The sequence below is a fragment of the Pseudorca crassidens genome, chromosome 10 (assembly GCF_039906515.1).
Source record: "Pseudorca crassidens isolate mPseCra1 chromosome 10, mPseCra1.hap1, whole genome shotgun sequence".
Taxonomy (NCBI): domain Eukaryota; kingdom Metazoa; phylum Chordata; class Mammalia; order Artiodactyla; family Delphinidae; genus Pseudorca; species Pseudorca crassidens.
In genome coordinates this window covers 43,788,268-44,833,292 of record NC_090305.1, presented here as the reverse complement: position 1 = coordinate 44,833,292, position 1,045,025 = coordinate 43,788,268, and the positions used below count along the sequence as shown (strand labels likewise).

Genomic DNA, 1,045,025 nt, shown 5'->3' with positions numbered 1-1,045,025 from the left:
ATCCTCGTCTTACAATCCAGGCATGTGTTATCCGTTGCAATCAGAATTTTATGTGCAAGACCGCCCCTCTGTGCTAGTCTTGTTTTTTTTGTTTGTTTGTTTGTTTTGTTTTTGCCACATGCGGGCCTCTCACTGCTGTGGCCTCTCCCGCTGCGGAGCACAGGCTCCGGACGCGCAGGCTCAGCGGCCATGGCTCACGGGCCCAGCCGCTCCGCGGCACGCGGGATCCTCCCGGACCGGGGCACGAACCCATGTCCCCTGCACTGGCAGGCGGACTCCCAATCACTGCGCCACCAGGGAAGCCCTAGTCTTGTTTTTATTTCACTTTTCTTGGCTTCATCTTTGGCCTGGTCTTAAACTGGCCCTCTTTTAACTTAAGTGTCAATGCCCCTTTTTCTGCAATAGGTGATATTAAATACTTCTTTGGACAATTTAAAAAATTAGTCTATTGCAAACAGAAAATTGCTTACATAAGTGGGAACTAAGACACCGGCAATGGAACATTTGATGGTATTTTTAAAGTTCTATTTTAATTTTATATAAAGTTCTATATTAATTTTAATTCAAGAAACATTTGAAAGCTTCCCACAGCATGGCCCCAGGATTCGATGACTTTCTTGCCTATGGCTGCCCCCAGTTTATAAGCTGAACTACCAGCTCTTCCCCAAAGAAGACCTTGCATTCCCTACCCGTGTCTCTTTGTGGTGATCTCCCCGCTTCAGGAGCCCTAACCTTCCCTCCTGCTGGAATCCTCCCTGTCCTTCAGCACTTCAGTTGTCAAATACTACCTTCCTCTGTCCTGCTGAGCCTTTGCTTATGCCGCCTGGTTTAAACCCCCAGTAATTCCGAGTTGTATAATTCCTTCTCCAGCTCTACCCCTCTACTATAGAAGGTCTTCATCTTTGGGGAACAGGAACCGCTGAATGATTTAATGAATGCACTCCTCAGAAAAATGCACCTACACACCAACTTTGTTCACTCTTTCAAAAGGTTTGTGAACACATGTGTGGCTGACTGTGTAGCACTACCAGATTTTCAGCTCTTTTGGGACAGGCCCCTTTTTCTGTCTTTGTGATCCCTAAAGTGCCTACAAGAGCATCTTCCAAATTAAAAGATGAGGTAATTAATGTCATTTTATGACATTTCAGAGAGAGCTGGAAAAAATATGCTCACGTTTCACATTACCAACAGCTTACTAAACATGTCACGTAAGAGCTGCCTTTTCACAGTGTTAAAGATGCTTTAAGCTTCAGAGTACAAAATAGCCTGTGTCTGTTCCAACTGGTTTAGCATCTTTATTGTTTTCCCATGCCATGGTTTTTGTCACTATCTCACTGTGGACAGTGTTTTTGGTAATTGCAATACGAATCTATGTATCACAGGATCAATAATGCACAATAATGATACATTTCAGTTAGCCATACTTGGTAAATCACTGTGAGCTCTTCCTGTGTTTATTTCACCAACCAAATGGATTGACCCAATGCTCAGCTCTGGCAACTGTGGTGAATATAAATTACAGACCCCAACCTCACAATCAGGGAGAAGAAAACACATATAAACATATAACTTTTACTTCCACTAGACCATAACCATCCCCAAAACAGGGACTACTGTGTCATTCACCTTTGTAACCCTGGTGTCTGTGTCATTCATCTTTATAACCCTCCATGGGCCCTCAACAAATATTTATTATCCTGAGATGATGTAAATATGAGAGATGTATGAAAAAATTGATGTGTTCAGCTGGATATTCAACAGATGGTTTGAATCAAATGGGATTCCAACCTATAAAACTTCAAGTCCTCATCTGAAAACTTTGTACACATTCCTTCCAGAATGACTTGGCTCCCTAGTCTAGCCTGCAATAAAGCACAGAGTACCTTGTCTGATGGAATTTCCATGAATCATCACTGCTCAATTCATTGCCTGCCCTGGGCATTACCCAGCTGCTGACAGGCTGTCCCACAGAGCTTTCACCCTTACGACTCCATCTCCAGGGTTCTGTCCTGTCGTATGTCACCCTTACAGCTGAGATTTTAGTTGCCATGCTTGGTGAATCAAAGCGAATGTTCATTCTTTCCCTGTGCAGGTTGTGTTGCCCTAAAAACCAAAGGCCTGGTAAGTTTCTTTACCCAGTAAGGATGCTATAAACTCTGGGTCCTTTCAGCTCCACTTGCCATGGAAAGCAGAGGAACAGGAGGCATTCCCAGCAGGACAGCTGACCCATAAAAGTTAATGCACACTTAGCCAGACGTAGGTTGTGAGGTCGGGGTCTGTAATTTATATGTATCTTGGTTGCCAGGGCTAAGCATTGTATCAATCCAGCCTTTTCCATCCTGGTCCCACCACCCTTTCCATTTCACTGTCCAGCTTTGAGAGGAAACCTAAAGCCTCTTTCTTTCTCCCTTTGTTTCAGATTGCTTTTATTAGCCTAGCATCAAGAAGCAAGAAAACTAAAGAAAAAACATATCTTAAAAGAAAGTACACAGAGGGCAGGTTACCCTTCCATATATCAACAGTGCATGATTTGTTTCAGAAATACTACCAGAGCACCTGCTAAGTGCCAGGCAATGTTTTCTCTGCTGGGAATACAAGAGTGATGAAACAGCCAAAATCCCTGCCCTCATAAACCTTATATTCTAGTGGGAAAGAGAAATAATAAACAAGAGAATTGTACACGTTGCTATGTTAAATAAGAAATTCTAAGCTGGAAAATAAAGCAGAGGAAGAGGATATTAAGTTTTTGGAGGAGGCATTAAATTTTAGAAAGGGTAGCCAGGAAATGCTAGCTAAGAATGTGACCAGGAAGGAGAGACCAGAAGAAAATTAGGGATTTAGTCATGCGTATCTTTAAGAGAATAGCATTTCAGGCAGATGGAAAGCTTGTCATAACTCCATTGTATTTAAGACAATGTGATATTGGTATAGGGATAGACAAATCAACCATTGAAACAGAACAGAGAACCCAGAAATGGTCCAACACCTATGAAGAAACCGGGCATCTGACAGGTCCACTGTACAAATCAATGGAGAAAAGATGGACAGTTCTAAATGGTGCTGGAACAGTTGGCTATGGGGGGAAATTATACTTCCTACCTCCCTCTGTACACAAAAATCAACTCCAGATGCTTTAATGACTTAACTGTGAATGGCAAAGCTAAGAATTTAGAACAAGTATATAGATAGTCTTGATGTAGCAAAGAATTTCTTTTTTCTTTTTTTCTTTTTTTTGGCCGAGCCGCTTGGCTTTTGGGAGGATCTTAGTCCTCCCACCAGGCATTGAACCTGGGCCCTCAGCAGTGAGTCCTAACCACTGGACAGCCAGGGAATTCCCAGCAAAGATTTTCTTAAACAAATCATTAAGAAAAAGCACCAGCAGTTAGGGAGATGGATGGTGGTGATCGTTGCATAACGATGCCACTGCATTGTACATTTTAAAACAGTAAATTTTGTGTTATGTATATCTTAACACAATTTCTTTTTAAAAAGCACAAGCACAAAAGAAAGATTGATAATATTAACTACACTAAAATTAAGAACTTAACTTTAAAAATACATAAACATACATTTTTTAAAGCATCTGCAAGTTGGGAAAAGAAAGTTGTAAGAAATAATTAACATAAGAGTTAGTATCCAACTGTAATCAATAAGAGAAAAGTAAAAACACAGTAGAAAAGAGGGGGAAAAAAAACCTAAACAGATGTTTCACAACACAGGAAACATAAATGACCAATAAAAGTGTGAAAATATGTTCAACCACATTAGTAATTGAGGAAATGCAAATTAAAACCACAATGAGATAAATATTGTAAGCCCACCAGATGAACAAATATTTTTTAAGTCTGAAAATATTGTGTTGACAAGGAACTCAGATACTGCCAGTAGAAGTGTTAATTGATGAAACTACTTTGAAAATAATTTGACATCTTCTGGCAAATTTGACCCTTTGTCCCAGTATTGTAATTCTACTGTAAGTATACAGTACTTACAGTAGAGAGATTTTTGTACATAGACATCAAAAAACACTGACGAGAATGTTCATAGCAACATCAGGATAAACACTGGTAAGTACCCATCATCAAGAAAATGGCAAATAAATTGTAGTCAGTTCACACAGTGGAATATAAAAAACAACAGCAAAACTGAATGAACTACAATTAAACACATCAACGCTGATGAATCTCAAAAAGATAATGTTAACTGAAAAAGCAAGTCATAGGAGAATCCATAGGTGCTGGTATCTTCCACGCCACCCCTCACCCTCCCTCCTGCTCTCTGCTCCTGATTCATGTGAATCGTCCTCTTGTGCCTTCTGCTTCCAGACCTTCTGAAGGCAATTATGAGCCCCAACAGGATGCAGGAAGGAGAGAAGGAAGTGAGACAATGTATCTGTTCCCCTAGCTGCCTTCCCGCAAGGCTGCCTATGTCCCTCCCTCCACACCATAACGTGTTGACTTTGGTGAGGCCCTACCTGATTGCGCTATTGACCCTCATGGTTCCCTACCCCCACACCTTCACAAATGGTCTCTGCAAAAAATCATCTTTGAATCAGCCTGTTTTGAGTGTGCCATCTGTCTCTTCTTGGAACCTGATGGATACATATCAGCATTCATGTGAAAGCTTAAAAAAAGTGAAATAATATATTGTTCAGGGATCCATACTGCAGGTGGAAATTGTCAAAAACGCAAGAGAGAAATTAACACCAAATTCAAGATAGTAGTTGACTCTGGGGGGAGGGAGAGGATGCACCGTTGGGGGCACATGGGCCTTCAAAGGTTCTGGTATGGTTCTGGGGCTTATGCTCAATACTGAGCACACGAACATTCCTTTTAATATTCTTCTTCAAGCAGTACATATATGTAGAGTGGACATCTAAAAAGGAAAAGGGACAGCCCAAGAAATAGGAGAGCACAGTCAGTCATCCTCCTCGTGGGATCCCATTGGGAGTACAGTAGTTTTCACTCTTATTTCCTGCTCTCTCCACCCCACACCTCATCCCCACTTCCTATCCCTCCAAACCCGTAAGTTCTCTCCCTTCTCTCTTATTAGCCCCAAGACAGGGCTGACGTGGCAGGAGGGACTGAGGTTTCAGAGCAGCGACCATTGAAGGCCTGATGTGGGTTTCCTGCAGACAACCATTCACACCTGATATCCCTTGTCTTCTGTCCAGGGTCCTGGCACCAGGTGCTCACCCTGGCAACACAGGTCCTCCTCCTGCCTACCTGTCTCTGAACTGCTCAGGTGCCCACATCCAGAGTCCTTTTCACTGAGAGTCACCAGCCTTGCCTAAATTCTCACCCCTACTTGCTAGTGTAATTCACTCTTTCCTGTAATGACCTGGGAGGGGGATTGCCTGAGCCCCCCAAGCAGCTCGTCCTGCCAGGAGCTTCTCAGCATCTGGACACAACTGCAGGGGGCAGGAGAGGTAGATTACTAGTCTGACCCTCTCACTTGGGGTAGCATCGTGTGGCCAGAGCACAGAATCCTGAATCGGGGCCTGGGATGGAAGGAAGAGAAATGGGATGGGAACTATATGGGGTCTAATCTAACACCTCTGCTTCGAGTTTATCTGTCTGGTAAGTGTGGCGGCTTGCGGGACATGGGCATGAAATGAACTCACAATGAACATAGTAACCAGTAAAGCTGTTCACTCTTGGTGCTGTTTATACAAACAGGAGACTAACAGAGAGCACAGAAAAAGATGTGACCTCGGTTTAGCCACATGGAAGTGTTTTCAGTACTGGTATTTATAAGCTCCACTTACCAGTTATGGATAATTACTTATGGACCATAACTTTAGGCATTTGATTACTCTGTGTCAGATTAATTTTTTGGCAGAATTTATTTTATCACAGTACTTATTATTCATGCCAGCTCACAGCATCCAAAGACAAGAAATACTTATTTTAGGTCAGCACACAACCCAATTTGGAGCCTAACAATTTAGTATTATTTTTCTTCCCCTATTTAAATTTAAGCTGATTGGAATCCCTGTGCTAGACCCATCTACTTAGAATCATCTTTTGGTATTAAAAGGAATGTAGTTGAAGGAAGGGGGATAAGAAAAGAACCTAAATAATCAAGGAACTCACCTCAGACACAATTTTGTCTTATGCTTTATAACTGATGTCATTTTCAATGTACTGTCTATTCAATAAGCTAAATATGAACTTCTGAAGTGAATTGGTTATTTTACATGAATTCAACTAGGTCTTGGCAACATCCATTGTTCTTTGGGCCCAAGCTCTTCTGAATATATGAATTTTTAATATGAGACTGATGATTAGACCATGAGCTCCTCAAGGCCAAGCTGACCAGCTCCCGGCACACAGCAGAGATTCCAGAGTGTCTGCTGAACTGAATTGAACTCTTCTGTATTTATTCCTGATTCCAGATGGGCTCTCATATGCCTTATGATGTAATTGTTCACAGGAGATGTGTTTTCACTCTAGACTTTGGCTTTCCCGTTGAAATTCCTGAACAAAATATTTTCTCTCCATTGGCTGGTTTTTGGAAACTGAAGTAGTTGTAAATATGATCCTGCTGTGATGCCAAGATTTAATTCCACCTTGACAGGCTGACTGATAATCATGTCCAAAAGTTAGCCTCCTCAGCTAGAAAATGATTTTAACATTTCAGAAAATGGAAATGTAAAAATAAAAATAAATCTGCCTTTACTCTGACTAATCTAGACACTTGAGGAGAAATGCTCAGGGTTATCCTCAGTGAGAAAATAGAAGGGGCCTACCTGACACACATGTGATCACCTCATCTGCATTTTCTTCTCTTTGAGCAACAAAACAATCTGTCAGTCAAGGGCCCATGGGGTAAAAACTTCATCCATCTACAGGGAACATGGTTATTTCTTATGAGGTTAATATTTCAGTGTCGGTGCCCCAGAAGCAGTGTGGTGTGTACTTGGGACCCAGAATTGTCTTCTCACTTACTGCTCTCTTTCCAGCCTCTCTGCCCCACAAGGTGCCAGACAAAGGCTTCAGCCTCTTCCTCAGTGACACTCACCACCACTTCCTCCTCACCCGACCCCCACACACATTCAGGCAACAAAGGCTATGCTCAGAACCAAGGTCAGTGTTTCCCAGAGTACATTTAGAAGGAATTAGGTTATTTTGTCCTTTCTACAGGGGAGTGATAGGAGCAGCTGTTTTCCTGGAAACTCAGTTTAATGACCTTCACCGTGGGAATTTTCTGTCTGCTATGTAGACTTAATCCGATCTTTCTTATGTTATATTAACTCCAGACTTTTCCAATATATTTGTTTCCTAACAATCAGAGTATGGGCATTTGTGGAACACATTATCGTTATCACAGCAATTTCATTTACATGATCTAACCCACGATTTCTCAAACCAAATGAATTTCTGGGGTCCTTTCGTTCAAATATAATTTCCATTTTTTTTCTTTCCATTTTCTCCTTACATTTTTTTATGATAAGTATTAGGTGAGCTGACGCAGGTTGTGAAAGAATTCATAGAAATATTAGCAAGGGAAGAAAAGGAAGTTTTTATTCACTTTCCAAGGGAGGAAAGGGGCCAGACGCATAGAATGGCATTGGCACTTGAAGGGTGGGGGTTTGAGTCTTTTATTGGGCTTCAAAGGGCAAGGTGCAGGAAAAGGGGGTGGGTTTATGTCTATTCTGGTCCACAGCAGTACCCGGGGCTGGCTGTGTCTCTATAGGGTGTGCTTTTTGGAGAATAGACCTGCAGTCTTCTGTAATTTTCCAGTTCTTGGGTGTCTGAAGAGACATAATAGGGGTCCTTGACAGGTGTTACTCCATTTTGAATCATGTTAGATGGGTTTACAATAAGCTTTAAAGGACTTTTTTTAAAGCATATTCTGAGTCATCTGGAAACCTGTGTTATTTCCAAATATGCCCTCAGTCCAGCCATTGCTTGTGACATCAATCCTGTTGGTGTCATGTGATCATCTGAAATGACACAGTTTGGCTTGCCATGTACAGTCAGCCCTCCATATCCATGGTTCTATATCCTTGGATTCAACAAACTGAGGATGGAAAATATTTGGGGGGAGAATTTTCCAGAAAGTTCCAAAATGCAAAACTTGAATTTGTCACATGCTGACAACTATTTACATAGCATTTCCATTGTATTAGGTATTATAAGTAATCTAGAGATGATTTAAAGTATATGGGAGGATGTGCACAGGTTATATGCAAATATCACACCCTTTTATACAAGGAACTTGAGTATGCTCGGACTTTGGTATCCACTGGGGGTCCTGGAACCAGCCCTCCACGGATACAGAGGGATGACTGTATTGGTAAGTGTGTCCAGCTGCTCTTAGATTATTAGCAGCTTCTAAAGTCAAAATACAATTCATCACCCTGCATCATCATTGTTCTTAATTTAGATTTTTATCAACAGTTATACAGACAAAACTAGCTTCTGTCTTGCAGTCATTATTTGCAATTGCAAGATATTCTCACGAAAAAGCCTTTAGTTTCTTAAGATATTCAACAAGTCGAGGTTTAGTTTGATATTGTGAAAACAAACCAGTGTAGAAAAGTCAACTACTATTGAAAGCATAATAGAGGTGAACTTAAACATGAAGAGGATTCATTGGTGCCAAATAAGGTAAATGGTACTTTAGTTCACTGAACAAAGGAAGATTTCACAGCATTTGGAATAGAGATTTGTGGTGAGACACTTGGGTTTTCACAGGGTTTATAATTCAAAAGACACTTAGTGATTCCAAAGAACACACCCTGCTCCTCCAGCCAGTGCTCCATCAGTATTGCAAGTAGAAGTATTGCTCTGATTTGGCCTTTGTACGGATCAACTGCAGCAGTGTATATGCAATATATAGAAAAGTCAATCTACAATGACATAGCAAACTTATGCTTACCAAAGGGGAAAAGGGGGCGGGGGAGGGATAAATTAGGAGTTTGGGATTAACATAATTACAAAATAGATAACCAACAAGGACCTACTGTATAGCGCAGGGAACTCTACTCAATATTTTGTAATAACCTATAAGGGAAAAGAATCTGAAAAAATATATACTTATATGTGTAACTGAATCACCTAGCTGTATACCTGAAAGTAACACAACATTGTAAATCAACTATACTTCAATTAAGAAAAAAAGAAAGAAAGAAAGAAAAAGAAAAGTCAATCTATGATGAAGGATGTTCAGTTGGTTGTACTTCTAAATTTTTCTCTCTTGCATTTTGCGGTGAACAATTAACTTGATCAGTCCTCCAAACAATTGTAGTGACTAAAAACAAACTCATTTTTAAAAAATAAATAAATAACCAACTATGGTAATGACAATGATTCAGATGATGATCCACTGTGCTCAAAATAAAAATCATCTAGTAAAAATGTGACAAAATCTTTCTATCATTAACCTTATCATATGCTCTTTAATTTTCACAAAACCTTATCCAGCAAATTAAATTATTATTGTTCATTGGAATTCTATCAGCTTTACAATTTTGTTTGTGTCTAACATGTAAATGTATTTAGGTTTTTCGGGGGTATCTTAGCTATGCACATATAAAAACTATCGTAACAAGAACAATGACATCAAAATGGTATACATCAACTCTGGGTATCCTCAAAAATTTTCTTCCTCTTAAGGGCTTCTTTATATCACTCAAGTTCGAGAAATCTAGCCTAATCATAAATTAGATTAACAGTAAGCCTTTTGATTTATGCTACTTGGGATAACTTTCCCACAGTGATTTAAAACAATTTTCAACAAATTTAGAAATGTAAAATCAATTTAAATTTAAAATTTTTTAAATCTTAAAAGTCAGTTATTCCTTTCTGCTCCAGAGATTATTTTATTTGAATGAGGGATAATAGAATTTTATGACTGAGTTATTTCCAGAATGTATTGGCTTAGGGATAGACGTACTAGGCCTTTGGAGTGCTTATTTTGTGGGAGATAAACAATGTTGTTTAAAAGCACTCATCCAAAAGGCTCAAGGTTGTTTAGAACATCCATTAACCTTAATGGATTTAGAAAATATTAAGGAAGAGAAATGTGTTTTAATAGTTGTGTCTTTGAGAGATAAAGATAATACCTTCATTGCTAGGAGATTTTATATCTTTATCTCTTAGCCATATATGAATAACCAAGCAACAATTTTCATATCTCTTACGGACACATAATTTTTAACATACTGCTTAAAATTCAACAGTGGGCTTCCCTGGTGGCGCAGTGGTTGGGAGTCCCCCTGCCGATGCAGGAGACACGGGCTCATGCCCCGGTCTGGGAAGATCCCACATGCCACGGAGTGTCTAGGCCTGTGAGCCATGGCCACTGAGCCTGCGCCTCCGGAACCTGTGCTCCGCAACGGGAGAGGCCAAAACAGTGAGAGGCCCACGTACCGCAAAAAAAAAAAAAATTCAACAGCTACCTTGAAATCAATGAAACTCTGAGAAAACATTCAAAACCCAAAAATGTTTGCTAATGATTCAAGGATGTACTTAAACGGAATACTTAAAAATTCAGGAGTTAAACAGCTTGGAAAGAATATATATATATATATATATATATATATATATATATATATATATATATATAAATTCTACTTTATGTATATTAAAATGTAATCTGCTAAAAAAAAAGAACTAAATACTAACTAAATTATTTAACTGATACTCATATTTAAAGGATTTTTTCCCTAAAAATATTTTTATATTGTCATCATAAAAGGCCCAGGTGAGTCAATGTTTCATATTTGGTGTCTCAAATTTGGAAGTGAAGTCATTTCAAATTTGGAAGCAAGAATCTTGTGTCCCTCTGAGGGTGGAGGCTGAAGGTACTATCGTAGTGCTAGAAGGTTCTATCCCAGCCAGTAACTGGAGTGTCTTCTGAAGTGTCTGTCTTGAGTGGTTGCCATGGAGAAGGTAAAGGAAAATAGAACCAGAATTGCGTCAGGATGCAGTCTTAACTCAGCCTTGATTCAACACTCGTAAAACAAATAATCCACAGGAGTCTTTTTAGGTAAACTCCTCCCTGATAGCACCCACCTGCAGGAGTTCAGACTCTGGCTGGCAGGTTTCTATGCTTCATTCTTTTTTTTCTTTTTTTAAGATTTTTTTTAAAACTTATTTTTATTTATTTATTTATTTTGGCTGCATCAGGTCTTAGTTGCGGCACACAACACTTAGTTGAGGCATGCGGGATCTTTCGTTGTGGCCGTGCAGGCTCTTCCTCGTGGTGTGCGGGCTTCTCTCTAGTTGTGGCATGTGGGTTTTCTCTTCTCTAGTTGTGGCGGGCAGGCTCCAGGCATGTGGGCTCTGTAGTTGTGGTGTCCAGGTTCCAGAGAGCGTGGGCTCTGTAGCTTGCAGCATGCGGGCTCTCTCGTTGAGGCGAGTGAGCTCAGTAGTTGTGGCACACAGACTTAGTTGCCCCGTGGCACGTGGGATCTTAGTTCCCTGACCAGGGCTTGAACCCCCATCCCCTGCATTGTAAGGCGCATTTCTTACCACTGGACCACCGGGGAAGTCCCTCTACACTTCATTCTTTTTTTTTTTTTTTAATATACTTTTGGCTGCATTGGGTCTTCGCTGCTGCACATGGGCTTTCTCTAGTTGCGGCGAGCGGGGTCTACTCTTTGTTGCAGTGTGCAGGCTTCTCATTGTTGTGGCTTCTCTTGTTGTGGAGCACGGGCTATAGGCACGCGGACTTCAGTAGTTGTGGTATGCAGGCTCAGTAGTTGTGGTTCACGGGCTCTAGAGCACAGGCTCAGCAGTTGTGGCGCACAGGCTTAGTTGCTCCGCAGCACGTGGGATCTTCCCAGATCACGGCTTGAACCTGTGTCCCCTGCATTGGCAGGTGGATTCTTAACAACTGTGCCACCAGGGAAGCCCCTACACTTCATTCTTAATACTGATTTTTCAAATCATTAGGTATGATGTTTCCAGGGCTGTTTCTCCCATTCTTAGGACTACCATACCAGTCGATGATTTGAGCTCAGGACCAACATGGGTTTCAGCACTGGCAGCAGTCTTTAAAAGGAGAGGGTAATGAAACCCAGAAGAAAAGGGGTCTTACCCAGACCAGGTACCAAAACAATGGCTATCCTGTGCTTGGGGTAGATAGACATCGCTTCTGTCTCTTGCAACGAATACCTTTACACACAAAAATAACAAACTAAAACAAAGAAACAAAAAAAAACCCTGAAACATCACGCGTTTGAAACCAACTACCTACTTCTCCAAAATCAGCTAGTCTCACCAACATTAATAGTAGGATGGCAAAGATAACAGGCAACCCTCCCTATCCCCTTTTGATAAGAGGGAAATCCTTCTAATTGAAGTACTTTAATACAGATCAGTACCTTGTACAAGTTGAGGCAGAGAGCAACCATTAAGGGTCCCTGTTTCTGCTGCTGCCTTACCTGGGGTGAAGTTGGAAGATGTCCAACTTTGCATCTCAGCTTGAGGATGAGGACCGTTGTTTCTAAAGGTAGGACCAGAACTCTGCCAGGAGGGAAAATAGCAAGACAAGTTTAAACCAAGATTTATCCAGAAAAACTAACGTCTCTGTTTGAGAAGTGTGCTCACTTATTGTCAACTCATCAAAAAACCAACAGCCTACTTACTCTTACTGGAAGGAAGGTTGAACTCAAACAAGCAGATATATGTTACCCCACACACAGGGACTGGACCCCATCTACGGCCCAGTCCCCCAACCCAGCACATGGGGACGCTCAGGCACGGAATTGTCAGGATGAGAACCCAAGCCTTCTGATTCCAATCCCAGTGCAAGAACTAATGTGAAGGCAGAGTTGGCAGCTCCTAGTGACAGATGGGATGAGGGAGACCAGGACAGGGAGGCAGGGAACAGAGTGCAGAGTCCAGATGATTCAGATTTGTTTGTTTGGTTTTGTCTTTCACTATCCCTATGCTTTCTTATAAAATGCACTTTCTGAACATTATTTTTACATTTTCTGTATGTTATCTTTAATTTCCATAGCAATGTGTGAGTTTGGGCTTGACAATCATCTTACACAAATGAAAGTAACTTAATAAAATGACAATTTTTACTGTTTAAAAGAAGAAAATAGGGGACTTCTCTGGTGGCACAGTAGTTAAGAATCCACTTGCCATGCAGGGGACACAGGTTTGAGCCCTGGTCCGGGAGGATCCCACATGCCATGGAGCAACTAAGCCCGTGCGCCACAAGTACTGAGCCCATGTGCCACAGCTACTGAAGCCTGCGTGTCTAGAGCCCCTGCTCTACAACAAGAGAAGCCACCGCAATGAGAAGCCTGCGGACCCCAACAAAGAGTAGCCCCCACTCACCACAACTAGAGAAAGTCCACAGGCAGCAACGAAGACCCAACATAGCCAAAAATAAAATAAATAAATTTATTTTAAAAAATAAATAAAAAATAAAAGAAGAAAATGCTTCTCATAATTTGGAGAGAGAGGAGAATGAAGAGAAGTCCACTGCTTCGCAGGAAGGCCCAGTTTTGTCACTGTTAAAACTCTGCTCCCCAGTGTGATATTTCACCCCTCTCGCATCTGGTCCAGCCCTGCTTCCAGGGCCACCTCCTTCAGGCACCCAGCATACCCACAGCCACTCCACACTTCCACTCAGCTCTTCAGTCTTGTCATTCTGTCAGCACTGAGTGCCAGTCTGCAAACTGATATATAGTTTAACTGATACTTCAATTTAAACTTTTCAGTTTGAAATAATTCAGACTTATTAAAAAGTACAAAAAAGCACCGAATATTACCTATCGACCTTCATCAGCTGACCCCAAAGATATTTTCCCACTGCTGTCTGCCTTTCCCATCCAAGATCCCACATTCCATTCAGTTGTCCCACTTCCTCAGTCTTCTTTACACGGGGCAGCTCCTGAACCATTTCTTGTCTTTCATGTCCTTGGTACTTCTGAAGAGGACTAGCCAGTGATTCTGTTCCTTCCCCATGTTTCCTCATGATTGAATTCAAGTTGTACAATTTGGGCAGGATTATGTCCTTCCACAAAAGATGTTGTGCCCACTCCTCTATTCTATCCATCCAGATTTAGAGGTTACTTATCTGGGTGTTGGAGAGGATGGTTTTCTCTTAGATATGTTGAGGAATCAAATAATAGATGGCAGATTTGTGGGAAGAAAGTGATGCATTTGATTTTTTTTTTTTTTTTAATTGCAGTACGTGGCCCTCTCACTGTTGTGGCCTCCCCCATTGCGGAGCACGGGCTCCGGACGCGCAGGCTCAGCGGCCATGGCTCACGGGCCCAGCCGTTCCCCGACATGTGGGATCTTCCCGGACCGGGGCACGAACCCGTGTCCCCTGCATCGGCAGGCGGACTCTCAACTACTGCGCCACCAGGGAAGCCCCGATGCATTTGATTTTTAAATGAGGAGTCAAGGTGCCTGTGGACCCGTTCATGTGAGGATGAGCACCAGGATTTTGGCAAATAAGAGTTGCCAACAAAGTGGAAAGCCAGGAGAGAAACAGTCCTTCTGCTAGTGTCTGGAAATTTTGTATCTTCTTTTATCCCCTCCATGCACTTTCTTTTTATTTTCCTAAAATCAGTCAGTTCATTAAGAACAAAGCTAAAGATCGTAATTCTAACCACAGTATGCCATGAACCAAATATATAACTGGCCTTTCCTCATGCCAATTATTTCCTTCGGCACAAGAGATATTTAGGGCTCACACTACGATATTGAATAAAGGTGACAAGAGTGGGCACCCTTGTCTTGATATTAGATAAAATGCTTTCAGCTTTTCACCATTGAGTGTAATACTGGCTGTAGGTTTGTAATATACGGCCTTTATTATGTATGTTCCCTTTATTATGTATGTTCCCTCTCTACCCTCTTTTTTGAGAGTTCTTATCATGAGTGGATGTTGAATTTTGTAGACAGCTTTTATTCCATGTATTGAGATGATCATGATTTTTATTTTTATTTTTTAGAAATTTATTTATTTTTGGCTGTGTTGGGTCTTCATTGCTGCGTGCGGGCTTTCTCTAGTCGCAGCGAATGGGGGCTACTCTTCATTGCAGTATGCAGGCGTCTCATTGTAGTGGCTTCTCTTGTTGTGGAGCACAGGCTGTAGGCACGCGGACTTCAGTAGTTGTGGCATGTGGGCTCAGTAGTTGTGGTGCACGGGCTTAGCTGCTCCACGGCATGTGGGATCTTCCTGGACCGGGGATCGAACCCGTGTCCCCTGCATTGGCAGGCAGATTCTTAATCACTACACCACCACGGAAGTCCGATCATATGATTTTTATTATTCAGTGTGGTGTATCATGTTGGTTGAATTACACATGTTGAACCATCCTTGCATCCCTAGACTAAATCTCACTTGATCATGGTGTATGATCCTTTTAATGTATTGTTGAATTCATTTGTTAATATTTTGTTGAGGATTTTTTGCATCTATGTTCAACAGTGATATTGGCCTGTAATTTTGTTTTTCTGTGGTGGCTTTATCCAGTTTGGGTTCAAGGTAATGTTCTCCTAGAATGAGTTTGGAAGCATTCCCTCCTCTTCAGTTTTTGGAATAGTCTGAGAAATATATGTGTTAACTCTTTAAATGTTTCTAGAATTCACTCATGAAGCCATGTAGTCCTGGACTTTTGTTTGCTGGGTGTTTTTTGATTACTGATTCAATTTCATTACTGGTAATCAGTCTGTCATATTTTCTATTTCTTCCTGATTCAGTCTTAGGAGATGGTACTTTTCTAGGAATTTATCCGTTTCTTCTAGGTTGCCCATTTTTTTGGCATATTATTGTTTGTAGTAGTCTCTTATGATCCTTTGTGTTTCTGTGGTGTCAGTTGTAACTTTCTCTTCATTTCTGATTTTATTTGGGCTCTCTCTCTTTTTTTCTTGTTAAGTCTGGCTAAAGGTTTGTCAATTTTATTTATCTTTTTTTTTTTTTTTGCCATACACGGGCCTCTCACTGTTGGGGCCTCTCCTGTTGCGGAGCACAGGCTCCAGACGCACAGGCTCAGCAGCCATTGTTCACGGGCCCAGCCGCTCCACAGCATGTGGGATCCTCCCGGACCAGGGCACGAACCCGTGTCCCCCGCATTGGCAGGCGGACTCTCAACTACTGTGCCACCAGGGAAGCCCTTGTTCGTCTTTTTAAAGAACCAGCTCATAGTTCATTGATTTATTCTGTTATTTTTTTAGTCTATATTTTATTTATTTCTACTCTGATCTTTATTATTTCTTTCCTTCTACTAACCTTGGGATTTGTTTGTTCTTTTTCTAGTTCCTTAAGGTGTAAAGATTTTTTTATTTGAAAATTTTCTTGTTTCCAGAAATAGACTTGTATCACTATAAACTTTGCTCTTAGAACTGCTTTTGCTGTGTCGCTTAGTTTTTGGATTGTTGAGTCTCCATTTTCATTTTTCTCCAGGTGTTTTTTGATTTCCACTTTGATTTTTTCAGTGACGCATTGGTTGTTTAGTAGCATGTTTTTGCCAAATTGTCTTCTTGAAGTTGGACTATTTATTCTAAATTACTAATTTGTTATATTTATAGAATATTTAATAGTTATAATTTACTTGTATTCAATCTTTATTTGGTATTGTTTCTGGTTAAAATTGGCTTACATGTGGAAACGTGAGATTGGTTGGGTGAGAGGTAATGGAGGGGAGACTTTTTTTTTTACTCTATATTTTGACATTTTAACTAATAACAAAAATGTATACATGGATTACTTGGGTAATTAAAAACAAACAAAAACTATGAAAATCAGATATAGACAACATATTTATCTTTTAACAACACACGTTTAGCAGTTTGATTAATAGCTTTTGAGCTGTACAGATTCCAAGTGTACCTGCCAAGAGTTAACTCAAAGACTAAACTTGGCAATATTGCAGCGAAGTGCATGCAGCTGTTTTATCTCATCTGACATTCAGACATTTAAGGAAAATCCATTTACCCATGGGGTTTATAATGTCCATTAGCTGAAATAGTCTCCCAAGTAGAACTTGTACTTTTGGCTTCAACTGTCTTTATCTTCAGGCTTTTCTTCCTTTTAGGAAGTTTGCCCTGTGCCCCTTTTATCTTTGTGAAATAAACTACCACAATTCTGTTTAAGCAGAGTCATTCACGGGGAGGGTGACCATATAATTTATTGTCCAATAAGCACACTTTTGAGAGTGGGGGGGTGCTATTATAATCAGGCTGGGGAAACAGAACCACCTCATGCAGAGTGTATTGAATAATCACCCTCCTTATAAGGCTTTTCAACTTCTGTGATTTTAGGATTTAGCTTAGCTTTTTTAATTCTTTCAGTATTTATTAAGAAACAACTAGGTGCTGTAGAAATCAGAAAGAATACATGACACACAAAATCAGCTTGCATAGAGGTTAGCAGGCACTTGAAGACAGGGTCAGTGGCAATAAAAGGCAATATGGGAAATTTCAAGAAAGCCAACTACATCAAATAACCTGAATATTGCTTTCTTAGTGCCTTGCAAATTTTTAATACATTTAATCTATTTTTCTTCATAATGCTCAAGTGAAATTAAATACTATTATCTTTGCTTTAGAGTTGAGATTTAAAAAAAGTCATAGGACTCTCCCAAAGACTCAAAACTAATAAAACACTGAGGCTAAACCAAAACCTCTAACATGACCCCACATGAATTGTTAGTGTCTGCTTCCTGTACATATGACGGAATATAAGGAAAAGTACCTCGTCGGTTACAGGGGGTATTCAATGTTAATTTAATATTCTAAACTATAGCTGGTATGGAAAAAGAGCAGAAAGACAGATTAGGAGGCTGAGACTAGGGATGTTAAGGACATAACACCAAAGTCAGGAGAAGAGGTCAGATGAGAGGTGAGCAAGAAGGCATGGACTTACACGTCCAGAGCCACAGATGACCAAGCCCTGGAGGAGAGAGAAAAGGGCACCCCCAGCAGAGGCAATGACATGGGAGAAGATGTGGTCCAATGTCAATCATTCAGTGTGAGCTGCACTCAGAGTACATTTGGGCCCATATCATAAAAGAGAAATCAGAGACCAAGATCTGTGTATGAAGAGAAATGTATAAAGGCTATTAAGTAAGGGTTGACACTGAGCTGGACTAGAACAACAGCAGTGCCAATGAAGGGGAGAAAGAATGCACAACACACATTTAGTGATGATGAAATGAACTGAGAGCTGGAAAAGAGACTTCAAATATGTGTGCCTGAGAGAAGGATGGCAGGTGGCAGAAATACGGAGGTTCCCCAGGAAAGCCAGTTCAGAGTTCGGGTGAGGGAAGTGTACTTGTTTGCTTGGGCTGCCGTACCATAGAGTGTGTGGCTTAAATAAGGCAGGTATTTCCACACAGTTCTGCAGGCAAGAAGTCCAAAATCAAGGTGTCGCCTGCGTTGGTTCTTCCAAGGCCTCTCTCCTTGGCTTGTAGACGGCTGTCTTCCCTCTGTGCTTGTCTGTGTCCTAATCTCCTCTTCTTACAGGGACACCCAGTCATAGTAGATTAAGGCCCACCCAGGTGACCTTATTCTACCTCATTCACCTCTTCAAGGACCCCATCTCCAAATATAGTCACATTCTAAGGCACTAAGGGTTAGGACTTCAACGTTTGAATTTGGGGTGGGGGACACAATTCAGCCCATCACAGGAAGAGACTGAAAGAGGGGATTATCCCAATTTTAGTGTTTTATAATTTGCAATTAAATTAGATTATTAAAGTAGGACCAGTTAGGAAGCAGTGGGAGATCCCAGAATTTATGTACTAAAATATATGTATTAAAATGTATTCATTGAAGCTGTGAGACTCCATCACTTCTCCAAGGGAAAGGGTATAGAGATAATAAATTTAAATGAAAAATTTTTTTATTTAGCATGTAATAGCTAGGTACTGTTCTGAGCACTGTGCAATAGGCAAAATTGAAGACAATAATAAGAAATACACACACACACACACACACACACCGCATAACATGAAAATGATCCTAAGAGAGAACAAATAAGTACTAAGAGTGTTTTTAAAAGGAAGAGCTCACACTGGATGGTGAAAGGTACAGACAGAGTCCAGGACTGGGGCTTGGGGATGGTTTATTTCCATCATAAGTGATGACTTTTGCCAGTACTTGATGTTTTCCTTGGATGATCTGTGAGGACAGAGTGATTTACCCCAGGACTTTAGAACAGATCAGAAATCATTTCATTTTGGCTTTGAGCAATGCGGGTAAATGTTGGATCAGACTCGGGGTCTAAGCTGGTCAAGATCACGCAGAAACTCTGTTTTATTACTTTTCTATAATAAAATATCAGGAGAGGCATGAGCAGATCACTTAATATCTTAGCGAGTGAGGATTTATCTAGAAGTCATGCTGGCAGCTGCTCCCGCCAGGCCAAGCTGAGGGTCCTGGGGTCCCATCTGCTCAGCAGCACCTCCCCGCCCAGCACTGTTTCCACCCAGAATCCCCTCCTCCAGGTCAATGCCTGGTGACTCCAGCAGTGCCCTGTCCAACTGCAGTTGTGTTTCAGGCTGGGAGTGTCCGTTGACTCACAGGACTATGGGTCAGTGTTCCAGGCTAGTAATCTGTCACTTTAGAAATCTCAGGGGAAATATGAGGGAGATAAGTACATTTTGACAGAGATGAGAGTTAGAAAGTAAAAAGCTAACATTAGGGATAGCTGGTGAAGGACATACAGGAACTTTTGCATGGCTTTTGGAACGCTTCTGTAAACCTAAAATAATTTCACATTTTTTTTAAATTTATTTATTTAGGCCACGCCCCATGGCTTGAGGGATCTTAGTTCCCCCACCAGGGATCTAAACCAGGCCTTCAGCAGGGAGATCACAGAGTCCTAACCACTGAACCACCAGGGAATTCACATTTTAAATTTTATTATTAAAAAATATAGAAAGTAAGAAAATGTCCAGGAATTAGTATTAATGAAAAAAGAAAAATACAGTTTTATATATAAAATGATCACAAACATACATGTAAAAACTTCTATAGCAAATATACCAAAATAGTAGCAATGGTTATCTCTGTGTGGTGGGATTAGAGTTGGTTTTATATGTCCTCTTGACACCTTTCTAACCTCCACATTTTCTCCAATGAGATTTTAAAATTTTGTAACAGAAAATACAAAGACTAAAGAAATAAGCCCCCTCTGAAAGTTCATCGCCTCACTCAGGATCCCTGCATCTCTGTGGAATACCGAGGAGGCTGTCAGATTTCTCAGCACAGCAGAGGTGGTACCGAGGCTCCGCCTTGCCCTTCAGCCTCCTCTTCCTCTTTCCTCTGGTCGCTCACAGACCCCAGGGTGGCTGGGGTGACCCATTTGTCTATGAGCTCCCTGAGGACAAGACTCAGTGTTACTTTCCATTTTGGAGCTTAGCACAGTGCTGGCAAAGAGGAGGGCCTCAAACCTTTTGTGAATGACACAAATTTCATTCACTGTATTCATTATTTCCCCTCTAGCCCACCCCACCCTGCTTTCCTCTAAGTCCCTATATGCAAAGAGGAACTTGCCTGGATCTAGTCTTATAGTTCTCCAAAAAGGGGATGACTGCATCTTGCCTGGGGTAGATAAATCCAGCAGTCATGAATTCCTGGAAATTCTCCCAAGGGCACTGCAGTTACTCATCCACAAAATGTTTCTGTGTTCAAAGTGCTGAGAGAAACTTCTCCAATAATTCCCTAAGTTATTTCCCTGCAGCTTAAAAGCAAACTATCCCATCTGAGAATTGCAAAGGAGTGAAGCAGAGATTAACTTTTCCTCTCAGACCTACAAAATGCAGTTTCCAGAAGTCTTTAAAAAAAGAGTGAGAGAGAGAAACCAGTAAAGGAAGCAGTAAGATTTTCCAGCTCTAATGGGTGGTTTCCCCCATACAAAAACCTTTACCAACTCAAGTCCTTCTCAAGATGGGACTTGGAAACAGGATTTTAAACCATTTTGGAAGCCAAATGTCTAGTATTGTGGCTTTGATGAGTTGGGCTTAGGTTTTTGCAGACCACAACTTCACTCCTGCAGCAGAACAAACACTATAGGTGGTAACTACCTACTGTTTCTAAAGTGCTTTGGGCCCCGCCCCTTGGGCCTATCACGGGGACCCGAACATACCTGGCAAGTAGTAAGCACAAAAAATCATCACTGAATGCATACATAGAGGGTTTTTTTCTTATTTGCTTCATGTAGCAAAACAATTGTCACTCAGGGAGGAAAAAATACAGAGTTCCAGAGCAATGTTGATGGAAAGGGTCTCTTTTCCATCATGGTTCATGACTAGGTCCCTTTTCCTTCCCCAACTGCTGATACCCTTTCCCACCTCCTTCATGGATTCTTTCCCAGCTGAAGCCACTCCCTCATCCACAGCTCCTAAGAAAACAAGAGCAAACACACATCGTGTCCATATTTTATATTACAGTGTATCTCTCAGAATGTCACAGATATATATGTGATTTTGTAAATGAGACATTTTAGAGCATAGTTCTTGTCAAAATATTAAAGTTACAAGCTAGAATATGAAGACTTTATTTTATAAAATATCTTTCAATACAATAGCTTGCATTCAAAATAATAAAAATGTATTGAAAAACTGTCACTGTTTGCAGATGGCATAATACTATACACAGAAAATCCCAAAGATGCCACCTAAAAACTACTAGAGCTCATCAATGAATTCAGTAAAGTTTCAGAATATAAAATTAATATACAGACATCTGTTGCAATTTTATACACTAACAATGAACTGTCAGAAAGAGAAATCAAGGAAACAATCTCATTTACAATTCCATCCATAAGAATCAAATACCTGGGAATAAATCTAATTAAGGAAGTAAAAGGCCTGTACTCAGAAAACTATAAGACACTGATAAAAAGACATTGAAAATGACATAAATAAATGGAAAGATATACCATGCTCATGGATTGGGAGAATTAAAATTGTTAAAATGACCATACAAGCCAAGGCAATCTACAGATTCAGTGCAATCCCTATCAAAATACCAATGATATTTTTCACAGAACTAGAACAAATAATTCTAAAATTTGTATGGAAACACAAAAGATCCCAAATAGACAAAACAGTCTTAAGAAAAAAGAACAAACTGGAGGCATCATGCTCCCTGATTTCCAGCTATACTACAAAGCTACAGTAATCAAAAAAGTATGGTACTTGCACAAAAACAGACACATAGATCAATGGAACAGAACAGAGAGCCCAGAAGACCCCACACTTACATAGTCAATTAATCTAAAACAAAGGAGGCAAGAATATTACAATGCGGGGGGAAAGATAGCCTCTTCAATAAGTGGTGTTGGGAAAACTGGACAGGTACATGCAAAAGAATCAAACTGGACTACTTTCTCACACCATGTACAAAAAAACCAAAAATAAACAAATGGGAAACATTTGCAAAACAAAAGCATTTTCCCGTTTGTTTATTTTTGCTGTTGTGTACCAGGAACTAACATAGTGTTGTAGGTCAATTATACTTCAAAACCAAACAAACAAACACACTCAGAGAAAAAGAGGTCAGATTTGTGGTTACCAGAGGTGGGGGGTGGGGAGAGGGGGAATTAGATGAAGGCAGCCAAAAGGTACAAACTTCCAATTATAAGATAGAGAAGTACTAGGGATATAACGTACAACATGATCAATATAATTAACACTGCTGTATGTTATATATGAAAGTTGTCAAGAGAGTAAACCCTGAATTCTCATTACAAGGAAAAAAAATATATTTTTTCTATTTCGTAAATGTTATATCTATATAAGATGATGGATGTTCACTAACCCTATTGTAATCATTTCATGATGTATGTAAGTCAAATCATTATGTGTACACCTTAAACTTATACAGTCCTGCATGTCAATTATATCACAATAAAACTGGAAGAGAGAGAGAGAAATATCTTGAGGCAATGGAGTGAAGTTCTGATGTTAGGAGAGCAGACATGAGGGTAAGGGAACAGGTTTTGGGTAACAGATTCTCCCAGTGCCCTGGTGCATACAGCTAACCTTACCTATATACTCCACAGGCAGAGTCTTTAATCCATGCTAATGAACTGACTCAATTCCCATCATGATTCCACAAGATCATCAACTCTATTTCGAAGCAGAAGCTGACTCCCAACACACACACCCAATCTTTGAGTTCCAGGGTACTTCGTGTATTCCTCCAGCACCCAGAACTTCAACGTGTAAGTACATACCTGGCTCTCCCCAGTGCACTGTGAGCTCCTTGAAGACAAGGACTCATCCCATCTCCCCAGTACCCAGCAATGTTTGCCGTCTCTGAAGTGTTCAGTACATATTTGTAGAATGAATAAATCTCCTTCCTTTCCTGGGTGCCTAGCTGGAAAGTTCACAACAGATTGGACACAGAATGAATTTGTCTGCAACATCTCAGCCTCATCAGGGTACATTCTTGGCTGTTTTGTCCACTGCTGTATCCTGAAACAGGGCGGACCACACAGAGTTAACAAATACATGTTGAATGAGTGAATCTGCTCCATTTGAAAGACTGCCTTCTTACCCTTCCTATTTCATCTGATTTCCTAGCAGTCACACACTCTGACCGCAGACTCATCCTCTCGGTAGTCCCTCTTTCTGTGCTGAGTCTCTGTGATGGTGACTTCTTGACTAAACCATAAACTTCCTGGAACTCACTGGCCTGCTAGTCCTATTCCTGGTCCTTCCGAGTTGGTCTTCTTCCTCTTCCTTTCATCTCTTCTCCCCTATTAATGTCCTCCTCATCTTCCTCTCCTCTTTCTTCTTCTCCCCTTTCTCCTTTTAATTATTTGAGACATGCAAAAAATCATAAACTATATCTTAATGATCCTGTCTCCACCCACCACTCAACTCACAAATCGAGGTTTACAGTTATAATTGAAGCCCCTGTATGTATCTCCCCCAAAATGCTTTTCCCTTCCTAAAAGTAGCTGTTATCCTTTATTTTTTACTATATATATATGTATATAGTATTATTTCACAGTTATTAACTTATTGTATAAGTAATACTTGCTTGTTTTCATGGGAAACATGGCAGTCTAGTTCGTTCTTTGTCACTGCTGTATAATATAACATTCCATTGTACAAATATATCACAGCTGATCAATTCACTTTGTTACTAATTGACCTGTAGGTGGTTTTCAATTTTGCTATTAGGAACACTATTGCTATGCACATTTTTGTTACCCTTAGGTGGGAGCAAAGAGGGGGCTCCAGTTGGCCCCTGGGGAGAAAGTCCAGTTGACTTTTTCATGAGGACTCAGAAAGAGCTGGCACCCTCCAGCCACCTCAGACCCAGGAACTCAGTGGCTCAGAGGGAGCTGTGCTGGAGTGGCAGTGACAGTAAGGAGGAATGCATTCAAGTTGTCATGTTTCCAACCCTCTATACAAAACTTTGACTTTGTCATGGCACCAAGCTACGCTGCTATGAGATGCTTTTCTAGCAGCCTGGCAGTTCAAGTGTAGGACTGGAGAAAGCAAATATTTGGATTCGCCCAGGATTGGGTTTCGGAGAAAAAAATTATTTTAAGATTGTGCCTCAAGTAGTCTGAAACCATCCAGTAGTAATATAACAGAGAAGAACAAACCTGACTCCACATTGGATCTATTCCCTTAGCTCTAACCCTTGTGCTCTGTTACCTGTGCTTAGTCATGCTGGCTCTGCAGGTTTTGTAAAAGAATGTTGCCTATAGCCTGAAATATACAGGATAGCCTATTCTCAGGGCTCTAACCTTTAAAGGTCTAACACTTTTCATTCATATAGAGATAAAAAGTTGCAGAACAGATAATAACAGTTGTCTTGTTGGAGGTTTACAGGAACATGGTGACCTCTGACCTACATGGACAGCTGCAAGAACAAAGAATTATCACATATCCTCTGGGGTCTGGCTGGCACCAAGAAGTTTGAAACACCAGCCACACCTCCTCCCCTTTTAGTATAAAAGAAGTCTGAATTCTAACTCAGGTAAAATGCTTCTCTGGGACACTAGTCCACCATCTTGGTCTGCAGGCTTTCCAAATAAAGTCACTATTCCTTGCCCCAACAACTCATCTCTCCATTTACTGGCCTGTCAAGCAGCAAGCAGTATGAACTTGGACTCAGTAATAGTAACACTGTCTACTTTTAACTCTAGGCTTGTCTTCTTAGTTCTGCAACTGGAATTTTATTCTGCTTGCCTTTTTCTCTTTTTCCTCCAAATCATTGCATTTGACAGAATTACTGATCCACGACTTATCCATTTTGGAGATGACATTGAAAGACTATGTATAAACATGGAAAAAGGACTCCTTAGCAGTGTTGGTAGCCAAAAGATATACGAATGTAAGTTAAAATCCTCTTAAATGCCCCAGAACCTGGTGTATTAGAATTCTTCTTAAAGCTCAGTAGAAAAAAATATTGAATGAAATCCACTTTTCTACCCACAATGTTAACCTTGACTCTGAGGTAGCATTTTTTTCACCTTTTATGGATAGACATTTTAATGTCACATGGTATTTTAAAAGCCTTGATTGTCCTCTCAATAGATGAAATCCTCACATGAGCTCAAACGAATACGTCCTGCCTTTGGTTCTAACATGTAACATCCTAAGATCCCACTAGATGGCACGGAATTCTCTGCAGTAATTGGAGCACCACCCAGCGGGCACTGAGGGAACAGTAATAAAGTAGTTTCTTTGGACCAAGGAGGAAGATGCCCCCCCTCCCAACCGCTGGAGACAGAGTAACAGCTTACTTGATTCACAGAACTTTCCACCCACTCCAACACTTTTATAACCTTTGTTGGGCTGTTCTAAACCCATCTCGTTTAAACTGCAAAGCCAGAAACAAGAGCCGTCATTCTTTTCAAGCCTAAACAGCGCAGAGTCCACTAACAGGATGGTGTTTCTGCCCCCACACGCCCACCTCCTACAGCTCAGCTGTCTCTGTTCACATCGGGCTTGTTTTGTGTGACTCTCACATCTTTCCTGAGACACAGTTCAATGTAATCTGTCCTTCTGCATTTTCTGTCTGGACTTCTCTTGTGTTTCCATTTCTAGTCTTTATTAATTTACAACCTTCTCTTGCTTGATTATTTGTAATGACCTCTGGTTCCCTAAACTGATTCAAACAGCATATTTCAATCTAATTAAAAAGAGATGTTAATAATGGATGCTGTAAACAATTAACAAAACAGGTGTTATTAGTATCAAATCAAAGATAATTCAAGGGGTTTCCCTGGTGGCACAGTGGTTGAGAGTCCGCCTGCCAATGCAGGGGACACGGGTTCGTGCCCCGGTCTGGGAAGATCCCACATGCCGTGGAGCGGCTGGGCCCGTGAGCCATGGCCGCTGAGCCTGCGTGTCCGGAGCCTGTGCTCTGCAACAGGAGAGGCTGCAACAGTGAGAGGCCCACGTACCACAAAAAAAAAAATAATAATTCAAAAATCCTTAATATCCACTAAAATAAACAAGAACTTAAATTCTTAAGAAATAAACAATTCATAAATTAAAGGAAGGAATTTTGAGGGCTTAGCATATGACAGCTATTTCACCAATTTACAGAATTGTTAATGGCAGAAAGCTTGGAAGTCATCTGGTTCTCTACCATGGTAGCAACCCCTCCAATTTCCAGGTAGCCAACCAGTCTCTGCCTGAACACTTCCTGGGAGAGAGAACAAGTTTAGTCTCAAATAAAGAAAAGGCAATGGGCTCCAACACAGACAAACTCAAGTCCTAATCTGTGCACTTGCTGTTACTAGCTTTGTGACCTTGGGTGAACAACAAAACCTCTGAAACGTCCTTTTTCTCATCTATAGTATAGTTTGATTGGGGGTTGAGGGAAAAAGTAAAGATCCCAATCGCCATGATTGTTATAGAATCAAATGAGCTAACACACTGCCCTTCACAAGCAGTCTGTTTCACTTTGAGATGGCTCTGATAGGAACTTGTCTTTGCCTCCCTGAGTTTTCCACCAGTTGACACGGTTTTTACCCTAATTCTTCTTTCCCAGACAGTTTTCCAAGTAGACAAAGACCATAAGCCTCCACCTCTGACCTCACACCTTCTGACCCCCAACTTAACACAGATTTTCCTCTCTCCCAGTGAGGGCTCTACATCTCTCTCAGCCATTCTTTATATCAACGCTTCCCAAACTTCTTCATGTGGTAGCACTCGCGGGAAGGGATGAGATTTGCACAGTGCTGGGCTAGATGGATGAGACTGCTCAAAGCCCACAGGTTCATGTATTGCACATGAATACTGGGGTCTCAGAGCGACCCCAGTGGGGTTGGGCCCACCTGCCCACTGCAGTGACTGCTCACAAGGTGCCCTTGATGGCCTTCCTCTCCTGCCAGTCTCACTTCCCACTCCCTGATCACGTTAGCTGGGATTACCTCCCAAATGAGCTATTTGCACCCAAATGAGCTATTTGCACCCAAATTCTTATCACATCCTAGTAAATGAGGAATACCAAAATAACTGGCAAAATGGTAATAAAAATAATTTCAAAGTAAACCTTTGTGCATTAAGCCCTTCTCCAAAGCATGTAACAACCACTAAGGTAAACAGTGTCTTGATTAATTAATGAAGGCAATTGCTTAAATTCTACACTTCATTTTACATGTGGAGGTACTATATTCATTTTAAGGGCATTTCCTGACATATCGAGACATTATCTTTTATAGCTAAAGAACAAATTTGAAAAAGATTTAATGACTTCCAAGTTCCCATCTTTAATAGTAAAGGTACAAATAGTTAAGATTTATTGACCATTTACTATATGTCAGGCCCTGTGTTAAGTGCTTTGCATCATCCCGCTAACACTGCAACAACCTTTTATTATTTTAGAGGTGTTATTATACCCACTTCAAAGTTCTGAACTGGCAAATGGAGAGAAGCTTTGGCAGGATAAACTATTTTTACCCTACAAAATATTATTCTAATAAAGGCTACAATACACACCTGAAGTGAAGAGGAAGATGGGGGCAGGTAACCTGATAATTCAACAGCGACAAATTATCCCTTTCCTCCACAACTTAAGAACATTTTAAGGGCATCTCCTGACATATAGGAAATGTATGAATTATACATACATTTTTGGGGTGAATTATCCACGTGGTTGAATCAAATCTTCACTATATATTTTATATTTAGCTAACTTTGAACTTCATCTTAAACAAATGGTCACTGATCAGTCCCATAAACAACTGTGGCTGCAAAAACTGTCAAGGTGATTATTTGATTAGGTAGAACAGAAAATTCGGGTATTTTTAGAGCTGACATTATTGGAATTTTAATAAAATGAGTTGTTTATTCTTGACTTTGTATGACTTCTGGGTTTGTTTTCTAGATACAGAGATGGAATTGGCACCAAAATTCTAAATACAGAGAAATAGTCCTGAGTGTACGGCCAAGTTTTCATGTCAAGATGCTTAAACACTTGTCTGCCCACATGAAACTGCTGTTGTCTTCCATGAAGCCTTGGCTCCTTGGTTTATTTATATTGACTCACATTACAGCTACTTGATATTTAAAATAAAATGGAAAATTTGCTGCATTCTACTCAAAACCATGCAAATGGCAGATTTTCCTTTTGTTTCTGGGTGTTTCATTTGTTCAATCTTCTTAGAATAGTAGTCCCGAGCCTGGAAATTACTTGGGTTTCTGGCTGTTCTTTTTTTTTTTCTTATAATTTAAAAATCAAATTATCTGACTTCATCCTACTTTTGTAAAAGTAGGCAGAAAGCCTGTTCCTTGTTAATGATGAGTTGACCATATTCTGACAGTACTTTAAAAAGAGTTGGATGACATACTGGCAGGAGAAAGTCAATTGGAAAAAAAAAAAAGTGTACTCATATTTGGAAAATGAGTCAGTGTCTAGGAACCAACCGCATTCAACATACAAGATTTGCTCCAAAGGAGCGAATTGAAAATGCGTCAAGAGAAGCTGCATAATAAATATATCTAGAGTTGTCAGGCAGGAAATTCTTTATAAAGAATTTATAAAGAGATGCTCAATTTCTGGAGCATCTCTAGACTAAATTGATAGATTTTTTTAAAAGTAAAATATATCACTAAATGCATTCAGAACTTTTCCCTAGAAATGTCAGAGTCTGCATGCCTAAATGTGTTCTGGTAAGTTGCTGAGTGTCTCTGCTAAAACAAAGTACATGAAAAAAAACCCCACACCTTTTTAGAGGAGCAAAATTATAATGGCATATGCCAACATGCCAAACAAGCAACAGATGCATCACAGAGACTGTATATTAAACAACTAACTTGAAAAAAGATATCCAAAATATCACAATTTTTCCTCCTTTTCCACCTAATAATTAAAGTCACATTATCCCTTCCCTCCCCAAAATAAAAAATGAGGAAAGAATAGACAAGGTTAACACACAAAATGACCTTGAAATGTTGCAAAATGGCCTGTTTGCCTGGATGGTTTAGGAAAGAGGCAAACCCAGGTCTTCACGGGAGATGAAGTTGCTTCCCTTGGTCACTCAGTTCAAAGACAGAGCCAAGACTGTTAAGATTCTACTTGTTGTGACACACAATGACATTTGTGAGCATTTATAGCACTGTATAGCTTACAAATTGCTTTCACAGACATTAATCATGTGACCCTTACAACAATCCTGTCAAGCAGGTGGACATGTATCACTATAACTGTTCCCATTTTCCAGAAGAGACTAGAGTCCAAGTCTCCAGATAGCTCAGTTTTCTCTCCTCTAACCATTCCTCAAGCTCAACTCTTAAACTGTACGTCCATAAAAGATTTCAAGTGCTTTTACTTAGATTGCCTCTCACCACACTGATATCAGAGGGACTGTATCTGTTTACCGATTTATTCAATGTCAAGAACATAAGGCTGTTCCCATCATTACATTCTGTGAAATGATGGGTTGATTATTCAAGAAGATGATGAGCACTCCAGAACCAATGAAGAAGAAAAAAATCAGTGTGATAAATCAGGGGACCAAAATAAACATGCATCACTTCCCTCATGACAACCTCATGGCAATTTGCTAGGCCAGAAAACTAGCAAATGAAGCCCCCGGCTTGGGCGGCGTCAGGAACCCTCACTAAAGAGGCGCCAGGCACTGCCCCACCCAGCACTGCAGGAAACATCAAAATACTTCTATAGCAACTGTAACTAAGGACATCATTAGGACATTGAAAATGCAAAAGAAAAATAAAGAGTCATAAACTGGGAACAAACAAGATTGTTTCCTGGTAGCGTGAAGCCCACTGTTCACCCCAGAAAACATAAATATTTAACCACCCGAGGCAGGCTGTAACCAGCTATTTCAGCTGGCCAAAGCCATCCTCCTGATTTATATTCCTTTTTTTTTTTTTGGCTGAACTGTGCAGCTTGCGGGATCTCAGTTCCCCAACCAGGGATTAAACCAAGGCCACAGCAGTGAAAGTGCCGAATCCTAACCACTAGTCCACCAGAGAACTCCCTGAACTATGTACTTTTAAGAAAAGAAATCAACCAAAGAGTTGAAAACACAAGGAACTCGGAAATGCCTGTCCCAAGCATGTGGCAACAGACTCTAGTCTAATGGATTGGTCATGAGTCAGGAGAGCAGCCCAGTCACTTATTAACTATCAAAACTATTATAGTCAGTCAGGTATTGTCAGGGACAGAGAAGTGAATCAGAAATAGATTCTGTCTTCAGAGTGTTCAGTGTTGTAAGGAGAAATAAAAGATAAATACTATAAAATAAGCTAGAATGTGACAGATATCAAAAGAGAAATAAGATTATTGCTATTAAATTTTAGATTATTGGAGGGTCTTACGGGCTAAATTTTGTCCCCCAAAAAGATATGTTAAAATATCCTAACCCTTAGTACCTCAGAATGCGACCTTATTTACAAATAGGGTCTTTGCAAATACAGTGAAGTTAAAATGAGGTCATCAGTGTGGCCCTAATCCGCTATGACTGGTGTCCTTATAGGAGAGGAGAATGCCGTGGGAGATGGAGACGCAGGGAGAGGACGGCCGCGAGGCGGCAGAGGCAGAGGCAGAGACTGGAGGGGTGCGGCTACAAGCCAAGGAGTGCTGAAGATTGAGAGAAGTAGCAGAAGCCAGGATGCATCCGTCCCTGGAGTAGACCAGGGAGAAGACACGTTGATTTCAGACTTCTAGACTCCAGAACTGTGAGAATAAATTTCTGTTGTTTTAAGCCCCCCAGTTATTAGTACTTTGTAACTGCAGCCCTAGAAAACTAATACGGAGGGAGAGAACCCTTTCTACTAAACAGATTCTTGTAAGAAGTACATCTGAATTGAACCTTGAAGAACTTGTAGCATCTGGATGGCAGGAAATGGGATTTCCTATTTATACGATCATAGTATCTACCATTTCTTGAGGACCCACCATGTGCCAAGTATTGTACCAGGAATCATTCGTATGTAACTGGCGTGGACATGTAGACCTCACCTCCCTAACTGACCCTCCGCTCCACCCCACAATGGTTGATACACATAGAAGCTTCAGTTTGGTAAATGGAAGAGGAAGGAGGGGTGGGGTTTGGGGATGGCTGGGGAGGGAGGGGGTCAGAAATGGAGCAGATGGCAAAGTATCTGTTCCCATCCTAGCCCTGGCCATGAGCCCCCTGTAGAATAGAGGGTGGAAGCAAGTTCCAGAACCTCTGTGAGCTGTTTTGTTTTGATGTGAAACCCGGTGAGGAAGCAGTCAGAGGCTCCGGAGGCTCTGCATTTGGGGCTGAGACAGCTTCGAGCCAGGGAAGCCACTGTCCTTTCCTCCCAAAGCACCGGGCCATGAGGAGGCACCCAGGGACCAGGCTCTCTGGGAGCAGCAGCAGTCAGCATCCTGGGCGTGGGCTGTGTTCTCACAGTGGACAGTGACCCTGGAGACACTCCAGCCTTGGCAAAGCCGCAGCTGGTGGCCTTGCAAGCAGATGGTGGACTTATGGGAGCCAGGGTAGGAGGACAGAGGAGGGCAGAGGCCCATGGCAACAGTGACAGAGGCAGGTTGGCAAGTGAGCATCTTTGGGAACTTCTAGAACTAACTGGAAATACTTTGAAGGGAGTTAACTGACTGCATCCAAGTATGATAGGAATTCATGCCATAAAAATTAGATATGAAGAGAATGTGAGACCTTGTTTGAAGATAGCAGGCTGATGAGGCTCCGAACACACTGCTTAGGACAGATTTTCCCACTTAATTCAACCGAAACCCATCATTATCCCCACTTTACAGGCCAGAAAACTGAGGCTTAGGAGGTTAAATAACCTTCCCATCCTGTGACCCAGTCACTAAGTGACTGAATCAGAAATAAAACCGGGACTTCCCTGGTGGCGCGGTGGATAAGACTCTGTGCTCCCAATGCAGGGGGCCCAGGTTCAGTCTCTGGTCAGGGAACTAGATCCCACATGCATGCCTCAACTAAGGAGTCCACGTGTGGCAACTAAGACTGGGTGCCACTAAATAAATATTATTAATAAATAAATAAATAAAACGTTAAAACAAAAACAAAAAACCATGTCTGTCTGCCACTAAGCTCTGTGCTATTGCTGCTGTTCCACAGTTGCTGATCTAGGCAGGGGGAAAGCATGACACTTGCAAGGAGTTTGGAAAAGACTGCAGTAGGTCAGGACACCAGCCAGGGTCCTGGCAAGAAACAGAATGCAACCCAAGTTGTTTGAATGAAGAGACAAATAAAGATACTACTGACACAGCTGTGGGCAGGATTAAGAGAACCAACAGGCGATAGTCAGTCAGCCAGAGGCCTGTAGTAGATGGAAGCCATTACAGTCCTAGTGGGTCCTAGCAGGACGTGGAGCCACGGAGGAAAGGCCACCAGCCACATCCATAATCCTGGAAGGACATGGCCCCACCAGAGATGCAGCAGCAAAGCAGGGAGAGTGGGGAAGGATAATCTGATCTCCTCTCTCACTCCCCATCTGCCCCTGCCACCTACCAGCTGTGCCCCCTGGAAACCCGCTGTCGGGGAGCCTGGGAGAGGCAGGCAGCGGCGGGGATGGGAGACTCACAGAGAGGGAGGAGCAGGAAGACATTTCCATGGAGAGAAGGGACATTGAGGCCATATGCTGGGCTGGGCCGTTCCCTGCCCTACTCTGCCCTGTCCTATGTCACAAGGATCACTGCTCCCAGCCTCCTTTGCCCTCTGTTTTCTGCACCAGTTCAGCCAGAGGGAGGCCCTGACGGAGACTCTGGGGCAGGAGAGGAGAAGCCAGGGCATTTTCTCCTCTCTTGGTGCCTCGGGTGGTGTCTACAGCAGTAGCTGCCTCTCCCATGGACCCAACTCTTGCTGCAAGACCTGCTGTGGTTCCAGCTTCTTCCTGGCCACCCCAGGTCCTTTTGTCCCTTAAGCTCTAGGCAGTGGCAGCAGCGTCTTGCTCTGAATGATCTCAGGGATGCCTCTCTGTCCCACTTCAGGCCTCTTTGCTCTGTCATCTCCCGTGTAATGAATCCCTTATACTAAATTCTGTCTATGTAAAATATCAAGACTATTTGCTGGACCCTGACTGACATAGGAAACTCACAACAGAAACCTCAACCTTCCCAGAAAGTGGGGGGGAAAATGAATGTAAGCACAACTTGCATATCATGAAAGCACTGAGTAAATCACTATTGTGAGCCGGTCCTTTCCTCTCACTGGAGGTCACACCAGTGAGACCTTCTTACCCCTGGGGGTCGCAAACAGCCTTGTAAGAACTATCCTATCAGAATTCTTGGTTTTCTTGTCCTCCTGCTGCAGTTATCTTATCAACACAATCCCTGAAGCGAACAAATTCTCTACTTTCTCTGTTCCTGCTTGTTTACCAGAGAAATAACTACTTGGCCAAAAATCTCTTCTCCTGGGATGTTTGTCTGCTCTGTTCACTATATCCATAGCCTGCATTTCCAACAATCCTACACCCATGTCTTTCCCCAGAGTCCCTTGAATCCACTAAGGTTCCTATCAGTTGATACAAAGGAAATCTACTAAGAATGAAAGCCCCCAAATTTATGACAACATGCTATAATTTCATACATGGAATTATAAAAAAAACTGGAATGGGTTTTAAAAAATGAAATAAATGCTGATCTAGAAAACCTGACATAGAAAAATCAATACGTTATTAAAGTGATTATCCACAAAACAATTCAGTGCCTTTTTCACTTTAGAATACCAAACTCCCACCATGCACTTGGAATTTGATCCAATTTACAAAGTTTCCATTTGCCCACACCTCTTCAGGACCACCTGCCTTTGCAAACTGAGTTCCAGCTCCAGTCAAGGGTCCAAACACTTATTAGGACATTTCAGACAGAGGTTCAGTGTTTCTCTAACACATACCTTTTGTTCTAAGCTGGGATGCACTTTAGTTGTTGAATGCTGAGGTGTGGTTTGCAGGAAACCACATTCTCGGTGTGATTCTTTCCTACACTCCATCCATGCCTTCTGCCACTGTCTTCGGAATTCCTCCCATGCTGAAGGCTAGATATTCATGTGGTCATTATTATTTTTTTAAATTTATTTTTGGGCTGCGCTGGGTCTTTGTTGCTGTGCGTGGGCTTTCTCTAGTTGCAGCAAGTGGGGGTTACTCTTTGTTGTGGTGCACGGGCTTCTCATTGCAATGGCTTCTCTTGTTGTGGAACACAGGCTCTAGGCTTGCGGGCTTCAGTAGTTGCAGCATACGGGCTCAGTAGTTATGGCACTCCAGCTCTAAGGCACGCGGGCTTCAGTAGTTGTGGCTCGCGGGTTCTAGAGTGTGGGCTCAGTAGTTGTGCACGGGCTTAGTTGCTCCGCGGCATGTGGGATCTTCCTGGACCAGTGTTCAAACCCGTGTGCCCTGCATTGGCAGGCGGATTCTTAACCACTGTGGCACCAGGGAAGTCCCACATGTGGTCATTATTGAGGAGTGCTCTTAGGAACAGCACTTATAGAGTGAGGAAGCAAGATCGGGCAGAAAAAAAATGGAGCTAACTTAGATGCAACTGAGGCTTTGGCCAATCCCATGGGAAGCTCTGGAGCCAGGGTGGCCCTTCAGATATCTTCTGAATTGAGGCAAGGGGTCGGGTCTTTATCTTCCCACATCTGACTGCTCAGCCCAGAGTGTGGGCTGCCATGGGGGTCACCCTTAGGCCTGGCCATGTGCTTCAGCCAAGGGCCATGCCTGGTAGGCAGTGGGGATGGGGTGCCAAAGGTGAGGATGGAAGTAAGAGGGTGGGAGTTGGGGTGGGGCTGTCTGGGGGCCATCATCAGCAAGCACTGTTCCCAGCTGCCGAGGGAATCAAAGCCTTGGTTCTGACCAGGGATCAGCAGGAACAGCACAGTGTCCACTCCACCCTAGAGAGGCAGAGGATGTGTCTTTGCTTCTTGATATCGGGCTCTGCCTGTGTGACTTGCCTTGCCCAGTGGAATGAAACAGAAGTGAGTGTGCAGTTCCAAAAGACCTTGCATATTTCCAATCTCCTTCTTATACACGTGCAGGCTGACCTGCTGGGCGCAGAAGATGAGAAGCACTTAGAGCACAGCTACCGGACCAGACCAGCCACCAGGCCAAGCCCAGTGTAGACTCACTAACCCCCAGGGTGGCCCATAGTCACCATAGAAATAAGTGCTTGTTTGTATGATGTGGTTTGTTATGCATTGATAGCAAGTCCCTAGGACAGGCTCTGGCTCAGCAGATCTGTTCCAGTGTCCAGTACCTTTGACAGTTAAATCTATGTGTCACCGTGACTGGCTGTGGGTGCCCAGATTCAACATGATTCCTGGGTGTGTCTGTGAGGGTGTTTCCAGGTGAGATTAACATTTGAATCAGTGGACTAACTTGTTCCCCTCAGTGTGAGTGGACAGCATCTACTTTTGAGGCCCTTAAATAGCACAAAAGGCAGAGGAAGGAGGAATTCATCATTTTTCTCCCCACCTCACTACTTGAGCAGGACATCTCACCTTATCTTCTCCTGCCCTTGGACTGGGATTTACACCATCAGCTCCCCTGGCTTGTAGGCATTTGGACTTGGACTGCATCACACCACTGGCTTTCCTGGGCTCCAGCGTGCAGACAGCAGATACCACCTTCTTAGGGGACTTCTCAGTCTCCACAATTCCTCATAATAAATTTCCACAAGGCGAGTCAGAAGCACTTGATCACTATGAGTTATGGTCCATATACACATGCTTTTATTTCTAGGTGCACAAACAATGCCCCTGGAAGATACTGTGGATGAAGGGGGGCAGCAGAGGATGGGCCAGTTCCCACTGCCCTCCAGCCCCCTAGGCTGCCCCTGTCCTGCCCTCTGCCCTCCTCATGTGTAGGTTCTGGCCATGTAGGAGGAGCTGGAGTTGGGTGCAGCAGAGCCAATGGTAAACTGGAGTGCCTCCCTGTGGGTTCCTGGACCCTTGAGCCAAAGACAATATCAGATGGAAGAGGCAAGAAAGAACAGGGGCAGGTGTCTCTGGTCCTACGCTGGTCTTGCCCCATGGCTTCCGGGCTCTGGGGTTTTCTTCACTTTGCAGCACGTCATGTTCTGAGGCATCAAGAATGGTCTGTGGGGCCCTCCTTGTGCAGCCACTTCAAATGCTGCTATAGCCGGAGAGATTTTGTTCCCTGAAATTCTACTGCCAGGTTTTGGCAGCGTGCTTTGCTTTTTTCCTCTTCCTTTTAAAGCTGACAAGGAGAAACAAAGTGCAGAAATAATGTTGACCAAATAAAGAGATACTATGCTTTTTTTTAAAACCTCATTTGCGTCAGAAAAGCCATTCCCAAATGAGCCATAACCAGATGAGACTATACATACCCCAAGTCTTACAAGAGAAAGTTCTAATTGCAGACTTCATATTTTATGAGCAGGGGGTCCAAAGGGAGTTGAGACTTTGAAATTGTTCACATCTCTAGCTCTGAAATCTTAACTATGGCACACTATTCCTAATTATTAGGTTATTTCATTTTAAACATGAGAGAAACTGAGAGTCATCCCCCTTCCCTTCCCAAATTCCTAAAACAGCTACTTGTTGTTTTTAATGGTGCTGCAAAAAAAAAAAAAAAAAAGAAAGAAAGAAGAAGAAAAGAGAAAAGAAAACAGTGCATTCCTGAAACATTACAAAAGACCAACGGAAGACAAGCAAGGGCAGCACACTGAAGAGAATCCTGGGGAAGGGCTTCTCAGACATTTACACCAACACCCTAGCGAAAGAGGAAAGGAGAATGGCCCCTGGGACATGCGGAGTATAAATAAAAGTGAAAATTCCTCACATCAGTGAGAGCTCACTATGCCAGCCGCTCTCCCCACATTTAACATGTGCTTGTCCTTTATTCTCACGATAACCTCATGAGGCAGGTGACACTATTACTCCCATTTTATAGATGAGGAGATTGAGAAACTGATACACAAAGAGGTTAAGCAAGTTCCCAAGGCCCACAGCTAGAAAGCGGTAGAGCTGAGATTCAAAGTCTTGCTCCAAAGCCTGTAGTTTCAACCCTGAGTCACCATGAATACTCTGTCACCAGCTTAAAAATGCACATGGAGGATAGGAGACAAAGATGCAGGGTAGAAGGACTTGAACTCACCTCCTCTCATGAGCACAACAAAATCACAACTAATGGCTGAACAACCATCAGTAAAAAAGACTGGAACCTACCAGAAAAGATATTCTACATCCAAAGACAAAGAAGAAACCACAATGAGACAGTAAGAGGGGTACACTTGTGATATAATCAAAAATGCATATGGATACTTCATTCTAGTCCATGATATTTACATGTTTGCTTTAAGCTAAAAATAATTCTTTCAAAGATTTTTATCTACATTTTCCAATGTCCTACTTCCCTTCTAAGTAAAATATGCCCCAAGAAGATACACCAAGCATTTGAGGTGGTGTGCTCAGTTTGAGGAACACTGGCCCAGGGTAGGTAACTTGCCCCCCCAAAATAAAAATACCTTTATTGTATCAGTCATGATTAATGTGTTCAATTAACCAAATATATAAGAAAGATTAGTTTCTTCCCCAAAGTCAAAGCAACTAATTCTAAAGGGTTGTGGGTAAAATGGAATTGAACAAAATAGATTAACAGTAATTTAGCAAGAGAAAGGAGGCTAACACATGAGTTAGATGAGGCTCACCATGGCTAAACTCAAAATAAACATAAGACTTGACATAAGGCAGAGCATCTTATGAGCAGGATATTTTTAGTTTGGACTGAGATATAAGGACATGTGAAAGAGAGAGAGAGGAAGAATGTGTGTGTGCGTGTGTGTGTGTGTGTGTGTGTGTGTGTGTGTAAGAGGGATAGAGAAAATTTGGAGAAGGAGCTCAAAGTCTGCTTTTGTTATAAAAGATATTGCAATTTAATAAGGGAAAAAGTAGAAGATTTAGAGCAAATTCAACCATGAATGAGAACATTGTATGTAATACTTAATGAGTGCAACTTATTTTATCAAATCTAAAACTTCATCAGTAGTTACAAGATTCATTCAAATTTCAAAGATCAAAAACATTTTTTAAAAATTTCATCCTGGAATTAATGAAATAACAATCATTTATCTGAATCCCATTTGCAAAATGAAAATATATATTACAGCCTTGCAGGGTGATGGTGGAGGATAAATGAGGTAACATATGCCTAACACATAGTAGGTCCTCAGGAAACATAAGGTGATTATTATTTCTACCCCTTTTTGCCAAAAGCAAGTTGATTTCCTTCTTCAGAACAATATTTTAATTTTTACTACAAAAGCTTAAGTTACAAAAGGGGGCATTCACCTTATCACAAATGAAAACAATATGCTGGTGGATAAAGCAAGACAGTATTTATCTTCCTCCCCAGTTTGTTCAATGTTTATAGAACAAATATATGTATGTGAGTATCTACACACACAAAGACAGTGATAAATTGCTTTTTAAAATTTATTCACTTGAGCACTGCACTGCATAACAGATAAAGAATGACATTAGAGGAGACACAATTCACTAATTCTCTTTTTAAAAGTGTTAGGTACTATCGGTGAAATGAATATAAATTACACCATTCTTATACTTAAAGAGCTTTAGAGACTAGTAGTGTCTTTCTTATATTTGTGTCTTAAAGCTTTTTCCAGTCATCCTAATTAGATAGTTTTTCCCACCTTCACAAGTTTTTGGATTTCTGTATTATGCTTATCATTTTTATGTGACACAACATATGGTGGTTATTTATGTTTATATCTTATCACCTCTCCCAGCACATTGAAAAAATAGACATGACAGGCTGTGGCCATGACCCAGCACTGGTCACTGGAAAGAGCAGTGGGAAGATAAGATTGCAAATAAATGGAGAGTAATTCTAACGACCAGCCATGGGTTCTAGGCCATATAGAGAAGGGCTAGAAACCAAGGCACTGAAAGATGAATTAAATAAAGGGATCGAGGTGATCAAGCTTTCCTTGTGCTCAAGAGCAGGTGCAGCTTCAGTGAGATGTGAGAATTGGAAGGAATGGGATTGAGAACTACAGAGAAGAAAAGGGACATTTATATTGTCACATGGGGGAAAAGTTCAGAGTGACGATAAGGTTCCTGTTATGACTCTCCAAGTGGGTAATGGAAATAAGATTCAAGAGTAGAGGTGAAAATCTATTGAACTGAGATGGTAAATATGTTCTAAAAGCTAGGATGCTAGAAGGTCCATGGCTGTTGAAACACCCAGGACAAATTCAGAAGTTAAAGTAGCAGGGACAACAGTGAGCTTGATGCCATTAGATCTTCTGAGAGTGTGTGTATGTCCGTGAACCACAGCCACAGGTTGGAGAGTGCATGGCATAGCTCAATGTAGCAAAGGAAGAGGAGCATTTTCACCAGGATGAAAGTGTAATGATTTCTTACAGTGGTTCTCAAAGTGTGGTTCCTGAGCCTCAATATCAGCATCACCTAGAAACTTGTTAAAAACGCACATTCTGGGCTTCCCTGGTGGCGCAGTGGTTGAGCGTCCGCCTGCCGATGCAGGGGACACGGGTTCGTGCCCCGGTCCGGGAAGATCCCACATGCCGCGGAGCGGCTGGGCCCGTGAGCCATGGCCACTGAGCCTGCGCGTCCGGAGCCTGTGCTCCGCAACGGGAGAGGCCACAACAGTGAGAGGCCCACATACCGCAAAAAAAAAAAAAAAAAAAAAAAAAAAATCAGAGAAAAACGCACATTCTAGTCTCCACTCCAGATTGACAGAATCAGAAACTGAGGGTAGGGCTCAGAAATTGGTGTTTGGACAAGCCCTTGTGATAGCTGCTGGTCTTGAAGTGGCTGTGGGGAGGACTGAAGGACGAGTCAGCACCACCCACTGACCATCACAGCCATCTCTCAAGTCACCTGTGAAGTTTAGATTCCAATGAAAGCCAAGAAACGGAGGAGGGAGCATCATGGAGAAAGTGTGGGGGAGAGAAGAGACCGTTACAGTGGAACAGGTTTCCAGAGACAGGTTGAATGTGGACCCTACTCCTTCCTATCCTCAGCCCTTGCATGAGCTCAGCCGTCCACGATGGAAACTAGGGACAAGCTGGATGAATAACTATAATGTCAATGCTTTATAGTGACCATAGTTATACTGCTAATAACTATATATAATTAGTAACTATTAACCCAGGTGCAATCATAAAAACCAGCAGGGGGTTAGGCTCCTGATCTCCTAGTGCTGAAGGGTGGGGCATTGCTTTGTCAGATGGAACAGGTAGAGCCACACGGACTAATGATTTCTCAGCTTAGCCTCAGTCCAGCAGCCTGTGGTACCTAAGAAGCACTCAAGTTCATGGAGTGATTTATATGCCAAGTCTTGTACTCACGGCCTCCCGCTTTGCTGTGATACAAACCCCTCCTGAACCGCCACCGGGATCATTCCCCAAACGGAACTAAGTACACTTCGGGTTGCTTCGGCCCTAATTACACAGGTTCCTTCACGGCTGTTTATGTCATTTGAATGTTGTTTTCTTAGGAAATTGAGGAGGGGTCCTGAAACCCAGACCACGAGGCAGCACCTGCAGAGTTCATTATAGTTGGACCCTCCCCTGTCCTGGTGCACTGCAGTTTTGCTCTTGGCTCTCTGCTCTTCTGAATCCCAGGAGTATAAACACTGGGAAACCTCACCCTCTTTATCTTGTCTGAAACTTCCAATGGCCCCCTGAATTTACTGATCTATTTCAAATAACTACTAACTCAATAAATTTCTTGCCTTCAATAAAATAGATCTCCTTTCTAATTAATACAACCCCCAATGGACAAGGCAGGAAGGTAGGATTAGGCATCCACAGTGAGGAGTGTGGGATCTGAGAAAGTACAGAGCCGCAGTGGGAACGTGCTTAAGGCGAGAGCTTGGAAACTTAGACAGACTCAGGTTCCAGAATGAGATAAGCCAGTTATTAGCTGTGTCATCCTGGAAAGAACGATAGTGTTAAAGGTTAAGTGATAATGCATATAAAAGTGCAGAATTCCCAGTAAATGGGGAAACTCAATAAATGGTAACTTGAGTTTGCATTTCTTATAAATAAACAACACCATCCTGCAGGCCAATTTAAAAAAATGCACAATGCAGAATCAAGTGATAATCGAGTATTTACTGCTTTCTATAAACGTAAAAATATTCCTAAGGAGGGAGATACTATTAAGTCTTTTGAATAAGATTCAGGAAGAAATATAGTCAGCACTATGTTGTGATGTATCCAAAGTGAGAAGAAGACATGTCTTCATCCTCAGTGGGGAAGACATGGAATTTTCTAAAACAATTTTTTTAGAGGAGTTTTGGGTTTACAACAAAATTGAGAGGTATGGAAATTTCCCATATACTCTCTGCCCCCACACATGCATAGCCTCCCCCATTATCAACAAAACTCACCAGAAGGATGTTTTTTTACTAAGGATGAACCTACATTGATACAACATAATTACCCATAGTTCATCGTTTATAGTTAACTCTTGGTGTTGTATATTCTACAAATTTGGACAAAAGTATAATGGCATATATCCATCATTAAAATATCATACAGAGAATTTTCACTGTCCTAAAAATTCTCTATGCTCTGCCTATTACTCCCTCCCCACTTGTACCCTGGCAACTGCTGATCTTTTAATCATCTTCATAGTTTTGCCTTTTCCAAAATTCCTTATAGTTGGAATCATACAATATACAACGTTTGCTAATTGCTTCTTTCACTTAGTAATGTGCATTTAAAGTTCCTCCATGTTTTTTCATGGCTTGATAGCTCATTTCTTTTTAGTGCTGAATAATATTTCCACTGTCTGGATGTATCACAGTTTATTTATCCATTCACCTACTGAAGGATATCTTGGTTGCCTCCAAGTTTGCCAGTTATGAATAAAGCTTCTATAAACAACTATGTGCAGGTTTTTGTGTGGACAAAAGTTTTCAGCTCCTTTGGGCACGTATCAAGGGTAAATACCAAGCAATAGCTGAATTGTATGCTAAGAGTAGGTTTAGTTTTGTAAGAAACTGCCAAATTGTCTTCCAAAGTGGCTGGACCAATTTGCATTCCCATCACCAATACATGAGAGTTATTGCTTTGCATCTTCACCAGCATTTGGTGTTGTCATGGTCAGCATTTTGGCCCTTCTAATAGGTACGTAGTAGTATCTCATTGTTGTTTTAATTTGCATTTCAGTGGTGACATACAATGTGGAGGTTTTCATATGCCTATTTGCCATCTGTATATCTTCCTTGGTGAGATGTCCGTTTAGGTCACTGGCCCATATTTTAATTGGGTGGTTTGTTTTCTTATTGTTGAGTTGTGAGTTCTTTTACATTTTGGATAACAATCTTTTATCAGATGTGTCTTTTGCAAATATTTTCTCCCAGTCTGTGGCTTACCTTCTAATTGTCTTGACATTCTTTTTCACAGAGCAGACATTTTTTTATTTTAATGAAGTCCACTTTCACAATTTTTTCTTTCATGGATTGTGCCTTTGCTGTTGTATCTAAAAAAGCATCACCTTACCTAAGGTCATGTAGGTTTTCTCCTATTCTTCTTTTCTCCTATTTCTCCTTTTCTTCTAGGAGTTTGACAGTTTTGCATTTTACATTTATTTCTATTACTCATTTTGGGCTAATTTTTGTGAAGTTTGTGAGGCAACATATGGAATTTTAAAAGCTAAAGATTAATGCTAAGTAACTGTACAAGCAAGGTTAAGGGTTGCTTGATTGGGTGGATTGAGTCATGTAGGAATTGAGAACCACAGATGAATTAGTAAGGAAAGGATCTAACTAAGGACCTCTCCTTAGAGGAGGTGAAGTTTGAAGGAAATATTTAACTGGAATTTTGGGAAGGATGTTGATGAGCTGGTCTAAATAACCTAGATTGTGCAGGCTCTAGAAAGCAGACAATATTTCCTCTGATGAGAAAATAATGAAGCTGGTGGGAAAGCAGAAGCCTAGATGATTTTCTTCAACTATATGAAGATCTATTACATGAAGTAAAAAAGGCTGCCTGAGGAACACCTAGTTTGATGGTATCTGCCCAGATCCTTCCCCCTTCTGTGTAAATAGTCCCAATCCACAAAAATGACCACTACACCCACGTGTGAAGGACTTAACCACCCCCCTCCACCGCCTCAGTTGATTGGACCAAAGAAAGCCTCTAATCGAAGCAAGGCATTCAGATTGTCTCTTCTGGAAATTTGAGATTGGTCCAGCAGAGGAGTCAAAAACCTAAGGGTGACTGACCCACTGAGAGGAAGTGACCTGAGCCACAGAATGACTCTGCCTGGAGCAGAGCAGCCCCTGCCAACCTACACTGGACGTGACCCAGCAGAAAACAACCTGTATTGTGTTAGGCCACCAAGACTTGGGGGCTGTTTGTAGCAGTGTTTCACTTATCTTGACTAATACAGTGAGTTAGACTGTCTCACCCCTAAATAATTCCTTTGAATGCTTGGGCTTGTTAATGAAAGTAAGATTTTTTTTAAAAATCTAATCTATAGATGACCTGAAAGATGGATCAAAGGGAAAGAGAAATTGGAAGCAGAGAGATCAGTTACAAACCCAACACAGAAATTTAGAATCCACATAATAAGGCCTGAATTGGGGAATAGGGAAGAAAATAAGATGTGGCTGAGAGGAAGATTACAAGAGATAAATCAAAATAACTAATTGTATTAATCATGCCTGTGCATAGCCTGTATTTCTGATGCTTTGGCATCCGGGGTCATTCTGACCCTGGGGAGACTGGCCCTCCAAAGGCTAACCAATCCCTAGAGCTGGTGAAGGCTGGCCTGTCAGTGCGCCTTTCCTATGTAAACCGAGTTGTCCAGACCCCGCACTCTAACTACCTGCTACCCACCCACCCTAATCACCCAAGGGCCAGGTACGGACGACTAGAGATGACTCCGATGCCCCAGAGCCCACTGAAATCACCCAAACAAGCCAGCCCTAAGCCTGCTGCCTCTGCCTCATTCCTTCCTCTCCATGAGCCACGACAAAGGCTCCGGCCCAATCCTCCCCTCGCTCCCTCTGCCTCCGTCCACCCTGGTGCTTCCCCACGTGGCCCTGGGTGGCCTCATGTGCCCCTCCTCTTGTAACTGTGAGTAACAACCTATCTTTTCAATGGCAGTGGCCTCCCAACCTGTTGGCCTCACCATGCCTAAATAATAATAAAATTTACATCCAAAAACACTAATTGGGTGTGATGGGTGAGGAAGAGTCAAGTGCTACCTGATCTTGCAGCCCTCTCCATCTGCCCACTGACGTTAGTGGCCTTTCAGTGTCTTGATCACATGAGCTGTTTCCAGCCTCAGCCCTTCCTTCGCTCAGAATTTTCTTTTTTTTAATTTTTATCTTATATTGGAACATAGTTCATTAACAATGTTGTGTTAGTTTCAGGTGTACAGCAAAGTGATTCAGTTATATATGTGTCTATTCTTCTTCAAATTCTTTTCCCATGTAATTTATTACAGAATATTGAATAGAGTTCCCTGTGCTATACAGTGGGTCCTTGTTGATTATCTGCTTGGAATTTTCTTATCCTCTCTCTTCATGTGGCTAACTCTCTCCTGACTGTCCTCAGGTCTCTGTTCAAATGTCACTTTCATGTGAGGCTTTCCGAGTTTCCTCAATCCTCTTTATCGTCTTTCACAGTTCCCTGAATTTTTTTCTTTCACAGTATTTACCACAAATCACTGTTTGTGATTACAAATATCTGTAGGCATTTATTTACTTACAGTCAGTCTGTCCCCCTGGATGGTTAATGTCATGAAGACAGCAGCCGTGTCTCTTTCATTTTACTCCTTTATACCCAATGCCCAACATCATACCTGAAACTAGTAGATACCCAATAAATATTTGCTGAGTGAATGAACAAATTCTCAGATTTCTAACCTGAAATACTGGAGAAATGATACACACTGTCCGAGTCAGTATTCACATATTGAAAAGATAGCAATATTTGTAGAATCAAATAATTGAAGACTTAGGGAATAGGGAATAAAATTAGGGAATAGGGAATAAAAATGAGTGAGTCAGGAAAGGTCAACAGTCTGACGCAGTGTCCAGTGCACCAGAGTGGTCAGTCAACAAATATCAGTTCCTTCCTTCATCTCTTAGGGCTCATGTCCCAAACCACCAGAGGAACCACCTGCCTCAGTGGGACTTGCACTGGAATGAGAAAGATGGGCTTTTCGATACTGGTTTTCCAAAATCCAGGAAGGCCAAAATCTAGTCCAGGTGGATGTAGTACCTTTAGGAGCTTCAGGCCCATAACAGAGCAACACTCCACCTTGGCACTGACCAAGACTCCACTTAAAGCCTCCCCAGGTCCAGGCTGTCAAGGTCAGTGTGCCAGCTCGCCTGTCTGCACAACCTTTTGACTCCGAGGCTTCAGCCAGCACTTTAACCTGGGTATCCTTTATCCCTCAGTAGAGAACCTATGTCCCGTCTTAGGAAGGCTCACCTCACTCTGACCAGGCAGACTGGTGCTAGTCTTACTCCCAGTATCCAATTAGAAAAAGACTTCTTTCTTCCACAGCTGGCCTATTTTTCATAATAGGGAAAAATTGCTCAGCAAATTCATGGGGGAAAATATGGTCTTTGCAGAAGCAAAGGAGGGGAAAAAAAGCTAGTTGAGATTTTCCTAGAGTATTTCTCTCCTTACGAAACATTCACTGAAACAGGCATGTCACATTCAAGAAGAAAATGTTTTTGGAGGACAATTTTTTTTAATTTGTGGCATCATATTCTAGCCTTTCAGGTTCACATGTTTCATAATTGTCCTCTGACCATTGTTCAAAGGGAACTGAGTCTGTTTCCCCAGTTACAGCCATTAACATGGCTTCAAAAAAGTGGGGGGAGGGGAGAGGCAGCCATCAGTTCTCCAGAAATAACATGCTGAGAAAATTGACACAGTGCCAACCAATGAATATTGGTGTTTTGAAGTAATAACTTAAGGGTATTGAGGAGTATCACTACCCCCACTGTAAGGCACTTTTTGAAATATTGTATTCCCTCTCAAATGGCTGTTAAATGAAAGTTAAAGGGTTACAAGGCTGAATCTAATTTGCTAGCTAAGGACAATTAGGTAAGTTAACAGGTGTGATTTACCTCTCTCCATGGATAGCAAAATGAATTTGAAAATCGCTTTGTAACCCAAAGAGCTTGCCTCAAGTTCAGACTGCTCCCACCATGTGTTCCCAGTGTTAATTTGCCAAGTGCCTGGGTGCTTGCTTTCCTGACCAGCTCTGCAGTCACACTTCAAAGCCAGGTGCAGATACATATGGTTATGCCCTGTGACATACACGATATATGATTTGGATATGCCACTCGATGTGATCTAAATACTCCAAGATTTTATGTACATTCCTTAATTTCCCACTTTGTCTGATTCTAACCATTGACACCTGTAATAGATCCCATTCTTTTTTGGTTAAATTCAAAATTCCCAAGCACAGATTGAATGACATGCTGACTAGTGTTACTGCATCCGGTGTCTTAATTTTTCCTTAATCTCACTATTCTTTAAGGATTTCAGAAATAATCTCATTCTCACTCACTAGCTAGGGCTACAAATACATCCAAAGTGACAGGGGTTTTTTTTGGGTTTTTTGGTTTTGCTTTTTTTTTGAGGTACGTGGGCCTCTCACTGTTGTGGCCTCTCCCGTTGCGGAGCACAGGCTCCGGACGCGCAGGCTCAGCGGCCATGGCTCACGGGCCCAGCCGCTCCGCAGCATGTGGGATCTTCCCGGACCGGGGCACAAACCCATGTCCCCTGCATCGGCAGGCAGACTCTCAACCACTGCACCACCAGGGAAGCCCTGAGAGTTTATTTTTTAAAAGCTCAAATAGCGGCTTCTCCTGCTAGGGGATATCCTTTGAGTCATACAGAAATTACTTGCCAGAGGTTTCTAGGCTATGTCAAAAGAAAACCCCAAGATTCTTCAAATCATTACATGAAAATGTTAGGATCCTAAACTATATATCTTTTTTAATTGAAGTATAGTTGATTTACTATGTTGTGTTAATTCCTGCTGTACAGCAAAGTGATCCAGTTATACATGCGTAGACATTCTTTTTCACATTGTTTTCCATTATGGTTCATCACAGAGTATTGAATATAGTTCCCTCTGCTATAAGGTAGGACCTTGTTGTTTATCTATTCTATATATAATAACATCTGCTAACCCCAACCTCCCACTCCATCCCTCCCTTACCCCTTAGCAACCACAAGTCCGTTCTCTATGTCTGTTTGGTAGATAAGTTCATTTGTGTCATATTTTAGATTCCACATCTAAACCACATTTTAAGACATAATTTTGATAGTCCCATAAAACACTTTCTCACACAGATCATGTAGAGAGCATTGCTGTTTCATCTGCAGCAGCTACAAATGTGAATGTATGCTATTTCAGCAGGTTTTGCTATTTCTCATTGGTTTCCTTGACATTTATCTGGTGCTCAAAATATACCAGAAATAATTTTGCCCTGAATAAGCCTCAATTATAACTTTGCTATTTATTTCACAACACTTTTTATCTTCCTTCAAAGATTACTCATTGATAGGTAATTATTAAGCACTTTTCAAATTCCTAACACTATGTGTGGTATGAAACAGAGCCTTGAAATTTGACAAATCCTAAACTCATTACAATATATTCAGGCCAAAGAATTGATGAATAATCTTCCACCCTCAACCAAAGTCACCCCTGGATGTGATGGCAATGAAAGAAGGCTGGCCTGAAAGCCTAGGGTTACTTTTCCAGCACAGTGGGAGAAATGTTGGATACCCTGGCCCCAGGCGATCAAGAAATCGTGTCCAGAGATGTCAGCTGGAGAGGAAGGAGCACATGAAGACAATAAGGGCAGAAGCAGAAACTAGCAGGTGAGGGAATCCACAGGAATGCTACCTTGTTATGCATCTCCCTAGTGTCACCGAGCAGGACCACCGAGCAGGACCCTTCCCAGAACAGACCCCCTCCCCCCCAACCATGTCTTCTGCCTGCCTCTTATCTGCCGAAAAATGTTAGCCTCCTAGGCCTTCCCTGAATTCCAAAGAGGAACTTTAATCAGAGAAGTGAGAAAATGCAGAAAGAAAGGAAAACCGTCAAACGAGACAAAATAATAATAGTTTAGCCATTAAACAAACCCAAGGACCTTTAGTTCCTCCTCAAGGGCTGTAGAGAATATTCTGAGCCATGTCCTTTCAGCTGTTTTGCAGAGACTGAAACCCCCACAAGGTGGGAGAACTTAACTGAGTGCTGACCACAAGCCCATAGACCCCAGACCAGTTGGAACCAGAAGGTTGATGATGTTGACTCCCGATTACCTCACCACCAACCAGTCAGAAGAATGTCCAGGAGCTGATCACACACCCCACAACACCCCTCCTCACCCCATCTTTAAAACCCTTTCCCTGAAAGCCTTCAGGGAGTGCAGGCATTTGAGCACTAGCTGCCTGGACTCCTTGCTTGGCTCCTGCAATAAACACTGCACTTTCCTTCACCACAACCTGGTTTCAGTGGATTGGCTTTACTGCATGCAGATGAGCAGATCCGAGTTTGGTTCAGTGACACTAGCACTCCCTGCAGTGGTGAGCGACCCCTCCCTGCTCCAGCCTGGTGGTTGGGCAGAGGCTGCCTCTCTCCCCCTCTACTCCCCATCCTCCTGGGCACAGGCATGATCTATGGAACAGGCTGAGTAAATGAGCACCACTGCATCAGGGTTAATTGTGCTCCTGGTTTCTGAGCTGGTGTATCACTGCTCTGCCTTCAGCTCTTGCTCCTGCCCTTTTGCCAAAACAAGTATCACATAGGTAAGCAGAGACTGGCAGGGTAAGTTGTTGGTAGCAGCTGGGTCAGAAGAGGAATGAGCGGTTTCTTTTTCTTCACAGGTGAAGCATCTCTTCAGCTGTATCTCATGCACATCCTAGGCCACCCAGGCACTAACGAAGGTAGAATGGCATTATCTCTAGTTTCACAGCCACTTTCTATACGCCTCCGGGAGAAAGAAAATCATATAATTTCCTACTGTTTGTCACTTGAAGAGGGAAGAAGTTATACAGGAATAAAAAGAATTGATGCCTTTGAAATACAGACCGAGAAAACTTGGGTTGAAATACATTTCTAGGCCCAAGACAGAGCCGCTCCTGCCAAAGGCAAGGTCAGCAAATCAAAACTTCAATAATTTTCCTGCATCCCTGCAAATGCACCATGTGACCAGAAACACAGTGCATCCGGTCAGCCAATTACCAAAGGCCAAGCCAACCTGGGCCTTCCCACCCCAGACAACCAGATATTTTCTAGTCATCTCTTCCTTGTTCTCTATTCTTTATCCCGTAAAAGCTTCCAGCCTTCACCCCCACCCACCCATTTTGCAGTTCTTTGAATGGAGACTGTTCTCTTCATGAAGTATTAAAGTTTGTATTACCTAAATTGTCTACTTTGATCATTTTTTAACACTTGTCATACCTTTTCGTGCATAAGTGGCCTATCAAACAAGCAACGCAGGTTTCTGCAACACAGTTTAACATTTAAATGAGCTACTGGAAAAAAATCTTAGAATAAAATAAAAGGAGAAAATAAAAATTTATGAGAAATTTTTCAATTTTAGAGTTCAGTTATATCATATAAGGATAAATAGCCATAGATGTGATATAGTAAGTGAGCAACCGCTGACGTAATAGGACTTCTTTGATATAAAACCAGAACTAGATTTGTATGTTTTCTGTGATTACCTTGACACTCTTAAGAATCACCTAGTCTTTCTCAATAATTTGAAAGTTGTAATTATGGATTAAAAATTCAGTGCTCTGTTCCATCGTATTCTGTAAACAGGAATATTCATGTCCTACAGTTTATCATCAATTACTGCAGGTGTCTCCTCTTTCCCCCACATCCACCCCCTCCATACATATGCAGGGACACGGGACCTGATCGTTATGTTCTTGCTGAGTAATTGTTTGATCCCTTGGAGCTCTGAGATCCCAGCACTTGTGTTAAACCAGGAACCTAGACTGGCCAATCTCTCGGAGCTAGAGAAGGAAAATCTAGGTAAAAACCTGCAAAACTGAAACCAGGGAGAGCAGGACTAAGAGGGTGGAAAATGGAGCTTTATTGCAGCTTCTTGAGATTACTTAGTTACTTGGTTACCACACCCCAGGCAAAGTCACCCCATGAGTTATCGGGTGCACTTCCAGAGAGGACAGCTAGAATAATCTATAGAGCATAACAGGAGGTCGGCCGGCTGGGCTTCATGGCTGTGGGACCTGGCCTACGCTCTCAGAAGGACTCACACTGTCTTGAAATTATTAATAATTTATTTTTGAACTCGTGCTTTGTAAACGAGGTGTGAGGTATGGAATCTAAAATATGACACAAATGAACTTATCTACAAAACAGAAATAGACTCAGACATAGAGAACAGACTGGTGGTTGCCAACAGGGAGGGGTGTGGGACAGGGAAGGACTGGGAGTTTGGGGTTAGTAGATGCAAACTATTATATATAGAATGGATAAACAACAAGGTCCTACTGTATAGCACAGGGAACTATATTCAATGTCCTGTGATAAACCATAATAGAAGAGAATATGAAAAAGAATATATATGTATAACTGAATCATTTGCTGTACAGCATAAACTAGCACATTTTACTTTTTTATTATTTTTTTAATAAATTTTATTTTATTTATTATTTTTGGCTGCATTGGGTCTTCGTTGCTACACACAGGCTTTCTCTAGTTGAGGCGAGCAGGGGCTACTCTTCGTTGCGGTGCACAGGCTTCTCATTGCAGTGGCTTCTCTTGTTGCAGAGCATGGGCTCTAGGAGCGTGGGCTTCAGTAGTTGTGGCATGCAGGCTCAGTAGTTGTGGCTCACAGGCTCTAGAGTGCAGGCTCAGTAGTTGTGGCACACAGGCTTAATTGCTCCACAGCATGGGGGATCTTCCTGGACCAGGGATCAAACCCGTGTCCCCTACATTGGCAGGCAGATTCTTAACCACTGCACCACCAGGGAAGTCCCTAACACAACATTTTAAAACAACTATACTTCAATAAAAAAAAAATTTTTTAATGCCATTGTATAAATTCTCATTGAAAACTAAATTCCCACTCAGGCTTACACAAAATATATTTGTATGAATACAAATACATGTTTCTTTCTAGAAAAATTTTTCCATGAGAAGGATGAGATCTATTTGTGTTGAAATTTGTATTTCAAAATAATTCATCAGAAATGTATCCCAACATCGTCACAGCTTATAAAATACTCTTAAGAGCTCCAGTAACTGTTGCATCAGCAGATCTCAAAAATTTTAATTATAACAAAATCATGTGTGATCTTGCATTTGCCGAGTGTGACTGACATTACTTTCAGTTATACCAGTTGAAAATGAAGTTGCTAAAAGTGTAAATTTTTTTTTTTTTTTTTTTTTTGCGGTACGCGGGCCTCTCACTGTTTTGGCCTCTCCCGTTGCGGAGCACAGGCTCCGGACGCGCAGGCTCAGCGGCCATGGCTCACGGGCCCAGCCGCTCTGCGGCATGTGGGATCTTCCTGGACCGGGGCACGAACCCGTGTCCCCTGCATCGGCAGGCGGACTCTCAACCACTGCGCCACAAGGGAAGCCCTAAAAGTATAAATTTTGATGACCTAGTAAATTAATTTGCAGAAAGCCAAGCCAGAAGTCTTATAATCATTCAAGATATTATTCTATCAAGTGTTATTATGTATTGTATTAAAAAATTATGACATCAAAAACATTATTTTTCAGTTTGTAAGTTATGTTGTTACTCAGGTATCACTATTTCCCTGCTTGTCTTTAGTAATAAAAGCATTTTTAAAGGAAAAAGCATTATATTTTAGTTCCTTTAATGGCACTTTTGCCCTGCTTTTTGAACAAGGGGCTCCACAGTCTTATTTTGCACTCGGCCCTGCTGATTGTGTAGCCAGCCTGGAGGTAGCACTAAACCAAAGAACTGGAAGTCTTACATTTTAATTTTCTACATCATCCCAGAACTGTGGGAGTAATTTTTTATTCTTTTGAAAAGAGGTGGAACAGGAAAGCTTTCACAGTGTCTGTAAAGTTACATAATAAAATAACTAAACACCTGCTCTGCTTATTCATGATTCGTTCCTGGTGACCTTATTCATATGTATGGTTAAAAAGGGAACAAAAATTAATATTCAAAATATGGAAGAATAATTCATTGACAATTATGCTTAGGTTTTAGCAGATGTTGTCACATTTAATTATTTAATTCAACAAAGTATTTACTCAATGTTACCATGTCAAAGGTGTGTGGAATATAAAGTAAGTTTTTAAAATATTTAAAAGGATGTAGAGGTCAGGCTTTAGGATGTGGCTTTGAGGTGGATATGAGGACCCACAGGAGCTTCTGCTTAAGCTTTCCTCACGTTCAGGTACCAGGAAGCAGCCCAGGTGATAGGATGCCCTAAGGGACAATTATTCAGTGTCAATTCTTTCCTTGCTACTACAAAGTTGAAGCTAATTATCTACCACACATCCTTTCTTATGTCGGGTCCTAGAAATCCCAGTGCTTAACTTAAAGCTCCTTCTATTAGTTTCTTACATTTACTGCTCTCTTTCTGATTTTAATATTTCCATTTTCATTTTAATGGTATTGATCTGCATGTGACATGAAACTTTGATGTATGTAGAAGAACTAACTTCCTCCTCATCTCCTGATCACAGTGATGGGACAAGGTGAGCCAAACTAGGTCCATCAGATGCTCTCTACCATGAATATTAGTCTTGAGAGATTTTAAAGACAAAATCAGAACTAGGACAAGGTATTGTTCCATGTGGTTGTTCAAAAAACAAGGAGAGGGCTTCCCTGGTGGCGCAGTGGTTGAGAGTCCGCCTGCCGATGCAAGGGACACGGGATCGTGCCCCGGTCCGGGAAGATCCCACATGCCGCGGAGCAGCTGGGCCCGTGAGCCATGGCCGCTGAGCCTGCGCGTCCGGAGCCTGTGCTCCGCAACGGGAGAGGCCAAAACAGTGAGAGGCCCGCGTACCGCAAAAAAAAAAAAAAAAAAAAAAAAAAAAAACAAGGAGGGAGATGCCATGTTAAACAAGGATCGATTTTCTTTGCAAAAGAACCTTTTTTTTTAAAGTCACAAAAAGCTAGCAATAAGACGCAATAATCTATGATATTATCTGTCTTTCCCTTTAGGGAAGATCATAGTGTTGTCTAATCACCGGATGGGAAGCTATAAACTGATTGGTCAGATTTGGCAGTCTCAACAGTGAACTGTAAGTAATATCCTAAAAATATTCAATAACTTTTTGTTAACAGTAGACAACCAGCCCCCAAATGCTGTTATTACAGCCAAAACAATATGGGAGTCTCAGGGGAGATCTCTTTCAGATGCCTGAGCACACTTCCATTTGGAAAAGAACAGTTTATTGCTTGTTGCTCACATTTTCTCCCTAAAATCAAAAGGAGATTCATAGCAGTAAGAGACACTGTATTTACCTAAATGAAACACAAAAGAGAATTAATTCCCCCCAAAATTCCTTGCATCAACCATGTCTTCTAATTTTCTGTATTTTATTGCTTTGAAATCTGGGATGGTGCCGACACTGGAGGGGCTGCCCCCCTGGGCTGGCCTGTTCCTAGAGATGGTAATCAACTTGCCCATCCACACTCAGGGCCACTGTCCACCTGCCCCAATCACCCCAGAGATAGCTACCCATGGTTTCCCCCTACTCCCTCTGCCTCCTAATGGACCCTGACACTTTACCATGTGGTCTCTGTGGTGGGGCGTGCCCCTTTGTCTTGGGATCTGTGAGTATAACAAATTATCTCTTCACTGGCAGTCATCTCCTGATCTAATGGCCTTGCCATACCTAAGTAATAATAAACCTATATTTTAAAACATTCCTGAAAATGTCCACTATAATTTTTCTTTACCTAATAGGACATTAGAGTTGAAAGATACTATGTAAATAATCTAATTCATCCCATTCGTTATACTCCGAGGTAAATGAAGCCACTGATAAGGTTAATAACATGCTCCTGGCGGCCCTGGCAGACAGTGTTCATCAGTCATGGCCTGGATTCCTGCTGAATCCACATGGGGCCCAGGACCTCTGACCAGGGCTTCCAAAAATGGCTGCCACCAGGGTCTGTGTCCCCGGGTGAGCTGCAGTTGCCTCCTGCCTCTCTGGGAGGCTCTCCCAGATCAGCAGGTGGGTCTGACGCAGGCTCCTTTCAAATTACTGCTTCTGCCCCAGATCCTGGAGTGTGTGAGATTCTGCATGCACAGCCCTCTGGCTCTCCTGTGTGCATGTCGCACTGACCTTCAAAGCCAGACATTCTTGGGGCTTGTCTTCCCAGTGAGGGACCCCAGGCTGGGGAACTCGATGTGGGACTGGGACCCCTCACTCCTTGGGGAGAACCTCAGCAATCATGATTATCCTGGGGCTGTGGGTCTTGACTATACTGTGTATCTGCCACTCCTACCCATCTTGTTGTGGTTCCTTCTTTATGTCTTTTGTTGTAGATCTTTTCTGCTAGTCTTCAGGTCTTTCTCATCAATAGTTGCTATTTTTGTGTAAGTAGTTGTGATTTGGTTGTGCCCGGAGGAGGAGGTGAGCTCGAGACATCTTGGCTACTCTCTTGATATATATAATTTTGCAAGTATTAACCAACACCAAGGCTTTGAGAAACCCTCCTGATCAGCTAAATGTTTACCCAGTTAGGGGGCCATCTTGTTAGTGACAAGAAAGCTAAAAATACAGATTTTGATGGTTTGTTAATTATATCAATTCTTAATTATTAATATGAGTTGGGTGAGTTATTTCTATCTTCACTCATTCTCTTCTTATTATAAATGTGTCCCCTTAGACAAATTTATCAGTGGTTGTGGTGTATAAAATAAAACAAGACAAAAAACTTCACTACCTTTGCTAACTAAACAAGAAAAATATACATTGAAATAGTGCTATTTTTCCTCAGACTCCTGCCGTGCTCTTCAAAGATCATCCCTCGGTACGGCCCTCCTAGCTAGAAAAGCACACTCTTTTTTTTTTTTTTTTGCGGTATGCGGGCCTCTCACTGCTGTGGCCTCTCCCATTGCGGAGCACAGGCTCCGGACGCACAGGCTCCGGACGCACAGGCTCAGTGGCCATGGCTCATGGGCCCAGCCGCTCCGCGGCATGCGGGAATCTTCCCAGACCGGGGCACGAACCCGCGTCCCTTGCATCGGCAGACAGACTCCCAACCACTGCGTCACCAGGGAAGCCCCCGAAAATCACGCTCTTAATTGAATGTTTTGTGTCATTGGCCAATCGAATTTGTGTTGCCAGATAAAGGGGGAAATGTCACACAAAGCAGCATCATTCCCCAGGTTGCCGAAAATTGCTCCAATCGATAGGAGTGTTTCCCAGACACCCTGCTAATGTGGCCGTGTGGGCTGTCAGCATCTGCAAGGGTAGGCACGAGGCAGGGCACTGATGCACTAGCTTCTGCCGCTCGCTGCGTGGCTCTGTTCTTCTGAGACCCTAGTCTAGGGAGTAACCCTGCTGTAAATTCTCTTTTCACCAACATTTGATGGTTGATAATTTCCTCCTGGTGAAACATTGAAGTGGCTTCCAGGGCTCTTGAGATGTGAGTCTAGGATGATAGGCTCCTTTGCAGGTTCTTTCTCTCATCCCCAAGAACTGAACCCCATTTCCACCGTGTTCTCTATCCAGACACACTCCTTAGGTCATCTTGCCCCATCCCATGACTTTAAATAGCATCTACACCATGATGACTCTCATATTTCTCACCCCCTCTCTCCCCTGAACTCTGGACACAACTGCCTATTCAATAACTCCACCTGAATTTCCAATACACATCTCAAGCCCAACACGTACACCATACATATTCTGCCGGTTCTCCTTCTATGGGTTGGGAGTCCTCCACCCCTTACAGGGTAGAGCCACTCCCACTATAGAAGTTAAAAGTGCTGCATTCCACTTTCCCAGCCTCTCTTGCTGCTAGAGCACAAGTACGTGAGCTAGGCTCTGCCAACCAGATCTACTTCCCCCAGACTTTGAATCCACAGCTAAGGACAGCTAGAGGCAGTGTCCACATCGGGTCCATTCCAGTGACAGATGTGGTGAAAGCAGTGGCCACAGTTGGTCAGGACACTAATGTGAGCAACAGCAGCAGTGCTGGAAACTGCGTCTAGTTCTGCGTCCTGATAAGATCAGCAGTGGAAGTTGCAATGTCTGCCCAGAAGGGAGAGTATACCTTCATGATGCCCATTTCTTACATGATCTACAGGGTTTGTTTTCTGGCTTTGTAGACTCCAAACCTTGCTTCCGCAACCTCTCAGAGATTCTAAGAACTACTTAATGTTCATTTAATGAATTATTTTTCTTAAATAAGATCTTAAAGTATCTGTTGCTTGCAGCTAAGAATCCTGACTTATAGAAAGCAATTTATCCTCAAGTTAACAACCTCTTTTCCACTAATATTGCTAAGAAATATAAAACAGTTGCAAGAGACAAGTCCAGTGATCAGCTGTAAAGTAATGCAGCAGGAATCTCATGCTGGTTATCACACTAATCCTAAAATATAAGAAAATCCAGGCTCTGGTTATAAATTAGTGTGATTATTATAAACTTTAAACAATGAATTCATTACAGGTTTCTAGTAAAGAAAAAACTCCTTTGTTATACTGAAATTACGATATGATTTAATAAATTTTACTTACCAGCAGTTATTCATGAGTACTACTATAGCCAAGAGCAAGGCACACCTGTACAGCTGCTGCACCAGAATGGGTGAGGACGGAATTGTGGCTGGTCAGCGTGGTGAATTCAACTTGCCTTCCAGTAAATTCCTCAACAGAGCTGCTAAGAAGTAGGTCGGGGTGTCTCGGGCAGGTCGTATTTACAAGAAGCTTATTCCACAATTACTTTTCTGTTTGTACAACCTTACTTCTCAGAATTTACAAGATCTGAACTGAATATGATATTGGGAGCCTGGATTTTTACTAACTTTTTTCTCAAACTAGCGCTGACCCATTGTGTCCTCAGTGTGAATTATTTGTAGCGCTCCAGGAGACCTCTGGCTACAGGATTCCCAAAAGATGTGTAAGGTGTGAGGCCTGGCTCTGGTTTATCATCCCTGCCTGCACCCCCGCACCCCTCTCCTGATATTAACTGGCTGCTACAGCCCCCTTACCAACCAGCTGCCCTCTGGTGTTGGGGTCGTGGGTGGGGCAGGGGGGCAGGGTACCATCAAGATGGCTCCAGCCCAGCCCCCTTCAGCATTGTTCACTTCACCTGTTGTAAACCCATGAATCCTTGCAACACCAGATGATAGGCATGCAGGCTGCACCTCTGCCCTTCCATCTCTCATCCCGCAAACTCACCCCCACTTCCCTTTCCTCATTCAGCTGGGAGCAGGGCACATCAACAGTACCCTCCCTTCTTTGCAGGCACCCTCGATCTTTCTGAACCATTTTGTTAGCACTCCAACTGCCTTGTTTGGGAGGGAGGGTGAGCAGCATCTCCCCCGTCACAGAAAGGGTGTCCTCTCACCAGGGTGCCACCCCTGACCCCATGGCCCCTCTCCCTCTTCCCCAGCCTTCTGCTCAGATGAGCTGGAAGGAAGTGGGGTTATGTGTTATCTCTGAGCCAATGCCTAGTAAGCCCTGGGGGTGCATATATCACAGTTCAGGTGTGAAAGCTGTCTTCAGGGTGTGGGGTGCTTGGCAATGGTCCTGGAGCAATCTTCTTAATCCTCTTCATCAGTCCCTATGCAATTTTTCCACCAAAGTGTACCAGCCACAAGTTGACCCCACTATGCTCGGGGGCAAACATGCCTCTTGGCAACAAAGTCCAAAGTCATCGTGGGAGAATTTTAGTGGTAGAATCTGTTTGTTTGTTTGTTTGTTTCCATGACAGTGATTTCTGTTGGGGTGAAGTGACTTTTCCAATTACAATGTACCTTATTGATTCATTCAATAAACATTTGTGGAAAATCTACCATGTGCCAGGCACATTGCCAAACACTGGGTTACAATTCTGAACCAGAAAAAAAGATGAGGTGCTTCTCTTTAGGGAACTTATAGTCTAGTGGGTGAGAATAATGAAATAAAAGAATCACATAAATATGTGTTAACATTCAACCTTAATAAACACGTGGAAGAAAAGAATATAACTGGGAGGATTGGGGAGGCTGGGAAAGTCTTCTTAACCAATCGAGGTATCCGTGTTTCCACATTATATTAGCTAGATTCAAATGATCTAGAAAGAAATAGATTATGAGCCTAAAAACTGAATCAAGGCCTAATCTGCCATCATTCTTTGCATTTTTCACTATCTGTGTTTTAAGAAGCTGTGTAATATTGACATTCGGAAAGTGTGAAAATGTGAAATGATGAATTGTAGATTGCAGATGAGAGTGGGCTGACATTAGGAACTATCTAAGACTCTCTTGTATATATATTACAGGTGCCTAGCCTTGATAAGTGGTATTGATAGTTGACACCAAATTGGGGAACAAGTAATACCATATTGTTTGAGGATGTCTATGAAATTCCCCAAAACCATTTAAAACAGAATTTCTAGAAAGGTCTTCTTTTCCATGAGAATTCATTCCTGAAACACAAAACTCTACCTATGAGATGGCTTGTGATTACTTCATATACAAATCCAGGTCAGATCACATCATCGCTTAATTGCAATGTAAGGAGCCTGGACTTTTCAGGGCTCTAAACAAAGTTTGGGTAGCAACTTGGTTAAACAAAAAAACAGGCACATGATATGTTACTAATCTTCCTCTGAGAGTTGAGAAAATACACACCCTAAGATGTCATACAGTAAGAACTTTAAAATTGTTTATACCATATTAGGAAAAAAATTATGCTATGATTAACTGGCATGTTTTTCCTTTTGATTTTATGTTTTTCCATTTCATTTGGTAACCATCATATTGGTTTGGGAAAACATGAAACAATTTAAGTCAATTGTAAGTTATTTAATTTCCATTTTGTATCTACAGAACTATAATTTTTCAGTATTAAATTATTGCTTTTAAAAATAATTTATATTATGATAATTCTCTCAAGGAATATTTGTTGGTAGATCAAAAAAAATAAAACATCTCAATTTTTTCTCTTTTCTTTTTAAAATTTTGTATTTGTTAACACAACTATATTTTACAGGCAGGAAATTACTACTGCTTTAATAAAGGCTTTTAATATATTTTGATATGAGGAAAGCTTTTAGGTATTTTGATTTAGAGGTATAGAAGAAAGAAATCTTTATTTATTGATCTGGTATTATGTGCCAAGCAGTGTTCCAGACATTAATGTATATGATCTCATTTAATCAGCATAATTATTGTCTCAAACCAACTGAAGAAACAGTTTATTATTAATATTATGATTAATAATGATAGTCTTTGTTGCTTTACAGTTTACAAAGAAATTTTAATGTAATTTTATCTTTATGAGCTTATATAGTCATAGTTTTAAAAATTAAATAGTTCTGGGCTTCCCTGGTGGCGCAGTGGTTGAGAATCTGCCTGCCAATGCAGGGGACACAGGTTCGAGCCCTGGTCTGGGAAGATCCCACATGCCGCGGAGCAACTAGGCCTGTGAGCCACAACTACTAAGCCTGCGCGTCTGGAGCTTGTGCTCCGCAAGAGAGGCCACGACAGTGGGAGGCCCACACATCGCGATGAAGAGTGGCCCCCACTCGCCGCAACAAGAGAAAGCCCTCACACAGAAACGAAGACCCAACACAGTCAAAAATAGATAAATAAATAAAACTTAAAAAAAATTAAACAGTTCCACAAAGTTTACTGTGAAAAACAGTAATGCAAAATCTTCATGTGCTATACAAATAGAGGGGAGGAGCTTCAAGATGGCGGAAGAGTAACGGAGATCACCTTACTCTCCACAAATACATCAGAAATACATCTACACGTGGAACTGCTCCTATAGAACACCTACTGAATGCTGGCAGAAGACCTCAGACCTCCCAAAAGGCAAGAAACTCCCCACGTATCTGGGTAGGGCAAAAGAAAAAACAGAGACAAAAGAATAGGGACGGGACCTGCACCAGTGGGAGGGAGCTGTGAAGGAGGAAAGGTTTCCCCACTAGGAAGCCCCTTCACTGGTGGAGATCGGGGGTGGTGAGGGGGAAGCTTTGGAGCCACGGAAGAGAGTGTAGCAACAAGGGTACGGAGGGCAAAGCGGAGAGATTCCCGCACAGAGGATCGGTGCCGACCAGCACTCACCAACCCAATAGGCTTGTCTGCTCACCCGCTGGGACGGGTGGGGGCTGGGAGCTGAGGCTCGGGCTTCGGAGGTCAGATCCCAGGGAGAGGACTGGGGTTGGCTGTGTGAACACAGCCTGAAGGTGCTAGTGCGCCACATCTAGCCGGGAGGGAGTCCGGGAAAGAGTCTGGACCTGCCGAAGGAGGCAAGAGACGTTTTCTTGCCTCTTTGTTTCCTGGTGCACCAGGAGAGGAGATTAACAGCGCCGCTTAAAGGAGCTCCTGAGACGGGCGTGAGCCACGGTTGTCAGCGCGGACCCCAGAGGCGGGCATGGGACGCTAAGGCTGCTACTGCAGCCGCCAAGAAGCCTGTGTGCGAGCACAGGTCACTCTCCACACCTCCCCTGCCGGAGCGTGTGCAGCCCGTCACTGCCAGGGTCCCGTGATCCAGGGACAACTTCCCCAGGAGAACACACGGCATGCCTCAGGCTGGTGCAAAGTCACACTGGTCTCTGCCGCCGCAGGCTCGCCCTGCGCTGCGTACCCCTCCCTCCCCCCGGCCTGAGTGAGCCAGAGCCCCCAAATCAGCTGCTCCTTTAACCCACTCCTGTCTGAGTGGGGAACAGAGGCACTCAGGCGACCTACACGCAGAGGCGGGGCGAAATCCAAAGCTGAACCCCGGGAGCTGTGTGAACAAAGAAGAGAAAGGGAAATTTCTCCCAGCAGCCTCAGAAGCAGCGGATTAAAGCTCCACAATCAACTTGTTGTACCCTGCATCTGTGGAATACCTGAATAGACAACAAATCATCCCAAATTGAGGAGGTGGATTTTGGGAGCAAAGATTTTTTTTTTTCCCTTTTTCCTTTTGTGTGACTATGTATGTGTATGCTTCTGTGTGACTTTGTCTGTATAGCTTTGCTTTAACCATTTGTCCTAGGGTTCTCTCTGTCCATTTTTGTTGTTGTTGTTTTTTGTTTATTACTTAAAACTTTTTTTCTTAATAATTATTTTTTATTTTAATAACTTTATTTTCTTTTACTTTATTTTATTTTATCTCCTTCCTTCCTTCCTTCCTTCCTTCCTTCCTTCCTTTCTTTCTTCCTTTCTTCCTTTCTTTCTTTCTTTCTCTTTCTTTCTTTTGTCCCATTTATTCTGAGCCATGTGGATGAAAGGCTCTTGGTGCTCCAGTCAGGCATCAGGGCTGTACCTCTGAGGTGGTAAAGCCAAGTTCAGGACACTGGTCCACAAGAGACCTCCTGGCACCATGTAATATCAAATGGCAAAAATCTCCCAGAGATCTCCATCTCAACGCCAAGACCCAGCTTCACTCAATGACCAGCAAGGTATAGTGCTGGACACCCTATGCCAAACAACTAGCAAGACAGGAACACAACCCCATCCATTAGCGGAGAGGCTGCCTATAATCATAATAAGGCTACAGACACCCCAAAACACACACCAAGACGTGGACCTGCCCACCAGAAAGACAAGATCCAGCTTCATCCAGCAGAACACAGGCACTACTCCCCTCCACCAGGAAGCCTACACAACCCACTGAACAAACTTTAGCCACTGGGGATAGACACCAAAAACAACGGGAATTGCGAACCAGCAGGCTGCGAAAAAGAGACCCCAAACACACTAAGGTAAGCAAAATGAAAAGACTGAAAAACACACAGCACATGAAGGAGCAAGGTAAAAACCCACCAGACCTAACAAATGAAGAAAAATAGACAGTCTACCTGAAAAAGAATTCAGAATAATGATAGTAAAGATGATCCAAAATCCTGGAAATAGAATAGAGAATATACAAGAAACATTTAACAAGGACCTCAAAGAACTAAAAAGCAAACAAACAGTGATGAACAGCACAGTACATGAAATTTAAAATTCTCTAGAAGGGATCAATAGCAGAATAACTGAGGCAGAAGAACGGATAAGTGACCTGGAAGATAAAATAGTAGAAATAACTACTGCAGAGCAGAATAAAGAAAAAAGAATGAAAAGAATTGAGGACAGTCTCAGAGACCTCTGAGACAACATTAAATGCACCAACATTCGAATTATAGGGGTTGAGAAGAAGAAGAGAAAAAGAAAGGGACTGAGAAAATATTTGAAAAGATTATAGTTGAAAACTTCCCTAATATGGGAAAGGAAATAGTTAATCAAGTCCAGGAAGCACAGAGAGTCCCATACAGGATAAATCTAAGGAGAAACATGCCAAGACACATATTAATCAAACAATCAAAAATTAAATACAAAGAAAAAATATTAAAAGCAGCAAGGGAAAAACAACAAACAACATATAAGGGAAACTCCATAAGGTTAACAGCTGATCTTTCAGCAGAAACTCTGCCAGCCAGAAGGGAGTGGCAGGACATATTTAAAGTGATGAAGGAGAAAAACCTACAACCAAGATTACTCTACCCAGTAAGGATCACATTCAGATTTGATGGAGAAATTAAAACCTTTACAGACAAGCAAAAGCTAGGAGAATTCAGCACCTCCAAATCAGCTCTACAACAAATGTTAAAGGAACTTCCCTAGGCAGGAAACACAAGAGAAGGGAAAGACCTACAGTAACAAACCCAAAACAATTAAGAAAATGGTAATAGGAACGTACATATCAATAATTACCTTAAATGTAAATGGACTAAATGCTCCAACCAACAGGCATAGACTGGCTGAATGGATACAAAAACAAGACCCATATATATGCTGTCTAGAAGAGACCCATTTCAGACCTAGGGACACATACAGACTGAAAGTGAGGGGATAGAAAAAGATATTCCATGCAAATGGAAATCAAAAGAAAGCTGGAGTAGCAATTCTCATATCAGAAAAAATAGACTTTAAAATAAAGCCTATTACAAGAGACAAAGAAGGACACTACATAATGATCAAGGGATCAGTCTAAGAAGAAGATATAACAATTGTAAATACGTACCCAACATAGGAGCACCTCAATACATAAGGCAAATACTAACAGCCATAAAAGGGGAAATCGACAGTAACACAATCATGGTAGGGGAATTTAACACCCCACTTTCACCAATGGACAGATCATCCGAAATGAAAATAAATAATGAAATACAAGCTTTAAATGATACATTAAACAAGATGGACTTAATGGATATTTATAGGACATTCCATCCAAAAACAACAGAATACACATTCTTCTGCAGTACTCATGGAACATTCTCCAGGATAGATCATATCTTGGGTCACAAATCAAGCCTTGGTAAATTTAAGAAAACTAAAATCGTATCAAGTATCTTTTCCAACCACAACACTATGAGACTAGATATCAATTACAGGAAAAAATCTGTAAAAAATACAAACACATGGAGGCTAAACAATACACTACTTAATAACGAAGAGATCACTGAAGAAATCAAAGAGGAAATCAAAAAATACCTAGAAACAAATGACAATGAAAACACAATGACCCAAAACCTATGGGATGCAGCAAAAGCAGTTCTAAGAGGGAAGTTTATAGCAATACAATCCTACCTTAACAAACAAGAAACATCTCAAATAAACAACCTAACCTTACACCTAAATCAATTAGAGAAAGAAGGACAAAAAAAACCCCTAAAGTTAGTAGAAGGAAAGAAATCATAAAGATCAGATCATAAATACATGAAAAAGAAATGAAGGAAATGATAGCAAAGATCAATAAAACTAAAAGCTGGTTCTTTGAGAAGATCAACAAAATTGATAAACCATTAGCCAGACTCAACAAGAAAAAAAGGGAGAAGACTCAATTCAATAGAATTAGAAATGAAAAAGAAGTAACAATGGACACTGCAGAAATACAAAGGATCATGAGAGATTACCACAGCAACTTTATGCCAATAAAATGGACAACCTGGAAGAAATGGAAAAATTCTTAGAAATGCACAAACTTCTGAGACTAAACCAGGAAGAAATAGAAAATATGAACAGACCAATCACAAGCAATGAAACTGAAACTGTGATTAAATATCTTCCAACAAAAAAAAGCCCAGGACCAGATGGCTTCACGGTCGAATTCTAGCAGACATTTAGAGACGAGCTAACACCTATCCTTCTCAAACTCTTCCAAAATATAGCAGAGGGAGGAACACTCCCAAACTCATTCTACGAGGCCACCATCACCCTGATACCAAAACCAGACAAAGATGTCACAAAGAAAGAAAACTACAGGCCAATATCACTGATGAACATAGATGCAAAAATCCTCAACAAAATACTAGCAAACAGAATCCAACAGCACACTAAAAGCATCATACACCACGATCAAGTGGGGTTTATCCCAGGAATGCTAGGATTCTTCAATATACGCAAATCAATCAATGTGACACACCATATTAACAAATTGAAGGAGAAAAACCATATGATCGTTTCAATAGATGCAGATAAAGCTTTTGACAAAATTCAACACCCATTTATGATAAAAACCCTCCAGAACGTAGGCATAGAGAGAACTTTCCTCAACATAATAAAGGCCATATATGACAAACCCACAGCCAACATCATTCTCAGTGGTGAAAAACTGAAAGCATTTCCACTAAGATCAGGAACAAGACAAGGTTGTTCACTCTCACCACTATTATTCAACATAGTTTTGGAAATTTTAGCCACAGCAATCAGAGAAGAAAAAGAGATAAAAGGAATCCAAATCGGAAAAGAAGAAGTAAAGCTGTCCCTGTTTGCAGAGGACATGATACTATACATAGAGACTCCTAAAGATGCTACCAGAAAACTACTAGAGCTAATCAGTGAATTTGATAAAGTAGCAGGATACAAAATTAATACACAGAAATCTCTGGCATTCCTATACACTAATGATGAAAAATCTGAGAGTGAAATTAAGAAAACACTTCCATTTACCATTGCAGCAAAAAGAATAAAATATCTGGGAATAAACCTACCTAAGGAGACAAAAGAACTGTATGCAGAAAATTATAAGACACTGATGAAAGAAATTAAAGATGACACAAACAGATGGAAAGATATACCATGTTCCTGTACTGGAAGAATCAACACTGTGAAAATGACCATACTACCCAAAGCAACCTACAGATTCAATGCAATCCCTATCAAACTACCACTGGCATTTTCCACAGAACTAGAACAAAAAATTTGACAATTTGTATGGAAACACAAAAGGCCCTGAATAGCGAAAGCAATCTTGAGAAAGAAAAACGGAGGTGGAGGAATCAGGCTCCCTGACTTCAGACTATACTACAAAGCTACAGTAATCAAGACAATATGGTACTGGCACAAAAACAGAAATATAGATCAATGGAACAGGATATAAAACCCAGAGCTAAACCCACGCACATATGGTCACCTTACCTTTGACAATGGAGGCAAGAATATACAGTGGAGAAAATACAGCCTCTTCAATAAGAGATATTCGGAAAACTGGACAGGTACATGTAGAAGAATGAAATTAGAACACTCTCTAACACTATACACAAAAATAAACTCAAAATGGATTGAAGACCTAAATGTAAGGCCAGACACTATAAAACTCTTAGAGGAAAACATAGGCAGAACACTCTATGACATAAATCACAGCACGATCCTTTTTGACCCACCTCCTAGTGAAATGAAAATAAAAACAAAAATAAACAAATGGGACCTAATGAAACTGAAAAGCTTTTGCACAGCAAAGGAAACCATAAACAAGACGAAAAGACAACCCTCAGAATGGGAGAAAATATTTGCAAATGAAGCAACTGACAAAGGATTAATCTCCAAAATTTACAAGCAGCTCATGCAGCTCAATATCAAAAAAACAAACAACCCAATCCAAAAGTGGGCAGAAGACCTATATAGACATCTCCAAAGAAGATATGCAGATTGCCAACAAACATATGAAAGAATGCTCAACATCATTAATTATTAGAGAAATGCAAATCAAAACTACAATGAGATATCATCTCACACCGGTCAGAATGGCCATCATCAAAAAATCTACAAACAATAAATGCTGGAGAGGGTGTGGAGAAAAAGGAACCCTCCTGCACTGTTGGTGAGAATGTAAATTGATACAGCCAGTATGGAGAACAGTATGGAGGTTCCTTGAAAAACTAAAAGTAGAACTACCATCTGACCCAACAATCCCACTACTGGGCATATACCCTGAGAAAACCATAATTCAAAAAGAGTCATGTACCAAAATGTTCATTGCAGCTCTATTTATAATAGCCAGTAGATGGAAGCAACCTAAGTGTCCAACATCAGATGAATGGATAAAGAAGACGTGGCACATATATACAATGGAATATTACTCAGCCCTAAAGGAAATGAAATTGAGTTATTTGTAGTGAGGTGGATGGACCTAGAGTCTGCCATACCGAGTGAAGTAAGTCAGAAAGAGAAAAACAAATACCATATGCTAACACATACATATGGAATCTAAAAATAAAAAAATGGTCATGAAGAACCTAGGGGCAAGACAGGAATTAAGGCCCAGACCTACTAGAGAATGGATTTGAGGATATGGGGAGGGGAAATGGTAGGCTGTGACAAAGTGAGAGAGTGGCATGGACCTATATACACTACCAAATGTAAAATAGATAGCTAGTGGGAAGCAGCCACATAGCACAGGGAGATCAGCTCCGTGCTTTGTGACCACCTAGAGGGGTGGGATAGGGAGGGTGGGAAGGAGGGAGCTGCAAGAGGGAAGGGATATGGGAACATATGTATATGTATAACTGATTCACTTTGTTATAAAGCAGAAACTAACACACCATTGTAAAGCAATTATACTCGAATAAAGATGTTAAATAAATAAATAAATACAAATAGAAAAAAAAAAGATGCTTCATGTGCTTTCTTCCCAATTCTTGTTCCCAAAGGACTAATTTTCAATCCTTTTCTCTGTTTCTTTTAGTATTTATAACTATATTTCTGTACTTGGTCAATTACTTTTTAAAAAATTTTTCAGTTTTACGTATCTGTCAACTTCCTCTTATGGAAGGTGAGAACATGGTTCTCTTATACATTTACTGCCCCCTACACCCACACATATTCATTTATATGTCACCTCCTTCCTCATAATATAATGTATTATCGCCTCATCTTTTGATTAGATCAGTAGTCAGTATTTACATTGCCATGACTGTGAAATGTTTTTCATTGCTGAGCCATGTAGTATGATTATGTTTCCTTTCTTGTACAACTTTTGTTTTTCTGGTATTTGTTTTGTCATTTACTTAGTTTTCTATGTATCTTAATTTATCCTAAACCCTTTTCTAGAAATATGTCTTCTCTCAACATGCTTTTCAGACTTGTTTTGTACTCCATCAGTTTTATCTCCTTGGAGACAGCCCTTCTTGCCTCTCCCTCTTCTACCAGTTCGGCTGCTCTCTCTGTCCCACAGCTGCTGGCCTGGGCTCTTCCTTACCTCTCACCTGTGCTGATCCCCATTTCTTGGATCCTGTATGTTCCCCTTTCATTGCTTGCTCTTTCATTTTCATAAAGTATTTTCTCCATTAGCTTCCTGAGCAAATGTGTATAGAAGATAATTTTTTGAGAACTTGTATGCCTAAAAATGTTTTGATTTAAAAACAAATGGGACCTAATCAAATGTACAATCTTTTGTACAGCAAAAGAAACCATAAACAAAACAAATATATAACCTACAGACTGGGAGAAAATATTTGCAAATGATGCTACCAAGAAGAGCTTAATTTCCAAAATATACAAGCAGCTCATACAACTCAATAACAAAAAACCAGAAAACTCAATAGAAAAGTGGGCAGAAGACCTAAATTGACATTTCTCCAAAGAAGACACACAGATGGCCAATAGGCACATGAAAAGATGCTCAACATCACTAATTATTAGACAAATATAAATCAAAACTACAATGAGGTACCACCTCACACCAGTCAGAATGGCCATCATTAAAAAGTCTACAAATAACAAACGTTGGAGAGGGTGTGGAGAAAAGGAAACCCTCCTACATTGCTGGTGGGAATGTAAATTGGTGCAGCCACTATGGAAAACAGTATGGTGGCTCATCAGAAAAACTAAAAATAGAGTTGTCATATCAATTCAAAAAGCGATATGCACCCCTATGTTCATAGCAGCACTATTTACAATAGCCAAGACACAGAAACAAGATAAATGTCCATCAACAGATAAATGGATAAAGAAGATGTGGTGTGTGTGTGTGTGTATATATATATATATATATATATATATATATATATATATATATATATATATATATATATATACACACACAAAATGGAATACTACTCAGTCATAAAAAAGAATGAAATAATGCCATTTGCAGCAACATGGATGGACCTAGAGATGATCATACTAAGTGAAGTAAGTCAGAAAGAGAAAAACAAATACCATATGATATCACTTATATGTGGAAGCTAAAGTATGACACAAATGAACTTATCTGAAAAACAGACTCATAGACATAGAGAACAAACTTGTGGTTGCCAGAGTGGGGAGGGTGTAGGGGAGGGATGGATTCAGAGTTTGGGGTTAGCAGGTGCAAGCTATTATATATAGGATGGATAATCAACAAGGTCCTACTGTATAGCACACAGAACTATATTCAATATCCTGTGATAAAGCATAGTGGAAGAGAATATAAAAAAGAATGTATATATATGTATAGCTGAATCACTTTACTGTATAGCAGAAATTAACACGACATTGTAAATCAACTATATTTCAGTAAAATAAATTTTTTTTTTTTTTTTTTTTTGCGGTACGCGGGCCTCTCACTGTTGTGGCCTCTCCCATTGCGGAGCACAGGCTCCAGACGTGCAGGCTCAGCAGCCAGGGCTCACAGGCCCAGCCGCTCCACGTGGCATGTGGGATCTTCCCGGACCGGGGCACGAACCCATGTCCCCTGCATCGGCAGGCGGACTCTCAACCACTGCGCCACCAGGGAAGCCCTAAAATAAATTTTTAAAAAAATAAATTAAAATGTTTTGATTTTACCTTCATGTTTATTAGATGGTTTGGCTTGGTGAAAAATCCTCAGTCAGAAATTATTTACCTTCAGAAATTTAAAGATCCTTCTTCATTGTTGTCTGGTTCCCTGTGTTTCTGCTGGGAAGCCTGAGGCCTTCTCATCCCTGATCCGTTGTATGTGATGGTTTTTCTTTCTGAAAACCTTTAAGGTCTCTTTGTCCCAAATATTCTGAAATTTCATGATGATGGGCTTTTCTCAACAGTTGTGCTGGGGACATGGCACAATTGATGAGAAATCTGTAATATCGGATCCTTCCATTATGCAAACTTTTCTTGGGTTATTTCTTTGATAATTTCTTCACCTCTAGTCTCTTGCTCCAGTCTTTCTGGAGCTCTTGTTTTATGGATGTTGGATTGAACCTGGATTGATCCTCTAATTTCCTTATCTGTTCTCTCCCATTTTATATCTCTTTCCATTTTTATTCTACTTTCTAGGAGGTTTCCTCAAATTTACCTTTCAATCCTTTTGTTGGGATTTTTATTTTCCATTATCATATTTTAAGTTTCCAAGAATTCTTTTTTGTTCTCATAATTTTCCTTTTTTTATGCATCTAGTCTTATTTCATGGATGTATTATTTTTTCCTTATATCTCTGCAGATTTTAATGAGTTGGGGTTTTTTTTAAACTTTTCCTCTCTCTTAGTTTCTATTTTCTCTACATTCTAGCTTAAACTTGGATTCTGTCTCTGTCTTTGATGTTGGAGACTTTACTCATGTTTGGAATCCTTGTCTATTCACTCCAACTAAGAGTGAAGCATTCAAGCCCAAGTTGAAGCTCTGTGTGCATGGGCAGGACTTGTCAACTGGTGGGCTTCACTATAGGGTGATCCAGCTGAGAGGACTTGGGAGCGACCCCCAATTATCAGTATATTTAGGGCTTTTTTTTTGAGCTTCTTAGAGTTCCAGAGAAAATGTATCCAATGTTCTACTTGGGGGCTCTAAGCCTGTTTGCAACTGATCTTGGAGCTGAGTGGACCTAGGATTTCTCTCTTCATATGTAGACTTGCACTTCTTACTCTTGTTTTTGGTGTGGTATTCTCACTCCTGGTGGGGCCTTGTGCTCACTTTAGTTCACCTTTGCTCAGAAAGTAAACAGGGGGCTTCCCTGGTGGTGCAGCAGTTAAGAATCCTCCTGCCAATGCAGGGGACACGGGTTCGAGCCCTGCTCCATGAAGATCCCACATGCCATGGAGCAGCTAAGCCCGTGCACCACAACTACTGAGCCTGTGCTCTAGAGCCCGTGAGCCACAACTACTGAGCCCGAGTGCCACAACTACTGAAGCCCGTGTGCCTAGAGCCCGTGCTCTGCAACAAGAGAAGCCACTCAATGAGAAGCCTGCGCACTGCAACGAAGAGTAGCCCCTGCTCACCACAACTGGAGAAAAGCCCACGTGCAGCAACAAAGACCCAATGCAGCCAAAAATAAAAAGAAATAAATAAATTTTTTTTAAAAAAGAAAGTAAACAAAGTTTCCACTGTCATGGGGGAGGAGCAGTTGACCAGCTATGCATGGTGGCAGGCAAGGGGTGGGGGAACAGCAAAGGAGAACTGGAGTATCTAACTGCTTCTTATGCAAACTCCAAAAATCCTCCTGTTTTACCTTCTTTTTCAGAGATCCCTGGCGTTTTAAATTTTAGGTTTTATTATTACTCAAATATATTGTGAGGCCAACATCTCAGGAGGAAACTGCCATAGGAAAGTTAGTTTGTTACTCAGTTCCTGAGAGGAGGAGAAGGCCACACCCTACAGAGCCTCACAGGGAAGTACCAGGTTGGTCAGAAGGCAGAGGGAGTGATGGGGAAATATAGGCAGAGCCTTTATTGTGGTTTTCATGGGAGGAATGGGAGAGGCAGGGTGAGCAGGTTAAGGAGTGGGTATTTTGAATAATTTCAGCAGGCTTTGTGGCATAGTGGCTGTCCCTAGTTGCTTGGTACCTGGCCCTGGGATAATAGAAGGGGGGGTGGGGGAGTGTGGGCTCTGGAATGGTTGGTTTGCACATGAAAAGCACACCAAAAGGGGGACTTTATTATCTCCAGGAATTGGCTGGTTCTGGGAGGTACAGCTTCCCCATGATCAATAAGGCCCCAGATATCAAAACATTGGAATAAAAAGGTATGCTTAATATTCATGATACTGCCAATCCCTGTGCCTCTGAGATGGAGGTCTGTGTGCAAGATGGCTCACTTCTAGACTTCCTCCACTTCCTGTTCATGGTTCTGCTTTCGTGGATATAATCTGATTATGACAAGTGAGGACTTATCATCCATCTACTCTCCAGCTTCCAAAATCCTTTGTTGTTGTGTTCTCCCTCATTCTGTTTGAATATGAGATATTTATGCCTTTTTAAAAATCCTTTATGGTCATTTGAGTGAGGTTTGGAGAGGTAGCAAAGGTGAGTGCTTGTGTTCAATCCACCACCTTTAACTGGTAGTCAGATACTACCTCTTGTACAAATGCTTTTTTCTTCTTACTTTGAAGGAATGGGAATATTTAACCACCCCGCTCCACCCCATCCACTCCTGCCCAATATAAGATATACACAGGGCCATATAACTTATCTTAAAATATTTGAAGGGCTCCTATATAGAAGAAGAGTGAGTTTATCCTGAGCACCTCCAGAGCATATCTAGGAACAATGAGTAAAAATTTTAGAGAGAGATTTTCCAGATAAATAAAAGAAAAAATATAACAGTCTAAAAATTTAATCTGCTGCCTCATGATATAAAGAGTTTTCCATCATGGAACTCATGGGAATGGAGTATACAGAAATGTCTGAGCCTAAAGATTCCTGATCCCCTAGGTCTTCCTGTTAGTTCTCTTTTGGAGCACTTACAATTACTGCATGTCTGTCTTCTCTTTGGTCTATGAGCATATAGGCAAGAACTGTTTTTATTAATCACCACTTTACCAGTTCGGTTTAGCATGGTGCCTGATACATTGTACGTGCTCTGAAAAAAACAGTATTTACATAGCAGATCAAGAAGTAGTATGATATAAATTTAATCATGGCACTAGAAGAGGATTCTAGAAGAAATAGAACTAAGCAAAGATACTTAATTCAGTGTGGGATGATAAGGGAGGACTTCCTGAGGGTGGTGGCATTTAAATGAATTCTTAAGGAACATAAAAGAGTTAGTAAGGCAAGGAAGGACGGGAAGAGAATTCTAGGAGAGGAAACAGCATGATCAAAGTCGCAGAGACATTAGATAACATGATGCATTCTGAGAACTTATTCAAAATAGCAGAATAACAAGGAAAACATTGAGGGATATGGAGAGAGGAGACTAGAGCACAAGACCAGGGCAAAGTCATAATAATGGCAGTGAAGAGTCGCTCAAGGCTCTGAAGCCGAAAGTCTTACAATTCAGTTTGGAAAGGTCATCCTGTCAGCAATGTGTAGGATGGATGAGAGGTGAAGGCTAGAGGCACAGGACCAGTTGGGAATGTGGAAACTAGAACAAAACACTAGAACGTGAACAATTCATCCAAGTTCTTTGCCACTTGATAACAAGAATTGCCCTTCCTCCAGTTTCCAAGAAATAACCTCATTTCTGTCTGAGATCTCCCCAGAATGGCCTTCACTGTCATATTTCCAACAATATTCTCAGGTATCCTCTAAGAAGATTGTGGCTTTCTCTACAGCCCTCTGAATTTCTTTCTGAGCTCTCCCAGAATCACCCTTCACCATCTGTTCATGCCAATGTACGGTTTTTCCATTAGGCACCTCAAAACTCTTCAGCCTCTACCCATCACCCAGTTCCAAAGCCACTTCCACATGTTTAGGTGTTTGTTACTGTAGCATCCCACTTCCCAGTACCAATTTTCTGTCATAGTCTGTTCAGGCTGCTATAACAAAACACCATAGAATGGATGGCTTGTAAACCACAGAAATTTATTTCCTACAGCTCTGGAGGCTGGAAGTCCAAGATCAAGGCACTGGCAGATTTGGTGTCTGGTGAGGCCCCCTTCCTGGTTCATGGATGGTCATCTTCTCATAATGTCCTCATGTGGCAGAAAGAGCAAGAGAGCTCTCTGGGGTCTTGTCTGTAATGGCACCAATCTCATTAATGAGGGCCCTGCTCTTATGACCCGATCACCCACCAAAGCCCCCACCTCCTAATGCCATCACATTGGATGTTAGGATTTCAACAGATGAATTTGGGGGAGCGTGGGGGGACACAAATATTCAGTCTATAGCACCTGGCATCTATAATTGGTCAAAGAAGAACACACCATACCTCTTGCCATGCTGTTTTCAGTTATTATGCATGGAATGATTCTTCATTACAAACCTACAGACTCCTTTGGTGTTATTGCCCTGACTTCACTTACCATTAGCTGACACTACTTATGCCTTCACCTCCCAGTACAACATGACCTAGGTCAGGATGACAGACAGTTTAGCTTCCTTACATGTGAACCAATGGCACTAATTCAGCTCATGTGTCAATAGACGGACTCTACATATTACTTTGTCACAGTTTAAAATTTGATACTTTTAAACATCTAGACAAATAAGATATAGTTTTGATCAAAGACAATATTTTCCTCCAAGGTTTTAAGCATGACTGATTTAAAATAATGTTACTATTTACAGTGTTTGGTATATGGAAGTCACTCAATAACTATATGATAAACGAATAGACTCTTCAGGTCAGGAAATCAATGTAACTAGCCCAAGGATGGCAAACTGTGTTATGTTCTAAAAATGGTCATGGTCAAAATCTCAGATACATAGTGAGAAGGTGAGCTTTGGGGACCCTGAATGCTAGGCTGAGACATTTGGATGTTATGGAGAGATTTGTTTATAATCAGATATCTCCTTTAAGAAAGATAATTCTGAAACTTTCCATTTCAGGGCGGTTATTTTCACCCTTTCAAATGCCATTGAAATAACCAGTGTAATATAAAAATGGGAATAATTCTGTTTCAAGGACGGAAAAAGAGGAGGTATAGGACAGAGCAAGTTCTAAAAGACAAAGTGCAAACAGGACCAGATTGGGGGGGGGGCGGAAATTGAGCAGTCTGTAATTTAATAAATGGAAAAGAAGAAACCTGCTTGGGAAATGAGTAAATGGTGTCCATTACTGAACCCAAATTCCCAAGTGATGAGCAGAAGTAGCAGAGCTCAGGGCTGGCAGAGGAGGCCCCGCCAGGAGAACAGTGCTCCTCACGCCTGCCCTTGTGAAATGAGCAGGAAGGGGATTGATGCTGTGGACCCCACCACGGGCACTGGGGCCTGTTGCCAGGTGGGCATGGGAAGATGGGGTGGGACCAGCACCAAGGAACAAGACTTGCAGAAGCAACCAGTTGGCACATCAGTGAATTTCTCTGAGACAGCTTCCTCAATACCTCAAACAGGCTATTTATACTCGAAATCCTGCCAAATCACCACAGAAAATATAAGATTTTACCCCTTCTTTTTTGGGGACCAAAAGAATTGCCCAAGGACTCAGATAATCTCCAACACAAGTCATCTCAAATCCCAATACTGGACCAATATAGATACTCTTTGTTTGGATAAATAAACAGAAAAGTTAACAAATTTCAAAAAGTTTATTGACAAACACACACACACACACACACACACATGCAAAGACTTGAACACACACAAAGACTTGAACATATAAAGTGTTGCTATGACAGGAATGTGAATAGGAAGACCCAATATGACAAAGATGACAGTTTGCCCCAAATTCATCTCGAGTGTTTGTTCATGCAATCCCAACTAAAACCCGAAAGGGATTGTATGGAGCTTTTCACCAGAATTTCCTCTGCTCTGAGGAATTCATTCCTCAGAAAAGGAATTACGAGCAAGCACTACACATCTTCCTTTGATCTGATTCCACATATACTGAGAGAAATTCCTCGACATTTGTGGCGTGTAGATGGTATTTTTCTTCATATTCCGGTACTAATGCAAGTTGTTTTGATTATCAATTACTATGTAACACACAACCCCAAAATTTAGTAATTTAAAACAACAATCATTTATTTGCTTGTGATTTTGCAATCTGGGCCAGCTCCATGGGCAGCTCGTCTCTGCTCCACATGGCACTGGTGGGGCTGGTGGGACTGAGGCTGGGAGTTCATTTCTAAGGGAGCTCCAGGCTGTCACGTGAGAGTTCAGCAGGGCCTGCGGAGGCCTTTACTCTTGGCCATGTGGCCTTCCCACCTGACTGGTGACGTTTCTCACAGCATGGCTCCTGGGTTTCAGAGAAAAGAAGCAGAGGCTCACTAATGCCTGGGCTCAGAGATCCCAGAATGTCACTTCTCTGCATTCACCTGGACAAAGCAGCTCCAGGCCCAGGTCAAACTCAAGAGGAGACATAAGATCTCCCACCTGATGGAAGGACCCGCATACATGGACAGGGATGGGCAGAATCACATGGGGGCCATCTTTAGAGAATATTTACTACTCAGGTTGCTCCTCAATTTTATATTTCATTGGCCATTTTGATCAGTTTCCATAAAAGATATCCAAATGTCGGCACTTAAGCCACCTCCCTTCTTAGAAGTAGTGTCAAAGAATTATTAATGAAATTACAACTCATATTAACTAAAGTGGTGTTTCCCAGAAAAGAAGCACAACGTTGCTATTCTAATTTTTTATTGAGGTATGATTTACATTCAGTGAAATAAACAGTCTTAAGTGTATAATTCAGTGAGTTTTGGTGCACGCATACAGCTGTGTAACACATACCTGTATCAAGGTATAGAATATGTCCCTCACCTTAGAACATTCCCTTGTGCCTTTTCCTTGTCAAGGCATATTCCCAGAGGGAACCAATGTTTTGATGTTTTTCATCTTAGATTAGATTCGCCTACTCCAGAACTTCATATAAATGAAATTATAAACACCTACTCTTATGTGCTAGACTTCTTTTGTTCAGCATAAAGTTTTTTAGATTCATTCATGTTGTTTCGCATATTTTGTTCCTTTTAATTATGAGTAGTATTTCATTTTATGAATATACTATAGTTTAGTAACTATTCATCTGTTAGTGGTTATTTGGATTGTTTCCAGTTTTGGATTAGTACAAACAAAGCTGCTTTGAACATTCTTGTATAAGTCATAAACATAAGATTTTATTTCTCTTGGGTTAGGGTTAGGAATTCACATGGAAGTGAATTGCTGAGTCATAGAGAGGATATCTCTTTAATTGTACAAGAAATTTTCAAACACTTTTCCAAAGTGGTTGGACTAGAATTCCAGTTGCTTTGCATCTATGCAAGTATTTGGTGTTGTCAGTCATTAATTGTAGGCATTCTAGAGGTGTGAAGGTATCTCATTGTTGTATTAATTTGCATTTCCCTGATGACTAATGATGTCGAGCACATTTTCATGCACTTATTGTCCATTCATATACCTTTCCTTGTGAAGTGGCCATTAAAATATTTTGCGCATTTCTACTTGTGTTGTTTGCCTTTCTATAAATGAGTTTTATATGTTTTTAATATAAGTTCTTTTTCTGATATAAGTCCTTCATCAGATGTGATTATTACAAAACATTTTCTCCCACTCTGTGACTTGTCTATTCATTTTCTTAACCATGTCTTTTGATGAGTAGAAGTTTTAAATTTTTACTATGTCCAACTTATCAGTATTTTCTTTTACAGTAAGTTCTTTCTGGGTTCTAAGAAATATTTGCTTACCCTAAGGACATGAAGATATTCTCCTTTGTTTTCTTCTAGAAGCCTTAGAGTTTTAGCTTTTACATCTAGGTTAATAGTCCATCACAGATGACTTTTTGAGTACAGTGTGAGGTAGGGACTGAAATTTTTTTAAAAATATAGGTATCCGGTTATTCCAGCACCATTTTCTCTTTCTCTAGTGAATTGTTTTGGAGTTTAGGTTAAAAATCAATCGACCAGGGGCTTCCCTGGTTGCACAATGGTTAGGAATCCGCCTGTCAATGCAGGGGACACAGGTTCAAGCCCTGGTCAGGGAAGATCCCACATGCCGCGGAGCAACTAAGCCCATGCGTCACAACTACTGAGCCTGCACTCTAGAGCCCATGAGCCACAACTACTGAGCCCATGTGCCACAACTACTGAAGCCCATGTGCCTAGAGCCCATGCTCCACAACAGAGAAGCCACTGCAATGAGAAGCCCGTGCACCGCAACGAAGAGTAGCCCCCACTCGCCACAACCAGAGAAAGCTCACACGCAGCAACGAAGACCCAATGCAGCCAAAAATAAATAAATAAATTTTTTAAAAAGTTTTTTTTTTTAAGTAGAAAAAAAATTCAATTGACCATATTCGTGTGGGTCTATTTTTGGATTCTATTCTGTTTCAATGGTCTATGTATCTTGTTTATTTACTTTTATTAAAATTCTTAACATCAGAGAGTCTCAGTTCTTAAATTTTGTTTTTTTTCAAAATTGTTTTGGCTGTCTTAGTTTCTTTGCATAACTTTTAGATCACCTTGAAATTTTCAGCCCAAAAGTCTGCTGGATTTTGCTTGGAACTGCACTGAATCTATAGATCAATTGGAGAGAATGGACAACTAAACGGTATTGAGTTCCAATCATGTACATAATATATCTCTCCAGTTATTTAAGTCTTCTTTAATTTATCTCAGCAATAAGTATCACATACTTTAATTTAAAATGTTTGTTTATAATCTGCTCTAATTACTGTAATTCGTAATCTGTGTAAAACCATAATAGGAAATTTCAAGATGGTATGACATATTTTTGCCCACAATCTAATAGAGGAGCAAAGTAGCTTCATTACTGTTTTAGAAGTAGAAAACTTTGAATAACATTTTTAATTGAAGAGATGAAATATGCACACATTTAATAATAGCACAAAGATAGAATTTGATAAGAGTTATAAAAGAGTTACACACTGTACAAGACAAAAGCCAAGGAGAAAGCAAATTTAGCCTTTGATTTCTCTTAACTAGTTAAAAATAATAAAAACATACTTACGTGAATCTGTCACTCAAATATATGAAAAATTGAACTCCGAAAGACCTAAGAATTGGGAAAATAAAAAAGTTTTTTATACAACTTCGACATCCAAGTTGGCATCCAGCATGGATAACAATCTATTTTTTTAATTTAATATTTTCCTTTATAGAGACTGCTCATCTTTACTTCATTAGACATTTCAGCATTTAATAATCAACATAACCAAGCTAAGTTCTTCAAATTTGATATTTTACTTTAATTAAAAGTAGCTGGTCAATGATCAAGTGGGATTTATCCCAGGAATGTAAGGGTTCTTCAATATACATAATTAACAAATTGAAGAATAAAAACCATATGATCATCTCAATAGATGCAGAAAAACTTTTGACAAAATTCAACACCCAGTTATGATAAAAACTCTCCAGAAAGTGGGCATAGAAGGAACATACCTCAACATAATAAAGGCCATATACAACAAACCCACAGCAAACATCATTCTCAACGGTGAAAAACTGAAAACACTTCCTCTAAGATCAGAAACCAGACAAGGATGTCCACTCTTACCACTATTACTCAACATAGTTTTGGAAGTCCTAGCCACGGCAATCAGAGAAGAAAAAGAAATAAAAGGAATACAAATTGGAAAAGCGGAAGAAAAATTGTCACTGTTTGCAGATGACATGATACTATACATAGAGACTCCTAAAGATGCCACCAGAAAACTACTAGAGCTAATCAATGAATCTGGTAAAGTTGCAGGATAAAAAATTAATGCAGAGAAATCTCTTGCATTCTTATACGCTAACAACAAAAGATCAGAAAGAGAAATGAAGGAAACACTCCCATTTACGACTACAACAAAAAGAATAAAATACCTAGGAATAAACCTACATAAGAAGGTAAAAGACCTGTACTCAGAAAACTATAAGACACTGATGAAAGAAATCAAAGATGACACAAACAGATGGAGAGATATACCATGTTCCTGGATTGGAAGAATCAATATTGTGAAAATGTCTATACTACCCAAAACAACCTACAGATTCAATGCAATCCTTATCAAATTACCAGTGGCATTTTTTACAGAGCTAGAACAAAAAACTTAAAATTTGTATGGAGACACAAAGGACCCCAAATAACCAAAGCAGTCCTGAGGGAAAAAAACAGAGCTGGAAGAATCAGACTCCCTGACTTCAGATGATACTACAAAGCTACAGTAATCAAGACAATATGGTACTGGCACAAAAACAGAAATACAGATCAATGGAACAGGATAGAAAGCCCAGAGATAAACCCATGCACCTATGGTCAACTAATCTATGACAAAGGAGGCAAGGTTATAGAATGGAGAAAAGACAGTCTCTTCAATAAGTAGTGCTGGGAAAACTGGACAGCTACATGTAAAAGAATGAATTTGGAACACTCCCTAACACTGTACACAAAAATAAACTCAAAATGGAGTGGAGACCTAAATGTAAGACTAGACACTATAAAACTCTTAGAGGAAAACATAGGAAGAACACTCTGACATAAACCACAGCAAGGTCTTTTTTTACCCACCTCCTAGAGTAATGGAAATAAAACCAAAAATAAACAAATGGGACCTAATGAAACTTAAAAGCTTTTGCACAGCAAAGTAAACCATAAACAAGATGAAAAGACAACCCTCAGAATGGGAGAAAATATTTGCAAATGAATCAATGGACAAAGGATTAATCTCCAAAATATATAAACAGCTCATGCAGCTCAATATTAAAGAAACAAACAACCCAATCCAAAAATGGGCAGGAGACCTAAATAGACATTTCTCCAAAGAAGACATACAGATGGCCAAGAAGTACATGAAAAGCTTCTCAACATCACTGATTATTAGAGAAATGCAAATCAAAACTACAATGAGGTATCACCTCACACCATTCAGAATGGGCATCATCAGAAAATCTACAAACAGTAAATGCTGGAGAGGGTGTGGAGAAAAGGGGACCCTCTTGCACTGTTGGTGGGAAAGTAAACTGATACAGCCACTATGGAGAACAGTATGGAGGTTCCTTAAAAAACTAAAAATAGAATTACCATATGACCCAGCAATCCCACTACTGGGCATATACCCAGAGAAAACCATATTTCAAAAAGACACATGCACCCCCATGTTCATTGCAACACTATTTACAATAGCCAGGTCATGGAAGCAACCTAAATGCCCATTGACAGATGATTAGATAAAGAAGATGTGGTACATATATACAATGGAATATTACTCAGCCATAAAATGGAACAAAATTGGGTCATTTGTAGAGACGTGGATGGACCTAGAGACTGTCATACAGAGTGAAGTAAGTCAGAAAGAGAAAACCAAATATTGTATATTAATGCACATACGTGGAATCTAGAAAAATGGTACAGATGAACCAGTTTTCAAGGCAGAAATAGAGACAGTGATGTAGAGAACAAACGTATGGACACCAAGGGGGGAAAGTGGTGGGGGTGGTGGGGGTGGTGGGATGAATTGGGAGGTGGGGATTGACATATATACACTTACATGTATAAAATTGATAACTAATAAGAACGTGCTGTATAAAAAAATAAAAATAAATAAAATTCAGAAAAAGAAAATAAATTAAAAAACAAAAAACAGTATCTTTCTCTATAATAATCTATATGGGAAAAGAATCTGAAAAAAATAGATATGTGTAAAAACTAAACTAATTAAACAGCAAACTAAATCACTTTGCTAAATCACCTGAAACTAACACAACATTGTAAATCAACTATACTCCAATGTAAAATAAAAAATTAAAACAAAACAAAACAAAAAAAGTAGCTGGTCATTAAGTAGACACTTCTTCAAAGAAGACATAGAGAGGCCGACAGACTTATGAAAAGATGCTCATCATCACTAATTATTAGAGAAATGCAAATCAAAACTACAATGAGGTACCACCTCACACCAGTCAGAATGGCCATCATTAAAAAAACAAATCTCTGCTCTTTCCTTGGGTACAGACTTGAGTCAAATAAAAGGTGGACTTAATTGCACTGAAAATGTCCAACAATCCCATGGAAGTGAAAAGCAGGGTGGGAGTGGAGGAGAAAAAGAATGATTCGGGGAGGATCCCCTTCAAGATGTTTTATTAAAAAGAAGTTTCCCTCAAATTTTAATCTGCAATTTATTCTCTGAGACCCACTAGGATTTTTTCTTTTCCCCTTTAATAAAAATTGTGGTAAAATATACTTAACATAAAATTTACCACTTTGACCATTTTTAAGTGTACAGTTCAGGGGCATTAAGTACATTCACATTGTTGCACTACCACCACCACTATCCATCCCCAGAACTTTTTTCATCTTGCAAAACTGAAACTGTACTCATTGAACACTAAATCCCTATTCTTCCCTTCCCTCTGTCTCTGGCAACCACCATTCTACTTTGTGTCTCTATGAATTTGATTACTTTTGGTACCTTATATAAGTGGAATCATACAGCATTTGTCCTATTATGACTCAGCATAATGTCTTCAAGGTTCATCCATGGTGTAGCATGTGTAAGAATTTCCTTCCTTTTTAAGACTGAATAATAGTCCATTGTATGTCTGTATCACATTTTCTTCATCATTTCATCTATAGATGGACACTTGGGTCGCTGCCACTTTTTGGTTCTTGTGAATAATGTTGCTATGGGCATGGTTGTGCAAATATCTGTTTGAGTCCTTGCTTTCAATTCCTTTCACCAAATACCCAGAAGTGGAATTTCTGGATCATATGATAAATTCTATTTTTAATTTTGTTTTTATGAACTGCCATAATGTTTTCCATAGTGGCTACCCCATTTTACATTCCTACCATCAAGCAGTGCATAGGGTTATAATTTCTCAACATCCTTGACAACACTTGTTATTTTCTGGCTTTTGTTTGTTTTGTAATAGCCATCCTAATGAGTGTGAAGTGGTATCTCACTGTGGGTTTTTGTTTTTGTTTTTTGTGGGTTTTTTTGCAGTACACTGGCCTCTCACTGCTGTGGCCTCTCCCGTTGAGGAGCACAGGCTCTGGACACACAGGCTCAGCGGCCATGGCTCATGGGCCCAGCTGCTCTGCAGCATGTGGGATCCTCCCGGACCGGGGCACGAACCCGTGTCTCCTGCCTCGGCAGGCGGACTCTCAACCACTGCACCACCAGGGAAGCCCCTCACTGTGGTTTTGATTTGCATTTCACTAATGATTAGTGATATTGAGCCTCTTTTCATGTAATTATTAGACATTTGTGTATCTTCTTTCAAGTCTTTTGTCCATTTCTTAATCGGGTTTTTTTTTCTTTTTTTTTAAAGGGGGTCACTACATTACTCAAGTTTAAGAGACAATACTAAACAAATCTTAGAGATAAGGTAGCTATCTGACATTAAGTTTCTTGCAAAATAATCACTATGTTTACATTTATAAAACTATATCGAAATTATAGGTAAAACAATTTCTAAATTTTTTAATTAAATTAATTTTAAAAATTACTGCAAGTGAAGTATAATTCACATACATAAAAGTGTCCATAAGGGTAGAGTTTGGTGGATTTTCATGAATGGGACACACCTGTGTAACTAGCACCAAGATCAACAAATAGAGCCCATTGGAATTCCCCTCCCATTCACTATCCACCCTCCCCCCACAAAGGTAACCACTAACCTAACTTTTAGCAGATTATTTTTCCTGTTTTTGTGCTTTACAGAAATGGACTTACTCATATGTCCTTTTGAGACAGGTTGGGACCTGGGACCCTTTGCTGCAGTGCTACAATGGACATGGACACACCTCTCCTCAAGCAGCAAAATACAAGAAAACTGTATGGGACTAAAAATAACTGCGTGCATGTACAGTTGGGGAAAATTCTGGACCTAAAATATACAAGGAGACCAAAAAACCCAACTGCCACTTTTGAAGAGCCTGGAGCAAAAACAGGATGTCAGGAGCAAAAGCAGGGCACTGAGCATGCCCCCTGCACACAACACCACCCAAGGAGTAGGCAAACCACCTAAGCTCCACTTCCGGCCCGACCCCTGGACACACCCCTACCGTCACCCCATATAAGGAACCTGCTCCCCTTGGGGAGTGAGCAAGGAAAGCTGTTACTTATTTTCACTCCTCCCTGCTGCAGCAGGGGTCCCAATAAAGCCTTGCCTGAATTTCTTGTATGGCCACTAGTCAATTTCTATTGACTGGGGAAGGCCAAGAACCCTGGTCGGTAACATATTTGTGGCACCAAACGTGGGGCACTTGTCCCCTTCTGGGGAGAGGATCTGGGCACCTCTGGGACACTGAACTCAGCTTCCCCGTGGGTGACAAGCGGCCACTTGAACCTCTTGCTTCAACGTCACATTTGGTAAGTCTGCCTTCCTGGTCCCTGAGGGCCCCAGTACCCTCATTCAGGCAACACTTTCCCCCTCTCCTTTGTCCTTTTTCCTTTTTCTTTTGCTTGTCTGGCTGTTCTCTTGCTTTTTGATTTATTTGTTTCTGTTTTTGTTTCTTTTGTGGGTATGCATGTTTCCTTGTTTCTGTTTTTGTCTGTTTGATTTTACTTTTTACCATTTGTCTGGGTTCTCTTAGTCTTTTTTTTTAAATCCCCTTTATTGCTGGGACGAGCGAAATTGCAGGCTCTTGGTTCCTTGACCAGAAGTCGGGCCTGAGGCTCTGGGGTGGGAGCACTGAGTCCAGGATGCTGGACCACTAGAGACTTCCTGGCCCCAGGGAAAATTAATCGCAGAGAGCTCTCACAGAGGCCTATATCTGAATCCAAGACCTGGCTCCACCCAACTTCCAGCAGCTCCTGGCACTGGATGCCTCACACCAAACAACAAACAAGACAGGAACACAAACCCACCCATAAGCACAGAGACTACCTAAAGTCATACTAAGCTCACAGACAGCCCCAAACACACCACCTGATACGGCCCTGCTCATCAGAGGGAAAAAAACTCAGCTCCACCCACCAGAATGCAGGCACCAGTTCCTCCCATCAGGAAGCCTACACAAGCCACTGAACAAACCTCACCACCAGGGGCAGAGAACAGAAGTAAGGGGAACTATGACCCTGCAGCCTGGGGTAAGGAGACCTCAAATACTGTAAATTAGACAAAATGAGAAGAAAGAGAACTATCTTGCAGGTGAAGGACCAAGATAAAAACCCACAAGAACAAATAAATGAAGAGGAAATAGGCAAACTATCTGAAAAAGAATTCAGAGTAATGATAGTAAAGATGATCCAAAATCTCGGAAATAGAATAAATACAAGAAACATTTAACAAGGACCTAGAAGAACTAAAGAGCAAACAAACAGTAATGAACAACAGAATAACTGAAATTAAAAATACTCTAGAAGGAATCAACAGTAGAATAAATGAGGCAGAAGAACGGATAAGTGAGCTGGAAGATAGAATGATGGAAATAACTGCCACTGAGCAAAGTAAAGAAAAAAGACTGAAAAGAATGAAGGACAGTCTCAGAGACCTCTGGGACAACATTAAACGTACAAACATTCAAATTATGGGCATCCCAGAAGAAGAAGAAAAAAAGAAATGGGTGAGAAAATATTTGAAGAGATTATGTTAAAAACTTTCCCAACATGGGAAGGGAAATAGTCAATCAAGTCCAGGAAGTGCAGAGAGTCCCATACAGGGTAAAACCAAGGAGAAACACACTGAGACACATATTAATCAAACTAACAAAAATTAAACACAAGGAAAAAATATTAAAAGCAGCAAGGGAAAAAGCAAAAAATAACATACAAAGGAATCCCCATAAGGTTAACAGCTGATCTTTCAGCAGAAACTCTACAGGCCAAAAGGGAGTGGCAGGATATATTTAAAGTGATGAAAGGGGAAAACCTACAACCAAGATTCCTCTACCCAGCAAGGATCTCATTCAGATTCGACAGAGAAATCAAAAGCTTTACAGACAAGCAAAAGTTAAGAGAATTCAGCACCACAAAACCAGTTTTACAACAAATGCTAAAGGAACTTCTCTAGGTGGGAAACATAAGAGAAGGAAAAGACCTACAAAGACAAACCCCAAACAATTAAGGAAATGATAATAGGAACATAACATATCGATAATAACCTTGAATGTAAATGGATTAAATGACCCAACCAAAAGACACTGTCTTGCTGAATGGATACAAAAACAAGACCTGTATATATGCTGTCTACAAGAGACCCACTTCAGACCTAGGGACACATACAGACTGAAAGTGAGGGGACGGAAAAGATATTCCATGCAAATGGAAGTCAGAAGAAAGCTGGAGTAGCAGTACTCATATCAGACAAAATAGACTTTAAAATAAAGACTATTACAAGAGACAAGGAAGAACACTACATAATGATCAAGGGACCAATCTAAGAAGAAGATATAACAATTGTAAATATCTATGCACCCAACATAGGCACACCTCAATACATAAGGCAAAATGCTAACAACCATAAAGAGGGAAATCGACAGTAACACAATAATAGTAGGGGACTTTAACACCCCACTTACACCAATGGACAGATCATCCAAACAGAAAATAAATAAAGAAACATAAGCTTTAAATGACACATTAGAACAGATGGACCTAATTGATATTTATAGGACATTCCATCCAAAAAGAATAGAATACACTTTCTTCTCAAGTGCACACAGAGTATTCCCCAGGATAGATCACATCTCAGGTCACAAATCAAGCCTCAGTAAATTTAAGAAAATTGAAATCACATTACCCATCTTTTCCAACCACAATTCCATGAGACTAGTATCAATTACAGGAAACAAACTGTAAAAATATAGACACATGGAGGCTAAACAATATTCTACTAAACAACCAACAGATCACTGAAGAAATCAAAGAGGAAATCAAAAAATACCTAGAGACAAATGACAACGAAAACCTGACGACCCAAAACCTATGAGATGCAGCCAAAGGAGTTCTAAGAGGGAAGTTTATAGTAATATAATTCTACCTCAAGAAACAAGAAAAATCTCAAGTAAACAACTTAACCTTACACCTAAAGCAATTAGAGAAAGAAGAACAAAAAACCCCCAAAGTTAGCAGAAGGAAAGAAATCATAAAGATCAGCTTAGAAATAAATGAAAAAGACACGAAGGAAACAACAGCAAAGATCAGTAAAACTAACAGTTGGTTCTTTAAGAGGATACACAAAATTGATAAACCATTAGCCAGAGTCACCAGGCAAAACAGGGAGAAGATTCAAATCAACAGAATTAGAAATGAAAAAGGAGAAGTAACAACTGACACCACAGAAATACAAAGGATCAAGAGAGATTACTACAAGCAATTATATGCTAATAAAATGGACAACCTGGAAGAAATGGACAAATTCTTAGAAAAGTACAACCTTCCAAGACTGAACCCGGAAGAAATAGAGAATGTGAACAGACCAATCACAAGCACTGATATTGAAACTGTGATTAAAAATCTTCCAACAGGGCTTCCCTGGTGGCGCAGTGGTTGAGAGTCCGCCTGCCGGTGCAGGGGACATGGGTTCATGCCCCGGTCTGGGAAGATCCCACATGCCGCAGAGCGGCTAGGCCCATGAGCCATGGCCACTGAGCCTGAGCGTCCGGAGCCTGTGCCCCGCAACGGAAGAGGCCACAACAGTGAGAGGCCCACGTACCACAAAAAAAAAAAAAAAATCTTCCAACAAAAAAAAGCCCAGGACCAGATGGCTTCACAGGCAAATGCTATCAGACATTTGGAGAAGAGCTAACACCTATCCTTCTCAAACTCTTCCAAAATATAGCAGAGGGAGGAACACTCCCAAACTCATTCTATGAGGCCACCATCACCCTGATACCAAAACCAGACAAAGATGTCACAAAAAAATGAAAATAACAGGCCAATATCACTGATGAACATAGATGCAAAAATCCTCAACAAAATATTAGCATACAGAATTCAACAGCAAATTAAATGGATTGTACATCATGATCAAGTGGGGCTTATCCCAGGAATGCAAGGATTCTTTAATATACACAAATCAATCAATGTGATACACCATAATAACAAATTGAAGGATAAAATCCATATGATCATCTCAATAGATGAAGAAAAACTTTTGACAAAATTCAACACCCATTTATGATAAAAACTCTCCAGAAAGTGGGCATGGAGGGAACCTACCTCAACATAATAAAAGCCATATATGACAAACCCACAGCCAACATCATTCTCAGTGGTGAAAAACTAAAAACATTTCCTCTAAGATCAGGAACAAGACAAGGGTACCCACCCTCACCACTATTATTTAACATAGATTTGGAAGTTTTAGCCATGGCAATCAGAAATGAAAAGGGAATACAAATTGGAAAAGAAGAAGTAAAACTGTCACTGTTTGCAGATGACATGATACTATACATAGAAAATCCTAAAGATGTCACCAGAAAGCTACTAGAGTTAATCAATAAATTTGGTAAAGTAGCAGGATAGAAAATTAATGCACAGAAATCTCTTGCATTCCTATACGCTAACAATGAAAAATCAGAAAGAGAAATTAAGAAAACACTCCCATTTACCATTGCAACAAAAAGAATAAAATACCTAGGAATAAACCTACCTAAGGAGGCAAAGACCTGTATGCAGAAAAGTATAAGAAACTGATGAAAGAAATCAATGACACAAACAGATGGAGAGATATGCCATGTTCTTGGATTGGAAGAATAAACGTTGTGAAAATGACTATTTCCCAAAGTAATTGACAGATTCAATGCAATCCCTATCAAATTACCAATGGCATTTTTCACAGAACTAGAACAAAAATTTTACAATTTGTATGGAAACACAAAAGACCCTGAATAGCCAAAGCAATCTTGAGAAAGAAAAACAGAGCTGGAGGAATCAGGCTCCTTGACTTCAAACTATACTACAAAGCTACAGTAATCAAGACAATATGGTACTGGCACAAAAACAGAAATATAGATCAATGGAACATGATAGAAAGCCCAGAGATAAAGTTCAGAGATGAACATATGGTCACCTTATCTTTGACAAAGGAGGCAAGAATATACAATGGAAAAAAAGACAGCCTTTTCAATAAGTGGTGCTGGGAAAACTGGACAGCTACATGTAAAGGAATTAAATTAGAACACTTCCTGACACCATACACAAAAATAAACTCAAAATGGATTAAAGACCTAAATGTAAGGCCAAACACTATCAAACTCTTAGAGGAAAACATAGGCAGAACACTATATGACATAAATCACAGCAAGATCCTTTTTTTTTTTTTTTTTTTGTGGTATGTGGGCCTCTCACTGTTGTGGCCTCTCCCATTGCAGAGCACAGGCTCTGGATGTGCAGGCTCAGCAGGCATGGCTCATGGGCCCAGCCGCTCCGCAGCATGTGGGATCTTCCCGGACTGGGGCATGAACCCGCGTCCCCTGCCTCGGCAGGTGGACTCTCAACCACTGTGCCGCCAGAGAAGCCCGCAAGATCCTTTTTGACCTACCTCGTAGAGTGATGGAAATAAAAAAATAATAATAAACAAATAGGACCTAATGAAACTTAAATGCTTTTGCACAGCAAAGACAAAAAGACAACCCTCATAATGGGAGAAAATATTTGCAAATGAAGCAACTGACAAAGGATTAATCTCCAAAATATACAAGCAGCTCATGCAGTTTAATATTAAAAAAAAAAGCCAATCCAAAAATAGGCAGAAGACCTAAATAGACATTTCTACAAAGAAGACATACAGATTGCCAACAAACACATGAAAAGATGCTCAACATCACTAATCATTAGAGAAATGCAAATCAAAACCACAATGTGGTATCACCTCACACCAGTCAGAATGGCCATCATCAAAAAATCTACAAACAATAAATGCTGGAGAGGGTGTGGAAAAAAGGGAACCTCCTGCACTTTGGTGGGAATGTAAATTGATACAGCCACTATGGAGAACAGTATGGAGGTTCCTTAAAAAACTAAAAATAGGGACTTCCCTGGTGGCGAAGTGGTTAGGAATCTGCTTGCCAATGCAGGGGACACGGGTTCGAGCCCTGGTCCAGGAATATCCCACATGCCTCAGAGCAACTAAGCCCATGTGCCACAACTACTTAGCCTGCCCTCTAGGGCCCAAGAGCCACAGCTACTGAGCCCACATGCTGCAACTACTGAAGCCTACACGTCTAGAGCCTGTGCTCCACAACAAGAGAAGCCACTGCAATGAGAAACCTGCACACCACAACAAAGAGTAGCCCCTGCTCACCGCAACTAGAGAAAGCCCATGCACAGCAACAAAGACCCAACACAACCAAAACTAACTAACTAAATAAATAAATTTATATTTTAAAAAAACTTAAAAATAGAACTACCATATGACCCAGCAATCCCACTACTGGGCATATATATACCCTGAGAAAACCGTAATTAAAAAAGATACATGTACCACAATGTTCATTGCAGTACTATTTACAATAGCCAGGATATGGAAACAATCTAAATGTCCACTGACAGATGAATGGATAAAGACAACATGGCACATATACACAATGGAATATTACTCAGCCATAAAAAGGAATGGAATTGAGTTATTTGTAATGAGGTGGATGGACCTAGAGTCTGTCATACAGGGTGAAGTAAGTCAGAAAGAGAAAAACAAATACTATATGCTAACGCACATATATGGAATCTAAAAGAACGGTACTGGTGAACATAGTGGCAAGGCAGGAATAAAGACATGGACGTAGAGAACGGCCTTGAGGACACAGGGGTGGAAGGGGAAGCTAGGAAGAAGTGAGAGAGTAGCGCTGACGTATATACACTACCAAATGTAAAATAGATAGCTAGTGGGAAGCTGCTGCATAGTACAGGGAGATCAGCTCGATGCTTTGTGATGACCTAGAGGGGTGGGATAGGGAGGGTGGGAGGGAGGCTCAAGAGGGAGGGGATATGGGGATATATGTATACATATAGCCGATTCACTTTGTTATACAGCAGAAATTAACACAACATTATAATGCAATTATACTCCAATAAAGATATTTTTAAAAAAGAAAAATGACCATCATGTAGGCCAGACTAGGATGAGACGTTATATTACTTGTCTATCAGGAGAAATGAAAAGGTGTATGGTGAAGCCTGTAAATTATGATAAGGTCTGAGAGGTTACAAAGGAAAAAGATGAAAACCCGGCAGTCTTCCTGAGCCAGGTGACAGAGGCATTCAGGAAGTACACCAATACGGACCCTGAGTCTGCAGAAGGGAGGACACTATTAGCCATGCATTTTATCACCCAGGCTACTCCTGATATCCGAAGAAAATTACAAAAGCTTGAGGCTGGGCCCAAAACCCCATTATAAACCTTGGTAGAGGAGGCCCTCAAGGTCTATAGCAACAGAGACTTAACGGCGGAGTCCAATAAGAATCAGAGGCTAATAAAGAAAATGCAGCTTTTGGCTGCTTTGATTCACCCACCACTTCACATGGACCCTGGAGGGCCAAGGAGGCTGGACAAACCAACAAGAAGCTGCCTGGGCTGGAACCAGTGTGCCTTTTGTTGGTAAGGGGGGCACTGGAAGGGAGAATGTCCTGAGTGCCCTCCTGTGGGATGCCCAAAGGGCAAACCCGACCCACCCCAGTTCCTTGAGAATCTCTCGGATGAGAGATTCCCACACACCGACTGATGGGCCTGAGCACCTGCCCAGCTCCAGATCCCACTTGATCCATCCTCATTACTCCAGCAGAGCCTCGGGTCACCTTCAATGTGGCAGGTAGGAGAACTGAATTTCTTGTAGACACTGGAGCTGCCTGCTCTGTTCTGACTTGGGCAGCCATCACCTTCTCCAACCGTGACTGTGCTGTGACAGAAGTTGATAGACATCCAAAGGTAAGGCGATTTACATCTCCCCTTCCCTGCAGAATCGGGTCCATTATTATTACTCACTCCTTTTTGTATATGTCAGAATGCCCTGTCCCCCTCCTCAGAAGAGATTTGCTAAATAAGTTAGAAGCTAGTATATTCTTAGGACAGGGTGAAGTCTAAGAAGGTAAAGAATCGGAACAGAGAATGTATCTATGAGTAGCCCCAGATGACCCACCTGTTGGGCATCAAAATATTCCCCAAGACATCCCCCAAGAAATTAGAGAACAGGTAGATCCTGCAGTTTGGGATACCTTGGTACCAGGAAGGGCAAAATGTGTTCTCCCAATAAAAAGAAGGTTAAGGCCTGGGGATGAATACCCCTGGAAGAGACAATATCCTTTAAAGCCTGAAGGTGAATCCAACCACTGCTGAGGCGAATCCAACCGCTGCTCAGCAAATTCCTAAAACATGGACTCATTAGGCCCTGCCAATCCCCTTGCAACACCCCGATCCTCCCTGTTCAGAAGCCTAACAGGGAGTATTGGTTTGTGTAAGACTTACGAGCAGTGAATGAGGCCATCATGCCTATTCACCCACTAGTGCCAAACCCATCTACACTCCTCACCCACATGCCAGGAAGCACTCAGTATTTCTGTGTTTTGGACCTCAAAGATGCATTTTTCTGTATTCCTCTACATCTAGACTCTCAATACCTTTTTCCCTTTGCATGGAGGGACGCTGACACCCTGGAAGCTACCCGATATACATGGACGGTGTTGCCCCAGGGTTTTGGGACAGCCCCCATCTTTTTGGAAATGCATTAGCAAGGGAACTGAGGGAACTAAGCCTTGAGAAGGGAACTTTGCTACAATATGTTGATGATTTATTGACAAGTAGTGAGACCAAACAAGATTCAGATCAAAATACCGTTAAGGTCCTAAATCTTCTGGCAAAAAGGGGATATAAAGTCTCTCCAACCAAGGCTCAGATCTCACAGCAATGGGTTCAATATTTAGGATTTGTTTTGACCCCAGGGGCACGAGCCCTGGCCATAGATCAAAAAATAGCAACTAGTGCATTACCATCTCCAACCACAAAGAGACAACTCCGAGGCTTTCTAGGTATGGATGGGTTCTGTCGTATCTGGATTCCAAATTATGGCCTTATTGCCAAACCCCTGTATGAGGCTCCAGAGGGAGAAAAAAGGGAACCCCTTTAATGGAATAGGGACCACAGCGGGCCTTTGAGACTCTAAAGACAGAGTTGAGTAGAGCACCAGCACTGGGGCTTCCAAATTTGGACAAGCCCTTTACCCTATACATTCATGAGAGGTCAGGGATAGCTCCAGGAGTCCTGACCCAAAAGCTGGGACCAGATCAGAGATCAGTGGCTTACTTTTCAAAACAACTGGACTCAGTGGCTCTGTGATGGTCAAGCTGCCTTTGGGCAGTAGCAGCCACAGCCCTGTTGGTAAATGAGACTTACAAGCTCACCCTGGGACACCTCTTAGATGTGTTAACCCCTCATCAGGTACAGTCTGTGCTGGAAGTCAAAGGACATCATTGGTCGACCGCAGGAAGGTTAACAAGTTATCAGGCCCTTCTAATGGACACCCCCGACATCCCCTTAAAGGTGTGCCAAACCCTGAACCCAGCAACTCTGCTTCCAAGTGGTTGATAGTGGAGACCTACTGCATCAGTGTATGGAGACCATAGAACAAACTTACTCCTGCAGGCCTGATCTTCTAGATGAGCCTCTAGACAGCCCTGAGGTCAAATGGTTTACTGATGGGAGCAGTTTTGTAGAAATGGGGACCCAAAAGGCGGGGTATGCCATAGTTAGTCTAGATCAGGGGTGCCCAACCCCCGGGCCACAGACAAGTACCAGTCCGTGGCCTGCTAGGTACTGGGTTGCACAGGAGGTGAGCGGCGGGCGAGCGAGCGAAGCTTCATCTGTATTTACAGCTGCTCCCCATCGTCACATTACCACCTGAGCTTTGCCTCCTATCAGATCAGCGGCGGCATTAGACTCTCATAGGAGTGCAGACCCTGCTGTGAACCGCGCACGCAAGGGATCTAGGTTGCGCGCTCCTTATGAGAATCTAATGCCTGATGATCTGAGATGGAGCTGAGACAGTGATGCTAGCGCTGGGGAGCAGCTGCAAATACAGATTATCATTAGCAGAGAGGTTTGACTGCACAGAGACCATAATAAATCAATTGCTTGCAGACCCGTATCAAAACCCTACCAGTGAGTGGCAAGTGAAAACAAGCTCAGGGCTCCGACTGATTCTGCATTATGGTGAGATGTATAATTATTTCATTATATATTACAATGTAATAATAATAGAAATAAAGTGCACAATAAATGTAATGCACTTGAATCATCCCAATCCCACCCCCAGCCCCTGCCCCAGTCTATGGAAAAATTGTGTTCCACGAAACTGGCCCCTGGTGCCAAAAAGGTTGAGGACCGCTGGTCTAGATGAAGTCATAGAAGCCAAGGCTCTGCCACCCCAGACATCAGCCCAGAAGGCTGAACTAACTGCATTAATGAGTGCTTTGCAATTAGGGAAGGATAAGAAATTAAATATTTTTACTAACTCTAAATATGGGTTCCACGTGCTACATGCTCATGTTGCCATTTGGAAAGAAAGAGGAATGTTAACTGCTAAAAATTCCCCCATAAAACATAAAGATTTGATTCTGGCTCTTTTCGAAGCAGTGCAGCTTCCAACACAGGTCGCAGTAATCCACTGCAAGGGCCATCAGAGGGATGGCTCTTTTGTGAGATAAGGGAACAGCAAAGCTGATCAAATTGCAAAACAGGGAGCTTGGCTGCAGGAACCCAAACAAGTTATGGCTCTAGTGATTGGCACCCCTGAACTCTCTAGCCTTCCCCAGTATTCCCCACAGGTACATGAAAATGCTGAGAAGTAGAGCTATGAGAAGGGAAGCACAGGCTGGTATAAAAAGGAGGATAAGGTTCTAAGCCCTGAGGCCCAACGATGGAAACTCACTATGAGCTTACATGATGTCACCCACTATGGGAGGGATGCACTAAGGGACTTGGTGCAAAAGGCTTTTTCAGGGAAGGGGCTTAAAAGAACAGCAAAACAAATAACACTTGCCTGTGATTTATGAGCCCATAATAACCCACAGACCCATCCAATCCCTCCTTCGTTACTCAGGCCAATCCAATGCCAAGGGACATATCCAGGGGAAGTCTGGCAGTTAGATTTCACTCAAATGCCCCCATGATCAGGATATACATATCTTCTGGTGTTTGTTGATATTTTCACAGGATGGGTTGAAGCCTTCCCCACCTGATCTGAAAAGGGGTTGGACGTCTGTAAGTCCCTTTTAAAAGAAGTAGTTCCTCGGTTTGAACTTCCAAAGTCCCTCCAGAGTGATAATGGGCCCTCTTTTATAGCCAAAATCACACAGAGACTCACAACGGCCCTAGGGATAGACTACAAGCTACACACCTCTTGGCACCCCCGGTCCTCAGGGAAGGTAGAGAAAATGAACCATACTTTAAAGAAAACCTAGTAAAGCTCTGCCAAGAAACTCATGCACTCTGGACCAACTTGCTTCCTTGCACTCCTCAGGGTCCATGTAGCCCCCAGGAGTGGTCTGAGGCTTAGCCCATTTGAAATGACCTATGGGAGGCCTTTTCTTACTACTGACATTCTACTAGATGAGGAAGTGAGCCAGGCCCTGAGATATATTATTAATGTAGGACAAGTTCAGAGGGCAATCCAGGACTATGCCCACAAGGCACTGCCGACTCCCACTAAAATTACAGAGGAAGGAGCAGTTCCTTTAAAAATAAACCCCGGGGACCAAGTTCTTCTTAAAACCTGGAAAGAGGGGTCCCCCCCAACACCAACTAATGCCAAAATGGAAGGGCCTCTATAAAGTAATTTTAGCCACCTCTACTGCTGTCAAACTTCAAGGGACATCTAGTTAGGTACATTTGTCCAGACTAAAGCTTTTACCTCCAGAAACCCCGCAGGTCACAACAGAAGAACAATACACCTGTGAGCCAGTGGACAATCTGAGATACCCATTCAAAAGACAGGCACCGTCAACAGATAAGTAAAATGATGTAGTGGGTTGGCTCCTATTTGAACCCTTAACAGGACTTGGGACCTCTCTTCTTACCTTAGCTGATGTGGTTCTTGACAATTTTCTGGCCCTTGATTACCTTCTGGCCGAACAAGGCAAGAGTGGCTTCATAATTTTGGCAGGGACCATACTGCCTCCCTTGTCTGGTCAACAGTTAAGGAAGCCCAAAGTTAACCCTGGTTCCTTCCCTTACTAAGCCCTTTAATGGCTATCATTGTTCTTCTCCTTTTTAGCCCTTGTTTGTTTAACCTTTTGGTTAAGTTTGTGTCTTTCAGGCTCCAACGGTTTGAAGTAAGGCTCATGATGGCTCAAGGAATTCAGCCCATTCCAGCGGAAGGTGGCCCAAGTCCCTACAGGTCCTTGAAACAGTCAGCGAGGGACATCTAGGGCAGGCTAGGGTCTGCGGCCCCTGTCCAGCAGGAAGAAGTTTCAGAAGAAGAGACCTTCAGCCCCTTACCCTTAAGAATAAGGGTGTAGAGTCTCTTGGGGGGAATGAGACAGGCTGGGACCAGGGACCCTTTGCTGCAGTGCTTGCACATGGACACACCTCTCCTCGAGCAACAAAATACAAATAAACTGTATGGGACTAAAAATAACTGCGTGCATGCGCCGTTGGGGCAAATTCTGGACCCCCAAAATACAAAGAGACCAAAAAAGCTAACTGCCACTCCTGAAGAGTCTGGAGCAAAAGCAGGGTACTGCACATGCCCCCTGTACTCAACACCACCTAAAGGGGTGGGCAGACCACCTAGGCCACACCTCTGGCCCAACCCTTGGATACACCCCTACCCTCACGCTATATAAGGAAAAAGCTTGCTCCCCGACCCCCCGCTCCCCCCCCCCCCCCCCCCCCCGCCACCTCCCAGCGAGCAAGCCAGCAAGCAAGGAAATATGTTGCTTGTTCTCTCTCCCCCATGCTACAGCAGGGGTCCCAATAAAGCCTTGCCTGAATTTCTTATCTGGCCTCTAGTCAATTTCTATTGATTAGGGAAGGCCAAGAACCCTGGTCAGTAACACTTTCGTGTCTGACTTTTTATGCTCAACTTTATGTTTCTGCAGTTCATCCATGTTGTTGCCTGTAGTTGCAGGTCACTCTTCTCATTGCTGAGTAGTATTCCAGTATATGAACACTGTGAATGTATTAATTTATTCTATTGTTGATGGTCTTTTGCGATATTTCCATTTGGGTGTATTAAAACAAATGCGTCTGCGAACATTCTGATAATTGTTGGTGCCCCCGTAAGCACACGCTTCTCTTGGCTGAACACACAGACATGGAACTACTAGGTCATAGGGTATGCTTCTTTACTAGCACGCCAAATTGTTTTTTAAAGTTATTCTAGCTTACATTCCAGCAGCAGGACAGAAGGATTCAGCTACTCCACAACCTCGCCAACACTTGGTATTTTCCTTTTTTTTTTTTTTTCTATTCTATTTCACAGTATTAAAACAACTGAAGCAAAGTTTAGGTTGCTTTGGGAGCCAACTTTTGGATTTCTTTTGGTTCTCTTTATTATTAAGCATCGCAGACTTGCACTTGGTCCAGTCACAGAGTACGGACCAAGTGCGTTTTCGACTTTGCTCCAGTTTTGCTCACTCCGCCACTTGGATGTCCTCCGGTCAAGAGTATAAGATGTGCATCCAGGGAGGGCACGTCCTGTGAGGACTCTGAAAGCTGACCACTGGGTAAACGAAGCGTTTGCGGCCCTTCCTCGGCAGCGTCCTCTCCCGCCAGCCTCCTGGAACCCCACCAGCCACAGCTGCCTCACAGGGAACGCGGCGCCCCTCAGCCTCGGCCAACTCGGGGGCGGGGCAGCGGGGCGAGGCCGGCGGCGCGCGCGTGCGCACTGAAAGTCCGGCGCATGCTCCGAGTGGGGGGCGTCCGCGGCAGAGGGTAGGCGAGTCTCCCGCGCCCTACCTTCCGCGGCGGGGCCGCAGCGATCTGCTGGTTCCGAGTTCTTCTGCCAATAAAGTTCCTGAAAAAAGTCACAGTCATTCTTAAAAGAGCAAAAGAGGGCGCGAGCCGGCTGGAGGCCCTGTCGGAGGGCTGGCGTACCGGGCGGCGGAGACAGCGGTTACACCGCGACCTGGAGGAGCGGTCGCGCCGGGCGGCGGGCGGCGGGCGGCGCGGGGACGGTGAGTAGCGGCTCGCGCTCGGGGCGGCTGGCCGCACTCATCGCCCTCGACCGCGGCTGGCTGCGGAGGACCCGCCCGTCCCCGCGGCCCGGGATGTGCCCACCGGGGGCCGGACAGGGGCTCGGCGGGAGCCTCCAGGCCGGGCGCCCCTCCCCGGCTCGGCCGCCGCGCGCACACTTCGAGTGCGGGGCCCGGGTCCCCGCGGCAGGCGGTGGGCGCAACCCCCGGCGCCTCCTCCCCTCCTCGCGCCCCCGCCTCCCTGGGGTGGCCCTCGGGCGGGGAGGTGCAGCGGGGCGGTGGGGACTGGGCATTAGGTGTGGGTTGGGGCTGGCGGGGAAAGGGCCCAAGCCCCACCCTGGCTTCCAGACCCCGTCCTGGGCGGCGGGCCCCTTCCCTGCCTGCGGCCCCACCCAGCCCGGGTGTTGCTCGGGTTCCGCTCGAATATGAATGAGCCTGACTACGCGGTCTCCTTGACACTGGCTACCGCAGAGTCACTTCACTCGGGGATCCCAGTGGCAGTACAGTCTGAAAAGGGCTGTCTACTTCTCCAGGTTTTATGTAACTCCTGACATCTTCTAGGTAACTTCATTGAACTTGAGAAGTTTTTCAGTGCTTTTATAAATATAATCATACCTGTGCTGAAGTACAGGCTGTGATGAAAAAGCCACCATTTCGATCAGTGAGTTAACTCATCCTTTACTTTTCTAATGTATTGGACGGCTGTTGGTTGGCAAAATCTTTAAAATTAAACTTGGAAGAAGAACACATGTAAAGTGTTACTGTCAAGCTTTTAAAGTATTGTACTCAGAATTATGCTAATTTTCTAAGAATTTAATTGTTTTGGTATAGTTCTTTAAGTTTGTAGAGTATTGGCTGATAATCACAGGAGTCAGACTGCCTGTGTTAAAATCTGATTCCACTTACTTTTCTTTACATTTTATTATTTTAAAAATTATTATATGGTAAAATTGACTTTGTTGGGGGGTGTGCAGTTCTGTGAATTTTAGATATATGTAACTACCATAACAGTCAGAATTTAGAACAGTTCAATCACCTCCAAAACACTCATGCTATCCTTTTATATCCTCCCCCTTACCCCAAGCCCTGGCAATTACTGATCTTTTCCAGAATGTCATAGAAATGGAATCATGCAACATGTAACCTTCTTTCACTCAGCATAATGCCTTTGAGATTCCTTCGAGTTGTTGGATGTATCAACAATTTATTCTTTTTTTATTGCTGAGTAGTATTCTATTAGATGGATGTGCTCCCAATGAAAGACATTTGGATCGTTTCCAGTTTTTGGTGATTATGACTATAGCTGCTATAAACATTGCTATACAGGTTTTTGTGTGAACATAAGTTTTCATTTCTCTAGGGTACTGCTAAGATTGGGATTACATGATCATATAAAGTATGTTTAACTTTGTAATACACTGTCACACTGATTTCCAGAGTGGCTGTATCATTTTGCATTCTCACCAGCAACATGTGAGAGTTCCAGTTGCTTCATCTCCTCTCTAGCACTTTGTATTGTCGGATTTTTTAGTTTAGCCATTCTAATAGGCATGTAGTGGTATCTCGTGGTCTTAATGTGTCTTTAAATAATGGCTAAAGATGTTGAATATCTTTTCATGTACTTAATTGGCATGTATAATCTCGGGTGAGTATCTGGCCAAGACTTTTCAGTAGTTTCTTTCTTATGTTGAGTTTTAAGGGTTCTTTATATTTCCTGGATACAAGTTGTTAGATATGTTTTGCAAAAGTTTCTTGCAGTCTGTAGCTTCTTTTCATTGTTTTAACAGTGTCTTTCACAGAGCTAATGTTTTTAATTTTGATGAAGTCTAATTTATCCATATTTCCTTTTGTACATCTTTTGGTAGCATGTCTAAGAACTTTGCCTAATCCCAGGTCAAGAAGATTTTCATCTTCTAGATATTATAGTTTTATATTTAGATCTATAATCTTTTTTTTTTTTTTTTTTTGCGGTACGCGGGCCTATCACTGCTGTGGCCTCTCCCGCCGCGGACCACAGGCTCCAGACGCGCAGGCCCAGCGGCCATGGCCCACAGGTCCAGCCGCCCCGCGGCACGCGGGACCCTCCCGGACCGGGGCATGAACCCGCGCCCCCCGCATCGGCAGGCGGACCCCCAACCACTGCGCCACCAGGGAGGCCCTAGTTTAAATTCTATAAGGTGTGAGATTTAGGGGAAGGTTTACTTTTTTTTTGCATATGAATGTCCAGTTGTTCCATCACCATTTGTTGAAAAGACTGTCTTCTCCATTTAATAGTTTTGCACCTTTGTCAAAAATCAATTGGCTGTATTTGTGTGGGTCTATATTGGCCCTCTGTTCTGTTCCATTGACTTTTGTATCTTTCTCTTTGCCAGTATCAAACTTTCTTGATGGATGTAGTTTTATAGTGTCTTAAAGTTGGGTAGCATAATCTTCTCCAGCTTTATTCTTTTTCAAAATTGTTTTAGCTATGCTAGTTCATTTGCCTTTCCATATAAAGTTTAGAATCAGCTTGTCTCTAACTACAAAATATTCTGCTGGTACTTTGGAATTATATCAAACCGTAGATCAGTTTGGGGAGAATTGCTGTTTTTACTTTGTTGAATCTTTCAATCTATGAACATGATGTATCTTTCCATTTATTTCTTTGTTTCATTAGTGTTTTGTAGTTTTCAGTATACAGATCCTGTACATGTTTTGTTAGATTTATGCCAAAGTATTTCATTTTGGGAGGAAACTATTGTAAATATCATTTAAAAAATTTTTGGCTTCAAATTGTACATTAAGATATTAGAAATTCAGTTGAGTGTTGTGTGTTGCTCTTGTATCCTATGTCCTTGCTAAACTCACTTATTGGTTCCAGGATTGTTTGTTTGAATCCTTGGAGTTTTCTAGATAGACAATCATGTCATCTGTGAATAGAAATAGTTTTTTTCCCTAATCTATAAGCATTTTAAGTATTTTAGTTGCCTGTTGCTCTGTCTACGCCTAATGATAAACAGGAGTAGTGAGAGTGGACATCCTTACCTTGTTCTCAGTCTAAGGGGGAATTCAATCTGTCTTTCAGAATGAAGTGTGATGTTAGCTGTAGATTTTTTTTTTTAATAGATGCCCTTTATCAGGTTGAAGAAGTCCTCTTCTGTTTCTAGTTTGCTGAGAGTTTTTTTCACAAATGGATGTTGATGTGGTTTTTCTTCTTTACTCTGTTAATATGGTGGATTACACTGATTGATTTTTGAGTATTGAACCAGCCTTGCATTCCTGAATAAAGCCCATTTGGTCCTGGTTATTCTTTTTATATATTGCTGGATGCGATTTACTAATATTTTGTTGAGGATTTTTGCATTTGTGTTCATGAGGGGTTATTTGTTTAGTTTTCTTTTTTGTACTGTCTTTGTGTGGTGCTGGTATCAAGATAATGCTGGCTTTATAAAATAAGTTAGGGAGTGTTTTCTCCTCTTTTGTATTCCAGGGGAGAGTATGTATCATTCTTGAAAAGTTTGGTAGAATTCTCCAATGAAATCACCTGAGCCTGGAGATTTCTTTTTGAGTTTTTAAAGTTATAAATTCAATTTTCCTAATGTTTATATCAATTTCACTGATTTCTGCTCTTTATTATTCCCATCCTTTTGCTTGCTTTGGGTTTATTTTGCGATTCTTTTTCTAGTTTTTTGAGGTGGGGGCTTAGATTATTGATTGAGACTTTTCTTCTTTTCTAAGGTAAGCATTTAGTGCTGTAAATTTTCCCTCTCAGCAGTATGTTAGCTGTGTCCCATAAATTTTGACATATTTTCATTTTAATTCAATTCAGTTATTTTTTAAATTTCTCTTGAGCTTCTTCTTTGGCCCATGGGTTGTTGGGAAATCTGTGTTTTTAATTTCCAAATGTTTGGAGATTTTCCTGTTATCTTTCCATTACTGATTTCTAGTTTGATTTCATTGTCCCTTTATTTGGCTTTTGTTGAGGGTTGTTTGATGGCCTAGAATATGTTCTATTTTGGTATATGTTCAGTGGGTGCTTGAAGTATATTCTGCTGTTGTTGTGTGGACAGCTCTATAAATGTTGATTGGATTCTGACAGTTTTCTGTTTTTAGAATTTCATTTTGTTTTATTGTGTTTTATAGTGTTTTTGAGTATCTCTTTGTGTAACTTGTTTAGCTGCATAGGTAATTTATCACAGTCTGTTGGTGTCAACATTTTACCAGTTCAAGTGAAGTTAAGAAACCTTACCTCCCTTTTGTCCTCTTCCATGTATAATTTTTTTTTTTAATTTGGCTGCGCAAGGTCTAGTTGCAGCATGTGGGATCTTTGTTGCAGCACGCGGCATCTTTTTTTTAGTTGCAGCACGCAGGCTCTTTTAGTTGTGGTATGCGAGATCTTTATTTGTGGCATGTGGGATCTTTAGTTGCGGCACGCAGGATCTTTTTTTATTTTTTCTTTTTTTTTGCGGTACGCGGGCCTCTCACGTTGCGGAGCACAGGCTCCAGATGCGCAGGCTCAGCGGCCATGGCTCACGGGCCTAGCTGCTCCATGGCATGTGGGATCTTCCCGGACCAGAGCACGAACCCGTGTCCCCTGCATCGGCAGGCGGACTCTCAACCACTGTGTCACCAGGGAAGCCCAGGATCTTTTTTTAGTTGCAGCATGTGGGCTCACGGCATGCAGGATCTAATTCCCTGACCAGGGATCGAACCCGGGCCCCCTGCATTGGGAGCACAGAGTCTTAACCACTGGACCACCAGGGAAGTCCCCTCTTCCACGTATAATTACTTGCTTTAAATGTTTTCTCTACATATATTGAAAACCATATTGAACAGTATTATAATTTTTCTTTCAACTGTCAAATGTAACAGAACATTTAAGAGAAGTCTGCTATATTTACCCATATTTTTGCTTCTGTCATCTTCTTTCTCTTGTTCCAATACTTTAAGTTGTTGTTTTAATCATTTAATTATGTCTGAAGTGGAGACCTAGAACCTGTACTTTAACAAATGCTCCTAGATGCTGCTTACAATCGTGCAAGTTTGTGAAGCATTAGGGACAATTACTGAGACTCCATTAGGGGCAAAGAAAGGAATGTTCTTCACATTTCAGACATGTTTTGTGTAGTGGTTGTATAAATGGATTTTTGCTTAAGGTAGCTGGAATATAATAGCTAAGTAGGCAGGAACTTAACTAGTAATTTTAAGAAGAAATATGAAGAAATTGGCTTTCTGTTCTTTTCAGTCTAAAATGCGAACAGTACACATTCTATTACTTTCATTATATGAGTAACTGTAACTAGTCTGAAACTGATGAAAAAAATGCATGGTATAAGATGATGTGTAGAGGATCCATTGTAATCTAAACACTAAAGCACAGTAACTAAGAGCCCGATGCTATCACGTGGTTGCATAGCATTATACAAAACCCTTCCTTAGGGTGCTGTTCTAGGGACATTAATTATTACCTGTGAGGATGAAGAGCAGTTTCCTTAGATTTTGTATTTGTTGCCCATTTGGTGGTAACTATCCACCAAATGGGATAAAAGGAGGATTTATTATGGTATATGAAACTACCATTTTTTTGAATGCCTAACTTTCACTGTGCTAAGTGCTTTGTATCTATCATTGATCAACAATCCTGTGAGGTAAATATCCTCAGGAAACTGAAGCTTCAAGAGGTTAAGCAATAACTTCACTAAGAGCACAGAACCAGTAAGTAGCAACTAGTAAGTCAGGCCTCGACTCTTAACACTCATACTCTAGTCTCAGTGAAAGGCAGAACTATGTAATCTAGGCATTTATTGGTACCTGGAAGTCATACATTCTGCTGTTGTTAAGGGTGCAAAAGTGAATGGTATTATTGTCTCTTTTTTCAAAGAATTTACATTATCTGAACAGGGTGGGGAGAGGGCCTTCAACACGGAAAAAAATTCTTGCAATTCATTATGATTATTTCTTGATAAAACAATTATAGCTTATTTTATTTTATATAGGTTTTATGTCATGAAAAAATAACTTCATTTTAAACCACAGATTTGAGAGAGAAGATCGGATCACCTGGAATTAAATTTGGCACAGAAACCTTTTCAACTCCAAAAATGTTGGAGGAAGATATGGAAGTGGCCATAAAGATGGTGGTTGTAGGGAATGGCGCAGTTGGAAAATCAAGTATGATTCAGCGGTATTGCAAAGGCATTTTTACAAAAGACTACAAGAAAACCATTGGAGTTGATTTTTTGGAGCGACAGATACAGTATGTACTTGGCTGTTTTATCCTCTCGCTTTTGATATGTGAGCTGTGTCCAAGAGTTTGCTCAGAATAATAGTAACAGTACAATACAATCCAAGGCTAGGTGTCTAGTGGCAGCGGGTTTTCAGTTATTCACTCCTTTGTGTGTCTTCGCCTTCTTTTTTCCCCCTCCCCCATCTCTTCCCTTTCTCTCTCATTTTTTTCTTCTTTTTTACCTACACTTCTCCCTTCTCTCTTTTTCAATCTTACATCTGTTTTATATTTATTGGTGGCACCCTGAGCACTTCTTAAACACAAACTGACGCTTGATTCTACCGAGATTTCTGTCGACTATTTTATTTGGAAAGGAAGTTACCTGTCTATCAGAATAATTTTCATCTCTTATATTATGCGATCTGTTTGTGTAAAATGTCTCTTCTCTTTTTAAAACTGGGCTTATAGAAGTTAGAGAATTAATAATTTGTTTTTACTTTAAAGAAGTAAGAGAAAGATTTGAGAGGATTAAATACTCCTGTGAAAAGGAAATCCAATTGGATTCTAAAACACATCAAAGTAACACTTTTTGTCATTAGTCCTGAGAACTTTTAAGGATATTTTAAATTGTAGGAGAAACATTAAACAAATCTGATTTAACTATCCCAGACACTAGCATCAAAGATAATTGTGTTCACTGTTTTAAAGATGTTGAATTTATAATCTGTATTCTGTTACCCTCTTTTTAAAAATACTTCTCTATTTGCTTCCTTTCTTAGATATTTTAAGGGGATTCATTTTAAATCTTGATGATGTTTATTTTTTGCGCTTGCTATCTGGACCAAATTAATATTTTAAGTATACAGTTGACCCTTATTATTCAGACTCCATATTTATATTTTAAGTATGCAGTTACTTCTCATTATTTGTGGATTTCATATTTGCAAATTCACTGCTTGCTAAAATTTATTTGTAACCCCAGACTCAGTACTCCCAGTACTCTGATGGTCATTTGTGGACATGCACAGAGCAGCAAAAAATTTGAGTCACTTATACACACACGTTCGGCTGAGGTTGAACAAGGCGACCCACTGCGTTTTTGTTTCATCTCTCATACTGTACATGAGTGGCCTTTTCATGTTCTGTTTTTGTGCCACATTTTTGTGCTTTCTGTTGGTAGTTTCGCTGTTTAAAATGGCCCCAAGCCTAGAGCTGAAGTGCCGTCTGGTGAGCTGTGGCGTGCCTTATGGAGAAAACACATGTATTAGATAAGCTTCGTTCAGGCACCAGTTATAGTACTGTTGGCCATGGGTTCAATGTTAATGAATCAACAGTGTATATTAAATAAGGTGTGTTTAAACAGAACAATGCAAAAAACAAGGTTATATATTCATCAGTTGATGAAATTGTAACCAGGGGCTCACAGGCACCTCACCCGCCTGGTATTTTCCCTCAGAGGAATGGTTCAGGATTTGCTAATTCAGTGTTGGCAGTGACTCTGTAGAACAGAACTACTGCCTGCGAATAAGACAACAGGTGTGACAGAACAGAGTTAATTTGGGGGTTAAAGGGCAACCAAGCAGTAAGCTGCTTCTTTCCTTTCTTACTATTCTCCCCCATTAGAATAGGGTAGCAGGAGGAGGGCAAACACTGACCTAAGGGAACCCTTTCCCAGGACAGCTGACCCTGGGTGTCCAGGATCCCACGGACACCAACATCCATGGGCACTCAGTCCCTTGTATAAAATGGCATAGTATTTGCATTTAACCTACACACGTGCTCTCATAGACTTTCAATCATCTCCAGATTACTTATAATATCTAATATAATGTAAATGCTGTGTAAATAGTTGCCAGGCACACAGTAAATTCAAGTTCTGCTTTTTGGAACTTTCTAGAATTTTTTTTCCAAATATTTTCTATCTGCAGTTGGTTGAATCCTCAGGCATGGACCCCTCGGATGCTAGTCTTAGAGCCACCACTATCTGTGACTGTGGTTGAAGGAAAAAACATGACAGATAAATCCAAATCGTGTAAAATTACAGCTTTAGGGGAGTGTCTTTCACCCTTTACTTGCACTGTTGGTAATGGTATCAGCATTTAAAAGCGCTCAGACTTTTTCAGAGTGAAACCAGCAATGTAGTTTTTTTTAAATAAGTAAATAAATAAATAAATTTGTTTATTTATTTTTGGCTGCGTTGGGTCTTCATCGCTGTATGTGGGTTTTCTCTCGTTGTGGCGAGCAGGGGCTACTCTTTGTTGCGATGCACGGGCTTCTCATTGCGGTCACTTCTCTTGTTGCGGAGCACAGACTCTAGGCGCATGGGCTTCAGTAGTTGTGGCACACGGGCTTAGTTGCTCTGCGACATGTGGGATCTTCCTGGATCAGGACTCGAACCCGTGTCCCCTGCATCAGCAGGTGGATTCTTAATCACTGCACCACCAGGGAAGCCCAACAATGTAGTTTTAATACCACCAGATTTGAAAAATACATTTCCTTTGCATATGAAATTCATTCATCTCTTGTTTCAGAGTTAATGATGAAGACGTCAGGCTCATGTTATGGGATACCGCAGGTCAAGAGGAGTTTGATGCAATAACAAAGGCCTACTATCGAGGTAAATCATGGGTGTCTTTAGTTTGTTTTGACATGTTCTTTTAGCTGAACAAAGAACTTTGCTTTTCTTGTTTCCCATAGAAGGATTTCTCTTTAAGAATATTTAAATCAATTCCAAAGTATTTTTTAAAACCCCAGGCTATTATTCTTCTAAAGATCTTGTTGGGTGGTAAATAATACTCTGTGCTATAGACTGTTTATCTCTGCCTTAGAATTACATGACTCATATAGTCATTCCCAGACCTAATAAGTCAGAAGTTGTGAAATGTCTTCTCTGACTCCAGGGAAATGACTACGTAGAGTGGAAACTAACATAAGAAAAAGTAAAGCCCTGGCAGACAAGATGGCATTTTGTTACGATATTTAATGTGGGTAAAGCCTTCTCTAGGCTATACGAGTTCAGGGAAGTATGAGATACATGTGAAAAGGAAGAGCTACAATGATAGGATCTAAGACTAAATAAACTGGGGGGGGAATTCCTCTTTTTACCTACCTAGCTTTCTTCTCTAAATTCTCAGCCTAAAATATATGTTCTTTTTGTGTGGAAAAAAATAGGTTGGGCTATTTCTTTTTAAGCTTTTGACAATGTGATGTGGCAGTATTACTTTTTAACTAGTATGGTTATTTTTGGAGAAAGTATTATCATTATGTCTCTCTAATTTAAAAGGGCAAAACTGTGAGTCTACAATTATCTCAAAATAAAGTTTAACTTAAAAAAAGACAAAACTGGTCAAATGTCAAAATGATTTGATTCGTATATGAATAAAAAGGAGAAAATGTTGGAACTGTACAGTTAAGTAGCTCATTTGGGTCCCTAATTTAAAGAAAAAGACCAGGTAGCTAAACATATTTTAATATCCACTGCCATAAGACTTTGTTCAACATTATTATCTTCTAATTTTTTTAACTTGACTCATCCAGTTTGTTGCAAACTTCTTGTTTTAACTTGTTAGATGTCCATGAATCATACCATTTCTCTTTCATATGTTTACAAACAACATTCTTTGCCAGAAACTAAAAAGAGAGCCCATAATTATTAATATTTACATCTTAATTTATATGGGTGATGTTCAAATTTCTTTTCACTTTGTTTCATTTGGACTAAAAGGCTTTAAACAGCATTGATTTCCCTGTGTAACGTTTTAACTTAAAGCAATCTTAAGTGTATAAATAGATCTGTTAAAAGGTTTTTTTTAAATGTAACGTTTTTTAGCCAACTATGTTAAAATGGCAAAGAGGGTAGATACTGAGACAGGTCTTAAGCTTCAGCTTTTTCCCTCACATCCCTATTTGAATTAAGGAACAAACAGTGGCAATGTTACATGAATTTGAGAAATGGCATATTGGACTTACATGCTTTTTTTTTTTTTTGAGGTTCTATCAGAGTGCTTTTTGGTTGCTGACAGCAGAAAAGCAATTTCAAACTGACTTATTTAGCGTCTGTTGACTTGTTACTGGGAGTAGCTTTCATTTGTGGTTTGTTGGGACTATAACCTTGCTGATTGTTCTGGCTGGCCGCCTCCTTGTGTGGGGTTCCTCTTCATGCTGATTTTCCTCTTGTCTGCAAGTTTGCTACCATCGACAGTGCTTTTTGTTCACATTCTTGGGGACCGAGGGTTACTTCCTACAACAGTGGACCAAAAGTCCAGAGCTTTTATCTGATTAGACCACCTTTGACGAGATTACAGTGAGTAGTCAGAGGAAGGTGATTGCCCTAATGGGCTTGGTGCACTTGGGGCTCCCCCAAGGCAGAGGGAAGTTTAGCTGCCTAAACCATAGGCTACCGTACAGAGGGGGAGAGGTGTTCTTGGGGACAGGGCACTGGATGGCGGCTAGGCACCAGGTAATATCTGCTACTAGTATAGATTCAGATGACGATATAATTAAAGAGTAGGAAGAAAAGGTAAGGTGGGCAGAATGAGTTAAGATAGAGATTTAGTGATAGAAACACTATGCTTTATAAAATTATGACCTACTGACTTATGTCCTAAAAATGTGTTATTCAAGATGCATAAAAATTGTATTTAAAAAAGAAAAAATGTATTGTAATTCATTTAAAAGACCTATTATAGCAAGACCATTGCTCCAACGCATCATTATGTTCTTAGAATGCTGGCTTAATTGTACAGTGAGACATGTGGAAACATGATCTCCTTATCAGTAGGTTAGAACAGAGCACAGATCATATTAGGAAGCCTTTGGGAGCCCAGATGACTCCTGTTAAACCCTTAAGAAAGTCCACCCTAGGCAGTAGAAACCGTACTTAGTACAGAAAGTTACATACAACATGAAGTAGATTTTTATTACAGTTTTTTACTGTGACTTGGTTCTCAGAAAAAAAATGCTTCTAAGTATATGTAAATTAGGTTATAGACTTGAGACCTATTATTTGAGATCATGCACATAAGTAGAAGGAAACCCTTATTTTCTTAAAAAATAATTTTTTTTCACAAATATAAATGAACATAAATTGTTGGAAATGAAATAGCTCTGGACAAGAAGCTAGTTATAAGTTATAAATGCAAGAATTAAAGAACAGCAGAATTAGACTATGCAAGTCTGAGGTTTGTTTTGAAATTATGTGAGCATGGAATCTGTGACAGATTGGTTCAGTGAATAATTTATGTGCTTTAGATTGTATAGAATGTCAAAAAGAATAAGGGACAGCATTTTAAATCCTGAGTAGTATCTATAATAGTATTTTTAAAGCCTTTGCTGGTGTTCGCTAGAGCAGTGTTTCTTAAACTTGACTGTGCACAGGAATCCCCTGGGGAGTTCATTAAAATGCAAACTGAATTCTATAGATCTGTGGGTAGCTCTGAGAGTCTGCATTTCTACAGCCTTCCAGGTGACACTGATGCTGCTGTCAGCCACACTCAGGACCTGCCTACAGACCATCTTGTAGGATCTGTCAGTGATTTGAGGATAGAATTACTCTCTGCACATTATGTGTCTTGGAGAGTATTTTCTGAATTGCATTAAAATATAGTGGCTTTTTTGGAATGATCTTATTAAGGAGGAATAAATACTTGCTATTGGTGATCTTATCATTGACACCAAAAATTTATTCAGAGCTCTGTATTTCTGATGCATGGACAAGTGAGGTAGTTTATTAACTGTTAGAAGTGATCTACTTATGGGTGACTTACTGTTATCTATGATAATGAAGAAACTTTTCCAACGGTGCAATTTTTAGGGTAGGTAGTATTGAAGGAAGATTGAATAGTAGGAAAATAAAGGTCTTTGTAAAATATATGGGTAGAAAACACTAGCTGCCTTTCAATATTAACAACAGAGAAATTAAAACAACTTTCCCAAAGATGGCTGGTACAAAAACAGAGCTAGGGGTCCAAGAAAGAAAAAGAAGGTAGAGCAGCGTGGGGTCATTTTAATTTACTTTATTATTTTTTTAGGGTCATTTTACACCTCCCCCCACACGCACACACACACAGCGGGGTGCGTGTGGGATGTAGAAGAGAGAGGCCAGGGAAAGAAGGGAGAACCGTGCATAAAGGGTGCAGTAATGAGCCAGTTACTACTGCAGGCGGGGAGAGCAGGCGGGGAGACGCGCCTCGGGGTGACCCCACCCCAAGGAAGCTGAGGTTTTTATCCCCCCCCCACCCCTCCCCAGGCATCCAGTCTCCTTAGGGGGTGTGCTAGACCACCCCTGGCAGAAGAGCAGAGCGCCCCCTGCAGCCCTTGCTGGAGGGTCGGGGCGGGGAACACACAGGGCACCTGTGGGGGGAGGGGGCACCGTGCTCACGTCCCTGGTGGCTTCTGAATCCAGGTCCCTCCTCCTCCTCCTCAGAGGGCACTGCGGCCCATCCCGCTCAGTGTGGTCTCTCTACCCAGTCCCCCACTAAATAATTTTCGGTTTTATGGGCAGACTTTTTCTTTTATCCTTTGATCCTTGATTTTTCAAACAAAATTGTGCTTTTCTTAGTTAATTATTCTTACTGCCCATATCTCTGGCACCATCTGCTTAGTTTTTTTTTGTTGTTTGTTAGTTGTTTTTGTTTCGTTTTGTTTTTTTGCGGTACGCGGGCCTCTCACTGTTGTGGCCTCTCCCGTTGCGGAGCACAGGCTCCGGACGCGCAGGCTCAGCGGCCATGGCTCACGGGCCCAGCCGCTCCGCGGCATGTGGGATCTTCCCGGACTGGGGCACGAACCCATGTCCCCTACATCGGCAGGCGGACTCTCAACCACTGCGCCACCAGGGAAGCCGTGTTTTGTTTTTTTTAACATTTTCTCTAATAAGTGTTTTTTTGTGTGTCTGGGACCTTGTATACTTGGAAATACCTTATTGGACCCTCAAATTTAAACGACACTTGACTGATATAAAATTCTAGGTTTAAAGCTAACAGAGTTTTGTAACTTTTTTTTTTTTTAAGATTTTTTTTGTTTTGTTTTGATGTGGACCGTTTTTTAAAGCCTTTATTGAATTTGTTACAATAGTGCTTCTGTTTTATGTTTTTGGTTTTTTGGCCCCGAGGTATGTGGGATCTTAGCTCCCCTACCAGTGGTCGAACCCGCACCCCCTGCATTGGAAGGCGGAGTCTTAACCACTGGACCGCCAGGGAGGTCCCCAAAAAAGTTTCTTAAAGTATGATTAAATAATGTTTTATTTGTAGTTTAAGTAAATGTTAAGAGTTCAAGTAAATATAAATTTGTTGTCCAATATGCTAGTGTGATCTCTTCAGTTTTACTTCTCCTTCAATTCTGAGCAAGTCTCACGCTGTGTCTATCAATCTGCCTGTCCCCCACCCCTCAGTTTTGCATAATTAATTTATTCTTTGGTTCAAAGCCTGTTCTAGAGGAGAGAAGCCTCTGCTTTTACAGTCATAGTGAACTGCTGGTTTTTTCCTTCATTAGTTGTTCTTTGGGTTCCTACCATATTCCCTCAGGTGATAAACAAACCTTTTTTGGCCCTAGAGTGTCTTAGGTAGCCCAGGTATGTGTGTCTTGAGTCTTAGTAGGAAACTCTTACACCTGGGATATCTGGAAGGAAGGAGTAGCAGTGAGGAACCCTCTTGACTCCAGGACGATTTTCTCTTCTCACCTGTTTTTGTCACTATGCTGTCTGATTCAACAGCAAATCATTGGTAAAAACCCTCTTCCAGAAGGTTGATGCTTATTTTTAAAATGAGATATTATCAACTAATGTGATAGTTGATAGTTAAAATATTGTGAGTATGGTATGGGAATTATGCAGTTAAAGAGGATGAAAAACTAAATTAAACTCTTTTCCTCTCTACTATATATTAATATTTTACTCTTGGCACTGGTTCCTAAATTACATTCTTTAGCATTGATGGTATTCTGCTACTAAAACAAAATAATATAGATTTTTTTAAAAAAGTAAATAGAATGAGAAAATTATGATATTTTTCTCTCATAGACTTCTTAAATCTGTGCCAAAAGAAATTAAGAAGCAGGTGACAGATATTAACGAGAAGAACTCAGCAACTCTGTCATTCATGCCTAGTTTACTGTTCTCTGTGGCTTTTACAGTGTTATTAAATATATCAGTATTTTGTGGTGTTCCACAAGGAATGTGTATAATTTTGAGGGTACTTTGGCACTTGCACAAATTTGAGAACCGCTGTTCTTGGTAAAAATTGGTTCTTTGAATTAGAAAATAGAGTTTATATGTTAAAAAATAGGGCTTCCCTGGTGGCACAGCGGTTAAGAATCCACCTGCCAATGCAGGAGACACGGGTTCGAGTCCTGGTCAGGGAAGATCCCACATGCCACGGAGCAACTAAGCCCGTGTGCCACAACTACTGAGCCAGCGCTCTAGAGCCCGTGAGCCACAACTACTGAAGCCCGCGCGCCTAGAGCCTGTGCTCCGCAACAAGAGAAGCCACTGCAATGAGAAGCCTGCGCACCACGATGAAGGATAGCCCCCGCACACCGCAACTAGAGAAAAGCCCACGCAGCAACGAAGACCCGACACATCCAAAAATAAAATAAATTAAATTAAAAAAAAAAAAAGCAGTGCTACAAAGATGAATTCAACATTTATTTACATAAAAATTGTTTTGAATATGTAAAAGTTTCCCTCACCCTGCATAGGATTGTTTCATTAATGTAAATAACATTTTTATTTTGTGAACTTACAGGAGCCCAGGCTTGTGTGCTTGTATTTTCCACCACAGACAGGGAATCTTTTGAAGCGATTTCCAGTTGGAGAGAGAAGGTGGTGGCTGAAGTTGGAGATATACCAACTGTACTTGTACAAAACAAGATCGATCTCCTTGATGACTCTTGTATAAAGAAGTAAGGTGGCTACTGTTGAGGGGGTGGCTGTAATTCTGTAAAGCTAAAACCTATTTTAGTTTTTGCATACACTTACAAAATTTAGGAAAGTTTTTAAAAAGACTGCCTTATACTTAAAAATTTCTGTGAGCTATTGTGTGATTGGTTTGGGTTTAAAAAGTTCACACTGAATCAGTAGTAAAGAAAATTAAAGGAGTACGTTTTGAAAGCCCTTTTAGAATTCCAGGTCCTTGCAGCTCAAATCCAACTCCTCATGTGAAGTCAAATCTAGACAGAGTAAGAATGTTAAGAGAAACATTCCAGAACTTCCCTGGTGGCGCAGTGGTTAGGAATCTTCCTGCCAGTGCAGGGGACATGGGTTCGATCCCTGGTCCGGGAAGATCCCACATGCCACGGAGCAACTAAGCCCATGCGCCACAACTACTGAGCCTGCGCTCTAGGCCCCGCGAGCCACAACTACTGAAGCCTGCATGTCTAGAGCCCATGCTCTGCAACAAAGAGGAGCCACCACAATGAGAAGCCCGCACACTGCAACAAAGCGTAGCCCCCGCTCACCGCAACTAGGGAAAGGCTGCCTGCAGCAACGAAGACCCAACGCAGCCAAAAATAAATAAATAAATTTAAAAAGGAAAACATCCCTAGATGTTTTAATGTCTAGCATAAGTATGTTGATGAGTTTAAATAGGTAAGCAGTTCAGATTCGTATTGTTTTGTATACCCAGAACCATTATGCTCACATTTGTGAACAGAGTTTGGCATCCAGATAATTTCTCTATATAAGTATTTGTTTACTGCATTATTAATGTTTTGCTGGCTTTGAAAATACTTATTTGGTTTTTACCTTATTTTTTTATAAGTTCTTGTATTAGTTGTCTGATGCTGTATAACAGATTAGCCCAAAACTTAGTAGTTTAAAACAACAAACATTTATTATGTCACAGTTTTTGTGGGTCAGGAATTTGGGAGTGGCTTAGTTGGGTGGCTTGGTTCTGGGTTTTCATGAGGTTGCTGTCAATATGTTGCCGGGGCCTGTGGTCACAGGAGGGCTTTTGACTGGGGCTAGGGGGGTCTGCTTCCGGGATGGCACCCTCACTTGGCCATGGGCAGGTGGCCTCTCCTTCAGGCTGCAAGTGTCCTCAGCGTGTGACAGCTGCTTCCCCAGGCATGTGATCCCAGTGGGGGCAAGGTGGAAACCGCGGTGCCTCTTATGAGGAGTCTCAAAGTCATACGCCATCACTTATGTATGTCATTGATGACACAGACCAACTTGATTACAGTGAGGGAGGGGAGGCGTGTGGTAGAATCATTGGGAAATATTTTAGAAAATTGGGGAGTCATAATGAAACTAAAATTAGGAGTCCACTGTTCTAGACACATCAATATACTGACTTAGGCTTTGGCAGCAAAGTAGTTTTGTAGCCAATAAGAGTAAAATAGGTAATGCAGTATAAGACTTTCAGAGTGTAATTAAATTCAAGTGTTTTTAATAACTGAAGAGAGAAAATTAAAGTAGTATATAAAGAAAAGTGACATTTAGTCATTTTAAGGCTAGAGTAAGTGACTTTATAGAAAAGTGTCTTGCCGTTACAGTGAGATGGCTGGTGTTTACCCCCCCAAGAGCAGTGACAACTGAAAATCCTGCTCAAGCACTGAGTGTAGCTCTCACCTGTTCTGGAAGGGCTGACCGCTGTCCTCAGGCTGTATGCAGTAAATGTAATAAAACAAGCTCTCAGAAAGTACCTTTACATACGCTTTTTTCAAATTGATGTGTAGTGAGGAAGCTGAGGCACTGGCAAAAAAGTTGAAGCTGAGATTCTACAGGACTTCAGTGAAGGAGGATCTGAACGTGACGGAAGGTAAAGTGCCTTCTTAACAGTTAACAGCAGGAAGTTTGTTTATTCTTCTTATGCCTTTTCTTTTTGTTGTTTAGAAATCATATTTGTAACGAGAATAGAATTTTCTGTTTGTCATGTATCATTAAGTAAAGTTTAAAGGCTGATGCTGCTCTGAGTTTGAGTCCTTGATTATTTACTAATGTCTTTGAATAGTTGTTACTCTACAGCAAAACTCCAGTGGGCTTTATTGTATTTAAAAATACAACTGGCTATGTATATGCGTGTGTGTTTTTCAAGCGTACCTTCTAAAATTACTGCATTAGAACCCCACAGTGGTGGACACCCCACTAGGTAGTTACGGTGACCTTAACTTGTTTAATAGTGTTTCCTAGTTTAAGAAAGTGAGATTAGAGAAAGATGGTGGTTATTTTTCTCATTCCGGAATTGCTGCTCATTTTATTAGATTGCAGTTCAGCTGTTGCTTCAGTGTCCCCTGAATAGTGGTTTTCAGTTAAAGAAAGAGTCTTTTTAAGACTGAGTCAGTTTAGTGTTGCTGAATATTAGTCACTATTCAGGTACTTAAAACTAAAGAGCCAATGACTACAAGTAATATCTCATTTCTTTACTAATAAAATGCTACTATATATTTATTAGTATTACCATTGTAATTAGGTATTACTCAGATAATTTTTAGAAGTTGAATTTTTTTTCAACTAGATTGTATACTTCTAACTATAATTTTAAATTTGTTTTTTAAGTATAAATATTATAAATATTATAGTAAGTGATGTGAAAGAACAGGTTTTACATGCATAATTATACTGACCTGGCAAGGTTTTTGGTTTTGTTTTCATTCCAGTTTTTAAATATTTGGCTGAAAAATATCTTCAAAAGCTTAAACAACAAATAGCTGAGGATCCTGAATCAATGCATTCAAGTAGTAACAAAATTGGTAAGTACCCAGGAAGTTTTAGCCCCATGTTTACCTGGTAAATTTATTTTCCATTCATTATTATCATATTTACTGGTTTTTTTTTTAAATACAGTATGCTCCTTTCTTTAAGAAATGTGACTGGAAAGCGTGAGATGAGTGATTATTAAATTTAGTAGTATCAGCTCTCATTAAAAGGTATATTGAGGGGGCTTCCCTGGTGGCGCAGTGGTTGGGAGTCCGCCTGCTGATGCAGGGGACACGGGTTCGTGCCCCAGTCCGGGAGGATCCCACATGCCTCAGAGCGGCTGGGCCCGTGGGCCATGGCCACTGAGCCCGCGTGTCCGGAGCCTGTGCTCCGCAACGGGAGAGGCCACAGCAGTGAGAGTCCTGCGTACCGCAAAAAAAAAAAAAAAAAAAAAAAGTATATTGAGTTAAAAGATTTTTTAACTGATGAATTTTCTAAAGGTCTGTCCTTTTTGAACACTTGTTTCTCTGACTTGACACTTGCACCATCTCCACACCTTTTCCCTTTCCTGCCACCTTGCTGAGCACCCATCCTGATTTTTAACATGAGATGCCAGCAGAGTTTAGTATTTCCTGGAGAACAGGAAGCACCTGTCCGCATCTTACTTTGGGCCATGGCTTCTGGGAGGATGGGTGCCGGTCCTCTTTCCTAGGGACCTCCTGCCTGCACCCCACTCCTCACTACACACACACACACACACACACACACACACACACACACACACACACACACACACACACACACACACACACACACACACACACACACACACACACACAGACACAGCATTTTCTTGGCCTGTTTTAACTTTTCTTACTTTGCCCTTTTTATTGTGTATGTTCCTACTGTCAGGAACCTCACTCACATGCTCTGAGAAACGACAGGGCAGTTGTGATAAGCCGCTGTCTGGTCTGGTCTCCTGGGCCCACCCTGTCTCCTTCCAGTCTGCTGATTAAAGCCCTTTGATAGATTCTGGTTGTGGAACACATTCAGTGCAGGCTCTCTTCATCCCAGCATTTAAAGACAGTTTGGTCCATCCTTCCTGTGCAGCCTCGTGCCCCACTTTTGTAATGTACCCTGTTTACGGTTCCACCACAGGGCCCGCTGTTTCTTGAGCCTGCCTAGGGCTGTCTTACTTATCCCTTTGCTCATTTTGGCTCTTCCATTAAGAATGGCCTCCCATTCCCACCTTCTGTTGAGAACTGTGCATCCCTCAAGATCTATGGAGAAAGCTCTCGGCTATCTGTCTGGCTGAAGCACAGCCTTCACTTCTCTTAAATGAACAGAGACCTGAGTGCAGGGCATTGCCAGGGGTCCAGTCCCTCCATGTAGTTTGTCCTTTGTTATGAATTAGATGTGGTTGACTCTTCCTTTGAACCATCTGTGGGATCTTGTCTCTTTTATGACACTTAACATAGAGTGTCCTGTAGCATCACTGCCTGTTTGTAGTGCCTCACCTCACTCATCAGATTGTAAGCTTCTTGGGGGCAGGAATCAGTCTTAGTAGTCTTTGTGTCGCTCATAGTGTCTCTGGCCCAGAGTCTTGTGTATCGTGGATGATAAATAGCCCATAAACTGGAGATTACATTTTAGAACGAACAGTGTTCAAAATGAAAACTCTAACAGTTGAAAGTGTTTCTTTAGTTCATCCCTTTTGTCCGCTCAGGTGACCCTGAGATCCGTTAGTGTTAACCTTTGTGTTTTCCCTCAACGTGTCCAGGTGTCTTTAGCACGTCTGCTGGGAGTCACTTGGGTCAGAATTCAAGTACCCTTAATGGTGGAGATGTCATCAACCTCAGGCCCAACAGACAGAGGACCAAGAAAAACCGAAATCCTTTTAGCAGCTGTAGCATACCCTAAAATGCTTCAGGGAGGAAGAAATGAATTGTATTGTGCAGTAAGATACATCCAGCTGTCACGGTATGTTAACACAATTTTTTCGCAGACTTTGCACCTAATGGCTCTCTGAAAGCTGACAGACTTAAACAGATAGCACTGCTCTGCAGTGCTTTTCAGAATGGAGCAAGATCTCTGGTGGAAAAATTACTGCCCTCTGGACTTATTTTAATTTTTTTACATTAGACGAAGCTTCTCCTGTTTTTGAAGGAATGCTATAAGAAACATCAAAAACAGGTTTTGCTGAATTTGAAATGCTGGAAAACATAAATGAAATGCCTAAATATACTGGTACAGATTTTAATATTATGGATCAAGGAAAGATAGCAACCGTTCTTTCTCTGAAATTGGTCATCTAGCTTTTCTAGGAAGTAGTATTGAATCTGAATACTGAAAAGAATAATATTGAAAGGCGAACCCTAATCTCGCCAGACTGCATTAGTGTGTACTTTGGCAATGTTACTTGTGCAATATCTGTAGATGTGGAATGTGGAGGTACGTGCACACGCAGATCCCTGGTTCTGGAGTAAACAGAAGGTGTGTGCAGTGTTTAAGGAAACATAGACTCTAACTCATTCATTCATGAAACCATTTACACATTTATGTGTATGTTATAAGTTTCTATTTTCAAATGAGAAATTCTAGACAGATATTTTGCAAAATGAGCTCAGATTTTAAAAGTGCTTTTGTGCCAAAAATACCATACCTAATTTTCAGTGCTTTACCAGAATTTATACTGTTGATAATCTCTTTTAAAAGCAGTTTTCCTCTCTGACAGAGTAGATGAAAGAGTGTCTTAGTGCTAGAGCCCCTCCCAGGTGGCACTGGTTGCGTGCGGAATCTTTTCATGTCCCTGCACATGCATGGCGGGCTTGAGCTGGCGGCTGCAGGACCCCCGCCCTGTGCAGCGTGGCCACCCTGTACCCAGTGCCTTTTGCTGTTGACAACGCAATTCTGAACTTTTAGGATTATGCTAACAGTTTTTTTAAATACACAAGAGGTGATCTTTTGTCTTAAACCACATTATGGATTTTATAATGCCCTGCAACTCTAAAGCATCTTTTTGTTTACATATTTTTTGTATGGTATTTTGAGATTATCATTTAAAAATTTCTATAAACTTCAGTTTGTATAGCACTTTCTCAAGAGCTCTGTCAGCACCAAATGCAAAATAATTTCTTTTAATAAGTGATTTTAACATGTAATCATGTGGCAGAGCATACATTTTGTGACTTGGGACAGTAGCTTTCCAACTCAGATAATTAATTGCATGAACTCTGGTAAAACTGATCATCATTCATCAATGACTTGTTTTTAACCCTTGCAATATACCTGGTTTTTACAGGATTTAAATATATGTAAAAATAACTTTTCTTGGAAAATGTGTCACAAAGTCATTTTTCATTATTTCTACTAAATGCATAATGTTTTATATATTCCTTTTGTATGTTTTCTCTCTCTCATTCTTTTTTTTTTTTAAGTCTTCCGTCTGCACCACCCTCATCCCCTGTCCAGATTAATGTTGAAAACATAATAGAATTTTGTAGGGAATGTCTTTAAGTGGTCAGGAGTGAAGGTTTGCTTTTCATAATATTGAAATAATCTGGCATTATCTATTTCAAAGTAATATGTTTATTTTTATGTCACCAGTTGTCACCACTCCCATTGCTGGCAGTGGGATAGGTGTTGGGGAAAAACTCTCTTCCTAACAATGGGTACCCGCTAGTGATTCCCTTTTCTACTCTCTGGAAATACAGTCCCTTTAATTTTTGCACAAAATATATTTTGCGTCAAATAGTCTTTAGTAGCAGAAAAACCACGTTATATAAAATGTTGTAGTTCTATTTCACATTAATTAAATGTGTGTGGGTAAAAGTTTGTTATTTTTCTACATTAAAAAAATCTGATGATGGTTGCAGTTCCCCTGATATTTGTAATATAATTTTATGTATTTAGTTTTGTCCTTTTTTTTAAACAAGAACTGAAGAGAGATCTTTGTTACACATTTGAATTTTTAATTTGCAATTCTGTATTTTACCTAACCATAATTAGTCATTTTAAATAATTAAGTAGGCCTGAAAATCAGCCACAAGTGATATGTTACTTTCTCAGTTCTAAAAACCTTCAAAATTGACATTATATTCTTTCACCTTGAGGCCTTTAATTCTTTTAAATAACTTAACTACTAATTTCTAATGAACCATGGATGCTGAAGAAATACTAAGACCCCAGGACGTTGTGCATTTGTGCAGTAATAGCTTTCGTATGTCGTGGCTCATTTTTGGCTGTGGCGTGGCTGCTGTGTCTCCGAGTCCTCAGGATTCCTTTTCCTCTTTCAGTCTGCCTCTCGAATTAATAGTGTACAGAATAGGCCACATAAGGCGATATAATTAAATAAAACCAGGCTAAATGGTTTCCTTTTTATCTGCCCAAAGTTGACAGCACTCATGTACTTCTTCAAAATATAGTAAAACTAACAAACACTATCAGAAGAGCCCCTCCCCATTGTGGCGACAGTCCTGTGCTGTCTGGGTGCCTCAGACGCTGGCAGCGCAGTGCTTAGGAAGAACTCACTGATGGGCTCCACTGTGCCCAGGGCTCCAGGGCTTGGGTCTCCTCTGGAGATCCTGGGATGGGGAAGTGGCCTCAGGACATGACATCTCAACTTAAAGGGAACTACTTTAATGTAAAATATTATTAATTTTTCCCCTCTTAAAAACTTTTGAAATAGTTACTGGTAACTTGCTAAAGTGCTCTCGTTACTGTTACGGTATCTGTTTCTCTGAAAACAAAATGAACTGACAGGTGAAAATCTGTCCCACACTGCAGTCATCTAATGAACAGAGAAAGTCTGGGCTGATGGTGAACAGGAAGGGGAGGATTTCCAGATGCTGATGGTCTTTGGGAACGTGAGAAAAACTTGGTTGTCTGCTGAATTTTCAAAAAGCTGATAAAGAAAAAGATGGCACAAAAAGAAAATCTTCTATCTCACAGTGAACCTAATGATAGCAAATTAGTCTGATAAATCAAGAGGCTTTTACCAGTTATCAGTGAGAATTAATGTTTCCCACGAAAGAATAGATTTAAATAAGGTGAACTTGGGCTGGCATCAAAACTATCATGAATGTCCTCAGATTGTAATTGCTTTTTATGAAGAGACATATAAATATATAAAACCAATCATCTGCAGCTTGACTGTTTTTTTTCTTGCAGTGTGAAAGAATACCTATCCTTTAATGAAAATTGAATCTGATATATTCAATCTGAAGTAGTATTTGGGGAAGCTAAAGTTTTTGTGTATCAATAGCACTAGTTATTTTGAACAAATGAAAGTGTTCTATAGTTGCTGCATTTATCACAGATAAAAGAATAATCAATACACTGGTCAACCTTGTTAGTGAACAAAATGCAATCTAAATTAAGGTATTTCATATTTAATATTAGAAAAAAATACTCAATGCTGAAAAGCTCTCAGTGAAACAGCAACTTTTTAATTATTGAAGACAGTATAAATTGATATAACTCTTATACAAAAAAAACTTTGGAAACATATCAGGCCATGGAAATGTATATACCCTTTGACCAAGTAAAACCGATTGCTGGGGATTTATACAAAGAAAATCAAAAACAAACGAAAGAAGGAAAAAGCTCTACGTACACAAATATGTTGCAGTAATAAGCAACAAACTGGAAACAACCTAAATGTCCAGTAAGGGGAATGGGTAAATTGTACAACTACATGGAATAGAGGTTCTTAAGTTGAGAATTAAAAGCAGACTTTAAAAGAGTATTTAATTTTTAAAGGCAAGTTACAACATTATATTTCTGTAATGATTAAAAATTTAAAGAAATGATGCATTTGGAAAAAGATGAAGTGGATATACCATATACAGTTCAGAGTGGTAAAATTAGAGGTGAAGTTTCTCACATTTTATGTCATATTTTCACGTATTATCAAGAAGTACATTCATATTATGAGATGCATAAATGTTTAAGTTCAAAATAATTTGATATAGATGTCTAAAAAACCTGCTGAATGAAAGAGAAGACACAGGGAAGGTTCCCTTCCATAATTCAAAGCTCACTGCTTGGCTCACAGCAGATGCGTGGTCAGTGTGTGCCCGTGTGTCTTTGCAGACAAAGCCCAGGAGAGAACCATGATGCTTTTACCCCTAGCTGAGCTCTTATTTCCCCCACATACTAAGTGTTCATCCACAGAATAGTAAAATATATATATATATATAGGAGGTGCTAGATCCTAGTACAAGACAAAAATTCAATCTAAAAACTTTTAGAAAGGTAATCAAAATATTTCTAGTTTTAATTGTTATTCACAAACTAACAACACTGAACTAGTTATCTGTCTAACAAACAGAACTAGTTATCACTTAAGATAGTACGTTATCATTTTTATGTGATTATTTATAAGGGCTCTTAGGTTGGAACACTAGTTGAATCTGCTTTCAGTGTTTTGTAGCAGGGTTTTGGAAGCAGCCCCTTTAGAATGCTCCAGCAGCTTGATGGCCTTGTCAGAGTTTTCAATGTTCCTAAGCAGGGTCTCTAGTCTTCTCTTAATTTTCTTCTGATCCTCGAGAGCACAGCCAATCACGATGGACTGGAACTTCTGATCCACCGGCCCCGCAGGCACCTCAGAGGAACATGCGCTGTACAGCGACATCAGGTGACTCTTGGCGTTTCCCAGATCATCCAGAAACTTACTGACCACCTCGTCAATGACCCTGGTGGCGTGCTTGAGGGACTCCTGCTGCTGGGGGTTCCTAATTGTTTCTACTGAAACTTCCACAGTCAGGGTTCGTCCCATCAGACGGTTTGCAGTCAGATTTAATTCTTCTCTTTCTCCTAATCATGAAAAGTTTGAAATATCAATCAATATGAGACATACACACATCTATGTCAAGAACACTAAGGTATTTTTGTGTGGCTGAATCTATCCTGTGAGCACCTATGAATTTCTTAAAGATACACGTCAAAACTACAGCAATAAGATTAATTTATAAAGAGTATCAGATTGGACGCCAGATGATTCTGCGGTTGTCACGTCTGCAGAAGCTGGGGCAGGTGTGCGTCTGTAACTGGGGCTTTGTGCTGGTTAGAGCAGGAGACTGGGTGCCCTGGATCTACGTGAGGATGTGCATTAGAGGAGGGAGATAACTTTCCCTTTACCTTTCTGAGCTTTTGGCTGAGACCCTCCTGTAATAAGACAGATTAACAAGAAAAAAACCCAGAAGCTTATTGACATGTATACCTCATGTATATACATGGGAGATCCCCAGGGAAACGAGTAACCCCCTGAGATGGCCCAGCCTCCACCCAAAATACCCTCAGCTAGAGAAGGTGAGGACGGAGGAAGGCAAGTTCTGGAGGTTCCCAGAAAAGGCACGATAGACAAAGGTAAGGTTCTTATGTAGATTCAGTAGGTGCCTTCTCCACTGGTGAAGGTTTCTTGTAGTTTTGTCATCCTCCTCTTCCTGGTAGAAAGGGAGACACCCTTACAAATGATTTCCTTTACAAAATGTAAATATAAATTTCCCTTACAAAACAGTGACTTCTACTGTTTTCAGAGCTCCTCCTCCTGTGTCTGCAGTTTCTCAAAAATATCCAGTTCGGAATAATCCTTAGGCCAGAGAGGCATATTTTGGGGCCTCACATTCTGTGTGTGTATCAATACAATGCCCCGATTCTGGCTGAAAAAAGCCATGACATGGGAGGAAAAGCTGCCCTGAAAATGAGGCACTGACTTCATCCCCTCCAGACTAATTTAGGCCAGTAGTCTGAGTCTTGGCCAGTATGAAGAGGGTGCTGGGTTATCACTTCACTATTTAGATGGAAATCAGCAACCTGTCCTGCTCTGTAACCTCCTTCCCAATTCACTGCTCTATGGCCAGGACAGTGAAGAGACACACTAGATCTTGACCCCTCTGAGGATGTGTGACAGTGTGGGTCTGGGCCGGGATGCACACTTAACCGCACCAGCTGCTCGGCCCAGAGGCCGGTCCTGTGCGGCCCCAGGGGAGCCCGGTTAGGAGGAGCACCGCCCACTGGTGCAGAGCATCACAGGCCACTCGGCCCTCCTGTGGAACGGGGTTCAGTGGGTCCATAATCTGTTTTCTCTGCCTTTCTCCTCTTCCCCTCTATACGTTACACCTCCATTCATCTCCTTTTGTCTTCTCTGCTGCCGACCTTGTGCCCGTTTCCTCTGCTGTCACATCCTGCCCGGCTGTCTCTGCTGGGCTGGAGGAGCGGCTCTGCGGCACCCCCGCCGCCCCCCCGGCCCCGGGAGGGGCCCTCACCGTCGCTGATCTGCCGCATGTCCTGGCTGTTCTGGATGCTGTGGATCATCTCCAGGAGGACCTCCTTCTCCTGCTCCACAGCCGTGGCCGCTTCCCGAAGAGCCTCCACCCTGCGGAGTGCGGGGGACAGGACAGTTACTGGAGGGAAGCCGCGTCTTCCTCATCTCTCCACTGCTCAGTCCAGCTCAGGTGTAACGACGATTAGGAACACTTCCCAAAAACTCCTTACTCCTTTCTATTTTTTATTCTGTAATTGTTTTCTTTTTAATCCACTTGCCCTGTGGCTCCCAGTTTCCTCTCCGCTCACAGGGCACTCATTCTATTTAGTGTTTATCGATTTGTATTCGTTTTTACCAAAAAAATCTGCACTCATGTACTTGTCTATTTTCAATTTATTTATATCTCACTGTTTCTTTCTTCACTCAGCAGCATACTTAGAATCACCAGGTTCCCGTGTCCCTCACCTGATCTGCCCTCCCTGGCCCAGCGGAGACACGCCCTGTCCCCCAGCTTCTGCTCACAACCCGTCCACAATTACCCTTCCCTTTATGGCCCTGATAAGAGGATCCATCCCAGCGTGGAACTGCTGAGACACAGGGTGTGTGGACTGTCATCTGACTCCACCCTGGATTGTTCTCCATAATGGCCGGACCTCGAGTCCCTGTGTCCCGACAGCCCTACCAGCACTCAGCATCTCCCAACTTTCTAACCATCTGTTGCCAGGCTAACAAGTGATATGTCAGTACTTAATCTGCATTTCTTTCATTGCTAATAATTTTGGACATCTCTTTGTATCCTTGTGAGCTTGTTCACAACCTTTGCCTACTTTTTCTTTTTTAAACTGGGGTTACTCTCCTCTTGGTGATTTGGTGACAGACACTGTGACCATCTTCTCCCATCCCACCCTATATGATCTGTGTCTGGGAGGTCCTTCACTGAACAGAGAGCCTTATTTTGAAGTGAAAAGTAAAAAGATCCATCTTTTCTTGGTTTTGTTTTGCCTTAGCTCATGCTGTGAAGTTTTGTTTCAGGGTCCTCCCATCCCTAGGTCAGGACATACTTTCCTACATCTCCTTCTATTAACTTGTTTCACTTTTCTCATACTTATGTCTTAATTCATCTAGAATCCACCTCTGTATATGGTTAGGTAAGGATTTAATCATTTTCCCCAACATTATGCACCCCAAATCCATCTTTCCCTCAATGATTTGTAGATTGTCTGCCTCTGAAATCTCTATTCCATCCAGTAGTATTTTGACTGTTCTTACACCAACACCCATTTCTTAAAAATAGCACCAGCTTTGTTTGTGATATGCCTTAGTATCTGGTAGACCAGTCCTCTAATCTTTTTTTTTTTTTAATTTTTGACTGCGTTGGGTCTTCATTGCTGAGCGTGGGCTTTCTCTAGTTGTGGTGAGCGGGGGCTACTCTTCCTTGTGGTGTGCAGACTTCTCATTGCGGTGGCTTCTCGTTGCGGGGCACAGGCTGCAGGCGCGTGGGCTTCAGTAGTTGTGGAACATGGGCTCAGTAGTTGTGGCTCATGGGTTCTAGAGCGCAGGCTCAGTAGTTGTGGTGCACAGGCTTAGTTGCTCCGCGGCACATGGGATCTTCCCGTGCTAGGGCTCAAACCCGTGTTCCCTGCATTGGCAGGCAGATTCTTAACCACTGCACCACTAGGGAAGTCCCCAGTCCTCTAATCTTTAAAAATAACATAGCTATTTCGACTTTTATTCCTCCATAGACTCTAAAGTAAGTTTATTGGGTTTCTCAAAAAACTGGAATAAATTAGACACCTTTAGAACACTGTTAGTTCCTCTAAGGGTGTCTCCTTCATCCAGACCCTCCTCTCCGTTCTTTATTAGAGTTTTGAAGTATTCTTGATGGTAGTCTTACAGACTCTTTTAAGTGTTTTGAATATTTTGGATATTGTTACTGTTGTGAATAATATATTTACATATATACTACATTTTATAGTTGGCTATTGTTGATTAGAGAAATGCTGTTTTTGGTAGGTTCACATCATAACTGGCAACCTTCATTTACACTTATTCATTTTTAATGGTTTTTTAATTTCTGTTAGTTCTTCTGGATTGATGATCATTTCATCTACAAAAAACGAAAATTCTCATCTCTTCCTTTTCAATCCTATCAGCTCCAATTTTTCTTTCTTAAATAGCACTGACTAAACTCCTCCTGTGCGATATTAAACAGTGGCGCTAAGAGACGGCATCTTTGTCTTTTCCCGAATTTAAAGAGAATGCTTCTGTAGGTTTTTGGTGTAAAGCCCTGATAACCCCGCAACTATACACACATGCACTTACTACACAGACACACGAACACAACCAGTGACTAAAGAACGAGGCTGTGAAATTATGAGAGCGAAAGAAAACAAAACAAAGTCCTGTGTGTTTAAAGTGCTGTTTCCAGGGCACTTTCTCGTTTTTTTTTATTACACCACAACTAAATAAGTTGCCAAGTGTTGCAAAATAAATAGTGACAGGCCTACCTCCAGTACTCAGATGCTCTTGGAAACACGGATCACAAGGAGATCTAATCCCTTCTGTCTTCCTGGGCACGTGTTCTAGCATGTGTTCTTGCCACATGAAGAGGCCCTCACCCCAACCACACACACGCCTTTTCCCCTACAGGCACCTACCTGTTATCCCCCAAAATAGCACCGACACACTGTACAGTCACAGGGTCTCGATTCTCAAGATACTAAATACATTGTTGGATTCTGTGTTTATAAGAGCCAGTAGAAGCAAAGAGCTCGTAAGAATCTTATGTGACAAATTTGGCTGGAAAACAATCAAAACCAATATTCTATAAAACAGTAAACACACAGCATCAGGCTGCCTTCCAGCCCCATTCATTATGTGCTTACACATTTCACATGAGCAGACTCTCAGGGCCCGGGACACATGAAAATGGGTCAGGTTGTCACTAACATGAAACATTTGTGCAAAAACACAAATGTGACTCTAGTATTTAAATGGCACAGATGAGTCATTTGATTGGTAAATGAGATGCTGCTGAAAGAAGAGATTAATTTTCCAGCACTCCTGAGTTTATATTCAAATGTAAGATGATAAAGAGAATTGTTACTCTAAAGAAGAATGCTCCATTTATGATAATAAGTTATACTAGTAAGTTCATGAAGTTGTTAACAAGAAAATCGTTTGAAAGGAGACACTCTAGAAAAAATATAATAAATCTGTCATATAAAGAAGATATTTTGTCATTAAATGAGACCAAATATAGAGGCAATTAGATGGAACTTTTTTTTTTTTCCCACAAGGCTAGAAATTGCCAGGGCATTTTCCCTGTGAAAAACAGATTTCATCTTTTATAGAACTTCTTATATATGATTTTATGTAAACCTTTTTCATTTCATAGCAAAGGTAAAATTTCATTCTTCAGGATGTAAAGATTCCCAGGGGTTTTTTGGCATCTTGGCCCTTTCATCTTCTGTCCCCCGCTTCCTGAACATTCTTTATCCCTGGCCCACGTCTACTGAGTGATCCTTTTTCAAAACCCAGTCCTTCTGGCAGGAACTGTTTCCTTAGCAGCTTCCTCCTTCCCCTCCCTTGAGGCCGTCAATACTATATCTGTCTAGTGTATGGACATCACATGCTTAGTTTTTTCTTTTAAAAAGCTGAACCTGCATCTCTACTTAGTTTGCTTAAGTCATATTTATCAGCTATTGGTCTCCTTAAATTCAATTCATATACACATCTTTTTGTCTACATTAGTTCTAGAAAACTGTTAGCCATTAAACCTTCAAATATTTCCCACCTGCCCTTCTATGATTTCTCCTGGAACTCTGTTCAGAGGCGTGTTGGACCAACTCACTTTATCCTTCACGTTAACACATCACTTGACAACACTCCTTGGCAGAGGGGGGCAGCTCTGGTTTTACCAGCAGATCCTGTAAGAGCTACATGTCCAAATTGGGAAAGAACTGATCCTCATGGCAAGGCTGGCCTGGGCTGCGCTCCTGGAAAACTCTCTGCATGAAATCACAACTAAGCTTTAACAGAGAGAACCTGTGCTCAGAATGTTCCCGCGAGGACAAATGTGGAGCGCACGCATCCTCGGCTGGTCCCCGGGGCCCAGAAATCGAAGCCTGGGGACCAAGAGACAAGGTGCTGGGAGGTGGTCTCCCAGCCAGCCACCCCGGCATGTGCTCTGTGCCACGTGCGGGGACTGCAAGGGCCTCAGTCCTGCCGCTCAAGCTAGAGCTGCTGCCACTTACCAGCTGAGTGACCTCGAGTAGTTACTTACATTCTCTTTGCCTCAATTTCCTCATTTACAAAACGGGGATCATGAAATGGTGTGACTGAATGAAGTAAAGCAGGTAAAGAGTTTAACACAGTGACTGACAGCACTGACTAAACAAGCTATGAGTTAATAGAGATGCAGTACCCGTGGATACGGATGGCCAACTCCGACACCATTTTATAGAAAAGATTTGAGCATCTGTGGCTTCTGGTACCCCACGGGCCCTGGAACCAATCCCTGCAGACACTGAGGGACCACTGCATGCAGTCCATGCCCAGAACTGGTGCCTTGAACGCTAGCTTCCTGGTCGTTATTACATGCTTCCATTATGAACTCAGGCTTGAAAATAACAAGAATTGTGCTTTCATCAAAAGGGGAAATGGCAAATGGACTTACTTCAAAGAAATTACTTCTAAAACAGGTTCTTAAAATCATAGTCCTGTTTCTTATTCAAAATTCTTGTATCAAAAGAATACTACAGAGGGCTTCCCTGGTGGCGCAGTGGTTGAGAGTCCGCCTGCCGATGCAGGGGACACGGGTTCGAGCCCTGGTCCGGGAAGATCCCACATGCCGTGGAGCGGCTGGGCCCGTGAGCCATGGCTGCTGAGGCTGCGCGTCCGGAGCCTGTGCTCCGCAACGGGAGAGGCCACAACAGTGAGAGGCCCGCGTACCGCAAAAAAAAAAAAAAAAAAAGAATACTACAGGTACTTCCCTGGTGGCGCAGTGGTCTCCAATGCAGGAGACACGGGTTCGAGCCCTGGTTCGGGAAGATCCCACATGCCGCGGAACAATTAAGCCCGCGAGCCACAACTGTTGAGCCCGCGTGCCTAGAGCCTGTGCTCCGCAACTAGAGAAGCCACCGCAACAAGAAGCCCGCGCACAGCAACGAGACCCAACATGGAGAGGAGAGGGGAGGGGACGGGAGGAGAGGGGAGGGGAAGAAGAAAATACTACAAAGATCACTTATATTTTAGGCAAGGTTAAGATTTTGAAGGGCTCCCTAATCATCACCAAAATGATAAATTACATTCACTACTGAGACACTCTGGTGTAAAAAAAGGTCTATGCTTTAGTGTCAGGAGCTACTCATGAGCAGGATGGCCTCAGACTGGCCACTCAGTCCCTCTGGACTGGATTCGCTCGCTTCTAAAGGAGGGAACATATGTCCTCCTCCTGCCTCAGAGGGTTTTGGAAGGTTCACATGACAATGTCTACAAGAAGTGATCTTTTAAATTACAGGCTTTTATACAATATTAACTATGGTGCCATCTTGTCTTGTGGCTCCTGGGACGTTGGTGCAGTGAAACTGTCAGCTAAATGACCACATCCGCCCTTGCCCCATCCTTCATTCCTTGGCTGCCATGGAAGCCATGGTGACTGGCTGATGGCGGGGGAGGGAGCCACAATAGGACGAGTTTGGGGACATCTGTGAACAGCTAGTCTCCCAGTCCTGTCGTTCCCCTTGGCTGTTCTCCACACCCCACGTCCCAAGCATCTTCACCACCATCCAGAGCCTTCAGGGGCCGCTCAACACCCTGCACACAGCAGGTGTTCAATAGTCCCTGAGATCAGGGACTCAGGGACACCAATCTAAGTGGAATTTTCACCTTTCAGTAAAATCATATACTATTCCTACATTTTTGAAATATGACATACTTAACTCTAAGAAAATTCAGGCACAAAGTATTAAGCTCTACAGCCAGTCTTCCTGGGTTCCAGCTGTGTGACCTTGGACGAGTCATTTAACTTCTCAAGCCTCAATTTCCTGCCTGAAGAACAGAGGTGACGGTAATTTCCACAAAGGCACGGGGCCTGCAGAGTCAGCGCCCATTAACTAAATAACTGTTAATGGGTATCATTTATGAATTATGATCACTGTTAAATTAGTAACAATCATAAGCAAAGTGTTTAGAGCCACTGATGAATGGAAAAATCAGACACCATTTGGTAATGAAAACCGGGAGAGAAAGGCATCACCTTTTTAGGAGGAAGCAAAAAAGGAGGTGAGCCGGCGTCAAAAAAGAAAGGCTAATGTCATGCTAACATATTAGAAACAAATGGAGTTTCTTTAATGATTTGTCAGATGCTGCCAAACACCTGAAAGCACTTTAAACACCATGGACATCAGTTCACAAGGCAGGTCATTAAGCAGTGAGCATAATTCTATTTTCAGTTTCATATGGAAAAAGTTCTGCCACAATTGAAAAAACTAGTACAGTGGGGAACAGTAAACACCAGCTTCTAGGTACAGCCTGTAATTTTCACCCTACTTAGTACCCTGCCATCCTCAATATGAAATTAAACTATTAGATAAGAACACATGAATGTTACATTTTCTTTTTAAACTTGATCTTATAGGCATGATTCTATCAACAGTTTCTTTTTTTTAAATTTTATTTATTTATTTTTTTGGTTGTGTTGGGTCTTTGTTGCTGTGCACAGGCTTTCTCTAGTTGTGGCAAGTGGGGGCTACTCTTCATTACGGTGCACGGGCTTCTCATTGCGGTGGCTTCTCCTGTTGCAGAGCATGGGCTCTAGGTGCACAGGCTTCAGTAGTTGTGGCATACAGGATTAGCTGCTCCACGGCATGTGGGATCTTCCTGGACCAGGGCTCGAACCCATGTCCCCTGCATTGGCAGGCAGATTCTTAACCACTGCGCCACCAGGGAAGCCCGGCATCATTTTTTTTAAAAGGAAGAAACAAAGCTCACAAAAGTCTAAAATTACTAGAAAAGGCCCTAAAATGAATAATTAGACACATATTAATCTTTTTTAGCTCAAGGGTTAATTCAGCAAGTTATTATTTAATCACTTGCACACGGTAATCAGAATTCACTTTACATTAATGAAGCATTGGAATAATATTCAAAACCAGAGGCTTCCTTTTAAAGATGAGTACTTGACTGCTTCTGTACCTACCCTATGTGAGGCACCAAGTTTGAGGAAAGTGAATCAGCTTGAAGAAAGGAGGGGGCAGCATCCACCTGTTCCTTTAAGAAAACATCCTTTCCCTCTAACTAGGGGAGAGAGACCCCTGAAATGGTTGAGAACATGCCCTCAAAGTTCTAAAGACCGGAGGAGACGCTGAGGCACTTGTTTCGCTGCTACATAAAAAGAAATCATAATCTTCCCAGGGACACTCAGGGGCTCTAGTTTTGTTCCATCTGGTTCAGCTAGTTCCATCTGCCTCATTCCAAGCAGGACCCCTCTATTACTCTCCATGAAATCATGGTGGTGGAGAACTTATTTTCTGAGAAGACATCGTTTCTTCCCATGATGATAATAATAATAAAGATGTATATAATAAATGACAATTTAAACATATATATTAATAAATCATTCACTTGGTTATTAATGTACTTTATTGGCAAACAGACCCCTTGTTTTGGTATATTAATCCAGGGAGATAAAGACATATATGCAGTGCTTCTTAAAATTTTTGTCTTACGTACTCCCTTGCTCACCCAGAACCTGGCGAAAACTATGCGAAAAAAATTCCTTGTGGTTTCAGGGAGTTGTGGGCGCCTCAATATGATTTTCCTGTAACTACACTTGCACACAACTTACACAGTAACTTTAGTGACATAAACAGTTACAGGAAGTACATACAAGTTTTCATTCACTGTTAAAGGAAAAAAAGTATTTCCCAAATTTCTTATAAATTATTTAGGAATTCCATACAAGCCAGCCACTACATTTGCCACTAAGGAGTGCCCGTGGTGCCCGGTTCTACAGGAATTGACAGCACAGCCTGGAAAGAATTCAGGAGAAGAGCAGGAATGAGGCACTCAGAGCTCGGGGAAAACCAGCAGAACAGGCACTCAGAGATTTTCAGGAAAAATCTTAGGAACACATTCCTGCATCTTCCCAAACTCAGAAAAACACTCAAACCATTAAGGGAGACATCTGCTCCTGGTCAGCAGTAACCTGCCACCCAAATGTGCGCCTGAGTGCGCGGGCCCTTCTCTAAAGTCACATTCCTGGGACCTCAGCGCCGGAACCGCCCCCCCCAACTTCCCCCAATAGAACAACTCAGGCTCTCATCTTGCACGTGTTTATCGCAATGGGCACACTGATTACTCAGTAACACCGTCATTAGTTAAGAAGGGAAAACTGACTCGTGTTCTCAGGCCAGTGACCAGCATTTGGAAGGTGTGACCGGCGACCTGGAGAAGGAGCCCCCCCCACCCACACACACACACCCGGGCTGAAAGTAGCAGGGGATCAGATGGATTTTTATATTTTGCAAAGAGATCAATCATTCACAACGGTGACCACTAAACTGCCGCCTGTCCTAGAAATACACTATGGGAAAAGACTGGGCCGGAAACACCTGGCCCCCACACGGAACGTTCCAGAAGCTCTGCGGACGGGCAGTGTCACAGCTCCCATGTCGAGTAACGTACCCGTAACTTTCCCTTCTCGGTTCTCACGCTTCCGGGGCTCGGGTCTGGAGCCGCGAAGGAGCGTGGCCGCCGGAGCGTGCGGGGCCGCTGACCCAGAACACGGCCGCTCCCGTGAGGGGACCCGCCGACCCAGCGCGGCCCTCCGCGGGGCCCGGGTCAGCCCAGCTCCCCTGCCAGCCGCTCCCCGCTGCCCGCGCGCTCCCTGCTCTCGGTCCCCGCGCGCCCTCCGCAGGCTCGGAGGGCCGGCCCGCGCACCTGAGCTCCAGCTGGTCCAGGCTCTCCAGCAGGCGGCTGGAGCGGTCGGCCATGGACGAGGAGCGGCAGAAGCGGCCCTCGTTGGCCTTGGCGCTGATCCTCGCCTGAGCCATCGGCGTCCGGCGGGCGGCCCGAGATCACTGCCTTCCCCGCGCTCCACCCGCCTCCTCTGACACGCCGCCCGCGAACCGGGGAACCGGGCGCGGGTGCACGAGAGCCGGCCGCTGCTCTGTCCGGCGCGGGCGGCCTCGAGGGCGGCGCGGCGGGGAGGCCTTTCTGGGCGCGGGGACGCGTCTCCGCCCCGAACACCGCCCGAGGCGGAGCCCGCGCCCCCGGCCCCGCCCCGCAGGGGCTCCAAGGGGAGCGGGCTTGGGCTGTGCTGGGGTGGAAAGGGCCCTTCATGCAACCGCGGCCGCGGCTCTGGGCACTTTCCCGAGATGAGAACAAGGAGCCTGGAGGCCACAACTGAAGCTGATAGATGTACGGAGCAAGCTGAACCTCTTTTTTTTACACCCGCTCTCATGAAGTCATTTTTAATGACTTTCTTTTGTATTAAAAAGTTACTGGTTGGGACTTCCCTGGTGGTCCAGTGGGTAAGACCGTGATCCCAGTGCAGGGGGCCCGGGTTTGACGCCTGGTGGGGTAACTAGATCCCCATGCATGCCGCAACTAAGAGTCTGCATGCTGCAAGAAAGATTCCCACCTGCCACAACTAAGACCGGGGGCGGCCAAAATAAATAAAATTAAGTACCAAAAGAAAAGATGATTAAGAAAGGAATTTTGGTAAAGCACCCACACATGTTTAAAAAAAGTTATTGGTTGGAATTTGAGTGAAATAATTATTATTTAAGGCCGTTTCACACCCCACTTATTTAAATCTCCAGTTATGAAAAGACGCAGTAGACCACTTGGTCAGACATTATAAAGGTCAGTGAGTGGAATGGGGCTGGGAATACAAAGATGTATCGACTTAAATACTTGCGCTTTGCTCCCATCTCATTATAGCTCTCTGCCTCTAAGGATGAGAATGTACAGGACACCTGAAATGGAGATAGTAACAGTTTAAAGCTGCATCACAACCTTTAATCTGAGATCAAAGCCATTGAAATAACTGAACAGAGATGAGGCCTTTAAGGCTTGATCCCAATTCCTCTGAACTCTAAATACTAATAAACTGTTGCTGTAGATTATCTGACCTCATTAAATGTTTTGTCCTATCATGACACCTGGAATCTTTAGACATTTTGTGAATGGTCTGAAAGTCTATCACGTAGCTTTGGAAACGTGCTGGACTCTCTTTCTCTCACACCCTAGACCCAGTGGGCTCCACCTTCAGAGAACACCCAGGCCTACTCCCACTTGCCTGTCCCCACTCCGCTACTCAGGTTTCGGCCAGCATCACTTCTCTCCTGCATCACCGTGATACCCTCCTACCTGGTCTTCCTGCTTCTGCTCTCATGTCTATGCTTAGCACAGCAGCTACAGTCATCCTTCTAAATAAGGCGCACCACACCACTTCTCAGAAACCTTCAGCGGCCCCTCGTTTGTGAAATGGGTAAAAGCCAAGGTCTTCAGAAGAGGCCTCAGAGGACTCCATCTCCTGTTTCTCTCTGAGCTCATCCCACTCACTCGCCTATGCTAGCCTTCTTGCTTTTCCATGGATGTATCAAGCTCACTTCCAGACTTTTCACCTCCACCTACAGCTCCTCCCCATACACATTTGCTTGGCTCACTCCCTGGCCTTCAGGTCTTTGTTCAAGTTTACCAGAAGGACCTTGACCTCCCTATTACAAATAGCAAGCACTCCTGCCCCGCCCCACCCCCATACTATCTTCCCCTTCCCTGTTTTCCTTCCCCTCTTGTCACCTCTCCCACAGCTGTGCTCCAGAGAGGAGTGTAGGCTTTGTTTCGCTCACTGGTGTATCTCAAGTGCTTAGAACAGCCACGCTGACATACAGTAAGTACTCAATAAATACTTCGTGAGTGAATGAATAAATGAATTGTTTCAAAGAAATTTAAAAGAAAAAAATGATGGAAAAAAAAGTCTTTAAATTGAGGCCCAGCCGATTGAGTCTCCCAGCTGCACTTGCCCAAGGGTGTCCAGAGCAGTCCCTGTACCTTGTTCTTGGGAGAGGCCAGAGTGGAGGGCCAGGTCGTCAGGGGGACAAGGAGTAGGAGAAAGGGCTGGTCTGGTAGGATACCAAGCATCCAGAAAGAAAAAAAAAAAGCTTCTTAACCGAGATATTTTTATTTAAGACAATCAATGATACCACCAACCAGATACTATCAGTACATTATCTACATATCCTTTTTAAAATAAACATATGTTATCCATCATTGCTTTGACAAAAGTTGTTATTCAGGTATAAAAATAAGGAATCACAATAAAAACTTTTTACAAGAAAAAAATCACAATAAAATAAAAAATGAAAACAAACAGGTAAGCATCACTGTCAATGTTAGAAACATTTACTCTTGATAATATTCCCCATAACTTTCTGTAACATCCAGACTACCTCTCCTCCTTGTGTCTAACTTAACTTCAACTTATGAAGTAATTTAAAAGTGATTTTTAATTGCTTATTAAGTAGAAATAGAATCAGTGACAATTATTAATTAAAACATTAAACAACCCAGTTACCTTATTTAAAGGATCATGATGAATTATCCCTTTCCTGTCATATGAAAAGCCTCAGTTACTCTTGACCATAGACACCACACAAGCGTCCTAGTAGAACACAGGCTGCATCCCACCTGTGTGTGGCACCTCCCCTACATCTACTGGACCACTCTTCTTTCTGGAACACTCTTTCTGCTCCTCACTACTGAGCAAGCTCCTGCAGATGTCTTTAAGGTTCGGCTCCATGACTACCACCCAAAGCCTTAACTACTCTAACAAGTAAATTAAAAATACAATGTGGTCACTTTGGAAAAATGACTAGTACATTCTCAAGCTATGATGTGTACTTAAAAAAAAATGCAAGCAGGTAGGACAGAATTGACAGCTTAAGAAATAAAAACACAAATTGGTTTCCAATGTGGATTGAAAAGACTTTATAATAATAATAAAAAAACCCAGTAATACTATTTCACACTAAACTATCTAGTTACAGAGAAAGATCAAAGTTCTAGCCATGATATATTTTTTTTCTGTCTTAAAGAAAAATTTATATTTACAGAAAATTTTAAGTTTGGTAAGTAATTACTACTCGAAATTTTTAGGGATGACATTTCTGGGTCAAATAACTTGAAGCATATACACAAAGACTGTACGACAAACCCCTTCTTAGTCTCCTAATTAGGTAACGTTTTTTATTATTCACAATGTGGCCTCAACATTTAAAAATTAAATATTTAATACCAACAGTAGGAAACTAACATTTTAATGAATAACTAAAATGAAGATACCTCCATATGAAATAAAAATTTTAAAGGGTTAAGGAAGATTACTCCTGAGTAGAACTTTCAACGTTATTTTCTGAAGAATACTATGTTTACACAAATATATATAAAAGAATTAATATTATTAAAAATATGCCTAATTCTATGCAAATATTTTTTACATCATTCCCTTTAAACAGTAGATAATACAAGTCACATAAAAGTCTAAGCAGGGGTTTCCCTGGTGGCGCAGTGGTTGAGAGTCCACCTGCCGATGCAGGGGACACGGGTTTGTGCCCCGGTTCGGGAAGATCCCACATGCCGCAGAGTGGCTGGGCCCGTGAGCCATGGCCGCTGAGCCTGCGCGTCCGGAGCCTGTGCTCCGCAACGGGAGAGGCCACAACAGTGAGGGGCCCGTGTACCGCAAAAAAAAAAAAAAAGTCTAAGCAGGTAAAAGGAATGGCAAAAGTTTCTTTTCACTATTTTCAAAGAAAATTTTTTTTTATTCCAGCAATATGCAGCTCTAATTAAAGCAGGGATATACATATGAGTGAAACCCACAAAGAACATTGCTGATAAAATTTTTCATCTCTTTCCATGATCAGTTTCCATTACTCTCTCCCAATAATCAAAGATCTCAAAGGTATTATATATTAGTGCCACATGAGCAGAATTTACAGAAAAAGTGAGCTATGACAGCTTTATTTATATTCATTTTCACTCCTAAAAAAATAAACTAGAATCATCTGTACTGTACAAATAAAATTAAAGAACCAATTCTATTTGGGAAACATATAAACAATAGTCAAGGGCTTTTCTAATTTTTAATTCTTGTAACCTAAATATATGAATTCAAAGTTAACTGGGAAACATGATACCTATATTAGAATTCATGATTTGTATTTGCATTACCATGTATTCTATTCCTCTATACATTTTTGCAAAATAGCACAAAAATACAAAGCAATATCAGATTTTGAACATATGAAAGCAAAAAAAAGTTTTCAAGTACACTTGTACTAGCAGATTTCTGATCTCCTTTAGAAAACAAACTCAAGAATTTATTATCCTGAGTCTCTTCAAGGCCACTTGATGCTGTGTGGTAATATCTTTAATTACATTTCCTCAAGACTTCTTCTAATCGCTTCTTCTAATTCCACATCTGCATTAAAAAACATAGAAGTTTGATATTTAGAGCAGAAAACTAATAAAGATGTGCTTTATGTAGGTCTCATCAACTACATCTGTATTTTCAGGAAGGAAAGGAAATACAAATTGGAGAAACTGAGGGTAACTTGGCAGTTTCTTCATCATAAAATATGACTATTTTGAAATATAAGAATCTGGATATAATCTCAAACTGAATTATAATATATCTGAGCTTAATTATGCTAAGAAACTTGTAAGTAATTTCCATTTAGGGACGTAGAAACTCAACAAACTTCTGGAATCACTAACAGGTAATCACCAGACTCAACGTGGAAAATGAGTATGTATTTCCAAAAAGATTTGAGGTAATGCATATAAGACTTAAAGCAGAAATAGAAAGCCAAAACCATGAAATGGCAAAATCTCAAAGGCTATTAAAATTTTAGTTTTAAGCTTTCTAGTATCTAAGCAAAGAGTCAAACTCATGGCTATATAATGTCCTCTGAGAAGCATATACACATATGCACTCATTGAACAAATATTTACTGAATGCCCACTGTATACCAGGCACAGAATACAACAGTGAACAAGACTGACATTCTTGTGTTCACAGGTCTTTTTTTCCATTTCCCAAGAATGATGCTACTAAGGTCCAAGAGGGTGGAACTAGGTGTCCGTTTCTTGGCCTTCAGTAGCTTCTCACACCAGATTTATCTCATCCTGTCCAGTCCACGGTCTCCCAGAGCCTACTTGGTTCACAGACACTGGTAATTCTTCTAAGATACAGCCGCACCTTCCTCTGAGCTGGGGCACTAGTGTTATGTAGTTGGCAATTTAAAACACTACAAGCTACTCTACACTGCATTAAGTTAAAGCTAGATTCTGGGTCAGTGAGTTGCCCTAAGATGAATTCAAAGGGATGAAGAAATGCACAGAAAAGCCAAGATGCTCTTAGCAAAGCAGAAAAGGGTGACAAGATTTATTTTTATTAAAACTTCTTACAAAGTTACAGTAATTAAGAGTGTGGGGGCTTCCCTAGTGGCGCAGTGGTTGAGAGTCCGCCAGCAGATGCAGGGGACACGGGTTCGTGCCCCGGTCTGGGAAGATCCCACATGCCGCGGAGCGGCTAGGCCTGTGAGCCATGGCCGCTGAGCCTGCGTGTCCGGAGCCTGTGCTCCGCAACGGAAGAGGCCACAACAGTGAGAGGCCCGCGTACCGCAAAAAAAAAAAAAAAAAAGTGTGGTACCAGTGTAAGAACAGATGAACACACCAAAGGAACAGCATAGACAACTCAGAAACAGACTCATGCATATATGGAAACTAGATTGATAACAAAGGTGGTGATGCAGAAAGGTGGGGAAAGATGATATTCTTAACAAATGGTCAACTAGTAGGCCATATGGAAAAAACCTTAAAATTTACCTCTACCTTATGGAATATACAAAAACACATTTCAGATTTACTGTATATTTAACTATATAATTGTGAAAGGCAAAACAACAAAGCTTCTAGAAGATAATACATGGGAATACCTTCATGACCTTAGTGTAGGTCATTAAATAGGATTAATAATCCTTATTAAATAGGATTCAAAAAACATTATGAAAAAGAATCGTACTTTGGAATGTATTAAAATTACTTTTCTCCACCAAAAGCACCATTAAGTGAGTAAAAAGACAAGACATTGAGTGAGAGAAAATATTTGCAATACATAGATCTTGCTTGTATCCAGAGAGAACTAAAAGATTTTCAACCCAGAAAAATCAATAAAAAGATCATCCAGGGCTTCCCTGGTGGCGTAGTGGTTAAGAATCCGCCTGCCAATGCAGGGGACACGAATTCGAGCCTTGATCCGGGAAGATTCCACATGCCGCAGAATAACTAAGCCCATGCGCCACAACTACTGAGCCTGCGCTCTAGAGCCTGTGCTCAGCAACAAGAGAAGCCACCGCAATGAGAAGCCTGTGCACTGCAACAAAGACTAGCCCCCGCTCGCCACAACTAGAGAAAGCCTGCACACAGCAACGAAGACACAACACAGCCAATAAATAAATAAATAAATAAATAAATAAATTTTTTTTTAAAAAAAGATCATCCAAAAGAAAACTGTCAAGAAATCTGGAAAGGCACTGGCAAAAGATGTGAGGATGGTCAATAAACATTACTCATCAGAAAAATGTAAACTCAAACCACAAAGAAATGACCATCACTAGCTAAAATTAAAAAGACCAATAATTCAATGATTAGTGAAGATGTATCAGTAGATCAACGGGAACTCACATTCAGTACTGGAAGGAAATTGGAACAACCACTTTGGACAAAAACTTGGCATAACCTACTAAAGCTGAATGTCAGCAAGTCCCCGCCGCAGTATACATTCCCAGAAGTGTGGGAATTACTTGTAACAGCCAACCAAATGTCTATAAATAATACATGAGTTGTGATATATGTGTAAAATTATTATAGAGGTATTGAAAATGAACAAACCAAAGCTACATGCTAACAATCAGGTGAATCTGTAAAACAATGTTGACTGAAGGCATCCAGACCCAAAAGAATATAGACTATGCCTGTGCTGTCCAATATGATGGCCACTAAACTATATGTGGCTATTTGTATTTTAATTAATTAAAATTAAATGAGGGGGATGCTTCTAGGGTACTAGTTGTTATGAGTTGAATTGTGCCCCCCCCCGGCAAAAAAGGTATGTCCTTACCCCGGTACCTATAAATGTGATCTAATTTGGAAATAGGGTCTTTGTGGGTGTAAACAAGTTAAGACGAGGTCACTAGGGTGAGCCCTAATTCAATACGACTGGTGTCCTTATTGGAAGAAAATGCTATGTGAAGATAGACTCATAGGTAGAAGATGGCTCCATGATGATGGACGCAGAGATTAGAGGGATGGATGCATCTAAAAGCCAAGGAATGCCTACAACTGCCATTAACAACCAGAAGCTGTGTGTGGGACAACGACCCTACCAACAGCTTGACCTTAGATGTCTAAACTTTAGAACTGTCAGACAATTTCTTTTGTTTTAAGTCACCTAGTTTGTAGTACTTAGTTGAGGAGCCCTAGGAAATCAATACACTGGCAATATTCTGTTTTTCTTAACCTGAAAGATGGTCACCTGCTTTGTGAGATGTTTGTACAATTTTTGTGTGCATTACATACACATATACACACACAGAGAACTAAAATTCTGGAGAATACCAGCATATAAGTTGGGGGAAAGGATCAGAGTTGAAGTGTTCCAGAGTCCTTTTACATTGCATAGAGGTAGACAACATGTACCTGTACTTTAGTCTTTAAGTTATATATAAAAAATGTGGTAAAATGCCAAGGTGACCACAAAAAGAACAGAAACACGAATTTTGGGGCCAACCCATACATAGCTTATAAAACAATTTGAAGAAGCAAAAAGAGGAAGCTAAGAATGAAATAGCAAGAGTAAATACAAAAATATTAATATCTGCAATGAACTTATATGGATTAAACTTGCCAGTTAAAAGACTGGATAAAAACAAAACCAATTTCTAAATGGTTCCACTTCTAATAATAGTGAAGTAGCTTATATTGGATTAACTCTTCCATAGATAACAATTATAAAGTATTTTAAGGCACTGAAGAGCAACAAAAATCAGGTACAAACAGGACAAAAGTTGATCACTGAAAGAAGTGAATTTCATGGAGTTAAATTTGCAGCTTTATGGTTTTGTTTTGGTTTATTTTTTGCCTTAGAGCATGCCTCAATCCTTGTGAAACAAAATGGCAGAACTTCACCCAGAAAGTCAACCTCTTTGTGGCCTTGAGGAGTCAAAGACAGAGTCTGAGTCTGACAGAGAAGCTGGAAAGTGGAGTTGGCGGCAGGAGGGGGGGGGGACGGGGGGGGGACGGGGGAAGGGTGGGTAGGACGAGAGAAAGAAGAGCTCCCAGCAGAAGTGAGAAAGTAACAGAAGAGGATCCTACAAATACTTGGTTGACTTCTGTGTGCTTACCCGGGAGAGGAGCCAAGATTCTCCGTGAAAAGCAACAGTTGGAAAGCTATAAGAAGCAGGCAATTGTAGCGTCGCCTACTGTGGAGGAGGCAGAGTTTGGAGTTTGAGTCTAGAACGTTAACTACCCACAAGGGGAAAAAAACAACTAATGTTCCTCAGGTAAAGTTAACAGAATTCAGAAAATCTATAACTTACATCCACAAACATCCAGTATACATCAAAAATCACTTGACTTGTGGGACTTCCCTGGTGGTGCAGTGGTTAAGACTCCGTGTTTCCAATGCAGGGCGCCCAGGTTTGAGCCCTGGTCCGGGAACTAGATCCCAAATGCATGCCGCAACTAAGGAGCCCGCCTGTGCAACTAAGACCTGACACGACCAATTAAATAAATAAATATATATAAAAAAAAAGAGAGAGAGCTTTCCCATGTATTACCTTATTCAAAAAAAAAAATCACTTGACTTGCAAAGCAACAAGAAATGTGACCCACAGTTCATGAGGAAGAGCAGTCAAAAGAAACTAACCCCCAAGATAATCAAGCCATTGGAATTAGCAGAAAAGGGATTTTAGAAAAGTTATAAATACTTTCAAGGATTTAAGGTTGAGTGGATAGGAAATCTCAACAGAGAACTGAAAACTGTTACAAAAAAAAAAAAACTAAGTGGAAATTCTAGAACTGAGAAATACAATATTTGAAATGGAAAATTTACTAGGGCAGCTTAATACTGGAGGTGTTATAAGGTTGAACAATAAACTTGAAGTCTGAACAATAGAAATGATCAAATATGAAGAACAGAGAGAAAAAAAACTAGAAGAAAATGAACAAACCTGTGGATAAATTTAAGCTAACATATGTATAACTGGAGTTCCAAAAGAAAAGAAGAGAGACAGAGAGTGGGGCAAAAAATTATGAAGAAATAATTGAGAGAACCTATAAACTTACAGATACAAGAAGCTAAGAAAACTCCAAGTAGGCTACAAAGACAACCACATCTAGGGGCATTATCAAAAACTGCTAAAATCAAGGACAAAGAGGAAATACTAAGGGCAACAAGAGAAAAAAAAAATGATACTTTACATATTAGGGAACAATAATACAAATTATAGTCACTTGTCATGACAAACAATGGAGGCCACACGATAAGACAATGGAGTAACATCTTTAAAGTGCTGAAGGGAAAAAATACTGGTCAACCAGAATTCTGAAGCCAGAGAAAATATCCTTCAAAATTAAAGGGAAAATAAAGATATTTTTATATAGATGAAAACAGAATATTCAACACTAGCAAAACTGCATTGTATAAAATAGGAAGTTATTTAGGCTGAAGAAAAATGACATCAGATGGAAACTGTAATCTACTGGAAAGAATGAAGGTCATTTGAAATGGTGACTATGTGGGTAAATATAAAAGAATATATATTTCTTCTTCTCTTTCTTTAAAACTCACAGCCCTGTTTAAAGCAAAAAATAACATTTTCTTGTAGAATTTATAACAAAAGCAAATATATACATATATTTTTTAGAGCAACCATAAAAATTAAAGAAAAGAGCTAAAACATCAAGTAGGTATATTAAAATAGTAAACATTAAATAAATATAATGGAGTAAAATATAGATATTATAATAATCCAAAAGAAGGCAAAAAAGGGGGGAACTAAGAGGTAAAAGAGGGAACAAAAAGAAAATAAAATGGCAGAGAGGAATCCAACCATGTGAGAAATTACATTAGATGTTAAGGGACTAAACAACTATTAAAAAGTAGAGGCTGTTAGAGTAAATCAAAAAGTAAGATTGAACTTTACGGTGTCTATAAGAGATGTAGTTTCAAAATAAAGACATAAATAGATTGAAAGTAAAAGGATGGAAAAATATATACTGTGAAAAATTAAGCATAAGAAAGCTTGAGTAGCTATATTAATATCAGAAAAGAAGATTTCATGATAAAAGGTATTACCAGAGATAAAGAACATTTCATAATATCATAATGAAAAACAGGTCATTTCATTACGAAGACACATCAGAAATGTATATGCAACTAAAAACAGAACTTGAAAATACAAAAATATAAAATGAGGGAACTAAAGAGAAAAAATAAATCTACAATCATTGATGAAGAAGTTCACTGTTCCTACTGTAGTAACTGAGAGATCAACTAGATTAAAAAAAATCACAGTAGATCTGATATTATCAACCACCTTGACCTAATTGACATGTATAAAATACTTTACTTAGTAAACACAGAAAATACATTCTTTTCAAGTGCGTATGGAATGTTCATCAAGACAACCCACATGTTGGGCCATAAAAGTCTCAATAAATTTCAAAAGATTTAAATTTCACAGGGTATACTCTCTTACCACAACAAAATTAGATTAGGAATGAATAATAAGACATTCAAGTATTTGGAAATTAAACAATATACTTCTAAAGAGCCAAGAGATCAAAGGAGAAAATATAAGGAAAATCAGAAAATATTTTAAACTGATAGCAAAAATACAATATGAAAAGGTGTGGAACACGGCAATAAGTAGAGAATTGACAAACTACAGTCTGTGGGCCAAATCCAGTCCACCAGCAATTTTTGTAAATAAAGTTTTATTGGATACATCCACACTCATTTATGTATTGTTTAGGGCTGTTTTCATGCTATAATAGCAGAGCTGAGTAATTGTAACAGACACCACAAAGCCTAAAATGTTTACTATCTGGTATTTTACAGGAAAAGCTTGTTCACCCTGGCTTAGAGGGAAATAAACACCTTTAAATGTTTACATTAGAAAACAAGAAAAAATTTAGGTCAACAATCTAAGTGTCACATTAAAAAGCTATAAAAGATGAGAAAATTAAACCCAAAGTAGAAGAAAGGAAATAATAAAGAGCAGAAATCAGTGAAATGGAAAGCAGACCAAAAAGAGAGAAATTACCAACTAAAAACAGTTCATTCCTTGAAAAGACTAAATAAACTGATAAACTTTTAGTTAGTGATCAAGAAAGAGAGAAAACAAAAATTACCAATATCAGGAAAAAATGAGAAGATATCACCAGAGATCCTACAGAAATAAAAAAATATGTAATAAAGGAATATTATTATGAACAACTTTACATTGGTACATTTGACAATCTAGGTAAAATGGACAAATTTCTTGAAAAACACTATTCTCGAACACTAACACAAGATTAAACAAAATCTACCTATAAATATATTAAAGAAAGTAATTATTTTAAAAATTATTTATTTATTTAATATCTTTATTTGGAGTATAATTGCTTTACAATGTTGTGTTAGTTTCTGCTGTACAACAAAGTGAATCAGCTATACATATACATATATCCCCATATCCCCTCCCTCTTGAGCCTCCCTCCCACCCTCCCTAACCCACCTCTCTAGGTTGTCACAAAGCATCGAGCTGATCTCCCTGTGCTATGCAGCAGCTTCCCACTAGCCATCCATTTTACATTTGGTACTGTATATACGTCAATGCTACTCTCTCACTTCGTCCCAGCTTCCCCTTCCCACCCTGTGTCCTCAAGTCCATTCTTTATGTCTGTGTCTTTATTTCTGCCCCGCCACTAGGTTCATCAGTACTGTTTTTTTAGATTCCATATATGTGTCTTAGCATATGGTATTTGTTTTTCTCTTCCTGACTTACTTCACTCTGTATGACAGACTCTAGGTCCATCTACCTCATTACAAATAACTCAACTTTGTTCCTTTTAAGCGCTGAGTAATAGTCCATTGTGTATATGTGCCACATCTTCTTTATCCATTCATCTGTCAATGGACACTTAGGTTGCTTCCATGTCCTGGATACTGTAAATAGTACTGCAATGAACACTGTGGTACATGTATCTTTTTGAATTATGGTTTTCTCAGGGTATATGCCCAGTAGTGGGATTGCTGGGTCATATGGTAGTTCTACTTTTAGTTTTTTAAGGAAGCTCCATACTGTTCTCCATAGTGGCTGTATCCATTCACATTCCCACCAACAGTGCAGGAGGGTTCCCTTTTCTCCACACCTTCTCCAGCATTTGTTGTTTGTAGATTTTTTGAAGATGGCCATTCTGACCAGGGTGAGGTGACACCTCATTGCATTTTTAAAAAATAAATTTATTTATTTTATTTTGGCTGCATTGGGTCTTTGCTGCTGCATGCAGGCTTTCTCTAGTTGCAGCGAGCGGGGGTTACTCTTCGTAGCGGTGCACAGGCTTCTAATCGCGGTGGCTTCTCTTTTGTGGAGCACGGGCTCTAGGCGCACGGGCTTCAGTAGTTGTGGCTTGCAGGCTCTAGAGCGCAGGCTCAGTAGTTGTGGCACACAGGCTTAGTTGCTCTGCAGCATATGGGATCTTCCCAGACCAGGGCTCAAACCCATGTCCCCTGCATTGGGAGGCAGATTCTTAACCATTGCACCACCAGGGAAGTCCCTCATTGTGGTTTTAATTAGCATTTCTCTAATGATTAGTGGTGCTGAGCATCTTTTCATGTGTTTGTGGGCAATCTGTATGTCTTCTTTGAAGAAATGTCTATTTAGGTCTTCTGCCCATTTCTGGATTGGGATGTTTGATTTTTTGATATTGAGCTTCATGAGTTACTTGTATATTTTGGAGATTAATCCTTTGTTGGTTGCTTCATTTGCAAATATTTTCTCCCATTCTGAGGGTTGTCTTTTCGTCTTGTTTATGGTTTCCTTTGCTGTGCAAAAGCTGTTAAGTTTCATTAGGTCTCATTTGTTTATTTTTTATTTTACTTCCATTACTCTAGGAGTTGGGTCAAAAAAGATCTTGCTGTGATTTATGTCATAGAGTGTTCTGCCTATGTCTTCCTCTAAGAGTTTTAAAAATATGGAATGCTTCACGAATTTGCATGTTACCCTTGCACAGGGGCCATGGTAATCTTCTCTGTATTGTTCCAATTTTAGTATATGTGCTGCCGAAGTGAGCACAGTAAATTTATTATTAAAAGACTCCCCAGAAAGAAAACTCCAGACCCAAATAGTTTTACCAGTGAATTCTCTGAAACATTTAAACATTTAAAGAAGAAATAAAATTGGTCTTAGAGTGAATATACAACAAAATGGCAGAGTAGGCAGCTCTAAACACAGAAATACTGAAACACAAGCAGAAACTGTCAGAAACGACTTTGTCAGAAGTCTGGAAAACATTCACAGCAACCAAGCAAACACTGAATCAAGAAAAAGGCAAATAAAAGCAGTAGGAAAGCCTAATGGTATTTTCACTTGCCCTCTCCTCACCACCTCCCCGTGCCTCCGCAGCAGCCTCGAAGATGGCAGCCCATACTCCTAGTGTGGGACCCTTGTCCCTGGTTCCAGACAGAGCAGAGCAGAACTCACAAATTATTGTGTTTGTTCTAATCTGTCTGGGGGCTACCTGAAGGACTGAAACAAGGCATTCATCTCTATTTTACGAAGCTCAGAACCCACTCAGGGCAGAAAAGCAGGCTGCATTGCTCAGAAACACTGTAAGACAAATAAAAAGCCCACAGCCTGGGGTAAAAGATTATGGTTGAGACATACAATAGAACACTTAATATCTGAGAGGAAAAGCCATGAAGAGAATTTCCTTGGGAAATCAGGGCATTCAAAAGCACCTATGTGTACTGGGGAATTTAGGACCCAGGACACGATGCATGCTCAGAAAATACCTCAGAAGACACCAAGCCTTCACCACTGGCTGATCTGTAGGTTCAGTGCAAGCCTGGCTAAATGCTGAAGGGCCCTAACACACAGCCAATCTGCAAAACCAGAGAGAGGTTGTTTTTTGTTTTGTTTTGTTTTGTTTTAGCTCCTGGTATTCAAGGAAATCTCTGTTAAAACACTAATTGAACAAAAGCTTAAAGGAACAGAGACTTCAATGACCAGATGTGACAAGGAATACAGTTATTGCAAAAATGGTTTGGAAAAGTAACTAAACAAACGGACAACCGCAGCCTTTGACAATCACGAACAGCAAACTCTGGGGAAGAGGTAGAATCTGATTTCCAGAGGTACTACATTATAATATTTGCACATCCAATTTTCAACAACAACAAAAACACAGATAATACAAAGAAACAGGAAAGTATGGCTCATTCAAAGTGAAAAAAATTGAGTTAAATTATCCCTGAGGACACCAAGACATTGAATTTACTAAACAAAGACTTTAAACCAACTGTCTTACATACGTTCTAGGAGCTAGAGTAAACTATGGACAAGGAAGTAAAGGAAACCAGTAAAACAATGTATGAATAAAATGAGAATATCATAAAGAGATTGGAATTATGAAAGGCCACCAAATAGAAATTCTGGAGCTGAAAAGTACAACTAAAATGAAAAATTCATTACAGGAGTTTAACAAAATTAAGCAGACAGAAAAAAGAATCAGCAAATTAAATGTCCCAGATTTGATGAAAGATATAAATCTACACATCCAAGAAGCCCAACAAACTCCAAACAGGAGAAACTCAAAGAGATCCACACTGAGACAAATTATAGTCAAATTGTCAAAAGCCAAAATCAACAGAAACAGCAAGAGAGAAGCAACTCATCACATGTAAAATTTTTAATAACACTAATAGCTTATTTCTCATCAGAAATCATGGAGACCAGAAGGCAGTGAGATATATTTAAAGTGCTGAAAGGGAAAACAAAACCAAAACTGTCAAGCAAGAATTCTATATCCAGAAAGAATGGAGAAGAAATCAAGACAAAGCTAAAGGAGTTTGTTACTAGCAGATCTGCCCTGCAAGAAATGCTAAGGGAATCCTTCAAGTTGAACTGAAAGGACATTAGACAGTGACTCAAATCTATATGAAGAAATAAAGAACATTTATGGCAAATATGTCCTTGTTTTTCTTTTATATGTCTAAGTCTATGTTTCTCTTATTCTCTTTTCTCTCTGCCTTAATTTCACTCTCTTTGAAAGAGAGGTAATATGACAAAATAAGAAAGAACCCAGTAATGGGAGTTAGAAGACCTATATCGAACCATGCTCCAATCATTTTGAGGCTGTGAATCTTAAGACAAATTACTTAATGTTTGGAAGACTAAGTTTTTATGTAAAATAAGGAGAATATTCTGACTCTCATAAGTTGTTAAGATTAAGAGCAGTTTTCAAAGTATTAGATTTTTCATAAGCATTAATTGAAGTTAAAACTGAACACACTAGTCTCTTATCCTTTCTTTGTGGCCACAGTATAGAGTTTTACTGTTTATGTTACATTATAATATTAATAATTATATTGATGACTGCTATTAATTGAAGGAACTCTAAGGCAAATTGCTGACATTTACAGAAAGACTGTTTTGCATTGGCAATCATCCACATAATGCTGTCTTCTTTCTTTTCCAAGGATTTGAGTCAGAATACCTCTGTTAAGTGTGCATGCTTCCAGAGCACACCTTACATGCAGGTAACAGTGACTAATGATAATGATCAAAATCATAGGGAATTCTCTTGTTAGTGGTTAGGACTCTGCACTTTCACTGCCAAAGGCACAGGTTCAATCCCTGGTCGGGGAACTAAGATCCTGCAAGCTGTGTGGCCAAAAATAAATAAATAAATAAGTCACAATAACAGCAGCAGCAACCAATACATACACTGCTTACCATGTGCCAGGCTACTCTAGTAAGGTAGGTATACTAGTATTCCTGAGGAAACTGACACACAGTGAAATTAAGGGACTTGCACAATATTATATAACTTGTAAGCAGCAGAGCTGAGATAAAATAGGACCTTTATGATTGACTTGGGTAGTTACAATCTGATACAGGTCTACAGAGAACAACAAAGAATGAGACAGAAGACTGGAGATAAATCATGGTGGGCGGAGATGCGGCGACAAGAGAAACTGCCTTTCCTCAAGGCAAAAAGATCATAAGCAAATTGATCCTGCTTTTTGCCACTCATTTGTCAGGCTTTTAAAGTGTTGTGTTGGGAAGGGAAGGAATGAGAAGAGATTTGAGAAGTTACTTATACTTTTTTGAGTTTTGCTATTAGGTCTAGACTAGAACATCACTTTGCTCCCATGGTGCAGGGTCAACAAAATCACCCAATATTCTCCCAGCCAAATGGCCTCTGTCTTAATTTCCTTTATTCAGTTATAGGGAGATGGGTCCTCGTAGCTCTAATGTGTTATAAGTTTATTCATTCAACAATCATTTAGTGCTAAACACTGTGCTAGGTGTTGTTGAAATAAAGATAAATGAAACATGATCCTACTCCTTGAGGAGCTCATGGTCTGGTGGGGATGAGAGATGCAAACAAAAAAAATGTTTAAATTGGAGGGATTCTAGGAGTGGTAGTGGGTAGCTGTCTCTAAAAATGGAAGATCTAAGAGGCACTGATCAAACAAAATTGTCTACAAAATTGGTAATTCTATATGGTTCAACCTAAGAGATGATATTTGAGCTAGTTCTTGTTGGGGGAAAAGAAGGGGCAAAGGAAGGTATTAGAGGCAAGTACAGAGGAGGCCACACTCCCTAACTTACAAGTGTAACACTATGTGCTTCTCACACTCATTTTACATAAAGCATCAGGAAATGAAAGAAAACACACACGTAACACCACTTTGATTTTTCTTGAAATTAGAGCATTATATCCTTTCTTCATAGAACAACTAGTTAAAAGTTTGAAGTATCTTTTCTTGAATCCATTAATGGTAATCCTTCTTCCAAACTAAGACATGATAAAGATGTAAAAACTCTCAAAATCTCCCAACCATAAAATGTATTACATAGATAACAAAACACTAGAAATTCTGGTACATATTCATTTATACACATCTCAGATTTCCTGGGTTAGCTAGGAGCCCACAGAACTGTGGAGGTTTCTCAAGTGTGTTTATTTAAAAGTTATAATTTTGTTTGGCATTTTCCATGGGATTAGTCATGGGTAGTACATGAAGGTTGCAAAGTCTGAGCTACTTAGATGCTCAACGGTGTTTATCTTTTCATGGCCTTGATAAACAACTTAGCTGGCAGTTTTTGTTTAAAACTCACAAAATGTTCTTTCACCTGTTTAACTCATCATTATGTGGCTGCTAAGCACTGAGCCAGACCTTGCAAGACCATGTTGGGAAAACAAGTTGGTCAGAAAACTTGCTTCCAATTAGGCTGCAGATTTACTGCCAACTTTGTTTAACCAGTGAATTTTGACTATAAGAGGGAAAGATCAGTCTTCTACTTCACTGAATGGATGAATCAGTTCCACTGCCACACTCAAATTTCCAACCCCAGATAGCACAAAGATCCAGTGTGCTCCTAGTCAGACTAATTGTACTCTAGGAGAGCACAAGGAGACGTGCAGAAACAAACCAGGTGGCCATTCTGTGTGTGCTTGTTTTGCTACGTTTCCCTCTCTAATTACACATTTCCACTCTCAAATCTCCACCAACAAATACTACACTGGAACTATACTATGACTCCTACTGTCGTCCTTGAATGTCAAAGATGCCAAAAGAAAAGTTTCAACTACTTTAGTGAAGGTTCAAGTATTTTCCAAAATCTGTTGTTTCACTTCCCCCCAGGGTTATTAAAAAGCACAGTCTGTTATGGAAAAACCATAGTAAAAACTGGACTTATGTCACAACCAAATAGTGGTACAGCAAGTAAATTATTTGATGTGAAGTAATATAAAAAGTTCTCTTTAACCTATGGAAGGAAATACCTTTTCCTTTAAGAGGAGGGAAACATAATTAATTTATTTAAAAAGTCCACTAATATTCAGATGTAAGTGCTTGCTTTTATAGTTCTACTGCAAAACTTTAATATTCTTAATTTAATACTACTCAAAATAAATAAAAATTAGGACACCAAAATCTTCTCCTATCCCTGGAACAGCAACTTTTTCTGCAAAGGGTCAGAAAATATTTATTTTAGGCTTGGCTGCGGGGTGGGGGAGGATCTATTATTTGTATCACAACTACTCACCCTTGCTCTTGCGACATCAAAGCAACAGCGCAGACAATACTTACACAACAGAGTGTGGCTGAGCTCCAATAAAACCTTATTTACAAAACCAGGCAGTCGACTGGCTGATTTCTCTTTTAGCCCCTAAATCATCTTACACGAGGAAATGCAAACTATCCTTTAAATGAGAGAACAATTTTTTTTTTTTTTTATACTCAGTGGTAGGAGGGATGAAGTGAAAGAGGGAGAAATTTAAAAAAAACATACAGATACAGTCAGGAAGGGATTAGGTTACCTTCTGTGGATCTGAATTCTTCTCCCATTGAAGTACTCTTCATACCCAGGTTATCATCACTGTCACATTCTGTAAAGAAGAATAAATTCAAATGTACTTCTGAAAAAGTTTTGTGCCATAATTTATGTATTCTAAGACAATGTGACTTTCAATGACTTCTCCCATACCCAAGCTTACTAATTACAATCCATTAGTATTACACAACTTTCCTTAGAGATTTGTGTGTTTTTTAATGCTTACCAAATAATATTACTTAAATTGAGAAAAAGATAAAAATGAATGAAATAGGCAATTTGATTTTGGCTCCATATTCAAAAAATTATTTGAAAAAGTTCTTTTTGCATGTTGAGGAAATATAAAATCCTAGTATATTTTTAAAAACTGTGTATTTTAAAAAGCTAGTATGTTTATTTGGATCTAGCAAATAAACTCCGAAGTTTCATTTGCATGAAATCATCTTTAAAAGATTTTTAATGATGACAGATAAAATTCTCCTGTATTTTGAAAATCATATGCATTCATCTCTATAGAGACCATAGATTTATATTAACAGTGTCTCTGCATGGCACAAACTCACTTGATGCCTTATATGCTTACTGAGAGACCTAAGGCTTTAAAATAATGACATGACTGACCAGGTATTACAAAAGTCACTTAAAATATGAACGTGGTACCATCAGGGACCCAGTATTTGGCTTTCCACCTTAACTACATTTAAATCAATTTCTATCAGAGTGACTGAATCAGGGATTAAATAACCCTGATTGTGTATTCAATACAAATCACATGGACGTATTTGCTTCTGTGAAAATATATAAAAACTAACAATATACATTTAAAAATTTATCAATATATCACTGTTTATAAATAAAAACCACTATATTTCTCTTATATTCCTTTGCTGCAAAAATTTATTACGAGTCACCTTTTGCTATTCCAGCAAAAAAAACTATTGCTTTTTCTATAATATGTTATATACACCTACTACTTCAAATATTTCAAGCTGTGTTTTAGTGAAATAAAACATTACATTTACAATTTGAAGAACAAAAAATTTAGTCTTAAAACATTAGGAACAAAGAGAAAATACCCAACGTTTCTTTTATTACAATTCAAAGTCAAGGCCAGTCAAAAGCAGCATGTGGTAACTGGCCTAAACAATTCATCATGGCAACCAAGACCTAAGGCAAAACTGCAGGTTTGAATCATAAGGTTTAGCTTGACACTAGGTTGTAAAAATTTTTAAAGGTTTCGTTTGCCTCAATCAGCCCCCCATCTGTAGAACAGAGAAAATCATGAATTTTTCCCCTATTTTTCAGTACCTTGCACAGAATTAACTGTATCATATAGATTTTTAGGATGGTGCCCAAAGCAACAACCTATATAGTCTCATCAACAGGCTGAGCAAGCAGGCAGATAGATGCTTAGAATTAGGTTCAACAACTATTTCATATAGGGCATGCCACTGCTTCAATCACCTACACTTTCACAGCATGGGTGAATTAGTATGTTCAACTTTTAAGATGGCTTTAAAAACCTGTATAATTGGTACCAACCATACTTAATGCCTTCATCCCATTCATTCCAAAATGAAGACACAAACCAAACAGACATAACAAAGTCCCAGGGCCATAAACCAGACAGCCCAAGGACAGTGTTCAGATTCAACAAAAATCATGTCAAAGCACAGTAAAGTCTGTTTTCAATTTAAATTCACTAATTCATAACAGCCTATGCTCAAGTCCCTCCTTGCATTACCTAAGAAAAAATATTCTAGGAAAGTTCAAACTTTACATAAAACTGGAAGGAAGATGTTTAATTACTGAAGAACTATAAACAACTGAATACACAAAACTGTGTTTTTAAAAACTGTTTACATAAAGCAAACAATGTTCTTGAACTAACCTACAAGATACTGGCAAGTTCTATTACATAAACAGATCTTTAAGAGCCCAGAGAATTTTTTTATATAAGCAATGGCGGTGACTAATGAAATAGTAGAAAATGGCAACTCAGAAATTCAGTCATCAAGAATGTGGTTGAAGTAGGTCCAATAACACAACACTCTGGAAAGTAAAAGCAAACAAACAAACAAAACCTTAAAATGTATGGTCAAAACAGTAAAAACAAGTACCATAGTTATTTTATTTTACAAAGAGCATACTACAAGCCAGGAGCAGCGTCACGGGGTAAATAAAAATGGTGCTAGTGTGGTCCCTTTAACTCAGCCTGCCCTCACACTGAGACTGCATTTCTACAATCTGAAGAAACGAAAATGGGGCTTCTTGGTTTACTTACAAGACAAAAGATCCCAGAGAACTTACAATGATAAGTTGGCTATGCTTGACACATAATCAGCTTACTTTTTAAAGTACCAGAACCCCCAGAACCCACAATCAAATCTTTTTACCTTCTAGGGAAAAAAAAAAAAAAAAAAAGCATCTTCCTAAATGTTATTTTCATCTATACACACTCTGCACTGCCGTTAGACTGCAATAGAGCGTCTCATCTTCATTCCTCAAGGACATGGTAAGAGCGAACAATGCACAATGGATTCTCTACATAATAAAATCAGGGCTTTGTGTCAGTGAAAGCCTCAGCCTTCACAGGTGATGGCTGTGTGGCCTCAGGCAGCTATTTTAACCTTCCTGGGCCTCTGCTCCCTCATCTATGAAAGGGGGCGATCTAATATATCCTAACTCACAGCGTTGAAAAGAGGATTAAACAACACGCAGAAGTTCTTTGAACATGTTTAAACATCTTCAAACACTACAAATACAAAAGGCAGCTAGCATGGTGGCTGGCACACAGTAGGTCCTTAATAAAGGTTAGTTCCTTTTACTTCTTTAAAACAACAATTGAAATGACAAGTGATATCTGCATCTTTGAAACATGAGGCTTGAGTTAGAATGAACACATATTTGTGAATAAAGTGTGAAAAGCATAAAAGAAGAAAAAGTCTACCTGGCTCCTCTGACTAGGATCACTAGAAAGGATCCATGTATCTTGGTAAATTTTTAAAAAGTGAAAATGAGTACAATATAAAATAGAACTGATGAAGGATAAGGGGCCCAAAGGTGTCAATTCAGGACAGATTAGTATTTTTACACATCTCTACAGGGATTTACACATATATCATAGCTGTAATCAAAACGTTGGTGCTGGAACCCTGATGCATAGAAGGAGAGTGAGTTTAAAGGGCAAAAACCATGACACATACAAATCTCAAACTTAGTATAAAGGCTCACCTTGCTAGAGAGGGTAACTGATTTAACCTAAGTCAGAGATCTAACGAAGTAGCAGCAGTAGCACTACTTACCTGTCCTCTCCCTACCAAGCAAAGATATAATAAGACCTTATGACCAAATGACTGACATTCATACATGGAGCCAGCAACTTCCCAATACCTCTATTTCTACTGAAATAAGTATCTCCTGAAAAAACTTTCAATTAACTGAAAAACTGGCAAAAAAGAAAGTATAAGATACCATATGATCACTGATTCTGACAACACTATTCAATAGATTCTTCCTGTTTACACAGGAGTAATAAAACCACTTTATGGTCCTAATAATGGAAAATTTCTGAAAAGTTATAAAAAAATAAGAGGTTCAAGCTTGTATCATTTGTCTATGCTATGGCAGAGATTTTAAAAACGTGAAAAATCATCACAATGCTTATAAAACATGAGAGAACTTCTCACTGTGTGTTACTTGTAAGAGAATTTGTGGGGTGGCTGGTTGGTAACTAGGAGCCTTGAAACGACAGATGCCCGAAGCTGTACGTGATATTGTATGTACAGTAAGTCCCCTACATACAAACAAGTTCCGTTCCGAGAGCGCGTTCATAAGTCCAACAAAATTAGCCTAGGTACCCAACTAACACAATCAGCTATATAATACTGTACTGTAATAGGTTTATAATACTTTTCACACAAATAATACATAAACACAAAAAATAAAGAAAGCATTTTTAATCTTACAATACAGTACCTTGAAAAGTACAGTAGTACCAGCTACATCACCGCTGCTTTTACACTTGCTCCTGGACATCCTGGGCTTGAAATAAAGATACTGTACTACTGTACTCTATATAGTAATGTACAGTACACAAAAACACAACCACTTGTAGAGGACGCACCCATGTGACAAGGTATGCCAGACACGTGAAGTAACTTACGTGACTGGACATGCGAATGCACGTTTGTAAAGTTTGCAACTTGAAGGTTCACGTGTAGGGGACTTACTGTACATGTCCATTTGGGGGAAAGAGGTTTGGAAAGCTTTTTTCAGATTCCCAAAAAGGTCCATCGACGCCTACCCGCAAACCACACTGCCTTAAAATAACTGGTTGTCAGATCTGAACATAGCACACGGGGTTAAGCTAGATGAAAGGAGTTACCCTGGCATTCTTGTGGTAACCAAAACTACACTACAGGCCCAACACGAACTGCAGTATTTGTGGACACTGAGAGATGTTTCTCAGTCACAATACATATTAAATATCATTTCTTAACAAAGACTGTTACTCTACTATTCAGAAAGCCATTTATTAGGAAAGGTGAAGGAATAAAGTTACCCAAGAAAGTCACTGTTCTTTGATTTTTCTTATTATAAAGTTTATTAGCAGGCAGTTTGATGCCTTTCAATCTTCCATGAAGAAAAAAATTTGTCTTAAACTGAATCTGAACATACTGTGATTCAGCATAATATTTTTTTAAATTTTAGAGTTATAAAAGCATCTTTAAATCTAGACCTAAATAAAATATGTGACTTAAAGACTACACTTCTTTGGCCACTTAATTTTAATAATTTTCATTACTTTTAAAATGTAGTGGCTATAGCACATGAAAAGATGCTCTACATCACTAACCATTAGGGAAATGGAAATCAAAAACAAAATGAGATGCCACTTCGCACCCATTAGGATGGCTACTATAAAAACAAACAAAAGTCAGAAAATAACAATTGTTGGCAAGGATGCAGAGAAAATGGAACCCTTATGCACTACTGGTGAGAATGTAAGATGGTACAATCCATGTGGAAAATTAGTATGGAGATTTCTCAAAAAATTAGAAAAAGGACTTCCCTGGTGGTGCAGTGGTTAAGAATACACCTGCCAATGCAGGGAACATGGGTTCGAGCCCTGGTCTGGGAAGATACCACATGCCGCGGAGCAACTAAGCCCGTGCGCCACAACTACTGAGCCTGCGCTCTAGAGCCCACAAGCCACAACTACTGAGCCTGCGTGCCACAACTACTGAAGCCTGCACGCCTAGAGCCCGTGCGCCGCAGCAAGAAAAGCCACCACAATGAGAAGCCCATGCACCGCAACAAAGAGTAGCCCCCACTCACCGCAATTAGAAAAAGCCCTTGAGCAGCAACGAAGACCGACATAGCAATAAATGAATGAATGAATTAGAAATAGAATTACCATATGATCCAGCAATTCCACTTCTGGGTATATACTCATAAGAACTGAAAGGAGGATCTCGAAGAGATGTCTGTATCCCCATGTTCACAACAGCATGATTCATAATAGCTGAAGCATGGACGCAACCCAAGTGTCCATCAGTGGATAAATGGATAAGCAAAAGGGGGTATATACATACAATGGAGTATTATTCACCCTTAAAAAGGAAGGACATTTTGACATAGGCTACAACATGGGTGAAACCTGAGGACATTTTGCTCAGTGAAATAAGCCAGTCACAAAAATACAAAGGCTGCATGATTTAACTTACACGACATACTTAGAGTAGTCAAATTCATAGACAGGAAACAGAATGGTGGCTGCCAGGAGCTGGGGAAAGGGGAGTGTGGGGTTGTTTAATGGGTATGGAATTTCAGTTTTGCAAGATGAAAAGAGTTCTGGGGATGGATGGCGGTGATGGCTGCACAACAATGTAAATGCAGTTAATACCACTCAACTGGAGACTTCAAAATGGTTAAGATGGTAAATCTTATGTATATTTTACTACAATGAAAAAAATGGAAAGAAAAAGTAAAAAAATATATAGTGGCTAGTAACCATATTTCCTTTTTACAGTAGTAATAATTAATAATAGCTGCTATTTACTGAGCACCTATGCTCTTTCCTATGCTATGCTAGACACTATACGTATCACTAATTCTTACAACCTTATAGATATGAAAAGTGAGACTCAGAAAAAGTTGAGTAACTTGCCTGAAATCGCACAGCTAAGAAGCAGAAGTCAGTATTCGAATCAAAGACCATGCCCTTCTTTATGCACCGCATGGTCTCTGTATTTCACAAAAATTCAGAATAAAGTATACATGTGTCCCCAAAGAGCAGTAAGTTCAAACAAGCACTGATTACAAATGAATGATTAAAAAAAAAATACCTAGAGAATTCTATATTCTGACATAGAGAGTGGTTTATGACACTGATGAGTGAAAAAGGAAATTAAAGTATATGTCAAAAAAAAAAAAAAAAGGCTAGAGCATAAGAGACATTAAGAAAAGAACATTGGTATATAACAATAACCTATACTTTACCTCCAACCCTAATATACCCATGCAGACCTACTCATATGTAGCTCTCATTCCAAATAAAGTTGAAAGAAAGGCAAATCCATTACAGGTCTCATGTTCTAAATTACAAAAGAAATGCTCCCCAGAGCAGCAGCATAGGAGGAAGAAAAGGGGGTGGGCCTAGGTAGCAAAGGTAAAAATTTTAATATTTTTCAAGATATTAAGTAGATGTTGTTAAGGATCGGGAAAGGGATGGTAAAAGAATGGGAGAAAAAGAGGTTAAAAAAAGCCACAGACACATAGGGCACTCCATTCAATACTCTGTAATGACCTATATGGGAACAGAATTTTAAAAAGAGTGAATAGGGACTTCCCTGGTGGTCCAATGGTAAAGAATCTGCCTTCCAATGTGGGGGACGCAGGTTCAATCCCCGGTCAGGGAACTAAGATCCTACACGTCATGGGGCAACTAAGCCCACGCACCACAACTACTGAGCTTGTGCACCTCAATGAGACAGCCCACGTGCCACAAACTACAGAGCCCACGCACCCTGGAGCCCATGGGCCACAACTAGAGAGAGAAAACCCGCACGCCACAACTAGAGAGAAGCCCACACACCGCAACTAGAGAACTAGAGAGAAGGCTGTATGCTGCAATGAAGATCCCACATGTCGCAACTAAGACCCCACACGGCCAAATAAATAAATATTTTAAAAATAATAAATAAATAAATAAGAGTGGATATATGTATATGTATAACTGACTTACTTTGTTGTACAGCAGAAACTAACACAACATTGTAAATCAACTATACTCCAATAAAAAAAATTAATTAAAAATTTTAAGAAAAGAAAGAAAAGAAAAAAACACGCCAGACAGAAAAAGCAAGTGAATGAAAACAGAAACTACAGAATAGGAAGACAAAATTCAGTACTGAATCATGACATAAATATGCAAAACAGAGCTGATTTTTCTTTAAAGAGCACAATTGTGCCAGTAGCTTAATGGTTCCTAACTTTGCAAAGTGAATTGATCCAACGCAGTGAGTGGTTAGAGCAAAGTTCTTCAGAATAGATCTTCAATCAAAATGTGGCTCTATATATGCAGAAAGAAGAAAATAGCTAGGAGGAGAGCACACTTGGACAATTTAAAGGCATATAATAAAAATTCCAAAAAGTAGTCAGTTTTTCATTGAGGTCATTCATCAATACCTTCAAACCATATTCATGGCTGCAAATTATTAGGATATTTAAAAATTACTCTTTTATTCTCTCCTACCCACATTTCAGAAATTACAAAAACCAAAACCAAAACCCATCTGGATCCCTAGAATTACATCCTTTCTTAAATACTGGTTAGTGAAATTGGACATCAGCATGCCCTTTCATTGAACAATCTCAAAAAGGCAGAGAAGAGTGTAGGACAGCGGATGCCTAGCCCTTCAAGGCAATAAAGATCTTTCAGGGCATCATTTTGTCACTGTCAACCTCTTAAATTTTTATTTTTTTATTTTTTGGTATTGCCATATTAGCATTTATTGCTTTCTGATTTCTCCTATAAGCACTTTGCTTTCTGAAAAACTGAAGATAAATTTAGAATTTTAGAAATGAAATGAAGATGTGGATTCTGAGCTTTGCAAAACTATACTAGCATATTTCAAACCATAAGTATATATTTTAAATATATGAATATAAATTTTATTCATTAGATTAAAAATGGGCTCTAAAATATTACGAATTCATTCTCCTTCTAATACACTCAAAGTTAAAGTGAGATAAGAGAAAAAATACGATAGAAGCATGAGCGCGTGGCGGTTTAGTGAGCAGGCAGCAGGGCACTAGTGGAGAGCAGTTTATTGGTTTCTAATCAATAAGTGAAGTGAAGTCTCTTCCTCTTGGGCAGTTGGCACTGTGGCTACAGCTGCATACCTTTGGTCGTATCAGATATGCTATTTAACAAGGCACACATCATATCTCCCTCTAAGTGGTGAGGGTTGAGTATATGTGCTGGCCTCTGAGTCTTCTTAAATTGATTCTCTAGCTCCAGAAAACCTTGATCTCCTGAGAGGATGGTGAAAGGAATCTGCTTGGGCAGTTGTTCATCCAGACGGCCAGCCTAAGTTGGAAAAAATGGCACAAGTTGATAAAGATCAGCATCTGAGCTTCCAGTCAAGTTACAGCTATTTCAGAATGAACACATACCTAGAAACGTGTATTTAGCTTGTTCCCTTGCTCCCACCAAAGTATGATATAAAGATCTCGTTCATAAATGAAATATACCATGTTTAATCAAATATAAAATGCTGTCAATTATAAGATAAGCTCTTTTATATGCCACTAAGAAAGAAAAAAAAAGCCAAAAAGAATATAACAGGAGGCCCCCACATAAAGGTGGAACACTAACAGGGCTACGCGCTCAACCTCCCACCAAAGTATGATATAAAGATCTCGTTCATAAATGAAATATACCATATTTAATCAAATATAAAATGCTGTCAATTATAAGATAAGCTCTTTTATATGCCACTAAGAAAGAAAGAAAGAGAAAGCCAAAAAGAATATAACAGGAGGCCCCCACATAAAGGTGGAACACTAACAGGGCTACGCGCTCAACCTGAGGGTAAATAAAAAATGAATCTGCCATAGAGAAAAGGTAAGCAAAGTAATTTGCATAACTCAATCTTAGAACTGGCTAGATGGAAAAAGAAACTATCTGTGGTTTAAAACATAAGCAGCAGTCAACAAGTTTGCAGAGTATCAGTGTGACACAGAAACCCTTAAGCAGAGAATTTAATTTAAACTGGGTCTCAGGTGCGTTGTTTCTCCAGGTGACTAGCAGAGACAGAAGCAAATGCAAATTCCATCTGGGTCAACAGTGACTGCTATGGTGCCCCCCCATTTCAGAGATGTTAAAATGTGAAAGTGCCTCACGCATCAAGGAGTGTCATCTCCTGATAATTTATTCTAGAAATAGCTGAGGGTGCACTATGAGTAGCTGAGTCTGCTGGAACTGGGGATGAAGCAGTAAACACATGCTATGGACTCCTGCCCTCAATAGTCATAAGTAGAACCTGATGCAAAAGGTTTTATACAAAAAGCACAACACTGAAAAGGAATCTACAGTGTCATTATGATTCAAGAGGGGAAAAAATCCAAATGCACGTTTGATTTTGAATAAAACAATGACTCACATGCATACATATGGCAAAATCAGCAGCATCTTTTCTTTTACTACAGCGAGGATGAAGGAAGAAGCACCCAATCTTGTTTAGGTAATTATAGATCTTACAGTTGACGGGAGGCTTCCAGTTGGTGTTTCCTCCTATTATGTTTAGAAAAGGCATAAATGATGAGTCAAACAAGAGAAAAAGAACAGAACACTGGATACAACTGAAAACTCTGTAAGGAAAAACAAATACTAGAAAAAAATGTTTCTAGAGGAAAAGTACCAGATTAGAAGGCAGAACAAGGCAGTTCTCGTGCAGGTAACACCAGGTTGTTGCTTAAATCTTGGGGAAGTAGACCGACTTCCCCAAATCTGCCTATTAATCTGAAAACTCACAGGGATGTTAAGCAGAATCAAAAGTAAAGTGCATGAAAATTCTTTGACTGCTGTTGTTCTATATGAATGTACGCATTAGTGGTTTTTTACAAATATGTCAAGGCTGCTCAGTGAATAAAAATGATGTGCAATCAGGAAAGCTGGACTTACTAAGAGGTTGTACTGACTACCTTATCCAGGTCAGCATGTTTCTATCTTAAATCCTAATCGTCTTCTTTATATGCTGCTTGCTGTCAAACATGGCATGCACACCTTGTTTCACTGCACTTTGCTTTACTGTGCTTTGCAGATACTGTGTTTTTTACAAACTGAAGGTTGGTGGCAACCTTGCATTGAGGGAGATCATCGATGTCATTTTTCCAACAGCATTTGTTAACTTTGTGTCACATTTCGTTAATATTCGCAATATTTCAAACTTTTCCATCATTATTTTATTTGTTATGGTGATCTTTGATGTTACTATTGTAATTGTTTGGGGGTGCCATGAACCATGCCCATACAAGAAGGCAAACTTAACTGATAAATGTTGTGTGTGTTCTGACTGCCACACCGACTGGCCCTTCCCCCGTCTTCTCCCCTCCCTTCCTGCCTCCCTTTTCCCCGAGACACAATATTGAAATTAGGTCAATTAATAACCCTACAATGGCCTCTAAATGTCCAAGTGAGAGGAAGAGTCTCACGTTTTTTTAAAATCAAAAGCTAGCAATGATTAAGCTTAGTGAGGAAGGCATGTCAAAAGCCAAGACAGGCTGAAAGCTAGGCCTCTTGCACCACAAAGTTACCCAAGCTGTGAATGCAAAGGAAAAGTTCTTGAACGAAATTAAAAGTGCTACTGCAGTGAACAAATGAATGATAAGAAAGTGAAACAACATTATTGCTGATATGGAGAAAGTCTGAGTCTCTGCATAGAAAATCAAATGACCACAATATTCCCTTAAGCCAAAGCCCAATCCAGAGCCTGGCCCTAACTGCCTTCAATTCTATGAAGACTGAGAGAGGTGACGAAGCTGCAGAAGCAAAGTCTGAAGCTAGCAGAGGTTGGTTCATGAGGTTTAAGGAAAGAAGCCGTCCCCATAACATTAAAGTGTAAGGTGAACCAGCAAGTGCTGATGTAGAAGCTGCAGCAAGTCATCCAGAAGATAAGTCCTAAGATAATTCATGAAGGTGGCTGCACTAAACAAAAGATTTTCAGTGTAGGCAAAACAGCCTTCTATTGCAAGAAGATGCCATCTAGCAGTTTCACAGATAGAGAGAAGTCAATGCCTGGCTTCAATGTTTCAAAGGACAGGCTGACTCTCTTGTTAGGGGCTAATGCAGCTGGTGACTTTAACTTGAATACAACGCTCGTTTACCATTCTGAAAATCCTAGGGCCCTTAAGAATTAAGCTAGGACTTCCCTGGTGGTGCAGTGGTTAAGAATCCGCCTACCAACGCAGGGGACACGGGTTCAATCCCTGGTCCGGAAGATCCCACATGCTGCAGAGCAACTAAGCCCGTGAGCCACAACTACTGAGCCTGTGCTCTAGAGCCCGCGAGCCACAACTACTGAGCCCTCATGCCACAACTACTGAAGCCCGTGCGCCTAGAGCCCGTGCTCTGCAACAAGAGAAGTCACTGTAATGAAAAGCCCATGCACTGCAACGAAGAGTACCCCTGCTCACCACAACTAGAGAAAGCCCGCACGCAGCAACAAAGACCCAATGCAGCCAAAAATAAATAAATAAATTTATTTTTAAAAAAAGAAAGAAAAAGAATTAAGCTAAATTGACCCTGCTTATGCTCTACAAATGTAAGAACAAAGCCTGGATGACAGCAATATGTTTCTTGAATATTTTAAGCCCACTTTTGAGACCTACTGCTCAGAAGAATCCTTTCAAAATATTACTGCTCATTGACAATGCACCTGGTCACCCAAGAGCTCTGATGCAGATGTACAATGAGATTCATTTTGTTTTTATGTCTCCTAATGTAATATTCATTCTGTAGCCCATGGATCAAGGAGCAATTTTGACTTTCAAGTCTTATTATTTAAGAAATAAATTTCGTAAGGCTACAGCTGCCATAGGTAGTGATTCCTCTGATGGATCTGGGCAAACTAAATTGAAAACCTTCTAGAAAGGATTCACCATTCTAGATATCATGAAGGACATTCATGACTGGGAAGATGTGAAGAAAGCAAAATATCAACATCCACAGGAGTCTGGAAGAAGTTGATTCCAACCCTCATGGATGACTTTGAGGGGTCAAGAATTCAGTAGACAAAGGAACTGCAAATGTGGTGGAAACAGCAAGAGAACTAGAATTAGAACTGGAGTCTGAAGATGTGACTGAATTGCTGCAATCTCAGGATAAAACTTGAATGGGTGAGGAGTTGCTTCTTATGGATGAGCCAAAAGAAAGTGGTTTCTTGAGAAGGAACGCACTCCTGGTGAAGATGCTGTGAAGATTGTTGAAATGACAACAAAGGATTTCGAATATTACATAAGCTTAGCTGATAACACAGGAGCAGGGTTTCAGAAGACTGACTCCAATTCTGAAAGAAGTTCTACTGTGGGTAAAATGCTATCAAACACCATTGCATGCTACAGAGAAATCGTTCATGAAAGGAAGAGTCAACCAATGCTACAAACTTCATTGTTGTCTTATTTTAAGAAACTGCCGCAGCCACCCCAGCCTTCAACAACCCCCAGGCTGATCAGTCAGCAGCCATCAGCATGGAGGCAAGACCCTCCCCTAGCAGAAAAATTACGACTCACTGAAGGCTCAGGTGGTTAGCATTTTTTTAGCAATAGGGTTTTTTTTTTTTGGCTGCATTGGGTTTTCGTTGCTGCCTGCGGGCTTTCTCCGGCTGTGGTGAGCGGGGGCCACTCTTTGTTGCAGTGTGCGGGCTTCTCATTGCAGTGGATTCTCTTGTTGCAGAGCATGAGCTCTAGGCGCAGGCTTCAGTAGCTGTGGCACTCGGGCTCAATAGTTGTGGCTCGCGGGCTCTAGAGCGTAGGCTCAGTAGTTGTGGCACATGGGCTTAATTGCTCCACGGCATATAGGATCTTCCTGGACCAGGGCTCAAACCCATGTTCCCTGCATTGGCAGGCGGATTCTTAACCACTGTGCCACTAGGCAAGTCCCAAGGTATGTTTTAATTAAGACTTCTTTTAGACATAATATTGTTGCTCACTTAATAGACCACAGTATAGTATAAACATAACTTTTATATGCACTGGGAAACCAAAAAATTCATGTGACTTGCAGTGGTCTAGAACTGAACCAGCAGTATCTCCTAGGGATGCCCGTACATCAGAGGCTCACTGTACTAAGCCTCAGTTAATCAAAGAGGAGTCTCTCTCCCAGGTTTGGTCAATGGTTTGTAAAGAGATTTAGACTACGGCCATACCACCCTGAATGCACCCGATCTCATCTGATCTCGGAAGCTAAGCAGGGCTGGGCCTGGTTAGTACCTGGAAGGGAGATTTATGTGAAGATGCACATTTATGAACGGTAAGGATGAAGTGAAGAGGCAGTTATGTTGAAAACACACTAGTCCTGTAGTCATGAGGCCCCAGTTTGAAAGCTAACTCTACTATTTATTATTTTTGTACTTTGTGAAAAATAAACTTCTCAGCCTTCTTCCTTATATTTTAAAGGGTGAAAATTATAACAATCAGTAAGCATGCATTAGTACCAAGTACAGTATCTGGCGCATTGTAGATATTGAATAAAGGCTCTTTCAATCTGTATCTAAAGATCCACAAACTGTGGGTCACCAGGTAGAGCGAATATTTACCTCAGAGAAATGTAAAGAGAAAAATATTCTAGCAGAGTAACTATAATGCAAAGTGACAAAATTCCAATTATGTTCCTATCTTCTATTCAGGAAGGTTCAAAAGGAGTCCTTTTAAAGCAAATCACATTCTAAGGGGGGAAAAAAAGGGAGGTTGTCTCAAATGTGTTCCTTATTAACCATACCTTGAAAGCCCCAAATAAATGTTCCTTGGTTAAGATTCCCTGGTAGATGACCAAAAAAGTTGGACCAGTTATCAAAGTCTACAAAGACTATGTGAGTCATGGTTCGCAGGTAATCCAAATCTGGGAGCTCAACAACCTCTTCATCTGAGAAGAGAGAAACATCAACATGAATTTGATAAGAATTAGCTAAAAACTTTTTAATTTGTCAACTTAATATTAATCTTGCATGTTATTTACTTCTATCTAAACCATGTCATGAAATCCAAACCTGTATGTGACATAATATATTTATATCAGATAAGAAATATTTTGAATATTTCAGAAATGATTATCCTTTCAACAAATATGTACCATTGATCCTGGCTTTCTTTAAAAGTCACTTATAAAAGAAAGTTTTTAAAAAATTAGTATACTGGAAGATATGGAAGACCAAGTTTTAAGGCTAAATAACTAAAAACTCGCACCATCCATCAAAATAAACTTTCAGGGTTACTTGCTAAGAACTTTCTCGCCGCCAGGAGTTTGTTCTTTTCCTAATGTAGACTGATTCATCAGCAGCCCTCTGGCTCTGTGCTCACACACCTGAAAGCAGACACGAGACAGCCCACAAGAGGCTCCTGTGGCTCGTGCAGAACAGGGCCCGGTGCTCCTCGCGCCAAGGACACCTCTTCCTCAGTCAACTCAGGGCCTCTCACCTCCCACCATCTGCAACTCTTGTCCTCCCTCCTCTTCCCCTCCCTCCTCTTCTCTTCTTTCATACCTTTCACTTTGACAGGGCCTTACAGTTTCGAGTGGTAGCAATGCAAGTCTTAAATGTTTATATTATTTTTAAAATGGATAGCTTCTACTCCACCTACTAGAGACTCCCTCAGAAAAAGACTGCCATCTTCCCATTTCCAAACCACCCATCTTCTTATCTGTCTTCTTAAAATACTAATAGATACAACAATGACCTCCTATCAGACACAGACCAACACAAATCCCCCAAAAGCAATCACAAGAGCAAAAGGAAAACAACAGAACATAAAATAGTGTGACCACGGTTTCACTGTTTGACATCGAGTTGAATGGATCAATAGTATGTTATTTAATCATTTCTCACATAAAACATACCGTGGCTAAAGGCAATGTTGAGATCTACATGTGCTACAAACTCAGTAATTCATAAACATATTTTATGAACCAAAATACTCACATATTTCATTTTTTCCACTCGACATTGTATAACTTATGAAGAGTTAATCTTTAAAAGAATATACACTTAAAATTATACTCTAAAGAAAACAATTTACTTCTAAACAAAATGAAAACACTGCACTCTTCTAGACTTCCTTAATCTTATCAAAGAAGAAGGGAAGCCTAGAGTAAGCACAGACAAGGGGATCCATACCTCAGTTTTCTGCCTGGTTTCTTGCTACCACTTAACAACTCGACTTCTAATTGCTATTTTAACTCTAAGTAAAAGCTTTGCTTCCGAAGACGGTAACAAAAATATACAAATTCTCAAGTGACCTTTAAAACTTCTCATACTTATAGAATAAGGTCAAAATAGAAATAAAAAGAATTCACCTGATTTATCTTTTTATTGAACTTAAATCTAAATGACAGTAACGTGCAGGATAACTTTCAAATCTGACTTTCAGAAGGACCATCTATTTCCCTCATCTTTCAAAATTCCCATGTCTTTTGGAAAAGAAAAGAAAATGTTACCTAAAGTACCTATTATTTAGCGTAACAGATATTCCTTGTGCCCTTAGGTTGAGAGAGTGGCTGCCTGAAGCAGCGGGAATACAGATTCCTCCCGGTAAAGTGCACGCCACGTATCAGCCCATCAAGTCCTGGCTTCAACACTGGCTCCCTAGGAGCAAAGAGGGTGGCTACACATGCACGTGTTTCTAAGCGGAAATGGGAAACGTGTACGGACGTCAGGGTTGTGGAGCCGTACCTGTACTCTGACAGCTCACGTCAGTCTCGGCTCCTCTCTCCAGGTCTGAAGTCTGTGGACAGCTTGCTGCCTGTCTCAGCTTTCTCTCTGCGCGGGAGGAACTGGCAGCAAACGTGTACGGGCTCGTCTGCTCAGGCCCAAAGCAGGCCACGCTGGGCTCCCGCAGGAAGCAGTGTTTCCTGTGGAAGTGCTGCTGCGCGCTCTCGGGATCCTGGAAGGCTCTGGTGCAGGTGCCGCACTTGATCAGGCACCGCGGCGTGCCCTCTGCGCCCTCCGGCTCCGCGTGCACCTGGCGCACGTGTGCCAGCATGTCATCCGTGGCCTGCGCCGTGGCTGAGCACACGCCACAGCGGAACCACAGGCGGCCCTGGCCCAGGAGAGTCTGCAGACAGCGAGCGTGGTCCTCCCTTCTGTTGACTTTGCAGAGGTAGCTCTCCCGGCAGCCGCACGTGAGTAGGTTACCGGTCTCCATAACTGGAAAATCACTCTCGGTTTTAATGGAAGTTTCCGTTTTTTCTGACACAAATACATAGTCTATGCTGTGGTGCTCCTTATAATGACTCAGAAACGCTTCTTCCACATTAAAGATCAGATCACAAAGGCCACAGAAATACTTCATCTTTATTTCGTTGTCATGCTCATCTTGGCAATGTCGATACAGTGTTTCCATCTTGTGAAAAGTCTTTTTGCAATGGGCGCAGCTATACCTATGAAACTGGTGACTTGCTAAAGACATGCAGTGTTGTTTCACACATTCTTGGGAGTCAAACATATCTTCACAAATTCGGCATTGCCATTTACCGCTTGGAGGACTGGTTGCTGGGGAATGATCAAGAATAGTAATAGTCGAAAAAGGATTATCAGCAGTCAGATCATTCACCAACGTTGTAGAGGATGACGGCAAAGTGTCACCTTCTACCTCATCTGTCTCATAAAAATACCTGTGTCCATTATGAAACTCAGTCACATGGGCCATTATAGCCTCTTTCCTTGCCAACTCCTTTTTGCATGTCCGACACCAGAAAAGAAAGTTATTTAAATGTGCCCCTCCATGAATGCGGCTCATATGTAAACGGATGACTCCTGAATCTTCACACACCTTCCCACAGACCACACACTTATAACACATCGTGTTTGCTGAGAAAACGTGCTTTTCTACTGCATCTTCACTTGGGAAGCGTTGCTGGCATTCACAAAACCAGGTTTTAACAAGTGACTTTTCCTTCTGAACACAAACCATACCCCCATGGCTTTTATCTCCTAAATTAATCTTCTTTTTTGGAACAGTGCTGCAATCTTCTGAGCTAGATTCTCGAACGGACATATTTCTTTTAAGTGATGAAAATTTTGACTTATCTTGCAACAGGTGCAAGTCAGAAGGGGGTTTGTTCCCTTCACTGCTGTGGCAATAAAGTAAGACTGATTCTTCCATTGAGTTAATGACTCGGACTTTGTGTCCTGAGTTCCGCTTGTGATTCCGGGTACTGGTTTCATCCACAAAGACACGGTTGCAATGTGGACAATAACCTCTCAGTAGGAATTTCTCTGCCACCTGAGCAATGCTCTTCTCAGCTAGAGCTACAGGACCAGCGTTTCGACAACGAACTCTAAATTGGACAAAAAAATAAACTCATAAGTATTTTCTAAATATGGTATCTCTGCTTTTTATTGTAGGAATTATAAAGTAATCAATGTATACACAAGCACTAAAAATTGTTTTTCAATAATGTTGCAGGGCTTCCCTGGTGGCACAGTGGTTAAGAATCCACCTGCCAATGCAGGGGACACGGGTTCAAGCCCTGGTCCAGGAAGATCCCACATGCCGCGGAGAACTAAGCCCTTGCACCACAACTATTGAGCCTGCGCTCTAGAGCCCGCGTGCCACAACTACTGAAGCCTGCGTGCCTAGAGCCCATGCTCTGCAACAGGAGAAGCCACGACAATGAGAAGCCTGTGCACCTCAATGAAGAGTAGCCCCCGCTTGCGGCAACTAGAGAAAGCCTGCGTGCAGCAACGAAGACCCAACAGAGCCAAAAATAAATAAAATAAATTTTAAAAAATAAAGTTGCAGATGATATAATAATATTCTATCTACCTGACCATTACCTACACTTATCTGTTTCTAATCCATATACCAAAGGGTAAAACTAGAATCAAAAATTTTTTTAAAAATTCAGACAAATTTTAGACAAGTACAAACTATATCAAATGCACTGATAGGAACGTCATGAGACAAGCAAGTAATTAACTTCTCTGTGGTAATTAAACAATACAGAGGAGCACTACAGTGAGACTCTCAACAACCCTGTACCTATTCTTTAAGAATGAACTGATTTTACGTTAGGAAAATGCCATGCCCATGGTTGCTTTTATACTAAAGAAAGTGTCCAACATCATTGTTCATTAGGGAAATCCAGATTAAAACCACAGTGAGACTCTCAAAAGGACAACTAAAATGAAATAGACTGGCAACAGCAAACCTTGGCAAGGATGTGGAGGAAATGGAACTCTCACACCTGGCTGGTAGGAATGTGTACCAGTGCAAACACTTTGGGAAAATGTCTAGTAGTGTCTTATAAAATTAAATACACATACTCTTCGATCCCGCAATTCCACTCCTAGATATTCATCCAAGAGAAATGAAACCTATGTCTATAAAAGGCTTGTATAAAATGTACATAGCAGCTTTATTCACACTAGCTAAAAACTGTCCATCAACATAAGAATGAATAAACAAATTGTGCTGTATTCATACAAGAGAATACTTCTCACAAATAAAAAGGAACAATGTACTAAACAATATGGATGAATCTTACAGATATTATGACAAACACAAAAGAGTGCATACTCTATATGATTCCATTTACATAAAGTCCTAGAGGAGATAAAACCAACGTAAGGTGGAAAAAGTATCAGAATAGACTGCCTGAGGGTGAGAGGGTGGGAAGTGACCAGGAAGGGAACAATGGAACTTTCCATGGAGAGGTAACATAGGATGGTAAAAGTGTGGGTTAACAGATGTATCCAGTAGTCAAAATCATAAAGGTTAAGATTTGTATACTTCAATAAATCGAAATTGTATCTCAGAAACAAAGAACTGTAAAAAATAATTAAGGGTAGTAAGGAGCATACAGATATATAAATAAAAGAAGAATGGCAGTGTTGATAATTATTAAAACTGGGTGACAGGTAAATGGAGGTTCATTATACTATTCAGCTGACTTTCATACAGTTGAAATTTTCCATTAAAAAAATTAGGAATAAAAATAAAGGGCAGAACCAGGATTTGAACTCATAAAATATAAGTCAGAACCAGGACTGTTAACATCAATAATTATACTGAGTGTATACAGAGTGATTATACTCCACTGCCTCTGTTTTTTGAGAACATATTTTACTTGAAGGTTTGTGAAAACAACTGTTCTACTTAAACAAATGCAATTGTATCATTTAGTAGTGTGATACAATTTTAATGCATTTTAAAGAAATAATGGGGGAAAAAAGACCTAAGAGACACAGCATCTAAATGTAAAGTACAGACTTTGAATTATGATTCCAACAAACCAAATGTAAAAAACATCATGAAGTAATCGGAGAAATTTGATAACTGACTAGGTGTTTGATGATATTTAAAAAAATAGTTTTTTAAAGTGTGATAATGGTATTAGTTATTTTTCTTTAAAAAAAAGAGTGCTTATCATTCAGAGATATATATTGAAGTATTTACAGATAAAATGACAAGATTTGCTTCAAAATAAGAACTTCTGGGGATGAGAGTATAAATAAAACACGACTGTCATGTGTTGATAACTACTGAAGCCTCGTGAAAGGTACACTGGGGTTCATTATACGATTCTCCTTACTTTTGTATAGTGCTTGATAATTTCCATTGTAAAGACAAAAAAGCATACTTGATTGTTTGACAAATTTGGCCTTTCACTGACATGTAATTTTTCTCTTGTTTGTGATACTTTCCATGCTGGTTGACTCAAAGCCAAGGTTCTATCATAACCCTCTCCTCCTCCAGGCACAACCCTCAACAGCACATGCAGAACTTAGAACTGTTAGCTTGTTTTATGTTCACAGCAACATCAATATATCCACTTTTCTCACACCTCTCACTTCTTTCATTATGCTAAGTTTGGGTAATGTCCAGGCAAATATACACTCTCATTTTAGAAGGAGAGAAACATGGAATAGAAAAGTATTTGTTGAGTCCTCTGGCTGTTGTGGAGCTTATTGGGCGGGAATCTTACAGCCCAAGACTAGCCCCTTACAAACCTGAAATGGGCAGTGAGCTCCATGTGGGAACGCAGTGTCTGGTGGCAGGCCACACACTTAACTTGAAATGGAACATCTTTGCACAGAGAGATCAAAAGTTTCTTTGCAAAAGATGGAAATGATATTGGCTGTGCCATTCCCTTGTCATCTGAAAGACAAAATGAACTATGACTTGCAAAGATCTGAGTAGAGTGACCCGGCCTTCCTCCCCTTTGCCTTTCTCAACATCAGGTGACGTAAGTAAAAGAAGATGGTTATTTATGTGATAAAAATCTAAGAGAAGTCGTTTTCTAGCCTCAATTAAGTGCAGTGGATGCTGAACTCATGCTCAAGTTAAAATCTGAATCTTAAATGCAGAGAAATACCCAACTTCCCAATGGATATATACAAAAACATTATCCTGCATAAATGTTTTCTTCCCAAGTTTCTTTTCATTCCTCAAAGTAAACCTTACTCTTAGGTGCAAATAAATAATGAGAATCTTTTTTGAAAAATAAAAAATGAGATAAAAACCTTTTGCTTTCATGGTTCTCAAAACTAATGTGAAGATAAGTTACCTCAAGAATTATCTGAGAAGTATGGTAAATCAGCAAAGGTTAAAGTAGTTTAATAATTTTCAGCGGAAGAGAGTATTAACATACCACCCAGTTTAAAACTCTGATGGAAATGATTCTTTCCAGACATATGCTTCAAACACTCATCCTTGCTGCTAAAAAGAAGGAAGCAATTTGGACACGCAAAACACTGAATAATCTGAGGAAGAAGGTTGTTTTTATGTCCATCATCTGCAGCTTCCTAAAATATAAGGCAAAGCTTTATTATAGACAACTAAAATCAATATTCAATTTCTTAAATCAACTTTCAAAATTTCCTATTTATTTGGAATATTTTGTATCAGTTTTTAACATGAAAACTTTTCTTCCCTGAGTGTGAACTGTGGATTTTTTTGTCATAAATGAGGTCCCATATATGAAATTTTAAATTATTTCCTTAAAAACAAATTATTACCATCTTTCTATGACAATAAACATACATTTGCTTTCTATACATTTTTCTTTTTATATATACATCTATATGCAATATTATATAAATGCATAAATGTTTTCATATCACATATACTTTTTCTTATGTTTTGCTTTGTTCACTCTACTCTGCAATATAACCTATGTTTACAAATACGTATTCTTCTATAAATTTCTCCATACAAAAATAAATACACAGAGGGAATTGCCATTGTTTTATCAAATATTGTCATCTTACAGATTCTTCTGCCTCTTAGTTTTCTTATTCCACAATAACTAATGGAAATCCCTAAAAATCAACTGGTGTCGCTCTAATTTATTCTTCTTAATGGCTACAAACTACTCCATGGTGTGATGTGGATCTACTGAGATTTAGTCAACTATTCATTTCCAGGCTTTTTTTTTTTTTTTGCCACTGTAAACAATGGTTTTGTAAATATTGTTGACTATATATCCTCATTAAATAGTGCTTTTCTCTCATTACCAAGATTGGCCGCATTGGGTTAAAAGGTTCATTATTTGAATATTAAAAGATATTGTGTAACTGCTCCTCAAAAAGGCTCTACAAATTCCGATTCCCTAGCACTGAGTGAGCCTGGCACAATAGCTATTACAGATCTTATTGTCATGTCTGCAGTCTTACAGATGTGTGTTATGTTAATTTGCCTTTCCTGTCTACTAGTGAGTGTGAGCATTTATTCATACAATTCTGTGCATTGCTTATTCCATTCCAGCCTCATGTTTTGATTGTTTTTGCTTTTTCCCCTCTGGTCAACTTGTATCCATTCTCTGTTATCAAAACTAACTCTGTCTCATCCTCTATTTTTCAAATATTCTTCATCAAACATCTATTAATTTAGTATATGGTCACCTTAAAATTCTGATACAAACAGGTATGTCTTTTCTAGGGTCCAGGTTTCCAAACTTGGCTAAGAGTCTCCTCTATCCCCAAATTGGAAATATTTTTAAGTGTATATTTATATGTATATGTATAACTGTATGTGTGCTGTGTATAAATATAATGTAACTTCTTGTTAATGGTCTTTAGAATAATAGCCTTAAAAGTTGCATTGTGTCTTCTTAAATTTACTATCATTAACATTAGGGATATCAAAATAGTTTGTGTAGTTGCTTATGAAATGCAACAGGAGGAGTGATAGGAAATTTACATTTATACTGAGTATATGTCAAGCACCACCTTACGGTTCAAATGTGCTTTTCCACTTAATCCTTACAATAACCCCGTGAAGTACTATTTTCATTATTTACAAATAAGAAAACTTAAGTTTACATAAGTCAACAAAATTATCACTCCCCTCCAAGTTGTACCCTCAGAAGAGACAAAGCTACCATTCACACCCAGCTTTATAGCTGTGGTGGTAAATCCTGTGCTCTTTCCACTACTCCTCACCCTATTTTATTTTGGTGACAGCCATGCAGAAGATAACACCCAGTATGACACTTTGCATTCCAATTAGAAGGTTCCAAATAAGAGCACTAAAAGCATTTACTACCAACCAATTTGTACAAATGACCCCTACCTGAAGAACTCTAATAAGCTTTAGTTCAACTGTGAGTTATAAGTGGATTCAAAATAAGCTTGTTTAAACTGTTTGCTCAATAGAACAAAAACTGTGATTCTACATAAAATTTTATTGGAATATACCTATTGCAAAAGTATAGCATATTTGCAAATAACTTCTACAAACCAGGGGAAGGAATGGGAAATAGGGTATCTGGGAAGTACTCAATTCCTTTTTACCATTATATTTCCAGTTATATTAAATCAAAACACACCATACAAATATGTATACATTAAAAAAAGTATAACCATAATAAGATACCACTTCATAGGTACCCACTAGGATGGCTATTTTAAAAGACAGATAATAAGTGTTGGCAAGGATGTGAAGAAACTGGAACATTGTTGGTGGGAAAGTAAGCTGGTACACTGTGATGGGTAACAATTTGGCAGTTCTTCAAAAACTTAAAGATGATAACCATGTGGCCCAACAATTAACTCATTAGAGAAGTGAAAAAGTATGACCACACAAAGACTTGTACATTTGTTTATATCAGCATTATTCACAACAGTCAAAAAGTGAAAACAACCCAAGTGTCCACCAACTGAACTGATAAACAGAAAGTGGCATACGTCCATACAATGGAATATTACTTGGCAATAAAAAGGATGAAGTACTGACATATGTCACAACATGGATAAGCCTTGAAAACATCACGGTAAGTGAAAGAATCTTGTCACAGAAGGCCACATATTGTAGGATTCCATTTAATGAAATGTCTGGAAAAGGCAAAACCCACAGAGACAGAAAGTAGTGTACTAGTTGCCTCAGGCTGGGGAGGGGGAAGAGTCACCTTCAATGACAGAATGGCCCTAGGAACAGAATGAGAGAGAGTTGTAATGCCCACCGAGACCGACAAGTGACAATGAGGCACCCTGGGGCTTACGATACATCCTCCACCATCCCCACCGGCACCAAAAGGGAGAAAAGCAGGAAGTTACGCAGTGACAGACCCACTGGACAGTCTTTTTTTTTTTTGGTCATCCTGCGAGGCATGTGTGATCTGACTAGGGATTGAACCCATGCCCCCTGCAGTGGAAGCACGGAGTCTTAACTGCTGGACCACAAGGGAAGTCCCTGGATAGCTTGAATGTCAGAAAACACTAGACACTTGCTACTCAAAGTATGACTCAAAGACCAGCAGCACTGCCATCACCTAGAAGCTTGTTAGAAATCTTGAATCTAAGGCCCCACATCAGATCTACTGAGTCAGAACCTGCATTTTAACAAGATTCCCAAGTGATTTGTGTGCACTTTGAAGTTTGAGAGGCATGAGTCTAGACAGAAGAAACTGGAGATAAAAAGAAAACGGAAGGGCAGCAAGGCAAACAATGCAAATTGTGGACAGTTTCACAATTTCATTGAAGAACGTCATCTTTATGAAACAGAATTCACAGGCATGCAATCTTCTAGCGACCTCTTCTGGCTCATTTAAGATACGTAATGACTGGTTCCTTCCGAGTCCTTGTGACAGACACGCCAAAGAATAAGCAATAGGAGCTTTTATTAAAAACTATATGTCAGGCCATAAGTGCTTTATATTGTATTATGTTTTCTCTCAACAATCTTGTATGTAAGTATAACAATTCCACTTTAGAGATGAAGAACCAAGCTCACAGATGTGCTGTAACTTGGTGAGAACACATAGCTAATAAAAGTAACTGGAATCCAGGTCTGTCTGACACCAAAGCCTTTGCTCTGTTTTACCAGATTGCTTCCCAGAAGGCTGAATATCATAAATTTACTTCCCAGAGAGACGGCAAAAGGGAGGGCAAAACAGCATAGGATGAGTGATTCCCAGAAAAAAAAGGAAACAAATTAATGAAATTTGGGAAAACACAAATGAGAGTATTAATTAATTTTAAGGTTAAAATATCTATTCAGATTTACTGAAGAAAAAAGATGAATATGCTTACAGCATGGAATAGAAAAACATGCCCTGAAAGAACTCCAGTTCTGAAAAAGGTGGAATACTAGTGACCCACTGCAAACACTAAAAAACTATGGAATGTAGTTGCACCCTTTTCCTTTCTCTCCCCAAACCTGTGTCAGGGCACTAGACAGCCCTATCATTTCTTTCTTTAATGTGTCTTTTGGATCCACTTTAAGGTCTTTATTTTAAATGTCATTACCTAAGTAAACTCTTTTCTCATCTCAAAGCTAAGTTACTGCTGAAGTCACCTAAACTGGTCTCCTTGTCCACATCTTTGAATCCACCCTGAACACTGGTGCCATTCTAATACCACCCATCTCTTTGGTGTCCCTAAAAAAGGAGAAGGAATTTGGTTCTAGAATTTAAAGTCCCTCTAGCTCTGAAGATATAACAATTATTTTCATCATGTCACGTCCTGTGATAGTGCCAGTATCTTGCCAATATCAAGTTTAAATTTTGTGCCTTTATAGTCAAGTTATTATTGTACTTGTGTTGGGAGTCCCCAGGTCCATCCCCAGGCTTGGTGGTTGGCTAGGACTCACAGGACTTGGTGTACAGTTGTACTCATGACTATGATTTATTACAGCAAAAGGATACAAAGGGGGAAAAGCACACTGGGCAAGGTCCAGAGGAAACCAGGTGTAAGATTCCAAGGGTCCTCTCCCAGCGGAGACACACAGACACACCTAATTTCCACAAGGAAATTAGGTGTTCGGCATAAACCACACTGTCTGCACCAACAGTTCACACACAAAGGGCCACTCATCAGAGATTCATAGGGACCCGCCAAATCTAAGTTCCTAGACAACAGCCCAGTGCCAACCTTGCAAGCAAGTCCGTCTAAGGACAGAAGTCTCAGGCCTGCTATGTCACCTGCTCTCTGCACTCTACCTATTCCCATATTTGCTACTCTGTGTAGGCTCTTGTTCAAACCTTCCTGTGATTACACCACTTGTCCTTTCCATCTATCCAAACCCAAGCCTGGAGGACCACTTCTCCTCTGCAGTGCTCTGTCAGCTTCTTCTGCTACTCCTCTCCCCTTCCCCTGAACTCCTATTTCACCTAATGATGTACCATTGCAGCTTATTCATTCTAGAGCACATGGATTCCTCTCGTACTACGGTGACTCATCAGGGTTGAACAAGACACAGGCTCCCCAAAACTAATGACTAAGTATACAACGAACTCAGCGTTAATAGGCGCATCTATCCTGGGAACACTCTCCAGCACCAGAACAGGGGTCAGTCAACCACAGAACTCAACCAGAGACACCTGGGAGTGCAAGTCTTCATTTTCTGTGTGAACCTCTACAGAATCCAAGTTACTACCCACATGAATTTTCAAGTATAGGGCTAGAGATTAGCAAATTCTGAAAACATGGTTTAAAGAAAAACCCTAGTTCTCTCTGGACATTAGCATTTTACTACTTCAAAACCTAATATTTACTCAGCAAATACATCATGTATGGATCTCACAGGTTTCTAGCTACAAGGATATTTAATGTGTTATTGTTTTTAATAACAGAAAAATGTAAACAATTAATACATCTAATAGGAAATTAAATGAACTATAATATATTCATACAGAATGCCATTCATTGATTTTAAATGTACATACTGATTCAACATATATTTAAACATTTATGTTTACAACACACTGCTTTTCTTAATTATGAAAAAATTTACATACTTTATCCTATGTAAAAATATTTACATAGGAAGAAAAAGCAGAAATATATACATAAAAATGTTAACAATGCTTATCTCTATAAGTGAAATTAAGAGCGATTTCTTAAAAGAAAGAAAAATACCATATGATATCACTTATATGTGGAATCCAAAATACAACAGAAATTAACACATCTACAAAACAGAAACAGAATCACAGACACAGACAGTAGACTTGTGGTTGCCAAGGGGGAGGGGAAATGGAGGAGGAAAGGACTGGGAGTTTGGGGTTAGCAGAGGCAAACTATTATATATAGAATGGATAAACAACAAGGTCCTATTGTATAGCACAGGGAACTATATTCAGTATCCTATGATAAACCACAATGGAAAAGAATATAAAAAAGAATGTATATTTATGTATAACTAAATCACTTTGCTGTACAGCAGAAATTAACACAACATTGTAAATCAACTATACTTCAATAAATTTTTTTAAAAAGTGATTTCTTATTTTCCTTTTGTTAGTATTTTAAAATTTTTCCACAGTGAACATATTGCACAATTAACATTTTGTAATTTTAACTAGTGAGATATCTAATATCAAGTGTGGGAAACACTTATTACAGAGTTCTTCATTACATTGAATTTGCTAATATCATGAATCAATCTTATATCCCTTGAGATTTAACACTTAATGTGGGTGTTAAATACCAGCCTTTTAAATACCAGATCTATTTCTTAATACCAGCATTAATAAAGGAATCATTATTTACTACGTGGCTCCAACAATTCAACCAGCAGTGAACGGCAGCACACTTAAGAATAATGTTCTGGTTATCATGTGACTAACTCACAGAACATCTTGAACAAAGTAAGTTATTTTCATAGAGCAACTCCATAAAAATGATATTCTTTAAGACTGCTGGCTTTCAGCTATCAGGGTTACCTGCCCATGATAACTTAATGTTCCAAGTAATTTTATTCCCCATAGACAATCATAATTTTGATCTTTATGTGCATCACTGTTGAATGCAACCTTAAGAACAGCAAGAAAACACCTATATCCCATTCCACGGTTCTCTAGAAAAAGAATACCTACTCTTAGCTTAGGATATGCTCTTACCTTAGCAAAAAGGTGATCCCTATATTGTTGTTGAGTAACAAAATTTTTATAACATACTACACAAGCAAAAGAACTGATGAAAGGTCCATGCAGTGTAATTGTTGGATCACATGGAGAGTGATCAAACCTACTCAGCAAAAGAGAGGTAACATTAGAAAATCTGACATTCTAGGGGCAGAACTATGTTGCTTCATTTGTTAAGCTAGACACACACACACATTCAGGACTTTACACTTTTTCTACTGAAATATTAAGGTTCTTTATATTCAAGAAATATCAAGTGGTTCCCATATGCCATGCAATCTCTTCAAACAGTGACCAACAGCTTTATGTTTCATAAAAGTACTCAAGATCCAATAAAATGGATTTAAGCATGTCTTGCCAAACTGGTAAACTTCCAGTTTGAAAACTGTACAGCCATCATCTGTTCCTTCCTGCTTTATTTACCATAAAACTCACAAATAATTGTAAATGAACCACTGGAATAATAATCTCATGTCAAGATTTCTGGCTCACACCTATTTCCTAAAAATGGCTTTTAATCCTTTTAAAATGTCATTTTAACCATTTAACAAATTTGTGTCATTTAAAACTGCCTCAGAGACTTTTTAAAAATACTTAGAATACAGTTATCTGTAGAATGCTGAAGCCCCTCCAGAAGGCTCTAAGAGTAAGGTAAGGCGTAAGTAGGGTGAGACATCTGGAAAAGAGAAGGCTTAGAGCTCCAAACTCTCAATTCCCATCTTTAAACTATGAGAAGGGGAGACTGAAGATAAGACTATTTAATGCTTTTAATATTGCCTTCCCTTGATATTTACTTTCTCAAGCTCTACTATTCAAAAATTCAGTAAATTAATAAGATGGATTTCATAAATAGAATATTTATTGTTAACTTTGGTACATTTGGTTTGCCTTTAGCATTTATTTTGTAATGCCATACTAGCTTTCTTTAGGCTAGCCCAAATATCTGTTAAGTGCTTTGTGTCTCTTCAAATTTACTAAATGCTGGATTTTCTAATGGACTGCATTTCTCTAAAACTGATCCAAATGCATATCAATGCAAAAAGTCTGGTCAGAATTTTATGAGACATATTAGGATTGAATATCACTAAAATAATCTGATTTCAAGCATTCTAGGAAGGCTAAGAAATGTACATTAGAAAAAATTATATCATAATAGCACAGAACAATGAGTTTGGAATATAAAGCTATAATCACAATGGCAGAGGTGCATCACGCTTTCATTTCATCTTCAGCATCCACTATTCTGAATATCACACTTACCTTTTCAAATGTCCTAAGAGAAGGTGCCCATTATCGAACTGCTTGTTACAGTGCATTATGGGACATGAAATTGGCTTCCCAGACACTCGTATTTGGCCTCCTCTTCGGAACGAACCTTTTGTTCCAGAATTAATTGTGCCTGTTTTGAGTCCTGCATCATTGGAATATAAATTCTTAAGTTTCTATTTCAGATACTTGTCCTTTGGACTGGTAATCAGAATCATGAAAAAACAATGAAAAACATGTGCAGCATCAACTGGGTGATCCTACTTGTAATTAGGTGTTTACAAACTTTCTTATAAAAGGTACAACAACCTACAAGTAAATAGCTATTTGGGACAAGGGAAGCCGTTAACATCCTCAAGTAACATTATCTGAGGAAAAAAACAGTTCCCTTAAGTTCAACAGCCAGGAAACATCAAAGATGGAATATATTAGAAAACCAGTTGCTCTACAGAACCCCTATTCCTGCCTCCCTTCTTTTCATTTATGCAAGTTGGCAAAGATTTTTTCTTCTAATTCTTATTTTCTCTTTTAACTATCTTAAACACATCGTAAGGTTTAGTTATATTATAGAGGATCTGGGTTCTATGAACATTATGTCAAACAATGCAACTGGGAGGGTGGGAAGGAGTGAAGAGGACAGAGAGACAAGGAGAATGCCTTAATTATCCCTTTATCCTGGTCCATTCTTCATCCCTTTTCTTTCTTTATAATCTTGGTCTTAACAGTCACATAACTTTCTAGACTTAGCCAAATTTTCTTCCCAGGCAAACTCCCAATACATGTTACACAATGAAAAATTTAGAGTTATGCTGTATAAACAAAGAATTGTAAAAACTGCCAGGAGGATTCTAATATATACTCTAGATAGTTTGGTTATTATCTTTTACTATTATTTCTTATAAATTGTTTCACTCAAATACCTTAAATATTTCATACAACAAAAAGCTGCGTATTTATCTTTATGGCAATTTCTACGAAGCCCCTAAGCATTTAACTAGAATAAATGTTATTCCTTTAACATCATCTAGTTAAGATCCCCAAATGGTTATATATGTTGAAAGTTTCCATGCTTTTCTGCTGTTAATGGGGGAAATGCCTCTATTAAATGCTGCCAAAATGCTTATAAATGTGTTCTACCAATAAACAACGACTAACATAGCATTAATCATATTAAAAGAGGCATTAACAACAATATACTTTTTTATCTTTAATTTTTTAATGCAGTCAGAATTATAATAATTTTTATTTCCTGTCCATCCACATTCCAGGTGTTGCCTATTAAAACCTTTATTTAGCCAAACAGAGGTTCTGGATAAAAATCAAAGTGGAGAAAACAAGCCGGAAAGAAAATAAGCTTTATCTATGGAAAGGCAAAATACAGAGAGATTTAAACAGCTCTTTCCCTTAAATAGTACAGTGTTGTTTTTAAATTACTAAGTAATCAAATGTGTGGAAACTGGCCTAACTATAAAAGTCTATAAAAGATGGATTTCCAGTTTGAGTAATTATAAAGTATTCAAACTACTTCTAATCAAAGAACTGAATTATAATGGTTGGATACTTTGGAACAGATTGAACAAGTCCCTTAATGCTATTGAGAAGCAGAATCTCACTTTTTATAATTTGACGAGAACAATGCCATCTCTATTCTCCCCAGCTCTCCTCTCCTCAAAGATCTCAGCATTCTCTGAAGCCCATGTATGGAACTGCACCACACCAAGTATAGCCCAATGCTAAGGCAGCTGTGCTAGCAAAAGACCCCAGACTTCAGTGTTACGGAGTGGCAGGGACCAAGTAAAAAGATAAAACCATCACATAAAAAGAGCATAACTAAAGACCTTAACTCAAGGCACAAGCTTATCAGCCACCAATGAACCAGATGTCACCTGAAGTGATATACTGATACAATATCACATCTTGCAAAGAATCCTAAAGACACAGCTAAGTGACTCATTAGTTCCCAGAAATATATAAACAGATGCTCATGAATTCAATTTACAATGAATTAAAATATTCTGACAATCTGGAGGCCAGGGATTAGGCCTAAAGGGACATATTACTGGCCCAGCAATCATTCTAGACAAGACTTGTAAGTGTTAGATTCACATGAGATGAACGATTTTTACAAGAGATCTTGTAGATTGAGCCTTGTAGTTCTAGCCCATTTTCCTACCAAAATCACATAGGAATCTTCCCAAATCTACAGATGCCCTAGAATTATCTCTAGTGGTGAGGCCCAGATACGTGTATTTAAGACTCCCAGGTGATTCTGATGCAGCTAAGGACCATAATTTCTAAGTATTTTTTCTAAAGTAGGTCTGGAATGCCAAACAATTCTTTTCTTTAGTTGAATGACAGTCACATTTGGTACCCGAGTTCTAGGCTTCTTTTCTGTGTTCATATGCAAATCCTACAGCCCACTCTTGTATAATATTCAACCAACACTTATTGGACATCTCTATGCTGAGCCTTCTTTTTAGGCACTGACACTAAAACGGATTAATAAGCCTTAGTCTCTGTCCCCACGGAGCATATAAATCTGGTAAAATTATCAATGCAACATAACAGGGTAGAAACTATTTGAGAGAAATGAATAAAGCACTGTGGGATCAAAGACAGCTGAACAACCAAACTTATGCCGACTAAATAAACCTAGCAACCTCTAGTATTGAATGTTATCTGTAGGGCTAACCCCACAGGCAATTAAGAAGAAAAAAAGAGGAAAGGGTATTTAAAAAGGAGGATGGGGCAAGGTGGGAGTTTGCCAGGCACAAACACATTGGGAGATAAGAAGAAAATACAGTTTCAGGGAGTGGCCAGGTGTTAAAATATCTACAAATTATTGGAATTATTTTAAAAGTTGCAATTTGATTCTATTCAAAGAAAAGCCCTCTGAAAACTACAGAATAAGATACCTAGGTTCAAAGTTGAGCACTGCATACATAGATATTTCTAAGACTTTTTGTAATTAAACTTTCTGCTGGATTGAATCCACAGCTAAGGTTTCTGTGGATATCCCAAGCCTTTAAGGGCTCAGTGGGTCTTCTACAAGACAAGCTAGAAAAGTTGCCATGGTGGCTCTTAAAAATTCTACCAAATTATCTGGTAGGAGGAAAACACTGCACAGTGACTCTTCCAAGAATTTCAGGTCTGCAAAGAGTTAGCAATGAAGAAGCTACCCACTGCTTTTGATAAGCCTCCCACATGGACATTTCCTTAACAAAATATCTACACAGGCTGCACTGACAAATAAAAAAGTAAATGCTAATCCTTTCCATCTCAGTTTAAATTCCACTTCCTTAGAGAAGCCTGACCTCAAGTAACCTGTTACACGCCCTCCCATAGAGGGTAATAACTAGAAGACATATGAATGAATAAATGATCAGCTCAAGGATTACTTATACTCAAAATACACTTTTGCCAAAGTAGGAAGACAATTGGTAAAGTAGGTCTTCTGTTAAGTATTACTGAACTAAATTTCAATACTTTATGTACTTATTAGCAACTGAATAAAACAGACACAATGTTTTAAGGCTTTAGGGAAGCTTGGTAATCTTATGTTCCACTCTGATCTCTAAAGAATACCTACCTGGCATTTTTAACCATTGGTCCACACACAGTCTCGCTGCTTCTGTATCAGAATGTCCTCGAATAAATTCCAATTCTTGTAACCCATGAGCATGTTGAAAATCTACTTTTTCCTAAAGATATTAAGAAAAAACTCAATTAACCTATGGTTACTAATCCGGTTTCCTTAAGAAAATGATTTTGTCACAACAGCGATCAGAAAATATTGATTATCCTTTATTCCTGTAACTCCACACCTAGAACTCTATCTTAAAGAGGTAAGTCAAACCAAAGGTTCATGCTCTAAGATGTTGATCCCAATGTCATCTACATTTGCACAAAGTTTGCAACAAATTAATCTCCAACAATAGGGTACATTTAAGTAAATTATGGTGTGTACATTTCATGAAAGTCATTAGAAACACTAACAAAACTTTTTCATTGAAGCAGAAATATACTTTTGATATCAAGTGGGTCACCAAATAGTATTAAACAAATAAGGCCAAATATAAACAAAGATTATTTCAAGCTATATGTAACTCTATCTGCAGAGAGGGAAAAGGCAGAAAATAAATATGATGAACGTCAATGGCTATCTCTGGAATGGAAATATGAATGATTATTTTCATCTTTAACCTTTTATACATTTTCCTTCAAATTTTCCATATATAGTCTTAAGTATACAGAAGCCTATTAAATATTTGTTCAGTGAATAGTATAAGAGCAGACACACATTAGTACTTAAAATGTGCCAGCATAAAGCATCTATTGCATCTAGATCAAAGGCTGGCAAACTTTTTCCATAAAAGACCACAGTGTAAATATTTTAGGCTTTGCAGCCCATACAGTCTCTTTTGCAACTACTCAACTCTGCTGCTGCAGCATGAAAGCAGCCATAGATAATATGTAAACAAATGGGCATGGCTATGTTCCAATAAAATTTTATTTATAAAAACAGGCAGTGGGCCAGTGCCAACCACTAAACTAGATGCTTTAGACTGTTACAGTCTCTAAATCTTTCTAGTTACGTTATTAATAAAGCTATTTGCATACTCTAATCATGCTGTATTTAACAAGTAACACTTATTAACCACTTACCACGTGCCAGGCATTGTCTAAAAGCATCTTAGATCTAATTCTCACAATAACTCTATGAGATTGGTACTATTATTGTTCCCATTTTATGATGGGAAAACTGAGGCACATGAAGGTCAAATAAATTGCACAAGGATAAATAACAATGCCAGGATTTAAACTCTCGTTCTCCAACCTGATTCTAGAATCCATTCACTTAACCAGTACAGTAAGTCCCCTACACACGAACCTTCAAGATGAGAGCTTTCAAAGATACGAATGTGTGTTTGCATGTCCAGTCAAGTAAGTTAGTTCACATGTCTGGCGTACATTGTCACATGTGTGCATACTCTACAACTGGTTGTGATTTTGTGTACTTTACTGTACAGTATTGTATAGAGTACGGTAGTACAGTATCTATATTTCAAGCCCAGGATCTCCTCCAGTCAGTAACTCTTCTTGCCTGTTCACTCGATGCCAGCCCCTGTATGCCAGCTGTTGTACTTTTCAAGGTGCTGTACTGTAAGATTTTAAATGTTTTCTTTATATTTTGTGTGTGTTTGTTTCTTACATATTATTTGTGTGAAAAGTATTATAAACCTATTACAGTACAGTACTATATAGCCGATTGTGTTAGTTGGGTATGTAGGCTAACTTTGTTGGACTTACAAACAAATTGGACTTATGAACACGCTCTCAGAATGGAACTCATTAATAAGTAGGGGACTTACTGTACAACATACTGTGTCTCAAAAAGGTTGTTAAAAAGAAATCACAAATCCACAAATGCTGGATTTGCAAGAAATAGACCAGAATATTGAATGACCTACTTATCACTATAACAGGATATTCTATCAGCAAGGGTACGTAGGGGGACAGGGAGATTCAAGATTTTACTCTGAAAAAAATCTTCTACACAACTTTGTTCTAAGTATGGCCATAGAATACTAATTTTCCAAAGATGTTAATATGCATTATATACATTTTTTAAAATTCTCTGTAATCAAATTTAGAACCATTGGTTTCAAAACAGAGTTCAAAAGGTCCCTTCTGTGTAGGACTTCCAAAACTTTGAAGTGCTAACACACGTGTGATTTTCCTTTCAGTGAATACACAGTATCCCAACTTGATAAGTCACCAAATTACTTTTTTGTTTCTCAAAGTGTATCCTATAGGATCAGTGCTCTGGATAACATGCCATGGGAAACAAAATTAGTTTATCCAAAGAAAGTAATATGGCAAGCCTCTGGTAGACTATAAAGACATTTTCTTACATACAAAATTAAACCATCTATCAGAAGAGTTCCCTACAAAAATCTTTAAAAAAAAAAACACCTTAAATTAAGTAAATATTTAATTAAGTAAATTTAACACCTTAAATTAAGTAAATTTAATTGAGATTAAATATTACTATATGCCAGCCAATAGCCTACTTATTTTAAACTACTGTCAGTAATTAAAAATAAGCAGGCTTTTTAAAAAGAAAGTTCTCTGGCATTTCTTACAATAGAATTTGAACTCTGTGGCCATACATAGTCAATGCTCAAAAAACATTTGCTGGCTAAAATCACCCCCAAATTAGTCACCCTTTTCCTGTCACCCAGCTATTTCCACACACCTTAGGGGTACATCCCTTCAGGCAAGTCATCTTAACTCCTGGAATATCAACAAGCAAAGCTGGTAACTGATCAACTAGTCAAGCACAACACATTATCTCTGAAAGTGATTTATCCAGTGAAGATTTTAACAAATTTTCTTTAAAACCTTTCCATCACAAAAGATGGACAATCCACTTTAACAGTGAGACACCAACAATTCACAAAGGCCTAGAAGAGCTGGAAAACATTTTCTACCATATTTTTAGTCACAGTTAACACCTACTAAAATTCTGCAAGAATGAGTTTTACTTTAGTTTCATTATCTTCCTTTCGGGTAGTTTTGTTTTCTTATTGTTTTCTGTCATCTAGTTTTAAAAAACAAGTTATACATAAGGAGAATCAAATAAGAAAAAAAAAGTCATGAATGAATAGCAAAAAATGAGCTAAAGTATCTGTGTGAGTCAGTTTCTTTCTTAGGAAAGAATGAAATCTAGATAAATTTATTCTTTACAATTGATAAACAAGAATTTCAAAGTTTAAAAAAACTTTCTCAAATGCTAAAGTCTTTAATACAATGAATGAAATTTACATGGGTAAAAGCTGAAACTACCCTTGAGAAAAACCCTACTTGTCATAGTGACTAACAGATTCTGAACTCATCTCAAATGCTTTATTACCTATGTGGTGTTAACACATCTGTAACATCTGATTTGGGAAAAGAAGTGAGCATACTGAGGAAATGGGCAGAAAGGGGGGACAACTTGCAAACCACTCCTCTCTCAAAGAGACTTTGCCCATGACCCATAAATAATACACTTAACATAGTCTGGGGAAAGGATCTTCCTTAAAATTGAATAGTGTTTTTGTTGTCATCTGTTTCTATGTATTTTTTTTAATTTCTTCTTTGATTTCTTCAGTGATCTCTTGGTTATTTAGTAGTGCACTTTTGGCCTCTATGTATTTGTGTTTTTTTACAGCTTATTTTTCTGTAATTAATTTCCAATCTCATAGCGTTGTGGTCAGAAAAGATGCTTGATACAATTTCAACTTTCTTAAATTTTCCAAGGCTTGATTTGTGACCTAAGATGTGATCTATCCTGGAGAATGTTCTGTGTGCACTTGAGAAGCAAGTGTATTCCACCACTTTCAGGTGGAATGCCCTATAAATAACAATTGAATCTATCTTGTCTACTGCGTCATTTAAAGCTTGTGTTTCCTTATTTATTTCCTGTTTGGATGATCTGTCCATTGGTGTAAGTGGAGTGTTAAAGTCCCCTACTATTATTGTGTTACTGTTGATTTCCCCTTTTATGGCTGTTAGCATTTGCCTTATGTATTGAGGTGCTCCTATGTTGGGTGCATAAATATTGGTAATTGTTATATCTTCTTCTTGGACTGATCCCTTGATCATTATGTAGTGTCCTTCCTTATCTCTTGTAACAGTCTTTATTTTAAAGTCTACTTTATCTGATACGAGTATTGCTACTCCAGCTTTCTTTTAATTTCCATTTGTGTGGAATATCTTTTTCCACTCCTTCACTTTCAGTCTGTATATGTTCCTAGGTCTGAAGTGGGTCTCTTGTAGACAGCATATATATGGGTCTTGTTTTTGTATACATTCAGCCAGTCTGTGTCTTTTGGTGGGAGCATTTAATCCATTTACATTCAAGGTTATTATCGATATGTATGTTCCTATTACCATTTTCTTAATTGTTTTGGGTTGGTTTTGTGGGTCTTTTTCTTCTCTTGTGCTTCCCGCCTACAGAAGTTCCTTTGGCACTTGTAAAGCTGGTTTGGTGGTGAATTCTCTTCCTTTTGCTTCTCTGTAAAGCTTTTGATTTCTCTATTGGATCTGAATGATATCCTTGCTGGTAAAGTAATCTTGGTTGTAGGTCTTTTTCTTTCATCACTTTAAGTACATCCTGCCACTCCCTTCTGGCCTGCAGAGTTTCTGCTGAAAAATCAGCTGATATTCTTATGGGGATTCCTTTGTATGTTATTCTTTGCTTTTCCCTTGCTGCTTTTAATATTTCTTCTTTGAATTTAATTTTTGTTAGTTTGATTAATATGTGTCTTGGTGTGTTTCTCCTAGGGTTTACCCTGTATGGGACTCTGCACTTCCTGGACTTGGGTGACTATTTCCTTTCCCATGTTTAGGGAATTTTTTCACTATAATCTCTTTGAATATTTTCTCAAACCTTTCTTTTTCTCTTCTTCTTCTGGGACCCCTATAATCTGAATGTTGGTGTGTTTAGTGTTGTCCCAGAGGTCTCTGAGATTGTCTTCAATTCTTTTCATTCTTTTTGTTTTCTTCTGCTCCTTGGCAGTTATTTGCACCATTCTACCTTCCAGCTCACTTATTCGTTCTTCTGCCTCAGTTATTCTGTTATTGATTCCTTCTACGTATTTTTCATTTCAGTTATTGTGTTGTTCATCTCTGTTTGTTTGTTCTTTAGTTCTTCTAGATCTTTGTTAAACATTTCTTGCATTTTCTCAATCCGTGCCTCCATTCTATTTCCAAGATTCTGGATAATCTTTACTATCATTACACTGAGTTCTTTTTCAGGTAGGTTGCCTATTTCCTCTTCGGTTATTTGGTCTTGTAGGTTTTTACTTGCTCTTTAATGTGTGACACATGTTTTTTGTCATCTCTTTTTTTTTTTTTTTTTGATGGTGGGAGTGTGCTCCTGTCTTACTAGTTGTTTGGCCTGAGGCTTCCAGCACTGGAGTTTGCAGGCTGTTGGGTAGAGCTGGGTCTTCGTGCTGAGATGAGGAGCTCTGGGAGACCTCACTCTGATGAATATTCCCTGGGGTCTGAGGTCCTCTGTTAGCCCAGTAGTTCAGATTCAGAGGCCCAAAACCTATGGGATGCAGCAAAAGCAGTTCTACAAGGGAAACTATAGCAATTCAAGCTCACCTCAAGAAAGAAGAAAAATCTCAAACGATCTAACCCTACACCTAAAGCAACTAAAGAAAGAATGAAGAAAACCCAAAATCAGTAGAAGGAAAGAAATCATGAAGATCAGAGCAGAAATAAATGAAATAGAAATGAAGAAAACAGTAGCAAAGAATAGCAAAACTAAAAGTTGGTTCTTTGAGAAGATAAACAAAATTGATAAAACTTTACCCAGACTCATCAAAAAAAAAGGGGGGGGGGGAGAACACAAATCAATAAAATTAGAAACAAAAGAGGAGAAATCACAACTGACACCGCAGAAATACAAAGGATTATAAGAGGCTAGTACAAACAACTATATGCCAATAAAATGGACAACCATGAAAAATGGACAAATTCTTGGAAAGGTACAATTTTCCAAGATTGAACCAGGAAGAATTAGAAAATATAAACAGACCTATCACAAGGAATGAAATTGAAACTGTAATTAAAAATCTTCCAACAGGGCTTCCCTGGTGGCGCAGTGGTTGGGAGTCCGCCTGCCGATGCAGGGGACACGGGTTTGTGCCCCGGTCCGGGAAGATCCCACATGCCGCGGAGCCGCTGGGCTCGTGAGCCATGGCCGCTGAGCCTGTGCGTCCGGAGCCTGTGCTCCGCAACGGGAGAGGCCACAGCAGTGAGAGGCCACAGCAGTGAGAGGCCCGCGTACCGCAAAAAAAAAATCTTCCAACAAACAAAGGTCCAGGACCAGATGGCTTCACAGGCAAATTCTATCAAGTATTTAGCGAAGAGCTAACACCGATCCTTCTCAAACTCTTCCAAAAAACCGCAGAGGAACAAACACTCCCAAATTCGTTCTACGAGGCCACCATCACCCTGATACCAAAACCAAAGATGTCACAAAAAAAGAAAATTACAGACCAATATCACTGATGAACATAGATGCAAAAATCCCCAACAAAATACTACAAACAGAATCCAACAGCACATTAAAAGGATCATACACCATGATCAAGTAGGATTTATCCCAGGAATGCAAGGATTCGTCGATATATGCAAATCAATCAATGTGATACACCATATTAACAAATTAAGGAATAAAAACCATATGATCATCTCAACAGATGCAGAAAAAGCTTTTGACAAAATTCAACACCCATTTATGATAAAAACTCTCCAGAAAATGGGCATAGAGGGAACCTACCCCAACATAATTAAGGCCATATATGACAAACCCACAGCAAACATCATTCTCAATGGTGAAAAACTGAAAGCATTTCCACAAAGATCAGGAACAAGACAAGGATGCCCACTCTTGCCACTCTATTCAACATAGTTTTGGAATTCCTAGCCATGGCAATAAGAGAAGGAAAAGAAATAAAAGGAATACAAATTGGAAAAAAAGAAGTAAAACTGTCACTGTTTACAAATGACATGATACTATACATAGAAAATCCTAAAGATACCACCAGAAAATTACTAGAACTAATCAGTGAATTTGGTAAGGTTGCAGGATACAAAATTAATGCACAGAAATCTCTTGCATTACTATACGCTAACAAAAAATCAGAAAGAGAAATTAAGGAAACAATTCCATTTACCATAGCAACAAAAAGAATAAAATACCTAAGAATAAACTTACCTACGGAGGCAAAAGACCTATACTCAGAAAACTATAAAACACTGATGAAAGAAATCAAAGATGACATAAACAGATGAAGAAATATACCATGTTCTTGGATTGGAAGAATCAATATTGTGAAAATGACTATACTACCCTTAGCAATCTACAGATTCAGTGCAATCCCAACTGGATTCAGTGCAAACTACCAATGGCATTCTTCACAGAATTAGAACAAAATATTTTACAATTCGTATGGAAACACAAAAGACCCCAAATAGCCAAAGCAATCTTGAGAAAGAAAAACAGGGCTAGAGGAATCAGGCTCCCTGACTTCAAACTATACTACAAAGCTACAGTAATCAAGACATTATGGTACTGGCAAAAAAATAGAAATACAGATCAATGGAACAGGATAGAAAGCCCAGAGATAAACCCATGCACAATATGGTCACCTAATTTATGACAAAGGAGGCAAGAACAATACAATGGCGAAAAGACAGCCTCTTCAATAACTGGGGCTGGGAAAACTGGACAGCTACATGTAAAAGAATGAAATTAGAACAATACCAAACACCATATACAAAAATAAACTCAAAATGGATTAAATACCTAAATGTAAGACCAGACACTATAAAACTCTTAGAGAAAAACATAGGAAAAACACTCTTTGACATAAACCACAGCAAGATCTTTTTTGACCCACCTCCTAGAGTAATGAAAATAAAAACAAAAATAAACAAATGGGACCTAATTAAACTTAAAAGCTTCTGCACAGCAAAGGAAACCAAAAACAAGATGAAAAGATAACCCTCAGAATGGGAGAAAATATTTGCAAATGAAGCAACGGACAAAGGATTAATCTCCAAAATATATAAACAGCTCATGCAGCTCAATATTAAAAAAGCAAACAACCCAATCAAAAAATGGGCAGAATACCTAAGTACACATTTCACCAAAGACATACAGATGGCAAAGAGGCACATGAATAGATACTCAACATCACTAATTATTAGAGAAATGCAAATCAAAACTACAATGAGGTATCACCTCGTAAGGGTCAGAACGGCCATCATCAAAAAATCTACAAACAATAAATGTTGGAGAGGGTGTGTAGAAAAGTGAACCCTTTTGCACTGTTGGTGGGAATGTAAATTTATACAGCCACTATGGAGAACAGCATGGAGGTTCTGTAAAAAAACTAAAAATAGAATTACCATATGACCCAGCAATCCCACTACTGGGCATATACCCTGAGAAAACCATAATTCAAAAAGACACAGGTACTCCAATGTTCATTGCAGCACTATTTACAATCGTCAGAACATGGAAACAACCTAAATGTCCAATGATAGATGAATGGATAAAGAAGTTGTGGTATGCATATATGATGGAATATTACTCAGCCATAAAAAGGAACAAAATTGGGTCATCTTTAGAGATGTGGATGGACCTAGAGTCTGTCATACAGAGTGAAGTAAGCCAGAAAGAGAAAAACAAATACCATATATTAACGCATATTACGTGGAATCTAAAAATGGTACAGAGGAACCTATTTTTAGGGCAGGAATAGAGATGTAGAGAACGGACTTGTGGACACAGTGAGGGGAACAGGAGGGTGGGACGAATTGAGAGATTAGGTTTGACATAAATATACTACCATGTGTAAAATACATAGCTAGTGGGAACCTGCTGTATAGCACAGGGAGCTCCCCTTGGTGCTCTGTGATGACCTAAATGGGTGGGTGGGAGGGAGGTCCGAGAGGGAGGGGAAACAGGTATACATATAGCTGATTCACTTCATCGTACAGCAGAAATTAACACATTGTAAAGCAATTTTGCTCAAAAAAAAAAAAAAAAAAAGATTTGATCATAATGAAACTAACACTGTAAATCAACTACACTCCAGTAAAAATTAAAAAAAAAAAAAAATTGAATAGTGTCTCTACCAGGAAAGAAAGAATCCTTTTTTTTAAAAAAGTATCACTAATTTAGGCTTCCCTGGTGGTGCAGTGGTTAAGAATCCACCTGCCAATGCAGGGGACACAGGTTCAAGCCCTGGTCCAGGAGGATCACACATGCCACGGAGCAACTAAGCCCATGCTCCACAACTACTGAGCCTGCGCTCTAGAGCCCGCAAGGCACAACTACTGAGCCCGTGTGCCACAACTACTGAAGCCTGTGCGCCTAGAACCTGTGTTCCGCAACAAGAGAAGCCACTGCAATGAGAAGCTCACGCACCGCAACGAAAGAGTAGACCCCACTCGCCACAACTAGAGAAAGCCCGTGTGCAGCAACGAAGACCCAAAGCAACCAAAAATAAAATAAATTTATAGAAAAAAAAAGTATCACTAATGTATTAAGCATTTTAAACATACAATTAGAATACTAAGCTCTAATTTAACTGGTATTACATTATAAAGTTAAAGTCCCCAAACAAAGCTACTTCTAAATTTAAAGAAGACTAATGTATTCTACATTAGATTAGGAGATACTAAAATAGAGGCAACAGAAATATATAAATTCCTTTATAATAAGCAATGGAACAAGGAATCAAAAACATACAAGGTAAAATTATGCCATGATTTCTACTTCCATTTTTAAACTCCCAGTAGGATTTTTTTTTACCCAACTTGCCAACATTCTACTCCTAACAGACATTTGGCAATATTGGGGAAGTTCTTTAAGGTAATTTCATTTGGTGCCTTCTAAAGCAAGTCAAGGGACTTCCCTGGCAGTCCAGTGGTTTAAGACTTCGCCTTCCAATGCAAGGGGTGCGGGTTCAATCCCTGATTGAGGAGCTAAGATCCTACATGCCTCGCGGCCAAAAAACCAAAACATAAAATGGAAGAAATATTATAACAAATTCAGTAAAGACTTTAAAAATGGTCCACATCAAAAAAAAATCTTAAAAAAAATAAATAAAGCAAGTCAAGGTTTTAAAACGTTTATATCATGCAAGAGTCTAAATTAGGTTTCATTTTCCACGTACTAGCTCTTCTACCACACTAATTCAATAATCTGAACGGAGAGGCTGAAGTGAAACTGGTCTGGCTGTACTTAGTAGAAAATAACCTTTCAACAGCTTCTATCTACAGAAGCCCTGATAAACTGTGATAAAGTAACTAGAAACCCTTAACTGCTCACCAGCTTAAGGAATCCCATGATTTTTAATTCCCAAAAATAAAGTCCACTTAATTCTATTTTTTCTTTTTTTGTCTGTATACATATATGAGCAGAATCCAACAAACAAAAACAAATGTAAAAGGCCGTCATGAATTACTACTAACTCAGTGAGCTATGCAGACTTCATGCTGAACTTGGATCCAATTATACATTTTTTGATTATACAAGAACCTCTTTAACTTTCTTATAAACAACTCTATAATCTGGTAAAATATCAGTTAAAACAGCCACATACCCTGAATGCTCTATTCTTCTCTTCTTTCTGCTGTTTCTCCACTTCAACATGGCGGGCTAGACGAGCCAGAGTCAAGGCGACTTTATCCTTCTGATGGTCAATATGGTCTTTATGCTTAACGTTATCCTATAATTGAAAAAACAAGTTTCATTCCTTCTAGTTAACAAAATTAGCTTTGGAATAACACAGATCCACTTACCAAAGAGTTACTGTACTAAAGAAGTATGGACACCAATGGGGGAAAGAGGCTGGGGGGGTGTGATGAATTGGGAGATTGGGACTGACATATATACACTAATATGTATAAAATGGATAACTAATAAGAACCTGCTGTATAAAAAAATAAATAAAATAAAATTCAAAAAAAGAACTATTTACTTTTTTAATTTAATTTTTATTTTATATTGGAGTATAGTTGATTTACAATGTTGTGTTAGTTTCAGGTGTACAACAAAGTGGTTCATTTATATTGATATATATATCCATTCTTTTTCAGATTATTTTCCCCCACAGGTTATTACAGTATACTGAGTACAGTTCCCTGTGCTATACAGTGGGTCCTTGTTGATTAAGGAACTAATTACTTTTATCATTATCAAATTTCTAAGAACCTGTTTTGTTTATGTTTTAAAATTGTGGTATTTTGTAGGACAGCCAGTCACCCACCAGCATCTTTGTTTTTCAAAAAGTTACATAACCTATTAATCATCCTTATTTACTTTATGATCATCTGGATATTGAAAAGTTTGGCATTGCTTTGCTCTGAGCCCATAAGGTAATGCCAAGCCATTGGTCCACCCCCTAAAAGTCTAATAGCACCAACCCCCTTGGTTCTGGCTTTTCAGCAATTCCTAGACAGTATTTATGTAAGAAAAATTATTGATTAAAAAGAATACCTCTAACTTCTGTTTTCTGGCTCAACATGTAAAGAATGAACTTAGAAGTCACCACTCCATCCTAACAAGTTAAAAGCTTGAAACAAACTGTAAAATTAACAGCCTCTCTTAGATCCACCATAGAAGTGAGGTCACAGTGTAAGTGACTGATGCAAAAATGGGAGCGACAGAGGGGCAGATACAGAGAATCACAACTGAGTGGAGCAGAAACCCAGGGTGGAAACCTCAGCAGGACCAGTGCTGGGGAGGAAAACCTGAACTGTAACTGACCAAGTGCTGGAAGCTCAGTGTTGTCAAGTATTAACAAGACTTAAACTCCAGGGGGACCCAGTCAAGGAAGGGGACCTTACTCTTTTTGTGAGTTTACCTTCAAAAGCTCTACCAGGTTCTCACAGTGACAACTGGAGAAAAATCCCACCTTGTTTCCAGCAGGGGGAGAAGAAAAGTAAGCATTTCAAAATATGTCAGAGTGTTCTGTCCTTAACGATGCCTGGTCTCAAGAGAAACTACTTCAAGAGAGCCTGACCGACCTGGGAGACGGGAATTAGGCCATTTCAGGCCACTGCAGCCACCCTCCCAGGTGAGGGGAAGGCCTGAGAAGCACCACCGGGTTCCCAGTCCAGGCGCACAGGCTCTCCAAGGCTGAGACCAGGCACACAGAACACCACCACTCCCCCAGCCTTACCACTCATCACTAAAGGCCTGTTTACCAAAGTTCCCTTGACCCACGACAGCATGCCCAACTTTCAACAAGAAAATTACAAGGACACCAAAGGGCAAAAAACACAGTTTGAAGAGTCAGAGTGAGCAAAGAATGGTAGACCTGGCAAAGATGTTGGAATTATCAGACCAGGAATTTAAAACCACCATGATCACTATGCTGAGGGCACTGATGGAAAAAATAGACAACCTGTAAGAACAGATGTGTAATGTAAGAGAGATGGAAATCCTGAGAACCAGAAAGAAATCAGAGATCAAAAACACCATAACAGAAATGAACAGTGCCTTTCATGGCTCACCAGCAGACTGCACACCACCAAGGAAAGAATCTGTGTGCCTGAGAATATGTCAACAGAAACTTCCAAAACTGGAAGACAAAGAGAAAAAAGACTGAAAAAAAAAAAAACCCAGAATATCCAAAAACTGTTACAAAAGATGTATGCATAATGGGAATACCAGGGGAAGAAAGAGAGAAAGGAACAGAGGAACTATTTGACGCAATAACGACCAATAATTTCCCCAAATTAATGTCAGACACCAAACCACAAATCAAGGAAGAAATAAAACCCTCTTCCTTTGCAGAAGAAATGCTCTTCCTAAGAAAAACAACATGCAAATAAACCACACAGTAGTTAGGAGTGAAGTAACCTGTGTTATGAGATATTTATAACAGCTTTATTCATAAACTTTATTTGTAACAGCTTTATTCATAAGCAACAAAGCACCCTTAGTAGGTTAATGGATAAGCTGTATACATCCAGATGATGGAATATTATTCAGTGCTAAAAAGAAATGAGCTACCAAGCCATGAAAAGACATGGAGGAATACCTAAATACATATTACTAGATGAAAGTAGCCAATCTGAAAAGGCTATTTACTGTATGGTTCCAACTATATGGCATCCTGGAAAAGGCAAAACTATGGTGACAGTAAAAAAAGATCAGTGGTTGCCAGGGGTTAGGGGAGAGGGAGGGATGAATTGGCAGGGTACAGAGGATTTTTAGGGTAGGAAATCTATTCTATATGACACTATAAAGGTAGATACCTTATTACATTTGTCCAAACCCATAGAATGTACAGCACCAAGAGTGAACCCGAATGCAAACTACAGACTTTGGGTAATAACGTGTCACCATAGGCTCACGGATTATTCCAAATGTACTACTATGTTGGGGGAAGTTGATAATGGGGGAAGCTTTATTGAGGGGTGGGGAGGTATATGGGAGATCTCTTCCTCTTTTTTTTTTTTTTTTTGCTGTGAACCTAAAACTTTTCTAAAACATAAACTCTATTAAAAATGTTTTTCTAGGGCTTCCCTGGTGGCACAGTGGTTGAGAATCTGCCTGCCAATGCAGGGGACACGGGTTCAAGCCCTGGTCTGGGAAGATCCCACATGCCACGGAGCAACTGGGCCCGTGAGGCACAATTACTGAGCCTGCGCGTCTGGAGCCTGTGCTCCGCAACAAGAGAGGCCGCGATAGTGAGAGGCCTGCGCACCGCAATGAAGAGTAGCCCCCGCTTGCCACAACTAGAGAAAGCCCTCGCACAGAAACTAAGACCCAACACAGCCATAAATAAATAAATAAATAAATAAATTTAAATCATATGGGCTTCTATTAAAAAAAAAATGTTTTTCTAGGGACTTCCCTGGTGGTCTAGTGGGTAAGACTCCACGCTTTCAATGCAGGGGCCCAGGGTTTGATCCCTGGTCGGGGAACTAGATCCCGCGTGCGGCAACTAAGAGTCTGCATGCCCTAACGAAGATCCCGCATGTCACAACTAAGACCTGGCACAGCATGCATGCATAAATAAATAAATAAATATTAAATAAATATAAATAAATTTTTTTAATGTTATTCTACCAGAAAGATTGTGTTACTAACGAAAATATCCCTTTTTAGGCAAATCAATCATATATGTACAACCCAAATTTTATCTAAATTGGGACATAGTTGCATCAACCAAATCAAACAGCAGGTGTGATTTTCCAAGTACACAGAAGTTCCACTGAAGTGAGCATATGTAACAAGGCCGAGGTGGTATTTTTAGTACAAGGCTACATCATTGCAGTAAAGAATGTTCACAGGATCACTTTGGGTAGAAGTAGTCCCAAACTAACTTTCTGACCACTTGGCCAGCCTATACCACTGCATCAGGTAGCAGGTGGCATCTTACCAACTTCAAAATGTCCTTTACAAGTCATAGGACAATGCAGCTTACTAAAAATGATAGTCATAAAAATTTATTTATCTGAGCTCTGATCCTGAGATAAGTTTATCTCTGTCTTAAAAGCAAATGAAATTTACTCTTTGGGAAGATAAAAAATTGATCTCTTTAAAATGTGGGTACTACCTTGAGAAGAAAATGTAGCGGAGCACAGGCTCCGGATGCGCAGGCTCAGCGGCCATGGCTCACGGGCCTAGCCGCTCCGCGGCATGTGGGATCTTCCCAGACCGGGGCACGAACCCATGTCCCCTGCATCGGCAGGTGGACTCTCAACCACTGCGCCACCAGGGAAGCCCTAAAAGAATTTTTAATTTAAGGAAGTTAACAGTATTTAAACATGGACCTATAGTGTGTTAGTTTTCCTAACAGGGATGACATTTTATTTAAGTTTTAAACGCTAGCAAAAGTCATGCTTGGAAGGTCAGGTAAACCAAGGTCATGTTAACACATGAGGTAGACAAGGTGCAAATTAGGATTTACTGACAAAATATGTTGTTGTGTCACAACAATGTGAATATTCTGGAGACAGGAAGAAGGCCATGTTTTGGGTTGATTAAGGTTAATTAACGTAATTAAGGTAATCCTAATCCAGGAAGAGTTACCTTGAATTGATGGTTCCACTATCATTTTACGTTTTCCCAAACCACGACAAAATAACCATTCTGAATTACTTCCCAAGTTATACTCATTCAGGAAAACTTTACATAATATTTATTCTTCTTAAGGTTTACATTAAAGCACAAGTAATGATCCTCTGATTTACACTGTAAATTATAAACTCTGCATGCAAAGCTAAATGAAAACTAATGCCAGAAATACAGCAATTATATATCCTACAGGAAAAATTTTTAGTAATCCACTAGTCAAAATGTAAGTATGCTCCTAAAACTTTACCCCCTTCAAGCTATATACATATGCTAGGAAGATAAATTATTTAGCCCTTTAATCAACATTTAAACTTTTGTTTGGATCTCTTCAACTTCATTCTAAAATTAATCTCTAGCCCTAGAACTTTACCTTTTAAAGGTCAAGTAAGTATAACCTGTTGGTATTATTGTTAAAATTATTTTTCTTATATTTAGCTATCAGTAGCCTGTTGTCTTTTATTTAACTATATGGTTATGTCAAAACAGGATTACTTATGTTATTTCTAATTAATTCTGCTGATCTGTTTGTTAACTTTCATGACTTTGAAGGGCTCAAAAGACCTTATGGCCCTGATGCTTTCTGAAAACAAAAGGCATTCAGAATTGTGTTTGGTCTCCTTCTCCTTCCCCTCTAAGGTGGGTTAGTTTCCAGGAAAAAAAAGAAAAAAAAGAACTCTGGCTACCTACACTGAAAGCAGAAAAGCAGATCTGAGAGACAATCTGTTGTGAGTAGATGAAAAGAAATGGTAGCTAGAGAAAGGAAGAACTTCAGCTTTGAAATCTTTGCCATTTAAAAATGACAAAATGGAAGTACTTTAAACAAGAATGTGTTAAAGAGGAAAGAAATTAAGCATGTGCAGCAGGGTGATATTCATTTGATATTTTTCCATCACAGACTTGGGTTTGGGAATCAAGGTTGCTGGTTAAAGCCAGGCATGAGTAATAGGTTATCTACGAACACTCACTCTCTCCAGAAAGCCAAGTCCCTGGGATTTCCATTGTTAGTGATCCAAAATGAGGGCTGGCCTCAGATCTCACTGAATTATATTCTTCTGTGGTTCTGGAAGAACATATCGGCATTGGAAAAACAGAGGGATCATTGATATTAAAATGCATGTTAGCGATTTAACCCATTAGGTCACAGAAGGCCTTATTTTGCACAGAAGTTTAACTGGTAATTCAAAGAATCAATATGTTCAGAAATAGGTTTTAACTGATCAGAACATGGGGGAAAAACTTACTGCAGGCCACCTTGTTACTCACCCAACTGCAGAACCAAAGCTACAGTACTGTCAGAATATGGGCAGAAAGTGAACTGATTTCAGGCTACATGAAAATGTCTTAAATGTTTCCTGTAGAACTAAGATGAAAAGGGGCCAATGTATCTTTCAGTTTGCGAATTTCCACCATTCCCTTAGTGCCACAATGCTGAATTGTAATTTAATGTGAAATCACAAAATTCCAGGACTCTTCTTAGGCTATATTTGCCAATCTCCCCCAAAGCCTATAGTCTAAAGAAGCTTTTAGGCCCTTGGAGTTTTTCTAAGGGAGGTCAGGCTTTCAGATATGTAACTTCTCAAACTAGAAATGGAATTGGCTCCCAATGGTAAGAATAATGGGCTCTCAGTTTCATTTAGAATGTTAGCAGCTACAGATCTTCAGTCATCCTTCTTGAAGCACTTGTTGTGATTACCCTGGATTAACTTCTATATTAAATACTACTAAAGAGTAATATTAAAGAGTCCACAATGATAGCAAATGACCAGCAAGAAAGTGTATCCGCTCAGTTATCTGGGGGGAGAAGCATAGGAAAGGAAAGTCCTAAGAAATATATTGGGGAGGGGAGAGTCTCTATTTGCCTCTCTCTCTCTCTCTCTCTCTCTCTCTCTCTCTCTCTCTCCCCCCCTCCCCCCCCATATATATAAATTATTTTGGCCGTGCCACATGGCATGCAGGATCTTAGTTCCCTGACCAGAGATCAAACCCGCACCCCCTGCAGTGGTAGCGTGGAGTCTTAACCACTGGACTACCAGGGAAGTCCCTATTTGCCAATATTTTAGATCACTTCTCTGAGTTAGTTTTTCTTCCATACCCACCCGCTCCCATTGGGGAAGTTTGTGGGGTCCTAACAATTAAGGAGAAAGCTGTAAAGCCAGAAAAGGTTAAAGAGCAGATTCTAGTTCAGTCCCTATGAAATTTTTTTTAACTAAAATTATGGTTTTAAAAAATGGGAAGCAGAGGTATGATTCCAATGACATAGTCCAACATACCAAAATCCGTGGGTGATCAGGAGTTGGAAGGTTACAAAATGAGGGCCACACTGGGTACAGGAAGGAAAGCTGTTCCAGAACCTCAGAAGCCAGGTTAATATGGCCTTTCCCTGCAACCCTGTCTATGCTCACCCCTGGACACTACGAAATTCTTATATACAAAGCAAATTTGGGTTGTGTCCTAGAAATGACAGCAGATTAAGGATACTGGTTATATCTGAGTGCACATATCCATGAAAGCTAAGCATATTTAGCAGAAAATAAGCAAGAATTCTTCTGTTTTAGAGGACAATGTTTATCTTTTAATGGAGCTTGCCAGTCACAGCAAAAATTCCAAGTCCAGAAATAGATAACCTGGGCGGGAAGGGAAGAGGGCTTTCTTCTGATATCTAATCTGTAATAGTGGGATTCAGTGGGTCTCTATAATTGGGGAGGGGACAGGGGAGGAAGGAAAGCCTGATATAGAATTCCCTTATTTTGTCAAGTAAGGGTATTTTTAAAAAAGGAACTAATATCAATGGTCAGCATTGTGACTTTTCATTTCATAAGAATGAAGACACAAACTTGAGCTAATACTTCAAAATTTCCCTCAGTAGTCTCATTATTGAATAAACTTAACCTTGTGAAAACTAGTTGCACTGTCCTGATTTTTCTCTTTTTGCTACAAATAACCACTTCAAACTTGAAATCAGTTCAAGTGAACGTGAAAACGGTTCTGGCCATGGACTCACAAGCTTGCTCATAAAAGATCATCAGGAATAATGTCCAATGAAAATTCTACTATTTAGGCAAAAATTTTACCAAAGCAATTAATACTTTCATATACTAATCAAGTTTAATGAGGTAACAAAGATTTCCTGGAAACTATTAAAATTTCTAACATTGCTATGGAACTGTGACCTGCTATGTGAACCATAAAATAAATGCATACCAAATCTTTAAATAAGCAAATTAATGACACAGCACAAAATCCCACTTGTCAATGAAGCTATAACGTATATATTTCAATGTCTTTTTTCCACATCATTTGTATTTGTTTTTAAGTGAAAATGATCCCATTTTTTGTAAAAATATTTAGAAGAAACCAAATCTAGAAGGCTATAAATCAAAATGTTAACAGTAGTTATTTCTGTCTAGAGGGTTTCTTTTTCCTTTTTAAATCTCTATTTTCTAATATTTCTGCATTAGAATATGCTATAAAATTGTTAAGAAAATTTTAATTACTAATGAACAAGACTGTATAAAGACAAAAAGTCTCGAGGATCTCAATCTTTTGTTTGGAAATGTAATGAATTTGGCTTAAATCACTACTTTTTGCCTTTTAAAAATATAAGTTTAACATGTATCCTTCATAAACGCAAATGGAAATTTTGTCTCTAAAAGGAACATAATGTTGTATATAACTTTTTCCCTCCAGGTTTCTTTCTGTATCTAGAAGTGCAATGACTGGATTACATTATTGCCTAAACATAACAGAAACAGGTATTAATCAAGAATTAGGGCAAGCCATTTTCAGTTCAACAGGCTGAACAGAATTCCTGAAACAACTGCTTTACTTCATACAAACTCCAGTTTCAAAGCCTATTTCTCATTGCCCATCCCTTCAAAGCTTGGGTCTCTAGTTTGGTCTTAGAGGTTTACACTCCCAGAATAAGTTCTGTTTACCAGAATCTCCTTGTACCCAACCACACCCCAAATAACATTTTGAAAAACAACAATTTTTCTCAAGAATTTTATATTCAAATACAGATAGAACATAAGAGATAAACCCAGCAAAGCTGTACAATATTTATTTACCATCTCCAGCAGCAAAGCTTTAAAACCAGGAAACAACCCTTTTGTACAAAGCAATCTCCTTCCCACCCCCAAACTGGTTAGTCTTTACAAATACAAAGTACATGGAACATATGCCTTATAGGAACAAATTTTAAAACATACATATAGATATACACCATTCTGTAAAGTACTACTCAGTGAAGAAGGTTCGTACCACCAAACCTCTTCAATAAGATTCTTCCTACAATGTCTTTTGGGTTAATTACCAATATCTATATTTGTAAAATTCTCCTCCTAGGCAGAATGATTTTGATTCTCTTTAGACACAGGACCCCCCCCCCAACCCCCCAAAAAACAACCTTGGAACTTAGGAGAATTTTTTAGTATCTCCTACAATGAAGCTGTGACAAAACAAAAGGGAGTTACAATGTTTCAACCCTTAGTGCCACTGCTCTACCTCTGGCACAGTAAGAAAAGAAAGAATTGTGGAGAGAGATAAGAAAAGGTGAAAGTAGCAACCAGAGCAAGGAAAGAAACTCAAAGCAGAGAAAAAACAAAAAGGAAGTTGACAAAACGTGCTCTAGGTGCTGCGGGAGATGCCACTGGCACAAGGTTCACAGGCCCTGTGCAACACATCTCCAATCTCCTAAAAAGCAACATTTTTTGAAGAAATACCTTCATTTTCTCCAAGTCCACGCTCAAATTATCTGTAAGCCAATGCACAGGGAAACAAGCCACACTGAGCTGCAGTGAGGAACATGGCCCACAGGTGGTCCTGCAGTGTGCACCTGCCCACCATGATGGAATGCCCCTCCCTCTTCAGCAGCAGCATCCTGTTCATCACCAAATCTGTTCTCCCACAGGGCCCCAGTTTGTTGTCACTGCTGGAGCCGTCCCTGGGGCTAGAGGTGTACTGATGGAGAGCTTTCCTTTGGCTCAGTTCAAGGAAAAAAAGGAACTGCCTAGATGTCCATAGTGGACAAAGAAACTTCTAGACAGACTACTTCTACGACCTTACAAGTAATGGCTACGTATCTTAGTACACTTGGAATAGGTAGGAACCAATACATTCTCATGTACATTTATCCTTTCTTCAACCTGATCTCCTCCAATTGCGCCCATAGCGGCTGTTCCTTACAATTCTGAAAAACCAGATACACGATGTTCCCCACACTCATGCACACACTGATTCCTTCACCTGAATGTCTGGCTCCTGTTTCTCCACTAGCCCAATCCCGTTCCAATCCCGTTCCAAACCACAGCTCAAGCATCTGGTAAGAAAAGTTTTCCTGGACCACTTCAGATGGCCCTCTCTTTTGTTCCAACCTCATCATAGGCATTCCTCTAAATAGAACAATTACACTGTGTTGGTATTTCTTTCTCAAGAGAATATACCATCTCTTATTAACTCCCAGTATCCACAGACCTTCCTCAGGGCCTGCTTGCACATAGCAGGTACTGATTGTTTCCATCAGAGACACAAAATGACAAAATACCATCCATCAAAAATTGTATACACATACCTATACATTCTAGCTCTTCATTCTACATTATTTTTAATTTTTTTCTTATTGTTTATTATGAGCATTTCTTAGCTTGCACTTAAGAGACTATTTTATTTTAAATACATCTTTCAATGACTTAATCCATTGTTGGGCTTGTATTATATGTAGCTTAATGGTTCAGCCTTAAAAAAAACTGTAAACAAGGGGAACATGACATGATGACATGAAATGAACTATTATATACTATTAAATACATCTTAAGGTATATTTGTATTTATATCCAATACCATCCCACAGTTATGAGAAATCTACAAATGTGGGTAGAAACAGCATAACCACTATAGAAAGGAAATTTGTATCAGGCTTTCAAGTTCCAGGCATTATTACCTCATTTGAGAGTAGGAAAACTTAGTCTCAGAGAATAAGTGACTTGTTAATACTCAGATTAAGATCTCTGGAATTCAAATACCATGTGCTTAGCATTCCACCTTCCTTTCATTAAGCCAGTATCCTCAAGACATCAGTTAAAAAAAAATTTAAGTGTATATCTGAAACAAAAAGCGTATAACGAACAAAAGAGGTACAACAAAGAAAAACACAAGCATCAAGAACTATGACTGAAATGATCAGTGCTGAAAATGAATGGGACACAAATAAGAAATCCATGAAACAGAAGCCAACGACAACATATCCAGAAATCATCTCAGTCCAGCACAGTGAAAACTCAATGTGAGAATGAAGGTTAGGGTTTCTTGACTGGACAAGTGAAATAACCAGGAATTAGTTAATAAAGACATCAAGTAATAAGGGATAAGAGTACGGCCATAAACACAAAATCCAGGGAAGGGTAGTTATTTGACAAATTACCTTCTCAGAGAGGTTAAGATTTGAGTGGCGTCTTGAAAGACAAAAGAAGGCCACTGAGTACACATTGAATTGAAACTTGGAGGAACAGTGTATATTCAAAGCTCACCACTTGAGCAAATTGTTTAATATAAGTTCCATTTCCTTATCTGCAAAATAAGAGTGCATTTCTGCCTCAAGAGTCCCTTGCAACCAACAGACAGCCTGGTACGTATACGTTCTATCAATAGAGGCTCTCTCCTCTAATCCTTCCCAGGTAGGAAGATGCCAATTAGACCCAATACTATCAAAGAGCTTCCAACATCTGTCAAAATATATTTCTGTCAAAAGCAAAAGAAAACAGGAGCTGTTATAAACCATTAGGCAAAGACCAACACGCATTCGAACCTGTGTTAAGAATCTAAATGAAACTAATTACAATTGTTCTCCCTAAGGCAGAAAGGAATGGGCTGCACACCTAAAAGCAGAAAGCTTAATGTAATTAAATGTTTTTTAAAATGGAACTGAAAATTTTAAACTATGTTTAGTGACTTGGAAAATATCTTTTTCCCCTATCATCCACATCACTGTTGCCTCACTAAATAAAAGCAGTATAGAAAGAAGGACCACAAACATAATTATTTTAGCACATCACTACACTGTAAGTCAAGGCAATGTGAAACACAGCCATAACATAAAACCAGGAGTTAACAAGAGGTCTAACTGTAGCCCTTAAAATTGAATGCTGTGATAGAGCCACTTTTATGGGTAATGAAAGAAAACAGAAAGCACAGGATAGCTCATGGGGAAAAAAAAGCATATGAAAGTTAGTCTTAACAAAGGGACTACTAACAGAACCCACAAGATAACATTTGAACCATTTAAGGTCAAAGAATTTCTTTTAATATTACCAGATATAAAGGATCTGCTTTCACTTCTACCAAGGAATACACTACTCAGGAATATTAGAAAACGCAATACAACTTGAGAGATCTCCGAAGTCCTAAAAGAAACTACAGACAACCTGAGAAGTCTTATTGAATTGACAAGGCATCAGAAAATCCAACAGACCATTTGAAATAGACAGTTACCTCAACAACACCAGTAAAGTTTTTATGCCCTAGAAAAAAACCTGATTAATGTTAAAGATACAGTGTATGTCAGGGCTGTACTATAAATTCATGATGATGAACTTAAAATTTTTATTAGAGAGAAAAAATGCAATTGACCACAAACTACATGTAATAATACATTTGCACAAAGACTATACAGAAATGAGAAAATACTACCACCAGTAAACAAGAAGGCATTAAAAACTGATGAAAGTTCAATAGCCAAATACTGTGAGACCGGACTGGCTATTTTTTTTTAAAAAGGAAATTTTTAAGAGAAAACTAGAAAATCTCTTACAATAATGCTGAAGGCATTGTATTTAAACATAAAAAGCCACATCAAAATCCTGGCTAGTATAGACTGGTAGAATAAAAAATATAATCTCCATCAAAGAGATTAAGGAAGATCAGACATCCTTTTAGAAAGGGGTTTTACATAAAGGGGAAGAAAAGACCCAATACAAAGAATGAAATAACTGAGATGCTAACAACAAAAGGACATGGTTGGCCTGTGATCACTTCCAGATATATCCACGGGAAGCAAACCTAATTTTGAGTAGTATCTCAATGGTACCAAACACTACTATAAAAAAGGTTTCATTCTTATAAAGTCAAGCAAATGAAAAGACAAAGTAGTACAAAGATATCATCCCACTAATCAATACAAGAAAAAAAGATTTAATAAAACAATATTCTCATCATTCATCCAGGAAAAGACATTCCATAACATATTTTAATGGCTTACAAAACTTGTTATATCTGGATAAATAACTGAAAGATTTGCATTCAATACAGTGATCATCATCAGCTTACTGACGACTTCCACCTGTTTATTTTCTTAAGTGAAAAATGAAGACCTGATTGGGGTAAACACTAATGAAAAACTATATAGAATAGGTCCAGCCAACTAAATGACAAGAAGGAGATGCATACAGATCTGACAGTCAATTACTGGACTAGCCACTAAGTAAGAATGGTAAATTTCAAAAGACAATGGAACCTGAACAGTGCAAGTCTGGGCAAAACATGCCTCACATTAAAAAAAAATAAAAAAAAGTTTTCAGTTATTGCAGTCTTTATTTCTACAAAGATCTAATCCATAATTTCTAACCTTTACCAGAATCCCAATAAAGTATGTCCTCAAGAATACTGAATGTGGCATTTAACTCTGTTCATCCATGTCATTTAACTCTGTATCCAAGTTTACAGCTAGAAGGGATTCTGGATTGCGTCGATTCCAACCTCCTTGTTCACGGTACCTGAGAGGTTATCCTGGATGGAGCAGGCCTTAAGGACATTATCAATCAGGTCACTTAGGTATCATTCAGTAAATTATTAGTATAATAGTAATGTAATATACTAAACAGTACCCAAGGAGCCTGAGTTTATGCTCCCCTCAAAATGACATTTTGAGGGCTAGGTAAATAAATGGAATTATACTGATAAAGAAGCTGCCACACAGTAAATAATAATAATAATAACAATAATGTTTAAATGCAATTACACTGATAAGCTGTCACACAGTCTTAAAAAAAAAGATAAAGTGTCAACAAATGTACTCATTTTCCTAATGTCCTTGTTACGTATTACTGAGTAAACACACCCACTTATCAAATTGAAGTTGTGTTACCATGGCTAAGAACAAGGTTAGACATGAGACAAATGGTTCAATCAGAAACCTAGAACCTAGATATAGAAAACAAAGCTGCCTCAATGCCCAGAAAACTGAGCCAATCACTAAAAACTAAAATAACTACTGTGAAGTTATTTAAATAAAGGGGGAGGGACATACTCTATAACCTTCTGAAATGGATCAATAGTGCTGTAATGAAAACAAAGTAACATTCAGAAGGAGAGTACATTTAGATAGTGCAATTGTACAGAAGACGAATAAACTACAAGATAAAAAAATCACTGTACAGAATTTACATAAATATCACCAGCAACATATGCAACACATTAAAATGTTAAGTTTTAAACAATAGTGTGAAATTTAAAAAGGCACTTCATATAACAATGAATAGAAACAGCATTTCTGTGTACACACAGTAACCATGAGAAATCATATCATTTCCACATACATTTTATGTCTAGTCAAACTATAACATTTTAAAGAAAAAGGATCATTAGACGCATCCCTTTCAAGAACACCAAATCACTCAACTTGCGATGACTGCTAGGCCTCCTAGAAGACCTAGAGCTGTTCAAACATCAGAGGCTGGCCTGATGGAGAATCTTGTTGAAGGCTCTGCAAATGGCAGACATGATGTGAAAACTTGTTATCTAATTATGAATTCCATACACTACTATGGTTGTCTATTAGGGCTGTTTCCCTACACCAAATCCCTGTTTTTAGTTTTATAACACCATCATCATTCAAGTATGCCAGAGAAAGACTTTAAACTAATCTTAAAAAACAGGTTAAGAATATTGTTTCTTCTGCAGTCAAGCACCCAATCTACAGCTAAACCTGCTCCCACACTTCGGTGTTCTGCCCCATCCCCACGCAACTGCCAAACCCCTTCAGAAGCTAGCCACCTGACCACCAGTTCCATGATATCTCAATACCTTTTTATTTTCAGGAAAGATCTCTGGAGATGCTTGGGCATATCAATCAGAGAGTGGCAAAGCAATGCTACTTGTTGCTACGGAGCAACATAACACAAAATGAAGATAGCAGCAATGCTGCTCTACAAACATTGAGAACAGTTAACACTACTCCACTATACACTTAAAAATGGTTATGATGGTAAATTTTATGTTTTGTCTTTTTTTAAGCACAATTAAATATAAAAAAATTAAAAAGAGCAGGTTAGGTGGAAATGCCAGAGCAGTTTCAGAGAACCAGGTCTTCAAGCAACATAATTTTGGTTTGAATTTTGGAAAATAAGAGTATCTCAAAAATCATCAAGTTGGTGACACAGTATGCAATTCAGGGAAGGGACGGGGAGAAATGGAAAAGTGGGAGCAGTGCGAAGTAGCCTCAGACAACTGGGAACATCTATGTGCAGCCGTACAGAAAAGTGTCAAGATCTCTCTCTCCAGCAAGTTTCCCACGACTAGTCCTTTCACAGAAGAAAACTACGGTGCTACAGCAAGGGCACATGAGACTGCTGAACTGGTAGAGTACACGTCGTGAACTATAAAAATCTTCGTATGACTTTTTAGGCCCTTGTTTCTTTTTAGACAGTATCAGTGCTCTTCTAGTGTTCAATTTGAAAGAATTTTTAGAGCACTGGCATGGACCTAAAACAGAAGTAAAACTTTGTGAAAAGTATAGAAAAATTAAAGGTAAATGTTAACTCTAGATATGACTTGACCAAATGTGCCAAGAGGAGACTCTATCAAGACTGCAGCTTAAGCTTCATCTACAAATAGGACAAACAGAATCAATACAGTACCCTGAAACTATCTGACAAAATAAAATAACTTCTTCCAAGTAGGGATATTTGCATCTTCAACCTCTACAGCACAAACAGGGAGAGGAAGAAAAGTAAACAAAAAGGGTGCTGAATATGGTTATGATGAGGAGGGGGAATGGGCTTCCAATAAACTATCAAAAAGTGGGGCACCAGGGAAAGCATCAGTCACCAGTCTGCAGGAACCATGGCAAGAAACAGAAACCATATAAACCTGAAAACAGTGTCATGGTCCACTAACAGTAGACCCAAAATACTACGGTCAAGCAGATGAAAAAATAATAATAATGCAGATGTTCGACAAACCAAGAAATTACAAAATTATGAGTCTACTGATAATATTTTTTTCTATTTGGCCAAGCAAATAATTCTAGATGATGTATTCAGACCCCTCCAATTTGGCAGTTTCTCCAACACTGAAGTCATGATGTGAAGACAAGGGTCTAAGGGCTGGGCACTGCACAGCCACTGCCTCGAGACAGATACTGTAGGACATGTAACTGAGGTATCTGCTGCCAGTTCCAGTCTGACGGAGAAATCATAATGCGAAGAACTGAGAACGAAAAGATAAAGTCGTCTCTCATGGTAAGAGTCTGACTAGATTAAGGGACCAGTAAACCAAGAACACACCACTGAAGTCTTGAGAAACCGTTAATGGACATCCAGAAAGAGAAGTGCATGAGATGTTCTCTCTACTACATCCACAGTTACACTCTGAATCTGAAGGATTTCTCAGTAAAATCTAGACTGATGGCATCCCTCTTTATTATAATCAGAGGACCAGATTGTCAGGCATGTTTGGAATTCTTGCTCTTTCAAGAGTTCAGATTTGCATGCCTGGATGGTGTAACATCCTTGATTTCCAGGGCACTAATGTGCATTATCTTTTTTGTATTTAGAGCGTGATGAATTACGGAGCTCAAGAGTTTAGAAGGGAGTCAAGGTCATCTTGGTGAAAGGCCCAGATTATCCTGTGAGAACACCATGACCAGGTCTCACAGCTTGTGATATATGAGAGCTTGACAGACTTAGGAGTGACAACTGCAGAGAATTCTCTGTGTAGCTTTGGGTGGTGAAGACAGTTACTGTGAAAGTTTCTACAGAGATGTCACAGGTAGGAAAGTCTTCTTCCAGCTGGTGTCCACAGTAGACCTGGGACATCTAGCCACCCCACTGGAAGCAAACTGGATTTTGCAAATTTTGATTTGAATTTTAGTTCTTGATATACAGCTTCAAGGCTGATTCTGAAGTCTCACAGAGCTTGACAGTAGTATGGACACTTGGTGAGCTGATCACCCTGACATAAAGAGATTATAACAGATTTGTCGTTTTGTGAAGATCTGACAAACGGAAGCCTAAACAAGGAAGCACTGATGACCTAAAAACGAAGGATCTGCCTCTGGTGTTAGAGATCTAGTAGTAGGTTATTTCCAGATCCAAAATCTCCTAGTCCTCAGTTTACCAGTGAGATTTTCCTGAGGGGGAAGAAATATTTATGTTTTTCCTTAATCATAAGAGGATTCAGATTCCTGAGTACCCTCCTCTAGACTTATTTTGGACTAGAAATAACAGGTAAACCTTTGTTCAACCCTACTGAACGTCTCTACCACTCACTTGGCCAAGAAAGCATGAGTCTCTTTATTATTTACTTCATTCTAAAAGTCTAGAATTCAAATGTCAGCTGTGATCATTCCAGCCATGCGTTCAGATTCTGAGGTGCCCTCCTACCTGTAGATCCTGTGTGGATGGGAGGAGCAAGTAGCACAGTCAGCATCTTGGACAGGTGCACTGCTGAACGTGAATGGGTTACTAATTCTTGTACCCATGGCGTTCTGGAGATTCTCCCTTTTTCCTGTATCTATAGGGGTGGTTTCGGGGTTTGTACCAATCCCCTCTGGAGTATCCTCTACTGTGATAATGTGCTTTCTGGTCATGACTATAGAAGTATCGATGTTGGTTATAGTATTTGCTGTGGTCTTTATAGTCATTTTCCTTTATACTGTTTTCTTCGGCAACTACAGCATTCACATCTTGTCCAAAGAGGGAAGTACCGTCAAAGGGCAAGTGTGAGATCTTCTCTTGGGTTTTCTTAGTGAGAGATGTGAGTCGAAGCCAAGCCTGCCTTCTGTAGTCTATTGCCATTGCCATAACTCTGACCACAGAGTCCATTATATCCCTAGTAGTACAAAGCTGCCAAAGGCCCGCATCCATACCATCAGATATTATACATCTTGCTTTTCCACGATCAAACTCTGGGTCATGGACCAGATCCTCCATGTCTTCCCAGAGTTTACGCTGATACTGAGTCATATAGGCCATGTAGCTAGCAGCTCGGGCTGCAATGGAAGCAGCATGGTAGAATCTACAACCCATGACCTCCATTTCTTTCGAGGTAGAATCCAGAGGTGATGTTGTGCTTCCTCTCTTGCTGTGCTCTAATGCTTCTACGATGGGGCCCCCGGCCGGTGGATTTGGTTGGAAAGGAGAGGTATCCTTGGCCACAGGATATACCCTGTGTCCCATGAAGGAGGAAGGATGGCAATCAGCAGGGTCTTTAAAAACCTCAGTGGTGGCGATTCTCAGAAGAGGATGCAGTGGAGGGACCAAACGTTTCTTAGAAGACACACAATCAGGTTTCCCTTCACATGGTTCTGCTTCGGACTGTAACGTGACTCTCTTGATAATACCTCTTTGTTCCATTCTTTTCAAAAGCCCTGTGAAACTAGACTGACTAGGGTCACCTGGCTGCCCTTTGTCATCAGCTGAGGGGGATTTGCAGTCAGCTTCTTCTTCCACTGTGGATAAATGTTCTTCCTTGGAGGTAGAGATGTCCCAAGGAACCGAGGAATTCTTACTTGGCCTAGAATGATGAAATCGAAAACAGCTCCTGGACTGCAGATCACGTATCACTCGGGACATCTCAGCCACTTGTGTCTGGAGATAGAGGATGGCATCCTGTCCGTGCTGTGAAGCAGAAGACTCTACAGGTAAATCCTCCTTGACCTCTGAAGAGGCCAAAGATTCTTGGGGGACCAGAAGTGGAGATGAAGGCAGAATCTGGCAATTTTGTGATGGCTTAAGCGTCTCTGTCTCAGAGATCTTAATAACTGAATTACTTTGATCACTTTTCTGGTTCTCCAATGGGTTCTCAACAGAAGAAGGTTGAGAAACTATCCTGTGTGGACTGCTGGTACAGCTCCCAGAGGAGGAGCTGCTGTCTCCACTGGGAAGAGGAACACTGCAGCTAGAGCACATTTCTGGGCGATGACTCTCAGAGGATGGCACCTTAGACTCAGGCATTCTCTGGGTTATCCACATGAACAAGAAAACCAAGGAAGAAAAAAAATATGCTTTTAATATGTTAACTTTCAAGTGCAGAGATGCATGTCCAGTAAGTAGAACTCAATTTTTTAAATTATTATAATTAACAATATACAATCCACTTCAGGTCAGCAAGGGGACCACAGAAGTCAAATCCACAAATTTCACTACCCCAAAGGCCCCAAACCAACTACTGGCATTAACCTGGCACTGTGTCTATGAAAAAGAGTAAAAACAAGCCCAGGTCAAGGGGTGCCATCCTAGCCTGCTGCTTGTTCCCATGCTAGAATAAGAAGAGGCAGCAAGACTATTGGTGAAAACAATTAAAAAAAAAATCCCATTCAACATATGTAAGGCAACAAGTAGAAGTTAATAATGGCAAAGAGAACTTGGGAAAAGTTCCACTGAGAAGAAAAAACATTTCTAGAAGTCCTGCACTGCAGAGTCACTTTTAAATCCCTTTAAAAATTCTCATTCACTCTCCATGAACAAAATTTTCCAGTTGCACAGTTCTACTCTACGGTTTGTAGTTTTCAAGGAGCTTTGTTACCTCATTTCATCCTCACAACAACCCTGTGAGGTAGGTATTATTCTTATGTGGTAAAGAAACTAAGGTTAAAAAGCTACTTATCCAAATTCACAGACTTAATAAGAAGTAAAGCTGACACTAAAACCTAGGTATTTTGATTGCAAGTTCAAGTCCCAATACTTTATATCATACAGCAAGTAGCTTTCTGGCCACCTTGAACACACAGCCAGTTCTCTAATGAATCAAGAAAAGAGCCCATTAACAGAAATTCGGGCTAAGACAAATGAAAGACAAGATTTCTACAAAGTGCTCAGCTACTTTGGTTCTCAGAGTAGGGGAAGCATAAGTTTAAAGGTCAAACCCACAACCAATAAATCACAGGTCAGAGAGAAAACCCCAAATATGAGGGGGAAAGAGGAGGTTAAAAGGATGACGCCTGAATAATCCACAACCCTTCCCCATATTCCATTTCTAAAGGATCTTCACATATCCTTTCTTCCAAGATACAACAAATTTTCTGTGGCCACATGGTTCTGGAAGAAAAGGATCCAGTTCTACAGGGCACCTGAGGAGAGACAGGAAAGGAGAAGGGAGCCAAAAATCTTGCAGTTTTATTCCATTTCCCTTTTATCAGATATGGCCTCCAAGGCTTAGAACTTTCCTGTGTCACATAATCCTTTCAAATCCTCGCTGAAAGTAGAGGAACAAAGCTGGAAGCAGATCTTCTGGGCAGAGGACTCCCTGGACTACCTTTCAGGGCCATTCTAACAGAAACAGGCCGTTCTCTAAAGCACAATAGCACCTAAACACAGCCATCGCTGATTTGATGACTCTCTTTAGAGAATGCTTCTTAAATGCCAGAAGTGAAGAAATGCAAGTCAAATGTAATATACTTACCTCACTCTGAGAGGTGCTAGGCTCTTCATCATCACTGCTGACCAGATCAATGTATTCCAGAACAGGTCTCAATGGTCCTTCCTAGGAAAAAATGAACAAATTAACAAGTCATGGAGAGTTATTCAAACTAAATTAGCATTTAAAACAATCCTTTTTGTCGATGCTGGGATTTATTGGCAAGAACTCTTCTGAAGAGGAAGCCTTATGGGTGGTAGAAAATAATCAAAACAAATGCAGATGAAAATATTCATAGCACAAGACTAAGAAATGATGACAAGACCTAAAAGAGACTCGGCCAAGGTAGGGTATTAGGACTGTGTTGATTCCTTGGGGAGAGGATTATTAACACAGGAATAGTGCTACAAGGTCAGATACTGTAAGCCAATGCTTTTCAGATGGGATGGGTATCTCTGACTAGGAACTAGGCTGTACTTCCGACTCCTACAGTCACACATCAAACCTGGTTCTCCTTCATCTTTTCTTTCCATCCATACTGACTCCACGGCAGACCAAGCCTTGAATGCTAAGCTTAAAAGCCTAGATTTTATTCTGTAGGCAAAAGGGAATCAATAAATACTAAGATGGGAATAAGATCATGAGAGCTTACCTTAAGAAGATTAATCACATAGAGAAGTATAGAAAGCAGGATAATTAATCAGTCCACACACATAATAATGCAAAACTAAAATAGTGGTGATGGCAAAAATAACAGTGATGCTGTGGTGCATATACAAAAGGATATACAGGTAAGATGAAAACAAAAAACAAAAAATGATTGACTATAAAAACAAAACCCCAACAACCACAAGGAGTCAAAGTGGTCACTAAGGTTTCAAGCTTAGGAGACTAAAGGATAAACATAAATTTGGAATACAAAGACAGAGCTGGCATTCCTTTGGCCATAATGGGATGATGTACGAGGGGTACACAGAGGCACCTGGCAGACAGCTGGAAATGCAAGCCTGTAATCTGGGTATAGGAACGTAACTGGAAATGGAGACTGGAAAGATGCTCCCCTACAAGACTAGTAACTCTAGAACTAAACTGAAACTATGATATTGCCAAGGAAGAAAGCAAAGAGGAGAAAGAAGGGATTCAAGGAGGCTCTTGAGGAAATGATGGAATTTTAGGATTTAGGAAGAAGAGCTAAGTAGGTAATCAGAGATCTGAGAAGAATCAGAAATGCACAAATTCAAAGAACCTAAAGACAGAGAAAACCTCAATGAAAAGGTGTCAATGCTAAATGTGGCCAAAAACACTGAGCACCGGAAAAAAAAAAATGCCACTGAATTTAACAACAAACAGAGCAACTTTCAAGATAGCAGTGAGCATACCAGTCAGGCTCTAAAAAATTAAGCTGAAAATGAGGCAGTAAAGGCCAAAAGTAAAGATTATTCTTTGAAAAATTCTACTATGTTTAAAACAAGAGAAAGGGACATGGGGGAGAACATGGCTGAGGGAAAGATTTCTCAGGATTGGGAAAGACGGCTGTTGGGAAGCCAAAGTGATATATTCAGTGGAAAAATTAAGAGAAAAAGACCTCAGGTCAAGAGACAGAAGCTAAGATCTAGTTAAAGATCCTCTTCCTGAGAGGAGGCATCCAGTCTCAAAGACAGTGTATTTCTCCCCTAGGCTGCAACTTCTCTCCAAGCAGGAAACTGCTTTCCCTGCAGGTGGTGATTTAGCCACTAAGATAAAACCAGAGAGCAAAACTTCTGGGCAGGGCTCATGTAATAAAGTAATTAGGATTTCTGCCTGAGCTGTAAAAATGGACATTTAAAAAGAGGATTAGAGAGACAGATATTCTGCAATGTGTGGTCAACAGAGATGAATCACCTACTTTAAGACCCAAACCTACCATTTGTAATAAGGTTATCAAAATCATACATTCAATCCAAGAAGGTAGTAGAGGAGATAAAAATATAATAGCTTGCTCTCCTCAAGAAATGTACGTTAGGAACTTTTATTACACGCCCAGTGAAGCAGCACACCAAGAAAGTCCCTGAGGTACCAGAAACACACAGAGGCTGGGGCAGAGCTTCCATGAAGGGTTGGCAGGTAGAGAAAAAAGGGAGATGAAAGGATAACTGGGCACAAAGCACAAAGTAGAATGGGCAGGAAAATGGTCACAAACAAGATGAAAAAGTAGCTGCAGAAACAGGAGAAAGGGCAGGAGTAAGGACAGATGAGAAAAAGTAGCATAAATATCCTGCTGGGGTCAACCACTAAACTGATACCCAGCCACCTCTGAACTACTGAACAATGACAACTTATGATTCACACTAATTAAGAAAGCAGAATAAAAAGAATCAGGATAGAAAGTCCATACATGAGAAAAAGCAGGGGTCATTGAGAGTATTCATTCACTCAACGAATATTATGGAGTTATAACTGACAGAATGGTAGGAGAAGACAGCATGTGTTTGAGACCTAAAAAGGCAAAGAGGCTGAGTGGAAAAACAACGGAAGATAGATATTCCAAAGGAAAATATTACTTATAAACAAACACTCTAACTGTAGCTAATTTTCACAGTGGATATGGCCAAACTTCCACCATAACGAACCTAAGGAATCAAAACCCTTTGGTACTCCGTTGATTTTACTCTAATCGGGAACATGTGTCACTGAGCCCTGTACAGGCAAAGGTACTAAACTTTTCACGTATGTTATTTCATTCAATCCCCACATTACTTCACTATTGTACCATTTAACAAAGGAGAAAACTAACTGAGGCCCATCTGGTTCTCTAATCACATCATTGGCTGTGTGGTCTCTAATCACATAATTCTGAGGCAGTTCCAAGTATACACACTATGTTTAAATCAATGCTTATTTCCTAAGTTTCAGAGATAAGATACTTTCTCTTCCTTTAATTTGAGGAAAAAGTCTACCTGCTACTGTCCCCAACTCTGAATAACTCACAACACTAGCCAAAAAATAAGTTATTAATTCTCCTCAAACAGTAATAATTATAATACAAATATCAAGAAAAGGCAATTTCTTACTACATTTATAATGGCTGCTTATATTCTTAAAAAGTATAAATGCATGTGGTCCTCCAATTACAAGGTATTTTATTTAAATTTGCTTCATCCATCAACTAGTGAACCATCATTCTCATCCCCTCTGTACCAGTAACAAAATCAAAGGATTCTACTCCAAAGCCACACAATTTAGGGGCAGGAGCACAGGCAGAAGCAAAACACGGGTTTTTTCCCCCACATAGAGAAGTTAGGGACATAGTTTACTTCTGCAGTCCCGCCCGATTCAAACATTTCAAATGATTCCCAAATGCCTGCTCTAAGTTCAAATTTAGTCCACAATTCAAAATCTATACTATCCGGCCCATCCTTCCTTCTCCCACTTAAAAAAAAGTACCCTTCAGAACTAAGCATAATCCTCTCTGCTCTCCCATTTTGATGACTTTCCTTGTTTCTTCTTAAAATACTCTTTTAAACACATACAAACACTAAATGCTTCCTATGAAAAATAAACTGAAAATCGTATGTCTTTTTTTTTTTTTTTTACAGCACCTTGTACTTTTTATAAAAGAACTTTCTACTAGAACTATTTACAAAGTCCTCATCCCTATCTCATCTCTCACACTGAAATACTGACACTTACGGGTAGGATGTACTTCCAACTAATCTCTGTAGTTCTAAGGTACTTAATTCAGGACTTTGCTCCAACATTATTTTTATTTATTGAGCTAATACAACCCCAAGACACGCAGCCAAAAGACACCCTCATTATTTGTCCATGACCCCCCGAAGTAATTTATGAAAATATGCAAATATTCCACATGTTCAATGATTCCACATTATACCAATCATCTTGGTTGAAGCCTAAATCTCATGTGCTGTTATCAAGATTATGACAGGCTGTCTCAGCAGTTTTTATACCTTTGTATCTAGAGTAGCACTGTGAAAGATCACGTCATTAGCCCTGAGTTAAACCAGTTTTCTGGGAGTAAATTAACTAACATATCTGCAGTTTCAAAGAATGCAGAGAATAAATATGGTGGCTGAATAAGGGATCATATTACTAAATTAAACAGAAAATTAGAGCAAAAGACCTAAATGAAAAGTTTGTATAGTAATATTCTGTCTCTTGAGTTAAAGCACTGTTTACACATGTGTATTGGCTTCGCAAAAATCAGACGGTACACTTATGAACTGTGCAATTCTCTGTATGTGTATTTCAATAAAATTTAAATGAAAGGGCTCATTTTTGCACCTCCACATCTATATCCTTCCGTTCCTTCAATATGCTTAGTTTCAAACTCTGTATTTTCTAAACCACACAAAAACTACTGTGCCACCATGCGGATTAAAGATGGGAAAGTTAGGCTAAGAATGAACTAAGAAATCCAAACCAGTGTAAATCAAGAAGTAATATCACAATGTTCTTTTTGTATCTGAAGAAATCTTAAGCACAGACTATTTATTATTTTTATTGAACAAGCACTACCTGAGGAGTCAAGTATAAGATTGGGTTAGAGAGAGAAGATTCTGTCTCTAATGTATTTTAAAATAGAATTAAGGTATCATTAATACATTGAAGTGTTATCACCATAAAGGCATAAGGAATGTTTTTAATAGGTTTCTTCTAGTACTGTAATTGCATTTAATACATATAATTCACTTCTCCATTTTGAACTATCAAACCTTTGAATTTATATTTGGAAACAGAGATAAATATAAGATGTATCAAGATGGACACATATTCACTGACTGTGTATTTTTACTCTGGATGCAAAGATATAACAGATTCTCTACATTTAAAATAATATTTAACTTAAAAGAGTATTCTTAAACTTCAGTCTAATACATGCTTACATTAAGTACTGACAAGCTACACCACCATTCTTCACTCCACACAGTACCTATATATATATATTTTTTAATCTTATTTTTGTAGATTCCATCTATGATTCTCAAAGTAAGCCCCATAGTTCATAAAGAAGTGTGTCCCTCTTACTTTAATTTCCACAAAATACCAAGGTAAATATTCTCCATTCACAAATATACCCATATTCAGGGAGAACCTGAAATATCTGTCCTGAAGAGCCAAACATACTTCAACTCACAGTGAAGGAACAGGCAGGATACAATTTCTTCTACCACCCCCGCCAAACCTTTAAAGTTTAAAATGAAAAGGATACAGCACCATATGCATGGGCAAAGACAAAAAAACCCAAGAAATGATCTTGTGAAAGACTCCTAAACAAACCCACTGAAACACAATACAACAATGCATCACAATGGCCTAATGTTGGGGTACACAGAAGACACTGTTTAATAACCAGTTTTTCAAAACTGTCCAAGAACCAACAAACACAAATACACATCAGACAGGGAATTAAAGAAAGATTATACACCTTTAATAGCAAACCTCAACTACAGTATTCAAAAAGAATCATTTACAGTAGAAGGATTCTCTAGCTAAGTGAGATACTACTTGTAGCAGAGCCTTTATAAAACTTTAACAGTGTGGGGTGGAAATTATCCTCAAATGTATCATAGCACCCCCTTCAGTTTTTGCAACCAATGTTATACAAAGTGTGTTCACAGCTTCATACACCCCCGCATTTGCACCAACATGAAGATTCCTGGGCCCCACCTCCCATTTCTGATTCCATAGGTCTGGAGTGAGGCCCGGGAATCCACACACTTCTACTTACTGATGCTTGAAAACTACTGTCCGAAGGGAATAAAAACAGAAAGATACAGGATGCTCCTGGTGATACGGGCCCTTCATTGTGAACCTCGCCTGCTGGACTGTGCTGTAAACAGGATGAGCTCGGAGCTTAGTGAAGTCTTCAAGCCACCCGCCTTCACGTTATGGAGACACACAGGCTCAGAAGTTGAGTTCCTGCAGCCCTTCTGGTTTTCTACCTCATTCCTCATCACTAGCCGCCCCTTCTCCCTAACCTGTGTGCTATCTTTTAGAAGTTACTCTTGTCGCATTTCAAAACACTCTTAGGAGACCACAACCCTGCGTACATGAAAGGCTCTAAGTGCAGGGGGAGAGGCGAGATTCAGGGTACAACACGCACCGCAGGCCACAGGCTTTGTGATGCCTACTGGGGCTGCTCAGACACCTCTTCAGGCAAATTCCCTACTCCTATGCCCTACTCCACAGTGTACAGTCTCTATCAGACATTCACACACGTTTGCTGCATGATGAACAAACAGGTGAGAGGTAATCACATCACGGCTTATCACGCATAGTCTCTGACTCGGAAAAACCCGAATATCGTCGCTACTTACACTAACAAACTGAATGTCATCTTCATTTTCCTCGGGTGTTGACTCGGACGCCTCAGGCCCAGCTGGAGGGACACATTCTATTATCTATAAAATAAGCCAAAACACGGTTATCTAGACAACCCCGCACTTACAGAAGATTTTTCCTAAGGGAACGAAGAACGAAAGCTCTCGCGGAGACCTAACGGAGCCCCAGCCTCCGCGAGCCCGAGCTCGCGTCCGTGGACCGCAGGGGCCCCTCCGCGTCCCTTCTCCCGAGGAGCAGGGAGCACGCTCCCCCAAGAGGCAGTCGGCCTCGGAACCCACGCCGCGCCCGCGCCGAGCATAGGTTCCCGAGCCGGGCCGGGCGGCCATTGTTGCTGAGGCACCCTCGTCCCCCAGGCCCCAAGGCCCGGCGCAGCACCCCCCGGACCCCGCACCACACCGTGCCCAGCCCGCTACTCACCTCCGACCCTGGGTCTCCCATCTCCCCGACAGCCCGCCTGCCGGCACCCACGCTGCCGCCGTCCCCGCCGCCGCCTCAGCCTCCCCGCCGAACCCGCCGGCCAGCCAGCCACACGCCGCCGTGACCCGCCCCCGCGTGCGTGCCGAGCCGAGGACGCCGCCGAGCCGCCGACACCGCGGGCGGAAAGGGCTGCAAAACCGCTTCCCGAGGAGGAGTGGCCCGCTAGGCCCGCTGTGCCTGGCCTCCCTGGCGCAGTCCCGGCCTCCCACCTCCGCCGCGCCGGCCGCTGGGAACTATAGTTTCAACACCACCGAGACCACCCTAAGCGTTACTGGAAAAGAACGGAAGAGGACCCCGAGGCATGGCGCATGCGCTCCTCGAGGCTGACGTCACTGCCGCTCGCCGGGCGGTGGGCTGGCGGGGTTCTGTTTTACAGTAAAGGGCGGGGACGAGGATGGGGAGGAGTGCGTAGGCATGCGTTTCGTGTGGTTGTGGAAGTGACAGGCGGGTGATGGAGACTAATTTATCAGTTCTCCTTTTTTCTCCGAAGGGTCGGAGATATGGATGCTTAGCCGAATTCTAAGATCAGTGCAGAAATCTGAGGCAGCCTTACACTGCTCACCTGTTCTCCATCCTCAGTCTCCACTCAGAGCCTGTATTAATACACCTGAGGAGGAAAACTGAGGCCCTGAGCTCCCATCTCCAGGTTGACCTGAAGAAAGCTGGCGAGGCTAGAGAATCCTGGGCCCAGTAGGACAGTAATGTTACAACGTACTTTTTAAAGACGTTCTCAGATAGTATCTTAGTAAAATAGAATAGTTGACTGTTTTCCAGTGTTCACACTCAAAAACCCTGTAAAATAGTTCACTCATGTTCAAATATGTGTTCTCATATTTTTCACTTAACTGCCTTACCAAAAAGCCCCATTTTTTTTTTACACATCCACAATTGTTAGTAAAGGTTTTGAAAAGACTTTAAGTTGGAAAATTCTTGTAAATCTTAGATGCCTTTTTTGCCTGTCTGCATACATGCCCAACATGTGATTACCTATATTGGTAGTAATTATTGCTTAATAGTCCATATTTCCTTCCAGGGCTTTATGACTTAAGTTGCTTTTCTACTTCGTAAGTTTGAGAATTGTAGAGGCAAACTGAGAATGAGAGACCTGCCTGTTGTGTTCCTTAAAAGCTGTATGTAAATATTTCTAAAACTTTTAAATGTCTAGGCAAAACTTGTATTTAGGATTCTCCTAATGTGCTGGTGAGAGTTCAGTGGAACATTTACATTAACCATTTGCAGGTAGGAGTTAATGTGTAAAACTTGGAAAACAAGAGCCCAAATATGCTCATAACTCTTCATTCCTTGTGCGCTCCCAATACAGGGGGCCAGGGTTCAATCCCAGCCAGGGAATTAGATTCTGCATGCATGCCACAACTAAGAAGTCCCGTATGCCACAACGAAGACCTGACACAGCCAAGGTAGACTGATAGATAGATAGATAGATAGATAGATAGATAGATAGATAGATAGATAGATAGATAGATACTGGTGTTAAGATTGAACCTGTACCATGATTCTCTGAGGAAGGTATTAAAAAAAATTTCTAAAAGCATATTTTTTTAAATGCAAGGTATATATAATATGATCAGAACCACATCAAACCACCAAGCAAACCATGCCTGAAATAGGAACCCGACTTAAGTACTAATAGTAATTTTCTCTGGGGAGCTGGACTATGTGTTAATAAGAAAATCTTTTGAAACCCATTAATATTTAAGCGACATGCCTGTAGTTCCTGTAAGGCCAGTTTTATTTAGCTTGGTGTAGCAGAGGAGAACAAACTATAGGCAAAGCTTGGGAGTCCCTTAATCTTAGGAAATTAAGAAGAGATTGGGTGGGGTGCTTTAAAGGCCAGTCGGTGTGGTAGGGAACTGGTTAGAATTGGAAAAAGCAGAGTTCTTTGCTGATTGGTTCAGGGTTCAAAATGGAAACTTTTAACCATGGGAAAATGTTTTTTATGTTTCACTGTGGATCCATTATTTTGCTTTATGAGTTAAGATCCTGAAGGGAACCCATCAATGGGTTTGGTAACCCCTCAAATTCAGTTCTCTTAGACTTTGTTGGACACAACATTATAATAATTTCCAAATCTACATGTTGATATCCTTCCTTCAACTCATTGAAACAAATAAGTACAGGCTTCAACTTTAGTTTTGATTTCAGCAGTTTTCTATTGACTTTCTAGCTGGTTTTGTTGAGTGATTATTTATAGAACCATCTGTTTGAACACTGGCTGCATCCAGGATTTAAGATTCCAAGTCCTGGTTCTTGACTAAGGGAATGACACCAAGAGGAAATTAAATGCATCAGTAAGTCTCAAACCCTCTTTAAGAATCACTGTTCAGGGAATTCCCTGGTGGTCCAGTGGTTAGGACTCAGCACTTTCAATGCTGGGGCCCCAGGTTCAATCCCTGGTCGGAGAACTAAGATTCCACAAGCCACCTGGCCAAAACAAACAAAAAAGAATCATTGTCCAATATTCATAAATCTCAAAAAAGGGAAAGTATAGCTACCATGAGCCTGTCATTTATTTAAGGAGCATTCAACTTGGGGAAAAGAGTTAATATATACACAGCACCAAATATTATGCTTTAGAAAAGGAACAAATATTTCCAATGCATTTGTATTATTAAGAACCATATTTGGTTTGGAGTAAATGCTCTAAGACCTGGCAACTGGAATGGTCTCTTTAATAAGTTCTGATAAAGTAAGAAATAGATTTATAGGCATTTATTCCAAAATAGAATATTCTTTAGGGAAGAAAAATGGCTCTTAAGATACTTTGGAACCAGTTGTCACAGTCATTTTCTGGGAGTTGTGAGAGCAGAACAAAGAGCATTTAGATCTGAAAGAGTACAAAAGACTATCCACTAGGTCTGTAGTACAATTTCTTTGTTCCTCTCAGGTCTGGAATTCTGTACAAGTGTTGCACACAAGGAAAAGAAGCGCAGGAAAAAAGGGGTGGTTCATTTCTATGGTTGGGTCATATGTACAAGCCACTTTTCTCATCAGAGGAAGCTGTGATAATTACTTCTTCGGGAAAGGAATCCTCCCCTTCAAGCAATCAGGTATTTGTCCTTATGAGTAAACTGGGAACAGTAGTTTGGGGTAACATTACTACATATTGTGAGTAGTATTTGCAAAACTTCCCACCCTCTTTCTAGAAATATTTGGAGGATCATCTTTCAGTATATGCTTCATAGCAGTACTACTCCTCCATATAAGGCCACTGAACAAAACTTCTGATGGTTCAACTTGTAGTGGGTCACAAGGGTTTTGGAAACACCATGGACAACCAAAATATTAGAAATGGTTTGTATCTGATAAAGTAATTGGTCTGTGGCACAGTTTAACCGTAGGTATATTTGTTACTATCTTGCTGGCTGGTATTAAGATGTCATAAGTATTAAGATCTATTTAACCTCTTTTATGATAATCTACATGTTAGAATAGTTGTTAAAATCTATTTACTAAAGAGTGACTATGGAGGAATTTAAGGCAAGTATAATATTCTTTCTTCCCACAAACTGAAGGGTGAAAAATCCTAAGCACGAGCAAAACTTCTGTATGATTTCACACTTACAGAAAAATTGCAAGAATAGTATCTGTTTTATCGTATTCTGTATTTCTATCTACATAGAAATATACACATACTTTTTTCTTTCTGAATCACTGGAGAGTAGGTTGCATATATCATGCCTCCTTATCCCTTAATAGTTCAGTGTGTACTTCCTAAGAATCAGGATTTTCTTTGACATGTGTACTTGTTTTAGTCCTCTTGGGCTGCTTTACTAATTTAGCATAGAGAGGGTGGCTTAAACAACAATTTATTTCTCACAGCCTGGAGGCTGGGAAGTCCCTGATCAAGGTGCCAGCACAATCAGTTCTTGGTTAGAGCCCTCTTCCTGGTTTGCAGACAGTCTTCTTTCACTTTCACAGGGTGGAAAGCAGAGAGAAGCAAGCTCTCTTGTGTCTTTCTTGTAAGGACACTAATTCCATCGTGAGAGCTCCACCCTCATGACCTCATTATCTCCCCCAAACTCCATCTCCAAATACCATCCTAATGGGGATGAATTTTGAAGGGACATAAACATGTAGGCCATGACAGTATTATTATCAAAATTTGGAAATTTAACATGGAATGATCCTTTTTTTCCTAATCTGCAGTCCTTTATCACATTTTATCAATTGTCTACTCCAGGATCACATAGTGCATTGAGTTATGTCTCTTTATTCTTCTTTAATTCGGAGCAGTTTTTCAACTTTGTCTTTCATGATATTGATGTTTTTGAATTCCCAAGGCCAAATATTTTATAAAATGCTCCCCAATTTTGGTTCGTCATATGTTTCCTCATGATTTGATTCATGTTATGCATTACCAGACAAAATAAATCGAAGTGATGCTGAAGTGTTTTAGGTGATCACATCCAGAGACCCATGATGGCTATTTGACCCTCATTGAGGATATTAATTTTAATCACCTGGTCAAGGTATCGCCCCATATCAACAATATGTAATTTCCCCCTTATAAATAATAGGCCATCTGGAGGGATATACTTTTAGACCATTCAAACACTATGCCTCATGAAATGTATTGCCTATATATAGCATATTCTGATGATTTTTGCTTTTCCCAAACTTTACTATGACGTCCACAAAATGATATATCCCAACTCTACTGTTCTCTCAAATTTTTTTTATTAAGAAAGATTTTAATTAAAAATTTTATTGGAGTATAGTTGATTTACAATGTTCTGTTAGTTTCTGCTATACAGCAAAGTGAATCAGTTTTACATATACATATATCCACTCTTTTTTTAGATTCTTTTCTCATATAGGTCATTACAGAGTATTGAGAAAACTTCCCTGTGCTATACATAGGTCCTTATTAGTTATCTATTTTCTATATAGTAGTGTGTATATGTTAATCCCAAACTCCTAACTTATCTCCCCCACCCTGCTTTCCTCCCAGTAACCATTAGTTTGTTTTCTGTATCTGTTTTGACTCTTTTTCTGACTCTATTTTCTGACTCTATTTCTGTTTTGTAAGTTCATTTGTACCATTTTTTTAGATTCCACATATATTTGTCCTTCTCTTTCCGACTTCTGTCCTTTTCTTACTTCACTTAGTATGAAGTAAGGTCACCTCTAGGTCCATCCATGTTGCTGCAAACGGCATTATTTGGTTTTATGGAATATTACTCAGCCATAAAAAAAGAACGAAATAATGCCACCTCTCAACTTTTTTCAGCTGGCATTCTTCTGTAAGAGTCTTGCCTTTTCTTTTAAAATAACGTTTTATAAATTTATTTTTGGCTGTGTTGGGTCTTCGTTGCTGTGCACGGGCTTTCTCTAGTTGCAGTGTGCAGGCTTCTCATTGTTACGGCTTCTCGTTGCAGAGTGTGGGCTCTAGGCGCGCAGGCTTCAGTAGTTGTGGCACATGGGCTCAGTAGTTGTGGCTTGTGGGCTCTAGAGCTCAGGCTCAGTAGTTGTGGCACACAGGCTTAGATGCTCCACATGGCATGTGGGATCTTTCTGGGCCAGGGCTCAAACTCGTGTCCCTTGCACTGGCAGGTGGATTCTTAACCACTGTGCCACCAGGGAAGCCCTGAAATAATTTTTCATGTATTAATTCATTTCTAACCTTTCATTGAATGATTTTTTGATGTTTGTACAGAGTGCAGATACAGTCACATCAAGAGCCTTCCTAGCATGTTACCTGGTAATCACTGTGGATATTAGGGGTTCAGAATATCAGAGGTCATTGATTCACAACTTCCTGTGCATCTACTTTTTCTACCTTGTGACCTGTAACACTTGTTTTAGATGTAGCTTGGCCATGCCATATATCTATGTTCTGATTAGTATTTTTTTCTTTAGAGACAATTTTACATTCACATGCAGTTTTAAGAATACAGAGTACTTGTGACATGATGATGTGCAGAGCTATGCTGATGTGGACAAATGATGTCACCTGTCATTCCAGTAAACACATGTTACTGGATTCCATCCCTCAGCCACTGCAGTGCACACTGAGGGGAATTCAAGGTGGAGAAAAAAAGGGTACTGGCCCTAGATCGGTAAGATGTATATTGAAGGAATAATTTCAATGACCCAAGATTCTTGCATCTTCCCATACATAAAAGAGCACTGAAATCATTAACTTGAGATGTCTTTTTTTGTGTGATTAGCAGTTACCTTGTGATGTTTGCTACATTTTTTTTTTTTTTTTCAGCAAAAACTCCTACATATCCTGGCTCTCCTCTCGCCTCTTTGGAACAGTTCCTCAGAGCTATCTGAGTGGCTGTTTCCCCAGGCTACAGTCCTCAGTAAGGTCCCCAAATAAAACATGTAACTTGAAACTTTTTAGGATGTGTTTCGTGTTTTTTCTGTCAATAATTTTGGCAACCAATGAAGAGACCCAGAGCAGACTTCTCTCTTTTGCCTAAACTCTATGAGGATCCAGAGCCTGGGTACCAGCAGAGGCCTCTTGTGCCCATCTGCCTCCTCTGAGGGTCCAGATAAATTTGAGTGAGTCTCTCCTGTGTCTCTAACCTCCCATTGTTGGCTCATGATCCTAAGTTTTGTTTGGTGGTATTAAACTCCTCACTGGAGTAACAGGTTTCCTTGAACTTAGGTACCTGGGTTATCCTCAGTTGAAAGACACTGGGAAGATTTTATTATGTTCATACAGAATTTATACTTACAAGTACTTGCTTAATTGGGAATTAAATGAAATCTTGCCCTAATAATGGCCAAAGCCATAAATAAATGAATTAATTAATTAATTTAAAAAAATTAGGAGTGGTTATCATTATTTATTTATTTAGCTGCGTTGGGTCTTTGTTGCTCGTGCAGGCTTTCTCTAGTTGTGGCAAGCAGGGGCTACTCTTTGCTGTGGTGTGCGGGCTTCTCATTGTGGGGGCTTCTCTTGTTGTGGAGCACAGGCTCTAGGCACACAGGCTTCAGTAGTTGTGGCACACGGGCTCAGCAGTTGTGGCTCGCGGGCTCTAGAGTGCAGGCTCAGTAGTTGTGGCACATGGGCTTAGTTGCTCCACAGCATGTGGGATCTTTCCAGACCAGGGCTCAAACCTGTATCTCCTGCATTGGCAGGCGGATTCTTAACCACTGAGCCACAAAGGAAGTCCGGGAGTGGTTAACTTTAAAAAACAACAACAACAAAAAAGCAGTCAACAGAAACTGCCTGTGAGAACAGATTTGTAAGAAAAAGATGCCAAATCAGCCATTATATACACATTCACAGAACTACAGGAAACATGATTAAGAAGTAAATAAAGGTATGATGGCAATGTTACATCAAATAGAAAATATCAATAAAAGATAAAAATTATACAAAAAGATGGAACTTGTAAAGTACAACAAATGAAAATTTTAAAAAATCACTTCATAAACTGGACTTCACCAAAACTAAAAACTTTTGTGCTTCAAAGGACACCATCAAGAAAGTGACAAGATAACCCAAGAAATGGGAGAAAATATTTGCAAATCATATATGTGATAAGAGACTTGTATCCAGAATGTAAAGCTATACAAAGATATATAAAGATGTACAATGATCAATAGGCACATGAAAATATGCTCAAATCATTAGTCATCAGGTAAGTGCAAATCAAAACCAGAATGAGATACTACTTCACACCCACTTGGATAACTAAGATTAAAAAGTCAGATAACAAGAGTTGACAAGGATGTGGAGAAACAGTAACCCTCATGGTACTGCTAGGGGAATGTAAAATTTTGCAGCCACTTTGGAAAGCAGTGTAGCAATTCCTCAAATGATTAAACGTAAGAGTTAACATATGATCCAGCAATTCCCCTCTTAGATATATACCCGGGAGAAGTGAAAACATATGTTCATACAAAAACACTTCCAAGAATGTTTATAGCAGCATTATTCATAATAGCTAATAGGTGAAAGCAAGGCAAACATTCATCACTTGATGAATTAATAAATAAAATGTAGTATATGCACATGCAATGGAATATTATTCATGCACAAAAAGAATGAAGTGCCAATACATACTACAAGATGGATGAACCCTTAAAATGTTATGGTAAGTGAAAGAAGGCAGTCACAAAATACCACCTCACTGCACTTCCCAGCCCATGATGCATGCCTGCTGGTGTGTGTGGCAACTGGGGGCTGAAACTCAGGCTTCAGTGGACAGACCCAGGGAGAGGACTCAGTTTGGCTGTGCGAAGACAGTCTGAAGGGCCTAGAATGTGGTCCAGGCTGCAACTGGGGGTGTGTGCAGGACACAGCCCAGGTCCATCATGCGAAGGGAGGGGCAGGCTCCACCATAGCAGTGTGTTCACAGGGGAATGCAGGCAATCGGCTCAGACTTCAGCCCTGTCTCCATGTGTGGACAACCTTCCAGAGCTTGTGCATTCCAAGAGCTCGGAGGGGTGGAGCTCATGAAGAGGAGGGAACATTCCTAAAGTCATTCTATGTAACCACCATCACCTTGGTACCCAAACCAGACAAAGACACTACCAAAAAATTACAGGCCAGTATCTTTGACAAATATAGTTAGAAAAATCCTCAAAAAAATATTAGCAAACCGAATCCAACAACACATAAAAATGATCATATACCATGATCAGGTTGGATTCATTCCAGAGCCACAAGGATGGTTCAACATTATGCAAATCAATCAACGTGATACGCCAAATCAAAAAAAGAAATGACAAAAACCACATGATCATCTCAATAGATGAGAAAAAGCACTGATAAAATTCAACATCTATTCACAATAAAAACTGTCACCAAAGTGGCTATATAGGGAACATACCTCAACATAATAAAAGCTATCTATGCCAAACCAAGAGTCAACATAATACTCAACAGTGAAAAGCTGAAAACCTTCCTGCTAATATCTGGAACAAGATAAGGATACACACTTTCACCACTTTTATTCAACATAGCATTGGAAGTCCTAGCCACAGCAATCAGACAAGAAAAAGAGATAAAAGGTATCCAAATTGGAAGCAAAGGGCTTCCCTGGTGGCGCAGTGGTTGAGAGTCCGCCTGCCGATGCAGGGGACACGGGTTCGTGCCCCGGTCCGGGAAGATCCCACATGCCATGGAGCGGCTGCGCCCATGAGCCATGGCCACTAAGCCTGCGCGTCCGGAGCCTGTGCTCCGCAATGGGAGAGGCCACAACAGTGAGAGGCCCACGTACCGCAAAAAAAAAAAAAAATTGGAAGGAAAGAGGTAAAACTGTCAATATATGCAGATGACATGATACTCTCTCTAGAAAACTATAGACTCAACACAAAAACCTATTAGAACTGATAAACAAATTCACCAAGGTATTACGATACAAGATTAACATACAAAAAGCTGTTGTACTTCTTTACACTAACAATGCAACAACAGAAAGAAAAAGTAAAAAAACCCAACCCTTTTAAAAATCACATCAAAAAGAAATAAAACACATAGGAATAAAACTGACCAAAGAGGTGAAAGACAGACGCTGAGAACAATGAAACACTGATAAAGGGAACTGAAGATGATTCAAAGAAATGGAAAGATAACTCATGAGCTTGGATTGGAAGAATTAACATTGTTAAAATGACCATACTACCCAAAGCAACCCACAGATTTAATGTGAACCCCATCCAATTACCCATGACATTTTTCACAGAACTAGAACAAATAATCCAAAAATTGATATGGAACCACAAAAGACCCAGAATTGCCAAACCAATCCTGAGGAAAGAGAACAAAGCTGGAGGCATAACCCTTCTAGACTTCAGACAATACTACAAAGCTAGAGCAATCAAGGCAGCATGGTACGGGCACAAAAACAAACATATGGATCAATGGAACAGAATAGAGAGCCCAGAAATCAACCCACACACCTAAGGTCAATTAATCTTCGACAAAGGAGGCAAGAATATGCAATAGAGAAAAGACAGTGTCTTCAGCAATCAGCGCTGGGAAAACTGGACAGCTGCATGTAAATCAATGAAGTTAGAACACTCCTTCACACCATACGCAAAAATAAGCTCAAAATAGTTTAAAGACTTGGGACCTCCCTGGTGGTCTGGTGGCTAAGACTCCGTGCTCTCAATGCAGGGGGCCCGGGTTTGATTCCTGCTCAGGGAACTAGATCCCATATGCCACAACTGAGAGTTCACATGCCATAATTAAAGATCCCACATGCCACAACTAAATCCTGCATACTACAGCAAAGATCCTGCACGTGACAACAAAGATCCTGCGTGCCGCAACTAAGACCCGACACAGCCAAATAAATACATAGATGTTAAAAAAATAATTTAGAATCTTGGGGTGGAGTCAAGATGGTGGACTAGGAGGATGTGGAATTCACATCTCTGCACAACTAGTGCACCTACCAGGCACTGGTGGGGAACCACAGACAACTAAGGGAATGGGAAGATGCCCAAGCGACTGGGCAGGATGTTGGGGGAGGGAGGGGGGAGGAGAAGTAGAGGTGGGATGGGACCAGCAGCCCTGAGGAGCAGTTGGGGGAGGGGAGGGGTTCCCACGCCCAGAGGGGAAACAGGGGAGACCCTGGAGAGGGCAGAGAATCAGAAGGGAATGAGGCCAGCATTTACCCTGCCCACTTGGGCCCTGGGGAGCCTGCTGAGGTCCTGGGCCTGATCCTCTGCCCATCAAGACCTCCTCCAGCCACGTGGGTCCTGTGGGAGTGGGAGGGAGAAAGGGGGAGAAAAACTAAAAGCTGGCCGAATTGGACCAGCACCCATGAGGGGCAGCTGGGTGGAGGGGAAGGGTACCATGCCTGGAGCGGCTCACCCACAATTAGGGATCAATGGGGACAGGGGAGACCCTCAGGAAAGCGGAGGATCGGAAGGGAGTGCAGCTAGAGTTTTCCCTGGCCACTTGAGCCCTGGGGAGCCTGTTGAAGTCCCGGGCCTAATCTGGGACCAATTACAAGTATTGAAATTGAATCTGTGATTTAAAAACTCCCAACAAACAACACTCCAGGACCAGATTGCTTCATAGACAAATTCTATCAAACATTTAGAGAAGAGTTAACACTGATTCTTCTCAAACTCTTCCAAAAAACTGCAGAGGGAGAAACACTCCTAAACTCATTCTACAAGGCCACCACCACCATGATACCTAAACCAGATAAAGATATCACAAAAAAAGAAAATTACAGACCAATATCACTGATGAACATAGATGCAAAAATCCTCAAAAAATACTAGCAAACAGAATCCAATACAGGACCTAATAAAGGCCATATACAACAAACCCACAACAAACATCATTCTCAATGGTGAAAAACTGCAAGTATTTCCTCTAAGATAAGGAACAAGACAAGGATTAAAGACCTAAATGTAAGACCAGACACTATAAACTTAAAACTCTTAGAGAAAAACATAGGAAAAACACTCTTTGACATAAACCACAGCAAGATCCTTTTTGACCCACCTCCTAGAGTAATGAAAATAAAAACAAAAATAAACAAATGGGACCTAATTAAACTTAAAAGTTTTTGCACAGCAAAGGAAATCAAAAACAAGATGAAAAGACAACCCTCAGAATGGGAGAACATATTTGCAAATGAAGCAACAGACAAAGGATTAATCTCCAAAATATATAAACAGCTCATGTAGCTCAATATTAAAAAAGCAAGCAACCCAATCAAAAAATGGGCAGAAGACCTATAAATAGACATTTCACCAAAGAAGACATACAAATGGCAAAGAGGCACATGAAAAGATGCTCAACATCACTAATTATTAGAGAAATGCAAATCAAAACTACAATGAGGTATCACCTCATACCAGTCAGAATGGCCATCAACAAAAAGTCTACAAACAATAAATGCTGGAGAGGGTGTGGAGAAGAGAGAGCCCTCTTGCAATGTTGGTGGGAATGTAAATTGATACAACCACTGTGGAAAGCAGTATGGAGGTTCCTTAAAAAACAAAAAATAGAACAACCGTATGACCCAGCAATTCCTCTACCGGGCATATACCCTGAGAAAACCATAATTAAAAAAGAGACAGGTACCCCAATGTTCATTGCAGCACTATTTACAACAGCCAGGACATGGAAACAACCTAACTGTCCAACGATAGATGAATGGATAGAGATGATGTGGTACATATATATACTGGAATATTACTCAGAGATAAAAAGTAACGAAATTGGGGGGCTTCCCTGGTGGCGCAGTGGTTGAGAGTCCGCCTGCCGATGCAGGGGACACGGGTTCGTGCCCCAGTCCGGGAGGATCCCACATGCCACGGAGCGGCTGGGCCTGTGAGCCATGGTCGCTGAGCCTGCGCGTCTGGAGCCTGTGCTCCACAACGGGAGAGACCACAACAGTGAGAGGCCCCCATACCGCAGAAAAAAAAAAAAAATAGTAACGAAATTGGGTCATTTTTAGAGATGTGGATGGACCTAGAGTCTGTCATACAGAATGAAGTAAGTCAAAAAGAAAAAAAACAAATATCATATATTAACACATATATATATGTGGAATCCAAAAAATGGTACAGATGAACCTATTTTCAGGGTAGGAACAGAAGCGCAGAGGTTGAGAACGGACGTGTGGATGCAGTGGGGGAAGGGGAGGGTGGGAAGAATTGGGAGATTAGGTTTGACATAAACACACTACCATGTGTAAAATAGATAGCTAGTAGGAACCTGCTGTATAGCACAGGGAGCTCAGCTCGGTGTTCTGTGATGACCTAGATGGGTGGGATGGGGCAGGGGGAGGGAGGTCAAAGATAGAGGGAATATATTTATACATATAGCTGATTCACTTGACTGTACACCAGAAACTAACAAAACACTGTAAAGCAAGTATACTCCAATAAAAAAATTATTTGATAAAAAAAAATGTTAATCCCACCCCCCCCCCAAAATAGTTTAAAGACATAAATATAAGACATGAAAGCATAAAACTCCTAGATGAGAACACAGGCAAAACATAGTCTGACATGAAATATAGCAATGTTTTCTTAGGTCAATCTTCCAAGGCAGAAGAAATAAAAGCAATAAACAAATGGCACCTAATCAAACTTATAAGCTTTTGCACAGCAAAGGAAACCATAAGCAAAAGGAAAAGACAACCTATATACTGGGAGAAAATATTCGCAAACAGTGCAACTGACAAGGGCTTAATTTCCAAAATACACCAACAGCTCATACAACTCAATATCAAAAAGCCAAACAACCCAATCAAAAACTGAGAAGACCTAAATAGTCATTTCTCCAAAGAAGACATACACATGGCAAACAGGCACATGAAAAGAAGCTCAACATCACCAATTATTAGAGAAACGCAAATCAAAACTACAATGAGGGAGCTTCAGGCTGAAAGACATTTAGGAATTGCTGCCCCTAAGGAGAACAATCACCACACTCATGGCAGGGATTTTGCGCTCAATAGTTCAGAGGCCCCCAGGCAGACTACAAATGGTGACAAAAGGTGTGGAGCCCCTTGTTCGTACAGATTGGATTCGTCACAAATTTATGAAGTCAAGAATTCCAGATAAAGTTTTTCAACCTTCACCTGAAGATCATGAAAAATATGGTGGGGATCCCCAGCAGCCTCATAAACTGCATATTGTTACCAGAATAAAAAGTACAAAAAGACGTCCATATTGGGAGAAAGATATAATAAAGATGCTTGGGTTACAGAAAGCACATACTCCTCAAGTTCACAAGAATATCCCTTCGGTGAATGCAAAACTGAAAGTGGTTAAACATTTGATAAGAATCAAGCCCCTGAAGCTGCCGCAGGGTCTCCCAAGAGAGGAGGACATGTCCAGCACGTGCCTCAAGAGCACTGGAGAGCTGGTGGTGGGGTGGCTTCAGAACCCCACGGACCAGGAAGTGAATAAGTCCTGATGGCCTCGCGGCTTCAGAGTAAAAAGTGCAAGTCATTTCTATCTCAAGATGTTGCTCAGTGTATCCTGTCCAAAAACTTAAATGCTGCGGTGCAGCCGTCGGCACATCAGGTGACTCAACAACTCATCCTACAACTGGCCCTAGTCCAACAAAGACTATGCCCTCTGGACATCCTCCTGGTCTTAACTGACAAAATCTTGACCAGTGAAAATCTGGACGTCGTGGATTGATGCCTTGTGGTCTGACTTTGTCTGCCTTTGGCTGAAGAGGGGCATCAGAGAAGAGCAGCTGTGACAGCCAGGAGCTGGACTGGAAAGCCTCCGTGTGTCTAGGAGCCGGCCCAGCACTGACAGGTGTTGCCTATTGAACGTAAGCAATTTCACAGGTCACCAACATCAGATGAAGCTGCTCTGTAACTGATGGATCAAGGCGAAGACAAGCTCCCTCCATAATCACATCCGAGCGCAGACGAAAACACAAGCATTGTTCAAGCCGGAAAAATGAGGCATATCCCCTCTTCTGGGTAATGTGGGGCCTGCTGCTTCTCATCACACAGCGTTAGCCTCGCTTCATGCCTCTCACCTTCTAGATGAGATTCATGAAGACACCAATCATAGAGCCATCTCTCTTTTCCTGACAGCATCCAATCCAGAGCAAACCATGCTTCTTTGAACACTCATCAAAATCATCTAATAAGAGCCCAGATCCTTTAAAGTCCTTCCCAAAGGACTTTTCCTGAGATGCAATAAAGGGAACTTATCCAGCTCCAGGTGTGTCTGGTGGTCTGTGGCCAGCCTGCACTCCGGATACTAATTCTTGTGGCTCTCGGGTCTAAGCTGCTAAGGATCATTCTACTCAGCCTCGACCTCCTTAGAGTATCTCTGCTCCTTCCTTCACCACAGGTAACCCAGTCTGCTGTTTTCCCAGCCTGGAGAGCTTGCCAGAAAAAAACTCAAGTGGATTTGTTATAAAGCAGAAACTGACACACCATTGTAAAGCAATTATACTCCAATAAAGCCGTAAAAAAAAAAAAAAAAAAAAAAACTACAATGAGGTACCACCTCACACCAGTCGGGATGGCCATCATCATTTACAAATAATAAATGCTGGAGACTTCAATTAAAAAAAAAAAAAGAACTCCAATAAATGCTGGAGAGGTGTGTGGATAAAAGGGAACGCTCCTACACTATTGGTGGGAATATCAATTGGTGCAGCCACTATGGAGAACAGCATGGAAGTTCCTTAAAAAACTAAAAGTAGAGTTAGCATATGATTCAGCATCCCACTCCTGGGCATATATCCAGGGGAAATTCTAATTTGGAAAGATACATGCACCCCTACGTTCAAAGCAGCACTATTCACAACAGCCAAGACGTGGAAGCAACCTAAACGTCCATCAACAGAGGAACAGATAAAGAAGATGTAGTGTATATATACAATGGAATATTACTCAGTCATAAAAGAGAATGAGATGATGCCATTTGCAGAAACATGGATGGACCTAGAGATTATCATACTAAGTGAAGTAAGTCAGAGAAAGACAAATATATGATATCACTCATTTGTGGAATCTAAAAGAAAAAAAAGATACAAATGAACTTATTTACGAAACAGAAACACATTCACTAACATAGAAAACAAACTTATGGTTACCAAAGGGGAAGGGGTGAAGGGATAAATTAGGAGTTTGTGATGAACAGATACACATACATTATATATATATAATAATATACATTATTATATAGTAATATATAAAATAGATAAACAACAAGGTCCTACTGTATAGCACACGGAGCTATATTCAATATCTTGTAATAATCTATAATGGAAAAAAATCTAAAAAAGTGTATATATGTCAAACTGAATCACTTTGCTGTATATATGAAACTAACATGACATTACCGATCAACTATACTTCAATAAAACAAAACAAATAACAGAAAAAAATGTTTACAGCAACAACCTACAAAATATAAAAAACGTAGGATTTAAATTCGTGTGTAAGACCTATATGAAAAAAATGCAAATATTTACTAAACAAAGAAAAGCTATAATTTAAACTGAACTTGTTCCTGAATTGGAAGAATCAGTTTTGCAGAGATATAACTTCTTTCTCAATTTGAAAACTATTTAAGTGTAATTCCAATCAAAATGATCATAAAACTAATCTGGGGGCTTCCCTGGTGGCACAGTAGTTAAGAATCCCCCTGACAATGCAGGGGACACGGGTTCGAGCCCTTGTCCGGGAAGATACCTCGTGCCGTGGAGCAACTAAGCCCTTGCGCCACAACTACTGAGCCTGTGTGCCACAACTACTAAAGCCCATGTGCCTAGAGCCCGTGCTCTGCAACAAGAGAAGCCACTGCAATGAGAAGCCCACACCACAACAAGAGTAGCCCCCACTCATCACAACTAGAGAAAGCCCGCACACAGCAACGAAGACCCAACACAGCCAAAAATAAAAAACAAAACCTCATCTGGACTAATAAACTTATAAAAATAGTCAAAATATTCTTAAAAAACAAAGAATTTTGAGTTATAATTATCAGGTGTTATAACCTCTAGTAATTAAGACATTAAAATGGCAAATTAAAGCATGATTTCATTTCATTTCTCCCGCAATTTTTTTTTCAAGATGAATATAAAAAAATAAATAAGTCCACAAAGACAGCAACAGAGATTTTTCTTTTGTCTTCATCATCTTGGGAAGTAATCTGGGATTTTGAGAGGTCATTTTACATGTATAACTACCATTTATAGAATGATTACTCCATGCCAGGTGCTGTATTTTGCATCTTACACATATAACTTCATTTGATCCATACAACCTTACAGTGTATTATCTGGTATTATCTGCATCAGCCATTTGAAAAAATGTTGTGAGAAATTAAATAGAGTAGTAACTGATTTCACAGGGCAGAGGAAGCAAACCAGTTTGCCCCAGAAAACCCAGGAGGGGCTCAGAACTGACCTGGTATAATGGATGATGTAGATAAGGTTCCATATAACAAAGATAGGTTGAAAGACTGCATGCAGGAGCCATAAATCCCTCCTCCTACACATCTCCACATCTCTACTCACAAGACATTCTCTGCATTAAGTTAAAAGGAGACATCCAGGGCCCAGGACACCAGGTGCAGTTGTGGGCATGAGTGAGAGCTGAAAAGAGAATTCACTGAAAGTCTGTTTTGGGAACACGGTCACTTCCAGCCCCCTTTTGCTGTCACATGTGCAAAGTATTAACAGCCGGAAGAACCACAGGATCTTCTGGAGAGCAATGCAGCACCAAACAAAGGACTCAGTCTCAAGACTGATACACAGGATAACTACCCAAACAGACAGCTTTCTACCCAGCGATTCAAGAGTGAAGTTCCCCATAACATTTAAATATGAGAGAACATCCAAGGATCAAATGGAAAGGCCCTGGAGAGAAAAAGTAAATCTAAGGTAACAAGAAAAAGAGATCTTGGTTCCGTGAAACAGATACTGCCCAGAAAATAATATTTAAAAGAATTTTTTTCTAGAGGGATAAAGGGCATCCAGAAATAAACATAGTATTTTAATGAAAAAGAAATAATCAGGGAACAAGAAATAGGTCTTGGAAATTCGACTTTTGACAGTTGAAATTAAAAATTCAATAGATGGCTGGAATTTACATAGGCAAGGAAATGTCTCAGAAACAGAAAAAGCAGCTTGGGAGACTCACAAAAAATTGCAGAAAAAGATATAAGACAGAGATTCAGTTCAAGGTAACTGGATTTCCAGGATAATTGGACTTCCAGAAAGAGAGAAACTGAAGGGTGGGAGAACATTATAATTTGTATAAAAAGTAATAAAATAAATTTTCCCAGATTTGAGAGATCCATCATGTACCCAGTACAATAAATTTAAAAAGCTAAACAACAGGCACATGTTCTTCCAATTCCAGTATATCAGAGACAAAGATTACAAGAGCCCCAAGGAGTATGAGGTCACAGGTTCTGAGTAAAAGGAGAAACAGAGTTGCACTGGGCATCCAAATAGCAACAGTAGATGTAACTCTGGTATAAACGCTGGTAACCTTGCTACCTCTCTACTCCTCCTCTGAGAAAGCAAACAAAACAATGAGGAAAAATAACAAATAAGTAACCAAATAAAGATTCTTTTTAAATGCCCCACTTTCTCAGCAAATAGGTGACAGAAAAAATCTGCAAAACTAAATAAACACGGACTTGCCTGGTGGCAACAGTGGTTAAGAATCCGCCTGCCAATGTAGGGGACACAGGTTCAAGCCCTGGTCCGGGAAGATCCCACATGCCACGAAGCAACTAAGCCCATGCACCACAACTACTAAGTCTGCGCTCTAGAGCCTGCGAGACACACTGCTGAGCCCGCGTGCCTAGAGCCCGTGCTCTGCAACAAGAGAAGCCACTGCAATAAGAAGCCCGCACACCGCAACAAAGAGTAAGCTCCCTGCTCGCTGCAACTAAAGGAAGCCTGCGTACAGCAACGAGGACCCAACACAGCCAAAAAGAAATATAAATAAATAAAATAAAAACTCTAAAGAAACGCAATTAAAATTAAACAGAAAATGCAAAGGAAATGTCAATGGGCCTCATGAGTGGCAGATCTCAGAAAGTACCAGGCAAGTATACTTCCTGAAAGGCAGAAACTCCTCCAGAAATGCAAAATCTAGAATCTGTAAATCTAACAACTGAGGGGGGAGGTGAGCTGAGCTTCAGCAGAAGTCAGATGCAGAGAGAACAGGCACAGAGAGTATGTGGAGGGCTCCCGGCAGCAGATCTCAGAAAGGTCCAGCAAAAACATACCCCCTGAGGTGCAGGGCTCATCTGGAAGAGCAGGGGCTCTGTCCTCTGTCTGCTGTGCTGGTGAAGGACCTGGGGATGCAGGACCAGTGACAAGTCCTCTCCGACTGAGCCTGGGTCAGACGACAGAGGAAGCAGGGCTACACAAAACATTCCTCAGAAGAGCCACAGCAGCCAGAGTCAGTGGTCTCTGTGAAGCAAAGAGGGCCCCTCCTACCATCCACAAACCCAGATGCAAATAGCTGAGCTGGGAAAAACCAAGTCATTAAGAAACAAGTGTTCATGAAAGGCTATGGCACAGCATCGGTAAGTGATTTTATAAGAAAAAATGTGGGAAAGAGCTGCAAAATTGTCAAACGCAAGAAAGCCATTCACAGAAAAACATTGCCATAGAACAGATGAAAACACTGAGTGCACATTCCAGCACAGGGTAGAACTCTCTGTGAGACTGTCATCTCCACGGAGGACGCAGAACACAGGGCAGGAACTCAGATGTTAATAAATTTTTCTTTGGCACTTTTGTTGCACTAACTATAGACTTAGGAAGTCCTTTTCCTTTAGAGAACATAAAAATATCCACCACTGTTTACTTTTCTGTTATGGCTTCACTTTTAGCTCTTTACTCCATCTTTAATTTTTTTCTGGAATTTGGTTTGAGGCAGGAATAGACTTAAATTTTTTCAGTATACCTATTTTATTTTGGGATGGGGAAATGCGTATTTCCAAGAAACCATATTGCATGCTCATGGGCCTGCTAGAAATTCTCTGGTTTGATGCGTCACTTGTACTGAGGGTGGAATCTACTTGCAGCTTCTTCACGAGTTTGTGCTCCGATCAGCACAGCCCAGCGATGTCATGGGTGTCTCCCAGCCTGTCACTGCACCTGTCCTTGTGCTCACTGCCAGGGAGGCTGCAGAGTCTCCAACAAGATCCAACGTTAAGACTTACAACTGAAGGTGCTTTTGTTTCAGGTAACTGTAAAACCCATAAAAAGCAAATTTAAAAAAACAGGGCAAATTTATGGCAGTTTTATAATACTTTTAATAGTTACATGTTATTTTTATATCTATTTTTATATTAGTAGATATCTACTATATCTACTTTTGCTCAAAAATGCAAATTATTAGTAACTATTATTCATGAGGAGAATTGAGAACTGTATAATTTATTCAGAGGAAGTCCACCATAGAAACTAAAGTATTTTAGATATATTTTTATCTCAAGTGACATTAAAAAAAAAGTATTACAGAAGTTTTAAAACACAAAGTAAAATGAACCCCCAGTACACCCATACATAACCATCATCTTTAAAAAGTTATCAACTATTCTGTCATTCTTCAAGTCACATTTATTGATTGCTTGTTAAGTTTCTGGAAAATGTCCAAGCCTCCCTTACCTCATTTAAAACTAACAAACCCAACGAACGAGGTTGTGGCAGAATTAGTGTGAAGCTAACAGTTTACTTGCATTGGATACCTTCCAACAAAGGGGCCCTAGAAATATGTTCACATGGTTATGTTTTTGTAAAATTTGCAAAAATCACACATTTTAACCATTAAGAGCGCTGTCTCTTTCCACTTCAACTGCTCCTTTGTGCCTTCTCCTGCTCCTCCACAAAGTGGCAGTGAGCACTTCTAAGATTTTATTAAGGGTTGACTGGGATATACTTTTGTGTTTTGTAATCTCTTCCATGTGTAATTAATTACGTTATTGCTGGCCATCTCAGTTTGGGATGTCTTCTAGAAATACTCTGAATGTGGTCAACTTGAAGAATATTTAAGAGCACTCACTCTGTAGAAAATTTAAAATGCACCAAAATCTTACAGCTCAGATTTCAAAGAAACTCAATAGAAGTTTCCTCAAATTTGACAACAATCAAAAAAAATTACACCGTATTACTAACAAACGGTTGAGAATTTGAAAGAAACCTCTGTAAACTGTCAAAAATAAAAAGCAAATTTCCATCAACTATGTTAAAAGATACTCAAAATGAGCTTCCTATTACTCCTATTACTATAGAAAAGTATATTACAAAGTTGTCAAATGAAAAGACAATATGTATGCTTATCTTGGCCTAAATAATATTTCAAATTGCATCTAATACTGTATTCATAGTTTTGTGGGGGTTTTCTTAAACAGCTTGCCAAATTCAATAAGCAATAAGCCCCACAAAACCTGGAACCATTTATGAGGTTAGTATATTATCCTTGTTGAAAGATCAGTTCTTCAAGGTCATGTAGATATTAAAAGGCAGAACATGACTTAAAATCACTGTTTCAATAGTAGTAAATACAAAAAACGATATGGCTAAGTGTTGGTTATCTGTTCATGACTCTGTGATTATGGCAATTCATTTAACCTCTTGGAACTTCAGTTTCGCTGTGTACAAAAAAGAGATCCTATTAGATCATCTTTAAGTCGTCCCTTCAAGACTAGACCAATGACAGCTACCTTGAACTCAGTACTGGGTGGAGGACACAGTCTATCACAGGGCATGGGGCATGGGTTGCTAGGCTCTTGGACACGTTAAAATTTGTAGAAATTTGGTGATTTTTTGGTTTATATTCTTTCCTAATAATGACTATAGGAAAACAGCCAGCCCCACCCCCCCCCACCAAAAGGAATATATAGGGGTAAAGAAGTATAATTACACTTAGGGTTCTGTTGAGTTAACCAGCCTAGAAGAGAAAAAAATACAGCCGTATACTACTGGGCAGTGCTGTATTTGACTAACTCATGAAGTATGTCTAGATGAGGGTTTTTTCTTTTTTAATTGAATTTATTTTTGAGATAATTTAGATTCACATGCAGTTGTAAGGATTTCAATACCCAGAGACACCATGTATCTTCTTCTCAGTGTTCCCTTGGTGAATCTTGCAAAACTATAGTACAATATCACAACCAGGATACTGAGTGACAGTCAAGATACAGAATATTTCCATCACCACAGATCCCTACCACTGTCCTTTTACAGTCACACTCACTTCCCTGACATCCTCACCACCTCCTTAACCTCCTTAACTCCTTAATCTTAAGAATTTTGTCATTTCAAGAATGTTATACAAATGGAATCCTACGATACGTAATCCTCTGAGATTGACTTCTGTCACTCAGAATTAAGTTGTTTTAAATAACAAAAATCTGTTCCTCCTTACTGCTGAGTAGTACTCTATGCTCTGGAAGCACCACAGCACTCTTGTGCATGTGGATGTTTGGTGGTTTCAGCACCATCTGTTGAAAAGACTACCCTTTCTTTGTTGAATTGCTTTTGCTCCTGTCAAAGGTCAGCTGATTGTATGTTTGTGGATCCATTTCTGGGTCCTGTGTTCTGTTCCATTATCTATTTGCCCACTCTGTCACTACCAAACTGTCATTTTTGGTGAGTCATGAAGCTGGGTAGTCACTCCTCCAACTTTGCTCTTTTTCTTCAATACGGTGTTGGCTATTCTGGGTCTTTGCTTTGCCATATAAACTTTAGAATCAGTTTGTTGATATCCACAAAGTAACCTGCTAGAATTCTCATCTGGATTACACTGAATCTACAAATCAAACTGGAAGAACTGATATCTTAACAATATTGAGTCTTGCTATCCATGAACCCAGAATATCTCTCTACTTACTTAGATCTTCTTGGATTTCTTTCTTCAGAATTTTAGTTCTCCTCATACATTTCTGTACACAATTTTTCCTTACATATATATTTCCTAACACATATATTCCCTTACACATATTTTGTTGGATTTATACCTAAATATTTCTTGTAGAAAACACACAGTTGGTTCTTACTTTTTTTAATCTACTCGACAATCTCTTTTAATTAGTATATTTTGACCATTCACATTTAAAGCGACTATTGGGGGAATTCACTGGTGGTCCAGTGGTTAGGACCCTGTACTCCCACTGCAGGGGGCCCAGGTTCAATCCCTGGTTGGGGAACTAGGATCCTGCAAGCCGTGTGGTGTGGCCAAAAATAAAAATAAAGTGACTATTGGTATAGACAGATTAACATATACTACATTTGTAACTTTTCTACATGTTACCTTGTTCTTCCTTCTTTTTTTTTTTTTTAAAAAAATATTTATTTCATTTATTTTTTTGGCTGCGTTGGGTCTTCGTTGCAGCACGCAGGCTTCTCTCTAGTTGAAGTGTGCAGGCTTTCTCTCTCTAGTTGTGGTGCAGGCTCCAAAGCACGTGGGCTCTGTAGTCTGCGGCTCGTGGGCTCTCTCGTTGAGGCGGGCGAGCTCAGTAGTTGTGACGTGTGGGCTTAGCTGCCCCACAGCACGAGGGATCTTAGTTCCCCAACCAGATATCAAAACTGTGTCCCAGTCACTGGAAGGCAGATTCTTTATCACTGGACCACCAGGAAGTCCCCTTTTTTTTGTTTTTGCTTTTGTTTTTGTTTTCCAATCTTTTCTCCCTTCTCTGGTTTTAATTGAGCATTTTATATGATCCTATTTTATCTTCTTAGCATATCAATTATACTTTAAAAATTTTTTTTAAATATTTTAGTGGTTTCTCTTAGTGTTTGCAACATATATTTACAACAAATCTAAGTCCACTTTCAAACAACACAATACTGCTTCATGCTTACCCTTTTTACTTACTATATTTTCTTCCTTCCTGATGTTCCCAGATTCCTCCTTTAATCGTTTGTTTACAGAACTTCCCTTAAACGTTCATTTTAGCATTGGTCTGTTGATGACAAATTTCCTTAGTTTTCCTTCACCTGAGAATGTTTTGATTTCTCCTTCATTCCTGAAAGATATTTTCACCAGATAATCTATGTTGACAGTTCTGTCAGTATTTGAAAAATGTTGTGCCTCTTTCTGGCCTCTTCTATTTTTCTCTAAATGTAAGGTGCCTTTCTTCCTCAGTGCTGTCAAGACTTCTGTCTTTAGTTTTACAAAATCTGACTTTGTAACTGGTGTGTATTTCTTAAATACACTCAGCTTCTTGAATTGAGATTTGTCTTTGCTCAATGGGGAAAGTTTTCAGACAATGTATCTTACTTTTCTAGCCCTGCCCTCCTCCTTTCCTTCTGGTTCTCTGATGACATGAATATTAGCTTCTTTGTTATAGTCCCACAGGTACCTGTGGCTGGATTCTTTTTTGCCCCAGTCTATTTCCTCTCTTGTTCAGATTGTGTAATTTCTATTGTTTACCTTCAACTTCACTGATTCCTTCCTCTGTCCCATCCATTCCTCTCTTGAGCCAATCCATTAAGTTTTTTATTTTGGTTATTGTATTTTTCATTACTAAAATTTCCATTTGGTTCTTTATATCTTCTACTTCTTTGCTGAGACTTCCTCTTTTTTGTGCGGAGACATTCTATGTTTTCATTCATTTCAAAAACACGTCTTAATTTCTTGTTGAAGCTTTAAAATCTGTGTCAGATAATTCTAGCATCTATGGCAGCTCAGTGTTGGTATCTATTGTCTTTTTCACTCAAGATATTCCTGGTTCTAGGAATGACATGTGACTTTTTATTGAAACAGAAATAGACATATTGGTTATTATATTATGAGACTCTAGATCACAAACTTTCTGCTTCAGTTGGTTTCCGCTGACACCACTTCAGGAGCAGAAAGGGGGATGTTGTTTGTTGCCTGGTTACTACCAGGTAGTAAAGAAGTCCAAGCTCCCTAGTTAGTTTCTGTTAATACCTGAAGTTGGGGGAAGGGGCTCCTTAATGCTGAGCAAAGGTAAACGTCATGACTCTCCATTAGGCCTCCTCTGACATCAGCCCAGTGGGATGGGATTCAGGTCAGTGGTACTTCATTATAAGCTGGCAAAGGTGGAAGTCCAGGCTCCCCACTTGGCCTTTGGTGGTTTGGGTGAAGCTGCAGTGTTCTCTGTGGTATTTGGCTGAAGCAGAGAGGTTATTGTGTAAAATAATATGTTTTCTGTCTTGCTAACCTGCCCCTCCCTGATCTTTTGAAGAGAAGACAGGCTTTTTGCAGGGCTTTCTTGTCTGCATCCATTGGCATTTCCAGGTTGCTAGCTTCTTCAGCTCCAAGCCTGGGATATGAGGCAAATAGAAAACTCAGGGAACTCACCATTCTATCATTCTGTGAGTTCTAACGTTCATAGCTGGTCTGCCTTCTCTCCATCTTTCAGTCTTCTTATGTTTATAAACAATGTTCAGGGTTTCCAGTACATAGCAGGAGGAATCCCAAAGTACATTCCCCACCCATTTACCCTCAACTTTTGATTTTATATCTATCTCCTCTAGACACACATTATTGGGTCTTGCTATTTATTCATTTTGGTTCATCTCTGCCTTATTAACTGGTGTGTTTAGACCATTATTTATTTTTTTTATAAATTTATTTATTTTTGGTTGCGTTGGGTCTTCGTTGCCACGTGTGGGCCTTCTCTAGTTGTGGCGACCGGGGCTGCTCTTCATTGTGGTGTGAGGGCTTTCCACTGCAGTGGCTTCTTGTGTTTCGGAGCACAGGCTCTAGGTGTGCGGGCCTCAGTAGTTGTGGCACGTGGGCTCAGCAGCTGTGGCTCACAGGCTCTAGAATGCAAGCTCAGCAGTTGTGGCACACAGGCTTAGTTGCTCTGTGGCATAAGGGATCCTCCCGGACCAGGGCTCAAACCCATGTCCCATGCATTGGCAGGCAGATTCCTAACCACTGCACCACCAGGGAAGTCCAGACCATTATTATTTAATGTAATTATTGCTATGGCTATATTTAAACATAATTGTAAGTTTTGTTTGTACTCACTGTTTTGTTCTTCTGTACCTTTTCCTGCCTTTTAAAAAAACATTTAAACATTTTTAAAACTTCCATTTTATTTATATTTTTTAGTTATACAATCTTTTCTTTTTATGTAGTTAACATTGTACCACTTCATGTAATACATAGAAACTTTGCAACCATATACTTCACTATACCTAACCCCTACTATTTTATGCTCTAGTTCAGCGGTCCCCAACCTTTTTGGCACCAGGAACCGGTTTTGTGGAAAACAATTTTTCCACGTTGGCGGGGGGGGGGGGTGTATTGTGTGTGTGTTGGGGGGTGGTTCAGGCGGTAATGCAAGCAATGGGGAGTGGCAAATGAAGCTTTGCTCGCTCACCCGCCGCTCACGTCCTGCTGTGCGGCCCAGTTCATAACAGGCTACGGACCAGTATCAGTCCATGGCCCAGGGGTTGGGGACCCCTGCTCTACTTGTCATGTGTCTAGTACAAATGACAAAATAATGTTACAACTTTTGCTTTCTTTTAAAGAAATCAACAAGAAAAAATGGTATTTTATATTTGCCTATTTAACCATTCCCATGCTTTTTGGTCAAATCGGCACCACTTCTCAAAACTTGAGGATTACCAAAGTGCACCATTTTCCTCTAATGTGGATGAATATAAATTTTATATTAAGACTGTTCCTCACCTTCCTCATTAACTCATGACAAGTAAAGAAATATCACTTGGCACCAACATGCTTGTAAATTAAAACACAAACTTAAGCAATAAACCAGGTAGCAGTACTGATTATAAGGTAAGTTGGTTATAAGATGTTTTTGTTTTTCACACTATCAATTGCAATTTTTAAAAAATGCTTAATATAAAAATCTTGTTGAAAATTCTCTGTCCAAACCCTGAAATCTCTACAATATTAAAAAAACAGGAAATATTTTCAACTCATTTTTAAGAGTACCTCAATTTCTCTTCAAAGTAAACATGAAAGGTTATATAAGGCGTAACTATATACCTGAAATTTAAAACAAAAGAGTATCTTATTTCCCTTAGAAGTTCACTGGGAAATAGGAAAATTTGGAGATGTAAACGATTCATAAAAATGAACTGATATGGGCTTCCCCGGTGGCGCAGTGGTTGGGAGTCCGCCTGCCGATGCAGGGGACACGGGTTCGTGCCCCGGTTCGGGAGAATCCCACATGCCGCAGAGCGGCTGGGCCCGTGAGCCATGGCCACTGAGCCTGCGCGTCCGGAGCCTGTGCTCTGCAACGGGAGAGGCCACAGCAGTGAGAGGCCTGTGTACCACAAAAAAAAAAAAAAAAAAAAATGAACTGATATGTAGGAAATGTCCAATACTATGCAAGCATTTAGTGAGCTTCTACTATGTGCTAGTCATTGCTAATAACCAGGGTTATAGACTCTTTTCAAGAAACTCACTACCTAGTAGGGGAAAATGACAAAAAAAATGAACTCTTACTATAAGGAAACCAGAAAGGTTGAACTTTACTATCTTGAAGAAAGTGGGGAACTAGTGAAGGATTTTCAGTAGGGGAGAAAAATGGTAAACCTCACAGACTGGCTAAACTACCATCCACTCCCCTTGCCCCCCTTGCTTACCTTTATTACAGAAGCTAGGAAAGGTAAAAATTCACATTCCAAGCCTCTACTGCAATGAGGGATGGCCACATTGATACAGTTCTTGCCAGTGAAATGAAAATCTACTTGAAAAGCCTTCTGGCAAACCTTTTGATTTTTTGATATCCAGGGCTTGTTCCAACCCTTGCCTTCTTGCCTTAAATCCAGCATGTGTAAAACTGTGCCAGTCATGCTATAACCCTAACGGAAAGGCCAAAATCATCCCAGGTAACATAGCAATGATACCACTGAGCTACTCAAGCAAAGCCTGAAGTCATCTCCAGATTTCTTGTTATTCAAAATGATAAGTCCATTCAAGTGATTTAGTTGGGTTTTCTGTCATGAGTCTGAATGTCTTCTTGACCAATAAAAGTTATAAGAATAAATGTGTATTTCAGAATAGCCATTTCTGAGTTACTGTGGAGGATGGATTAGGAAGGGACAAGAATGAAGGTAGTGAGACTTGTTATTAAGTTATTATTGTACTCTAAGCAAGAGAAACAAGGGCAGTGATGATAGCGAGGAAAATATAGATTCAGAGATATTTAAAAGGTGAGAGAGAAAAGGCAAGATAAAGAAAAGGTTTCAAATATCTTCTAAGTTTCAAGTTTGAGAAACTAGGTGGATAGTCATGCCATTCTCCAAAACACATATGGTGAGGCATAAGTTCAGCTTTGGACATATTCAGCTTGGATACCTATGGGACAACACGTGAAAATGATAAGGCAGTTGACGATGGATCTTGAAGTCAAGAGTGAGGTCTGGATTAGAGAAACCCAGATTTGAGAGTACCATCAGATACAGAGTACTGTCCAACAGAATTATAATGTAATTCTAATTACATATGTAATTCTAAAGTTAAAATAAATAGATGGATTTAATTTTAATATTTTATTTAACTCAGTTTTTCCAAAATATTATTTCAACATGTTATCAATATAGTTATTAATGGGGATGATTTACATGCTAAGTCTTTAAAATCTGATGTGTATTTTATACTTAAAGCTCATCTCAATTAATCTGAATGCCTTTTTCATCACAAATACTTGATCTATACATAAATTTCATAAAACTTACAGTTGAAAAAAGTAGATTCACATACCCATACTGTTCCAAACACATTTAAGTTTGCCAGTACCTGAAAGAAAATTTTTCCTTTACTTTTTAAATCCACACTGGAAAAATCCTCTTTATCTGTTTTAAAAAAATTGATTTGCCTTCAGAGCAAAAGCACAGCAGTTTGAAAACTACATTTGTCCAAGTTAAGTAAATTCAATAAATCTTGTGTCAGCTCAGTATTGCTAACACTGAACTCAGAGTTACTGAGTAAATTGAAAAGCAACTCTAAACTTATCAATAAGTAACATTTTTCAAATTTTTCTTGTAGTTTTTGTAGTAAATTTACCTGTCAAAAACAGTTAAAATCTTATGCATACCAATTCATATTAGAAAAATGTGTAAAGTTATTCTGACTTTTATTTTTTAAAGTTTCAATTTCAAAATAAATTCTAGAGGCTTCCCTAGTGGCGCAGTTGTTAAGAATCCGTCTGCCAATGCAGGGAACACGGGTTGGAGCCCTGGTCCAAGAAGATCCCATGTGCCGCAGAGCAACAAAGCCCACGTGCCTAGAGCCCGTGCTCCCCAACAAGAGAAGCCACCGCAATGAGAAGCCCACGCACTGCAATGAAGAGTAAGTAGCTCCCGCTCACTGCAACTAGAGAAAGCCCGCGCACAGCAATGTAGATCAAATGCAGCCAAAGATAAATAAATAAATAAATATTTAAAAAAATTTTAAATAAATAAATTCTAGTACTTGTCTAGGTAGCACAAGTAGGCTTTTTCCCTTACTTGGAGCTTCAAATTTAGATCATTCATATTCTGTTTAATACTGAGCAGAAAACAAACGGCCCAATTTTCTCTTTGATTATTTAAATATTTGGCTAGCATTTCTGTTGTTGCAAGAACATCTTGAACTGGTGTTAACGGTACAGTTAAGTTTTGTAGAACTTTTCCACAATTCAACCAACTGGCAGAGTACACAAATCACTAAATTCATTGTCTTTTCATTTGTTCAGCAATCCTGTAAGCTGATGTTGACTCATAGCACTTAACACGTAACAACTGTACCCATGACAGCATCATAGAGATCATTTCGGAAAACTGAGCACAAGTACTCTCAAACTGTACCACACAGTGGAATGAAGAAATAGGGGAAACACCAAGCTCATTTAAAAATTCCAGTGAAATCTGACTTTTGACCTAACCTAGCTGGAATGCCATTTATTGTGACAAGAAGTACTTTTTTCTCATCTAGATGAAACTCTTTTGATAATTTAAAGATTAAAATATAGCTATACAGGTCATGAATTGAAATTATTTCTTTGTAAATTTTTAAGTCCTATGAGACAAAACGCAATCCAAGTATTACTTGGACAGCACATTTTCTATTACATAACTCATCTAAAGCTAAAAAAAGTAGTTGTAATTTTTCAGATTTTGAATCAATTAATCTTTAATATTGTTAAAAGTTCCTGTATTCTACAAGCAACATTTGGTGACAACTGAAGACTCTGTACTTTTTTTATAAGATGTTTTTAGGCTTTAACTCATAAATTTCTAACAATTTCTATAACTGAAATAATGAACTTTACTCTCCATCTATCTAAAACTAATTCTTTTTCATGCAAGAATCCAAGCTGTTTTATATCTGGCCAAACTTAACAAACTCAATCCTTTTAAAAGTTGTTCAAAAAAATTCTGTTGGACATTTCATTGTGATTTCAGGCGACTAAATTTCAATTCTTTTTTGACTTTTGAAAGGTAACTTCATTCACCCATTCATTATGCATTTGCTGGAACTGTCTCAATATTGTTACTTTACTGTCTTATTTTTTGTTAAATTATAGCTTGTTTTTCTCTGCCACAACAAACTGCAATCGTCATTCACTGTGAAATCTGCAACATACCTTCTTCCAGTCTTTGTTTACTGTCCCAGTTGTAGGACTAGCTTCTGCAGTTCTACTTGCTGCTTTTTCAGTATGCCTTCATTTTAAAATTTAAAGTTCGTTCATATTCATGTCTAAACTAGAAAAATAGTAAGTAAAACAAGTATATCAATTATCAACTATGATTTACAGAAGTAATCACTGTAACTCCTGTTGTCAGCATAAAATATTCAGATAAATACACTATGTTACATTGATTCATAGTAAAAAATAATTTACATTGAATCCAACACCAACTCAATCAGTGATGTTTATATATAATACCAGACATAGCACATGGAGTCTGACAAGCACATTCCAACAATCACACCTTAAGCAAGATAACAAAATTAAATGTATTTTTAAAAAAAACAAATAAGTTGAGTTCAACAAAAATATTTCACACTGCTTTAGTTTTTATGTTTAATTAAAATTAATTTAAAAATCTACTTTCTTAGTCCTACTGAACTCATTTCAAATGCTTAATAGCCACATGGTCCTAGTGGTTACCATATTAGATAGTGCAGATCTGGAAATGAGAAAGACAAAAGTCACAAGGCTTGCAGTTTTTATTCCATTTCTCTTTTATTTGATATAACTTCCAGGGCTCAGAAGTTATTTGGGTTATATTACTCTTTCGTATCCTCACAAAAAAATAAAACAAAGCAAAAATGGAATTGTTGGATGTTCTGTATAGGATTCCCTGAAATATGTATTTGGCTCACTCTAGCAGACATGGACCAACCTCTAAAAACCCATTGCTCCTAAAAACAATCAACTTTATCTCTTTGGAGAATGCCTTTTAAACAGCAACGTGCTGAATAATGTTTAACAACTGGCTTTTGAAATAAAAATGTATGCATTTAAAAGATGTGCAGCATACAATTTACAAATGATAAAATCATATACAATACTCTTTTCTCTTTGGCCGCACCACACGGCTTGCAGGACCTTAGTTCCTTGACCAGGCATTGAACCCAGGCCACGGCAGTGAAAGCGCCAAGACCTAACCAGGGAATTCCCACACAATACTCTTTCTTGTACGTTCCATATAGCCAACTGATTCTCATAGACTTTTGTTGACTTTTGTCAAACTCTTGTATCTGTAGCTAATCTGTGATTGCAATTTGACCAGGATTTTACAAAGGGAGTTGCATCCCAATCAGCTAACTCTTTTCCCAACAAACTTATAGTCATTAAATCTGATATATGACCTACTGTTAAACTATTTCTCACCCTTGTACAAATTATGTTCATTAAACTGAAACCTCTTTCAGCTTCAGCACTATTGACTGCAATGGTGCTATCTTTTAGCTTTTTGTACGGTTGTAGGAATTGAAACATTGTTTGACTTTACATTATTATTTACAAATTCCCGAAAATCATTCAAATCAACTTCGAATTTTAAAATTTCACACAAATGAAATAATTTTTTTTCACCAGTTATCCATGGTGAAGTTATTTCTTCATAAGGCCATGTAGAAGGTTCTAGCAAATCAAAATAATTAAAAATACTTTCATCATGGTTCCTGTCAGATAAAAGACGTAAGTTCATGTGTTGAATTATATTTTCTAGTAACATGTTCCTAGGAAGGGCATTAAATTTATTATTTTTATTAAATGGAATATCTTTAAACTTATCTGACTTAAACCTTCAATTTGAGATTCATGCTTTCCAGCACCAATTTTTAAATTTTCCAAGGCTTTTATGGTACGTTTGATCAATTTTTGTGCTTTCTGAATGTTAGCTGAGCTTGACTGTAATGCAGTTGAAAGTAGTGAAAATTCTTCAAGAATGTCAATCATTAAAGCAAGGTCTTGCAAGAAATTAATGTTAGCTAATCTCTTTGCCAAACCAGAATGAAAATGAGAAAAATGCATATATAATACAGGATATGCACGCCATACAGCAGTAGCAGCTTGTAAACTACATGCCGCCCATTTTGGTCCCATTATCCGGCCAATTTTAACAATTTCAGTTTCAAGATCTTTAGCTACATTTTCTAAAAGCTTGTTTAGATTTTTATTAGATTGATGATAATTAGAATAAATTTTATGGAGAAATATTTTTAAATGATTCACCTGTTTTATTTCAGATATTGAATCATCAAGGGACAACTGCAATCGATGGTTTAAAACAGTTCCAAATAATGATTTCAGGAAAATTTTCTAACAACTTTGTAGCTACTCCAGACTTTCTTCCCAGCACTGTATTAGCACCATCAGAACAAAATGCAATTAAATCTGCTTTCAAATATTCATTAGTGAAACCACAATCATTTAAAGTACTCAATAATGTATTGAAAATACACTCTGCTGTGGTTGACACCAATTCTTTCAAAGCAACAAATAACATAACGGGTGCAGGAACCGATTGAACTGTGCACTGGAGATAAATCACGAAGGTCCTTTTCTTTGAAACTGTGGATGCCTCATCAATTACAATACAGATTTTGGCATTTTCTTCTATAATATTCTTAAATATCGTCATCTTCATTTCTTTTGCAATATGCTTTGCTATTCCTGTTGCACCGTATCGTGTATTTAAACAACTGACCTCTCCATTTTTTTCTTGTAATTCCATTGCCCCTTCAATATCAGATAAAGGTCTATTATGTTTTATTAAACTATAAACAGTATTGAAAACTTTCACAGTAGCATCAATATTTTTATTACTTTGTTTATGCACTAAATTAGAAACTGAGTCATTAATTGACTCCTTTAACAAATCCTGAATTTTACCATGGGCTTTAGAAACATCATGTTCCCTAATTTTTTTTCGCAGGGAAGCTTGTCTAGTAGTTTTATTACTGCCATTAGGGGTTACTAAATATGCAATCCACTCCTTGGACACATGGACATGCTTTACTGCTTTCAATCCCAAATGCTGAACTGTTGAGCAATCCTTACATCCTAATTTACCTTCTTTTATTTCAAGCCATTTGTACTGTTCTGTAAACATAAATGCTTGTTTTTCATTCCAACAATCTGAAAGCACAAGATTATCCATTTCTTCCTTTGATGAACATGATGGCTTTTCTTCAATGATTGGTTGTTCAACATATTTGAAATTTGATTCCTTAGACTTAAACAATCCACAATAGTTTTTGTTCCTATTGTTACTTTCTGTGCCTGTTTTCACTTTCTTCGCATTTAAAAAATGCAATAAATCACCCTGTCGTTTTGGTATTTTAGGGAACAAAATCTGAAAAATAATTTTACATATGTAAGTAAAAGTCACGATAACACTTTTAGGGTTAATGTAAAAACTTCTGTTAATGATTTCTTTATATAATTTTAGAAATTAATTTTAAACTAGAATACTTACCTTGATTTTCAGTTTATACCTATAATTTCAATATGACTTGCTATTTCTTGAAAAATGCACTATCAGTTTTTTAAATTCTATAGCCAATAATAAGGTCACAAAATCTGACTGAACTTTTGATGATCACCCAATTCAACAGAAAAGTTGCTCATATGATTTACAAGTATAGTTCTAGTATGAAGAGTGGTTGATACTTTCATTTACATTATTAAGAAAAATGTAAAAAAAGATGTATATCAGAACTCCACTCATTCATCAATGATAACATCAACATCTTTGTTGAATCAATGAAGAGTTTTCAAATACTGCAAGATTTCCTCAATGTTTTGTATAGCATAGAGCCTAGTAGTTAGAGACATGTTTTTAGGCTTAATCTGCATTAACATTTCATCCATCACGTCCTTCAGTTTAGACAATCAACAAATAATAAATCACGCCCTGCTCTGTACAATCGTTTGCCAATTACCTTGCTGTAAACACTTCCATCTTCCTTCAGGAGCACATTGTTATACCACATTCCTACCACACAGTACAACAGATGTAAATAACCTCAAGTGTGTAGATATTAGGGTATGAAGAGTTTTGAGCATCTATTACCTTAAACATGATAATCTATTTACCTTTAAGTTTTTATATACTTCAATTTTTAAATTGATGTATAGTTGATTTACAACGTTATGTTAGTTTCTGGTGTACAGCAAAGTGATTCAGTTATATATATTCTTTTTCACCTTCTTTTCCATTATAGGTTATTACAAAATACAGTAGGACCTTGCTGTTTATCCACTTCATATACAGTAGTTTGTATCTGCAAATTCCTAACTCCTAATTCATCCCTCCCCTATCTTTCCCCTTCGGTAACCATAAATTTGTTTTCTATATCTGTGAGTCTGTTTCTGTTTTGTAAATAAGTCCATTTGTATCATATTTTAGATTCCATATGTAAGTGGTATCATATGGTGTTTGTCTTTCTCTTTCTGACTTACTTCACTTAGTATGATAATCTCTAGGTCTATCCATGTTGCTGCAAATGGCATTATTTCATTCTTTCTTATGGCTGAGTTATACTTGAATTTTTAATAATGGCTATGTTTAACAATCAGCTCAAATTTAACAAACAATTCTTGCAAGCCAGTTCAAGCCACCTCCAGCACATACTGCACTTAATGACACAACGGAAGAAACACAAATATAATATACTTACATCACTATGATAGGTGCTACGCTCTTTATCATCACCACAGATCAGATCAATGTATTCAAGAACAGGTCTTGATGGTCCCTCCTAAAAAGGAAGTCAGCAAATTTACAAGTCATTAACAATCATTCAAACCAAATGTGCCTTTACAATCACTAGGGGTTTTTTGGTTGGAATTAGCAAGAATTCCTGTGAAGAGGTGGCCTCACCCGTGGTGCAAAATAATCAGAAACAGAACCAGCAGAGGTAAAGATTCAGAGAAGACCAATATGCAATGACGACAAAACCCAGAAAGAGCCTAAACCTATATAGAGGAAAAAAGCCATGTACTCCTTTGGAAACGGGAAATAGACCAGGGATAATGTTAAAAAGACACAGATATCACGGTACAGTATTTTTTAACTGGGATGGTTATCAATAATCTTTTACATATCTAAGCTCAAAAGCATGGAGTTCTTTGATATCTCTGCTTCATCCTCCATACCCTTACGCAACCAAATATCAAATCTCTTCAATCTTTTCTTTACACACATACTACCTTCAACATAGACCAGGCCTTAAATACCCGAGTTGAAAACCTAGATTTTATTTTACAGGCAAAGGAATCAACTAGTAGTGTTCAGACGGGAACCACATTAAAGCTGTGCTTCAAGAAGATTAGGAGACAGGACTTCCCTAAGACTCCATGCTCCCAATGTAGGGGGCCCAGGTTCAATCCCTAGTCAGGGAACTAGATCCCACATGCCATAACTAAAGATCCCATGTGCCTCAACTAAAGATCCTGTGTGCCACAACAAAAAAAAGATCCCGCAGGCCACAACGAAGATCCCACATGCTGCAAAGAAGATCCCGCATGACGCAACTAAGACCCAGCACAGCCAAATAAACAAATATTTTAAAAAATAAAAAATAAACTTGAACTGCTAATTATTTTTTAAAAAAAAGAAGAAGATTAAGAGCGTATGAAATGTGGGATGATCAGTTAAGAAGAAAACCAATGCAGACAAATGGTAATTTAATACTAAAGTAGAGTGAGGGCAAGGAGAATAATGAGCAAGTGCCCTCTTCTGCATGTACACTGCACTTCAGGAAAATTTACACCAAAGATAAGAGCTCTTTCTGTACTCCCCAATTTTCATCATTCCTTTCTTTCAGCATATTGTGTTTAGTTTGGGGCTTATGTATATGGCAGCATACAAAGAGGATGCTGTGCCATAATGCAGACTGAGGCTGGAAAATAAGATTTATACGAAAAAACTAAGGAATCCAAACCAGAATACATCAAGTAGTAACATTCTTGATAAAAGATATAAAAAGAACACAAAAATTTTTTTGTATCTGAGAACCCTCAAGCAGAGCATTGTACTCAGTAGCATTTCATCTTTTTTGGATGGTACTATAAGAAACATAGTAATAAACACATCCTGATGGAACCCAGCATAGGATGGGGTGAGAGGAAGTAAATTCTGATCTGAATGTAGTTTAAAGGAGAATTAAATGATCATTTTTATGTGGCACCATTTAAATGCAACAGGAATATTTTTACTAGATTCTTTTCGTACTGCAATTCCACTCAGTGCATATAATTCATTTCTTATTGAGCTGTCAAATCTTCAATCCTCTAATTGTAAACAAGGCTATTTCTAAGAGGTTCTATCAAGCTGGATGTACACTACTCTGGATGCAAAGGTACAAAAAATTCTCTATATTTAAAATAAAATGTAAATTAAGATGTCTAAATCTCACCTTAACACAAGCTAATATTAATATTAACTCAGTCAGAATTTATAACATGATTATGCATTTAATCCTGAGAGTATGACACAAAATTACACCCATTTATTTCTCCAACCTTAATTTTGTAGAATCCTACTGTGTTTCTCAAAATAAGGCACACAAATCATAAACACTTGTGTCACGCCTAGCTAGAGCTGCACAAAACACCATCAAGGTCATCGTATCCTATTCATTGTCTTTATACCACGGTCAGGAAGAACCTAAATTATTTTTCCTAATGACCCCTGCAATCCTCTTTCCAAATGTTTTTCAGTACAAAAACAGACATCATGGCTCTTCAATTTCCACACCTACATCACTTACTCCTCACCACATGGGGAGGCAAAGTCAGCATACAATCCTTCTTGGTATCCCCAAATTTATAAAAGTTCAAGTGTCAAGAAAAAAGTACCACATGCACTATTGTGGCAAAGAATGTCAAGGAAATGATCTTGATCTTTTAAAGAATTTCTATATAACCCTACTAGAACATAAAAACAATGTTACCACAACCTTTAGGGAGGGAATTTTGTTTGATTTAAAAACAAGTCATTTGCAAGAGGAAGGAGATATGGGGATATATGTGTATGTATAGCTGATTCACTTTGTTATAAAGCAGAAACTAACACACCATTGTAAAGCAATTATACTCCAATAAAGATGTCAAAAAAAACTGAAAAAAAATATAAAAAAAAACCAAGTCAATTACATGGTTGCCATAAACCTACAGTAACTAAGAAACACACAAAAATTAAACAGGGAAACCTTTAAAAAAGATTATACACCTTTAAGAGCAAACCTCAACTAACTACAATATTCAAAAAGAGTCGTTCACAGTAGAAATATTCTCTAGCTAACTAAGATACTACTTTAAGCAGAGCCTTTGTAAAACTTTAACAGTGTGGGGTGGAAATTATCCTCAAATGTATCATAGCACCCCCTTCAGTTTTTGCAACCAATATTTTATAAAGTGTGTTCACAGCTTCATACACCCCTGCACCAACATGAAGATTCCTGGGCCCCACCTCCCATTTCTGATTCCATAGGTCTGGAGTGAGGCCCGGGAATCCACACACTTCTACTTACTGATGCTTGAAAACTACTGTCCGAAGGGAATAAAAACAGAAAAATACAGGATGCTCCTGGTGATACGGGCCCTTCATTGTGAACCTCGCCTGCTGGACTGTGCTGTAACAGGATGAGCTCGGAGCTTAGTGAAGTCTTCAAGCCACCCGCCTTCACGTTATGGAGACACACAGGCTCAGAAGTTGAGTTCCTGTAGCCCTTCTGGTTTTCTACCTCATTCCTCATCACTAGCCGCCCCTTCTCCCTAACCTGTGTGCTATCTTTTAGAAGTTACTCTTGTCTCATTTCAAAACACTCTTAGGAGACCACAACCCTGCGTACATGAAAGGCTCTAAGTGCAGGGGGAGAGGCGAGATTCAGGGTACAACACGCACCGCAGGCCACAGGCTTTGTGATGCCTACTGGGGCTGCTCAGACACCTCTTCAGGCAAATTCCCTACTCCTATGCCCTACTCCACAGTGTACAGTCTCTATCAGACATTCACACACGTTTGCTGCATGAAGAACAAACAGGTGAGAGGTAATCACATCACGGCTTATCACGCATAGTCTCTGACTTGGAAAAACCCGAATATCGTCGCTACTTACACTAACAAACTGAATGTCATCTTCATTTTCCTCGGGTGTTGACTCGGACGCCTCAGGCCCAGCTGGAGGGACACATTCTATTATCTATAAAATAAGCCAAAACACGGTTATCTAGACAACCCCGCACTTACAGAAGATTTTTGCTAAGGGAACGAAGAACGAAAGCTCTCGCGGAGACCTAACGGAGCCCCAGCCTCCGCGAGCCCGAGCTCGCGTCCGTGGACCGCAGGGGCCCCTCCGCGTCCCTTCTCTCCGAGGAGCAGGGAGCACGCTTCCCCCAAGAGGCAGTCGGCCTCGGAATCCACGCCGCGCCCGCGCCGAGCAGCGGTCCCCGAGCCGGGCGGCCACTGTTGCTGCGGGGCCCTCTCCCCCAGGCCCACTAGGTCCCCAGGCCCCAGACTCTAGGCCCCAAACTCTAGGCCTCCAGACCCCCAGGCCCCTAGTCCGCCAGGCCCCAGATCCCAAGTCCCCCAGGCCCAGGCCCCCAGACCCCCTGGCCTCCTAGGCCCCAGACCCCCTAAGCTCCCCAGGCCCCCTAAGCCCCCCAGACCCCAGGTACAGCCCAGCACCCCCCGGACTCTGCACAAGGCCGGGCCCAGCCCGCTACTCACCTCCGACCCTGGGTCTTCCATCTCCCCGCCGCCGCCTCCGCCACCGGCGGTAGAAAGGGCTGCAAACCGCTTCCCCTGAGCAGCGACCCAGTAAGCCCGTGAGGCCTGGCCTCCCTCCCAGAGTTCCGGACACCCTCGCCCGCCGCGCGGGCCGCTGGGAAATGTAGTTCCGGCCGCGCCGAGATCGCTCCGCGCGCGGAGGGGCGCGGGAAGACTGAGCTACTGCGCATGCGCTCCTCGAGAAGCTTCTGCTGCTCAAGTGGAGTCATTAGGTGACCTTTCTCTCCCAACTTCTCTGTTTTCTGTTTTAGAACAAAATTGTGGCTTATATAATAGATCAATGGTGTTAAAATGCTTACTAGTGAAATCGTGACCAACCGTTTTCTTTAAAAAACACACGAACGATTGTGAACAGATAAAATGTGTGAAAACAGGTATTATCTGAGGACATGTAAAGCTTTTTCTCCTTTCCCCATCAGCCTAAGATCACCTGTAGTCCGACGAACCTGTATTCCCACAGAATCACCTTTATGATTCTGACCCTGGCCTGCAGTGAGCGAGGCCATACAGCGGAATAACCTCAGGAGACAAAGGAATGGAGTTATGAGATTTTAAGGAAGGGTTTAGGTAGGTGAAATGTCAGTGAAACTGTTCTGATAGGGTCAAAAGCAATTATAGGGCCGCGTGTAAAGAGTTCAACATTAGGTCTGGACTGCAAAGGTCTTGGTAACTTGGGAACTACAAATTAAGGTAGATATTAAATGATGTATCCAGGAACCCCTGTGCCAGTTGTGAGATATGAGGCTGGTTCTCTATATCAAAGAGACCAGCCAAGAGAGGGGCATTTCATTCTTACTGATACATTTTCAAAGAACAAAGTGTCTCATAGTCTGATTTTAGAGTACAAAGTTTCTCATTGAGCAAATAAGAAACCAGTAGTTATCAAAGTCACTTTGACTTGGTGCCGTATTTCTTTGGTAGAGATATTGTCCCTTGTTACTGTTTAAGCTGACTTTAATGTGTGTGTGATATTTAAGCCCAGCAGACATTTAATTTCTCGTCGGAGGTCCGTTTTTGCCAGTCTAAATGAGCACATGACATTATGTTCATAGGTGGTATTAGATACGACTGTTATAGTTTTTGCATTTTCACAAAGTGCACTTGTTCCAACTAAATTTGGGGCTTGTAAAAGAAAGTTGCGAACAGGAGGGACCTACCATGATGATCTCCCCAAAAGCCACAGGTAAGTTAACCATTTCTAAATCCCTTAAATGTCTAGGAGAGGGTTGCATTTAAAAGATTTTCCTAGGGGCTTCCCTCTGGGCGCAGTGGTTGAGAGTCCGTCTGCCGATGCAGGGGACACGGGTTCGTGCCCCGGTCCGGGAAGATCCCACATGCCGCGGAGCAGCTGGGCCCGTGAGCCATGGCCGCTGAGCCTGCGCGTCCGGAGCCTGTTCTCCACAACGGGAGAGGCCACACAGTGAGAGGCCCGCGTACCGCAAAAAAAAAAAAAACAATTTTCCTAGTCTGCTGGTAAAAGTTCAATAGAAACGCACTGTCATAGGTTGCCGTTGGGAGTTTTCCAGTTAAGCTCTTGGTAAACAGCAGCACGTATGTGCCTAGAGCCCAAATGTGCTCATGCCCTTCATTTCGGTAATTGTTGAGGGGATGGTCTTTTCCATTTAAGATATTCTAATAGGTATGTAGTGATATTGCATTATGATTTTTTTTTTTTTTTTTTTTGCGGTACGCGGGCCTCTCACTGTTGTGGCCTCTCCCGTTGCAGAGCACAGGCTCCAGACGCGCAGGCTCAGCGGCCATGGCTCACGGGCCCAGCTGCTCCGCGGCATGTGGGATCTTCCCGGACCGGGGCACGAACCCGCGTCCCCTGCATCGGCAGGCAGACTCTCAACCACTGCGCCACCAGGGAAGCCCTGCATTGTGATATTTTTAAAAAATATGTATTTATTTATTTGGTTGCACCAGGTCTTAGTTGCGGCAGGTGGGTTCCTTAGTTGCAGCTTCAGGGCTCCTTAATTGTGGCATGCATGTGGCATCTAGTTCCCTGACCAGGGATCGAACCCAGGCCCCCTGCATTCGGAGCAGGGAGTCTCTTATTCACTGCACCACCAGGGAAGTCCCCTGCATTGTAATCTTAATTTGCATTAACCTAATGACTAATAACGTAATAATGTTGAGCATCTTTTTATGTGTTCCTTTGCCATCGGTATGTCTTCACTGGTAGTGTCTGTTAAGACCTTCTGTCTGTTATTTAAATGAGTTATTTATTTTCTTATCGAATTTTGAAAATTGTTTATTTATTCTGGGTACAAGTCCTTAACAGATATGTGATTTGCAAATATTTTCTCCCAGTCTATGGCTTTTCTTTCCATTTTCTTAAAATTGTCTTTCAAAGGGAAGTTCTTACATTTGATGAAGTCTAATTTATCAATTTTTTTTTTTTTGGTGGTGGTGTATCTAAGCAAGATTACAAATATTCTTCTTTGTTTTCTTCTGAAAGTTTTAAAATTAGGTTTTAATTTTAGGTCTATGGTCCATTTAGAATTCATTTTTGTATATGATGTGAGGTATGCATATGTATATACCATTGTTCCAGGACCAGCTGCTGAAAAGAATAGTTTTCATTTGAATTGCCTTTGCACCTTTGTCAAATACCAGTTGTCCATATTCGTGTAGGTCTGTTTCTGAACTTTCAGTTATATTCTACTGATGAATTTATCTATCTTGACACCAGTACCACACCATCTTGATTACTGTAGTTTTGCAATAAGTCTTGAAATCAAATAGTGTTAGTCTTTCAGCTTTATCTTCTTGTTTATCTAATTGTTGTAGGTGTTTAACTTATCTCAACAACATTTTGTAGTTTTCACTGTCAGATGTTATCTTGTATCTTGTATTTTATATCTTGTTATCTTATATATCTCGTCAGATTAATTGCTAAGTATTTCATATTTTTTGATGGTATTGTAATTGGTATGATTTCTCAAATTTCAATTTCTGATTGTTCATTATTATTACAGAAATAAAATAGATTTTTCTCTAGCTTTATTGAAATATAATTGACAAATAAAAATTGTATACATTTAGGTGTGCCACATGATGTTTCGATATTATTACACATTGTGAAAAGATTACCACAATCAAACTAATTAAGATATCTGTCAACTCACAGAGTTACCATTTTGGGTGTGTGCATGGTGAGAACACTTAAGATCTACTCTCTTAGCAAATTTCAAGTATACAATACATTATTGTTAACTATAGTCACCATGCTATCTGTTAGGTCTCCAGAACTTACTCATCGTATAACTGGAAGTTTGTACCCTTGGACCAACATCTCCTCATTTCCCCCACCCCCACAGCCCATGGTAGCCACCATTCTGCTCTCTGTTTCAACGAGTTCATCTTTTTTAGATTCCACACATGAGATCATGTGGTATTTATCCTTATGTGTTTGGCTTATTTCACTTAGCATAATGTCCTCCACGTTCATCCACATTGCTGTAAATGGCAGGATTTCCTTCTTTTCTAAGGTGGAAGAGTATTCCACTGTGTATGTGTACCATATTGTCTTTATCCAGTCATCTGTCAACAGACATTTAGGTTGTTTCCATGTCTTGGTTATCATAATAATGGTGCAATGAACACTGGAGTGCATATATCTCTTTGAGATACAGATTTTATTTCCTTCGCATATATACCCAGAAGATATATGCTAGATCGTATGGTAGTTCTATTTTTAATTTTTTGAGGAATCGCCATACTATTTTCCACAGTGACTGTATCAATTCACATTCCCACCAAAAGTGCACAAGGGTTCCCTTTTCTCCGCATACTTGCCAGCCCCTATTATTTCTTATCTTTTTTATAATAGCCATCTTAACAGGGGTAAGGTGATATTTCACTGTGGTTTTGCTTTGCATTTCCCTGATGATTAATGACATTAAGCACCTTTTCATATAACTGTTGGCCATTTGTATGTTTTCTTTGGAAAAATAAGGTCAGGTCCTTTGCTCATTTTTAGATTATTTGGTTTTGTGCTATTGAGTTGTATGAGTTCCTTATATATTTGTATGTTAATCTCTCTTTAAAGAGATTTGGTTTATGGTTTACAAATATTTTCTTCCCTTCTGTAGGTTGCCTTTTTGTTTTGTTGATAGTTTCCTTTGCTGTGGCAGAAACTTTTTAGTTTGATGCAGTTCACTTGTTTATTTTTGCTTTTGTTGTCTGTGCTTTTGGTGTCATATCCAAAAATATCATTGCCAAGACCAATGTCAATGAGCTTTTCCCCTACATTTTCTTCTATTAGTTTTTCAGTTTCAGGATTTACATTTAAGTCTTTAATTTAGTTTCAGTTAATTTTTGTGTATACAGTAAGATAAGGGTCCAATTTTATTTTTTGCATGTGAATATCCTGTTTTCCCAACACCATATATTGAAGAGACTATTCTTTCCCCATTGTGTGTTCTTGATGCCTATGTCAAAGATTAGTTGTTGATATATGGGTGGTTTTATTTCTAGGCTTTCAATACTGTTCTGTTGGTCTATCTGTTTTTATGCCGGTACTACATTGTTTTGATTACTATAGCTTTGTAATATAACTTTAAATCAGGAATTGTGATGTCTTCAGCTTTTGTTCCTCTTTCTCAAGATTTCTTTGGCTATTCAGTGGCTTTTGTGGTTCCATAGGAATTTTAGGATTGTTTGTTCTATTTCATGAAAATGCCATTGGGATTTTGATAGAGATTATAATTAAATCTGTAGATCATTTAAGGACATTTTAACAATATTATTCTTACAATCTATGAACAGACCAGTGGGGGTGTCCTATTTGTGGGGGTCTGCATGTGAGGTGTCCCAGGGGGCTGGTGGGCAGGCCTCCTGGTGGAGTCTGCCAGTCAATAGGATCCTCAGCCCTTTGTTGAGTCTGGGTCCTGGTTTCTGTAATTCCCATCTCTCTTCCCTGCACCCAGCCTCTCCCCTATCTAGCCATGTCAAATACCTTGGGATTCTGGGTAGGCAAGAAAGAAGTGGACCTCTTAGGCAGCGTTCAGCATGGCTTGGGTGGACCAGCTCATTCACTACCTCTCACTTACCCCCATGGGAGAAATTATGGTCCAAGGGGGTTTCTCTTGGTACTAAGCTGTGCCACCTTGGGGGAGTGGTGATGTGGGTAAAGTGAAACTGTTCTTACCATCTTCAGTCCATCTATTCTTGGATTTTTTTGTTCAGTGGTGTGCTAGAACCTCTCTGCTGGACCCCTGGACTCCCACAAAGATAGTCTCATCCATGGATGAAGATGATGGTAGAAAACTCCTATTCTGCCATCTTGCTGACCCGACAGCTGAAATACAATGATTTCTGTAAATTGATCTTGTATCTTGCAACTTTGCTGAATTCATTTTTTAGTTCTTTTTTTTTTTTTACACTTTTTTTACTCTTTAGTTCTAGTACCTTTTTGGAGATTCCCTTAGATCATCTGCATAGATAAGCTTGTTGTCTATGAATAAAGACAGTTTTTCTGCTTCTTTTGCAATCTGAATACTTTTTATTTATTTATTTTTAAAGACTTTGCACATTCCACTGACTCTTTTTTTTGGTTGCACCAAGTCTTAGTTGTGGCAGGCAGGCTCCTTAGTTGTGGCTCGCAGGCTCCTTCGTTGTGGCTCGTGGGCTCCTTAATTGTGGCTCATGGGCTCCTTAGTTGTGGCATGCATGTGGGATCTAGTTCCCTGACCAGGGATCAAACCCAGGCCCCCTGCATTTGGAGTGTGAAGTCATCCACTGCACCACCAAGCAAGTCCCCTGAATACCTTTTATTTCTTTCCTTGGTTTATTGAACTAGTTAGAAGCTCCAAAATAATCTTGACTATATGTGGTGAGAATGAACATTCTTGACTTGTTTCTGACTTTAAAGGGAAAGTATTCAGTCTTCCATCATGAAGTATAATGTTAGCTGTAGGTTTTAACTGCTTTGTTAATTTTCAGATTTGGGACTTCCTGAGACACGTTGACTTTTTGACCCCGTATTTGACTATAACCAGGGAACAGGAGCACTGATATTTGTTATTGACCCCCAGGATGATTAGCCCTGCCCAGGCTCCACCTCACAATGACCAGAGCCCACAGAATGAACATGGACATACACTTCCAGTGGATGGTCTATCAGGTGACCACAAAATTGAAACCCAGAGAGCAGACAATGACGTTGCAGACACTGAATTAAAAAAAATTCACCTCAGCTCTTATTTGACAAGCATATATGATCGTTCAATATATGAAGCTTTTTATTTTTATATTTTTAGGTTTTTTTAATCTTTTTAATAAGTCTACAAATAATAAATGCTGGAGAGGGTGTGGAGAAAAGGGAACCCTGCTACACTGTTGGTGGGGATGTAAATGGGTGCAGCCATTATGGAGAACAGTATGGAGGTTCCTTAAAAAACTAAAAATACAGTTGCCGTAGGATCCAGCAATTCCACTCCTGGGCATATACCCAGACAAAACTCTAATTCGAAAAGATACAGGCACCCCTGTATTATGTAAAGAAGCCATCAGCCTAGAAAATGATTTTCTCCCTGGATTTTATACATTAATAAGAAAAAAGCAAATACTTTTTATGTTTTCAATGGGATTTATTTATATTTAAGTAAAAGTAGCAAATGTTAACATAAGTTATTTCCTTAAGAATATTTATTTTGTACAACCACATTGTTATCAAGCAACATTTATGGAATGTTCCTGGGTCCACAGTGCTGGACTTTTTAACCATCATAATCATCCTCCTTTCCAAGTTTGAACATGGCCTTGTGCACTGAAGAAGCATGGCTTGACATTGTACAGTTGTCACGTGTGACAACCTGATATCAAACGAGAGGCCTGTTGATAAAGAATGTTTTATCTTTTATTCATTTACAAAATGGTATTTGTATATATGTGTGATTACTAAACCCATATGATTTTGTTTTCAATTATTTTCTCTTCTGATACTATGAAAACAAATCAGTTAAAACTAAGCAATGTAGCAGTGTGATGTTTTGTATTACACATGCATATTTAATATACTTTGGGCAATAAAAAGAAGCATGTAAACAAACAAACATGAAAAAAGATTTTTTAAAAAGTTGATGCATTGTTTTAGCAATCACGAAAACTTGGGTTTATTTCTTTTTCAGGAGCACAGTGGAATAGTTTAATATTCAAATAAAAAGGTCTTGCTGTTCTAATTTTTTCAGATTCTTATTTTATACAATTTTATGTAACAGAATAATCCTGTAATCTTATTGCCAAAACTCTGTTACTTCATTAGATATGATTATCAGATTTTAGGCTGATTTTGCTGCTGTCATGTTTGTGAACATTGATTATTTCACTGTTTACTTTTCCAAACATGTGCTTATACTAAAGATCCAAAAGCTAAAATGGAGAGTCATTGGTAATAATAAACGTACAGGGATTGATTAGGACAATGATGAATCTTTGGGGTTAAAGTTTTTGTTGCTAGGGTAAGAGCTCTGATTGTCCTGTTAGTTTAGCTGTACAAAGGACCACTTTGGGGTGGGAAAGTGCATATTTCCAAGAAACCATATTGCATGCTCATGGGCCTGCTAGAAATTCTCTGGTTTGATGCCTCACTGGTACTGAGGGTGAAATCTACATGCAGCTTCTTCACAAGCTTGTGCTCCATCAGGGCGGCCCAACAATGTCGCAGGTTTCTCCCAGCCTGTCACTCACTGCACCTGTCCCTGTGCTCACTGCCAGGGAGGCTGCAGAGTCTCCAGCAAAATCCAATGTTAGATTTACTACTGAAGGTTCTTTTGTTTCAGGTAACTATAATACCTATAAAAAGCAAGTAAAAAAAAAAAACAGAGCAAATTTATGTTAGAGTTCTTATAGTATTTTTAACAGTTTTTAGGTTACAATAATATGTTATAATAACAGTATGAGTTATTTATCTTTGTGTCAACTACAAATTTTTGCTTAAAAATACAAAATTGTTAATAAGAACAATTATTGTTGAGGTGACTTAGGAATTATTTTATGATCTATTCAGAAGAATTCCAGCATAGATAACAACTAAAATATTTAACATATATTTTTATCTCACAAGACTTTTAAAAAACTCAAACACACAAAGGAAAATTAATGATCCCCACATACGCATCTTAAAATATTATCAACAATTCTGTTTGTCACTCTTTGGTAACACTTATTGATTGTTTAAGTATCAGGAAATTTCCCAAATCTGCCTTGCCTCTGTCATATATATATCTTCTTTATCCATTCATCTATCAATGAACACTTGGGGTGCTTCCATATATTGGCTATTATAAATAATGCTGCAATTAACATAAGGGGTGCATATATCCTTTCAAAATAGTGTTTTTGTTTTCTTTGGAAAAATATCCAGAAGTTGAATTGCTGGATTTTATGGTAGTTCTATTTTTAATTATTTCAGGACTCTCCTTACTGTTTTGCATAGTGGTTGCACCAATTTACATTCCTACTGACAGTGTATGATGGTTCCCTTTTCTCCACAATTTGTTATTTGTTGTCTTTTTGACAACAGCTATTCTGGTAGGTGTGAGGTTATCACTCATTGTGGTTTTGATTTGAGTTTCCCTGATGATTAGTGATGTTGAGCATCTTTTCATGTGCCTGTTGGCCATCTGTATGTCTTCTTTGGAAAAATGTGTGTTCAGGTCCTCTACCCATTTTTTTTAAACATCTTTATTGGAGTATAATTGCTTTACAATGGTGTGTTAGTTTCTGCTTTATAACAAAGCGAATCAGCTATCCATATACATATATCCCCATATCTCCTCCCTCTTGCATCTCCCTCCCATCCTCCCTATCCCACCCCTCTAGGTGGTCACAAAGCACCGAGCTGATCTCCCTGTGCTATGTGGCTGCTTCCCACTAGCTACCTGTTTTACATTTGGTAGTGTGTATATGTCCATGCCACTCTCTCACTTCGTCCCAGCTTCCCCTTCCCCTTCCCGTGTCCTCAGGTCCATTCTCTACATGTGCATCTTTATTCCTGTCCTGCCCCTAGGTTCATCAGAACCTTTTTTTTTTTTTTAGGTTCCATATATATGTGTTAGCATATGGTATTTGTTTTCCTCTTTCTGACTTACTTCACTCTGTATGACAGACTCTGGGTCCATCCACCTCACTACAAATAACTCAATTTCATTTCTTTTTATGGCTGAGTAATATTCTGTTGTATATATGTGCCACATCTTTATCCATTCATCTGTCGATGGACACTTAGGTTGCTTCCATGTTCTGGCTATTGTAAGTAGAGCTGCAATGAACATTGCGGTACATGACTCTTTTGAATTATGGTTTTCTCAGGGTATATGCCCAGTAGTGAGATTGCTGGGTCCTATGGTAGTTCTAATTTTAGTTTTTTAAGGAACCTCCATACTGTTCTCCATAGTGGCTGTATCAATTTACATTCCCACCAACAGTGCAAGAGGGTTTCCTTTTCCCCACACCCTCTCTAGCATTTATTGTTTGTAGATTTTTTTGATGATGGCCATTCTGACTGGTGTGAGGTGATACCTCATTATAGTTTTGATTTGCATTTCTCTAATGATTAGTGATGTTGAGCATTCTTTCATGTGTTTGTTGGCAATCTGTATGTCTTCTTTTGAGAAATGTCTGTTTAGGTCTTCTGCCCATTTTTGGATTGGGTTGTTTGTTTCTTTGATATTGAGCTGCATGAGCTGCTTATAAATTTTAGAGATTAATCCTTTGTCAGTTGCTTCATTTGCAAATATATTCTCCCATTCTGAGGGTTGTCTTTTGGTCTTGTTTATGGTTTCCTTTGCTGTGCAAAAGCTTTTAAGTTTCACTAGGTCCCATTTGTTTATTTTTGTTTTTATTTCCATTTCTCTAGGAGGTGGGTCAAAAAGGATCTTGCTATGATGTATGTCATAGAGTGTTCTGCCTATGTTTTCCTCTGTAGAGTTTGATAGTGTCTGGCCTTACATTTAGGTCTTTAATCCATTTTGAGTTTATTTTTGTGTATGGTGTTAGGGAGTGTTCTAATTTCATTGTTTTATATGTAGCTGTCCAGTTTTCCCAGCACCACTTATTGAACAGGCTGTCTTTTCTCCATTGTATATTCTTGCCTCCTTTATCAAAAATAAGGTGACCATATGTGTGTGGGCTTATCTCTGGGCTTGCTATCCTGTTCCATTGATCTATATTTCTGTTTTTGTGCCAGTACTATACTGCCTTGACTATTGTAGCTTTGTAGTATAGTCTGAAGTCCAGGAGCCTGATTCCTCCAGCTCCGTTTTTCTTTCTCAAGATTGCTTTGGCTATTCAGGGTCTTTTGTGTTTCCATACAAATTGTGAAATTTTTTGTTCTGTGAAAAATGCCATTGGTAGTTTCATAGGGATTGCATTGAATTTGTAGGTTGCTTTGGGTAGCATGGTCATTTTCACAGTGTTGACCCTTCCAGTACAGGAACATGGTATATCTCTCCATCTATTTGTATCATCTTTAATTTCTTTCATCAGTGTCTTATAGTTTTCTGCATACAGGTCTTTTGTCTCCTTAGGTAGGTTTATTCCTTGGTATTTTATTCTTTTTGTTGCATTGGTAAATGGGAGTGTTTCCTTGATTTCTCTTTCAGATTTTTCATCATTAGTGTACAGGAATGGAAGAGATTTCTGTGCATTAATTTTGTATCCTGCTACTTTACCAAATTCATTGATTAGCTCTAGTAGTTTTCTGGTAGCATCTTTAGGATTCCCTATGTATAGTATCATGCTCTACCCACTTTTTAATTGGGTTGTGTGTTTTTTTACTGTTTGATTGTATGAGTTCTCTGTATATTTTGGATATTAACTCCTTATTGAGTATGTCATTTACAAATATTCTTCTCCCATTCATTAGGCTGCCTTTTTGTTGATAGTTTCCTTCATTCTTCCTTTTTTTTTCTTTTTCTGTTCTTTTCTTTGCTCTTCTTTTGCCTCTCTTCCCATGTGATTTGCTGACTCTCTTTAGAGTTACATTTGGATTCCTTTCTCTTTTTTGTGTGTGTATGTATTATAGATTTTTGCTTTTAGTTACCATGAGGTTTATATATTGTATATATACATGTGATTATTTTAAGCTGATAGTCTCTGAAGTTCAAACACATTCTAACAACCCTGCATTTTTACTTCCTCCCCAGCATGTGTCATGTTTCTGACATCATATTTACATCTTTTTGTTTTGTGTACCCCTTAACTACTTATTGTGGATATAGATGATTTTGTCCTTTAACTTTCCTACTAGCTTTGTAAGTGGTGGATATACTACCTTTACTGTATGTTTGCCCTTACCAGTGAGATTTTTTCCTTTTGTAATTTTATATTTCTAGTTGTGGTCTTTCTTTTACACTTAGAGAAGTCCCTTTAACATTTCTTGTAAATGTTAGTGCAGTTTAGTGGTGCTAAACTCTTTTAGATTTTGATTGTCTGGGAAGCTCTTTATCTCTCCTTCAAATCTCAATGAAAGCCTTGCTGAGTGGAGTATTCTTGATTCAGGTTTCTCTTTTCATCACTTTGACTATATCATGCCACTCCCTTCTGGCCTGCAAAGTTTCTGCTGAAAAGTTGGCTGACAGTGTTATGGAAGTTCCCTTGTGTACAACTAGTTAGTTTTCCGTAGCTGCTTTTAAGATTCTCTCCTTATCTTTAACTTTTGTCATTTCAGTTATAATGTGTCCTGGTGTGGACCTGTTTGGGGTCATCTTGTTTGGGACTTTCTATGCTACCTGGACATGGAAGTCTGTTTCCTTTCCTAGATTAGGGAAATTTTCAGTTATTATTGCTTCAAAAAAGTTCTCTCCCTCTTTCTCTCTCTCTTCTCCTTCTGGGACCCCAACAATGTGAATGTTAGTATGTTTAATGTTGTCTCAGAAGTCTTTTAAACTGTCCTCATTTTTTTTTTATTCCTTTTTTTTTTCTCTTCAGCTTGGGTGATTTCCACCTCTCTGTCTTTCAGTTTGCTGTATCATCTAATCTACTGTTGATTCCTTCTAGTGTATTTTTCATTTAAGTTATTTTATTCTTCAGCTCTGTTTGGTTCTTCTTTATATTTTCTAAGTCTTTGTTAAACTTCTCACTGTGTTCATCCATTCTTCTCCCAAGTTTGTTGAGCATCTTTATGATGATTACCTTGAACTCTTTATCAGGTAGGTATATTGCTTATCTCCACTTCACTTAGTTCTTCTTTGGGTGTTTTATCTTGTTTCTTCCTTTGTCACCTCATTTTGCCTAATTCTCTTTGTTATTTGTATGGTATGTAACCTAATGGTAGGTTGGTTACATTTCATGATCTTGGAGAAGTGGCCCTTTGTAGGAGTCATTCTGTGGGGCCCAGCAGCACACTCCCCTCTGGTCACCAGAACTATATGCTATAGGGATGCCCCCATGTGGGCTGAGTGGGCCCTCTGTTGTGTTGGGGCTGACTACTGTGGGTGCCCTGGTACACAGGACTGGCCTCTGGTCCAGTTGGCTGCCAATCCCTACCTCCTACAGAAGCTACCAGCTGTTGGTGGGTGGGGCCACATCCTGGCACAGCTGGCTGCATGGCCTGGGGAGTCCTGGGGATGGTGCTGGCCCACTGTTGGGTGAGGCAGGATCCTGGCAATTCTGGCTGCAGGCCCAGGGTGTCCCAGGTCAGCTGGCTGCAAGACCCAGTGGGTCCTGGGGCTTGTGCCAGCCCACTGGTGTGTGGTGCAGGGACCTGGCATGCTGGCTGTGGGGCTTGGGGCTCCCAGTGCGGGTTCTGGCCTGCTAGTGGGTGGGGCCAGGCCCCTGTTCAACCTGAGGGTGTCCCAGGACTAGGGGTGACTGGCTGGTGGGCAGGTAAGCCCCAGCACTAATAGGCTAGAGGGAGGACTCCAAAATGGTGCTTACCAGTACCAGTGTCCTCATGGTAGAATGAGCTCCCAAAAGTGGCTGCTGCCAGTGTCTATATCTCCAGGGGAGTTCCAGTTGCCTCCTGCCTATCCTGGAGGCTGTCCAAGGTCAGCAAGTGAGTCTGACCCAGGCTTCTTTCAGATTGTTGCCTCTGAGCTAGGACTTGGAGCATCTGAGATTCTGTACCTGCCCTTCAAGAACGGAGTCTCTAATTCCTACAGCCCTCTGGCTCTCCTGAACGCAAGCCCTGATTTCAGAGCTAGATGTTCCGGGAGCTTACCTTCCTGGTGCAGGACCCTAGGGTTGGGAAGCTTGAAATGGGTCTTGGACCCCTCACTCCTTGGGAAGAACCTCTGCAATTGTGATTATCCTCCTCTTTGTGGGTCACCTACCCGGGGATGTGGGTCTTGACTGTACCACAACTCCGCCACTCCTACCCTTCTTGTTCTGGTTCCTTCATTATATCGTTAGTTGTAGAAGGCCTTTTCTGCTAGTCTTCAGGTTGTTCTCATAGACAGTTGCTCTGTAAACAATTGTAGTTTTGGTGTGCCCCGTGGGAGGAGGTGAGCTCAGGGTCTTCCTACCCTGCCATCTTGGTGACCAGGAAATCATTTAGATCAGGATTTCTAAACTTTGACAGAACTGACATTTGAACTGGGTAATTATTTTGTTGTGGGGGCTGTCCTATATATTGTTGGATGTATAGCAGCGTTCCGGGCTCCTGTCCACTAGATGCCAGTAGTATCGCCCAGTTGTGACAACCCAAAATATCTGTGTTTTCAAACCCCCTCTTTCAGGGGCAGGGGACAAAATCCCTCCCACTTTGTTTGAGCACTGCTGTATTAGATCACCTTTAAGTTATGCGTATGTAATATTATGGTAGAGATTATGTAAACTGGGACAGCTTTGGACATTTCAGGAGAAGGCTGTTAGAACACTTAGTGGGATGTTATAGAGGTGATCTTCTAATATTCTGTAATTCTTATAAATAAAATTTTCTTTAGCTCTCGTAAGAAAACAAAAAATGGAGAAAGGTCAGAAAGATTGGCAACATCAAGCTCTAGGCAGAGTGCGAGCTGCTAGCAAGTTGAGGGCAGTCACAGGAGTGAGAACAAATAGATGACAAAGGAGGCAGGATGGGATTTAGCTCTTGCTTTCACAGAAATGAATCTTAGCAGGGAAATGGTTGTCCTTTCAAATGCAAGCCAGTGGCAATTTCGAGCTCAGTCCTGAGTGGAGGGCACAGTCTACCAGGGCCCCTGGTGGGGTTACTGGGCTTCCTGGATGTATTGGAATTTGTAGAAATCTACATGGTTTCACAGTACCTATTGCCTTGCTTATAGTAATGGGAGGACAGTTGTTTTTCCAAATACTTTTGAGGGCAGGGGGAGGAAGGGTATGGTTTGCCTGAATAAATGTGTTCACTTTAGGCTCCTATTAGTTAAATGAGCAAGAAGAGAAAAATATAGCAGCATTCCACCAGGTGGTGCTATATCTGACTCATTCACCAAGCATGGCTGAATTAGGTTTTCTGTGACCCTGTCTCTCCCAGTGTATTTTCTCAGTCCTTTTGAAATAATGTGGATTGAGCTATACTTCAAATGAAAGATATCTGCTGGTTGAAAAAAAAATTCCATTCTAGTGTTAATCTCTACTTCTGACTCAAAATATATGCATTTCTATTCCAAGGATCTATCTTGACAACCAAGCTCAGGCGCAGAAGGCGCTAGAACATATTGTGTTCATAACAAAAGATTTCTCCCTTTTTTCAATTTTTTTTTTTTTTTTCCCCGGTTCACGGGCCTCTCACTGCTGTGGCCTCTCCTGTTGTGGAGCACAGGCTCCGGACGCGCAGGCTCAGCGGCCATGACTCACAGGCCTAGCTGCTCCGCGGCATGTGGGATCTTCCCAGACCAGGGCACGAATCCTGTCCCCTGCATCGGCAGGTGGACTCTCAACCACTGCGCCACCAGGGAAGCCCTACCTTTTTTCAATTTTAATTAATGCTATCGCCAGGTGATTTGATAACACTGCGACTGGCTGGTACAAGCAAAACTGATATAAAAACTTTTTAACTTCAATTTCTTCAATACTCTGCTGACTTATCAGAGATGAATTTCATGCCTACCCTCATCAGCCTGGGATATAAAAAAGGCAGAGGTTAGGATATTAAAATGCTTTGCAGAGCTCTGAAATACAATGTGCTCCAGAAGACAGCCCTATGACCTGGAGGTCTGGTTACATGGCATTTAAACAGGGAACTTGGCCATGATACACCAGGACAACTGGATAGCCTGACATCAAACTGAGAAGTTCTATATATTCAATATACTGTGATAAACCATAATGGAAATGAATATGAAAAAGAATTTTTATGTATGTATAATTGAATCACTTTGCTGTATAGTAGAAATTAACACAACATTGTAAATCAACTATACTTCAATTAAAAAAAACAAAACAAAAGAGAAGTTCTAAGGGCTCATTTAAGCAATTATCTCTTAACTGGCAAGTTGTGAGATTCACCATCTACTGAAATTTTTAATCCCTTGGGGAGAAAAAGGATACAAATATGTTTATCTTTTATAAATCTTCAGGTCTGTCTACCAGTATGTGTGAGCCAAGAGAAAGAATTCCCCTTCAGCTGTTATAAGTAGGTTTTTTGGTTATTTTGTTTTGTTCTTTTTAAGGAAGAGAGACTATTATTGACCCTCAGCAGAGGTAGCCTTAATTGAATAGTAACATACTAAGGGACCCTCAAGGAGGATGGGGCAGTAGTTAAAACAGTGGGTGGGGGTGGGGTGGGTCCATATCCTATTTAAAACATGGTCAGAAGAAAAAGACAAGTGACATGGTCTCAGGCGAAGAGCAGGCAAATGGAAATCAAAGATAGAAGTAAAGAAAATGGAAGGAAAACCTGCCCTCATGTGTTTATCATATACGTCTGTTTATCAATAAAAATATTAATAGCACAACAATGCATATTTGTCATATATTTTCCATCAAAATAATGGAGAGGAAGGGTGACAACAGGTGGAATGGCCAGGACTTTGAGTTGCTAAAGCAAACACAAAGTTCCTCATCACAGGCTTGCCTAGGGCAGGGCCTGACCATAAAGTGTATTTTCTTTAGAACTCGCTGCAAACAAATATTTCTTCCTTTTAGTATTTTAAACAAACATATTGGTAAAAATCCTTATCAAACAAATACAAACTATAACAACTGACTTAAAGATTTAAAGACATTGAGAAGCAGGATGGGGATGGTAGAGTGCACTAATGTACCTCAGAGACCTCCTAAAGGTCTGTATTTCCCTTATTCTAGAGAAGCACTTCCTAAATTGCCACGTGTCCCTCCTTTGGCTGCTTTCTACCCCTCCCCACAAGTTAACATGTGTTGTGTGAAGAGAAAGAAAAGCTCCTTAGTGAAACACATTTGGAAAACACTCTACACTATATGCCCTTCTTAGAGATTTCTGGTGCACTTGGGCATATTTAAAGGGCATCAAAATATTTGAGAGGCTCTGGGAAAGGAGAATCCGTGTAACTGACTCAGCATTTCCCAAGTTTAAATCCCCATCCCCGTCCCTACCTTCACCCCCAGGAATACTCATTAGCATCTCACAGGCCTCTAGTCTCCTCTAGTAGAGTGTTTGGGAAATGCTATTCCATAGATACAAGTATTGTGTCTTCTTGCTACATTGAAAGGATTGTGAAGATTTACAAGACTTACCGAAAGGATCTACTTAATATCCTGAGAGTTCAGATTTTTGCTCCAATATGGCTTCTTGGTACAATTGTTTAGCTTTTGCCCTATCATTCTCCTAATTGAAACATCATCTGTGTTGGGAAATAATTGTTTTGTGATTCCTGTAAAAACAACAACAAAACACAGAAAAACACTTTGTCAGAAGGATGTATACTCACAGATGCAGAGAACAAACCAGTGGCTGCCAGTGGGAAGGGATGGGGGAGGGGCGATATTGGGTAGGGGGGTAAGAGGTACAAATTACTATGTATAAAATAAGTTATAAGGATATATTGTACAACTGGCAATATAGCCAATATTTTATAAGTATAAATGGAACATAAACATTAAAAATTGTGAACTACTATATTGTACACCTGTAACTTATATAATACTATACACCAACTATACTTGAATAAAAATAAATTAATTAATTTTAAAAAACCACTTTATCAGGCCTCTGCATCTTAAGGTATGAACTGAAATAAAACACCAAGCAATTCACATTATAATTTTGTCTCTATTTTGAAAAAGCAGCCCAACACCCATGAGATATTTAAATAGATGAATCTCTAGGCAGATTTTTCAAAGCAAAGCAAGAGATAACAAAAGTCTATATCATAAACTGAGAGCATACATATATGTCTTCCTATGGTACCATTCAGCTTTAACCTTGCTGCTTGCTCTGAATGCTAAGTGCCCTTGATCCAAAATGCTGGGAATTTATTTTTACCCATTCCCAACATCAGTTGAAACAAGCAGATTCTGACTGACTCTTTTCCAACTAAGAAATGATGCACTATTAAAATATAGAGAGCTGTGATTCAGTGAGTCCTTAAATTTGTTGGATATTTGCAAAAAAATTACTTGATAACCTAAATTATTATATTTAAGGAGGTTAATTAACTTAAAAACCATAAGTAGGATGGTTAAATTAACTCTGTTTTTTTCTGAGTAAAAGATAAGGGATATTTCTAACCAAGATAAGAAAAAGAAAATAAGACATAAACTGTTACTAAAATTTTGTTGGAAAGGATTTTGAAAATTTACTTTTCTAAAGCTATGAATTCAAACTTTTCAGTGATATAAAATTCATTTTTATTTTAATAACCATTTTTAATGTAAAGTTGTTATACAAAATTCCCCATATATCATAAGAGGTTTAGGCTATCCTCAGATCTTTCTCTCATAGAAAAATAAACTTGAAGAATAAAAAAGGTAATGAAAGAACAACTTAAAGTTGAATGGTAAAATGATTTCAGATTCATGTGACAATATAATACAAACACATTATCACCTATGATTTCTTGAACTTCATTCTGATTCATAGCTGGTTTCACTGCCTTGTCCCTTGAAGTAGAGGATTTTGCCCCCGTCAGGCTGTGTGTGGCCATGTATTCATTTGTGTAGAGCACTTGCATTAAATCATTAATAAACTTCTGAGGCTTGCTCTTGTTGCAACGGGCAATCTGCCATTTTTCAATCTTGAACTAAAAAATTAAAAATAATAATTGAAATAACTGAAAAAGGAAAGGAAAGGAATATCTGAAGAATATATTACTCATTGAATTAATACAGACCAGAAAACAAAACCAAGTCTTTAAGGTGATGTATGATACTTTTAATATATATTGTACATTTCAGGGGTTAGAGTTAGATGTTAACTTTGAGATAATTCCCAACATATATGAGGTATTTGTTCTAGAGTGTATACAAATTCTTGTCATGTAATCTGGATTTGGTGCTTTAAGGATTAATCCATACTTAACATTTCCTACTAAGCATGGTAGCATAATAATGGCCCACTGACAATATTCACATCGTTATCCCTGTAACCTTTGAATACGTTACCTTATATGGGAAAATCAACTTTGTACGTGTCATTAAAGTACCTTGAGATGGGGAAAATATGCTGAGTTATCCAGGTGGGTCCAGTCCAATCACGTGAGCCTTTTTTTTTTTTTTTTACACTTAAAATTTGTGTACTTTATTGCAGGTACGAATATGTATATTTACATACACATATAACTTTATGTTTATAAATATATACACACAGTATCTGGTACGTAGTAAGCACACCATAAATGTTAATAATAATAATGAAAATGGCTAACATTTATTGAGCACTCACATGAGCCCTTAACTGCTGAAGAGGGAGGCAGAAAGAAGACACAGAGGAAGGAGGAGAGAATAGAAGAGTGAGAGGGCTTTGCCTGTCCTGACTGGCTTTGAAGATGATGGAAGTGGACCGTGAACCAGGGAAGGGGGATGCCTCTAGAAGCAGGAATGGCCTTCAGTTTATAGTCGACAAGAAAACAGAAAACAGGGAACTCGGCTCTAGAAGCATAAGAAACTGAGTTCTACAGCAACCCCCATGGACAGGAAACAGATTCTTCTCCAGAGCCTCCAAAAAGGAGAGTACCTGCCAACACCTTGATTTTACCGCATTTCTGACCTACAGAACTCTGAGGTGGTAAGTTTGTATTATTATAAATCACTAAGTTTGTGGGAATCTGTTACACAGCAAAGGAAACCAGTACACAAAGATTCAAATATTCTGAATGTTAGATAGTGAGCATTTAATTACTGCTCTTGAAGGCATAATTTCCCAGGCCGATTCTAACAAAACTTGTATTTTTAGCTTCTATTTCTTGATTAAGAGAAGTCGGGAAAGTAGAAGAATTGTGTTCTGCCAGCATGTACAGCCTAAAATTCACCTTGTCTCAATGATACAGTTTTATAACCTTTAATGCATAGTTGTCCTTCTGTCACTGGTTTAAGAATTTCCTAGTTTAATAACGTCATCATTGTCCACCATTTGACTTTAATTTTCTGAACTGGATATTCATTTCACAAATATTAGATTTATTGTAAAAGACTGTTTTACGTAGTCAGAATATTATGATTGACCTAAAGTTACATAAAGTGATCTGATAAGACAGTGATTATGTTGTACAGTAATTTTAATTTTGTATGTAACTGTATCCCAGAGAAAGATGGGATGGTCTACCAGCTGACCTGTTTCTCATCCACGTGATGCTCCTCCTCAGTTTTCAAGGAAATTGGTGAACTGTAATTAGAATTAGAATTACTACATGTGGAGGCAAATGAATCTGGTGAGGAGTTATTTGTTGCTCTCCAGAGGGTGGACGCAGACGTGGACAGGGTTCCTCCACCCTTGAGCAGGGCCTCCGCCATACCAACCAATTCTTCAAACTGGGTGACGGCCTGTGGTAAAACTAAAATGGCAAGAAAAAGTAGTACTTTACAAATACTTGGCATAGCAGCATAGATACATATTTTCTATGATGTGTATATGCATAGAAGTATGTAGACCAAAGCAAGTTAACACTTGCTATCTTTGGAAAATAAACATGGTAAGAAGAATGGTTGGAACATATTTACTTTTTTTTTTTGGTGGTACGCGGACCTCTCACTGTTGTGGCCTCTCCCGTTGCGGAGCACAGGCTCCGGACGCGCAGGCCCAGCGGCCATGGCTCACGGGCCCAGCCGCTCCGCGGCACGTGGGATCTTCCCGGACCGGGGCACGAACCCGTGTCCCCTGCATCGGCGGGCAGATTCTCAACCACTGCGCCACCAGGGAAGCCCTAACATAATGTTTTTAAGACTTGATTCTTTTTCTAATTGCTAATGATGTTATTTGAAGGTGTTTAAGGAGACATTACTGATTCTATCACCTTCCATCAGGCCAGTTTAAGTGACAAGATAAAATAAACCGTTTCTCACAGATTGAAATAAATTTTCTATGGCCTTAGTGCATGATTTGCCAGGGAGTCAAAGGCCATCAAATTAGTAAAAATTCATGGCCACAGTTCAAATCTATGTGTTCACATATTAAAGATGGATTTTGGTAATCAACTGAATGTTCTCTTTGTTCCTTTTTTTAAATGGAAACTTACACATTCAAAGCTTTCATGCCTCCATGTTAAATGGTCTTCTCTTGTTATATCTAGTTTCTTTCCTAAGGACAAATAACATTTTGTTGGAGTTGGAAGACACCTTGAACCCTGTGTAATTCAACTCCTCACTCTATGGTTGGGGGTAATGCCTGCTGGAGAGGTGAAAAGACTCTGAAACTTTTTTGTACTTTTCTAAGCATATTATTGAGCTATATAATCTTTGGAATAATAGCTGATTGGAGACCTGAAAATCAGACATATTGATGACATGTCCAAATCAATACATTTAGTACTATGTTAATAGAAAAATTTAAAAATCTGCTAAAGAAGAAAATCTTATTTTATATTTTTTCCATTAATATTTGCTAAGCACCTCTCATGTGCCAGACAGTTGTTCAATCAGCAATTATTTATTGAGCACTTAATAATATTAGACATTTATCTAGCTTCTACTCTGTGCCAGGCACTATTCTGGGAACTTTACTGATGTTCATTTGTTTACTCCTCATTGCAACTCTCTGAGATAGGTATTATCATTACCCGCAATTTACAGATGAGGACAGTTAGGCAACGAGAGGTTAAATAACCCATCAGGGTCAACTCAGTGAAAAGAAGAGGCAACATTCAAATTCGGACTCTGCCAATTCCATGCTATAAACTTCTATGTCATGCCAACTCTCAACATTTGCCCACCACTCTGTTAGGTGCCAGGGATGAGACTGGGAGCAAAACCAGATGTGATCCTAGACTCTTGGAACTGGGAGGGGGTGGGGGGTATTGTTTACCTAACCATGCTGTGTGTAAAAATTTGGCCCGCTCAAAGAAGGTCTGGCCACCTGTCCTAACCGCCACCCACCACCCCCCAGTTCCTGAGAAGTAACCTCTCAACCCTTGAATTTCCCTAGCGATAGCAGGAGTGTCTTTGTTATTCATGGTGAGCCCCTTAGAACACACCTGATTTATGTTCATGCTAAGGAGTTTCTCAGGGTGGGGACGGTCACACCCAATAATCTTAGGGTAGAAGCTGGCCATAGTCAGAAAGCCAGAAAGACCATGTGGGCAATCAATCAGTGAATCAATCATGCTCACGTAATGAAGCCTCAGTAAAAACTTTGGACACCCAAGCTCAGAGAGCTTCCTGGGTGGACAATCCTCTGTGCATTTTGTTGTAACATATAAAGACTAGTACGTAATATACCCTGAGGACAGAAGTTCCTCACTTGGAAACTAACCTGACTCTGCCCTATGTGTCTCTTCCAACTTTGCCTGGTTCTAATTTGTATTCTTTCCCTGTAATAAATGTAACCATGAATATAATAGGTTTTGGTGAGTTAAATTTCTCTGGCAAATTACTGGACCTGAGGGTGGTTTTGGAAAACCCCTAAACTTGCAGTCAGTATCAGAAGTCTTAGAAGACTTGGCAGTCTAGAGGACTGTGCCCTTAACCTTGAGGTTTGGCTAACTCAAGGTGCATGCAAAGAAATAAAAAATCACAGTTGTTAAGGTCACAGAGGAGAGGCAAACAGCCTAGAGAGGGAAGGGCCACAGAGGGCTTCTCTTAGGAGGTCAAGATTGATCTGAAACCTGAAGGCTGAGCAGGAATTAAATAGCCGGAGGGAATGAGGAGGTCATCAAAAGCATAGGAAACATAAGTTCTGTATTTGAGGAACTGAAAGAAGGCCAAAGCTGGAATGTAAAGAGAAAAAGGGAATTCTGCATTAAAGTGGGGTTTAAAGAATATTCACTGTTTTTTCTAATAATGAAAGTTATACATGTTCATTGGAATATATCCTTCTTGCCATTTCTATTTTTGTATATCTCTATCTATATTCATGTATTTTGTTTTACATAATTAGGACAATGCTATATGCATAGCATTGTATCATGTTTCTTTTTTCCAATTAAGACCATAAATTGAATATTTTACCTATTTTATTAAATCTTGGAAAATACGATCTTTTGAGGTCTAATTTGCTTAGAATCAAAGTCAAGATCTTATGTGAAGTCTGAGCAGAATTTAAGTAGGTAGAGGGGGATGAGTTTGACAAAAGGATATACCCAATTAGCTCACACTAATATGTTCGAGATATAGAACATTTCTGCCCACCCAGAAATTTGCCTCATGTTCCTTCCAAATCAGTCCCTGGACTCACCTCAGGGGAAACCATTAATGTGACTTCTTTAGTCAGAGACACATTTTACCTGTTCTAGAATTCCATATAAACGGATACAAACAGTATATTCTCCTTTTTTTGGTCTGACTTTTTTGTTGTTGTTGTTCTGCATAATGTTTTGAGATTCATTCATGTTGTTGTGTCAGTCATTCTTTTTTCAGGAGGATGAATATTATTTTTATTTTTTATTGAAGTATAGTTGATTTACAATGTTACAGGTGTATAGCAAAGTGATTCAGGTATGTGTATATATATATATATATATATTCTTTTTTTGTTGCTGAGTGATATTTCATTACATGGATACTCCACAATTAAAGTATCCATTCATCTGCTGATGGGTTATTTTCCACTTGAACACACGACTTTAAGGATTCCCTAATATCTCAAGGTATTGATGTCCTCTAATTTATTCAAATGCTCCTTTTATTCTTTTTGGAATTTAGGTTGCTTCCAATTTTTCTTGATTACAGACAAAACTCTTATGAACCACCTACCACACACATCTTTATATGCATCTCTGATCGTGTCAATGCTATAAATTCCTGAAAGCGTACCAATAGGCTCAGAGGTATAAATGTTTCCAAGACTCAGTTAATGTCATTGAATGGCTCTCTAAAAAGAGTCTTCCATCTTAAATGCCCACTAGCAAGGTAAGAAGTCAGCCACATCACTGCACCATCAACAAGAGGTGTTCATTATTAACAACAATATTCACTATTTTGATAGGTTAAAATTTTAGTACAATTATTTAAATTGTAATTATTGCAATTATTTGATTATTGTGAAGTTGAATACATATTTATTTGTTTGTTGATTATTTGAACTTATTCTATGAGATACCTATTAGACCAAAGAATGTTAGTACTTTTTAAATTTTATGATAGCTTAGATGGTTTTGGTAAAGTGCTTATAGGAATGCCTAGTGCATTATAAACACAATGTATTAGCTATTGTTATTAATTCCTTAATAACACTTTAACCTTTATATCTTAAGCACTTTAACCTTTAATTTGTCATAAGTTGCAATTATTTTTCTTAGAGTATTTTAATTTTAGTATGTTTTAAATGTACACACTTACAATACACTTACAACTTACAACTAATAACTAACACACAACTAATAACAACCTGCTGTATAAAATAAATAAAATAAAATTTTTAGAAAAGCACACACATATTTTTAGTTTTTACTTAATTAAAAGTAGCAGTCTTATGGAAGCAAACTAAGTGTCCATCAACAGATGAATGGATAAAGAAGATGTGGCACATATATACAATGGAGTATTACTCAGCCATAAAAAGAAACAAAATTGAGTTATTTGTAGTGAGGTGGATGGACCTAAAGTCTGTCATACAGAGTGAAGTAAGTCAGAAAGAGAAAAACAAATACCGTATGCTAACGCATATATATGGAATCTAAAAACAAAACTGGTCATGAAGAACCTAGGGGCAGGATGGGAATAAAGACACAGACCTACTAGAGAAAGGACTTGAGGACACGGGAAGGGGGAAGGGTAAGCTGGGACAAAGAGAGTGGCATGGAAATATATACACTACCAAATGTAAAACCGATAACTAGTGGGAAGCAGCTGCATAGCACAGGGAGATCAGCTCGTGCTTTGTGACCACCTAGAGGGGTGGGATAGGGAGGGTGAGAGGGAGGGAGATGCGAGAGGGAAGAGATAGGGGGATATATGTATAGCTCATTCACTTTGTTATAAAGCGGAAACTAACACACCATTGTAAAGCAATTATACTCCAATAAAGATGTTAAAAAAAAAAGTAGCAGTCTTTTCCTTAGTTCATTCATTTACTTTATACTTAGCAAGTCATTCAGATCAGTTAAATATTCACTCATATATTTCATACAGTTTAAACATCTTTTCACAGGTAAGTTTTTTTTTCTCCGCGGATATATTTTTTTCTAACTTTTAATGTAAAAATTTAAACACACACACAAAATAGTAAACTCCCATGTACCCCATGCCCTAGTTTCCAACTCATGGCCAATCTTGTTCCACCTGTATCCCCACCCACTTTCTTCCCACCTCCAAAATTACTTCAAGCAAATCACAGGCATCATTTCATTTTATCTGTAAATATTTCCGTGTATATCTCCAAAGGTAAGAAATTTAAATATATATATATATAATATATGGTTATATATATATATAACCATAACACCATTGTCACAGCTAGAAATACTTAGCAATAGTTCTCAAATATCATTTAAAAAAAAAACCAAACTAGCAAGTGTTCAAATTTCTCTGATTGTCTCGTTTTTGTTCTTGTTTGAATCAGAATCCAAATAAAATCCATACATTACAATTAGTTGCTGTCTCTTTTACAAACTATAGGTTTCCTTTTCATCTCCTAGTTTTTTCCTTGCAGTTTATTAGTTGAAGAAACTGGGTCCTTTGTCCTGCAGGGTTTCCCACAGTCTGGATTCTGCTGATTGTACCCCTAAGGGGGTGTTTAACATATTCTTCCCTGTAGTTAGATCTAAAGGCTTGATCAGTGTTTTAACTTCCAGCAGGTGGCATTGAATGCATGGTTACCTTTCGTTGCGATATTAGCGGTCACTGATGATCACTGCCTAGATTCATCAGGGGTTGCAAAATGGTGATATCCTAATTCTTCATTTAGCTAGAATTCTACCAAGGGAAACTTTCTCTCATCAACTATTTGGCTACCCTGAGGTTCATTTCATATAATAATGGCAGCATAAATGCTTGATTTTTCAGTCTGTATTTGCCAGTTTTCAAAATAATGAGTTGGTTCTTTCAGATGACCATTAAGTTTTTTCTCTTTTGAATGAAGTCATGCATGTAAATATACATGATAACCAGTTGCCCTGATCATTATTATTGATGCTCCAATAATAATGATCTTTAGCCAGTGGGAATCTCTTCCAGTTGACACATCCACATGGTCTTTGCTGACCTCCTTGCTTTCTGGTAGGACAAGATTTTCATCTATATTTCCTGTTTGAGGCTCCTGACAAATCTTGTCCATTTCCTGTGCAAGTTCTGGAATCAGCCGTTTCTCCAGGGAACCCCAGCTCCCTTTAGTGGGGAACGGTATTTCAAGGCCACACCCAAGTGCTGGGAGTGCTCTTTGCTATTGGGTTCTTGTTTCTAGGCCTCTTCGGTGAACAGTATTAGAATATACGTATTATTAATTTTTAAAGATAAAAATTCATCTTGTGTCAAAACCAGTACTCATTCAAATTCAGAACATGGAGTTTTAATTTAAACTGTACAGTTATGTTTTTAGTACGCCACATGGTGTGAAATGAGAACCTAACTTAAACCTGCCCCTCCCCGCCACATTGGAATATCAGTTTTCCCAGCACCATTTGTTGAATAATTCATCCTTGTCCTAAATGGCTTGCAGGACTCGCTATGTAAATTGTCAGGCCCATTGCAAATGGAAAATGCAGGACTCCTTGTTCAAAGCTTCTTCAGAATTTTAATATGGTGACAGTATTTTTAACCAGTATGTGGGGCCTTCCTAGGAGCAGGGCCTGGTGTGACTGCACTGGTCATCCTACAGTGATAAGCAGACACTATATGGCACTCACCTTACCAGGTTCTGCTCTGAATACTTTACATGTCACCCAGGGAAGTACTTTTATCATTTCCATTCATCTCACACTCAGTTACACAGCTAGTAGGTGGCAGAGCCAGGATTTGAACCCAAGTGACTTGGCCCCTGTAAACCCATCCTCTTGTCCTCTGTGCCACAGTGGCTCCAGGACATTTCTTCCCTGTATGGGAGGTATTATCCAGGGATGTGTGTTCTGTTCCATCGACCTGCTGGCTCTTATCCTAGTAAGTTGCTTTTAATTATCAGAACTTTATATGATTTCATGTTGACAGTTAGGCCCTCAGATTCTTTTTCAGAATGTTCTTAATTGATTTTGCCTATTTATTCTTTCAGGTTAACTTTAATATAATTATTGTCAAATTACCACAAAAATCAAAATCAAAACAAAACAATTATGGGCATTTGATTGGGACTCTAGTCAAACTGTGAGTTATTTTGAGATGAATTGGCATCTTCTCATCTATGAATTTGACGTCTCTCTATTTAGATTTGTGTATTTCTCCATTGACTTTTTAATTTTTCATCATAGATCATACACATTTCTTGTTAGGGTAACTAGTAGATATCTTATAGTTATTTGTAATTAATGTGTAGATTCTTTTTAATTATTTTTTTTAGGAATAAAACCAGCAATTTCTGATCTATAAGGAAATTACTGATTTTTTTTAAAAAATGGTAGCTATTACATTTGGGGCACCTATTATGTACTAGGCATTTATTATTTTTTAAATACAATAAGGCTTATAATGAAAAATAGCAGTCCTCTGCCCTACCGCTCACCACCCTGGATTACCTACTACTCCTAGAGGGAGAACTTCTGATCCACTTACCTGTTTCTCTGGTAGTTACCTTCATAGTCTTAAATAATAATAAGCATATACAACTATTCTTTCATTTTTTCAGATTCATATAATTAGTTATTGACTTTCAACTACGTAACATGACAAGGCAGCCCTCTTTCAACTCCTCCCCCAGCCACACAGAAACACACACACGTGGTACCCACATGTGCAAACACATACACACTCTTCTTCTCTCCATCATCCCAGGATAGTTGTAACACAACTGCTACTTCAATGAATACTGTGCTTACATTATTATAGTGATGTAATTCTCAATTCCTTTCCTTTAAAACATGACTTTTTTCCTGGAGTTAAAATGATCTCATTTTTAAAAGCTTGCTTATTATTATTTAACTGTTTCTCTGACTTAAACATCTCAAAACTTCCTACCAGAGGTGTAAAATCTCCTTGCAGTATGTTTGGTAGATGACATCATGTCATCTATCAATTTCATGTTTTTTTCAGTGATCTCTCTCCTGTAACCCCTGTACCTGTCCACCTCTAGACCAGCTGCTTCCAGGCTACTGTGGACCTGTCACCCTGGAGTGTCCCGTCACTATTATTCTGTGGCTACATCCTGTCCCTCTCCTGTACTGGACTACCTGTTTTCTGATTAACTTTCTAGATTCACTCTCTCATTTTGAAGGAGCACACCCTCCCTTAGCTTTTGAAAAAGAAAGCACAGGAAGTACATTGAGACTTCATAAGTATGAAAATATTATTATTCTGCCCTCACACTTGGTTGATGGTTTCACTGGGTATAGAAGTCTAGGTTTAAATCATTTCCCTTTAGAATTTTAAAGGCATTGCTCAATTATCTTAGAGCTTCCAGTGTTGCTGGTGAAAAGTCTGATGTCATCTGACTCCCATTCCTTAGCGGATAACATTGCTTGTTCTCTCTGAAAGCTTCTAGATTTTCCCTTCCTGGTGTTCTGAAATTTCACACTGTTATGGCTTAGATAAGCCTTTTTGCTTTTGGTGGTATCTTTTTGATGTGCACACAATAAACTTTTACTAATTACTACTTCAGTGATTCACTGGTTTTACTTTGGCTATTTCTGAAACTTTGACAGCTTTCTACTATATTTAAATGAACCTGGGCAAAACATAATTGATTTTTCCTTCTTTACTGAAATCTCATTAGTTAATAGAGTGGAGTTTTCGGCTGAGGCATTGTTTTCCCTGGGTATACATTCATTCTTTACAAATAGTGATAATTTAATACCCTTTTGTACAATAGACATACCACTTTTTTCCTTTTATATCTTATTGTGCTGGTCAGTTGTGGTCCACAAGATATGTTTCAAATGTTTAACACATGCACGTAGAGCACACACACGTCTGTCATTCTGAATGTCTAGAATGGCATATACATTCTGCTATTTTTCTTAGTTAGCAGGCTTTATAGACAGATAAACAGCTCTGATTCTTAGTTCAAAGAGGAATATTGCTGAGCAAAAGTTAACTAACCACTCTGCACTCTTCTCTCAGACCCCTTTCTTATTTGGATTATACATTAAATTTCAACTTTCTGACATCTTCCTAGTTCCCAACTGTAGCTTCACAAGGAGGCCTACTATGGCCATGTTATTTTAAACTGTAAAACACCCCCTCTCCCTCAAATCCCCATCCTCCTTTACCTCTCCTATTTTTTCCATAGCATTTATCACTAGCTAACATATTGTATAATTTACTTAATTTTACTTAATTGTTATTTTTCATGATTTTGACTGCTTGCCTCACTGGAATGTGAGCTCTGTGAGAGTGGCGATCCTTGTTTTGTTCACTGGGTTTTCCTAGGTACTTAGAGCAGTGCCTGACATACAGAGGACCTTGTAAATATTGACTGAAAGAAGAAATGCATGCATGAATACTGCAGTGGCAGTTGGCAGTTCCTGACTCTTCCTGTTGCTTGAAGTCTAACCAATAGCCAACTTTACTTTGGTTTCTAAGGGTACATACTAGTGTGTGTGCATGCAGGGGGGCAGACAATATTAAATACAGAATAGAGTATGTAGACTTTTAAGTGCCAAAGAGGAAACAAAACGGGAAGGGATAAAAAAATGTTGCAGGGGGAGAGAGGTTGAAAGTTTAGATGGAGGGAGGAGGTCAGGGCAAAGATGAATTTACAGTGAAGATTTGAAGTACGTAGGGTGCAAACTATATGGATATCTGGGGAAAGAACATCCCAGGCCAAGGGAACAGCCAGTACAGAGATGCCGACGTCAGGTCACGTCTGATGTCTTTGGAGGGAAAGCAAGTGGTCCGGTGTGGCTGGATCACAGAGAAGGATGGGGAGAGAGTAGAAAACAAGGCCAGAAAGGTATGTGGAAGGGAGGTGGCCGGATCATGTAAGGACTCAAAGATCATAAAACCGACTTCAGTTTTACCCCACATGAGGTAGACGTGCACTGGAAGGGTCTGCAGAGAGGAGTGACGTGAGCTGGCCTACATTTAGCAGGATGTTCTTGCTGCTGTGTTGAGAGTGGACCACACAGTAGCATGAGCAGAAGTGGCAACACCAGTGAGGAAGCCACCATGATAACCTGGGTAGGAGATGCTGGTGGTTTGGACCAGAGTGGCTGTAGTGGGGGTGGTACAAAGAACTGTATTCCAGAGATATTTTGAAGGTGAAGCCAGTAGGATTTGCCAATGGACTGAGTGTAGGGTGTAAAAGAAATACAGAAATACAAGACAGCATCGTGGTTTTTGAGTTGAGAAACTGGAACAATGAAGTTAGCATTAACCGAGGCGAGGAAGAAAGAGAGGAGCAGGTGGCAGGGGAAGAGTGGGAATGTGGTCGTGGGTGGTGGTGTTTGTCTGAGATGCCTGCCAGTCTTGTCAATACGCAGTTAGCCCATGACTCTGGAACTAAAGGGAGAAGTCCAGGTTGGAGATAAGTCATAGTTATTGATGGATTTAACACCATAGAATTGGATATGATCCCCTATGGAGTGAAAGCAGATAGAAAAGAAAGAAGTCCAAGGACTGAGCCTGGGGCATCATCAAATATTTAGAGGATAAGATGATGAAATGAGGCAGCCATATAAACTGAGACGGAAAGCTCAGCAGTGGAGGAGGAATGTGGTGCCCTAGAAGCCAAGGAAGGAGAGGTAGCCAAGGTGTCAGATGTAACAGGGCACTTAATGTGATCCTTGAGAAATGACCTTCGGGCTTAGCAATATGAAATGTTATGGGCTGAATTGTGTCCCCCCAAAAAGAGATGTTGCAGTCTAACCCCCAGGACCTTAGAATGTGACCTTATTTGGAAATAGGGTCTTTATAGATGTAATCAAGTTAAAATGAGGTCATTAGAGTGGGCCTTAATCCAAAATGACTGACATCCTTATAAAAAGAGGGAAGTCTGGACACAGAGACAAACAAGCCCACAGTGAGGTCATCACATGAAGACTGGTCTTAATGCTGCCTCAGACCAAGGATCAACCAGAAGCTAGGAGAGAGGCCTTCCCCAGCGCCATCAGAGGAAGCGTGGCCCTGCTGACACCTTGATTTTGGAATTCTGCCGTTTAAGCCACCCAGTCTGTGATACTTTATCATTGCAGCCCTAGGAAACTAATACATGGAGGTCATTGGCGATCATGAGAAGAGACATTACAATGGAATGACAAGGACCTAATTGAAGTGGGATCCAAAGGGAATAAAAGGGGGAAAATTGAAAACAATGTATAGGGTCAACATGTAAGGAGTTTTCCTACAAAGGGAGGGAGAGAAACAGGGTGGAAGGCAGAAAAGCAAATGGCCTGAGAAAGGTGGTTTTTTTTTGGTTTGTTTGGTTTTTTTAATGGGAGAAATAATTGTATGTCTGATGCTAATGGGATGATTCATTAGAGAGAGTGGGGAGGATCTCTGGAGCTCTGTCCTTGATCAGCAGAAAGAGGACGCATAGATGGACATACTGCCTTTGGCTGGACAAGAGGACAGGTCACTCATGGGTGACAGGAGAGGAAGTGGAGGTTAATACAAGCACAGGTGCAGGGAGCTGACAGTCTTTTCACATCCTCCAAGTTCTCCATGAAGCAAAGGCACCAGCTGAGAGTGAGGATATGGAAGGTGTGGGAAGCTGGCAGAGAGAGGAGAAAATGAAACAGCAACTCCAGAGTGAGGGACAGAGAGAAACTGTTCATAGTGATGATTCTTTTCATATACTATATTTTTAATTTTATTTTTTGTCTGTGCTGCGTGGCATGTGGGATCTTAGTTCCTGACCAGGGATGGAACCCGCATCCCCTTAACTGGAAGCACGGAGTCTTAACCACTGGACTGTCAGAGAAGTCCCCTTCGTATACTATTGAAACTGACTTGCTCCTCTTGCATTTAGAATTTTCTCATCTAAATTTATGAAAAAAATGGATCTAATTTTCTTTTGGGGGGGGTCCACGTGTCAAGTTCTGGTGTTAATAAAAACAGAGACAGAATCAATAGCGATGATTACTGAGCACCTATCATGTATCAGGCCCTGGTAAAGCATTTCTTCCAATTATCTAATTTAATCATCTTGGCAAGAAGGACATGAGAGATTGGCTCCACTGTGTAGATGAGGAAAGTGAACCTGGGGCTGAGGGCAGGACAGTGACAGGGCCAAGGCTTACAGCTAGTAAGCAGGGTTGGGATTCAAACCAAAGTCGGTGACTTCAAGATCAATACTTGAACCAGCAATGTATGCTAACTTTATCAACTAGCTTTTCATCTTACTCTACGTTCTGGAACAGATGGTATAAAAATAAGAACAATCTGTTCTTCGAAAATTGCAAAAGCCTCACCAGGAAAAACCATCAGTTATAAAGATGCAATATTTAAAGCGTAAAAAATAAGGAGAGAATGGCTTGTTGGTGGAATAAACATCTTATTTCCATTCATGTGTGCCTGTTTCTACTTAAAATTAGGAAGCCTTCAATTTAATCGATATCTGTAGGAACTCATCTGAGCCATTACTCTGTCAATCTAGCTCACCACAATGTTCTGTCTCCTACAATTTCTGCCTCCCCAAATATTGTGGAATTGTCTTCTTTATTTCCACAGCCATTGCCCTAGGCAAGGCTGCCATCCTGTTAGTCCAATGACTGTAATACCTTCAAAAGTGGTTCTCCTCGACTCTCCTTTCTGTGCCCCTTGTACTCATTTTGTACACAGAAGCCAGAGGGATTTATTTTTAAAATACTCTGTGTATTTACTGTTTTATAACAGAATGCTGCCCCACATAGGATATATTGCCAAATATTCAGCTGTACAAAATGGTGCATGATGCCTAACTACAAGTGGAAAACATAATTAAAAAAAAAAAAAACACTTAAACACAATATAGGATTCTGCAAAAAGGCATTATTCCAGGTTGTTTTTAATTTTCTTGGGCCTGTCTTTCCCCTTTATGTCTTCAGTGGAATGTGATTATTTTCCAAACCACTGCTCCCAACCCCAAACCTGAAATTTAATATGTGGAATCTTTAATTCCAGTAAGTCTATAAGAGATCACAACAGGCCCCATTTTCTAGTGCTTTCCTTAGCAGAGGAGAATGAGATAAGTACATCATGAACACCTTGACATATCTGTTGTCTTACTGATCTTTTCTCTCTAAGCCTATATTAAACACTCAATAAATATTTGTTGGACAGTATTAAATGAATATGACGTTTGGTATTTTGTAGGAATAATCTAAAATTTTTTTATCAATAAACTAGAGGCTTCAGTAGAGTACATCCATATTAAATTATGTAATCATAGATTTTCTTAAAATGTGGTTTTTGATTTTTTTTCTCTAAGGTACTGAGTTTTTCATTCTTGACAGCTGATTTCAATACTTTCCCTCATCAAGTATTTTTCCTTTCATCTAAAAATGTCAATTTTCTCGAAGTTTACCTTGAAGCATGACCAAAGACTGTCGAAGGCGGCTGTTTTCTTTCCGGATGTTTGTTAGTTTTTGTTTCAGCCCTCTTATTTTTGTGCACAATTCCTCCTTCGACAATTCTGCTAGAGGGTCTTCATCCTCACTGGAGCTCTCACCGGGCAGAAAGGCATTTCCCAAATACGGGTCTCTCTAAAATACAAGGCAGGCACAACAAAAGCATCAAGGCAGCTCTCGTGGTTTATCCTGTGTTCTGGATGCTGCTGGGACTTAATTAGACCTACAGGCTCCTGCTTTTCCAGGAGGGGAGCTGAGCCCTTGCGAGTGATCTAGCCTCAGCTTGGTCCTCCACTCTACAGGGGAACTCAGAATAAAAGAGGACATCAAAGATTCACACACACACACGTCTCTTTCAAAACAGTAATCAGGAGCTTCCCTGGTGGCGCAGTGGTTGAGAGTCCGCCTGCCGATGCAGGGGACACGGGTTCGTGCCCCGGTCCGGGAAGGTCCCACAGCGGAGACCTGTGCAGCGGAGCGGCTGGGCCCGTGAGCCATGGCCGCTGAGCCTGTGCGTCCGGAGACTGTGCTCCGCAACGGGAGAGGCCACAACAGTGAGAGGCCCGCGTACCGCGAAAAAAACAAACAAAAACAAAAACAAAAAACAGTAATCAGGATTCTGACTTTCAGCCTAACTTCAATGAAAAACACAAAGTAGAAAAATAGTATAACAGAGTAGAATCAACCAGACCACCATTCAGATCTTTGTAACTCATCTACGTCCTCCATTTCTCTCCCGACACCTCATCCACAGCCTCTTTGTTGAGACTATGCCATGAGGCTAATTTGGGGGTTTATTGCATCAGAGAAAGGAGAAAGATTCACCCAGAACAAAGCACTGACGTCTACCTTTTAGTTTCAAAAATATTTTTTAAGGACAGCAGGACAATAGTCCGAAAACGTATGCCTTTGAGTCGTAAAACCCAGGCTTTGTTGAGGCAGAAAAGAATTTTCTCAAATTACTAAGGTGGCCTTTACATTAATCCAAATCTGGAAAATTGGAGCACAGAAGGAAATTTATAAAGATCCAAATCTAGAAGCCTGGAGTATGATGTTTATAAAAATAAACTTTAGGGCTTCCCAGGTGGCACAGTGGTTGGGAGTCCGCCTGCCCATGCAGGGGACACAGGTTCGTGCCCCGGTCCGGGAAGATCCCACATGCAGCGGAGCGGCTGGACCCGTGAGCCATGGCCGCTGAGCCTGTGCGTCCGGAGCCTCTGCTCCGCAACGGGAGAGGCCTCAGCAGTGAGAGGCCCGCGTACCACAAAAAAATAAAAATAAAAAAATAAACTTTAGAAGACATAAAGGCACATGTACACCAGAACACAACATTGTGAATCAACTATACTCCAATAAAAATTTTGAAAATAGAGAGAGATCAAGAAAGTTCCTGCTGAATAGGAAGCGAAGAGACCTCCTGGGGCCAGGCTGAGGAGCAGGAAGGACAGAAAGTCAGATTCCAGTGTCTGCTCTTCCTGCCCCGACCTTTGTGGGGAAGAGAGGTGGATCAACGGGGTTAGGGTAGATGATAGAAACATCCAGATGAATGAGGGGCAGTCCCAGGGCAGCAGGGCCAGCTCCGTGCTTCTCAGCACATCATAAATGCCCTAAAGGGGCCCCATGTCCAGCAACACCAGGGCAACACGGCGCCTTCTGGGCCACGGATCAGAAATGGACAAAATTGGTGTCTGAACAAATGGACCAGAGACAGTGTCCAGACTCCCCAGAGCTCATGCAAAGCAGCTGGAGAATCCAGAGGATCCCTGTGTCCCAGTCAGGAACTGGGTAAGTGCTGGGGGAACTGGTGAACAGAGAGGCTACAGGGTGCCAAAACCTTACAGAAGATGGCAGCGGGTCCCAGCACAGCAAACGTCAGCAGATGGTGCCAACAGAACCCCCTGGGAGCTGGAGGGAATGCTGTGCCTCAGCAGTAACAGTACTGGACACTAAGGAAACAGGCAGAAGACTTAGAGCCTGGGCAGAAGACCAGCAGTCCCTCCCCAGATGCTGGATGATATGTAAGACTCCTCAAAACTTGAAACACTTCCCAGGAAAAAAACAGGAAGTGGAGGAGAGTGAGAATCTAGTCTCCATTGAGACTTAAACCCTGAAGTGACTGAAACTATACCAATACCTCAAAGGGATTTTAAACACCAGAACACTCTAACTGGGCTTCCCTGGTGGCCCAGTGGTTAAGAATCCTCCTGCCAATGCAGGATACACGGGTTCGAGCCCTGGTCTGGGAAGATCCCACATGCCGCAGAGCAACTAAGTCCCTGCGCCACAACTACTGAGCCTGCGCTGTAGAGCCCGCGAGCGACAGCTACTGAAGCCCACGCGCCTAGCCTGTGCTCTGCAACAAGAGAAGCCACCGCCATGAGAAGCCTGTGTGCCGCGACGAAGAGTAGCCCCCTCTCCCAGCAACCAGAGATAAGCCCGTGTGCAGCAACGAAGACCCAATGCAGCCAAAAATAAAATTAAAAAAAAAAGAACACTCTGTAATTCACTGTCAATGGACAAGTTCAAGCTTTCCCCCCTCCCCCTTTTCTTATCTAGCAGGGATGGAGAATTGAAAGCCAGATGAGATCAGTTATAGAAAATACAATTATATTTTTGTATGATCAGTAATGTATACATTCAACCTCACTCCTTATTTTACAAGTATACAAATCTATGTATGTATACATATTTCATTATTCCACGTGTGTGTGACATATATAATATATATAATGGTAATGAAAATTACTATTGTTCTATGTTGGCAAGTAGCTAAAGTACTCATGCTAGATATATAAATCTTTAATAAAAAAACTGATGCATTTGGTTAAATAGAAACGAAATATTTATTTTAAAAAACTGAAGGATGCCTATTGAGATCATAGTTCTATGCCAAGTAATTGGGAAAAATAGAATATATGGTCTAGTTCTTGCAGCAATTTCCCACAAGAGAGAAATGAAATCAAGCATAAATCCATTTATAAGCATCATTGGAAGACAAAGTTAATAGACAATAGATTGGGATAAGATATTTGCAAAATCTAAAACCACACGAAACTAATTTCTACAGTAGATATGGTATATGCGCCAATCAATAAGAATGGAACAGGAACCCACCAGAATAGACTAAGAAACCCAACAGAAACTATAAAAACTCAATAGAGAAATGAACAGTGGCAGAGACTGCTGGCTATCACCAGGTATTTGTTCTCCCATTCTTCTACAGTAATAGGTTTTTAGCTCAGCAGATAGGTGTCAGCTAGATTACATTTCCCAGACTCCCGGACAGCTCAGTGTGGCTATGTGACTAAGCTTCCGCCAATCAAATAGGAGTAGAAACAATGTATACCACTACTGGGTCATGACCTTAGGAGGAATGGGCTGGCCTTCTCCTGCCTGAATTCTATTTTTGTTGGCAGAGACGAAGGCATGCAGGTGGGAGCTGGAGTAGTCACCTTGACACAGAGACAGAGGCTGTGTGTTCAGGAAGGTAAATGAACAAGATAAGAGGGATACTCAACATTTTGGCACTGCTACAGCAACTAGGACTGCTCTTGCTATTATATGAAAGGGAAATAAACTTCCATCTTTATACGCCACTGTGATATTTGGGTCTTTGTTACAGCCTTTACAACATGCATCTTAACTAATGCAGATTTTGGTACCTAGAAGCCGGATACCCAAAACTTGACATATGTTTGAATTACTTAGAGGTCAGGTTATGGTCAAAAAGAGCAAAGGTATAACATGCTGGAAGATTGTTGACTCTTGTTAGACCTTGGTGATGACACATTTGGTAAAACCGTCACCTGCAATGCCTTGGAAGGCACACCATGTACTTATTGAGACTGGAAAAAGAATGTCTGTGTGTATCAGTGATTTCTTGTCAGTGCTAGCTAGTTTGCAGAAATGGAAGGCTTTCTCCTTCCATCTGCATTTAGAATGTAGCATGCAATTTAAACTGAGTCCAGTCATGTTAAATCTTCAAGGTTTGAAAAAAGTGAATGACGTCTACATCTAAATTGTAAGAGATAAGAAAAAAAGCCTGTGAACTCAAGGCTTTCTCAAGAGCTTCTCTTTAAGTGTTCTCTGCCAGACACTGAAATCCACCCCAACAGCAAGCCTCAGCTTCAGTGCATTATCTTCAAGCTTTTTGTTTCATATGGCAATTAAGTCACTGCCAAAAGTTGGAGAGAAAAGAGGCTGAGCAGCCGTAATAAAAGAGGAGAGGTTTCAGGCTTATTTATGACCAAATAAGATCTCTGTCTGTAGCTACTTGCAATGAAACCAAACAGAAAGAAATAGTCTGGAAAGTTATTAAGTTTTTGAGAAACACAATTTGCAAAAGAAACCATACTGGCCTGCTAGAGCAGGTGACTATTTTGCCCTCAAGGAACCACTGGACAACCCTCCCCCTCCAAAACCTGCACCAGCAAATTGAAACAAGATATAATTTTCTCCCATCAATTGCCAAATATATGAAATAAGGACATAAATGCTAAGTGTTGGCAGGGAAGCACAACATGGAATCCCTTATGCACTGCTGCTGGGCATGTGGACTGATGTGGACATTCTGGAAAGCAATTTCATTGTCATATGAAAGCCATTACTCACCCTTCTAAGTGTTTATTCCAGAGACATTCTCACGCTGTTTCTTAAATGGACATGTATGCGGACATTTATTTTGTCATTGTTTGTAGTACCAAGATGCTGGAGGAAATCTAGGTTTTCATCATTGGAGGAAAGGATAAGTAAAATGATGCTATGCTTTGTTAGACACAACGTATCATATATAATAGCAATATAGATGTTAAAAACAGTGCTGATTGAAAAGTCAAACAGATTGAGCTATATATTATGATACCAATGTACTACTAAATGATGTGTGAAATGATGGAGCCATAAGGTTGTACAGTGCAGCATGATTTGTAAACAGAAAAAGATTGGAAACAAGCCACATGCATGCTAGGGGACAGTGGGTGATGATGTACAAAAGAGAAAGTTCTTTATATACTAATGGAAAGATTGTCAGAATACATTAAGTAAAAAAGCAATGTACAAAGCAGCCTATCTAGTAAGTTACTTTTTGTGCAAAAGAGGGGATAAGAATATCTATATTCATATTTGCTTTATTTGAACAGAGAAACACTGGGAGGATAAACAAGAAAGCCATAAATGTGGTTACATGTGGTAGGGGGCCAGGAGTCAGGAACAGGGCTGGTGGGGACAGCTGTGTGGGAGACTTTTCACAGACACGCTATGTAGATATACAGATATATAATTTTTAGGCTTTTGATTTTTTTATTACTCAAAACTTCATCTTAAATTTAGCTTTCTGACTCTGTGCTTGTGCCTTCAACACTTTCACAAGGATTTTCTGCCCCTCCATAGGAAAGCATATATGACCGGTCATGGACATGCTTAGCAGACACGGACCCACCATGGGCCCGGCTGACACGTTTCGTTTCAGGAAACCTCATAAGAACTTTAGGTCTCACAGCAACAACTTCTCAAAGTCGGCCTGGGCACATTCCACATGCAGATTTTGGTGCTTTCCCAACCTTCTGGGTTTAAGAGTAAACAATTCTATTACCAGCGGTTCGGGACAGCCTCGTTTTGTCAGAGGCCGTGTTGTGGGGCAGCCTAGGGTGTGCGGCATGCCAGATGCTGGACCGTTCTCAGTGCCTCCAGACACTATCCCAGGAGAGTAAAATATATTTTAAACCATGAGAATGTACAGTATGTATTTTAAAAATTAAACGAAAATACATGGACATAAGCACTCCATGTATTACAAAGACACACAAATAAAAAATAAAGGATAAACAGGTGGATAGTTTGTCCAAAGTGTAAGAGGAGAATGGGAGTGGGGAATTCAGATCAAAAAGGAATAAATGAATAAATACAAATAAGAAAGGGGCCCTGGCCAAACCTGTGATGAGGATGGGCTGCAAACTGGAGTCAAAAAAAAAAAAAAAAAAAAAGCAATAAATTTTAGAAGAGGTGTTCCAATTTCTCCAGTGGTTTTGGGAGGAAAAAAATATTTTCTGCCAGTTTGCTGATCTTTAATGTCCCAGGATATCAAGGAAAGTTTGGACAATGTATAATTGGCCACACTTCAATAGAAGCTGGTAAAATGGCTTGTGAATATATTTCTAATTCAACTTGTTTAACATTAAAAAGAGAACATGAAATTTTATTCCTTCAGTTGAATAAAGAATTAAAGGGAAGAATCTATTAATACAAGAGGGGGAAATGCACTAATAAATTGTGAAAGGAATTATGGAATTATGGCAGAGCAAGGGAAGAAAGTACCACCACAACAACAGCACACCAACCTGCCCTTTATCCAGGTCACTGTTCGCATTCTCTGAGTCCATCGTCTCCGTCCTTTTCCTCTTTCCTTTTCTAAGAGCTTGGGTATTGGTAATTTCCTCTGTTTGCAAGATCTTCTGCATTTTCTTAGTTAGTTACCAAAGGTTTTCTGAAATTGTAGGAGGAGGGAATGCCCATGAGATGGTGCTACTCTGGACGTAGTCCAAAAGTTAATGTTTTTCCTTAAAATGAAAAACAAACAAAAGGATCCATAATATGTTTACAACTGTATGTTTCATAAAGGGACTAGCCACTCAAGTAAATTATTTTACTCAATACTTCCTGTCATTCTTTCTCCCACTGGCTAATTCAGGACACACTTTCACTTGGTTCAAAATCATGAGGATATCATGTTTTCAGAACGTGGGATACAGGAAGTTGTCATTTATAAAATCAAATAGTATAAATTTTTTCCATCTTTTCAAGTTTTTTCTTGTCAATCAGTTATGAGGAGTCTAAAAAACAAAGTAGAAACCTTGTAAAATTATGCAAATGATTTGAGGACTGAAGTTATATAACTTTAGGAAAAAGACATTAATAATAGCAGATCTAGGGTCTTCCCTGGTGGTCCAGTGGTAAAGAATCCGCCTTCCAATGCAGGGGATGTGGGTTCGATCCCTGGTCAGGGAACTAAGATCCCACATGCCGCGGGGCAACTAAGCCCACGCACCACAACTACTGAGCTCACGCACCTCAACTAGAGAGCCTGCGTGCCACAAACTACAGAGCCCATGAGCCCTGGAGCCTGTGCACCACAACTAGAGAAGAGAAAACCTGGTCGCCACAACTAGAGAGAAGCCCACGTGCCTCAACGAAGAGCCTGCGCACCTCAACGGAGATCCCGCGGGCCTCATTGAGGATCCTGCGTGCCACAAATAAGAGCCGAAGCAGCCAAAGATAAATAAAATAAATAAATGAAAATAATAAATAAATCTTTAAAAATAATAATAGCAGATCTCATCAGGACAAAAAATATTCCAAGGGAGATCAATAAGAATGGCCTAGAAATTTGTTCTGTTTTTTTTCTGAAAACTCTAAAGTTTTGAGATGGAAGATTTTCTTTGGTGTAAACTTAAGAGTAGCACCATAAAGAATGCAAAAAAATCTCAAAGGCAACAATGCATTTCATTAAAGTTTTAAGGTAGAATCATTTTTTCAAAACCTGATAAAACAGATGATAGTTTTTAGGTTTAATAGTTTTGAAATGATCAAATCTAGCTTTTGCTGTGTATGGATGATTCAACACTTTTGGTCATAGCATCTTTTTTTTTTTTTTAATATTTATTTATCTGCCTGTGCCGGGTCTTAGTTGCGGCATGCAGGATCTTCCTTGCTGCATGCGGGATCTTCACTGTGGCATGTGGGATCTAGTTCCCTGACCAGGGATTGAACCTAGGCCCACTGCATTGAGAGCATGGAGTCTTAGCCACGGGACCACGAGGGAAGTCCCTGTAGCATCCTTATTACTTGCATATGTTGGTTTGTTTTCATGAAAAGATATTTAATTATAAATAATAAAACTTTACAGAAGAGACTAGCTTAAAGGGAGTTTGACAAATATGTGGATTGTTGAGTAGAAGGTAACTATACTCTTTACCAAATTACACCAAGTAATCCTTTTAGAAAATATGGTTCTTTTACCTATTTTAAGAGAAATTCATTATTCTCTACTCCAAGCATAAAATTATATTTAGTCTTTCCAAGATTGCTTGTTGTGACTTTTTGAAAACTTACTTTATGTTTTCAAATACATGAATAGTGCTTCAGCTAACACATGGGACTGGACTGTAATATCTAACTCACAAATATCAGAGGTCTTACTTAGTATCAAGCTTTATTAATAATTTCAAAGATACAAGCAATCAAAAGGCACAAGCAGAATGGGGAGGTCTAGGACATCCTGGCTTTGTAGGTTCTTCCTTCTAGAATAAGAGGTGAGGCCTCTAACTGAGGTTTGGGGGTCACCTCACACAGTGGGTGTGTTTACGTCGTGACACTTCTCCATTTTCTACCTCAGAGTTGTACAGCTTGCATGACCTTCTCCAGGGAGTTATAAATCCATAGATCCTAGGTATGTTTGCCATAGGCAATTTTAAATCAGGGATACACAGTTAAGAGCATTCCATAGACAAAAACTCCACTTGTAGCAAATATCATTCGTCTGTTTACTCAGAGCAAGGTCAACACACATTTTCTGTGAAGCGTCAGATAGTACATATTTTAGGCTTTGCAGGCCAAGGGGCAAAATTAAGGATATTATGTAGGTACTTATAAGCAAGAAGAAAATAAATCTTCACAAAATTTTTATTCATAAAATTGAAACTTTACTAATAATAATTGATATAACTTTTTGTCAGACAGGCCTACAAATGAGACTGGAATTTAAAAAAATATCTTGTTTAATTAGGGTTCAAAGTGTTCCCTACCATCAGAATTAATGGCAAATGCTCACTTGCCAATGCTGACCCATTATGAGATTTTATGAATTTTGTGACCTTGGGTTAGGCAATGATTTCATAGATATGACAACAAAAACGTTATTTTCATAAATGATACCATCAAGAAAGTAAAGACAACTTACACAATGGAAGGAAATATATGAAAATAGATCTCACAAGGGACATGAATACAAGATATATAAAGAACTCTTACAACACAATAATAAAAAGACAAATGCTCCAGTTTTTTAAATGGACAAAGGATTTAAACAGACAACACTTCAAAGAAGATATATAAATAGCAAATAAGCACAGGAAAAGAGGTTTAGTATCATTAATCACTACATAAATGCTCATAAAAACTACAATGAGAGGCCTCTTCATATGTACTAAGATGACTATAATCAAAAAAGACAGAAAACAAAGTTTTCTTAAAGATGTGGAGAAATTGGAACCCTTATATCTTGCTGGTGGGATTGTAAAATAGTGCAGGCATTTTGGAAAAGTCTGGCAGCTCTAAAAGTTAAATATTACGTCATCATATGACACATCAATTTCATTCCTACGTATATACCCAAGAGAAGTGAAAGCATACATCCATACAAAAACTTGTACACAAACCTTCATAGCAGTATTAGCCATAATAGCTAAAAAGTGGAAAAAAATAAATGTCTATCAACTCATGAATAGATAAATAAAATGTGGTGCATCCCTACAGTGAAATATGATTCAGCAATAAGAAGAAAAGAAGTTCTGATACATGCCACAACATAAATGAGCCTTGGGAACTTTATGCTAAGTGTAAGACATCAGTCCCCAAAGATCACACATTGTATGATTCCATTTATGTGAAATGTCAAGAATCGTCAAATTTATAGAGTCAGAAAACAGATTAGTGGTTTCTTAGGAGTGAGAGATTGGGGGATTGGGGGAGGAATGCCTGCTAATGGGTTTCTTTCAATGGGGACAAAAACGTTTTTTAAAAATTGGATTGTGGTGTTGCACAAACCCTCTGAATAAACAAACAAACAAAAAACCATTGAAATATGTACTTCAAATGGGTGAATTGCATGTGAATAATATTTCAATACAACTATTTAAAAAATACATAATAGGGCTTCCCTGGTGGCACGGTGGTTGAGAGTCCGCCTGCTGATGCAGGGGACGCGGGTTCGTGCCCCGGTCCGGGAGGATCCCACATGCTGCGGAGCGGCTGGGCCCGTGAGCCATGGCCACTGAGCCTGCGCGTCTGGAGCCTGTGCTCCACAATGGGAGAGGCCACGACAGTGAGAGGCCCACGTACCGCAAGGAAGGAAAAAAAAAAATACATAATAGGTTCAAAGTACCTTCTGATGAATAATAAAATGAATAACTGTAGGCTTTAAGGACCTTACATTTTCACAAGTTTTGTAAAATCTTCCAACAAACATTTCTCCTGCTCCACACACATTTTTAACCACCATCAATTGTATCAAGTCTTAGCAGATTCCACCCAGGTTGTACTGAATTAGTGTTTTCTCAACCTCTTTGGATATATTCTCTCCCACAGTTGTTTCACAGACTATTTATAATGGCTAATTTGTGAGTCACTCTAAATTAATCAGCAATTACTTCTCAAATAAATAAGAACTGAGCAATATCAGTAATACCTGTTGATTTGTCAAGAGCCAAGAAAAACTCAGTCATTTGCCGTGTGTTTTAATTATGTTGCTCCTGAAGTCCTCATTCCTTTGAATAACTGTTTTTGCTGAAAGGCAAATAGTCTTAAGTAAGTTTATTTTTTTCTGGGCACATGCCTTAAGCTACTGCAATAAAACACGATTTAATTAACTCACTATTGGTAAATGGCTTTCCTTAATTGGCTAACAAACAAACCACCCAGAAACTTATTTTGGTTACAGACTCATTTTTGTGAAGAAACTCTGCTGTGATATTTCATTTAAAATTTTCTAATTGTTGTGACTTGTCCTGTGAGTTGGATGAATACTGAGTTTGGTAATGTGACATATATATGTTTTTTTTTAAGCACAGGTATAGTGTCAGTGTATAATACACACAATGCTTTGCCGTCTAGTTTGGTGACAAAATAATCCACACGCCACTCTGCTTTAAAAGCACTAAGTCAAATTTTCTCTTTCTTTTCTTGCTTTGGCATGATTGGCATACACTGGTAGTAAAAAAATAAAATGCAGTGTCATACAATGGTATGACGATATGCACGACATTAAAACAATGTCAAATTATTACAATGGCATCACTGTGGTTTGTGCTGCACTGAGCGGGCTACCCCGTGTGGTCTCTGTCACAACTACTCAGCTCTGCCCTTGCACCATGAAAGCACACAGGCAATCTGTAAACACAGCAGTGTGGATGTGCTCCAATAAAACTTTACCTATGGACACTGAAACTTGAATTTTGTACAGTTTTCACATATCATGATATGCTATTCTTATATTGGTTTTTTTCAAGTATTTAAAACTATAAAAAACATTCTTAGCTTACAGGCTGTACAGAAACAGGAGGCAGGCAGAGGGGCAGCAGCTTGCTGAACCCTGATCTAGGGGCTCAGTTATCACGTTGAAAAGGAATTCAGATGTGTCACATGCTTCCTTTTCTGTCATCCTCATTTCTCTTCCTGGCAAGCACAACAACCGCTTTAACTTCTTTCTCCCCAGTGCCTTACTTCACTGCACATTATTACTAAACATTTAGAGCAGCACTTGAGAGACACAATATATAGCCAGTTAGATCCTACAGCAAATTGTTATTATTTGATAAAAGTGGATTTTGCCAGATATAACTGGTCACCATCACTAAATAATCAGTATTATTTAGTGATGGTAACAGAGCCAGAGTCCTGGTTCACAGGGGTTGCTGATAAGCCCAGGGTGGGAGAGGGGAGACTGGGAAGTTACTGATTAATGGGTATAGAGTTCAGTTTTGCAAGATGAAAAGCGGTCTGGAGACGGATGATGGTGATGGTTGCACAACAATGTGAATGTACTTTAGGCCCTTGAACTACACACTTAAAATGGTTAAGATGTAAATTTGATGTTATATGTTTTTACCACAATAAAAAAGTTGGAAAAAAATTAGTTTGCAAAAATACAGATTTTGTAATATCCTAACCGTACTAAAATTTTCTCCTGCTGATATGATTTCATTAAAGAGCAAATCCTCAAGTTTCTTCACAAACACACAATTCATTCAAGACCAACCAGAATGGACATATCAGACCTCTTTTAGAAACTCTACTTTTCAGTAGATTTCAGGCCACTGTTCTTACATCCACAGACAGGTGGGTCAAAGTTTGTACTACCTGCCAATTAGCAAATTCAGAATGGGTATTATGAATATGGCTCTATAATAAACACTACTAGTTCCTATAGTTGGTAAAAAAATTTACCATGGAGTTATCTGCCACTCTTTATTTATTTATTTTTTTAAATAAATTTATTTATTTATTTTTGGCAGTTTTGGGTCTTCGCTGCTGCACGCGTGCTTTCTCTAGTTGAGACGATCTCATTGCGGTGGCTTCTCTTGTTGCAGAGTACGGGCTCTAGGTGCCTGGGCTTCAGTAGCTGTGGCACGCAGGCTCAGTAGTTGTGGTTTGTGGGCTGTAGAGCACAGGCTCAATAGTTGAGGTGCACGGGCTTAGTTGCTCCACAGCATGTGGTTTCTTCCCGGACCAGGGCTCGAACCCGTGTCCCCTGCATTGGCAGGCGGATTCTTAACCACTGTGCTACCAGGGAAGTCCCTGCCCTGTTTTATATTTTATTTATTTATTTATTTTTTTGCTAACAGAAACCATTTGATTAATTCCCAGGTAGTTGTAAGGGGCAAGATTAAATATAACCACAGCCATGAGACTCTCCCAAGATATGTGGTTGGATGAATAACATGTCAATGACTTTCAATTTTTTTCCAATCTTTTGTAGCTCACGGCAGAATATACATTCTACATTTTGATCCAGAAAACACACATACACACATACACCCACACACAAAAAACTAAAACAAAATTTCAGAAAACATACTCACTTTTACTGCATGTAATGTATTCTTTCAGATTCTATTCTATCTACTGTATTTTATTTCATTTTAGTAAGTGCTGACTGATCACAGCATGTTAAGTTGATTTCACAGCTCACTAATGGGTTATAACCCATAGCTTGAAAAATGTTCTAACCAGCCTCCAAGTTATGGAAAACATGTACGAGAAATAAGACATAGAGAACAGAGAACTTTGTAACTAATGAAAGCAAATGAAATTAATAAAAATATAAATTATTAATGCATTTAGGTTTACTTTTAATATGTCAATACTACAATTAATGCAGGAGTTCAAAAATACAAAAGCTGCCTCTGAAATTCTAAGAAACAAAAGGCACCATATATATATTTTTAAATAAATATTCAGCACTTTTTTTTTTTTAGATGTTGGGGGTAGGAGTTTAGTAATTTATTTATTTATTTTTGCTGTGTTGGGTCTTCGTTTCAGTGCGAGGGCTTTCTCTAGTTGTGGCAAGCGGGGGCTGCTCTTCATCGCGGTGCACGGGCCTCTCACTATCACGGCCTCTCTTGTTGCGGAGCACAGGCTCCAGACGCGCAGGCTCAGTAGTTGTGGCTCACGAGCCTAGTTGCTCCACGGCATGTGGGATCTTCCCAGACCAGGGCTCGAACCCGTGTCCCCTGCATTAGCAGGCAGATTCTCAACCACTGCACCACCAGGGAAGCCCGAGGCACCATATTTTTAAAAAATAAATTTATTTATTTTATTTTTGGCTGCGTCGGGTCTTCATTGCTGTGCGCGGGCTTTCTCTAGCTGCGGCGAGCAGGGGCTACTTTTTTTTTTTTGCTGTGTGGGCTTCTCACTGTTGTGGCCTCTCCCGATGCGGAGCACGGGCTCTGGACGCACAAGCTCAGCGGCCATGGCTCACGGGCCCAGCCGCTCCGCGACATGTGGGATCTTTCCGGACCAGGGCACGAACCCGTGCCCCCTACATCGGCAGGCGGACTCTCAACCACTGCGCCACCAGGGAAGGGGCTACTCTTCCTTGTGGTACGCGGGCTTCTCTTGTTGATGAGCAAGGGCTCTAGGCACGCAGGCTTCAGTAGTTTTGGTGCACTGGCTTAGTTGTTCCGCGGCATGTGGGATCTTCCCAGACCAGGGCTCGAACCCATGTCTCCTGCATTGGCAGGCGGATTCTTAACCACTGTGACACCTGGGGAAGCCCAAGGGACCACATTTAAGGAAACTAAATGAACATCAAAATATCATTCAGGTATCTCACCTCCCTTTGTATTTAAATAAAAATTCTCTGTTATGAATTAAATAAAAATCATGAAAGGCAAGTACGGCACTACAATAAAACTTAAGTACCCTTTCAAATTGCCGAAAGTTTTGGATTGTTTTCTATACATATCGGTTTTGGAATGTACAGACATAGAAGGTCCTCTTCAGTACTCCAGTCGGATTATGAACTGAAGACTCCCCTCTAAATGAGTTCCAAAGTGCCAGGAAAAAAGTGCCAACATATTTCTAAATGTCCAGTGGCTGGTTTAATGTTCTCTGTAAAATGGGCTACTAGTTTCAGCTCAGCCTTTGGCAAGGCATGGAGGAGGGACATGTCCATATTATTATTTTTTAATTATATATACACTAGAAGAAGGCAAATCAGGATTGGAATGGCTCTGAATCAATTACACTTCAATTTTTTTAAAAATTGAAACTCTACCAAAAAAAAAAAAAAAAAACAACCACCAAAGATCAGAATGGCTGTGAAGGGTTGGGCGCCCTCTCCTGCAGCAAGCACAGCGCTCTACTGAGCAAAGCAAGTGCTTCCTCATCAAAGTGTTCTTGACTTCTGGAGAGAAACTACAGGGTTTTACTAATATCTATTAGGGAGCATTTCAACTCACTCTTTTTCCTCACGCCATTTCCAAATGCCATCTAACGTGTTTTCAATTTCCAAGTTGTTCCAGAAATACTCCAACTAAAAAGATGATCAATATACTTTAGGATGATACGGCAATGCTGCCAAACTATGATTGCATGGCTTAGACTGATTGGAGACTGTGTGTGAACCTCAGAAACACTAAATATGTTTGAGGGACTCTAGACCTGAATCATTTTCAACTTCCCATGATGAGAAAGGAAAGAAAAACAGTCTCATCAGGCCAGAGTTTGTGGATGCACTTTTACTAAAGCTAATTTAACCAATGAGCTGTGATGTCATGCACTGTCATGCATGTAACCATTATCTAGGAAAGGAATTCATTTAGCTCCCCATCCTGCCCTACCTGACATCCTTAGATCTTTCCAATCCTGTCTCCTTCATTTAATAACAATAAATATATAGTTAATATTTACTGAGTACTTACTATACCATTCAAAGCATTTAACCTGTACTACCTCATTTAATTCTCACCATCGTGCTCCAGGGTAGGTCCAAGGATTATTCACACTTAACAGATGAGGAAACTGGGGCCCCAGTGGACCCTGGCAACCAATCCCAGTTGCTAACCCATAAGAAGGACTCGAGCCAGAAGTTAGAAACTAATCATCAAATCAGCTTTTCAGCAAATTCTATCACCTCCAGTAACTAGCTTTTGCTTTCTTTGCTTGATGAAGCTCTTACAGGGCCCTCCTTGCCAAGTTCTGCCTCGTAGTCCCATTTCCCCAGAGACTGGAGTCTTGACAGGATCATCAGAGCTTCTCAGGACTCTCATCCCACTCAGCCACCAGGGCTGGAGACCCTCTCTTTGCCCCTCTGATCCCTTCTCCCCCCAATCTTTAAGCTGCTCTCTAAGCCTGGAAGTTGACACGCTTGGGCTCCCTTGCCCTCGTCCCAGCTGGGTTCAGCCAACAGCATGTCCAAGCAGGAGATCAGAGGGAAGGAGAACAGGGAGTTAGGAGGATGTATCCTCCTGCCTCCCTTCCTGTGGGGTTGCCTTGTCTATGTGACCCTCTAGTGTCAGGTTGCGATAACCACTTCCTGCCCTTCCCTGTAAGCCTACAGCTGGTGACATTTCCATTATGATGAGCCCCGAGGTACAGCACTGTTCCTCCTGGTTTGCCTACACCGGCTGCTATGGTCAGAATGGGTCCTCCCAAAATCCATATGTTGAAATCCTAACCCTCATAGGTTATGGTATCAGGTGATGGGGCCTTTGGGAGGTGATTAGGTCATGATGGGGGGAGCTGTCATGAATGGGATTAGTGTCCTTACTAAACAGTCTCCAGAGGGATCCTCGGCCCCTTCTGCCAGATGAGGACACAGTGAGAAGTCAGCAGTCTGCAGCACGGAAAAGGGGCTTTGCCAGAACCCAACCATGCTGGCACCTGATTTAGGACTGCCAGCCTCCAGAATTGTGAGAAATACATTACTGTTGTTTATAAGCTACCCATTCTCTGGTATTTTGTTACAGCAGTTTGAACAGAGAAAGACACGAACTGCATCATCTGAACCAGAGTCTCTCTGCTGCTCCTGACCTGGCAGGAAAGCCAGATGCCAAATAGCTCAGCCTCTGTCTCATCTGTAATGAGACAGTGAGACCAGCTCATTTTCATCTCGATGTGGTCAGGAACAAGACACCTACAGCAGAGAGATAATAGTGCAGAAATCAGAGGCTGAGAGCGTTGGAAGATAATCTTCACCTGCTCCACAATGTCACCTGTCCCCTCAAATGTCTACGAAAAGCCTGTAGCCACATAGAGAACAGACTTGCAGTTGCCAAGGGGGAGGGGAGTTGGGGGAGGGATGGATTCGGAAGTTGGGGTTAGCAGATGCAAACTAGTATATATAAGAATGGATAAACAACAAGGTCCTACTGTAGAGCACAGGGAACTATATTCAATATCCTGTGATAAACTATAATGGAAAAGAATATGAAAAAGAATATATATATGTATAACTGAGTCACTTTGCTGTATAGCAGAAATTAACACAACATTGTAAATCAACTATACTTCAATTAAAAAATAAAAAAGCCTGTAGCTGTGTGTGTGTGTGGGACCACCTGCAAGTCTGCACAAAAAAGTATATGCAAAACTCAGAGGGACTCTGGATAAGTTTTCCTATGGTTCTAGGGCCTCCCAAACCTTTTCTGAGGAATATCAATTTTTGTGAGTATTTTTCTCCTTGGCTATTCTTATGTTATTACCTGTCCCCATCCTTGATATTTATGTGCCTTTTCCCCATTTATCAGAAACACAAGTGCAGTGTCACGCCTAAAGAAGAGTAAGAACAATGAAGAAGAGTAAGAACAATTTCACATTTTTTTGATTAATGTAGAACATTCTATCCATCTTGAAAGTTGAGTGCAAGATGAGATCATTAAGGTTTTTGCTTTAAGGGACCATATTCTAGAAAATTAATAAGTTTCAGACCAATTTTTAAAATTCACAAAATGTAATAATTTTGATGCAGGAATCAATGCCTATGCATAAAAATCAGGAGTGATGCAACTTTCAAATATTAATTTATCTTATCAGTTATAACATGAAAGGACAAGCTAATTTCTCTTTGAAATATCTGCCATGTTAATATCGTATACTAATGAAATTAAGTGTATACCATTTACCAATGTGTCTATTAATTTTGTACTTTAATAATCTTGAAAGTTTAGGTCAACATAATCTGCTGAGTCACATATTTCAGATAATTTACTTAATCAATCATCTTAACTGCTTTGCCCCCTCATCTACTACCAATATTAGATACTAATATTATTTCAATACAATATTATTACTACCAATTTCTTGCTCTAATATTCTTTTGTATCCCGTTGAAGCAACATTACATTCCCTGATGAGGAAACCCAGGACATGGTCCTGTACCCTGTGGGTGAGGAGAAGTAAACAGGGACCATACCAGCCGACTCCTGGGGTGCTGGTGCCCCTTAATCCAGGCACCTAGACCCAGACTCCATCAGCTCACCTGGGGCAGACCGCCAGGACATGGGGGACACTAACTGTGACCCTGCAGTGTCTGCTCAAGGTGGGTTCCTGCTTCACTGCAGATGGCCCCAAAATGAAACTGCAAAGAATAGACCCAGAGGGATCTGAGACGCTCAGGAAATTGTGGTTCAAAGGCTGTCTCTGGGTGGAATGCATGAATATTGTACAAAACCCTTCACAGCCTACGGGGTCAGCAGGGAACCTGGAGGAGATAGAACCACCAGACGGAGAGAGTAGGACACCCTGGAAACTGGACTTGCCCACTGGAGTGAGGAAGTCCCATGATGAAATAACCAGCCTTTTAATGTGATGGAATGTGATCACAGTGACAGGACATGGGGATCTAGTGTCCTGGGAATATGGGGGGCGGGGTTCACAGGCACGGCAAGCGTGGGAAGCCGGAGACAGTGGGTGGATGGAGCTCAGCCACTAGGATGGGTGGGCGGTCTTCCACACCACAGGCAGGGTTATCCTGGTAGGATCCAGGGCCCCAGCTCCCAGGTGTCCGGGGAAGGCTGGATGTTGAAAAGCCTCACAGCTGAGGCTTAGGCAGGATGTAGGAGGAGTGTCTGCTACATTCACCAGGATATCCAGGAGTAGTTTCTGGGAGCCTGATACTACGTCCTTGCCTCTCTTTTAGCCTTAAGACTATGGAGATCCTTGCAGACTCAGCTGAAGACTGAATTCTAGGACCAGTGTTTTTCGCTCAGAATGGGCTTATGCATTCAAACATCTGGATGGTTGTGGAGTGGCCCTAGATAGTTAATACAGGCTTCCCTTCTCAGGGCTGAAACTGACATTCCAATGAAAGTTACAGAGTGAACTCTCTTGCCCCTCTCCCAATCTGTTTAAACTCTCGGGAAGACAAGGAAACTCAGAGAACACTGTCTCCACTTAGCCGTAGGGTGGGCGGTGTTCGCCTGCATTGGGGAAATGTCCCTGAACTTGTATAGGTTAGAGCTGAGTGCTTCCTCAGCTCATCCCAGGCTGATGGTGCTCCAGACCCTTCTCCCAGTCTCAGGGGAGGCACTTAGGTGACGTGATGCCGATGGATGAGAGAATGATTTGATGCTGCAGAAGCCTTGGTATCTGTGTGGATTTGTATGGTTTTGAGGATTCTCTTTTTCTTTTTGGTAATAACTCCTTAAGAACCTGGTGAAAACTATGGACCATGTCCCTCTAAAGAGACTCACAGTTTTACATATAATTTCAGGTCCCTAGAATCCTGTTCGTGAATTCCAGGCTAAAAGCTCCTACAGCAGAGATAAGACCAAGAACAGGCTTTAGGTTTTTGGCTTTCTTCTTTGAAATGTAAACTTTACTGGATTCTAATTCAGTGAGTTTGCTATTTGTTTCCCTGTCTTACGCCATAAAGTATTTTGGAACCACAAAGACATTTTAAGACATATTTTTCTTTCTGCTCCTAAATCCATGAGATGTCATTACACTGGGATAATTTCAATACTCTCTGGAACTGTGTGTGTTTGAAACATCTTTTACTAATTTTCGGTTACTCATCCCATTTTCCTTGATACGCTTGCTATCTCTGTTCTCTTAGTGACATTCTTTCAGGCCATCAGCATGCTGATGCATTAGCATACAAAGCTACTACCACAAAATATTTAACGCAAAAGTCCTACAAAAAATTATTGTAAGAAATGGAGATAATTTAGCTATTAAATATTGCTGTTGTTTTATTAAGACAATCTGGAATTTAATTCATAAACATCAGTTAATCAAGAATTTATTCATCTCATAACATATTTACTATGTAACTTATAAACCTCTTACCTTACTTTTTTCCCTTAAGAATGTTGAAATGCTTGTAATGAACATGGCAACTCTTATCTTGGATCTAGAAGGCAATGACTTCTGCTTTCAAACTGGCTTTGTAAGTTGCCCATTCTTAGAAATGGTGGAAATATTTCACACTATCTGAATAATAATGAACAAGACTGCACAGTGATTTATAACTCTGAGAGCTTTATAATTTGATTTATGAACAGCTCTCAGATTTTCCATTGGCAGTTCATACAACTCTGAGTAAACTTTCTGGCCAAATGACTCAGTATTTTGCTGTATGACTAATCCCACACTCATTGTGGAAACTGGAAATGAATTCTATTTGCTTGTGGATAATGAATGATTACTTTACAAAAACTGTCTGCAAAGCATTATAGAGTAGATGAATTCAATTATACTGATGTTTTTAAAGTCTCAAACTCAGCAGACTTTTTTGAGAAGTCTGTAATGTTCACAAAAAAGAACAACCCCTCCCTCCAAGCATTATCATGGATTTTGCCACCCATAGGATAACAAATCCTAATTAGGCTCTAAAATTTCTAAAACATTAAAAGAACAATTTGGGATGATGTCATTTGAAATATTTTCTCTTACAATGATGCCTTTAAGTTATTTTCCAAGTTTTTATTACTGTAAAATAAAGTCCTTTCCTGGGATATATTTGCTGCAAAGATTTGATATTATTGCAAATAACAATTGTTTCTCCTTCATAAATGCAAAATTTAAAACGACAATAGTGATGCATCTGTATGATGGCTCCCCTGATTCTGGTGGCTGGAAATTGCCTCCAAGATTATGTTAGTTGCTGTCGGTGCTCCCAAATGATGTAGCTCCTTGAACTTTCAATACAAGAACATGTATATGGTTGGCATAGGCCCTGGTCTCAGACTGCCATGAAAACTATTTGGGAATAAACAGGTATACAACATGTTTCCTCAGATTCCTCCCAATTCCTTTCATGCCATTGATTTCTGAGAGTAAAAAACTTCACTTAGGATCAAGAAGGTTGCCAGTCCAAAATCGGTATGATTTACTTCAAATCATTTATTGCTAGAGCCATTCTTACCCAAACTTTTTGTTTTCAAGGGGGTAACATTCCAATGGAATGTCTCTGTGTGATTACCAGTTGGGTCATCTACTACCTTCTATCGAGGTTTGTAATAAACGCTTACAAACAGCCAGAGCTACATTCCAAGGCATTCGTTCTCTTTCCCTAAAAATCCTTCTTCTAGTCTGAGCATTAGTAGCCAGGGCTGGTGGGGAGGGGCCCAGGGGCAGGGAGCCATCACAACCAGTCAGGGTCAGTTTTAATTCTGCAGAGTCAAAGGCAGTCTGAGAGCAGAAAGAACTGGTCTGGGGGACCCAGGGAGCATGAGGACAAGTATCTAAACCACAAATGCATTGGAGAGGTCACCTTCTCCCCTCCCTTCAACTCTCAGTTTCTCTCCCACTGCTGGCTCCATCTCCCAAGTTGTACCCCTGTCCTGACAAAAGCCCATGTGTTGCCCTTTACTCAGGCTTTACTTGCATTTCTACCCATGCATTCTAGAGTTAAATTTCACCAAAGACTGTAGACAGCGCTCTTGCTTCTTTCCCACGTCCTCGTCCCTCTCCAATCCACTCCCGTCCGGGTTCAGCCTCTCCCACTGCGATGAGCCAGTTCCCTGGAAGGTGTGCAGAGGGCTCATCATCACTGGTCCTCAGTCCTCAGGCTCCTTACCCCAGATGTGCATCTGTCCTGGGAACCCCTGAACTGGAAGCACTTCCCACGTGTCATCTGCTCTCCTTCTCCAGTCCACAAGGGGAAGATATCTCCAAAGCTCTGATTCCAGCTTTTGGTTTTTTTTTTTTTTACTTTCTGCACAAAGTGTAAAGGTTTTTTTCTTTTTATTAAATTATGTGTAACATAGGCAAAATTATTTCAGTCAATAAATTTTTAAGGAATTTCACATGTTCTGATTTTTTCCACTGCCAATCACATTTGTTTCACCAAAGCCAGAACCTTCAAGATAAGGTAGCCCTTGCAAAAAGAAGTTTTGCTCAATCCACAGTTGTCATGTCAGTCCGTCCACAATCCTTTTAGTTGGGCTTCTTTGATCTCCAATGGAATATGGACAAACTTCAAAATTCCCCACCTGTAATCTTTGGGATCCAATTTCCTCAAGCAGTTTTCTTTAGGACCATGTTTAGGGTCAGGAGATGGATCTGCCTGGTTCTGAATTTTAGATACCCTTTAAAAATGCATTAAGTTCAAATCATATTCACTCCTAAGCTGTCACACCCTAGAACAGTAGAGATCATTGGGATGTGCCAAATACCTAAGATAAAAAAAGTTTGACTGTTTGGCTTTTCACAGTTCACTTGTCAGCTCTGTCTTGTAGTTCTTCCCCACAGATCTAACACGTAGTTCTATGAGTAAAGGAAACCACATAGTTACTCTACGAGGCAGTTCCAGCGATGCAGGTTTACAGAAAAAGCCCCATCAGGGCTTTTTCTGATAGAACTGATACCAGTTCTTTCTACACTTTCTCTTCCATAGTCATTTCGTCCACATCAGTGACTTCAACTATAATTGATGTGGGTGATTCCCATCTGTCTCTGGTTCTCAGTCTCCAGCCGTGTTTTCATGGGTAATTTCACACGGATGACCTTCTGACACCTCTGCCCCTCAATGGGTCTGAAACTCAGTTTGTCACCTCTGCCTTCACAACTCTTCCTTCACCTGAGCCCAAAACGTGAGTCCTCTGCAATCCCTGCCTTTCCCTCAATTGGTCACCACACAGCTTAGATGGATCCTTCTCTTCTATATTTCTCCCTGACCCAGACATCAGGAATTTGTGCCATAACTTCCTACCTCTAGGGAGGTACTGCAGAAGATGTTTCTGTCATGTTATTAAAGCCCCTTACTCTTATCTTTGGGAGCAGAATGACTCAGTGATGAGGGGCCTTGGGGAGGGCCTGGGGCCACCAATGGGCAGGGCTGGTATATGAAAGGTCCCTCCTCACACACGGTCCTGCCTCTTGCTCACTCGTGCTGCAGGCCTTGTGGATTGGAGAGTGTCAGGCTCTTTTTAGCCTCTGGTCTTCAGGTGAGAAGTAGTACAGGTAGGGTTCTTTCCTGCTTTACTGTTGGGAAGGACTGTAATTCTTTAGCTGTGACTGGGCGGGGGTGAAGAGTTAGTGGAAAAGGAATAAGACGCCCCATTTTGGCTTTGAGCCTAAGCTATGCTCTTCAATCTGACTTCACCCTGAATAGGGTTAACATTTTAATTTCCTTTCGGTTCCTCGTGTGTGTTCTCAATTTGGTTGAGCATCTAAAGGGAAAAAGGGCTGCAGGGTGGACCATCTTCTACATACCAGATACCAAACTCTCTTAACTAATTTCCCCAACTCATTTGTCTTCTCTTGTGTGACAGTGCTAGCTCACTATCATAAAAAGTCAAAAAATTATATATACTTTTCCATTTTCATTTTTTCATTCTTTGGTATGAAAGATTTGGCCATGGACTTTCCTCCTCCACCCCTACCTCCAAACTTTAAATTTGTGAATTTGATATAATGTCAATTATTATTTTTTAATGAAAATCTATCAGAAAGAAAAGGTATGAATTTTACTAAATTAACTTCCAAAAAGGATTGATTGGTTGATTTAATATTTATTGAATTCCACAACGCATTAGCATCACACAAACACACAGAAAGAAGCAATTAATAACATGCCATTTGGAGAAGGGAGTGATAAATTAGCAACAAACAAAGCAGAAAACAATGGAACCTAAATACTAAATTCTTTCAACGATTTGGTTTGCTTATTATTATTAGTATCCTTGAGATAACTGATGCAAAGAACAGAAATGAACGCATCTAAAAAGAAATATCTATAATCCTACTGCAGGGCAGTTAAGTATTTGCCTGCCAAAAGAGATAAATGATGTTCTTGTGTGCACTTCGAACTTACAAATGGCTGCAGCAAGACTCAGAGTGATAACAAGTTGTAACTCAAAATCATAATTGCTATTTAGTTGCTTTCTGTTGTTATAAATGCACAGTTTGGGGCAAAATGGTTACTATGCTGTATTTGCGGTCTTCGGCAGGTTTCAAGGATATTTAGGGCCATTTCAGCTCACTCACAAATTTTCCTCAATAAGTATAAAGTAACGATGACCTTCCTCATTAGTTATTCTCCCAATGTTTGCAAAAGGTTAATTCAGTTTTGTTGTTGTTTTAAATTACTCCACCAGGCCACTGCGAGGCAATGCGGTACAGAATTCTTCCTTTCCTGTTGTGCCCCACACGGCAGGCTCCCAGGCTTCTCCTCAATAACCCCTGCACAGTGGATGGCAATGTGGTCTCCCACTGCAGTGGCTGCGGTATCAGGAAACCTTTGAGCTACCTGCACAAATGCAGTGCTACCTATCAGCCCCAGAGCCAGGGACCTTGTAAGCCCATCCTGCAGGCACTCTGATTCACCATTCTCACTTTATACAGCATCTGCAAGCAAGGTCCACCTTCAAACCATAACAACTGAATGAGATAATGCTTATTTTATCGTAGGAAACAAGATGTACATAAGAAAACTCAATCCATTGTTTCCCATGGTGATGAATCTGGCATTTAAGACGTGCATTAGTCAATGCCTTTTTGAGTGTCCTTTAATGCTTACACGTGGTAATACGTTAAAGGCCTTAAGAACATCAATGGTAAGCCTTTATGCAGAGCTGAATAGTGTATTTTGTATAGTTAGAAAACCACACTGATCTTGAGATCCTACAAACAAATAACAAAATTAAGTATTGTCATCGATTTTTGAACTGCTTTCCGGAATTTTACAAAATACTTTATTAAGACACAATTTCTTCAGTCTCCAAAATATTCCGGAGTCCACCCTAGTAGTTACTAGCAACTCCACAAATGCAGTAATGTGTTACCTTGTCACTATAATTGCAGTTTCTCTACGCGAGCAAACAAAACAAGCAAAACCCAGCCCCGCACGGGAAAAGCCAGCACTGGCTCGGGAGCAGCAGAAGGCGACAGAGCACCGGCCGGCTGAGGTCACTGTCGCAATTGGTCCGGGCCAGGTGGCCCGGCGGCCGCAGGGACAGAGGCCACTGCAGCGCCCCCGCCGCGCCTCCCGCGTCCGCACTGCGCCAGCGGCCCCGGGAAAATCTCCAACTGCAGGATTCCTTTTGCTGATTACGAAGAAAGGGGAGGGGGCAAGAGGGAGAAAGGGAGTGTGTGCGTTTTCAGTGTGATAGATCACTACTTCCTCACTCGCCCTACAAAATCTCTCCTCAAAATATTTACAAGCCAATCTCCAACTTCCTCCATCTGCTGGTTCCTCAATCTGAAATTGCCTCTGCCTCCAATTGCACTAAAGGAGGCAAGGTTTTAGGGTCAACATGGATACAAGGGGATGCAAAGTGCCCCCTTCTCGGCTGAGTGACAGAGTTCAAGTCTGCAGACCCGAGCGCTCCGCCGGGGAGCGCGCCCAGTTCAGGGGGGACGGACGGGACGGGCCCCCGTTCCGGGGGACCCCGATTCCCAGGAAAGGCCCTGCCCGGGGCTCACGCTTCGGCGTGCAGGAACCCCCCGCAAGCAATAGCTCACCCAGCTGCATCCTCCGAAGCCCCAGCCTCGGGGTGGGGCGCGGGGAGGTGGGAAGCAGGGGCAGCACCGCCTGCAGGCTCCAGTCGGCGCCTCGCGGTCTCCCCGTGGCTCCGGGGCGCCCCCTGTCGCCGGGCTTCCAGCGATCTGGGCACGGGAGGCTGGAGAGGTGACAGCCCGGGCGTCCGGGAACGGAGGGGCGCCCGGCCCGTGCCCCCCGGACGGTGCGGACCGGCGGGCGGCCCCGCGGGATGGCGCTGGACGCTCAGGCCCGGGCGCAGCCCGCGGCTGCCGCCGGAGCCGTAGCAGCCATGTCCGCGCGCCCGCGCTGCCGCAGCCCGGTCGTGATGTCATCCGCTGAGCCCCCGCCGCGACGCCCCACGCCCGCCCCCCGCGGGCCGCCGCGTCCCTGCCCCGCCCCACGTGCTCCCGGCTTCGGGGATGCAGAGGCCGGCGGTGGCCGTGGGACGATGCGCAAAGCCCAGGTGGCCCCGTTGCCGGCGGCGCTGCCCCTCCCCGTCCGCCGCGTCTCCGGCGGGGCTGCGCCCGGGGGCTGCGCACGGGTGGGGGCGGGGGCGCCCGGGGAGGGCGGGGTGGGCTACCCGCGGCCAAGTCCGTGCCAGGTCGCCGTCTGCTGAGTCATGGCCAGCGCTGCCCGCAGCCCGGGCTCACTCGCGTAGCGCGGCGGACGCGAGTGCGCAGCCATTGGGCCGGGCGCGGGGCCGCAAGCGTCGGGCATGACGCGCTGAGCTGCGCTCGCCCGTGCCCGCAGCTCAGCGTGCGCCGCGCGGGTGCTTGTGCCGCCGCCCTCCAGCCCCGCCGGCAGCCGCCGCCGCTTCGCCCCGCACCATGATTGCCGCCGCTTTCCTCGTCTTGCTGAGACCCTACAGCATCCAATGTGCCCTTTTCCTCTTGTTGCTTCTGCTGGGCACCATCGCCACCATCATCTTCTTCTGCTGCTGGCACCGCAGGCTCCAGAAGGGGAGGCATCCGATGAAATCGGTCTTTTCGGGTCGTTCAAGGAGCCGAGGTAAGACACCCCGCGACGGGCTTACTCGGGCCGGAAGGAATCTTTAAGCCGATTTGAAGAGGGAAGCGCGCTCTCTGGCTTCCGCGCTGCTCCCTCTACCCTATCCACGCCCGCTCCCCTAGCCCAGTGCGTTTCCGTGTTTAGCGTCCCTGTCCCCCTCCTCGGGTCGGCCGGATTGGGGTGACCGCGGGAAGCAGATCGCCGGGAGGTGAGGGGAACGCACCAGATGCTTGGTGTCAGTGTGCTTAAGCCCTGGGGATGGCTGGAGCGGAGTCCGGGCTGCGGCAGCCTCGTCCACCCCCACCCTCCGGCCGGCGCTGGACCGTGGGGCATGGAGAGTTCGGGGCTCCCCAACTCCCCCAGAACTTTCCCTGAAACTTCTCGCGGAGAAATCACCTAGAGACCGATGGCCTAGTAAACAGCCCTCCCAGCAGGCTGTCCCCACTGCGTTAGAGGCGTCCGGACGGAACGCGCCTCCCCGACCCTCGTCCCCCGGGTAAGTCGTCCGTGACTCGGCAGGTGAAGAACAAGGAGTTAATTGACGTCTCGTTTTTCTTTTTTTTCCCGCAGATGCTGTTTTGAGATCACACCACTTTCGTTCCGAGGTAATTTATTTAGCGCGCACGCTCAAGGTCAGAAGACGTTCTCTTTGCTGGGTACCAATATTAATCATATGGGTGTTCAGAAGCCAGTAGGGCGTTGAATGGCGAGCATGCTACCCCCAAGCCGAAAGGGACGTGTTTCCTTTTAAGTGACTCCCCAGCATGAGTGCCTAGTGAACGGTATTGGCAGATCTCTTGTGTCCTGGAGCCGCTGTGCTGGAAGGGGTGAGACAGCCCTTAAAAGCGGCCAGACCTTAGGAACTGAGCCTCGGGATGGATCTCAGTTTCCTTGACAATCTATAAATCGCCCGAAGCTTTCTGGGTGCAGGCAGCTGGCGGCGGCTGTTCACTTGGGTATTTAACCTCAGCTGGGAGCTTTTAGGGAGCTGGTGCAGAGCAGTTTGATCCATGTGCCTTTCCCTTTAGACTTTCAAGTTTATATTCCTATTCACCCGGAAAGAGCTCCATATTTTACTGGGGATGTCTGATGAGTTTTGCAGAGCGATGGTGGTAGTGATCTGGCTTTACTAACAAAACGTGGACCATCCCTCCATAAACAGGTGACCTGGCTTCGCAGCAATTCAGTGGAACTGTTGTAGGACTAGTTCCGCTGGAGATAGACCAAAATGAGAAACACAAGCTCTCCCTGACCCAGCATTTCTTGATGAATTTCCAGGCCAACCCTCCGCTTAATGCAAGATGATTGTCCCTCTTTTCCCACGAGTTTCACACAGCCAGGAGGGTGCTGGTAGCAATGCTTGATGCCCTTTGCTCATTTTAGCAAAGACTTCATAGTTAGAAACGCTCCATTGACTTGCCATTTACCTGAGAAGTTATTTTACATTTCATTTCACTAGTTAATCCAATGTTTTATTCCACCCTAGATGTTTGATTGGACTCTGGTTGCTTGATAGCTTTTACCGCATTACTATAACATCGTTATAATGTGGCACAATGAATAATTCTACATGGAACCCCAGTGGGTGAGAACTATTAACTCAATTTAGGACTGTAAAGAGAATAAAATAACCAGTCAGATAATCAGAGGTTCCATTGCTGCCTTTACACTAACTAGCTGTGTGGTGCTGGGAAACTCTCTCAACTTCTCAGCCCTTCAACTATAAAATAGAGCCAATAGTAGCTTATAGGGCTGTAGGGGGAGGGCAGGTTTACCAGTAATCATGTTAACAAAACCCCACTTAGTTCATAGTAGCTATTCAGTACTGGGTAGGTATCATTACATTTTGTAAAATTGAATTAAAAATGTGTAAAAATAAAAGATCTGTCCACAAATCTTAAAGTCTTTATTAGATTAATTCAAAGTTATGTGAAACAGCACTTTTTGAATACCTGATTAATTTAATAGAATAACCCATTTAGAGGTGACAAAAAATAAATCACAGTCAGGGTGCGAACACCAAAATTTAGGATTTTCATTTTAAAAGGAGATCACCAGTCCAGTACGTGTAAATGATAGAACCAGAATAAGAATCCTGTTATGGGTTGTTAGATTAGTCATCAAGTGTTTCAACTAAAGCATAGGCAGAAAAAATGAGATAGGTCTACGTTTTGTTTAGTTATCTGTCAGTTAAGCATTTGTCCTGAGCTTGCATTTGGTTAGGAAAGCTGGGAGTGATTGTTTAATGCCATAGCTCATTTCACAAGATTCCTGGTACAGGTTGACATCCTGTGTGTGCTTCGTATTTGCCTTGTCTGCTGGGCTGGGAACAAGTCTCTCTTGTTTAGGGCTATATCCCCACTGCCTGGTGTATAATGGGCTCTTAATAAGTATTTATCAAATGAGTGAAAAATTCTCTGTGAGTACCAGTTCTTGTAACTGGGCAAATACAACTCAGAATTGGGCCAAAAAGAAAAATGCACATTCTCGGGACGTTGCTCAGAATTCAGCATTTGCTGAATCCCAACTCTTATTTTATCTTTCTAGACTTTAAAACATTGCCCTGGAGTTTGTGTTAAAAAATGTAAATCACTAATTATAACAAAATGTATTTGGTTAGATTTTTTTTTTCTCAGAAAGTTCAATGCAGTATTAGCTTCATTTGTTGATAGGCCCCCCATGTTCCTTTTCATACCAAGTCCCTGTGTTAAACTACTCAAAGAATGTCATTTTATAAGTAAAAATCGTGAGACTGTTCCATGAGAATGTCATATTTCATCATTGTTTCATGTTCGCCACAAATAAGACATTTTCCTCTACGGAAAACAGAGGGGATTTTTTTTCCTTCTCCGTTTCTACCAAAATGCCATTTCCAGCAGGATTTTCTCCTTGAGAAATACCTATGAAGTTTTTGGATTCTAGCGTGTTAGAAAATTAGAACTTGTGTCACATAATGGCTATTCTTGTTGCTTTGTAGCAGTAGCTGCTGCAAAATAAGTATCAAAATGTTTTGATTTTCCTACAAGTTATAGTCCTGTCGAGTATTCTATTCCTCATCCCAATCTCAGTCAGTAGATAATTCACTCTCAGTATTGCCGTGGCTGTCAAATGAGGAAAATGGGTTTAGGATCTGCGGACTTATTTTGAAATGTGAAAGAGCTTTGGGAAAGCCCTGGAACACATGAGGAAGTTCAGTTAGCTCTTGGCTGCTTTGCTTGGCGGAGGATATTGCTTCTGCTTTCCACACGTCCAGGAAAGTCCAACTGGAGAGGAAATTTCAGGATGTTTCTTCCCAGGTAGGGAGAGAAATACTTCTCCACGGGGGAAACCCTGGCATCAGGACTCAGTGTGCTTTGGGGAAGTTCTGCAGCAGGAAAAAAAGCCACGTATCTTTTGTGAGGGGCTGCAGCTTTTCCCCCCTCACTAAGTGGATAATAAACACCTTTCTTCAACTCAGTTTCTTCCTCATGAAGCTAGAAATAAATGATTCAGAGATTTATGAGATATTTGGGAACCATAACCACCAACAGCCCCTTTTTATTTTCATATACTTGCAAACTCATCTCTACTGGCTTAAGAGTTCTCTAAGTTTTAATAATAGCATATGAGAATGTAAAATTATTAATCTACTCAGCAAGGGCTCAATCTCCAATTCTCTGACAGATAAAAGGCCCAGTTAGATAGCTAGAAATATGTGCTTTGTATATGAAAATAAAATACTTGTACCATATATATAGTAATAAACAATATATATAGTGATGAGAGGTGATTTCACATGGAGATGGGACACAGTCTGGAAACCAAGTGTTCATTCTGGGTCTCTAAGAAGGATACTTTTCCTGGGGACTTAATAATGTTTGATGCTGTGACTTTACACAATGCTTAACTGTTTCCCTAGATGCCTGTGGTGAAGATCAGACAGTGACAGTCCTGATTTTAAGGAAATCTCGGAAAGTGATATGGGTAATTGAGGGACCATTAGATTACAAGAAAGAACCTTGTGAGCCCTTCAGTAGAGTGAAGACAATTACATATAATGCCCTTGGAGAATACCCAGCATGAACAGTGGTACATGATCCCTATTCATCAGCTCGGTGGAATAAGGGCAGCCTTGTTTGATATCAGCAGAGGCAGGAGGGTGTTTTGCGTCCATCAGGATTGAGTAAATATCTTCACTTCCTGTTTAAGGGAAAGGAACCAAAAGAGTTAACTCTAGTTAACTCAAGCGAGATAACGACTCAGTAAGACAGGAACCCCCAGCTACATTTTGTCTGCTGTGTAGTGTTTAACTGTGTCACTCACAGCTCAAAGAATCATATGCCCAAAATTCTCAATGAAAGAGAGAGGCTAAGTGGAGTGAATTTTTAGTGGCGATTTCTTACAAAGCTGAATGGGCAAATCCTTTGGGTTTTTCCAGTAATTTTCCACGTTATCGTAGATGAAAGGATGGTCCACACTGACCCTCTTGGCCTCATCATGTTTCCAGAGAATCCCTGCACCAAACCATGGAAAAGTGGTCAGTGGAATACCCATAGTTCACAGCTTGTTGTGGAATTTGCATCTTTCATTAAGGGTTACTCAGTGGATTAGAGAAACTGATAGTTTATTATTTAGCTCTCTTTTACAATTAGGTTATCTTTATAAATAAATTCTTTGCCTAGAGTTAAATTCTAGGTCTAAGTTAGTTTATGCTAATTAAATCAGTCTTAAGTTGAATTCCACACATGATACTGGGTTCATTTTGTTTCACACAATTATTTTAAAAACAAACATTTACTTTTTCATCCTTTATGAGGTATGGTATTAGAGGATAGGAATAAGAATGGGTCTGAGGTGTAGTCCCTGCCTTGACGATGACTTCCAGGTCACTCCCAATATCAGTGCTGAAATTTTATAGTTACTGTTTTTTTCTGCTCCAGTAACTGAACTGACATCCAACTATGAATCACAAATCTGATGGGAGCATCAGAGGCCAAGCTGTGCAAGTAAAGCCAGTACATTTGTGAAAAAGACAAATTCACCCCATTCACCAAAGTCACTACCACCATATAATTTACCCTTACTTTAGCTACGTGGCAACAAAGCAGAATGCTAAAAGCAAAAGAAGAAGAAGAAGAAAGAAAAAAACCCACTTTTTTTTTCATGCATCCAAACCTTTTAAATCCAGTCTAGATGAAAGTGGAAACAAAAGATTTTTCGGAGAAGTCTGAAATCTTTGTCTAATCTCAAGGGTTAGGAATGACTCTTTTTGAGATTGCAGTTACAACATAGAAACAGGCTAATAACAAGTATTGGTTTAATGAAAGGATTACAGGAGTAAGAGTTCAAAGTCCTGGCTTTGGGTTCCAGCTCTGCCACTAACAAACTGTGCCGTCTTGGTCTAGTCTTTCAGGGTCTCTGAGATTCAGACTTTTTGTTTTCACTGGTAACATGAAGATGATCTCTGAATCTCCTTCAGAGTAAACAGGCCCTGTTTCTGTTATGTGCAAAAAAGCATCCTGCTAAAAAAAGGCATCATGTAAAACGTGATTCCTTCTAGGAACTGAAGGCAGGTAAAGATAAAGATATAATTAGCATAAACACAAAGTAACAAATTATGTATAGAAAAGGAATGGTTGGAATACTTCTGATGACATGATTGCTTCTGGCTGGGGTGATCAGAGAAGCCTTCCAGGAGGGGGTGATATTTCTGCTGCAGCATGCAGGCTGAGTAGTACCTGGCTAGACAGACAGGGGCTCAGAGCAAACCCCCAGGCCAGCAGAACCGCTTAAGAATAGGCAACGATTAAGGAAACACACCTGTTTTCAGAGCTCAGAACACGCCAATATGATTAGAAGAAAGGGGTCTTGAGATCACATCAAGATGGAAATATAAGTAGGTGCCAGCTATAATAAAAAATAATTTTTGTGTACCACTTGACAGCTGACAAAGGCTTTGACAGAACATTATTTTATTTGAATGCCTTAGGAGGACACCTGCTGTGAGCCCTCTCAAGAGAAGGAAAGACTTTTGATTTCTTTTCTAGTAACTATGGCCAAACAGCCTGATCACTCTTTTTTCTCTGTTACGGAGAGTGGAGAGTTGTGGCCTCAGCTGCGGAGGCCTGGGACCATGATTGGCTGGGGGCCTTTCTGGTCACGCCGAAGCTGTACTCTTGCAGCGCATTGCATGTTTCAGGTCTAGTGCTCAAGCATCACTGGGTTATATTTGACTGCAGACACCATATGTCCAGGGGTTTGTGACAACCTGCTCCTGTGGTCATTACAACTCCTAATGCAAAGCATAATAAATTTGCAGGCAATTTATTATGTACAAGGCTATGTAATATATTACAGTTTTTAAAAGTATTTGAAATGTGTCTCTGCTTTTAAACTTCTTCCTTGAAGAAAATCCCTCTCCCATAATAATCTGAATGTCTATTTCCTCCTCAAATCCTCAAGCCTAGCCCTTCACCCTCAGCCAGTGACTTTTGCCTCCTAACTCACAGAGAACAACTTCTTGCCCCTACAAACTAAGTGGCATCTTAATCTTCCCTCCCAGCCCAAGGAAAACTTCATCTGTCCTCCCTATGGGTATTTTATGCTTACGCCATGAATTCCTTGTCTTCCTGTCTCTTGGGAGCTGTTCTGTGAGTCGTCCCCTCCTTTCTCTTCTGATGCTCCCTCTCTCCTGGCCCCTGTTTCTAACACATAAACATCATAGGTGCGTCCTTTTGAAAACAACGTAAACCTCCCTATACCACCAGCTCTTCTCTTGAGAAAAGTTCTCTGAAATCTGCCATCTCCTATTCCTCGCCTCTCATTTACTCCTCAATTTAGTAAAATCTGGCTTCTGCTGCTACGACTTGAAACCACTCACCCTCAGCTCAACATTGAGTTCTAAATTGTTACATCACATATTTCCATCTTAGGTTTAATCGACTTATCTTGCATTGGACTTTGTTGGCCACTGATACCTTCTTGAAACTCTCCCCCACCCCCAACCTTTTTTCTCTGGCCACGGCTCCCTCTGTTCCTGCACTGGACCCTCTTCCTACTTAGATGTTGACATTCCCAGCGTATTCCCTTGCTCATAATTTTTCAAATAGCTTTATTGAGATATAATTCACATACTATACAGTTCACCCATTAAAAATGTACCATTCAATGATTTTTAGTGTTTACAACGTTGTGCAGCCATCACACAATTTAAGAAGATGATGCAACAATGCAGTCATGCATTGTTGGTCAGCTTCTGGCTGACTCACAGTTTGCCTCTACGTGGTCTGTCCTCTTCCATCAAGCCAACCCAGGCTGGTTCACATGCAGTCAGATTCAGGTTCCAATAGCAGCAAGACTGGAAGTGCACTAGGTCTCTTGAGGTCTAGGCTCTCAGCTCATAGACAGCCTCTGCTCACACATTGTTTTGGGGAGTGGGGGAAATAGAGGGCTGATGGGAGAAGTTAAATAGTGTTGTGGCCACTTTTGCAATTTTGTAGCTAATCTTTTGATTTATGTTTAGTTTGCTGCTGTCTACTATCTCTAAAACACTCATTTTAAGCTTTTTCTGTCGTTTTCCCTGGGCAGTCTTTTCTAATACCTTCACTTACATCTGTATAAAAATTACTTCCACCTGAAATTTTTAAGCCTAACCATTTCAACAATTTTGGGGGCTATACTTTCCAGTTTTAGAATATTTTCCATCACCCCAGAAAGATTTCTCATGCCTGTTTTCCACTGATCCCTGTTCCTACCCCTAACCTGCAAAACCATGAATCTGCTTTTGGTATCTGTGGATTTGCCTTTTCTGGACATTGTATGTAAGTGGAATCATATAATAGGTAGTCTTTTGCATCTCTGGCTTCTTTCACGCATGTTAATGTTTTCTAGGTTCATCCATGTTGTAGCATGTATCAATAGTTTGTTCATTTTTATTGCTAAATAGTACTTTATTCTATGACTATACCACACTTCATTTATCCATTCACCAGTTGATGGACATTGGATTTTTCCCCAATTTTTAGCTATTATAAATAATGCTGCTGTGGATATTTGCTTGAAATCTTTGTGTGGACATATGTTTCTATTTATCTTGGGCAGATACCTAGGAGTAGAATTCCTAGCTTGTATGGTAAGTATGTATTTAATTTTTTGAGGAAATTGTCAAACTGTTTTCCAAAGTGGCTGTTCAGTGTAACATTCTCAACAGCAGGGTATGAGGGTTCCAGTTTCTCCACATCCTTGACAATACTTGTTATTGTCTTTTTGATCATAGCTCTTCTAGTGGGTCTGAAGTGGTATCACTTTAGTTTTCATTTGCATTTCCCTAATGACTAATGATTTTGAGCATTTTTTTCGTGTGCTTGTTAGCAGTTCAGAGATCTTAGTGAAATGTTCAAATCTTTGCCCATTTTTATTTTATTTTATTTTATTTTTTACTTTATTGAAATACTGAGTTTAGAGTTCCATCTTTAAAAACGAAATGGGCATTTTGGACAATACATTCGTTACAGAAACGAAATAAAATGGAAAGTTCTAGCAAACTAAATAATCTTCTTAAAGAAATTTCCTCCACTGCAGGAAATCTTGCATAGTCTCCTGGCCAGTCATCTGGAGCAATTCTTCACATAATTGATGATTTTAATTTAAAATTTAAGTATTCAAATTCTTTATGTATACCTCTTAAGATTTTCTATTTTTTCTTGAGTCAGTTTGATAATTTGTGTCTTTCTGGAAATTTGTTCATTTTATCTAAATTGTCTAATTTGTTGGCCTAATAGTATTCTCTTTTGCTCCTTTTAATTTCTGTAGGGTTGGTATTACTTTTGTTGGTTCCTTTTGTGTTCATCCAGCCAGAAGGTTGGGGTTTGCTCCCCTATTCGTTGCACACTTCTGTGACTATGCTTGTGTCCAGGGCCAGGTGGCAGGAAGAGAGGGAAAGAATACAATGGGAGTTTGTCCTAGTTTCTTGGGATCAGAAAGGAAGGTTTCCTTCCTAAGAGTTTTATTTTCTCCTCCTTTGGGATTTCTAATGTCACTGCTCGTGGGATTGCTTGAAAGCTGAGGCTTAAGAGAACTCAGAGAAGAAAAAGATGGGGGATTTCTGCACTCTGAGTCTTAAGAATTCTCTTCTTCACTCCTCAAGCCAGAATGAGGGGACTTTTCCTGGAGCTGTCTCTGCCTCAGCTCAGTACCCAGCTCTGGGTTTCAGGCTGAGCTGCTTGCTTGCATTCAGTCTGGGGGATACTGGAGAGCAAACATGGCAAACTCATCACTGGTTTGGTGGTACTTCGAATTCTGGCCTTTTTACTTCAAGTCTCTCGCTACTCTTTGCTTTTCAGGATCCTCAGAAGCTACTCAGTGCATTCTGTCCAGGTGTACAGCCATGCTCAGTGGGAGGCATGTGCTTGTTCTAATTTATTGTAACCAGAGCCAGTCTGTTTAAAAAAGATTTATTTATTTATTTATTTATTTTTGGCTGCACTGGGTGTTATGGCACACGGGATCTTTGTTGAGGCATGTGGGATCTTTTTTAGTTGTGGCATGTGGGCTCATAGTTGAGGCATGCCGGCTCATAGTTGCGGCATGTGGGATGTAGTTCCCCGACCAGGGAACGAACCTGGGCCCCCTGCATTGGGAGTGCGGAGTCTTACCCACTGGACCACCAGGGAAGTCCCAGAACCAGTCCGTTTTTAATTAGTCTATCCACCCTCCACCTTAAGCCCATTGCTTTCCTTCTTTTATTATTTAGTTTTTGGAAAATCTCATAGCATTTTGCCATCTAGTTAAGATGAGGTTGGCAGAAATGTGTATTGCTACATATAACTCATGCAGTACTGAAGAGTCCCCCTATTTCATTATTATGCAGAATTTTTAGGAATCTAACTTCAATACATTGTCATTTGAAAAAAATTTCTTTTCTTTTTGTTCAGTCTTGTCATTCTCCAGATTTTCTGGATTTTCCACTAATTCTTGAAAACCAAATAGATTGCAATACCTGCAGATTTTATTTACAAAGAGAATAGAACTCTCACATTAAGAAGTAATTTATCAGGGGCTTCCCTGGTGGCTCAGTGGTTAAGAATCCACCTGCCAATGCAGGGGACACGGGTTCAAGCCCTGGTCCGGGAAGATCCCACATGCCACAGAGCAACTAAGTCCATGCACCGCAACTACTGAGCCTGTGCTCTTGAGCCCACGTGCCGCAACTACTGAAGCCTGTGTGCCTGGTGCCTGTGCTCTGCAACAAGAGAAACCACTGCAATGAGAAGCCCACGCACGGCAACGAAGAGCAGCCCTCACTCGCCGCAACTAGAGAAAGCCCACGCGCAGCGAGGAAGACCCAATGCAGCCAAAAATAAATAAATAAAATAAATTTATATAAAAAAAGAAGTAATTTAGCAATAGACTGTTAGGTTTCAATAACTAACTGACCAGCTCTGGAGAATCAAATCCCTGACCTGACCCAGTCTGTAGTGGCTGCAGCGAGGAGGCAGCAGGCCTCTGCGAGCATTTCCAGCAGATCCAGATTGTAACTCTCTTGTTTTGAAAGCTGCTGTAGGGCGTCCTGAAGGAATTACAGATATATTTGGGAAGATTTGGTGAGATGGTCCAACTTTTTTTTTTTTAAGTGAGTAGTCACAAATAGAAACTTAAAATTTTTAAAAATAAAATAATAATAATGAGGTCTAATTAATTTCTACCGTTCTGAAGTCCTTCTACAGGATCTTAACTGTTGGTGGGCATTCTGAGAATCTCATGAAAGCTCTGGTCCACATCTCCAGAAAAATTAGAGCTACATAGACGTATACTTTCTCACATACTTTCAGGTGCCTTCAGGGGCCCTCTTCATGCTCATCTGTGGATCCTGGGGCAGAGGTAGACCCCAGTTAAGAACTCCTGCAGTGAACTGACTAGATATCCTGCCTAGTTAGGGTCGCTCTGGGCAGTGCCTTGGCAGGGCGGATTGAGCTCAGGTGTGAGATGTGGTAGAAAAACTCCTGTAAATTACCCGTGATACTTGGAGAAATAGTAATTCACAAAGTTGTCCCCAGTCTACAACTTGAAATGCCAGCTCAGATCTTTTTCCTGCAGCCAGGAGGTAGGAGGTACCCTTCAGGCTGATGCGATTGCTCCAAGTTTGTTTGTTTGAACTGAAGAAGTGTGTGTTCAGGAATATATGGGGCTACAGAAGCTCCCTGGGGAGATGTTTCTCAGCCTCCCCCCCCTTCATCATGCTGCAGTGATAGGGCCGCGTGAGAGGTGTAGTGGGGAGGGTCCTGACCATACAGAGAGGTGGTAGGGAGGGTCCTGACTTAGGCATTGAAGACCTGCGGTCAAGCCTGTTCCTTAGCTCACCTTGAGGGTAAGTCACTTATTATTGCTGAGATTCCCTTTCTCTTTGGGTAAACTAGAAATAGCAATGCCTGTTCTTTTTTTTTTTTTTTTTACAATTTTATTTGTTTATTTATTTTGGGCCATGTAGCATGTGGGATCTTAGTTCCCCAACCAGGGATCAAATCCGTACCCCCTGCATTGGAAGCATGGAGTCTTAACCACTGGACCACCAGGGAAGTCCCCCTGTCTTTTAACAGGACCTGTGAGAATCAGTGACAGTAATATATGTGATTTTTAAAATACCTAAGCCACTCAAATGGAAAGATAAAGGAATGCATAGCATAATAGCTATGACAGAATGGCACCTTCATTCACCACGCGTTTATTCACCGCATTAGATGATAGTAAATACCTATCATCTAATACCACAGGACATATTTAATTTCCCTGTGCTCCTGGTTGGGAAAATGGCCCTTCTATCTCTCAAATACTTTTTAGAATCTCCTCATTGTATATAGAAGAGAGAATAAAAGGAAGTTTGGTGATACAGAATGAGAAAGTCAAATGATTTGTATGACATTTAGGTTGGAAAGATCAGTAATTGAGTAGTTTATATTAGTTTTTTTTTAACATATTTATTGGAGTATAATTGCTCTACAATGGTGTGTTAGTTTCTGCTTTATAACAAAGTGAATCAGTTATACATATACATATGTTCCCATATCTCTTCCCTCTTGCGTCTCCCTCCCTCCCACCCTCCCTATCCTACTCCTATATTAGTTTGTAAAATGATAGTCAAGGGGAGCAGGATGCTTTTAGGCTCTTCTGAAAATAGTGAGATCTCACCCTGCTCTACATCCTGTGCTGGAGATGACCTAGTTATGGGGAATGATAATAGCTGCCATTTTCTGAGAGTGTGCCTGTCTTTATAGATGTTCTATCTCATTTAATCAGCCCTTGCCCAGTGACTCCCAAAGCTGAAATCCCAGCCTTGGCTCTTTTACCTGCAGAGCCCATGCTCATAGCTACCGAGAAACAGGAAAGTGGGGCTGAATTACAATGAGCTGAACTGGCATTTGCCCTTCCTAAGGTTCATAGGGATCAGTGTTAACTTACAGCCTTTAACCTTGAAAACTGAGAATAACCTTTGAGCTTGCTCTTCAGGACTTAGAGATAGTGGTAATTGCCATCTGAAAGCAGGGTGGGGACCCAGATAGAAGCAAGTTTTCTTTTTTTATTAATTAAAATTAAATTAATTAATTAAATTTTGGCTGCGTTGGGTCTTCATTGCTGCATGTGGGCTTCTCATTGCAGTGGCTTCTCTTGTTGTGGAGCATGGGCTGTAGGTGCGCGGGCTTCGGTAGTTGCAGTACACGGGCTCAGTAGTTGCGGCTCACGGGCTCTAGAGCGCGGGCTCAGTAGTTGTGGCTCACGGGCTTAGTTGTTCTGTGGCATGTGGGATCTTCCTGGACCAGGGCTCGAACCCGTGTCCCCTGCATTGGAACGTGGATTCTTAACCATTGTGCCACCAGGGAAGTCCCGGAAGCAAGCTTTAACTTAAAGAAGTAAGGTTCTCTGAGCTCCACTTGTTAATTTTTGAAATCCTCAAAGAAATGAATTTCCATTATTTAATCTATTTTCTGAGAGCTTTTTTTCCAACATATTGGAATTTACATTTCTGAGTTATAAGATACAGAGCAATAAGATTATAACAACATGCAAATACAGTGCATTTTCTCCATTATTGTTAGAAAGAAAATGTGCTGGTGTTTCCACAGATGCAGTCAGTGTATTTGTTAGGCTGAATTCCCCCTCATTCTGGGTCTGCTGGTTACATTACCGACGTGGCAGAACAGAAGAAAGCAAAGGCTGAATTTTAAGTAACATTCCTAGTTGTTTAGACTCTCTTAAAAATATTCGGAATACCTAGCTATATGTCTGAGTCATCTGCTGTACTGGGTGGGAGGTAAAATTGGGAAATTTTGGCTGGCTACTGCTATGTTACAATTTCTCTAGAAACCTCAAGAAAATAATGGACTCAAGCATGCCTTGAGCTTTTCTCTGAGAAACTATGGCAACGGGCCTTTTAATTAAAGCTGAAGTAGTGTGTGTGGCTTAGGAAAACAGAGAGATGCTGCCAACTGATAGGGAGAGTGTACAAGAATAATCCAGACAACTAAAAAAAAAATTCATCTTAAATCTGTTTGGTAATTCTTTGTTCTCTATATTGTTCAAAGAAATGGTAGGAAACTTTTTTTACTGGATATCAGTATTTGACTTTGGAAATGTTATATATATATATATTTAAGAGAATATAGTTTCCTGATCACGTTTTTTAAGATTATTGTTCAAATGAATTTATATTTCCTGAGTACACGTTAACTGACAGATGGAAGGCCAGCCCGGAGGGCAGCCAACCTAGGGTGGTCACAGAATGGATGCTATTTCCATTTTGATAATGGAGGTTGTTTACATGCCCCAGTGGAATGCACTGGTGGGTTGAATATCAGCAAATTAGTAAACTGTTCCCCTCTTGAGCTGAACCGTTGACAGCCCACATGCTAGAATTTATAAACTCAGAGCATACCAAACAGTAATTTAAAAAACAGAAACTAAATGGAAAAGCAAGAGTTGCCATTTTTCTCAGATCAAAATCTGTGTTGTGCTAACATGCCCCCCTGCCCCAGTGATGGAAAGATTTTATCACCCTCTTTGCCAGAAAGAATTTGAGTTTATGCCTATTGTTTTGGTGCTTCCACTCACTCTTAAGAATGTACCTGTTTGGAAGATGAATTGTGTAGTCACCTGATAAGGGCAGTAGCTGGAGAGGGGAGGGGCATCTGATGAAATACAATGTCGTGGTGACAAACATAAAGCTGGGGACAGGGAAGGAACCGGCTCTTACGATAGTCTGTTATCTGGTCTCCTTGCCTCTGGTTCCAGTCCGCCTCTTGCTATACTGTTGGCAGAATTAGTTACCTGTAGTCAGATCTGACTTCCCACACTGTCTGCCTGCGAGATTAGTAATTTTTTTGCAGCCTCAGCTCCAACCACCTCCAACGGGTGCATACCCTAAACTCAGACAAGGCTCAGCTGCCTCATGTTCACTGTCCTGTGTTTTCATACTGTTGCCAGTGCTGGAATTCTACTCTTTTTTTGGTGTGTGTGTGGCAATTCCTACTCCTACTTCAAAAGGAGGATTAAACATTGCCTCTTTCCTCCGTTTATCTCACAATCCTCCTTTAATCCTCCTGAACATCTCCCTCCAGGACCAGATGAGGACCCCAGGTGTGGGGACTGACACATCTGTCTTCTCAAAGCAGGTACTGTGTACTTTTCATCTTGTTTCTCCATAGCCTTGTGTGGCATTTGGCGTGTGATGGGTCCTTACTCACTGTGTGTTGAATATTTGATGTTCGGTAAATGTTTGATGAAACGATGAATGGGATTAAGTGGGTAAAATAGTTGGAGTCACTAGGGCACATGTGAGAAAACACAAAGTATTTGAAATTTGGTTCTGCTGTTTTCCCTCCTCTTTCTCATCCTCCTTCTCCTCTGGGTACCACTGCTTTCAGGCTGTTTTTTTGGTTTCCCAGAGCACTTTCCTCTGCATCTAATAGGCTTGCCCTATCCCAAGTGCCCCTGATCTCCTGCAACACCCTTTCCTCCCCAGACTTCTACCTTCAACTCCAGTCAGAATGCCATTTCCGTACTGAAGAATGCAGCTAGACATAATTAGAGGATAATCACGTCAACCTAATTCATTCCACGTTATAAAAGACTGACAGGGAGGCCCCAGGAAGTGTCTGAAATTTGGATTTAACAATACACGGGGTTGCTTGTCTGTTCAAATTTCTGACTGAGTGTATTACCTTCCCTTTCATGCAGTATATTAATGCCCTCTCTACACAGGTTTTTATGCCAGGATTTTGGATTATGTTACTCAGTCATGACAAAGGAATATTTTGAGAGCTGCCTTGCCTGTGACCCATTTCAGTAAAATTACTGCCTTTGTTCAGCAGCATTTGTCAATAATTTGAACACTTTTTTGCATCTTTTTTTTTTTACATAAATGAACATTGGAAAAATGACTGCTGATGCTGGTGTTGGGATATTAAATCTCATACAGCTGATGCACTTCGGACAGAGATGTACAAAATCATCAGGTGAGGCAAGAGAGTCAATTCTTAGCCTCAAATGTCTGCTCATGGAATTGAAGGCCATCTACAGTCTTTTATTACATAGGAAAAAAAAGCCAAAGCAAGGGACCTGTCTGGAATTCTGGAACTCTGTCCTTGAAGGTTGTGTGTAAAGGGGGAGCTATTACTAAGGATTTTTTATCTTATGTTTTAGTTTCTGGGCCTCCAACCTAAATATCTCTTATGTGACTTCCTCACATTTCATTTCTTCTGTGCTTTCACAAACACATTTTGTACAGAGGAGGGGCTGCCTGTAAAAGGTAAGGAAGATGTGCCCGGGTTTCCTTTAAGCTGCCCCCTCTTGGATGTTATTAACTCTTGGTTTAAACCCTTCTAACAGCTGGAATCTCGCCAATACCTTTGCTACAACTAATTTAGTAGATCCCAAGGTCAGGGCCCTGTAAGCCAGGCTGTGGCATATGCCCTGGGTTGGGTACTGGCACCCACAAGAGGAGGCCAGAGGCTCTGCAAACCATCACCACTTTCCTTACCTGTTTTCCTTATCCATCTGGGAACCACCAGAGCCTAGAGGACAGCTTACTCTGGACCATTGGCTCTGAAGGGCTCAGTCTAACCAGAAGAGTGAACCCAGCTGACTGAGAGAGGCCTTCCATCAGAAACCTTGGAATAAAATCAAGTTGAATAAGACCTGCCCCTACCTTTGAAGAGCTCTCTTTTTCTTCTTCTTTTTTTTTAATCTCACAGTGATGTGTAAGCCGATGAGAAATTTGTCATTCATTGAAGTTAGTGTGAATGCTTCCTTTCTTCTCTTCTTTGGCTGTACCTGTATTTCCCCAAGTTTCTGTGTCTTGGGTACAGAGTCAGGGTGTAAACTGGGATTATTGTGTGTGTGTTTTTTCTGACTCTACATGTAAGATTTTCATAATGGGATTGGGGGAGTGGAGAAAGGTAACAGGAAAAACTTTTTGTGTGCTGGTGTCTCTTCCCTGTGGGATTAAAGATTTAGTTTGGTAGCATTTGCTGTTACTGTTTATTTTAATATTATTTTAACTTTTGCATAGGTATTCAAATATTCAATAGTCAAAAATTAGAACATATAAAAATATATCAGTGAGAATTCTTTATCCCATTCTTGTTCCTCACTTTTTAGGAAATTTAGATAACCACTCTTCTTAGTTTCTTGTGAATCTTCTCATTATTTATTTTTCTATATATGAGGAAGTAGAAATTCATTTTATTTTTCTCTTATATGAATAGTAACTGTGTATGCTATTTGCATCTTGTTTTACTCAATGCACCTAGCTGAACTTTCCATTAGGAGTATTCTATTTCTTTTTATGGCAACATAGTATTCCATTAGATGCAAGCATATAAGGCAATTAACCATCCTCCTGTTACTGACACTTGGGAATTTTCTAATCTTTCGTTGTTATAAACAATGCTTAAATGTAAAACCTTAGTCATTTCACATGTGTGCAAATATTATCTGTAGGATGAACTCTCAGAAGGAGAATTATGGGGTCAAAAGTTAATATATTTCCCTTTTGATAAATGTTACCATATGGCCCTCCATAATGGTCTGTTTTAATTATTGAGGCTTCATAACATGTTGTAGTCCTCTCATTAAAATACACTTTTGCTTTGCTATTCTTTTGAATGATTTCTTTCTTGCAGGTTGTCTAATTCTAAGGAAAAAGACAGTATTTTTATTTGAGACCACATTAAATGGGAATTTTGCTAAAGGAGAATGGAATCTTTATCATTTTGAGTTTTCCTGTCTAAAAACTGGTATCCTTTTCTATTAGTTCAATTCTTCTTTTGTGGAGGAGTGTTTTTCATGTAGTTCTTTCACATTTTTGGTTAAGATTATTTCTAGTATTTTATCTTTTTGGTTGTGGTTAAAAGTGAGTCTTTCTTTTCCATTATATCTTCTATTTGTAGTTCTGTACAAACAGTTGGTTTCATTATCTTAATCTTGTAATCTTCTAACGTACTTCATTATTTCATGGTTTGTAGTACTTCTCCGTGGAGTCCCTTTGGGTTTTCCAGGTATAAAACACATCGTCTGAGACTAGAGATTATTGTACATCCTCCTTTCCAACTTTCACATTTCTTATTCATTTCACTTGTGTGTTTGCATTGGCTAGGACATCCCACAAAATGTTAAGTAATAGTAATAAGAGTAGGTAACCTTTTCCTGTTCCTGACTTTATAAGAATGTTCCTGGGGTTTCCCTATGAAGCTTTTGGGTTGAGATAAATACATTTTATCATGCTTCAGAAGTATCCCTCTGTGCTGGTTTACCCTTGGCCTCCTGGCTTCACCTCGCCCTTGTATACTGTACTCCGGTGTGGAGCTGGGGCTCTGTAGACCACATTTTCCAGATGCCTGTGATAGCTGCTTCCCGATGGGATCTGTCATTAGGAGGGAGGAACACTTCCTGTCTCCTCTGCTTCTGGCAGAGGTGCCCAGTAGAGGCTCTCAGCACAGCCTCCAGCTTTTTCTCTAGACTTTGAGAACCAGCCTCACCTCTGCGCATAGGTACAGCAGCCAGGCTGTGTCCCTCCCTGGAGGTGTGAGCCCTCCCCTGAGCCCCTGAGGGGCTGACGGCACCTGAGCAGTGGGCTCTTCTCACAGGTCCGAGCTCCAGCTTTGTGGGGCCTCTCCTCTGAGCCCCGACATTCTTGTAACCTGATTGCTTCCCCTCCTTCCAGCTCAATGGGTGTCAGTGGCTTCCTGCAGTTGTTATCGCTAGGTTAACATTCTACCATTCCAGTCCTCTAGCACCTGTTTCACCAATTCCCTTTATTAAATCCCCTGTTTTGAAATACTTTCTGCTTTCCCGAAAGCACCCAGTCTGATGACTCATCTGTTCCTGTTTTATTGAATGTTTTTATCAAGATTGTTTCCTGATATTTTTTCCCCAATGCTTTTTCTGTGCCAATGGAGGTGATTGTGTGTGTGGTTTTTTCTTTAGACCCGTGAAATATAATAATGGATTTTCTAATGCTGGACTTTTCTTGAATTACTGTAATAAATCTCCCTTCATCATGGTGTACTTGTCTCATGGGCTGCTGATTCTACTAGCTGATATTTTCATTAATATTTTTGCATTAACATTTGCATATGAGACTGGTCTGAAGTTTTCTCTTTTTGGGTGGTCTGTGTCAGGTTTTCATTTCAATGCTGTTAGTTGCTTTGTAAACGTTTGGGGTTTCCCATGTTTTTTCTAAGCTCTGGAACCATTCAAATAACATTTAACATTAACCATTCCTGGTTTCTGTTATTGTATCTCATTTTATTTCTTAAAGTTTGGTGGCATTCCTTTGTAAGATGCTCTGGGATTGGTGCTTGTTTGGTATCATATAATGGGAGATCTATGATGTCTGATGCTGCATTAGCTGAGCTAGTTGAGAAAAGGTTTTGTGGGTGCCAGAGCTGATCCAAACCAAGCTGTGAAACCCGTAGTGTGTCTTTGGTGCCCTTTTAATCCCATGATCATTGTACTCATGTCTCTAAGTAATTCTCCCTCTTACCTGCTCCTCTTTTCTGTCCTATTCTGATGCCAGTCCCTGCTGAGGTTTCCTGCTACTAACTGGTACAGTTTTGGGGATATGACCCAAATGCTTACATTTAAAAAAATTTTAAATTTATTTTATTAAAGTATAGTTGATTTGCAATGTGTTAGTTTCTGGTGTAGAGCAAAGTGACTCAGATATATATATATATATATATATATATTTTAATATATATTCTTTTTCATTATGGTTTATCACAGGATATTGAATATAGTTCCCTGTGCTATACAGTAGGACCTTGTTGTTTATCCATTCTGTATATAATAGTTTGCATCTGCTAATCCCAAACTCCCAGTACTTCCCTCCCTGCCACCCCACCCTTGGCAACCACAAATCTGTTCTCTATGTCTGTGAGTCTGTTTCTGTTTTGTAGGTAAGTTCATTTGTGTCATATTTTAGATTCCACATATAAGTGCTATCATATGGTATTTGTCTTTCTCTTTCTGACTTCACTTAGTATGATAATCTCTAGGGCCATCCAGATTGCTGTAAATGGCATTATTTCATTTTTTTTTTTTTTTTTTTTGCGGTACGCCGGCCTTTCACTGTTGTGGCCTCTCCCGTTGCGGAGCACAGGCTCCGGATGCGCAGGCTCGGCAGCCATGGCTTATGGGCCCAGCCGCTCCACGGCATGTGGGATCCTCCTGGACTGGGGCACAAACCCATGTCCCCTGCCTCGGCAGGCGGACTTCCAACCACTGCACCACCAGGGAAGCCCTATTTCATTCTGTTTTATGGCTGAGTAATGTTCTATGGTATATATATGCCACATTTTCTTTACCCATTCATCTGTTGATGGACATTTAGGTTGTATCCATGTCTTGGCTATTGTAAATAGTGCTGCTATGAACATAAGATTGCATATATCTTTTTGAATTATAGTTTTGTCTGGATATATGCCCAGGAGTGGGATTTCTGGATCATATGGTAGCTCTATATTTAGTTTTTTAAACTGTACTGTTCTCCATAGTGGCTGCACCAATTTACATTCCCACCAGCAGTGTAGGAGGGATCCCTTTTCTCTACACCCTCTCCAGCATTTATTATTTGTAGACTTTTTTAAAAAATTATTATTTATTTTCTTTATTCTTTTTGGCTGCGTCGGGTCTTAGTTGCAGCACATGGGATCTTTGTTGAGGCATGTGGGATCTTTCGTGTGACGCTCGGGCTTCTCTCTAATTGTGGCCCTCAGGCTTCTCTCTAGTTGTGGCGTGCGGGTTTTCTTTCTCTGGTTGTGGCATGTGGGCTCCAGGGCGCATGGTCTCTGTAGTTGTGGCTCGCGGGCTCCAGAGCGTGTGGGCTCTGTAGTTGTGGTGTGTAGGCTCCAGAGTGTGTGGGCTCTGTAGTTTGCGGCACACGGGCTCTCTCACTGAGACTCACGAGCTCAATAGTTGTGGCACGCGGGCTTAGTTGTCCCGTAGCATGTGGGATCTTAGTTCCCAAGCACACATCGAACCTGCGTCCCCTGCGTTGGAAGGCAGATTCATTACCACTGGACCACCAGGGGAGTCCTTATTTGTAGACTTTGTGATGATGGCCATTCTGACTGGTGTGAGGTGTATACCTCGTTGTAGTTTTGATTTGCATTTCTCTAGTAATTAGCGATGTTGAGCATCTTTTCATGTGCCTGTTGGCCATCTGTATGTCTTCTTTGGAGAAATGTCTATTTAGATCTTCTGCTCAGTTTTTGATTGGGCCGTTTGTCTTTTTGTTATTGAGTTGTATAAACTTTTTGTGTATTTTGGAAATAAAGTCCTTGTTGGTTGAGAAATGCTTGCATTTTAATAGCAGAATCATGAATTTGGTCATGACAAATTCTTGGGTCCTAGTACTTCATTTTCTGTGTCCCCTCTGTCTTCTCTTTTAGGTTCTCCAAAAGTCTGAGGTGAGGCATAAGTGTACCAGGTTGGGGAGAGTGCATCTTCCCATGGACTCAGTTAATAAGTTTTCCACTCAGGAACGTTAGGGGGTCCCCAGCCTTCTTTAAAAAACCCATCAGGGTCACCACGTAGCTACCTTGGAGTAAGTAAAGGAAAAGATGGAATAACACCTTGTCAAGTTTCTGATCTCAACTCTAGCCTCCTATCTCATCAATTATTTTCACCCTTTCTCTGGCCAGCAGGCCTTTCCTTGCCCTTGACTCGTTTTTGAAGCTGTGACCCTGGCTTCTCACCCAGTGCTTCCCTCCCGCATGAACTGACCATCTCCTCAATTGCTGTGCAGTGTCTCCTGAGCACGCTTCATGTTACCTTCATTGCATCCCTTGCTTTACGTCTCCATTCCCCTCTGGACTGGCCACTCCTGGGCTGCGTTCTGTGTCTCTTCACTTTTGTTTCCAGGGCTTACAGTGCTGCACATAGGAGGCCTCAAATATCTTAGTTGAATTATTGAATAAATGAAACCCAAGTAAATGTGGACACAAAGAAAGATGGATAGCAAATGGATAAATGGACCCTGAAGGGGCTTCAATACCATGTGCCAGAAACTAAAAGGATTTTTAAAAATAGTTCACTTGCAACTGTATGAAAGCAAACATGGTGTTTTCATTCAGAGGGAATTTAATTTATATTTGATATGTTTACATTGCGGATGCTTTCCTGGCAATACACGTTTTAAATCTGCTTACTCAGAAGATGTACATCAGAATAAGTCAGAAAGACAGTTTTCAAAATCTAAAAGCCTCTGGCGGCTTTTTAATAATTCACCTTTTGTATCAGGAAATTTGTGTTTTTCCTTCCTGCTTCAGGGAATGATGATAGGAGAGGTAAGGGACACAAAGGGAGTAATACGGGGGCTAAGTATAGATCTTTGGGGAGATGGGCTGACCTGAGAGTGGAGGATTAAATTGAGGGGTTTGCGGGAAATCAAAGCTCTTTCCATGATGCTGCTTCCACCTGCAAAGTGTAAACATAACTAGAACATGGGATTAGGTTTTGCTTGAATGTGTTCCCATCTTGAGCTGCTGGAAAAATTTTATCTTATTTTATTTTTTATAAATTTATTTATTTATTTTTGGCTGTGCTGGGTCTTCGTTGCTGCGCATAGGCCTTCTCTAGTTGCGGCGAGCGAGGGCTATTCTTTCTTGCGGTGCGCGGGCGAGGGCTATTCTTCCTTGTGGTGCGCGGGCTTTTCATTGCAGTGGCTTCTCGTTGCGGAACATGGGCTCTAGGTGTGCGGGCTTCAGTAGGTGTGGCACGCGGGTTCAGTAGTTGTGGCTCACGGGCTCTAGAGCGCAGGCTCATTAGCTGTGGCGCATGGGCTTAGTTGTTCCGCGGCATGTGGGATCTTCCTGGACCAGGGCTCGAACCCGTGTCCCCTGCATTGGTAGGGAGATTCTTAACCACTGCACCACCAGGGAAGTCCTGGAAAATTTTTAATTGGCAAGTGCTGTTTGGATGACAAAGGGAGGAATTTCAAATTCCTTGGACCCACTTTAGGCACAGAAATTATTCCAGACCATCAGAACACTGTTATCCTTATCTTACGGCTCCACTAATGCTACCTGCCCAGAGTACATCCCAGTGTATTCGTGTGTTCTTTATTCTTACTCTCTAGGTAGATATTTTACGTGCCAGTTTTTCTTATAGATGTACTAAATTATGTTTAGTCATGCTGAATCGTGTAGGGACAGTTTTGGAAGAGATTTGCACATGTGTCTATGCTTATTATTGAATTGTATAAGTGGTCAAAATTAATCTTTATAAAGAGTTTAGCATCACTCCAAAATGAAGGAAAATTATTTGATGGTGACAGTATGAATTTGCTGATTTGATAACTTGGCTTCACAGGTGTTTTTCTTTTTCACTTTATCCACTGCGATAGAAGAAGATTAATTCTTTTAAAATATTTTATTTATTTATTTATTTATGTATTTATGTATTTATTTATTTATTTTTGGTTGCATCAGGTCTTTTGGTTGCACAGGATATTCGTTGAGGCATGTGGGATTTTTCGTTTCAGCGTGCAGGCTTCTCTCTAGTTGTGGCCTGCGGGTTTTCTCTTCTCTAGTGGTGCTTGGGCTCCAGGGTGTGTGGGCTCTGTAGTTGTGGCGTGCAGGTTCCTGAGAGTTTGGGCTCTGTAGTTTGCTGCACACAGGCTCTCTGGTTGAGGTGCGTGAGCTCAGTAGTTGTGGCGTGCGGGCTTAGTTGCCCTGTGGTATGTGAGATCTTAGTTCCCTGACCAGGGATTGAACCCCCGTCCCCTGCATTAGAAGGCAGATTCTTTACCACTGGACCACCAGGGAAGTCCCAAAGAAGGTTAATTTTTACCTGTAAATCAATATGAGTGCTTCATTCTACCCACCAGAGCTCATTTCTGTCTTCTCTTGGTGGGGGATGAGGGCTGTGGGTGCAGGATGGAGCCTGTAGGGGGTTGATCTTGTGGTTTCTTCAGACAAAGTGTCCTCCCCTCATCCCCAGGGAGACGCTTCTCCTCTCCAAGGGCACACAATGTGGACACCCCTGCTGCCTCCTGTCCTTGACATCGATGCACACTGGATCCCAGTAAGACCCAATAAGGCTTTAGCTGAATGCTCCAAAACGCCGGGGGTGGGAGGAGAGAGGGTCAAGGCTCTGTCAAGGGCCAGCCCAGGCCTTGCTCCCCAGACCTTTGGATCTCTTTTACCCTTTAACTCTCATTGTTTTTTGGTCTCTCTACATCCTAAGCACAGGTGCTTTCTCTTCTTGTCTTTGTCCTAGACTTTGTATCCCCCCTCCCTCCCTCACCCCTAGCATCAGGCATCCTGTGAAGGTTGGTGCTTTCTCCTTTTCTCATTCTCTGAGAAGGGCAGGGTGAGCTCTGGCTCATGACTGCTGGCTTTGACAGTCTCTGCAGGGTCTAGATGAGAAAGTCACACTCTTCCTGCTTAATGCTGCTTTGACTGTGTATTTTTGTGACCAGTTGGCCTCACATTACTATGCTAAGAAAGCTTTTTAAATTAGCCAACCGTAAGGGTACCCAAATGAATTATCCTTAATCCCTATAAAAAAAAGTACATACAAATACAATGTCAACCAATTCAATCAAAGTTTGGCATGAGGTGGAATGTTGTGGTCCCCCTTCTCCTTCCTCATAAGATTAAGGAAATAATTTTTTTTAAAAGCAAGCATTTGAATTTTGGCTTTTCCTTTAAACTCAAATGGCCACATATAGAACTCGGTAACCCTCACAGTGCCCACAGAAGTGTGATGTTCTGTTCTGTCGGAGGTGTTCTAACCATACAGGTGAGAGAATCAGCCCATTCCCATCATGTAAGAGCAGAGCCTCTCATTTTAGCCTCCCTTGATTTGATTTTTTTTTTTACTGCAATGAGAAGTTATTTAGGAACATTTTAGGGCACAGAAGACACGGTGAAGTGAGAGACCGTTTCTCTACTGTGGAGGTAGCCCATACTTTTGATGATTACATTAAAATAAGTGAGATACGTGTTCAAAAACAAGAAAAGATCACTTTTCTAGTTTGGACATTTTCAGTGATAAAAAAGGTCTGGCTTTCTAGATATGTTTATTGCCTTTGTCACATTTCCTTTTTTTTTTTTAACATCTTTATTGTGGTGTAATTGCTTTACAATGGTGTGTTAGTTTCTGCTTTATAACAAAGTGAATCAGTTATACATATACATATGTTCCCATATCTCTTCCCTCTTGCGTCTCCCTCCCTCCCACCCTCCCTATCCTACCCCTCCAGGCAGTCACAAAGCAGCGAGCTGATCTCCCTGTGCTATACGGCTGCTTCCCACTAGCTATCTACCTTACGTTTGGTAGTGTATATATGTCCATGCCTCTCTCTCGCTTTGTCACAGCTCACCCTTCCCCCTCCCCATATCCTCAAGTCCGTTCTGTAGTAGGTCTGTGTCTTTATTCCTGTCTTACCCCTAGGTTCTTCATGACATTTTTTTTTCTTAAATTCCATATATATGTGTTAGCATACGGTATTTGTCCTCCACCAAAAAGTATATTAGTAGAAACCTAAGATGACCAAAGCTGAGAGGAAACAATATAAATTGTGTCAGCAAGACACTGTCCTCTCAGATCTTCTTGTTTAAGCATATTAAGAATGTCCTTGAACACAGGAAAACCGGAACTCTTTGTGTGTGTGTATATATAAATACATATCCGTATCAGTATAAAAAAAGGTAGAATTAGTCTCCATCCAGTGGTGGTCTGGAGCTGGCTTCTATCAGAAGGGGAGCCACTTGTATGCATCTCTTTCCCATTGTGTGTTCAACGTTCAGAGACATCATGGCCGCGATGGGAATATTTACACCATGGAAATTGGCAAACACTCCATCATAGACTCCCCCCCCCCCCCCCGCAACCAGTGAGCCTGTTTACCAGCAGCCACTGTCTCCATCTAATCTAGGGAAAAAATCAGATATTCCCAAATAAGCACCTGCTAGTTACAAGATTGGTTATTGGAAAACAGAACTGTAACATAAGCCAGTTAATATTTCAGTGAAATGCTTATTGAATTTTGTATATTTATTTTTATCCCTTTATCTTACCCAACTCAATGATTTCTGACAGTTTTTTAATTGATTGCTTAGATTTTTCTGCTACTCAGACACATTCGTAAATGATAACTTTGACTTTTTTTTTTTTTTTTAACTAATGCTCACACTATTTATTTTTTCTGTCCTATTTCATTAGCTATTGTCTCCTAAAATTTTTAAAATAATTGTGATAGTGAGTACCCTTGGCTTGGGTTTACTTTAAGGTAATGCCTTTACTGTTTCACATTTATCATAATGTTTACTGTTGATTCCTGATAGGTAATCCTTTTAAAATTTAGGAAGTTTCCTTCTATTTCCATTTCACTCAGTTTTTCATCAACAGTTGCTCTTGAATTTATTTGCAATTTTGTTGTGCCTATTGATATCATTATTTTTTCTTTAACTTATAACTGTAATAAATTATGATGATGGGTTCCCTTTTGTTGAATCAGCCTTTAATCATTGGAATAAACTATTTCATCTTGGAATGTTATTGTTTTCACTCACTGCTTTAGTTTTGGTAAGATTTCATTCAGGATCTTTCTATTTAGCTCCCTGTGTTAGATTGGTGTAGTTGTTTCTTTTCTTGAATTTATCAAGTTTTGTTTTTACTGTGTTAGCATCTTGAAATTAAGAAAAAATTTCATATTTTTCTATTCCTTGGAGTAATTTGAATGATAAAGTAATTATCTGTTTTAAGGTTAGATAGAACTTGAAGGTGCCCCTTTTAGCATAAAGTATATGAGAGTGTGAACTGAGTCAGTGCTGTTGGGATGTGTTTCCTGCCTCTGTAAGTTGACAGTCATTCTCCCGTTGTCCTCGGATTCTGTGGAATAAATAATGTTTTGTAGCCATTCTTCTCTCTGTGGTTCATCAGGCTATTGGTTAGTCCTTCCATCAAGGATATCCATCAGGTTGCAGTTAGTTTCACATCTCTGTTCTCTGTTTCTTCAGTTGTTTCTTTCAAGGTGTCTTGAGTCTTTGTGACACTTCTACTTTGTTATTCAATGTATCCTATTTTGTTTATCTTGGCACACAGGTCTAGAATTTTCACTGGCACACTTCTTGGTCAGTAATTGTGGGTCAAAACTTTTAGCCAGAACACAAAATAAAGACAGACCAGAGTGGGATAATTGTTACATGTTGTAGTAGCATGTGCTTAATATGCTACAAAACCCTCTGTGACTGGGAGAGCCTATGGCAAAGTGCACTGGTGCTTATCAGCTTGAAGTGTATGTACTGCCTGGGAGCTACGCTGGCATATAGCATATGGGAAACACAGAAATTTAAATTGTTAATGGCAGTAGGAATTTAGAGTATATATATATATATATATTTTTTTTTAATATTTATTTTTAATTTATTTATTTTTGGCTGAGTTGGGTCTTTGTTGCTGTGTGAGGGCTTTCTCTAGTTGTGGCGAGTGGGGGCTACTCTTCCTTGCAGTACATGGGCTTCTCATTGCGGTCGCTTCTCTTGTTGCAGAGCACAGACTCTAGGCATGCGGGCTTCAGTAGTTGTGGCACATGGACTCAGTAGTTGTGGCTCATGGACTCTAGAGCACAGGCTCAGTAGTTGTGTTGCTCTGCAGCATGTGGGATCTTCCCAGACCAGGGCTGTAACCCACGCCCCCTGCATTGGCAGGTGGATTCTTAACCATTGAGCCACCAGGGAAGCCCTAGAGTATATTTTAAAAGGGATATATATGTATATATATCAGGGGTCCCTAACCCCTAGGCCATGGACTGGTACCAGTCCGGGGCCTGTTAGGAACTAGGCCTCACAGCAGGTGGTGAGCGGTGGGCCAGTGAGCGAAGCTTCATCTGCTGCTCCCCATTGCTCGCATTACCTCCTGAACCATCGCTGCCCTCCCCTGCACCCTGTCCATGGAAAAATTGTCTTCCACGAAACCAGTCCCTGGTGCCAAAAAGGTTGGGAACTGCTGATATATATAATCTATTATTTTAATTAATATTATAATTAATATTAATTTCCTTGAATACATACATACTCATAGATTTATATCCATATATATCCCTTTACATAAAGGAAATTATTTTAGAAACAAACTATAGTATAATAATTCAGTGCTCTGTGGGTGGAATTGAATGGGGGCCATGTGAATAAGTCTTTATGCCTAGAACTTTATTTCATGTTATAGTGTCTATCCTCTTTAGTATATTCTATGATTATTGGTCCATTTAGATTTTTCTTCCTCTTTTATATGTTTGTTTTTTTGTTTGTTTGTTTGTTTTTTTTTTTTTTTTTTGCAGTATGCGGGCCTCTCACTGTTGTGGCCTCTCCCGTTGCGGAGCACAGGCTCCGGACGCGCAGGCTCAGCGGTCATGGCTCACAGGCCTAGCCGCTCCGTAGCACGTGAGATCTTCCCAGACCGGGGTACGAACTCGTGTCCCCTGCATCGGCAGGTGGACTCTCAACCACTGCGCCACCAGGGAAGCACCCTCTTTTATATGTTAAAGATAAATATACAAGATAATGAAGGTGTCCTTTTCTACCAGTAGTCCTCACAAATTTGCCTATATGCTCCCCAGTAAGATATAAGTATGTACACTCAATATATATATGTATTCTTTTATAAATTATATATACATACCTCTATGTTAATGTATTATGTATATTATATATTATAACAAACTTCATTTGGAGAAAAATGTAAACACTCTTAATTTTTAAAAAATCTTTGCTTAATACTGTGTAATTCAGCAATTCAAATGTCAGTTATTTTAAGCTCAATTTATTTTAATATTTGGTTTTAGCCATTGTTATAGTTGAAAAAGATAACCGGAAAAATAGATTCAAATGGAAAAAGTGCACTGGTAACTGCTCTTACTAAAGATGACATTCATTTTTCAATTTCATTAGCTGATTATGCAAAATTATTTTAAAATAAAATTTACTAGTAAATTTTCATTTTTCCTGATGTCAGTTTGTTTTCTTATAAATGAATCTGATGGAACTGATTTTTGTGTTTTTAACAAATGATGCCAAAACTCACTGAAAATCTTCATTTGGGTGGTTTTAAGCAGATTGAAGAACTCTCTTGAAAAATTTAAAAATCTGTAAAATTAGAGCTTTTCTAGGTAATAAACTTACATTTTATAGGGGAGCAAAGTCCTGTGTTAGTAGAATTGTGTCCAAATATCCATTTTCAAAACACTTAGTCTACAAACTTAAAACAGCAGTTACTTTCTCATTTGTTATCCAAACATCACCTTTATTTGTCTGATTTGTTTGGAAATATCTGCTACTCATGGCTTCCTGTCATTACTTAGAGTTAGAAATTTTGGAATTCTTGTCTTTCTATGATATGAAACAGCGTAATTTGCTTTTAAATTTGATGACTCTTTTAAGTGCCTTTAAAGATAATCAATACAAGTCTATGGTACACAATTTTTACGCTCATTTTTATACTAAGAACTGTGACTTTTCCTCAAAGTTCATCCTTCCCTTATTTTTGTAATATAAATGCTGCGGTTATAACTGGGCATATGGTGAACTAGCGACAGCCTCCATTTCTCAGCCTCTCCTGCAGTTTTGTTCAGTTGGATGTTAGCAGAAGTGATGCACGCACGTTGCAGGTTGAGTCCTTCAGAGAGAGTTGCTTGTCTCCTGTGGTACCTTCCTTTCCTCTGTTTGGAAAGGAATTGTGGTGGTGGGTGACCAAGTTCAACCATGTGGACAAGGCATGCCTTTGGGGAAGGCACAGAAGCAATGGAGTAGGATCCTGGTCCTTGGCTGATCTCATGGGTTAGAGGCACCTGGCAGCCGCAAGAATTACCTGCGAGGAAGATGAATTTCTATCTTATTTGTATCACCGTAGTTTTGGATTTATTTGTTACAGTAATGGGCTTGTATTTTACTATATTTTTCAGCTCATTATAATGTAGTATAAAGAGTATATTCCTATTGTTTTTACAAAAATTTTTATGTGTTTCTATATTTTTATAAAAATAACCATGTTGATTAAAGTGGAACAGAGCAGATTGTTCAGCTATATGTCCAAGTATATGTAGAGGTTTAATAAACGATAAAAATGGCATTTTGAATCAAAAGGGATGGATTGATAGTTGCTGAGGCTAGGTGGTGGGTACTTAGAGTTCTTTATACTCTTTTGTTATCAACCTGGGTCGTTGGACTCTTTAATCAATAGAAATTGATAAGAGGCCAGACAAGAAATTCAGGCAAGGCCTTATTGGAGTTCGAGCAGCAGCAGGAGGGAGGGAAAACAAGTGACAGGTGCCCTTGCTCACTCCCTGAGGTGGAGCAAGCTGGTCCCTTAAATAAGGTTTGGGTGGGGGCAGTTGGATGGCTGGGGCCAGAGGGTTGGCTTAGGTGGCTGCCCACCCCCTTGGTGGTACCCCCCCCTTGGTGACGCAGGGATCATGTGCAGTACCCTGCTTTTGCTCCCGGCACCTCAGAAGTTGATTCTTGGCCGTTTTGTTTCTTATTGTTCATAATTTGCCCCAACTGGGCATGGGTGTAGTTATTTTTAGTCCCTTATAGTTTCTTTGTATCTGTTGCAGGAGGAGATGTTTGTCCAGGTGCATGTGCAAGTGTTCAGGTAGAGGGCCCCAGGTCCCAGCTTACCTGACTTCTTCTTTGTTTTATATATTTTGAAATTTTCTATAATAAAAAATAAACATTTAGAAAATTAAAAATAAATAAAATAAACTCTGGAGAAAGAATAGATAATTCAATGGGTGATATTACCCATTGGAAGTAAAGTTAGTCTATACTTCACACTATACTCAAAAATTAATTTCAGATGGATTAAAAATATGCATGTAATTAATTACAGATGGATTATAAATGTGCACGTAAAGGAGGTAAGGAATCGAAGAAGATATAGGAGAACATTTTGTAATCTTGCAAGCTGGGAGAAACTTCCTAGGAAAAAAACAAAATTTACAAGTCATAAGGGGGGGGGGATGGTTAAATTAGGAGTTTGGGATTAAAATATACACACTACTATATATAAAATAGATAACCAACAAGGACCTACTGTTTACCACAGGGAACTCTATTCAAGGAACTATACTCAATATCTTGTAATGACCTATAATGGAAGAGAATGTAAAAAAGAATATATATTCATATGTATATGTATAACTGAATCACTTTGCTGTTAGCTCCTGAAACTAACACAACATTGTAGATCAACTTATTATTTCAATAAAAATTTTAAAAAAAGAACTCATAAAGGAAAAGATGGGCAGGTTTGAGTAAAAGAATTGTAGACTTATGTACTGTAAGATTAAAAGGCAGGTTGTAACCTAGGCAAACATACTTGCTGCATATATAGCAAATAATTGTATTCGTATTATATAGAAAGCTTCTACAAAAAAAAAAAAAAAGTGGCTTCCTTGGTGGCGCTGTGGTTGGGAGTCCGCCTGCCGATGCAGGGGCCACGGGTTCGTGCCCCGGTCCGGGAAGATCCCACATGCCGCGGAGCGGCTAGGCCCGTGAGCCATGGCCGCTGAGCCTGCGCATCCGGAGCCTGCGCATCCGGAGCCTGTGATCCGCAACGGGAGAGGCCACAACAGTGAGAGGCCCGCGTACGGCAAAAAAAAAAAAAAAAAAGCTTCCACAGAAGCAATATGGCACATGCATGCAATTTGTAGAAAAATGAGTAAAGGATGTGAATGGACAATTCAAAGAAGAAAACAAAAAAAAGGCTGATAAAAATATGACAAGATTTCCATATTTTTTTACTAATAAGAAATACAAATTAAGACTTGTTTTTTACCCATCAGACTGGCAAGAAATAAAATGATTGATACTCTCCAGTGTTGATGGGGATAGGAGGAAACAGGGCTTTCAGAGCATTGCTAGAAATGTGGTTGGTTCAGCATTTTTAGAGACACATTTGGTGGTGTCTTTACAATGTAATTTTTCTGTGGCCTGGTAATTCCATTTCAAAGTAAAGATTTAGTTAAAGATATATATATATATACATCTTGTTTATTGCACTGTTTATAAAAGAAGAAACCTGAAATATCCCATATTTTAAACAATAGGAGTATAGCTAACTAAAGTATGGCATACCAGTATACTGGAAAATTATTCAGCTGTTAAAAATATTGTAAATCTGAAATGCCATCTCTATCATTGTTAGATAAAAAGAGCAAACTGCAACCCAATATGTATAGCAAGATCTTATTTTTGTGAAAAATTATTGTTTATTTGTCTGTAAATATCTGTGTAAGCATAGGAAAAAAATCAGGATGTTATTTACTAACTTCCCAGGTATTACTCTGGAGAGATGTGTTTCGAGGTACAAAACAGGGACATCCATTGATTTATATACTTTGAAAAGAGTGTGGTATACTTGTTTGGGAGGGTTTAACTTTCTAATTTGTTCTTGTCTGCAATTTTTAGACAACTAGATCTTTAAAAAAGAAAATCAAACCCCAAACTTAATGAGAATGGACTTTGTGCCATGTTCAGGTAGGAACAATGAAGGACAAAGGAAAAAGAAGCCTGTTTCTGGCTTCATATCCACAAATACATTTTAAATGAGTCAAACTGTGGTAAATGCTGTTTTTTTTTTTTAAAAAAAAGCCACATTGAAATAAACACCACTTTAATCAGTCTACTGGGAAAGTCAACAGGATCATATGATCTAGGTTAAAAAGTTCCTAGCTCTTGCCCAAATAGCTGCAAGAGGGAGTAACTAAATCTCTTTAAAGCTTTTAGCTACTATTCAATAACATCATCTCAGGAAAAACAGTCAGTACAAGGTGACTTCTAATGCAGAGATTTTGCTGATGTCCCTGTGATATAGGTCAAAGACAGAGCAGAAATGCACCGTAAGTGATGCCGCAGCTACCCCCAGACTGGACTAGCTCATGTTTCTCAGTGTCTGATTAGCTGTTTTTGTTTGGCCCTTGGTCCTTTTAGCTCTCTGCTCCTTCTCTCTCTCTCTTAGTATCAGTTATCAGAAGATATTTGGTTGTGAAAACAGTTTTTTTCTTCTTGCTGATGAGTCGGTCTTCAGGGTAAGCAGACTTTGAGAGTAAATGTGCTGCCAGAAAAGCATTAAAGACTTGGAACACAGGCCAAGTACACATTCAGTTAGTTTCTTTGGGGGCAAAGGTTCAACCTTCAGAGTGTGATTGGGAGCGCCCTGCTCGTCCCCAGTGGGGACTGGTGATACTTCGGAGACATTTCTGATCATCGCCTTGTGTGCTGGGAGCTTGTACCCATCGAGTCTCTGGCTTTCTTCCCAGGCATGTGCCTGGGGCTTGGTGCTGAGCTTGGCAAGCATCCATCCCCTACTCCTGTCCCAGGGCTCAGTAAATGCCTCCTCCACTTCCCTGTGCTAGTGCTGTAGCTCACCTTTGGGACTTGAAATCCTGCCCTGAGCAGTGGGCACTGATCAATCAGAACAGGTGCCGACCGAAGGCTGATGACTTTTAATTGCTAGACCCTGGGGGAAGTTCGGGAGCTCAAGAGTAGGAAGGAGGTGGGCAACAGAGAGGACACCCTGGGGTCTTGGGGCTTCTACCCCTTAGGGCCACCGAGGCCCCACTCTGCCTGAGCTAATCAGCCGGTGCCCTAATACTCTTGCACACCCGACTGGAGCCTCCCACGGCTGTGCCCACCCGCAGGATCTTTGCCTGCATAGACTCGTGACCCTTGGCAGGCCTGGTTGCTACACCATCTGTCTCATGCCTGAGTTGTCCTGAGTCATATCAGCCTCAATTTAGGAATTTCTCACGAAACAATATCATATTGGGATTAAGTTGGACCTTAAGACTAAGCTGTTAATTTAGAATAGCTTGTTGGGGACGCTATTGATATAACTGTACTTGTAAGGTTAATTTAACCACCATTCTTTCTTTGTGTAGAGTGTTAGTTATTCAATTTGCATACACACTTAGGTCTTTTATTTTGTCTTGGTCATACGTAGTCCGCTGCCCTCGCCTGTGTCTTGAGTGGTTTCTGCTGCACTGTCTGATAAATGGACTTTAGTCTCTTAAAGACTCTGATTTTGTAACAGGTATTGAAGATGCTTACGGATGCCCTTGAAAAGACTGAGTGACCACTTGCTAGGACTTTGCTGTGACTTGTTGCAAATGAGCACAAGTTGGATTTTTCCTCCCTTTCCTATTTTCCTTCTTTCCTTTCACATCTTCGTTTTCTCCTGCACACTCAGTGAGCACACGGCGTCACGCCTCCTCTGCCTTTCTTCCCTGTGCCCTTTTTGTTGTTCCTTTGGGCTGCCTCTGGGCTGCCTTCTTTCTTAGGACTGATGTTTATGACCTCTGCTTTGTGTGACTGTTCACCACTTCAGTCATCTCGCTGTTTGGGTGCTGTTTGGCATCTTAGCAACTGGCAAGTTGTAAACACTCCACAAAACACGCTTCCTGTTTTATATTATCTAGCTTTTTATCTTGAAAAGGACGGTGTCTCTGGCATATTCCTATTTTAAACTGACTATTTAGTAGACACAGTGGCTGGTTACTGTCTGTGAGTGGGTAGCTCAGAAAAGGCTGCCTGCAAGCCGACCGTGCTCATATCTAAAGAATCATCTGTGAGACTCCCTCAGTGTGTAATTACAAAGGCTGGGTTATGATTTGCTGGTTGCTTTGCTATTTATAGAGACTGCCACTGCACATGACTGTCTGCTCCCGGGAGCTCCGGCTGCAGGAGAGCAGATGGCAATGACTCTCCTGTTTTGTCCTCCTTAGCCTTGCTCTAGACCTCCATCTACCCCCCACCTCACTTCCCAGATGCCTGCTCCTTCTCTATCCTGATGCTACCTGTGTTCGATGTACATACTCCCAATGTTTTGCTGTTGCTGTCATTTTTGTACTGATGGATTTGCTGTCCCCAGAATCTCTTTACTGTTGATTCTTTGCTGTCATTGGATGTTAAATATGGCGCATCAGTTGTTGATGGCACTGCTTAGGAAATCAGACTTCATGTTTGTTGCAGGTCAGTTTCCCAGGGAAATAGACTTTGAGATGAAAATTACCGTGCACTTATGGGGAGGGTGCCCTCAGGAAGAACACTTAAAGGGAACAGGGAAGCAGGATCCCGGCAGAGGAGGAAGTTGAATTGTGATGCATATGCACCAGAGGCCTCAGCTGATCCCACAGAGTGTTCTGGAGCTGAGGGACCTTTCAGAGTTGTTTCTAACTGAGGCAGCGACTCGCCATTTCCCCTGACCAGCGTTCGCCCTGGAAGAGGGGGTGTTGGTGGCCAGGCAGCTAGCGCTCAGGCTGAGGGTAATTCCCACATAGGGGTTCAGCTAAAAGCCAGGGGCTGCCAGCAGTCTTAGCATCTGGCTCATGAAGCTGGAGTTTGGGTGGTGCCCCACAGCATCCACTAAAATGCCCTTTTTCTAGTTTTGAGTAAGTAGATGCAATTTCTGCCCTACTTTGAACTTGATTTTAATGTGAACGTAATGTAGGTTCCACATTCTGAGTCTTTTAAAAGCCAAGCATACTTATATTCTTTTTATGGTTCATTTTGGTAAAAAAAAAAAAAAAATGATGAATTCCATCAACAAGGCCAGTTTCAACAGAATAAGCCTTGCCTTACTGGACAGCCACTGCCCATAAAATTCACTGTCGCTCTGTGCTGATGGCTTTATCTCGAAAAACCAAAGCAGGAGGTGGGAATGGTGAAGGCGTGAAAGCTGTCGTATCAAAAGCTGTAGGGTTGATAAATTTGTGCAAACCTTTGGCTTGGTGGTTACAGTTCAAATATAAAAAAATCGTCGTGGAATAGGCATAATCCTTATAAGAAAATAATGCGGGTGCATCCTTTGATAATATCATCTATGTGTTTGATGAAACAGTGTAACAGATGTTGTTAAATCTGCCTGTGAAACCACAAACAGACGGAGTAGACCAGGCTGCCAGAGGGATATTACACTGACCTGTATATTTCACAGACCAGGTTGTTGGGGCAGAGTACAGATTAGCTGACCCAAATGGCCAAGTCAGAGTTACTTCTCAGTCTATGAAAGAGGCAGAGTGCTCCAGGCCCTACAGGATACTGCAGAGCAGGGGCTGGCAAAGATTTTCTGTAATGGACCCCCTGTTAGAGATTTTTGACTTTGCAGGGCATGTGAACTCTATTGCACCTACTCAACTGTGCTCCTTTCTAGCGCAGAAGTAGCCATGGGCAATAAATGGGAGTGGGCATGGCTATATGCCAATATAACTTTGCAAAAATAGATAGTGGGTCAGACCTGGCCTGAGGGCTATAGTTTGCTGACCCCTTATGGCGAGGGCAGGTCTGGTTGCCTGAAGGCTCAGTCGTAGAGCAGATACTTTCTAAGACTTAGGCAAACTTCTAAGTGTATATTTTTCTTTAATCTGTAAAATGGCATTAAAATATTTACCTCCTAAGAATACTACAAGAAATAATGAAATAATGCGTGCTTGGTGTTTGGCACATGGGAAATGCTTGATAACTGGAAATTATTATTATTTACGCAACTCTAAAGAGTTAGAGTTGGGTGAAGTTAACCAGCTGAACAGTGTTGGGAAAGTGTTTGATAAATGAGGCTCAAATTATGTTTGGCTGTGTAACAAGATGTGTGTAGGGAACTCTTTTTGTCTTAGTTTGTCTGAGAGCCCAGGAGTTGTAGTTGGTGAGGCTCACACTGCCAGAGAGAAGAGGACTAACAAAGGAGGTGGCTAGCTGGGGAATTGGTTTTGCAACCAGCTCTATGGCAGAGTCTGCTGCACTCACTGACACCGGTGTGTTCTCTTTGTTCTGGGCATGTGGCCTAACCACGTTTTTCAGCTTCCCTTGCAGTTCATTGATTGCCCACATAAATAGGTTCTGGTTAATGAAGTGCGAGAAGTCGTGGTTGCTGTTTGCAGGCCTGGCCGATGGACACCATCTGCACACAATCCTGGCTCTTTTTCCATAAACTGCCAATGTGGAGAGGACATTGGGCACCTCACGAGCCACAAGGTGGAAGGTGCCTGGTGCCCTGAATGACTGTGTGAAGCAGAGTGGCTGTCCCACTGGCTAATCCTGTGTGACTGTGCCCTGTATCTTTTTTTTTTTTCTGAAAAAGAATATATATCGGGCTGGCCAAAAAGTTTGTTCAGGCTTTTACGTAAGGTGGTTAAGGAAAACCTGAACGAAATTTTTGGCCAACCCAATGTATGTATAAGTATAATTGAATCATTTTGCTGTACACCTGAAACTAACACAACATTGTAAATCAACTATACTTCAATTAAAAAGTATACGAGTATTGCTACTCCAGCTTTCTTTTGATTTCCATTTGCATGGAATATCTTTTTCCATCCCCTCACCTTCAGTCTGTATGTTTCCCTAGGTCTGAAGTGGGCCTCTTGTAGACAGCATATATATGGGTCTTGTTTTTGTATCCATTCAGCGAGCCTGTGTCTTTTGGTTGGATAATTTAATCCATTTACATTTAAGGTAATTATCCATATGTATGTTCCTATGACCATTTTCTTTATTGTTTTGGGTTTGTTTTTGTAGGTCCTTTTCTTCTCTTGTGTTTCCCACTTAGAGAAGTTCCTTTAGCATTTGTTGTAGAGCTGATTTGGTGGTGCTGAATTCTCTTAGCTTTTGCTTGTCTGTAAAGCTTTTGATTTCTCCATTGAATCTGAATGAGATCCTTGCCAGGTAGAGTAATCTTGATTGTAGGTTCTTCCCTTTCATCACTTTAAATAGGTCATGCCACTCCCTTCTGTCTTGTAGAGTTTCTGTTGAGAAATCAGCTGTTAACCTTATGGGAGTTCCCTTGTATGTTATTTGTCGCTTTTCCCTTGCTGCTTTCAACAGTTTTTCTTTGTCTTTAATTTTTGCCAATTTGATTACTATGTGTCTCGGCATGTTTCTCCTTGGGTTTATCCTGTATGGGACTCTCTGCACTTCCTGGACTTGGGTGGCTATTTCCTTTCCTATGTTAGGGAAGTTTTCGACTATAATCTCTTCAAATATTTTCTCAGGTCCTTTCTCTCTCTCTTCTCCTTCTGGGACCCCTGTAATGCGAATGTTGTTACGTTTAATGTTGTCCCAGAGGTCTCTTAGGCTGTCTTCATTTCTTTTCATTCTTTTTTCTTTATTCTGTTCCACAGCAGTGAATTCCACCATTCTCTCTTCCAGGTCACTTATCTGTTCTTCTGCCTCAGTTATTCTGCTATTGATTCCTTTTAGAGTATTTTTCATTTCAGTTATTGTGTTGTTCATCTCTGCTTGTTTGTTCTTTGTTAAACATTTCTTGCATCTTCTTGATCTTTGCCTCCATTCTTTTTCTGGAAGGTTGCCTATCTCCACTTCATTTAGTTGTTTTTCTGGGGTTTTATCTTGTTCCTTCATCTGGTGCATAGCGTTCTGTCTTTTCATCTTGTCTATCTTTCTGTGAATGTGGTTTTTGTTCCACAGGCTGTAGTTTTCCTTGCTTGTACTTTTCCTTGCTTCTGCTGTCTGCCATCTGGTGGATGAGGCTATCTAAGAGGCTTGAGCAAGTTTCCTGATGGGAGGGACTGGTGGTGGGTAGAGCTTGCTGTTGCTCTGGTGGGCAGAGCTCAGTAAAACTTTAATCCACTTGTCTGCTGATGGGTGGGGCTGGGTTCCCTCCCTGTTGGCTGTTTGGCCTGAGGCGACCCAACACTGGAGCCTACCTGGGCTCTTTGGTGGGGCTAATGGTGGACTCTGGGAGGACTCACGCCAAGGAGTACTTCCCATAACTTCTGCTGCCAGTGTCCTTGTCCTCATGGTGAGACACACTGCTCCTCCCTAGTTGTGGCATGTGGGTTTTCTCTCTCTAGTTGTGGTGCGCAGGCTCCAGGGTGCATGAGCTCTGTAGTTTGTGACACATGGGCTCTCTCGTTGAGGTGCATGAGCTCAGTAGTTGTGGTGCATAGGCTTAGTTACCCCACGGCATGTGGGATCTTCCCAGACCAGGGCTCGAACCCGTGTCCCCTGTATTGGCAGGCAGATTCTTAACCACTGAGCCACTAGAGAAGCCCTATGCTAGGTTTTAATTAGAGTTTAGTGAAAATAAAGACATATTTTTCCCCATCCGAGTTCATTGATTGCCTGCTCCATCTCCCTTGAATTTTATCCATGGATTCAAGAACTTCTGCTCTATACTTTATTTCTAGCCTTGGATGAGGAGAATCGTAGGGTTTTTATGGGGCATTACGTGCTTTATAAACAGCGGCTTATTGAGCTTCATAATATTTGAATATGGTAAATCTATGTCTTTACCTATAAACCTTAGCTTTTCAGGTACACCAATAACACAAAAACAATTCTATATAAAATACTCATTGCATTAAGTTTCCATTTGTTCAGATGCTTCATCAATAAACTGGATGGTGCTTTGATCTTATATAACAATAATTCTTCCTTGAAAATGTTAACTTTTTCAATTTCTGCCTGACTTTTCTAAAATGTTTATAGACATTTCTTGTTTTAATCAGTCAACATATGTTCTGAGTATATGTAGAAGATTAGCTCTGAATGCATTACTGCCTTATAACCTCCCTACCTAAGAGCAAAGTGGAGAGGGCACAGGTTTGGAGTTAGAAAGACGAGCTTTTCTTTTTGTGAGTTTTGGCCTTAGGTAGGTTACTTACTCCTGGTAAGCCTCAGTTTGGTTGTCTATGAAGTGGATATAATAGGCTTAGCACCTAAATGGTGCTTAGTAAATTATTGCTATTAATATCTTCTCCCTTTTTTGACAGTCTAAACAAACAGCCTGGTTAAGTCTGAGTATTTGATGTGTGAGGAAAATAGCTAGCCGCGTGAAACCTAACAGAAAGAGTATGCATCAGGGGTTTTGTTTGCAGGCAATGGAATTTGACTCTGACTTAAACCAAAAGAGAATTTATTACAAATGTATGGTAGAATTTACAACCAAAACTGAATTGTTATAACAGAAATAGGCAGCTTCAAAAGGTCTTTGGTGCATCCACTAGACTGATAAATTCCTTCTGCTATTTTCAGTCTTTACATCCCTCTGCTTAACATTCAGTGTCCAAGCAGAGAGACTGCAATGGGTTGATCCTTGACCATGAGCCTCCCTGGGAACTATACCAGGTTATTGAGAGGGAAGATGTAGAATGGGCTGTGGAGAACCCGGACTTAGCTGTGTATCAAGACTTTGCATCTGAGAAGTTACTGCCCAAAGGGTGCTGATAAAACAGGGTGGCCTAAAGACATGAAAGCAACCTAAATGTCCATTGACAGATGAATGGATAAAGATGTGGTAAATATGTACAATGGAATACTACTCAGCCATAAAAAAGAATGAAATAATGCCATCTGCAGCTACATGGATGGACCTAGAGATTATCATACTAAGTGAAGTAAGTCAAAAAGAGAAAGAAAAATATCATGTGATATTACTTATTTGTGGAATCTAAAAGATGGTACAAATGAATTTATTTACAAAACAGAAATAGACTCACAGACATAGACAATAAACTTATGGTTACCAAAGGGAAAAGGGAGGGAGGGATAAATTAGGAGTTTTGGATTAAGAGATAACATACTACTATATATAAAATAGATCATCTATAAGGACAAGTATACGAGTATAGCACAGGGAACTATACTCAATATTTTGTAATAACCTATGTGGGAAAAGAATCTGGAAAAGAATATCTATATCTATGTCTATATCTATATCTATGTATATATATCTGAATCACTTTGCTGTATACCAGAAATTAACACAACATTGTACATCAATACATCAATACATCAATAAATAAATAAATTTAAAAACAGCGTGGCCTAAAAATGGCAGAAGTCCACTACCAAGAGACTGCCAAGTTCCCATCACCTACTGGTTGAAGGACATCCGGGCAAGATCAAATGGCTAGAGGGAGAAATGGACTTTATACTGACTCCATCAAATCCCGTTAACACCTGTGAGAGCTTATAGCACCACCTACTGTTTTAAAAGAAAATTTCCTTCTGTTAAAAGTCATGGCTTATTTTTTATAGTATTTAGGACAAGCAAGTGTAATAAACCCCAAACCAATAATTATCTGCAGTGGTTTAGGGAGATTAAAAAAATGCCTGCTCAGCAATGACTGTGTGCTGTTTGCACTGTTTGTGATCATAGCTCTGAACTGCTGGCAGGTGAGTTGCTGCTGTAGCATCCAGGAAGTGAAACCATAATAATAAGGGGGTCCATTGACTACTTACTGTCATCTGTGTACTGTTCTAAGAGGCTGATGTAGACTATCTCATCTAAATACCATGTAACTCTACTAGAGGGGGAATACTGTATGCATTTGGCAGAGGAAGAAGCTGAGGCTCAGAGAAGTAACTTGGCCAAGATCGTACACCTAGTAAGTGGGAGAGCTGGGGTTCTAGCCCAGACAGTTGGACTCTCAGGACAACAAGTGCCTGGGATTCTCTAGAGCAGGGAACTCTCTCCTGATGACCAGGGTGGTTGGTACCTCATGTGTCTATCAGCAGGGCACACCTGCAGTGTGATTCATTTTCCTGTTTACATCTGATTAATAACACACTTTTGTCTTTAATAATATATACCTAATAATCATAACCAACCCTTATATATCGCTGTGTGCCAAGCACTTTTCTAAGTACTTTACATTTATTAATTCATTTATGCTTCTCAACATCCCTATGAATTAAGTACTGTTTTGAATCTCCATTTTACAGATGAGGATATGGTTCAGTAACTCTTCAAGGTCACATAACTAGGAAGTGACAGAGGCTGTGTGTCAACCCAGATAGCCTGGCTGCTTGCTGTCTGTGTACTGCCCTGTAGTGTTTGTAAGAAGTTATTTTAAAATAGTCCATGTGTATTTGGATATAAGATAAATCACAGAGGTGTGTATGCTGGTGCTCTAATCTTAGAAAAATGTGAAGGTGGAGTGAAAGTGACAGAAGTTTAGGAAAGACTGATTTAAACAGTTTCTAATTTTTATTGTAAGCAGTGCTTGAATATCTACTTGGGCCTACTTGCTAGAGTTTCTCCAGAGTAGATACAGGGGTGTGGATTTACTGGGTTATTGTTCTCCAAAATGACTGTACCAACATGTTTTACTTTTTTTTTTGGTCGCTATAAGTGAGTTTTATGTAGTTTTCCTAAGAGTTTCTAGAATTTGTAGGCCCTCGAGACTATTGGTAATAATAGAAATTAAGTAGAATTTGGTTGTTTGTTACTCCTAAGAGCAGAAGAGAAGGAGAGTCTGCATATTTACCTAAGAAATATGCTTATCCCCACTGGGACAGAAGCTAGTGTATCATCAGAACACTCAGTTCATTCCACCAGAGCACATGTTTCTGGAAATCAGTGCCACCTAGTGGTGACTAAACCCCTCAGTAGCTATCAGAGTGTGGTGCATGTGTGTGTGAGTGTGTGTGGGGAGGGAGGGCGTAGGGGGAGGACATCCAGGAACCTGCATAAAAAAAGCAGCCCGGCTAAGCCATTGGCCCAGTTTCCCCTTCTCCATCCTTTTCACGGCACCTGCTGCACAGCCCTGGGATTACATGGGAGTCTGGACATGTTCTGGGCCTGTTTGGGGTTGAGGACCGCCTTCCCCCCAGGCCTGCACACAGACGAGACGTGGAAACAGGCTCATGTGTTTGGGGTAAGAAGAAAGTGCCCAAACTGTGACCTCAGTTTTGCCAGATCCATTTACATTTCCTCCCTTGTTGATTTCTGTTGACCTCCGCCCTCCTTTGACTTTGTGGCTCACCTGGAACTTCTGTCTTTTTCTCCTTCATCCTCAGCCTGGTGTCTAGGGCCCCATCATCACACCGCAGATTCTCACCTCGTCCGTTTGTGCGTTCCCCTGCATGTGGGTGTGCACATCATCAAACAATGTTTCTTATTGCTACATAAACATTCCATCCATCCATCCATCAATCCATCACTTTACTTCTTCATTCTTGACTTATGTTGTTTCCTTGCCTGGAACATAAATTCTATCCCTTCTCCACATTCCACTGGTCCGCTGAGCTCAGCTTCATCGATTGATTCCTCCTGTAGGGTCTGTCTGCACCTCGCGCCCTCCACTGCCCCTCACCCCGCGTCGCCCATCCCAGTCTGCTCGTATACTCTGCAGCAGACTTCTGCTCTGAAGCAAATCGTCAGCTACTCCAGGACAGAGGTTATTTTATGTAATTCTTTGGTATTTTCCAAAACCGTGTGCACGTTCCCAGATGCACAGCTGAACTTGTTTCCTTGCCCAGCGAGTCGTCCTTATACTCACCATACTGTAAAAAAGAAGGAAAGTTAACATTTCATTGAGCACCTGGTATCTGCCAGATACTATTCTTAGAATTTTATGTCTAAGCATAGTATCTGCTTACGTTTGCTTTTACATCTGTTACGTTATTGAAAACCTAAAAACCCTGTGAGGAGAATGTTATCCATTTCTTAGGCTGGAAAAATTAGATTATCAATCTTTAATAAATATGTAGCTATAATGAACAGGTCAGCATTTAGACCCAAGCCCATCTGACCCCCCAAACCCATACCGTTTGCTGCACTGTCCTGCGCCATTTGGTGTTAGACCCTCCCTTTAAGGTGTTTCATGATGATGCCTTGCATTCCTGACTTCCTTCCTGCACAGTCCACTTCCAGGGGAGCAGAGCATCCTTTTCCCTGGGGTAATACTGGGTCCTTTCCCTGTACCATCCTGACGCCCACCTGGAGCCCCCCTTCTTCACACATAGTTTGACTTATATCCACATAAGTAAAGCAGTATGCCTGCCTACTTTTTTTTTAAACTAGCATTTCTGGATTAAAACATCTCTTAAGGTAGAATAACTCTGGGTCCCGGAACACGAGATGCTTTGCAGGACACACAAACCTTGCTACACTTTGAGCTCACTTTTTGGGTGGTCAGAGAGCTCACAGAGCTGGTGTCTTTGGACGTCTCTGTGCAACTAGCCCCAGAGAACTGCCCAACTGACTCAGGACCAATCTGCATCTGTTCGCTTGTGTTTCCTGCCCCAGGGATTCCGAGCCAGCCCTCGGCACCTTAGGAGACGGGCCGCAGCGGCTGCAGCTGCCCGGCTGGAAGAAGCCAAGCCTGCCGTGGAGGTTCACCACCAGAGCGAGCAGGAGATCTCAGTGAGGAAACGAAGAATCAAGAAAAGCAGCCGCGTCCAGCCAGAATTCTACCACTCCGTCCAAGGCGCTTCCACCAGAAGACCTGTAAGTAGGGAACTGTCTTTTCAAAGAATATTAAATACATTGTCACATGAGGTGGTCCTTCTCTTAGTCTTCAAAAATGATCAGATTGACTTTAAGTAATTCAGTTATTCTCTTATTGTCCCAGCAAGTAGTCGGGAACGCACGTGAGTGCCAGCGAGGAATGTGGTTTCTCAGGAAGCGCTGGTCAGCGGTGGGCAGGGGTATTGAAAGCTGGTGAATCCTGACCACATGAGAGTGGGGTCTAGAGCCCGGATGGGGCCATGGAGTAACCCAGCTGAGGCCTGCAGTGGTGAGAGCTGAGTTGGCGGAGGCGGGTGACAACAAAGCAGCATCGGGATGGTGAGGTGTGGAGGGAGGGGCTGACCCCTTCATCTGCAGCTGTCCTCCAGGTGATGCCGAGGGAGCTGGCCCCTCCGGGTGGTTTTTATGTTGCTCCCAGGCGGCACTGCTGGCCTCTTCTAGCAAGTGCCCTGGGTCAGCTGAGCTGCCTTACCAGTTACCAGGGAAGTTACCTGAATAGTTACCTGGGAAGCTTGGTGCCCACCTGGTCGTCACCCCTTCTCCTCTCCTGAGCACACTGTTCCATGTGCTCTGACCTTCTGTCTTGGTTGGGGCTCTTACACAGGGACTTGTTGCCGGGGCTGTGACAGTTAAGGATTTGGGGCTTAGACACTGACATTTAAAAAACTTTCAAGGAGTATTTCATGACTACAGTAATCTTGCATTGCTTCAGCATTAAAAAAAAGTTTCCCTATGAGTCCTTCCTGTGCTGTGGAGAGCCTATGATTGTCGTGACTCATGCCAGCTGAGGGGAGCCAGCAAGATTTAATGTGATAATATGTCTCTGTAAATTATTAAGACAGACCTGCCCTTCTGTGGGGTAACTGTGTAGCAGACGCATGTGGAGTTTGCGGCCAGACCAGTGACAATGGGAAGAAACTGAATTCCTTTACAGAAAAGGTTCTGTTTAGCCAATGGTAAAATAAGCACATACTTAGAGATGAGAGCCTTCCTTTCATGATTGAATAAAACAAAGGCTAAGTAGAATTTGGTATCTACGCGGAGCAACAGGAAATTGTAGGAAAATTTATTCATTCAACAAACGTAAGCTTTTTTATACAGGAAATAAGAGATGCACAGGTATGTATTAATAACTAACGGTTATTGAGGGCTTACTTGTATAACTGGAATTATTCACCTTCTGAATGATGAAACTGAGGCCCAGAGAGGTAAATAACTTGCCTAAGTTGACCCAGTTGTTTGGGGGTAGAGTCTAGGCTTTGGGTCTAGGCAGTGGACTCCAGGGCCCCAGCACTTCCTCTGCAACCTTCTGCCTTCTTGCGCCCCAGCACCTCACCACTGAGTCCATGGACAGACACGCACACGAGTAAACGGAGTGCAGGCCTGTGTTAGGGAAGTGCTGCCGTGGACCGTGCACCTGGCATTAGGGAACATGGTGCATGGCCAGAAATACTTGCAGAGAAGCAGACGCCTGAGGCGCGTCCTGAAAGAGGAGTTGATCCGGTGGGAAGTGGAGGGAGGCGTCTCTGACGAGGAGAACGTGTGCAGAGCACAGAGGCATGACCGCGTGGCAGGCCCGGGGGACAGCTCGAGGTGGTGCTGGTAGATGAGACCAGGGTCATTAAGGGATACATTATGCTGAATCGTTGGGTTTATCTTCTGTGACAGGGCTCTGTTGAAGGTAGGGAATAGGCACATTGCTTCTCCTGCTCAGAACCTAGCTAATTCTTTCTTCTAATCTCCCCATGTGGATGGAGAAGTACGTGATCATCATCAAAGTTTAAGAGCCCTCCACCCCCCCTTATTCCCTCCTGAGCACTGTACCTAAGTGCCTTGGTAATAAGACATAGTTCCCATGCCTGGTGACTCTGCCCTGGAACACCTCTCCTTGCTCTCTGTTTGCCTGGAGAATTCCAGTTCACCTCTGAACACTGACTCGAGATCAGGCGGCTTATTCAGGAAAGTCTTTTCTGATCCTTCCCATCAGAGTGAGGTGCATTCTGCTTTGGTCCTCGGCCCTTTGTACAGATCTCCAGCAGCGCAGTTACTCAAGTGAAAAAGGCAGGCTCAGTAGTGAGATGGACACGGGTTCGACTCCCGCTCTATGTATCTGGCAGGAAACAGCTGGTACCATAAGAGTTTAATGGAAGGACTGTTTCCAGAAGCATGGGCAGGGCTGAGATGCTCCAGCAGCCTTCAGGTAGAACCTACCTACCTATCTGCCTACCTTCCACCCCTTGTCTGCAGGGGTGGCAGACGGCAGGGGCCTTGCTGGGTCCTGGTCAGAGGGCTGGAACCAAGGAAGCAGCCTTTCCCAGGAGCTGTGGCCGAGGCGTGCAGCCCGGCCAGAACCCAGTGAGTCAGGAAGGGGGCAGGGCAGAGTCACCAAGGATGGGCAGAGTCTGAGGGGACAGACAGGGACCCTGGCAAGTAAAAAACATACGTGGTCATCTTTGCCGAGCTGTTCAACTCCTCGAGACTCAGTTTTCTTACTGTGAAGTGATAATAACAACGGCGACCTCACTGAGGGGTGAGGATGAACTGACGTGTGGAATTAGGTGGCCTGCTTGGCATAAATACTCAGTACATGATAATTCCTTCCTCTCCTTCTCCCCCAGACCTTGACTTCCTTGGGGTCCACATCGTCTGGCCTAGCATATTTCCTGGCATATGACATCTGATGCATTTTATTGAACAAATGAATGAATGATATTTATACATGACGTGTAGGTTAGGCACGGTAGGAATTCAGAGAATGGAGAGGTTTTTTTCTTTTACCCCGGAAATAAGGTGGTTAGGGGGTAACTACTTAACGGAAGAGACAGGATTGAATTGGGCTTAATTATGTGTAGGAATTGGAGAGCCAGCAGACGTCAGCTCTGGGAAATAGAGTAAGCAGAAGTGCTGATAACTGTTTGGCTGGATGTGGGGGATTATGAGAAATGTACAAGATAAAGCTGGAAAAAGTGATGGGGCCGGAATACCACTGTGTTTAAACTTCATTTTCTGTGCTTCATGGAGACCCTGGAAGAGATGAGTAGCATCATCTTAGCAGGATTTTAGGAATTAAACCTGAGCAGGCTGGGTCAGAGGGGACCAGGACAGGGCCGGGTCAGTAGCTACTGCAGAGGTCTGGGTGTCCGGTGATTAGGACCTGAGCTTGGACATTGCCTGTAGCTCTCTGCCGGCATCTGGTGGTCACTGCTGGTAGGGAACCTGAGGAAAGCCTTTGCCCTCTCCTCTTCAGAAGGATCATTTGGAAGGGAGCAGGGTTAGAGGACAGGAAATAGCAGTGGAGGCTGCCTTGTTGCTAGGGGCAATAAAAACATTCCAGGAGCTTCTTTGGGGCGGGTAAAGCTCACTTCCTCCATCTGTGTGCTTCTCCTAGGGTCATTGTTTTGTAGACTGGAAATCGTCAGAGTTGGTGGCAGGAGGCTGTTGGCTTCGTATGTCATGTGATTCCTGCTTAGCCTCTGCTGACATTTCCCTGTTTTCATGCTGTAGGTGGACTTGAGCGCCGGCCTTGGGTCCTCTTCTGGGTTTGGTTAGGTGCAGCCAGTAGGGCCAGCACATGAGCCCGGAGCCTGTGCCTTTTCCAGCTTACACAGTGGGAGGGAGAGGGGGGACAAGTCAATGTCAACTCTGATGGTGGCCTGGAGATGAAATAAAAATAGATCAGCTGTGGTGACTCAGGATTATTTGAATGACTTTATGTGAAGCACTCCAGGCGTTTCTAGCAGCAGTCTGAGTAAGAAACAGGCCCACGAGTCAAAAGACTGACACAGGACGTAGCAGCGAAGGAGATGACTCAGAAGCTGTGACAGTGCACTTTCAGCCAGGAAGCGGGCCCCGAGCCACATGGAATGCATTATACTTTAGCATCTCCGGCTGCTCCAACCTAGTTACTTTTTCTGAATTCATCATTTGTACTCCAACGTGGCTATAAGAATTAGTAACGGAGATCCTAATATAAACATAATTAGTAATATATGTGTTTTCTTTGCTCCTCTTTTGAAAAATGAGATGTTTCTAAGAGTGAGTAAGCCAAACATTTATCCTGATTTTCTCTTTTAGGTCTTGGGACTTATCCTATATATTGAGACATGTCACTGGAACATTTAGGAATTTTTACCACCTTGGAGCAGAAAAGATAATTAGATCCACATCTCCCTTGGTTCTTTAGTATTTTGACATTGCAATTGGGTCTGAATCCTAGAGCTTGAAACATCACCATCATCACCACCATCACTGGAGCACTCATATCACTGCACGCTCGCTACCTCGGCAGCCCACAGGCAGCAGGTGTCTCTGTGCTTCCCTGTTTTCTCCCCTTTCATCTTCCCAGCAGTTCTCTGGGGCAGGTGCTCACTCTCCGGAGGAGGAAACCTGTCAACATCACACAGCTGGTGGATGATGGAACGAAGATATAAACCCAAGTGTTCCGACCGGAGCAGTTGGAATAGATTCAAATGATCATGTTTCTAGGCCTAGAGGTTTATCCTAATGAATACTTTCATCAGTTTGAGTCTCAGGTTTCCTAGCTGCATAGAAGTTTTTTAACTTTTGCGTCAATCAAAACCTATTTTTAAATGGTACTGGAAAGCATAGATAAGCCCCAAACCTCACTCTTGCCATGCTTTTCGTTCAGCCTCTCCTCCTGGGGCAGAGGACCTGGGAGGCAGCAAGAGTCTTTCTACCTAGAGCCCTCACTTGAGCCTGTTAATGTAGAACAAAAAGGGGAAATCAAAACTTTAGAGCACCTGAAAATAACCAGGCACCCTGACTCTGTCCCTGTTACATTTCACTGATTCCAGTTTTGTGCACGTCAACCCCACCGCCTGCATTTCCTGGACTTAGAGTCTCTGACACTAGCTCATAGAGGTGAAGGACTCTCTGATTAAAAACTGCCAGCGCCCCCAGGTACTGGCCAAGCGGTAGCCCTCTCCCTGTGCTGGCAAAACTGAGGCCCACGAGCTTCTGTCCTTCACTCTGGGGCTCCTGCCCCCAGTAACTGGATTATCAAGCCTGATACATTTTAAAAAAAATTTTATTGAAGTGTAGTTGATTTAATGTTGTGTTAATTTCTGCTGTACAGCAAAATGATTCAGTTACACACATATATATATATATATATATGTATATTCTTTTTCATATTCTTTTCCACTCTGGTTTATCACAGGATATTGCATATATTTCCCTGGGTTATACATTAGGACCTTGTTGTTTATCCATCCTTATATAGTAGTTTGCATTTGCTAATCCCAAACTCCCAATCCTTCCCTCTCCCACCACCCTCCCCCTTGGCAGCCACAAGTCTGTTCTCTATGTCTGTGAGTCTGTTTCTGTTTTGTAGATAGGTTCATTTGTGTCATATTTTAGATTCCACATAGAAGTGATATCATATATTTGTCTTTCTCTGACTTACGTCGTTTATGATAATCTCTAGGTCCACCCATGTTGCTGCAAATGGCATTATTTCATTCTTTTTTATGGCCAATATTCCATTGCATCTATGTACCACATCTTCTTTATCCATTTATCTGTCAGTGGACACTTAGCTTGTTTCCATGTCTTGAACCTGGTACTTCTGACTCAGGCAGGCTTAACGCAGACAATTGGCGGTCCTGCTTTCTGAAAGGTGAACACTGGGGAAGAAGCTGGTGTGGCCTGAGGGGTGGAAATCAAATTTCCAGTTTGGATATGTTAAGTCTGAAATATCTACTAGATTTCCTAGGGTCTGGATTTCATGGGGTTGTCAGTACATGGATATTATCAAATCCAGGAGACTGATCAGGATAACCCAGGAAGTGAATACTGATAGAGAAGGGCGTTGAGGGCTCAGTTGGGGTCCTCCAGAGCCAAGAGGTTAGGAAGAGGACGGAGGTGCCCTTTAACTTCTGATGCCTTCCTTCAGAAAGACAGATGCAGAGAGCAGATTGGTGGTCGCCAGAGGTAGGGGGTGGGGGTAGGGGAAAACACAATTTAAAAAAGTACACACAACTGAATACATCTGTTGTTTTCAGTGACACAGAAAAACAAACCCTTGAATACACCAAAAAAAAAAAAAAAAAGAATGAAAGAAAAAAGGAAAAAAAATTCCAGGTGGCTTATGCAGAGGTGGGTCCAGGGCTCTTGACTTTCACTGAAGGATGTTCGCCTTCCGCCAAGAAAGGGCAGCATGGCAGGCAGAAACTTTAAAGAGCAGCAGGAAAGGATTTCCCATGCAAATGCATTACTCCTCCCCAGCCTTGCCTTTTCTCCTACCAGACCACTTCCTTGACCTCACCTTCCTTTTCCTTCCGTTGTTGGATTTTGTTTTCGAGTCTTGGGAAATTTTCTGTTTTTCTCTTTGCAGCTTAGGTCATTGTAAGGCTGCAAGATACTTTGGAACATTGCACAGTTTATTTATTTATTTATTTATTTATTTATTTGGCTGTGCCAGATCTTCGCTGCGGCACGTGGGATCATTAGTTGCGGCATGTGGGATCTAGTTCCCCGACCAGGGATCAAACCCAGGCCCCCTGCATTGGGAGTGCGGAGTCTTACCCACCGGACCACCATGGAAGTCCCTTTTGCATAGTTTTTCTTTGTTTTAAATTAATATTAACAGGTTTCAGGCCATCTTTGTAGTCGGGAGCCTGCTGCTGTGTAGAAAAGACTAGCCAGACATCCTTGATCTTGTTGAGAATGTAGGATGTTTCTCTGTCCCTTTCCTGCTTAGGTTGTTCAGTGGTCTTCCCTTTCCCTTTCCTTTTCCAGTGTGTAGCCCCATGCGGCTTTATTTGCATAACCTCAGGACACTTCTCTTTCTGGGGAAGGCTTGCTTACAGCTCACACCTTCCTTTGGGTTAATTAATTGGTGAATACAAAGCTCCTAAAGGAAATGTTTGTTTCCTTTTCCCTTTGGAGTTCTAGATAATGAACTGAATGAATAAAGTCAAATTTCTTTTGCTAACTGCTTAAGAAGGATTTTGTGGAATAATGTCCATTCAGCTTACTGAGTCTGTGCTCATTGCTACACCTCCCTTACAGGACCTTACCAAAGGTTTCATTTATTATAAAACTGCTATCAGTAGCTATAAGAATAATTGGTGCACAGGATCATGCGGCGTACATGGTCTATATTAAATGAATGGTGCTAATATAGATAGAGTTTAGTTTCTCAAACAACTCATGAAACCAAAATGAACTTGGTGAAGGGGTTCATGTGCTCTGCTTGGAGAAAAATAAACACATTCTTCTAACTCATGATTCTTTTCAAAGCCAGCATTTGACTGAAGCAAGGCCTGTTGCCATTGTTTTTGTCTTTCTTGTACTCAGCACCACTTGCTGTCTTGAAAACCTTAAATTCTTTAAGCTCCAAGGAAATAAAACTTACAGAAAAAAAATTTAATTAATTAATTTTTTATCTTTTTATTTTTGGCTGCGTTGGGTCTTCATTGCTGTGCACGGGCTCCCTCCAGCTACGGTGAGCAGGGGCCACCCCTTGCCACGGCCTGCGGGCCCCTCACCACGGTGACCTCTCCTGCTGTGGAGCATGGGCTCCAGGTGTGCTTTAGTCTTCTTTTTTTTTTTCCAGAAAATTTTTAGATAGCCACTTGTGCCTTCAAAATTTCCATGGATGGGGTGGATAAAAGAGCTGAAAAGATAGCTCCTTTAGAGATGGTCTAGTTTATTTCTTTACTTCTAACCAGAACAGTCTTTACTTTATTTCTAACCTAACCAGAATGTTAAAATGTTCTGGGAAGATGGGTATAAATTTCTTTATTTTAAAGGACACAGCTCTTCCCTTGGAATTCTGTTTGATGTTTAACAGCCGTGTTTGCCTGGGGTGACTCCTTGACCTTTGCCTAAATCCTGTGGTTTACAACTTAAAACCATTTCCTATTGTACCACCTGTGAAGAGGTACTGTGAAAGATCTAGAGCTTGTCTCTCTTCGTCCAGTGCTTTCAATGATGAGGTCTCCCCTTGTCTGATGGCTTGTATTCATAGCCAGTTCATTGTACTTGAGAATCAAAGAGCTGCTTCTTTTCTGGGCTCATGGTTCCATCTCTCTGGACCTTTTCTCCTAGACCTAATTCTCCGTTCTTCCAAATATCACTGTTGTGCTCCTCTCAGCCCCCTCCTGGTGAGTGGCAAGAATCCATCTGATTTCTCTCAATAGTGCCTCTCTTTTTTTTTTTTTTTCCCAATTGTGAGGTGATGAGTGTGGTTCAAAAAAATCAAACTGTGGAAACTGAACAATCGAACATATCCAAACAGAATTTAGTTTGTGCCTTGGGAGAAAAGTGGTCAGTTCTGGAAACGACAGTGATGTTTCAGGAAAACTGCTGCTTTGCAGTAACTCTTGTGAATGAAAAATGCCACCTGCCATATTAGTAAGCAAAAGATGTTGCAGCCATCAAGCCATCACATTACAGCCACCTGACAGTGAGCCCTGGGGGAACTCAGGATGGAAACAAAGAATGCCTGCCATCTAGCAGTCAGTCACTGCAGTCTCCCCTCATTGTGCACCCCCCCAAAGGGACTCAGGATGAGAAAGCACAGGATACTGGCCCCAGATAGCTGAGGTACATATCAAAGGAAGATTTCAGGTAGCCCAGACATAGGCTCTTCCCATACATAGAAAAGTGCTAAATTCCTTAACTTGAGATGTCTGGTTTTCTTTATTAACAATAATCTTTTGATGTTCTGACTACCTGGTCTTTGTTGCAAAAACTCCTGTATATCCTGGCTCCCCGCTTGCCTTTTTGGAGCCGTCCCTCAGAGCTAGCTGAGAGGCTGTGTTGCTGGATTAAGTCCTCAGTTTTGTCTGCTGAATATAACATAACTCTCAACTTTTAGGTTGTGCATTTTTTTCACACTTCATATTTTGAAAAGTGTGTTCATATTCATGATCTCATTTAATCTGCACAAGCAACTTGTATCTTGAATGGGGCTTAATATTGTTAACCCAGTCTGACAAAAGTGAGTTTCAGAGAGTAAGGACTGGCCCAGGTCATCAGTCTAGATGGAAGCAGACGTCCTTTGTCCCTGCCGTCTGTTAGGAAGAGCTTCAGCTCCAAGAGCACTTGGGGATTGGGTGGGAAATTTCAGGGACAAGAATATAGATTCCAATAGACTGGAGGAATTATGCATGTTTTCATCCTGACTCATTCCTGAGGAGTAGCTATATACCTTTGAGAGCATGCTCACAGCCTGCATTATCTGTACCGCTACCCCAGGGTACCAATGTATTGGCAAGTCCGCTTTGGTCTAATACTACCAAGTCCATGCCACAGCCTCCACACTTTGTGCTCGGTTATCACATGGTAAAGTAGCTAATTAACTCTGATGCTGGGGAATATCCTTGACCTGTCAGCACTGACCCCCCACTGCGTGCAGCTCAGCATCTCTGTGGTGGATGAAGATCAGATACCTAAATTAATCTGATGTTAAGATGAGGTTTAAATACTTTTGTGTACTGTTCCTGGGAATGTGGAATGGTGCAGCTGCTCTGGAAAACAGTATGTCAGTTCCTCAAAAATTAAAAATAGAAATTGTAAGGTCCAGCAATTCTACTTCTGGATATATACCCAAAAGAATTGAAAGCAGGGTCTGGGAAAGAGATGTTTGTACACCCATGTTCATAGTAGCATTATTTGTATTAGCCAAAAGGTAGAAGCACCCCAAAAGGTGCATTGATGGATTAATTATAAACAAAATGTGATGTATCCATACAATGGAATATTATTCAACCTTAATGAGGAAGGAAATCATGACACCTGCTGCAACATGGATGGATCTTGAAGACATTATGCTGAGTGAAATAAGATAGTCACAAAAGGACAAATATTTCTCTGTGAGGTTCCTCGAGTAGCAAATCGTAGAGACAGAAATTGCCAGCGCAAGTTCCTGTGCCTGACGCACAGTGAGGCCAAACAAACGGAAACATCGGAGTTTGGAGCAGAGAAAGGTTTATTGCAAGGCCATACAAGGAGATGAGGTGGCTTGCCCAGAAAAGCCTTGAGCTCCCCGAAGGGTTTTGGCAAAGCATTTTTAAGGACCAGGAGAGGAGGGGTCTCAGGGTATGTGATCAGCTTGTGCACAGTTCTCTGATTGGCTGATGGTGAGGCAGCAGGGTGGTGTCACAGGGGTTAACATTATCAGTCCTTAGGCTCCAGGAGGCCTGGGACTTGTGCTCATGGTCATCAAGTAGTTCTTCCATTTAGTAGTGGTGGTGGGGTTTCACATCTGCAAAACCACTCAGGAAATTTGCATTAAATACTATTATCTAGGTACTTCAGAGAGGAGCTAAAGCGGAGGATATGGGGGAAGGCCTGTCCCAGGAAGGCCCCATAGGGTCCTGCTCTGTTACAAAAGTAGAATGTCGTGGTTGCCAGGGGCGGGGAGGAGGGAGTGGGGAGTTGTCTGATGAGTATGGCCTTTTAGTTTTGCATGATTAAAAGAGTTTGGGGGAAATTCCCTGGCGGTCCAGTGGTTAGGCCCGCTTTCACTGCCGTGGCCCTGGATTCAGTCCCTGGGTGGGGAACTAAGATCCCGCAACCTGCATGGCGTGGCCAATAAATAAATAAATAAATAATAAAAGAGTTCGGAGATTGGGTGCTCAACAAGGTGAATGCGCTTAATAGTACCGAACTGTATGCTTTAAAAAGGTTAAGATGGTAGGTTTTACGTTTTGTGTATTTTACTGCAATTAAAAAGAAATTGAGTTTAAACAACAGCTGCAGGCAAGGAGGCAGAAGAGTCACAGTAAAGGTTCACAGAATAAGGGCCCAAATGATAAGAACATCAGAGAAGATACATTTAGCTTATTTTAAATAAAAAGCTCATGGAGTGTGAGAAACACAAGGTAGCAAGGTACAAGTAGCAACTGCTAAGGAAAGACTCACTTACTAATTGGAGGATGTGTTCTTATATACATGGTGCAGGCATGACTGTGGATTGAATGTCACATGTCAAGACATGCTGTTTCATATGCATGAAATGACAGTTGCTATCATTCTTAGAAAAGAGAAACTCCTTAGAATGTAAAGTCTTAGTTGAGGTTTTAAGGGCTATTGTATAATACATTTGCATGAGTTAAAATATTGTACTCCGGGATAAGCAAGATTGATCTAAAACAATGTAAACTTGCATTTTAAGTCAAAAGATTGTGTTATTTTGTGATCGGTTTGTGTTCTTGTGTTAGAAAAACTTCAGAAATAAAGTAGATATGTTGATGGTGTTCAGAGCCAGGATTTTCAGTTGGGAGAGAGAAGAGATGCAGGTGTGAAATCAGGAAAGTTAAGTAAATCCTTAATTGAATTGGAAATATCAGTTTGAACACACAGTGAGGTTTTTTCATTAAAAAAAAAAATTTCCTGGCTCTGCCCACTGAACAGGGCTAGAAATAGTGACCAATCCAGTAGAAATGCCCATACAGTATTACAGTATCCTAATGTCATTCCTTTTTAAAAATTAATTCATTTTTTAAATTGAAGTATAGTTGATTTACAGTATTATGTGAGTTTCAGGTGTAGTGCATAGTGATTCAGTATTTTTGGAGATTATACTCCATTGTAGGTTATTACAGGATAATGACTATAATTCCCTGTGTCATTTCCTTTTTTTCTTTTTATTGGTGAATTTTATTTATTTATTTTTAAGATTTATTTTTTCTTTTTCTTTTGGCTGCACCACGTGGCATGCGGGATCTTAGTTCCCCAACCAGGGATCGAAACTGCGCCCCCTGCCTTGGAAGCGCGGAGTCCTAACCACAGGACTGCCAGGGAATTCTTTTTCTTATGGAAACAAATCCAGGCTGTGTCTTGGGTCAGGTTCCTTAGGCACAGCCTGAGAGGCTGTAAGTGATGTATTGAGGGGGAGGGTCAGGAGAGGAACAAGGGAAGCAGGGAGGGTGGGGGCAAAGTCAGATGCTGGCTTGGCAGGGGCTGGCTCTGCCTGGTCCTGCATTGGCTCCAGGGAACCAGTGCACAGAGTTCATCTCAACTGGAAGCCAGCCTTTTGTCCCCAGCTGAGTTAGTCACAGGCTCTGGGCTCCTGGAGAGGGAGGGTGTGAGGAAGCTTGGGGTAGCCCAGGGGAATGCTGTGAAGAAGGGGCAGCTGTGAGCCATTAGGGTCAACAGCTGGATAGAGGGATGGAGGGATGGGCGGCCAGGCACTCGGCAGCCATCACAGGCTCCTTGGAGAAATGGCTGATTCCAGGTCTAGAATGAGAAAGGGAAGATGAGGCCGACACACCTTTTTTTTTTTTTTTTTTGCCTTTTATTGACAACTCTTTATTTTTTGAAATTTCAAACTTACAAGTTCAAGAGTAATAACTATGAACAGTATAATCTTCCTCTAGATCATCAGTAAGCCTTTTGCCATTTGATTTCTCTACACATAAACACACACACACATTTTTGGGAACAGTTTGAGGAAGTTGCACACATTATAACTCTTCATCCCTAAATACTTAAAATATATATCACCTAAGAACAAGGACTTTCTCTTATATGTTACATTTCAGTTATCAAATTCAGGAAGTTTAACATTGATTCAATACTATTGTCTAACGTGTACCTGTGTTCAGATTTTCCAGTTGTTCCAGTATTGGCCTTTGTTTTTTCTATCCAGGATCCCATTCTACATTTAATGGTCAATAAACTGACCTCTTTACTTAGTCTCCTTTAATATACACACTGGCTACCAAGTTTGGAACCATAGGAGAGTATGTAATATGTGGTTTATTAATATTACATTAAGATACATGTAAAGTAATAGTACCTGTTTCAAGACTTCATAAAGCCAGGCACATCTTGTCAAACCAGAAGACAAGGAAGCATCAAAGATTACTGTGGTCTTGTCAGAAGAATCAGGAGTTAAACTTGGAGAGGCTCCTACTGCCTAGTCAATAAGAATAATGATCACAGTGGATTGAATATCACATCAGTATATTTAAAATCCGTGATATATGACATTTCAAAAAAAACCAAACTCTCATTGTTGACCTTTGGAGAATGCTAAGTGAACTAACTCACTTTTCTGGAAAATAATAAAGAGAAAGAATCAAGCATTGTCGTGTCTTTGCTGTAAGAGTTTATTCTACATGGTAATCAAATGGTGTTGTGGAGGGAAGGAGTGATGGAATTCGATGTCACCACTTTGCATATCCAGGTGAATAATGACCTAGACGGTGATGGTGATCGTCAGTGACGCTGACACTGCAGGAGAGACATCAGGTGCCTGCTGATGAAAGGACCGGTAACAGTATCGAACTGCTAGTACTAATTACAGAGTTACACAGAACATAGGGTGGAGCTATGTGTTAGGTGATATATTGAAGACAGAGTTAGCAAAATGCAGACTCTGGGGAACTTCGGGGCAAACACTCCAATTTCTTCGACGAATAAATTGTAAGAAATAAAAAGTAGCAGGAGTAATCTATAGATTAAAAGAGATTGAAGGGACCTACCAACCAAATGTAATGTTTAAGCCTTGTTTCAATGAGCAAACCAAATGTAAAAAGAATTCTTGAGAAAGTTGGGGACTGATTGGATATTTGATGGTATTAAGAAATTTATATTAATGTTTACATTGGCAATGGTTTTGTGATTTTGTTAAAAAGTCATTATCTTTTAGAGATATGTACTACAGTATTTAGCAATGAAATAAGATCCCTGGAGTTTGCTTCAAAATAATCCAGTAAGGGGCGACGGAGAGAAATGTGGGTTAGGGTCTGATTCAAACAACACTGACCAGGAGATGGTAATTGTTGAAGCTGTGTGTGTGTAAATGGTAGTTTTAAAAATTTTTCTATTGTTGTATAAACTTGAAATTTTTTATAATGAAAGGTTTAAGACCTTTAAAAATAAGAAACACATCTTCATTTAAAATTTACCTCATCAACACTTTGCTTCATCAAGTCCCTCTTCTGGCTTTTGTTTTCCATAGAGTGAGCCTAAATTTTTGTAAATATCATTTCCAGACTTCAGATATTTACTTAGAAAATTTAAAGTATAGTTGATTTACAATGTTGTGGTAGTTTCTGGTGTACAGCAAAGAATGTACATATTCTTTTTCATATTCAGATATTTACTATAAGAAGGTTTTTAGAAAGACAGAAGGGGGCAATATTCCCATGGCTATCTTTTGATGCTTTTTACTTCTTTTTTCTTTTAACGAAGGACTATTGGCATATTTGTTGGCTTTTTACTTGGAACATTTTATAAAACCATGTTCGTGAATGGTGGGAAAATGTGCTTATTATTTAAAATTTAAACAACTACTCTAAAACAGATGGGGCAATTATATAGGCATATTCTTCCACTGTAATATCTGAAAGCTGATTTTTCCCTGAGATTGCTATTTTTGTTCTTTGTAGATTTATTAATATGAGAACAATCATTATTGAAACAAAACTAACCCGAAGGCAACATGCCATCACATGGCATGACTTTGTCTTGCTGAAACTCAAATAATACCTAGTCTTACAGTCTTTTCATAGTAAGTGGAATTCTTCCATTCCAGTATTACTTTACTACAGCAGATTGCACTTATGTCTTCTCACAGAGCTCATGAAATTTTGATGAGGGCTGAAATGTGAGCAATTGAGTCGCCTAATCGATTTGAGTTAATCTTTAGTATTGACATCACGTTCCATTATGTGACTCTGCTCAGGAGATGGTTTTCCGGAGGTAGATTATTGCTTTCATTTTGCTGCTCATATTTGTACTTCTTTGTTGCTAAATAGGGCCATGAGCTGATCACATTTCCAGTTCTGTTCAAAGCTTACTTAAGACAGCTTGAAACTCTCATTAACTCTGTGAATTTTATTTAGCCCTATTAGAAATGGGCATGGATAATTGAGAATGGATTATAATTTTCAGCTGCTTTGCCAAATGCAAACCCCCCCCAAAACAAACAAAAAAACCACTTCTGTTTACTTTTGCTAAACTGGACAGCTAAGCGTGGATCTTTAAGAAGCAATGGAGTTCTAACAGGATGTGTGCTTTCATGCTATTAATTTTTACAACTTGCTACTGCAGAAAAATAATTCTTTTTAAATAGGCAGCATAAGTGTTGAAAGTGAGCTCCTTTTCTATTTAGCTGTCAGAGTAACCTTTCCCTTGAACCGTGATTATAATCAGTTGTGACAGTTCACTATCAGCCTTTCCTCCTCCTGCGTTCCAAGAAGGTTAAACATTTTTGAGCATCAACCTTTGTCCCGAGTTCAGAAGGATAAAAATTATCTATTCAACCTGAACATACACTTTTGAGTGGGGTTCCATTGAGCTCCTGGGAATTTTAAAGAAGGGAGGTCAGAAAAGTCATTCATTGTTGGTACCTTTTCCATCCTTTTGTTTGATGCTTTTTGTTTTTTGGTCTCTGTGAAACAGATTAGCCTCCTATTTATTTAATAAAGTGTGAACTAGACTTGATTTTTTCCACTGATGACAAATTAAATTTCACCAATAAAAAAAAATCACATGGTTTAGATATATGATTGTTGATTGCTTTTGAGTTGTGTTATTATCTGTTCTCAGGAGTAAAAAATTGAGTATGGCTGGAGAGTTTTAGAATTCTGTGGTCCATGGCCTGAACCTTAAAACCTGGATGCTTCCTTTTTTAATATAAAAATAAAATGGGTCTGAAGGTGGAGGCAGAGTGGGAAGATGAGTCAGTTGGATGTCAGGCATTGTCTGATTCTTCTGAGAGTTACTTGGTGTTTGCTTTAAATTCTTAGTTATTTTCACTGGTTCTTTTTGTTTCCCTAGGTATATATAATTTGAGTAAGAGAGTATTTTATATTGCTAGGCATTGTATAAGTATCTTATTAGCTGATGTTTTAAAATCTCTCTTTCCCTAATTGTGGAGCCAAGTAAGTTGAAAAACAGGACAGTACTGCTTTCTTAGAAACATGCGAAAATTGTCTTTACAAAGCCATTGCTTCATTGTAGTCTTGTCTCTGCTCTGACTTTAATAATGAGAATAATGGGAACTATATTCAATAGCTTGTGATAAACCATAATGGAAAAGAATATGAAAAAGAATATATATATATAAATATATGTATAACTGAGTCACTTTGCTACACAGAGGAAATTAACACAACATTGTAAATCAACTATACTTCAATAAAATTAAAAAGAAAAACCTAATGAGAGGAATGATGTCTCCTCAGAAGAAAAAGACTGGACTTTGTGTTCTAAGCCTCAGCCCTAGGGAATTGTGGGGTTTCAATAAATGTTTAATAATGAACCTCTGATCGCCCTCTTTTCTGAATAGTTATTGCTTAGTCATCATGGAGTAAGAGAAAGGTGAGAAATCTGGGCGAGGAGGCGTGGAGAAAAGGAAAATCATAGGCTCAGTTATCATGGCAAATAGCCAAGTTAGATTGTAGTTTATATATCCAAATGTACCTTTCTTGAGACTCTTTTGAAAGTCATCTGTTCATCCTGGGACCCGAAGTTTGAACATTTGTATATAATATGCTACAACAGCACCTGGATTATTAGCAGGCTGGGCCTAATTTAATTTTGCTTGAGCTAAGACAAGCTTTTGAGCAGTGTAAGCAGTCTGATGGAGATGCTGAGAGTGTGTGTCCTGAGCCACATGGCTGTGTGAGTTTCACTTCTGGCTTTAGCACTTCGTAGCTCAGGGCTGTGGGCGCTGTGACTTCGTTTACCTCCACTGGGCCTCGATTCCTGAACAATAGAAGGGCGGCCATAACTTCAGCATGTTACTGTGAGCATCATCTTTTCATTGTGCTCAAAAGAATACTTGGCACATAACAGTGCTGCATCCGTTTACTCCTTTTCCTCATTGACATCCTGGCGTGGGATAGGGTTCCGGATGGATTGGATCCTGGAGACATGGAGGGTGAGTGACATAATGCCCCAAACTCCAGGACTTTCGAGTCTCGTGGACGTGGACAAACAGCTTTTACAATGTAGTAGGATAAGGGTTTTCTAGGAGAGTATTAGACACTTAGCTCTAAGAAGGTCAGCAAAGGCCTCCTGGGAGAGGGGGTTGGTGAGCTGAGTAGGGAGGGACTAATTGAAGAAAGAGGGACGAGCCTTCCCAGCAGAAGGAGCTGCGTGCTTGAAGGAGCAGGAGAAGGAGAGAGCTCTGTCCCTTCGGAGAGCTGGGAGCAGTTCCTAGTGAAGCTGGTGTGGAGGGTGAAGCTGGGTGGGTCTGGTCATGAAGGCCCTGCTTGTCCTGCCACAGAGTTCGGGCCTTTATCCTTTGGCTCCAGGGTTCCTGAACGGCAGTGAGGAAGGTGGGATGATGTGTTGTGATGGGAATTACAGTTTAGAAAGATTGGGACCAGTCTGGCGATTGGATTGGAAGGGACAGGGTTAGAGTCAGGGAGACAGGTGCTTTGGTCTGAGTAAGAAATGATTAGGGCCTGAATTAAGATAATAATAGTGCAGGTGAAAAGAGAGGAATGAATTTGAGAGCTATAAAGGAGTAGAATAAATAAAACTTGGTAACAAATAATATGAGGGGTGAGGAAAAAAGAGAAATTATATATCTATAATATATATCATGATCACATATATATAACTCATATATACATATTTCTTTTTTTATCTTTATCTCTCTCTATATATTTGGTTTCTAGCTTTAGCAAATGAATAGATTCTAGAGTTTCTCACTAAAATGGGATTAAGCAAGATGAGAGACATAGGGTGGTGTCCGGCGGAGAGCTATGTTGGATTTTGTGTGTGTTGATCTTGAAGTGCCTGCCGGAGACCTGAGCAGTGACGTCTAGGAAGCATTTGGGTATTAGAATACGGAATTCCCGGGAAAAGAGAAAGTTGGCAAGAGAGATTACATAGTCACTTGTTGTTAAAGCTGAGAGTGAATAGATTAGTCGGGGCTGTAGAGTGAGAAAAGGAGATGAGATCCCAGATACTATGCTGAGATTCCACGTAATAATATATGAGGGTATACACGAGGGTTCAATGGTGGAAGAGAAAGTCATCAGGGCGAAACAAACAGAAGAAGCAACCAGAGAAGAAAACCAGGGAGAATGGTATCATGGGGACCAAAAGAGTGAATTCCAGGAAGAAAGTGGTAATGATAGAAAATATTAAAATATTAAAATTTAATTTATATTTTTAATTAACAAAACATTATTGTTAAGAAGGGTGAAGAATGAATTTGTGCTCTGGATTTAAGCCACAAAGAGGACTTGTGTGTTTTGCAAGGAGGAAATTTTAGTTGTATTTCAGTGGGTTAGAGTACACGGGACTTTTGATTTCAAGACAGCAAGTGAAAACCATCTGATTCTTCTTGCAAAATCACTCCAAACAACAAGGCCAGCAAGACACTGAGACAAAGTCAGTGTTTGATGAGCCTGAGAGACACTTGTAATCTTGAACCACAACAGGTGAAAATAAAAGAGAATGGAGAAGGTGAACAACTTCTCCAAGAAGAGGACTTGTTCACAGGGAATCCAACCATCAGCCCTCCCAGCATCCCGGACCCGTCAGGAGTAGGAATCATCAGTCTTTGTTGCAGGCGGAAGTGAGGTGGGGCCTGCAGATAGGAATTGTCGAAAAGTCTCCACAAGGAATATCGTCACTAGGCACCTTCATGACTCAGTCAGACACCTTCTTCCTCATTCCCGCAGGGGACGAGAAGTGTATTTTCTGAATTGAGTCAGAGAGGCTGTGGACTCGAAAACAGGCACTGAGGAAGGTGGGAGTGAATTGTGGGCATGAGTAAATCTGATAGGGCTTCTGCTCCTTTACCCCCATCCAACTCCCACACCCCAGATGCTGGCCTCCAGGCTTATCCTTCCTAGGAGGGGACTGGAAGACACAGAGATGAGTGGGTCTTTTATGAAAAGGCCAACTGCCACCTAGTCTCCTGGTCATGAATCCCCTGGTTGACAAAAACTTCAGTCCTGAGTGTGAATGGACAGCTAAGCATCACCAGAAATTGGAGAAAGCCTCCAACATAAAGGAGAGAGAAGGGACTTCCCCGGTGGCGCAGTGGTTATGAATCTGCCTGCCAATGCAGAGGACGTGGGTTCGAAGATCCCATATGCTGTGGAGCAACTAAACCCATGTGCCACAACTACTGAGCCTGTGCTCTAGAGCCCGTGAGCCACAACTACTGAGGCTGCGTGCCACAACTACTGAAACCCATGCGCCTAGAGCCTGTGCTCTGCAACAAGGGAAGCCACCGCAATGAGAAACCTGCGCACCGCAACGAAGAGTAGCCCCCGCTCGCTGCAACTAGAGAAAGACTGTGCACAGCAACAAAGACCCAATGCAGCCAAAAAAAAAAAAAAAAAAATTAAAATTAAAACTAAAATTAAAAAAAAAAAGGAGAGAAGAACAACAAAAATTCCGACTTTATTAAAAGAGGAAAAAAGAGGAACTCAAAGGAAAGAGTGACGATATGGGGAGCTGAAGGAAATTCCTAACGATTCTTAATGTCCTGAAAAGGGTAAGAGAAGATATTGCATCTATTAAAGTATAATTTTCAGAAAATTAAAACATGACCTTTATGCAAATATAAAATGAGCATGCATTAAAGATTTTATTCAACTCATTAATTAGTGGGGGAGCCAGTCAGATAGTAAGATCAATTCAAAGGAGAATCTGAGGGACATATATAATCAGTCAAGAGTGCAGAAATGAATCTGCTACTAGATGCAAAACAGGTTGATATCCTATAGGGGGATAATGTGTAGTATTGAGGTTATCATTTTTCTAGGGTGGAAATTAAGTCCATTAGATAGATACTGGACAAAACTCATTTGCATTGCTTTGGACAAGAGTCCTTTGCTTTACTTCAGTCCTTTATGCTTATAGGGATGTAATAGCCTGGTCTTGTGCTTCTCAAAATGTGGTTCCTAGTCCAGCAGCCTCAGAATCACCTGGGAGCTTGTTCTTTGTTCTTATCTACGCATTAAGAAATTCTGGGAGTGGAGTCCAGCAGTCTGTGTTTTGGCAAGCCCTCCAGGTGATACTGATGCATGACGAAGTAGGACAACCACTGGTTTAGTCAACAGAAAGTCAATCAGAGGTGCCCATTCCAGAAAAAGGAACCCTCCTATACTGTTGGTGGGAATGTAAATTGGTGCAGCCACTATGGAGAACAGTATGGAGGTTCCTCAAAAAACTAAAAATAGAGCTGCCATATGATCCAGCAGTCCCACTCCTGGACATTTATCTGGACAAAACTATAATTCAAAAAGATACATACACCCCTATGTTCATAGCAGCACTATTTACAGTAGCCGAGACATGGAAGCAACCTAAATGTTCATCAGCAGATGAATGGACAAAGAAGATGTGGTACATATATACAGTGGAATTCTACTAAGCCATAAGAATGAAATAATGCCATTTGCAGCAACATGGATGCAACTAGAGATTATCATACTAAGTGAAGTAAATCAGACAGAGAAAGACAAATCCATACGGTATCACTTATATGTGGAATCCTAAATATGACACAAATGAACCTATCTATGAAACAAACATACAGACACAGAGAACTTGTGGTTGCCAAGGGGGAAGGGGGTGGGGGAGGGATAGATTGGGAGTTTGGGATTAGCAGATGCAAACTATTATATATAGGATGGATAAACAACAAGCTCTTACTGTGTAGCACAGGGAACTCTATTCAGTATCCTGTGATAAACCATAATGGAAAAGAATAGGAAAAGAATGTGTGTGTACATGTGCAGAAAAGATCCTCAGGGGTCAGGGAAGGGAAGGGGCACCAACCCATAATATGTCCTGCCAACCTCCCAGAGACTCTTGCGCTGGAATCCATCTTGGCTAAAAGATGCACGTGCACATCAGATAGGGCCCTGAGTCAGACCAGATATGAGCAATGAGCAAGATGATTGGCTAGAGGAAACCTGGAAAACTGCCCCCATATAAGCAATTTAAGCCACCCCAAAGCACAACTCTCTCTCTGAGCCCACTCATGTGTCCTTTTCATATGTACTCTGCTTCTAATAAATGCTTCACCCACTTAAAAAAAAAAGTGTGTGTGTGTGTGTGTACATAACTGAATCACTTTGCTGTATAGCAGAAACTAACACATTGTAAATCAACTATATGCCAATAAAAAAAAACAAAAGAAATCATTAAAAAAGGTGCCCATCCCTACAGAATTAGATAATCTCCAGTGTTCATTGGACAGTGCTCCACACTCCATTGAAAGAACAGCTAATAGGCTTTTTTGCTTATTTCTAAGTCTTGGGCACATTTTCCTGACACATCCATGAAGGAAAAACAATATGGAATTAAAAATAATAAGGAGCCATCAAAAAAGAAAAAGAAAAAGAACTTCTGGAAATTAAAAATCATAGTATCCCCTCCCCAGGTGATAGTTGAGGAAATCTTCCAGAAAGTAGAAAAACAGACAATAGGAGAGAAGAGTTAAGAACATTATAGAATGGCCCCAGGAGAGCCCATATCTGAAAAAAAGGAAGAGAGAAGAGAAAAATAGGAGAAAATTATCAAAGAAAGAAAACAACAACAAAAGTTCCCAGAGCTGTAGGATATGCATCTTTAGATTAAATAGATTTACTGGCTGAGGGAGGAGGGGGAGGGACAGTTACAAACTACTATACGTAAAATAGATAAGCAACAAGGATTTAGTGTATAACACAGGGAATTATACCCAATATCTTGTAATAACCTATAATGGAATATAATCTGCAAAAAAACTGAATCCCTATGCTGTATACCTGAAACTAACACAATATTGTAAATCAATTATACTTCAATTTAAAAAAAAGAAAGACTTATTGACTGCCTAAAACAATGAATGAAACAAAGACCTATGCCAAGGCACATTAATATAATTACTGGATGCTAGGGGTAATAAAAAGATCCTAGAAACAGCGAAAAAGACAGAGGATGAGGAAGGATGGATAAAGCAGGGCACAGTAAGGGAGGAAGGGGTAGGGAAGAGGACATCAGATACAAAGAATGACTTGAAATCAGTACACTTATTGTGTATAAACTATTCCTCAGCAGAGTTGATTTAGAAGAGGACACCAAGGATGAGAGAATAGTTTCCTTGGACTTAAGAACAATGCTGGAAGCTTTAAGATGATGGAGCATTGCCCTTGAAATTCTGAGGGAAAATGATTTCCAACCCAGAATGTTATATCCAAGCTGTCAATAAAGTGTGAGGATAAACATCTTCATTCAGGCTTGTAATTCACCAAATTCCTGTCAAGTGAACCCTTTCTCACAAGATTAATGGATGATGTGTTCTCTCAAATGGTAAAATAATACAAGAAAGAGAAAGACACGGGATCCAAGGAATATTGCATTGCTGATACCCACCCATACTGTTGTGTATCACTGTGGAGTTGAGGTCGGAGGTAGATGGGCCTCTGGGCTGAGCAGCTGGAGTTCGTCAAGCAGAATAAATTGGAGCTTTGTTTTCCCTGGACACTCCAAGGACAAAGCTAGTGGCAGGAGTTGAGCTCTGAGGGGGAGTAAAGAGATAAAATGACCACATCTATCTCTACTGAAGTCAAGGAAACCTCCCCAACTGCACATGCACAAGAAGGCTCCTTGGGGGTCAAAAAGGGAGGGGACATCATCCCATAATATGTGTTGTCAATTTCCCATAGGCCTCTGCGCTGGAATCCATCTTGGCAAAAAGAAGCGCACACATAGCTGAGAGGGCCCTAGGACAGGTCAGGTGTGGGAAAGAAGCGAGATAATTGGCCAGAGGAGAACAAAGAACCAGAAGAACTGACCCATATAAATGATTTAACCGCCTGTTTATTGCACTCCTCATTCAGGAGGATGCCCGCACTCTTCTTTGGGTGTGTATCTCTGCCTTGCTTCTGTTTTAAGTAAACTGTTGCTCTGTGTGCTCTCCCACATGTTGTGCTGTGTCTCTAATAATAAAGTTTGTACCTGTTTTTACAGTTTTTGCCTCCTTGAAACATTCTTGCTTTCAAATGGGTGTAGGAGCCAGGGCCACTTTGCTTCTAACCTTTAGCCCCTGGTGGCCTAGCAGCTAGGATTCCTAGTTTTCACCCAGGCTACCCAGGTTCAGTTCCTGGGCAGGGAGCTAAGATCCTGTTTCAGGACTGTTCACTGCTGTCTCTCTGAGAACAGTGTCTTCATTTCTACTTTTGTGTGAAAGTCCCACAGTTTGTTCACACTGTCTTGTGAATGGGTGTTGGTTTCCAGGCCTTTACTCATTTGAGTACTACTTTGAGTTTTCTTGTACGTGCCTCTTAACTCTCCCTGTGCAAGAGTTTTTCTTGCGTTTGTGCTTAAGGGAATTACTGGATCCTAGAGGAAACATGGAAATAATGCCAAGTTTTTCAGAGCACTTCACCCACTTAATACTTCATCAGCCACATATTGGCAAGCAGGAGGAGCCACGTTCTTTTCAGCACATCATTATGTAAGATTTCAAAAGTTTTTGCCAGTTGGATACAGGTACTATGTTATCTCATTGTGGGTTTGATTTGCTTTATTCTGGTCACTAATGATGCCTTTTTTTTTTTTTTTTTTTTTTTTTTGCCGTACACGGGCCTCTCACTGTTGTGGCCTCTCCCGTTGCGGAGCACAGGCTCCGGACGCGCAGGCTCAGCGGCCATGGCTCACGGGCCCAGCCACTCCACAGCACGTGGGATCTTCCCGGACCGGGGCACGAACCCGTGTCCCCTGCATCGGCAGGCAGACCCTCAACCACTGCACCACCAGGGAAGCCCCATGATGCCATTTTTTAGTAGGTTCATTAGCCATATGTGTTTCCTCTCCTGCAGTATGTCTGTCCATTTCACTTGTCCTTTTCCTCGTTTGGTGTTTGTGCTTCTCTTATTGGTGTGTAGGAGTTCTTTATTTCTGTTCACTGGGTTTGAATTTCAATTATACTTTTCATTGCTTGGTTATTTTTGATAATCTCATTTTCTTAACTCTGACTTTTGATACACTTTTCTTTAAAAATATAAAATACATTTATTTTATATTTAATATCTGGTAATTAATCTACAGATGCTTGTGTCTGTTGTTTCTGTAGTCCCACCAGTTGTGTCCTTATCTATTCTGCAACTTTGTAAAAAATGAGGTATAATTGATATCCAATATCTTAGTTTCAGGTATATGACATAATGACTCATATTTGTGTATATTGCAGAATAATCACCACATTGATCTAGTTGACATCTGTCACCATGCACAGTTAAAGAATTTTTTCTCTCTGAAGATGTATTCTTAGCAACTTTCAGATCTGCACTACAGTATCATTAACTATAGGCCCCATGCTCTGCATGACACCCCTGTGGCTTATTTCTTCTTTTTTTCTTTTTTTTTAAATTGCAGTATAATTGCTTTACAATGTTGTGTTAGTTTCTGCTGTACAATGAAGTGAATCAGCTATATGTATACCTATATTCTCTTCTCTCTTGGACCTCCCTCCCACCCCTATCATCCCACCCATCTAGGTCATCACAGAGCACCAAGCTGAGCTTCCTGTGCTTTATAACAGGTTCCCACTAGCTGTCTTTTACACATGGTAGTATATGTATGTTGATCCTAGTCTCCCAATTAGTCCCATCCTCCCCTCCCCCCACATGTCCACATGTCCGTTCTCTACATCTGTGTCTCTATTCCTGCCCTGCAAATAGGTTCATCTGTACCATTTTTCTAGATTCCACATATATCCGTTAATATACGATATTTGTATGACAGACTCTAGGTCCATCCACATCTCTACAAATGACCCAGTTTCGTTCCTTTTTATGGCTGATTAGTATTCCATCTTTATCTATTCATCTGTCATTGGACATTTAGGTTGTTTTCATGTCCTGGCTATTGTAAATAGTGCTGCGATGAACATTGGGGTACCTGTGTCCTTTTGAATTATGGTTTTCTCAGGGTATATGCCCAGTAGTGGGATTGCTGGGTTGTGTGGTAGTTCTATTTTTAGTGTTTTAAGGAACCTCCATACTGTTCTCCACAGTGGCTGTATCAATTTACATTCCCACCAACAGTGCAAGAGTGTTCCCTTTTCTCCACACCCTCTCCAGCATTTGTTTGTAGATTTTTTTTTAATGATGGCCATTCGGACTGATGTGAGTTGATACCTTATTGTAGTTTTGATTTGCATTTCTCTAATAATTAGTGATGTTGAGCATCTTTTCATGTGCCTCTTGGCCATCAGTATGTCTTCTTTGGAGAGATGTCTATTTAAGCTTTTGCACAACAAAGGAAACCATAAACAAGATGAAAAGACAACCCTCAGAATGGGAGAAAATATTTGCAAATGAAGCAATGGACAAAGGATTAATCTCCAAAATACACAAACAGCTCATAGAGCTCAATATCAAAGAAACAAACAACCCAATCAAAAAATGGGCGGAAGACCTAAATAGGCTTATTTCTTTTGTAACGGGAAGTTTGTACCTGTGGATACCCTCACTCACTTTGCCCACCCCCACCTTTGTTTTGCAGCTTTTTATCACGAGCTTTCCTTGGCTGCAACTTTGTGGTCATTTTTGAGGCTTGGATTGAAGGTACATTTTTCCAGAGAGGATTTTATTTAATTTCTGCCAAGCTGTATTAACCCCAAGAAATGTAAAAATAAATTCCCAGCATCAAAGCCCTTCATCCTGCGGAGGTGTGTAATTGGCCACAAAACACACCTGAGAACCAGCCTGTGCTTTCCTACTCTGTCCAGTCTCAGGCTTGAGACAGCCCACTGTCTGGCTATCTCAGGGTGCTTTGTTTTGTTTTCTGAATGCGTGCTTTCCCTGGCTTTATTTGCGAGTGTTCCAGCCAGACTTCCTTGCTTTTGTCTCCTGCCCCTGCCCAGGGGCTTGGCCATCAAAGAGAGGCTTTAGGTCACAGGAATTAGCGAATCATCTCTGTGATTGTGCTTTTGCTTCATCTCTCTGGTTTTGAGTATTGACCTTACTTTCCTGCCACCTCACTGATGCATTAAAATAACCATAATATTATGGTTATCTTATCCATAATTTATAGGTATTGTGTAGTGGGAAGGCTTGTTAGGATGTCATATCTGCAATAAATCTGAGAAACCCTTGTCTTATTTTTGTGTGACTAGAGAGGTTCCCCCAAATGGGTCTCTTAGATCAGAGCTACATGTCCCCAAAGTTCTACCCTCCATCCCTATAGCTGGGTTGTGCCATCCTTATATGTCCAAGTATGCCCTGCCCACCATCCAGGAGCCAGGGCATGACTTTTAATTCTCATTTCCAGTATCGCTTCATTTCCCTTCCAGCTGGGCAGTATGTTGAGGCAATTGCTGCTTCTCTCATCTTGAAGCAGATGACACAGTACCTTCATTTCCCGCAGCTGAATTCATGCTTACAGAGGGTGCTGAGAAGGACTTCAGTGACGTAACTTATTTTCAAGCCTCAAATCTCAGTACAGATTTGTCATTTCAGTTGGGCCAAATCGACTTCCTAACGGCACAGTGTTTGTTATATTTTAGAGTTGAACATAAAAACCTCAAGTGGAGAAAATATTGATGTAATATTTTTATGACCAAAAAAATGTAGATAAATCATGAAATAGTAATTGTGGTTGTGAAGCTATTTTATTTATTAATTTTTATTAATTGTTTTTGGTAATGAACAACTTTGTGAAAAAAATGTTGTAGTCCAAAAGGCACTTGTTTTCAGAGGGGAGGATGATTTATGGGATTAGGAGAGGGTATTTTTCATTTTCTTACGTGTGATACTCAGTACCTGATAACTCTGATTCATTAGCTTTAAAATTTGGTTCAGGATAAGTATATACTTAGGCTCTGTTTGAGGACAAAACATTAAAATGACTGGAATTTGGGCAGCAAATAAACTTTAGAGATGATGGACTCGTGGACAATTTAGGGACCTCAAAAATCATCCAGCCCGGGTTGCCCCTTTGAGGAAATGAGGCCCAGAAAAGTGACCTGAGATGCCAGACATCATATATCTTGTGACTTTCAGACCCACAACTGGAAACAGAACCCCTCTTTGAACTCACTCTCTTGTGTGTTGGATTGTTTCTCGGTTTATATGCCCAGTTTAGCTAAACATTTCAAATTCTTTATATCTATAAATTTTTAAAAATGTATATTTATGTTTTGTAAAATAAACTAACCCCCCCACTCCACGTTTGAAATTAATTTAGAAAACCCAGACATCTTACATTAAAAAAAGTCTACAGTAATCTTTGGTATTTATGAGAGTATTAAGCAGACAACACAGATGCCTTAAGTGTATTTCTAGAATACATGTAATCACCATGATTCCGGGCAAATTCATCTTGTTATTAGAGCCTACGAATCAGGAAGTCTGAGATGTAGACGTTTCAGGATCCTGGGGAAGTGAAAAGTGGCTTCTGAAGTGAGAATGCTGCTTTTTATGAACAAAGGACTATCATTATTTCCCGTTTTTAGATCCTCTTAAAAACTGTTTTGGGACATCATTAGCTCCAGAGATAACCATGAATAAGTGAAACCGTCCAAGAAAAGAGGCTGCAAAGACACGCAGACCTTTCACGTCGACAGCATTTTTATTGGTGCTAGTTAATGCTAACAGTAGCTGGCATTTCTCAAACACTTCCTGGGAGCCAGGAGCTGGGCTCACTTAATCCCAACCGCAACCCTAGGAAGTCGATTCTCTTTGTAGATTAGGAAACCAAAGCTCAGAGCAGGTCAGTGGCTGGTCCACAGTGTGTGGCAGGTGAATGGTGAGGCGGGCGTGGGGCCAGTGCCTTGCGTCCCCCAGGGCTGTGTCTGACCTCGGGTCTCTGATCCTCCTCTGTGAGCTTGCTGAGAGCGGTTTCACTTCTGCTGTGTGGTTAGAAAGTTTACTGTGGGTTGTGACACTAGGTGATGCTTTGAACCTCTTTTTCCAAGACAAGCTTCAGGGCAAGTCTGACAGGCAATGATTGTGGGAATCATGGAGAAGGGACTGATATTTAGTGAAGGAAATCAGTATTTACTGAGCACATACTGTGTGCTGGGCAGGACAGATGCTTTTGCAAATTCCACTCATTATTTATGTTTCCATTCCACAAATACTGACTAAGCGCCTGCTATCGGTTTGTCACTGGGCCAAGAACTGGTGACCAAACCAGGAAGAAAACAAAGTCCCTGTACTCCTGGAGCACATTTTCCAGCGGGGGAGACAGACAGCACACAGATTACCATGGACGTGTACAATGTGTCAGGTAACAGGTGCTGTGGGGAAGTTGAAGGAGGTTGAGGGGTGTGGAGTGATGGGGGGTGGGTAATGTTATCGTATCAGATTGTTCGCAAAGAACTTTCTTTAAAAAGATGACATTTGAGGGCTTCCCTGGTGGCGCAGTGGTTGAGAGTCCGCCTGCCGATGCAGGGGACACAGGTTTGTGCCCCGGTCTGGGAAGATCCCACATGCTGCAGAGCGGCTGGGCCCGTGAGCCATGGCCGCTGAGCCTGCGTGTCAGGAGCCTGTGCTCCGCAACGGGAGAGGCCACAGCAGTGAGAGGCCCGTGTACCGCAAAAAAAAAGAAAAAAAAAATGACATTTGAGTATAAAGCTAAACACAGACTATGGGGCACAGGCTTTGGGGTTCACCCTGAGCTCAGTGGGACATCGCTGGAGGGTTTGAGGACAGGCCTGGTGTACTCTGACTGGTGCTTTTAAAGACTCAGTCTAGCTTCTGTGAGGGACCTGGGGTAAGAACAGCATGGCTCTCATTTCTTCATTGCCTACTATGTGCTTTACATCTATCACTTCTGATCTTTTCAGTAAATCCCGTTGAATTAAGTTATTAACTAAGATAGGAGTGAAGAGCTCCCAGTGGCTTAGAAGTTTGCTTAAGGCTGCACAGCTGTCTGTGACTGTAGGACTCTCTATCCAATGGTTTTGGTGTAGCTCTTTAAAATGACAGCTGTCATTTGGAGTGTCCTCCTGTGCACTAGATTTGGTCCTCAGTACCTTGGGTATATTCCTTTTCTGTAACAACTCTGAGAGGTATGTGTTATTCCCAATTGTAGATGAGGAATCCAGGGTTCACAAAAGGTGTGACTTAAGACTTCCTACAAGGCCACGTAACTAGTTAAGTGGCCGAACTGGGACTCGAAGCCCTGATCTGTGGGCCTTCTACTTCATAATGGAAAGGCAGAGAATTTACAAAATTGTGAACAATTTTACTCTTTTCACCCTTCTACCTTTTCCCTGTGGCTTTGATTGCTTTCAGGTGATCCATACCATTGTTTTTTTGGGGAAATTGCCTACGGTACTAATAGCTTAGGGAGCTTTTATGTGTTTTATTAACCCCCCTGTAAGTATGTGCAGTTTACAAGCCTATCACAAGGAGAGGAACACTGAAGAATGAGTTCCTAATAGAAGGATTTCAGACACTGTGGCACCAGGTTTGGTAGCAGATCTTCTGACTCCATCAGATCGCATGAGAGATTGTGTTCTCCCTGGACAGTCAGAAGGCAGGAGAGAAGACGAGTCCGTCTGTCTGTATGGCTCAACAGAGTGGGAGCGAGAGTCTGAACTCTGAGCCAGGGAAGCAGAGGAGAGGATGGTCACATCTGAATTAAAAGCATGTACCTCAGGCAGTGTTTCTCTTAAGTTGCGATCTGAATTAGGACCAGGCTGTGGTTCTGTTAGGACAGAGACTCCTTCAGCTCCTTGAATCTCTGTGAGTCAGCACTGGCTCTAGGGGAAATGGTGAGGCAGACAGAGTTTATCTTGCTTTACATCTAAGAGCTTCCATGTTCCCTCTTCCTTTTATCAAAATATCCTTCAGGATGTACTCTGATGACCTTATTCACACTAAAGGGTAAATGACTGATATCACTTACTGTTTCCTGTCTATGAGAAGCTGGATTAGAAATAAAAAACTTTAAACTAAAAGAATGAATCTTTAACAGTCTTTAGAGTTACCATATGATCATGCAATCCCACTCCTGGGCGTATATTTGGAGAAAACTATAATTCGAAAAGATACATGCACCCCAATATTCATTGCAGCACTATTCACAATAGCCAAGACATGGAAACAGCCTAAATGTCCATTGACAGATGAATGGATAAAGAAGATGTGGTGTATATACAGTGGAATATTACCCAGCCATAAAAAAGAATGAAATAATGCCATTTGCAGCTACATGGATGGACCTAGAGATTATCATACTAAGTGAAGTAAGCCAGACAGAGAAAGACAAATATCCCATGATATCACTTATTTGTGGAATCTAAAAAAATGATACGAATGAATTTATTTACAAAACAGAAATAGAATTACAGACAGAGAAAACAAACTTATGGTTATCAAAGGGGAAAGAGGGGGAGGAATAAATTAGGAGTTTGGGGTTAGCAGATACACAGTACTATATATAAAATAGATAACCAACAATAGCATGGGGAACTATACTCAGTATCTTGTAAAAATCTATAAGGGAAGAGAATCTGAAAAAGAATATGTATGTATAACTGAATCACTTTGCTGTATACCTCAACCTAACACAACATTGTAAATCAACTACATTTCAATTTTAAAAAAAAAGAATGAATCTTTATTGCTGGAATTTTAGGCTTCAGTATGCAGGTGATGTGAAGGGAGGTGAAAAAAATCAAGTCCTCAAAAGGATATACTTTTTATAATATAACTGTCTATGATCATTGCTATTCTAACTACTTTCTACCTGGCTTTCATTTTATCGTTTCACTGTAGGATGAAATGCTGTAAAAATGTAATGAGGATCATGTGCAAGTCAGGCATTGTATTAGATGCTCTACATGCATTATCTCATTTTAATGCTGTCTAATATCCAAGGAGGTGGGTTTGATTCACCGCGTTTAGAATATGGGCAAGTAAGAGAGACTAAGTGACTTTCTTATGGTAGTTTGGGTGGTGAGCATGGGGCTGGAGGAAACACCTCCTACCTCAGCCTGGTGTGGGTCCTACCTGGTCTTCCTTCCCGGGAAATGTGAATTATATGAGGTGTGAGTCAGGTTAGTGTTCTCTAGAGAAACAGAACCCACGGGACACACACACACATACACACACACACACACACACACACAGATTTATTTTGAAGAATTGTCTCACCTGATTGTGGGGCTGGAAAATCCAACATGTGTAGGACAGTTTGGCAGCCTAGAAATTCAGATAAGAGTTGATACTGCAGCCTTGAGTCCGAATTCCGCAGAACATCAGGCTGGCCACTCAGGTAGGGTTTCTGTGTTGCATTCTTGAGGAAAATTCCTTCTTTTTCAAGAAAGCTTAGTCTTTGCTCTTAAGGCCTTCAACTGCTTGGATGAGGCCCACCCACACTATGGAGGGGCTTTGCTTGAAATCACCTTTAAAAAATATCTTTACAGCAACATCTAGACTGGTGTTTTGCCAAAAACTGTGTGCCATGGCCTAGCCAAGTTGACACAGAAGATTAACCATCACATTAATAAACAGTGGTTTTCACTGAATAGATTTTTTTTCAAGTTACATGGGATTCTTTACCGGCTAACCTTCCAGCTGGTTCTTGTTGTGCTGTGGATACAGACACAGGACCAGTTTAGGAGGAAGTGCAGTGGGGCCACCAGGGAACAACTCTTCATTTCTTCCATGGCATGTATGTGTTTCTGATAGGAGTCATCGTATTGTTTTCTGGACACAGATGTCAACTTAAAAAACTTCTTGATCTAATGTTATTGTTGGAGGGAGCTCTCAGACTGGCTGGGAAAGCACCAGTTGAGAAGGAGAAGGGAGAAAAACCCTCAAGCAATATTTCAGAGTCAGAAGTGCAGCTGGGAAGGGGAGGAAGGTGGGGTTGGAATTCACAGAAATCCCAAGTGTACAGTATGACTCATGGTGTGGGGACACAGGATTTGATAAGAGCACCGTGTGGTCAGCTCTGTGAAAGAGGGAATGAATTTGCTTTATAAGTGCAGGGGAAAGAGTTTGCCTGTTTTCTTGTTACAGACAATAGATATCAGAAAAATTATGGGTATTGTTACTATTTTTAAAATTTTATTGAAGTCTAATTGATTTACAATGTTGTGTTAATTTCTGCTGTACAGCAAAGTGATTCAGTTACATATATATATATATACATACATTCTTTTTCATATTCTTTTCCATATGGTTTATCACAGGATATTGAATATAGTTCCCTGTGCTATACAGTAGGACCTTGTTGTTTATCCATCCTATATATACTAGTTTGCATCTACCAACCCCAAACTCCCACTCCATCCCTCCCCCACCCCTCCTCCAATATTGTTATTTCTGTGTTTTTAAGTCGTGTAATATCATGATTCATAAAATGTTACAAGAAATATGTGCGAACAGCACATCCGTTAGCTTCTCCAGTACCATCTCCGTGTGAAAGGGGACAGTGAGCCCGAGGGCAGCACATGACTGCTGTTCGTGTGTGGGAGGAGGGGACGAATGCAGGATGCTTTGGTGCACATGATGCCATCTCAGCAAAGCCTTGCAGCATCCCTAAGGACTGGGGGGGGGGGGGGCAGGGCCTGAGTGGGAGGGAAATGCAGGTGACTTGGAGGGTGATGACCATCCAGCCTTCTGCTCAAGCCAGTCTGGGTCAGCATGCACTTGGTGGTTCATTGGAGGGCTGGCCATCTCGTGCCTCCTTGTATGACGGCCTGTGGGACCCTCTCATTTCTCCTCAGCCCGCCTCTGGCTCCCCACTGGTGACACTGAGGCCTGACTCCTGACCCTCCTGCTTCTTCCAGGTGACTGCCTTAACCTCTTCCCCATCTGCAGTAGCCCAGCCTGCTCTCTCCTTCCCTTCCCCCCCCCCCAAATTCTTTTTGGTTTTTAACATCTTTATTGGCGTATAATTGCCTTACAATGCTGTGTTAGTTGCTGCTTTACAACAAAGTGAATCAGCTATACATATACACATATCCCCATATCTCCTCCCTCTTGCATCTCCCTCCCACCTTCTCTATCCACCTACACCCTCTAGGTGGTCACAAAGCACCAAGCTGATCTCCCTGTGCTATGCAGCTGCTTCCCACTAGCTATCTATTTTACATTTGGTAGTGTATATATGTCCATGCCACTCTCTCACTTTGTCCCAGCTTACCCTTCCCCTTCCCCGTGTCCTCAAGTCCATTCTCTACATCTGTGTCTTTATTCGTGTCCTGCCCCTAGGTTCTTCACAAACATTTTTTTTTTTTTTAAGATTCCATATATATGTTAGCATATGGTATTTGTCTTTCTCTTTGTGACTTCACTCTGTATGACAGACTCTGGGTCCATCCACCTCACTACAAATAGTTCAAATTCATTTCTTTTTATAGCTGAGTAATATTCCATTGTATATATGTGCCACATCTTCTTTATCCATTCAACTGTCAGTGGACACTTGGGTTGCTTCCTTGTCCTGGTTATTGTAAATAGAGCTGCAGTGAACTTTGTGGTACATGACTCTTTTTGAATTATGGTTTTCTCAGGATATATGCCCAGTAGTGGGATTGCTGTGTGGTATGGTAGTTCTATTTTTAGTTTTTTAAGGAACCTCCATACTGTTCTCCATAGTGGCTGTACCAATTCACATTCCAACCAGAAGTGCAAGAGTTTTCCCTTTTCTCCACACCCTTTCCAGCATTTATTGTTTGTAGATTTTTTGATGATGGCCATTCTGCCTGGTGTGAGGTGATATCTCATTGTAGTTTTGATTTGCATTTCTCTAATGATTAGTGACGTTGAGCATCTTTCATGTGTTTGTTGGCAATCTGTATATCTTCTTTGGAGAAATGTCTATTTAGGTCTTCTGTGCATTTTTGGATTGGGTTGTTTGTTGTTTTGATATTGAGCTGCATGAGCTGCTTGTAAATTTTGGAGATTAATCCTTTGTCAGTTGCTTCATTTGCAAATATTTTCTCCTATTCTGAGGGTTGTCTTTTGGTCTTGTTTATGGTTTCCTTTGCTGTGCAAAAGCTTTTAAGTTTCATTAGGTCCCATGTGTTTACTTTTGTTTTTATTTCCATTTCTCTAGGAGGTGGGTCAAAAAGGGTCTTGCAGTGATATATGTCATAGAGTGTTCTGCCTATGTTTTCCTCTAAGAGTTTTATAGTGTCTGGCCTTAACATTAAGGTCTTTAATCCATTTTGAGTTTATTTTTGTGTATGGTGTTAGGGAGTGTTCTAATTTCATTCTTTTACATGTAGCTGTTCAGCTTTCCCAGCACCACTTATTGAAGAGGCTGTCTTTTCTCCATTGTATATCCTTGCCTCCTTTATCAAAAATAAGGTGACCATATGTGCGTGCATTTATCTCTGGGCTTTCTATCTGTTCCATTGATCTATCTTTCTGATTTTGTGCCAGTACCATGCTGTCTTGATTACTGTAGCTTTGTAGTATAGTCTGAAGTCAGGGAGCCTGATTCCTCCAGCTTCGTTTTTCTTTCTCAAGATTGTTTTGGGTCTTTGGGGTCTTTTGTGTTTCCATACAAATTGTGAATTTTTTTGTTCTAGTTCTATGAAAAATGCCAGTGGTAGTTTGATAGGGATTGCATTGAATCTGTAGATTGCTTTGGGTAGCAGAGTCATTTTCACAATGTTGATTCTTCCAATCCAAGGACATGATATATCTCTCCATCTGTTTGTATCATCTTTCATTTCTTTCATCACTGTCTTACGGTTTTCTGCATACAGGTCTTTTGTCTCCTTAGGTAGGTTTATTCCTAGGTATTTTATTCTTTTTGTTGCAGTGGTAAATGGGAGTTTCCTTATTTTCTCTTTCAGATTTTTCATCACTAGTGTATAGGAATACAAGAGATTTCTGTACATTAATTTTGTATCCTGCTACTTTACCAAATTCATTGATTAGCTCAAGTAGTTTTCTGGTAGCATCTTTGGAATCTCTATGTATAGTGTCATGTCATCTGCACACAGTGACAGCTTTACTTTTTCTTATCTGATTTGGATTCCTTTTATTTCTTTTTCTGCTCTGATTGCTGTGGCTAAAACTTGCAAAACTATGTTGACTAATGGTGGTGAGAGTGGGCAGCCTTGTCTTGCTCCTGATCTTAGTGGAAATGGTTTCAGTTTTTCACCATTGAGAATGATGTTGGCTGTGGTTTTGTCATATATGGCCTTTATTATGTTTGGGTGAGTTCCCTCTATGCCTACTTTCTGGAGGGTTTTTATCATAAATGGGTGTTGAATTTTGTTGAAAGCTTTTTCTGCATCTTTTGAGATGATCATATGGTTTTAATCCTTCAATTTGTTAATATGGTGTATCACGTTGATTGATTTGCATATATTGAAGAATCCTTGCATTCCTGGAATAAACCCCACTTGATCATGGTGTATGATCCTTTTAATGTGCTGTTGGATTCTGTTTGCTAGTATTTTGTTGAGGATTTTTGCATCTATGTTCATCAGTGATATTGGCCTGTAGTTTTCTTTCTTTGTGACATCTTTGTCTGGTTTTGGTATCAGGGTGATGGTGGCCTCATAGAATGAGTTTGGGAGTGTTCCTCCCTCTGCTATATTTTGGAAGAGTTTGTAAAGGATAGGTGTTAGCTCTTCTCTAAATGTTTGATAGAATTCGCCTGTGAAGCCATCTGGTCCTGAGCTTTTATTTGTTGGAAGATTTTTAATCACAGTCTCAATTTCAGTGCTTGTGATTGGTCTGTTTATATTTTCTACTTCTTCCTGATTCAGTGTTGGAAGTTTGTGCTTTTCTAAGAATTTGTCCATTTCTTCCAGGTTGTCCATTGTATTGGCATAGAGTTACTTGTAGTAATCTCTCATGATCTTTTGTATTTCTGCAGTGTCAGTTGTTACTTCTCCTTTTTCATTTCTAAGTCTATTGATTTGAGTCTTCTCCCTTTTTTTCTTGATGAGTCTGGCTAATGGTTTATCTATTTTGTTTATCTTCTCAAAAAACCATCTTTTAGTTTTATTGATCTTTGCTATTGTTTCCTTCATTTCTTTTTCATTTATTTCTGGTCTGATCTTTATGATTTCTTTCCTTCTGCTAACTTTTGGGTTTTTTTGTTCTTATTTCTCTAATTGCTTTAGGTGTAAGGCTAGGTTGTTTATTTGAGATGTTTCTGTTTCCTGAGGTAGGATTTTATTGCTATAAACTTCCCTCTTAGAGCTGCTTTTGCTGCATCCCATAGGTTTTAGATCATCGTGTTTTCATTGTCATTTGTTTCTAGGTTTTTTTTTGATTTCCTCTTTGATTTCTTCAGTGATCTCTTGGTTATTAAGTATTGTATTGTTTAGCCTCCATGTGTTTGTATGTTTTACAGATTTTTTCCTGTAATTGACATCTAGTCTCATAGTGTTGTGGTCAGAAAAGGTACTTGATATGATTTCAGTTTTGTTAAATTTACCAAGGCTTGATTTGTGACCCAAGATATGATCTGTCCTGGAGAATGTGCCATGAGCACTTGAGAAGAAAGTGTATTCTGTTGTTTTTGGATGGAATGTCCTATAAATATCAATTAATTCCATCTTGTTTAATGTATCATTTAAAGCTTGTGTTTCCTTATTTATTTTCATTTTGGGTGATCTGTCCATTGGTGCAAATGGGATGTTAAAGTCCCCTACTATGATTGTGTTACTGTTGATTTCCCCTTTTATGGCTGCTAGCATTTGCCTTATGTCTTGAGGTGCTCCTATGTTGGGTGCATAAATATTTAGAATTGTTATATCTTCCTCTTGGATTGATCCCTTGATCATTATGTAGTGTCCTTCTTTGTGTCTTGTAACATTCTTTATTTTAAAGTCTGTTTTGTCTGATATGAGAATTGCTACTCCAGCTTTCTTTTGATTTCCATTTGCATTGAATATCTTTTTCCATCCTCTCACTTTCAGTTCTAAATACTTCTCAACCCATCCTCTCCTCTCCATCACTGAGAACAGTGGTATAGCTCAGGTGTCATCATTTGCTGGACATAAGGCCCTCATCTGTCACCTGCTTCCCCAGCCTCACCTGCGGCCACTTTTACTGGATCTTCCTAAGCACCCCATGCTTTCCCCATGTCTGGTTCTGGGGTACTGGCTGGAGAACTCGTGGGTCTCAACCACTTTCTCCCCTCTTCCCACTGTCTCCTTATTAGTTACCTTAATACCGTTTTGGAATAAGGTGGCAACAGCAAGCAGATAAGTTCCCTTCTTCTCTGGTTCTAGAGTCATTCAAACAGCCTTAAGATGAAAACTGGTGCTGGAAAGGAGGAGATTGAGCAGGAGGTGATTTTGTTGGTGGGCTGTGTGTGTGTGAGAGAGAGAGAGACAGACAGACAGACCCTTAAGGTATTTCTAGCCCTCCTTGGCAGGGCTTCCTCCTGAGTCTCTCCTCCCTTGGGACCTGCTGCCGAGGCCAGGCTGCTGAGCCAGTGGCTCCATTTGGCAGACAGTTGTGGGGTCCACTCCTGAGACTGGGGTTCTGAAGTCAGGAAACAGGCAGTGTCTGCAGAGTGAGTGTGAAGCTTAGTCTACAAGATAGACCACTTTTTTTCTCATCTCAGCTTAGTTTCTGACTCTCAGTCTCCCCTCTTGCCGCACCTGGTGGTTCTCACTTCTTCCACCTCCACCTTGGTGTTGTGTTAAGGTTCTGGGGTCTTAGAAAGATGCCAGAGTGGCAGCGGATAGGAGGGAACATGTGTGTCTCCAGGTTAGGGTGACCCCCCCCTGCCCCTGCCACCCGTAGCTGCTCCCCAGGCCCAGGAGGCCACTCCAGGTCACTCTCAGGACAGCATTCTTTTGGAAGGTTGACCAGTAGTCTGTCCCCTGGACACACCAGGTACCGCCTGTCTCTGGGGCATCTTCTGGGATTCAGGAAGCTCCCGTCTCCAGGATCCACAGATGCTCCCTCTAGCCTAAGGGCACAGTTTTTAGGCTGGGAAAGTCTTCTGCTCCAGAGCACTCTGCCTTTTTCTTTTTTTTGGAAGTCAGAACTTTATTACTAAGGAGAACTTTTTTTTTTTTTTGCCTTAGGCATTATTTTTTTTAATTGAAATATAGTTGATTTACAATGTTGTGTTAATTTCTGCTGTACAGCAAAATGACTCAGTTATACATATGTATATTCTTTTTCATATTCTTTTCCATTATGGTTTATCACAGGATACTGAATATAGTTCCCTGTGCTATACATTAGGACCTTGTTGTTTATCTGTTCTGTACGTAATGATTTGCATCTACTAACCCCAAACTCCCAGTCCACCCCTCTCCCACCCCCTCCCCCTTGGCAACCACAAGTCTGTTCTCTATGTCTGTGAGTCTGTTTCTGTTTCATAGGTAAGTTCATTTGTGTCATATTTTAGATTCCACATATAAGTGATATCATGTGGTATTTGTCTTTCTCTTTCTGGCTTACTTCACTTAGTATAATAATCCCTAGTTGCATCCATGTTGCTGCAAATGTCATTACTTCATTCTTTTTTATAACTGAGTAATATTCCATTGTGTATATATACCACATCTTTACCCGTTCTTATGTCGATGGGTATTTAGGTTGTTTCCATGTCTTGGCTATTGTGAATAGCGCTGCTATCTGCCTTTTTCTATAACCTTAGCCTCAACAGGTTTAGGTTTGTGGAAAATAAAAGCCAGGTATGCATGCAGGCTGTTTCTGCTTCCTGCCTGGACACCTAGGGTTCCTAAAAGTGAGGAAGATTTTCAGATTACCTTCAGATAGAGAGATCTGTTACAAAGACCAGAGGACACCTGGGCAGCCCTTATTGTAGATGTAGGGTCTTTGGACTACATGGTTGTTCTGCCTGGATCTGAAGTGTCCTGGGGTTGGGATCTTTGGGAAAACTCAAATATCAGTGAAGGGCATTTGGAATGCACGTAGCACTGTGATTGGACTGGGTTGCCACCCTCCAGGTTGAAGCATCCAGGTTGGGCAGAGGTTCCCATTCAGCCAGCTCTGCGGCAGTGGCTCTCCTTGTGTCAAGCCCTGCTCCCTGGTCCCACTTAGGTGTAGCTCATGGCACAGGGTTATTTTCACTGAAAGCACATGGAGCCATGGAGCCAGCCCTGTCTTTCTCAGGCGGTGGAAGCCAGGTACTTAAAGTTTCATGGACTTGGCTTCGGTTCAATAATAAAAGGTTTTTTTTGTAATGAAAAAGTAATTCTTCCACTTCATTGCAGTAGTAACTGAAGTGAGAGAATGGCTTTGTATAAGCTGTTATCCGGAGTCTCATTAATGAAGACATGTAATGAACATGAAGGTGTAAAGACATAGCCTTGCTTATGTTTCAACAGGGAAAAATTGGATAGAGTTGCTTTTTTAATAGATCGTGTTTGTCTAAGTTTTTGTTGTGTCTCCAACAATGGAGACAATGAATTTAAAAGAAAAAAAATTTGAATTTAAAAGAAAAAAAAAGGGAATTCCCTGGCTTCCCAGTGGTTAGGACTCCACGCTTTCATTGCTGAGGGCCCGGGTTCAATCCCTGGTCGGGGAACTAAGATCCCAAAAGTTGTGTGGCGCGGCCTAAAAAAAAAGAAATAAAAGAGGAATGCATTGGAAAGATACAAGGGCATCCCAAAGGGCTGAAGGCTCAGTAACCAAGGTTGGGAAGGACAGATGTGGGGACGACATGGGTCTGCCTCCTGAGAGCGGCTGTTAATGTGACCTAGTTCGAGTCACTTCCAGTCTCCGTGTCTGTTTGTTGTTTCCAGTTTCCTGGAGTGACAGTCGTATAGGCTTAACTGGACTTAATGCTCTGCCCCTGGATCACACAGCCTTCTCCCCACTCCCCACCATCTTCTTATTAGTTACCTTAATACTACCCATTGTGGAATAAGGTATGATAGGGTAAGGATGTGAATAGGTAATATCACGTGATGCTCAGGTTTGCTGAATCGTCTCTATGTGTTGGGCGCTTTTCAAGTATTGCTTATTCTGCCACCCCCACAGCCCTGTGTCTTATGTACTGTTGCATCTCCTATTTCTTGGATGAGCAAAGCAAAGCCCAGAAAGGCCAAGCAGTTTTCCAAGGTTGTAAAGCTTTTCCCCGACATTCAATACTTGGCAGGTCATGCACATACCTTTAACTTTATGGCTAACAGTGTGGATGGTAGTTGGGGTTTGGTCTCTGCAAACATCCTGTGCTAATACCTTAGGGTTCCGGGCGTGATCATAGCCCACGTCTTCTTACCAGTGGAAGTCAGAGCCGTGTCCTGGCTGTCTGAAGAGCTTGGCATCCAAGCCTCCCCCTGACCTAGATCAGGGTGGGAGGAACATGTGGGGAGCAGGCTTGTGCATGGGGAGGGGCAGGAACAAAACCAGAGGGCTCAGCAGTAGTTGGGGGCGGGGTGGTTCAGCTAGATTCACGGAGCTCATGGGCCAGCACTTCCAGAGTCATACAGTGGGTCCTGTTTCCAGGGTTATTGGGGATGGAGCAGAATGACATCAGCACAGGGGCATCAGTAGGAGTGGCATCACCCATTTCTGTTTGACACTAATTTAACTGAGATCTTTGGTAGCCTTCTTCTTTTGGTTTTGTTTTGTAGCCTCCTCTTCAGTTCTCTTCTCCTTTATTTGTAAACCGCCAGCCCCTTTTATTGATTACCATTATACCTACATTCCTCCCCCCCATCATTTTGTAATCTCTGAGTGCAGCAATGTCACCCCTGCCTTAATTTATGGCAGGGGCCCAAAGTCAGATAGGGGCAGGTGTCATAAATGGATAAAGAGGCTGGTAAGCTCTGTATCAGCCTGGAAAGCATGCATTCCTTCTAAAAAGGGGAAACTACCTCTAGGATCTGTATTTTCATGTAAAATTCCCAATTTTTAAATGTTTGCCAATAGTTAGTTTTTAAAAGTGGGCAGGCCAAAGACATGGAAACAACCTAAATGTCCGTGGACAGATGAATGGATAAAGAAGCTGTGGAACATATATGCAATGGAATATTAGTCATAAAAAGGAATGAGATAATGCCATTTGCAGCAACGTGGATGCAACTAGAGATTATCATACTAAGTCAGAAAGAGAAAGACAATACTATATGATATCACTTACATGTGGAATCCAAGATATGACACAAATGAACTTATTTATGAAAGAGACTCACAGACATAGAGAACAGACTTGTGGTTGCCAAGGATTGGGAGTTTGGGATTAGCAGATTCAGACTATTATATATGGAATGAATAAACAACAAGGTCCTACTGTAGAGCACAGGGAACTATATTCAATATCCTGTGATAAACCAAAATGGAAAATAATATGAAAAAGAATGCATATGTATGTATAACTGAGTCAGTGTGCTGTACAGCAGAAGTTAACACAACTTTGTAAATCAACTATACTTCAATAAAATAAATTCTAAAAAAATAAAATAAGGGACTTCCCTGGCGGTCCAGTGGTTAAGACCTCACACTTCCACTGCAGGGGGCACAGGTTCAATCCCTGGTTGGGGAACTAAGATCCCGCATGCTGTGCTGTGCAGCCAGTAAATATAAAATAAGATAACTTAAAATAAAATGGCAGGCCAATACAACATGTCTCTCAGCATTGCCAGTTTTGGATGATACTGTTGGAGGCAGGCAGGTGGCAGGGAACACCTGCATCTCCATCCTGGCTTCCAAAGGGACCAGAGATGTTCCAGCCTGTTCCTGAATCAGCCCCTCTCTCCTAATTGACTTTAGGGTATAAACCATATTTTTATGTATGTATTTATGTTATTCAGCTGGAAGACTTATTTTTTCAGCCTAATACATGAAGATAAAATGATAATATTCAATTATAAGTTGGCTCTCTTATCACCTTTACTTTCCCAATTGGATGTTAAACTCCTCCAAGGCAGAAGCTTATGGGTGCTTAAGATATATTTTTAATTGATTGATGTAAATAAACATGTTTGAAATAATAACATTAAGTATTCTCTAGGTAAAGAGATGTTTTCAGTGTTTGTTGGTCTTCTTAATGTGTTTCTGTGTTGTGGGACGATTTTCAGAGTTATGTTTTGCTTTTCTTTTAGGCACATTATTTAAAATGTCCTTCCTCAGGAGTTTTCCTTAGGTCATTTTGTCTTCAAGGGGTTAAACACATTATCTTACATTTTCCTTAACTCTCTTCTTCTATACCTATATCTTTGTGGTAGAGATGGTTTTCCTTGGGATTTCTAAAATCAGATAATGTGCTCTTGCTTTTGGACTTATTTCCAAATAAAAAACTAGTATAGAATAATAGTCTTGGGCCAGATTGCATACTTTTATGCAATTTGCAGGTGCTCAAATGCAAATTATTATTTTCTTTTTCATATTCTTTTCCATTATGATTTATCACAGGATATTGAATATATAATAGTTCTGTGTGCTATACAATAAGACCTTGTTGTTTATCCATTCTATATATAATGGTTTGCATCTGCTGATCCCAAACTCCCACTCCATCCCTCCCCTATCCCCCTTCCCCTTGGCAACCACAAGTCTGTTCTCTGTTTGTGAGTCTGTTTCTGCTTCATAGATAAGTTCATCTGTGTCATATTTTAGATTCCTCAAACTAGTTCTCGATGTCTCTATTTATATAATTTTAATATGATTTCATTAAGGTGGACTTGCAAAAAAATTTGTGGTACTTTTGAAATATTTTTACAATTTTCGTACAGTTTCATGTTTTGATACTTAACATGGTCTTTGTTTTATTTGTCCTCTGTTTGGAGAGAGGATTTGTGGAAGTGTGAGAGCACCCAGGACCAGAGAATCTTGGTGTTGGAAGAACAGGGAGTCAGTGTGACGTTCTCCTCAGTGAAGGCTTGGTCCCTCGGGTAGGAGGGAGCTCCCTGCCCCCCACAGCTGTCCTTTCCTCTTCTGAGCAGTTGTATCTTTTTGGATGGTTTTTCCTCATTGTGAACTGACACCTATTTCCTGGTCATTTCCATGCTTTGAACTGAATTAAACACAGAGCAAGTCTAACCCTTTTGGGCTCTCCACATCCATGGTAAGATCATTGAGGGCTGTGAGCATGTTGTGTATTCCTCTCAGGGCCTGGGACCACATTCTAGGGCACTTGGGGGTCCAAAGGGCCCAGATGGAAATCCAGGCTTCACCTTGGACTGACAGAATGGCTGTGGACAAGTGACTTAGCCTCCCTTTAGGGGAGGTTTCCTTATCGGGTTATGGTGAGTATTAAATAAGATAGTGAGTGAAAATACCCAGTACAGCCCCTGACTGCAGTCACTCAATAAGTGATACGGGGAGTTAGAACTTGCTGGTTAAACTGAAAGGAAGGAAGTCTTGCAGAATGCCTTAGAGCTGAGCCAAGACAGCCTAGAATCCAAGGCCAGGCTCCTCGGGAAATGAGTCTTTGGTGCTTACCTTGTAGAGCGTCCCACACAGCTGCCGGAGAGTGATGAGGAGCACTTCCTCCTGCCTGGATCCCATCAGTGAGCCTGGTTGCCCCGGAAACCTAACACCAAGGAACACTCTAACCAATGCACAGTCTTACACCCTAGAGAGTGTAAGAGAGAGAGAGTTTGTGTCCTGAATCCCAGCGCTCTTCTTTCAGAGGCTGATGAACTGGGCTTCTCCATCCAGAAGGAAACCTTGGTTTTCATTCACTCTGTCCCCCCAAACTCCTCCCTGATTCAGACGCAAGAACCTTCCAGCTTCCCCTCCCTTTGACCACTACCTCCACCATCTTCTGTAGCTTCACCAGGCTCCCCTTCCTCTTTGGGGTATGGCTCCTGCAAATCTCCCCTAAAAGGAGAGAGTGAAAGCCAGCCTAGGCCTGGCCAAACCAGAGTTCCCCCTTTACTATTTCAAGGTGGCTTCCAGTTAAGAGGCTGATTAGGAGTTATTTATTTGATGAGCAAGTACCTGAATTGTTCAACTAGTTTTGAAAAAAATTTAAAACTAAAACAAGCATGCAGCCCCCAAAGTTTTCCTTAGGTCATTTTGTCTTCAAGGGGTTAAACACATTTTCTTACATTTTCCTTAACTCTTTTCTTCTACACCTATATCTTTGTGGTAGAGATGGTTTTCCTTGGGATTTCTAAAATCAGATAATGTGCTCTTGCTTTTGGACTTATTTCTAAATAAAAAACTAGTATCGAATAATAGTCTTGGGCCAGATTGCATATTTTTATGCAATATGTAAGAAGTTAGTATTTGTACTTAGCGAATCAATGGAATTTTAAACAAAATTAGATCTTCACTTACTCTAAATTTTGGTGGTTTCTTTGGGTTTATATAAAATGTAAAAAATTATGTGATATTATACTAACTTTGTGTTCACTGGATTGTGTAGTAAGTGGATAACACAGAGGTGCTTTTTAAATATTCTTCCATCTAAAACTGTGATCTGGACAGAAACAGGCAGATCACCTTGCTCTGGGATCCCCTTGAAGTCGGTCCCTTGCTTCCTCCAAGTTTCTATGAGGAAATGCTATGGGAAATTACTTAGCTGGGTGCTGTCACCGTGGATGTAGACCCGGGTGATGTGATCTTGTGAGAACAGGCCTAGACTAAGCAACACTTAAAAAAAAAAAAAAAAAAAGACCTTGCTCTGTGTTTCCCCAACCCTTCGTTTTGAAAATATTCAAATTTATAGGAAAGTTGGGAGAGTAGTACAGTGAAGACTTACTGTTAACCTATTGCCACATGCCAGTATAAACACAATTCTCTGTTTTTATTGAAACAACTGAGAACAAGTGCAGACAGCACGAATAAGGATGTGTTCCTACATAACTGAAATACCATTAGCACACCTTAGAAAATTAACAGTAATTTCCCAATATCAGCTGATAAACAATCCATGATCCAGGTTCAGATTCTCCCCATGGTCCCTAACATGTCTTTTCAGCTTAAAAAGAAATACAGGCTCCCATCAAGGTTCATAACTTTGTTGTTATGCTTCTGTTTTCTTTTTAAATTTAGGAGAGTCCCTGCTTTGGGTGTGTGTATGTTTTGTGACATTGACCTTTTTCCTTTTTGGAAGAGACCAGGTAATTATCTTGTAGAATGACCCCCAATCTGGATTTGTCTAATTGATTCTTCATAGGCTTTTTATTTTTACTTTTTGGTTAAATTTTTGGAACTATGCTTACAGAAATGTGCATCAATCTCAGGTATGCAGGTTTGTGAAATACCACGTTCCAGCCTCTGGGATTCTGGGAGCCTTATCTGGAAGCCTCCCAAGACCTTATCTCTGCACTTGTTTCTTGCAGCTTGGGGCAGAGGCAACTTCCTGGCGCTTTCCTCTGGTTCATGGTACTGAGGCTGGGCAGCTTCCAGGGTAGGCAGCTCCATTGTACTAGTCTCAGATCCCCCACCGGGGTTTCAGTTAGAGGAGTTATTGTTTAGTTCCCCTTCTAAAAATGTCACATTATGTAATTATCCTGGCTTTAGGAGATTTGGGTTGTTTTTATACCACGTGAATGAATTGGCAATTAGGAAAGTCATTTTAAAGCTTTCGGTGATCTAATTCAATTGTTCAAACTGCCTTAATAAGTAGGTTGTAATAAGACACAATGCTTGGGTTTTTAGTTTCTCACAACCTAGTGTTTTTTTGTTTGTTTGTTTTTGGTTGTAGAGATCCAGTATCAGGCCAGAGGTATTTCACAGTCCTTTATTTAAAAAAAATAAAAATAAAAAGCCAAATATTAAAAACATGATGACCTGGGCCAACTTTGTCTTTACTATCCTAATTACCTTTCTCCTCTTCTGAATACTCCACAGTCTTTCCCTTTTTTTTTCCATTTTCAACACACATGCCAAATGGGGTTGACAGTTCATGGTTGTAAATTGGGGGCTTAACCCGGGGCAGTGAATTCCATAAAATCACATGCAAAGTTTGTGTGTATTTGCTGATGGGGTTTGATCTGAAGAGAGGCTTCCCTAGATTTCATCAACTTTTCAGAGGTGTCTGTGAGCCTCAAATAGTTAAAAACACTGGCTTAAATAATTATTTCCTCCTACAACCTTTGAGATTTTCTCTGACCCTTGACGTAGTATCTTCTTCTTCTTAGTAATCTTTTTGTGTACTATTTGTTTTGGATTAAAAAATTATAAGGAATACAACTAAATTCATTCATAGTATTAGTCATCACCCAGAAATAACTGCTGTTTACACATTGGTAGATAGTTACCTATCTACCTATCATGTATCTACCTATTCATCTATAAATCATCTTACTGTCTGTCTGTCTACACACACACACACACACACACACACACACACACACACAGAGAGATATTTTTTAAAGGAATCATTCTATATGAACCCTTCCCACTTTGCTAAATGTAGATCAATAACATTTTTGTTTAATTGCTGCAGGGTAGTCCATTGTATGGATATACTGTCATTTATTTAACCAATCTTCTATCATGGACATAGATATTTATATTTTAATAGGAATCAAACCTTAAGCAACAGGAGTAGAGGAAGAGACAGGAGGAACTCGGGGTTTTGCTGGTCCCAAGAGCCCACTTCCTTTGTCTTACCTTCCAAGCCCCACATCAAAGGTTAGGCTCTGGACTTTGGGTCAGAGAATATGTTTGCTTTTTCCATAAGAAAGGAGAACTGTACTTTCACACTCATTCCTCTAACCCCCAAAGGTAGAGACGTGAATTGGCAAGTCATTTGAGATCAATAAAGAATAGTTTTAGAGGGTCAATTGACTTGAAAGCAGCTTCATTTTAATCCATTCTCAGAGAAAATAATCTGAAAAAGAATCCTCAAACTAACACAACATTGTAAATCAATTATACTTCAATAAAAAAAGAATTAACAACAACAAAAAAGAAACAAAAAAAATCGGCTATCTGATCAGCCAGTTTGCCTGATACTAGGAAAGAAGAAGTTAGTGACAGAATTTACAGCATCCCACCTGGAATGCTTGTTTTATGAAGTCTACTTTATTCATTGATATGAATGCCACCGACATAACTGTGAATGAAAATTTATTAAGATTCCAAATATAATTTCCCCAAATTTGAAGACAGAAACCACAGACAACCTTTCATTCACTGAAGTAAGCTCATTTACTGAATCACACACTTGTAGCCTAAAAGACTAAATTCAGTAGCCCTTAAAAGGTGGCCAATTTAGTCTCTACCTCATTGGCTGCTAAAGAGCCAACTTCAAACAAACACTACCGAGAAAAAAAAGAAACTTCAAATTAAATAAAGCAACCAAATAAGCCTAAAAAAAAAGAAATTTCTATACCGAAGAGTGCATATGTCTAAAAATTCAAGTGAATTAAAAGGTAATGCTCAGAATACAAAACATATAAATGATAAAAAAAATCGATTCTCACTTTCCAGGGTTCAAATGGGCCTAATTTTATATAGTTTACCTTATATTTAAAAAGTCTTCATGAAAATTATTGTGGGGAAAAATTGAATACTTTAATGGTTAAAACGCTCGAGTCACGTAGCCAGGGGAGAGACTTTGTCGTGTATAAGTCAGCGTGCTTTTCCTCTGTCTGCGTGTGTCCGTATTTCCCTGTGCCATGTTGTTGAAAGAGGTATTGCCGATTGTCTTGTCTTCCTTTCTCTCTTATCCATTTACCAAGGACACGTCCAGATTAGAGGCTGCACCATTCAACACCCTTGGGTCCAGGGTAGTAACTGTTCCCATCTGGCTATGTGTGATGAGTGGTGTTTATGTCATGGCATAAATCACATTTTGCTGTTCCATCAGCTGAGATGCTAACCATTAAAAAAATTTACTCTGTCTACAAAAATCAGTAACCAGGGATTTTTGTATGGGGGCAGTCCTTTAACAGTTATTCCCCAAGTCTGTCTGTAAAGATAAACAATCAAATTACTATCCTCACTGAAAGAGTATAGGAAACAACAAGAAATACAAGCTCACAGATAAAAGATGACCTTTCATAAGGACAGGTAGGAAGCCATTTTAAGGAAGACAGAAGGCAACCAAGGAAACCCAATACCCTTTTGAAAAAGTCTTTAAGAATGTCATCCTTTTTCACCAATCCTGCCAGCAACACAGCCTCAGAGAGCTCAAGATGAATTTTCAGAAAAGCATGGAAAATAAAGTAGGTTGATAGCATCCTGTGACTGACTTAATGCTCCTCACAACTCTCTGTGGACTCCAGCGAATACAGAAAATCAATTTTATTTATTTGCATATTACATGATTGCCACTAGGAAAACACACAAAATCTAAATAAGTTAATAATTAACCAAGGTGATGACATTTCATGTAAAGTAAAATGGAAGACTGCTTTTTTGGGGAAAGAATAAAGCTAAAGGTAAATCTTAGACACTTTACAGGAAATAGTATGTGTACTTTTAAAATGATGGTGTTGGGTTCCTTAAAAAACTAAAAATAGAACTACCATATGACCAGCAATCCCACTACTGGGCATATACCCTGAGAAAACCATAATTCAGAAGGACACATGTCCCCCAGTGTTCATTGCAGCACTATTTACAATAGCCAGGACATGGAAACAACCTAAATTTCCAATGATAGATGAATCGATAAAGAAGATGTGGTACATATATACAATGGGATATTACTCAGCCATAAAAAGGAACAGAATTGGGTCATTTGTAGAGATGTGGATGGACCTAGAGTCTGCCATACAGAGTGAAGTAAGCCAGAAAGAGAAAAACAAATATCGTATATTAAGACATATATGTGGAATGTAGAAAAATGGTACAGATGAACCTATTTGTAGGGCAGGAATAGAGACATAGACGTAGAGAATGGACATGTGGACATGGGGTGGAAGGGAAGGGTGGGGTGAATTGGGAGATTAGGTTTGGCATAAATACACTACCATGTGTAAAATAGCTAGCTAGTGGGAACCTGCTGTGTAGCACAGGGAGCTCAGCTTGGTGCTCTGTGATGACCTAGATGGGTGGGATGGAGGGGTGGGAGGGAGGTCCAAGAGGGAGGGGATATAGCTATTCATTTCATTTCATTGTAAAATTTCATTGATTCATTTCATTGTACAGCGGAAACTAAACATTGTAGAGCAATTTTACTCCAAAAAAAAAAAAAAAAAAGACAAAAAAAAATGATGGTGTTGGCCAGTAGAAGTGAATAAGGACTGTCATGCCTGAATAGATGGAGGCGAGGTCCTGATTCACTTCTGGTTTATTCCACACGCCTTGGGATGTTGTCACACAGCCTGTTTTTGCTGCGTCACCACGGCTTTTGTGAGCAGCCCAGGGTTTCTACTCTGATGGGAGCACGCCACTGATTCCTGCCTGCCACCGGCTTCGTAGGAGTCTGAGGCTGCAAGTTCCATTTCAGGAATTCGAGTTACACCAGTTTTGCATCTTGAGCCTCAGCAAAGTTCTAAATGGGGAAGTGAAGATTTCCCTTGGATGCTTTATCTTGTTTAGAACTCTGTTCACAGCACAGATAGTCAGCATCCTCGTTTCCATGGTAAGCTGGTGGCTCCCTGAATCATCACAAACTTAACTCAACCAAGGAGGAAGAGATAACGTCTGGTGCCTTTTCCCTGTGGGGAAGACAGACCCTTTAATGCAAGATACGCCCTGCAGACCGGCTCCTGTTCCTGGAAGGGAGACTGAGGTCAGGCCAAGCATGTGGGTCAAAGCCTCACGTTTCTCATTTCACTGTGTAATGACCAGGGGCGGAGGGGAGCTGCTGCATCATTCTCATTTCCGTCACTGGCAGCTGTTACTTTGCTAGTAGTTTAAATGATCTCAAGAACTCTAAGCTGAGTTCAGATGTTTGTTTATTGGCACTGCCTTTGGCTTCTGAAAACAGTCTTTTGTGTCCTCCCGGTCTTCAGAAAAGGCTCTTCTCAGAATCAGCCCTTCCTCCCTCCTTGCTCTCTTCTGGGAGCCAGCTTCAAGCTCAGGAAGAAAATTAACTAAAGGGGACGAGAGGCTCAAACCTGGTTAGAGGGGAGACTCCGACTGGAAACGGAAAGGAATTGGGACTCAGCATCCTGCGTTTGTGCTTTGTTTTTGCAACTTGGAGTGAGTTGCGTTAATGAATTAAGCAGCAGGCTAGTAATGGAAAATATCGGTCCTGGCCTGGTGGGGGAGCCAAATACTATAGGTTTGTAACAGGAAGGCTGTGGATTCTGGCTTCATTGTTGGGCCAGTCATTTGTGAGCTGGTGGCCGGACCGCAGGCCACACACTTGGGTGCAAATCTTCCATGAACCGGAGCTGCCTGGGGCGTGTGGCCGGTGTCGGAGCCGTGGCCCAGGGAAGATGGTGAGCCTTGGGTGTCGGTTCTGGTGTGGGTCCCCCGTCCGCGCTGAAGATGATGCAGGATGCCGGACTCCGTTTGGGGGCAGGGAGGGGGCTGCTGAGATGGACGAGCCGATGTGAGTGTTTTGCTGTTGATGCTTTTTTTCTGTGTCATCCCCTGTAGAGTTCCGGGAACGCGTCCTACCGCTGCTCGATGTCTTCCTCTGCGGATTTTTCCGATGAAGATGATTTCAGCCAGAAATCTGGCTCTGCATCTCCAGCTCCTGGAGATACCTTACCCTGGAATTTGCCTAAACATGAGAGATCGAAAAGAAAGATCCACGGGGGCTCGGTGCTGGACCCTGCGGAGAGGGCAGTGCTTAGGATAGCAGGTAAGAGCAAGTGGGGGCGGGGGCAGGGGATAGAGGGAGGTGCGAGGAGAGTTGCGGAAATTCACCCATGGAGTCCCCGGGGGCCCTGTCTGGCTGGGAGCTGATGCGTTGGGCAGAGATCTGCGCTCAAGGTGGAGAAGGAGGATGACCATGTTTACTTTCTGTCCTGATTTATCAAAAGAGCGATTGGCCCTGCCTGCTGGTGACTAAGCTGTTTGGCCCTGTCTTCTAGTTGGAGGAATCGATACCTTTGAAACCAAGGGGATATTTACAGGCATCTGCATTGAAGTTTCCTATTTATGTGCAGTCGCCACCGTGCCAATCTGAAAGTATTAACTCAGTGATTCCCGGTGTGTTTGCTGGAAGCTTCGTTTCCATGTTTGCATGGGAGCTCTGAGCGACCACATTTAACGGGGGTGGGGGGGGTAGATTCCTGGGTTCTGGTACCCAGAATTGCGGAGGGTATTTTAGCAACCTGGATGCGGTTTTGTGTGTGTGTGTGTGTGTGTGTGTGTGTGTATGTGTGTTTAAGTGTAGCATCTCTGTCAGCATCATGTGTTTGTAGCAGCTTCTGCCCCTGGTGCTCTTGAGGGTTTAGCCATCATGCATCCCTGATTAATTAATACCTGGGAGGGGCCAGTGTTTCTGTTACCCAGGGTTCCCTTGCACTGCCTTTAGGTCCCAGAAGTGATGGCTTGTTTTACTTGGCTGAAAGCTGAGCCTGCTGTGGAAATCTATCCCCCCGCCTGCAGTGCCTGTGTGGTTTGTGTGTATGTGAGCTGTGCTTTCTGGGGTGGTTGTTCCTCAATTTTTTTTTTCTCAGAAATGGTAATGGGGTAGATTGGGGTGTGTCTTCGGGAGCTCTCTTGCAAAGGCCAAAGGCCAGGTGTTTATTGGAGTTGGTTTCTGCAGTGGATCGGGCCTCTCTCCCCTCCCCCACTCTCTCCCCCAGGCCCCTTCCCACTCAGTTTCTTTTGCCTCCCACCATCATGCAAAGTTGGTACTTGTACTCCTTCGGGGGTGGGGGTGGGGGCTGGAGGGGACTAGCTCAGGTCCCAGCCATCATGGTGGCTGAGTCCCCCTAGTGTCCCCCAGTGGGATTTTCTGATTACGGGAAAAACAAACAGGGCCCAGCCAGCCATTCTCTAGTCCAGGTTTCTGGGGCAACAGCTTTGAGCTTCTTCTGGCTTCTGTTGTGAGATGCTGGCTGGTCTCACCCAGGCCTTCAAAGAGGAGGATGGAGGGGGAGAATGGGGTGGAGGGAGGATGGAGACAGCTTGGGAGCCAAGTGAGAGTGGGCAGGGGTGGCCTGGGAGAGGTGCAGAGCTGGGCGAGTACCAAAAAGTGTTTGGCCACCGAGGCCTGATTCCTTGCCCTGTCAAGATACCGCCAAGGGAGTGGAGGAGACAGTGCCAGAACCAGGGTACCAGATATTTGGCTCAGCAGAAAGGGAAGATGGGTGAAAGGCGGGGGCGTGAGAAATTGCTGGGGCTTTGTAGAAAGCCTGGGATGCCTGTCCTCTGCGTTTTTACGGAAGGTACAAGATCCTTCTGTCTTGAGAGTTTTGATAAAGGTGGCAGAGACAGGTATTTTGCTTTTGGTAGTGAAGGAAGGTTTATGAGAGAAGGAAGGGCATATGTTTGTCAGGGGGAATGAGGTTATATAAACTAACAGACAGGAAGTCAGGAGAGGCTGGTGGTAGTAGTGGTCGGTGTACACTGACGGTAGGGAAGGAATGGAGGACCTGGGGGTTCTGCTGGGTGCAGTGGACAAGCAGGTGCTGCGGTCAGTAGACTGTAGGCTCTGGGAGGGCAGGGGCCATGTCTTACTTGTTGTAAAAGGTTTACTATGAAGTTACTGGTAGTTGGTGCACTGGAGACCTCTGAGTTACATACTTTTAAGATTATATCAATTCTTCAAAAATATAACAAAAGAAAATAAAACAACAAACAGAATACGCAGCCCTAGTATGGACATGTACTACTTACTGTGTTTAAAATAAATATTGGTAAATTGGCTGTTGCCACACAAGTCATAATCATTTCATCACTGGCCCCAGCATAGGCTCAGGGGCCAGTCTGCAAATATGTTTCATTGTCATGTGGCTAAACTGTGAAATCCAGATAGATTTTGTATTAAATTTGCCACAGATCATCCAGCGTGAGGATAAGGGAACAGGGCATCTGAGGGCATTTGGTGCAGTGCGTAGTTGGAAAACATACCATTCAGATTTCAACTTCTCAGGCATTTTCACACTTGGCCTGAAACTCGGCTGATTGGTGAAGTTCATCCCTAGTAGGGGACGGGGCAAGGGTCAGAAATGGTGTGCGGATGTCCATCCATCATGTTCATTATTTAGTAATAAAGGAATTGGAAGTCTCATATTTTTATTTGTTTTTAAGGTCATAAAAATAAAATAGAATGAAAATGTCTAGAGTCAAAAAGACCATATGGTCAGGGGGAATCCCTTAAGTCATTCACATTTAATACATATTTATTAAGCCTCTGGAATAAAATGAAGATAAGCACACAGTTCTGCCTTGAAAGAAATTCTAGTCTAACATGACCATGGATGTGCTGTGAGACAGTTACAACACGGGTGAGAGATTAGCTGTAATGGCTGTGAGTACCTGTATTATTTGAGGGGAGATTTAACTAGCTTGATGGACTAGAGTGAAAGGGAAGGCCACTACCGAGGGATGGAGCTACAGGAACACAGCAGGGAGATGGGTTCAAATGGAAACTGCAAGTCATCTGTGTAGCTAAAGCCTGGGATTTGTAGGGAAGAGCAGAAACTGTAAGGGTGCTTTCGGGCAATTCCAAGGAGATTGGACTATTTATGCTGTAACTGGTGGGGAATCACCTGAAGATTTTTAAGCAGTGCAATGACATAATCAGATGTACATTTCTGAAAGTCTTTTTGGTGATGGTGTCACATGTCTGATACTTATATTTTTAAAAGTGCTTTTGCATTTATTGTAGTATCTTCATTTTAAAATCTGAGACTATAATATATGCCCTTCTGATCTCTCAGGGTCAAGGTGAGAATGACATGGTAAGAAAGGGGCTTTGTACCCACTGTAAATGCCTTTAACATCATCGTAAGACAGATCTGCTGTTCTTACTCGCGGGATACTGTAAGTTGGGGTTTTCAGTCTTGAAGCGCCTGTAAAGGTACATGGTTTGTTAGTGACAGTGTTATTATTATTATTATTTTTTGCGGTACGCGGGCCTCTCACTGCTGTGGCATCTTGCGTTGCGGAGCACAGGCTCTGGACGCGCAGGCTCAGCGGCCATGGCTCACGGGCCTAGCCGCTCCGCAGCATGTGGGATCTTCCTGGACCAGGGCACGAACCCGTGTCCCCTGCATCGGCAGGCGGACTCTCAACCACTGTGCCACCAGGGAAGCCCAGTGACAGTGTTATTTTAAAGTATGGATGTTGGACCCATGTGAATTCTTTGAAGTTAGAATGTAAGGACCTTGGCAGAGTCAGACTTTGGACTTTAATTCTTCCTCTATCATGAACCAGTTGTGTTTTCTTGGACAACTTACTGAACATTTCTCAGCTTCATTTTCTCTATCAAAAGATCATGGCTGTGGCGATTAAAGTAGTAAATGCAAAACATTTTGCAGATTCCCTGGCACATGGAAAATGCTCTGTAAATGACAGCTGACTGATGGCTGGATGCTCTCATAAGCACCTAATATGTTATTTCATTTAGGTTTCCCAACAATTTTATGAAGTAGGTACTATTATTTTCTCCATTTTTCAGTCCAGAAATCTGCTGAGAGAGGAGAGATTCTTCCCAAGGTCATAGGAAGTGGTTGAGCTAGGATCTGAATTCAGGCCGTCTTGACTCCAGAGGCCAAGCTCTTAACTGCTCTGCTTTTGCTGCTTCCCTATGGAATACACTATTATTATTAGCAGATTGATCCTTTATTATCTTTCCAAGAATGCATGGGGTAAAGGCTGTTTTTACCAACAACCCCAAATGCTGCTTGTTCATTTTGACTGGTTCCTTCAACAGACAGTTAAAATCACTGCAGTATGCACTGATTGTATTCACAAAACTGGGTGCTACTGGGTGTCAATTTCTGTTGAAGGATCAGACTATGCCCTTAATGACCTTACTCACTGTGAGGGAGACAAGACAGTTTTGAGAGATCTCCATTTGTATATATGTGGTCTGTATATGGGATGACTCTTAGGGATCGAATTGCTAACCCTTTCATTTCCAGAAGGTGTCCCATATGATATCTGTTTGTTACTTCATGAACTAATGTATACATAAATACATGCCAAGTTGCAAGAAAACTCTAGTGATCCTAAAGGCTTAGTGGATCAAACTCAGATCAGTGGTCAGGACAGAAAAGAGAAGTGTGGTCTTGCTCTGTTTGGAGTAACAAAAATAGGCCAATTACTGATGAGAAGTAAAGCTTTCCAATTCTAATTCAAGTAAGTTTTATCAAGAGTATACAGTTTTCCAAGAGTACTCATTCCCATCTAACAATTCATGGAAAATGATCCAGATTCACATCATTGAAAAAGAAAAAAGAATCATCAAGGACAAAAAGTCAGTACTTATGAAAGAAGAAATAGGAAGGGGAGATGTGGGCAGAGGTGAAGTTGTCATAAATCAGAGAGTCAACAATGAGATGGTTCATCTAATAATCATAACAACAACAACAGCTAACACTTATAAAGTTATCATAAAGTTGAGCTATCACAACTTTATGATATGATGATATATGATGAACTTTATTTTATTTTTTATTTTTATTTTTTTTTTGCGGTACGCGGGCCTCTCACGGTTGTGGCCTCTCCCGCTGCGGAGCACAGGCTCTGGACGCGCAGGCCCAGCGGCCATGGCTCACGGGCCTAGCCGCTCTGCGGCATGTGGGATCTTCCCGGACCGGGGCACTAACCCGTGTCCACTGCATCGGCAGGCGGACTCTCAACCACTGTGCCACCAGGGAAGCCCATGATGAACTTTATGATATGATTATCCTGATGAAGACAGGATAAGTAACTTGGCCACGTCACATAGTCAGGAGCCAGGATTCCTTCCAAGGCCGGCTGACTTCTGTCAGTCCTCTTAAACACACCTGTTTACATGTCTGGGTACCAACCGGTTTCTCCAGTGGACTCTTAAACTCACCACTTTAGTATATGATACATGCCAAAGCGAAGGGAATTGGACCCATTTTACTCACATTCAGTGGAGACCAGTGCTATGTGGGGTGAATAATGGTAGGGAGAAGGAGGGAGGTGGCAACGTGAGACGGGTGCTGTGTATCGACTCGGGCTGTGGCCGCGGCAGATGCGCGGGCCGGCTCTGGGGGGCGGAAGGGAGGGACCGCCGGCTGGTCCCCGGGCCGCGGGGCGGCGGGCGCGCAGGCGCAGGCGTCTCCAGGCTGTCAGGACCCCCGCCCGCCCCCAGATGCGCCTGGGGCGGGGACCCCCGGCTCTCCCCACCGCGCTGTCCCAGCGACCTGGTCCTTCTGTGACAGCGGCCGGATCGAAGAGTATTTCCCACTCTTCTCCCGGGAGCCCCGCGGGGGCTGCGCGCGCGGGTGGCGCGATCCGCGGCTTTGTTTCCCAGGCACCTGTTGTGGGTCCCAAATAGAAACCTCGCCCTTGGGACCCGGCCGGCCAGCCAGCGTCCAGGGTGGGCGGGCTTGGCCGCGCGGTGGACCGGTGGGCGGGCCGGAGAGGGGCCCGGGCGCCGCGGCGCTGCCTGCGGGAGGGGCTGGGCGGCGCGGGCCGGAGCCGAGCCAGCCGGGGCGCTGACCGCCGCCTCGCCCCCTCCTTTCCGCCCTCCCGCCTCTCTCCCCCGCTGTGCCCTCCCTTCCTCTCCCCGGGGCGCGGGCGAGTGTCTGCGGCGCGGCGGCCAGGAAATGCCGCAGATGCGCCGCGCAGCATCCCGGGCGGAGGCAGCGCGCGCGTCCTCCCGGCTCCGAGCAGGCGCCCAGCGCAGAGGCAGGGTGGCGGCCGCCTCGGCCTCCGAGGGTCCCGGCTCCCGCAGCCCTCCGCCTGTCCCCGCCGGGTCCCGGGCTCCTCAGCGCGGCGTGGCGCTGCAGGTCGCCGCCCCCGGGCTCGCCGAGATTGGCCGCTGCTGAAACCTGAGAGGACTGTGGCTCCTGCGGGCCGCGCGGCCCCGCACCCGCGGCCCGCCAGGGGACCTGGGCGTCTCCCCGGCCGGCTCTGGCTCTGCTCCCCCGGGTCTGCGTCCCCGGCTCTGCGCCCCCAGCTCTGCGCCCCGGCGCTCTCCCCCAGCCTGCTCTCCTTCCGCGTTTCCATTACCAAGGCTGCATCTTGCTGACTGCGATCCTGTCCGGGGTTCGAGCGGGAGAGGGGAATTGGCCAGTCGTCGCTTAGGTAAACTTGGGCATGGCGGGGTACCTATCCCCAGCCGCTTACCTGTACGTGGAGGAGCAGGAGTACCTCCAGGCCTACGAGGATGTCCTGGAGAGATACAAAGGTATGTGGTTCCCCGCGCCCGGGCCGCGGGGCTTGGCAGGGACCAGAGGGGTGACCGTCGCCTTTGCTTAACCCGAGCCACCACTGCTTGGGCACAAGTAAACAGGTGTCTGGACCAGGTGTCTTGGGAATGGACCAGGTCTTTTTGGGATGGAATTCCGTACCCCAGCGCAGGGAGGGTGATGGGGTGGGCGACGGCCCGTAGACGCCCTAGGACGAGCAGTACAGTGCGGGGGAGGGGTTTGGTTTCCAAGAAGCACGTTGCGTTTTCTCTCCCCTGCAAAAGCTTTTAAGCACTACGCATCATCATAATTCTTCCTGGGAGGGTGGAGACCGATTAATTCTCCATAGGATTACTAAGGCATTGCTGCTCTTGCTTGGTATGGCGTATTGGTTAACCCTATCAAAAAGGTCCTTGGCTTCTTAAATAAATGGACTGTTTCACCACTGAGAGCATCACCAAGTCATTTTTCTTAAAATGATTTTATATGAAAAAAGTTTATGGTTTGTGACTATATATCTATTCTTACATATGATAAAGATTACTTGATAGTGTGATGCATGAAAGACTTTCGTCAGTGAGTCTGTGGTAAATTTAAACGTAAAGGAGTATATTTTGAGATATTTTTCTGCCTATCCTTTATGTTGGGGAAATTCTACGATAAATAGTATTGATATTTTAGTATCATGTTTATTTTGACTTTATAGTTAAATGTGACGTTAGATAAAGAGCATCTTCTCATCTTAAAGGGTATTTTTGTCTCTGGAAATTATTTTTCAGTGTGTCCAGACGGTCTCCTAACTGTGGCTTCTAAGCGCTCCACACCCAGGGGTAGCTCCCAGAGCCTTAATATATTCATGGTGAATAGTGGCCTATTTCATCGGTTGCATTCAAGTGGTTTTGCATCTTTTGAATATTTGCTGTCGTCTTAAGAAACTCAATTTCTGTAAATTGAATGGGGATTGTATGGTTAAAAATGCATGTATCACTAGTTTTCTATCTGTAAAAAATAGAAATATAGAATCGCGAACTGAATAATTAAATTCCAAATCCCCCCAGAGCTCAAAATCTACCCATGAATATATTTCATCTCCTTCTAGAACATGTTTTATTATTGACATTCCTTTAATCCATGTAGAATTCTGTAAACAACACAATCAGAATTCCTTTGTGCCAAGACTCTATTGTGTATGACACTACCACTGAGCAAGTGCAATGATATTTTAGGCTAAAGCACATTTGTAGCATCTGTGTGTGTGTTCATGTGCAATACACTCATGTTTACATCTGTCCTCCCATTTAAAAATAAGGTTCTTAATAAGTTGTTCCAGAACCTTAAAAATGAGAAATATTGCAATATACTAATAAACCTCATGGAAGATGTACACCTATGCTCTTTAAGGTCAGAAAGAAAAATGTCTGAAAGTTTGAAAGTATGTACCTTTTTTACTTTTGAAAAAAATGATAGCTGTATGAATTTTTGTCCCATCAAGTTTTACCTCTGACACGTGGGTGATTGCAGGTGACTCGGAAAACAGACATAACTGAGGTGATTTGACTTGCCTTGAGGAAGTGGATGTTATTTAAAAGATGGTTTTTATTTGCGTTTGGAACTAAAGGGAAATTGAAGACCTGGAGGCCATTGCAGTCGTCACTACACTTCATTTTAATTATAACCTAATGATCAGTATTGCACTTACATGTACACTTTTTCAAACATATAGTCCCGAATTTCACCGAAAAAGTGAAGGTCGTTTCCTTCGTTTTCTTTGTGGTTTTAAAATGCTTAGGTCATCAATTTGTCCCCGACTTTATAGATGTTCTGTGTTTCATCTGGTTTTGGAAAGGAGAGTAAGAGTATTGGCCAGTGTATTACGTGGAAAGCTAGAGACCTGGAAAACTCATTGTTTCCGGATGTGTTTTGAAGCCGGTTATGATTTCCCATCAGTATCCAATTCGATGACTTCATTACAGAGCTTATTATCCCGATGACTTGCTGTGGGGGCTGATCTAATCAGAAAAGAATTGTAGGCTTTGAATAGGGAGTGTCAGTTCACTCAACTCTCAAAGTACAGTTGTTGCATTTTCTAAAATCATGCATTGTTCAAAACATTTTCCATTCCCATTTGAACGTAAGAGAGCTTATTTTGATTTTCATTTCTGCCCGAGTTCCTTGGTTCCAGGATGACTTTGCATTTGGCTGGAGTGTTATCAGGTTGCCAAGTGATCATATGCCCCAGCTGTTGAATGTGTAAGTGGTGGGGTCAGCTGTAACAAATTCAGAATCTGTGACAGAAACGTAGAATTACAATAACCTATAATGTTAGCAGTTATGACTGTTAGGTTTAGAAGTTGAGAGTTTAGTCTTCAGATGGCTTTGGAAGGACTTCAGACCTATCCTTCTGGAGCAAAACAAGAATAGTGGCAAGTGAGCGAGCCCTAATTATTTATGGTGTGGTCTATTCTTGGGTCTTACTTTGGTCCTTTACTTCTGAGTGAAAATAGGCAACTGTTTGCTGAATTAGAATAACACAGAAAGAGCTATTTGCTGCAGAGAAGGATGCAGTGTCCTGATTCATATTCCAATCCCTTTGCTTATAAAATATATTCATCGCCAGGATATTCAGGGCATCTGATTAAAAAAAAATCTCATTACTTCAGCAGATTACCACAGTCAGGGTGAATAAAGGCATTTACTTTCGAATAAAACATATTTCTTTGTTATTGTTTATGCTAGAAATTGCCCATGTCAGTGGCTTTCTTTAATATCTATAGTGAATTATGCAGTTTATTTACCATGTAAATAGAAAACATTTTTAGTAGGTTAGCACAAAAGATGCAGAACATCCCTCTTGTCTTTCCTGTCAGTATAAGGAAACTAACCTACATACTATTATTATAATTATTATATATTATTATATTATCAATATTAACTAGATGTCACTCTAATCTATGAAATTCTGCTGTTTGAGTCTATCATTGGAAGATTTTCTTTCCTCAACACATTGTTACTTTTTAAAATTGATACTTAGTGTGAAAATGAGATCATTAATGTGAACCCAATAAATTTTATTCTATACATTTTAGACTTAACGGACAAGGAAGGTAAATTATTTTGGTCCAAGAAAATGGATATTTTTCCATTGACCTGGAAATTAATCAGTTATCCCCAGACAGCTATAAAAAGGGTTTCATTATTATTCTCTATGAAAGCTGAGTGGCAGATTTCTTACTTATCTATATCTGTATCTATCTATCTATCTGTCTATCTATATATCACTAAAAAACCCTCTTCGATTAAGAAAAAGGCAAAATGTTCTGTTTCTCATGAAAATGTTGAGGAATTGCTAAAGCAATTGCTAAAGTCCCTTCTCTCATTAGAGCCGTGTGATTCTGCTTATGCCCATGGTGACAAAATGAACTGAGAACTACTCACAGCCAGTAGTTTTCATTTTCACTTCAGTTTTACGTCCTTAGGTAGATATGTGAATGGTCAAAATCCTGTCTTTTACTGTGTAAATTAACTCTGGTGCCGGTTGAATTGAAGCTGGAGTGTAAAGGTTTCTTTACTTTGCTTCCTTCATAAGTGTGACCTCAGTGGTTTTCAGCTGGCTTTAGGATTCTGCAAAATCTTGATTTCAGATTTCATCTCCTCCTGGGGCTTCATAGTCAGTTGTGTAATAAGTGACCTTTAACAGGGCTATATCATAATAGTGTTGCATTGTAGCTAGTTATGACAGTATTAGTCTGAGCTTTTTTCTTTTAAAAAATGAAATAGGCTTAACTGGTAATGACTGTTAGTTAAGATTGTGTTTGGCTGTTTGTAGCAGAAACAGATGATAGTGTTTTCTTTTTCTCAGGGACTGAGAGGCCTCAGGTAGGACTGGGAGGGCTGTAGCGCACCTCTATTTGCCAGTAGGACCCAGACTCCTATGTTTCTTCTTGGCCACTTGTAGTACATCACGTGGTTGTTCTCTCATTACAAGATGGCTGCTGCTCTTCCAGCATTTGTGTCTCAATTCCAGATGGAAAGAAGGGGAAGTACAAGGACAAAGGACAAAAGATCCAGACAAATTGATTCAGCCTCCTTTTAAAGATCTTTTTTAGAAGCCCACTTAACAGTTTTTACTTGTATTTCACTGGTCAGAACTGTTATAGGGGCCACTGCTGTCTGCAAGGCAGACTAGGAAAATAGACATTTTAGCTGGCCCCACTTAGTGCCCTGAACAAAAGTGAAATTCTGTTGGTAAAGAATAAGGAGAGAATGGATATCGTGTTTGCAACCTGCAATGTCTGTCCTGAAATTGGAAACCTAAACTCTGGACGCATTAACAACCATAACACAATGTTATGCGATTTTGCTCTAGTTGGAGAGAATTTGAGAGCTCCCTTGACATCTCTGAGGATTTTCCAGATGACACAGTTGAGTGTTTTATGATATTGCAACATGGATTTGAAAAGTAATTTCCACTAAATAATTAGGATTTAAATCGGCCAAAGATCTTGTTCATTGCCTTACACTATAAGGAACACATATCAGTTCAGGAATGGTAATGGGTTATTAGCTACTGTTAGTGAATTTAACTTTGAACCCAAAACATCACACTCATGCTCCTTTAGTTTTTTTGTTGTTGTTGTTGTTGCTGTTCTGGTTTAGCCTTATATGGTTATCTCAACATTTATTTAGTCAGGGACTTTAAAAAAAGCTTTATGCTTTTAAAAACTTTTTATTTGAACAATTTGGAGATGCTTGTTTTTCTCGTGTAATGACGGTTTCAGGTACTAAATGATATGTAAGGAAAGGTGGTGAGAGCAATTTGTCTTAATGTTAATCTGCAGCCAGGCAGAGAAGTGTTCGTGTTTCTGCCTCTGGGTCCCGTGTGCCCAGCAGCCTGGCTTTGTGGTGAGCTGGGGGGTTTGACCAAAGCATCTCGAGACTGAGATCCTAAGAACATCAGAAGCTACAGAGGTAACACAGAGATGGAATTTCTAGGCTGTCATGTGTTCCTTTCCATTTTAGCTCCACAACGGAGTATACAAATGTATAAAACACTCTGAGGCTGTCTTTTCTCCACTGTGTATTCTTGCCTCCTTTATCAAAGATAAGGTGACCATATGTGTGTGGGTTTATCTCTGGGCTTTCTATCCTGTTCTATCTTTCTGTTTTTGGGCCAGTACCATACTGTCTTGATTACTGTAGCTTTGTAGTATAGTCTGAAGTCAGGGAGCCTGATTCCTCCAGCTCCATTTTTCTTTCTCAAGATTGCTTTGGCTCTTCGGGGTCTTTTGTGTTTCCATACAAATTGTGAAATTTTTTATTCTAGTTCTGTGAAAAATGCCATTGGTTGTTTGATAGGGATTGCATTGAATCTGTAGATTGCTTTGGGTAGTAGAGTCATTTTCACAATGTTGATTCTTCCAGTCCAAGAATATGGTATATCTCTCCATCTATTTGCATCATCTTTAATTTCTTTCATCAGTGTCTTATAATTATCTGCATACAGGTCTTCTGTCTCCTGAGGTAGGTTTATTCCTAGATATTTTATTCTTTTTGTTGCAGTGGTAAATGCGAGTGTTTTCTTAATTTCACTTTCAGATTTTTCATCATTAATGTATAGGAATGCAAAAGATTTCTGTGCATTAATTTTGTATCCTGCTACTTTACCAAATTCATTGATTAGCTCTAGTAGTTTTCTGGTAGCATCTTTAGGATTCTCTATGTAGAGTATCATGTCATCTGCAAACAGTGACAGTTTCACTTCTTCTTTGCCAGTTTGGATTCCTTTTATTTCTTTTTCTGCTCTGATTGCTGTGGCTAAAACTTCCAAAACTATGTTGAATAATAGTGGTGAGAGTGGGCAACCTTGTCTTGTTCCTGATCTTAGTGGAAATGGTTTCAGGTTTTCACTATTGAGGACGATGTTAGCTGTGGATTTGTCATACATGGCCTTTATTATGTTGAGGAAAGTTCCCTCTATGCCTACTTTCTGCAGGGTTTTTATAATAAATGGGTGTTGAATTTTGTCGAAAGCTTTCTCTGCATCTATTGAGATGATCATATGGTTTTTCTCCTTCAGTTTGTTAATATGGTGTATCACGTTGATTGATTTGAGTATATTGAAGAATCGTTGCATTCCTGGGATAACCCCACTTGATCATGGTGTATGTTGCTTTTAATGTGTTGTTGGATTCTGTTTGCTAGTATTTTGTTGAGGATTTTTGCATCTATGTTCATTAACTGACAAAGGATTAATCTCCAAGATTTACAAGCAGCTCAATAACAAAAAAACAAACAACCCAATCCAAACATGGGCAGAAGACCTAAATAGACATTTCTCCAGAGAAGATATACAGATTGCCAACAAACACATGAAAGAATGTTCAACATCATTAATCATTAGAGAAATGCAAATCAAAACTACAATGAGATATCATCTCACACCAGTCAGAATGGCCATCATCAAAAAATCTACAAACAATAAATGCTGGAGAGGGTGTGGAGAAAAGGGAACACTCTTGCACTGCTGGTGGGAATGTGAATTGGTTCAGCCACTATGGAGAACAGTATGGAGGTTCCTTAAAAAACTACAGATAGAACTACCATATGACCTAGCAATCCCACTACTGGGCCTATACCCTGAGAAAACCATAATTCAAAAAGAGTCATGTACCAAAATGTTCATTGCAGCTCTATTTACAATAGCCAGGAGATGGAAACAATCTAAGTGTCCATCATCAGATGAATGGATAAAGAAGATGTGGCAGGGCTTCCCTGGTGGTGCAGTGGTTGAGAGTCCGCCTGCCGATGCAGGGGACACGGGTTTGTGCCCCGGTTCGGGAAGATCCCACATTCTGCGGAGCGGCTAGGCCTGTGAGCCATGGCCACTGAGCCTGCGCTTCCGGAGCCTGTGCTCCGCAGCTGGAGAGGCCACAACAGTGAGAGGCCCACATACCGAAAAAAAAAAGAAAAAAAAAGAAGAAGATGTGGCACATGTATACAATGGAATATTACTCAGCCATAAAAAGAAACGAAATTGAGTTATTTGTAGTGAGGTGGATGGACCTAGAGTCTGTCATACAGAGTGAAGTAAGTCAGAAAGAGAAAAACAAATATGGTAGGCTAACGCATATATATGGAATCTAAGAAGAAAAAAAGTCATGAGGAACCTAGGGGTAAGACGAGAATAAAGACACAGACCTACTAGAGAATGGACTTGAGGATATGGGGAGGGGGAAGGGTAAGCTGTGACAAAGTGAAAGAGTGGCATGGACATATATACACTACCAAACGTAAAATAGGTAGCTAGTGGGAAGCAGCCGCATAGCACAAGGAGATCAGCTTGGTGGTTTGTGACCACCTAGAGGGGTGGGATAGGGAGGGTGGGAGGGAGGGAGACGCAAGAGGGAAGAGATATGGGAACTTCTGTATATGTATAACTGATTCACTTTGTTATAAAGCAGAGACTAACACACCATTGTAAAGCAGTTATACTCCAATAAAGATGTTAAAAAAAAAAACAAAGAACGCACTGAGATTATTTGCCTCTATAAGCCTGGTGTTTGAGTGAGAAGATTTGTGTTTTGCAATGTTTAGTATTTCATATTAATTTAAAAGAAACTCAGGTGCTTCTGTTACACGGGGCCCCTCTCTTTACAGTGGCTTTTGAAGAAAGTCTCCTGTGTTCATTTTTCAGCTCTTACTAATTTAGAGCACATATCTGCCTTCTACCAAAGAGGAATTTCAGGCAGCTATCTGCTGAAGTATATCATTATTTTATAAGCAATCAAATAAGGCTTTTATATATATTTTTGGTTTATCTCTTTTTTTATTGGAGTATGGTTGATTTACAATATTGTGTTAGTTTCAGGTGTACACCAAAGTGATTCAGTTTTATAAATATATAAAACTCCGTATATATACCTCCATTCTTTTTCAGGTTCTTTTCCCTTACAGGTTATTACAAACTATTGAGTGTAGTTCCCTGTGCTATATAGTAGGTCCTTATTGTTTATCTGTTTTATATATAGTAGTGTGTATGTGTTAATCCCAAACTTCTTATTTATCCCTTCCCACTCCCCCATTTCCCCTTTGGTAACCATAAGTTTGTTTTCTATGTCTGTGAATGTGTTTCTGTTTTGTAAATAAGTTCATTTGTATCATTTTTTTTTTTAGATTCCACATATAAGACATAGAATGTGGTATTTGTCTTACTCTTTCTGACTTACTTCACTTAGTATGATAATTTCTAGGTCCATCCTTGTTGCTGCAAATGGCATTATTTCACTTTTTTATGGCTGAGTAATATTCCATTGTATAGTCTATCCCTTTAATGCAATTTTATTTGCTATAGTTTTCCACCCTACTTTCTTCTCTCTCAGAAGAGGGAGCAAATAGTTCTGCTGGGGTTGGTTGCTGGGGAAAGCTTTGTCCTTTGAGTCAAATGGGATTTTACCCTGAGAGAGGCTGAAGGCAGCAGGGCGGGAATTCTCAGGAGGAGGGGCTGGCAGGGCTATTCCATTTCATTAGCAGAACCCATTTGGAACGTTTGGCTGAAGTGCACAGTAAGCTTTAGTAGGTTTTAGGGATGGGATTGGATGGAGGTTATGGGAAGATGGATACGGGTGAATATGGAGGGTTATGTTGGACCAGACTGAAAAGAGCCTGGGATGCCACAGCCAGCACCGAGTTTGGGGTTTCTTCTCTAGGCAGGGAGGGGAACTCTAATGATCCTTGGCAGGATGTTACCAATGAGATCAGTTTTAGGGAGATGACTCTGGTAACGGTGTGGATGGTTGAATGGGAAGGGAGACTCAGGAAGCAGGGAGACAGGGCGGGAGGCCACCGTAAAATTGGGGTGGTTTGAATGGAAGGCTGGATCGAGAGAAACTTATTTCAGAAGCGAACAGCATGGCTGATGGTTGGTTCTGTGTGTGGGGACAGCATGGTGTGCAATGACTTCGTTGTTGAAGTTGTAGTCGAAGATACTTGGAGTGTGTTCTTATTCATTTGTAAAAAATCATTTGTAGTATGTGTTCATTAGAAAATATGGTTTTGAGTTTTAAAAATTCATTTAAAGCTGCTATTAAATAGACATTAACTTAAGCTATAGATAGATGAATCCAGTAAATTCAGTAAATGCATAAATATTTCTCAGAAAAAAAGAAAATATGGTTTTGAAACAGCAGTTTTTTCTTTTTCTTCTTTTTCCTCTTTTTTTAAATTGAGGTGTAGTTGACATAACATTAGAAACAAATTCTTAATATTAATCATTGCTAGACCTTCCGTTTTAGAGAAATGGAGTCAGTGCTGTTTGCTTGACCTTGGAAATACAGCCATAGAGTGACCTAGAAAACTGGAATGTTCTATTTAATGTAGGTTCCTGAAGAAATATCTTACCAGTCTTCTTGTTGGCAATCCTCTCAGCATGATTTATAGTATCCTAGAGCAGTGAATCCGTTTTCTAAAAGCAAATAAAATGATTGGTTTCAGAACCTTTTTAAAAGTATTAATGATTAAAAATCAATCTTTTAATATATTTCAACAACTTTTTTCGTTTGGTTTTATTTCAGAACGTCTTAATTTATTTGTTGTTTTTTTCTACATAAACTCCAGCAAATTTTTAGAGTCAGTTTTGTTTGGTCTATAAGAAGGTCAATGGTTCTATGATCATTTACTATAAGGTCTAAGCCATTCTTGAATTTATGTGTTAAGTGTTTAATTTTTAACTTAAAATAGTCAAAATACTAGCTACCACTTATATTCCTACCTACTTATATGACAGGCACAGTGCAGGGTCTTGCAAATGAGTTATCTATTATTTATAAATCTTGTAACTCTTTATCTTGACTACAACTACCACTGTTTTGCCAATATGGACATTGAGGCTTAGAGAAGTTAATTTTCTTGAAATCATATAGCTAAAAGCGGTAGCAGTGACATTTGAACATCAAGTGTATATTCGATATAAACTAGTATTTTGAGTTTTGCTACATTGACCAGGAAATGTTGCAGAAATAGTGTTTATAAGCATATTTTTTATTAGAATTATGATTTTGATTAATACTAAAACTTTCTGAGGTGTGTTAAATGGATACAAGAAATAAAAATTAATAGTTTAAAAATCTATAGAGATTTAGTTCAATTCAAATATTAAATAGACTTTGGAGCTTGAACTGTTATATCTTAGCTGGACTGTAAATTCTAATGAGTAGATATCCATGAAAAGAAAAGAAAATTTTAATATGAGCTTTTCCAGTGTGTATTTAGGTTGAGGAGATTTTTGAAAATAATTAAATTTTGTAAATGTCACTGATGAATGTGGCTGCTTTGATACATGCCTGAGATGTTTCCTGGAAAGAATCGTCAAAGGGAGTTGACAAAGTCCCGATTTTTCTCTAGTGGGTGAAAATATTTCCCAGTGAATCCTGGTATTAAAGACATTATACAAAGATATCATTGTCCCAGTGAATTAAAGACATGCCCCTATATTCAGTGTTACAGTTCTCTCTGCTGGCTTTGCCAGTGTGACAATTTGTATTCTTGATGTCGGGCATGAAATGATACTACTTGGTGGCTTACTTCCTGCAGTGAGAGGCACATCTCCTTCACTCTCTACCTCACTGGGTTAATAAAGGTGGGATAAAATAGGGCATATGAAGTCTTTTGAGCAGTAGAGATTACATAGTCAGTCAGTGAATGAGGAAGACCTAAGAACGCAAGTTCTCTGTCTGCTCCTAGGGCAGTAGCCTTAAAAAAATAGACTTTTTAGAGCAGTTTTTTAGAGCAGTTTTAGTTTTATGGAAAAATTGAGCAGAAAGTACAGAGTTCTTCAGTACTCCCTTCCTTCCCCACAATTTCCTCATTTGGTATTTTGCATTGGTGTACATTTGTTTTAATTGATGAACCAATATTAATACATTATTATTAACTAAGATCCAATTTGCATTAGTAACATTGCACAGTTCTTTCTGGGCTCTCTATCCTGTTCCATTGATTTATGTGTCTGTGTTTGTGCCCGTATCATACTGTTTTGATTACTGTAGCTTTGTATATGGTCTGAAGTCAGGGAGCCTGATTCCTCCAGCTCTGTTCTTCCTTCTGAAGATTGTTTTGGCTATTCAGGGTCTTTTGTGTTTCCATACAAATTTTAAAATTATTTGTTCTAGTTCTGTGAAAAATGTCATCAATATTTTGATAGGGATTGCATCGAATCTGTAGATTGCCTTGGGTAGTATGGTCATTTTAACAATATTAATTCTTCCAACCCCCAAACATTGTATATCTCTCCAACTGTTTGTGTCATCTTTGACTTCTTTCACCACTGTCTTACAGTTTTCTGAGTACAGGTCTTTTACCTCCTTAGGTAGGTTTATTCCTAGGTATTTTATTCTTTTTGATGCAGTGGTAAGAGGGATTGTTGCCTTAATTTCTTTCTGATTGTTCATTGTTAGTGTATAGACATGCAAGAGATTTCTCTATATTAATTTTGCATCCTGCAGCTTTACTGAATTCATTGATGAGCTCTAGTAGTATTCTGGTGGTGCCTTTAGGATTTTCTATGTATAGTATCATGTCATCTGCAGACAGTGACAGTTTTATTTCTTTTTTCCCAATTTGGATTCCTTTTATTTCTTTTTCTTGTCTGATTGCTGTGGCTAGGACTTCCAAAACTATGTTGAATATGTACAGTTCTTTGGGAGTTGACAGATGCATGTCACGTGTCCACCACTGCAGTATCATATAGAATAGTTCAACAGCCCACAGATCCTGTGTTCTATCTGTTCATCCTCCCCATGCCCATGCCTCTGGCAACCCCTGATCGTTTTTTGTCTCCATGTAGTTTTATCTTTTCCAGAATTTCCTGTAGTTGGAATTGTACAGTATGTAGCCTCTTCAGACTGGTTTCTTCCACTTAGTAACATGCATTTAAGTTTCCTCCATGACTCTTCATGACTTGATAGCTCAGTTCTTTTTATTGTTGAATAATATTCCATTGTATAGATTTACCACAGTTTGTTTATTCATTCACCTTTTGAAGGACATCTTGGTTGCTTTCAGCGTTTGTCAGTTTTGAGTAAAGATGCTTAAACGTTTGTGTGCAGGTTTTTGTGTGGACATAAGTTTCCAACTCCTTTGGGTAGATACCTGGGAGTGTGACTCCTAGATCATAGGTAAGACTGTGTTTATCTTGTAAGAAACTGCCAAACTGTCTTCCACAGTGGCTGTACCACTTTTCATTTCCCCCAGCAGTGAGTGAGAGTTCCTGTTGCTCCACATCCTCACCACCATTTGGTGTTTTGGATTTTAGCCATTCTGATAGGTGTGTAGTAGCATTGAATTGGTTTAATTTGCATTTCCCTAATGACATATGATGTGGAGCATCTTCTCATATGTGTATTTGCATTCGTATATCTCCTTTGGCAAGTTGTCTGTTCAGATCTTTTGCCCACTTTTTAATTGGGTTGTTTGTTTTCTTCCTGTTGAGTTTTAAGAGTCCTTTGTATCTTTTAGATGTCAGTCCTTTATTACATGTTTTTCAAATGGTTAGTAGTCTTTTTATTTTTTTTTAAGTTTACTTAAATGTCAATTTTATTAATTAAGTTTGAGTTTTGAAATTTTAATTCCATTTCAAAAATTTTTAAATTTTTATTTTATATTAGAGTATAGCTGATTTACAATATTGTGTTAGTTTCAGGAGTAAAGCAAAGTGATTGAGTTATACATATTCATATATCCATTCTTTTTCAGATTCTTTTCCCATATAGGTACTACAGAATATTGAGTAGAGTTCCCTGTGCTATACAGTAGGTCCTTGTCAATTATTTATCTTATATATAGTAGTGTGTATATGTTAGTAGTCTTTTTATATTCTTACCTCCTCTTGACACTTTTGAACCATTGCATATTATAGATATTATTTAAATAAATAAGGCCCTGGGTATTTCCTTTCATATGGGCATGTTATTTATAAGTACTGTTTTGTTTTGGGTATGTACACCCTGTGGACCTTGTAATGTGGACTTGCATGGGGTGGCTCAGAGTTCAGCAATCTGACAGTTTGCTTTGGTGTATCTACATGTGCTGCTGCTACAGTTCAGGTATCTGGCTCGCTGGCAGCTATGACGCTTTATAACACTTGAGTCTAAAATTAGTTGAACTGTTCTATTTTAAGGATAGGCTGACATTAGTAGTCCAGGTCCTGCAAAATATGGAAAGTTGAACTCTTAGGATAGTGAATTACTTCTTTTAAAATGTAATCAGAAGTAGGGTTACATAGATAGTAGTTTGTATAATTTTTTAGAGAATTTTTGTGATGGTGATTTGATTATAGCCTGGGTGTCATGCCATATATATATATATATATATATATATATATATATATATAAAATGTCTAATAACACAAAGTTTTATGTTACCACTTAGAATTAAGCAGCAGGTAAATGATCATATTTGAGTTTTAAAACCGTGAGTTATGAGGTACAGCAAGATTACTTTATTTTCTGTTTTGGTTGTTCATTTTGTGATCTTTGTGATAACTTTATCTGCATAACAGAAACTAGAGAATATTGAAAATACTTGGTAGATAAAAAGCCAAGTGGTGAAATTCAGAGTTTGATTTTGCATATAGAGTAGATTTTATAATCTTTTTAAGGGAGGGCTTATGGTTATGAAGGCATTTGTAGTATTACTTGAATGTGTCTTTCAAGCAATCTCAGAAGCTAGAACAACTTAGTTACTACAGATATCTTAGTCTTTATACTTTTCTTTGAAGAACAGAAGAAGGATTGAAGAATTCTAAATTACAGAAAGCAAAATGCAAGGGTGCTTTATATTTCTTGTGGAAAAACAGATGTACTTAATCTCCATGCTTTCCCATTTAGAAAACTATATAGAAATTAAAATTTATGCTTCAGTAGAATTAAAATAAACAGAATAAAATACTTTTGTAATTAGTCTTTCATTGAAAACATTCAAGCAATATTGTTCCCAACCTCATCTTTCTCATATTTCTCATCAGTAATTAATTGATTACATGCTCAGTTGCACAAATTACTGTGTCACTTGCACCCTCCCCAAGCCTCCGTCACATGTTCTAATCAGCTTTCCTTAGGAAAGCTGGACAGAGAGGAAGCACTGGGGCCAAGAAATTGATCTTCATCAAATTGAAATATGTGGTTTAATTCTAAATGGTTATTGATCATATACTTAAAAAATGTTCAGAGGAACTTGGGCCTGTGGAAAGAAGAGGAACCCAGGCTACAGGGCTGTAGCCTCTGGAAGAGCAGAGATGGGTGAGGATGCACGGCCAGCTCCACGCAGTGTAAGTCAGAGCCTCAGAGAGGACCCAGCCGAGCATCCAAAAGTCTAAGGAGTGGGGCTGGCATCTGAAGGGAGGCAGATACCAGTGGGAGGAGGCTCTGCCCATCCTCTGTGGGTGAGGATGGGCAGTGTTGCTGGAGGGTTTTCTGCACCTGCCTTTTCATCTGCACAGTCTGACCTTGCACTTCCTGCTTTGCATTGTGGGAAGAGTATTATCATAATGATTTAATCAATACTTTAAACCAGACAGATTTTGTTTGTAGGTAATCAGTGTTAAGCTGTAAATTTTATCCTCTGCTTTTAAGAACTCTGAATATATTATCAAATATATTATCAATACCATGAATATGTTATCAAATCTGAGGCTTCAGTCGTGAGAAATAACTTTTAGGCATGGCTCAACAAATGTAAAGACTGATTGAGACAGCTTGTTTTTTGAGGAAGGCCTGTATTGCTATGAACTTCCCTCTAAGAACTGCTTTTGCTGCATCCCATAGATTTTGTATGGTTCTGTTTTCATTGTTGATTGAGACAATCTTAACACGGTGTAGGAAATTCTGAGTTAGATCGATGATCATAATTATAACACCTTGCATATTGTTTGTATTTTTATATACATGTTACAATTTCATTCTTACGCCTCCTCTCTGAGATAGGTAACATAAGCGTCAGTTCCCTTATTTTGTAGCCAAGGAAACTAGGTTCCCATGATTGCATTGACGGGTGGCCGATTGGCATTCTGGCAGCCAGTCCACAGAGCCCTCTACTTTTGGTAGTTGTGGCCCATCTTTATATGCATTCACAGTTTATTATTAACGTATAGATTATAAGTAATGTATGTGATGAGAGGTGAATAGTCTCAGTTTAAGTAAACAGCTATTGAATATGTCCTGGAATTATTGGTAGAGGTCTATATTTAGGAAGGAGATAAATACAGTTTCCTTTTTTGTGCAACTTTGTTTTGGGCTATCCTTAATCTATAAACTTCAGTGAAAAATTCTCTTGCTGGCTATTGGGGATTTAGGTACCTGAGGGAAAAACTCTGTTATCTTTTACTTCCATTGTTAATTGAAGCAGCTCTTAAAATTATAGGGTTTTATGTTTAGACAGAAAAACTATCCCATTGACTAAAGGTATAATTTCTGTCTTAGTGGAAAAGGAGGAACTATGTAAGTTTTGTGTGGAATGTGAGAAGAAAAATCTATGACAGCATGTTTGGAAAATAAAGAAATGGACAAAATGGGAACAAAAAATAATCTGTAGTTCCATTATCCAGTATACTAATTAATGTTCTGATATATTTCCTCTCCTTTTCCATTTCTCTTTTCTCCTTAATATGTAACATTTAAAAATTTGGACCATGTATGTAAAACTGTATCCTGCTTATCTACTTAATATATCATGGTATTTTCTAATGCTATTAAATATTGTTTCAAAATATTTTTAATGACTGATGCATGTATTCTGTTATGGATAGTGATAAATAATGTCATTACACCATTTAAGTAATTTTGTATTCTGATGGATTTGGTTAATATTACTACATTGGTATCATTGGATCTAATTACAAGCTTCAGAAATAGAAGTTTTCAAGATCAGAAAGAAATCATATGGATTATATAAGCCAGTTAACAATTAACTGTTTTTAAGATACTGCCTAATTCATGACTGAGTAGATTCTTGAGTTATAGATCCAATTAAAAAATTCTAATCAGTCTGAATTCTAGAAATTCCACAATAAAGGAAGCAGTGACTAATAATGTAGAGATCTAGTTTCTATTCCTGGATCTTGATATTAACTAGCTAGTATTGGATGGGCTTATATAAAGGAATGATTGCCTCCTCATCCTATAATACTTTCCTTAATGAATTAATTAATCATTTATTCATTTAGAAAACATTCATTGAGTGTTTCTTGTGTGATAGTAAGTATGCTAGATCCTTAGGGTGATCGACATAAGGAAGTCAGTGGTCTTTTATTTTTCTTGTAGAGTTGTGGACGTATCACTTTATTCTGATGTGATGATCTGTCTGGTTCTCCTTGACATCACTCTCTGACATACTTTCCATTTACTGTTTTTGGCATCCACGTCATTTTTTATTTGAGATGATCACCATATTCGTAGTTTTAATTTATTTATGGAACTCTCATTGATTCCTTTTGAAAACCTTTTGAAAATGCCTTCAGGACTTTTGATATAGGCTGTAATCGTTGATTGCATTTACCTTTCATTACTTGTGCTGGTCTTCAAGATTATACTCTTTGTTAATGGTACTGAATTTAGCAGTATTTGGGGGGACTAGGTTTATTGGTAACATTGATTGAAGTAGAACTTTGGAAGAAATTGATAATTTAAAACCTTTTTCTACTTTCTTCACATGCATTAATGATATGTAAACTTGGTGCCTTCGAGTGTGTGCAAATGACCTTTTTTGGGAGGTTTTAAAACTGTTCTCTGTCTTAATTGCTGTGTGCTGTACTTGTATGTCTAGCTCTGCATTTCTTCAGTGTTTGGTTAAATGATGGCCTTATACAACTTGAGAAAGGCCTAAATGTCATCCCCTCCGAGGCTTCTTCTTCCATCTCTAGTTAAATGGAAGATTTCTCTTGTACTTTTAATTCTTCACTTTGGGAATGAACGTGAACAGAAAATTCCTGGTTGCCCATTCTTTGAGTCTGAGGTGAAGCTCCCCCCTCAGGACTGGGGACTGTGGCTTTCAGTTTTGAATGCCTTCAATCTGGGGAGTTGCTTAAGCTGTTTTGATTTGTTTTTCTCTTCCCTCATTAACCGCTCCCCCCACCAGTGAACAGAACTGTACAGTAAGTCCCCCGCATACGAACCTTCAAGTTGCGAACTTTCATACGAACACACGTTTCAAAGATGCAAACGTGTGTTCATATATCCAGTCACGTAAGCTAGTTCACGTGTCTGGCGTACATTGTCACGTGCATGCATCCTCTACAGGTGGTTGTGCTTTTGTGTACTTTACTGTACAGTAGTGTATAGAGTACAGTATCTTTATTTCAAGCCCAGGATGTCCAGAAGCAAGCGTAAAAGTAGCAGTGATGTAGCTGGTACTACTGTACTTTTCAAGGTACTGTACTGTAAGATTAAAAATGTTTTCTTTATTTTTTGTTTGTTTTTTATGTATTATTTATGTGAATAGTATTATAAACCTATTACAGTACAGTACTGTATAGCCAATTGTGTTAGTTGGGTACCTAGGCTAACTTTGTTGGACTTACGAACAAATTGGACTTAAGAATGAGCTCTTGGAGTGGCACTTGTTCCTATGTAGGGGACTTACTGCAGTTCTGCATCTAACCCTGATGCTGCTCTCTTAACGGCCCATCTTTGAGAATTACTATTGCTTGTGGTTGATACAGAGAAAAGATAGAAACGGTGAGTGTGCTGATTTTCCTTCCTTTCATTTTATACTGGAGAAAGCTGAAGTCCAGGGAAGTGGGGATCAGCAGAGGGAAAAGCAAGATCTGCATTGAGGTCTCCTGATCTCTGCGTCTCCACACCGCTCTGTCTCCTTTTCTGCTCGCTGGTAGATAGAAGAGGTGCTTTCACTGGCTATGTCTAAGCCACTTATTGAAAAAGCCATGCCTTATGAGAGAATTAGTAAGGAAATTAATGTAGAAGAAACGAGTGGAAAAAGTGAAGCACCAGGGAGCCAGAAGTAGTGTGGTAGTGTCATTCTAGACATGCAGTGAAAGGGATGCTGAGTTTTCAGTGTTGCATTTGATGTTTATGGACTTCGGGGACCAGTGGGATGTCAGTGAAGATAAATTGCATGCAGCAGGCTCATCACTGTTCTGGAGCTTTAAGAAAGAGATTAGGCATAATATAAATTGGATTCATAACATGCAGTTAAAATATTCCTCCATTTTGAAAGGTTCAGTGACAGTTTGGCTGCAGCTTTGGGTCAGCGTGTGGATACCTGGCTGTTTCCTAGTTGGCTACAGGGTTCAGGCTCCAGGCAGGCAGATCTGGGCCATCGACCACTCCCACTCTTGCCCCTTCCCCATGGCCTGCCTTCTGAGGATGTGTGGGCGTATGGGGCAATCACTTCTGCTGTGGATCAGGACTGACAGAGGAGGAGGTGATGCTTTATGACCTCATTTCTAGTCTGTGTCCAGAGTGGGAGCGGCAGTGGAAGGGATGGGAAGTTTGGGTTTGCTCACACCCCAGAGGGGCATGTGGTGTGTGTGGGGGGTTGGGGGTGTGTGTGTAGAAGGGAAGGGAATGGAAAGAGGAGAGGGAGCTTATCTCTTTGTGTTTCTGGGAAGTTGGAGGTGTAGGTTTTAGGTGAATGGTGGCCTGACTCCATTGCCCATCTTTGGTTCTGTGTACTTAACATTTACATCCCCCATACCCTGTATGCTCAGGTGTGCTTCTACTGCCTGGTCCAGGCTCCTCAGCCCCCCTGTGACAGCAGCAGGCAAGTATGTGGTTGGGAGGATGTGATTTGGAAAGTGTGTTTCCAATAGGAACATGCCTATTGTATGTATTTATTAAAATTTATTTTTTATAGATCCAATGTTATATATTTTAATTATTCTAGATAATAACTCCAAAATGTCAGTGTATGTTGTACAGCAATAATGTTGTTTTACCATTTTCAAAATTAAACATAGAGCTTTGTACTACTGGGGTTATCTAATCTTTATTTAAACAGCATTTTTAAGAGAAAATGTGTTCTAAGTTGGTTGTTTGGAATTTACAAGTAAATTTCTATAGTAAAATTTTCACTGGCAAATTTTTGACCGGGGGTAGGTCTAGGGAGAAATTAAAAGGATTTTAGAAAAAAGTTAGAAACAGTATTTTTTTAAAGTTAGTAACCACTTTTATTCTTATTACCATCTTCCAAAAGCATTTAGTATAACATCCAGGACTGGCAAGGAGGGGGAGGGGCAACAGTACTCCATGCATTGCTTCTGACATGTGCTTCATTACCATCTTTGTGGAAAGGAGGTTGCTGCTGAAGTCACACCTACTGTGACCCCAAATTTCAGCATCTTCCCTACAGGTAGAATTCAAGATATTTATTGTGGCATTGTTTATGATAGCAAAATACTAGAAACAACCTGAATGACTAGGGGATAGTTGAATAAATTTAGATACTTCTGTACCTTGAAGTGTTAAGGAACTAGTAAAAAATATGAGTTAGATGTCTAATTATTGACCCATAACATTTTACCGATGTATTATTATTATTTAAAAAAATATTTATTTATTTGGCCGTGCCGAGTCTTAGTTGCAGCACACGCGATCTTCGTTGTGGCATGCGAGCCCTTTAGTTGCAGCATGCAAGATCTTAGTCGCGGCATGTGGGATCTAGTTCCCTAACCAGGGATTGAACCTGGGTGGGCCCCCTTCACTGGGAGCATGGAGTCTTAACCACTAGACCACCAGGGAAGTCCCCCAATGTATTATTAAGAAAAATTAAAAGGCAGAGGAATAATGTGTATGGCATTTTTATTAAAAAAAAGGAAAAAGAAAAAAATGTATACTGAAACATAGGGAGAGAGATGAAGGTTAGAAACCGAACTGTTAACAGGGTTAACTCCAGGGGGTAAGATTATTTTTTTTTTCAATCTCGGTATTTGACATTTAAAAAAAGTAGCTATTACTTCTGTAATAAATATAAATACCACCACAAATAAAGTAGAACGTTTAAAAGAAGAAAATTATTAAATATTAGCATGTATGTGATGAAACAGTGCTGGTTTTTGAGAATAGCTTCCTCCATGTGAATCAGACAGGTATAATTTATAAGCAACATTGTGGGTATTAAGTGACATTTGCTTAATAGACCATCTGGCACTTTCATGAACAATTTACAGACTTATGGTTTGTGTGGTCCTTATGGCTGAGGTGGTTCATTATGACCTCAGCTATCATTCTTAGCATCTGATTTGATCAGACACTTGCAGGCAAAGTCCAGTGGGGCGAGAAGATGCTGACTCAAATAGTCAGGCAGATGGAACCATGGTCTCTAAGGAGTGCTGTCCCTAGCCACAGTTCTGTTTGTTTTCTTATATGGCTTCATTTTTTACTCATTTATTTAACAAATTATCTGAAAATGTATTGAGTGCCCATGACATACACAAAGATGGAAAAAAATGGTGTTGCTTTTTGTTTTAGGAGATCTCAGTCTGTTGGGGAAAACCAGCAAGATGAATTCTGGAACAATTACAATGCTGTATGTGCAGTATGAATAAAGTATCCATTGAGTGACTTTCTTACACCCTTTACCTGGTGAGGCCAGCATGCCCTGTATTTCTTAGCTTCTTTCATAAGGTTTTATTTCTCTGACAAGCAGGAATACAGAAATTATAGGAGAGCCCTGTTATAGTACCACATTTTCTTTTTCTGTGGATTGGAATATAACATAACCCCAGGGTTAGAAGGGAATACCTAATACTAATAGATGATATAGATATACAGCAGGGAGACTGAGGAAAATGAATTGCATATTTGTTTATAGGATCATCACATAAGGGAATATTGAATAGTTTTGACAAGTTGGGAAACTATAGCAAATATTTTTTAAGTCTTTTAAATATTTCTAGTGCTTATCATGGTACTTGGAATATTGTAAATGCTTAATAATTATTTCATTTTTTAACTGATTGAATGAATGAATTTCTATTGAGTGTTTGGGCTTTAAGATTTTCTGAATTCAGTTTCTTAATAAAGCTAAATAGAGGTTCATTAATACTTTCTTTTCAGTTTCTAATCTGTTGTTAATGCTCTGCAGTATATTTTTCATCTCTAGAAGGTCAGTTTGGGTTTTTTTTCACTTCTTTTGTATCTTCTTTGTCTCTCCTTAATATGCTTATGCTTTTCTCTTTTTGGACACGTGGAGTATATTAATAATAGCTGTTTTAATATCCCAGTCTACTGCTTCTACTTTTTGTGTCATTTTCTGGGTCTGTTCCTTTGATTACTGTTTCTCCACATTATGGTCTCATTTTCCAGCTTCATTGCATGTCTGGTAATTTTTTGTGTAGATGCCAGACATTGTTAATTTTACTTAGTTGGGTGCTGAATTTTTTTAATCTTCTTTTAAGTGTTTTTGAGTTTTGTTTGTGATACAGTTAAGTATTCACAATAGACTGACCCTTTTAAGGTTTGCTTTTTAAGCTTTGTTAGGCAGCACCAGATCTGCTTTAGCCTAGGGCTTATTTTCCCCACGACTGAGGCAGCACCCTTTTGCATTCTGCCTGCTCTTTTCTGGTGGTTCTTCACCTGGCTCTGGTAGTTTCCTTATACATATGTACACACCTCAGGTAAATGCAACCCCTTGTGTATCTCCAGACGTGGCCTTTGTGCAGCTCTTTCCTGTTCTCTGCACTGAAATTTCTGATGGTCTTGACCTCCTCAGGTGAGCCGTCTCCTCCTCTGAGGGAGACCACCTTCTCCCTCCCCGACCCCAGTTCCCCCAGCGCCTGCACTGTAGCCTGGAAACTCACTCCACGCAGTTCGCTGGGGTGGGGTGTGATAAAGGCTCACCTTGTTTGTTTCCCTTGTCTCAGAAATCACTGTTGGCTGTTCTGTCTATTGTGTAATGTCCAAATCTGTGGTTCCATAAATTTTGTCTCTCTTTTTAGAGACAAATATAGTTGTGTCAAGTGGGAGAATGAATCCAGTTCCTATTCCTCCATTGTGCCCAGAGGTGGAAGTTCCTCCTTTTCTCAGTTTTTATTTTTTTTTAATTTATTTATTTTATCTATTTGTTTTTGACTGCATTGGGTCTTCATTGCTGCATGCAGGCTTTCTCTAGTTGTGGCAAGTGAGGGCTACTCTTCACTGCAGTGCACGGCTTCTCATTGCAGTGGCTTCTCTTGTTGCAGAGTATTGGCTCTAGGTGCAAGGGCTTCAGTAGTTGTGGCACACGGGCTCAGCAGTTGTGGCACACGGGCTCAGCAGTTGTGGCGCATGGGCTTAGTTGCTCTGTGGCATGTGGAATCTTCCTGGACCAGGGCTCAAACCCATGTCCTGTGCATTGGCAGGTGGATTCTTAACCACTGTACCACCAGGAAGCCCTCCTTTTCTCTTTAAAGAAGGCTCATGTGCATATAGCTTGTGCATAAATTTTCTTTTGTTACAACTAGATGGATTATAGAAATGTAGACTTAAAACCCTCAAAGTCCTGCATATACAGTTCATCTAAACGTTTATTATGTTCTTTCTGTTTGGTGGGTGCTCTGGACTTGGCTGGTGAAAGTTTGGGAAGGAAAAAGCATGGTCCCAGTTCATGTGTTGCCTTCGTGTTAGTATGACCCTGAGACGAGAGTGTCATTATACAGCCAGAGAATGAAGACATGACACATAGATTTCAGTATTTTCACATTAACATAAATGTTTCTATTTATGTGATATTTAAACTTGAGTCAGTTTAATAAAAGGATGTTACCATAGTCAGGTGGGGAGGAGGGAAGGATTCTTTTTTTAGCAACAGCACATTTACTCAGAAAAATAGAGCAGAATCATAGAGCTGAGATTGCATCATTTAGTGTTTGCATTTTATGACTGAGAAGAATTGGGCTTAGAGATATTAAGCTCTTTGAACTAGTTAGAACTGGAGCCCAGGAATTCTACTTTGTAGCATTTCCCACTTAATCATGCTGTCTTTGTACTTCGAAGCACCCAGATGCATGTGCTGTACTTCTCTTCTTCCTGGGCCCGACCACGTAGTGTGAGTCTTAGGGCCCAGCAGCCTGTTTTCTTGCAGGCTTTGTTCTGTGCTGTGTAGATTCTGCCATACTTTTGGCTTGAATTGGAACATTTAGTTCGTCCCTCTGAACACATTATCCTGTATTGCATTAGGTCCTAACAGAGATAGACACTGAGCAGTTGGGAGACAGTTGAGTGCTTGACCATTATTCTGGAAGTTTATATTTGTGTTTCAGCTGGAGTGACTGTTTGTTATTGACTTGACTTGCGAAGTAATGTCAGAAGGTCAAAACAATTTTCAGATATGTATTGATTGTATCTGATGACGGTTTGGCACTTGACTTTTACCTCCTTAAGGTGGCCTTCGTATTGAACCATGGCAAATTAGTCCTGTTATTTTTAAAGAATACTGGCTCCATCTGGCTTTGGCAGTGCAGAAAAGGCAAGGCTGGCATAGTTATACACAAGAGTATGTGGTTCTTTGGGGACACAGTTTTGAAAAGGAACCTGAACTTGGCAGTCAGGTTTGTATACACACTACCACGTAGGGACAAGGAGACTAGAGATAACTAACATTTTGATTTGCCACCCTTTCTTTTTTTCCTGTGAAAAGGAAAGAAATGAAAGATGATTTATTATAATAAATCTGTAATAACAGGCAGTAGTGTGCTGGTAAATTTTTGACAACCGATTCTTCCAGGATAAAGTCTTGATTTATAGCATTTGTGCTTTTCCATGGTGTAAGTATTTTCACCATGATTGATTTCAGGGTACCAGCTTGACATCACTGAATGCAGAGTTGGAAAGAGAGGTATAGTATCTCACCATGACCTGGTGCTTCCACCATGCAGGTGCCATAGATGTAAATAGTAAAATGTAGTGACATCATTAGTAAGTGACAAGTTGTGAATATTTATTATCTTGGTTTTAATGTAACGTGTTTAATTGTAGCTTTAGGTAATTTAATTTTTTAATGATGGCTGTAGTTAACAATTGGCTAACAAAATTCTGGAAATTCAGCAGTTCACTCAAGCTAGCCTACTGCTGAAAGTAGGTAACATTTATTGAGCACATACTATCTGCCAGGCATAGTCTAAGTGTTCTGCATGAATTATGTCATCTTCAGATTAACCCTATGAAGTAGGTGCTTAGATAATCTCCATTATGCAGTTGATAAAGTGGAGGCACATAGAAGTGTAGTAACTGCCCAGGTCACGGTTTGAGGGTAGCTGAGCTGGGGTTCAGAACCAGGCCACCTGTTCCTAGAGCCTGTCCTCTTAACCCTCTTGCAGTACTGCCTCTTGAGGTTAAAGATATTCTTGAACATGAGGCCATCGTAGCTATGATAAATTTTAAGTAAAACTACTCATTCTTCAGAGTTATTTTATGACTTGTTTCAGTAATTGTTTAGATTTGATTTGAATTTTCATTTATGATAAAGTGTTACTGTCTTTAATATATGAAGTGTTTATGTAAATCAGCAAGAAAAGCAGCACTCTCTCCAGTAGAAAAACAGCCCAGTGATTTCAATAGGCAATTCATGAGAACTGGCCATGGCCTGTGGGCAGTGAAAGCAGGGACAGTGTCCATTCTCCTCACTGTGATATCAGTCCCAGCCTTGCAGAATACCTGACCCAGATCAGGGCTCCATAAAGACCATTTTATTCCTGTTAATTTTTTACGTGTCTTAATGAAGCATATATAAAGATTTCTTGACCTTTTCCTTATATAAGGCTATTTTCTAATGTTGCCTTAATTAAAGAAAGGAAAATTTTCAGGAAAGTGTTTCTTACTGTATTGTTAGAGACATTTTATTATTAAAAAACCCTAAGTTCAAACAAGGATGAGGAGGCCTAATCAGTTTTTTTCTTAATTATAATTAATCAGTATATGCTGTTTTATGTAATTTCAGTATGTAAAATTGATATTCCTAAATTTGAGACCTAGTGGAATTATGAGAAATTGCTATAAAGTTTCTAGAGCCTTTAGGTTACAGGTAGTGAAGTTTTAATGCATCGAGCTGCTTATCTACAAACCTTTTTGAGGAATGCACAGTACCCTGGACCGTTCAGAGACTGATGTTTCACAGTGTGTCTTTTCTCAGCTTTCCATCTCTTCCTTCTCTCTGGAAGATGTAATTTTGGCCACCTCTGAGCTCACGGGGACTTCTGAAGGATGTTGTGAATTACCTCGAGATATGGTGAAACATATCAGAATAATATTTTTGGTGCTGACAGCTGAATTTTGGAGATTAGGAATTAGAGCTTTTTGAGTTGGTTTGAAAAAAGTGTTTTGGTGACGTTAATAGACTTGTCATCTCTTGGTGTGGGCAATCAGGGACTTACAGTAGTATTTCCTTCTGAAGATGGAAAAGGCAGTAAGGGGAAGAAGAAGGAAAAGGGACAAACGTTGATTGAATGATGGTGACCCGGGGTCAGATCCAGCCCAAGTGTGTACATGCATTACGATTAAATTGAAAGCTGTCTTTTTCAGCACCTGGGGGAGATGGCATGGAGCGGGTTCCTTTAGAAAGTATACAATTTACTGAAAGGTAATCATATTCTCTCTGTCGGGGCTTACGTATCAGAGCACTTGAAACTCTTGGGGTCTGGACCCTTCTCTGTATTCCAGAAACCTCCCAAATAAGGTTGGTCAGATTATCAAGTTCTTTTTTTTTTTAAGCTGAAGCTATATTAATTTATTCTGAGTTCTGTGTTGATGAACATATCTGATTGACTATGCAATATGTCTAATTGAAAAGAAAAATTATTACTTATTAAGTGTAATTCATTTGGGAGGTGGTGAAGGGTGGAGCACAGATAGAGTAAAAGGGGTGTTAAATCCTGCAGAGGTTAATGGCTCTTCTTCTTCGGTCTGTCCTAGTCACTCCTCCTGCCATAGACTAGCCCGTCACAGGTAAAAACACTATGTTTTACTCCGGTACCTGTTTCCTTTGCTGAGTCCTCAGGAGGCAGGAACCTTTCCTTCCTACCCTTACTTTTCCTCCCTCCCGCCCTTCCTTTCATGATAGATAGCACTGGTTCTTGTTAAAAAACAAAAAGGGCAATTTTCTCCAGAAGGAACTGGTGTTAGTTTCCTACTGCTGCTGTAACAAATTACCACCAACTTAACGGCTTATATAACACACATGTATTATCAAGCAGCCTTGGTGGTCAGCAGTCCAAAGTGGGTCTTGTTAAAATCTAGGTGTCAGCAGAGCTGTCCCTTCTGAGTGTTGGAGGGGAGAAGAATCTGTTTCCTTGCCTTTTCTGGATTCTAGAAGCTGCCCTCTTTCCTTGGCTCATGGCCAAGCCACTTCCACCTCTGTGTCTTTGTCACATCTACCCTCCCTCTGTGAGGACCCCTGGGATGACGCTGGGTCCTCCCAGGTAATTGGAGGCTGATCTCCCTGTCTCAAGGCCTTTTGACCTTTTGCAAATTCTCTTTTCCATGGATGGTAATGTATTTACAGGTTCTGCAGATTAGGGTGTGGATATCTTAGTTTTCTGCCTGCCATAGAAATTTTTAGAACTTTCTGATAAGACACCAGATAGCACAACTTCTTCTATATTAGTTGATCATAATGGAGACCAGAGATGGTGTCCTCTAACCTTTAGAAAAATCATCATGATTTCTTTTAACACATAAATATGATTTAATTAAAAAAAAAGTATGACAGGGGCTTCCCCTAGTGGCGCAGTGGTTAAGAATCAGCCTGCCAATGCAGGGGACACGGGTTCAAGTCCTGGTCCAGGAAGATCCCACATGCCACGGAGCAACTAAGCCCGTGCACCACAACTACTGAGCCTGCGCTCTAGAGCCTGCGAGCTACAACTGCTGAGCCCACGCGCGACAACTACTGAAGCCTGCTCGCCTAGAGCCCGTGCTCCGCAACAAGAGAAGCCCCCGCTCACCACAACTAGAGAAAGCCCACACGCAGCAACAAAGACCCAATGCAGCCACAAATAAATAAATTAATTAATTTAAAAAAATTTTTAAAAATTTAAAAATGTTTGACAAATATGGCTAATGTGCATTGTGCTGTTTTGAGTTAAAATGGGGGAAAATATTCAAAGGAAATATGGAGTTCGGAAATATTGGTATTTGGAGTTTAGTGATAGAATACTAAGGCTATTGAAAAAAAAAGAAACATCAGTCCTGCAGTATCGCATCAGAAGTCTTATTCTCAGAAATTGCTTTTCAGTTATCCAAATACGTATATATTAAGAACATCTTCATCTGAAAAGCAAAATAAACCGTTTCTTCTTCTACTTAGAATATATTTCTGGAAATGCGACATTTGAAATTAAGGGAGACATAGACTAACAGACGGGGAACTTCGAGGCTTGTTGAGTGTTTCCTGCTCACTGACCTGTGCGAGCCCTCACACAGGTGGGGGACTCTTTTGGCCCTTTATTTTATAGGTGAGACTCGTTGATAAACTGTCAGGAGGCCAACGAGCAACCAGCATGGTTGTTACTGGAGGCTGTTGCCACACGTCAGTGTGCAGGCCTGTAATGATGCTTGTGGGACACAGGTGAGGGCTGTCACATGTGACCCAGCTCTTGGGGGCTCTGCCAGCTCACTGTGCTTGACCTGTGTAACGTGAAGGCGAGGCAGCCTCCTCTCCTTGTGAAGCAGGGTGTGTCTAAGGGGCTGTAGAGACGCGGGTCTCACTGTCCTCCTGCAGGAGTAGTGAGCTTCTTTCCCCATTCATTTGGCTTTATGGGATGCTAAAAAATATCAGGTAAGCTGTTTCCCAGGGATCATAAATTTCCATCCGTTCATTAACCCCTCATTCCCTGTGACTTTGTTAGAGAACTGGATTCATTAAAAGGTGATAAAAAACTGGAGCGAAGTCAGCAGGCAGTTTTAGGGAGAAAGGAGTGGGCCTGTGACATGGATGAGACCTTTTAGGGTGTTAATTTCTCTCTCCTAAAGTTACCCCTGTGATCAAAACTCAGGGATGCCCTGTACAGACATTTATTATTGGAACCATAAATTCTCATGGAAAGCAGAGGAAGAAAGAAAGATGAAGTAAACTACTCAGTCCTCATTTTGTTCAGGGTTGGGGCAGGAGGCCTTAACCTTCGGTCATTTTACTACCCAGCACCTAAATCAGATGAAGGAATTATTGTGTCCTGAATGTCTGTATCTGTTTAGATGCTAGCAAATATTTGTTAATAGGTTAAAATACATTTTATATAATGACTTTGCAGTGCTTTTTATTTTAATATAATTGATACTATTATTTGAGTCATTGACTAAAATATTTTTTTATTTTTTATTAGTTTTTTAATTTAATTTTTATTTTACATTGGGGTAGAGTTGATTTACAATGTTGTGTTAGTTTCAGGTGTACAGCAGAGTGGTTCAGTTATACATACGTATACATATATCCATTCTTTTTCAAATTCTTTTCCCATATAGGTTATTACAGAGTATTGAGTAGAGTTCCCTAAAGAGTGGGAAATCGGATGTTTGCAATATTTTATAGTTTACTTTCAGGGTTCACTGTTCCAGTTCAACCTCATTTGCACTCCCCTTGTCCTCAGCAGTGGCCTCAAGCCCTCAAGTTAGGAGAGGTGGAGGTGCCTGGTTTGGGGCTTCAGGGGATCTTCCATTCCTCTTTGTGGGGATCATCTTCAAAGGGCATGTGCACAGACCTTTCACCCAGTTCTAAAAGTAGAGTACTCCCACTGTGCTGTCAGAATTGCCTGAATCAGTCACACTCCTTTTTGGCAAGATGTGGCAAATGCATGTCAGCTGTAGACAGTGCTTAATTGATTTGGCCAGTCAAGACATCATATACTAAAGCTGTCTTGTCCTGTAGCAATAGGATGGGTACAAATGCCCCCAGTTTTAAATTTGAATTTTTATACCTTGTTTCAATGGTAAGTATGGATAAAATAAAAATATGACTTATTACATAGCACATTAGAGAGGGCTGTGTGCGCTGGTCCTATATATGGATTGTTTTCTGTTCCTAGTCTTGTTCCCTCCCCACCTTTCCTCCCTAGGCTGACATTTCTGTAAAAGATACGACTTGCCAGGCACTGTTCTAGATGCTTTACACATGTTATTTTGCACAACGGCCCCACCAGGTACGTTTCATCCTTCCCATTTTTCAGATGAGGAAATGGGTATGCAGAGAGGGTGAGGGACCGGCCCAGCATCTCCCGAGGTCACACGGGGATGTAGCGAGTGGCAGAGTGGTGATTCCTGCCCCCGTATCTCCTGCCTACACTGCTGTCTCTACCCCAGTCCCACTTCTGTTTTATAATGTCTTGCTGTAATTTTGTAAGTAACTTCAAATCATTTTTGGAACATGGTGGGGGTATCACTAAACAAACAGATGAAATCTTGCAGCGTATATGTTGCCCCTATTTTTGTTCAGTAATATTTTGATTGAGCAACTCAGCTTCTTAGGATAGCATGAGATACCTTGACCAAAATATACCTCTAGAATCAGCCTTGGAGTCCTCTTAGATTCTGGCTGATATCAGATTGGTTTCCCGTTGTTCAGGGTTTGCTTTGGGTAGTTGTGTTGTGTGGTCAGTTAGGGTTTCTTTCGCAAAGAACACAGCTGTGAGTGTTGTTGACAAGTGCTGTTGTGAGCGGGCTGAAGGGGAGGTGGCAGTAAAGTGTTTCTCTGGTCCCATGGACTGAATAGGTCAGATCCTGCTTGGAAGGACTGTCAGTGGCAGGTGCCGCTTCTGTCACCAGGATGTTCTCTACTCATTTTTAATGCAGTGACAGCCCCAAATAGAAGCATTCTGTCATTCTCTCAATCCGTCCATTTGTGGAAGGATTTTGATCAAAGAGTGCTTTTTGCTTCTTGTTTATTTAGTGAGACACAGCGTCGTATTTCACATAGAAATACGCTGTGTAACAGTAAAAATAAAATTTAAAGTGAAATAGCTCATTTTCTTTGCTCATTTTTCACAGACATGAATTTTATACTTCAAAAATGAAGTCATGTAGAAGCACACTTTCCCTATATTCACTTATATTTACATAATAAATGTAATAATAAATCAAAATGAGTAATTTAGTTTGTGTGTTGATATCATTACAATTATATTCATGTCCTTAATTATTTTCTCTTTGGGAACCAGCTTGAGTTAGTGATACAGAAAGCATGTTTAGTCTCAACAACTTTAAAAAATGAGTAATGAAAGATAGTGATTTCATTTATGTTATTTGAGAAGATTGGCTGTTGAGGGATAAAAGAGCTGGAATATTTTTAGTGTTTGTAGTTTGTTTAGGCAAATACATATTTAAGTAGCATAAGAATTAAATATATTAAAATAGGATTTAAAAATATTTGCTTCATAAGTGAACAGCTCAAATGAAGCAAGTATAGTTGCATCAAGAGATGTTTAAATGTATGTTATTCTGAGGTTTGAAGATACTCAGACCATGTTGTAACTGTTTCTATTCAGTGTTTCACAGAAGAATTTGAGGTCTTCGATGATGTCCCATATTTAAAACATTAGTCAACTTTATTTAGCATAAGTGTTTTAGAAGATTAAAAGTTATTTTTTTGGCAAATAGAGTTTGGTTTAGATTTGCCCTTTGAAAAATTTTGCCCCTTATCAGCCTTACAGCAGGATTTTTTCTCCTTTTGTGGAATATAGTTTATGTTTTGGGGTTACATTTTCTTCTGTTTTTAGACTTTTTTCTGAAAAAAATTTTAGACCTATTAGTAAATTCTTATCTTAATTAGAATTAGTTATGATCTTTTTTAAAGCAGGTAAAAACATTTGAGTTTCTTTTACTTATATTTTATTATTTTATATTTAATTGAAGTATAGTTGATTTACAGTATGAGGAGTTTATTTGTAAAAGTGTAATTTTAATTTCTAAGCAATTAAAAAAAAAGCTTAATTTAAAATTAAGTAACTGGGTTTCCCTGGTGGCGCAGTGGTTGAGGGTCCGCCTGCCGATGCAGGGGACACGGGTTCGTGCCCTGGTCTGGGAAGATCCCACATGCCGCGGAGCGGCTGGGCCCGTGAGCCATGGTCGCTGAGCCTGCGCGTCCGGAGCCTGTGCCCCGCAACGGGAGAGGCCACAACAGTGAGAGGCCCGCATACCGGAAAAAAAAAAAAAATTAAGTAACTGACTCACAGATGTAGAGAACAGAATTGTGGTTGCCGAGAGGAAGGGGGCTTGGGATGGATGGATTGGGAGTTTGGGATTAGTAGATGCAAGCTATTATATATAGAATGTATAAATAACAAGGTCCTGCTGTATAGCACGGGGAACTGTATTTAATATCCTGTGATAAACTATAATGGAAAAGAATATAAAAAAGAATATATATATATGTATAACTGAGTCACGTTGCTGTACAGCAGAAATTAACACATTGTGAATCAACTATATTTCAATTAAAAAATTAAATGAAATTAAGTAACTGTTTAAAAGATATGCCTCCCACATTGTATATCTGCTGAGGACTTTTCTTAGACTTGTATCCATCACCATAATCATTAAGAAGTGCTGTATTTGTTGTTTTCTTAGCAAGGAGCTTGTCTTCCTAATCACATTATCTATTAGAGAAGTAAGTGCTTTTGTCTGTTTGCAACACAACCTTGAACTTGATGTATCAGATTCTGACAATGAAGGCGTCCTCTGACAGGTCACTGAGTTTACCTGGTAAAGGGGAGAATGAAGTTGACAGCTTCATTACCAGCTTGTAGACCGCCCCCCCCCCGCCTTTTTCTTTAAAGAACATTCAGTATCTAATTAACAGATGGGTTTGTTTCCAAGTTTCTTGTTGAATTCACTTTCTGGACCTTTGCACGGTTCCTTATTGCTGTTTAGGAAACCAGGGCAGCCTGTTGATGGTGCTACAGCCTCCTGTGTTTCTATGGGAGAAGCAGACCCTTAGTTCCATTCTTAGTCAGACACCTGGATGCATGGCCCTGCCTTGCAGCCCAGCCAGCCAGCCTGGGTCCTTCTGGAGCAGGTGGAGAAGGGCTGGCTCCTCTCTGACCCCTCCCCATGTCTGCCACCTGAGACGCCCCCCCAGGGCCCAGTGCTTCTTGCCTCCTTGGGGCTGGGAATGTGTCCCCCACCGCATCTTCTCCCTGGCAGCTGCAGGGGAGGCAGGGCTTCCTGCTGGGGAGGGTCCCTGTAAATTGGAGGTTGTCCAGCCAGACGAGGGCTGCCTCTTATTCTGTTTAATTAGACATACCATGTAGCAGGAGAAATAAACCACGTGGAGTCAGCCCTTGTTGGTCGCTGTTTGTATATTTTCCAGAATATACAAACAGCTCATACAACTCAACAACAAAAAAACAAACAACCCAATTGAAAAATGGGCAGAAGACCTAAATAGACATTTCTCCAAAGAAGAAACACAAATGGCCAGTAGGCATCACCACTGCTAATTATTAGAGAAATGCAGATCATAACTACAATGAGGTATCACCTTAACACCAGTCAGGATGGCCATCATTAAAAAGTTGGCAAACAACAAATGCTGGAGAGGGTGTGGAGAAAAGGGAACCCTCTTACACTGTTAGTGGGAATATAAATTGGTACACCCTCTATGGAAAACAATATGGAGGTTTCTCAAAACACTAAAAATAGAGCTACTGTAAAATCCAGCAATCTCACTCATGAGCATATATTCAGACAAAACTATAATTCAAAAATACATGCACCCTATGTTCACAGCAGCACTATTCACCATAGCCAAAACTTGGAAACAACCTAAATGTCCATCGACAGAGGAATGAATAAAGAAGATGTGGTATATATATACAATGGAATATTACTCAGCTATAAAAAAGAATAAAAAAAACATAAAGGGGACTTCTCTGGTGGTGCAGTGGTTAAGACTCTGCGCTTCCACTGCAGGGGGCATGGGTTCGATCCCTGGTCAGGGAATTCCTGCATGGCTTGTGGTGCAGCCAAAAAACAAACCAACAAACAAAAAAACCCCAAAATAATGCCATTTGCAGCAACATGGATGCAACTAGAGATTATCATACTAAATGCAGTAAGTCAGAAAGAGAAAGACAAATACCATATGATACCACTTATACATGGAATCTAAAATAGGGCAAAAATGAACTTATCTATGAAACAGAAACAGGGACGTTGGAGAACACACTTGTGGTTGCCAAGGTGGGTGTCTGGGGGAGAGATAGAGTGGAGTTTGGGATTAGTAGATGCAAACTATTATATAGAGAATGGGTAAGCAACAAGGTCCTAACATATAGCACAGGGAACTATATTCAGTATCCTATGATAAACCATAATGGCAAAGAATATAAAAAAAGAATGTATATATATGTATAACTGAATCACTTTGCTGTACAGCAGAAATTAATACAACGTTGTAAATCAACTATACTTCAGTTAAAAAAAAATAACAACCCACTTGGAGTCAGGATACCTGGAATTATCCAGTTGCTGCTATTTCCCTGCTGTGAGACCTTGGACACATCATTTAACTTTTCTTTTGGTGGTTGTAGTTAGTGTGTCTGCTGAGTAGGTTGTATTAGGTTACGTCTAATGTTCCTTCCTGCTTTAACATTGCAATGATCTCATAGTTCAGAAGGGGGTTTACAAATGATTTGGTTCTTAAAAGTTAGGAAAACAGGATTTTTTTAACATAGAATACACAAACGTTTACCCATCATTGAACAAGAAACTCCTTAGAATTAGGATGTTTAGAATTGAGTATATAATGAATAACTGACATTATAATCTCAGTGTATTACTAATGAAATGCCACGATGTCGGGTGGGGCTGATCTCATATTGTACAGAAATATTGATATTAATATATCAGTAATATCTAAAATATGCTCTTTTAGCTGTTTACTGAAAGTACAGGTTGTCATTCTTTTACTTTCTGTAACCTAACATATTAAGTGCTCCTGGGAGGCAAACATGTAAGAAAGTGAAGTAATATTTATCTATAAACATGTTTAAAATTCCTAAAAGTTTGCAGAATTTAAGTGGTTCATGGAATTTCTTATGTAAACGTGAAGCAGAGAAAAGATTTTTAAAAGTTAGACTCTTGTGATTGAAAAACTATTTAAAATATGATCTCTCTCCTGGTGTTCCTTAATTCAAGGTGGTAAACATCACTGACGCTTTATGTTGGCAGAGGACGAGTTATCTCTGGAACATTCACTGTGATTTTACCAGCTGTCCATGTGGAAGGTGGGAGGTTAAACTAAATGTTTGCTGACATCCACTAACAATCAATTTGTATTTAAATCATTTGCATTTTTTCCTTTCAAGTGGAGCTGTGAGGGATGGTATACTGGAGGCTGTAGTTTGTTGGGTTTCTAATGTTTTTTTTTTTTTTTTTTGCTGTATGCGGGCCTCTCACTGCTGTGGCATCTTGCGTTGCGGAGCACAGGCTCCGGACGCACAGGCTCAGTGGCCATGGCTCACGGGCCCAGCCGCTCCGCGGCATGTGGGATCTTCCTGGACCGGGGCACAAACCCGTGTCCCCTGCGTCGGCAGGCGGACTCTGCGCCACCAGGGAAGCCCTCTAATGTTTTACTGCATAATACATTAATTATAAGGTGGCAATATTTAAAAATTTAATTTATGCTACCACCCAGATGGCTAGGCTGGGAAACAGGGTTGTTTAATGTAGTCCTGAAAGGTTTGTATATCCCCTTTCAGACAGCACCCTGACTCTGGAGAAGATGCTAGAACCCTCTAGAAGTTAGCTTTGCTCAGGGAGAGGCAGTGCAGGGCTGTGCCCTGGGGCCGCCCCATTCCTTGCATGCTTGTGACTGGGGAGACTGCCTTGAAGGGGAGAGATGGAAGGAATTTGGGGTGGGGTGGTGTCCTGGAGCCTGGAGGGAGGGCAGAAAACAGCAAGTCATGGGGGCAAAAGAGGGATTAGTGTCTCCCAAGAGAGGGATTTGGGAGGAGTGACCAAGAGTGGATAGAGGTGGTCATCACACCATTCTGCGTCCCAGCTGTTGCTTTGGCCCCCAGATGGCCTTGTAGGGTGGTGGGTGATGGGGAGGGCCATGCAGCACCAAGGGACCCACATCACACAGTCCAGCATCTGCCGCCGTGTTGGGCCTCGTGTAACACATTTGCCAACCAACCATTATTCAGAAATTATTGAGATCTTCATCACTGACTAATAACCACAGACTACTAGCAGGTGGTAGAAAATGTTGTCCAGTGTCTATTATTAGATTGTGCTTCATCTGCTAATTATAAAAATATCAGTGGTTCATTGTTTTTAATCTCTCAGTTAAAGCTGACTAAGGGAGACTGTTTCTTACTGGTTATGGGAAATCATTTTAATATATAATTTGAATAGCAGTTAGTAAATAGAATGATATTTCAGGCTAAGTAGCCACATCTGTAGTTTTATTTATTAAAAAATGTTGGTTAGATTCAATTGCACATAATTTCATTATTTAATTTAGGAAATTATTGCAAAATATTATCCTTTATTTCTTTATAATTATGGAAAGCGTATTTTAAGGGTTTTTTCCTCCACTGTCTTGGATTTTGTTAATTTGTGATTATGGTTTTCTTTGTTTTTGTCTCAAACCATTTATTTCTCTTTGTCCTTTTTGTTCCCAGACTTGCTGGAGCATTTAGTAGCAAGTGTTAATTCTTCCAACAGACCTAAGCAAACTTTTTGTATCTTTGAAAAAAAAAATCAGTGTGGGAAAGTTCAGTTGATTTCTTAAAGTACAGATTTTCAAAAGTACTGTTTCTTATACTTAAAAAATAGATAGAGGGAGAGAGACTTTAGTAGGTTTGGGTGGGTGGCCTAGGAGTCATTGGGCTGTTACTCGGATGAAGGCATCATAGCCCAGGGTCTAGGTTTAGTTTTGTGGGAGTAGAAACTGAGTCTTATTCATGCTCCCCGCCCAGGGAGAATGACTTTTTCTGGGTGAATGAACTTTCAGGACACTGATGTGTAAACCAGAATGTCAGTTTATTAATATACAGTGAAAATAATCCAGCTGTCAGGTGGATTGGACTTTCGTGCTGGATTGTCCCCATCAGAAAAGCTATAGGAGAGCTGTGCTGTACATGGAAGTGGGAATTACATAGATCATTTTGAAGAGCAAAAATTTTTATTTTGATGACGTCCAGTTAATCAGTGTTTTCTTTTGTGGTTCATCTTTTGATGTCATATTTAAGAAGTCTTTGCCTAACCCAAGATCATAAAGATTCTCACCCATATTTTCTTCTAAAAGTTTTATAATTTTGTCTCTTCAATTTAGAACTATGGTCCATTTTGAATTAATTTTTTAAAAGTTAATTTTATTGAAGTATAGTTGATTTACAATCTTGTGTTAATTTCTGCTCTACAGCAAAGTGATTCAGTTATACATATATACACATTCTTTTCATTTTGAATTAATTTTTGTATATGGTGCTGGGTACATAATGCTAGTTGTTCCAGCACCATTTGTTGAAACGACTATCTTTCCCCCACTTGGTGACCTTGGCACCTTTGTTGAGGATGTATTGACCACGGATGGTTGGGTCTTTCTGGTCTGTTCTTTTCCAGTGATCCGTGTGCCTAATTTTATGCCACTCCCACACCATTTTGATGATTCTAGGCTTATTAAGTGTTGAAATTAGGTAGCACAAGTCGTACGACTTTGTTCTTTTACAAAATTGTTTTGGCTTTTCTATTCCTTTCTATTTCCATATACATTTTTTGATCAGCTTGTTCATTTCCGTAAAGAGGTGTGCTGTGATTTTGATTGTGATTGTATTGAGTCTCTAGGTCACTTGGGGAAAATTGAATGTTACCAGTGTGAGCCTCCTGATCCATGAACGCAGTATTTATTTAGATCTCCTTTAATTTCTCTCAGCAATCTTTACAGGTATAGTATTTTAATGGGTAGCAGAGCATAGACTGTGAAGTGTTCAGATCATGGCTCTGCAGTGACCATGTGATGACCTTGGGCAAGTGACTGAGCTCCTGTGAACCTTGGTGTCCTCATCTGTAAAATAGGGATAGTGCCTCGTGATTTCGTGGAAGGGTTAGATGAAGTAATGTACGTAAAGGGCAGAGTCCAGTGCGCAGTAAAAGTTAGTTGTCACCATCGCTGTCCCTGTTGTCCTTAATGCCCAGGCTGCCCTTGCTCAGCCCCCAGTCGGTTTGGGGCAGCTGCTCGGGCCCCCTTCCTGGTTGCATGGCTGGTGACCACTGCACCTGCCTGCTCTTCGGGCTCTCAGTGGGTTTTCTGACCTTCTCCAGTGGGTCCTGTGGCGTCTCTTTCTTTGTACTGTGTTCATACCATTGATTAGACTTCAGCTTTCCTTCGCGTTCAGTCCAGTCTTTTACCGATTTTCCAGTCTCGGTCTCTGCTTTTGCTCGGAAGATTTTGTCCTAAGTGTTTTTCTGTCCCCAGTGTGCGATGAACCCTCCTATCATGTGTTTGTTGGATGAGTTTCGCTTGTGGAGTCTGGGGGCTGCCTCACTCCGCATCACCTGAGTCTCCATTTGAATGTTTTGTAGATTGTGTAATAATTTACATTGATTAGGGTAGCATATTTTAAACGTTTATGCAGGATATGTATTTGTAAATTTTGCCTCATTTTTGGGAAAGTGGGGAAAAGCAGGATGAGATTTTTCTGTATTTTTCTTCTAAAATGTTTTAAAGATGTGAATTCTGTCATAGAAAATAATTTGATGTTGTCTCAGTCAGCTTGTAGTTTTCGTGTTCCTTCCAGTTGTCGGGATCCAGGAAGCCTGCTGTTTGGGAGTTAGACCCCATCTGCCCTCTTACCCCATCCCCGGGGGGTTTACTGGTGGCACTGTCCCTCCCAGGGATGATCCCAGGGCAAGGGTCATGTCTGCCTGTGTGCACATACTCAGGAAGAGTGCTCTGCATTCAGCACTAGATATTCTACTCTTTTCTGAATCGTCAGATATTATGATGTTTATTCAGTATTGATTTTATTTATTTATTTATTTAATTGAACTATAGTTGATTTACAATGTCGGGTTAGTTTTAGGCATACAGCAAATGATTCAGTTATACACACACATATGTATATATATGTGTGTGTGTGTGTGTGTATGTGTGTGTATTCCTTTTCAGATTCTTGTTCATTGTAGGTTATTATAAGATATTGAATATAGTTTCCTGTGCCATACAGTAGGTCCTTGTTCTTTATCTATTTTATATATAGTATTGTGTGTATGTTAATCCCAACCTCCTAATTTATCCCTCCCCCACTTCCCCTTTGGTAACCATAAGTCTGTTCTCTATGTCTCTGAGTCTGTTTCCGTTTTGTAAATAAGTTCATTTGTATCGTATTTTCTGATTCCACATATAAGTGATATCATATACTTGTCTTTCTCTGTCTGACTTTTCAGTATTGATTTTAGAACAAAATATGCTGCTCCCTAACCATGTAATTCTGGGCGAGGCATGTATGTCATCTGTGCTTGCTTCCTTATTTCTAAATGGGGATAAATGGGAACTCGTACCCATCTATTTTGAGGATTACATTGAGTGAAACTCTCAGAACAGCGCTGGACCACAGCAGGTTCTCAGTAAATGTTGGCAGCCTATTTTATTCCAGTTCTTTGAAGAGGGACATCCTATATTTGCTTTGTTCAGTAAAAATCATTTAGCCAAATTGATGGTTTAACTAGTTGTTTCATTGTTTAACCGTTCTGCTTACATAGGAAATGCTGAGGGTTTTTTCCATTTAAAATGTGAATGTCCTTGTTTTTACCTCTGAGCTCCTGTAGTAGCTCAGAGATAGTCTTTTGACTCCATGGTGCTATTATTTTTCAAATACTAGGTCACATCAAGTTCAGTTTTATTTTTTAAAATAACATGGAAATTTAACATTCAAATATTGAACCTGATTTTCCAAAGATCCTGTGTTTCACCTTGTGAAACAGAACTGGATTTCAAAGCCATTGCCATAACTTGTTCAAGATCAGAAATTGTCTAAATCCTGCAGATTACCGGATTACAGATGATCTGTCTGATTACCATCCTTTCAATCCTTAAGGTCAAAGCTAGTTGTAGTTAGAGCCCCTGGCCTGTTTTGGTACTTAAGTTTTCAGTGTATATACATGAGTGTAGCCTGTATCTTGATAGCTGGTTTCACGAATGAAACCTGTAGTTTAAATGATACGTTGAAATTCATGCGGTAAAGAAAATGACTAAATTGTAATAATTTGGAAGACTGACTTTGATCACATGTTCGGAGAGTCAGTGAGATGGGGTCTTGGCCTTTGACCTCTGTTCTTTGCGTTTATGTGATGGGAAAACTGTCTCCCTTTCCAGCGCCCTGATTCCCACTTTAGATAAATGGTTACAAAGAAATTGTACCTGTGCTGCCAGACTCCCCATGAACCACACAAATCCCTGTGTATTGCATCCTGGGGAATTGTCTTAAATTTTTAACAGAGGAGGGTGACGTCTTGGAATACTCTGAAGGTCTGGGTCTCCACACTGTTAGTCAGTGTTTGATCTCTTGCTCTGTTAGGATGGGTGTCAACTTGCTGGCCAATTTGGCCTGCTTGTAAGATTCATATCAGGGGATGGAACAGCATTTCCTCCTAGCTTTCTCATTGAAAGAGGTCCTGTCTCTGGCAGTCAGGGAAATGTTTGGTAGATGTTCGAGAATTTTATCAAAAGAAAATAGCATGGATGAACTTCCACAGAAGATGCTTATACTCAAGAGTATTTAATTTAAGACGATCCTATAAATTCTTCCCTATTATATTTTGCAGTCTCTTGAACAAATAGAAGATGCTTGTACTCAGATTATTTGATCCTATAAATTCTTTCCTATTATATTTTTCAGTCTCCTGAACACTTAAGAGACTGAAGGTGTATTTAAGCAATAGTGTCACTATTATAGAGATTAAGGAGGAGAAAGTAAAAAACAGTTCCCCTGGAAAATAAAGGAAGGTATCAACTAAAATTGTAGCATACATTTAAAAAAGTATTTCCAAAGGAATAGGCTAGTTTCAAGCAGTTAATGTCATTACCCATGTGCTAGAGTTAATGGTAGATAGGCCATAGTATTAGAAGAGTACCAGAGTTTTATAATCTTAGCTCTGCCAGTTTACCTCTCTAAATTTACTTTCCTCACCTGCAAAATATGGTTCATAACCACTTACAGGATTTTTGTGGGAAGGAAATGGGATGATATAATACATAGCAAACACCCCCAAATGGCCACTATTATTGCGTAGATTTTCACGTCAGCTACAGTAGAGTATTTTGGATCATTTGTCAGTATTGTACTTACACTGTGTGATATTTCTATGTTCTGGGCCTTCTTAAATATAATGATTTGCTTCTTTTCAAATAGAATTTTGACCTTTTCAAAAGTCTGGAATTCACAGAAGACAAGGAATTTTCCAGCACTTCATGAATGGTGATGTTTATATTGGATTGGCTGGAAGCCAGGTGGCAAACACCATTGGAAAGGAGACATAAATTTTTCCCTTTACAAGAGGCTGCATGGTGCCCCTTGCCTGCCCTTGCCCATGGATATCAATGGGTGTTATGTGTGTAGAGCAAGGGAAAGGTCTTGCTGCTAAACGTAGGGCCATGTGCTCTATGAGATAAATTAGTATGTTCCCATGAGCTCATGTTTGTCCTAAAAGGTGTCTTTGTCTTGAGGTCCTTAGAGTCTAGCTAGTAGTAAAGAATCAATATTTGGTACGATTTTCAGTGGTTAAATGTTACTAGGATATACTGAGTTTGTCAAAAAACTAGTGGTATTAAAGCCCAAACAAAAATATTTATTAAAATTTTACATGTCAACACTTTGTTAAAGTGACCTTTGGTAAGAAGTTAATTGTTGTCACCAAATTTGAAAGATTGATTTAATTAACACAACACTGCAAATCAACTTATACTTCAGTAAAATGTAAAAAAATAAAAATTAAAGGTTGAATTAAATCTTTTTCCTAAGAGTTTTAAGATAAGTGTAATTGAACCCATAAAGTTAAGGAAAATTTTTCTCATTGTCCATGGAATCAGAAAATGTAATTCTAATTATTTATAGAATTCTAAAATTTAAATATGTTCTCATTGTCATTTAATTCATGTCATAATTCGTTCTACATATAATGCTCAGTTTTCAAACCCATTTTCTGAGTATTCCTTAAATATAAAAGATAAGTAGATTGATGAAAAAACAAATAATCAAGAAGTAGAAATGGGAGTGGATATTAAGAAATTAGATATCAGCTTTAGTTTTTCCCTTAAGATTTATTATGTGACACGTATTAGCAAGATTAGAACGTTTGGTAAGTTTTACATTGTTGTTTCTCCAGACTAATTATAACTTTTTTCCCTAGAGTTTCTCAAAAATTTCATTATATACAAGTCCTTTATGAACATGTCAAGAGTCTTTGATTTCTCCATGTTATTATAAAGATGAAGTTGCATGATCTAGGGAAAAAGGAGGGTTTTAATTCTTTTCTGGACATTTTATAAGATATGTCTTTTTTTTTTTGTCTTTTTTATATATATTTATTTATTTTTGGCTTCTTTGGGTCTTTGTTGCTGTGTGCGGGCTTTCTCTAGTTGCAGCGAGCAGGGGCTACTCTTCATTGTGGTGCGCAGGCTTCTCACTGTGGTGGCTTCTCATTGCAGAGGACAGGCTCTAGGTGCGCGGGCTTCAGTAGTTGTGGCACGCAGGCTCAGTAGTTGTGGTGCATGGGCTCAGGTGCTCCGCGGCATGTGGGATCTTCCCAGAGCAGGGCTTGAACCTGTGTGCCCTGCATTGGCAGGTGGATTCTTAACACTGCGCCACCAGGGAAGTCCCAAAAGAAGATATTTCTGATCCTTGTCTAGCTTGTGAACAATATATATTAAGCAAATACATACTTCGGGTAGGGAAAACAGTTTATAGGGCTCTTCATATCATTATCTTATTAGATATTCTCAAATAATGGAATTGCTCATTTTACAGCAAAGGACTCAGAGAGGTTAAAATGATTTGTTTTGCTTTAACAGTTGGCGTTGCTTAAACAACTTTCTCCTGAGTGTAAGCAAAAAACAGCCCTTGAGACTGGGAAGATGTGTAAATGCATTGTTAAATGCAGCATTGTACTCTGGATGGGATCCTGGAACAAAAAGAGGACATTAATGGGAAAAGTACTGAAATCCAAATAAAGTCTGGAGTTTCGTTTTTTAAAAAAAGTATAAGGAGTTAAAAAACTGGGGGTGGGGAAACACGAGGCAAAAAGTGTGAAGGCAACTGAACAGATGAAAATATCACGTGTGCAAGTAGATACAAGACATTTTTATTGTACTGTTGCTTTTAATAGGGAAACTTTGGAAATAGCCTAAGTGCCTGTCAACATTATAATGAATAAATAGAGGGTGGTGTAATTGGACAGTGAGTGCTACATATCAGGAAAATGAGCTAGAATTGTGTCAACAGAGGTAACTCTAAACTTAACGTAAGTAAATAAAGTAAGTTACCAAAACAAGCCTTCTTTTTGAATATTTTTAATACACTTTCTTTATACTATGTGTCCATCATTACAAAATCCAACAGTACAGAGCATTTATAATGAAAATGAATAGTTTCAGCTCCATTTCTTCCCTTTTTCTTTCCCTAAAAGCCATTTGGAATCGTGTCTTGGTTTTTCTGGTGGTTCCTTCCAGGTCTCTAAATAGGATGTTTTTGATGCTATTTTAACAACTATACTAACAGTAGACATTTTCTGTTAATTCCTGTTATGATAGATGAAGAATTACCCTGCTTATAGAATTCTTTTTTGTAATTTAGGGTTTTTTTTTAATTTAATTTTTATTTTTTTAACATCTTTATTGGACTATAATTGCTTTACAATGGTGTGTTAGTTTCTGCTGTATAACAAAGTGAATCAGCTATACATATACACATATCCCCATATCTCTTTCCTCTTGCGTCTCCCTCCCACCCTCCCTATCGCACCCCTCTAGGTGTTCACAAAGCACTGTGCTATGTGGCTGCTTCCCACTAGCTATTTTACATTGGTAGTGTATATATGTCCATGCCACTCTCTTACTTCGTCCCAGCTTACCCTTCCCCCTCCCTGTGTCCTCAAGTCCATTCTCTACGTCTGTGTCTTTATTCCTGGCCTGCCCCTAGGTTCATCAGAACCACTTTTTTTTTTTTAGATTCCATATTATGTGTTAGCATATGGTATTTGTTTTTCTCTTTCTAACTTACTTCACTCTGTATCATAGTCTCTAGGTCCATCCATATCACTACAAGTAACTCAATTTCATTTCTTTTTATGGCTGAGTAATATTCCATTGTATATATGTGCCACATCTTCTTTATCCATTCATCTATCAGTGGACACTTGGGTTGCTTCGATGTCCTGGTTATTGTAAATAGAGCTGCAGTGAAACTTTGGTACATGACTCTTTGAATTATGGTTTTCTCAGGGTATATGCCCAGTAGTGGGATTGCTGGGTCATATGGTAGTTGTATTTTAATTTTTTAAGTAACGTCCATATTGTTCTCCATAGTGGCTGTGTCAATTTATATTCCCACCAACAGTGCAAGAGTATTCCCTTTTCTCCACACCCCCTCCAGCATTTATTGTTTGTAGATTTCTTGATGATGGCCATTCTGACTGGTGTGAGGTGATACCTCATTGTAGTTTTGATTTGCATTTCTCTAATGATTAATGATGTTGAGCATTCTTTCATGTGTTTGTTGGCAATCTGTAAATCTTCTTTGGAGAAATGTCTGTTTAGGTCTTCTGCCCATTTTTGGATTGGGTTGTTTGTTTTTTTGATATTGAGCTGCATGAGCTGCTTATAAATCTTGGAGATTAATCCTTTGTCAGTTGCTTCATTTGCAAATATTTTCTCCCATTCTGAGGGTCGTCTTTTCGTCTTGTTTATGGTTTCCTTTGCTATGCAAAAGCTTTTACATTCATTAGGTCCCATTTGTTTACTTTTGTTTTTATTTCCATTCCTCTAGGAGGTGGGTCAAAAAGGATCTTGCAGTGATATATGTCATAGAGTGGTCTGCCTATGTTTTCCTCTGTAGAGTTGGATAGTGTCTGGCCTTACATTTAGGTCTTTAATGCATTTTGAGTTATTTTTGTGTATGGTATTAGTGAGTGTTCTACTTTCATTCTTTTACATGTAGCTGTCCAGTTTTCCCAGCACCACTTATTGAAGAGGCTGTCTTTTCTCCACTGTATATTCTTGCTTCCTTTATCAAAAGTAAGTTGACCATATGTATGTGGGTTTATCTCTGGGCTTTCTATCCCGTTCCATTGATCTATATTTCTGTTTTTGTGCCAGTACCATACTGTCTTGATTACTGTAGCTTTATAGTATAGTCTGAAGTCAGGGAGCCTGATTCCTCCAGCTCCGTTTTTCTTTCCCAAGATTGCTTCAGCTGTTCGGAGTTTTTGTGTTTCCATACAAATTGTGAATTTTTTTGTTCTAGTTCTGTGAAAAATGCCATTGGTAGTTTGATAGGGATTGCATTGAATCTGTAGATTGCTAAGGGTCGTATAGTCATTTTCACAGTGTTGGTTCTTCCAGTCCAAGAACATGGTATATCTCTCCATCTGTTTGTATCATCTTTTATTTCTTTCATCAGTGTCTTATAGTTTTCTGCATACAGGTCTTTTGTCTCCTTAGGCAGGTTTATTCCTAGTTATTTTTTTCTTTTTGTTGCAGTGGTAAATGGGAGTGTTTCCTTAATTTCTTTCAGATTTTTCATCATTAGTGTATAGCAATGCAAGAGTTTTCTGTGCATTAATTTTGTATCCTGCTACTGTACCAAATTCACTGATTAGCTCTAGTAGTTTTCTGGTAGCATCTTTAGAATTCCCTGTGTATAGTATTATGTCATCTGCGAACAGTGACAGCTTTACTTCTTTTCCAATTTGGATTCCTTTTATTTCTTTTTCTTCTCTGATTGCTGTGGCTAAAACTTCCACAACTATGTTGAATAAGAGTGGTGAGAGTGGGCAACCTTGTCTTGTTCCTGATCTTAGTGGAAATGGTTTCAGTTTTTCACCATTGAGGACGATGTTGGCTGTGGTTTTGTCATATATGGCCTTTATTATGTTGAGGTAGTTTCCCTCTGTGCCCACTTTCTGGAGAGTTTTTATCATAAATGGGTGTTGAATTTTGTTGAAAGCTCTTTCTGCATCTGTTGAGATGATCATATGGTTCTTCTCCTTCAGTTTGTCAGCATGGCTTATCACATTGACTGATTTGCATTTATTGAAGAATCCTTGCATTTCTGTGATAAACCCCACTTGATCATGGTGTATGATCCTTTTAATGTGCCGTTGGATTCTGTTTGCTAGTATTTTGCTGAGGATTTTTGCATCTATGGTCATCAGTAATATTGGCCTGTAGTTTACTTTTATTGTGACATCTTTGTCTGGTTTTGGTATCATGGCCATGGTGGCCTCGTAGAATGAGCTGGGGGAGTGATCCTCCTTCTGCTATATTTTGGAAGAGTTTGAGAAGGATAGGTGTTAGGTCTTCTCTAAATGTTTGGTAGAATTCGCCTGTGAAGTCATCTGGTCCTGGGCTTTGATTTGTTGGAAGATTTTTAATCACAGTCTCAATTTCAGTGCTTGTGATTGGTGTGTTTATATTTTCTATTTCTTCCTGGTTCAGTGTCGGAAGGTTGTGCTTTTCTAAGAATTTGTCCATTTCTTCCAGGTTGTCCATTTTATTGGCATATAGTTGCTTGTAGTAATCTCTCATGATCCTTTGTATTTCTGCAGTGTCAGTTGTTGCTTCTCCTAGTTCATTTCTAATTCTATTGATTTGAGTCTTCTCCCTTTTTTTCTTGATGAGTCTGGCTAATGGTTTATCAATTTTGTTTATCCTCTCAAAAAACCAGCTTTTAGTTTTATTGATCTTTGCTATCGTTTCCTTCATTTCTTTTTCATTTATCTGATTTTATGATTTGTTTCTTTCTGCTAACTTTTGGGTTTTTTGGTTCTTCTTTCTCTGATTGCTTTAGGTGTAAGGTTAGGTTGTTCATTTGAGATGTTTCTTGTTTCTTGAGGTAGGATTGTATTGCTACAGACTTCCCTCTTAGAACTGCTTTTGCTACATCCCATAGGTTTTGGATCATCGTGTTTTCATTGTCATTTGCTTCTAGGTATTTTTTGATTTCCTCTTTGATTTCTTCAGTGATCTCTTGGTTATTTAGGAGTGTATTGTTTAGCCTCCATGTGTTTGTATTTTTTACAGATTTTTTTCCTGTAATTGGTATCTAGTCTTATAGCATTGTGGTCGGAAAAGATACTTAGTATGATTTCAATTTTCTTAAATTTACCAAGGTTTGATTTGTGACCCAGGATATGATCTATCCTGGAGAATGTTCCATGAGCACTTGAGAAGGAAGTGTATTTTGTTGTTTTTGGATGGAATGTCCTATAAATATCAATTAATTCCATCTTGTTTAATGTATCATTTAAAGTTTGTATTTCCTTATTTATTTTCATTTCGGATGATCTGTCCATTGGTGAAAGTGGGGTGTTAAAGTGCCCTACTATGATTGTGTTACTGTCGATTTCCCCTTTTATGGCTGTTAGCATTTTCCTTATGTCTTGAGGTGCTCCTATGTTGGGTGCATAAATATTTAGAATTGTTATATCTTCCTCTTGGATTGATCCCTTGATCATTATGTAGTGTCCTTCTTTGTGTCTTGTAACATTCTTTATTTTAAAGTCTGTTTTGTCTGATATGAGAATTGCTACTCCTGCTTTCTTTTGATTTTCATTTTCATGGAGTATCTTTTTCCGTCCCCTCACTTTCAGTCTGTATGCGTACCTATGTCTGAAGTGGATCTCTTGTAGACAGCATATATACGGGTCTTGTTTTTGTATCCATTCAGCCAGTCTTTGTCTTTTGGTTGGAGCATGTAATCCATTTATATTTAAGGTAATTATCTATAGGTATGTTCCTGTTACCTTTTTCTTAATTGTTTTGGGTTTGTTATTGTAGGTCTTTTCTTTCTCTTGTGTTTCCTGCCTAGAGAAGTTCCTTTAGCATTTGTTGTAAAGCTGTTTTGGTGGTGCTGAATTCTCTTAGCTTTTGCTTGTCTGTAAAGGTTTTAATTTCTCAATTGAATCTAAATTAGATCCTTGCTGGGTAGAGTAATCTTGGTTGTACATTTTTCCCTTTCACCACTTCAAATATGTCCTGCCACACCCTTCTGGCTTGCAGAGTTTGTGCTGAAAGATCAGCTGTGAACCGTATGCCGATTCCCTTGTATGTTATTTGTTGCTTTTCCCTTGCTGCCTTCAATATTTTTTTTTGTATTTAATTTTTGATAGTTTGATTTGTATGTGTCTTGACGTATTTCTCCTTGGATTTATCCTGTATGTGACTCTCTGCACTTCCTGGACTTGATTGACTATTTCCTTTGCCATATTAGGGAAGTTTTCAACTATAATCTCTTCAGATATTTTCTCAGTCCCTTTCTTTTTCTCTTCTTCTTCTGGGACCCCTATAATTCGAATGTTGGTGCCTTTAGTGTTGTCCCAGAGGTCTCTGAGACTGTCCTCAATTCTTTTCATTATTTTTTCTTTATTTTGCTCTGTGGTAGTTATTTCCACTATTTTATCTTCCAGGTTGCTTATCCGTTCTTCTGCCTCAGTTATTCTGCTATTGATTCCTTCTAGAGAATTTTTAATTTCATTTATTGTGTTGTTCATCAATGTTTGTTTGATCTTCAGTCCTTCTAGGTCCTTGTTAAACGTTTCTTGTATTTTCTCTATTCTGTTTCCAAGATTTTGAATCATCTTTACTATCATCACTCTGAATTCTTTTTCAGGTGGACTGCCTATTTCCTCTTCATTTGTTGTGTCTGGTGGGTTTTTACTTTGCTCCTTCATCTGCTGTGTATTTCTCTGTCTTCTCATTTTGCTTAACTTACTGCGTTTGGGGTCTTCTTTTCGCAGGCCGCAGGTTTGTAGTTCTTGTTGTTATTGGTGTCGGCCCCTGGTGGGTAACGTTGGTTTAGTGGGTTGTGTAGGCTTCCTAGTGGAGGGGACTGGTACCTGTGTTCTGGTGGATGAAGCTGGATCTTGTCTTTCTGCTGGGCAGGACCGTGTCCGGTGGTGTGTTATGGGGTGTCTGTGACCTTATTAAGATTTTTAGGCAGGCTCTGTGCTAATGGGTGGGGTTATGTTCCTGTCTTGCTAGTTGTCTGGCATGGGGTGTCTAGCACTGGAGCTTGCTGGTCATTGAGTGGAGCTGGGTCTTAGCATTGAGATGGAGGTCTCTGGGAGAGCTTTTGCTGTTTGATATTATGTGGGGCTGGGACATCTCTGTTGGACCAATGTCCTGAACTCGGCTCTTCCACCTAAGAGGCTCAGGCCTGACACCCAGCTGTGGCACCAAGACCCTGTCATCCGCATGGCTCCAAACTCTGGATTTCCACAGTCCAGAGGCCCTCCTTTCTACGTCTGTAAATTAGTTTTAATTTTTATCAAAATTGTTCATGTTTATAGTTTAAAAGTCTACACTGCTTATTATAGAAATCAGTGCCTTCTTTAACCACTCACCCCACTACCCCAGCCATTTTTAGTATTAAAATCATGTCATTACATAACATGTTTGTGGATGGACTTTTTGAGTTTCTGTTTCATGTGTTGTCTGTTGGGCTCTTTCTGTGGAAGGTGAGTGTCTGTTCCCCTCCCCACCCCCGGCCATCAGATGCATCCCGCCCCATCCTCTGTCCTGCTGGTGTGATCAAGTCATTCATTTGTCCAGATCAGTATATTCTGTGTTCACAGTGTTGTGATGTAGTAAATGCTATTCACAGCTGAGGCACGGAATAATTGTGATGACTTTTCCTTCCGTGGACAACTTTTTGTGTTGCCTGGAGTTAATAATTGTCTTGTTTTTTGCTTAGTTTTCTATGTACTTATCTCACGTATTGTCTCCCAGTTAGAATTTTCTCTCAGTACATTCAGATACATAGTTTTATCTGTTTGGATACTGTTCTCTGTTCTGGATCAGTTGACCTGTGTCCTGGGTTGCTCAGCCATCATTCAGGGACCATTAGTCTGTCCCCTGGTTGGATCCCTGTTTGCAGGGTCCCATGCCTTCCTCTTTCTTGCTTTGCAGCCAGGCTTTGGTCGACTCCCTTCTCAAGAAGCACCCTGAGGAAAGCGGCAGGGAGGATAAATTTTGTGAGACCTCAGGGGTCTGGAAATTTTATTGTGTGTTACACTTAATTGCTAATCTCTAGGTTGAAAATAAGTTTCCCTTCACAATTTTGAAAGTCTGATCTGTTGTCTTTGGGCTTTCACTATTGCTGTTAAGAAATCTCAAAATCTTTCTCCCTCCTTGTCTCTCTCCTTTTTTTTTTTTCTGAGCAATTTTAGGACAGTGATTCTCAACCCTGGCTCCTCGTAAAATTGTCTGCAAATTTTGACCAAATCCTAGTATGAGAGATTTTGAAATAATTGGTCTGGAGTGCAGCCCAAACATAAGTATTTCTGGAAAGTTCCCTGGTAGTTGTGATATGTAGCCAGGGTTGAGAACCTCTGTTTCAAGGTTCTTGTCTTGAATACACTGACTTTTCACAGTACACCGCGATGGGGGTCTCTTCATCCATTGTGCTAGGTGCTTGGTTGTCCCATTAATCTGGAAATTTATGTCCTTTAAATTTGGGAAGGTTTTGATTTTCTTCCTTCAAGTTCTCCTGTTCTATTCCTCTGCTTCTATCTTCTGTTTTCTTTAACTTTTTCCTTTTTTGTTTTTTTAAATGATTTCCTCAGTTTGATCTTACAACCTTTACGTTGAGTTTTTCTTCTTTATTGTATTTTTATTTTCCAAGAGTTTACCTACCTTTCATGCTCTGAATATTCTGTTTTTATGGACTCCTATTCTTACCCACCCACCCACGTATTTATTGAGATGTATGGTAATTGACATATACCATTGTGTCAGTTTAAGGTGTACAAGGTGATGATTTGCTATATGTGTATATTGTGAAAATATTATCACAATAAGATTAGTTAACACATCTGTCACCTTACATAGGTATCTTTTTTTGTGTGTGGTGACAACACTTAAGATTTACTGTCTTAGCCGGAGGGATGGATTGGGAGTTTGGGGTTAGTAGATGCAAACTATTATATATGGAATAGATAAACAACAAATCCTACTGTATAACACAGGAAACTATGTTAAATATCTTATGATAAACTGTAATGGAAAAGAATGCGGAAAAGAATGTATATATATATGTATGACTGAACCACTTTGCTGTACAGCAGAGATTAACACAACAGTGTAAATCAAGTGTACTTCGATAAAGTAAATTTTAAAATAATACTCTCTTACCACCTTTCAGGTATATTATGCAGTATTGTTAACTATAGCCACTATGCTGTACATTAGATCCCCAGAACTTATTCATCTTATAACTGAAAGTTTGTACCTTTTGACCAATACCTCTCCATTTCCCCCACCCCTGGCAACCATCAGTCTACTCTCTGTTTCTGTGAGTTTGTTTTTGTTTTAGATTCTACATGTAAGTAAGATCATATAATATTTTTTCTCTGTCTGACTTATTTTACTTAGCATAATGCCTTCAAGGTTCATCCATGTTGTGGCATATGGTAGGCCTCCCTTCTTTTTAGGGCTGAATAATATTTCATTGTATACCTCACATTTTCTTTATTTATTTATGGACACTTAGGTTGTTCCCATATCTTGGCTGCTGTGAATAATGCTGGAACAAACATGGGGGTGCAGATAGCTCTTCAAAATAGTGATCTCATTTTCTTCTGATATACACCCAGAAGTGGGATTGCAGGGTTACATTTTATTTTTTTGAGGAACCTCCATACTCTTTTCCATAGTGGCTGCACCAATGTATATTCCCACCAACTGTGCGCAAGGGTTCCCCTTTCTCCACATCTATACCAACACTTGTCTTTTGTCTTTTTGATAACAGCCATTCTGACAGGTGTGGTGATACCTCATTGTGGTTTGATTGGCATTTCCCTGAGGATTAGCAATGTTGAGTATCTTTTCATGTGCCTGTTGCCGTAGATGGCCTCCTATTCTTATTTTATGGATGCAATGCCTTCCCTCCTTTCCAAAGATGTTAATAACTTTCTGTTAAGTTTTCACCTCCCTTCCTGGCTCTTTTTCCTCTAAGTCCATTTTTAAACATCCATCATTTGTTTCAGTGCCCTCCTTTCCTGTTAGAGGCTTTCCTCAGTGCTCTTCCTTGGCTGCCTGCTTGCTCATGTTTAAAAGGTGATCGTGAAGCTCTGTGTCAATTTTAGCCTTTCCTCTGGGGTGATCTGGCTGGGCCACTGCATCAGGGTGGGGGTGGGGGAGTCCCTGCTATCAGTGTCTTAGGGTCTTTTCTCTTGGGCTGCTCAGATTCTTCAGAGAATACGGTTTTCAGCTCCAGCTGAGGGAGCCCAGTGGGTGGAAGGTGGTGGGAGGATGTCCAGTTTTTTTTTTTTTTTAATTTTATATTGGAGTATGGTTGATTTACAGTGTTGTGTTAGTTTCAAGTGCACAACAAAGTGATTCATTTATACATATACCTAGGTCTATTCTTTTTCAGACTCTTTTCCCATTTAGGTTGTTACAGAGTATTAAGTAGAGTTCCCTGTGCTATACAGTAGGTCCTTGTTGATGATCTGTTTGTATATAGTAGTGTATACATGTTAATCGCAACCTCCTAATTTATCTCTCCCCTCCAGCCTTTTCCCTTTCATAACCATAAGTTTGTTTTTTAAGTCTGTGAGTCTGTTTCTGTTTTGTAAATAAATTCATTTGATCATTTTTTTTAGATTCTACATATAAGTGATATCGTAGGATATTTGTCTTTCTCTGACTTACTTCACTTAGTATGATCATCTTTAGATCCAAGAGGATGTCCAGTTTTTGTGTGACCTCCTTTGTCATCTGTGTCTCTCGTGCAGATGAGACCCTGTCTCTCTAACCCTCTCTCCAGGGGATGAGCCTACAGCCTTTTTGTCAGTTGGGCCATCATGGAGGGAGGGGTATCTGCTTCTGAGGCTGTCCCTTCTGTTTCAAGGCCCGCCCCCCTTCCTTCCAGAGCTACCTGGTCCATTAATTTCTGGTGGGGACCCAGCAGGGTTTATGAACCAGGCTGCTTCTGCTATTGGCTGAGGATTCAGCTCTTTGTCTGTCGGGTCGGGCATCACCAGTTCTTTTGCTTTCTGGCTTCCAGATCTTGTTCCTTTTTTTTTTTTTTTTTGAATTTTATTGAAGTATAGTTGATTTACAATGTTTTGTTAGTTCCTTCTGTACAACAAAGTTACTCAGTTATACATACATATATTCTTTTTCATATTCTTTTCCATTATGGTTTGTCACAGGATATTGAATATAGTTCCCAAATCTTGTTCTTAACAATTCTTTTTCCTTTCTCCTTGTTTGTAGGGGGATATCATAAAAGTAAATCCCCTTACTGTCAATGGTAGTGCTTTCAGGAGAGGAGAGGAGAGCTGGGAGGTCAACCTGCCCTATTTAATCAGAACTGAATAATGTGATTGTGACAAGTGAAAGATAAAGAGATGGTAAAAGGCTTCAGATTGTCATAATGATTCGACTTTGCACATCAGCTCTGACCTCCAGTCAGGTTACTTGGTGTATAAGTGTCTGCAGAGACCTGGCAGGAGCTTATGTTTGGTGTTCTTTCGTGGTGGATCTAGCTGCCGTTCGTTGGACGGAAGAGTTAAATTTGGAAAAGTTATTTAAACTCTTCTGCTGCAGTGCAGGTTGACAGCCGGTATTAAAATAAAATGTTTAGTTTAGAAACCCTAAAAATGCTGTGTCGGTTTCCACCAAAAGAGCTTACATTTTCTCCTTAAATTACTTGTTGACTGTGGCATTTTAAACATTTTTTTCCACAATATCAGGTCTACCTCACCCAGATGTCACAAAGAAAATTTAGAAATTACAACTCATATCGATTCTTTTATTGTATATTTAAAATAGAAACTGTGTAATGTAATGTTTCATTTTAAGACCTTTTTCTTCCTTTAGGGAATTGATAACAGCATCTCAAGGAACTTTTAATAAGAATATGTTTTGGGTGTAAGTTTTTGTCATTACTTACATATCAGGGACAATGTGTACATTCTTCACTGCGTATTCTTTTAAATTGAGAAAACCAGTGTGAAATTAGGCTGTATTTGCTGAACTAAGAAAAAGCCAGATTTTTAATGTTTAATGTTTATACTAACCAGAAACTTCCTTTTTCTGGTAAATATTTTTCTCCTCTTCAGTGTTCTTGCCTATCTCAGAACCTCTTTTGGTTGTTAGAATTCTCTGTGGGTGGTTTGTTTTCCCTCTATTTTATTTCGCAAAACTTAAAATCTGTAGGAAAGTTGAAAGAAGAGTTAAATGAACTCTGTGTATACCCTTCACTTAGGTTCACTGGTTATTAATATTTTGGTGACTTTGTGCTCTGTCTCTATATTTTTAATTTTTATTGAACCATTAAACATTGTTTACACATCATGCCACCTTGTCCCTAAATAATTATGTATGTCCTCAGAATATGGACTTTCTCTTACATAATCAGCATACCATCTTCATCCCTAAGAAAATGTCTGTAATAGTAACTAACATATAACACACATTCTTCCCTCATTTTTCCCAACCTTTAGCTCTCCACCCTCCCCTGGCCCCCAGGACCCCAAGATCCAGACAAGGATTACATATTGCACTTGGTTGGTATATATCTTTAGTCTCATTTTATTCTAGAAAAGACCCCCTCCTCACCAGTTGTCTAAAAGAATGTTCCACATCTGTATTTTTATTATGATCCTTGCTTGATTCAATTATTGTAAAAATTATGAACATTTCTTTCTCATTGATGAGCTGGTACTCTTCTGTAAAGAATTTTCTTCTCCCCACCCCCTCTTTTCTTTTTTAAACATCACTGTTGACTCATGGATTCTTTTTTTTACTCAGTGTGTTAGAATCCATTACCATTGCTATTCTTTTTGACGCTTAAATTGTCCCAGTTTTGGCTAGTGGGAGCCCCTTGCAGCCGGCTTCTGTGTCTTTTTACCACATTCTTGTTAATCTTGAAGCATCCCTTTGCTTTCTGGCACAAGATGTTTACAGCTCACCTTGTGCTTTACATGTCCCAGACCTGCAATCAGTTCTCTCTCTAAGGAGTCCTGGTTTATTTCAGTGGCGATTTGTTTTCAGAAGTTGAGATCTGGGTGCTAGATGTGTTTATTGTTACCTGGTTACCACTGCTTCTAGCTCCTTTCAATGGAAAATAGCTAGGAAATAGATACCTGTTTTCAAATCGTAAGTTTATTAATGATGGTCACTATTTGAATCTGGTATCACGGGGTTCTTCTTTGGTTCCTAACAGCATTTGTATATTTACCTAATTGCTCTCTCACAGAATAGTGCCTCTGTTTCTACATCTCATCCTTAACAGTCTTATTGGGTTTCAAGGTACAGAGACTCGCCCAGGCTACCTACAGGAAAAGGATGAAAGGATAAAGGATTTAGTGTAGGGATACATGGTGGCCCGGATCTAAGGCAGCTTTTGGCATCAGCTGCTTCTGTCCACCTGCTCTCTTGGCCTTGGTTGGTATTTCTTTTTCGTTCTAGGCATCCCTGCTTCTCTTCTCCCACCTTCAGCCTTCCCAAGTGTGGAGGAATTTATCAGGTTGATTATTTACCTGCTCATCAGTAGCATCTGTTGGATGGTACCTTTGGTATTATTGGCCAAGGGCAGGGCGGTGGGATTTCTTTTCTTGAAAGCATCTGGCTGCTTTCTCCTGTTAGGGCATTGTAATCACTGGACACTTTCAGGTTTTGTGAACTGGTACAAACTGGCTTTTATTTTTCTTAGAATGGCTGTATATTCCTTCCCCCAGAAGTATGGTTAATGGTGTATTTATTATTTTTTTTCTGCGGCATGCGGGCCTCTCACTGCCGTGGCCCCTCCCGCCACGGAGCACAGGATCCGGACGCGCAGGCCCAGCGGCCACGGCCCACGGGCCCAGCCGCTCCGCGGCATGCGGGATCCTCCCGGACCGGGGCACCCGCGTCCCCTGCATCGGCAGGCGGACTCCCAACCACTGCGCCACCAGGGGAGCCCCGGTTAATGGTGTATTTTAAGCTCCTGAGTAATTTAGAAAATAAGGTAGTAAAACGTGTCTAGTTTCCAGCTTGCCAACTAGCAAACTGTAGTCTCTTTCTGAACAAATGGAAGTCAATACACAGGGCAGATATATTTAGCTACTGACGACATCTTAGAGGGATCCCAAAGGAGGAAAAGGGTGTGTTTCCTCCCTAGATTTCTGAATGAGAAGAGAAAGTAAGTGCCCAAAGTGTGTGAACTTGATGTTCTAAGAAGAGTAATTTTTAAAAAATCTATTATAGGTGTTAGTGACTGAGAATTAACAAGACATTTTGTGAAATGTAGCATAAAATAGTGAACATAAGCTTTCAACTTAACAGACTTAAGTTCCAAATTTGGCTTGGCTTATTCACACTTTGTGACATTGGGTAGTTGACTAATGCAGTCTGAGCCTCAGTTTTCCCTTTTGTAAAATAGGCATCCTAACATCTACTATCTACCATAATAGGTAGTAACTGTGAGAAATCAGAGAGGATTAGACCAAAAAATTTTTATTAACCTTACTTTCTTATAAGTCAGAAATCCCAGCTCTGGAGAAATAATGGATCCCCAGTGAAAGCAAGTAAAAGCATGGCCAGGAAGGGTAGTAGAAGGACCGTCTCTAAGAGGTGTGATCTGGACACCCAAGGAGCAGCAGTGAGAGAAGTTGGGGGCAGCCCTGGCTGGAGGTGGACTTGCTGGGCTGCATGGTGGAGGCTGGAGCCAGACACCTTGTTGGGGCAGGTGAGGTGAGTTCCCATTCCCACCAGTGACTCTTTTTTTTTTTTTTTTTTTTTTGCGGTACGGGGGCCTCTCACTGCCGTGGCCTCTCCCGTTGCGGAGCGCAGCCTCCGGACGCTCAGGCTCAGCGGCCATGGCTCACGGGCCCAGCCACTCCACGGCATGTGGGATCTTCCCGGACCGGGGCACGAACCCGTGTCCCCTGCATCGGCAGGCGGACTCTCAACCAGTGCGCCACAAGGGAACCCCACCAGTGACTCTTGAGTGACTCCATGCTCAGTATGGGAGCTCCAGGAGCTGAGAGGTGGGAGGGGTAGACTGTCTCATCCTCCACTCCCCCCACCCAGGGAGATGATGTTTGTTAGTTTTTCTTGCCTAGTGTGTGATTTGTTTCTAAAATGTGTTGAATGCCCTCACAAGTGGCACATTCTGGTCTAGCCAGTAAGTGGAAGTGGTAGGCCATGTCAAGTGGCATTACCCTCTGTCCTTAATTGGTGTTCTTTGTGCCAAGGACTTCTCCCATAGAGTTTCACTGTGTTGATGAATATTTGTAAATAAGCACAATATTTTATATGGCAGCAGCATTCACAATAGCCAAGAGGTGGAAGCAACCCAAGTGTGCATCAACAGCTGAATAAACAAAATGTTGTCTATACAGGCAATGCAATATTATTCATACTTAAGAAGGAAGGAAATTCTGACACCTGCAACAACATGGATGGACCTTGAGGACATTGTGCTGGGTGAAATATGCCAGACACAAAAAGACACATACTGTATGAGTCCACTTATATGTGGTACCTGGAATAGTCAAATTCATAGAAACAGAATTACCAGGAATGGTGGATAGAGTGGGGGCAGAAATGGAGGAGTTGTTTAATGAGTATAGTGTTTAAATTTTATGAGATGAAAAGTTCTGGAGGTTGGCTGCACAGCAATGTGAATATATTTAACACTAATGAACCATACCCTTAAAAATGGTTAAGATGGTAAATTTTATGTTATACATTTTTTAATAAAATAAAAAAGCACAGGAGTTTAAAGATACTGTTTGTATTTATATATAATAGAGATATGTGTATATGTAAACATGCACTAACATATGTATCTATATATGTATGGTTATAATACACAAATATTTAAAAACTAGCGTAGACTTATATGTATTTCATATTGTGCTATTTCAAACAGTATTTCTAGAAGATAAAAGGCTAAAAGTTACACAGACTAAAAATGATACAATCTTTCCACAGGTTAATGTACATATTCATGTTGAAAAAATTTAAAATTTTACTTTTAAGAATGTATTATAAGGGAGAAGTCGGTATGCATAAAGGTTTAATAAGGGTATTGGTTACAGCACTATTTATAATAATAATGAAAAGTTGGAAGCAATTCTAATTGCTAATTGGAGAATTGGTTAGATTATGGTGTATCCATCATTTCATTGGAATAGATGGTTGTGGAGATACATCTTGACATTGAAGGATATCTTGATTCTGTTAATACTTGAAAAAAATGTAGGTTTCATGTATAAATGACAGAACTCAAGATTCTTTACATACTGTGCTGTAGCCATTGTAACAGAGGGATTCTCTTGATTATGCAAATTATTCTAGCCCTTTTTTCAAAAGCTGGACACCAACTAATAGTGTATTTTATACAATTCAGTATTTCATAAGCTTTTGCTACTCAAAATATTTGAGGAGGAAGAACTTAATAACATCTTTCTTTATGACTATATAATTAAATTAAGTGTTGTTCAGGTCTGATTTTTAAGAGAGTGTATATTTTATGAGAGTTGCCTTTCTTTCCTAATATTCATTTATCAAGTTAACATTATTCACTTGTACAGAGAAAGTTATTAAACAATTCCATGTTAGAATCTCTTCATAGACATGCTTCTTTTTCTTTCTTTTTCTTTAACAATGGCATTTATTTGGTCATTAATAATCAACAAATAAGATGATCAAGAAATACCCATGATTAATTAGTGTGCTTCTCTGTAAGCTTTGAGTTTCATTCTGAAGAGATGGAAGTCTAATTTTATCTTTTGTGGTATATGTTACAGTGTTTTATATTTTTCCATGCTAACTCTGGTGAGAATTGCAGCCTGTCTTAAATAATGAAATACTTAAGCCCATAAAATACCTAAGCTATTTTGTGCAGTGTCTATGAATGCAAAGCATTTAGTCTAGTTTGTTTTAGAGAAGCCTGACCTTCCAAGTCAAGTCTTGATTTAAGTGACCTTGGTTAAATTACTGTATCTCTCTGAGCATCAGTTTACTCATCTGAATTTTAACTTTTGTAAATAAAGTATTGTTCATCTGAGGTGCATTTATCTTAGGCAGTTCACTGTACATGCCCAGTTGCCGGGTTCATTGTGCCATCTTGTGCTCTGAGAGTTTGAACATCCTCATGCCTCACTTACAAAATGGGAGGAGTCATTGTATGCATTTCATAGAGTTATTGTGAAGTGGATGTGAGTTACTGCATGTAGATTTCTTGGAAGAGTGCCTGGTAACTCAATCATGCGATAAATGCTATTGTTATTATCTTAGTTCAGAATCTGTGATGGTACTTTACAATTTAAAACTTTTAATGTTTCAGTAAATAAGAACTTACCAATTAGTGGATATATATATATATTTTTTACTATGCAACACATCAGGGTTTCAGGGAAATTGCCCTGTGCCTAGTCATCAATTTTGATTTTGCTTCTCCAGGGAGCTGATGTCCTACTGCAGTAGACTAAGATCAAAAAAAGGAGCAGAAGATTCCTAAAAATCAGGATTCTGTCTGACCTTGGAGTTGAGAACTTAGGCTGTTTTCTCCTGAAGATTCTGATGGCCATCAAGTCCTCCTGAACCCATTTTCTCAGCCCTTGCTTTCTGATCCTCTAGTGCGGGAATTTTAAGAAGGCAGCACATGGCTCACATTCAGGCGATGGGGGATGTTCTGCCCCATCACTGATGGACCTCTGGTTTCCGTGCTTAGGACAGTTTGCTATTCTTAGGTACATCTCGGGTTAAAAATGTACTAGGACTGGGATGCTAGGAGCATGATATCAAGGGAAGGAATAATCCAGATCTTCAAGGCTTGGTGATAAATGGAGAAATCAGCAAGTAGGTCTTTGGCTCTTGTCTTTGGACTGATCGGGAACTCCAACACCGGAACGTGGTCAGACAAAGATTAGGGTTAAATGCTGAAGAATTTAGGGTTGTTACCTGCTAGTAGAACAAACACATGTTTATCAAATGTGAGGGATCACTAAGAAATGGGTGAATCTGAAAGTTGTAAGGATTGTATCTTATCACAAGCCACATCTTGGAGGGGGGATGGGATCACATCCTGGAAGCAGCTCTTGTTGCTTTTTCTTTTTACAAGATTTAAGACCCAGGGCTTCCCTGGTGGCACAGTGGTTGGGAGTCCGCCTGCCGATGCAGGGGACACGGGTTCGTACCCTGGACCGGGAGGATCCCACGTGCCGCGGAGCGGCTGGGCCCGTGAGCCATGCCCGCTGGGCCTGAGCGTCCGGAGCCTGTGCTCCTTAACGGAAGAGGCCACAGCAGTGAGAGGCCCGTGTACCACCAAAAAAAAAAAAAAAAAAGATTTAAGACCCAGAGGCACTTACTTTAACTCATGTGTGACAGGCACTGAGGTGAGTGGTGAGGATGAGCAGATGATTCCCTAGAGGCTGAAGGATAATGGCACAGAATGAACATGTAGGTGTAGATGAAGAGGCTCATAGCTGCTGGGTGTCCTTCAAGTATAAGGAAACCGGGCTAAGAGCAAAATAACAAATGAGGAAGACTCCGTCAGTAGACCTCCAGATCTGTAATCCTTTTGTTATATTCCTGCCTCAGTTCTGTACAATGAGACCCTGGACAGTTTTGTTTTCTTTTTGTTCTAATTCATGGTATTGCTTAGAGGAGGCAGAGATGAAGGGACGACTCCCAGTTCCTTGGAATCCAAGGACTTCTTAGACTGACTCAGTCTCTGTGATTTTACATGCATGGAAGAAATTGGCCATCATGAAATAGGCACAAGGAATATGGATATTTAAATGGTTAGACTTTCGCTTGCATTTTTATTTTTTATTTTAAAGTTTTTATTTTGTATTGAAGTATAGTTGATTTACAGTGCTGTGTTAGTTTCAGGTGTATAGCAGAGTGATTCACTTATACATGTACATATATCTATTCTTTTTCAAATTCTTTTCCCATTTAGGTGATTACAGAATATTGAGTAGATTTCCCTGTGCTATGCAGTGGATCCTTGTTTGCATTTTAAAATATTCTAACACGATGCAGCAAAATAAATGGTGATTGTTTCCCTGTTCCCTGGTGGGGGAGATGCTTCTTCCCCATTCAAGATGTGCGCTTCACATGGTGGAGTTGCCATCATGTAGCCCTCCCTGTCCGTTTCAGGGGAGTAGAGGTAGCCCAGCCTGTCTGGTGAGTTTGGGATGAAAAGGCAGGCATGTGCCCCCTCCCCCAACTTTCTCCTCTGTGTGTGTTCCCCGCCCCCACCCCCGCTGCCAGTGCTACAGGGACATGCGGTCCCACCCCCAGGGCACCTACTGCCTGCAACTGGGAGGTCAGTCTGTTCAACCAGGGGGTGGGGTTCAGTGTTTGGAAACCACCTCCTTGTCTGCAGTAAGCAGTGGTCTCCAGTTTAGGTTTTATGGGGAGTAAACGTGACACTTCGGTCTCCCATTTGCCTTCTCATTTCCTTCCTCTTATCCATCTAGCTATGTTATTTCTCTTAGTGCTCATCAGGTTTATTTCATTTCTGAATTGGTTTAGAGTTTGGACAGGACACAGTGTTTCTCCTATTTGCTGGCTCTCCTGAAGACATAGATCCTTGCTTTCCTTATGCCTTGCATTTCTGAGTTGAATTCCATGCCATTTATGATTTGTGTAGAGAAACCACGATTCATTCAAGTAAAGTATTAGGAGCCATTGGCAAGGAAAGAACAATCAGCTGTGAAGGTGCATGTTCATCTCTGCATGAAGATGATCAAGATTCGTTCTTAATTTCTAGTGAATTAATCTGTAGAGCGTAAAGGTCCCTGTGAGTGCCTGTTAGTACTGGCCCAGATGTTCCACTACCATAATTATCAGTAACATTTCAAATGAACTGTCATGGTGTCTATATCCTTGAAACTTACTTTCCTCTAGGTCTTGATTTGACTGTGATCTTTGGAGAGACAATTTGTTTTTGTAATACTATTCAGGATAAAATCTCTGGATGTGATAAAGGGGGTTTAGTGAGCAAGAAAAGGTTTTTTTAAAGATTTTAAAAATAAAAATGAATAACAGGTTAGTTTTTAGTATAAAGGTTCAGTATAAAGCTTAAGTTCAGAGTCCTCTTTTTCACTCAGAAAATAAAAAAATTAATCACTTAGGAGCTCCTTCAGGGTGGTTTCTTTGTGCCTTTGACATGTCCCCTATGCTTTGTGTTTTGAGTACTACCTTCCTTTTCTGACATGACCGAATGTTCTAGGCTCATTTTTTATCTTCCCTGCCCCAGCCTTGGAATCAACCATTTCTCCCAGGAGCCTTGGTTCCTTTTTTCAGAGATGGTTTGAGAAACCAGTATCTCAGCACTGGGCCTTTGAAATGTTTTGTCATCTGATTTTAAGAGTACTGCTAGTATTTTGGAATCATATCTTATAAAACGTTAGACTGGTTTTCAGTTATTAACTGACGTAGTTACTGGTGGGACTTCGGTGGTCCAGTGGCTAGGACTCCGAGCTCCTAATGCAGGGGGTCCCGGTTCAATCCCTGGTCAGGGAACTAGATCCTGCATGCTGCAACTAAGAGTTCACATGCTGCAACTAGGACCCGGTGCAGCCAAATAAATAAGTAAATATTAAAAAAAATAGGTGAAATAGTTACTGGCACCCATTATATGCATAATTATGATGGTTATAGTTTCGTTTAGAGGTAAGAAGGAGATATTTAAGGTTAAGCTTCAAATTATGTGAGCTGTGGGATGCTGGCTGTGCTTGCGGCTGTGACCAGAGGCTCCCTCCTTGCTGAGCAGGGTTGGGGGAGGCTTCTTTATTGCGGTGAACCTTTGACTAGTCCCAGCCCCGCTCAGCTGTAACCTTTTTTTTTTTTTTAATTGAACTGTAGTTGATTTACAATGCTATGTTACTTTTGCTGTACAGCAAAGTGATTCAGTTATACATATATATACATTCTTTTTATATTCTTTTCCATTATGGTTTATCACAGGATATTGAATGTAGTTCTCTGTGCTATACAGTAGGACCTTGTTTTTATCCATCCAGTGTAAAATAGCTTACATCTGCTAATCCTAAAACTCCCAGTCCAACCCCCACCCCCCCCCCAGCAACCACCAGTCTGTTCTCCATGTCTGTGATTCTGTTTCTGTTTTGTAGATAGGTTCATTTGTGTCATATTTTAGATTCCACATATAAGTGATATCATATGGTATTTGTCTTTCTGTTTCTGACTGACTTCACTTAGTATGATAATCTCCAGTTGCATCCATGTTGCTGCAGATGGCGCTATTTCATTCTTTTTTATGGCTCAGTAATATTCCATTGTATATATGCATCTTCTTTATCCATTCCTTTGTCGATGGACATTTAGGTGGTTTCCATGTGTTGGCTATTGTAAATAGTGCTGCTATGAACATAGGGGTACATGTATCTTTTTGATTTAGCTTTGTCTGGATACATCCCCAGGAGTGGGATTGCTGGGTCATATGGTAGTTCTATTTTTAGTTTTTTAAGGAAACTCCATACTGTTCTCCATAGTGGCTGCACCAACTTACATTCCCACCAACAGTGTGGGAGGGTTCCCTTTTCTCCACACCCTCACCAGCATTTGTTATTTGTAGAGTTTTTAATGATGGCCATGCTGACCGGTGTGAGGTGGTACCTCACTGTCGTTTTGATTCAGCTGTAACCTCTTCTTTCTCTCATTCTTGAGAGAGCTCCATTGTTGCTTCACCTGCTACCCTCAGCACTGATCACACTGCTTGCATCTGGCTTTCCCAAGAATCTGTGAGCTCCTTGAGGGCAGGGATTGTGTCTCACCTTTGTATAATCTTTAGCACAGAGTATAGTAAATGAGCACTTCTGGGTGTTATGGATTGTGAATGAACTGAATTCAGAGAATCATATATACAGTATTACAGAATCGTTCCTGAACGATATGCAAGTTTGAAAAGCTGAGTAAATATACCAGGTTCAAATGAAAGTTCAAGATGGTAGTAAGAGTCACTGACCTGATCCGGGGTTAATGATTACATGAATGTCCTCACAGTTCTCTGCTGCAGGACTTGAGGAGGTGGCTGGGAGTTAGGAGACTTTGCCAGACGAAGTGACATTTGGTTTGGTTTTATTTTTTTCCTCGTTAGTGATTTTAATATGATAATATTTTGATATATTAAATTAAATTATTTCACTTGTTTCTTTTTTAAAATTTTTTTATAATTAATTTTTATTGGAGTATAGTTATTTACAGCGTTGTGTTAGTTTCTACTGTGCAGCAAAGTGAATCAGTTATATATATACATATATCCACTCTTTTTTAGATTCTGTTCCCATATAGGTCATTACAGAGTATTGAGTAGAGTTCCCTGTGCTGTACAGTAGATTCTTATTAGTTATCTATTTTATGTATAGTAGTGTGTATATGTCAATCCCAATTTCCAAATGTTGTGTTAGTTTCAGGTGTACAGCAAAGTGATTCAGTTACACATATACATATATTCATTTTTTTTAGGTTCTTTTCTCTTACAGGTTATCAGAGAATATTGAGTAGAGTTCCCTGTGCTATACAGTAGGTCCTTGTTGGTTATCTATCTTATATATATGTAGTAGTGTGTGCATGTTCATTCTAAGCTCCTGATTTATCCCTCCCCCCCCATGTTTCCCCTTTGGTAACCATAGGTTTGCTTTCTATGTCTGTGAGTCTGTTTCTGTTTTGTAAGTAAGTTCATTTGTATCATTTAAAAAAATTAGATTCCACATATGAGTGATATCATATGATATTTGTCTTTTTGTGTCTGACTTACTTCACTTAGTATGATAATCTGGTTGGTTTTAAACATGGACGGGGTGTGGATGGGGCAATAGTCAGGCATGGCATGAGTGGGAAACGCAAGGCTGTTCCAGAGGGAATTGGACAGGCCTGTCTGCTGTAATAGAACATTCCAAAGGGGGCTGGAAGGCTGGAAGGGTAAGTTGGGGTCATGGGGGCGAGCTGTGTCAAAGCCGGGTGGAGTGGCTTGGTCTCAATTAAGTAGCTCTTGGGTAACCGTTGAAGATTTTGAGCAGGGGAATATGGATCAGAGAGAAATTCTAGAAAGATTCATCCAGAGTAGAGGTTGGAAATTGGTAGCTCACAGGCTGAATCCAGACGGTATGTATGTTTTTTCCCATATACTGTTGTAAAATTTTAAACCAATATTTAAAAATTGGGAAATCTAAAAAAAAATTCAGAGTCTAGGCTCCTCTTGAAAAAACAAGCCATCTGGTAACACTGGGCCCACATGCTCCAAGGTGACAATTGGCAGAAACTGAGCAGAAGATGCCCCTTAAGAAGGTCAAACATCCTGACCGTCACCCTGGCTCCCCACATCCCTGTTACCTTGAACTTAGCCCACATCACCTAGGTAGGTCATCGACACTGCCTGCGTGTCTCCTGTGTGTATTTGAACGTGGGGTCCTTGGTTCAGAGGTGTGTAGATGGCAACCTTTTGTGTGTAGGGTGTAGGCTTTTGTGGTATTTGTAATGGTGAGATACAAGGGACCAAGGTCTGGGTGGTGGGAGAGGAAGTGAAAAAAGTGTATGGATGGATGGTTATATAGGACACATGGTAAAGAAAAAGTTAACTGGTGACCGATTACTTATAAGGGCCAGGAGGCTGAGAAAAGAATGCAAAGATAATTGTATCAGTTTTCTGTTCTGTATAATAAATTTTTTTAATTGAGGTATAGTTAATTTACAATGTTGTGTTAGCTTCAGTGTACAGCAAAGTGATTCAGTTATACATATATATATATTTTTTTTCATATCCTTTTCCATTATCGGTTATTAAAAGATATTGAATGTAGTTCCCTGTGCTATACAGTAGGACCTTGTTGTTTATCTATTTTATATAGTATTGTGTATATGTTAATCCCAAACTCCTAATTTATTCCTCCCCACCACCTTCCCCTTTGGTAACCGTAAGTTTGTTTTCTATGTCCCTGAGTCTGTTTCTCTTTTGTAAATAAGTTCATTTGTATCATTTTTTTAGATTCCACAGATAAGCAATATCATATGATATTTGTCTTTCTCTGTCTGACTTCACTTAGTATGATAATTTCTAGATCCATCCACGTTGCTGCAATGTTCTGTATAACAAATTACTCAACAACCTAGAAGCTTTACACAATCAATATTTATCATCTCACCAGGCATCTGTGGGCGACTTAGCTGGGAGTCTGTGGCCCCGGGTCTCCAGCTCAGCAGGAGCCCCCAGAATCCACCTCCAGGCCCCCATGTGCTTGTCCAGGCCTCAGTCCTCGCTTGCTGTTCCCGGAAGCCACATGTGCTCACAGCAGGGCAGCGGGCTTTCCGGGGAGCCAGAGACCCAAGAGGAGGGGGAGAGAGTGGGCCCCCGGGAGGATGGCTCTGTCGTTTGTAACCTAACCTTGAAGTGATGTGTCATTTCTGCCATGTGCCGGTAGTCACACATGGGAATAGACTACAGGCAGTGTGAACTGCAGAAGGTGGGGAGTACCAGGGTGACCCTGGTGGGATTATTGGGGGGCACTGGCCACCACAGTGACTCTGACAGATCACGTACCCTTGGCTGCTGCCTTCTGAGGGCTCTGTCCCCTGTATGTGATGCCACTTTAGTCACCCTGGAACAAAATTATTTGTGATTCTAATTGTTCTGTTCTGCTAACTGACCCTGACTGTCATTGTTTACTTTTGATATACTCATAAATCTAAAATAAAAATAATTAGGAGTTTTAAAGATCATGTCATTCATTCCCTTATTTTTATAGTTTTTTAGAATTGAGAGACTGTGAGATAATGAGTTGATCAGAGTCACGTGACTGAAAATCTAGTAACAGACAGCAGACCCTTGACTTGCAGGAGAATGGGGTTTGGCCACAGCCTCATACCCTCCAGTACAGGGAGCATTATTACATAAAAACGTTACTTTAAGAAACTTCTCATGATTCAGCTAATAAATAACTTACGTCTTTTGGAAATCTTATTTTCCCTGCAGTGAAAGAATACAGATGTTATATTGAAAATTTACCTTGTGTCTCTTAATGTATACATTTGACATCTGGTTTTACCAAATGATAAAGTGCTTATAGAGCAGAAGTTGGTTAAATGTCTAAAATTATACCTACTTTAAAATTTGAGACTTGGATGGGTCAGCATTCTTTGCCTTGCCTAACACTGATGTTTAAAATAGCCCAACCCCACAGGATAAGGTGTACTTTTTCCTGCTTCCGTTGTGATTTCTCTTTCAGAGTGCATTTTATTAGTCATGCTGGTGTTCCTTTATTTTCTCACTGGAATACTAGCACTTTACGTATAAGTCACTGTCCCATGATCTTACAGGCCGGAGTACTAGCCTAGTGACTCTGATGTAATTATTGCAGTGGGGTTCTTCTCCAGGTTTAAAGTTTTTAAGCTGAAGTTAAAAAGTCATGCCTTCCCTAAACTTGTAGGTAAAATTTTGTGTTCGTTAACCATGTACTAGGTGCATTTGGAAGAAAGCCCACAGGTTTCATCAGATTCTTGAAGGAACCTACGATCCCCAAACTACTAATGACTCCCAGTATTTCATGCAGTTTTGTCCCCTAGGTGTGATTAATTTTGCTGTTATGTATGTGTAGTTTGTGCACAGATATTTCTGATTTTCGGATCGGAAAATGGAGTCTCGGCATTTTGCCCATAAATACTCAAAACCAAAACATGACTTGAATATTTTGACCCAGGGGTTTTGCACTTCTTTGATGATTACTTATATATTTAGAATGGTTAGAAATAATAATTTTTACAATTTAATGTTTTATATACGTTTTAATACTCTACATTCAGTTCCGGAAATTCTAGTGTCTCCTTAAATGACACCACATTCTTTAACTATTACATTACAGACACGGCCAGAATGTCAGTTGAACAACTGCTCTTTGCAGACAATTTTAGTCACATAACCAGTGTGAGGATTAGTGTTAGTCTAAATTGGGGGCCCCGTGGAAGAGAATTTCTGAGCTTCTAAAGTAATACCCAGTTTTCTTAGGTAATGTTTATCATTCTCTTCCCTTTTAAAGAGACTTTATTATCTAACAGGAATGCTGTTAAGATGTCTCCTGGTAATTGTATAGTCAGAATCATTTTAAATGATAAGTTATTCTGGGATGTGGTAGCTCTAAGGTTGTGTGTATGTTGTCCAGAAGAGATACTTTTATAAATAGAGCTCTCCTTTCTCCAGCTCCTACCTTACTCCTCAGTAATTTAGTTTCCTGGCTGGTTATTTCTTTGTTTCCATGTTTAAAGGCATCAGGGTTTTACCAAGAGTCCCATTTTAAGGGTGCAGCCAAAACTAGTCTGGGGAACGTTTTAGTTCATCTTTTCAAACCCTTATTACCTTGCAGGACTGAGTAAATCAAGCATGGCAGAGTTATGTCCTGTCAGTAGTGGACCCAGCTCTGGGAAGATGTAGGGAATAAAATAGGGCATCTCACACTCTGGGTTTTAATTTCTTAACAGGCCTTAAAGTTAGGGGCAATTATGATCTTTTTTGATTAAATTAGGCTGGTTTCCAGCTTAACCACTAAGTTATGTTTATTTTATTTTCTAAATTTTATTGCAGTGTGGTTGATACAATGTTGTTAGTTTCAGGTGTGCAGCGCAGTGGTTCAGTTACACATATATCGATACATATATCCATTCTATTTCAGATTCTTTTCCCGTATAGGTTATTACAGAATATTGAGTTCCCTGTGCTATACGGTAGGTCCTTGTTGGTTATCTATTTTATATATAGTAGTTACGTTTATTGTATCACTACCTCTGAGAGCTTGAAGGTAAAATATAGTACAAAAATTATATCATACTTTATGGTGCAACACCAGGACCAGGAGGCCCTGGAGTCTAACAGTCCAGGTGTGGAAATCCTGGCTGTGCCTTTTTTTTTTTTTTGCAGTACGCGGGCCTCTCACTGTTGTGGCCTCTCCCGTTGCAGAGCACAGGCTCCGGAGGCGCAGGCTCAGCGGCCATGGCTCACGGGCCCAGCTGCTCTGCAGCATGTGGGATCTTCCCAGACCGGGGCACGAACCCATGTCCCCTGCATCGGCAGGCGGACTCTCAACCACTGCGCCACCAGGGAAGCCCTGGCTGTGCCATTTTTAAGCTGGGACTTTTTGTTATTTATTTAACTTTCCTGTACTTCAGTTTGTTTACCAAATTTACGGCTTCTTGGTTACTATGGTGTCACTAAACTCCTTTATCTGCTCTTAAGGAGTCTAGTATGGGGCAGACATTGATGAAATCATCACATACCTGTAAAATTATCACTGGAGTAGGTGCTGTGAAGGGCAGATTCGTGCAACCATGAGAGAATGTGATGGAGTTTGATGGAGGGAAGTCAGTGAAGGAATATTGAAAAGTAACACTTAGCTTGAATTTTTGGAGTAATTGTATTGCTTTCCTTACTCGTGGTTTTTGATTTTTTTATAGTTTTTTTTTTTATATAAATTTATTTATTTATTTTTGGCTGCATTGGGTCTTTGTTGCTGCGCACAGGCTTTATTTAGTTGCGGCGAGCAGGGCCACTCTTCGTTGTGGTGCTCAGGCTTCTCATTGCGGTGGCCTCTCTTGTTGTAGACCATGGGCTCCAGTAGCTGTGGCTCGTGGGCCCTAGAGCGCAGGTTCAGTAGTTGTGGCACATGGACTTAGTTGCTTCTCAGCATGTGGGATCCTCCTGGACCAGGGCTTGAGCCCGTGTCTCCTGTATTGGCAGGCGGACGCTTAATACCGCACCACCATATTTTTTTTTACTTTTAGTATCCTTCTTCTGTGTGTGTCATCTGAGCTCCATTTTGGAAGTGGGCAGGATATGGATAATAAAGTAATATGAGAATAAACATTTTGAGGGCAGGAATAAATTTTTTAAATTGATAGACTTTTAGAGCACTTTTAAGTTTACAGAAGAGCTGGGCGTAAGGTATAGAGAGTTCCCATGTACCCCATCCACCCCCACAGTTTTCCTTGTTGTTAACATTTTGTGTTAGTTGTGGTACCTTGATTATAATTGATGAACCAGTAGGGATATATTATTATTAACCAAAATCCACAGTTTACATTAGGGTGTTGTAAAGCTCTGTGAATAGAGATGCGTAATGTCTTACACCTACCATTACAGTATCATAGAGATGCATTTCACTGCCCTGAAAATCCTCTGTCCTCCGCCTGTTTATCCCTCTCTTCCTCCCTGCCCTCACTGATCTTTTTTGTCTTTATAGGTTTGCCTTTTCCAGAATGTTCTGTAGTTGGAATCGTGTAGCCTTTTGTCTTCATTCACTTAGCAATATACTATTAATGTTACTCTGTATCTTCTTGTGGCTTGATAGCTCATTTTTTTTCTTTTTTAGCATTTAAAATGAAAAAGAATAAATTTAGGGGTTTCCTGGTGGCACAGTGGTTGAGAGTCCACCTGCCGATGTAGGGGACACGGGTTCGTGCCCTGGTCCGGGAAGATCCCACATGCCGCGGAGCGGCTGGGCCCGTGAGCCATGGTCGCTGAGCCTGCGTGTCTGGAGCCTGTGCCCCGCAACAGGAGAGGCCACAACAGTGAGAAGCCCACGTACCACAAAAAAAAAAAAAAAAAAAGAGAATAAATTTATACCTTGTTCACTCATTTTTTTCTTACTGCAGAATAATATTCCATTAAATGTATGTTTGTTCATTCACCTATTGAAGGACATCTTGGTTGCTTTTAATTTTTGTCAATTATGAATAAAGCTGCTATAAACATTCATGTGCACATTGTGTGAGGGCATGAGTTTTCAGTTCATTTGAGTAAATACCTATGAGCATGATAAATGGTTTGTATGGTAAGACTATGTTTAGCTTGGGAAGAAATTGCTGACCTGTCTTCCAAAGTGGCTGTACTATTTGCGTTTCTGTCAACAATGAATGAGAGTTTCTGATGCTCCACATTCTTATCAGCATTTGGTGTTGTCTAGTGTTTTAAGATCTTGGCCGTTCTAGTAGGTGTGTAGTGATATTTCTTTGTTGTTTTAATTTGCAGTTCCCTGATGACATATGATGTGGTGCACCTTTTCAGTGCTTATGTGCCATTTGTGAATCTCCTTTGGTGAGGTGTCTGTTCAAATCTTTTGCTGCTTTTCAGTTAGGTTGTTTGTTTTCTTGTTGAGTTTTAAGAGTTCTTTGTCTGTTTTGTATAATAGGCCTTTTTTAGATATGTATTTTGCAAAATACTTTCTCTCAGGATGTGGCTTGTCTTTTTGTTCTCTTAACAGTGTCTTCTGCTGAGCAGAAGTTTTAAATTTTAAAGAAGTCCAACTTATGGCTTTTCTCTCTCATGGATTGTGATATTGTATTTATAAAGCCATCACCCAATCCAAGGTCACCTAGATTTTCTTCTGTGTTATCATCTAGAAGTTTTACAGTTTTACATTAGGTCTGTGATCCATTTCGAGTTAATTTTTGTGAGAGGTCTGAGCCTAGATTCACTTCCTTTGCATGTGAATGTCTAGTTCTTCCACACCATTTGTTGAAAAGATTCTCCTTTCTCTGTTGAATTGCCTTTGCTTCTTTATCAAAGATCGGTTGACTTTATTTGTGTCGTTCTATTTCTGGGCTCCCTGTTCTGTTGCATTGACCTGTTTGCTCTCTCGCCGACACCACACCATCTTGATGACTGTAGCTTTACAGTAAGTTTTGAAGTCGGGGAGTGTCACTCCTCCGACTTTGTTCTTCAGTACTGTGTTGGCTGTTCTGGGTTGGGATGGTTTTTTTATACCTCAAGAATAAGCACTTTGTAAATATTATTTGTCGAGAATCTTTTTTCCAATAGAGCAGCTATAGTGATCTTTTAAAAACTTAAGTCCGATCTGTTATTCTGCCAAAAATCCCTCCAGTAGTTTCCCATTTCAGTGAGGGTCAAATTGAAGGTCCTTGAAATGACTTGCTGGTCCTCCAGTTCCCGGCTCTCCTGTTCCCTCTCCAACCTCATCTCTTCCTTCTGGACACCGTGGCCTCCTTGGTCTTTCTTGAACACACCAGGCGCACCTTGTCTTAGGGCTTTAGCAGGGCTGTTGCCTCCACCTTGAATGTCTTTCCCCAGATGTCTGCATGGCTAAGTCCTTCATCTCTTTCAAGTCTTATTCATATGCAGCCTTCCCAACAATGATCTTTCTGATGATTTTATTTGAAATTCCAGCTTGCCCCTTCCTCTCCTTCAACCTCTAAACTCTCAACCAATCTTTTTTTTTTTATTGGAATAAAATTGCTTTACAGTGTTGTGTTAGTTTCTGCTGTACAATGAAGTGAATCAGCTATATGTATACCTATATCCCTTCCCTCTTGGACCTCCCTCCCCCCCTTACCCCCCCTCCCATCTAGGTTGTCACAGAGCACTGAGCTAAGCTCCCTGTGCTATATAGCAGGTTCCCACTAGCTATTTATTTTACACATGGTAGTGTATTTATGTCAAACCTAATCTCCCAATTCGTCCCACGCTCCCCTTCCCCACTGTGTCCGCATGTCCACCCTCTACGTCTACATCTCTGTTCCTGCCCTACAAATAGGTTCATCTGTACCATTTTTCTACATTCCACATTTATGCGTTAATACACAATATTTGTTTTTCTCCTTCTGGCTTACTTCACTCTCTATGATAGATTCTAGGTCCATCCACATCTCTATAAATGACCCAATTTTGTTCCTTTTTATGTCTGAGTAATATTCCATTGTATATATGTGCCACATCTTTATACATTCATCTGTAGATGGACACTTAGGTTGCTTCCATGTTCTGCTATTGTAAATAGTGCTGCAGTGAACATTGGGGTACATGTGTCGTTTTGAATTATGGTTTTCACAGGGTATATGCCCGGTAGTGGGATTACTGGGTCATATGGTAGTTCTATTTTTAGTTTTTTAAGGAACCTCCATACTGTTCTTCATAGTGGCTGTATCATTTACATTCCCACCAACAGTGCAAGAGTGTTCCCTTTTCTCCACACCCTCTCCAGCATTTATTGTTTGTAGATTTTTTGATGATGGCCATTCTGACTGGTGTGAGTTGATACCTCATTGTAGGTTTGATTTGCATTTCTCTGATGATTAGTGATGTTGAGCATCCTTTCATGTGTTTGTTGGCAATCTGTAAATCTTCTTTGGAGAAATGTCTATTTAGGTCTTCTGCCCATTTTTGGATTGGGTTGTTTGTTTTTTGATATTGAGCTGCATGAACTGCTTGTATATTTTGGAAATTAATCCTTTGTCAGATGCTTCGTTTGCAAATATTTTCTCCCATTCTGAGGGTTGTCTTTTGGTCTTGTTTATGGTTTCCTTTGCTGTGCAAAAGCTTTTAAGTTTCACTAGGTCCCATTTGTTTATTTTTGTTTTTATTTCCATTACTCTAGGAGGTGGGTCAAAAAGGATCTTACTGTGATTTATGTCATAGAGTGTTCTGCCTATGTTTTCCTCTAAGAGTTTGATAGTGTCTGGCCTTACATTTAGGTCTTTAATCCATTTTGAGCTTATTTTTGTGTATGGTGTTAGGGAGTGATCTAATTTCATACTTTTACATGTACCTGTCCAGTTTTCCCAGCACCACTTATTGAAGAGGCTGTCTTTTCTCCACTGTATATTCTTGCCTCCTTTATCAAAGATAAGGTGATCATATATGTGTGGGTGTATCTCTGGGCTTTCTGTCCTGTTCCATTGATCTATGTTTCTGGTTTTGTGCCAATACCATACTGTCTTGATTACTGTAGCTTTGTAGTATAGTCTGAAGTCAGGGAGCCTGATTCCTCCAGCTCCGTTTTTCATTCTGAAGATTGCTTTGGCTATTCAGGGTCTTTTGTGTTTCCATACAAATTTGCAGTGACTTCTTACCATAGTTCTAGGATGGTAATTTGAAGATAACACTTGCAAGTACTAAGTGTTGGCATTTTGGTGTTCATAACTGTTGTGAAACAAAAACTATTCTTGAAAAACAAAATTGGGGTGGAAATGGCATCTGCAGAGATGTGAAGTGGCAAAGGTGGTAGAGGCTTGGCTTTGGAAAATCTCACTGAAAATGGGTTTCCTGCCTGACCTTCACAAGCATGATGAGCATTTTTGTAAGACAGTAAGATACTGGAATGTACAGATCAGGGGGTCTCTGAGATTGTGGACCACAGCCCAGTCAATCTACAGATGATGAACCCGGGCCCAGTGACTAAGCTGAAACTGCCCATCCAGCAAGCCAGTGGCCGGCGGTCACACACAGACTTGCTGAGTCTGAATTTGGTGTCTTTTGCTTCTTCCCTTGCCTGCCTCTTTCCTGACATTCTTCCTTCCTTCCTCCTTCCTGTCCTAATTTTCTTCCCTTTTTTTTTTTTTAACCAAATATTTGAATATCTTCTCTCTGCTGGGCAGTGTGCTTGCTGGGAACATAAAGACAAATGAAACAAGATCCTTGCTCTCAAATTGTGTTGTGAGCTGTGAGGCGGCTGGGCTTCTTTGCAGAGACCTGAGCCTGCAGTTGGGGATCCCAGGCCGCTGGTGCTGAGGGAGCGAGGGAGGCCAAGAATGTGATGGCACCGAAGTTGGAGAAGAGTGGTAGTGACCAAAGGAGGTGGCCAAGCAGAAGAGCAAACGTTATTTGCTGTTGAAGTGGTTTGACCAAAAAAAAGAAACTTCAGGCATCTGAAGATCTGCTTGTTGCTTTACTTGTTGGTCACTTGCATTTTTCATTATAGCCACTAGGGGGAGCAGGACAATTGGGCCTTGACTTTCAGAGAGGCTCCTGTCCAGGTAGGAGTGGTCATACCAGGACTGTGTCCCTGTGTCTCTTCACGGGGCATCTGGGACTGAGTGTGTGTGTGTGTGTGTGTGTGTGTGTGTGTGTGTGTGTGTGTGTGTGTGTGTGTGTGTGTGTGTGTGTGTGTGTGTGTGTGTGTGTGTGTGTGTGTGTGCGCATGCTGGGAAAGGCTTTGCCTTTAAGGAACAGGTCGGTAGACTGGCAGGGGACTTCTTATTGACCTGTAACTACTGTTAGGTTGCATTATTATTAATATGTGTATTTAGTGCTCAGTTACATTACATTTTTGTTATAATAATAACAAAAATATTCCCAAATCTTAGGTAATTGTGTACTTACTGTAAGTACATTCTTGAATGGTAAACAATGTAGGTGTTATAGCACTAGAGTTCTTTGTTTCTTGAAGTAAATGGTAGTTTACAAGGTGAATCCTTTAGCCTTCCTTCTTTCTCTTTTTCTCTCTATCAATTAAATTGATCTTAGAGAAAATCTAGGACATGTTGACTTGATCCAGGCAGAGAGAGGAGGCACTTTGACATAATTAGGCAAATGATCAGAGGGATGAGGCCTGAATTAATGCTTATGTGAATATGCCTAGAATATGTAAGGAGAAAATTAGAACACATGGCCACAGATGCCAAATTCCTAAGGATAAACAAGGAGGAACTACTTTCTGTAAAGGTATTATTTTCTCATCAATTTGTTTTACCCATGTAATGGGACATAGTAGGTGTTAAAGTAAGTGCTTGTTGAGTGAGTACAATAATCAAGAAAAAATCACTTTCGTTTTGTTTTTACTGTGTCTTGTTCAGCAAACATTTATTGAGTGAATGACGCTGAAAGAAAGGAGTACCAAGGAGGTAAGGCAGGATTCCTGTATTCGAAGAGGTATGCTGAAGAGAGACAGCCATGCACAGGTAGTATTAAGGGATGCAGTACGAGCTATGAGCAGAGGTAACCATGTTTAAGGTTTGCAGATGGCAGCTTGGGGTCTAGAGCCTTGAGGAGCTGTGTCTTTGCTGGGGGTGGAGGAGGTAAGCAGACCACACAAGGTGGCTTCTAAAGCCGCTTCTCACTTTCAAGTTATGTGAGTCTGTTTTAAAATTTCCACACCATTGCCTAGGGTTGACATCTGTGCCCTGAGTAGGCAGAAGACTGGGTAACAAATAGAAATTGCTTTTGGGGTTTCAGATGCTCGGCTGTAAGGTGCCTTAAGTAGTCATCAATGAGTACTGAAAGCAAAAGCTGTATTCAGTTCATAAGTCCAGTTTCTGTATACAGTTATTTGGTAAAAAGTGATCGTGATATAAGATCTTATTTCTTGATTTGAAGTGTCAGTGAGTGAAAGCCTGATTAATCCTTTTCTGAGTTGTCAGAAGGGATTTAAGTGCCATTGGTGAGAGTTCAAGCTTGTTTTTTCACAGGTTTTAACCTGCGGTGAAGATGCCAGGACCCTAGCCCAGACCTGTATGAATCTTTGAAGGTGAAGCTTAGGCATCTGTATTTTTAAGAAGTTGCACAAATGACTTTCCCAGCTTTATTGAGATGTAATTGACATATACCATTGTGTGCATTGAAGGTGTACTATGTGCTGATTTGATACACTTGTATATTGCATGGTTAAAGGCATTTGGTACCAGGGTGATTTTTGACTATAAGCAAGTATTATATTTGCCCCCGGCTCTTGCCTGTAGGACAGCAGTGAGATTGAATTCCCTAGACCACAGTACATACTTCCATGACATCTTGTGAGCAGTATCTGACAGCTACATTCGATCTACGGGTACAGCTGGAATTCCCATTTAGTAATTAGCCAGAGAGAAGCCATTGAAAGAGTATATTGTTATTAAAGGCCACGTCGACTTCTGATCTCCCCATTTCCAAGAAAAGCTTGGGATTTATGGAAATGGAATATTTTTCTTTAATAATTTTTTGCTTCTTCTGTTACATAATTTTAGGCATTTTATGTTATTTTAGTGGGTAGCTAATATTATGATGGAGAAAGACCTTAACATTTGGAGCATGCAGATGAAGCGGTATGTGGGAATTTTTTGTATGACTTTTGTGACTTTTTTGTAAGTCTGAACTTATTTCAGAATTAAAAGTTAAGAAAAAATTGCAAACGTAGTATCTGTAAGTAGATTTGTAATATACAGTGATTGCACATCTCCATGTATTATGATGGGTTATACTTGAATTTAGGGAATGAGAGCCTGTCACTTTCCCTATATAAGAAATTAAGACAGAACTGGCTTTTCTCTATGTACTAAATTCATCAGTTAAGTCCTTTTTCTGTACTCTTGTTTGGAAGTATCATCTTTCTATAGTCAGAATCTCATTTTAAGCATGAATTAGTCTATATCTTTGTTTCTGTAAGGAGCATGTGTATAGAGAACTAACTACCCCCTACTTCTTTATTTTGGTAGTAGATTTTCTGAGATACAATTCGCATACTATATACAATTCAACTGTTTAAAGTGTACAATTCAATGTTTTTTAGAATATTCACAGAATTGTGCAACCATAACTATAATCAAATTTAGAATATTTTTATCACCCCCAAGAGAAACCCTGCACCCTAGGAGAGTTGATCCTTCAATGAAAGACTATTGCTATGATGGGAACACCAGGGACGCAGGAAGGACGTGATTGACAGTTGACATCTGAATGACGCTCGCTGTGTGTAGGAGAACCATCCTTTGATTTTATTTATTTATTTATTATTTTACATTATTATTTCTTTATTGGAGTATAATTGCTTTACAATGGTGTGTTAGTTTCTACTTTATAACAAAGTGAATCAGTTATACATATACATATGTTCCCATATCTCTTCCCTCTTGCGTCTCCTTCCCTCCCACCCTCCCTATCCCACCCCTCTAGGTGGTCACAAAGCACCGAGCTGATCTCCTTGTGCTATGCGGCTGCTTCCCACTAGCTATCTGTTTTACATTTGGTAGTGTATATATGTCCATGCCACTCTTTCACTTTGTCACAGCTTACCCTTCCCCCTCCCCATATCCTCAAGTCCATTCTCTAGTAGGTCTATGTCTTTATTCCTGTCTTACCCCTAGGTTCTTCATGACTTTTTTTTTTTTCTTAGATTCCATATATATGTGTTAGCATACGGTATTTGTCTTTCTCTTTCTGACTTACTTCACTCTGTATGACAGACTCTAGTTCCATCCACCTCACTACAAATAACTCAATTTCGTTTCTTTTTATGGCTGAGTAATATTCCATTGTATATATGTGCCACATCTTCTTTTTTTTTTTTTTTTTTTTTTTGCGGTACGTGGGCCTCTCACCTTTGTGGCCTCTCCCATTGCGGAGCACAGGCTCCAGATGCGCAGGCTCAGTGGCCATGGCTCTCAGGCCTAGCCACTCCGCGGCATGTGGGATCTTCCCGAACCGGGGCACAAACCCGTGTCCCCTGCATCAGCAGGCGGACTCTCAACCACTGCGCCACCAGGGAAGCCCTGCCACATCTTCTTTATCCATTCATCCGATGATGGATACTTAGGTTGTTTCCATCTCCTGGCTATTGTAAATAGAGCTGCAATGGATATTTTGGTACATGACTCTTTTGGAATTATGGTTTTCTCAGGGTATATGCCCAGTAGTGGGATTGCTAGGTCATATGGTAGTTCTATTTGTAGTTTTTTTAAGGAACCTCCAAACTGTTCTCCATAGTGGCTGTACCAATTCACATTCCCACCAGCAGTGCAAGAGTGTTCCCTTTTCTCCACACCCTCTCCAGCATTTATTGTTTCTAGATTTTTTGATGATGGCCATTCTGACTGGTGTGAGATGATATCTCATTGTAGTCTTGATTTGCATTTCTCTAATGATTAATGATGTTGAGCATTCTTTCATGTGTTTGTTGGCAGTCTGTATATCTTCTTTGGAGAAATGTCTATTTAGGTCTTCTGCCCATTTTTGGATTGAGTTGTTGTTTTTTTGTTATTGAGCTGCGTGAGCTGCTTGTAAATTTTGGAGATTAATCCTTTGTCAGTTGCTTCATTTGCAAATATTTTCTCCCATTCTGAGGGTTGTCTTTTGGTCTTGTTTATGGTTTCCTTTGCTGTGCAAAAGCTTTGAAGTTTCATTAGGTCCCATTTGTTTATTTTTGTTTTTATTTCCATTACTCTAGGAGGTGGGTCAAAAAGGATCTTGCTGTGATTTATGTCATGGAGTGTTCTGCCTATGTTTTCCTCTAAGAGTTTGATAGTTTCTGGCCTTATATTTAGGTCTTTAATCCATTTTGAGCTTATTTTTGTGTATGGTGTTAGGGAGTGATCTAATCTCATACTTTTACATGTACCTGTCCAGTTTTCCCAGTACCACTTATTGAAGAGGCTGTCCTTTCTCCACTGTACATTCCTGCCTCCTTTATCAAAGATAAGGTGTCCATATGTGCGTGGGTTTATCTCTGGGCTTTCTATCCTGTTCCATTGATCTATCTTTCTGTTTTTGTGCCAGTACCATCCTGACTTCAGACTAGACTACAGAGCTACAGTAATCAAGACAGTATGGTACTGCCATCCTTTGATTTTATCAGTCGTGTTGGAATCTTTACGACTCTTTGATTCTTTTTTCCTTAAAAAGGTAGTTATAGTTTGTGCTATATTGGTGTTTATTTACCTGGTAGGTAGATTTTGGGTTAATCTATATCTGAATTCTGTTTCTGTAGGATATGTTTACATTTTCATTTAAAGGTTCTGAATGAATATTCCTTTGATTTTTTTCTGTTAGAATCAGGTTCCTTTTGAATCCATTCTGTCACAGCTGAGAGGAATATCTTGAGTCGGTGGTCTTTAGTGATTTCCTACCTTCATCTGGACTCGGAGCCCGCAGGGTGGCAGGGGCCAGTGTGACCTGTCTGTCAGCACAGCTTCTGGCTTCCTCCTTGTCTTTTCCTCCTCTGTGACTCCTTCAGTGACTCAAAGCCAGAGGTGGTAGCTTTCTGGTCGAGCAGTTTGGATACACAGCCATAAATTGCTTTATTGCTTAATAAAGGTTTTTAAAAAACCCTTAAATACCAAACAATTTTGTAATGTAAGTCATCGTAATGCCATTTAAGAAAGCAAATGGGGGGCTTCCCTGGTGGTGCAGTGGTTGAGAGTCTGCCAGCCGATGCAGGGGACACGGTTTCGTGCCCCGGTCCGGGAAGATCCCACATGCCGCGGAGCGGCTGGGCCCGTGAGCTATGGCCGCTGAGCCTGCGCTCCGCAACAGGAGAGGCCACAACAGTGAGAGGCCCGTGTACCGCAAAAAAAAAAATGTGGTGCATACCTTTTTGACATATAGGGCCTATTGTCTTCCTAAAAGGAGGGTTAGTTCTTCCTTTGAGGGTCTCCTGCTGTGCAGAATAAAAGGTGTTAGCTTATCCCTTATCCTGTCCTGCCCTGCGGTGGCTTAGGAAGTGGTTTTGTAGACTTTTGTCATTTTTCAGCCATCAGCACGTCAGCAGTGCCCACAGAGGCCCTGGAAATTCTCCTTTGTCTCTTCAGTGCTGGCTTATCATGGCAGAGATGGCCTCTCAGCATCTGGAAGTAAAGGAATCCGCCATCATTCTTGGACTCTGCAAATTGCGTAGTTGTAAATCGTTGCTCTCAGTCATCAGCTTTCAGTTTGGAAAGCAACACAAATTTGTCTCAACAAGCAGAGTCGTTTCCCTCTCTCCCCATCCTGCTTTTCCTGTGATAACTACTATAAATGTTTTATTTACATTCTCCCCTTAGTTTCTCATAAAATGTATGAAACCACGCATTCATACATTTTTATTTTACATGCACACACACACACAGTTTCTTTCGAGAAACAAGATCATACTCTTTTTGCAGAGTATTTTTTTAAATTAATCAGTTTATTTATTTTTGGCTGTGTTGGGTCTTTGTTTCTGTGTGAGGGCTTTCTCTAGTTGCAGTGAGCGGGGGGGGGGCCACTTTTCATCGCGGTGCGTGGGCCTCTCACTGTCGCGGCCTCTCTTGTTGCGGAGCACAGGCTCCAGACATGCAGGCGCAGTAGTTGTGGCTCACGGGCCCAGTTGCTCAGCGGCATGTGGGATCTTCCCAGACCAGGGCTTGAACCCATGTCCACTGCATTGGCAGGCAGATTCTCAACCACTGCGCCACCAGGGAAGCCCCTTCAGAGTATTTTTTTTAACTTACCACCTAAAGGAGGAAGGAAAAGCCAACACATTATTTTCTAAAAGGCAGAAAATCTTTTAGCTTCTTTCTAGTTTCGTCAAATTTTCCCTTAGCAATTAGCATCTGGTTTACCAGAAAGATTTACTAACTATAAACCGAAGCATATATACCAGAACCAAAAAGCTAAAATGTAAGAGAAATTTAGACCAGTGTACCCACCCGTTTAACTTACTGTGGTTGGAACGGAGCATTTTCTTTCCTGTTACACTTTTCTTCTGTTTTCTCTAACTCAAAACATGGTTTATCAAAACCTAGAACTTTGGGAATATAAAGCTCTCCCCCTTATTTCCTCTTTCTATTTGTCTGTCAGTTACCTACTCCTAGAAGAGTCTATGGAACCAACTTATTATTCTGAAAACTTGAAATAAAGGGAAAGAATCAAGCATTTACTTGTATGAACTGTACCTATACCTCAGGGCAAAAAAATTTAATGAAAGTAAGATATTTTTATAGAGATAATTTAGCTTTCAAGTGAAGAATGAGAACAACATCTAATGCTGTCTCGGCTGCTAACTTACAAAAAAGAGATAACCAGGTTTTATGTGCTTGAATCTCACCAGTGGTCTCCATCCAACTTCTAATTTACAGGAAACATTAGGAATATTCTAAATGACACCATGGGGATGCAGTCACCAAAAGTCAAATTTGGGAAACCATGGGACAAATACTCCCATTACTTCAACAGATAAGCTGCAAGGAGATAAAGATGGAGAGAGAGGAGGGGATCCCATAGATTGGAAGAGACTGAGGACACGTATCTGGCAGCTGCAGTGTATGGACTCACCAAGACCCTGAGTCAAAGGAAGAAACGGAAAAGAAACTTACAGATGCTTGGGGAAGTTTGGACGCTTTGTTTCATGATATTAATGAACTGTACTGTTAGAGATAAATGCTGAACTATTCCTGATGAAATAACATGCTGTCTGAGATCTACTCAGACAGTTTTTGGTGGGAAGGACTAGGTGGGATATTGATGGACCAGGGTGGTCTGTGCATTGATAATGGTTGGAGCTGGTGATGGAGATCTGTGCATCCATACATGGCAGCTCATCGTACTTTTCTCAGTATTTTCATTCAAATTTTTCTGTAAAGTTCTTTAAAAAAGATCTTTCCTAGGCAGCTAAATGCATAGTCATCTTGCAGGTGAGGTCTCCTTTAAACTAGGTAATAAACCTCCTTTAAATTATGTTCTACAAACCACAAACACAACTCTTTAAAAAATTTATTTTTGTTTTATTTTTTATTTACAAACTTTTTTATTTTATATTGAACTATAGTTGATTTACAATATTGTGTTTCAGGTGTACAGCCAAGTGATTCAGTTATACATATACCTATATCTGTTCTTTTTCAAATTCTTTTCCATTTTAGGTTATTACAGAACTTTGAGCAGAGTTCCCTGTGCTATACAGTAGGTCCCTGTTGTTTATCTATTTTATATATAGTAGTGTGTATATGTTAATCCCAAACTCCTCCCCTCCACAAACACAACTCTTAAGTTCAGTTGCTAAATACAGGTGGACACCTGGGAGAAAGATGAACTCCAAAGCCTCGTGGAAAAGCAGTGCTGGCCCTACTTGACCACTGTGCTGTCACTGGTCTGTTCCAGCAGAAATCACCACATGGACCCTTCGAGGACCATGTTAGTCTGCGGATGACACAGCGTTCTGCTGGCTGCTCTGTGATGGGCAGATAAAGGCAGTGGAGAGGATGCAACATGTTGGCTTTTTCTTGAGAAAAATATAGTGTGTGCCATCCAGCAGCAGCTCACGAGATGGTCTAATTCTAGCGCCCTGCTGTCAAAGAGAATCTGTGCTTTTCTTTTTAAGTAAATATTGCCTCTGTTGTCGGTTGGTTAAAACGCCAGCATAGTTGGATACAACCTTTTGGAAGTGAGGTGGGCTTTCTGTGATCTGGGAAGGAAACCGTGGAGAGGTTGTGGGGTGTGCCCATTCATTTAGTGAGTCAGTGGTCCATGAATTGAAGAGGGTCTAATGCAGGGGTCCCCAGGCCCCGGGCTGCACAGCAGGAGGTGAGTGGTGGGTAAGTGAGTGAAGCTTCATCTGCAGCTCCCCATCGCCCACATTACCTCCTGAACCATTCCCCCCCTCGCACCATCCCCTGGTCTTCCATGAAACCGGTCCCTGGTGCCAGAAAGGTTGGGAACCACTAGTCTAACGTACACTGTGCCAGGCATGGTATTTAGTCCTGGCATCTCTGGCGGTTGGTTCCATCTTATAGACATGGGTGAACCAGGGCGCAGGGAGGGTTGGTTGAGTCACTTCCCTCAGGTTGCACAGCTGGGAAGTTGTGGAACTTGATTTTAACTTGACCTGTTTCCGAAGCCCTTATTTTTCTGAATTCTACGTTCATAGATTTTGATATTAAAGTATTCTCCTCTGGGGACATATTTCAGAGTTGTATGTGGTTTTGCATGTATTTTGAGATGATCAGACTTTCACAATTTTCTGTGAAGCTAATTTGCTCTCAGAGGTTGGTTTCTTTTTTGTTTTGTGGGGACATAAAGGAACCAATCTTCCTTTTACATGCTTTGCTGTGTATGGGTTTGGGGAGGTAGAAATCCTATTGTCTGTTGATTTTTTAAAAAAGAATAATGGGGCTTCCCTGGTGGCACAGTGATTGAGAGCCTGCCTGCCAATGCAGGGGCGTGGGTTTGAGCCCTGGTCCGGGAAGATCCCACATGCCGCGGAGCAGTTGGGCCCGTGTGCCACAGCTGCTGAGCCTGCGCTCCGGAGCCTGTGAGCCACAACTACTGAGCCTGCAAGCCACAACTACTGAGACTGTGAGCCACAACTACTGAGCCCATGAGCCACAACTACTGAAGCCCGCGCGCCTAGAGCCCGTGCTCTGCAACAAGAGAAGCCACCGCAGTGAGAAGCCTGCGCGCCACAACGAAGAGTAGCCCCCGCTCACCTCAACTAGAGAAAGCCCACAAGCAGCAATGAAGACCCAGTGCAGCCAAAAATAAATAAATAGAATAAATAAATTTATTAAAAACAAAAAAGAATGACGTATCCAGTGTGTACTAAATGATTAGAATGTGATGTGATTCTGTGAAGCTATTAGATTTGTAAGGATTTGCTTTGCTTAGTTGTACGTAGATGACAAGAGAGGCAGCGGAGTGGGTGATTTCCTTGGCCTAGGGTGGGGTCTTTGAGAGGCTTCGGAGTCATTTAGCACATTCGCATCTGGAACTCTTTGTTTTCAGGCTGCAGTTTCTCGGCTACATCAGCATCCTTATTGTCTGGGCTCAGAAACCCCACAGTGCCCCAAACCAGGAAGGGGAATTGGCAGCATGCAAGTGACAGAAGAATTGTACTGTATTGGGGGTTTCTGGTATTCATGAACATTTTTTGGATGAAGAAAATATGCCAACCACTGATAGTATAATATACATTATAGCTACAAAGTGATTCTAGTAGTTACAACATTAGTTTCTTGAGATAGACATTGTTGTTACTCGTGTTTGATGATTTGTTTTTAAATATTGGGGTATATTAGTATTTCCTAAAATTTTGCCTCAGAGACCCACAATAACAGTGGCTTAAAAACGATCACTTTTGTTTGCACTTAGGTGGGTGTCCAGACTGGTGTGCTACTCAGGGTCACGTACTGTGGTAGTTTTAAAACACCTGTGCAGTTTCTTTGCTGCTTTTCCCATTGAAGGGTTGGTTCTTGTCTCCTCCCCTTCAATCTGTGGGTCACCTGCTCACTTGTAACCAGTAGACAGTGGGGTCAGTGATGCTACATGACTTGTGAAGTTAGGTAGGAAAGGTGATGCCGCTTCTGCCTTGTTCCCTGGAACCCTGAGGCCACCGTTCTGTCAGGCCACATGCCGAGGCCACCTGTCAGTGGTGTGCCTGGCTGCTTCCCAATTGAGGTCCCAGCTAATAGTGAGCATGAACCACTAGACATATGAGTGAAGTTGCTTCCGCGTGATTCCAGCCTCCAGCCATCAAGCCATTCTAGCTGTTGAGTTTGACCAGCTGAGGTCCAGACATCCCAGAGCAGAGACAAGACGTCCCCCTTGTGCCTGGTTTGAATTTCTGGCCCACGGAGTCCATGAGCATAATAAAATGGTGGTTCTACAGAGTTCAGTGTTGGAGTCGTTTGTTACCAGCACCAGTGACTGGGACAGGGGCCCAGGTGTCTTCTGTCACCTTGCTTTGCCTTCCTAGGTTGTTACCCTTGCATGGTTCTGAAATGTTTTGGCCACCACAGCTGCTTCCCAGTCATCTGGACCAAGGATGTACAGAAAAGGCACTGCCTTTCCCCTGAAGGACACGCCCCAGAAGTAGCATAATCACTTCTGCTCACATCTTGTGGGCCAGAACTTAGCCACAGCACGGCCACATCTAACTCAGGGAAGCCTGAGAGGGGTGTATTTGTTCTTGGTGATCATGCACCTAGCTAAAAATTAGGGGAGCTCTTTCTTTCCTTGAGAGAGAAGAGTACATGTAGAGTTGTGTTGGCTTGATTATACTAAATTCTTTTTTTAAAAACTGAAGTATAGTTGATTTACAATGTTGTATTAATTTCTGCTATACAGCAAAGTGATTCAGTTATACATATATATACATTTTAAAAAGTATTTTTTCCATTATGGTTTATCATAGGATATTAAATATAGTTCCCTGTGCTATACAGTAGGACCTTATTGTTTATCCATTCTATATATTATAATAGTTTGCATCTGCTAACCCCACACTCCAAATCCGTCCACCCCTCCCCTCCCCCCGGCAACCACAAATCTGTTCTCTATGTCTGTGTGTCTGTTTCTCTTTCGTAAATAAGTTCATTTGTGTCGTATTTTAGATTCCACCTATAAATGATATCATATGGTGTTTGTCTTTCTCTTCCTGACTTACTTCACTTATATACTAAATTATTTACTTTGTACTTTGTAAATGGTGTCTGTTTCTTTCCTAGGAGATTTTCCATTTCAAAGAGCTCTCAGTAGCAGATTTGCTGGAAAACTCTGTATTTTGGTTAGGATTAGAATCAGCTAATAATTATGGTATTTTACAAATGAAGACAAAATAACAGCGACTTAACAGGAATGAAGTTTACTTCTCTTTTATGTAGAATCCAGGGCTGGCTCAGCACAAATACTGGAAACACCACCACTGTCAATAACCCAGGCTCCTTGAACCTTGCTCCTGCAGGAGCCTTAGGGAGCTGCCTTGTGGTCCAGGATGGCTGCTTGAACTTCATCCATCAGGTCAGCTTCCCAGCCAGTAGAAAGGAAGAAACAGGGAAGAAGGGATAGAGGGGAACCAGGTATCTTTCAAAGAAAATTCGTAGAAGTTGCCGTATGACACTACTACTTTAATTCCGTTGACCAGAACTTCATCATTTGGTCATGCCTGCCGAAGGAAGCCTGGAAAGCGTGGTTGCTATTTCAGGCAACAGTGCGACCCATCAAAATCAGAGTTTCTATTACTAAGGAATCAGGCTCTGCTACACTCTTGTCAATTTGGGAAGAACTATCATCCATGTGATATGCTGCAACATGGACAGAAAATGGTTAGAAAATGCAGAATAAGGGCTTCCCTGGTGGCGCAGTGGTTGAGAGTCCGCCTGCCGATGCAGGGGACGCGGGTTCGTGCCTCGGTCCGGGAAGATCCCACATGCCGCGGAGCGGCTGGGCCCGTGAGCCGTGGCCACTGAGCCTGCGCGTCCGGAGCCTGTGCTCCGCGACGGGAGAGGCCACAACAGTGAGAGGCCTGCGTACCGCAAAAAAAAGAAAAACAAAAAAAGAAAGAAAATGCAGAGTAAGATTTTGTTGATCTACGTTTGTGTTCACATGAGGCTCTCAGCCGTTCCTCCCCCATCCTTTTAAACACTTGGGTTTGTAGGGACATCTGATGTTTACTGGCCGACTACACACGGCTGTGTACAGACTGTCACTGTTTTAGCTTCAACCCTCAAAGCCTTTCCTGAAAAAGAACAATCCCGTTTCTAGTATGTACATAATAGGGCTGTCTGTCACTGTCTTTCAGTGGTCCAAAGTTGCTTTGTTTGAGGTGCTGCTTTTCTAAAAGTGGACTCTTTTTTTTTTCTTTTTTTTTTTTGCTCCCTGGAAAGATTTTTCCCCTTTGTTTTAGAATTGAAATAGTCTGAATGACTATTTTAGCCATTTCTGGCTCAAGACTGAACTAGCTGTGAGACACTGATTCTTCCCCGGGCCACGTACAGTGGCTACAGAACTTTTGTCTTAAGACCTCTCCTGAGAAAATACCATGACTCTTTGTTGTTCTCTGTAAAAAGCAACTTTCCTGCCTGTGTAGCAGGGTGGAAAGATTTGATTCACAATTAAACTTGGAAATGCAAAGAAAATATTTTCTTTCAAAAGGGAACCCTCCTACACTGTTGGTGGGAATGTAAGTTAGTGCAGCCACTATGGAAAACAGTATAGCGGTTCCTCTGAAAACTAAAAATAGAATTACCATATGATCCAGCAATCCACTCCTGGGCATCTATCCAGACAAAACTCTTGTTTTGTTTTTGTTTTTTTTTTGCGGTACGCGGGCCTCTCACTGTTGTGGCCTCTCCCATTGCGGAGCTCAGGCTCCGGATGCGCAGGCTCAGCGGCCACGGCTCACGGGTCCAGCCACTCCGCGGCATGTGGGATCCTCCCGGACCGGGGCACGAACCCGCGTCCCCCAGCATCGGCAGGCGGGCTCTCAAGCACTGCGCCACCAGGGAAGCCCCAGACGAAACTCTTAATTAAAAAAGATACATGCGCCCCTATATTCATAGCAGCACTATTCACAATAGCCAAGACATGGAAACCACCTAAATGTCCATCTACAGATGAATAGATAAAGAAGGTGTGGTGTGTGTGTATATATATATATATATATACACACACACACACACAATGGAATATTACTCAGCCATAAGAAAAGAACAAAATGGGCTTCCCTGGTGGCGCAGTGGTTGAGAGTCCGCCTGCCGATGCAGGGGACAGGGTTCGTGACCCGGTCCGGGAAGATCCCACATGCCGCGGAGCCTGCGCGTCCGGAGCCTGTTGCTCCGCAACGGGAGAGGCCACAACAGTGGGAGGCCTGCGTACCGCAAAAAAAAAAAAAAAAAGAACAAAATAATGCCATTTGCAGCAACATGGATGGACCTAGAGATTATCAAACTGAGTGAATTAAGTCAGAAAGAGAAAGACAAATACCATATGATATCAGTAACATGTGGAATCTAAAATATGACACGAAGTTATCTATGAAACAGAAACAGAATCACAGACATAGAGAACAGACTTGTGGCTGCCAAGGGTGAGGGGTGTGGGGGAGGGATGGATTGGGAGTTTGGGGTTAGCAGATGCGAACTGTTACATATAGCATAGATAAACAACCAGGTCCTACTGTATAGCACATGAAAGTATATTCAATATCCTGTGATAAATCATAATGGAAAAGAGTATGAAAAAACCTGAAAATATTTTCTTTCATTTTCTAGCTGCTCTGGTTGTTCTCAGTAAGTCTCACCTCCTGACTAGTAGAGAAAATGTGCAAAGTTGAACCTGTTTTTAATCTTAGTTTGGTGTGCTCACGTGAACAGTCTCTGCGGTCCTGTGTCTCCTGGTTAGGAATGCTTGGTCTGGTGGGTAGCACCCCCCCCTTTTCTTCTGGGCACCTGTGGGGCGGGAGGTGGCTTCTGCAACCTCGCCTTCCTGGGGAAGCAGTGTGCCTGCACCACCAGAGTCTTTATCCTGCCCTTTTAGTGCCTCTCCCTCCCAGTGATGCCTCTTCCCTACCTGATGCCTGGTGCTCTGTTAGCCACTGATTCCAAGTCAGTAACCATGAACTTGGGGCCCATTGTTGTGGCTCAGGCCACATCCTTCATTTACTTGACTTCACCTGGGATCCCTTGGGGCCTGCAATCCCTGGGAGGTCTGGCTGGGAGCTCCCTTGTTCTCGTCCCACGTGAACTGCTCTGTAGCCCAGTGACAGAGCCCCTTCTCCCTGCCAGGTGACCTCTGGCCAGCACCCCAGCCAGGCTCACAGGTCCTGCTGTGTTCAGTCTGCACCAAGTAGAACCAAGGGTCCCAAATAGGGAGGAAGGCCAGGAGCCGCCTTCTGCCTCCAATGACTCCACACCCCCTCCTCCCACAGCCTGGACAGGGGAAGTTGGTCTGGCCCCTGAGTTCGCCTGTCTCCCACAATCTGTCCATTTCATAGCCCACACCGTGCTCCTTTTTAGCTGGCCCTGGCTTTACTGTCAGACTGGAAGGGTATCTTTTCTACCCTGGAGGAGACTTCTGTGAAATCCTGGTGCAACGCAGGCAGGGAGGGGAAAGGAATAAAGCAATTTGTAAAATTCTCTAGATAATAGCATGGCTAGCAGACTTATGTAGTTTTGCTGAATAATCCCAGTTTGTAAATTGGAAGTGATTCTCCATCTTTTGGTAGCATTTCTATAATTTCTTTTGTTTTAGGGTAATGAACACTTTATGTCTAGAGGCAAAGGAGAACATATGAATATTTTTCAAAATATGACACTTTTTTTTTAATAAGTATTAAAAAACATGTATTCTTGAACAGTGATTTGGATGGAAGTAGTGTTCTGAGAAACTTTTTTTTTTTTTTTAGGATAATGAAGCTATTTTAGTATTATTTAAAATAAGAACAACCTTTAAACCTTATGAAGTGGGCAATAGGGGAGAAGCACGCCTTCCTGAGAAGGGTCCTCCGAGAAGGGTCTTCTCAGGGGCAAAGGCAGCAAGGGTGGGTGGGCAAGAGGGAGTGCAGGCCTGGATGTCAGCGGTGCTTCCTCGGGGCGGGCTCTGCAGGTAGGAGAGGTGGCTCTGGGGCTTGGCAGCTCCTGGCTGGAGTGGAGGGAGCTGGCCTGGCGGTCCGTGCCAGTGACTCAGGCAGGGGTAGGGCAGGGGTCAGCTGGGGAAAAGAAATGTGGGTTTGAGTGTCAGGAGGAGGTGGCCCTGGCTCTCAGGACTCAAGGGGGATGTCAGGCTACAGGAGGCCCAGGCCCGGGAGTGCTGATCCGCCCCCATCTCTCCAGCGAGGCTCTGTGACTGTGTCCTGGGCGGGTGGGGGGTGGGGGGGCCTCACAGCAGGGTGGGCGGCAGACGGGGAAGGCTCAGGCAGGGCTGCTAATCAGGCTGGGGCTCAGTGTCCTCTTCTCGGAGGCGCTTGCACCCGGAGCAGGTGCTTCTTCTCAGAGGCCCCGGCCTGGGCACAAAGACAGGGACTACTCCATTCCTCATCACGGGCCGGAAGGCTGACAGCCTGGGCTCCGGGCTCTCAGACCTGAGAGGCCTGTTGAGCCGCCTTTGTCCTTCCTCGCGTTGGCTGAGGGCCCTCAGCGCGGTCTCCATGGCACAGGGGTCTGGGGACTCCTGGCTGGGCGGACACGGGGACAAGCTCCTTAGGCTTTCAACGGGGGGGGTACGGATGTCCACCGGGCTCTGCGTGTGGCAGGAGAGGCGGGCGTTGCACCGGGACCTCATCGTGAAACCGTTGCCATGGCCGGAAAACCCCAGCCCCGAGGAGGTGCGGAGGGGCGGCCCGCTGGGAAAGCGCCTCCAGCCCTGGGGCGCCGAGGACCCGCGGACTGGGTAGTACTTCCAGCGGCGCAGGGCGGCGGGGAGCGGCCGCCTGCAGCGGAACCAGAGCTCATGATCCTGGCGGCGGTGGCGGAAGGACAGGATTGGGCGCCCGTCCCGGCCCATCGGGAAGCAGGTGCCGTGGGCGGACCCGGTGCGTGGGAACCATGGGGACTGGCACTTCCGGGTGTGGGCTGTCTGCGTGGCCTCGGCCGTGTCCAGGTACGTGCTCAGGTAGCTGCCCATGCTAGCGGGTCAGCGGGGTCGGATTTTCGACGGGCTTTGGCTTCTGGGAGGCCCCGAAGTCTGTAGACGCGAAGCTTACGGCGCTAGGCGACCGTTGGCATCGGGGTGTGTGACGGTTCGTGGGGCGTCATAACCTCTGGGCACGAGGTTCTGCGCGAGCCAGGCCGGGGCCTCGCGGACTCACCCGGGGCCTCGCGGACCCACCCGGGGCCTCGCGGACCTACCCGGGGCCTCGCGGACCTGGGGCCTCGCGGGGCGCCCCTGTGTTCTGAGCACAGGGGATCCTTCAGCTCCCACTGCGGGCCCAGGCGCTTGGCTCTGGGTGGCGGGAGAGCCCTCCACTTTTTGCCCTTGACATTTAAAGGGAGAAAATATAATAATTTGTACCAGGTCCTGAAAATTGACTGAAGGGCACTCTCTGTCATTACTGTAAAAATGAACAAAATGCACTTGAATGCTCCTTTAAGGAAAAAGAGCAAATTTACTTGTATTTCTGCAGAGGCTGTGTGCTTCTTCTAGAATGGTTGCTAATGTCACTTTTCGTAATTTTATTCTTTTTTTTTTTTAACATCTTTATTGGGGTATAATTGCTTTACAATGGTGTGTTAGTTTCTGCTTTATAACAAAGTGAATCAGTTTTACATATACATATGTTCCCATATCTCTTCCCTCTCGCGTCTCCCTCCCTCCCACCCTCCCTATCCCACCCCTCCAGGCTGTCACAAAGCGCTGAGCCGATATCCCTGTGCCATGCGACTGCTTCCCACTAGCTTTCTACTTTACGTTTGCTAGTGTATATATGTCCATGCCTCTCTCTCGCCCTGTCACAGCTCACCCTTCCCCCTCGCCATATCCTCAAGTCCGTTCTCCAGTAGGTCTGTGTCTTTATTCCTGTCTTACTCCTACGTTCTTCATGACATTTTTTTTCTTAAATTCCATATATATGTGTTAGCATATGGTATTTGTCTTTCTCTTTCTGACTTACTTCACTCTGTATGACAGACTCCAGGGCTATCCACCTCATTACAAATAGCTCAATTTCGTTTCTTTTTATGGCTGAGTAATATTCCATTGTATATATGTGCCACATCATCTTTATCCATTATTCCGATGATGGGCACTTAGGTTGTTTCCATCTCCGGGCTACTGTAAGTAGAGCTGCAGTGAATATTTTGGTACATGACTCTTTTTGAATTTTGGTTTTCTCAGGGTATATGCCCAGTAGTGGGATTGCTGGGTCATATGGTAGCTCTATTTGTAGTTTTTTAAGGAACCTCCATACTGTTCTCCATCATGGGTATATCAATTTACATTCCCACCAGCAGTGCAAGAGGGTTCCCTTTTCTCCACACCCTCTCCAGCATTTATTGTTTCTAGATTTTTTGATGATGGCCATTCTGACTGGTGTGAGATGATATCTCATTGTAGTTTTGATTTGCATTTCTCTAATGATTAATGATGTTGAGCATTCTTTCATGTGTTTTTTGGCAGTCTGTATGTCTTCTTTGGAGAAATGTCTATTTAGGTCTTCTGCCCATTTTTGGATTGGGTTGTTTGTTATTGAGCTGCATGAGCTGCTTGTAAATTTTGGAGATTAATCCTTTGTCAGTTGCTTCATTTGCAAATATTTTCTCCCATTCTGAGGGTTGTCTTTTGGTCTTGTTTATGGTTTCCTTTGCTGTGCAAAAGCTTTGAAGTTTCATTAGGTCCCATTTGTTTATTTTTGTTTTTATTTCCATTACTCTAGGAGGTGGGTCAAAAAGGATCTTGCTGTGATTTATGTCACAGAGTGTTCTGCCTATGTTTTCCTCTAAGAGTTTGATAGTTTCTGGCCTTACATTTAGGTCTTTAATCCATTTTGAGCTTATTTTTGTGTATGGTGTTAGGGAGTGATCTAATCTCATACTTTTACATGTACCTGTCCAGTTTTCCCAGCACCACTTATTGAAGAGGCTGTCCTTTCTCCACTGTACATTCCTGCCACCTTTATCAAAGATAAGGTGTCCATATGTGCGTGGGTTTATCTCTGGGCTTTCTATCCTGTTCCATTGATCTATCTTTCTGTTTTTGTGCCAGTACCATACATTCTTGATTACTGTAGCTTTGTAGTAGAGTCTGAAGTCAGGGAGCCTGATTCCTCCAGCTCCGTTTTTCGTTCTCAAGATTGCTTTGGCTATTCGGGATCTTTTGTGTTTCCATACAAATTGTGAAATTTTTTGTTCTAGTTCTGTGAAAAATGCCAGTGGTAGTTTGATAGGGATTGCATTGAATCTATAGATTGCTTTGGGTAGTAGAGTCATTTTCACAATGTTGATTCTTCCGATCCAAGAACATGGTATATCTCTCCATCTATTTGTATCATCTTTAATTTCTTTCATCAGTGTCTTATAATTTTCTGCATACAGGTCTTTTGTCTCCTTAGGTAGGTTTATTCCTAGATATTTTATTCTTTTTGTTGCAATGGTAAATGGGAGTGTTTTCTTGATTTCACTTTCAGAGTTTTCATCATTAGTATGTAGGAATGCCAGAGATTTCTGTGCATTAATTTTGTATCCTGCTACTTTACCAAATTCATTGATTAGTTCTAGTAGTTTTCTGGTAGCATCTTTAGGATTCTCTATGTATAGTATCATGTCATCTGCAAACAATGACAGCTTTACTTCTTTTCCGATTTGGATTCCTTTTATTTCCTTTTCTTTTTTCTTTTTTCTTATTTTTTAACATCTTTATTGGGGTATAATTGCTTTACAATGGTGTGTTAGTTTCTGCTTTATAACAAAGTAAATCAGTTATACATATACATATGTTCCCATATGTCTTCCCTCTTGCCTCTCCCTCCCTCCCACCCTCCCTATCCCACCCCTCCAGGCTGTCACAAAGCACCGAGCCAATATCCCTGTGCCATGCGGCTGCTTCCCACTAGCTATCTACCTTACTACGTTTGTTAGTGTGTATATGTCCATGACTCTCTCTCGCCCTGTCACAGCTTATCTTTCCCCCTCCCCATGACCTCAAGTCCGTTCTCCAGTAGGTCTGTGTCTTTATTCCTGTCTTACCCCTAGGTTCTTCATGACATTTTTTTTTTCTTAAATTCCATATATATGTGTTAGCATACGGTACTTGTCTTTTTCTTTCTGACTTACTTCACTCTGTGTGACAGACTCTAGGTCTATCCACCTCATTACAAATAGCTCAATTTCGTTTCTTTTTATGGCTGAGTAATATTCCATTGTATATATGTGCCACATCTTCTTTATCCATTATTCCGATGATGGGCACTTAGGTTCTTTCCATCTCCGGGCTACTGTAAATAGAGCTGCAATGAACATTTTGGTACATGACTCTTTTTGAATTTTGGATTTTTCAGAGTATATGCCCAGTAGTGGGATTGCTGGGTCATATGGTAGCTCTATTTGTAGTTTTTTTAAGGAACCTCCATACTGTTCTCCATAGTGTTTGAACCAATTCACATTCACACCAGCAGTGCAAGAGTGTTCCCTTTTCTCCACACCCTCTCCAGCATTTATTGTTTCTAGATTTTTTGATGATGGCCATTCTGACTGGTGTGAGATGATATCTCACTGTAGTTTTGATTTGCATTTCTCTAATGATTAATGATGTTGAGCATTCTTTCATGTGTTTGTTGGCAATCTGTATATCTTCTTTGGAGAAATGTCTATTTAGGTCTTCTGCCCATTTTTGGATTGGGTTGTTTTTTTGTTATTGAGCTGCATGAGCTGCTTGTAAATTTTGGAGATTAATCCTTTGTCAGTTGCTTCATTTGCAAATATTTTCTCCCATTCTGAGGGTTGTCTTTTGGTCTTGTTTATGGTTTCCTTTGCTGTGCAAAAGCTTTGAAGTTTCATTAGGTCCCATTTGTTTATTTTTCTTTTTATTTCCATTACTCTAGGAGGTGGGTCAGAAAGGATCTTGCTGATTAATGTCATAGAGTGTTCTGCCTATATTTTCCTCTAAGAGTTTGATAGTTTCTGGCCTTACATTTAGGTCTTTAATCCATTTTGAGCTTATTTTTGTGTATGGTGTTAGGGAGTGATCTAATCTCATACTTTTACATGTACCTGTCCAGTTTTCCCAGCACCACTTATTGAAGAGGCTGTCCTTTCTCCACTGTACATTCCTGCCACCTTTATCAAAGATAAGGTGTCCATATGTGTGTGGGTTTATCTCTGGGCTTTCTATCCTGTTCCATTGATTTATCTTTCTGTTTTTGTGCCAGTACCATACTGTCTTGATTACTGTAGCTTTGTAGTAGAGTCTGAAGTCAGGGAGCCTGATTCCTCCAGCTCCTTTTTTCGTTCTCAAGATTGCTTTAGCTATTCGGGGTCTTTTGTGTTTCCATACAAATTGTGAAATTTTTTGTTCTAGTTCTGTGAAAAATGCCAGTGGCAGTTTGATAGGGATTGCATTGAATCTATAGATTGCTTTGGGTAGTAGAGTCATTTTCACAATGTTGATTCTTCCGATCCAAGAACATGGTATATCTCTCCATCTATTTGTATCATCTTTAATTTCTTTCATCAGTGTCTTATAATTTTCTGCATACAGGTCTTTTGTCTTCTTAGGTAGGTTTATTCCTAGATATTTTATTCTTTTTGTTGCAATGGTAAATGGGAGTGTTTTCTTGATTTCATTTTCTGATTTTTCATCATTAGTATGTAGGAATGCCAGAGATTTCTGTGCATTAATTTTGTATCCTGCTACTTTACCAAATTAATTGATTAGTTCTAGTAGTTTTCTGGTAGCATCTTTAGGATTCTCTATGTATAGTATCATGTCATCTGCAAACAGTGACAGCTTTACTTCTTCTTTTCCGATTTGGATTCCTTTTATTTCCTTTTCTTCTCTGATTGCTGTGGCTAAAACTTCCAAAACTATGTTGAATAAGAGTGGTGAGAGTGGGCAACCTTGTCTTGTTCCTGATCTTAGTGGAAATGCCTTCAGTTTTTCACCATTGAGGATGATGTTGCCTGTGGGCTTGTCATATATGGCCTTTATTATGTTGAGGAAAGTTCTCTCTATGCCTGCTTTCTGCAGGGTTTTTATCATAAATGGGTGTTGAATTTTGTCAAAAGCTTTCTCTGCATCTATTGAGATGATCATATGGTTTTTCTCCTTCAATTTGTTAATATGGTTTATCACATTGATAGATTTGCATATATTGAAGAATCCTTGCATTCCTGGAATAAACCCCACTTGATCATGGTGTATGATCCTTTTAATGTGATGTTGGATTCTGTTTGCTAGTATTTTGTTGAGGATTTTTGCATCTATGTTCATCAGTGATATTGGCCTGTAGTTTCCTTTCTTTGTGACATCCTTGTGTGGTTTTGGTATCAAGGTGATGGTGACCTCAAAGAAGGAATGTGGGAGTGTTCCTCCCTCTGTTATAATTTGGAAGAGTTTGAGAAGGATAGGTGTTAGCTCTTCTCTAAATGTTTGATAGAATTCGCCTGTGAAGCCATCTGGTCCTGAGCTTTTATTTGTTGGAAGATTTTTAATCACAGTCTCAATTTCAGTGCTTGTGATTGGTCTGTTTGTATTTTCTACTTCTTCCTGATTCAGTGTTGGAAGTTTGTGCTTTTCTAAGAATTTGTCCATTTCTTCCAGGTTGTCCATTGTATTGGCATAGAGTTACTTGTAGTAATCTCTCATGATCTTTTGTATTTCTGCAGTGTCAGTTGTTACTTCTCCTTTTTCATTTCTAAGTCTATTGATTTGAGTCTTCTCCCTTTTTTTCTTGATGAGTCTGGCTAATGGTTTATCTATTTTGTTTATCTTCTCAAAGAACCAGCTTTTAGTTTTATTGATCTTTTCTATTGTTTCCTTCATTTCTTTTTCATTTATTTCTGATCTGATTTTTATGATTTCTTTCCTTCTGCTAACTTTGGGGTTTTTTTATTCTTCTTTCTCTAATTGCTTGAGGTGCAAGGTTAGGTTGTTTATTCGAAATGTTTCCTGCTTCTTAAGGTGGGCTTGTATTGCTATAAACTTCCCTCTTAGAACTGCTTTTGCTGCATCCCATAGGTTTTGGGTCGTTGTGTTTCCATTGTCATTTGTTTCCAGGTATTTTTTAATTTCCTCTTTGATTTCTTCAGTGATCACTTCGTTATTAAGTAGTGTATTGTTTAGCCTCCATGTGTTTGTATTTTTTACAGATCTTTTCCTGTAATTCATATCTAGTCTCATGGCGTTGTGGTCGGAAAAGATACTTGATACAATTTCAATTTTCTTAAATTTACCAAGGCTTGATTTGTGACCCAAGATATGATCTATCCTGGAGAATGTTCCATGAGCACTTGAGAAAAATATGTATTGTGTTGTTTTTGGATGGAGTGTCCTATAAATATCAATTAAGTCCATCTTGTTTAATGTATCATTTAAAGTTTGTGTTTCCTTATTTATTTTCATTTTGTATGATTTGTCCATTGGTGAAAGTGGGATGTTAAAGTACCCTACTATGATTGTGTTACTGTTGATTTCCCGTTTTATGGCTGTTAGTTTTTGCCTTATGTATTGAGGTGCTCCTATGTTGGGTGCATAAATATTTACAATTGTTATATCTTCTTCTTGGATCGATCCCTTGATCATTATGTAGTGTCCTTCTTTGTCTCTTCTAATAGTCTTTATTTTAAAGTCTATTTTGTCTGGTATGAGAATTGCTATTCCAGCTTTCTTTTGGTTTCCATTTGCATGGAATATCTTTTTCCATCTCCTTACTTTCAGCGTGTATGTGTTTCTAGGTCTGAAGTGGGTCTCTTGTAGACAGCGTATATATGGGTCTTGTTTTTGTATCCATTCAGCCAAACTGTGTCTTTTGGTGGGAGCATTTAGTCCATTTACATTTAAGGTAATTATCGATATGTATGTTCCTATTCCCATTTTCTAAATTGTTTTGGGTTCGTTATTATAGGTCTTTTCCTTCTCTTGTGTTTCTTGTCTAGAGAAGTTCCTTTAGCATTTGTTGTAAAGCTGGTTTGGTGGTGCTGAACTCTCTCAGCTTTTGCTTGTCTGTAAAGGTTTTAATTTCTCCATCAAATCTGAATGAGATCCTTGGTGGGTAGAGTAGTCTTGGTTGCAGGTTTTTCTCCTTCATCACTTTCAGTATGTCCTGCCACTCCCTTCTGGCTTGCAGAGTTTCTGCTGAGAGATCAGCTGTTAACCTTATGGGGATTCCCTTGTGTGTTATTTATTGTTTTTCCCTTGCTACTTTTAATATGCTTTCTTTGTATTTAATTTTTGACAGTTTGATTAATATGTGTCTTGGCGTATTTCTCCTTGGATTTATCCTGTATGGGACTCTCTGTGCTTCCTGGACTTGATGAACTATTTCCTTTCCCATATTAGGGAAGTTTTCAACTATAATCTCTTCAAATATTTTCTCAGTCCCTTTCTTTTTCTCTTCTGCTTCTGGAACCCCTATAATTCGAATGTTGGTGTGTTTAATGTTGTCCCAGAGGTCTCTGAGACTGTCCTAAGTTCTTTTCATTCTTTTTTCTTTATTCTACTCTGCAGTAGTTATTTCCACTATTTTATCTTCCAGGTCACTTATCCGTTCTTCTGCCTCAGTTATTCTGCTATTGATCCCATTTAGAGTATTTTTCATTTCATTTATTGTGTTGTTCATCATTGCTCGCTTTCATCTTTAGTTCTTCTAGGTCCTTGTTAAATGTTCCTTGCATTTTGTCTATTCTATTTCCAAGATTTTGGATCATCTTTACTATCATTATTCTGAATTCTTTTTCAGGTAGACTGCCTATTTCCTCTTCATTTGTTAGGTCTGATGCATTTTTATCTTGCTCCTTCATCTGCTGTGTGTTTTTCTGTCTTCTCATTTTGCTTATCTTACTGTGTTTGGGGTCTGCTTTTTGCATGCTGCAGGTTCGTAGTTCCCGTTGTTTTTGATGTCTGTCTCCAGTGGCTAAGGTTGGTTCAGTGGGGTGTGTAGGCTTCCTGGTGGAGGGGAGTAGTGCCTGTGTTGTGATGGGTGAGGCTGGATCTTGTCTCTCTAGTGGGCAGGTCCACGTCTGGTGGTGTGTTTTGGGGTGTCTGTGGCCTTATTATGATTTTAGGCAGCCTCTCTGTTAATGGGTGGGGTTGTGTTCCCGTTTTGCTAGTTGTTTGGCATAGGTTGTCCTGCACTGTAGCTTGCTGGTCGTTGAGTGAAGCTGGGTGCTGGTGTTAAGATGGAGGTCTCTGGGAGATTTTCGCCGTTTGATATTATGTGGAGCTGGGAGGTCTCTTGTTGACCAGTGTCCTGAAGTTGGCTCTCCCACCTCAGAGGCAGAGCCCTGACTCCTGGCTGGAGCACCAAGAGCCTTTCATCCACACGGCTCAGGCTCAGAATAAAAGGGAGAAAAAGTGGAGAGAATTAGTAGAAGTAGGAAGAAAGAAAGGAGAGAATGAAGGAAGGAAGGAAGAAGAAAAGGAAAGAAAGGAGGGAGGGAGGGAGGAAGGAAGGAGGGAAGGAAGGAAAAAAGACAGAAAAAAGATACAGTAAAATAAAATAAAGTATAATAAAGTTATTGAATTAAAAAATATTTAGAAAAAAAAAAGGGACGGATAGAACCTTGGGACAAATCGTGGAAGCAAAGCTATACAGACAAAATCTTACACAGAAGCATACACATACACTCTCACAAAAAGAGGTAAATGGGAAAAAATCATAAATCTTGCTCTCAAAGTCCACCTCCTCAATTTGGGATGATTCATTGTCTAAAGGAGGGAAGGAAGGAAGGAAGGAAAGAACGAAAGAACGAAAGAAAGAACAAAAGAAAGAAAGAAAGAAGGTAAAGTATAATAAAGTTATTGAAATTAAAATTAATTATTAAGAAAAAAAATTTAAAAAAAAACAATGGACAGAACACTAGGACAAATGGTGGAAGCAAAGCTATACAGACAAGATCTCACACAGAAGCATACACAGACACATTCACAAAAAGAGGAAAAGGGGAAAAAATTATAGATCTTGCTCTCGAAGTCCACCTCCTCAATTTGGGGTGATTCGTTGTCTATTCCTGTATTTCACAGATGCAGGGTACATCAAGTTGATTGTGGAGATTTAATCGGCTGCTCCTGGGAGAAATTTCCCTTTCTCTTTGTTCGCACAGCTCCCGGGGTTCAGCTTTGGATTTGGCCCCGCCTCTGCGTGTAGGTCGCCGGAGGGCGTCTGTTTTTTGCTCAGACAGGACGGGGGTTAAAGGAGCCGCTGATTCGGGGGCTGTGGCGCACTCAGGCCGGGGGGAGGGAGGGGTACGGCGTGCGGGGCGAGCCTGCGGCGGCAGAGGCCGGCGTGACGTTGCACCAGCCTGAGGCTCACCGTGCGTTCTCCCTGGATCCCGGGAACCTGGCAGTGGCGGGCTGCACAGGCTCCCCGGAAGAGGGGTGTGGATAGTGACCTGTGCTCGCACACAGGCCCCTTGGTGGCGGCAGCAGCAGCCTTAGCGTCTCCCGCCCGTCTCTGGGGTCCGCGCTTTTAGCCGCGGCTTGCGCCCGTCTCTGGGGTTCGCGCTTTTAGCCGCAGCTCGCGCCCATCTCTGGACTTCCTTTAAGCAGCGCTCTTAAACCCCTCTCCTCACGCACCAGGAAACAAAGAGGGAAGAAAATGTCTCTTGCCTCTTCGGCAGGTGCAGACTTTTCCCCGGACTCCCTCCAGGCTAGCCGTGGTGCACTAACCCCTTCAGGCTGTGTTTAAGCCGCCAACCTCAGTCCTCTCCCTGCGCTCCGACCGAAGCCTGAGCCTCAGCTCGCAGCCCCGCCCGCCCCGGCGGGTGAGCAGACAAGCCTCTCGGGCTGGTGAGTGCTGGTCGGCACCGATCCTCTGTGCGGGAATCTCCCCGCTTTGCCCTCCGCACCCCTGTTGCTGTGCTCTCCTCCGCGGCTCCGAAGCTCCCCCCTCCACCTCCCGCAGTCTCCGCCCGCGAAGGGGCTTCCTAGTGTGTGGAAACCTTTCCTCCTTCACAGCTCCCTCCCACTGTGCAGGTGCTGTCCCTATTCTTTTGTCTCTGTTTTTTCTTTTTTTTCTTTTGCCCTACCCAGGTACGTGGGGAGTTTCTTGCCTTTTGGGAGGTCTGAGGTCTTCTGCCGGCATTCAGTAGGTGTTCTGTAGGAGTTGTTCCACGTGTAGATGTATTTCTGGTGTATCTGTAGGGAGGAAGGTGATCTCCGAGTCTTACTCTTCCACCATCTTCCCAGCACCCCTCGACACTTGATTTTAAGGTGTGTGGAAATTTCACTGTTCTTTTTTAAAAAAAATTTATTTCAGTATAGTTGATTTACAATGTGTTAATTTCTGCTGTACAGCAAAGTGGCTCAGTTATACATACATATATTCTTTTTCACATTCTTTTCCATTATGCTTTAACACAGGATATTGAATATAGTTCCCTGTGCTATACAGTAGGATCTTGTTGTTTATACACTCTATACATAATAGTTTGCATCTGCTAATATCGTGCTCCCGATTTCCCTGGCGGTCCAGTGGTTAGGACTTGGCACTTTCACTGCTGTGGCCCCGAGTTCAATCTCTGGTCAGGGAACTGAGATCCTGCAAGCTGAATGGCATGCCCCCCCCCCAAAAAAATGTCCAAATCAAGCTCCCAATCCTTCCCTTTCCCACCTACCCTCCCCCTTGGCAAACACAAGTCTGTTCTTTATGTCTGTGAGTCTGTTTCTGTTTTATAGATATGTCTATATGTGTCTTATTTTAGATTCCACATATAAGTGATATCATATGGTATTTGTCTTTCTCTTTCTGACTTACTTTGCATAGTATGATAATCTCTAGGTCCATCCATGTTGCCTCAAATGGGATTATTTTATTCTTTTTTATGGTTGAGTTGTATTCTGTTGTATATATGTACCACACCTTCTTTATCCATTCATCTGTAGGTGGACATTTAGGTTGCTTCCATGTCTTGGCTATTGTAAATAGTGCTGCTACATAGGGGTTGAATTATAGTTTTTTCCGGTACATGCCCAGCAGTGGGATTGCTGGATCATATGGTAGCTCTATTTTTAGTTTTTTAAGGAACCTGCATACTGTTCTCCAGAGTGGCTGCACCAGTTTACATTCCCACTAACAGTGTAAGAGGATTCCCTTTTCTCCACACCCTCTCCAGCATTCATTAAAATTTCAGTCTTCTTAAACTTGGCATCCTCTAAGTCAGTCTCTTTGCTGGTAGTTAAAGCAAGAATATGGGGTTTGGTGATCCAGAAACGGGGTTCAAGACCCGGTGGCCAGGTGGGTGGAGTTGGATAAATCGCTCTCGTCTATTAGGGCCTCATTTTTTTGCCAGGAAGTGTAGGGTGCAGTGTGGCCTCACTCATGCTCATTCCCAGCTCACGTCTTTTTGTCCCGGGGCGACTTCTGCTGGTGGTCCTTCTACCCAGAGGGTCGCTGCTCCAGTGCCCACAAGTCTTCACAAGTGCTCAGGATGACGCTGGCCACCCCGCCCTGGTTCCCCTTCCTACTTGTGGTCAGCAGGCTTCTCATTCTGTGTCCAGTATCCTGTTTTCTGTTTTATTTCCTCTGTAGATATGAAATGCCTTGATGGCAAGAGCTATAGTTTACATACTTATGTCATACGCCACAATATTTCTATATCATAAGCTCCTTAAGTCCTTTCCACTTCTTATATATTTCATGCTTTTTGGGGTATTTTCTGTAGTTCTGGGGCACACTTTGCAGCTGAAAAAAAATAGGCATTGGTTGGTATTACCAAAAATTAGTGAACTAGAAAGGACAATCCGATCATATTTACTTTATAATCCTATTTTTTATCTGATACCTTTTGGATTCTGAAAAGGACCCAATCTCTGAATAAGTTGTAACTAGCTGAAGTTATTCAGGACTTATAAAATAAAGAACATACATCTCAATTTAAATACTTTTACCATATGCAGTTTTGACTGAAGTATTTTTAGGTTTCAGAAATTTATCTTAGGACTCCGAAGTCATTTCTTTTATCACACTAAAATATTTATGCCTCCGAGGTATTTTTTGACAGTTGGTTTGTGTGACTCCAGATCTAAAATATGTGACGTTTTGATTTTGGTGGCCATGTTTACATAGCGCTTGGATCTTCTCAAGGACTGTATCCTCAGTTACTGTAATTAAGCCATCTCAGATTTCACGTATATTTAGCTAATAAATATTCATGAGGCTCAGGGGAGGATAGAGGAGATGGCCTATGTTCAGAGCCAGTTGAGCACATTACTCTTCAGGCCCTGTGGTGGATGATGTGCTAAAGTAAAGTAAGTCTAGATCTCTCAGCAAAGAGCGCAGACTCCAGAAAGAATGAGTCCTACAGACCCCATCTGCAGAAATAGAATTTAAAAATTGTATGGATATAGAGAACGAACTAGTGGTGGAAGAGGGAAGGGGGGAGGGGCCAGAGAGGTGTAGGGGATGAAGAGGTACAAACAACTATGTATAAAATAAATAAGCTACAAGGATATATTGTACAGCACAGGGAATATTGCCCATATTTTACAATAACTATAACTGGAGTATAACCTTTAAAGATTGTAAATCATTATTTTGTACACCTGTAACTTGTTTAATACTGTACATCAACTATACCTCAAGAAAAAAAACTATCAATAAAAAGAAAGAAAAATTTTATGAAGTCAGACAAAAATCTGCCTTTATTATGAACGTCAGGGTATTTATACTTTTAAAAAGGTCAGCATCTACAAATAAGCTTTATATTTCTTCTGTTGAGTTAATTTCTTTGAAAAAGTTTCACTTTATAAAAGTTATAGTATTTTCACTTAGAGGGCATGTATCACGATTTAATACTTTCATTTATTTTTCATTCCTATTGCTAAAAGGTACAGAAAGTTTTATTTTTTTTGTAATTGAAAATTTCATTATCAGTAGAAGTGCATTTCTGAAATGGTTCGTTTAAACAAAAAGTTCTGTTTTAAGAAGCATTACTGTGTTCTTTGATGCATTTTGGAGCTGTGGGCATTTAAGTGACTTTGCTGTTGCACTGTTCCTGGATAATCAGACTTGTTTTTCATGGCAATAGTAACCTGATCAGGGTCGAGTTGAATATGTAGCCCTGATTCATGTCCTATTGCTACTCCAAACTTCATTCTGTTCACTTGCGCTCACTCTTTTTGTATCTTCTTAAAAATCTTCTCCAGAGAAAATTGGTTAACTTAATTCAAAAATAGGTTCAAAAATTGGTTACTAGAGGTAAATCTGCAGTTTCTGAAGCGGTGTGAGATTAGCAGAGGCTCTCCAGGGTGCTTCTGATGGTGCTGTTGGTTAGATTCCAGCCCTGTTTGAGGTGAGTGCATTTAAATCCATCCCACAGCACTAGGAGGGGCTCCCATTTTATGCTAAGTGTTCTTTTAGCTGTGTGGCTTTCATGATTTCTTTTTAGCCTCTTTACAGGTCTTTGAAATGGGTGGCATTTTCTCCATTTTACAGATGAAGAAAATAAATCTTAGGGAGTTTTACTAACTTGCCTCAGCCCACAGAGTTAGTAGCAAGAGAGGGATTTGAGGCCAGGTCTTTCTGCCTTCAAAATAGGTGTGCTTTGAAACCGCCTCTCCGAGGTTGTAAGGAAAATTGAAGTTCTGTTCACTGTTCTTGATGCCTTACTCATAGAGTCCCAGCTCCTTAGCTTGTCCTGTCTTTATAGGCCTCTGTCCTGCCCAGTCGTCCAGGACTCTTTTACACGCATCCTGTACTTAATCCACGCCTAACATCACACCTTTAATTCTCTCAGGATTTTGCCTTCTCCCTGATCTATCTTCTGTGAGAACCCTATTGGTTCCAACTGTAACACTCTCTGCCTCCTTGCCCCCTACATTAAAAACACATACAAATGTAAATCAAAGAGATGAACCAAAACAGAAGAAACTCAACCTTAATTGTAGTAGCACAAGTTGCTACGATACTGTTGGAAAGTGCCCAGCCTCCATCAGCAGGTGAGTGAATAAGCAAACTGGCAGGTCCATATGGTGAAATGCCTGTCAGCCATCACAGGGAACAAATCATGGATACGTGCAGCAACACGGATTAATCTTAAAAAGCTAGAATCAAATAGGTTCTATTTATGTGAAATTTTAGAACATGAGAAACTACGGTGATAAAAATCATGTTGCCTATGGGAGGGGTGTGGGGATAGACTGCAAAGGGGCACAAGGGGGTGGAACTGTTTTCTCTCTTGTTTTGGGTGCCGGGCATAGGATGCAAACAACTGTCAAAACTCTCTGAACTGAACACTTAGTATTTACCTGTTTTATTTTGTTAGTTAAACCTCGATTTAAAAAATGAAATGAAATCAGGCTAAGGTCCTTTTGCATAATTCTGTCATAGCACTTGTCAGGCAGTTTTGCGAAGTCTTGGTTCTGGGCCTCTTTCCCGCTGGACCGTGGTAGGTGTGGGACTCTTCCCATTTTGTAGCACCAGTGCCTAGCACTTGCCTGACACCTCGTGGTATTGGGGAAGAAGAAATATTCCTCTGCTCTTCTAGGTCTGGCTGGTCTAAGAATTAAGTTGATAGGAGATAGATTAACAGGAGAAAATCAAACAAAATTTTAATAACGTGTACATGGGAGAGACCCAAGAGAAAACTTGCCTGCGTGGCTGAAGTCCTCCCCTTAAATACCATCTTCAGCTAAAGACAGAAGAGGATGTTGGGGGTAGTGGTTTGGGACTTCAAAGGGGAGGAAGGCAATTCCCATGAAGATGGAAAGGCAAAGGTTTGATAAATGTTTGCTGGGCCAGGCAGAGGCAATGGGACACAGAGTGGACTCTGACCTCTAGGCCCTGTTCTTCTGACCACACGTAACCCATATTCTTTGCAGATAACTCTGGAGATTCCTCTGTTCTGGGAACAGTCCATCTATCTGAATTCTTCAGACAGTTAGGGGGAAGGTCAAAGTTTCTTCCTGAGTCTTGTTTGGGCCTTGATTGTTTTCAGCTGGAAAGAATCCACAGGCCAAAGAGACATGTTGGGTTGGCAAATTTTGTTCCTCTACTCTGGGTTCTCAAGAGGTGCTTGTTGAATGCATGGAACGCTACCTTCTGATGAATCCTGGCTCATTAAAAAAAAAGAGTAGGTTTGGAAATAGTGGGGGCCCCAGGAAGAGGTTTAATATGATCTTTAGGTGCCTGGAAACCTAAGCTTCATGGGAGATGTAGTTCAAGCCATTATGAATTTAAGTAGTTACAGAGATTTGCATACAAAAAAATGGAGACTGATTTTGTATATTTTTAGTGGTTTGCTTTGAGTGTTTTAGTCTCTAAACGTCAGGTGATGCCCAAAGTTTAAACTAACATAATTTCTCTAGTCATCTCTCCATTTTTTTAAGGAATAGGTTTGGGCTGGAGCAGATCGCTGAGTCACACCTCTGGCCTTAGGGACCTTGAAAGACCTTCATTATTGAAATAAATTTGAGTTTACAAATTTCATTTCAGCAGCCAGGCAGAGGGACTGAATGCTCAGTTGATTTTTGGCTAATGAGCCACATGGTGGTGCTCTGCTTTCTGGGGGAACCCAGTAGCTTTAAATGGAAAAATTCCCCAGCATTTTAAGTGTCTGCCTGAGTCTGGCGTTTCAGTGTCAGCCACACGTGTTTAAGGTGACACCAGGAGGAGCCAGGAAGGGAAGGTATAAGATATTTTTTAAAAGTATTGTGCAAATTGAGAGGTTCTCAAAGCAAAACTCTCACAATAATGCCTGCTACACAACTCTTCCTTCCATTTGTAAAAAATAATGTATATTCCTTGAAGAAAAATGGAAAGAAAATAGTGATGTTGTAATTGGTATATTGCATGTCCTGGAAACGGTGCATTGTTTGTTTAATGAAAGCACAATCATTTTGTGGCCATGCCATAACTGAGTTGCTCACTTTTCTGTCCTTGGATATTGAGATTATTTCATATTTTTCTATTAATAGGTAATAATTAAATACCTTTATACATTTTGAGTATTTATCAAGCAAGAATTATATTTAGTGGGTTTTTTGGTCATTAGCAGCTTTTTATTGTTACCCTCAATTTACAAATGAGGCAAAGAATTTGTAATTATCTAAAAATTATATGGCCAGAAATTTGTAGAGCCACACATAATAAACAAGAGAGCATGGCATAGAAGAAAGAATGTATTCTTTTTTTTAAATTTATTTTTTATTGAAGTGTAGTTGATTTACAATGTTGTGTTAGTTTCAGGTATATTTAGCGTTGAGATGAATATTTCCTTATGTAAAACGTAGTCTGAATTTGGATTTTCTATAGACTGTATTCTAAAAGCAGGGTGTCATCAGGGATTAAGAGTATAGATTGTGGGGCTTGATCCCAGATTCTCTACTAATCCAATTAGTAGGAAATATAAGTATATAAATTTTATTTTATTTTATTAAAAAAAAATTTTTTTTGCAGTATGCAGGCCTCTCACTGTTGTGGCCTCTCCTGTTGTGGAGCACAGGCTCTGGACGTGCAGGCTCAGCGGCCATGGCTCACGGGCCCAGCCGCTCCACGGCATGTGGGATCTTCCCGGACCGGGGCACGAACCCGTGTCCCCTGCATTGGAGGCGGACTCTCAACCACTGCGCCACCAGGGAAGCCCAAGTATATAAATTTTAGATTAAAAATCTTATATATTAGGAATATTTCTTCTCTATTGATTTTCTTATATTCTCACTTGAAATATTGAACATACTCAGGGAGAAACAGGGACAGGAGAGAAGCAGGTCCCTTACCTTTCTTGCCTTACTGTATTTCTTTTTGACCTTGACCAAATAATGTCCCGTGCCTTAGTTTCCTCCCCTGTGAAGGTGGTGGAGTAATAATAGACCTCCACGGTGAAGATATCAAATGCTTGGGGCAGGGCCTGGCACAGGAAGTGCTGTATAAATATCAGTCATTTTCCATCTATGTCAGAATGCAAGAATATTATGAACATACTAAAGGCTCCTTTATCACTGTTGCCAAATTCCCAAAGATCATACCAGTGGGATCTCTCATCAGCACCACCTCAGGGTGCCTGTTTTCCCACACAGAATCAGCTATTAGCAAAACTTCCTTGTGAGCATCCATCGCCATTGGCACGTGATCATTCAGTTTCTCCTCTTTTCCCTTGGAGCCCTGACTTTCGTTGTATATCATTAATAAAAGTGTGCACTGACTAGCTTCTTATATTTTCTTCTTCTTTTTAGGGACTAGGATAGACACATTGCTTTCTCATTAAAGATGGGTGGAGGGGTCAAGGAAGTGGAAAGTTTGGGACCACTATTCTAACAGTAGATAATAAAGGTACGTAGAGTATTTAAAAATGTTTGGAAGGATCTCTGAGGATCCACTTCTTCAAAATTTGCCTTTGGTTTTCAAGGAAAAAAAGCTGGTGGACAAAGCAAGAGTTCTGCAGAAAGCAGAGGCATGGAAATGATCAACCCAAGGTGATACTCTAGTGGGTAACTTGGCGAGAAGCTCTTTGCTCCTCTGACTTCAGTCAGAGCTATTTTATGTCCGTCTGTGTCATCTGTGATGTTCTGGGTGAGCTCTGGTTGGGAGAATGCAGCCCTGGCTAACTCAGGTTTGAAGGTCTTCTCTGTGCAAGAGGAAGTAAGGCCGAGGGAGAACTCTCCTGGCACCCCAGACATTTAGTCATCTGCCTGCCTCTCCTTTTGCTCATCAGTGCTTCTGGGAGGGATGTGGTGGTGGTGATGGGGTGGTGGCAGAGCCTTTCTGGGATGGGTCGGGTCACCTGGTGTGTGGCTCCTAAAGCCTACCAGGGCATGCTTGGTGATCCTGTAACTAAGGCACGTGTCCCCACGAGCTGTAAATTACATTTGAATAAAGCGAGGGAGGGAGGCACAAGAGGGAGGGGATATGGGGATATATGTGTACATGTAGCTGATTCACTTTGTTATACAGCAGAAACTAACACACCATTGTAAAAAAATTATACTCCGGTAAAGATGTTAAAAAAAAATTAAAAAACAGCCCCCCCCAAAAATGAGGGTGTAATTAGACTAACATTAATTCTGTTTTAACCAGCAGCCCTGCTCTGTTTTAAGTTGAGTTACTGCCATAACTTATGCAGACAAGAGAATAAGGAAGCTTTTCTTTTTAATTGTATCTTCAAGTGTTTCACAGGCCTGGAAAAGTTTGTCCATTTCTACAGACCTTAAAATCCTGACTTTTCTTTCCATTTAGATGAAAAAATAAATAAAAAATCAGTATGGAAAGAAAAAAAAAAAAACCTTGAGCAGGAGGCAGTCTCAGTGTGAAACAAGCCTAGGTTGAAGGTTTCCCCAGGGCTTCAGAGTCTTGTCTTTGGTGATCTCCACCTTCTTATCCCCGCTGCTGACTCACTCTGTGTCTGGCCGGGCTGTTACAGGAGGGAAAATGTTGTGCGTGTGAGTCACCCTATATTTTCATGGACTTGGGAAGTTAGTGTAACACAGACAGAGAACTGCAGAGACTTTCTGTCCTGCACAGTGAATCAGAACGGCAGCAGTCAGCTCGAAGACAGCACTTACCTTCCAACAGTGTAGCTGTAACTGGAAGGTTCTTTATTCTCAGGTGGGAGAAAGATAAAAAGCAGATACTAGGAGTTTTATGTTCAATTCTTGGCCAATCGTGAGAACAGATACCAGTAAATCCTTCTTCAGAGCAGAACCCATAAGCATCTGGTACTGTTGATCCGATCCTGTTGGTCCGCAGCCGCTGTCCTGACAGCGGAGCATGTGATCTGATCATTGATGGGGATGGGGCAGCAGATACACAAAAGGGTGTTTGTGGGAAGGATTTATGGGGTCTATTGTTCTCCATCATCTATGCCTTAGCTTACTTATCACATTCTACCCCTGTGCTATTTCTGGATTCCTGACTATCAGCACAAAACCAGACTGCATTTTGCTCCATGGCAGTTAAACTTCGACCGAGGATGCCCTCCAAGCAGGGTAATTTCTGAGTATTTTCTCAGTTACTGATTCTTCTTTCAGAGACTCTCTAAAGACTCATCCTTTAGTATCCCAGCCTGGACAGCCATCCTCTGAAGAGGTGTCACCAGCTGCCCCTGCTGTTCTTCTCGTGGCCTCTGACTCCTCCCCTTTTCCCACCTCCTCCCCTCCCCGCCCCTCCCCCTTCTCCCTGTCCCTCCCCCTTCTCCCTGTCCGTCCCCTCTTCTTCTTCCTCCCCCCTCTCCCTCCCCCCTCCTCCTCCCTTCCCCCTTCTCCATCCCCCTCCCTCCTCTTCTCCCTTCTGCCCCCAGCAGCCTAAGAACAAGCCTACCCACAGCTGAGGTGTTTCTCTCCATCTTTGGATCTGAGTTGGGGGTGCTCCGGCTGTCTGTCTTTTCCCTGTATCTTCCGTAGAGTCTACCGGAGTATTGAATACATAATTGAATAAAATAACTTGAAACACTTCTTTCCTCACAGTTATTGTTAATAGTAATACACAGATACATCTTCCTTGTAAAAGACTGAAACACTCCGTCTAGAAATAATGCAGAATGAAATGTGAAATTTATGACCCCAACCCCCTCCTCTTTTAGCTTTCACTCTTACGATGAAATGGCTTTCTCAATTTGATGTGCCTCTTTTATGTGTATTTATTATTTTGCATTTTTTCCACTTAACTGTGTATCTTGGAATCTTTTTATGTCACTATGTACAAGTTTTCCCTTATTAATATTCTAGAAGGTGGGTGAAGTATATATAATTCATTCATCTAGCTTCCTATTGACTGACATTTAAGTGGCTTCATATATTTTGCTACAGTAAACATTTTTGTATGCTGATCATATATATGCAAGTGTTTCTTTAGTTTTACTACAGGTAGAATTGTTCATACAGAAAGTTGTATGCATTTTAATTTGTAGTGGATCCTGACAAATTGCCCTCAAAATTTTTTTTGCCATTGTACACATGGGGCTGCCTGTCTCTGCATTAGTTATTGTCATTCTTATAAAATTTTTGCCAGTATGAAATCATTTGCTTCATGTGCATTTCCTGATTGGAAGGCTGGGGGAGCCTTTCCCTGAATCTTTTTCATTCCTTTGAATTGTGTAGTTGGGGAGGGGCTGCCTTTTTTTCTTACTGAATATTAATAGGACTTATTCATCTATTTTGGATATTCTTGGTGTGTATTATATATGTAGCATATATTTTCTTTGTTGCTCATGTTTTTTTTAAACTTCATTTATAGCATCTGCTTTGTCAAATTTGTCAGCCATTATATGTCTAGTTTCTTTTGGGTTTTGTAACTTGTTTTTTTTGTTTGTTTGTTTGTTTTTGCGGTACGCGGGCCTCTCACTATTGTGGCCTCTCCCATTGCGGAGCACAGGCTCCGGACGCGCAGGCTCAGCAGACGGGCCCAGCCGCTCCGCGGCATCTGGGATCTTCCCGGACCTGGGCACGAACCCGTGTCCCCTGCATCGGCAGGCGGACTCTCAACCACTGCGCCACCAGGGAAGCCCTGTAACTTGTTTTGAAACACTTTTTCTACCCAACTATTTATAAAACATAATTTTCTATACTTTCTTATAAATGATTTATTTAGAATTAAAAATTTTTTATTTAAAATTTTTTCTTATTCTCATTTCTAATATTGTATAATTTCCGCATGTACTGCCAGGGAGCATAAATCTGAAGATTTTATTGTACTGTGTTTCTGAGATGTATTGTCAGTTCCATCTCCTTTTTAAGCTGCCTTCATTTCCTTGGCAGAAGGTTTAAGGATTTCTGAAAATGTAAAGAGCTTTTCTATGAAGATTATCATTTAGATATGCAAATAACTCCTTTTTAAATGTGTTTTTTAATGATGCTTAGATCTAGCACAGAAGCAGTAGGTTGATCATGCTCTGATCAAGGAGGGATGATGATAGAAAATAATGTCAATTTCATTTAGATTCAGATCTTAACAAATAATAGTTATAAAAAACAAATGCTAAGAAAATCATCAGCATGGGGAATTTAAATTGATAAAACCAGTAATGAGAAGAGGACAGCCCTAGAGTTTTTGGTGCTGTCATTTCTTGTAGAAGAGAAAAAATTCTGTTTAAGCTAAGAAGAATTGAACCTTGAGAATGGGAGAAGAGAACCTCTCTCCATCAAAATGTTAAAGTGTGTCTTTGCATCATGCAAAAGCCTGAGGTTTGCTGTGGCCAGAAGTAAAGACAGCAGATCTGGAACAGGCTTTCTTATTGGGAGAGCAGCTATAGGCTTGAAGTATTGATATATGGGACTTTGGAGTCATGACTAAGCTAAAGAATTACTGGGAAATAACACTGGTATACTTTCATTCATGATGTTTTGCAACCTTTTATAAAATGATGGATAGATCAATGGCATAATTTTAGTGGAATTGTCCTGAAAAGAGTCTTGCTTTTAAGAAAATGGGGTAGGGGTGGGCGTGGCTATGCTTCAGAGATGTTCAGTTTCTTCCTCTACGTCCGTGGTCCCACAGAAGCAGGGCACACAGACCAATGGGTGAACCGGAAATGGACATCAGCTGTACCTCTGTGCTCATGGGAACATGATGCTTCTGTGGGAATATTTGGGAAGCGTTTTCAACCAAAAGAGGAGCAGGGACTCCCATCTCTTATCCATTGCACCTCCAACCTCCTGTCCCAGTGATGTTGGCCGAGACCACTGTGGGTGAAGGTCCTGTCAAGTGGGCAGGGCTGTTGTTACTGGGATGAGGCCAAGGGGCCCCAGGTGATGAGGGGTGAGGCTCACGGGGGGCCTGAGGGGTGATGATGGCAGCAGGTCTGACCCCTTCTCACCCAGCTCCCTGGTCACAGCTGGACATTGTCTTTCAGTTTTCAGGAGCTAGTCTTCTTACTGATCCCAACTATTTCTTCCAGCCAGTTTTCCTTCTTCTGTAATGAAAGAAATCTTACAGCTTTTCCCCTGTTGTTTTCACTGTATTGTATTACAGAGCTATTTCCCAGCAATAGCGGGGAAATTGCCTAGATCCCCTTTTTCCTTTTCCTTCCATCTTTTTTTCCCACAAAACTCCACCACTTCATCTTTTCTTTTCCCTCCCTCCTTTCCCTTCCCCGCTTCCTCCTTCCATCTTTCTGTTCCTTCCTTCCTTTCTTCTTTTTCTCTCTCTCTTTTCTTAGATAGAGCCTTTTGCCAAGTGTTTCCCAGTCTTCTTCTAAAATTCACACCTGACCTTTATTAATAAATGCAGAAGTCTCGTCCTTATCCTAAATTCTGACCTCCTTGGGAACCATCCTGAGTACCTTCCTCCACTCTCTACAATCACTGATGTGCAGAGTGTGAATTACATCTTTTGTGTATCCCCACTACTGAAGATTCGGCCAAGCCTCAGGTTTTCCTTTCTGTTAACTTATTTTTTAAAAGCTAGTACTTTGTTTTCCGAGTATGAAATTATAATATTGAACATGCTTTTGAAAACTGCATCTTCTCCCCACCCCCTGCACTTAGTAGCTCTGTGATCCCAGGCAAATGTTTTTCGTTGCGGAGCACAGGCTCCGGACGCGCAGGCTCAGCAGCCATGGCTCATGGGCCCAGCCGCTCTGCGGCATGTGGGATCCTCCCGGACCTGGGCACGAACCCGTGTCCCATGCATCGGCAGGCGGACTCTCAACCACTGCGCCACCAGGGAAGCCCTCAGGCACATGTTTAAGCTTCAAGTGCCTCGGGTCCTTCTGTGAGTGGCATGATCCTATTATGGTTGTGTGAGGATGCCATGCCGTCTGTGTTACATGCGTGTAGGTGAAAACAGTACCTGGCACATAGCAAGTGCTCCGTGAGTGTTTGCTATTATTATTACCCTCTTTCAGGGAGATAGGTAGGCTTAGGCTTTTTGGTAGTGGAGGTCAAGGCTCTGAAACAGACAATTGGAAAGGGAGAGAAAGTGAAGGATACTTTAAACTTTTGCAGAAGTTGATATACAGTCTATTTAGAGTAGAGTTAGAAATCATACTTGAATGTTTCAAAGCACATTCAAAGCTACTGTTAATATGGCATTGTCTCTTCCCTCGGCATGATCAAATTGGCTGATTCCCTGTTGCCAAAAATAAGTAGTGATCATTTCCTGTTTGTTGTTTGTGGAGTTACTGTTTGTACAGTTTCTGTTCGGGCAGGTCTGTTTGTGTAAAGTCTCAGGCAAACAGTTGTGCTGGGGACACTTGGTCTGGTGCTTCTTTAGAGCAAGGATTCTCATTTCCTGACATTTTTCTTCATGCTCAAAAGTGAAGTCCTTATAAGCTGGAGACTCCTTGTTTTTCCTGCATTATTAGATTGGGGGCTCTGTTATTTGATGACATAGAAAAGTTCTGTTATTTGATGACATAGAAGAGAAGTGGGTTTTAGAATCAGATTTCAGATCCCACTTAGGCTGTGAAATCTCAGGCTAGTTTCTTCATCTCCCCAAACCTTGTTTGTTACATCTTTAAAATGAAGATGTACCATCCAGGTCAAAGAATCGTTGTGAGATTCATGTGGAAATGTGTGAAGGTGCAGAAAGAAATACCTGATAGTGGTGTTTCCCCTGAAGGAGGTGTGTCTAGCCTATAAAGTTGGGCTTCCTAAACCACCTTCATCTCACACATATCAGGCATGAGTGAAACTAGTTGAGCTAGTTGTTGTTTTGTTTTTTTTATCCCAGGGGTATCCTGCCTGGGGTGTTAGAGGAGGGAATGTGATGAGCTGGTGCAGCAGTGAAATCTAACATCCGATTGGTTTGCCTCGTTGCAAAAAAGTTAGGCAATCAAAACTCTCTTTTTAAGGGATTTCATTTGAACAGCTTTAAGCGTCAAAGGAGAAAGAGATGATTTAGTTTCTTTTTAGTAAGTGTTGTCTGCGTCCCCTGCAAAATAGTGGCGGAGGCTGGCTGGCTTTGCTCATGTTTGTTTAAAAGGGGGAGTGGACTGGTTGTCAGCTTGTGAGTGGGAGTGTCTAGTCAGTGTTTTCCTTTCTACCCAGAAACTTACCAGGACTCTGACACATGAGCTTTGGTATGGAAAGTTTAGGGAGCTGCTGGACCGATTTCCCGTGCAAGGATGGGGCAGGTCCTGAAAGATGATGGCGACTGGAACGCGAGGCTGGTGGGGCTGATGTGCTGCATGGGTCAGTAGCCTACCCGTTATCTCACTTTCGTGCCGCAGGATTGGAGAGGGAAGTTGCAGGACCTGAGTGGGTTCGCACAGCGGGGCTTTAGCAGACTGTGGGGCACCTTCTGGAAATCTGGACAGGCTCCCGTGACAACTCCTGAGGCTCCCTGGACAGAACTTCCCCCTGTTGTTGGGCATAGGATATGCGTTGAAATAATAATAGTTATTTTGTGTGTGATATGAAGTGGGTTTAGCTTTTATTGGAGTTTATTAAAGACCAGTCAGTGTAAGTTGTAATAATTGGTGCTCTTTTTGTACTTTTTTATTTGTTTTTTTTCAAATTCTGTTATTGTTTGCATTCTGTGTCCTTATAGAATGTTCAGCCATGTTGTACTTTACGAGTTGATCGTACATGTATATTTTCACTTAAAACGTACTCTCTAAATGAAATAATTTTCCAAGAGAGGGATGTTATAAAGCTTCATTCAGAAAAATAGATGGATAGTCTGTAAAACCAGTAGGATTAGTTAAAAACTCAGGAGTGATCTTTCCTTTTTGTTGTCTTAGCAGCGTCGCCCTAAATATAAATCTCAGTGTTAGGCAACCCTCATTGAAGTGAAATAAAGAACCATTACGAGACTTGGAAAATTAGATGGTGTCATCAGGAATACTCCCTTTTGAAATAATGTGTATGGAAAGCGGTAAATCACAGTCTCCCCAGGCTTAAAGTCCTGGATTGTAAGTTGCTTTCCTGAAGAAAGTTGAGCGCCTAATGTCCACATTAACTCTTTCCTCATTCTTGTAGCATCGTGGGAAACTTCACGTGTTAAAGAACCTCCCTTGGCGTACTTGAAGGGGAATCATCTAGGTTTATTGAAGTTTAAAAGAAAAGATTAGGTTGTTATTGTTAGAAAACAGTATCAGAATCTATGAATCACGTGTTATTTAGTTCACTTTAGTCTTTGTACCTTAGCCAGTACTTTAGCTGTGGATCATAATCCCGAGGTATGACCTCAGTATTAACCTGCTAAACGTTTAGCTCCCACCTTACATTTTCAGCAGTGCTTTTGAAAAGCTGCTAGCAACAACCACAACAAAACCTCAGTGATCAAAAAAGCCATTTTATGGTTGTATAATTTAAGTGAGTTTCTCATTATTTGATCCTTCGATTGAATCAGCTTTCTTGATCTACCACGTGGCTAAAAAATTAACCATTAAGAGATTAGTTTTTAAGAACCTGTGTTCTATTCTTCATGTTCCTTAAAATATAGGACCGTTTTTTATTAATTTAGAAAGAAGTAAATATATATATATGTACATATATATATTTTTAAAGGACAAATCAGAATTTAATAATCATCAAATATTAATTAGATTGCTTCTAATTTTTCCATCATAAATTATACAATTAACATATCAATGCATATGGCTTTTCACAACCCAAAGAGATATATTTTATTTTTGTAAATGTATTTTTTAATTGAAGTATAGTTGATTTACACTGTGTTAATTTCTGCTGTACAGCAGAGTGATTCAGTTATACATATATATACATTCTTTTTTTAAAATAAATATATTTTATTAACCATTATGTACCAAGAGGAGTTTGTATAATACACATCATATGTTAAATTTAATGGGACAGAGTAAATTTGTTAGAGTTCATATTATTATGCGCTGATTCAATAAATTAATAAAATTTTGGTAGATAGTTATAGGAATGCTTTTCATCTCATATTTCATAACTTGATATGGAAGCTATCTATTCTTGAACAAGAATTTTTAATAGTACATTTTGTTTTTTACTTGACGATTTAACATTAGGGTCCTAGGTTATTAATTGGATGGTATTAATGTGAATATTGCCTAGGAAGTACTCTTTTTTTTTCCCTCACTCTGTTTTCTTTGCTGGAGGTTAGAAAAGCACTGCCGAAATGTGATAGGAGCCCTAGACTTTGTTGAGGAGGTTCCCTTGTTTGCACTCGCTTCTCCGTCCAAAGTCCACAGCTGTCAGGAGGGCCTGGCTCCCCAGCACTATCTGTGATTGGGATGTGCTCAGTACTTCCTTTTGAAAGGAAAGGTGGTAGGATCTTGGGTTAGTGGAAGCAATTCTGGGGGGAATCACGACACTTGAGTTCTAACTAAGCCTCTTTCAATCTGAAATTATGAGATCAGGGTTTCTTTTTTTAAATTAATTTATTTTTATCAAATTATAGTTGATTTACAGTGTTGGGTAATCACAACACAGTTTTTTATATGTAAAACAGAATCACTGTGCTGCACACCTGAAAGAAACTGAATGACTGTGCTGTACACCTTAAACCAACACTACATTGTAAATGTATTGGGTTGGCCAAAAGTTTGTTCGGGTTTTTCCATAACATCCTACGGAAAACCTGAACGAACTTTTTGGCCAACCCAATATTATATCTATTCTTTTTCAGATCCTTTCCCACATAGGTTATTACAGAATATTGAGTAGAGATACAGTAGGTCCTTTTTGTTTATCTATTTTATATATAGTAGTGTGTATATGTTACTCCCAAATTCCTAGTTTATCTCGACCCCCCAACCTTTCCCCTTTGGTAACCATAAGTTTGTTTTCTATGTCTGTGAGTTTATGTCTGTTATAAGTTCATTTGTATCATGTTTTTAGATTCCACATATAAGCTGTATATGATATTTGTCCTTCTCTGTCTGACTTACTGTACTTAATATTAAGATAATCTCTAGGTCCATCCGTGTGACTGCAAATGGCATTATTTCATTCTTTTTTATGGCTGAGTAATATTCATTGTGTATGTGTATCACATCTTCTTTATCCATTCATCTGTCAGTAGACATTTAGGTTGCTTCCATTGTTGGCTACTGTAAACAGTGGTGCTATGAACATAGGGGTGCATGTATCTTTTTCAGTTATGGTATTCTCTGGATATATGTCCGGGAGTGGGATTGCTCGATCATATGGTAGCTCCATATTTAGTTTTTTAAGGAACCTCCATACTGTTCTGCATAGTGGCTGCACCAGTTTAAATTCCCTAATTATTAGGGAAATGCAAATCAAAACTACAGTGAGGTATCATCTCACACAGTCAGAACGGCATCATCAAAAAGTCTACAAATAATAAATGCTGGAGAGGGTGTGGAGGGTTTCTTTTTGATGGAGAAGTCTGCACCAGGGCTGGCTTCTGTCTTGCTAATTAATCTCCTTGCCCTCCTTCCAGCCCCACTTGCCTGTGCTGGACAGGGGTGGCCTTTCTCTCCTTTGTACTGCTTGCATGGTGAGTGCCACATCCTTTGCTCAGCTGGCGTGCTTGTCACACTGCCTTCCTGTCAGGTGCCCTCTCTAGGTGACAGCTCTAGAGAACAAGGGCCAGTGCTCTATCTGTCCAGTCTAGGGGGCCCAGCACTACACAGCACTGGGCTCAAGCAAGGATCTGATGGATGCTGGGATGAGTGAGGGAGGGAAGCTGGGACTAGTAGATTGCTTCTCTTTCTTTGTTCTTGCCTTACGTACTAATTATTTAGGTTCATTCTGACCTCTTTAGGAATAGCAAGTCTGAAAGACATTTACGACATCATTATTACTTTAAGAGATACAGTAATATGTACCACTGTGTCTAAGTATATAAGGAATTATACCTTGTTATCCTGAGTAGGATTGTCCTTTGGGAAACATAATTAATTCACATCATGGGCATTTGTTTGTTGAGTGCATAGAAGCATCATGGCATCTACTGTGGGTAGACAAAGATGACTGAGGTCGAGATCATGCCCCAGAGGGGCCAACAGGGGAATTCATAAGTATTTTGTGGATGATAATGTTGGTTAACAATTATTGATAAAATTGGTCTTGGCGGAGTAGTTATATGCAAAGTGCCTGGGGATTTTATGTTGGGGATCAGGCAAGTTTAATAATTTCAGCATAAATTCTGAGCATTTATATTCAGATTTAGCAAACTTCTGTCTTCTTGGTCAGCTTTTCCAATTTTTAATACCCAAAGTGAAGTCCAGAATGAGACTAGAGGTTTGGGCACTGAAAAGGAATGTGTTATTGGCGGTACAAAATGCAAGGCCCTATTTAGGTGCCTTTTGGGTTCTCCCTGATGGTGATGGGAAGTGGGAAGGGTTTCAAGGGGATACTTTGGAGAAGAAATGCTTGTGAAATACAAGGGAAATTACAGGGTCCCTCCCCTGCCCTTTCATGTTGGCATTAAAGGGTAAGAGAGCTCTCAATAATATGCCATCACTGGGTAGCTTTGCAAAGAATCGAATCTGAACAAGCCTTTGGATTGCTTTACTAAAATTTATTTATCCATTTTTTAAAATCATTGAACATTTATGTTTTTTCCTAAACTTTTATTTTCAAATAATAACACTGATTTATATTCTCATAGATACATTTTGTGCACAACCATGATGATAGTTCTAAGATAAATTTTAGAAGTGGACTTACTGGGAAAGGGTATTAAATATAATAATACCCTTTATTATTATAAAGGGTATAAAATATAATTAAATATATTTTTAAGGCTTTTGATATTTATTGGCAAATTGTCGTAGAGCAGCACTGTCCAGTAGAAATTTTTGTGACAGTGGGAATGTTCTGTATCCGTACCCTGTCCAGCGTTAGTTAGTGCACACTTGAATTGTGACTGGTGTTACCAAGGAACTGAATTGTTAATTTTATTTTATTTTGATTAATTTTGGTTTGAAGTTAAATAGCCACATCTGTGACTAAGGGCTGCAGTATTGACAGTACAGGTCTAGGAGATCTCAAACAAATTACATTTCCACTAGCCATATATATATATATGCATATGCATATCCACAGATATATATAGATATATCTGTTCCCTGTGCCCTCGTCAACATGAATTTTTTTTTCATAAAATCTTGACAACTTGATAGGTGAAAAAGCTTATTTTTATTCTATATTGTTATTTGTTAGTGAGGTTGAGTACCTGTGGGCATTTACTTTTTTTCATTTTTAAAATTAATTTCATTTCATAAAGTTTTAATCATTTTCATTGTCTGCTTTTGCCCAGTTATACATTATGTTCATCTTATTCTTTTTTATTTTTATTTTGTATTAATATTAGTAATCTGTGTCTCAGTTTACAGATGTTTTTCCCAGTTGACATATTTAAGTATTTTTGTTTATGTTTAAATTAGTGTAAAGCACGTAAATACTTTTCATGAATAGGACAAGCATTTTCTTTTTTTCTTCTTTTTTAAAAATTTTATTGGAGTATAGTTGATTTAAAATATTGTGTTAGTTTCAGGTGTACAGCAAAGTGATTCAGTTATACACATACATATATTCATTTTTTCTCAGATTCTTTTCCCACATAGGTTATTACAGAGTATTGAGTAGAGTTCCCTTTGCTATGCAGTAGGTCCTTGCTGGTTATCTGTCTTATATATAGTAATGTGTGTGTGTTAATCCCAAGCTCCTGATTTATCACCCCCCCACCCATGTTTCCCCTTTAGTAACCATAAGTTTGTTTTCAAGATCTGTAAGTCTGTTTCTGTTTTGTAAATAAGTTCATTTGTATATTAAAAAAACTAGATTCCACATAAGAGTGATATCATATGGTATTTGTCTTTCTCTGTCTGACTTACTTCACTTAGTATGATAATCTCTAGGTCCATCCATGTTGCTGCAAATGGCATCATTTCATTCTTTTTTATGGCCGAGTAGTACTGCATTGTATATATATGTACCATGTTTTCTTTATGCATTCTTCTGTTGATGGACATTTAGGTTGTTTTCATGTCTTGACTATTGTAAATAGTGCTGCTGTGAACATTGGGGTGCATGTGTCTTTTCGAATTACGCTTTTCTTCGGACATATGCCCGGGAGTGGGATTGCTGGATCATAGCATTTTCAAAGAAACTTTCGTTCCATTTAAAGTAGTTTATGGGGCTCAGGGATGAAGAATGAGAAGAGAAAGAGATGAAGAGAGCGAGGCCTATCTGCCCCTAGGGAAAGGATGGAGATGTGGACCAGGGGTGGGAAAAGAAAGAGGACCACGGGGAGAAAGAAGAGCTGGCCCCAGATGTAGAGTGGAGGGAGGAGGACACAGGAGAGTGGGGTTTGCTGCCTGGGAGCAGGACGGGGAGGGAGTATGGCTTCCAGCATCCTCTCTAGATGTTGGAGATTAGGATTTCTTTGAAATAATAACTTGATGAACCGGAATGTTCCAGTGCTCTTCCTCCTACACCATAAGACCTCCCCTCACCCTTCTCTGCACCGTGTCTAGTAACCAGGACAGTATCACTCTCTATGGCAAGGATCTAGTGGGGCGTTTTGTTGTTACCAGATCGTTCAACACAGGGAATCTAGGAGAAAAGCAGCATGGTTCGTGATTAAACCAGTGTCCACTTCCAGCCAGAGGACCTGAATTCAGTCCTGCCTTTTATCACAGCTTTAAGTCTTTTTCTGGATAATCGTCGACAAGTCCTTTGACCTCTCGACATCCTGGTTTCCTCTTATGTGAGATGGGAGTGACACTGCCTCCCTTCCCTGTTGTGGCCATGAAGACCAGCTGGGATGTAATCTGTGGTCAGGTGCTTTGGGAAGTTCATGCAGGGGCTCAGTGGAGGCTGGTGGTGGCGGTGGAGGTGAGAGGACTTCCTGGTGGTGGCGGCGGTGGGGATGATGCAGCAGAGCGTGTGGAAGGCAGTGCTGGCAAACGCCACACTGGGAAGAGGCCAATCTTTCTCACAGGTAGTGTCAAGGTGCCAAAACTTACCAAGAAAATTCAAGTGCACCAAACAGTACTTTTTGAACACCTTACTCTTCTTTATTTGCATAGTGATAATGAAAGTCTCCTATTCATAGATTTTTACCAACCTTCTTTTATATCTTTTTTCCCCCTTCCAGATGAACGGGACAAAGTTCAGAAGAAAACATTCACAAAATGGATAAATCAGCATCTCATGAAGGTCAGTGTATATTTCTTTTGCATCTTGGAATTGTTTTGCAGGTTTTAATTTATTGTGCAGTACTTGGTTATATGGCTGTGAAGTACAGCTTTTCCGTATCAAGTGGGAAGTTTCAGTTCTAGAGCATTTCACATGCATTTCAGGCATCTGTTACTATTTGGTATATGGCCTGTGGGTCATGATGGGGGTGGTAGATGAGTGCCCAGTGATTGCAGTGTCTTCTGTGACATGAGTAAAACCTCTTATTATTGGACTCTAAAAAATCTCAGCAGGTTAAGAAATATGTAAATATTTACGTGTTAGGGCATCGAAAAACTGCAGTTCTCAGTAATGTTTTTTCCTCTCAAGATTCCAAGCAAGTTCTGGCATCAGATTTATGCAGATGGAAGAAAGTTAGGTGGGACTAAGGATGGTTTATTTAAAAAAAAAAAAAAGGGACTACCCTGGTGATCCAGTGGTTGAGACTTTGCCTTCCATTGCAGGGGGCGGCGGGTTCGATTCCTGGTCAGGGAGCTAAGATCCCACATGCCTTGTGGCCAAAAAACCAAAACATAAAACAGAAGCAATATTGTAACAAATTCAATAAAAGACTTTAAAAATGGTCCACATCAAAAAAAGATCTTTAAAAACAAGATAAAAAGGACGGATTACAGACAGAAGTCTAGACAAATCAGTTTATCTCTTGTATTTAGTATGACCCAGAGATTGGTGCTTATGTGTATGTTTCTCTGTGAAGCAGTTAATAGTTGTGGTTCTTAAATTAATATTTATTTGTGTGCCATGGGTCACTTTGAGAATCTGATGTAAGCTCTTCCAAAAAATACACATGTGCACAACGTTTGCATACAATTTCATGGAGTTATTGGGTCCCAATTCCAGTAGAATTATTGGATCGGTGGGACCCAAAATAACTCCATAAATCTCAGCTAAAGAGCCCATGGGATTTCACAATTAACTCTTAGTCACTTTCTTCCCCTTTTATGGACAGTCCTGAAGTCGGAGAGAAGGTAATATTTTAAATCTGTTGTTTGGGACTTGGAAAGAGTTTTCTCGCATAGAAACATTATGTTAATGTGGTTATATCCCTAAGCTATCCTACAGATCCTATTCAAACCATCATGTACCCTAGGGGGATGGTGCCAGTACTGTAATAGCATTTAATAACCTTCTCTAAAAGCGATTCTTATTTCAGGGAGCATATCAGATTACCTGAGAGAAGTTTTAGTCCCCTCTCTCTCATCACCCATGGACAGAATCCTTTTCCCAAATCTGTTACATCCTTCTGGGGGGCCATGTCATTCACCCCCCAACTGAGACTCACTTCCGTAAGGATTTCTGTTACTACTGGGATTTCTGTTACTAATCCTCCGATGTGTTGGCTGGAGATGAAAGGTGGAGACCCTCTGCTTTATGATGCTCTCGTGAGGCAGTGTCTTGTGAATTCTGAGGAAGGTATCACACCAGCAGTTTACCTGCCCTCCCCCAATCTTTTGTGTCCCACGCGCTCCGTGTAAGCAGGACTCTGCTACAGGCTAGGGCAGAGGTGGGCTGATGTGAGGGTTGCATTGTGGAACGTTGGAGCTGAAGGCTCTGACAGGACTTCCCCATCTCTGAGCTGAGTCCAGGGGGAGCGAGGTTTTGGATGAAGAGATGCCCCTTTGGTGCCTCCTGCCCTGGCAGTCTTTGTGGCTGTGGCCATCTGGGGGTGGCACGTCGGGGACACAGAGGGCTTCCCCGTGTCTTTGGGAGTGTAAGTCACAGTGTTGGCAGTGGAGGGTAGAAACCCATGAGGATGACTCCTGTGGGAACGCAGCACTGGTACAAGACGGATGTTCCTTGGGGACCTACTGGGTACTGGGCGTGTTGGGCTGGGCCACTCACCTTACGAGCAGCGTGTAAATTGGATGAATGCGTGTAAGGAAGCTGCCTTTGCTCAAAATTCAAAACACTAGTTGAGCTTTTTGAGGACAGGTCTGCATTATCCACTCCTAGGGCGCATCATGGGGCCTGGCAAGAGTGTTCTCACCATGTGTAACGCCCATGGCAAGTTTTAAATCACTTAATCCTCCAACAACCCTCCAAGGTGGTTTAATTTAGTGATTAGGCCCACAAAGCCAGCACAGTCAGACAGCAAGGGTTCAAATCCTGATTTACTTGGAGTATGTGACCTCTTTTTTTGATAAAATGACACATCTAGGAGATTTTAGGCTTACTTCTGCTGCAACCCAGTAAGAAATAGGAAAATAAGTATTTTATGTACAACAGCCATTAGATAGATGCCAGTCTAACTAATTAGGGTTATAATCAAACTAGCTTATTTCTTGAAGTAGGGCAGAATTTAAAATTCACTCTTACTGAAAAATTGTGCATCGAAATTTCTGACCCAAAACTCACATATGTGAGAACATAGGTTTTTTTTGTTTGTTTGTTTGTTTTAACATTTATTCTTTTATGTCTGGAAGCTAGAGCATTACCCTCAAGTGAAGAAAACTCATCAGATATCCCTAAACGTTTTGGGGCACCAGGCTCTTCAGGTTTGTGTTGTGAGTTGACCAGAGAAAGGCCAGATTTCGTGTCATCTTTTCCACGTTTCACCTACATGATGATAAGAGGAATGTTGGATACTGTCGCTGGTGGGGGCCATTTGGTTGTAACCCAATTAGTAGGAAATGCAAAGTAAGTAAATGGATTTTAGATTAGAAATCTCTATATTAGAAAGAAATATTTCTTCTGTGTTGATCTTCTTATATTCTTCCCTTGAAATATTGAACATATTCAGGGAGAAACAGGGACAGGAGAGAAGCAGATCTCTTACCTTTCTTGCCTTACCTTATTCCCTTGCAATGAATGAAAGTATGTTATTTGAAGAGTTTTTCATAAAATTAGTTTATGTTATATAAATGTTAAGGGAAAGGGTGACCATGAAGAACGAGTCAGCAAAATGAAGGAAAAATTGATGGGTAAAGAGAGAAAAAAAGTGGGAATAAAATCATTTAGATAATATTTGAGTAGTTTTATGTGTGTACTCACTCTGTTTTGTCATTTTAACTGTAGACCTTCCCCTTAAACAATGGGGAAGGGAGGGGGAAAGGGGGTTAGAAGAGAAAAGAGAAGAAGGAGTGGAGGAGGTTAAAGGGGGAAAAGAGGGGAAGGATGCCTACCTTGTGCCCTGTGCTGCCCCCCATAGCCCGGGAGTTGTATGCTGGGACCAAGTTCTGGAGACTCTGCCCTGGGCTTATTAGCTGCCTGGACTGCTGACGCAGGCCAGAGTGTGCTCCCCATCTTTTGAAATAATTCTTAAAATTTTTGACCTTTCTAAGTGATTATTTTATGTGTTTATTGTGGTTTAATATTATTTAATTATTTTACCCAAGTTGTGGCTCCAAGGAGATCTGTTGTTAGTAGTTCTGCTCCTTTGGGCAGTGAGGTGATTGAGAGCTTAGTTCCACAACAGACCTTCTTCACTGGATTTTCCTTTTCATTTGATAAATAGTATATTTTGTCTTTGAAAGAAGACTCTCCTACAATGTTGTCAGTCTGGGAGATGTAAGGCAAAGATGGAAGGTAGACAGCTCTGCACTTTATTATTGGTGTGACCGTAACCTTTTTCGCCCTTATCTGTAAATAGTGGATTAGTGTGAGGATTTGATGAGATCGTCCATCTGAGCATAAAGTATGGTGCTTGGCAGATTGTCAGCACTCAGTCAGTGAGAGCTGGTGGAAGAGTGGGCTGACATGGATGGCTGCAAACCAAATGGTAAAGCAGGGGCGGGGTGCCTCTCGTGCCCTGCTACCTGCCTTATCCAAATCTCTTCTTTACCTCAAGTACTTTCCCTCTTAGTACATCTGTTTTAGAAAAAGCTAGGGTCTGGGGGTCAGAATCTGTGGGGGAGATAGTTTGGCCGTTTTGCCTTGGAGTCCTGCTGGGTCACTTGAGCCGCACCCTCTCTACACACCCCTCCCTTGTGGTCTGTGGGTTGATCTTGGGGGCCCAAAGGCCTGTTTTGCTCTTCTCCCACATACTCCCCTCGCAGAAAAGGTGTCTGTGAAGACTCAGCACACTCCTGGTCCTCGGTTGTACCTTCACTTGGACTTGCGCTTGGAGGATAGCTTTCGAATTGTCCAGTTTGCTTCCCTGATTTAAGGGAGGGGGCACCCGCCACAGCCCCTCCTGGTTTAGCTGCATCAGAAGCCACATAGCGAGAGCAGGACTTGGCTGGGGGCCCAGGTCAGCCCTGGGCTCCTTGGTGCACTGGGGCGTTTTGCAGATGCCAGCGGGTTCCCCTTGACTGTTAGACTGTTTACTTTTCTCCACTTTATACTTTCAGGTATTTGCTAGTTAATCCCCGTGATTTAGGAAGTTAGGATTTATGCAGCAGTAAACTAGCGTATACCCAGTGCCCAGGGTATTGACCTTCTAGCAAGGTCAATTTTTAAAAGTTTATGTGACTGAGAAAAGTAAACATCGTGGAGCTTTTAGATGATTGCTTAAGTTACTATTATATCCGTATGTGTAAACACTGTTTCCTTAAAATACTTGGTTAGGATTTTTTAATATAGCTTTTTCTCCAGAAAAAAATTAATATAGACTTATATTTATCAGAGCTAAAATTACATTTGTTTAAACAGTTTGCTTAATTAAAACTCATGTTTGTTGGTGAGCAGACGTCTTTGGCTTTTTTCCAGATGTATCTAAATTTTAGTGCTCTGGTATTTCAGTTGTATGACTAAGCCTGTCCCTATTTAAACTGATTGTTCTGGCAAGAATGTTCTCCTTTTGATTCATCATTCTGCAAAATATATTTAAGGATGAAGCCCAGTTAACACATCACATCTGCTGCCTCTACAAGATTCTTCCCATGCTGAATATATTGGATTGTTTACCTTGCAAGTTATGATCTCTAGGTAAACTATGGTTGTCAGAAACAATTATGTATTATTCTTTAGCATAATTTAAATTATAGTACTAAAACATGAGTTGGTTGTTATTGAAAATACCTGTGACTTCAGTTAGCTAAATTTTACCCAGAGAGTTGTTCTAAAGTATAAAATTGTTGGCCTTCTTCTATTATTTACAGTATTTATTTATGCCCATTCTACCTATGGCACTTTATAAACTAGAGGGTCTTAGGTCACTATTTAATTTTTGTTATTCCTGATCACATGCAGTTCTGTCTTGCTGTCTAGAAACTGATGAGTATATATAACAGATGGCACCCAGATCTAAGTACCAATGATGTAGCTTTTGCCTTGCTCTGAGGAAACAAGAAGAAAGGAAGCTCTTTATTTTCTGAAGCACTTTAAAGATCAGAAGATTCCTTTTTAACTCATTGTTTGCCTGGGCCCAGAATTAGAACTTGAGCTGTGAATGAGAGGCTGCATTGAAGAGGAATAAAAATTTAAGGGGATGAAAAATTTTTGCAAGATTGAAGTCTGGAGAATTCATATAATGTGCTTTACTTGTGTTGGATCCATCTAAATAACCGTTCATGGTGGAAATATATTCTTCAGCACCGGTTAGCTGTACTGTAAATGTATTAATTAACATTGTGTAATTGGATGTTTGGTCTGAGTTTTACTTTATTGATACATAAATGCATTTGGAGAGGAAGAGGCCCTGGATTCCATATTGAACCACACCCTCTTAGTAACCTGCTTGGTTACCACCTGTGAGATACCCAACTGATGATTACACTTTTATCTCTGTTCCATCTTGTCTTTGGAAAGCTTGATTTACTTACAGCATAGACATCCTTTGCACACATTGTAAAGGCAATGACTTCATGGCCCTGCTGAATCAATCACACTGTTCTTTGTTTTGTGATTTGGTGGCTGGGAGGAAGTGTAAATCCCCAAGCTGAGAACACAGTGATAACTTTTAGGGAATAGGAAGAAATCTCTATTTGCTCTGTGTTCTCGACCATTGCATACTTCTTGAGTAATTTTACCATTTGTGGGCACAGGTGAGAGAGGAAAATTTTTGAAGCATCGACTTTTAAAGGGCTAATGAAAAATACCTTTTCTGAAAGTATAATGCAGGTTGTGGTTCTTAAAATTGGCAAATAAAGTATTTTTTCGAGACCTTAGACTTATACACGTGATTCTTAAACTTTAGCTGCATCAGAGCCACTTGGAGGGCTTGTTAAAATAGATGGTTGGGCCCCAGCCCAAGGCTTCATATTCACTGGATCTGGGGTGGGGCCTGAAAATTTCCCATTCTAATAAGTTCCAGGAAGTTGGGTTTCTAACAAAAAGCTGATGCTGCTTAGCTGGGGCCACACTATGAGAGCACCTGTCATAGATAAAATGATAAATATTGTAATGAACCATCAGTTTCATTTGATATAACCAACAAATATTCTGATAATGTTTAAAAAATAGTAGTAGCTATTGCACCTCTACTGTAGGCTATGTTTATTAATTAATAATAAGTTTAAAAATTAATTTATATTTACAATATTAATACTATTACTACTAATAGCTGCTAATATTATTTGAGAGCAAACCACATGCCAGGCTGTCACTTTCACGTCTTAATGTATTTCTCACAACAGTTCATATGGACAGGACCTATTTTTTTAAATTTATTTAATTGAAGTATAGTTGATTTATAATGTTATGTTAATTTTTGCTGTACAGCAAAGTGATTCAGTTTTATATATATATACACACACACACACACAACCATACATTCTTTTCATATTCTTTTCCATTAAGGTTTATCACAGGATATTGAATATAGTTCCCTGTGCTCTACAGTAGGACCTTGTTGTTTATCCATCCTATATATAATACTTTGCATCTGCTAATCCCAAACTCCCAATCCATCCCTCCCCCACTCCTCTCCCTCTTGGCAACCGTGAGTCTGTTTCTGTTTTGTAAATAAATTTATTTGTGTCATATTTTAGATTCCACATAAAGTGATATCGTATGATATTTGTCTTTGTCTGATTTACATCACTTAGTATGATCATCTCTAGGTCCATCCATGTAGCTGCAAATGGCATTATTTCATTATTTTTTTTATAGTTGAGTAGTATTCCCTTGTATATATGTACCACATCTTCTTTATCTATTCATCTGGATCCTGACTGTTCTTAATCCCCACGTTACAGATGATGAAACTGATGCCCAGAGAGGTTCCATAATTTCCCCGGGTCACGTAGCTAATAATTCTCAGGATGTATATGGAAAATAAGGCTAAGAGAGAGTACACCTGTCTGAGGAGGAAGGGAGGATGACACCCTAGTCTGGCTGTTTCTGGATCTTGTTCTCTCTCTACTGCACTAAATTTTTAAGGATGAATTTAGTGATCAAAGCTAAAGGGGGAAGCTGAGCTTATGACGTGACGTTTAAATTATTTCTGTTGTGGTGTAAGAGATAGTGTACGTACTAGAGGAAGGGTTGAAAGCTTTTGGAGGAAATGTCTGGTTTAAAGCCTCGAAGTGTAGAATATAGAAGCAAATCAGGTTTTTGTAAATGTGAAAAAATAGTTGACTTGGTAATCTTGACAACTTCAAGATTGTAAGAGATAACATACAGGAGTGTGAAGTCACCTGCTAGTATGTAGGTGACTAGTAGCTTGGGATTGAGAAACTCTGAATATCTTCTCATCATGAAGGATAACAATTTCTTTGTGATAAAATTCCTCATCAATAAAAAAAGGTCCAGAATAACACTCAGTTCACTTTCAGCAGGGCTGTGTTGAACTTTGGTATAAGCAGGGCTGTATCTGAAATACAGTTTAGAAAGTACTGTTTTCATGCAGCTTCCTGTTTTGTTGGAGGCATTAAATACATTTGTGTAAAACCATTACCAGTTATGCCAGGCAGCATAGGATGAAGTGCCAGAATGAGTAGGAGACAGTAAGCGTTTTACGAGATCAGAGCCAGGAGACTTGGGCGGCCCTGAGTAGTCAGGGACTGTGACAGGGTAGGGACGTTGGCTTAAGCTGGGTGCAGAGGAGGGGATGGGCTGGGGCCATGTGCCGTGCGCCTGATGTACTGGACCACTAGGGTTTGCTGGAAGGAGACCAGGTTGGATAGAAATGGTGAAGCCACACCTGAAACTAACACAACATTGTCAGTCGACTATGTTTCAGTAAAAATTAAAAAAAAAAAAGAAAGAAAGAAATGGTGAAGCCAGGTAAGAAGCAGATGTGATGGGTTAGCCAAGGATGTCATTGGAAGTTTTTGAGGACACAAGCAACTGGCATTTTAGGAAGAACTGTGAATTTCACACATAGGCATTAAGGAACTGGAAGTAACTATATTGAGAATTCTATGAAGGGACTGACTGTGTTTGCTGAATGAGGGAACCTACAGGGAGGGGACTACAGGGGCCTCTGTCTTAGTTCTTTCCTTTGTTTTGTAGCAGGTACTCAGATGGAGTTGGAGAATGCCTGCTGATCAGACTATAGGTTGGAAGGATACTTAGTGTAATAAATAGATCAAGAAAGCTGGACCTCTAGTCTCATCAAAAAGACAGAACTTAATGGTGGACAATGTAAAGTTCTGCTCAAAGATTGAAAAATTTCCCTGTAGGACACAGAAGGTCTGGTGGGGCAGCGATTCATGCAATCAGAGCTGGGGGGTCCTGCTGACTGCAGATTGACAACAGTGATGCACCTGCATGCAGTCTCAGGCCGTCTTAGCAGAGCTGAATATGCTCTGGTCAGCCCACATCCAGGGTGTTTTGTTCAGGTCATGACAGTGAGTTTTAAGGGACAGTCAAAAGGAAAGTGACCACAGGAGGCAACCATGATGGTAAGCGTCTGGAAACCATCTCTCGGATGAGGGATGACAGAGACAAGTTGGGAAGGTGGCTTTGAGAAGAGAGGATTACAGAGAAATGTGTTTTCAGATATTGACAGGGTAGTCATATAAGAAAGAGTGCAGTTTGGGGTTTCTTTGATCCAAAGATCATGAATACTTTCAAGTTTGAAGATTTAAATTCAGTATAAAACCTCTCTCTAAACATCCGCAGTGCCCAGTAATAGGCATTCAGTTAAGTGTTTTTTGATCTAAGGATATATTATTAGTTTCTGATGGCTGCTGTAACAAATTACACACACTCGGTGACTTAGAGCAATGAAACCTATGCTCTCACAGTTCTGGAGGGTAGAAGTCTGAAATCAGTTTTTCTGGGCTGAAATCAAGGTGTTAGCAAAGCCATGCTCCCCCCAGAAGCTCTCGGGGAGAATTCCATCCTTGTTTCTTTCAGGGTCTGGTGGCTCCAGCATTCCCTGACTTGTGGCCACACCATTCTAGTCTGCCTCCGCGGTCACAGCGCCTCCTCCTGGTCTATGTGTGTCAGGTTCCCAGTACCTCTCTCTTTTTTTATTTTTATTTATTTATTTATTTTATTTTATCTTATTTTTGGCTGCATTGGGTCTTTTTCGCTGCGCGGGCTTTCTCTAGTTGTGGCAAGCGGGGGCTACTCTTCGTTGCGGTGCGCGGGCTTCTCATTGTCGTGGCTTCTCTTGTTGCAGAGCATGGGCTCTAGGCGCGTGGGCTCAGTAGTTGTGGCATGCGGGCTCTAGAGCTCAGGCTCAGTAGTTGTGGCGCACGGGCTTAGTTGCTCTGCAGCATGTGGCATCTTCCCGGACCAGGACTTGAACCCGTGTCCCCTGCATTGGCAGGCAGATTCTTAACCACTGCACCACCAAGGAAACCCTCCAGTGCCTCTCTTTTATAAGGACGCTTGGAATTGGATTTTGGGCTCACTGGGATAATCCAGGATAATCTTCCCATTACAAAATTCTTAACACATCTGCAAAGACTCTTTTCCAAATAAGACAACATTCAGTTTCCAGGGATTAGGACCTGATATCTTTGGGGCCACGATCATCCTATTACATATGAACTATTAAAACTGCCTGGTGTGAAGTCAACCATGGTTTCATGGGACAGGCACTCCCCAGCCGTTACGAAATTTCCACCAAAATCCTGTGGAGACATAGTTAGAGTCTATCAGAGATGGAACAGAAATGGTTCATGCATTGGTTGGAGGGTGGACTAGGTGGTGTCAAAGATGCTTTCCAAGCAGACCAAGATGATATAATCATATCATTTGTTTAGAGCAGTGGTCCCCCACCTTTTCGGCACCAGGGACTGGTTTCTCAGAAGACAAGTTTTCCACGGTCGGGGGGATGGGGGGATGTTTCAGGCCGTAATGGGAGTGATGGGGAGTGATGGGGAGAGGCAGATGGAGCTTCGCTCCCTCGCCTGCCTCTCACCTCCTGCTTTGTGGCCTGGTTCCTAACAGGCCGCAGACCGGTACCCGTTGGGGATCCCTGGTTTAGAGGACAAGATGTGCGAAATACTAATTAACAGAGATAGACCAGAGATTTATTTTTATATTTTTAAATTGTTGGAAATAATTTTATGCTTTAACAAGTTGTAAAAGTAAAAATAGTACAAGGAACCCTGCCCTGGTATGCTCTTTACCCAGATTGACTCTTGTTGACATTTACCCTGTTTTCTGTATCATGACCCCGACACGGTGTGCATGTGTGTGTGTGTGTGTGTGTGTGTGTGTGTGTGTGTACTTTTTTATCTGAACCATGTGGGGGTAAGTTCTATACCCCATGGCCCTTTCCCCCTCAATACTTCAGCATTTCCCAAGAGTAGGGATGTTTTTTCATAACCACACATTTACCCACTTCATAAAGCTATGCTGCTTTACAGTCTGTTTTCTATGCCACAGTTTTGTGGTTGGTCCTTTACACCATTTCCCCAGGACAGCGTCCAGGTCATGGTCAGCGTTGTATTTAGTTGTCATGTCTCTTCATTCTGCTTTAACTGGGAACAGTTTCACAGCCCTTTTACAGACTTTTATGACATGAGCATTTTTGAAGACTACAGAGCAGGGGTTTATTTATACAGAATGGAAGATGAGTTAATAGTAAAATATATTTTGAACTTAAATCTATTTTATGACAAGAAGACAAACCTTTTTTTCCCAGGGAGAGTCATTTAAGTAGTTACAAGTGATTTTAGTGTTTTTTTGATATAGTAGTGAATTACCTTTTCAAATTAAGAACACCAAAATTTGACTAATTTCATCAGATAACTTTAGTTCCATCTTGTGGTCAATTATAATTTTTCTTCTTCTTGATTTTCTTATTGTTATTATTATTACTTGTGCTCCCAACACTGCCATTTTAAATGTTTAGGCTGTGCACGTGCTGGACGGGATGCATAACGTGGGTTGTCTGGTTGAATCCTTGTTTAACCAGTGACATTTGGGAAGCTCAGGGAACACCGTTAACCTGCCCAGCGTGAAGGGGCTGGAATGTGGCAGAGCTGAGGGTCAGTCCTTGGTCCTTCTGGGGCCACAGAAAAACTCTGTCATCCTGCCCCATTTTGCCTCAGTAGAGTCACAGGGCTAAAGAATGATCAAGAAATGAAGACACAGAAGTAGGGGTAAAGCACTATGCTGAGGTACGTTGCTGCTTTCCTCAGTTCTCATCTCTCCCAGCATTACTTCAAGTCTTTGCCATGATGGTTCAGCCATAAATTTTTATTTGCATTCTTCTCTAATCAATACACTTTGCAAGAATTTAGAGATATAGATTAAAATATATGAAAAAGCCAAGCAGCATTCCTGAAGGTGACAGTTTAATCAGAGAAGGGCACTTGACTAAGGCATTTTTCAAAGAAAAAATTACACTTTGATCAGCAGTGCTGACACCTCCTAAGTCATGTTATATAGGGCTTTAACTCAGCGCACGCATTCTTTTTTTTTTTTTTTTTTGCGGTACGCGGGCCTCTCACCGTTGGGGCCTCTCCCGTTGCAGAGCACAGGCTCCGGACGCGCAGGCTCAGCGGCCATGGCTCACGGGCCTAGCCACTCTGCGGCATGTGGGATCTTCCCGGACCGGGACACGAACCCGTGTCCCCTGCATCGGCAGACGGACTCTCAACCACTGCGCCACCAGGGAAGCCCCAGTGCACGCATTCTGTAGTGGGTGGATTTCAGCAGAAGACTTGGCTTGTTGTTTATACTGGACTCCAAGCCGCATGAGGACAGCCCTGTGTTTGTCTCACTAAACAGGGCTTCTCAGCCCCAGTGCAGTGCCTGATACACTGTTTCCCTCAGATCCCTGAGGAATTTTTTGCTGCATGAGTGAATCTGAAACCAGATGAAACTTTCCCTCCCTAGTTTATAATACAGAACTGTGACTACTGTGATGGGAAAGTAAAAAGTGTTGCTTTGTTGGGAGTGAGATAAAAGTTAGTCTGGAAGAAAAATAAACCTGTGATGACTTCCTTCTTTTAAAGCTGAAGATACCTATTGGGCTACAGGGACAGAAACTGAGGCCCCAAGTCAAACAGGAGTATCGTCAGCACCATGTTTTGATCATCCTTCTGAGGCCTCTGCTTGTTTTTTCCATGGCACAATTCAGTTTCTCCATTCGTGTTGGTGGTAGGAAGTTTACTCATATTAATAGATGAGATTAATGTATTTATCTAAGGTTAAATACATATAAATAAATAAATACATATAACAAAAATATAATATAATAAAAATAAATTAAATACATATGAATAAATAGGAATACACATAATAAAAGTATAATATAAAAATAAATTAAAGGCATATAAATAAATAAGTAAAAAAATAAATTAGCTTTGCCATACTTACCCACCGCTATTTTCCTCAGTTCAGAATTTAGCAGGTATTGGCTAGAGCTAGATTTTCCTCACTTGGGAATTCTCTAATAATATACTGATAATATTAGTAGATTCTCTGTAGCCTTATTGCAGGTAGGGAAGGAAGAAGAAATCTTTTCCTTCTACGCTTCTACGTTCTTGGTTGGGCTGTAGAACAAAAGACAGATTAATAAGAGAAAAGCATACAGATGTATTTCATAAGAGTTTTGTGTGATCCAGGAACCTTCATGAGGAAATGAAGACCCGAAGAAACCGTTAAACCTGAGTGTTTTTAACACTAGATTTGATGCAGGGTAGAGGGTCCTGGGAAAATGTGACAGGACAGAAGGGTGTGAGCTGAGAGTAATAAACTGGGGAAGCTTAGGAAGGCCTGTCTGTTCAGATTCTTGTCACCTGCAGAGATAAGGATGTTCCTTTCCTCCAGGTACAGGGAGGGCACCTCTCACATGAGGGTCTCATGACCTGCTCAGAGGAGAGGGGGGTGGGGGGAATGACAGAGCCCTGCCAGCACCTGCTGTTTCCCAGCTCCTTCAGCTTAAAGAAAACATTCAGTCTGTCCAGGTGCCCTGTTTGGGGTAGTGTATCCTGAGCCCTGTCATGCAGGTGTGGCTAGGTTTCTTTGAAGGTTATCTAAGATGCTCCTTTCCATAGAATCTAACAGAAAGCCCTGTTTCCGGGCCCTGGTCAGTGTTTGCTGTGCTGCAAACCTGAGGGAAGATTCAGAAACTGGTTTAAAAGGGGCTGATAAGGAAGAGAAGTAGGAGGCAGAAACCAGTGATGAGAGAGCGCAGAGGGGCTGTGCTCTGCAGGGTGGGTAGGGGAGAACTTGACACAGAAAGTGGTCGGGGTGTCAGGGGCTGCGATGGGTCACATTGGTCTGGCCTAGGAGGTTGGAAACAGTTGCCTATATAATACAGTCATTTGATCAGAAGCCCTTGGAGCTGGGAAGACTATTGTGTACGTCTAAAAGTGCTAAACTAAATGCCGATGACCTGGGCTGTGGATTCACAGTGCTAACGTATTCTGACACTGATGTCGGCTTAAAGAATTTCTTTTTTTCCCTTCTTCCAGTTTTATTGAGATATAATTGACGTACAGCCCTGTATAAGTTTAAGGTGTGCAGCACAATGATTTGACTTGCATACATCATGAAATAATGATCACAATAAGTTTAGTGAACATCCATTGAATCATACAGATATAAAATAAAAGGAAAAAAATTTTTTCTTATGATGAAAAGTCTTAGGATTCACTCTTAACAATTTTCATATATAACATACAGCAGTGTTAATTACGTTAATCATGTTGTACTTTACATGCCTAGTATTTGAGAGTTTTGTTTAATTGAGATGATTGACGTGTGGTCATAGGCTCAGTTCAGTGCAGGTTTTTAACTGTTCTTTTATCTGTTAAGGATTCACGTGTGTATTAAAGCTACACCACCCTAAGTGATCATGAAGGGTATAAAGCTGGTAACAGCTGTGGAATCTAACAAACCTAAGTTTAAAGATGCACAAATTTGGTCAAGTAATATGACTTTTTTTTTTTTTGCATACGCGGGCCTCTCACTGTTGTGGCCTCTCCCGTTGCGGAGCACAGGCTCCGGACGCGCAGGCTCAGCGGCCATGGCTCACGGGCCCAGCCGCCGCGGCATATGGGATCTTCCCAGACCGGGGCACGAACCTGTGTCCCCTGCATCGGCAGGCGAACTCTCAACCACTGCGCCACCAGGGAAGCCCTAATATGACATTTTTAAGGCTCTGTGTCCTTAGTTGTAAATTAGTTATTTACATTTACCTGACAGGTCAACTCAATTACTTTATAATCTTGAAAGTACAAATATACGGACAAATATCTCTCTTATTGATGATTTCCCTGAGTCTTCACGTGCTCTTGTCACTTCACTTGAATAGTTCCCCTCAAATGACGTGTTCTAAGGAGTTTTCATATTATTGGTTCAATTTATATCACATTAGTCTAGGTTAATGTTTAATCTTTCACTTATGATGTATTCATGTAAGACGTTCACTTTTTTAATTTTAATTTTTTAAAATTTTATTGAAATATAGTTGATTTACAGTGTTGTGTTTCTGCTGTACAGCAAAGTGATTCAGTTATACATATATATATTCTTTTTCATATTCTTTTCCATTATGGTTTATCCGAGGAGATTGTTTTTGGTTCCCTGTGCTGTACAGTAGGACCTAGTTGTTTACCCATCCTGTATATAATAATTTGCATAAGATGTCCACTTTTAACAACTTTTTTTTTACCTATTTTATTTTCAATTAAAAGAGGGATACGGGGCTTCCCTGGTGGTGCAGTGGTTGAGAGTCCGTCTGCCGATGCAGGGGACACGGGTTCGTGCCCCGGTCCGGGAAGATCCCACATGCCGCAGAGCAGCTGGGCCCATGAGCCATGGCCGCTGAGCCTGCGCGTCCGGAGCCTGTGCTCCGCAATGGGAGAGGCCACAACAGTGAGAGGCCCGTGTACTGCAAAAAATTAAAAAAAAAAAAAAAAGAGGGATACGTTTCACAAATGAAAGTAGCAAAAGATCTACCTTTTTTAGGATTTTCCAACGAGATGTGTATGATATGGTATACAGGAAATACAGAGCATTACTAAAGTGCTGTTGCTTAATATTTACGCATGGTATTGAGATGCATTTGTGACAGAATCAATAACTGAAATAAATGTAAGAACATCTACCAGCATAATATGGACAAGAATATATTTTTATTTTAATTACTTCCTCACAATGCATTTTATTCATTCATTGCCAAAATTTTCCAATTCCATTGGAATGAAAACAAAATTGATCCAGGAGTATGCCAACCTTTACGTGTCCATTATAGGGGTATGGGAAATGATATTTATTGGCAACCAATAGGTCTTTTAAAATTTTTTTTAAAAATTAAAAAAATTTTTTTGACTGCGCCATATGGCATGCGGCATCCTAGTTCCCTGACCATGGATAGTTCCATGTCCCCTGCAGTGGAAGTGCAGAGTCTTAACCACTGGACCACCAGGAAATTCCCCCCACATGTCTTACATTAGGAACTTTTAAATATATTATTTTATGGCTTTCTTACCTGCTTAAAGAGTTTCTTTTCAAAATTGTTCAAGTACTCTTGTTTGTGATTTAAAAAAAACTCTCACGGAAATATACTACTAGTTTTCAAATAAAGTTTAGGGACACCGTGGCATTTGGGATCAGATCGTTTTTTGATACTACGCGTTTACACAGTCCTTCACATGTGTCAGTCATTTTCAGAGAACTACATTTCCCCATGTGGTTGAACTAGGGTAGTGGGCTGCCCTTGATGCAATCTAGTGCTTGTCCTGATATACGGATGTTAAGAGCTTAATTAAGTCCTGAGATCAAGGAGCCATAACACACTAGAGTGGCCCCCGGACTCCCATAGAGGTGTAGGTTTCAAACATTGCTCTGTTTCTCTGTTCATTTCTTACACTCCCCCCACCGTTTCCCCAGAGGCCCAGTGCGTGAGTGTGTCCTCCTGACTCTTCGCGTTCCATCCTGGACTCCCAGGGTAGCTGGTCTCTGTGAGGGTCTGGGGGAAGCCCTGATGGAAAAGACTGATGGGCACCAGATTCATTGCAGTCCATAAATATGTCTATGGTGGAATCTCAGATAGGCTGGAGGAAAACAAATGCCTGGGGGTAGGGCGGGTAGGAAGGCAGCATAGAAATAAGCTAGTCATGCCTGTAGTCTGTCCTGGTGGGTGGTTTTTCTAAGCTAGTCCTACTTGTTGCAACATCTTCCCTCACTGTGCTGTGGAGCCCAGAGGAGGTGGTGCAGTGTGGTGGTTGAAAGCACGGGCCCTGGACTGAGCTGCTTGGGCTCACATGCTAGAGATGTGTGACCTTGAACCTATTTTTTTTTTTTTTTTTTGTGGATTTATAAAAGCCTCTCCCTCTTTTTATTTTTATTTTAAAAAATTAAATTGAAGTATAGTTGATTTATAATGTCGTGTAAGTTTCAGGTATACAGCACAGTGATTCGGTTGTACGTGTGTGTGTGTGTGTGTATGTGTGTGTGTGTATAAAATTAACTTTGAACCTTTCTAAGTTTCTGTTTCCTCATCTGTAAAACAGAGAATAGTGCCCTCTTTAGAGACGTTTGAGATCATCAAAGAGCTTCAAGTTTGTACTCCTCTCTTCCATAACAGTGGCACTGGTGGTCCTGATGTTTGCGTTTTTGTGGGTTTGAGTCATATTATTGCCTATATATTGACAAGAGAGGACGGCCAGTATGTACAGGGGCAGTGTTTTTTTTCTATTACGGTGTTGGATGCCAGTTAGATGGTGAACTCTAAATAAGAGAGTGTGTTTTTCATGGTCTGGCTGAGGCCCGTGCTAATACCTTTTTCCTTCCTGTGGGTATGGCAGTTGAGGTGAGATGCTGTGAGTGTTGGCAGCCCACTGTATTATTTGTGTGCTATCACATCCCTGGTTGAGTTTAGCCTAGATAAAGTAATCCACAGAGCAGTGCTTTAAAAATCTCCAAAAAACAGTACTACTTAATAAATTCTTAAAGAATAGTGTAAAAATTCCATTTCTTAGATTTAAGTACAGTTATACCAAAAAGATATAATATAGGTGCCCTGACAGTTTCTATAAGTAGAAATGTTTCCTATAGATCTGTTGTCCAAGTTAATGAGTTTCAGGGTTATCCTTTTTCTAATCTCACAATATGTTATTGTTCCCAAATGTTTTAAACATCTAACTCTTATTATACATAAGCTTAAAAAACTTAAGAAGCCGTATTTGCAGACACTTTGATGTTACTGAGCATTGTATATAACAGAACAATTTTTAAAAGTCAAGGTATAGTTGATGTACGATGTTATGTAAGTTATAGATGTACAAAATAGTGATTCACAATTTTTAAGGGTTATACTCCATTTATAGTTATCATAAAATATTGGCTGTGTTCCCTGTGTTGTACAGTATATCCTTGTAGCTTATTTATTTTCTACATAATAGTTTGTACCTCTTAATCTCCTACCCCTATCTTGCCTTCTCCCCTTTCCTCTCCCCACTGGTAACCACTAGTTTGTTCTCTACACCTGTGAGTTTATAATAGAGCAGTTTTAATGTTTCTTCTTGGCTGTTAAATTCCAAACTTTTGTCTTGTAAATTAATTTCTGATTAAGACTTTTCTTGCTGGATTTAAAAGTAATTTTCCAGAGTTGACAAGATCAAATAAAAACATATATATATTTTTTTCTGTGCAAAGAGCAGCATTTTTCAAACCAGCTTCCCAGGGACACCAGTGTTGTGAGATGCCTTGTGGGGATAAAAAGGTTTCCTTTGCCAAGAGTTTGGAAAGCAGCCTTCCCAGATTGAAGAGATTTACGGTACATATTAGCATATTAAAGACTGAACTTTTGTGGTAAAGAACCGTGTTAAATCCAGTGTTTCACAAATTCACTTGGTCATGGATTCTTTTTATCAAAGAATATCTATTAACATCCCTTTGAGAAATCCTGCAGGAGAATTTTGGAAACGACTGCTTTTAAGCAAGTTTAATTAATTTTGTGTTAATTCGAATCCCAGATTTGGACAGGATCTAGTTAATTTGGTTGTCATTGCAGGAATGTTTTCTCACAGCCTTTCTTATGGGTCATTGGTTTTCTAATTTATAGATAACTTACACTTTTGGTCTACTTGAGTTGTAGCTGAGCTATGTCTTTCATTGCCCAGAATTTGTCTATTATAACTCTCACCCTCTTATCTTGGGACAGCCCCTCAGAATGGTATAAAACACATAGGTCAGCTCTTAAATATGTGAAGAAATTATTTTGTCCCTTTCTTAAAACTTTTCTGTCAATACTTCCATCTCCTTTATTTCATTTTTATATGATAGGATTTTTGTCATATCTTTCTTTTTCTAGCATGTTCTGTTTGAGTTTTTACTTTTGAAATTGTTAAGATCCTTGAGTTGAAGGCAGAAAATGAGTTGAAGGAAAGTCTACCCAGTAATCACAGCTGTATAACAAGAGCGTGGGCCAAAGTTATCTACTCCATGTGTCAACTCCTTTTACATTATCTGTGACCTTCCACCTCCCTACCTTAGTATGTGTTGACCTGTTTACCTGTTTACTTACCTTTACGGATTTTTTCTCCTTTGTCGAAGGATAACTCCTTTAGTCTTAACCATTTTCCAGTTTTTCTCCAAAGAACAAGTACTGATTTTATTTTCAGAAAAGAGCAAGATAATGTTATTTTGTACATCTTAGTCTTTTCCACTCTGAATTTGCTATGGGAAGGGAAGGCAATTGGATAATTCATCTCCTTTGCAGGAATGGCCTGATAATGACTAATGTGTTGCTATTCCTAAGGGTATTTGTGTCTCAAATATCTTGGTGATAGTTCTGGTGGGAGGTCTGCAAATATGGCCTGAGGGCCAAACCAGGCCACAACCTGTCCTTTGGAACAGCCCATGAGCTAAGAATTATTTTTACATTTTTAAAGAATTGAAAACAAATCAAAAGAGGAATATTATTTGGGTACACATGAAAATTATATGAAATTCAAAATTCATTGTCCATAAATAATTATACTGAACCCAGCCAGAGCCATTCGTTTATGTATTATTGTACCACGTGACCCTTAAATCCAAAAATATTTAACGTCTGGCTCGTCACAGAAAATATGTGTGGAGCTCTATCTCTGGGTGAGGTTTTGTATATATTTAGGGTAAGATTTTGTGTGTATTCACTTTCCTCCAAATCCATTTGTGAAGATGGCTTTCTTTTCCTACATGTAAGGCCAGCTATGGTTCTGTGAATGTAGTTTTATACCATAGCTGCAGTGACCTGAAACAAATTAGACTGCCAGATATTTCTCCAGCAGAGATGGTTTATTCAAGATCTGCAGACAATTGCAGTTCAGGGCCTGCAGCCTTGGGGAGCAATGTGCAAGTCCCCACATGGCCAGAGAGGGAGCTGCTTTTATAGAGTGGAAAGGAAGGTGGGAGGGCTGTAATTAACAAAGAGTCCATGGCTTTTCATTGGCTGAGCCTTCGCCAGCAAGGAAGATAAGCCTTCTTCCTGTTGGGCTCTGCTGTCATCACAGGGCTTGAGAGCTCCTTCTGCTGGTCTCCTGACTCTATTTAGTTGAGGTTTTTGTTTATTAATTTTTTTACAGCTCCTTTGCTGAATGTGCTTCCCTCTTTCATTTACTTAACAAAATGGTATTTGAAAAGGCCAGCTCAGTACATTGCTCTATTTCTTAGGCAAAATTTTCTTTCTGTGATAATCCTCTTTGAGTCAAGATGTAGTCATGAAAGATACACCCACTTCAAATAAGAGTTTAGTAAGTAAGCTGATGAAAAGCCGAGAAAATGTGTCCCTTGTCCCTCAAATTAGATGTTTCCCAACTAGATCACTGGGTAGCTCTTTAAATTTGACTATTCCATTTACTCTTTGCTCTTCTAAGATAGATTCTCCTTTTTCGTTTCGATGAAAGGTTTTGTAGTGGTTGGCATTGCCAGCTTTTCCAGCTTTATTAGTATTATGATTAGTCCTTTTATTTAATTAAATATTAATTATTTTTGGAACTTTTTTCAATAAATACAAATTATACATGCTTTTAAATGTATTTCTGTTGTGTGTACTTCCAGATTAGAACAGTCTGACATCCTGTCCTATATTCTGGGCACTGTTATTAATTCCTGTTGAATTGTGATGAGTGTAAACATGTCCCATGTGCAAACATTTCTGCCACTCAGTAACTCAAAGGGAATGTGAGTTAAATATTTTTAAGAGCAGCTTTTAGGAGATATATTTTACATACCATAAAAATCACTTTTTAAAAGTGTATATAAAATTGAATGATTTTTAGTAAATTTATAGAGTTGTGACATCATCACCAGTCTAATTTTAAAGCACTTCCATTGCCCTGAAAAGAAACATTGTGCTCATTTGCTTTGTTCTTCCCACTCCCCTCAGCCCTAGGAAACCACTGATATCTCAAGAGATTTGCCTTTTCTGTATATTTCACATAAATAGAATCATTATGATATGTGTTTTTTTGGCTCTGGCTTCTCCCACTTAGCATTGGGTTTTTGTTGTTGTTTTGCTGTTGTTGTTTTTCGATGTTTGTCCATGTGGTAGCAGGTATTCATTCATTTTTATTGTCAAGCAGTATTCCATTCTATTCATATATCACGTTCTGTTTTTCTGTTTAACAGTAAATTGACATTTGGGTTGTTTCCACTTTTTGGCTATTATGAACAATGCTGCTATAAACATAAGCATACAAGTCTTTGTATGAACACATGTTTTCAGTTATCTTGGATATTCATCTAGGAGTGGAATTGCTGGGTCATTTGGTAAATCTAGTTAACAGTTTAAAAAACTGCCAAACTATTTTCCAAAGTGGTTGCACCATTTTGTATTTCTACTAGCAATGTGTGAGGGTTCTGGTTTCTCTAAATCCTTGCTAATACTTGTTCTTGTCTGTCTTTTTGATTTTAGCTTTCGTGTTTCTCTAACAAGTAATGACATTTAGCCTCTTTTCATGTGCTTATTGGCCATTTGTGTATCTTTGGTGAAGTATCTGTTCAGATCTTTGCCTATTTTTTAGTTGGGTTATATGCCCTCTTATTACTGAGTTTTCTTTTATCACTTATGCTTTTGGTGTCATTTATAAGATATCTTTGCCTAAGCCAAGGTCGCAAAGATTTACTTGTATGTTTTCATCTAACAGTTGTATAGTTTTAGCTCTTATATTTAGGTCTCTGATCCACTTTGAGGAAAAGGTCCAAATGAATCCTTTTGCACATAGATATTAGTTTCCCAGCATCAGTTGTTGAAAAGATTCAACACTGAATTGCCTTTGTTCTTTCATCAAAAACCAGTTGTCCATAAATGTGTGAGTCTATTTCTGGATTGGGTTCCATTGATGTATATATTTTTACCAAAAACATTTTTTAAAAGATTCTTTACTAAGTCTTGAAATTTGATTTATATGAACACCATTCTGTCATTGGTCATTTATCACACCAATTTAGATGGGTCAGGGGGAACACTTAGAAGACTTGGTGTTCAGGAATGGCGGTCTCCCTCTGCGTGTTAGTCCTTCAGCAGCATTTATTTAGCTCCACCTGTGTGATAGGGCACGATGCCAGGTACTAACTCTCACAGATGCTGTGGTGGGCCTTGCAGGCAAAGACAAATCCCCTGCTGGGAAGTATGTGGTGGAGTTCATGATTTTATTTCCTGAGTTTCTCTTTTTTCCCCATCACTGGGCAGGCACTCAGGGGCCCACAGCCGAGGGCAAGGCTAAGGTCACAGGCAAAGTACAGATGACTAATCTTTTATTTATTGAACAAAACTTCTTTGACAGTCTACTGTGTGAAAGGTAATGTGCAAAGCATGAGGCATTTATAGTGAGGCCCTAAGACACAGCTCTGTCCTTTTAAGGGGCTTATGCTTGTGTATATCATATATGTAAAACTATTCTTTAAGGAAAATGATGATCGGTGTCTTGGTATAAACCAAGGAATGTGGGAGGGCAGAAGAGGGAAGCCTTCATGGTTTGGGCAACATTAGAGCTTGACCTTGAAGGAAAAGTAAGATTCAATAACTGTAGGAGGAATGGGACAGAACAGCATTTTGGGTAGAAGGAATAACCATGAAGCAAGCAGAGAAATACCACCGACAGTGGGGGCTTTGAGAATATGACCTCAACTATTCAGCCAACATTCCTTTCAAATTCTCTTAGCTTTTGGGACTGGACATGCAGCTGTCCTGTTAAGGCATTGGGACCTACATGTCCTGCAGTGTACCCACAGCTGTGTCCTGGGTTCACCTTTGGAAATGTGGCCCCTGATTTGCTAGGTGGTACCTGGTTCCAGCCTACTCTTGGTGAAATGTGTCTGTTTAAAAGAGAGGATGCTCAGAACAGGGGCTGGAGGGGAAATAGTGTCCACTTAGATTTTAGGCTTTAGTATGAGATATACATGGGCATCGCCTCTGATTCTGGTCGTGAACACCTGCGTGGAGTAGCCGCTGAGCATTTGTGGTCTATGAGTCTCTGTCGAACAGGTTGGCATCTGGAAATTTGGCAAAATTGTAATGTCGTTTAGGAGATTATCACTTTTTAAAAATTGAAGTATAGTTGATTTACAATGTTGTGTTAATTTCTGCTGTACAGCAAAGTGATTCAGTTTTACATACATATACCTTCTTTTTTTAATAATTCTTTTCCATTGTGGTTTATCATAGGACATTGAATATAGTTCCCTGTGCTATACAGTAGGACCTTGTTGTTTATCCATTCTATATATAAAAGCTTACATCTGCTAACCCCAGCCTCCCACTCCATCCCTGGGAGGTGATCACTTTGATGAAATTGATGGCATCTTTGCAAGTTTGAATCTTCCCACAGAAGATATAATTCTGTGGCAGAGATTCGTTTCAACAACAGCATATATAACATTTGTCAAAATTTTTTTTCATTAAGTAATTAATGGAATAATCCAGTATTTATGATTCCCTCCAAACATATCTGTTTCCTAGATATGTTTAGCAGTGGTTTTAGTTTGGAAAATATAAATCATGGTACTGGGGGCCTTGGAGTTTCATCTGGATTTAAGGAAACATTTTAACAGGCAAGAGGTTTTAGGCATTAGCATGGATGAGAGCAGAGACAGAGGAATTGCATCGTCTGGGGGTGTCTTTAAAAATAGTTTCCGTGTTCATCTCCCCATTGCAGTTGTCTTGGTCATAATCCCGGGTTATTTCAAAGGTTTAATGAAGAGGATGCAACCAGTTGTTCTCAGTTGTTTACTTGTAAGGACTTGAGGACATGGGCTTATGTTTAAAGAAGAGTGAATTAGTTGCATGTAAAGTATCAGAGAGCATCATGGTATTAAGGCCTCAGAACTATAAAATGTGCTCCTGAGAGACCCCTGAGATTTTCCATTCCTTGAGACTTCAAAAGACATGAAGCAACCATTTGTGTCATCCCCCTTTGGAAGTCTCTCGCCCAGTGTTCTGAAAGCGACGAGGGAAGTGCCCATGTTGGTGTGACCAGAAGGCAGCCCTGCTCACCAGCTCCCCCGCCCTGGCGCCTTACCCACAGTATCTGCCCTACTCTCTCCACGAGGGTCCCGCTTCCTCCCCAGCCTGCAGCCTGACTCATGTTATAACCATTCCAGCAAGTGGCACACAAGTGGCTAGTCATCCTCCATGAAGGAGAAGTTAGTCCTTGAGGGCTCAGTTGGTTCTTGGCTTTTCTGTGTGCCCTGTGATTGTGCTTCTTTTTGCTATAAACAGCTATGTTGTAAAAGGTATTTTATTCATTTAAAAAAAATTTTAAATTGAAGTATAGTTGATTTACAATATCATGTTAGTTTCAGGTGTACAGCACAGTGATTCAGTTTATATATATCTATATATATATGTAGATATGTATATTCCTTTTCAGATTCTTTTCCCTTATAGGTTATTACAAAATATTGAGTAAAGTTCCCTGTGCTATACAGTAGGACCTTGTTGGCTATCTATTTTATGTATAGTAGTGTGTACATGTTAATCCCAACCTCCTAATTTATCCCTCCCCCACACCCTTTCCCCCTTTGGTAACCGTAAGTTTGTTTTCTATGTCTGTGAGTCTTTTTCTGTTTTGTAAATAAGTTCATTTGTATCATTTTTTTAGATTCCATATTTAAGCAATATTGTATGGTATTTGTCCTTCTCTGTCTGGCTTACTTAGTATGATAATCTCTAGGTTGCTGCAGGTGGCATTATTCCATCCTTTTATACACACACACACACACACACACACACACACACAAACACACAACACCCCCCCCATATCTTCTTTATCCATTCATCTGTTGATGGACATTTAGGTTGCTTCCATGTCTTGGCTATTGTGAATAGTGCTTCAATGAACATTAGGGTGCATGTATCTTTTTGAATGATGGTTTTCTCTGGATACATGCCCAGGAGTGGGATTGCAGGATCATATCGTAGCTCTATTTTTAATTTTTTAAGGAACCTCCATAGTGGCTGTTACCAACTTACATTCCCAGCAACAGTGTAGGAGGGTTCCTGTAAAAGGTATTTTACATGGTGCCAAAAGGAAAGAGGACAGTTCCTATTTGGGGCAAGTGTCTACTTCATTGTTGAATTACTGTGGAACAGGTTTGGCATTGACAGCCTGTAGGGCATTTGAAACAAGCCCCAAGGAGATGATTCAGCTCAAAAGTGTTCAGTAAGCAAAGTTTTTGTCACTCCCCTCTGCCCCTCTCCTGGACTCTTCTCTCCCCACTCAACAGCTGCTGAGGGTCCTCCTGCCCCCTCCTCAGTGTTCAAAGCTCTTACTCTGGACTGCTGGGTGCCCTGCGGTGCCTCCCTCCCCCTCCTCCAACCCCCAAAGTTATTCCTTCTTATCGCCAACCATGGTCGAGGCTTCTTTGAAATGGGTAATAGACAGGTGTTAAGAAGAAAATCAGTCTGCTAAAGTGACTTGGCATTAAGGGGCAATGACTGGTATGTTTCTCTATTCCAGGAGCTGTCTTTATTTTCATCTGGGAACTGGATATATTTACCTGAATGCATCTCCAGTTTCTAATAATTAATCTGAACCTAACTTACGATGTTGGAGTCATTAAGTGGGGGTTTATTGAGGACATACACATTTTTTGAACTAGTTGTAAATTTTGGTCATGTCTGTAACCTAAATGAAAGTTTAAGAAAATAATTTTACATGATTTTTCTTGAAAAATATGCACAATTCTGTTTCAAAACTTTTCCAGTAAAAGCTAGAATTTGACAATACAGTGGAATCTGTTTAAAATGTTGGTGATAACGGAGCAGGACTTTGATACTGTAGCTATGGGTTACCTGTGTCAAACAGGCTCATTTTACATCCAGTTCTGTTTTTAGGACTTGACACATATGAGCTCATGTAGTGCATCACTGGTTTAAAAGTATTCGGCAGAGTTGTCATCATTTGTCTTGTTACATCACTGCAGTCACACATTTACGTTTATTTCAAAATTTAGTTTCATTGACTAGCTTATTAAATATTCATTAGAAGTAAGTGATTCTGATTCCCATTTTCCCAGCTTTTTCTTCCTTTTGCCCAAATTGTGAGAAGGTGAATGGGAAAGAGGTGAATATAAAAATGCCAGTGATTGGTACCTTTCCTTTTCCTTGTGTTATCATTGAAAACTGTTCTGATAGATTAGGATTTGCTGTGATTTCTTGAAGTGATAAATAGTTTAAAGAAAGGTTTATGTAAGTAGTGAGCTAGGAAGATATTTTATAAACTTTTAAAAGGAGAGGCCCACATCCTCCTGTCAAAACATCTCTGTATTTGACCCTCAGGACAGTCTTGGGCAGAGACATCCTTTAGTCTCATCTGAAAAAGCCCCCTCCTACCTTTTAAAGCCTACATGGAGTGGATGACGCTGATGTCTTTGTGAACCCATGCTCCTTTGTTTGACATTGTAGTATAGAGGTTGTTTAGACCACATCTTTTTTTTTTTTAATAAATTTATTTATTTATTTATTTTTGGCTGTGTTGGGTCTTTGTTGGTGCACGTGGGCTTTCTCTAGTTGCGGCGAGCGGGGGCTATTCTCGTTGTGGTGTGCAGGCTTCTCATTGGGGTGGCTTCTCTTGTTGCAGAGCATGAGCTCTAGGCGCACTGGCTTCAGTAGCTGTGGCTCGTGGGCTCAGTAGGTGTGGCTCGCGGGCTCTAGAGCACAGGTTCAGTAGTTGTGGTGCACGGGCTTAGTTGCTCTGCAGCATGTGGGATCTACCCGGACCAGGGCTCAAATCCGTGTCCCCTGCATTGGCAGGCGGATTCTTCACCACTGTGCCAGGAGGGAGGTCCCTAGACCACATCTTTAATGAAAATTAACTTCAAAAACAGTGGGCAGATACAAAATAATTAATATGCAGAGTAATTGATTTCTAAGTTCATTTTTCCCTTTCAATTACATTACTTATAAGTGTTTAGCATCAAGGCGTATACAGGTCTCCAGGCGATAAAAGATCCACAGGACAATGGGGAGACACATGCAAAAATAGATTTTTGTCTATTTTCCTGTGGACTGAAGGGAAGACCTGGAAGGAAAGGTAGACCCAAATCAGACCAAACCAAACCAGAACCAGCCACCAAACCCCAAACAAATTGTTACAGAAAAGAGCTTCTTGCTTTAAAATTTCTAAAAATCGGAATCGCCTTTTGTAAAGGTTCCTGCAACAATGGTGAAGCTGTACAGAAGAGAGTATAAGAAGTACCTGGGTGAAACCGTGACTAAAATGCCCCCAAATCATAAAGTGTTTATCAGTAAGAAAGATGCTCTTATTTTATTTAACAACCTATAGTTCTACCTTGTAGTGAAAGACTAGAGAAGACCTTGTTGTTTTTTGCTTGTTTTTTAATTGATTGTAGATCGTCAACCTGAAAGCTTAAAAGAGAAATCTTCTTTGTCCGAGAACTAATCAGGTCCAATATGGAGTGGACAGATTATTTGTGCTACTTAGGGCCAACACTGATTTGTTTAAAACTCTTCATTATTTTATTCATTAATACCCTATGATGTATGACGAATATCTTTATTTTATGGTTAAAAAACAGTGAAGGAGATAAGTTATGTATGGCCTTAATGCTGACCTAATATACCGCCTAGGAAAAAGCATGATCACCTTTTTATTACATCATATAAAGATATTTCCCTTTTATATTTACCTGCACCAGTTTAGAATTTATGGTAATTTAGGAAGAGTCTGAGCTGTGGTTTTATTTTTTCACCATTCTTAAAGAAATAGTACTGAAATAAGTTTGTAATAACTGTTCAGATAAGGCACCTAAGCGAATACATTGTTTTGAAGCATTTCTGTGTATTTTTAAAGCATCAGTTTACTTATCAGTAATTTATATTGTAACATATTAATAGAGTAGGACTTGTAAGGAGCTCTCCCAGGAGAATGTGGTTGCTTATTTTTCCTGAGTGTGTTTGTTTGAAGTCAAAAAATTACATTGAAAAATGTTTTCACTTATAGTTTTCCCTGCAGCTGACTGTCCCCTTTCTCTCCACCTAAGGCAGTGAGGCGCTCTCACTTGGGACAAGCCTTCTTTTATTATTTATGCGGCTTTCTAAAGATAGGGGTTGTTTTCCAGAATACTGTGTCCTTCAGATGTAGGACTGCTTTAAGAGAGGCCTGGCAGTCCTTTCTGGCATTTTGCTCCTTGCTGCTGGGTTGGGAGGCATGCATTTTACCAAGTGGCCTCTGTTTGTTTCCCCCCGCCCCCGCTCCAGCCGAGATACCTTTCCTCCATCCTTGCCTACAGATTGGACCTTTGGGGGCTTTATCTGTGCTTCAGGTTTGCTCAAGATAGTTAGAAGGTTTATATTGGTCAGATACTGTGTCCTCATTCTGCGTGGAAGCCTTCAGTGGCTGTCTTTGCTTTGCTCAGGGAAGGTCTGTCCTTGTTCAGGTGGCAGGTCAAGCCCCCTCCACGCCCTGGCCCCCTTCCACCCTCATCCCCTACCTCATGTTTCCTTGGTTCACAGGCGCTTTCCTTCCCTGAAACTCACCCTACAGCTGCATGCACCCTCACCTGGCTCTTTGTTCTGGTTCTTTCTTCCGCCTGGAACACTCCCATCTTTGTGGGGGGACTTCTCAGACTCCAGACCCCTCTGTAAATTTCTGTCATCCTAGCCTGTGGGCCTCAAGAGGTGGCATGCTCTTATTCAACTTTGCACCCTTAGAAGTCAGTTGATACCCTGGCATATGATGGATGCTTACTAAATATTTGGTGACTTGAACTGAACTGCAGCTCCAGTTTAGGTATGGGAAGTATGGGAAGTAAAATTAGGTATGGGAAGTAAAATTTTTGTGGAATTTGTCTAGATTGACATCAACCACTGCAGAGTCAGACTTTTGAGAAAGGTATCCTTGAACATTACATAAGCAGCTATATGATGATCTGATCTTCAAAGTTGAATTTGATTTAGCCCATGTAAAATCAGACAATTACAAGTTAACAAAATAAAAATTTTGAGTGGTATTTTGAACGGTTAAACCATTTAGATGATACAGACCTGGCATGATCTACTCTGTTCTCTATCAAAAATAAAACGGAAGTATTTAGTATGTCATCACCAGGACCTTGTTTGGAATCTCAGCCTAACCTCCTTCTACTTTTATTTCCCTTCCTTAGGAAACTTTTCTTAAGCAAAAGATGAGCGCCCTCTAGGGGTGAACTGTAGGTGCAATGCTGTACACATGTTTTAAAAAACTGCAAAATTCTGGAAGTATTGTATGAAATATAGAAAAGGATGCTTCATCCCTGTTACGTAACTCAAGTTATATAATTTAACCACAGAGTGTCTCAAAGTGCTTTCACGTTGCTCATCACTTCCTTGAGCACTGTTTATTCAGACAGTTTTTTGTCCCACAGGGAATATCCAAAATGGGAAGAAAGAATGTTTTATTAAAAAGTGAAAGCGGAAGGTTGAGACTGTTGGCAGTTTGCAGTCATCTGTGAAGGAAAGTTACCAGGCCAAATATCTATGACACAGACTTTGGACAAAATAAAAGGCTTTTCTGTGTCAGCTTAACTATTTAATCCCTTCCTTCTTTCATCCCCAGTTGATCACATGATCAGATATTTCTCTAGGACCCCAGTTATTTCCACACAGTTCATCCATTACCACTCCTTCCCCATAATGTTAATTTTTTTCTTTTTTTCCATAATGTTGATATTTAATTTTTAATTAACACTCTCTTTTACCCTATTCTTTTGTGGTGAAGAAAATGAGGCATTACTTATAAAGCACTTAAACAGGGTTGGATGCCTAGTAATAACTCATCGTTTATATATTTTTGTTTATTTTTGTTAATACTGGTGGCATTTGTTTTATACAGAGTGATAAAGATGAGAATAATGGTATCTTACATTTATATAGTGTTTTTCATATACAGTATTTCTCTGGACCCTCAGAATGATCTTCTGAGACAGGAAAAACAAGCAATATTCCATGATAACCAATGACTCAGGATGTTTTAAAGCATTATAGAAGCTAAATTATTCTATTTATGTATTTTTTTCTAAAATTCTTAAGAAATTAAGCCAGAAGGCTTAAGAGTAGCTTTCCATTTTACATATTTTCTCTTTTAAGTTGACACATTGATTTTTTTAAAACAATGACAATTTTATTTTCAGATCACAGAATTTTTGTTCTCTGATTTGAACTCGAGGCCTTCTGTTTTCAAACTTTCATTTTGCAGGTGAGAAAATTGAGGCTCAGAGAGTTTGGGCAGTTGGTACTAGTTCATGAGACCTATGGCAGAAACATAACTAAAATCCTATTTTTTTTCCCCTTTATAACATGTTTTCTCTTTTCCTAACGTGGTTTTACTTGGCATAATCTTCTCTAAACATGCCTAATTTGATTTTTCTTTATTGTTGCATAAATATGATGGTGGAAAAGGACACCTTGCTGTGGAAAGTTTCCCTGATGTAGATGGTTTGGTTCAATCTGGCAAGTTGTGAAATTGCTTTCCTGTGAAATATGTGTTCAGAATCATACCCATCTCTTTTTTTCTTTTATTGAAGTATAGTTGATTATAATGTGTTAATTACTGTTGTGTATCAAAGTGATTTGGTTATACATATAAATAGTTCTTTTTTTATATTCTTTTCCATTATGATTTATCATAGGATATTGAATATAGTTCTCTGTGCTATACTGTAGGACCTTCTTGTTTATCCATTCTATATATAAAAGCTTACATCTGCTAATCCCAAACTCCCAGTCCATCCCCCCACCAACCCTCTCCCTCTTGGCAACCACTAGTCTGTTCTCTATGTCCGTGATTCTGTTTCTGTTTCATAGATAGGCAACCACAAGTCTGTTCTGTATGTCTGTGACTCTGTTTCTGTTTCATTAGATAGGTTTATTTGTGTCCTCTTTTAGATTCCACATATAAGTGATAGCATATGGTGTTTGTTGTTGTCTTTCTGACTTACTTCACTCAGTATGACAATCTCTAGTTGCATCCATGTTGCTGCAAATGGCATTATTTTGTTCTTTTTTTATGGCTGAGTAATATTCTATTGTATATATGTACCACGTCTTCTTTATCCGTTCGTTTGTCGATGGACGTTTAGGTTGTTTCCATGTCTTGGCTATTAATCACACCCCATCTTTAACTGTCCTGAAGTGAGAAAGACAGAGGAAGTGCATGTGGATTGAAGTGTGACTCAGGCAGGCCTCAGTGGGTAAAGGGGACCAGAGCGCATGGCATACTCAACTCTGTGTGTTGGTTACTGCCCTGCGGGACCCCATCCTGACCGTGCACTTGTGACCTACTGTACCTTCTGAAGATGTCAGACGTGCACTATGGAGTTGTCTATTTTGAGGGATTCAGCAGCTGGCCAAGGGTCAGGAGCTGCATAATATTGTTTATATATATGTGATCTCTCATGTCCCTGCTCAGGCTCTTAGAGTTAGTCTGCTTTCTGGTTACACTGGAGATACATAGAGGAGTACATAGATTTAAATGCAGCGATGTGCATGAAATTCACAAGCTTAGCTCCTCTGCCTTGTTTTTTTAATTGAGGTATAATTGACAGATAACATTGTATTGGGTTCAGGTGTACATCATCATGATTTGATATTTGTATACATTGCAATATGATCACCACAAAACTCTGTAGTTACCATCCATCACCAGACAAAGTTACCTTTCAGGATTTATTCTCTTGGCAGCTTTCAAGTATGTGCTACGATATTATTGACTATAGACACCATGCTGTACGTTACATCCCCATGACTTACTTATTTTATAACTGGAAGTTGGTATGTTTTGATCCCCTTTGCTTGTTTTACCCACTCCCCATACCCCTTCCCCTCTGGCAACCACCATTCTGTTCTCTGTATCTGTGATTTTTGTTTTGTTTCGTTTGCTCATTTGTTGTTTTTTTAGATTCCACTTATAAGTGAAATCATATGGTATTTGTTCTTCTCTGTCTGACTTATTTCACTTAGTCTAATTCCCTCAAGGTCCATGTTGTTGCAAATGGCAAGATTTCATTTTACTGGCTGAGTAATATTCCACTGTGTATATATCACATCTTCTTTATTCATTCATCCATCTATGGACATCCTCTGTCTTGTTTTCAAGTAGGCCCTTGGGCTTATAAATTCAAGCTCATGACTTGGAATGAGGCCAGGTGAATTCTTACAGTGAGTAGTATGTGAGTAGAAAATTAAGTATTAGTGCTCATTTCATAAAGTTGCTTTTCTGCACGCATGTGTGTCATGGATGTCATAGATTTGTTCCTGAAAAGATCCTTGGAAATTGGTTCATCTCTGAAATGTAATTGAGTACTTCAGGGGATTGTCATTTAATGGTATTTATTGAATGGAAGGTAAATACTGAGTTGGCCAAAAAGTTTTTTCCGTAGCATCTTATGGAAGAACCTGAACAAACTTTTTGGCCAACCCAATATTTAATGGAAGGAATAATCTCTTTGTAACTTATTTGGATATGTATAGATTTTCTAAATAAGGATTGCCTGAAATGTGTTATGATATACTCTTTTTTTTTTTAGAAAAATGAAGTATTTTTGAGCTTTCTATTACTGTTGTATCTTGTGACACCAAAGAGTCAGCTGATATTCCTTGGGAATTAGGAAATCAAAATAAAAATGTCAGCTTGTGAAAATGGGGACACTTGGTTAAAAGTAATTTGACTGTTTCAGTTTTCCTTGCCACTTTATAGGTACTATTGGAATTAGCAATTACTTAGAGCTGTTGGGCCTGAGTTTAATGCCTATATTTTTTGTAGTAATGATGCATAGATGGATAATTGAATATTAAATTAATGGAATATTAAAAGGTTCTGTGACTTAGGCAGAAAGTCCCAAAATACTGTTATAGGAGGTGGTAAATTTGATACGAAACTCTTAAGGGAAGTTTTTTCTTCACTAATCAAAAATATTTTCTGACGATAAAACATACTGCAAAACATGTAGATAGTCAGTTAAGATAATAAAATTTAGCTTCTTCTTTAGACCCAGAAGACTTACCCATCAAAGCCTTGCTTCTAGTTTCCATTAGGCCCTTTCTTGCTGGTTGCTCTGTAGTCAGAGAGTTTTGACTATACTTTGGATCTCTGTATTACTTTCTGCTGTATATTCACCTGACATTTTGCAAGCGCAAAGGAGTTTGACTCATGTGTATAAACCTCCAGAGTGTACCACACAGACAGGGAGCATGTAGGGCTGTGCCCAAGTGATGCAAGGGGGATGCTGGTCTCTGCCTCTTTCTGGACCACTTCCTTGACTCCTTTCCTGAGCGCAGCGCAAAGTAACGCAGCCCAGAATCACCCAAAGGTGAGAACGTGGAGATGAACCAGCCCACTGTGGGACAGCCATTCTCACAGCCTGCTCTGTCCTTGTCTGTCTGGCAGACACCTTACAGTGGGCCAAGCATTCATTCACAGGAAGTGTCCCTGCGTGGCCAGCTAGCAGAGTTTGGGGGAAATCTTTGGTGGTTTGAGCTCTAAAATCAGAAACTTAAACGAGGCCTGTTAACTTGCAGCTAGTGTAAATGTGGTTATGAAAACCCTCCAATGGAAGGGGTAAATTAGGAGGTTGGGATTAACATATATACACTACTATATATAAAACAGATAATCAACAAAGACCTACTGCATAGTACAGGGAACTCTGCTCAGTACTCTGTAATAACCTATATGGGAAAAGAATCTGAAAAAGAATAGGTATATGTATAACTAAATCACTTTGCTGTACACCTGAAACTAACCCAACATTGTAAATCAAATTACTTAAATGTAAAGTAAAATATTAAAAAAGAAGGTATCAAAAAAAAGAAAGAAAGAAAGAAAGAAAACTCTCCACCACAGGAAGATTTACGCTGTGCAGAAGAATTTTGGACAGAGATCTTATGACCTCACATATATGAATTTTAAAAAACATTTTATTTTGAAATTACCATAGACTCACAGGAATTTTCAAAAACAGTATACAGAGTCTCATGTACCCTTTCCCCAGCCTACATCTGTGGATTTTTAAAGTGTGGAGTGTGTGCCTCTGGCATCCTGGATTTTGTGGCCCAGAGATTAGGAAGACCAACCGGGGGATAAAAACTCACCCCTCTTGCTGAGGTGGCTTTGGTTGCTGTATCAGGAATCATGATTCAGGTCAGGGCATTGCCTGTATTTTGGAAATTGTAACTCTATGTAGTTGTCCAGATTTTTATATATTCTGTTGTGTTAAAAATTTAACAGTTTTACTTGTATGAATTATTAATCTGAAATTTATTTTTTTAGTTTTTAAATTTTATTTTATTTTTTTGCGGTACGCGGGCCTCTCACTGTTGTGGCCTCTCCCGTTGCGGAGCACAGCCTCCGGACGCGCAGGCTCAGCGGCCATGGCTCACGGGCCCAGCCGCTCCGAGGCATGTGGGATCTTCCCGGACCGGGGCACGAACCTGTGTCCCCTGCATCGGCAGGCGGACTCTCAACCACTGCGCCACCAGGGAAGCCCTAAATTTTATTTTTTAAGTAGTGAGAGAATACTAATATTTTTAAAAACACTACATGAGTGAACACATGTACATGAAGGAATGTTTTCTCCTTGTCCCCTTTCTTGTTTGAGTCTTAAGGGTGATCTGGGTTCTAGGACCGAAAATTTTAAATTTCTTTTTTCTGTGTAGGTTCGAAAACACGTGAATGATCTCTATGAAGACTTGAGGGACGGACACAATTTGATCTCTCTTTTAGAGGTTCTTTCAGGAGACACCTTGGTAAGTTTTAAATTTCATAATTTATTTTGAAGAACATGTAATCCTTTTTGCATATGACTAATTTGTTTTCAGCACAGACTGTTCAGAGTTTTGCAGCATTCATCTTTTGAGCTGCTGTGAATTCTGCCTGGAAAAAGTTCTGGTTAGATTATGAAGCATTTTCAGACTTTAAATGCTGTGCATTTGGGAGATGGAAGTACTTTGATGACCTTGCTTACATAATCAATTCTATAATTAAAATACTACTTCTGTTCTTTTTTACCTTTGGGTTTTTTTTTTTTCTTATCAGAAGTTAGATGCATAATATAACCCCCTATTAAAAGACTCACAAATAGCAAGGAAATAAGCATCACTTTCTGACAGATGGTCTAACCCCCTCCACAGGTGTCATCTCCTTTTTTGTGAACATTTCTCCCCCTTCTTGGTTACCTGGTCTCCTTCATTAAGTTCTGTTCATGCTCTTCTTTTCATTTCTGGTCTGTCTTGTGTCTTTGCTGTCCTATCTTCTGTCTGTTATATTCATTAGCCAAGGGAACGAGATTTTTTGAAGACCTTACGATTGGTGAGTGCCACAGAAGCATGCGAATATGAACAGCATGAGGATGTGGAGGATGAGGATAAGGGGGTAGGTGTCGCCCCCGTAACTCCACTAACCTAGCCTTACATGCGGTGAGCGCTAACACAATAGTGTAACCCACGGGTTTGGGCTCCTTTTTAGAAAACTGTAGAAAGGACCAAAACCCGCAGGGAGATGGATGTGTGTGTACCAGCAACTTGGACAAAGGACATATTTTCTCTTTAAATTTATTTCTGTATTTCTGTGCACTGCATGGTATTCGAACATATGTGGTTAAATTACAGGAGGGCATTTGAGCTAAAGAAATTTATATACCTTTTGTATAAGTATGGAAATCTTACAACCAGCCCACTAATTTTAATGCAGATCTGTTCCACTTCTGAAATTAATATTTCCAACATAACTGTCTTTTGTTTTATTTGAAGGAACTTACGGACATTTATTTAATGTTTAAGATTATGCTTTAAATCATTCCTACTGGCAGTAGGTATTTGAGGGACATTCTTTACCTACCTTATATGTCTCGTTTTATTTAGGGGGGAATACTTAAAATGCTAGAATCCTGACAGGGCTCACAGAGCTGTTTAATCCCGGTGACACTCAACTGACTCAGCCTACCTTTGCAAGACAGATGTGCTTCTTTTGTCATCACGTCCCTAGAGCCCCCTGATTTTATTAGAATTTGTGCTTTTGTGGATCCAGTGGGGAATTCATCACCATCATTTCTCCTGTTATATGGAACTTATTTTCCCATTCTGTGGTCTGCTGTCTGTTTTAATTCTGCTGCCTTTGGCTTCAGCAACCTATTCATGTTTGAGCAGCTCAGCTGTCAGTTTTCTTTTTTCTTTTTTTTCCCTTTGGAAGATATTATGTGGTAAATTTCAGCTCCATTCTTTGCATTTTTGTTGAACATTTTCTCAGGTCTGTTTCCTTACGTTTTCCTTCTGCTAACTTGTGACATTTCTTAAGGGGAATGGCATCAAGGAAAAGAGTTAACGGTTTGTCAGTTTTCCTGAGACAGCAAATCATCACGTCCATCCCCAAGCAGTGTAAAACTATTAGCGAGTCCAACCGATTTTGTGCAAAACGAAAATAAAATAAAGAGGAAATATATTACACGGCCTTAATTGCTTTTCTCTCTTCCTCTATCATGGCTAAGTAAACCTCCACTGTCTTTCTCCTTCTTGGTGATTTTTATACTAACTGATGCTACTTTACCTCATTTTCATTAACATGCCATACATATATGATTATAAAAACCTTCTTGATTTAAAGTTTATTAAGAAGGCAAAATGGGGAATGGTATTTAATTCTTTTTGTGCATCTGTAGCTAATAACTGTAGGCTAGAATTATAAGATAGTGAATATGAAAAGTGTACATGTTCCGTGGTATTTTCTCTTTTTCTTTTGTTTAAATATTTGGAATAAAGGATCTGTTTAAAATAAAATAATACTCAGAAAAATCCCAAGTTTAAATTCAATCTCAGATAATACAAAAAATTTAAAATATCATTAAAATATTTAATGGATCTACCCAAGCAGTAAATACTGTTTTGACATATTAAGATGAGCATACAGTATATTTATATAGGATATTCAGCATACGTGTATTTAGCATGATCAGTGGTATCAGAAAATACAGTGTTTTTTATACCCTGCATTTTTCTATTCTTAGCCCAGAGAGAAAGGTCGGATGCGTTTTCACAGACTACAGAATGTACAAATTGCACTTGACTATTTGAAAAGACGCCAGGTATGATGTTTTTCAAAGATTGTAATCATATAAACATACGTGACTGAATAAATATGCATAGGACCATGTCAGGGAATGAAAAGGTTAAAGTTGACTGTGAATTATAATCATTAAACTTGTGCTTTCATGAGACAGATGTTTTAAAATGTTTTTAAACATTTGTTCCAAAGAAAAGGAGGTTAATAGTAGGTGTAAGTGGCTACATTTCCATCTGAATAGGAGCTACTGAGTTTTCCTTCTGTTGGAACTGGAATGCTTTTGCCTAGGAATTTAATGACATTTTAGTAGCAACAGAATGTTAAGAATGTCTATGAACAGTTCTTAGTAGTGGGGAGACAATACTTTATTTTTTATTAAAATTACCTTATTTTTATAAAAGATAGTTAACATAATACTTTTAAAAAACTTGACATATGTATTTTTAATACATAGTAGTGAGGAAGCAATAGTTTATTTTTTATAAGTAGATACAACTGGATAATCTAGAAGTAGTTAAAAATAAAACAGTTCTGACAACAATCCCTGACTGGCTTGAGGTTTCAGAAGAAATGATGGAAAAGAATGAACAACGTATTGGATTTGATCTTGATTTGGTAGCATTGTGTATTATAGAGATATAAGGCAAATAATTGGTAATTTTCAATTAGTAGAAGAAGGAGGAATCAAAGAAACTCAGGATAATTGAAAGTTACTGAAAACAGTGAGAAATCAGAGGTGGCAACAATTTCGCTTTTTAATGGAGTAGGAGGAAGAGAAGAGAGGAGGCAAGGCGGAGCAGGAAACACTGTCTGTTTATTAGTCCTTCATTTAGTTTATTATGGCATCAAAGTGCTTTTAGTTATTAAATTCTAGCAAATACTCAGTGCTTATATTTTAAATGATATTGGTATTTGCCTTACTCTTCTTTATTCTAGTGGAAGTTTACAGAAGGATTAATGGTTAATTATGTCTCCTTGTCGAAATATTTTTGGCAGTGATTTGTCCAGGAAGTAAAATGTTAGGTATCATTTTCTTGAATTCATGATAGATATTTAATTCTTTTACCAGGAAGTAAATGTTAAATATCATCCTTACATTTATTTACCTGAATGCATAATTGGGCAGTTGATAAGCTTTAAGTCTGATTATTGTATTATTTTTAAAGTTTTGAACAGTCTTCCAAATGTCCAGTGAGTTATATAGTTACTTATCTTGGTAGCAATCTATGATAGACAAATAGAATAATAGTGCTAGTTGTTTTTTTTAAAATACTCTTTATGACCGAAGTGTAAGAAAGTTGTTAAAATTATTTGGTGGTTCAGAATAGTTTCCTACTTAATTGTAAAATAACGCTTGTTTTCAAAAGGCAAAATTATTTCTAATTTAAAAATCTTAAGTATTTAGGACTTTTCGCTTGAATTGTGTTTTTTGTTTTGACAAGTGTACTTTTAATACTTGCTGTAGAAGACAAAACCAAAATAATATTGAGGTTTTTTTCCTTTGTAGTTTCTCTATAATTTGCAATGAAAATGAGTGGGGATGGGGGTAAAACAGTAATTTAAGGATTACTGTTATTTAAATTATTCAGGCTTTTTTTTTGTATCTGTAATTTTGAATCACTTTTATGTAGATAAAAATAACTCGTGCTGGTTTGAAAAATATTTTGTTTTATCTCTTCTTCACATACAAAACAGGTGAAATTAGTGAACATTAGAAATGATGACATAACAGATGGAAATCCCAAATTGACTTTGGGATTAATATGGACAATAATTTTGCACTTTCAGGTAAGCCTGATTTTCTTAACTGTCATTTCTTTTAGCCTCATTGCTAGTTTTCAGGTGGTTCATGTGAAGGGTGAATTACACATTCACATCCAAAGGAGGAAGATAAATTTCAGGCTTTCTTTCTTTCTTTTAAAATTTAATTTTAAATTTTATATTGGAGTATGGTTGCTTTACAATGTTATGTTCGGTTCGGGTGTACAACAAAGTGATTCAGTTATACATATATCCATTCTTTTTCAGATTCTTTTCTCATATAGATTATTACAGAATTTTGAGTAGAGTTCCCTGTGCTGTACAGTAGGTCCTTGTTGTTTATCTATTTTATATATAGTAGTGTGAATATGTTAATCCCAACCTCCTGATGTATCCCTCCCCCCACCTTCCCCTTTGGTAACCGTAAGTTTGTTTTCTAAGTCTGTGAGTCTGTTGCTGTTTTTAAATAAGTTCATTTGTATCATTTTTTTTAGATTCCACATATAAGTGATATCATATGATGTTTAGGCTTTGTTTCTTAAACAATATATTTGTATTGTTCCTCTCAGTAACATGCTGCTAATGAACTTGGCATCTCATTTCGTGTTGTTGAAAGCTTAAAATACTTGTAATCTCAGTGTTCGAAGACAGAGATTCCCTTTTTTTGAATGTAGCCACATTTCTTTGTTTATTGGCCAGCATTACCTGATTTAGATACATAAAAGTTTTATGATTCAATCCTTATTTAGAATGGGTTTCATTGATATTACAGTTTCTCAACTATGCCTGCTGTTTTCTCCTAGTTTTGTAGACACTAGGTGGCAGTATCGTTCTCATAAAGACATCTCTTGAACTAGAACCATCCACGTTTCCTGTAGAGCTCCACTTTCTCAAACTAGGTTTAAGGAGAGTAAAGGCAAATATATTAACTATGAATTATTATCTAATTACCAGTGCCAGTTAAAGGCTGATCTTGATCTTTGGTTTTTATAAAATGATGCATTTTTTAAAAAATCATCTTCATTTGATTTAGGGTGAGTCCTAGTTTTGGAACTGGCTTTGGGTTTGTCAATCCCTTGTGTGACCACGCAGCATTGTGTGTGCAGCGCGCAGAGCCTGGCCTGTAGTGGGCACACAGCAGGTCTTACTGATTGACAGCTGTGTGGTGGACCTTGCAGGAGGAAGAGAGAACTTGCCAACTTCAGAAAGGAGCTAGGGTTTTGGACCAAATTTTGGGAAGAAGAAGACTTATTTCTAATCTTTAAAAAATTTGACTGGGATACAGGGTTTGTCGGAGAATGTAGGTGGAAAATAATGTAGTCAGGGCTCATTTGGGAACAGGATAAATCTGGCAGGGATGAACAGGTATAGGAAGTAGAGTCTTGTAGGTTCCAGGACCTGGACAGGCAACAGAGTTGCAGCAGTAGGAATTTGGAGGAGGAGACCCAGGTCCCAGGAGACCAGGTAACCAGGTGTCAGCCTGCCAGACGACAGGGCAGCTAATACAGGTGAATGTCCACTTAGCTGTGCTATTGATGGCTGGGAGATCCAGTATCAGGAAGTGGAAGCAGGACCCTCATTACTAGAGGACCCCATCCTTAGGGGACCTGGGGTACTGAGTACTTACCCAAGGCAGGGATTTGGTCATGGAGCCAGACCCCAGACCTTGTTACCAGCACAGGTGAAGTCTAGCTAGAACTGGCCAAAAAAGCAGATTTCACATGGTGTTTCTCAGCAGCTTTCTCAGGGATCCAGAACTTATAGGGTTGAAAATGCAAGAGCCCCATATAGGGAGGTTAGAGGCCTGTTGGATGGAACCAATCCCATAGTTACTGACAGCTGGTGATACAGGCTGAGTCTGGATTTTGAAGGTCAGAGTGGGAACCCCTGTGGGGCACACCCAGGCTCTGGAGGGAGGGAGAGCTGAGTGTCATCGTTGGCTCTTTTATCTGTAGCCATGAAGGCATCGAGCAAGTCACCTAACCATTCTATGGGCTCCAGTAAAAAAAAATCAGAAATGATCACAGGCCACAGTCAGGGGTATAAGCTGAGAGGCTGAGGTGGTGCCCTCCGAGTGGAGTGATAGAGGCCAGGCAGGACTCAGATGGGGAAGAAAAGTTGAATCCAGGGGGTGGTGTTTTGAAGAAAGAAAGGAAGGGACTTGGTGACAGAGTGTGGAGGATGAAGGAAGGGGATTAAAGATGCCTCTGAACGGTTAAGCCTGGGAGATAAGAACCAGTAATGGAGGTGAGGGTAAAGGGAAAGGTGACCTTCTGCGTGAGTTTGACGTTCTGGTGGGATACCCTGGGCTTCTGTCTGCTGAGCAGCTGGAAATGTGTGAGCAGAGCGGAACTGGGGAGTCAGAGGTACAGGTGATAAACCTGGGAGTTTCCAGAATACAAGTGGTCCTTGAATCTGTCAGAGAGAAGGGATCTTCAGAGGATCCAAGGGAAGAGCACGTGTGGAGAAGAGCAGAGAGCAAAGGACAGAAATTTGGGGAAGGCCCATGATTAGGGGTGCAGGAGGAAGACGTTCCATCTGGGGAAACAGAAAATGAACAGTTGGAGACCTCTGGCTGGCAGCTGGCATCCAGCTGGCAAAGCCTATCTCTAATATCAGTGAGCATCTCCCTTTTTCTCTAACACCTTTCTGATCCTACAACACTCCTCTACCTCCCTCTTTTTATTTATATTGAGATAGATTCATCACAGCCCTAGGTGATAGTTTTACCAACATTCTCCCAATAGATAGAGCAGCATTCTTCATTTCTAATTGTAGTAACAAGAAAATGTAGTATTGACTAAACCAAGGGAAGATAATTGCAAGTAGAAAGGAATGGTGAGCAGTGTGAAATGCAACCGGAGAGCCTGAAAAAGTTAAGATTGAGTACGGGTTAGTAGTTTTGTCTAGGAAAAAGACATTGGGGACCTTGGAGAAGGTCCCCCCAAGTTCCTGGGAGAAGAAACCAGAAAGTAACAGACCAAAATGTGAGTAAATGGTTGGAAATTAAAGGCAGTATGGTTAGACCCTAAATTGAAAGAATTGTAAAGCAAAAGATCATTCAAAAAAGAATTACATATTAAGAAAGCTCTTTGGGGTTCAGGTGTCTTTGGAGGACAGAAGAGGACTAGCCACAGAAGTACCAAAGAAGTTTTGTTTTTTTTTGTTTTTTTTTTTGGTGGTACGCGGGCCTCTCATGGCTCAAGGGCCCAGCTGCTCCGCGGCATGTGGGATCTTCCCGGACCGGGGCACGAACCCGTGTCCCCTGCATCGGCAGGTGGACTCTCAACCACTGCGCCACCAGGGAAGCCCGTTTCTTTTTTTTTAACATTTATTTTATTGAAGTATAGTTGATTTACAGTGTTGTGTTAATTTCTGCTATACAGCAGAGTGGTTCAGTTGTACACATATATACATTCTATTTCATATTCTTTTCCATTGTGGTTTATCCCAGGATATTGAATATAGTTTCCTGTGCTATACAGTAAGACCTTGTTGCTTATTCATCCTCTATATAACAGTTTGCATCTGCTAATCCCAAACTCCCAAGAGTTTTGCTTCTTAATATGATCCTGTGGCACATATTATGAAATCCAGTGTATTTTAGGACCTGAGTTACAAGATATTATGACTGTTAAATTATCACCAGTATTTAAAAGTTAGACCAAGATTTATTTAAAATGAAACATATAAATTTTTTGGTAAAATTAAAATTTTCCTTTTCATTTAAAGAAATACTTTTCTTAGTCCTATGATAATTTAAGATTAGAACGATTTTACTGGTTATGCCAAGACAGAGCCTTATTTATTGATTTAAAAATATTTGAGCATTGCAAATTGAATATGTTACAGAAGGTAAGCATTATCAATACAGTAATCCTGTATTATTTACCATACGCTAGATCCAGAGATACTAATTGTTACTGACCAGGGTTCTTGGCCTCCTTAATCAATAGAAATTGACTAGAAACCAAACAAGAAATTCAGGCAAGGCTTTACTGGGGCCCCTGCAGCAGCAGGGGGAACAAGCAACAGGTTCCCTTGCTTGTTCTTGTTCCCTGAGGCGGGACGAGCTTGTTCCTTATATGGGGAGAGGGTAGGGGTGTGTCCAGGACTCAGGCTGAGGGGTGGCTTAGGTGATGTTGAGTGCAGGGGGCACATGCCCGTATCCTGCTTTTTGCTCTGGGCTCTTCAAAAGTGGCAGTTGGGTTTTTTGGGCTCTTTGTATCTTTTGTCCAGAATTTGCCCCAACTGCAAAATGCACACAGTTATTTTTAGTCGCATATAGTTTCTTTGTATTTTGTTGCTGGAGGAGAGGTGTGTCCAGGTGCAAGCACTGCAGCAAAGCCTGTCTCATTCAGATGATGAAGTATATTGTTCTATACTTGGGAGACTGCTTGTAAAACCGACTATAATCTGGGGTGATGAGTCTATCACAATACAAATAAGAATAGGGATGTAGAGGAGGGTGTGTTGTGGTAGGATTAAGAAGGTCTTAGAGAATAAAGGAAATTATCACTGATGGGCTTTGCAAGAGGAATGCCAGTTACCAGGCAGAGACTGAAGTGGGGCCATTCCTGGGGGAGGGAGCAGTGTGCAGTGGCCTGAAAATGGGCATTTGCTTTGTTTGGCAGGGCTGGAAGCAATTGCAAATCACTGGTTTCGCCTCTATCATCGTGTTAGTGTAAATACCAGCCATTATACTTTGAAATTCTCTTGAATAATGTTCCATTGCCAATGAAGACATTGAAAATCAAATTAAAAAGAAACAAACCAACAAACCTGAAGCTTTATTTTTACCAGCTTGTCTTCTAGGATATTCAGTTATTTTTCTGTTGGAGATTAATTTCCCCTTGAAATGATTAAGGAAAACCTCACCATTGCAGGTCTGTTATTGACAAATATCAGCCACATTGCTAACTTGACTATTTAATTGAATATTTTTATTTAGAAAAATGAGTTCCATCTTTGATCAGTCTAAAGACAACCTAAAGAAAGGCAATTATCAATTTTCTTTCCATTTTTTAAGATAAATTTATTTATTTAATTAATTTATTTTTGGCTGTGTTGGGTCTTCGTTGTTGCGCACAGGCTTTCTCTAGTTGTGGTGCGCGGGGGCTACTCTTCATTGCGGTGTGCAGGCTTCTCATTGCAGTGGCTTCTCTTGTTGCGGAGCACAGGCTCTAGGCATGCGGGCTTCAGTAGTTGTGGCTCGTGGGCTCTAGTCAGCTTATGCAAAAGACTAGTCATGCGATACTAATTTCCTTTTTACCATATTGATGACTCAGTGTTAGAAATATGCACACTTTAGGTCATCGGGTTCCATACTGATTTATTATGTATACACCATGGCCCTGGTAAAACTGTGTAATATTTAACTAGGGTACAATTATAAAAGTTACAAGTAAAGTTCAACTGCCTTAATTCATGTATAAGTACACACAGATGTTTCTTCTGGCTAAGAGTTCCATGCTTTAAATCATAAAATTTATCAATTTCCTCATATGAAAATCCTAATGATCATAAAAAGAGAAATGGCTTGGAAATTTGTCATATGAAAAGTATGACAAACTATTCGAAGAGATTGATTTTAGAAACAATTTGGATAGAGTGTTTTAGGCATTTAGCATGTATTATCTCTCCTTCAGCTGTTGAATCATCCTGTTCTTTTTTTATGGCTGCTGTTTTTGAATAAGAGTCAGTACAGTTTATAGAGGTTTTTGAGCCCTTTTTGGGGGGGCAAGTGCCAACATTAGATTGTGTTTCTTAAGAAAAAAAATTGTATGGTGGAGAATCTCTGAAACTAAATTTGAAAGGCACTTTGAAACTAAGTTTGACTGGGATTTGCTTTCTGTTTGTGCTCGTGTTTGCTGAATCACCAGTGGTTCCAAAGGTTAATTCAAACTTTGGTAGTGTAACCGCATTTCAGAAAACTGAAAGTAAAGCAAGGATCAGAATTTTTTCGTGCAATAAAGTTAAGGGTTTGCCTTGAAAGCTCATCAGCGTGTCATTTGACAGTGAGCAGTGATGTTTGTCTAAGATGATTGGTGGCCAGAAGTAAGCCACGGGGTGTCTAATGAGACCCAGGGACCGGCTGGGCAGGATGCCACGGCATTTCTTGCGGGTGCCTTTCTCATAAGCAAAATGGCCTCATGCTGAAAAGGATGGTCATGAAGTCTGAGGAATTAGACTGCATGGAGATCTGAGTAAGCCCTGGCTTTTGAAATGAGTGACACTGAGCAACTGTGATTTCCTGCAAATCACATGGGGAATGTCTGTGGATGTGTCCGAGCGGAGAAAGAAGAACAATATTTAGATCCTGCCAAAACTCCTCTGAGCCTTGAAAAATATTCTGCTGGAAGAAGAAAATACTTTAGAAGAGAACCGACCAAGAAAACTGTAGGTGACACAAAGTCAGGAGAGCCAAACCATGAAAATGAAGGGAAGAGGAGTAGCATCCTGGTCTCCAGGGAGCAGGCAGCCCCCTGGTCCAAGGGGCTGGTGCAGGAGGGATGTACCAGCCCCAGCCTCACTCTGGAAGCGGGTGTCCAGCATGAGACGGTGAGCAGTCGGTGTCATCCTGGGAGCCCTTCTCCTCCTCAACACCAGAAAACAGAAGTCAAAGTTAGTGAACTAGAGGAAAGGATTTCAGAAAAAGACAGCACTCCCTACTGTGCAAAGAGGAAGGACCATTTCGATGATGTCAACCCAAGAAAAATAACATTCCAGAGAAGAACTGATAGTTTTTCTTTCCAAAAGGCAGCCAGCTTAAATTCCATTCACTGTGGTACAGAGAGAGTGCTTGAAAAAAGTGGGTTTTCTGAAGACCCATCAAAAAATGACTGCGGTGTTCAAGAAAAGCAAAACATGGAGAGATCTTGCCCTCATGCAACACATCATTTCCAGTTTGAAAAAAAGAGATGTGCTTCCCTCTGTGATAACGTGTCCTTTCCTTCCAAGGACACAAGTGGAAAGGAGGTAAGTGCAGCACAGAGCCTGAGTTTAACGTGCAAATAAGGACTCCAGGTGCTCACACCTGGCTGAGGTTCTGTAATTTGTCCTTTGTAAACATTCTTTTCATATTCATTTATGTGAAAGCTGTAGAGTTCTTGGTGCATTTCATTTGTAGCCTTAGGTTTGATTACTATGATTTTATTTTTGGTGGTACATTCTTTAATCCCACCTTTATTTCAAACCCTATACATTTTTGTTACTGTTGGAAGACTCAGTGAACCACTGCTCTAAGATAATGCACGTCTTTTGAATTTCTGTAGTTCATGTGTCTTGACTTTTCCGATGGAATAGCCTTTGGAAACAAAAGTTAAATCAAAAAGCAGTTATGACAAGACAGATGTAGGGAGGAGATGCTACAATGATCAGTCAGCCCTGACCTGCTGATCTGTAAGTTTGATTGCTGATCCAAAACCCCAATTCTAGTTCTCTGTCCGTTTCCATACACAGGGACACTGACATAATTGCTTTCAGTTCCGTGTGTGTATCTGTGTATGCTTCTGTGTGTGTGTGTGTGTGTGTGTGTGTGTGCGTGCGTGCTTTGGGGGTGACAGGCACAGATGAAACTTCCCAAATCTATTCTGTCTCTTTGTTACGTGAGTTACTCCCCGGCCAAGTCTAAAATCAGAACTCACTTGGGCAACGGGTCATAGGAATCTGAATATGACTCAGGCTGCCAGGAAGTTGTGATCTTTATTCCTAACATGGATATTTAGCTTTAGACAAGTTGCTTCTCTGGGGTTTTTACTTGTCTTTAAAACGTAAGTGAATATTGATTTACTTGCCTGAGAAGTGCATCACCCAAGCAACGTCCTGTACGTGGTACCACTTGGCAGCTGATGGCTTTTTCATTTAAGCTGTTCCTAACTTTGCCTTTTAGGAAAAAATCTGGACGTTAAGTGGTATATGGAACATGAAACATTCATGGCAAGATCGTTGTATTGCTGGGCAGAGATCCTTGACCCAGTGGTCAGATGAGGTTTTAGTAGGGTCTAGGTGTGCAGTCATCATTGGCCTTGGCCGCTTGTCCTCCTGAAGCTGGTTCCCCTGTTTGTATCCACCAACGCGGCTTGCCAATGTTATGTCGTGCATTCTATTTACATTTTACAGTGGTTACATTTAAAAAGAAAGCGTCCGGTCTAGGCCTTGTCTATGTAGGCCTGGCATGAAGGTCAGTGAAAAAGAAAGCCGCTTGGCTGCTGTGTGTTTATGAATGTAACCACTTGCTTTGCTCACATATGTTTTCCATCTGTTTTTTGCATAATTTGGCTTCAAGTAAGCCTCACATGTTTTCATTAGTGGAAACTCATAAAATCTGTTTCCTAGTGGTGCCTAAGCCTTTTTTCCCACTTGAATTATACTCATGCCAAGGATTTTACCCCTTCTTTCTACTTTGTGTAGCTAATGATTTTTGAAACTTCAATAGAAAATACATGTGAAAATAGGTCATAAACCTGTCAGTCAGATTTGTTAAATAATTGTGATATGGAGGTACTTAAAGCCTCTTATCTTCTAGGGAAATGCTGAATGAGATAATCCTTATTTTTTTTCACTTTTTAAAATTTTTTTATTTTATATTGGAGTATGGTTGATTTACAATGTTGTATTAGTTTCAGGTGTACAGCAAAGTGATTCAGTTATATATTTATATATATCCATTGTTTTTCAGATTCTTTTCCCATTTAAGTTTATTATAGAATATTGAGTAGAGTTCCCTGTGCTATACCGTAGGTCCTTGTCGATTATCTATTTTATATATAGTAGTGTGTATATGTTAATCCACAACTCCTAATTTATCCATTCCCCCCACTTTCCCCTTTGGCAACCATAAATTTGTTTTCTAAGTTTGTGAGTCGGTTTCTGTTTTGTAAATAAGTTCATTTGTATCAATTTTTTTAGATTCCACATGTAAGTGGTATCATATATTTGTCTTTCTCTCTCTGACTTACTTCAGTTAGTATGATAATCTCTAGGTCCATCCATGTTGCTGCACATGGCATTATTTCATTCCTTTTAATGGCTGAATAATATTCCATTGTATATATGTACCATATCTTCTTTATCCATTCCTCTGTTGATGGACATTTAGGTTGTTTCCATATCTTGGCTATTGTAAATAGTGCTGCTATGAACATTGGGTTGCATGTATCTTTTTGAATTATGGTTTTCTCCGGATATATGCCCAGGAGTGGGATTGCTGGATCATATGGTAGCTCTGTTTTTAGTTTTTTGAGGAACCTCCATTTCTGTTCTCCTTAGTGGCTGCATCAACTTACATTCCTACCAATAGTGTAGGAGGGTTTGCTTTTCTCCACACCTCCTCCAGCATTTATTGTTTGTAGACTTTTTGATGAGGGATAGTCTTTATTTTATCTGAGGAGTTTGATATCTTAACTTCCCCGTGGTCCAGATAAAGACTGGTGGCAGAGTCAGACCAACAGCTTGGCTGCTCGTAAATGCACTCTTCCCGGTACTTTGGAGGTGGACTCTGCCTAATTATCTTTGGTTAGAACTGTGCACGGCCCTCTTTATCTTGCATTGGATTCTCCATTTTTCATTGCAGAATTGGATGCAAATGAGAGCTCTCAGCCCCTTCACTAGTATTCCATCCCAGAAATGGCCTGTTAGCCAGCATTCCTTTGCAAGACATTGTCCCTTCAAAATCTTTTCCATATCTTCTCTATTTGAGTCATTTTTACTCATTCATTTGTGTGTGCACGGTTGGGCTCAGTGACGTTTGGGTTAATCTCCAAAGTAGAATATTACACAATTCTTTGAACTTATCTTAAGCTTAGACTTAGTTTAAGCCTCTGACTTGAACTTCCCAGGTCCTGTGATATTTGTCATTCTTCGTCTAGGTGACCAGCCCACCTCCTCTTTAATCCTTGCCATCGTAAGCCAACCTCGGGTGGCCCTCCAGGCCCTGGGGTTCTGTGGAGCAGACTCAGCCGCCCCTTCTTGGGCATCTACTGAATGTAAATCTCATAACCTGTGAAAACTTCACTAGGGTAAAGAGGTGTAAGTAAACAAAGGAAGCATCTTAGATTTGCATATTGCTTTGGAAGTGGAAAAACACTTTCAGACACGTTGTGTCTTTTGATCATTCTTAACAAGTGTATTAAATAGGTGAAATAGACAGTTCCTCTTTGGAAGGAAGAAATGGAAACTCAGGTTAAATAAGGTCCTTAAGGGAACACAGCAGATGAGAGTAGCTGAGTTTAAATGACACAGCATCCTACTTTGATGAGCTGTCAGAGTTCTGAAGGAGATGCTGTGAACTTGGAACAGGGGTTGATGTTTATAAGAGCTGATGTTCATCTGGGGAGGATGAGTGTTGCCAACAGAGGTGGCAGAGGCAGAGCACGTTTGGGGACAGGGAGTGATGAGCTCAGGGTCTGCACCTTGTGCAGGGCCCCTTCTTTGTCTGACTCACATGCTTCCCGGACTTGTGACGGGGAGTCCTGCCTTTCCCCTCGAGCTGTGCCCACAAAGCATTCTTCTTCTTGAGTTTCACAAATCCCACCTCTTCCCAGTCTTGTGATGTTGCTCTCAGCCAAGATTGTTGTTTTCTCTATTTATAGGTCATTGGTTCTCTAACAGACCACATGTAAGTGTCACCTAAGGAGCTTTTAAAAATATAGGTGCCTGGGGACTTACCAATGGTAAAGAATCCACCTTCCAGTGCAGGGAATGAGGGTTCAATCCTGGTTGGGGAACTAAGAACCCACATGCTTGGTGTCACCTAAGCCCGTGTGCCACAACTACTGAGCTTGCGTGCCTCAACTAGAGAGCTCACCTGCAGCAAACTAGAGAGCCCACTTGCTCTGGAGCCCACGCACCACAACTAGAGAGAGAAAACTCGCATGCCACAACTAGAGAGAAGCCTGTGCACCACAACTAGAGAGAAGCCCGTGCACCACAACTGGAGAGAAAACCTGCATGTCACAACTAGAGAGAAGCCCGTGCACCACAACTAGAGAAGCCTGTGTGCTGCAACAAAAGATCCTGCGTGCTGCAACTAAGACCCGATGCAGCCAAAAAATAAAAAACAAAAAAAAAGATAAAGAAAATAAATAAATAAAATAAATATTAAAAGAAAAATATAGGTGCCCGAATGTCAACTCTAGTGATTCTAATATAATGGATCACCGCGGGCCAATGATTCTGATGGTCAAGACTGTGGCTAGGGTGCTCGTTACTCTTCATATTCTCAAGTGGACCCCAGGGTCCCTGTGGTGCTAGAATCATCTCCAGATGAAGCTTTACCCTGGATTTAACTGTATCAGAATATCTTATGACGGAATGTGAGAGCACTGCATATGTTTCAGGCGCCCTCTCACATGTTTCTTGAAAACATGCTAAGTTCTGAGAACCAGCTTCACCCTTCATTTTCTCCTCATCATGGGTTTTCTGACAAGCAGCGTGGATCACGGGCCTGGAGGCAGGAGGTGTGAGTTCTCGCCAAGCTTTGCCACCAGAGAGCTGTGTGCCTTGGACGCCTTCTTCATTTCTCCGGGTCTCGGCTTCATTTTCCAGAAAAGGAGGATGTGGGACTGGATGACGACACGACTGTTATTAGGCATGGTATTTGTGGAGTCCTACTGCATGCCAGACACCCCCCACTGTGCTGTTTAACCATCATGAAATGGTTCTGTTGTTTGCTGCATTTACAGAGGAGGACATAGAGCCTCAGGAGACGTAGTGACTTGCTCAAGTCACTCAGCCAGGACGTGGAAGGGCTTGGATCTCACCCACAATTATCTCCAAGCTGAACTTTGAACTGATGTCATTTCCCTACCTTTCCCCACATACAGCTCTTTCACTTTTAAATCCCTACAAATCCATGCATTTCATTGCATACCTTTCTGTTGAGTGTTTTCACCCCTTCCTCCATCCGTCACTTCTTTGATTCCTCTACCAAACATTTATTAGGCACTTGTTATATACTGAACCAACACTAGGCACTTATATCCCATTGTTTGTTCATTATAAATGATGGGGACCGTGGCTATAAACTTAGTCACCTGAAAGACTTTGGGGATGAGGATGCTTAATATAGTTGTTCCCCCTTTACCTGCAGGGGATACATCCCAAGGCTCCCAGTGGAGGCCTGAAACTGGATAGTACTGAACCCTCTGTGTATGTACTGTGCTTTTTCCTGTACTTACATACCTATGATAAAGTTTATACATTAGGTACATTAGGAGACTATCCAAGTTGCCAGCATCACTGCTTTTGCACTTTGTTATTAAGTTATTAAGTAAAATAAGGGTTCCTTGAACACAAGCAGTGGGATACCGCAACAGTCAGTCTGATAACCAAGACATATACGAAGTGACTAGTGAGATGATTCCTGTTGGGGGTGGGGCAGACCGGTATGGTGCAAGATCTCATCCTGCTCCCCAGAATGTCGTGCCATTTAAAACTTAAGAATTGCTTATTCTGGGAATTTTCCATTGAATATTTTTGGACCGTGTTTGACTTTGGTTATTGAAACCACGGAAAGCAAAACTGTGGATAAGGGGGACTGTTGTCATTTTAACGTCCCACCCTGTCATATAGCTGTGTTAACTACTGAACACTAAACTCTTTTCATGTTCCTTTTCATCCTTTGGTGAACTGCAGTAAACAGGGCAGTGACATACAGGAGAGAAGCCAAGGAGGGAAGGGTGGTGAAGGGTGTGGATAGTGTACAAATTACATTATCAGCATCTGAGTAATGATGGGTTAGATATTTTCATTCATTGACTTTCTAAATTATAAAAACAAAATAATTGAGAGGTATCTCAAAATGTTAGAATAATACATTAATATTCAACCTCACTGAAATGTAATATTTATTCAGTATTTTTTTCTTTAACCAAGTCTTCTGTGAATCTTAAGCTATAGAAGCGTGCTTAGAATTCAAGGACTAGGGTGAAATCTAAATATTTCTACTTTTCCACGGTAGCTTTGCTCTATAGATCTTGAAAGCAAAGGTCATTTGGTTTATAGTTGACTAACATTTCTTTCTGAACCATTTCATCTTTTTTAATGAAAATGAGTTTATAGATTTTTAAATTTCTAGTCTTCATTTGGATTTCATGACCCAGTTTGTGAAAGTTTAGTTATAAAATCATGGCACAGAATTGGATCTCTATCAGCAATAGAATGCCTCTATCTTTTCAGTTAAATGAAGGACATGCCAAGTTTAAAATCCTTTACTATACAAGAAATATAGTCATATCTGTGTTAGTTTTCCCCCATAATTTGAATAAGAAATAAATGAGCATTTGCTAAAGGTAGCCATCAACGTAGAGCATTAGCACTTGAACTTTATCAACTTTTTACTTTTATCCTCAATTTAACTCTTCGTTTTAGGAAGGCAGTTTTTAACCAGATAGCATTTTCAAAATATGTGTGCTGTCTTTACAGTTAAGAATATTTTGTGGAGCCTTTTCACACATTTTTGAAACTTGGAAGCAGACTCTAAAAATGTGTTGATTACATTGGTTTCTGCCAAAATAGTTGAAACATTGTTAAAGAGATTATCTTTGGAAGCAAACATCTTGGCTTGGAAATATTTGAGTGTTTTGACACATTCAATGTGGAATTTGCTTTTGCCTGAATACAGTGTCAAGCAATGTGAGCAAAAAAATGTAGGGAATAATCCTCAGTCTGGTGTAGTCGCTTCCACTCATGTGGGGCAGGCACCATTCTGAACCATGTGTGCGTGTCGGCATCTTGATGAGAGGAAACCAAGGCCCAGTAAGCGGTGGGGTCGGGGATGGAACATGGGTCACCACCCTCCACAGCTGTGCACCAACCTTGCTCCCAATGATAAACTTTCACTCTTGAAATAATTATGTTAAAAGAGGTGGAAGCATCTTGAGATCACCTTTTCCAACCTGCTGCTTTCATCCTTGTTAATACCTGAACTCTCTCAATTAGAGTATAAACTGTCGTTTATTTTAACAAAACTATATGAAGGAATTGAAATTCCCTGGATGATACTCGTGACTAGCCAGTAGGGATTTGGGTTCTGCAGGGAGAACATTTGACAACTACCATTCCCATATCCACTGTGTATCCCTTAAATCAGTTTTTCCTTCTGTAAAATGAGCTGGTTCATTGATAGATTAAAACTCTTCCTGAAATGCTGTAGGGCGTCGCTACAGATTGGGTGTAGCAGAGGAAAGGGGACTTAGGAGCTCTTGAGTCAGAGGACTTAAAATTTTCTTTTTAAGTTTTATTTTTTTAATTGAAATATGGTTGATTTACAATGTTGTGTTAATTTCTGCTGTACAGCAAAGTGATTCAGTTATACATACATTCTTTTTTATATTCTTTTCCATTATGGTTTATCACAGGATATTGAATATAGTTCTCTGTGCTACACAGTAGGACCTTGTTGTTTATGCATTCTATACATAAAAGCTTACATCTGCTAATCCCAACCTCCCACTTCATCCCTCCCCCAACCCCCTCCCCCTTGGCAACCACCAATCTGTTCTGCATGTCCATGAGTCTGTTTCTGTTTTGTAGATAGGTTCATTTGTGTCCTATTTCAGATTCCACATATAAGTGATAACATATGTTATTTGTCTTTCTCCTTCTGACTTACTTCACTTAGTATGATAATCTCTAGTTGCATCCATGTTGCCTCAAATGGCATTATTTTGTTCTTTTTCATGGCTGAGTAGTATTCCATTGTGTATATGTACCACATCTTTTTTATTCATTCATTTGTTGATGGACATTTCGGTTGTTCCCATGTCTTGGCTACTGTGAACAGTGCTGCTGTGAACATAGAGGTACATATATCTTTTTGAATTATAATTTTGTCTGGATATATGCCCAGGTGTGGGATTGCTGGATCATATGGTAATTCTATTGTAGTTTTCTGAGGAACCTCCATACTCTTTTCCACAGTGGCTGCAACAACTTACATTCCCACCAACAGTGTAGAAGGGTTCCCTTTTCTCCACACCCTCTCCAGCATTTGTTATTTGTAGACTTTATTTATTTATTTTTGGCTGCGTTGGGTCTTCGTTGCTGCACACAGACTTTCTCTAGTTGCGGCGCGTGGGCTTCTCATTGCGGTGGCTTCTCTTGTTGCGGAGCACTGGCTCTAGGCTCATGGGCTTCAGTAGTTGTGGCTCACGGGCTCTCGAGCACAGGCTCAATAGTTGTGGCACATGGGCTAAGTTGCTCCGCGACTTGTGGGATCTTCCCAGACCAGGGCTTGAACCCGTGTCCCCTGCATTGGCTGGCAGATTCTTAACCATTGTGCCACCAGGGAAGTCCCTGTAGACTTTTTAATGATGGTCATTCTGACTGGTGTGAGGTGGTGCCTCATTGTAGTTTTGATTTGCATTTCTCTAATAATTAACGATGTTGAGCATCTTTTCATGTGCCTATTGGTCATCTGTATGTCTTCTTTGGAGAAACCAGAAGACTTACATTTAATGCAGGTCATACTTCGCATGTCTGTGAACTAGGATGGTTTCTTGTTCTGAGGATTCAATGAAGTAGTATGTGGGAGAAAGACAGGAGGTTGTAGGCGCTTTTTAACTTCTGTCTCACCACTGTCTTCTGCTCCTGTTAAAAAGGGGACACATGTTGTGACCATCTGTTGTGAAGAGCACTTCTTTCTTTCCTTGGACATAAGGTATCCTTCTGCACCAGCAGAGCTGCCTCTCATCCCCCAGGTCCATTCTTCTTTTGACTGTTTCTTCAGCAGATGTTTAGTGAATACCTATAACGTGTCAGAGAGTGTGTTCTCTAATTCCACCATTAGCTTAAAATTCTGTCAACCTCTTGGTTGACAGAAATAACCCCTGGGAGGGACCGAGTCGTAAAACTAATATGTTTATTTGCAGCTCAGTCCAGATGCATCCAGAGGGCCTATTGCAGCAGCTCTGGGAGAAGAGGAAGGACGTGAATCTAGGGACAGCTCTGCTGCTCTGTGGCGAGGCTGGCAGTCAAGGGCGTGTGTCTAGTCTAGTGAGGGAACCTCTGTGAACCCTGACGTTTGGTTCCTGTGAGAGATCCAGGGGTGGGTCCTCCTCTGAAAATGAGAAGTGTTCTCTGTAGCAGCTGCTTTGCCAGTGTAGAGGCTAGGAAGCTCCAGGGGAAGGGTCTTGACCTTAGGGTTGAGGGGAGCTGGGGGCTACCCCTAACCCTAACCCAACCCGGGTGCAGACATCTCTCCAGCATTGAAGAGTGAGCACCCACTGGGCCTCCTGAGGAAAGATCAGTCTGAGTTGTACGGGTAGATTTCTTTTCTAAATATGAAGGAGAGATTTCACTCTCCTCTTGCAAATTCTGAGTTGGAATTTAGGAGACATAGGTCCATCCCCTCGGCCCCTTCCTGTTCGAGTGCTGAGACCCTGGGCCAGTCCCCTCACCTCCTTTGGCCTCAACTTGTTCACCAGTGAAACCAGGGAGTTGCCAGAGGGCTTTGTGACCTTCCAGTTTGAGTTCCCCGGATTCCTTAATCCTTTACTATTTTTATAGCCTCTCTAAGTTAAATTTCTCAGTTCTCTTAACCTCAGAGACATTGCCTTTCTGGTGTCACATGTCGATTATTTAAATAGTAAATTTGATTAACTTTTTAACCTTTTCAATAAATTATAGTTATTTAAAAAAATTTTTTAAGTTGCATATTTGCCTAGTATAGAATAAAATAAATAAAAATGTGAATAGTCTCCTAGGGAGTATGTGCGTCAGCTTTGGAAGTTGGCTGTTGGTGTGCCCTCCCCTCCCTGCATGCCAGAAGCATGACAACATCCATAAAAATCAGGTGTGGCTGTTGCCCAGTCATCTAGTGCCATTGACTTTACTCAGAGGACTTCCAGGCTTGCAGCCTCAGCTGACCAGAATCAGGAGGCTGTGGCGATTCCCGCAGCAGGTAGCGGGCCAGTCCGCTGTCAGCTGGGAGTGAACTCTCAGATGGGGGTTGATGGCTTGTTTTCTTCCATTGAAAAGGCATTTCAAGGCTATGTCCTGGGTCAAGTTTATGAAACTGTTTTACAGAAATGATTTCGATGACACTTAGGTAATGTGGGGCTCTCACTTTTTTTTTTTTTTTTTGCGATCCTCAAACGTTTTATTGACAGCAAAACTTCCGGCAGTTGAATGTGAGCCACGTGAGGGTGGTGGGCGGGGGCTTGCGAGGCAGGGAGGGAGATGGGCAGAGGGCTCCTGGCAGGGATGCCCCTCCTCCCTTGGGACACTGTGAGGGGCATGGCGGTGGCTGTCACGGGCTGGGGGGGGCATAAATAACACTGTGTGCAGGACTGGGGCAGCAGGAGGGGGAGCGTGGGGCAGCCACCTCAGAAAGGCCCACCCAGGCCACAGAGACACCCAGGGACGTGGGGCCACGAGACACAGACATGGGGACACGTGGGGCCAGGAGTACGCAAAAGGGGGTGATGGGCGGCTGGAGACACAGAGGCGGACACACCCAGAGAAATGGGGATTGGTCAGGGCTCTGGAGAGTAATCTCCGGGGCTGGGCTCACCGCCCGGGCACTTCTGGGCAGTGGTCGGGGTGTTTGGTGATGATTGCAAAGTGAGCTTAATTGGCAGCCATTTACTTTCTAAGATGACAAGGTTTACATGAGAGACTAAAACCCATTCATACCAAATGAAAACGTGACACGTTTTTCTGATCTTTCCTCCCCGCCTCCCCCACCCTCCTCCCTCCTCCCTCCTCCCTCCTCCCTCCCTCCTCCCTCCCTCCTCCCTCTCTCCTCCCTCCTCCCTCCCTCCTCCCTCCCTCCTCCCTCTCTCCTCCCTCCTCCCTCCCTCCTCCCTCCCTCCTCCCTCCCTCCTCCCTCCTCCCTCCCTCCTCCCTCCCTCCTCCCTCCCTGCTCCCTCCTCCCTGCTCCCTCCTCCCTCCCTCCTCCCTCCCTCCTCCCTCCCTCCTCCCTCCCTCCTCCCTCCTTCCCTCCCTCCCTTCCTTCCTCGCCCTTCCCTCCCTCCCTTCCTTCCTCCCCCTTCCCTCCCCCCTCCTCTCCTTTCCTCCCCCTTCCCTCCCTCCTTCCCTCTTTCCTCCTTTCCCTCCTTCCCTCCCTCCCTCCCTTCCTTCCTCCCTCTTCCCTCTCTGTCTCCCACCCCTTACTCAGCAGATGGTAAGTGAGCACCTAGTCTGACCACGTTGGGCAGGGTATGGGGAGGATGTTCCAAGGGGAGAAGTAGCCTGAACAGAGGACCCGAGGAGAGAGGGAGTGTTTAGTCCACATGGTCTGACGTTCGTATGGTTTGATCGTGGAATAGAAGGAGAATGGCTTGGGTCTGGGCAGACCAGCCAAGACTGACCTGGATTAATGTGCCTGCGGAGTGAGAGCAGGGCAGACGTGGTCCAGTGCAGCTGGTTAGGAGGCTGTTACTCGTCCCGACACTGAGGCTTAGTTCCAGAGGAAGGGGAAGCTCTCCTGAGCCCGGTATTGTTGGTATTGACACTGGAGACTAGAGGCGATGGTCCTGAGTAAAGATAATAGTTGCTTCAGCTCATCGTTGGCCATGGGGAAACAGAAGAAATGGGGCTATAAGACCCTCTTCTCCCTTGAAGACAGTCTTGGGGCAGCTCATGCATCCCTGGAATCAGGTACTTCGGTCTCCCCAGGTTCGTGGGGAATTCGCAGATGAGCAGGTTTGGCAGAACTGCTGCCTCGGCAAGGTCAGGATGGGGAACTGGAGGAGAGACCGATGACCCTGTGCCGTCTCTCAGCGCCTCATCCCCTCCTGTGCCCACCACTTCCTCTGTGACGTTCCACCAACCGTCTAATTTCCTTCTTTCCTGAGAAAACAGAATCATGAGCAAGAACTCCCTCCCTTTTTATCTGGTCACCTCTCCTTACTTTTCGTGGAGTGTTTGGGGTGGAAGCCAAGTCTGGACGGGTTGAGGAGTAAAGATAATAAAGATTATAAAACACAGAATGGTTTTTTTTTCCAGTTGCTTTACTGAGAAGAGAGTTGGTGCTAAGTACAGAGGAAACTGGGTTTATGAGGGTTATTTGTTTTTATTTATTTTAGGATGGAAGAGCCTTGGGCATCTTATATACTCAGAGCAAAAGACCCAGGTGAGGGGAGGGTCACTGATAGTGAGACCCCCACCCCAGGAGGTGGAGGATTCACAGGAGGGAAGCAGGTCAGGAGGAAGCAAAGGTCAAGGGTGACAAGGTGGGACAGTGAGGGGGCTCTTATATGTGTCACTGTTTTCTCTGTAAAGAAGATGAAAAAGTGATGCCAGATGTGGAAAGAAGAGGGGGTGGGGTACGAGTTTCAGGCATTTCGGGAAGAGTTGGCAGAGATGCTGTGAGGGATAGAAAAACCAGCTGTTTAGGACACTGAAAAGAAAAGGCAAGTTTCCTGGAGCCCCCGGCTGAGATCAGAGCTGGGATTCGTGGAGGCAGTAGTCCACGTGGTGGTATGGTTTCCTCTAGTTCAGGTGTATACTCAGGGCAGGGGTGGAGAAGACTCAGGGCAGGGTTGGAGAAGACATACCGCTGCCTGGATCAGGGTTGAGGTTTGGCTGGGTGGTTGCAAGGTGAGGACGGAGTGAGGGAGTTGAGGATGGTGGTTGAAGTGATGGATCATGTGGTGCAAACCGAATGGAGAAGGAGGTAAAGAGAGCAGAGGGCTCAGAGACGGGGCAGAATCAGGCCAGTGGAGGAATGTGAGATGTTGCTGAGCCTGGTGGTTGGTCCAGCTGGAGTTAAGGAATGAAAGTACTGGAAGAATGGACATTGCTATCAGAAGGTACAGACCTGAAGTGGACTAAGTTGGGTTCAAGGTGACAAGATCCAGGCTGTGGCCACAGGTGTGTGTGACCGGCTGACATGGAGGGAAGACAAAGGCCTGTGAGGATGGGGCCCTGGATGCAGACGGGGACAGCCAGCCCGGTGTCAGACCGCTGGGGAGTGTGGGTCATCTTGAGGACAGCAGGAAGGTGGTGGCACAAGAGTGACCTGCTGTGTGAAGGCAAGGTCTTTGTGCCCATGGATAATGGTTTGAAAACTACTGGTTTTCACTGGGAGCGTTTGAAACACATGCCCTGCCCGTGGGCCCGGTGGTGTCCAGGACTTGAGTTAACGCAGTGCAGTGGCGGGGCCTGGGTTTCAGTAAAAAGGCAGAAGCGGGGCAGGGTAATGATGCTGAGGCGGACTTGGTTTCCCGTGGAAGAGATACTTCCGGAAAGTTGGGAGTGGAGACAGTCTGGGTCTGGGAGATGAAGCAGAGATGAAACGTGGCCGGAGAGGCTCAGTGAGAGGAAGAACTTGCACTTGGGGGGCAGCAGCAGTGACCTGGATGAGAAGCATGAGGGCTTCCAGTTTCGAAAGGAACTTGGGTCTAAACGATCTTGTTTGTGTTAGATGCGAGCTGACAGATCGCTGGTGAGAGGCTTGAAGCAGCAAATACTGCTCATGAAGTTGTGGGAGAAGCTGACATTTGTAGAGTTTTCTATCTGCCAGGTCCTGTGCTGAGATAGTGCAGATTATCTTGTCTAAACTTTAGAACTGCTCCAGGAGGAAGATGTTATTATGGCATCATGTAAGTTTTAAAAATGAGGAGAATCTTTTCTTTGTTTTAATTGAAGGATAGTTAATTTACCATGTGGTGTTGGTTGTAGGTGTAAAGCAAAGTGATTCAAGTATACATATATTTATATATATATTCTTTTTTAGATTCTTTTCCATTACAGGTTATTACAAGATATTGAATAGAGTTCCCTGTGCTGTACAGTAGGTCCTTGTCGTTTATCTCTTTTATATATAGTCGTGTGTATCTGTTACTCCCAAACTCTTAATTTATCCCTCCCCCCCTTTCCCCTTTGGTAACCATGTTTGTTTTCTATGCCTGCGAGTTTCTTTCTGTTTTGTAAATAAGTTCCTTTGTATCATTTTTTTTAGATTCCATAAATAAGCTATATCATATATTTATCTTTCCCTGTCTGATTTACTTCACTTAGTATGATAATCTCTAGGTCCATCCACGTTGAGTAGCTCTGGGTCTTATTCCTCTTAGTGGTTGCAGTTGGGATTTGAATGCAGGCATCAGGAATTGAAACCATCTCTGCTCTCTGTGTGCCTCCAGGATTCGAAGGGAGGAGCCTTGGTTACTTCCTAGAATCCCACGTGGCCTGCCCTTGATGGAAGAGTCAGGCTGTTTTGCTGAATGCACAGATTTTACATTAGGAGTCATGAGTGGCAACGGCAGACTTAACAACGTTTAGCGTTTGATTTATTTTGCTTTTTAATTTTGTTTACACCGTATCATGAAAAGTTTGATAGACTCAGATAGGTAGTGACTAGTGGTAACAGTATACCTAAAAATGCCTTGATTTCCCTGTGGGGTTACTACTCAGTTAATTGGAAATCCCAGGAGAAGCTGAAAGACTAAACGTGATAGTGGTCTTCGATATGTTAAAGTTTGGTTCAGAACATATTTGAAATACCCTTTAAAACTATAGCTTTTGAATCAGTGTATGCATGTGTAATGGTCTGATACAGTGTGTGTGAGAATAACGTGCTGAAATATGATTTGGGAACTTTCGGGAACTTATTTAATAAAATATATTATTTTCTCCTGGTTGATGTTTAGCCATATTCAGACCTCTAAACTCTTCTTCTTAATATCTTTCCCTGGATGTGCTGGGCAGCGCTGCAACTATTAAACTTAACCCTGTGGTTGAAATGTTTTGGCAGCCCTTGTTAATAGGTAGTTACCTTTGTGACTGGACTGGCTTGGAACGTTCTTGACCCGGCAGAAACCAGTCCCCGCCTCTGCCCAGCTATCGCCCCTTTCTTCATATAGCTATAAATATCACCCACGTAGCTCCTGTGTTCTTAGGGTTCCCAGAAGCAGCTGATTTTATATATATATATATATTTTTTAATTTTATTGAAGTATAGTTGATTAACAATGTTGTGTTCATTTCTGCTGTACAGCAAAGTGACTCAGTTATACATATATACATTTTTATATACTTTTCCATTATGGTTTATCATAGGATATTGGATATAGTTCCCTGTGCTATTTATTATACAGTAGGACCTTGTTGCTTATATCCATCATATATATTCTAATTTGCATCTGCTAATCCAAAACTCCTAGTCCATCCTTCCCCCACTCTCTTCCCCCTTGGCAACCACAAGTCCAAAAGAAGCTGATTTTATAATCTGTAAAGGCTCTTGTGAAATTTTGCATAGAGGTTCAACTTTTCATTTACAGTTTCCTAGATTCGTTTCTCTGAACCTTGTTTTCAGAGATTTCAATTGGTCTGAGGCAACAAATTTGAAAACTTTTATCTTTTACTCTTTTCCTAAGAGAATTGGGAGAATAATAAAGCCAAGTATTTGCTTCTCCCTTTGTCAAAAAAAAAGAATAACCATAGCAATAAAATAGCCAACAAATTGAAAGTGTACTTACTGTGTGCCAGGCATTACTCTGTGTCCGTGTTGTTGAATTTGCACAACACAGTGTAATGACTGTTATCATCCTTGTTTTACAAGTGAGAGAACGATCTTAAAGCAGATAAGTAACTTGAACATGTAGGTGGTAGAGATGGGATTTGAACTCCTGGGATGTGCTGGAAAGGCTCACCAGCATGATTTTAGGGCAGAATGTCAGTTGGAAGTTGGGTGATGTTTCTGCTCTTTTTTTTCCCCCATGTTTTAAAAAAAAAATTACCAAAGGGGAGAGGCGGGGGGAAGGATAAATTAGGAATTCGGGATTAATAGATATACACTACTATATATAAAAGAGATAACCAACAAGGACCTACCTTATAGCACAGGGAACTGTACTCACTATCTTATAATAATCTATAAGGGAAAAGAATCTGGAAAAGAATATATAAATATGTAACTGAATCACTTTGCTGTACACCTGAAACTAACACAGCCTTGTAAATCAACTATACTTCAATAAAATGAAAACAAAAACAAACAAAAAGAAATCCTTCCCATATATCCTATATAACATGTTCATGCACACAGTTCTTTCCTGTGCTGTGGAGATGAGCACAGATTCCTAGGAAAGATGACTAAATTGAGGTACACCTGCACTTTCAAATACTGGCCCTGTGTGGGGAGCCTTGCTCCGGCTGTGTCTGGGTGTGAGCTCCCTGGAACGGCTGTTTCACCCAGTACCGGATGGAGAGAGGCGTGTGGGCCTATATCCCTTCCACGGGGTGCTGGCAGAGCTGGTAGGCCTAGGGTGGGCTTAACTGCCACGTGTTCCTTCCCCACGTCCCTGGGTTGGCCTCTAGTCCTCTGGCTCCTGGAGCAGCGATAGGAATAAAGGGCTTTCTGTTTGCACCAAGCAATGGCCAGTGTAAAAGGCTTTCTTTGTTTTATTTTATTTTTTTAAATGTTATTGAAGTATAGTTGATTGACAATGTCATGTTAATTTCTGCTGTAGATCAAAGTGACTCAGTTATTATACATATATATTATTTTTCATATTTTTTATTATGGTTTATCACAGGATATTGAATATAGTTCCCTGTGCTATATACAGTAGGACCTTGTTGTTTTTCCATTCTATGTGTAATAGTTTGCATCTGCTAATTCCAAACTCCCAGTCCATCCCTCCCCCACCGCCCCTCCCCTTGGTAACCACAAGTCTGTCCTCTGTGTCTTTGAGTCTGTTTCTGTTTTGTAGATAACTTCATTTGTGCCATATTTTAGACTCCACATATAAGTGATATCATTATGGTATTTGTCTTTCTCTGTCTGACTTAATTCGCTTAGTATGATAATCTCTAGGTCCATCCATATTGCTGCAAATGGCATTATTTCATTCTTTTTTTACAGCTGAGTAATATTCCATTGTGTGTGCACGCGTGCGTGCGTGCGTGTGTGTGCGTGTGTGTGTGTGTGTGTATATATGTGCCACATCTTCTTTATCCATTCACCTTTCTAGACTAAGGGCTATCTTTGGTCTGGGTTTTCTACTTTCAGTTGCCTGACTGCCTGTTTGGACCTTTGCCTTCTGTGTTGTTTTTACAGTGTCTTAGCCTCTCAGAGTTTAGACTGAAAAGAGTCTTGAACATTATCTGCTTCTGCCTCCTTCCTCCTCATAGATGAGAATGTTGACTCACAGATGTAAAATGACGTGTTCAAAGCTATGGGACTAGCGGCCAGGACTGGGGCCAGTGTCATGACTTCAGGGATTTTCTTCCTGGTGCAGGATGACTTGACCCCCCCCGCCATTTTGCTTCCCATCTGACCCTGGCTGGCCGCCTGTCCTCTTGATCCCCTGGCTTTGCTCCTGCACTGGCTGAGGGAACAGTTTGCCGGTGTTACTCCCAGTTTGGAAATCACTGTGTGACCCCTGCCGAGGTCACTTGGTTTCTTAATGTCATCATCAGCAGGTTAAGTAGGACCCTTATCAAAGGGCGACTTGCAGATGTAAATCGTGTGAACTGGGGACCTGTTTTATTATCGTTTAATGGAAGAGACTTTAAAAAATTAATGAAAACAAAGTATAGGGAAAATTATTTGATAAAAGTTTCCCATTGAGTAAGCTGAATGAGGATTCATGAGAAAATTAGAGAGACCTCAAGCCAAATTGTTATGTAATGTGGTTAATTGGAGAGGGTGCTGTTTTCCTTTTCTGTTCTTTACACAGAATACCTGTTGGATCAAGTTCTCTGCAGGCAGTAACGTAGATTAATTTGTAGGTTCTGCTTTGATCCATTTGAACTTGGAAAAACATGTGCTTAAGTTGTTTGAACAGATCTAATTAGTAAAGTGGAATGGAGAATTTTCAACACTGGGACATTTTGGAATGAAAAATAAATGAGATGCTTGGGTTAAATCTGACTTTTCCATCTGTTAACCTCTTTGAAACTCAGTTTCCCTATATGTAAAATGGGGAAAATATACTCCTCTTACAAGTGAGAGTTAGGAGGATTAAGTGAAACAGCACTTGTAAAGTGCTTGGCACATAGTAGGTTCTTAATCTGTGTTAGTTTCCTTCCTTCCTAATGGTTTAATGTTTTCTGTTCCATTTAGATATCTGATATCCATGTTACTGGTGAGTCAGAAGACATGTCTGCAAAAGAGAGATTGTTACTGTGGACACAGCAGGCCACAGAGGGTTATGTGGGGATTCAGTGTGAAAATTTCACCACCTGCTGGAGAGATGGAAAACTATTTAATGCCATCATTCATAAATACAGGTATGGAATTTGTTGGGTTTTTTCCCCCTTTGACAAATCTGAGAAGTGTTTCTTTCATTTCCAAATTTTAAAATAACCTTTTATTATTAGACAAGCACTGAATGTGTATGGCAGAACATTAGAAATACAGACAAGTGAAAAAAAAATCACATTTCCACTACCCAGAGATCGTCACTCAGATACACAGAGCTATGGTGTGTCTTTGGATTTTGTCAGTGACTTAGTGGAGAGTAAGCTCTGATACGTAGAATCTGTAGGTGGAGGACCAAGATTGTGTATGTAGAGAACTGATGATTAGTGAGGTCAAGGTTCAGACTAAGCCTCACAAGTTTCCATATCATAGCGTCCTCATCTAGTTACTCTAGTAAGCAGCTGGGTTTAACGATGGCCAACTTCAGGGTGGTAATCAGTTTCCCGGTGAGAATTGTTAACCCCAAGATCTGAGTTAACACTGACATAGCACCTACTAAGTGCCAGGTGCTGTCCTAAGCAGTTTACATATGTTCATTCACTCAGGCCACACAGCATCCCTAAGGGAATCTTGTCCTCCCTGAGTTACAGACAGAAACTGAGACCAGAGTAAATACTTGCTTCAGGTCACAAAACCATCGAGTGTCAGGCTTGGGATTCAAACCCAGGTACTTGCATGTTGAGTCCACACTCCTATTGCCTTACAAAAAATGAAATTCCTGGAAATTCTTTACTGAAAATGATGTTTTGATCTCCGTTATTTTTCTTAGTTTTGCAAGGATTATGTCATGTCGTTGAAGAACTGAATATCTTCCCAAATAGAGTAACTCACTAAACTGACAAACTTATTGGATTGCAATAAAAACAATAGGCGGAATAGGTCATATTTTGATAACTTTCTGCATGTGAGGCATTCTGTTAAATGCTTTCCTTATGTTATCTCACTCATCTCCCAGAGTCCCATAAAGCAGGAGCTGCTGTCACCCACTTTTATAGATGGGGAACTTCAGGTTAGCCAGGGTCACACTGCTACCAGCTTGCAGAGCTAGATTCTCACCCAGTCTGTTTGCCTGGAACCCCATCTCTCCCTTTCTCTTTCTTCCTTTCCTTTCTCTCCCCTTTCTCCCCACTCTTTTTTATTTTGGAGACTTTGACATCTATAGAACTGAACTGAGTCTCCCATGGGTCCACACCCAAGAGTCCCCTTTAAGCGCTGTCATAGTCTGCTTCCTTTACAGGACAACATTTCAGTAGAGGTAGGTGTAGATTGCTGAGTTAAAAAGAAAATCCTGTGCTTGCCCAGAGTAAAGTGCCAGCTCTCCTTGAGGGACACGGTGCCAAGAGGGCTTCATGGTCACAGACAGTGTGATGATCACACTGTGTCCCATGTGACTTAGAACACAGGCCGTCAAGTCTCACCTGTTCTGTACCTGGGGTGGAAAGGTCTTCTTAGCCTTTGAATGACAGTATTTGGATTGTTACACCAAAGGATGTGTGTCACGATGCATTTTGAGGGTGTGCTCTGCTCTCTGAAGTTTTTTAGCTTAGAAGCAAAACATTTAGAAGCCAGCTATTCTTCTAAAATAATTGACTTTTAAAAACAACTGATCTCCAGGCATTGTCTCTTCAATACTTAGGAAGGATTATGAGTACCAATTGGTATATACCTGCTGTGCGTTTTTATACTTAAATAAGTCACTGCTGTGTCACAGATCCTAAAATTTCCTGTTTAATGTTACAGAACTCACGTTGCTTTAGGAGAAGATTTGGATCTTGTGAAAGTGATTTGTTTTGAACTTTTATTTTGACAGAGTGATCATTTTGGAACATTGCTTAGCTTTAACTTTTTTTTTTTAATGGAAGTATAGTTGATTAACAACGTGTTAGTTTTAGGTGTACAGAAAAGTGATTCAGCTGCATATGTATCTATTCTTTTTCAGATTCTTTTCCCTTGTAGGTTATTATGAAATATTAGAGTTCTGTGTACTGTCTATTTTGTATATAGTAGTATGTTTAGCTTTAACTTTGAACTTGGATTTCCTAGTGTGCTTTGTTTTCCCTTGTTGGAGTTCATGGTAAAAATACTGAATATCAGGTTTAAATACTTCGAAGATATCTTTGTTGCTGAAGTTTTGTTCAGTTACCCTATGCCTAGAATTACTGTGGTTTCTTTTACTAGAAGAAATCTTTCATCTGTAGAACTGTATTTTTTGTAAGTTCTTGGGCCTTTCTCTTTACTTAAAAAACAAATGAGTACTTTTTTTTCCTAGTATGTGTAAGAATTAAGCAGGTGGCATTGAGCTCCACATGGTTTTCTTTGGTGAGAGCCTTGATTTACTCTAGGAACAAAGGAGACAAAGTTATGAACAATTATGAAATCACTGTTAGCGGATTTTTGGCTATTGGGCAGTACTAATCACATTTAGAGAGTAGTGTTTTACTTAGCAGTTGTTTTTACTTGATAATTATTCTCTTAAATTTTGTAATGTATTTATTTGGATTCGCTCTGGAAATATACCCACTTCATTGGACTTTTTTGGATTTTTTCAGATAAAAAGTTTTATTATTTATATGAATTTTACTTGACTTCTGTAATAAAAATCATCTGAGGTGGCACATGGGTTTGGTTTCTACTCAGATGCCAAGTCTAACCATATAGGATACTTTGTTGAGAAGGCCCTTAAGAGGGAAGGAGGGCTTCACAGGAAACAACCTCGTGATTGAGGCAGTGGATGGAAAGAGGGTTATGGTACTCCGATGTGACAAGGTCACCTGCAGTAGATAGAATGCGAGAGATTTCTCTGGAGATGAGAAGGAAAATAGTGTTTATCATTTAAGAGTAAACCAGTATTATTTGTAATAACTGATTTAGTAAGGTTTTTGTGTACAATTGTCCCCTGGTATCTGCCGGGGGGGTTGGCTTTAGGACCCCCGCAGGTAACAAAATCTGTGGATGCTCAAGTCCCCTATGTAGCATGGTGAAGTGTTTGCATATAACCTCACACATCCTCCATATACTTTAAATCATCTCTAGGTTACTTCTAATACCTAATACAATGGAAATGCTGTGTACATAGTTGCCAGCACACGGCAAATTCAAGTTTTGCTTTTTGGAACTTTCTGGAATTTTTTTTCAAATATTTTTGATCCATGGTTAGTTGAATTTGAGGATGCAGAAACCGTAGATACAGAGGGCCAACTGCATTTAGTATCTTCTAAGATTTAGAATTAAGATCTGAAATGGGAAGGTAATAGCATCCTTCAGATTCTGTATTGATGTGAATACTGTCAACAGTTGTGAGTCAAGCACGTGATTGTCTAGCATATTTCTATTAGTGTCCCCTTATACATTATGACTTTTGAAAGTGGAGAGCGTGTTTGTTAACCCCAGTAAACAGCACTTTACTAACAATTTACTAACTTTTATTCTAAAAGTTCCATAGAAGCTTAATTTTCTAAAATTCTTTTTTTCGAAAGAACTACTATATGAAATAAAAATGAAGAGAAATTTTCATAAGACTGATTTATAGATGTTACGCACTAAGAATGTTCCATGGAGGTAAAAAGAAAGTAACTGTCACATAGCAGGTACCCAGGAAATAGATGCAGAATGTTGACCAGGTATTAATTCCTGTCCTGCCTGTTTTTAATATATGGTAGCTTTTAAAATTATCACAGTCCTGTGAAATAGATGGCACTATTTCCATTGTTATCAATTTGTTATCAAATTGTTAAATTATTAAACTGAGGCTCAGAAGGTAACTCACGTGCTCCATATCACATACACTTTTAAATAATGGAGGTGATTGCTCTGGGTTCTCAAGTCCTCGTATACTTCCATGTAAATACTTAGGTAATTTCCTGTAGGCAGACTGCATATCAAGAAATGGAACTTTTGGCCAGAGAAGCTGTGGTAGTGCATCCTTGAAAACTAATGATATTCAGCAAAGACATGTGAAAATTCTTGATGGATTTAAGAAATTGTTACCTGAAAACTGGGTTTGCCTTTTGGTGGGTGTCCAGCCAAAAGACACAACCAAACCAAAGATCGGGAAGGATTTATTTTACTTGCAGCAAGTAGGGAGAACACTGGAGATCTTTCCAGAAGCAGTGTCTCCACAAACAGCAAAATTGGGGAAGTTTTAAGCTAGCAGTACATGCATAGTCATGAAGGGGCTTGGGTGGTGGACAGAGCCCAAGCTTTAGTTGATTGAAGTCACAAGGGTCAGAAAAGGTCACCATTGTTACCGTTAGGTTCTAATTTATCTGGTGGTTGAGCATTTCAGGCTCATCTTCACCATTGAAACAGAACTGGGAATCTTTACAACTGATATATTATCTTTGCTATTGTTACTTCTCTTGCCTGATAACAGGCAATGTTTCTGCTTTCTTTTGTTCCATTAAGATCATTAATTACTGAGATCTGTTCAAGGGCAAGCACTGTGGCCAGTCTTATATCACAAAATGGCTTAGACCAAAAATGGCTCCTCTTACATAAAGATAGCCGTGCCTGGTTCTCTTTCTCCGGGGACCCCCTACCCTATCTGCTTACAAGATGACCAAATGAGCAGTATCATATATAACTGCCAGCTAAGATCTTGGTCCCTTGTAAGAAATTAATGAGGACAGCATTAATTGTTTAACTTAGAATCAGCCATCTCTGAAAATAGCATCACCAACAACTGTAATGTAGTGAGGAAAGTTGTAGATAATAAGAGAACATTAAAATACTTAGTACCAGTAAGAGGAAAATCACAAATGGACTATTCTGTAGTTTTAGTGTGTCGTGTTATCCTACAGAGGGTGGATAGCCTGGATTGTGCAATGGATAGTGATGCTGAAAACTCAGCCTCTGTGCGCCGGTGCCAAACTGAATCTCAGAGACAGGGTTTTGGGTAGGGTAGGAAAGAATAGCTTTATTGCTCTGCCAGGTAGAGTAGGAAAGAATAGCTTTATTGCTCTGCCAGGTAAAGGGGGCCACAGCGGACTTGTGCCCCTCAAAACTGCGTGTCCCATCCCAGGAGGATTTGGTGAGGAGTTTTATAGCAGTGGTACAAGGGTGGGGTTGCTGATAAGATTAGGGTGTGTGCAGGGCCTGCACTCCTTTAATCTGGTCTCAGGTGATCTCCTAATCTTGATTAGCTTCTCTGGTTCCTTTAATCTGGCCTCAGGGGGTCTTCTCTGGAATGAAGAATGCTGACACCTTCCATTTATTGGGGGTTTTAGTTCTGTAAAGAGCTCAAAGATATTGATACGTGTATCCCTTGAGGGGAAACCAGGATGCTGCCCCAGGGCTGGCCCTCTCTTGTCTCTGCATCCCCCTCCCTTCCCTGATTGGCAGCTGTTCGAATCTGCCCTTTGGGACTCAGGGAAGATCATGGAGGCTGTAATCTGTTCCCTACAGACAAGAGACGTGGGACAGAAAAGCTTCCTTGCCCAGGAGCCCCACAGGGTGCTGCTCGGTTTCAATAGTAAGGATGATAAAGTAATATGATTTAGTAGAAAAGATTACAAGGAATGGTTCTGTGGGTTCTATTTAAATAGGTCACTGATAAATACATTGTTTTTATATTACTTCTGTCTTAGGAAATTCTGTTCCTAATTCCTTCTAGGCACGTTTATTTGTTATATTCAGTTTTCCATGCAAAGGGTTCAAATAATAAAAATACCATATATCTATACTAGTTTCTGCTTGTTTTGTCTATATAGTTTAAATTTTCTTTAAAGCATATTAAAACCTTTTCACCAAAAATCACAACTGGTAAGATATCTTAACTTACTTTTCATTTGAAAGAATGACAAAGCAGACTTGGATTTGATGGACTTAGATGACAAGCATGTCACAAGAGCATTTGATGAGTAAGGAGCTTAAAAGCGAGAGAGGATGAAGTAGAATTAACTGAGAACCAATAGCCAGGGGATTCTAGGAGTATCCTCTAGACACCAGATTGGTAAGTCACCAGGAGTTAAGACACACACAGAGGAGTGAAATTCCTGACAGTAGCACATGTTCTTTAGAGGCAGGTGTTAACAGTAGAGGGTTCAACTGAGACTTCTGTGCTCTCAAGTATGCTCATACACACAGGAAAATGGACTTTTTCCTTTCTGAGAAATAAAGCTCTGATTTCCAGCTTGAATTCAGCCCCCAACTTGTCTGACTTTATCAGTCCCTGCCCTGGAACACTGATGAATGCCAAGTTCCAACTCAGCAGCGCCCAGCATCACTCAGTGTGAAAACATTTCTGTCTGACAGGCAGAGGCAAGAATGGGCACCCACGGGCCAGAACAAAGAGCACAGACTGTGCAGTGGGGCCAGGCGAGCCTCAGGTGGCCACACGTCAAGATACTAATAAGTATGTCAGGACTGAAATGCTGAGGGTGTTTTGTAGAGAAATTATTTCAGCTCACTAGTTTCTGCTTGTCCTCTTCTTGTTCTTAATTTATCGCATTCATTTATTTAACTCTCCTTTTCAAGCCCCTGGCATTCTTTTCACAAGCATGTTTTAAATCTATTACCCAAGTAAGACAACATTTTTGGAACAGGTTGTGTTTTAGAAGCATGCCATTTAAATATTTTCTAATTAGGCAGCCAGGAATTTTTCACTTCTCTGAGTGTGCAGTTGGGTAGCAATGATTTTTGTTCATTGTGTTCATTTGGATTTAGAATTTAATGGGACCATCCTATAGCATTCTATTAATTCTTTAAAGACGCTGTAATTGGGAAGGTTAGGCTGTAAGGCCGTGGTCAGAGTCATCTTCTTTAATAGGACCTGGAGGCTGTGATTCAGCCTCTTACCTGGATTCAGTCACACCTTACAAGCTATACTGGATTGGACTGGTTTAATACTGGGAGGAGGCCCTTTAGGGTTTGAAATGTTCCCATAGGAAGTTGGATTAGTGTTGACTAGGGATTCTTTCTCTCTCAGAACCTGGTCTGCCCTCAGGCTGCAGAACCCAGAGGTACGAGGGTGTGTGTGTGTGTGTGTGTACACAGGTAAGGTTTGTATGGCCATGGGCTAGACACAGACAGAGTCTTGATGGTTGTTCATTTTTTAAAAAGTCACAAACATTTCAGTTTGTGAGGCAAAATCAAATTGCTTGTTTACCTTACCAAATAAACTTAAAACACTTGAACTCTGAGGGCATACGTGGGTGACTTGTAAACATTATCACATTTTAAAATCCATAGGGAGCTCACATGCATGGCTGGTAATGCATCTGTATCCACGAGAGGCATGTGAGTTAGTGTTCATATCCGGTGACCTTTTTTAGTATTCTTCTGTGTATTTTTTCTGTGTATTTAGAATACTAGCGGGGAGGGAGGCGGGTGTCTTGAGATAACAGATGAGAACGTGCCTGTCACACCAGATTTAGGAAGCATGTAATAAATGTCAGTTTCCTTCCCTCCCTCCAGGCTGCTGCTGACCCACTAATAACAGGGCTGTGGCTAGGAGGCTCGGGAGAAGATGGGCTTTGATTAAAGCCTCCCCTTACTGCGAACCTGATGCATTCTTCCTTCATCAGCTTCCCCTCAGCATTCTCTGACCTTCTCCTACCCTGAGATTTCTCCTGCAGTGCAGGACCAGTGGCTGTGTGCTCTCCATCTCTTGTTTCCTGATAGGTCCCTCTGTTTTGTTGCAGCACCTCTTTTATTTTGGCTCATTGATAGATTCATATTCTCATGTTATTCTCTGAAAGAAGTAGTTTACTATTTTCTCCCAGAGTAAATAAGTTGATTCATCCCACACACACACCCCTTTTTTTTGTGGGGGAGGGTGGTATCTAGCCCCTAGATTTACTTACAATTTACTCTCATAAGGTCACTTAAATATAGGAACTGAAGGAGTTACTCTGTCAAAATCAATACTATTCTCTATGTTTAGTAAAGTCTGTGAGGCTGTTATGGGGTTAATTGTTCTTTGTGAAGAAGTGAGAGTTATAATTTATTAGGTATCTTCTAATGTCTCACGTTAGATTCTAATCTTGAAGTCCTAACAAAGCTTGCTGTGAATTATAGTGTTTCTTTTCTTTTTTTTTAATTTCTTTTTTATACTGGACTGGAGCATAGTTGATTAACAATGTTGTGTTAGTTTCAGGTGTACAGCAAAGTGATTCAGTTACACATATACATGTTTCTGTTCTTTATAGTGTTTCTCATTCTTTGCTTTCTGCCTTGTTGGTAGGAGAGAGTCACTTTGTAGGAAAAAAAAAAGAAGAATATTGGAAGTAAATTCATACATCTCCTTTTGAGAAAAGGGAAAGTTACTTTTATAGCTTGTTGCTACCTTGGAGCTCTTGGCTTTGTTTCTTCAACACTATGTACCCAAATATGAGCATAAAGGACTGTCTACACCCAGTTACACAACTGTGGGTGGGTCTCCTGCACATTTGTAGTTATTTGCTGGGGGAGGGGAAGGACCATATTATAGGTCTTTTTTTTTCCCCTCTTGAGGGGAAGGGGCCGAGGTGACATGCTTTTTCCCACCAAGAAGAACAGTAAGAATATGCTAAGCCTGAACACGATTTAGTCCAAACAGTCATCTTCAGGAATTTGTTACGGTGACTGTCCTGCCATCATAGACTAAGTGAGGCATCGTTAATGCATGCTTGTGTTGTGTGATGTATCTGAGAGCGGATGGAAGTGACACGGGTGGCTTCGTGCATCTGTGTGTGAGTTGGTGTGCTGTGTGCTGAGCACAGAGGTTGGGCTAAGACTGATGTCTAGGTGAATGGAGTGGGTTTCTCCCTCCTTCCCTCCCTCTCCCCTTCCTTCCTTCCTTCCCTCCCTCCCTCCCCCTTCCCTCCTTCCTTCCCCCCTTCCTTCCCTCCCGCCTTCCCCCTTCCCCCCTCCCTCCCTCCTTTCCTCCCTCCCTCCCTCCCTCCTTCCTTCCTTCCTTCCTTTCTTCCCTTCCCTTCCCCCTTACCCCCCTCCCCTTCCTTCCTTCCTTCCTTCCTTCCCTCCCCCTTCCCCCTTCCCCCCTCCCTCCCTGCATCCCTTTCAGCTCCTTCCGTACTGCTGAGTACACACCAGTTTCCCAGCAAAGCCTGACCTGTCTGAGCCCAGCTCTCTGCTTGCTCTGTGCCTGTACCCAGCAAATGAAGCACAGTGGAGAAAGTCCAACTTCAGGGTGTATTCCCAATCTCATGGTTCTGCCCAGCCATCTCTTCTATACATGTTAATTCACCCCTTCTCTCCCTCACACCCTCTGTCCTTCCTCACTCCTGCTTTCAGAGGATTTTGAGGCCAGAAGGTAGAAAGTCTTTCTTTTGGCTCCCAAAGGTACAAATCTACCTTCCTCTACATCCATCTCGCCATCTTTTCCCTGGTTTGATGGGCGTCCTCCCTCCACCTGTCCAGGGCTGTCCCCTCCTCCCCTGCTCTGGACCCCATCCCAACTGTTGCCTCAGAAACCTTCTTTCTCCTTCTAGTAAACTTTTCTCTCTGAACAGATCTTTCTCACTGGATTTTAAGCCCACTGAAGCCTCTTCATTAATAAAACAATTAAAAAAAACCTCTCTCAACCCCATGCTTTTTTCCATCTACTGCCATAGACCATTTCTTTCCTTAAAGGGGAAGACTACTCAAAAGAATTGTCCGCACCCTCTGTTTTCATTTCTTCACCCCATACTTATTCTTCAACCCACTTGAATCTGGCTTCTGGCCCCCAAATCCACCAAAACCACTTCTTCTAGGGTCATGAGTGATTTCAGGATAAATGTGGGTATCCAGGACACATTTTCCAGGCCTCATCTTATTTGTCAGTATTTGACCCTACTGACTGCAGGTATCTTTTCTTCATGAAATGCTCTTTTTCTTTTCTGGCCCCACCCTGCCCTGGTTTTCCTCCGTTTCCTGGACCATTCCTGCTCAGGACCCTTTCCACACTCGGACTGTCTCACAGGCTGGTGGACATGGGAATTCTTCAAGGTTGCCTGTCTGCCTTTCTCTTCGGTGTTGACTCTCGTCCGTACCTACACCCCTGGCTCTATGCATTTGACCTTCTGTCTCCCAGCCTATCCACTTCTCCCCACTGCTGCCACGTTCTTTTGCAAGTCACCCTGACCTCTCCCTGGATTCTCTGGGAGTACTTTCACCCTTTTACATTTCTTCTCTGTCTGACGTCAGAGCTGAAAGCTTAATCTCTTAATCCTCCTTAATGCATTTTAATAGTTTTCCATCGTTCTTGGGAAAACGTTCAAAATCCCTTAAGAAGTTCATGAGATTCTGCATCATCTTGGATCCTGCCATTCATCCAGCCTCGTCTCTCCCTGTGTCCCCCTGCTGCTTGCTGGCTTGTGGCCAGAGCACTGGTCCCCTTGTACGCACGCTCCCTCTAACACAGTGCACGTGTGTGCTTTTGCCTCATGCCTGGTACTCTTCCACCAGGTTTTCTCCTGGTTTCCCCCCAGCTCCCTTCAGAGCTCTGAGCTCTCCATACACAGAGTCCAATATTCTTTAAAATTTTTTTTTAATTTTGTTGAAGTATGGTTATTTATAATGTTTTGTTAATTTCTGCTGTACAGCAAAGTGATTCAGTTATACATATATATATATTCTTTTCCATTTTGGTTTATCACAGGATATTGAATATAGTTCCCTGTGCTATACAATAGGACCTTGTTGTTTATCCATCCTGTATATACTAGTTTGCGTCGAAAAATGTGCAGAAGACCTAAATAGATATTTCTCCAAAGAAGACATACAGATGGCCAGTAGGCACATGAAGACATGTTCAAAATTGCTAATTATTAGAGAAATGAAATCAGAGTCCTGTATTCTTAATGCCTTACTGCCAGGCACATAGTAGATGCTTATTAAATATTGAGTGAATGGATGAACACCTAGTTTGTTGCCTGGGAAGGATTATTTATAATTAGCATACCAAAGCACCACATTCTGCTTCTCTGATTACATTGTGTTACATTGTTTGTGTGCCCATAGATAACTTCTTAATAACTTCTGTACATTGCTCTGTATACTTAGTTCCCCAAGTACTTTCATATGGATCTTCTCTTGAGACTTTGGGCAAATCAGTGGGGTTTTTCAAACCATATGGTGCAGCAGCCCCCAATGCCCTCCCTCCACCCCATACACATTTTTTGTAGACGGGAAGTGTGACACAGGTGTCTGGATGTGTGTTCAAAGTCAAAGCAAGTTAGGACTAAATCACAGCCCTTTGACTTTTTCTACCTCAGTATAGACTTTTTCTCTCAAATATGTAAAAATTTGTCTTTAATAATTTTTGGAAACTTTAAAAAACTGTGGTAAAATATATAGTCAACCCTCAGTATCCATAGGTAATGGGATCTGCAGATTCAACCAACCAGGGATCAGAAATACTACACGATCTGGGGCTGGTTGTATCCACTTATGCCGAACTGCCTATACAAGGGGGCTTGTAAAGGACTTGAGCATCCGTGGACTTGGGTGTCCTTGTGGGTCCTGGAACTGATCCACCGTGGATACTGAGGCACCATGGTACGTAACGTAAAAGTAAAATTGGCCATCTTAACTATTTTTAAGTATACAGTTCACTGGTATTAAATACATTCACAATATTGTACAACCATCACCACCATCCGTCTCCAGAACTGTTTTCATCTTGCAAAACTGAAACTCTGTGCTCATTAAATAGGAACTCCCCCTCCCCCTCCCCCTAGACCCTGGAAACCACCATTCTACTTTCTATTTTTTTTCCAGCTAAGAAAGGAAATTATGGCTCAGTGTCCTTTCAGATGATCAGATATCTCAAACCACAAGGTTTATTTCAGTGGTTTTGATTTTATTTTTAAAACAATCTGTTATGAATCATGGACATAGAGAACAGACTGGTGGTTGCCAAGGCGAAGGGGGTTGGGGGAGGGATGGGGTGAGAGGTTGGGGTTAGCAGATGTAAGCTTTTATATATAGGATGGATAAACAAAAAGGTCCTACTGTATAGCACAGGGAACTGTATTCAATATCCTATTATATTCTGTAATGGAAATGGAAATATATATATGTAAAAGAATATATATGTATAACTGAGTTACTTTGCTGCACAGCAGAAATTAACACAACATTGCAAATCAACTATACTTCAATAAAAAAATAAAAATTAAAAGTTAAAAAATATGTTACCAAATGGTATCTTTTCCCGAAGTCATCATTTTATAGTGTCTTCCAGAGTTAGACCAGCATGAAACACCCCCCTCCGCCACTCCAGGCCTAAGTGTGTTCTTTGCCTCTAGATTTAAACAGTAAAAATCAACACTGGAAAAGAATGAAAAGGTTTGCTGTCTCCTGGTTGAGAGTATAAGGCATGTTTGTGATTGTCCTGTTTGTCTTGTTATATCTGATATTATTGAGGATTTTTTTTCCAGTACAAAATGTTAATAATTTTGAAAGGAAAGATTAGAGACTAGGGGAATTCTAAGATGGTTTAGTTCCCAACTTCCCTGATAAAATTCACCTGGAGGAAGGGGAGAACCTTGTTAAAATAGAGATGACCAGGCCTTCCGCAGTCTGGATCAAACCATTCCAAGTACGGGAAGCGTTCGTATATTCGATGAATACTTGTTTTGTTAACAAGCTGGAACTACATCTTAATGCTTACAGTTTATTTTTCTGAGTATGCCAGTGTGCACACATACACTTTGTGGTGTTTCTTTCTGGGAATTACCATCATTATCATTTTCCCCAGTAGCAGAAGCATGAATTCATCTGTATTTTCTTTATCCTGATTTTTCAGCTTCATACTGGACACGACTGTTTGATGAGTTCTCAGTGTATAATGCCAGCAGAGTGCAGCATTTTGGCTCGGGCTTTGCATGGAGACAGAGCTGTGTTCAAATACTGACTGCTGCTTGTCAGATTCTGCCCTTGTCCAAGTTATGTAATGTCCTTAAGCTTCAGTTTTTCCGTCTGTAAATTCAGGACAATAACACACCCTGCTGCTCAGGGTTGTCAAGAAGATAAAGTGAAACAGTGCCTTTAAAGCCTGTAGTGCACTGCCTGCCACGTAGTAGGTATCAATACATATGAATCCCTGTTGTTGTTTTGTGACTGTTATTATTTTATAAGACATCCCAGCTGGGAACATGGCCAAAAGCTGAAGCTGAGTGCACATGAGAACATGAGAAGGGAGGATTCAGAGCCCAGGAGCAGTAATTAGTGCTTTTGAAAATGTTATAATTGATCCCTTGCATGTTGTTTTCACCCCAGGCCTATTTTCCAGATTGTTTTCAGTAGAGAAAAGCCCTTGGGAAACCTCAAAACCATGTGTATTTGTTTGGGTGATGGAGGAGCTGTGATATCGGATCCTATTCCCTATGGATTTTGATGAGGATTTCAAATCCTGATTGGAAGCCTTAGATAGTGGCTTTGTCTGTAGAAATTAGTGAAAAGAAAAGGATCAAACCTAAAATGGAGACTATCTCCAGAAATTTGAATTAGTGGTACTTTTCAGTCCCCAAAGCTCATCTGTTCCTTTATTATCCATTCATTCTTCAAGTATTCATGTGCTGGGCATTAGGCTGGATATTGAGGATAGAGATGTGGATAAAACATGGGTTCTGCCTTCAGGAAGCCTACAGTCCACTGTGAGAGATGGACAAATGCATAGTTGTAACAAACTGTGGTAACTACAGAAATAAAGGTAGCACAGAGCACTGGAAACAGAGAAGAGCATTTCCTGGAGGAGACGGTGGTGGAACCAAGTCTTGCAGGAGAATTTGAGTTGACCAGGTCGTGTCATCTCGTTGGGGTGAAGTGTGCAGTGGACATTTCCTGAGCAAAGGAGAGATAAGAAAAACCTGATGTTTTTGTTTTGTATTAATGGACTCTGCTTCTCTCCCTCATGTTTGTAAAAGGGAAATTTCTCAAACAGAGGTTGAGGGTTCAGATCCTGGGTAGCCAAGACTTAAGTCTATACTCACTCCATAAATGACTGCTGAGTGCCAACTGAGAGCCAATACAACCCAACAAACTCTATGAAATTTCTTTTTATATGTACCATATCTTTATCCATTCATCTGTCATGGACATTTAGGTTGTTTCCATATCTTGCCTACTGTAAATAGTGCTGCTATGAACATAGGGGTGCATGTTTTTTTTCTTTTTCCCTTTTTTTTTTTTTTTTTGCGGCACACGGGCCTCTCACTGTTGTGGCCTCTCCTGTTGCGGAGCACAGGCTCCGGACGCGCAGGCTCAGTAGCTATGGCTCATGGGCCCAGCCGCTCCACGGCATGTGGGATCTTCCCAGACCGGGGCACCAACCCGTGTCCCCTGCATCGGCAGGCGGATTCTCAACCACTGCGCCACCAGGGAAGCCCTTCCTTTTTTTGAAAGTGAAGTGTAGTTGATTTACAATGTTATGTTAATTTCTGCTCTATTGCCTCTGCTAATGGCAAGCTCCCTCTCCTACACTCTCCCACCCCCCACCCCCTTGGCAACCGCCAGTCTGTTCTCTGTGTCTATGAGTCTGTTTCTGTTTTGTAGATAGGTACATTTGTGTCCTATTTTAGATTCCACATGTAAGTGATATCATACGGTATTTGTCTATTTCTGACTTACTTCACTTAGTGTGATAATCTCTAGTTGCATCCATGTTGCTGCAAATGGCATTATTTCATTTTTTTATGGCTGAGTAATATTACATTGTGTGTGTGTGTGTGTGTGTATATATATATATATATATATCTCACATCTTCTTTATGCATTCATCTGTCAATGGATATTTAAGTTGTAACAAACTCTATGAATTTAAATCTTTTTTTCCATACTTTGGAAACAAATCCTGATTTGGACTTTGACTATTGATATTTCTTATATATGTCCTTTCAGCAGTTGTCACATTTTTGGTTCAGGATTTGGTAATCTTGTGTCTGCACTACTGTATTCTTTTCTTAGCTAACTTTTATCAGTGCCCTCTCTGGTATGTTCCGATGGCAATTTCTAAGGACTTTCTTTCCAGGTATTTTGACTTTGCTTCATGCTCCTTGTAGTTGGGCTCATTGGTGTTGGACGTGATAAAATATGGAAGCCTAATCTTCAGCCATTTGTGACACTAAGTCAGATTTTCTCTCAGAATCATATCTAATACTTATGTGAGCTAATATGTTAGTAAAGTGTTTGAGGACTGCAAAGTTACTTGGGGTGTCTATACCAAAAAATCTCTTATAGAATTTTAATGTTCCATTAGTTTGGCTATCAATGTGGGTGATGATATCTTTATATTTTATACACACACACACACACACACACACACACATCTCTCTCTCTCTCCAAATGCCTCTATATACATAAATACCATACATATATATGTATATATGCTTGTGGGTGTATATATATCTTATTTTGTCCAGGGAGAATGCACTTTTAAAATGGGTGTTGTATGCAAGATAAGCATTACTTTTATCCAAAATTATTTTGCATTATGACAGTTACTGTTTCATTTGATACCTTTTTGTCCTGTATTTTTGGGAATAAATCAAAGACACTAAGCATGCGTAGAAGTGGTTTGCAATTTTTGGCCTTTCTTTCAACTTCATCTTATGGCCTTATCTTGGTTTTATATTTCTAATTTAAAATGTATGTGACCATCTCTTGTTTTTATTTCTTTGTAAGTTGTTTTTACTCATTTAATGGGAAAAAGATGGGATATAAATATGTTTTAAAAACTGCTATCCATGATGATCGAGTCATTGAGAAAAGATTACAGTATCATAGAATAATAATACAAGTAAGAGTCACAATGGCTTTTTTTCCATAAAAAGACTAGTATATATTATTTTAGTGGCAGAGGATTACATTATACGATTTTCAGTGGTCTTCAGTGAACAGGGAAATTACACTAGTTAACACTCAACTATCTAAACTAATACAGGAACTTCACTGCTCACAGCCTTTGCTTAGTCAAACCTCAGATGGGAATAAAATTTCCTGTGAAAGTGCCCCAAAAGGGAGATGTTACAGTGAAATGGAACCTTTAGAATGAAAATAAAAATCTTCTGTAGGTGGAAAATAGTTGAAGTTTTTAAGGGTTATATGATCCCAGTGAGGTGATGAAGGAGAAAGAAAGGTAGGTCACAGCACATGTGACTTCTGGAAGCTCCAGACAACTGAGGAAAAGCAGGATGGGAGACTGAAACGGGACCCCAGGGGAGGGTAGAATTATGACAACTTGGAGGCTGCTACTTTTTTGCAGTAGTTTTAAAAAAGCATTTTCCTTCATTAAGATTTGTCTACTGCAGTCTTTCAGTGGAGGAAAACCATTGCAGCTTTTGTGCCATTAAAGGGTTAAATATCATGAAAAAAGAGGTGACTTACCCCAGATTGATGCATTACACAGCTGCTTTTGTGCTGAAACAACTATGTCATTCTGAAGGAGGTTTTATGTTTTGTTCTCTCAGTGGAGAACTAAATTCTTCAATGACTTTATTCATTCTCGGGGATTACTCAGTGTTTACTTTCTTTGCTAATGGCAGGCTTTGCATGGTAACGTGCCCTTTCTTGTCGGGAGATTTGGCAAACTCAGAAACGTTGGTTTTTTATTTCTTTAAAATGTCAGAACTTTGTGGACGCAAAACAATTTTTTGAACTTCAGAGGTTTGTTTTTGTCTAGACTATCATCCACACCTGTTTAGTAATCTTGAAGTTGGAAGATTCTTCAAAATACTTCTGTGTGAATAAAAAATGTTATTTTTAGGTATGTCATTTACCTATGTTGTTGTCAGTAGATTCATAGTTCGTGTAATCAATGTGGGTTCCCTTTTCAGTGATCATATTGGTGGTAATGTGAAAAGAATTAAAGAATTTCCAAATAATTCCTGGGAAATAGGTAGGTAGGTAGTTACATTTCAAGGTTATGAACACTTCTCGACTTCCCTGGTGGTGTGGTGGTTAAGAATCTGCCTGCCAATGCAGGGGACACAGGTTCGATCCCTGGTTCTGAAAGATCCCACATGCCGCGGAGCAACTAAGCCCATGCGCCACAATTACTGAGCCTGTGCTCCAGAGCCCGCGAGCCGCAACTGCTGAGCCCATGCACCACAACTACTGAAGCCTGTGTGCCTAGAGCCCATGCTCCGCAACAAGAGGAATCACTGCAGTGAGAAGCCCACGCACCACAATGAAGAGTAGCCCCAGCTCGCCACAACTAGAGAAAGCCCACGTGCAGCAATGAAGACCCAACGCCACAAAAAAAAAAAAAAAAAAAAAATCAAGGTTATGAACACTTCAAAGGGCTATAAAACTGTGAGTAGATTTCTTTGGAGGTCTGCTTTCTCATCAGATAAAAATAAGAGTACAGATTTCTGTTTCCCTCCCTAAGATAAATGATATATTTTCCTCATGTAAACAGTCTTCTCATAGTATTCAGAATAATTGTGTTTCATCCTCCCATACTACCTCTGAGCCCTCCCACTCTTTCTGCAGACCCTCAAAGGGTTATTTTGAGAAAAGCAGATTGCCCTTGGAGGTTGGAAAGAGAGCCTTTCCTTAGATGTTGAGAAACAGGTTCTTAGAGATTTTAGAGGTGGGTGCCACTCTTTTTGAAGACTTTACTGTTTTCACATTTGTTTCTGCATTTTTTTAATGCTTTGGTTTTGAGAGGAAAGTTTCTTGACTCGCTTCTAGCCTTGAGTTAAGTTTCCAGCTACTGTGTTTTGTCACTTTGTATTCAAGGAGTATTCAGGAAGTCTTTTCTTGTCTTATGTGTAGATAGAGCCAGCCTCAATTATCCCTGTGGTTTAGAGCATCATGGAAGTCTCACAAATTAGAAAGAGGTGAAATCTGGGGTGTGTATGTGTGTAATGTGTGCTCGTGAAGATATAAGCTAATGCTTATTTTAGTCTTTCATTTATGGTTCAATTTACTAACCAACCTACTTACCAATTTATTGGTAGATATTTATTAAGTGTCTACAATGTATACGCCACTCTTTATCTCAGCAGAAGGATAAAATACAGAGGTTCATTAAAACCACATGGTTCTTGCAGTCTTAGAGTTGACCAGTCAGGAGAAACAAGATGTGCCTGCACATTGAACAGTGAATTTAGAGGACAAAGAAGTATGTGATTATTCCAGGTGCCAAATTAACTGACACAGGCCCAAGACTATAAAGAGTTCAGGGAACAGAGGGGAAAGAAATGAGGGCTGGAAAGATGAGTGAAGGCACCACAGAGGAGGTGGGGCTTGATCTCTGCTCCCAGGATGAGAAGAAGTTGGATTAGATGGATGCTTTTGAGGTAGTGGGGTTTAAACAGATTGAATGCGACACATATTCATATATTGAGTAGGCCAAAAGGTTTGTTGCTTTTTTGCATTAAGATGCCTCTAATAGCGCTTAGTTGTCTTTAACTTCATTCGAAGCAATTTTGTTAGCTTGTATTGTGACAGCTATCATATCAGCGTGCATTTAAAAAAAAGAAACTTGTCAAAATTGGTGAATTTTTGTGTAGCCATTTTAATATTGAAGATGGAAGAAAAAAAGCAACATTTTTGGCATATTATGCTTTATTATTTCAAGAAAGGTAAAAACGCAACTGAAACGCAACAAAAGATTTGTGTAGTGTATGGAGAAGGTGCTGTGACTGATCGAATGTGTCAAAAGTGGTTTGTGAAGTTTCATGCTGGAGATTTCTCACTGGACAGTGCTCCACGGTCGGGTAGACCAGTTGAAGTTGATAGTGATCAAATCGAGACATTAATTGAGAACAATCAACCTTATACCACGCGGTAGATAGCCAACATACTCAAAATATCCAAATCAAGCATTGAAAATTATTTGCACCAGCTTGGTTATGTTAATAGCTTGGATGTTTGGGTTCCACATAAGTTAAGTGAAAAAAACTTTCTTGACTGTATTTCCGCATGCGATTCTGTACTTAAACAAAATGAAAATGTTCCGTTTTTAAAACAAATTGTGATGGGTGATGAAAAGTGGATACTGTACAATGATATGGAACGGAAGAGAAATGAACCACCACCAACCCCACCAAAGGCCGGTCTTCATGCAAAGAAGGTGATGTTGTGTATATGGTGGGATTGGAAGGGAGTCCTTTATTATGAGCTCCTTCCGGACAAACCAAACGATTAATTCCAACAAGTGCTGCTCCCAATTAGACCAACTGAAAGCAGCACTCAACAAAAAGTGTCCAGAATTAGTCAACAGAAAATAACTCAGGACTGCATGTTTCTTTGGTGACCTGGCAAAAATTGTTACAGCTTGGCTGGGAAGTTCTGATTCATCCACCGTATTCCCCAGATATTGCATCTTCGGATTTCCATTTATTTCAGTCTTTACAAAATTCTCTTAAATGGAAAAAATGTCATTTCCCTGGAAGACTGTAAAAGGCACCTGGAACAGTTCTTTGCTCAAAAAGATAAAAAGTTTTGGGAAGATGGAATTATGAAGTTGCCTGAAAAATGGCAGAAGGTAGTGGAACAAAACGGTGAATACGTTGTTCAATAAAGTCCTTGCTGAAAATGAAAAAATGTGTCTTTTACTTTTACTTAAAACGTGAAGGAACTTTTTGGCCAACCCAATATATTCTGATCATGAGGAATTTGTAGACTTTGCTGAAAGTTTATACATTAAAATTGTTATATTTTCCTACATTTGCTTTTGGCACACAAAAGTTTCTGAGAGAAGCGAGTGTCGACTGAAAAATGTACAACCTAAAAGTTGAGAGTTGTGTTTTATTTGGTGGACAAAACTGAGGACTTAATCCCGGGACACAGCATCTCAGATAGCTCTGAGGGACTGCTCTGAAGAGGCAAGTGGGGAGCCAGCAAGTGGGGAGCAACAAAGACCAGGGAGTTGGAACATCAAATGATTACTGTTAATTAAAGAAAAGCAGACATCTCAAGTTAAGGAATTTAGCGCTTTTCTATGGGAAGATGCAAGAGTCTGGGCTTACTGAAATCATTCCTTTGATATGCACCTCAGCAGTCTGGGGCCAGTATCCTGCTTTTCTCATTCTGAGTCTTCTCAGGGTGCATCATCAGGGGTGACTGCAATGTCTAATGGTTTGATGGCGGGCATCCTGTTTCCTTCCTGAGTTCCCTTAGGACTCAAGGTCGGGGTGGCTGTAATGTGATGGCTTCAAGGCTGCAACATCCTTCGTTTACTGATATGGCAGGGGGCGTTTTTAGTTCACAGACTGGTAAAGACTGGATGAAAAACTCTGTATTTCAACACAGGCTTCGTAATAATATTTGCAGGAGTTGTTATGTCAATAGGTACACATGTAAATTTCATGTTGAATTGGCAAGTGAAAAACACCATTAATATGGTGCCTTTTTTCCTAGGCCGGACCTGATAGACATGAATACTGTTGCTGTTCAAAGCAACCTTGCAAATTTAGAGCACGCTTTCTATGTAGCAGAAAAAATCGGTGTTATAAGACTTCTGGATCCTGAAGGTGAGTGATTATTTTGACCAGATGTCCACGGGCTGGAAAGTCTGATACAAAGTAATTGATCAGCATTTTGAAATAATTCATGTTGCTGCTTTTAGATGTTGATGTCTCCTCACCTGATGAAAAATCAGTAATAACTTATGTATCATCTCTCTATGACGCATTTCCCAAAGTCCCTGAAGGTGGTGAAGGCATTGGTGCAAACGTGAGTATTGATTTTTCCATTCTGAAGCTGCTGACTCAGAACTGACTGAATTCTCTGACAGTGCTTTTTACAGTTTTTTAAATATGACTTTTTAAAATTGAAATATAGTCGATTTACAATGTTGTGTTAATTTCTGCTGTACAACAAAGTGATTCAGTTATACACACACACACACACACACACACACATTCTTTTCTTTAATGTTACTTTCCATTATGGTTTATCATAGGATATTGAATATAGTTCTGCTGACTTCAACCTCCCACTCCACGCCTTCCCAAACCCCCCTCCTTTGGCAACCACAAGTCTGCTCTCTATGTCTGTGATTCTGTTTCTGTTTCATAGATAAGTTCATTTGTGTCATATTTTAGATAGCACATATAAGTGATATCATATGGTATTTGTCTTTCTCTTTCTGACTTACTTCACTCAGTATGACAATCTCTAGGTCCATCCACATTGCTGCGAATGGCATTATTTCATTCTTTCTTACAGCTGAGTAATATTCCATTGTATGTATACGTGTCACATCTTCTTTATCCATTCATCTGTCAATGGACATTTAGATTGTTTCCATGTCTTGGCTATTGTAAATAGTGCTGCTATGAACATTGGGGTGCAAGTATCTTTTTGAATTAGAGTTTTGTCTGGCTATACGCCCAGGCATGGGATTCCTGGTTTATATATATATATATATATATATATATATATATATATATATATATATATATATATATATATATATATATGTAGTTTCCTTTGCTGTGCAAAAGCTTTTAAGTTTCATTAGGTCCCATTTGTTTGTTTGGTTTTTTTTTGTTTGTTTTCATTTCCATTACTCTAGGAAATGCGTCAAAAAAGGTCTTGCTGTGATTTATGTCAAAGAGCATTCTTCCTGTGTTTTCTTCTGAGAGTTTTATAGTGTTCAGTCTTACATTTAGGTCTTTAATCCACTTTAAGTTTATTTTTGTGTATGGTATTAGGGAGTGTTCTAATTTCAGTCTTTTACATGTAGTTGTCCAGTTTTCGCAGCACCACTTATTAAAGAGACTGCCTTTTCTCCATTGTATATCCTTGCCTCCTTTGTCATAGATTAGGTGACCATAGGTGTGTGGGTTTATCTCTGGGTTTTCTATCCTGTTCCATTGATGTATATTTCTGTTTTTGAGCCAATACCATATTGTCTTGATTACTGTAGCTTTGTAGTATAGTCTGAAGTCAGGGAGCCTGATTCCGCCAGCTCCCTTTTTTTCCCTCAAGATTGCTTTGGCTATTCAGGGTCTTTTGTGTCTCCATACAAATTTTAAGATTTTTTTGTTCTAGTTCTGTAAAAAATGCCATTGGTAATTTGATAGGGATTGCACTGAATCTGTAGATTGCTTTGGGTAGTATGGTCATTTTCACAATATTGATTCTTCCAATCCAAGAACATGATATATCTCTTCAACTATTTGTGTCATCTTTGATTTCTTTCACCAGTGTCTTATAATTTTCTGAGTACAGGTCTTTTACCTCCTTAAGTAGGTTTATTCCTAGGTATTTTATTCTTTTTGTTGCAGTGGTGAATGGGATTGTTTCCTTAATTTCTCTTTCTGATCTTTCGTTGTTAGTGTATAGGAATGCAAGAGATTTCTGTGCATTAATTTTGTATCCTGCCACTTCACCAAATGCATTGATTAGCTCTAGTAGTTTTCTGGTGGCATCTTTAGGATTATCTATGTATAGTGTCATGTCATCTGCAAACAGTGACAGTTTTACTTCTTTTTTTCCAATTTGGATTCCTTTTATTTTTCTTCTCTGATTATGTGGCTAGAACTTCCAAAACTATGTTGAATAATAGTGATGAGAGTGGACATCCTCGTCTTGTTCCTGATCTTAGAGGAAATGCTTTCAGTTTTTCACCATTGAGAATGATGTTTGCTGTGGGTTTGTCATATATGGCCTTTTTTATGTTGAGGTAGGTTCCCTCTGTGCCCACTTTATGGAGAGTTTTTATCATAAATAGGTGTTGAATTTTGTCAAAAGCTTTGTCTGCATCTACTGAGATGATCATACGGTTTTTATTCTTCAATTTGTTAATATGCTGTATCACATTGATTGATTTGCATATATTGAAGAACCCTTGCATCCCCTGGATAAATCCCACTTGATCATGGTGTATGATCCTTTTAATGTGTTGTTGGATTCTGTTGGCTAGTATTTTGTTGAGGATTTTTGCATCTATATTCATCAGTGATATTGGTCTGTAATTTTCTTTTTTTGTAGTATTTTTGTCTGCTTTTGGTATCAGGGGGACAGTGGCCTCAAGGAATGAGTTTGGCAGTGTTCCTTCCTCTGAAATTTTTTGGAAGAGTTTGAGAAGGATGGGTGTTACCTCTTCTCTAAATGTTTGATAGAATTCACCTGTGAAGCCATCTGATCCTGGACTTTTTGTTTGTTGGAAGATTTTTAATCACAGATTCAATTTCATTACTTGTGATTGGTCTGTTCATATTTTCTGTTTCTTCTTGGTTCAGTCTTGGAAGTTTACACCTTTCTAAGAATTTGTCCATTTCTTCCAGGTTGTCCATTTTATTGGCACAGAGTTGCTTGTAGTAGTCTCTTATGATGCTTTGTACTTCTGCGGTGTCAGTTGTAACTTCTCCTTTTTCATTTTTAATTTTATTGATTTGAGTCCTCTCCGTCTTGAGTCTGCCTAAAGGTTTATCAGTTTTATCTTCTCAGAGAACCAGCTTTTCGTTTTATTGATCTTTGCTATTGTTTTTGTTTTGTTTCTATTTCATTTATTTCTGCTCTGATCTTTATGATTTCTTTCCTTCCACTATAGCTTTTGTTTGTTCTTCTTTCTCTAGTTCCTTTAGGTGTAAGGTTAGATTGTTTATTTGAGATTTTTCTTGTTTCTTGAGGTAGGATTGTATTGCTATAAACTTCCCTCTTAGAACTGCTTTTGCTGCATCCTATAGGTTTTGGATCGTCATGTTTTCTTTGTCATTTGTCTCTAGGTATCTTTTGATTTCCTCTTTGATTTCTTCAGTGATCTCTTGGTTATTTAGTAACGTATTGTTTAGCCTCCATGTGTTTGTGTTTTTTATGTTATTTTCCCTGTAATTTATTTCTAATCTCATAGTGTTGTGGTTGGAAAAGATGCTTGCTATGATTTCAATTTTCTTAAATTTACCGAGGCTTGATTTGTGACCCAAGATATGATCTGTCCTGGAGAGTGTTCCGTGTGTGCTTAAGAAGAAGACGTAATCTGCTGTTTTTGGATGGAATGAATTATAAATATCAATTAAATCTATCTGGTGTATTGTGTCATTTAAAGCTTGTGTTTCCTTATTAATTTTCTGTCTGGATGATCTGTCCATTGGTGTAAGTGACGTGTTAAAGTCCCCCACTACTGTGTTACTGTTGATTTCCTCTTTTATAGCTGTTAGCATTTGCCTTATGTATTGAGATTCTCCTATGTTGGGGGTGCATATATATTTGTAATTGTTATATTTTCTTCTTGGATTGATCCCTTAATCATTATGTAGTGTCCTTCCTTATCTCTTTTAACATTCTTTGTTTAAAGTTTCTTTTATCTGATATGAGTATTACTACTCCAGCTGTCTTTTGATTTCCATTTGCATGGAATATCTTTTTCCATCCCCTCACTTTCAGTCTGTATGTGTCCCTAGGTCTGAAGTGGGTCTCTTGTAGACAGCATATATTTGGGTTTTGTTTTGGTATCCATTCAGCGAGCCTGTGTCTTTTGGTTGAAGCATTTAATCCATTTACATTTAAGGTAATTATCGATATGTATGTTCCTATTACCACTTTCTTAATTGTTTTGGGTTTGTTTTTGTAGGTCCTTTTCTACTCTTGTGTTTCCCACTTAGAGAAGTTCCTTTCACATTTGTTGTAGGGCTGGTTTGGTGGTGCTGAATTCTCTTAACTTTTGCTTGTCTGTAAAGCTTTTGATTTCTCCATTGAATCTGAATGAGATCCTTGTGAGTAGAGTAATCTTGGTTGTAGGTTCTTCCCTTTCATCACTTTAAATATATCATGCCACTCCCTTCTGGCTTGTAGAGTTTCTGCTGAGAAATCAGCTGTAACCTTATGGGAGTTCCCTCGTATGTTGTTATTTTTCCCTTGTTGCTTTTAGTAATTTTTCTTTGTCTTTAATTTTTGTCAGTTTGATTACTGCATATCTCGGCATGTTTCTCCTTGGGTTTAACCTGCCTGGGACTCTCTGCGCTTCCTGGACTTGGATGGCCATTTCATTTCCCATGTTAGGGACATTTTCAACTATAATCTCTTCAGATATTTTCTCTGGTCCTTTCTCTCTCTCTTCTCCTTCTGGGATCCCTATAATGCTAATGTTGGTGCATTTCATGCTGTCCCAGAGGTCCCTTAGGCTGTCTTCATTTCTTTTCATTCTCTTTTCTTTATTCTGTTCCGTGGCAGTGAATCCCACCATTCTGTCTTCCAGGTCACTTATCGGTTCTTCTTCCTCAGTTATTTGCTATTCATTCCTTCTAGTGTATTTTTCATTTCAGTTATTGTATTGTTCATGTCTGTTTGTTTGTTTTTTAATTCTTCTAGGTGTTTGTTCTTTAATTCTTCTAGGTCTTTGTTAAACATTTCTTGCGTCTTCTCGATCCGTGCCTCCATTCTTTTTCTGAGGTCCTGGATCATCTTCACTATCATTATTCAGAATTCTTTTTCTGGAAGTTTGCCTATCTCCACTTCATTTAGTTGTTTTTCTGGGGTTTTATCTTGTTCCTTCATCTGGTACATAGTCCTCTGCCTTTTCATTTTGTCTGTCTTTCTGTGAATGTGGTTTTCTTTCCACTGGCAGCAGGATTGTAGTTCTTCTTGCTTCTGCTGTCTGCCCTCTGGTAGATGAGGCTCGATTGCTGGATCTTATGGTAATTCTATTTTTAGTTTTCTGAGGAACCCCCATACTGTTCTCCATAGTGGCTGCACCAATTTACATTCCCACCAACAGTGTAGGAGGGTTCCCTTTTCTCCATACCCCCTCCAGCATTTGTTATTTGTAGACTTTTTAATGATGGCCATTCTGACCAGTGTGAAGTGGTACCTCGTTGTAGGTTTGATTTGCATTTCTGTAATAATTAGCGTGGTTGAGCATATTTTCATGTGCCTGTTGGCCATTTGTATTTCTTCTTTGGAGAAATGTCTGTTTAGGTCTTCTTCCCTTTTTTCGATTGGATTATTTTTTTTGCTGTCAAGTTGTATGAGTTTACAGTTTTTAATTATCAAATATTTTTTAAAGGATTTGAGTTAATAGGTCACTTAATTTAGAGATTTTCTTTTTAAACTTACTGCTGTTTTACAGCTGCCCTACTTGGTATCCTTCTCTGCAGAGAAGGTATGCAGAGAATATCTCACTTTTGAAATCACTTTCAAGTTTTTTAACTTACGTGATCCCAGGAGGCAAGGTAGCTCTGAGTTGGTTTCTCATTTAAAGGTGAGGCCCAAAGGAGAGCGATTTGATTTTGCCAAATTAACGGAGCTTCTTCGTAGCAGGACACAGTCTCTGACGAGTAGCTTTGGGCTCTTTATTTAGTCCACTGCTTCCCAAAGTCTGTGCAGTTCATTTCAGCGGTGCGTTTTGTGCTGGTCCTGCTGACAAGTGCTGTGCATTTCTGGAGGACAGGACACCCTGTACATGACGTGCATTTGGGGGGACCCCCCTCACCCTGACTTCTCCACTCCTCCTGCAGATTTCTCCTTTATTCTGTCTCACTTTGAAGGTTTGGGAGCTCCCCTTTTGGGTCTCTTATTTCGCCTCTGTGTGCTATTGCTTGAGGCTTGTTTCCATTCTCTCCTCATGTTCTTTCTCACAGAGGCTGGTCCCCAGGTGACTTGGTCCCATGCTCCCCCTCTGCTCCAGTGTCTGCCAGTGACTCAGGGTTGAGTGTTGCTCCAAAATGTTATTGTGGCCGTTCCTTGCTTGGTCTTCTCACTGCCTGTACCCAGTTCCTCACTCTTATCCCTTCACTAGAATGAGGATGAGAGCTTTCTTTTGGCTTACTTTCTCCATTGTTTTTCTCTTCCCATGAACTCTGCACATTGTCGCCACGTGAGCTAGAAAAACTTCCGTGGCTCCATGTGGCTTGCAAGGTTCAACCCAGTCTAGATGTTCTGACGTCCACAATTCTGCCTTTTATCAGTTCTGCTTACCCACATCATTCCCCACGTGAACTGTTTGTGGTGTCCGGGGCATTTCTGTTTCAGAGTCCTGACTCCCTTGACCCCCATCCCCCATCTTTTCTCTGCTCCTTCTGCCAGCCACCAACAATTACTGGTCATTGTACAACTGCTCAGGGATTCCCTCTCCCAGGAAACCTTCAGTGATCATTTTGAGGCACATTTATGCTCACCTGATTCTTACCTCAGTGCCTCACATGTACATACCCGTTTCCGTTATTTCAACACTTCTTAAATGCTGCTTTTCGTTTTGCGTAACTGTTTATATTATGACTCTCTGAGTCCTCATCTAGACAGAAACTCTTTGATAAAAGAGATCATGTCTTGAAGTATTATATTTTTATTACAATGCTTAGCACAATGCTTTGAACATCATAAGCAGTCATCAAATACTTAATTGAGTAAGGCAGTTTACAATTTTCCAGTCTCCTCCATTTTAAAAAAAGTTTGCCTAACAGTACTTGAATCATCCCACATGTACATTTCCTCTAGTTTTCACTCCTGTCTGGTTTCCTATGTATCGCGTAGCTCTTTGACTTTCAGATATAAGGTGGACTTAGAAAGGTTGGCAGAGAGGGCAACTAACCTGGCTTATGCAGGCTATAAGCCTTTTGAGTGCCTTTCTTGAGTACCTGGAAAACACCCCAAATTGATCACAGTGTTCTTTTTTTTCTGCTACATTTCAATGCAGCCTCTGAAGCCTTTGTAACACAGTGCTTCAGGCAGCCTAGATCCCTGGATCAGAGCTGGCACTCCTTAGGCTAGTCTTAGTGGTCAGATGTTGATTGTGTGTTTTTAAGGCTGTTTAAGTGGAAAGGATTGGGACCGGGTGGAAAGGAAGAAAACATGGAGCTGGTCCTCTCCGTCAGGCTTAAAGCCCTGCAAATCCACAGAATGACCTCTGGCCAGATTGTGTTAGACGTGAATGTTACAATCTGCAGATATAGACCTTCTCTGCCATCTTCTCGTTGTAGGATGTTGAAGTCAAATGGATTGAATACCAGAATATGGTCAACTACCTCGTCCAGTGGATCAGACACCATGTGACCACTATGTCCGAGAGAACATTTCCTAATAATCCTGTAGAACTCAAGGTCTGTGTCCCTATAGAAGTTAAGTAGGATTGAGTTTATTATTAAACTTTTAAATAATGCTGAAATGGTTCTGTCATTTCAGAAATTGAAGAAAAATTGCCCTTGGCAAGGTACTAATCATCAGGCAAATTATTTATTTATTCGTCTCCTATTGTACAGAGAAAATGGAAGTCAACATTAATAATTAAAAGATAATAGTGACAACATCTTAAAGAAATTTGTAGTCCCTTTGGTTTGAATTGTTGAGAGTTTTAAGGTTTAATTTGGGAAGGTTTCTGGAAGTGACGTTGCCAGATTCTTTTTGGTGCCTGGGAGATGCTTGGAGACAGCAGATGGCTGGGGCACGAGGGGGGGCGGGAGCTTGTGCAATGTGACCGTGGCAGGGCCTGTGCCTGTGGTCACATCCTGTTAAAAAACAGCCTCAGAGGCTCCTGTGGTACGGCAAGAGGTACATACCGTCTTTCACCATGAGTTCGAAAATACATATCTGACTCCCAGAGTAAATGAGTTCCTGGTTTAGTAGAACATTTACTACTACCTAAGAACCTGGGTCCATCTCTTTGAGCAGAGACATTATAGAAATATTAAAAGATAGTACAGATATAGAAACGTATTGAAGATAAGTTGTCTCATTTTGTACATTGGGATTTGTCATAGCAAAGTAGTGTACTTTATTTCAAGAAATGGGTAATGCGAATATGAACAACAAAGTCTAATTCCTTGAATTGCAGACTTTGTTTTCTGGATCAGACTAGCATTGCAAAAAACGGTCCTAACCCAGGGTGGGCCCTGTTAACGTTAGTAATTGTGTCCATGCGTCTATACGGAACATCTGTGGAATAGCTTTTATTCATGTTGCCACGGGAAACTTGTCCTTGGCGCAAAGTTCCTTGGCGTGTGTCGATGTGATGCTGTTTAAGTTCTCTCTGAAGCTGTTTGTGTGATGTCTCCCTCTGTGGCTGGAACCTCTCCTGGCAGGAAAGCTTTCCTCCCCCTTCTATCAGCATGTCTACTGTGAACAGTGGGTAGCCCGTGATGGCATTCCGTGCTTATTCACCTATGGACATCCTGAAATGGTGCATTTTGAGTTTAAACCAATTTTCAGATTTCAAGTTCCATTTATTTCCAGATGGATTCCTTTTGTCCAGACATTTGAGTAAATTCTTGCTGGCTTCTGATTAATACAGATTCTTAAATTATTAAAGAAGTTCGAGTGACCACACAGATTACTGACTGTTGCCTGGTATAGGACGTGATACAGGAAAAAAATACATTGTGGGGAAATACCAAATAATTTTATTAGCCAGCAAAACATTAAATGGAATCCTTCAAAGAAATGTGTCTGCCTGAATGTTTGCAGGGACTTGTCTTAAAGCAGCATGAATTAGGATGAAATAATTAGTATACACTTATTAAATGTGGAGATGCTTTATCAACATAATTTTTATAAGGTCCTTGTTAATAAATATAATAAACATATCTAAGAAATTCCCAAGTTAATATCTATAAATTAGATAGTAATTTAATTATATGGTTCAAACTTTTATAATAATAGCAGCAACCAATAGCATCTGTCTCGTTTACTTATAAGATCTGCATTTGGCCAATGGGATATTGAAACAAAATTTTAGTCCTATCTATCTGATGAGAATTCTGTTTTCAAGGATAGACCATGAAATAGAGGAGAATGCTCCCCACCCCTTTTTATGGGAATTGCATCAGATGATTTTTCCAAAAACTAAAAGCTGAAGTATGGCATTTGGGAAGTGGATCTTTTAAAGTATGTATTTTCTTGTTTGGATAATGAGAGATTGTCAGTAGAGCCATAGTAGATACTGCTGTGGTTTTCACTATCCAGATGGCTGGGTAGCCTATGTTGAATCAGGGCTCATAGCCATAATTACACCCTCCTCAGATCCCATACAGCCTGGTTACCGACTGGCTGGGAATCAGCAGCGTCCTTGAGTGTCTGTTTTATAAAGGAATGCCACCGAGGGCACGCGACAGAGTAAATAGCGTTTGAAGTGGTGACATTATGTGATAATGAAAACAGGTCTTTGAAGTTTGGCCCTTCATTTATTTTCCCTTTCTTTTTAGGCACTTTATAATCAGTATTTACAGTTTAAAGAAACAGAAATTCCACCAAAGGAGACAGAAAAATCAAAAATTAAACGCCTGTATAAATTATTAGAGGTAAGCAGAAATTTCCTTTGTATTGTCAAATGTAATATTTTAAAAAAAATTTATTGAAGTATACTTGATTTACGTGTTGTGTTAATTTCTCTTGTACAGCAAAATGATTCAGTTATACATATGTGTATATTCTTTTTCATATTCTTTTCCATTATGGTTTATCACAGCATAATGAATATAGTTCCCTGTGCTATTATACAGTAGGACCTTGTTGTTTATCCATCCTATATATAATAGTTTGTGTCTGCTAACCCCAAACTCCCAATCCATCCCTCCCTCACCCCTCTTCCCCCTTGGCAACCACAAGTCTGTTCTCTGTGTCTGTGAGTCTGTTTCTGTTCCATAAAGTTCATTTGTGTCATATTTTAGATTCCACATATAAGTGGTATCATAAGGTATCCAATGTTATCTTTAATAATATACCTTGATGTAAGAAACATAATTTTTTATGTCTTTGCTTCACATTAACTTTTTTGTTGTTGTTTTCTCTAGATTTGGATAGAATTTGGACGCATCAAACTCCTTCAAGGTTATCATCCCAATGACATAGAAAAGGAGTGGGGAAAGCTCATCATTGCCATGCTTGAGAGGGAGAAGGCTCTTCGTCCCGAAGTGGAAAGGTGAGTGGGGATGGCCTCTGCCCTGGGTGTCCAGTGGGAGGGGTCAGCCTGTGTCATGGAAAGAACTTAAGCTTTGGAGACCAACATTTACCTTTTTCATTCACTTGGCTGTGTGACCTTGAATAAGTCACTTAGCCTTTCTGATTCTCCATTTTCTTATCTAGAAACTCTTCCAGGAGGTTTGAGGAGGGCTTGGTGAAGTAGTGTTTGAAGAGGGCCTAGGTTGGTGTGTGAAATCTCATCTTGTACGATGGTTACGGTTTTAAAGCCAATCAGGATGACCCATGAGAATTTCTCCAACTGACTTTAAAGTTGCCAGGGCCTGGATCCAGAAGTTCATCCATACATAACATAGACTAACCATGAACTTATCTTGTTTCTTGTTGTATTTGTGGCTACGGCCCTCTTTCTACGGGGCAGTGAACCCTCTATTTGAAGGGCAGTGAGGCCGCTTCTAGAGAACACTTAGTAAATGCTAGCTTAAGTTCCCTCTCTGCTTTTTTGCCCTGAAAACATCACTGACTTTCATCCTTTCTCTCCCGCTACACCCAGCTGCCGGGGAAGGTCCTGCTTGGTCTTCAGGACACATTTGTTGGATGGATGTGTCTCTGGGGTAGTCCTTACCTCCCAGCCTGACTTGTGGTGTGTGGGGCTTGTGTGGCCTGAGTCCATGGGGCTGGCCTTACAGCCTGGGGACCGGTGGCCAGGCCAGGCATCGCCCTCAGGCGATGGCCCCACGCCGCCTCGCTTCTGCAGTGCGGTCACGCCGTCTGCCTCTCAGGAGCTCTGACTTGCCAAGGTCCCAGCCTTCCCCATTTATGAGATCTCTGCACTGTCTGATCCTTTGGCTGGGAAGTCTGTTTCATCCCCTCTTCACTCCTCGTCTTTCTCAGATCTCGGCTTCAATGTAATTTCCTCCAGAAACTTTCCACAGTCTCCCAGGTTGGTTCAGACGTCTTGGTGATAACCCTCCTGTTTATATGGATTGCTCCTTCATAGCCGTCATCTCCGTTGTAATTTTGTATTTGTGTCTGTGATTGGTTAAGGGCTGCCCATTCTACAGTTGTGAGCTCTAGTAACGTGGAGACAGATTCCTGTTTTTGTAGTTCCTCGTGTCACCAACACTTAACACCCTGCCTGCTATCAGTATCCTGATGCTCTCTGCGCCTCCTCGTAACTTCCACATGGAAGAAATATGAACTAATGTGTTGAAGATACAGGGGCAGGTCTAACTTGTCAGGCCTTTATTAAATCACTGATGACACTGTTGTTAAAGCAGCATATTCTGTCTACATAACTAGATCATTAGAACCAGAACAAGCTTGAAATACCCAGGATGAACCTTTTATGGAGGAGATAATTCTGGGTGGTTCAGATGGGATGCTCAGCATCTCATGGGAAAGAGTGGAAAAGGATGCCACAGAAAGAGTACGCAGTAGATTTTAGTCGACAGAATAGCAGCTGGATTTTAATATATGTTAATGAAAGAATGCTATGGTTAAGAGTTCGAGGTCTAGGAGCCAGTCAATCCTGGATGAATTATTAGCTCAGTGTACAAGCCCTGTAATCTTAGATTCAGTAACCTCTCTAAGCTTCAGTTTCTTCCTTTGTAAACAGGATGTAATAGGACCTACTGCATTTGGTGGTTCTGAGTGTGTCTGTAAAATGATTAGTTAATTTCCTGGCATGTAACAATTGCTTCAGAAATGTTAGGTGCTGGCTGCTATTACTATTTGTGCTTTTCTTTTTACTAACTATATCTGACATGGCACTCTCAAATTTCCTTTTCTTGCCTTGTGAAAAGAACAGTATCTACCTCTAGGTGGAGAAGCAATAGTTTGGCCTTGCAGTGTCAGGGACAGGAAAATATTTAGGAGCTTGGCTGATTCAATGCCTTCATTTTTCTTGATGCAACAAGTTTTTTTTTGGCATTAACTCTGTATTGCAGAATAATAGCTGTGCAGCGTGGGAGTGTGTAAAAAACAGATGCGAAAGAGCCAATGATCTTAGGCCAGGTAATAACCTACAGGAAGGAAAAATAAGCACAGACAAATTAAATTTGCAAGCATTGCACTGATATTCTTCTTAGCACTTTGGCTTTTAAAAATGTAAAGTAACTTCAGTACGATTAGACGTAACATTCCTGGGAGCTCATCCTATAAAGAAAGGTAAACGGACAATTTTCCATTAATTTAACCTAATCAACAAACACCATGGTGGTTAAAAAGGAAAAGTACTTTGCTTCTCCTCAAACTCATTTGTTTATAGGTGCTTGTAAGTATCAGTTTTTAACCCTGTGTTCAGTACAGACCTGGCCTTTTCCAAAAAGCTGTGATCAGGATCTGATTGACTCTTTGTGTTCTTTTAGCTGATGATTTGCCGGAATAACCTTTTCTAATCGTACCTGGGCTCCTGGGAGGCATCAGAGTTGTTTTTGAGGCAGTTGCAAATGGATGACTCTTGGTGAAAATATTTGGCAAGTCTTCTCCAGTGACGCCCTAGTCAGCCTGCCTTGTCCATACTTGTAGGGCTTTAGTGCAGGCTACAAAAGGCAGACCTCAGCTAGTAAAGCCATGGCTCTAGGCGAGATTCTTCTGAATAGCTATCAGTGTATTATTTGCTGTGTGTTGAATATGCACGTTGGAGCATATTTAAGGAGCCATTAAAAGCTGTACCATTCAGCCGCCACTCTTCACCGTTAGAAGTAGCGCTTTTTGTAGACCGTCTACTTTTGAGTCTACTTTTAATGGTGGAGGAAAGAACATCATTGCAAGGATAAGAATGCACAGCAGTAGTTACAGTTACCGTAGCAGTGATTCTGTGTTTAGTAACACGACTAGCACACGAACCAGTCTTGATTCAAATGAAAATTTCCTCTCAGTTCATTGTGGTCCAACGCTGATCAATTCCTGCATTAGCTTTGGCAATGAATCCTTTGATGGACACAGGTATGGAGTCATTGGTGTGGGATTGTGTTTTTTCTTTTGGTGGGCTGCATTTTTCAGGGATGGCCAACTCTATGACTTTAGAGGGAGAGGCTTTATTTTATCTCGTTCCTTCCTTTAGATTGGACATGTTGCAGCAGATTGCCGGCCGAGTTCAGAGGGGCAGTGTCATTTGTGAAGACAAACTGATGCTTGCTCGAAACGCTCTCCAGTCTGTAAGTTCATTTCAGGAGCTGGTGGGATTGCAGTAGGTGGGTCAGTGTGTTCGGATGAACTAAAACTTTTTATAACGTTGGGTAGATTGGTCTACTGAAACAAAGTTTGTTAAAGATTATGATTACTTTGCTTTCTTGAGGGAAAACATGTTTTTGAAGCAAAAGGGAAAACAGAGAAAATCCAAGTAGCTTCTGTTCTAATACTTCGAGTTTTATATTTGAAAACTATATTTATAGTTTTGAAACTTGTTTAATTAATTAATTAATGTAGAATTAATATTGAGTTCTTTTAAAAATACAGGATTCTAAAAGATTAGAATCCGGGGTGCAGTTTCAGAATGAAGCAGAAATTGCCGGGTATGTCCTTGAATGTGAGAACCTTTTACGCCAGCATGTAATTGATGTACAGATTCTTATTGATGGAAAATACTACCAGGCAGACCAGTTGGTACAGAGGTAAGAGTGCTTGTTGGTCAGCCCTGTCCTTCTGGGTGACTGTTTCATGGCACCTGCATTAAGAATTTAGAGTGTGACAATTTTATGAAATATTTCTTAAGCTCCTTTTTGTTGAAAATGTGTGTCATGTTAATTCTGTCATATTTGGGTGTGTTTAGTAGGTTTTGTTCTTCAAAGGTAAGTAATAGAAAAAAATTTTATGATACATATAATATTTAACTCTGTAGTAACTAACATACAGTTGAAATATTCATGTGTGATATTTGAAAAAGGGACAGTATGTGAAAATTATCTTTTAAGTCAGCATTTCAGTTTTCTGTTTATCTTATCATGAAAATGTTCCTAATAAAGTATTGGAAGAAATATATGTGCATAAACATCTGTATCTCTGAGAAGTAGGTTTGGGAGTAGGGATGGAACCTTTCAGGTTGAATACTATATATATTATATATGTAAATATCTAAATACATGAGATATATAAAGCAAAAATTATAAATGATGCTTTGACCCAGTAAGTCCACTTTTAGGAATCTATAGTAATTCTAAATATAGAAAATATCTAAATAAATATAGGGAAAAAAGCCTTTGTTCATGTCAGAAATATTTTATAGTAACAAAAATTTGGAATCCTACATGTCAAATAGTAGGAGAATGATCATATTATAGTGTAGTAATTGTGTTCATTATAAAATATAGTTATAAAAATCGTGATAATATGCAGAGTACTTGTAGTACAATATTCAGTGAAAAAAATTGTGATGCAAACTTTTATCAATGTGATTACAATGACATTTTAAAATAGACTTTATTTATTTGAGCAGTTTAGGTTTATAGAAAAATTGAGTGGAAAGTCCAGAGTTCCCATATCCCCCCTCAAAGCCCCTTCTCCTGTTAGTAACGTCTTGCACTAGTGTGATGCATTTGTTACAGCTGATGAGCCAATATTGATATGTTATTGTTAATTAAAGTCCCTAGTTTACATTAGAGTTCACTCTTTGAGAAAAATGCCTCTTATATTATAGCTTATCCCTTTTGATTTTCTTTTCAGGGTTGCAAAACTGCGCGATGACATCCTGGCCTTAAGGAATGAATGTTCCTCAGTGTACAGCAAAGGCCGCGTGCTGACAGCGGAGCAGACGAAGCTCATGATATCAGGAATCAGTCAGAGTTTAAACTCAGGGTTTGCACAGACCTTAAATGCCAGTCTGAACTCAGGGCTGACCCAGGGTCTAACGCCTTCCCTGACCCCGTCCAGCGTGACCTCAGGCCTGTCATCAGGGCTGACTTCTCGCCTGACCCCATCTGTCACTCCTGCATATACACCTGGCTTCCCATCAGGATTAGTTCCAAATTTCAGCTCAGGAGTGGAGACAAATTCCCTGCAAACTCTGAAGCTGATGCAGATCCGAAAGCCCCTTCTCAAGTCGTCTCTACTGGATCAGAATTTAACAGAAGAGGAAATCAACATGAAATTTGTTCAGGATCTTTTGAATTGGGTTGATGAGATGCAGGTAAAAATATTTACTTTACCTGAATTTCAGGCTTTATTGCTACCAGTTTCTTTTTCAAACTTTATATCTTTCTATTTAAAGGTGCAGCTGGACCGCACTGAATGGGGATCAGATTTGCCAAGTGTTGAAAGCCATTTAGAAAATCATAAAAATGTTCACCAAGCTATTGAAGAATTTGAATCTAGCCTCAAAGAAGCTAAGATCAGTGAGGTATGTGAATTTGAAATCTGTATGTATTTCATCCCAGCTTCTGTTCTCTCTTTCTATGAAGACCCTGTTGCAACAGGGTAAATGATACATTGCTTGTGAATCAGAATTCCTTAAGATTCCTAACCTTGCCATCTTTTTATCCCATGTTATAGATCCAGATGACGGCACCTCTTAAACTAACTTATGCAGAAAAGTTGCACAGATTAGAAAATCAGTATGCAAAACTCTTGGTAAGTTTTTTTAACTTCCTGTTCACTTTACCTCTATGTGGCAAAGACACGATTCTTACAATGATTCTCCTTGTAAAGAACACATCCAGGAATCAGGAACGGCACCTTGATACACTCCACAATTTTGTAACTCGTGCAACTAATGAGCTTATTTGGTTGAATGAAAAAGAAGAGGGGGAAGTTGCTTATGACTGGAGTGAAAGAAATACCAACATAGCCCGGAAAAAAGATTACCACGCTGTGAGTATGACTTCTGTAACTAGATGTTAAAAATGCATTTCAGGTTTTATCATTTTCTAACATATTTCTTGCTTGTTTCTTTAAATTAGGAATTAATGAGAGAACTTGATCAAAAGGAAGAAAATATTAAATCAGTTCAGGAGATAGCAGAGCAGCTGCTTCTGGAAAATCACCCAGCCCGATTAACCATTGAGGTAAGTCAGAAAGTGTAATAGTCACAGTGGAATACAGACATTTGATTATTACCCTTCAGATTCTTCTATTGTTGATAAATTGAAAAATGCAAACTATTAAACTTCTATTATAACCTGAATCAAAAAGAATGTTTCTGACAGATCATACTGATTTGCCTTCAGTTCTGCTGAAGTGTGTCACCCACTCATCACTTCCAATAAAGGTACTTTGTCAACCCCTGTGGCCAAAGAGATGTAGTACAGTAACTGTAAAGGACCTTGACTTGACAGGCTTTGAGGTTGATATTTCTTCCTAACCATATGACACTGCCCCAGCGATGTAACCTTACTCGGTCCCATTCACTTACCTAAAATGGGGGAAATTGCTTCTAACCCATAGAGTTGTGTGAGAAGAAGAAGAATGTACTCTTACTATTTAGTTCAGTTCTTGGTACACAGTAGGTTTTCAAGAAGTACTAGTTATTATTATTTAATTTACTAATTGTATTCATGATCCGGTTTTGTGAGGTGTTTCCTCAGGGTGTAACACACACATTTCAGACCCAGAAGGGGAGGGTTGACCTAGGGTTTATCAGGCTGCCTGTGGGGTGGTGGGGGGTGGGGTGTGTTTACTTTTGGGGCCTGATATTTACTGGTTAGAGTTAGTGACTGTCTGAATGTGCAGGGGGTGATGTAAGAGGGCGAGAAGCATGTAACATGGACAGATGTGGTGTATTTCCAGAGGAAGAAAAATGAAGCTATGCTTAACAATGGGACACGCAATTGAAGAAAGGGATCTGAGAGTCTTTGTTCACTGAAATAAGTCTTCATGACACAAAAGATTCATAAAATTCTAGGCCTCACTTGGTGGTCTTGGGAATATTATAGGTGACCTTCTTTCATATAAAAATGTGGTTTTCATCCCCAGGAAATGCTGCATAGGAATGTTAAAGACACAGAAGGTAGGGTGGCACCAGGGAAAGGAAATTAGAATCATGAAGGGTCTGGATATACTTTTCTATGATGATCAACTAAAAGTGGGATAGATATTCTTTGGAGTAGAGGCATGAAAGCTGTTAGGAAATACGATTGTAGGTTGAGAATTTTGATGGGAATGGAAAATGTGGATGTGAACCTGATTACTTTTAGGTAGAGCTGTTAGTCTAATTAAGTGAAAGTCTGGAACAATAAAATTAAGCCGTAGTTGTCCTTATGATTCCATGGGCCCATCCAATGTCTTGTGGGCAATGGATAATAGTTAATTATTAACTCTTTTATAGTTTATGTGAAAAAGAAACTAATAATCTGGCCATGCATGATGTATCTTTTATAGCCAATTTACTCAAGTAGCTTAATTGGAGGGAGCAGGTAATGTGATCCAGATGTGTTGCCAGATTTCCAGTGCTGCCTTATGCATTCCACCCAAAAAGCTGCCTGGACAGAGCTCAGCAGGAGTGTTTTTTCCAGGAGGAAGGACAGGCTTACATAAGACAGTCATTAGAGCATCAAGGGCGCCCTCTTCCGGAAGCCAGTGAACTGAACCTTAAATATGAAAGGGTGTTTCTTGCGTATTTTCTAGTAAGTAGGTGTCTTTTCTACAATATTTTTGCTCTCAGGAAAGAGACACCAAGTGGTAAATAAATATTCAAGTAAAAACGTATGAAATAAAAATTCCTAGTATTATCTTTTCTATTTTTAAATTTTTGGCCGTGTTGGGGTCTTCGTTGCCGCATGTCGGCTTTCTCTAGTTGCAGTGAGCGGGGGCTAGTCTTCGTTGCAGTGTGCGGGCTTCTCATTGCAGTGGCTTCTCTTGTTGCCGAGCACGGGCTCCAGGCACGTGGGCTTCAATAGTTGTGGCACGTGGGCTCAGTAGTTGTGGCTCATAGGCTTAAGTTGCTCCGCAGTATGTGGGATCTTCCCCGACCAGGGCTCGTACCCGTGTCCGCTGCATTGGTAGGCAGATTCTTAACCACTGTGCCACCAGGGAAGTCCCCCTAGTATTATCTTGAATGTAATTCCAGAATTACACTAATAAGGGATTGCTTATGCCCTTTTCCACCCTCCCCAAACAGTCCCAGTAAAAACAAACAAATAAATCACCCCCACCCCTGCCAAGAGCTTCCAGACTAGTTTTGGAAGCAAAGACAGAGAAAACTACAGACCATGTATTTTTGTGTCAGGAGGGGTATTTTATGATCCAGTAATAGAAAAATTCAGACAAAAGAAAGATGGAGGAAAATGTCATGAAAGAGGCATATCTGAAGATGCCATATAGGCAAGTGTTGGCAGGTGGAGGGTTGGTTTTCTAAAAAGCTGGGATAGCTTGCATCCATTTCTAATATTAAAGAGGTTTTCATGGACAAACAGCCAGAGCTAGCTTTTTCCATATATTTTAAGAAAAAAATGTCAAGAAGCTAAAAATTTGAAAGAAAGTGACTGGACTGATTGAAAAATTTATATTTAAACTTTTAGGGCTGGCTTTGTACAACTGGAAACTCATAGTTTAGAGGGACATTTGACTACCCCGATTTTTCAAGTCTTACTCTGTTAAAGAATTCTCATCATCTATGTAGACACTAGAGTCTTTTATGCTTGAGAAGTAAGTCGTGTGTCTTACTGTCCAGACGGCAACAGTGGCTATGTTTTACCTGTCAGGCCTACCGAGCGGCGATGCAGACGCAGTGGAGCTGGATCCTGCAGCTCTGCCAGTGCGTAGAGAAGCACATAAAGGATAACAGTGCTTATTTCGAGGTATGGAGGCAGAATCACCATGTCGATCGATGGTATTGCAATTTTGGCTGAGTTACAGAAAACATTTCCATAATGTACTGTTAAGATGCATGTATGTAGTGTTCAGGGGAAAGAAACCAAAATGTTTTCTTTGTAGGGTATAGGGATATATGTTCTTCAGGGTAAATGGAAGCATTCTAGTAAGGAAGAAATACTTTAAAAATGCTTAAAATGTCAGAAAATCTTAATTTTGTCCATGCTTCTCTTATTAAGGAACTATTTCATTACAGAGAGCTTTCTTTCTGTTCTTCAGAAATTTTAAAATATTCTTGGAATTTCACCCCTGATTAACAGTTGTTTGGACCCTAAAGTGAAATAGAAGTTCAGTCAAAATAATATCGAACCAAAACCACAGTATACAGAGAAACTTTGTTATATATATATGTATATATTATTTTTCATGTTCTTTTCCATTTTGGTTTATCACAGGATATTGGATATAGTTTTCTGTGCTATACAGTAAGACTTTGTTGTTTATCCATCCTACATATACCAGTTTGCATCTTCTAATCCTAAACTTGCAATCCATCCATCCCCCCCCACCTTCCCTCCCCCTTGGCAGCTACCAGTCTGATCTCTATAGACATAAACTTTGGATGGACAGTTAGAATTCATTCATCATCATCCAAGTTCAAGAATTGGTGTTTGGTTAAAGGAATGATTTTGGCTAAGTTGTCTTGTGATCATATTCTGTTCCCATGTAGGAGGGGTCCACACAGGGCTCTGGTACTCGAAACTGACAACTCTGGGCTTTGCTGACATTACGTACACTTTAACTGCCAGTTTTCATCTTTCCTTAGTTTTTCAATGATGCCAAAGAAGCCACGGATTACTTGAGGAATCTAAAAGACGCCATTCAGCGGAAGTACAGCTGTGACAGGTCCAGCAGCATTCACAAGCTGGAGGACCTCGTTCAGGAATCAATGGTATGAACGGGAAAACCTGCAAGTTTCATCAGTGATGTATAGTGAGGACTAGATTAGTGCTTTATTATATTTTCTATGTGCAGAACTTCATGTTTCATTGGTACTCTTGATATTTCTGCCTCAATCAAGCATTTAAACATCCAGTTTTAGTGTTTTTTGGTAACAAATACAACAAAAGTGTTTTTCATGTGATTGCCTGAATATTTTAAAATGCTTTCACTGTGTTGTGTGTGTCTGTGTTTAGTCATTCATTCCATAAATACTTGTTAGCATTTCTGTATCCCAGACACTATTTTAGGTGCTGGGGATAGAACAGTGAACAAAACAGACAAGAATCCTGCTTATATGCCGGGGATGGGGCTCAATAAACATGATAAATTAGTAAATATACATAGTATGTTAGATAGTGGTAAATGCGAAGGAGGAAAGAAACAACCAAACAAAACAAGGGAAGAGAGATATCAGCGGGGGTGGGGAGGGATTGAAAGCTTAGACCAGGTGGTCAGGGAAGATTCTTCTGGAGAAGTTCGTTTAGGCAAAGCCCTAAAAGAACAGAGTGCACACGTTTTTACTTTTAAAATCCATCTGATTTATTCCCTAGGAAGAGAAAGAAGAGCTTTTGCAGTATAAAAGCACAGTCGCAAGCCTGATGGGGAGAGCAAAAACAATCATTCAGCTGAAGCCAAGAAATCCTGACTGTCCACTCAAAACTTCTATTCCGATCAAAGCCATCTGTGACTACAGACAAATTGAGGTACTTTAACTCCTAGAAACAGACCGGATTCTGGCATTGTTCATATATTTAAAAAATGAGGTCATATTGCTCATTAGTGGTAAAGTTTTCCACCTCAAAAATACAAAAAAAATCCCAAGATTGGATGTGGAAAAAGATGAGTACCACAGTGACCTCATCTTGTTATTCTGTTCTTCTTTTAAAACCAGATAACCATTTTCAAAGATGATGAATGTGTTTTGGCGAACAACTCTCATCGTGCTAAGTGGAAGGTCATCAGCCCCACTGGGAACGAAGCCATGGTCCCGTCTGTGTGCTTCAGTGTCCCTCCTCCAAATAAAGAGGCGGTCGACTTTGCAAACAGGTTTGTGCACACTAGCTCCAGATGTAGGCCTGGCTGTGGAATTCTCTGAAGGTTAAAGAAACAATCAGTGCTTTGACAAGGCTCATAGGATCAGGAGGACCTAGAACTAGGAAACCTAGTATATGTCACAAACACAAAGAAAAATTGTAGCATGTGTTCAGAGGGAGTGGAAAGGCTGAATCTGAGTTTTCTTTCATATATTTCAGAATTGAGCAGCAGTATCAGAACGTCCTGACCCTTTGGCATGAGTCTCACATAAACATGAAGAGTGTGGTCTCCTGGCACTATCTCGTCAATGAAATTGACAGAATCCGAGCTAGCAATGTGGCTTCAGTAAGTATAAATCTGCACATCCACCTAACCTGTCCAAAGATTTGGGCCCCTTGTCTCGAGGGGTGGGTTTTGTATTTTCTCTGGGGTAAGATGGAGTCGAGCAGATCCATGATAATAGTCATTCATTCAATGAATATCTGTCCTATGTCTGCTGTATACGAGGCATCTTCTAAGGACTGGGGAATCTGGAAATCCCATACTTCATTCAGGGCTTACATTTTCATTGGGAGACACGGTATAGTGTTTGGGCATATAGAGATGGGTGTAGTTTGATTTCATTTATTAAATTTTATAGTCTTGTTTTTTCTCATCTTTTAAAACCTAAGATTGTAAATGAAGAAAAAATTAATTTCCAGTGGTTTTCTATTTATGACTATTAACATAAACTCATGTCCCATGAGACCCACTTGAGATCTGTCCTTTTGAAATTTTACTCTTAGTTCTATAATGGATCACTGGTCTTCTTTAGATAAAGACAATGTTACCTGGTGAACATCAGCAAGTTCTGAGTAATCTACAGTCTCGTTTTGAAGATTTTCTCGAAGATAGCCAGGAATCCCAAATATTTTCAGGTTCAGATATAACACAACTGGAAAAGGAGGTTAATGTGTGTAAGCAGTATTATCAAGAACTTCTTAAATCTGCAGAAAGAGGTAAAGCATGGGAATCCTTGCCTTTTTTTCTCCATGGGTGTTTAGTCCAGGCTATTTTCTGCTATCAATGGGAATCTCAGTCTTAGGTATATTTTGTCAGTCCACCTGTAATAGGTAGAAGCAATGATTGGAACATTAAATGCCTGTTTGAGGTAGGAAGATTCAAGGAGGGATTCAGTTATCTCCAAATGATGAATTAATAAAAAGATGTCAACCAAGTCGTATGACAATGAATTCTTAGTGTATCTACTTTTAAACATTTTCACTGTTTTGCAATGTAATGTTCAGAGTGATGATCTTTTAGTTTCAGAAAAGTTTCAATTATTTTTCCGTATACCAAACTTGGATTTTTTAAAGACTTTTTCTTAGAGGAGTTTTAGATTCACAGCAAAACTGAGAGCAAAGGTCAGAGATTTCCTATAACCAAACCTGAACTTTATACAGGGGTTGAAGGAAAAGATTTTGTCTTGTTAACTTTTGTTAAATATAAATTTTATTCCAAACACTTGATATAACTTAGAGACCAAAAAAACTTAGTAGTAATACTCTATTTAAAAAATTTTTAAACATTAACATAATCTTTACCTTTCATTGTAAAGGATTTAATTTAGTTTTTATTACTAATCTGCTACTAACATAATTCATATTTTTGTGAACACAAAACAGAGCAATATATTACTTTCCTTAGACATCATAAATCACATATTGATACTTTAAGTGGCGTTGGGGAAATTTTATTAAATCTTCATAAATTGTAATGTCCACAATTTCAAGATTTATATCCTTGGGGTGGATTTGTGGTGATAACTGGTAACATTAGTTTGACTAGCTGTGTTTTAGTAGTAGAAAAACTGCCATGTTAAATCATGAACGAGAACATCCAAAAGATAGAAAATGAGGTATTTTCTAAACATTACATTTGTTTTCACAGAGGAGCAAGAGGAATCAGCTTATAATCTCTACATCTCTGAAGTCCGAAACCTCAGGCTTCGGCTTGAGAGCTGTGAAGACCGTCTCATCAGACAGATCCGCACCCCCCTGGAGAGAGACGACCTTCACGAAAGCGTGTTCAGAATCTCAGAGCAGGAGGTAAGGATGAGAAGCGCGTGGGGACAAGATTAGCACAGATTACTGTCTTAATGACCTTTACTGTCGACTCTGCGACCTCTCACACGCTCCCTTTGCCAGGGGTCACTTGGTGAGGTCTGCCTATGTACTTAACGCTGATGGCAGACGAGGATTCTGTAATTCAGTTCTCTCCCTTACTTGGGTAAACACAGGAACACGTGCTTTCTCACCCATTTATGTGGAGGCTGCGAGGGCTTCTCACAGTTTCTCACCTGCTCGATGCACAAGCACTGAATTAGATGTTTGGGCCCGAGGATATGGACAGTGAGGGAATGATTGATTATGAAACTTGACTACTTTGGCTTCATTTCTTTGATAAAGTAAAAGTAAAGAATATGTAAATGTCTTGCAACTAGAGATGATCATACTAAGTGAAGTAAATCAGAAAAAGACAAATACCGTATGTTATCACTTATATGTGGAATCTAAAATACGACACAAATGAACATATCTACAAAACAGAACCAGACTCACAGACATAGAGAACAGACTTGTCGTTGCCAAAGGGAAGGGGGGTGGGGGAGGGAAATACTGGGAGTTTGGGATTAGCAGATGCAAGCTATTATATATAGAATGGATAAACAATAAGGTCCTACTGTATAGCACAGGGAACTATATTCAATATCCTGTGATAAACCATGATGGAAAAGAATATGAACAAAATGTATGTACGTGTTTAACTGAATCACTTGGCTGTACAGCAGAAATTAACACAACATTGTAAATCAACTACACTTCAATTAAGAAAAAAGAATACGTACGTGTTTAAGTTAAGGGTCATAATGGGAAATGTGTATTTTTAAAGTGTTTGAAGAAAGAGACACCATCTGGAGTGATAGCCTAATCCTCATGTTTGTTCTCTGTTGTGTAGAAACTAAAGAAAGAGCTGGAGCGACTTAAAGGCGATTTGGCCACAATCACGAGTAAATGCGACGACTTTTTCAGTCAAGCGGCCGCCTCTTCCACGGCTCCCACCTTGCGATCCGAGCTCAGCGTGGTCGTCCAGAGCATGAACCACGTCTATTCCATGTCCTCCACCTACATAGAGAAGTATGGAACCACTGCCTTAATAGAAATCATCTAAACTGGCTTCATAAAAGTGCCACTTATATATATAGGCTGTTTAGCCAAAAATGTTCATTTTTAAGAATACAAAATATTTTTCTTAATAACAAATATATTAAATATTTCTGTGGACTTATGATGCATCTTCATGCTGAAAGGGAATGTGAGCTTCAGAGACTAGAGCATTAATGATCTTCCCACATGTTGCCTGTAGTTTTGGTAGCTCAGCTGTTGTAGCCTATAGAACTTTCCTCCCAGGCTTGGTCTAAATTACGTTTGAAAGAAGCCCCTCTGCTGTTGGAATCTCCTGCTGAAGACCACTGTGGGGGCAGGACATGGGTTCTGTTAGAAGACCGTTAGCAGGATGTTAATCCTTTTTTAAAAATTTTATTGAAGTATAGTTGGTTTACAGTGTTGTGTTATTTACTGCCGAGTCACCGCTACAGAAAAAGTGATTCAGTTATACACATATATACATTCTTTTTCATATTCTTTTCCATTGTGGTTTATCCCAGGATATTGAATGTAGTTCCCTGTGCTCTACTGTAGGACCTTGTTGTTTATCCATTCAGTATATAACAGTTTGCATCTGCTAACCCCAAACTCCCACTCCATCCCTCCCCTAACCCCCTCCCCCTTGGCAACCACAAGTCTGATCTCTATGTCTGTGAATCTGGTTCTGTTTCGTAGATAAGTTCATTTGTGTCATGTTTTAGATTCCACATATAGGTGATATCATATGGCATTTGTCTTTCTCTGTCTGACTTACTTAGTGGGATGTTAATCTTGTAATAAAAGTGTCAGTGTCTCGGGATGAAGACCATGCTGCATCATGCACCCTCATGGTGCTTTGGGACTGTATTGTGGGAAAATAAACACTTACCAAAAGGGGGTGTTGTTTAATTCTCTTTTTCAGGTTGAAAATTGTCAACTTGGTGTTAAAAAACACTCATGCTGCAGAAGCCCTTGTAAAATTCTATGAAACTAAACTGTGTGAAGAGGAAGCAGTTATAGCTGACAAGAATAACATTGAGAATCTAATGAGTACTTTAAAGGTATGCCTTTCACTGCTGGCTATTTTTTAAGATTATCCTTTAAAAGTATTTCTCTAGCACTTGGCCCAGGTCTTCAGACATCAAGCATTAAATACCTGAACTTGAATACATTTCTGTCCATTCCATGTCCTGTCTCTGTAGTACCATGGCTTACTGTAAATGAGTGTGTTCATTCATTTTTAGTTTGAGGTGAGTTCTTTTCATTTGAAGTTTGGATCTTTTTGACAGTAGGTTTTTATAGTCTGTTCATGTCAGCAGCAAGAGGAGTTGAAGCTAAAAAGTAAATTATTGGTAATAGATTTTCTTGTGGAAAGAGGCAGTTATTTTAAGAAATCAAGATGAGTAGAGTAGTTAATCTAAGAAGGAAAAAGGCTGATAGTTATACTCGTCTGTTTCTCTTCTTCCATTTATAAAGCTCTGAGTAAAGATATTGTAAACCAGTTGTGAGAAGTTTTCTCAGTGATTTTTTAATGCATGTGTTCATTTTTAAACAATGAGATCAGTAGATATTTAAAAAACAAACAATGAAAAAGACTTACCGAGGTAGCAGACTTGCTTATGAAATATATTTTATTTTATTGATGTGCAAATTTCGTTAGACTGAACTCTATAAAACTGTTGGTTTTTTTAGGTCAAAGTACAGTCAAATATTGGCAATTTTATAAGGTTCAAGCTAATGTAATATTTTGTATATGAAAGATATCTTTCCATTGTCTGATTTTATAGCAGTCATTTGTAAATGAATGGTAAAATTAGGTGAATAATGTGTTTACACAATGAGCGGTTGATACGTTTTTGTAACTTTATAAATTGATCTATTTTAGCAATGGAGATCTGAAGTGGATGAAAAAAGAGAAGTCTTCCATGCACTGGAGGATGAGCTACAGAGAGCAAAGACCATCAGTGATGAGATGTTTAAAACCTACAAAGAGCGTGACCTTGACTTTGACTGGCACAAAGAAAAAGCAGATCAGTTGGTTGAGAGGTGGCAGAATGTTCATGCTCAGATTGACAACAGGTTAGCACCCTTTTCATTCAGTTTTAGCTCAGATTTAATCTCTGCATACTGGGTAAAGTCTAAATGTATTAGGCTTTTTACTTCCGTATGTAATTCATTCCATAGAGTTAATTTCCATATGTAGTTAATTGTGTTAATTGCAAGAGCTCTGTCCAATTACATTTCTTTTTTATAGGGTGGCCTTTAGTAAGATATTTAACTTCCAAGTAAGTTATTTTTCTGTTCTGTGTTATTACAACTGTTTATGTACTCTGGCATTTATATAGTTAATCTACTTGCCTTTTCTGAAGGAAAAAACAATGTATTCTCTAATTATTAGAGAATTCTCTAATTATTACCACTGATAATATCAAAATAACCATAACTTAGTAAGAGGAGGGTGGGTCATGCATTTCCTAGGGCCGGATGTAGCATCTATACTAGACAGGAGGCGTAAAGAAACTGAAATGTCCTAATGCTCATTTTAATCAAAGAGACAAGAAAGTCAAAATCATTTGCCCACTGACTGAAATAAAAAAGTGAAAAGAAATGGGATGGTTTTGGGGGCTCATCTTAAAAGAAATGGAATAGTGTTCCTTCTCATTCATTTTTTGTTTTTATTAATGCAGCTAAAATGCATTTATTATATAGTACCATTTGTGAGAAATAAATTATGTTTAAATATTTAGTATCTAATCTCTAAAATACATGATCTGTAGGTTTAATGTAGTGGTTTTAAAATCATAGAAACTGGGGTGTTTAATCACAGTTCCTAGAAAGTACCCTCTGAGTCCATGTTGAACCATTCATTGCTACCATGTCATTTTTTCAGAAGTGAACTGCCATTGCTGCAAACTTTAGGTCTTCAAGACTTGCTGATTGATAATTATTATGGTTAGCTTTTTAGCTTTAGTCTCTCGGGCTTGTCCCTAGAATAATCAGTACCGATAAATTGCACAAGTCCTGGAGAAAAAGAATTTGTATTCAACCCAAGGCAGTGTAGGTGCCCTTGGAGATGGGCCTGGGATGCTGTGGCCTCGAATTCTCGACACACCCCTGTTGTTGTGCTTAGTGCATCTTAGGACAGTAATACTTTGTCCCTCCCTTTTTTTCTACACCTTCCACCTTCCTATTGGTTACTCTTGGAAACCGTGACTATTCCTTTGTTAACCTCTTAGGTTACGGGACTTGGAAGGCATTGGGAAGTCGCTGAAATACTACAAAGATACCTATCACCCTTTAGATGACTGGATCCAGCAAGTTGAAACTACTCAGAGAAAGATTCAGGAAAACCAGCCTGAAAACAGTAAAACCCTAGCCACACAATTGAATCAACAGAAGGTGTGTAAACACAGTTCCTTGTGCTAGGGTTGTGTCTGCATTTGGTCACTCAGACCTTGACCTTTCTTTCTCTTGTTAGTAAGATAAGTCAGCAACTATTTCAAGGAAGGCAGGGAATAAATCAGAAATGTTAAAAATTTGCACTCAAACCTACATCCATCCCTTATTTTGATTTAAGAAAGTTGCATGTTGCGACAGTTCAAGTTTCTAATGATCCTTTAATCGTAGGTATGGAAATGTCTCTGGTACTTTGCTGGCTGCAATAGTTTCATGGGATCCTAAATTTAAAAAAAAAATGGTTAGTCATAGAAAATTAAACAGCCACATGTGACCAAGAGTTAAATGCTTTGAGATTTTTGTTCCATCTTGAGGGCCAGTAATTTCTAGCTCTCTTTAGATCAGGATTAGGTGGGGGATAAGGGTTTCAAGTCTACTTGTGGATAATTCCCATGGAGTTTAGTAATTTCTGCTTTGGAAGCCTCATGAGGGGGTGTCACATAGTGGCTTAATCTTGAAAGCTTGGGCTTTACCCAATGAGGCAGATGACATTAAGTGCAGTGGGGTAGAGGGAATTCCCTGGCAATCCAGCGGTTAGGACTTGGTGCTTTCACTGCCGAGGGCACAGGTTCAATCCCTGGTTGGGAAACTAAGATCCCATAAGCCATGTGGTGCAGCCAAATAAATAAATCAATCAATAAATAAAGGCTACAATTAAAAGAAAAAGTGCAGTGGGGTAGAGAGCTGTAGTCTTAAGTGATGTAGATATTTCTTAGTGCCTGAGATCTCAAGTTGTTGGATAGTATAGGGTTCCTTGTCCTTTTTCTCCTAACCTGTGTGTGCTTATAGATGCTGGTGTCTGAAATAGAAATGAAACAGAGCAAAATGGATGAGTGTCAGAAATACGCAGAGCAGTACTCCACTGCAGTGAAGGTGAGAAGACCAGTTCCTTGCATCAGATTTCATGTTCAGATATTCAGGGAGGTGCTTCTACGGTATACTTTTAAAGCCTTTGCAGGTCATTCAGTCTGTGTTAAAAAGTGAAACAGAGAATCTTCACTTATCTGTTAATTCTTTATGAAAGTGTGAGTCACGTGATGACTCCTGGTTCTTTCATTCTCTCTCTGTGTCACACACGTGCACAGCCTGGCCACACCCCCATGTGCACCAGAATAAAATGTAGCTCTGTAATCCGCCTCTTACCATTTTGCTTCCCCTCTCCCCTCCTTGCTGGAGTGTTCCATGCAAGTATTGCTGGAGTACTCCATGGAAGTATTGCTGGAATATTCCATGGGAGAACGTCTACCTTGTGCTCTAAGTCACCACACCTCAGCTTCACCCATTCAGATCTGGAGTCCCGTTTCCTAACTAGAGGAGAGGGAGGCTGAAAATAACTGGCACACTGTCCCTATATGTCTCCATGAACTTCTAAAGAGACTTAGGAACTTTCCTGGCCACCCTAAATGTTTCTGATTTTTATTACCACCTTGGAAACATGTCAGGATTGGATTGATTCTTGAAAATGTAGTTTTGCAATATTTTCTTGACTTATTCAGTGAAAGTAGATGCCCTTTCTCTGCATCAAATCACTATAGAATGAAGGGTTAGTGCTTTGCTTTAATTAATCTTACCATTTCCTTTATACAGGACTACGAATTACAAACTATGACCTACCGGGCTATGGTGGATTCACAACAAAAGTCTCCAGTGAAACGCCGGAGAATGCAGAGCTCGGCAGACCTCGTCATTCAAGAGGTGATACCCGTCCAGAGATGGGGAGGGTGTAAAAGAGAGAAGCAACACCTTAGCAATTTTACATTTATATATTTGTATTGTGGTAAAATGTCCATAATAGAAAATTCACCATTTTAGCCATTTTTAAGCATACAATTCAGTGGCGTTCAGTACATTCGTAATGTTGTACAACCTTGAACACAATCCATTTCCAGAACATTCCATCATCCCAAACAGATGCTCTCTATCTATAACAATGCATCTTATTAAGGGTTTTAAAAAACCTTTGAAAATCTTCATTCAAGATGAATGAATTGCAGAGAATAATAAATGTGTATCATGATCAAATTTAGAAGAGGATTTTGCCATCACTGTGGTTTGCACAGCAGTAATCTCGTTCCTACTCGGTTATCATTGCTGGGGAGTCGTGAACTTCCCTGTCCCATAGACTAGTTAATATTTTAATTATTACTCAGTGTTCATTCAGCTCATTTAGGGCAACTGGAGATTCTGTTTTTATTTTTATTTTTCCTTACTTGCAGTTCATGGACCTGAGGACCCGGTATACGGCTCTGGTCACCCTCATGACACAATATATTAAATTTGCTGGGGACTCATTGAAGCGTCTGGAGGAGGAGGAGGTAACCATTAACCATGGGCAGGTTACTGAAAAGGAGCCACGGGAGGGTTTCATGATAAACTCACGTGGTTGAGAGCTGATGTATGAGTGATTAATTATAAAATTACAGTGAAAAACAGTAGAGGCGTAGGATTTTTTGGTTTGTTATTAAGATTCTCTCGAACTGAAAAACATTACAAAAAAAAGAGAAACAACCTTTTAGGAAAAAAAAAATTTTATTTTTACTCTAGATCTCTAGTATGAGAGCGTTAATGTCGTTAAGTGGTTCTATTTAAATTATGGAATGTTGGCAGTTTAGCAGAATGTTTTTCAGTTTTCTCACAGTTGAGAAGTATTGTTCTTTGAAGTATAGTTACTACTGTTATGATATCTGCAGAAATATTACATAAACACATTTGTTTTATGCATTTTAAATTAATTTACATCTTCAAGGATTTAAAACATGAAAGCCATTAAGTTAGAAGTAGCAGGTGTTTATACAAAATGGTAGTACTTTTTAAGAATTGTGGGGGGGGTTATTTTGGTTTTGTTTTTAGCTTTGCCAAAAAGATATGGTGTATATTAAAAAGACTAAATACCATTCTAATTTGGAGAACTTCAGTGCCTTTGATTATGCATTTAAAATATATTCAGAAACAGAAAGAATAAGGAGTTATTTATGGAATATATGGAATATATTTTCATAAAAGGCTATTGTATCTAATTTTGAAAGTATGCTCTGCTCTATTATCTTAATGTGCTTTCTGTTCCTAACCTCAGAACAGACAAAAATAGTAAACCAAATGCTGTAGTAAGTAAATTGTGGGGCATTAGCCATTTAAATTAGACCGTTGTTGAAATTCTGTAGGTGACTGTACTTAGTATAACTCCATTCATATAATGAGAGAACCAAAATGGTAGTAAATGTCTAATAGATGTTGCTTTCTTAGTTTCTAAAATTATGACCGCTTTTGTAAACTACTTTTGTCTGTTCAGAGTTAATAGTTTTCGGCAACTAAATCACTAACATGGCTACTTGCAAGTCTTTATAACTAACTTCCTTTGGGTTTAGAAAGGAGAACCAGAATATTTTCACATTCAAATAATTGGCATACACTTCTCATCTATGAAGGAAAGTCCATATTTTTTTTACATTCTTAATTTTTAAGAGATATATATGATTCCATTTTAAATGGTATACAGATCTTTTAAATTGTGTATTTTGTAGTTAAATGTAATATAAATAATTTAAGCCCTTCCCTTTCTTACAATGTATGTCTGCACATATATGAGCCAATTTGCTCAATGTATCTGATGAAGTAGAATAGAAGTTGATAGAACCAAAAGATATTTCAAAAAGCCTGAAATATATCCAAAATTATGCTTGTCATCCTTTGAAATATAAAAGTATGTTGAATTTAAAGTCAAAACAATGTAGCTTATGGAAGACCATGCAAAGATTATTATAATTTAAAGCATATTTTAAAATTCCTTGTTAAAAATTCACCACTTAAGGATATTAATAATAGAATATCTTACAAAAGATACATAGCTCAGTTTTCAGATTCCAAAGAGTAGTGTTTCTGAAACTGGGTCTATCTATACTCACATGAGAGATCTTGGTCAGAGAGCAGAATTTTCCATGGTAAACATGAAATCAAAGAGGGATTCAAGTTAATTTCAAAGATAATACCAAATTAGTTACAGAAATATTAGTAGAGTGTCTGTAATAGATAGGTGGATAAAGATATTTCTCCAGTCTTTGTTGATCACAAAATATATTAAATGTTAATTGCTGAGATTAAAGGACAGCATGTCTCCTTGGGGAACATTTAGATAAAACTTGAAGTTATTTTTATTTGAATAAGTTTGAGATATACAAGAAAGCAAATCAGCAATAGGACTAAATTGTTTCTAGTAATTATTCTAATATTTGCTAAAAAATTCAGAGTTATCCAGGCAACATGAGATTATTATCAGTCACTAAAATGACTCCAAAACACTGAGAGTTTAACAACAGACATTTTTTTCTGAGAGAATTTTCATTTTTTTAAACCTTAGAACATGACCAAGAAAAAAAGGGAGGGACTCACAACTTCTGAGCAACAGCTAAGTTTTAAACAGAGTTTGATGAGGAATTGAGAAAGACCCTTTTAGAAATCATCTGCTGAAAACATGTTGAACACCTAATGTGTAAGCAGATAGAATGCTTCAGTATCACTGAGAGTTGACCCTGATAAGAAAATAAAGAAAATAGAACACTAAATATTGCAGGCTGTGATGAGATTTTTTTTCATATGAATTCTTATTAAAAATCATATTTAGGTTAGCAAAGGAAACATCTAAAATTCTCATCAAGATTATTGGGGATCAAGAAATGAGAGGAAGAAAAATAAGATGCATGGTCTATAATACAAACTAAATTCTTGAGATTTACCAGGACTTTTCAATGAAAATAAAATCTGCTATTTAGAATAATTTCCCTCCTTTTGTTTAAATTATTTCTAACTATGATGATTTTGAGCTGATGATATGACACTAATAACCTTCTGGTATTAATAAAGAGAAATTAAATTGTGATTATAAACTAGCCCTGATCATGTTCTGTAGTCAAGTGTATTTCTCCCAGCTGAGATTGATTCTGTAATCAGTAGAGTAAACACATTTTCTTAATTGGATCTGAATCCCTAAGTACACTTTTACAAGCATTTATATTTAACAAATATCTTTATGTTTATGGAGTATCTGAAGGTTCTTGTCAAAGTGGATTCATATGAGCCATGTCATTAAGGACAACAACAAAATCAGTGAGTACATGAAGCACATCTTTTCTAAAGCCACCAGGGACTATAGGTGCCTTTGCATTAGCAATTCTGACTATTGTAAGTATCATAGTAGGGCAAATATAAATTAGTGAGGCATTTGATTGTAGAAACTACAGATTTTTATATAATTTTCCTCCTTCCTTATGTTAAGTATTATTTCCTCAATTGGCTCTCTGTTCCAAAGTTCTGTATCTTGCTTCTTTCACCATTAAGACAGGAGAATGTAAATATCATTTCAAATTTCCATTGGGCTAGAAAATGAAAACTAAATTCTCTAATGTCATTCAGTTCCTATACATTGTATGTTCTTCTCAGCCCACAGGACTGAGTTGTGTGTGAGAGCAGAAAGAGGACTGTTGTGAGAATTTTGGTTCCTACTTTGTCACTTGCCTATTGTGTGAGTTTTCAAAATTATTTAACCTCCCTAGACCTCAGTGTCCTCATCTGGGGTGAGGGTCATACTGTAAGCTTCCTTCTTGCTGTAAAATTCTGAGCTAGCTAATTTTAAAAGCAGAATTATTCCTAAGAGACCAAAAAAAAAAAAAGAAAGAAAAGATTCCTTGATTTAGAAAACCTGACACGCAGGGTTTTTTGTCTTCTCCGACTGTTGACTTTCTGAAGCTTCTTCTCTGCAGATGGTGGTGGGGTTGGTGGTGGGGTTTGTTCTGCCTTTGGTTTCACTGGTCTGTGTAAGTCCTTTCATGAGCATGGCTTCAGATTCTTAAAGACAGATTGGAGTCGAATGGGTTTGACCCTTCTGAACGTCTCTCATAGATGAAAAGGTGTCAGGAGGCTTCTGAGCACGGGGTGTATTCAGATCTGCTCCAGCGGCAGGAGGCGACGATGCTGGAGAATCGCAAACTCACGGGGAAGATAACAGAGCTGGAGAGGATGCTGACTGAGCTTGAGAAGCAGAAGTCCCGGGTTGAGGAGGAGCTTCCAAAGGTCAGGGAGGCAGCAGAGAACGAGCTCAGGAAGCAGCAGAGGGATGCAGCGGACATCACCCTGCAGAAGATGCGGGCGGAGGGCGAGGCCCAGAGGTACCGCCGGGAGCTGGAGGCCGTTGAGGGGGAGAAGGAGGCGGCGCAGCGCGAGCTGGAGCGCGTGCGGAGGCTCGCGGCCGAGGCCGAGGCCCAGAGGGAGGCCGTGCAGAGGAACCTGAGTGGCTTCCGGAAACAGCTGGAGGAGCACACCGCCACCAGGAGGGCCCTGGAGAACCATCTGAAGAGGAAAGACTCCAGCCTCCACGAGGTGGAGCAACAGAAAGATAAGCTGATGGAGGAACTAAGGAGAAAGAAGGACCACGAAGAGGAGCTCCTGAAGCTGGTCGAGCAGATGGAGAAAGACCTCACGTTCCAGAAACAGGTGGCGGAGAAACAGCTGAAGGAAAAGCAGAAAATTGAATCGGAAGCCAGAAGAAAAATAATCGAGATGCAGAGTTCGTACAAAGAAAACCCACTGCCAGCTTGTACGAGCACCCAGGCTGAGGAACTGAAGCAGCAGGTGGATGAGCTGACAGTGGCCGATAGAAAGGCTGAGAAGGACATGAGGGAGCTGAAGTATGAACTCAGTGCCCTGCAGCTCAAGAAAACTTCATCGGAGGAGAAGGCTCGCTTGCTCAAAGAAAAACTGGGTGAAACCAGCAATGCACTGAGATGCCTCAAGCTGGAGTTGGAAAGGAAGGACCAGGCAGAGGAGGGGTTCTCTCGGCAGCTCAGGGAGCTGGACAGGCAGCTGAGCCAGACCACAGGGAAGGCAGAAGAGGTCAGGCAGGAGGCCAATGACCTTAAGAGGATAAAGCACAACTATGAGCTAGAACTGGAATCTCTGCAGGAGGAGAAAGGGAAGCTGCAGAGGGAGGTGGACCGGATCACCAGGACACAGGCCGTCACCAAGAGGAGCATCCAGCATTTAAATTCACAAGTTACTTCTTTGCAGGATGACAAGGACTTCTCTGGCGAAAGAGCACGATCCTGCCAGAGAAAGTCAGATCACCTGAAAGAACAATTTGAGAAAAGCCACGCGCAGTTGCTTCAAAATATTCAAGCCGAAAAGGAGAATAATGCGAAAATCCAAAAGCTTAAAGAGGAATTGGAGAGAAGTAATGACTGTGCAGACACACTAAAGCACAAAGTGGATGAGCTCACCAGGCAGAATAACGAAACCAAGTTAATGATGGAGAGAATTCAGGCAGAATCGGCAAATGTGGTCTTAGAGAAACAAGCCATCCAGCAAAGATGTGAAGCACTGAAAATCCAGGCGGATGGTTTTAAAGACCAGCTTTGTGCCACAAACAAACACTTGCACAAACAGACGAAAACGGAACAGGATTTCCAGAGGAGGATCAAATGCCTGGAAGAAGACCTGGCCCAAAGTCAACATTTAGTGAGTGAATTTAAGCAGAAGTGCGACCAGCAGGACCTCATCATCCAGAACACGGAGAAGGAGGTGCAAAGTCTGAGTGCTGAGCTAAGTGCATCCAAAGAGGAGAAACGCCTTGGGGAGCAGGCAGTGCAGATGCAGTGGGCACAGGTGCAGGACCTGAACGACAGATTGAAAAAGGTGCAAGACGAACTGCACTTAAAGGTCCTAGAGGAGCAGGTGACCCACAGGAAGATGGTTCTGTTTCAGGAGGAATCTGAGAAATTCAAACGTTCTGCAGAGGAGTTTCGGAAAAAGATGGAAAAACTGATGGACTCCAAAGTTATCACGGAACATGATATTTCGGGCATCCAGCTTGACTTTGTGTCTCTCCAGCGGGAAAACTTCAGGGCACAAGAGAACGCGAAGCTCTGTGAAACAAATATCCGAGAACTTGAGAGGCAGCTCCAGCAATATCGTGAGCAGATGCACCGAGGGCAGAATGGGGAGGCACATCACTACCAGAAATGTCGGGAGCTCACAGATGAGCTGGTCGCCCAGAAACGGGAGGTGGAAAACCTGAAGCAAAAGATGGATCAGCAGATAAAAGAACAGGAGCATCAGTTAGTGATGCTCCAGTGTGAAATCCAGAAAAAGAACCCAGCCTTCAAGACACATCTTGAGATGGCAGTGAAGGAGTATCAGCGCCCAGGGGACTTCTCCTCCTCTCCCTCCATGGCCAGGTCCCCTCTACAGAGGTGGACTCAGGAACCACAGCTTTCGGAGGAAAGATGGCAACATCGGGGTGCTGAACAGATGCAGAAGGAGGGCCAGGGCGGGCCATCAGGGGCTCCGGTTGAGAAAGAGAAGAGTCAGCAGTGTTACTCTGAATACTTTTCTCAAACAAGCACCGAATTACAGATAACTTTTGATGAGATGAACCCTGTTGCAAGACCGTCAGAAATCGAGAAGCTAAGAAATCAAGGTCTGTACAATTCCAGACATGCTGTCAGGTGTCAAGAAGACAAGTGTGAAATAGACCTGGTGACGCTTCTGGCACCCTTAGAGGTATACCCTGGATTCTGGAACCTTGTCAGCTACCCTCTGTCAGGTTTCCACTCTTGTTTCCTTTCTCTGCTAGGCTACATTTTTTAACCATGTTGAATGTGAGTGGCTCTTTGTAGTCCAACAGAAAATCATGCTATCATTTTCTAGTGATTTACTTGAATCTTTACTACAAACTATAGTCTTCAATTTTTAAATGTTTGAGATGAAAAACACAGAGGTCATGGCTATCCTGTCATATCTGTGGGATTCTATTCCAAAAAATTTGACCCTAAAAAAAAAAACTAGAAAAACCAAGCAGTTAACTTTAATTTCTAACACGTTTTGTGGACAGATTTTACCTCCTGTCTTTTTTAGACATAACATTTTAATACCTTAATTGTCATCTAAAGTTTAAACTTCAGACTGTCAAAATAATATTTCTTGTTCCTGAACCCTCTTGGGCTTGAAAGTGTTCTTCTCTTATCTCATCTTTGTTATTCTAGGAATTATATTTGGATTAAGAGTGGGTAACATGACAATGTTCTTTAGATGACTTTTAACGTCTTATAAATTCCCGTTACAGATAGCTAAGAACAAGCAGTATGCTATGCACACAGAAGTCACGGCATTAAAGCAAGAAAGGAGCCCAGTCCCCGGTGCTGATGAATGGCTGCTTGAAGGGTGCAGGGCACAGGGTGGACTCAAAAGAGATTTTCTTAAGAAGGGCTCAGAACCAGAGACCTTTCAGAACTTTGGTGGTGATCATGCATGCTCGGTCAGGGATGATGAGTTTCAGTTCCAAGGGCTCCGGCACACTGTGACGGCCAGGCAGTTGGTCGAAGCTAAGCTTCTGGACATGAAAACAGTTGAGCAGCTGCGACTTGGCCTTAAGACTGTTGAAGAAGTCCAGAAAACTCTGAGCAAGTTTTTGACAAAAGCCACCTCCATCGCAGGGCTTTACCTAGAATCCACAACAGAAAAGATTTCATTTTCCTCAGCTGCCAAGAAAATCATCATCGATAAGATGATGACTTTAGCATTTTTAGAAGCTCAGGCGGCCACGGGTTTCATAATTGACCCCCTTTCAGGGAAGACCTATTCTGTTGAGGATGCAATCCTTAAAGGTGTGGTTGACCCCGAATTCAAAATCAGGCTCCTTGAGGCAGAGAAGGCGGCCCTGGGGTATCCATGTTCTTCTAAGACACTGTCAGTGTTCCAAGCCATGGAAAATAGAATGCTTGACAGGCAAAGGGGCAAACATATGTTGGAGGTGCAGATTGCCAGTGGGGGCGTCATCGACCCCGTGAGGGGCATTCGGGTTCCTCCAGAAGTTGCCCTGCAGCAGGGGCTGCTAAATAACGCCATCCTGCAGTTTTTACATGAGCCATCCAGCAACACTAGAGCCTTTCCCAATCCCAATAATAAGCGAACCCTGTATTACTCAGAGTTACTGCGCATGTGTGTCTTTGACGTAGACGGGCAGTGCTTTCTGTTTCCATTTGGGGAGAGGAACATTTCCAATCTCAATGTAGCGAAAACTCACAGGATTGCTGTCGTCGATACTAAGACAGGAGCAGAACTGACTGCCTACGAGGCTTTCCAGAGAAACCTGATTGAGAAAAGTACCTACCTTGAGCTGTCAGGGCAGCAGTATCAATGGAAGGAAGCCACGTTTTTTGAGTCCTATGGGCGTCCCTGTCGTGTACTGACCGATACTAAGACAGGATTACAGTTCAGTATCAGCGAGGCCATAGAGCAGGGAACCATTGACAAAGCCTCCATCGAAAAGTATCAGGAAGGCTTCCTCACACTCACAGAACTTGCTGATTCCTTGCTGAGCAGGTTAGTCCCCAAGAAGGACTCGCGCAGTCCAGTGGCAGGGTACTGGCTGACTTCCAGTGGGGAAAGGATCTCTGTGCTAAAGGCCACACGTCGGAATCTGGTTGATCGGATCACCGCCCTCCGATGCCTTGAAGCCCAAGTCAGTACCGGGGGCATCATTGACCCTCTGACCGGCAAGAGGTACCGGGTGGCCGAGGCCTTGCACAGAGGCCTGGTGGACGAGGGGTTTGCGCAGCAGCTGCGGCAGTGTGAGTTAGTCGTCACGGGGATCAGTCACCCTATCAATAACAAAGTGATGTCAGTGGTGGAAGCTGTGAGTGCAAATATCATAAGTAAGGACATGGGAATCCGCTGTCTGGAATTTCAGTACTTGACAGGGGGGCTGATTGAGCCCCAGGCCCAGGCCCGCTTGTCGATTGAAGAAGCCCTCCAAGTAGGGATTATAGATGTCTTCATTGCTACAAAGCTCAAAGATCAAAAGTCCTATGCCAGAAACATCCTCTGTCCTCAAACGAAAAGAAAGTTGACATATAAAGAAGCCTTAGAAAAAGCTGATTTTGATTTCCACACAGGACTTAAACTCCTAGAAGTGTCTGAGCCCTTGATGACAGGGATTTCCAGCCTCTACTATTCTTCACAATAGGACCTGTTTATAGAACCAGAGTCAGGGGTGATGCTGTCTAGTTCGTCTGCTTTGTCCACAGCTTGATGGTATGAGATCCACGGCCTAGTAATTGTGTGACATGCTTGAAGCACTGTTAATTTCTTGAGGGCTGGAAACACCTGACTGCTCAGAAGAGAGAATACTTTTAATTTAAAAATTTTTTTAATTTTTTTAGATAAAGTTTTATTGGAATGCAGACACATTGTTGTGTACATATTGTCTTTGGCTACTTTTGGGTACAAGGACGGAGTTGAGTAGTTCTAACAGTAACCATATGGCTCACAAAGCCTAAAATATTTGCTCTCTGGTCCTTTCCAGAATAGTTTGCTGTCTCCTGATCTGGAAGAATTTGCATCACTCCTTTAGACTAAACGTCAGGAGGCTTGGATTTTAGACTCCATTCTGCCCAAGAGAGAATACTTTTAAAATGGAAAATAACAAAAGATTTACTGCTCTTCATAATGGTTCCATTTAGCTTTGAGATTCGTTTTTTGACTCCTACCCAAACTAAATAAAAGTATTTTACCTGGAATATGGGATAAGCTTGAGGATCTCCAGCGAGTTTACAGCATCCTTTCTTCAGAACTCTGCATCACTGCCTGGATCCAGCCTGGTGTCAGGGTTCCCATTTATTAAATGATTCATTACACTCACTGAAAGAGCACTTAAAAAAGAACCGTGGAATCGCAGAGGAAAATGTAAACTTGTTCTCACATCCGTGAGGCTGTAGTGTTTCAGATTGCCTTGAAAAATGAACATTTTTAGTTTTTCTGTATGTCGTAATCTTCTTTACATATTATATTTTACCACCATCTCCCATTTCTAGTTACGACTTTGTAATTAAAAGCAGCATTATGCATGGGTTATGTGTTGGAGGAGAGGGAAGGTTTTTCTTCGTTCTATGTATTTTTTGTTTTGTGTAGACTTTATTCTTTCAGCTTTCCATTGTCTGTTACTTTTCTGTCATGACAGTTATGATTGTAATGCTAATGCAAAGGCAGCAATTCAGATTTCTTTTAGTGCTTCATGAATAAAGTTGAGTTTTTAAATGTGTCATATTAATAGACCAGCTAGGAGGTTAGGCTGATCATTCAAGACTATTTCTCACAGCTTGCTTTGCTACCATAAACATTTTGGAAGTACATCTGCTACGTGACGTGTTGAATATGGTAAAAAATGAATAAAATATCTCGATAACCTGTGTGTGATGAAAAAATATTTTTAAATCCTTGTTTTCTGTGGAGATCACTTTAATGGCTCGGTAATTTACTGGAATATATCTTTTTTTTTTTTAACCACTCACACCTGTCAGAAGTCACTGGAAGAAGAAAAGAAAGAGCATGTTGAAAAAGCCAGAGAATTACAAAAATGGGTATCAAATATCAGCAAGACATTGAAAGACGGAGAGAAGGCTGAAAAGTCTTCCTTCTTTAAGCAAAAGGTACTCACCGAGGTCCTGGTTTAATAATAATGATAATATCAATAATTATCGTGGGGAGAATTTACTGAGTTGATACAGTCCACCTAAAAAAAAAACCCTTTAATTCTTTAGTTTCCCCCACTTCTATATGCAGTTATAATGAGGATCAGAGACGTTAAGTAACTTGCCCAAGGAATCACAGTATGTGGCAGAAGAAGCTGTCTCTGCTTCCAAAACCTGGACTTCATCAATATTAGTCTCACTGTTAGTCAACCAATATGTGGGACTGCTTTTCCTCACAGTGAGATCTGCTTCCTGATCGCTTTGATGAACGTTGCAGGAGAGCAGAGTCACTCTGTTTGGTGCCCTGAGTACATTCATGCACTCTGTGTCATAAAGAGTTGCAAGCTCGTTCTTAGAATAGAAACAAAAAGTTTCAAGAGCAACAAACTGCAGACCAAGATGTTAACATTTGAGGGTCGCATTTAGTTGTGCTTTTCTGGGTCTTTTCTATTTCCGAAAGAAGTGTTCTCCCATCATCCACTGGAAATTCTAGATTCTTTCCCTTCCCTAAATGAAGTCTTTAGTTCTGTAGGCTGTGTTCTGAACCCCACTACTTGACATAAGTTGAGTGGCCACATTTCGTGAGATGTTACTGCTCTGAGGTGTCCTTTGGGCTGTCCCACCTGAAGCTCTTAGGGCACTGAGTTAAGCAGTTTTGCTGCTGCTACTGATAATGCTGGAATTGCTACTATATTTTAAAAAATAAATTTCCACTAAGTAAGCAGTATTTTTCTCGATTATGTTTCCTGCACTGCACTGCTGCTCCTGCCTGACCTGTGGAAACTACAGAGGCAATCATTAGCTTTCCCTTCCAGCTCTGCATCAGTACACACTTGTCATCACTTGAAACAGACATTTTTGACATAATCCAATAACAGAAAGCTTCAACATCTTGTCTCATTTCGCCTATGGCATGAGGCAGATGAACCTTATTTGAGGTTCCCCCGGGAGAGGTTTATAGACCTGAGTATTTACTTGAATTCTCATTCAGTTGAAATAAAGCCAGCTTAGCTCATAGTCTAGCAAACTACATTTTAATAGAGTGTGGGGGAAATAAGTTGGAAAGGAAAATTACATTTAGTGTTTTAAACCCAAAACCTTCAAAGCAATTTTATGCGAGTATTTAGTTTAAAACATCTTCTTCATTTTCCCCCTGTCAAATAGGAAAAGAGCTAAAATAGGGACACAAACTTAGCAAGGATTTCTTGAGAGAACAAGTTTCTTTTCAGGAACGTGGTTTATAAACGCTTGGTATTTCCTCATTCTGTAGTTCTAAATTCTCCAAAATTTTACCGACCAGTGTTAGTTTTAGACCTAGCAGACATAAAAGTAGACAGATACCTTTGCAATGCAGATCATGGCCCCAGTTATAAATCTTGAATAACACTCGATGGTCTCTCTGTTGAAGGATATTTAAGGTAATTTGATGTCAGTAATAAATGTGTCTTTCAAAAAATCAGTATTGCCTCATGATTACCTATAGCCATGAAAAATAGACTTTAGGCTGACTCTCAGTAGAATACGTCTGGGGAAAATACACCTTTTCATTGTCCCATCATTTCATTTCTGCTCACTTAAAAGAATGGCATTTACTTTCTGATATTACTTTCTGATATTCAGAAATGATACAGAGAGGAATTAGGAGAAAGTAAACAGGTCAATTTTATTTCTCTGTCTGTCACAGGCGACTTTTGCAAGTGAAGTCCTAGTAATAGAAATTATTTAATCTTGACCTGCAAACCTAGAGAGGAATACTTCTAGAGAGGAATTTTTTTCCAAAGGAGCTTTGTATCCAGGAGCTTGGGGGAAGGAAGGGAAGGTTTTTGTTCCATGTTCATGTATCTTTTTGAGGATGGCAATGTTCTTCCAGTGCTGAACGTCTGGCCACCTGGGGTATCATTAAGGCATTCTCTATTCGTGGTTGGGCTGGGACAAATGCAAGAACCATATCATGCGGTATTATTATTTCCTCGTGGAAATGATGGCCTTAGGGTTAGAGGGAGGGACTTTCCTTCATCGTGCATTCTCAAAAGCAGTCTTCTTATCCAGGCCTGTGAACCAGTAATAAGTGATGGGTATTTACTCAGATCACCTGAAAATATTCCCATCGTGTGGGTCTTGATGAAAACTTGGAGTTTTTTAAAATGACTGTTGTGTCATCTTTGTGAAGGAAGAGCTTGAGTGTGTTTTCTTTACCTCGCAGATTTCCAGTGAGGAAATATCAGTCAAGAAGGAACAATTATCTGAAGCACTGCAAACTATGCAGCTCTTCCTGGCTAAACACGGAGACAAGTATGTTGGTTTTCATTAGGTCTTTTATTTGAAGTAGGGGAGTGGTCTTCAAAACTCTTAGCAAAGTAGAGGATGGTAAATTGCAATGTAGAGTTTAAAAATGGGACTCAATCACAAATTTACTTAGTAATATAATAACCTAAGACTATAAACTTGGCTACTTAATTGTTGCTTTTCATCACTCTTGGTCTTTACCAAAACCCTGAAATGTACTTATTACCCCCATATATTGCTGATGAGGAAACAGGCTCAGAGAGTTTAGGATCTGTAGCTAGTGAGTAAAGATGCCAAGCCAAGTCTTGATTCTGAGTAGTACTTACTCTCCAAGACCTACCTTTTGGAAAATGTGTGTAAATACGTTCTTCATTTTCTTAGCTGAGAACTGTGGCAACTTAATTTCTTGTGGTTTGGTCCTACTTTTTGCAACAAGGCACTTCATATATTTCAGCTAATGCCTCAGACAGGGAAGGAATCTACCCTTTTCTTAAATATTGTTTGTCTGTCATCTTTAGAATTACTCTAGAATGATTTTATATTGTACCTTAGGTTAAATTTATAAGGAAATTGGGTTAATTTCCTTATAAATTTCCTCTTTATTCATCCTTCTGCTTGAACAAGTTTCATCTTGAGTCGTGGTACCTTACTTGTCCCTTTTCCATGTTGGAACTAACAATGGGATCTTTCCCTCTGTCAGACAACAGCAGTTGTTATTTTAGAAATTTGTATATGCTAGAGAGGTGCTGATATATTAGTTTACACTCTTTTCCTTTAGTCCTTTTCCAGGCAAGAGAAGGATTCCTGGATGTTTTTAGGGTCATAAGGGCCATCCTTAATTTTCATATACAACCATTCTAAGACCTGAGTAATCTGTATATGAGATTATATTATATTTTATGACCCTATGTTAATTTAGGAAAGTATTCTTTGCAAAATCATCGAGGCTAGTGTGTCATCTTTATCACTTGAAGACTTACATTCGTCTTTTCGTACTTTCTGGTTATTTTAGAATGACAGACGAAGAAAGAAATGAATTGGAAAAACAAGTGAAAACTCTCCAAGAAAGTTATAATTTACTCTTTAGTGAATCTCTGAAACAACTACAACAATCACAAACCTTAGGAGATATAAAGGTAGAGGAGAAGGTAATGTTATTTATTTAGAACATGAGGCTGTTTTAAGGCTTTTAGTTTAACTGCATGATTGTAGAAATATATGTCAATGACAAAGAAATGACCTTGAGTTGTGTACATGGAAGAAACATGGGTGGGGTTTATTTAAGTACTAGGAGATTTCAGTGTTGTTCATTAAATGCAGTCTTACACTTGCTGTCATCAATTTCTGTGACATCTTAATCTCTGCCTTGCATGGTAAAAGGAAGGAATCATTCATTTTTCTAACTCTTCTCTGTCAAAGCCATTCCTCTACTGTTATATAGATATATGTTATATAGATATGATAGATATTCTACTATATAAATATGATGGTATAAAATAGTCTGTGAGTCACCTCTAAACGTGACATTGGAGTATTAGGGGATTTGTCTGATTTTCAGAGCTATCCATGAGATTTCTTTGAGAAATACTGGGCCATATGTTTTAGCAAGGATGCTCTAGCATCTTCTTAAAATATAACAGAAATAGCTTAAAATTTGGCCTATCCTTAAACGTTTAAAACTTGACAACACATATTCAATACAAAATCCAGTGTTCAAAAAGTTATCTTTATACTCAATTCCCTCACTCCCTGGAGTACTTTACATACTATTTGTCGTATTTTGAGGGTATGTAACGATTTTCCTGGCTCATGGGTTTTGACTATCTGTGAAGAAGTCTGTATGCTGTAAACATCAATAGCATGGGGTTTGAAACTCTCTCTTGTGTCAGGAGACTAATCTCACCCGATTGCAGAGAGCATGGTTTGCCTTCTAGGTGTGTGTCCTGTTTCCTCACCCTCATCATTTCCTGTGTCCTCACTAACCTTCTTAATGTACACGATATGAAGTTTTCAGTTCACAGATGCATGTCGTTTTCAAAGCTTTATCACATCCTGTGCTCTCGAATAGATCACTGACATAGATCACTTGTGCATTTGAGCTGCTTAACACTCACAGCCTTGCCGCGTCTTGGTAAGTAGAGGATTTTTATGTCGAAGTGTCTTTTTTTATAAGAAAATGCAAACTAAGTTTCATGACGCTCTGCCCACCCTCATGTCACTGACTGAGACTTCATGCTTTCCTTTCAGCTGGATAAAGTCATCGCAGGCACCATTGATCAGGGCACGGGAGAAGTCCTTTCTGTCTTTCAGGCCGTGTTAAGAGGCCTCATTGATTATGACACGGGGATCCGATTGCTTGAGACCCAGCTCATGATTTCTGGGCTTGTTTCACCAGAATTAAGAACATGCTTTGACCTCAAAGATGCCCAAAATCATGGCCTTATTGATGAGCAAGTTCTTAGCCAACTCCGAGAACTCAGTGAAACGAAGGAGATTATTTCTGCTGTGTCGTCCACCACAGTTCCAGTGCTGGATGCTCTGGCTGAAGGTGTGATCTCAGAACCCATGGCCATCAGAGTTCTTGAGATCCTGCTTTCCACGGGCTCTCTCGTTATTCCGGCCACAGGAGAACAGCTGACGCTGCAGAAGGCTTTCCAGCAGCACCTGGTTTCCTCTGCCTTATTTTCTAAAATCCTGGAACGGCAGAATCTGTGTAAAGATCTTATCGACCCCTCCACCTCTGAGAAGGTGTCTTTAATAGATATCATGCAAAGAAGTATTTTACAGGAAAACACAGGGGTGCGGCTTCTGCCTGTGAGGCCACAAGAAGGAGGCAGGATAACGTTAAAATGTGGGAGAAACTTAAGCATTTTAAGGGCAGCTCATGAAGGCCTCATAGACCGTGAGACCATGTTCAGGTTACTGGGTGCGCAGCTGCTTTCAGGAGGTCTGATCCATTCCAAGTCTGGTCAGAGAATGACTGTAGAAGAAGCCGTGGCAGAGGGGGTGATGGACAGAGACACTGCCAACAGTATCCTCACCTACCAGGTGGAAACAGGCGGAATCATCCAATGCAACCCCGCCAAGCGTTTAACTGTCGATGAGGCAGTCCAATGTGATCTGATAACGTCCAGCAGTGCCCTTCTGGTCCTCGAGGCTCAGCGAGGCTACGTGGGCCTCATCTGGCCTCACTCTGGGGAGATATTCCCTACATCTTCTTCCCTGCAGCAGGAGTTGATTACCAATGAATTGGCGTCTAAGATCCTGAACGGCAGGCAGAAAATCGCTGCTCTTTACATTCCAGAAACATCTCAAGTCATTGGTTTGGACGTTGCCACGCAACTCGGAATCATAGATAATCACACAGCATCGATTTTAAAAAGTATAACGCTGCCCGATAAAATGCCAGATTTGGGAGATTTCGAAGCTTGTGAAAATTCCAGAAGATGGCTCTCTTTTTGTAAATTCCAGCCATCCATGGTCCATGATTACAGGCAAGAAGAAGATGTTTTTGATGGAGAAGAGCCAGTGGTGACTCAGAGCTCAGAACAAACTAAAAAATTATTCCTGTCTTATTTGATGATAAATAGCTATATGGATGCAAACACAGGGCAGAGGCTTTTGCTGTACGATGGAGGCTTGAATGACGCTGTTCAGATGCTCCTGGAAGGCTGTGGTGCAGAAATTGATGAGAACACGCCTGTAAAAGAATGTCTTGATGTCATAAGACTCCCTGGCGTATTTCTGAATAATGCTGCAAGTAAAGAAACGAGTGAAAGTACAGCTACACCAGGTAGTTTTGATAAATGTCATTGCAGAGAACCTAAACGTAAAGGAACCTCTGAAAACGCCATAGATGAAGAGTTTCAGGAACTGGGAACTAACGTTACCAGGAGTGAATTTCGCCAGTCAGAAAACGTGGCACATATACTGGCAACTGATTATAAAGTTAAGGACTCATCCAGCCTGTGTGTTCCTAGTTTGATATCACATTTAACAGAGCCTGGACTTGCTGAAGTTAGCCTGCTCAGACAAGACTCTGAAAACAGACTTGAAAACGGTGAAAATCAAAGCCAAATAGAAACAAAGGAACATGCAGATGAATGTAGTCATTCTAAAAACCTTCAAAACTTTGCAAGTGATTTGATAAGTCCTATAGTAAAATCAAAAACTAGTAGAATCTGTGATTTGAATGAAACGGTGAATGAAGATAATATTAGCAGGGATTCAAGTCTCTTGGACTATTCCCCCAGGCTGAGTGCCTTGTTAAGTCATGATAAACTGAGGACCAGTCAGGGAAGTTTTCATGATGTACACACTGCAGAGAACAATGGAAATAAATGTGAAGCCTTTACATTGCCATTCAGTGACCAAACCATGTTATCGGGTCAAAGAATAAGAGAAAAATTTCAAGACCAGTTTCTGGGAATTGCAGCTATCAACATCAGTTTACAGGGAGAAAACACTGTACAAAAATCTTTCGGTATTGGTTGTAGTAATCCTCAGGTACAAGATCAGAATGATGAAAAAATGCTTGCTGCTTCTCATCAGGAACCCGAAGACGAGCAAAGTGAGTCCACGGTGGAAGGGTCCTCCTGTGCCCTGCCCCTGAGGGGTGGTAGTCATCACATCAGCATGGCTCACATTCATACCCCATCATTTGAAGGGGCTGTCAGCGCCAGTGCTGGTGACTATGAAACATCACTGCTGGGTGATCAGCAGAGCGACACAGAAACAGATACAGACAGCGATGCTGACTTTTATGACACGCCCTTGTTTGAAGATGATGACCATGATTCCCTGCCTCTGGAAGGTGATGACCATGGTTGTCTGCAGCCCAAGGACTATGACACGCTGCCAGAGGAAGATGACTGGGCCGCTCCTCCTGGAGAGGCTTTTTATGATGTTTCTAAAGAGGATGAACATTCTTTGGGGACCCAAGGGGGACTGGTTGATAGCTTAGGTGTGAGGGGAGAAGCACAGTCTCTGCAGGATTTTCTCATAGTTGCTGAGAAAGCAGAATTCGATTCTGGTGAAAGAATCCATTTAAATTCACTTGCCTCCTATGAGGTGAATGGACGGTTGATGGAAATCGTATCAGAACAGGACAGCACAGATGACCTTGAAGGTGATGAGTCTGACTCATTGACTGACCATGAAATTGTAGGAAGAAAAGAGAGCTTCAGGACTCCATTAAATTCTGAGGATGCTGGCTGTTGGAGAGGGAGAGAAGAGTATGTAACTGGGCAAGAATTTAAATCTGATCCCGATCGTTTAGATTCTGTGCAAAATGAAGAAAGTTATGGGGACTCAGAGTGTGACAGTAATGATCAGGACGACGATGATGACGATGGTGGTGGTGATGCCAAAGAAGAAGGAGCAGGAGGTGAGGATGGAAAGCCCGTGTGCCAGGACGAGACTGAGGGTGTGGATGTCCCCATGTGTGTCACCACTGCACCCAAACCGGGAAACAGCCATGCAAGTCAAAGTAGCAATAAAACGATTCTCCCGGATCAAAAGCACCATCATAGTTCTTTGGAAAAACAGCAAAGTGTAAATGTTTTGCAGCCAGAATCAAGTAGTAAAAGTAGCTTGGTTCCTGAAAGAAATAACCTTCCAGAATATGCAACTGAGGTTGTTCGAAAAAGCAAAGATCTGTTGAATCATGAGATGGTCCTTAAGGATAAATTGCTGTCTGTCATGAAAGACACTGAATCGGAAAACGCTTTAAGCCCTGTTGGTGTTTTACATAATACTAGTGTCGGTTCAACTTCTGAACTAGCGGATGATCTAAAGAACACAGGGGTTAAGTTGATTCAAGGGCCAGAATCTATGGACTCTGTGAAAGGTGGAAATCCATATTATGAGAATGTGACACTTCAGGGTGACTCATCTTCTGATAAAGACATTTGTTCTGAGCCCAGTTTAATAGTAAAACCTGTGGAGGAAAGCCATTTGTCATCCAGAGTCTCTGTAACTGACCAAGATCCTCAAGGCAATGGAAAAGATCTAATTAAAAGGAGAGCTGACAAAAACAATATACTAATAGAAGATGAAACATTGGTTCATAAAATGTGTGCAGGTAAAGGAGAAGTGCTTATAGAAGGTCCTGTAGAAGATAATAAATGTCTCAGACTTTTGCCCAGTAAAAGTACAAGGGAGAGTCTTGATTTAGTTAATAGTCCATTTCCGTTCCCACACATCACACACAGTGAAGGACATAATCAGGAAGGAAGCCTTAAAAAAGCAACAGTAGCCCTTAAAGATGAACCAAAGAATCTGCCAACAATAGTTAGCAAAAGTCCCGTTCAATTTGAGAATCATGAAGAAATTTTCGATTCCTCAGTTTCCCAAGTGATCACTGATGACATGACTTCAGACATGACCTTGTCTGAAAGGAATACAAGGATTGAGAAAGATTCAACCACCGATGGACCTGAAAAAGAGCTTGATCTGTTTACTTATTTAAAACACTGTGCTAAAAATGTGAAAGCAAAAGACATACTGAAACCAAATGAAGATACCCCAAGCTGTATTCTAGTAGCTTCCCCTCCCAGGAATGAGCACGTGCAATTAGGAGTTAATAATGTGAAAGAAAAGGCAGCTCTTGCCCAAGAAGACTTACCTCCAAAGGAGATGGTCCAACAGAAGGATCTTCCTACTAAAGAAAGTGTCTCAGAAGGAGGATCAGAAATTCCTGAGTTCACACCAGAAAGAGATGAAAGCACACCTTCAGTCTTCCCTCTTATAGATGCCGAGGGCCTTGGGAAACATACAGATTTTGTGCAGTCAGAACTCTGTGCAGATGGAACAAGAAATAACTCCAGTAACACTTTAAACACTGACTGCTCATCCTTAGAAATTAACAGTGAGAAAGGAGTAATTGAGCAACAGGCACGAAAAGAACCAGCCTCATCTCCAGGAGTCCAGGAAAACGAGGTTCAGATTCCTGAGTTATCTCAGGTCTCCATTGAAGATGTCGAGGACATCTTAAAAGGTAGATTGAAAGAAGGTCATACGAATCCTCAAGAGCTTGGAGAACCTTCAGCCTGTGCAGATACTAACATTTCAATTCAAAACTTAATTAAAAGAGTTAGCTCATCATCATTGGTAAGTGAAGCATCTGGTGTGTCTGGCGACTCTAAAACCAGTGACTATGGTATTTCCCCCATGAATAACTCACCAGAACTAAAAGCAGAGGGCGGAGAGGATCCGCTCTGTACTGCAAACCTCAAGTCTGAGCTGCTTCTCGATATACTTAAGCAAAATCAGTATAGCCAGAAAATTACGGGAGCATTTGAATTGATGAAAGAATTAACTCAAATGGAGTGTGATCTAGAGAAAAGAGGTAGGACATCTGAAGTTCTTCCTCTGCAACTTGAAAATGTTTTCTGCAAGCTGCTTGCTGATGGATATTCAGAGAAAGGAGGACAGGGTGGAGAATTGAATCAAAAATCATCTACAGCTTCTGAGATGATGGATGAAAAGCCACACATTCTTGATGATCTTAACAGCAAGAGAGAAAAACCCCATTCCCTTAATTTACAAAATATGAAAGAAAATGGACCAGAAAACTCTCCTGTCTGTGCATCAGCATTGCCAAGAGGCAGGAGGCTGGAGGAGCTATGCGCTGAATCCCCAAACCGTTTGGAATGTATTTCAGGGTCAAAAGACATGGCTTCTGGAGACAGCTTGATGGAACAAGTAAGTATACTTTACATTTTATAAGGAAGTAGCTGCATTTGGGAATAATCCCATACATTTTATTTGCTTGAAAATCTGCATAAAGCCTATTGAATTAACATGTCCACATTTGTGTTTAGTTTTCCAATGAGCTACAGCAGTGTTTACAGCACAGATCAAAGATGTGCGAGTATTTGGCTTTGCTTCAAGATATGAGGCCTCCCTTAGGTAACCAGGAGTCTCTGGATAACAATCTAGAAGCTTTGAAGAACCAACGTAAACAGCTAGAGGTAAGAATTGTCTGCTGCCGGTTATGGAGGGTAGTCAGCTGATATTAATTTGGAAAATTAAAAAGAGCATTTTTATATTTTGAATATTAGTTATATTTGTGTTTCTCACTAGGTATATCTGGGATGTGTATTTTTTGCAGACATTTGAATTGGGATTGGCTCCAATTGGTGTGATTTTAAGAAAAGACATGACGCTGGCAGAAGAGTTTTTAAAGTCTCTGCCAGGTGACTTCCCCAGGGGACAGCTCGAGGACCTGAGTGTAAGCCTCCAGAGTCTGCAGACGGCCTTCTCCTCCCTCCATGCCTTGTCTTCAGAAAGAATGAACCACATCATGATGGCTATCGACTCCGAGATGGTAGGTACCAGACCGTCTCACGTTGAGTCAGAACTAGTGTTTGGGAGAAAACTGAGGGTTTGAAAATTTAGTCATAAGATGATAAACTGTTAAGCTCTTAACACAGGATCATTATTTGTAGGAATTTGAAATTTGGGGACAGACAGAAATGAACATGCAATTTTATTTTCTAGTCTAAACTAGCAGTTGCCCATGAAGAATTTTTGCACAAACTTCAGTTGTTCTCACGTTGGATATCAGAGATGAGCACATCTGTGAAGGATGTGGAGGTCATGATGGTTCAAAATACTGGACATGTAAAGCAAAGCTTGGAGTTTCTCAAGGCAAGTGTCAAAGTCAATAAGACCAAGTACATCAGAAAACCTGTGGATTGAATGTAACAAAGGTTTAGAAAAAATGTGACTTTGCTGAAGCTATAAAGGATTATTTCCTTTTTCTCTAAGAGGTGTTTGTTCACAGTTGACTCAGCTATAAAATAATCACAGCCTTACAGATGTCATTCTGATGAGGTCCCTGCAGACTTTATAAAACTCTTACTACCACTGCATGTTGAGGTTGGTATTTATGTATTTATGTATGTATCAGTCACATAAAGACAATCATTTAAATCAGTCCTGTAGCTGCTTCATGGTATTAATCATTTCTGTCATGCCTTTCTTCCCCAAGTTCTTAATGTGAACAGCATCCCTCATGAATGGCGGGCAGTGACACTCCTGGCCTGCGAGTCAGAAAACTGAAATTCTGGCCTACTGGATTTATGTTTTAAATTCCCATGATCTCGTGTATGTGCTGCCACAATTACATGGATATTATAAATATTAGCAAGGAATATATTTTTAACATCTTTATTGGAGTATAATTACTTTACATTGTTGTGTTAGTTTCTGCTATATAACAAAGTGAATCAGCTATATGTATACATATATCCCCATATCTCCTCCCTCTTGTGTCTCCCTCCCACCCTCCCTATCCCACCCCACTAGGTGGTCACAAAGCACCGAGCTGATCTCCCTGTGCTATGTGGCTGCTTCCCACTAGCTATCTATTTTACATTTGGTAGTGTGTATATGTCCATGTCACTCTCTCACTTCATCCCAGCTTACCCTTCCCCCTCCCTGTGTCCTCAAGTCCATTCTCTACATCTGCATCTTTATTTCTGTCCTGCCTCTAGGTTCTTCAGAACCATTTTTTTTTTTTAGATTCCATATATATGTGTTAGCATAAGGTATTTGTTTTTCTCTTTCTGACTTACTTCACTCTGTATGATAGACTCTAGGTCCATCCACCTCATTAGAAATAACTCAATTTCATTTCTTTTTATGGCTGAGTAATATTCCATTGTATATATGTGCCACATTTTCTTTATCCATTCAGTATTTTAATGTTGTTTCCTTCAATGTGCTAAATGTACACAAGTTAGATCTTTACCTTTTGGCGGAGTTACATTTCAAGTAACTCTGCCAGACAGGTTAATATATTCTGAGAGGGATTATTTTTTAATGTATTAATGACCATAGTATTGAAATAATTTCATCACTACCATTCAGTACGAATGAATGGCTTGACTCAGTGAATTGTGAAAAAAATGTCAATAAAAGCTTGAATCCCTGATAGAAGAAGCATATTTATAATAAATGTTATTGTTAATAGAAACTTTCTATTGTGGCTTAACTCGCTGTTGGTAACTCATACTACTTTTTTCACAGAATGTGTTAAAAGACCTCGGACACACCAAAACGCAGCTGGAGACCACTGCCTTTGACGTGCAGTTCTTCATCTCTGAACATGCACAAGATCTGTCTCCCACCCAAAGCAGACAACTGCTGAGGCTCTTAAATACAACTCAGAAGGGTTTCCTTGACGTGCAGGAATCAGTAACTACCCAGGTGGAACATTTAGAGGCTCAGTTACAGCTAGAACAAGATCTCGATCGTCAGAAGGTCCGCCTCTCTTTGCGGAGTGGGAATTCTTGGTATTTAGGTCTTCAGTGTGAAACCTGTAATGTAAACCCCAGGGGTTGTGGATAAGAGAAGACAGGAGAGATTTTCTGGACTGGCAATGAGTGAACAGGGTATAATATAGCGATCCTACAATATATAAAAGTACTGTGTGCCATAAGAAGGCTATAATTAGTTGCTTTTAATTTTCATGACCTCCCTCAAACTACTGTTTTCAGAGGAGAGTTTTGATTTTTTTTCTAGGAGGAGGAAATGTAGATGCATTGAGAAATTTCTGGGGATAAATCGATGAACATGTGGATAGAGAAGGTTAAGGGTACCTTTTCCCTTTGGGAGGTGGGTGGGCATGGCAGGGTAGGGCCAGGCTCTGGAGCCAGGCTGCCTGAGTTTACACCCCATTTATACCACTCACTTGCTGTGGGACCCAGGGCAAGTCACTGAACCAGTTTTCTCATTGGGAAATTGGAAATCGTAGCAGTGCTTGCCCGGTAGTATTGTGGGCACCGATGAAAGAAAGAATTTAAAACCCTCAGGACCTTGCCTGGCATGTGTCAGGCTCCTAGTCAACATGGTCTATGGCTATAGAATAAATAACTAGTATGTATATAAAAGGAAAACAAAAGATGCAAGTAATGGCTGAATTAATCTCTTAGGGTGATTTAACGAATTATATTGAGGTGGTCCATCCAATAGCAATAATGAGCAGAGGTGGGGATGGAATTAGCCACAGTGATTAAGGAGAGATATTGCGTGCAAGGCTCCTTTGATCACTTCTGGAAGCACAAGCATGGTCTCCAGCACGGTAACCTGTTTACACGTATTGAATATTTTAACAGACAAATCACCACTAACTTCTATTTTGATATCATTTTGCAGAATTAATTGTGTGTGTCGCAGGTTTCAAGAGCTTCAGAAAGTGGGATGTTTCTTCCTGTCAGTCGGAAGCTCCATCTCTTACACATATGCGTGACCAGTGTTCTGTTGAGCTGTCATCCAAACGGGATCTCCTTCCTTGTACATGAGACATGCTCTCACTTTCTGTGTACCTTGCTCAGTGTGTACCCCACTGCTATCATGTTTACAGCATACTTAGGAGAGCTTACATAGAGGAAACTTGCAAAATGTGTTCTCGTAAAGAGCTATGACAGTAGTGAGTTGGTGGCCACATTCACGAGGCTTTGCTTTTGCTCCCTTCAGATGGTGGAGGAGCGTCAACAGGAGTACAGAGAGAAACTCCAGGGCATCTGTGACCTCCTCACCCAAACTGAGAACCGCCTCATTGGTCATCAGGAAGCCTTCATGATTGGAGATGGCACGGCTGAGTTAAAGAAGTACCAGTCCAAGCAGGAGGTAGAATCTAGCTTTGCATTAGTGGGTTGAGTTGATGTTAAGACTGATTACAAGTATTTAGAAAGCAGTTCAGGTTATTGGAAAGTAGTCATCATTTTAGCTTTTCGGAGGCAAGGTGCACCCAAGACGCCCCAGACCTGAGCTTGAAACTTTATACTAAGAGTCATACGTCCAGCTCCAGCAAGCCAGGTAATTTTCCTGGCTTTTTTTTTTTTAGTGAGACATCGAGTGGAGGCGATATAAAGGAGATTGGATAGTGGAAATACCTTGTGTGATGAGTTAGAATTTGGATCTGTTGAAGCCCAACTCACTTGCAAATCAGGAGACATAGCCATGAGTTTGGGTTCTTTTTCTCTCTTAGCCCCATCCTATTCCTTTCATTGTTCTCTAGAATTTGTTTTTTTTCACTGAAGGAACAAACAATAATGACAGATAAAGTTTTATTTTGGTGTCAGGAGAAAGAACATTCTCATTGTAACGAGATCATCCAGTCCCAGACTCTACACATTGTCAGCTTTGTACCTTAATCTCTCTGGGCCTCACTGCCTTTGCTCAAACTTCCACTGCCGTGTTATTGTCAGACTCAAATAGATATTTTATGTAAAGTGACCAGCACAGTTAATGTCATATAGTAGTGGCTCAGTAAAGAGTGTCTCTTTCTTTATTAAAAAATATTTATTTATTTTAAAGTATAGTTGATTTACAATATTATATTAGTTTCAGATATACAACACAGTGATTCAACATTTAATATTGGCTTGGCCGAAAAGTTCGTTCGGGTTTTCCTGTAACATCTTACGGAAAGACCAGAACGAACTTTTTGGCCAACGCAATAGATGATACACCATTTAAAATTATTCTAACATATTGGCTTCATTCTCTGTGCTGTACAATATATCCTTGTATTTTTTGTATTCTATACATAGCATTCATGGATTAGAAGAATTGATATTGTTAAAATGTGCATACCACTCAAAGAAATCTACAGATTCATTGTGATCCCTAGCAAAATACCCATGACATGTTTCACAGAACTAGAACAAATAATCCTAAAATTTATATGGAACCACAAAAGACCCCAAATAGCCAAAGCAACTTTGAGAAAGAACAAAGCTAGAGTTATCATACTCCTGGATTTCAAACCATCCTACAATGCTATAGTAATAAAACAGTATGGTACTGGCACAAAAACAGACACAGAGATCAATGGAACAGGATAAATAGCCCAGAGATAAACTCACACAGCTATGGTCACTTAATCTACAGCACAGGAGGCAAAAATATGCAATGGGGAAAAGACAGTCTCTTCACTAAGGGGTGCTTGGAAAACTGGACAGTATCTCTTTCAATTCAAATACTTCCTAGAAAAATTTGGGGAGGCGTAAAATAAAACTATGGAGAAAAACAATATGAAGAGTTAAACATAGTACTCTATAGAGAATGAAAGTGTAAAGGAAGAAAAATTACATAAAGAACTCTAGACGAAGGAAAGCTGTAACTGTTGAGGAGAGATCTTACTCTGAGCTTCCTAGCAGCTAGGGCAAAGAAGCAAACATTTTATTTTATAGAGCTCTGGTATTTAGAAGAAGTCATCATCTTAGTATAGAAATTACATTAGGAATAATTTAGCTCATAACTTTGAGAACTATTTGTTTTTATCCTGAGCAGCAGATATATGTTAAAATTAAATGTTTAAAAACAGAACATATAATATTACCATGTATTTAAAAACTTTTATAAATGTACTCACATAATGTAAAAAAATCTGGTATGTGCAAATATGTATAGATTACATTTGTAAATACTTAATTGTTTTCAGTGTTTTACAAACCACATCCATTTGTTAAACTTGCAAATCTCATACCTTTCTTTATAATGTTCTCTGAGGTTTCAAATTATATTAAATATTGTGATTTAAATAAACAACTCAAATTAACAGAGTATTGAATATGCTTTAACAACCTGTATGTGCTAGATTCTTCTCTGCTCCCCCCACCCTGTTTTAGAATTACAATTGTGGAAGAATTAAATAGGTAGTAATTTACTAAGATTTTATTTTTCTTTTGTGTTATAAGGAATTACAGAAAGATATGCAAGGAAGTGCACAGGCATTGGCAGAAATAGTGAAAAACACAGAGAACTTCTTAAAAGAGAGTGGTGAAAAACTGTCACGAGAGGATAAGGCTCTGATTGAACAGAAACTTAATGAAGCTAAGATAAAGTGTGAACAGCTTAATTTAAAGGCGGAACAGTCGAAAAAAGAGCTGGATAAAGTTGTGACGACAGCAATCAAGGAAGAAACGGAAAAGGTCCTTATTCAAATATGTGGTACCCTGTTCTTACGGCTTTGTTGAAAATGATGAGTGTAACATCGCCTTGATTTATTATGTGGTATCAGGTGGTCGTAAGTGATGATTAGCACCAGAGACTAGAATTCTGGGTTTTCATGTAGGCAATTGACCAAATACTACAAAGTTCGAAGAATTGGCTTTGTTGAACTTTAAAAAAAAAATTTTATTGAGGTATAGTTGATGTGCAATATTATATGTGTCAGGTGCACAACATAGTGATTCATAATTCTTAAAGGTTATACTCCATTTAGAGTTATTATAAAATATTGGCTATCTTCCCTGGGTTGTACAGTATATCTTAGTAGCTTATTTATTTTAGACATAATAGTTTGTAGGCTTTGTTAAACTTTTAAAAACAATTTAAGTGGGATTGTCAGGCTTTCTACTTGTGAAATGTGTGAGGTCCATTAAGTACAGTTAAAACTTTGGAATGTGTTTTTAAGAACAGTGGAAACTTCAGGGTAACTGCCTGTCGCTGTAAGGCTTAATTTCAGTGTGTTCAGTTTTCATTGTGGGTCTGGTTTAATTTCCCTGCTCTGATTTTCAATGATCTAAGTATTTGCTTTTGGAAAGTCTTAACACTCTTGCCTCGGCCCACATTCAAGGTTATCTATTGTGACCTTTCCTGGCCAGGTTGCAGCTGTAAAGCAGCTGGAAGAGAGCAAAACCAAAATCGAAAACCTTTTGGACTGGTTGGCAAATGTTGACAGAGACTCAGGAAGGGCAGGGATGGAACAGAAACAGGTCATTGAACAGAACGGGACTCATATTCAAGAGGGTGACGGCAAGTCGGTGATGGGAGAAGAGGATGAAGTTAATGGTAACCTGTTGGATATGGATGTTGATGGGCATGTAGCGACCACCCAGGAGAACCTGAACCAGCAGTACCAGAAGATGAAGGTGAGTGGTTTTAAACAGATGATCTTGTTAAAGTCTATTTTCAGGTCTGTAAAGACAGGAAGCACTTAGCACGTGAGTTATCTTTTCAAACCTCAGGGACCCTTGAGAGTAAAGTTCTTGTTTTAGGGTCATCAGTATGTCCATGTAAGTTATCGTGAGAATTCTAAGCAAGTGAAAAACAGTGGGAAATACATCATTGGATGTGGTGTTCTTCTCCGTGAAGCAGAGTTGTAAGGAATTAATAGAAATAACAATAGCTAATGTTCGTAAAGCAGTGACAGTGGACCAGGCACTCTTCAGAGCTCTTCCCATCGTGACTCATTACTGTGTTCATTTAGTTCTCCCCACCACTCTGTCAAATGAGAATATCATTACTATGGTGATGAAATTATTATTATTAATGTTATTCTCATTTTACAGATGAGGAAGCTGTAACTTACAGAATGAGGTGTCTTGCCTGAGGTTACACTTCTAGTAAGGGATGGAGTTGGGATTTTAAACTAGGCTGTGAGCTCAGTCCCTCTGCTAAATTCCAGCCCGGGCTTGCTGTGCCCTCCTGAGTTTACTCAAGTTCTCTCCAGACTTCAGGTCATCTTTTTGGTGAAGGCTGTGGCTGAGAAGAGGAGTGAAAATTCACTGCATGAAAAATCTAGGGCTAACATTAATGCTGCTACAGGAGCCAAGGGAACATTTGAAAGCCATTTTTAAAGAGTCGCATAGTTGATCATTTTATTTCAGTGTGTGGCTTTTGATGGGCAGATGCCTGGGCCTCGGGAACATTTGCAATTCTGTTGTTTGCCTCCGAGTCTTTGTCTGGAGTCTTGGGAATAGAATGCCCTCTGTGAAGCTCTTCTAGTACAGGCAGTAGAAAGGAAACCAGAAGAGCTGGGATATTCATTACATCACAATTTCAAGGGGCTATTCCAGAACCTGACTGTAATTGTGTCTTAAAATGAAAAATCTAATGAATTCCTAAAGGAACCTGTGAGTCAGGTACAAAGGAGTCAGGAAAGGTTAGTAACTTGACCAAAGGAGTGAAAAATACCAGGGTGGACCCAGACATACAGGTGCCTTACCGGAAACACTTGTTTTTAGCCACAGCATGAAGTTTGTTTTCTGAACTTTTCACTGCTATGAGTATGAGAATCTGAAAGTGCTTCACAAATTCCTGCTCTCCTGGCAAAGTGGAGAGATGGCCCAGAGGCTCGGGAGACACGAGGGCTCTTGTACTAACTCTCTGCGCTACGTGTCCTGGGCCCAGCCTGTCTCCCCTCATCTGTAAAAGGAAGGGATGGGTCAGGTGACTTTATAGGTATTATATACATCTGTCTGACCACGGAGATGGTGTATGAATATAATTCAGATACCGAAGAGAGAGAAAAGCCTGCGGGAGAAAAGTTATTTAGACAAAAGTATTTGTCCTGTGCCCACTGTGTGTCAGGTGCTGTCACAGACAAGGGGACAAGGATTGATGAGTCTGTTCTCAGCTGGCGGCTGGGATCAGACTTCGCGGGAACAGCTGTCCCACAGCAGTGCTTCTTGGCCCTTTTCACTTGATGGCATAGAATGATATTTTCTCAGCCCCTGAGTGCTCTGTTCTAGGTAGTCAGCAAAGTAAATTCCCTGTCTTGGTGCTTGCCTGCTGGGGAGTGACGATAATAGGGCAGGCAGTAAACATCCAAATTCTGTGGGATGCCGGAAGGTGGTAACTTTTTGCCAAGTTAGGTACGGGTGGGCAGATGGGGTGGGACCACCTTTCAGGGTTAATAGCCTCGTCCAAGTAGGTCCACACGGGGGGATGAGATTCCTGCAAAGACTCAGAGGAGGTAGGGGTTGCAGGCAGGTGTCTGAGGGGAGAGCTGGAGCCAGACAAGAGAACAGCTGGAGAAAGAGGTCCAGATGTGCCCGCGGGTGGGGGTGGGGTAGAGGTGGGAGGCCGAGTGTGTGGTGTGGGGAAGGGGGAGGGCCAGGTCGGAGAGGGAGCTCGGAGGTGATGGGATCAGGCTGTATGGCTCCACGTCAGACATTACAAGAAATGTGGAAAATGGCCCAAAAGGATTACTATGCTTTTTTTTTTTTAATTGAAATATAGTTGATTTACAATGTTGTATTAACTTCTGTACAGCAAAGTAGTTCAGTTATACATATGTATGCATTCTTTTCTATATTCTTTTCCATTATGCTGTTTACCACATTTTAATGGCATATTGGGGTGGATGGAAGAAGCTGGTTATGGCTGGAGAGGAAGGGACTCTAGCCGCTGAGGCCCACACGGCTGAGGCCTGAGGGCGGGTAGCTGTGCACACCTGTGACCTTTCTGCCCCACACCTGTGACCTGCCAGATGCTCTGCTCTTGCCTCCAGGGTGGACTTTGATCCCTGACATGTGCCGGGCTCAACAGGCAGCATTCTCTGTGTGCGGTTTCCTGTGCTCCTTTCAGCAAACCTGTGATGTGTAGGGTTATTGTCCCTTTTTCCACATGCAGGAAACTGCGACCCAGTCAGCTGAGTAGCTCCAAGATGCTCCTTTATTATATGTGTTCCTTTAACTTCCTTTGGGCTTCTCCGAATGTATGTTGTTCTTGCTTACTGATGATCGTAGTGTTTTTATAGGTTTCAAATGATAGATTCTTTTTTTCCTATTAAATATCTTTTCAGGATCATTTCCTAAGAAAAAATACTGTACTTCCTTGATCAATAATTAGGTAAAGACATTGACAATCCCTTCAGGGGGCTCGTAGGGAAGGGATGAGTAAAATGAGAGCAGATTGTAGATGCTTGTTTTAAGGCTGGAACAGAAATTTGTTCCATTTTTTCCAACCTTCTCAAAAACAGTACTTTCCAGAGAAGATTGGAAATTTTAAAATTAGATTTTAAAATTAGCTGCTCACAAAGCAGCTTTTGCTTTTAGGAAGTTCACCATTAAGAGGGAAACAGCGGGCACCCTAGACAGGTTGATGGGAAGCAGGCCTGCGGGTCCTGGGTCTGTGGGTCCTGCATCCACATGATGCCTGATCTGCTCTCCCGCAGGCCCAGCATGCGGAGCTCGCGGCCCAGCACCAGGCTGTCCTTGTGGCCACCCAGGCGGCCCAGGCCTTGCTGGAGAAGCAGGGCCACCACCTCTGCCCGGAAGAAAAGGAGAAGCTGCAGAGGAACGTCAAGGAGCTGAAGGCGCATTATGAAAGCGCGCTGGCCGAATCGGAGAAGAGGATGCGGCTGACCCACTCCCTGCAGGAGGAGCTGGAGAAGTTCGACGCTGACTACGGCGAGTTTGAGCAGTGGCTGCAGCAGTCAGAACAAGAGCTGGAGAACCTGGAAGCAGGTGCCGACGACCTCAGTGGTCTGACGGCCAAACTGAAGAGGCAGAAGAGCTTCTCGGAAGATGTCATTTCGCACAAAGGAGACTTGAGGTACATCACGATCTCTGGGAACAGAGTGTTGGAAGCAGCCAAGTCTTGCAGCAGGAGAGAGGGAGGCGGCCGGGCTGAGCAGGGCCACCTGGATACCTCTGCCACCCACAGGGAAGTCCAGGGCAGGCTAGACCGTGCCACTGACCGCTTCAGGTCCCTCTACATGAAGGTAATTTCATTTTTTTTAAATTGAAGTACAGTCCATTTACAATGTTGTGTTAATTTCTGCTGTACAGCAGAGTGTTTCAGTTATACATATATATTCTTTTTCATATTCTTTTCATTAAGGTTTATCTCAGGATATTGACTATAGTTCCCTGTGCTATACAGTAGGACCTTGTTGTTTATCCATCCTTATATAATAGTTTGCATCTGCTCATCCCAGACTCTGAATCCTTCTCTACCCACCCCACTCCACCTTGGCAACCACAGGTCTGTTCTCTATGTCTGTGAGTCTGTTTCTATTTCCTAGCTAACTTCATTCGTGTCATATTTTAGATTCCATATATGAGTGATATCATATGGTATTTGTCTTTCTCTTTCTGACTTACTTTACTTACTGTGATAATCTCTAGGTCCATCCATGTTGCTGCAAATGATATTACTTTGTTCATTATTATGCCAAAGCAATATTCCATTGTATATATGTACCACATCTTCTTTATCCATTCATCTGTCGGTGGACATTTAGTTTGCTTCCAAGTCTTGGCTATTGTAAACAGTTCTGCTATGAACACAGGGGTGCACGTATCTTTTTGAATTATAGTTTTCTCAGGGTATATACCCAGTGGTGGGATTGCTGGGTCATATGGTAGCTCTATTTTTAGGTTTTTAAGGACCCTCCATGCTGTTCTCCATAGCGGCTGTATCAATTTGCATTCCCACCAACAGTGCAGGAGGGTTCCCTTTTCTCCACACCCTCTCCAGCATTTATTGCTTGTAGACTTTTTGATGATGGCCATTCTGACCGGTGTGAGGTGATACCTCATTGTAGCTTTGATTTGCATTTCTCTGATAATTAGCGATGTTGAGCATCTTTTCATGTGCCTCTTGGCCATCTGTGTGTCTTTGGAGAAATGTCTATATTTCTCCTTCCCATTTTTTGATTAGGTTGTTTGGTTTTTTGTTGTTGAGTTGTATGAGCTGTTTGTATATTTTGGAAATTAAGCCCTTGCCGGTTGCATCGTTTGCAAATTCCGTAGGTTGTCTTTTCATTTTATTTATAGTTTCCTTTTCTGTGCAATAAGGTAGTCTCATTTTAAGGCATGAGGAATCTGTGCGTGTAGTTTTCGTTCTGTCCTCTTTAGTTTTGGAATTAGAAGCAAGAAATCTGAAAACTGAAGCAGGGAAAATTAAAGTATTTTCATCCTACTTCCCTCAGTCTTATTCATCTACTTTACTTCTGAAAAATATGTTTAAAGATTAGGAACGTAAAGTTATTTATTAAGTTCATTTGGAGTGATTTCCAGGCAGCCCTAGCTGTAAAACTCTGTAATACCTGTTTTGCCCAGCAGGTGGCGAGTATATTTTGAGTCTAACCAGAGTGGTTTGCTGTTTGCAGCCTCTGAAGCTTGAGAACTGAAGCCTCCTCTCAGATAATTCCCTTCACAAGGAATTCGCTTTACACATATATTTGGTCTGTGTATTATTTTAATACTTAATAGCTAACAGACTGTTTCAATTTTATTATTCTCGTGGACCAGTAAGAGAGTTTTGTTTTAAAAAAAGCAAAACTGAGAAAACATGTCCCTGTTTAGAATATAAGCTGACCAGGCTGCACAAATGTCTTGAAAAGCATCGTTGGCTGTTGGCCTTGGCTTCCTTCTGGTCTAGATTATTTGCCCTCCTTGTGTCTTGTGCAGCATATAGAAGTGATTTATGAAGCACCTTGAAAACCTTTCCATCTGATGCATACTATACACGTGGTGTGTAAACTCCGTGGAGACGAGCCCCCTCTGATGATTGACACCTAAACCCTTCATTCTGGATTAAGATCCAGCCCTCATGCAGATGTTTTTGAATTGGTTAGTTTTTGACTTGTTAGAGGAAGCGTCTTCCTATAAAGGAGAAAATCTTCACCCTACAGTTTTTGCTCACTTTGGTTGAAATCTGGTGTTTTACAGGTGGCGTAACCCATAGGTCCTGAAGATTATATATAAAAGTAGTGGATTTTAATCCCACCCTTCTCTCTTTCGATTTTCAGTGCAATGTCCTTGGGAATAACCTCAAAGATCTGGTGGATAAATACCAACACTATGAAGATGCTTCATGTGGGCTTCTCTCTGGGCTCCAGGCTTGCGAGGCCACGGCGAGCAGACACTTATCTGAACCTGTTGCCGTGGACCCTAAAAATCTGCAGAGGCAGCTAGAAGAGATGAAGGTAAAGAAAAGAGGGAAAAGAGAGACCCAGCCCCAAGGTAGTCCCGTGGAATGCCCTCCGCTCTCCTCCACTTTTGTGATCGTTCCCCCAAGGGCAGGGGAGGAAGGGATGGGAAGATGTGTGTCTCCCTCTGGGAGGAGTTACAACTTGACGTCTGTTCGTTTCTCTTTCTTCTACTGTGGTTTAGCTGGTCTGACATTGCTGTCATGGTTCGTATTCCCAACCTCCTCATCCCCAGACAAAGACCAGTCCTGCCTGGGCCACTTGTGATCTTTACAAATACGAAATTATTTTTCGTATTTTATATTGGAGTGTAGCCGATTAACAATGTTGTGATAGTTTCAGGTGCACAGCAAAGCAACTCAGCCATACATATACATATACATGTACCCATTCTCCCCCAGACTCCCCTCCCATCCTTGTTCATTGTCTTCTCCTGCATTACCCCCAAGCTCCACAGGGCAGATGCTTGGTCTGTTTTGTTCACTGCTGTATCCCTGGGCCCTCGTAGGTCCTTGATGAACATTTGTTCATGAATGGACCGCGGGACGGAGAGGGTGTCACTGTCACACTCCGTGTGGGTTCCTGTTGGGTTACCCCCGATTCACAGAAGTACACACTTCAGTTATCACCTTGCCCACTTCTCAGAGAGGCCACCTGCCCTTTTGAACATTCAAACTTGATGGGGGAATTGTGTAAATATCTCAGCCCCACCCACAGTGGCAGAGAGAGTCTAGCCATTTCTTACATTCCAAGCATGTTTTAAAATCCTCATGTGAGGGGAGAGAAGTTTTGAAAAATTTTATTCTTCTTCCATGTGACCAATAATTTTGAGTTTGAAAGTTTCATGTGTTAAATCTTTTCTGTACTTCCTTTTAGCAGGTGGGTAGCAATAGCTCATTTCCGCCTAGATAGAAAGCAAACACTGTAATGCCAGTGAAACTACTGCCTTTCAGAATTTGGTTGCATCTGTTAGTTACAGAGTCAGAAATCATTATTGTGCATTAACAAGGGAAGCAGATACCCTACTGACTTAGCTTAAGGTTAGGTATTGCCTGAGACCAGTGTCTTCTGGCTGGAAGAAAGCTGTCTTACCCTGGGGTGAACTGTGGCAGGTTAAGGCCAAGCAGAGAGAAGTGGGAGGAAGTGTGGGGTGAAAGGAGGAAGGAGGGGCTGGGGCCGAAAGGATGGAGAACTCTGTGTTTTCCTGGGCTGGAGTTTACCCAGCGCTACACAGGCACCAGGGCCATGTCCTGGGCCAGGTCAGCCCTGACGTTGATGCAGCTTCTGCACTTCAGGGGTACATTTTCAGTCTGGAGGCTTTTTTTTTTTTTTTTGGTTTGTTTTTTTCTCTCTCTTTCCGACAAGCCCAAGAACAGATCTGTCTTAATGAAGCTTTTGGTCCCCACGGGATGACGGATCCAAGGGCAATATATGTTGGCAGAGGAGATGTTGTGACATAAAGGCCATTATTTTAATAGGAAATGCCAGGAGCGGCATAATTATTAAGATTGCTTGTCTTACATTTAATTAGGAAGTTAGGTATTTTTAGCATCGGAAACTATGAAATAGACATAGCACATTTTAAGTTAGGTCTGTATTAACAAACTGATTTACATCCTGTGTAAAAGTAGTTTTAATGTAACTAAAGCAAAAAAAACAAACAAAAATGAAATGAATGCTATGGCTTTTTAATGAAATGGAAACATGGATTAATTCTAGAACTGGAATACTACCTTGGTATGTACTGAGGAAAAAGACTCCTCTAGTCCTCAGGCAGCCAAAGAAATAGAAAAAGAGTGCAACGTCTCAAAGGAGAATTAATTCCAATTAAGCCGCAGCATAATTTTAGAATTAAATGCGTGATTAAAGTTGTTCCTGGCATATGGATGTGTTTTCCGCAAAGATGATCTCAGCAGGTAGAGAGGATACATTTTTATGAGGATTAAGGAGTCTCCATTTCTTTCATTTTATTACCCACATCTTACAATCATTTTTCTTTTAACAGTAATACAAACACATAAGACTACTACCAAACAATCAGTCTTTTCTACATTTACAATACTCACTTCTACTTATATTCTGTTGTATGATAAATGTAATTTGGGACACTCAGTGGGTACATTTGAAATATTTTTGGCCAATAACACATTGCTACTAGCATGATTTTTAAAGTGGCTGTTGGCTGTGTTGTCAGCAGTCTGATACCCCTGGGCTAGAATGATGCTCTTCATAATCAGTGGACAAAACTAGATTTTAGCTTCATACAAAGCACAGAAAGGCAGGATCCTGGGACCCTTCTAGAGGTCTGGGTTTGGAGCCAGGCATGGGGCCAGGGAACATTGACAACATCAACCTTCCAGGCTTGCTCTGATCTCTGGGAGGGTGATGAATGTCGGGAAACTTTTATGAGCTGGATGAGTGCCCACGGCTTTGTAAACTTCACCCTTTTCTGGTCCAGGCTGGAGACCAAGGTCATCATCTTGCAGTGTTCCCTGTCACAGATGCTTCTTTCACGTTTTGATTTCATTGAAATCCATTAAAAACAATATATGGCACCCATTTGAATACTTTAATTTGCAGTTTTGTCCCGAAGTAGTGTTATAAACCACTACCACAGCTAAATTAAAACCTGATAACGTTAGGAACTAAAAACTACTGACTCTCTTGAACATAATTATGAACAGAAAAGGCATAGGATGTTTTGAAGAGAAGAGGTGAAGAAGAGATGCTTTTCTTGTAATCCATTTCTAAGTTTTAGGATGGTAGGTAGGGCCATCTTTGGTACTGGATGTTTTGTAAAACCATGATCACTTTTATATAAATTTATTCATTCAAAGACATTTATGTTCTAGGCCCACTGTTAGGGTTTTAACCCCTTTGTGTCTTCAAAACCCATCTCTGTCCTTGGGGAACCCACATTCTAAAAAATAATTTTTGGAGGTGCCTTTAAATTTATTTCATTTCCTGTATAACTGTGTGATGCAAATTAGCTGTACGTGTGGCTTAGACTTCAGTCCGTTTATAGGTAAAGTTCCTATTTTGAGGAATTTCTTACACTTAACTGCAACTAAACTTGTGGGAGAATTTCCCAAACTGATCACTCTGATGCAGATTCTTTGGCCTCTGAGAACAATTGTAGGATCTGGTATTCAGATCACAGATCCCATGCTGGTCATAGATTGTTGGGCCTTTGGACATATGCACAGCTGCCTGTATATTATCACAGTTTCTTGGATATGAGAATTAATTGAGGAGAATTTTGCCATTGGCTTTAGACATTTGCTTTTTTGTTGTTGTTGTTGAAGGCTGAAATGGAGGGGGATCTTTTAAAACCTTACACTTGATATCTTCATTTATTTACTTATTCATTCAGTTGTTTATTCCAGAAACTTTCGTTAATGCCATGTGCCCAGCACTGGGCTAGGCAGTGATAATAGAAAGCTGAATACTATCAATTTCTAGTTCTCAAGGAGGTTCCAGTTTGATAGAAGAGACAAATCAGTGCAGTGTTATTCACAGGGCATGTGTGGGAACTTCTGGGGGCAGTGCTCCAACTCGGGGTGAGGAGAGACAGGGAAGAAGGCCTCCCAGCTGAATGTTACAGGTAAGAGCCAAGCTCAGGGTCGCCTCCCAAGGTCTGTGTGTAGAGATGCTAGGGCCTTGGGTCCAGCAAGAGCAAATCGCTGAGGGATAGCTGTGTCGTGGGATGCTTCTGGAACAGGAGGGGGAGAAAGATGAGATTGAAGATAGAATTAAGAAATAGATTCCCTTGGACAATTGATGGCAGGCTCCAGTATCCCCTTTATTCTGAAGCAAGAGGAAACTATGAACGATTTTAAGAGGGGAGTGGTGCAGTCAGGTATGTGTCTTCCATAATACATATCAGGGGCTGTATGAGGGGAGAGACTGGAGGCAGGGGCACAGTTAGGAGGCTTTTTCCAGTTCAGTGAGAGATTGTCCTGTAGTGATTCAGAAATACAGAACCAGAGCCATATTTGAAAAAAAATATTAAGCAGGTGAAATTGTCAGGGCTTGCTGGTTGGTTTGCAGGTGGGAAGGAAGGAAGAGGCTCAGGTACCACCTGGGTGATGATGCAGCCCCAGGAGGACGCCCAAATCCACACCTTCCCCAGGACCTGCCCCAGGGCCACCCCATAGAGGAGGCCCCTCCTCCCTTCCCAGGTCCTCCCCCCCTCAACCTTTTTCTTATTCATCTTTGGCACTTACCACTTCCTGCCTTAGACTAGAAGATCCCCATGGGTAAGCTTTGTGTCTGTTTGATTTTTGTATTTTCACAAAACGTAGCAAGCTTTTTTGGAATTTGTTAGATGTTAAGTAACTTTTGTTGCATTAACGGAAATAAATATGACTCAGCATTGGGTCAGGATGTGTAAGTCCTTAATTATCTCCTTCCCTGGAGTCAGAAATGGTCTCAAAGGGGTTCTGCTGCTTGTGTGTTTTTTACTTGTCTTTGTTTTCTGGTGGTTGTGGGGGTATTGTATAGAGTCTGGGAGTGGGATTGAGGGGAACTCAGGCTGAGGGTGGAGGGTTTCAGGATCAGGAATCAGGCCGGTTATCATGAGCATATGCTGAGGGTTTATTCCAGGACTGAACTTGAATGTTCCCAACTGGCTGATGGTTTTGCTAATGTCACTTTATAACTGGCCTTATTCTAAGAATTCTGGGGTAAGCTTCTACTGATGACAAGTCTGCTCTGTCCAGTTTATCTTACTGTGAATCTTTTTTTCGTATTGGAAATCTGTTATTTAGTCCTACTGAATATAATTGAGGCATTCAATCCTCCAGGCTCTACAGGGACAGATATCAAGTCAGCAGGTGGCTGTAGAGAAACTGAAAAAAACCGCTGAAGTGTTGTTAGACGCCAGGGGATCTTTACTTCCCGCCAAGAACGACATCCAGAAAACACTGGGTGAGTGACATTTCCTCATGTCTGGTCTTACATGTCCGTTCTAAATGCAGGTCTCATAGTAGATACGGAGATATCGCTCGCTAGCATATTCTGCGTCACTATGTCCTTCCACTGTGAAGTGGCCCTTCTCGGTCAGGGCAGAGGCACGCCCTCCTTGGCAGGTGTATTAGGATCTTGGGAGTGGGGACTGGGCTGTGTGGTTTGCATACCTAAATTTTAATTTTTTATTTAGAAAATGTAGCAAAAACTCTTTAAAAATTTTAAATTTAATATTAGAGTATAGCTGATTTACAGTGTTGTGTTTAGTTTCACGTGTACAGCAAAGTGATACAGTTACACATATACATATATCCATTCTTTTTCAGATTCTTTTCCTATATAGATTATTACAGAATATTGAGTAGAGTTCCCTGTGCTGTACAGCAGGTTCTTGTTGATTTTATCTATTTTATATATAGTAGTGTGTAATTTGTTAATCCCAAACTCCTAACTTATCCCTCCCTGCTACGTTTCTCCTTTGGTAACCATAAGTTTGTTTTCGAAGTCTGTGAGTCTGTTTCTATTTTGTAAATAAGTTCATTTGTATCATTTTTCTTTTAGATTCTACATATAAGTGATATCACATGATATTTGTCTTTCTCTGCCTGACTTACTAAACTCAGTATGATAACCTCTAGGTCCATCCATGTTGCTGCAGATGGCATTAGTTCATTCTTTTTTATGGCTGAGTATTATTGCATTGTATATATATATGTACCATATCTTCTTTATCCATTCATGGACATTTAGGTTGCTTCCATGTCTTGGCTATTGTAAACAGTGCTGCATGTATCTTTTCGAATTATGGTTTTCTCTGGATATATGCCCAGGTGTGGGATTGCTGGATCATATGATAGTTCTATTTTTAGTTTTTTGAGGAACTTCCATACTGTTTTCCATAGTGGTTGTACCAATTTACATTCCCACCAACAGTGTAGAAGGGTTCCCTGTTCTCCACACCCTCTCCAGCATTTATTGTTCGTGGACTTTTTGATGATGGCCATTCTGAGCGGTGTGTGGTGAATACTTCGTTGTAGTTTTGATGTCCATTTCTCTTAACAATTAGTGATGTTGAGCATGTTTTCATGTGCTTTTGGTTAATGTCTTCTTTGGAGAAGTGTCTATTTAGATCTTCTTTTGAAGATCAGTTTTTGATTGGGTTGTTTGTTTTTTTGATACTGAGCTGCATGTGCTGTTTGTATATTTTGGAGATTAATCCCTTGTTGGTTGCTTCATTTGCAAATATTTTCTCCCATTCTGTGGGTTGTCTTTTCATTTTGTTTATGGTATCCTTTGCTGTGCAAAACCTTTTAAGTTTAATTAGGTCCCATTTATTTATTTTTGTTTTTATTTTTATTACTCTAGGAGATGGATCCAAAAAGATATTGCTACTATTTATGTCAAAGACATAAATCGTTCATTGTTGCAGACATTCAGAAGACTATGTTTTCTTCTAAGTGTTTTATAATACCCAGCCTTACATTTAGGGTTTTTTTATTTTATATTAGAGTATAGTTGACTTACAAAAAACTCTTTATGTATGCAACAGTCACAGAAAGTAGAACCTAACAAGATTCTGTTGGTTGATGGGATTCGGCCGAGCTAGACTCTCAACCTAAGGCCAGAACAGACTCAACAGACTCTTGCAGGGATCTTCTTGTCAAAAGCAGGAGCCAAGGGGTTAGGAGGTTGAGATGTTCCTGCTTCTCCTTTCCGTGGGGTCTTTGAGTGGCCTCACAGGGTTCTTCCGTGATCCTAGAAACCCTGTCGAGTTACAGCGATGCTTTTGCGTCCTCTCATGTTAGGTGGTGCCTTTCTTGAGGAAAGAGCTATTGTATATTACCTTTGTATCGACTCACAGTATTTAGTTTAAACTAAACGCACAGTGGATTATCAATTAACATTGTTTATTGTCTTATTATATTTTTTGTTTGGACTTTGCTACTTTTCCTATATTTAATGTGTGGTTTCAGGTTATTAAATATTTCTCAGTGTGAAATAAAAACTTTAACATAGCAAATGATTAACATACCTTTCACCCCAAGAGAGCTGGCATTAAAATCTGAGTTGAAATTGTAGGTAAAGAGAAGGATGAAGCTTTGCTCTTCTAAAACCACTCTGTAGAAGTCAAACCTTTTTCTTTCTTACATTCAGAATCTTTTTTTTAAAATTTATTTTCAGATGATTTGTTTCCAGCAGTGTATGATATGCTCCTTCTAACCTACAGGAAAAATATTTCATCTTATTTTGCCCAACGGGATTTCGTATTCAAAGAGGCAAAAACCCTCGAGGTGAAATATCAGTAATATGACATAAAGTCCTGCACTGTTTCAAGAAAATGTAAAAAACAACCAAAAAAATTTATACATTTTCTGTTACAGTATTTCATTATGGATTTAAACACTGATATAGTGCAATTTTTTATCAATATTTTTTAAAATAAATTTATTTTTATTTATTTTTGGCTGCATTGTGTCTTTGTTGCTGCTTATGGGCTTTCTCTAGTTGTGGCGAGCAGGGGCTACTCTTTGTTGCGGTACGCAGACTTCTCATTGCGGTGGCTTCTCTTGTTGCGGAGCACTGGCTCTAGGCACGTGGGCTTCAGAAGTTGTGGCAACGGGCTTCAGTAGTTGTGTCTTGTGGGCTCTGAAGCACAGGCTCAGTAGTTGTGGCGCATGGGCTTAGTTGCTCTGCAGCATGTGGGATCTTCCCGGACCAGGACTCGAACCCACGTCCCTTGCATTGGCAGGCGGATTCTTAACCCCTGAGCCACCAGGGAAGTCCGTATCAATATTTTTTAATTAAAGTATAGTTGATTTACAGTGTTGTGTTAATTACTGCTGTACAGCAAAGTGATTCAGTTGTACATATATATATATATATATATATATATATACACATTCTTTTTTTAATATTCTTTTCCATTATGGTTTATCACAGGTTATTGAATATAGCTCCCTGTGCTATACAGTAGGACCTTGTTGTTTATCCATTCTATATATAAGAGTTTACATCTGCTAACCCCAGCTTCCCACTGCATCCCTCCCCCAGCCCCCTCCGCCTTGGCAACTTTCAGTCTGTTCTCTAGAGACATTCAGAATATTTTGATCGTGCACCTTGTCACGTAATTTTCAGCATGTGTATATAGATGCTCAGAGATGCACATGTATTTATTAATTACATACATCTATTGCTATCTTAGCACATTATGTACGTTATAAGACCCCAAAATGTAAAATGTTAAAGTAGATGATAAAACCGCGAATGATCCTGTATCCCAGAGCACTGTCTTCACCTCCCACCTTGGCAACCACTGCTCTTGGGACAGGGGCTTGGGGGAGAAAAGACGCTTTTATATGTAATTCTGGTATTTGAAGAGGCATTTTGACACCTTCCCATTGTTAACTGTACACAATTTCACTTTCATTTGTTTAAAATCCATGTTACATTATTTTAAGACTACAGCTTCTCTCTGGCATAGTTTTTTAGGAATATGTGAAAGATATTTAAGATATAGAGGAGTTTCTCTAAGATCTATTTCACTTCTAAGAAAACCAACCACTTAAAAAAGTAACACTTGGGCTTCCCTGGTGGCGCAGTGGTTGAGAGTCCGCCTGCCGATGCAGGGGACACAGGTTCGTGCCCGGTCCGGGAAGATCCCACATGCTGCGGAGCGACTGGGCCCGTGAGCCATGGCCGCTGGGCCTGCGCGTCCGGAGCCTGTGCTCCGCAACGGGAGAGGCCACAACAGTGAGAGGCCCGCGTACCGCAAAAAAAACAAAACAAAAAAAGTAACATTCTTAAAGTAAATTTTGTTTGTCCCTTTTTCTAAAATATTTTTTAATTACTAAAGTCAAGAATTTACTTCAGTGACAATATTTTATTACTAAGGAGTCCAAAAATAAACTAATACAATGTGTTAATTAAAAAAATTTTTTTATTGAAGTACAGTTGACTTACAATGTTGTGTGTGTTAATTTTATTAAAATAGCTGACTTTGCTTGGGAAATCACTTACCATAGCTAAACAGATACGATGGTGCCCTGTTGAAGCACAGAGCCACCCATTTGAGAAACAGCTCACCTGCCAATCACAGCCTGCAGTTCAGATGATCTGCTCTGTGACTTTCAAATCAGGCTGTACTTGAACCCGCTGCTTGTCTGCCCTCAGCATCTTGGTGCATATTAAATTCTGTCCCCTCCCTGTTACCCTTCTCACGGGCTTCATTGTGTTTTCGTGAAAGGAGCATAATTGTCTCTTTCAATCATCCAAGCTTAACCTCTCAATTCAGTGAAAATTTGTCAAAGTGTTTTCTCATGATATAATATTAGAACAAGCAAAAAGAAATATTGTTTGTTTATATGGATTATGTACCATGAGCCAAACATAAGCATGTAAGAGATTTCATTTTTATAGAGATGTCAATATTTTCTTCCATTGAAACATTTTACAGTGTATCAGAAATAATTAAAATTCTTTTCAGATTCTTGGACAGTAAGTGATAAATTGATGATTAAAAACATTGTTTTCCAGAGAGGTGGAGTCGGCGGAGGGAGAGGTGAATACATTAAAAACTACTGTTCTTTGAACTTCTCATTGGTCTTGCAGCATAGAATGTAGGTTGTTAAAATATAGAGCTTTATATATGAATGAAAACTAGCCAGAAGGGTTTTTTTTTAAAAGCATCTTAAGTCTTTAGAATTGAAAGTAAAGTTAATCTTATCTGAGACAGGTCAGCCTCCTAACACTGTTTATTTTTCCCTTTGCCTGCTATTAAACTTATCAAATACATTCTATCTGTGTTATCTTAGAAGCATCATCTCAACCTTCTATATTTTATGTGAATTTTCATTGTGTGTTGTCTATTTTTTCAGTACATTTGCATCTGCTAACTTCTGTGCGTTTGAGTACTTTACTTAGGATGTGAAGGATGAGAAAAACTTAAATCTTTGTGTGCGTGTGTTGTGTGTGTGTGTGTACGTGACAGAGAGAGCATGCGTGAGCAAGAAAGATTGAAATAATTTTTATGTGTAAAGGTTAATTCTTAATTAATCTTTATAAGAGTATATTGTTTCTTGAGATTAGCTCTGTAAGACTGTCACCTTTTTTTTTTTTTCCATGTAGTTATCAAGTGTGGCTAATTTGAAAAGTCAGGTTGAGAACCAATATTTACTCCAAAGATTGGCTGTTTGGATCACATTCATTTCTCTGGACAATTCAAATGTTTATGCATCCAAAAATCTTTTTTTCAAATGAAGATTATACACACACACACACAATTATATTTACACATATATACTATTTAAAAATTTTTAGCTTTTTATTTTCCACTAGGATCTTTTCTTTCTTTTTTCAGGTTTTGGTGGTGCTCTGATGATGCATTATGAATTTATCATTTCAACCTTTTTTCCTCTTCCAATTCTAGTGTAGTAATTTTTGTGACTCTCCTTAGTGTGTTTTGCAAAGGAACAGTGCAAAGAGAACTTAGTGGTTAAAGTTTCCCAATCCTTTTGGACTAGGTGACATTGTCGGGAGATATGATGACCTGTCCAAGTCTGTCAGTGAACGAAACGAGAAGCTGCAGATAACCCTGACCCGCTCTCTGAGTGTGCAGGACGGCCTGGATGAGATGCTGGACTGGATGGCGGGTGTGGAGCGCTCGCTGGAAGAGCAGCGCCCCGTGCCCTTGAACTCCGTCGCTCTGCAGGACGTCATCAGTAAAAACATCGTAAGTGACTTCCAACAAACCACTTTTAGTTGAAAATAAACCCAGCATCTCAGGTTATTCAAAAAGTGTGGATGTTTTCATGCTCTGCCCATATCAAAGCCTTTCACTGATTTTCACTACACATTTTCATCCCTAAAATTCATATATCCTGGGTTTTTCCATGTGTAGACATAAACCTATATATGAAGAACTTGAATGTTCTTGTTAGTGTAACATTATTTGCTCTTTTATCTGTGTATCTTCCTTAGCATATGAATCGTGGGTTATAAAGATCATTCTAGATGGCAGGGACCAGAACCTTATAATTCTCTTTAAGAAAAAACACAGACTTATTCTTCCCAGGAACTTGAACTGTATATACTATTGGGTTCTCTTGCTAAAACAGCACTGGAAATTTGGATAAATTTAAAATAATTGTTTGAAAGTTACTAAGAGAGTAGAGCTTAAAAGTTTTCATCACAAGGAAAAAAATTGTAACTGTGTGTGGTGATGGAGGTTACCTAGACTTACTGTGGGGATCATTTGGCAATATTTACAGTTATCGAATCATTATGTTGTACACCTGAAACTAATATAGTGTTATAACATTGTTATAACAGATAATTATACATATGTCAATTATATCTCAATTTAAAAATTGTAATATATTGAAAAAAATATAGTAAGCTCCAAGGATGGGTAGATTTAAGAGAAATTTAAGGCGTAAAGAGATGTCTCCTGAATATAAAAACATGGAAAGTAGCGCCTGCATAAAGACAAGTGTGCGAAGCGATTTTCTGTGGAGCAGAGAGGGACTTCCCTCTGTGTACTTTTCATGAACATCACTCATGGTACAGGGCATCCCCGCACACCGGGTCCTGTTTGTTCCTCACGGCTTCAGCCAGCTGCCCAGGAGGTTAATCAGATCAGTCTTGTTGTTGTCTAGCCTTTGAAAAATCAGGACCGTGGATAATCCCTGGGCTGCAGGAGATCCCGGGGTTGCTGAGTGGCGGCTGTCTCCTGCCTCGCCAGGGCAGCCAGCCAGCTGTTCTCCAGTCTCCTTGCGGGGACTGGGGATGGGATTCCTCCAGGGACCAATCAGCTTGTCTGTGACTCCCATTAGCTTCCTTAGTCACAGGTGGCTCAAACTTCTGTTGTTCTGAATGGTAATTTTTACAAGTCTGACGTTATTTGTAAATATCATTATGTTACGTGTGTGGTATTTGGTTCATTTCAGTTGTTGGACCAGGACATTACGGGGCGGCACAGCAGCATAAATGCCATGAATGAGAAAGTGAAGAGGTTCACAGAGACCACAGACCCGTCCACCGCATCCTCGCTGCAGGCCAGGATGAAGGACTTAGCCCTTCGCTTTTCAGAAGCAAGTCGCAAACACAAAGAAAAACTTGCCCAAATGGAGGAACTCAAAACCAAAGTGGAGCTGTTTGAGAACCTCTCAGAAAAGCTCCAGACATTCTTAGAAACCAAAACCCAGGCTCTTACTGAGGCAGACGTGCCTGAGAAGGATGTTAGTGAGTTGTCTCAGTTTATGCAGGTATGTTTCCCATGGAATTCACAAGACTGATCAAATATATCAACAGCTAAGACAAGCACATACATTTATTGGCAGAGTTATGATTAACAAGCATCATTTTAATTGCTGATGGATTGGTTAGATCTATGCTTTCCTCCTTTAAAAACTTCAAAGCTCATCTTCTCCTTGAAGCCTTTGGTCATTAATCAGAAGTGAACACCATCTCTCATTTTCTGTATATCATAGGTGATATACATATCTTATTTCAGAGCCCACAGAGGCAGAATGTAAAGAGTGCATATTTAAATTAAATTAAACTGTTCTCTTTCAAACAGCCTGCCTGCATGTTTGTTTCTGCTTAGACCATAGGCAGGATCATTCTGTGAAATTCTGAGTGGAGCCATTCTGGTCCCATACTTACATCTTGATGGGATGCCCTTTGAAGATCTAGCAACACCTTATACTTTTTTAAATTTTTGTATTGAAGTATAGTTGATTTACAATGTTGTGTTAATTACTGCTGTCCAGCAAAGTGACTCAGTTACACACACACACACACACACACACATATATATATATATACATTCTTTTTCAAATATTCTTTTCCATTATGTTTTTTCATAGGCTATTGAATATATTTCTCTGTGCTATACAATAGGACCTTGTTCTGTATCCATTCCATATATAAAAAGCTTACATCTGCTAACCCCAGCCTCCCCCTCCATCCCTCCCCCAAGCCCGTCCCCCTTGGCAACCACCAGTCTGTTCTTTATGTTCGTAGCAACATCTTATATTGATGAAATATCTAAATGCTTTGTAGGAATCAACTTCTGAACTGCTAGAACGCAGGAAAGATCTCGAAGTTTTGCAGAATCTCTTGAAGGAGATCTCCAGCCATGGCTTGCCAGGGGATAAAGCTCTGGTTTTTGAAAAAACAAATAATTTGTCAAAGAAATTCAAGGAAATGGAGGATACTGTCAAAGAAAAGTAAGCACCACTTAAGAAATTGGATTTTATTCTACTTGATACTAATTGGAATGCATGATTTTTATTTAGTTATGTAGCTACCTGAAACAGTTTTTGGAAACTTGAGAAAAAGCTTAGGGCTACTTTATAAGTACTTTAATATTGATAAATTTTTTGCTGTTAAAACTAAGTATAGTTTTTGTTAAAGTATTTAGGAGGGAAATTCACCACTTCTTACATGAAAGTATTTATAGAAAGCACTGTGTAAGGAAAATGGTGGTGGTAGTGTTTTACTGAAAGTAGTCTAAACTCACTGTGGTCTGAAGGCTTTGGCTATTACATTTTTATTTGCAAAGGCAGAAATAACCTTGAAAGATAGCCCATGGTTCATTGCTTTCTGGGCTCCGTTCAGAAATGATGCATAGTTCTGGATAGTTCTGGATGGCTTTTTTTTTTTTTGTAAAATAGTTTCCTTTTTGAAGAGTTGTAGATCAGACATGATTCCATGAACAAACAAGGTAAGAAACAAGAGAATGAACCTAAATTAAGGTAAAAAGCTGTACAGGGGTGTGAGCCTTCTGATTGAGTTTTATATTTCTGATCTCGTGCTAGTTGAGAATATACATCTGGTTTTGCCAAAGTTCATACAGAAGCCACCCAAAAGATAGAAAGTAGTCATTTCTCTTTCAGCTATTATTCTTCGTCATTTCTTTGGAATTGTCTACCTAAAACTTTTGAGTGCTGTCCGGACTACTCACAGAGCTATCATTTCCATCCTATTTAATTCACATGGCGCAGAAGAAATATTCTTGATTTCTTTGGGTAAACTCTAGGTTGTTTCTTCTGTTAGATGGGTCCAATTATAAAACCATGTGGTCATCGGTGATTAGTTTACCAACCATGTACTCTCTGCTAGTAATCCACACACCTGCACACGTGCACATGCCATCTACATGGTATCCAGTTACCAAATCTAACTGTCCTCATAGCTGTACCTGTGCCAGGCGTGTGCCCTCCCTCTGTGTAGTGTACAGAGACTGTACAGAGAGATCCGTATAGTTCACTGTGGAGCTTTCTGAGTATCCATGGGGGAGGTGCACATTAAGTTCTGCATCACTAGGTCTCACCTCGTTTTTGGAAACTCAAACCTGTCCTCTCTCTCTGTAAAGACCCAGTTTACCCATCCACTAAAGTGACTGTAGTGACACTAGGTGGCGCTGTGTTTCCCTTATGTTAGTGACTTGTGTTTCCCCTCTGGTTCTCAGCCTGCTGGTGTTTAGCACCATATAAAGCGGACAGATAAAAGCTCACTGGCTCTAAATCATGTTAAAGCTGTTTATATGGCTTTAGAGTGTACATAGCATTATAGAGTGCCGTTACACATGGGTTACAAATATCTTAACTGTTCCTATCTTGATCTACAGACTTTACTGAGGAAATAGACAAGGAGTAATTTAGCTGGTTTCACTTGCCACCTATGAAACCTTTCCTCCTGTATCTGAGGATTGGAGTGTGCCTGGGGGAAGATTTTTTCTTAATGTTAAGCTTGAAATGGGCATAATAATTTACTTTTTAGTAATTAGTCCTTTGGAGTGTCTCCCTTTGTGGCTTAAATTTGTCAATGATGTTTGTGATCTAGAAAAGAAGCTGTATCTTCTTGTCAAGAACAGATGGATGCCTTTCAAGTTCTGGTTAATTCATTAAAGTCGTGGATAAAAGAAACCACAGAAAGAGTTCCCATTGTGCAGCCTTCTTCTGGTGCAGAGGATTTAGGGAAATCTTTGGAAGAAACTAAGGTGAATCACTGTCCATGTCTGATAAGAATTTCTCATTTGCTTGTGTTAGGAATGAGAGGTTTCCTTTTATCTAATAGCACATAAGTTAGAGCCTCATGTATGTACAGTGTATTTTGGTGGTATTTGGAAATCATGACGGGTTTAACTGATCCTTTCGAAGAAGGACACAGACTTTCAGTTAATTTGCTTTTTTAAAGAGACGTATTTGTGAGTTGCTGACTGGTCCGAGTTTCTTTCCCCACCACATCTCTACTTAGTTTATTTTTTATACCATTTTTCATAATGTTAGTAAAAGATCCTTCTCTTCAACTCAGCATTTTGCTCTAGTTTGGATATATCACTCTAACCAGTATTTGAAGATGGAAGTTATTTGAATCTCTAGTGTGTGAGTCTTGTCATCTGACTCAGTCATAAAACTTATGACCAGTTATGGCAAGTTTTCCACTCCAAATTTGTGGAGTTGTGTGTCCTTTAAAATTCATTGAAGTTTTGATGATTAAAATTCACTATTAAATGGAATTCTGAATTTCCATTTTTTAAAATTGTTTCTACTACCTTTTTTTTTTTTGTAACTTGGCTGTTACCTAGTACAGTTTTGCAGACTTACAGTTGACAGTTACTTTGGAACCCGTGGCAGCTGGGACTAGCCTGGCTTCCACTGTGGCTGGGAGCAGAATTCAGGATGGACCCCACCCCACTCCTCACTAATAACAGTGTTAACAGTCACTTGGACCATTGGAACAAATAGAGATGCTGTCCTTTTCTTCCATCCCATAAGTCAGAACCCTCAATCATCACTGTTTTAAGATATGTTTAAGACATTGAATTATAATGTATAACTTGGAAAAGATTACAAAGACTGAAAAATAATGTGTTTTTGTATCTCCAGAAATTACAAGAGAAGTGGAGCTTAAAAACACCAGAGATTCAGAAAGTCAACAACAGTGGGATCTCACTGTGTAATCTAATAAGTGCTGTGATGACCCCTGCAAAGGCCATAGCAGCAGTTAAGTCAGGTAAGTGCTTTATTTACATTTGTGGTAAAACCCATTGGGTTTTACCAATGAATTGGGTCCACCCATGTTGATTTTATTTGTGTATGTTATTTTTAGAAATTAATGCATAAAATAACCTCAGAAACACGAAGGGAAAGTGACAAGAAAGATGGCATCTCTAAACAACCTAAACGCTGCCACGGAAAAGTGTCTGTTCTGGTCAAATTTCAGATCTCTTAGGTTTCGTCTTATTAAATACTACAATTTAAAATGTAACCAAATTCATCTGTAAGAATAAGGAACATTATATTGGGGAAGGGGAAAGATCAGATTCCAGTTTGTTTTTACCTAATTGATGGGGATGTAGAAATTCTATTTGAAATCTTTTTTTTTTTTTTTTTTAACTTGTTCAAGTCAAATGATCAACAGCAAAGTACAATAGCTCCCATGGCTAAGCCCTTCACTCTTTTTTTTTTAAAGAAGATGTTAGGGGTAGGAGTTTATTAATTTATTTATTTATTTTTGTTGTGTTGGGTCTTCGTTTCTGTGCGAGGGCTTTCTCTAGTTGTGGCAAGCGGGGGCCACTCTTCATCGCGGTGCACGGGCCTCTCACTATCGCGGCCTCTCTTTTTGCGGAGCACAGGCTCCAGACGCGCAGGCTCAGTAGTTGTGGCTCACGGGCTCACGACCAGGGCTCGAACCCGTGTCCCCTGCATTAGCAGGCATATTCTCAACCACTGCGCCACCAGGGAAGCCCCTGAAATCTTTGATAAAGAAATGAGTCTGGTCTCCTGGGAAAGAAGGAAGTAAGGAAAGAGAACAGGTTCTTTTCTGTTGAGTGGGCCTCTCTTAATTTCTTCCCATCTGCTTTATTCCTTACACTATTCCCAAAGAAAACAGTTCTATACTGTGTTAGCCAGCATGTCTGAATCACAATCTTACCAGGCTTCTCAACAGAAAGGGAGAGTCATGTATAAATAATGGTTCTAAAATTAAGTTGTGGATAGAGTTTTAAGTTTAAAACATATTTATATTTGTTGTCACTATCAGGTTTAAATAATCCAAGAGAAGACCAAAGGCAGATCTCATATCTTTATTCTGAGGGTTTCTGACGATCCTCTGTGGTTTATCTGCCCTGCTTAGCCCCCAGCTGTTCCCATTGTGAGGCTGATGTTGAGCTGGGCCCATCTCCACCCACTGTTTATTCTGCTCTCTTAATCCCATTTCAGGCAGTCCTCATAGTGTAGTGTGTGATGATCTCTCCTTTCTCTCCTAATCAGATTTCCTGAAATGTCAAGGTTTTTTGTTTTTTTTTTTAAAGGAAAGGAATTCTGTGGTGTTTTACATTAGTTCTTCATGCCCATTCTATATTAGTAATAAGTAAAAAGTATTTTTTTCCTACTCTTGACACCTCCCAAGCATGGTAGGAATTAATCTCGAGTATCTAAAGGGTATTTTCACTTCCATCTGAAAGGCCACGGTGTGTGTGATTTTTTTTTTTTTTTAAGGGACAAAACTTTAGATTAAGATTCAGATATTTAAATGTTTTTGTTCAGGCTTGTTCGTGTGTGGTTAGTTTGGGGAAATGTTTTTGTGTTTTGGATAGAGAGCCAAGGCATACTAACATGAGAAGGTCTAATTGATTTTTTAATATTCTGGTTATGAAAAAGGAACCGGTGCTAGGTGTTTATGGAATTAAAGAGAAATAATTACTATAGCTCACCAAGTAGTTCCTATTTGCTAGGCAGTAGGGTAACTGTCTTTAATGCCCACAGTGGTCTCGCGAGATACGTGTTATTCTCCCCAGCAGTTTGGTGGGATGGATTCACCTGTGCAGCCTCACAGGAAGTCATTAGTGAGGCTGGGGTTTAAGTTCAGGTGAGACATATGCCAGGGCCCAGGTGCCCCAGCCACTGTACCTCCTTCCTCTATATTGATACAGTAATGGTTTCTTTTACTTTTAACTTTTCTCTCATGTCTTTTTACCTTATTCCGCCTCCATTAAACCCATGAAAACACTGTAACTACAGCAGACAATTCTCAGTTTCTTAACTTGAGACAGACATTCTTTTGTCCGTCAGGCATTTATGCTTCAAGCAACACACATAGTGACCAGCTTCTGTGCTTCAGGGACTGTATCACTAAAATAACTTCAGCTTTAAAGCAACCTTATCCCCAAATTTTCTTATAAATTAATAGTTAATGATTAATGTATATAATATAAAGTTACTGAAACTCTACTGTTTAAGTTGATCATGTTATGACTTTAAGAATAAATTTTATGCAAAAGAGAGGATATAGCTTGATCTTTCAGACCTTCATTTGATTTTGAAATTGAATCATTATTTTACATTTTCAAATAGTAATAACATTTTAAAAGAATTAGTGTTTATGGCATTTGCTTTAATGCCACCTACTATTAATATATATAAAATACAATAGAAATCTATGATGACTTCAGTTTTAATATTTTTGCAGGTGGAGTAATATTAAATGGTGAAGGAACAGCCATAGATACTCAGGATATTTTGGCAAATAAAGGTAAATGGTAACTTTAAGTGCTTATTGATTAAATTACTTGGTCTGGTGTTTTTTTTTTGAGAGAGAGAGAAAATCTTTTTAGGGATGAAAAGTAGTTATATCGAAATTTCAAACTTGAATTAAAATGGTATGAGTATAGTCATGTTCTCCATAAATAACATGTTTATATAACATTCCATGCAATTTTGTTCATCTGAACTTAATGAAATCCAGTAATTCAGCTTGGCATTTGGTTTATGTTTCCTTCTTTCGGGTTAATTTGAGATATTTTCTCACTTGGGATAACATTATTTGAGCTATTTTTTTTTAATTTGTTGCCTGAGGAATTAATAAGCATCATTTCATGATTTGGGGTTTTTATTCCATTTTAAATATCTATCTCATTTCACTTGTATTATGCAGTGTACCTAAAGTATTTGTCATTAAGTAGCATTGTAAGATGATGTAACATTTTAGTTCTAAAGACTCTATGACTTTATCATAGTAGACTTAATATTGACAAAATAGAAGGAAATAGCACGTGAAACAAATTTTTATTTCTAGAGCTCTAAACACCCTGAAAATGTGTCAATATAATTTTTCTTCTTACGTTTAGGATTAACGTCCATTAAAAAGGATATGACTGACATAAGCCATGACTATGAAGATCTTGGCCTCTTACTTAAAGACAAAATAGCCGAACTGAGTACCAAACTCTCCAGATTGCAAAAGGCTCAGGAAGAATCAAGTGCCATGATGCAGTGGTTACAGACAATGAACAACACTGCCACAAAATGGCATCAGGCACCTACACCTACGGACACTGAGGCTGTGAAGAGTCAAGTTGAACAGAACAAGGTATCTTCTGTGGGTCCATTTACCGAAGATGTGAGAGAACAGATTAGCACTCAGAACTGAGCCCTGGGGGTCAGGAGCCCCGTTATGGTTTCTGGCTCTATAACCTTCAACACATAGTTCGCCAGCTTTGTTGAACATGACTTTTTGTAGAGATTGATGCTAATAGTCACTTATTTTTACCCGCAGATGTTATAAAGATGAGTGAGCTGTTGGGTGCAAGCAACTTTGCCACCTTCAAATTAGTTTAAGTCTTGGATTTTAACCAGTACTTATTGGAAAAGATGTATTTAAGGGCTAAGTGTATTAGGAATCTGTTCTGTCCAGTATAAAATAGGGGAGCTCATGCTTTCCCTTTGTTTAATACACGGTATTTCTTGCTACAACTGTCAGGGTTGGGAAAACGGTTTTGCACTTTGGCAATGCTGGCAAAAATGTCTCCAGATGACTAACTTATCTTTGAACTCTGTAACGTGTTGTCCAGAAAAGTGCTTATTTGCTAGTAGTCTCAAATCTTGCAGCCTTTATCAAGACTGATTTTCTGATTAATTACAATCATACTGATGTCATTTTCCTTTTTTTCCAAAGGGATTTGAGAATACCTTGAAATTCTTTCTAGGTGATGGGATGAGGGTCATTATCTCTGTAGCTCTAGCATTCCTCCTTGGGATTCTGTTATCAGCTAGTTGAAGAATAGTTACGAAGAGGAAAAGAAAATATAATTCACTGCTGAATCCAGTCCTCCACTCACTTCAGCCTTTAACAGTGGATTGTTTCCCCTCTTTTGGTCATGTTGGAGAAAAAAGTGCTCTATTGAAATTGTGTTTTTGTCTTTTGATGTTGACATACTTTAATGAAGTTACTTTTTTTATTTCCTTGTTAGTCATTTGAGGCAGAACTGAAGCAAAATGTAAACAAAGTGCAGGAGTTGAAAGACAAGCTGACGGAGCTGCTGGAGGAGAACCCAGACACTCCGGAGGCCCCCAAGTGGAAGCAGATGTTGACGGAAATAGGTATGTTACCACTTACACCAGAGGCCGTGAACAGAAGCACAGTCATTTTTTAAAAACCATAATCTCTATCAGAAAACATCTATCCAGCAATCTCACTGACTTTGGGATTTGTTTCATGTTTCAGAATCGATCTTTGCATATTCTAAAGTGTCATTTCATATTATATGGTGCTAGGCCTTGGCATATCTTGTGTTTTTCTCACTAAACACAGTAACGAAATTTATGTTTATGAAGAAGGTAGATACCAGTTGATAGAATGCTGTGTATTGAGTCACATGTTTTCATTATGGTTTATTTTTTATTAGGTTTTGGGTGCTTCTAATTTTTTATGATTTGTTATATTTTAGTGTGGAGAGTCCTTTTTGTTTGTTTTTCTGGAAAAGCTGGGTGCCTTTCTCCACCATGGAGTTCCTGATGGGACCCCACCAGCCCCTGTTTCATGCTGCTGGTCCCTTTCCCAACCAGCCTGAGAAGGCTGCTCCCCACAGGAGTCTGGGGGTTTGCTCTTTACCCAGAGTCCTCCTCCCATCTCCATCCTGTCCCTATATAAACTGTTCCTCGGAGATGCAGAATTGCCTTCACAAGCCCTGTTATCTTATCACCCCTTTTCCTTATTGTAATGATATGGGAGTGAGTGTAAGACAGTGACACTCATTTTCCCTACTTCATAGTATTTGGAGAATTCAGTGAGTTAATGTGTGTGCAGCTCAGACAAACAGTATCGGGCACATACTAAGTATGTTTAACTATGACTATCACAAGAATCATTTTACTTTGAATTGTTCCATTATATTTAGCTAAATCTTGTCCTTCCTTTAGAGTCAGATATGCTGTGATAAATTTAGAAGTTTCTAAGTACGTTTTAGTTTAATAAGAGTCATCCTTATACATATAACTGCTTCACTTTGCTGTATACCTGAAACTGACACAACATTGTAAATCAACTATACTCCAGTAAAAGAAAAAGAGTCATCCTAAGAGATCTTAATGTTGAAAGGTGTATTTAATCCAACAATAGAGACTTCTGTTGCATTATAATTAATTGGGCCCTAATTCAGTGGTTGTCAGAATATCAGAATTACTCGAAGGAATATTTTCAAGACATCTTAGAATAGCGGAGGGAGCGAGGAATGCATATTTCAGAAAAGCTTCCTGATAAGATTTTGATATTTCTCCTTCTCCGTTTATGGTTGGAGTTGCATTATCTCATTATCAGATTGTGATTGACTAGAACACGCCGTATAGTGTGACGTTGTTTAGGTAAACATTTCAGGGGCTGGGCTCTATGAAAAGCAGCTCTTCAGTGCATTACACTAGGTGAAAAAAATCTGTCAGATCAGCTCTTCACACCGTCAGTGTTGAGTGACTCATGTGTTGAGAGATGGTCTGTAATTCTGGGCTTCAAGGAGCATGCCGTCCTCAGGGCTGGGGGAGCAGGCAGGGCATCCTAGTGAAGGGTGAGACCCAGTGGGATCATGAAAGCGGGATGGGGCAGGGACAGAAGGGGAGGGATGGAGCATGTGAGCTGTGGGGCCCTTGTGCGCCCAGCCTGTTGCGATGAGGACATGTGATCAGCAGGCAGATGAGGGCTTCCTCTCGGAGGACAGACCTTTTCAGATGAGCACACGAGGGCCCTTTTGTGGGAGACCCTGGAGGTCAAGCAGAGGTCATCAGATTTTGCCGTCTAGTTGGTGACGAGTAAATTATTGAGGGGTTTGAGCCCAGAAGTGACATATTCAGTGACGTTTAAGGGAAATTATTTTAGAACCAAATTCATTGCAGCTGAGGATCACGAATCGCAGGTAAGCTGGTTAGAAGGCTCTTGGTCTAGGTGTGCAGCTCTGGAAAGGGTGCTCCTGGCAGCAAGAGCAGAGCATCCCCTGGGGACATGTTAGAAATGCACATTCAGACATCACTTCAGACCTGCTGATCAGTCCCTCCAGGGGTGGGCCCAGCACCTGTGCGACCAGACCCTCTAGGGGTCTCTGATGCAGCTCCAGCTTGAGAAGTACTGGTCTTGGCAAAAGATGGTGAGGACCAATGTGGAGTTGGGTATTGGGAATGGAAGCACTGTGTTTAAGGGTTTGTGATTGAGGATATAGGAGAGTCATGAAAGAATATCCTGAATTATGGCATTTCATGACATGCATGAGAATAACCTTCAAAAGAAGTCTAAAAGTCGGAAAAACCTACCCATTTTGATAGGAATATCGTGAGTTTTTTCCTCCAACATTGAATTTAAGGGGTTGGTGAGATTTCCTATTGTAACTTCTGAGCAGTTGGCTGCTGATGTGTGATTTGCGTAGAAGAGAATGGTTGGGTGTAGATACACACATTTGGGAGTCACCTACCACCATCTGGTCGTTGAAGGTTTGCTATTAAAGAAAAGGATACATGTTCATTGTTCTAGTGGGTCAGTTCTAGTTGAATAAACAGACTCTGTAGGACTTCTAGAAGGAATGAGGGTTCTCAGGAATATTCCATAATCTACAGCATCTTCCATCAGATTCAAATCTATTTTTCTTACACTTCAGTTGACACAAACCATTGGGACCATAAAATCTGTATCATTAAATGCAATTAACGCACAGGTTAGTCTTTAATTGACTATGTAAGGAGAGCCCTGTCCTACAATCTTCATAGATACAGTTGTATTAAATGTATAACAAACAAACATCTGGGCTTCCCCGGTGGCGCAGTGGTTGAGAGTCCGCCTGCCGATGCAGGGGACACGGGTTCGTGCCCCGGTCTGGGAAGATCCCACATGCCGCGGAGCGGCTGGGCCCGTGAGCCATGGCCGCTGAGCCTGTGCTCCGGAGCCTGTGCTCCGCAACAGGAGAGGCCACAACAGTGAGAAGCCCACGTACCGCAGAAAAAAAAAAAAAAAATCTGTTTCATCCTTTATCTTTTTTTCTTCTAGATTCTCAGTGGCAAGACCTCAATCAGTTAACAGTTGATAGACGACAGAAACTGGAAGAATCCTCAAATAATCTAACCCAATTCCAGACTGTGGAGGCTCAGTTAAAACAGTGGCTTGTGGAAAAAGAACTGATGGTCAGTGTCCTTGGGCCCTTGTCGATTGACCCAAATATGCTGAACACACAAAGGCAGCAGGTGCAGGTGAGTCCTACCTGACTTAACAAGACAGATGTTTTCATTAGAAATACATTACCTTTGATGGTATGTGCTCTGCCTGTCTCGGAGGGTTTGTAATGTGTCAGATGCCCACGAGGTACTGTCGTGAGGCTGGCGGGAAACCCCCAGAGAAGCAAAGCTCTGGAGCATCCCTGGAGCATCCCTGAGGGGTCCACTGAGCCCACGAGTATGGTCAGGTCCCTTGATCGTTTCAGTCATATTGTGGTTTGTAGAGACCCTGTTAAAGAGGACTTTCTTTGAAGTATATTAATAACATACATATTAATAACATATGATTGCATAAGTAATAACATTTTTATGAGAAGCTAGTATATTGTTTAGAAATGACTCCTTTGAGGTTTTATTCATTTTGATTGTGGTAGTAGATAATGAAACTTATAAAGCTCATGCAAAACATCCCTGAGTCGGGGAGACAAAGTAAGAAGAGAAAGAAGAAGGGAAGAAGAAGAGGAACCTTGAAACCTGCAGGGTTAGTTAGACTCATCTAATTATGAGCAGATAAATCCACAGGGGGAGAAACATATGTAAATTGTAAGTCAGACGTAGTCGCAGGCGCTCCGCTGTGGTCTCGGTGGGCTTTCTTTCTGTGCAGGTGGTGGTTTTGGGGCATGGAAGCTGATCTGTACTCTGAAAATACACAACAGTCTGGGTAGTTGAGTCACATGCTGTCCTAGGCATGTATGTTCTTCATCTGAATAGACGGAAACAACAGATATAAAGAAACATTTGAGGAGAAGTAATTAACCATAGTCTCCCAGAGATAGATAAAATATTCTACTAAAAGAAGGACATTTGGGGATCATTCGTTTTATAATGAAAGCCAGTGTGAGCCCGCACGCTCAGAGCGACATGATTTATTGGCTAAATCTTTACAAAAAAGACTGTAAACGTCGATTTTATGTTTAAAAAGAACCTTTGTAAATCAATACACCATGAGTTTGTATATCCTAACACTGTTATCACTGTGTATTTCCTTTGGTGTAAAATGCTATAGAGCATTTAAAAAAATCCTGTAAAAAGAAAAATGCAAATAGGAAGAAATCAAATTGGTGTTAGTGTGATGTAAACTTGTCTAAAAGCAGTGTTTCCCTTTGTGTGTGAAAATTTGTACATGAATTTTTGTTCCTTTTCCCCACACTAGCAAAAATATTTATTCTCTTTTGTCTCCCTTGGGGGATATTATTTTAGACAAAATGTTAATCTCTGTGAAGCACCATTGCTCTTTGGATTAGTATACGATAATTGGACTGCCTTTGAAATAAAAGCTAGAAAAGCAGTAACGAAAATAAAATAAAAACTAGATAATTAACTACCATTTCTGTCTGTTTAGAAACTTAAAGGTATGTTTTCTGTAATTAATTCTCTAGTCATTTGTGTGTTTATTTGCCCTTATCACCTCTTTACCTTAGATTCTCCTGCAAGAATTTGATACCCGGAAACCTCAGTATGAACAGCTAACAGTGGCTGGTCAGGGCATACTGCACAGACCTGGGGAGCACCCATCCTTCCACGGGATTGTGAAGGAACAGCTAGCAGCTGTGACCCAAAAATGGGACAGCCTCACAGGACAATTGAGGGACAGATGTGACCGGATCGACCATGCCATTGTTAAAAGCACCCAGTATCAAAGCCTGCTGAGAAGCCTTTCCGATAAGCTGGCCGACTTGGATAATAAACTCAGCAGCAGTGTGGCCGGGAGCACACACCCTGACGCGATGAACCAGCAGCTGGAAACAGCCCAGAAAATGAAGCAGGAAATAGAGCAGGAAACGAAGCAGATCAAAGTGGCCCAGGCTCTGGGAGAGGATCTGGCAGCCCTGGTTAAAGAAGAGTACTTGAAAGCTGAACTTAGTCGGCAACTGGAAGGCATCTTAAAATCATTTAAGGATCTTGAACTAAAAGCAGGTTTGTGTGTCTTCTTTGAATGCATGTATTTCCTGGAAATAGGGATCAGTGAACTCCCTATTTCCAAGCTGTTGGGGAAACCAGGCCCCTAAAGTGAACCTGCCCACAGTGAGAGGCGCATGCAAGGAGGGTAGATTTGGGTTCACATGCACACACAGTGTTGCAGGGGCGGGGAGTTCTGCACAGATAATAGGCGGACCCCGTGCCGGCAAAGTCCACTTTGCATAGGCCCATGGAAACTTCGGGTACTCCAGATTAGTTTTTACAGACTTTCAGACATAGAGAACAGACTTGTGGTTGCCAAGGGGCAGGGGAGGTAGAAGAGAGATGGAGGGGGGAGTTTGGGATTAGCAGATGCAAACTATTAAAAAAAATTTTTTTTATTGAAGTAGAGTTGATTTACAATCTTGTGTTAATTTCTTCTGTACAGCAAAGTGACTCAGTTATACATATACATACATTCTTTTTTAATATTCTTTTCCATTATGGCTTATCATAGGATATTATATAGAATGGATAACCAACAGGGACCTACCACATAGCACAGGGAACTCTATTCAGTCTCCTGTGATAAACCAAAATGGAAAAGAATATGAAAAAGAATGTGTATATATGTATAACTGAATCACTTTCTTGTACAGTAGAAAATAACACAACATTGTAAATCAACTATACTTCAATTTAAAAAAACCGTAAAAAAAACAAATTGGTTTTTAAAGGTGTCAGTGTTTATGCTATGCGACAGTCTTGTTTCACCAGAAAAGGAGATGACTACAGTTATTAAAAAAGTCTTGGCATCATTTTCTTGATAACAGCTAGTTCGTCTGGCTCCATCATGGAAGCTTTTCCAGAGAAACGTGTGAGAGAGAAGCATTATGCACGATTTCCTCTCTCGCCTGCTGTAGCCATCACTCTGTGGCCGCTGAGCCCAGGATGGTCCAAGACAGCAGCAGCAGTTCCTGGGCCCGAGAAGGGCAGGCCAGAGGAGAGCCCGTTGGTGGCTGTTTGTCATTTGCCAAGTAACACTAGGCACTCAGTTTATGTTTTTTAATAATTGATTGGATTTGTTTACTGATCATAGCAACCGTTTCAGACTTACTCCTTGATTTTGACGTGATATGGATAGCAAACATTACCTATGATGATTACAGTGATGGTGACTATTGTTAGGAACCCTTTTCCGTGACAGGCATTCAGCTCAGAGCTTTACTTGCACGCACTGTCACCTCATTCCCACGACAGCTTCTATCAATGTTGCCAGCTCACACTTGGGGAAATGAGGCCCAGAGGTTTAATCGTTCACCCAAGGCCCTCCAGCTCTTGAGAGGCTGAGTTGGGATCCAGACCCATGTCGTCCCCATGGGCTGCCTTACATTGCCTCCATGATGGGTAAAAATTACACAGGTGGAGACTTCCCCGGCGGTCCAGTGGTTAAGAGTCCACGCTTCCACTGCAGGGGGCACGGGTTCAGTCCCTAGTTGGGGAACTGAGACCCTGCATGCTGCAGGGCCAAAGGAAAAAAAATCACACAGGTGGAAAAGTCACATTTAATAAGAGATTGGTTATTTATCAGCATCACCTAGAGCTTTGAACAGTTGTCACTTCCCCGCCCTAGGATGGAGGTGACTCTAGTATCCAGCCTCTATTGTCTCTTTTCTTGCCATAGTCCTCACCTCTTGCCCTTCCCCCACCGCCTTTGTCCATAACGTATGCGCTTTTGTCGTTCTCATAGTCAGTGCTAGTAGCCCTTGCGTTTAGATTATTCTGTGTATTTATTTATTTATTTATTTTTTAATTATTTTTTTTTTAAACATCTTTATTGGAGCATAATTGCTTTACAATGGTATGTTAGTTTCAGCTTCACGACAAAATGAATCAGTTATATATATACATATGTTCCCATATCTCTTCCCGCTTGCGTCCCCTCCCTCCCACCCTCCCTATCCCACCCCTCCAGGCGGTCACAAAGCACCGAGCTGATCTCCCTGTGCTATGCGGCTGCTTCCCACTAGCTATCTACCTTACGTTTGGTAGTGTATACATGTCCATGCCTCTTTATTGCTTTGTCACCGTTTACCCTTCCCCCTCCCCATAGCCTCAAGTCCATTCTCTAGTAAGTCTGTGTCTTTATTCCTGTTTCACCCCTAGGTTTTTCATGACATTTTTTTTTTCTTAAATTCCATATATATGTGTTAGCATACGGGTCTCTTGTAGACAGCAAATATATGGGTCTTGTTTTTGTATCCATTCAGCCAATCTGTGTCTTTTGGTGGGAGCATTTAGTCCATTTACATTTAAGGTAATTATCGATATGTGTGTTCCCATTCCCATTTTCTTAATTGTTTTGGGTTTGTTATTGTAGGTCTTTTCCTTCTTTTGTGTTTCTTGCCTAGAGAAGTTCCTTTAGCAGTTGTTGTAGAGCTGGTTTGGTGGTGCTGAACTCTCTCAGCTTTTGCTTGTCTCTAAAGGTTTTAATTTCTCCATCAAATCTGAATGAGATCCTTGCTGGGTAGAGTAATCTTGGTTGCAGGTTTTTCTCCTTCAACACTTTCAATATGTCCTGCCACTCCCTTCTGGCTTGCAGAGTTTCTGCTGAAAGATCAGCTGTTAACCTTATGGGGATTCCCTTGTGTGTTATTTGTTGTTTTTCCCTTGCTGCTTTTAATATGTTTTCTTTGTATTTAATTTTTGACAGTTTGATTAATATGTGTCTTGGCGTATTTCTCCTTGGATTTATCCTGTATGGGACTCTCTGTGCTTCCTGGACTTGATTAACTATTTCCTTTCCCATATTAGGGAAGTTTTCAACTATAATCTCTTCAAATATTTTCTCAGTCCCTTTCTTTTTCTCTTCTTCTTCTGGAACCCCTATAATTCGAATGTTGGTACGTTTAATGTTGTCCCAGAGGTCTCTGAGACTGTCCTCAGTTCTTTTCATTCTTTTTTCTTTATTCTGCTCTGCAGTAGTTATTTCCACTATTTTATCTTCCAGGTCACTTATCCGTTCTTCTGCCTCAGTTATTCTGCTATTGATCCCATCTAGAGTACTTTTAATTTCATTTATTGTGTTGTTCATCGTTGCTTGTTTCATCTTTAGTTCTTCTAGGTCCTTGTTAACTGATTCTTGCATTTTGTCCATTCTATTGTCCATTCTATCTCCAAGATTTCGGATCAACCTTACTATCATTATTCTGAATTCTTTTTCAGGTAGACTGCCTATTTCCTCTTCATTTGTTAGGTCTGATGGGTTTTTATCTTGCTCCTTCATCTGCGGTGTGTTTTTCTGTCTTTTCATTTTGCTTATCTTACTGTGTTTGGGGTCTCCTTTTTTGCAGGCTGAAGGTTCGTAGTTACTGTTGTTTTTTGTGTCTGTCCCCAGTGGCTAAGGTTGGTTCAGTGGGTTGTGTAGGCTTCCTGGTGGAGGGTACTAGTGCCTGTGTTCTGGTGGATGAGGCTAGATCTTGTCTTTCTGGTGGGCAGGTCCACGTCTGGTGGTGTGTTTTGGGGTGTCTGTAGACTTATTATGATTTTGGGCAGCCTCTCTGCTAATGGGTGGGGTTGTGTTCCTGTCTTGCTAGTTGTTTGGCATAGGATGTCCAGCACTGTAGCTTGCTGGTCGTTGAGTGAAGCTGGGTGCTGGCGTTGAGATGGAGATCTCTCAGAAATTTTTGCTGTTTGATATTATGTGCAGCTGGGAGGTCTCTTGTGGATCAGTGTCCTGAAGTTGGCTCTCCCACCTCAGAGGCACAGCACTGACTCCTGGCTGCAGCACCAAGAGCCTTTCATCCACACGGCTCCTTAATTTGGGATGATTGGTTGTCTATTCAGGTATTCCACAGATGCAGGGTATATCAAGTTGATTGTGGAGCTTTAATCCGCTGCTTCTGAGGCTGCTGGGAGAGATTTCCCTTTCTCTTCTTTGTTCTCACAGCTCCCAGGGGCTCAGCTTTGGATTTAGCCCCGCCTGTGCGTGTAGGTCGCCGGAGGGCGTCTGTTCTTTGCTCAGACAGGACGGGGTTAAAGGAGCCACTGATTCGGAGGCTCTGGCTCACTCAGGCCCGGGGGTAGGGAGGGGCACGGAGTGTGGGGCGGGCCTGCGGCGGCAGAGGCCGGCGAGACGTTGCAGCCTGAGGCGCGCCTGTGCGTTCTCCCGGGGGAGTTGTCCCTGGATCCCGGGACCCTGGCAGTGGCGGGCTGCACAGGCTCCCCGGAAGGGCGTGTGGCTAGTGACCTGTGTTCGCACACAGGCCTCCCGGTGGCGGCAGCAGCGGCCCTAGCGTCTCATGTCTGTCTCTGGGCTCCGCACTTTTAGCCGCGGCTCGCGCCCGTCCCTGGAGCTCTCTCAAGCAGCGTTCTTAATCCCCTCTCCTCGTGCACCAGGAAACAAAGAGGGACGTAAAAGTCTCTTGCCTCTTCGGCAGTTCCAGACTTCTCCCCGGACTCTCTCCCGGCCAGCCGCGGTGCACTAACGCCCTGCAGGCTGTGTTCACGCCGCCAACCTCAGTCCTCTCCCGGCGCTCCGACAAAAGCCGGAGCCTCAGCTCCCAGTCCCACCCGCCCCGGCGGGTGAGCAGACAAGCCTCTCGGCTGGCGAGTTCCGGTCGGCCCGATCCTCTGCGCTGGAATCTGTCCGCTTTGTCCTCCGCACCCCTGTTGCTGTGCTCTCCTCCGCGGCTCCCAAGCTCCCCCACTCTGCCTCCCGAAGCCTCCACCCGCGAAGGGGCTTCCTAGTGTGTGGACACTTTTCCTCCTTCACAGCTCTCTCCCGCTGGTGCAGGACCCGTCCCTATCCTTTTGTCTCTGTTTAGTTTTTTCTTTTGTCCTACCCAGGTACGTGGGGGGTTTCTTGCCTTTTGGGAGGTCTGAGGTCTTCTGCCAGCGTTCAGTAGATGCTCTGTAGGAGTTGTTCCATGCGTAGATGTGTTTCTGGTGTATCTGTGGGGAGGAACGTGATCTCCGCGTCTTACTCTTCCGCCATCTTCCCCTATTCTGTGTATTTATTTGGTGGTTTTTCTCTTGGCTTTTTGCAGATTTATTCAACATTTTGATGTAAAATAAACATGTCTGTGGTTTTATTTTTTAGAGAACCATGTCCAGCATCTTCAGTCAGCCTGTGCCAGCTCTCATCAATTTCAGCAAATGTCTAGAGATTTCCAGGCTTGGCTGGATACCAAGAAGGAAGAACAGAACAAATCTCCCCCGATATCAGCCAAAGTCGAGGTCTTAGAGTCATTAATGAAAGATCAGAAAGACTTCAGGAAAACTTTGACCGCCGAGTCTCACATTTATGAGAAAACCATGGCGGAAGGTGAAAACCTGTTACTAAAAACACAAGGGTCTGAGAAGGTAGCGTTACAGTTACAACTGAACACGATTAAAACCAACTGGGATGGATTTCAGAAGCAGGTGAAAGAAAGAGAAGACAGGGTGAAAGATTCACTGGAAAAAGCTCTCAAGTATAAAGAACATGTGGAGATGCTCCAGCCATGGATAGACAGGTGTCAAAACAGCCTCAAGGAAATAAAGTGTAGCTTGGATCCTGCTGAGACAGAGAAATCTCTTGCCCAGTTAAAGTCTCTGCAGAAGGAGAGGGACCAGCACTTCGGGATGGTGGAACAGCTAAACAGTGCAGCCAGCAGCCTGCTCCGTGTCTGTGAAGTGGACAAAGAGGCGGTGGCAGAGGAGAAGGAATCCCTGCTCCAGAAGTTGGACATGGCCACCGAGCAAGTGCACAGGAAGAAATTCTCTCTGGAGAACATGGCCCAGAAATTTAAAGAATTTCAAGAAGTTTCCAGAGAAGCTCAGAGGCAGCTTCAGTGTGCAAAGGAACAGCTAGATATGCACGACTCTCTGGGGCCCCAGGCTCACAGCAGTAAGTCCCTGACTGTGTTGCAGACTCAGCAGAAAGCCCTTCAGACCTTGAAGCCTCAGGTCGATCTGGCCCAGGGGCTCGCCCAGGACCTTGTGGCGGGGGCCTCTGACTCCAAGGGCACCTCCGAGGTTCTCCTCCAAGCAGAAGCCTTAGTCCAGGAGCACAGCGCCCTCAGCCAGCAGGTGGATGAAAAGTGTTCCTTCTTAGAAACCAAGCTTCAGGGCATCGGCCATTTCCAGAACACCATCCGAGAGATGTTTTCTCAGTTTGCGGAGTTTGATGATGAGTTGGACAGCATGGCCCCAGTGGGGAGAGATGTGGAAACGCTGCAGAAGCAAAGGGAGGCTATTAAAGCCTTCTTGGAGAAACTGGAAGCGCTCATCGCAAGCAACACCAATGCCAATAAGACCTGCAAGATGATGCTGGCCACGGAGGAAGCCTCTCCTGACCTGGTCGGCATCAAACGGGACCTGGAGGCTTTAAGCAAACAGTGCAACAAGCTTCGGGACCGTGCACAAGCCAGAGAAGAGCAGGTGGAAGGGACCATCACGCGCCTTGAAGAATTCTACAGCAAACTCAAGGAATTTTCTACTCTACTCCAGAAGGCTGAAGAGCACGAGGAGTCTCAAGGCCCTGTTGGCATGGAAACAGAGTTGATTAACCAACAGCTTGATGTGTTCAAGGTAGGGAGTGCTTCCTTTGTACTCTGCGTTTTGGTTATTCAAAGACATTACTGATCGGTATAGAAGGAGATGGCCTATTTTGTAGCATCTTCAAGTAGGATTGTCATGCAGTGTTGGAGCTTAAATGAGCATCTGTGGGCGGAGGGGATATCCAGGTACGTGGGGTGAGTCCAAGCTTCCTGGGGCTTTGGGCCCTCATGGGATAAGGCCTGTGATGAATTAGGAGGTCAAAGGGTGCTTGGAAAGCTGGTGTCTGTTTCTGATGTCACTCACAGCTGCCCTCTGGAGTGACCACGTCCGTATTTTAAACTCAACCGCGGAGGCCCATCCATCACATCAAAAGTGTGTTCTCTTCATGTTTGCGTCCCAGCATTTTCTTTCATGGTGAATTATAGTCTTTTCCTGCTCTTTCCCTTTTTATAGTCTTCTCCTCCTTCTTAATTGAATTTCTTCCCCAAGTTCCTATTTTAAAAGGCAGGGGTAGAGTTCCTTGTTGTAATCCTGGCCCCAGACGATTGGGAGTAAATTATTTCTGATGGGACTCTGAACGCCTTGGGGCTGAGAAATGTGTACCGACTGGCAGCACCCAGTGATGCCTGATGATGGAGTCGGAGGAGAGGGTGGGCCAGGTCCAGGGTCAGTGATGTGAATCCGCTTAGGGTAGCAGGTGCAGAACTTGCATCTCGTTGGAGAGAGGGTCACCTGCACAGGGAGGGTCCTAGCTGTCCAGCCTTTGCTGCACAGGGCTGACAGGAACCTGTAGGGTTGCAGGGGATCCTGTTCTATTCATGAGGTAAGTTTTACTTTCCCATAAAGGCTGCAGTGATGCGTGAAGCATCAAATAGGATTAAATAGAAACAGAATTTGCAAAACAACAAATCATTTCCCAGGAGAAATGAATATAAATCAAATAGACCTCCTGAATTCTGTGCTGTTATACTTGACAAAGTCTTTCCTTTGTTTCTCTTTCGTGGTGTTATTTTTAGGTGACTGAAGTTTGAAAAGTAACTTCAAAGTAGCTTCTTTTTCTTCTTTGTTATATTATGGTTGTTTGCTGTTTATAGAGTGCCTTTGAAGCCCAGTTTCTTCAGGGATTAAGAACCTGCGGTTCTGTATTTGGGTCTTGATTCTGGAAGGAGAAGGAAGCTGCCTCACTGTTGATTTAACTTCATTGCCCTGTCACACTTTCACACTGTGGTTTGCAAAATAAAGATTTCATATAAGAGAACTGTCTGTTAGAAAAACAAAGTTCTGTGACAGTTGCTGCTTGGAAGACAGGGGGTAGGGGGGTGCTTAGGAGTGAGTCTCTGGAATTTTCTGTGGGACCTGACAAAGCTTGAACGCTTCCATGACAGTGATCAGGTGGTCTTTGTACTGATGAAAGTTGAGCATGCTTTTGTGAAACGTTATCATTTCTTTGGGTTTTCTGTGACTTTGTTTAGAAAAAGAGAGCAGGCCTTTATCTCTCTTCACTGCTTCAACTACTTATAGGAAAATGAGCAAAAGTAATAATATCGGTGCTGCTGCTTTGTCCACGCCCCCTCTTTGGGTCCCCAGGCATGAGGACAGTGAAAAACATGGCTCTGCTTGTGGAGAGGTCTTCGGAAAGGAAGCAAAAGCAAGGGATAGGAGGGGCTCGCTCACACGTTGCTTTGAAATTATTTTGCAAACTGAAAAGCACTAAGTAAGCATCGTTACTGTTCATGGTTACACAGATTGCTTTATTTGACTGTGAAGAAAAACAAAGTGATCATGTCTTCTAAAATAAGCCACTTGGCGTGCTGTGTCTATGTGTTTTCTCATTACTTTTTAAGGAGTTGACTGATTTTAATGAAATTCAGTAATAAAGAATATCATGACATACCCTCAGTGTCTTGAGACCCAGTGACTGAAATGAAAGTTTCCAAGTAGACAGTCATCTGCATTTGGTATATGCCAGTGCCATAGGTAAAAAACAATAAGAATATTATGGTAAATATGCTTACACAATCACTGATTCTCTTTTCTTTGTGTGTGTGTTTGCCAGTGTATGTTCTAAAAACTAACAGTTACAACAGTTAACATTTATTATGGGCTTAGTGTGTGTCAAGCATGACTCTAGACTGTCTTTAATCCTTTTGACAGTCCTGAGAACTGGGTACTGTCATTATCCCCATCTTATTGTAAGGAAGCAGAGACCCAGGGAGGGGAAGTGACTTTCCCAAGGTCACACGGGTAGTAAGTGTCAGAGCCTGGATGTTTTGGTGGATATAATGCAGTGTTTTGGTCAACTTTATTCATCACGTTGTACATCTTACACTTCTCTGGGAAATTTTCAAATCATCTTTGCTGGAGGCTGATTTGGGTGGCCTGAGTAACCAGCCATTGTTGTTGGTTTGTTTGTTTTTCTGATTTTTTAAAATTGAAGTATAGTTGATTTACAATATTGTGTTTGTTTTAGGTGTACAGTACAGTGATTCAGTTTTATATATATATGTATATATGTGTGTGTGTGTATATATATATATATATATATTCTCTTTCAGATTCTTTTCCCTTATAGGTTATTACATAATACTGAGTATAGTTCCCTGGGCTATACAGAGGTCCTTTTTGTTTATCTATTTTATATATATTAGTGTGTATGTGTTAATCCCAAGTTCCTAATTTATCTCTCCCCACCCCCCACCTTTCCCCTTTGGTAACCATAAATTTGTTTTCTATGTCTGTGAGTCTCTTTCTGTTTTATAAATAAGTTCATTTGTATTTTTTTTTTTAGATTCTGCATAAAAGCAATATCATATGATATTTGTCTTTCTCTGTCTGACTTCACTCAATATGACAATCTCTAGGTCCATTCATGTTGCTGCAAATGGCATTATTTCCTTCTCTTTTATGGCTGAGTAATATTCCTTTGTATATATGTACCAAATCTTTTTTATCCATTCATCTGTCAATCAGCCATTGTTTATTTTAACCCAGAGCACCAGGAACACTCACTTAAGGAACGTGTTCTGTAAAGCCAGACACTATGATAACAGGAGGTGAATGTGTGTGTGTGTGTTGTCTTAGAAATGTATCTCTAGATGTTGTGATGAGGATAATGACAGTTACCACCAGCACCAAACATTTCCTTGTCTTAGTGATTATGTCATTTTTGATTGAAGTTGTAAATTATCTCAATTCAGATCTTCACTTAGTTTTTGTTGGAGATTAAGCTTTGGTTGGACATTAGTTTTGTTTTGTTTTGTTTGCAGTACACGGGCCTCTCACTGTTGTGGCCTCTCCCGTTGCGGAGCTCAGGCTCCAGATGCGCAGGCTCAGCGGCCATGGCTCACGGGCCCAGCTGCTCCACGGCATGTGGGATCTTCCCGGACCGGGGCACAAACCCGTGTCCCCTGCATCAGCAGGTGGACTCTCAACCACTGCGCCACCAGGGAAGCCCATGGACATTAGTTTTAACATAATATTTTAGGAAGATTTCAAAAATTGCTTTAAGTGGAATAATTTGCATTGAGTAAAAAGCTAGTATTTTGCTATTTTATAGTTTCTAAAAATAAAACAGAAAAGCACCGAAGTACTGGGTCTATTTTCATTACAGACTTCGAAATATGATGCAGTTTGACATGACTCTACCTGGTAGCTTCTGTTTAACCTAATGTCATGGGTAAAATCTTATGACAGTTTTTCATACTATAGAATAAGCTGCCTTCAGAGTCTTTCTGGAGCTTCATAGCTGTTACCCAGTTACTCAGTCGGGGTACGTTATATTCACTGGGAGCATAATGGATTATTTAAACTAGGTAAGACAGACCTCTTGGGTTCCATTCTTTTTTTTTCCCCCCCCTTAAACTTAACCTAGGAAACAGCAGTTAATGTCCTTGACAGGATAAAATTAATTCATGTTTAATACCAACACAAACATAATGATTGAAAACAAATGCTGTTCTGAACCAAAAGTCCTAATTCACTGTCAGTGAAAGCTATTCGAAGTTTCCGAAAAGAGATTGGTACTACCCTTTATGTTACTTTAGCTAGGTTTTTAAACAATGTGGATTGTTTTCCTGCTTCTAAATATTAGTCATTGGATTAAAATGTCTAAAGACTGAGGTATTTTCTATTACTGTTGATAACCCAGAGTACCGTTTTTCTACTTATACTTCTGTATTATTGCATTAAATTCTGTGTACACTGTCATAAATTCCTAGGCAGAAAGGAAAAAGTCCCCCTATCCCTACCTCCTGTTAAAGATTCCTGCTCAAGATTATCTTCAAATCTAAACTACATTATCAGGTAATATTAACGTTTCCACATTTCTATTTTATTTTTCAAAGACATACCAACTCTATACAAGGAATAGGTGCCACCCTTCCTATGGTGTCATCAACAGCCAATTATCCCCACACTGAATTGATTTCATTTCAGTGAAGAGCACAGAAACTTGATGTTTTAGCGAACATATACAGTCACATCCCAGCTAAATATATGACCCTCCCCAGCTCCATCTAGGCCGTGGTAAAAAGTTTTACCCACAGCCTGCTTACTGTTTTTTCTGGCCACTCTGTTGCTTCTCCAGTTGTCATTCGGTTTGTTCCCACAAATGAACACATCACTGGTACAAGTCTCTCTGAACCAAAGATTTCTAAAAGCAGGGAATTTTTAAACCGAGTTGAAACCAGAGACAGAGACCGGAACACATGTAATTGTGCTGTGATAAATGTTCTCTGGTCCAGGGGAAGGCAGTGTGGAACCCAGGCATCCTCCTGAGCATGTTGGGTGAACTAGAATGCCAGGCGCCGTGAAGCTGGGGAAGCCGGGAGGTTTGAGTCCTAATTGTAAATGGTATGGCTGAAAAAAATCAATTTCCAAGTATCCTCTTAAGATATTTATTAAATGATCCTACAACAACCTCTGTAATGTCACCATATTTTTAGAGATAAAATTAAACTGTCCAAAGAATACTTTAATAATGATTTCTCAGTGGCCCGTATTGTTACATAGCGGTCAATGACAAATTGTTCTCTGTTTTTGTCAAAAACAGGAGCAAATTCAGTAAAGCTGTCGCAGAAGAGGTTTTTCTTGGGGAAATATTCTTACTTGACTGGATTTTTGTTAATGAGCCTGTGTTATCAGGGAGGTTTCGTAACACCTTCCTGTGGTATTTTTAAAGGTGACAATGTTTTCACTATAGAAACTGTACTTTGATGCATGGGCTTTGTAGGAAGGTCACATTATTCAGTCAGCTATATCAGAGTGGCTTTAAGATGTTAGGAAGAAAGAATATCACCTATGCTGGGCAACACAGAAGGCCCACCAAAGCAGAGGCTGCACGAGGCCACTACGATGGCGCTGATGTGATGGCAAGGTTCGTAAGACTCCATGGTCGCACCACACACACCAGCAGAGCCAGTGGGGCCTTCTTCCTACTCCGAAAGACTGTCCTGGTGGGGAACGTGGCACGAGGGCTCTTTCCATGTTTGCTTCTAACTAACGCCATGCTCTTGGTGTCATGTGGCCTCTTAACTCCTATGGCTTCATTTAAGATCCAGGAGTTAGACGTAGGAAACAAACTTACGGTTACCAAAGGGGAAAAAAGGAGGAAGGGAGGGATAAGTTAGGAGTTTGGGATTAGCAGATACATACTACTATACTATATAAAATGAACAACAGGACTTACTATAGCACAGGGAACTATATTCAATATCTTGTCATAAATGGTATCTATATACTATATATATTCAGTTATATGTATATAACTGAATCACTTCTTTGCTGTGCACCTAAAGCTAACACAACATTGTAACTCAACTATATTCCAGTTTAAAAAAAAAAAAGATCAAGGAGTTCATGTAGGTTGTTCTGAATGCAGTTCCAGCCAGAGATTTTATACCAGGGGATTTTTTGGTGGTTTTGTTGTTAACTGGATAAATTTGTATCTTCATTTTAAAGTGGTTCTCCCCGCCACCCCCAGCCCAGACACACCCACCGGCACACACAAAGCGCCAGGCTATAGCATCTCCTGTCATTATCATGGGCCTTCCTTAGATAAAAGGAGATCTACATAATTTATTTTACTCTCATGGAAAGTTGCTTAAAGGGGTGTGTGTGTGTGTGTGTGTGTGTGTGTGTGTGTGTGTGTGTGTGTGTGAGAAATGGGAGCAGAGAGGGAGGAATTTGCTTTGTTGTTTCGAAATGATGCGTTGGTTTCTGGATAAGAAAATTTGATGGGTTAATGTTTTTTAAATGTTTCTCTAGGTCTGTAATCATTCATTAAATAATAGCTTCGGGTAGGTAAATGCTGTGATGGTAACTTCCAGGAAGAAGAGGAGTGCATATTACAGATCCTCCTTAACATTCAAGATAAATTCCCATCAAGATCAGTCACCCTGTTAAGTGTTTCTGAATTTGTTTGCTTTTGTCATGGGGTCTGAATATCCTATTTTCCTTCAAATATAAATTATTTTCCACTGAAATAAATAGCTACTGCATGTTCATCTGATGACTATCCTTGAAAACCCTTGACCCATTTATGTGAAGCTGTTTATCAGTTTATCAGAAAACTAAGAACACAGGTTGCTTTCCGTTTTCCTGAGCTAATGGCATATCTATTTTGAAAGAATAATAGAAATTGTTGTTTCTAAGGCCTAGTTTTGTACTCACAGCAAAAAAAACCACATCTCTTGTTTGGCTTCTAATCCATATTTCAGGAGCACCTGGGCCAGGAAGATACTTTGGTCAGTTTTTATGGATAATAGTGCATTTACTCACAAACACTGTCCATTTACTGCACTTGAATTTCCTAATATCTCTAGCCTTTCAGCTCTAAAAACTCCATGTTTCAGTTGGTAAAATTAGTCTTTTACCTTTTCTATGATGTGGATCATTGTACTTTGTGGTAAGATTTTTCAGGAACTTTTCTTTTAAAAGATTTAATTTAATTTTAGAAATATAGAATGAGAAAATTATACTGTTTTGCTTATAATTCAATTAGTATTTGTGTACTTTTCTAAAATCATCTGCCTTTAGAAGATTTTTTAACTGAATCACATCTAGTAGGCTGTGTAAAGTTATGTTTTGAGACCAGTTTAACATTGTGATTTCTGTATGTATGAAATAATACTGTTGACTACTTTTCAGAAGAACCTTACTCATTTTATTCATTGTGTATTTCTCTCTTACGAAAATGTGAGAGAGCTAGGTATCACGATTAGCGTTTAACACAGTTCAGTACATCTCGATTTTACTAACTTTAGAGACCATAGCATTGAAAGTAGCTGCATAAACCAAATTTAGGAAGAAAAGTTCAGCCAGTCCAGTTCTGCGCTAAATGTGAGTTCTTTTATGTTATCCAGATAGATCTTTGGAATCTGATTCCAAGTCACAAAGATAAATATACAAGTTGTTGTCATCAATACCAATGTAATATTAAGAGTACAAATTTCAATTTGAATCAGAATCTATTAGGATCGTCCTTTGTAGAGTTAGTTGAAATCAGCTTAATAAAATAGGAATTCAATTATTAAATAAATGGCACATCCTTAAACATAATCAACTAGAGGACATTTTCCCATAGCACTTCCTGCTTCCCAGCTGTACTCTGCTCACTTTCTCATCCATATTCTCCACTTTACTGTAAGCCATGAAGGGGCGGGGGTGCTGCATCTCTGGGCACCAGCACTTTGCCAGGGCTCTCCGTGCTGTTTGGTAATAGTGGGCACTGTTTGATGAATGGTTGAGTTTATGAATGAATTGTCTATGTAGCTTTAAAAGTGTACTATCCACATGAAATATGAGGTTGCTGTTCTTAGCTTTACAGAAGGTTAGAAGACTAGAATAGAATTGTGCTAATGATCCAGAGTTAGAGCCTAAGTTGGGCGGAATTAGGGCCATTTTTTCTTATGAAAAGTTCTGGGAGGATCTCTGTTTAGAGAAAGGCCCTGGTCCACATTCTGTGGAAACTTTATTATTCATGTAGCCATGAATAAATAGCTTATATGGGAAGGGAGTGGCAACTGACAGTCAAACCCTTAGTTTCTGCTGATTCCAGCCTAGGGCACGACCCACTGTTCAAACGTGGTAACTGTGGGCACGTTTTTCTTTGTCTTATGATCCACATGTCACAACAGCCTGTGTGATTAGACAGGATCAAGTGCTTGTTGCAGTATTTCACTTCTTGACTCTGAAGAGTGGGCATTGATATTATCATGTTGATGGGTTGTTTATTATGTATATATTCCCTTCTAGTTGGCTATAGATATTTTTCCCAACTTCACGATGGCCATATACTGAGTTGTATCTAATAATTGTTGAATGGGTGTGTAACCTGTAGAGTTCCAGTTATGGATAGATTTTTTTTTTCAAAGATTCAGTTCTTAGGTTTATAAAAATCATTTTGGAATATTTTCTTATGAAAGGTAAAAAAGGTCCATCCCACATCTTTTCTGTAAAGTTATCAGAGAAAGTATAGGGTTGTTTTTAATAGAACTGTCTTCACTTGGGGCCAGCACAGTTTTACTTATGTTCAAATGATTATTTTGTGAGATTGAGGAAAGAAAATCTGCCCTCTATCTGCTACTCTGGCATGGTTGCTTATTTCATAAGATAAGGAATGGATAGATTTTACTTTATTTAAATGAATCTATGAAATTTCCCCCCACACACACCCAAAGGCTAAGATTTGGCTTGCTGAGTTAATTTTCAAACAGTATTTTTAAAGAGTGTTTATTCAGTAGATTAAAAAAAGTGGGTGTGATTTTGTTAATGAAACATCCAGAGTCATTTAACTGCCCTTGATCTTTGCCTGAGTCTTGCATCAAATTCAAGAGGAATGCATGCTTATTAGTAACGACTAATATTCATGTCCGCTAATATTCATATTCTTCTTCTCGAAGAAGCTTGGAATAATTGATTATTCCAAGCTTGGAATAATTGATTCTGGAGAACAGTTCTACTTGAACTTGGGTTTTGAAAAGAATGACACAAGAGTCGACTTGAAAGTGATGCGCGCTCTGCATTTGCAGACACTAAACGTCTAAGAGTCCGCAGCTGCAGCGCACGGGAGTATGGTTTCATCTGAAGGATGGGGACCTGTTAGCCCTTATCCCTGTTTCCTATTCCCAGGGGTGCAGTCCCGGCGGGGCTCCTGGTGTCTGTTCCGCCTCTGCTCGCCCCTCCCCCACCTCCCCAGTTACCAGATACGCGAACCCGCGCCGCCCTCCCCGCGCCTCCAGGACCGGGTCTGGTTCGCGCTGATGTCACCACCAGGCGGTTGCCTCGCAGCCGCCCGCCTCTGGGCACCTCCCCCTCAAAGGCTCGAGGGCTCCCGGCCGGACGGGGCCGGAGTCCGGGGGATATGCCCACGGAGTCCGGTCTCGGGAGCGCGTAGCGGCGGAGTGGGAGCCCGGGCCCCGCGGCGGCGAGGGGCGCGCGGCAGATGCGCCCCCGGGAGCGCCCGGGCTCGGGACGCCCGCCCGCCGCCTCCAGCTGCGCCTTTCAAGGCCGGCGGGGTCCCAGCAGCCCGAGCCTTAGAGGAAGCCCGGAGCTCTTCTCTGCTGCAGTTGCCTCAGGTGGATCCGTCGTCTTAAGGAGGATCAGATAAGAGTCTTTGAAAACGGCTTTTTTTTTTTTTTTAGGGGAGTTTATAGTACACCGTGCTTTGTGTTTACTTTAAACGGTCGCTGGATTGTACTGGCCTGGCCGCCCAAAAGCCTATTTTTTCCTCTTTGGATAATTCTGAATAGTCTCGAAGAAGCTTAATATGGGTAGAAAGACTGCCTTTCGAATCAAGATTATTTATAGCTACTCCCAAAAAGAGTAAAAGAAAATTTGAACTTTCTTACCGCATTAGACTTAACTTATTTTTCTCTGAAGACTTGTTCTGTGCCTTCATTGGAACAGTCCATGGTCCCTGGGTTTGTCTTTTAAGTTTCTGAACCTTGGTTTATTTATAAAAGAGATGGAGTTTTGCAGGCCGTCTTTAAGTGGATTACAGTTAACCAGAGCACTGCTGAAATTAACATTCAGCCAGCTAAGATGCTGGCTCCTTTGGAAATTTTAACCTGGAAATCTCAGATGCAAAATTAGAATAAAAAGGGAAATGGACCGACAATGGAATGTTCTAAGTGTTTGAGCCACTGTTAAGTGCATTATTTGGTTTCTTTTTTCTGTGTTTTGGAGTATATGAAAGGGAACTCTGGGGGCCTTTCTGGGTAGGAGGAGGAAGGAGACTTCTGTTCTCTGCTCATGATGCACTTTATTTTTGACAGTCATTCTCAAACCACCAGGTAAAGGGAGGGTTGCAAAGTAGACCGGTGCCCTGCTGCTGGCCTTAAACACCTCATCTATGACGACGTGTGTTATGTGAGATGCGTCCTTGGGCTGGAGACACTTTATAGTTCTGTTCAGAAGTGTGCTTTGCTGAAAGATGCATTGCCTTATTTCCCACTTTCTGTGTCAAGAGCTGCAATATTTGTTTTAACTCTCTCCAAAATGGGCAAGCCGCTGAGCAGACCGGACTGTTTACGTCAGAATCCCCCCTGTGTAGGGAAGGGTGAGGAAGAGGAGGACCTCAACATCGAGGACTGTTACGTCCCGCAGCGCTCCATCTACGACACGGTTAGGCTGAATGAGCAGATCGACTCTGGTTCCAAGGGAAGCCTGTCTTCCAGGCATTTCACAGATAGGACTTTACCCTACAGTCACAGAACACTGGATGTCAGTTCTTTATGCTCCAATGGTGCCCTTGCTTCTTCCAGTGCATTTGAGCTGAGAGGCCGTGAGACTCACAAACTCGATGAAAAGATGATCTTTGATGCCCTCAAACTGAATAGCGATATCATCCGAAGCACAGGATTACCCAAAGCCAAATCTCACGCAGAAAAGAAAGAGCATAGACGGTCATGGCGAATGTTCGTCCCAGCCAATTTTATGGATTATGCAAACAAAAGTGAAAGCTCTTTTGTTGAACCTCCTGATCTGTCAGATGCTGTTACCAAGGCTGGCAAGTGCAGAGGGGGTAGTAATTCTCTCACGTCGGAGGAGGATGACTCTGGGTTATGCAGTCCTCCAGCCGAGAGGGAAGAAAAACAGGGCATTTTACCTGGAGACCCATCCCGAATTAGAAGCTTGTCTTCTGCTGAAGATATTCACATAGCAGAGCAATATAGACCCTTTTTTTCTGTTAATTCCATCAGCGAACAGAAAATCCCCTTGCTTTCATGCAGAAGCGCCCACCTTGATGACAACTTCAAAACGATTTTACATGATGTTTCTCCACCAGAGGAAACAAAACGTGTCAACGGTCAAAGGGAAATCCGTGGTGAAAATTGCTGCCTGCAGAATGATGTCAAAGAGAGCACTCTTAAGGCTGACCCATTCATTTTGCCAAGAGAGGGAGAAAACAAGTGTATTTCTAACCCCAGAGAAGAAGGAAAAACATATGGACCAGGAGAATTACAAAGCACAGCACGAAGTAGGGAATTTATGGGAGGTTCTCCTGAGGATTTGCCTCTCCCTCACACAGATCTGGGGGGAAATGATGTAGATGGGGGTAGTGCAAGTTTAGTAGAAAACCTGACATTATTGACACAATACGATTTGGAAGAATCCAACGTAGCATCTCAAGAGGACATGGAGGCTCCCCTTTCTGCCCAGGAGATGGAGGCGATCCCTATGCAATGCTCCCCCAAATTCAGAGCAGTAAGAAAGAAAGCCACTGCCCGAAAAACAAGGGCCCGGGCAGGAACCTTGGACCCTGTCTGTAATGGCTTTCACTCAGTTCAGGTAATTAACGGAGATGGGAAATTCTGTGATGCCCAAGGTCTGTGGTAGTGTTGTCAAGTGGCCACTGGTGTTTCCAATCATGGTCAATCCGGTCTTGTCTTTGGGGGGGTTTGACTAGTACCCTACCAGATGACAGATATTGATATGATCATAACAACAAATTAATTAGGGACCGTTTTTGAGGAGCGTGATTATCCCCAGCTGTTTGGAGTCCTGCTCCTGGTTGTAGAGACGGTGGCTGTTCCCTTTCATTTGAATGCCTCCACTGTGAATTTATGTTAGGCTTAGGCTTTTCCACAAATTGTGGTTTAAGACCCAGCCATTTAAGGGCAGTTATATTGGATTTATTAAGCTCGAACGGGCTTAGGAAGGTACCAACACAGTATTGTTTTGGTCTGAGAAGTGCTTTCCTCAAATTGAGGACTTTTTACACCTTCTGAAAATATTCTCTCAGTAGCTCTGCATGGGGGAGAGAGGTAATTGTGCTGTATTTTGCCCCTCACTTGTATAGCCCCTCACTTTTGGTAAGTGGTGAGTGAGGTAAGCAAGTAAAGCGTACTGCCTTGTAATAGGGAGAGGTTGGTTGTCAAGCCTGTAATTTTTTTCTTCCCACTTAGATTGAAGTTCAGCTATTTTGGTCCTTTTCCTAAGCTTTTCTGGTAAACTTTGCCTCAGAGGTAATTTTATTTTATTTTAAGCTTCTCTTGTGTTTGTGTACTCATGGGTTAGATTGGGGGGAGAGTCTCTCTTCCTAGGTATTTTGTTACTGAGAGATAAGGAATTTGGACACTATCAGTCTATGAAATAATTGCTCTAATCAGGGATGCCCTTTCCATGAGGTTGCATTAAATGGCATGCTAGTTTGAAAGCTTAGCAGAGTACTTTTTCTTTTTTACTGTATTTTTACAGTTTATTTGTAGAAAGTAAACTGTTAGGAGTATATAGATTCTTTAGTAGTTATCTTTCTTTAACCTTAGTGTATTTTTGTTAGCACTTGAGAAAATTACCACAGACTCACCCAGAACTACGCTGATAGGCAACCCTGAAATTCATTTCTTTAAAACCAAGTCCAGGGATTAAGGCAATTTACTGGAACGTTTTTATTAGGTTTTTGTTTTGTTTTGTTTTGCCCTGAAAATTAGCTGTGAGGGAGAATAAAACTTTCCCCTGCATCCTTATGTATCAGACAAGTTCCTGGAATTAAAAATGTAGCAGTTTCCCTCCCCCCTCTTTTTTTTGGTAAGTAGTAAAACATATCTACAGCTATTAGTTCCTAGAAACAGTAACTTGGAAAGTGGTATAGAAAAGAAGTAGGATCATAGCACCAAATTCTGTTTTCACTACCTTCCTGTAAGTTTCTATTGACTTATTAGGTAAATTATTGTCTTTTTTAAAAATCATGAAAGACATACGGTAATTTTTTCCCAATGATTTGGGGAATTCTTATAATTCTTTGTTTATGTGTAGTTGACTTTTTATACTGAGTATTGTTATATAGAAACAATTAGCCAGTGTGGAAACTGTCTGGATTTTCTGTGGAAGAAGTTTGGGCTTTTTGCTAAGAGGGGACTTTTAGAAGAGATGATCATTTATTTGTTTGCTGTTCTTTAATTTACTCATTCATACTATAACACAGAAGTATCCTGTGTGCTGGGCTTGCTCCAGAGTCGGCAGAGTTTGTCTCTGGCAGCCTCTACATCTTTCAAAATTATTTTCCATACTGTGCCTGTAATTTTTTCTTAAGTCCTATTTTGATATTTGTTTTTATTGTTTTCATATATTCTGTTTAACTGTTCGTTCACTTAGACTGTTGATATACTTATATAGTGGCCTGTTGTATAATGACTCAGCGCCCCAAACCTTGTCTTACCTTAATCTCTAGCTGAAGCTTTCCTTCCTTAGTTAAATTATTTGCCTTCCTAGCATCCTTCAAGCCCTATATTAAAAACATTTGTATTATCTGTGAAAGAATTGATGTACCCCCCCAGTATTATCTATTGAGGGGTTATCATCATATACCCCAAGATATAAATAAAATTTTCTATGCTGATATTCATTTGGCAAATCATTAACAGGTCCATATTACAAGCTAGGTACCGTGGTAGGTCCAGGGTATAGAACGACTATAAGGAAAAGAAAAATTTATGCTTTCGTGGAACTTGCATTTTACCCTAATACATTAATTAGATCTTTTGCCAGTTACAGGCAGCGGGGCCTATAAGTTGGGTGGGATGGAGAGTCGGCAGGGAGAGTGCTGGAAAACTGCTGACAGAGCAGGCAGTGATCCAAGGGTGACCAGGGTTGCTGTGCCGGCCCTGTGTGAGCAGATCCGTGGGGTGAGGCCTCCGTGCATCCTGCAAGCCCGTCGGCATCTTGACAGGCGTTGAGGGGCTAGGCGTGTAGGAATCCACACTATTGCAGTGCCCATCTACCTCTTTTTTCTGTTTCTTTCCCTGTATTTGCCCCTCTGGCTCACGTCATCTTCTTGTCAGTGACTTCCATTTCCAATTTGAGTCTCAAATGTCATTTGCCAGTTAGCAGCAGGCATCCTTGGAAGGGCCTATAAGGATTCTTGCCAGGAAGGCTCATCTTGGGCCCTCGTTACCATTTTGCTCCTTAGCATTTTCTATACCTTCTTTTTTTTTTTAAATTGAAGTATAGTTGACTTACAATGTTGTGTTAATTTCTCCTGTACAGCAAAGTGACTCAGTTATACATATACATACATTCTTTTTTCTATTCTTTTCTATTATGGTTTATCACGTATATTGAATATAGTTCCCTGTACTCTACAGTAAGGGAACTCGTTGTTTATCCATCCTATACGTAATGGTTTGCATCTACTAACTCTAAACTCCCAGTGCATCCCTTCCCCCACCTTGGCAACCACAAGTCTGTTCTCTCTCTTTTAAATTAATTAATTAATTAATTTTTGGTTGCATTGGGTATTCGTTGCTGCGCGCGGGCTTTCTCTAGTTGCGGCAAGAGGGGGCTACTCTTTGTTGCGGTGCATGAGCTTCTCTTTGCAGTGGCTTCTCTTGTTGCGGAGCATGGGCTCTAGGTGCATGGGCTTCAGTAGTTGTGGTTTGTGGGCTCTAGAGCGCAGGCTCAGTAGTTGTGGTGCACGGGCTTAGTTGCTCCACAGCATGTGGGATCTTCCCAGACCAGGGATCGAACCTGTGTCCCCTGCATTGGCAGGTGGATTCTTAACCACTGCGCCACCAGGGAAGTCCCACAAGTCTGTTCTCCATGTCTGTGAGTCTGTTTCTGCTTCGTAGATAAGTTCATTTGTGTCATATTTTAGATTCCACATGTAAGTGACATCATACGGTATTTATCATTCTCTTTCTGACCTGAATGGTTTTGATAATATTGTGAATTTATATTTAGTTTACTTTCTCATTATTATTCATAAAGCAGCTGTAACACATGAATAGGCAACAAAAATCTTTATTTCTAATAATCTATACCTGATGATTGAACAGATGTTTATATTTGGTGGCTGTTAGGTACTATAATTCATATAATTATTGTTCTTTCCAATGCAGGTGTTTCAAAAAGAAGAGATTGAACCCTTGCAGGTTAAACAGCAGGATGTGAACTGGCTGGGTCAAGGCCTCATTCAGAGTGCCGCTAAGGGCACCAGCACCCAGGCCTTGGAGCGGGACCTGGACAATGCCAGTGCACGATGGAAGACCCTCAACAAGAAGGTGACGTTACCACCCCCTTTGCTGTCATTTCTGTGGATTGTTCTTCTCCAGCATTTGCTGTGACCACCAGTCGTATTTCTAGTAGCCAAGCTTCCCTAAACCTGCCTGTTCCTTGACATCCCCATGAACTGATAGCCCACCCTAGATGCCCCTAGGGCTTGCTGGGCAGCACAGAAGCAGGAAGGACCTCCCCCACCCACTGCCCCCACGAGGATAGGGACCTGACCGCACAGCTGTGACGGCAGGCGGCCAGGATCCTGGCCCTGGGCTGGTGGGAGCACACGCACCTCCAAGGGCACAGGGGCTACTTGGCTCCATAATCAGTGTCCCATAGGGATCTGGGCTCCCTGTTGCCAAATCCTTTACTTATTTTGCAAAGAACTTGGAACTCTCACTTTTTATGTGAAACCTAATTTTCAGATGTCAGCAACTCACTCCATACTGTGTAATAGGTCACACAGTACAGCTCTGTGTCTGTTTGCCCTGGACTAAGGGTTTGCACCTCGCTATAGATCATTAAGTCCAAATACTATTTTACTGATAAGATGTAGATCCCACCTTTTTCTAAATGCCCATGATGGAAAACACTGGAAAATAATGCTCTGATATCTTAAGAAGGTGACGCTGACGCACAGTGGCAGCTCTTTATGTGACAGAAATGATCAGAAAAGGATTTCGGGATGGCAGTGCTCATCTAGTGGTGGTCGTGGTGGGGGATTGTTCTTGGAGTTTTCCTTGCGTTGAAATGTGAAGCAGTGGCTGGATCTCAGAATGACATTTATCCTTCTTTAGAGTTTGATTCATACCACAGCACTCCTCAAATACAACTGGGATGCAGTGTCAGGTGTGAATACTTTCCATGGAGCTTAAAATATCTTGCCAACTACTTTTTCAGCCCAAAAAGAAAAGACCTTTGAGGGGGCAATAGGATATCTCTATGCAGAACACAGAGACTCCATTTACTGGGCGACAAAGGCGCTGGCTTGTCAAGAAAGGACTCTATAGAGCTTGGATCTAGCAGAATTTAATTGGATACTTCATAGTTATTTTGCCTAGCAGAACGTAATTCTGATTCTCCCCACAATAATATTGTTGTTTAAATCTTAGTCTTTAAAAAAATATTCAACAGTAGGAAATAAAGAATGAATCCCAGGGATAATGATAAAAATGAATAAGGCACTGTTTCTTTCAGTAACCTTAAAATATTTGAACCATTCATTGCTAATCATAAATGTATTGGATACTTCCAGAATCTCAAAGCCTTCCCCTTTTGCACTGACTGGTTGAGATGGCAACCTTATCTCCTTGGCTTACTTGCTAACTTTGCGTTTGTCTCCTTTCCATCTGTATCCTGCCCACTAGCAATGCTTTGGGTGAATTTTAAGTGAGAAGGAAAAGAAAATTTGTGACCAGATGGGAAGATGAGCATGGAAGTGTTGGCTGGTGGGCAAATTTCATTTTTCATGAATGCAGTAGATAACTGGGGATCCCTGGTGCTGTGCAGGTGGCCCAGCGAGCAGCCCAACTGCAGGAGGCCCTGCTGCACTGCGGGAGGTTCCAGGATGCCCTGGAGTCCCTACTCAGCTGGATGGTGGACACCGAGGAGCTTGTGGCCAATCAGAAGCCCCCATCGGCAGAATTCAAGGTGGTGAAGGCCCAGATACAAGAGCAGAAAGTAAGTTAGCGGAGCTTTCGTACTGTTTCATGTTAAATCTTAACAATGAGAGTAAAAGTTCACCTTGTGACTCTCTTTATTTGTGTTAATAGGATATCCTCGTTAACTGGTAATCAATGCTGTAGACATTGTTTTGTTAGTCATTCAACAAATATTTGTGGACCATCTGCCACAGGTCAGCCATCGTTCCAGGTGCTGGAGATATATCATTGACTACAAACCATAGACGTTCCTCATCGAGTTTAAGGTTTAGTGGTAAGGGAGGAACGGGGAGAGAGAGAGACAATAAACAAAGTAAACACGTAAATGGTGTTACATTAGCCATCGATAAATAACACTGGGATGGGAGATAAGAGTTATTAGCAAGAGACAGAGTGCGAGGGTGGGGGACAGGAAGTGCTGAGTGGAGGGGTGTGTGTGTACAATTTTAAAAAATAGTGTAGTTGAGTTCGAAGACATCACTTACCGAAAAGGTGACTTCGAACAGAAATATTGTTTTCCTGTGTATTAGGTTGATGCACATGCAATTGCCTATTTTATAGAGTCAGTATGGGCAGTTTGTTATGGTTCAGCCTGTACTGACATGGCAGAGAGTTGATTCACATACGCTGAGAACCATACTTCTGTGTCTTTTGATTCAGCAAATACAGGACCCAGTTGGAAAGACACTTCTTAGAGGGATGGTCACTACTTGGGGCCACATGTACAATTTTTGTGGTCATTAGGAAGCATTTAGTGACCTGTCCAGTATTGATTTGTTAGCCATGACTTGAAATGACACGTGGGGGGGTGGCACCTGGCACACAGCACACTGATAAGGCTTCTCTTTAAAAAGACAGGACCTTTAAAAGGAAGAGACTGGATTAAGAGGCTTAATTGGGTTTTGACACCCAGTACTACTCTCTCTAAAAATTCTTCGAAGACTTTAGTATCTTGGGAAATTAACTTATTAGAAATAGATTTACAGGTATGGATTAAAGAAATATAACAGGAAACACATTGCATTTGTTTGATTTTTGAAAAAATATGGTAATATATAATGATATGTAATAAAATAATATGTATAATTTATATAATGTAATAAATATATACTATAATCTGGTGTTAAATATAATAGTATAATTGCTACCATTCACGATTTAAACATTTATTATTTGCCCAGAGTTAATGAACTGTGCTTAGCCAACAAAACCTGTCTATTGATTTTGCTTTCTTAATTGCTAGAAGCTGTTCGTTAAAGTTTACCAAAAGTAATCCACTTAATTGTTCTCTTTACTGCCTAAACCACTTGTTGTACTTTGATTTTATGATGGCTCTGACCTGTGTCAAGAGAGGGCATCTCTTCCCCTTCTCTTTAGCCCTGTTCCCCTCCCTTCCTGCTGTGGTGGCCTTGATCCCAAAGTGACAGTGAGAAAATACCCTTCCACCTTGTTACTTCTGGGTGACTGTCTGTGCCTTTGGTCCTTAGGCATCAGTCAGGGTCAGGTTAAGGAAGCAGTGCGGTACTCAGCATTCTGTACACCTGTGCCTTCCTCACTGCTCTTCACACAGGGCCTGGGGATTGCACTTATTCCTGAAATACTTGTTTTGATTCATTGGAGGAAGGGAATCTTGATTTCTGGCTACCTATGTCAAACACTCCCTTCCAGGTTTCTCAAAATGAAGCATTAAATTGAAATTTTTTCCATGGCTCAATCCTGAAATATTAGTCTTCCTTAGCCAGCTTTGGGGATTTCTGACATGTTTCCCCCTCGGTTCATTGTGGAAATGATATTTAAAGGCTCTTTTTAGTTTTCATCCTCGTAAAGAATTTTAGGAGCTCTCTTACCCGCTAAAAGCAACCAAGAGCCTCTAGTTGTAGCCTCACTAGCTTGTGAACTTGGTCTGACTTTCAACTTCCCTTCTGCGTTGGATTGTTTAATATGGGGAAAGGTTTTGAAAACAGCAGTGATTTATAATGACCTTTTCTATCTCAACGGGACAGATCACTGTTGATTGTTTAGGGCATTCCCATTTCATTATAATAATTGGGATCTTGCGCTCTCAGTGCAGAGGAGTTATCCTAAGCGGCACATTCTACTCCATTACTTCATATTAACAAGTTAATAACGAATGGTTCAGTGGCCTTATCAATATTTGTTTTATTTAGTATGAAAAGCCGCCACCGCAATGTTTGACACAATAATAATGAATCATTAAACAAAATGAGTTTTTTTGAAAAAATCCTACTTCTCAGGTCCTTTTGTATGTGAATCCACACAAAGTTATTTTTGTTACATATCACAAGTATTTTGTGTATGTTTTCCATATGTTGATAAAATTATCGCTTTGTTTCCTTTCTTTTTATTTATTTTTTTTTAAATTTACTCTTGTGTCTTAAGCTTCTCCAGAGATTGTTGGATGACCGCAAATCTACTGTGGAGGTGATCAAACGGGAAGGAGAAAAAATTGCCGCCACAGCAGAACCTGCAGATAAAGTGAAGATTTTGAAACAACTGAGTCTCTTGGATAGCAGATGGGCGGCCTTGCTTAATAAGGCTGAAACAAGGTAAATGCTTCCAGTCTTTGGAAAGAGCACCAATGGCGTTCATACTGATTTCTTGTATTTTGGTAATGCTTTTCTTCAAATTGTTATTTTCCTGTGTTTATCATGTATGTGAACATGGAGGGCAAGGGCTATGGCACCTCTGTCTTTATTCCCCCATGGGGACGTCCTGTAGTCTCCAAATCTATCCCAACTCTTAAGAGTATTTCCTTTGGGGGTCATTCGTTCATTCATTTATAACGTAGTTATCGCCTGCCTACTGTGCATCAGGCAGAGCTGGGCCTTCCGCAGGGGTGCGCTGGTCAGATCATCCCTGCCCTCAGACAAGGGACAGCCTAGCAGGGTTTCGTAGCCATTGAAGACTAATGACAAATGTGATGGTTCAAAGTGAAACCTGGGCACAGGGTGCTGTGGAAGCAGAGAACAGGAGGAACCTGGCCTGGGGCAGGAAAGTGATAGCTAAGCTCTGTTTTAAAGGAGGAGTGGGAGTTATCTGGGAAGTGAGGCAGGTGGAGGGCACTGTGACGTCTACCAGGGCCGGAAGCTGGAGCGTGGCTCCACCGGGCTTCATTACACTTCGTTTTTTTTCTTTTTAATTTTTTTAATTGAAGTATATAGTTGATTTACAATGTTGTATGAATTTCTGCTGTACAGCAAAGTGACTCAGTTATACATACATATACATTCTTTTTTAAAATATTCTTTTCCATTATGATTTATCATAAGATATTGAATATAGTTCTTTCTTCATTCTCTTCACTGGCACCACATTGACCGATGTCATGTTGTAGCTACACTGAAGTGTACACTGGCTGGGTTGGAAATAGATGAGCCACTGAAGAGAATGAGCATCTCCATACATTCCTACCTTCTTTGGAACTAAGATGGTGCAGAGAAGAGTTTGTCCAATCTTGAATTACGGAGTAGAAGGAGTTATCATTCTAGGACCATTGAATAAGGGGCTCCGAAGGAGGCTGGAAGTTTCATGTTATTCTTTAATGTGTGTCAGTAGATTATTCCTTCTGTGTAATGCCCCAGAATTACTGCCATGGGAGAGACTCTCAATACTTTTTTTTAATAAATGAAAGTCTAGATCTCTGCTTCACTCCCATGACTGTCCTTTTTTTTCCCTAAACCTTCCTCACAGCGGTATTAAGTGGAGGGATGGTGGTGATGCTACGATTCACACACAGACTAATAGATTCCCTTACAATTTAAATCATAGTCAATTAAACCTAGTTACAAAATAGTTCTTTCTAGTGATTCTAGGTGATTGGATATTAGAATTTTTAAGAAAGAGTCATAAATAGTGATCATCCAGAAGTCAAAAATAATGTAGTAATTTTATTCATTTTTTTAAAAAGATCAAATGTATTTCAACTGAAGGTTTTAAAAATATATGCATGTGTAATTTGTGATATGAAGGTATAGAAATTATGTTCGGTAGCATGTGCCAGTTGTCCATAATTCCCTTTGTCCCCATAGAAAGCTCATTTCTCAAATCATGTAATTCTCTAAGAATTAAACATGATAACAGGTGAAGACAGCTGCTCTTGGTCCCAGCAAAAATAATTCACAGGATTGGATACAGCATCAGGTCCTCTGTATACAGACCAGCACAATCACTTGCCGTAGATAAAAACCAAGGACCGTGCAAGTAGGTTTTAACTTACATGGTACCTTTTTAAGGGAGGAAACAATGGGTTTTCTAAAAGCATTCAAACTCTGTTACAAGTTAAAGTCTGAGGAATATTTCTCCTCTTTCATGATATTTTAGTCCATAAAATATTAACTGTTGCCTTGGGGAAATATACCTGACAGTGTACTTTTTAAAGGAGGACTCACTAGTAATTCCAGCACAGGGGATGCTATAGTTATTCTTCAAAATTTAAATCTAATTTTGACCATTTGATTAAAGCAATTTCAGTAACTGATGCTCCGATTGAAGTTAACTATTATGTAAAGCACAGAATATATGTTCAGTAAGTATTACCTATTACTATCATTATTATGGCTACTATTGTTATTATAACATTACTATGATTATACCTATTATTATTGTAAGTATTACAACCAGGTTACTTAAGACTTTCACAAGATTTAGGCCCTTGAGGTTGATGTGTTGTTCAGCTTTACTTTTATTTAATAGGAGAACTATTTTTTAAAGTTTTTCATAGATTTTTTTTTTTTTTTTGGCCATGTCACGTGGCTTGTGGGATCTTAGTTCCCCGACCAGGGATTGAACCCCGGCCCCCCGCAGTGGAAGCATGGAGAATAGGAGAAATATTTTAAAGTGTCCTCTCCATGTGAGAGATTTTAATTTTAATGTTAGATGTTTTCTACAAATACTGTTTGGAGTGGAACACGGGAGCATGAGTGAAGATTTCTGTTGACAGTTTCCCACGTTTCTCATCCCTGAATGACCTTCCTCTTGGCACGTTTTCAGGAATCGTCAGTTGGAAGGTATCTCAGTGGTAGCACAGCAGTTTCACGAAACCTTAGAACCACTGAATGAGTGGCTGACAACCACAGAAAAGAGGCTGGCGAATAGCGAACCCATTGGAACCCAAGCATCCAAGCTGGAGGAACAAATTGCCCAGCACAAAGTAAGGTTCCCATCACACGTTAGTGAGATCCAGTTTTCCGTGCCCTTTGTGGTTTTATGACATGCATTTGAGTTTTGTACTGTTGTGTGATGCATCAGTGCAACCTTAGACCCATTTCATGTGTCAGCTTTTTGTTCAATTTATGTTGTCATTTTTATTTGTCCATTCTTTTTGTTTCCTTTTTTAAACTTTATTTAGGCCTTAGAAGATGACATCAACCATCATAATAAACATTTACACCAGGCCATTAGCATTGGCCAGTCCTTAAAGGTTTTGAGCTCCAGGGAGGATAAAGATATGGTGCAGAGTAAATTAGACTCCTCTCAAGTGTGGTACATTGAGATTCAAGAGAAAAGCCACGGCAGGTCTGAGCTTCTCCAGCAGGCTCTGTGTAATGCTAAGATTTTTGGGGAAGATGAAGTGGAGCTGATGAACTGGCTGAGTGAAGTGCATGACAAGCTGAGGAGGCTCTCGGTCCAGGATTCCAGCCCTGAGGGGCTGTGGACACAGCAGGCTGAGCTGCGGGTATTTTGATTTATTTTACTTTATTTTTTCATTTCAGTTGTCCTCATTTTCTCAGTCTTCGTTATTTCTGTATTATTTTATGTTCACTATGATTTAGGTGAGTTGCTGTACTCAAATAAGACATTACCTATGTATACAGTGACTTTTTTTAAATTGAAGTATAGTTGATTTACAATGTTGTGTTAGTTTCAGGTGTACAGCATAGGGATTCAGTGTGTGTATATATATATACACACACACACACACACACACACCACACATATATATATGTGTGTGTGTATATATGTGTGTATATATATACACTTTTTCAGATTCTTTTCCCATATAGGTTATTACGAAGTATTGAGCAGAGTTCCCTGTGCTGTACTGTAGGTCCTTGTCGTTTATCTATTTTATATATAGTAAGTAGTGTTGTATTCAGTTACTTTTAATGAAGTCACATGTAAGAAGAGATTTAATTTATCCAATAGCTGGATTGTTGACTTTTATTTTGTTATTTCATCTTTGTATACAAAGGCCCATAATTAACCAGTACTCCAGTGTCTCCACATCGCCCATTTTTTGAAGAGGGGAGTGAATTATGATAGATGAACTGAGACATGGGCACAGTGGTGGTAAAAAGTTGGGTAAACATGAGAACAGTGAGGAATATTTGAAAAGGTGTTTCCTCAAATAAGATTAACTGATAATGCCAATGCTTATTTAAATTTTTTTCCCCCCCGCATGAAAATGATACCTGTGTTTTAGGTTCTGCAAGAGGACATCCTACTCAGAAAACAAAATGTAGATCAGGCCTTACTAAATGGTTTAGAACTACTTAAACGAACAACAGGTGAGATACCTTTCAAATCAAATCCTCATGGCGTGAGTATTTTGTGTTGCTTTCAAAATATTTTAGAGATGGGGGAAAAACACAAAGCACACTCGAATTTTGGGGCCACTCCAAGATTTCATCCTGGAGAATGCTTTGAAGGCCGACCGAGGGGGTTTTAGACTATGATTTCATTGTTTTTCTCATGATCTCACTGAGTTTTTAATGGAAGTTTTGTGTATTACTCATAACACCAAGTATTGGTCAGAGAATCCCATGGCAGAGTGACATTAGTTTTCCACTTGTGGAAGGCAGTTGTTCTAGATGAGCACATAGGTTGTAGACAGCTTTTTAAATTTTTAAGATAGATGGCATTCAGTGACACATACTGTGACTATACCCAGGTTTCATTTCTCTGTGCTTGAACTCACCAAGAAAACAGATATTACCTTGTTTTAGTAATTCCTTTGGCTGTAGGAATGTCTCATTGTATTTATATCCAATTCAGCACATGTGTGTGGTGGGGGACAGGTACCATTCATTATGAATGGGAAGAATTTGATATAGTATCGAGAGCCTTGCACTTGGACTCTGAAGCCCAGGACACAATTTCTCTGTGTGTCTGAAAATTAAATAGAGGCAGGTGAGGATCTATTGGAATAGTGCAGGTGAGTTTATTATTATTATTATTTTTTTTTTTTCCTGCGGTACGTGGGCCTCTCACTGTTGTGGCCTTTCCCGTTGCGGAGCACAGGCTCCGGACGCACAGGCTCAGCGGCCATGGCTCACGGGCCCAGCCGCTCCGCGGCATGTGGGATCTTCCCGGACCGGGGCACGAACCCGTGTCCCCTGCATTGGCAGGCGGACTCTCAACCACTGCGCCACCAAGGAAGCCCTGAGTTTATTATTTTTAACACACACACACACATGCATAGATTATACATATATAAATGTATGTATTTGGCAGTCACTATTCTAAACATTTTGCAAATATAAACTCATTGAATTTTTATCACAACTTTATGAAGTAGGTTCTATTCGTGATGATAAGTAACCAGGGGCACAGAGAGAGGTGAGGTATCTTGTGCAAGGTAGTAAGCCACAAACTCAGTATGCAAACCTAGACAGTTTTTAACCCCAATGCTTGAAAACGGAAAGACCATACAAATAGTTGCAAAGGTGGTGCATTCCACATAGCCCTTTACAGTTTTTATATTTGCATTTTCAGAACTGTTTACACTCTCCAGATATCCTCAGAAAAATTCAAACCTAGGAAAGGGCTTTTCTTGGGTCAGAACTTCTTTAGCTGAAGAACTCTTCTTCCCCTTTCACGAGATATGACATGCTTTTGAAATTCTAGGTGATGAAGTTTTAATAATTCAAGATAAATTGGAAGCCATTAAAGCGAGGTACCAAGACATCACTAAACTGAGCGCGGACGTCGCCAAGACCCTGGACCAGGCACTGCAGCTCGCGAGGCGACTGCACTCCACGCACGAGGAGCTGTGTGCCTGGCTGGACAAGGTGGAGGTCGAGTTGCTTGCATACGAAACGCAGGTTCTGAAGAGAGAAGCCTCCAGCCAAGCACACGCGAGGCAAAAAGTACGCTCCGATTTATACACTCTTTGGATCTGCTTGTTATCTCTCAGGGAGCCTTATTCACACAGGGGCAAAGTGATATTTATCACGTGTCATTACTAATATACTTACGGATGCCTTGGTGGGCGTGGACCCAACAGAAATTGGCAGCAGATCAGCTATTTAAACTTTTAGGAGCCCAGACGTGAAAACAGCATATTGTCATTTGTTTCTCGAATCTTATAGAAACAGAATGATGAAAACAGAAAAAAAAAAGAAAATGATCACTGTTTCAGAGATACACATAATTTGGTTAGAATAGTGATACCTTTATAAGATAGATGCCAAGCATGAGGTGGCTTTTCTAATTATATTGCAAGAGTGGTATTCTCTCATGCTGATCATCCTTCTTAGAGTTGTCCGCCTCGGTTTTTATCATCCTGAAGTACGATCACACATGGGTGAAGGCAGTCCGGGAGGTCAGGTCCACTGAGCCTATAATGATTCAACTGGGATGATTTAAAGCCAGTGTGTCCTTGTTTTGAGGGTCACTTGATTCTGGTTTGGACTTTCCTCTTTAGTTTTCTGGTACCTGATTACTTCAAGGTTACCAGCAAGCTGGATTAACTTGCTGGGTTAACTTGCCAGGTTCGGGTTCCCAATTTTTAAACATTTATATTACATTTCAAAGCTAAAATCTTGCCATGTTGACCAAGGAAGTGTTTTTTGGAACTTCTCAGGGAACACTTTCCTTTCTGCAAAATAGCTTTAAGTAACCAAGGGGTATAGAACTGGGGTAACTGGCACTAAGGTGATCCATGCATCACGTTGGCCTGTGAAGGACTTTAGCCCCAAGGACAGTTAGAGGAGAAGCCCGTTCAGACTTGGCGTTTCCCACAAGTTTTTGTTTTCTTCCTTCTGTTTTCAGGAGCTAAAGAAGGAAGCTAAGAGCAGCAAAGCCCTGCTGGACTCCCTTAACGAAGTGAGCTCTGCTCTCCTGGAGCTGGTGCCCTGGAGGGCGAGGGAAGGGCTGGAAAAAATGGTGGCTGAGGACAATGACCGCTACCGCTTGGTGAGCGACACCATCACACAGAAGGTGGAGGAGATTGACGCGGCCATTCTGAGGTCCCAGCAGGTAGGCGAACACTTGGGCGTCCGGGCAGTTCGTTTCCTCCACTTGCTCCCAGGGCCTCCACCTGATCAGAGATGATGGTGGGTGGTATTTCCATTCATTGGTTATGCTTCCACAACGGAAGGGGTTTGAAAAGCATTTAGCTGGGGTACTTGGACATCTGAGTGCCGGGCAAGGCTCATCTCTACATTGTTGGCAGCCATCTACCTCCTGGTCTCCCAGGCTCAGCAAGTCAGCCACCGGCAGGACTAGCACCGTTCTCCTGCCGTCCAGACAAAATGCCTTTTGTGTACATGTGTGCATGCTGCTCATGTTAATTTTATGCCCTGGCTGCGTCTAATCTGTGTGTGAGTAAATATTTTGAGTTATCGTGTAAGTCACTATTAACTGTTCCTTGATGTACATGGCAAAGAAAGGCTGAATTCTTTCTAAAAAGGAAACAGTTGTGTTGGTGATGTATTTTTTTTCTGAAGATGACTGAAAGGGGAAAAAATGATCGTTGCTGACCTGTCTGCAACTCGTATGGTTGCTGGTTCCAGAGAGTTTTATAGACCCCACCCCTTAGCCACAGCTCTCTCAGAAGACTGTGGGCAAAAAGGGGGGGGGGGGGTCCTGGATCTAGAAGCTTGTAATACATGTTTTGATTAACTTTTATGGAAATCTCTGAATATTTATATTAAGTCATCAGCCTCTTGTTGCAGACTTGCTCTGACAGAGTTAGTAGGGTTTTGCTGTGTACTGTGGAACAGGGCTTGGGAAGGTGGATGACTCAGCCTTTGCACATCCCAGCCAAAAGCAAGAAACACAAATCAAGCAGCTCGTGTAGAGCATCCAAAATTCATTCTCTAAGGTTGCCGTAAAAGTGTAATTTATCTAGTTCTAAAACATGGCGCCTCACTCCTCATTTCAGTGCCGTGCTCTGGAATCACAAAAGCCGATGGAATACAACGATAGCAAAAGGCCTGCCTCAGACATTTTTGTGAGGGAGGCCTTCATGCCTGAGGAATGCGTTTGCATGGCTCTGTTTTCAAAGTTTGGAGGAATTTGTATGCCTCATTATCATAGGATAATAAGCGTGTTTATTTGTGAAGTTTATTCAACTATTTGAAAAGAGTTGGATTGTTTTTCACCAAAATTTCTTTCGACCTTTCATAGTTGGCACTGAAGACTTCTCTAAATAGCACGACAAATATTCTGTCCTCTTGGGAGTAGAATTTTCTTGAGAAGCTGACTGTGGTTGGCTAGTTTGGGGAAGGAAGACAGTAATAAGGGTGTAACCAAACCAAGGTTCGGCTGCTTACTGCTCATAAGCCAATAACTCGAGAGGCAAGTGTCAGTAGAAAGGAAAGTGCTTTAATCAGAAAAGCCAGCAGTCTGGGGAGAAGGTGGACTTGTGTCCAGAGACCAATTCTGAAGATTCTGCTCAGCCATGACAGTTTGTAAAGGGAAAAGAATCTCAGTGAATCATCGAGGCAGGAGGTTGGGTTCTGCATCCTTGTCCATGGAGGGCAGACTGGCTGACTCTCTCTTCCCATGTTATCTTGCCCCCATGATCTCCTGCAGGATTGCTAAGGGGACTGTTGGGGGTAGAGAGCTAGTCATTTTTAACTGCTTAATTCTTCATTCTTACTTCTTAAAACGTAGGAAAAGAATCCACAGGTTAGACAAGGCATGGTGCGCTTTCAGGAGAACGTAAGTCAGGAGTTAGTTTCAGTTGCTTAGTGATCGCATTCCTATAATTAGGTTCTTCTAAGATTAGAAGGGAACAGAAGTGGGCAAACAGGAAAGGGGCAAAGGAGCTGCTTTCAAGGGCAGGTGACAGGCTGAGCGCCTACCGGTTTGTAAGCTCTGCCAGGTGCCAAGGTCATTAACTGTAGCCCAGTTCTATTCAGAGTTTTGCAAATGTTTTCCACAGGTTGGTCTGTGTTTTCTCGAATCTAAAACATATACCCTGTGGGAAAATAACAATTATTGGGGTTTTTATAAAATCGTTCCTTACTGAAAGTTTCAAGACCTTGTGAAAGAATACAGAAAAACTCGTGGAAGCAAGAACATGCAAACACTGTGGTCTGTATCCTTCAAGCCTTCCTTGTGAGAGAGGGGGAGATTGTTTAGTAAAAGTATCTCACTACCAGTAGGTCATAACTAATATTAGTGCTATTGATATATTAATATCTTCTGGTTGTTTATATGTATTTATTCTGTACTTGTATGTGCATTCCTTTGAAATGCCTGCAAGTCAGCCCAATGGAATACCTCCAGTAACAAAGAAAACCAATAAAATTCACTTAAGCCAATTTAAAAAAAAAAGGAAAGAAGAGAATACCTTTCCATTAAGGCTGAGATGTACCGTTTAGAGCTGGGAGGAGCATATGCAGTGTGTGGGGAGGTGACCTGCCTGGGGTCCCACAGCTAGTGTGTGGTGGAGTTGTAACCAGGTCTTAATCCTGGTAGATTAAGGTAGATCTCATTCTACCTCCCTAAAGGGACTCTTTATAAATCAGGCAGAGAGGAAAAATCCTAAGGCAGGAGGTGATCCATTTTTTTCTAACCTCCTTCAGTAATCCGAAGGAAGGCGCCATTATTGCAGCAAAATAGAAGTATGAGGATATTTCCAACCGTAAGGCCTGTGAGACTTGGGCAAGTAAACTGAAAGGATCAGGAAATCTCTCTCTCTCCCTCTCTCTCTCTCTCTCTCTCTCTCTCTCTCTCTCTCTCTCTCTCTCTCGGCAAATTTAAGAACACACTGGTACCTGTCTTTCTGGTTTGGCAGAGATTTAGTTTTGCACTCAAAAGAATAGTTTCTAAACTCATAATTAACAAGTTTAGAAAGGACCTAATATATCACTGAAAATTGTTTTATAACCTTGCCCATTTATAGATGTTTGGAATTAGGACCAGAGTACAGTTTGATACTAAAATACTTGTTTTCTCTTTATCCAGTGATAATGTATCCATGAAATACAAAAGGAATGGTGCAAAAAAAATCTTTAGACTTGGATATGAACTGCATATTTTGTATGATTTGTTTTACGTTGTCTAAACAAATCATCTACCATTCTGTTTCTTCTCCACCTGAACCGTGGACATGATCTGACAGCAGTCCATCTTTTTCTGCATACCTTAGGCACATCTTGTTTTATTAAGAGCTACTCCTTCCAGATCCCTCCCCTGACATACCCAACCACGAGTGATGGAGTGAGGATATGGGCCTTGCAAATGACTTGGTAGTTTTTAAATTTATAGATTTGATGCTTTGTCCCCGAATAACCGGACTAAATTCAACTAGATTGAAAATAACTGAATGTCCTGTTTTCCAAGCAGCTTTCTCTTCAGATGTTTCCATCTTTTGACATTAAGATTGTTTATGTACAGGCCTGCCTCCTTTATACTGGTATAACCTGCATTTTGGAATTCAGCAACCATGTAGGGACATTGTGAACAGTCAGGCCACCATCACAGAGGGTGTTGATTGACATGGAAGATGTCAGGCAAACGTGGAAAAGGGCTGAGGTCTGAAGAGAGGAGGGAAGGGGGCGTCCAGATACCTTCTCGTTAGTGTGTGCTTCATATCCGTCCGGTATACATTTAGTTCTCAAAAAACTTCTGATGTGACGTGGTTAGATTTTTCATGTTAATTCTGTATCACATAGCAGTTTTGAAAAGATGTGTCACTGAATTTTGAGATCATAGGGCCAAGAGCCTTAGGTAAAGTAGAGTGATGTTTATTATTATTTTGGAAATAATGGAACAGCCTCAATTATTGGCAGATGCCTGAGGACGGTGTACATTCATTGTGACCAGTTAATAAGCTCCTGAGTCTGACTCTGCAGATTTGCAGGCATCAATATTCTGAAGAGGATTTTTTTTTAATTGGGCCCATTCATAAGTTTTAAGAAAAATCTGAGTGGAATAAGGCAGCTTAGTAAATAGTGATTGTGAGCTTTAGAAAAAAGCAAAACAGCTGCCTCCTTCTCACAATGCCTGCCATTATCTGAGTTAGAAACTGTGGGTATTTTTGCATGTTAAACCTACACAAAGTAACCTAGCTTTGCTGCTTTCTTTCTCTAATTGCTCACTGCACCAAATGACCCATGTGGAAATGGGGAAAGGAGCTTTTGCTTGAAAGACGTACAGACTTACAGCCTGAATTCAGATCACTGTGATTGTTTTGTTGTCCTTTGCCTCTTATAAATGTGCAATTATCAGAAGGTGCTAAAGTGTGTATTTCACTGGGTCTGGGCATCCCAGGCGCTCTCTGGCAGTTCTAATTGCCTTCCTTATTTTATTGGGCCTTCATAACCCCCCAATATAAAGGCACATGGGTGCAATTAAAATAAACAGTTCATTGGGTCATTAGGGATCAGCCTGGGAGAAAAATAACACCAATTAATTTCTTTTAAAGAACTAGAAGGAAACCTCCCCCACGGAAGTGAGATTTGTTTACGGTGGGAAAATATGGGCTGGGTTATGAATAATGTGAAGAAAAATGGAAGGAAATGCTAATCAAAAGAAAGCAAGCGCTAAGACCCTCGCCAGGGGAAGGGAATAATAGGATGTCCTGGAGGTTAAAGTTTGCTTATCACTCTGTCTTTCTTAAACCTCTGCTTCCACGCAAGAGAAACTTTCTAGATAAGTACAAAAGCAGTTTGTCAGACATGGGAGAAACGTTTAAATAGTAAGTGAAAACCCACCACTTATTGACTGTTGTGGTATTTGAGCCGATATTGGTGAAATCCCATGAATATTTTGAGTGACTGAGCCCAAATTGTGTACAAGCACGAGGGATGTAACAGGGCAACCGCAAGTATAGGCTCTGGCGTCAGACCACCATGGTTTGAATCTCAGACCCGACATTTACAAGCTGGGTAACCTCTGGTGAGTCAGTTAACCTCTCTCTGCCTTGGCTTCCTCGGCTGTAAATGGGATTAGTGGTAATACCCACATTATGCCCTTTTATCCTGACAGCAACTGTATATTCTTGCATGTTTAAGCACTTAGAACAGTGTGTTCAGTAGAATGTTGGCAGTTACTGTTTTACAGTGTGTTTTTCAGGAATATTTAGAGATTAGCCAATTAAAATGTTTTTCACCAACTTGTAGGAAGTTTCTGAAATACTAGTTCAACTATACTAGGAATTACAGTAGCTGGGGTTGATGGTTGGACTCCAGGGATGATGCGTATTAGAATATTTCCCAGGATGCAGTTAAGGATGCTAACACTCTCTACAATTCATTTGAAGTTATTTTTTTACTACTTGTATGAGTAGTAAACAAATTTATTAAAATTTGGTATAGGGCACTTGCTGTCCACGTTACTCACATGTGAAATAAGCCATTTCATGGTCTGTTAGAAATACTCACATTAAGTAGTTGTTTGAAAGAGTCACAGACCTAAATAAAAACGCCTTGCTTGACTGTAAATTGCTTCATGTAGACCCTGGGACTACTCCTTTCATTGTTGGACATTAAATATTTTCTAATTTAATAAAAAAACCTTTCAAAGGACAGAGGGAAATTTCTGCTTAAAGTCTTGTTTTCTTTTAGCAGAGCAAATATTTGCCTTGGTTCAAGAAACAGTGTTTGAGTTTCAGCTTTGAGTTTTGGCAACTTGGATGGTGTCATCATACTGGTTTTCATTGGATGCTTTTTTTTTTCTTCCAGAAAGTATCATCATACTGGTTTTCATTGGATGCTTTTTGTTTTTTTTCTTCCACAAAGGGAGACTTATTATTAAACTAATATTAACACCAGCAATCTGACTGTCGTATAAATCCTAAAAATAGCCTGAACACAAACAAGAGGGGTGGGGGCATCACTTTATTTTTTTCAGGGACCAGTAGAAGAAAAACAATTCCTGTTAAATTTTATTCTTGATATCTTGCAACATTTGCACTCTGGTAGAAAGGGCTGTACTATTTTTTCTCAGTTTTGTGCTGAGCGCATCACATAGTAGAGCTTTACCCTGGAGTTCCACCATGTGCGGCTTGAAAGCGAATGATCAGACTCTTCCACTTGTTTGTTGTGACGATTTCTTTTTCCACATCTGAAGCTGCTGAATTAGTTGACGAAATTTTTTTTCTTTTCACATTGATCAGCAATTGCTAATGAGTAGTTCCATTTGAAACTAAGTCATGTAACAATTATTGAACCAGATGAAGACAGAGTTTTTCAAATGGCTTATCAAGATTCCTTCTGGAGTCCACATTGTTCTGACTTGTCCCCGTAGCAGCAAAAGTAATGAATTAGTGGGCAGAATATTTATTAACACCACTACGTGCAAATCACGAGGCGGCTTCAGAAAACAATGCATGCCGTTATGGGAAACATAGGAAAGAGAAAGACTTCTGCTTGAATATATAAACGTGTGGAGTCATTTTAGAAGTAATGCCCCTATGGGGGAGCTCGCCCACTCTGACGACTGAAGCTCTGCATTTCTGTCTGGAGCAACTTTGCCTGTCAGCGATCTTCTCAGATGTGTGACACTTGGAGGAGGACCCATGGGATATGTGTCCAGTCCTCACACATGACAGTGTGACGGCTGTCCCGACACCAGGGGAGTCTCAGAGCAGCCTGACTTTGCATGATTTTTGGTTAGATGTTGGTTTATATTCAGATTTTGTTTGGTAGCACTTCTAGAGATTAAGTAAAGGTCTGTTACACCATATCTTCCTTTTCACATCTTTATGCCATTGGTTTTTAAAGGTAAATGTAAAAGTATTATTTTAACCCCTGTTACACTTATGCTTTGGCCCATATTTAGATGATTATCTAATTTTTTCCTATCTAAACTTGTTGACTAAAAAACTTGACCTGCAAATAGCTTTAGTATTCATTTACTCATTCATTACTTAGTAAAGGTGAAAGCAAGTGGGTTCATGATAGGTAGAAAAAAACGTAAACAAATAATAATTCAGTAATATTAAGAATTTTTCACTTATATAATTGGTAAATTTTTACCTGTGAGATTGGAACCATCACAATGACTTAATCAGTGCTGTCTTTTGTGCTAGGCTGCCCTGGCAGGTTATGCCCTTATAATTAAGAAAATTTCACTGATAAGCTTGACAAAGATTATTAAAGAATAAATTATGTACCCCATTTTGATGAGGGGATAGCCAAACTCTGCTCGTGGGAATATGAATCAGTACATCCAGGGCAACTTGGTAGCATAGATCTAAAAGAGAAAATGCAAACAGGACTTACAGATGAGAGGTTACCCACGCAGAGTTATTTTTTTTTCAATTAACTTCTTTTAAGATAACTGTAGATTCACATGCAGTTGTAAAACAGAATACAGAGGTCCCGTTGTATCATTCACCCAGTTTCCCCAGTGGTAGCATCCCGCAAAATTATGGTACAACGTCATGAGCAGGGAATTGACACGGCTGCCATCAAGACAGGGAACGTTTCTGTCACAGGGACCCCTCATGCTGCCCTTTTATAGCCACACCCGTCCCCTCTCCCACCTCTGCCTCTTCCTCAACTCCTGGCCACAAATCTGGTCTCCATTTCTCTAACTTTATTATTTCAAGAATGTTTGAGTACTTTCCAGCCACAGCCAATTTTTCCTCTCCTTCTGGGACTCAGTGACTTGAACTTCCTTTTATTATAGTTCCTCAGGCCCTGGGCTCTGTTCGTTTTTTTCAGTCTATTTTCTATTATTCAGGCTGGGTGATTTCTGTGATTCTGTTTTCTGCTTCACTCATTCTTTCCTCTGTCCTCTTCCTTGGTCTCATCCACTGAGTTTTTATTTCAGTTATTACATTTTTAAGTTCTAAAAATTTCCATTTGGTTCTTCTCCATATATTCCGTGTCTTTGCTGAGACTTGCTATTTTGTTGCTGAGGCCTTCTGATTTTTCCGTCATTTCCACTGCGTTTGAAATTGCTCATGGAACATTTTTATCATGGCTGCTCTAAAATCTGCCAGATAATTCTCACATCATCTTCTAGGTATTAGCCTCTGCTGATAATCCTCTTTAATTCGGTTTGAGTTCTTCTGGGTTCTGGGTGTTGTGTGTCTTGGGTCTTCATTAAGCCTTCTGTTTTAGCCGGCTTTCCTGACACCGCTCTGGCAGAGGCAGCAGGGATGCTGCCAGGTGGGGGGAGATCCCAGGTCCCCCAGGCAACCTCGTGGGACACCTAAGGGTGGGGGGGGGCGGGCGCCGCTCACTGCTGGGTGGGAGTGGGAGTTCCAGCTCCCTGACACCATGGTGAAAATCCTGACTGTCCACAGGCTTTCCCTGATGCCACCCTGAGGAGAGGGGGAGGTCCAGGCTCCCCATGTGGTCTCCACTGACCCGGGAGCAGGGGTCTGCGGTCGCCTGTGGGAGTGAAAGTTCCAGCTCCCGACTTCGCTGACATCACCCTGGCAGGGGTGTCGGGCCCAGGCTCAGGAGGGTGGAAATCTGGCCTCCCCATTCAGCCTTGCTTGGCAGCAGTGGGGGGAGGCCAAGGCTTTTTTCTGTGGTGTTTGGTTGGAGTAGAATGGTTATTGTCTATACGTTTTCTGTCTTGCAAGGCCGCCCCTTTCCTGCTCCTTTGACTGGAGACAGGTTTTCCTGGGGCTTTTTCTGCACCTCTGGGTGTTCCTGGGTGGCAGTTTCTCCAGCATCCAGTCCAGGGTATGGGAAGCCAAAGAAAACCCAGGGAACTCACCCCCGTGCTTCTCCTCGGGTCCAAGACTCATAGCAGCTCTGCTTTCTTCTCTGTCCTCCCGCAGCCTCCTAGTATGCGTTGTGTATAATGCCCAGGGCTCTGAGATGTACTTGTGAGATAGGGTAAAAGTAGGTCTACCCCATCCTCCTGTGAGTCTGCAGAGTGTTGCCTAGTGTCTTAAAAGTATGAACTGTTTTCCAGTTTAGTTCCTTACCCCCACCCTTGTCTCTCCTCCCTTAGTTATCCCCTGACCCCAATCTGGATTTCCAGGTGCTCTTGAAACATTAGAGGTTCTGGCAGTACTGGACTTGAAAATCACAACGTCCACTCCGCTTCACTTTTCCCACTGAGGCTTTGTTAGTTACCATTTATGGTTGGTGCTGTGGTGTCACTTGCCCTCTGTACTCATTTATGGTAACTGGAAGGCATGGGGTTTATCTGATGCAAGGTATTGAAAATGTTCATGCTCTTTGACTTAGAAGTCAACTTCTAGGAATCTACCCTAAGGAACTAATTAGAGATGCCAACAGAGATTTATATACAAGGATATTCGTTACAGGCTTGTTTATATAATAGTGAAAAAATGCAGAGAACCTAAGTGAAAATATCCAGGTATGCTAGAATACAATGATGGTATTTTAAAAATCACGTTTATATGACATGGGAAATATTCATGATAAATGAAAAAGCAGGATATGAAACTGTTTATACAGTATTATCCCAGAGCTTTCTAAGTCTCAACTTCTGGAAGAAAATTCACTAAAATACCAACGGTATTAACTCCAGCTTTTAATTTTCTTCTGTATATTTTTCCATACTTCACAAATTTCTACCATGAATTATTGTTATGCTCAAGAAAAGAAAATCTCTTGAAATATTTAAGAATGCTCTTGAAAATGTTTTCTGCTGTTATTAAATGAGATGTAAAAGAATGATACATGAGACATTTGGGGGTATACTCTGCATACATAGAAAGGTATTTCCCGTATACACACAGAGTAAATAAATGGGAATATGTCATTCTTTTTGCTAGGGATTTTGTACTTTGATAACAGCATGCTACCTGCATATCATATTAACGTGATAAAGTGAAGGATGAAGTGATTTAAAGATGGTGTCCAGGGCTTCCCCGGTGGCACTGTGGTTGAGAGTCCGCCTGCCGATGCAGGGGACACACGTTCGTGCCCCAGTTTGGGAAGATCCCACATGCCGCGGAGCGGCTGGGCCCGTGAGCCATGGCCGCTGAGCCTGTGCGTCCGGAGCCTGTGCTCCGCAACGGAAGAGGCCACAACACTGAGAGGCCCGTGTACTGCAAAAAAAAAAAAAAAAGATGGTGTCCAGCTACTGACTTTTATAGCTTTTCAATTTGTATAGTATTTTTTTTCCAGATCTCTTTCCATGTCAGAAAGATGCAGAGTTCCTCATTTTCTTCAGTTATTGCAGTACAGGATCATGAGCACACTATGATTTTTTTTGTTAATTAATTTTTATTGGAGTATAGTTGCTTTATGATGCTACGTTAGCTTCTACTGCACAGCAAAATGAATCAGCCATACAGATACATATATCCCCTCCCTTTTGGATTTCCCTCCCATTTAGGACACCACAGTGCATTAAGTAGAGTTCCCTGTGCTGCACAATTTGTACAGTATTGTTAAAGAGAAAATCCTTACCACCACCAGAGAGAAGGCAGCAGTATTAGCTGTCCTCACATCATTAATGTCGTGTTATGGATCCAGCACGTTTTAAGAGGTTGTGTTTACTTTCTCTGTGGAAAGTTCTCCTTTCTTTATAACATCAGTCACTATCATGGATTATTTCAGGTTGCCATGAAGAGACAAGCTCACATTTTCCATTTGTGTGATAAGGGTATTTGAAAGAAACGTAGATAGGTATTTCTCTGGCACCAGTTACAGGAACTTGCTGACCTGATTATTTATCTTTTGTTTAGTTTGACCAAGCGGCTGATGCAGAGTTAGCCTGGATTAGTGAAACAGACAAAAAATTGACATCTCTGGGTGACATCAGGCTTGAGCAAGACCAGACCTCCGCTCAGCTGCAGGTTCAAAAGGTGAAGGCACACATTTCCAGTTGCATCTACATGGTTTGTCAGTGTGCTCCAAGGAAATGCACTTGCATGATTGAATGTAACTTGGTCATTTTAACTGCCTTGCCTAATTGTTTTTGTTTTAGTCATACACTCTTTAAAAAAAAAATCTTTGTTTTGGTAAATACAGACATTCACCATGGAGATTTTGCGCCACAAGGATATTATTGATGAGCTTGTTAAATCTGGACATAAAATCATGAGCACATGCAGCGAAGAGGAAAAGCAGCCGATGAAGGTATGATCTCGTCCACATGACTGATGTGAGACTTGTGAGCAAACAGCATGTGTGGGGCTTTCACTCTGAGAAAAGCGCTTTTCCTTTATCCACAGCTGCTGTTTAAACAGCTAAGTCATTAGTTTCAAATAAGGCATTTTTCAAGCTTATAGAATAAGAGTGAAAGGAATACTCCTTAAGGGAATCACCCTGGGGATAATCTTTTTTAATAGACAGAAAAGCTGTTAAGGTTTGAGTCCTTGAGTAACTGGGATACATTAAGCATCCAATTAATGTTCTCTGTATTATCACTGTTATTATCAGTATAAATTGTTATTCTGTATGTCAGCTGTTGTTTATTGGCTTCAGGAACATTGGGGCCGCTGGAGCTGAAACAAAGCTCAAAGTATTTGGTTCTCCCTAACTGAAATTCATTCTGTATAAAGTTACAGTAATCTGTATAGGAAAAAAAGGAGCGGAATCATTAAGGAAGTATTCAGTTTATGTAGTTTTAACGATCCTTTACATTGATGGAAAACCAGCCATAAATAAAAATGTTTAGTTCAATTCATATTCAGACATCTGAGAAGCCTAAAGAAATTAATATATATTAATGCTTCTGGTAGGAAAATATCCCATGGCAAAAACAATATATACAAATGTATATGCGTAAGATCACATTTAAAAGACGGTGCATTGTTTTCAAGATATACCATAGGCAAATAGTAGACTGTGCACTCTATATTAATACTTAATCTTTTATTTAAATACTCTACAGTGGCACTTCACTTGTTTATAATTTAATCTTTCCTTTATTATTTTTGTGAAGGTTCTGGTGTGAAAAATACAGATGATCATGAGAGAATTTTTATGTTATTCTGTGGTTTATTGGATTGCTGTTGTGCTTTATCTTTTGCTTTTGGATTATGAAGTGAATTTGTACCATAATCGAGATCTCTGTGACCACCCCATAACATCAGTGGATAGCATAATGTTCTATTTTGCTTCTCATCTATTTAATTAATTTTGCTGACCAGCAGCTCCTCTTAGAATTTCATTTGTGAAAGTCCTTATGTTTTAACAGAAAGTAATGTCAGTGTTTCCAGGCTCATGCCAGACCTTTCTCTCACCTAGAAGACCTAGAAGAATGGCTGGAGAATTTTGCTTATTATGTTTGGAGAGCTCAGTGTCTTAGTCATAAAAACTTGAGGCTTTTTATTTATTCATTTTTTTGTGGTTTTGTCACCTAATTTTTTTTGTTTTTGAGAAGTTCTGCATGTCATCAAATCCCGATTTTTGACAACTGCATAGAAATCCACTGCAGGAATATATCATCCTTTATCAGCCTGATCTCCAGTTGTACTTTCAAGACATTTTTTACATTTTTGCTATTTTCTACATGTGTATGTGAAATTTTTTTTATTGTAGTAAGAACACACCATTAGCATACAATGGAATATTATTCAGCCTTGAAAAGGAGGGACTTCCTTATGCAACAACATGGGAGGGCCTTTCTTTAATTTAAAATGAACTTTTATACATAGAAGCAATTAAAATCGAACTAGCCTCTGTTGATTTATTCATTTACCATGCATTGTTGAGTGCTTACTCTGCACCAGGTATATTGTGCTGGACAAGCATTCTGGAGTATATATATGTGTTCCTTGGCCTGCCTGCCCGGTTAAACACATTTTGTCATCTGATTTTCTAGAAAAAACTGGACAAGGTATTGAAGAACTATGATGCCATCTGCCAGATAAACTCAGAGAGGTATCTGCAGTTAGAACGGGCACAGTCCCTGGTTAACCAGTTCTGGGAAACATATGAAGAACTTTGGCCGTGGCTGACAGACGTACAGAAGATCATCACTCAGCTTCCTGCCCCTGCCCTGGAGTACGAAACCCTGAGGCAACAGCAGGAAGAACATCGTGTAAGCTTGGTGCCAGAGAGTGCTGGAGACCCCATGGAAAGAGAATCACGATTTTTAGGGTGTTTCTAATGCAGATACCTTCTGTGATGAGGAAGTTTTAGCGTTCTGGTCTGCACAGTTTGCTTACCTCCGAGTTGCTGCCCTGTTGTCCAGTTTTGCAGTGGGACGACTCATGTGGGCAGGCACACTGTGTATGTCATCATGATGTCACAGCTTTTACCCAGTAGTTTGCAGTGTAAACTGAGTACAGAAACAAAATCATTGTTTTAAAATGTTAGAGAAATAAGCTTTCGAAGTACTTTCAACTGATCATGTTGAATTGCTTTCAGTGTACACTAATTTGACTAATATATAGTGGTTAGAGCCATCCAGAATGTAAGCAAAAGGTAGCAATACATGGAAGCAACATCAAACAGACAAGGACATTGAGCTTGGAGAAAATGTACGCTGTAACAAATACCTCAAAATAGCATTGTTGTAAAACCGAATTCTGTGAAAAGGAAAAAATGCTGAAGTTTAAAGACAAATTGTCCCCCCACTTTTTTTTTCTTTTCCTTTTGTACATGGAAATATTTTGAAGTTCTCTGCTTCTATAAGTTTACATGAGTAAACAAGAGAGTATATTTCCATCTACAAATATGTCATGTTTTAAACACATAAAATGGCATTATGAGGCCCTCATTTCAGTAGTCTCCGAAATGTTAATGTAGCTTAAAATTTTGGAAGGGTTTAAGTGAGAGGATTCAAGACTGTCAGAAGAAAGTCTGGAATTCTTGTTATTTATGATCTTGTGAACCTAGTTGCTCTCCCAGATCTGCACAAGATGTACCCTGAGACTTATCATTGTGTGTGTGCGTGTGTCAAGTTTAACTCAGGATATATTACATCATTGTTTGAAGTATGTAACATACTTATTAATCTTATTTGTTTACTTTTTTAGTGTATTAACATTGAAGAATATCTCTAAGTATTTGTTTAGAAGAGCTTTAGAGAACACTTTAATGCAAAATGGAAATTTTATGGCGTTCTATCTAAATAATTCAGTGGGAGACTTATAAACTATGTATAATTAAATTTAATTTTAGTAGAAAGGTTATTTTTGGGAGAAATCCTGATGCCTACCCACTGAATGATTTTTAGTATAAAATGTTTCATGGATTTCTTCTACTCTGAAGTGAGATCTGAATAGCTGTTTTCTAGGATAACATCAAATAGGACAAAAAGGATCATTATTGCATGGAATATTTCAAAATTGAGTTAATTTTCTTGTTTGGCATTATCTTTCAGTTCTCAAAACAAATGTATGATCTTTATTTAGAAAGGGAGCTTCAAAACTTCGTAGCCAAGTCTTCAAATTGTTCAAGCTAAATTTTACAGAATATTTGCAGCATTTCTTCTGCAACTCTACAGCATCCTCTTCACTGTTCTTGGGAACATCTTCTAGTTCATTCTAGCCAGGAATGAAAAATGGCCCCGAGAGCCGTGTTATAAATAAATGGTAGATCTCTTTTAAGTTCACATTAAGTATCTCCAGCATGAGTGGACTCTTAGGATAGCTGCCAAGAATCATTTTGTTACCTATGAGGCAAAAGACATCTCCTGCTGGGCCCTTTCTCCATGTGCACACATCCCCAAGCAGGTATCCCGTGGCTTTTTTCTTGTCTGTCATGGAATGGTCTTAAGAAGGCTCATCTGGCTACCTCCCAGCAAAGGTGTCTCATGGTGATGCTGCACAGGTGAGATCTACTTAGACTCCAGGCCACTCAAGAACTTTCAGCAGAGATTCCTTACTTTACTGAGAGTCTCTTGGTAATCAAAGTGTGAGCTTGTTTTCAAACATGGCTTCGAGAATATTGAAGCCAGAGCTCGTGTGACACGTTTCTTCTCCATGAGATTGCATGGTGGCTGGTCTTACTGTCACCACCTCCATTCTGTAAAACAGCATGAAGATACCAAACAATGTAAAACACAAGTAGGAAATCACAGCCTGGACCACCCAGGGGCTGTGTAGATTCAGTAGACGTTCCTCCTTTTTTTTTTTTACAAATTGAATTTGTGTTTATTTAGCTCTTTTCCAAAAGAGTTTTGAGACCGTCTTCAGAAAAACTTCAAAAATAGGGATAGTACATTGGGGATTGTTCATGATGTAATGAACCAGTTTTCTCAACCACTTTGGAAATAATTTATATGACTGATTTTAGTGGCACTTTTAATAAAAATCCAGGTATGTGGCCGTCCTGGTGATTCTGCTTGATGAATGATGGAAGTTAAAATATTTACAGGGAAAGATCGCTTTCCTCTAGACTGTCTTTCCTGAATATAATTTCTCTCAGAGAAGCTTTTCTTAGGGGCTGGATAGCAAACAGTTTGGAGACACATCTTCTGGTGAGGACGAGAAACTGCTGATTAGGGAACCTCGTGAATAATGGAGTACAGTAGAGGGCACCTCAACGCTGCACGGAGGTCTGCCCCAGAGAAACCTGCAGGCAGTCACGGGAGACCCTGGATTCCATGGAGTGTAAAGATTCCAGATTGATCCATTTCCCTAGAAGGAATGGGGCTCCACCTGGATTCCACGCCCCCTCATTAGCATCAGTATCATTGTATCTCTTGATTAGATGATACTGTATTATGCATAATATTCATAGGTCACATATTTTTCCTTAAATACACTTTATAGATAATGCTCAGTATACAGCTGTGTATTTGATGGATTGATTATCCTTGCAGCCATTAACATTTAAAAATAAGTACAGATAGATTTGTTTATGTTTATATATCATACATATCATATATGTACATAGAACAGACTCACAGATATATAATGTAATATATATGGACATATTTTGTATTGGTTTACATATAATGTAATGACAATCCCTTGGGGGCTTAAATCCCCCTAACTTAGCTTTATCTGTCATTGTTCTCTCTCATCATTGTGTCTACCTTCTACTGTGCTTTTTTCCTCTTCCTTTCTTCCTCTCCCTCCCTCTCCCTTCCTTCCTTTTGAATAACTTTTGTATGTATCATGAGTGTGCAGAAAGGAATACAGAGAGTTATGGCTCAGTCTCTGTAGGTTGGGATGTAGTGAGTTCATAATCCTTTCATGTAATATGACCCTTGGCTAATACTCTCGTCAGACTGTACTGCTCTCGGTAGGAAAGGCGTAATGAAACTGGGATTCATTATTTCACTCATCCAGCATTTTTGCATGTACCCTGAAAAGGACTTTGACATGACCAGACCGTTGTTTAATCTTTGTGTCAGGGGATCTCTCCCTGGCAGAGGGTTGTGCGTTCAGTGCCTTGTGACGAGAGGGTGTTTGTGTGGAGTTTCTTGCCAGCTGGATGCGCTGCGGATGTTGACAGCTGTACTGTGGAGGTGTGCCTCTGAGAAACTGAGACGCTGTTTGCTTTGTTATAGCAACTGCGAGAGTTGATAGCCGAACACAAGCCGCATATAGATAAGATGAACAAAACTGGGCCGCAGTTACTGGAATTGAGCCCAAGGGAAGGCTTTTCTATCCAAGAGAAGTACGTGGCTGCTGACACTCTCTACAGTCAAATTAAAGAAGATGTCAAAAAGCGGGCTGTGGCGCTGGATGAAGCCATTTCTCAGTCTGCTCAGGTAATGCTTTGCACCAGCAGTGCGATGGTCTCCCCGACAGCAGAGTGTGGAAAGACATTTCCCGGATCTGCTCATTCAATTCCAGCTAAAATTGTTTCACTGCATTAACTCTGAGTATTGACGTTTTGGTCTCTGAGGTGATATTTGCCAGTGTCCGATCCTTATATTTCTCCGCCTGCTTATATATAAATAAAACATAATTTTCAATGATTTAAGAAGCATACAGCTGTCATCGTTGTCCAGATACCTAAACAAGTGCCCATCCAGAGTAGAATGCAGTGTTTGCCATTGGAAGAGATGAAAGAAAGTGTTACTATCATCATTAATGAAACATTCCCAAGACAGCAATAGAAGAAAGACTATGAATGCTAGGCTGAATAAGAAGGAAAAAATTTGCAGTTGGAAATCGATTTTTTTTTTTCGTTTTGAAAATACCTTTTTCAAGAAGTTGATTTGCAGTTACCTACAGATTTTCCGTTTTGAAGGTTTTGGTTTTTATCGTTAGATACACTGGCATGAGAGCGGTCCATTTTCTGTAATCCTGACCGATGATTCCTTTAATGTTGAGGATAGTGTGGAATCTATAAATGAACAAGTGTTCGTAACTTTGCTTCATTGTCTGTGGTGCCTTTGCAAGTGGAAATTTAAAATTCTTTCATGGATCTGACTATGTGTTTGGCCAGGAATTAAATATAAACTTCCATTACAACATCAGGAAGGTTTCTGTTTTTTTTTTAATTTTTAAACATTTTTTAGTTCAGGAAACTCATAACTTAAGAAATCCCTTTCATCTCATCAAAACTGCCCATGAATTTTACATTAATAATATAAGTTTTCGAGGATGCCAAAATAATCAGTAAAAGTGAATAAAACTATCAGTGTTGATAGACAAACACCCAGATTATTGAACCTAATTTTCAAAGTTAATTTGAATTATGGTAAGATGAAGCACTAGTAAAATGCTGCTGTCAAGTGGTCCAATTATATATTAACATATACAGTTTCTTAATGAATTTACTCAGTTATTTGCAAGAAGCAGTCCCATCCCCATAAGCAGTGTGACACGGAGAGGTGCCTATGAGTTGTGATTTTAGGAATGTCTTCACACACCAGCTGGATATAACTCTTTGGATGGATGTGTTAACAGAAGGGCCAAGGTTTCATTCTTGACTGTGACATTAGATAGGTGTGTTATCATTTTAAATCCCACCCTTGGCTTCACAGGTCTTTTCCTCCATAAATGGCCCTTCTGTTTTACTCCCAGTTCCACGACAAGATCGACCAGATCCTGGAGAGCCTGGAGCGTGTGGTGGAGCGTCTGCGGCAGCCGCCTTCCATCTCAGCAGAGGTGGAGAAGATCAAGGAGCAGGTCAGTGAGAATAAGAACGTGGCCGTGGACATGGAGAAGCTGCAGCCTCTGTACGAGACCCTCAGGCAGAGGGGAGAGGAGATGATCGCTCGGTCCCAGGGCACTGACAAGGACATATCTGCCAAAGGTAATCCTTTCAGGATGAGGGAACCACTGAACTTTACTCAAAACAATTGTGAATGTTCCTTGACAGTCCAGTTGCATATCAGCATGCCAGATTTTAGAAAAGGTATTGCAGATGTGACATGTTTGGGGTGGAAGGGCTGCGCACACCAGTCCCTTGTTAATGTCTTCCTGTGTTTGTGAAATCAGTTGAGTAACTACAACATGTGCCATGATACAAAAACCATATGTTCTCTGGGCCCTTTAAATCAGTTGGTTAAGCATAATGCTAGTAAGACCAAACCTAGGGGTATTTTTTCCTCTGACTCCACTACTTTATGTCATGGGTACTCTGTCCCATAGCCACAGAAATGGCAACCAGGACCCTAGCCAAGCACCTTAAATGTCTGAGCTGGGGTCAAAAGGAAGGGCCTGTGCAGAGGTCAGTGGAAATTCACGGTAAGAGGACTCTAGAAGTAAGCCCAAAATATGTATCCTACTTTGTTGTGTTCCTGCGACTAAGCAGATATCTCTATTCTTGATTTGGAGAGCGTAAAGAATATACTAGGGCCAGCCTTGGTGAACTCAGGTCTCCCCTGAGTTCACATGCCTCTGAGCATTGTCTTTTGTCAGGAAACCTTGGTTCCGGAGGAGCAGGACACCCTCAGGTCCTGTATTTGCCTGGAAAGGCGGCTGGGCCCAGTGATACCCAGTAGACTAGGCTCAACCCAAATTTGGTCCAGGTTTAGATCCTTGGAAAATTGAATGATTGTTCCTGGGTGAATGAGAATGTTGTGCTTTATTGCTTAAAGGGTGTGTCTTTTTGATATTGTTCTGCTCTGTAGCTGTTCAGGATAAGCTAGACCAAATGGTTTTCATTTGGGAGAACATACACACACTGGTGGAAGAAAGGGAAGCCAAGCTACTGGATGTGATGGAATTAGCAGAGAAGTTCTGGTGTGATCACATGTCACTGGTGGTCACCACTAAAGATACTCAAGACTTCATCCGGGATCTGGAGGATCCTGGGATCGATCCCTCGGTAGTAAAACAACAGCAGGAAGCAGCAGAGGTAAGCAGAGAATCTCATTTAAAGTTTAAAAAATAGGGCTTCCCTGGTGGCACCGTGGTTGAAAGTCCGCCTGCCGATGCAGGGGACACGGGTTCGTGCCCCGGTCCGGGAAGATCCCTCATGCCGCGGAGCGGCTGGGCCCGTGAGCCATGGCCGCTGAGCCTGCGCGTCCGGAGCCTGTGCTCCGCAACGGGAGAGGCCACAACAGCGAGAGGCCCGCGTACCAAAAAAAAAAAAAAAAAAGTTTAAAAAATAAGTTGTGGTAGCATGAATGTTGGATTCCTTTGGTATAAATGTTTGGAATTACACTATTAGAATTTATATTTGGTCCTGAAAGTGGAATGCACAGAGATGTAGTAGGGGACAGAGTCCACCCACAGGTTTCCCATGGAGAATGTTTATTTAGAAAGTTTCTCTCCATCCCCATTGTTTCTGCCTTACTTCGGGGCCTCGTCATCTCTCTTTCTTGCCTAAGAAAGTAATCTGAGCGGTACCCCTGCCTGTGGAGTCTCTTTTCCCACCAGCCTCTAACCTTTTTGCCCATTGTCCCTCTAGATCTCCTCTTGCTCTCCTGCTGGTTAAAAGCCCTCAAGGCGTCCACTGCCTACTGCCTAAAGTCCAAACTACCTGGAACACAGTATCAGCCTTTTCCATCCCAGCCTAGCTCAGGCCTGTGTTTCCAAAGTCATTTTTTTTCTACTGCTCCTTTACCAAGCTCCTTCTCTTATGGCTTTCTCTGAAGCTGCCGTGCTCTTTCTAGCATCTGAATCTTTGCACATTTTATTTCCTTAGCCTAGAATATCTTTCCTGCCACTCTCCTTGGCAGATCCCACTCAAGCTTCAAGGTTCAGTTGGGTTGCCAGCCTCCACCCTCTTGTATACTCAGCTGAGTTAGTCCATCCATATAACATTCTCATCACGCAAAGGACTTAACGCACAGCATGACTTATCGTTGACTGTACCTCTGTCTTTCCCAGTGGACTCAGAGCCCCTTGAGTGGAATAGTCATGTCTAATTTTCTCTGTATCTCCGATGCCTGGTTTGGGGCATGTTCATCCTTGGTAAATAAATGCATCTTGAATGAATAAGTGTACTTAACCGAGAAAATGAAAGCAAGGTAGAATACTGCATTTCTGTCATAGTTTTTGTTTGTTTGTTTGTTTGGTACTTTACATGTCCTGGGGTAAAAATGAAAATCTAGAGTTAGATTATCCTAAATCTACTAAGCAAATTACATTAATTTGTGTGAAGTCTCTGAACTCATATGATACTTACGTCTATTTTAAATGTGTGTTGCCAAACTAGTTGGTTTAAAAAACAAAAACAAAATGGCTTTCCATGCTTTTCAGTATTGTCGATTTTTTTTTTGAAAGACTTATTCTGGTATATGTTACATGGAATTATTTCCTAAATACTGTCTTTATAATAAGCATTTGACATTTGTTCCTCAAAGGACACTGATTTTTCTTTAAAATGGCTCTTGTGTTCCCTTGTTGAAAAAATTTAGTGCCAAAACTTAGAAAACAGAATGAAGAAAATAAAAATTGATTACAATCCTGCCTCCTAGAAATAACTACCATCAATGTCTTGTGCATCTTTTTAGTTTCATTGTGGTTTGGCTTTAAAGTAAGGCTGTCATTTCTTATTCTAGGTCATAAGGGAGGAGATAGACGGATTGCAGGAAGAGCTGGATATGGTTATTAACCTGGGTTCTGAACTCATTGCCGCTTGCGGGGAACCCGACAAGCCCATTGTTAAGAAGAGTATAGACGAGGTACAACCTGCATATTTTCTACTCTTATCAGAATGGTTTTTTAAAAGGATTTTTCTAACTAAAGCATATTTGATAGAAGTAGTCGGAAACTTAGCATATGATACTGAAAGAGTTCTAATATTTACATTGTAGTTAAATTCAGCCTGGGATTCTCTAAATAAAGCTTGGAAAGACCGGGTGGACAGACTTGAGGAGGCAATGCAGGCTGCTGTTCAGTACCAGGATGGACTGCAGGTAAGGCTTACAGGGTCTCCTGGAGGGAGGGATCAGGTGATAAGTGATGCTTACAAATTCACGCATCAGTATGTCCCCGGAGCTGCAAGTGTGATGCAGTTAACTCACCTGCTTCAATTCATGCTTTGCCTTTTCGAAGAGATTTCTGACACTGGAGATATGTACAGATTCATATACACCCCTAAACACATTCTTATACACACATTCAGTGAAATTTACTTTGAAAAGAAATATTTTAACTTTTTAAAGTGAAAGTCACAGTATTTTTCATAAATGGCTCAACACCAGACAGTGAAATGGAGCTGAGTCTGAGCTCTGCTCTAGAGTTGAGTGGAATAAAATGAAAGGAGTAAACACTATCTAAAAATGTCACTAAGTGTAGCACAAGTCAGATGTAAAGAAATTTGATTTGAAGCCAGTGTTCTCGGTGAACTAAAATAGATTTCTATTTTATTAGGTCATAATCTGTCTTGCAAAAAGTGTTTTCTTCTTTCCCATGTATATAATTCCTTTTAATGGTTGTTTTTCACATCACTCAAGGGTTCTCATTCAATTCATTAACTAGTTTTTAAGTTTATTTTTTTAATATTAAAAATTCTCCTGTCAGTTGAGGCCAACTCAGGGATATTTCTCTCCCTACCTTCCTTAACTTTATTCCATTTCCTAACAGAGTGGCAGCAGTTGAATCCTTCATCCAACCATATGGAAAAGGCCTCTCTAAGTATTTCCATAACACCAAGAGAATATTATTTTTAAAGCTCAGATGAGAACATCTTTTCCCTTTTATTAGGCCACTTCATTTCTATATTTATAAAAATAAATATCACAAGCCCAGCTTTATGCCAGCAGAAAAGTGTTTTGAACTTTGCAAATATATAAAAAATTCACTACAAGTGACACCTTATTATAACCCCCCCACTCCTTTTTTTTTAACCAAAGTGATAATTTATTGGTTGGATAGCAGTGGCCAGTAACCAGTCAAGCTCTACGTCCATCTGTGAGGCCAGATCGTGATTTTCAAATTCGTTTGGTGGGTCACAGAGGTTGTATCCTCTCCTGGGGCTGGAGATGGCTCTGCCACCACTGCACCCGTTAGCCCCAGGAGGTCAGGGTCACAGCTGGACACGAAGGCTTGTCTCATCACCGTTGCTAGAAAAACAAGGCCCATCACAGGTCCTGCTGGTCCTAGGTCAGTAGCATCACATGTGTGGGGATGAAAGGCAGTGATGGATTAAAAGAGCTGTAGGTAAGTGTCCAAAGCTGCAGACACTCCAGAGGTTTCAAGGTTTGATTGTAAAGTGAAAGGCATTTTATTTCCCAAGTTGCTGCTCACGTTCTTAGGGTTTATCATGATCAGTTTAAACTACCAGATATTTCCCAAGGTTTTTTTTCTCAGTACTGTATGGCCTGGCAACTTCATTAAATGGCAGAATAATTTTGTGTATTCAGAACCTGAAAAAAAAAAATGTGAGTGGAGCCTTTTTAAAAAAGATTGTTTGTGTTGCCTAAAACGAACAAGAAGATAGGAGATTTTGAAGTTTTGTCGCAGTTCAGAATAATGGTCTTAATCATTATACGTGCAGGATTTTAATGCTAATCTCAGTAATACAGAAGAGTTTACTTGAGACAAATTGTTTCACATGCCAAACAGTAAACTTCTTGATTATTTGAATGAACAGATGGGTTTGAATCTTTTTCTCCCAATATATTTATACAATCTGCCTTTTAGGCAGACAGAGTACAGAGAATTTTATTTTGTGTGGTGAATTTATAAAACTTTTTTTTCAAATAGACTTTTCTTGAAAGTTCTCAATATTCTAAGATTCTATTCAAGATAGAATTTCTTCTACAAATTTGGATGCAAAATTGGAGGTTTCACCTATTTCATATTTGGGATAACTGTTCCAGTATGTTGCCACTTTTACCTTATTTGTAAAACAGGCTCATTGCTTAATATCTTTACAGATTTATGATTATACTTTTCTATTGCACTTGAGGTGTTGTAGTAATTTCAAATATACTGTTATAATAACATGACCTAACGTGTTTTTCAGGCAATATTCGACTGGGTAGATATTGCAGGTGGCAAATTGGCTTCATTGTCTCCAATTGGAACAGATCTTGAAACTGTCAAGCAGCAGATTGAGGAGCTGAAGGTATGGGTAGGAGCTGAGAAATTCATCAAACGTTGCATTTTTAAGTTCTTGATTCATGGGATGCTTTATGCAAATTTATTTTATATAATTGAAGTGTTACATTTTGATTATGGAACTGGTTTAATATAGTGCCTGCACATAATAGGTTATGTATAAGTGCTCGTTAAATAAAGGATACAAAATACTAGTAGTTTTTCTTACTAAATCAATTCCTGTTCATTATAGAAAAATCAGAAAAATGCAAATTAGCAAAACAAAATGTTATGTAACCAGAGTCAAGCACTCGTAAGATTTGATTTATAGCCTTTCATATATCCTCATACTGGGTGTAGGATGAGGTATGGGGGCGTGTGTGTGTGTGTGTGTGTGTGTGTTTGACATATTACATATGTATACTATACTGTAAGGGTTTTTAGAACTTTATTATTCTGTAGTGTGTTATTGTCACTGATACATATACAGCAACATTTCTGTTTTCTTTGTTGTGTTCAGAGTAATTCAATTAGTCCAACAGGCTAAAGAAGGATCCCGTGAGTGGATGGGATTGGATGGGATCATAGTGTTTCCCAAAACGTTTGTTTTGTAAATGCTTGTTGTTTCCCATCTGCTTTCCTCTGTAATTTTTTTCCTTTGTGGTTCTTGATCTCCAGCTGTGAAAATGGCTGAACCGTTTCCTCTGAATTCCTCTGTGCTGATGCTCATTTATCAAAGTGGGAGCAGCTATTTCCTCCCTAATTTTAAAGTCTCTATCTACAGAGACATCACAGCCCTTTCAATGAACTCTACTAGATTTTTACATAAAATTATTATCTGGCTTTAAAAGAGTAGCATTTTTATCTCTAAGTGTGATATAGAATATTTCATTTAGAAAAAAATTGTTTCTTCTTGAGAATTTTACTGTTACCATCATTAGATGGTGATTTTTTTTTTTACTCTGTCTGCTCATGTAGTAAACACATGATATCCTTTATGTACAATTACAGGTGTGGAGGAGGGGTTTTTTTGGGTTTTACATATATCTCAGCAGTTTTCATACAGCACACTGGATGAGGTGCTTGCCCTTAAATCAGGTGTCTGAAGTTGCATCTCCCTTCATCCACTTACTAGCCAAATGGCCTCAGAAAATTTGTCTAACTGCTCTCACTTCTGTGTCCTTACCTTAATTGGGGATAAAATGATTTTCTTTATAAGTTTGTTGAGAACAACTTGACTATAGCAAGTGTTCACTATGCTTTTGTTATTATTTTTAATTATTATTTTAACTTGCTTGAAAAAAATTGATACTGCTTAGCCATTAATTCTTTATTATTTAATTATTTACTATTAGAGATTAAAATCAATACTTTATGAAAAGACAGTTTCCTATTACATGTAACCACTGGCTAACCTGTATTGGTTGGCAAAGCCAGGATTATTACCTACATGTCATTAAGCACCAAGTGAGAGTAATGTTATTCTGAGTCAGTGCAAAGGATAAATAAATACTAATAAACACAGCATAGCAGGGAATTCCCTGGCGGTCCATTGGTTAGGACTCAGCACTTTCACTGCCGAGGACCTGGTTCGATCCCTGGTCAGGGAACTAAGATTCCCGCAAGCCGCATAGCATGGCCACAAAGAAAAATAATATAAATAAATAAACAAACACAGCATAGCTACAGAAAACACAGAGCGTTCAGTGACTGCAAGATGTGTGTGTGTTTTGAGCAGGAAATAATGTGAGTTTCTTAGAGATTTTTTTTCTGGGTTTCATATATGTCAATATATATTTTGTTTTCTTCTTTCCTATAATTTCAGAACTCATTTATTGAATATGTATAATTAGACCCTGGAAGAAGTTCATCCTTGAAATTTGTTAGTTCTTTATTGTAGAGAACAGAAGTGAAATAGCAAAATTATAAATAAAAAATCGTTCCATCAGAAAACGTTGAATGAAAAGATTTCTTTTTTTTAATTTAATTTTTATTTTATACTGGAGTATAGTTGATTTACAATGTTGTGCTAGTTTCAGGTGTGAGAAAAGATTTCTTTTCATCATTTTTTATCTACAGTTTTTTCATCAGTAAACCCTGTGTTAGATTTTATTCCTCTTCACCCCATCCCAATAAAAAGTGTGAATTAGAACAAACATCTAACCTGTAGAATTTTTGTTTGTTTAAAGTTACTGAAGAGAACCTGCTGTATAAAAATATAAATAAAATAAAATTCAAAAATTCCAAAAAAATAAAAAGATAAAGTTACTGATGTATAACAAATTTTCCTTGTATGCCTTCTTTTTTAAAAAATAGCAATTTAAGTCAGAGGCGTATCAACAACAGATAGAAATGGAGAGACTGAACCATCAGGCAGAGCTCCTGCTAAAGAAAGTAACAGAAGAAAGTGATAAACACACTGTTCAGGACCCACTGATGGAGCTGAAATTGATATGGGACAGTCTGGATGAGAGGATCATCAATAGACAGGTAAATACCAATTTCAGGTTCATATAATAATGTAAAATAACTGTTAAAAAGTAAAATTAAGGGATCCTGGACATAAACTTCAGAAGCCCCTAAATTCTTTTATTTCCTTGGAACTTTTCCTGCTTCTCACATGCTGTTTTTTTAACCACAAAGTTTCAAACTTAAAATATATGAGGATATGATGATTGGGCTTCATTGGATTTGCTTAAAGACTTATGCAGCATGAAGCAATTGAACAGTTCACTCTTGTTTTATAAATGTGGGTCATCCATCCTATCAGACTCGTGGATCGATTGTCTTCCTCTCTGTCTGCAGCACAAGCTGGAGGGCGCTCTGTTAGCACTGGGGCAGTTCCAGCACGCACTGGACGAGTTGCTGGCGTGGCTCACGCACACTGAGGGCTTGCTCAGCGAACAGAAGCCTGTCGGAGGAGACCCCAAGGCCATTGAAATTGAACTCGCCAAGCATCATGTACGTAGCTGTTACTGCATCCTCTCTTTCTTCTCTCTGCATTTCTAGTGTCACCAGATGTTTCTGGTCTGCTGATTTTTTAGGCATTTATGGTTTTAACCCATGTTCCTATTTGACATTGGCGACATAAGGTTGAACTACTTAAAATGCACTTCTTAAAAGGTGATAATCAGGCTTCCCTGGTGGCGCAGTGGTTGAGAGTCCGCCTGCCAATGCAGGGGACACGGGTTCGTGCCCTGGTCCGGGAAGATACCACATGCCGTGGAGCGGCTGGGCCTGTGAGCCATGGCCACTGAGCCTGCGTGTCCGGAGCCTGTGCTCCGCGACGGGAAAGTGATAATCAAAATGTTTTTCTCGTTGGTCAAGGCAGTTATTGTCAAAAATAGCAAGAATGGGGAATTTTTGGCTAAACGTTAGGAGGACTGCATGACCAACACTGGAGGTTTAAATTTCTGATTATACCTGTGCTTGGATGAAGGTAACATAGTTTTAAAAGCTGTTGGGGGCAGCCTGGCAAGTCACAGTTATCCTGCAGGCTCTGTGCGTGTTTCCTCTGGTCACCCTTCCCTCCACGCGTCTCTCCCTTGCTGTGTTTTGGCTTGTCATATATTTCTGTCTGTCTGTACATCTCTCATCATGTTGGGGTTTGTCCTTCTGTTTCTTTCTCTTACTTTTCACTGGCTTTTTGTGTCTTAGTCCTTTTCTTTCCGAGGTAGTTTTTTAAACTATTTATTATGTTTAGAAGAGTTTTTACATGTCATGTACTTGATTGAAAGCTTATAAGTGGAAAATTTTTATCTTGAGATATATGCAAAATAGTTTCATATTTTGTCATCTTTGTGGCACTTGGTTGATGATTATTAACAGAAAATTCCCCGTCTTAAGTCAACGAGGCTTAATGAATAGAATTTATGCCCAGTAGAGTTTATCCTGACATTCAGCAGGCTTTCATAGAACTTTTAACATACACATTATAGTGGTGTCTTACTTAAAGTTAGGTCCTTAATCCTAATCTTAAATAAGTTTTCCTTGATTATCATATAGAAACATTTGATTATTTTACATATTAACAGCATTTTAAAATAAGAGGTTTATAGCGCTTTAAGATCATGATATTTTTGATTATTCTTGCTTTAGTTCTTCTTCCTTCATGTGTTTCCCTACAGTAATTGTTCCCTAATTTAAATTTTTCTTCCTTTTTTACCTCTTTCTGTCTGTATTTATAATCATTGCCCAGCCATATCTGATTAAGCAATTAGGACTTATTTTGCATCATTAATATTTGTCCTCATTTAATATCTATATTATACCTTTGCTAAGAGCAATAATGACCAGTCACACTGACTCTGCATGTAACCAAAATGTTTATTCTCATAGGGTGAGTTTATAGCATTTACATTTTCATAAACTCAGCCATTGTCCTAAAAGTCACATACATCAGTGACAGGAACTTTGTAGAAGATGGTAGAGGTGGGAACATGCGGCACCCTTGTCCAGTTATTTTGGTGGAGATGAGTTAGGGACCTTTAGTTTCCTTTAGTCAGGGATATTTTCTCCTTCCATTTCTTTCTTTTTAAAAAAATTTTATTGAAGTATAGTTGATTTACAATGTTGTGTTAATTTCCACAGTACAGCAAAGTGATTCAGTTATACATATATATTCTTTTCCATTATATTTTATCACAGGACATTGAATATAGTTCCCTGTGGTATACAGTAGGACCTTGTTGTTTATCCACCCTCCATATATACTAGTTGGCATCTGCTGGCCCCAAACTCCCAATCCTTCACTCCCCACTCTGATTCCATTTCTGAAGGTCAAAGTTCAAGGACTCAGAATTGCCAGCACAATTGCTGGAGGAAGGGAGGGAAGATTCCCATCCCTGTCCCGCCTTCTTCTCTGGCTCCTAGGCCGTGGCTTATGTAGCAGGGCTCCGACCATTTATAAGAACAAATTTTACAGAATTATCTTTTATGTTTTGACTGTGAAAATATTAATTCTTACCTTTTGAAAGTGGTGCCTACGTTAACATATCCAAGTACCTGCTTCTTATAAAGATCACTCCTTACTCAGTTGATTTTATAACTTTTGAAAAACCTCCCTCACCAGATGCCTCAGAACACAAGTGGATGGAGTCAGAGAAGCAGTGATCAGGGACGGTTCGTGCCCTTGCCTGAAATCCTTCTGGTCTGGGTTTCCCAGATGTGGGTTGTCCCTCCCAGGACGACAGATGACACTCCTCTTCTCTCCTGTTGCCAACCCGAGTCTGAGTGTAGGGGGAAGGGTTATCACAGACTTTTACCAACAATAGAGGAAGGTTTCTTCTGGTTTCCAAAAGCATAGCAGTCTTCTTGAAAGGAAACTGTTACTAAGCTGTATTTGTTCTTTGAGGTAATTCTTTTCAGTATAAGAAATTGATTTTTTTAGCCTGCAGTTGTTTTTTGCACTTACCACTCTTGCCCCATGTTAGTGCATTTAAGTGTTATTAATCTATTCTTATATTCCCACCGGATAATAGAATAAGAAGGCATTATTTACTGGGATCTGTCATAGGCATTTCATATCGTATTTTCTAGTAAGAGAACAGCTAAATCGTGGAATGCTGGACTCACATATTCCCCAGTAAATGGTGAAATCTCTTTCCCTTTAACGTTAGGGCCTCCTGGGGTTCATTCCTGTCACCTGAGCAGTTAACTCTAGCACCCTTAAAACCAGAGATGATAAAAGGGTATTCTGTGGGCTTCCCTGGTGGCGCATTGGTTGAGAGTCCGCCTGCCGATGCAGGGGACACGGGTTCGTGCCCCGGTCTGGGAGGATCCCACATGCCACGGAGCGGCTGGGCCCGTGAGCCGTGGCCGCGGGCCTGCGCATCTGGAGCCTGTGCTCCACAACAGGAGAGGCCACAAGAGTGAGAGGCCCCTGTACCGCAAAAAAAAAAAAGGTATTCTGTGATCATTTGTTTCCTTTTTTTTTTTTACATCTTTATTGGAATATAATTGCTTTACAATGGTGTGTTAGTTTCTGCTTTATAACAAAGTGAATCAGTATTACATATACATATATCCCCATATCTCTTCCCTCTTGCATCTCCCTCCCTCCCACCCTCCCTATCCCACCCCTCTAGGAGGTCACAAAGCACGGAGCCGATCTCCCTGTGCTATGTGGCTGCTTCCCACTAGCTATCTATTTTACGTTTGGTAGTGTATATATGTCTATGCCACTCTCTCACTGTGTCCCAGCTTACCCTTCCCCCTCCCCATATCCTCAAGTCCATTCTCTAGTAGGTCTGTGCCTTTATTCCCATCTTGCCCCTAGGTTCTTCATGACCACTTTTTTTTTTTTTTAGATTCCATATATATGTGTTAGCATACGGTATTTGTCTTTCTCTTTCTGACTTACTTCACTCTGTATGACAGACTCTAGCTCCATCCACCTCACTACAAATAACTCAATTTCGTTTCTTTTTATGATTGAGTAATATTCCATTGTATATATGTGTCACATCTTCTTTATCCATTCATCTGTCGATGGACACTTAGGTTGCTTCCATGTCCTGGCTATTGTAAATAGAGCTACAGTGAACATTGTGGTACATAACTCTTTTTGAATTATGGTTTTCTCAGGGTATATGCCCAGTAGTGGGATTGCTGGGTCATATGGTAGTTCTATTTTTAGTTTTTTAAGGAACCTCCATACTGTTCTCCATAGTGGCTATGTCAATTTACATTCCCACCAACAGTGCAAGAGGGTTCCCTTTTCTCCACACCCTCTCCACCATTAATTGTTTGTAGATTTTTTGATGATGGCCATTCTGACCGGTGTGAGATGATATCTCATTGTAGTTTTGATTTGCATTTCTCTAGTGATTAATGATGTTGAGCATTCTTTCATGTGTTTGTTGGCAGTCTGTATATCTTCTTTGGAGAAATGTCTATTTAGGTCTTCTGCCCATTTTTGGATTGGGTTGTTTGTTTTTTTGTTATTCAGCTGCATGAGCTGCTTGTATATTTTGGAGATTAATCCTTTGTAAGTTGCTTCATTTGAAAATATTTTCTCCCATTTGGAGGGTTGTCTTTTGGTCTTGTTTATGGTTTCCTTTGCTGTGCAAAAGCTTTTAAGTTTCATTAGGTCCCATTTGTTTATTTTTGTTTTTATTTCCATTTCTCTATGAGGTGGGTCAAAAAGGATCTTGCTGTGATTTATGTCATAGAGTGTTCTGCCTGTGTTTTCCTCTAAGAGTTTGATAGTGTCTGGCCTTACATTTAGGTCTTTAATCCATTTTGAGTTTACTTTTGTGTATGGTGTTAGGGAGTGTTCTAATTTCATTCTTCTACATGTAGCTGTCCAGGTTTCCCAGCACCATTTATTGAAGAGGCTGTCTTTTCTCCATTGTATATTCTTGCCTCCTTTATCAAAGATAAGGTGACCATATGTGCGGGGGTTTATTTCTGGGCTTTCTATCCTGTTCCATTGATCTGTATTTCTGTTTCTGTGCCAGTACCATACTGTCTTGATTACTGTAGCTTTGTAGTATAGTCTGAAGTCAGGGAGCCTGATTCTTCCAGCTCCGTTTTTCCTTCTTAAGATTGCTTTGGCTATAAGGGGACTTTTCTGTTTCCATACAAATCGTGAAATTTTTTGTTCTAGTTCTGTGAAAAATGCCAGTGGTAGATTGATAGGGATTGCATTGAATCTGTAGATTGCTTTGGGTAGTATAGTCATTTTCACAATGTGATTCTTCCAATCCAAGAACATGGTATATCTCTCCATCTATTTGTATCATCTTTAATTTCTTTCATCAGTGTCTTATATTTTTCTGCATACAGGTCTTTTGTCTCCTTAGGTAGGTTTATTCCTAGATAATTTATTCTTTTTGTTGCAATGGTAAATGGGAGTGTTTTCTTAATATCACTTTCAGATTTATCATCATTAGTGTATAGGAATGCAAGAGATTTCTGTGCATTAATTTTGTATCCTGCTACTTTACCAAATTCATTGATTAGCTCTAGTAATTTTCTGGTAGCATCTTTAGGATTCTCTATGTATAATATCATATCATCTGCAAACAGTGACAGACTTACCTCTTCTTTTCCTATTTGGATTCCTTTTATTTCTTTTTTTTCTCTGATTGCTGTGGCTAAAACTTCCAAAACTATGTTGAGTAATAGTGGTGAGAGTGGGCAACCTTGTCTTGTTCCTGATCTTAGTGGAAATGGTTTCAGTTTTTCACCATTGAGGACGATGTTGGCTGTGGGTTTGTCACATATGGCCTTTATTATATTGAGGTAAGTTCCCTGTATGCCTACTTTCTGGAGGGTTTTTATCATAAATGGGTGTTGAATTTTGTTGAAAGCTTTCTCTGCATCTATTGGGATGATCATATGGTTTTTCTCCTTCAGTTTCTTAATGTGGTGTATCATGTTGATTGATTTGCGTATATTGAAGAATCCTTGCATTCCTGGGATAAACCCCACTTGATCATGGTGTATGATCCTTTTAATGTGCTGTTGGATTCTGTTTGCTAGTATTTTGTTGAGGATTTTTGCATCTGTGTTCATCAGTGATATTGGCCTGTAGTTTTCTTTCTTTGTGACATCTTTGTCTGGTTTTGGTATCAAGGTTATGGTGACCTCGTAGAATGAGTTTGGGAGTGTTCCTCCCTCTGCTATATTTTGGAAGAGTTTGAGAAGGATAGGTGTTAGCTCTTCTCTAAATGTTTGATAGAATTCTCCTGTGAAGCTATCTGGTCTTGGGCTTTTGTTTGTTGGAAGATTTTTAATCACAGTTTCAATTTCAGTGCTTGTGATTGGTCTGTTCATATTTTCCATTTCTTCTTGGTTCAGTCTCGGAAAGTTGTGCATTTCTAAGAATTTGTCCATTTCTTCTAGGTTGTCCATTTTATTGGCATATAGTTGCTTGTCGTAATCTCTCATGTTTCCTTTTTAAGAGTGCTAATTGTAAAACATGGCAATGTATTAATTTTATATTTGAACATATAGCAATATATATCTTCAAAATTGTTTACTCAGGACATGAAAATTAAGTTCAATTAAAGTGAGATTGAATCAAATGAATATTTTTAGAGCCTTTTAACTATAATCTCTATATACTTAATGTCATCAGTTTCAAAACTCTTCTAGTGGGTAGAACTAGCTATGTTCTCAACATAATCATTTCAGGGAATGTTGGTAGATTGAAGAGATACCCAATAAAGCTGCAAAGTTAAGGGAAAGGAAGTTCTCCATTTTAAAAAGTTCATTAGTACTAAAATTCTATGTATATGTTGTAGCTTCAGAACGTTTCATAACCAGGAAATAAAAGAATTGCATTAGAAGCGATGCTAGCATGTTACAAACTAGCGAACATATTAAGTGTTAATCTGAATATTTTCAGGTGCTCCAAAATGATGTATTAGCCCATCAGTCCACCGTGGAAGCTGTGAAGAAAGCAGGAAATGATCTAATCGAATCAAGTGCCGGAGAAGAAGTCAGCAACCTTCAGAACAAGCTAGAGGTTTTGAATCAACGCTGGCAAAATGTTTTGGAAAAAACAGAACAAAGGAAGCAGCAGCTGGATGGTGCCTTGCGCCAGGTGAATGAGAGAATAAATCCTGAAACTTTTTGGTGCCTTCAAGACCAAGATGACATGGCATTTCTTTTATTGGTTTTCACACCCCTGTTTAGTTTTTATACTTCAAGGAGAAGAGTAAAAACAAGTGGGATAAAGGACAGAGCTGAGAAGAACACAGCTCTCCAGTTCTTAGCATGATAGTTTTATTGCTGGTTCTCCTGCTGAAGAAAAGCAAGTGGTCCAGAGGCCCCTGCCCTTGTTCAAAATGCATGGAGAGGCTTAGCAGGCTGGGATTGTTTAAGCTTCATTTTTGGCTTCAAAGTGACCATATCTGGGGTCCAAACTTGAACCTCTCTCTCACTCCAGGCTAAAGGGTTCCACGGCGAAATCGAGGATTTGCAACAGTGGCTGACCGACACAGAGCGCCATCTGTTAGCATCCAAGCCTCTGGGAGGTTTACCGGAAACAGCCAGGGAACAGCTTAATGCCCACATGGTAACTATATTATTTCCTATAGCTCTAGCCTCAGATTAAGAGACTGACTATTTTGTGTAGGCCCTGGTGATAAACAAACTGTGGGAGAAGGTTTAAGGATATCCAGTTTTGCAGCAGAAATCTCTATATATAAGTGCTAGAAACACTGTTGATTAAATTTTTAAAGTCAGAACCTATTCTTTATTTTAAAGTTTAGTGTGTCAGTGTATGAAAAGAGGTTTTAGCAGTCTAGGCAATTTTTAGAAGCAGACCTTCCCCCATAAAATGATAAACTTGTATGGATAGTAATATAACATTGGGTAAATTATAAACTGTGGCTCCTTGAGTGGAAAGAAAAATCCCTAAAGGAATCAAAATGGACTTAACAATTACTGCTGTGAGCATGAGATTCCCACCCAGTTTCATGGAAGGCTGGAAAATATGCTCTTGTTCTGTGAAAATGAAGTTACATATTTGCTCCTTTTAATGGTGATGGGGCCGTATCTTCAACCTCACACCCACCAGGTTTGGATAAGAGGAGGCTTCTGTTTAATTGTCTGACCCGGAGCATCACATCATGCCTGTGGGCTGTTCCCGCCCAGAGTCTGTAGCGCTGTCAACTCTTAAAGATAAGGAGGAAAAATAATGAAACTTGAGACTCTGGCTTTCTTTCCTAGAAGTATGGGCTGAGAAATTAAATTTAGACTACATTTGACCTACTGACATTTCCTATTCGTGTCCCATCATAATTTAGCTCTAGAAGTTCTAAGAGAAAACAGTCTTTTTCAAATGTTGAATGCTTCTTAGGAAATAAAAGTAGAAGTACTTAGGGATTTGGCAAAAGAAATGGGCCATTGTACGTGAAAGTCTGTACTCTTTAGTCATGCCTAGTGTTGTTGTAAGATCTTACTAATAAAACTGCACTTGTTGGGAATAATTTTGAATTTGATGATTTGGAGAGGAAGTGACCATCTTGTAGGTGGAGTGAAGAAATACAACAGAAGTAACATCTTATTCATTTCACAATTGCCATGAGCAGTTAAAATGAATCCTATTAATCCTATAGAGAATTTCCTAGAATCTCTATTCCTTCTTTTAGAAAATCATTGTGTATGTGGTTTTCTTGTTGTTAATATGTTGTTTTCTTGGTGCTACAAGGGACCCATTTGTTCACTGAAAAAGTAATTGACTAATTAACTTGGGAGCACTTGTCTTTTCCATAAAATCTGGCTGTCTTCCAGATACCTCCTTACTTTCCTAGAAGTACTTGCATAGCTATTACAGTCCATTAAGTATAAGTTTAATGAATTCTTGAACAAACATGCATGAGATGGTTCTCTAATAAACAAATATTTTTAAATGGTAATTTAGAAGAGTATAAGTAAAAAGTTGGAAAGCAAAGAGCTTATCTTTAGAATATTTTATTTTAGAAAAATATTACTTATCAGCATATTTGGTTTGGGTAGGATGTTTGCTGATATCATTTGCCAGATTATAGAATTCCATGATTTAAGAAATTCTAAAGAGTTACTGATACTTGTAATACTGTTTTAGTCATGTTCTTTTGATTTGGTTCTGTTAGACATGAAGGAAACTAGAAAACTTGGAGTATTACTGTTTCCTGAGATTTAGCTGTATTTAGAAGCTTTGCTTTGATTAAAAGCTTTCAGTGGGTGATATTGTAAATATGTTGAGAGAGGGATTTTTTTAAGGTTTAAGAAATTACAAAGTTTTGAGGCAATAAAAATATTCTAGAATTAGTAGTGATGGTTGCACAGTCTTATGAAAATACTAAAAACACTGAATTCTAGACTTTAAAATGCTGATTTTTATGGATTATATCTCAATTTTAAAAATTAAAAAGTTGGAAGTATTAGATAGTATGTAATTTTTCAGTGGGAGCTATGATTTGACTCACATTGTAATTGAATCAATGGAATAGAACTGGTCTTACTTTTGACGTGAGTGTAACTGGTGTTTCATTTATCTTAAATTCTAAATTTGTTTAAGCAGTATTTTTATACTCTCTATAGAAGATACACACTGCATTCTAGTTGAAAGCTTTAAAAATGTTATAACTGAGAAGAATATTCATAGGACCACAAGTTTGGCTACTGTGATTCCAAAGTCTGTGTCATCAACTTAAATGTCTTACCGTACTGGGTCTTCACCTTCTATCCACTGTGTGTCTTCTGAGCATAGAATTAAATTATACCAAAAAACCAATATTACAGTTGTTGTATTGTGTTCCGAGGAGAGACTTAGAGAACCCATTTTACAGAGAAGGAAATCGAGGCTCAGGGAAGTTACGTTACTCGCCCAAGGTCACAGAACTGATTGGTTACTGTACATTGAAACCTTTCTTGATAACATTTAACATTACTGCTTCACGTGTGGGGTGGATTGATAACAATAGCACCATTTCTAAGACTTCTTGGTAGGCAGAGTGTGGCTATAGGTTTAGTTGTTCTTTCAGTATAGTGGAAAGTTTGAATGTGTCAGGGTTATTCTGTGTGCTGGATGGTGTTGAGTATATAATAAGGGGCTTGGGATTGATGACATGGAAAAAGAGCTCTGAGATTTTGTTCTCTTAAAAATGATATGACTTGCGGGGCGGGGGGGATATCTCCATTTAGGAAATCTGTGCTGCCTTTGATGTTAAAGAAGAAACATATAAGAGTCTGATGCAGAAAGGCCAGCAGATGCTTGCAAGATGCCCCAAATCTGCAGAGACAAATATTGACCAAGACATAAATAACTTGAAAGAAAAATGGGAATCAGTGGAAACCAAGCTCAATGAAAGGAAAGTATGTGCCTTGATGAATATCATAGAATGAATGTTTTCATTGTTTCATTTCATGGGTCTTACCTTATCTCCGAGTAGAATTGTCAGTGGAACATCTAATGATTCATGTTTAAATTTTCTTTGTATACGTTTGGACATTTCATGGGCTCAGCTGAAAATAGTATTCTGTCTTAACGCAGGAGAACACAGTTGAAGAAATCTGTTCAGACATAGATAAAGGTATATCATAGGTCAAGTGTTAACTAGGTATAGTTTAAATCTGTGAACCAGTGGAATTCTGGGTGGTTAAGTAATTCTAATCACACTTATTAAGCAAAAGGCAGGCTGTATGTCTGGCGGGAGTGAGGAGGGAGGGAGACCAAGAAAGTGAGATGATTGTACATATAATAAGCACTTACATAACAAAAATCCATGAGGGAGAATTAAAAATCTTGCTATTTAATGCTATAAAAATGATAGGCTAGGAATACTAGATTATATGCCCTTGCTGACAGAGCATAATGTATATATATTTCATAGTATTTTGACCTCCAAAATGAATTGTATGCATGTCAAATTTTCTTTTTCTAGATTCTATTTAGTAATTCTCTGGTTAATTGTCCCCAAACCACAGTTTTAGTGTATATTAAAATTGTTTTAGCTGCAGTGAGATGCTTCTCACTAAACTTGAAGGGGCTTGGTTAGCCAGTATTCAAAAACTGTTTGGGGGATATAGACTATGCATAAATAAAGTATGGATGGGGAGGAAATCTGCCAGAGAGTGGTTAAACTTGCTGGGGCGGGGAAGGTGGGGAGGCGGGAAACCTTGAATACCATGAAATACTAAATAATCTGTCTTTTCAGGTTAAACTGGAAGAGGCCCTCACCTTGGCAATGGAATTCCACAGTTCCCTCCAGGACTTCATCAACTGGCTCACCCAGGCGGAGCAGACCCTAAACATGGCTTCCAGGCCAAGCCTTATCTTGGACACCGTCTTATTTCAAATTGATGAACACAAGGTAAGCTGCATCCCGGATGGACAGCACTCCCTTCTCAGACCTTTTTAGACATCAGGCTGTTTTAATGGCAAAAGCATAAATTTGGTAGTTTGAACACTTTTCTTTTGTCCTTTGAAACCAGCTTATGATCCTGGAAGTATTTTCAAGATAGATCCATTTTTCCTTTGTTTCTGATTGTACCCACCTCCCTTTTTTTGGGAAAGGTCTTTGCCAATGAAGTAAATTCTCACCGGGAGCAGATCATAGAGCTGGACAAAACTGGAACCCACCTGAAGTATTTCAGTCAGAAACAAGATGTCGTTCTCATTAAGAATCTGCTTATCAGTGTACAGAGCCGCTGGGAGAAAGTGGTCCAGCGCTTAGTAGAAAGAGGAAGATCTTTGGACGATGCAAGGAAGAGGGCCAAGCAGGTAAACCTTTATAAAGATCCTCTGAACTTGGCAATGAATCAGGTCTATGTTATGTTATTAAATACACGTTATGTTATTAAAGTGCTTTTATGGCAGGCTGTGCTTTGTGTAACGATCATGGCGTGAAGCCAAGGTGTTTATTTCCTAAAAAGGCCATGGCCTCAGTTTGGACGATGACGTCACTTTCTGACCTGGCAGCAACTCCAGGCCCTGGGGACCAGCCTTGGAAAGACTGATCATATCTTGATATCACAGATGGACCGTTATCATTGGGGCCCAAAAAAGGGCTCCACAGTTTTGTTGTTGGGTTGGTTGGTTTTCCTTGGCCTTTCAACCTCCACTCTCATACTTAGAGTGAGGCATTCTGCTTTTTTATATTGCTACTTGTGTTTAGTTCCAAAACCAGACTTTCTCATGTGTAGCCCCCAGACAGCTTTCTGAAGGCATACTCTGGGCCTGAGCTGGTTGTTTCTCTTCACCTCTCCAAATCCGTACACTTGTTGGCAGGGCTTCCTTTCTTCTCTAATATTTGGATACAGCTTCATCCCACCTTTAAATTAACTGTTTGAATCTTGGGGGGCTGCTTTTTTTAATCTAGAGAATCTCACATGGAACTTTCCTTCCTTCCTTCCTTCATCTGTTACTCATATTCTGTTCTAGAGTAAACACAGAGAAGTGCAGTTATGCATCTCTGTACTCCAGGGAAGAGGAAGATGCACCCACCTTGCTTGGCATATATATCTTTGATTTTTACTAGGAACTTCGTGTAATAATACTGAGGGTGAATTTTATAATGACTCTTTCTGCCCCATTCCATTGCATTTGTCCAGCATTGGTGTTGGGCGCAGTCATTTGGGGAGCTAGGCTCGGCTGGGTGATGCAGAGGATGACCTGGGAGTCCAGTGTTTCAGCATTTAAAACTGTCCAGCATAAAATGTTTAAAGGCTGGCGAAATGACACATTGCCCTGTGATTGGATTACAGGCCACATGTCTCTTTTTGAGGGGGAGGTATGGTATGTCCCATGTAATAAACGAGTCTCTAGAATAGAATCGGTCTCGGATGTTTTTTTAAGACAGTCCTCATGCCAAGCCTGATGTTTTTCTTGCCGTGTGTGCAGCCCTGTCGTCTGTAGTGGAGGCATTTTGAGTTATGAACATCTGATTTACTCAAGTCTCATGGATACCAGTAGCCAGTCGGCCACCCTCTTCCTCCTTTCTCTATCGAGTCAATTTTATTTTCTCAGTCTGTTGAATTGAATTGATAAGGATTCTCCACTGTTCTCGGTGCAAAAGGATGGCATTTCTTCTATTTGTACGGCTTCTAAATAGTTTTGAGAGCAGGACCAGCCTCAGAACCTGTGCATTTGTACCATTGTACTTACCATCCAGTTGTTATAAGCTGTACTGTCTGTAGAAAGACAAGCTGACAGGGACTTCCCTGGCGGTCCAGGGGTCAGGACTCTGTGCTTCCACTGCAGGGGGCACGGGTTCGATCCCTGGTCAGGGAACTAAGATCCTGCATGCCAAAAAAAAAGACAAGCTGGCATCACTAGCTGTTTATTTATTTATTTGTTCTAATACCTCAGGTTTTGGCTCAGATCTTGGCTGTAGTTCTCTGACTTGGGCAATTTATGTGCCTATTCTGGCCTCCCTGTTTTCATGTCTAAGTTGATTAGATTTGTGGGAGGGACGTGTAGGGAGAGCAGGTCTCTAACAAGACAGTCTCCAGTGGACCCTTGCAGCTTTGTGATTCTGTGCTCTCACTGTGCTTAGTATCAAATGTCTTTTTGTTATTTCACTATTAATGTTCTTTGATATAAAACAGTTTTTATTTTGATTACTTAGGTTTTTGTCATGTATCTGTTCCCTTTAATTCCTTGGAAGAAATAATTTATAACTAATTTTCTAGTTTGGTATCCAAAAATAGTACCTACTATTTCTTTATGATAAGCAGAAAAGAGACCACAGCTGAAATCAAGTATATATAGCACCGGAATAGTTCAAGGCTTTAGACGCGAAAGATAATTGTTTTGTTAGAACTCGAGTATTGTGGGTGCTCTTAAGTATAAAACCAGTATGTGAGGCTCAGGCATTGATGTGAGGATTTGTATAGCAGCAAGAAAGATGTTGAACTGTCTTTGCATTAAATAGGAACGTAATGCCCTCTTTTTGTTAAAGTGAATTTACAAACTTTATCCTTTCCCTTCTCCCTTTTTGTACCTCTTTCTTAGCATAAGAATTAAACACCACCTTAGAAGTAAATCCAGATCTGTCAAGAGACAACAGTGGAAGCTTACATTATTATTTTTTTAGTTTTATTGACGTATAGTTGATTTACAATGTTGTGTTTAATTTCTGCTGTACAGCAAAGCGATTCAGTTATACATCTATCTATTCTTTTTCATGTTTTTTTCCACTATGGTTTATCCCAGGATATTGAATATAGGTCCCTGTGCTATATAGTAAGACCCTGTTATTTATGCATCCTATATATACTAGTTCGCATCTGTTAATCCCAAACTCCCACTCCATCCCTCCCCCACGCTCCCTCCCCCTTGGCAACCACAAGTCTGTTCTCTATGTCTGTGAGTCTGTTTCTGTTTTGTAGATAAGTTCATTTGTGTTGTATTTTAGATTCCAATCAGAACAGCAGACAGAAAACCAAATGAAAAAAAATGAAAAGCAATGTAAGAGACCTATGGGATAATACAAAGCATGCCAGTCTACGCTTACATTATTTATTAAACAAAAGAAAGGGTGGGACGTTCTGCCTGATGCTCCCTAACTGCTTCTAGGCTCACTTCTATTTTTGTTAAAGCTGACATGTTTGAATGAGTTATAACAAAGTGACCACGGGGCATGACCACAAAAGCTGAGCGTCAACAAGACATTTTGTAATCTGCTGATGAAAATATTCTTTCTTGTTCTTCTTCAGGGAGAATTTTGAATGTATAATTGTTAACATTTTCATTAATATCAATTTCTGTTTAGAAATGTACTAGATTTCAAATCTAGTGAGTATGCCTGAAAGTTTTCTGGACAAAGATGTGAATTTCTTTTACAGTTCCATGAAGCTTGGAGTAAGCTTATGGAGTGGCTGGAAGAGTCAGAGAAGTCTTTGGATTCTGAACTGGAAATTGCCAACGACCCAGACAAAATCAAAGCACAACTGGCACAGCATAAGGTGGGTCTGCAGTTAAGAAAAGCACATTGTATCGTTGTATATCTCAGGGTCACTTTTAAATTCCTACCTGATTGTGTATTTATTCACCACTGGAGAAAAAGGCTGTCCAACGTGGACCTGTATTAAATTTAAAACCAATTGCCCTTTACATTGGTCAAGTGCTCATTCCATTATGATTCCAGGGTTAATTGTTAAAAGAAAACTCACTGAATTAAAACTGGAAGTCTTCCGCAGTCTAAAACACATAAAGGACTTCTAGAGGCCGAACATTGGCACTTCGGTTTATCACAACTGCCTTGTCTTGTAATTTCTTTCATAGACCAAATGCCATGCAGAACATAATTATGTACTAAAAGGAACGTAGATTTTGCCATATATATTCCTACATACAGTGCAGTGGGGAAAATTGGTTGCCACTTCCTAAATTGGTATTACTGTGTATGTGTGTGAAATTCCACCCCTCCCCTCAAAGACACATAGTCACTGGCTTCCTTGTGTAGACAAGAAGATATGGAGACACTGTGTTTTATATTTTCTGCCTTTTATATTCCTACCACATGCCATTCAAAGAACATCCCTCCCCCCATCCTCCCCAACTCTCTTGAATTTGGGTCTTTCTGTTATTCTGTTTGTAAAGTGATCATCGGCCCTCAGGGTGAGGATGTGGGTAAAAGGAGACCGTCCCTGCAAACCATTTTACAATCTTAGGCATCTACATATAAATCATTGCTTGAAACATGATAGCTTTTAAAATGCTGGAAAAGATTGAATGATATAAGTTTTATCATCATCAGAACATTCTAGCCCTCGTGTTCATCCAGGCTGGTTGCTTCCGTCAGTGGGCCTGACCAGCTGCAGGGGTCAGGATCCTAGGATGATGGGGGAACATGCTGAGGTCCTTTCTTTGGCTGGATGAGGGCTTACGAGTGGCTTGTCCTGATGGCCCCTCTGCCTGGGAGCTGCCCCATCTAGCACTGGCAGCCCAGAGATGGTGACCAGCACCCTTTCCCGTCCCCTCCTTCTCAGAATAGAATGCCTTATGTGAACTTGAGCATAGACGTTGTGTTACATAGTCTGATGAAAGCATACGGCATATTTAAAGTAGAGAATCCTGGAAATAAGAATGTGTGAAGAACCCTATTAGATTTCTTTTTCCTAGTGAGACCTGTCACCAGTCACCATTTCTCTGAGATAACAGGGTACGTTAAGCCTATCTTAAAAGAAGTCTTTTCTGTTCATCGTTTGGATACTTTTTGTCTTTAAAAAGTTTGACTCTATCCTGTATTCAGCTGTAACATTTGTTTTGTATAAGAAAATCTGTGTCGATACCATGATTCTAAAGCTAGCGTTCTGTTTCGAAAAACGTGAAAAACATAATAATTACAGAAAACAGACTACAGAAATAGTGACATATTGTGATGGGATTTATTGCCAAAAAATTCCCAAATGTAGTTGCCTCCTATTATAAAAGATATATATAGTGTGGTATTAGTGAAACACTTCAAGTGTGTAACATTTTTAAGGCAATACAATTTATTAGGTAATTGTAACCTCGAGGTTATTTTGGGAAATTACATTTGCATAGCGTTTTACTGCCTGGGGTGATTCTGATGTGCTACCAGGATTGAGAATCTCCATGTTTGTGTTTCCTTGATATTTTATGAGCTTTTAAGCTGCCCATGAAGTTGACCTTTTTTCTTCTCATCACTGAGATTATGTATTCAATAGCAGTTGTCTTACTCTTTCTATTAAATGTTTACAAACACCCACAAAATGCAAGATGATGCTAAGGGTCCTACAGAGATAATACCCCTGCTCTATGAAAGCTTATAATTGAGTTATATAGAAAGATTACAATTCATCCCTCCCCCACATGCGTATATACACACACAGACATGAAGGGTTCACTAACACTGTAAAAGCTGAAAAATACAGGTGTCATATTAGCCATGTAGCTGTTTGGTAGTGGAAAGTCATCTATAGACCTTCCGAGACTTGGGTAGGGCGTTGTGGATGTGAGGAGGGACGTGGCCTCCCCAGGTATGCCTAGAATGAGTGGGTCCAAACACAGAACCAAAGCTATGGTTCTTTTCCCCTTATCCTGGCTCACAGATAAAATACATGTAACATTACAGTGAGAATCCAAAATGTGTGACAGAAAATCTTTTTGACAATAAAAAACAACTGTAGTAAGTTTATACATTACTGGGTCATTCTGTGTCCAGACTGGACCCATACTTACTCATAGAGTATTAGCTACATTTTCCTCTCTGGGCTCGTGGGTCTCTCAATAGTTTATTAGCAATTCCACTTTACCATAACTATTTATACTGTTTGTAGTTTATGTCTACAAGAGATTCAGGATTTGTTTTGCTTTGAAATTGGTTTTTTTTTTGATACTACTAGGTGCTCTTAATAATAATAGGTGCTTGATAATAGTAGGTGCTTAGCTTCTGCCAAAAGTTAATCCTTCCATTTGAAAGTTTAAAGGTTCTTCTCTACCCTGGTGTGTTCCCTGTTGAGTACGCACTACACCATGTGACTTGATGATGGCTGATGTCTCCATTTATTTAAGAGGAATGCCTTTTTCACTGTCTCTTACCTATTTGTGTATCAATCCCAAGTAGAAATGCATGCTGCTCTCTTGTTGGATGTACAGGAGTTTCAGAAATCCCTCGGAGCCAAGCATTCTGTCTACGACACCACCAACAGGACTGGGCGTTCTCTGAAGGAGAAGACCTCCCTGGCTGACGACAACCTGAAGCTGGATGACATGCTGAGTGAGCTCAGAGACAAGTGGGACACGATCTGTGGGAAGTCGGTGGAGAGGTGAGATGCGCCTGACAGCCGCTCACTCACCTTGCTGGACCCCTGGCAGCTGTCACGGTCCTGGCGCTCTGCAGGCAGGGTTTGGAACCTTGAATACACACCTCCTTTGCCTGGAGAATGTCTGCTCATCCTCGATGCCCCGCACACACAGTGCCTCCCCCAGAGGCTTTGCTGTTCAGTATTATTTACGTTTAAGTGCCTGGTTCATTCAAAAATGACATCCTTCTCCAAGCCTCCCCGCATCTCACATGCGACTACAGTGCCTGCCTTCGGACTGGTCCCCAGGTCTGCCATGGTCCTCCTCAGTCCCGTTTCCACATCACCAGTAGGCCTGTCTTCTTAAAGTATAAGTGGGATCTTGTCACCCCCCCCTTCCCCCCCAACCCCGCTTCATACCCTTTAGGGACTAACTCTTGGATGTGGATTAGGATACAGGCCCCGTCACTGTGGCGAGCAGGGTCCTACCAGCTTGACCCCACCCACCCCTTCCCAGTCTCCCTCCTCCTCACTACACTTCAACCATGAAGACCCAAAATGTTAAAAAAATGTTAAAGTAGCTAAGAAAGTTAAAACAGTAGTTGAAGAGTTCACATATCTTATACATGTTTCCAAATTTTTCATTGATCCTTAGTCTCATTACTTTTGTCAGTATCCAAATTGAATAGAATATCATATTCCATTCTAGGGAACTTCATAATAAGTTTTTAGTGTTAGTCTTTTTTGTTGTTGTTGTTGTTGTTTTGCGGTACACGGGCCTCTCACTGTTGTGGCCTCTCCCGTTGCGGAGCACAGGCTCCGGACGCGCAGGCTCAGCGGCCATGGCTCACGGGCCCAGCCGTTCCACGGCATGTGGGATCTTCCTGGACCGGGACACAAACCCATGTCCCCTGCATCGGCAGGCGGACTTTCAACCACTGCACCACCAGGGAAGCCCTAGTGTTAGTTTTTCAGAATCAATAAAATCTTCTCTCAGAAGGTTACATACTTTTTACAGTGTCCTATAAATGATTTCACGACAATTCATATGGCATTCTTGAAAAGATAGAAAGTCACAGTGATGAACAGATCCATGAGTGGCAGGTGTCCGCCGTGGAGGCAGACTGTGACCAGGAAGAGCCAGCCTGAGGGAGATCTGGGGTTGATAGACTGTTCTGGGTCTTGACTATGGTGATGTTACATGAACATATACATGTTTTAAAATCCATAGAACTGTACACCCCAAAGGTCAAACTTACTGCATGATACTTTAAAACACAATTTAATTGAAAAGGCATATTTTTATGACGAAACTAAAGGGCCCGTGAGGTGGTGATGAGGGAATTTTCCTGGAACAGGTGCCATGGATTTAAGCAATGAAAAGAAAATTGGAGAGAAGTTTGTTATTTTCTAAGGAAAGCAGAGAAACAGCAGTGAGTCCGAATATACTGCTTTTCCTCTTGAGGTCTGCTTAGCCTTTGTGGATGTTTTTTAGATGTTTGGATATAGAGGGCAGCTTTTTTGTTGCTCAGATTGATTTTTCCCATTTTTTCCCCTAGACAAAACAAATTGGAAGAAGCCCTCTTATTTTCTGGGCAATTCACAGACGCCCTGCAGGCCCTCATTGACTGGCTGTACAGGGTTGAGCCCCAGCTGGCTGAGGACCAGCCTGTCCACGGAGACATCGATCTAGTGATGAATCTGATCGATAATCACAAGGTATTGTTATCTGGGACATTTTATTTTATCTTGCTTGATTATTCTGAATGTAGAGGGAACTGTAACCACTTAATTTAGCTTTGTAAAAATCTACAGAGTATCTGTCATGCTACATAATAGTCTTTAATACTGAAATATGTGACATTTGAGGAGAACAAGGAAGCCAGCTTTAAAAGTGATGCAGGAAAATTACTTCAGTATCAGTGAAATACTTTGGTTTTAAATTTCCCTATCCGAAACCTTGCTAGAACTTGAAAAGTGATTTCATTGTCTGGCACTTTAAAACGTTTTTCAAGAATGTTTTAGTATCTTTTGTTATTCATTTAGGTAATTATGTGATATAATTTAAAATCGTTCGTTCGGTGACCTGGAACTAGGTCATTGCTGAAGTGCTAGATGTGTGACATGATCTGTGGGGGTCATGATCAGCTGCTTCTCTTTTTCTCAAAAGCAGTTTTAACCTTGCCCCTTGACCTGTAGCAGTTTAAGAGACAACAGCGTATGCCATTAGGGATTCAGTTATTACTTCAAGAAAATTGGTTTCCTTGCCGTCTCCTGATATGTATGTCAATCTGTTGTACAAATCAAAGGTGGTATTTGAGACGTCCCAGAGATATACTGAGTGTAAGGTCCTAAATTGTGATCAAATACTGTTACAACTTAAAGAACCTTGAAAACAGCATGAGGCCCAGTACTAATGTAGGATGGTTGGCTTTATATATACAATTTTCTTACAGCACTACACTTGAATTCATGTCATATTCCTCTCTATAATTTTTCAGTTCAGAAAACGTATTTCATTTTAAAATGTTCTCTTTATACCTCCCTGCTCATGCTATTTTGATCTTACCTGTTCTTTTTAAAATAATTGGTCCTTTTGCATATTTATTTCCCCTTTTCTCGTTCCATTATCTCATTATACCCATAGAAGAGAGTTTGTTATGTTTGAACATTAACAGAAAATGAGAGAATAGATGAAGAACATTGATCTGGCCTACAAACATTTTAAAAACTTTAAACTATGTTGCTTTGCCTATATTGAAACAAATGTTTTGTGCATGATTAATACAAACTTTTGCATCCCCTGGCACTCCTTCAATGACTGATGAATAATGTAATGTTACTTTGTACATAAATGCCATTTTTAGAAGCTCACTGTCTAAATATTTACTCCCCTAGGCACTTGGCTGGTTTTTTATATACTAAAGGTCAACAAGAATGAATTAATCATTCAGCATTAGTAATACAATTGGAAGCCCCAATAAGAAGTTTAAGTATACAAAGTACATTGGAAAGCCTGCTCAGAACCGTGGGACTAGTCCTGTCACAAAAGGGAGAGTTAGACGCTGTACCTTGTATCTGTGTGTTTGTGCATGTGTGTTTGTTCATGTGTGTGTGTGTGTGTGTGTGTGTGTGTGTGTGTGTGTGTGTGTGTGTTTATCTCTGCGGGCACACCTCATTTAACACTATCAGAGTGAAATCAGCAAAGAACTCATCACACTGTTTCTGGATTATTTTCGACAGTCTCACTTTTATGAATGGTCTGAGTATCAGAATAGAAACTCATGGATAGAGTCAGAAGGATAAAATGTGCTTGGTAATATTCATTTGTGATGATTTCTTAGAAGAATAAGCTGATTTTAGTTTATATATGAAGTTGGTTATTTGAAAGATCTGGTTGCAGACAGACTCTTGGGTCAGAAATGGATTTAGTCCGGGACCAAAAGAAGCCACTTTAACCCTTGGCACATCAGAGTTCATCAAAATTGGGTGGGAGAGAAAAATAAAAAGCTTTTCCTCCAAGGTGACAGATTAAGGAGTCAAGCCTCTAAAATTTGACGTTATGGGTTAGTGCCCAGGATCCTGTGAAAGCTACAACAAAGGATTGTTAGAGGGAAAAAAAGAGGATGTGCCAGCCCTGCTGTTGTCTCCAAGGGCTGCTTAGTTACCGGTCAGTCTCTTAGGTGTGTTTGCTGATGGAGAGCAGTGTGGTGGCCAGCACACACTGGGCGCACACAGTAATGATTCCAGAGGGATTGGGACACCCTCACAAAGTATCACAGAAAAGAAGTTGTGATGCATTTTTGCATGGGATTGAAATAAAGAAGGGTGACCACCATTCTTTAAGTCCAACATGTCATTTAAAAAATAACATTCACTCAGGAAAACATTACAAAATTGAGGAGCAAATTGATACAAGCCTAGACTTGACGGTGCCCTCACAGGAGCGGTGTGTCTTGTCTTATTTTCTGCAGATTCTGCGGAAAACATGGGTCATTAAACTGTAGGTCTTGGAGAGCCATACATGATGTTATGTGCACATACATATTTCATATAGTATGTCTTACTGTTTGGGCTTTGTAATTTAAAATTAATTTTTTAAAATTTGGTCTTAGGTCTTCCAGAAGGAGCTGGGGAAGAGGACCAGCAGCGTGCAGGCCCTGAAGCGCTCGGCCCGGGAGCTCATAGAGGGCAGCCAGGATGACTCCTCCTGGGTCAGGGTCCAGATGCAGGAGCTGAGCACACGCTGGGAGACGGTGTGTGCACTCTCCATATCCAAGCAGACCCGCCTAGAAGCAGCTCTGCGCCAGGTAAAGCCCTGGGGTTACAGCTGCTGGGTGTGCTGACAAAGATCCTGCACCCCCAACAGGAACCGCTGTTCTGAAGGACCACAGGGCTCCTGTGTCTCAGCCAGGATAGTCATGGGGAGGAAGTCCTTAGAGCATCATTGCGTGGGTCCGCTCCCCGCCCAACTCCTCCCCAAAGAATTTAAGTGACTCAACAGAGGGAGGCTTTCTAATCTTCCCGTAAAAGTGCTGTTTGAGTCTTTTTTTCAGCTAGAATGTATAATGGGCTGCCATTCATCTCACATCAGATTGTTAAAATGGTGAATTATTCTTCACATAGGCCTTTTTGACGGATTAGATGTTTTCTTACTTTTGTAAAATGCAGCACCATGTATCTTTATCTTTTTAATGGGAATAATGGGTATAATGAATCAGTTTAAATTTAAGACTTTTTTTTTTCCATTGAGAGGAAGACTTGACTCTACTAACAAGCATGTTTGGGAATCTTTTTTGGGGTGCATGTGAACCATTAGGCAGAGGAGTTTCACTCGGTGGTCCACGCCCTCCTGGAGTGGCTGGCGGAAGCGGAGCAGACCCTTCGTTTCCATGGCATTCTCCCAGACGATGAGGATGCTCTTCGGACTCTCATTGATCAGCATAAAGTGAGTTACATAAATGCTCAGTAAAAATAAGTGAGAAAGACAAACAAAGTAGAGAAAATGGACTCATGATTGCAAATACCAACTGCATGAATATCTTCCTTCCTGAGAAGTAGTGAAAGATCTGGTATGTTTGAGAATTTATCTGTATCCTCCTTCCTTACATAGGTGTGTCCCCATGCAACTACGCACATGTGTGTGTGGCTATTTTTGTTTTTTAATGTCGTCTTTATAGAAGGTGGTTATTTTAAAACTAGTCACTCTGAAGGAACCCTCCTAAACTGTTGGTGGGAATGTAAGTTGGTGCAGCCACTGTGGAGAACAGTATGGAGGTTCCACAGAAAACTAAAAATAGAGCTGCCATATGATCCAGCAATCCCACTCCTGAGCATATATCCAGACAAAACTATAATATACTTCAATTAAAAAAATAAAATAAAATAAAACTAGTCACTCTGTTTTCCTATCTCCAGGAAGCACATTTTTCTAGGGAACTCTTTGGCTCCTGAGCAAAACTGGTCAATTTTGTTGCACTTAGATGTGCATTTCAAAGATGAAACTTCCTTACTGAGCAGTATGACATTTATCAAATTATAACCATTAGAATTGTCAATTAATGATTTTTACCTTTGTAAGCAAGACAAGCAAGTAGTTTAATAACTGGTCTTCAAATTTTATTTTTAAACCTCTGCCAATTCTGTTTTTAATCAAGAGCTGCTTTAAATTCTTTTGAGAAGTAACCCATTTATAAATTATAAATAAAAAATGGATTATGTAAGTAGATATACTATTAAATAATTAACCAGGGCTTCCCTGGTGGTGCAGTGGTTGAGGGTCCACCTGCCGATGCAGGGGACACGGGTTCGTGCCCTGGTCCGGGAAGATCCCACATGCCGCAGAACAGCTGGGCCCGTGAGCCGTGGCCGCTGAGCCTGCGCGTCCGGAGCCTGTGCTCTGCAACGGGAGAGGCCACAACAGTGAGAGGCCCGCGTACCACCAAAAAAAAAAAAAGTTAACCAAGTAAAAATCTGGCCGTTGAATTTTCAGGTCAAAATTATTCCTGTGGCGATGCATAGGACTAGCAAAACCCTTAAGAGAGTGGTCCAGAGAGTTCTTAACAGATAATTTTTTTAACCTTTGACTCTAAAAGTCAGGAGTTAGCAATGCTAATACTCAGTGTAGTATTCTTCCACCTGGGGTGTAGTGTTCTGAAAATTAAGTATCTTGAGGGTTTTTTTCTATTCTTTTTTTTTTTTTTTGAAGTATAGTTGATTTACAATGCTGTGTTAATTTCTGCTGTACAGCAAAGTGATTCAGTTATACACATATATACATTCTTTTTTTAAATATTCTTTTCCATTATGGTTTATCATAGGATATTGAATATAGTTCTCTATGCATTACAGTAGGACCTTGTTGCTTATCCATTCTATATATAAAAGCTTACATCTGCTAACCCCAGCCTCCCACTCCATCCCTCACCCAATGCATTCCCCCTTGGCAACCACAAGTCAGTTCTCTATTTCCATGAGTCTGTTTCTGTTTTGTAGATCACTTATATCACATGATATAAGTGATATCATGTGGTATTTGTCTTTCTCTTTATGACTTACTTCACTTAGTGTGATAATCTCTAGCTGTATCATGTTGCTGCATGTGGCATTATTTCATACTTTTTATGGCTGAGTAGTAGTCCATTCTATATAGGTACCATCTCTTCTTTATCCAGTCATCTGTCAATGGACACTTAGGTTGTTTCCATGTCTTGGCTATTGTGAACAGTCCTGCTATGAACATAGGGGTGCATGTATCTTTTTGAATTATAGTTTTGTCTGGATACATGCCCAGAAGTGGGATTGCTGGATCATGTGGTAGCTCTATTTTCAGTTTTCTGAGGAACCTCCACACTATTCTCCATAGTGGCTGCACCAATTTACATTCCCACCAACAGTGTAGGAGGGTTCCCGTTTCTCTACACCCTCTCCAGCATTTGTAGACATTTTAATGATGGCCACTCTAACCCGTGTGAGGTGGTATCTCGTAGTTTTGATTTGCATTTCTCTCATAATTAGTGATGTTGAGCATCTTTTCATGTGCCTGTTGACTTCAGTGTATTTAGTATTGATGTCAGCATTTCCTATAAACGGTAAAGGATCTTTTTAGTACCACTGAATAACCTGGTGTTGCAAGGTCAAGTTGGAAATACATAATTAATTCCATTGTAGCATGGGTGACATCATCTTTGGTGACTTCTTATGTTAATTACGATGCTCTCTCAATGATGGGCTGCTTACGCTATAGCAATGAAATATTGCCTTGTTGTTAATAAAAGGGATGCGAGCTTGTATAACATTATCTGGAGGAATGAAATGCTGCATACACTTTTTCAAGTTGAAGCTGGCCTGTAAGAGCAGGAAAATTACATCACATTTACTGTACATTTTTGATTCAGTTAAATGTTTTGAAAATCTAGTTTATGTTACCATAGGCTGACCATCAGCTGCTTTGGGTTCCACTGACATACTAGAGTTTGGGTGTCAAGAGTGTCCCCTGAAGCCCAGGGTGCATATATGCCCTACAGAACCGAGGCTACCTGTGGTATCACCACCCTCACAGCAGGGCCAGGAAACCCCCAGAAACATCAGGAGGCAGGCATCCCGGGAGGGGTACTGGTTTCAAGAACAGATTATCTTTAAACATTTTAAATTAGCATACAATTGCATGCAATTTTATAAAGTGCTTCTCTGTAATAATATTTTGCAGTGATATTGTTCGTTCTGTTTCATTTCTTTTGCTTCCCTTCACACATTCTCACCAATAGAAGAAAAACAGAATATTTAATTTCTTAGACTAGAGCCCTCTCAATATAATCCAACTTCTAAAATTGGCAGATTTTCCCATGTGAGCACAAACCACTGAGGCAGCACTCAGACTGGCCTGGAAGAGCCCGGGGTGCTGTCAGGAGTTGGTACCCAGTCCACAGTGTTTCCAGTGGGAGCTGGGCGCCCAGTGTGGGAGTGATTAAAAGTACATGATTGGATCAGCTCGCCTCTGGAAAAGCACAGCTGTTCTTAACCTTCTGGTTTTCTCTTCCTAGTAAAGTTTGTTTCCTTTCACTTAAAAGGGGTCTGTTTTGGGGAAAATTAAAATATTTTTAAGGTAGGTCATGACATTTAAAAAGTAGGTCATCAAAGTCTGTGAGTCTGTTTCTGTTTTGTAAATAATTTCATTTGCTTATGGTTACCAAAGGGGAAAGGTGGGGAGAGGGATAAGTTAGGAGTTTGGGAGTAACATATACACAGTACTATATATAATATAGGTAACCAACAAGGACCTACTGTAGTATATAGCACAGGGAACTCTGCTCTACTCAGTGTTCTGTAATAACCTATATGGGAAAAGAACCTAATCTGAAAAAGAATGGATATATGTATATGTATAACTGAATCACTTTGCTGTATACCTGAAACTAACACAACATTGTAAATCAACTATACTCCAATATGAAATAAAAATTAAATTAAAATAAATACATAAATAAAAATAAAAAGTAGGTCATGTTAGCAGAGTAATTGAACCTGGACTCCCCAATGGTAAAAATGTGGAAATAAAGGTTAAAAAGCATTTATTCACTCACACAGGTACAAAATTGAATAAGACACAGTCTTTTGATCTTGTGGACCTTAACAATCTAGTAGCTGTGCATATAAACAAAATATTTTATTAGAGTGAAATGCCAAGGTAGGAGGCGTATGACAGCTGCTTCAGAGGTTTAGAAACAAAAGGTCACTAGATGTGAACACCTATACTTTCTGACCCCCTGGTTACACGGCGTGGGTAACACAAGTGCCATCCATCCCCTGGCACCCTTGTCAGGTGTGGAAGGAATCCTTCTTAGTGTGGGTTCCAGGTAGATTGGAGGGGTCAGTGGATGTTTGAAATTCAGTGCAGGGTTTGGGAAGCATGTGCCCCACAAGCATGTGCCCAAATGCCTCACATTTTGGGGGGCAAAAGTCCTCATTTTTTAGCCCCGCTTTCAGAGTTCTGTGATCCATGAATCTGTGAGTACAGTTCTGATGGTAGAAAGTAAAGTATGTGAGACATTTATAAAAAGGTTGATTTGACAGCCTTCCAAAGCCTGTTGAGGTGTATTCATCCTTCCAGGGCTGAGAGTCGCTCTTTTTACTGCCCTTTAAGGGACATTTTTCCCAGAGGCTGGCCGCTGTCAGGCCCACTTGCTCCAGACTCACTCAACTCCTTCCCCACTGGACGCTGGGCCTTCTCTCCCACAACCCAGGCCTTTCTAGTTCCCTGCCAGTCTGCTGTCTTCCTTGGCACTTTTTGGATACACATTCCTATCATCCCTGACACGGTTAATGCTACTTTGAATACTAACCTCCTCGTCGTATTTGCTAGAACGTTTTTTTTTTTTTTGCAATCCATATTGTTTCTATCGCTGGCTTAGTATCTGTCCCAATTCTTGCCTCTACGAATATAATTATAATGTATTCAAATTTAGGAGAGTGTCTTTTTTGTTTAATGTATTTTGTAAAGCATGAGATAGTATCCTGTAGTTGGATCTTGAGATAGTGTGAGAAGGTACTTTATCCGATTACTGTCCCTTCTCCTCCCTTAATTCCTCACTCGGTGGATGATTTCCAGCTGTGAATAAACCGATGTAAGTTCTTGCTTATTGGTTTAGCTCTGACAGTCCAGTGGACGTTGCTGGCCTTTTAGTTTCAGCCCGTGCGTCTTTGTTTATGCTGTAGGAATTCATGAAGAGACTGGAAGAAAAGCGCGCTGCCCTCAACAAAGCCACCAGCATGGGAGACTCCATCCTGGCCATCTGCCACCCAGACTCCATCACCACCGTCAAGCACTGGATTACCATCATCCGGGCCAGATTCGAGGAGGTCCGTGCATCTCAGTCCATCTTTAGAGCAGCTGGAGCTTTGAGAGTCAGGGGAGGGGGCGTGGAAACTCGGGCAATTAATGACGTATTTATGGCTGTGGGAACCTAAGGGTATGTTCTTCACAAGACCATTCTTCTGTGTGTTACCTGTCTCTGCCACCCACTTTTCTTTAAAAAGTTACAAGCATTCTGCAGCTATGTCCCTGAAACTATGTGGTTCACTGTAGGACTTTCTGTCCACTTCCAGATCACGTCTGTTGAATAGGTTTTTCAGAGCCGTCTATGCTTGTGGAATGAATTGCACACACAAGTGAATTCATTCTGTATTTAAGATCTTAGCTATTTTTATTTCCACTCTGTGCTACACAGAGTGAGCATATGTGATTCTTCAGGGAATGCATGTTTGAACTTAAATTAGCAGGCAAAGGGAAGCCTGGGTGATTGACGTACATCTAAACTTCTGAGGGTGACAGCCATCACAAAGGGCTCCTGGGTCCTCCACAGGCTGGGTCTTGGTACCACTGATGGGATCTAGAAAGACCAGAGAGTTATGGATCTAGCCTGGGATGATCCTAATTTACATTTAAGTGTGGTGTATGTTACATCAGTTACATTATTCACTGAGATGGAAGAAATTCAGAGCAGTTGTTTTCTCCATCAGGTACTGGCCTGGGCAAAGCAGCACCAGCAGAGACTAGCCAGTGCCCTGGCAGGACTCATCGCCAAGCAGGAGTTGCTGGAAGCCCTGCTGGCCTGGTTGCAGTGGGCTGAAACCACACTGAGCGACAAGGATAAAGAGGTCATCCCGCAGGAGATTGAAGAGGTGAAAGCCCTCATTGCAGAACACCAGGTAAATAGATGTCATCCTAACCTGCCTTCTCAGACACTGTCTTTGCTTCACACTGTACTTCTCAGAAGACTGCTCTGTGCTTCTTACCTTCACTTCCTCAGACACACTCCTCCTCAACTCCTCCACCGAGTTTCTGACGCCACTGCTGCCCTGGAGCTTCTCTCTGGAGAGTCACTTAGTTTTGCTGGTGTCTCCTGCCCTGTGTGACCTTCCCACGCTCCTCCCTTTCGGCCCCATCCATGGAGCTGTGCTCGCATCTCAGATGGGCTCCCCCCGTCCCTGTGCTGTGCGGCTGCTTCCCACTATTGCTGTCGTATTTTGATAAACGTATAAGATATCGATGCCTGTGATGGCCCTGAAGTGTCTCTGTCAACCGAGGCATTAAAGTGTCAGTGTCCTCCAGTGTGACAGACATTCCAGAAATGTGTTTCTTCACTTCTCACTTTTTTCTGCCTTCTCCTTTTCCCATCACTTTTCACCAGTCTCTGCCCTTGCGACAGATTCCAGATACAGGGACACCTGGTCAACCATGATAAAAAGTCCAAGGAGATGAGATAAATGGCAACATAGTCAAACCTTTTAAATGTAAACTTGAACCTGAATGACTTTGACCCTCCTTGGTAGAGTAGATTTATTGATAGGGATATTTTAAATGTATCCACATTTATGTGGATATGCTTTATGTCACTGTATATCAAAGCCATCTTAAGTATTTCAGATATGTAGGTGAGATGTGTCGCAGGAAAGCCCTAGAGACACCCCAGCTAACTCGTTCCTTTGTAGACAAATGCTCACTTTAAGATTCTTCAGGGAGAGCTTGGAAGCTTGGTCCTGGCTGGTGCACAGACAGGTTGTGTTCCTCATGCAGCTGCTCCCCCTGTGGTCTTCAAATAAAACAAGTTGCTTTTGTAACACTGTAGTTACTTATCACCTATTAACATTTTGTAGTCTGTAAATACTGTATTATGATGGTTAGATTTTTTTTTATCCTAGATAAAACATGTTTTATTCTTTTTTCAGAAATGATAGTATGGTCCTTTTATCTTCTCGTTTTTAGTTCATTTCTAAAGATGTTTTTCTCTGATATACTTGTATCTAGTTGACATCATTTCTTTCTTTCAGACCTTCATGGAGGAAATGACCAGAAAACAACCTGACGTGGACAAAGTCACCAAGACCTACAAGAGGAGAGTGGCGGACCCCTCCTTACATTCCCACATTCCGGTCTTGGATAAGGGGCGAGCAGGAAGTAAGCAGTGGCTAATTTCTTTAACATGAGGATGGTTAAGCAAGGAAGTTAGTTTCCTTTTATTTTGAGTTATGGTTTGACATTTTGGAGCCATAGGTGATTCTACGTGAGCTCTCAATCATAAAAGGTTTTCTTTCTTTCTTTTTCTTTTTTTCATTAATTTATTTATCTTTGGCTGTGTTGGGTCTTTGTTGCTGCATGCGGGCTTTCTCTAGTTGTGGTGAGCGGGGGCTACTCTTCGTTGCGGTGTGCAGGCTTCTCATTGCAGTGGCCTCTCTTGTTGCAGAGCACGGGCTCTAGGCATACGGGCTTCAGTAGTTGTGGCACGCGGGCTCAGTAGTTGTGGCACATAGGCTTAGTTGTTCCACGGCATGTGGGATCTTCCTGGACCAGGGCTCGAACCCGTGTCCCCTGCATTGGCAGGCGGATTCTTAACCACTGTGCCACCAGGGAAGTCCCATAAAAGGTTTTCTTGAAAGAATATGTGGGCTAAGTATTATAGCAACTTATTTAAAAATAAAGGAAAGGATAAATCCAGGTCTCTATATGTGTAACTTTATTTGCTCGAAGTGTATCTTTCAGATTAGCCAGAAGAAATCAGGAATAACTTTCAACAAGAACAGAAGTCATCACCCCCTTTGAATTGACTCATTCTGCTTCTCTTATATAAATAACCTTAAAGTGGAATGGAACAAGAATGACCATGACCTGGATAAAGTTCATGACCTAACTGTTCACTAGTAACCAGCAATCTGATAGATTTTCCTCATGTTCATTTGACTTGAGGCTCTATTTACTGACTTCTCAGGCTGTCTTGACCCAGCGAAGTGACATTAAATACAATAATAGCTAGCTCAGATAAGATTTAGAAGCAGCACAATTTATACCAGGCAGTTTGTATATTTCTGAATGGTGCCTTACTAAAGAAAAGTGGTTTTGGATCTGTCATAGTCGTGTCTTGCACAAGGAGGCAGGGTAACAAAGTTGTTAGGAACTCTGGACACAGACTGCCTGGTTGTCCCCACCCCTCAGCATCTGGGAAACGCAACCTTGGACACGTTACTTGAACCCCTTCTGAGCCTCAATTTCCTCATCTGTGGAAAGGGAGAATTATAACCTCATTAGACTATGGTGAGGACTTAATGAGCTCGTGTATGAAGTGCTTAGCATACTTCCTGGAATACTGTTAAATGCTCAATAAATATTAGCTATTGATATTTTTATGTAACTCCATGGGAGTTAGGAATTCTGGGCAAATCTCAGCTTGGATGCTAACTTCCTATGAAAGCTTAGGCCAGTGATTTATTTTTCTAGGTCACATTGAACGATTTAGTTAGATGAGGAAACTGCAGTGAGATAATTGCTCTGTGAAGTTATAGAAACTTGTGAATACTAGAAAGAGGGAGGAAACTTTAGGAAGGCAGTAAATTAGGATATGAGACGATGCACAGGAAACACACAATCTCAGTGGAAAATGGACCTGGAAGAAGGCTGGGACCGTAATCACACACTTCCGTACTTGATTGGGAATTTGTCGGGTATCTTGGTCTGACTCTGGCGAGCCGCCCAGTGCCTCCTGCCCTCCTCTCAGCTGGGTTTGCCCAAACTGATTCACATGCACTGCAGTGCCCTGGCAGTAGCAAAGAGGAGGACTGCAGGATGCTTCTTTGTCATTGAAGTGGTGAGGATTTTAGGCTGGAAAATGTTTGAAGCATAAATGTATTGAGAGAACTTTCCAGTATTTCAGGGCTCCCGTCAAGAATATTTCTCTGCTGTCTCTGAACGGTGTGCGACCCTTGTTAAGTAAAACACATTTGACCCTGATATCGTGCATCACCTAAATTAGGGTGTTTCTTCACATCATAGCTAGTAATGAAGTTGATTCAGTCTGAACAAGGAACAGTAAAGGTCAAGCCTTAATGTATTTCAAAACCCTGGAGACTTTGCCATCCTAACTCAAGTTATGTTTGAACAGGAAAACGCTTCCCAGCGTCAAGCTTCTATCCCTCTGGGTCACAGACACAAATCGAAACCAAGAATCCCAGGGTCAACTTACTGGTGAGCAAGTGGCAGCAAGTCTGGCTGCTCGCCTTGGAAAGGAGGAGGAAGCTTAATGACGCCCTGGACAGACTGGAGGAGGTGAGAAAACTCTTACATTGGGTACCATATTGTCATCTGCCCTCATTCACCGGAACACATTGCCAAGATCTTGATTTTTTTCAACGTTTCTAATAATAGATAAGAAAACTCTTGATGTCTGAGTGCTTATTTTACTTCTAAAATTAAAGCCACAGGTATGAATGTTTTTATGGGGGGAAAAAACCCTGATATATGGGCCTTGGATTTAGGGAATCAAAGTCAAAAACAGGTATGTTGTAACATAATCAGGAGCTGACTCCTTCGGAAAAGATCTGGCTTGACGTATGTTTGCTGACAGCATCTTCTGGCAACTATAATCATTTATAATGCAGATCATTTATTCATATATACTCTGTGATCTGAAGTGTAGGGTGTCAGATTCTAGAATTGGTAAATTTTTAGAAGGTGAGGAGTTAGGAGCGACTGGTGGCAGAGACGTGAGGGGTAATAAGATAGGTAAAATCGGTCTTGTTCAGCTGGGCCTGCTCCCTGGGGTACAGAGCTCCTGTCACCTTGGGCCACACCACCTTTGTGAGTTCGGCATTATCAGAAATTTTCAGTGTGACTTTTTGAGGAGTTTTGTTTCCTCTATTTGTAAAGAAAAAACAGTGACAGTAACAGAATAAACTTTAGAGAAAAAATGTTCAAGTCCCCTTTGCAAGATGATACCTTTCCTGGAGGGAATGATCTGTGTGTTACCTAGAGGATCATTAAAAACGTTATTCATATTGTATAAGATAATAATTTTTATTATCTAGAGGATCATTAAAAATAACATTATTCATATTGTATAAGATAATTTTGGTTATCTAGTGGATCATTATAAACATTATTCATATTATATAATTTTTGTTATCTAGAGGATCATTCGAAATAACGTTATTCATATTGTGTAAGATATAATTTGAGCACAGCAGTAACTCAGGCAAAATGCCTTTTGCCCTCTTCAGCTAAGGGAATTTGCCAACTTTGATTTCGATGTCTGGCGCAAAAAGTACATGCGATGGATGAATCACAAGAAATCTCGAGTGATGGACTTCTTCAGGAGGATCGATAAAGACCAGGATGGGAAAATAACCCGACAAGAATTTATTGACGGGATTCTTTCCTCAAGTAAGTCCCAAGAGAGGTGGCCATAACAGATGTAATTTTTAAAGAAAATAAGCACAGTTTAAAATTGTGGAGCCAGTAAACCTGTGTTACTAATAAAACATCACCTTTAAACTTGGCTGTGAAGTCATTGCCCTCAAAAAAAAAAACAAAAAAAACAAAAAAACTGTCCTTAGTTAAAATTTATGGCTTTGAAGTCAGGCACCCTTACTAATTGTGTCACCACAGATAAACTCCTTTTCTCCACTGGAGCTGTGTCCCTATTTAGTGTAATCAGGTTAATAATACTTAATTCTTAGATTGTGTTGCCTGGCATAAAATGGGAAATCAGTAAATGCAAGTCAGTCTCTCTCTTTTTTATTTTAGTTCACATTCTGATCTAATATTGTCATTAGTAGGAAATTAGAAGGCTATAAAAATTCTAAAGGTATGTGCCCCCTTCTTGTTTGATAGATTTTTTTTTTTTTTTTTTTTTTTTGCGGTATGTGGGCCTCTCACTGTTGTGGCCTCTCCCGTTGCGGAGCACAGGCTCTGGACGCGCAGGCTCAGCGGCCATGGCTCACGGGCCCAGCCGCTCCACGACATGTGGGATCTTCCCGGACCGGGGCACGAACCCGTGTCCCCTGCATCGGCAGGGGTACTCTCAACCACTGCACCACCAGGGAAGCCCTGATAGATTATTTTGATCACATGTATGTGATTTCTCTGGCAGATGTTACTAGAAGCACTCTTAAAGTAAATTTCATGTAAATTATTCCTTAAGTGGTACTTGAACCATATGAAATTTGCTAATATTAAACAGTTTTTAGCCTAGAAAAACAGCCATTTCGTAAGATTCATCCTAATAGTAGTTAAAGGTAAATTTAGGCCACATATGTAGTGATAGTGCTTGTGTGATGTAAATCAGGTTTTTGTTTTTGTTTTTTTTAAGGATTGTAATATACTTGATCATCCTAATCATTTAACTGGCCACACTACAATTAAAATGTGCGATCGAGAATGTCTTACGGCAGAATTAACAAGTTAATGCTATTTACTTTTTCTTTAAGACGTAAATCTTTTTGTAAAATGTTATTGTAAGTAGCAGCTCTTACCAACTTTCATTGCGACCAGAGTATGACATATACTGAGAATATCTTAATTATCACTCATACGTGGAATCTAAACCAAAAGTGAAACTCACAGAGATAGTAGAAAAATAATTGCCAGGGGCTGGGAAATGGAGGAGATAGGGAGAGGTTGGTACAAGGGTACAGATTTTCAGCAATAAAATGAATAAGGTCTGAGTATCTACTGTACAACATGGTGACTGTGGTTGATAACACCATATTGTATAATTGGAATTAGCTGAGAGAGTAAAATTCATTCTCACCCAAAAAAACCCAAAGAGTAAAAGATAAACATGTGAGGTGATGGATGTGTTAATTAACTAGATGGGGGGAAATCCCTCCACAATGTGTGCGTGTATCAAATTATTATGATTACAGTTTAAATATCTTACAGTTTTATTTGTCAGTTATTCCTCAATAGCACTACTTACCATTGTTTTGAAAATGTTAGAGTTCCCTACCAGTCGTCTGGAGATGAGTGCAGTTGCAGACATCTTTGACAGAGATGGCGATGGATACATCGACTACTATGAATTTGTAGCTGCCCTTCACCCAAATAAAGATGCATACAAACCTATCACGGATGCTGACAAAATTGAAGATGAGGTACTCATTACCTTTCCACCGGGTAGAACAAGCACTGTGTGTTCTGCCCAGATACCATGTACAATTCATGCAGTTGTTTTATTTCCATGTTTAGTTGTTGCGTACAGGTTTTAAGGATGCCACGATGTAATATTAATGTGAAAGTGACTGTTTTATCATTGCTTCTGGCAGGTGACAAGGCAGGTAGCTAAGTGCAAATGTGCAAAACGATTCCAAGTTGAACAGATTGGAGATAACAAATACAGGGTAAGTTTTCAAAATAGCTGTGTAGTTCTTTCAAAGGATAAAAATTAAAAACTTTGTCTGCATTGTTTCCCAGGAATGCCAGTTATTTATTTTTACCTTCTATCAAATATAATGGTATATGAAATTCCATCTTTCGTCATTTTTAATGATATAAAGATAGCTTGCATTTTGTATATTAGGACATATCTCTGACATGTATGATACATCCATTCAAGGAGAAAAATATTCACAGAAAAATACATCTCATATATTTAGGTTGCTTCGAATTACTTTATATTTTATTGTGATTAGAGGTAAGTTGTCATATTTTCAGTAACAAAGCTTTTCCAAGCCAGGAAATGAAGTTAAAATGTTTACTTATTTTTGTAAATGTGAAAAAGAGGTAGTGTTTTCCACTGATGCAGAAATTTAAAAAAATTTACATCTCAGTAACTCAGTTCACCTTCTTTAGAACAATTACTTGAAGACCCTTGTGACTTTGTCACTCTTTCTCTATCTTTTTTCTCTTTTTTTGGAACATCTCTTATTTGTAGTAGCTAGATAGGAAATGTGCAGAAATTCCCTCCTACAGTATATTACTTATAAATGAAACATTATTCATTTTGCTTTTATATTTCCACATTGAAAAATATTCATCTACATATTTGAATTTTTAACTTAAATTTGAAACCCAAAGACTTTCACAAAAATTTGCAAAGAAAAATTTCTGATTATTTGGTTTGAAGTTGAGAAAAATGGGTACCTGCACATCTCTAAACTAGATACTATATCCAGAAACCCAAAGTGTGAGCATGTGTGTCTGTACGTGTGTGTGTGTGTGTGTGTGTGTGTGTGTGTTCTAGTCATATAGAAAGTTTCCTGTTGAACTAATTATGTCTTTCTTCCATTTTTCATTTTTTATCAGTTCTTCCTGGGAAATCAGGTATAAACCAGTGGAATGTATTCTCAAGTTCCCAATAATTTTTTTTAACTTTAATTCATAGTCATTAAAGCTTGCCCTGGCCAATCTTTCCCATGCTGTCCCCCTAGCTACTACATTGTTGGTTGGCGTGGTGTTTCTGTATACGCTATAAGTGTCCTTGATCCAGGACTCTTTTTTGCCTTGTGTCTCAAATGAGGAGATTACCTTTAAGCAAACCAGATAATCAACTGTAGCTGGGCTGGGTACAGTGTTACAAATGCAATTTTCAGTTCCTGTCTTTAATAATACTATTCTCATCTATTGTATACAAGTATTCATTGCAACACAAAGTTGATTGTCCACACATCTCTGTGTGGCCTCGTTGGTGTTTGGCCATTGAAGCTGTATGCCCTGGTATAAGGTAGCTAGCGAAGGGCCAGCATCCAGCCAGTGACCTGGAAAAACAGCGCAGGGGAGAGGTCACCATGGCACTTGGCCACGGTGATGTGATCTCTCCAAAGCAGCTGTTTTCCCTGTGCCCTAATTCATTGATTTAGGGCTTTGCATCCTGAGTAGAAACTTTAACTCTGGAGGTTTTAAATGATGTCATTCCTTTTGAGGAAATGTTTCTCTTATAACTTACACAAAATCTTAGTCATACTTTATGTCATTTTGACCTCACATTTAAGTCAAGATAAATTGTCCAGGACACTGCATCATGATCAGAATTTTAGAACTGAAGACAAGAGAAATCAGATTTTGATTTAACCAAGGAGAGTTTTTTACTCTGTGCTTTTGGAAAGAACCATGCTATTTATAGTACCTGACCATATCCTATTAGCTATTATTCTGCCCCTCAGTTTCTAAGCCATATTACATCTTAAGTTTCAAATTACCTATTCTCCCCATTTATTGCAAGCAAATAATTTTTTCAAATAAAAATTTTCAGTTATTTTGAATAGATGTTTTGAAAACTTCCATAAAAAGTTACTTTTCCGTTCTTGTAATTTTCTGAGTTAGTAATTGGGATAGCATCTTTTGTTTATGGAAAGGATGAAATATTTCAAAAGATTTAATTCACAGCACAAAGAACAACATTAGGGTCCTTTTTTTTTTTTTGGTCTCACAGTTTAGCTGTTGAGAAGATTACGGAAATTCTAAAGACAATGGTAGTTGTCATAGAATACCTTCTCAAAATAAAATTTAAAGTCATTCATGTTTATTATAATGGAAATAATTGAAATATCTCTATAAAATATTTTTATATTCTTTATATGATGATATAAATAAATATTTATATCCTTAAAACTTGTTTTGAACATAGTCTTGGAACAAAAGCGTATCGTCTAATTATCTGGTTCCTTAAGGGTAATTTTCTTTAAATCCCCTCCTTTCCCTTTGCTTATTAGCAGCACCAAATTTTTTCTAACAAAATAAATATGCATTTTGATTTTTAAATTTTAATTTACATTTCTAGAGCAGGTTCAACTACAGGAAAGTTGAAGTCTCAAGGCTTAAAAACCATTTTAGAAAAAGTGATGTGAAAAGGTTTGATGTAAACGCCTGAGTCCCACTGGTGCATTTTACATGCTTTCCAAGTCCTTTCTGAGTTTCAGGGTCTGGAATGGTTGGCTTTGTCCTAGTGTTCTCTTCCTGAAACTCAGTGTTAAAATTTATGAAAAGCAGCAGATTGTTTCTACTTCACGTTTTCTGTTTATCCCTCATGAGCCCAGACAAGTAGTCACAATTGTATGTTACCTGCCTTAAAAAGAAGCTATTTATGTCTACTTGACTGTTCATTTTGCTATGGTATCCACCGGGTTGGCAACCATGAAATTCAGTCTGGTGGTTTTTATAAGTTGGACACGAGCTTATTAGAAATGATTTAAAAGTATAAAATCATTTCTCATGGGCTTTCGTAATAAATAAACCTTATGACCAGAAACTACCTGTAGTCTAGACGTTTATTCAAGACCTGCAGAATCTGTAGTGTATAGGATTGGAGATCCACTGAAAGGGCAAGAAAAAGACAAGTGCTTCTCAGTGTCAGCAATTTTGGTATATAGAGCTTTAAAGAAAAGCCTTTTAGATTTGAAAGCTGTATCATTCCTAATGTGTCAGTGACTGTTCTAATATTACAGTAATCTAAAAATGGCACATGAATCCAGCCTTTAACAAATTAGCCTACCAGATCATTAGTGATGCAGAAGTTTTATTTAACCGTGAAATTTTTATTAGTCATGATCATTTACTACTTTATCTCTCTAAGTCAGAACTGTTTAGAGAAAACAGAATGAGTTTATAAAGATTTCTCCCACGGATTTCAGTGGAAAACAGTTTCAGGTGTAAGAGGAAGTTTTCATGAAGAAGAATCAGAGTTTATTAAATTTTCTTTAGAATCATCTTACCTCCTGGAAGCCCTGGGCAACTGGGCCAGTGCTTATTTTCATGGCTGTGTTTAATCTCTAGAAACATTTTCCATTACTGCCTTACTAACGTTGTTTCCGTCATAAGAGAGAAAAATCATTTTTAGAAGAAAGCTTCAATATTACTGTGATAACCTTTGTTATCTTTTTCCACACTATTTCCTTTGGGCTAAATCAGCATGCAGCCGTCTAACGCAGATCATGATAAACCCCTTTCTCTGAGATTTTACTAATCGCTGCGAACTAAACCAGAAGTTAGAGTTGGTTGCTTACGCAGATCGCACCTCATCCTTTGAGATTTCCTCTTGACAATTAGAGGGTCTTCTTTCTTCCTCTTCCCAGTTTGGAGACTCCCAGCAACTCCGGCTTGTCCGAATCCTGCGAAGTACTGTGATGGTTCGTGTTGGAGGTGGATGGATGGCCCTGGATGAGTTCTTAGTGAAAAATGATCCTTGCAGGGGTAAGGAGATACTTATGTCAAGATAATAACACCACGAAAGTATATCGATCTTGAATTATTTTCCAGCATCAAAAACACAGTGGGGCTAATTTTGGTCATTTATTACAGTAAGGAATGTTTCACATTGGTCTGTCAGCCTGAAGTTCCCAAAGAACTTGTGGCAATTGTGTAAACCGTGTTCCTCTCATAGTTTTTTTTTACTTCTCCTGGATAACTAGGAGACTGGGAGGCAGGAAACACTAGAATAGATTTTCCTTTGTGAGGCGTTCCCATCTGCAAGTTTCAAAATGAGCAGTTCTACCAACCAGGGGAAGGATTTCCTCTGTCGTTAAGTAGCAAAGTAAGGGGAAAGAAAATTGAGTGACGAAGACTGAAGATACCGTACAGTAAAAGTTTAAAAGCAGAAGTTTTTGTGAAATTAGGGGGAGGCGAGGAAAGCAGTATTGAAAACTTTTTTTAAATAATGAACTGCTAATTTGACTCTGAATTTTGAAGTTACAGATTAGAGCCTTAACAATATGCACACATAATATACCATAGCTCTCAGGTATCTGGGAGTGCGTTCCCAGCAGCCAGTCAGCAGGCCTGCCTTCTATATTTTGGAAATAATGCAGCTGAAGGTAATGCAGCTCCATTTACGAAACAAAGAATTGAGAATGCAGAGTGTTCTGTGGGGTAGCCTAGGAAAGTTAGCTCAATTGGGGTGAAGCCTTCCAAGTACATTTTTCATCCTGAGTCAGACCTTTGAGTGTTTCCCTTCACAGGGCCAGTTTTCTCCTAAATTGTGCGCTAAAGGCCCAATCTGAGCAACCCTTGCATAATCAACTACTGTACTTTGTTTCTTCTCCTGCTAACAGTTTTCTTGAATGTGATTGGTATCCTGTGTCATTTCTTCTAGTTCATCATCATGGGAGTAAAATGTTACGTTCGGAATCAAACTCTTCAATTACTACTACTCAGCCTACTATAGGTTGGCGACCCCTCTCTTTGCCTCTCCCCTCTGACCTCTCCTCTTTCCTACTTTGACATTCTTGCTTTAATCGTTTTGTTTTAAAATAACATGCTTCATCCATCGCGTATGGCTTAACTCACATCCAGCTGAGCTGGTGCTTCCAAATTGAAATTCTGGACTTTCAACACGCTTCGGGTGTTGCAAATGTAGGGGTTGTGTAAGTGATCAAACACAAGCTAACACCCTGCACACGGGGTTCTGGCGGCGCCTTCTCCGAGTGCACGTGTGTTGGTGTGAGTGTTGCATCACAGATGACCTCACGGATCCTGGGGTCTGCTGTTTGTTATTTTGCATGCTGTAAAACCAAGTTTTTAAGGCATAAAATAAAAATACTAGCCGCCTCATTGAAAGTGCAAAACCTGAAAGTTTCTGTGTCGTCGTCATGATTAACAACCCATCTCTCATTCTGTGTAATTGTCCAATTAATCCCGATGGTGAAAGACTGGCAATTTCCTGACCTCGGTAGTACACGCAAAAGACACAGTCCCCGCCTCCCTGGCTTGTCCCCTCAGGGTGGGGATGGCATAGTGAAACCCTGCAGGCATCAGTAGTGGGTGGATTAACAATATTTGAGCATGAGCTTGTCATTTTCATGCTGACTCTCTCTTTAATAGTGGTTACTCTTGGCTGGTGTCTAGTGTTAGAATAAACACACTTTTATTTTTTTCTTTCCCCAACTGGCCTGTATCCGAAAGGAATGCATTGTAAAGGAATGCATTTGACTTTTTGTGATGCTGAGTTGGAGTTGGCATGGCAAAAAGGTGTTCTTGCAATCCTCCACGTGGTCTGTGGCGCCAGATGGCAGTTTTCCCCTCCCCCCCGCACCCGACTGAGCCCCTCTTTTTTTTTCCTTCCTTTCGTTTGTGTGCCTTGTGTGTTCCGTCATCCAGCTAAAGGAAGGACGAACATGGAGCTAAGGGAGAAGTTCATCTTGGCGGATGGAGCCAGTCAGGGAATGGCTGCTTTCCGGCCTCGGGGCCGAAGATCGAGGCCCTCATCTCGGGGAGCCTCGCCCAACCGGTCCACATCCATGTCCAGCCAGGCTGGCCAGGCGGCCTCCCCACAGGTCCCTGCCACCAGCACACCCAAGGTAGAACTCGTTTCCTCTTCCTCTGCGCTCACTGTCTAGAGTATGCTTTTGAATGTTTGGGGGGGATCCCTAGAATTTGTAGGACCAGCTTTCTCCAAATGTGTCCCTTCTCACAATATGGAAGATGAAGAATTAAAAAGTGTGTGTGTGCGTGTGCACGCGTGCGCGTGTGCTTTTGCCCTGTGGCCCATATAAAGACGATCTATTTAGGGGCTTTGGTTACCTTTCAGATTGTTTTTTCTTTTTAAAGCTTCATTCATGTTTTTGGTGTATATGATTTGCCATCAGACCTTTTCTATTTGTTTTTGGTTTTTTATTTTTAAGTTTTGAATTTTATTTATTTTTTATACAGCACGTTCTTATTAGTTATCTATTTTATACGTATTAGTGTATACATGTCAATCCCAATCTCCCCATTCATCCCACCACCACCCCCGCCGCTTTCCCCCCTTGGTGTCCATCTATTTGTTTTTAATGATGATCATTCTTACTGTGAAATGAATGGCTGTGAATCTCTCTTTCCGTGGCTTTGTTTTTTTATCTGCCGTCCTTTACGTTTGATTTGCCATTGTTCCATACAGATTCTCCATCCTTTAACACGCAATTATGGTAAACCCTGGTTGACAAACAGCAAGGTGTCAACTCCTTGTAAACCAGCTGAGTGCTCAGACTTCCCCATGTCATCTCCAGAGGTATTGTAAGGCCCCAGATTCCAGCCTAACAGCCGTCTTTAACTGAAACGATCACCTACTAACACTGCTTCACCTCACCCTTAATAAATGTACTTTTGATAATAGGTCGTCTTTTTACAGACTTCTATATAATAAGTCTCAACCCTAGGAACGTGAGAGTAAGGGGTGAACACAAAAGACGGTTTATAGCTCCTCAAAGGGCGTCAGCCTAACCTAGTCACCTCTGCAGGCTCTCAGCCTTTTTTGTTTCTCTGTTCTCTTTCTCATACTTAATTTTGCTTTTCTCCCCTGGGAGAGTGACATACAGGAGATTATACCCAGACCTAAGTCAGGTTTCTTTTCAAGCTGATGGTATGCTTTTGCTTCTAGACATAATTTGGGCAAGAAATGCTGTAACCCTTTTTAGGTGAGAGTGAGAGGCAGTATCATTTGCAAGAGAATCACTTAAATTAAAAGAATGTGGACTGAGTGTTCTCTCTGGGCAAGGTCCTTCTGACTGTCTGGTATGTCTATTTCTGCCCAAGAACACTGGGTGGATGAGCCCCAAGCCTTTTAGTTACCAGCGCAAGGGGCTGGGGGCTCGGATAGGCAAAAGGTTATCTGTCATTCTCAAAAGGTATGTATCTTTATTAGACTTAATGATTTTTTTCAGGACCCTCTCACTTTTTTAAATGACATGCTATATGGGGATAAGATATTTAGGAGATATAAAATTTGCCGAGATTAACTTATATATCAGATCATTTATATTCAATTGGAAGTCAACCACACGTCTTTTAAAGAAAGTTCTCTGTAAAATGATAAACATAGGCACCAAATAAATCACATATTTGATTAGAATCACCATAAGGAAGGGAGAAAAATCCCTAAAGAACTGTTATTGAAACCAAGGAGGTATTTCATATTAAAGGCAAGGACTCCTGGATAAAACTAATTTAGTACCTCTCAAAAGCCTTTTATGCTTTTCAAAACTCTTATCTGTTATGTAACCCTCACACTCATAATGAGAGGTAGGCAGAGAAAATGTCATTGCCCTCCTGACTCAGATTGAAATGATGGAAATGGAAATTGCAGATGGTGGTATAGAGTTGGGGCAGAAGCCCATTCCTCAACTCTTCCTCATCCCCCAGCCCCTCATTTCTCCCCCTTCCCTCAAGTGAGTGATGTTAATTTCATATGTTACGTCTGAGGCGTCTGTCGCTTCTGATGGATCTCTTGTAGCCAAAACTGAGAGCAGTTGAAGGAACCTAAAGTGACATGTTTGCTTTAAATATTCAGGGCTGTGCTACTCTGTTCAAATTTTTGAAAAGTGGAAACCCCCCCCCCCCACAAATTTAAGTCTATTATTTTGGCTAATACAAAGCTAGGTTTCATTTCAAATAGCCTCATGAGGCAAAACAACAGTATCCTTCTATGGAAGGGTCTTTAAGAGCACGGGGTAGGTTTGTGACTATAAAATCAGAATATCAAGGCATCTGAAAAGAATGCTCTTGGTCCTTCATGGTAATGAACTGTCATCTTGAGTGATACATTTCATCACCTGTGAGTCCTCACTCTCTCCTGGGTTGTTGAGATTCTGAGTTAGGAATTTAACTGGAGCAGAGCTGTCAGAGTTCGGGCAAATTACTGCCCTCTTCAGGCCCTCCTCTTTCACAGTTGTGAAAAAGTGAGTAGGTAAGTGTGAGGATTAATTGTGGTTAGACTAGTGAGAGTATTTTCAATGCTTAAGCATCTTTTTTTTGGCTGCGCTGAGTAGCATGCAGGATCTTAGTTCCCCCACCAGGGATCGAACCCCTGCCCCCTACCATAGGAGTGCAGACTGGGCCACCAGGGAAGTCCCAAGTATTATATGTATACGAATTCTATATAAATCCTATATTTAAATGTATGTAGAGAATACATATGTAAATGAATTATGAATATCATTAATATTAATAAATTGCAACCCTGATATATCTAAAGGTCTTACATATGCTTTATTATTAAACATTTAAAACTATTTAATAAAGGAAAATTAATTTTTCAAAAAGCATATGTAATTGTTTAGATCTGTTTCCTCCAAACAGCTCCCTGACTGTGAGTTCATTGAGGAATATGATGTCTTTATACTTCCCAGATTTGTTTTTGTTTTTTGTTTTTTTTTAACTTTGGGAGAATTTCCAAAATGTTGTAGTGATCCAGGAAACGTGAATGATTTTAGATTTAGAATAAAATGTCATAGTTGTGATTACTTTAGACATTCTCTGCAAACTCCTGTAAGAATTTTAAGAGAATCATCCCCAAACATTGCCTAGGTATCTTGTAAGGACCGTAGACAGTGACGGAGCCAAGAGAGGAAGTGACATCTTACCAAGTTACAGAATGTCGCTTTTTTCTCTTTTTGGCAGTTATGTTTGTTTAAATGGTGGCTGTCTAGGCATTCCTTATTTTCTTCCTGTTCAATTTCTGTTTATTTATTTCTGTCTAGTTCCCTAAAAACCTTGCAGGCAGCAGAGAGTCCAAGCACGATTTTTTAGAGGCCAGTCTTCTCTCGGGACCATGCAGCCACCATCATCTTTTTGGCTCTACTCTCTCAACTCTGTGATAATTCACTGACAATCTGAAAGATACTAACATACTCAGAGTTTGTCTGTGTTTCCTCGGGGACTCTCCACTTTTGTGTTTTCTCTCCAACATGAATTCATTTTCTTTAGAGGGGTCCCTCTGAATTTAGGGAGAGAATAAGAAATTAGTGGAGAAAAGCAAGTGAGAACCCCATGCCTCCTCACCTCCTGAGTGTCTAGTGGAGGGTTCCCACCCATCTGTGAAGTGGTGTCAGTGGAGAATCACGGGACAGGAGCAATATCTGAAATGTCTTTTCCCTGATTCGACACAGGGAACGCCGATACAGGGAAGCAAGCTTCGACTTCCGGGATATTTATCAGGGAAAGGCTTCCACTCCGGGGAAGACAGTGGCTTGATCACAACCGCAGCTTCCCGAGTACGGACACAGTTTGCTGGTGAGTCTGCTGCGTTCCGTCTCTCGTGGCTTTGCAGTGTGATCTGAATATGAAAATCCCATTTCTTCCTAATCGGGGAAGACAAATCAATGCTGCTGTATTCTTCTGAAATGACAAGTGGTCCCAGTCCTCCATCAAAGGTAGGGGATCAGTGAGCCATGGGCATAAGGGACTCAAACATCCCTTTTGGAAAGTACCAGAGAAAGATGAGACAGTGACTGTGGAATTGAAGAAAAACTGTGGCAGGATCTACCCCTTCCGACCGAAAGTCTGGCCTCCTCTGCTGCTTGGAAATTGCACTGGGTTCTGTTTGGGGTGGTTGGAAAAACCCAGCTGCACTGGCCCTGACCCCGGGGATCCTAAGCACAGCAAGCCTGAAGCTTCTTTAAACTCTCAAGTCTTTTGTCTTCAATTCCTTTGTGCTTCGAATTACTTATCCTAGGCAAAACTTGTGCTGTGCGTTCATACTGCACATGTCCCTGGGTTATACCTGCCAAACTTTGGAAAACACAGTCTCAAGGGATATATCTATTCCTTATGTCTGTGTGTGGTAAATGGAATTCCATGTTAAGTGGGGTAGCCCCCAACCTGCTTTTTGTTTGTAAATTGAGCTTTTTGTATATTTCATCTACTTAGAGTGGGAGCAAGGCCATGAAATCAACATGTATTTCTTGAGCGCCTACTGGGTGTCCAGAAAACTGACTGAGGTTAAACGGTGGCACTGAGTTTCAAGAATCGGTGGCAGCTGGATGCAGTAGGAAGGGTGACCCATCTCTGCCCTCTCTCCTCAGATCCCAAGAAGACCCACAGCCGACCAGGAAGCCGAGCTGGCAGCAAAGCTGGTAGCCGGGCCAGCAGCCGCCGAGGCAGTGATGCATCAGACTTTGACATCTCGGAAATCCAGTCCGTGTGCTCCGACGTGGAGACTGTCCCCCAGACACACAGGCCTACGCCCCGAGCAGATTCTCGGCCGTCCGCAGCCAAGCCTTCCAAAATCCCCACACCCCAGAGGAAATCACCTGCCAGCAAATTGGACAAGTCCTCCAAGAGATAGTGCAGTTGGTTCTACCACTGTCCTTCCTAAAGCCTTTACTATTTAAGTCTGAAAGATGTAACATATGATGTAGAGACTATTGTGAAATAATGCAAGAGGTGAGTTTAAAGTTCTGCAGATGGCCTTATTTGTGTATTTGTCTTTTTCTTTTATCTGTATAATTTGGATCAGATAGTCTGGGGTTTTAGTCACATCCTCCATGAGGGGGGAGAGAGTTTGATAGGCACTAACGTTTCTGCACTGAGCGTGTGGAGCACACCTGAGATCACTATACCTGCAGGTAAGTCCACGACTTCCCGACAGCCAGCCCTCCACTGGGAGCTAACATGAAGGATACCTCAGGACACCTTCTTGCTTCTCTGGAAACTCTGAAAAGCCAAAAGACACCCACAGCGATCTATTCCAAGATGATCTAAGTGTAAACTGCAAGATGGGGGGCAAAAAGACAAACACACCCGCCGCAGTTCTTAACCTTGTACCTGACGGAGAACTCACAGAAAGTTCCTTTCTGCACCTGCCCATGCTCTGAGATTCCCAGACTCTTGCGCATTTCTGTGCCATGGCTTCACCTGAGGCCAGAGGCGTCCTGGACGTGAGCCCTCTTATCCTGTAAGAATATCATCATAAAGTGCATTCATGTAAATGTGAGGTTTTCTTTTGCTTGAGTGGACAGTAGCACCTGTACCATTGAACTCATTTTGTATCAAAGCAAGTTTGCTTGCAGAAAAGCTATGAAATAAAACATGTCCCTTAACTACATTGCTATGGAATTAATTTTTTTCCCCAGGGAGAAAAAGTCAGTGTATTTTTTTATGAGCAAATATCCATTTGGAGTGACCAAACGAGACTTACTTAAAAATGGGTTTATTTTGATTTTCTCATCTGAAGTAATCATGTTCTGGTATTATATCTATATTTAATATAAACCTTTTAATTTATTATGTATACTCACATACTATAGGAAGATATTAGTATGCATTTAATAAAACATATTCACTTGAACATATGGCATACCTGATTATTTAAAGTGAACTTTTTCTGTTTGCTCTAAATAAAGCTTATATGGACGATCTCTCTTTACTAACAGTGTGACAGGCTAAGTTTGGGGGACAAAAAACACAGGGATATAATACATAAGAAATGATAAAATAACATTAACCATTCTATAAATATTTTTAATATGTACCAACCATGTGCCAGCCTCTGTTGGTGACACTGAGGCGCTCTTATATTCAAGGGGAAAAAGCTAATAACTAAATCAATCACTAAAAAACATGAACTGAAACCAGGGGATGTATGACAGGGTAATGTAGTTACATTCCCTCCTGTGTACATTTAAAAATCAAATGATAAAATTTTCTTAAATATAAAAATGGCATCAAATATAATTAGAAGAATGGCAGATGATGGTTCCTTTGGGTATGACCGGTCACAGTTCTCCCTGTGACTTTGTAAATTCATTTCAGCACACGGCATTGGTGGCATTTGGGTTCAGGAGTTAGTTAAGATAGTCTTGTGTTTTCCCCACGTGGTCTTTTTCATGGAGGCCAGCGTTGAATTGAAGGGCCTGGAGTCTCCGGAGACAGAAATTAGGTGCCGCTTTTAAGTGACTCCTTTCTCAAAGCATGGGTCTCAAGTGCATGCCCTTGATGGGAAGGGTGATTCTAACCTATGGGACCACTTGCTGTAATTCATGCGTTTGATTGTAAACACCTCATCTGAGAAGGCAGCTGAAATTGCTGTTACTCCTTTGGTGCTTTGCATAGGATCACATTTCCACTTCAAAGACAAATTTAAGGGAATAATTTTATCTGGGCTCATTTGAATGCTGCCCCTGATAAAGAGCTAGGGAATTTGCTTTTTGTAGTAGGAAGTGGTGAAAGATACTTCGAGAGTCCTAAGGAACTGCTTCCAGCTACCAGCAATTGTCCTCCTGGGGAGCTTTTCACACTTTGATGCCTGATATTTGTTTCCTCTTGAATGTTTGTTTCCCAGAGCCTCAGGCTGACTTCTGAGGTCCTCCTGGAAGTTTCCCTCCTCTTCGCTACACAGTTCCTTCTCTTTTCTTTTTGTCTTTCTTTCTTTTTTGTTTTCTTTCCTACTTTTTATTTTAAAAACATGACATTGGAATGAATCGCAATGCTAAACATCTTAAAGATTGGCTCTGTTAGAAGATAAACTGAGGCATACTAAGAATTTTTAGGAGCTCTACGAAACAGACACAGACATAGAGAACAGACCCTGTGGTTGCCAAGTGGAAGGGGAGGGTGGGGTTAACTGATACAAACTATTATATATATGGTGGATAAACAAGGTTCTGTACAGCACAGGGAACTATATTTAATATCCTGTGATAAACCATAACGGAAAAGAATATGAAAAAGAATATATATATAAAACGGAATCACTTTGCTGTATAGCAGAAATTAACACAACATTGTAAATCAACTATTCTTAAATTAAAATTTTTATTAAAGAATTCTAAGAGTTTACTTGAGCAAAATCCAGTTCCAATCAGGCAGCGCCAAACCGGAAGTGGTTAGGAGTCCACCAACAGGAGAAAAAGCAGAGGCAGAGCCAGGAAATTATTGAATGGCTGTCACTTAGAGCCCAGTTGACTGTTTGTGATTGGCTGTCCTTAGGCTTTGATTTCATAACCTCGAGGCATTTACAGAACTAGATTTTGGTTTTTGTTTTCCTAGGCCCCTGAGGCATTAGAGCCACTTGGATCTAAAGGCCTCCTTGTTTAATTAATTGAACGGTTCTTAAGCGTTAAGGCAGCTGAATCATGGAGTCGATTTTTTTGCCTTAAAAATAAATACTAATTCTCATGAAAAAATGGAGTGCAGAAGGGGATGGGCCTGGACAAATCTCAGATCTGGTTCCTTTTATGGCAAATAAGGGTGGAGGGGCTTGGAAGTGCCCTGTTGGCTGCTGGGGTTTGACCCGTAAAACAATGAAGAGGAAGAGAGGCAGGGAAAGGATCTTGTTTCCTTTTTGATCATTTTTTAAGCTTGCTTCACGTATTTGCAACAAGGGAAATCGGGATGAGGTATAGTCATTTACTCCTTTTTGGACAACGTGGTTTGAAATGCTTGTGCTTTTTTGTCAAACAAGTGATCTGATAGCACCAACCATACGTTTGCAAGTGCCCAAGCTACTGTGTGTGTCTCATGAGGTGGCCGCCTGGCCGGGAACTTACCTCTGGGGGCCATGAAGAAAGCAAGGACACTAAACTTGTCTCAGTACTTTAGTAACTAGGTTTCCTTGAGTCTTGTTAGGGGTTAACTTGATGGTCACCAAAATCTACTTGGATGTGAATAGAGTCATAGATGAGTTGTATGGCTTTGTGAAGTATCTGACCTACCCTGCCCAACTGTACAACTTTGGTTGACTTCATATAATTTTGGTGCAATGGAGATGTTGAATATCTTGTCAGGATAAACGACAGCAAACATATGGAATCTTTCTGGCTTCTGCTTCCTATGTGCTAAATTAAGAACACATGCAAGGCACCCTGACTTCAGACTATACTACAAAGCTACAGTAATCAAGACAGTATGGTACTGGCACAAAAACATAAATATAGATCAAAGGAACAGGATAGAGTGAAGTAAGTCAGAAAGAGAAAAACAAATACTGTATGCTAACACATATATATGGAATCTAAGAAAAAAAAAAAGGTTCTGAAGAACGTAGGGGCAGGACAGAATTAAAGATGCTGACGTAGAGAATGGACTTGAGGACATGGGGAGGGGGAAGGGTAAGCTGGGATGAAGTGAGAGAGTGGCATGGACATATACACACTACCAAATGTAAAATAGATAGCTAGTGGGAAGCAGCCACATAGCACAGGGAGATCAGCTCCGTGCTTTGTGTCCACCTAGAGGGGTGGGATAGGGAGGGTGGGAGGGAGATGCAAGAGGGAGGAGATACGGGGATGTGTGTGTGTGTGTGTGTGTGTGTGTGTGTGTGTGTGTGTGTGTATATATGATTCACTTTGTTATATATATATCTGATTCACTTTGTTATACAGCAGAAACTAACACACCATTGTAAAGCAATTATACTCTAATAAGAAAGATGTTAAAAAAAAAAGCATGCAAAGCAAAATGTGTTCAAAGCAATTTCATATTCATTTACCCACACTTTTATTGTACCCCATTATTTGAAATTAAAGACTGCATAGGAGATGAGAATAAAAAGAGATTAAAAGTTTTCAAAAGTTATCCTCAGATAAAATATTCTTTTAAAAGTTCCTCACCCTAAAAGAGCGACTTTTGCCCCAGGGCAAAGACCAGGAATTTCAGTTGCCACAGCCTTATAGACTCTATCTTTTCTGCCAGTGGGTTCCCTACTTCTTTGACAGCATATTTCCAGCAATAAGAATTTTCTGAGCAAACTCTTCCAATGTGTTTATCAGATATTTTTTGCATATATTATCATTAGCTAATTTCTCAAGGTTCAATATAATCTTAGTGTCAGATTTACACTTAACAACACCGGTGTAGGAATATATACTTATTTCAAATAGTCTTGACAACTTTTTGGTCCAAATCTTGTCAAATCTGATGAGACCCTCCCTGGTTTAACTCATGATGTGACTGGGGGGGGCTTGTTCTAGGAGTGTCTTCTCTGCTTTTTTCTTCTTTGTTTCTTGCATTCTAAGTGTCTTAAATCCATAGTTTATTTGCAGGGATCTGTTTAAGCCACATTTGGTAAAGATTGTTTTGTTAAAAAGAGATGATAAAATGTGTTCATTCACCCTGCTTGACACAGATAAAGTGCAGTCTACCACACATGCTGCGAGAACCACTGTGTCCACCTGTCACCTGGGGACACAGACACAGAGGATGCTGTGGGTGCCACCATAGGGCACATGTTACTGTTGGTCTGTAGTATGTCCATGGAGGTTGATTTCCTCCCCCTCCTCTTAGGTGAAATGTAAAACAGACATCTTGTTTTCATGCCACATCTGAACTTAGAGATCACTGTTCTACACTCTTTCTTTCTCCTCTGCTCCCAGTTATGTGAGAACACACACACACCTGTGCCAGCAGTTATATGTGATTATCTCCCTGCTTAGGTGTTCTCTGAAAATTTGAATTTAGTTCTGGCCCTTGTTACCTCTCACTTGTGCTACTACAGGACTGCCTGTTTATCGCCTCACTTTCAATGTCTTCTCCAGATGTCAGGCTGGAGGAATTGGTCCCATGGGGAGGGACAGGCCTTTCGATAATGAAGGACCAAAAGAAAGGGTGGTTAAGGTGGGAAAAGAGATACCCTTTAAACTTACACAGTTCTGTACATCAGTTATATCACAATAAAACTGGAAGGGAAGAAAAGATGGAAAAAGAGAAGTTAAGGGAGTTACATTACCTAACTGCACTGACTTATTTCTCTCAGCAAATTAGAAGCCAGGGTGTCCTGCCTGGAGTTAAGGAAAAGGTCATAGGTTATGGTGTTTGAGTTGAGCCGAAAAGGTTTGAAATAGCTGAGACCAGGGGACTGTAGTTACCCTGACCTACAGAGTGCAGCTGGGTGTAGGAACAGAGGGGGCAGAAGGTTAATTGAAAGTTAAGAGCTGAAATCAAGAGGTTTACAGACAAGCAAGAACTGAAAGAATTCAGCACCACCAAACCAGCTTTACAAGGAATGCTAAAGGAACTTCTTCAGGCAGAAAAGAAAAGGCCACAACTAGAAAGGAGGAAATTACAAAATGGGAAAGCTCACTGGTAAAGGCAAACATACAGTAAAGGTGGGAAATCATCCACACACAAATATATCAAAACCAGTAATTCTGAGAGTACAAATGCAGGATATTTGAAATCATTCGAAATTAAGAGATGAGCAAGTTAGGGAGCTTCCCTGGTAGTGCAGTGGTTAAGAATCTGCCTTCCAATGCAGGGGACCCAGGTTCAAGCCCTGGTCTGGGAAGATCTCACATGCTGCGGAGCAACTAAACCCATGCACCACAACTATTGAGCCTGCGCTCTAGAGCCCGTGAGCTACAACTACTGAAGCCCACATGTCTAGAGCCCGTGCTGTGCAACAAGAGAAAACACAGCAATGAGAAGCCCGTGCACCACAATGAAGAGTAGCCCCCGCTCGCCGCAACTAGAGAAAGCCCATGCACAGCAGCGAAGACCCAACACAGCCAAAAATAAATAACTAAATAAATTTTTAAAAAGATGAATAAATTAAAACAGTCATATACATATAGATTGCTATACCAAAACCTCATGGTAACTGCAAGCCAAAAATCTATAACAGATATATACACAAAAAAGAAAAAGGAATCCAAACACAACACTAATGATAGTCATCAAATCACAAGAGAACAAAAGTGAAAAGGAAGAAAAAAGACCTAAAAAACAAATCCAAAACAATTAATATCACAATAAGAACATACGTATCAATAATTACCTTAAATGTAAATGGATTCAATGCTGCAAACAAAAGACAGACTGGCTAAATGGATACAAAAACAAGACCCTATATATTCTATCAAACATTTGGAAAAGAGTTAACACTTATCCTTCTGAAACTATTCCAAAAAATTGCAGAAGGAACACTTCCATACTCTTTCTAAAAGGCCGCCATTACCCTGATACCAAAACCAGACAAAGATACCACAAAAAAAAGAAAATTACAGGCCAATAACACTGATGAACATAGACGCAAAAATCCTCAATAAAATACTGGCAAGCCAAACCCAACAATACATTAAAAGGATCATACACCATGATCAAGTGGGATTTATCCCAGGGATGCAAAGATTTTTCAATATCCATACATCAATCAATGTGCTACACCACAATAACAAATTGAAGTATACAAACCATATATGATCATCTCAATAGATGCAGAAAAAACTTTTGATAAAATTTGACATACATTTATGATAAAAACTCTCCAGAAAGTGGGCATAGAGAGAACATACTCGACATTATAAAGACCATATACTACAAACCCACAGCTTACATTATACTCAATGGTGAAAAGGTGAAAGCATTTCCTTTAAGATCAGGAACAGGACAAGACTGTCCACTCACACCACTTTTATTCAACATAGTTTTGGAAGTCCTAGCCACAGCAATCAGAGAAGAAAAAGAAATAAAAGGAACCCAAATTGGAAAAGAAGAAGTAAAACTGTCACTGTCTGCAGATGACATGATACTATTTATAGAAAATCCTAAAGACACTACCAGAAAGCTACTAGAACTCATCAATGAATTTGGTAAAGTTGCAGGATACAAAATTAATAAACAAATCTCTTGCAATTCTATACAATAAAAACAAAAGATCAGAAAGAGAAATTATGGAAACAATCTCATTTACCATTTCATCAAAAAGAATAAAATGCCTAGGAGACAAAAAATCTGTACCTACCTAAGGAGGCAAAAAATCTGTACTCCGCACACTATAAAATGCTGATGAAAGAAATCAAATGTGATACAAACAGATGGAAAGATATACTGTGTTCTTGGATTGGAAGAATCAATATTGTCAAAATGACTATACTATCCAAGGCAATCTATAGATTCAATGCAATCTCTATCAAATTACCAATGGTATTTTTCACAGAATTAGAATAAAAAAGTTTTAGATTTATATGGAAACCCAAAAGACCTCGTATAGCCAAAGCAGTCTTGAGAAAGAAAAACAGAGCTGGAGGAATCAGGCTCCCTGACTTCAGACTATACTGCAATGTTACAGTAATCAAAACAGTATAGTACTGGCACAAAAACAGAAATATAGATTAATGGAAGAGGATAGAAAGCCCAGAAATGAACCAACATACCTATGGCCAATTAATCTACAACAAAGGAGGCAATAATATACAATGGAGCAAAGACAGTCTCTTCAAAAAGTGTGTGCTGGGAAAACTGGACAGCTACATGTAAAAGAATGAAATTAGAATATTCTCTAACATAATTCACAAAAATAAACTCAAATTGGAGGAAAGATTTAAATGTAAACCTGATACTATAAAATTCCTAGAGGAAAACATAGGCAAACACTTTTTTTTTTTTCTAATAAGGAAGGTGGAGAGTTCTCCTCCACCTTTTTTTTAAATAAATAAATTTATTTATTTATTTATTTTTGGCTGCATTGGGTCTTCATTGCTGTGCACAGGCTTTCTCTAGTTGTGGTGAGTGGGGGCTACTCTTCGTTGTGGTGCATGGGCTTCTCATTGCAGTGGCCTCTCTTTGCACAGCATGGGTTCTAGGCATGTGGGCTTCAGTAGTTGCAGCATGCAGGCTCAGTAGTTGTGGTGCACGGGCTTGGTTGCTCTGCAGCATGTGGGATCTTCCCAGACCAGAGTTCAAACCCATGTTCCCTGCATTGGCAGGCAGATTCTTAACAACTGTGCCACCAGGGAAACCCGGCAAACACTCTTTGACACAAATCGCAGCAATATCTTTTTGGATCCATCCCCCAGAGTAATGGAAACAAAAACAAAGATAAATAAATGAGACCTAATTAAACTTAAAATCTTTTGCACAGCAAAGCAAACCATAAAAAGAAAAGAAAACCTACAGAATGGGAGAAAATTTTTGCAAACGATGCAACCAACAAGGGATTAATTTCCAAAATACCTAAACAGCTCATATAGCTCAATATCAAAATAAAAAAACAAAAAAACAACCCAATAAAACAATGGGCAGAATGTCTATATAGACATTTCTCCAAAGAAGACACACAGATGGCCAACAGGCACATGAGAAAATGCTCAACATCGCTAATTATTAGAGAAATGCAAATCAAAACTACAATGAGGTATCACCTCACACCAGTCAGAATGCCCATCATCAAAATGGCCACAAATAATAAATGCTGAAGAGGGTGTGGAGAAAAAGGAACCCTCCTATACTGTTAGTAGGAATGTAAATTGGTAGAGCTACTATGGATAACAGTATAGAGTATCCTCTAAAAACTAAATATAGAGCTACCATATGATCCTGCAATCCCACTCCAGGACATGTATCCAGAGAAAACCATAATTTGAAAGGATACATGCACCCCATTTTTCATTGCAGCACTATTTACAATAGCCAAGACATGGAAGCAATCTAAGTGTCCATCGACAGATGAATGGATAAGGAAGATGTGGTACATATATACAGTGGAATACTACTCAGCCATAAAAAATAATGAAATAATGCCATTTGTAGAAACATGGTTGGACTTAGAGATTATCACACTAAGTGAAGTAAGCCATACAGAGTAAGACAAATCTCATATGATATCCCTTATATGTGGAATCTAAAAAATAAAAAATATACAGATGAACTTATTTCCAAAACAGAAAGAGACTCACAGAATAGAAAACAAAATTTTGGTTACCAAAGGGGAAGAGGGAGGGGAGGAATAAAATAGGAGGTTGGGATTAACATATACACACGACTATATATAAAATAGATAACCAACTAGGACCTACTGTATAGCACAGAGAACTATACTCAATATTTGTAATAACCTATGAGGGAGAAGAATCTAAAAAAGTATATATAGAGACAGATCTATATAGATATAAAGCTGAATCTCTGTACTGTACACGTGAAACATGATATTGCAAATCAATTATACTCCAATTAAAAAAAAAACTTTACCCAAAAGAAAACTCCAGTACCAGTTGTATTCTTTGGTGAATTCTAGCATTTAAAGGAAAAAAAAAAACAAAAACAAATTTACAAAAATCCTTCTAGAAAATAGAAAAGGAAGAAACACTTCACAATTCATTCTATGAGGCATCACATTGATACCAAAGTCAAAGGCATTATAAGAAAAGAAAACTTTCAGTATTTCTTATGAATGTAGGCACAACAATCCTTTAAAAATTAGCAAATTAAATACAGCAGTATATGATAAGAAAAATACATCATGACAGTTATGGACTGAATTGTTTTTCCCCCAAATTCATAGGTTGAAGCCCTAACCCCCAATGTAATGTAGTTGGAGATAAGGCCTTTAAAGAGATAACTAAGGTTAAATGATATCATAAAGATGGAGCCCTAGAGACATGAAAGATCTCTCTCTCTCTCTCTCTCTCTGCACATGCACAGAGGAGAGACCATGTGAGATTCAGCAAGAAGGACCATCAGCAAGCCAAGAAGAAAAGTCTCACCAGAAACCAACCCTACTAGCATCTTGATCTTGTGAGGAAATAAATTTCTGTTCTTTAAACCATCCAGTCTGTGCTATTCTGTTATGCCAGTCCTAGAAGACTAATACAATGACCAAATAGAGTTTATCCCAGGAAAGTTAGGTTGGACTAACATTAGAAAACTAAGCACTTTTTTTTTCACTATATTAACCAACTAAAAAATAAGAAAAATTGTATGATAACCTCAACAGATGCAGAAAAATCATTTGACAATCTTCAAAAATCACTCATGAGAACAAATGTTTCAGCAATGCAGGAGTGGAAAAGAACTTTCTCAACCTGATAAAGAACAGCTAACATTATACTTAATGGTGAAAGATTGATTGCTTTCCCTCTAAGGTCATAAATGAGGCAAAGATGTTCTCTCTCACCACTCCCATTCGACATCTTACTGGAAGCTAAGTCCAGTACAAAAGGGTAGTAAAAGAATAAAAGATGTATAGATTGGCAAAGAGGAATGAAATTATTTTAATTCTCAGGTGACAACATTGTCCACATAGAATATCCTATGGAATTTACAAAAAAGCTACAGGTGACTTTAGCAAGGTCCCTGTATATAAAGTAAATATGGAAAAATCAGTTGTATTTCTACATACTAATAGTAGCTGTTGGAAGCTGAAAAACAATACAAATTATAATAGCAAAAAACTAAAGTACTTAGGGATACATTTAACAAAACGTACAAAAATTGTACACAAACTACAGAACATTGAGAAAAATGTAAAACAAAAAGTGGAGAGATGCTATATTTATGGATCAGAAGAGTTAATATTGTTAAGATGTCAATTATCCTCCAATTAATCTGCAAATCTAATATAATCTCAAGCCAAATTTCAGCAAATTTTCTTTTGAGGAAATTGATAAGACTTTCTTAAAAAAAAAAAAAAAGAGTTAGGAGCTGGGGTTTTTTCAGTCAGGCTCAACAGGAAGAGCAAGGGATTGAAGCAGTGGGAAGAAGCAGAGGGGGTAGGATGGAATCAAGTTTTAGGGTACCCAGAGAAAAGGGTTTGGGAGGAAGGCACACTGTGGATAGGTGTTTGGATCAGGTTGGTGGAAGGCTAGAGCATTAGGGCTGAGAGCACAGGAAAAGATGTATGACCAAGAGGGACATATTTTGGGGCATTGTCTAAGGGTTGCAAGAATGTGAATTTTGGTGGCCTCAGCATTTCATTAAAAATTAGTCTCAGCTGTTCCAAGTCTGTTGATTTTTATTGTGCTTGTAGTTGAATCTCCATGAAGAAAGCAATAATAGTCATCTCATAGGGTGGGGGAGTGTGGAAGGGCCTGCATTTCAGCTGGGATTGGTTGTGCTTCAAAGCTCCAATGAGGCTGAAGTGTGTGCTTGGCTTTTCAATAAGACAGAAATCTCAGGAAAATGGTTCGTTGATATATGCCTATTAGATCTGGCTGTGGGCATGACTTAAAAATGGATTACCATAAAAACTACATTTCTGAAAGAAGGATTAAGTAGGTAGAAAAATGTACATGGTTATGTTTTTGATTCCTAGTGTAGAAAAGTTTGTTTCAAAAGTAACCAGTCAGTGGATGTGGGATCTGGTCACCAACTGAGTCACAAAATACCTGCTTGAGAGCTGACCAGTGAATTCGGAGGAACAGAATCGGTTTGAAGCAATGTCTTGAGATATAAAGTATAAACTTTACAATGCCATATCTGATCATGGATTAATTTAGAATTCTTTCTCATGGGTAACCTTTTGCTTTTTTAGGTTCTTGATTATGCCCAGATTGATTTTTTAAAGTCGGTTTTGGTTTATAAAGCTCTTCACATGAATATATATCTTATATGAGGTTCCCAGCCAGTCATTGAAATAGTAGATAAGTACTATTTGAATTTTACGGATAATTTAAACAAAGCTAGAGAGGCTGTTATTTCTCCAGGCTCACACAGCTAAAAATGACCCAGTAGATAAATATTTTCCTGCCGAGACCAGTAATCATCCCACTACACCTCACCATTACACCAGGGCCTCTGTGCTCCTAAGATGGTGACTTCATAAGGAAGGCATGGTCACGAACTCTTGGGAAACACACCACATCTGCATTTTCCAGAGACACAAGCTTCACCTTGAGATAGGTTTAGACTTTTCTCTGGAGTGCTGGAAATGTCTTGGGTTCCATAGCTAGATTAATTTTCCATTGTTTCATGTCTCATCAAATTATCTCCTTCCAAAAACGTAGTGACCTTTTAAAATTGGTTCACTGAGTAAGACGGTCTGCTTCGAGGCAGCTAATATTTAACACTATTTTCTCTCTGACCATCAAAAGATGTGTCATGAGTTCCCCTGGGAAGTGGCTTCATCAGTTAGCTGTCAAAGAGTCCTGATTCCTCTTGCTGTCAGATAGGTATCCTGAATGACTTAATGCAAATGAAACTTTTGAATATTCTACTTTTTGCTTAAGTTCATTGGTAATATATGTGGATAAATGTTGGAACTCTTCACTGACTATGGCATGGTGTAGTGTTTTAAAAATTTATTTTATAGGGAGTGTGGGAGGGAGGGAGACGCAAGAGGGAAGAGATATGGGAACATATGTATATGTATAACTGATTCACTTTGTTATAAAGTAGAAACTCACACACGATTGTAAAGCAATTATACCCCAATAAAGACGTTTAAAAAAATTTTATTTTAGATGTGGAGGCATATATAATGTGACCTAACCAAAAAAGTTTTAATAAAAGTATACAAGGAAGGATGTACATTTTTCCTGCTTCAGTTTTGGTTAGTTTGACTACAGGTCTTTATAAGGTGGTCCAAGGCATTTACCTTGATTCTATCACTCAAATATATTTCAAATCATATTAGTTCTTTTTTTTTTTTTTTTAAAGATTTAATTTTATTTATTTTTGGCTGCATTAGGTCTTCATTGCTGCACTCGGGCTTTCTCTAGTTGCGGTGAGTGGGGGCTACTCTTCCTTGCGATGTCTTCTCTTGTTGCGGAGCACCGGCTCTAGGCACACGGGCTTCATTAGTTGTGGCTCATGGACTCAGTAGTTGCGGGTCACAGTCTCTAGATCACAGGCTCAGTAGTTGTGGCTCATGGGCTTACTTGCTCCATGGCATGTGGGATCTTCCCGGACCAGGGCTCGAGCCTGTCCCCCCGGAACTGGCAGGTGGATTCTTATCCACTGTGCCACCAGGGAAGTCCTGTTAGTACTTTCTTTAGTGTATATTCTTTTGTGTGTATTCTTTTGCTTACTCTTACTCTCACACACCTCTGAAAATGTATCTTTTAAGTATCAGTGTCAGAATAATTTGTTTTTTGTCGAAACATGTTTGAAATGTAGTTAATTCAGTGAAGAATTTTTATTTAGGACATTCCTTTGATTTATATTGACTGCATTTGGGGAGTAGGATACTTTATACATTCAATGATACATTTTATTATCAACTTCTGATGATAATTTTACACTTGTTAGTTACAGAAAGTGTAGTAAATACATAAAAGTACAAAGAGTAAATAAAATCACCTATCATCCCAATACTTGGAATAAATCACTGATAAATTTGAGGGGTGATCATTATTTTGAATTTCTGATGTCATACTGTATTTCCATTTTGGTATCTCCAACTACATATTTAAAATTAAAAAGGCCAAAGGCATTGTAAGTTATCCAGTTATTTTAGTCTTTAAAACTGGAAATAGGGTGATACTTGTATTGCTTTTTATTGCTGGACAACAGTTGCCTGAGAACTCAGTGATTTCAAACAACTTATTTCGCAGTTTGTGTGAACAAGAATTCAGGCAAACTCGTCTGGGTTCTCTGTTTCAAGGTCGCTTACAAGGCTGCAGTCAAAGTTCCAGCTGGGGCCACAGTCATCTGTGTCTCATTTCATTTGAGGCAGGATTTATTTTCCAGTTCACTCCTTGGTTGGTTGGTTGTCAAGATTCCATTCCTCGTGGGTTGTTGGACTAAGGGCCTCAGTTCCTTGCTAGCTGTTGGCTGGAGGCCACCCTCCTCATTTCCTTGCCACATGGGCCACTCCAGCATGGCAGTTTGCATCATCAAAGTGGGCAAACCAAGGAGGCAATAGAGTCCAAAGTCACAGTCTTCCACAACCTAAGCTTAGAAATTATGTCCTATCACTTTAGCCATATTTTCTTAGTCAGGAGCAAATCACAAGGTCCAGCCTACATTCAAGGGCAGGGGCCTGAACCAGGAAGAAATAGCAAATATGAACAGACAAATCACAACTACTGAAATTGAAACTGTGATTTAAAAACTCCCACAGACTGAAGTCCAGGACCAGATGGCTTCACAGCCGAGTTCCATCACACGTTTAGAGAAGAGTTAACACCTATCCTTCTGAAACTCTTCCAAAATACTGCAGAGAAAGGAACATTCCCAAGTTCATTCTATGAGGCCACCATCACCCTAATACCAAAACCAGACAAAGATATAATGAGAAAAAGAAAATTACAGGCCAATATCACTGATGAACATAGACACAAAAGACTTCAACAAAACACTAGCAAACTGAATCCAGCAACACATTAAATGTATCATACGCCATGATCAAGTGAGATTTTTCCCAGGGATGGAGGGATTCTTCAATATATGGAAATCAATGTGATACACCACATTAACAAACTGAAGAATAAAAACCATATGATCATCTCAATAGATCCAGAAAAAGCTTCTGACAAAATTCACCATCCATTTATGATAAAAAACAAAAAAACAAAAACAAAAACAAACCCAACTCTCCAGAGAGAGAGTTTGGTAAAGTAGCAGGATACAAAATTAATACACATAAATCTCTTGCATTCCTATACCTAACAATGAAAGATCAGAAAGAGAAATTAAGGAAACCATCCCATTTACCATCGTAACAAAAAGAATAAAATACCTAGGAATAAACCTACCTAAGGAGTCAGAAGACCTGTACTCTGAAAACTATAAGATACTATTAAAAGAAATCAAAGATGACACAAACAGATAGAGAGATATACCATGTTCTTGGATTGAAAGAATCAATAATGTGAAAATGACTGTACTACACAAAGCAATCTACAGATTTAATGAAATCCCTATCAAAATACCAACAGCATTTTTCACACAATTAGAACAAAAAACTTTACAATTTGTATGGAAACACAAAAAACCCTGAATAGCCAAAGCATTCTTGAGAAAGAAAAACAGAGCTAGAGGGATCAGGCTCCTGGACTTCAGACTATACTACAAAGTTACAGTAATCAAAACAGTATGGTGCTTGCACAAAAACAGAAATGTAGATCAATGGAACAGGATAAAAAGTCCAGAGATAAACCCACACACATATGATGACCTAATCTCTGACAAAAGAGGCAAGAATATACAATGGTGAAAAGACAGTCTCTTCAAAAACTGGTGCTGGGAAAACTGGACAGCTACATGTAAAAGAATGAAATTAGAACATCCCCTAACACCATACACAAAAATAAACTCAAAATGGATTAAAAATCTAAATGTAAGGCTGGATACTTTTAAACTCTTAGAGGAAAACATAGGCAGAACACTCTCTGACATAAATTTCAGCAAGATCATTTTTGATCCACCTCCAAGAGTAATGAAAATAAAAACAAAAATAAACAAATGGGACCTAATTAAACTTAAAATCTTTTGCACAGTGAAGGAAACCATAAACAAAACAAAAAGACAAGCCTCAGGATGGGAGAAAATATTTGCAAATGAAGCAACTGACAAGGGATTAATCTTCAAAATATACAAACAGCTCACTATCCAAAAAAAACAACAACAAAAAATCCAGACATAAAATGGGCAGAAGATCTAAACAGACATTTCTCCAAAGAAGACATACAGATGGGAAAAAAGTATGTGAAAAGATGTTCAACATCACTATTAGAGAAATGCAAATAAAAACTACAGTGAGGTATCACCTCACACCAGTCAGAATGGCCATCAACAAAAAAAATCTATAAACAATAAATGCTGGAGAGGGTGTGGAGAAAAGGGAACCCTCCTACACTGTTGGTGGAAATGTAAATTGGTACAGCCACTATGGAGAACAGTATGGAGGGTCCTTAAAAAACTAAAAATAGAGCTACCATATGATCCAGCAATCCCATTCCTAGGCATATGCCTGGAGAAAACCATGATTCAAAAAAGATACATGCACCACAATGTTCACTGCAGCACTATTCACAATAGCCAGGACATGGATGTAACCTAAATGTCCATCAACAGAGGAATGGATAAAGAAGAGGTGGTACATATATACAATGGAATATTACTCAGACATAAAAATGAATGAAATAATGCCATTTGCAGCAACATGGATGGACCTAGAGATTGTCATACTGAATGAAGTAAGTCAAACACAGAAAGACAAGTAGCACATGATATCATTTATATGTGGAATCTAAAAAAATTGTACAAATGAACTTATCTACAAAACAGAAGTAGAGTCACAGATGTAGAAAACAAACTTATAGTTACCAACGGGGAAGGGGGGAGGGACAAATTGGGAGACTGGCATTGACATATATACACCACTATATATAAAATAGGTAACCAACATGGACCTACTGTATAGCACAGCGAACTCTACTCAGTACTCTGTAATGACCTATATGGAAAAAGAATCTAAAAACAGTGGATATTTGTACATGTATAATTGATTCACTTTGCTGTACGCCTGAAACTAACACAACATTATAAATCAACTATACTCCAGTAAAAATTTTAAAAATAAAAAAATAAAAATTATGGCTTTCCCATGGAAAAAAAAAGTATGACACATCAAAAGTCAATGACTTGTTCAACACAATCTAGATCGGAAGAGGAATGTTTCTTCAAAACTCTACTAAAGAGTTACTCATAATAATACTGGGAAATGAGCCACACAAACATCTGAAACAGGTTAGAGTACAAAAGGGCATCAGTGGCTCCCTAAAAGGACAACAGAGAGGCACAGGGCTGTTAATGAACAGCATTCTCCAAATACGGTGAGAGGGTGGATGGGGGAAGTAATGAGAACCACCTCAGCCCATCTTGGTTAAATGTTGCCTTGCCTCATTCTTCTTCTCTGACTCCCCTCCCCTTGTAATGCTGGACCCTCCAAGTTGCTGTTACATGGACACATTCGATTCTCTCCACTGGGGACACCCAATTCTCATGGCTGGGGTACATGTGCTTGTGGTCATTGGCACACAAGTGTGCCTCTGCTGACCTAGGAACTCCCAGGAATTAACTAACTGGTGGGGGTTAATCTCATTCACATTTTCTTCCAAGGGATTCCACATATGCAGCACACACATTTTAAAGGCCCATACTCTTATGAAGCAGGGGAAAAAAGTTTGGCAGCAGATAAAACGTGCCTCTAGGCCCTCCCCACTTGTATCATGTCCGTGTGTGGTTTGACATTTGATTTGTGCCGGTGAGATCACATTCATATTCAGAGGAACTGTTTCATAGGGTTTCCTAGAAAACACCTTGTGAACAGGCAGTGTTTTGTGTACTTCGAACCAAAGTTCATCCAATAAATTTTATATATAGTGAAGCAATGCTAGTTGGAGATTTTTGCAGCAGCCATGAGCCAGCTTGCCTATGAATTACTGTTAAACAGTCCATAAACAATTGAGATAGCACTGTTCATACCATATACATACATACATTGGCTTTCAGAGGCCAGAGTGGTTTTTTGAGTTTTCATTACTTCTAGAGAAAAGCCAAAAGATACTGACGCCATTTTGGAGAGATTGACTCCTCCCATCCCCCACGCACTGTTGACAGTCCTGAAAGGCTGGCAGGAACCGGACATTCTTGCATGATTCTCTGTGCCAAAAACTATGTTTTCTCAATTTTCATCCAACCCTTTCAGGAAGGAGTTATCCCAAACTGCTGGTTAGGAATAACCAGCAAGATCACTAGCTAATAAGTTAATAATAATAATTAGCTAATAAGCTAATAAGTTTACCAGCCCCGTTCTGGCTGAACCAAAGTCTATGTGGTATTTCCATGGCAAGTACTATGTTGTGTGAGCCATTATTTTTCAGACTTATTTTTTGTGTCCTGGCCCACATCTTATTCATCAGTTTCTTGTCTTACTTGTTCCTAATTTGAGTGCTTTAGCAACTTAAAAAACCTGAGCATATATTCTCCCCCATCCTGCTTCTCCCACCACCAACAACAACAAAAATGAAACAAAACACATATTTTAAAAAATAGAATTCACCCAGTTTATGCAAACATTCCTTCCCTGAGAGTGACATATGGGGAGAGATCAGAAAGACAAAGGCAGAAGGATTTAAGATGCCAACCAGGAAGCAACAAGAAATGTGGGTCTTTAACACTGTGAAGTCAAGTCAAATTGCAGAACTGGTTTGTGCTCAGCTTTGCAGGAAAATCCTTGGGTTTAGAGGATAATATGTAAACACTGTTTAGGATTAGGCTGAATTACGGTTCTAAGTGGGTGGAGGAGTCCATCTTCTGTGCCAAGAATCAGTGATCTTGGTTTAGAGTTCCCTCCTATCTCTTTGACATGTGGTGCTTGGGTGTCTTAAGATTGAGGATGGCTTCTGGAGTGAAGCATCTTTTTCTTGCCCACTGCCAGGTAGCTGCTTTCAACCTGGGTGTATGGCTATAAATGCAAGAACTACAACATGATATCATGTGAACCTACCAACAGGTTTGTGGGAAAATACTAGGGAAGAACAATCACCTGATTCTAGTATACATTCTAGAACACATATTTGAAAATGCAAAATAAATCTTATCTATTTTTATACAGAACTCAGCATACTGCAAAGACCATTGATATTTGTCATTTACCTTCTGGTCATGCCTCCCTGTGAGGTAGATTAATCACTAGAGTGATTAATCACCTGGTCACCCATGTTGTCTGGTAATTGACCTAAGTGATGGTGACCAAACAATTGCTGATAAGAACGCCCCCCCACACACACACTCCAATATAACTACATAGCGGGGATCTCTTTTAGTTTTTAAACCTAAAAGTCCTTAGTCATTCTTGGGTTTCTATATCATGGAGTATTTAAAAAACAATTAGAAGGAGATGAAGCATTAGAGGAGTGCGAAAGCAATCTGGACATGCAAGATTGATGACCTACGTGCAGAAGTGGAAATTTAACAAGTTTTATAAATGGGAATGAGAAAACCAAACGTAGGATATAAGGTAGTTTTTTCCTCTTATTTATGCAATGGATAAATTTGGGTTGACAGCTCAGTGGCAGTCGGTTAATGATGTGTAAATGACCTTGAGCTACATTAATAGAAATGCAGTGCCCAGCACAGAGGAGTTGGAGGAAGTCCTGCTCCACTGCGGTACCTCATTATAAGATGTGGGCACCCTGACGCTCTGCAGGTGAGGGGCCAGGATGCGGTTCTGAGCCATATCAGAAACGGACATCATAATATGAAAGAATGAGATTTCATGTGTGTTTTAACAGAAATACGTGCAAGTTAGTTATTCCAAAGAAATCTATTTTTGCAAGAAAACTACACAGCTTGTATCCTGCTTACTTGAATTACAACACATTAGTGAAATCACAGTTAACAAATTACTTATCACAAGTTTGATGACAAAATTCTCTTAAACTTTTAAGTGGAATAACAAATCATTTTCTGACAACTAACTTTTATTCTTATAAAAAACAAACATACTCTCAAGGTTACAGCTACTGTAGTTAAGAAATAACTATTAAAACCTCTGAATATTACAGGAATACTCTTTATACTTTTAAGATGACAGACTTAGGGACCTGACTTCATGAAGACTAGAGACCGAATATATGTAGAGTAATCAGCTGGTAAACATCCTCTAACCATTTCTCTGACATTCCTCCCCATCCCCTAAGAAAGGGGTAAGAGCAATCTTAGTATTTTACCCTTGTGAAAACAGTCTTCTCTAGATTTCTATTATTATTCAGAATTGTGGAATTGTCGCCCTTTTCACTGGGCTGAATAACATTCTGAAGGACCACCAGTGCATAGAAGACAGATCTTTATTTCACCACGAGAAACAACTCTCTATCCATTTCAGCTGCCCAAAAGTGGCTGCTTTGGGAGAAGAATTGCCAGAAAAAGTACAGGACACCAGCTAAATTTGAATAATGATGAAAAAATTTTAGTATAAATAAGTCCCAAACATTGCATTAGACATTTTTATACTAAACATCATTCACTGTTTATCTGAAATTCAAATTTAATCCTGTATTCTTATTTGCTATATCTAGCTACCTATTTGGAAATGGTTGTATTTCCAGGTGCTGTGATTAAAAACACTAATGATTACATGGAGATGTGATATCAAGATTCCAAGAGTCAGAGAGTACAGTTGGGGTTGTATGGAGAGTGGGGTCCAGATATCATCTTCATGGGTGTCTCCTTTGAGTTCAGAGCTGGGCTAGGTGTTGGGGGGAGGGACCAAATGACTCTACAGTTCATGACTTTGACGGAACAGTGGCTTTTTATGATCTTTCCATTTTCTTTGTTTCTTGTTCCTTTGGCAGGGTCAACTCACTGCTCTCCAGCCCCTAGTAGGTCCAGAGGACAGTGGAGAGTGCAAAAGAGAATGACATTTTTCTCCTTATTAATATTTCTTGAACTGTGTTGGTGGTGGAGATCCTTGGGAACACATCTACATGGACGATTGTGTTCCTACCAGGAATTCTGGAATTTTCACAACCAAGATGCAGCATGTCCAATAGATTTTTCTGTTTTGTTCCCAAAAGAATATGGCATAAGAAGAATTCTTTCTAGAGAAGGAGATTAGAATAAATAAATTCTGGCAGACTCTCCAAATCACATAAGATAAGTTAAAAGTTGGCCCTATTTTGAGGTTGACGAATCCATTGCTTTGGAAACATTTCTTAATGTTTCTGAAGAAAACACTTTAGAAGGATTCTTGCTTAGTGGATGCCTTACAGTATATCGTATTAACGATCTGTCACATGAAATCCTGAAGTCACTCCACACTGATAATTGACAAACAAAAGTTCAACTGAGGCCCTTTTCAAATTTGGTTCTCCCACGCAGGCTGATCTGTTTACTGGAGACTGTTGTTAAGACTGTAAAAACAATTGGTCTGGGTGCTGGGACAGAGTGCAGGCTGCCCAAGGCATGAAGATCCAGTTTGCATATGCTTGCTGATAGTGATGTTGCTGTAGATGTATTTTTAGGTTACAATGATGAAGAAAATGACAATGCCCCCAGAAAGTTGGGGCCACAGTCACAATGTCTTCAGGGAACCAATATACAAGAAAAATACCCAATTTATGAAATGTTTTCATTATTTTAACTGGTAGAAACCGGCTTTCCCTTAAAATAAGACTCTGTTAATGTTCCCTGAAAACTGAAAAATCTGACAGTACAAGAGAGAATTTAAAATATATATACTTTTAGGAGTTTAGCCAAAGATGGTGGAGTAGGAACTCGAGCTCCCCTCCTCTCACGAGCAAAACAAAATCACAATTAACTGTGGAACAACCATCAATAAAAAAGACTGAAACCTACCAAAAAAGATATTCTACATCCAAAGACATAAAGAAGAAACCACAATGAGATGGTAGGAGGGGCACACTCACAATATAATCAAATCCCATACCACCCAGGTGGGTGACCCACAAACTGAAGAATAATTATATCACAGAAGTTCTCCCACAGGAGTGAGAGTTCTGAGCCCACATCAGGCTCCCCAGCCTGGGGGTCTGGCATTGGGAGGAGGAGTCCCCAGAGCATTCAGCTTTGAAGGCCAGTGGGGCTTGATTGCAGGAACTCCACAGGACTGGGGGAAAGAGAGATTCCACTATTGGAGGACACACACAAAGTCTCATGCACACTGGGACCTAGGGAAAAAGCAGTGACTTCATAGGAGCCTGGGCCAGACCTACCTGCTGGTCTTGGAGAACCTCCTAGGGAGGCAGAGGGTGGCTGTGGCTCACTGTGGGGGCAAGAACACTGGTGGTAGAGGTATTGGGGAGTATTCATTGGCATGAGCCATCCTGGAGACCAACATTTTGGCATCAAGACCTGGCCTCACCCAACAGCCTGTAGGTTCCAATGCTGGGATCCCTCAGGCCAAACAACCAACAGGGTGAGAGCAGACCCTCCCATCAGCAGAAAGGATGCTTAAATACTTCCTGAGCCCACAGCTGCTTCTAACCAGAGGCCTTAACATGGCCCTGCCCGCCAGAGGGACAAGACCCACCTCCTCCCACCAGGAAGCCTGAACAAGCCTCTAGACCAGCCTCACCCACTAGGGGGCAGACACCAGAAGCAAGAAAACTACAATCCAGCAGCCTGCAGAACTGAGTCCATAAACACAGGTCAGAAACTACCCTGGGACCAGTTGGTCCCTGGGCCTTGGGTGAGGAGAGAGGAGTGTACTCCTGGGACACATAGGACATCCCCTACAGAGGGCCACTTCTCCAAGGCCAAGAAACACTACTAACTTTTCACATACATAAAAATACAAATAGACATTTAGACAAAATGAGACTGCAGAACATGTTCCAGATGAAGGAACAAGATATAACCCCAAAAGAACAACTAAGTGAAGGGGAGATTAATAATCTACCCTAGAAAGATTCCAGAATAATGATCATAAAGATGATCCAAGAACTGGGGAAAAGAATGGATGCACAGAGTGAGAAGTCACAAAAAGTTTTAAGAAAGAGCTAAAAAATATAAAGAACAACCAAACAGAGTTGAAGAATTCAATAACTGAAATGAAAAATACACTAGAATGAATCAATAGCAGAATAAGTGAGGAAAAAGAATGGATAAGTGAGCTGAAAGACAAGAGTGGTGGAAATCACTGCTGTGGAACAGAAAGAAGAAAGAAAAGAAACGAAGACAGTTTAAGGGATCTCTGGGAAAACATCAAATGCACCAACATTCACATTTTAGGGGTCCCAGAAAGAGACAAAAGGCCTGAGAAAATATTGGAAGGAATAATAGCTGAAAACTTGCCTATCATGAGAAAGGAAACAGTCATCCAAGTCCAGGGCCCACTGAAGAGTCCCATACAGGATTAACCCAAGGAAGAACATGCCAAGATACAGAGTAATCAAACTGACAAAAATTAAAGATAAAAGAGAAAATATTAAAAGCAACAAGGGAAAAGCAACAAATAATATATAAAGGAATCCCCAAAAGTTTATCTGCTGATTTTTCAGCAGAAACACTACAGGCTGGAAGGGAGAAGCACGACATATTTAAAGTGATGGAAGGGAAAAACCTACAACCAAGAATACTCTACTCAGCAAGTCTCTCATTCAGATTTGACAGAGAAATCAAAAGCTTTGACAGACAAGCAAAAGCTAAAAGAATTCAGCACCACCAAATCAGTTTTACAACATGCTAAGGGAAATTCTCTAGGCAGAAAAGGCCACAACTAGAAACAAGAAAATTACAAAATGGAAAAGCTCACTGGTGCCAGCACGTTGCCAACATGCAGAGGCAGGGCTGAAACCATAGCTGAGCCCCAGGGGCTGTGCAACTTAAGAAGTAGGGCTGAAGTCTCTCCTGGCAGCTGTGTGAGCTACGAATTTACACCTCCACTGCGAGCTTTCCACCAGGTTTGTAAACTCAGCACCTGTGGGACATCTGAATGGAGAAAGTGTGCTCCTGGGGCGGGGACGGGTCTGGCCTTAGCAGCTGTGGGCTTTGTAGGTGCCTGCAGATGGGCTGAGCCAGGGTCTGGGCTGCCTCCATAGCTCCCACGGTGGGTCCAGCTGCATGAATACTGCAGTCCTGGGACCTGACTTCAGTGGATCTGTGCTAGTGGCCTTGTGAAAACAATGTCTGAGGGACACCAGGGCCAATTGCCAGCATTCCCACATTTGAGGCAGGGCTGAGGGAAGTGCCAACAACAGTGTACTTTATGAGCCTGAGCAATAGGTGACAGGCAACACAACAGAGTGCACTCACCAGTGTGCAGCTCTGGTGAGGGATACTCAGTGGCTCCTCTCTCAGTGCGGGAGCTCCAATTCTGCCTACTTTGCACTGTAGCTCAGAAAAGCAGCTCAGAAACAGATCTGGGAACTTCCACTCCAAACTAGTCCCCAACAGGGCTGTGACAACTACAGAGCAAAGAGAAGGACGCACTCAACATCCAGTGCAGGTTTTGGTCACCATAACACCAGTCACACCACCTATCAAGGGGATAATGGCCAGCACACAATGAGGAAACACGTGGCAGTCATCCACACTAAAAACAGCCCTCACACCAAAAATATTAAACCCACACAAGCTGCACAGTGACACTTCCACATAAAAGTAGCTCTCTAAGACCACAGTAGATAATTGTTTTTCCTAAACTCACAGAGTAAGAGAATAATGAGTAAAATGAAGAAGCAGAGGAACCACTCCCAGTTAAAAGATCAAGAGGATTCCCCTGAAAGAACAAAGAATGATACAGACCTCTTCAGTCTAATAGACACTGAGTTCAAAAAGGAGATAATGAAAATACTGAAGGAATTAAGAAAGGCTAGCAACAGAAATTCAGAGTACTGTAAAAAGGAACTAGAAACCATAAAGAGGAGCTAAGAAAAATTAGAAAACTAATTCACTGAGACAAAAGCTGAGTAAAGGCAATGAATAGCAGAATGAAAAACGCAGAAGAATGAATAAGTAATCTGGAAGATAGTATAATGGAAATCACCCAATCAGAACAGCAGATAGAAAGCCAAATGAAAATAAAATGAAAGCAATATAAGAGACCTATGGGATAATATGAAGTGAGCCAACCTATGCATAATAGAATTCCAACAGAAAGAGAAAATGGGATCGAAAATGTACTTAAAGAAATTATGGCTGAAAACTTCCCCAAACCTAAAGAAGGAAACAGATACCCAAGTACAGGAAGCACAGAGGGTCCCAAACAAGATGAACCCAAACAGACCTATGCCAAGACATATTATAATTAAAATGGAAAAAGTTAAAAAGAGGCAGCAGGAGAAAAATAAAGAGTTAGTTACAAGGGAACCCCCATAAGGCTATCAGCTGACTTCTCTACAGAAATACTGCAGGCCAGAAGGGAGTGGCAAGATATATTCAAAGTCCTGAAAGGGAAAAACCTGCTCTACCCAGCAAGATTACCATTTAGAATAGAAGGAGAGATAAAGAATAACTCAGATAAGAAAAAAATAAAAGAACACAGCAGTACTAAACCTATACTCAAAGAAAGGTCTTCTCTAAATAGAAAAGAAGCAAGAATCTATAGGAAAGAGAAAAATCACAATTAGAAAGTAAATCACTTAAATAAGCCAGTATACAGATTTAAAAACAATAAAAAATAAAATTTTGTGAAAGCAATGATAACTATGATGAACAGCAAAAGGATAAATATGAATATGTAAAAGGAGACATCAAAACCATAAAATGTAGAAGAGGAGAGTAAGAAAATGTAGATTTTGTTTTAGAATGTGTTTGAGCCTATATGACTATCAGTCTAAAGCAAATAGATACAGTAATGGGTTAACATATTTGAAAAACAGGATAATTACAAATCAAAAACATACCAAAGAAGTCATAAAAACCAAACAGAAGAGAACACAAGCATAATACAAATGAAAATCAAGCCACAAAAGGAAAAACAAAGAGAAAAAGAAAGGAACAAAGCAGAAACACAGAATCAACTTGAAAACAAGGTTTAAAATGGCAACAAATACATATCCATCAATCATTACCTTACACGTCAATGGACTAAATGTACCAATCAAAAGACATTAGAGTGGCAGATTGGATAAAAATATGCTGACTACAAGAGACCCACTTTAGGTCAAAAGACACACATAGATTGAAAGTGAGGGGATGGGAAAAGATATTTCATGCATACAGAAATGACAAGAGAGCGGCAGTTGCAATACTCATATCTGACAAAATGGACTTTAAAACAAAGGCCATAAAGAAAAATAAAGAAGGACACTATACAATGATAAAAGGATGAACATAAGAAGTGGATACTACATTCATCAACATATATGAACCCAATATAGGAGCACCCAAAGCATAAATCAAATACTAACAGACATAAAGGGAGAAATTGGTGGGAGTACAATAATTGTAGGAGACTTTAACACCCCACTCACATCAGTGGACAAACCTTCTGGACAGAAAATCAATAAGGCTACAGAGATCCTAAATGATACAATAGAACAGTGAGATGTAATTGAAATTTTCAGGACATTACATCTCCCCAAACCAGAATACACATTCTTTTCAAGTGCACATGGAACATTCTCTAGGATTGACCACATACTATGGCACACAACAACTTTCAACAAATTTAAGAACATAGAAATGATTTCAAGTATCTCTTCTGACAACAATGGCATGAAACTAGAAATCAACCACAGAAAAAGAAATGAGAAAAAACCCATTACATGGAGACTAAACAACATGTTACTGAAAAACCAATGGGTCCATGATGAATCAGAGGAAAATAAAAAATACCTTGAGACAAATGAAAATGAAAACACAATCATTTAAAATCTATGGGATGCAGCAAAAGCAGTTCTTAGAAGGAAGTTCATAGCGATACAGGCCTTCCTCAGAAAACAAGAAAAATCTCAAATAAACAACCTAACCTATCACGTAGAAGAATTAAACACAGGAACAAACAAAATCTAAAATCAGCAGAAATAATAAAGATTGGAGAGGAAATAAATAAAAGAGGTATTAAAAAAACAACAACAGATAAGATCAATAAAAACAAGAGCTGGTTCTTTGAAAGTGAAAAAAAATGGACAACCTTTTGCCCAGGCTCACCAAGAAGAAAAGACAGGGGACCCAAATAATATATGAAATGAAAAAGGAGAAATAACAACATATACAGCAGAAATACAAAATACCGTAAGATAATACTATGAAGAATTATATGGTAACAAATTGGAAGAAGTGGACAAGTTTCTAGAAAGATTACAGTCCACCAAAACTGAATCAAGAAGAAATAGAAATTTGTACAGACTGATGATAAGAAGTGAAAAAAGAATCTGAAATAAATTTTTTTTAAAAGCCCTACAAACAAAATTTCAGGACCAGATGGCTAAATGGGTGAATTCTACCAATCAAAGAACATATACCAATCCTTCTCAAAATCTCCCAAAAGATTTAAGAGGAGGGAACAATCCCAAAGAAATTCTATGAATTCACTATCACCATGAAAACAAAACCAAAAACACTACCAAAAAATAAAATTACAGGCCAATATCTTTGATGAATATAGGTACAAAAAATCTCAGCAAAACTTTAGCAAACCAAATCTAACAAAATATTAAAAAGATCATACACCATGACTATACTGGATTCATCCCAGGGTCACAAGAATGGCTCAACATACACAAATCAAACAATGTGATACATCACATCAACAAAATAAAAGAAAAAAACCACATGATCATCTAAACAAATGCAGAAAAAGCATTTGAAAAAATTCAACATCCATTCATAACTTAAAATCTCTTACTAAAGTGAGATTGGTAACACCCCAAACCTAGGTTTTTGCATCCCAAAACCTATGGGATGCAGCAAAAGCAGTTCTAAGAGCAAAGTTTATAGCAATACAACCTTACCTCAAGAAACAAGAAACACCTCAAATAAACAACCTAACCATACACCTAAAGAAATTAGAGAAAGAAGAACCAAAAAACCCCAAAGTTAGGAGAAGGAAAGAAATCATAAAGATCAGATCAGAAATAAATGAAAAAGAAATGAAGGAAACGATAGCAAAGATCAATAAAACTAAAAGCTGGTTCTTTGAGAAGATAAACAAAATTGATAAACCATTAGCCAGACTCATCAACAAAAAAAGGGAGAAGACTCAAATCAATAGAATTAGAAATGAAAAAGGAGAAGTAACAACTGACACAGTAGAAATACAAAGGATCATGAGAGATTACTATAAGCAACTATATGCCAATAAAATGGACAACCTGGAAGAAATGGACAAATTCTTAGAAAAGCATAACCTCTGAGACTGAACCAGGAAGAAACAGAAAATATAAACAGACCAATCACAAGCACTGACATTGAGACTGTAATGAAAAATCTTCCAAGAAACAAAATCCCAGGACCAGATGGCTTCACAGGCAAACTCTATCAAACATTTAGAGAAGAGCTAACACCTATCCTTCTTAAACTCTTCCAAAATATAGCAGAGGGAGGAACACTCCCAAACTCATTGTACAAGACCACAATCACCCGATACCAAAACCAGACAAAGATGTCACAAAAAAAGAAAACTACAGGCCAACAACACTGATGAACATAGATGCAAAAATCCTCAACAAAATACTAGCAAACAGAATCCAACAGCACATTAAAGGATCATACACCATGAACAAGTGTGGTTTATCCCAGGAATGCAAGGATTCTTCAATAGATGCAAATCAATCAATGCGATAAACCATATTAACAGACTGAAGGAGAAAAACCATATGATCATCTCAATAGATGCAGAAAAAGCTTTTGACAGAATTCAACACCCATTTATGATAAAAACCCTGCAGAAAATAGGCATAGAGGGAACTTACCTCAACATAATAAAGGCCATATGTGACAAACCCACAGCCAACATCATCCTCAATGGTGAAAAACTGAAACCATTTCCACTAAGATCAGGAAAAAGACAAGGTTGCCCACTCTCACCATCATTAGTCAACATAGTTTTGGAAGTTTTAGCCACAGCAATCAGAGAAGAAAAAGAAATAAAAGGAATCCAAATCGGAAAAAAGAAGCAAAGCTGTCACTGTTTGCAAATGACATGATACTATACGTAGAGAATCCTAAAGACTCTACCAGAAAACTACTAGAGCTAATGAATGAGTCTGGTACAGTAGCAGGATACAAAATTAATGAACAGAAATCTCTTGCATTCCTATACACTAATGGTGCAAAATCTGAAAGAGAAATTAAAGAAACACTCCCATTTACCATTGCAACAAAAAGAATAAAATGCCTAGTAATAAACCTACCTAAGGAGACAAAAGACCTGTATGCAGAAAATTATAAGACACTGATGAAAGAAATTACAGATAATATAAACAGATGGAGAGATATACCATGTCTTGGACTGGAAGAATCAACATTGTGAAAATGACTATACTACTCAAAGCAATCTACAGATTCAATGCAACCCCTATCAAACTACTAACGGCATTTTTCATAGAACTAGAACAAAAAAATTCACAATTTGTACGGAAACACAAAAGACCCTGAAGAGCCAAAGCAATCTTGAGAAAGAAAAACGGAGCTGGAGGAATCAGGCTCCTGGACTTCAGATTACTACAAAGCTACAGTAATCAAGACAGTATGGTACTGGCACAGAAACAGAAATACAGATCAATGGAACAGGATAGAAAGCCCAGAGATAAACCCATGCACATATGGTCACCTTATTTTTTATAAAGGAAGCAAGAATATACAATGGAGAAGAGAGAGCCTCTTCAATAAGTGGTGCTGGGATAACTGGACAGCTACATGTAAAAGAATGCAATTAGAACACTCCCTAACACCATAAACAAAAATAAACTCAAAATGGATTAAGGACCTAAATGTAAGGCCAGACACTATCAGACACTATCTTAGAGGAAAACATAGGCAGAACACTCTCTGACGTAAATCACATAAATCACAGCAAGATCCTTTTTGACCCACCTCCTAGAGAAATGGAAATAAAAACAAAAATAAACAAATGGGACCTAGTGAAAGTTAAAAGCTTTTGCACAGCAAAGGGAAACATAAACAAGATGAAAAGACAACCCTCAGAATGGGAGAAAATATTTGCAAATGAAGCAACTAACAAAGGATTAATCTCCAAAATTTACAAGCAGTTCAATATCAAAATAACAAACAACCTAATCCAAAAATGGGCAGAAGACCTAAATAGACATTTTTCCAAAGAACATATACAGATTGCCAATAAATGCATGAAAGAATGCTCAACATCACTAATCATTAGTGAAATGCAAATCAAAACTACAATGAGATATCACTTCACACCAGTCAGAATGGTCATCATCAAAAAATCTACAAACAATAAATGCTGGAGAGGGTGTGGAGAAAAGGGGATCCTCTTGTCCTGTTGGTGGGAATGTAAATTGATACCTTCACTATGGAGAACAGTATGGAGGTTCCTTAAAAACTACAAATAGAACTACCATATGACCCAGCAATCCCACTACTGGGCATATACCCTGAGAAAACCACAATTCAAAAAGTCATGTACCACAATGTTCACTGAAGCTCTATTTATAATAGCCAGGACATGGAAGCAACCTAAGTGTCCATCGACAGATGAATCGATACAGAAGATGTGGTATATATATACAATGGAATATTACTCAACCATAAAAAGAAACGAAATTGAGTTATTTGTAGTGAGGTGGATGGAGCTAGAGTCTGTCATACAGAGTGAAGTAAGTCAGAAAGAGAAAGACAAATACCGTATGCTAACACATATATGGAATCTTAAAAAAAAAAAAAGGGTTCTGAAGAACCTAAGGGTAGGACAGGAATAAAGATGCAGACATAGAGAATGGACTTGAAGACACAGGGAGGGGGAAGGGTAAGCTGGGACGAAGTGAGAGAGTGGCATGGACTTATAAATACTACCAAATGTAAAATAGATAGCTAGTGGGAAGCAGCTGCATAGCACAGGGAGATCAGTTCAGTGCTCTGTGACCACCTAGAGGGGTGGGATAGAGAGGGTGGGAGGGAGACACAAGAGGGAGGAGATATGGGTATATATGTATATGTATAGCTGATTCACTTCGTTATAAAGCATAAACTAACACACCATTGTAAAGCAATTATACTGAAGTAAACATGTTTAAAAAATAAATAAGTAAAAAATAAAAGCTATTCATGACAAACCCACTTCCAATATCATACTCAGTGGTGAAAAGCTGAAAGTCTTCCCGCTAAAATATGGAACAGGACAAGAATGACCACTCTCTCCACTTCTATTCAGTATAGTATTAGAAGTCACAGGAATCAGACAAGGAAAAGAAATAATATGTATCCAAACTGGAAGGGAAGAGGCAAAATTGTCATTTGCAGATGACATGATACTATATATAGAAAACCTTAAAGACTCCACACAAAAACTACTAGAACTGATAAAAGAATTCAGCAGTGTAGTAGGATACAAGATTAACACACAGAAATTGGTTGCATTTTTTTACACTAACAATGAAATACCAGAAATGGAATATAAAAAAAAAACCTTTAAAAATCATGTTCAAAAAACTACTTAGGAATAAACCTGACCAAGGAAATGAAAGATTTATATGTTGAGAGTTATGAAAACATTGATGAAGAGAATTGAAGGTGATTTAAAGAAATGGAAAGATATCCCACACTCTTGGATTAGAAAAATGAATGTTGTTATTATGGCCATACTACCCAAAGCAGTCTACAGATTTAATGTGATCCCTATCAAATTAACCATGACAGTGTTCACAGAACTAGAACAAATAATCCTAAAATTGAGATAGAACCACAAAAGACCCAGAACTGCCAAAGCTGGAGGCATAAGCCTCCCAGACTTCAGACAATACCACAAAGCTATAGTAATCAAAACAGCATGCTATTGGCACAAAAGCAGACATGTGGATCAATGGAACAGAATAGAGAGCCCAGAAATAAGCCCACACACCTAATCTTAATTAAAGATTAATTAAGTCAATTAATCTTTGACAAAGCAGGCAAGAATATTAACAAAGAAAAGACAGTGTCCTCAGCAAGTGATGTGTGGAAACCCCACCCAGATAGCTGCATGTAAATCAAGGAAGTTATAACACTGCTTCACACCATATATAAAAATAAGCCCAAAATATGACACCATAAAAGACATAGAGAACAACTTCTAGAAGAGAACATAGGCAACATTCTCCAACAGAACTCGTAGCAATATTTTCTTAGGTCAGTCTCCCAAGGCAATAGAAATAAAAGCAAAGATAAACAAGTGGGGCCAGTTAAACTTGCAAGCTTTTGTACAGCAAAGGAAACCATAAACAAAACAGGAAAACAACTGACAGACTTGGAGGAAATATTTGCAAATGATGAGACCGACAAGGGCTTAATTTCCCAAATATACAAACAGCTCATACAACTCAACAACAAAAAAGAAAGCAACCCAATGGAAAAATACATAAGACCTAAACAGACATTTTTCCAATGAAGATATACAGATGGACAATAGGCACATGAAAAGATGCTCAACATCACTAATTATTAGAGAAATGCAAATCAAAACTACAATGAGGTGCCACCTCACACCGCTCAGAATGGCCATCATTTAAATTATTACAAAAAACAAATGCTGGAGAGGGTGTGGAGAAAAGGGAACCCTCCTGCACTGTTGGTGGGAATGTAAGTTGGTGCAGCCACTATGGAAAAAAGTATGGAGGTTCCTCAACAAACTAAAAATAGAGTTGCCATATGATACAGCAATCCTACTCCTTTGCGTAGGTCCAGACAAAACTATAATTCAAAAAGATACATGCACCCCTATGTTTATGGAAGCACTGTTCCCAACAGCCAAGACATGGAAACAACATAAATGTCCATTGACAGATAAATGGATAAAGAAGAGGTGGTACATATATACAATGGAATACTACTCAGCCATAAAAGAGAATGAAATAATGTCATTTGAAGCAACATGGATGCAACTAGTGATTATCATACTAAGTAAGTCAAAAAGAGAAAGACAAATACCATATGACATCACCTATATGTGGAATCTAAAACATGACACAATTGAACTTATCTATAAAACAGAAACAGACTCACAGATATAGAGAACAGACTTGTGGTTGTCAAGGGAGAGACAGGGTAGGGGTGGGATGGACTGGGAGTTTGGGGTTTGTAGATGCAACCTGTTATATATATATATAATAGATAAAGTTCTACTGTATAATACAGGGAACTATATTCAATAACCTTTGATAAACTAAAATGGAATATAGAAAAGAATGTGTGTGTATATATTTGTAAAACTGAATCACTCTGCTGTACAGCAGAAATGAACACAACATTATAAATCAACTATACTTAAATAAAAATAAAATAAAATAAAATGTGCCTGCAATGCCAAAAAACAAACAAAAACAAAATAAAACAACACAGAACCTATGGGACACAGCAAAAGCAGTTCTAAGAAGGAAGTTTATTGTGATATAAGCTTACCTCGGGAAACAAGAAAAATCTCAAATAACCCAATCTTACACCTAAAGCAACTAGAGAAAGACAAACAAATAAAGTTAGTAGAAGGAAAGAAATCATGAAGATCAGAGGAGAAATAAATAAAAAAGAGACTAAGAAAACAATAGCAAAGATCAATAAAACTAAAAGCTGGTTCTTTGAGAAGATAAACAAAACTGATAAAACTTTAGTCACACTCATCAAGAAAAAAAAGGGAGAGGCCCCAAATTGATAAGTTAGAAATGAGAAAGAAGTTATAACTGACATGAGAGAAATACAAAGGACAATAAGACACTACTACAAGCAATTATATGCCAATAAAATGGACAACCTAGAAGAAATGAACAAATTTTTAGAAAGGTACAATCTCCCAAGACTGAACCAGGAAGAAATAGAAAATATGAACAGAACAATAATAAGTACTAAAAATGTATCTGTGATTTAAAAATCCCGAACAAACAAAAGTCTAGGACCAGACGGCTTCACAGGCAAATCCTATCAAACATTTATCAAACACATATTTTTCTGAAAATATTCCAAAAAATTGCAGAAGAAGGAACACTTCCGAACTTATTCTATGAGGCCACCATCACCCTGATAACAAAACCAGACAAAGATACCACACACACATACACAAAAGAAAATTATACGCCAATATCACTGATGAACATAGACACAAAAATCCTCAATAAAATACTAACAAACCAAATCCAACAATACATTAAAAGGACGATGCACAATGATCAAGTGGGATTTATCCCAGGGATGCAAGGTTTTTCCAATATTCACAACTCAATCAGTATGCTACACCATATTAACAAATTGAAGAATGAAAACCATATGATCATCAATAGATGCAGAAAAATCTTTTGTTAAAATTCAACATAAATTTATGATAAAAACTATCCAGAAAATGAGCATAGAGGGAACCTACCTCAACCTAATAAAGGCCATATATGACAAACACACAGCTTACACCATACTCAACAGTGAAAAGCTGAAAGCATTTTCCCTAAGATAAGGAACAAGATAAGGATGTCCACACATGCCACTTTTATTCAACATAGTTTTGGAAGTCCTAGCCACAGCAATCAGAGAAGAAAAAGAAATAAAAGGAATCTAAACTGGAAAAGAAGAAGTAAAACTGTCACTGTTTGCAGATGACATGATACCATACATAGAAAATCCTAAAGATGCTACCAGAAAACTACTAGAGCTCATCAATGAATTCAATAAATTTGCAGGGTACAAAATTAATACACAGAAAGCTGTTGTATTTCTATACAGTAGCAACAAAGGAGCAGAAAGAGAAATTAAGGAAACAATCCCATTTACCATTGCATAAAAAAGAATAAAATACCTAGGAATAAACCTACCTAAGAAAGCAAAACTCAAACCCTGAGAACTATGACACTGATGAAAGAAATCAAACATGACACAAACTGATGGAAAGATATACTATGTTCTTGGATTGGAAGAATCAATATTTTCAAAATGACTATATGACCCAAGACAGTCTACAGGTTTAATGCAATTCCTATCAAATTACTAATGGCATTTTTCACAGAACTAGAACAAAACAATTTGAAATGTGTATGGAACCACAAAAGACCCCAAATAGCCAAAGCAATCTTGAGAAAGAAAAGCGGAGTGGGAGGAATTAGGATCCTTAACTTCAGACTACAATGTAAGGCTACAGTAATCAAAACAGTATGGTACTGGCACAAAAACAGAAATGTAGATCAATGGAACAGGATAGAAAGTCCAGAGATAAACCCACACACCTATGATGACCTAATCTCTGACAAAGGAGGCAAGAATACAGAATGGAGAAAAGACAGTCTCTTCAACAAGGGGTGCTGGGAAAACTGGACAGCTTCATGTAAAAGAATGAAATTGGCACATTCTCTAACACCATACACAAAAATAAACTCAAAATGGATTAGAGACCTAAATGTAAAACTGGGTTCTATAAAACTCTTAGAGGAAAACATAGGCAGGACACACTTTGACTTGAATTGCAGCAATATCTTTTCAGATCTGTCTCCTAGAGTAACAGAAATGAAAACAAAAATAAACAAATGGGACCTAATTAAACTTAAACCATAAACAAAGGAAAGGAAACCATAAACAAAACAAGAAGACAACCTACAGAATGGGAGAAAATATTTGCAGATAATGCAATGGACAAGGGATTAATCTCCAAAATATACAAATGGCTCATATGGCTCCATTTCAGAAAAACAAAAACCCAATCAAGAATGGGCAGGAGAACTAGACATTTCTCCAAAAAAGACATACAGATGGCCAACAAACACGAGAAGATGCTCAATGTCGCTATTAGAGAAACGCAAATCAAAACTACAATAAGGTGCCATCTCATGTCACTCAGAATGGCCATCATTTAAATTATTACAAATAACAAATGTTGGAGAGGGTGTCAAGAAAAGGGGACCCTCTTACACTGTTGGTGAAAATGTAAATTGATGCAGCCACTATGGAAAACAGTATGGAGTTACCTCAATGAACTAAAAATACAGTTTCCGTATGATCTGGCAATCCCACTCCTGGGTATATATCTGGGCAAAACTAATTTAAAAAGATACATGCACCCCTATGTTCACAGCAGCACTATTCACAATAGCCAGGACATGGAAACAACCTAAATGTCCATCGACAGATGAATGGATAAAGAAGAGGTGGTATACATATACAATGGAATACTACTTAGCCATAAAAAGGAATGGAAAAATGTCATTTGCAGCAACATGGATTTGCCTAGAGATTTTCATACTAAGTGAAGTAAATCAGAAAGGGAAAGACAAACACCACATGATATCACTTATAGGTGGAATCTAAAATATGACATGAATGAATTTATCTCAGAAACAGACTCAGAGACATATTGGACAGACTTGTGGATGTTAAGGTTGAGGAGGGGTGAGGGAGGGATGGACTGGGAGTTTGGGATTAGTAGATGCAAACTATTATATATAGAATGGATAAACAACAAGGTCCTACTGTATAGCACAGGGAATTATATACACTATCCTGTGATAAACTAAAATGGAAAAGAATACGAATAAGAATGTATATATATGCATAACTGTATCACTCTGCTGTACAGCAGAAATGAACACAACATTGTAAATCAATACATCAATAAAATAAATTTTAACGACCTTCAAAATATCACCAAACCGAATCCCAAATCCCACAATACATAAAAAGGATTATACATCATGATCAAGTTGGATTCCTCCCAGGGTCCCAAAGCTGGTTCAACATACAAAAAATCAATAAGATACACCACCTCAACCAAAGAAGAGGCAAAATCCACATGATCATTTCAATAGAGACAGAAAAAGCAAATGATAACATTCAACATCCATTCATGAGAAAAACTCTTACAAAGTGAATATAGAGGGAACATATTTGAACATAATCAAAGCTCTTTATGACAAACCCACAGTCAACATAATATTCAGCAGTGAAAAGCTGAAATCCTTCCTGCTAAAATCTGGAACAAGACAAGGATGCCCACTCTCACCACTTCTATTCAATATAGTATTCAAAGTCCTCGACACAGCATCCAACATGGAAAAGAAAAAAAAGTACCCAAATTGGAAGAGAAGTGGTAAAACTGTCATTATATGCAGATGGCGTGATGCTGTATAGAGAAAACCCCAAAGACTCCACACAAAAACTACTAGAACTGACAAACGAATTTAGCGATATAGCAGGATACAGGATTAACATACAGAAATCTGTCACATTTCTTTACACTAACAATGAAATATCATAAAGGGAAAGTAAAAAAAACAACCCCTTTTAAAATTGTATCAAATTAAAATAAAATAAAATATTTAGGAAGAAACCTGACCAAGGAAGTGAAAGACTTATATGCTGAGAACTATAAAAATATTGATAAAGGAAATTAAAGATAATTTAAAGAAATGTAAAGATATCCATGCTCTAGGATTGGAAGAATTATCTATAATATTTTTTAAAATGGCCATACTTCCCAAAGCAGTCTACAGATTTAACGTAATCCCTATCAAATTACCCATGACATTTTCCACAGAACTAGAACAGATAATCCTAAAATTGATATGGAACCACAAAAGACCCAGAATTGCCAAGGCAATCCTGAGGAAAATGAACAAAGCTGGAGGCATAAGCCTTCAAGACTTCAGACAATACCACAAAGTTACAGTAATCAAAACAGCATGGTGTTGGCACAAAAACAGACATGTGGGTCAATGGAACAGAATAGAGAGCCCATAAATAAACCCACACACCTATGATCAATTAATATTTGACAAAGGAGGCAAGAGTATCAATGGAGAAAAGACATTCTCTTCAACAAGTGGTGTGGGGAAACTCAGAGAGGTACATGTAAATAAAGGAAGTTACAATTCTCCTTCACACCATACACAAAAACTCAAAATGGCTTAAAGATTTAAATATAAGACATGACACCATACAACTCCTAGAAGAGAACATATGCAAAACATTCTCTGACAGAATTCATAGTAATGTTTTCTTAGGTCAGTCTCCCAAGCAATAGAAATAAAAGCAAAAATAAAAGCAAACATGTGGGATCTAATCAAACTTATAAGCTTTTGTACAGCAAAGGTAACCATAAACAAAATGAAAAGACAACCTAAGACAAATATTTCCAAATGATGTGACTGCCAAGGGCTTGACTTCCAAAATATACAAACAGCTTATACAACTCAACAAAAAAAACAAACAAACAAACAACCCAATCAAAAAATGGACAGGAGACATAAATAGATATTTCTCCAAAGAAGACATATAGATGGCCAGTAGGCACATGAAAAGATGCTCAACATCACTAATTATTAGAGAAATGCAAATCAAAACTGCAGTGAGGTACCACCTCACACCAGTCTGAATGACCGTCATTAAAACGTCTACAAATAACAAATGCTGGAGAGAGTGTGGTGAAAAGGGGACCCTCCTACACTGTTGGTGCAGCCACTTGGAGAACAGTATGAAGGTTCCTCAGAAAACCAAAAATAGAATTACCATATGATCCAGCAATCCCACTCTGGGGCATATATCTGGAAAAAACTAATTCAAAAAATATATGTGTCCCTATGTTCATGGCAGCTCTATTCACAATAGCCAAGACATGGAAACCTAAATGTCCACTGACAGATGAATGGATAAAGAAGAGGTGGTACACATACTCAATAGAATACTACTCAGCCATAAAAAAGAACAAAATAATGCCATTTGCAGCAACATGGATGGACCTAGAGATTGTCATACTAAGTCAAGTATTTTAGAAACAGAAAGACAAACACCACATGATATCACATATATGTGGAATCTAAAATATGATACAAATGAACTTTTTTACCAAACATAAACAGACTGATGGACATATAAAACAAAACTTATAGTTATCAAAGGAAAGTGGGGGAGGGACAAACTAGGAGTTTAGAATTAGCAGATACAAACTACTATATATAAAATATATAGACTACAAGTTCCTACTGTATAGCACATGGAACTACATTCAATATTCTGTAATAAACTCCAATGGAAAAGGAAGTAAGATAAAGAATATATATATTTATATATAACTAAATCAGTTTTTTGTTCATCAGAAACAGCATTGTAAATCAACTATACTTCAGTTTTAAAAAGCACACTGCTGAGTCATGGTGTTCTCATTACTTTAACTCTTCATAGTATGTGTGAGACCCTCCTCCAGTTTCTGCATTACATGGCACAATAGTGAGGGAGAGATGGAAGTTAATAAATTTGCAGTCTGCTGAAAACCTCCATTATTTAAATGCCCCTGAGCACTGAGAAATTTCTTCTCCTCAGGGCTGGATATTTTGTTACCTGCTCTTCCCAGGGGTCCACCTGGTTTCACCTGAACCTGGGTAGTTTCCCTTTTAGATGATCAATACTTCCACCCACTCTTGCACTCTGAAACTCACCTAATTATGCTTTAAATAACATGTCCTGTTCTTTTCAATCTTTCTTTCTCCAGCCTGCCTACATCAGCTATTCTCAATTTTGGCTGCACTTTGGAATCAGCTGGAGAGATTTTTAAAGACTGACACCTGAGTTCCACACCCAGAGGCTTTTACTCAGTTGGTACATTTGTAGCCTGGGCAGTGGGATTCTAATGGAGGGAGGGGCCGGGCTGAGAACTACTCACCTAAATTTTTGGAACAATTCATTAATCTTATTAATGAATGGTATTAATACATCTTCTTAACCTCCCGTCTGTCAATAGTATCCTAGCGTGGGATCTCTGAGTGTTACCACAGGTGGCTCTCAGAGGTCTGGTCCTCTGCTAATTATCTTCTGCATCCCAGGTTTCTTCTATGATTTACTTACAAGTCCCTTTCTTAATTCCAGCTGTAAAAGGAGTGTGCCTCTTTTTTTTTTTTTTTTTTTTTTTGTGTGGCCTCTTCCGTTGAGGAGCACAGGCTCTGGATGCGCAGGCTCAACGGCCATGGCTCACGGGCCCAGCCGCTCCGCGGCATGTGGGATCTTCCCGGACCGGGGCACGAACCCGCGTCCCCTGCATCGGCAGGCGGACGCTCAACCACTGCGCCACCAGGGAAGCCCGGAGTGTTCCTCTTTTGACCTTTCATATCTCTCTAGCCTGTCAGGAACAGAGTAGAGGAAAATATCTTTCCTACCTGACCTTCAACTATTTTTACAGGCAAGAATACACACTGGCAAATATTAGGTTCAAGGCTTGTTGGAAAACCTCTGGAGCCTAATTTCTATGATTCTAAAATTCTAATAAAAGTTACCTATTTCTAAATATATCCATCTGGCAGCTGCTACATTAAAGACACATATGCAGCTGGAAAGGCAAGAAACTTTGAGTCCAGCAGAAAAAAATTGGGAGAATGTTGGGCTGCACCCCGCAGGCCTGCAAACCTTGTGGCTGCCCAGCCTCAAGACCAAAGAAGATAGGAGACCAAAGAGATAGGGGACAGTGTCAGGGACATCACTGGTTAGCACATGGAGGTGTCTTACCTGTCTGAAGCAAGGTCCTGGAGCGACACTCCATCGAGCACGGGAGCTGGTGGGCAGGGCATGGCAGCCATCTTCGCTACTTGGGGAAGGAGGAGGCTTCCACGTATTGGGGGAATTGATGTCAGGTGGGCTCATCAGTTACCACAGAAACCAGTGGTTGCAGCGGGGGTGGGGGGGCGGGGACAAGCATATAGGTAGTTACTAATTGAACCCTATAATTAAGAGGATTGGATAGTCATGTGAGTGAAGCAGGGACTGGCTGAGCAGGGGGTGTACAGAGAGCAAGAGAACAGCCATCTTGAATGGCCTGACCACACAGAGGAAGACTGGCAATCTGAACACTTTGAAACTAAGTCAATTTCCCTCTTTGGAGACTTCAGAATTCTTTGTTCTTATGTCAATTCCCATGATTGGCTTCAGGTGTACCATCTCTAGAATCTGTGATTCAGCACATTAAAAAATTTTTTCTTAATATTAATTAGGGTGTTTGAACTGCTTATTGATAAGAGTAGGAAGAAGACCTTTTCTCCAATGTCTTCCCCTCCGCACTTATAGGTGCTGATTTGTGGAAGTTGTCTTTGCTTTAAGTCCTAACAGCAGCCCCGGTTCATGTTGTTTGGGCCATATAAGGACAGAAGGTGTCGTGATAGACATGCCTCTAGGTAACAAGCCATTAGGCCAGAGCTCTCCCATAAGTCAGAGGTTAACGTGGTTCAGCCAAAAACTGTAATTAGTCAAGATGCAATTAACCTGCTAACTGGAGCCCTTCAACCCTATTTCCGTGGAAGGAGTAAAGGGTTGTCTAGTCTCTGCCATGTCTTTGAGGCCCTTGTCAGCTCAGGCTGCTATAACAAACTACCACAGACTGGGAGACTTAAACAACAGACCCTTATGTCTCACAATTCTGAAGGCTGGGAGGTCCAAGATCAAGGTGCCAGTAGGTTTAGTTCTTGGTGAGGGCTCACCTCCTGGTCTATAGATGATTTTCTTCTCCTTGTATCCTTACTTGGAGGAGGGCAGAGAAGCAAGCCCTCTCATGTCTCTTCTTCTAAGGGCACTAATCCCATTGTGAGGGCCCAACTGTCATGACCTAATCACCTCCCAAAGGCTCCACCTCCTAATACCATCACAATGGGATTAGGGTTTCAACATGTGAATTTGGGGAGGACACAATGTGGTCTATAACAGTGCTTTTCTGTGCTCTGACTTCATCAGTTTCCAGGAACCCTACTGATGTTATTCATTGCTGTCCACCTGCCAGCCTTCCAGCCTACTCTGGAATCCACCATCACTGCAACTGATGGACAATCAACAACTTGGGTTAGACCTATCCAACCGCTTACCTCTGTGCCCCACACATTGAGTTCCTGCCTCCAGCTGAGCTTCTTCCCGGGTCACATTGCTGGGCATGGATCTTCAGAACCTGTCCCATTTTAGTGACTCAGACCAGTGCCCAGCCCCACACTGGCCTCATCCTGCTGTAGGTGCACATGCCCATGCCTGGCTTTGTGGTGATGAAGAGCATCACTGTGGAACAAGGCTTTAGGGTTTAAGTTCAAATTATGCTCTGTCACCTGCTGTCTGTGAGAACTTCCCAAGCCTCCTTTTCCTCAGGAGCAAAAATTGAGAAACAGAAGTTACCTCATAGGGTTGCTATGAGGTTTCAATGAGAGAGTTCATATAAAGCCATTGGCACAATGCCTGGCACATCACAAGTGCTCAGTAAATGCCATAAATATTATCTGCATTATTTCATTTGCAAGAAGCATAAACTGACTCAATCTAGCTGTAGAAACAAAGGGGCTTGTTGAAAGGATTACAGAAGAACTTCACAGAATCTATCACAGGAAGGACAGACAGGTGTCTAGGAACTGGGAAGTCACAGACACCCAATCCATGGCTCTCTGATTCCATCTGTCTCTCTGTGTGTCATTTCTGCTTCTTGCTGCATTCGGATTCCTGGCTGCTGATTCTCTCTGAGCACCTCCTTTCTCAGCTTCCTCCCAGCCTGAGATAGAGATCAGTAGTTTTTCTGGAATATCCATTTTTCCTTTTGGCTTTTAACAACACATGTTCTCCCAGCAAGATTGTATTTTATGGACTCTGTTGCAGCCAGGTGTGGCCACGTGGCCAGGTTCTGGTTTGGTGTGGAAGCATTGTATGCAAGTTTCTGATTATAGAAAGAGGCATGCTCCTTCCTACATCCTCCTGTCTGGAACAAGGATATGGTAGTGGTGCATATGTAAGGATGATAGGTTACAAGATCAAAGGAGCCTGGGTGCCCAGCAATGAGGAGTTGTTATATCAAGTCTGGACTATTTCTGTTCAGACTATTACTTGAGAGAGAAAATTTCTGTTACCTGGAGAGAAAAACCAAGGTCTCCTATTTTGTTTAAGCCATTTTATTTTTGTCTTTATTACAGTGATTGAATCTGTGTCCTAATAGATGAATCATTTGCTCTCATTGGCTTCTGACTTCGGCATCCCTTGGCCCAAAAGAAATATTACTTTTAAGTGCAGCTGCTCATCATTATCCAACTGACTCAAAGTTTTAGTTTCCATTTCCACATTCTGATGAAAAGAAATCTGATTGGCTAAGCTTGTGTGAGCAGTCTACCCTGGTCCAATCATGTGTGCCTGCCCGGGGCTTGGGGTGGCATGTCAGAGGATGAGGGCTGTGTGGTGCAGAGAATTCCTCTATCCAAAGACTATCAATGCTGCAAGATCATTAACAATAGGATATGGATATTCAGGTAATCATTGGCATGCCTAAAATGCTGAGATGCAACACAAATGTCCAGAAAACAGGCTTTTGTTGATTTTTTAAAATACCTTCTAGGATAGGTCAGGGATCAGGAAAGAGTCAAACTAAACCCCCAGAACCCCCTACTTTTGCAGGACTGTATAATTATCACTGAATAAAGTAAATATCCTACATAAATAAAGAACTCAAATCAACAAAACACGCTCAACTATGTTTATTTATTGAATTGACAGAACCTAAAATGTATACTTACAGATTTTATGCATATTATAAATATTTGTACAATAAATTAACCTGAATTAACCAGAAAACTCAATATAGTCAGGTATTTTGTACCCTGGGAAATTTAGGTTGTTCAGATTTTGCCATCTATGGAGTTGCTTAGCTGTGATATTGTCAAAATGTTTTGATGATAATGTAATTACCTGGGTACAGTAGGCACATTTAGCTCCCATAATTTCATATTCAGGTTTACATGTCATATCGTACTTAAACTCCAGATCAATATCAAAGGAAAATGTGAGATTATTGGGGGTACAGTCCTTGAGATGCTTTTTCTCTAGCAGTGAAGCCATTTCACTTCCACCAAGCCTATTCAGTAGCATTTCCAAAAGTGTGTTCTTCAGACCACTGGGACCCATAGATACTCCAAGAAAAGAGGCATTCCATTGTAAAATAAATTTGGAAAATACACTGCAAGTTAGAGTTCCCTCTTGGAGACTCACAATGTTATGCATAAATAAGTCTCTGAGGCATTCTGCTGAAATGAAATATTTCACAACTGTTGAACATTGTTTAATCCTGTGTTTCCCCCACAGTTCACATTTTGGAAAATGCTGTGTACATGTACCTATTAGCATCGGGAAGGACAAATTCAGTGATGAAGCTGTGGATAGAACTGTAAGAAACAGAGCTCTGAGTAGCGTGATCAGAGGTGACATTGCTCAAGAAAGACAACATTTTCATGCTTTGAAGCTGTGAAGGGCTATAGACAGGTCTAAATAGAACAAAAGTTGTGAAGAGGTGTATATTAATCTTTACCACCAGAGTTATGTCCATGCATAACAACACAGCCATTTGTATTATACTTGATCATTTATAAGGCAATTATGTATGTATATAAACTTTTACTTTATCTTCATGTTAACCCCAAGATATAAAGTGTTACTCCATTATGAAAATGAGAAATATGAATGTCTGAGTGTTTAATGACTGGACCGAAAACAAGAGGACACACAGCAAGGAAAAGATGAAGGTGAGATACTCTGCAAAAGAAAAAAAACAGGTGATCTTCAAATAACTTTGGAGAGGCACAATACACAATAGACCACTGAACATTCTAAAATATCACCAGTAGAAAAACTCACCTTCGATTTCACCTGGCATTTGCCAAACCTCTTTGCCTGCAAGACCCTTTTTAAAAGTTACTTTTTCCCATATTAATTGCCTACCAACTTTCTGTGGAATGCAACTTAGAGAATGGCTGTTCATTTTCATGAACATTGCTTTCTTACTGGCCAAAGACAAGAATCATCATGGCCACAGACGTCACATAAATCATGGCTTGTTAGCCCACACTACATAAAAATCTATGAGAATTCCTGGAACTGGATTAAAGTTTACCTTTGTGGTTTATATAAAGGACTTATCAGTCCTTGCTAAGTAATTAGCATCAACCTGATCTCCCTCCCAACTGCAATTTGCCCAAATTATTCGGGTGTGACTAAGCTCATAGAGGTTTCTGTTGTAAGTCCTTTCCAAGAACTGAGCCATGTTGGCAGCTACCATGGGTTGCTTCAAGTATTTGGAATCTTATATACCTTCTGAAAAATAAATGGGAAGCATGGGCCAAACCTTAAAAATGAATATTCCAAATGAAAACAAACTGATAACCATACCCAGATGTTAATTCAGTGAATGCATCTCACGTGATGCCATTGTAACAGCAAATTCCAAGTTTTTGGGAGGCTTCAAGTCTTCCTGACTCCAGTTAAAAGTCATGTGCCCTTTGTTGGGGAGGAGCTGTCTTTCAGGTGCCATATTTCATTAGATCAGTCTCCAAGCAGACTATGAGAAGGATAATTCCACACTGAAAGATAATTTCAGGAATGGTACCCAATAGTGTACTGTGCAAAAGCAAATACAACAAGGCATATAAGCCACAAACTAAACCCTGAAAGCATTTTTTGGGGAGAAAAAGTTAATGCTACTTCACTTCTTTTGATTCAAACTTTCCTTTAATTCATATTCATTCTAAGTGACTGAACAGAATAGCAGTAACTTGGAAGGAATGTTCACATGTCTGATCTTTTAAGTACTTTTTTCAAGCTTTACTGAGATATAATTGACATATAACACTAGGTGTATAACATGTTGATTTGATACACTTATACATTATGAAATGATGACCACAGTAGCGTTAGTTAACACCTCTATCACCTCACATAATCACCATTTTTTTTCCTGTGGTGAGAACTTTTAAGATCTGCTCTCTTAGCAACTTTCAACTATATAATACAGTATTGTTAACTATAATCACCAACTTGTTCATTAGATCCCTAGAACTTATTCACTGAATACAAAATTGTGTAAGTTCAAGTCGTACAATGTGATGATTTGATACACATATATATTGTAAAATGTTTTCCACAATAAGGTTGGTTAACACATCCATCACCTCACATAATTACCATTTTGTCGTTGTTACTATGGTGATAATATTAAAGCTCTACCATCATAGCAACTTTCAAGAACCCAATCTAGTGACCATGCTTTACCCTTAGGTCTCTGGAACTTATTAATTTTATAACAAAGGGTATAAGTTTATACTTTTTGACCAACATCTCTACATTTTCTTAATCTCTCAGCCCCTGGAAACCACCATTCTGCTCTCTGTTTCTATGAGTTCAATGATTTTAGATTTCACATATAAGAGATCATACAGTATTTGTCTTTCTCTGTCTTACTTATTTCACTTAGCATAATACCCTCTATGTCCATACATATTGTCACAAATGGAAAAATTTCCTTCTTTCTCATGGCTGTGCATCTTCTTTATACACCATTCATCCTTTGACAGACACTTGTATTGCTTTCATATCTTGACTATTGTAAATAATACTGCAGTGAACGTGGGAGTGCAGATATCTCTTCAAGATAGACATTTCACTTCCTTTCAATTTATACCTAGAAGTAGGATTACTGGATCATATGGCAGTTCTATTTTCAATTTTTGAGGAACTGTCATACTGATTTTCATAGTGGTTGCACCAATTTACATTTCCACAAATGGTACACAAGGGTTCCCTTTTCTCCACATCTTCACCAGCATTTGTTATCTCTTCTCTTTTGGACAGTAACCATTCTAGCAGGTATGAGGTGATATCTCATTGTGGTTTTGCTCTGCATTTCCCTGATGATTTGTTATGTTCAGCACCTTTTCATGTGTCTGTTGGCCATTTGTACACCTTCTTTGGAAATATGTCTACTCAAGTCCTCTGCCCATTTTTTAATTGGATTGTCTGATTTTTTTTCTCTTGAGTTGTCTGAGTTTATTATATATTTTGGATATTAACCGCTCACCAGATACATGATTTACAAATATTTTCTGTCATTCTGTAGGTTGCCTTTTCATTTTATTTTTCCTTTTGCTATATGGAAGTTTTCTAGGTTGATGTAGTCTCACCTGATAATTTTTGCTTTTGTTGCTTGTACTTTTGGTGTCATATCTAAAATATCATTGCCAAGATAAATGTCAAGGCAATTTTTCCCCCATTTTTTTCTTGGAGTTTTATAGTTTGAGGTCCTATGTTTAAGTCCTTAAAACATCTTGAGATACTTTTTGTGAGTGGTGTAAGATAGAGGTCCAATTTCACTTTTTTGCATGGGAATATCCAGTTTTTCCAGCACCATCTATTGAAGAGACTGTTCTTTCCCCCATTGTATATTCTTAGCTCCCTTGTCAATTATCAGTTGTGTATATGCAAGGGAACTGTGTGTGCCAGGGTTTATTTCTAGGCTCTCTATTCTGTTCTATTGGTCTATGTTTTTATGTCAGTGCCATACTGTTTTGATTACTATAGCTTTGTAGTATAGTTTGAAATTAGCAAGTGTGATACCTCAGCTTTCTTCTTTCTCAGAATTGCTTTGGCTTTCAGATTCTTTTGTAGTTCTATATGAATTTTAGATTTTTTTTTCTATTTGTGTGAAAACTACCACTGGAATTTTGATAGGGATTGCACTGAATTTGTAGACTGCTTTTAATAGTATGGACAATTTAACATTAATTCTTCCAATTCATGATCATGGGATATCTTTCTACTTATTTGTGTCTTCTTCAATTTGTTTCACCAATGTCTTACAGCTTAGTTCTTTGGTTAAACTTATTCCTAAGTATTTTATTGTTTTTGGTGCTATTGTAAATGGAATTGTTTTCTTTCTTTTTCAGAAACTTCAGTGTTAGTGTATAAAAATGTAACTGATTTTCATGTGTTGATTTTATACCCTGAAACTTTACTCAATTTGTTTATTGGTTTTAACAGTTTTTTGGTGGAGTTTTTAGGATTTGGTATACATAAGATCATGTCATCAGCAGAGACAATTTTACTTCTTCCTTTCTGAATCTGATTTGGGTGCCCTGGAAGCTGCAGAGGTGGTGGCTGTCAGCATGCACTCCTGTACTGGATCTCCCCGTGCGTATGGACACAGCAGTGGAGGCTGGTGTCAGGAGTCAGGCCAGGGGTGCACAGCCAGAGAGGTTAGCTTCAAGCTCACGCATGGTGGTAGAGTCTGTCACAGGGTTTCTAAGCTTGCATTTTGCACTCCTAAAGCTGCAGAGGCCTGGGCATGCCGGCTGCTGGTGGGGATCCTGGGCTCTTGTGGGGGTAGGAGCCCTGGAGGGAGTGGGGAGCAATTCATTGGCTGCTGTCTGCTAAGGCAGGTACTTGGGGGGTGAAAACCCATTGAAATCTGAAGGGGGGCGCTGCAGGAACTGTGCTGACCTTTGCTTTCTTCAGTGGTGAAAGCTGCTGGGCTCCTCTGCAAAGTAGGTCACTGGGGACGACAGTTGCTCCTACTGTGTGGCTGATAACGGTAGCCCTGCTCTCTCCCTCGTTCCTATTGTTTCTATCTCAGCTTTGCTTGTCTCAGGGTGGGGTGAAACCCAAGACAGTTCCTTGAAAGGCTGGAGAAGCTACTCGATCTCTCTGCCCGCACTGTCCCCACAAGGGGAACTCTTTGCAGCTGGGGAGTTCCTTCTGGGCGCTAAGCAATGTTGGCCTGGGGGGTGGGGTGATGCAGGCAAAATGATGCTGTTCTTCCTCACTCTTCCTTCCCTTTATGTGTGGTAATTTTTAGCTGTTTTGTTCCTCTGTGTTTCTGAGGTTTCTTAAGTGGACCCTGAGCTCTCCTGGAGCTGCTTTTGCTTGTGGATAGCTGTCTCATTGTTGATCTTTGTGGGGGCACTGGAGGCTGAGGTTTACTACTTTGCCATCTTGGTGATGTCACCACTTAAATATTTTAAAATAAAAATCCATAGACCTATAATTTCTTCTGTTTTCTTAGCTTTGTCTCCCCTATATAACTGACAAAGATAGAATGGCACTTTATTATAAAGTCCCTCAACTTTTGTGAGCCTCAGTTTTTGCAAACCTAAAATGAGAGGATTGGACCAGAAGCATTTAAAGCCCCCTTGTTTTATAATGTTAGTGTAGTACCTGGCCGTGGTGGGTACTGGATAAATACTCATTGAATAATTCCAGTTATTCAATCACATATTCTGACCTCTACCAAGCACAATAGTTCTGCCATCTAGCAGACCCAGACTAATGCCATGGCTCCACAATTTATTAGTTCTGTGAACTTGAGCAAATTATCCTCTCCAAGTCTCCGTGGATATATATGTTATACATTAACAAATGCCCACACCATTATGTTAGTAGAGGGTGAGGTGAGGCATCCTCCACAGCCCTCAGTGCAATGCTCCATCCAGAGCAAGCACGCAACAAATAGTTACAGCTATTATCATGTTAATAGGTACTTATGAGAAATAATTGTCCCTAAGGGCTCTGTGGGAATTCTCTGAAAGTTTTGCAAGAATAGTTCTCTTTATGGATGCTTTTCTGCCTCACATGGCATCCATTACCCTGGGGAATGTGTTCGCGGTCAGAAACTTCTGACATCTCCATGTTCGTGGTACCTAGAAAATCATTTGCCTCATTATGAATGCTCCCAAGTTCTTCATCTCCACCTTGCCTTCTGCATCTCCACACACTGTCTCTGCCCCACTTTCACCTGACCAACTCCTGTGCATCCCAGTCTTGACAGCTTTGTATCTTGCCCTTTCCTGACCACGGCACTTTACCTCTCTCCTGGCTCTGAGTCTGAATGTGAGCTACTTGACCATTATGATTTTGACTATATTATTTACTACCTAAGCACATAATAGGTATACAACACATATTTGTTAAATAAACAGATTAATAGTGTATCCACTGCTATTCTTTATTTTAGGAAAGTTTGGTCCTAGACGTTTTAAAATACAAAGACAGCCACCAGGTCTAAGCTCTTAGAGAAATTCATGGATGTGGATTATCCAAAGATCACAAGGTTGACTCAGAGATTAATTTTTTAATTTAGTCTTTCCATTTTCCCACTCTTTTCTCCAGCTTCTATTGGATATGGCACAGTGATAGTTCTGTCTGATTAACACACAGCCTATCTGTTTTATCTTTCCATTAAAGAACCTGAGGTTGGATAAGCATTTGAGCTCCAAAGCTTGCCTTCTCTGTTGTAAAGTGACACAGAGGAAATCTAGAAGTCGTTAAGTAATCACTTAGGTGAAACTTATGTTGATTTGGTACCATTTGTACAATTTGTTAACAGTCAGGAAGACTGAATGTGCTTGTCTGCAGAAAGTAGCTGAAGTAAACTGCAAGACTAATCTGTTTTAAAACACAGAATCTTCCTTTGCTTTAAGAAGAAGAGATTTCACCTGTCTTTAGGTCAGACTTTATTGGTTGTTAAGGCTGATGATTTCTGAGAAAGAGGACCATCTCTTTTAATATCTGTGTTTAATAAATCTCCATTCTTTGGAAATTACATTAGGAAGTCAATTTATCTGAAAGCTAATTCCAAAGGAACATGTTTTGGCTTGGTTCATCTTTAATATAATAAATAACCTAAAAAGAATATTACCTCTACTAATGTCTTGTTTTCAGATGCTTTTACCTGGATATATAATACGCAAATAGAGTTTATCAAAACCACTAACATGGTTAAGATAATGTTTATGCAGTGGTGAAACTTAATTTAAGCTAGAGGTCTGTGCAGCAGTCTGAATGGCATTGCGAACTTAGAAATAAGAGGAGGGGTCTTGTCAAGGAAAAAGGTCACTTATTCGCTCTTTGTTAAGCAGCTACTTTGTGTTGGATATGGCACTATGCTCATGATATACAATTCATTCATTCACTTATACATTTCCTCAAAAGTTATGCATTGAGGGCTTCCCTGGTGGTGCAGTGGTTGAGAGTCCGCCTGCTGATGCAGGGGACACGGGTTTGTGCCCCCGTCCGGGAAGATCCCACGTGCCGCGGAGCGGCTGGGCCCGTGAGCCATGGCTGCTGAGCCTGCGCTTCCAGAGCCTGTGCTCTGCAACGGGAGAGGCCACAACAGTGAGAGGCCTGCGTACCGCAAAAAAAAAAAAAAAAAGTTATGCATTGAATATAGAGGTTCTATGTGCAATTCTAGATGCTGGGAATAAACAAGTCACATGTGGTCCCTGCCATCAGGAAACTTATGTGATGGAGGGAGATGGAAAATATAGATGTGTAAGAACCTATGTGCTACAGAGTAGATCGTCAAAGAGCAACATGAAGACAAAAGCTAATCTTTCAACAAAAAATATGTAAGTAGAAGTCACTTAAAGCAAAAACAATAGTAATGTCTTATGGGGGCTTATAACATTTGTAAAAATAAAATATTAGAAAACAATAGCACAAAAGCAGGAGGAAGGTAAATGAGATTAAACTGTTTTTGCATTATTCATGAAGTGGTGAAAATATTAATTTAAGGTAGATTGTACTTAGTCAAGAATGAGATGCATGTTATAATCTTTAATTTAATACAAAATGCTTAACTGAAAGCTAACAGAAGAGATAAAATGGAATACCGAAAAATACTCGATTCATTAAACAGGAGTTTAGAAAGCAGGAACAAAGGAGCAACAACAAAATAAATGGTGGTTAACTGAAACAAAAAGCAATATAGTAGACTTATACTCAAATATGTTAGTAATTACATTAAACATTAGTGGACTAAATACTTTGATTGAGAGACCAAGATTGCCAGACTAGATTTTAAAAATTATCCCAAATATTTCCTGTTTGTAATTTACACATTAAATATAAAGACACAGGGTGAAAGGAAAAGGATGGTAAAAATATACTATGCTGACACTGACCAGGAGAAAGCTGGTATGGCTATGCCTATCAGAGAAAGTACACTTTAAGACAAGGCATATTACTAGAGATATAAAGAAGAGCATTTCATAATGATACAAGGGCCAATTCAACAGGAATGTATGTATCTAATAATATATACTTAAAATATATAAAACAAAATAAAAGAACTATACAAATCCACAATTATAGATGTAGATTTTAAAATACCTCTCTCAGTAACTGCTAAAATAAGAAGACAAAAAGTCAGTATTCCAAAACTGTAGGAAACATATTCTTTATAAATGCCCATGGTGGAACAGTCACCAAAATAGACCATATGCTGGAACAAAAAGCAAGTTTAAACCAATTACAAAGGAAGAGGGGAAAGCGGAGTAGGGTGAGGGTGGGGCGGGGGGAGGAGGAGGAGGAGGAAAGAGAAAGAAAAAGAAAGAAAACATTATTTACCAAAATTGCCCAATTAGAAAGTGCCAGCCTAAATAATCCTATGTATATTAAAGTAGTTGAATCTGTAATTTAAAATATTCTCACAAACTCCAAGTCAAAACAACTTTGCTGATGAATTCTTAAATATATTTTTGGAAGGAATAATACCAATCTTAACTGTAATCTTTTAGAAAACATAGGAAGAGGGAACACTTCCCAACTTACTTTATGAAGATAGTGTAACAATGAGACCACAAGCTGACAAGGAGATAAAAGAAAGGAAAACTATAGGCCAACATAGCTCATAAACATAGAGAAAAAATCCTAAACAGAATATATATATATATATATATATATACCATGCTCATACATCAAAAGTTAAATACGGTTATTAAGCCATTTCTCCCCAACTGATATATAGATTCAATGCAATCCTAATCAAAATCCCAACAGAGGTTTTTTGTTTTTGTTTTGGTAGAAATGTACAAGTTGAAGCTAAAATTTATATGGAAATGCAAGTTGAAGCTAAAATTTATATGGAAATTTATATGGGACTTAGAATCCCAAGGGAGTCTGAAGAACAGAATTGGAGGACTTGTACAGTACCGAATTTTAAAACTTATGAAACTATAAAACTATTGTAATTAATTCAGTAATGTATTGACAGAAGATAATCAAATATACCAAAGGAACAGAATAGAGAGTCCAGAAACAGACTGTCATGTAGAAGGTCAACTGATTTTTAGCAAAGGTACCTCTGCAACCAGTGGGGAAATGACAGTCTTTTCAATAAATTGTAATGAAGCAATTATATATATATATATAAAAAACTTTGACTTGTAGTTCACTCCATACACAAAAAATATACTTGAAATGGATCACAGACTTAAGCATGGAAAGTAAAACAAGAAATCTCCCAGAAAAGAAGCATAGAAAAATATCTTTATGAAGTTCAAAAATTCACAAAGTTAATTGATAGTGATAGAAGTTAGAAAGCAGTTACCTTTAAGGAGACTGTGGTTTGGGAGGGGGCAGGGGACCCTCTGGGGTGCTGGAGTGTTTGTTCCAGATTGTGATCTCATGGTTGTAAGCATCTATGTGTATATACCACTCATCACCCTGTACACTTAGATTAGGTAACTTTACTCAATAAACAAGTAGAAATAAAAATTACCAAATGCAGCAAAAAATAAATCTCCATGGAAATGAGAAATTATTTTGATATGTGTTTTCCTCTTCCCACCGCCCACTCCCACACTCCCACCCAAGGTGGACCCTTGTCAGTTCCTTTTCTCTAGACTGACCAAAACACTTTAAAAAAGGATTTAAGGTACTAAGTCTAAGTTTCTGTGAGATTTCCCCTTGGTTCTAACTCTAAATAAACTCAAAAAATGTTCTCAGATAATCTAGTGACTTGGGAAAAACCCAAAATTATATCAACATTGATGAGAGAGCTCCTTGAATAAAATATTGACATCAAACCAAGGCAAAATTGCTTGGGAGTTAAGTCACCGAGACATATTCTGGGAGTTACATAGGCACTAGGCTAAGCCCAGGGAAAGCCATAAAGATGAGCTGTGGCCTCTTCCTTGTAGGGGTTCACATTCTAAGAACAACAACCAAGGTTTATATAGCACTTCTTGTGAGCAAGGGATTATTCTAAGTCCTTTACCTGTATTGATTTACTTCATTTTCCCAAGAACCTAATATGGTGGGTCATCAACCCCCATTTTACAGATTACAGTACTGAAGTACTGAGGGGTGAAGTAATTGATCTAAGATCCCACCGCTAAAAAAGGGGTAGGGCTAGGGTTTGAACCCTGGCAGGCTGGTGCTAATCCATGTTTGTTACTCCCTTTTGTCCTGTATCAGAGTGAGTGCTTCCTCTCCCTGAGGGTTGGGTAGGAGTATTTTGGGGGATAAGGACCCCTCCTTGAACTCCTTCAACGCCCAAGAGCAGCCCATGCTGAGGGCCCTGTGTAGCCAGGAAAGGGCTGCCATCTCTCCCCTCTCTGGACTGGTCTGCAGGGTTGGGCTCTGGGTCCATATTCAACCTCTAAAATGTTGGATGTTCTGAGCCAGGTGTCCTGTACACCTCAGGTTTAGAAGTCATATTTTACCTCAGATGAAGCAGTTTCTCATTCTAGAACCTCAGCCCCATGGCACGCAGGATCACTGACTAACATCTTCCTAAGGGTATTTCTGGGGTAGGCTGGAAACGGAATCTTCCTCTTGCCAGCACACAGGCACTGCAGATGGCATTGGCCAAATTCCCGGTGATTAGATTAATTTGCCAGTACTACCGATTCAAGGCTTATTTTGAACTTGATTTTATTTTGCTATATATGCTTTGCTTATTTCCTTATCAGTGCTGTAGTTTTTATTTTTCTCAAAATTACACAGGTCTTTTCCCTGAGGGGTCCGAGAGGCACCCACTAAATGTGAGCTTTTTTGTTCATCTTTGATTTTTAAAAATTGAGTTATATTTGAGGCACAACACTGTGTAACTTCAAAGTGTACAACATACTGATTTGCTGCATTTACATTGCAGTTGTAGCATTGCCTAATACCCCTATCATGTCATATAGTTAGCATTTCTTCTAGTGTTGGGAACAATTAAGGTCTAGTATCTTAACAAGTTTAATGTTTATAATGCAATTTTGTTGTCTGTAATCACTGTACTCGGTATTAGGTTTCCAGGATTTATTTATATACTAGATGCATCTTTGACTTTTGGCACAGGGCATTTTCTTTACATTTTTGGTACAGGGTTTCTCAACCTTGGCACTAATGACATTTGGGGCAGTGTAAGTCTTTGTCGTGGGGCCTGTCCTGGGCACCGCAGGATGCTTGGCAGCATCCATAGACTCTACCCACCTGATGCAGTATCACCCCACCCCTAGTTATGACACCAAAATTGTCAACCGGGGAGGGGAGAATCACCCTGGATTGAACCGCTGCTTCAGTCATGGTTCACTGCAGAACGAAAGCCACGTATAAAGTCCTGATAGCACATTTCTATACAACCCTCTCCCCCAGTGCAAATGGTGGGCACCTGCAAGCTCTTCTCATGGATGGTTGTGGGCTGTCAAGAGCAAAAACTCATGTGCTTTTAGCCCTGGGCCTGGCACATAGTCTGTAGAGAATATTTGTTGGATGAATGAAAAAAGTGACTGATGAATACAAAAAAATTCTTTATAATGCCATAAATTTGAGGCAACTGGATGTCAAATAAGCCCCAAACTATGACTGGCTTGGTTAATTTCACACTAAATTTGTTGCCTTGAATTCATTTTGTTGTGTATTCATTCGTTCTTTGACTCAGAAAACACTTCTTGAGATCCTGCTATGTGTAGGCAGCCTAGCTTGTTGGTTCCTGGCCAGGCACTGGTGCTGGATTGTCTAACCCTGCCACTGCTACATGTGGGTTTTGGGACCCCAGGCAAATTTCCTGCCCTCTCTGTGCCATGGCATATACCTTATGGAGTTAATATAAGGATTCAGCTACTGAATACATGTACACTGTTTAGACTATTCTCAGATACCCAATAAGTAAGCCCTATATGTGTTTGCTGTTACTGTGCCTCATCGGGAAGGTAAAGAGGGATGAGGTACAAAGATGTGCATCAGAACTTCTCTCATTTGAGGCAGAATATAATACGTGTTATAAAAGAGGATCACACTAAATGTGAGAGAGAAGCACGATCACACCAGTGGAGGATGGAGAAAGAAGGGGTGGCTTCATGATGTGGAGACATTTGACTTGGGCCTCTGGGGATGGGTGGGTAGCCAGGCCAGGGGTGGTTCTCAGGAGGAACAACAGCAGAGCCAAGTCGTGGGCACATGGGGAGGGAATCCTGGTGGTCCTGTTGAGTCAACTTTGGGGAGGTGACGGGAGATAAGTCTGATAACACAGGGTAGGCCTGATGGAGGGTTTTGCGTGAGATTCAGTTTGTTCTTCATGACACAGCAGTGAAAAGTCTGAAACCCAGGCCCCACTTTTGTTACTTGCAGCTTGGTCCCAGGCACATCATGAAACTTCTTTAAGATTCAGATTTCTAACCTTAAAATGGAAAAATAATGCCTACCTCACAGAATTGTTATGAGAATTAGTATAAGTAAACTATATAGGGGGAGCGATCAAGATGGTAGAGTAGTAGAACATGGAGCTCACTTCCTCCCACAAATACATAAAAAATAGACCTACTTATGGAATGGTTCTCAGAGAACATCTACTGAACGCTGGCAGAAGACCTCAGACTTCTGAAACAGCAAGAAAACCTCCATGTAACTGAGTAGGACAAAAGAAAAAAGAAAAAAAAGAGAAAGGAATCGAGATGGGACCTGAGCCCCTGGGAGGGAGCTGTGAAAAAGGAAAGGTTCCTGCACCCTGGGGAGTCCCCTCACTGGTGGGGAGATCAGCTGGGATGGAGGGGGGAGCTTCAGAGCCTTGGAGCAGAGTGCAGCAACTAGTTTGCTGCAGCCAGAGCAGAGGGAGAACTACACAGTCAGTGCTGCCCAGCACTCCCAGGCCTGAGACTTGTGTCTGCCAGTGCGGGGCAGGGCAGGGAGGAGCTGGGTGCTGAAGCTTGGGCTTGGAAGTCGGACTAAGGGAAAGGACTGGTGTTGGCTGCATGGAGACAGCCTGAAGGGCTGGAGTGTGGGTGCTGCCACAGCCAACGGTGTACATGGAGGAAGCCCAGGCCCGCCATAGAGGTGAGACACCATTGTTGGGGGGCACACAAGGGGAGGGGTGGGAACCGCCAATGCAGCCTCTTTCCCTGCATGTGTGCACTCTCAGGGGACGGTATACCGCCTACATGAGCTCTGCAGAGGTGGGCTCCGGTAGTGTGAGCCAGCCACCACCACCACTGTGGGCTCTGAGGGCAGGCGTGAGCCACCGCCATCATAGGCTCTGGGGGAGGGTGCCAGCCGCCACATCTGCACAACCCCCATCAAGGGGATAATGGCCAGCACACACTGAGGAAAGAGGCGGCAGACATCCATACTAAAAACAGCCCTCGCACCAAAAACATTAAACCCACACAAGCTACACAGCGATGCTCCCACATATAAATAGCCCTCCAATGCTACAGTAGATAATTGTTTCTCCTAAACTCACAGAGTAAGAGAAATATAAGCAAGATGAAGAAGCAGAGGAACCATTCCCAGTTAAAAGACCAAGAGAATTCCCCTGAAAGAACAAACAATGAAACAGACTTCTTCAGTCTAAAAGACACCAATTTCAAAAAGGAGATACTGAAAATACCGAAGGAATTAAAAAAGGCTGTCAGGGGCTTCCCTGGTGATGCAGTGGTTGAGAGTCCGTCTGCCGATGCAGGGGACGCGGGTTCGTGCCCCGGTCTGAGAAGATCCCACATGCCGTGGAGCGGCTGGGCCCGTGAGCCATGGCTGCTGAGCCTACATGTCCGGAGCCTGTGCTCTGCAATGGGAGAGGCCACAAGAGTGAGAGGCCTGCGCACAGAAAAAAAAAAAGGCTATCAACAGAAATGCAGAGTACTGTAAAAAGGAACTAGAAACTCTAAAGAGGAGCCAAGAAAAATTAGAAAACTCATTTGCTGAGATGAAAGCAGAGCTAAAGGCAATGAATAGCAGAATAAATAATGCAGAAGAACGAATAAGTGATCTGGAAAATAGAATAATGGAAATCACTCAATCAGAACAGCAGACAGAAAGACAAATGAAAAAAAAAGATGAAAGCAATAAGAGGCCTGTAGGATAATATAAAGTGTGCCAATCTACGCATAATAGGGATTCCAGAAGGAGAAGAAAGAGAAAAGGGGATTGAAAATGTATTTAAAGAAATTATGGCTGAGAAATTCCCAAACATAATGAAGGAAACAGATATCCAGGTGCAGGATGCACAGAGAGTCCCAAACAAGATGAATCCAAACAGACCTACATCAAGACATAGTATAATAAAAATGGCAAAAGCTAAAGAGAGGATTTTCAAGGCAGCAAGAGAAAAAGAGTTAATTACAAGGGAACCCCCACCAGGCTATCAGCTAATTTCTCTACAGAAACATTGCAGCAAGGTAGCAGGACACAAGATTAACATACAGAAATTGGTTGCATTTCTTTACATTAACAATAAAATATCAGAAAGGAAACCTAAAAAAACAATACCTTATAAAATCACACATACACACACACACACAAAGAAAACCTCAGGAATAAACCTGACCAAGGAGGTGAAAGACATGTGCTGAGAACTATAAAATATTAATAAAGGAAACTGAAGATGATTTGAATAAATGGAAAGATATCCCCTGCTCTTGGATTGGAAGAATGCATATTTTTGAAATGGCCATACTACCCAAAGCATTCTACAGATTCAATGTGATCCCTATCAAATTACCCAAGACATTTTTCACAGAACTAGAATGAATCATCCTAAAATTGATATGCAACCATAAAAGACCCAGAATTGCCAAAGCAATCTGAGGAAAAAGAGTAAAGCAGGAGGCAGAACCCTCCCAGACTTCAGACAATACTACAAAGCTGCAGTAATCAAAACAGCATGGTATTAGCATAAAAACAGACAGATGGATCAATAGAACAGAATAGAGAGCCCAGAAATAAACCCATACACCTACAGTCAATTAATCTTCAACAAAGGAGTCAAGAATATACAATGGGAAAAAGATAGTCTCTTCAGCAAGTGGTGCTGGGAAAGTTGAACAGCCGCATGTAAATCCTGAAGTTAGAACATGCACAAGAATAAACTCAAAATGGCTTAAAGACTTAAACATAAGACATGACACTGTAAAACTCCTAGAAGAGATCATAGGCATAACATTCTTTGACATAAATCTTACCAATGTTTTCTTAGGTCAGTCTCCCAAGGCAATAGAAATAAAAACAAAAATAAACAAATGGGACCTAATCAAACTTACAAGCTTTTGCACAGCAAAGGAAACCATAAACAAAACAAAAAGACAACCTATGGAATGGGAGAAAATATTTTCAAACGGTGCAACTGACAAGGGCTTAATTTCCAAAATATACAAACAGCTCATACAACTCAACAACAAAAAACCAAACTACCCAATTGAAAAATGGTCAGAAGACCTTAATATAAACATTTCTCCAAAGAAGACACACAGTTGGCCAATAGGCACATGAGAAAATGCTTAACATGGTTAATTGTTAGAGAAATGCAAATCAAAACTACAGTGAGGTACCTCCTCACACCAGTCAGAATGGCCATTACTAAAAAGTCTACAAATAACAAATGCTGGCGAGGTTGTGGAGAAAGGGAACCTTCCAACACTGTTGGTGGGAATGTAAGTTGGTGTAGCCACTGTGGAAAACATTATGGAGGTTCCTCAAAAAACTAAAAAGAGAATTACCATATGATCTAGCAATCCTACTCCTGGGCATATATCCAGACAAAACTGTAATTCAAAAAGACACATACACCCCGATGTTCATAGCAGCACTATTCACAATAGCCAAGACATGGAAACAACCTAAATGTCCATCAACAGGTGAATAGATAAAGAAGATGTGGTACATATATACAATGGAATACTACTCGGCCATAAAAAGAATGAAATAATGCCATTTGTGGCAACATGGATGGACCCAGAGATTATCATACTAAGTGAAGTAAGTCAGAAAGAGAAAGACAAATACCATATGATATCACTTATATGTGGAATCTAAAGTATGACACAAATGAACATATCTACAAAACAGAAACAGACATAGAGAACAGACTTTTGGTTGCCAAGGGGGAAGGGGGCTGGGGGAGGGATGGAGTGGGAGTTTGGGATTAGCAGATGCAAATTATTATATATAGAATGGACAAACAACAAGGTCCTACTGTATAGCACAGGGAACTATATTCAATATCCTGTTATAAACCAAAATGGAAAAGAAGATAAAAAAGAATGTATAAAAAAAGAATATAAAGGGCCTAGCACAGGGTCTGTAAGCAGCATTAATTATTACTATTCTACAATAGGGTCTGGATTGGAAAAGAAAAGAAAGAGACGAGAGAGGCAGAAGTATTCAGGAGGAGACAATGCCAGCTGACTTACGTGGGTCTCTCCCAAGCCTTGCTGCTAACAGAGCTAGTGATGATGGCTGGAACAGGAGACCGGATGACACTTACTTAACAAAACAAAGTATGCTGACTGAGTACCTCATGCTAGGCACCTCTGTACACAGGGGATTAAATAAGTAGGATCCAGGCCCTGCCTTCAAGGAACCCACATTTCAGAGACAGACCTGACAATTAGAAATAATGATTCTGTAGGCCATTCTGCCTCACCCTCTGTGAGTGCTATATAAACACAGGAAGGTGGGGTGGGCTCAGGAGAGGGCTGGGATGTGGGCAAAATCTAGGTACTGTTGAGCTGACATTTTTGGCTCAGCTGTCATATGGCTCAGTCACTGGGGGGAGGGAGAACATTGAAAAAAAGACCATCGACAAGAGATAATGAAAAGAAATCGAAATCTTTCCCACCTTCTGTCCCCAAAGACCAAGGTGAACAGGGGAGAGAGGGTGGAGGGGCGTGTGGTACTTTTATAAAGCACAGGAAGGTTTTTTTTTAAATTGGAGTCTAGGTGATTTACAATGTTGCATTACTTTCTGCTGGAAAGCACAGTGAATCAGTTATACATATACATAGATCCACTCTTTTTTAGATTCTTTTCCCATATAGGTCATTATAAAGTACTGAGTAGAGTTCCCTGTGCTATACAGTTGGTCCTTATTAGTTATCTGTTTTATATATAGTAGTGAGGAACATTTCTGTAAACTTCTTTTCCCTCCTCGTATCCACATCCAAGTTCTCTACTACTTCTCTTTCCTGACTCTGACCTCATCTCCAAAATGGGCCCCTCTAAACCCAGCTGATGCACTCTCTTCCCTCCTGTACTTCCCCAGCGCAGCCCTTGTCACATGGGCTGGTTTCACCTCCCATGAGTCTTTCATGTGCTTTCGTTCTCACCACTGCCCAGATGTGATACCAGCAAACGGCCCAGAGCTGATCAAGCCAGTCAGTATCATTGCTAGTTGGGAAGGTGGCCAAGGAGAGTGGAAGGATGACCTAGAATTCTCCTTAGAGGTAGAGACAATGAAAGAGGCTACAAATATGTATTGACTAGTGATTTTTGATACTGTTTTAAAGAATGATTGAGTGACTCTTAAAAGAGAGAAATTTGAATTTTCCACATTAGCTACCTTTTTGGATGATATGTATTGACACAGCACAAGGGAGCTGCCTGCCTCTGATTGAACTGTAAGATGGTACCAGCACTTTCTTCTGTTATTACACTGACAATGACCTCTGGACAGAGATGGCCAGGAATCCACCTGCAGTGGAAGAAAGTTTGGGTTTATCAATGCGTTCAACGAAGGCAAACTTCACTCCATGGGGAACTGTGGGGCATCTCAGTAAGTGGAGATTAGAAAGAATTTCTTACAGGGTTTGGGCTGGTGGTAGGTGATTTTGGTGAGGGTTCAAGGAAGCAGGGTTTTATTCTGGATCAGATGCTGTCAGAAAGCAGAGGTAACTATGATTGGGTGGAATTTTCTCTAGAAGGCACAGAAACATACCTCCCAGGGCTTCAGTCACTATCCTGCTAGCGCCTTGGTGCATAAAGCCAGGGTCTGAAAACAGCAGAGGAAAGAGTCTCTCAACTCGCTTATTTTTGGAGGTCCTTTAGCTAACCCTCATTTCATCTCTAGTTCTATAACTAGAAAGTTAAATGGAGTTATTTTCTTAGTCGCAATGAGACTTGTCCCACAATGAAGCCTTTCTTATTTTTAATTTTTATGGAGTCTTTCCTATTTTTAATTTTTAAAAGCCATCCCAGAGGGGCTTCCCTGGTGGCGCAGTGGTTGAGAGTCCGCCTGCCGATGCAGAGAACGCGGGTTCGTGCCCTGGTCCGGGAAGATCCCACATGCCGCGGAGCGGCTGGGCCCGTGAGCCATGGCCGCTGAGCCTGCGCGTCCAGAGCCTGTGCTCCGCAGAGGGAGAGGCCACAATAGTGAGAGGTCCGCGTACTGAAAAAAAAAAAAAGTCATCCCAGAAAGTGATAGATGGTCTTCCTGGGCTTGGCCACAGTTTGCCTCCAGATGCAATTTCATGGCTTACTGGGTAGGTTTGTGGTCGGCAGGACAGTAAATGAATCGCTGTAGCAGGCTGTGACTGTTCTGTCACCTTGGGCACAGTCTCCTCTTAATGTTCCATGGAAAACATTTTCCTCTGTCATCTCAGCACATCTCCCTTTGAGTTAAATATTTGTTTGTGAAATTCCCCTTTTGCACTTACTCTATTTGTGATACTGATTCTTTATTTTATTTTATTTTTTTGCGGTACGCGGGCCTCTCACTGTTGTGGCCTCTCCCGCTGCAGGGCACAGGCTCCGGACGCGCAGGCTCAGTGGCCATGGCCCACGGGCCCAGCCGCTCCGCGGCATGTGGGATTTTTCCGGACCGGGGCACGAACCCGTGTCCCCTGCATCGGCAGGTGAACTCTCAACCACTGCGCCACCAGGGAAGCCCCTATGATACAGATTCTTTAAACACCAGACTGCCAGCTTCATCTCCTCACCATACGGTCGTCCTTTAAGGAAAATACACGAGGCTTTCCACAAATAGCCTGTAATGCGTGGTGTGCACTGCACAATTCTTGACCTCCTCTTGAACTCGACGACCAGCGTGACTGTATGCCTTTGCCAAGGTTACCGCGCACAACTCTGTTATTCCATGGCTCGGGGCTGCTGGGGGACGGTGATTCTCAAGGAGGGTTCAGTGCATCTGTCACCTCGTGTCCCCAGAGGATCAGTCAGACATAGCTCTCTCAAGGGTTCAGAGCCTTCCCTGGGCTCATGAGTGGACTTACAGACAGAGGGCAACAGAATCTCTTAAACTTATGTTTATGCGTTTATCATTTGAAGGACGCTAAATGCTTTTGTATCTTTTAAATAACAGACTGAGAATATTTCATAATTCTCTTATCATTAGGCTTTTGACCAATAAATCTACCCCATGTGATACCAGATGATTCTTTCTGGCCTTGGAATGAGATTCCTTTCTAAAACTGTAAGGATTGCAGTTGCAACCAGGTCCTTGATGAAGTCTGCGGGTCCGAGCGGCTTGGCACCCGTGCTTGGCTTTCTAGCGTCCTTTGGGTTTTGTAACTGAAGCCAGAGCTTATCTAGCATCCAGATTTCAGGGAAATAGAAACAGCCTCCAAGCAGCGGAAGGAGCAGAGGGGTGAGGCTTCAGTGCTCTGAGGGCTCTGACGGCCCCTCCAGAGTTAAGGCAAGAGACCGAACGGACCATGGTCAGATCACATACACAGATGGAACTCTGATCCTCAATCTGCCATTGAGGACTGGACCAATGAGGACCATTCCAGAAGGCCCGCCGATGCTCTAATGGCCCCTCCAAGGTGAAGGGATTCTATCAGCCCCAAGGAAGCAGTAGGACTTCTCAGTTTAGAGTCATTTCCAACGGCAACCCCGGAACCTTGTACACAAGGAAGATATTCTCCCAATAGGCCTTATCGGGGCGGGGGAGGGGGGTGGTTGTAGTGCAGAGGGCGTCGGCAAACGTGCGCATGCTCCGTCCTCGGAGCATCCGGGGAACACCCTAGTACTGAGCGTTGGAAAGGATACCTTTAAACGAAAATACAACCCCCTCGCACTAAAAGTTCCCTGTGTGATCTAGCAGGGTCAGTCTAAAGAAGTCGTCATGCTAACCAACCATGCCTCTATCACACTGGGTAAATGTTTTAGTAATTAAAGTGAACCTGGGAGAATGGAACTTGTACAGAATCAGCAATTTTGACAAAAGTTTTGCTGTGTGGAGGCATCCGAGGGGTAAGAACAGTACTAAAGTAGATTAATTATTTTAGATTACTAGTTTGAACTGACGCAGAGAAGGACAGGTTTTCCCCTGAAGAGAGGACGCTTATTTTTTCTCCTTTGCCAGCTGTGCCCATCCCCACAGGACGAGCCCCTAGAGGGGTTAGGTCCCTCTTCAATCACCAACCAACTTTGCCCCTTGGGCAAGTTGACTCTCTGGGCCTGGGTTTTCTCATCTTTAAACGTGGTGAAATAGTACTAATAGGTAACATTTATCGAATGCTTGCTCTTTGCCAGGGAGTTTTAACCATATCATATCTATTAACTTACAGAAGCCTGACAACAAAGTTAACTTCACTTTGCTTTTCCAAGATGTATGTATGTGTGTGTTTAATCTTGAAATTTTAAATAATTTTACTAACATCGAGGAACTGATGTATGTATTCAAGTGAAAACAAATGTACTATGCCCTGCACATAATGAATCTGCGTGTGATAAATGGGTGTAAGAAGTACTGTGATGTTCCTTGTTGTTCGCTGGATTTATAGTGAGTGGAAATCTTACTTGAGAAATACTTCAAAGAAGCCTGATTTTTTCCCATTGTGAATTAATAAACTTTCCCCATACTGTTGAGTAGTAACCTGTCTCAATGTATTAGTTTTTGGGTCTTGCTCCTTCAAAAAGTTATTTAAACCTCCTTGCATACTTAATGCAGCACAGAGAAAAACTAAGCTGTTTGCTAATGATGGGCCCATAACCAGTTGGAAATATGTAAAACAGTTATATTGTGTTTATGATGATGTTAGTGACAGGAGGACAGGGATTTTGTCCATTTCTTTTCCCACTGCTGTGCTCCCATAGTTTAGAACAGTGTCTGGCACATTGTAGGCAATGAACATTTATTGAACGAATGAATGAATGAATGGGACAGCAGACAGGAATGCACACCCTGTCTTTGTAGAATTGCTTTAAGCAGAGCTGCAAGAAGCTTAAGTCTGTTGTTTTTTATCAAATGAATTAATGCAAATGAATGAACGAATGTTGTTTATCGAGTGAATGCCCATTAAAGAATTTTGAAAATTGTGAAGCACTATAGAAATAGAGGGTGTCACTTTTATTTCCTGCTGGGTAAGTGGTTGGAAAAAAAGGTTCTATAGGGAACAGTATCCGGCTAAGTTTGTTCTGAGTTTATTTAAGGAAAATAATCAGAGCACTGTATTCTATTTGAAAATTGAAAAGGGTCCAGGAAGTAAAATGTGAGGAAAATCTGGCTTCTCTGATCGTTTGCTGAGTGTGTGGCAGATGTCTTTGTAATTCAGCATAATTGTTTTTCCACCCAAAGCCAATGCTAATCTTTTAACAGCTTCTTACCACATTAGACTCAGTCTTTCACTCTATCAATTCCATCTGAAGAGTCAGTTTCATCTGTTTGAAAGAAAGCAGAATGACATTCACCCAGATGCTCCAGGAAGTGCAGAGAAGCTAGTTAGGTCACAGTCCTCTATTCCTAACTTGATGTGTTGAATGTTATCCCAGCAACTAGCTGAAACCCATGACGTCCCAATACCACCTCTGACTGTTGGGCCCCTACTCCATAGTTTTTAAAAAAATTTATTTTATTGAAGTATAGTTGATTTACAATGTTGTGTTAATTTCTGCTGTACAGCAAAGTGATTCAGTTTTATATATATATATTTTTTTATATTCTTTTCCATTATGTTTTATCAGCATATTGAATATAGTTCCCTGTGGTATACAGTAGGACCTTGTTGTTTATCCATTCTATACATAATAGTTTGTGAGCCTTGTTGCCAGTGTCAACAAGTTGATCCAGTTCTCTGTAGACACCCCCACCATGTTCAGTAGTCCACTTAAAGAAGCATACATTGTAGATCTCAATGTTGATAATACACAACTGGTGATTAAGTTGTTTATTCCCCTTTTCCACCGGTGATTGTAAAATGTGATTTATTTAGAATTGAAATCTCTTAAGCAAACTCTGTGAAGTTCTCTTGGTTGGGGAGAACTCTATCCTTTTGTTACATTTGCTTTTTTTCTTTTTAAATTTATGCCTCCCTACTTTATCCTTAATTCTATCACTTCTGGATAGTTCTTTTTAAAAAAAGTATTAATTGTCACTTTTTTTTCTTTAAGCCCTCAACATGAATGGAAGTAATTAATCAAATGGTTATTGCCCACAAGCTCACTCTGCAGGAGTGCTACTTGACGTCATTGGTAATTATTATAACTTAGTTTCCCAACTTTTCCCAAAGATATATCTTGAGATTTTTTTCAAGAAATCTGGCCCTATTTCAGATGATGTTAAGGGAAATTTTATGAGTGTTGTGGCCTAGGGATGTTTTCCCCTTTGGTTTAGCTACTTATTATACCCTGGTGGTGGGATTGTGAAAATACTAGCAAAGAACAAAGACCCAAAGAGGAATATCCCCTGGGTAAAGGTCCTCTGGATTACCCTCTGAACACGTCAGGCTGCTGTCTGCTGCAAGGATCAGAAAACCCCAACCTAATTGTCTCGAAGAATAAGGGAATTCCTTAATTCACATCACAAGGTGTCCTGAGGGAGGGCAGGTTTCAGACACTGTTTGTTAGGTTCTGTCTGTGACACTCTTGGCCCCACCATCCATTGAGGGTAACAAGAGCCTACAACAATCCTAGACATCACCTCCAGACATTGCCCAGAGAAAATGTGGGTCTTTTTTTCTGTATGTCTTTTGAAGAGCACGTCTTCCCATGCAAACTCCAGCAGACGTCTCTTGGTGAGTGAGTGGCCAAAATTGCATGATAAGACCATTCCTAAAGCAATCAATAGCAAGGGGACGGGATTGCCATGGAAGGTTGGTGAAGCCTTTGGCTTTCTGGCAGAAGCAGATTATTCCGATAAAATTGGGGTTTAGTGTAGGCAACCAAGAGCTTCAGCTGTGCCCTTGGAGGACCATCAAGGGAAGAGAAGAAATTTAAATAGAGTTCTTGACGTGTTCCAGGTGTATGTGTGTAGGTCTGAAAGAGACAAAACAGTCTGTTAAACATTTGAAGTCGAGGAGCATTAGGCAAGACACTAAAACACTGGGATTACAGAGCTGAAGTAAATGTATATCTTGGTCCTGCCATCCAGGAGAGAGTTCTAACTCTAAAGGGTTTGGTAGCCTCAATTCATCTTTCAGTTAGCAAACCAGTAAATAAGACAAGTAGAGAAAGAGCTTCAGGGGAAGGGGGTGCTAATGACATTAGTGTAAATAGAGCTTCTGAATGGATGGAAGATTTCATTTATTTTTCCAATTGCCCTTCCCCACTATTTAAAAAGTATTATTAAATACCCTCTTGCAAATTATCCTGTCCTGGGTACTGAGATAGATCAGTTAAAAGATGACTGATGGAATTAAAAATGCACTTCTACTTTGCCTCTGATTAATGGCATGTTGGCTGCGAGGTGGGCTGGCTGGGTTCTGACCCATAATTCTGAAGGTCATGGTGATTACAGGTATGGGGTGGCTTACAGCCCTCTCCTCTAAATGGCTGTTACAGAAGTACCTCTTAAGTGCTAAACCATTTGACATGCCTTTTATCATATCCTTATGACTCTGCATGTGACTAATATGTGCTTTTTCTGATTTTATTCTTACTTATTTTTTAATTCCTTTGGGAGTCTTTGTTTTTATTTAATGTGGAAAAACATTAAAGGAAGCTTCTTAACTAATAGTGAAAAATAATTTCACAGTATATTCCTGCTTACAAGGGCTTTTATTGAAAAGAGCAAAGAAACTGAGAGGGCTTTGGTGAAATTCAATTGACTACAGGCTCAAGTATGGAAAGTAATACTTTCTGAGGTAGCGTTTTACCTTTTTCAAAGTATAATTGGGGAGGAGAGGGTAGTTTTGCAATTGACCAGTTCTAGAAAGGCTGAAAAATAAAAAAAAAATTCTTCTCTGTTGTGTGTCTGGCAAAATCTTACTTAATTTCTTTCTTTTAGGTAGGGATGCCTGCCAACGTGCAAAAAAGAGCACCTTAAATATTCTTCTGCATTTTATAACTAATGTGATTTGGCATCCCTTGACTTTGGCAGCAGGTTATGTGAATTGCAGATCACCAAAGAGAGCGATTGGTGGCTTACTCAACAGCCAGTTAATGTACAACTGTGAAAACTCACTGGTTCAAAGCCACTCTGGACTAGAACTTCACCTAATGCTTCTTAATTTAGTGGGGTTTTTTTGTCTGTGTGTGTCTTTAATATGTCTCACAACCCTAACATGGACCCTTGCAAATGACTCAAAATCTGGGGAAAATGCTAAGAGCAAACATTCATGTACCAGATTCCATGGGGCCTTCATCATTTTTAATGTGAAAAGAATCTGGTTTTGGTTTCTTTCATCTTTTATGGCCAAATTGGGTCCAGAAGATGAAACCATGCACCAACACTTTCTGACTCAACAGCATTGGTAATGGAGAGGAAATGCGTAGAGATCGGATCTGTGTGATCAGATGTCCAAGGCAGAGGCGAATTGTTTTCCTTCATTCTTGAAACAAAGAGAGGAACACTGTCTTCATGTCTCAGAACCACTGAGGGCAGGAAATAACTTCAGAGGCTCAGAGTCTGGCTGTCTTTGAGATCTGCTTGGAAGGGTGACCTGCATGAGAAGGTGTAATGGCATACCCCATGCCCACAGTCCCCACCAAGGAAGGCCCCTTGGGGGAGCAGTAAAGCCCTTTCAGGTGTCTGCGTATTTATTACCTCTCCTTCAAAGGAAGCGTTCTTTTTCTTTTGCGGTACGTGGGCCTCTTACTGTTGTGGCCTCTCCCATTACGGAGCACAGGCTCCGGACGTGCAGGCTCAGTGGCCATGGCTCACGGGCCCAGCCGCTCGGCGGCATGTGGGATCTTCCCAGACCGGGGCACGAACCCGCGTTCTCTGCATCGGCAGGCGGACTCTCAACCACTGCGCCACCAGGGAAGCCCAAAGGAAGGGTTCTTAAATTGTGATATGTGGATGTCCAGAAGATCCATAAATGGGCTTCAGGAAGTCTGTGGAACTCTCTGGAATTTTGAGTTCATTTTTTCTTGGTAGAGAGATCTTCATTTACATCAGATTCTGAAAGGAGTCCCTGTTCATTCTCAAAATAAAGACATAGTCAAGACATTCTGAGCTTCTGTTTTAAGGTTTCTCTCTTCTTGTGTAAAGTTGAATATTGAATAGTGGCTAGAATTAAGTGAATTCTGAATATATATATGTATACACACATACATGTGTGTATATATTTATCTATTTATGTTTCTTTTAAAAATTTATATTTTAATCAAAGTTGTACCTATTTTCAAAGTCAAACAGCTCCACAATGTTCATTATAAAAATAAAGCACTGCCTCTCACCACCCCCATCTCTGCTTCACAGGGGCAAGGACTTTCAACTTTCTTAGCTATTTCTTTTGGAGTTTACCTCCATATTTCTAAATAAAATGACTATACTGCGAGTCTTGGTTTTCGCAGTGTTAGCTGTTACCTATTGACGGTCCACTTACAGAAGAGGATATAGGTGTTATAGCTCTCCCCACCCCCAGATAGGCAGGGGTCTTGCAGGTGTTTGCACACACAAGTATACACACACTCGCACAACCACCCACCCCCATTCCTCCAATATACTTATATAACAATATTTGGTTAGCTCAATATTCTTTGCTTCCATTATTATTCCCATGTAAATTTTATTCATACCTGGGTCACATAGTATACTGTGATCACATTTCTTATTTTGTACAAATTTGTTTCTCTTGGAGCTAATAAATTTGTTAGTGTTCGAGAAAAACATCCTCAAAATAATTTTTTAGTGTGTCTTTTTCTAATTTATCCCCAAAACTCGCTTCCAGAGACATGGATCTTCTCTCAAAACGTCCTTACCTATCACGTCGTCCATCACGATTATCATTTCTTGGAGAAAAGCTCCCAGAGCCTGTGTCCATGGCCAATCTCTGGGTCTGTTGCCCTTGGATCTGTTTTCGTCATCACCTTGCACTCCTCTCATCTCTCTTCTGATTGGACCACCTACTGGACGGAGTTAGGCTTTCCATTATCTTGGTTTGCTCCCTTGGTTTATTATGACATATTTTTTGATAATGTTCCAAGAAAAGTTGCATGCATAATAAATGTTTTGAGAGTTTGCATGTTTGAAAATATTTTAATCCTGCCCTTACAATTGTTAGGCTTATTTTAGAATTCCAGGTTTAAAATGATTTTCCTTCAGTACTTTTGAAAATATATAAACAACAGTACTTTATTGATTAAGAAGTTTAGTAGATATACATTTGTGTAAAATAAGTAGTTTCCAACGTACATTTTTATAGGTAGATATTAGTAATATCTTGGTAAAATAATGTAATATAATGAACAAAATCATTTTTCTAAATCTAGGCGGCAAAACAATGACATAAAAACTATAGCTTCCCTCACCCTCATAAACATGATTAAATGTTAACTTCTGCTGAGTTGTAATTTTACTGGAGCGTCACAAGGCTTAGTTTATAGTGGTCATTTACAAATAGATAAAACAATTTAGTATAATTAACAAATGTCAAAATAATTTTAAAAATTGACCTATGTAATCTACTGAAGTCATAGAATACTTCCTCTTGTAAGAACATGCATAATAACTCAAATATAACATATTGATATAGTTCCTAAAGGTAAATGCTAAAAAGTTCCTTAAGAGGAAACCATATCACATTTGACCATTCATAGTTACTCGAGGAAAAATGTGCAGTATTAATGAGAAACGTGAGTATTTTTGAAGTAGTATACCTTCAAAGCTAATATTTTTAACTTATCCTTTTTTTAGTTTTGGTTTGACCAAATATAAAACAAAACTCCCACCCTCTCCTTAAATTAACTTCTTTTCAATCTCTATACCTCCCATTGATGAAAATGCAAATCAAATAAACCAACACCCACTGCTGTCTTTACTCCCATTAGTTCCCTTATCATATCAATTTTGGGGGACTAACTTGAAAATATCAGTAGAAATGTTGAAAGAAAGCAAACACTTTGAATTTCAACTCCCATATTAGTGTACTACACAGTAAGGTACACTAAAAAGGAAAAAGGCCACATTTTGCCCACAGTAGGTGAACATCAGTACCTTTGACCTTTGGCACCTGAAATCTACTGGCGTTGATTTCAGATACATCTTATTCTTGGACAACATATGGAAAAATTTGTATTACTCAGAATGAAGGAAATAACAGCGGATGACAACGGGTGAGACCATCCAAACACGACACAGTGATCACTACTAATCTCATTCCATCAGAAAACTATCCAAAAAGGGAACAAAGTCCCTTTTTGTAGGTACCAGGGCTCCATTTGGCCAAACCCAGAAGAGCATCCTGGGTCTGGGATCTTGAAGACTAACCCCCAAATGAACCTAATGAATAATGCTGAGACTGATCTTTAAAATGGTTTTGCAACAGGCCTATTAAGGCTTTTAAAATTCTTTTAAAAGAGAGAACATTATATTCAAATTTAGTTAATGAAAATATAGTTTACTGACTCTCTCATTTTGTAGGTAAGAATCCTAATTTAAAATCCAATAATTGGAGCTTATAATCTATTTTGACTTTTTTCTGTAGCACAATGTAACCAATATTAACTTTCGAGGAATAAACATTTTAGAAGATTATAAACTAAAAATGGCTTAGAATGAGTTTACTCCAATTGCTTTAACTTTTAAAATTATTTGGCATCAGAATCCAGAGTACTTTTAAAATTACCCCATGGAAGCCTCTTTTTTTTTCTCCAAAGCTATTTAAGTATGATTTTTCTCATTATATTGTTTTCCATTGTTTTACTTGGTAAGCAGATAAGTGTATAGGTAAATTATCTGTGTTGAATGGTAGCTGCAAGCTGGCTTTAAGTGTTGTGCTCAAACATACACAGTAAGAACCAAGAAAGAGACAAAGTGGGACTGTGTGCTCAGTGATGGCCTCATCCCAGGTCCCATCAGCTAGTCTTTCTGTATCAGTAGATAGACATCTTGCCACTCAAAAACAACTTAAAATGAATTTTTTTTAATTAAAAAATTTTTTTTAAATTTTTAATTGAAGTATAGTTGATTTATAATGTATTAGTTTCAGGTGTACAGCAAAGTGATTCAGTTATATATATATATATAGATATAGATATCTATATATATTCTTTTTTGGATTTTTTTCCATTATATTACAAAATAATGAATACAGAGCAAGAAAAAGACATTGAAGAACTAAAGAAGCAGCCAAGTCTCCTCTCTCAGGTCAAAGGGGTTAAGGATGACCTGAAAGATGGGGGTGTGCCCATCTAGCTTTAATAGGCTCTATAGATATGGAAGTGGACTTAAACTCTTTAAGCTAAATAGTAAACTGGAATGTAAATTTTCAATCTTTATTAGGGTATAGACAGTATAACTCTTAATTGTATTTAGTAAGCCTGTACAAGCCTGTACAAGTCTTGTTGTTTATCTATTTTATATACAGTAGTGTTTATATGTTAATCCCAAACTCCTAATTTATCCCTCCCCCACCCTGTTTCCCCCTTGGTAACCATAAGTTTGTCTTCTATGTCTGTGAATCTATACCTGTTTTGTAAATAAGTTCATTTGTATCATTTTTTTAGATTCCACATATAAACAATGTCATATGGTATCTGTCTTTCTCTGTCTGACTTAATGAATTTCTTTTCTTGATATAAATCAATAGTTCTAATCAACGATTAGCTAGTTAGGTCTATTGACCTCAAAGAAGTTAATTATTAATGATACTGTCTGAGCAGTTATTGAAAACCAATTCCAGCATTCATGGTTAAATAGGAAGAAAAATGAAAAGAAATTTACAGCACAATTAAAAAACATAACAATGATGAATAATGTTAAAGTACTTTTTTAGAAAAAAAAGATGCTTTTATCTTTCATCTAAAAATGAAAGCAAAATTAAATTCCACAGGAACTGTTAAAAGGATGAACATTCTTCCAACAACTGCATGAATAACAACATTCCTGCTCTGGCAGTTCCCTTACACAGATGCTCAGGAGCACAGCCATCTCCGTTTCCACCCTGCATTTGCTTTTGCATCTGTGTCTGCATTCATGAAATTCACTTGCATTCATCTCTTGCATGCAACTAGCATTTCCAGCAAGGTGTGGTCTTTATTCAGATCCTTGCTTTTTTGTTGTTTCTCTTAAGGCTTTCATAGTGAAAGTCCTGGGTTAGCCCCTTGAGGTCTGCGGGTGGGCGATGAGTTCTGTGCTCAGCTACTGTCATGTTGTCCTGGGGTCTTCATGTCCACAAAGCCCCACGGAAAGCAATGACTTCTAACCCCTCGCCATACATGTCTACCTGCACAAATTGGAATCCGAGACTCAAGGGAGCCTAGTCTGATCTTTAAACTCTTCATCTTCATCTGATTCTTCTCCTAGGAAGTGGTAAACTTTGATGTTATGTTTTTCAATTTTATCAAGAATCTATTTCTTCAATGGCGGTCATTTTATCACTAAGGTTGTCAACTTTTGCAATTACAGATACAATAGTTCATGTGTATTATCTTCATAAATTTAGCTTCAAGTAATTTAAGTTCATGATCAGAAGATGAAAGTATAAAAACAACAATGCATCGTGTTCTCTGTGATATGACCGTCTGTTCAATACGTGTTCATCACACAGATAACATTTGAACTGCTCATCAATGTAAGAGATAATATTCAACCCTGCAGTTGGCTATATCACCATATCTTGGTGTAACCACTGCTGTAAGTCACAGTTTGACCCCTTCTCTCTCTTTGATCTTAACTCTTTAAGCCTCGATTTGGAAAGTTTTTCAATTGTCTCTGTTCCATGTAAAATTATTTTGTGTTGGAGATCAGTCAAGGGTAGTCTATGAGCATGGATTTTTAATCATCAGTATGAACTAAAAAAGCACTTTCACTGGACTTGATTGGGAAGATTTACAAATGCAAAATAGTCAAAAAATTCTGGATTAGTAAGTAAACTGAGCAGCCTGCTTGAACATCTTTTAAAAAGTTTGGTGGGTCAGCAGAGAAGTCAAAGAGTGGATGCCAACTGACTGAGCCACAGACCCCACTGGCATCTGTGGTCATGCTTTCAAAAATATTAAAATAACAGATTTATTGAGATATAACTCACACATCCATTTAAAGTACACAATCAAGTGGTTTTTAGTATATTCATAGGGTTGTGTGGTCATGACCACTATCTAATTCCTGAATATTTCCATTACCCTCAAAAGAAATCTTGAATCATTCACAGTCATTTGCCACTTCCCCCAGCCCCTAGCAAACACTAATCATCCTTACGTTTGTATGAATTTGCCTATTCTGGACATTTCATGTAAATGGAATCATAAAATATGTGCTTCTTTTCTGACTGGCTTCTTTCACTTAGCATATGTTAGCAAAGGTTCATTCATGTTGTAGTATCAATAATTCTTTCCTTTTTATGGCTAAATAATATTCCATTGTGAGGATATTGCAATTTTGTTTACTCATTTATCATTTAATAAACATTTGAATTGTTTCCACTTTGGGGCTATTACAGATAGTGCTTCTATGAACATTCAAGTACACGTTTTTATGTGGATGTATGTTTTCAGTTCTTTTGGGTCTATGCCTAGGAGTGAAATTGCAGGTCATATGGAAACTCCATGTTTAGCAGTTTGAGGACCCACCAAACTGTTTTCCAAAGGGGTTGTACCATTTTACAGTCCTGCCAATAATGTATGTGGGTTCCATTTTCTCCACAGCCTTGCTAACACTTGTTATGGTCTTTTTCATTATAGCTAACCTAGTGGATGTGAAGTGGTATCTCAAGTAGTTTTGATTTGCATCCCCTAATGACTAATGATGTTGGGCATCTTTTCATGTACTTATTTTCAAATTTGTACATCTTCTTTGGAGAAATGCCTATTTAAATTCTTTGCTGGTATTTTAATTGGGTTATATGTCTTTATATTGTTGAATTGTAGAAATTCTTTTTATATTTTGAGCACGTCTCTTATCAGTTATATGATTTGCAAATATTTTCTCCATTCTGCGAGTTGTTTCCTCAGAATTTTGAAGGCACTTCTTCATTGTCTTCTGGGGTCAAGTTTGCTATTGAGGAGCCCAGTGCCATTGTAATTCTTTTTTTTTAATGGATTGAATTTTTTTTAAATTCTTGATGCTTTTTATGTGATATGTTCTCTCTTTCTCTCTCCTCCCCCACCTTCTCTCTCTCTCTCTCTTCCTCTCAGCTTTTAGGACTTTCATTTTGTCTCTAGTATATACTAATTTTTGGATAATGTACATTAATGGTGGTAATAAAAAATCCATTGCGTTTGGAGATAAATATTTTTATTACAGTAATTTCCAAATATATGCAAAAGTAAAGATAATAGTATAATGAATGTCTACATACAATCATGTTTAATCATATAGATTAAACAAGTACAACATTTTGCCTGTCATGTTTTATCCATCCCCTTCTTTTAAATTTTTTTGTGGAATATTTTAAGGGTAATGCAAGATATCCATTATTTCACCCATAAATTCTTTAATATGCCTCTCTAAGAGATGAGTTTTCTTTTAACATATTTATGATTTCATTATTACCTGTATAAAACTAAATAATACTACCTTAATATTATCCAATTTTCCATTCATATTTGCATTTCTTCTAATGATCAAAATTTTTACTTACAACTGGATAACATAGCTTATTCAATCATTCTCCTATTGATAAACATCTGGATTGTCATCAGTCTTTTATTACTACAAATAACTCTATAATAATTATCCTTGTGCGTATGTCATTTGGCATATTTGCAAGTATCTCTTTTGGATACAGCCCTGGAGTGGGATTGCTTGGTCTAATGGTAAATGTATATATATTTTGTTGGATATAGACCAATATCTTTACATGAGTGTTGTGTAATTTTGTATTCCCTTGATGCAAAAATTATTCTGGAAACACATGTCCTTCAATTCTGGGAAATTTATTGAATTCTTTCTTTGATCATCTTCTCCTTCTCTTCTCTTATCTCATTTTCTGGAATTCCCAGTATTGGGTATTTTCCTTTCTATCCAGCTCATTTTATTTTGTCATCTTTTCTCTCCTATTTCCTGTCTCTTTTTTTTCCTGGGAAAATTTTCTCCACTCGATCTTCAAATTTGTCTACTAGATTTTAATTCCATCAGTCATATTTTAACTTTCAACAGCATTTTGATTCCATTTTCTAGATGTTTTCTTTTGTTCTCATTTTGGTGATTCAACTTAATTTCAATCAACCATTTTCATTCAACAAATATTAATTGAGCATCAGTTATTATGTCCTAGGTATTATTCTCAGCACTACAGAATTGGCAATGAATAAACAAACAAAATCTCTGTCTTAAGGAGCTTACAATCGAAAAGGAGCTCACAATCAAAAACATTCAATGTGTCAATCAGGTAGTGATAAGTCTCTGAAGAAAAATGCAGAGTCAAGGAAGGCTGAGAGTGACTGGCAAGAGGGGAAGTCAAAACAGGTTTCAAAGGCAAGGTGAGATTTGTGAATAGACTAGAAAGAAGGAAGTAAGATGTGATATTGGGGAAGAGTTTTTCAGGCAGAGGAAACTGAAAGTACAAATGTCTTGAGGTGGGGATATGGGAAATTTAAGGAAAGTCAAGGAGACCAGTGTGGCTGGATCGGGATGAGTAAGGGGGTGAGTGATCAGAGGTGAAGTCAGAGAGGAATCAGGGGTGTGAAATCATGGAGGATTTTGAGTACAGGGAAGGCATGGTCTGACTTTTACACTTGGAAATTATTGCTCTGAACAGACTTGTGGTTGCCAAGGGGGAGGAGAGGTAGGGGAGGGAAGGACTGGGAGTTTGCAATTAGCTGTTCAACATATTATATAAGGATGGATAAACAACAAGGTTTTATTGTATAGCACAGGGAACTATATTCAATATCCTGTGATAAACCATAATGGAAAAGAATATGAAAAAGAATGTATATATATATATGTGTAACTGAATCACTGTGCTGTACACCTGAAACTAACACAACATTGGAAATCAACTATACTTCAATTTTAAAAAAAAAACCTAAAAAAACAAAAAACTATGGCTCTGACTGCCTGGTGGAGAAGGGACAATAGGAGAGCAATGGTGAAATAGAAGGAATGCTTGGGAGGCTGTTGCAATAGTGCAGGTAAGAGTTGATGGTAAATTGGACCCGACTAATAGAGCAAGAAGTGGCCAGATTCTGAATATACTTCAGAGGAAGAGCTGACAATAGTTGCTGAGGAAATTGAGGGCTCAAGAATGGATCCAAGGTTTTAGGACCAAGCATAGGAAGGGAATTGTTGCCATTTACTGTGACGAGGACAATATAGGAAGAGCCAGGTTGAGAGGGAGATAAAAAACTCGGTTTCAATCATGTTAAGTTTGAAATACATATTAGAGATCCAAGTTCATTTATCAATAAGGCAGTTGGATAGATGAGTCTGGATTTCAAAGGAAAGGTCTGGACTAGAGATATAAATTAGGAGTGATCAATAGCCCATGCCATTTAGCGAGAAGGAAAGAAAAGAGCTCATGCCATTTAGAGAGAAGGAAAGAAAAGAGCTCCAAGGACTGCATCCTGGACATTCCAACATTCAGAGATTGGGAAGGTGAGGAGGAACCAGTAAAGGAGACTGATGAGGAGTGGTTGGCAAGGTTAGGAGGAAAACTAAGAGAGAGTCCTAGAAACCAAGAGAAGAATGCTCCTGGGGAGAGGGAGGAATTAACTGTGTCAATGCTGCAATTAGAGGGAGTAAAATGAGGACTGAGTACTATTTCACTGACAACAGAAAAAGCTGTTCTGATTGAGTAACAAGGGCCAAAGTCTAACTGTAGTGGATTCAAGGGAGGATGAAGGAAAAGAATTGGACACAACTAGTATAGATGCTGTTTTGTGAGTTTGCTGAAAGGGTGGCAGAACGATGCAGTGACCGCTAGGGACAGATAGGAGTTCAAGCGTGTTTGTACCTCCTCTCCCTCTCCCCCTGACCCACCCTCATTTTTAATTTGAGGGAAAATTGATGATGCAGAATAGAGAGAGGGCAGTTGCAGCACATCTGTTCTTGAGTAGGTGGGGGTGTGGAATTCATAAATACGGAAGGAATTGGCCTTGGAGTGGAGCTAGGACCACTCATCCGTTTTTCATGAGAGTAAAGGCAGAGTGGATGGGCACAGATGCAGGAGGCCAGGAGATTTGGTGGTAGTAGCTTGTAGACACCTTCTTCTGACTATATCTCTTTATTTGATGAAATAAGAAGCAAGGACATCAATTGAGGATAAGGATGGGGATGGAGATGTTGAAGGTTTGAGGAGAAAGGAAAATGTGTGAAATTTTTATTTATTTATTTATTGGAGTATCATTGATTTATAATATTGTGTCACTTTCTGGTGTGCAGCAAAGTGATTCAGTTATACATAAATATATACACATTCTTTTATATTTTCTTTTAAATTATGGTTTATTACAAGATATTGAATACAGTTCCCTGTGCTATACAGTAAGACCTTGTTGTTTATCCATTCTATATATAATAGTTTGCACCTGCTAATCAATCCCAAACTCCCAATCCATTCATCCCCCACCACCCCACCCCTTGGAAACCACAAGTCTGTTCTCTGTGTCTGTGAGTCTGTTTCTGTTTCATAGATAAGTGCATTTGTGTTGTCTTTTAGATTCCACATATAAGCAATATCATGTGATATTTGTCTTTCTCTATCTGACTTACTTCACTTAGTATGATAATCTCTAGGTCCATCCATGTTGCTGCAAATGGCATTGTTCCATTCTTTTTAATGGTTGAGTAATATTACACTGTATATAAGTGTCATATCTTCTTCTTCTTTTTTATTTAACATCATTATTGTAGTATAATTGCTTTACAATCGTGTGTTAGTTTCTGTTTTATAACAAAGTGAATCAGTTATACATATACATATATCCCTATACCTCTTCCCTCTTGTGTCTCCCTCCCTCCCACCCTCCCTATCCCACCCCTCTAGGTGGTCACAAAGCACTGAGCTAATCTACCTGTGCTATGCAGCTGCTTCCCACTAGCTATCTATTTTACATTTGGTAGTGTATATATGTCCATGCCACTCTCTCACTTTGTCCCAGCTTACACTACCCCCTCCCCATAACTTCAAGTCCGTTCTCTAGTAGGTCTGTGTCTTTATTCCCATCTTGCCCCTAGGTTCTCCAAGACCTTTTTTTTTTAGATTCCATATATATCTGTTAGCATATGGTATTTGTTTTTCTCTTTGTGACTTACTTCACTCTGTATGACAGACTCTAGTTCCATCCATCTCACTACAAATAACTCAATTTTGTTTCTTTTTATGACTGAGTAATATTCTATTGTATATATAAGCCTCATCTTCTTTATCCATTCATCTGTTGATGGACACTTAGGTTGCTTCTGTGTCCTGGCTATTGTAAATAGAGCTGCAATGAACATTGTGGTACTGGATACTTTTTGAATTATGGTTTTCTCAGGGTATATGCCCAGTAGTGGGATTGCTGGGCCATATGGTAGTTCTATTTTTAATTTTTTAAGTACCCTCCGTACTGTTCTCCATCATGGCTGTATCAATTTACATTCCCACCAACAGTGCAAGAGGGTTCCCTTTTCTCCACACCCTCTCCAGTATTTATTGTTTGTAGATTTTTTTGATGATGACCATTCTGACTGGTGTGAGATGATATCTCATTGTAGTTTTGATTTGCATTTCACTAATCATTAATGATGTTGAGCATTCTTTCATGTGTTTGTTGGCAGTCTGTATATCTTCTTTGGTGAAATGTCTATTTAGGTCTTCTGCCCATTTTTGGATTGGGTTGTTTGTTTTTTTGATATTGAACTGCATGAGCTGCTTGTAAATTTTGGAGATGAATCCTTTGTCAGTTGTTTCATTTGCAAATATTTTCTCCCATTCTGAGGGTTGTCTTTTCATCTTGTTCATGGTTTTCTTTGCTTTGCAAAAATTTTTAAGTTTCATTAGGTCCCATTTGTTTATTTGTGTTTTTATTTCCATTTCTCTAGGAGGTGGGTCAAAAAGGATCTTGCTGTGATTTATGTCATGGAGTGTTCTGCCTATGTTTTCCTCTAAGAGTTTAATAGTGTCTGGCCTTACATTTAGGTCTTTAATCCATTTTGAGTTTATTTTTGTGTATGGTGTTAGGGAGTGTTCTAATTTCATTCTTTTACATGTAGCTGTCCAGTTTTCCCAGCACCACATATTGAAGAGGCTGTCTTTTCTCCACTGTATATTCTTGACTCTTTTATCAAAGATAAGGTGACCATATGTGTGTGTGTTTATCTCTGGTCTTTCTATCCTGTTCCACTGCTCTATAATTCTGTTTTTGTGCCAGTACCATACTTTCTTGATTACTGTAGCTTTGTAGTATATTCTGAAGTCCAGGAACCTGATTCCTCCAGCTCCATTTTTCTTTCTCAAGATTGCTTTGGCTATTCAGGGTCTTTTGTGTTCCCATACAAATTGTGAAATTTTTATTCTAGTTCTGTGAAAAATGCCAGTGGTAGTTTGATAGGGATTGCATTGAATCTGTAGATTGCTTTAGGTAGCATAGTCATTTTCAAAATATTGATTCTTCCAATCCAAGAACATGGTATATCTCTCCATCTATTTGTATCATCTTTAATTTGTTTAATCACTGTCTTATAATTTTATGCATACAGGTCTTTTGTCTTCTTAGGTAGATTTATTCCTAGATATTTTATTCTTTTAGCGGCAATGATAAGTGGGAGTGTTTCCGTAATTTCACTTTCAGATATTTCATCATTAATGTATAAGAATGCAAGAGATTTCTGTTCATTAATTTTGTATCCTGCTACTTTACCAAATTCATTGATTAGCTCTAGTAGTTTTCTGGTAGTATCTTTAGGATTCTGTATGTATAGTATCATGTCATCTGTAAACAGTGACAGCTTTACTTCTTCTTTTCCAATTTGGATTCCTGTTATTTCTTTTTCTTCTCTGATTGCTGTGGCTAAAACTTCCAAAACTATGTTGAATAAGAGTGGTGAGAGTGGGCAAACTTGTCTTCTTTCTGAACTTATTGGAAATGGTTTCAGTTTTTCACCATTGAGGATGATGTTGGCTGTGGGTTTGTCATATATCACCTTTATTATGTTGAGGTAAGTTCCCTCTATGCCTACTTTCTGGAGGGTTTTTATCATAAATGGGTGTTGAATTTTATCATAAGATTTCTCTGCATCTATTTAGACAATCATATGGTTTTTCTCCTTCAATTTGTTAATATGGTTTATCACATGGATTGATTTGCATATATTGAAGAATCCTTGCATTCCTGGGATAAACCCCACTTGATCATGGTGTATGATCCTTTTAATGTGCTGTTGGATTCTGTTTGCTAGTATTTTGTTGAGGATTTTTGCATCTATGTTCATCAGTGATATTGGCCTGTAGTTTGCTTTCTTTGTGACATCTTTGTCTGGTTTTGGTATCAGGGTGATGGTGGCCTGGTAGAATGAGTTTGGGAGTGTTCCTCCCTCTGCTATATTTTGGAAGAGTTTGAGAAGGATAGGTGTTAGCTCTTCTCCAAATGTTTGATAGAATTCACCTGTGAAGCCATCTGGTCCTGGGCTTTTGTTTGTTGGAAGATTTTTAATCACAGTTCCAATTTCAGTGCTTCTGATTGTACTGTTCATATTTTCTATTTGTTCCTGGTTCAGTCTCAGAAGGTTGTGCATTTCTAAGAATTTGTCCATTTCTTCCAGGTTGTCCATTTTATTGGCATATAGTTGCTTGTAGTAATCTTTCATGATCCTTTGTATTTCTGCAGTGTCAGTTTTTACTTCTCCTTTTTCATTTCTAAATCTATTGATTTGAGTCTTCTCCCTTTTTTCCTGGTGAGTCTGGCTACTGGTTTATCAATTTTGCTTATCTTCTCAAAGAACCAGCTTTTAGTTTTATTGATCTTTGCTAGTTTCCTTCATTTCTTTTTCATTTATTTCTGGTCTGATCTTTATGATTCCTTTCCTTCTGCTAACTTTGGGGTTTTTTTGTTCTTCTTTCTCTAATTGCTTTAGGTGTAAAGTTAGGTTGTTTATTTGAGATGTTTCTTGTTTCTTAATGTAGGATTGTATTGCTCTAAACTTCCCTCTTAGAACTGCTTTTGCTGCATTCCATAGGTTTTGGGTCATCCTGTTTTCATTGTCATTTTTTTCTACATATTTTTTGGTTTCCTCTTTGATTTCTTCAGTGATCTCTTGGTTATTAAGTAGTGTATTGTTTAGCCTCCATGTGTTTGTGTTTTTTACAGATTTTTCCCAGTGATTGATATCTGGTCTCATAGCATTGTGGTTGGAAAAGATACTTGATACAATGTCAATTTTCTTAAATTTACCAAGGCTTGATTTGTGACCCAAGATATGATCTATCCTGGAGGATGTTCCATGAGCACTTGAGAAGAAAGTGTATTCTGTTGTTTTTGGATGGAATGTCCTATAAATATCAATTAAATACATCTTGTTTAATGTATCATTTAAGGCTTGTGTGTCCTTATTTATTTTCATTTTGGATGATCTGTCCATGGGTGAAAGTGGGGTGTTAAAGTCCCCTAATATTGTGTTACTGTTGATTGCCCCTGTTATTGCCGTTAGTATTTGCCTTATGTATTGAGGTGCTCCTATGTTGGGTGCATAAATATTTACAGTTGTTATGTCTTCTTCTTGGATCAATACCTTGATCATTATGTAGTGTCCTTCTTTGTGTTTTGTAATAGTTTTTGTTTTAAAGTCTATTTTGTCTGATATTAGAATTGCTACTCCAGCTTTCTTTTGATTTCCATTTGCATGGAATATCTTTTTCCATCCCCTCACTTTCAGTCTGTATGTTTCTCTAAGTCTGAAGTGGGTCTCTTGTAGACAGCATATATACGGGTCTTGTTTTTGTATCCATTCAGCCCATCTATGTCTTTTGGTGGGAGCATTTAATCCATTTACATTTAAGGTAATTATTGATATGTATGTTCCTATTACCATTTTCTTAATTGTTTTGGGTTTGTTATTCTAGGTGTTTTCCTTCTCTTGTGTTTCCTGCCTAGAGAAGTTCCTTTAGTATTTGTTGTAAAGCTGGTTTGGTGGTGCTGAATTCTCTTAGCTTTTGCTTCTCTGTAAAGATTTTAATTTCTCTGTCAAATCTGAATGAGATCCTTGATGGGTAGAGTAATCTTGCTTGTAGGTTTTTCTCCTTCATCAGTTTAAATATGTCCTTCCACTCCCTTCTGGCTTGGGGTGTTTCCACTGAAAGATCAGCTGTTAACTTTATGGGGATTCCCTTGTATGTTATTTGTTGTTTTTCCGTTGCTGCTTTTAATATTTTTTCTTTGTACTTAATTTTTGATAGCTTGATTAATATGTGTGTTAGCATGCTTCCCCCTGGATTTATCCTGTATGGGACTCTCTGTGCTTCCTGGACTTGATTAACTATTTCCTTTCCAATATTAGGGAAGTTTTCAACCATAATCTCTTCAAATATTTTTTCAGTCCCTTTCTTTTTCTCTTCTTCTTCTGGGATGCTTATAATTCAAATGTTCGTGCATTAATTGTTGTCCCAGAGGTCTCTGAGACTGTCCTCAATTCTTTTCATTTTTTTTTTCTTTATTCTTCTCTGCAGTAGTTATTTCCACTATTTTATCTTCCAGGTCACTTACCCGTTCTTCTGCTTCAGTTATTCTGCTATTGATCTCTTCTAGAGAATTTTTAATTTCATTTATTGTGTTGTTCATCACTGTTTGTTTGCTCATTAGTTCTTCTAGGTCCTTGTTAAACGTTTCCTGTATCTTCTCCATTCTATTTCCAGGATTTTGGATCCTCTTTACTATCATTATTCTGAATTCTTTTTCAGGTAGACTGCCTATTTCCTCTTCATTTGTTAGGTCTGGTCAGTTTTTCCCTTGCTCCTTCATCTGCTGTGTGTTTCTCTGTCTTCTCATTTTGCTTACCTTACTGTGTTTGGGGTCTCCTTTTCATAGGCTGCAGGTCTGTAGGTCCCGTTGTTTTCGGGGTCTGCCCCCAGTGGCTAAGGTTGGTTCAGTGGGTTGTGTAGGCTTCCTGCTGGAGGGGACTAGTGCCCGTGTTGTGGTGGATGAGGCTGGATCTTGTCTTTCTGGTGGGCAGGTCCACATCTGGTGGTGTGTTTTGGGGTGTCTCTGGCCTTATTATGATTTTAGGCAGCCTCTCTGCTAATGGGTGGGGTTGTGTTCCTGTCTTGCTAGTTGTTTGGCATAGGGTGTCCAGCACTGGAGCTTGCTGATCATTGAGTGGAGCTGGGTCTTGGTGTTGAGATGGAGATCTCTGGGAGGTTTTTGCCATTTGATATTTCGTGGAGCTGGGAGGTCTCTTGTGGATCAATTTCCTGAACTTGTCTCTCCCACCTCAGAAGCACAGCCCAGACACCTGGCTGGAGCACCAAGAGCCTTTCAGAAGCTCTGAGGTCTTCTTGTACTCACACATTTTATAATAAAGGACAGGGACTTCCCTGCAGTCCAGTGCTTTGGAATTCGCGGTTTCAGTGCAGGCGGTGTGAGTTCAATCCCTAGTCGGGGAACTAGGGTCCCCCATGCTGTGCGGTGTGGCATGGCTGTAGGTAGGAGGCCTCAGTTCCTTGTCACATGGATGTCTCCTTAGGGCTGCTTGAGTGTCCTCATGACATGGCAGCTGGCTCACCCCAGGATGAGTGATCTGGCCTGCAGTCCCCAGAACTCTCATGGCTTCGGCTGCTGGGGCCCCTCCAGAGCCGGCAGCCTCAGTGAGGCCACCCTCCCCTCGGGCTCTGGGGCAGTTCAGTGATGGTGGAGGGAAGAGACCCCAAGCCAAGAGTTCCAGCTCTGTGGAAATGCAGGCTCCATTCTCCATATCTTCTTTATCCATTCATCTGTTGATGGACATTTAGGTTGTTTCCATGTCTTGGCTATTATAAACAGTGCTGCTATGAACATAGGGGTGCATGTATCTTTTTGAATTAGAGGTTTATCTTGGTATATTCCCAGGAAGGGGATTGCTGGATCATATGGTAACTTTATTTTTAGTTTTTTGAGGAACCTCCTTACTATTTTCCATAGTAGCTGCACCAATTTACATTCTTACCAACAGTGTACAAGGGTTTGAAAAGGTGAAATATTAACCTAGGAAAGTAGGCGAGGAAAAGGAAGAAAGAAGGGTGTTCGTTCCGCTAATCAGCACTAAAGGCCCAAGTGTGGTTACTGATACCAAATTTAAATAAGGTCAGTCAGCCTGGTTATCTCATTTTCTTCCAGCCATGGTCAACTGCATAGGTGCACATGTGGAGTGAGTGGAAATGGGGTTTGGCTGAGAGAGCTGGCAAAGTGAGAGAGCAGGGCATGGATGCAGAGTTGTGATGAAGTGTTCTGGGGGCAGGGGAGCTGAGGAAATTGTTGCTTGGAGGAGGGAAACTTAAGGAGCCAAGCAGCCAGGGTGTTGGGTAGACGATCTCCATACTGACATGCCAAATGTTACAGCTGGTTTCGTGCTAGAGAAAGGGACCACAAGCCAGGTGCTAAGATCTTCATGGAATGAGGGGAAGTGACCTTGAGATAGTCTAATAAAGGTGGTGGCTGACGGAGTGTGAACACTTGAGCTTCAGAGGAACTTCAGAGAGGTGTTAGGCAGGAGCAGACAGAAATGGAAATGGTTAGGAGGCCCCGTGGTGCAGGGGATATGGGAGGGAAAACGGATACCACCTGCATCAGACATGTGGAAAGCTATAGCTTTAGGAGAAGCCAGGTCTCTTTGAGGGTCAGAAAGTGAAGGGAATTTTCAGAGAAGAAATTGACGATGTAGGGGTTTTGCTGGTGATGGAATTTGTATCTAATCCCATATTCCAGAGGTCAGAGTGGAGGTTCACAGCTAGGAAACAAAGGGTGGGAGAAGCAGTTTAGGGAATTCAATACCATTGGGCTGAGTTTCTTGTGCTGTTCTTCTCAGTGACTGAGGGACACAGGCTCAGGCCTAACAGTAGTGGAATGTCGGTGGAGGGGGGGATAGTTTCTGCCATGAGCACAAGAGCTCTATGGGATCCCCTAAGGTGCATGGAAGGTGGTGCCAATCGTTCATGTGGGATCTCTCCAGAAAGGGATGTTCTTACAGGCAGCACAGGATGCTCTGAGGGACCTCTGTTCACTCAAGCCAGTGGCTCTGCCCAGGCCAGGGAGAAGCAGCCACTGGAAGGGGCTCAGGCTCCTTCCACCTCTTGGACAGCATCTCTTCCTATCACTATGAGTATGTCATTTACAGTGTGGCTTGTTGTTTGTTTGTTTCTGTTCCCTACACTGTCTGTGTTCCTCAAGGTTCTTTTATCCTGTTTGTTTTGAACTCTGTTTGTAGGACCTGAGGCAAGAGTACCCATGGAAGCCCACATACTACATTTCTATCAACATAAAAAGCATAAATAGAGCTAACAAATTGCTAATAAAATATGTTCTAGACTTGTGGTTGCCAAGAGGAAGGGGGTGGAAGAAGGATGGATTAGGAGTTTGGGATTAGCAGATGCAAACTATTTTATATAGGATGGATAAACAACAAGGTCCTACTGTATAGCACAGGGAACTATCTTCAATATCCTGTGATAAACCATAACGGAAAAGAATATTAAAAAGAATATATATGTATATATATATATATATATATATATATATATATATAAACTGAATCAATTTTGCTATACAGCAGAAATGAACACAACATTGTAAATCAACTATACGTCGATAAAAGAAAATTTTAAAATATTTTCTATTCTTCTACCTGACTACTATACCTTCATAATAACTTGGAAATCCAGGGTCAAATTTAAGGTGGTAGTCATATTGCAATATATGACTGTATCTAATGAACACATACATCTTAAACATACACAGTGTCAATTCTATCTCATTAAAAAAATCAAATTTAGAATTCTTGAGGAAGGATGCACCTTTCAGTATGCACCTCTCCTGAGGCCCACATGTTTCAGTGTCTCTCTTTCAACGCCTCCAGAGACGACACCTCCTGTCTTTTACCCGAGTGCTGTAAGGCCAGCCCCCAGGCTACTCTGGGTTGGAAGGCAGGTCTAGATGTCTATTTCTCTGCCTAACTTTTGTCAGATTTTTCTTTTTGATTCCCCACCTTAACTCCACTCGAAGCCCTTAGCGTTCATCCATTCTGCCTTGATTTGACTTGCTTCTGGATCCCATACCCCTTGCCGGCCCAGTTTTCACCTTTCACAAGTCTTATCCATCTGCTTCCCAGCTTCCAAGATCTTTCTGCTGTCATCTCTTCTATGATTCTCTTTGTACTACCATGTTTATTCTTAAAATTATTTTTTCTTACTGTCATTTTAGTGGGCTTTTGGAAGATAGATGAGATAAATATGTTGCCTCAATTGTGACTGGAATTATTAACCCTTCTTTTTCATTGGTGCTGACCCTCTTACTGGCATGATGACTATGGTGACCTACTGCATTGGTATGTGTGATGACAGCATACCATTTGAAAAGAGAAATACTTGGAGTCTCTATGTTTCAACACAGTGCAAGTTTTCAAATGTTTTTCACTGACCTAATTTCTTGACTGAATCATTTCGTTTATTTAAGCACAATAGTTGAATAAGAGGGCTGAGAGTCAGATCAGGTTTGGAGGAATGCTTGATTCTCCAAACTGTCTACAGAGTTTAGTGGATATTTATTTTGTGTACCTCCCACAATATACCACCATTTTCTGGCAATCAGTTTGATCTTTCCATGGGAAATACCCCTCCCAACTCTCTGTCAAAGTGTTTGGATGGGCTTGGATTCAGGAGATTTACATGACCAGACTTGTTCAATGGACAGGTTTCACACTCTGGCCACAGGGGTTGGTTCAGGGATAAGCACCTGATCCAAACCAGTCCAATGTAGCGAGAGATTGAGACTGAGGCCTGAAGATACTGCTTGTACCTATAGCCCTTATGTCATCAGTACCTGAAAATCTGCCCTTGGAATTTCTGGTTATTTGAACCAATGAATTTTCACTTGGTTAAATTTGTTTGTTTTGGGTTTCTGCTTTGTGCAACCACAGGGGTTACAACCAAAATGGAATATATACAAGGCTTTGTGAGAGAGAGAGAGAGAGAGAGAGAGAGAGACTGTGTGTGTGTGTGTGTGTGTGAGAGAGAGAGAGAGAGACAGAGAGAATTCCAAGAAATCATTGATCCTTCTCACTTTCTTAAGTATAAATATAATGCCATTGTGCTTGTAGAAATAAGTAAAGCTAAATTGTTCATGTGAATATTGACTTTTTTATGTGTGAATAAAACAAGAAAGCACAATGCTAGAGGTATGACTCTTTGATAAAGTTCCTTTCAGAGTCTTTGAGGATGATTTCATCTAACATTAATGGCTCACAGGGGGATTTCAGAGGATAGGAAAAAAATGAACCTTACATGATCCCACCAGATGTGGGATAAGGGAATAATTTTAGAATTTAAATAACAAGAAGTGCCTCTGGTGTGCTTCTAATGTTTCGGTATATGCAAATTAGATTTTATATAATGCATCTCATACTGTGGCCAACAATGGAGCAAAATTGAACTTTAATTGAAAGCAGAGCTAGAGGAAAGCTGGACTGGAAAGCACAATCTTCAGTTCCAACAAAAGTCATTTACACTGCATATCAAGACTAGGCCATACTTTCAAACAAAATAAGAAATAGATCAATAGAAAGGAATTCATTCCAAAGAATGGAAGCAGATTGAGAGGCACAGTGTAAAATCTTGTATATTTGGTAATCATTCATACATAAGAGAAATTGTTATGCACGATTTAAAAAATTGTCCACAGCAAAGCAGTTAATAGGCAAAGGAGTAAAATAATGCTATATTGAGAAGCACAACTGCTATGAAATACTGTCAGAACAGACATCATTTTGACATGGATCCTGTTATTTTTTAAATTACATTTTCTCCAGTTTTTGCATTAGATATCAGCTGGAATCATAATCCAAACAAACATAACACTGAAACCTAATTATAGGATTATAGAATGCTTCCCTTCCCCTCATACCTCACTACTATTGATACATTGCTAAATGTCTACAACAGTTGCTTTTACCCAGTACATCATTCTAGGCTATCAAGGAAAAATTACAAGACATACCAAAAGGCAAAAAACACACTTTAAAGAGACAGAACAAGCATCAGAACCAGACTCAGATAAAGGAGAGATGCTGGAATGATCACACTGGGGATTTAAAACAACTATGATTAATATACTAAGAACTCTAATGGATAAAGTAGACAGCATATAAGAACAAAAGGGCAATGTAAGAAGAAAGATGGGAATTCTAAGACAAAAACCAAAAAGAAATGATTGAGATAGAAAACGTTGTGACCGGAATGAAGAATGCCTTTAATGGGCTTTTAGTAGACTGGACATAGCTGAGGGAAGAATCTCTGAGCTTGAGGATGTCTCAATAGAATGCCCCAAAACCAAAAAGCAAAGAGAACAAAGGCTGGGGATAAAACCAGAATATCCAAGAACAATGGAACAACTACAAAAGGTTTAACATATGAGAATGGGAGTACTAGAAGGAGAAGAGACAGGAACAGAAGAAATATTTGAAACAGTAATGACTGAGAATTTCCCCAAATTAATGTCAGACACCAAACCACAGATCTAAGAATCTTAGAGAACACCAAGCAGGGTAAATGCAGAAACTAACAAACCCCTCAAACTCCCCAAACCTACAACTAGGCATATATTTTCAAACTACAGAAAATTGAAGATTAAGGAAAACTCCTGAAAGAAGCCAGAGGGGGAAAATATTTTATCTATAAAGCAGCAAAGAAAAGAATTACATCTGACTTCTCCTCAGAAACCATGCAAGCAAGAAGAGACTAGAATGAAATATTTAAGTTGTTGAGCGATACGCATCACCAACCAACCTAGAATTCAGTGCCCTGTGAAGTCATCCTTCAAAAGTGAAGGAGATATAAAGACTTTCACAGAAAAACAAAAATTGAGGGAATTTATTGCCAGTGGACCTGTCTTGCAAGAAACGTTAAAAGTTCTTTTAGAGAGAAGGAAAACGTTATAGGTCAGAAACTTAGATCTATACAAAGAAAGAACATCAAAGAAGGAATAAGTGAAAGTAAACTATAAAACTTATTTTTCTTATTCTTAAATTATCTAACAGTTAACAGTTTCCCCCCAAATAATAGCAATGAAACCAAAAGCTGGTGCTCTGAAAAGATCAATAAGATTGATAAACCTCTAGCTTGGCTAACTAATAAAATAAAGTGAAAACTCAAATTGTCAATAACAGAAATGAAAGATGGCACATCACTACAGATACTGTGGGCACTAAAATGATAATAAAGAAAGACTAGGAACAATTCTATGCCCACAATTTTGATAACCTAAATAAATCAATTCCTTGAACAACACAGTCTGCCAGAACTCACACAAGAAGAAATAAACCATCTGAGTAGACCTATATATATTAAAGAAATTGACTCAATAATTAATAACCTTCTAAAATAGAAAGCACCAGTCTCAACTAGATTAACTGGTAAATTCTACCAAACATTTAAGGAAGAAATTATACCAATTCTCTAAACTTTTTTTTCAGTAGAAGCAGAGGGCATACTTCTTAATGCATTCTATGAGGGCAGCATTACCCTTCTATCAAAACCACACAAAAGCATTACAAGAAAAGAAAACTAATATCTCTCATGAACATAGATGCAAATATCCTCAGTAAAATACTAACAAGTCAAATCCAACAATGTATACAAAGAACTATATACAAAAACCAAGTAAGATTTATCCCAAGTATGCAAGGCTAGTTCAACACTTAAAATTAATTTATGTAATCTGTCACAGCAACAGGCTAAAGAAGAAAAATCACATGATAATATCATTAGAATTAAAAAGAGCATGTGACAAAATCCAACACCTATTCATGATTAAAAACTCTCAGTAAACTAGGAACTAGAACTTCCTCAACTTGATTAAAAAATCTACAAAAAGTCTACAGCTCATGTTATAATTAAAGGAGAGAAACTCAAAGCTTTCAGCAACACATTGGAAGTGTTAGCTAATGCAATAAGAAAAGAAAAGGAAATAAAAGGTATACAAATTAGGAAGGAAGAAATGGAACTGTTTGTTTGCAGAGGACATGATTGACTATGGAGAAAATCTGAAAGAACAAAAAAAAAAAAAAACTCCTGGAACTAATAAGTTACTATAGCAAGTTTGTTGGATACAAGTTTAATATACAAAAGTCAATTGCTTTCCTAGATACGAGCAATGGACTAATCACAATAATGTAAAAACACAATACCATGTATATTAGCACTCCAAAATGTAAAATACTTAAGTACAAATCTAACAAGATCTATATGAGTAAAACTATAAAACCCTGATGAAATAAATCAGAAAAACTAAATAAATGGATATAAATTCCATGTTCATGGAGAGGAAAACTCAATACTGTCAAAGTGTAAGTTCTTTCCAACTTGATGTATACATTCAATGCCTTCCTAATCAAAATTCCAGCAAGTTATAATGTGGAGATTAATAAACTGATTCTAAAGTTTATATGGACAGGCAAAAGACTCAGAATAGCCAACACAATATTGACGGACAAGAACAAAGTTGGAGGATTGACACTATCTGACTTCAAAGCTTACTATAAAGCTAAAATATAATCAAGACAGTGTAGTGTTCACAAAAGAATAGACAGATAGATTAATGGAACAGAATAGAAAGTGCAGAAATAGACCCACATGATTACAGTCAACTTGTTTTTGGCAAAGGAATGAAGGCAATACACTAGAGAAAAAGTAGTCTTTTCAGCAAATGGAGCTGGAACAACTGGACATCACATGAGTGTAGACACAGATGATACACCCTCCATGAAAGCTAACTCAAAATGGGTCACAGACCTAAATGTATGATGCAAAACTATAAAACAGTTAGAAGATAGCATAGAAAATCTGAATGACCTTGGAATTGACACAGACTTTTTAGATACAATACCAAAGGTATGGTCCATGAAAGAAATAATCAGTAAGCTGAATTTCATTAAAAGTAAAAACTTCTGTTTTGTAAAAGATACTGTCAAGAGAATGAAAACACAAGGCACAGACTGGGAAAAAAGACACATCTGATAAAGAACTCTTATCCAAAATATAGGAAGAACTCTTAAAAGTCAACAATTAAAAAAAAAACCCCTGATTAAAAAACGGGCCAAAGACCTCACCAAAGAAGATATATAAATGGCAAATAAGCATATCAAAAGATGCTTCATATCCTGTATCATTAGGGAAATGCAAATTAAAACAAAAAGCAGAGAGAACAACACACCTATAAGAAAGGTCAAAATCCAGAACCCTTACAACACCAAATGCTGGTGAGGATGTGAAGCAACAGGGACTTTTATTCATTACTCGTGGAAATGCAAAGTGATACAGTCACTTTGGAAGACAGTTTCTCAGAAAACTAAACATGGCTTATCATATGATCCAGCAGTCATGTTCCTTGATATACAGCCAAAGGAGGTGAGAATTTATATTCACACAAAAACCTGCACACAGATGTTAAAACATCTTTATTCATAAATGCCAAAACTTGGAAGCAACTAAAATGTTCTTCAATTAGGTAAATGAATAAATAAACTCTGGTACATTCAGGTAATGGAATATTAATTACTGCTAAAAAGAAATGAGTTATCAGGCCAGGAAAAGACATGGAGGAAATTTTAATAAATATTACTAAGTGAAAGAAACCATTCTGAAAAGGCTACATACTGTTTGATTTCATCTATATGATATTCCAGAAAACACAAACCCATGGGGACAGCAAAAGGATCAGTAGTTGCCAGTGGTTGGTGGGAGGAATGGAGAAAAGGCAGAGCACAGAGGAGTTTTAAGGCAGAGAAACTATTCTGTCTGATACTATAATGGCGGATACATGTCATTACACTCTGAATATACTCTGTATGATATTATAATGATGGTTATATATTATTACACATTTGTGCAAACGTATAGAAGGTACAACACCAAGGGTGAACCCTAGTATAAACTATAGACTCTGAGTGATTATGATGCGTCAGTGTAGGTACATCAATATAACAAATGTACCAAGTGTTGATAATGGGAGAGGCAGTGCTTGTGGGAGCACATGGGAAATCTCTGTGTCTTCTGCTTAATTTTGTAAAATTTCATAAAAACTAAAGTTTCTTTTAAAGTATCTAGGCCACTTTTGCAGTAGATAGTCTAAACCTTAAAAATACATATCCCTTTCACCCAGAAATTCTATGTTTCTGAAATTATCAAAAGAAAACAGAAAACTGTAATCATAGAGTTATCTATATAACAAAGTAAATGGTTTAAATATCTGACATTGAGTGACTGGAAATTGGTTAAATAAATTATGATAAATCCACAATGCAACTCTTAAAATCATGCTGTTAAATTATTCACTGATACAGGAAAATACTCATGACTTGTTAGGTCCATTCCAACAAATGTTTACTGCCACAGAATGTATGCATTTTCTTTAATAGGTATATTTCAAGAATGAGATGGGCTATACTGCACACAATAGAAACAGATGATTAGTGTTAAAAGATTTTCACAACCTTTCTCAGAAGTGATTCATACTTCCCTTTTTAGTTATTCAACTATTCATTTAGTTGCTAAATTCCCTGGGGTTTAAAAACATGCTCAGAAACTCTTTGACGTTCCTCTGAGAAGATGGATTCCAGTTTGCCCTCTCCGTGTATATGGGCTGGTTCTAGTGACTCGATTCTAAAAAGTGTAATGTGGTGGAAGAGATGCTGTGTGCTTTCAAGGCCAAGTCATAAAAGTGACACAGTGTCCCCCCAACCCCAGGCAGTACACAAGCTTTAGGAACCCTAAGTTGACATGTAAGAAGTCCAGCTCACCTGAAGCTACCATGCTGGAGACAACATGAGGGCAGAGCACATAGAAAACAAGAGGTGCCTGGGAACATCCAATTGTTCAGTCTCAGGTCTTAGTCTTCCAGCCCAGGCACCTGGCGTGCAAACCAGGTGGCCTTCAGATAATGCCACCCCAGCCTTTGAGCTGTCCCAGCTGGCGCTAAGTGGAGCACAGACAAGCTGTCCCCATCAAGCCCTGCCCAAATTGCAGATTTGTGAGTAAAATAAATATTGATGTTTTTAAAGCTACTAAGTTTGGAGGTGGTTTGTTATGCAGACTTAGATAACTGGAACAAACCCTCACCAGCCAGGCAGGTTACAAATGTATGAACAAATGTACAAAGGTATGATCAATCTTTCTCTCATGAACGACTTTAGAAGTACACAAAACAAAAACCTGTTGCCAGGATTATATTTGGGTGGTGAAATTAGGCAGAATTTTTGGCTATTTCCTTGTACTTTTCTGTGATATACAGATTAACTGAAATTAGTAATATAGTTATTACTTCTATCATTAGAGACAGTCAACAAATGAATAGATGAATAAATAAATAGGGAAGGATGAATCACTTCTGAAAAGGCAGTGATAACCTTTTAACACTAATCACCTGTTTATAGGGTGACACAGTATAGCCCATCTTATCCTTGAAATGGGCTTATTAAAAGGTACATCTTCAGTGACAGTCACAGTCTGAACTCTCTGGCTTCATAGAGCTGAATCTCAGCTTAGGAACCATGACCTGGGAGGAGAGAAACACAACTCCAGGTGGCCTCCTAGTAACTTGCATCCACAGGAACTGTCATTAAACCTATTTTCATCAATATTTGTGTGCACTGAAAAAAAAAATAGCTGTTCTGACTCTGGGGGTTCTGGGTATTTATGATCATGTTATTTATCCTTCATATAATGACTCATGGAACAGAGAAGTCCACAACGCTCAGATGGGTGTCTTATTTACACCAGCTTAAGCTGGTCATTGGTCTAAAGTGCATTCCCCAATGTACCAATTCCAGGAGAAGATTGTGGAAAGAGAATAATTAGTCTTATCTACACACAGTTCAGATGCTCCTCACACAGAGGAGAAAATATGAAAATAGTGTAGCTTCTTGGCTATTTGGGCTGGGATTGTGTAGAGCATTTGGTTGGTGATGACATTTGCTTTCTATTTCCACAACAAATAAGGCAGTCAAACGTGTTGGGGAAGCTGCTTTTAGTAAAAAGTAATTAACATTTTCATCCCCAGGGAAAGATGTCATGGTCACAAGAGGTCTAGAAGAATGGGGCAGTGCTTGTAGTAACCTGTGAAAGTGTGTTGCATATTATTACTATGTGAGGATGAGGACGAAATGTAGACAAGAGTATGAAATTTATCCTTGCTTTCAGAACTCTGGAACACCGTCCATTTTAATAATGCTTGAGGCAAGGGTGAGCTGGTTTCCCAGCACAACTATAAATAGCTTGTTCTTTAGTCCAAGTTCAAGCTGCAAAGGTATTCTTTGGGCATTCTCTGACCAGCTGTGCCCATCCTCTCAACGTTACAGCAATTTCCTCCCCTTTCATTTCCTTATATTGTGAAAATACTTGCTGTAGTGTGACACCAAGTGTTCTGGAGAATGACAGCATTCACTTTCACTTATTTAGTGACTACTATGTGCCAGATACTAAGTGTCTTGTGCATATTAAATATTTACTTAATCCTCCTTATAGCCTTGTGTGGTAGAAAACACCATTATCCCCATTTTATAGATGAAAAAACTAAAGCAAAGAGAAAACACGCCTAAGACCACCCAGCTAGTATGCAGCAGAGCTAGGATTATAAAGAATGAAATGATAAATATGCTATCATATGTTCAGCACTTATTATGTAGCAAGCTCTGTGCTAAACACTTAAGGTGTATTAAGAAAAATTATCCCAAACTTGGAAATAAGGCAAAATGATGACAGCATGTCTTTTCATGCTGGAATATTGTCTAACAGGACTACCTAAAGATTATCTAATTCTCTAGACATACATCTTTGTTTGACTTCCCATTTACTATTGATTCAGGCCCAGGAGGAATTAGATGCCAACTTGTAGCAGACTGATACATTTCAAATAATTTTTGGGTGGCAGAAATGCAAATAATTTCCATAGAAAAGATAACCCCAAATAGTAAGTTTTATTACTCTATAGGACATACCAGTCCAAAAATAATTTAGCAATCTTATTCTAGCACTTTTTTTCATTTATTATGTGTATCAGTCTCTCACATATGCCTTTGAATCAGCTTTGTGACCCTACTGGTTTCCTCATTAGTGAGTTAAATAACTGTGTCTCCCATTCAGTATAGGTTTGAAAGATAGTCATGTTTTCAACATTTGGAGAATTATACAATCTAACTGCCACCAAATCCAGTGAAGTAGATGATGTGGTTTTCCCTGTTTTACAAAGAACCTGAGGATTGAAGAGGTCAAATAGCAGGTCTAAGGTTTTACCTTAATAAGGAAAGGAGCTGGAGCACAGATCTAGGGCTGCCTGATTCCACAGACTGGGTTTGAATTTATGTGTTCAGTTCCCTGTTTCTGAGATGTTGGTGGCAGGGCCTTGCTCTATTCATTTATATAAAAGAGCCTGCCATCATAGACACTTGGTAAATGTTTGTACAAAAATAAATTCCAGAAATAATCTTAAGTCTTTTTGGAACAAAATAGGGTATAAATTAAAAAAAAAAAAAAAAGGAAACCATCCATCTCCAGAGGTGATCTAAAGCTACTGCTTTGAAACTCTCATTTCAGCTAATGGCTTAAAATGTTCTAATTGTCAGATTTTTCTTTAAGGTTATTTGGAGTTGGGAAAGTTAATCATACTTAGGATAATGTTCTTACTAAGATAAGGTTCTTACTGAGTTCTTACTAAGGGTGAGAACTATCTGGTCACTAAGTCCCAGCTTGCAGTCCTTTCTCTTGACTCTAGTGTAGTAACAATCTCTCCACTGGAAAATGAGGTGTTTTCTCTTCTTTTTATTTTTCAATGTTTGGACTTGCCTGTTGTTCTCTCCTAAATGCTTTTGAACCTGTAACTAGTTGCCTATCATATTACTGTTCTCAGATTTTAAACAAATCCCTGGGTGACTCTTATACACACTCAGTAACTGGCTTGATTAAAACTCTGAAGACCTCGGCTCCAGTCCTTCATTTTCTGAACAAATTACTACTCAATTTTGTGTTTCAATTTTCTTATTTATTTAAAACAGGAATAATGGCATTTGCCTTGAATCAAATGATGTTGACCAAACCTCCATGAAAGTTGGTAAGACAAGGTCCTGAAATCTCTCAGGAGGGATGTGCCTGGGGGTCAGGCTTAGGTCACCTCTGGAAGGCAGAATTGAATTGCTGGGTTTAGCAAAAGGAATTAGCAGGAAGTGATGAACTATTATTATAGGAATCCACAAAAGGGATTCAACAGTGTATTTGGCTGGTAGAAGAAAAAAATCAACAGACTTGAATCTGAATCAATAGAGACTATGCATCTGAAAAACAGGGAAAAATATGAAAAATGAACAGATTTTCAGAGTAATGTATTGCATCAAAATATGTGTAATGGGAATACCAAAAGGAGAGGACAGAGAAGAGGCAGAAAAAAATATTCAAAGAAATGGTGACTGAAAAATTTCCAAATATGATAAAAACAAAACATTAACTTACTCTTAAAAAAGTTCAATAAGCCCCAAGAAATTTAAAACCAAATATATCCACACTCAGAAGCATCATAGTTAAACAAAGAGAGAGAAAATCTTGAAAGCAGCAAGAAAAAAGTGACTCTACAAATAGAAGTGAATTCCATAAGGTTAACAGCTGACTTTTTGTCAGAAACAGTGGCATCTGGAAGAAAGTGGGATAATATATTCAATGAATCTTATTGATGACTGAATATTTTTATCATTCCCTGTGTTGCCTTTGCTTAAATTGTGGGTAGCGATGTACTGGAAAAAAACTTGTCAACCACGAACCCTATATCTAGCAAAATATCTTTCAAAAATGAAGGCAAAATAAAGATTTCCAGATAAGCAAAAACTGAGAGAATTCACTGCTAGCGTACTTGGCTTATAAGAAATACTAAAGGAAGTTCTTGATGCCGAAAATATTTTAAGCGAGGGAGTAGTTCAATTTCACATGGAAAAACAACATATATGGTAAAGGTAATTATGTGGATAGCTAAAAAAGAAAGTATAATTATATATTTCTTTTTTTTTTTTTTTTGCGGTACACAGGCCTCTCACTGCTGGGGCCTCTCCTGTTGTGGAGCACAGGCTCCAGACACGCAGGCTCAGCAGCCATGGCTCACTGGCCTAGCCGCTCCGCGGCATATGGGATCTTCCCAGACCGGGGTACGAACCCGTGTCCCCTGCATTGGCAGGCGGACTCTCAACCACTGCGCCACCAGGGAAGCCCTATATATTTCTTTTTGAAACTGGTTTAAAAATTGCACAGAACGATATCTATGAAATTATACTGTTGGACCTATAACATATAGAGGTATAATTTATTTGACAATAACAGTACAGAGGAGTGGGGGAGAGGAAATGAAACTATATCTGAGTAAGAAAGTGAAGCCAGCTGGTAACTCAAATTCACAGAAAGAAATGAAGAGAATGAGAACTGGTAAATAAGTCAGTTAATATAAAGACACTATAAATATATTTTTATCTTTAGACATAAGACTATATAAAGTAATAACTATAGCACTGTATTCTTTGCATTTGTAACATACATAGGTTTAATGTATCTGACAATAGTAACACAGCAAATTAGGGAATGGGAATGGAGCTATATTGGAGCAAAGTTTCTGTATATTATGGGAATTAAGTTAGTATAAATCTGAAGTAAATTCTAATAAGTTAAAATATTACTGACCCTTGAGCAAGCACTAATAAAATAACTCAAAAAAAACCTTAGGGATTCCCTGGTGGCGCAGTGGTTGAGAGTCCACCTCCTGATGCAGGGGACACGGGTTCTTGCCCCGGTCCAGGAAGATCCCACATGCCGTGGAGTGGCTGAGCCCGTGAGCCATGGCTGCTGAGCCCGCGCGTCTGGAGTCTGTGCTCCGCAACGGGAGAGGCCCGCATACTGCAAAACAAAACAAAAAAAACCTTAAAAATCATTAAAGGAATTTAAATCATGTGCCAGAAAATGTCCACTTAATGCGAAAAGAACACAGTGAAGGAAAAATGGAGGAACAGAAATGACCTGAGACACATAGAAACTATAAAGCAAAATGAGACATAAATCCAGCGACAGGCAGACCTTGTTTTATTGTGCTTTGCTCTATTGCACTTTACAGATGTTGCTTTTTTTTTTTTTTTTTTTACAAATCAGAGGTTTGAGGCAACCCTGCATTGAGCAAGCCTATTGGTGCCATTTTCCAACAGCACTTGCTTATTTTGTGTCTCTGTGTCACATTTTGGTGATTATCACAATATTTCAAGCTTTTAAATTATTATTATATTTGTTATGTTGATCTGTGATCAGTGATTTTTGATGTTACTATTGTAATTGTTTTGGACGCCATGAACCACACTCTTGTAAGACCATGAACTTAATTAATGTTGTGTGTGTTCTAATTGCTCCTCTGAAGGCCATTTTCCTGTCTCTCTCCCTCTCCTTGGGCATCCCTATTGCCTGAGACACAAAAATATTGAAACCAGGCCAATTAATAGCCCTGCAATGGCTTCTAAGTGTCCAAATGGAAGGAAGAGTCATGCGTCTCTCACTTTAAATCAAAGGCTAGAAGTGATTTAGCATGTCAAAAGCCGAGATAGGCAGAAAGCTCCTCCTCTTGTACCAATGAGTTAGCCAAGTTGTGAATGTAAGGGAAAAGTTCTTGAAGGAAATTAAAGGTGCTACTCCACTGAATACACAATTAATAAGAAAGTAAAACAAGCTTATTGCTTTTATGAAGAAAGTTTTGGTGTCTGGATAGAAGATCAAATAAGCCACAACATTCCATTAAGCCAAATCCTAATCCACAGCAAGGCCCTAACTCTCTTCAGTTCTAAGATGATTGATAGAGGTGAGGAAGCTACAGAAGGAAAGACTGAAGCTAGCAGAAGTTGGTTCATGAGGTTTAGGGAAAAGCCACACCCATAACATAAAAGTGCAAAGTGAAGCAGCAAGTGCTGATGTAGAAGCTGCAGCAAGTTATCCAGAAGATCTAGCTAAGATAATTAATGAAGGTGACTACACTAAACAACAGGTTTTCTATGTAGATGAAATGGCCTTCTATTGGAAGAAGATGCCATCTAGGTCTTTCATAGCTGGAGAGGAGGGGTCAACGCCTGCCTTCAAAGCTTCAGAGGACAGGCTGACTCTCTTGTTAGGAGCTAATGCAAGTGGTGACTTTAAGTTGAAGCCAGTACTCATTTACCATTCTGAAAATCTTAGGACCCGTAAGAATTATGCTAAATCTACTCTGCCTGTGCTCTCTAAGTGGAACAACAATGCCTAGATGACAGCACATCTGTTTACAACATGGTTTACTGAATATTTTAAACCCACCGTTGAGACCTACCGTTTAGAAAAAAGATTCCTTTCAAAATACTACTGTTTATTGACAATACACCTGGTTACCTAAGAGCTCTGATGGAGCTGTACAATGAGATTCATGTTGGTTTCAGGTCTGCTAATGCAACATTCATACTGCAGCCCATGAATCAAGGAGTAATTTCAACTTTCAAAGCCTTATTGCTTAAGAAATACATTGTGTAAGACTATAGCTACCATAGACAGTGATTCCTCTGATGGATCTGAAGTAAATTGAAAACATTCTGGAAAGGATTCGCCATTCTAGATGACATGAAGAACACTTTTGGTTCATGGGAAGAGGCCAAAATATCAAAAAATCTTAACAGGAGTTTAGAAGATGCTGATTCCAATCTTCATGGATGACTGTGAGGTGTTCAAGACTTCAGTGGAAGAAGTAACTGCAGATGTGGTGAAAACAGCAAGAGAACTAGAGTTAAAAGTGGAGCCTGAAGATGTGACTGAATTGCTGCAATCCCAGGATAGAATTTGAACAGATGAGTAGTTGCTTCTTACGGATGAGCAAAGAAAGGGTTTTTCAAAAAATGGACCTATTCCTAGTGCAGATGCTGTGAGAATTGTTGAAATGACAGCAAAGGATTTAGAATATTACATAAACTTAGTTGATAAAGCAGCAGCAGGTTTTGAGAGGATTGACTCCAATATTGAAAGCAGTTCTATTGTGGGTAAAACAGCATTGCATGATACAGAGAAATCATTCATGAAAGGAAGTCAATTGATGTGGCAAACTTCATCGTTGTCTTATTTTTAAGAAATTGCCACAGTCACCCAACCTTCAGCAACCACCACCCTGACCAGTCAGCAGCCACCAACATCCAGGCGAGACCCTCTACCAGCAAAAATATTATGACTTGCTGAAGGCTCTTGGGTGATGGTTAGCAATTTTTAGCAATTAGGTATCTTTAAATTAAGCTATGTACATTGCTGATTTAGACACAATGCATTGCACACTTAATAGACTACAGTACTGTGTAAACATAACATTTTTATGCACTGGGAAACTAAAAAATTCCCGTGACTCTGTTTATTGTGATATTCACTTTATTGTGGTGGTCTAGAACTGGACCTGTGATATGTTTGAGGAATGCCTGTATGGCAATAATATGTGAAATATGAAGGAATAAAACAATCAAATCAAAAGGTAGTAATTATCAAACTGGTTTAAAAAAAGAAGATCCAACTATCTGCTGTCTAAAAGAGACATGCTTCAGATCCAAAGAAACAACTAAGTTGAAATAAAAGGATGGTGCATGTTTTTTGGACACCAAATACATGTTATTTCTCATATCAATTCTCCAATTCTCTCATACCAACTGGATGTCCAACAATTCAATCCTATTCTGACACTACCTGCCTGAAGTTAGCATCTTTTCCCAAAAGTTAAAGGGTTTAGATCCCAAAGCGGCTTCCACTTCAAACACCAGCCGAAGTGGGGTTCCCAGGCAACCCACACATCTGCCCAGCTGACAACAAATTTGAAGTTTCCACTAATCAGCACCCTCACCACCCCAGTTTCAATAATTTGCTAGAACAACTCATAAAACTCAAGAAAGTGCTCTACTTACTATTATAGTTTATTATAAAGAACGTCAATGAACTGCCAGAAGAAGAGGTAGATAGAGTGGGGTCTGAAAGTGTCCCAAGCACAAGAGCCTCTTGGGTGTACCACCCTCCTTGCATGTGGATGTAGTCCCCAACTCAGAGGTTCTCCAAACCCCGTCATTTAGGGGTTTTATGGCCATTTCATTATGTATGCATGATTGATTAAATCATGGGCATGCGTGATTGGACTCAGTCTCCAGCTCCACTCCTCTCATCAGGGTTTGGGGGTTAGGGCTGAAATTCCCAACCCTCTAATCATATGGCTGGTTTTCTGGCAACCAGCCCCCATCCTGAAGCTATTTAGGTACCACTCCCCCCTCTCCCCACCAACCTGAATCATTCCATTAGCATACAAAAATGGTTAAGTTCCAAGTGTTTTAGGAGCTCTGTGCCAGGAACCAGGGACAAAGATCAAATATTTATATTTTTATTACACCACAGATGGAAAAAGATATTTCATGCAAGAAGCAACCATAAGAGAGCTGGTGTATCTATACTAAGATGAGACAAAATAGACTTGAAGACAAAATGTGGCTAGAGACAAAGGATATCTTACCCTGCAAAGAGGAGTTGGTGGCTGGGAAGAAAGGGAGAGTCAGAAGTTAGGATGCTTGCTTCCCCTATAGGATGGTTCAGGAACTTGGCCAGCCCCAGTATGAGCAGTGCCCGTTAAGGCAAAAATGTTCCACGTATATGATCTGGGGAAGGTCAGATCAGGAAGAAGACATTGCCTCTAATTCCTTTCCTCACCAACCTCACAGTTCAGCCTGTAACTTTAATCCTGGCCTCCCTGTGAACCCTCAGTGGAGATGATTTCCTGATTATGCTGAGTCATAAAAAAATGCACATTTTATATCTTATTAGGAATAAGATTGAGAGAATATAAACTACTTGGTCAGATGGTAGTTCAATTTAATGGTTGACTGGAATTGTGTGCCTTGAAGATGACTAAGCTGAGGAAAAGAAATGAACAATCATGAATGAATGGGAGAAAAGCACTTGAGAAAATGAAAACAATTTTAATATAGCTTATGGAGGGCAAAATTCTTTCATTCTTTTGCTATCTTAATGACATAGTGATAATAAAACCAAAGGATGCATCGATCTTTCAAAAATGATGTTTTATTATGAGTGGGTGGGTTTTAGTGCATAATGTTATATAAAATATTATATCATGTGTTCACCATAGCACTATCAAATGGTATTTATTTAGCATTAACACAGATGATAACTTTATCACTTCTGTTTTTTTAAAGTAGGTGCAGTTCTTGCTTGTTGAGATTACACCATACAAGTTTATTTTATGAATTAGATTTGTTCCTAAATTGTGAAGAGAAGATTGTATAATGAACAATTTCCTGGTGATTCATGCACAGCTTTGAAGAAGCATTCATTTTGGCTCCAATCAAGTCAGGTCTAAGGTAAGTTTGGAAGAATGACAACTTTGGCATTTTTCTGTAAGAATGGAGAAAACCAGAACCCAAATCACAGAAATTGCACATTATAAAATCTGTGACTCCCAATGTAACCTTGGCCTTTCTTATCAGGGAATTATGCTACTTTAAAATGAAACTTTTATGTCTTTAATTGGGAATTGGAGCATTGGCTTATTTCCGTTGTGCAAACTTTAAAATAATTCCCATTAAAATCTGTATTCCTGTTTTGATAGGACAGTAGGCTTAATCAGGGTGACAAATCTTTGGCACTTGACCGGTGTAATATTATGTAAAACACGATGACTGATATTTAGAGGCTACATTGGTTTAAATTAATTACTTCAGTTAATTAGCAATTAATTTTAAATAAATTGAATTGTTTCCATTTAAAATGTGTCCTGTCTCAGCTGTCCCTGCACTGAGAAAGCCTTATTCTCAGAAGCAGTTAATATATGAGTGCAACGTCAATTTTATGGAGCTCTGAGTAAATTTCACCTCATAGGCCTCCTTGATATTTGCAAGGCAGAGTCCCTCTGAGAAGGAATGTCAGTGTCCGGTGCATTCAGGGCGCCTGGCCCTGCCCTCCCATTTTACAGATGAAGATGGTGGGGCCCTTTGAGTCTCCCTTTCCTTTAACCCCCAAGTTAACTGGTCCCTAACATCTGACAATTTTGCTTTCTGAATTTTTCTCTGGTTGGTTTCCTCTTCTCTTTCCCCATTCCCATGGTTTATCCATGGCTTCATCAGATTTAATCTGTAAATCTGGTTTTCCTATTTTCTTTTCACTTCCTTTAATATTTCCTTCACATCCTCCAAATTCAGTTATTTATAAAGCAAATCTTGAAAAGAGACTCAGCATCATCGTTAGTCGTTAAGGAAATGCAAAATCAAAACCACAGTAAGACACCACCAGACACCCACCACATAATACAGACACACCAACAAAAACAGAGAACAAGTGCTGATGAGGATGTGGAGAGATTGCAGCCCTTATACATTGTTGGTAGGAATGTCAAACAGTGAAGCTATTGTGGAAAACAAGCTGGTGGATTCTTCAAATTTAAATAGAGTTACGATATAACCCAGCTGTTCCGGTCCTAAGAATATACTCAAAAGAACTAAAAACAGGCACTCAAACAACACAAATATTCATAGCACCACTCTTTACATTAGCTAAAAGTGGAAATAATCCAAATGCTCATCAAAGGATGAACAGTTAGACAAAATGCGGCATATCCATACAATGGGATATTTATGACTCAACCATGAAAACCAGTGATGTACTGATACAGGCAACAACATGCATGAACCTGAAAAACATGCTATCTGAAAGAAGCCACAGAAGATAACCTATTGTATGATTCCATTTATATGCACTATTTAGAATAGGTAAATCTATAGACACAGAAATAAGATTAATGGTTGCCAGAAGCTGGGGCGGGGGGAATGACTGCTTCTTGGGTACAGAGTTTTCTTTTTAGGTGATTCAAATGTTTTGGAACTTGATATACATGGTGGTTGTACAACATTGTGAATGTACTAAATGCCAGTGAATTGTGCACTTTAAAATGGTAATTTTATGTTACAGGAATTTCACCTCAATAAAAAAATTTTTTTACGTGGATGAAGGAGGCAGAAAATGTCAGAGTGATGCCAGCATGAGAAGGACTTGACTCGCCTTTGCTGGCTTTGAAGATGGAGGAAGGAGTCATGCGGTAAAGAAGCTGGAAAAGGCAAAGAAATGGATTCTCCTCTAGAAATTCCAGAAGGAACTCAGCCCTGCCACACCTTGACTTTAGCCCAGTAAGACCTGTGTCAGACTTGTGACCTGCAAGATAATACATCTGTGTTGTTTAAGCTGCTAAAAAAGGCCATGTTAAATTCCCTTCCTTGGCACCCTCATAGCATCCCGGATGTGTGGCTTTCCTTGCAGTTGGCTCTGGGCTGATTATGTGTAGCTTGTGGTCAAGGCATACCTTTAAACCCCAAGGCCTATACCACACTCTCCCAAAATTCCTGCATAGATAGTGCTTATAAAAGTTTGTTGAATGTATCAATGGACAAAATTTAGTCCAGAGAGGTGAAGTGGCTTATAGGGAATTATTAAGAGCTGGGAGTGAGTCTTCTTTCCAGGCTGGTGCTGTTATGAGCTGCCTAATGCAATTCAGCAAGAAGGACTTTCCTGCAATTGTATCACATATTTCTATTCAGGATGTGTTTTTTGTGGACCAGGACACTCTAGGAAAGTATTACCTTTTCTCTCTATTCTCCCTTTCCCCATTGTTCCACAAGTGTGGATGTTTGTTTTGGCTTAGAGAAAGTTTTTGTAATTAGGCCGGAAGCAGAAGTTGCCAGTGAGATATCTCTCTTTCTGGCTTTTGTGTTTTCTAACGTCTCAGATTTGACAGGTTTATGCTGAGCTCTTTTAAGGACAATCTGAGGAAGAGAGATTTTTTTCCCTTAGATCACAGGAGAGAAATGGGGTGCGTGTGGTGGTTGCACCTTAGGCCCTGTACCTACTTCTGGTGCAGAAGAAAAGAGCAAAGAGATTCTGTTTAAGGAAGCAGGTGGCCTCACCCATGAGGACATCAGGGTGCCGTGAGAAACTGACCACCATAAGGTCCTGACATTTTGGATCCTGGTGTGACTGCATGCTAGAGGGGTTTTGGAAGGATGGATGCCACACAGATTGGCAGAAAAGGGGCTAGGAATTGTATTTCATGTAATCTAAGGGAAAACATTTTAAAATGAATATTTCTTGCATCTTTGAATTTGTGGACTAAGATCCATACTCACATGTGGATAAATGGAATAAAAGTATCAAGCTACTCAGAGGTGGTCTAAAAGATCCTCCTACTCTCTAATAAGAAGTCCTGTTCTGGGACTTCCCTGGTGGTCCAGTGGTTAAGACTTGGCGTTTCCACTGCAGGGGGCACAGGTTTGATCCCTGATCAGGAAACTAAGATGCCCACATCCTGAGCAGCCAAAAAAAACAAAACCTGCTTCAACATCTGAAATGATCCCATTGTAGCTTTTTAAAAATTATGATGATCCTAAAATTACTGAAGGAGGCAATGGTGCAACTGGAAGGATGATTAAATAGGAAGTCAAACACTTGGGCTGTTCCCAGGAACAGGACCAAATGATGAAGGCAGTAGCTGGCCTTCGAAGGTGACCCTTCGGGTGGGTGCTTCTTCGGCCCATTTCCTCTGCCAGGCTCTGAAATAAGGTCAGTGTTGGCAGGCTTGTTGGGCCCTTCTCAAAATCTGTGTGAGGATCTTGGATGGGTATCAAGAGACCTATTCTGCCTCTGGATACCTGGGTTAGAAGGGTGGGGAATGAATGTGATAATAAAGCATGGAGTAGTTGATCAAACCATCCATCACCTACGAGAACAGGGCTCCAAGGAACAGTAATGGGAGGAAGAGGAGCAGGAAGTTGCTGGAGAGGTTAGGACCATGGGTGCTATTTGAGGTGGGGCTGGGGGCCACGTGGGGAAATGCGTGGTCACACACAGGCTGTTCAGAACCAACATGGGAGCACCAGCCCCTTGAGTCAAGGAGGGGTTATGCCCTAGTCAGCTTGGGCTGCCACAGCAAAACACTGCAGGCTAGGGGCTTCAACAATAGACATTTATGTCCTCACAGTTCTGGAAGCCTGAAGTCAAGGTCAAGGTGCCAGCATGCTAGGTACTGGTGAGAGCTCTCCTCCTAGCTGCAGATGGCCCATCTTGATGCATAATCACATGACCTTTTCTCCCTGTGTGAGTGGAGAAAGCCAGAGAGTGAGAGCAAGCCAGCTTTTCCTCTTCTTATAAAGCCACCAATCCTGTTGGATTAGGATCCCACCCTTATGACCTTATTTAACTGTAATTCCCCCCAAAAGCCCTAGCTCCAAATATAGTCACATTGGGGATTAGGCCTTCAATATATGAATTTTGGGAGGACACAATTCAGTCTATAGCAGGCAGAAAGAGAAGGAGGATGGTGAAGGGGGAGCAGAGAACCTATTCTCCAACGCTTCCTCCGGTGACACCTGCTTCTTCAGAAGACTGTCTTCTTTAAGAACAAGGGCAAATCCACTTGGTTTGTCTATAGAATTATGGGAATGTGGAGAAAATACAGTGCTTTTGTTTCATGTGAAAGACAAATAATTTGTAAAAATCAATAGTGAATTAGAAGGGAGGACTTGAGCATTCCAAGGCACTGAAGTTCACAAATGTGGGATTAATCACCAACATACCGTGAATCCAGTGGTACCAAATCATACATGATAAAGCTCACAAGCCCTGAAGGCGTGGCCTGCTCATTGACCTACTGGTGGTAAACTTGACTGCTGGTCAAACCAGATGCTTTTACAGTCTCCTTTTTACAGTTCCATATCCGGGTCATCAGGAATAATTTGCAAGTAGGTCACAGATTCATATCTGTTGCTGAAGTCAAACTACTGGCCAAGAGGACTGTGGGCCAGGGGAAGTTTTGCCTAGTCCATTGTGTAAGGGTGTTGCTATCAGAGTCTGAAAATAGGCCACCAGTTGAGATTTGACAAGCTGAGGTGCTGGAACTGTGATTCCAATTTGGAGTCATTTGCCACTTGCAACTTCATTAAAATACAACTTGTGGACTCTCTTAGCTGAAAATTGACAAAATACTCCTCACTTTGCCAGAAGGTAGGTCTTCATTCTTTTGAGGGAAGATGATTACTAAAAGCAACATTTGTAGCTTATGTTGGGTGAAGGTAAATATGATACCACAAATATGATAATATTCCTACTGTAAATTATGTAGAAATGGAATTAAAAGCTTTTATTCATTTCATGCATGTAATTGAGGTCATAGACTCATGCTGTCCCCAAATAAATATTTCAAGGGCAAAAGTGAAATAGTACCCTGGGAGTCTAATTGCTCCTCTTTGAAGTAACTGTCATATAATCTCTCTTTACTTCTCTATTAGGTGGGCTTTATTTGAGTGGATGGAGAGATGGCTTGTTTCTGTTTGGGCAGAGGTCTGCAGGCCAGATGACGGGTAATACCTGGACTCAGGTGTTTATAACTCATTCATTTTCCCCCTTTTAATTAAATCACAATAACCAGAGGCCTATAGTAACTATAACTTCATAAATTAACCACATAAAAGTAAAACAAGCCTTGCCAAAAAAAATAAGCAAGATGAAAAGACAAATGACAAGCTAGACAAAATTATTGCAACTTATGTCACAAAGAGCTAATTTCGTGAATGGCTACATCATTCAAGGTAGTTAATGTTCTAAAAAGTCACTGTGAACACCATCTTAGCAAATCCTAAGCCATTGCTCCTGGGGAAACACAGGGGTCGTTTCCTGATAGCTTTTGGTCACAACATTTTTGTCAACCAATCAATATATAAGCTAACCTGTTTTATGTGTGTTTCTGTTTAAAAACACCTTATTTAATATACTCACAGCCAACAGCACTATAACTCACGCCTGAATGAAGCTTGTCAAACACACACATTTTATCCATAGGGCACTTCACAGCCATCTTGCTCTAAGGAACACTAGACAGACCTTAGCACTGCACTTGGGGGGCCATTTTAAATAGCCAAATCACCAACTAAAAAACACAAAGATGTAAAAGTGCGGCATTAAGTAGACCATGAAAAGGACATTTTTTATTGTATGGGAGCTGAAACAAGAAGGCAGGGCACAGCCTTGCTTGACCTCAGCTGTGCACATTGGGTGACAGATTTTTCCCCTCTGTGCGTATCTGTGAATGAACACAAAAGCACGTTGAGTATTGATTTGGGGATTACAAAAAACTTTTAACAAGGGGATGAATTCACCAATCTGGAATTCATAAGTGAGATCTATTATATATATAAAGAGTTTATAAAAATCAATAAGAAAAAGACCAGCTGCCCAATAGAAAATGGGCAAAGGCCATGAAGAGAGTAGGAAACACAAATGACTCCTAAATGTATGAAAAGGTGCTCAATATCTCTCATATTAAAAGAAATGCAAATTAAATTAAAATTACATTGAGATGTCATTTTTAAATCTGTCAGATTAGTGAGGATGGAAATTTTTGTTAAAATACTGTGCTAGAGAGGCTGTGAGGGCATAAGTACTCTCATATTCTGCCTGTGGGGGTGTAAAATGATACGATATTAAATACGAGATCACTTGTTCCTTCACCTGCCAATTCCATTTCCAAGAATTCATTCCATAGATGTATTTGTATCTGTGCAAAATGACACACATACAATGCTATTCACTGCAGCATTGTTTATAAAGGGAAAAGTCTTGATAATCTAAATCAATAACTCTCTGGTTAAAGGAATGGAACTTACGTTGAAATGCTCCCTCTCTGCTGGTTTATGCCCTTCTGCATATAAAGGTTCCCATATTACTCTTATAAAGGAAAATTCTCTTCCTTTTCCCTTCTTCCTTTCTGGTTACTGTCATATCTTATTATTCTACCTTCTTTTCTCACCCAAGATGCCTGAACACAGGTCTCTGCATCCTGCCTCCTTCCTCCTTTCCCTCCTTACTGGGGAATTCCCAGGCCCCTGGGATCCACAGTCCTGCTCTTTGGAAACTGCTCTGACAGAGGTAATCAATGTCTCCTCTGATGTTGCAGTCAATGGATGAGTTTCAACCATTATCTTAAAAGATTTCTTCTTAGCGTCACACTCTTAACTAGTCCATTCTTTCCTCTTAAGGTCCCCACTTCTGCTACGTGGGCGGCATGACTCCACTGTTTCACTCCTACTTCTTGGTTACCCCTTGTCAGCCCCCATTTTTCCTTTAATCCATTAAACACTCGTGTTCTGGGGAATACACCAGCTCCCCACAGCTCTTCTCATCCTAGTTTTTTCCTTTGAAAATCAATTCAAAGAGTTTTGACAAATGTCTACACTCATGAATCCACCACTACAGTCCGGAAGCAGAACCATCCAACAATGTTTCTATTGCTGCGTATTCCTCCATCTGATCCGTGACTCCAGCAACCAGTGAAATTCACGTTTGGTCACTACTAATGTTTGCGATTTCTAGAACTTTATATCAGTAGAATCATACACTATGCACTCTTTTGTTTCTGTCTACTTTCACCCAGTATAATGTTTTGATTTATATTGTTTTTGTGTATCAGTTGTTGGTTTCTTTTTATGGTGGAGAACTACTTCATTGTATGGATATGCCACATTTTGTTTCGCCGTTCATCTCCTGATGGCCATTTACGTTTTCTAAAGCCTGTTAGGATATTTTTTTCAAATCTTGTTCTTAGTGCCATCTGCTAATCTTTTCATTCATCTTTTGTCATTTACTATACTACTTGGATATGTAGTTACTTTATGTGCTACAAAAAAACCAAAAATATGATTAAAAATATATAAAGGACATGTATAATTACTTAAGATTAAATTTTTTCTAGTTTTTAATGATTTGAGGAATACCTCGTTTTATTGCACTTTGCTTTACTGGACTTCACAGATAATTGTGTTTTTTCACAAATTGAAGGTTTATGGCAACTCTCTGTTAGGCAAGTCAACCAGTGCCATATTTCCAACAGCATTTGCTTAGTTTGTGTCTCTGTGTCACATTTTGGTAATTCTCACAATATTTCAAACTTTTTAATTATTATTATATTTGTTATGGTGATCTGTGATCAGTGATCTTTGTTGTTACTACTTCAACTCACTGAAGGCTTAGATGATGGTTAGCACTTTAAAGCAATAAAGTATTTTTTAAGTAAGCCATGTACATTTTTTTTAGACATAATGCTATTGCACACTTAATAGACTACAGTGTAGTGTAAACAGCTTTTATATACACTAGGAAACCTAAAAATTCTTGTAACATGCTTTATTGTGATATTTGCTTTATTGAGGTGGTCTGGAATCTAAACCATGATATTTCCAAGGTATGCTTGTATTTCCCAAAGGAAATTGCTTCAATTAAGAATGTGTAATCTTTTCCTCCAGAGGTCACTTTTATCTCTGGGTTATTTTGTCACTTTGATGGCAGCAACAATGAAGATTTCTGTAGAAATACATGCTGACATATAAGTAAACCAGAAGCCTCTGACAAAGCTCTTCCTTGATTCGAAGAAATGGTACAAAACATTTACAGGAATTTCAGTTATAAAGGTTTATAAATGAAGTGTACGGTTGTCTGTTACCCAATTGAAATGTAAGCTCTTGGAGACTTGCATTAGTTTTTTTTTTAACCAATTGAAATGTAAGCTCTTGGAGACTTTCATTAGTTTTTTTTTTAAGTGACAATCATCTCTTCTCACCCTGTTGTTGTTTCCTAAACAACCTTGGCTACTTTCCTAGCTTTATTAACTACCGACATGTGAACAGTTCCTAAACCTCATCTCCAGCGGTGAATCCTCTACCCCATGCATATATTAATATTTTATGTCTCCACTTGGGTGCAATATAGGAACACGTCTGAACTGAATACAACGCCTCTAATATCCTCAGTTCCATTCTTGTTCTCTTCCTGTGTTTGAATTTATCCATTTGCACACACCCCCAACTCACCCTAAGCCACATGTGGTCAATCGTTAAGTCTTTCCAAGAATGTTCTGACTTTGCATCAGTCATGGTCCCAGCAGGAAACTGATGGCTTTCTCACATGGTGTAATTAAAGGGTGTAAAAACCACTGTGTAAAGGAGCAGTTCCCCGTGGTTTGGGGAAACCAACAAGGATGGAGCCGTGCACAGCAGAGAGCACCTTCCACCCTGGTCCTGAAGGGTACAGAGAGGGGGCAGTGAACAGGACCCCCAGAAAGTGGGGGGACAGAGGAGACTGCCCGATAGGGGCTGTGACGTCCTGGGGAGGGAAGCAGGGAAGCAAATTCTCAGACCTCACTTCATTTTCTCTCTTCTCTTGGTGTCTCCTACAGGAAGAAACCACTGGAAGCAAGCAGACAGGGGCCAGAGGATGCAGTCCGGTAGCTCAGGCTTCTAGGTCTGTGAGCAAAGTGGAGCGGCCTGGAGAGCAGACCTGGAGAGCCAGACAGAAAACATCCAGCACAGACTCCTTCTGCAGGGATGCAGCAGACAGCTGTTACTATTTATATTAGGGTTTTACTGACCTTGATGTAATTAGTGCATGTTGCCTTTCTCATTCTTTCTATCCTATTCCCTTTGGTTCTGGTTTTCTCCCACTTTTCTTCTAAACTGGCTTTCTGCCTCCGACTGGCACATACTTCCCAAGAGTTTTAGCATCCACTCGGCATGTGGCAGGGGTCCTGCTCTCTGGGGCACAGTGGCACTATGTGTTGGTTGAAGCTGTATATTTCCCTCAGCAAAGGTCGGTTTCCTGGCAAACTTCCACCAGGGGAGTTATCTTCCCATAAGACTCTTGAGAATATCCCTATATTGTAGGTGACCTGAAATGGATAGATAATCAGGAAAGGGGGAGGTGAGGATTTTGTTTAGAAGCTGTGATTTCCTAATAATGTCTCGGTGTGACTAAACATCTTGTCTACAAACTTTCATCAATTTGGAGACAAGAAAACATAATATATCTTATTTTGAGAAATTCCACACAAAAGAGCCCTTCTGCTTATCGTATTTCTTCGTTTCTTCACTTTAAGGTGTCCTATTATGTTCTTCTGAGGAGGTGCAACTAGCAAACAAGACCTCTCCTTTCAATTCTTTGCAGTCTGGTATTTGTGAGTTTTAAAAGACTGGTAAATAATTCGGGAATATTCTATAGAAAAGGAGACCATTTATCACGCACAGCTATTTCCTTGGGGAAATGTCACCTCCTCCATCCGCAAGGTCCTTTTCAGGCCATCCTTCATGAGCTCCACGGTCAACTTCCCCAGGCTGGGACAGTCATAAAGTCTCATTCCTCTCGTGACATGATTGGGGGAGGGGTGGCTTATGACCCCCCTAAGGACCAATAAGATCCTTGCCTGGATTGATAGAAACTCTTAAAAGAAAGAAGTTCCTTTTCATCTGGGGTTGTTCAGCTGGGTTGGTGTGACTCTGGAGCAGCTGTTTGCAATCAGGTTCTTATTTGCAAGCAGTAGAAACCCACTCTGGATAATTTAAGCAGAAAAGACATTTAGGAAAATGTCACTGGGTATCAGAAAGAATCCCTAGGATGGCTGGAGAATCAGGTACTGTTGCCAATAACTGGGAATATGGCCCCCAATTATGCCCCAGGACAGGTCCGGTGAGGACACCATTGCCACCCTGGCTGAGGCCCAAGGTCTCCAGACTGCAGAGCTGACACTGAGCACAGGACCCCAAGACCACCAGAAATGTGAGCTCCTCAGGGAGAAGCCCACTCCATGTTCCTGCTCTTCTTTCTTCTCTCTTTCGTTGCTTTTTCTGTGTCTAGTTCCAAATGTAGGACGGCTGTGTTTGGTCAGTGTCACCTGGGTTACATGCCTGAGCCCCAGCTGCAAAGGCGTTTGGGAAATGAAGCATCTGACATCGTCAGTTTCTGCAAAGGGAGGGCATGTGCCCCGCTGAGACTCAGGACGTGGGAAGGTCCCTAAAGTGAGAGGAGTTCCAGATGCTATGGAACAAAAGTCACGGGACAAGCGGTCTGCAGAACTCAGCCTAGGTAGAGAGGGAAGAAGAGCCAAGAAATAGAGAGACAGACAAAACCCAGATGACATGATTGAAGCCTCTGAATCTAGATGTGCTTCAGCCTTTAAAAAAAAACAACAAACCCTGGCCTATTTATGTTAGCCCATGAATTCTTCTTTTGGCCTAAGTTACAAACTCCCTTTTGAGTTGAGCATCTGTCACTCGTCAACAAGAACCTCCTGCCGTATATGGTGCTGCTTTCTTATTAGTGTCAAAATCATATTCTTGCTTCTTTATTGGGGCATTTTTCCTGAGTTTCCTCTGCCAGCACCTTCTGAATACACTTGATTTCTTGGCCTATGGACAGGCCTGCGGGGAGGAGGAGGGAAATTACCCTGCCCACCAGCCAGCCCCCTTGTGGGGGTGTCTGCCTCATCTGGGGACATGCTCACTCCCATTCAATCCCCCAGCTTTTCTCTCACTTTTCTTCAGTCTCCTGGAGCTGCCGCTGGAGGCTGTCAGCCAGCTGCAGTAATGGGAGACTCCTCCTTGAAGGGAGACCCAGCAGCACCTGTCCCGGTGAGGGTGCATGGAACTGTGGATGTCTTTCTTGCTGCCTCATGAGGACACCTGACCCAGCAGTGATGCTAACGCAGAGGACAGAAGCCCCTTGGTGAGTTGAATGAAGAGCATTAAGGACAGTGTTTGAGGTCCTGGATCCAGCCATGCTTGAAATCCATTCTTGGGCTCTTCTGTTGCATTAACCAATAAAGTCTTTCCTTTTCCTTAAAAAAAAAAAAAAAGAATATTATTCTCAGCTGGCGAGCCTGTGAGAGCCATGCTCTGTGTCCAGTTGCAGGATCAAGATGTCCAGTTTGTCTCTAAAATGTGTGGGTTTGTTCAGGGGTCTGTCTGTAAGCACAGGACCAGGAGTCAGATCCTTCCCCTCCAGGAACTGGCATATCTGGGCCCTGTGGAACTAGTTTTTGAGTGTAGGATGCACCCCAAAGATTTATCTTCTGGAGGAGTGCATGTCTTGGAGCTGTGCCCTCAGACTCCAGGGCAGACCTCTTGCTGCAGTTCCCCCTTCGTCCTCTGGTCCCCCTACTTCTTGGGCTTGCCCTGGTCACAAGGGGCCTTGTAACAGGGAAGAGCTAAATCAGACTCCACCTTGGATCTGTTTCTTTGACTTTAACCTTTGCTTTTCCTTGCTTTTGTTATTATAATCATACATAATGACCTGCCTCAGGGAACCCTGCCCACCTGTTAGTGGCTGCAAGAAAAAAGAAACTAACACATCCTCTCACAGAGGCTTGTCATTCCAGGAGATGTTTTGTTTTGCAAAAGGTCATTCCTTTTACTTTACTTCCTCACCACCTCTCCCTCTCTGATTCTATGAAAGAAACTGGCATCCAGACCCAGATAAGATGGTTTTTCAGAGACACTAGTCTGCCATCTTCTCAGTCTGCTGGCTTTCTGAAAAAAGTCGTATTCCTTGCCTCAGCACCTCGTCTCCGATTCACTGGCCTGTCATGCAGCGAGGGGAGCAAGCTTGGATTCGGTAACAGTGTCACCTCAGCTTCACAGAGCAGGATGGGGGTGAGGGCTGGACACTCCTTCCTGTCTGTGTGATGCCTTCCCTTCTCTGATGGCACTGGGGGTGAGGCCTTGAGACCTTTGGTCCAGGAGAAGTGGGTGAAAGGTAAAGGAATTTAGGGAACAAAACAGGGGAAGTCTAATATCTCCTTGGCCTTCCAGAATGTAGACCTTCCTCCTGGATGCCTGAGACACTCTGTGGAGAGCCTGGCTCCCTCATCCCATCTACCTGGGAGGCTGGAGAGCAGATTCTGTACATATCCAGCATGTACAGAGTTTCTGAGAACTGGACCCTTAACCCCAACTGTCCCTTCCTAGGGAACTGTGATAAATTTCGGACTGCCAGGAGCTGGCGAACGGGCAGAAGAGGGAAGGACAGGGTAAACCTAAGCTAGGCTGGCCTCTCCTCACTCGCTGGACCCCGAGGCACCTGAGCCCTGCCACACATGTGAGCTGATGAGGCCTTTTGTCGTCAGGAAGCAGCTGGTGGGCTATGATGCAGCCGAGCCAAAGCCAAACGACTCTTAAGACATCCCTTAGCACAGGGAACTCTGTTCAATACTCTGTAATAACCTAAATGGGAAAAGAACTTGAAAAAGAATAGGTAGATGTATATGTATAACTGAATCACTTTGCTGTACACCTGAAACTAACACAACATTGTTAATCAACTATACTCCAATATAAAATAAAAATTAAAAAAATTAAATAAAATAAAAAGAAAAGACATCCCTTATCTTACCCCACCTTGGCGTCCGCATTTAGACTCTAAATCCTTTCTCTGTTTTTGTATTTGCAGTGAATCTACTGAGTAAATAGCAGATGCTAAGAACTGAGTGATGATATGTTTTTAACTCTTCAAACATGGGGATGGCATCTAACTTCTCTCAAAGCCTCCAAACTCTGGGCTATCACACACTTGTTGGCTGCATTTCCCTTTGAACCTAGAAAGTTTTCAGCAGAGGTCGTGGTCAGCAGGTGGTGTGGAGCCCGCAGGAAGTGAAAGCAGGTTTTGACAACGACCTTTCCATTCTTTTTCTTTTTTAAATTTTTTTTTAAATTGGGGTATAGTTGTTTTACAATGTTGTGTTCGTTTCTACTGTACATCGAAGTGGAGTTCCCTGTGCTACACAGCAGGTTCTTATTAGTTATATATTTTATACATATTAGTGTATATATGTCAATCCCAATCTCCCAATTCATCCTCCCACCCCCGCTTTCCCCCTGACCTTTCCATTCTCTAAGACTTTTCCTTTGCCCATAAAAAAATTGTAGATTAACCTGATAGCAATATGTAAATCAGCTGTCTGCTTCCTCTCATTTTCATCCATTGCTCTGCAAAACCCATCCTTCCTCTGGAAATGGAAGGAACTGATGTAATTGTTCTCTGCCGAGGACAATGTAGGGATTTGGGCTCCTTGCCAAGTATGTTTCCTGCCAGGCCCACTCCTTCACTCGGTTTTGGTTTAATTATGAGCGATTGTTTGGGCTGTGATGTGAAGAAATATTAGAGAATGGAACAAAAAGAAGAGCAGAGTTCAGAATATCCTGCTGTAACTGATTCATGGTTTGGCAAGAACTCTTCACTAGATTTTATGCTTCAGCCTTGTGATGGGATCCTAGGGAGCAACCTTGCCATATAAGCACATAAAGCCCAATTCTCTGGTTTATTTTGAAAAGGGCCAAGGGGAAGCATTTGAGAAATGCAGGAATAACATCAGCCAGCCACGGGGTGAAGTTCTGTGTTAGTCATGGGCAGTGCCCTCCTCCGAGGGACTGAGGTTATTTCAGACTGGACATTCGCACCACCTATATTTAGCTGGTGTGTCACATTTTACTACTTAGTTTTCATATATTTGACAAATCTCCCATTTTGCAGGAAGGCTCTGATCAGTTCTCATGGTTTGTGCTCAGGGAGGGACGTGGAGCTGAGCCCTGGGAGGAAGGTGGGGACAGAGGCTTTTATTCCAGATCTGGGGCTGAATCAGGCAGCCCCGAAGCAGAAGCATCAAGTGACCCCTGATGGGAGAGGGGATGTGGGGCGAGACAGTCTGAGGTCAGACCACAGGGGCATTTATTGTTTCTGTTTGTTGATTAATAAAGTAAAAGACTGTGAATGAAACATGTCACCTGCCATATCAGTAAACAAAGGATGTTGCAGCCATCAAGCCATCACATTATAGCCACCCCCACAGTAAGCCCTGAGAGGGAAATCAGGATGGACACAGGATGCCCGACATCAAACCCTCAGACACTGTAGCTGCCCCCTCCCCAAAGGTGCACCTGGGGGGACTCAGGATGAGAAGGCACAGGATACTGGCCCCAGATAGCTGAGGTACGTACCAAAGGAATGATTTCAGTGAGCCCAAACTCTTGCGTCTTCCCAAACATAGAAAAGCGCTAAGTTCCTTAACTTGAGATGTCTGGTTTCCTTTAATTAACAGTCATCTTTTGATGTTCCGACTACCTGATTTTTGTTGCAAAAACTCCTGTATGTTCTGGCTCATCCTACCTCTTCGGAGCCGTCCCTCAGAGCTATTGGAGAGGCTGCCTCCCGGGCTTGAGGTCCTCAGAAAGTCCTCCGAATAAAATGTAATTCTCAACTTTTAGGTTGTGCCTTCTTTTTGGTTAACGAGGCAAATACAGAAAAGCATAAAAAGAAATTTCAAATTGCCTTGTCCCCCACCGCCTGGAGATAACACCTGCAAACTTCAAGGCTTTCTCTGTGCATAGATTTGTGAATAATTACAAACACTTAACTAAACTGTTTTGTAAAATACTTTTTCAATTAAAATATATCATGAGCATCTCCTTTGTTATTCATTCAAAGGAGGCAAGCTTTAGTGAGTGGAGATGATTGAATTTAATAGCTGTACAAGCACTCTGAGAGTTAGGTTTTGTGTAAATGTATATTGTGTTTTTATTTATTTTTAACTTTATTTTATATTGGAGTATAGTTGATTAACAGTGTTGTAATAGTTTCAGGTTGTGGTTGTTTAAATTGTGTATTTGAAGATCACTGAGGTTGAGCAAATTTTTTTCGTATTTATGGCCATTTATGTAATTCTTTGGTGAACTACCTAGTCATATCTTTGTCCATATTTCTATTGGGGGAGCTTGGATTCATCTTAATCGATTGGAAAGATCTCTCTCTGTTTAACATATTAACACATATTTTGCAGTTTTTTGCCTTCTTATTTTGTTCAGTGTTTTTATTTTTAATTAGGAAGATTTACAACTGTATGCGGTCACACACATTGGGTTTTTTTTTTTTTCCTTTATCTTTTCTTCTGCTTTTATGCCCAGAAAAGCTCTGGGCCCTGAGAGTGTGTACTTTTCACCCACTTTCTTCCAGTTTTTCCACAGACACAATTTTACATTCAACTCCCTCTTACATCTGGAATTCCTTTTGCTGTGTGATGTCAGGATGGCTTTGAATTGTCCTTGCCTTTGTGGAATATTCTTTTCTGTCTTGAATTGATTTACATCTGTTCTCATATCATGACCACAGTGGTTGAACTCTTATAAATTTATAATGTGCTTTCATATCTGAGGAGAAGTATTCCCTCTGTTTTACTATTGTTTTGGAATTTGCTTGACTGTTTACACCAGTTGAGCTTCTTTTGATAAATTTTGTCAAATTTCCTTTGGAAAATTTTCCTCTTCAGGAACATAATGTTTCTCTCCATTCCTTATATTCTTCCTTGATATTTTTGTAGTTTTTCTCACCCACATCTTAACACAGGTAGTCTGTGGGGAAAAAACAAACAAAAAATTAATTTAGTGTTAAAAAAACCAGCTTTGGGTACAATAGAATGCAATAGCTGATAATTTCTTATTCTACAGGCCACTTATGTGCTATTGAGGTATTCTGAGCCCTCGTAGAGAAGAATGATTTCTAATATCTGAATATGGCACAGCAGGAGTTTTAAAGGATTTTTCTTCTTACCAAATGTGTCAAACAAGATCAGATATTTAAAGCCCTCTATACTTCATTGTGTTTACTGGAAAATTTTAATAAGCTTTCATGTTATGATCTTACATATCCAATGAGAAAATGAAGATAATCCTTCTATTAACGGATTATCCCTTCTTTACAAAGCCATCAATGATTAAAATAATTTTTTAACTTAAAGAATGTTTCAATTGAATCAAAGTGTCTAGTAAATAAATATGACTGAAGCAACTGCTTCTTGATGTTCAGCTCAATAGATATTCTGGAGTTATAATTAGTGCTTGCTTGTATTGACTTCTAAGCGATTTGTACTCAACCTGGTTTGTTTCCAAAGATGGAAGAAAATACTGTGCTGCCCATTCTACAGCAAGGGATGTACAAGATTTGTACTAGAGGATGTTGACATGCTTCCACCCAAATAGTTACAGGTAAGTGAAATGAATGGTAAACCAGCACATATTTGAAGACTATTGTGGGGGATGAGAATCAGGTACCATTGAGAATTTGTCTTCCTCAGCACTGTTGAGAATAGGAACAGGAAATGCCCCAGGTGACACTTGCTGTTAGGGAATTAATGTTAGGAAGAGACCTTGAAGCTTTGTTCCCAAGAAATATAAACAAACTTTCCCTGGCAGGTGAAGGCAGATCATTCTGAAACAAAGGAAGGTGTGAATGAACTTTGATGGGAGTGAGAAGAGAGTATGGAGTGAGAACCTGGTTCCAAGTATGACCACTGGGACTCTTAATCATGTGACAAAGTGGTTGCTGCCCTGCATGTCCGCTTCCACATCTTCACCTAGAGTCCTTTCAGCCACAGAAAAATCAGACCATTTAGTCTTTAGCTTTTTCCACTGCCACGAGTAAAGTTGTACCAACGTGCATCTCATCATCCATCTAAAATCACTGTAAAAATGACATTTTAGGGGCTTCCCTGGTGGCGCAGTGGTTGGGAGTCCGCCTGCCGATGCAGAGAGCGCGGGTTCGTGCCCCGGTCCGGGAGGATTCCGCGTGCCGCGGAGCGGCTGGGCCCGTGGGCCGTGGCCGCCGGGCCTGCGCGTCCGGAGCCTGTGCTCCGCAACGGGAGAGGCCACAGCAGTGAGAGGCCCGCATACAGCAAAAAAAAAAAAAAACAAAAAACAAACAAACAAAAAAATGACATTTTAGGGCTTCCCTGGTGGCGCAGTGGTTGAGAGTCCGCCTGCCGATGCAGGGGACACGGGTTCGTGCCCCGGTCTGGGAGGATCCCACATGCCGCGGAGCGGCTGCGCCCGTGAGCCACGGCCGCTGGGCCTGCGCGTCCGGAGCCTGTGCTCCGCAACAGGAGAGGCCACAACAGTGAGAGGCCCGTGTACCGCAAAAAAGAAAAAAAAAAAAAAAATGACATTTTATCTCTTTGTGATGAATCTACATACCTACAGGACGTCCCTTTAGTGTCTATAGATGCAGAGATTTCAAATTTGATTTTTATCTAGTCCATGAATCATAAATTATAGTTAAACAAATAAGGGAATAATTGTAAAGGGTGAGTTTCTTCTAAAATTATTGATCTTAATGTTTAGAGTCATTTATAAAGTATGAAAATACAAATACTCTGCACATACCAGCCCACCCTCACCTTGTTGAGTCATAGGAGAGATGGTTGAGCAGTTCCTGATCAGAGTACTGAGATTAGTACAAATTTGAAATGCTTGATTTCACTGAATAGTGTTTTAGCTAAAGCAATTATACTCAAATGCTCATGGGTATTATGATACACAGTTAAGAATTATTTCACTCCCAAGTAGTAGAGAACTGGATGAATGGGCTTACATAGTGAGGACATTTATTATCTCATATAACAAGAGGTCCAGAGGAGATGCCTCAGAGCAGGCTGGTTCCCTGGCTTCATGCCCTGGAGTCTTCCTCTCTGCTCTGGCCTCAGTGTGTTGGGAGGGGTTGAGCATCTCCCCTCACTGTCTCAAAGCATCATTTCCAGACACAAAATTATCCTGTGGAAGAATATGACTGTTTTCTCTTATTTCTGTTTTTTGAGAGGGTGGAAAATGTTTCCAGAAGTCCCCAGAAGACTTGCCCTCACATCGCATTGGCCAGATCCAGGCCATGTACCTACCCTTAAATGAATCACTGACCAGGGAAGTAATATGACCATTGTGGGTTTAGGCTAATCAGGGTTTACACTCTGAATTACATGGGGGATGAACAAGCAGACGAAATTGGGGTTATACCAGCAAGAAGGAAGGAAGAGGCTGTTGACTGGACAACCAGCATTAGAAAGTGATTTCCCATATACCACACATGCAGGATAATCAAGGAATAATGGCATTTTCAATCAGTTTTAAATATTTTAATATTGACTGAAGTAAAAAGGGAAAGCTACTAAAATTACATGTTTCTGATGTGCCGTTAAAATTTGTATTTATTTGGGAGCTCACAGAGACCTTACATCTTGAAATTTTAAGTTCCTAATCTAGGTGTATCTTTGAGAAATTATATTTTTTTGCTAAGTAAATTAAGGTAGAGTGTATACAAGTGCATTTTTAACAGTACAAAGAACACCCCCAGACCTTAGAAGTGCCTTTAGTCCATCGTGGTTCTCCTTCTAAGCACAAATTGGCCCAGTGGGAATGAAACCTCTTACAAACTATTGCTTCCTCAATTGCTAAACTCACTGTGCTCTTTTTCTTGCCATGAAACAATTTTCCACTCATGGTACTGTGGAAACACTCATCTGGAAGAAACCTGCGTTTGTCCCTTTGAGAGGTGCTGGTCTCGAGTTCAAACCAATTCCCATCAACCTAATTGCTCCTGCCCCATGGCCTCAGGAGTAAAGAATTTTCCCTTTGTTTGCAACCTGATGGAGGGGCAGGGCTCCCAAGATGTATTGTTTGCAAGAGAAGAGAGAAATATGACTATACAGGACATCCTCTTCTTGGTTTAGTTGCTTTTCTGGCACTGCTGGGTTCTACATTTGGATGTTGCTGCATTTTACAAAACATATTTCTTTTCAAATGGGAGCAGCCCATGCTCACTCAGCTTCTGAGCCATTGACATGATCTCAACCAGACACACGTCAGATTTTCCTGTTGTAAGACTTGGCCTTCAAAGCTAAAAGCCTGCCCCTGCACAGGCCCAGAAGTCTCCTCGATTTGCAGAGGAGGTGTCATGGGAGAAATGAGCCTGCACAGGCTCAGCTGTGGAAGGCTAGGCTGTACTCAGGGTTTCATCTGTGAGTCAGACTGTCCCACCTTTTAGTCCTTTTTCATTTCCACATTTCCTCCTATTGCAGTTTTCCTATCTTTCATCCTGTTTAAAAAATCCCTTTCATTCTATCCAAATGTAATCTCAGAAAAGGAATCCAATAAACTCAATAACATACAAAGTAAATGCTACAAGGTTAGAAACACATTTGCATTCATCCTTCCCTTGAATTTTCTATTGAGACAAACCTTTAAGTCAAAGGATACATTTCCAATTGTGACATTTTTGTCTTCAAAAAAAGGCAGTAGAAAGCTTTTCTTTCTTTCCTGTTTTCTTGTTTTTCTTATTTGAGGAGTTGGAATTTTTCCTGGGCACCCTGAAATCCTCCCATATACTGAGGTGTCTTCCGAGTATGAGAGAGGGGGCTGTGAGGAAGTGAAAACAGACTGGGAAATAAATGATTGTTAAGATGATGTAAAGGTTCAGAGTCCAATCCTCAGATCAATGAAACTGCTCTATGGCAACCCAGCTCCCCACCCTCCCCACCTGTGAGGCTTTGACAAATGAGGACCATGAGAGCATTTTACTGCCACGTTGGGACTCATGGGCTTATAACTTTGGGTGATCCTTTGACTTTATTAGCAAACTAGACTATTGGGGATAAAGTTTAGATTAGGAATATGTTAGAAAATCCTAAACACTGTATTTATGTCTTACCTACAGCCAAAGTAGAGTGGTGGCAGCTTACATTAAAGAAGATGTGGTACATATATACAATGGAATATTACTCAGCCATAAAGAAGTATGAAACAATGCCATTTGCAGCAATGTGGATGGACTTAGAGATTATCATACTAAGTGAGGTAAGCCAGACAGAGAAAGGAAAATACCATATGATATCACTTATATGTGGAATCTAAAGTATGACACAAACGAACTTATTTACAAAACAGAAATAAACTCACAGACATAGAAAACAAACTTATGGTTACCAAAGGGGAAGGAGAGGGGAGTGATAAATTGGGAGTTTGGGATTAAAATATACACACTACTATATATAAAATAGATAACCAACAAGGACCTACTGTATAGCACAGGGAACTATACTCAATATCTTGTAGTAACCTATAATGGAAGAGAATGTAAAAAAGAATATATATATTTGTATATATATGTATAACTGAATCACTTTGCTCTACACCTGAAACTAACACAACATTGTAAATCAACTATATTTCAACAAAAATTAAAACAAATCTCAAGCAATAAAATAGCAAAACCATTAAAACAAGAGAAAAAAAAAGATTCAAGAAAAAGAAGTTAAAGCGTAAGAGTTGTTTTATACCAGAAAATTATTTATATTAAACTATTCTTTGGAGCATAAAAATTAGTGCTGACCTTAGACTCAAGAAGCAGGTAAGGGGTATACAGTTCTCATGATCTTCCTTGATAATCCATCAAGAGGGAAAAAGAAAGCCTAGCTCTCAACTCAGGAAGGAATCTATCATGTAGGATTTTATATGGGGAACTGAACATACAGAAGAAAAGATGATTTATTCCTGGAGAGTCATTTTTGTCAAATGTGGATAGCTATTTAAAATATTAAGAGATTTGAAAAGTTTGGAGACAAAGAGTTTTATGGTGAGCTGCAATTGGTTTTTCCTGATAGATTTGACTCCTGAGATTAAAGGAGGTAACGGAATCTTTTTTTTTGCGATACGCGGGCCTCTCGCTGCCGTGGCCTCTCCCGCTGCGGAGCACAGGCTCCGGACGCACAGGCTCAGCAGCCATGGCTCACGGGCACAGCCGCTCCGCGGCATGTGGGATCCTCCCAGACCGGGGCACGAACCTGCGTCCCCTGCATCAGCAGGCGGACTCTCAACCACTGCGCCACCAGGGAAGCCCCTAACGGGATCTATTTTAAGAACCTCAAAAAATGTTTTCTGGAATGTTGCCCAGGCGCAAGGTTCTGGAGAGATGCCCCGAGGACCCCAGCATCCTCTCTTGGGGAAAAGGATTTTACACAACCCCATGGGGCTGTTCAAGTATTCAATTTGCCAGCGACTCAGAAACAAAAATGGAATCAAATGCTTTCTTGAAACTTATATAGTCCCTCTCGTATAAGCCTGAAAAGGTGCCCAATAATAGCTATGGTAAACAATTGTGCCCTGGGCATGAGAGAGCAGACCGCTTGGATTTCTGAATCTTTTTTTTCTGGGCTCTTGAAAGAGAGAGATAACGTCTAGCAAATTGGGTAGAGTAAGTTCAGAGCTGCTTTTGCTGTGTAATCTTTACTCAGGGAAAGCAAATTGTAGCCCCAAAGCCATCCAAGAGAAACTGAGAGGCACCCAGCTCAACTGTCTGAGAACTGGGCAAGGCTTGTGATGGGAAAGCAATGCAGCACAAAGCCCTTTCACCTGCCACCCTGTGATGCAGATGGTTTGCTATGGACCGAGATAAGTTGGATTTATGGGAGGGGTCTCCCCAAAGGGTCTAGCACACAATCCCCTCTCCTGGTCAAACAGGAAAGTCATTCATCTGTAAACAACATCCAGGAGAAAATGGCCCTTGAAGATGGTATCTGGGCAAAAGCATTGTGTGCTGGTGAAAGAAACTCCTTGTTTCCATAGAGGTGGAGGAATCATTGAGGCTTCTAATTCTCGTCTGCCTCTTTTCTGAAAGGTCACTGCCTAGATTTTCTCATTTACAGCACCTGACACGGCTACTTCTGCCAGGATTCATTAGTACCATCTCGATGATTCCCTTTGCCAATTAGAAAGAATTTCACCTTAATGAGGGTCTGGGACACTAAACGACTCAACATTGCCAGCTCAAGTGACAACTGGGAGAGACACGCACATTGTCAAAGACATAGATGTTTGTTTTTCCCAATCTAATGAAATCATACAGCCTCATTATGCTCATAATGCATTTCTCTTGGCAGCCAACCAAGGGAATGCTTGTTGATTACATCAGCCATCAACTCAGATGTTCAATACAAGCTCCGAGTTAGGCCAGGTCAGTACAGTTCAAAAGATCTGCACTGGCCAGTAATTACCTTCCTTTTGATCTAATTACTGTTCTGACTTGTCAACTACTAGGATATGGGCATTGCTTTTAAATCAGAGATTCTCACATTCCTGCTATAGTTCTCATCCTGGGAGGGCATAGCCCCCCGCCACCGCCACTCCCAGGGTGTCTGGAAATGTGGGGGCGTGCATTTTGGATTGTCCCAATCAGATTTTAGTAGACAGGGATCAAGGATGCTAACAATATCGGAACATGTAGGACAGACGCATCCAAGGAAGGACTGCATCACCCAAAATGTCTCAGGTGAGAAATATTGCCTGACATCTACCTCTCAGACTTGGGTTGGGTCCTCTTAGGGTCCACTTATGTCCATGTGAAGCAAATCTCCTGAAATACACAACCAACTGGTAATGGCACAGGTGACCAAATTCAAAACATCTCTCACAGTGAACTATGGTACAACAGAAGTCACCTTGTATAAAGCCACAAAGACACATATTTAAGTCTCTCATATTTGCCAGTGGTGTGACTTCTGCCAAATGTCTTAACGGCTACAAGCCTTGGTTTCTAGGTCAGTAAAATGAAGGTATAAAAACCTACCTCACATGGCTGTGAGCATTAAAATAGATGATGAGTGTGTGATCACATGATATCTATCATGTCTATATGGCCTGAGGCTTCTGCTCTCTGGGACACTGACTTAGAAAAAAGAGACCTCAGCCTGGTCCCCAGAAGGTCAAAGGTCTCACAAAGCACACATTCATTTATTAGTTTGGGAAGACAATCTGTCCCTCCACTCAGGGCTGCACATAACAGGGGTCGCCATTCATATCTCATGAAAGAATTCTCCAAGAAGTTACCACCAGGGCTAGTCTCCTCTGGCCTTTGGTCTTGCCTGGCCCTGGTAGAGATTCAGGGCAGAGAAGTTTCAATGGAACAGGGAGAGAGGCAGAGCTGTAACAAGCCCTAAGGACTCAAGGGCAATGCAGGGCAGGTGCTTTCTGATAGGCACTGATCTGGCATCTTTGTCCAAACATACAGACACCCAGGGTCTTGCACAACCACAAGGGAAGGGCTGGGACTGAGGGGTGGATCCACGCAGATCAAGTCTAAAAGCGGCAATGGAGGGCCGGCCCCCAATGGAAAGGACAGAAAAGTGTCTTGTGGGGGGTGAATAGGAGGAGGAACAGTTCCTTCAAGGAAAGGCCCCCATGGGCTGCAATAGAGTGGACTCCAAACCTGGCCACCATTAAACACAGGGCCGTTGCTACTTTGAATAGATTTAGTAACAATTCCAATGTTTTAAACCATTCAGTCCTTTACAGATCTGTTACTTATGTTGGTCTATTTATACCAAAGGGGAAAGCTGGGGAGGAGGGATAAATTAGGAATTTGGGAGTAACATATACACACTACTGTATATAAAATAATCAACAAGGACCTACTATATAGCACAGGTAATCTACTCAATATTCTGTAATAACCTATATGGGAAAAAAAATCTGAAAAAGAATATATATATATATATATATATATAAAATGTATATATATGTATGTATAACTGAATCACTTTGCTGTACACCTGAAACTAACACAACATTTCAAGTCAACCACACTTCAGTGAAAAATAAATAAATAAAAATAAGTAAATAATTGTAGAATTTTAAATGATTGGTTAGAATAACAAAATAACTTATTGTTTTATTTAAAATTACAAAACAGTACTTATTTATTGTAGAAAATTTAGAAAACAGTTAAGCAAAAATAAGAACATTTAAAGCACTTAAAGTCCCACGGAGAGAGAACCATGATGAACATTTCAGTGAATTTCCTCCAGGTGTTATTACTGACATAGAAATAATAAAAGAAAAAGACTAACATCACACTTTAGATGCTTTCTTCTTTTTTCACTTGCAAGACCAAATCTTTCTAGTTGGGCTGGTCATCTGGGGAGTTCAGAGGGTGCTTCTGTGTGGTGTGAGATGGTGAACGGGTCAGGGGGCGGGGTGGGAGAGGGTTTCCAGGGGAAAGTGCTCATTGTGTGCCATTGACCTGGAGACCTGATTCACATCCGCCTGGGGACCAGGAGGCGGCTGTTCCTGATGGGAGGCCAAGTGGCCGGGGAGCCAAATGAAAAGGTTACGTCTGCTTGAAAACAACACTCAGGGCCCTCCTGGAAGAACCCTGGCCTCCAGCTTTGCTTCCTGGTTCGGGCTTCAGTAGAGCTGGGACTTTCAGAGGCTTCAAAAAGATATCAGTGGTCTTTGTGTTGTTTATGTTGAGGCAAAGCACATCCCCCACCCCCACCCCCCACCCCCGCCCCAAGCAGCTTCTTTTTCTCCCTGTAACAACCTTGTATGAACATTTTCCCCAAGCATTGGGAGATCTACATCATTTCAAATGGATGCCTGGTCGTCCACTGAATGTATTAGAATAAGGGAAAAGAATTTCCTATTGTCAAGCATTTAGCTTGTTTCCAACTCTCGACTTGTTTTCAAATAGTGTTTGTCATGTTAAAACACAGTTTAACATGTTTGTCATGTTAAAAATAAAGTTAAGCAAATAACTGTGTAACCTGAAAACAAAATTATGATTAATAAACACCCTGGTTATTCATGTATGAGACAGAGCACAAACTAGAAGAAACACCAGAGATGGACACGCCCCTGGCTGTGCTTTTGAAGGACGTAGTTTAATCTCTTTTTGTTTACACTGTAGGAAATTGAGAGGTAGCAGAGCTAAACTACTTGTTCCAATCACATGACAAGCGAATGAAAACTACAGGTTTCTGACGTTCTGTCTTGTATCCTTTATCTGGTTAACGTTTAAATTCAATCGTGTTAGATGTAATAATTAAATAAATAAGAAAAGAAGAAGATGGGAGTTGCTGCTAATAATTCCAGCATTAGGGACTTCCCTGGTGGTGCAGTGGTTAAGAATCCATCTGTCAATGCAGGGGACACGGGTTCGAGCCCTGGTCCGGGGAGATCCCACATGCTACGGAGCAACTAAGCCTGTACACCACAACTACTGAGCCTGCGTTCTAGAGCCCGTGAGCCACAACTACTGAGCCCCCATGACACAACTACTGAAGCCCTTGCACCTAGAGCCTGTGCTCTGCAACAAGAGAAGCCACTGCAAGGAAAAGCTGGCACACCACAATGAAGAGTAGCCCCTGCTTGCGACAGCTAGAGAAAGCTCACGTGCAGCAACGAAGACCCAGCACAGCCAAAAATAAAAAATAAATTTAAAAAAAGGTTTTAAAAAAATTCCAGCATTCTATCTACCCAAGGCCTATAGAAATATTTTTTTGTTATTCAAATATATTTCCATTTATTTCCAAGGAATGGTGCCCTGAAAAAGTACCATGGGTATTTGTTCTCTTCAACCCACACCATTTTTAAAATTAAATAAATAAATAAATAAATAATTCTAACAACTTTATTGGAGTATAATTGCTTTACAATGTTGTGTTAGTTCCTGCTGTATAACAAAGAGAATCAGCTATACATATACATATATCCCCATATCCCCTCCCTCTTGCATCACCCTCCCACCCTCCCTATCCCACCCCTCTAGGTGGTCACACAGCACCGAGCTGATCTCCCTGCGGACCCACACCATTTTAATTTTAAACCTTTTCAATGCCTTTTATATTCGTGCAGCCAACTTTTTGCCAAGACAGTTTCACCTGTCCCATTTCCTGGTCCTGTCTCCTGTGATTTAATTTTGTTTCTGTGAACTCTGGCTGCCAGGTCACTTAGGTTAGTGTTCAGGTTCAGAGCACTTACTGTGTCAGGGATTTCTTTTTTAATTTAATAAAAGAGGCTTTTTCACATCTTTCATCAGGTTTGCAATAATCTCAGGCACATCCCTAAAGGTACAGCCTCTGTTCTCCCTTACATTGTGGTTTGAATCCCACTGTTGTGACACCAAAGTAGTCCAGGCATCTCCCTGTGTGACCCGGAAGAATGCTGGGCCTGATGCAGGAAGCATTCTCCCCCCTCCCTGCCCTCTGTGCCCATCACTGGTGTCTGTGAGGACCTCCAATTCCAGGAGGATGACCTAGAATCCTATCAAAAAATCAGAGCTGCAATACCCCTTCCTGTCATTCTTTTAAGGATAATTGATAGACATTCTTTTATTTGTGATGATTTATTCGCAGCAAAAATAAAATTATTATTCAGTGGTGTTCTGGGCACATCACATCTCTCTAGTTTTTTGTTGGTCAGTTTGCAGTGATGTTATACTCAGAGAGAACCACAGATTAGATTAAGGAAGAGTTCCGTTTCCCTTGATGTGGGACTCAGATGGGACTTCAGAGGCGCCGGCAGTTCTTTGTCTTGCTTCTCAGACTCACATAATGGAACGTAGATCTTAGAAAGGATCCCTCTGCCCAAATCATCCGGTTTAATTTAATAGGCTGCTTCATTAGGACTGGGAGACTTTATCTTCCATCCTACATTAACATGTCCATTCCAAGCAGTATGGAAAAATGGGACATGACTCAGGAAGAAAAATTTGAGGATGTGCTCAGACATAGCTTTTAGAAAAATCAATGACACATGTTGTAATACATCATATTTTCAGGGTTTAAAAACATAACTTTATTAATTAATATAATAAAAGGCTTACAAGACATAAACAGAAAAAACAAACACCCTGATTCCGTGAGCTCAGCTGGTGAACCAAGAGCAGAAGTATTATGAGGCTCTTTGCTGCCCTCTGGCGGTTGATCATCTCTATAACACAGACCTGGCTCTGGCTATTTGAACTAGCTTTCAGAAACTATTATCAGGGAAATTCTTCTACAGAGTAATTTTGATGTGGAATGAGCTGGTACATTCTATAATAACTTTTGGCAGAAAATTATACTTTGGAATTGATAATCAATTAAACTTCTTATTAAATTCTATGAAAGTTGTAATAAAAATTATTTAGTATATTATAGGTAGAAACTTAATATTGAAAGACTATAAAATGTGGTTTGCTTTAGGTAAACTTCTGTTAAATAGAATTCTTCTGACATTCATAAGGGAAAATACTCCATATTGCACTGTTTGTATAAAATAGAGCTTCCACCCATATTTCCATTTGGCCATAACAGGTGTTTTCCATTGGCCATAACAGGTATGCAATTTAAAATATTATTAATAAATGTCACTTCTTTTCCCAGAATATTTGGAGATATTAGATATTTTCTTTTCTTCTTTAAATTGTATTCTTTGAGTATCTTTCCTGACATGGGGCCATGTTTGGGAGAATTTCATACTCTTATGGTGTTCCTTTCTTCCAAATTCCTTTAAATTTCAGTGAGACGATATCAAAAGTGCTAGAATCTTAAAGACATACCAGGCTGAGTTATGGGCATGTAAGCCAGTGGGTTAGAGCTGTTTTGCTTTCTAGTTCTCTTGTCTTGCCTCCTAATGCTGTTGGGCTCCCTACCACATAGACCTGATAACCTGGGAGAGAGGGTAAGGAAGGATGTGGTTCAAATCACACTTTGGGGTCATCATTATTCTAGGGTTCAAATTCACAAATGAAATCAATAACTTTAAAAGGACATTGATGTGTAAGTTATAATCTAGCATCATCTGTCCCACACTTGATTTGGGGGATTTTTTACATAATAAATTTACAGATGATCTTCGAATGTTGCCTCTTGATTCAACCAGATTTGACAACCATAAAGTCCTAACAACAACTTCTACAGTTTGTTGAGAACCAACTAAATTCTGAGGTACTCTTGTGGCCTCCTCTGTACTGTATTCCCTCAAATCAAAAACAAAGGTGACATACACCATCATTTTGTGTATCACCAAGGAAGGAAAAAATGTGCAATTAAAGTATTACTAAACACGTTATTATCACATAGAGTTTTTGTTGTGTAAATGTAGAAAGAGTTGTTTTGGACTTAACTAAACGTTGGTTTACTTCATCACATATCGCTCTTGTGCTTATCTAAGAAGGAAAGTACAAGCAAATTCAATGGGTTAAAGAATCCTAAAAGTTTTGTTTTCTTTGATTTTTTGCATTCAGAGTTTATTGAATCACTTCTCACTAAGAGCTGTCGAGGTTCTTGCTTCTCTAACCATTATAGTCTTCTGTACCTTTGAGAATGTAGGTGACACAGCATTTCTTCCAAGTTGCTTCCTTATGACCCCTGGGATTTCCTTCCCCAATGCTGACACCTTTTCCGCTAGGTTTGGTTTGGTGTTTTCTTAAGTGTCAGCAGAAGCTTTTCAGGCAACAACCAGGACCCACACTCCTTCCTTGAACAATTCTGCAATGGTCTTTGACTGGAAGTTAAGTTGCCAGTCGTGCGAGGAGGGTTAACAGCAAGTTTGCGCGTGGACAGACCGTGACATCAGGATTGTGACTGCTCCCTTTCTGATGGTGACCTAAGATGCTGTAGATTGAGATGCATTCCCATTCTGGAGGTGCTCAGATGTGGGGGAAACATGCTTTTCCAAATCAGTGAAGTGTGGTGTGGTACCCTTTAATCCTGATTATAACCCTGGGAGGTAGGGATTGTTTTCTCTGATTTACAGATGATTCTGTGAAGCTATAGCCCTGAAGGAAGATTCCAGAACACAGAGAACAGACTCTATAAAGAGGGATGGTTGCCTTGAAGTAACTAGAAGAAACAAAAAGTGGTTGGACCAGTTCATGTCACCTGACATCATGTACCCTGTTTTCAAAGAAACATGTTTATTATGAATGATGTGTTCAGAGGACCCAGAAAAGAATTTCACATGATATTGCAGAATTTGCAAAAGCTCTGATAAAATGTAAATGGCCTTTGATTGTGACTTCCGAAAAGCAAATAAAGAGATGTTCTATAACATTTTTGCATCGTATCCTGAAGCAAAATCATTGAAGCTGCAGTGACTGCTTCAGGATCATGAGACTGGGCTGTTGACGTTATATTTGTAAATGGGCAGCAAGGCTGCTCCCTGGAGAAATTTTAATCATCTTCAGCAAAGATACAAAAGCCTCTTCAGAAGTGTACAATAAATGCTGGAGAGGGTGTGGAGAGAAGGGAACCCTCTTACACTGTTGGTGGGAATGTAAATTGGTATAGCCACTGTGGAAAACAGTATGGAGGTTCCTCAAAAAACTAAAAATAGGGTTGCCATATGATCCAGCAATCCCACTCCTGGGCATATATCCAGACAATAATTTGAAAAGATATGTGCACCCCTGTATTCATAGCAGCACTATTCACAATAGCCAAGACATGTAAAAAACCTAAATGTCCATGGCAGATGAATGGATAAAGAAGATGTGGTATATATATACAATGGAATAAATACTACTCAGCCATAAAAAAGAATGAAATAATGCCATTTGCAGCAACATGGATGAACCTAGAGATTATCATACTAAGTGAAGTAAGTCAAAAAGAGAAAGACAAATACCATATGATATCACTCATGTGGAATCTAAAATATGACACAAATGAACATATCTGTGAAACAGAAACAGACTCACAGACACAGAGAGCAGACGTGTGGTTGCCAAGGGGGAAGGGGGCTGGGGGAGGGATGGAGTGGGAGTTTGGGATTAGCAGATGCAAATTATTACGTATAGAATGGATAAACAACAAGGTCCTACTGTATAGCACAGGGAACTATATTCAATACCCTGTGATAAATCATAATGGAAAAGAATATGAAAAAGAATATATAATATACATACACATATAAATGAATCACTTTGCTATACAGCAGAAATGAAACACAACATTAAAAACCAACTATACTTCAATAAAATTTTTTAAAAAGGAAAAAAAAAGTGGTTCATAGCAGGACTTGGTGTCTAAGGAAACCATCCTATTGAAACAAGAATGTGTCAACAAATTTTCTGAGGTGGCTCCAAGGCACTGCTTGAGGAATGTAAGCTGCTAGCAAGCTGTCAACATTTGGCCTCAGAAGATACCTTTTATGAAGAAATCACGTCATTACTCCACAGGGTAGTCATTGTTTTAAGTGGGCCACACTCCATGCAGCTCAGCCCTTTCTCGTTATTGTGAAGACATTGTGTAGAAGTGATATCTTTTTATACCCTGGGGGACATTCGGTAGTGTCTATGGACAATTTTGACTTTCACATCTGGTGGTGGTGCTGGTGGTGCTATTGGCATCTAGTGGGTGGAAAACAGGGAGGCTGCTGACTATCCTACTGTAACCGAGCAGGACCCTATGGGGCCTTCCCAGGATAGACTGCTCTCCCCATGTCCTCTGACTGCCTCTGGTTTGTAGAAAAGCTGTAGTCTCCCAGGCTTCCTCTGAGTCACAAAAGACTGCTCAAGAATTAATGATTGAAAGGATGTGAACAGGTAGTGACAAATCAGCAGTTGGGCCAGGAGAACTGGTAAGAATTTAAACAGTAAGTCAGTCATATGACAGTCACAGAATCTTTAGTTCCTCCCTGAATTACCTAGTATGGGATGCATATTTCCTGAGTTGCTCTACAGAGGCTGAAACCCCCACCAGATGGAAGCTAACTACTTGATGATCATGAGCACATAGCTCCCAGACCTACTGGAGCTTGAGGATTGATGATGTTAACCCTTGTGACACGGCCCTGTGACCTCACCATCAACCAATCAGAGAATTGTGCATGAGCTGATCACACACCCTGTGACTCCCCTCCCTCACCCAGCCTTTAAAAATGTTTATGTAAAACCCATTGGGGCGGGGCTTCCCTGGTGGCACAGTGGTTAAGAATCCTCCTGCCAATTCAGGGGACACGGGTTTGAGCTCTGGTCCAGGAAGATACCACATGCCGTGGAGCAACTAAGCCCGTGTGCCACAACTGCTGAGTCCGCGTGCAGCAACTACTGAAGCCCGAACGCCTAGAGCCCGTGCTCTGCAACAAGGGAAGCCACCACAATGAGAAGCCCGCGCACAGCAACGAAGAGTAGCCCCTGCTCACCGCAACTAGAGAAAGCCTGCGTGCAGCAACGAAGACCCAACACAGTCAAAAATAAAAATAAATAAAATAAATAAATTTATATATATAAAAAAACAACCATGGGGGAGTTCGGGTCCTTAGAGCATGAGTTGCCCCATTATCCTTGATGGGCCCTGCAACAAACCTTCTCTGCTCACTGTGTGTTGGGCACATGAACTTGTGTTGGACAACAGTACAAGTCACAAGACAGCCTCACAACACAGAACTATCAGGCCCCAAATGTCGATGGTGCTGAGGCTGAGATTCTCTGGTCTGGCCCCTAATTGTCCGTCAGCTCCCACATTAGCATCCCTTCTGCAAAGCCCATCTGGGTGTTTCTCCTGTGGGCTGTTAGCACACTGTGCTCACTATCTTCACAGAGCTAACACAGTTCTAAAATCAACTACATTTCTTTACTTCTCTTCACCTTATTCTTTAAGTTCCTTGAGGACAGGACTGTAATTTGGTCACTGTTGTGTCCTCAGACACTGGTACTGTGCCTGAGTGTATTAAATTGTTACTAATCCACGACAGAAATCCAATTAGAGCTCTCTTAGGCAAAATAAAGAATCTCAGGAAATGAAAAACCCATCCTCAGCCAGGTCAGGGATATAGCTGGAGTTCAGGATGTGGACTGAAAAAAAATGCACAACCTCAAAGTTGAGAATTATGTTTTATTTGGGGACCTTACTGAGGACTATAGCCCGGCATACAGCCTCTTGGATATCTGTGAGGGGTTGGTCCAAAGAGGTAAGGGAGGACCCAAGATATATAGGGTTTTTTGCTGGGAAAAAAAACCCATATAGTCAAACATCAAAGATTACTGCTAATCACAAAAAAACCCCCAAGATATCTCAAGTTAATGATTTTAGTGCCTTTCTATATATGGGAAGATGCAAAAGTCTGGGCTCATTGAAATTATTCCTTAGGTATGTATCTTAACTATCTAGGGCAAGTATCTTGTTTTTCTCCATCCCGAATCAAAGGAGTTGTGTCGGGTCATGTACAGAATGAGAGGGTCCCTCCCTCAGATTTCAGCCACATCCTCGAGTCCCCAGCTCCCCACTGACTGGTTATTCTGTCCAGAAAGATGAGATTTTTTTAGAGTTTTATCCTCCTGTGGGTTATGCAGTTACAAGTGACCGGGCCGGCCCTTAGGAGAGGCTGCAAGAGACAAGAGGAAGGGAAAAAATAATCTGAATTTCTCCCACCCTCTTTTCACAATAGTTTTTCCTGTATCTCTCTTAGCAGTCACTCTGCTACAGAAATATCTGTGAAAGTGAATATATTCACTTTCTTTTGCAGTGGCCTCCAGGAGTACAATAAAAGCCCCAGAGGAATTTAGCAGAGCTGCCAAAGTTGCATAGCGCATTGGCTCTTTACATAGAACTGGGTGGCTGGTTATTTGTGTAGAATCTATGGCTCCTGCTAGGATGTCAGCTTCACTCCTGTGCTGTCACAGCTGTGTCTCTAACAGGTGGCACATGGCTGGGCACAGGGTGGGTATTAGATAAATATTTGTTGTCATCTGTTCCAGTGACAGACTTCAGCACCCTAACCATTTAAAGTTGAACTACAGAAAATTATTATTTTTTTTTATGTGTTCCGTTTTGATGCAGTCTATTTATTATCAAAGATTGTGTAACGTGTGTTTCATGGCCAATCTCAGACTGTGTCATTCTTTTTAAAATTTTTTTTATTTTATATTGGAGTATGGTTGATTTACAATGTTGTGTTAGTTTCAGGTGTATAACACAGTGATTCAGTTATATATATATATATATATATATATATATATATATATATATATTCTTTTTCAGAATTTTTTCCCATATAGTTTATTACAGAGTATTTAGTAGAGTTCCCTGTGCTATACAATAGGTCCTTAGTAGTTATCTATTTTATATAGAGTAGTGTGTATATGTTAAACCCAATCTCCTAATTTATCCCTCTCTCCCTTCCCCTGTTTTCTATGTCTGTGAGTCTGTTTCTGACTATAGAAAATTACATTTCCAAAGTTTAAAAATTTATTAATGAGCTAATATAGCATTAGGCAAGTGCCTCTGTTATCCAAGACAGAAACGGGGACCTGGGCTGGCTGGCTGGCTGGGCACCCCAGATGTGAGGACTCAATGGGAACGTCCCCTCCTTCCCCCCACCTGGCCCCATGCTGGCCTCTCTGGTCCAAAGCCCCAGGTTTGGGGCTTGTAGAAAGTAAACCCAGCTGGTGGGGACTGTTGGAATACAATTCTGGTCTATACACAGCCATGTTTACAACCTCTTCTTCTAGATTGCTAATTGAGTCATCTGGAGGAGAGCAATGAAATCTTAAAGCTCTTTGAGGAAGGTCCAGAAAACAAACTAAAGTGAAACATCAGCAGTGTTCTGGTTGGGTAATATTTCCCTGAAATGTATTTAGCTTGCCTTCTGTTTTTTCATTCAGTATTCATTGCTTGTGCCTATTTTGTGAGAGGCAACATGTAGCGCACTGTGAGGGATAAAAAGAAGTACTTATTTAAAAAGCTATGGCCACTGCTCCAAGGCCAGCTAGTGTTCTGCCAGCTAAGTGCTCTGAGAGGCTGACAGCCCTTTTTCCACCACCGTTTCTGCCCCTTCTCAGGGCCCTTCCACCCGCCCACGTCTCCTTCTCAGGCAGTCTTATCCCTGCTAAGTCGGTGGTGGGCCATGGAACACTGGGCGTGCTGTCCCTTGCCCCCCAATTTGGAGTGGATCAGAAGTGTGTCCTGGATCCTAGCTGGACAGTTTGATTCCTTTCCTGATGATTTTTTTTTTTAACATCTTTATTGGGGTATAATTGCTTTACAATGGTGTGTTAGTTTCTGCTTTATAACAAAGTGAATCAGTCATACATAAACATATGTTCCCATATGTCTTCCCTCTTGTGTCTTGCGTCTCCCTCCCTCCCACCCTCCTCCTGAGGATTTTGAATTGGGAACAAGTTCTGAATTTGACAAAGCTTACATGCTGATGTGCGCTCAGATGGGAAACTGCCTTTTTTTTTTTTTTTTTTTTTTTGCCGTACGCGGGCCTCTCACTGTTGTGGCCTCTCCCGTCGCGGAGCACAGGCTCCGGACGCGCAGGTTCAGCGGCCATGGCTCACGGGCCCAGCCGCTCCGCGGCATGTGGGATCTTCCCGGACCGGGGCACGAACCCGTGTCCCCTGCATCGGCAGGCGGACTCTCAACCACTGCGCCACCAGGGAAGCCCGGAAACTGCTATTTTGAGCAGACTCTTGGGGCCAGTGGCTAATTAGTAAAGAAAGTGTATTATCTACACAGCAGAACAAAAGGGAGAAGAGAAGGGAGAGGGGATCTGAGGAAAGAGTCCAAGTCGGCCTCTGAGAGATGGAGAGAGAATTCTGCTTCGTTCCTAATGTCCCCCACAGGCCAGTTATGCTTCTGTCCTTGGATTCCAGAAGCCGGATTCCTTATGGTTAAAACTCCTGTTAGTGCCAACTTGAGTGGTTTTCTGGGTTGTTTGTTTTCTTTTAACAATGAAATTCTTCTTGATTAAAATGAAAAAAAAAAAAAAGAAATACAAGCTAAATAGAAGTATAAACAGTAATGTAAAAGAAGAACCAGCCAATCATTGTGACTGGTTAATTCAGAAGATGGGCATATTAATTTTACATCTTCTCTAAATTATCGCTCAGCTCCCCCTCCCCACATTTCTAAGAATGAAAGTTGAAAAGCAGTGTCCTGAAATGTTCAATTATTTTATCTCTGATGGATGACTTAAAAAAATTTAATCATGTAGGAATATCTTTCTCCACTTTGGTGATAGCCCTTAGCAGCTCCAATGTCCCTGGTCAAAAACCACTTGCTGGCAAGAATGCAACTTGAGATAATTATGGCTTTGTGCACTGAGTTTATTTTCTGAAGGTTATTTTGATTTATGATGACTCAGCTCCTCAGTCTATGTGGTTAACTTTTGGAGGGGTGGGCCGGGGGATTGGTCTTCATGTATTACCAAGCTCTGTCTTCAAAAAGCATGAAATTAAAGGAACCATAGTTCCTTTTCTTACCTCAATTCGTTTAACTTTCTCTGGGTGTTTAACATGAAGGTTCTCAACAAGAGAGCTCCTGTCTTACTAAACTGATAATTATCAAGGTAGTGGGTTATTGTCTAGGCTTATTTATTTATTTTTTTAGTGCCCTAACCAGCCAAGGATTAGAAATAGTCCTTTTAATTTGTCTTCTTCAGAATCTCTTCTTTGACTTTCTCTGCTTTAGGACATTTTTTCTCCTGAAGGAACCCTGCAGATGAAAAGTCTATTTGCCCTTCCTCTCTTAGTGATAGAGGCATGTGTAACATCTTTATCTTCTGACCTAGCCAGTCTAAACTTTTATGTTGAATATTAATCTCTTACCTTGCTCCATTTTCTGAAAATTCAATGAAAATACCGGTCCCTTTTGCCTTTCTGAAATTATAGATACATTGTGTCATAATACTTGTAGTAAATTCTGGTTCAAACAAGAAAAGTCTCCAAAAGAAGAAATTACAGAGTTGTAAAAGACCACCCCCTGTCATCCCACAGCAGGGAAATTTTCCTGTTATCTAATCCCAGGGTGTTCAGAGGGCGGCTGGCCCAGCCTGTTTTGTCAGGGAGCCCACACTTTTTTTCCTCCTCCTTTCTCACTTTTCCTTTTTCTTTCCTTTTGTTTTTGGTTTTCCTACTTAAAAAAAAATTTTTTTATATTGGAGTATAGTTCATTTACAATATTGTGTTAGTTTCAGTTACACAGCAAAGTGAATCAGTTATACGTATACATATATCTATTCTTTTCCAGAATCTTTTCCCATGTAGGTTATTACACAGTACTGAGTATATGTTAATCCCAACCTTCCTCACCTTTCTGACTGCCCTTCTTGGTCCTCTTCAATAATCAACACTTTCTGTCTCCCAGCGAGTTGTTCTTTCGCACTGGCCTCTCTCACTGCCCTGGAATTCAACCCAGCTCAAACTTCCCGTGCTAAAAAATGATCTCTCCATTCTCATTTTACCAGAAATCTTACATTGGTTGGAAAAATTTCAGATGACTGCAATGTTTCCCAGGTGATTCTGATACTGATCAGGGTTCTTGGCCTCCTTAATCAAAAGAAATTGATTACAGGCCAGACAAGAAATTCAGGCAAGGCTTTATTGGGGCCCCTGCTGCCCCAGGGGGGAGCGAAAACAAGTAACAGGTTCCCTTGCTCGTTCCCCAAGAGGGGGTGAGCTCGTTCCTTATATGGGGTGATGGTAGGGGTGTGTCCAGGGGTTGGGCGGAGGCATGACTTGGGTGGTTTGCCCACCCCCTGGAGGTGTTGTGTGCAGGGGGCATTCAGAGTACCCTGCTTTTGCTCCCGGTACCTTGCTTTTGCTCCCAGCTCTTCAGAAGTGGCCGTTTGGTTTTTTGGGTCATTTTGTATCTTGTTGTCCATAATTTGCCCCAACTGCACATGCACGCAGTTATCTTTAGACCCTTACAGCTTCTTTGTATTTTGTTGCTCGAAGAGACGTTTGTGAGGTGCAAGCATTGCAGCAAAGGGTCCCAGGTCCCAGGCTGTCTCACCTATGAGCAGCCCACGTTGGGAGCACTTCTGTAAACTGTAGTGTTTGAAGGCTGGACAATAGGACTTAGGGAGAGACTCCATCACACAGGAGAGGGAGATGTGGGGGAGCAGGGCAAAGAGGTCAGACAGGGGTGATTTGACTCCCTCCCTAGGGTGCAGCCCTGGCACAGGGGTGGGCAGGGGGCAGTGGGAACACCCAGAAAGGCTGGGTGTGAGGATGCCTGGTGTGGGACTTAGTCATAGCTTCTCAGATGGTTCATTGGAGAATGCCAAGCCTCATAGGGGAGACTTGTACTCAAGGTGATGCTGAGCCTGGGGCCGCCTGGGTGCTATTTTAGAAATGTCCAGGAATGGGATTAAGTGGGTGAGCCAGAAGGAAACCCCGCAGAGCCCCTCACCCTTCAGTTTGGTGCAGCAAAGGCAGCTGAGAGTTCCAGGGACACAGGGGGTTACAGAGGGGGCAATAAAATAAATTGAGTGGAGAGGCCTGAAGGGACTCCCTCAACTGAGTTTGAGTGCAAGGACTCTGCTGGGAGCTCTGCAGGATCACTGAGCATGACAGTAGGTAGTATCATGGTCCCCAAGAGACCAAGAGGACAGGGCTCTCTCTGGGCAGCATGCCAGCAAAACCTGGAGGGTGGATCTTGTCTGAATCCTCCTGCTACCCCGAGGATAGGAACGCCTCCCCTCCATCCAGCCACAACTCTGAGAAGCCCTCCCTGGGAGTTGGAATTGGAGTTGAATTAATATTCACCCCAAACCCATTTAGACCAGCACACTCTATTTTAAGCCTGAATTATTTTTCATTGTCATATGTATGTTTTTCTTCTGCCATCAGTGAAAGCAGGAATGAGAGGGCCAGATGAGAACAGTTATAGATAATAAAGAAAATTATGTTTCTTATATGTTTGGGCTGAGTTATGTAAATGTGTAAGATGATATTGGGTTGGTCAAAAAGTTCAATCTTACGGAAAGAACGAACTTGTTGGCCAACCCAATACAAATAATATAATGAACTCAGATATTGACCAAGTCGAGCTAGATCATTTCCCAGTACTATTTCACATAAAGTAGCTTTTAGCACAATGGAATGGCACTCAGTCATGGAAAAGAAACTGCTGATGCATGTAACAACATGAATGAAATTCAAAAACAAGCAACGAAAGAGTACATGACCCCAAAGTACATGCTGTATCAATCCCTGAATATGAATTTGAGCCACAGTTAAAACAGGAAGTGGGGACAGAATCAGAACAGTGGTGACCACTGGGGTGGGGGTGGTGATATTGACTGGAAATGCATGAGGGGGCTTTCTGTGGTGGCGGGTGTGTTCCATGTGTTGGTCATGGTGGTGGACATATAGATGGATCATATGTAAATGCCATTGAGTTGTCCATGTAAGAGCTGGGTATTTTATTGTATATAAACTATAATTCAAATAGTACTGAATGAAGTAGGAGGTAGATAAAGAAAACAGATCTACTCATTTTTCTCCCAGAGATTTGGGTTAAATTGTTGAAATCTAAAGCTAAGTGTTGAAAAGTAAATGGTGCTGGATAAAAATATATGTGGTGCTTGAATCTGCCCAGGATTGACTCAGTCAGTCAAAGAGAAGACAGGGGTTAGGCATGAGCCATCAGGAAAATGTGTTTTCACCAAAAGCCCCTGTACCTCCTCTGACATCTTCTCTCTCCCTTGGAAATTTTTAGATGCCATTATGTTACCACAGCATTTTTCCAAAACTCTCCTCCTGGAATTGATTTGTCTAAAGACACACTGGCTCCTTTAAAATCAAAACCAAGCTGTCAGCACATCCTAATGGCATTTTTTGGAGGGAAGACTGGGGATATAAGTCGTTCTGGAAGATGCAGGGATCATGCCTGTGTATGTTCTGAATCCTTTGGAAATTTGCTCCTTTTCATTGTGGTGCCATGGAGACAGTATTGGATTCAACATCACAGAGATATAAGTTCAGAACCTGAATCCGCTGTTTCCTTTCATGGTGATCTTGGGAAAGTTGCTTGGTCTTTTAGAAACTTTGTTTCTTCGTCTGTCAAAAGGAGGACAGATTGTGCTATGAAGATTAAATTGCATCATATATAAGTGTTTGGCATATGACAAACTCTCCACAAATGAGTACTCATTATTATTGTTATTATAGGATTGCAAAAGACCACCTACCCAATAGCACCATCAGTCATGGACCTTAGTGCACACAGTTGGGCTCTTTTGCAGTTTTCTTCCTTTCTCTACTCCCAACTCAAATGCTAGTTGCCTGACATGAGGGCTGCATATAGCATTTTATCTCCCTTGTTACTTTATAAGGTGCTTAAAGGAAAAGTCCCTTTTCTGTTCACCTGTGCACCCCACAGAAGGTCCAGCCCAGTGATTTATATAGGTAAACAACTAATGTTTGTTAACTTGAAAGATTCTTTAAAAATACTCATGTTTTAGCAGAAAAAATATTCTATTAATATATTTGCAATGTTTTACACAGTAACCTCTATTAGTTTATCATATCAACTTCTTAACACGAGAGAGCATCTCCCTAAGTTATGAAGAAGATAACTCCAACAGAGACTTCATGGGAGGGGATGGTAGTGTCTGGGACTGATACTAACCCTGTGTCTTAGTCATCTATTGCTCTGTAAAAACCTCCCCCAAACTCAGTGGCTTAACACAGCAATAAATCATTTATTATCCTTCACAGACAGTGAGAGCCGAGAATTTGGGAGCAGCTTGGCTGCATGGTTCTGACTTGGGTTCCTCATGAAGTTACAGTTAAGTGTCAGAGGTGGGCTGCTGTCATCTGAAAGTTGGACTGGGGCTGAAGTTCCACTTTCAAGGTGCTCATGGCCATCAAGTTGCTCCTGGCTGTCAGTGGGAGGTCTTAGTTCCTCTCCATGTGGGCCTCTCCACAGGGCTGCTTGGGCATTCTCACATCATGGCCACTGGCTTCCCAGAGGGAGCATTTCAAGAAACCCAGCAGAAGCTGCAATGCTTTTATGCTCTAGCCTTGGGAGCCATGCAACATCATTTCTGCCAGATTCTATTGGTCATGGTGTGAAAGCCAGCTACCCAAGGGCTTGGATACCAGGAAGTGAGGATCACTTGAGCCAGCTTGGTGGTGGGTGCCAGATTCTGGCACAGGAGTTAGGTAGCTCCTATTCCATACACTTCCTGCAGGATGGTGGGACCTTCTACGTTTGATACCACTTGCAGGACTGCTGTGTTGTACAACTACAGGGCCTTGGTTGGCGTCCGAGCATGTGTGCCCTCTTGAGCTGTGTAACAGAGCAGCCCACTGGAGAGCCCTTGTAAGGCCAGCTTTGGAGGGGCTTCTGAACTGGAACAAAGGGGCTAGATATTAAAAAAGAAAAGGGCAATATTAGAAATACCCTTCAGTGGAGTAAGTTCCTGAGGGAGGATTTTTTTTTTGTTCTCAGCTGTATCTCCAGAGTCAGAACCAGTAACTGGCATATGGTCGATTTTCAAAAATATATGTAGGATAAATGAATGAATGAGTTTGGAATTTGCTTAATAATTGATCTCTAGTACAACTTATTATAAAAAAACTATAGGAATATTAGTCTGTTATATAAATATACATACAATAACACATTCTTAATCATTAATGTTCAGAAAACCTTGTTTTGTAGTTAGATAAATATTACTTAATTTTTTACTTAAGTATCTGAAGAATTTAGTTTTATGAATTTTTTACATAACATTTTCTTGTGAAACATTTCTTTTCTTTTCCTTATTTGTATAGCACCATCATGGAAGAAAATAGAAAAAAATGTAATTTTGTTGGAAACATTAATTCTGGAAACAGAATTTTTGTTTTCATTTTAACAGTAAGTTTTAAGAAATTATTACTATTATATGATGGCGGGCATACTGTAGGAAAAGGTGCTTGGTGACATACACAAGAAAGATAATTAACTCAGTTGCTTCATGCCAAAGACTATAGGAAAAATAATTTTTGTATCCCTATAATATTGAGTAATGTATTTTGTTTGAATAACTTGAGCCACAAAATTAAAACGTAGGAGAACTTTGACGGCAAATTTGAACTCTGAAATTGGAGTTACTCTTCACAATGAAAACTGGCTGAAATCAACAGTCCAATGTGATTGTCTCTCAACTTCTCTTTGGTTTACGATTAGTTATTATTGTGAAGGTGACTTTGCTCCTGAAGTGGACAGAAGCATCTGAGATGGGCCAAAGGAACCCCCACCTCCATGCCAGCAAAGCTGTAAAGAGCCGCGGGCAAAAGCAGGTGAACAACACTCCCCCGATGAGAAAGAATAGAATGTGGTTAAAGGTAGAGTTAAGCTTCAGCATTTAAATTGTGATGGAAGTTGACAGTTATTGCTTCCATATGCAAGAAAAATGCATTTTTTAAAAGCTTGGTATTAATTATTATCGGGGGGTTCTGGAGGTTATTATAACAGACTAGGAAGGCAGGGGTAAGTCTCAGGTCTTCCCTGGCACTGGTGACCCGCCACTCCTCAAGGCAGAAGGCACAATAGGACTCCCAGAATTGTGGATCTTCTCAAAGACCAGATAGAGACATTTAGCAACTTACCTGCCTTGTCTCTCTGGGCGGCCCCAATGGTGATTACTTTCAAAGGAAATCCTTCCTCTTAGCCTTGGGGATGCTTCACAGGTGGGTCCACAGGAGTGCAAATGTCACTTTCCTGGGGCTGTCTTGAGAAGACATCCCAGGCTCTGTCCCTGGACAGACAAGGGAGTCCCTCCTGTGGCAATTTCTGCCTTAAAACTTCATTTGAATTGCCAGCTCTGGGTTGTCAGCAGTGGGTCCCACAGTCCCGAGCTTCAAGAGAACCTCTTTCCTGCTGAGGAACTGATTAGGGTCCCAGGAAGGTTCTAACTGGAAACGTTCTCCAGGATTCCTGGTCCACACGGGTTGAGAGCTAAGAACAGTAACCCCAGGGGTGCAGACCTCTCAGTATGATGTGTTGGCAAAATTATGCCCGTGGAAGAATGGAGATTCAGATGATGGTGCCACTAGTCTCATTAAATTGCAGGAGACTTGGCTTTACAAAATTTCTTTTTTTTAATTTAAATTTTTAAATTTTTACTTATTTATTACTATTCTTTAAAACAATTTTATTTTATATTGAAGTATAGTTGATTTCCAGTTTGTTGTCTCAGTTTCAGTTGTACAGCAAAGTGATACAATTATACATACACATATATCCATCCTTTTTCAAATCCTTTTCCCATTTAGGTTATTACAGAATACTGAGTAGAATTCCCTATGCTATATAGTAGGTCCTTGTTGATTATCTATTTTATGTATAGTAGTGTGTATGTGCTAATCCAAACTCCTAATTTATCACCCTCCCCCCACCTTCCCCTTTGGTAACCATAAGTTTGTTTTCTAAGTCTGTGAGTCTGTTTTTGTTTTGTAAATAACTTCATTTGTATCACTTGTTAAGATTCCACATTTAAGTGATATGTGATATTTGTCTTTCTCACTTCTACAAAGTTTCTGTGTCTCCATTTCCTTTTCTGCTAAAAGGAGACAATAATGCTAATTCTAAATTTCTGTTTTCTACCCATAGTATTTAGTGGCCAAGCCACATTAGAGTGTTTTCCCATCTGTAAAATGGAAGTAGATGATACATATGCCGGATGGTAAAATTTTAATACATGTGAAATATTTTATAGAGGGTAATGCAAGGTACATGCACTGATTTTGTCTCATCAGGGCAAGTCAGCTTAATCCTCTTCCCCCAGGATTCCTCTGCTTGCTCCCGTGGAGCAGTTGACTAGAGGATGCATGGCTAAGTTTCATCCTCAGGTCAATGGAATTAATAATACAGATGTTAGGATGAGCTGAAGTAAAATAACCAACACTGAAGTGGTCTAGATGGAGCTCAATTCTGCAGTAAAAATAATCCAGGATGTTTAAAGCAGTTTTTCTAACACAAACCATGTACATACATGTTTGGAATCAAACTTTTATTTTTCCTGAAGTTTGCTTGCTCCTGACTTACCCTCTCCTTCCCCAAGTTAAGGCAGAAAACAAGTTTTTTTTTTTTAAAGTATTTATTTGCAAAAACTAGAACCTCAAATTAGAACACATGTGCAGAACTTCCAAACCAGAGTCCAACATAACTTTGTTTAACATTATAAACAGTGGAACTTGGGCTTCCCTGGTGGCGTAGTGGTTGAGAGTCTGCCTACTGATGCAGGAGACACGGGTTCATGCCCCAGTCCGGGAAGATCCCACATGCCGCGGAGCGGCTGGGCCCGTGAGCCATGGCCGCTGAGCCTGTGCGTCCGGAGCCTATGCTCCGCAACGGGAGAGGCAAAAACAGTGGAACTCAGTCATATGTTATTTGGAACAGGGGAGGAAGAATGACCATTTTAAAAGTCAGGCACTGTTAATGACACTTCAGGGGAAGAGATTAGCATTAGAGTGAATGTGAGACTGTGATTTTAAGTTGGTGAGAAGTAGATGGGACTTCTTAATTTTAATACCTACAAATGATCCCAAACCAATGGGGTCTCTCCAAAATAAAGTTAGAATTTGATAAAAGCAGCACATGGAGAAAAAGAAAACTATTTTATGTTTGTATTTCACTGATTTTAGACACATCAATAAGTTGGTTACACAGGCAGCATCTCATTTTATCCTCAAAGACATTATCCTCGTGTCCATTTCACAGACATTAAATCTGAGGCATGGAGAGAGGCATGGCAGGGAATGGGATGGTGGTTGAGAACAGGAATTAGGAGTCACAAAGTTGAAGCATTTTGATACTCGTAATTCTCAGTATGGTGTAATTTTCACAGAAGCCTAAGTGATGTTTATGGGCAGGACTCCTTGAAGAAATCATTTATTTTCAGAGGAATATATTGTTAAAACCAAAATTCAACTGAGTCCATTTTAAAGATCTTATTGGCTTTGTTCAAAGCTTCATGAATCTGTCAGCCTCCAGTCCAGCAGATGGAAAAGAGCTCGGCGGAGCTCTGTACAAAATAAAAGACTTTTATAGGCCGAAGGGAGGGGAAACAAGAAACTTACAGTGGACAAAAGAGCAGAGAGGTTTTGGCAACGTCACTTCCCTTTAGGGGATGGCAGGGTCTATCAGGAGGATTACGTCACTGGAGCTGATCAAGTGATGTCTGATTGGTTGGTTTAAGATTCCATTTCTGGGAGAGCCAAAACTGTAGTGAAGTCTCAGTTTGTTAGCAAGGGGCTTAGCATACACGACTCTATTTTGGGCCTGTTGTCTTATTTTTAACAGTATCGTTCCACCCTCCAGCCTTGTAGGGTAGAAACGAGGGCTGGAAGATCTTGGAACATCTCAGACCTTCAATCAGTGGTTGTAGCTGTAACTGCAATTGTTATTATTATTTTTTTAATTTCAATAAGTTTTACTCAAAAGTATGTGAACTGTAACACATTAACTATTATAATATACATACTCGTTTAGGATAAACTCAAAAGAAATACATGCTTAAAGTACATGACATGTGAGACAGTGTTACGTGTACTATCAAATTTTCACATAAATGTTAATGCTATGTTATTTTTATTATTAATGTAGTAGAGCCCTCGAGAAACTCATCCTAAATAACAAAGAGGTTCACTGCCTAGGACATTTTGCAAACTGTGGACATCCAGTATTGCCATGCCCACTCATGGTTGTTATCTTGGTAGGTCAAAAAAAAAAAATTCAGGAAAAGTGAGTTTGTCCAGCACATTTGAAAGAGAAGGTGAAATAAGACAAATCTCTTGGAAAAGCTAAGATCGAGCTCAGAACAGTCCTACCAAACAATTAAGGAAGCAGAGGAGGACACATGTAGATTTAAATGTGGAAAAAGGCATAGAAAGTACTGATATTTTCTTGGTCCAAACAAAGCAACTGAGGCCATCTTGGTTTTGCCAAAATAATTGGATGAATAATGATCCATCCATTGTTTTGGACTAGACAGAACCAAATAACTGGGTTGTCAGGCTTCTTTCTCCCATGTTGACCAAAGTACTGGCAATGAGCAGACACAACCTCAATCACAGGGAGGGCTACCAAGGAAGATCGCTTTACAGATACTTTTATTGGTTCTAGCTAACCATAATGGTGGTAACTTGAATCTGTAGAGCTCCTTACAAAGTATCTTCACATGCGTGATCTCATTTGGTTGAGACTGATCTCAATTTGTGTTTTTCAGTAATTCATTGTTACGTAGCCTTGAGGGAAAAATGGTCACTGGGAAAAGTCATTAATCTTGGAAATGTAAACAATCCCTGAGGCTTCTTCAGGGCTCTGAGGGAAAAAAAATCTTTAATAGAACATTTTCCTCTCATGTTTATCCTCCTGCCTTTTTTTTTTTTTTTTTTGCGGTACGCGGGCCTCTCACTGTTGTGGCCTCTCCCGTTGCGGAGCACAGGCTCCGGACACGCAGGCTCAGCGGCCATGGCTCACGGGCTCAGCCGCTCCGCGGCATGTGGGATCTTCCCGTAACCAGGGCACGAACCTGTGTCCCCTGCATCGGCAGGCGGACTCTCAACCACTGCGCCACCAGGGAAGCCCCCTCCTGCCATTTTAATTTCTTTTTTTAAAACTTTTTTTTATCACTTTTGCATATTATTTATTTATTATTTTTTGGCTGTGTGGCATGTGGGATCTTAGTTCTCCGACAAGAGATCAAACCCGTGCCCCTTGCAGTAGAAGCGGGGAGTCTTAACCATTGGATCGCCAGGGAATTCCCTGACATTTTAATTTTTAAAAATCTCACAAAGTGAATAGAATCCACACAGATTAATTCAAGAAAACTGGAAACTTTTTGTATCTTTCTGCATAACTAGAGAGTCTGACTGCCTGGGTTGGAACCCAGCCTTTATCCTTTTCTAGATGTGGGAGTTTGAGCAAGTTACTTAGCTGCCTTGAGCCTCAGTGTTCTTATCTTAAAATGATATGAATTGAAATGAATTCATGGCAGGGAATTCCCTGGAGGTCCAGTGGTTAGGACACGGCACTTTCACTGCCGAGGGCCCAGGTTCATTCCCTGGTTGGGGAAATAAGATCCTGCAAGCCTTGAGGCACAGGCAAAAACAGAAAAAAAAAAAAAAAAAATTCACGGTGTATCCCAGTGGTTCTCAAACTTTGGCAGCATCAGAATCAGCTGGAGGGTGAGTCAGTCAGTAGAGGGGAGAACAGAGAATTTGCATTTCTAACATGTCCTCAGGTGAGACTGATGCACTTTGAGAACTAATTATGTAACTATAGCGCCTATCAGAGGACCTGGCACACTGCGAGCATCTGATAGATGTTAGCTGTCATCCTGTTTTCCTCCTCATCATCATTGCCATCACTATCATCAAATAGATAATGAAAGGAATCAATAGCAAGGCTGTCCCCAAACTCTCATGGTTAAGATAATACAATTATTATTTTATTATTAGGCCTCCGGAATGGAGGCATCTTCCAGCGTTCCTGAGCGATTACCATGGGACAGACTAGACCAGGTATCCTGGCAGGCCTCCGCTGTGGGCAGCTCGCTTGGCTTATCCGTACAGCCGTAGAAATAAACCAAGACCAACCAAATGAGAAAAGCAAAGGCTATTTATTCTGATCCTGTGAAAGCAAAGGAGTCAGCCATCATCACCTGCATTTTGGCAGAGACTTAAAGGCAGACAGAGGAGTGGGCAAGCTTCAGTGTGGAAAAAAAGAAAGGTTTCAGGTGTGCCCTGATTGAGGCTGGGGCATGGGGAAGCTGTAGGGGGACTCGCTAGAAGCAGGGCATCCTGTGATTGTTTAGGGTGTGTATTTGTTTTCCTCTGGTTGGTCCCATGTAAGCTGTCAGTTCTTAAACAAGTCCTGGCCATTTGGGGCTGATTGTTACAGAAGTTATTGTTTAGCTTCCTGCATTGTCCCTAGCGATAGCAGTCTGGCTTTTCCTGCAAGTCTGACTTAAAGCAGTCTGGCTTCCTGGGCTGTTGATTGTAGATAAGGGCGTGGCTTCCTGGGCAGACTGCTGCAGGTTGTGGGTCAAGATCAATTTTATCTATGGACTGGTTATTATCCTTTTTATCTTCAGTAGAAGATGCAGAGACACTACAGGGAGAGGAAGTCTTGACTGCGCTGACTAGTGATCCAACCCATGTGGGGCTTGTAATCTTTATCACAACTCACAGAATAGCTCACTTTTGAATCAGTTACTGGTGAGCCTAATTGGCATTACTCTATCCAAGGAAATGACCCATTCCTTGCACACTAGGCTGAACCTACCAAAACCAGGGAACAGATTCTATCATTTACTAAATTATAAGCTGATGCCACACAACAAGCTTCTCATTGGCCATGCAGACATTCTTTCATGGGCAACAACACAACCCCATTGTAATTTACATTTAACTTATGATTGTCTTGCTCTGTACAGCTCCTTGAAGCCACCACACCAGGGTCTAGAAGTAATAATGCCATTGTAACTCAAAATTATTGTGTTTTCCTTGTGTGCCAGGCTAATGGGTACAAAAGTGCTTTACATATGGCATTTCACTTTATCTCCATAGCAATGACATAAGGTGGTCAATGGTTCTATCACTCATTTCCAGTGAGTGTGAGGGTGGGTTTCTCCACACTAACAATTCTAGGAACGACAGCTGGGTGTCCTACAATTTAACTCAATTCTGACGCATCTGCCATGTTATATCCACAGATTAAGGGCTCAGTCCTATAAGACTGCTTTTCCACGCCCACTTCTATCACCAGTTGAAAGCCCAGGTTGTTACTTGTGTTTCTGACAGACTGACTATAAATCAGATGTTCCCTGACCCCCTCTCTTGGGGGCAACTATTTTGCTAGAGCAACTCCCAGAACTCAGAGAAACATTTTACTTACTAGATTACTGGTTTATTATAACAGGTTGTAACTCAGGGACAGGCAGATGGAAGAGATGCAGAGGGAAAGGTGTGGGGAAAGGGTGCAGATATTCCATGCCATCTCCAGGCATCACTCTCTTCCCAAATCTTCATGTGTTCACCAACCAGAAGCTCTCCATATCCTGTCCTTTTGGGTTTTTATGGAGGCTTCATTGCATACGCATGATTGATTAAATCATTGGCCGTTGGTGATTGATTCAACCTTCTGCCCTTCTCTCCCCCCTGGAGGTCAGGGGATGGGCTGAAATTTCCAGCCTTCTAATCACATGGTTGGTTCTTCCGGCAACCAGCCCCCATCCTTAGGTGCTTCCCCAAAGTCACCTCATTCATATAACAAAAGACATTTATATCACCCTCATCACAAGGGTTTAGGAGCTCTGTGCAAGAAACAGGGATGAAGACCAAAGATGTGTTTCTTATTATTAATCACAATGTCACAGGTGTGTAGTATCTTTGTCATGCTAATGAGTTTCTGATTTAGCCAGGCTGAGATTATTTAAATTCTTAAAGTTCACAGGTGATGGCAATGCTGCTAGGGGGAGTGGGGGGGAATGACAACTTTGAGACCCAGAGCAAATGGACAAATATGTACATAATCAGAAATTGTGATTAATGCTGCAAACAACAGAGAAGATCCAAATTTGACTGGGCAGTCAGAGAAAGACCTCTCTGAATAAGCGACTTTCTGTCTACTCCCTCTTTCTGCAGCCTTTTGAGATATGATGACTCTTTGCTGAAACTGGGCTCTCAGAATATAGTGATGATCCTGTGGCACTTTTAAAAAATATTTCTGAAAGGCTAACTCACAGCAGAGAATCATGAAACCAGGGAATTTAAAACTGGAGGCTACATCTGAATGTTCTCAGGACTCACAGACCCAAGTAGTTTCTCTTCTCCAGAGCTGTCTTTACATCCATCGTCTTAAATCTCTCTGTAGTGTTTGGCCCTGGGGACTAACCATCTGGAAGCTCTCCACCATTGGATTTCATGCACTTGGCTGGTTGTCTTTTATTTATTTTACTTTTTTCTCTCTCTTCTTTATGCCCTATTCCCTAACAGTGGATGCCTACTAAGATATGCTCTAAGTTCTCGGTTCCGGCGTACATGAACTAAACTCATTTTCCATTTGTATGATTTTAAATAAAGTCTTTCAGATCTCCATTCCCAGATCTACATTTTACATCCCATCTGCCCCACACTCCAAGCACAGGGTGTCTTCATCACCTACACCTACCATGTGGAATCTGGAAGCGGGGAAGAGGCTGGAGACCCAGGAAGCAAATCACACAATTGATAGAGGAAGATCCCTGATGAAATGAGAGGAGTTGGGATTTAAAATGTGAGTAGAGAGATTATCATTGGACCAGAGGAAGTTCAACTTTTTACCTAGATGAGGATGGAAGAAGAGAAGGCCAGGGCGAATTGAGGATACGTTTTTAAGTGTGGGGAGGGGGTTGAAGCTGTGAGATCTCATATTTTTCAGTGAATTATGACTCAAAGTCTTCTGACACTGAAGGTGAAGATGGCAGGGAATAAAGCTTGAAAAGAGAAGGAGAATTAGACCTTAACTGGCAAAATCTACAAGAATTGCTGAGCACAAATAGTTATCTAGTAAATACCTACTGATTTATTCATACCATGACTATATTTTTATGATGATGTTTTGAATTAGAATTAATGTTTAGCTTATCACCTAAAGTTGCTCTGGGAAATAGCATTTGATTTAATGTCAGTAAATTTTTTTAAAAAAGATACCCCTTTGATTACAGGTTACCATTCAAGGTCCTTTATATTTTTGTTCCAACTTATCTCTCTAACATTAATTTTGACTACTCCTCAACGTGAGTCTTTTCTTTACCATAGGGTTTACTCTTTTATTTCTCCCCAGTGCCTTTCTGTCTACATAATTTATTTACGTATTTTCCTGGGTGGAATTCATTAATTTATGAGCTAATTTATATCAATTTCACTCATTCAAAAATGACAATTTAGTACCTGCGATGTGCCAAACATTTGATAGGTAGGAAGACTAGAAATAATAATAGATAATTCCTGACCCCAGGGAGTTCACATTGTATCCGGGAGATGGAAGTAAAACAAATAAATAGCATGCAGTAAGTACCCTGAAGCACAGTGGTTGAGAGAGTGAGATTTTAATTGTGCCTTGAAGAATGAGCAGGAACTTTCCTAGCAGGGAGAGAGGGCGGTTGGGGAGGGTTGCTCAGGAAAAGGTATGTTGGTCAAAGGTCAGTAACATGAAAACATCAGCTACGTGGAGAGCACTGTGGGGCTGTGGACGGTGTGGGGAGGGGAGCAAAAGAGGAGTCATCTGATACTGGGCTGGAGAGAGAGGAAGAGGCACAGTTGTGGAGGCCCTTGTGAGAAAAAGAGCCAAATAGACACTTTAAGGAAGACAAGAGCATGACGTCCGGGCTATGTAAGTCTGGCAGGAGTGTAAAAGGTGATTTAGAAGAGGAGAGCCTGAAAGCATGGCAGTTGAGTGGCTATCATAATAGTTTATGTTAGAGGTTGGCAAAGCTGCTCTGTGAAGGACCAGGCAGTAAATGTTCTTGACCCAGTGGGCCTCATGTGAGCTCTTTTACTACTCCACTCTGTTGTGTGGTCAAGGCAGCTGTAGACAGTTCATAAATGAATGGGCAGGGCTGTGTTCAATTACAAATGGCAAGGTAGGGGGGGAGATGAGGTGTAGGAGAGAGTGTCTTAAGTTAATTCTATGAGTTCTAACTTAAGAGACTAGCTGATTATGATACCATTTACTGAAATAGAAAACACCAAGATGCAAACTAGTTTACATAGGATGGATAAGCAACAAGGTCCTACTGTATAGGTCAGGGAACTGTATACAGTATCCTGTGATAAACCATAATGGAAAAGAATATGAATAAGAATATATATGTATATAACTGAGTCACTTTGCTGTACAGCAGAAATTAACAGAACGCTATAAATCAACTATACTTCAATTAAAAAAAAAAGAAAGAAAACACCAAGGAGAAGGATCAGGTTTTTGTGGGAAACCCATCACTTGTTTTTACCAAGCGGGAAAAGGGTAGGGTGGGAGGAATTGGGAGATTGAGTTTGACACATATACACTATTGATACTATGTATAAAATAGACAACTGAGGGGAATATAATGTATATCACAGTGAACTCTACTTAATGCACTGTGGTGTCCTAAATGGGAGGGAAATACATTTAGGATTGAGAAGGTTGAAATAGGAGTATACTATTTTAAGATTCTTACATGATTTAAGTGGTATATCATTTGAAAGTAGATGATAATAAGTTAAAGGGGTGCACTACAAACACTAGAGCAATGACTAAAGTAATTTTAAAAGAATTTAGCTAATAAACAACAAAAAGGAAAATGGAACCAAAAGAAAATACTCAATCAACTTTTTTGTTAAAGGCAGAAAAAGAGTAAGATAGGAACAAAGAATAGATGGGACAAAGAGGACATAATAATTCTAAAAGTTTATGTACCTAATAACGGAACTTCAAAATAGAACTGATAGAACTACAAGGAGAAACAGACAAACCCACAATTATAATTAGAGAATTTAATAGCTACCTATTAATAATTGATAGTACAAATAAACAGAAAGGATAGGAAAGATTTTAATAAGACTATCAACTAACTTGACCAAAATGACACGTAAAGAACACTCTATCCAACAATAGCAGGATATACATTATTTTCAAGTGCATACAGAACATTTGCCAATATAGATCATATTCAGGGCCATAAAAGAAGTCTCAACAACTTTAAAAGCATTCAAAGTATGTTATCTAACCACAATGGAATTAAATTATAAAACAATAACATAATATCTCTCAAAAATCCTTAAATATTTAGAAATGAAACAACACACTTTTAAATAACCCATGGGTCAAAATAAAAATCAAAACTGTAATTAAGTAGCATTGTGAACTAAATGAAAATAAAAACATAGCATATCAAAATTCATGGGATGCTGCCAAAGCGGTACTCAGTGGTGAAATTCATAGCACTAAATGCATATACTAGAAAAGAAGGAAAGTCTGAAATCTGTGACCTCAACTTCTACCTTAAGAAACTAAAAAAGAAGAGCAAAGCAAACCCACATTAAGTAAAACTAGGGAAATAATAAATGTCAGAGCAGAAATCAGTGAAATAGAAAACTATGAAGCAATGAAAAAAAATGAATGAAAACCAAAACTAGTTCTTTGAGAAGTTTAATAAAATTGATAAAGTTTTAGCCAGACTGATAAAGAAAAAAAGGAAAGGAGACACATATGGCCAATGTTAAGAATAAGAGCTGTGACATCATTATAGATGCTACAGAGTACATATATCAAAATGATAATAAAGAGATATTATGACCAATTTTATGCTAATAAATTCAATACCTTGGATGAAATGGACAGCTTCTCTGAAACATACTACTAAAGGTCACTCAAGAAGAAACAGATATCCTGAATAGCCTTATATCTTCTAAAGTATTGAATTTATAGTTAAAAACCTACTTACATTGAAAACTTCAGGTCTAGGTGGTTTCACAAATAAATTATAGAAAACTTTTAAGGAAGAAATAATGCCTAATTTTACCCAATTTTTTCGAGAATGCAGAAGAGGGTTAATACATCCCAATTCATCCGTTCACCCAACTCACCCAGAATTACCCTGATACCAAAACGAGATGAAGATATTACAAGAAAAGAAAACTACAAACTAATATTCCTTATAGACATAGAAGTAAACATTGTATAGAAAATTTTAGCAAATTAAATGCAACAATTTATAAAAAAGATAATGCATCATGGCTATGTGGTTCAACATTAGAAAACCAATGTAATTCACCAAATTAATAAACTAAAAAAGGAAAACCGTATTATCATCTCAGATGCAGAAAAAAGTATTTGAAAATATATAACTTCCATTCCTGATAAAAATTTTTGAAAAAATAGGACTGGAATGAAATTCTCTGAATCTGATAAGATGCGTCTATAAAAAACAGTTAACATTTCTCTACTATTTCTCTACTATTAAGTAGAGAAATGTTGAATGATTTACCCCTAAGATCAGTCATAAGCCAAGGGTGTTCACTTTCACTACTTTATTCAAAATTGGACTGTTCTTGCATTGTAAGTCATCTAGATTGGAACCACAAGTCTGTTCTCTATGTCTGTGGGTCTGTTTCTGTTTTGTGGATTAGTTTACTTGGCATACACAAAAAATTTATTAAATATTTTATTAAATATTTTTAATATTAATTATTTAATATTATTTAATTTTTAATACTGAAACTTGAAATGGCAGTAGATACACATCATTTAGTCATGGTAGTGATGGGTAATAGCTCTCATTGTTGAGCCTGTACTATATGCCTGATGCTATTATGAGCAATTTGTAGATGGATGTTGCTTTTCTCATTTTAAAGCTGAGATTAGATAGGTTCCATCACTTGCTCTAGCTCACATGGCTGGCATATGAACCCAGGCTTATTCTGGCCCTAAACCTAGGCTCTGAACTATATGACCCTTCTTTTTTGAAATTGTCTCCATGAAGCCAGACTCTTGCTGCTGCTGCGGATTTGGATTAGGCCAGCCCAGTAATCAAGGTGCAGCAGCTGTCCCCCCAACAAACACATGCTGTGGGCTCAGTGAGCAGAGTTTGTTGGTTAGTATTTTTTTCCCTACTTTACCATTTGATAGCATGCTTTTCAGTTGTATATTTAAAAATAGTAGGTGGGAAAACATACTTGAATAGTAGAGATCAATATTTGCAAAGTAACTCCTTTCTCTCAAGAATTTGAAAACTTTTTAAGGAAATAATTCTAAACTTTTTAGATTTGTCATCAATGCTGCAAGATGATTTTGTTAGATAGGATCGAAAGTGTTTCTGCCTTTGGTATGTTTGCAAACGTACAGCTTCCATCACACTGAAGGAAGTTTGGTTGTTCTGTGACTCATATTAATGCTTCAATATGACTTGCCATTCATTCAACAATATTTCCTGGGCTGAAGAATTTGTAAAACATGACAAGAAGAGTCTCTATGTGATTTTTTTTCAGTGCAAAAGACAGATCTATAATCAGCAAATTGTTGATGAATTGTAGCACCTGTGAGTTGTCTAGAGTAGGTGAAGTACTGTATTATGCTGTACTACTCTTGTGATTGCGAATGTCTTAAAACTAATGGCAAATGAAAAGAAAATTATACACTGATTTTGGTCATACAAAATTATTCTGTGTTGTACGTAGTGTTCAGTATGCATAATGTCATATCAAATTTAAGTTGGGTTAGATCAAAAAATACTTGAGTTGGGCTTCCCTGGTGGTGCAGTGGTTGAGAGTCCGCCTGCCGATGCAGGGGACACAGGTTCGTGCCCCGGTCCGGGAAGATCCCACATGCCGTGGAGCAGCTGGGCCCGTGAGCCATGGCCGCTGAGCCTGCCCGTCCGGAGCCTGTGCTCCGCAACGGGAGAGGCCATAACAGTGAGAGGCCTGTGTACCGCAAAAAAAAAAAAAAAAAAAAAAAAAAAAAAAAATATATATATATATATATATATATATATACTTGAGTTTCTCATTGAAAATAACTCAAATTTTAAAGAATAGTTGACCTTAAAATTATTTGCAGCTGTTACTGTGAAGACAAGTTTATATACTTGGTTTATATAACTCTCAATTTTTTGGACTCATTTAATGAAAGATCTAGAAATAATTCATGAATTGTTTTGGGGGTAGGTAAATCATGAACCCTTTAAAATACGAACATTAACATGTTTGTTCCTAAAGGCAGAACATGAGCTACACTTTGAATCAGAATGCCAAGTGTCTGCAGGTACTCAATTAATTATTTTCCATATTTGATGTTGAAATTGGGGGTTAGGAGAGAAAAAAGAGTTTTCACACGTAGAAGATAAAGAGGAGCATTTTGCGAAGTTTGATCCCGAGCAGAGCCTAGTCTGTGCTGAGAAAGGCATGAGGCTGTCTTTTTAGATAAGAAGTCATTAAAGCTCATGGCTTAGGCTGAGCAGTTTGTAGAGGATGGAGGATCTAATGAGAAAATGTTCTGGATTTTGGTGGAGGAAGGGGTTCTGCTGTCTGGAAAGCAATGAATCTGCTTAATTTAGAAAAAGCAGGACTTAAAAACATTACATGAAGTTAGGGCTGCTAGCAAAGATGACTCATACTACTTCTTCAGTCACTTTCTGAAAATCATGTGATGATTATGAGTCATAGAAAATGAATTATCAGTGTAATGATGTGACTAGAACTAGGAAGTAGGTTGGACAAATTTCTATATTGTTAACAACCACTGTGTTGAGTTTCCAGGTGCCCGGTGGAAGTAACTTTGGGGATAGATTTAAGTGTGCTTGTCTAGTCTCTATTAGCACTAAAACAGACCTCTGTTGCATACCATCACTTCTGATCTGGTCAGGTAGAAATGAATATGTGCTTTTAACTGAACAGATGAGTTGAATCAATAGTTATTTTATTAAGGGTTTTTCAGAATTTCTTCTCTAATTTAATCAAAGTAGTTACTTTGTTGTTAATAAATGTTTTGAAGGATTCTAAGAATTGTTTCAACTGATCATCAAGTAAGATTATCAACCAGCAAGAAAAACAGGGCTGTCATTTTGATTTGTGATGCTATAATGTGATAATTGTGATGCAGTATCACTAAATTACAATTAGATTAGCTTTTAGAATCTTTCCTCTGGCAAGATTTGAGAGCTTAATTAAATTAGGAAGAAGGTAATTTTATGCAAGGGAAAAACAATGGGTATGCTAGAACTATGGATACATGGCAGCTGTTGCCGCTATGTTCTGACTTGGAGAATTGGGATTATTCTGTTGCTTCTAACTCAATGCATTTTTATAATTTCCCAAGCTGTTTGAATTAGTATACGTGCATTACAAATTATATTTTTAATATAATAAATGTAAACTAATTGAAGAAGCCAATTATTCAAAGTTACTGTCATTGGTTACTTCCAGAAAGACCAAAAGGGTTTCAAGACTTAATTATCTTTTCATGTCTTATATATGCACTTAATTAAAATGTGTGAAGAACTTCGATCATGAAAGACAACATATCTAATTAAATATGATATTAAAATAGAACCATGCATTTCCCCAGATTGCTCTTGCTTTTTGTTACAGTTTTTTTTTTTTTTGTGGTACGTGGGCCTCTCACTGCTATGGTCTCTCCCGTTGCGGAGCAGAGGCTCCGGACGTGCAGGCTCAGCGGCCATGGCTCACGGGCCCAGCTGCTCCGTGGCATGTGGGATCTTCCTGGACCAGGGCACGAACCCCTGTCCCCTGCATTGGCAGGCGGACTCTCAACCACTGCGCCACCAGGGAAGCCCTTGTTACAGTTTTTCATCAGTTATCACAACTAATATTCATTCGATGTCTGTTGGGAGAATGACACAGTCACATAGGGGTTCTAAATTATTGTAGCAATGTGTTAGAGGTGGGTGGGGCACAGTTCCATGGCTGTCCAGATGTGGTGGGGTGTTGGTTCTGTCTTGTTTTCCCTTTCCAGGTGTGGGGGTGGCCTCTGTTCCATGCCACTTTTCTGGCCAGGTGTCTTAGGACCCACTTGCACCTCCAGTTCAGGGCCAGTGGATGGAGAGATTGCTCTCTTAGAGGGTTGCTAAGCGATGCGTTGTCCTCACTTTGCCCCAGTCTATGGACCAGATGCTGACTGTTTGGGTTAAAGGAGAAAACCCTTAATTCATGATCATTTAATCTCTGAGGGTTTCCTCCTTTAACCCAAACAGTCAGTGTTCAGTCCCTGCAGCTGTGAGGAAAGTGCCAGGCCCTTGGACTAGGGCAGGAAAAAAAGGGATCATGGGCTGAGACGGGGAGCAGAATGAGGACAGGAGGTTTCCAGCCACGATGGCACAAGCCCAAATCATTGTCCAATTGCCCTTCTCCTGCAGTCGAGCAAGCAGCCCAAGGATCAGCTTGGATTATCCGTCAGGAATTACACTCACTTGTGCCCCAATGCATTGCTGAAGGTTCACCTGGCACCTTGGCTTAAATATACACAAAGGGTCAAACCTTTCATCTATAGCCAACTACATGATTGTACAGAGAATCCAATAAGGGGAAACTAAATGGAACACCTGGTAAATTTCAGGTTTCTAAGAATCAGGGATAGAAACTGCTATGAAGCAGCACCTGGGAACAGCAGTATGGTGCTTTTCAAGAACTTTGCTGGGGCTGAGATCTACTTGCAAGCTCACAAGTTAGCCTGCCACAGTTTTGGTGATGGCAGCAGGCACAACTTCAGAGTCAGAGACAAAGGACTTTATTATTCACAGCACAGCAAGCAGCAAGTTCGAGTTAGATTCTATTGCCCAAAGTTCCATGGAACCAATGTGTTGGGTCCAGATTGTGCCTATACATGTGGTAGGTCTCATTACAGGAGAGAAACCCTGAACTTAGGGAATCCAAACTTTTTCTAATAGACAACTAGCATGCCTTCCCCTTGTCATGGAGGCAGATACCATCTCTAATTCCTAGGACTGATCAGTATATAAATATCTTTGAAAATAGTCTGGGCGCTCCCCTGGTGGCGCAGTGGTTGAGAGTCCGCCTGCCGATGCAGGGGATACGGGTTCGTGCCCCGGTCCGGGAAGATCCCACATGCCGCGGAGCGGCTGGGCCCGTGAGCCATGGCCGCTGGGCCTGCCCGTCCGGAGCCTGTGCTCCGCAACGGGAGAGGCCACAACAGTGAGAGGCCCGCGTACCGCAAAAAACAAGAACAACAAACAAACAAAAAAAGAAAATAGTCTGGAACAAAGGGCAATCAATGCCTCTGCTCATAACATGCAGGCACATGAGAGACCCATGGAGAACTGAGTCCCAACTATGTCACGATGATGACCTGTGTTTAACTAGAAGTTTTGCAGTTTCTATCAGTTCTGTACTGCTAGTGGATGAGCCATTTAATGTGCAGTCTATAAAATCTGGTTTTCTCATCTGTAAAATTTAGTCTTCTTTCAGCTAATATTTATTGAATGCTCCCTGCATCAGAGCACTATTCTAGCACTTGGAATAAAGCAATAAATAAAGCAGACAAAAATCCCTGCTCTTGTGGAGGTTACATTTCACTGGGTGTATATTGATAATTCTAAAAACTCAAAAATATAGAGTGAGTCATAGATATTCACGTGCTGGAAAAAAAATAAAACAAAGCAGAGAAGATGGAGAATCCTGGGTGGAGTGTTGGGTGAGAGTGCTTTGCCTTTTAGAAAAGTTAACAAACTTTTAAGGGTTTTCTAAGGTGACAATTGAGTAGAAATCTGAAAGAAATGAAGGTACAAGCCATGTGGATATTAAAGGAAAGAGATTTCCAGGTAAAGAAAACAGAAAATGTGAAACCCAGAGACAGGTTGGTGATTGGTGAGCTGTAGAAATCATAAGGAAGTAGGGAGGATGTTTGGCTGGAGTGGATGGAGTGAGGGGAAGAGAAGTACAAGAAAATGTTAGAGAGAGAGAAAAAGAGAGAGAGAGAGAAAGGGGGAGTGAGGGGGGGAGGGAGAAAAGGGGAGAGAGAGAGAGAGAGAGCGCGAGCGAGAGAGGATGAACTGTTTTCATTGAAGTATTTTTGGGGCAGAAGAGAACTAGAGAGATTGAGCTGGAGAGATAAGAGGGGCTGGTCAGAAAATGCAGTGTTTGGAATTGAGATTATGGAGAGATTCATATTTGTAATGGCAAACTTGCCACTGGTGTGGCCTTGGGAGTAGAGGGCTGAGAGAGGAGGAAGGACATTGTCCACTGAGGGGAGGCGGGAGGTCAAGGAATGAAGAGTCTGAAGTATTGGAAGAGTCATCCACATGGATTTTGAAATTTCTCCAGGTTATGACAGGAGTAACTGGTGTGTAAGGAACTAAAATCTTCTCACAATGAAGAGGAATTGCTGAGGAGTCTGTTGCTTACTAGTACAAGGAGGCATTGCTGTGGGACAGGGGGTTACAACAGCAAGCCAGGGTGTTTTGGGAGAATTAAAGATATGGAAGGTTAAGAAACATTTTGCCAGGCACATAGTAAGTGCTCAATAAATCACTTTTGAACTTCCAGTTCTTAGATGTAAAGAGGTTGGAACTCATTACTCCATCCTTGCAACAAAAGAAAGCTGAACAATCAGAAATCAATGGCTTTTCTTGATCCATCAGATAATGGAGGTTGTGGGATGAACCACCACCCTGAGATCTGGAGAGAGATGAATTCAGACAGTCATGACTGGGATCTGCTTACCTGGAGCAGGTGCCGCTAGAACCGTGAAGGTAGGAACCCTTAAATGATCATTTTGATGAGTTCCAGGAGGTGGAGTGTGGGCTAGAATAAAAGTGAGAAACATCTGGGGACTGCAGTCTTCATCTCCTAGATGACATTCTGGAGAAGTAAATGGCCTCCATGAATAGACTGGGCTTGAAATTTGGACAGTCAGTAACCCAGTCTGCTGCTCAGAACTCTTCATGTTAAATCTCTCGGTGTTTTTATAAAACTATAATTCAGAAAAAGAATAACCTGCTTGAAAATGCAAGCATGTAATAAAGGTATCATTTGACTCCATCGTAGTTCAAGGACATGCTCATGCAGTGGCAATACGGGAACAGGTTAGGGACCATGTGTAAAACAAAAACTGGTTCTAGCGACATGGCGATTCCTATGGGTGCGCTTTTAAGCTCTTTTTTCAGAGGGAAGGGAAAATGACTCAATTGACCTAACTCAGATAATTGACAAGATCCCTGTGTAAGAACAGAAGTGAGGAGGATGGGGGAAGGGGGGAGGCAGGAAGAAGAGGGAGGAAGGGGAGAAAGGGATAGGGGGAGGGAGAGAAATCTCAAACGAAGGTAGGGACAGCTCTTCGAGGATTAAGAATGGTAGTTTGGAAGTGGGAAAGATTCAACCCAACCCAGATCTAAAGATGGGCCTTTTAAATGGCCCCTGAGGAGAAGGAATCAGAGATCATCACTCTGCATTTTCTTCTCATATCTATTCCTCCCATCAACTGGATGATTCTCTCCACAATTCTGAATTAAAATTTCAGAATGAAAGCACCTCATTGGTGCAACCATGCACCCTTGGCCACGTTTGTGTAGAGCTTTTGTATCAAGCTGTCTCCAGGCTGGTTGGCCTGGCTGTGGGTTATCTGTTCTCCCGGGATCCAACCAAGAAGTGGGGGGCGGGGGGGCAGGCTGAGGAGAGAGAGCTGTCACAGGTGGAGGACATAGGCTCCCTGCACATGGAATAACACAGAGACCTTTGTGAAACAATAGCCCTTAAAAAGGAACAGAATGGAGCTGTTCTGTATTGTATAATCAGACATCAGGAGGAAAAGAAAATAAGTCAATTTTTCGAATTTATAATTCAGGCACTTGCCTTGTTTATAGGCAGTCAAAATGTCTACAACATTTATCATGCTAGCATTAAATAATTCCCAGCTGGGGGCTTCCCTGGTGGCACAGTGGTTGAGAGTCTGCCTGCCGATGCAGGGGACGCGGTTCGTGCCCTGGTCCGGGAGGATCCCACATGCCGCGGAGCAGCTGGGCCCGTGAGCCATGGCCGCTGAGCCTGTGCTCTGCAACGGGAGAGGCCACAGCAGTGAGAGGCCCGTGTACTGAGAAAAAAATTAAAAAACTTAAAAAAAAAATTCCCAGCTGCACTGATTTTTTTTTTTTTTTTTTTTAGTTATATAGTCTGTGTTTTCAGTGACACCCCATAATACAGCTAGTGCTCAGATATTCCGGTGATTCCATCATGTGTACAGGTGAGATGCCAAGTACCAAAAATCTCTATCACTGTACTGCCCTCTAGTGGTTTACTCTTGGGTTTACAGTTAAAGCCCTGCCCTGTTGTAGAAAGCAACCTCTGCCCTAATTCCAAGTTATAAAGGAAACTCTGTTTTGTACCATTTAAAGACTGCACCAAGAGCCATAATATCACAATATCTATCTAGTTCTTACCCTAAGAAAATCACAAACTACGCCCTTCAAACTCCTGTGGAAGATCCTGCATTGGAGACCAGGGAAGCTGTGTGTTTTGAACCTTAAATGCTGGTCGATGTTGTTAAAATAAAATAACGTAAGGAATGGAACAAAGTTGAAGACCATTGAATCCAACCCAATCATTTTACAATGAGAAAGCAAGCTCCAAGATTTAAATATCTTGGTCTACTGCAGACAATTTACAATAGAATTTAGCTTAGAATCCAAGTTTCCTGCCTCCCAGGCAGGGAATCTTTCTTTTACAGAACCCACATCATACAGTCACACTTATTCAATGGGAAGACAGCCCAAGATGGAGGTTCAAGATGTTATCAAGAAAAAAGGTGTGGAGGGCTTCTGGGAAGATGGCGGAAGAGTAAGACGCGGAGATCACCTTCCTCCCCACAGATACACCAGAAATACATCTACACGTGGAACAACTCCTACAGAACACCTACTGAACGCTGGGAGAAGACCTCAGACCTCTCAAAAGCCAGGTGGATGAAAGGTTCTTGGTGCTGCAACCAGGAGTCTGTGCTGTGCCTCTGAGGTGGGAGAGCCAACTTCAGGACACTGGTCCACAAGGGACCTCCCAGCTCCACATAATATCAAATGGCGAAAATCTCCCAGAGATCTCCATCGCAACACCAGCACCCAGCTTCACTCAACGACCAGCAAGCTACAGTGCTGGACATCCTATGCCAAACAACTAGCAAGACAGGAACACAACTCCACCCATTAGCAGAGATGCTGCCTAAAATCATAATAAGTCCACAGACACCCCAAAACACACCACCAGATGTGGACCTGCCCACCAGAAAGACAAGATCCAGCCTCATCCACCAGAACACAGGCACTAGTCCCCTCCACCAGGAAGCCTACACACCCCACTGAACCAAACTTAGCCACTGGGGACAGACACCAAAAACAACGGGAATTACAAACCTGCAGCCTGCAAAAAGGAGACCCCAAACACAGTAAGATAATCAAAATGAGAAGACAGAAAAACACACAGCAGATAAAGGTGCAAGATAAAAATGCACCAGAACTAACAAATGAAGAGGAAATAGGCAGTCTACCTGAAAAAGAATTCAGAATAATGATAGTAAAGATGATCCAAAATCTTGGAAATAGAATAGACAAAATGCAAGGAACATTTAACAAGGACCTAGAAGAACTAAAGATGAAACAAACAACGATGAACAACACAATAAATGAAATGAAAAGTACTCTAAATGGGATCAATAGCAGAATAACTGAAGCAGAAGAACGGATAAGTGACCTGGAAGATAAAATAGTGGAAATAACTACTGCAGAGCAGAATAAAGAAAAAACAATGAAAAGAACTGAGGACAGTCTCAGAGACCTCTGGGACAACATTAAATGCACTAACATTCAAATTATAGGGGTTCCAGAAGAAGAAGAGAAAAAGAAAGGGACTGAGAAAATATTTGAAGTGATTATAGTTGAAAACTTCCCTAATATGGGAAAGGAAATAGTTAATCAAGTCCAGGAAGCACAGAGAGTCCCATACAGGATAAATCCAAGGAGAAATATGCCAAGATACATATTAATCAAAGTGTCAAAAATTAAATACAAAGAAAGCATATTAAAAGCAGCAAGAGAAAAACAACAAATAACACACAAGGGAATCCCCATAAGGTTAACAGCTGATCTTTCAGCAGAAACTCTGCAAGCCAGAAGGGAGTGGCAGGACATATTTAATGTGATGAAGGAGAAAAACCTGCAACCAAGATTACTCTACCCATCCAGAATCTCATTCAGATTTGATGGAGAAATTAAAACCTTTACAGACACGCGAATTCTGAGAGAGTTCAGCACCACCAAACCAGCTCTACAACAACTGGTAAAGGAGTTTCTCTAGGCAAGAAACACAAGAGAAGGAAAAGACCTACAATAACGAACCCAAAACAATTAAGAAAATGGGAATAGGAACATACATATCGATAATTACCTTAAATGTAAATGTACTAAATGCTCCCACCAAAAGACACAGATTGGCTGAATGGATACAAAAACAAGATCCATATATATACTGTCTACAAGAGACCTACTTCAGACCTAGAGACACTTACAGACTGAAAGTCAGGGGATGGAAAAAGATATTTCATGCAAATGGAAGCCAAACGAAAGCTGGAGTAGCAATTCTCATATCAGACAAAATAGACTTAAAAATAAAGACTATTAGAATAGACAAAGAAGGACACTACATAATGATGAAGTGATCGATTAAAGAAGAAGATATAACAACTGTAAATACTTATGCACCCAACATAGGAGCACCTCAATACATAAGGCAAATACTAACAGCCATAAAAGGGGAAATCAACAGTAACACATTCATAGTAGGGGACTTTAACAACCCACTTTCACCAACGGACAGATCATCCAAAATGAAAATAAATAAGGAAACACAAGCTTTAAATGATACATTAAACAAGATGGACTTAACTGATATTTATAGGACATTCCATCCAAAAACAACAGAATACACATTTTTCTCCAGTGCTCATGGCACATTCTCCAGGATAGATCATATCTTGGGTCACAAATCAAGCCTTGGTAAATTTAAGAAAATTGAAATTGTATCAAGTATCTTTTCCGACCACAATGCTATGAGACTAGATATCAATTACAGGAAGATATCTGTAAAAAATACAAACATATGGAGGCTAAACAATACACTACTTAATAACGAAGTGATCACTGAAGAAATCAAAGAGGAAATCAAAAAATCCCTAGAAACAAATGACAATGGAGACACGCCGACCCAAAACCTATGGGATGCAGCAAAAGCAGTTCTAAGAGGGAGGTTTATAGCAATAAAATCCTACCTTAAGAAACAGAAAATATCTCAAATAAACAACCGAACCGGGGCTTCCCTGGTGGCGCGGTGGTTGAGAGTCCGCCTGCCGATGCAGGGGATACGGGTTCGTGCCCCGGTCCGGGAAGATCCCACATGCCGCGGAGCGGCTGGGCCCGTGAGCCATGGCCGCTGAGCCTGCGCGTCCGGAGCCTGTGCTCCGCAACAGCAGAGGCCACAACAGTGAGAGGCCCGCGTACCGCAAAAAAAAAAAAAAAAAAAACAACCAAACCTTGCACCTAAGGCAATTAGAGAAAGAAAGAAAACCCCGAAAGTTAGAAAAAGGAAAGAAATCATAAATATCAGATCAGAAATAAATGAAAAAGAAATGAAGGAAATGATAGCAAAGATCAATAAAACTAAAAGCTGGTTCTTTGAGAAGATAAACAAAATTGATAAACCATTAGCCAGACTCATCAAGAAAAAAAGGGAGAAGACTCCAATCAATAGAATTAGAAATGAAAAAGGAGAAGTAACAACTGGCACTGCAGAAATACAAAGGATCATGAGAGATTACTACAAGCAACTATATGCCAATAAAATGGACAACCTGGAAGAAATGGACAAATTCTTAGAAATGCACAACCTGCCAAGACTGAATCAGGAAGAAATAGAAAATATGAACAGACCAATCACCAGCACTGAAATTGAAACTGTGATTAAAAATCTTCCAACAAACAAAAGCCCAGGACCAGATGGCTTCATGAGCGAATTCTATCAAATATTTAGAGAAGAGCTAACACCTATCCTTCTCAAACTCTTCCAAAATATAGCAGAGGGAGGAACACTCCAAAACTCATTCTACGAGGCCACCATCACCCTGATACCAAAACCAGACAAGAATGTCACAAAGAAAGAAAACTACAGGCCAATATCACTGATGAACATAGATGCAAAAATCCTCAACAAAATACTAGCAAACAGAATCCAACAGCACATTAAACAGGTCATACACCATGATCAAGTGGGGTTTATTCCAGGAATGCAAGGATTCTTCAATATATGCAAATCAATCAACGTGATACACCATATTAACAAATTGAAGAATAAAAACCATATGATCATCTCAATAGATGCAGAGAAAGCTTTTGACAAAATTCAACACCCATTTATGATAAAACTCTGCAGAAAGTAGGCATAGAGGGAACTTTCCTCAACATAATAAAGGCCATATATGATAAACCCACAGCCAACATCGTCCTCAATGGTGAAAAACTGAAAGCATTTCCACTAAGATCAGGAAGAAGGCAAGGTTGCCCAGTCTCACCATTCTTATTCAACATAGTTTTGGAAGTTTTAGCCACAGCAATCAGAGAAGAAAAGGAAATAAAAGGAATTCAAATCGGAAAAGAAGAAGTAAAGCTGTCACTGTTTGCAGATGACATGATATTATACATAGAGAATCCTAAAGATGCTACCAGAAAACTACTAGAGCTAATCAATGAATTTGGTAAAGTAGCAGTATACAAAATTAATGCACAGAAATCTCTGGCATTCCTATACACTAATGATGAAAAATCTGAAAGTGAAGTCAAGCAAACACTCCCATTTAGCATTGCAACAAAAAGAATAAAATATCTATGAATAAACCTACCTAAGGAGACAAAAGACCTGTATGCATAAAATTATAAGACACTGATGAAAGAAATTAAAGATGATACAAATAGATGGAGAGATATACCATGTTCTTGGATTGGAAGAATCAACATTGTGAAAATGACTCTACTACCCAAAGCAATCTACAGGTTCAATGCAATCCCTATCAAACTACCACTGGTATTTTTCACATAACTAGAACAAAAAATTTCACGATTTGTATGGAAACACAAAAGACCCCGAATAGCCAAAGCAATCTTGAGAACAAAAAACGGAGCTGGAGGAATCAGGCTCCCTGACTTCAGACTATACTACAAAGCTACAGTAATCAAGACAGTATGGTACTGGCACAAAAACAGAAATATAGATCAATGGAACTGGATAGAAAGCCCAGAGATAAACCCACGCACATATGGTCACCTTACCTTTTATAATGGAGGCAAGAATATACAGTGGAGTAAAGACAGCCTCTTCAATAAGAGGTGCTCGGAAAACTGGACAGGTACATGTAAAAGTATGAAAATAGAACACTCCCTAATGCCATACACAAAAATAAACTCAAAATGGATTAAAGACCTAAATGTAAGGCCAGACACTATAAAACTCTTAGAAGAAAACATAGGCAGAACATTCTATGACATAAATCACAGCAAGATCCTTTTTGACCCACCTCCTAGAGAAATGGAAATAAAAACAAAAGTAAACAAATGGGACCTAGTGAAACTTCAAAGCTTTTGCACAGCAAAGGAAACCATAAACAAGACCAAAAGACAACCCTCAGAATGGAAGAAAATATTTGCAAATGAAGCAACTGACAAAGGATTAATCTCCAAAATTTATAAGCAGCTCATGCAACTTAATAACAAAAAAACAAACAACCCAATCCAAAAATGGGCAGAAGACCTAAATAGACATTTCTCCAAAGAAGATATACAGACTCCCAACAAACATATGAAAGAATGCTCAACATCACTAATCATTAGAGAAGTGCAAATCAAAACTACAATGACATATCATGTCACACCAGTGAGAATGGCCATCATCAAAAAATCTAGAAACAATAAATGCTGGAGAGGGTGTGGAGAAAAGGGAACCCTCTTGCACTGTTGGTGGGAATGTAAATTGATACAGCCACTGTGGAGAGGAATTTCCTTAAAAAACTACAAATAGAACTACCATATGACCCAGCAATCTCACTACTGGGCATATACCCAGAGAAAACCATAATTCAAAAAGAGTCATGTACCAAAATGTTCATTGCAGCTCTATTTACAATAGCCCAGAGATGGAAACAACCTAAGTGTCCATCATCGGATGAATGGATAAAGAAAATGTGGCACATATATACAATGGAATATTACTCAGCCGTAAAAAGAAACGAAATTGAGCTATTTGTAATGAGGTGGATAGACCTAGAGTTTGTCATACAGAGTGAAGTAAGTCAGAAAGAGAGAGACAAATACCGTATGCTAACCCATATATATGGAATTTAAGAAAAAAAAAACATGTCATGAAGAACCTAGGGGTAAGACAGGAATAGAGACACAGACCTACTAGAGAATGGACTTGAGGATATGGGGAGGGGGAAGTGTAAGCTGTGACAAAGCGAGAGAGAGGCATGGACATATATACACTACCAAACGTAAGTTAGATAACTAGTGGGAAGCAGCCGTATAGCACAGGGAGATCAGCTCGGTGCTTTGTGACCGCCTGGAGGGGTGCGATAGGGAGGGTGGGAGGGAGGGAGACGCTAGAGGGAAGAGATATGGGAACATATGTATATGTATAACTGATTCATTTTGTTGTAAAGCAGAAACTAACACCCCATTGTAAAGCAATTATACTCCAATAAAGATTTAAAAAAAAAAACTTAGTGGCATAGAGCAACATCATTTATTAGCTCAACATTCTGTAGGTCAACAAGAAAAAAAAAGAAAAAAGGTGTGATACATTAAAAAAGAAAATCCATCCATTCGTTGTTTTAAGGGAGGGGAGGATATATGCTCTTTCTCTTTAAGGAAAATAATGCAGTTTAAAAACATTACCTTCTTTATTAATTCCAGAGCATTTTCTGGGCAAAGCAGGAGAGGAGGAGAAAATAGACTGAATAGGGTAGAGGCAAGAGGGGAGGGTCTATAAGAATTCCCCTCTACATGTTTCTGACCTCAGGTGCTCTTTCTTAATCAATGAATAGATTACAAACGTGAGTTGGCTGGGGCAACAATTCCCTTCTATCAGGGATCTGAATGGCTATGCTATGGACTGAATTTTATCCCCTTGTCCCAATTCCTATGTAGAAGCTGTAACCCCCGGTTGACTGTATTTGGAGATAGGCCTTTAAGGAGCTAATTAAGGTTAAGTGAGGTTATATGGATGGGTGGTCATAAGGGTGGGTTCTTAAGAGAAGAAGGAGAGAGAGAGAGAGAGAGATCTATTTCTCTGTCATGCAATGACATGGCTAGAAGGCGCCATATGCAACCCTGGAAGAGTTCTCATTGGAACTTGACCATGTTGGCACCCTGTTATCATTATTTCATTAATTTTACAAATTTTGGAAACTAAGGCTCAGAAGTTAACTTACCATCCTTGTAAGGAGTGGAACCGCTAATCATACCAAGGTCTGTGTGATTCTGAAGTCCGAGATCATTCCTTCTGTGCTGTACTTTGGTCATGTTAGCTCTTTAGCAGCTGCCTCCAAGCTGCAACCTCTGCCCTGCCCCACCTTGAGTAATCCTGAGAAACCAATGGAGATTCACTAAACTTGGTGTAGTAGTCATAACAATTAAAGACATGTGCTGTGGGGCTAGTCTTCCCAGTATTAATGGCTATGGATTCCACTCACTCATTTCTCTGATGCTTTTGCCAGTGTGGACCAAGCTCCTTGAAAAGCTCTCTTCCTGTGGTGTCCATGATACCAATTTCTGTTGGCTGCCTTTCTTCCTGACTCTTCCTTCCTTGCCCCTTCAAGGGTGTTCTTTCCTCGACATGCACGTTAGCAACATTGATGTGCCCTAATTGTGCCTATCTATTGTTCTTTTCTTTTAACAATCTCATGTACTATGTGTTGTTGGGTTTTTACTACCACCCATATTCTCCCAAGTAGCTTTCTCTTTCTTTCTTTTCTGTATTGAAGTCTCTCCTGAGCTTCAGATCCATGTATCAAGTATATGCTGGATATTTCTATCTGAATCACTAATGGATACTTCAATACTAATTATACATCTGAACTTAGAAGTTTTCATTCATTAAGTGTTCTTACTCAAACTCATCCTTCCCTAACCCAGAAATATCAACAACTTCCCAGTCACCCCAGCAAGAAAGCTGTGGACAAGCCCAAATGTTTTTCTTCTACCCACTCTTCTTTATCTAATCAAGCATCAATTTCTATTTATCACCTAAATAACCACAAACTCTGTCCCTTCTCCCCTTCCCTACTGCCATTACTCTAGTTCACAACCTCTGCATTGCTGGCTTGCATTAACCTTCTAACTCATCTCTCTGCTTCCATTACTGATCCACGTAAATCTTTCCTACCACAGACAGACTGAATAATCTAAAATGCAAATACGACCAGTTGGAAAGGAGAACATTCAGTCTCTAAAACAAAGTGCATAGGGTCCTTATAATATAGTCGCTGCCTTTCTTTCCAGCCTCATTTCCAGTCACCTTTATATCATACACCATATTCCAGGTTTGCTAAATTTTTTATAGTTCTTTGTTTACATAAGTTCTGTTAGTTCTTTATGCTCTTTTCTCTGTCCATAACTTGCTACCCCTCCAAACCCTCAGCTCTAACCCTCACTCAGCAAGAATGATGCCTATAATTACCTATCTTTTTCAATACTCTGTTGAGGTGTCATCCCCTCCAAGAAGCCTTCCTGATATCACATTAAGCTGGGTGCCCTTTCTTTGTGCGAACAGAATCCTGAACACATTCCTCTGCCCTTGGACCTATCACTTCATCTGTCTTCTCTATTCACTCCTCAAGGGGAGTGGAATCAGAATTCAGCCCAATGCTTAATGGGTCCTAATAAACATTTGTTAAACTGAAGTATTTTAAGGGCAAGGGTTTTTTTGTCAAATTTTTCAGTTTCAATATCTTCTGGGCCACTGTTTATTTTTACAGATATATGCATATAGGTATCCCCCACTTTTTAAAAGTTCTTGTTACACCGCTTGACTTTTATGAAAGCCCTATATTAGTACCTGTGTTCACCAGTCAGAGGAAATCTAAAGAGGATTTTTACTTTGGGAAAAAATGTGAAAATCGAAAATAACATTCAGCATTTGTTTTGCAACAGCCATTATAGAGGCAGTGTGCACCCCAAACAGTCAAAGTGGTACCACCAAGCTCCTTCCTGGGGACCCACACTCAGCATCTCAGCATCAAACTGTCAGAGCTTTGAACTGTCTGTGAGCATTTGTGCTTGATCTCGATTTATTTTGTGTATCCTTAGCAAGGTGTGTCCCAAGGTATCAAAAACACCCAAGAAATCCGGTTAGTGTAAAACTAGAGATAATTACGAGTTTGGATAGTAGTAAACAAAATCAAGACATTGTACATGCTTGAAATTGCCTGCATTTACCATTCATACTATTTACACAAGAGAAGAACGTTGAAAGTTGCCAAGCTTCCTATTGGTTTTGCTAGTATCAAAGTGGCCTCCTTTAATCAGCATCCATTAATGGAAAAAACGGAAAGTCTATTGCTTGAGTGGGTTGACAGGTATCCAAAGTGTGGTGTCCTGTTATCTTATACTTAAGGAGAAATCAATCAGTCTTTTAATAAACTGAAAAAGAAAGCCCTGGACAAAGGTGGGGAAAGTGTTGTGAGTGGAAAAGGTAGTTAGGATGGTTTGATTGGTTTTTGAGGAGAGGGAAGCTTCATGGCTTAAAGCTTCCTGGAGGGAGTGTTTCAGCTGATACAGAAGCTGCCAGGAAGTCCACAGAAGAACTGAAGAAAATAATTACAGAAGGTAGCTACTCATCTAAACAAGTTTTTAAACTGTGATGGAACTGCAATTTATTGGAAAAAGTTGCCAAACAAGACATTTATTTTGATATATGAAAAGCAGTCTCTGGACACAGGCATCCAAGAACAGGTGTGAAGCTGAGTCCGGCCTCTGTACCCCAACACCGAATTAAATCTCGGAGACAGAGTTTTGGGTGAAGTAGAAAAGAATAACTTTATTGCTTTGCCAGGCAAAGGGGACCACAGAATGCTAATGCCCTCAAAAACTGTGTGTCCCAACCTAGAGTGGGTAGTGAGGAGTTTTATAGTAAGGGTCCAAAGAGGAGGGTGGGCATGGTCAGCTCGTGGACACTCTTCTGATTGGTTGGTGGTGAGGTAATTGAGAGTCAGCATCAACAACCTTCTGGTTCCAACCAGTCTGCGGTCTACGTGCTTGTGGGCAGCATACAGTTAACTTCTCCCACCTGGTGGGGGTTTCAGTATCTGCAAAACAGCCCAAAGATATTGTTAGGTGTATCCCTTGAGGGAGAACCAGGACCCTGCCCCAAGGCTGCACTATTGTTTCTTGACTGCTCCTCCCTTGTCTCCACATCCTCTCCCTTCCCTGATTAGCAACTGTTTGAACCTGCCCTTTGGGACTCAGGGAAGGTCATGGAGGCTGAATGAAGCCTATTTCCTGTAATCAAGAAAATGGGGGACACAGAAAGGCTTTTGTGTTCAGGAGCCCCACAGGGTTCTGCTCAGTTTCAGGTTTACCCTGATGTCTGTTATCAATGCCACTTGTGATGCTGCCCTTAGGCATTTACTAGTGTGCCATTCAGAAAATCTGAGGGCATTTAAAGACATTGGTAAGAATACACTTTTCTGTTGTGTTTTGTTCACATTCAAGCAATTGGAATATCCAAGTGATTGTTTCTGAGTACAAGTGACCCTTGAACAACATGAGATTGAACTGCGGGGGTCCACTTTTAAGCAGGTGTTTTCAATAAATACTACAGTACTATACAATCCATAGCTGACTCCATGGATGCAGAACCATAGATATGAAGGGTATGCTGCAAAGTTATACTTGGATTTTGACGGGGCAGGGGGGTGTCCCCACCCCCATGGTCATTAAAGTGACCACTGTACCTGAGTGAACACACTAGCCCTTTTGTTGAAAAATACCATAGAGAAAATGACCTTGATAATAGATGTCTTCTGATTGTCAAAATTGTGCTGTTCCTCCACTTGGCATGACCAAGCATGACGATAACATTTGTGTTGTGTGTTCTTACTGCAGAATATGAGGTTGTTGCTGCAGCCAAGACCTAACAGCCATGATTAAGGCTCACTATTTGCAAACTGAAATGCATTTTTTTGTTAAGTGCCATTGAGAGATAGGGCAACTCTGAAACATCTTTACGAGAGATCTGAAAAGAAGACAATATAAAATGGGCAGTCACCAATCTTGGAGATGCTCTTGGTAGGCTAACAGTCTCCATGAGACATGACTTTTGGAGGAAACTATCCCAAGCAGTGAATGATTTTAAATGCTTCGAACCAGCAACATTAAATAGGACAATAGTGACTTTGGCTACTGAGGCTAGGTTTGTGGACGTCAGTGATGATGATGTTGAAGAGGTTTTGGCATCCCATGACCACGGAATGACAGAGGAAGAGTGGATGAAATTGCAAGAGGAAAGGATACAAACTGAAACCAAAAACAATAGTGGACAGCCGGAAAGTGAAGTCTTCCAGGGGCAGAATGAGAAGCACTGCGTGCGATTTCGCCAGGATCGATGGTGATGCAAGGATTGCATCCTTTTGAAAGGGCGTGCACATTCAGGGAGGTCTGCAAGATGTTTTTAGTGCATGCAAAGGATTGCGTGCTAGGAAAATGCGTGGCACTAAACAGGGAAGCATTCTGTCCTGTGTCAAGCCTTCCACACCAGCCACTGCAGACAACGAACCTCGAACTTTGACATCAAGTCAAGAGACAAAGAAAGTGCAGATGTGAGTGACCTGCCTGCCCTGAGGGGTTCAGACAACGCTGAGATGAGATGTTAATAGATGACCCTCTTCCTGTCTTTCCTACACTCCCATCTCCTGTACCTCCCACCACCCCAACCTCTGATGAGTAAGCCTCACACACCGCCATCAGCACCGCTCAGCCTCCCAGCCTGCTAGCTGTGCTCCGGATGCTGGTGAGTGAAACCACACTGCACGTACATTATTTCTACTTGGTACAGGCTGTGTCTTTATCATATCATTTCTGCTTTTACTATATGGTAGTGTTATTTTATGTTTTATGTGCTATTTGGTATGATTCGGTAGGTTATTTTGGGGGTTTGGGAATGCTCAAACACTTTTTCATATAAATTAATAGTAGTTGCTTCTTTATTTTATACCATTTCTGCTTACAAAAGTTTTTAGGAACGCTCTACTTTTGGGAAACCAATATATATATATACAGATATATATATATATATTATCTGTATATATTAATTACAATTATTAATTATATAAGACAATTATATTAATTATAATGCAATTATTTTGTTATTCTATTATCAATATAATTATAATATACTAATTATATAATTATAATACAATTAATAATTATATTAATATACATACATATATATGTAGATGTACATGTAATATACATTTATAATATATAATGTATGTATTGATAGAGCTATAACCACATTAAATAACTGCTGTCTTCAAAAACACAGTAAAACTCTTATAAATATCCAGAGCTATACTACAGATCCAGTTGAAGGAAAATTACTTTGTCAGAGTCCAGTACACTCATGAAAACATGGATTGTAATTTTTCTTTATCCCCATTATAAGGGGTCCCAGCAGCATTCTTCTCAGTGTTCTTTATCCTTTTCATTGTTTATCTGATAAGGAACCAGAGAAGACGTTAAAATAAGGAGGGTGGCACTGCACGGGCCCAAGTGACTCCCTGCCAAGGGGCTCTGATCTGGACCACTCCCATCATTTTATCAGGAACACATGTTTTCAAACAAATGTTCTAATGTAACAACTCATATCCTGGAACGAGTTTCTACTCACTAATCCAAGAATTGTATTCTCTGGTTTATTCTTTTTACTTGCGATCTTTGTGCTTTTATCTTGGCCAGGAAAAGAGTCATTGTATTTTGTAGAACTGATGCTTGATGGGTTAGCATTAGGGGTTTGGAAGTTTTCTTTTTATGGAAATGGTATTTTAAAATAAATGGGCATTTCATTGTGAAACTCATGTCATGTCTTTAAAACACTGATAACTGTTTATTATTCCTGGCTTTTGTGAGTTGAGTCTATTAATTTGCTATGTCTGTGCCAAGGTTCAAAACCCATGTTTTAAATGTCTACTCCTAAAGTGTGCTCATGGGCCAAACAAACAGCTTTCTGGTGAAAGAAAAAAAATTAATGTCTATACTAATATGAACAGATGTTTATATGGTGTATGGTATATTTTAAATATTCTAAAACAATGTAAATATTAGTAATAGTCAATCCACAAATATATTAATGAATACATATTTCTTCATTTGTTCTGGACATACCCCTTAGCATTGGATGGTAGGATTTGTGCGGTAAGACTTACTTAACTAGTCAAACACATTTTTCTGGCTGCAATTATGTATTTGTAAATGGCCTCCAAGTAATTTTTATAGGATTAAAAAGAAAGACCATTCCAATACCAGAATACATACATTTAAATAAAATTACTGGTCAGTAATGGTTCTATTAAATAATTATGGGGCACAGTTTGCACTGTGGTGAGTTGATTTCTACTCTGTGAGCCTCCTTGCTTGTCAGACCTTCACATGCCTTTCTGACATCTTGGATCTTGGATGGATATTGGCATTATCTGGGGAACATTTAAGATATTGATATTCAAACTCTTCTTCTAGAGAGTCTAACCCAGTTGATTTGGATGGGCATTAGTATTTTTAACCCCCCCCCCCCCCAGTGCATTTTGATGTGCGGACAGAATTGATAATGAAAGGCTGATTGTGATTAACAAGTAATTGAAGGTTAAATGGAAGCTTCTGCATCTGCCCCACCCCCCTGTTCTCCACCCTGGCTGAGATGGTAAATCAAAAGCATGTCACATCCCAGGAGCATGGTAGAAATTAATGCCACTCTTAGGGATCTAGAGCCAGGTGGCCCAAGAGAATTTTCTGTAATGATGGGAATGTTCTATACCTACTGTGAACTAAGAATGCCACCTGCCATATCAGTAACCAGAGATGTTGTGGCCATCAAGCCATCACATTACAGTCAACCCCCTCCCCACAGTGCCCCCCCACCCCGGGAACTCAGGATGGAAGCAAAGAATACGTGCCATCTAGCAGTCAACTGCTGCAGCCAACACCCGACGTTGCACCCTGAGGAGACTCAGAATAGGAAAACACAGGATACTGACCCCAGATAGCTGAGAGGCATATCTCAGGAATGACTTCAGTGAGCCCAGACTCTTGCATTTTAGAAACGCGCTAAATTCCTTAACTTGAGATGTCTGGTTTCTTTAATTAACAGTCATCTTTTGATGTTCTGACTACCTGGTCTTTGTTGCAAAAACTCCTGTATATCCTGGCTCCTCCCCTACCTCTTTGGAGCTGTCCCTTAGAGCTATCTGAGAGGCTGTGTCCTGGGCTTACGTCCTCAGATTTGTTCACCGAATAAAACATAACTCTCAACTTTTAGGTTGTGCTTTTTTTTTTTCAGTCAACACTATCCTATCCAACAGAGCACCCATTAGCCACTTGTGGTTGTTGAGTTCTTGACATGTGGCTAGTGCAACTGAGAAAGTGAATTTAAAATTTTATTTTTAAAGTTTAAATTTAAATAGCCTCTTGTGGTTAGCAGCTCTGTACTGGACAGTACAGTTTCTAACGGATGCAGAAGTGGTAAACTCTGTCATATTTCCAAAAAATAGTTCCTGATGTCTCTGGTTAGAAGCAATCTTGTTCCTATCTGTACTTTTCCTATTGCTGCTGTAACAAATTTCCACCAGCATAGTGGCTTAAAAGAATGCAAATTTAGGATTCTAAGTTCTTAGGTCTGGAGATTCTGGAGGTCAGAAGTCCAAAATGGGTCTTACTAGGCTACAAGCAAAGTGTTGTCAGGGCCGTGTGCTTTCTGGAGGCCCTAGGAGTGAATCTGTTTCCTTGCCTCTTCCATCTCCTTGAGGTTATCTACATTCCTCAGCTTGTGGCCCCTTCATCCCTCTTCGGAGGCAGCAGTGTAGGGTCTTCAGATCTCTCTCTGACTCTGACATTCCCACCTCCCTCTTTCACTTAGCATGACACTTCTGATTACACTGGACCCACTTGGGCAATCCAGAAAATCCCCTCATCTCAAAATCCTTCATTTAATCACAGCTTCACAGTGCCTTTTGCCGTGTAAGATAACATATTCGCAGGTTCCAGGGATTAGACTGTAGATATTTTTGGGGAGCCATTGTTTAACCTATTCCACCAGTGTTTCTTGTCCCACCTTGCCTGATATATAGTTTCTTGTGTGCTTTCCTATCCACTTCCTTGAAAGCAGCAGGTGAGTCTCAATGATTTCAATCGCTGGGTTAAAGCTGTGGCTTTCATACCACAGGTGCTCAAAATATGTTTGCTGGAAAGAATTGATTAAAGAAATAGACATATACATACTACAGTATATAAGATAGATAACTAATAAGAACCTACTGTATAGCACAGGAAACTCTTCTCAGTACTCTGCAATGACCTATATGGGAAAAGAGTCTAAAAAAGAGTGGATATACATATGTATATGTATAACTGATACATATACATATGTATATGTATAACTGATACACTTTGCTGTGCAGTAGAAACTAATGCAACATTGTGAATCAACTATACTCCAATAAAAGTTTTTTAAAAAGAGGATGGAATAGGACAAATAAAAAAATAAAATAAAAGAACAGAGTATTTGATAGATGCTGACTGAGTGAATGAGGCAGCAAGGTGGATCTGATGCAGCAAATTAATTTTGAGAATTTCATGCCTTGAAATATTCACCAATCGATCAATGGACCCACAGAACAGATTTTGGAGCAGTATTCATCACTTGCCAATCAAATACAGACTTAAGAATTCTGCCCTGGTCTGTTCATTTCGGCTAAATATGTATCTTAGGCTAATGCAGGCATGAAAGCCACAGCCTGTTTGCCTGGTTCTCTAGGAATAAAGTCAAGAACAAAGAGGGTGAAGGGATGTCTCCTGATGCATTTCATAATATCACCAGAACATTTAAAGATCAATACCTTATTTGACAAAGGAAATAGTATATGAAAATCTATATGATTACTTTATTAAGGCTTTATGTCTACGGGAACAATTTAGGTTTTTTAAAAAGACAGTCCAGGATAGAAAATGTCCAGTTTGATTATTATATCCACAAAATTTAAACATATACAAAGGTAGAAGGATCATATAAGAGACCCCATGCTTAGACAACATCACCTCGCTTAGACAACTGTCTACCCATGGCCCATGTTGTCCTCATCTGTGCTCGTGTCACCTCCTCCACCCCAACCCTATTTTCAAGCAAATCCCAGAATTGTATCTTTTTTTTTTTTTTTGCGGTACGTGGGCCTCTCACTGTTGTGGCCTCTCCCATCGCGGAGTACAGGCTCCGGACGCACAGGCTCAGCGGCCATGGCTCACGGGCCCAGTCGCTCCACGGCATGTGGGATCTTCCCAGACCGGGGCATGAACCCGTGCCCCCTGCATCGGCAGGTGGACTCTCAACCACTGCGCCACCAGGGAAGCCCCCAGAATCGTATCATTTTATCTATAAATTTATTCATTTATAAACACATTTGGGCAGATTTGTTAATGAATTTCCTCTTATTCATGCTGGCTTCCTGCACGTTTTGGCCACTCCATCATCTTGCTGAAATTTACTGTCTTTTCTTTACCTTATATGGAATTTTGTACTAAAAGACAAAACATAGCAACTAAACATAGAAAAGGCTAATTTGGCCAGGCTTGTTGAATTTTCCTATTATTTTAATCCGTGTTTTAGGAAGTAGCTTACAAAGTGGAAATATATGAGATTGCACATGAGTTAAAACTATATTTGCATTTTTATTTAGGAGAAAGGAAAGGTCTTAACCACAGGGAAAATATGAGTGAAAAACCAAGCTCTGCTCACTTTCATTTCAGGAACATATTAAATGTTAAGGTAAAACATGTATAATCCAGTTTGAGAAGACACATAGAGAGCTCCCAGGATTAGGGGATATTCTGAGGGAAAACTTCTCATAGGAAGAATTAAGTGAAGGCAAAACTAGAAGTGAGAAACAAGATTTTGTTGAAGATGCAAGTTTGGTCAGAAAATATAAAGCTGTATAGAATACAGTTTCATAAAATGTGAAAATATGAAATGTTTCTTTTGGGCACTACAGTCTTCTCTTTTCATATATATCTGTATACAGTGATTGTAAATGGCCTTCCTCAATACATTAAATATGTCAGTAAAAGTGCACATGATCAGGGTTGGCTGGATTGGAGATGATGATAACACCATTGACAGTTGCCTCTGTCTTTCTGCCATTTCTTTCTGTCTTATTATCTTTAACTATCAACCAGAGCTAATTTATTCACTCAATGGACATGAGTCACAGTACTTTATTCGTAAGGATACCAATTAAATACTTGGAGAATGAAGTAAAATCAATTTCTCCTTTTTCAAACCCAAATCTAGCATTCTAAAATTTATCAAGCTGAAATTCCCTGTTATGTCACTGTTCCAAAGCAGAAAGTGTCTATGCACCTGTTCCATTCATAGACTCATAATGATTTTTAGCTGAATAGAATATATGAGGTGATCTGATTCAGCTCCATGTTTGGACCCAGAAGTCTCTGGATTAAATGAATTGCTAAAGGTCACACAGTTAAAAAATGTCAGTTCAGAGACAAGAAACCAACTTTCCTTCCTTCCAGTTGGTATGCCCATCCCAAATATTATAAAAGATGAAGTGACAAATGAAGAAAATTATTTGATTCTGTTAACTATGGTGATATACGAATCTGTGCTTTAATAAAGTGACTTTGAATAAAAGTTGTTTCAAGAAGTTATGTGAGTTTTAAGGTTCCCTTCAAGCTCTAACATGATGTATTTATAAGAAGAGGTCCTAGTTTGCATTTTTTTCAAAACAAACAACTTTTTATTGAAGTATAGTTTGTTTACAATGTTAGTTTCTGGTATATAGCAAAGTGATTCAGTTATATATATATTCTTTTTCAGAATCTTTTCCAAGAAAAGTTATTATGAGATATTGAATATAGTTCTCTGTGCCATACAGTAAGTCCTTGTTATTGATCTCATTTTTATATAGTAGTTTGTATCTGTTAATCCCAAACTCTTAATTTATCCCTTTCTCCCCTTCCCCTTTGGTAACCATAAGTTTGTTTTCTATGTCTGTGAATCTGTTTCTGTTTTGTAAATAAGTTCATTTGTACTGTTTTTTAGATTCCACATATAAATGATATCATATGGTATTTGTCTTTCTCTGTCTGACTTACTTCAGTTAGTATGACAATCTGTAGGTCCATCCATGTTGCTGCAAATGGCATTATTTCATTCTTTTTTAATGGCTGAGTAATATTCCACTGTGTATATGTGTGTGTGTGTGTGTGTGTGTGTGTGTGTGTGTATCACATCTTCTTTATCCATTCATCTCCTAGTTTGCATTTAAAAAAATTGAACACTATATTTTTGCATAAACTAACATAATAAAACTTTGCCAAATATTTACAAAAGATAAAATACAAATAGAGGAAAGAAGAGGGGGTCAGGAGTCTGCTCTGGTCTCTATTTTTTTTTTTGATATTAGCGAAGGTGATGATATGTTTATACTTGTGCTAAGAACATCAATCTTCCCACATCCTCAGCTTTTGCTCTGAAGACTTCCTAACCTCCTGGGCTTAATTAAAACTTGGTTCTACCTTGACTCTACTACCTGCCCATCCACCACCTAGACTCAGAGCTGAGTGTGGAGGGGGTTCCCCTTACTCCCCATGACTATGTTTAGATAATTTCTCCTCCATCCCAGACCATACATCCAGCTTCCAATCGCACATGTAGGTTTTTTACAGGTATAGCAAAATCAGCTGTTCCCAATGCCCATCTGTCTCATCCCACTGTGGAATCTACCTGTGTCCTATGTTCACTGTCTCAGAGGACAATGCCCCAAGTTGCAATTGCCCAAGACAAAACCTGGGAACCATACTTGGCCCCTCCCAACTCACCACATTCAGGCAAATTCAAATTCTGCTGATTCTACCAGATAAATATACCTCCAGTCTGTTTGCTGCTCTCCAAACCGATGGCTCATATTGTGTCCGGTCACTGTCATTTCTTTCATGACCTGGGGCCATAGCATCCCTCACCTTTAGACTTGGACCCTCCTAGTCTATGTATCTGCTTGGTGACAATCTCATGCAAGGGAGTTTTTTCTTTTAGCATCCATACTGCTTTCATAATAGAAATTGAACATCAGGACAACCAAAAGATCTGCTCACAGTAACACAACTCTTGGGTGTTAGAACTAGAGATTCTGACTCCTTACTAGGGTTCCATTAACTTCTGGATGGCCCTTCTGCAGGTCTTGAGATGTGTGCATCTCCTAAGGATAAACAGTGCAAAACCGAGGCCTTACCACAGGATAAAATTATAGGAGGCTCTCAACTTTTAAACACTAATATTCAGCTGCTCAAAGGACAAATTCTGAATCATAATAACAATATTTAGATGCCATTAGTCTACAGTGCTGTGACGTTTTGAGAACCATAACTTCATTGTGTATAGCTTGTTTCCACTTTCCAATTTTTATTTTATTATCATTACAAATCATGCTTGTTGTTTAAGGACTTTAATTTTCAAATTGCTACTGAGTTATTCTTTTGTCAGTTATAATGATCAGTTGCCCATGAAGTCAAATAAAAAGAAATTACAATCAATGAAAGAACATAGTAAATATCTTCATTATTCTTGGCTACACTTTTCCCAGGTCAGAATTATTTCACATATGACAGAACATTAACCAAAGTGAAAATATGTATGTTGCCCCACATACAGGGACCTGCCCATTTTTGCAAGGGCATTGGCTACTGCTCACATTCTAAGGTCAGTGAAAAGTAATCTCATGTTTCACCTGATTTAAACTGGAGAGAGTAAACAAAACAATGGAATGAGTAGTGGGGCATTTTGAGATATGCAGGTTTTGGAGGGGACTTATTGAGCCAACTTCAAAGGGCAGAGATTACAGAAACTAGTTTTTACTTATCCAGGGTTTTATTCATTCTGTGTAACTCAAGTTCATTGTAACTTGATCTATGTTCAGTATTTTTAAAAATCAAAGTATGTTGTCATTTTGGCCTATTTTTAACGTCCCCCTCCCTTTAAAATTTAGAAAATATCTGCGTCCGTATTGGATCTCTGTGCGAGGTTAGCAAATGCAGTGAGAAATTGGGCTTCATTAAAATTTAAAACTTCTGCTTTGTAAAGAACACTTTTAAAAGAATGAAAAGGTAAGTCACTGACTGGGAGAAAATCTTTGCAAAGCACATATATGATAAAGAGCTGGTATCCAAAATGTATAGACATCCCTAAAATCTCAACAGTAAGAAAAACAATTTGATTTAAAAAAATGAGCAGAAGGTCTGAACAGACACTTCACCAAAGAAGATAAACGTATGAGGAGATGATCAACACCATATGTCATTTAGGGAACTGTAAATTAAAACAACGAGTTGCCACTACATAACTATTAGAAATGGCCAAAATCCAAAAAACTGACAACACCAAATGCTGGTGAGGATGTGGAGCAACAGGAACTCTAATTCATTGATGGCAGTAATGCAAAATGGTACAGCCTCTTTGGAAGACATTTTGACAGTTTCTAACAAAGCTAAACATACTCTTACCACATGATTCAGAAATCAAGTTCCTTCGTATTTACTCAAAGGAGTTGAAAACTTATGTCCACATAAAAACCTGTATGTAGATATTTATAGCAACTTTATTCATAATTGCCAAAACTTGGAAGCAACCAAGATGTTCTTCAATAGGTAATTGTATAAATAAACTGTCATCTATCTGGACAATAGAATATCATTCAGTGATAAAAGGAACTATCAAGCCACAAAGACAGAGGGGCCTTAAATGCATATTGCTGTTAAAGAAGCCAATCTAAAAATACTACATGACTACAACTGTATGACATTCTGGAAAAGGACAAACTATGGAAACAGAAGAAGGATCAGTGGTTGCTAGGGATTCAAGGGGAGGGAGGGAGAGATGAATAGGCAGAGTACAGAGGATTTTAGGACAGTGAAACTCATCTGTATGATACTGTAATGGTAGATACATGGTATTCATTATACATTATCAAACCCATAGACTGTACAACACAAACAATGAACCCTATGTAAACTTTGGACTTCAGTTAGTAATGATGTGTCAGTAATGCATCAATTGTAAGAAATGTATCACATTAATGCAACATGTTAATAATAGGGGGAATTGTATGAATGTGTGTGTGTGTGTGTGTGTGTGTGTGTGTGTGTGTGTATGTGTAGGAGGAGGAGGAGGAGGGGGTAGATGGAAACTCTGTATTTTCTATTCAATTTTCTGTAAACCTAAAAAGGAAGTGTGTGAAATTACATTTCTTCAGAAGATACATTATGAAATTTTGAATATTATATATTGTTTCCTTTGTAAAACAACTTTGCTGAGGTATAATTGGTATACAAAGAATGGCACATATTTAGTATATACAATTTTGTGAGTTTGGACCCATGCAAACACCTGCAATACCATCACACGGTCAAGATAATAGACATCCAACACTTCCCAATTTCCTTGTGTCCCATTTTTTTTCTTTGTGGTTAGAACACTTAACATGAGATCTGTCTAGCGCCTTCATAAATATTGAAGTGCACAGAACTGTATAATTAACAATTATAGGCACACTGTTGTACAGCAGATCTCTAGAACTAATTCATCTAGCATGACTGAAACTTTATATCTATTGAACAACTCCTCATTTAATATCCAAAATATATAAGATGTTTAATATCTCCTCATAGAATGGGAGAAAATATTTGCAAACCATATATCTGACAGGCATTTTTTTCTAGACCCTTTAAAAGTTCTTGTTGTGTAGAGTTGATTAATTGATTGAGTAAAAAATTTGACTGAAAGGGCAAAAAAGTTAGGCCATCACACATTTCTGTAAACTCACAAAGATAGCAGAGACTTGCTACTTATTTCAATCTTGCCCTCTTGTATGATTCAATATCAAAATATAAATTGAACTGATAATTTTAGTTAGCTTAGGAAAGTGAAGATAGAAGTTTGGAATGATTATGATTGGTAGAGTAACAAAATAATTTGGGGTCCAGTTTTGGTTCAACTAAATTGCCATTTCAAATCAATTTCCTGGTTTCATTTTAATTGAGTTTGATTCACCACATGCAGTTTTCACCATATGCACTTTGCAGTGCACCGGGTAAATTCCAAAAGAAGCCAGCACATTTCAGCTGATATAGTTCAAGTTCAGTTGAAACTTAACACAGTAGAAGCCTTTTTCCTTTTCATGAAAGTTTTTCATGCCTGAATGTACTTTGTGTAATTAGCCAACTGTTTGGAAATTGTCATCTAACTTTCACTTATTTTAATGAAATTTAAAAATCCAAATAATCTGCTTTTGTGTGTCTTCTCAGTCTTCTTAAATTTTTCTTAATGCTTCTTAGGTTTCTCTGATAATTTTCCTTTTTAAATCCAGAGCAGGATTTCTATGTTTGTTAGTAACTGAATTGGAGCTGCTTAAGGAAATGAGAATATCAGGAGAGTTTGTATGTATAACCTCGTGTTTTATTTCATTAATTATCAAAAATTAATGATAAATTTATAAGATGGTATAACACTGGGGGTTTTTTTCCTTTTAATATAGGACACCTGGTTTCTTCATAATGAATGTATGGTTATTGTGAGTTACACGTTTTTGGTTGTTGTTCTCTGAAGAATATCATATAATATTTTTATCAGCATATTTACCCATCAATTTACTCAAATAAAAGAATTCCAAAATGTCATACGTCATGTATGTCATGTAGTTTAAAGAACTTGAAGATCTCACAATCCATGCCTGATAAAACTTGTGTGGAAAAATTACCCCATACACAAACAGAAACGATCTGATAAAATCAAGTTGTTTTCGCAAGCCGTTAGCACAAATGTGAACCTTTGAATCAAAATCATTGACACTTTTTACATGACTCAATTTTTTTTTACTTCAAGTGGAAAGAGAATTTTTAATGTTTGGAACTAAAAACTGAACATGTACACATATGTGGAACTGTTAGTGTTTCTTTAAGCTATGAAGAATCTCCCCACATTTGAAAAAGGTCATTTTGTTTTCATTCACACTTTCATTAATGTGTTCTCATTATAGAAACATCCTATGTTTCCACTCATATAAAATTAAATATGTATGCATATATAGTTATATTAACCCAGATGAGGGTTAATATTCCATTTTAAAGGAACTTTTAATACACTTCTTAGAAGGATTGGCAATTTTCAGGAACAATTACAACATAACGCAAATCAATCAGGGTGATACACCACATCAACAAAAGAAAAGACAAAAACCACATGATCATCTCAATAGATGTGGAAAAAGCATTTGATAAAATTCAAGATCCATTCATGATAAAAAGTCTTACCAAAGTTGGTACAGAGGGGACATATCTCAACATAATAAAAGCTGTTTATGACAAACCCACAGCCAACATAATACTCAACAGTGAAAAGCTGAAATGCTTAAGCTTTGAATGAATTCAAAATGCTAGACTTCACAATTCAAGTGTAAGCCTAAAAGTCAGCACATCCACTAGGGGGCAGAAGCGCACCAGGAACGCTCACAAGCAGACCAGCCCTGGAACACAGGGTGATGCCCCCAGGAGAAGATGCTGATGCTCCCAGGGAGGACATTGCTGGCCTGTGACTGTCTCCAGCTATGCCCTCTGTGGGCTCACCCACCTGCTCTCCTTTGTGGCAACAGGGCTCATCTGCAGGGTGCCTGGGAGAGCGAGGCCCTCAGCTTCCAGCCAACAGGGCTTTCTCGGAGAGAAGCTGAGATGCCTCAGTATTTGAGCTCTTGTACCACTAGTGCCCTGGTGAGTTAAAAGACCCTGAGTCTCCTTGAGGGTCCCTCTTTTGTTGATATTAGCTGCACAACTGAAGTGTTTGAATTTTACTCAGTCATTTAAGGAAGGCAAAGAAACAAAGGGATGACAAGTTGCTTTTGTTTGTAATACTTTGAAATAGCAGGGGAAAAACAGACAAGGACATACGTTCCTTTTAAGAGAACACAAAGACTGTATTCATCTCTTTCTCTCATTGAAAATACTCTTTACATGTAAGACAAGAAACCACACTGAAATAGTGGTTTGTATCCTTGGCATTAGGGAGAGAATGGTGATTAGTTTAAAGTCGGAGTTGCTGCCAAGCTACAGACTAACTTGGGATAACTTGTCTAGAAGTCAGCATAGATAAAAGAAGTGACCATCCCTAAAGCAGGACTCTTACTATGATGTGCATGGGGATCCCCTGGGGATCTTGCTGAAATGCAGATTCTGAATGAGTAGATGTGCCCATGATTAAGCTATATTTCAGAGCCAGGTATTCAGACAACCTCAGGAGAGAGAAAATAGTCCCATCGTGTGCTTGCTGGGTGAAGAAGCAGGCTTTGTTTTCCTTTTAGGTCCTGGAAGTTAACTGCAGAGTGTAAGGCTTGCTAGTGTATGTACAACCTGCAAGGATTCTTTCAGAACCCTACGTTGTCCCATTGTGTATTGTTGGCAAGCACTCAGGTGTCGCTCTCAAGAGTGACAGTTCAAAAAAAGCAGCAGACTCACAGATCTAGAGAACAAACTAGTGGTCACCCATGGGGAGAGGGAAGGGAGGAGGGGCAATGTAGGGGCAGGGATGGAGAGGTACAAACTATTAGGTATAAAATAAGCTACAAGGATATATATTGTCCAACGTGGGGAAATACAGCCAATATTTTATGATAATTATAAATTGAGTATAATATTCAAAAATTGTGAATCACTATATTGTACACTAGTAACTTATACAATATTGTACATCAACTATACTTCAATTAAAAAAAAGAATGACAGTTCAAAGCGGAGAGAAAGCTGATCTTTTTCTCTGAGCCTCCTTTTAGCTGCTAGCATGCTACTCAGTGCATCTCAACCAGTTCCCTGAAGGAACTGGTTAACTTCAGGGAGAATGAATGAGGGCATGCTAATGAAGAACAATTTCCATTGGCTGGACCTCTACTATGTGCTGGGTGCTTTGTTGAGGACTCTAGATATATCATTTTTAACCCTTTGAGGGAAAATTTGTTAACTCTGTTGTAAAGTTAGTGGGACCAAGACTTGGAGATCATAAATAACATGCCAATGTTCCATAGTTTATAAGGGTCAGAGTTTGTGTCACTTCAGAAAATGATATCCTTGGATATCGTTAAGAATATTAAGGATTTCCATCCCAGCAATGATCTTGTGTCAGTTGCAGTGGCACAGGCGCTGTGATGTCAACGTTGGAGCTGTAACAGGATTGCTGACAAGCAACCATAATGTCTTGCATCCCTGTACTGTATCATTGTCCCTAGCGTTGTGCTCCCCCCACAGTGTGGGAGCTTCCCCAGGCTCCCGCTGCTCTTGGCTTGCATGGTACACTGAATCCCCATGCAGAGATGGAGTGGCCGTGGCGAGCATTTGCTTCCTCAGCTGTTCTCTTGGCTCTTCCATTGCCTCTTGTCCTCTGCTGGCCCCTGGCAAGTGAGCGTGGTGTGCAGACAGGCAGTGTATCTTCAAAGGCAGCAAACACCAAGTCATTTGAAAGTTCATCTATCTCTAGAGCATGGTTGCAGCAACCATTGTGATGATTCCACCAAAATCGTAACAGAGTTTCTTCTTTCCTGTTATTTAAACTCTACCAGATCTGCCCTTACTTACACCCTAGGGCAGTGTTTTCCACACCAGAAGTGCTGTGAAAACCCTAGTGGGCCATGAAGTCACATGACCAGCATTTCCTTTTTTGAAAAAAAAATGAAATGCACTGGAATAGAATTTGAGAATATCAGAGAGCATTCTGCGCAGTGTTATTTCATGGAACTTTTGCTCCATGAATATGTTTCTATGTGGGGCCTGCACTCATTTCCTGTTGCTCCTGCAACAAATTGCCAAACTCTTTAAGGCTTAAAATAACACAGATTTATTACCTTTTAGTTCTGTAGTTAGAACTCTCATTGTGCTAAAATCAAGGTGTCTGCTGGCTTTTTCCTACTGGGGCTGCAGAGAGAGTCCAGATCCAGGCCTTTCCCAGCTCAGGAGGACGCTAACTTTCCTTGGTTTATGCCCACCCCCCCATTCAGAGAGCAAAGGTGGATTGAGTCCCTTTCACAGCACATCACTCTGACTTTCTTGTCTGGTCTGCCTCCTTCTACTTTTAAGGCCTCTGTGATCACAATGGGCGCACGTAGCACATGGGTAACCCAGAGTGGGCGCCTTGTCTCAAAGTCAATTGATTAGAAGCTTATTTCCCCTTTGACCTTTAACTAACATATTCAAAGTCCTGAATATTCAGATGTAGACTTTTTTTGGGGGGCCATTATGCTACCTTCTACAGGGCTACAATGTAAAAGGGTTTGAAAAATACAGCCTGATGATCAATTTTTCTGCCTCAAACATAGCAGGTGGCCTTGAAGTGCTTACCTGTAGTGGTAGATCAGGTTCAAGTTCATGCCTCCCACCTCTTTGATCCTCAATCTGAGGACTATTTTTGGTTTCTACTAACCTGGCCGTGGCCAATCCACTCAGAAGCCTGACTATTGGCCGTAACTCTCCACTTTCTATCTATTCTTTTCCTAAGAACACTTAGGATGATACTGTCACATGGAACACGGAGGTCAAATCAGCATTGTCTTTAAACAAAAAGTCAAGGAGGAAATGAAACAAGGCTACTCTTTTCATAAAAGTAAATCCAAACTCTTGCTCCTGAGACCCTTCCATCTCTCTGTGAATGTTCTTTTCATCTCCATCCATGAGGTTATGGACCCTTCTCACACTTGCACACCCCTTTACATCATGCACTCAAGGGTCATCAGCTTTGAGAATCCCTGTCACTCTATGAGATAAGCAGGGGTTATCAGCCATGGATTTCAGTTGGGAAAAAACAAGATATTAAGTTATTTGAATAAGGTAGACATACCAATGTAGAAAAGTGTGTAAACATTTTGAGTTAACTTGTATTCATTGAGTACTTATTTTGGTCTCAGCTGGGTGCCAAGTGCTATGGGAATATGCAAGTAGATGCCATGGTACCAGTCTCATGGAATTTATAATCTTGTTTGGCAGGTAAGATGTGCGTGTGTGTACTCGTGCCTGTGTGCACGTGTGTGTGTATGGGTACATGGACATGTGAAGGTGTGTGTGTGTACGTGTGTGGATGAGTGCGTGCATGTGTGCGTTTGCAAGTATGTGTAAGCACACGTGTATGTATTTGTGCGTGTGCACATGTTAATGTGTGCCCGTGTCAGTGTGCGTGCATGCATGTAACTGAGCGTCAGTGGTAGAAGCATACTCAGGCATGGACATGCAGCTTTGAATCAAACTGACTTCTCCTCAGTTTCTCTTTCAAGGATGTCCTCTTCTCTAACTTGCTTTGAACACGGCCTGTTTAAACTTTGCAGAAAATCATACCACAGCCTAGTTAGAAGCTGAAACACTAACAGGATTTCTGATTGGCCAGTTAATTAAAACTTATCAAGGGAGACTTTAAGTCCTTTGCTCTTTTTGACTTTTCTGTTTCCTCTTGGAAGAGTCAAAAAGGGAAAAATGTGGACTGCAGGAAGAAAAGAGTAAGCAAACTCTGCTTGGGATGCAAACTTTATTGCAAAGAGTGCCTGCACGATGGTGAGAAGGTGGGATGCTAGAGAGGAGGGTGGGGGGTAATGCGGCCCCGGGGGAGGGGGTGAAGGGCTGGGAAGATCACTTGGATTTGCGGGATAGAGAAACGGGAGCCGCAGGAGGTTGCTGGCTGAGAGCATTTTCATCTAAATATTACATCATATGAGCTCTTTCTCCTCCGTCTTCACGGGAGCGGCTGCCGTGGTCCATGCCCTGGAGCTACACACCCTCCAGATGGTCGGTCGTCTGGATCAAGGCTCAGGTAGCCTGGCTCGAGGGCATTGCTCCAAAAGATCAAGTCGTGCTCGTGGCAGACGGGCCCCTAGAGGATGAGGCTGCCCCAAGCTGGAGTGGGGTGGAGACTCTGACACCCTGGAAGTAGCCGACTGCATTGGTTAGGTCCATGGTTCCCTGGCCCGGGCTGGGAAAGGAAGAGGTCAGACTCCCAGGGTGGCCAAACAGGAGAAAAGAAGAGCGTCCAGGCCAAAAGGCGAATGCAGAGCCAGCGCTTTGTCAATGTGGTGCCCACCTTTGGCAAGAAGGAAGTCCCCAATGCCAACTCTTAAGTCCTTTGTAATCCTGGCTTTCTCTAATAAAGCCACTTAGCTCCATCAAAAAAATAAAATATTACATCACATGGATATTGGAGAAGACTTTTCACTAATTTAATAGAATCACTTTTTTAGCATATGTTTTCTTCTTGGTGTCCTAACCAAAAAGGAATGAGAAGATTCTACTTCCTGTTTAATGTATATATAAGTACAATTCCTTCACAAATGAATATATGTATATAATATATGTACTTACATTTAACCAAGAATAAAACCATTTGGAAACTAAAGTTTTTAAAAATATGAATTCCTTGTGTTGCCTGCAGAACAAGCTCAGAGTTCTATCCTGAGGACATGATATTTTAAGATCTTTTCCAGATCTAAAATATGCCAAGCTCGGATAATGTTAAAAAGAGGCAAGAGCCTGACATCTTTACTGAGTGATACTCTTTAACAAGAGGCTATTGAAGATCATGCCTAAAAGCTGAAGGAAAATCCTCCTGGTGATTTCAACGAATTAGAACACATTAAAGAAAATTTATTTTAGTCAAGTATAGGTGATTTACAATGTTGTGTTAATTTCTGCTGTACAGCAAAGTGATTCAGTCATACACGTATATATACATTATTTTTCATATTCTTTTCCATTATGGTTTAACCACACGATATTGCATAGAGTTCCCTGTGCTATACAGGAGGATTTGTTGTTTATCTATCCTGTATATAATAGTTTGCATCTGCTAACCCCAAACTCCCAGTTCATCCCTCCTCCACCCCGCCCTTGGCAACCACAAGTCTGTTCTCTATGTCTGTGTCTGTTTCTGTTTTGTAGATAAGTAGAACACATTTTTAATTGAGCTCTTATTCTGTGCCAGGCTTTATGTTAAGAGCTGGGTGGGCAGGAAGGAGGAGGAGGAAGAGGTTAGATGTAAAGATGCAAATGCTTGGCATGTAAAAGGCACATAATAAATATCCACTGGACAAGACCCTGCAGTGGATTGACTCATTTTGTGGGGGAGAGGAAGGGGAGGCACTAGGGAGACATACACAGAAATAAGTGGAGATAGATAGAGACTAGATCAGTGGTTCTCAACATTTGCCTGCACATTGGAATCACCTGGGAACTTAAAAACAATACTAATGATCAGATGCCACCCTGAGTGAGTCTGATTTACTGGTTTGAAGGCAAAGAAAAGAGGAGGGAAAACCATGCCCGAGGTCCCAGGAACTTGGAAGAACAAGGCAGTTGGAGAAGTTGGAGAAGGATGAGTGATTTGGAGTAGGTAAAGTGCAGGGTGAGATGATCTTAGCCAGAAGATGGAACTTCTGGAAAGAAGATAGACAGGCGAGGGGCTTCCCTGGTGGTGCAGTGGTTAAGAATCCCCCTGCCAGTGCAGGGGACACGGGTTCGAGCTCTGGTCCGGGAGGATCCCACATGTCGGGGAGCAACTGAGCCTGTGTGCCACAGCTACTGAGCCTGCACTCTAGAGCCCGTGCTCCTCAAAGAGAGAGGCCACCGCAGTGAGAGGCCTGTGCACCACAACGAAGGGTAGCTCCGGCTCGCCACAACTAGAGAAAGCCCACATGCAGCAATGAAGACCCAACTCAGCCAGAAATAAATAAATAAATAAATAAATAAAAATTTTTTTAAAAAGATAGGCAGATAGAGTTCAGCTTCTGAATGACCTGGGTTGCCATTGTAATGAGATGGATTTTCTTCTGCAGCCATTGGAGAGCCAAGGAAGAATTGTAAGGAAGGGACATCAGGAGATATGTACTTTGGAATGGTAGTGCTGGAATGGGTGGGGTTCATGGTTGGGGAGGGACAGACACCATTGCCAGGAGGCTATTGCATTGGTCCAGGTGAATAAAAGCTTTGGCACTGGGAATGGAGATGGAAAGCCACATTCCGTAAACCCTTCTGGGACAGACTCACACTGTCCTGCTAACCAACTGGCTGCGGTTGACAAGGAAAAAAAGAGGATCCCAAGAAAGCACTAAATTTTCCAGACTATGCTTTCAAATATAAAGATTCCTTTTTAACATCAACTAAGAAACTTCAGGCATCCACATCCTAGTAATTACAGTTTTAGTATCTGTTGATTGAGAAAATCAGAATAATTGGCAAGCTTGCTCCAGCTGGGGTGGGGTGTGTGTGTGTGTGTGTGTGTGTGTGTGTGTGTGTGTGTGTCCTGCTCTGCCTTCTTGAGACTGGATCTTTTTTATTGGCATTTCTGAGTTATGGCACTCTCTTCAGCAAGGTTCCTTAACAACATGGTTCCTCCTACAGAAGGCTCCTCACATTTGTGTGTGGTTTTCATACGTTTGTCTCTTAGAGAGCACTTACTCCTTATTTGTGGTCCTCTCACTTATCATCAACCATTATTCCTATTTTTCTGTCACTGGGCACCAAGTGACAGAAAGGATTTGTTTTTGGTCTATGTCTTTCTTTAAAAAAATAGTACGTGTTCATTGTAAACACTTATAAAAGGTAGAAGAGTTGAAGAAGAATTATTCATATCAGACCTCTCTCATACTGTTAGCATCTTAGTTTCAAGTATGCCTTTGGTTCATGCCTATATTTATTAGTAAAGTTTAGAGATGGCTTCCAAAAGGATTTTTATTCTCCCTCTCTATTTTTTCTCTTAACCTTGGATTATGATAATTTCTCCACATGATTATATTTGTTAATGAGGTATTATTCCAATAAATCGATTAATAATTTTTTGACTAATGCACCTTTGTTGGACTTTATTTTTTTTCACTTTTACAAATAATGCTACACTGAGAACATTGCATGTAAATCTTGCAAAGTCTGATTCCCTTAAGACAGCTACTTAAAAGGGGGATTACTGGGTTAAGGTATGTTTCTTTTTGAAGATCTTTTATATAGATTGCTAAATTCCTTTTCAAAGATTTTGAGCACATTGACTGAGTGTTAGAATATATTTTTCTTATCTTCATAATAAATTTTTAAAAATACATCTTTATTGGAGTATAATTGCTTTACAATGTTGCCTCTAGGTCCATCACCTCACTACAAATAACTCAATTTTGTTCCTTTTTATGGCTGAGTAATATTCCATTGTATATATGTGCCACATCTTCTTTATCCATTCATCTGTTGATGGACACTTAGGCTGCTTCCATGTCCTGGCGATTGTAAATAGTGCTGCAATGAACATTGTGGTACATGTTTCTTTTTGAATTATGGTTTTCTCAGGGTATATGCTCAGTAGTGGGAATGCTGGGTAATATGGTAGTTCTATTTTTAGTTTTTTAAGGAATCTCCATACTGTTCTCCATAGTGGCTGTATCAATTTACATTCCGACCAACAGTGCAGGAAGGTTCCCTTTTCTCCACTCCCTCTCCAGCATTTATCATTTTAGATTTTTATATGATGGCCATTTTGACTGGTGTGACATGATACCTCATTGTGGGTTTTTTTTTTAACATCTTTATTGAAATATAATTGATTTACAATGTTGCGTTAGTTTCTGCTGTATAACAAAGTGAATCAGCTATATGTATACATATATCCCCATATCCCCTCCCTCTTGCATCTCCCTCCTACCCTCCCTATCCCACCCCTCTAGGTGGTCACAAGCACTGAGCTGATCTCCCTGTGCTATGCAGCTGCTTCCCACTAGCTATCTATTTTACATTTGGTAGTGTATATATGTCAATGCTACTTTCTCACTTCATCTCAGCTTACCCTTCCCCCTCCCTGTGTCCTCAAGTACATTCTCTACGTCTGCATCCTTTTTCCTGTCCTGTCCTTAGGTTCATCAGAAACAGTTTTGTTTTTTAGATTCCATATATATGTGTTAGCATATGGTATTTGTTTTTCTCTTTCTGACTTACTTCACTCTGTATGACAGACTCTAGGTCCATCCACCTCACTACAAATAATTCACATTTGTTTCTTTTTATGGCTGAGTAATATTCCATTGTATATATGTGCCACATCTTCTTTGTCCATTCATCTGTCGATGGACAATTAGGTTGCTTCCATGTCCTGGCTGTTGTACATGTCTGTCTGTACCTGGCCTGGTACATGTCTCTTTTTGAATTATGGTTTTCTCAGGGTATATGCCCAGTAGTGGGATTGTTGGGTCATATGGTAGTTCTATTTTTAGTTTTTTAAGGACTCTCCATACTGTTCTCCATAGTGGCTGTATCAATTTATATTCCCACCAACAGTGCAAGAGAGTTCCCTTTTCTCCACACCCTCTCCAGCATTTATTGTTTGTGGATTTTTTGATCATGGCCATTCTGACTGGTATTAGGTGTGAGGTGATACCTCATTGTAGTTTTGATTTGCATTTCTCGAATGATTAATGATATTGAGCATTCTTTCATGTGTTTGTTGGCAGTCTGTATATCTTTCTTAGAGAAATGTCTATTTAGATATTCTGCCCATTTTTGGATTGGGTTGTTTGTTTTTTTGATATTGAGCTGATGAGCTGCTTGTATATTTTGGAGATTAATCCTTTGTCAGTTGCTTTGTTTGCAAATATTTTCTCCTATTCTGAGGGTTGTCTTTTCATCTTGTTTATGATTTCCTTCGCTGTGCAAAAGCTTTTAAGTTTCATTAGGTCCCATTTGTTTATTTTTGTTTTTATTTCCCTTACTCTAGGAGGTGGGTCAAAAATGATCTTGCTGTGATTTATGTCATAGAATGTTCTGCCTATATTTTCCTCTAAGAGTTTTATAGTGTCTGGCCTTACATTTAGGTCTTTAATCCATTTTGAGTTTATTTTTATGTATGGTGTTAGGGAGTGTTCTAATTTCATTCTTTTACATGGAGCTGTCCAGTTTTCCCAGTACCACTATTTGAAGAGGGCTGTCTTTTCTCCATTGTATATTCTTGCCTCCTTTATCAAAGATAAGGTGACCATATGTGTGTGGGTTTATCTCTGGGCTTTCTCTCCTGTTCCATTGATCTATATTTCTGTTTTTGTGCCAGTACCATACTGTCTTGATTACTGTAGCTTTGTAGTATAGTCTGAAGTCAGGGAGTCTGATTCCTCCAGCTCCATTTTTCTTTCTCAAGATTGCTTTGGCTATTCAGGGTCTTTTGTGTTTCCATACAAATTGTGAAATTTTTTGTTCTAGTTCTGTGAAAAATGCCATTGGTAGTTTGATAGGGATTGCATTGAATCTGTAGATTGCTTTGGGTAGTAGAGTCATTTTCACAATGTTGATTCTTCCAATCCAAGAGCATGGTATATCTCTCCATACGTTTGTATTGTCTTTAATTTCTTTCATCAGTGTTTGTAGTGTTCTGCATATAGGTCTTTCTCTCCTTAGGTAGGTTTATTCCTAGGTATTTTTTTCTCTTCGTTGTAATGGTAAGTGGGAGTGTTTCCTTAATTTCTCTTTTTGATTTTTTCTTTTTAGTATATAGGAATGCAAGAGATTTCTGTGCATTAACTTTGTATCCTGCTACTTTACCAAATTCATTGATTAGCTCTAGTAGTTTTCTGGTGGCATCTTTAGGATTATCTATGTATAGTATCATGTCATCTGTAAACAGTGACAGTTTTACTTCTTCTTTTCCGATTTGAATTCCTTTTGTTTCTTTTTCTTCTCTGATTGCTGTTGCTAAAACTCCCAAAAGTATGTTGAATAATAGTGGTGAGAGTGGGCACCCTTGTGTTGTTCCTGATCTTAGAGGAAATGGTTTCAGTTTTTTACCATTGAGAATGATGTTGGCTGTGGGTTTGTCATATATAGCCTTTATTATGTTGACGTAGGTTCCCTCTAAGCCTACTTTCTGGAGAATTTTTATCATAAATGGGTGTAAAATTTTGTCAAAAGGTTTTTCTGCATCTACTGAGATGACCATATGGTTTTTCACCTTCAATTTGTTAATATGGTGTATCACATTGATTGATTTACATTTACAGAAGAATCCTTGCATTCCTGGGATAAACCCCACTTGATCATGGTGTATGATCCTTTTAATGTGCTGTTGGATTCTGTTTGCTAGTATTTTGTTGAGGATTTTTGCATCTATGTTCATCAGTGATATTGGCCTGTAGTTTTCTTTCTTTGTGACATCTTTGTCTGGTTTTGGTATCAGGGTGATGGTGGCCTTGTAGAATGAGTTTGCGAGTGTTCCTCCCTCTGCTATATTTTGGAAGAGTTTGAGAAGGATAGGTGTTAGCTCTTCTCTAAATGTTTGATAGAATTCTCTCATGAAGCCATCTGGTCCTGGGCTTTTGTTTGTTGGAAGATTTTTACTCACAATTTCAATTTCAGTGTTTGTGATTTGTCTGTTCATATTTTCTATTTCTTCCTGGTTCAGTCTTGGAAGGTTGTGCTTTTCTAAGAATTTGTCCATTTCTTCCAGGTTGTCCATTTTATTGGCATATAGTTGCTTGTAGTAATCTCTCATGATCCTTTGTATTTCTGCAGTGCCAGTTGTTACTTCTCCTTTTTCATTTCTAATTCTGTTGATTTGAGTCTTCTCCCTTTTTTTCCTGATGAGTCTGGTCAATGTTTTATCAATTTTGTTTATCTTCTCAAAGAACCAACTTTTAGTTTTATTGATCTTTGCTATTGTTTCCTTTATTTCTTTTTCATTTATTCCTGATCTGATCTTTATGATTTCTTTCCTTCTGCTAACTTTGGAGGTTTTTTTGTTCTTCTTTCTGTAATTGCTTTAGGTGTAAGTTTAGGTTGTTTATTTGAGATGTTTTTTGTTTCTTTAGGTAGGATTTTATTGCTATAAAATTCCCTCTTTGAACTGCTTTTGCTGCATCCCATAGGTTTGGGGTTGTCATGTTTTCATTGCCATTTGTTTCCAGGTATTTTTTGATTTCCTATTTGATTTCTTCAGTGATCTCATGGTTGTTTAGAAACATATTGTTTAGCTTTCATGTGTTTGTAATTTTTTACAGTTTTTTTCCTGTAATTGGTATCTAGTCTCATAATGTTGTTGTTGGAAAAGGTGCTTGATATGATTTCAATTTTCTTAAATTTAACGAGGCTTGATTTGTGAGCCAGGATGTGATCTATCCCAGAGAATATTCCGTGTGCACTTGAGAAGAAAGTGTATTATGCTGGTTTTGGATGGAATGTCTTTTAAATGTCAGTTAAGTCCGTGTGGACGAATGTGTCATTTCATGCTTGTGTTTCTTTATTTATTTTCATTTTGCATGACCTCTTCCCATTGGTGTAAGTGGGATGTTAAATTCCCCTACTATTATTATGTTACTGTCGATTTCCCCTTTTATGGCTGTTAGCATTTGCCTTATGTATTGAGATGCTCCTATGTTGGGTGCATAAATATTTAAAATTGTTATAGCTTCTTCTTGGACTGATCCCTAATCATTATGTAGTGTCCTTCCTTGTCTCTTGTAATAGTCTTTATTTTAAAGTCTATTTTGTCTGATATGGGTATTGTTACTCCAGCTTTCTTTTAATTTCCATTGCATGGAATATATTTTTCCGTCCCCTCACTTTCAGTCTGTATGTGTCCCTAGGTCTGAAGTGGGTCTCTTGTAGACTGCATATGTACAGATCTTGTTTTTGCATTCATTCAGCCAGTCTGTGTCTTTTGTTTGGAGCATTTAATCCATTCACATTTAAGGTAATTATCAAAATGTATATTCTTATTTCCATTTTCTTAATTGTTTTGGGTTTGTTTTTATAGGTCATTTTTTTTTTTCTTGTGTTTCCCACTTAGAGAAGTTCTTTTAGCATTTGTTGTAGAGCTGGTTTGGTGGGGCAGATCCATAATGTTTTATAATGGTAATCAAAGTTTCTTCTGACCTACACTGAAATTGTTTTAAGCAAGAAAGATTAATCCAAAAAAGTACATCTATGCTGAGAAAGCCATGGGAAAAAGCAACCATGGGAAGAAAACATGAATAGGCTATTATATAGCCTGGTAAATGGATACAGCAGATTCTTATATTTTTATATTAATGAAGGGAATCACTGACAAATATTTTTTAAGAAGTAGAGTTTATTAACTCAGTGGCCCTTCAGTAGGTTTGCCCCATGATTTTGGGTGGCAAGGAATCTTACTTACTGAGTAAGGAATGATCATTTTTGTTGGCAGAACATAATTGATCATCCAGATAACTTGGGCCCAGGTAATATCCTTCTTTGAAAGATAATTCAAATCAACCTATACATTTCTTGGGAAGCCTTGAACATTTGTGAAGCTAACAAGTGTCTGGATCTGGTTTATTTAATCTAAGACACAAACAATGCATCTGGCAGATGTCCTCATGCTGTGCCTGCTGTTCTGACCACAGAGGAGCTTTCCCATCATGAGTTGTGCTGGACACACTTCGAACCATTTATATCATGTATCTGGCATCCATAATTCATCTCTCTGGCCACACATGTTTTGTAATGATAGGACAATAGAAATATGGCTCTAGTCTTTGTACCTTTGTTTGCAACCTTCTTTTCTCCCTGGGAATATTTGCTCTAAAGTCATTTTCTCTTATTATGGAAAAACCATGCATGTAGGAGAAAATGAAATCTTATTTTAAAATAAAATTTGCCACCATTCCCCAACAGTCACTTATATCTTGTTCACCCTTTCCAGCTTAAAAATTTCCCAATTTTTTTAATCTTTCTTTCAGGGTTCCAACAAAATCCTCACTGATACCTATAATACCAAAATTCTGATGGTAAGCAAAATTTCTGAGGTGTTTCTCTAATCTGGGAACACAGAGTTTTGTGTATGGCCTCAATCAGTAGTTCCTTATTCAATATGCCTGGAACTATAATTTGAAGGCACCAGAGCTTTTAGAATATCTCCAAACTATTTAGAATGGAAAATTACCACTTAGAAAATAGCAATCCTAAAAACCCACTCTGGACATGTCACCTCCCAAAACAACAGCAATGTTATTCAATATATTGAAGAAGATTTTTCTAAGAGTTTCTAGAATTCAATATTTCTCCTTTTTGAATCTCCAGATTATTATTATTATTATTATTATTTTGCGGTATGCGGGCCTCTCACTGTTGTGGCCTCTCCCATTGTGGAGCACAGGCTCCGGACGCGCAGGCTCAGCGGCCATGGCTCATGGGACTAGCTGCTCTGTAGCATGTGGGATCTTCCTGGACCGGGGCATGAACTCGTGTCCCCTGCAATGGTAGGCGGACTCTCAACCACTGCGCCACCAGGGAAGCCCTTCCCCAGATTATTTTTATCACATCTTTTTATGACACTTAAACTTTTCTTGGGGTATGGGAATTATTTCACTATAGGCTTTATCTCCCAAGGCCGGGCACCATCTGATTCACACCTCTGCTTAGCCTTCTGTAACTGAACACAAGTTCCTATGCCCAAGGCACAGTGAGGCTGAACAAACTGAAGCGTTGGAGGCTGGATCAGAGAAAGTTTTATTTCAGGGCCATGCAAGGAGATGGGTGGTTGTACCCCTAAAACCTCATACTCCCTGATGGGTTTCAGCAAAGCACTTTTAAATGTAAGGTGAGGGAGGGGTGTGGTTAGTTGTTGCAAAGTTCTTGGTGCAGGAATCCTTTGTTCTTGCATCTGTCCATGTAGGTCAGGTCAGAGAAGACCAGTGTTATTCTCTGTTCTGCAATTTTTTATCTATATATGAACGGAAAAGTGTTAAACCTTTAAAGGTCATAGCCTTGAGAATGGGCTGGCCTGTATATTTCAGGCTATAGGCAACATTCTTTTACAAAAGGTACAGAGCCAGCATGACTAAGCACAGGCAACAGAGCACAAAGGTTAAAGCAAAAGGAACAGATCTAATATGGAGTCAGATTTGTTCTTCCCTATTACATTTCCATGTAGTCTTTGCTCAATTAGTGCAAGGATTGGGGACTTCCTTAATAATACTGATTTATCATTTCTTATCTTTTCAACCTTAAACCAAGAGATAGCCACGCAACTCAGAGGTCCTGAAGGTGCTGTCCCAGGTTAACAGCAGGAGGTATTGACTAAGGATAAAGAGAACATGGATAATTTAGTACAATAATGGCAAAACATTCACTGCTTATGATGAGGAAGAAATCAGCAGAATTGGACATTTTATTTTTACAAAACTCTGAAAGTATTCTTGAAGTCTAGATCTCACATAGCATGAGTGCTTTTTGGGTTGAAGAACCCGTTGGTGGTGGTTGGGGATGAAGTTTCTTCCTTAATTTTTCTCATTACTACACTATTTAAAAAAATCTTTCTTAGTGCCCTCCCATAGTTTTTACCATGTGTGCGTTAAATGTGAAATGGCTTTGTATAAAAGTAACTTTATAAGCGTTATTTGATATTGTTATCCATTTAAAGGTAACTATATTCAAAGACATATAAAGGCTCCCATTTTCTTTCTTTCTGTCAGAGCCACCATGACAGGATGTGGTCCTGCGTCTGAAGTCTTCCCAGCTGGGGACACCTGGGCTGTGAAAGCTGCAGAGAATACAGAGGGCAGGGATGCTGAGGTACAAGCATTGTAGGAGAGAGATTATGGTGTGGTGGAAATATGCCTTATAGTCAGAGAGACTGGGGTAAGTTATTTCACCCCTTTGAGCCTCAGTTTCCTCCCTTGTTGAACGGTGATAACAAAATGTCTCTCATATGCAAGATCATGGGTGTTAAGTCCTGACCTGGTCATACAATGTGCAAGACACAAGGTTTACCATCCTTCTTCCTTAGATGCCTGTGGCCTTTGACTGGGTTTCATTCAGCATATTGCAGTCACCTCCTAAAATGCTGAGTCCTTCAAGGGTAGGGATTGTCTCTGATCTGCTTTCCATCTCCAGTGACCACTTTAGTTCCCAGCAGAAATTTGGAAGCTCTGTAAGTGGCAGTTACACTGAATTACACTCAATTGTGTAAAAGAATCCACAATAATATCAGGCATTTGGAGAAGCTTTGGGAAACTTGGAAAGAAGAACAGAACAATAAAAGCCTGGTCCTATGCCACTGATTAAAACTTATCTGGATAGTTTGGGGCTTAGTCAATACCTGTTGAATGAGTGATATTAAAAAGAACATTTGTAAGTGAGCACCATAAGAAAGGTAAGTGGAATGGAGATTAGGGGACCTAGCTGAGGGCTTGGCATGTGTTGGACACTGAATAAACAGTCACTGAATCCATGAAAAAGTGATTAAGTAAATAGAAGACATACAACTAACTCATGGATGGTAGTTAAGTAAAACATTATTTGGAAGGTAATGAGTGTAGGGCAAGGTGGTAACCATTTGTATGTCACCTGCATTGTGTGTGTGTGTGTGTGTGTGTGTGTGTGTGTGTGTGCACGTATAACAGGGAGAGAGAGGTTGGGGGTGGGGAAGGAAGGAAAGAGGAGGGAAGGGATGTCCAGATGAACCATTGAGGGGATTGAGTGATTTATCAGGCTGAGTTTCCTTTCATTGCTGTTAAACATGAATTCAGGTTATTGAAGGAGGTTGGTAGTCTCAGAGACAAAGGGAGAATTCTCACCTGACTCAGACAGTGAGATACAAAGCTATCTTGGTGGACAGAGGAAGAGACTGCCCCTTGTTCTTGCTAGCATCTCTTGTGAGCCCAGCTGCTTGCAGACAGTATTGCTCACCAGTGTAAATTAAGAGAAAGGAGAAAAGCTTATTTGATTTTTAAAGCAATCAAATGAACAGAGCTTTTATTTTGCACCTGAGGTTTGTGAGTCATCTGTAAGTATTTCCAGTGTTTTTCCTGCACAAGCCTGCAGTTATCAAATCTTGCAACAGGCTCTGAATGGTTCTCTTGAGGACTGCAGCAGAGAGGAGTGGCTGCTGCCTCCTGGCTAAGAGAAAGACACTCTTCGCCCTGCTGCTGCTCTAGGCGATTCCAACAACTACCGGGGTCCGGGCAGAATTGCCAGCAGCCAACACTGCTGCCAATAAGCCCAGAGATGCCCCTCACCCTTCTTCTACTGCCACGAATCCTTGGCTCAGGGCTAAGAACTTGATTCTCCTGTCTAAGAACTGGGAGATGAGAGGATTCTATTACTATGTCCAGGGAGGAGGTGGTTAGAGAATCGGAGGTCTTCAGGTGTTTAGGGGGGCTGTGGAGGTTCACTTGGTCCCCAGGCATTGGCATGATGTGGGGAGTCCCTTCCATTCCCCAGCCTCAATGTCTTCATCAGGATTCTTGTAAAATGTACAGCACTTTTCATTGTTCTTGTGAAATGTACAAAGTGGTGTGCATGCTCAGTGTGTATATTTCATACTGTGCAGATTTGGAGGCAGGGGGCAAGGGCATGGGAAGAGGGGAGCCTCCTGGGCTGTGATCAGGAGTTTGGCCTGTTGTGGGGACAATGGGGTGCAGAGTTTATAGGCTCCTCTGCAGGCAGCACATCCTGAAAGGAAGAGACAAGGAGGGATAAACCTACAAGAATGGACTTCTTTCTTTCTCTCTCCAACACCCACTCCCGTCACATCTCCTGTTCCCTTTTGGCTTCTACACAGGCCCATGTCAACTCAGATGCTCGTTGAGATCATGAAGTGTAACCCCCAGGCAGTTATTTCAGGGTTTTTCAAACACCACTCCATTGATTCTAGCCTATTCACATCAGCGGAGATACGGACTTAATACCCCGGGGGAGGATGGCGGGGGTCAGAATGCTAATGGGAAAGGAAGATGAAAACTGCTGGGGCTCGTTTAATTTTGTGTTTGCCAAATGGAAAACATACAAAAGAAAACTGCAATCTAAGCCACACCAAATATCCATAATTGTAAAATAAAGTCCAGATTGAGGACAGAAATTGCCACTTTGAACAATATTATTCTTTCATGCTCCAACACATAAAAGATGCTCCAGAGGTCTTTCATTTCGACCAGAATTATTTAAAGACATGAGAATTCACTTAAAATCACTTAAGTAGGATCCCTGTTGCCTTTGTTTAATTAATACAATATCATTCCCTTGTCAGGTGTATAAATATTAGTCCGTGCCTTGTTCATCACCTTCACATCTTATCTGAATTCACAAACAACTATTGGCGTTGCTGTAGTCCATGTGCTTATCTGGAACTTATTTAGTATTCTCTAGTTGTTTTTTTTTTTTTTTTTTTTTTTTTTTGCGATACGCGGACCTCTCACTGTTGTGGCCTCTGCCGTTGCGGAGCACAGGCTCCGGACGCGCAGGCTCAGAGGCCATGGCTCACGGGCCCAGCCACTCCGCGGCATGTGGGATCTTCCCAGACCGGGTCATGAACCCGTGTCCCATGCATCGGCAGGCAGACTCTCAACCACTGCGCCACCAGGGAAGCCCAGAATTCCCTAGTTTTAACAAGGATATTTAATGTCTGAAATGACTTACCCAAAAGGTGATTAAAAAGTAGTAGGTGGATTTCTAAGATCAAGGAGTTTCAGGACATTTAAAAAATCTGCTACATGGTTGTAAAGTATTTACATGAATTGGCATATTTTTATAAATTATTGTTCCAATATTAATAGAAATGACTAGTGCATATGATACACATGACACGTACATAGTGGTGATAATAAAAACCCTCTTGATTAAACAAAATACCTGTTAAAGTTTTGCCAGTTGTGGTAACAAACAAGTCTCCAGATGTATAATGGGCCAGAGATCACAGAGGTTAAATTCTCACTCACGTAAAGTCTGAAACAGGGAATCTTGATTGGCAGGGAGCTCTCTTCCAAATTTTGATTGGGAACCCAGGTTTCTTCCGTTTGGGGGTTCTCCCCTCTTCAACAGTGGTTTCCCAGGTTGCTGGGCTCATCACCATCAAATCAGTGCAAAGGGAAATAGGAAGGATCACGCACAAGAGTTTTCTCTGGATCAGGAACAATCCATTGGCTAGAACTCAGGCTGTGTCCTTAGGACGATGAGGATGCAGGTTTGATGAAGAGCGAGACAGTTTTTGCCACCTTAGCCCATTGCTAGCACTCAATCAGTTTTGACTACTATTAGTATTATTATTTTGAATGTCAATGTAGGCTTTCATAACATCTTTATATTTCAGGAGATATGAAGGATAAAACATCTTGTGTGTATGAACGTGTGCCAAATTGAGAACCAAGATTGGTAATCTAGATCCCTATTTGTAGGAGAAGTTGAAGAGGACACTCATGATCTGTTCTTTAGACTGAAGTCAAGCTTAAGTTAACTGGATTTTTAAAGTAACTATGAACATTCAGGCCTTGGCTGTATGTTATGGAAAGTATATAGACATGACTGTGTCGATAGGAACTATTAAAGTCAACTTCACAAAGGAAAAGAATGGTGAAATTGTTTCCTTTTCTTGGACATAGTTTGATGGAGATAATCTTCATCAAATACATTCTTTAAGGAATAAAAATGATTCTTAAAATGAGTTAAATAAAGCACTGTCCTTTATTATTCATTTCCTTTAGATACTATAAAAGAAAATGTTACATGTGGGTAGAAATTCCTCATATCTATTTATCTATCTTTCTATCTGGGTATGTATTTATGATCTATGTATGTATCTATGTATCTATCCTCTATGTATGGATGGAGGCATGCATGTATCATCTATGCATGCATGAATGTGTATATGTATGTATGTGTGTTTGTATATATATGCATGTGTGTATATATGTATCTATTATCTATGTATGTGTGTACTGTGTATCTATCTTCTAGGTATGTATGTATGTATGTGTCTATGTATATATACATGTATTTATGTATCTATCTGTCTAAATGAGCCTTACCCAAAAAGATTCATGTACTCAGGTACTTTTTCTTTCAAAGGAGAGCAGCCATTTTGGCATAACTGGAGATTTTGCACTGCAGCTGGAGCAGGAGTCGGCAAACATTTTCTGTAAAATGCCAGGTAGTAACTCTTTCAGGCATAGAAGGTCATCCAGTCTCTGTCAGTTGTAACTACTCAATTGCGCTATTTTAGTGTGATAGTATCTGTAGATAATGTGTAAATAAATCCTTGGGACCATGTTCAATAAAGCTTTATTTACAAACACAGGCAGCAGCCTGGATTTGGTCTGTGAGCCAAGTTTACAGACTTCTTGCTCCAGAAGGTCAGTACTTTCTAAAAAGGTTACATTTGCTAATTTTATGTTAGATGTTTATGACATTTTTGAAGTTGATATCTCTCTACAGAGTTTAGAATTTTACTTCGCTTTGATTTTTCGTGGGAAGCATCACCATGATCTAAGATAACATTGACTAATTCACTATGTCTTTTGTCATCAGCATTAATGAAGCTGTATGTCATCATTGTGTTGGATGCTCTGTTAAACCACAGGCCTGGAAAGGCTACTGGTTACCCAGAGTCAAACTGCCCCATTAAAAGCACTGGGAGAAAGTCTTCAGTGACTGCTAGAGAAGATCCCTTTAAGGTTTTCTTATTAAATTTAGTCTTTAATGAAACTTTATTTTTTAAATTATTAAATTTAATTTTATTTAATATTATAGTTGATTTACTATGTTGTGTTAGTTTCAGGTATACAGAAAAGTGATTCAGTTATACATATATCCATTCTTTTTCAGATTCTTTTCTCATTTAGTCTATTACAGAGTATTGAGTAGAGTTCCCTGTGCCATACAGTAGGTCCTTGTTGATTATCCATTTTATATATAGTAGTGTGTATATGTTAATCCCAAACTCCTAATTTATCCCTCCCCCTTTAATGAAACTTTAGTTGTAATATTTGCTTAATTTTCTTCTCACTGGTAGATGGAATTTAATTTTCTTACTTCAAAAGTCTTTCACTGTAAGACTCCAGGTAGCATCAATCATTTTATTTCATATTTTCAAACTATCTATGAGGGGATTGTTGCTTAAAATATTGTCATCTGCAAGTCGAGTGAAAAAATACAAAACAACCCTGTGCACCCAGCAGAAACCTAGAAAGAGACCTAATTAAATTAAATGATACAGGTGAAAGTAGGCCTACTGCCTAGTGAATTAAGGTGGTGTTATCTGTCACATATGGGAACCATCAGATACAGAGTCTTTAAATAAAGAGATTTGGAATTATGATACCTCTAGAATTCATGTATGTATCACATGTTTTGGAACTAGACCTTAGTCTTACCTTGCAGTGGTGTGGGGGCCTCCTTGTCTCTCCTTGGGTCAGGCCCTTCTCTAGGTGGGGGTGGGGAGAAAGGAAGGGAAAGAATGGTGTCTTTGTTGTAGCCCTTGAGATGCTGGTCCCTGCTTTTTCTTGGACTAACACTAACCAGCCTCTGGTGACTCATGTGTGAAAAGCAAGCACACTCTGGCTCCTCAGCAAGAACTTGCATGATTCTACGACCTCTTCCAACTCCCCATGTAGCATCTGCCCAGGGCAGGCCACCCCAGAGCCTCTGGTGCCTGGGGTTCCCATCAGGAGTTGTGGGATGTCCACTTGACCCATAAGGAACTACACATTCCTTATTTTTCCAAGCAGCCTGAAGACTGTTTCATTGCCAACCCTATCTTAGCCCTATCTTGCTCCAGCTGTCTTCTCCTCCTGCTCAAATAAGCACAGTGGGAAATTGATGAGACCTCTGTGGGAAGCAGACATCCACTGTGAAACGAGGTGCCAGCCTCCTCTTCATGAGGCATCTCCAAACTCTTGCATAGTCTCTCCCTCCCTGGTTGGTGAGAAGTACCTTCCCTTCCCCATGTGTAGATAAAAGAAAGATCCATCAAGAACCACTGATGACTCCTGGGCAGCATGAAAGTCCTACTCGACATCCTGTTTCAGTGTTGGATGAGGTTCATCGTGGTGGTGAAGGATCGAAGTGGATAGATTAGAAATATTTGGGACATGATATTGACAGGACTTGGTGAGTAAATTAGCAGAGTAGATTAGGTATAGGGAGTAAAGGAGATGGGGATGAGACAAGGAGAACCCAAGAGTAGGGCAGGTTGGGGGTTCATTATCACAAATTCAGGTTTTGGTATGTTGCGTTCTACATGCTACCGCAGGCACTGAGATGGAAATATTACACTGGCAACTAGTTACTTGTGCTTCAGAGGCCAGGTCTTGAAGCAGATATGCATCCATGAGTCTTGTGAATAAGGTCTTCTAGGGAGACAGTCTAGGGTGAAAAGAGATGGTCTAGAATTGACCTTGGAGGAGCTCTGACAATTAATATTTGGTGGAAAGGGATAGCATTCCAAGGAGATGGAGAAGAAGCAGTCAGAGGGGTAGAAGGAAAACCAGGAGATGGTTTCCAATGTGGTCAAGATGCTTAAGTCAGAGGGAAGTGCTGGGATCGGGAGTGAGTGGTGGATGGGTGACTTGTGTTTAGCCTAGTTATGCCACTTCCACAGATGCAGGAGGACATTAACTAAGTGGAAATGCAAATGCAAATGGAAGCAGTATGGAACTTGTGGATTTTTCTGGAATGTTCATGCTTCTAAATAAAAATTCATTTCAGCTGTTTGCTTCCCATGTGTGTTATAATCAATTCCAGAGAGATTTCATTTATCATAAAGACAATGATTTATGTATCACAAGGGAAACATTATAAACCGTGGGATAGTCCCATTAAGGAATATACTTTTATCCTTTATAGATTTTTAAAAATCTTTGGGTGTGTGAGTGTGTGTGTGTGTGTGTGATTCTCTTTATAAAGCTAATGTTATCATTTGATTTCTAATAGTGTCTCTTATGGTATGTGCTGGGTTAATGATCAAATATCAAGAAAATGTTTAAATAACTGGTTGAATTATATAAAGCTTATTATAAAGGGAATGGTAAGCAGCTGTTTTCCATTTCTCCTGATAGAAAACAAGAACACAGCTTCATCTCAAGCCATAGAAACTTGGGTAACAGAAGAAAAATGGACTTTTGCCTAGAACAGAATGAACAATGGCGGGTTCCTGGAGTGTAGAATAACACATGGCTTAACAGGACCATGATTTGGGGACTTTCTGGGGCATGTTCTTGGCTTCCATGGCTGTGGACATTGCTACAAGTGGGACTTTCTTTTGAAATACACACAGTTCTTAACTTCTCTGCTTTAAGCATCCATCCACCCTGAAGTTGGCAAAGCTTCTACAGTCTGATACCAATGTACTTTTTAAGCCTTATTTCCCATTTCTCCCCTCGGTTCCCTATTTCAGGAAAACTTCAGTCTCCAAATATGGCCTTTGTGCCACTTTCAGACTTTTCTCTAAATCTTTGGAATATCTGACTCGATGTCATTTCTACCATGGAACCTTCCAGAACACCCAAATAAAATGTGACCTCTCCTTCTTATTGATTTCTTCAGGCTTTCTTGAAATACCATTTATTTGAAGCTTATTCATTCTTTCAATAAATGTTTATTGAGTATCGATGGTGTCAGGCTCTATATTTGTGATGGGTGCTGGGATAAAGCAGTCCTTTCTTTTCTGGAGTTTGCATTCCTGTGGCAGGCCAGTGGTTGATGACTCCATGCTTGGAGACCAGTTTTCCTGGTTTGCATCCTGTTACTCTCGAGCTGTGTCATCTTGTTGAAAGTTTTATATTTCTAGGCATCAGTGTCTCCATCGGAAAACTGGAAATAAATCACAACTACCTGAATTAACCAGACACATGTCTTCACCTTCCTTTCTAACTGGAGCTGTCCTGGTGACATCTTGTCTTCTTCCCCTGGGCATGGAGCCAGGCTGTGGCCACAACGATAGACCTGGGTCCTGCAGAGTGGCTGCTTCTGGTCTAATTGGAGCTGGGATGGACTTTTCAGAGATATAGCAATTAGTTCTCTTCTGCCTCTCTTGAGTATCTCTTGATTTCCTGAAAGCACCCAGCTTGTTACAAAGACGCGGCCAGCTCTGTATCAACGTCCCTCTTATATGTCTCTCTTCCTCCCTGCCACCCTTGCCCTCTTCTTACCCTCCTGCTTCCCTGGCATTGCCCACCTAATACAGGGCTAGTGTATATATTTTGGGCTCAGGCTGTTTTCTAAGGGAAGCTTGGATGAGGATACCACTTCAATGGCTTATTGTGAGGATTTGAAGGGAAGTGCCCAGAACAGTACCTGGCATAGAGTAGATGATAAACGCTAGCTAGTATTCTTGTGGGAAAAGTAAATGAGAAAGGAAGGTCTAGGTTTAGGGAAGGAGGGTTCTCTGAGGATCTTCAGAAGAAAGGCTGTCTAAGCCAAGACCTAAAGATTGGGTGGATGGGACACATACACCAGGTGGATAGGAGATTGGATATGGAGATTGGGATTGACATATACACACTACTATATATAAAATAGATAACTAATAAGAATCTACTGTATAGCACAGGGAACTCTTCTCAATACCCTGTAATGACCTATATGGGAAAAGAGTCTAAAAAAGAGCAGATATATGTATATGTATAACTGATTCACTTTGCTGTACAGCAGAAACTAACATTTTAAATAAACTCTACTCCAATAAAATTTTTTTAAAAAAAGAAAGCCTGAGGATAAGAAAGAGGCTATGTTTGAAATGGATACATTAATAATTAAAATTCATGTCTGCTTTATTCAGTTATGGTTCCTTGTATATTTGCATTTTACAGGACAGTAAAGTTGATCTTTCCCAGTCCTCTTGTAGTTCTGGATAATGACATGTGAAGGTTGACCTGTGTCACTTCTAGCTGAGGCAGGGTCAAGTTCAAACGCTTCCTCTGCCTCAGGGATTAGAGACCACGTGCCCCAGAGGGATGGCATATGAGCAAGAAAGAATCCTTTCTTGAGTTAAGACCTTCAGAATTTGGGGGCCGATTTGTTATTGCAGCATCACCAAGCATATCCTGACTAATACAGCCATGAATCTTCCTGGTCAAAATGATAGCTCCTGGATCAGGGCCATACCTGGGGTGAGACAAGAGAGATGTCCATGGTGCAAGATGAGAGGAGGCACTTACTCTCAGGTTTATGCGAGTAAGTGACATCATGACCCAGGCAGAGTGAGCAGGTGGGAGGTGAGGTCTGAGAAGTGTGGCTTCGAAGACCATTGGATCATCTTTGGATTTGTGGTGAAATTATAGTTTACTCCTTATTTTCTATAAAGTAAGGCAAAGAAATTTAAAAAACCAGAAGACTTCATATAGACATTGAAAACTTGCTTTCATTATTTAAAGCATGGTTGTACTCCCAAAAGTGGCTTCTTTGAGAAGAAAATTATCCTCTGCTTCCACTTTCTAAACAATCCTCACTGGAGATTCCACTTTGTCTGTCATAATATAACAGCACTTCAAACTTCCATTGAGTTATTTTCACCTAAGACTTTCTTATGAGTTAAGTCCATAGTTACAGAAGAACCACTCTACCAGTATAGAGTCATTTCTTGAGGGAGGATGAAAAATAATTTAGCTTAAGCCTAGATTCCTGAATAATATGCTCCTGTTAAACCCTTTTCTTATTTGTTCTAACTCTCTTTTTCACTGTTGTTGAATTTGAAACAACAAATTTTACTGTGTGTGTGGTGGGGTAGTAGTGGGTCACGCCTACACTCTGGGTTAGAATCCAAATGTTCATGTGAGAAAGTATGTCGTGCAAAATGCCCAGAACGAATCCAGGATATCGTATTGTGGCTTGGAAACTAACAAATTCCAAACTGGCCAAGCATTTCTTTAAAGTTTAGTTATTATGGGCACATATTTGCCATCTGAAATAATTTGTTTTGTGAAAGCTATCCTAAGCAGCAGCAATAGTCTCTTCTGTGTCTTTTGTAGAAACTTGCTTTTGGGGAAAGTACATATTTTTCTAAGAAGTTATTAATTGACTTAAGGGTCCATATATATCTGTCCTTGGTGATTGGATAGTTGAAAAATACTGCCAAAAAAGAAACAATAAGGGGCATTCAGAGAAGACTCTATATTGGATGTGCTCAATTCTTAGAAAAATAAATGCAGGAACATCTAATCTCACCACAGTTGGATACATATGTTTTTGCAGATGGAATGTAATTTTCCAAAAATGTCAGCTGTGTACGTCTCATAAATACTAAAAACATATGCTAATTTTTGACAGCAGCCAAGGAAAGCCACGGGGCCTTAAATTTAAATTTAAATACACACTTGGTGAGTGAGCCCTCAGCAATGATGGGAATGTACAAGAGAGATGGCACAGGTGGTGCTGAGTGGGAGATTGTGGAAGGAAAAGCAGCAGGTGGAGAAAGAGGGAGCTAAAGGCACTCAGAGTCCTGGTAGAAATGCAAATGGCAGCAGTGCTCAGGCAGCTGGGTGGATGCAGTTGATCCCAGGCCAGGACTGTGTCTGATTCATAGTCTGAGACCATCACAGTCCAATGCAGAATGACTTGAGGGATGCTAGAGAGTATTATCCCATCCCTTCTTTCTAAATCAGCTCTTCTATTGGCCAGGGCAGGATATCCCCAAGAGTGTTCCTTGAGAGTACAACTTCTGCTAGATGTATTGGATGTTTATGTGTTCCCATCAAAACAAAGGGTAATGGGTAGAGTGGGGGGAAGGGAGGCTGAAAATATGTTTGGGATACAATGAGTTGAACAAAGTTATATGGGGATCTTTACTTTTGGACTTTGCAAAGCCATATATATATAAATTGTGAGTCTCTGAAATGGAATATTGTATGCAGCATCTCTCAAAATGATCTAAACACAGATTATTTTTTTCCCATGCAATATCTCATAGGACAAATGTTCGTGAAATATGCTTGGGGAATGTTGGCTTGGATGCCTGAAATTTGCCTGTCAGCTAATTACTCAATTGAGTTAAGATATTAAGATTCCAAACCTCCTTTTAAAATAAATATAAAGCTATTTCCGGAGGTCCTGCAGAGTGAGCCGTTATCTGGTATACACAACACAGTACTGACAGCAAGGGAGTGGTTGCTTGTTAACTGAGTCAGTAACAGGTGAGCTGGAGATGAGGGAATGGGGCACGCATGTGGGCTTTGACTGGCAAGCCTCTGAGGTCGGAGGGGTGCGTCTGAGATGCTGGGCTGGATGTAGGTGAGGTGAAGAAGTTGGAGGTGTTACCATGCCAGCCTGGGGAGTGAGGGCTGCGGGCACTTGCTGGGGAGAGGCGGAAGGGTGTCCCTGGCTGGGAGAGAAATGAAAAAGCAAGGGAGACAGTCTTACTTTGGGGATACGATCTAAGTATTTAAAAGGTATATGCCCCTGAAAATAAATGAATTGTCAGCTTCTGTTGAAAAAAAAATTGGTGTTGTTTAAAAGTTATTCCTAAAAAACAGTGTGAGGTTGTCAAGAATTTCAGCATGTCCAGAGTTTCTGAGTAATGTCTAAAGAATGAGAAAAAAAAAGAATCTTCTTTTTTTTTTTAAGGAGAACAAAAAAGTTCTCCTTAAAATATCATTTTTAATCATAAAATAACATGTACTTATTGTAGAAAAATCCAAAAATATAAAAAGTAAGATGAAAAGAAAAATCATCCTTATCATCCATAATCTCTCCATTTAGAAAAAACTACTATAAATCTTTTAGCATATTATATTCCAGTTTCCGCTCCCTCCCATCTCTTTACCTTTTTACTCTCCCCATTTCTCAAATTGTGTAGTTTTGACTGATATTGAATATTGAACATAAAATTTTTATAACTTAATTGAAGGGTTGGCAAATCTGCCCTGCCACCTGTTTTTGTAAAAGCCCTGAGCTAAGAATGGTTTTTACATTTTAAAATTGTTGAAAAGAATCAATAATATTTCCTGATATTTGAAAATTCTATGAATTTACATTTCATTACTAAGTTTTACGGGGACCCAGCCACACCCACTTCTTTGCTGTTTCTGTGCTGTTTTCCTGCCACAAAGACAGAGAAGTAGTTGGGACAGAGACAGCAGGGTCTGCAAAGCCTAAAATATTTACTCTTTGGGCCTTTTGAGAAAAATCTTTGTTGACCTCTGGTTTAACCAATCCACAATTTGGGGGCTTCTGTTTGTTTCTTTGTTATTCTTTTGCCCATTATAAATAATATTTTAACTGATATCTTTGCACATAAGTTTTTGCCTACTTTTCTGATTATTCTTTTTTATCCTAAAAACCTGATTACTGTGTCAAGAGGTATGAATATTTTAAGGCTCCTGATGTATACATGTCGAATTTCTTTCCAGAAAGCTCAAACTAAGTGTTACTCCCACAGGAAACATACAAAAGCTGCACAGATTTTCCTTTTGGCAATATAATCTCTGTACTACCCTGCCTTAAACTATTTTCAATTTAATAATGAAACAGTATTAGTCAAGTCCAGCCTTGCTGGTCATGGATTTGCTGGAGAGTAAGTTTCACATGCTTTATAATTTTTCTTTCTCCTTTCAATGCAGCCCTGACTGCTCTTAACACTTCCTGTCGTGAGACCTCATACAACCTGCCTGCTTCTCAGTCACTGTAAACAGGAGTGTTTAATGGAGAAAGGGAAATAGAAGATTCACCAGAATTTATGTCTGATTCTGTGTAAATCTAGGTTAGGTCTCTTTTGCCTGTCTACATGAATGTACTCGTATTTTGTATGATTGATTTTAGAATCAGCCTTCCAAATTCCACCTAAATATGCTCACACCCATTTCTCCTTCAACTGATAAATATGCTTGCCTCCTGCACAGGGAAACATTGTTAGTTTCACTCCCATGGGGAGCTAGAAAGTGTGTAGCTGTGCCCATGCCAAGGGCCTAGTGACCCTCATTTTCATGTTATTTGGTTGGAGAATGGATCTTCAGGCTTCAAAGTCTTAAGTTTAACTTTTACCCATCCTTAATGTGAAACTAATTTATGTTCTAGAGCATTGGTCCCCAACATTTTTGGCATCAGGGACTGGTTTCGTGGAAGACAATTTTTCCGTGGATGGGGGTGGGGGATGGTTCAGGTGGTAATGCGAGCGATGGAGAGCGGCAGATGGAGCTTCGCTCGCTTGCTCACCCACTGCTCACCTCCTGCTGATTCCTAACAGGCCGCAGGCTGGTACTGGTCCATGGCCTGGGGGTTGGGGACCTCTGTTCTAGGGAGTACAGTTTTTTTAAATTTATTTTTTATTGAAGTATAGTTGATGTACAATGTTTCAGGAGTACAGCAAAGTGATTCAGATATATATATATATATATATGTACATATATATGTTACATTATATATATGGTACATATATATGTTACATTATATATGTAAATTACATAAATAAAAGACTATATATATATTCTTTTTCAGATTCTTTTCCATTATAGGTTATTACAAGATATTGAATATAGTTTCCTGTGCTATACAGTAGGACTTTGTTGCTTATCTATTTTGTGTATAGTATTGTATATCTGTTATTCCCAAATTCCTAATTTATCCCTCCCCTCCTTTCCCCTTTGGTAACTATAAGTTTAGGTCCCAGGTCCCAGCCTGTCTTAGAGGGACTGGGGCTAAAAAATGTTATAAGACCATTGAATTAATTGTCTCTAACCATTTTATTTTATTATTATTTTTTTACAGCACATCATATTATATCGCATTATATCATACATAATATGTACTACATACTATAATACATATATTACATTAAAAAAATTTTTTTATTACAGTATAGTTCATTTACAATGTTGTGTTAGTTTCAGGTGTACAGCAAAGTGATTCAGTTATACATACATATACACATATATATACATTACATATATATCTATTCTTTTTCAGATTCTTTTCCCATATAGGTTATTACAGTATACTGAGCAGAGTTCCCTGTGCTATACAGTAGGTCCTTGTTGATTATCCATTTTATATACAGTAGTGTGTATATGTCAATCCCAAACTCCTAAGTTATCCCTTCCCCCCATCACCTTTCCCCTTTGGTAACCATAAGTTTGTTTTCTAAGTCTGTGAGTCTGTTTCTGTTTTGTAAATAAGTTCATCTGTATCATTTTTTTTCTTTTTTTAGACTCTGCGTATAAGTGGTATCAGTAATCATTTTAGCCTGGCTTTAAGCTAGTTGTCATCTAGAGAATCTCATTCCTTTACTCAGCAACTATTTAATGGGTTAGTCTCTACTGAAACTATTCTTGAGCCCCTTAACTTTTCCTTTTCAAAAAAATCAGAAAAAAATCCTAGGGAGACTAGAAGTATCACCTTTCATCCATCCTTACATAGACTCCATCAGTGACTAGATGGGGGCCTTGGGCGAGGATCTTTCCCTCAGCTGAGCCAAGCAGATCTCCCAGGATCGTCACAGTTCAACTTCGCAGGGAGCCTGTAGAGATGGTCCTATGCCGGTCTCCTGTCTCAGGGACCAGCTGAGGTGAGGGTGGGCCTGGACCTTTTGTAAACCTTATTTTTAGCAGGTGCATTGTGGCTTTCTCCAATTCAGGCTCCAAGGCATTCTCAAACTTGAACTTTCGGAAGGGCTGAGGGGGAAGCCACATCTCTCCTGTACACAGATTCTAGCAGACGACTGACTCTGCCTCAGCAAAGTAATTTTGAGTAACGGTATCTCTGAAGCTACGTGCAGCCAGCCAAGTCTTCATCCCGCCCTTAGCACCCCAGGCGGCTTCCCAAGTATGCTTTCAGCCAGGGAGAAACCTCGGCGGCAGAGCGTGAGGAAGAGATTTCTCTCCCTGTTCCTTACAAGAGGACGTCATGCAGGCAGATTGCCTAATTTATGATGGCAAGTTCTAGAGAGAGCATCTAATAAAGAAGGTACATACATCCTCAAAAAAAAGCCAGGGCTCTGGGGCAAGATCCGCACGAACACTAAGTACACACACACACTCTCCCTTCGAAGGACAATGATGAATCTAGAAGGTTAGGAAAGAAAGATTTTATACCGAGCACTGAAAAAGGAAGTGATGAATCTAGAAGACAGTCTATTAAATTAGCTATGATTTACAGAATACGGGAAGTAGGAAAAAATGCAGGTTATAATGTATGGTTGTAACTATGATGTGATTGTCCCCACAGAGGACACAGAGGCTCAAGTTCTTTAGATCTGGAAAGACAGAGACATCATTTCATCCATCATCCTAATTTTTTCAATGACATATGATGAAATATCTATTAAATATGGTCAAAGTGACCTTTATAAAAAGCATATGGGGGACTTACCTGGTGGTCCAGTTGTTAAGACTTCACCTTCTAATGTAGGGGTGAGGGTTTGATCCCTGGTTGGGGATCTTACCACATGCCTCGGGGCCAAAAAAACCAAAACATAAAACAGAAGCAATATTGTAACAAATTCAATAAAGACTTAAAAAAAATGGTCCACATCAAAAAATCTTAAAAAAAAATCTTAAAAAAAAAAGCATTTGGAATGAAACAGAATTAAAATTTAAGAGACTGAGTGCTGAGTCATTTACTTGGGGAAAAAATGCAAGTTGGATAATAAATGACTGATGATGACAGAAAAAATGTCTAGGGATTATTAGTATGAATTGGGAAGCTAACAGTATAGGATTCTTTTTGAAAGCAAGCAGCATACTGTGGGATGTCTTCTCCAAGTCATCACTGCTAATTTTCTGTGTGAATTATTACTTGGGGACTTAGGCAGCACTTGAAGAAATCTCAGAGGCGTGCTAAAAAAAATGACTGGAGGAATAAAAATATGACCTTTAAGAAAAGTTAAAGAGGAAAAAAGAAAGAGAAGATGGCGGAAGAGTAAGACGCGGAGATCACCTTCCTCCCCACAGATACACCAGAAATACATATACACGTGGAACAACTCCTACTGAACACCTACTGAATGCTGGCAGAAGACCTCAGACCTCCCAAAAGGCAAGAAACTCCCCACGTACCTAGGTAGGGCAAAAGAAAAAAGAATAAACAGAGACAAAAGAATAGGGACGGCACCTGCACCAGTGGGAGGGAGCTGTGAAGAGGGAAAGGTTTCCACACACTAGGAAGCCCCTTCGCGGGCGGAGACTGCGGGTGGCGGAGGGGGGAAGCTTCGGAGCCACGGAGGAGAGCACAGCAACAGGAGTACGGAGGGCAAAGCAGAGAGATTCCCACACAGAGAATCGGCGCTGACCGGCACTCACCAGGCTGAGAGGCTTGTCTGCTCACCCGCCGGGGCAGGTGGGGCTGGGAGCTGAGGCTCGGGTTTCGGTCGGATGCCGGGAGAGGACTGGGGTTGGCAGCGTGAACACAGCCTGAAGGGGTTAGTGCACCACAGCTAGCCGGGAGGGAGTCCAGGAAAAAGTCTGGACCTGCCGAAGAGGCAAGAGACATTTTCTTCCCTCTTTGTTTCCTGGTGCACGAGGAGAGGGGATTAAGAGCGCTGCTTAAAGGGACTCCAGAGACGGACGTGTGCTGCGGCTAACTGCGCAGATCCCAGAGACGGGCATGAGACGCTAAGGCTGCTGCTGCCGCCACAAAGAAGCCTGTGTGGGAGCACAGGTCACTATCCACACCCCTCTTCCGGGGAGCCTGTGCAGCCCGCCACTGCCAGGGTCCCAGGATCCAGTGACACCTTTCCCGGGAGAATGCACGGCGCACCTCAGGCTGGTGCAACGTAACACCGGCCTCTGCCGCTGCAGGCTTGCACCGCATCAACACCCCTCCTTCCCCCCGGCCTGAGTGAGCCAGAGCCCCCGAATCAGCTGCTCCTTTAACCCCGTCCTGCCTGAGCGAAGAACAGACGCCCTCCGCCGACCTACATGCAGAGGCCGGGCCCAATCCAAAGCTGAGCCCAGGGAGCTATGCGAACAAAGAAGAGAAAGGGAAATCTCTCCCAGCAGCCTCAGAAGCAGCGGATTAAAGCTCCACAATCAACTTGATGTACGCTGCATCTGTGGAATACATGAATAGACAACGAATCATCCCGAATTGAGGAGGTGGACTTTGAGAGCAAGATTTATTATTTTTTCCCCTTTTCCTCTTTTTGTGAGTGTGTATCTCTATGCTTCTGTGTGAGATTTTGTCTGTGTAGCTTTGCTTTCACCATTTGTCCTGGGGTTCTATCCGTCCATTTTTTGTTTTACTTAAAAAATTTTTTTTCTTAATAATTATTTTTTAATTTAATAACTTTATTTTAGTCTATCTTATTTTATTTTATCCTCTTTCTTTCTTTCTAATTTTTCTCCCTTTTATTCTGAGCCGTGTGGATGAAAGGCTCTTGGTGCTGCAACCAGGAGTCTGTGCTGTGCCTCTGAGGTGGGAAAGGACACTGGTCCACAAGAGACCTCCCAGCTCCACATAATATCAAATGGCGAAAATCTCCCAGAGATCTCCATCTCAACAGCAGCACCTAGCTTCACTCAACGACCAGCAAGCTACAGTGCTGGACACCCTATGCCAAACAACTAGCAAGACAGGCACACAACACCACCCATTAGCAGAGAGGCTGCCTAAAATCATAATAAGTCCACAGACACCCCAAAACACACCACCAGAGGTGGACCTGCCCACCAGAAAGACAAGATCCAGCCTCATCCACCAGAACACAGGTACTAGTTCCCTCCACCAGGAAGCCTACACAACCCAGTGAACCAACTTTAGCCACTGGGGACAGACACCAAAAACAACAGGAACTACGAACTTGCAACCTGCAAAAAGGAGACCCCAAACACAGTAAGATAAGCAAAATGAAAAGACAGAGAAACACACAGCAGATGAAGGAGCAAGATAAAAACCCACCAGACCTAACAAATGAAGAGGAAATAGGCAGTCTACCTGAAAAAGAATTCAGAATAATGATAGTAAAGATGATCCAAAATCTTGGAAATAGAACAGAGAAAATGCAAGAAACATTTAACAAGGACCTAGAAGAACTAAAGATGGAACAAGCAATGATGAACAACACAATAAATGAAATTAAAACTACTCTAGATGGGACCAATAGCAGAATAACTGAGGCAGAAGAATGGATAAGTGACGTGGAAGATAAAATAGTGGAAATAACTACTGCAGAGCAGAATAAAGAAAAAAGAAGGAAAAGAATGGAGGACAGTCTCAGAGACCTCTGGGACAACATTAAACGCACCAACATTCGAATTATAGGGGTTCCAGAAGAAGAAGAGATAAAGAAAGGGACTGAAAATATTTGAAGAGATTATAGTTGAAACTTCCCTAATATGGGAAAGGAAATCAAGTCCAGGAAGCACAGAGAGTCCCGTACAGGATAAATCCAAGGATAAACACTCCAAGACACCTATTAATCAAACTGTCAAAAATTAAATACAAAGAAAGCATATTAAAAGCAGCAAGGGAAAAACAACAAATAACACACAAGGGAATCCCCATAAGGTTAACAGCTGATCTTTCAGCAGAAACTCTGCAAGCTAGAAGGGACTGGCAGGACATATTTAAAGTGATGAAGGAGAAAAACCTACAACCAAGGTTACTCTACCCAGCAAGGATCTCATTCAGATTTGATGGAGAAATTAAAACCTCTACAGACAAGCAAAAACTGAGAGAGTTCAGCACCACCAAACCAGCTTTACAACATATGCTAAAGGAACTTCTCTAGGCAAGAATCACAAGAGAAGGAAAAGACCTACAATAACAAATCCAAAACAATTAAGAAAATGGGAATAGGAATATACATATCAATAATTACCTTAAATGTAAATGGATTAAATGCTCCTACCAAAAGACACAGACTGGCTGAATGGATACAAAAACAAGACCCATATATATACTGTCTACAAGAGACCCACTTCAGACCTAGAGACACATACAGATTGAAAGTAAGGGGATGGAAAAAGATATTCCATGCAAATGGAAACCAAAAGAAAGCTGGAATAGCAATACTCATATCAGACAAAATAGACTTTAAAATAAAGACTATTAGAATAGACAAAGAAGGACACTACATAATGAAGAAGTGATCGATTAAAGAAGAAGATATAACAATTGTAAATATTTATACACCCAACATAGGAGCACCTCAATACATAAGGCAAATACTAACAGCCATAAAAGGGGAAATCAACAGTAACACATTCATAGTAGGGGACTTTAACATCCCACTTTTACCAATGGACAGATCATCCAAAATGAAAATAAATAAGGAAACACAAGCTTTAAATGATACATTAAATAAGATGGACTTAATTGATATTTATAGGACATTCCATCCAAAAACAACAGAATACACATTTTTCTCAAATGCTCATGGAAAATTCTCCAGGATAGATCGTATCTTGGGTCAAAAATCAAGCCTTGGTAAATTTAAGAAAATTGAAATTGTATCAGGTATCTTTTCTGACCACAATACTATGAGACTAGATATCAATTACAGGAAAAGATCTGTAAAAAATACAAACACATGGAGGCTAAACAATACACTACTTAATAACGAAGTGATCACTGAAGAAATCAAAGAGGAAATCAAAAAATCCCTAGAAACAAATGACAATGGAGACACGCCGACCCAAAACCTATGGGATGCAGCAAAAGCAGTTATGAGGGAAGTTTATAGCAATACAATCCTACCTTAAGAAACAGAAAACATCTCAAATAAACAACCTTACACCTAAAGCAATTAGAGAAAGAAGAACAAAAAAGAAACCAAAGTTAGCAGAAGGAAAGAAATCATAAAGATCACATCAGAAATAAATGAAAAAGAGGTGAAGGAAACGATAGCAAAGATCAATAAAACTAAAAGCTGTTTTTTTGAGAAGATAAAGTTGATAAACCATTAGCCAGACTCATCAAAAAAAAAGGGAGAAGACTCAAATCAATAGAATTAGAAATGAAAAAGGAGAAGTAAAAACTGACCCTGCAGAAATACAAAAGATCATGAGAAATTACTACAAGCAACTCTATGCCAATAAAATGGACAACCTGAAAGAAATGGACAAATTCTTAGAAATGCACAACCTGCCAAGACTGAATCAGGAAGAAATAGAAAATATGAACAGACCAATCACAAGCGCTGAAATTGAAACTGTGATTAAAAATCTTCCAACAAACAAAAGCCCAGGACCAGATGGTTTCACAGGCGAATTCTATCAAACATTTAGAGAAGAGCTAACACCTATCCTTCTGAAACTCTTCCAAAATATAGCAGAGGGAGGAACACTCCCAAACTCATTCTACGAGGCCAACATCACCCTGATACCAAAACCAGACAAAGATGTCACAAAGAAAGAAAACTACAGGCCAATATCACTGATGAACATAGATGCAAAAATCCTCAACAAAATACTAGGAAACAGAATCCAACAGCATATTAAAGGGATCATACACCATGACCAAGTGGGGTTTATTCCAGGAATGCAAGGATTCTTCAATATACGCATATCAATCAACGTGATACACCATATTAACAAATTGAAGGAGAAAAACCATATGATCATCTCAATAGACGCAGAGAAAGCTTTCGACAAAATTCAACGCCCAGTTATAAAAGCTCTCCAGAAAATAGGCATAGAGGGAACTTTCCTCAACATAATAAAGGCCATATGTGACAAGCCCACAGCCAACATCATCCTCAATGGTGAAAAACTGAAAGCATTTCCACTAAGATCAGGAAGAAGGCAAGGTTGCCCACTCTCACCACTCTTATTCAACATAGTTTTGGAGGTTTTAGCCACAGCAGTCTGAGAAGCAAAGGAAATAAAAGGAATCCAAAGCAGAAAAGAAGAAGTAAAGCTGTCACTGTTTGCAGATGATATGATACTATACATAGAGAATCCTAAAGATGCTACCAATGCTAATCAATGAATTTGGTAAAGTAGCAGGATACAAAATTAATGCACAGAAATCTCTGGCATTCCTATCCACTAATGATGAAAAATCTGAAAGTGAAATCAAGAAAACACTCCCATTTACCATGGCAATAAAAAGAATAAAATATCTATGAATAAACCTACCTAAGGAGACAAAAGACCTGTATGCAGAAAATTATAAGACACTGATGAAAGAAATTAAAGATGATACAAATAGATGGAGAGATATACCATGTTCTTGGATTGGAAGAATCAACATTGTGAAAATGACTCTACTACCCAAAGCAATCTACAGATTCAATGCAATCCCTATCAAACTACCACTGGCATTTTTCACAGAACTAGAACAACAAATTTCACAATTTGTATGGAAACACAAAAGACCGCGAATAGCCGAAGCAATCTTGAGAATGACAAACGGAGCTGGAGAAATCCAGCTCCCTGACTTCAGACTATACTACAAAGCTACAGTAATCAAGACAGTATGGTACTGGCACAAAAACAGAATTATAGATCAATGGAACAGGATAGAAAGCCCAGAGATAAACCCATGCACATATGGTCAGCTTATCTTTGATAAAGGAGGCAGGAATGTACAGTGGAGAAAGGACAGCCTCTTCAATAAGTGGTGCTGGGAAAACTGGACTGGTACATGTAAAAGTATGAGATTAGAACAGTCCCTAACACCATACACAAAAATAAGCTCAAAATGGATTAAAGACCTAAATGTAAGACGAGAAACTTTCAAACTCTTAGCGTAAAACATAGGCAGAACACTGTGTGACATAAATCACAGCAAGATCCTTTTTGACCCACCCCCTAGAGAAATGCAAATAAAAATAAACAAATGGGACCTAATGAAACTTAAAAGCTTTTGCACAGCAAAGGAAACCATAAACAAGACGAAAAGACAACCCTCAGAATGGGAGAAAATATTTACAAATGAAGCAACTGACAAAGGATTAATCTCCAAAATTTACAGGCAGCACATGCAGCTCAATAACAAAAAAACAAACAACCCAATCTAAAGATGGGCAGATGACCTAAACAGACATTTCTCCAAAGAAGATATACAGATTGCCAAGAAACACATGAAAGAATGCTCAACATCATTAATCATTAGAGAAATGCAAATCAAAACTACATTGAGCTATCATCTCACACCGGTGAGAATGGCCATCATCAAAAAATCTAGAAACAGTAAATGCTGGAGAGGGTGTAGAGAAAAGGGAACCCTCTTGCACTTCTGGTGGGAATGTGTATTGGTACAGCCACTATGGAGAACAGTATGGAGGTTCCTTAAAAAGCTACAAATAGAACTACCATATGACCCAGCAATTCCACTACTGGGCATATACCCTGAGAAAACCATAATTCAAAAAGAGTCATGTATCAAAATGTTCATTGCAGCTCTATTTACAATAGCCCGGAGATGGAAACAACCTAAGTGTCCATCATCGGATGAATGGATAAAGAAGATGTGGCACATATATACAATGGAATATTACTCAGCCATAAAAAGAAACAAAATTGAGTTATTTGTAGTGAGGTGGATGGACCTAGAGTCTGTCATACAGAGTGAAGTAAGTCAGAAAGAGAAAGACAAATACCGTATGCTAACACATATATATGGAATCTAAGGAAAAAAATGTTATGAAGAACCTAGGGGTAAGACGGGAATAAAGACACAGACCTACTAGAGAATGGACTGTAGGATATGGGGAGGGGGAAGGGTAAGCTGTGACAAAGTGAGAGAGTGCCATGGACATATATACACTACCAAATGTAAAATAGATAGCTAGTGGGAAGCAGCCACATAGCAAAGGGAGAGCAGCTCGGTGCTTTGTGACCACCTGGATGGGTGGGATAGGGAGGGTGGGAGGGGGGGAGACGCAAGAGGGAGGAGATATGGGAACATATGTATATGTATTACTGATTCACTTTGTTATAAAGCAGAAACTAACACACCATTGTAAAGCAATTATACTCCAATAAAGATGTAAAAAAGAAAAGTTAAGGAACTGGGATTATTAGAGTTTTTAGTAAAATATATTAAATAACTTCAATATTTTCAAACATTTCTCATTCTTTCTTTATCTCTGTCTCTCTCTCCCCACTCCCCCACAGACACACACAGATGCACACACACAGAGACACATACACAGAGACATAGTGACACACACACCCATTGGAACTTGAAACAATTATTTTGTTATATATTGATATATTAACGTCAAAGTTAATGGAAATTGAACTCTTTATTACCTATCCCAGCCTGTTACTAACAATTTCTATTAAGAATTCAGGGACTTGTAGAATCCTATTGATCGGACTCTATTTCCACGTTTTAATCGTAACTCAAAGGAAAACCAGTCCTGAATATGTACTTTCACTTCAGATACAAAATTTCAGTCATAGATGAATGAACCAACAAAACATTTATTTTCCTTCTACTTTTGAAAATGGCCGTGTATAAATGACTCCAACACAGAGGCCAACCATGTCTCCACTTCCTTCTTCACTGGGAGAACTAGAATGAATCATCTTTTGAAGAGTTTCTGTGGGAAAAGGCCTCACAATAAATCATTGGTTAGAAATAGGCTAGTTTCTCACTTCTATGTTAAGGTTTAAATCTGAGGAAAGTTGAATTTGTCTGTCAGCTTCACAATAAAAATATAAGAAATTGTGACCCAAACCCTGGGGAACATGAATCATTCAGTGTTCTCTTGGCCAGGAACACTTGGGACTCTGAAATTGAGGAAGAAAGAAGCTATAAAATAGAAAGATTATCTCCAAACTCTCTTGGACTGCACTTTTGTGTATACTTGTAATTTTCATTCTTGCATCTTTACCTGGCAATGTGAGGGTCTTATAGTTGGATCTAAGAACATGCCCTCAGAAATAAAACATGCAGATAATCGAACCCAACTAGAATATAAGTCAAATTTCCTTGGGTTTTTAAAGTGGCTTACAAAAATATCCATTATTGGTGCTTGGGTTTTTAAGGGGACTTATAAAAATATCCATATTGGTGCTAAGCTGTGATATTAAGCTTTGATAGTATTTAAAGTTATAACTGTAAGCAGGACTTAGACATTCTGTTTTCTTAAGGGTCTTTCATCTCCAGAATTGCTTTGGGT

The 1,045,025-nt window shown here is 40.2% G+C and overlaps 8 protein-coding genes, 2 long non-coding RNA genes, 3 other non-coding genes and 1 pseudogene across 53 annotated transcripts; 5 read left to right on the top strand and 9 right to left on the bottom strand.

Moving 5' to 3' along the window:
* Nucleotides 1-12,452: 12,452 nt before the first annotated feature.
* LOC137233061 (uncharacterized) lies at nt 12,453-96,325 on the bottom strand. 2 transcript variants are annotated; one of them, XR_010947276.1, is made up of 4 exons: nt 95,551-96,325; nt 78,564-78,608; nt 21,281-21,330; nt 12,453-12,479 (listed from the first exon to the last, which is right to left on the bottom strand). It is a non-coding gene; the product is annotated as an uncharacterized lncRNA (long non-coding RNA). The 2 variants fall into 2 exon arrangements; XR_010947275.1 differs by lacking the exons at nt 12,453-12,479; nt 21,281-21,330 and adding an exon at nt 73,503-73,669.
* Nucleotides 96,326-97,368: 1,043 nt separating this feature from the next.
* Nucleotides 97,369-120,638, top strand: RAB23 (RAB23, member RAS oncogene family). Of its 3 annotated transcripts, none has more exons than XM_067753522.1 (7): nt 97,369-97,650; nt 103,684-103,903; nt 106,405-106,490; nt 112,612-112,768; nt 114,542-114,624; nt 115,463-115,555; nt 117,283-120,638. In XM_067753522.1, exons 2-7 carry the CDS (start codon nt 103,749-103,751, stop codon nt 117,420-117,422), a joined length of 714 nt encoding a protein of 237 aa, XP_067609623.1. In that variant the 5' UTR covers nt 97,369-97,650; nt 103,684-103,748; the 3' UTR covers nt 117,423-120,638. The 3 variants fall into 3 exon arrangements, with proteins under 3 accessions (XP_067609623.1, XP_067609621.1, XP_067609624.1); XM_067753520.1 differs by lacking the exon at nt 97,369-97,650 and adding an exon at nt 98,013-98,229; XM_067753523.1 differs by lacking the exon at nt 97,369-97,650 and adding an exon at nt 98,013-98,329.
* Nucleotides 120,639-120,929: 291 nt separating this feature from the next.
* BAG2 (BAG cochaperone 2) lies at nt 120,930-132,985 on the bottom strand. Its single transcript, XM_067753524.1, has 3 exons — nt 132,712-132,985; nt 123,770-123,879; nt 120,930-122,318 (listed from the first exon to the last, which is right to left on the bottom strand). Exons 1-3 carry the CDS (start codon nt 132,822-132,824, stop codon nt 121,906-121,908), a joined length of 636 nt encoding a protein of 211 aa, XP_067609625.1. The 5' UTR covers nt 132,825-132,985; the 3' UTR covers nt 120,930-121,905.
* A 1,955-nt stretch (nt 132,986-134,940) lies between these two features.
* Nucleotides 134,941-221,738, bottom strand: LOC137232168 (E3 SUMO-protein ligase ZNF451). Of its 4 annotated transcripts, XM_067753517.1 has the most exons (15): nt 221,357-221,734; nt 220,915-220,998; nt 214,643-214,723; nt 194,481-194,606; nt 183,893-184,004; nt 180,298-180,448; nt 179,014-179,140; nt 172,324-172,477; nt 171,683-171,830; nt 167,402-169,008; nt 165,457-165,600; nt 161,123-161,253; nt 159,861-160,047; nt 151,438-151,506; nt 134,941-137,254 (listed from the first exon to the last, which is right to left on the bottom strand). In XM_067753517.1, exons 1-15 carry the CDS (start codon nt 221,375-221,377, stop codon nt 137,208-137,210), a joined length of 3,189 nt encoding a protein of 1,062 aa, XP_067609618.1. In that variant the 5' UTR covers nt 221,378-221,734; the 3' UTR covers nt 134,941-137,207. The 4 variants fall into 4 exon arrangements, 3 of the variants coding, with proteins under 3 accessions (XP_067609618.1, XP_067609619.1, XP_067609620.1); XM_067753518.1 differs by lacking the exons at nt 214,643-214,723; nt 220,915-220,998; nt 221,357-221,734 and adding an exon at nt 211,624-211,634; XM_067753519.1 differs by lacking the exons at nt 159,861-160,047; nt 161,123-161,253; nt 165,457-165,600 and having other exon boundaries at nt 221,357-221,736.
* LOC137233213 (U6 spliceosomal RNA) lies at nt 146,074-146,180 on the bottom strand. Its single transcript, XR_010947375.1, has one exon. It is a non-coding gene; the product is annotated as a U6 spliceosomal RNA (small nuclear RNA).
* Nucleotides 221,739-223,766: 2,028 nt separating the features above from the next.
* TRNAE-UUC (transfer RNA glutamic acid (anticodon UUC)) lies at nt 223,767-223,839 on the top strand. The gene has a single exon. It is a non-coding gene; the product is annotated as a tRNA-Glu (tRNA).
* Nucleotides 223,840-228,072: 4,233 nt separating this feature from the next.
* Nucleotides 228,073-245,757, bottom strand: LOC137232167 (uncharacterized). Its single transcript, XR_010946890.1, has 4 exons — nt 245,263-245,757; nt 244,705-244,855; nt 240,104-241,075; nt 228,073-228,576 (listed from the first exon to the last, which is right to left on the bottom strand). It is a non-coding gene; the product is annotated as an uncharacterized lncRNA (long non-coding RNA).
* Nucleotides 234,753-236,305, top strand: LOC137232166 (large ribosomal subunit protein uL30m). Its single transcript, XM_067753516.1, has one exon. The coding sequence runs from the start codon at nt 234,810-234,812 to the stop codon at nt 235,293-235,295; it is 486 nt and encodes a 161-aa protein (XP_067609617.1). The 5' UTR covers nt 234,753-234,809; the 3' UTR covers nt 235,296-236,305.
* A 6,231-nt stretch (nt 245,758-251,988) lies between the features above and the next one.
* Nucleotides 251,989-260,152, bottom strand: KIAA1586 (KIAA1586 ortholog). Its single transcript, XM_067753515.1, is given in 7 exon segments — nt 251,989-252,728; nt 252,730-253,075; nt 253,078-253,558; nt 253,560-254,627; nt 255,955-256,035; nt 259,399-259,482; nt 260,010-260,152. Coding segments are annotated over 7 exon segments (2,298 nt in total). The 5' UTR covers nt 260,031-260,152; the 3' UTR covers nt 251,989-252,511.
* Nucleotides 260,153-265,567: 5,415 nt separating this feature from the next.
* Nucleotides 265,568-318,718, bottom strand: BEND6 (BEN domain containing 6). Of its 4 annotated transcripts, none has more exons than XM_067753512.1 (8): nt 318,353-318,490; nt 303,630-303,727; nt 299,506-299,724; nt 293,128-293,305; nt 279,723-279,943; nt 278,002-278,194; nt 276,690-276,826; nt 265,571-267,869 (listed from the first exon to the last, which is right to left on the bottom strand). In XM_067753512.1, exons 3-7 carry the CDS (start codon nt 299,623-299,625, stop codon nt 276,699-276,701), a joined length of 840 nt encoding a protein of 279 aa, XP_067609613.1. In that variant the 5' UTR covers nt 299,626-299,724; nt 303,630-303,727; nt 318,353-318,490; the 3' UTR covers nt 265,571-267,869; nt 276,690-276,698. The 4 variants fall into 4 exon arrangements, with proteins under 4 accessions (XP_067609611.1, XP_067609613.1, XP_067609612.1 ...); XM_067753511.1 differs by having other exon boundaries at nt 299,506-299,651; XM_067753514.1 differs by lacking the exon at nt 303,630-303,727 and having other exon boundaries at nt 299,506-299,651; nt 318,353-318,483.
* LOC137233183 (small nucleolar RNA SNORA18) lies at nt 315,114-315,239 on the bottom strand. Its single transcript, XR_010947349.1, has one exon. It is a non-coding gene; the product is annotated as a small nucleolar RNA SNORA18 (small nucleolar RNA).
* Nucleotides 318,719-319,020: 302 nt separating the features above from the next.
* Nucleotides 319,021-818,761, top strand: DST (dystonin). 32 transcript variants are annotated; one of them, XM_067753475.1, is made up of 104 exons: nt 319,141-319,379; nt 319,950-319,984; nt 362,904-363,104; nt 413,402-413,609; nt 541,032-541,093; nt 575,514-575,603; nt 577,856-577,933; nt 579,607-579,699; nt 604,691-604,857; nt 625,121-625,233; nt 625,329-625,435; nt 632,626-632,745; nt 634,843-634,938; nt 635,431-635,558; nt 638,625-638,718; nt 639,020-639,174; nt 640,223-640,685; nt 640,767-640,895; nt 641,048-641,125; nt 641,204-641,365; nt 641,455-641,559; nt 644,194-644,289; nt 645,129-645,254; nt 645,856-646,008; nt 646,197-646,351; nt 646,558-646,684; nt 647,154-647,337; nt 648,269-648,426; nt 649,337-649,515; nt 650,447-650,585; nt 651,410-651,603; nt 652,761-652,923; nt 653,770-653,853; nt 654,568-654,675; nt 655,197-655,295; nt 658,873-661,527; nt 665,325-665,453; nt 667,699-667,787; nt 668,794-668,917; nt 670,029-675,485; nt 675,605-675,754; nt 675,895-676,110; nt 676,284-676,433; nt 677,817-678,050; nt 679,266-679,418; nt 681,494-681,727; nt 682,403-682,669; nt 685,699-686,247; nt 688,282-688,458; nt 693,267-693,390; nt 698,949-699,157; nt 700,374-700,691; nt 701,491-701,657; nt 703,276-703,432; nt 704,322-704,448; nt 706,906-706,968; nt 707,564-707,805; nt 708,686-708,815; nt 711,736-711,935; nt 713,381-713,876; nt 718,960-720,431; nt 735,740-735,901; nt 737,406-737,576; nt 739,958-740,124; nt 742,568-742,727; nt 742,926-743,252; nt 744,000-744,084; nt 745,424-745,665; nt 746,570-746,776; nt 757,383-757,502; nt 757,669-757,776; nt 759,467-759,685; nt 763,109-763,312; nt 764,577-764,808; nt 765,629-765,855; nt 767,507-767,629; nt 767,762-767,863; nt 769,918-770,019; nt 772,308-772,481; nt 772,797-772,952; nt 779,347-779,544; nt 779,890-780,018; nt 782,634-782,804; nt 783,647-783,802; nt 784,006-784,212; nt 787,278-787,397; nt 790,057-790,226; nt 791,762-791,921; nt 794,318-794,512; nt 795,022-795,150; nt 799,917-800,060; nt 800,721-800,909; nt 802,032-802,158; nt 804,134-804,297; nt 805,248-805,410; nt 806,968-807,122; nt 807,294-807,368; nt 808,273-808,290; nt 811,038-811,155; nt 812,054-812,125; nt 813,058-813,257; nt 813,839-813,949; nt 816,825-816,948; nt 817,740-818,761. In XM_067753475.1, exons 1-104 carry the CDS (start codon nt 319,199-319,201, stop codon nt 818,000-818,002), a joined length of 25,965 nt encoding a protein of 8,654 aa, XP_067609576.1. In that variant the 5' UTR covers nt 319,141-319,198; the 3' UTR covers nt 818,003-818,761. The 32 variants fall into 32 exon arrangements, with proteins under 32 accessions (XP_067609605.1, XP_067609586.1, XP_067609588.1 ...); XM_067753477.1 differs by having other exon boundaries at nt 668,794-668,929; nt 677,817-677,996; XM_067753474.1 differs by having other exon boundaries at nt 668,794-668,929.
* On the top strand, nt 729,726-733,787 carry LOC137232163 (uncharacterized). The gene has a single exon (XM_067753509.1). It carries the CDS (start codon nt 730,899-730,901, stop codon nt 732,237-732,239), a length of 1,341 nt encoding a protein of 446 aa, XP_067609610.1. The 5' UTR covers nt 729,726-730,898; the 3' UTR covers nt 732,240-733,787.
* A 72,425-nt stretch (nt 818,762-891,186) lies between the features above and the next one.
* LOC137231624 (septin-2 pseudogene) lies at nt 891,187-891,753 on the bottom strand (annotated as a pseudogene).
* Nucleotides 891,754-1,045,025: the final 153,272 nt, after the last annotated feature.

Excerpts from the sequence above, each read along its gene's own strand:
- DST (XM_067753474.1), top strand. The coding sequence starts at position 319,199 with ATGATTGCCGCCGCTTTCCTCGTCTTGCTGAGACCCTACAGCATCCAA. Across the intron at positions 413,610-541,031 it reads GGCAGTGCTTAGGATAGCAG|ATGAACGGGACAAAGTTCAG; the intron begins GTAAGAGCAAGT and ends TCCCCCTTCCAG. Across the intron at positions 765,856-767,506 it reads AACAGCAGGAAGCAGCAGAG|GTCATAAGGGAGGAGATAGA; the intron begins GTAAGCAGAGAA and ends TTCTTATTCTAG.
- LOC137232168 (XM_067753517.1), bottom strand. The coding sequence starts at position 221,377 with ATGGGAGACCCAGGGTCGGAG. Across the intron at positions 179,141-180,297 it reads CTCTTAGGACATTTGAAAAG|GTTTGATCACTCTCCATGTG; the intron begins GTAAGTGTGATA and ends TTTGCTGAGTAG. Across the intron at positions 160,048-161,122 it reads ATTTTGCCATATGTATGCAT|GCTGGCCGTCTGGATGAACA; the intron begins GTGAGTCATTGT and ends TTTCCAACTTAG.
- LOC137232166 (XM_067753516.1), top strand. The coding sequence starts at position 234,810 with ATGGCAGGGATTTTGCGCTCAATAGTTCAGAGGCCCCCAGGCAGACTA.
- BEND6 (XM_067753510.1), bottom strand. The coding sequence starts at position 318,703 with ATGACATCACGACCGGGCTGCGGCAGCGCGGGCGCGCGGACATGGCTG. Across the intron at positions 293,306-318,352 it reads GCTTCGGAGGATGCAGCTGG|AGAGACCCGTATTTGGGAAA; the intron begins GTGAGCTATTGC and ends CTTGTATTTTAG. Across the intron at positions 278,195-279,722 it reads ATCACGTGGATGAGAAACAG|TTCAAGATTGAAAAATGGCA; the intron begins GTCAGCTGGTAG and ends TTAATTTTTTAG.
- RAB23 (XM_067753522.1), top strand. The coding sequence starts at position 103,749 with ATGTTGGAGGAAGATATGGAAGTGGCCATAAAGATGGTGGTTGTAGGG. Across the intron at positions 106,491-112,611 it reads AACAAAGGCCTACTATCGAG|GAGCCCAGGCTTGTGTGCTT; the intron begins GTAAATCATGGG and ends GTGAACTTACAG. Across the intron at positions 115,556-117,282 it reads TTCAAGTAGTAACAAAATTG|GTGTCTTTAGCACGTCTGCT; the intron begins GTAAGTACCCAG and ends CAACGTGTCCAG.
- LOC137232163 (XM_067753509.1), top strand. The coding sequence starts at position 730,899 with ATGGGCAAGCCGCTGAGCAGACCGGACTGTTTACGTCAGAATCCCCCC.
- BAG2 (XM_067753524.1), bottom strand. The coding sequence starts at position 132,824 with ATGGCTCAGGCGAGGATCAGCGCCAAGGCCAACGAGGGCCGCTTCTGC. Across the intron at positions 123,880-132,711 it reads CTGGACCAGCTGGAGCTCAG|GGTGGAGGCTCTTCGGGAAG; the intron begins GTGCGCGGGCCG and ends CGCACTCCGCAG. Across the intron at positions 122,319-123,769 it reads CATGCGGCAGATCAGCGACG|GAGAAAGAGAAGAATTAAAT; the intron begins GTGAGGGCCCCT and ends TTTCATGATTAG.